Below are 1153433 nucleotides of genomic sequence, written 5' to 3'. Positions count from 1 at the left end.
TGTGTAAGTGTCACTGGTACAGGGGGCGTTACGTGTGTAAGCGTCACTGGTACAGGGGGCGTTACGTGTGTAAGCGTCACTGGTACAGGGGGCGTTACGTGTGTAAGCGTCACTGGTACAGGGGGCGTTACGTGTGTAAGCATCACTGGTACAGGGGGTGTTACGTGTGTAAGTGTCACTGCTACAGGGGGTGTTTCTTCTGTAAGCGTCATTGGTACAGGGGGCGTTACGTGTGTAAGCGTCACTGGTACAGGGGGCGTTACGTGTGTAAGTGTCACTGCTACAGGGGGTGTTTCTTCTGTAAGCGTCACTGGTACAGGGGGCGTTACGTGTGTAAGCATCACTGGTACAGGGGGCGTTACGTGTGTAAGCGTCACTGGTACAGGGGGCGTTACGTGTGTAAGCATCACTGGTACAGGGGGCGTTACGTGTGTAAGCGTCACTGGTACAGGGGGCATTACATGTGTAGGCGGCACTGGTACAGGGGGCGTTACGTGTGTAAGCATCACTGGTACATGGGGCGTTACGTGTGTAAGCATCACTGGTACAGGGGGCGTTACATGTGTAAGCGTCACTGGTACAGGTGGGCGTTACATGTGTAAGCGTCACTGGTACAGGGGGCGTTACGTGTGTAAGCGGCACTGGTACAGGGGGGCGTTACGTGTGTAAGCATCACTGGTGCAGGGGGTGTTACGTGTGTAAGCGTCACTGGTACAGGGGTCGTTACATGTGTAAGCGTCACTAGTACAGGGGGCGTTACATGTGTAAGTGTCACTGCTACAGGGGGCGTTACGTGTGTAAGCGGCACTGGTACAGGGGGGCGTTACGTGTGTAAGCATCACTGGTACAGGGGGCGTTACATGTGTAAGTGTCTCTACTACAGGGGGTGTTACGTGTGTAAGTGTCACTGCTACAGGGGGTGTTTCTTCTGTAAGCGTCATTGGTACAGGGGGCGTTACGTGTGTAAGCGTCACTGGTACAGGGGGCGTTACGTGTGTAAGTGTCACTGCTACAGGGGGTGTTTCTTCTGTAAGCGTCACTGGTACAGGGGGCGTTACGTGTGTAAGCATCACTGGTACAGGGGGCGTTACGTGTGTAAGCGTCACTGGTACAGGGGGCGTTACGTGTGTAAGCATCACTGGTACAGGGGGCGTTACGTGTGTAAGCGTCACTGGTACAGGGGGCATTACATGTGTAAGCGGCACTGGTACAGGGGGCGTTACGTGTGTAAGCATCACTGGTACATGGGGCGTTACGTGTGTAAGCATCACTGGTACAGGGGGCGTTACATGTGTAAGCGTCACTGGTACAGGTGGGCGTTACATGTGTAAGCGTCACTGGTACAGGGGGCGTTACGTGTGTAAGCGGCACTGGTACAGGGGGGCGTTACGTGTGTAAGCATCACTGGTGCAGGGGGTGTTACGTGTGTAAGCGTCACTGGTACAGGGGTCGTTACATGTGTAAGCGTCACTAGTACAGGGGGCGTTACATGTGTAAGTGTCACTGCTACAGGGGGCGTTACGTGTGTAAGCGGCACTGGTACAGGGGGGCGTTACGTGTGTAAGCATCACTGGTACAGGGGGCGTTACATGTGTAAGTGTCTCTACTACAGGGGGTATTATGTGCGCTGTGCCTTTGTAAAGTATGCGAGGGTGCAAATTTATAGTTTGCAGGGGGGCGCCGAACATCCTAGCACCGGCCCAGACTGCACACCCACTGCACTGCACAGCACTGTCACCTTTTACATTGATTCAGCGTCCAGACATTACCCTCCGCGATATCACCCACTCTATCCATTACATTAGCCATGTCGGGGCTTCCAGGCCGGCAGCCCAGGTGCTGTGTTGCGGAGTCAGGGCCTCTGGGGATCTGGGCGTGGCTGTGGCGGGGAGGCACTTCTGTGACATCATGTGCAGAGAAGGCTCCGGGGCTCAGAGAGTATGCGGCGCAGGGAGGGCTATGAAAGCCTTCTGCTGCGCCGCTTTCATACACATCTCTGCCAGTGGCTGCAGCAGCTTTTGTCCCACGTGCGCTGCGGCTAGGGAGTGGGGATTGTTGATGCTGGAGGGGCAGGTGGACTGGCAGCAGGACATAGGACGCTGCAGTAAAAGTTTTTTTTTCCCCCTATCTGCAGCGCAGAGACTTGCTGCAGGTGCAGTGGCATACCCTCCAGCGGGACCTTTTTGGCAGGTACAGTACCTTTTTTTTATGGTCTGTACCGATTTTTGACTCTCCAAGCTTCCATTGAATGTATAGGAAAAGGGGCGTGGCCACGCGGGTATACCCATGGCCATGCCCCCTTTTCGAATTTGTATCAATTTTTATGTGTACATTGTTGGAGGGTATGTTGCTGCAGATGCAGTGGGCCTATTTTGGGTTGTGGGCCTGGAGCTGCAGCTCCATCAGTCCCATTGCTAATCCTGCTCTGTGAAAACACAGCAGGCAAAGGGCAGAGCCTCCTATTGGATGTAACCTGTGTGGGAGGGCGTTTCTCACCCAATCAGCTGTGGACTGGGTGTGATAAACCTGCCACTAACCCAATGAGAGATGCGTTATACACACAGGCACAAAGTCACAGATCTGGGCTATTATATAGGAGATTTTAATTAAGTATAAAAAAAATAAAATTACATCCAATGTATTCCAATAGAACACCATCAATTAAATAGCTTTCTCTTTAGACAGAATAAAACTTGCTTTAAAATCAGAATGAGTTTGATTCATGACCAAGGGACTGATTCCGATTTGTATGGAATTGCGCAGCCGCAGGAAAGCGCAGGGAAAAGGCTGTGCAATTACGAACAAGTGCAGCAGGAGTAGTCTGTAGGAGATAGATACATCTTGCATGCATCTGAGTGCTGCGTCTGAGGATGCATCATCGAATCACCATCATGACCATCGGCCACGAATCGCGATGGTAGCAGTCCCCGCTCAGTCTGCATAAGCTGAATCTTACTCAGACTGGTCATAGGATTCGGAAAGCCGGGTCCAAGAAGTCTGCGTCCAACAACACAGACCCTGGTCCCAGCCAGAGCCAGATTAATGGGGGGGTCACTGGGGGTTAGTAACCCCGGGCCCCCCTATAAGGGGGCCCCCCTGTCCAGAGCCGCTCCTACACAACTGTAGCATTCAGTGGCAGATCCACACCCACCCTCTCCCCTGTAACACACAGCCACAGTGACAGTGTACTTATGTGTAGCTAATGCTATAGTTACATTGATTAACATAGCTGCGACCATATAACGTCAGCAGCAGCGTAGGCGGCATCCGAGCGCGGAGCACTGGCTAGCAATAGCCATCATCACCACACTTCTTCTCTTCCTTCCGGAGGCGGACCCTACAGGAGCCCCGCAGTGCCCGCACTTGCTCTGGGTGGCCGGGAGGCTCTGAGTGTCTGAGACCCACCATCAGTTAGCCCCGGTTCGTCTGTCAGTAGTGAGGGGAGAGAGAGGAAGAAAAGGGCGCAGATGCAATGGGAGCAGAGGGAGAGAGATGTACAAGAGAGGTAAGCAGCCCACATACAGTACATGACATGGACTCAGAGGCAGCAAAAGAAAGCGGCGCCGCCGGGATATATTTATTGTTTTATTTACTTACACATATTTAATGTTAGTATTTTATTTTTATGCTTGGAGCTACAGTGATGGAAGAACAGCGTTGTATGGCTGTATTTACTTTTGCCTATGGACTGTTGGATTTTTATATCTTTTGTGATCTCTCTGCACCTCGCTCTCCTATCCTCTCTCTCTTTCTCACACCCTTCTCTCTCGCTCTCTCTCACCCCTCTTCCCTCTCTGCCCATCTCTCTTTTTCCTCTCTGCCACCTCTCTACCCCCCCCCCCCTTCTCACCTCTCAGCACCCCTCTCTCAGCCTGTCTGTCCCCCTATACTCTCTCTGCCCCCCTCTCCGCATCTCTTGCACTCTCTCTCCTCTTAAGCGTCTGCGCCAGTTCTTGCTATTGGCACCCCTCTATTTCTGAAACACAAACTTCTCACAGTGGGGGGACGTCCACTGTCAGCTCCCCCTAAAAGAAAAATATAGTTCTGCCCCTGCTGGCGCTGCTACTATTCACTGACAATTCTGCTCACCTCCAGTCTCCGCCACCAGTAGCAGCACAATTACTGGGAGAGCTGGTGGTGCTGGCGGAGACTGGAGATGAGCAGAATCGGTTCCCATGCTGCCCGAGAGGAGGCTCTGGAGTCCGCCCCCACCGCAGGTGTGCAGGTAGGACCTGCCCTGTGCTGATGCCTCATGGACGGAAGTGGGGAACAAACAGCAGGCACAGCCAGGGGGTGGTGATGACGGGAGGGGGAGGGCCCCCCTGTCTTTAGTGCTCCGGGCCCTCCAAATGCTTAATCCGGCTCTGGTCCCAGCACACCTACAGAATAGGATAACGCCTTATATTGAAGAGCGGTGTCGGTTGAGTGGGCGGATTTTTAAAAGCGGCAACCATTTACATGGCAAAATCAACCTGGTTATGCCATGGAAATGAATATTGCTTTAAAAGTCATTCCAGACTCGCATAAAATCCCGCACACTTCCTGCTTCTCTTAGGCGATTACATTTAAGCCCTTATCTTAAATGCACTCCAAGAACATCCTGGTACATCTGACAAAAAAATGTGTTCCATGTGATAAGGAATATATATATATATATATATATATATATATATATGTACTAAGCCTTGGAAAGATATAAAGTGGAGAGAGATAAAGTACTAACCAATCAGCTCCTAAATCTCATTTTTCAAATACAGCCTGTAACATGGCAGTTAGGAGCTGATTGGCCGGTTCTTTAGCTCTCTCCAAAGCTTAGTACATAGACCCCATAGATCGTAAACTCTGCTGTGGATGGCTGGAATATCCCCTGTACAGCGCTGTGTTTTATGTGTGCGCTATACAAATAATTGTTAAATAAATAATAAATGTCTTTAGTGGTCCAGGTCCCAGTGAATTTAATGAACTCCTGATTACATGTATAGCAGACCTGCCATCTGCCACTTAAAGCAAAAGACGTTCCACTGTGTTTGTATTGTGTGTTGTTTATCTCTACATCCCGGTGACACTTGTCTGACAAATCTCCACTTGGCTCCTTCAAATAAAGCAAGGGAGGAGGGGTCCCGGTAGCGTTATATCGTTCTCACTGCGTCCAGCGACACTAAGGGTGCTCTATGAATCACGATTCTAGCCATGACAGAAAATTGTCTGTTAACTTTGCTCCTTCCTTTCTAGCGGCGTTTGCTAGCACAATAAATGTGGCGTCCAAAAACGTTGCAGCAATGCAAGTTTATATTTTCTAGGTTAGACCCGCGCTGAAAGTGATTCTAGCCTTTTGTTTATGCTTCTGTTTTTGTATATTAAAAGTATTGTTATGTCTTTTGGGATTTTTGCAACCGACTGTCAGAGTAGCGCCTGCAGTGTCGCTGAGTTGTAAAAGAAAAGCACAACCTGATTAATGTTAGACAATGGATCACTCTGTGGTCTGTCTCCGTTCCCAGCACTAGAGGCAGCTTCCCTGCTCTAGTGTTTTCCCTCCTAGGGGTAAATTTACTAAGATTGGAGTTCTATCTAAGATGGGATGTTGCCAATAGCAACCAATCAGATTCTTCTTCTCATTTATTTAGCACCTTCTAGAAGATAATAGTTGGAATCTGATTGGTTGCTATGGGCAACATCCCATCTTAAATAGAACTCCCATCTTAGTAAATTTACCCCCTAGTGTCAGCTCAGTGCAGGAGGAGGAGCTTAGTGCACAGTCTGAGAGAGTTCTTCCTGGTAAAGACAACTGCACTGACGTGCAACTTCTACTCTCCTCAGTGTGTGACCTTGTCTACCCCGCAGCTGCGCCCCGTGTGTATACAGCCGGATCCTGTGTGTTCTGAGACGCTGTACTGCTTCACATGTATACTGTGAGTTCCTGCTGCTGCAGAACATCTTCTATATACTACAAGCTGGTATCTCTGTTATCTGAATAAACCAATCATCCTTGTTAAGTGCCGTTGTGTGTGCTAACATCCCTATCCGACACCGCAACATTCTGCCGACAGATTATGGGCCCAGGGCCCCAAGTCGGAAACGCATTCTAAAACAGAGGTACATAAGAAATAAAAGTGCAGCTGATTAAAGAAGGAGTACTTTTATTAAATATAGAGAAGAATGTACAGTACAGGGAACAGCGTGAACTTTACAAAGCTAAAAGGCTCAGAGAATTACACAACGTGGAAATTCGCCATGGAGATGCAGCTTAAGCTGGAAAAGTGGTAAAAAGTCACAATTAAGCCAGGAGCAGACCCAAACCCAGTTGAAGTGGATAGAGCCATCGCACTAGAGGCAGCTTCCCTGCTCTAGTGTTTTCCCTCCTAGTGTCAGCTCAGTGCAGGAGGAGGAGCTTAGTGCACAGTGTGAGAAAGTTCTTCCTGGGAGAGAGTACCGCACTGACGTGCAGCTTCTGCTCCCCTCAGTGTGTGACCTTGTCTACCCCGCAGCCGCACCCTGTGTGTATACAGTTGCATCCTGTGTGTACTGAATTGCTGTGTCACCGCTGTAATGCTTCACATGTATACTGTGAGTTCCTGCTGCTGCAGAACATCTTCTGTATACTACAAGCTGTTATCTCTGTTATCTGAATAAACCAATCATCCTGGTTAAGTGCCGTTATGTGGACTATGTTATCCGACACCGCAACACTCTGCCAACAATTAACACAATACAACAGTCACATGTCATCCCTCAATCCCTATTTCCTCACCACTTTACCCCCGTGTCTTCACGTTAAACTTATAATAGTACAATGTAGGACAACTGATTACAACTCAGTAAAATATTTAAGCTTGGGCTAAATCCGACAGTTCCCAGAAACTCATATTACATTGGACATTCAAGCCACGCGGCGCAGAACATAATTTTTCACTGTTGTAGCAGTTGGTGTATTGGAAGATTGCCATTCGGGTTCTAGGCTCGATACCAGCATGGCACAGAACGGAAGGAGACCACATTTGAATGGATTTTGCTGCATGAGCCACTCTGTGTCTTTCTGAGTCCAACTTGTCTAAACACAGCAGCTTGGATGCAATTTATTGAACGTCGTTAATGGAGACAGCACTTTAGCGTGCCCATTCGGTCCATCGACGTTGCTTAGCGGTAAGGATGTCAGACAGGCGTAGTATTATTCTTATAAATCACATGGATGCCCTACGCCGCTCCAAGTTCCTGCTATGTGCAGTTATTCTGGCCAGATGAATTAGGTAACACCAGCCAAAGCTGGGTCACGTTCGCAACCGATTAATTTGGTTTGGACTCGTTACATGACATTGCAGATGAGTGTGTGTAAAGTTTGGAAAGGAGTTGATGGAAGAAAGAAAAAAAAAAAAAAAAGCATAGTAGGTTTTGTGTTGAATTTTTAATTTCATCTACAATTTCATTGCAATCTTCTTGTCGGCAGCTGATACCCCAGAGGCAATGTTCCAATCCTACACAAGGTCTTTGTATAGAAAACTTGTAAAAGATGTTGTATGTTCTTTGAACCTGCAGAAAAGTGATTCCCCCTCCCCTCCCCCCCATGCGGAATATCTATTTTGGGCACCATGACGTGATGTCTTTGCTTCCCACAGTTATCACAGCAATAAGAAAAAGTTCTGATTATAATTAAACAATACTAATGTCCCTGGGGCAGTTGGGTGATGCTCAGTTGCCGCGGCTACACTGGCCGGAGTGGTACAGTGAGTTATCTTAGCGCCTCGCTGGGCCACATTACGCAGGTGGGGGCATACCTAAGCCATCCTGCGTTACTATTTTACTGCATGAGTTTATTGTTATTCCTAAACCTGCAACCGTATTTGTAATACTTAGAAAAATCTTCCATTTGTCCTCTGTGATTTTATTTTAGAGGACGCTATTCCAGTCTGTGAGCTTTAGCGCTTTTCTGGGCTAAGTAATCATATCGTGCAGATGTACTAAGCTTTGGAGAGTGATAAAGCGAAGAGAGATAAAGTACCAGTCAATCAGTACCTAACTGTCATTTTTCAAACACTCCCTGTAACATGGCAATTAGGAGCTGATTGGCTGGTACTTTATCTTTCTCCACTTTACCACTCCCCATTGCTTGATACATCTCCCCCATAGACCCTAAGTCTGAGTTGTAGGCAGTTACAGAACTGAGGGTGCAGCACAGTCCAGAATTCAAATAGGGAGCCACACCAACTGCCACCCCAAACGCTGCCAAACATCGCCGGCCAGGACTCACTGCATTTAAGAGAAAAACCCAGAATATGTGCTGCACATGCGCCGCTGCCGGGCACCCACCCTGTCGCCTCTACCTCTACCTCACGCGCCGCTACCCCGCAACCACTGCATTCATACACACCAACGGCAGGGGTTGGTCATCGGTGCTCCTGGAGGGCTGCTGGTCATCGAGGCTCCTTGCTGCTGTGACCCCCGGTGCTGTAAAGTGAGCTGCTGCTTTGCAGCATCACTTTACTGCACCGGGGGTCACAGGAGCAGCAGGAAACCTCGATGACTGGCACTGATCACCGATCGCTGGGTAGGTGAGTATGATTTATATATTTTTACTTTTTAATTTTTTCAGTGATCAGCTTGTGTGTCCGTCGGACACACATAGCTGATAACACTCCCGGGGTCTATGTACTAAGCCTTGGACACTTGGACAGAGATAAAGTGACCAGAGATAAAGTACCAGCCAATCAGCTCCTAACTGTCATGTTACGGGTTGTGTTTCAAAAATGACAGAAGCTGACTGGCTGGTCCTTTATCTCCTTCCACTTTATCTCTCTCCAAGGCTCAGTAAATAGACCCCTATCTCTCTCCAAGGCTTGATACATCTCCCCCTAAGTCTTTGATCATTTGCTGTGTTAAAATGGATCTTTTCAGCCTTTAATTTTGCTCTTTACAAAACGGCCCGCAGCAGTTAGGTCTGAGGGGGGCCTGAGCCCTGTGCGTGGGGCCTTCCCACCATAGACCTTCCTCGCCTGTTAATAGTTTGTTGTCTTTGCGTCTCACCACTATAATAACCTGCAAATTCCACCGGTTCTGTCCGCCCTCCTTTTTACCTCATTTCTCATGAGCATATTCACTATTTATTTTTGAGGCAGCAATATCTGTATCTGCGGCTGTGACATCTGTCTGGGCTGGGCTTCCACACCTCATTATTCACACACGGTTACTGAGGGGCCGAAGCCGCCTCTGAAAACACGCTCCCATCATGTTTGTCACTTCACTCCAAGTACTTTTGTGTCATGAAATGATTATGAAAGAAGGAGGCCTCGGTTGCCATGGCGATTCCTCTCCGCCAATACTGAAAACCTTCACCTCTTTCCCTGAACCTTTGTTCCAATTGAAATCCCCCTTTAGAAATTTCTGATTGTTTCACTCACCTATTTGTTTTAGCAACTCCCAACCGGAGTCAGTGTAAGGAGCCGAGTCCTCTGTACAAGGTCTTCAATGCTACACAAACGCCATGGCCGCAGAGAAAGCAACACATTTATTCTGGCACGTGAGGTTCTCTCAGGACAGCAGTCAGCTGTGTTTATCATTAAATACTGTAAATGGCTGACGGCGCACGCAATAGAAAAAAACATCGGTGGCTGATTTACAGAGCGTATTCCGTGCCTGAAACGTGGCTGAAAACGTTTTAGGAAAATAAAATCCAAGTTGGATCAATACTCTCACGTGTGGATAACAGGCCGCTCCAGCGTGACCCGTTTTACCCAGGAGCAAATCCTCCAGATCCGATATCCTCAAAGGTCCTATTGCAGTAACCAGCTATGAATTAACGACTTAGGGGTAATTCAGACCTGATCGTATATATGTGCGAAAAATGCACATCTACAATCAAATTCTTAGACATTCGGTGGGAGGGGGACTCCAGCAACGGTCCGGATACGCCTCCATTGTCCGGACCGTGACACTTAAACGGAGCGTCAACGCTCACAAAACGTGGCGTCGGCGCCCTGTTCCCGCCCCCCTCCAGGTCTTAAACTGCTTTCTAAAGAGAATAGGCGTACCGGCATGCGCAGATTTGCAAAAATTACTTTATAGTGATTTTTGCACATCAGCGACAGGGTCTGAATTAGGCCCATCAACATTTATCTATCCGCATTTGTTAAAGAATTGGGAACGCTGATAGTGGATAATTTCTGTGCCAGGTGCAAAAGGTGAAGGAGCCGACCCGCCTTTTAAGAGATAAATGACAAAGGGGAAACAAGGATGTTAAATGTAACCGGTGCCGATATTCTTGTTCCAGGACGATTCAGGAGCTAACGGAAGGCCATCCCCCAAGTGCTGTCCCAGAGGCCTGTAGCCTAAGCGGCAGAAGTTGTGGCTGGAGAGGAGTATTCATAATGGGTGCGCACACTGCACCCATGTTTAATCACTTACCTTTCCAGAGTCCCGCGTTGGCGCTGTTCAGTTGAACCGACGACATATATCGGCCAGTGAGTACCCAGTAGGGTACTTTGCTGCTGCGAGCGGATGCCTATAGCAGCGCATTAGTGCGGTATAACATCTGAGTTTTATAGTGATTATGTCATTAGAGTTAATTGCCGGCTGCTGTGATTTACATTGTGTTCCTCCTGAAATCATCAACTGCGCTGACCTTTTGTGTTTGCTGTATATATATCACATTGTTTCCCCTCTCATCTATCACTGCGGCTTTATCCTATTCTCCACATCTCTGATTCCTTAACTCCCTACTGACAGCTGTGCAGAGGTGGCTGGTCCCCAATTACAGTTAATGGGTAAATCAGACAGGATCCCTGCAGTTCATGGGAGGAATTGACGCCAATTACCTGGCAAGAGTCAGTGAGAAGGCCAAGGTGTAGGTACGGCATCATCACCGTGCCTTGGCATCCAAGAAGCGTCGGCAATTCTAGTTTACCTGTAACAAAAAAAAAACCTATGCAGTGGCGCACGCAGGGGGGTTTCTGAGTACCCACAACCCCACTCCCCCCTCCCCCCCCCCCCCGCCCTGACTGACCAAGTTTTTTTTTTTGTGTGTGGACAGAAGCAGATGACGGAGGGGAGCTGCAGGCAGTTGGTACGCTGGGGTTGATGTATGATAAGTCGTTACATGGGGGGGAGGGTGGTATCAACGCAAGTTATGTGCGTTTATAACGCTCCCCCCTTACTGTGGCGGTGTGTGCATGCTGATATGCCAGCCCATGTATGAACGGTCAGTGGCATTGATTGTTCCGTCACCTGCACTGTCTGTGGCTGTTGGCTCCGGGCTGCACCGGGACATCTCGCGGGACTTGTGAGATCTCGTGCACGCCCAGTGGAGCCAGCGTGGGGTGAGACACAGCGCATCAGCAGTAGGTTAATGTGCTGCGGGGTTCTGACAGGGATCGCCCCACTTCGGCAGCTAGGATGTTCATACATCTCAGTGCTACTGCTTCCTGCTTCACCTCTTTACCGAGCTATAGCGGTACGATCCATGCCATTATAGTCATGCCATTATAGGCGTGCGCAGGGGGGGTGCCTGGTGCGCACCATCACCCCCTAATGTCTGGTACCCGATCTCTCATGCCTGATGCAGCGATCGCCGAGCAGGCTGATTGCTGTCCTCTCTGTGCTGCACCCTGCCAGAACTGCATTACTGACTGGACGCCTGGGTTAATCAAGGGTGCCACTGCCACCGGCTTTCAAACTCCCGGCTCCACCTACATGTACAAAAACAGCGTGATGTGACGTGATTACCTCATGCTGCTCGCATGCCCACCTCTTTCCTTCTATGCTATGCCAACGCCAGCCACTGATGAGGAGCAGCATGCAGCCAGCGTTCCTCTTAGGAAGACAAATTCAATACTGGCAGACGGCCGGCAGCAGCATTGACACGTCACTCCTTTTTCTAGCAGCAGCAGTACTAGTCTGCGACTGTCAGTGTCAGTGAGTGACTGACTTGTAAGTAAACTGCTGCAGCTTGCAGGGGAAAGAGAGGGGGAGCCAGACCAGGCTGAGGAGGAGCAGTGTAATTGCAGTGAGTGCCATCAGGGGTGTTTGTTTGGTGAACACCACAATATCTGACAATGCATCTGCATTATTAGGATTGGTACAAGGGTGGATATTATATATTGCGTTGACCGTCAATAAATGGTGCTAGACACGCCCAAAAGGCGGTGCTAGACACACCCCTCCGATGGTGCACCCCCTAATAAAATGTGCTGCGCACGCCAGTGATTATAGTACATCTACCTGCCCGTGTGGGCAGTATAATACTAACCAATCAGAATACCTGATTCCTGCAACTTTTTAGTCAAACTCGCCTGTCAGAGGTGACACTGGTGTCTTGTATTCTTTTAATACATTCAAAAATTGAGACAGCATTTTATTTTCTAGACAAGGGCCCTCATTCCGAGTTGATCGCTTGCTAGCTGCTTTTAGCAGCATTGCAAACGATAAGCCGCCGCCCTCTGGGAGTGTATCTTAGCTTAGCAGAAGTGCGACCGAAAGGTTAGCAGAACAGTGCTGAAATTTATTCAAGCAGTTTCAGAGTAGCTCCAGACCTACTCCTACTTGTGATCACTTCAGTCTGTTTAGTTCCTGCTTTGACGTCACAAACACGCCCTGCGTTCTGCCAGCCACTCCCCCGTTTCCCCAGGCACGCCTGCGTTTTTAACTGACACACCTGCGTTTCTTAGCACACTCCCGGAAAACGGCCAGTTACCACCCAGAAACACCCACTTCCTGTCAATCACTCACCGATCAACAGAGCGATGGAAAAGAGTCGCTCGACCTTGCATAGTTTTTTGTGAAAGTACGTCACGCGTGCGCACTGCGGCCCGTACGCATGCGCAGAAATGCCGATTTTTATCCTGATCGCTGCGCTCCTAACAACGTCAGCTAGCGATCAACTCGGAATGACCCCCAAGGTCTTGGCGGCGGTTTTAGTGTATCAGTGGGATGTGAAACCGTCAAAAACACAGAGGTTTAACAACCCCACTGTTTAGTACATATAGGGGGTCATTCTGACCCGTTCGCTCGCTGCTTTTTGTCGTAGCCGAGCGAACGGGTCCCTACTGCTCATGTGCCGTAGTGTGCCAGAGCATGCGTGCCAGAGCATGCCAGATGGCCGAAGGCCGTAGTAGGGCTGCAATCGCCTTTGCCTGATTGACAGGCAGAGGCGATCGCTAGGCGGGAGGGGGCGGAACGGCGGCGTTTGGCCGCCGTTTCGTAGGAGCGGTCCGGCCAACGCAGGCGTGGCCGGACTGAAGGGGGGGCGGGCCGTAGCGACTGCGTGACATCACACGCAGCCGCTGCGGGCCGGGGAGCGATGAGTAGCTCCCGGCCAGCACGCTAAAGCTGCGCTGGCCGGGAGCTACTCTTGAAGTGCAAAGGCATCACCGCTATGCGGCCTTTGTACTTCTGCGGGGGGGCCGGCACTGACATGCGGGGCGGACTAACCCTGTGCTGGGCGTCCCCCCCGCATGTCAGTGTGATTGATCATAGCTGTGCTAAATTTAGCACAGCTACGATCAACTCGGAATGACCCCCATAGGCCCAAAAGGATGCGGATATGTTACTGGCGCTGGGGATCCCGGTGGTCAGCATACCGCCATCGGCATCCCGAACGCTAAAAATGCTAGCAGTCGGAATGCTGACCCACAGGGTCTCGTGCCCTCTTTTTTGTTTTTGTTTTTCTTCTTTGTATCAATTTCCATTTTTTATATATATAGTTCCAGAAAGAGATAAAATCAGTGAAAAAAAATCATGTAAAAAATGAATGAAATTAAAAATATTGGCCATCATGACATTTCTACCAATGTCACATGTGAATATATATCATCTCTATAAACAGCGTGCTATGATGTCATTATGTATACGCTGTGAATTATCTCGTCATGACGTGTTAACTAGGAATATATATAAGTCCTAAGGAATACTGCATCCCTATCAGTCTGCTTGGGTTTCCAGTCAATGGACTCTATTCAGGTTGGATCGCAACTCGCCATCCAACTGCAAAAAAAATACAATGATGATGCGGGCGCAAGCGCAGGGCCCGTCCTGCGCATGATCCCGCATTAACTGAAGGGTGCAGCAACGCTCTGTTTCTTTGGCGGAGATGGAGCGTTGTGGGGGCGGCGTCACGAAAACGGAGGCGTGGCTGCTCAAATGGGGGGCGTGGCGTGGGCATGATCAGGGGCGGCTGCGTGACATCACATGCAGCCGCTCTAATCACAAAGATGGCGGCAACTCTCCTGCCATCGCAGCCAGGCGAATTTGCAATCCTTACTGAATAATTTGCAATCCTTACTGAATAAGGTCCAATTTCCTCACCTCCCAAAATATGAACGTGTGAAATTGAGACAAAATAATCCAAATCCACTCAAACCCCTTCATATGGTTGCTAAAATGCGCCAAACTGCGCTGCTTCAGAAATACTGCCACCCTTGGCCCGAGAGCCGATAATCATCCCTTTTTGCAACTCGGATAAATCACCCCTTTTACCCATGACAGCAACGAGTGATATGTGTGCAGACGGCCTATCGCACACGTTATGGGGGTCATTCCGAGTTGATCGCTCGCTAGCAGTTTTTAGCGGCCGTGCAAACGCATTGACGCCGCCCACTGGGGAGTATATTTTTGCTTTGCAGAAGTGCGAACGCTTGTGCAGCAGAGCGCCTACAAAATGGTTTTGTGCAAAACAAGACCAGCCCTGTAGTTACTCTTCGTGTGCGTTGATTCTAACGACAGAGGGACGGATTTTGACGTCACACACCCGCCCAGCGAACACCCAGCCACGCCTGCGTTTTTTCTGCCACGCCTGCGTTTTTCTAAGCACTCCCTGAAAACGGTCAGTTGACTCCCAGAAACGCCCACTTTCTGTCAATCTCCTTGCGCCCGGCTGAGCGATTGGAATCGTCGCTAGAACCAGTGCAAAACCACAATGGACTTTGTACCCGTACGACGCGCGTGTGCATTGTGGAGCATACGCATGCGCAGATTAGCCGTTTTTTTCACTGATCGCTACGCAGCGAACAACGGCAGCTAGCGATCAACTCGGAATGACCCCCTATATACCCACCAAGCCAGCGCACGACGCGTGACGTACTACATAGGATACGCGCTGCCGACGTCAGATGTAGGAGGTGGTCATAATAATTTGACTCGATCCATAAACCAGGGAACCAACACTGTCCCATCACATAGTTTGTAGATGAAATGACTTGCAAGGAGGGAGTTTGTCACATATTATAAGGTGCTTTATCATTCATATCATTTGTAGTACCATAAATGCCATGCTATTATTCAGATTGTCAGTATGTGCCGAGTCTTTATCTAGGAGCAAATAAACCTATCTTGCAATCATGGAGTACACCTATATTTATGGCAGCAATCGTTCAGCAGCCAGGCACTAAGTTCCGTGGGAGTAAATAGTGATTATCAGCTGCTGTAAGCGCCTAAAGGTTTAATTTATGGTCCAATCATAAAGGGGATCTAATATGATGTGAAAATGTCACTGTTGTTGGAATTAATCTCCTGGATTTCACGGGCCACGTCGCCAAATAAAATGAGGCTCGGTAGACGGGTGTAATCTCATTACAGATTTACTATCGGCACGCAATGCCTCACTATTAGTGATCACAATAAATAACTAATCACTTATATGCCCAGCTGCACAACCGTCATACAGTATGTTTATTGAATTGTGTACGATATTGCATTATAATTAAATAAATTCACGTTAGTAAATTATTGCAGGCGTTTAATTGGGCTGTAAAGGGAATTAAAAGAACTACTCTGTACAATGTTGATGAACCTTAGGCTGAGCACAAATCCATTCCTCTGTAGAGTCACGCCTAAACAGCAAAGGAACAATCTGTTAGATTATTATAGGGCGTGTTATAAACCAAGGGCAGAACATGAACATTAATTGGCCTGTGTCATTTCCCCATCAGTTGTCCCAAACGGGTTTGGTATGAAATACCTATAATCAAAATCCCAACGGTCAAAATACAGACACCAATTGACCGACAGTCAAAATCCCGACAAGGTCAAAATACCGACATTTAAAATACTGACAAGGTCAAAATAAGGACATTTAAAATGTTGACAGGTCAAAACGCTGACACAAGTTTTTTTCAAAAAATTTGGTTGTGTATGTCGACATAGGTCAACATGAGCACCGTGTAAGTGTACCGCGTCCCCTCGCATTGCTCGCGCTTCGAGCACTATTATATCACCCCTCCAGGTCCACTGGAATGGTAAAGAATGAACAAGTCAGTTTCAATGAAAAAAATAATGAAAAACTTGTGTCGACTTTTTGACCTGTCGACATTTTAAATCCTGCATCCCGTCCCAAACCACAATGATTGCATCTCAGCCATAGTACATGTTTTTCCAAATTGGTCAGCGGTCCTGTAACTTAGCAGGCAGGCAAAGTGGCAGGTCAAGCATGTGTGGGAAACTGCAAGTACAGTTGGATGACGACCGCAATATAACTTGAATCAGACGTCCATATATGGGCACTGACTGATCCTAAATCTAATAGGGGGTTGTAGCCAATTAGAGACAATGGGTTGGGGAGGGGTGTGTGTGTCCTAGTTAAGGTCTACATTTCCGTGCAAAAACAAAGGTACCCAGTATTGGTTTGCTACATGCAAAAGCAGGCGGTATTTTCCCTGCATGCAAAAAAATAAAGAAATACATCTTTGTATAACATCTTGGTTTGTTCCAGAAGCAAATTGCTCCTATTTTGCAGTGTTTTTTTTTTACCCTTTCAAATCTGAATCAAGCCCTGTATGTTTCTAACATAGGAACAGTGATAATAATAATACTTATTAAGTTACTATACAGCACTTCTCTCCCGATAGGGCTCAACAGGGCTGGATTAAGGCTGGTGGGGGCCCCGGGAAACAAACGTGTGGGGGCCCCCACCACTAGACACCCCCCCCCTGTGTGCTGGTGGATCGGTGGGCACTCGCACACTCACATACATACATACGCACTCACTCACACACACACACACACACACATACCCACATACGGAGCAGCAGTACACTCTGTACACGGAGCTCCGCAGCGGCTGCTGAGGGAGACTGCTCCGATTTATAAAGCAGTCTGTGGGGGCCTCTAATGTGTGGGAGCCCCAGGGCGGCCGCCCTTGTCGCCCCTAGGATAATACGGCTCTGAGGCTCAAAGTGCTTTACATTTGCCTTTACATCACAAAATACAAAACAAGCGTAAAAAGGGATATTAGTGAAATGAGTGAGTAGTAAATAGAAAAGTCTTGAGTTTTGAAGGATTCTATAGTCGGGGCCTCTCGCACTGTGCGGGGAAGTGAGTTCCATAGAGTCGGAGCCGCAAAGCTGAAAGCTCGACCCCCAGATGAATTATGGGAGATTCTAGGTACTGTCAAGAGTCCTTCATCTATAGATCGCAGTAATGGAGTGGGGCAGTATGGGGTCAGAAGCTGCTTCAAGTACCTTGGGCCCTGGTCATGTAGGACTTTGAAAGTCAGTAAGGCAATCTTGAAAACGATTGTCCATCTTACATGCAGCCAGTGGAGGGAGTAGAGAATGGGTGTTATGTGGATGGAATGGGGCTGGTTGGTTGATAGCATGTCAGCTGCATTTTGTACCATCTGTAAGCGGTGCTATTCTTTTGCTGGTAGACACAGGTAGAGATCACTGCAGTAGTGTAGGCGTTGATGATACAAATGCATCTATGACTTTAGGCAGGGCTGCCATCAAGGGGGTACTATGGGCCCGGCCACTCTGACAGAGAGGGGATGGCCCGGGGCCCCTCATACCACCCGCTGCTATTGCCACCGCCACTGCCCTGCTGTAACCTGATGGCGGCTCCCATTCATATGCCACCCGCGGCCCATGATGCAGCAAAGTTGAAAACTACTAAGGAGAGGTCCCCCACCATACAATAAAGTATATTGTGTGGCGCGGAATGACGGAATGACGTCACGTTGGGGGGGAACCCCTGGCAAGAGCAGAACCCCTGACAATGAGCAGGTACTGTGGCATAGGGCATTATTACTGTGGGGGCATAATATGGTGACAGGCATTACTGTGTGGGGTATAATATGGTGACAGGGGCATTACTGTGTGGGGTATAATATGGTGACAGGGGCATTATTACTGTGTGGGGTATAATATGGTGGCAGGGGCATTATTGTGTGGGGTATAATATGGTGACAGGGACATTACTGTGTGGGGTATAATATGGTGACAGGGGCATTATTGTGTGGGGTATAATATGGTGACAGGGGCATTATTGTGGGGACTTAATATGGTGTCAGGGCATTACTGTGAGGGCTTAATATGGTGCAAGGGGCATTACTGTGTGGGTATAATATGGTGTTGCTTAGAGTATGTGCAGGATAGATATATATATATATATATATATATATATATATATATATATATATGGGGGACCTCTTGTGGGAATGCTCAAATGGCTGTTTTTATACACATTTTTACCCCTACCCTGTGTTTACCACCAAGAATCCTGTTCCAGTATTAATTGTGAACAGTGTCCTAATGTAACTATATATAAAAAATAACCTATTGAAAAATCTGGCCCACTGATGATTATATTCATTTATTTTATGAATCTATTGTCAGATTAAAACATACAATTGTATGGATATTGTGCTAATATAACTTCATTCTCATCATTTGTATTTTCCCATTGTCTCTTGTTCTATGTATTCCGAAATCGAAATGGAGCTGGACTTAAAATATGCAGAACATTGATCTCAAGCAACCAGCTCCGGTAATTAGTATGGACTTGGACTCCAAAAGTGTGGCCGCCGCTAATGCTGAAAATTGAGGACAAAAAATGGCCGCCGGAGATCTGTGTTACCTTGGTTACACATACTAACGTGGTACTTGCATTGAAGACAAGTGTAAGCGGTATAAATACATTCCGTCACACGTAGCCGGAGCATGCGCTCCCGGCCGCTAAGGACACCAGATGTGGGGCGGATGTGACGTCGCGGACGCCCCGGACAGGAAGTTCGCGGCTCCGTGACTTTCTTCTCACTTTATGAACATTCTGTTGGGTTTTTTTAGCTTAAATTCACAGGATTATATACCACTATTAATACACCTGTAATAATTGTGCACTATAATTCTATATTGAACAATTACAAACACTTCACTCAATTAATTACAGAAAGTGATGCACACATCACTTCCTCTCTAGCTGAGTATATATATATGGTCTGTCTCTAGCCTTAGATCACCCCTTGATGAAGTCCAGATAGGACGAAACGCGTTGGGTGCTGCCTTGATCTTACCTCACTTATCAAAAGTTAAGATACTCTTACTCCTCTTTTTACAATTGATTTTTAAAAATATTTTTAAAAAATATTTTTTATCTTTGGTATATTTTATGTCCTATGTCTTTCTTATATACATGTTTTTCTTTGTACATGTTTTTTTAGTATTTTAGCTATATGCTATCTCTTTTTGCAAAGATTTTTAACTCAGTTTTGTTTTAGTGCTATATAATAAATTTGTATCATTTTTCACAATTACCTTGCTTTGTTACAATTGTCTAGCACCATTGGTCGCTTTCAATACCTCATTTTCTGTTCACAAATTCCCTCCGTAGGTACATATACCGGTACCTTAATACACTTGAGGTAATTAGCTGACGCCCTGTGAACTCATAGGCAGTGTTTTGGTAGGCTTTTAATATTCTTTAGAATTGTTCAGACACTAGTGTTGGTATTTTGAATACTGCATCTGTGGCGCTGCTAGCTCTCCTGGTACACACACATATATATATATATATATATATATATATATATAAAGTGTTTTATTTTATTGTATTTGTTTATATTTTTCTTTAGTTTTGAAATGTATTTATTTATTTTTTTACTTATTTTTTATTGTTTGGGGTTTGTTTTTTTTTGGGGGGGGGGTGTCTGCCTATTTTGTCAATCCCGGGCCCCACAAATTTCTGATGGCAGCCCTGACTTTAGGTAGTTTACTGATAGCAGGTACAGCTGTACTCACTGTTACACAGGGCCATAGAGTGCGGTGCCGGGCCCTGGTACTGTAGTGGGCATGGCCTAATAAATGGGTGTGGCCACATCCCCTTAAAAACAAAACACTGAAAAAGTAATTGCTGGGCCGGTCCTGAAGGGGGTGGGGGGGGAGGGCATTTACACATCTCCTTCCTCGGCTGGCAGCATCATGCCAGTGATATTCGGGACGCTGGCACATGTGCACAAGAGAGTTTTTGCATTCACTGTGCCACTTTGTTTTCGCATAGATGTCATTGTTGAGAGGGTGCCGGCCATGGAGCAAGGTAAGTATACTGGGAGGGGGCTGGCTGGGCCCTTCCAAAAATCCCAGGCCCAGGTAATTAGTGCCCATCCCCCCCCCTCCCTCCCTTCTTGGCGCCAGTGCTGTTACACACTGGTTCTCATCAGCAAAGTGTTGTGTCATACAGCTCACCGGTAGGTGAGTGTTTGTAGGCACTGGGTATTCGTACAGGAACACTGGAAATGTTCTGGATTGCAGGTAATCACATGTCTCTCTCGAGCTATGTGGCAGACATCTGTCTTCCACTGGGATGCTATAGCAGGAAGAGAATGTGTTTAAAGAAGGGGTATTAGCCGGCCACATGGTGATACTGCCCACCATGCAAGGGACCAACTGAAGCATTAGGGGGGCAGGAGGAGAACCTCATCTGCTATCAGAAAAAAAGACAAGTAGCCCAACCTTGAGTCAGTATGTGGCCCCTGTCATGAAGATCATAAATAAGTTTCTCCATTACCATAATTTGCCGAATTTGTGATTTGGGGTTCTTTTGGAGTAGAGAAGGGGAGTCATCTTTTACATTGTTCTGCTATAAAAGACTCCGTGTTGCGAGCAAATGTGAGAGGCCATCTTCCTGCAGAGATTGCTGAGATCTCACAGAAGATAAATATCCATTTGTCTTTTGACATTGAAACCTCAGAGATAAGTTATTAAGAAGATTATGAACCTCAGGCCAATAGGAGACAATCATGGGGGATGTCCGCCAGATGTGGGCAAGGGTAACCCTGAGGTCACAGTTCCTCCAGCAAAGAGGCGAGGTGGTGGGGAACATAGATTGTTCACAAGGGGTGAGAGTTCTGAGAATTTGGGTTTGATTCGGAAAATTCAGGAAGTGTTTTATTTGGATGAATGAAAATGTGCTGAGGATGCAGGATAAGAAGAACATGCTGAAGATCAAAAAGATCTAGCCATTGTTCTCCCCTATAGAAGTCAGTACTGCTCAGTGTCGTACTGGGGCATGAAGGGCCCACCGGGGGGATGCTGTTGTAGGGGCCCATGCTTAAGGGTGTGGCCAGGTTACAGTGGGAGCATGGCCAGCCACCACAGAGGTTTGGCTAACCATTACAGAGTATATGTTCTGTGCCCCTTGGTAAATGTATAAAAAAAGTATAATGTGAAGTATAATGTAACATATGTATAATGCATAATTCAAGTGCACAAGGATAGAGTCTGGAACCTGATCCCTAGAGGAGGAGGAGGGCCCACAGGCAGTGAGGCCCACCGGTGGTTTCCCCTGTTCCCCTGTGGGCCAGTCCGACCCTGGTCCTGCTCCAAAACCATATTGTGGATATCAAACATGGTAAACCCAGATTACTCCAGATGGGGTTTGGAGTGGAAATAGGAGAGATGACATTCAATTTAGAGTAGTATAGGCTCCAAGAGACTTTTAACATTGGGAGTAATTTAGATAGGCGAGACCTGTATTCTTAGGCAATCCCACAAGGCAAGGTCCAACATCCATCCAAGAAGCCGTTCCTGTAGGGGAGTAGGAGATGGAACATCAGCAACTGTTAGATTTACTTTCCGCAGAATCTGCTGGATTACAGAAGAGACCTGATCCTGACCACTGAATAATGGGCAATTATTCTTGTGTCTTCTTGCCTGAAAAATAAGCGGGAAAAGCAGAAGTTATTATTGCCCAACTGAAAGATTGGCATCGTGCAAGTATTTATGTGTAGGGAAACGTTAAAAAATAATTACCAATGCGACAAACCAGACTTCATATTGAGATTGATGTTTGTTCATAATAAAAAAATAATTACAAATGCAACCGAAAAACTCTCGCTATTGAGATTGTTTGTCTAACAACATGCCATGGAGAAAAGTTATTAGTATCACGCAGTTCCTAAAACAAACTGAGAGGAGACAGAAACCATTCAGCCAAGTCCACAGTTCCTCCTCGGTGAGATTAGCTGAGAACTGATTAACTCTTCTATTGCCGGTAAGGAGGCTCCGAGCTCCGAGTTGCTGCTAAAACCTTATTTCAAAAGTGTTAGATGTGAGTCTGTAAGACGAATGTATCTGATAATAGGATTTCACAGGTTGTTATATTTGAAATGGCCAAAGTGCATTTCCGGAGATTATCTATTGCTTTCAGCCATGGTTTTGTTCTCAAATTGTCAATGAATGGACTAATCGCACCACAGACTGACGCAGCCACATATAGAACCGCTCCAATGGCAAAGGCTAAGTGATTTTTAGCAGCGGCAGATTGTCATTTTCTCCCCTATATTACCAGATTTTCGTTCCAGTCACGGGTGTATCTGGATCATGGGGGGACCACACCACACACCCAGCACCCAAAAGATTATACTTAACTTCCCCCTGGAGTCCAGCGGTGGCCAGATATGCAGACAGAAATCACGTGGCAGCCATTTTCCCGGTGATTTGTGCATGCGCAATAGAGATGTCCCAAGGAGCAGCCATGTTTCCGGAGATCTGCACATACGTAGGTAGACTCTGAGTCTGCAACACTGCCAGAGAGGACGTGGCCCTCACAAAGCTTGCACAGGGGCCCTTTCCTCTCTTAAAACACCCCTGCAGCAAACTATTTGGATAATTGGACAGATAATCGTACAGTGTATGGCCAGTTTATGATGGGAACCTTTGTGGTCATTAGGAGCACACGTGTTTGTCATCTCTAGAGCGGAAAAGTCTACTGTGCACTGAGTCCGTCTTCTGCAGGATTAATCGTCAAGATAGGGATTCTCAGACCTGTTACACGGTGACTCAAGTGGCATTAAATCTGTCCCCGTGGGCAGTGACCTATTCCAGGTAAAAGGAAAAAATAAAAAATAAAATTTCTGTCTTGTGCAAATCAGAAATTTAACTTGGGGTGGGGTCATTGCATTCATGTGATGTAAACACTTTGGGCCTATCTAGGACAGGTGCGCAGTCCTGCGCATGTGCAGATTTCATCCTGCGAGATCGTAACCAATGCCCCTGATTGACATATTGCGGCCGTTTGGGGGACGGGCAAGGGGCGGAACCTTTTACATGTTGCACCCAGCATAGTACTATTTATTTATATAGTTGATTATCGATTATGACTTTATTATTTATTTTTAACTTAACAGATTAACATCTATTATTGACTCTACAACCTTTGCGTATGTGTGCACTCACTGTTTCTCAATTCACAGGGGGGTGTTCAATTCTTCTCACCCCCTTCCACACCCGTTCTGTTTCTGCCGACGGGCGTGGTATAATCATTTCAGCTCACTACCCCCAGGGTAGCGAGGGCACACAACCCATTTTTGAAAATCGGCCTGGGGAACCTGAGATATCCGATTACAAAGCAGTGGTCCCCACCCAAGCCTTTTAATTGCTCTCCCCAGCCAGATATCTCGGCTTCTGTCTGACTTGGAGAATACCCTCAAAATAACTCTAAAAGCTGGGACTCTCCCCGTTTGGTGGACACTGGCAGCTTGTCTCTACTATGCCCAGAACCAGAGATATCAGACTTCCAGCAGTCAGTCCCTGCTCCAGCTCCACACGCCAGGTATGCAGTTTTATATTTTCGTTGGTGGATTGCTCTGGCTGCTGAACTCTGACCCCCAAGTCCCCAGAACCTCCTGAAAGGTGAGACTCTCTAATTTTTTATCCCATTGAAAGCAAAGAAATCTATTTTCAGGAACTGGAGATACCTACAGTCAAGCAAGCTGCCCTCCCACAGGGAAAATGCTGAATATTAAGCCCACTCCATTATCGACCCCTCCCCTGCGTATTAAACACCCCCTACCACCCTGGAAGTCAAGAAGGCACCTTCATTCAGCGTAATGCCACCCTCTACAATTTAGTGTTCTCCCTCTTGCCCCATTTCCCATCATCTGGGCAGTAAAGGAGTAATTCACAGAAATTACTCCTCCAGGTCCTACATGCTGGGCGAAAGATAGAACACCCCCTTTTGCCTGCGGGACTTCAAAGCTGCCGCCAATAGCACCCCCCACCCCTACCACTGGAGGATGGGTAGGGGCCCCAGTGCATTGCAATGCACAGGGGCCTTCACTGCTGTTAAGACGGCCCTCGGAATGGGAGGAAGTAATCAGTAGGTAGGAGAGGCGGCATGTATTTGTGGAGAGAAGAGGATGAGTGGTGTATTTGTGGAGAGAAGAGGATGAGTGGTGTATTTGTGGAGAGAAGAGGATGAGTGGTGTATTTGTGGAGAGAAGAGGATGAGTGGTGTATTTGTGGAGAGAAGAGGATGAGTGGTGTATTTGTGGAGAGAAGAGGATGAGTGGTGTATTTGTGGAGAGAAGAGGATGAGTGGTGTATTTGTGGAGAGAAGAGGATGAGTGGTGTATTTGTGGAGAGAAGAGGATGAGTGGTGTATTTGTGGAGAGAAGAGGATGAGTGGTGTATTTGTGGAGAGAAGAGGATGAGTGGTGTATTTGTGGAGAGAAGAGGATGAGTGGTGTATTTGTGGAGAGAAGAGGACTAGTGGTGTATTTGTGGAGAGAAGAGGATGAGTGGTGTATTTGTGGAGAGAAGAGGATGAGTGGTGTATTTGTGGAGAGAAGAGGATGAGTGGTGTATTTGTGGAGAGAAGAGGATGAGTGGTGTATTTGTGGAGAGAAGAGGATGAGAGGTGTATTTGTGGAGAGAAGAGGATGAGTGGTGTATATGTGGAGAGAAGAGGACGAGTAGGAGTGTAAAGGGAGATAAGGTCAGAAATGTAAATGGGAGGGGAATGGGAGAGGGCTTTGTGAGTGTGAGAAGCTTCAATTGGATTCTGAAGGGGAAGGGGAGCCAGTGGAGGGTTTGTAAGAGACGGGAGAGGTGGACGCATCAGCATAGAAGACAGAATGGAGTGGAGATAGGTGTACAGTATGTCAGGATGCCAGATAGGAGGCGATTACAGTAGACCAATCTGGAGATGACCAGTGAGCGGATGAGGGTCTTAATAGCATTCAGGGTGAGAAAGGGTCTGATCCTGGAAATATCTTTGAGATGGAAGTGGTAGGACATTCGGACCCGAGAAGGGCTTTGCAGCAGCAAAGGCATAAAGTCGCAGATACAAGACCGGCAAAAGACGCACACGCAGACACTGCAGTATCCAACTTAGAATCAGTGTCTGTAAGGGGTCCTATATATGAGATCAGTGGTTGTGACCCCAAATATGGTTCCTGATAACATTTTCTATATTTTGTTTAACTTATCCAAGAAAGCAAAAGGATTCCCATCTGTGATGGGGAGGGTAACAATGTGTCACCCACTCCGCACCATTATAAATAGGAGCAAAGTCGCAATATTCTTTCCTTAAATCTATTTCACTGTTTAGAAAATGCTTTTAGTGGGTCAAAGCTTTGAAATAAGTAACAGGATGACAGTGTGTGCAATTACCTGAAACAGGATAACGCCAGGGGCCGGGGGGAAGGGGGGGTAGAGTGTAAGAGAATACTACTCCCAGATGCCGGACAAGGTTCCGCTCCCCCGTGGGCACTCATGGAATCTATAAAGCTGCAAAATCCTAAGTAGCATTTAGTGAAATACAGGATTCAATTGTAAATACACTACGCAGAGCGGGTAAGGATGTATTAGTGGTTACATAACACCGGCCCCCCAATGTCAGCATATGTTATAAATACACTTGTAGAGAGACCACACAGTGAGGCGCAAGTCACTCAAATACAACGATGTAACGAAGCTACAAAAGATGAAATATAATTGTTTGCCGAATTGTTAAGTGTAAACTACATTTTACCGTGATTCCAGGATTTATCCTGGGCCGTATTCCCATGTCATCATAGGTGTGATAAAAACATTAATCTTACATTCTTCACATGTTCATAACATATAGTATATAGGTGGTCATTCCGAGTTGTTCGCTCGCTAGCAGTTTTTAGCAGCCATGCAAATGTTAAGCCGCCGCCCTCTGGGAGTGTATTTTAGCTTAGCAGAAGTGCGAATGAAAGGATCGCAGAGCGGCTTAAAAAAAAAAAAGTGCAGTTTCAGAGCAGCTCCAGACCTACTCAGCGCTTGCGATCACTTCAGACTATTTAGTTCCTGTTTTGACGTCACGAACACGCCCTGCGTTCGCCCAGCCACGCCTGCGTTTTTCCTGGCACGCCTGCGTTTTTTCGAACACTCCCTGAAAACGGTCAGATGACACCCAGAAACGCCCTCTTCCTGTCAATCACTCTGCGGCCAGCAGTGCGACAGAAATGCTTCGCTAGACCTTGTGTGAAACTGCATCGGCCGTTGTGAAAGAACGTCGTGCGTGCGCATTGCGCCGCATGTGCAGAAGTGCCGCTTTTTTGCCCGAACGCTGCGCTGCGACCGAAAACAGCTAGAGAACAACTCGGAATGACCAGCAAAGTCATAAGCACACATGTATACATAATATCAATGTAACATATACAGCAAGTGCAAGTTATACAAAAGGGCCTGACCTAGACTAGTCCACAAACCACAGGCCATTGATTTCAGAGCCAAGTATAAGGCTTTGACAGGCAGATTGCAGACTGTACGTGCTCAGCTGTGTTGGTGGCGCTGCACGTAGGGATGGCCATCCACCATCAATGATTCATAACCATCAATGATTTATGGCCGATGTTGAATGCTTTTGCCATCGTTGGGGGAGAATCAGACAGTTTCCCTCCATTCATGGTGTTGGGACACGGAGCATAGCTCCACCCCCGACACTCACAAAGCCCCACACCCATGTTCTGATTGGCACATGGGTCAGCCAGTCAAATAACAGGGATGACCATCGGTGGTGAGACTTTTGATGGTCATCCATTGCATAGTTGGTAACCATCGATGGTCACTTGCTATATTCCCACTGATAGTAACCATTGACGGTAACCACACTGATGGCTATCCCTAGCTCCGCATACTTCCCAGCGTCCTGCGGGGGAGGAGGTCATGTGTGGCAGAAGGGGGCTGTTCCGGGCTAATAATAAGATCAAGTTCTTTTTTGTTGTATGTCACACCCTAGCTAGGCCCATCTGATAAGAGCTGGGGCTGTTGGCTAAGCTTTGCAGGTCATACTGCAGCGGATAAAAGTGGGGCTGAATGGCCCGTAAAAAAGATAAAAGGATGTCATGCAACCAAAGTGCATACGGATGATCGAGGAGACTCTCCATTTCATTCACCCTGCCAGCCAAATGCTAGTGACATGGTGTAGTGACCAGTGCTGCCCCCTAGGGGCTGTGCCGTGGGTGTTATTATCACAGGGCTCCCTCAGGTATTTTTTTTCTGCAATTTTTAGTACATTTGAGCAGATCAGATTTCCCATTACAAGTATGGGAAATACAATCTGCTTCCTAAAAACTGTGATGTTCAGGGTTTTAGAAGAGAATTTAGGAAATATTGGGGCAGATGTATTATCTGGTTCCAGTATGAATGGTCGACCATGTTATGGTCGACAGTCATTAGGTCGACCACTATTGGTCGACATTGGCATGGTCGACCTGGACACATGGTCGACACATGAAAATGGTCGACACATAAAAATGTCGACGTGCATTTTTTTACTTTTTTTGGGTGTCGTTTTCTGCATAAAGTGACGGGGAACCCCAATTAGTGTACCGCGTCCCCTCGCATGGCTCGCTTCGCTCGCCATGCTTCGGGCAAGGTGCCTCGCTACGCTCGGCACAGATTACCGTTCCCAATCGTAGTCCACGTGGATCGTAAAGTGTGGAAAAGTTCCACAAAAGAAAAAAATGTGAAAACTTGTGTCGACCTTTTCATGTGTCGATCACGTGTCCATGTCGACCGTGTCAATGTCGACCAATAGTGCATTATCACCTTCCACTTATCACTGCTTTATCCCTTTTCCAGGCTTATTGCCTTCATACATTTCTGTGATACTAAAATAATATGAAAATGGTGTAAAACATTTTCACATTATTTTCATATAAATAACATTGATAAATATGCCCCTTGGACAGAAAAATGATATGACTGGGTCATATTATAAATGAAGGATTTACTAAATAATTGAAATATAATCCACTGCATATCTCCAGCCACTCGCACTGATCACAAAATGTATTTTTATTTATTTTTTTAGGTTAAGATCCTTTATAAAACATTTTTTTTTGCAAATATTTAATCTTCCATTAAATTAAATTAATTACATTTAATTGAGATAATAATCACACTTCAGTAAAGTGGCCGTTTTCTGACTACTTATTAATTATTTTTCACTTCTTATGTATCGCTGTGTGAAATATTCAGTATCTACCTCTCAGGGACTTCAAATGTTTTTCCCCGCAGACAATACACCGAGACGGGTTGCCATAGTAACACCTGCATGATCTAGTGGAAGATGAAAACATTTCCTATTTACAAATTAGAAGTTAAGTTAATTAATAGACGACAATCAATACAACATAAGCGCCAAAGATTAGAAAATGGTAATTTCAGCGCTGCCCTGACTAGTCTGATGTTTAAAATAAGTTAAAATAAAGTGACCAGCAAATCTGCAACTGATAATGTTGTCAATGGGGGTCATTCCGAGTTGTTCGCTCGCTAGCAGATTTTAGCAGCATTGCACACGCTAGGCCGCCGCCCTCTGGGAGTTGTATCTTAGCTTAGCAGAATAGCGAACGAAAGATTCGCAGAATTGCGAATAGAAAATTCTCAGCAGTTTCTGAGTAGCTCCAGACCTACTCACAGATTGCGATCAGCTCAGACCGTTTTGTTCCTGGTTTGACGTCACAAACACGCCCTGCGTTCGGCCAGCCACTCCCCCGTTTCTCCAGACACTCCCGCGTTTTTCCCTGACACGCCTGCGTTTTTCCGCACACTCCCAGAAAACGGCCAATTTCCGCGCAGAAACACCCACTTCCTGTCAATCACACTCCGAACACTTCAACGATGAAAATTCTTAGTTCGGACGTGAGTAAATCTACTAAGTTTTGTGCTAAAATACTAACCGCATGCGCACTGCGTACCATGCGCATGCGCATTTTTGCCTTAATCGCTCCGTTGCGAAAATCGTCAACGAGCGAACAACTCGGAATGACCCCCAATGTTCTATTTTAACAGATGTTGATGCTTATTACACAGAATACTATCCCCTGTTCTGCCACCTAGTGGCTCATGCTAGCATTGCAAAGGGTCGCTCATCAAAGCATGTTCTTTGTTTACAATGAAAGAGGAAGAAAAAAACAAGATACAAGTTATACTAAAAGTATCATTGCATCTAAATAAATATGAATTCCTAATGTAAGTATCTAAAATAAACAATTATATACAAAAACATTACGCCACCTATTCAATCCCTATCCTCAGGATGCACTACATTATAATTCATTTTTATTGCAATCTTTATCCCATCCAAATAAAGACATTATTTGCCTTCCAGACTTCCTATCGTTATTGCTTTGTCTCACTTTGTTCTACATTTTATTTACACTTCAAAAACAGTTCAATATTCCATTAGGGGGAAAAAAATTAAAAGTTAATTATTTTTCATGTTGTCCAGCAACCGGCATAAAAAAAGTCTTACTAATCCAAAGTAATGAAGCATAGAAATTGTTCCACTACACCTAATAGTTTAATATAATTATATAGTACAAAGATGGAATATGGGGCCTAATTCAGATCTGTTCGCTTGCTAGCGTTTTTCACTGCCCAGCGATCAGGTAACTACTGCGCATGCATATGCACTGCAATGCGCAGGCGCGCCGTACGGTTACAAAGCAGATCGTTGCTCTGCACTGGTTCTAGCGAAGAAACCATTCGCACAGCCGTTCGCCAGGAGATTGACATGAAGAGGGCATTTGTGGGTGGCAACTGACCGTTATCTGGGAGTGGTTGGGAAAACGCAGGTGTGTCAAAGCATTTGCAGAGCGGGTGTCTGACGTCAATTCCGGGCTCGAATAGGCTGAAGCGATCGCAGCGACTGAGTAAGGTCAGAGCTACTCAGAAACTGCACAAACTGTTTTTGTACAGGGCGGCTGCACACGCGTTCGCACACTTGTAAAGCTAAAATACACTCCCCTATAGGCAGCGTCTATCTGTTTGCAGCGCTGCAAAAAATAGCTAGCGAGCGGACAGATCTGTATTAGGCCCCATGGTTGCTAGGCAATGTGAGTACACTATACTACATATGGCTGACCCAGCGTATTATATTTTTATATTTCCTGTTCCTGTGTTCTCTATTTGGGTATATTATTACATGCATCTGAATAAAGATGGATTCTTGTACAGGTCATTAATCATGATTTATGCTGGGCTACAGTGTCAGATAAAATCAGACATTTGCTAATTTTCTGGTCCAGCAGGTGGGTGGGTGGCGCAACACAGGTGGGGGTGCACAAATGCGTAATAGCAGACCGAGCCTCACTATAGAATGGCGAGATTAACAGCATTCTTAACGCAGGGGCAGGGATACAATGGCTCGATTCACCATGAAACGCGTCATCTATCGCCCAGACCGATCAGCTCCGCCCCCCAGGTAAGTGGACGTTGATGGAGGGACAGGGGCATCAGTAGCTCTAGATCAGGAGACTTGAATACTCATTCAGGCCTTTGGGAGGGCCACTTGAGATTCTGGAGCCTCCCGGCCATTGCAGGAACGGGTAGGCAAGTCTGATTTTATCTGCCAGCCTGATACCCAGCAGATATCATGGTCATACACTAAGATATCTCCCAGTATATGGCCACACAATGGTGGTCATTCCGAGTTGTTCGCTAGCTGCATTCGTTCGCTGTGCAGCGATGAGGCAAAAAATCGGCACAATGAGCATGCGCGGTGTACTATTATAACGAATGCTGTCGTTTCACACAAGGTCTAGCGAAGCTTTTCAGTCGCACTGCTGGCCGCAGAGTGATTGACATGAAGTGGGCGTTTCTGGGTGTCAACTGACCGTTGTCAGGGAGTGTTCGGAAAAACGCAGGCGTGCCAGGAAAAATGCAGGCGTGGCTTGGCGAACGCAGGGCGTGTTCATGACGTCAAAACAGGAACTGAACAGTCTGAAGTGATCGCAAGCGCTGAGTAGGTATTGAGCTACTCTAAAACTGCACAAAAAAACTTTGTAGCCGCTCTGCAATCCTTTCGTTCGCACTTCTGCTAAGCTAAAATACACTCCCAGTGGGCGGCGGCATAGCGTTTGCACGGCTGCTAAAAACTGCTAGCGAGCGATCAACTCGGAATGACCACCAATATCTGCTTTCCTTCCCACGGGAGGCGACATTTCCCTGTTCCTGCCCTGTCGACTTGCAGCTATGAATGATTGGATCTGTTGGACATGTCGGATGATTAGACAATTTGCGGTCGGTCGCAGCTACACGCTATGCGATTATCACCCCAATCTGCCGATATTCTGTGGATCGGGCTGATAAATGTGTAATGTATATCCTGGCATAATACACACGGAACTGTAATGTAAAAGCTGCAGAATGACACGTACAAATAAATACATGAAAATCACCTGGGGTTAGAGATCTCCTTTGCTGCAGTAATAGTTATGCTTTGTCGTACCCTTGTACGTTACTTTTGGGGTATGAGCGTTGTGCTTTTCTCATGCTGAATTAAAAGTCATTTATTTCATTTCAGTCGTGAAGAAAATCATATATTTTTTTCCCTACAATTGAAACCAGACTTTTCCAGGTGACTTATGATGTTATTCCCGTCAGTGTCGAATGGGGCATGAAGGGCCCACCGGGGGAATGCAGTGATGGGGCCCATACTTAGGGGTGTGGTCAACCTACAAAGGGGGTGTGGCCAACCCCCATAGAGGCTTGAAATACACAATAGACTTGTGCAGTGTAATGCAACATATCTACCATGTATAATACAAGTGCACAGTCTGGAACCTGATCCCTAGAGGAAGGAGTGGGACCCCAGGCAGTGGGGCCCACCGGTGGTTTCCCCTGTACTCCTGTGGACCATTCCAACCCTGATTCCCGTTCATCCAGGAAAGATGGTCTATGCTGTCTCATGCTATGGTCTCTCCCAGGTGAACTGTCTCTGGGAGTGAAGAGGCTGCAATCTGAAAGCCGAAGCCTGCAGGTCAGTCTAGAGTGCTGGCTCCTGGGTGGTTGTTGGCTCCTGGGTCGTTATGCTGTATCCTGCTGTGCGGACTGACGGAGCCCTGGCCAGGAGGAGGACATCCCACAGACAGCGCTTAGTAGAAAATGCCCGCATTCTGTATGGTTTGTGAGACATTTACTTTCTTTAAACAAGCTTCAATAAATGTAACCAATAAAGGTCCAAATTTATCAAGCCTTGGAGAGTGATAAATTGCGGAATCCGTTTGGTAGGTCGACCCTACTTAGGTCGACCACTATTGGTCAACATGGACAAATGGTCGATGCATGAAAATGGTCGACACATGACAGGTCGATTTGTGAAAAGGTCGACATGGCTTTTTTTAAATAAAAAATTAGATTATTTTACTTTTCCATACTTTACCATCCACGTGGACTGTGGATGGTAAAGTATGGTTTATTATGTGACTAAAGTGATGGATAAAGGTGGAGCCATGGATATAGCTTATCTAGACTTTAGTAAGGCTTTTGACACAGTTCCACATCGCAGACTGCTAAATAAACTTGAAAGTTTGGGATTGGATATTAGGATTATTGAATGGATAAGATCTTGGTTGAAGGATAGAAAACAGAGAGTTGTGGTAAATGGAGTGCATTCACAGGAGGTAAATGTTACCAGTGGAGTACCCCAGGGATCTGTACTTGGACCAGTGCTTTTTAATATCTTTATTGGTGACATTGCAAATGGCATTAAAGGGAAAGTATGCCTTTTTGCAGATGACACAAAGGTATGCAACAGGGTAGACACACCAGGTGGGGTAAAACAAATGATTGAGGATCTAGGTAGACTAGAGGAATGGTCAAGAGTCTGGCAATTACAGTTTAATGCCAAAAAATGCAAAATCATGCACTTGGGTCTCAAAAATCCTAAAGCTAAATACAGTATTAATGGCACTATACTGGAAACTACTGAGGAGGAAAGGGATCTAGGAGTCACTATTTCAGATGACTTAAAGGCAGGTAAGCAATGTAACAAGGCAATGAGGAAGGCTAGTCAGATGCTTGGCTGCATTGGGAGAGGAATCAGCAGCAGAAAGAAAGAAGTAATAATGCCACTGTATAGGTCCTTGGTACGGCCTCATCTAGAATACTGTATTCAGTTCTGGAGGCCATATCTTCAAAAGGATATTAATACATTAGAAACTGTACAAAGGAGGGCAACTAAAATGGTGCATGGCCTACATCACAAAACGTACCCAGAAAGACTGAGAAATCTCAATATGTATAGTTTGGAGCAGAGAAGGGAAAGGGGGGACATGATAGGAACTTTCAAATATATCAAGGGTTTTAACAAAGTCCAGGAGGGAAACATTCTCCAAATGAAGAGAAGCAATAGGACACGAGGACATGCACTGAGACTGGAGGGGGGGAGGTTCAGTGGAAATTTGCGGAAAAATTATTTCACAGAAAGTGGAATAGCCTCCCATCAGAGGTGGTAGAGGCTAAGACAGTAGAGCAATTTAAACATGCATGGGATAGACATAAGGATATCCTTACAAAGAAATAAGGATCAAATAAGGTTAGAGATAAAAAATAATATAAAAAAAAAAAAAAGGGGCAGACTAGATGGGCCAAGTGGTTCTTATCTGCCGACAAATTCTATGTTTCTATGTTTCTATGTTAATAATAACCTGTGCCGAGCCAAGCGTGCCATGCAAGAAGACGCAGTACGCTAATTGGGGTTCCTGGTCATGTTACGGATAAAAATGACACCAAAAACAGTTCAAAAATTCATGTCGACCTTTTCATGTGTCGACCTGTCATGTGGCGACCATTTTCATGTGTCGACTATTTGTCCATGTCAACCATGTCAATGTCGACCAATAGTGGTTTACCTAGGTACTTTCGACCTTAACATGGTCGACCATTCATACCAGAACCATAAATTGCACGGTGATAGAGTACAGCCAACCAGCTCCTAACTGCCATGTTACAGTCTATGTTTGAAAAATGACAGTTAGGAGCTGATTGGTTGGTACTAGAGTGGCCAATCCCAGGTATCGGGATTGAAAAATGGTCACTCCCGGGATTGGCTTTTCCATATGTGTCACCCCCCTCGCCCCGCCCCGCCTGCCCCGCATACATAACACCATACAACAGGGGCGGGTGCGTGGGAAACATCTGCCTGTCTCGGCGGCTTCCGGCGGGTGACAGCAGACGGTGCAGCGTGACCTGTGACTGCACGTCACACTGTGCGGGGGAGCCGGACAGCGTCTGAGCATCCTGAGTACGCTCAACGCTGCCGGCTTCAAAAAAACAAAAGACCGCCTGATCCCTCAATCCCCGGGATTGGAGCTTCCAATCCTGGGATTGAATTCCGGCTGTTTTTTGGCCTAAATTCCGGGATCTCGTCGATCCCGATCCCGGGATTAGCCACCTTAGTTGGTACTTTATCACCATGCAATTTATCACTCTCCAAGGCTTGATAAATCTGGGCCTATGCTGGAACAAGAGATCTAGGTGGCCTCTATATGTTGTTTCTGTTGCCTGGACTTGTACTAAGGAGCTGTCTGTTTCTTTACAGTCTCCAAACTGTACCCAGATAATAGATCTACAATGTCTAGTTAGACCAAGGGTGGGGAACCTTTTTTCTACCAAGGGCCATTTGGATATTTATAAAATCCTTCGGGGGCCATACAAAAAATATCAACTTAAAAATGAGCCTGCCCCCAGTCAGTAGATATGCCCTCAGTCAGTAGTTATGCCCCCAGTAGATATACCCCCAGTCAGTTGTTATGCCCCAGTAGATATGCCCCCAGTTACTTGTTATGCCCCATTAGATATGCCCCATCACTTGTTATGCCCCATTAGATATGCCCCATCACTTGTTATGCCCCATTAGATATACCACCAGTCAGTTGTTATGCCCCATTAGATATGCCCCCTAGTAGCGACGCTTACACACACACATTAAAAGAAAAAAAAACCACAATACTCACCAGTCCCACTCCTGCTTCCGGACCATTGCCCTCCGCCTGGCCGCTTGCTCCTCAGAACTATGGGAGAGAAGTCATGACATCTCTCCCATAGCACCACACAGCAGAACATGCACACTGCCAGAGTCGGAAGCCGGAGCTTAGGAGTGAGCTCCTGCCTCCGCCTGCTACTGAGGGTAAGAAGCTGGGCGCCCACTAGTAACAAAATCTCAGGGGGCGCCCGGTATCTCCCTCGGTTAGGTGAGCCTGGCTGGGCTGGATCAAGTGGCTCTGCGGGCCTTATACGGCCCTCGGGCCTGAGGTTCCCCACCCCTGAGTTAGACAGTCAGTAGGTCGACACCATATGGTCAACATGCATTAAGTCGACCAGTAGAAAAGGTTGACATGTAAAAAAGTTCGACAGTGCTTAAGGTTGACAGGTACAAAAAGTCAACAAGTCCAAAATGTCGACATGACAACGGTCAACACACAAATGGGCGCCACGTGTTTTTGGTGTTTTCGCATGTTCTCCCGACAGTTGCTTGATTTACTATCCACGTGGACTACGATTGGAAATAGTAACCTGTAGCGGAGTGAGCGCACGAGGGTCTACGCATCCACTGATGGTGGTCATAGAAGATGTGATATAAGATATACAAGATGTGGCCAAATAAACACGTCAACCATTTTTGTGTCGACCATTGTCATGTCAACCTGTTGACCTTTTGTACCCGTCGAACTTACCCATGGTCGACCTTTCATTTGTCTACTTTTTGTACCTGTCAGTCTAATGCATGTCGACCACATGGTGTTGACCTATTGACTGTCTGTGTAGACATTGTAGATCTTCTATATCACACCCGCTCTCTCCAAACACTTCTGTTATTTCCCAAACTTACTATACTCATCACACCCAAGAGCAACATCACAGCATTATCCACAACCAAACCAGTATACACTATAGGAACATACTGTAGGAAAGGCACATAGGAATGCATAGGCCACATACAGAATAAGGAGAGTCAGGACCACCCAAAAGAAGAAAAGAAAATACTTAACGCTAAGGGTAACCTGGATAATAAAATGAAGCACTGACTACAAAAATATACAGATGAGGAGGAAAAGATGGAGTAAGAGGAGGAGATAAAGGAGGGGACAAAGAGGGGGAGAGTGATTGTCTGATACTTTCTTTCTCTCCACTGATCTCTCTCCAAGGCTTAGTACATCTGCCCCAAATATAAAGTATATATACAATATATATATATATATATATATATATATATATATACTCATACAGTGTCCACCGGCACTCACAAACTGGAATCAACTTGCTCCGGTGCTTGTCAATATGAAGAAATAAACATCCAGCAGTAACAGCACTTGGAGACCATACAGAAAGTAGAAAACTGTGTAATTCACAGCATTAACGTTTCAGAGCAGCAAGCCTCGTCCTCAGAATGAACACAACATCAAAATAAGTGAACAAACTTACCCCATTAAATAGCACCCCACATCGCCGGTGTCGCCATCTGTTGTTTAGATGTATGTAGCCTTTATACTGTGATCCCGCATGCAGGGGGTATGGCAGCTATGACCACATTTCTTAAGTCCCATCTCCTCTTAGATGTGTTTGGCCATGACCTTTTTCTTTCTTTGTTGGAATTGACTCTCCGTCGTAACTACTTTTTGCTTGACAGACAGTTTTATTTGCCACTTAGGGGGTGTGTGATGGGGCCCCAGTGGCCCCATCGTACGCTAATATATACATGTTTACACAAGAGAATGAGATGGTTTTTTTCCGATCGTAGTATTAGCGACAGTATTTTACTATACTGTTGCTATATTGATGATATATTTCTACTGTGGACGGGTGGTGAAAGTGCTTTTAGAGAACTGATGGCAGCTATCAATCTGGGGGAACCTTCTATCAAATTTACTTTTTTTTGCAGCACCAGTGAAGCACACTTCCTGGATGTTGCCATTAAGGTTGACAATGGCATAGTGACCACTGATGTGTTTCATAAATCCACCGATCGAAATATCCTATTGATGGCGTCTAGCCACCATCCTGAATCCCTTAAGAAGGGCTTACCCCGCTCCCAGATGATGCGTTTAGCACGGATTATCAGTGAACCCCTTGTATTGAATAGGGAATTAGATGTACTGATTACTAAATTCTTGGTTCGAGGTTATGATGATGTCTAGACAAGCGCTACTTGAACCGGTCAGGAAGAAATGTAAATCTAAGATTCCGTTTCCTTGTGATTTTTCCACTTCTAATCCCATTATGAGACGGGCCACCCAGGCCCTATGGCCCATAGTGTCTACTGACCCGGACCTCAAAGGGTTAAAGCAGTCTGCACCTATGATGGCCTATAAACGGGGAAGGAACATTAGGGACAGAGTAGTTAGAACCGACATTACGGATATGGGAGCTTCCAACATACCTAATGTACATTATAAAGCACCAGGCTGCTACCGATGCAGTGGATGTACCACCTGTAGCTTTATGTTTAACTGTAAAGCTTTCCAACACCCCCACTGTCAGAAGAAATACGACATTAGATTTGTTTTGACCTGTTCCACCACGCATGTCATATACATCATTATATGTCCTTGCGGACTGTTTTATGTTGGGCAAACCATTCGGAAATTTTCTGAACGAATGGCTGCCCACAGGTCGGCAATTAAATTGACCCTCGAGGGCAAACAGGTTGACCAACCTGTGGCCAAACATTTTAAGCAGGCAGGCCACTCCTTAGATTCTCTCCGATACTTTATGATCGATCATGCCCCTTTGACACTACGTGGGGGTGACAGAGCTAACACACTACTGATCAAAGAAGCACGGTGGATTATTAGATTGGGTACCACCTTTCCCGGTGGACTCAATGAAAAAATAAATTGGAACACACTCGTGTAGCTATGTATACCCCTGGATAATTGACATGGATTCTCTTGTGCTCCTTCTTTTGCATAGGTTGTGATTTATCTATAATCTCTGTCATAATGTGTATATATTTGATGCTTGTGTTTTTTATTGTTTTTGTCTCAATTTTTGTTTTCGTCTTAATCTTTTTTTATTGGTTGTGTATAAGATGTTTTTGAGTATGGGGCTGTACTTTTCATATATGTTCCATGCTGTTTATTAGTATTATTTTGTTCTTATTTTTGGTGTCCTTTATCTCTTTTCCCCTCTGGCAGATCCCTCCCTATCTGAGGTTTGTTCGCCCGTCAGCTGTGGCCTGCAGTGCAGGACCTAGGTGGAACGCATGCTGTTGTTCCCTAGGTAACTGTTACCCCTGCGCCCGGATATGACGTGGTGGATACAGTTTGGTGAATCGGGACACAGCGGCGGAAGTGATGGATGGCGACACCGGCGATGTGGGGTGCTATTTAATGGGGTAAGTTTGTTCACTTATTTTGATGTTGTGTTCATGCTGAGGACGGGGCTTGCTGCTCCGAAACGTTAATGCTGTGAATCAGTGCCGTAACTAGGCATTTTAGCGCTGTGTGCAAGAAACGGCATTGGCGCCCCGCCCCCCCACTTTATGCAAAACATGGGCAGTGCGCGCCGTAGGCGCGCGCAAAAAAATTAGGGGCATGGCTTCATGGGGAAAGGGTGTGGCCACAAAACAATACCAATTCATACTATGGTGCACAGTAGTCTCCATTATTCAAATTACACCGCACAGTAGCGCCACTACACCAGGTAGAGCCCCTTTTACACATTACGGCAGACAGTACCCCTTTTTACACATTACGGCAGACAGCGTCCCCTTTTTGCACATTACGACAGACAGCGTCCCCCTTTTTACACATTACGGCAGACAGTGTCCCCCTTTTTACACATTACGGCAGACAGCGTCCCCCTTTTTACACATTACGGCAGACAGCGTCCCCTTTTTACACATTACGGCAGACAGCGTCCCCTTTTTACACATTACGGCAGACAGCGTCGATAGAGAGAGACAGACAGACACTTACCATCTCTCCCCGCTGTCCTCTGTGACACTGGCTGGTGCTGCTGTGCTGTGCTGGGGCGGGCTGCGGCTGGGCAATGGAGCTGAGCGGCGTCGGCGGCTGGAGCATGCTTGCGGGTCCTCCCTTTTTACACATTACGGCAGACAGCGTCCCCCTTTTTACACATTACGGCAGACGGTGTCCCCTTCTTACACATTACGGCAGACAGCGTGCCCTTTTTACACACACATACAAATACATATATATATATATATATATATACACACACATATATATATATATATATATATATATATATATATGTATAAACCCAGAGTCTAATATTCAACTTGAATTGGTAACAGAAGAACAAAAAATAGTACAGCCTGTCTTCCGCTTTGATGAGAAAGACAGGCTGTACTGACACATGCACAGGACAGAAAGCCTGCGCACTTTCGTCTGTCTGTCATCCCAACACAATCTCAGGACAGGTATCCCCCCCCTTCTTCCCTGCAGTCACGTAGCTGCAGGCTGCTAAACTTACTACTGGACAGCTGGTCCATTACTCGGTAGCCACGCTGGCGCTGCCACAGCACATTGCTGCCCTGCGTAGCCAAGAGCTGCCAGATTATCAGTGGGAGGCAGGGAGCACCGTACTGCAGCTCGGGAGGGGGGGGGGGGGGGGCGGTGCGCGGGCGGGCGGCGGTAATATGCGGTAGGAGAAGAGAGGCGGCGAGTGGGATCGCGGAAAGCTCGGGTGCTATTGCGGGAGGAGAGATTAGCAGAGGGGGGGTGGGAGTGACTGACGTGCTCCTCATCTCTTAAGGAAGAGGGAGAGGAAGAGCACAGCAGCAGCTACAGGAATTATGAAGGCAGCATTCATCGGCAGCATGCTGTGCCGCCTGGTGGCACCGGCCCTGGAGCTGTACGGAGCTCTGATGCTCCGTACAGTGTTAAACAGGGCCGTGACTGTGCGTTCCCCAGGGCTCTGCGCTGTGTGCGAGGCCCCTCTCGCACACACCTAGTTACGGCCCTGCTGTGAATTACACCGTTTTCTACTTTCTGTATGGTCTCCGAGTGCTGTTACTGGTGGATGTTTATATATATATATATATATATATATATATATATATTCTCCCAATAATAGAGTCACTCCTGGACTGCCAATCTGGTGAAGAAATTAAGGTGCTTTATTCAACGTTTCGGGGTACTGCCCCCCCGTCATCAGGACACACAACCTGATGACGGGGGGGCAGTACCCCGAAACGTTGAATAAAGCACCTTAATTTCTTCACCGGATTGGCAGTCCAGGAGTGACTCTATTATTGGGAGAATATGTCTGAGGTTGGCAAGCCTCTGGAGCGCACCCTGGCAAGTTAGTGCAATATCCTGTGGAGTGCCGGCTGTACAAGTTGGGTATATATATATAAATTTTTATCAATTGCAGTTGCGCTCTCATTCATCTTAAATAATATTGGCCCTCATTCCGAGTTGATCGGTCGCAAGGCGAATTTAGCAGAGTTACACACGCTAAGCCGCCGCCTACTGGGAGTGAATCTTAGCTTCTTAAAATTGCGACCGATGTATTCGCAATATTGCGATTACTAACTACTTAGCAGTTTCAGAGTAGCTCCAGACTTACTCTGCCTGTGCGATCAGTTCAGTGCTTGTCGTTCCTGGTTGACGTCACAAACACACCCAGCGTTCGCCCAGGCACTCCCACCGTTTCTCCGGCCACTCCTGCGTTTTTTCCGGAAACGGTAGCGTTTTCAGCCACACGCCCCTGAAACGCCGTGTTTCCGCCCAGTAACACCCATTTCCTGTCAATCACATTACGATCGCCGGAGCGAAGAAAAAGCCGTGAGTAAAAATACTTTCTTCATAGTAAAGTTACTTGGCGCAGTCGCAGTGCGAACATTGCGCATGCGTACTAAGCGGATTTTCACTGCGATGCGATGAAAAATACCGAGCGAACAACTCGGAATGAGGGCCTTTGTCTTTAATTAGGTGATAATCCAAATCACCTGCTGAGAGCTGCAATTGCAATTATTTTATTTTCAAGTGTTCAGTATTTATATATTAAGGAAACTTGCGCCTAATAACGAGTGCTGTTGCTTTATATATATATATATATATTGTCGAAGTCGAAAATATTATACCCACATGCATCAAATACAAACACCACACAGAGGGGCCTCCGTGCGTGTGCTTGTTCTGCCTTGCGTGCACATGCCCGCACGCTGCGTACATTGGCTCGCGAAGTCCTGCATATTAGCGCGTGGTATGAGTAAATACGGTAGCATACGCATTCGCATGTAAAAGCCACAAAGACATATCTGATATTTCCATATATATATTGGTAGATGCTCAATTAGCTTAGTGATATCATTCAGGTGCTCGAAAGGGAGGGTTATTTCTGAGCAAGAAAAAAGGCATTTGTTCCCCCCAGCACCCTGAATGATAACCGTCACCAGATATAAATCCCACATAATAATAGAATTCAGAGATCTTCGTTACACATATTTGCGCAAATGTGTGGTTAAGCTCCAAAGCCGCATCAAGGCGTCTCTGTACATTTGGGGTCCCTAGCGCTATATCTAGGTTCAGGGTGTGGCACCCCAAAACACCAGCATAAGCCAGAAAGTCCAGCGTAGCATACCAGTGAAAAAACTATAGTGTTAATAAATTAGTATTTAGGAAGCCGAAGCTATAGAGAAACTGACATTTAATCCGCGTAGTGCATAATTTACTCATAGCCCACACACACACCACACCAGCAAGTTACATTTACTTTGGAAAGGGAACAATAGAGATATTCAACTTTACAGGATATGAGGGGGCAGAATTAGGTTAGGAGGTGGTGTTTGGTATCCAGTTGTACAGTATTTCAAGGGCAATATTCCGATGGCAGTTTGCAGAAAGTAGCACGCTCCTGCACATAGATATGCGCAGGAGTACAATATAAATATTACACTGTATTTACTGTACTCTTGATATTCGGAGGGAACCCAGTGGAGGACATCTGCAAGTGCACCTGGAACACCTATTCAAACCGACCTATGACCCCTCATGTACTGTAAATGACCAGCCCTCTAACCTATGGATGAAGAAATTACAGTTTCCTTTGTTTCATGCTTTGGACCATTGTATAAAAACCAAGCCTCCTGGCCGGGCTCAGTCTATTATCTGAAGGTCATCTATCCAGATTGACTGAGGACCAGAACCGGGTGCGCAGGCGAACAAATGTATGTATCCATTGATTGTAGCCTTTTTCTCTTGTATTGTTGTATTTCTCTGTGAACCCCCTTTTAAATAAATATTTGTTGCTGGGTTGGACCACAACATAACATATACAATTGGTGTCACATTTCCTTTCCTGTTAGGGGTTATAAAGTGTATTCCGCCGCACGTGTTGCTACTTTGTGCTTACAGCGTGACAGCGTGCTTACGCAACGTGTACGCATTTCATAGGGGTTTTACACACACACTTAGCAGTCGCAGTGGCCTGAACATTTGTGCATTTAAGGTATTGCTTTTCTTTCCTGAAAGTTAATCAAACTTAACAATTGGGAGCTCTGTCCGGTTCATCACATACTCACAGACTTGCAGGCCATAAACAGACTTTGATCTACCAACAAAGGGTGGAGACGCATGTTAAGTAATCTTGCATTGTGTTTGAAACCAGGTTGTGTTGTTAGATCACAGTCTGTTCTGTATAGTCTTAGAGGTGCTGATGTAAACCAGGGGACAAACAGGAAAGGAAAAAAAGGCGTTTAAATCTGTGTTTAATTTTTGGCGCGAAAAGCGTACACAAAGCGTACCGATACTTTGCATGCATTCTCACATATTGTTGCCATAGGTTAACAGTCATTATAGATCTGTGTGAAATCGGATACATTTGTTTGCTATATATATATTTGAAAGCGTGTTAAGGGTGTAATTGTAAAACACGAAACGCAGTTCCGGCCTAAAACGTTTAGGTTTACACTCAAAAGGAGATTGCCCGTGGGGGTGACTTCCCGCGAGCGTACGGAACAACTGTGTGTTGTTTTAGTGAGCAACAGTAGTTTTGTTGCTCACATTTATGGAGATAGTGTGGTTTATTGAGTTGCGAACGCACGTTGTACACGTGGTACGGTACGAGAGGAAAAGTGTACAGGAGCGCACACGGAGTGTAGAGACACGCACGGTCGCGTGTTTACGCAAGGTTGCGTAGAGTTGCGAGCGAAAATTATAACCACATGATAGCTGTTCAATTTAAGGCGGGATAGTATACAGTTAATACTATAGCACATAACTATCCGATCTAGATTACCGTAATATTTTGTTTAAACTGTACTACCTCTGGGGTAAAGCTATCAATCAAAAGGCGTGATATTTTTCTGTACAGAAAAACACTGTGTATTTGTGTGAGCTGAACCCCGGGGAAATCGGGATCTCGTGGAGACACTGAGTTAGCAGAGGCTCAGTGGTGTAGGGATCGCAACCTTACGTATTGACTAAAGGTGAACTAGGTGTTCCAGGTGAACTGGGTGTTCCAGGTGAACTAGGTGTTCCAGGTTAACTAGGTGTAGCGTGACAGTGATCGTAGGGCGGATAGATAACAAGTATCTAATCTATACGCTGTGCGACTAAACCGCACATCCGTGTGTTACATGCAGCGCAACGTGATACTATTTGCGTTGTTTCATGCAGGTGTGTCATATGCGCTGTGGAAAGCATACGCAGACGTGATTGTGTAAACAAGGGGTTTTTCGCTGATTTCGTCAGGAAATATCCCTGGTGGAAGTCCATTGGAAAGGGTGATCAATAGTAATTGAAGTATTCTGTTTTTCACCCTACAAAAAATCCAGAGGAAAGATATCAAAAAGGAAGTTTTCGCTGTTTCTCTCTCAGGAAAATATTCCAAAAGAACCTTCAATGAAAGAAATTACGGTGCTGAAGGGTCTGATAGGAGTCCGAAGTTAGGTACACTGAGTTGAGGAATGGGTCGGAGTACTGGCCAGCGTGGGCAGGAGCGAGTGAAAGCGCTAGGTTGACTTTCATGGTCATCTCGATTGTGCAGTTGGGGATTGTGTATAAGGCAAAAAGTCCGCGATGGGATCCAATTGCACAAGCGAGAGGCGAGAGGCAGCCAGGGTTCAGGCTGGAGATCTGCGGCCCAGATGGTCCACAAGGTTGATAATGTGTGAGAAGTATGGTCCACACACGGAGGCTTTTTGTGATGAATGGAGATGTATGACTGAGGGGGACAAAGATCATTTCCTAGGATGGGTAGTTTTGAACCAGAGGTACTACAGAGCATAAGGATTAGAATGTGTCTGATCAAATCTAGAAAACAGAGGATCAGACATACTGACTGTTTAAATCTGTGGCAACAAGAGGGAGATGTGCAAAGGGAACTGGCTCACACAGCATGTTCCAAACCTGACAGGAAAGCGATTGTGAGCGCACCACCACCGCCATATGTCGATGGGGAGAAATTGGCTACAACCAATGGAGCATCGGTAAAGGATAGCAAAATGCTTAATCAGTGTGTTAACCCTAACCCTTGCCAGTTGTATCCCGTTTTGAATTTTCCCCAAGGTTGTGAGGAAGATGACGAGCCTACCACGATATCGGCACTCTCTTTAGCAGCTTCCATACAGGACACTCAGGTGGGCACGGCCCAACCACCAAGAGCATTGATGATGCCCCCCAGCACAGGGGCGATTGAGGTTGTGTCCACCGGTAAGTACGGCACCATACATTATGCAGAGACAATAGCTCTCCGTATTATAGAGACAAACAGAAATGAAGTGGTTGAGCTAAACCCAGTCAGGGTGATTGCAGTCCCCAATTGAAAGACTGATAATCAGGGAGTAACTCCCATCAGGAACATTGCAATGCATTGTCCTTGGTCCCGATCAGAAATGAGATCAATCATGTCAGAATTCCCCGATCCCAGAAAAGATCTAGTCGAATGCCAGAAATTTATTAAAGAATTGAGCAATGCCCATGAGCCCACAAACAAAGATTGGCGGACAGTGCTACGAGCGAGTTTACCCTCAAATATTGACATCCCAAAATTCATAACTGATTGTAAACTAGATGTAGAATTGCCTCTCACTGTTGAGTACAACCAGGAGAATGTAAAGCAAATTAACATACAATTAGGATTGTATTTCCCTACTGTTGTTAAGAGGAGCAAAATTTCTCCATAAGACAGAAGGACAGTGAAATGGCATCCGAGTATTTCCATAGAGCACTGCAGGAAATGGCTAGATACACTGGGATAGAGGATATTAAGGAGAATGCCAACCACAGGGAGGTAGCTGTCTCTGTACTAATGGATGGATTAAAGGAGGCACTGATGACCAGAGTGCAAACCTCTCTGCCAAATTGGAGAGGTATCTCGGTAGCTGCACTAAGAGAGTCTGCCATCGAACATGATCGCAACATCATTAAACACAGGGAGTCGCAAGGGGATAAGCTGATAATGGTAAGTATACAGGCTCTTACAGGGAAGCCCCATCAGCCTAAACCCCGAACCCCTGATGTTTGGAAAAGATCAAGACTATGTTACATTTGTAGAAAGAAAGGACATTTTGCTCAGGATTGTAGGAGTAGTAGGACACATAGTCAATATAGACCCCCTAGACCAGAATACGAGCCACGTTATTAAACACATGGGGGTAAATTTACTAAAGTGGGAGAATTTTAGAACTGGTGATGTTGCCCATGGCAACCAATCAGATTCTACTTACCATTTATCTAGCTGCTTCTAGCAGATAATAGATATAATCTGATTGGTTGCTATGGGCAACATCACCAGTTCTAAAAATCTCCCACCTTAGTAAATTTACCCCATAGACGGGACCACGGGACATATAGTAAAGATTTTAAAGCCATATAGAAAACACTAATTCGGCAAATGGGAAGAACCGAGATAAGTGCAACATTACCCTTTGACAAAACTTGCTGGGGTTAAGATGGGGCCTCTATGATGCTAAACCTTTACTTCTTTTCCTAGCAGCAGTGGCCCCTGACTATCTTAACAGAGACTTTGTTAAACATGAGATACATATAGTGTGCTCCAGCTCAGCAAGTTCAAAGTATGTTAGACACCCACAAAGACTAACGTTGCATTTCACTGTTCTAGATTCATGTCCATCACAGGTAGAGGAAATTATCTCACAGATACAGGGTTCCCTATGAAGTTAGGATGGACAGGACACTGGATTGAAGGCTGGGATAGTCCCAATAGTGACACAACAAGCACAAACTTTAAAGGGGAATAGACCAAGTAGGGAATCAATTCCCCGTAGTGCCCAATCCAGTTGTAATTTTTATAAAATCCTCTTTACCTCAAGAAACTTATCTGTTACCAACCTCTATGTGGTTGGTCTTCAAAGTTTCCTCTTCACCTCTTACGTTCACCTACAGGAGGGTACAATAAATGGACCCGATTACAGTTCATACACCACATGCATTATCGGAGATTCAGAGTGCTGCCCGAATCCAGTATATCTCACCAGCACAATGGCACCAGTATTACTGCAGTGTGCCTTATCATGCACAAAGGGTGGAGAATGGGAATACTGGTAAAGGGAGATTGTGTACGGACACTGATATGCATGATGGTGTGACAGCCTGTTGGTGAACGCAAACCTGACATTTTTCTTTTTTTTAGTCTCTCTTCTCTCTTCTAGAGATGTTTTTACTCCACACGACAAATACACAACAGTTAATTGAAATGCAAAATTTGTGTTCCCTACAGGAGAGGGCAGTCTGGAAGGCGAAGGGATATGGTCAGGAGTCCTCAGGACTTTGGACAGATGGACACGGTAAGCCAGTGGCTCCCAGGGCATATCTCCCAAGCCTAGCTGAGGCGGCACACGGTCTGACTCATCTGGGCAAGGAGGGTATGTGTAAGTTGGTAAGAGCCTACTGGAGTGCACCAGGGTTATCTTCTCATGCAGGTAAGAAAGCAATGACATGTCTTACTTGCTTGAGGAAGAATATTGGTAAGACAATACCAACGGAGCCATCCCATATCCCTCCTACAGACGGACTTTTCCAGGTAATATAAATCGACTTCATACAGTTACCACCCTGTAGGAATTTAAAGTATGTGTTTGTATGTACCGATGTCTTTTCAAACTGGGTAGAAGCATTCCCCGCTGCCACAAATACTGCCGTGTTCACTGCAAAGAAAATCGTGCAGGAATTTGTGTGCAGATATGGTATCCCTAGAATGATTGAAAGTGATAGGGGTACCCATTTTACAGGTGAAGTCTTTCAGGTCATGTACAAACTGATGGGTATTAATAGTAAGCTGCATACTCCATATCGGCCACAGGCAAGTGCGAAGGTGGAGAGAATGAACAGCACTATTAAGAGCAAGCTGAGCAAAGTGATGGCTGAAACTGGATTGTTGTGGCCAGAAACATTGCCACTAGTGTTGTACAGCATCAGAACCACTCCCAGGTCACCGCTTAACTTATCACCCTTCAAAGTTCTTTTTGGACAACAACCCCATGTAATGATAGACCCCAGGATGATTTGAAGTGCAATAACGAGATAACTGTGCAATATTTCGTTAGGATGAGCCAGCAACTGAGAAACCAGCAAAGGAATCTAAAACTGTCGATTCCTGACCTACCAAACAGTAATTGTCATGACATTGAACCTGGGGATTATGTGATGATTCAAATTTTTTTACGCTCAGGTTGCCTCATAGACAGGTGGGAAGGACTGTATCAAGTTTTGTTGACCAGCACGACAGCTCAAAAGGTCGCCGAAAGAGAGACTTGGGTCCACTCGTCCCACTGCAAGAAGGTTGCTGACCCGAAGAAAAGTCGTGACAAAGAGAAAGGTGAAGAGAACCTCGTATAACTAGAGAATTTATTCCAGGAAAGCTGAGAGGCAGGACTGTTGAACGGCACCTGAGCGCGGAGAACAACAAAATCAAGGGCGGTTGTCTTACCATTTTTCTTTTTCCACCCCCACCCCTCCCCCCACTGCATTTTTCTTTTTGTTTCTCTTCCTATTTTTGTTCCTTAACGAAATGGATCCACACTAAGAGACTGTGTTCCGGCTTTTGCTTGTGACACTGTTTTTGATCAGGACAATCTGTTTTTGTGAGGGCCCCTGAGACGTCGAGCAAGGATCTGGAATGGGTTCTGATGGAGAGTACGGATTCGTAGGACCCCAGGATCAGCGCATCACTTTGGTCAAGGCTGGTATCAGTAAGAGATCTGGTAGTCACGGAGCTCGGAGGCAATGTGAAGGGTTATTGTCTGATGAATATTGTATATGTGCGCATTGCGAAAATATAGTCGAAGATGGGTGCATCCAGAGATGTCAGTCAAACAGTAATATCGACATTGGCAGACATCCTTTGAGTGATTACCACTCATTAGTGGGTACGGTCTTAAACCAAACAGAATGCTGAGTGTGCTCACAAGTACCTCAAGGACAGAGTAAGTCGGGATTAGTGCCATACCCTTTAACGATAGATGAGGTACTCGAATTGCACGGGGTGGGAGACCGGTGGACAAGAAATTCAATATATCTAGGCCCCCTAGCTTGAAGCTCCACCAGTACCACGTAGATAGGTCACTGTTATGCTTTAATGTGTCCAATTTCCAGAAACCAGGAAATTGGTAAGTGACATGGAATAACCAGACAATGACCTTTTCACACAGAGCTGATAATATACCTATCAACTCCGAACTTGTACGTAAGATAGCCACAAGTGGGAAGTATATTCAGTATAGGTATACACGTGGGATCAAAACCATGTGGGCTGGAAAAGTATTGCAGGGGTATTGTGCCCACATCATCCAGCCCGATACTTGTACTGAGCAAATGAGAGAACTGGGGACCGGTTTCTTTATAAGGAAGATATGTGATATGGTGTTTTGTCCCCTATGTTCTCCCAGATGATGCCTACTTCATATGTGGAAGGAAAGCGTACAAGTGGCTTACTCCGAGCTCTGAAGGGTTGTGTTATATTGGCAGAGTACTACCAGAGGTTATGACCATAGCACACGACAAAATGAAAGACATTCACCGCAATGCTCAGACTCCTTATACTCATACCCATTATGAACACATCATCAAGAGACACCTCATAGATAGGACAGAGCCCGCAGCCTCTGATTTGATCCATGAATCCACCGGGATTCAGTTCCTTCTCGCATTAGATATCACCCGTACCGCCAGAGGAATTATAAATTATAGGTATATTCATGCGCTGGCAAACTTGATAGATAATATCACTGAGATGTATGATGACACCTTCAGGTATACGGGAAGGGAGTTACAAGCCTACAAGAAGGAACTGGTCCAGCACAGGATGATCCTGAATTATGTCACGGCTGTGACAGGTGGGTACTGTGTTACTCTGGCAACTCAATATGGTGTGAAGTGCTGTACCTATATTACGAATAGCAGTGACGACCCCACGGAGATCATCGATCAAAAGATGGACGAGATCTTACAGTTAAAGTGGGAGTTCAGAAGGAAACACAACCTTACCTTGACGGCTGTGGGTAATGAATTGACTGGCTGGGCCTCATGGTTGAACCCACTCAGATGGTTTCCTGGATTAGGAGAGTGGGCGCAAAATGTTATTGCGAGTGTGGGAAAGTTTCTCCTTTGTATCCTGGGTGTCGTCATAATTATTGGTTTGATATTCAGGTGTGTTCGAATTTTGACGCGGCGCAAACACAGCACATATTTGATGAGTCTAAGGAGAGAGGGCGCTGTTACAGCAGCAGATTTGATTTATGACCCATCTGTAGAAACAGTGTTATGATAAGGATTGCAAATTAATTTCATGGCCTGTTTCTTTCACCATTTCTTTTTGTTTCCCTCTCTACCCAGAAACATCCAACTGGAAAAGACGTCAACCTTACCCAAATTTATGTGAATGTATTTTTATGTGTCTTACCTTCATCTCTGCAATCTTCAATTAATGGCACACATAGGCGATAAATGTTATTCACAAATAATAGCATACACATACGTCTTCCCCCACATGTATCATCAGATAAATGTGCTCCCCATTTGCTGGTATAAGAAGCCGGAAAGGTGAGGGCTAATGGTCTTTGCCGAGAAGGAGCTCGGTAGTGTTTGTTTGCCCATGTACAAACCCTTAATACGGGATAAGAAGGATTTAAAGTATACTTCGCAATACCTCAAAGCTTATTTAAAACATATACGGCACGATGATACATGCCCCTCAGATATTAATTCATGCATACATGCTTTTTTCCTATCCCACTAGGCTATACATTTCCCACCTACAAATCTCCCCCGGACGTGAACTTTGTATATAATGTATATGTAATATTTTCAGTTTTATTAGTTATATGTGGCAGTTATTGTTGACTGCCAAAGGGTGGACTGTCGAAAATATTATACCCACATGCATCAAGTACAAACACCACACAGAGGGGCCTCTGTGCATGTGCTTGTTCTGCTGTGCGTGCACATGCCCGCACGCTGCGTACATTGGCTCACGAAGTCCTGCGTATTAGCGCGTGGTATGAGTAAATACGGTAGCATATGCCTTTGCATGGAAAAGCCACAAAGACATAACTGACATTTAATCCACGTAGTGCATAATTTACACATAGCCCACACACACCACACCAGCAAGTTACATTTACTTTGGAAAGGGAACAATAGAGATATTCAACTTTACAGGATATGAGGGGACAGAATTAGGTTAGGAGGTGGTGTTTGGTATCCAGTTGTACAGTATTTCAAGGGCAATATTCCGATGGCAGTTTGCAGAAAGTAGCACGCTCCTGCGCATAGATATGCGCAGGAGTACAATATAAATATTACACTGTATTTACTGTACTCTTGATATTCGGAGGGAACCCAGTGGAGGACATCTGCAAGTGCACCTGGACCAGGCATCGCCCACCTATTCAAACCGACCTATGACCCCTCATGTACTGTAAATGACCAGCCCTCTAACCTATGGATGAAGAGATTACAGTTTCCTTTGTTTCATGCTTTGGACCATTGTATAAAAACCAAACCTCCTGGTCGGGCTCAGTCTATTATCTGAAGGTCATCTATCCAGATTGACTGAGGACCGGAACCGGGTGTTCAGGCGAATAAATGTATGTATCCATTGATTGTAGCCTTTTTCTCTTGTATTGTTGTATTTCTCTGTGAACCCCCTTTTAAATAAATATTTGTTGCTGGGTTGGACCACAACATAACATATACAATTGGTGTCACATTTCCTTTCCTGTTAGGGGTTATAAAGTGTATTCCGCAGCACGTGTAGCTATTTTGTGCTTACAGCGTGACAGCGTGCTTACGCAACGTGTACGCATTTCATAGGGGTTTTACACACACACTTAGCAGTCGCAGTGGCCTGAACATTTGTGCATTTAAAGTTAATCAAACTTAACAATATATATATATATATATATATATATATATATGAAAAAAATGAAGTGCACAAGAGCGCCTACTAGTGTCTAACATATAAAAATTTTGTGTGACCCTGTGAATTGTGAGGACACAGTAAGGATGAAGAAAAAAAGCAACAACTTAGCTCTTTAAAACGCCTTCAGTCTGATGACTCTTAGGAGCATGTAAATTAAAAAGAGATAAACATAGTGTGTACTGTTTCCTGAATGTTTACAAATATGCTGTTAATTAGGAACACTGCTGGTCCCAAACGTCATAGTAAAAAGAGCAAGTTTAAGTAAAAAGTAAACAAATTTTAATACACAGTCCTGTAGCAAATGCAGGTAACAAACGTACAAGATAAAAACATAAAAACGGCTTATCTGTCCGCTATGGGAAGTTCTGGGTGAGCAGCAAGTCCCTGTCCCAACGCGTTTTGTCCTAGTGAAGAGGACTTCATCGAGGTGATATATATATATATCCTGAATTGGGTTTACAAAATACCAAATTGATGTCCTGTTACAAACGTAATAAAAACCTTAGAGACATCCTAGTTAAAGCAGATGTCTCTCAACATGCATCTCCCCAACTTATGTTCAACAAAAAGGTATGCATCCGATGCACGTGCATCACGTGTCAGTTCCTAATACCGGGCGACACGTTCCAACACCCTCAATCTGGCAAGACCATGTATATTCTTCATACGCTTACATGTTCTTCTAAATTTGTTGTATATCAGCTTATATGCCCCTGTGGGCTGTCATATATCGGCAAAACAGAACGAATGTTCAAAGAATGCATGGCAGCCCACAGGTCTGCAATTAAACTAGCTATTGCCAAGGGTTCAAGTGAACAACCAGTAGCCAGGCACTTTGCCCACAGTAGGCACCCTTTGACTACGCTCAAGTATCGTATGATCGATCAAGTACCGGCCTCTATTCGAGGCGGTGATCGGGGTGGTAAACTGCTGAGATTGGAAGCACGATGGATTTACCGTCTAGGCACCATCCATCCAAGGGGACTCAACGAGTCCCAGGGATTTAATTGTTTTTTATAAACAATATAGTCACTCCAGCCTCCTTGTCTATATATGCAGCTTGCCACCATAGGTAGCCATATGTGCTTGTCAACACACGCAATTGCTACCGCTGTAAATCCCATCAGTATTTTTGACCATCCGACACTGTACATTAGATCTACCCATATTATTCTGGGAGCACATATAAAAACAAAAAAAAGGGGGAATAGGGTAGAGCCATGAGCTTGTGTGCCCAAATGTACATCCCCAGTATTTTAGGTGTTACCATTGTTTACCTTCGGTCGCCATGATACGTCTTATATGTATATGGTGTTGATATCATCACAACCTCTGTATACGAAAATGATGTACTGCTAGCATCTTGTTTTATGTACAAATATCACATTGGATCTCAAGACACTGTCCACCATACATGCCTATATATTGTAGTTATGGATGTACGTCGATTATGATTCATTTATGTTGTTCAGATCCGCCTGCAGCATTTGTTGTTGTTTTTGCTTGTTCCCATGGTAACCCGGCTGTCCTGTATCCGTAGCTATGGTGATGGGGAGCACACATGGGGGAAGTGACGTAGGCTGACGTCACTACTGCTGCGCCAGACGGAGCGGGCGGTGTCCCGCCCGCCACACGCGGCAGGGGCACAGGGTGATTAGCAGCCTTTAAAGGTAAGACTGTTTTGTATGTATTTGTAACCTGAGGAAAATGCCTTAACAATAAAACGGCATTGAAACGTTGTTTTACTAAACTGCCTATCTAAGAGATTTATTCAATAAGACACCAGGAGTGCTACGTTTGCTGGCTGTGTATATATATATATATATATATATACACACACACACACACACTTACATGTGTGTGTACTTTGGAGGCATGGACATCGCTAAGTGCCCCTAAACAATGGGAAGGCCAGGGTAATCAGTACATATTTCACTCCCTCTCAGCACCCCTACTTTTAATACCTGTACTTGCAATAGAACTGTCTTCCTGCAACACGCAGCACTTCTGCATTCACCTCCCTCCTTCTGCATTCACCTCCCTCCTTCTGTATGCACAGGGACATGCGATGAGGTAAATGGCTGAGGAGGTATAGTTCCAGAGCCAGATTTACACACAATATATGAGCCATATATGGGCATTATACACAGGTGCAGCAGTATCAACTCCTGGAAATTTGGTTAGTTTTGGTCAGAGATGTGCCAAAGACTTTTTACTCCACAGGTTTGGCTATAATAATGATTAGAATAAAGATAAAAGATATTTATAACATATTCTTTGTATTTGTAATATACTTTATATGGGCCCTCATTCCGAGTTGTTCGCTCGGTATTTTTCATCGCATCGCAGTGAAAATCCGCTTAGTACGCATGCGCAATGTTCGCACTGCGACTGCGCCAAGTAACTTTACTATGAAGAAAGTATTTTTACTCACGGCTTTTTCTTCGCTCCGGCGATCGTAATGTGATTGACAGGAAATGGGTGTTACTGGGCGGAAACACGGCGTTTCAGGGGCGTGTGGCTGAAAACGCTACCGTTTCCGGAAAAAACGCAGGAGTGGCCGGAGAAACGGTGGGAGTGCCTGGGCGAACGCTGGGTGTGTTTGTGACGTCAACCAGGAACGACAAGCACTGAACTGATCGCACAGGCAGAGTAAGTCTGGAGCTACTCTGAAACTGCTAAGTAGTTAGTAATCGCAATATTGCGAATACATCGGTCGCAATTTTAAGAAGCTAAGATTCACTCCCAGTAGGCGGCGGCTTAGCGTGTGTAACTCTGCTAAATTCGCCTTGCGACCGATCAACTCGGAATGAGGGCCATAGTCAGAACTCTGGCACAAGTGTTAGTATTACAGGAAAGGCTCTGCCTCACCTGCCTCACCCCACCGCACGTCACTGGTGTGCACCTCTCTCCTTCTGCATGCACCTCCCTTCTTCTTCATGCACCTCCCTCTTTATGCATGCACCTCTCTCCATCTGCATACACCTCCCTGCAGGCACCTTCCTCCTCCTGCAGGTACCTCCCTCCTTCTGCATGCACCTCCTTCTTTCTGCATGCACCTCCCTTCTTCTGCATGCACCTCCCTCCTGCTGCATGCACCTTCCTCCTTCTGTATGCAACACACGCCATCTGCATGCACCTTCTTCCTCCTGCATGTACCTCCCTCCTTCTGTATGTACCTCCCTCTATCTGTATGCAACCTTCCTCCTTCTGCATGAACCTCCCTTCTTCTACATGCACCTCCCTCTTTCTGCATGCACCTCCCTCCATCTGCATGCACCTCCCTGCATGCACCTCCCTCCATCTGCATGCACCTTCCTCCTTCTGTATGCACCTCCCTCCATCTGCATGCACCATCCTCCTCTTGCATGCACCACCCTCCTCCTGTATGCACCTCCCTCCATCTGCATGCACCTCCCTGCAGGCACCTTCCTCCTCCTGCAGGTACCTCCCTCCTTCTGCATGCACCTCCTTCTTTCTGAATGCACCTCCCTTCTTCTGCATGCACCTCCCTCCTGCTGCATGCACCTTCCTCCTTCTGTATGCAACACCCTCCATCTGCATGCACCTTCCTCCTCCTGCATGTACCTCCCTCCTTCTGTATGTACCTCCCTCTATCTGCATGCAAACTTCCTCCTTCTGTATGCACCTCCCTTCTTCTACATGCACCTCCCTCTTTCTGCATGCATCTCCCTGCATGCACCTCCCTCCATCTGCATGCACCTTCCTCCTTCTGTATGCACCTCCCTCCATCTGCATGCACCATCCTCCTCCTGCATACACCACCTCCTTCTGTATGCACCTTCGTCCTCCTGCATGCACCTCCCTCCATCTGCATGCACAACCCTCCTTCTGTATGCACCTCCCTCCATCTTCATGCACCTTCCTCCTCCTGCATGCACCTCCCTCCTTCTGTATGCACCTCCCTCCATCTGCATGCACCTACCTCCTTCTGCATGCACCTCCATCCTTCTGTATGCACCTCTCTCCATCTGCATGCACCTCCCTTCTTCTGCATGCACCTATCTCCTCCTGCAGGCACCTCCCTCCTCCTGCATACACCTCCCTCCTAGTAATAGTCTGTGTATGCTTGGTGACTTGCTACATCAATCCAAAGGATCATTACCCCTAAATGGATTTGTGGTGTTGTGCGATTGCCCCTTGTACTCTAATGGAGAAACCCTCCCCTGAAGTTGTGGCACCCCTAATGATAATATTATCCACCAGTCGCGGTCATTTCAGCGTAGACTAAAATCTTCCTTCTAGTCTCAGACAGGAGCAGCATTATTCCCTAAACAATCCGCAACCTCACTCCCATGCTGAGACATACATAGTACAACAGAGGTGGCACAATTAGGCCCCACTGTGAACAGATTGCAGTGTTGTCGCCTGCTGCACAATGGGGGAAATAACTTACCAAAGACATCCAGATAACCAGGGATGGAGGACAACTTCCTCCAGCAAATCAATGCAAAAAAATTAACTATTTATGGGCCCAAATCAGACCTGCCCGCAGCAGCAAAATTGTTCTCTAATGGGCAAAACCATGGGGGTCATTCCCAATTGATCACTCGCTGTCAATTTTCGCAGCGCAGCGATCAGGTTTCTACTGCGCATGCGTATGCACCGCAATGCGCACACGCGTCGTACGGGTACAAAGCGTATCGTTGCTGAACGATGGATTTAACAAAGAATCCATTCGCACAGCCGATCACAAGGAGATTGTCAGGAAGAGGGCGTTTATGGGTGTCAACTGACGGTTTTCTGGGAGTGGTAAGGAAAATGCAGGCGTGTCCGGGCGTTTGCAGGGTGTCTGACGTCAATTTCGGCATAAAAAAAACTGAAGTGATCGCAAGGGCTGAGTAAGTCCAGTGCTACTCAGAAACTGCACAAAATGTTTTTGCAGAGCTCAGCTGCACAGGCGTTCGCACCTTGCAAAGCGAAAACACTCTACCCCGTGGGTGGCAACTATGCGTTTGCACGGCTGCTAAAAGTAACTAGCGAGCGATCAACTCGGAATGACCCCCCCCATGTGCACTGCAGGGGGGGCAGATGTAACATGTGCAGAGAGAGTTAGATTTGGGTGGGGTGTGTTCAAACTGAAATCTAAATTGCAGTGTAAAAATAAAGCAGCCAGTATTTACTCTGCACAGAAACAAAACAACCCACCCAAATCTAACTCTCTCTGCACATGTTACACCGGGTGTAGTATGGTATGCGGGCGGCCGGGCTCCCGACGACCAGCATACCAGCGTCGAGAGCCCGACCGCCGGCATACCAACAGTGTGGCGAGCGCAAATGAGTCCCTTGCGGGCACGGTGGCACGCTACGCGTGCCACGCTATTTTATTCTCCCTCCAGGGGGGTCGTGGACCCCCACGAGGGAGAAAAAGTGTCGGTATGCCGGCTGTCGGGATTCCGGCGCCGGTATACTGTGCGCCGGGATCCCGATAGTCGGCATACTGAAGACCACCCGTTACATCTGCCCCTCCTGCAGTGCACATGGTTTTGACCATTAGAGAGCAATTTTGTTGCTGCAATCAGATCTGAATTAGGCCCTATGACCGTGTGTGTGTGTGTGTGTGTGTGTGTGTGTGTGTGTGTGTGTGTGTGTGTGTGTGTGTGTGTGTGTGTGTGTGTGTGTGTGTGTGTGTGTGTGTTAATGATTAGATTTGCCTAAGTAGAACTATTGCTGATGTTATGCATTGCTCATCCTCTCACTGCAGCTAAACTCATTCTCATCATTAAGAAATCAAATTGGTTAATGGGAAAAACCTACACAGTAAGATCGCATCTAGCAGATCACATAGACAGTGGGGTATATTTACTAAGGTCCCGATTTTGACCGAGAAGCCGTTTTTTCTTCAAAGTGTCATGTCGGGAATTTACTAAGCAAAAATCTCGGCAGTGATGAGAGCATTCGTAATATTTTGGAAGTCCTAGGAAAAAATTACGAATCAATACACCATCGGTCAAATACGCCTGCAATTTGCTAGAAATCGGTCATTTACTAAAAAGTGCAAATCACAAACACTGCCGACAATAGCCAAACACTGCAGTGCTGAAATACAATTCGTGGAAAAGTGCTAAAAAAAACCAGACCTGCTTTTTTTTCCCGTGTTTGGATAGGCATGCACGGATCCATGAGATCCGTGCATGTTTATCAGTGGGAAGGGGATGGGAAAGTGTTATTTTTTTGAAAAAAAAATGCGTGGGGTCCCCCCTCCTAAGCAAAACCAGCCTCGGGCTCTTTGAGCCGGTCCTGGCTGCAAAAATATGGGGGGGGGAATGATAGGGGTTCCCCCATATTTAAACAACCAGCACCGGGCTCTGCGCCTGGTCCTGGTTCAATACGGGGGACAAAAAGCGTAGGGGTCCCCCGTATTTCTGAAACCAGCACCGGGCTCCACTAGCCAGATACATAATGCCACAGCCGGGGGACACTTTTATATAGGTCCCGGCGGCCCTGGCATTACATAACCAACTAGTCACCCCTGGCCGGGGTACCCTGGAGGAGTGGGGACCCCTTCAATCAAGGGGTCCCCCCCCCTCCAGCCACCCAAGGACATGGGGTGAAGCCCAAGGCTGTCCCCCCCATCCAAGGGCTGCGGATGGGAGGCTGATAGCCGTTTTGTTAAAAAATGAATATTGTTTTTTGTAGCAGTACTACAAGTCCCAGCAAGCCTCCCCCGCAAGCTGGTACTTGGAGAACCACAAGTACCAGCATGTGGAGGAAAACCGGGCCCGCTGGTACCTGTAGTACTACTACTAAAAAAATACCCCAATAAAAACATAAGACACACACCTTGAAAGTAAAACTTTAATGCATACATCCACACCTCCATATACACATACTTACCTATGTTCACACGAGGGTCGGTCCTCTTCTCCATGTAGAATCCATGGTGTACCTGTTGAAAAAATTATACTCACAAAATCCAGTGTAGAAGGCTCCTCTTTTAATCCATTTGTAATCCAGGTACTTGGCAAAATAAAAAAGCGGACACCCGACCTCGCACTGAAAGGGGCCCCATGTTTTCACATGGGACCCCTTTCCCACAATGCCAGAAACCCCCTCTGACTTATGTCTAAGAGGGTTCCATCAGCCAATCAGGGAGCGCCACATTGTGGCACGCTCCTGATTGGCTGTGTGCTCCTGTACTGTATGACAGGCAGCACCCGGCAGTGTTACAATGTAGCGCCTATGCGCTCCATTGTAACCAATGGTGGGAACTTTGTGGTCAGCGGTTGACCGAAAGTAACCTCACCGCTGACCACAAAGTTCCCACCATTGGTTATAATGGAGCGCATAGGCGCTACATTGTAACACTGCCGTGTGCTGCCTGTCATATAGTACAGGAGCACACAGCCAATCAGGAGGGTGCCACAATGTGGCGCTCCCTGATTGGCTGATGGAACCCTCTTAGACATAAGTCAGAGGGGGTTTCTGGCATTCGGGGAAAGGGGTCCCATGTGAAAACATGGGGCCCCTTTCAGTGCGAGGTCGGGTGTCCGTTTTTTTTATTTTGCCAAGTACCTGGATTACAAATGGATTAAAAGAGAAGCCTTCTACACTGGATTTTGTAAGTATAATTTTTTCAACAGGTACACCATGGATTCTACATGGAGAAGAGGACCGACCCTCGTGTGAACATAGGTAAGTATGTGTATATGGAGGTGTGTATGTATGCATTAAAGTTTTACTTTCAAGGTGTGTGTCTTATGTTTTTATTGGGGTACTTTTTTAGTAGTAGTACTACAGGTACCAGCGGGCCCGGTTTTCCTCCGCATGCTGGTACTTGTGGTTCTCCAAGTACCAGCTTGCGGGGAAGGCTTGCTGGGACTTGTAGTACTGCTACTAAAAACAATATTCATTTTTTATCAAAACGGCTATCAGCCTCCCATCCGCAGCCCTTGGATGGTGGAGACAGCCTCTGGCTTCACCCCTGGTCCTTGGGTGGCTGGAGGGGGGGGACCCCTTGATTGAAGGGGTCCCCACTACTCCAGGGTACCCCGGCCAGGGGTGACTAGTTGGTTATGTAATGCCAGGGCCGCCGGGACCTATATAAAAGTGTCCCCCGGCTGTGGCATTGTGTATCTGGCTAGTGGAGCCCGGTGCTGGTTTCAGAAATACGGGGGACCCCTACGCTTTTTTTTTCCCCGTATTTTTGGAACCAGGACCAGGCGCAGAGCCCGGTGCTGGTTGCTTAAATATGGGGGAACCTCTGACATTTTTCCCCCCATATTTTTTCAACCAGGACCGGCTCAAAGAGCCCGAGGCTGGTTTGGCTTAGGAGGGGGGACCCCACGCAATTTTTTTTTGGATTTTAACACTGATTTTATTTTTTTTAAAGGTGCACAATGAAGCCCAGCACGAATCTCTCAGATCCGGCCGAGATTCATTGTATTAAAGTCGGCAGTGTTTTACAAGTCACTCACGAAAAACACTGCCTAAAAAAACGAATGACATCGACATCGGTAAATCCGAAAGTGCAGAATACGGCAGCTTAGTAAATTAGTCGTACTAAATTCAAAAAGTTGCAATTTTACACTTTCGATGTCAATCGTGATTGAACTTTGACCTCAAACGGAAAAATACGAATTTTAGTAAATATACCCCAATGTTTTGTGATGGAATCCCAGCTGCTTATATTAAGTGCAAACCATGCACCTCACAACAGGCGTATATGTGCCTTTCTGAATGTAGGCATACCTATTCTGCCCAATCCTTGCCCCAGGCGCAGGTGAGCTGAATAGCGTAAATCTGCATAGGCGCCCTCTTTCTGAACATTCACAAAGTGATTTCAGGCAGTATACATGTGTTGGATTACATACAATATCCCAGCGGTCAGGACACCGGCAGTCAGTATACCGACCCTAACATAACCCTCCCTCCCCGAAGCCTAACCCTAACCCTCCCTCCAGCCTAACCCTCCCTCCCCACAGCCTAATCCTAACCCTCCCTCCCTGCAGCCTAACCCTCCCCTCCCGCAGCCTAACCTAACCCTCCCTCCCCGCAGCCTATCCCTCCCTACCCACAGCCTAACCCTAACCCTCCCTCCCCGCCGCCTAACCCTCCCTCCCCACAGCCTAACCCTAACCCTCCCTCCCCACAGCCTAACCTTAACCCTCCCTGTAACCTAACCCTAACCCTCTCCTCCCGCAGCCTAACCCTCCCTACCCACAGCCTAACCCTAACCCTCCCTCCCCACAGCCTAACCCTCCCTCCCCGCAGCCTAACCATAATCCTCCCTTTAACCTAAACGTAACCCTCTCTCCCCGCAGCCTAATCCTCCCACCAGCCTAACCCTAATCCTCCTTCCCCGCAGCCTAACCCTAACCCTCCCTCCAACCTAAACCTAACCCTCCCTCCCCACAGCCTAAACCTAACCCTCCCCAGGGGTGCCTAAGCCTAACCCTAACACTCCCACCTCCCCTCCCTTCCCTGTCAGGGGAGGGAGCCTAACCCTCCCTCCCCACAGCCTAACCCTCCCTCCAGCCTAAACCTAACCCTCCCTCCTCGCAGCCTAACCCTCCCTCCCCACAGCCTAACCCTAACCCTCCCGCCGCCTAACCTAACCCTCCCTCTCCGCAGCCTAACCTAACCCTCCCTCTCCACAGCCTAACCCTAACCCTCCCTCCCTGCAGCCTAACCCTCCCTACCCGTAGCCTAACCCTTACTCCCCACAGCCTAACCCTCCCTCCCCGCAGCCTAACCCTAACCCTCCCTCCAGCCAAAATGTAACCCTCCAACCCCGCAGCCTAACCCTCCCTCCAGCCTAAACCTAACCCTCCCTCCCCGCAGCCTAACCCTAACCCTAACCCTCCCCTCCCACAGCCTAATCCTAACCCTCCCACCACAGCCTAACCCTAACCCTCCTTTTTGCACAGCCTAACCCTCCCCGGTGGTGCATAACCCTAACACCCCCCCCCCCCTTCCCACAGCCTAAACCTCCCTCCCCGCAGCCTAACCCTCCCCTCCACAGCCTAAGCCTAACCCTCCCATCACAGCCTAACCCTGACCCTCTCCTCCGCAGCCTAACCCTAACCCTCCCATCACAGCCTAACCCTGACCCTCTCCTCCGCAGCCTAACCTTAACCCTCCCACCACAGCCTAACCCTTCACAGGGGTGCCTAAGCCTAACCCACTCTTCCCATAGCCTAACCCTAACACTCCCACCCCCCACCCCCCTTCCCTGTCAGGGGAGGCAGCCTAACCCTCCTACCCTGCAGCCTAACCCTCCCCTCCGCAGCCTAACTCTAACCCTCCTACCACAGCCTAACCCTAACCCTCCCTCCCCGCAGCCTAACCCTCCCTCCCCACAGGCCAAACCTAACCCTCCCTCCCTGCAGCCTAACCCTAATCATCCTTCCCCATAGCCTAACCCTAACCCTACCTCCCCGCAGCCTAACCCTCCCTCCCCACCGGCCAAACTAACCCTCCCTTCCTGCAGCCTAACCCTAACCCTCCCTCCCCACAGCCTAACCCTAACCCTCCCTCCCCGCAGGCTAACCCTCCCTCCCCACAGCCTAACCCTCCCTCCCCGCTGCCTAAACCTAACCCTCCCTCCCCGCAGCTTAAACCTAACCCTCCTTATCGCACAGCCTAACCCTCCCTGGTGGTGCCTAACCCTAACACCCCCCCACCGCAGCCTGAACCTAACACTCCCACCCCCCCACCCCCCTTCCCTGTCAGTCTCCTGTCAGTCAGAGCAGTGGTGAATAGACGCTATTCACTAGAGACGGAGGGACAGGGGGCATGCCAGCAACTCACAGAGCGCTGGCCATGCCCCCATAGTGACGAAAACGGGGCATGGCTCACGATAGCGGCACTCCCACGAAGTCACGCCCCCTTTTCTATAGGCCACGTCCCTTTTCTGGGCCATTGTGTCCCTCTTCATCTTCAGTCAATGTTGGGAGGTCTGCAATGTAACAATAAAATTTTTCTAACAAAACAATGAAAAAAATTATTTCTGCACTCGAAAAATGCATGTATGTTCAGCAGAGCCAGATCTCCTCAGTAACACCACAAAGAATCTTGAAAACGAACATAAGTTAGGAAACTTAGGCCCAGATTTATCAAGCCTTGGAGAGTGATAAATTGCACCGTGATAAAGTACCAACCTATCAGCTCCTAACTGTCATTTTTCAAACACAGCCTGTAACATGACAGTTGGGAGCTGATTGGCTGGTATTGTATCACTGTGCAATGTATCACTCTCCAAGGCTTGATAAATATAGGCCACAATGCAAATAATATCAAACAAAGGCCCAAACTTGGACCCTGTTACATTTCCCTGTGTGTGTGTATATATATATATATATATATATATATATATATATAGTACCAGATGTGGTCGCACTCGCACAGGAAATATAAATATATAACCTCGACTGGGGTGACTCCCAAGAGGTCCAGAGTATTAATCCAGACGTCAACGTATAGAGAGACAGCATAAAGGGGCACTCACCAGAGTTTTGCACGTAAAAAGCATTGATTTTTAATTTATACTTATCAAGGCGATTTCACAAAGAGAGAGTTCTTTCAACGTTTCGATCCCTCAGGATCATTGTCAGGAAAATACAGCAAATGCAGCATGTACAAGAAATTGCATCTGTTCATATACACCAGTATCGGATACTGGTGTATATATATATATATATATATATATATATATATATATATATACAGCTCAAAAAAATAAAGGGAACACTTAAACAACACAATGTAACTCCAAGTCAATCGCACTTCTGTGAAATCAAATTGTCCACTTAGGAAGCAACACTGATTGACAATCAATTTCACATGCTGTTGTGCAAATGGAATAGACAACAGGTGGAAATTATAGGCAATTAGCAAGACACCGCCAATAAAGGAGTTGTTCTGCAGGTGGTGACCATAGACCACTTCTCAGCTCCTATGCTTTCTGGCTGATGTTTTGGTCACTTTTGAAAGCTGGCGGTGCTTTCACTCTAGTGGTAGCATGAGACAGAGTCTACAACCCACACAAGTGGCTCAGGTAGTGCAGCTCATCCAGGATGGCACATCAATGCGAGCTGTGGCAAGAAGGTTTGCTGTGTCTGTCAGCGTAGTGTCCAGAGCATGGAGGCGCTACCAGGAGACAGGCCAGTACATCAGGAGACGTGGAGGAGGCCATAGGAGGGCAACAACCCAGCAGCAGGACCGCTACCTCCGCCTTTGTGCAAGGAGGAACAGGAAGAGTACTGCCAGAGCCCTGCAAAATGACCTCCAGCAAGCCACAAATGTGCATGTGTCTACTCAAACGATCAGAAACAGACTCCATGAGGGTGGTATGAGGGCCCGATGTCCACAGGTGGGGGTTGTGCTAACAGCCCAACACCGTGCAGGACGTTTGGCATTTGCCAGACAACACCAAGATTGGCAAATTCGCCATTGACGCCCTGTGCTCTTCACAGATGAAAGCAGGTTCTCTCTGAGCACATGTGACAGACGTGACAGAGTCTGGAGACGCCAAGGAGAACGTTCTGCTGCCTGTAACATCCTCCAGCATGACCGGTTTGGCAGTGGGTCAGTAATGGTGTGGGGTGGCATTTCTTTGGGGGGCCGCACAGCCCTCCATGTGCTCGCCAGAGGTAGCCTGACTGCCATTAGGTACCGAGATGAGATCCTCAGACCCCTTGTGAGACCATATGCTGGTGCGGTTGGCCCTGGGTTCCTCCTAATGCAAGACAATGCTAGACTTCATGTGGCTGGAGTGTGTCAGCAGTTCCTGCAAGACAAAGGCATTGATGCTATGGACTGGCCCGCCCGTTCCCCAGACCTGAGTCCAATTGAGCACATCTGGGACATCATGTCTCGCTCCATCCACCAACGCCACGTTGCACCACAGACTGTCCAGGAGTTGGCGGATGCTTTAGTCCAGGTCTGGGAGGAGATCCCTCAGGAGACCATCCGCCACCTCATCAGGAGCATGCCCAGGCGTTGTAGGGAGGTCATACAGGCACATGGAGGCCACACACACTACTGAGCTTCATTTTGACTTGTTTTAAGGACATTACTTCAAAGTTGGATCAGCCTTTAGTGTGTTTTTCCACTTTAATTTTGAGTGTGACTCCAAATCCAGACCTCCATGGGTTAATAAATTTGATTTCCATTGATAATTTTTGTGTGATTTTGTCGTCAGCACATTCAACTATGTAAAGAACAAAGTATTTAATAAGAATATTTCATTCATTCAGATCTAGGATGTGTTAAGTGTTCCCTTTATTTTTTTGAGCAGTGTATATATATATATATATATATATATATATATATATACATGAAAGGGGAAGGAATGGTTGTGCATTCAATGTTATCCGTCCTTAAAGTCCATAAGATCCGTTTTATTTTCAGATGCAGGTGCTGGCACTTCTAAACAGTGTAACCACACTGTTAATTAGACATGTAACTGGAAAGGAATGAAGGCGCACTCAGTGAATCAATGAATCAAATAAATTTACTACAAGCAACAAGCTCACATACATCAGAAGATTAAATTCACCAGCTCGTGGAAGCAGTAAACGCTGTCTCCGGTATCACTTGCAGCAGTCCGTCTCTCACAAAGCTGGCACACAATTGCACTTGGTTCAGCGTCTCAACTTACAGATCCAGTGTTCATGAATGGAACGAACACGTCCTTGTTTAGGCCACGCCCAACGCGTTTCGTCACTGTATGACGAACTGTACTTAAAAAAAAACACTGTCCACCGCCCCCCAATCCCCCCCCCCCTTTCAGTCCCCCACAGATTCGAATTTGAAGTAGGTGGATGCTACTGTAATTAAGTACACTGGAAGACCTCATGTTTTTTTCTGTGCAGATACCGGCTCCTCTTTCTAAGCATCTGACGTCACACGCATGCAGGACTGGGAACACAGGCATGCTCTGGAGCCGGCACCCAACAGCTGTCTAATCACTGACAGCCTGTCGGGAGTATTCAGCCATCCCAGCTCTCGGTCAATTTCGGTGAAGATTGTAAGGAAATGCTCTTTCTACAGCCTTGTTGGCGGGCCCCCTGGGACTAGCAGGGCCCTAAGCAGCCGCTTTGGTTTTCTTGTGGTAAATCCTCCATTGGGTGGGATGAATTCAGTTGTCTTGGAGACGGGCAAGGTTTAATAATTTCCTAAAATGTGTCTGTGTGGGCATATATTAGTGGGGTGGAGGCGTCTGGTCTTGCCTGGCATCCTGGTGTTGTCCTGTAACACTGGTAGCTTATACTGTATCTTATTGTACAGACCAGTTGAGCCATTTATATTGACGATTGCTTCATCTGTACATATTAGAGGCATTATAATGACCCCACTTTGTTTTGCTTACATTATGATAAATGGTCACAGGATACGTTAAGAAGGAGATTGCTCTAGAGCTGACTTCAAGCTTTCAAGACTTCAAGTCTTTTATACTAGTAATGACATTGCCAAGTCACTGCGTTATGTGATTAAAGACCCAAGCAACCAAAGATATGACAAATATACTATAGAAGGGTAATAACTATCCTCACCCAGTGACTGTCTGCAATTTCTGACTAGGAATCCACAGTGTGGCATATCCAATACAGTGATTACTTTCCAAATACATAGCATTACAGCAGGCTTGTGTAGGCTGGATGCAGTGGTCATACAATGCTACAATTCAATACAAACATGTCATTTTCTTACCCCACACGTCTATTACCCTGACTCGTCAAATGCTGAATACGTTTTACATTATATTGATTATATATGGTACTCTGGGCAGATGGTTTTACAGTAGATAAAACAATATGCATAGTTACTATAGCATATAAGAGGACTGACATATCACTGTATTCAATGGTACCATGACATATTTATAAAAATATATATATATATGTATATATATATATATATATATATATATATATATATATACAGATATACACTACTCAAAAAAATAAAGGGAACACTAAAATAACACATCCTAGAACTGAATGAATGAAATATTTTTATTAAATACTTTGTTCTTTACATAGTTAAATGTGCTGACAACAAAATCACACAAAAATTATCAATGGAAATCAAATTTATTAACCCATGGAGGTCTGGATTTGGAGTCACACTCAAAATTAAAGTGGAAAAACACACTACAGGCTGATCCAACTTTGATATAATGTCCTTAAAACAAGTCAAAATGAGGCTCAGTAGTGTGTGTGGCCTCCATGTGCCTGTATGACCTCCCTACGAACGCCTGGGCATGCTCCTGATGAGGTGGCGGATGGTCTCCTGAGGGATCTCCTCCCAGACCTGGACTAAAGCATCCGCCAACTCCTGGACAGTCTGTGGTGCAACGTGGCGTTGGTGGATAGAGCGAGACATGATGTCCCAGATGTGTTCAATTGGACTCAGGTCTGGGGAACGGGCGGGCCAGTCCATAGCATCAATGCCTTCGTCTTGCAGGAACTGCTGACACACTCCAGCCACATGAAGTCTAGCATTGTCTTGCATTAGGAGGAACCCAGGGCCAACCGCACCAGCATATGGTCTCCCAAGGGGTCTGAGGATCTCATCTCGGTACCTAATGGCAGTCAGGCTACCTCTGGCGAGCACATGGAGGGCTGTGCGGCCCCCCAAATAAATGCCACCCCACACCATTACTGACCCACTGCCAAACCGGTCATGCTGGAGGATGTTGCAGGCAGCAGAACGTTCTCCTTGGCGTCTCCAGACTCTGTCACGTCTGTCACATGTGCTCAGTGAGAACCTGCTTTCATCTGTGAAGAGCACAGGGCGCCAGTGGCGAATTTGCCAATCTTGGTGTTCTCTGGCAAATGCCAAACGTCCTGCACGGTGTTGGGCTGTAAGCACAACTCCCACCTGTGGACGTCGGGCCCTCACACCACCCTCACGGAGTCTGTTTCTGATCGTTTGAGTAGACACATGCACATTTGTGGCTTGCTGGAGGTCATTTTGCAAGGCTCTGGCAGTGCTCCTCCTGTTCCTCCTTGCACAAAGGCGGAGGTAGCGGTCCTGCTGCTGGGTTGTTGCCCTACTACGGCCTCCTCCATGTCTCCTGATGTACTGGCCTGTCTCCTGGTAGCGCCTTCATGCTCTGGACACTATGCTGACAGACACAGCAAACCTTCTTGCCACAGCTCGCATTGATGTGCCATCCTGGATGAGCTGCACTACCTGAGCCACTTGTGTGGGTTGTAGACTCCGTCTCATGCTACCACTAGAGTGAAAGCACCGCCAGCTTTCAAAAGTGACCAAAACATCAGCCAGAAAGCATAGGAGCTGAGAAGTGGTCTGTGGTCACCACCTGCAGAACAACTCCTTTATTGGGGGTGTCTTGCTAATTGCCTATAATTTCCACCTGTTGTCAATTCCATTTGCATAACAGCATGTGAAATTGATTGTCAATCAGTGTTGCTTCCTAAGTGGACAGTTTGATTTCACAGAAGTGTGATTGACTTGAAGTTACATTGTGTTGTTTAAGTGTTCCCTTTATTTTTTTGAGCAGTCTACATATAAATATATATATATATATATATATATATATATTAGTGATGAGCGGGTTCGGTTCCTCGGAATCCGAACCCCCCCCCCCGAACTTCACCCATTTTACACGGGTCCGAGGCATACTCGGATTCTCCCGTATTGCTCGGTTAACCCGAGCGCGCCCGAACGTCATCATCTTGCTGTCGGATTCTCGCGAGATTCGGATTCTATATAAGGAGCCGCGCGTCGCCGCCATTTTTCACTCGTGCATTGGAAATGATAGTGAGGGGACGTGGCTGGCGTCCTCTCAGTTCTATGTTCAGGGGGCTGCAAATATCTGTGCTCACTGCGTTATTGTGGGGACTGGGTATATAGGAGGAGTACAGTGCAGAGTTTTGCTGACCAGTGACCACCATTATTATACGTTCTCTGCCTGAAAAACGCTCCATATCTGTGCTCAGTGTGCTGCATATATCTGTGCTCATGCTGCTTTATTGTGGGGACTGGGGACCACCAGTATTATATAGGAGGAGTACAGTGCAGAGTTTTGCTGACCAGTGACCACCAGTATTATACGTTCTCTGCCTGAAAAACGTTTCATATCTGTGCTCAGTGTGCTGCATATATCTGTGCTCACACTGCTTTATTGTGGGGACTGGGGACCACCAGTATTATATAGGAGGAGTACAGTGCATAGTTTTGCTGACCAGTGACCACCAGTATTATACGTTCTCTGCCTGAAAAACGCTCCATATCTGTGCTCAGTGTGCTGCATATATCTGTGCTCACACTGCTTTATTGTGGGGACTGGGGACCACCAGTATTATATAGGAGGAGTACAGTGCAGAGTTTTGCTGACCAGTGACCAGTGACCACCAGTATTATACGTTCTCTGCCTGAAAAACGCTCCATATCTGTGCTGCATTGTAGTATATAGTAGGAGTACAGTGCATAATTTTGCTGACCACCAGTATATAATATATAGCAGTACGGTACAGAAGGCCACTGCTCTACCTACCTCTGTGTCGTCAAGTATACTATCCATCCATACCTGTGGTGCATTTCAGTTTTGCACAGTTTGCTGACCACCAGTATATAATATATAGCAGTATGGTACAGTAGGCCACTGCTCTACCTACCTCTGTGTCGTCAAGTATACTATCCATCCATACCTGTGGTGCATTTCAGTTTTGCACAGTATATAGTAGGCCATCGCTATTGATACTGGCATATAATTCCACACATTAAAAAATGGAGAACAAAAATGTGGAGGGTAAAATAGGGAAAGATCAAAACCCACTTCCACCTCGTGCTGAAGCTGCTGCCGCTAGTCATGGCCGAGACGATGAAATGCCATCAACATCGTCTGCCAAGGCCAATGCCCAATGTCATAGTAGAGAGCATGTAAAATCGAAAACACTAAAGTTCAGTAAAATGACCCAAAAATCTAAATTAAAAGCGTCTGAGGAGAAGCGTAAACTTGCCAATATGCCATTTACGACACGGAGTGGCAAGGAACGGCTGAGGCCCTGGCCTATGTTCATGGCTAGTGGTTCAGCTTCACATGAGGATGGAAGCACTCATCCTCTCGCTAGAAAACTGCAGTGCCACTCCTAGATGGGCCAGGTGTTTGTGTCGGCCACTTGGGTCGCTTAGCTTAGTCACACAGCTACCTCATTGCGCCTCTTTTTTTCTTTGCATCATGTGCTGTTTGGGGACTATTTTTTTGAAGTGCCATCCTGTCTGACACTGCAGTGCCACTCCTAGATTGGCCAGGTGTTTGTGTCGGCCACTTGGGTCACTTAGCTTAGTCACACAGCTACCTCATTGCGCCTCTTTTTTTCTTTGCATCATGTGCTGTTTGGGGACTATTTTTTTCAAGTGCCATCCTGTCTGACACTGCAGTGCCACTCCTAGATGGGCCAGGTGTTTGTGTCGGCCACTTGGGTCGCTTAGCTTAGTCATCCAGCGACCTCGGTGCAAATTTTAGGACTAAAAATAATATTGTGAGGTGTGAGGTGTTCAGAATAGACTGAAAATGAGTGGAAATTATGGTTATTGAGGTTAATAATACTATGGGATCAAAATGACACCCAAATTCTATGATTTAAGCTGTTTTTTAGTTTTTTTTGTATAAAAAAAAACGAATCCAAAACACACCCGATTCCGACAAAAAAATTTCAGGGAGGTTTTGCCAAAACGCGTCCGAATCCAAAACCAAAACACAAAACCCGAAAAATTTCCGGTGCACATCACTAATATATATATATATATATATATATATATACACTGTATATATATATATATATATATATATAGTAAGACTAGCACCAATGAATAAACCAAAGGTGCAACTGTTGCTGTGTGATGCTGCAGCATTATATCATTGTTATCAAACAATAAATACTTACGGGATGCGACCGCAATGTGACTGGTCGCGCACGTGCATAGTAGCTGCCGTGAATAGACAGTTTACGGAAAATCGCTCGTTTCACGATTTTTTGGGTAAATAACAACCAAACCTGAATGATGGCCAAAGTTTATAAATAAAAAATTATATTTTGATTAAACCATGAAAAAAAATAGTGCGAGGATTTCGCAATTTGTATCTGGAAATATGTTGTGTATATTTAAATTATGCTCTGGGATATATTTAATTAGAAAGCAATGTGTGATTTGATTAAAGGTATAAATTTGTTCCACTCTATTTTTCTTAATGGAGTGCAGAACCCTCATTCAGCCTGCAGATAGCAATTGCTTTGTAGAAAACCAGAGAAGGAAATGTACTTTCTTGGTGGCTGAGCAGCTGATGCGCAGCTGACCGCGAGTCCGCTGAGGAGCATATGCTCTGTACCAAGCGTACGCAGTTACACATCTCTGACACATCTCCACTTGGGAGGAGCATAGCTGGTATTATTATTAATATTATTATTATTATTACATTTTATTTATAAGGCGCCACAAGTGTTTTGCAGCGCCGTACAAAGGACAGTACAGGGAGACAAAACTTAGCATTACAGTAAATAGTAAATAAATAACAACAAATAGAGTACAGGTAACAAGGAGCACCACAATTCTCAAGACATAATACAGCTTAGATGTAAGTAGTGAGGGAGTAATCATTGTACTACTAGGGGCTGGTAGCCATAAATAGAGATGAGCCTTTACCAGCAGGAGAAGAAGCGGGTAAAGATGGTCACTGAATAGGAGAGAGCTGCGAGTGAAATGTGTCGAGAAGAGGGCTTAGATAACAAGAGGAAAGAGGGCCCTGCTCTGAAGAGCTAACAATCTACTGGGAAGGGTCGACGGACAGATGACATGAGGTGCAAGCAAGCAGGAGGAAGCCTGATGGCAGGATGTAAGCAAAGCAGAGATGGTCAAGGCATGATGCAGGGTGATGGAGGAGCGGCCTCAGGACTAGGTTATGGGTCTGGAGGGTACGCTTTGATAAATAGGTGGGTTCTTAGTGCCCGTTTGAAGCTTTGCAAGGATGGGGAGAGTCTAATGGAGCGGGGGAGCGCGTTCCACTGAAGGGGTGCAGCACGGGCATAGTCTTGAACTTGAGCATGGGAAGCAGTGACCAGGGTAGAGGAGAGGCGACGGTCATTGGTCAACTGTAGGGGGCGGGAGGGAGTATGAAGGGAGAGGAGGTTGGAGATGTAGGGAGCAGTGGAAATAGAGATGGCCTTGTATGTGAGGGTGAGGAGTTTGAAGAGGATTCTGTAAGGGAATGGAAGCCAGTGTATGTTTTGTCGAAGGGGAGTGGCAGATGTGGAGCGGCGGGAGAGGAAGATGAGCCTAGCTGCGGAGTTGAGGACAGATTGGAGGGGAGCAAGATGGGAGCAAGTGAGGCCAGTGAGGAGAACATTGCAGTAGTCGAGCCGTGAGATGACCAGTGAGTGGCTGATAAGTTTAGTTGCACTCTGGGAGAGAAATGGCCTGATGCGAGCAATGCTGCGTAGCTGGAATCAGGATTGTGCCAGAGCTTGGATGTGGGATGCAAAGGAGAGGAAGGAGTCAAGAGTGATGCCCAAGCAGCGGAGTTGGGGAACGGGGGAGATGGTGGTGTTGTCAACAGTGATAGAGATATTGGTAGGGGGTGTTGCTCTGGATGGGGGGAAGATGATGAGTTCAGTTTTGCCCATGTTGAGCGTCAGAGAGCACTCAGACATCCAGGAGGAGATTGCGGAGAGGCAGCTGGAAACCTGAGAGAGGACAGAGGGGGACGGATCAGGAGAGGAGATAGAGATGTATCGGGCCTTGGGGGAGGATACAACGGAGCAGTTGTGCAAAGCATCCAATAAGCTGCTAGCTGTCATTTCAAAGACTGTGCTAAATAAATGACAGAAGCTGATTGGTTACTTTGGGCAACTTCTCCACTTTATCTCTCTCCAAGGCTTGATACATCTCCCCCACAGGATTAATTCAGTGAAGGCGTGACAATGGAAATGTGAGACATTCTGGGTTGTACATAATGAAGCCACTATTCTGGATGCTACGCGACTGTAAGTCCCATGCGTACACCAGAGATCACAGCAAAAATGGCCACCGCGCATCGCCATTTTCTCAGAGACCTGAGCATGCTCACTAGACTCAGGCACTGCGCTTGGGTCTAGTGATCAGAGTCTGCTCCCTGTGAGCTACAGAGGAGGGTCCCAGGATGGAAGCTGCACACGGGTCCCCTCCTCATGTAATACGCCCCTAGCTTACCCCGTAATAGCCCGCAGCTCTGTCTAGAAAGCCATCGGACACTTCTACATGTGAATGCCACGCAGTAATGGCCATTCAGCTGTGGCTGACTCTGAATCATTCCAAATTGCTCCAAGTTGCACATGCAGATTTGCAAGCAATTCCGGCCCTTAGTTCCAGGCATGTATTGTGGTAATACGGCCAACTTGCGTTCGCCAGGGTGGTAACTAGTGGCCGCCTCTCAGAGAGCAGGGCTCTGTTGGCAGCCCTGTCTCCACACCGCAGCCCTTGCGTATGGTTAGCAGGATGCCTGGGGTTGCACTCTGCAGCCAGTATCACTGCGGGGGTGCCACCCATAGCTTCTTTTGGACGCTCCAGATTAGCAGCATGCCATGTGTCTGTGACACCCCAGGGTTGGCAAGTGTGTCTAAGTGGTTGGAAGAGGTATCACAGGTGTTCAGTGGCTATGTGATAGACCCAGGGCCGTTTCTAGACAATTTGGCTCCCAGTGCGAGATTTCAAAATGCGCCCCCCCCCCCCCCATTGCTATAAAAAAAAATGCGTGCCCCCCCCCCCCCCCCCATATAGCCAGAAAAAAGCATTCGCGCGCGCTCCCGACAAGGCTGTGTGGCCTGATTAAAATGGGCGTGGTCTCATTACAGTGGGCGTGGCCTCGTCTGATATCACACCCACCACAGGGGGAAAAAATAAAAATAAAAAAGTCCCCTTTTTACACATTACACCAGGCAAGTGTCCCCATATTACACAGCGCGGCAGGCAGGTGTCCCCATTTACAAAGTGCGGCAGGCAGGTGTCCCCATTTTACAAAGTGCGGCAGGCAGGTGTCCCCATTTTACAAAGTGCGGCAGGCAGGTGTCCCCATTTTACACAGTACGGTAGGCAGGTGTCCCCATTTAACAAAGTGCGGCAGGCAGATATCCCCATTTTACGCAGTACGCAGGCAGGTGTCCCCATTTTACACAGTACGCAGGCAGATATCCCCATTTTACACAGTACGCAGGCAGGTGTCCCCATTTTACACAGTACGCAGGCAGGTGTCCCCATTTTACACAGTGCGGCAGGTGTCCCCATTTTACACAGTGCGGCAGGTGCCCCCATTTTACACAGTGCGGCAGGTGCCCCCATTTTACACAGTGCGGCAGGTATCCCCATTTTACACAGTGCGGCAGGTGTCCCCATTTTACACAGTGCGGCAGGTGTCCCATTTTACACAGTGCGGCAGGTGCCCCCATTTTACACAGTGCGGCAGGTGCCCCCATTTTACACAGTGCGGCAGGTGCCCCCATTTTACACAGTGCGGCAGGTATCCCCATTTTACACAGTGCGGCAAGTGTCCCCATTTTACACAGTGCGGCAGGTGTCCCCATTTTACACAGTGCGGCAGGTATCCCCATTTTACACAGTGCGGCAGGTGTCAAGTGGGAGGAGAGAGAGAGAGAGAGAGAGAGAGAGAATACTTACAACTTGCCGCTCTTCGGGTCCCGCGTGCCGGCCGCCTCCTCCGTCGATGGTTATCTCCAGTCCTCTCCTCCCTCTCTCTTCCACCCGAGCGCTTCTGCTCGGGGGGCGGGGCTTTGCGGAATGACGCGTTTGCATCGTGACCTCACGACGCAAACGCGTCATTCCGCGAAGCCCCGCCCCCCGAGCAGGAGCGCTCGGGGGGAGAGAGAGGGAGGAGAGGAGTAGTCACAAAGTGCCGCGGCGGGCGCCCCGTGCGGTTGCACGGCTCGCCCGCCGCTAGAAACGGCACTGGATAGACCCTTTCCCTAAAATGTTTTCCCCTGTACCTTGTTTGTTGTACCTTGCTCAGAGAGGTACTTGATACACAACAGTGATTCATTGACAGCAATCTCCAACAGGAAGTTTATTTTTATTGAGCCCCAAAGTACTCTGGATTAAAGATGGTGATTAGTTATTTGTAAAATTTGGATAATTACAATGAATAATGATGAAGTCAAGAAGACGAGAAAATCACATTTGACTACAGCTCACAATACACTGGAACATTCAATAATTCAGGGGTTCACTCACTCTAATTTATATATATAAATACGAAGGCCCTCAGGCACTCACTCACTCAGTAATCACTCACTCATCATTAATTCTCTTACTTCCCGATATGTTAGGAAGATGAAATGTAACATAGGTATTCTTCAGGTGAGAAATAGGAAAATTACGTAACTAGAATTTTAATAAACCTCCCCTAGGGGGATGAAAATGGGGTTGGCATAATGACATCATTACCGATGCGTGGCTTGCGCTGTGTTTGAACGATAACGCCCAAACGGACAATCGGATGAAAATCTGGATTGCACCTCCAGTGGGTAGAATATCATAAACTACAAAAATGGTCCTGTCACTTTTTACAGTATCTCTCACTCAGTCACTGACTGACTGACTCATCACTAATTCTCTTCCCGATATATTAGAAAGCTGAAATTTAACATAGGTATTCTTCAGGTGGGAAATAGGAAAATGTCGTAATTAGAATGTTAATAAACCTCCACTAAGGGGATGAAAAGGGGGTTGACATAATGACGTTATTACCGATGTGTGGCTTGCGTTGCATGAACGATAACGCCATAACAGACATTCCGATCAAAAATTTGAATTGCACCTCCAGTGTGTAGAATTTCATTAACTACAAAAATGGTCCTGTCACTTTTTACCGTATCTCGACTCTCACTCAATCGCTGACTGAGTGACTCATCACTAATTCTCTTCTGCATATGTTAGGAGGATGACATGTAACATATGTATTCTTCAGGTGGGAAATAGGAAAACTACATAATTAGAATTGTAATAAACCTCTTTTAAGGAGATGAACAGGGAGTTGACATAATGACGTCATTACTGATGCGTGGCTTGCATTGCATGAACGATAACACCCAAACGGACAATCGGATCAAAATTTGGATTGCACCTCCAGTGGGTCGAATTTGAGAAACTACAAAAATGTTCCTGTCACTTTTTACTGTATCTGCTACGGGTGCTACTCTGGTAACGCGAAGAACCATGGATTAATATATACTTATATTAAGACATCTCAAATTTACATCTCTATAGATTTACCAAATTTTTAACACTCTTTTATATTTACAACCGTAAAAATCAGAAACTCTTGTGCGAAGTAGAACAGCTAGTCACAGATACATGCATATTCCAAGAAATGAAGACAATAATGAGGGCGATGAATACATTTATTAAGACTACTACTGTTTCAATGGAAATCACTATTTTTCTAACTATCCCTGATAAGAATGTCCCAATCTTCACAAGCAATTTTACGTTGGAGCTCTTAGATCCCACAGTGGCAGAGTATTGCACTGGGGGGTAACGGCACTTAAGTTGTATTAATCCTGGGTTTTATTTAGCAGAAATGTAATTGTCCTTTAGAATTGCAAAATGTATGTAATTAGCGAAGGTATCTCAGGATCTCTAACATTGCAGCTTTCTCTACAGTAATTATTCCTTGAACTCTTTACTCTTTAAAGTAACTCAATATTCCTTGAATAAATAACTAAGTCTTTACGCTTTAAAGCAACTCTCTCTCTCTCAATTCCTCTTACAAGTAATGTCTCTGTCCTGGTAACTGTGTTCAAGCAGGGGCTATTATGTGGGATGTTCTAGTACGACCTGGTAGCACCCCTTCTCTCCCTGCGGTCATGAGCAGTATATGTGGACAAGTAGGTCCGAAACACAAACAGTCTCTGTTTACTTTCTCTGAACCTCACAGGCTGTTCCACTCTCTGGCTGGACCTGTCTCAGTGGTTTTCAGCTTCTCAAGATGGCCGCTGCGTCCTCACCTCTGCATAGGCCTGGCGGTGTCCAGTCCACGGATGCTACATCTCACGCCCGGTCTCCCGGTTCTCTGCACCACGGAAGCACCCTGCTGCTTTAGCTCTGCAGCGCTGCTCTCCACCGCCCTGCATGACCACCCTGTTTACTCCGATTCAGCTCTTCCGCTCCACTCCTCATAACACGTCCAGCTCCTTCAATGACTTCTCTTCAGCTCCTCCGCTTTCCACAAGGCTCCACTTGTTCTCTCCCACTCTGTCCGATCAACTCTCACCACATGACCAGTACAGGACACGTGACCTGACTCTTGTCCGTCCTTTAACCCCTGCTGCACCAGCATGACACTCCAGGCTGCAAACACTGTACTTACACTTTTAAAGGGGTACACACAATGTACCGGGGTTCCTTCAATATGCTTTGGGCAATGCTGCACTTGCAGGTTCTGTCAGCCCCGCAACATGTGCAACTTTACATTGTGCGCAGGGGGGGGGGCCTTTCGAAAATCAATATCTTCTGAACGATGCACCACAGAGCGGCAGTTATGCTCTTGCTTAGTCAGCGGAAATAGCTTTATTTCATAGCCATTGGGGTATATTTACTAAGGTCCCGATTTTGACCGAGATGCCGTTTTTTCTTCAAAGTGTCATCTCGGTAATTTACTATGCAAAAATCACGGCAGTGATGAGGGCATTCGTAATATTTTGGAAGTCCTAGGAAAAAATCACGAATCAATACACCATCGGTCAAATACGCCTGCAATTTGGTAGAAATCGGGAATTTACTAAAAAGTGCAAAACACAAACACTGCTGACAATAGCCAAACACTGCCGTGATGAAATACAAATCGTGAAAAAGTGCTAAAAAAAAACAGACCTGCTTTTTTATCCCGTGTTTGTATAGGCATGCACGGATCCATGAGATCCGTGCATGTTTTTCAGTGGGAAGGGGTGGGAAATGTTTTAATTTAAAAAAAAAAAAATGCGTGGGGTCCCCCCTCCTAAACCAAACCAGCCTCGGGCTCTTTGAGCCGGCCCTGGTTGCAAAAATATGGGGAAAAAATTGACAGGGGTTCCCCCATATTTTAACAACCAGCACCAGGCTCTGCGCCTGTTATGTCTTTATTGGGGTATTTTTTTAGTAGTAGTACTACAGGTACCAGCGGGCCCGGTTTTCCGCCGCATGCTGGTACTTGTGGTTCTCCAAGTACCAGCTTGCGGGGGAGGCTTGCTGGGACTTGTAGTACTGCTACTAAAAACAATATTCATAACTTACAACAAAGGCTATCAGCCCCCCATCCCCATTGGATGGGGGGGACAGCCTCGGGCTTCACCCCTGGCCCTTGGGTGGCTGGAGGGGGGGGACCCCTTGATTTAAGGGGTTCCCACTCCTCCAGGGTACCCCGGCCAGGGGTGACTAGTTGGGTATTTAATGCCACGGCCGCAGGGCGCTGTATAAAAGTGACCCCCGGCTGTGGCATTATCTGTCCAGCTAGTGGAGCCCGGTGCTGGTTTCAAAAATACGGGGGACCCCTACGCTTTTTGTCCCCTGTATTTTTGGAACCAGGACCAGGCGCAGAGCCCGGTGCTGGTTGTTTAAATATGGGGGAACCCCTGTCAATTTTTTTCCCATATTTTTGCAACCAGGACCAGCTCAAAGAGCCCGAGGCTGGTTTGGCTTAGGAGGGGGGACCCCACGCAATTTTTATTTTAAGTTTAAACATTTTTATTTTTTTTTACAAGGTGCACAATGAAGCCCAGCACGGATCTCTCAGATCCGGCCGAGATTCATTGTATTAAAGTCGGCAGTGTTTTACAAGTTACTCACGTAAAACACTGCCTAAAAAAACGAATGACATCGACATCGGAAAAACCGAAAATGCAGAATACGGCAGCTTAGTAAATTAGTCGTAATAAATCTAAAAAGTTGCATATTTACACTTTCGATGTCATTCGTGATTGAACTTTGACCTCAAACGGAAAATTACGAATGTTAGTAAATTTACCCCACTGTCTCAGAAACACTGATAAACCACCTTGAGCTGTGATACCCGGAGAGCGGCCTCAGCCATCTCTCTCACTTTGATTGACGCTCATATACAGGCATCTTGTGACAGTAACATAACAGCAGGAAAACAAGGTTTCTCTGGTACGGAATAGATGAATCTTCCTGCTCATCTGCTCTGCAAGCTGTTTCTGGACATTTTCTGGTGTTTAACATTCAGAGCAGGGTGAGTTTTCGTATTTCTCTTGCTCGTATGTTAATTCGCAACCTCCATCCGACTTCTACAACACCTGGATACGCACGTATGTGAAATAAGAATACTTTTATGGAGATATGACATAAAAAGAAACAAAGAAAGAAGCAGCAGCAGGTTTGGCCATTGCTTTGTTGATCGGATACATTGGAGCAGGGATGGACTGGGTCTCCGCATCGGCCCTGACATTTGTGATCGCCTTCGGTGTGTGTGGACGTCCCAGGGGGGAGGGAGCGTATACAAAAGGCACAGGGGCGTGCTGCGAGTCGGGGGGCGTGGACTCACGGCACGCCCCCAATTTCCATGTAAACGCACGGTTTGGGTGGGGAGCAGGGGCGCGTGACACGGCACAAGGCGTGTCAGGGGGCGTGGACTCATGGCATGCCCCCATTTCCATGGAAATGCATGGTACGGGGCGCTCAGGAATGGAAAAGGGCGTCCACCGGACTCATCGCAACCGCGAACACATGAGCGGACTCTGGGGGTTATTCAGGTTTGTCAGTAAACCGAAAAAGCACACTAATGGGCAAAACCATGTTGCACTGCAGGTGGGGCAGATGGAACCTTTTTATCCATTCCCCTGAAACCCTCCAACCTACCCCACCCCCACCTGAGAGCACTACCTTCATGTAACACCCGCTATCATCCCATCCCACTAACTCTTAAGGGCCCTACACACTTAAAGATTATCTGTCCAATCTGCCTGATTGGAAAGAAAATCTGGAAATGTCTGGGAGCAAATGACAACTGACTATGTACTCTCAAACCCTGGAAAACAGACAAAAAATGGACTTACAGACAAATTGGTCAAGTTTGTTTCATTAAACAAATTTATCAGAACAACCATTTGTCCATTTTCTTGATTTTGGGAGTAAATGGTTGATTGTCATTTGCTCCCAGACATTGCCAGATTTTCTTTCCAATCAGCCAGATTGGACAGATAATCTTTAAGTGTGTAGGGCCTTTTACCCTCAGCATCACAATCTCCCTTTTAATTGCAAGCTTTTATGAGCAGTTATCTAGTATCTTCCCTCTTTCTCATGTCTCTGCTCAGCATGCGCTCTTTGGGGTAAATTTACTAAGGTGGGAGTTTTTAAGAACTGGTGATGTTGCTCATAGCAACCAATCAAATTCTACTTAACATTTATCGAGTTGCTTCTAGAAGATAATAGATAGAATCTGATTGGTTGAATGGGCAACATTACCAGTTCTAAAGAAACCCCCCACCTTAGTAAATTTACCCCTTTGTGTCTGCTCATTTTTCCCTAGAATGTAATCTCTTGTGAGCAGTACCCTCTCTCTCAAAATTTTGCACAGCTACGATCATGAACTCAGACATGCGGGGTGACGCCCAGCACAGAGCTAGCCCGCCCCGCATGTCAGTGCCCCCCACCCCCCCACGCAGAAGTGCAAAGGGGCGATGCCTTTGCACTTCAAGAGTAGCTCCCGACCAGCCCAGCTTTAGCTCCCCGGCCTGCAGTGGCTGAGTGTGACGTCAAGTAGCCGCTGCGGGCCACTCCCCGCACGGTTCGGCCATGCCTGCGTTGGTCGGACCACGCCCACGAAACGGCGGCCAAACGCCACTGTTTCGCTCCCTCCGCCCATCGACCGCCTCTTCCTGTCACTCAGGCAGAGGCGATCGTACCATAGCGACGGGCGGCCATGCGCCGGCGCATGCGCAGTTCTGACCCGATCGCTACGCTGCGAAAAACTGCAGCGTGCGATCGGGTCAGAATGACCCCCTATGTCCGTAACCATCATCGTCAACTTTGTACATTCTTGTTCGGATTTATATATTGTTTTATATATTTGTTTTATTACGAGACACATATTGGATGTTTCTACGCCTATTATGTACTGACATGAGCCAGAGTTTCATAAAAATACAGCAGAAAGCAGTGGGCAACTTCACTACACGTAACTCAGGCCTTGATGTATTTACAAGCTACATTTAAAAGGGTGACTTGCAAAAAATCAGCTCTAATCTCTTCCCTGTGTGACTGCACGTAGACCCAGCCTTCAGTGGGAGAACCCCGGGGTCAGGTTTAGCATCCCAGCAAACTCTGCTGATTACCCACTGCTGGAAAAAAGAGAAAGTGGAGGAACTGAAGTCTTACATCTTAATTATTGAGTGAAACCACCATGAGACACAAGGAGCCTCAGATCTAAATGGTTTAATTTCTCACACATCATGAAATAATTGCCATGTACACTGTCTGCTTGGTCCCTGTACGTTGGAGCTAATAACTTCTGTTCCCAGCCATATGGAAGCCGGCTTGCCAGTTATCGGGACAATTTCCAAATGGCTTTGCTACATGTTTCCTGCTTGCAATTTTGTGGATTTCTAGGCGAGGGGAATATTTGCTTTGCTATAAACAGACTTTGGACCTAGTCAGCAATTAATACACATTTATTAAGGAGATTAAGGACATCGTTCAGTCAATCACAGCCGTAGCCTCCCGTGCAGATAACAGCGCCCTCTACTGGTGCATGAGTGTACTGTTACTGTCAGTAAGTCTCACAGGCTTCCCCAAGTCTAGAGTGAACTGAATGGGCCTATTTATCATTTATATTTTGCGGGATATCCCCTGAAAACACCAATTTTCCGCAAATAATACATTTTTTCACGAATGCATTTACAGTTGCCCCAGCAGACTTTGGCAATATCTGTTGTGGTTCGGCGTTTTTGACCACAGAAAGTAATTAACTACAACACTCTCAAATGGAGATCACTTTAATTTTACAGATTACTGGGATAGGCTTCTATCGTCCGTGCATGTCAGCTGTAATACATGCTGGTGGTGGTAGATAATTTCTTATTGCCACAAATAGTGACATTAAGAAATTATATTTATCAGGTAAAAGAAATGGGACACCTGCACAAATGAAGTAGGTTTCTATTGTTCTTGTAGTCTACATTTCTTTCCCGTAAAGTCTACTTGCAAATGTGCAGTTGGAGTATCAGGTCTAAGCCAGGAAGTAAAGGTATTGCGTAAACCATCCCGGGATTTTATCACAGCCCTTGTCTCAGTGACTGTACCTTAATACATTCCATCGATTCCATGTTGCCTGTGGTATACAGTGGTAAGGAGCCTTCATTTTCAGCGGCAGACTGAATCCTATATAATAAAAGGCTAGCCCTGCTCCTTACCTCTATGGGGGAATTCAAGTGTTTTGCGTACGATCGTCTACTAGATGGTACCCGGTGGTGCAATTCAAGTGTTTCTTCTATAGTGGGCCTCTTTCTATAGGGGACCTGATACCATCCTCTATATGAATCCAGTTCCAGCCATCTATTATAAAAAGAATACAGTTCTATATGGGACTGGATTCAGGGCCTAATTCAGACCTGATGTGCAGAGAGAATGGATACCCTAGGGTGCTCGGGCGCTTTAGGTAGGAGATGCTTAACCAAGCAGCAGTCTCTGAAATAAGGGAAGTCACTCCCGTTAGCAGTGCAAAGAAAAGGTGGGGTGAGACCGCGCTAAATTTGATGGATACAACAAGTAGTATAAATAAAAACACAATTTATTCCTAAAATAAAATGCAATAGGTTTCAGTTAAGAACTAAGTACATGTAGGACAAATGCATGTCAGATACAGTTGGTATATGGTCTAATTTTCATAGGACACTTCTATAGGGTTGCCCAATACGCCAGGTAAGTATTGTTTGAAATTTGGAAGTTTTGAGGTGACCGTTCCGGATTGTTTTCCCCTACAGGTATACAGTCCAGCATAAACAACAGTCTCAGAGATAAGCAATATCCAATAGATAGGCAGTTTACCGTTAGAGGGTAGTGTGCTCCAGATTCTTTTTAGTGGAGAGCTCCTCATGCATTACGGTTGACACAGTCCTTTTGTGCGGATATTGCTATTTGTAGTCTCAGAGTTGGGATGGATCGTCTGGACGAAGTTTAGGGGATGGTTCGGTCCTCCTTCAGAACAACTCCTGGCGGGGGTCCCTGGTACACCTGACGCGTTTTGCTGCAGTCAGCTTGCAGCTTTATCAAAGGTATCCATAGTTAAGACATGTGGGGTTTATATACCCCTTCCAATATGGTGGCTAATTAGCCCTTGGTAGCACCTGATTGCATGATTACATAATCATCACTTAAAATATATGTTTAAAACTAGAACAAACTTACATGGTAGACAGACCTACTTTGGATGGGATGTGGTGTATATGAAATAAAACAAATTATTAGGCAATTCAATGATAAAAACCAATAAATTTATAGACTTTCAACTGATAAGTATAGATAGGTAGGACACAATAGCCAATGGGTGGATTTGTTGTGGCCAGTGTTGTCATGGATACAGCATTGTGTTCATTTGTTATTGGTGGGGGACATAGTATAGAACAGTACTGAGATTTCGTATTTCCTGATGAAATTACCGATCACGTGACCCACATATCACGTGATCGGAACATTGGTGGTGTACTTCCGCATTGCGGGGGGAGAACGGTTGCTAGGAAACCTAATAGGGCAGCTGTCTGTAGGGAATATCAGCTGTGGAGGCCGTGGATCGTAGCGGCTCTTCCGCCTTGGTCGATGAAATGCGGGACACGTGACCGCGTCAACACACGTGACTTGTTTTAGATCATCGTGTGCAGCGCTTTCGCCCACCAATGTGTAGATGTTGTGGCGCTTCCGCCAACCAGCCACTAAGATGGTTTAGGAGTTTTAAAAAGACGGAACAGTGTCCGTTCGGAGAGTTAGAAATTTTACATAAACAGCACAATATCAGACTTAGATGGGAGGGATTCAGAGTTTAAATAATAAACCACAAATCTAGTAACTACAGTGATGTTACATTTATTATTATATATAGGAGATAGATTCCCTAAGAACAGGAGAGGTAATATTCTGCATTTTCATTTAATGTTCAATTCGTTATTTTTATTTAAATGTCATCATAAGAGATGTGACAGTGGGGAAATTATACATAAATCCCCATACATGATTTATTGGTAATAGGGTTCAGGGGGATCAGTAGAACACTAATAAGGTGATCCACTCGTCCCACCGAAGTCCATTTACTTACATATAGAAAGGTGGTATATTTGTGAGAATGTTGTATAGCCTATATGGAGTCAGGATGTAACAGGAATAGGGGGATTAGTTGGTATTCATATTATATTATAGTATTTAGTTCTACAGCCTCATTGAGGCCCCCTGGATATATTGAGCCCATTCTAAACATCCAATAGGCTTCCTGTTGGCATAATTTTTTATATCGGTCCCCTCCCCTGTTGGTTGATGGAATATGTTCTACTCCAACTAATTTAAGGCAGTTGGGATTACCGTGATGGAACTCATGAAAGTGTTGGGAGACACTATGAGATGTCAGTCTCTTGATAATGTTCCTTCGATGTTCAAGAAACCTTATTTTTAACTTTCTGGTGGTACGTCCTACGTATTTCAGTCCACATTCACATGAAAGGATATATATAACGTAGGAAGAGTTACAGTTGATGAAGTGTTTGATTTCATATAGTACCTCACTATTTTCGGTTTTAATGGATTTAGTTTTATTATCTATATGGTTACAAGTAATGCATCTCGTTGCTCCACACTTAAAAAACCCTTTGGTTTTAGATGGAAGCCAGGAGTCTGATTGAGCCATGGGTTTCGAGTCTAATTTCAAGAAGCTTGGCGCTAATGTATTACGAAGTGATCTATTCTTCCGAAAAATAAAGACTGGGTCAACTGGTAATATAGGGGCTATTAGATAGTCCTGTTTGAGAATGTTGTGATTTTTTCTTAGAATCTGTTTGATTTTGGTACAATGATTATTGTAGGTGGAGATAAATGCTACTGGTTTTTCTTCTCCTGGTGTATTTATTCTTACCTCCTTTTGGGATAATAATGTGTTTCTATCTATTTTCCTGACCTCCTCAAGTGCCCTGTTTAAAAGTGCTTCAGGATAACCTCTCTGTTCGAATGATTTTAGCATCTCTAGTGCTTGAATTTCAAAGGATACTGTGTCAGAACAATTGCGTCTAAGACGTATGAGCTGTCCCCTGGGAATGCTCCTCTTCCAGGGGGGGTAGTGGGCACTTGAATAGTGCAAATATGCATTAGTGCCCACTTCCTTGGCATAGTTGGTGGTACATATTTTGCCATCTTTAACTTCTAAAGACACATCCAGAAAATTGATACGTTGTGAATGATATTGGTGAGTAAAAACTAAATCATAAGTGTTAGAATTAAGAGTGTCAACAAATAATTGTGCCGAATGTGAATCCCCATCCCAAATAATGAATAAGTCGTCAATGTATCTGCCATACAGGACCAGGCCCGCCCCCCAATCACCCCCCCAAATGAGATGTTCCTCCAATTCGCCCACATAGAGGTTGGCGTAACTGGGAGCGAACCTGGTCCCCATGGCAGTACCCTTGACTTGTAGGTAGTGGGATTGTAAAAATAAGAAATAATTGTGACGCAGAATAAAGGAAATAGAATCTATAATGAATTTCCTGTGAATCACACTCAGGTCCCCATCTTGATTGAGTCGTTTGGATATTGTGGATAAACCTTTTTCATGTGGTATATTTGAATATAGGCTTTGGACGTCCAAAGTAAGAAATGCATATGAGTTTTGCCACTTCACATCTTTGATAAGAGATAGGAAATGGGTAGTATCTTTGATGTGGGATCTGAGTGTAGGTACACGAGGTTGTAAATATGAGTCTACATAAAAGGAAATATTAGAAGTGAGGGAGTGGATACCTGAAATGATGGGTCGCCCAGGGGGTGAAGTCAGGGACTTGTGTATTTTTGGTAGGTGGTAATAAACAGGAGTGACAGGATGTGCTGGATAGAGGAAGTGATATTCTTCTCTGGATATGACTTCAGCGTCCAAGGCCCCCCCTAGAAGAGTCGCAAGCTCCCGGAGAAAGTCTTGTGTGGGGTCGCTAGTCAATTTGGTATAAAACTCAGTATTTTCTAGCTGTCTCATAGCCTCCAATATATAGTCGTCCTTATTCTGTATAACTAGCCCACCCCCCTTGTCTGCTTCCTTGATAATTATAGATTTATCTTTTGTTAGGATATTTATAGCCCTCTTCTCTTGTCTGGACAAGTTAGATTTACTTTTTTGGGGCTAGAGATCAATATCTGTACACATTGTCTTGAAGTCATCTAAGGTAACTTTATAAAAGGTTTCTATACTAGAACCCTTAGATTTTATAGGAAAGAATTCCAACTTCTGTTTGAAGTTCTTTCTAGATATATCGAACAGTTTCTCTGTCTTTGTGGTTGTGGAATTAACCACACCACCTAATTCTTCCAATATATCCAGAGCTAATTGGTCCTCATGATCAAGCACTATGGGGAGGGCCTCTTCATTCTTGCGTTTCATACATTGTTTGGCAAAGTATCTTTTGCGGCACAGTGTTCTAATGTATCTATTGAGTTCCACAAATAAAGTAAAGATATTGGGTGGGGCAGATGGAGAGAACTTAAGGCCTTTATTTAAGAGGGCAGTTTCTAAATCTGTAAGTACTTTTGATGATAGGTTAAAAATAGATGTAGTCTTAGTCACCTTAGTTTTGATCCTATTTAATTTCTTATGTTTTTCTTTCTTGCCCCCTCTTCTCCCTCTGAATCTGTACTTCTTCTGCCTCTTTTTGATGCTGTTTGGTGTTCGTTTGTATGAGATATTTGATCCCAATGTAATTTGTTTGGACGTTTGTCTAAAAAAACTTCTGAAGTATTTTCTGTCTGTCGGACTTTCAAATCTCTCTCTTTGGGTCTTGCCCCCCTATTCTGAGTATCATAAAATGATTTGTCTCGTGTCCTAGGTGACAATGAGTGGGAATATGTGGAATGTGATGTGTGCGCTTCTTCATTTTCTTTAGCTCTCCTAGGGTGGGGTGAACTGTTGGACCAATGGTGTCTGGTATTACCTCCCTCTTTGTACTGGGTGTGATTAGAATGCCTGTATGGGGATTGATGAACACTAAACAGCATCAAAAAGAGGCAGAAGAAGTACAGATTCAGAGGGAGAAGAGGGGGCAAGAAAGAAAAACATAAGAAATTAAATAGGATCAAAAATAAGGTGACTAAGACTACATCTATTTTTAACCTATCATCAAAAGTACTTACAGATTCAGAAACTGCCCTCTTAAATAAAGGCCTTAAGTTCTCTCCATCTGCCCCACCCAATATCTTTACTTTATTTGTGGAACTCAATAGATACATTAGAACACTGTGCCGCAAAAGATACTTTGCCAAACAATGTATGAAACGCAAGAATGAAGAGGCCCTCCCCATAGTGCTTGATCATGAGGACCAATTAGCTCTGGATATATTGGAAGAATTAGGTGGTGTGGTTAATTCCACAACCACAAAGACAGAGAAACTGTTCGATATATCTAGAAAGAACTTCAAACAGAAGTCGGAATTCTTTCCTATAAAATCTAAGGGTTCTAGTATAGAAACCTTTTATAAAGTTACCTTAGATGACTTCAAGACAATGTGTACAGATATTGATCTCTATCCCCAAAAAAGTAAATCTAACTTGTCCAGACAAGAGAAGAGGGCTATAAATATCCTAACAAAAGATAAATCTATAATTATCAAGGAAGCAGACAAGGGGGGTGGGCTAGTTATACAGAATAAGGACGACTATATATTGGAGGCTATGAGACAGCTAGAAAATACTGAGTTTTATACCAAATTGACTAGCGACCCCACACAAGACTTTCTCCGGGAGCTTGCGACTCTTCTAGGGGGGGCCTTGGACGCTGAAGTCATATCCAGAGAAGAATATCACTTCCTCTATCCAGCACATCCTGTCACTCCTGTTTATTACCACCTACCAAAAATACACAAGTCCCTTACTTCACCCCCCTGGGCGACCCATCATTTCAGGTATCCACTCCCTCACTTCTAATATTTCCTTTTATGTAGACTCATATTTACAACCTCGTGTACCTACACTCAGATCCCACATCAAAGATACTACCCATTTCCTATCTCTTATCAAAGATGTGAAGTGGCAAAACTCATATGCATTTCTTACTTTGGACGTCCAAAGCCTGTATTCAAATATACCACATGAAAAAGGTTTATCCACAATATCCAAACGACTCAATCAAGATGGGGACCTGAGTGTGATTCACAGGAAATTCATTATAGATTCTATTTCCTTTATTCTGCGTCACAATTATTTCTTATTTTTACAATCCCACTACCTACAAGTCAAGGGTACTGCCATGGGGACCAGGTTCGCTCCCAGTTACGCCAACCTCTATGTGGGCGAATTGGAGGAACATCTCATTTGGGGGGGTGATTGGGGGGCGGGCCTGGTCCTGTATGGCAGATACATTGACGACTTATTCATTATTTGGGATGGGGATTCACATTCGGCACAATTATTTGTTGACACTCTTAATTCTAACACTTATGATTTAGTTTTTACTCACCAATATCATTCACAACGTATCAATTTTCTGGATGTGTCTTTAGAAGTTAAAGATGGCAAAATATGTACCACCAACTATGCCAAGGAAGTGGGCACTAATGCATATTTGCACTATTCAAGTGCCCACTACCCCCCCTGGAAGAGGAGCATTCCCAGGGGACAGCTCATACGTCTTAGACGCAATTGTTCTGACACAGTATCCTTTGAAATTCAAGCACTAGAGATGCTAAAATCATTCGAACAGAGAGGTTATCCTGAAGCACTTTTAAACAGGGCACTTGAGGAGGTCAGGAAAATAGATAGAAACACATTATTATCCCAAAAGGAGGTAAGAATAAATACACCAGGAGAAGAAAAACCAGTAGCATTTATCTCCACCTACAATAATCATTGTACCAAAATCAAACAGATTCTAAGAAAAAATCACAACATTCTCAAACAGGACTATCTAATAGCCCCTATATTACCAGTTGACCCAGTCTTTATTTTTCGGAAGAATAGATCACTTCGTAATACATTAGCGCCAAGCTTCTTGAAATTAGACTCGAAACCCATGGCTCAATCAGACTCCTGGCTTCCATCTAAAACCAAAGGGTTTTTTAAGTGTGGAGCAACGAGATGCATTACCTGTAACCATATAGATAATAAAACTAAATCCATTAAAACCGAAAATAGTGAGGTACTATATGAAATCAAACACTTCATCAACTGTAACTCTTCCTACGTTATATATATCCTTTCATGTGAATGTGGACTGAAATACGTAGGACGTACCACCAGAAAGTTAAAAATAAGGTTTCTTGAACATCGAAGGAACATTATCAAGAGACTGACATCTCATAGTGTCTCCCAACACTTTCATGAGTTCCATCACGGTAATCCCAACTGCCTTAAATTAGTTGGAGTAGAACATATTCCATCAACCAACAGGGGAGGGGACCGATATAAAAAATTATGCCAACAGGAAGCCTATTGGATGTTTAGAATGGGCTCAATATATCCAGGGGGCCTCAATGAGGCTGTAGAACTAAATACTATAATATAATATGAATACCAACTAATCCCCCTATTCCTGTTACATCCTGACTCCATATAGGCTATACAACATTCTCACAAATATACCACCTTTCTATATGTAAGTAAATGGACTTCGGTGGGACGAGTGGATCACCTTATTAGTGTTCTACTGATCCCCCTGAACCCTATTACCAATAAATCATGTATGGGGATTTATGTATAATTTCCCCACTGTCACATCTCTTATGATGACATTTAAATAAAAATAACGAATTGAACATTAAATGAAAATGCAGAATATTACCTCTCCTGTTCTTAGGGAATCTATCCCCCATCTCCTATATATAATAATAAATGTAACATCACTGTAGTTACTAGATTTGTGGTTTATTATTTAAACTCTGAATCCCTCCCATCTAAGTCTGATATTGTGCTGTTTATGTAAAATTTCTAACTCTCCGAACGGACACTGTTCCGTCTTTTTAAAACTCCTAAACCATCTTAGTGGCTGGTTGGCGGAAGCGCCACAACATCTACACATTGGTGGGCGAAAGCGCTGCACACGATGATCTAAAACAAGTCACGTGTGTTGACGCGGTCACGTGTCCCGCATTTCATCGACCAAGGCGGAAGAGCCGCTACGATCCACGGCCTCCACAGCTGATATTCCCTACAGACAGCTGCCCTATTAGGTTTCCTAGCAACCGTTCTCCCCCCGCAATGCGGAAGTACACCACCAATGTTCCGATCACGTGATATGTGGGTCACGTGATCGGTAATTTCATCAGGAAATACGAAATCTCAGTACTGTTCTATACTATGTCCCCCACCAATAACAAATGAACACAATGCTGTATCCATGACAACAATGGCCACAACAAATCCACCCATTGGCTATTGTGTCCTACCTATCTATACTTATCAGTTGAAAGTCTATAAATTTATTGGTTTTTATCATTGAATTGCCTAATAATTTGTTTTATTTCATATACACCACATCCCATCCAAAGTAGGTCTGTCTACCATGTAAGTTTGTTCTAGTTTTAAACATATATTTTAAGTGATTATGTAATCATGCAATCAGGTGCTACCAAGGGCTAATTAGCCACCATATTGGAAGGGGTATATAAACCCCACATGTCTTAACTATGGATACCTTTGATAAAGCTGCAAGCTGACTGCAGCGAAACGCGTCAGGTGTACCAGGGACCCCCGCCAGGAGTTGTTCTGAAGGAGGACCGAACCATCCCCTAAACTTCGTCCAGACGATCCATCCCAACTCTGAGACTACAAATAGCAATATCCGCACAAAAGGACTGTGTCAACTGTAATGCATGAGGAGCTCTCCACTAAAAAGAATCTGGAGCACACTACCCTCTAACGGTAAACTGCCTATCTATTGGATATTGCTTATCTCTGAGACTGTTGTTTATGCTGGACTGTATACCTGTAGGGGAAAACAATCCGGAACGGTCACCTCAAAACTTCCAAATTTCAAACAATACTTACCTGGCGTATTGGGCAACCCTATAGAAGTGTCCTATGAAAATTAGACCATATACCAACTGTATCTGACATGCATTTGTCCTATATGTACTTAGTTCTTAACTGAAACCTATTGCATTTTATTTTAGGAATAAATTGTGTTTTTATTTATACTACTTGTTGTATCCATCAAATTTAGCGCGGTCTCACCCCACCTTTTCTTTGCACTGATGTGCAGAGAGAGTTAGATTTGGGTGGGTTATATTGTTTCTGTGCAGGGTAAATACTGGCTGCTTTATTTCTACACTGCAATTTAAATTTCAGTTTGAACACACCCCACCCAAATCTAACTCTCTCTGCACATGTTACGTCTGCCCCACCTGAATTGCACATGGTTTTGCCCATTAGAGAACAAATTTGCTGCTGCGATCAGGTCTGAATTAGGCCCTCAGTTCTATGCGCGGCTGGATTCATCCCTCTTTTGGAATCCAGTTCTATGGGAGCCGGATTCGGTCCTCTATATGAATTCAGATCTGTGAGGGTCCGCATTTGGCCCTCTATTAGAATCCACTTCTATATGGGAGTCCATAGGCAGCACCATGTATAGATGGCATTGGCTATCAGGTACAAGCTTTGGAAAGTTTTGCTTTCCAGAGCTTGATATATATGGGGAATGCGCTCAGGCCTCAGAAAACAGAAGTTTTGCTCTATACATATATAGGACCTCATTCAGGTTGGATCGCAAACCGAGATCCAACCGTAATAATTACAATGATGATGCGGGTGCATGCGCAAGGCCCATCTTGTGCATGTGCCTGCGTTTACTGCGGGCGCCCGCAGTATTTGTGAAAACCTCTGCCTGATTGACAACGCTCCGTTTCCAAGGTGGAGACGGAGCGTTGCGGGGGCGGCAGCTTCCAAACGATGGCATTATCGTGCCGGCTGCGTGACGTCACATGCATCCACTCCGATCAAAAAGATGGCGGCGGGCCTCCTGCCGTCGCAACCAGGCTGTGCCGACAGGAGGCTTCCCTAATTCCTGACTGAATAGGGTCCGTGGTTTTGTGTAATGCCAGTCTTTAATAGATATTGGTGGTCAATCCGAGTTGTTCGCTCGTTGCCGATTTTCGCTATGCTGCTATTTGTTGCTAAATGCGCATGCGCATGGTACGCAGAGCGCATGCACTAAGTTATTTAACACAAAACTTAGTAGATTTGCTGGTGTTCGAGTGACGCTTTTCAATCGCACTGCTGATCGCTGAATGATTGACAGGAAAGGGGCGTTTCTGGGTGGTAACTGAGTGTTTTCCGGGAGTGTGCTAAAAAAACGCAGGCGTGTCAGGGAAAAACGTGGGAGTGTCTGAGGAAACGGGGGAGTGGCTGGCCGAACGCAGGGCGTGTTTGGGATGTCAAACCAGGAACTAAATGGACCGAGGTGATCGCAATCTGTGAGTAGGTCTGGAGCTACTCAGAAACTGCAAAGAATTATTTAGTAGCAGTTCTGCTAATCTTTCGTTCGCTAATCTGCTAAACTAAGATACACTCCCAGAGGGCGGCGGCCTAGAGTGTGCAATGCTGCTAAAAGCAGCTAACTAGCGAACAACTCGGAATGAGGGCCCTTATGCAGCAAATAGCTTTGAAGGTATTACACTTGGAGCAGGATTGGTGTGGGTAAACTGCATGATGTAGAGTCGCACAACCTCTACCCACCTTACACTTCAATGGTCTTATCACAGGCAGGGCTGCCAAGAGAACTCCTGTGACAAAGCCTAATATTTATCCTATATTAAACACTATAAAAGGTTAAGAGACACAGTACGCAATTGGCGCACGAGGTACCGTAAGGGTACGCCCTTAGCGTAGCGGACGCTGTATCGGGAGCGAGCCGCTCGAGCGACACAAACGCTCGCGAGAATACGCTGTTGGTATCGGGCACACTATAGGCGGCTGATCACCGTAATGTTACGCTAATAGCGTAACAGACGCTTGTGAACAGGAAACGAACACAAGCGGCACTGACGCTCACAGAATTAAACCTTAATAACTATACCTTAAGGAATGTACTTATACTGTAAACCTTTGTGCAGTGATAATGTGTAGATGCAATGCAGTGTAACTTTGTTAGTTCAAAAGCTGTATGAGCGACTGAGACGCTCAGAGAACCCTTAGAAATATAATAAACACTCAAATACCGGTCTAAGGTTCTAACACCTTTAAGGGAGAGAATGAACGTTCAATTGCAAAAGAATACACAATACAGTTTATACACTACCATGCTAACATTAATACCTAACAGAATAACTACACATTAATATACAATAGTGGCACAATAACATTTAAGGGGGAGGAGAGAAAAATGGCTACAACAAATAGGAGGTAAAATGGCTGCAGAGAACTTACGCACAAGGGGAAACAATCGCAAGAGCCTTCCTGGATATCCAGCTCCCGATTGTCAGTGATGATAACCGTTGAGAAGAGTAGAGTAGAGTGGAGCTGGCCCAGGTCGGCTTGTCCTTATATACACTACACACAGTACGATACAATGGTCCCTACAATCTCATTGTTCATTGGACACAGGAATCCGTCTCCGCATTATAACAAAAGGTCATAGGTTGGTTCATACAGGTGGGCTGTGGCTATTTCAAACTGCTCAGGTGGGAGGGAAACTCAGGTTTCCCACTGCATGGGTAATGAACTGCGAATATAGTAAATGTCCATAAACTTCTTATAGTCATAACTATACGCACGAGCGATTAATCGGTTTCTAACCAACACCGGAATATTGCTAATTATATACTCTTCCGATGGATACTAAACACCACTGCGTAACCCCTGTCTGACCCTTCGTATCAAACAAAGAGAGATCTCTTTGTCTATGAACATGCTATATTAACTAAACTTTCAGATTCTATCAAAGGGACCATAATCTACAAAATACATTATATGACTAAAATATGTAACGATCGAGTCGCATGCTAGACGCACACAAACTCTACCGTAAATGCGCATACCGTGCGCCCGTGACGGCGAGTATGCACACGTACGGGAGGGTTCATGCACGTGCAGCGTGCACATGCATGGGGAGAAAACAAAGCAATGTAGGTTTAGATATTTTTCGACTTTGACAGTCCACCCTTTGGCAGTCACCAATAACTGCCACTTCCTAAAACAGTTCAAAAAGAGAAAAATATATGTCATATGTAAATACATTTCTATGATTGGGTAAGGGAGGAGAGAAGAAGGTGGGAAAAAAGTATGACCTAGTGAGATAGTAGAAGCATGTGTGTATGAGTCCATGTTTGGGGAGTCATGTATCATCATGCCGTACGTGTTTTAAATCAAGCTTCGAGGTATTGCGAAGTATACATTTGAATTCCTTCTTATCCCGTATTAAGGGTCTGTGGATGGGCTGTCAAACTTTACCGAGCTCTCTTCGGCTTTTGGGTGTAACAAAATGGGGGAGCACATTTTAGTTGATGATACATGAATGGGGGGATATGTGATTGCTGATATCTGTGCCTATATTCCCTATCGACTATGTGTGTCATTACCTGAAGGTTGTAGAAATGAAGATAAGAAGCAATTATGGTAAATGCAGTCATAAACTATGTGAGTTTAATATACATTTGCTGATTGAGGTCTTGTCTTGTGTCTTGTCTCGATGTACATGTTGACTGTAGTCTCCCGATGCTTTTGCTATAATTGCTTGAGCAAAAAGCTTTCTCAATGTCCATAGACTTACAATCTTTAAAATGTTGGGCTATCGTAAAATTTAAAGTCACTAGGGATATTGGGGGGTCTATGGCATTGTCCATCAGTGGTCTGTATAAAAAGGTTGTCAAATTCTTCTTCCAAGCGGATGTCTTTGTACCTTGGAGGAAAACAAAGGAGAAACGGGTGAAAGAAACGGACCGTGGAATCACATTTTCATCACAACATTGTCTCTATCGTTGGGTCATAAATCAAATTAGTCGTTGTTATTACAGTATCTTCACTTCTTAAACTCATCACTCGGGCACTACGTTTACACTTCGTTAAAACCCGAACGCATCTAAATATCAGACCGACCAATATGATGACACCCAGAATACACAAAAGAAATTTCCCTACATCCATGATAATACCTTGGGCCCATTCTCCTAAACCAGAGAACCAATTTTGTGGGTTCAACCATGACACCCAACTGGTCAGCTCATTACCCACAGCAGCAAGGGTGAGATTGTGTTTCCTTCGGAACTCCCATTTTAATTGCAAGATGTCATCCATCTTTTGGTCTATGACCTCTACCGGGTCCTCTGTGCTGTTTGTAATATAAGTGCAGCATTTTACGCCGTACTGCGTTGCCAGTGTGACACAATATCCACCTGTTACTGCCGTGAGATAATTGAGAACCATCCTATGCTGAACCAGTTCTGTTTTATAAGCTTGGAGCTCCCTTCCAGTATACCTAAAAGTGCCGTCATACATTTCAGTGATATTGTCTATCAAATTCGCAAGTGCGTTTATGTATTTGAAATTTATCACCCCCCTGGCGGTACGAGTGATATCCATTGCGAGGAGAAACTGAATCCCGGTGGATTCATAGATCAGGTCAGAGGCATGATGCTCTGTGCTTTCTACCAGGTGCCTTTTAACTACGTGCTCGTAATGGGTGTGAGTATAAGGAGCTGGGGCACTGCGGTGAATATCTTTAATTTTGGTATGCGATACAGTCATTACCTCAGGCAATACTTTTCCAATATAACATAATCCCTCTGAGTTTGGGGCAAGCCACTTATACGCCTTTCTCCCGCATATGAAATATGCGTCATCGGGGAGAACATATGGGACTGAATATGTTAGAACCATGTTACACATCTTCCATGTGAACCCTCCTAACCCTAATTCTCCCATCTGTCTAGTACACGTATCCGGTTGTATGATATGTGCACAGTATCCTGGTGATACTTCTCCAACTCTCATGGTCCTACTTCCTAGGGTATACCTATATCGGAAATATTTTCCACTACCGGCTATGTGGCGTATAAGCTCTGTATCTGTAGGCATTCTATCGGCTCTATATGAAAAGGTCATGGTTTTGTTATTCCATGACACTTCCCAATTTCCCGGCTTTCGGGGATTGGAAATGTTAAAACACACTAAGGACCTATCCACATGATATTGGTGGAGCTTCAAACTAGGAGGACTAGAGATATTAAACCTCTTGTCCACCGGTCTCCCACCACTTAACTCAAGTACCTCCCCTATCGTTAAAGGAAATGGTACTAGTCCTGACTTGCTGTGACCTTGAGGTACTTGAGAGCATACCCAACAGTCTGTTTGGTTTAACACCTTACCCACTAATGAGTGATAGTCACCCAATGGATGCCGGTCCATGTTAATGTTAAAACTGGACTGACATTTCTTGATGCACCCATCCTCAACTAAGTTATCACAATGCCTACAGATGCAATTTTCTTCAGCTAACAATCCTTCACAATTCCTTCTATGGTCAATGCTACCAGATCATTTTCTGATACTCGCCTTTGCTTGGTGATTATGTTGTTCTTGGAAATCTACGCCTCCATCTCTGTCATCAGAACCTTTCTGGATCCTTTCTCGACCTCACTGGTACTCTCACCGAAACAGACTGCTCTGGTCTACATCAGGGTCAACATGAAAACACGGATCACAGTCTCTTGAGGCGAGTCCATCTTACAGGAGGAGAAAGGAGAAATTTGTAATGGGGGTACAGGAAAACAGTTTGAGGGGGAGAGAAACTTGTTACGATAATTAGTTCTCTAGTCTTGTTGTTCTTCTTGTTCTGCTGTCATCTCAAAGGTGCTTTCTCTCAGTCTTCTAAACATTCTGGTGATACAATATTCCTTCTAGCTCAGCGCTCTTTCTGTAAGGAGAATAAATCTTGCATTACCATTTGTCCAACTAATGTGTGACATACCATCTGTAAAGTATGAGAACATGAGAAAAGAAGAAAAAAACAAAAAAGAGAGAGAGAACACTTCATATATATATGTTACATAAACCAACAATAAACAACAACAGGAAAAAACATTTTTCAGGAGAGAAAAAAACATTGTCAGATCTTCCGTTCACCATCAGGCTGTCACATCTACATGTCCAATGGCATCTTTGCATAGTCTCTCCCACCAGTATTTCCATACTCCACCCTTTGTATCTGGCCAGGATACATCGATGCTGGTAGGTCATACTGGGGTTTGGTAGACTTCTGAAAAGGTCAGGTAGTCAGGTGATGCTGGAGCTGTTGTGGTGAACGTCAGAGATGGGGAAAAAGAAACATTTTACAGATACATTACAAATTTTACCCGGTCATTCCTGTGTCTTCAAGGAATGACCTCCCAATTTATTAACTGTTACCTCAGGCTTTATCAAGGTTAATGATCAACTTTCCTAATCATAAATTATATGTGTGGACCAAAATTTGACATGTGTGATACTTGATTATACTTCCGAGTGTCGTAACTCTGCTCGTGTTTCTGTCTAGGGGGTCTGACTTTATGTGGGCTGTTGCAGTTACTGGCATAATGCCCTTCTTCTTTTACAAAGATAACAAATCCTTGGTTTCCTCCATGTGCCAATGGCCTGGGGTTTTGGTTGATTTGATGCCTCCTCTAATGCTTGGATGCTCATCACCATCAACCGCTTTTCCTGTGTTTCCCTGGTTCTTTGATTATTATGGTCATGTCGTTGTCTAGGGGGTGTATATACCTTGTGTGTGTTTTTAGACCTACAATCTCGTGCAACATGACCTTCCCTTAAGCAGTTGTAACACCTTCTTACTTTTGACCTATTCACAGGGGTTTGTGGCTTGCTTTTGATGTTCCGGTCATGATTAATAGCGGACTCTTTCAAATCGGCCACTGAGATATCTCTCCAGTTAGGTAGAGAGGCTTGTATACTCGTTCTTAATACTTCCTTTAAACCATTTATTAACACATAAACTGCTACTTTCCTGTAGTGTACATTTGTTTTAATATATTGTGTTCACCCTGACAGGATTTTGTTCCATTATGCTATTTTGTGTTAACTCTTTGGTGTAAGATGCATTTGTCTGTGAGTAACATACAATACCGTACTTACCTGTTGACACGACCTCACCTGACCCTCCGTTAGGGGGTTCTGCTATTGCCTTTACCAACTTGGCCGTGTCCCTCTGGGTGTCTCGTATGATGACTGCTGGGTAGAGTGTTGACATCGTGTTGGTTTCACCTTCTCGCTGGTAATCCTGAGGGGAGTTTAACATGGGGTGCGACTTGCACAGGTTAACATTTGTAATTTTGACACTTTCATTTTTATAAACATTATTACATTTGTTACTTTCATTCTTAATACAGTTACTAAGTGCATTTTTATCGTACACCATCGTGCCATTCTCGGCAGCCATAATCCTCTCCATTGCCATGTCTCTCCTCCCAAGATGAGAGTCAGATATGCAAGTTAAATTTCTTTGCATTTCACTTTCCTGTTGCCACAATTGTAAATAGTCATAATGTCTAATACGCCTTTTTGAAGATTTAATCAGGCAAACTCTTCTCCTTAAATTCTGTAATACTTCTGGGTTAAAACTACCTACCCGGGGAAACTTCTCCCCGTCATGCACAGTCATCCTTTCCCATTCATTGCACAACATCTCTGTGTGATGACCATATTTCTCACACATGATATACCTTGCCGACCCGATTGGTCGGTTTACCAAATCAACCTGAACCTCGGTTGATCGCCCCTTACCTGAACAACTGGCCCCCATCTTTGCAGGTGCTGCTTTCACTACCTCTGACTTCAAATCAGGGTCTTCGGCAACCCTTACAAAAACCAAGATGTCCGGGGTAAGGCTGCGGTGGGGGTTTTGCACCGAGGTCCGACCACTTAACTCCGCCCACGCTGGCCAATACGACGACCAAAGTTCCCAGAGGTTCCGTACCCAACCTAGGGCCCCTATGAACGTCTACTTGCTCGGGCGTGTGGGAGTATGTTACCCTCCCCAGCAAGTATCAGTCGTTGGAGTGTCCCTGAGTGATCAGGCTACCTCCCTTAAAATAAAAAAATTACACAAATCACGTTAACAATGTGCAAGTAGCGTTCTTATGAATATTCAAGACACGCTAATGCACACAATCACATGCGGTACAATCGTATCTGCACACAAACAACTAATCTTATGTGCGGAACGATCAACGGAATTGAAAATTTCGGCTGCAAATTCCTTCAGCAATGAGCTTTGTTGGCCTATATGGGTCTCGCACCAACCCTCTTCGGTTGTGCTCTCTTACTTCTAGTCTACTGTACCTGAACCTCCTGGTCCGTGACCTCCTGGTCTGTATGTACAGCAGACTCTACTGCTCTTTATATGTCGAGACTAACAAGGGACGCCTCCCAAGCCACCCCGCGCTATCACTTTCGCTGGTGTACCTCTTTCTAATTTCCTATGGTTCCCACGTCCGTAAAAAGAGAGAAATCTTATATATCCACACTCTTACATTCGAACACTATTATTTCTGTACAGAATTCCTTTTATTCGGTAATAGTCTAACCCAGAAGAATTGCAACAGAGAAGGTTTTTTTTCTTTTAACTTTAACGTTTGGATTTGAGATAGATTTGCGTTATTATCGCGTTACTTCCTTATCGCCTACTAAAACAATACTATCGTGCGGTTTGTATTATGTGGGCGTATCCGTACGCTCCGTTGCGTAATATACGCTCCGTGCGTCGACCCTTGCGTCGTGTACGCCCCGCCCCTGTAGGGACACGTGTACACAGACCAAGTACGTCCACAGTAACACAACTACACGTTTATCAATGTAAATGATCTTTAACTGTAATCATTCACTGGACACCACCCAAATCTCCCTTGTATTTCTAGGCGAGACTGGGTGCGTGCCTTTACAACTATTCCCTTAAATATTACTTTTTATCTTTTAACTATTAATAACAACAAATCTCTCAGCACGTTATCAATGGTATGTGGCAATCAGGAGAATGAGATACGGACAAATACTACTAAGCAAGAAGTACAGGTGTGTGTGCTTATGCGTACGTATGCAAAACAGAAACTAAACAGTTTTAAAAGACAATAACGTACTGTTCTTACCTTCCGGTTCCGGATTCCCTCAGCACTCCTTACTAAGCGAAGCAGACGCTTATCTGGTCAGCACTACGAGGGATACCACCTTCCCGCCCTTTGCTGACCGATAATGTCTGCTAAAGTTACCTAGTGCAGATATGTGAAGAGCGGAGGAGCCCCCAATTGACAAAGCCTAATATTTATCCTATATTAAACACTATAAAAGGTTAAGAGACACAGTACGCAATTGGCGCACGAGGTACCGTAAGGGTACGCCCTTAGCGGACGCTGTATCGGGAGCGAGCCGCTCGAGCGACACAAATGCTCGCGAGAATACGCTGTTGGTATCGGGCACACTATAGGCGGCTGATCACCGTAATGTTACGCTAATAGCGTAACAGACGCTTGTGAACAGGAAACGAACACAAGCGGCACTGACGCTCACAGAATTAAACCTTAATAACTATACCTTAAGTAATGTACTTATACTGTAAACCTTTGTGCAGTGATAATGTGTAGATGCAATGCAGTGTAACCTTGTTAGTTCAAAAGCTGTATGAGCGACTGAGACGCTCAGAGAACCCTTAGAAATATAATAAACACTCAAATACCGGTCTAAGGTTCTAACACCTTTAAGGGAGAGAATGAACGTTCAATTGCAAAAGAATACACAATACAGTTTATACACTACCATGCTAACATTAATACCTAACAGAATAACTACACATTATTATACAATAGTGGCACAATAACATTTAAGGGGGAGGAGAGAAGAATGGCTACAACAAATAGGAGGTAAAATGGCTGCAGAGAACTTACGCACAAGGGGAAACAATCGCAAGAGCCTTCCTGGATATCCAGCTCCCGATTGTCAGTGATGATAACCGTTGAGAAGAGTAGAGTAGAGTGGAGCTGGCCCAGGTCGGCTTGTCCTTATATACACTACACACAGTACGATACAATGGTCCCTACAATCTCATTGTTCATTGGACACAGGAATCCGTCTCCGCATTATAACAAAAGGTCATAGGTTGGTTCATACAGGTGGGCTGTGGCTATTTCAAACTGCTCAGGTGGGAGGGAAACTCAGGTTTCCCGCCGCATGGGTAATGAACTGCGAATATAGTAAATGTCCATAAACTTCTTATAGTCATAACTATACGCACGAGCGATTAATCGGTTTCTAACCAACACCGGAATATTGCTAATTATATACTCTTCCGATGGATACTAAACACCACTGCGTAACCCCTGTCTGACCCTTCGTATCAAACAAAGAGGGATCTCTTTGTCTATGAACATGCTATATTAACTAAACTTTCAGATTCTATCAAAGGGACCATAATCTACAAAATACATTATATGACTAAAATATGTAACGATCGAGTCGCATGCTAGACGCACACAAACTCTACCGTAAATGCGCATACCGTGCGCCCGTGACGGCGAGTATGCGCACGCACGGGAGGGTTCATGCACGTGCAGCGTGCACACGCATGGGGAGAAAACAAGGCAATGTAGGTTTAGATATTTTTCGACTTTGACACCTGGGCCCCGGTACAACAACTTCCAGGGCCCCCACGCCCCTCACCTGGAGGGGGTGTGACCACAGCATGCTGGGGCATGGCCACACTGCTTTAGAGGCATGTCTAGCACGAGAAGCACCCACTCACAGGAGAATGGCAGAACCTGGCTGGGCCCAGGTACTTTTCAGGGTGTGTGGCTTAATCGCAGGAGGCGTGGCCATGCACCCTTAGAAAAAAAAATACAGAAAAAGTTGTGTTTTAAACACTTCCCTGGCCACACTGCAGCTCAACATACAGCAACACGTGCTGGGCTGAGAAGAAGAACTGCAGCTGCCAGGTAAGAGGGTGGGGACCTCGGCCTCCACTGCGCCCCTCCATCAGACCTGGACCCGGGTAATTTGCACCTTAGAGGACCCAGTCATGCCAGTAATCCAAACAAATAATGCAGATCTTGTATACATTACAAAGTGCTTTCATTTTTCAGACTTTAGAATTTCACTCAAGTGTCACTCATGTAGCACATCAGGTGTGGTTCCAATGACTGGAATACAGAAATACATATATATAAATGTCTCATTTTCACCGATAAAGTGGTGTCTTTGAAATTCTTGGAACATCAATTTTTTTTAAGAGGTAAATTCAATTAGCGGCGGGGTTCTGTCAGGATCATCACATGTCAGTACAAAGCCGGTTATCTTTTTGCTTGCATTTTTACGGAATTGTTGTCACCTCCCTAAATGTTAATTCAATTTCCGTCCACGTCTCTAAAATAAGTGTTTATAACAGTGGCGTGCGGTAAGGTCAGTGGCTGGTGAGGCACTACAGCCATAATGTCCAGCGAATCCTGCCAATGACCCCTACCGCCGCCGAGCCAATGCCCTCTACTGCCTCTAAGCCGATGCCCACTACTTCCTCTGAGCCGATGCCCGCTGCCACCGCCAATGGCTTACAAACTCGCCCACCATCACCTGACCCAGCCCTCCGCCACTAATTTGCATCTCAGTCCGATGGACACGACATGCAGAGGCTCAGTTGTATCAGGCAGGGACGGGAGACGCTTCAGCGCTAAATCAGGTGCAGCTTCCGGGTCTGGCTGTGGAACTGTCTGTCACCCGTCGCCGCTGCCTTATTTGCTACCTTCCTGGTCATGTGAGTCTGTAGGCACAGCCCCCACATTGAGGCATGCCTCAAACTCTGCTGTACTCAATGCAGTATTATTAACTGCGTCATGGCCCCGCCCCCAGCAGCTCCAGGCAGTTTCTGACCGAGAGGGGAGGCATATCTATCGCTGCCTCACATCCCCTCTCCCTGTCATACTCTAATGGAAAAAAGCAGGTGTGTATAATTTATAACACAGACTGAGTTATATTTACACTACTGTTAATGTAATATAGATTAGTGGGAAAATCTGTTCTTTTCACTGGAGTATGATAGGTGAGGCTCTGCTTCCCCTGCCTACCCTGACTGCACGTCCCTGGTTTATAAGACTATTTTCTGTCACCAATGAAATGTATTACAGTATTTTGGACCACACCCAGTTTGTTATTTGCGTGAAAAAGAGGCGTCTACCGGACAGAAAATTTTGTATTGTGAAATAATTCATATTTTACTTATGGTGACAATTACATACGTGTAAAGAAAGCAATGAAATACAACACTCTCAAATGGAACTTCCAGAAACGTGTACATTTCCAAACTGGATACGGTTGCTGCAAAGACAGCAGTTCTAATCCTGGATAGATACGTATAGCTTCAGAATGTAAGCTCTCACGAGCAGGGCCCTCCACCCTCATGTGCGTATCCTTCTCTTACTTAAACTATGTTCCATGGCACCAAATCCCGTGGTTTTCTGCCACCCTGATAGTTTTGTCAGTGTCATCTGCTAAAAAAAAAATGAAATCGCTTTCATATAAAAATGTACATAGGTGTGGTTCTTCTAATTATTGGAATGTGCTTTATTCTGATTATCACAGGAAAGTCTTATACACCGTTCATTCAGTCTAGCACATAATGCAGTAGGCGTGGATAAAGTGATCCTAATATGCTTCTCATCGGTGCAGGGTTGCCATCAGAAATTGTAGGACCCAGGACAAAAAAGACAAGCCCCCCCCCCCCCTTGTAGGAATGGCCATCAACCATCAATGATTCATAATCATCAATGGTTTATGGCAGATGTAGAATACTTTTGCCATCGATGAGGGAGAATCAGATGGATTTCCCTCCATCGATGGCATGGCATAACCAAATGTTTTATTTTAGATTTTTAAAAGGTGTTGAGACACGGAACATAGTCCCGCCCTTGACACCCGCAAAGCCCAGACCCTCTATTCTGATTGGCCCATGGGCCAGTCAGTGAAAGAAATTCGAACCATCGGTTGAGGAAACCATTGATCGTCATACATTACATAGTTGGCAGCCATTGATGGTCACTTACGAGCATGACATCTAGTTCATGAAACCTCTGGCAACGAACGTGACACCTACTGCATGAAACCCCTGGCAATGAGCATGACACCCAGTGCATGAACACCTGGCAACGAGCATGACATCCAGTGCATGAAACCTCTGGCAACGAGTGTGACACCTAGTGCATGAAACCCCTGGCAACGAGCAGGTAATTTAAAAGCAATTAAAAGCTCTACTGTAGGGCATAATATGGTGCAGGGGGCATAATATGGTGCAAGGGGCATTACTGTGTTGGGCTTAATATGGCAGAATTTTATTTAGACCTGGGGTGGCCAAGGTCTGTTGTTGCAGGGGCAAAAACTGGGGTGTTAGGTAGTATTTACATGTGACGCCACACCCATTTAGCAAGGCCATACCCATTTTAATGAGGCCACGACCCCTCACCGGGAGCACGCAAATATTGGAACTGTACTGGGAAAATCACTCGCAAAACACATTTTGAAGGATACACCCACACCTGAAAGAGATTTCCTGTTACAGGGTCCAGCATCTTTCTACACAGTCAGCCTGATTCAGATACTATTAAGTGTTGGAAGAGGCTGAGGTATCTCTCCTACTTTGATAAAGGTATTTCGCTGCTTACACCCTTAATGCAGAATCCAGAATTCATACCTGGTCTAAACATAAAGACCCATTCAGGGTGGGCCCTTGCAAATATATTTTACATAGGCCAATTGGTTGATAAAACTGGGCTACGATCTTTTACAGATCTCCGTGAAACCTTTGGTCTTCCGCCAACTTCTTTTTGGTTCTACCTCCAGATTAGACACTACATCTCCTCATTACCTGCCCGAAAAGAGGGATGAGATCCAACCCCCTTTGAATCTTTACTTCTCTCACAAGATTCACAGAGACATTTGATATCCAATTTCTACCAAGTATGTCTGACTGGCTTTACAGACCCAATGCAGAATTACATCTCTACATGGCACAAGGAATTAAATGGGGGTTTTGCGGATGACCAATGGCTCCGGATATTTAACTATGCATTTGCCAGTTCCTCTTCAGAACAGGTTTTGGAAACTCAATCTAAGATTTTATCTCGATGGTATTGATGTCCAACAATTCTTCACCAGATGAACCCGAATCTTCCCAGTATATGCTGGAGATGTGGCCAATCTCGGGGTACCCCCTTACACACTTGGTGGCTTTGTCCAGTGCTATCCAATTTCATTCCCTCTCTGAAAAGATCACCAGCCTCCCACTTCCAACAACACCTGAATTCTAGCTTTTTAATTTGATGAACGTACCCATTTCACAATTTAAAAAGTCGTTGCTTCAACACCTAATGGGGGGAATTCACATGTTTGAAAAGTCGGTTGGGTGTCTGTTTTCTCTAACGTCCTAGAGGATGCTAGGGACTCCGTAAGGACCATGGGGATAGACGGGCTCCGCAGGAGACATGGGCACTTTAAGAAAGACTTTAGGAATGTGTGTGCACTGGCTCCTCTCTCTATGCCCCTCCTCCAGACCTCAGTTTACTACTGTGCCCAGAGGAGACTGGGTGCACTACAGGGAGCTCTCCTGAGTTTCCTGATAAGAAAGTATATTTGTTAGGTTTTTTATTTTCAGGGAGCCTGCTGGCAACAGACTCCCTGCATCGAGGGACTGAGGGGAGAGAAGCAGACCTACTTCTTAAGAGTTCAAGGGCTCTGCTTCTTAGGCTACTGGACACCATTAGCTCCAGAGGGAGTCGGAACACAGGTCTCACCCTGGAGTTCGTCCCGGAGCCGCGCCGCCGTCCTCCTCACAGAGCCGGAAGATAGAAGCCGCGTGAGTATGAGAAGAAAGTAGACATCAAAGGCGGCAGAAGACTTGAGATCTTCACTGAGGTAACGCACAGCAGTAAAGCTGTGCGCCATTGCTCCCACACAGCACACACACAGCAAGTCACTGTAAGGGTGCAGGGGGCGCAGGGGCAGCAATATATCCTAATTTTCTGGCAAAAAGAAGTATATACAGCTAGGCACTGTATAAATAAAGAGCCCCCGCCAGTTTTTTCATTATTTCAGCGGGACCGAAGCCCGCCGCTGAGGGGGCGGGGCTTCTCCCTCAGCACTCACCAGCGCCATTTTCTCCACAGCTCAGTGCTGAGAGAAAGCTCCCCGGACTCTCCCCTGCTTACCACAGTGAAAGAGGGTTTTAAAGAAGGAGGGGGGCACATAATTGGCCGCAAATAAATGATTACAGCGCTATCTGGGTAAACATACTGTGTTTTTCCTGGGTCATTAGCGCTGGGTGTGTGCTGGCATACTCTCTCTCTGTCTCTCCAAAGGGCCTTGTGGGGAAACTGTCTCCAGATAAGAGAATTCCCTGAATGTGTGGTGTGTCGGTACGCGTGTTTTAGCATGTCTGAGGTAAAAGGCTTTCCTAGTAAGGAGGTGGAGCAAATAAATATAGTGTCTCCATCGGCAACACTAACACCTGACTGGGTGGATATGTGGAATGTGTTAAGTGCTAATGTAAATTTATTGCACAAAAGGTTGGACAAAGCTGAGTCCAGTAATTATGCACAGAGTCAGGCTCTGCCTGCCCCTATGTCGCAGGGACCCTCAGGGTCTCAAAAGCGCCCACTATCCCAAATAGTAGACACTAATACCGACACGGATTCTGACTCTAGTGTCGACTACGATGATGCAAAATTATAGCCAAAATTAGCTAACAGTATTCAATATATGATTATTGAAATAAAAGATGTTTTGCATATCACAGAGGAACCCCCGGTCCCTGACACGAGGGTACACAGGTATAAGGAAAAGAAACCTGAGGTAACAATTACTCCTTCTAATGAGCTGAATGAGTTATTGGAAAATAGAAATCTCCAGACAAGAAACTGCAGATTCCCAAAAGGATTCTTATAGCGTATAAAGGACAGGATATGGTGGGAATCCTCCCCAAGGGTAGACAAAACCTTGACACGCTTATGCAAAAAGGTAGCACTGCCACCCCAAGATACGGCTACCCTAAGGGATCCTGCTGAGCGCAAGCAGGAGGCTACATTAAAGTCCATTTACACATAATCTGGTACTTTACTCAGACCGGCGTTAGCGTCGGCTTGGGTTGGTAGCGCTATAGCAGAGTGGACGGATACCTTAACGACAGAATTGGATACCCTGGATAGGGATACCACTTTGTTAACCCTGGGTCATATTAAAGATGCTGTCTTATATATGAGGGATGCTCATGGCCTACTGGGTACTAAAGTCCACGCTATGTCCATTTCTGCTAGACGAGTCCTATGGACCCGGCAATGGACAGGTGATGCCGACTCAAAAAGGGCATATGGAGGTTTTACCTTATAAGGGTATGGAATGATTTGGGGACGGTCTCTCGGACCTGGGGGTATATTTACAAAGAATCGTGTTTTTGCCGTTTTGAAGGGTGTTTGAACTCGAATGGTATCGGGTGCATTTTACTGCAACTTTTTGAATCCTGATACGATCATTCACTAAGCTGCTGACTTTTCCCAATTCATATTTTCCGATGTCGATGTGATTCGTAATGTTAGGCAGTGTTTTATGGGAGTGATGAGTAAAACACTGCCTGACAAAACACAAGTAATCCCGGCCGGATCTGTGAGATCCGTGCAGGGCTTCATTGTGTACCTTAAAAAGGTGTTTAAAGTCGTAAAAATCAGAAAAAAATTGTGTGGGGTCCCCCCTCCTAAGCACAACCAGCCTCGGGCTCTTTGAGCCAGTCCTGGTTGACAAAATATGGGAATTAAAATGACAGGGGTTCCCCCATATTTCATCAACCAGCACCGGGCTCTGCGCCTGGTCCTGGTTCCAAAAATACGGGGGACAAAAAGCGTAGGGGTCCCCCGTATTTTTGAAACCAGCACCGGGCTCCACTAGCCAGGTACATAATGCCACAGCCGGGGGACACTTTTATACTGGTCCCTGCAGCCCTGGCATTACATACCCAACTAGTCACCCCTGGCCGGGGTACCCTGGAGGAGTGGGAACCCCTTAAATCAAGGGGTCCCCCCCCTCCAGCCACCCAAGGGCCAGGGGTGAAGCCCGAGGTTGTCCCCCCCATCCAAGGGCGGCGGATGGGGGGCTGATAGCCATGTGTAAAAAATGTGAATATTGTTTTTAGTAGCAGTACTACAAGTCCCAGCAAGCCTACCCCGCAAGCTGGTACTTGGAGAACCACAAGTACCAGCATGCGGTGGAAAACCTGGCCCGCTGGTACCTGTAGTACTACTACTAAAAAAATACCCCCAAAAAAACAGGACACACACACTGTGAAAGTATAAGTTTATTACATACATGCACACCTCCATACATACATACTTACCTATGTTCCCACGAGGCTCTGTCCTCTTCTCCATGTAGAATCCTTGGGGTACCTGTGAAAAAAATTATACTCACATAATCCAGTGTAGATTGTGTCCAAAGTATAATCCACGTACTTGGCAAAACAAAAAAACGGAAACCCGACCACGCACTAAAAGGGGTCCCATGGTGAGGTTACTTTCGGTCAACCGCTGACCGCAAAGTTCCCACCATTGGCTACAATGGAGTGCATAGGCGCTACATTGTATCTCTGCCGTGTGCTGCCTCACAGACACTACAGGAGCACACAGCCAATCAGGAGAGTGCCACGACGTGGCTGAAGGGACCCTCTTTGACAGGAGTCAGGGGGGGTCCTGGCAGTCGGGGAAAGGGGTCCCATGTGTAAACATGGAACCCCTTTCAGTGCGTGGTCGGGTTTCCGTTTTTTTGTTTTGCCAAGTACGTGGATTATACTTTGGACACAATCTACACTGGATTATGTGAGTATAATTTTTTTCACAGGTCCCCCAAGGATTCTACATGGAGAAGAGGACCGAGCCTCGTAGGAACATAGGTAAGTATGTATGTATGGAGGTGTGCATGTATGTAATAAACTTATACTTTCACGGTGTGTGTGTCCTGTTTTTTGGGGGGTATTTTTTTAGTAGTAGTACTACAGGTACCAGCGGGCCAGGTTTTCCACCGCATGCTGGTACTTGTGGTTCTCCAAGTACCAGCTTGCGGGGGAGGCTTGCTGGGACTTGTAGTACTGCTACTAAAAACAATATTCACATTTTTTACACATGGCTATCAGCCCCCCATCTGCCGCCCTTGGATGGGGGGACAGCCTCGGGCTTCACCCCTGGCCCTTGGGTGGCTGGAGGGGGGGGACCCCTTGATTTAAGGGGTTCCCACTCCTCCAGGGTACCCCGGCCAGGGGTGACTAGTTGGGTATGTAATGCCAGGGCCGCAGGGACCAGTATAAAAGTGTCCCCCGGCTGTGGCATTATGTACCTGGCTAGTGGAGCCCGGTGCTGGTTTCAAAAATACGGGGGACCCCTACGCTTTTTGTCCCCAGTATTTTTGGAACCAGGACCAGGCGCAGAGCCCGGTGCTGGTTGATGAAATATGGGGGAACCCCTGTCATTTTTTTCCCCATATTTTGTCAACCAGGACCGGCTCAAAGAGCCCGAGGCTGGTTATGCTTAGGAGGGGGGACCCCACGCAATTTTGTTTTATGTTTTAACACTAAGCAGACCCTTTCCCATAGATAACCATGCACAGATCTCACTGATCCGTGCATGGTTATCCAAACTCGACTGGAAAAAGCAGGTCTATTTTTTTTCTGCTTTTTTTAACGAATCGAAAAAAACAGACCCGCACATGAGCACTCAGAGACTAACACCCAAATACGAATGAATAGTGAATGCCCGTATTGTATGAAATAACAGCCGCGTTTGACCGATGGTCTATTCATTCGTATTTCTGAACTTTGCCAATCAAACCATTACAAATAGACCAGACACTGCCGAGTTTTCTGCTTAGTGAATTCCCGGATTGGGACTTGAAAAAAACCACAAATCGGACAAACTCGAATTCTTAGTAAATTTTGGCCCTGGTCTCCACAGCTATGGCAGGTAAATCAACATTTTTTGCCTTATATTCCCTCACAGCTTAAGAAAGCGCCACATTATCAAATGCAGTCCTTTCGGTCAAATAAAAACAAGAGAGCACGAGGATCGTCCTTTCTTGCCAGAGGTAAGGGCAGAGGGAAAAATCTGCCAACCACAGCTAGTTCCCAGGAGCAGAAGTCCTCCCCGGCCTCTACAGAATCCACCGCATGACGCTGGGGCTCTGTTCAGGGAGTCCGCCCCAGTGGGGGCACGTCTTCGACTTTTCAGCCACATCTGGTTCACTCACAGGTGGATCCCGGGACAATAGAAATTGTCTTCCAGGGTTACAAGCTGAAATTCGAAGAGGTACCCCCTCGCCGGTTTTTCAAATCGGCCCTACCAGCTTCTCCCCCAGAGTGTTACGACCCGGATGCTCAGGACTGGAGAGATCTTATACAGTAGTCCAGAGCAGCAGGACGTAATGCTGGGAAAGGGAAACGGAATGGGAAATGTTACTACCTGGAGGCTCAGGACTGGAGAGATCTTATACAGTAGTCCAGAGCGGCAGGATGTAATGCAGGGAAAAGGGACATGGAATAGGAATAGCCCCTGGCACCCTACCTCCGTTGTTTTACCCGTGCTGTCAATTCACTCTTGTGAGACTATGGTTTCTTGGGCCCATGGCAGCCGCGTTTGAAGGGCGGATTAAGTCTGCCCAACTCCGATGCCCCCTCAGGTCTTAAGGAGAGACAAAGAGTGAACTGAGACAGGGTAATAACAAGGGGCCCTCTAACTGAAACAACAAGGCCAGGGGCTACTGGCTAACCTAAAACAAAAAGTATGCGCAGCTTGCCGCCAAGGAAAAGGACAACCCCTGAGTTCCGGGGAGGACAATGGAAGCGGAAACCTCCGCAATGCTCCAGTAAAAAAAAAAACAATACTAAAGCGGCCTAGGCCGCAACACGCGGCAAGGCCGCCACTCACGAAACCCGGGTGAGAACCCCAACCGACTGCCACAGGTAAATGAGGACCAGAAGGATTCCCAGGACCGGCTAACGAACTCCAAGATACAGGAACTCAGGGAGCAGGACGGACCGGATACGACAGACCAAGAACAGACGTTCACCAAACATGAGCAGCATGCAGGAAGCTATCACCGGCGTTAGTGTGAGGCACTGAGGAGGCATATAACAGGGAACCCTCCAAAAGAAACACAAAGGCTAATGAACAAATGCCGTGCAGCTGCTTTGCTGCACGAGCAGGGGAAAACAGGTGAATGCTGATTAGTGCAACGGGGAACGCGGTCCGCCTGTGGCGTCCCCGTTGCTAAGGACCCGGCGGCCCTGCACGCACAGCGTCCTAGCGTTGCCAGGGAGCCGGCGGCTTGCGCGCGCCTAGCGTCCCGGCATTGCTAGGCGCGGTGCAGAAGAAACAAGAAGAGAGGCGCGGCACCCGTGACCACTGCTCTGTCAGCGAGCGGGCTCACCACCGCGCCTAACACAGAGAGGGAGATGGTTTTAAATGCAATTCAAAAATTGTGTCTTCAACAGGTGGTGGTAAAAGTTCCCCTGCTACAACAAGGGCGGGGGTATTACTCAAGTCCCAAAACCGGACGGTTCGGTCAGACCCATTTTAAAATTTAAAATCCTTGACCCTATACTTAAAAAGGTTCAAGTTCAAGATGGAATCGCTCAGAACGGTCATCGCCAGCCTAGAAGGGGGGATTTTATGGTATCCATGGACATAAAGGATGCATACCTTCATGTTCCCATATATCCACCTCATCAGGCGTACCTGAGATTTGCGGTACAGGATTGTCATTACCAATTTCAGACGTTGCCGTTTGGGTTTTCCACGGCCCCCGGGCATTTTCACCAAGGCAATGGCGGAAATGAGGGTGCTCCTGCGCAAGCAGGTTGTCACAATTATCCCATACTTGGACGATCTCCTGATAAAAGCGAGATCACAAGAGCAGTTGTTGAACAGCGTGTCACTTTCACTGAAGGTGTTACAGCAACATGGCCGGATTCTCAATATCCCGAAGTCACAGTTAATTCCTACGACTCGTTTGCCCTTCTTAGGCATGATTCTGGATACGGACCAGAAAAGGGTTTATCTTCCGATAGAAAAGGCCCAGGAACTCATGACTCTGGTCAGGGACCTATTGAAGCCGAAACAGGTGTCGGTGCATCACTGCACTCGAGTCCTGGGAAAGATGGTGGCATCCTACAAGGCCATTCCTTTCGGCAGGTTCCATGCAAGGACTTTCCAATGGGACCTACTGGACAAGTGGTCCGGGTCACATCTACAGATTCATCGGTTGATCACGCTGTCCCCCAGGGCCAGGGTATCTCTCCTGTGGTGGCTGCAGAGTGCTCACCTTCTGGAGGGTCGCAGATTCGGCATTCAGGACTGGGTTCTGGTGACCACGGACGCGAGCCTCCGAGGTTGGGGAGCAGTCACACAAGGAAGAAGTTTCCAAGGTCTGTGGTCAAGTCAAGAAACTTGTCTTCACATCAACGTCCTGGAACTGAGGGCCATATACAACGCCCTTCGTCAAGCGGAGACCTTGCTTCGTGACCTACCGGTTCTGATTCAGTCAGACAACATCAGAAGCCACCAGGATTCTTCGCTGGGCTGGGCGGAAAATCATGTGGCTCACTGTCAGCAGTGTTCATTCCGGGAGTGGACAGCTGGGAAGCAGACTTCCTCAGCAGACACGATCTACATCCAGGAGAGTGGGGACTTCATCAGGAAGTCTTCGCACAAATTGTAAGTCAGTGGGCCTGCCCCAGATAGACATGATGGCCGCCTAAACAAAAAACTACAGAGGTATTGCGCCAGGTCAAGAGACCCTCAGGCGGTGGCAGTGGACGCCCTAACAACACCGTGGGTGTTCCAGTCGGTCTATGTGTTTCGTCCTCTTCCTCTCATCCCCAAGGTGTTGAGAATAATAAGGAAAAGAGGAGTACAGAAAATTCTCATTGTTCCAGATTGGCCGCGAAGGGCCTGGTATCCGGATCTGCAGGAAATGCTCACAGAAGATCCGTGGCCTCTTCCTCTAAGACAGGACCTGTTACAACAGGGGCCCTGTCTGTTCCAAGACTTACCGCGGCTGCGTTTGACGGCATGGCGGTTGAACGCCGGATCCTAGCGGAAAAGGGCATTCCGGATGAGGTCATTCCTATTCTGATAAAGGCTAGGAAGGATGTGACAGCTAAACATTATCACCGTATATGGCGGAAGTATGTTTCTTGGTGTGAGGCCAGGAATGCTCCTACGGAAGAATTCCATCTGGGCCGTTTCCTTCACTTCCTACAAACTGGAGTGAATTTGGGCCTAAAATTAGGCTCCATTGAGGTTCAGATTTCGTCCCTATCCATTTTCTTTCAGAGGGAATTAGCTTCTCTCCCAGAAGTACAGACTTTTGTGAAGGGAGTGCTGCATATTCAGCCTCCTTTTGTACCTCCGGTGGCGCCTTGGGACCTCAACGTGGTGTTGAATTTCCTTAAGTCGCACTGGTTTGAACCACTTAAAACTGTGGAATTAAAATATCTCACTTGGAAAGTGGTCATGTTGTTAGCCTTGGCTTCGGCTAGGCGAGTGTCGGAGTTGGCGGCTTTGTCTCATAAAACCCCATATCTGGTTTTCCATATGGATAGAGCGGAATTGTGGACCCGTCCTCAATTCTTGCCTAAAGTGGTGTCATCTTTTCATATAAACCAACCTGTCGTGGTGCCTGTGGCTACGCGAGACTTGGAGGATTCCGAGTCTCTTGATGTAGTCAGGGCTTTGAAAATTTACGTGGCCAGAACGGCTAGGATCAGAAAAACAGAAGCACTGTTTGTCCTGTATGCAGCCAACAAGGTTGGCGCTCCTGCTTCAAAACAGACGATTGCTCGCTGGATCTGTAACACGATTCAGCAGGCGCATTCTACGGCTGGATTGCCATTACCAAAATCGGTTAAGGCCAATTCCACTAGGAAGGTGGGCTCTTCTTGGGCGGCTGCCCGAGGGGTCTCGGCACTCCAACTGTGCCGAGCTGCTACTTGGTCAGGGTCAAACACCTTATCAAAGTTCTATAAATTTGATACCTTGGCTGAGGAGGACCTCCTGTTTGCTCAATCGGTGCTGCAGAGTCATCAGCACTCTCCCGCCCGTTTGGGAGCTATGGTATAATCCCCATGGTCCTTACGGAGTCCCCAGCATCCTCTAGGACGTTAGAGAAAATAAGATTTTAAACCTACCGGTAAATCTTTTTCTCGTAGTCCGTAGTGGATTCTGGGTGCCCGTCCCAAGTGCGGACTACTTCTGCAAGACTTGTATATAGTTTTGCTTACAGAAGGGTTATGTTATCATTTTCATCGGTCCCGGACTGATGCTATGTTGTTTCATACTGTTAACTGGGTAGTTTATCACAAGTTATACGGTGTGATTGGTGTGGGCTGGTATGAATCTTGCCCTTGGATTAACAAAAATCCTTTCCTCGTACTGTCCGTCTCCTCTGGGCACAGTTTCTTTAACTGAGGTCTGGAGGAAAGGGCATAGAGGGAGGAGCCAGTGCACACCCATTCCTAAAGTCTTTCTTAAAGTGCCCATGTCTCCTGCGGAGCCCGTCTATCCCCATGGTCCTTACGGAGTCCCCAGCATCCTCTACGGACTACGAGAAAAAGATTTACCGGTAGGTTTAAAATCGTATTTTCTCCTGTCTATTAGATAGGAAAAAACAGTCACCCAACTGACTTTTCAAACAATTGAATATCCCCCAATGAATGCAGCTAGAGCAGTTATACCTTGTTTTTGGAGATTTACCATCTGCCCTCCCCTCTCTCAGTGGTTTAGAAGAACTGATTTTTACATGTCTGTGGAGGATCTTACGTCCTCCTTAAACCCGACCTTCTCCTCCTTGACAGCAACGTGGTTTGACTGCCCTGAGATTTAAAGAATCGTCGGAATATTCAGCCTACCTAATACCCAATATTAGTATCCCACCCGAGTGTTCTTGAAGATAATCTCAATCCTTTCCCCCCCCCTTACGTCCTACTATCTCTTTCTTGCTCAATATCTTTCTTTCCCACACCTTACTCTAGTCTGACCAATTAACTTTGTTTTTTATTCTGCACCCTGGTTTTCTTTTCCTTTTTGATCTCTCATTGATGTCTATGTCTAAACGGATATTTGATATTTGGTCATGTTATGCCAACTTTACCACTTGAATTGAATTGTATTATGACAATTGCTTGTGTTGCTCGAGAATATTATTTGTCTGACCTGGAAAAATCTTTCACATTGCTACTGTTGTTTCCTGTGATATTTAATAAAAAACAGATTGCACCCAAAAAAAAAGAAAAGAAATTGTGGCGCCCGGGACTGACAAAATAGACAGGGCACCCACACCAAACAAAAAAAAATTCTGCCACACCGCTCCACCCCTATGTGACACATCATGACATTAAATATAGGTGGAACATTGCGGACCTGCAAGAACGATTCACAGAGCTGATGCGCAGGGAAGGCTTATTTTAAGTCCTTCCTGCACATCAGCCCGCTGTTGTTGTGCTGCCTGTGCAGTTCTCCAGGTTTTGGCAGAAGGAGCCAGGGGTGGGCCCCCCTCTCTATAAGGGCCTGGGACTCCAGTCCCCGCAGTCCCCCCCTGGTGGCTGCCCTGGCTGAATCAGTCCCGGGGTTCAAAAATAACCTTCTAGCCAGGGGTGGGGTGGATGAATAGTCATTGCTTATAAAAAATAAAAATTTAAATCCCCAGATTTTAACATGTAAAGAAAAAGAGCAGTTTTAGAGCGTATTGATTCTCTATACCCAAGATTTATATTGCTTATATAGATGTAAAAATGATGACACTCCTCTCTAAGGATCTGAGTGTCTGTTAATAGTTAAATAATGTGTCCGTTGCAAAATCCTTTAAGGACTTTGTAGACTCGCTGTGTTATCTCTGTTGTCTCGCCAGACGTTCCATCATTTCTGCATATCTCGGTTTTTCTTATCTGTTTTCTCCTTCTTTGAGAAATTTTCAGTACGTAATGTGACTGATATGAAAGACAGTGATAAAAACGAAACGTTTCTATCTGCCTGCTGGTGACATTTAAAGCGGCACATATCCCTCTTATGGTTTATGATGCCCACCTAGGTTCTCAGAGAAGAGGCAGCCCCTTATTTTATGTTGTCCAATCCATAAAATCATATTTATCTGCTCCTTATAAAGCACGAGAAGGCGATCTCTGATCAGCAATGCTTCAATCCCTGGACTACTTAACACAGAAAAGTTTTACATGGGCATAAAGATCACAGAAAGAAAATACATAAATCGGACAATTCACAAAGACCCTTCAACATAAAGGGAACTTGTGTTGCCTCCTTATTAGGAATCAACAACAAGAGGGACATCTTCATAAGAATTTATAAAACATTCCAATTAGTTCTCCATATTCCAGTTGTATTATGGTCATCAGGTGGCCTTAGCCAGACCTATATTGATTCTCAACAAATGCATACACAAGTTAGAAACTTTGGTTTGGATTTTCAGATCCATTGCTCATGTGTGAACCAGCTAGCTGGGTCACACATGCCCATATCAGCGGTGCAAGAGGGCGGGTACGGGTGGGTACGCCATACCCTTAAGAATTTAGCCGTGGGTATGCCGTACCCACCGCCACCGGGCCGCCGCTCCCTCCCTCTGCTGCTGCTCACCGCCGCTGCTGCTTGAGGGGAGGAGAGCGCAATGTGCGCCTCTCCTGCCCCTCAGTGTCTCCCTTCAATTCAGCGCTGGCCCGTGAGCCAATCAGAGCTCGCGGACTGGCAGCCAAGGCTCCTGATTGGCTGCCAGACCGCAAGAGTTGATTGGCTCATGGATCGGCGCTGAATTGAAGGTAGACACCTGCACCGCCACCGGAAACTGAGGGGCTGGAGAGGCGCACGCTGCGCTCTACTCCCTTTACACACAGGACAGCAACAGCGGTGAGCAGCAGGGAAATGTGTACCTGGCCCTGGGGGCATATCTGGCACGGGTGTGGATCATTAGATCGACAGTGTCTAGGTCGACCACTATAGGTCGACAGTCACCAGGTCGACAGGGTTTCTAGGTCGACATGTGCTAGGTCGACAGATCAAAATGTCGACATGAGTTTTTCATGTTTTTCTGGTGTCATTTTCTTCGTAGAGTGACCGGGAACCCCAATTAGTGCACCGTGTCCCCTCGCATGGCGAGCGAAGCCTCGCTCCGCTGCCGCTTCGCTCGGCACAGATTACCGTTCCAATCATAGTCCACGTGGATCGTTAAGTATGAAAAAGTTCCAAAAAAGAAAAAAAACGTGAAAAACTCACGTCGACCTTTTGACCAGTCGACCTAGCACATATCGACCTAGAAACCCTGTCGACCTTCAGACCCTGTCGACATAGCGACTGTCGACCAATAGTGGTGGACCTAAACACTGTCGATCTTCAGACCGGATCCTATCTGGCACTAGGGGCATATATGGCACTGGGGGGACATGTGTATCTGGCACTGGGGGCATATCTGGCACTGTGGGGACATGTGTATCTGGCACTGGGGGCATATCTGGCACTGCGGGGACATGTGTATCTGGCACTGGGGGCATATCTGGCACTGGGGGGACATGTGTATCTGGCACTGGGGGCATATCTGGCACTGGGAGCATATCTGGCACTGTGGGGGCATTTCTGTATCTGGCACTGGGGGCATATCTGGCGCTGGGGGGACATGTGTATCTGCACTGGGGGCATATCTGGCACTGGGGGGACATGGGTATCTGGCACTGGGGGCATATCTGGCACTGGGGGGACATGTGTATCTGGCACTGGGGGCATATCTGGCACTGCGGGGACATGTGTATCTGGCACTGGGGCATGTCTGGCACTGGGAGCATATCTGGCACTGTGGGGGCATTTCTGTATCTGGCACTGGGGGCATATCTGGCACTGGGGGCATATCTGGCACTGGGGGGACATGTGTATCTGGCACTGGGGGCATTTCTGTATCTGGCACTGGGGTTATATCTGACACAGTGGGGGCATTTGTGTATCTGGCACTGTGGTGCAATGTGTATCTGGCACTGTGAGGCAATGTATATCTGGCACTGTGGGGCAATGTGTATCTGGCACTGTGAGGCAATGTGTACCTGGCACTGTGGGGCAATGTGTATCTGGCACTGTGAGGCAATGTGTATCTGGCACTGTGGGGCAATGTGTATCTGGCACTGTGAGGCAATGTATATCTGGCACTGTGGGGCAATGTGTATCTGGCACTGTGAGGCAATGTGTATCTGGCACTGTGGGGCAATGTGTATCTGGCACTGTGAGGCAATGTATATCTGGCACTGTGGGGCAATGTATATCTGGCACTGTGGAGCAACGTGTATCTGGCACTATTGAGGTCATATGTGTATCTGCCCCTCCCCCATATGTGTGCCTTTAGCTTGGTGGGGTGTCAAAGCTCTATACAGAAGCAGTTGGGCTGCAGACTATTTCTCAATTTATCTGGCTTTAACTGAATCTGCTTATAGAGATCAGGCCATTACTGCTTTTAATTGTTAACAAAAGGAAGCTTGTGATGGGTTAATAGTTTAGGCTATTCACTATTGACTACGAGTTATAGTAATGGACTGATCATTAGAGGAAGCGTCATTAAGCCAGAGGAGGTGAGGAATTGTTTGCTTCATGGACATGGGCGCCTTATACATTTTTTTTCTATGACATCAACAAATACCTAGTTACTTTTTTTAGTCTTGGTGCCATGGCTGACAAATCTGGGGCTGTGAGAAGCTGTGGAAGAGCTGAACCAATCAAATTTGTCTCACCACTCAAACACATCCATCTCCAGCCAATTAGAACTTTAAGACATAAATGTTCAGACACTTATAACAGATCAAAGCAATACTTCCATAATCCATGTTTGAGAAGACTTCTGTGTACATTTATAACTGCTGAAACAAACAAGATAAGCATGCCAATGACATACAGTATACAGACTTCATAAGAAACATATAGGGAAATGTATAGGGATAATATGTCCCCACAAGGAATCCATATAACATAATCATGTTTCATGTACATGTGTGCAGAGAACCATATGTTTAGTTAAATTAATGCTATTCTATTTTTCCTAAAGATGGTTATAACATGTATGTGAAAACCATAAATAGAAAATATTCTGTACACGGGGCAATAAACAGCTGTAAAACAGATTAGCATATTAGCAAGCACACCTCATGTCATCACAGTGGAATGGTGGGATTTGGGCAAGAGGTAGCAAGGTCTAAAAAGTGCTGATATTATCTTAGAAATGGGGGGTCTCAATCTTCTACTTGGCCATGGGGGTCATTCCGACTCGTTCGCACGCAGCGGTTCTTCGCTGGGGTGCGAACGGGTTGGAACTGTGCATGCGTGGCGGGCGCAATGCACACGCGCGTCGTTGCTCGCCGGGCAGCGGCTACAACAAAGAAGAAAGTGATCGCTAGCGCGATCGCAAGAAGATTGACAGGGGGAGGCGTTCCGGGGTGTCTAATCCCCGTTTTCCAGGCGTGGAGATCCAAACGCAGGCGTGTCCAGGCATTTGGAGGGCGGATGTCTGACGTCAATCCATCGCTGGATCCGTCGCACAGGGTAAGTAGGTCTGACCCTGGTCTTGATTTGCAGGAAACTTTTTTAGCATAGCAGGGCTGCACAAGCGATCGCAGCCCTGCTATACTAAAATACACTCCTCCATAGGCGGCGTCAAGTTGATCGCACGAGCAGCAAAAAGTTGCTACGTGCGATCAACTTGGAATGACCACCCATATTTTCTAGCTTTCCCAAGGCAGCAAATTATGTAAAAGAATGTGTGAGTGTCTTTGTACTACTATTATAGCTCTCATTAATTTTGTTTTATTTTAAGGAACTGTTTTTCATTTATGTTTCTGTTTACCAATTTGTTGCCATTTTTATTAAATAAACATTGGCATATTAAATCACAATATAAAAATGTTCTGTGCCTGTGTTCTTCGAAAATTTGCGTAACAACAAGGCATGGTAATAATCGTGTCACATTTGTGCAGGGAAATGTTTGATTTTACAGCAATAATGAATAAGATTTTGGCATCAGACAGGGAGTAATTGAAGATTACTGAAGAGAGTCAGTTCTTCAACTAGATCCTATGGTGGCTGGACTTTATGTTTATTATGAATACTTGTTATTGAAAAAAATGTAGGAAGATTAAGGGGTGTATTCAATAAGTGTCGGAAGCTGCCGTCTTGTCGGAAAGACAGCAGCTTCCGACAGGTTTAGGTCGGAAGGGGTTCCGACCTATTCAATACTGGCTGTTTTTTTCCGACAAGTCGGGAGTTCCCGACTTGTTGGAAAACACGTGGATTGTCGGAATAGCCGCGGATCCATGTGTTCCGCGGCCAAATCCTACAGGTTTTGGCCCCGGTTCCGACAATGTCAATCCGACTTTTTTTAAAGTCGGATTGACATTGTCGGAACCGGGGAGATGAGACGTGTGAGGCGGCCGGAGGAGCAGCGTGAGGCGGCCGGAGGAGCAGCAGCGGGACAAGTGGCCTGAGGAGGAGCAGTGGCAGAGGCGGCCGAAGGAGCAGCGTGAGGCGGCCGGAAGAGCAGAGGCAGAGGCGGCCGAGGAGCCGGGGATCGGGAACGGGTGAGTATTGCCAGTGGCAGCAGCAGCAGCACGGCCCGGCGCTCAGCAGCGCACTGGCAGTTGTCGGGAGCGGCCAAATCCGCCAGTTGGATTTGGCCGCCCCATTGAATACTCAAAGGACCGACAGGAATTGAATATACCCCTAAATGTAGAGAAAATAAAGAAGGCTAGAGAGGAGAGGGGAAAACAGGGATATTGTGGGTTACACACCCATGGAATTAGTCATTTTTAGACAGACCAGGTGGTTTTGTTTCGTACAAAGCAAAGGTAACTTGACAGTTACATTGGGGAGACTTTTCTTACTAGGAACTCGAACTGCGCAGAGGAAACGCATAGACCATTGCATTACCATTGAATGAATCATTTGTTTAACTTACGCTGGGATCTTATTTAGTCTATGCTGAAACAGTCTCTACAATTGGTCTCTATTAATAGCAGAGCGGAGTGGAGGATATGGTCACTACCCTATAGGATTACACAGTGAATGAAAATATGTACAGTAGGGCCGTAACTACGTGTGTGCCAAGTGGGCCTGGCACACAGCGCAGTTGCTCTGAGGGCGCACGGCCAGCAGCATGTAATGAGTCAAATTGACTCATTACATGCCGCCTCTGAAGTCTGCGCCATGCGCTGCCGCCGCACTGGGGAGGAGAGCAGCGCTGGGCAGCGGAGAAGGAGGAGGAGGGAGGGGGACTGGAGCCGCAGCAGCGCTATTTAATTGGTTAATTCTATTTCGGAGTGGGAGAAGGGACCTTCTGATGTATCTAGGGGAGGAGACACGTCACCAGGGGGAGGAGCTATGGGCGAACAGGCTACCCGAACAGGGTACTCAGGGTACTCCGCTTCGCTCGCCACCTGATTACTAAAGGTAATAGTTGGTGGCGTGGATAGTAGAGGAACTATCCCGCTGGCCTTGCTCCTCCCCCTTGTGTTGTGACTCCTCCCCCAGACGGAAAAGGTCCCTTAGCCCACTTGATTCTAGCATCTACCTATTTAATTGGTAGTAAGCGCCGCTGCAGCAGCCCCCTCTCCTTCCGTATTGGCTGCCCGGCGCTGCTATGGATGCTGGGATGCGGTTCCTCCATCCCAGCATCCACAGCAGCGCCGGGCAGCCAATATGGAAGAAGAGGGGGCTGCTGCAGCGGCGCTTACTACCAATGAAATAGCGCTGCTGCGGCTCCAGTCCCCCTCCCTCCTCCTCCTTCTCACCTGCCTGCACCGAGGGTAGCTGCACGAGGAGCTGACTGCCAGATGGTAAGTATCTTTCTTTCTTTCTTTCTTTCTTTCTTTCTTTCTTTCTTTCTTTCTTTCTTTCTTTCTTTCTTTCTTTCTTTCTTTCTTTCTTTCTTTCTTTCTCTCTCTCTCTCTCTTTCTCTCTCTCTCGGGGACACCGTCTGCCGTACTGTGTAAAAAGGGGGCCTGGCTGCAGCAATGTGTAAAAACGGGGACTACCTGCCTCAGTGTGTAAAAAGGGGGACTGGCTGCCGCAATGTGTAAAAAGGGGGACTGGCTGCCGCAATGTGTAAAAAGGGGGACTGGCTGCCGCAATATGTAAAAAGGGGGACTGGCTGCCGTAATGTGTAAAATGGGGGACTGGCTGCCGCAATGTGTGAAAAGGGGGACTGGCTGCCGCAATGTGTAAAAAGGGGGACTGGCTGCCGCAATATGTAAAAAGGGGGACTGGCTGCCGTAATGTGTAAAAAGGGGGCCTGGCTGCCGCAATATGTAAAAAGGGGGACTGGCTGCCGTAATGTGTAAAAAGGGGGCCTGGCTGCCGCAATGTGTAAAAAGGAGGACTGTCTGCTGTAATGTGTAAAAAAAGGGGGCCTGGCTGCCGCAATGTGTAAAAAGGGGGACTGTCTGCTGTAATGTGTAAAAAGGGGGACTAGCTGCCGTAATGTGTAAAAAGGGGGCCTGGCTGCCGCAATGTGTAAAAAGGGGGACTGTCTGCTGTAATGTGTAAAAAAGGGGGACGCTGTCTGCTGTAATGTATAAAAGGGGCTCTACCTGGTGTAGTGGCGCTACTGTGCAGCGTAATTTGAATAATGGAGACTACTGTGCACCGTAGTATGAACTGCTATTATTTTGTGTCCACGCCCCTTCCACATGAAGCCACGCCCCTATATATTTTTCGCGCACTGCCCCTATCTTACATGTGGGAGGGGGGGGCGCCAATGTCATTTCTTGCACACAGCGCTAAAATGCCTAGTTACGGCACTGATGTACAGTATACAATGAGTAACTCTATTTAACTTGCATTTAGCATAGGGAGTCCCTGAATACAATAGTGTAGATTTATCCACAATATAATGGACCCTATTCAGGCCTGACCTTGGTTGGCAAACAACAACAAGTGAGATTCTTAATTCAATGCACTGTATTCGTTTTGATTTAGACGGCAGGTCACAGAGTTTATTAATATATGTGAAGGAGATCAGATATTGGAGTTTACATAACAGATTTTTTATTAAGTTTAACCTTAATGACTAACATTATGAAATATTTCAGAAATTAACATGATTACATAAAGCATATTTTATTTACTATGATTATTATTATTATTATTATTATTATTATTATTATTATTATTATTGTAGTTGTTGTTTATAGTTGCATTTTCTTTGTATTATCTCTTGTTGTAGTTGTTTTTATGTTTTTTCTTTTTTTTTCTTTTCTACAGCTGTCCTCTCCAAACAGAAAGAGCTAAAATTAAGGTCTACATTTGTTAAAAATCTTTGTTTTCTTTCAAATTATGCTGATTTTGTATGTATTACTATTGCCTTTTTAATCCAAACCAGCAGTGGGCGGCGCGAGACAGGGCGCTATCCAATTAGCCCTGATAAGCCGGAGCTTATTTCGGATGTCGGGACTTTTTCTTTGTGTGAAACATTGGGCATAATTCAGCATGGATCGCTAATTAGAGAATTTGCAAATCGAGCGTGTATAGAACGACTGCGCATGCATAGAATTCGCATTGTGCATGTGCGTGGGGAAAATGCGTACAGATCATAAACGCAATGCAGCCGTTGTTTGACTGACAGGAAGCCAACGTTTCTGGGTGGAAACCTGCCGTTTTCTGGGTGTGTCAGAAAAAATGCAGGCGTGCCCAGGCGTTTTTGGGGAGAGTCAGCGCAGACCACTTCCAGGCCGTCGCAGATTAGTGGCATCCTCAGATCTTCTCACATTTGCTCAGACAGCAAAGATTATTCGATCTGCGAAGCATTTGCAAATTTGCAGGGGGCGTTTTTTACTTCCTGTCAGGCCGGCGCCTTTCTACTCGCAGACAACTGCAGTTTCTCAGAATAACGATCCTTGCTGAATTAGGCCCATAATCCACTATAAGTGCCACTTAGACCTGCAATAAGTGCCACAAAAATACATAGGTCTGCGTCTTTTTGCTGGATCTATAAAACATGACACTATGGGGGAGATTCAAATGTTTGAAAATTCAGTTGGGAGTCTAATCCAATCTAATAGACAGGAAAAAAACAGACACCCAACCGACTTTTCAAACATTTGAATTCCACCCTTTGTATTTTCCTAATTGAATAGGGTGATAAATATTTGTGAAAAACACCTGTTTTTCGTACCCGCTGTACTATCACGGATAATTGGATACCCCTCACAGAGAGTAAGGTGGAGCCCCTTCAACAATCCAAGGTCTGAGCAGACAGTGCTCAAAAGGGTGGTCTTCAGGTTGCCGACTGTCGGGATCCCGGCGCACAGTATACTGGCGCCGGAATCCTGACAGCCGGCATACCGACAGTTTTTCTCCCTCGTGGGGGTCCACGACCCCCCTGGAGGGAGAATAAATAGCGTGGCGCGCGTAGTGCGCCACCGCACCCACAGCGTGGTGAGCGCAGCGAGCCCGCAAGGGGCTCATTTGCGCTCGCCACGCTGTCGGTATGCCGGCGGTTGGGCTTCCGGCGCCGGTATGCTGGTCGCCGGGAGCCCGGCCGCCGGCATACCATACCACACCCGCTCAAAACCATAATACACATTAGTTTTCAACAGTTTATTATACATTAAAGGTATATAGCAACTACAAAAATACAGCGTACCCATGAGCAATCATGAAATATAAAGACCCCTTTCTCGGGCAAATATCAGCTTTATTACAAGTATTACTCAAAGACAAAATCATGGGGGTATATTTACAAAGATTCGTGTTTTGGCCTTTTTGAAGGGTGTTTGAACTCGAATGGTATCGGGTGCATTTTACTGCAACTTTTTGAATCCTGATACGGTCATTCACTAAGCTGCCGACTTTTCACAATTCGTATTTTCCGATGTCGATGTGATTCGTAATATCAGGCAGTGTTTTACGGGAGTGATGAGTAAAACACTGCCTGACAAAACACAAGGAATCCCGGCCGGATCTGTGAGATCCGTGCAGGGCTTCATTGTGTACCTTAAAAAGGTTTTTAAAGTGTTTAAAAATCTGAAAAAAAAATTGCGTGGGGTCCCCCCTCCTAAGCATAACCAGCCTCTGGCTCTTTGAGCCGGTCCTGGTTGAAAAAATATGGGGGGGAAATTGACAGGGTTTCCCCCCATATTTGATCAACCAGCACCGGGCTCTGCGCCTGGTCCTGGTGCAAAAAATACGGGGGACAAAAAGCTTAGGGGTCCCCCGTATTTTTTGAACCAGCACCGGGCTCCACTAGTCAGAGAGATAATGCCACAGCCGGGGGACACTTCTATATAGGTCCCTGCGGCCCTGGCATTAAATCACTAACTAGTCACCCCTGGCCGGGGTACCCTGGAGGAGTGGGGACCCCTTAAATCAAGGGGTCCCCCCCCTCCAGCCACCCAAGGGCCAGGGGTGAAGCCCGAGGCTGTCCCCCCCATCCATGGGCTGCGGATGGGGGGCTGATAGCCAAGTGTAAAATAAAAGAATATTGTTTTTTGCACAAGAACTACAAGTCCCTGCAAGCCTCCTCCGCAAGCTGGTACTTGGAGAACCACAAGTACCAGCATGCGGGGGTTAAACGGGCCCGCTGGTACCTATAGTTCTTCTGAAAAAAAAATACCCAAATAAAAACAGGACACACACACCTTGAAAGTACAACTTTATTACATACATTCCGACACACACATACTTACCTATGTTCAGATGCCGACTCGGCCCACATCTCGACGTCGATTCCAGGGTACCTGAAAATAAAATTATACTCACCTAAATCCAGTGTGTCGTGTCCTTTTTTAATAATCCACGTACTTTGGCAAAACAAAAAAATGGAAACCCGACCACGCACTGAAAGGAGTCCCATGTTTACACATGGAACCCTTTTCCCCGACTGCCAGGACCCCCCCTGACTCCTGTCAAAGAGGGTCCCTTCAGCCAATCAGGGAGCGCCACGTCGTGGCACTCTCCTGATTGGCTGTGTGCTCCTGTAGTGTCTGTGAGGCAGCACACGGCAGAGATACAATGTAGCGCCTATGCGCTCCATTGTAGCCAATGGTGGGAACTTTGCGGTCAGCGGTTGACCGAAAGTAACCTCACCGCTGACCGCAAAGTTCCCACCATTGGCTACAATGGAGCGCATAGGCGCTACATTGTATCTCTGCCGTGTGCTGCCTCACAGACACTACAGGAGCACACAGCCAATCAGGAGAGTGCCACGACATGGCGCTCCCTGATTGGCTGAAGGGACCCTCTTTGACAGGAGTCAGGGGGGGTCCTGGCAGTCGGGGAAAGGGGTCCCATGTGTAAACATGGGACCCCTTTCAGTGCGTGGTTGGGTTTCCGATTTTTTGTTTTGCCAAGTAAGTGGATTATTAAAAAAGGACACGACACACTGGATTTAGGTGAGTATAATTTTATTTTCAGGTACCCTGGAATCGACGTCGAGACGTGGGCCGAGTCGGCATCTGAACATAGGTAAGTATGTGTGTGTCGGAATGTATGTAATAAAGTTGTACTTTTAAGGTGTGTGTGTCCTGTTTTTATTTGGGTATTTTTTTTGCAGAAGAACTATAGGTACCAGCGGGCCCGTTTAACCCCCGCATGCTGGTACTTGTGGTTCTCCAAGTACCAGCTTGCGGGGGAGGCTTGCAGGGACTTGTAGTTCTTGTGCAAAAAACAATATTCTTTTATTTTACACTTGGCTATCAGCCCTCCATCCGCAGCCCATGGATGGGGGGACAGCCTCGGGCTTCACCCCTGGCCCTTGGGTGGCTGGAGGGGGGGGACCCCTTGATTTAAGGGGTCCCCACTCCTCCAGGGTACCCCGGCCAGGGGTGACTAGTTAGTGATTTAATGCCAGGGCCGCAGGGACCTATATAAAAGTGTCCCCCGGCTGTGGCATTATCTCTCTGACTAGTGGAGCCCGGTGCTGGTTCAAAAATATGGGGGACCCCTACGCTTTTGTCCCCCGTATTTTTGGAACCAGGACCAGGCGCAGAGCCCGGTGCTGGTTGATTAAATATGGGGGAACCCCTGTCATTTTTCCCCCCATATTTTTTCAACCAGGACCGGCTCAAAGAGCCCGAGGCTGGTTATGCTTAGGAGGGGGGACCCCACACAATTTTTTTTTCTGTTTTTACACTAAACAGACCCTTTCCCATAGATAACCATGCACAGATCTCACTGATCCGTGCATGGTTATCCAAACTCGACTGGAAAAAGCAGGTCTATTTTTTTGCTGCTTTTTTTAACGAATCGAAAAAAAATAGACCCGCACTTGAGCACTCAGAGACTAACACCCAAATACGAATGAATAGTGAATGCCCGTATTGTATGAAATAACAGCCGCGTTTGACCGATGGTCTATTCATTCGTATTTCAGAACTTTGCCAATCAAACCATTACGAATAGACCAGACACTGCCGAGTTTTCTGCTTAGTGAATTCCCGGATTGGGACTTAGAAAAAAAAACACAAATCGGCCAAACTCGGATTTTTAGTAAATACTGGCCATGGTATCAAAACAAAAGTTGCAACTGAATAGACGGAAAGGCGACTTCAACATGTACGTTTCCTGTTTTAACAAAAAAATCAGACAAACCACCTGACCTTTTAAATACACCAATGAGGTCTTATTTGTGGCTGGCAGACCCCTTTAATTTAAGATGCTTGAGAATCACACATGTCCTCCTCTTCTATAATATCTTGTGAAAGACGCGCGTGAGAAGGGCTATAATTATTGTGGTTGTCTGAAGGAGGATCGTCCTTTGCCAATACAGTAAACATTCATTATCATTCATAACCGGTGACTGAATATTTTCCCGTGTCACTTATTCCGGTAAAGAAGATTCTATTATAGATGCGCTGTGATATCTGTGTCTATCATTCATTATGGTTTAACATTCTGAACATGTGACGGACGGCTCTGTGTCTGATCTCCCCTCAGCACTAATGCTGCTTCCTACAGTTAAGGCTTTACGTTAATATGAGGCACAGATAGTGCACTTATTTTGTGTTGTTTGTAAAGCTTAGGTATTATCCCTAGCATAATAATAAAAAAAAAGCACGCACTTTCCTATTGAATGGTAAGGAAGCTATATATAACTATGAAGACAGAAGGTACAATAAACACTCAAGTCTATTAAGTTCAAACTATTCTTATTCGTTCTGTCCGTGTTAATGCCAAGGCAGGAAAAACAAAACCCCAGCAATGCAGGCACTACTTTATATTTACCGTAGGAAAAAGGCTTTATGGTACCATGCATTAAGTAGACCATAGCTGATTATATGGTTACAGATGGAAATTCTATGGGCGGTATTCAAATAATACATCACACCCAATCTCCTTTCTAAAGTGATCCCCGTTAACACGCATATTGCGCTTGTAGTAGTCAGGTTTAGCGGCATAAAGGGTTAGGGCGCCTCGCTATCCTGGGGGTAGCGAGCTGAAATGATGATACCACATCCATCAGCAGAAACAGAACGGGTGTGGAAGGGGGCGAAAATAATTGAATACCGCCCTATATATTCTAAAAAAGGCATTTAGTGCACTTAGGGGTCTACTGAGCAATAATCGTGATATTGGCTTGAATGCAGTGGCATCCTGAGGTGACATCTGGTGCGGGGAACTTGTCCATTGTGAGCCTAAGACACACCCATCTGCAAAAAGGGGCGTGACCTCACAGGCAGGTCGCCGGCTCATGGGTAGGCGACGTGTCCTTGTGGCCCGGACCCCCGTTTTCGTCACTCCGGGGGCCCGTGACATGCAGGTTCTCAAACTCTGTCATCAGGAACTCACATGTTCATGTTTTCCAGGTCACCTGTGGATTTTTGGAACGTGACAGTTGGTGATACACAGTGCTCCTGCCAGGTGACCTGGACACCGCGAACTGTGTGAGGTCCTGCACATGGGCAGTTTGCATATAACATCAGTCACAAACATCGATGACCGATATATATCGGTCCACTGATGATAGGAATATTGCAACCATCAGGACTTTACATTTTCCTGACAGCTACTCCTCTCTGCAGCTGCTGGGTGTACACAGGGTAGGCGAGGGCTGCTTCTAATAAATTTTCCATGTGGCTTCTAATCTCTGCAGCCGTGGGGTGGGGGTTGCTGCCGGGCTGCCCGCTCAGGCACTGGGGGGTGGAACCAGGAAGCAGAGGGGCCGGGAGTTCCCGCAGAGATTGGCAGCTGCTGGAAGATTATCTTCCAGCAGCCGCACAGTGGGAGTTTCAGGCTGGTGTGGTCGCATCTGATGCATCCGCACCAGGTAACTGGTTAATGGCTGCTGGGAAACATGATTAAGAGACGTGCATACTAAAACAGCATTTCAAGTATAACAATAACAATAACAAATAATCTTAAATAGAATAATCCTTCAGAAAAAAATAAATACATTCAAAAGGTCGCAATTGCCATTTCTACTAGTATTAATTAGATTATGTTGTAAACTGGTGTCCATATTATACAATATAATTATAATTTATTTTTTGACAAGTGAATGAAATATCTGGAACATTGTTAATTATTCATTTAACAGTTGATGAATCCAATATATGTCTTTGAACCTATCTTTGCCTTCAGCAGTCCACTTGGTATGTTTTACGCAAAGTCTGGTAAACAACTTGGGTCGCCACTATAACACAACTAATGCTTGGACACACTGTGCGTCATTCATTTTTCAATGATGTGGCTTGTGTGCTCAGTGATACACACATTAAGTGCTCTGGGTCTCCTGCCGGCCGACATGATTTAAAATAGGATTTTAATATCTACCGGTAAATCCTTTTCTCCTAGTCCGTAGAGGATGCTGGGCACCCGACCCTGTGAGTACTTTACCTGTAGTTTGTTCTTTATAGTTACACAAGTTGTGTTTCATTTGTTTTCAGATTCCCAAATCTGGCAAGGTTGATTTGAAAAATCGGCATGGGGGGACATCTTTAAACTCTAGTTTGTACCCATGGGACACTATTTGTAAGACCCATTTGTCCAGGCCAGATTGAATCCAGATTTGGCTGAAAAGTTTCAGACGTGCTCCCACCCGAGCGGACTCCCACAAGGGAGCCCCAGCGTTATGCTGCAGATTTGGCAGAAGCAGGGGTAGACTTCTGCTCCTGCGATCCGGGAGACGCTGCGGATTTCTTTCCTTTTGCCCTTCCCCTACCTGCAAAGAAGGGGGAACCTATGGCCTTTTTGTATTTGTTGGGCCGAAAGGACTGTATGTGAGAGTGATGTGTCTTTTTCGCCGGTGTAGGAGCATAAGGCAAGAATGTCGACTTACCTGCGGTAGCCGCTGAGACTAATGCATCCAGCCCATCACCAAACAAGGCCTCACCTTTATACGGGAGAGCCTCCATATTTCTTTTGGAATCTGCATCAGCATTCCACTAGCGAATCCACAACGCCCTCCAAGCTGATATTGCCATGGTAGCAGTTCTTGATCCCAAGAGACCAATATATTTCATGGTTTCTAGTACGTACGCAGCAGCGTCTTTGATATGACCTAACGTTAGGAGTATCTCGTCTCCATCTATTGTGTCAATGTCTAATGACAAGTTTTCTGACCACTTTTCAATAGCACTACTCACCCACGCACAGACAGTGGTAGGCCTGAGTAGTGTCCCATTGGCCACATCAATAGATCACCTCACTCACTTGCGGTCTGTCGGCTCCTTAAGTGAAGCCATTCCAGGCGCAGGGAGAAACACCTTTTCTCTTTTATGACAGGGCCCTGTCTAAAATGCGGGGGTAACTCCCACCTTTTGGAAAAAGGTAAGCTGCCTGAATTCCTTTTGGGAATCTGAAATTTATTTTCAGGTTAAATCAGAGACTGTTCAACTCCTGAGGTGGAGGGAAAAATAAGATTTTACTCACCGGTAAATCTATTTCTCGTAGTCCGTAGTGGATGCTGGGAACTCCGTAAGAACCATGGGGAATAGCGGCTCCGCAGGAGACTGGGCACAACTAAAGAAAGCTTTAGGACTACCTGGTGTGCACTGGCTCCTCCCTCTATGACCCTCCTCCAGACCTCAGTTAGGATACTGTGCCCGGAAGAGCTGACACAATAAGGAAGGATTCTGAATCCCGGGTAAGACTCATACCAGCCACACCAATCACACCGTATAACTCGTGATACTATACCCAGTCAACAGTATGAAATAGAACTGAGCCTCTCAACAGATGGCTCAACAATAACCCTTTAGTTAAACAATAATTATATACAAGTATTGCAGACAATCCGCACCTGGGACGGGCGCCCAGCATCCACTACGGACTACGAGAAATAGATTTACCGGTGAGTAAAATCTTATTTTCTCTGACATCCTAGTGGATGCTGGGAACTCCGTAAGGACCATGGGGATTATACCAAAGCTCCCAAACGGGCGGGAGAGTGTGGATGACTCTGCAGCACCGAATGAGCGAACTCTAGGTCCTCCTCAGCCAGGGTATCAAACTTGTAGAATTTTACAAATGTGTTTGACCCCGACCAAGTAGCTGCTCGGCAAAGTTGTAAAGCCGAGACCCCTCGGGCAGCCGCCCAAGAAGAGCCCACCTTCCTCGTGGAATGGGCTTTCACAGATTTAGGATGCGGCAGTCCAGCCGCAGAATGTGCAAGTTGAATCGTGCTACAGATCCAGCGAGCAATAGTCTGCTGTGAAGCAGGTGCACCCAACTTGTTGGGCGCATGCAGGATAAATAGCGAGTCAGTCTTTCTGACTCCAGCTGTCCTGGAAACATAGATTTTTAGGGCCCGGACTACGTCCAGCAACTTGGAGTCCTCCAAGTCACGAGTAGCCGCAGGCACCACAATAGGCTGGTTTAAATGAAACGCTGAAACCACCTTTGGGAGAAATTGGGGACGAGTCCTCAATTCCGCCCTATCCATATGGAAAATCAGATAAGGGCTTTTACATGACAAAGCCGCCAATTCTGACACACGCCTGGCCGAAGCCAAGGCCAACAGCATGACCACTTTCCACGTGAGATATTTTAGTTCCACGGTCTAAAGTGGTTCAAACCAATGCGACTTTAGAAAATCCAACACCACGTTGAGATCCCAAGGTGCCACTGGGGGCACAAAAGGGGGCTGAATATGCAGCACTCCCTTAACAAATGTCTGAACTTCAGGTAGTGAAGCCAGTTATTTTTGGAAGAAAATCGATAGAGCCGAAATCTGGACCTTAATGGAACCCAATTTTAGGCCCATAGTCACCCCTGACTGTAGGAAGTGCAGAAATCGACCTAGCTGAAATTCCTCCGTTGGGGCCTTCCTGGCCTCACACCACGTAACATATTTCCGCCATATGCGGTGATAATGGTTTGCGGTCACTTCTTTCCTAGCTTTAATTAGCGTAGGGATAACTTCCTCCGGAATGCCCTTTTCCTTCAGGATCCGGCATTCAACCGCCATGCCGTCAAACGCAGCCGTGGTAAGTCTTGGAACAGACAGGGCCCCTGCTGCAGCAGGTCCTGTCTGAGCGGCAGAGGCCATGGGTCCTCTGAGATCATTTCTTGAAGTTCTGGGTACCAAGCTCTTCTTGGCCAATCCGGAACAATGAGTATAGTTCTTACTCCTCTCCTTCTTATTATTCTCAGTACCTTGGGTATGAGAGGCAGAGGAGGGAACACATACACCGACTGGTACACCCACGGTGTTACCAGAGCGTCCACAGCTATCGCCTGAGGGTCCCTTGACCTGGCGCAATATCTTATTAGCTTTTTGTTGAGGCGGGACGCCATCATGTCCACAAGTGGCCTTTCCCAATGTTGTACAATCATTTGGAAGACTTCTGGATGAAGTCCCCACTCTCCCGGGTGGAGGTCGTGTCTGCTGAGAAAGTCTGCTTCCCAGTTGTCCACTCCGGGAATGAACACTGCTGACAGTGCTAACACATGATTTTCCGCCCATCGGAGAATCCTTGTGGCTTCTGCCATCGCCATCCTGCTTCTTGTGCCGCCCTGTCGGTTTACATGGGCGACCGCCGTGATGTTGTCTGACTGGATCAGCACCGGCTGGTGTTGAAGCAGGGGTCTTGCCTGACTTAGGGCATTGTAAATGGCCCTTAGTTCCAGAATATTTATGTGTAGGGAAGTCTCCTGACTTGACCATTGTCCTTGGAAATTTCTTCCCTGTGTGACTGCCCCCCAACCTCGAAGGCTGGCATCCGTGGTCACCAGGACCCAGTCCTGTATGCCAAATCTGCGGCCCTCTAGAAGATGAGCACTTTGCAGCCACCACAGCAGCGACACCCTGGCCCTTGGAGACAGGGTTATCAGCCGATGCATCTGAAGATGCGATCCGGACCACTTGTCCAACAGATCCCACTGAAAGATCCTTGCATGGAACCTTCCGAATGGAATTGCTTCGTAAGAAGCCACCATCTTTCCCAGGACTCGCGTGCAGTGGTGCACCGACACCTGTTTTGGTTTAGGAGGTCTCTGACTAGAGATGACAACTCCTTGGCCTTCTCCTCCGGGAGAAACACTTTTTTCTGTTCTGTGTCGAGAACCATCCCCAGGAACAGTAGACGCATTGTAGGAACCAGCTGCGACTTCGGAATGTTCAGGATCCAGCCGTGCTGTTGTAGCACTGCCCGAGCTAGTGCTACTCCGATCAACAACTGTTCCCTGGACCTCGCCTTTAGAAGGAGATCGTCCAAGTACGGGATAATTATAACTCCCTTTTTTCGAAGGAGTATCATCATCTCTGCCATTACCTTGGTAAATACCCTCGGTGCCGTGGACAGACCAAACGGCAACGTCTGGAATTGGTAATGACAGTCCTGTACCACAAATCTGAGGTACTCCTGGTGAGGGGGGTAAATGGGGACATGCAGGTAAGCATCCTTGATGTCCAGTGATACCATGAGATCCCCTTCGTCCAGGCTTGCAATAACCGCCCTGAGCGATTCCATTTTGAACTTGAACCTTCGTATATAAGTGTTCAAGGATTTTAAATTTAAGATGGGTCTCACCGAACCGTCCGGTTTCGGTACCACAAACATTGTGGAATAGTAACCCCGTCCCTGTTGAAGGAGGGGTACCTTGATTATCACCTGCTGGGAATACAGCTTGTGAATTGCCTCCAGCACTGCCTCCCTGTCCGAGGGAGCCGTCGGCAAGGCAGATTTGAGGAAACGGCGAGGGGGAGACGTCTCGAATTCCAGCTTGTACCCCTGAGATACTACCTGTAGAATCCAGGGATCCACCCGTGAGCGAACCCACTGGTCGCTGAAGTTCTTGAGACGGGCCCACACCATACCTGGCTCCGCCTGTGGAGCCCCAGCGTCATGCGGTGGACTTAGAGGAAGCGGGGGAGGACTTTTGTTCCTGGGAACTGGCTGTATGCTGCAGCTTTTTCCCCCTACCTCTGCCTCTGGGCAGAAAGGACGCGCCTTTAACCCGCTTACCTTTCTGGGGCCGAAAGGACTGTACCTGATAATACGGTGCTTTCTTTGGCTGTGAGGGAACATGGGGTAAAAATGCTGATTTCCCAGCTGTAGCTGTGGAAACGAGGTCTGAGAGACCATCCCCAAACAACTCCTCACCCTTGTAAGGCAAAACTTCCATGTGCCTTTTAGAATCAGCATCACCTGTCCACTGCCGAGTCCACAATCCTCTCCTGGCAGAAATGGACATTGCGTTTATTTTAGATGCCAGCCGGCAAATATCCCTCTGTGCATCTCTCATGTATAAGACTGCGTCTTTAATGTGCTCTACGGTTAGCAATATAGAGTCCCTGTCTAAGGTATCAATGTTTTGTGACAGGGAATCTGACCACGCAGCTGCAGCACTGCACATCCATGCAGAAGCAATAGCTGGTCTCAGTGTAATGCCTGAGTGTGTATATACAGACTTCAGGATAGCCTCCTGCTTTCTATCTGCAGGTTCCTTTAAGACGGCCGTGTCCGGAGACGGTAGTGCCACCTTCTTTGACAGACGTGTGAGCGCTTTATCCACCCTAGGGGATGTCTCCCAACGTGACCTGTCCTCTGGCGGGAAAGGGTACGCCATTAGTAACTTTTTAGAAATTACCAGTTTCTTATCGGGGGAAGGCTTCTTCACACACTTCATTTAATTCATCAGAAGGGGGAAAAACCACTGGTAGTTTTTTCTCCCCAAACATAATACCCTTTTTTGTGGTACCTGGGGTAATATCAGAAATATGCAACACATTTTTCATTGCCGTAATCATGTAACGGGTGGCTCTATTGGAATGTACACTAGTCTCATCATCGTCGACACTGGAGTCGGTATCCGTGTCGACATCTGTGTCTGCCATCTGAGGTAGCGGGCGTTTCAGAGCCCCTGATGGCTTTTGAGACGTCTGGGCAGGCACGGGCTGAGAAGCCGGCTGTCCCACATCTGCTATGTCGTCAAACCTTTTATGTAAGGAGTTGACACTGTCGCGTAATTCCTTCCACATAACCATCCACTCAGGTGTCGACCCCGCAGGGGGTGACATCACATTTATCGGCACCTGCTCCGCCTCCACATAAGCCTCCTCATCAAACATGTCGACACAGCCGTACCGACACACCGCACACACACAGGGAATGCTCTGACTGAGGACAGGACCCCACAAAGTCCTTTGGGGAGACAGAGAGAGAGTATGCCAGCACACACCAGAGCGCTATATATATAGGGATTCACACTACCCACAGTGATTTTTCCCCTATAGCTGCTGATATTACACAGATTGCGCCTAAATTTAGTGCCCCCCCTCTCTTTTTTACCCTATGTAGTCTGGAAACTGCAGGGGAAAGCCTGGGGAGCGTCCTTCCAGCGGAGCTGTGAGGGAAAATGGCGCCAGTGTGCTGAGGGAGATAGCCCCGCCCCTTTTCCGGCTGACTTCTCCCGCTTTTTTATGGAATATATGGCAGGGGATTTTACACATATATAGTCTTAATGACTATATTATGTGTTATTTTGCCAGTAAGGTACTCTTATTGCAGCCCCAGGGCGCCCTGCACCCATCAGTGACCGGAGTGTGTGGTGTGCATGGGGAGCAATTGCGCACAGCTGCAGTGCTGTGCGCTACCTTAATGAAGACCGGAGTCTTCTGCCGCCGATTTTCAGGAACATCTTCTTGCTTCTGGCTTTGCAAGGGGGACGGCGGCGCGGCTCTGGGAGCGGACGACCGAGGCTGGGCCTGTGTTCGATCCCTCTGGAGCTAATGGTGTCCAGTAGCCTAAGAAGCCCAAGCTAGCTGCAAGCAGGTAGGTCCGCTTCTCTCCCCTAAGTCCCTCGTAGCAGTGAGTCTGTTGCCAGCAGATCTCACTGAAAATAAAAAACCTAAATATAACTTTCTTTTCTAAGAGCTCAGGAGAGCCCCTAGTGTGCATCCAGCTCGGCCGCGCACAAAATTCTAACTGAGGTCTGGAGGAGGGTCATAGAGGGAGGAGCCAGTGCACACCAGGTAGTCCTAAAGCTTTCTTTAGTTGTGCCCAGTCTCCTGCGGAGCCGCTATTCCCCATGGTCCTTACGGAGTTCCCAGCATCCACTAGGACGTCAGAGAAATGACATTACTTCTTTACTAAAGTAAACCCTGTCCTTTTGGTAAAAGAGGGGGCTTCATAACTTCTAACACCTCCTTTATAGCTAAAACATGTTTTGAATGCTTTTTGCTAACTTAGGACCTATTCCCCTGGAATCACTAGTGTCGACACAGGAATCCGTGTCGGTATAAGTTTGTACTACTTGTGCAAATTTGTATGTGACCCAGAGGGGTCCCTGTGGATGAAAGGCAGAACTATTAAAAATCACATCTTCAACAGATGATATTCAGTTTTCTGTATGAGATTCAGTCCAACCTCTTACTGATATGATTCACACTATCATGTAACCTTTCACCCAGTCAGGCTCTTGGTGTCATATTACACCTCTGTGTCTCTAACATGTCTCCCACAGAGGAAGAATTCCCTGCCACAGACATGTCACACACGTGCACAACCACACCACAGACACTCCGGGACTTATAGGGGACAGACCCACAGTAAAATCTGTCAGAGGGACACAGATAGGATTTGTCAGTTCACAACCCAGCGCCAGTAACAAATGTCTGTGAACACAAAATGCCCACTGACATGCAGCACTTTTATAATGCTAATCACACAATTATATAGCACCAAATTCACTGTGGCCCGCCCTGTTTTGCACCCTGATACTTGTTCAGTAGTGGAGGAGGACCAGCGTTGTCTCTAGAGCCTGAGGAGAGAGAGAAAATGGCGCTGAGCAGTGTGCTGGCTGACTGAGGAGGAAGCTCCATTCTTCAATGGTGTGTTTCTCCTCAGCTTTTATGAGGTAATTTTTTATACTGGCGGGGGGTAGGACTGTGCCTCAGCAATGCATGCCCCTTATTTATGCCAGTTTCCATAGGTTTCATGCTGCCTAGGGCGCCCCCCCTCGCGTATGTGTGTGTATGTGTGGGCAACATGGCATGCTGCGCTCCCGCCAGCCGCGCGGTACCTTTAGCCGTCACTTTCTTGATTGAAGATCTGTCTTCTAACACTCACCTGTCTTCTGACTTCTGGCTCTGTGAGGGGGGTGATGGCGTGCTGTGGGTGTGAGCATCTAGGCACGGCTAGCGTTCAGTTCCCTTCAGGAGCTAATGGTGTCCTGTCAGCCAGAAGCAGAGCCATGAAACTCTTTAGGAAGTTGGTTCCTACTTCTGCCCCCTCAGTCCCACGAAGCAGGGAGACTGTTGCCAGCAGTTCTCCCTGAAAATAAAAAACCTAACATAAGTCTTTTCAGAGAAACTCAGTAGAGCTCCTCTGGAGTGCATCCAGTCTGCCTGGGCACATTTCTAAAACTGAGGTCTGGAGGAGGAGCATAGAGGGAGGAGCCAGTTCACACCCTTGAAAAGTCTTAAAGTGCCCATGGCTCCTGCGGAACCGTCTATACCCCATGGTACTGAAGTGGACCCCAGCATCCTCTAGGACGTATGAGAAATGTATTTATCTTAATAGTTTTCTCAATTTTGTGAGATGATTCATTGAATATTTCAGCTGTGTTTTAAATTCTAAGGTTCCTCTTTAGTAGACAACAAAAGATAATTAATCTCCAATGATTTAACATCTTTATAACATGTATTCTGAAGATCTGATGGATATCATACTTTCTCTATAAATATGCTGGCCATATCTTTCATTTGAAGTTCAAATACATTTATGAACCACTACTTTCATTTAATACACAAGTGATGGCCTTTTAGGATGTTTTTCTATCCCAGGTTTATGGTGTGAACTATTACAATGACGCTAATTATTAGCAACAATCTTTTTTTATGGAAGGTAGAGGTGGAAATGACATTGTCTTTGACCAACAGGGCCAGACAACAGAAAAGCAACATCATTTCTGGTAAACGTGCAAGGAAATATCAAACTGTAATCATTCAGAAAATAAACACAATCCTAACCTGGTCGTCACCACCATCCCAAATAATAAATTAGATAATCTATATAATGGTCATAGGGGACCAGGTTTACGCCAAAGCCACCAACCAATACATACTGAGATTCAAAGTAATCCATGCATAACTCATGGAAAGCAGGGTTCCCATTGCCGTTCCCAACAACTGGGAGGAAAAAAGTTCCTTCTACAGTTTTTCAACTATATTCAGGGGTGTCACCTGAAATACTTGATGCTACTTCCCTCCTGCCCCAAGCCCCCAATAACAGAGGCTCACACATACACACACAGTAACATATATCACATCACCAGAAACTCTTTAGCAGTAGCCTGGGCGAGGGGGCCTGGAGAGCAGGGAGCCGGGATAGCGCGCGGAATTCCGGCATCTTTTGCAACTCCATCATGGCAGCAGCTGTGGGCAGCTCCATTACAGTGTCTCGTGGGATTTAACATCACTATGCTGCGAAACTGTGCAGTGAGGAGCTCCTCAAAGGCCGCTGTTACTGAACAGCTGAGCCGCTGAGGACATGGGAGAACAGAGACACAGCTAAATGCTGTGCTTCAAAGAGAAGAGCTGAGGTCACTTCTGGGTGGGACAGTGTGCGTAGGCCCCTAATGTGCGGGGGGGGGGGGGGCGGGATGACCGCCCCCTGCTGCCCCTACTATAATGCGGCCCTGGTTGTAAATTGTTTAACTGGTTGAATAGTCCTCTAGAATCTATTTCATCCTCATCTTTCTTTGCTCTCTCTTCCCTGAAAAGCTTCTTGGTGGTCACTAGAGTATTTGAAGTCTGGAAGGAGTTCAGATGTTCAAAATGAGTTCTATTTCGGTGGGCATGATTCCTGAACAAGATTCCCTATACATGGAATTTCCTACTTTCATTGTAGGCCTAGCACTTACATCACAATTATGTTCAGATCGACACTCAAATATATTAGAGCTCTAGGTTTTTACTATACAATTAGTTCTGTAAGCCCTAATATAGGCTCTTACTAACCTCCTGGCTAATGTCTCCCATGCCGTTAAAATTTCACTTGAGGTGTCGCCCTCCTCTGGAACGCATTCCCTCAGCTGATCAGTTTCTCTAAGATTTTCCCAAAACCTTTAAATGTGCCTTTCAAAAACTCATTTCTCCTCTACCCCTCCATGATGTATTCTTCACAGTTCATCCTCCAACTCTTCACCTCGTCCTATTAGTATGTAAGCTTTCACAGGCAGGGCCCTCCACCCTTTGCCCTTCCCTAGCACAGTCCATGTCAATGGTGAGCACCCCTCTTGATTCCTCTTACACTGTTTGCGTTGGGTACATGGGTCACTAAGTTCTGTATTGACCCAATATGCAGTATTATAGTAATGTTTGGTACTTATGCCATGTACTTGAATTACGTTCTGCTGTGATCAATCTGATAATCGGTTGTGGTGCCTTATAAACAAAAGAATGATAGAGGATTATTATTATTATTATTATTATTATCTACCAGTCTTACAAAATATCTACCTATGTGTTAATCAGTCAGAGGCGGAACTACCGCCAGTGCAGCCAGTGCGTTGCACTGGGGCCCGCCTCTGTCCAGGGGCCCAAACTGACTCATTACATGCCGCTGTGTGCTGCGGGCAACCGCTGCCCGCAGCACACAGCCGCCTGGATAGGAGAGGAGTAGCGGTACGAGGGAGGAGGAGGAGGGAGGAGGAGGAGGGAGGTGGAGGAGGGAGCCGCAGCAGCGCTTTGTTACTGGTTGAGGCGCTGCTGCTGGCCCTCTGCTTCACTATAGGCTGTCTTCCGAGAACAGCCTATGGTGAAGCAGAGGGGCAGCAGCAGCAGCGCCTCCACCAATAACACAGCGCTGCTGCAGCTCCCTCCTCCACCTCCCCCCTCCTCCTTCTCTCCTGCCCGGGAATCGGGACCAGAAGCTGCACCGAGGAGCCTGAGCCAGCGGAGAGGGTAAGTATAATTCTTCTTTCTGCCGCAATGTGTAAAAAGGGGGAATCTGCCTGCCGCAATGTGTAAAAAGGGGGATGCTGTCTGCCGTAATGTGTAACAAGGGCACGCTGTCTGACGTACTGTGTAACAAGGGCACGCTGTCTGCCGTAATGTGTAACAAGGGCACGCTGTCTGCCGTAATGTGTAAAATGGGGACGCTGCCTGCCGTTATGTGTAAAAAGGGCACGCTGTCTGCCGTTATGTGTAAAAAGTGCACGCTGTCTGCCGTTATGTGTAAAAAGTGCACGCTGTCTGCCGCTATATGTAAAAAGGGCACGCTGTCTGCCGTTATGTGTAAAAAGGGGGACGCTGTCTGCCGTTATGTGTAAAAAGGGGGACGCTGTCTGCCGTAATGTGTAAAAAGGGGACACTGTCTGCCGTAATGTGTAAAAAGAGGAATCTGTCCGCCGTAAGGTGTAAAAGAGTCTCTACCGGGTGTAGTGGTGCTACTGTGCAGCGTAATTTGAATAATGGAGACTACTGTGCACCGTTTTATGAATTGGTATTATTTTGTGGCCACACACCTTCCCCACGAAGCCACGCCACTATGTATTTTTGCACGCGCCTACGGCGCGCACTGCCCCTGTTTTGCATGCAGGGGTGGGGCTCCGATGCCATTTCTTGCACACAGTGCTAAAATGTTTAGTTACGGCACTGTTGCTAGGTATCCATTTCTCTGGCCCTGAGCAGGTCCCCCTCACCAGATCCTCTCCAGGGGTGAGGGGGTGGACTTGGATGGGATGGGGGGCCCAAAGCATTTTGTCGCACCTGGGCCCACCGCTCGCTAGTTCCGCCACTGTAATCAGTGTATCTTTTTCTTTAAATGAAGAGAATCAGCGATTCCAGATCAGATCTTCATTCTCAGTCTTCTCTTCCAGGACATTTACTTTATTCTCCTTATATCTGTTCTGAAGTCTCATGAGGGTAAAAGGGCTTGATTACACTATTTTGTGAGATTGGACTCATCCTCAGAAGACATGATTATTATACAACCTCAGTCCCCTCAGAATGTCTTATTATCCATCTCACCAGCGACTCCTCTGTAATTTCCAGTAAATCCTGTAATTTATTGCATTGTTTGAACAAATCAAAGCTATCTCTATTGGCACTGAGGGATTGAGTTGTTTATTATTCTGCAAATATGACATCTCCTATTTATTCTGGTCTCCAGACAACTAAACTTGTCTATGTTCGCTAATATGAAAAGCAAATTCTTGATGTACAGAACGCCAGAACCGGTGCAGAAGGCATTTCGTTGCAGATGTCCTGGGACATCTTCTTTGGTCAGGTCCAGTCCACTGTTCCCCCACCCGCAGTGACGTAAATGTTGTGAGGTAACTAGAGTTTCCTATCCTAGTCATCTGTACTTCCTAAGCCATCTACAAACATTTTCATTAATATTTGCAGTGCACGTGGTACCCCACTAATAACTAACCAAGTCTGGGTATGTTTTATTCATAACACATGTACATATTTTCCCCTAGGCCTAGTTGTTCTATACTTCTTTTTTTTTAAAGAACATAATCAAATGGACTCTGCAATGTACTGAGGTCCCCAGAACAGGGGCTCTGTATTGTACCATGGTCAGAGCCGGCCTTAGCTATAGGCAGGCTAGGCATTTGCCTAGGGCATTCAAGCATGTCTAGGGGCATCCAAGCATGTCCCTGCAGTATCTCATGCTGAGAGGGACAGTCCGCAAACTAACTGTTACTTTCCAAATGTATTCAATCAGTACTTGTATACACTGCTGTTTACATTTGTCAAAAAAAATGCACACTGTGCCTTAAACTTCCTCCGACATGCTTGAATGCCCCTGACTTGTGAGACCTCAGACAGACAGCAGAAGCCCAGTAAATGCAATTCCTGGACCTGTGACATTTTTACTGACTATATAAGGTTATTACTGGATTGCTCCTTATGATACCACATATGTATTTGGAAGACTGCTTCACAGAAACCTGACATCACCTATACTGCTTGTGCACATGGGGGAGGGGGACCCTGCCATCCTGTGTGTGTCCCTTATCCCTGTGCAATTCCCAGGTGTCTGCAGGGACATAACATGGGCAGTGTTCTCCCCACACTTTATTTCCTAGTCAGTCCATACCGTAAAATTCCCCTGCCATCTAGCACTGTAACGTGGTCAGTAAGTTGCGTTGTGCTATTTCTATATGAAACATCAGTGCAGCATGACTTTCGGACACATCAGACTGGAGGGCAGAGCATATCACTCCCACAGTATAAAGTAAAGGGCATGCAGTAACAGACACCAGCAAACACACTGAATAGTGCAGAGAATGGACAGTTTCTACATGTTTGATACTGATCTTTTTGTATAACCAGCAAGTGTGGCAGTATCTGTGGCAGTATATGTGTATTATGGGCATTACTAATGTGGGGCATATGTGTAAAGTGCATTACTGTGTGGCATTATGTGTATTATGGGCATTACTAATGTGGGGCATATGTGTAAGGTTCCTTTACTGTGTGGAATTATATGTATTATGGTCATTACTGTGTGGCATTGTGCAGAGTTGAACTGGCCCACAGGGTAACCCCCCGGTGGGCCCCACTACCTGAGCGTTGCAGGTACAGATGCAGAACTAGCGGCGGAGCTAGGGGGCACCAGACAAAATTTTGCCTAGGGCATCAAATTGGCTAGGGCCGGCTCTGACCATGGTCATAGAATATGCCCTCTGCATTGTACAATGGTTACCGCAATTTGGGCTTTGCGTTATACTGCGGTCACCAGAAGATGGGCGGCTCTGCATTGCAATTCGGTTCCCAGAATATTGGCTCTGCATTGCACAGAGGTCACCAGAATATGCTCCTGCCATTGGCATGCATAAGCCATGAGCAAGGTCTGTGCGACCGACCCCCAGGACACAGACTAACCACCACTCCCTGGGACATAAACTAGCCACTGCCCAGAGCCAAACCCCCAGTCCCAAGAACATAGACACATTCCTTTCCCTGAGGCACCACCCGCACACACTCCCACTGGAATATTCCTTTCCTGGGGAACCCCCACCACCACTCCTCCGGGGTCATTCCTTTTCCTGTGGACCCACCACACACACACACAAACAAACAAATGCATACATACAGACACACACTCCCCCTGGAACATTCCATTCTCTGGGGAACCCTCGTCACCACTCCTCTGGGAACATTCATTTTCCTTTGGAACCACCCCACCCACACACACACACTTCCCCTGAAACATTCCTTTCTCTGGGGTACCCTTGTCACCACTCCTCCAGGAACATTCCTTTTCCTGGGGAACCCCCACCACCACTCCTCCAGGGTCATTCCTTTTCCTGTGGAACCACCACACATACACACAAACAAACAAACAAACAAACAAATGCATACATACAGACACACACTCCCCCTGGAACATTCCATTCTCTGGGGAACCCTCGTCACCACTCCTCTGGGAACATTCATTTTCCTTTGGAACCACCCCACCCACACACACACACTTCCCCTGGAACATTCCTTTCTCTGGGGTACCCTTGTCACCACTCCTCCAGGAACATTCCTTTTCCTGGGGAACCCCCACCACCACTCCTCCGGGAACATTCCTTTTCCTGTGGAACCACCACACACACACACACACACACACACACACACACACACACACACACACACACATATTCCGTCTGGAACACTCCATTCTCTGGGGAACCCTCATCACCACTCCTTCAGGAACATTCCTTTTCCTGGGGAACCCCCACTCCTCCGGGAACATTCCTTTTCCTGTGGAACCACCACAAACACACACACACACACACATACACACACTTCCCCAGGAACATTCCTCTCTCAGGGGAACCCTCGTCGCCACTCCTCTTGGAACATTCCATTTCCTGTGAAACCACCCCACCCACACACACACACTCACTCCCCCTGGAACATTCCTTTATCTGGGGAACCCTTGTCACCACTCCTCCAGGAACATTCCTTTTCCTGTGGAACCACCACACATACACACAAACAAACAAACAAACAAACAAACACATACATACAGACACACACTCCCCCTGGAACATTCCATTTTCTGGGGAACCCTCGTCACCACTCCTCTGGGAACATTCATTTTCCTTTGGAACCACCCCACCCACACACACACACACACTTCCCCTGGAACATTCCTTTCTCTGGGGAACCCTTGTCACCACTCCTCCAGGAACATTCCTTTTCCTGGGGAACCCCCACCACCACTCCTCCGGGAACATTCCTCTTCCTGTGGAACCACACACACACACACACACACACACACACATTCCGCCTGGAACACTCCATTCTCTGGGGAACCCTCATCACCACTCCTTCAGGAACATTCCTTTTCCTGGGGAACCCCCACCACCACTCCTCCGGGAACATTCCTTTTCCTGTGGAACCACCACAAACACACACACACACACACACACACACACACACTTCCCCTGGAACATTCCTCTCTCTGGGGAACCCTCGTCGCCACTCCTCTTGGAACATTCCATTTCCTGTGAAACCACCCCACCCACACACACACACTCACTCCCCCTGGAACATTACTTTCTCTGGGGAACCCTTGTCACCACTCCTCCAGGAACATTCCTTTTCCTGTGGAACCCTCACCCCCAAAAAGGATAGCCCAAGCAGGTGGGATGCGGTTGGGCCAGGATGCATTGTGTCATCTGCCACACCTCCTGTGACATTTTGCCAGGATTGTCGACTATGCCGTCACTGGGTAGCAAATTGCCTCATCCTTACTCTCGTCCTGCCCACTCAACCTCAAGGAATGGTAAGGGGTAAGCGTAGTGTGTGGGAGATTGGCCCACCTTTCCCGGAGAGTGAGTATGTATGGCCAGTATCCATTTATAGGAGGGCCTTCTGCTGGGGACTTGGTGTAATGTTGTAGCAGTGTCAGATGAGAGAACGGAAATACAATGGGCATAACATAACAGCCAGTGGCGTAACTACTGCCCCCGCAACCCTCACGGTGGCTTGGGGGCGAGGGGCTGCGGGGGCGCCACTGACAGAACAGATTGACATGCGGACGAGCGTCCGCATGTCAATCTGCAGGTCTCCTTCCCTCTGCTGCTGAACGGAGGGACACGGAGCGCACAGTGCGCGCCCCCCTGTGTCCCTCCCTGGCTCTCCGGCTGTCTAATAAAGGAAGTGCCGGTTCGTGAGCTCTGATTGGCTCACGAACCGGCACTTCCTTTATTAGACAGCCGGAGAGCCAGGAGGGACACTGGAGAGGCGCGCGCTGTGCCCTCCGTGTCCCTCCAACACAAAGGAGGGGGGGGGGGAGAGCAGGCACTGTGGGGGAATATCTGCCACTGGGGGAATATACCTGGCACTGTGGGGAATATCTGCCACTGGGGGAATATACCTGGCACTGTGGGGGACTATCTGGCACTGGGGGCATATACCTGGCACTGTGGGGGACTATCTGGCACTGGGGGCATATACCTGGCACTGTGGGGGAATATCTGGCACTGGGGGGCATATACCTGGCACTGTGGGGGACTATCTGGCACTGGGGGCATATACCTGGCACTGTGGGGGACTATCTGGCACTGGGGGCATATACCTGGCACTGTGGGGGACTATCTGGCACTGGGGGCATATACCTGGCACTGTGGGGGACTATCTGGCACTGGGGGGCATATACCTGGCACTGTGGGGGACTATCTGGCACTGGGGGCATATACCTGGCACTGGGGGACTATCTGGCACTGGGGGCATATACCTGGCACTGTGGGGGAATATCTGGCACTGGGGGCATATACCTGGCACTGTGGGGGAATATCTGGCACTGGGGGGCATATACCTGGCACTGTGGGGGACTATCTGGCACTGGGGGCATATACCTGGCACTGTGGGGGACTATCTGGCACTGGGGGCATATACCTGGCACTGTGGGGGACTATCTGGCACTGGGGGCATATACCTGGCACTGTGGGGGACTATCTGGCACTGGGGGGCATATACCTGGCACTGTGGGGGACTATCTGGCACTGGGGGCATATACCTGGCACTGGGGGACTATCTGGCACTGGGGGCATATACCTGGCACTGTGGGGGACTATCTGGCACTGGGGGCATATACCTGGCACTGCGGGGGAATATCTGCCACTGGGGGGCATATACCTGGCACTGTGGGGGACTATCTGGCACTGGGGGCATATACCTGGCACTGTGGGGGACTATCTGGCACTGGGGGCATATACCTGGCACTGTGGGGGACTATCTGGCACTGGGGGCATATACCGGGCACTGTGGGGGACTATCTGGCACTGGGGGCATATACCTGGCACTGTGGGGGAATATCTGGCACTGGGGGCATATACCTGGCACTGTGGGGGAATATCTGGCACTGGGGGCATATACCTGGCACTGTGGGGGAATATCTGGCACTGGGGGCATATACCTGGAACTGTGGGGGAATATCTGCCACTGGGGGAATATACCTGGCACTGTGGGGGAATATCTGGCACTGGGGGGCATATAGCTGGCACTGTGGGGGACTATCTGGCACTGGGGGCATATACCTGGCACTGTGGGGGACTATCTGGCACTGGGGGCATATACCTGGCACTGTGGGGGAATATCTGGCACTGGGGGGAGCAGGCAGTGAGGGGGCATATGTGGCACTGTGGGGGAATATCTGGCACTGGGGGCATATACCTGGCACTGTGGGGGAATATCTGGCACTGGGGGCATATACCTGGCACTGTGGGGGACTATCTGGCACTGGGGGCATATACCTGGCACTGTGGGGGACTATCTGGCACTGGGGGGCATATACCTGGCACTGTGGGGGAATATCTGGCACTGGGAGCATATGTGGCACTGGGAGCACGGCCCTAGCAACAAGCACTACCCCCTAGCAACGAGCATGACACCCAGTGCATGAAACCCCTGGCAACGAGCATGACACCCAGTGCATGAAACCCCTGGCAACGAGCATGACACCCAGTGCATGAAACCCCTGGCAACGAGCATGACACCCAGTGCATGAAACCCCTGGCAACGAGCATGACACCCTGAGCATGAAAACCCCTGGCACCGTGCATGGAACCAAGAGCATGAAACCCCTGGCAACGAGCATGACACCCAGTGCATGAAACCCCTGGCAACGAGCAGGTAATTTAAAAGTAATTAGAAGCCTTACTGTAGAACTTAATGTGTAATGGGCATTACGGTGTGTGGCATAATGTATCACGGACATTGCGGTGTGTGTCATAATGTGTCAGGCATTACGGTGTGTTGTATACTATATCACGGGCATTGTGGTATGTGGTATAATGTCTCGGGGTCATTGCGGTGTGGCATAATGTATAACGGGCATTGCGGTATGTGTCATACTGTGTCACAGATACGGTGTGTAGCATAATGTATAACGGGCATTGCGATTCCTGTCATAATGTGTCACAGGCATTACGGTGTGTGGCATAATGTGTCGGGGGCATTACAGTGTGTGCATATTGTGTCATGTGCATTGTTGTGTGTGGCATAATGGCAAAGGCCATTGCAGTATGTGGCATAATGTATACTAGGCATTACTATAAGGAGGAAAAATGACAAATAATGTAAGGGGCATGAATCAGGATTCTTCTTCTTTCCTGTAGTGGCGAACGTCTGGGCGTGCAGGTTGCAAAACTGGGGTATAAGGTAGTCTTTTCCTGCAATGCCACGCCCCTTTACGCGAAGCCATGCCCATTTCAGCGAAGCCACACCCCTACTAGTGCCGGGGGGGGGGGCGCCGAAGAATTTTTTGGCTTGGGGGAGAAAAATTTCTAGTTACGCCACTGATAACAGCTGCCTCCTGGCCACCTATGTACTAGCCCGGAGTGATGGGCAAACCGTGGAAGTGGGAGGATGTACAAGTCCCCATAGATGGAAATCCCCTTTAATATAAACATGTTGAATTAATGCAAGTTGAGAGCTTCATAAATTACAAAAAGTAAAACAGAGGGCCAGATGTAGTACAGTGCGAGGTGGCCGGAGCTCCGAGATTCCGGACATACTCATACTTTTTTTTTTAAAGCGCCAATCGTTTACAAGGCAAAACCAACCTGATTTTGCCTTGTAAACGATCGCCGCTTTAAACAAACGTACAAGTTCAGCTGGAATCTCCGAGCTCCAGCCGCCTTGCACTGTATTACACCCAGCCCAGAGTCTTAAACAGTAAGTGACACAACCAAAATAATTCAATTTCAAAGTATTTTTCTCTTTATGTCTTCTTTTTTTCCCCCGCCAAGTACAATTCTGTGACAGCGCTGGCAATTCTTTGCCTCAACGTAATTGACAAAATAATAATTTCTTTGAGAGCAGAATCCACAGTGGTGGATTACTGCCTCCGTGTCACACATGGATGCCTGCCGTTTTTATACATCTCTGGTCTGATAGCTGCAACTAAGTGAGAAATGTCCTGCTAATGGGATGAACATTGAAAGCTGAATGGAATTTAGCGTTCCTCCATTGCTCTCTGCTCCGACTCAGGTTCCAGGGTCTGGATGAGTATATTGAAATTGCGCTGACCTGACCGCTCCTAGTAGCAGCTGCTGCTACATAAGTGGGATTCAGAGCCTCTTTCCTACTTATCTACACGACTGCCTGATGTTTTATGTCAGGACTTCTACCCATGGAAGCCCCGACCCTAATAATTCCAGTAGGCGAAAGTGGATTTTGGCGCCCCATAGTGGAATGTACTGCTGCCAAGCCTTCATGTAGTGCCAACACTTTCCTCAATGTCTCTGTGGCCAAGCACAATGGGGGTAATTCAGAGTTGATCGCAGCAGCAAATTTGTTAGCACTTGGGCAAAACCATGTGCACTGCAGGTGGGCAGTAGCGGATCTTGCTACGGGCACACAGGATTTTTGCCTGGGGCGCCACCTTCCGGAGGGCGCCGCCGCCATCCGGGGGGGGGGCGCTGCCGCCGTGGCAAGATCCGCTACTGGTGGTGCCCCCCGGTGCTGTGCTGTCACTGCTGTGCGGTGCGCGATGATGTCATTGCGCGCCGCACGGCATTGTGGGACCGGCACATAGACACTAGGGGTCATAATTGATCTCTAGTGTCTATACGGTGCTATGGGAGAGACGTCATGACATCTCTCCCATAGATCAGAGGAGCGGCGGCGGTGGCTGGAGACGGAGGTCAGCAGCGGTCAGGAATCAGGAGCGAGGATGGTGAGTATTAATTAATTATTATTATTATTTTTTTGTAAGCGGCACAAACTAGGGGGCACAAATGGGGGCACAACTCTACTGGGGGCACAAACGGGGGCACAACTCTACAGGGGGCACAAACGAGGACACAACCATACAGGGGGCACAAACGGGGGAACAACTCTACAGGGGGCATACCTGATCACGCCCCTTCATGAAGCCACACCCCTATTTTCACCCGGGCGCCACAAGGGCTAGAACCAGCCCTGCTTGTGGGGCAGATGTAACGTGCAGAGAGAGTGAGATTTGGGTGGGTTATTTTGTTTCTGTGCAGGGTAAATACTGGCTGCTTTATTTTTACACTGCAATTTAGATTTCAGTTTGAACACACCCCACCCAAATCTAACTCTCTCTGCACATGTTACATCTGCCCCATCTGCAGTGCACATGGTTTTGCCCAACTGCTAACAAATTTGCTGCTGCTATCAACTCTGAATTAAGCCCAATGTACGCATCCAGGACTATCCATTAACCCCTAGGACTAGCCCTTCAGCTTCATGTACCCCTAGACGTCCCAACTTCAACTACTGGGCATGGCTACCCCCCCTACCCCTGAGTGTTATGTCACCATTACACATCACACATAGCGGTTTCCGAATTGCTGGGCTACCCCCAGTACATCTCTGTACTATGTAGAAGCCGATAAGATGGTAGGACAGTGCACAAAAAGTGGGACTGTCCTGCCTAAATTGGCACAGTGGGGAGATATGTGCTGTGCATGTGTGTACTCCTTGCGGGTCATTCCGAGTTGATCGCTAGCTGCTGTTGTTCGCAGCGATCAGGCTAAAAATCTGCATTTCTGCGCATGCGTATGCACCGAAATGCGCACACGTGACGTATGGGTACAAAGTCCATTGTGGTTTTGCACAGGGTCTAGCGAAGCTTTCATTCGCACGGCACGACGCATGGAAGATTGACATGAAGTGGATGTTTCTGGGTGTTAACTGACCGTTTTCAGGGAGTGCTTAGCAAAACACAGGCGTGTCGGGGAAAACACAGGCGTGGCTGGGCGGGCGGGTGTGTGACGTCAAAAGCCGTCCCTCTGTCGTTAGAATCAACGCACACGAAGAGTAGCTACAGGGCTGGTCTTGATTTGCACAAAATGATTTAGCGGGCGCTCGGCTGCACAGGCGTTCGCACTTCTGCTAAGCGAAAATACACTCCCCGGTGGGCGGCGACTATGCGTTTGCACAGCTGCTAAAAACTGCTAGCGAGATCAACTCGGAATGACCCCCCTTGTCTCTCCGTCCTCACTGATGATGGGAGGATTAGCTGCCAGGGCATTTGGATGTCCACGCCTCCTCCACACCTCCTCTCAGTACCATTGATTGAATACAGCTTAGCCATTATGACTGTAAATGATCTAATGTTTGCACTATCTGCCTGCTTAGTTAACATACATGATTAAATGAGTAATGATTAGCATATAGCAAGTATTATAAACTGATTTTTTTTTTAAATAATATAAGTCTACCTAATCCTAGTAGTCTTTGCTATAACGTGGTATTTAAGAAGGCTAGTAGAATGGTTGCAGTCAAACAGTTATTTAGTTTTGCTGAATGTATGTGGCCGGCTGTGACTCACCCCCTGCCCCGGGGGCTAGCATTTGGCTGTGACTGTGATTTAGGGAGGGTGATCACCCTCTTTGTTGTCACTGGTGAACGCCTGCCCCACACTAAATAATGTATGACTGCAGGGGAACCCTTCCAGACTCACTCACTCTCCACCGCATCTATGTGCCCACTGGGCGTACACCCCACCCTCATTGGATATTTGCTTATTGAGTATAAACCCTTACCTCCTTCTGGGCACACTCACCCACCATTATGCACCCACTATACTTACACCCCCTATGTGTATGTGCCACAGCCTACTAACCTTCCCTCTATTGGGCATGTGCCTACTGGGCACACTTACTGTCCACTGTGATATGTAATACCCCTCTCATACTGGGCTCACTTACCATAAAACAAATGTTATGTATACCTCCAAGGCACTACCCTACAAGGGCTAGCCGTAGCTTACCAACACGGAACCACCTGATTCCACGATTCAAACAGGTATGTACGTCCCAAAAAGTCTTTCAGTTTACAATATGATAATAAAAAAGCAGAAGATAGGATATTTCATCGCTTTGGGTATAGCGCTTACTTTAAAACAGGGGTGGGGAACCTTTTTTCTACCAGTTGTTATGCCCCACTAAATATGCCCCCTGTAGTTATGCCCCACTAAATATGCCCCCTAGTAGTGCCGCTTATACACACACATTAAAAGAAAAAAAAAAAAAAACAATGCTCACCAGCCCTGCTACTGCTTCCGGACCGCTGCCCTCCCTCTCCTCGAAACTATGGGAGATGTCATGACGTCTCTCCCATAGCGCCGCACAGCCACACATGTACACTGCCTGAGCCAGAAGCTGGAGCTCAGGAGTGAGCTGCTGCCTCCCGCTGCTGCTGAGGGGCCGGGCTCCCGCTCGGCATCTACTCTCGTTTAGGTGAGCCTGGCCAGGCCGCATCAAGTGGCTTTGAGGGCCTTATACAGCCCTCGGGCCTGAGGTTCCCCACCCCGGCTTTAAAAGACCTTAAGGTGATAGCATGTAATTAGTGATCTCTCCCATACTCTCATAGGGCCTAATGGTACGTACTTGTGGCTTTCCTTGCGTCTTTTGCTGCAGATGTGTCTGAGACCAAGGGCAGTTTGGGAACTAAAAGTGGCCCTGCAAAATTTTGTAGAAATGGCCTGATATGGACAGCGTCGGCCTACCAGGAATCTTCCTGGTGAGCCCTAAGGCCAATCCGAAGGCAGACTTAAAAAATGTTTTTCTCCCCAAAAAATATTTTTATTTCCACAAACAAATGTGATGCATAAAAATGATTAAAAACACAACAAGGAGAATGCTGTCTGGAGAATTCATTGGAGCGTGAGGAGCCGTTTGATGGTGGTAGAAGAGGTCCACATACAAGCGAGGACTTAAAAATACCTTTTGGTGCATGTAGGGCTTATTATAAAGTTAAGCCTTATCCATATGGTTTTATGTCGTTTACCTGATATTATACCACCAGGGTGTACCAAGCTTTAAAAGAAACTGCTATGTGAAGGCATCCTGTATAGTACAGGTCAGTTTTCTGTGACGAGATTTTGGATCAACAAAGAACTGATACTTCGTTAATGAATTTGAATATTGGGGGTGATTCCGAGTTGTTCGCTCGTTAGTTTTTTTTCGCTACGGAGCGACTAGTTGCAAACTGCGCATGCGCAATGTTCGCAGTGCGCCTGCGCCACGTAAATTAGCACAAAAGTTTGGTATTTTACTCACGGCGTAACAAAGAATTTTCATTGTTCTGGTGATCAGAGTGTGATTGACAGGAAGTGGGTGTTTCTGGGCGAAAACTGGCCGTTTTATGGGTGTGTGCGAAGAAACGCTGGCGTTTCTGGGAAAAACGCGGGAGTGTCTGAAGAAACGGGGGAGTGTCTGGGCGAACGCTGGGTGTGTTTGTGACGTCAAACCAGGAACGAAACTGACTGAACTGATCGCAGTGTAGGAGTAAGTCTCGAGCTACTCAGAAACTGCTATGAAATTTCTATTCGCAATTCTGCTAATCTTTCGTTCGCAATTCTGCTAAGCTAAGATTCACTCCCAGAGGGCGGCGGCCTAGCGTGTGCAATGCTGCTAAAAGCAGCTAGCGAGCGAACTCGGAATGAGGGTCATTGTCAGGTTTTCTTTTTGAGGACTTGGGAGATGAACAGATCCGAATTGTGTATAGCAGCGCTTGGAAATCGTTCTCTTATATATTGTGTATCTAAAAAGAAGTGGTGCTCTTTTGGGCTAATGCCAAGCTGCAGCTAAGGCGCAAGTTACTATTTCATTTCTTTTGTCTTCCAATAGAGCATAACTATTTAGATTGAACTTCAGTGATTTATTTTACACATACTGTATAAAACATTTCTGTACCAGGGAACAATCAAAATCAGACGTACAGTAGGCACCAGAGGCAGGCTGCATACCGGATGTTAGAAGCTATCTGGTAAGTAAAGGCATGGTGGCTGGATGTTACAGATCTCCTGGCGCCCAATGACAGCTCTCCCTCACTGGCAGCATAGCAACACCTCTTCCTGGGCTGGTAGACTTCTTTGTGTCATGTGACCAGCATCATCAGTCAACGCATTTCAACAACAATGGCCCTCATTCCGAGTTGATCGGTCGCAAGGCGATTTTAGCAGAGTTACACACGCTAAGCCGCCGCCTACTGGGAGTGAATCTTAGCTTCTTAAAATTGCGACCGATGTATTCGCAATATTGCGATTACTAACTACTTAGCAGTTTCAGAGTAGCTCCAGACTTACTCTGCTTGTGCGATCATTTCAGTGCTTGTCGTTCCTGGTTGACGTCACAAACACACCCAGCGTTCGCCCAGGCACTCCCACCGTTTCCCCGGCCACTCCTGCGTTTTTTCCGGAAACGGTAGCGTTTTCAGCCACACGCCCCTGAAACGCCGTGTTTCCGCCCAGTAACACCCATTTCCTGTCAATCACATTACGTTCGCCGGAGCGAAGAAAAAGCCGTGAGTAAAAATACTTTCTTCATAGTAAAGTTACTTGGCGCAGTCGCAGTGCGAACATTGCGCATGCGTACTAAGCGGATTTTCACTGCGATGCGATGAAAAATACCGAGCGAACAACTCGGAATGAGGGCCAATGTCTTTATCAAGGTGTTCACCCGTTTTATACTTTGCTTGCTGACCGTTCATTGTGATATAAAACACCCCTCCCTTACAGGGCTCACTTACCGTCCCCCGTGATATAAAACACTCCTTCCTTACTAGGCTCAGTTATCGTCTACTGTAATATAAAGCACACCTTCCTTACTGGGCTCACTTACCGTCCCCCGTGATATAAAACACTCCTTCCTTACTAGGCTCAGTTATCGTCTACTGTAATATAAAGCACACCTTCCTTACTGGGCTCACTTACCGTCCCCCGTGATATAAAACACTCCTTCCTTACTAGGCTCAGTTATCGTCTACTGTAATATAAAACACACCTGCCTTACTGGGCTCACTTACCGTCCCCCGTGATATAAAACACTCCTTCCTTACTAGGCTCAGTTATCGTCTACTGTAATATAAAACACCCCTCCCTTACTGGGCTCACTTACCGTCCCCCGTGATATAAAACACTCCTTCCTTACTAGGCTCAGTTATCGTCTACTGTAATATAAAACACCCCTCCCTTACTGGGCTCACTTACCGTCCCCCGTGATATAAAACACTCCTTCCTTACTAGGCTCAGTTATCGTCTGCTGTAATATAAAACACACCTGCCTTACTGGGCTCACTTACCGTCCCCCGTGATATAAAACACTCCTTCCTTACTAGGCTCAGTTATCGTCTACTGCAGTGATTTTCAACCTTTTTTTACTCGCGGCACACTGAACAATATTTTAAAATTGCCAAGGCAAACCATCAGTTCACCCACAGGAAAAACAAAACAAAAACACACATTGGCCCTCACAGCAAAAAAATAAATAAAAAAATCCATACATACAGTGGCCTACACAGAAAATACAATCACATTGCTCCCCACATAAATCCTATTGCTTCCCACATTAATTATTTACATTGTTCCTCCCATAAATACTATTGCTCCCCACAGGAGAAATAACATAACAAATATTAGCCGCTACCGGTCAGCTGTCCTCCTCCCTGTCCATCAGTAGAGGGAGTTATTCATAGTGGAGTGCTGCAAATACTGAGCAGCGGGCGGTCGGGCAGGTGTGGATGTGGGTGGGCAAGGAAAGCTGTGTATGCAGGTGGGAACTGGAAGATGTGTATGCAGGCGGGTGGGCTGACTGAGTGATGAGACGCGGTGGCGTGACCTATGATATCACGCCGCCGCGTCACAAAGGCATAGGTCATGGCCGGAGCGCGACTGCTCCTCTAAGAAGAGCCCGGGCCAACAGTTCACTCTGAAGGTGCAGGAAGCTGCTCTGGCTCCGCGGCACACCTTGCAACTGGTTGCGGCACACTAGTGTGCCACGGCACACTGGTTGAAAAAGCCGGGTCTACTGTAACATAAAACACACCATCCTTACTGGGCTCACTTACAGTCCACTGTGATATAAAACACCCTGCCTTACTGAGCTCCTTTATTATCCACTATGATATAAAACACTCCTTCCTTACTGGGCTCAGTTATTGTCTGCTGTGATATAAAACACCCCTCTCTTGCTGGGCTCATTTACCGGGATGTGGTTATGTGACCGGCGGTCTTTACCGTCCACCGTGATATAAAACACTCCTTCACCCTCGAAGATCAACACCTCAACTCTGGCACACCAAATTCACCAGATATCTGTACAAATGTTCACGTACCGCCAAGCGACAGTGGAGGAAATCACGCTCTAAAGTGGACTTCTTCCATTTGTCAACCTACAGTGCTGCCCTTTCTGTCTTTAAGCAGTCATACTTCAAAAACCTCATATCCTCCCAATCTTCAAACCCCCGGTGTCTCTTTGCCACTGTCAACTCCCTCCTCTGCCGACCCCCACCTTGACCCCATTCTTCACTCTCTACCCTCAACTTTACCACCTACTTATCCAAAACTGACTCCATACACCAGGACATTACATCCCAACATACCCTCAACAACCTGCCCCTTCCTTTCCCTGACCACCCCTAGCCATCCATCTAACCAATTGTGATTTTTGTTTCCCCTGTAACCGGAGATGAAGTAATGGATCTCATCGGTCGTCATCCCCAACCACCTTCCCACTTTCTCTGCTACCTCTCTCCTTCAGCTTGTTCACATCTTGCCCACCTCCTCAATCTCTCCCTCTCATCAGGCATTGTCCTCTCTGCCTTCTAGCATGCCCTTGTCTCCCCTATTCTTAAAAAAACCTATCCAGGATTCTAACACTCTTTCCAACTACCGCACCATCTCTCTCCTCCCTTTTGCTTCCAAACTCCTTGAGTGTATTGTCTACAACCACCGTACTGCCTTTCTTTCCTCCCAGTCACTGAATGACCCATTTCAGTCTATCTTCCATTCTCGTCGCTCCACTGCCCTCACAAAAGTCTGCAATGACCTCCATGCTGCCAAATCTAAGGGCCACTACTCTCTGCTTATACTTCTTGACCTCTCTTCTGCTTTTGATACTGTGGACCATCCTTTCCACCTGCAAATCCTTCACTCCATTGGTCTGTGTGATACTGCGGTCGCCAGACTGTCCTCCTAGCTCCAATGACTCCACCTCCCCCCCACTTTCTCTAACAGTAGGTGTCTCCCACGGTTCTGTTCTTGAACCTCTCCTTTTCTCACTCTATACATCCTCTTTAGGTGAACTCATTCACACTTTTGACTTCCAATATCATCTCTATGCTGTTGGCAAACAAATCTACCTGTCCTACCCTGACATCTACCCCTCTCTCCTCAGTCATAGCACTAGCTGTCTCTCTGCTATCTCTTCTTGGATGTCCCTATGCTTTTTTAAACTTAACATGTTTAAGACTGAGCTGATCGTCTTCCATCCCGCATAACCTCGCCTCCCACAATTTCACTATCTGGCACTACTATAAGAGTCTATTCACGGGAGACAGAGGAACTGGGGGCATGCCAGCAGTTTACAGAGCACTGGGCACGCCGCACAGTGACGGACATGGGAGGCGTGGCTCACAATCACATCATTTCCACAAAGCCACACCTCTTTTGTAGACACCACGGGCACACGCGACTTCGCTGCTCACAGGAGTCCGTACTCCATAGCCCTGGTTGTCGAGAGGTATGCTCTCCACCTCTCTACAAAACTTTAACAGGGCTATCAAGACCCACTTCTTCATCAAACCCAGCCATCTCTCATCCTAATCCTCTGCTACATGCCTCACTTTGACCCCATCTGTGTAGGGATGGCCATAGACCATCAATGATTCAAAATCATTGATGGTCTACGACTGATGTTGAATACTTTTACCATCGACGGTGTGCAACCAGATGGTTATACACCATCAATGGTAGCTGTTTGCCCAATGGTTTTCTTCCTCCCCCTGCTAATTTCATAGTCAGTGAGGTTTAAAAGAGGCAAACGGCCCATCAGGTTCAACCTGTATTCTGCATTAATCTATTGATATTATAATGTGTATGCTGGAGTAATGGTTTAGTACTAAACGAAAACAATGGCCCTCATTCCGAGTTGATCGGTCGCAAGGCGAATTTAGCAGAGTTACACACGCTAAGCCGCCGCCTACTGGGAGTGAATCTTAGCTTCTTAAAATTGCGACCGATGTATTCGCAATATTGCGATTACTAACTACTTAGCAGTTTCAGAGTAGCTTCAGACTTACTCTGCCTGTGCGATCATTTCAGTGCTTGTCGTTCCTGGTTGACGTCACAAACACACCCAGCGTTCGCCCAGGCACTCCCACCGTTTCCCCGGCCACTCCTGCGTTTTTTCCGGAAACGGTAGCGTTTTCAGCCACACGCCCCTGAAACGCCGTGTTTCCGCCCAGTAACACCCATTTCCTGTCAATCACATTACGATCGCCGGAGCGAAGAAAAAGCCGTGAGTAAAAATACTTTCTTCATAGTAAAGTTACTTGGCGCAGTCGCAGTGCGAACATTGCGCATGCGTACTAAGCGGATTTTCACTGCGATGCGATGAAAAATACCGAGCGAACAACTCGGAATGAGGGCCAATGATTCTTACCACCTCCAGATAATATAATGTCCATATGTTAAATGCTATAGCCCTGGATACATTTACCAGTTAGGAATTTGTCCAATCCGCTTTTAAATACATTTACAGCAGTGGCGTGCGGTGATGTCAGTGGCTGGTGAGGCACTGCAGTCAAAATGTTCTTTGAGTACCGACGATGACTCCTACCACCACCGACTCAATCCCCGCTACTGTCGCTGCCCCTACCAACACTTCAATAGAAATAATATGTAATCTATGTGATCGTAGTAGTGGTAGGTACTGTTTGGGGGTAGTATTAAGGACAAACATCATATCAGCGGGATGTAGTTGGCATCCCAACGTACGGATGCCGGCCATCAGGAGACCAGCGCCGGAATCCTGGCACCTGTCAGAATGCCGGCGCCGTTATCCTGAACGTAAGTATGCCGGGGAGGGTTAGGCTGCTGGGGGGGAAGGGGGAGAGAGTTAGGCAGTGGGAAGGGAGGGTTAGGGTTAGGCTGTGGGGAGGGAGGGTTAGGCTGTGGGGAGGAAGAGTTAGGCTGCGGGAGGGGAGGGTCAGGCTGCAGGAGGGGAGGGTTAGGGTGCGGGAGGTTAGGGTCAGGCTGCGGGAGGTTAGAGTCAGGCTGCGGGAGGTTAGGGTCAGGCTGCGGGAGGGGAGGGTCAGGCTGCGGGAGGGGAGGGTCAGGCTGCGGGAGGTTAGGGATAGGCTGCTGTAGGGGAGGGTTAGGGCCAGGCTGCGGGAGGTTAGGGCCAGGCTGCGAGAGGGGAGGGCCAGGCTGCGGGAGGTTAGGGTTACGCTGCTGGAGGGGAGGGTTAGGGTTAGGCTGCCGAAGGTTAGGGCCAGGCTGCCGGAGGTTAGAGCCAGGGTCAGGCTGCAGATAGGGAGGGGTAGGCTGCGGGGAGGGAGGGCTAGGCTGCGAGGGGCTAGCCTGGATACCGGGAAAGGGAGGGGAGAGCAATACACAAGAGAAAACTGCGTGGAAGGCACAGGGAGGGGTGAGGGAGGGGGGGGTCACAGGGTTGGGGTGGTGTCAGTGGGTGGGGGTGGTTACTGGTCACAGGGGTTGGTGAGTTGAGATGGGTTACAGGGTATGGCGAGTTGAGGGAGGGGTGAGGGGAGCAATGGGTAGGATGAAGGGGGTCATAGGGTGGAGTTGGTCACAGAGAGGGTTGAGGTGGGCACACTGAATGATGAGTTCAGGAGAGCATGGGGAGGGGTGAGATGGGCCCAGGGTATTGCTAGGGGGCACAGGGTAGGATGAGGGAGGTCATAGGGTGGGGGTGGTCACAAGGAGGGGTGAGGTGGGCACAGAGAATGGCAAATTCAGGGGGACATGGGAAGGAGTGAGGTGGGCACAGGGTAGGATGAGTGGGGGTGATATGGTGGGGGTGGTCACAAGGAGGAGTGAGGTGGACATAGGGAATGGTGAGTTCAGGGGGACATGGGGAGGAGTGAGGTGGGCACAGGAAGGGAGGAGTGGGAGGTACAAGGAAGGGTGGGGGGTGTCACAGGGAGGGTAAGATCTATCTGTCAGGTAACCCTAGTGGTCGATGCATATCGCTGGAAACAATACTGGGACCCCCCCAGGATGAGGGGACACACCCTGATCCCCAGCAAGGTACAGCAGCAACACCCCGCGGTACTCACCACTGTGCATGGCGTAGCTCCGGCGGCGAGGGAGAGACGAGCGGCCGGGACCCATGGACGCACAGACACACGGACAGGCACAGCAGCAGTAATGCTGGCCACTCTGCTCCTCGTCACATTGCAGCCTGAACGGTCAGGTGTGTACTGCTCCCGGCTACTGCCTCCCGGAAGTGCCTGCTAGCTGGAGTGCGGAAACTACTGGACTGATCCATCCCGCAGGGAGACAGCAGCATAATTGCGGGGTGGAACTGACTACACATTATGGAATGCCAATAACCGTTCTGGGGTGGAGGAGTGGGGTCGCTACCTTTGATTGGGAGGCAGGACCTCAGACGGCCACAAGGCAGGAGAAGGGGGGGGTTCGGGTCAGGTCTAAAGCTTGCGTCAGCCAATTACATCAGCCATAGTGATGGGGGTGTGCTTTCATATGGGCTGAAAGCACGCCCTTGTCACAGAGGCACTGCTATTAGGTGCCGCTTGTAAGTCTTTTTTCAATGGGCTTTTACTGGCCAATGTTTGGCCCCGCCCCCCGCTTCCGGGCCTTTTCTTATCGACAGCCGGAGACACCGAGAGCCGTGCCTCCAAATACATTGAAAACTTTTTATTTTATTAATAAAAATTATTTAAATAATATAAAGGCAGAAGCAGATACTTATGACACAGAATAAGTATCAGTAATATCTTCTTTGTATTATTTTAATCTTACATGACAGGGGAGGCACTGTCTCCCCTGCATGCACGTCCCTGAATTACAGACAGGGACGGTTCTAGCCCTTGTGGGGCCTTGGGCAAAAAATAGGGGTGTGGCTTCCTACGGGGGCATGGTCAGTTACGCCCCCATTTGTGCCCCCTGTAGAGTAGCGCAGCTGAAAGAAAAAATAAATAAATAATAAGAATTTACTTACCGATAATTCTATTTCTCATAGTCCGTAGTAGATGCTGGGGACTCCGAAAGGACCATGGGGAATAGCGGCTCCGCAGGAGACTGGGCACAAAAGTAAAAGCTTTAGGACTACCTGGTGTGCACTGGCTCCTCCCCCTATGACCCTCCTCCAAGCCTCAGTTAGGATACTGTGCCCGGACGAGCGTACACAATAAGGAAGGATTTTGAATCCCGGGTAAGACTCATACCAGCCACACCAATCACACTGTACAACTTGTGATCTGAACCCAGTTAACAGCATGATAACAGAGGAGCCTCTGAAAAGATGGCTCACAACAATAATAACCCGATTTTTGTAACAATAACTATGTGCAAGTATTGCAGACAATCCGCACTTGGGATGGGCGCCCAGCATCCACTACGGACTATGAGAAATAGAATTATCGGTAAGTAAATTCTTATTTTCTCTGACGTCCTAGTGGATGCTGGGGACTCCGAAAGGACCATGGGGATTATACCAAAGCTCCCAAACGGGCGGGAGAGTGCGGATGACTCTGCAGCACCGAATGAGAGAACTCCAGGTCCTCCTCAGCCAGGGTATCAAATTTGTAGAATTTAGCAAACGTGTTTGCCCCTGACCAAGTAGCTGCTCGGCAAAGTTGTAAAGCCGAGACCCCTCGGGCAGCCGCCCAAGATGAGCCCACTTTCCGTGTGGAATGGGCTTTTACAGATTTTGGCTGTGGCAGGCCTGCCAGAGAATGTGCAAGCTGAATTGTACTACAAATCCAACGAGCAATAGTCTGCTTAGAAGCAGGAGCACCCAGCTTGTTGGGTGCATACAGGATAAACAGCGAGTCAGATTTTCTGACTCCAGCCGTCCTGGAAACATATATTTTCAGGGCCCTGACTACGTCCAGCAACTTGGAATCCTCCAAGTCCCTTGTAGCCGCAGGTACCACAATAGGCTGGTTTAAGTGAAACGCTGAAACCACCTTAGGGAGAAATTGAGGACGAGTCCTCAATTCTGCCCTGTCCGTATGAAAAATTAGGTAAGGGCTTTTATAGGATAAAGCCGCCAATTCTGAGACACGCCTGGCTGAAGCCAGGGCTAACAGCATTACCACTTTCCATGTGAGATATTTTAAGTCCACAGTGGTGAGTGGTTCAAACCAATGTGATTTTAGGAACCCCAAAACTACATTGAGATCCCAAGGTGCCACTGGAGGCACAAAAGGAGGCTGTATATGCAGTACCCCCTTGACAAACGTCTGAACTTCAGGAACTGAAGCTAGTTCTTTTTGGAAGAATATCGACAGGGCCGAAATTTGAACCTTAATGGACCCTAATTTTAGGCCCATAGACAGTCCTGTTTGCAGGAAATGCAGGAAACGACCCAGTTGAAATTCCTCTGTAGGGGCCTTCCTGGCCTCACACCACGCAACATATTTACGCCAAATACGGTGATAATGTTGCACAGTTACATCCTTCCTGGCTTTGATCAGGGTAGGGATGACTTCATCCGGAATGCCTTTTTCCTTCAGGATCCGGCGTTCAACCGCCATGCCGTCAAACGCAGCCGCGGTAAGTCTTGGAACAGACAGGGTCCCTGCTGGAGCAGGTCCTTTCTTAGAGGTAGAGGCCACGGGTCTTCCGTGAGCATCTCTTGAAGTTCCGGGTACCAAGTCCTTCTTGGCCAATCCGGAGCCACGAGTATAGTCCTTACTCCTCTCCTTCTTATGATTCTCAGTACCTTGGGTATGAGAGGCAGAGGAGGGAACACATACACTGACTGGTACACCCACGGTGTTACCAGAGCGTCCACAGCTATTGCCTGAGGGTCCCTTGACCTGGCGCAATATCTGTCCAGTTTTTTGTTGAGGCGGGACGCCATCATGTCCACCTTTGGTTTTTCCCAACGGTTCACAATCATGTGGAAGACTTCTGGGTGAAGTCCCCACTCCCCCGGGTGGAGGTCGTATCTGCTGAGGAAGTCTGCTTCCCAGTTGTCCACTCCCGGAATGAACACTGCTGACAGTGCTATCACATGATTTTCCGCCCAGCGAAGAATCCTTGCAACTTCCGTCATTGCCCTCCTGCTTCTTGTGCCGCCCTGTCTATTTACGTGGGCGACTGCCGTGATGTTGTCCGACTGGATCAACACCGGCTGACCCTGAAGCAGAGGCCTTGCCTGACTTAGGGCATTGTAAATGGCCCTTAGTTCCAGGATATTTATGTGAAGTGACGTTTCCATGCTTGACCACAAGCCCTGGAAATTTCTTCCCTGTGTGACTGCTCCCCAGCCTCTCAGGCTGGCATCCGTGGTCACCAGGACCCAGTCCTGAATGCCGAATCTGCGGCCCTCTAGAAGATGAGCACTCTGTAACCACCACAGGAGAGACACCCTTGTCCTTGGAGACAGGGTTATCCGCTGATGCATTTGAAGATGCGATCCGGACCATTTGTCCAGCAGATCCCACTGAAAAGTTCTTGCGTGGAATCTGCCGAATGGAATCGCTTCGTAAGAAGCCACCATTTTTCCCAGGACCCTTGTGCATTGATGCACTGACACTTGGCCTGGTTTTAGGAGGTTCCTGACTAGGTCGGATAACTCCGTGGCTTTCTCCCCCCGGGAGAAACACCTTTTTCTGGACTGTGTCCAGAATCATCCCTAGGAACAGCAGACGTGTCGTCGGAATCAGCTGCGATTTTGGAATATTTAGAATCCACCCGTGCTGTTGTAGTACTACTTGAGATAGTGCTACTCCGACCTCTAACTGTTCTCTGGACCTTGCCCTTATCAGGAGATCGTCCAAGTAAGGGATAATTAAGACGCCTTTTCTTCGAAGAAGAATCATCATTTCGGCCATTACCTTGGTAAAGACCCGGGGTGCCGTGGACAATCCAAACGGCAGCGTCTGAAACTGATAGTGACAGTTCTGTACCACAAACCTGAGGTACCCTTGGTGAGAAGGGCAAATTGGGACATGGAGGTAAGCATCCTTGATGTCCAGAGACACCATATAGTCCCCTTCTTCCAGGTTCGCTATCACTGCTCTGAGTGACTCCATCATGAATTTGAACCTTTGTATGTAAGTGTTCAAGGATTTCAGATTTAAAATAGGTCTCACCGAGCCGTCCGGCTTCGGTACCACAAATAGCGTGGAATAATACCCCTTTCCCTGTTGTAGGAGGGGTACCTTGATTATCACCTGCTGGGAATACAGCTTGTGAATGGCTTCCAATACCGCCTCCCTGTCGGAGGGAGACGTTGGTAAAGCAGACTTCAGGAACCGGCGAGGGGGAGACGTCTCGAATTCCAATTTGGACCCCTGAGATACTACCTGCAGGATCCAGCGGTCCACTTGCGAGTGAGCCCACTGCGCGCTGAAATTCTTGAGACGGGCCCCCACCGTGCCTGAGTCCGCTTGTAAGGCCCCAGCGTCATGCTGAGGACTTGGCAGAAGCGGGGGAGGGCTTCTGTTCCTGGGAAGAGGCTGCCTGCTGCAGTCTTTTTCCCCTTCCTCTGCCCCGGGGCAGATATGAGTGGCCTTTTGCCCGCTTGCCCTTATGGGGACGAAAGGACTGAGCCTGAAAAGACGGTGTCTTTTTCTGCTGAGAGGTGACCTGGGGTAAAAAGGTGGATTTCCCAGCCGTTGCCGTGGCCACCAGGTCCGATAGACCGACCCCAAATAACTCCTCCCCTTTATACGGCAATACTTCCATATGCCGTTTGGAATCCGCATCACCTGACCACTGTCGCGTCCATAACCCTCTTCTGGCAGAAATGGACAGCGCACGTACTCTTGATGCCAGAGTGCAAATATCTCTCTGTGCATCTCGCATATATAGAAATCAGGGACGGATCTAGACATTTCTTTTAGGGGGGGCGGTTTAAGAATCTATGCGGACTCCTCCCCTCTCTACTCATTACTCCTCCCACTTCTAGTCCAGCCCCTCCCAAACACAAAATATTAAACTTTCAAAGCAATGGGGAATTTAGCTGTTTTTGTGTGTGAGATAAGAGTAGTATTTTATTTTTTATTAAATTGTATTGTGATGCTAACTAATAAATGAGCAGCAGTGGGGGTCAGGGTGAAAGTCTGTGGCTGCACCTAAGAAAGGTGTACAGAACTGCCCATAGTCTGTCTGAGAGGAGACATGTCTCATGTTACAAGCAGGCTGCACAGACCTCTCTCTTCACCCAGTGCTGCTGCTATCACACAGAATGCATGTCTCTCTTCACTGATTGCTGAAGTCTGACCTGTAAGCAGACATCAGCTAAGTTGCCCAGTGCACACATACGGGACACTGACCTCCGTTACAAGCTGCAGACAAGGAGATTGGAATTTCTGGGGGGAGAAGGAAGGTGAGGAGGGGGGCTCCTCTTGCAGCTCAGTCAGGAGACATGATGCAGGGCAGACACTGGTGAGACGCGAGAGACTCCCAATCCCAGTAATGCTTTGCAACAGGCTGACCAGGCTCACACACAGGGAGACCAGGGGAGAGAGGAGGAGCAGGGGAGGAAGGCCAGCTCTGATTGGCTTGGACTCGGGAGAGCTCTCTCCTCCCTCTGCACAAGTGCTCAGCTCAATCCCGTCTATCTGTCTCACCCAGCTGTGACTCGCTCTGCTGTGGGAGGGGCTAATGCAGATCTCCGGTACACTGTGTGCACAGCAGCACATGGAATGGAGCTGTATGTTAGGGGGGGCGGTCGCCCCGTTCGCCCCCCCCTAAATCCGGCCCTGATAGAAATGCATCCTTTAAATGCTCTATAGTCAATAATATACTGTCCCTGTCCAGGGTATCAATATTTTCAGTCAGGGAATCCGACCAAGCCACCCCAGCACTGCACATCCAGGCTGAGGCGATTGCTGGTCGCAGTATAATACCAGTATGTGTGTATATACTTTTTAGGATATTTTCCAGCTTCCTATCAGCTGGTTCCTTGAGGGCGGCCGTATCAGGAGACGGTAACGCCACTTGTTTTGATAAGCGTGTGAGCGCCTTATCTACCCTAGGGGGTGTTTCCCAACGCGCCCTAACCTCTGGCGGGAAAGGGTATAATGCCAATAATTTTTTAGAAATTAGCAGTTTTTTATCGGGGGAAACCCACGCTTCATCACACACCTCATTTAATTCATCTGATTCAGGAAAAACTACGGGTAGTTTTTTCACACCCCACATAATACCCTTTTTTGTGGTACTTGTAGTATCAGAAATGTTCAAAACCTCCTTCATTGCCGTGATCATGTAACGTGTGGCCCTACTGGAAAATACGTTTGTTTCCTCACCGTCGACACTGGAGTCAGTGTCCGTGTCTGGGTCTGTGTCGACCATCTGAGGTAACGGGCGCTTTAGAGCCCCTGACGGTGTTTGAGACGCCTGTACAGGTAACAACTGATTTGCCGGCTGTCTCATGTCGTCAACAGTCTTTTGTAAAGTGCTGACACTATCACGTAATTCCTTCCATAAGACCATCCAGTCAGGTGTCGACTCCCTAGGGGGTGACATCACTATTACAGGCAATTGCTCCGCCTCCATACCATTTTCCTCCTCATACATGTCGACACAACGTACCGTCACACAGCACACACACAGGGAATGCTCTGATAGAGGACAGGACCCCACTAGCCCTTTGGGGAGACAGAGGGAGAGTTTGCCAGCACACACCAGAGCGCTATATATATATACAGGGATAACCTTATATAAGTGTTTTTCCCTTATATAGCTGCTGTATAGATTTATCTGCCAAATTAGTGCCCCCCTCTCTTGTTTTACCCTGTTTCTGTAGTGCAGGACTGCAGGGGAGAGTCAGGGAGCTTCCCTCCAACGGAGCTGTGAGGAAAAATGGCGCCAGTGTGCTGAGGAGATAGGCTCCGCCCCCTTCTCGGCGGCCTTTCTCCCGCTTTTTTAAGGAAAAATTGGCAGGGGTTAAATGCATCCATATAGCCCAGGAGCTATATGTGATGTATTTTTTGCCATATAAGGTGTTTTTATTGCGTCTCAGGGCGCCCCCCCCAGCGCCCTGCACCCTCAGTGACCGGAGTGTGAAGTGTGCTGAGAGCAATGGCGCACAGCTGCGGTGCTGTGCGCTACCTTATTGAAGACAGGACGTCTTCTGCCACCGATTTTCCGGACCTCTTCAGTCTTCTGGCTCTGTAAGGGGGCCGGCGGCGCGGCTCTGGGACCCATCCATGGCTGGGCCTGTGATCGTCCCTCTGGAGCTAATGTCCAGTAGCCTAAGAAGCCCAATCCACTCTGCACGCAGGTGAGTTCGCTTCTTCTCCCCTTAGTCCCTCGGTGCAGTGAACCTGTTGCAAGCAGGATTCACTGAAAATAAAAAACCTATACTTAAACTTTTTTACTAAGCAGCTCAGGAGAGCCACCTAGTGAGCACCCTTCTCGTTCGGGCACAAAAATCTAACTGAGGCTTGGAGGAGGGTCATAGGGGGAGGAGCCAGTGCACACCAGGTAGTCCTAAAGCTTTTACTTTTGTGCCCAGTCTCCTGCGGAGCCGCTATTCCCCATGGTCCTTTCGGAGTCCCCAGCATCCACTAGGACGTCAGAGAAAAATGAATACTTACTATCCCCGCTCCTGATTCCCGACTGCTGCAGACCTCCGCCGGCGCCGTTCCTCTCTTCGGATCTAGCACAGCATAGACACTAGAGGTCAATTATGACCCCTAGCGTCTGTGCCAGTCCCACAATGCTGTGCAGTGCGCGTTGACGTCATTGCGCAACGCACAGCAAAGGTCCTCTCCACGAAGGGAAACTAGATGGGTAGCGTCTAGTTCCCTTAACAGTGTGGGACCAGCGGGGGACACTGCGGCAGCGGGGGGCATAGTAGCGGATCTTGCCATGGTGCAGCGCCCTCCGGATGGTGCCGGCGCCTCGGGCAAAAGTCCTGCTTGCCCGTGCCAAGATCCGCTACTGTTTACAGAGTCTGCCATTATTACCCTCTCCGGCAGTGAGTTCCAAATCTTTATTGCCCTTACCGTGAAGAACCCTTTCCTATGTTGTGTACGGAATTTCCTCTCCTCTAACCTAAGTGAGTGCCCACACTATAGTTCAGGCCTACTAGGCTGTCAGACAACTGCCCTGTACTGCTCCCGCCACTTACACAGTGTGTAAGAGGCGGGGGAATAGGATGTCACAGGCTGAGCTGTCATTCACAGCATAGCCCCTCATGACAGCTCAGCCCCTCCCCCGGCTCATTCTAACTCTAAGGACTGGGGCTTGTAGTTCCACAACAGTTGATGAGCCACATGCTGCATATACACCATAATAACCCCACTGTTCACTCCTATTAACCTGCCCTGCATTGCAATCAAGTTACAGAAAATATCGCACTGCGCATGCGCATGACCCTCTCCCGGGCTCATCGCTGGACGATACGTCATGTCTAGTCCCGGCACGCATGCGCCATAGCTCATCCAGAGCCATGAATGGGCAGGCAGGACACGCCCCCTAACCCCAACCCTCCTGCAGCCGTTACTGCCGGAGCATGCGCAGTGTTAGTTTCCTGCAGGAGCATGCGCAGTGGTTGCTACCTGTCGGCGCGCTTACAAAATGGCCGCCTGAAGCCGCTTCACGCCGTTTCTCTCGTTGCCGGGTGTGGAGTAGCCGGAGATCTAGAGACGGGCGGAGGGTGACAGTTTGTGACCGAGGCCGCACTCGTGTCTGTGGTGAGAGCGAGGTAATAGCTCGGTGAGGAAGTGGCGGGAGTCTGGGCCGCGGCATGGCGGGGAGAGCGGTGTCCGGTCACCGCCTGACGGGAGGGCCTCCACACTGGAGGTACAGGAGCCTCTTACTGGCAGCCCTTATCGCCTATACCGTGTGTTATACCCTCCCTGTATGTCTATACCGTGTATTGTACCCTGGTTATATCTCTATACAGCCAGTCAGCATAGTGTCCTTTATCTGTATATTGTGTATTATACCCTCCCTGTATGTCTATACCGTGTATTATATCCTGGTTATATCTCTATATACAGCTAGTCAGCATAGTGTCCTTTGTCTGTATACTGTGTATTATACCCTCCCTGTATGTCTATACCGTGTATTATACCCTGGTTATATTTCTATATACAGCCAGTCAGCATAGTGTCCTATGTCTGTATACCGTGTATTATACCCTCCCTATATGTCTATACCGTGTATTATACCCTGGTTATATCTCTGTATCCAGTCAGTCAGCGTAGTGTCCTATGTCTGTATACCGTGTATTATACCCTCCCTATATGTCTATACCGTGTATTGTACCCTGGTTATATCTCTATATACAGCTAGTCAGCATAGTGTCCTGTGTCTGTATACTGTGTATTATACCCTAGTTATATCTCTATATACAGTCAGTCAGTGTAGTGTCCTATGTCTGTATACTATGTATTATGTCTTGGTTATATCTCTGTATACAGCCAGTCTGGCAGTGTAGTGTCCTATGTCTGTATACCGTGTATTATACCCTCCCTGTATGTCTATACCGTGTATTGTACCCTGGTTATATCTATATACAGCCAGTCAGTGTAGTGTCCTATGTCTGTATACCGTGTATTATATCATGGTAGTGTCCTATGTCTGTACACTGTATTATACCATTACTATGTGTGGGAATCCGTTCTTTTGCCGGCAACTGTTAGTACCATTAAATTACCCCATAGTCGGAGTATATACATCTTTGCTGCATTCATGCCAAACACGCCAGGTTGTGAGAATCTTCTCGCGTATGGCATCTTTTTACAGAAAATGCATCTAATACCCCTTTTACACTCGCAGAAAAATCCCGGGATATTGCACGTGAACGCGCATCATCCCTGGATTCTTCTCAGTGTAAATGGGTTACGGGCACAATTTCCCGGGACGAGCATCCCGGGATTTCATACCAGGTCTAAAAGCAGGGTTGAACCCGGGACCGTCCCGGGAAGCTGCCAGTGTAAACGGGTATACCAGGTCAAGGCGACCTGGCACCTGTTCTCTTCATAGGAGGAGGCGGTGCTTGGAGAAGATTATCTCCAAGCACCGCCTCTGGGAGACTCAGCGGTGACGTCACTGACCCGGCAATATGCCGGGTCAGACCGCTAATGTGAAAGGGTCATTCCCGGGAATGTGTCCCGGCAAATATACCGGGACACATTCCCGGGAATGAACTTTCCTGCGAGTGTAAAAGGGGTATTACTTACAATACGACTAGGACACACGAGGAAACTGTGCTGATTAGTCTCATCTGTGACACTTGTATAGCTGTGTTCAACTGAGTCTGAATCTGTACATGAAATGCTACAATGTGGCAACCACAGCTTTTTTCCAATACAAGTTCTGTTCTGCTCCGTTTACAGACTCACAATATACAAGTGTCCTATATTAAATGAATCAGCACAGTGTCCATGTGCATCCTAGTCGCATTGTTGCAAATAAGATGAATTTTTGGCAAAAAGGATTCCCGACGTTAGCAGAGTTGCACCGGACCTGGCAGCTCACTCATGCCAGGCATCTTGTGATACATGGCGTGTTAAGGTGGGTACATACTTGCCAGTAAAGTAAACGATGACACTCATTTTGCCCTTCCTGAGTGATGTCGCTTACCATATCGACTAGTGTGTATGTACGCTGTCCAACTGTGAGCGATGCGCGACCCTGAAGGTCGTTAATGATCCTCACTATCTGCCATGCATGCAGCTCAATTTGGACTGTCCAAAAACTGCATGCACGGCCTCAGCTTGATGTCGCTGAGCGATATCGTTTGTGTATCCACTAGGAGCCAAGGGTACATTAAGAATTTGATAGTGTGGGCTGGCTCCTCCCTCTATGCCCCTCCTACCAGACTCTGTTTAGAAAATGTGCCGGGAGGAGCCGGTCACGCTTATGGAAGCTCCATTTATTTTGTGTTTGTTATTTTCAGGCAGGGCTGGCTGGCACCAGCCACACCCAACCTCTTGAATGGTTAATGGTCCTGTTCCCCGCTAACAGGACACTGAGCTCCTGAGGGAACTATTCGCAAGCCCCATCACGATACGTTCCCGTAGCACGCCGCCACTGCTAACAGCCAGAAGAATGAATATTGGGGAGTACTGAGCTGGGGGCCCGGTTAGTGGGGCGCCGGCCATTATGGTGGCATGAGGGTATGGAGATGCACGGCTTCTAACCGTGACGGAATGCGTCTCCAGACACGATACACAACTGCGTCACAGTACCCACACTGGCAAAAACAGTCTCAAAACGGTTTTCTCTCCATTTTAAGCACCAGATTACCTCAGCCAGTATAAAAAAATAAAAAATAAAAAGCGGAAAGACTGCACGCCATTGAAGCTCACCAGCGCCATAAGGCAAAGAGTGTTTCTTGTACAGCGGAGTGTTCCTCTTCACCAGGGGGCTCACTTCTGGGTACTCAGGGCAGTGCACCTTCCCAGAATAGCAGGGATGAACCGGAATGGGCTTAATTCCATTAAGGGAACGATCTCAAATATCTCTACAAAGCTATCCCGCAATGAGAACGAGATGCAATACTTAAGACAGATTGTGGATAAGTTTATGAATAGAGACTGTCCCCAAACCAGCGTCTCAATCCCCTCCCATTTGTCCGCAAAAACGATCTCTGGCCCATATCCTGCAGTCTGACTCTGGCGTTTCAGATATGGAGGAGGGTGCGGTGGATTTGGAGGGGGAATGCTACTGTCACAGGGAATAGAGGTTATCAGACATGTTCTGCAAATTCCTGATAAGGTGTAAGGAATGTAAAAAAGTAGTCGGTCACTTTTCTTGCGTCAAAGGAATTGAATACCCTGTTTGAAGAACTGTGGGTTAATCCTGATAAAAAAATTTCCAATCCCGAAAAGGTTGCTCTCATCTTTTCCCTTTCCTCTGGGGGATAGGAAAAATTGGGAAAATCCACCGATAGTGGACGCATCAGTCTCTAGTCTGTCATGTAAAATTGTATTGCCTGTCCCTGGTGCAGCCTCCCTAAAAGATACGGCTGATCGTAAAATTGAGCCTACACTCAAATCACTGTACACAGCTGCTGGGGTGGCCGAAAGACCCACTATTGCATGTGCGTGGATCACGAAAGCCATTGCTAAATGGTCAGGTAACCTAATTTAGGAGCAGCAATGTCAGAGGTGTCAAGAATTCTCCTCTGGGCAGAAAAACCGTTGTGGAGTTGTCAGTAGTCTTCATTCCGGGAGTATATGACTGGTAGGTAGACTTTCTCAGCAGACCCGACCTGCACCCAGGGGAGTGGGGCCTTCACCCGGGAGTGTTCAGGTGCTTAACAAGTCGGTGGGGATATCCACATGGCCTCTTGTCTCAACAAGACGCTCAAGCAGTATTGTTCCAGTTCGAGAGACCCACAGGCAGTGGTGGTAGGCGCTCTGACAACTCCATGGATTTATCAGATAGTGTATGTGTTTCCTACAGTACCTCTGATCCCAAAAATTCTCAAAAGAATAAAAAGGGAAAAGGTTCAAGCAATACTCATTGCTCTGGAGTGGCCAAAAAGGGCCTGGTACGCAGACCTTCTGGAGATGCTTTTCGAAGATCTGTGGCTTCTACCTCTTTGCGAGGATCTTCTCCAACAGGGCCCCGTTCGTCTATCAGGACTTACCACGGCTACGTTTGACTGCATGGGAGTTGAACGGCTGATTCTAGCAAGAAGAGGGATCCCTAAGAACGTTATTGCGACTGTGATCCAAGCCAGGAAGGGGGTAACGTCTAAACATTACCACTGTATTTAGAAGAATTGAGTCTCTTGGTCGAGAGCAGAAGTTATTCTGCGGTGGAATTTCACCTGGGACGTTTCCTGCTTTTTCTGCAGGCAGGTGTGGATGTGGGCCTACTTCTGGGCTCCATAAAAGTCCATATTTCGGCCTTGTCCATTTTCTTTCAGAAACAATTGGCTTCTCTCTCTCTCTGAGGTCCAGATGTTTTGAAAGGAGTTCTGTGCATCCAACCTCCCTTTGTGCCTCCCACGGCACCATGGGATCTCAATTTGGTGCTGCAGTTCCTCCAATCGGACTGGTTTCCACCATTACAGGAGGTGGACGTAAAATGTTACCTCTGTGACCGTCACACTGTTGGCCTTGGCTTCAGCACGACGTATGTCGGAATTGGGTGCTTTGTTTCACAAGAGCCCTATTTAATCTTCCATGAGGACAAAGCTGAGCACAGAACTCGCCAGCAATTTCTTCGGAAATTGGTGTCTGCGTTTCACATCAACCAACCTATTGTGGTTCCGGTTATCACAGACACCTCTATTTCAAAGTCCTTGGATGTTGTAAGGGCGTTGAAGGTATACATAAAGAGGACAGCACGTCACAGGAAATCCGACTTGCTGTTCATTCTATATAATACCTATAAAATTGGATGTCCTGCTTCAAAGCAGACAGTTGCACGCTGGATCAGGTTCACTATCCAGCAGGCTTATTCCACGGCAAGTTTGCCGTATTCCAAAATCTGTACAGGCCCACTCTACTAGGTCGGTGGGTCCTTCCTGAACGGCTGTCTGGGGTGTCTCTGCTTTACAGCTCTGCCGACCGGCTACTTGGTCTGGTTAGAACATGTTTGCTAAGTTCTACAAGTTTGATACTTTGACCAAACTGAAGGTCCTCAGAGGCCAATCAGTTCTGCATGAACCTCAGCACTCTCCCACCCGGTTTGGGAGCTTTGGTACATCCCCATGATACTAAATGGACCTCAGTATCCTCTAGGACGCAAGAAAAAATAGGATTTTAATTAACTACCAGTAAATCCTTTTCTCGTAGAGGATACTGGGCGCCCGCCCAGTGCTTCGTTCTTCCTGCACTGTTACTTGGTTAAGTAATCTTGGTTCGGCTGTTGCTGTTCCTGTTTAAAGTTGGGTTAGCTTAGCTTTCCTCTAGTTTGTGTGTGCTGTTTCGGAATCTCACCACTATCTTTATTCATCCTTCTCTCAAAGTATTGTCGTGCAGTTTCCTAGACTGAGTCGGGTAGGAAGGGCATAGAGGGAGGAGCCAGCCCACACTATCAAATTCCTAATTTACTGGTAGGTAATTTAAAATCCTATTTTTTTTAAACTTAACGTTTCTTCAGGCAGCTGTAAACAATGAAATCTTTCAGATGTCTTGCTTTCTGGCATGCTTCATTTTGGTATATATGTATACGAGAAGAGCTGAATGTTGGTACTATAATCATCCAAGCCTTTATTAAACTTGCATGTGGCTTTTCTGATTCAGTGCAGGCAAAATGGCTAAACGTGTTGCAGACAAGGAGCTGACAGACCGAAACTGGGATCAAGAAGAAGAGGCGGAAGATGTAAGTGTGGAGTTTAAACTTTATTCATATAGCGCAAGCATATTCCATTGCCCTGTACAATTGGGAGCTAAACAGTAATAAATCAGAGCTAGGAGTGCCTTGCTCACAAGCTTACTCTCTAGTGAAATATGGATTTGTTACAAAAGTATAAGTGGTCCATACTGCACGTTGGTCAGGCCAGATTACAAAGGTAGGCATCACTGGTAAACTGCTTCTGGTTAAAGCCAAGAATGAAGTTTTCATTAGTGCCATTGTGTTGTCTGTTGAAAATCGAGCGACCAGATACTGGGATATGATGGGCTCTGTTTAATTCTAAGAGTTTGATAGTGCTGGGAATTAGCTCCCAGGGCTATTTAGTACAGCGCAGTGGTAAGTCTGAGAATGCCCGTTCTCCCGGACTAAACAAGGTGTTTTGTTGAGAGAACCAGCATTCTCTGGCCTCAAGTGCCCGTCGCGATGCTGTTTCTGCCGTGCTAACGGCAGAAATTAGCATCGCCCTGGCGCTTTTGTCTGATTTCTGCTCCCTCCCCTTTCGAGGGTGTGAAGAAATCTCATTGTCAGGTGTCACAGCGCACTGTATTGAATAGCACCAGGAGCTAATTCCCAGCGCTATTCAACTGAATCAAGCCCAATGTGATAAATACGGAGATTGACACAGATAAGGAAGTGCTTATCCTTTTTGAAATGTTCTAAGTTTAACAATGAAAACATGCGAGTACTCGTTACAATAATAGCAAGAACAAATTAGAAAACTCTGCTCTTATCGCAGGTGTCTCTAGATCTGTCCTAGATGATCGTCATTTAAATCATGTAGTCCAGTCGATCTCCAGGGACTTGTCTAATAACTTTGTCACAAGTTAAAAGCTGGAGGAGGTTTGTAGAAGGCTAGGTCCGCTGCAGCCAGAACTAGCTTGGATCAGTTCTGATATGTGTAAGTCTCTAGGCATTATAGTATTCCTGCAAAATGGCTCGGTGTCTGTGAAGCTGGGTGCAGTAGTCGTTTGCATAAGATAATTTATCGTAGACCTGACAGGTTTCCCAACAATTGAATACCACCCTAAGTCATTGTATCTATGGATTTCTAGGGTTTGTTTTTTCTCGGTTTACATTTGTTTAGCAGTTTGCCAACAAAGATGTATGTTTCTGGTACAAAGGGTTCTACCTGTTACAACTGTGTTCATTTCTCAGGCTGGAACTTTCAGCTTGGCGAGTCAGGACGTTTTGAAGAGCAGAGAGATTAAGAAAGCAAAAAGGAGGAACCTTGGAAGTGAGGTAACACTATCTGGGTTGTTGGGTTAGCAGCCTGTGGGGCCGATTCAATTGTGGCACGTACCACCAGCTTGTCTAAAGGAATGGGTGTCTATCCAATAAACGTCCGTTAGCTGCGGCAGTAATATATTTTTCTCACGGCCTCAGGAGGTGTGATAAACTATAAAGTCCATAGTTTGGGTGCCCAAAGCACCCAAATAGGACTTGGAAAGTCCTTTTAAGCACTTTAGACAGGCGTAGCCACTTTCCACAGCTAAACATGGAGCTTGTTAGGTGCCTTAACTGGCAATGGGCGTCTGATTGGAGCAACAATTGAACAGCTCTGATAGACACCCATTGCTATAGACGCTCAGCAGGGGGCACAGGATAAATTTAATAGGCCCCTGTGTGTCAGATAATTGCTCACATTGCATTTAAAAGACGACTAATTTTCACCTTGAAACTGCATGTTATAGTATGGAATATCGAGGCAGATGTATTAAACCTGGAGAAGGCATAAAGAAGTGATAAGTGCAAGGTGGTAACGCACCAGCCAGTCAGCTCCAATATGTAAATTGACAGTTATGAGCTGATTGGCTGGTGCATTATCATCTTGCACTTATCACCTCTTTATGGCTTCTCCAGGCTTAATACATCTGCCCCATTATGAGCTTTGCAACCTGGAAAATGTTGGTGTACACTTCTAATGCATAACCATTGTGTATTGCTTTAGTCTGAAACTGGTGGAGCCTTCAAAGGATTTAAAGGTTTGTTTGGATTACCAAGCGGAGCCGCTGCTGAATCTGGAGTGAAACCGGCACACGGTTTTACCAACGGAAATGGCAGCACTTCCCTGTTCAGCAGCTCAAAGCCGGCAGTGGAAATAAAACCTTCCTTTGGTGAGTCTGCTGAAGCCTTGCTTTAGAATTGTCGATTAGGAAATATCAGAAATAGCTTTGAAGTAATGGATTCAAAATAAATTTGCAAGCAGATCTAGATTGGGAGTCCTCTCAGGTGGCATATTGGAGACCTGGGGCATCCATATGGCATTTAAACCTTTGATTTTGTTCTTCAAAAGTCCAATGGACAGTGCTTATGAGGTAGTGTAATCATCAAGTATACACCCGCAGTCCCTGGATGATGAGGGAGAGATCTAGTCTTTCTACATTGGCCAGAAGAGGTTGTGGGGTTTGGGTTTTTTTACTACATGGTGGTGCAGAATGGTTTTAGGAGGCTTTGTTAGGTGATGGACTGTAAGAGTATGCAACACATGTTGGTTGATGGACCTGTGCTAACAAAGTTGGGTTTCTTTGATCTTCATCATGGCTTTCGGGAAGAAATTGTGCATTTTAGTACAGGTAGCTAGCGAAGTAGAACATATGAAGGCTAGTCATGTAAGCCCTAGTATCCGGTTACATATGGAAAAATGTTGTCCCCCTACGCCTACCTTTTATAATATTCATAGTGTTGTAAAGGTGTGTTGGGATACAGCCGGTCACCTTACAGACACTGGGATCCCGGTGTTTAGCTTGCCTACGGGGGGACGAGCGCAACGAAGGTTCTATTCCCACTCTATGGGTGTCGTGGACTCCCACAAGTGGGCAATAGTACCTGTCAGTCGACATGCCAACTGTCGGGCTTTCCACCGGGCAGTATTCCGGCGTCCGTATAGTGACCCTAAAGATTTATATATGAGGGACTAAAGGCAAAGGCTTTCTTTATCTTTCATTATGACTAAATTAGACTTTATTCAACAGGTTCTCTCTTTACAAATGGTCCATCTTCAGTCACTGACGGAACGTCTAGCGCTGCAAGCTTCAATGGAGAAAGACCGTCATCTACCTCTAGTTTTAGTTCAAAAAATGACTACAACAAACAGTTAACAGCCCTGAACTGCTCCGTGCGTGACTGGATTGTGAAACATGTGAATACCAATCCCCTGTGTGACCTTTCACCAATCTTCAGAGACTATGAAAAACATTTAGTCAGCATCGAGCAGAAGTATGGAGGGAGCACCGACAGCGGATCTGAGAGCGACAACTCCAAGACGACCCCGACCATTCCCACGTTTGGTTCTCCGAAATTGGAGGCCAAGCCGGCTTTCCATTTTACTATCAAAGAGAGTAAATCTGAACAGACAGGACAGCCTACCCCGGAGAAGACTGCTCCTCCAGCGTCCATCTTTTCATTCAGCTCAAAGTCAGACACGTTTGGCTCTGGGAAAGCAGCGGGATTCTCTTTCACAGCAGGGGCTGTCAGTCTCTTTGGTAAAGATTCCAATAAGGGCAGTACTGGGGCACCTTCACCCTCGCTCCAAGCAGACTCCAGCAGCAAGAACGAGGATTCAGGTGACCAGGATTTATTATACTTCTGTCTTTCAGTATGTAAGAGCAGTAGAGGAGAGGTCAACATTTGGACATCCTCTGACATGGGTACCCACTTGAATTAGTTAGATGCAGCTCCCTGCAGTTGCCATGAATTTAATTCTTGATAGATATATAGAAACAGGTTGAGTATCCCTTATCCAAAATTTAAAATCCCACATTTTTGGGCAATCTACGGAGATAATGACATGTATATTATATAATGTGTATATATAGATATATAATATACAAACAAAGTTCAGCACTCACCAAAGCAAGCTCACTTATTTTCACAACATGAATAAATAAATAAATGATGGGGGTTTAGTTAGTGAATTGGCCAATGCACGTAAGCCTGCAAACCGCTCGCTAAGGTACCCCATCTTCATGCAGATCCTACACTATCACAGAGTCATAAACATTAAAACCTGGCAACTGTATCACATAATATAACTGCAAATATGCCCACTTGGTTTAATGTGTATCTGCCATATACTCCATGGCTTTTAAAGGTACACTAGTCACCTGACACTGGCTGATAAATTACTAAAGAACAGCTGACCCAGGTTTAAGATAATTGGGCTTGCATAGGGGTGCATGAACAAAGCTTGTGGCCACAGTTAATGAGTTAACCAAAAGATTAACCCTAATATATATAGATATATATAGATAGAGGGAGAGATATGCTAGAGGGATAGATATGCGTCTATATATAATATGTCTATCTATGTGTCATTATCTCAGTAGGGGAACCAAAGATGTGATTTTGGATAAGGGATACTCAACCTGGATGTAGATATATTATAGCATAGCTCTGGGTATCCTCAACCTGCTCTGGTGCCCTCCCCAGGGGATGCCACCTTGTATGTATGCAGAAATAACAAGTTGGCACTCGGAGGCCTGAAATCACAATGACCAGTTTTATTAGTGTAGTCAGCGTTTTCGGGGACCATCTCCCCGTCTTCAGGACAAAGTGCAAATATATAAGCTTGCCCACACACACACCCCATTGATTTTTCCCCCCACCAGTGTTCACTGCGGCCATGCTGCCCATCTCTCCGTTCAGGCACTTCAGTATACAGCACGTGATGCGGAAGTGATGTTGGGGCAGATGTATTAACCTGCGCTAGCCATTTAGCTCCAGTATGTAAATTAAGTTAGGAGCTGATTGGCTGTTGCGTTTATCACCTTGCACTTGTCACTGGTTTATCACTTCCGTGTGCTTTCTCTAGGTTAATACATCTGCCCCATTGTTTGTAGCGTTACCATGGTCACGCAACAACATACAGCATAACCGACAAGCCGAACATATTACAACAGTGACTGTGTAATGTTACATAATGTAAAACCTTTCTATCGGTGAGCCATGAGAGTACCGCACGCTCCCTGGGAAACGGTGTAATGGGACACACTGAACAGCTATACAATATGTGTATCACTTAAACTCACAACATACAAAAAAGTTAGTGCCAACAAAATCAAAACAGTTATACAAAAAGTATGTTCAGCGTCTTACATCACTGGGGAAAATGCATAAAAAAGTCTGTATAGCAAATATTTATGTAGTATTTGTGAAAAAAATATTTAAAGACTTTATAAGAAATCCGGTAGAGTCACAAAAACGTGTATATAGTCTACTTTAACAGGTGCTACAATAGTCACAACCATTCTAACCAGGTTGGCACAATCAAGGCAGTCAGCCAATCAGATCGGTCAGTCATATAGTGGGAGGATATGCGTCCCCAGAAGCATAGAGTACTTTAGGATATGAGTGATGTATTAGTGAGGACAGGGCTGCATGTGGCAGTGACTGGATGGGGAATGGAGGCAGCAGGGTCTCCCAGCATCAGTGTTATAGGAACACTCACACCTATAGTTGTGTATGTCCTTATCCCATGCAGACACTGACCTGGTATTGCTGCTCCCTATATACATTTTCTTCTGGAACCGATGCTTTCTGTTCTGTACATGACTTGCTGTTTTATACTTTCGCAGCTGTAACAGGAGGCGGGGAGGATGAGGAGGAAGAGCTGCCCAAAGTAATCACTCAAACTGTAACAGAAGAGGATGCTTTCTATTCCAAAAAGTTAGTTTTGAAGTGTTCTTTCCATAGCATTAAATGGAAGATGGATAAGCTAGTCAGGAAAACCTGGGCAACACTTCCTAATGCCATTGGTAAATTGTATTCTGTGTGGCCATGTGTCTGTATATACCACATTACTGTGTCCCTGAAGTTTGGAATGCTTGCTGTATTGTGATAATACTGCAGATACATTACTCTATATGCTTTCTATGTATGCATTAGTTGGCCTGTACTCCCTCTGCCCATGGCTTAAAACACTGATATCCACAAAGCTGTAATCAGTCCCTGCTGGTTGCCTTTGTTACAGGAGCAGATAGTAAAGTGTTGCTAATAACACTACAACGATCTAATACTGTTTACTTAGTAACCAACCATAATCTTATGTTAGCAGATTAAAAAAAAAGTATAGAAACGAATCTTCTAAGTGAGCGAGTCCTACTAGGTGTCTCGCTGTCTGAGGCATCTCTGTACCTGATGGGCTTAAATAGAATCCTATTGGCCTACGTTTTCCATGGGTAACTGGTGACTTTGTTCTTTTTACCTAAGGTGTAAGCTCTTCTACAAGAAAGACAATGAATTTAAAGAGAGAGGTGTAGGCACGCTACATTTGAAACCTGTAGGCGATCAGAAGACTCAGCTTTTGATTCGTGCAGATACAAATCTCGGTAAGTAACGGCTTTTCCCCTCCTGGGCATTAGATAACTGCTATGAATATTCCTTATTCCAGCGGTACCTTTACTCTGTTATCAAGGCTTCCTAACAGTCCTGGTTTTAAGTATATCCATGCTTAAGCACAGGTTTACGTAGTTCCTCAGCCAGTTTGATTATACCATATAGGTTTAGGCTGCTGGAAGGGAGGGTTCCCTCGGTCGGGATGCCACGATCAGTATTCTGACTGGCAGTATATCAGTCCCAACCTGGCAAGACTCCTTTCCGCACCATGCCAGTATTGGCCCAAGTCGTGTGGGGGATAGCTGTAGCTAGGCGAGGCAACAGGCGGTGGATACCTGTATAGAGGTGTTTCAGTATCTGAGTGTCGTCTTGTATGTTCTAGCTATACCAACATATGTTGGTGTACAAGATTACTCTAGATAGTTAATACATATCTACTGTACACAAATTCCCAATGCTTGATTATGAGCAGGACCTCCCTCCCAGGCCAGTAATCTTGCTGCCACATTGGCTGAGTAGTTTACCAATTTAACCCTTTCAGAATTGAGGATCCCAAAGATTCCAGACTTGCTAAATGTCTTCACACTTTGATCATGTTCTCAAACAAATGAACCCCATTATTTATACCCAATCTACTGCTCTGTAACTGAATCAACCTCATGTCACGCTTTGGTTATTCTACGTGTCGCGTATACAGCCTTTCTCTATCGTCCTAGTGGATGCTGGGGTTCCTGAAAGGACCATGGGGAATAGCGGCTCCGCAGGAGACAGGGCACAAAAAGTAAAGCTTTAGGATCAGGTGGTGTGCACTGGCTCCTCCCCCCATGACCCTCCTCCAAGCCTCAGTTAGATTTTTGTGCCCGGCCGAGAAGGGTGCAATCTAGGTGGCTCTCCTGAGCTGCTTAGAATAAAAGTTTAGTTAGGTTTTTTTATTTTCAGTGAGTCCTGCTGGCAACAGGCTCACTGCATCGTGGGACTAAGGGGAGAAGAAACGGACTCACCTGAGTGCAGAGTGGATCGGGTTTCTTAGGCTACTGGACACTAGCTCCAGAGGGACGATCACAGGTTCAGCCTGGATGGGTCACCGGAGCCGCGCCGCCGTCCCCCTTACAGAGCCAGAAGAGACGAAGAGGTCCGGTGAAATCGGCGGCAGAAGACATCCTGTCTTCAGACTAAGGTAGCGCACAGCACCGCAGCTGTGCGCCATTGCTCTCAGCACACTTCACACTCCGGTCACTGAGGGTGCAGGGCGCTGGGGGGGGAGCGCCCTGAGACGCAATATAACGGAATACCTTAGGTGGCAAAACAGAATACATCGCATATAGCTCCTGGGCTATATGGATGTATTTTAATCCCCTGCCATTTTACACAGAAAAGCGGGAGATAAGGACGTCGTGAAGGGGCGGAGCCTATCTCCTCCGCACACAAGCGCCATTTTCCCTCACAGCTCCGCTGGAAGGACGGCTCCCTGACTCTCCCCTGCAGTCCTGCTTCAGAATCAGGGTAAAAAAGAGAAGGGGGGGCATTTTTGGCAGCAAATAACGATAATAACAGCAGCTATAAGGGAATAACACTTATATAAGGTTATCCCTGTATATATATATATAGCGCTGGGTGTGTGCTGGCAGACTCTCCCTCTGTCTCTCCAAAGGGCTAAGTGGGGTCCTGTCCTCTATCAGAGCATTCCCGGTGTGTGTGCTGTGTGTCGGTACGCGTGTGTCGACATGTATGAGGAGGAAAATTATGTGGAGGCGGAGCAGTTGCCTGTGTTGGTGATGTCACCCCCTAGGGAGTCGACACCTGACTGGATGATTGTATTTAAACAATTAAGTGATAATGTCAGCAATTTGCAGAAAACTGTTGACGACATGAGACAGCCGGCAAATCAATTAGTGCCTGTCCAGGCGTCTCAGACACCGTCAGGGGCGCTAAAACGCCCGTTACCTCAGTGGGTCGACACAGACCCTGACACAGATACTGAGTCTAGTGTCGACGGTGACAAGACAAACGTAATGTCCAGTAGGGCCACACGTTACATGATCACGGCAATGAAAGAGGCATTGAACCTTTCTGACACTACAAGTACCACAAAGAAGGGTATTATGTGGGGAGAGAAAAAACTACCAATATTTTTTCCTGAGTCAGAGGAAATAAATGAGGTGTGTGAAAAAGTGTGGGTTTCCCCCGATAAAAAACAGCTAATTTCTAAAAAATTATTAGCATTATATCCTTTCCCGCCAGAGGTTAGGGCGCGTTGGGAAACACCCCCTAGGGTAGATAAGGCGCTCACACGTTTATCAAAACAAGTAGCGTTACCGTCTCCTGATACGGCTACCCTCAAAGAACCAGCTGATAGAAGGCTGGAAAATATCCTAAAAAGTATATACACACATACTGGTGTTATACTGCGACCAGCAATCGCCTCAGCCTGGATGTGCAGTGCTGGAGTCGCATGGTCGGATTCCCTGACCGAGAATATTGATACCCTGGATAGGGACAATATTTTGTTAACTATAGAACATTTAAAGGATGCACTACTATATATGCGTGATGCACAGAGGAATATTTGCACCCTGGCATCAAGAATAAGTGCTATGTCCATCTCTGCCAGAAGAGCGTTATGGACGCGACAGTGGTCAGGGGATGCGGATTCCAAACGGCACATGGAAGTATTGCCGTATAAAGGGGAGGAGTTATTTGGGGCTGGTCTATCGGACCTGGTGGCCACGGCAACGGCTGGAAAATCCACCTTTTTACCCCAGGTCACTCCACATCAGCAGAAAAAGACACCGTCTTTTCAAACTCAGTCCTTTCGTTCCCATAAGTACAAGCGAGCAAAAGGCCACTCTTTTCTGCCCCGGGGCAGAGGAAGAGGAAAAAGACTGCACCATGCAGCCGCTTCACAGGAGCAGAAGCCCTCCCCTGCTTCTGCCAAGTCTTCAGCATGACGCTGGGGCTTTACAAGCAGACTCAGATATGGTGGGGGCCCGTCTCAAGAATTTCAACGCGCAGTGGGCTCACTCGCAAGTGGATCCCTGGATTCTACAGGTAGTATCGCAGGGGTACAAACTGGAATTCGAGGCGTTTCCCCCTCGTCGTTTCCTGAAGTCTGCTTTACCAAAGTCTCCCTCCGACAGGGAGGCAGTTTTGGCAGCCATTCACAAGCTGTATTCCCAGCAGGTGATAATCAAGGTACCCCTCCTGCAACAAGGAAAGGGGTATTATTCCACGCTGTTTGTGGTACCGAAGCCGGACGGCTCGGTGAGACCAATTTTAAATCTGAAATCCTTGAACACTTACATAAAAAGGTTCAAATTCAAGATGGAGTCACTCAGAGCAGTGATAGCAAACCTGGAAGAAGGGGACTATATGGTGTCTCTGGACATCAAGGATGCTTATCTCCACGTCCCGATATACCCTTCTCACCAAGGGTACCTCAGTTTTGTAGTACAAAACTGTCATCAGTTTCAGACGCTGCCGTTTGGATTGTCCACGGCACCTCGGGTCTTTACCAAGGTAATGGCCGAAATGATGATTCTTCTAAGAAGAAAAGACATTTTAATTATCCCTTACTTGGACGATCTCCTGATAAGGCAAGATCCAGGGAACAGTTAGAAGTCGGAGTAGCACTATCTCAGGTAGTGTTACGTCAGCACGGGTGGATTCTAAATATTCCAAAATCGCAGCTGATTCCAACGACACGTCTACTGTTCCTAGGAATGATTCTGGACACAGTCCAGAAGAAGGTGTTTCTCCCGGAGGAGAAGGCCAGGGAGTTATCCGAGCTAGTCAGGAACCTCCTAAAACCAGGACAGGTCTCAGTGCATCAGTGCACGAGGGTCCTGGGGAAAATGGTGGCTTCTTACGAAGCGATTCCATTCGGAAGATTCCATGCAAGAACATTTCAGTGGGATCTACTGGACAAATGGTCCGGATCGCATCTGCAGATGCATCAGCGGATAACCCTGTCGCCAAGGACAAGGGTGTCTCTCCTGTGGTGGCTGCAGAGTGCTCATCTACTAGAGGGCCGCAGATTTGGCATTCAGGATTGGATCCTGGTAACCACGGATGCCAGCCTGAGAGGCTGGGGAGCAGTCACACAGGGAAGGAATTTCCAGGGCCTGTGGTCAAGCCTGGAAACGTCTCTTCATATAAACATTCTGGAACTAAGGGCCATTTACAATGCCCTAAGTCAAGCAAAACCTCTGCTTCAGGGTCAGGCGGTGTTGATCCAATCGGACAACATCACGTCAGTCGCCCACGTAAACAGACAGGGCGGCACGAGAAGCAGGAGGGCAATGGCAGAAGCTGCAAGGATTCTTCGCTGGGCGGAAAATCATGTGATAGCACTGTCAGCAGTATTCATTCCGGGAGTGGACAACTGGGAAGCAGACTTCCTCAGCAGACACGACCTTCACCCAGGAGAGTGGGGACTTCACCCAGAAGTCTTCCACCTGATTGTAAACCGTTGGGAAAAACCAAAGGTGGACATGATGGCGTCCCGCCTCAACAAAAAACTGGACAGATATTGCGCCAGGTCAAGGGACCCTCAGGCAATAGCAGTGGACGCTCTGGTAACGCCGTGGGTGTACCAGTCAGTGTATGTGTTCCCTCCTCTGCCTCTCATACCAAAAGTACTGAGAATCATAAGAAGGAGAGGAGTAAGAACTATACTCGTGGTTCCGGATTGACCAAGACGGACTTGGTACCCGGAACTTCAAGAGATGCTCACGGACGAACCGTGGCCTCTACCTCTAAGAAAGGACCTGCTACTGCAGGAGCCTTGTCTGTTCCAAGACTTACCGCGGCTGCGTTTGACGGCATGGCGGTTGAACGCCGGATCCTGAGGGAAAAAGGCATTCCAGAAGAAGTCATCCCTACTCTGGTCAAAGCCAGGAAGGATGTAACCGCAAAACATTATCACCGCATTTGGCGTAAATATGTTGCTGCGTGGTGTGAGGCCAAGAAGGCCCCTACAGAGGAATTTCAACTGGGTCGTTTCCTTCATTTCCTGCAAACAGGACTGTCTATGGGCCTAAAATTAGGGTCCATTAAGGTTCAAATTTTGGCCCTGTCGATTTTCTTCCAGAAAGAACTGGCTTCAGTACCTGAAGTTCAGACATTTGTGAAAGGGGTCCTGCACATACAGCCTCCTTTTGTGCCTCCAGTGGCACCTTGGGATCTCAATGTGGTGTTGAGTTTTCTAAAGTCACATTGGTTTGAACCACTTTCCACTGTGGACTTAAAATATCTCACATGGAAGGTGTCGATGCTGTTAGCCTTGGCTTCAGTCAGGCGTGTGTCAGAATTGGCGGCTTTATCATATAAAAGCCCTTACTTAATTTTTCATTCTGACAGGGCGGAATTGAGGACTCGTCCTCAATTTCTACCTAAGGTGGTTTCTGCATTTCACATGAACCAACCTATTGTGGTACCTGCGGCTACCAGGGACTTAGAGGACTCTTAAGTTGCTTGACGTTGTCAGGGCCTTGAAAATATATGTTTCCAGGACGGCTGGAGTCAGAAAATCTGACTCGCTGTTTATCCTGTATGCACCCAACAAGCTGGGTGCTCCTGCTTCTAAGCAGACGATTGCTCGTTGGATTTGTAGTACAATTCAGCTTGCACATTCTGTGGCAGGATTGCCACAGCCAAAATCAGTAAAAGCCCATTCCACAAGGAAAGTGGGCTCATCTTGGGCGGCTGCCCGAGGGGTCTCGGCTTTACAACTTTGCCGAGCAGCTACTTGGTCAGGGGCAAACACGTTTGCTAAATTCTACAAATTTGATACCCTGGCTGAGGAGGACCTGGAGTTCTCTCATTCGGTGCTGCAGTCATCCGCACTCTCCCGCCCGTTTGGGAGCTTTGGTATAATCCCCATGGTCCTTTCAGGAACCCCAGCATCCACTAGGACGATAGAGAAAATAAGAATTTACTTACCGATAATTCTATTTCTCGGAGTCCGTAGTGGATGCTGGGCGCCCATCCCAAGTGCGGATTATCTGCAATACTTGTACATAGTTACAAAAATCGGGTTATTATTGTTGTGAGCCATCTTTTCAGAGGCTCCGCTGTTATCATACTGTTAACTGGGTTCAGATCACAGGTTGTACAGTGTGATTGGTGTGGCTGGTATGAGTCTTACCCGGGATTCAAAATCCTTCCTTATTGTGTACGCTCGTCCGGGCACAGTATCCTAACTGAGGCTTGGAGGAGGGTCATGGGGGGAGGAGCCAGTGCACACCACCTGATCCTAAAGCTTTACTTTTTGTGCCCTGTCTCCTGCGGAGCCGCTATTCCCCATGGTCCTTTCAGGAACCCCAGCATCCACTACGGACTCCGAGAAATAGAATTATCGGTAAGTAAATTCTTATTTTTCATTGGCTGAGCCAGTATTCCTTCAAACGTGCCTCCATGTTGTATGATTGGTCATTAATGTTACGTCAGCCGCCATCACTGACAGGTACCATCACTTCTGTTATCCTGGCATTGCAAGTAATCTTTGGTCTAATGTGTGTTTATTGCAGGTAATATCTGGGTGAACATTGTGATTTCATCCCTCATGCCGTGTTCAAGAACAGGGAAAAACAATGTAATGATTGTTTGCGTTCCCAACCCTTCCATTGATGAGAAGGAACCACCAGTTACCATGCTGATCCGAGTGAAAACCTCGGAGGATGCGGATGAGCTGCACAACATCATCCTGGAGAAGAAGCGAGCCTTAGAGACCAACAAATCGGAGGGAGAGGCCAACAACTCGGGATTATAATTTTTTTATTTTATTTTTTGCCAAGTTGCTGCTTATGACTGAGCTTGGAGGGTTGCCATTCATTGAGTTCTCTATAGACCTGCACACCTTCTAAGTACAGAAAGATTGTTCTCATAAGTTTTGTTTTGTCAAGAAAGGATTTGAATGTTAATAAAAGCTTTACGGGAAGTGGTGTATGGATTGTGTGGAATGAATACATGGTGCGGATAAGTACGTCCCATCACAAAGCCTTAGCTGGCCGTCGCACAAGATGAGTTTACAGAGAGATGGACGTGGTCAGCAGAAACCATCTTGGCTAAACCTTTTTATTTTCACTTTAAAATCCACCTCTTGGATAACATCTATGAAAGTGGACTTGTCTCCAAAAAAACAACTCTGATGTCTTAAATTGAAACCTATCGTTTTGACTGCAGCTCGTTTTAATTCCCATCCCCCAAAGCCAGATGTAGAGCACCCAACTAATCTTTTTACATCCTATCCAATATTGCGGCCATCATTATTGGTGTGGGGGCAGGGACAGTATACCAATAAATGGCCATATAAGGAAGAATTTTAGTTGTTAATGCTGCAAATTATAAAAGGATTATGCCAATGTATTTTTTATTTTTTTGTTAAGAGAAAGTTTGTTGCTGATGTGTGTTGGGATTAAAGCTGGGGTGGACTAAAAGTCCCAGCATGGGACTGTGTGACATGCATGAGCCTGCCTGAAGTCATGTGATGTCTACCTCAGAATGGAGCAGTGATATGCCGGTCGTTATGGGAATCCAGTTTATATGTGGGAGCTGAGTTGTGTGTAACCCCCCAGTCAGGCCATTACTATAGAAGAGAGATGTAAAAGATTGCATAGTGTGCACTGCAGCAGGTCAATAACCATTCTGAATACAAGGCTGAGGATTAGATTGCACAACACGAGGGGGAGGGAGGGGTGGACCTGTTCCTGACTCACATACTATATAATTCCGACACTCCAGCAACTTCAAGGTTGGCTGTTTCTGCAATAATTCATTAAAGCATCACCTGCGTGTTTCTGTGTAATAGGGAGAGGAGTGTCAATATTTATTTTCAAGAGCACCTCTTTATTTTTAAACATTGAGTAAGTGATGGCTCTCTCAAGCTGCTGCAGGTCTTAGGATGCCTGTTGCCTTGTAATTCCGCAGCAGCTGGAAAGCTGTGGTATTCCTGCTGCAAATGCCAATCCCTTAGCCCAGTGATCTATCCTACTGGTTTGTTTTTCCTATTTTTGTCTTTAAATCATCTTTCCTGCACTGTAGAACCTTTTACTATTAACTTGCTTAAAGCCTGTTGTAAACTGATGTAATCACACTGCATTTGGGTTTCCTGTGTGTGTTGAGCTGAAAAGGAATGTACTAAAGTTTGTTACTTTTGAAACTATTCCTAGACCTGTTTGTATAACAAGTGTCTGTTACAGATGGAGCCTTCTCTGGTGCACCTAGCTGCACCAACTTTTATTAGCATAAGCCTTTCATCTATTACAATACAGCAGGGGCTTAAGCCTGACAGCACTGACTCCGTTTATCCTATTAAAGGGATAGATGAGCAGGGCTCCATCTGTATGTCACGTTTTTCCAAAATCCACTTTCCCATATTGTAATCTGTGAGACTGACATAACACACACTATACTAAGGGTTAATGGTAGTGGTCTCCTGAGATCATTTTTCTAAAAATAAGTTATTTTTATAGAGCAGCACGATATTAGGACATGCTGTTCAGAAGAGGTTCCTATTTGTGGTCCTAAAGGACAATAGTTTAAGGCTACTGTACTTGAGCACAGGTGACGTAGTGCCTCAATTATTTGGCTTTAACCATCTGTGCTCAAGCATGGATATCCCTAAAACCTGGACTGTTAGTGTGCCTTGAGAAATGAGGTTGGGAAGCTGCTGTAGAGAGAATATTGTCACTGACACCGGGGATAGGGTAATGTAGGATGTCACACCTCTTATATAAGTTTTGCAGAATCGTGAATGGCTGTTAGTACTCTGCAAAATTATTTCTGGTTGTCTACGGCAGTGGTTATCAATTGCCCTGAGCAGCAATACTAACACCTTGGCTGGCAAACTGGCACCATATATTGCCCCAGGGGTTATATAGGTGCTTTTTAACCCCTGCCAGAACTTTTACATTAGCTGGAGAAAGCCTGCTGAAAAAGGGGCGGGGCCATCTCCCTCAGCACACTGGCGCCATTTTTCCCTCACAGCTCCGCTGGAGGGATCGCTCCCTGGCTCTCCCCTGCAGTCCTGCACTACAGAAAAGGGTAAAAAAGAGAGGGGGGGCATAACTATATTTATGCAGCTATAAAGGGAAAACACTTCTATAGGTGATATCCCTGTGATATATAGCGCTCTGGTGTGTGCTGGCATACTCTCCCTCTGTCTCCCCAAAGGGCTTTGTGGTGTCCTGTCCTCTGTAAGAGCATTCCCTGTGTGTCTGCTGTGTGTCGGTCCTGCTGTGTCGACATGTATGAGGAGGAAAATGATGTGGAGGCGGAGCAAATGCCTGTGAATGTGATGTCACCCCCTGCGGGGTCGACACCTGTGTGGCTGGACTTATGGAAGGAATTGTGTGAAAGTGTCAACTCCTTACCCAAAAGGTTTGACGACATAGGACAGCCGGCTACACAGCTTGTGCCTGTTCCAGCGTCTCAAATGTCATCAGGGGCTTTAAAATGCCCGCTAACTCAGGTGACAGATACAGACGTCGACACGGATACCGACTCTAGTGTCGACGATGATGAGACTAGTGTACCCTCCAATAGGTCCACCCGTTACATGATTGAGGCAATGAAAAATGTTTTACACATTTCTGATAATACCCCAGGTACCACAAAAAAAGGGTATTATGTTTGGTGAGAAAAAACTACCTGTAGTTTCTCTGACGTCCTAAGTGGATGCTGGGGACTCCGTCAGGACCATGGGGATTAGCGGCTCCGCAGGAGACAGGGCACAAAACTAAAGCTTTAGGATCAGGTGGTGTGTACTGGCTCCTCCCCCTATGACCCGCCTCCAAGCCTCAGTTAGGTTTTTGTGCCCGTCCGAGCAGGGTGCAATCTAGGTGGCTCTCTTAAGGAGCTGCTTAGAAAAAGTTTTTAGGTTTATTATTTTCAGTGAGTCCTGCTGGCAACAGGCTCACTGCATCGAGGGACTTAGGGGAGAGAAGTTCAACTCACCTGCGTGCAGGATGGATTGGCTTCTTAGGCTACTGGACACCATTAGCTCCAGAGGGAGTCGGAACACAGGTCTCACCCTGGGGTTCGTCCCGGAGCCGCGCCGCCGACCCCCCTTGCAGATGCTGAAGATTGAAGGTCCAGAAACCGGCGGCAGAAGGCTCTTCAGTCTTCTTGAAGGTAGCGCACAGCACTGCAGCTGTGCGCCATTGTTTGTCACACACTTCTCACCAACGGTCACGGAGGGTGCAGGGCGCCCTGGGCAGCAATGTAAATACCTTTTATGGCTAAAAAATACATCACATATAGCCCTTGAGGCTATATGGATGTATTTAACCCCTGCCAGATATTACAAACTACAGGAGAAAAGCCCGCCGGAATAGGGGGCGGGGCTTATTCTCCTCAGCACACAGCGCCATTTTCCTGCTCAGCTCCGCTGTGAGGAAGGCTCCCAGGACTCTCCCCTGCACTGCACTACAGAAACGGTAAAACAGAGAGGGGGGGCACTTTTTATGGCGATATTTTATATATTTAAGCTGCTATAAGGATACAACACTTATATAAGGTTGTTCCCATATATATTATAGCGCTTGGGTGTGTGCTGGCAAACTCTCCCTCTGTCTCCCCAAAGGGCTAGTGGGGTCCTGTCTTTAATAAGAGCATTCCCTGTGTGTCGGTACGTGTGTGTCGACATGTATGAGGACGATGTTGGTGTGGAGGCAGAGCAATTGCCGGTAATGGTGATGTCACCCCCCAGGGAGTCGACACCGGAATGGATGGCTTCGTTTATGGAATTACGTGATAATGTCAGCACATTACAAAAATCAGTTGACGACATGAGACGGCCGGAAAACCAGTTGGTACCTGCCCAGGCGTCTCAGACACCGTCAGGGGCTGTAAAACGCCCTTTACCTCAGTCGGTCGACCCAGACACGGACACTGAATCTAGTGTCGACGGTGAAGAAACAAACGTATTTTCAAGTAGAGCCACACGTTATATGATCACGGCAATGAAGGAGGCTTTGCATATCTCTGATACTGCAAGTACCACAAAAAGGGGTATTATGTGGGGGGTGAAAAAACTACCTGTAGTTTTTCCTGAATCAGAGGAATTGAATGATGTATGTGATGAAGCGTGGGTTAACCCAGATAGAAAAGTGCTAATTTCAAAAAAGTTATTGGCATTATACCCTTTCCCGCCAGAGGTTAGGGCGCGCTGGGAAACACCCCCTAGGGTGGATAAGGCGCTCACACGCTTATCAAAACAAGTGGCGTTACCGTCTCCTGATACGGCCGCCCTCAAGGATCCAGCTGATAGGAGGCTGGAAACTACCCTAAAGAGTATATACACACATACTGGTGTTATACTGCGACCAGCCATCGCCTCAGCCTGGATGTGCAGTGCTGGGGTGGTCTGGTCGGATTCCCTGACTGAAAATATTGATACCCTGGATAGGGACAGTATTTTATTGACTATAGAGCAATTAAAGGATGCTTTTCTTTATATGCGAGATGCTCAGAGGGATATTTGCACTCTGGCATCAAGAGTAAGTGCGATGTCCATATCTGCCAGAAGAAGTTTATGGACGCGACAGTGGTCAGGTGATGTGGATTCCAAACGACATATGGAAGTATTGCCGTATAAAGGGGAAGAATTATTTGGCGTAGGTCTATCGGATCTGGTGGCCACGGCAACTGCCGGAAAATCCACCTTTTTACCTCAGACCCCCTCCCAACAGAAAAAGACACCGTCTTTTCAGCCGCAGTCCTTTCGGTCCTATAAGAACAAGAGGGCAAAAGGACAGTCATATCTGCCCCGGGGCAGAGGAAGGGGTAAGAGAGGGCAGCAAGCAGCCCCTGCCCAGGAACAGAAGCCCTCCCAGGGTTCTGCAAAGCCCTCAGCATGACGCTGGGGCTGTACAAGCGGACTCAGGAGCGGTGGGGGGTCGACTCAGGAATTTCAGCGCACAGTGGGCTTGCTCACAGGTGGACCCTTGGATCCTGCAGGTAGTATCTCAGGGTTACAGGTTGGAATTCGAGAAGTCTCCCCCTCGCCGGTTCCTAAAGTCTGCTTTGCCAACGTCTCCCTCAGACAGGGCGACGGTATTGGAAGCCATTCACAAGCTGTTTTCTCAGCAGGTGATAGTCAAGGTACCCCTCCTACAACAGGGAAAGGGGTATTACTCCACGCTATTTGTGGTACCGAAGCCGGACGGCTCGGTAAGACCTATTCTAAATCTGAAATCTTTGAACCTGTACATACAAAAATTCAAGTTCAAGATGGAATCACTCAGAGCAGTGATAGCGAATCTGGAAGAAGGGGACTTTATGGTGTCCCTGGACATAAAGGATGCTTACCTGCATGTCCCAATTTGCTCTTCACATCAAGGGTACCTCAGGTTCGTGGTGCAAAACTGTCATTATCAGTTTCAGACGCTGCCGTTTGGATTGTCCACGGCACCTCGGGTCTTTACCAAGGTAATGGCCGAAATGATGATTCTTCTGCGAAGAAGAGGCGTATTAATTATCCCTTACTTGGACGATCTCCTGATAAGGGCAAGGTCCAGAGAACAGCTGGAGGACGGAGTAGCACTAACCCAAGTAGTGCTGCAACAACACGGGTGGATTCTGAATTTTCCAAAATCTCAGTTGACCCCGACAACACGTCTGCTGTTCCTGGGAATGATTCTGGACACGGTTCAGAAAAAGGTGTTTCTTCCGGAGGAGAAAGCCAAGGAGTTATCCGAACTTGTCAGGAACCTCCTAAAACCAGGAAAAGTGTCTGTGCATCAATGCACAAGAGTCCTGGGAAAGATGGTGACTTCTTACGAAGCAATTCCATTCGGCAGATTCCACGCACGAACTTTTCAGTGGGATCTGCTGGACAAATGGTCCGGATCGCATCTGCAGATGCATCAGCGGATAACCTTATCGCCACGGACAAGGGTGTCTCTTCTGTGGTGGTTGCAGAGTGCTCATCTGTTAGAGGGCCGCAGATTCGGCATACAGGACTGGGTCCTGGTGACCACGGATGCCAGTCTGAGAGGCTGGGGAGCGGTCACACAGGGAAGAAACTTCCAGGGAGTATGGTCAAGCCTGGAGATGTCTCTTCATATAAATATACTGGAGCTAAGAGCAATTTACAATGCTCTAAGCCTGGCAAAACCCCTGCTTCAGGGTCAGCCGGTGTTGATCCAGTCGGACAACATCACGGCAGTCGCCCACGTAAACTGACAGGGCGGCACAAGAAGCAGGAGAGCAATGGCAGAAGCTGCAAGGATCCTTCGCTGGGCGGAAGATCATGTGATAGCACTGTCAGCAGTGTTCATTCCGGGAGTAGACAACTGGGAAGCAGACTTCCTCAGCAGACACGATCTACACCCGGGAGAGTGGGGACTTCATCTAGAAGTCTTCCACATGATTGTGAACCGTTGGGAAAAACCAAAGGTGGATATGATGGCGTCTCGCCTCAACAAAAAACTGGACAGGTATTGCGCCAGGTCAAGAGACCCTCAGGCAATAGCTGTGGACGCTCTGGTAACACCGTGGGTGTACCAGTCAGTGTATGTGTTTCCTCCTCTGCCTCTCATACCCAAAGTACTGAGAATTATACGGCAAAGGGGAGTAAGAACGATACTCGTGGCTCCGGATTGGCCAAGAAGAACTTGGTACCCGGAACTTCAGGAGATGCTCACGGAAAATCCGTGGCCTCTACCTCTAAGACGGGACCTGATTCAGCAGGGACCGTGTCTATTCCAAGACTTACCGCGGCTGCGTTTGACGGCATGGCGGTTGAACGCCGAATTCTAAAGGAAAAAGGCATTCCAGAAGAGGTTGTCAAAGTCAGAAAAATGTCTCAATGCACGTTGCCATATTTGCACCGCACACTGGTCCGCGCTGCGCGTGCATGCGCTCTCCCGTGGATGCGCATACCCGCAATAACGTGCACTCGCAGGCGCGGTATGCGTATTTACGGTAGAGTTTATGAAGTCGTAGCGTGCGACTCATTCGTTACAAATGTTCACAATTAATGTAGTTTGTAGATCATGGTCCCTTTGATAGATTCTGAAAGTTTGGTTAAAATACAATGTCCCAGAGCTGAGGAATCCCTCTTTATATCGTACAAAGGGTCTAACAGGAATCATACAGCAGTGTTTGGTACCCATCGGAAGAGTATTTAATTAGCAATATTCCGGTGTTGGTTTGGAGCGTATTAATCGCTCGTGCGAATAGTTATGGACATAAGAAGTTTATGTCCATTTCTATTATTTACACATACTCAGGTATGCGGCGGGAAACCCAGTTTCCCACCCACCTGAGCTGTTGGAAATCGTCACAGCCCACCTGTATGAATCACCCTATGACCTTTTGTTATGATACAGGGCCGAATTCCTTCGGCCAATGGACAATGGGATTGTAGGACCAGGAGATTGCATTGTGTGTGGGGCATAAATAGGCAGGCCGACCACATCCAGCTCTCACTCTCTCATCAACGGTTATCTGCTGATAGCCGGGAGCTGGATGTCCAGGCGCATGCGATAGTTTCCCCTTGTGCGTAAGTTTCTCTCCGTTATCATTGTCTTTCTGTGAGCCAATTTCTCTCATCTCATCTCATCTCTCTCTCTCTCTCTCTGTTCTGTTCTCTCATATCTCCCCTAGACTAGGCTAGTATTGTATTGTATAAGATAGTATTGTATTGTATTGCATTTAGGTCAGTGTAGTATTGTCTTTTTGTATTCATTGTTTAGATCTGTGGTTAGGAAGTCTCTGTTATATTGTAGTGTATCATATGTACTGTTATCCCCTTTTACAAGTATATTAGATATAATACAGTTAATAGGCCTTGGAACCTAAACCAGTATCTGTGTATTTCCTATAGTGTTAAGTGTTCACTTGAGCGTCGGTGACGCTCAAGCAGCTTTGTAGTTAGTCAGGTTACACAAGGTTGCACTTACACCCTGTACTCACATTAAGGTATTCAGTGTATTTCATTGGTATAAGGTTTTATCATAAAGGTATAGCGTTGTGAGCGTCTGCGCCGCTGGTGATCTCCTCGTGGTCTCGAGCGTCCGCTACGCCATAGCGAATCATTACTCTAGTCATAACCAATAACGTGTCCTGTGATCACTGGGCCGTGAGCGAATGTGACGCTTGAGCGTCTCGCCTACGGCTGAGCGATCGCTACGCAGATAGCGTACCATTACGGTACTTCTTAAGCAAACAGCGTACAGTGTTCTTAGCTTCAAAAAGGGTTGTTATACGACAAAGGAATTTAGCATTGTCAAGGTCATTCCTACACTGGTTAAAGCCAGGAAGGAGGTGACTGCACAACATTATCACCGCATTTGGAGAAAATATGTTGCGTGGTGTGAGGCCAGGAAGGCCCCCACGGAGGAATTTCAACTGGGTCGATTCCTACATTTCCTGCAAACAGGATTGTCTATGGGCCTCAAATTGGGGTCCATTAAGGTTCAAATTTCGGCCCTGTCGATTTTCTTCCAGAAAGAATTGGCTTCAGTTCCTGAAGTCCAGACTTTTGTAAAAGGAGTACTACATATACAGCCCCCGGTTGTGCCCCCAGTGGCTCCGTGGGACCTGAATGTAGTTTTGGATTTTCTCAAATCCCATTGGTTTGAGCCACTCAAATCGGTGGATTTGAAATATCTTACATGGAAAGTAACCATGCTACTGGCCCTGGCTTCAGCCAGGAGAGTATCAGAATTGGCGGCTTTATCGTATAAGAGCCCATATCTGATTTTCCATTCGGACAGGGCAGAACTGCGGACGCGTCCTCAGTTTCTGCCTAAGGTGGTGTCAGCGTTTCACCTGAACCAGCCTATTGTGGTGCCTGCGGCTACTAGCGATTTGGAAGATTCCAAGTTGCTGGACGTTGTCAGGGCATTGAAAATATACATTTCAAGGACGGCTGGAGTCAGAAAATCTGACTCGCTGTTTATACTGTATGCACCCAACAAGCTGGGTGCTCCTGCTTCTAAGCAGACGTTTGCTCGTTGGATTTGTAGCACAATTCAACTTGCACATTTTGTGGCAGGCCTGCCACAGCCTAAATCTGTCAAGGCCCATTCCACAAGGAAGGTGGGCTCATCCTGGGCGGCTGCCCGAGGGGTCTCGGCATTACAACTCTGCCGAGCAGCTACGTGGTCGGGGGAGAACACGTTTGTAAAATTCTACAAATTTGATACCCTGGCTAAAGAGGACCTGGAGTTCTTTCATTCGGTGCTGCAGAGTCATCCGCACTCTCCCGCCCGTTTGGGAGCTTTGGTATAATCCCCATGGTCCTGACGGAGTCCCCAGCATCCACTTAGGACGTCAGAGAAAATAAGATTTTACTTACCGATAAATCTATTTCTCGTAGTCCGTAGTGGATGCTGGGCGCCCATCCCAAGTGCGGATTGTCTGCAATACTTGTACATAGTTATTGTTACAAAAAAATCGGGTTGTTATTTGTTGTGAGCCGTCTGTTCAGAGGCTCCTACGTTTGTCATACTGTTAACTGGGTTTAGATCACAAGTTATACGGTGTGATTGGTGTGGCTGGTATGAGTCTTACCCGGGATTCAATATCCTTCCTTATTGTGTACGCTCGTCCGGGCACAGTATCCTAACTGAGGCTTGGAGGAGGGTCATAGGGGGAGGAGCCAGTACACACCACCTGATCCTAAAGCTTTAGTTTTGTGCCCTGTCTCCTGTGGAGCCGCTAATCCCCATGGTCCTGACGGAGTCCCCAGCATCCACTACGGACTACGAGAAATAGATTTATCGGTAAGTAAAATCTTATTTTTTCCTGCATCTGAGGAATTAAATGAGGTGTGTGAGGAAGCGTGGACTTCCCCTGATAAGAAATTGATAATTTCAAAACGTTTATTGGCAGCGTACCCTTTCCCGTTAGAGGATAGGTCACGTTGGGAAACACCCCCTAGGGTAGATAAGGCGCTGACACGCTTATCAAAGAAGGTGGCACTACCGTCTCCGGATACGGCCACCCTGAAGGAACCTGCTGATAGAAAGCAGGAGGCTACCCTAAAAGCTATTTACACACACACACGGGCATTATATTACGACCAGCGATTGCATCAGCTTGGATGTGCAGTGCTGCTGCTGCGTGGTCAGATTCCCTGTCAGATAATATTGATACCATGGATAGGGACAATATTTTGCGGACGATTGAGCATATAAAAGATGCAGTCTTATACATGCGTGATGCACAGAGGGATATTTGCCGGCTGGCATCTAGAATGAGCGCTATGTCCATTGCCGCCAGAAGGGGGTTATGGACTCGGCAATGGGCTGGCGATGCCGACTCAAAGCGGCACATGGAGGTTTTGCCCTATAAGGGGGTGGAACTGTTTGGGGATGTTCTTTCGGACCTCGTGTCCACAGCTACTGCTGGGAAATCGACCTTTTTGCCACATGCCCCACAGCAAAAGAAAGCACCGTATTATCAGGTACAGTCCTTTCGGCCCCAGAAAAGCAAGAGGGCTAGAGGCTCATCCTTTCTGCCGAGAGGCAAAGGTAGAGGAAAAAAGCTGCAACACACAGCTAGTTCCCAAGAGCAGAAGTCCTCCCCTGCGTCCGGTAAGTCCACAGCATGACGCTGGGGCTGCTCAGGCGGACCCGGGTATGGTGGGGGCCCGTCTCAAAAATTTCAGCGCACAGTGGGCTCTCTCACAGGTGGATCCCTGGGTCCTTCAAGTAGTACTTCAGGGGTACAGGCTGGAATTCGAGACGTCTCCCCCCCGCCGTTTCCTAAAATCTGCCTTACCGGCAACTCCCTCTGCCAGGGAGGCAGTGTTGGTGGCTATTCAAAAACTATTCACAGCAAGTGATTGTCAAGGTACCCCTCCTTCAGCAAGGAAAGGGTTACTATTCCACAATGTTTGTGGTACCGAAACCGGACGGTTCGGTGAGACCCATCTTAAATTTAAAATCCTTGAACACTTATATCAAAAGGTTCAAGTTCCGGATTGGCCAAGAAGGACTTGGTACCCGGAACTTCAAGAGATGCTTGCAGAGGACCCTTGGCCTCTGCCGCTCAGACAAGACCTGCTGCAGCAGGGACCCTGTCTGTTCCAAGACTTACCGCGGCTGCGTTTGACGGCATGTCGGTTGAACGCCGGATCCTAAAGGAAAAAGGTATTCCGGGGGAAAAGTCATCCCTACCCTGATCAAAGCCAGGAAGGATGTCACCGCAAAGCATTATCACCGCATTTGGCAGAAATATGTTGCTTAGTGTGAGGCCAAGAAGGCCCCAACGGAGGAATTTCAACTGGGTCGTTTCTTACACTTCCTGCAAGCAGGAGTGACTTTGGGCCTCAAATTGGGGTCCATTAAGGTCCAGATCTCGGCCCTGTCGATTTTCTTTCAGAAAGAACTGCCTGAAGTTCAGACTTTTGTCAAGGGAGTCCTGCATATTCAGCCTCCTTTTGTGCCCCCAGTGTCACCTTGGGATCTCAATGTGGTCTTGAAATTTCTAAAATCAGATTGGTTTGAGCCACTTAAGACTGTGGATTTAAAATATCTCACGTGGAAAGTGGTTATGTTGTTGGCTCTGGCTTTAGCCAGACGGGTGTCAGAGTTGGCGGCTTTGTCCTGTAAAAGCCCCTATCTGATTTTCCATATGGATAGGGCAGAGTTGAGGACTCGTCCTCAGTTTCTCCCGAAGGTGGTATCAGCTTTTCACTTGAACCAACCTATTGTGGTGCCTGCGGCTACTAGGGACTTGGAGGATTCCAAGTTTCTGGACGTAGTAAGGGCCCTGAAAATTTATGTTTTCAGGACGGCTAGAGTCAGGAAAACTGACTCGCTGTTTGTTCTATATGCACCCAACAAGCTGGGTGCACCTGCTTCTAAGCAGTCTATCGCGCGCTGGATTTGTAGCACTATTCAGCTGGCGCATTCTGCGGTGGGACTACCGCAGCCTAAATCTGTAAAAGCCCATTCCACAAGGAAGGTGGGCTCATCTTGGGCGGCTGCCCGAGGGGTCTCGGCTTTACAACTTTGCCGAGCTGCTACTTGGTCAGGGGCAAACACGTTTGCAAAATTCTATAAATTTGATACCCTGGCTGAGGAGGACCTTGAGTTCTCTCATTCGGTGCTGCAGAGTCATCCGCACTCTCCCGCCCGTTTGGGAGCTTTGGTATAATCCCCATGGTCCTTACGGAGTTCCCAGCATCCACTAGGATGTTAGAGAAAATAAGAATTTACTCACCGGTAATTCTATTTCTCGTAGTCCGTAGTGGATGCTGGGCGCCCATCCCAAGTGCGGATTGTCTGCAATACTTGTACATAGTTATTGTTACAAAAATCGGGTTGTTATGGCGAGCCATCTGTTCAGAGGCTCCATTGTTATCATACTGTTAACCGGGGTTCCTATCACGAGTTATATGGTGTGATTGGTGTGGCTGGTATGAGTCTTACCCGGGATTCAAAATCCTTCCTTATTGTGTCAGCTCTTCCGGGCACAGTGTCCTAACTGAGGCTTGGAGGAGGGGCATAGGGGGAGGAGCCAGTGCACACCAGGTAGTCCTAAATCTTTCTTAGAGTGCCCAGTCTCCTGCGGAGCCCGTTTATTCCCCATGGTCCTTACGGAGTTCCCAGCATCCACTACGGACTACGAGAAGAATTACCGGTGAGTAAATTCTTATTATTTGTCCAGTCTTCTTGAAAGAATGGCTACAGCATATACATAAGTAGATAATAATAAATGTCTCCTCCACTGCTGAAGTAGTTATAATCTTTATGTGTTATAAAACATAAAAGTTAAGCAGAGGGTTAAAATATACAGTATAGGTACAAAATAAGTCTGTCCTTCTACTAAGGAAATAGTGTAAGCAGTGCATGCTCACTGCTTACCCTGTTCTTTCCCTCTATATCAGAGTGATGTGTTATGCTAGCAGCTGCTGCAGTGATGTCATTTACAGAGCCTCCTCTGCCATCCATTTAAGTATAGAAATTGTTTCCAATTTCAGAGGTAGGCAAGGAGTAGACCACTACATTGTAACATGCATTTTCATTTATGATTCGGCAGGGTGCAGCACCCTGCTGAAACAGCCTAGAAGGAACACTAGGTGTGGAAATGGTAGTATCAAACATTTCTTTGACGTCCTAGTGGATGCTGGGAACTCCGTAAGGACCATGGGGAATAGCGGCTCCGCAGGAGACTGGGCACAACTAAAGAAAGCTTTAGGGCTACCTGGTGTGCACTGGCTCCTCCCTCCATGACCCTCCTCCAGACCCCAGTTAGAATCTTGTGCCCGGCTGAGCTGGATGCACAGTAGGGGTTCTCCTGAGCTCCTAGAAAAAGAAAGTATATTTTAGGTTTTTTATTTTCAGTGAGATCTGCCGGCAACAGACTCACTGCTACGAGGGACTAAAGGGAGAAGAAGCGAACCTACCTGCTTGCAGCTAGTTTGTGCTTCTTAGGCTACTGGACACCATTAGCTCCAGAGGGATCGAACACAGGGCCCGACCGCGATCGTCCGGAGCCGCGCCGCCGTCCCCCTTACAGAGCCAGAAGCAAGAAGACTCCTGGAAATCGGCGGCAGAAGACTTCGGTCTTCACCAAGGTAGCGCACAGCACTGCAGCTGTGTGCCATTGCTCCTCATGCACACCTCACACTCCGGTCACTGATGGGTGCAGGGCACTGGGGGGGGGCGCCCTGAGCAGCAATATTAAACACCTTGGCTGGCAAATCTACACAATATATAGTCATACAGGCTGTATATGTGTAAAATACCCCTGCCAGAATCCATAAAAAAGCGGGAGAAGTCTGCCGGAAAAGGGGCGGGGCTATCTCCCTCAGCACACTAGCGCCATTTCCTCTTCACAGTGCAGCTGGAAGACAGCTCCCCAGGCTCTCCCCTGTAGGTTTCAGGCTCAAAGGGTTAAAAAGAGAGGGGGGGCACTAAATTTAGGCGCAATATTGTATATACAAGCAGCTATCTGGGAAAAATCACTCAATTATAGTGTGAATCCCTGCATTATATAGCGCACTGGTGTGTGCTGGCATACTCTGTCTCCCCAAACGACTTTGTGGGGTCCTGTCCTCAGTCAGAGCATTCCCTGTGTGTGTCGGTATGGCTGTGTCGACATGTTTGAGGAGGAAGGTTATGTGGAGGCGGAGCAGATGCCGATAAATGGGATGTCGCCCCCTGTGGGGCCGACACCAGAGTGGATGGAGAGGTGGAAGGTATTAACCGACGGTGTCAACTCCTTACATAAAAGGCTGGATGACGTAACAGCTGTGGGACAGCCGGCTTCTCAGCCCGCGCCTGCCCAGGCGTCTCAAAGGTCATCAGGGGCTCAAAAACGCCCGCTACCTCAGATAGCAGACACAGATGTCGACACGGAGTCTGACTCCAGTGTCGACGAGGTTGAGACATACACACAATCCACTAGGAACATCCGTACCATGATCTCGGCAATGAAAAATGTGTTACACATTTCTGACATTAACCCAAGTACCACTAAAAAAGGGTTTTATGTTGGGGAGAAAAAGCAGCCAGTGTTTGTTCCCCCATCAGATGAGTGAATGAAGTGTGTGAAGAAGAGTGGGTTCCCCCGATAAGAAACTGGTAATTTCTAAAAAGTTACTGATGGCGTACCCTTTCCCACCAGAGGATAGGTCACGTTGGGAGATATCCCCTAGGGTGGATAAGGCGCTCACACGTTTGTCAAAAAAGGTGGCACTGCCGTCTTAGGATACGGTCACTTTGAAGGAGCCTGCTGATAAAAAGCAGGAGGCTATCCTGAAGTCTGTATATACACACTCAGGTACTATACTGAGACCTGAAATTGCCTCAGCATGGATAGTGCTGCTGCAGCGTGGTCTGTTACCCTGTCAGATTGTTACCTCGACAGGGATACTATTTGGCTAACCATAGAGCATATTAAAGACGTTGTCTTATATATGAGGGATGCACAGGGGAATATTTGCCGGCTGGCATCTAGAATTAAGGCACTGTCCATTCTGCCAGGAGGGTATTAGGGACCCGGCAGTGGACAGGTGATGCTGATTTTAAAAGGCACATGGAGATTCTGCCTTATAAGGGTGAGGAATTGTTTGGGGATGGTCTTTGGGACCTCGTATCCACAGCAATAGCTGGGAAGAAAATTTTTTACCTCAGGTTTCCTCACAACCTAAGAAAGCATCGGCTTCAGAAAAGCAAGCGGGTCAAAGGCGCTTCCTTTCTGCACAGAGACAAGGGAAGAGGGAAAAAGCTGCACCAGACAGCCTGTTCCCAGGATCAAAAATCTTCCCCCGCTTCCTCTGAGTCCACCGCATGACGCTGGGGCTCTACAGGTGGAGCCAGGTGCGGTGGGGGCGCGTCTCGGGAACCTCAGCGACCAGTGGGCTCGCTCACAGGGGGATCCCTGGGTTCTACAAGTAGTCACACAGGGATCCAAGCTGGAGTTCGAGGCGACTCCCCCTCACCGTTACCTCACATCAGCCTTGCCTGCTGCCCTCGGAGAAAGGGGAGGTAGTACTGGCGGCAATTCACAAGCTGTACTTCCAGCAGGTGATAATCAAGGTACCCCTTCTTCAACAAGGCCGGGGGTTAATATTCCACAATGTTTGTGGTACCGAAACCAGACGGTTCGGTGTGACCCATTCTAAAATTGAAATCCTTGAACACTTATATACGAAGGTTCAAGTTCAAAATGGAATCGCTTAGGGCGGTTATTGCAAGCCTGGACGAAGGGGATTACAGGGTATCACTGGACATCAAGGATGCTTACCTACATGTCCCCATTTACCCTCCTCACCAGGAGTACTTCAAAATTGTGGTACGGGACTGTCATTACCAATTCCAGACGTTGCCGTTGGTCTGTCCCTGGCACCGAGGGTATTTACCAAGGTAATGGCCGAAATGATGATACTCCTTCGAAAAAAGGGAGTTATAAATATCCCGTACTTGGACGATCTCCTTATAAAGGCGAGGTCCAGGGAGCAGTTGTTGGTTGGAGTAGCACTATCTCGGGAAGTGCTACAACAGCACGGCTGGATTCTGAATATTCCAAAGTCGCAGCTGGTTCCTACGACGCGTCTACTGTTCCTGGGTATGGTTCTGGACACAGAACAGAAAAAAGTGTTTCTCCCGGAGGAGAGGGCCAAGGAGTTGTCATCTCTAGTCAGAGACCTCCTAAAACAAATACAGGTGTCGGTGCATCAATGCACGCGAGTCCTGGGAAAGATGGTAACTTCTTACGAAGAAATTCCATTCGGCAGGTTCCATGCAAGGATCTTCCAGTGGGATCTGTTGGACAAGTGGTCCGGGTCGCATCTTCGGATGCATCGGCTGATAACCCTGTCTCCAAGGGCCAGGGTGTCGCTGTTGTGGTGGCTGCAGAGTGCTCATCTTCTAAAGGGCCGCAGATTCGGCATACAGGACTGGGTCCTGGTGACCACGGATGCCAGCCTTCGAGGCTGGGGAGCAGTCACACAGGGAAGAAACTTCCAAGGACTATGGTCGAGTCAGGAGACTTCCCTACACATAAATATTCTGGAACTAAGGGCCATTTACAATGCCCTAAGTCAGGCAAGACCCCTGCTTCAACACCAGCCGGTGCTGATCCAGTCAGACAACATCATGGCGGTCGCCCATGTAAACCAACAGGGCGGCACAAGAAGCAGGAGGGCGATGGCAGAAGCCACAAGGATTTTCCGATGGGCGGAAAATCATGTGTTAGCACTGTCAGCAGTGTTCATTCCCGGAGTGGACGACTGGGAAGCAGATTTTCTCAGCAGGCACGACCTCCACCCGGGAGAGTGGGGCCTTCATCCAGAAGTCTTCCAAATGATTGTACACCTTTGGGAAAGGCCACAGGTGGACATGATGGCGTCCCGCCTCAACAAAAAGCTAAAAAGATATTGCGCCAGGTCAGGGGACCCTCAGGCGATAGCTGTGGACGCTCTGGTAACACCGTGGGTGTACCAGTCGGTGTATGTGTTCCCTCCTCTGCCTCTCATACCCAAGGTACTGAGAATAATAAGAAGGAGAGGAGTAAGAACTATACTCGTGGTTCCGGATTGGCCAAGAAGAGCTTGGTACCCAGAACTTCATGAAATGATCTCAGAGGACCCATGGCCTCTGCCGCTCAGACAGGACCTGCTGCAGCAGGGGACCTGTCTGTTCCAAGACTTACCGCGGCTGCGTTTGACGGCATGGCGGTTGAACACCGGATCCTAAAGGAAAAAGGCATTCCGGAGGAAGTCATTCCTACGCTGATTAAGGCTAGGAAAGATGTGACCGCAAAACATTATCACCACATATGGCGAAAATATGTTGCTTTGTGTGAGGCCAGGAAGGCCCCAACGGAGGAATTTCAACTGGGTCGATTTCTGCACTTCCTACAGTCAGGAGTGACTATGGGCCTAAAATTGGGTCCATTAAGGTCCAGATTTCGGCTCTGTACATTTTCTTCCAAAAAGAACTGGCTTCACCGCCTGAAGTTCAGACTTTTGTTAAGGGAGTGCTGCATATTCAGCCCCCGTTTGTGCCTCCAGTGGCACCGTGGGATCTCAATGTGGTGTTGGATTCCCTGAAGTCGCATTGGTTTGAGCCACTTAAATCCGTAGAGCTAAAATACCTCACGTGGAAAGTGGGCATGCTGTTGGCCTTGGCGTCGGCCAGGCGTGTATCAGAATTGGCGGCTTTGTCATGCAAAAGCCCTTATCTGTTTTTTCATATGGATAGGGCGGAATTGAGGACTTATTCCCAATTCCTTCCTAAGGTGTGTCAAAGTCAGAAAAATATCTCTATACACACTGCCATATTTGCACCTCATTCTGGTCCGCGCTGCGCATGCGTGCGCTCTCCCGTGCGTGCGCATACTCACAGTCGCGGGCACCCGCAGGCGCACGGTATGCGTATTTACGGTAGAGTTTATGTGATCGTAGCGTGCGACTCAATCGTTACATATTTTCAGTAATAATGTATTTTGTAGATCATGGTCCCTTTGATAGATTCTGAAAGTTTAGTTAATATAGCATGTTCCTGAACAGAGAGATCCCTCTTTGTATTGTACGAAGGGTCTAACAGGGGTCATACAGTGGTGTTTGGTACCCATCGGAAGAGTATTTAAATAGCAATATTCCGGTGTTGGTTTGGAGCGGATTAATCGCTCATGCGAATAGTTATGGACATAAGAAGTTTATGTCCATTTACTATTATTTGTTCTTATTTAGTCATGCGGCGGGAAAACTCAGTATCCCACCCACCTGAACAGTTGGAAGCAGTCACAGCCCACCTGTATGAATCAACCTATGACCTTTTGTTATAATGCGAAGCCGAATTCCTGTGTCCAATGAACAATGAGATTGTAGGGACCATTGAATTGTATTGTGTGTGGGGCATAAATAGGCAGGCCGACCATATCCAGTTCACTCCCTTCAACGGTTCTCATTGCTGATAATCGGGAGCTGGATATCGAGGCGCATGCGATCGTTTCCCCTTGTGCGTAAGTGTTTCTCCGCAATCATATTGATCTTCTTGTTATTCCGAGCCAATCTCTCTCAATTTCTCTCTCTCTCTCTCTCCTCTTTCTCTCTCATTTTCCCTTAAATTGTATTGTATTGTATTTCCTGTGTAGTTATCTGGTTAGGTAGTCTATGTTATATTGTAGTGTATGACTTGTATTGTGTTTAACTCTTTTGCAAGTATAGCATTCATAATATATATTTTAGGCGTTGGACCCTGAGTACGGTATCTGAGTGTTTCTTATAGTATTAAGTATTCTCAGAGCGTCGGTGACGCTCGAACAGCTTTAAAGGTAATAAGGTTATACTGTGTTGCATGTACACTCTAACATTACACTAAGGTTTTACTGCACAATACACTGTTTATGGTTTAGATACAAAGGTTTAATATAGTGAGCGTCAGCGCCGCTGGTGATCTCCTCGTGGTCCCGAGCGTCCGCTACGCTATAGCGAATCATTACGTTAGTTAACAGCCAATAACGTGCCTGCCTGTGATCTCTTGGCCGTGAGTGAACGTGACGCTTGAGCGTCTCGATCACGGCAAAGCGATTGTTACGCAACTAGCGTACCCTTACGGTACTTCATACGTAGATAGCGTACAGTGTTCTTAGACCTCATAAAGGGTATTATATACGATAAATATTTAGCTTTATCAATTGCGGGCTCGTCCTGTCCTTCACATATCTACACTAGGTAATTTCAGCAGACATTATCCAGCAGCAAAGGGCGGGAGATCATATTCCTCGTAGTGCTGTTTGGATAAGCGTCTGCTTCTCTTAGTAAAGGGTGCTGAAGGAATCCGGGAACCGGAGGTAAGAACAAAACAATAGTGTCTTTTTAAAACTGTTTATTTTTCTGTCTTGCGTACACACGCACGCACACATATATATCTGCATTTCCTTTTCATTTGTGTATTTTCGTATATCACTCTTCTGTTTGCCAGTTTTATAGTTGATAAACGTGCTTAGAGAGAGTTGTCACTATTTCATAGTTTAAGAGTAAAGATAATATAGTTAAAGTATAGACAAACACACAGCTGTGCCTGAGAGACAAGGCGAAGTCAGTGTGGTGCGTGGTAGATGATAAAGGATCATCTACATTGATAAACGTATAAATTGTGTTACGGTGGATCTTTGCTTTGCGTACATGTGTCTCTAACAAAAGACTGAGACTTGCGTACGCAATCCAAGGGCCGACGCACGCAGCGTATATTACGCAACGGAGCGTACGGGTACGCCCACGTAACTCAAATCACAAGTTTTTTTTTTTTTTCTCTCCTCTCAACGCGATAAGTAGCGCCACGCGGTAAATAACGCCAGGCGATAAATCGCGCAAATTTTTTTTTTAATTCCAAATTTAAATTAATAGATCCTTCTCCTAATTTGTAACACATCTGGTCTAAAGAGAAATTTCTGCGCAGAAATAGAAATAGAAACAAAAGTGTACAGGTGGTGAGTGAGTGTGTTGTATACAATTTTACAGGTTGAACCACAAGAAAAGTCGAGTTCTCGTGAGGTACATGCGTGTAAGTGACGTACATGGTGGCTAGGGAGGCATCCCTGGTTAAAACATACAATTTGAGCATTAGAGTGTAGCAGACCAGGAGGTCATACTGTAACAGACCAGGAGGTCATAGCAGACCAACAGGTTCAGGTACAGCAGACAAGGAAGTCCGCTATACAGTCCACAGGCACAACACCAAGAAAGGGTTGGTGCAACACCCATATAGGCCATATAAGCTCTGGCTGAAGGAATTCGCAGCCGCAATTTTCGATTCCACTGGTCGCTCAGTACATAAGATTAGTTGCTTGTGTACTAAACGATTGTACCGCACGTAATTGTGTGCATTAGTAAACCTGACCGGTACTATTTGTGTACGAAGGTCATAATCGCTATTTGTACATTCTAACGTGATTTGTGTAATTTTTTTTATTTTAAGGGAAGTTCGCTGCTCACTCAGGAACTATCCAGCAACCAATAGTTACTGGAAAGAGTAAGTGTTCTTCGGAGCACCCTCACAGGTTCCAGTAAATAGAGGTTCAGGTCGCAGGGGCCCTAGGTCGAGTACGCCAGCACCATATCGGTGTGATCAGGTCGTATTGGTCGGCGTGGGCGAGTGAGTGGGGTACTCGGTAAACCGCCACCGTCAGCCTATTTTGGACATTTGGTTTGCGTAAGGGTTGGTTGAATAAAGCAACACCTTCGAACTATGGGGGCCACTTGTTCAGGTAGGGGGCGATCAACCTCGGTTCGGGTTGATTCAGTGAACCGACCAATTGGGTCGGCAAGGTATGTAATGTGTGAGAAATACGGAAGTCACACAGAAGCTTTATGTGATGAATGGGAGAGAATGACAGTACATGACGGGGAGAAATTCCCAAGAGTAGGTAGCTTCAGCACAGAAGTGTTAACGAATTTAAGGAGAAGGATATGTCTCATTAAATCAACAAAGAGACGAATCAAACATTACGATTATTTGCAGTTGTGGCAACAGGAAGGTGACATACAGAGAGGATTGGCTCAGGCGGCGGGATCTGGCTCAATCAGAAAACTGATAGCCACGGCCCCACCGCCACCATACATATCAGGAGAGAAATTGGTTGCGGAGAATGACGCACTAAGGTGTAACACACAAACACTTAGCAACTGTATAAATGTTAAAGATAATGTTAACCAATTAACCAATGCAAGTATTAACCCGTGCAAGTTGTACCCTGTTTTGAACTTTCCTCAGGAGTGTGATCAAGAAGACGAATCGGCAACAATTTCAGCGCTCTCTCTAGCAGCCACCATAGCAGAGACCACAGTAGGCACAGCTCCACCCACGAGATTAGTAACAAAGGCCCCTAGCGGAGGGATAGGTGAGGTCGTATCTACAGGTAAGTACGGCACCATACACTATGCTGAAGCCATTTCACCACAGGCTGTAGAACCCACTCACCACAGGCTGTAGAACCCACACAGAGTGATGTTGTTAGAGTTACTCCTGTTAGGGTAATAGCTGTTCCAAATGGGAAAACTGACACATCAGGAGTCACCCCTGTGAGGAACATTGCCATGTACACCCCATTTTCCCGAATGGAATTAAGGACCATAGTGTCTGAATTAACCTGACCCTAGAAAAGACTTAGTTGCCAGTCAAAAATACATCAGAGACTTAGGTAACACTGTAGAGCCCAACAATAAAGACTGGCAGATATTGCTGAGAGCATGTTTACCCTCCAATGTTGACGCAACTCAATTTTTAGCTGATTGCGGATTAGATCAGGATGTACCTCTTACAGATGTGTACAACAAAGATAATGTAAAAAGAATAAACTTACAGTTAAAAGAGTATTTCCCAGCGGTAGTCAGATGGAACAAGATATTCTCCATTAAACAGAAGGAGTCAGAGACAGCTGCAGAGTATTTTCACAGAGCATTATCAGAAATGGCAAAATACACAGGCATAGAGGACATTAAAACAAACATAAACCATCGAGAAGTAGCAGTATCAGTACTGATGGATGGTTTAAAAGAATCATTAAAGACTAGGGTACAGACCACACAACCATGTTGGCGAGGTCTGTCTGTGGCTACTTTGAGAGAGGCTGCTATTGATCACGATAGGAACATCACCAGACACAGGGAACAACAAAGTGATAAGTTAATGGCCGTAAGTATACAGGCCCTGACCACAAGGCAGCCTTTGATTGTATCACCAAACCCTGTGGGTAAGTCAAGTGTGGTTACTTGTTATTCTTGTCATAAACAGGGACACATGGCACGAGATTGTAGAGTAAAGAATGTCCGAAACTCATACCAACCCCCTAGACAACGACACGACACACGACATTGGGATCAGGGTCCGCAGAAACGGAGTTATGAGCCACATGCAGGGGAAACAAAAAGATACCCCCCGAACAGAGACTGGCAAGCCTCTGGTAGCTCCCAATTAACTCCATCACAAGTAGTTGCTGCCAGCGGGATTCAGGGAGGTCACCATACCCAATAGGGGTGTGGCCATACCTGTAATCTGCAGCCAGTAAAATTGATTGCAAGTCTTGGAAGTGAACCAGAAATTGCAATCAATGTAGCTGGTAAATCATTAAACTTTCTTGTAGACACAGGGGCGGCCAAATCAGTGATAAATTCGACAGTTGGCATGAGGACCACTGGTAGGACAATTCCAGCCGTGGGAGTAACAGGAGTAGTCCAGCATTACCCTGTTAGCAAACCAGCAGAGATTACAATAGGGCCTTTACATACCAAGCATTCCTTTTTGCTGGCTGCATCGGCACCGACCAATCACCTGGGAAGAGACTTACTGTGTAAAATGGGGTGCGTCATTTATTGTACTCCTGAAGGTGTATTCTTGGACATACCTGAGAATCACGCTCAGGAAGTACGAGACATGTTAGACTCCCCGTCAAAATTAATGTCACATACCACTATGACAAATAGGACTCCCTCCCAAGTAGAAGAAATGACATCTCAGATACCAGAGTCACTTTGGACAAAAGATAGACAGGACACTGGATTAATGGCAAACGTAGCTCCGGTAGTTGTACAAGTAAAAGATGGTAGGATAGCTCCAAAAATCCCACAGTACCCTCTGAAGCCAGAGGTGGAGTTAGGAGTTTACCCAGTAATAGAGCGCTTGCTACAACAGGGCATTCTGGTAAGAACGTCCAGCACTGCTAATAGTCCCATCTTCCCTGTGAAAAAGAGTGGGGGGAGGGGTTACCGGCTAGTGCAGGATCTAAGGGGGATTAACAAAATAGTTGAGAGTCAGTTCCCCGTAGGGCCAAATCCAGCTGTCATCCTAATGCAAATCCCTCCCACTGCGAAATTTTTCACTGTTATTGACCTCTGCTCCGCTTTCTTTTCGGTACCTCTGCACCCTGACAGTCAATATTTGTTTGCATTTACATACAGAGGAGTCCAATACACATGGACTCGATTACCACAAGGATTCATAGATAGCCCAAGTATATTTTCTCAGGCTTTGCATGATTGTTTACAGTCTTTCCAACCAGTGAGTGGATCAGTATTAATACAGTACGTGGATGATCTACTACTGTGTTATGATTCTTTGGAGGAATTCCTTGAAGGATACGAAACAGTTCCTGTTTCATCTTTCAGACACAGGACACAAGGTTTCCAAAGACAAGTTGCAATTATGCCAAACTAAGGTAAAATATTTGGGACACTGTTTAACACAAGGACTGAGACACCTGACCACTGATAGAATTCAAGCAATTAGAGACATGACTCTGCCACAAACCCAGCAACAGATCAGAACATTTTTAGGAATGTGTGGGTATTGCCGTAACTGGATCCCAGGGTTTTCCATCCTAGCGTTACCCTTGCAGGAAATGGTCTCCTCAAACAAACCTGATCGGATTTCGCATACAGACGAGTCTGAGGCAGCATTTGAGAGACTTAAACAGTGCCTAACGCAGGCACCAGCATTAGGTATGCCGGACTATGGGAAACCCTTTGAACTATACGGAACAGAAAGTGCTGGTTGCGCGGCAGGCGTACTAACCCAAAAGCACGGTGATGCCAGCAGGCCAGTAGCATATTACAGCGCTCAGCTAGACACGGTAGCGCGATCCCTCCCCACATGCTTGCGAAGCGTTGCTGCGATAGCATTGCTAGTAACGAAAAGCGAAGACGTCGTGCTAGGTCACAACCTCACAATTCATACACCACATGCAGTGTCAGCCTTGTTAAATTCTGCCCAAACCAGGCACGTCTCATCAGCGCGGTTTACAAGATGGGAATTGGCACTAATGGCCCCCGTAAACATCACCATAAGGAGATGCAGTGCATTAAATCCTGCAACATATCTCCCAAGTGTGTCTGGACAGACCCAAAGGGTGGAGGATGAGAGTACTGGGGAAAGAGGATTTAATACAAAGGAAGACACTCATGATTGTATGGAATATTTGACCCAAAATTTTACCGCAAGGCCTGACATCAGTGACAACCCACTGAAAGATGCAGAACTTACGTTCTACACGGACGGTAGTTGTCATAGACAGTCAGACTCGGGAGACTTGTGTACTGGATACGCAGTCGTAGATGACCAAGGCACCATAGAAGCGGAACCGCTAGGCCCACCTCACTCAGCCCAGGTTGCTGAACTGGTCGCCCTAACCAGAGCATGTGAATTGGCTAAGGGCAAATCAGCCAATATCTACACCGATTCTAGATACGCATTCGGGGTAGTCCATGATTTCGGAGCCCTATGGCGCCTCCGAAATTTCATGACGGCAGCTGGTACACCGGTAGCGCATGCAGCTCACATAAAAAGGCTTCTAACAGCGATACAGGAACCCGACAGAGTGGCTGTTATCAAATGTAAAGCACATACATATAGCCAAGACCCAGTATCGCTTGGTAACAGCCGAGCAGACGAAGCAGCTAAGTTAGCAGCTGCTACCCCCAGACAGACAGACACCACACAACTGATGGTATTTAATACCATCAACACACAGAAGTTGTGTGAGATGCAAAATTTGTGTTCCACACAGGAAAAGGCAGTCTGGAGGGCAAAGGGATATGGCCAGGAGTCCTCAGGACTCTGGACGGATGATCAAGGTAAACCGGTGGCCCCCAGAGCATACCTTCCATGTTTGGCTGAAGCAGCTCACGGGCTGACTCATCTAGGCAAGGAAGGGATGTGCAAGTTGGTAAGAGCATATTGGTGCGCCCCAGGATTCTCCTCTCATGCGAGTAAAAGAGCCATGTCATGCCTTACCTGTTTGAGAAAGAATATTGGAAAGGCAATACCTACAGAACCATCCCATATCCCACCTGCCGGCGGCCCTTTCCAGGTAATACAGATTGACTTCATTCAATTACCCCCTTGTCGAAATTTGAAATATGTACTTGTTTGTATAGATGTTTTTTCAAATTGGGTCGAAGCATTTCCGGCGGCCACAAATACCGCTATGTTTACTGCTAAGAAAATTGTGCAGGAATTTGTATGTAGATATGGTATCCCTAGAATTATCGAAAGTGATAGGGGTACCCATTTTACAGGTGATGTCTTTCAAGGAATGTGTAAATTGATGGGAATTGATAGCAAGCTGCACACTCCATACCGTCCACAGGCGAGTGCGAAAGTGGAAAGAGTGAACAGCACTATTAAAAATAAACTGAGTAAAGTTATGGCAGAGACAGGATTGACATGGCCAGAAGCTTTACCCATTGTACTGTACAGCATCAGAACCACTCCCAGGTCCCCTCTTAATCTGTCTCCCTTTGAAATCTTGTTTGGTCGACAACCGCATGTTATGATTAACCCTCAGGATGATTTGAAGTGTAACAATGAAGTGACTGTAAAATACTTGATTAACATGAGTAAACAGTTAAGGAATCAAAATGATAATCTGAAGTTAGTGATTCCTGATTTACCAGATAGTAATTGTCATGACATTGAACCTGGGGATTATGTAATGATACGGAATTTTCTACGCTCAGGTTGCCTTATTGACAGATGGGAAGGACCATACCAGGTCTTATTGACTAGCACTACAGCATTGAAGGTTGCTGAGAGAGAGACTTGGGTTCATTCGTCCCACTGTAAGAAGGTCGTTGATCCAGAGAAGTCCTGTGATAAGAAACAGACGGTAGAGGTTGTATCACTAGAGTGTCTGTTCCAGGAGGACTAAGGCGGCACCTGAGCATCGAGAACCACAAGATCAAAAGCAGTTGTCGATCCCCTGTTCCCTTTTTTTTGTTTTTTCTCCACTTCCCATCCCCTCTCCCTCAAATTATTTTTTCCCCCTTCTCATTCTTCTTCGTCTCCTCCTAAGATGGACTTGCCCCAAGAGACCGTGATCCGGATTTTCCTGTTGACCATGATGTTGACCAGAGCAGTCTGTTCCGGCGAGAGTACCATGGAAGTCGAGAGAGGTTCTGGAATGGGTTCTGATGATAAAGATGGAGGCGTAGTTTTCCAAGAACAACTTAACCAACAAGTAAAGGCGAGTATCAGAAAACGATCCGATAGCATTGACCATAGAAGGAATTGTGAAGGATTGTTAGCTGAAGAAAACTGTATCTGTAGGCTCTGTAACAATGTCATTGAGGATGGGTGCATTAAGAAATGCCAATCCAGTTTTAATATCCATATGGACCGGCATCCATTGAGTGACTATCACTTCTTAGTGGGTAATGTGTTAAACAAAACGGATTGTTGGGTATGCTCTCAAGTACCTCAGGGTCATAGCAAATCAGGGCTAGTACCATTTCCTTTAACGATAGAGGAGGTACTTGAGTTAAATGGTGGGAGACCGGTGGACCGGAGGTTTAATATCTCCAGCCCTCCTAGTTTGAAGCTCCACCAATACCATGTGGATAGGTCCCTATTATGTTTCAACATCTCCAATCCCCGAAAGCCGGGAAATTGGGAAGTGTCATGGAGTAACCACACCATGACCTTTTCGCATAGAGCAGATAGAATGCCTACAGATACAGAGCTTGTACGCCACATAGCCAGTAGAGGAAAATCTTTCCGGTATAGGTATACCTTAGGAAATAGGGTTACTAGAGTTGGAGAGGTATCACCAGGATACTGTGCACATATCGTACAACCTGATACGTGTACTAAGCAGATGGAAGAATTAGGGTTAGGAGATTTCACATGGAAGGTGTGTAATATGGTTATGTCCTACTCCGTCCCATATGTTCTCCCCGATGATGCATATTTCATATGCGGGAGAAAGGCGTACAAGTGGCTTGCCCCAAACTCTGAAGGATTGTGTTATATTGGAAAAGTACTGCCTGAAGTAATGACTGTATCACATGACAAAATGAAAGACATACACCGTGGTGCCCAAGCTCCTTATACTCACACCCATTACGAGCACGTTGTTAAAAGGCACCTGATAGAGAAGACAGAGCATCCGGCCTCTGATCTGATAAGTGAATCCACCGGGATTCAATTCTTAATCGCGTTAGATTTCACCCGCACCGCCAGAGGAGTGCTGAATTATAAATACATATCTGCGCTCGCAAACTTGTTAGATAATATCACTGAAATGTATGATGACACGTTTAGGTATACTGGAAGAGAACTTCAGGCTTACAAAACAGAACTGGTACAGCATAGAATGGTTCTCAATTACCTCACAGCAGTGACAGGCGGATATTGTGTCACACTGGCAACACAATACGGCGTGAAATGTTGCACATATATTACGAATAGCACCGAGGATCCGGTCGAGGTCATAGACCAAAAGATGGACGATATTCTCCAATTGAAGTGGGAATTTCGCAGGAGACACAATCTCACTCTTGCTGCTGTAGGTAATGAGCTGATTGGTTGGGTGTCATGGTTGAACCCGCGAAATTGGTTTTCTGGTTTAGGAGAATGGGCTCAAGGAGTCATAATGGATGTTGGGAAGTTTCTCCTATGCATCTTAGGTGTTGTCATATCGATTGGATTGATATTTAGATGCGGTCAGGCTTTAATGAAGTGCAAACATCGTACAAGGGTAATGAGTTTGAGGAGTGGGGAAACTGTAATTCCAATGGACTTGATTTACGACCCAAATGTAGAAACAATGATGTGATGAAAATGCGATTTCTATGGTCCGTTTCTTTCACCTGTTTTTCCGTTTTCTCCAAGGTAACAAGACCCACTTGGACGAGGAATTTGATGAGCCGATATACAGACAACAGAGGGATTAAAGAAGAAGTTTGACAACCTGATACACAGATTTTTTTGATGAACTGTGCCATGGATCCCCAGTTTCCCTAGAAATTTTAAAATTACGCTAGCCCAACACTTTTGTAAATCTATGGACATTGACAGCTTTGCTCGCACCTTATGAGCAAAAGCACAAAGAAGACTGCATTCAACAGACACCAAACAAGACCTCAATCGACGACTGTACATTTACCTGACATAGAATACCACCGCATTTACCGTAATTATGTCTTTTCTTCATTTCTACAACCCTCAGGTAATGACACACATAGTCGATAGGGAATACAGGCACAGATATCAGCAATCACATATCTCCCCCATTCATGTATCATCAACTAAAATGTGCTCCCCCATTTTGTTACAACCAAAGCCGAAAAGAGCTCGGTAAAGTTTGACAGCCCATCCACAGACCCGTACCACGGGATAAGAAGGAATTCACATGTATACTTCGCAATACCTCGAAGCTTGATTTAAAACACGTACGGCACGATGATACATGACCCCCAAGCACGGATTCATACACACATGCTTCTGCTATCTCACTAGGTCATACCCTTTTCCTACCTTCTCCTCTCCTCCCCTACCCAACCATGTAAATGTATTAACCCCTGACATATATTTTTCTCTTTTGAAATGTTTTAGAAGGTGGCAGTTATTATTGACTGCCAAAGGGTGGACTGTCAAAGTCAGAAAAATATCTCTATACACACTGCCATATTTGCACCTCATTCTGGTCCGCGCTGCGCATGCGTGCGCTCTCCCGTGCGTGCGCATACTCACAGTCGCGGGCACCCGCAGGCGCACGGTATGCGTATTTACGGTAGAGTTTATGTGATCGTAGCGTGCGACTCAATCGTTACATATTTTCAGTAATAATGTATTTTGTAGATCATGGTCCCTTTGATAGATTCTGAAAGTTTAGTTAATATAGCATGTTCCTGAACAGAGAGATCCCTCTTTGTATTGTACGAAGGGTCTAACAGGGGTCATACAGTGGTGTTTGGTACCCATCGGAAGAGTATTTAAATAGCAATATTCCGGTGTTGGTTTGGAGCGGATTAATCGCTCATGCGAATAGTTATGGACATAAGAAGTTTATGTCCATTTACTATTATTTGTTCTTATTTAGTCATGCGGCGGGAAAACTCAGTATCCCACCCACCTGAACAGTTGGAAGCAGTCACAGCCCACCTGTATGAATCAACCTATGACCTTTTGTTATAATGCGAAGCCGAATTCCTGTGTCCAATGAACAATGAGATTGTAGGGACCATTGAATTGTATTGTGTGTGGGGCATAAATAGGCAGGCCGACCATATCCAGTTCACTCCCTTCAACGGTTCTCATTGCTGATAATCGGGAGCTGGATATCGAGGCGCATGCGATCGTTTCCCCTTGTGCGTAAGTGTTTCTCCGCAATCATATTGATCTTCTTGTTATTCCGAGCCAATCTCTCTCAATTTCTCTCTCTCTCTCTCCTTCTCTTTCTCTCTCATTTTCCCTTAAATTGTATTGTATTGTATTTCCTGTGTAGTTATCTGGTTAGGTAGTCTATGTTATATTGTAGTGTATGACTTGTATTGTGTTTAACTCTTTTGCAAGTATAGCATTCATAATATATATTTTAGGCGTTGGACCCTGAGTACGGTATCTGAGTGTTTCTTATAGTATTAAGTATTCTCAGAGCGTCGGTGACGCTCGAACAGCTTTAAAGGTAATAAGGTTATACTGTGTTGCATGTACACTCTAACATTACACTAAGGTTTTACTGCACAATACACTGTTTATGGTTTAGATACAAAGGTTTAATATAGTGAGCGTCAGCGCCGCTGGTGATCTCCTCGTGGTCCCGAGCGTCCGCTACGCTATAGCGAATCATTACGTTAGTTAACAGCCAATAACGTGCCTGCCTGTGATCTCTTGGCCGTGAGTGAACGTGACGCTTGAGCGTCTCGATCACGGCAAAGCGATTGTTACGCAACTAGCGTACCCTTACGGTACTTCATACGTAGATAGCGTACAGTGTTCTTAGACCTCATAAAGGGTATTATATACGATAAATATTTAGCTTTATCAGGTGGTATCAGCTTTTCATGTGAACCAACCTATTGTGGTGCCTGCGGCTACTTGGGACTTGGAGGACTCCAAGTTACTGGACGTATTCAGGGCTCTAAAAATATGTGTTTCCAGGACGGCTGAAGTCATGAAAACTGACTCGCTATTTATCCTGTATGCACCCAACAAGCTGGGTGCTCCTGCTTCTAAGCAGACTATTGCTCGCTGGATCTGTAACACGATTCAACTTGCACATTTTGCGGCTGGACTGCCGCACCCTAAATCTGTAAAAGCCCATTCCACGAGGAAAGTGGGCTCTTCTTGGGCGGCTTTACAACTTTGCTGAGCTGCTACTTGGTCGGGTTCAAACACTTTTGCAAGAGTCTACAAGTTTGATACCCTGGCTGAGGAGGACCTTGAGTTTGCTCATCCGCACTCTCCCGCCCGTTTGGGAGCTTTGGTATAATCCCCATGGTCCTTACGGAGTTCCCAGCATCCACTAGGACGTCAGAGAAAATAAGATTTTACTCACCGGTAAATCTATTTCTCGTAATCCGTAGTGGATGCTGGGCGCCCATCCCAAAGTGCGGATTGTCTGCAATACTTGTATTTAGTTATTGCCTAACTAAAGGGTTATTGTTATGAGCCATCTGTAGTGAGGCTCAGTTATATTTCATACTGTTAACTGGGTATAATATCACGAGTTGTACGGTGTGATTGGTGTGGCTGGTATGAGTCTTACCCAGGATTCTAAATCCTTTCCTTATTGTGTCAGCTCTTCCGGGCACAGTATCCTAACTGAGGTCTGGAGGAGGGTCATGAAGGGAGGAGCCAGTGCACACCAGGTAGTACTAAACCTTTCTTTAGTTGTGCCCAGTCTCCTGCGGAGCCGCTATTCCCCATGGTCCTTACGGAGTTCCCAGCATCCACTACGGACTACGAGAAATAGATTTACCGGTGAGTAAAATCTTATTTTTTGGACTTTTCAGCTTTGGGCTATTCAATTACAGCCAGTTCTTTGTGCCTGTTAAATGTCATGATTTTTGTGCAGTAACACAGAATCTCTACTTACAGATGTAGCCATACTCCGCTTTGCCGTGGAGTGTCTTATCTGTGGTAAAGCTGGCACTGCTATTGTGACTGCAACCATGACTCGTGTATGCACACACACGTCCATAGGAATTAATGATCTGCATGTGTAGTTGCAGCTTGGTGCACTAAGTCACACCTGCGGCTTGGCTCCGCACGTGTGCCCATCCTGCCGTACTGTGGGTAAGATGAGCTTGGTTAAGTCTGTATTTGCTAACACTGCAGGCTTTAGGAAAACGGACTACTTAACAGATTTATTTATTTTTGTTTTAAAGTTTGCTGAGGTCCCAAAATACACCCAATAAAAGTTGCTGGTGGGCTGCATTTGGGGGTAATTGAATAGCGCTGTGATTAATTGGCCCAGGCATTCCCAACCTCGGTCCTACAGGCACACAAGGGCAGGTGATGAGTGACAATATTGTTGAACGATATAGCACATACACACTGAACGTTATTTAATGAAAATGATCAGTGACGTCACCACCAGCATTCCCGAACATGCAGCACAGCCCGACATTGACAGGTTGAGCTGCATGTCAGTCAGTATTGGTGATTGTTGAACGAAGGGCGGGAGCGCACATCGGTCACTAATATTGCCCTCATACACAGTCGATGATATAAATCTAAAAATAAACGATAGCGACATTTATGTCGTTATCGTTTATTTTTTTAGGTTTTAGTGATATGCTTGAGTGCAGGTGACTTAATACCTATTATTTTTGATTTAAGCATCTGTCCTGAAGTCTGGATATCCCTAAAACCTGCCCTGTTAGTGTGCCTTCAGGACTGAGTTTGGGAATGCCTAAATTAGCCTGCAGTGAATTTCTGTGGAAATATCAGTACAGTTGTTATTATCTAACGTTTGCCTTCTCCTGGCTGTCTGCACTTCTCTAAAGGGCCCCATACAATACAACGATATGTCTTGAGGCTGAAGTCAGAGGCAATTTCCCTAGAACTCTCCCGGGAGCTTCCCGGCAGTGGTTCCATATGATTTGATCCATTTTGCATGCGATCCCAGCCATGCCTGTGGGAACCAACATATCACGAGTGCAGCACTAACGATCTAGGGGAGCCAATCCGACCCTAACGCGGATCGGATACACCTCCAAAATGCCCAATTTAACCCGATATATCGTCCCGAAATTGGGCATTTTCTCCGGCAGGGTCCACAGGATAACAATGGAATATGATGAAGCGTCAGCGAATTGGCACCAATCGAGCAAAGCTTTCCGGCCTCCCAGGATGCAACAGGCCCGTCCATATAGCCTCGCCCACTGGCTCAGGCAAATAATTTTTTTGTTTGGTGCGGCAGGAACCGGACCATGGTCAGAGGGCTGCTGTTTTTTTTGTTTGTTTTTTAGCGGCCCTAAGCTTTCTTATTTTATTTTTTTATAGTCTTACTATTTTTTTGAGTGATCTTTCTAAACAGCGTCTTATACGTATATTAGAAAGAGTCGCTCCAACAACCCTCCGCCGGGTCGCCACAACGCTTACCTATGAGTACAGTGCTGTTTTGGTGGGCGTCGGTTGGATATACTAGCAGGTCCATCAGACGTTGCCAGGCTGTGGCCGGAGCACGGGGAGAAGGTAAGGCATCGGTTCCGCTTAGAAGGGGAATACGGACACAGCCGCACTGTTTTGGGAGGAGACCACCAAACAGTAGCTGACTCAGCTGCCACCGCGGGTGTACCAGCACTAGGCCTTAGGGATCATAGGCTCCAGGAGTAGCATGAGGCCGCGATCCCTAGGGTTGATGTCGGCAGGGGGAGGCAGACGCTCTCCTGGTCTACTGAGTACGAGTTATACAGCACTAAAATATCTACCTTTTTTTTTTAGTCCGGATAGTTAGATAAGTGACTATTGCATATGAGTGTATACATTTACTGTTTCTCTCGCATTGTGTCTGAATACACTAGATCAGTTTAAACATGATCAGTAATTTGTTCTCCTACATACTTAAAAGATATGTTTGTAGTTGATGATGTGCTCATGTTGCTAATTATCCTAATGTATAATGTGACTGACTGCTAGTGTGATTGCTTACTTTACTATATGTCTGTTAATTGGGGGTAATTCCAAGTTGATCGCAGCAGGAATTTGGTTAGCAGTTGGGCAAAACCATGTGCAGTGCAGGGGGAGCAGATATAAATGTGCAGAGAGAGTTAGGTTTGGGTGTGGTGTGTTCAATCTGCAATCTAAGTATCAGCCAGTATTTACCCTGCACAGAAACAAAATAACCCACCCAAGTCTAACTCTCTCTGCACATGTTATATCTGCCCCCCCTGCAGTGCACATGGTTTTGTCCAACTGCTAAAAAATGTCCTGCTGCGATTAACTTGGAATTACCCCCATTGTGCTTTCTGATCCTCAATGCTGGTGCATGGGTAGGGTCAGATTGTATGTCACTTTAAATACTTTAAAGTGATTAAAGTCACAAATTGTGTAGTACACTGTGAAAGTGCTGATTATTTATCATGTCTAAGAGCGGCAAAGGTGCACTCACAGCAACACCAACACTCATTTCATGTTTCTCTTGCAAAAATGTATTATCCTGTCAGGATCTGGTTCAGGATGGTTTGTGTACAAATTGCTTTAGTCTTCAGCAAAATACAAGGCAGATCCCGGTACAAATGGATCCACCTTGGGCTATGTTTGCACAGATCTTATCCAGTATAGCTGAACGGATATATCCTACCCTATCTGTACCGGGAATAGGTTACATTATTATCCCTTACATGCAGCTCCCTACCTACGGTATATTCTTTCCACCAGCACCTTCTCAAAAGAAACAGGTGGATAAACCGAGGGTAAGTAAATCTTCACCTTCACATGCTACACATGAGCCAGGAAGATTCATTCGAAGATGAAAGCTCAGATAATGCTACTTCCGCATACGAAGAGGAGGAGGAAGGTCTCAGCTCAGTTGATATAGCTGAGTTAATTAGAGCTATGAAAGCCATTCTTTCCTTAGAGGATTCAGCAGAGCCTGTGTTAAAAACCAAGGCACCTGTGTTCAAACGTCCTAAAACAGTTAAGACTGAGTTTCCAGGGTCAGATCAACTGACGGAAATCATGGAAGCTTGGGCAACGCCCAATAAGAGGCTGCTTTGGCTGAGACGTTGGAGGGGGATTTTCCACTATCCTCAAGAGCAAAAATCCCATATAGCACATATAAAACAGGCTGCAATATTCTTGGAAGAAGCCGCAGTAGATATGGGTACTATTTCTTCCAGGGCTTCATCTTCAACAATAGCTGCTCACAGAGCAGTTTGGTTACGTACATGGAAAGCTGATTCAGAGTCCAAGAAGGTTTTGGAATCTGGCTTTTTCTTTTGGTAAAGAATTGACATATTTTGGAGTCAGCAGACTCCAAAAAGTTAAAGTTAAAGTTTCCTTCCACATTCAAATAAAAAACTAAAGTTCCGGTTTTTCGGCCCTTTCGGTCTCAAATAAAGGGTAAGGGAAAAAGTGAGCGCAAGCCCCAATACAAGAAGTCTGGTAAGACTAAAAAACATTGGACTACCAGAGGGCCGGCTTCCAAATCAGAAGATAAGCCATCATCTTGATGGTGCGAGCCTCCACCTGGGGGGACCCCAGGGTAGGGGGCCGACTTCTTTATAATCTTGGCCGTGGAGCCAGGAGATTATATGGTATCCTTGAATATACAGGATGCTTACCTACATGTTCCCATAGCACTGTCCCATCAGTGTTATCTCAGGTTCGCTATCCTCCAACAGCATTTTCAGTTCCAGGCTCTAACCTTTGGGTTAGCCACAGCCCCCAGAGTATTTACCAAGATTATGGTGGTTATGGCAGCTTATCTCCACTAGCAGGGAATAAGAATTTTCCCATATCTCGATGATCTTTTAATCCTGGCACAGTGACAGGAGTTGCCCCTATGTCATCTCCAACAGACAATAACTTGTCTGCAGAGACAGGAGTGGCCCATAAATTGGGCAAAATCATCTCTAGTTTCGTCACAGCGGATGACTCACCTGGGGGCTGTACTGGATTCAGGTCTGCAGAGAGTAATTTTACCTCGGAACAAGATATCCAAGGTACAGTCAAGGATTCAAGACTTGCTCCACAGTCAAACTGTATCCATTCACGCAGCAATGTGAGTGATGGGGTTGATGGTGTCAACATTCGACATGGTGGAGTATGCACAATTCCACTCGAAGCCTCTGCGGCATCTGATTCTTGCCAAATGGAATGGATTACAGACAATAAAGAAACAGACTGTGGTACTTTTGGCAAAAGTAACAAGGTCGTTAGCTTGGTGGCTACAGACATCCCATCTGGACAAGGGGAGACCCTTTTCGATATCAGATTGGGAGATTGTGACAACAGTTGCCAGTCTCCCGGGCTTGGGAGCAGTGTCCAGAAGTTTGTGCCTCCAGGGACTATGGACCAAAGAAGAAAGTTGCCTGCCAATAAATGTGTTGGAACTTTGGGCCGTATGCATGGCACTGATTCAGGCAAAGGGCATTCTTCAAGGAAAACCAGTCCAGATCCGCTCGGACAATGCGACTGCAGTAGGGTACCTCAACCATCAAGGAGGTAAGTCACCTACTAAAGTGGACAGTACTTCATCATCCAGCCTTGTCCGCAGTGTTCATTCCGGGAGTACTAAACTGGGAAGTGGACTTTCTCAGTCGACACACCATTCAAACAAGCGAATGGGCTCTACACCTGGAAGTCTTCCAGACTCTAGTAGACAAATGGGGGTTGCCAGAGAGAGATCTCATGGTGTCCCATCTGAACAACAAAGTGGCCGCATACGGGTCAAGAACAAAGGACCCCTGAGCAATCATTGTGGACACCTTGTTGGTGGGATGGGACTTTCATCTAGCTTATGTGGTTCCTCCGCTCACCCTGTTACTTTCAGTTTCCAGGGTTTTAGCATTCCTTCAGGCAGAAAACGTATAATTGACTGTATGGTTCCAAAAGAAAATTGCCAATTTACAGGACGTGCGCACTTTTTTCCAAGGAATGCTGCACATTCAACCTCCGTTAGTTCCGCTGGACTTATGTGTAGTCCTGAAAGCCCTTCAAGTTGCCCCATTTGAACCACTTGATAAAGTGGATCTTAAATGGTTGTCAGCTTAAGTGCTCTTTCTACTGACTATGGCATCAGCTAGAAGAGTATCAGATTTAGGGGCGGTGTCATGTCGTTCCTCATTTCTGATTTTTTAAATCCAGATAGAGCAGTTCTCAGAACTAGATCTGGGTATCTTCCTAAGGTGGTGTCTAAATTCCACCTTAAAGAAGAAATTGTAGTCCCGGCTTTTCAGGTATCGGGACTTTCAGCGGGAGATGCATCGCTGGACGTGGTCCGTGCATTAAGGATATACGTGGATTGTACCAGTGCCATCAGAAAGACAGATTCTCTTTTCATCCTCTATGGATTTCACAAGAGAGGATGGCCTGCTAGTAAGCAGACGGTGGTAAGATGGCTTTGGATGACTATTTCAGAAGCATATTCTCAGGCTGATCTCCCTGTTCCGGCTAATGTCTCTGCTCACTCGTAAGGTAGGTCCCTCATTGGCAGCACAGTGTGGTGCTTCAGCAGAACAGATTTGTAAGGCAACCACATGGTCTTCCATTAACATATTCATTAGACATTATGCCTTGGATACCTTTGCCTCTCATGACGCTGCTGGAGAAATATACGTTATGGTAAGAACTTACCATTGATAACTGTATTTCTCCTAAGTCCACAGGGATCCCACCCTGAAGCACCTAATTTGAGGATCCTTCTACTCACGAACCTCTTCTTGTATGGAAGGGTGTGCATGTGTGTTCTCGCCTGATTAGGGCTTTACATGATGCTCCTGCCTAGTGCTTTGGAATACAACTGATTTGCCTGAGCCAGTAGGCGGGTATATATGGACGGACGTATTGCATCCTGGGAGGCCGGAAAGCTTTGATCGATTGGTGCCAATCCGTTGCTGCTTCATCATATCCCATTGTTATCCTGTGGAACCTGTGGACTTAGGAGAAATACCGTTATCAACGGTAAGTTTTTACCATAACGTATATATCGTTCTAGTGTATGGGGCTCTTAAATGTGGTGTAATGATTCCGTCGTATATATGGCCTAATTGCAAAGTGAGGTTACAGACCCTTTTGTAATATTTATCTGTCAGGACATTTGTACCAATTAGGTGCACATATTCTTTTATCAGATGTCCCACAAAACACTATGAGGCAGCAAAATGTACAGAACTCAAGTCACTTTACATCAATACTAAAACGGTTTTCTGTTGTGGTTATGGATGTGTTATTGTCTAATACAAACATTCTTCCTAAGCGTTTCTGGAAAGGAAATATTTGGACTTAAGTGTTACTGTTTCAAGCGTTGAACTCTTTTCTCAGAGGCTACTTTATCTGATACTCGCCTATAATAACCAGCGCTTTGTGGGGTTTGGGGGGGGGGGGGGGGGCGGACTAATTAGAACATGGGGAACAGCTAAAAAGTCTGAGACCACATCAAATCACTTCTGCTCATTCATACTTTTTGCACATTGTACAGCTCCGTATTCCCCCAATGGGTGTAGTATGTTATGGGTGTAGTATGTTATGCCCTGGGCAGCATATATACCTCAATATACAACTGGCAACAGGGGACATAGGTGCCAGGGCACTGTCCTAACCCCCGCCAGTATAAAGATTTTTAATAAAAATAGCGGGACTGAAGCGCGCCATTATGGGGGCGGGGCTTAGCCCTCACAGCTCACACAGCCAGCGCCATTTTCTCTTGTAGAGACGCTGGTCCTTCCTCACACTGCTGAAACTGTCAGGGTGTAAAACGGGGGGGGGGGGGGTCACAGTAAAATTGGTGCAAGTTAATATAAAAGCGCTGCAGGTTTGGGGCATTCTATAGTGTTCAGAACTGTTGATTAAGCGCTGGGTTATGAGCTGGTAAACTCTATCTGTGTCTCTCTGACATGTTTGGTACACGTGTGTCAGCATGTCTGAGCTGGAGTGCTTCCCACAAACGGCTTTGGGAGCGACCCTGTCGGCATCGCCGACTCCTGATGGTACTTGGTACATGCGTGTCAACATCTAGGTGGATGAATGTTTCTCTTACGTCCTAGAGGATGCTGGGGACTCCGTAAGGACCATGGGGTATAGACGGGCTCCGCAGGAGACATGGGCACTCTCAAGACTTTAGAATAGAATGGGTGTGCACTGGCTCCTCCCTCTATGCCCCTCCACCAGACCTCAGTTAGATCCTGTGCCCAGAGGAGACTGGGTGCACTGCAGGGGAGCTCTCCTGAGTTTCTCTGAAAAAGACTTTTGTTAGGTTTTTTATTTTCAGGGAGCGCTGCTGGCAACAGGCTCCCTGCATCGTGAGACTGAGGGGAGAGAAGCAGACCTACTTAAATGATAGGCTCTGCTTCTTAGGCTACTGGACACCATTAGCTCCAGAGGGAGTCGGAACGCAGGTCTCACCCTCGCCGTTCGTCCCGGAGCCGCGCCGTCGTCCTCCTCACAGTGCCGGAAGATAGAAGCCGGGTGAGTATGAGAAGAAAGAAGACTTCATGATCTTCACTGAGGTAACGCTGCGCGCCATTGCTCCCACACAGATCACACACAACAGGCGCCCTGGGCAGCATTATTATTATCCGTCCAGCATTATTAACCTCAAGGGACACTGGCATATAAAATAGATACTGCAGAGGCAGTATATTAATAAACCCCCGCCAGTATAAATAATTTGAGCGGGACCGAAGCCCGCCGGTGAGGGGGCGGAGCTTGATCCTTCCAGCACTAACCAGCGCCATTTTCTCCACAGCACACTGCAGAAGCTGGCTCTCCGGACTCTCCCCTGCTGAACACGGTTACAGAGGGCATAAAAGAGGGGGGGGGGGGGGCACATGTAATTGGCGCAGTGAAGTGTATTTATATATATATATATATATATTACAATAAAAGCGCTGTACTACTGGGATTTTATTCCAGTCCGGTGGCGCTGGGTGTGTTCTGGCATACTCTTCTCTCTGTCTCTCCAAAGGGCCTTATTGGGAGAACTGTCTCCATATAGATATATCCCTGAGTGTGTGGGGGTGTCGGTACGTGTGTGTCGGTACGTGTGTGTCGGCATGTCTAAAGCGGAAGGCTCATCTAAGTAGGAGGTGGAGCAGATGATTGTGGTCGTCTCCATCGGCAACGCCGGCACCTGATTAGTTGGACATGTGGAATGTTTTCAATGCGAATGTGACTTTATTACATAAAAGATTGGACAAAGCAGAGTCCAGGGAAAAAGCAGGAGTCAATCCATGGCTTTAACTGTGTCACAGGGCCCTTCAGGGTCCCAAAAACGTCCCCTATCTCAAATAGCAGACACTGATTCCGACACGGCTCCAGTGTCGACTACGATGATGCAAAGTATTCATTATATGATTATTACAATAAAAGATGTTTTGCATATCACAGATAACCCTTCTGTCCCTGACACGAGGGTACACATGTTTAAGGAAAAGAAACCTGAGGTAATATTTCCCCCATCTCATGAACGCATTATTTGAAAAAGCTTGGGAAACTCCAGACAAAGGACTGCAGATTCCCCAAATAATTCTTATGGCGTATCCTTTCCCTGCACAGGACAGGGTACGGGGGGAATCCACGCCCAGGGTGGAAAGGCTTTAACGCGCATATCCAAGAAGGTGGCGCTACCGTCTCCAATACACATACGGGTGCTTTGCTCAGACCGACAATAGCATCGGCTTGGGTTTGTAGCACGGTAGCAGCTTGGACAGATACCTTGTCAGCTGATATTGATACCCTACATAGGGATACCAATTTGTTGACCTTAGGTCACATCAAGGACGCAGTCTTATATATGAGAGACGCTCAGAGGGACGTCGGGCTACTAGGTTCAAGGGCCTACGCCATGGCGATCTTGGCTAGGCGAGCACTGTGGACCCGCCAATGGACGGGTGATGCCGACTCAAAGGGGCATATGGAAGTTTTACCTTACAAGGGTGAGGTTGTACTTGGGGAAGGTCTCGCGGACCTGGTTTCCACAGCTACCGCGGGTAAAATATTTTTTTTTGCCTTCTGTTCCCCCACAGCAAACGAAAACACCACAGTATCAGATGCAGTCCTTTCGGCCGCATAAGTCCTGAAGAGGTCGGGGCTCTTCCTTCCTCGCCAGAGGTAAGGGTAGAGGGAAAAGAATGCCTGCTACGGCCAGTTCCCAGGAACAGAAGTCCTCCCCGGCTTCTACTAAATCCACTGCATAACGCTGGGGCTCCACTGAAGGATTCCGCACCGGTGGGGGGCAAGTCTTCGACTCTTCAGCCACGTCTGGGGTCAGACTTCCTCAGCAGACACGATCTCCATCCAGGAGGTGGGGACTTCATCAAGAAGTTTTTGCACAAATAAGTCTTTGGGGACTTCCTCAAATAGACATGATGGCGTCACGCCTCAACAAGAAGCTTCAGAGGTATTGTGCCAGGTCAAGGGACCCCCAGGCAGTAGCGGTGGACACCCTGGTGACACCATGGGTGTTTCAGTCGGTCTATGTGTTCCCTCCTCTTCCACTCATCTCAAAAATATTGAGAATCATAAGACGAAAAAGAGTGCAGACAATACTCATTGTTCCAGAATGTCCTCGAAGGGCCTGGTATTCAGATCTTCAGGAACTGCTCACAGAAGATCCTTGGCCTCTTCCTCTCAGGTAGGACCTGTTGCAGGAGGGGCCCTGCGTATTCCAAGACTTACCGCGGTTACGTTTGATGGCTTGGCGGTTGAACACCGAATCCTAGCTGGGAAGGGTATTCCGGAAGAAGCCATCCCTACTCTGATAAAGGCTAGGAAGGAGGTGACGGCGAAACATTATCACTGTATCTGGAGGAAGTATGTGTCTTGGTGTGAAGCCAAGAATGCTCCTACAGAAGATTTCCATTTGGGCCGGTTTCTCCACTTTCTACAGACAGGAGTGGATATGGGCCTAAAGTTAGGCACCATTAAGGTACAGATTTCGGCCCTATCTATATTCTTCCAGAAAGATTTGGCTTCTCTCCCAGAAGTCCAGACTTTTGCAAAGGGAGGGCTACACATCCAGCCCCCTTTTGTGCCCCCAGTGGCACCATGGGACCTTAACGTGGTTTTACAGTTCCTAAAATCTCACTGGTTGACTGGTTCAAACGGTTGAGTTAAAGTTTCTCACTTGGATGGTGGTCATATTGTTGGCCTTGGCATCTGCAAGGCGGGTGTCCGAATTGGCTGCCTTGTCTCATAAGAGCCTCTATCTCATTTTCCATGTGGATAGAGCAGAGTTGAGGACTCGTCCTCAATTTTTACCTAAGGTGGTGTCATTGTTTCATATGAACCAACCTATTGTGGTGCCTGTGGCTATGGGAGACTTGGAGGATTCCAAATCCCTTGAGGTAGTCAGGGCATTAAAAAATTACATAGCCAGGACGGCTCGGATTAGGAAAACAGAAGCTCTATTTGTCCTGTATGAGGCCAACAAGGTTGGCGCTCCTGCTTCTAAGCAGACTATTGCTCGCTGGATCTGTAACACGATTCAGCAGGCTCATTCTACGGCTGGATTGCCGGTACAAATTCAGTAAAGGCCCATTCCACTAGGAAGGTGGGCTCTTCCTGGGCGGCTGCCCGAGGCGTCTCGGCTATACAGCTTTGCCGAGCGGCTACTTGGTCGGGTTCAAACACTTTTGCTAAATTCTACAAGTTTGATACTCTGGCTGATGAGGACCTCTTGTTTACTCAATCGGTGCTGCAGAGTCATCCGCACTCCTCCGCCCGTTCTAGAGCTTTGGTATAAACCCCATGGTTCTTGAAGTGTCCCCAGCATCCTCTAGGACGTATGAGAAAATAGGACTTTAATACCTACCGGTAAATCCTTTTCTCTTAGTCCGTAGAGGATGCTGGGCGCCCGTCCCAGTGCGTACCGTATCTGCAGTTATTAGTTATGGTTACACACATGTTGTGTTATGTTTATGGTCAGCCTGTTGCTGATGTTGTTCATGCCGGTGACTTGCGTTGCTGAATGCCATGTTGTACGGCGTGCTTGAGGTGTGAGCTGGTATGTATCTCACCTTCGTTTAACAATAAATCCTTTTCCTCTAAATGTCCATCTCCCTGGGCACAGTTCCAGGGCCGATTCTAGACAATTTGGCTCCCAGTGCGAGATTTAAAAATGCGCCCCCCCCCCCCCTATTGCTCTAAAAAAAAAATGTGTGCCCCCCCCCCCCCCATATAGCCATAAAAAGAAAAAGCATGCGCGCTCCCGACAAGGGTGTGTGGCCTGATTAAAATGGCCGTGGTCTCATTAAAGTGGGCATGGCCTCATCTGATATCACCACACCCACCACAGGGGGAAAAAAATAAGATTTTACTCACCGGTAAATCTATTTCTCGTAGTCCGTAGTGGATGCTGGGAACTCCGTAAGGACCATGGGGAATAGCGGCTCCGCAGGAGACTGGGCACAACTAAAAGAGAGCTTTTAGACTACCTGGTGTGCACTGGCTCCTCCCACTATGACCCTCCTCCAAGCCTCAGTTAGGATGCTGTGCCCGGAAGAGCTGACACAATAAGGAAGGATTTTGAATCCCGGGTAAGACTCATACCAGCCACACCAATCACACCGTATAACTCGTGATACTATACCCAGTTAACAGTATGAACTATAAACTGAGCCTCTCAACAGATGGCTCACAACAATAACCCTTTAGTTAGGCAATAACTATATACAAGTATTGCAGACAATCCGCACGTGGGATGGGCGCCCAGCATCCACTACGGACTACGAGAAATAGATTTACCGGTGAGTAAAATCTTATTTTCTCTGACGTCCTAGTGGATGCTGGGAACTCCGTAAGGACCATGGGGATTATACCAAAGCTCCCAAACGGGCGGGAGAGTGCGGATGACTCTGCAGCACCGAATGAGAGAACTCAAGGTCCTCCTCAGCCAGGGTATCAAATTTGTAGAATTTAGCAAACGTGTTTGCCCCTGACCAAGTAGCAGCTCGGCAAAGTTGTAACGCCGAGACCCCTCGGGCAGCCGCCCAAGATGAGCCCACTTTCCTCGTGGAATGGGCTTTTACTGATTTAGGATGCGGCAGTCCAGCCACAGAATGCGCCAGCTGAATTGTGCTACAAATCCAGCGAGCAATAGTCTGCTTAGAAGCAGGAGTACCCAGTTTGTTGGGTGCATACAGGATAAAAAGCGAGTCAGTTTTCCTGACTCCAGCCGTCCTGGAAACATAAATTTCAAGGCCCTGACTACGTCCAGTAACTTGGAATCCTCCAAGTCCCTAGTAGCCGCAGGCACTACAATAGGTTGGTTCAAATAAAAAGCTGATACCACCTTAGGGAGAAACTGGGGACGAGTCCTCAATTCTGCCCTATCCATATGGAAAATCAGATAAGGGCTTTTACACGACAAAGCCGCCAATTCTGACACACGCCTGGCCGAAGCCAAGGCCAATAACATGACCACTTTCCACGTGAGATATTTCAGATCCACGGTTTTAAGTGGCTCAAACCAATGTGATTTTAGGAAACTCAACACCACGTTGAGATCCCCAGGTGCCACTGGAGGCACAAAAGGGGGTTGAATATGCAGCACTCCCTTTACAAAAGTCTGAACTTCAGGCAGTGAAGCCAGTTCTTTCTGAAAGAAAATCGACAGAGCCGAAATCTGGACCTTAATGGAACCCAATTTTAGGCCCATAGTCACTCCTGACTGTAGGAAGTGCAGAAATCGACCCAGCTGAAATTCCTCTGTTGGGGCCTTCCTGGCCTCACACCACGCAACATATTTTCGCCAAATACGGTGATAATGGTTTGCGATTACTTCTTTCCTGGCTTTAATCAGCGTAGGAATGACTTCCTCCGGAATGCCCATTTCCTTTAGGATCCGGTGTTCAACCGCCATGCCGTCAAACGCAGCCGCGGTAAGTCTTGGAACAGTAAAGTCTTGGAACAGACAGGGCCCCTGCTGTAGCAGATCCTGTCAGAGCGGTAGAGGCCATGGGTCCTCTGATATCATTTCTTGAAGTTCTGGGTACCACGCTCTTCTTGGCCAATCCGGAACCACGAGTATCGTTCTTACTCCTCGTCTTCTTATTATTCTCAGTACCTTTGGTATGAGAGGTAGAGGAGGGAACACATAAACCGACTGGTACACCCACGGTGTCACTGGAGCGTCCACAGCTATTGCCTGAGGGTCCCTTGACCTGGCGCAATATCTCTCTAGCTTTTTGTTTAAGCGGGACGCCATCATGTCCACCTGTGGCCTTTCCCAACGGTTTACCATCAGTTGGAAGACTTCTGGATGAAGTCCTTACTCTCCCGGGTGTAGGTCGTGCCTGCTGAGGAAGTCTGCTTCCCAGTTGTCCACTCCCGGAATGAACACTGCTGACAGTGCTAACACGTGATTTTCCGCCCATCGGAGAATCATTGTGGCTTCTGCCATCGCCATCCTGCTTCTTGTGCCGCCCTGGCGGTTTACATGGGCGACTGCCGTGATGTTGTCTGATTGGATCAGTACCGGCTGGTTTTGAAGCAGGGGCCTTGCCTGACTTAGGGCATTGTAAATGGCCCTCAGTTCCAGAATATTTATGTGTAGGGACGACTCCTGACTTGACCAAAGTCCTTGGAAATTTCTTCCCTGTGTAACTGCCCCCCAGCCTCGAAGGCTGGCATCCGTGGTCACCAGGACCCAGTCCTGTATGCCGAATCTCTTGAAGATGAGCACTCTGCAGCCACCACAGTAGAGATACCCTGGTCCTTGGAGACAGGGTTATCAGCCGATGCATCTGAAGATGCGATCCCGACCACTTGTCCAAGAGGTCCCACTGAAAGGTTCTTGCATGGAACCTGCCGAATGGAATTGCTTCGTAGGAAGCTACCATTTTTCCCAGGACTCGTGTGCAGTGATGCACCGATACCTGTCTTGGTTTCAGGAGGTCTCTGACTAGAGATGACAGCTCCTTGGCTTTCTCCTCCGGGAGAAACACTTTTTTCTGTTCTGTGTCCAGAACCATCCCCAGGAACAGTAGACGTGTCGTAGGAACCAGCTGTGACTTTGGAATATTTAGAATCCAACCGTGCTGTTGTAGCACTTCCCGAGATAGTGCTACCCCGACTAACAACTGCTCCTTGGACCTCGCCTTTATCAGGAGATCGTCCAAGTACGGGATAATTAAAACTCCCTTTTCTCGAAGGAGTATCATCATTTAGATCATTACCTTGGTAAATACCCTCGGTGCCATGGACAGCCCAAACGGCAGCGTCTGGAATTGGTAATGACAATCCTGTACCACAAATCTGAGGTACTCCTGGTGAGGATGGTAAATGGGGACATGCAGGTAAGCATCCTTGATGTCCAGGGATACCATGTAATCCCCCTCGTCCAGGCTTGCAATAACCGCCCTGAGCGATTCCATCTTGAACTTGAATTTTTTTATGTATGTGTTCAAGGATTTCAAATTTAAAATGGGTCTCACCGAACCGTCCGGTTTCGGTACCACAAACAGTGTGGAATAGTAACCCCGTCCTTGTTGAAGTAGGGGCACCTTGACTATCTCAGTCCTGATATAAATGCATAGACAGTTCACACCTGTTCCAATAAAGCAGTCCCTTAATTGATATGCTCAAGGTATCCCGTCAATGTTCCATCAAGTAATATAGTTACCACCAGCGGTTGTCCAAGGTGTTTAAGCGGATAGGCATCCGCAACGGCTTGTCCCTTGTTGAGCTGTGGATGATGGATGATCTTCAAACGGGTCCGCAAAATGAGCCTAGGGCGATTGGTGCTGTGTGTGCCTAACATCAACTATCCATTCCTGAAGACTCTCCACCTGGACCAGGTCCCCACTACTGGCTCATTTTGCGGACCCGTTTGAAGATCATCCATCATCCACAGCTCAACAAGGGACAAGCCGTTGCGGATGCCTATCCGCTTAAACACCTTGGACAACCGCTGGTGGTAACTATATTACTTGATGGAACATTGACGGGATACCTTGAGCATATCAATTAAGGAACTGCTTTATTGGAACAGGTGTGAACTGTCTATGCATTTATATCAGGACTGAGAGTGACACAACGATTGGACACTTCATTGTGTCCCCTATTATATTTATTTCCTACAGTGTTACAATTTTTTAACCATTTTTAAAGTTCATTTTTATCCAAATAAATGTGCATTTTCATGTGACCTTTTGCTCTCATATTTGACCATTTTAGCGCTTTAATCCTTTCTCACCCACTTATGTTTTTGGGGGTCTGACCAACCCCTTTTGTTATAGCTGCTGTGGTGCACCTCCCTCATCAGCGCCTGGAGAAAATCCACCTTAGGGTGTTTTTTCCTCACTTTTGCAGCACCTTGACTATCACCTGCTGGGAATACAGCTTGTGAATTGCCTCTAGCACAGCCTCCCTGCCTGAGGGAGTTGTCGGCAAGGCAGATTTGAGGAAACGGCGGGGGGGGGGGGGGGGGGGGAAGACGCCTCGAATTCCAGCTTGTACCCCTGAGATACTACTTGAAGGATCCAGGGATCCACCTGTGAGCGAGCCCACTGATCGCTGAAATTTTTGAGGCGGCCCCCCACCGTACCTGGCTCCGCCTGTGGAGCCCCACCGTCATGCGGTGGACTTGGAAGAAGCGGTGGAGGACTTTTGCTCCTGGGAACCTGCTGTTTGTTGCAGCCTTTTTCCCCTGCCTCTGGACAGAAATGACCCGCCTTTTCCCCGTCTGTTTTTCTGGGGTCGAAAGGACTGTACCTGATAATACGGCGCTTTCTTAGGCTGTGAGGGGACATGGGGCAAAAATGCTGACTTCCCAGCTGTTGCTGTGGAAACTAGGTCTGAGAGACCATCCCCGAATAACTCCTCACCCTTATAAGGCAAAACTTCCATGTGCCTTTTAGAATCTGTATCCCCTGTCCACTGCCGAGTCCATAAGCCTCTCCTAGCAGAAATGGACAATGCACTTATTTTAGATGCCAGCCGGCAGATCTCCCTCTGTGCATCTCTCATGTATAAGACTGAGTCTTTTATATGCTCTATGGTTAGCAGAATAGTGTCCCTGTCTAGGGTGTCAATATTATCCGACAGGGAATCTGACCACGCAGCTGCAGCACTGCACATCCATGCTGAGGCAATAGTTGGTCTCAGTATAATGCCTGAGTGTGTATATACAGACTTCAGGATAGCCTCCTGCTTTCTATCAGCAGGCTCCTTTAGGGCGGCCGTATCCGGAGACGGTAGTGCCACCTTCTTTGACAAACGTGTGAGCGCTTTATCCACCCTAGGGGGTGTTTCCCAACGTGACCTATCCTCTGGCGGGAAAGGGTACGCCATTAGTAACTTTTTAGAAATTACCAATTTTTTATCGGGGGAAGCCCACGCTTCTTCACACACTTCATTTAATTCTTCAGATGGGGGAAAAACTGTTGGTAGTTTTTTCTCTCCAAACATAATACCCTTTTTTGTGGTACCTGGGTTTATATCAGAAATGTGTAATACCTCTTTCATTGCCTCAATCATGCAACGAATGGCCCTAGTGGACATTAAATTAGACTCTTCGTCGTCGACACTGGTATCAGTATCCGTGTCGACATCTGTGTCTGCCATCTGAGGTAGCGGGCGCTTTAGAGCCCCTGATGGCCTTTGAGGCGCCTGGGCAGGCACGAGCTGAGAAGTCGGCTGTCCCGCATTTGGCATGTCGTCAAATTTTTTATGTAAGGAGTCGACACTTGCATGTAATTCCTTCCATAAATCCATCCACTCAGGTGTCTGCCCCGCAGGGGGTGACATCACATTTATAGGCATCTGCTCCGCCTCCACATAAGCCTCCTCATCAAACATGTCGACACAGCCGTACCGACACACCGCACACACACAGGGAATGCTCTGACAGAGGACAGGACCCCACAAAGCCCTTTGGGGAGACAGAGAGAGAGTATGCCAGCACACACCAGAGCGCTATATAATACAGGGACTAACTGAATTATATCCCCTTATAGCTGCTATAATTATTATACTGCGCCTAAATTTAGTGCCCCCCCTCTCTTTCTTACCCTTCTGTAGTTTCAGACTGCAGGGGAGAGCCAGGGAGCTTCCTTCCAGCGGAGCTGTGAGGGAGAAATAGCGCCAGTGTGCTGAGGGAGATAGCTCCACCCCTTTTTCGGCAGACTTTTCTCCCGCTTTTTTATGGATTCTGGCAGGGGTATTTATCACATATATAGCCTCTGGGGCTATATATTGTGATTATTTTGCCAGCCAAGGTGTTTATATTGCCCTCAGGGCGCCCCCCCCAGCGCCCTGCACCCATCAGTGACCGGAGTGTGAGGTGTACATGAGGAGCAATGGCGCACAGCTGCAGTGCTGTGCGCTACCTTGGTGAAGACTGAAGTCTTCTGCCGCCGATTTTCCGGACCTCTTCTTGCTTCTGGCTCTGTAAGGGGGACGGCGGCGCGGCTCCGGGAACGAACATCAAGGACGGGTCCTGCGGTTGATCCCTCTGGAGCTAATGGTGTCCAGTAGCCTAAGAAGCCCAAGCTAGCTGCAAGCAGGTAGGTTCGCTTCTTCTCCACTTAGTCCCTCGTTGCAGTGAGCCTGTTGCCAGTCTCACTGTAAAATAAAAAACCTAAAATATACTTTCTTTCTAGGAGCTCAGGAGAGCCCCTAGTGTGCATCCAGCTCGGCCGGGCACAAAGATCTAACAGAGGCTTGGAGGAGGGTCATAGTGGGAGGAACCAGTGCACACCAGGTAGTCTAAAAGCTTTCTTTTAGTTGTGCCCAGTCTCCTGCGGAGCCGCTATTCCCCATGGTCCTTACGGAGTTCCCAGCATCCACTAGGACGTCAGAGAAATAAAAATAAAAAGTCCCCTTTTTACACATTACAGCAGGCAGGTGTCCCCATATTACACAGCGCGGCAGGCAGGTGTCCCCATTTTACACAGCGTGGCAGGCGTCCCCATTTTACACAGTACGGAAGGCAGGTATCCCCATTTTACACAGTACGGTAGGCAGGTATCCCCATTTTACACAATACGCAGGCAGGTATCCCCATATTACACAGTGCGGCAGGCAGGTGTCCCCATATTACACAGTGCGGCAGGCAGGTGCCCCCATTTTACACAGCACCGCAGGCAGGTGCCCCCATTTTACACAGCACGGCAGGCAGGTGTCCCCATTTTACACAGTACGCAGGCAGATGCCCCCATATTACACAGTACGCAGGCAGGTGCCCCCATATTACACAGTACGCAGGCAGGTGCCCCCATATTACACAGTACGCAGGCAGATGCCCCCATATTACACAGTACGCAGGCAGGTGCCCCCATATTACACAGTACACAGGCAGGTGCCCCCATATTACACAGTACGCAGGCAGGTGCCCCCATATTACACAGTACACAGGCAGGTGCCCCCATATTACACAGTACACAGGCAGTTGACCCCATATTACACAGTACGCAGGCAGGTATCCCCATAGGCAGGTGCCCCCATTTTACACAGTGCGGCAGGCAGGTGCCCCCATTTTACACAGTGCGGCAGCGGCGGGCAGGTTTCAAGTTGAGGGGAAGGAAGGGGGAGAGGGGGGAGAGAGAGAGAGAATACTTACGTCTTCCCGCTCTTCGGTCCCGCCGCCTCACGTCCCTCGCGCCGGCTGCCTCCTCCTTCATGCTTATCTCCTTCTCGCCTCTCCCAAGCGTTCCTGCTCGGGGGGCGGGGCTTCGCGGAATGGCGCGTTTGCGTCGTGACGTCACGACGCAATGCATAATTCCACGAAACTCCGCCCCCCGAGCAGGAGCGCTCGGGAGAGGCGAGAAGGAGTAACAAAGTGCCGCGGCGGGCGCCCCGTGCGGTTGCACGGCTCGCCCGCCGCTAGAAACGGCACTGCACAGTTCCTATAACTGGAGTCTGGAGGAGGGCCATAGAGGGAGGAGCCAGTTCACACCCCTTTGAAAGACTTATAGTGCCCATGTCTCCTGCGGATCCCGTCTATACCCCATAGTTCTTGAAGTGTCCCCAGCATCCTCTAGGACGTATGAGAAAATAGGGTTTTAATACCTACCGGTAAATCCTTTTCCCTTAGTCCGTAGAGGATGCTGGGCACCCGTCCCAGTGCGTACTGTATCTGCAGTTATTAGTTATGGTTACACACATGTTGAGTTACGTTTATGGTCAGCCTGTTGCTGATGTTGTTCATGCCGGTGACTTGCGTTGTTGAATGCCATGTTGTACGGCGTGCTTGAGGTGTGAGCTGGTATGTATCTCACCTTCGTTTAACAATAAATCCTTTTCCTCTAAATGTCCGTCTCCCTGGGCACAGTTCCTATAACTGGAGTCTGGAGGAGGGGGCATAGAGGGAGGAGCCAGTTCACACCCATTTGAAATACTTATAGTGCCCATGTCTCCTGCGGATCCTGTCTATACCCCATGGTTCTTGCAGTGTCCCCAGCATCCTCTACGGACTAAGAGAAAAGGATTTACCGGTAGTTATTAACATCCTATTTTATCAAACATCCATCGGGGTGGGGATAGGGCAACGGATCCATGGACAGTTTCCAAAGCAACCCCCAAGGAAGTGTGTACCCTGATGTTCCAGACTGAAAACCTTTTGTCCAAAATTAGCACCTATAGAACACAGTAAATGTATGGTCCAAGTCACCAGCCAGTGCAACTGTTCTGAGACAGAGAATCCTCCAATATACAGCTGCCTAGTAGTTACATGAAGTAATCCAGCTGACAGCGCTGAAACAGAGGATGTTGTAATGCCGTGAAAACTAAATGTGGATACCAAAGAGCCACTGGAAGAATGTATGAGGGTAAATGTAATAGTGTCCGAGAATGGCCGTATTTTTAAAGCGCCAATGATTTACAAGGCAAAAACCCGGACCTCCTGCAACTGGGACCCAATTACATTTCCCCCATGGAGTCTGGATGTAAAATTCTCTCGGTAAGAGAAGGAACAGTGCCAGTCTTTCTTGAAAGATAACTAAGCCTTTAAGGAGTCATGTCTTAGTCCAGCTTCTACACATTCCATCAAGAACTTTAGTAAACTAGATATATTAGACTGAGCTGTGTGTGACAATCTCCGTTGCCAATCCGTAGCAATTAGGATTGTCTGAACACCTTCCTTTTTATAGAACCCTTGTTAGTATAGCTATAGGATGGAATATATAAATAAGATGAAAGTCCCAAGGAACTGATATGACACTGTTTTGAAGGGATCCGTACTATTTGCCAGCAGACTGGATCCCGACATCAGTATCCTGTCCACCAGAATTCGGGCAACGGGGCTGCGCTCGCCACAGGTTATATTCTCCCTCTATGGGTGTTGTGGTCACCCACAGAGGGAGAATAGCCTGTGTTGCCGGTATTCCGGCAGCGGCATTTCACCCCCGGTCAGGATTCCGGCATCGGTATTGTGACCGCCAGGATCCCGACTGGCGGTATTTAGAAACATAGAATTTGTTGGCAGATAAGAACCACTTGGCCCATCTAGTCTGCCCTTTTTTTTTAACATTATTTTTATCTCTAACCTTATTTGATCCTTATTTCTTTGTAAGGATATCCTTATGTCTATCCCATGCATGTTTAAATTGCTCTACTGTCTTAGCCTCTACCACCTCTGATGGGAGGCTATTCCACTTGTCCACTACCCTTTCTGTGAAATAATTTTTCCGCAAATTTCCCCTGAACCTCCCCCCCTCCAGTCTCAGTGCATGTCCTCGTGTCCTATTGCTTCTCTTCATTTGGAGAATGTTTCCCTCCTGGACTTTGTTAAGACCCTTGATATATTTGAAAGTTTCTATCATGTCCCCCCTTTCCCTTCTCTGCTCCAAACTATACATATTGAGATTTCTTAGTCTTTCTGGGTATGTTTTGTGATGTAGGCCATGCACCATTTTAGTTGCCCTTCTTTGTACAGTTTCTAATGTATTAATATTCTTTTGAAGATATGGCCTCCAGAACTGAATACAGTATTCTAGATGAGGCCGTACAAATGACCTATACAGCGGCATTATTACTTCTTCCTTTCTGCTGCTGATTCCTCTCCCAATGCAGCCAAGCATTTGACTAGCCTTCCTCATTGCCTTGTTACATTGCTTACCTGCCTTTAAGTCATCTGAAATAGTGACTCCTAAATCCCTTTCCTCCTCAGTAGTTTCCAGTATAGTCCCATTAACACTATATATAGCTTTAGGATTTTTGAGACCCAAGTGCATGATTTTGCATTTTTTGGCATTAAACTGTAATTGCCAGACTCTTGACCATTCCTCTAGTCTACCTAGATCCTCAATCATTTGTTTTACCCCACCTGGTGTGTCTACCCTGTTGCATACCTTTGTGTCATCTGCAAAAAGGCATGTTTTCCCTTTAATGCCATTTGCAATGTCACCAATAAAGATATTAAAAAGCACTGGTCCAAGTACAGATCCCTGGGGTACTCCACTGGTAACATTTCCCTCCTGTGAATGCACTCCATTTACCACAACTCTCTGTTTTCTATCCTTCAACCAAGATCTTATCCATTCAATAATCCTAATATCCAATCCCAAGCTTTCAAGTTTATTTAGCAGTCTGCGATGTGGAACTGTGTCAAAAGCCTTACTAAAGTCTAGATAAGCTATATCCATGGCTCCACCTTTATCCATCACTTTAGTCACACAATCAAAAAAGTCAATAAGATTTGTTTGACATGATTTCCCCCCAGTGAATCCATGCTGTTTGGGATCCTGTAAATTGCCGGATTTGAGATAATCTACAACTCTTTCTTTTAAGAGAGTTTCCATCAATTTCCCTACTACTGATGTAAGACTCACTGGTCTGTAGTTGTTTGCCTTCCCGTTTAAATTGCCTTTGAATCTCTTTTACCATGTAGTATATCAGAGTTTCCATAAGGTGTCAGCATAAGCTCAAAAGCAGGTGTCCATTGTTAAAACAAGCTGGTAAAGATGGGGGTGGGGGTTGGGGGGAAAGTCTACTGGACAGATCTTTCAGACTCCTTAAGAAAAAGAGTTGTGTTTGCCCGAGACTGCATTGGATGTACCACCGACGGTCAAAAAGGAAATAATTCCTTGTTAGAGACAAATGTAATAACTCACAGAAAAGATTAATATCGGGACCACGATATGCCAAATTACCAGTAAGAAATCTGCGGACCGCCTGGACACCACTGAATCCAAGTAGGCTCCTACGGAAGAGTTTCTGCTAGGACGTTCTCTCCATTTTCTACAAGCAGCTGTGGATGCAGGCCTAAATTTGGGCTCAATTAAGGTTCAGATTTCAGCCTTATAGGTTTTCTTTCCTACCTTCCAGGAGTTCAGACTTGCGTGAAAGGCGTCTCGCACATCCAACCTCCTTTGTGCCTCCAGTGGCACCATGGAATCCTAATGTGGTGTTGCAGTTCCTTCAATCACATTGGTTTGAACCTTTACAGAAGGTGGAGTTGAAGTTCCTCACTTGGAAAGTGGTCATCCTGTTGGCCCTGGCATCTACAAGGCGAGTGTCTGAGTTGGTGGCCTGGTCTCACGAGAGCCCTTATTTGATCTTTCATGAAGACAGAGCAGAATTCAGGACACGGTACCAATTTCTGACGAAGGTGGTTCATCTTTCCACATGAACCAATCTATTGTGGTGCCTGTGGCCACTGACGCCTTCGTTGAGTCGAAGTCTCTGGCTGTGGTCAGAACTTTGAAAATTTATGTCACCAGAACGGCTCAGATTAGGAAAACAGAGTCTCTATTGGTCCTGTATGCTCCCAACAAGATTGGGTGTCCTGCTTCCATGCAGACCATTGCACGCTGGTTCTGTGGTAAGATTCAGCATGCTCTTAATATGGTAGGATTGCTGTTACTGAGTTAGGGGAAGGCCCATTCTACTAGAAAGGTGGGCTCGTCCTGGGCGGCTGCCCGGGGAGTCTCGGCATTGCAACTTTGCTGAGAAGCTAGTTAGCAAACACTTTTGCTAAGTTTTGTGTCATTCGGTGCTGCAGAGTCGTACGCACTCTCCCCCTCGTTCCAGAGCTTTGGTATAACTCCATGGTTCTTGATGTGACCCCAGCATCCTCTAGGACGTATGATAAAATAGGATTTTAATACCTACCGGTAAAAAAAATTTCTTAGTCCGTAGAGGATGCTGGGCGCCCGTCCCAGTGCGTACTGTATCTGCAGTTATTGGTTGTGGTTACACACAGGTTGTGTTTTGGTTTTTGTCAGCATAGTGCTGAAAATTCTTCATGCCGTAGGCTTGTGTTCTATTGAATGCCACGTTCTGCGGCATGCTTGAGGTGTGAGCTGGTAAGATGCTCACCGTGGTTTAACAATAAATCCTTTCCTCGAAATGTCCGTCTCACAAAACACAGGCGTGGCTGGGTGAATGCAGGGCGTGTTTGTGACGTCAAAACAGGAACAGAACAGTCTGAAGTGATCGCAAGCGCTGAATAGGTCTGAAGCTACTCTGAAAATGCACAAAATTATTTTGTAGCCGCTCTGCGATCCTTTCGTTCGCACTTCTGCTAAGCTAAAATACACTCCCAGTGGGCGGCGGCTTAGCGTTTGCACGGCTGCTAAAAACTGCTAGCGAGCGATCAACTCGGAATGACCCCCATAGTGTAATCACTCCTAAAGGGCCCCCATACACTAGAATGATAATGCCCGATTTCATCTGATTTTGGGCCGATATATCGGATAAAATTGGGCATTTTGGAGTTGGTTCCGATCCGCGTTCTGATGAGCATCGGATCGGATCCTCCAGATTGACGGTGCTGCACTAGCGATCATGTCCGACCCCGCAGGCGTGGCTGGGATCGCACAAGGGAGGTCATTCTGAGTTGTTCGCTCGCAAGGCGATTTTAGCAGAGTTGCTCACGCTAAGCTGCCGCCTACTGGGAGTGAATCTTAGCATCCTAAACTTGCGAACGACGTATTCGCAATTTTGCGATTACAAACTTCTTAGCAGTTTCAGAGTAGCTTCAGACTTACTCGGCATCTGCGATCAGTTCAGTGCTTGTCGTTCCTGGTTTGACGTCACAAACACACCCAGCGTTCGCCCAGACACTCCCCCGTTTCTCCAGCCACTCCTGCGTTTTTTCCGGAAACGGTAGCGTTTTTTCCCACACGCCCATAAAATGGCCTGTTTCCGCCCAGAAACACCCACTTCCTGTCAATCACACTACGATCGCCTGAGCGAAGAAAAAGCCGTGAGTAAAATACCTAACTTCATAGCAAATTTACTTGGCGCAGTCGCAGTGCGGACATTGCGCATGCGCACTAAGCGGAAAATCGCTGCGATGCGATGAAATTTACCGAGCGAACAACTCGGAATGACCACCCAGATACATTGTACGCAAAAGAACAGCATACGATATATCTTGTGCGATTCTGCCGCCCGGGAGGCTGCCTGGGTGATTGCCTGCGACATGAGGATCCGACATGTTGCATAAGTGTATGGGGCCCTTTAGGCTGGTGTCTGAGAAACTTCTCAACTACTGATCATGATGAGTTCCGCAGGACCCCATAGAGACAGAGATCAAAAACCATCATTGCCTTTGACCCTGCTTACGTACTTCCCACTGAAGGGATGAGAAGACTCGTTAGCCTCGCTGCCCGGGCCTGTGCTGGCAGGAGGAGGAAAGGGTTTGTGGCTAGCGGTGGGATTTACCTCCAGTGACAGTCCTTTTTCTCTTACGTCCTAGAGGATACTGGGGTCCACATTAGTACCATGGGGTGTAGACGGGTCCACTAGGAGCCTTGGGCACTTTAAGAAATCAATAGTGTGCACTGGCTCCTCTATGCCCCTCCTACCAGACTCAGTTTAGAAAATGTCGCCGGAGGAGCCGGTCACGCTTAGGGAAGCTCCTGAAGAATTTTCTGCATTTATTTTCTGTTTGTTATTTTCAGACAGGGCTGGTTGGCACCAGCATGACTGCTTCGTGGGACTTAGGGGGGAGAATAGCCCAACTTCCTAAAGAGTTAATGGTCCCGTTTCTCCGCTGACAGGACACTGAGCTCCTGAGGGGAGTCATTTGCAAGCCCCACCACGGCGAGCGTACCCTCCCGCCGCCACCCCTAACAGCCGGAAGATAGAAGAGTGGTGAGTACAACGTCGGCGGGAATGGCGGCACAAGGGAAGAAGCGCATCTCTGAGTGCAGGCTGCGCTCCAGGGGGCTCAGGAGGACATACACAGGAGTGTGTCCTGCTGTGAGGGACGCGCTGAGCCACCAATAATTACCCACGTTGGCTAACATACCTAACAAGCTTTTTAACCCTCTGTTAGGCACAATAATACCTCAGGCCAGTATAAAAAAAAAAAAGTGGGGAGAAATGTCATTACGGGGGGCAGGGCTTCACTATGAGCGGATCTAGCAGCTCACCAGCGCCATTTTCCCTCTGCAGCTTACACTGACAGGAATCACAGGGAAGCGCACGTCTCCTCAGCGGTACCAGGGGGTCTTAGAAGCCCTATTAAGGGACTTAGTGTCTCAACCCAGCGAAGTTTTACTTAGGCACAAGGGCGCTGTGTAGTGGCTCCATTTTCTATGTCTCCCTGCGGGCTCTGTGTGGGTTAAACTGTGTTTTCACCTTGGGTGTATGTGCGTGTCCCTTCACGTTACCATGTCCAGGAACTGTGTTTCCTGCACAGCGGAGTGTAACATAGTAACATAGTATCTGAGGTTGAAAAAAGACAATTGTCCATCGAGTTCAACCTATTTGTGGTGTCCTATGCATGATGATTTGACTAAAATTTCTGACTGATGCTGCTGTCAGCCGTTGCATTTTACCCCTATTTATAGTAACTATAATGCATGACTATGCACCATACCCCTGGATATCCTTATCCATTAGGAATTTATCTAACCCATTCTTAAAGGTGTTGACAGATTCCGCCATTACAACTCCCTCGGGCAGGGAATTCCAAACACGTATTGTCCTTACCGTGAAAAAGCCTTTACGCCGTATTGTGCGGAATCTCCTCTCCTCTAACCTGAGCGAGTGTCCACAAGTCCTCTGTGTTGATCTAACCAAAAACAGGTCCCGCGCAAGCTCTGTGTATTGTCCCCTTATATATTTGTAGATGTTGATCATATCCCCTCTTAGTCTCCGCTTTTCCAATGTAAACATGCCTAGTCTTTCAAGCCTTTCCTCGTATTCCAGCGTCTCCATGCCCTTAATTAGTTTGGTCGCCCTCCTCTGAACCTTTTCTAGCTCCAGGATATCCTTTTTGTAGTACGGTGCCCAGAACTGTACACAATATTCAAGGTGTGGCCTCACTAGTGATTTATATAACGGGAGTATAATACTCTCGTCCCTAGCATCAATACCCCGTTTTATGCATGCTAATATCTTATTAGCCTTCTTTGCTGCAGTCCTACTTTGGGTACTACTGCTTAGCTTGCTATCTATGAGGACACCTAAGTCCTTTTCCAGTACAGAATCCCCTAATTTTACCCCATTTAGTAGGTAGGTGTTATTTTTGTTCTTGTTACCACAGTGCATTACCTTACACGTGTCTGTGTTGAAGCGCATTCTCCATTTGGCTGCCCATGCTTCTAATTTAACTAAGTCGTTCTGAAGAGACTCGGCATCCTCCTCTGTATTTATAGCCTTACACAATTTGGTATCATCTGCAAAAATTGACACCATGCTCTCTAGACCTTCTGTTAGGTCATTAATGAAAATATTGAACAATAGCGGTCCTAATACTGAGCCTTGTGGCACACCACTTAGCACTTCAGTCCAAGTTGAAAAAGATCCATTAAGCACAACGCGCTGCTCCCTATTATCTAACCAGTTTTTGACCCAAGTGCATATTGTGCTTCCTAGCCCTGATTCTTGTAGCTTGTATATAAGTCTCATGTGTGGTACAGTATCGAACGCTTTGGCAAAGTCTAAAAAGATTACATCCACGTCTTTACCCTGGTCTAGGTTTGCGCTTACTGTTTCATAAAAGCCAAGTAAGTTGGTTTGACAGGATCTGTCCTTCATAAACCCATGTTGATTCCTTTTAATGACCTTATTGGTTTCAAGGAACTTCTGAATACTATCTCTTAGAATACCTTCCAATACTTTCCCCACTATAGATGTAAGACTAACTGGTCTATAATTACCTGGTTCAGCTTTACTTCCCTTTTTGAATATAGGCACTACTTCCGCTATACGCCAGTCTTTGGGAACCATACCTGATATAACTGAATCTTCAAAGATCAAAGATAGCGGTTTTGCCAGTTCAGAGTGAAGCTCCATTAGAACCCTTGGATGAATACCATCGGGCCCTGGTGATTTATTAATCTTTAAATGTTTTAATCGGTCACAGACTACTTCCTCGCTTAAATAAGTACCTATCAGTGTGATATTGTCATTATTGAGATTGTGTCAGTCCCTGAATTGGGTCCTCTCTAGTGAATACTGTTGAAAAAAACTCAATTTAGTGTGTCCGCTATGTCATTATCATTTTTGCTTAAGACTCCCAACTTGTCTTTCAAAGGGCCTATACTCTCCTTTTTTAATCTCTTGCTATTAATGTATTTAAAGATTTTTTTGGGATTTGCTTTGCTACTAGTTTTTCAGTTTCTACATTAGCCGCTCTTATTTCCTTTTTGCAATTTTTGTTACATTCCTTATAGTGCTGAAATGACTCTGCTTCCCCGTCAGATTTGTATTTTTTAAATGCTCGCCTTTTCTTGCCCATAAGTTCCTTAATCTTTTTGTTAAGCCACATCGGTTTATGATTTTTATTCCCTTTTTTGCTACTCATAGGAATATATTTGAGCGTATTTTTAGCTAGCAGGAATTTTAGTACCTCCCATTTCTCCGTAGTATTTTTTCCTAAAAACAAACCTTCCCATTCAATATCCCTGAAAAATACCCTCATCTTTTCAAAATTTGCTTTGCTAAAGTTTAAAGTCCTAGTTGAGCCAGTATAGGGCTGTTTGTAGAAACTGATATTGAATGTGACCATATTGTGGTCGCTGTTTCCTATGGGTTCCCCTACTATAATACCCGATACCAAATCCTGATTGTTTGTTAATACCAGGTCTAAGATTGCATTGTACCTAGTTGGTTCCTCAATTAGTTGGACTAGGTAGTTATCATTTAGTGTGTTTAAAAACATATTGCCCCTAGCAGTATCACATGAATCGTTTTTCCAGTTTATCTCTGGATAGTTAAAATCTCCCATCACTACTATGTCTCCTACTCCTGCTGCTTTTTCAATTTGCTTTAGTAACAATTCATCATCAGATGCGTTGATACCAGGCGGCCTATAGCATACACCCAATACTAACTTTTTTGTTCCTTTTTCCCTGCATGCAATTTCTACTCATAATGTCTCAACAGTGACTGTGTTTCCTGCACAGCGGAGTGTCTATCCTCCCCCGGCGACTCACTACCCTGTACTCAGGATTGTGCACAGAACCCCCATGGTTAGATTCCATTAAAGGGATGATATCTAATATTTCTACTAAATTATCCCATACTGAGAAAGAGACGCAATTCTTAAGACAGTCTGTGGATGACCTGATGAATAGAGATTCAGTTCCCATACCAGCGTCTCAGGTCCCCTGCCATTTGCCCACAAAAGCGGACTCTGGCCCAGCGCATGCAGGCTGATACTGATGACGATACATCAGACTCAGAGGAGGGAGAAGTGGATGCAGGTGGGGGGAATGTGGTCCTGTCACAAGGAATACAGGCCCGGATAGAAGCCATCAGAAATGTCCTACACATTCCTGACAAGGTGGCGGAGGTAGAGGAGGAATCTTATTTTAATGTAAAAAGTAAATCCTCAGCTACTTTTCATACATCAAAGGAATTGAATGCCCTGTTTGAAGAATTTGGGCTAATCCTGACAAAAAAATTCAGATCCCTATAAGATTAATTACATCCTTTCCCTTTCCTCTGGAAGATAGAAAGAAATGGGAAAACCCACCGATTGTGGACGCATCAGTGTCTAGGTTGTCACGTAAGATAGTCTTATCTGTTCCTGGGGCATCATCCTTAAAGGACACAGTTTACCGCAAGATTGAGACCCACTGTTCCTTGCACATGGATCACTAGGGCCATTGCTAAGTGGTCAGGTAACCTAATTGATGATTTGAGATCCTTACCCAGGGGGGAGATAATTTTACTCCTAGAGCATATTCAAGACTCTGCTAACTCTATGGTGGAGGCCATAAAGGAAATTGGTTTGCTCAACGTACGCACCACTGCTATGGCAGTGTCAGCACACAGGGGCTTGTGGCTACGCCAGTGGACTGTGGATTCCAGGAAAGGCGTGGAAAGTCTACCATTCACAGGTGAGGCCCTTTTTGGAGATGAACTGGATACGTGGATATCCAAGGCTACGGTGTGTAAGTCTACATACCTTCCTTCCGCAGCAACCCCAGCTAGGAATACCTACTCTGCTCCAACTCTGCAGTCCTTTCGAACAGCAAAATTTAAAGGCAAACCCAAAGATTCTTCTACAGCTTTCAAAGGCAATAAAAGTAAAACCAGAAAACCAGCAGCTGCAGGTTCTCAGGAACAGACCTCCGGATCTGCTTCCTCAAAGCCTTCAGCATGACGGTGAACCGCACTGCCTGGAAGACAGGCAGGTGGGAGCCCGGTTACATTGTTTCAGTCACGTTTTTGTGCAACATCTTGCCAGGATCCCTGGGTAAAAGACCTTATCATCCAGGGATACAGACTGGAGTTTCAAGAACTCCCACCTCACAGATTCTTCAAATCAGGCTTACCAGCTTCTCCAGAAGTAAGTATGACTTTACAGGCAGCCATTCAAAGACTGGTACAGACTCAGGTCATTGTCCCAATTCCACCTCAATTACAAAACAAGGGTTTTTCTCCAACCTGTTTGTGGTACCAAAACCGGATGGTTCGGTAAGGCCCGTTTTAAACCTGAAATCACTGAACCCGTACTTACGGGTGTTCAAGTTCAAGATGGAGTCTCTGAGAGCATTGATCTCAGGTCTGGAAGAAGGGGAATTTCTGGTGTCTCTGGACATCAAGGATGCGTACCTTCATATACCGATTTGGCCGCCACATCAGGCTTATCTAAGGTTTGCACTACTGGACTGTCACTACCAGTTCCAGGCCCTGCCATTTGGCCTCTCCACGGCACTGAGAGTATTCACCAAGGTAATGGCAGAGATGATGTTTCTCCTCCGCAAGCAGGGAGTGAACATAATACCGTACCTGGACGACCTGCTAAAAAAGGCACCATCCAGGGAGAGGTTGCTGGACAACATTGCCCTCTCAACCAGACTACTTCAGGATCACAGGTGGATCTGAACCTACCAAAATCCCACCTGGAAACAATACGGAGGCTTCCGTTCCTACGGATGATCCTGGATACGGAAGAACAGAAGGTATTCCTTCCGTTGGAAAAGGCATTGGTAATCCAGTGGATGGTGCGGGATGCCCTAAAACCAGCACGGATATCGGTGCATCTATGCATTCGCCTTCTGGGGAAGCTGTTCACCTCTTACGAGGCGCTGCAGTACGGAAGGTTTCACGCAAGGCCCTTCCAGCTGGATCTGTTGGACAAATGGTCCGGATCGCATCTTCACATGCACCAGAGGATACGTTTGTCGCCAAAAGCCAGGATTTCTCTTCTGTGGTGGCTTCAGACTTCTCACCTGACAGAGGGTCGAAGGTTCGGGATTCAAAATTGGATTCTGCTAACCACAGATACAAGCCTCAGAGGTTGGGGAGCAGTCACCCAGGGAAACAGTTACAAGGAAAATGGTCAAGCCAGAAAACCATTCATCCATCAATTTTCTAGAGCTAAGGTCCATAGACAACGCCCTTCTACAGGCATCACATCATCTTCAAGATCACTCCATTCAAGTTCAGTCGGACAAAGTGACGGCAGTAAAGTACATAAACCGATAGGGCGGAACGAAGAGCAGAGCAGCCATGTCAGAGGTAAGAATTCTCCTCTGGGCAGAAAGACACGCAGTGGCGCTGTTGGCAATCTTCATTCCGGGAGTAGACAACTGGGAAGCGGACTTCCTCCGCAGACATGACCTCCATCCAGGAGAGTGGGGCCTTCACCCGCAGATGTTTGAGTCCTTAAAAGTCAGTGGGGAATTCCACAAACAGACATGATGGCCTCTCGTCTCAACAAGAAGCTAAAGCGGTATTGTTCCAGGTCGAGGGACCCACAAGCAGTGGTGCTGGCCGCTCTGGTGACTCCATGGGTCTACCAGATAGTTTACGTGTTTCCACCTCTTCCATTGATCCCAAGAATTCTCAAAAGAATAAAAAGGGAAAAGGTTCAAGTAATTCTCATTGCTCCGGACTGCCAAGAAGGGCCTGGTACGCAGATCTACTGGAGATGGTCTTAGAGGACCCATGGCCTCTGCTCTTCAAGAGGATCTTCTACAACAGTGGCCATTCGTCTATCAAGACTTACCACGGCTACGTTTGAGGGCATGGAGGTTGAGCATCAAATTCTAGCCCGGAAAGGCATTCCGGACAAGGTTATTCCAACCCTGATCCAAGCCAGGAAAGGGGTAATGTCTAAACATTACCACCATATTTGGAAAAAATCTCTCTCTTGGTGTGAACACAGGAAATTTCCTGCAGTGGAATTTCAACTGGGACGTTTCCTCCTTTTTCTACAGTCAGGTGTGGATGTGGGCCTACGTTTGGGCTCCTTGAAAGTCCAGATTTCGGCCTTGTCCATTTTCATCCAGAAACAATTGGCTTCCCTCCCTGAGGTTCAGACGTTCTTAAAGGGTGTTCTACACATCCAACCGCCCTTTGTGCCTCCCACGCCACTTAACGTTGTGTTGCAGTTTCTACAATCTGAATGGTTTGAGCCTTTACAGGAGGTTGACGTGGAAGACTGATACACTGTTGGCCTTTGTTCAGCAAAGCGTGTGTCGGAAATGGGGGCGTTGTCTCACAAAAAACCCTATTTGATTTTTCATGAAGATAGAGCTGAACTCAGAACTCGTCAGCAATTTCTTCCTAAGGTCTGCATTTCATATCAACTAACCTATTGTGGTTCCGGTACTTACTGACACCTCTGCTACCTCAAAGTACTTGGATGTTGTGAGGGCTTTGAAGATCTATGTGAAACGGACAGCTCGTCACAGAAAATCTGACTCGCTGTTTGTTCTCTATGATCCCAAGAAAATTGGGTGTCCTGCTTCAAAGCAGTCTATTGCTTGCTGGATCAGGCTTACTATCCAGCAGGATTATTCTAAGGCAGTATTTCTGGTTCCTAAAGTACAGGCCCACTCTTCTAGGTCGGTGGGTTATTCCTGGGTGGCTGCCCGTGGTGTCTCGGCTTTACAGCTCTGCCGAGCAGCTACTTGGTCGTGTTCGAACGCGTTTGTTAAGTTATACAAGTTCGATACTTTGGCCTCTGAGGACCTTCAGTTTGGTCAATCAGGTCTGCAGGAAACTCAGCACTCTCCCACCCGGTTTGGGAGCTTTGGTACATCCCCATGGTACTAATGTGGACCCCTGTATCCTCTAGGAGGGAAGAGAAAAATAGGATTTTACTTACCGGTAAATCTATTTCTCGTAGAGGATGCTGGGGACTCCGTAAGGACCATGGGGAATAGACGGGCTCCGCAGGAGATAGGGCACTTTAAGAAAGCTTTGGATACTAGGTGTGCTCTTTCTCCTCCCTCTATGTCCCTCCTCCAGACCTCAGTTAGAGAAACTGTGCCCAGAGGATATGAACAGTACGAGGAAAGGATTTACGTAACCTAAGGGCGAGATTCATACCAGCCACACCAATCACGCCGTATAACTTGTTATAAACTACCCAGTTAACAGTATGAACAAGTAACATAGCCTCGGTTCAAGACCGACCAACTATAACATAACCCTTATGTAAGCAATAACTATATACAAGTCTTGCAGAAGAAGTCCGCACTTAGGACGGGCGCCCAGCATCCTCTACGGACTACGAGAAATAGATTTACCGATAAGTAAAATCATATTTTCTCTAACGTCCTAGAGGATGCTGGGGACTCCGTAAGGACCATGGGGATTATACCAAAGCTCCCAAACGGGCGGATGACTGCAGCACCGAATGAGAAAACGCAAGGTCCTCCTCAGCCAGGGTATCAAACTTGTAGAACTTTGCAAAGGTGTTTGACCCCGACCAAGTAGCAGCTCGGCACAGTTGTTGAGATCCCTCGGGCAGCTGCCCAAGAAGAGCCCACCTTCCTAGTGGAATGGGCCTTAACCGATTTAGGCAATGGCAATCCTGCCGCAGAATGCGCCTGCTGAATCGTGTTACAGATCCAGCGAGCAATTATCTGCTTTGAAGCAGGAGCGCCAACCTTGTTGGCCACATACAGAACAAACAGAGCTTCAGTCTTCCTGATCCTAGCTGTTCTGGTCACGTACATCTTCAAAGCCCTGACCACATCCAGGGACTCTGGAGTCCTTCAAGTCCCGTGTAGCCACAGGCACGACAATAGGTTGGTTCATATGAAAAGATGAGACCACCTTGGGCAGAAATTGAGGACGAGTCCTCAACTTTGCCCTATCCACATGAAAAATCAGGTATGGGCTTTTATATGATAAAGCCGCTAATTCCGAAACACGCCTTGCAGAAGCTAAGGCCAACAACATGACCACTTTCCAAGTGAGGTATTTCAACTCCACTGTTTTGAGTGGTTCAAACCAAGGTGACTTGAGGAAACTTAATACCACGTTAAGATCCCAAGGCGCCACCAGAGGTACAAAGGGAGGCTGAATATGCAGCACTCCCTTCACAAAAGTCTGTACTTCAGGCCAATTCTCTTTGATAGAAAATGGATAAGGCCAAAATTAGGACCTTTATGGACCCTAATTTTAGGTCTAAATTCACTCCAGTTTGAAGGAAGTGAAGCAGACGGCCCAAATGGAACTCCTCCGTAGGAGCAGCTCTGGCCTCACACCAAGAAACATATTTTCGCCATATACGTGATAATGTTTCGATGTCACATCCTTCCTAGCCTTGATCAGGGTAGGAATGACCTCCTCCGGAATCCCTTTTTCAGCTAGGATCCGGTGTTCAACCGCCATGCCGTCAAACGCAGCCACGGTAAGTCTTGGAACAGACAGGGATTCTGCTGCAGCAGGTCCTGCCTTAGAGGAAGAGGCCACGGATCTTCTGTGAGCAACTCTTGCAGATCCGGATACCAAGTCCTCCTTGGCCAATCTGGAACAATGAGAATTGTTCTGACCCTTCTTAGTCTTATTAATCTCAACACCTTGGGTATGAGAGGCAGAGGAGGAAACACATAGACCGATCTGAACACCCAAGGTGTCACCAGAGCGTCTACCGCTACCGCCTGAGGGTCTCTTGACCTGGCGCAATACCTCTTTAGCTTTTTGTTGAGACGGGGACGCCATCATGTCTATTTGAGGCAGTCCCCACCGATCCACGATCTGTGTGAAGACTTCTTGATGAAGTCCCCACTCCCCATCAGGCTGGCGATGACCATTCTGAGCGATTCCATTTTGAACTTGAACCTCTTCAAGTACAGGTTCAGGGATTTTAGATTTAGAATGGGTCTGACCGAACCGTCCGGTTTCGGTACCACAAACAGGGATGAATAATAACCCTCTCCTTGCTGGAGATGAGGAACCTTGATTATCACCTGTTGAATGTACAATTTGTGAATTGCCGCTAACACTAGCTCCCTCTCTGACGGGGAAGCCGGCAGAGCCGATTTGAAAAACCGTCGAGGGGGCATGTCTTCGAATTCCAGTCTGTATCCCTGGGACACAATCTCTATTGCCCAGGGATCCACCTGTGATTGAACCCAGACGTGGCTGAAAATACAAAGACGTTTCCCCACTTGATCTGACCCCCCCCCCCCCTCTCCCGGAAAGCCCCAGCGACATGCTGTGGACTTTGCGGAAGTAGGGGAGGACTTCTGCTCCTGGGACCTAGCTGATTGCAGTTTTTTACCTTTGCCTTTACCTCTGGAAACGAAGGACGATCCTCGTACCTTCTTGTTTTTATTGGAACGAAAGGACTGCATTTGGTAATGTGGTACCTTCTTAGAATGCTGCGGGGGAACATAAGGTAAAAAATTTGATTCGTAGCAGTAGAGACTAGGTCCGAGAGACTTTCTCCAAACAACTCCTCCCCTTGTAAGGCAATGACTCCATATGCCGCTTTGAGTCGGCGTCTCCCGTCCACTGTCGGGTCCACAAGAGCCGCCTAGCAGAAATAGACATAGCGTTTATTCTAGAGCTTAGTAAACAAATGTCTCTCTGAGCATCCCTCATATACAAGGCAGCATCTCTGATATGCTCCATGGTCATTAAAATGGTATCCCTATCTAAGGTGTCCATCTCCGTAGATAAGGAGTCTGCCCATGCCACGACAGCACTACAAACCCAGGCCGACGCCATGGCCGGCCTAACTATAGTTCCTGAATGTGTGTAAATGTGCTTCATGGTAATTTCCTGCTTGCGATCAGTAGGATCCTTGAGGGAAGCAGTATCCGGAGGAGGCAGTGCCACCTTCTTGGATAAGCGTGTCAGCGCCTTGTCTACTTTAGGTGCAGATTCCCATCGTATCCGATCCTTCTGTGGAAAAGGATACGCCATGAGAATCCTTTTGGGAACATGGAGTCTCCTATCCAGAGATTACCAAGCCTTTTCGCATAATTCGCTTAGCTCAAATGAGGACGGAAACGTGACCTCAGGCTTTTTGCCTTTATACATGTGAACCCTCGTGTCAGGGACAGGGTGTTCCTCCGTGATATGCAAAACCTCTTTTATGGCAATAATCATGTACCTAATAACTTTTGCCACCTTCGGCTGCAATTTTGCATGCTCATAGTCGACACTAGAGTCAGTATCTGTGTCGGTATCTGTGTCAGCGACCTGGGATATGGGGAGCTTTTGAGACCCTGAAGGTCCTGGCACCACAGGGACACGCACGGACTGGCTACCTGACTGATCCCTAGCTTCAGCCTTGTCTAATCTTTTATGCAGGAGATTGACATTTGCATTCAAGACATTCAGTATATCCACCCAGTCCGGTGTCGGCGTTGCCGATGGCGACCTGACATTCAAGCACTCCCCATCCACATTAAGCGAGCCTTCCTCGTCAAACATGTCGACACACACGTACCGACACACTGCACACACCCAGGGAAACTTTTTCTGAAGACAGTATCCCCTGAAAGGCCCTTTGGAGAGACAGAGAGAGTATGCCAGCACACACCCCAGCGCAACAACCTGGAGACCAACACAGAATGCTTTTCCCCAGCAGCGCTGTATTATACTTTATCTGCCAATTATGTGCCCCCCCCCCTCTCTTTTTAAACTCCCTTCACCGTGTGTAACAGGAGAGAGTCCGGGAAGCTTCCTCTCAGCGTTCTGTGGAGAGAGAAATGGCGTTGGTGAGTGCTGAGGGAGAAGCCCTGCCCCCTCGGCGGCGGGCTTCTGTCCCGCTCAAAATCGTGTAGAATGGCGGGGGCTCAATTATATACATGTACAGCGCCCAGCTGTACATGTATATACCTATTTGCCATCTAAGGGGTGTTATTATTGCTGCCCAGGGCGCCAGCATCCTCTAGGACGTTAGAGAAATAGGATTTTAATTACCTACCGGTAAATCCTTCTCTCGTAGTCCATAGAGGATACTGGGCGCCCGCCAGGGGTTAAAGTGAGCCGGAACTGCATTCTGACAGTTCCACTTGGAGATAACTGCGGGGCATTACCACTGGTGGAATAAGTACTGGGGCTAAATGACTGGGGGCATTACTACAGCCAACATTACTACTGGGCGGCAATACTACACAGGGGCATTACCATTAAGGGCATTACTACTGGGGGCACTGAGGGCATTGTAAATGGGGCACTTCATAAGGGGCATCACTCCTGGGGACATAAGGGGCACTACTATTGCGGGCATTGCATAAGGGCACCACTACTATGGGCTCTATATAAGGGTCACTACCAGTACAGTGGACATTGCATAAGTAGCGCTACTGCTGTGGGCATTGTGTGTATTATGGGGTGCTACTACTGTGGGCATTATTACTATTGTGTGACCACACACCCTTTTTGTGGCACGCACAATACCTTTATTACATGGGCACCGTGGGGAGGGGGGTGAGTTCCATCACCTCTCTAGGACCACTTTAAGCGCTGGCGCCCGCCTAGTGCTTCACGTTTCCTGCACTGTTACTTCGTTAAGTAATGTTGTTGGTTTAGCTGTTCCTGTTCAAGTTTGGTTAGTATGGCTTTCCTATTGTTTGTGTCTGCTGGTTCGAATCACACCACTGTTCTGTTACATCCTTCCTCAGGATATGTCCGTCTCCTCGGGCACAGTTTCTGGACTGTCTGGTAGGAGGGGCATAGAGGGAGGAGCCAGTGCACACTATTGATTTCTTAAAGTGCCCAAGGCTCCTAGTGGACTCGTCTATACCCCATGGTACTAATGTAAACCCAAGTATCCTCTACGGACTACGAGAAAAGGATTTACCGGTAGATAATTAAAATCCTATTTTTTTGTCACCAAACAGAAAATTGGCATTAAAAGGAATCTTGGGTTCCAATGATTGCGGGATTGCCTTACACGGACGTGGCCAAAGAACTCTCCTGGGGACAACTGCAGAAGCCAAACTCCTTGCTGAGAGTCATGCTTCACAAAGAACCTCCAAACTTAAATGCTTTTAACGTAAATTGTCTATTTACATCTGGTACATTAGTATTCAGTCCTTACTTTGAGCACCGTAGGGGAAGGAAATCCACAACACATGACCTGATGAGGGGGGGGTGGGTACTTGAGGGTTGGAGTTGACAACCACTCATCTAGTGGAATAATGCTTCTAGCCAAGACAGGCTACAGCCACCACTTAGAGGATTCAATATCCTCTTTGGATAGTACGGACACTGCTCCATCTATTATAATTCCTTATTAAAGAAAACGTGTTACTACTACTACTACTACTACTACTACTACTACTACTACTACTACTACTACTACTACTACTTATAGACAAAAATAATTTGGCCACACCTGTTAATTATTGAATTCAGGGTGTTTCAACCCGACCCATTGCCACAGCTGTATAAGATCAAACACCTAGCCATGAAGTCCTCATTTGTAATACAAAATGGGTCATTCTGAAGACCTCAGTGACTTAAAGCGTGGTACTGTGATCGGATGCCACCTTTGCAATAAGATGGTTTGTGAAATTACATCCCTGTTGGATATTCCAGTCGACAGTAAGTAATATTAGAAAGTGCTAGCGTTTAGGAACAGCAGCAACTCCGCCACGAAGCGGAAGACCACTTAAAATCACAGAGCGGGGTCAACGACTGCTAAGGCGCATGGTACGTAAAAGTGACCAATGCTCTGCTGATTCCATAGCTGAAGAATTCCAAACTTCCACTGGCATTAATGTAAGCACAAAAACTGCAGCAGGAACTTAATGGAATGGGTTTCCATGGCCGAGCAGCTGCATGCAAGCCTCACTTCACCAAATCCATTGGCAAGCGTTGGAGCGGTGTAAAGCACATCGACACTGGACTGTGGAGCAGTGGAAATGTGTTCTGTGGAGTGACGAATCTCGCTTCTCTGGCAGTCAGATGGGTCTGGGTTTGGTGGATGCCGGGAGAACGTTACCTGCTTGACTGCATTATGCCATCTGTGAAGTTTGGTGGAGGAGGGATAATGGTATGGGGCTGTTTTTCAGGGTTTGGCCTAGGCCCCTTATCTCCAGTGAAGGACAATCTTGAAGGACAATCTTAATGCTTCAGCATACCAAGACATTTTGGACAATGCTATGCTTCCAACTTAGTGGCAACAGTTTGGGGAGTCCCTTTTCTATTCCAACACGACTGTGCCCCAGTGCACAAAGCAAGGACTATGAAGACATGGTTTGAGGAGTTTGGGGTGGAAGAACTTGACTGACCCGCACAGATCCCTGACCTCAACCCCATCGAGCACCTTTGGGATGAACTGGAACGGAGACTCCAAGCCAGACCTTCTTGTCCAACATCAGTGCCTGACCTCATAAATGCTTTACAGAAAGAATGGGTACAAAATCCCACAGAAACTTTACAAAATCTTGTGGAAATCCTTCCAAGAAGAGTGGAAGCTGCTATAGCTGCAAGAGGGGGACCAGCTCCATATTAAAGTGTGTGTTTTTGAATATATTGTCCTTACAGTCCCTGTTGGTGTAATGGTCAGGTGTCCAAATTCTTTTGTCCATAGATTGTATATATCCCCATGGTTTTTATGAATATGTTTGAGGACATTCATAACATCTGACTCACTGCTAGATGACCATACAAGATCAACAAACCAAAGGCCCCTTGGGCAGAAGGACTAAACTATAGTCATCCAGCTCTATGCTCATCTGACCTGGGTCTCTTCAGCCTCTGCCTAGCATAAAAATCTAGTGACACGTGTCATGCATTGGTTTAAACTGTTCAGGAGCCTGAGCCGCGATTTATAAGGTTAGAAGAATAGAATCCACACCAAAAGAGCTCTTATACCCCTCAGAGGCTGGTTACACCATCACGGACGCCACTGAATCTCGTGGCTTTTCTTTCAGCAGGCTTTGAAACAGGACAGAGTTGTCTCAGCACTGTGGCCAAGTTCCTCTTTTGTGATTGGCCACACCCCTTATGCTTGGGCCCCTAGCACTGCATTCCCTGCTGGGCCCTTCATATCCAAGTCAGACACTGGCGCAGAGACAGGAAAGACACCGGGGTAAGAGGAGTCACACTGTGTACCTTATGAAGGCATTTAGGAGTCAAAGTGCATGATTGAGGCATGAGGCACTGAATGTCTCAGTGAGGTTTTCTAGTGAATAGTTATGAGAATGTTCTTTATCACAAGGAACCAGTAACCACATTGGGGCGACTTGTGCATTAAAAATAAGCGCCTCATGCCTCAGTAATACCACTGGCTTCAAGTGAACGGATTTCCATAATTAACCGTGCAACCAGAAAATGGCTTCTTCCTGGGTGTAGCCAACATGTTCAATAAAAATAATAATTTACATCTAAGCTGCGATTCCACAAAGCCGTTCAGTTTAGCAGACTTCGGTTTCTCAAGGGGTCAGCCAAATACTAAGAGGTATTATTTAACAATGAGTGATATTCTTGTTCTCATTCGTTACCATTCTTAAATGGTGCTCCAACCAATCAGCTCCTGTCATTTTTCAAACAAATGACCGGTATGAGCCGATTGGTTGGAGCACCATTAAAGATTAGTAACGAGTAACGAGCAATAACAAAAATATCACTCATGAATAAATCTGCCCCTGAATGTTAAAAATCCCAGACCGTCCAATTCCAATAATTTTTGGGTCGGAATTGGTGAATTGGGATTGTCCAACATGTTGTATTTTGCCGATCCCCCAATCCAGTCATGGGCAAAATGGGAAATTGCCCCAATTAATTGTTGAGGCATATTTATGAATGTACTGGTGGATAGAAAACACAACGTAGTCCGGTTATTCAGCATGTTTAATTTTATAATACTTTTTTTTTTTAAGAGTGAATACATTGGAAAATAATAGAGCGTATTAAACAAGTAAATAAATTAGCCAGTTCTTTAATGGTCTGTGATACATGTGAAAAAGACGTGTTCTCAATTAAGTGAAATTCAGTTATTTAAATACAAAGGAAACGTGAACTATTTAAAGAGTGTATGATGGCCAAGTCACAGTGGGGGTGGCCATGATATGGGCTGAACGTTGGTTCTATTGCAGCCTTGTGCCCTAGTCATGTCACTAGTTTCCTGTGAAGTGATAAAGCGGGATATTGGTTTAGCGTGCGGACTGCCTCTTTTTGTGGAGTCACGTGTATAATCCAAACAATTATAGCAATGGTATTTCAAACCAAAATACAATTTTCTTATTTTTTTTCCCCATTTATTTCTAGTAAAAAAATTTTTTTTAGGCGATTCCTCTCTTTGCCCCACACAGGAATTTAGGTGCAGCGGTTTCAGCTGCATTTTTTTAATGTACTGTTTAAGTACAGTGCGTGTCATATGGACCTGACCAGCAAAAAAGAATAAAAAAAGATAAAAAAAAAAAAAAAATGTTATTAGCAAAATAAATGCTACAAGGAGCTTTTCAGACGGGACCAATAAACACACGGGCAGAGTGCATACGCCAATATAGCGGAGGACCCAACACGTAAACAACCAAGACCCAAAGAAATCAACAAACACGGACATTCACATTACTCCCAAGTCCCCCATTAACATACTAATGAGTCACTGGCATCTTGTCAGTACAGGGAACTCTACGTCCAGTTAGATGTGACCTGTATATATTCTACAAAGGGACGACACACGGAACTTATGCATTTAAAAAAAAAAAAAAAAAAAGACAGACATGGATAGAAACTTCATGATCAAAGTTCTCTTCTCGCTTCCCTTACACAAAAAAAAAAAAAAAATGATAAAATGAGTAAATAGACGCATACATAAAAAAAAAATTCTAAAAAAAAATATCGGTACTTTTCCACAGAGAGAACGAAGCTCTTCTAAGTTACACATTATGCTCACACACTTTTAGGCTGGATAAAGTAAAGACACAAATATACCAAGTTAGTTTGTAGTCCACTGAATCACGTCATGACATTCATTGAAATCTTTTTACCATACTGCGTACATACTGTTCACTTTTGTTCGCTTAGCGCTTGCAATAAAAAGTTGGTATTACAAATTTTTTTTTCTCTTTATAAAGCACAGTTGTTTTACGACAGCCCCTGTTTTTTTTTGTTTTTTTTGTAGTTACAAAGTCTCCCAACCAGACGGACTGTACGATGTGAGGGAGCATACACCAGCGGAGGAAGGGTTAAGAGAGGCACTTTAGACTAGCTGGTATTTCTTTGTTTTTGTTTTTTAATTAACCCCTTTCCTACTGCAGGTACGAGCAACAGGTTTTTCAGCCTCCACATATAATAAACGGGCTTGTCTTTTTGTTTTCTTGTCCTGCGCATGTCCGCTCCTGGACACTAGGTGGTAGTGTTGTCTCACAAAACCACTGCAGATCAGGTAGGCACTTGGGCAGTGAAATTTCTGTTTTCCCCAAAGGCAGTGCCAACGTTCTCTGCTATGACATGAGGATCGGCTTCTGTCGCACATCCAAAATATCTGCAGGAAAGAGAAAGGAATTAATAGGTTTAATATGAATGATATAGGGGTGCAGAGGGGGATGATTAGTCTGGCCATTCTCCTCTGACTTCTATCAATAACAAGGCATTTTCGCCCACAGAACTGCCACTCAGTGGGTGTTTTTTTTTTGTTTGTTTTACGCATCATTCTCTGTAAATTCTAGATACTGCTGTGCATGAAAATCCCAGGAGATCTGCACACAGTATTACACTGGGATATTTTACTAAACGTCAGGTTCTGAAATCTCACGCTTCCAATCGTGTTAGCCAAAAACGGCTAGTAAAAGCATTGCACATTTAGATTTCTGGCAAAAACACGATCGGAAGCGCTAGGTTTTAGAACCTGGCTCTTAGTAAATAAACTCCTAACACTCATTCTTAGATCAGGCTTCTTTCCCATTCTGGTGTTTGGTCTGAACAACAACTGAACCTCTTGGCCATGTCTGCATGCTTATATGCTGCTGGAACATGACTGGCTGATTAGATATTTGCAATAATGTGTTTATATCTTTAACGTGCACAAAAGGAGTAGGATAAAAACAAATGACCTTCTTCATAGTTCAAGATTTGCATTTTCCTAAAAAGGCCAACAATGGCAAGATACGAGAACGGGGTGGAATCATCACATAATCCACCCATAATAATATCCTGGACACTAATAAGAGTAATGTCCCCCCCATCCAGGCCAGTGTTACCTGACAGGATGCGTTGTAGTGGCAGGGTGACGTAGGTCAGATGTGCATAGAGTAAGAAGTTCTCATCAGTTCTGTTCAATTTCAGCCACGATCCTACCAAAGACCTCCCTGTTCCAGAGAGGGAGCGCGATCTCAGGTTGGTTGCACTATGAATATCTGTAGAGAGAGTCACAAGCCGTCCATATAAAAAATCCCACACCATCTGCCTACAACATTGTGAACGTGGACCTTAAAGCACAATCTGTTGTCCGGGCCTCAGCGCTCACCTTTGTGCAGCATCACAAATGAGAAATGTCGCAGTGACAGACTATTTAGGCGACAAAGTTCTAGTAGCACTTCTGCCTGGAGTATAGACCGAGCGGAGGTATGCAGCTCAGAAAACTACAAAAGCTGAGCAACGCCCCTCCACAGTTTTACTTATTTTTACCAGACGCATTCTTACTAATGTTAAGGCCATAGGATACCAAGTGCTTGTCTACGCATACACACTTACCAATCGTCAGCCTGAAGTGTCATGCATTTAAATGTGCCCGCCCAGTTGAGATGTCACCGGTGGTCCCCGCAGCGTGTACAGACGGTTGGCGGGCCATCAGTACACACAGCCAGATGCGCCAATATCTCTGTAGATATATCGGCAACCGGTTGTGCTGCACGGCCGAAGCGATATGTTGGACACACAACCGCTGATGGACTCGCGATAATCGGTCGTTCAATTGAATGGCCGATATATCGCTCAGAGCGTACCCAGCTCAAGAGTTCACACTCAAACTTCTGAGCATCAAATCTCAGTTTCACCACCCACAAAGATATAAAATAAACCGTTAAGAGGTGTAGACTATAGGGGGGTACATACGGAGAGATCCGTGCTTAAATTCCCTCTGTGTGTATGCCCATAGCGATGGCAATGTGCGCCCCGCCGCGTCGCTATCACCGACTCTAGATCTAATCTAGTCAGGTCGCTTATTTCACAGCTGGGTGAGCATCGATGTCGCCCCCCCCTCACTCAGCACGCATCGCGCTGAGCGCGGGAGAGATGTGTGCTGGGCGGTCTGTGCTAGATCGCTCAGCACACATCTCCCCCGTGTGTACGGGACTTATGATCGTGGAAGAAATTACTAATCTAATATTAAAGTTATTTCTGTGTTTTAGGGATGAGATGTAAAGATAAACGTTTCCTCGCACCTCCCCCATCGTCGCTGTCTCGGAAGAACTCTTCACTGTCATTGGCCGAGTGAGACTTCTTCATCTCCGCTATTCGGTTCCTGGGCACTTTCCTCTTGAGAGAAGGCGAGAAGAAGGACGGGCGGTTGTTGCGCTCTGGGGTGGGAGGCGTACTGAATGACGTGACCTGGAAAGGAGAATGCCCACATGTGAAGAAAGGGATACATACCATACTAATACATCATGTCACGCATTAGTCATTGGATCACACTAAAAGGGAAGAAACGACCAGAAACATTCTCTGAACTAAGTGAACATCCGGTAACGCCTGCGCTCTGAATACGGCCTGTTGCCTCTGGCTAGTGGGAAGCAGCCGCTGTAGCGACCCTGTTTCTTTCCACCAATCACACCATAGCTTTCACATTGCTATGGAGACGAGTCCGTTCCTCTGCTCTCAATGTAAGGTAGACAGGTCGGGAATCGCAGGACAAGGTGGTGGAGAGAAGCACAGAAGTTCCACCTTCCTCCAAAGCTTTCTCAAAATGTGGTTGCTAATGGCAATTCCTCCACATTTTCCTCATTAGAAGGTTTGATACAACTTTCCCTTGTTGTTCTATTCATTTTTAAAAATCAATCAATCAATCAATCAATCAGACCCACCAATACAGTCTTACTATGGGGGCTTCTAGTGATCACTTATCTAGCACATCCTATAAAATGACAGAAGCTCATTGCTATGGACAATTTCTCCATATTATCGCTCTCAAAGGTTTGATACATCTCCCCCAAAGTGTATTCACCTGCCCCTTCCTGACAACATGTGACACAGAGGTTCCTCACTTAGGGGGACAAGTACTAAGCAGTGATAAAAGTGGAGAAGTGAGCCAGTGGAGAAGTTGCCCATGGCAACCAATCAGCTGCCCTGTATACTTTTACAGTATGCAAATTATAAACGTCAATGCTGATTGGCTGCCATGGGCAACTTCTCCACTGGCTCACTTCTCCACTTTTATCACTGCTTAGTAAATCTCCCCCATAGTCCTATCCAAGTCTACCTGACCACAGCAAGACCTGTCCTGCTGCAGGAGCGGAGCCCCAGCTACGGGTGCATACGGCAGAACGTCACACTAACCCTTTCATGCAGCGGTGACCCGGGGTTGGAGCCATCCTCTGTACCGTACGGAGACGTGTCGCCGGTGGACACCCTGCTCACAGCCATCTCGGCGTGGCCTTTCCCTTGTGGTCCTTTCATCCGCACAAACTCCATGTTGTTATATTTGTAGAAGCCAAAGGACATCTTCTGAGCCATCTTGGCTGCCATGCTGACCTGCGCAAATATGGGAGAGAACAAAGTGGATTCGGTACGGCTACCTGTAGATATATTGTTAGGAAGTGCAAATAACCACTTTGCACAAGAGCTTGCGATCTGCAACCTCGGAAGCCTCCTAAGACGCTGCAGTCACTTTGATTATTCAGTTCCGTACGGGGTAGAACAGTCACGGTGTGTGAGAATAGGTATGTACTGCTTTTGTGAAGTGTTTCTCAGTGTATAAGCCTTCTATATGAAGAGGAGTCAGTAATTCCTTCTATATAAAGTCACTAATTAGTTCATCAGGAGAACACAGCTAATCAATCAAATCAATAAACGTCTGATCGAACCCCACCTGAATTCTCCCGAGTGGATTTCCACAGCAAAGCATTTACAATCCCAGATACCGAACAAAAATATTTATAATGTGTCACAGAAATACAAATGTTTTTTAAATGATAAATCTAAATTATTTTTCCAACATTGGCAGTTTCCAGAGTAAAATGACAGAATGCACCTAATGTAGCTGTACCCGTCACACGCACTACACTTACTCGGTTGTCGTACACTTTCTTCAGAGCTTCGTACCGGATGGAGCCCTGGAAAATGACGCCTTGAAATGTGTTTGTTTTGTCGCTGGCCACAAGCTCAACACAAACCATCTCGCCTTCCCCCACAGTCATATCGCTGAACACCTAGACACAGAATTTACAGCGCATTAAATTATATTCTCAATGGTAACATTTATCGCAGATAATCTGAGGACTCCAGGCTGTCACTGGTGCGAAGCGACGTGTTAGGCTGGAGTTTATGGGATATTGTTACAGCCAAGAATATCACTGACCAGCTTCAAAACAATAGTAGAGTCATTATATAAATCCTATTTGGGGACGCTGTCTTGACTTGTGTTGGTGCACCTAGATTTAGCCAAAAGTGGCAACGTTCTGTGGAGACTCTTCGCGGCAATGCATTCTCACTCACTTTCCCTCTCACCCCATAGTGTCACACACGAAAACGAGCAGAGATTCCATACCCTAAAAAGCGGTATAGTGCACAGTCCGATATCAGGGATATCCTACGGCAACTACTCCATTCCCCCTTACCTCCCAAAGAGACCACCGCTATTACCTCTTCAAAGTTGTCAATCATGAAGAAGATATTGGGGTAACTGATCTTTGACTCCTCCCCTTTGCTGTCCATCGGGTGTTTGCTTGGAGAGGCAAATACTTGCTGAAACAGTAGGAGATATATCCAGTGAGACAAGCGCATACATTCCCAACCAGCAATCCTGAAAACATGGCAGGCACACCATGAACTCTGCAGGACTTTATTAATCTTACACACATAGGGGGCTGCCACTACAATGTCCTCCACGCTTTCTGGGCGGCATCCTCACTTGCTAATATCAGCAGTTGCGAAGCTGAGAAATTATACTCTCTTTTCTGGGCGTCATTGGGAACAACCTAACACAACACTTATTACTCCTTCCTCACCTGGGATTTCTTCTTATGGATGTGAATGTCGCCAGCGTCGGAGCGGGTACACACTGCACACGTCACCATGTAATCCAGCTAGGGGCACAACAGGAAACAAAAAACAAAACAGGAGGTCATCTCTCATCTAGTAATGGAAACTTCCAGAAAAGGGGCTTCATTTCTATCTTCCTATCCGTAGCCTATGACAAGTACCCAGTTATCTGCAGGCTCATAAAAAGAACTGCAATAATTACACTTAGGGGTAGATTTACTAAAGCGTCTAAAACAGACAAGTTGAGGCGTTGCCGTCTATCCTTTTCTAGAATGCAATAGAGAAATGATAGCTACAATCTGATTGGTTGCTATGGGGAACAGCATTACTCGCCTGGTTTAGTAAATCTACCTCTGACTGCATAGGGGAGGGGGAATAATAATTATCCCATAACGGAGATGACAAAATCTTATAATCAACAGGGTAAATTTTTTACCATCATCCTAATACATGTAAGGTGCACGAGCCTGCAGGACTTACAGTAGGTTCATCTCCTAATACAGATAGATGGCCGGGGTTGCAGGACAGCACCATCTAGTGGCCAACAAAGCAGAAATTGGACAAACCAGCTACACAGAATTTCAAAATCTATTTTATTGCTTTAAAATGTAAGAAAACAAAAACAGGAAGTGGTAGGCGGCTACAAAAACAGGAAGTGGTAGGCGGCTACAAAAACAGGAAGTGGTAGGCGGCTCTTACGCCAGGAGGCTTACAAATGGCCGTCCAGCCAAATCCAATCGCCACCCTCTGCATTTTTAGTTCTAAATGACAAAGCAATAAAATAAGACGTCTGCAGTTGGTTCCTTCGAAAACTGTTGTGTCGGCTGCTCTATGAAAGAGCACCGATGGGTGATTAAATATAGGATGGTGACACCAAAGTGAAATAGAAGATTTGTTAAAAAAAAAAAGTGTGTGTGTGTGTGTGTGGGGGGGGTTATGGCAATTATTTTGTGGGACGAACCAACAGTCTGTTGATCAATTCATCCGGAACTTGTGAGGCTGCTAGGGCACAAGGAAATCCTGGGAAATAAATAAACATATGATGACTAGAAGTCTGTGCTATTATAATGTAGCTTAGGACCAACAAAGCAGAGACGCCTTGCGCGGCTGGCAGCTTACCATAGATTTGCGAGTGTATACAATGGGGATCTCTGCATTACTATTATCAGGTAGGATGTATGTCTCTTTTGCTTATAGTCCATTAGTGTGCTGGAGAAATTTGTTTGTTCTACTCTAGATTGCCTCCTCCCTTACATGCACCTGTGATGGACCTATTGGTTTGAGCAACTATCCTACCGTGCATTAGTATGAGAGTCTGCAGAGCAACTGGCTATGTACACGTGCCGGGACCCAGCTAAATACAGTAGAAAATGAGGGTTCCAGGGGACCAAAATAGGTGTGTGACATAGCGTAACCCCCACCTCTAACCTAGATCGACGCACTGATCAGGCGTCTATTACTGTGTAGTTTTATGAAACCGCCAGTATTACTGCTTTGTAGTTACACCATCAGGATTCCATTAAGAATCGCCACAAGTCTTGTTTTGTTGCTGTTGTAATACAAACACGCTCCAATGACACCAGCGGGACTCTCACTTTTCTATTCACAGACACCTCAGACACAAAGTGAGAACTGAAACCTTCTGTTTCCTAAACCACCAACGGAATTCACCTTTTATTTTTCTTTAAATGTACATTTTTTTATTTTAGTTTTATAATTGAGAGGCGAGCAGTTTTTTATGCTACTGGTATGTGTGGAAGTTAACGAGAACTTTCATGGAACTAGGAGAGAGGTGTCTAGGATCCCCAAAATGATGGGCATCGAGAATACACGTCTAGGTGCCGTAGTGAATTTGCTGCAGGAACTGTGCACCTCTGTGGTAAACTCTTATCTAATCAAGGATGTCATTACTTCAAGGATCCTCAATGGCCTTAACTATCCAACAAATATATCCCAAAGAAATAGGCCCCATTAATTTCTCCTCAACTACAGAAGTGTGGCCAGTCCGTGTGCTTAGATGCGCGGGGTCATATCTCTCATCACAAGGAACGGTTCTAGCCACTAATCCACCGCACTGTGACTTGCTGCTAGTCAGATGGTCACGCACAGAATGTACAACCCTCGACAGCGGGGCACGCCATTGCTAGTTGGGTAGGAATCATTCACTGAGGGCACCCAACTAATCTGCTGCATGGACAGAGCCATCTGCTAGCACTGAGATTTTTACATCACGTCCACTGGTACCGTGGCCGAACTTTAAACAGGGTTTAGAGGTTCAGCTAAGGGTCCCACACATTTCTTTTTCCATATTAGCCCATCCACCCCACCCCCCCATTTGTAGCCTGCAATAAAACAGTTTTGAAGTTCTTGAGAAATACAACATTAACAAATCAGGTTGGAATTGGTTCCTATGAGAGTCTTTGCTTTGTTTGGGCCTAAAATAACATATGAGGTGGCTTTTGTGGCCAGGGCAAGCATTAGCTCACACGGGAGTCTTTGTCGTCAATGATGTGAGCTCTCGGATCAGCCCATCTTTGTAGGCCGGAGCTCATACACAAGAATCCTCGTGATACTCGTAAGAGGGCTTCCTCAGTACTGGTCTCATCCCAGACAATGGCCAGTTACTGACCTTCTGTAAAATAAGATTCAGGTAGACGCTCTCCTCCCAGTCTATGTCAGGGTCTCCGAGGCCGGGTAGCTTCTTAGAATCCTTACGATAGACCTCAACCTCTACCTGCTGAAACCACCGGAAGCACAAAGCCGGATAAGTAAGGCAAATAATCATGAAACATGCTAACGTCACTGTATTATGTATGTTTACTAGACACAGTTATTTTAGAACTAAACAAACCTGAAAGATGCTTATTAAAACACGTTACACTGCTGGAGAGCAGTGCCATTATACCAGCAGCACCAACATCAGAGGCTGCACAGTCCACTACATGCAGCGCTGGGTTAACCGCTACGTTCAGGGAGATAGGAAGCAGAGAGACAGCGGGACAAGGTTCTGCCCCAGTGTCACATGACCACAAGCGCTAACTCGGGGATGAATGGACTGAAAGCATGGGATGTGCAGACTCAGATGAACAACGCAAGTTCCCTAGCAGGGAAGCTCCACAGTCCAGTCACCTGTAGAGGGTGTCTACCTGGTGGGCAGGAATATATCACACAGCTCACAGAAGGTCTAGAAGCCTATTTCTGTATTATAGCTACACTGAAGAGGGGTGGGGGTGGGGGGGCTTTAAATCACTCATCAGGCTGAGGTGGGAAGGTGACGTCTGCTGAATCCAATAGCTACTTAATATGGTTTGGCGAGCAGTAGGTTTCATGGTAATTTAAATACACTGCTCAAAAAAATTAAGGGAACACTAAAATAACACATCCTAGATCTGAATGAATGAAATATTCTTATTAAATACTTTGTTCTTTACATAGTTGAATGTGCTGACAACAAAATCACACAAAAATTATCAATGGAAATCAAATTTATTAACCCATGGTGGTCTGGATTTGGAGTCACACTCAAAATTAAAGTGGAAAAACACACTACAGGCTGATCCAACTTTGATGTAATGTCCTTAAAACAAGTCAAAATGAGGCTCAGTAGTGTGTGTGGCCTCCGCGTGCCTGTATGACCTCCCTACAACGCCTGGGCATGCTCCTGAAGAGGTGGCGGATGGTCTCCTGAGGGATCTCCTCCCAGACCTGGACTAAAGCATCCGGCAACTCCTGGACAGTCTGTGGTGCAACGTGGCGTTGGTGGATGGAGCGAGACATGATGTCCCAGATGTGCTCAATTGGATTCAAGTCTGGGGAACGGGCGGGCCAGTCCATAGCATCAATGCCTTCGTCTTGCAGGAACTGCTGACACACTCCAGCCACATGAGGTCTAGCACTGTCTTGCATTAGGAGGAACCCAGGGCCAACCGCACCAGCATATGGTCTCACAAGGGGTCTGAGGACCTCATCTCGGTACCTAATGGCAGTCAGGCTACCTCTGGCGAGCACATGGAGGGCCCCCAAAGAAATGCCACCCCACACCATTACTGACCCACTGCCAAACCGGTCATGCTGGACGATGTTGCAGGCAGCAGAACGTTCTCCTTGGCGTCTCCAGACTCTGTCACGTCTGTCACATGTGCTCAGTGAGAACCTGCTTTCATCTGTGAAGAGCACAGGGCGCCAGTGGCGAATCTGCCAATCTTGGTGTTCTCTGGCAAATGCCAAACGTCCTGCATGGTGTTGGGCTGTAAGCACAACCCCCACCTGTGGACGTCGGGCCCTCATACCGCCCTCATGGAGTCTGTTTCTGATCGTTTGAGTAGACACATGCACATTTGTGGCTTGCTGGAGGTCATTTTGCAGGGTTCTGGCAGTGCTCAAATATTGACAAAGGAAAAACGGCTGCGCTTGGGGTACTGCAGATGGGTAAAAATTGTGTGGAGAGTTGACAAGAATAATTAATAAAAAAGTTTTTATTGTTATATTCAATATATCAATAATGAATAAACATTGCATTAAAAAACATAAAATGTCTATACTAAACACACCAATCTATAAGCACACAGTATTAAAAGGAATTAATGTTCACCTCATTCAGAGTATAATGATGATACTTTGTAGCAGCAATTGTAGCTAAATAGTTAGTTTATGTCTCCAGGGATTGTTCACTCAGTTGGCTAAGAGAATAAACTTATTCATGTGTACATACAGCAGCCACTTTTCCAATATTATAAACGGATAGGAGCCCGGCAGTCAAATATATGATGGATAATATATGATATTACCACTCCTGGGGGTTGATGTCACCGAGCGTCCCCGGTGAAGTCCTGTACAGACCCACAGTAAACAAATAGAGGAATTGTGTGGAATTAATTACCCGGGCTTGTTCCTTGTATATCGATCCGGTTGAAGATGCAGGGTAATTACCCGTGTATTCTCTAGGGCTGGTGGAAATCCTTATATTGCCCTATATGCAAGGGATTGTGAATCCAGGACACCAGATTGGATGGCCACTGTGACCGCTACTTGCGGGCGGTATGATGTGCTGTGGCGCCGGCCGAAGCCGTCAGTGCAGTGGTGCTAGGGATCGAAGCGCTGCCCGCAGCCAGTATTAGCCGCCGGGTTGTGTCGGCCAGATCCAGGACACCAGATGGAATGGCCACTGTAACCGCTACTTGCGGGCGGTATGCTGTACTGTGGCGCCGGCCGAAGCCGTCAGTGCAGTGGTGCTGAGGATCGAAGCGCTGCCCGTAGCTGGTGATAACCGCCGGGTTGTGTTAACTGGCGCCGTGTGATGACCACAGTAAGGCTGCCGTATGAGTGGAGAAGTCCTCCGCTGTAATGAGGAATGGATCCCTGGAGGTAACGGTGCCGTTTAGATGGATGATCAGAAACAAAAGAGGAGGAGCCTAACGCGTTTCATCACGGTTAACGTGACTTTTTCAAAGGAATACCTACTCCACTGTGTTTGCCCAATATATACCAGTAATAGAAGTGCGGTCAGGTGCGGCTCATAAATTCTAACTAAGAAACAGAATTAGTCAACTCTCCATAATTTAATATCAATGATATAAATATAAAGATATACCTCCATTCCAATAGGCATATTATTAAGTGCATCTAAGCCGACACATTGTGTCATATGTAGGAAAGAGAAAAACGGACCTTAATAAATGTTAAAAATCAAATGAGAGCAAAATCAGGTTGCAGTGGCACAGGTGATATGGGATAGAACAGGTCAGACTTAGCATGATAATTAACAGCAAGTCAGACTTTATAGAGGGGGAATAGCATCCTTAAATAAAAGGAATATAGATGTTTAGACATTTATTTACCTTTAGATCATTTGTATTGTTACCGGTTTCTTGGTAACAATCATCTGGTGTTGTTTTGGATTTAAGTCGATTATGAATATGCAAGATTAATTAATGGTAGTCAGATTATCTCAATCGACTTAAATCTTATTACTTAGTTTTATAGATTATGTACTAAATTTCTATTAATTATGTATTAAATTTCTCTTGACTAATAACATTAGCCTAATTTTACTATTGCTTCCCATAGACTGTAGACCTATTAAATTGAATTGCTTATTATATATAATCAATTGTCAGAGCACTCCATGGAACTAAATTTCATATACTATAAAGAAATTCAGTTGAAAAAAAGATAACGGTAAAAGCAGGGAGAGAGAGACAGGAGAAAAAGTGGGGCCATAGACCAAATCCCCACGCAAACCGCAATCTAAAGAGATAGCATATATTCCCATATAGAAAAATGAATAAAAAAATATATATTAAAAAAAATAAGAATTTACTTACCGATAATTCTATTTCTCGTAGTCCGTAGTGGATGCTGGGAACTCCGTAAGGACCATGGGGAATAGCGGCTCCGCAGGAGACAGGGCACATCTAAAGAAAGCTTTAGGATCACCTGGTGTGCACTGGCTCCTCCCCCTATGACCCTCCTCCAAGCCTCAGTTAGGATACTGTGCCCGGACGAGCGTACACAATAAGGAAGGATTTTGAATCCCGGGTAAGACTCATACCAGCCACACCAATCACACTGTACAACTTGTGATCTGAACCCAGTTAACAGCATGATAATAGAGAAGCCTCTCGAAAAGATGGCTCACTACAACAATAACCCGAATTTTTTGGTAACAATAATTATGTACCAGTATTGCAGACAATCCGCACTTGGGATGGGCGCCCAGCATCCAGTACGGACTACGAGAAATAGAATTATCGGTAAGTAAATTCTTATTTTCTCTGACGTCCTAGTGGATGCTGGGAACTCCGTAAGGACCATGGGGATTATACCAAAGCTCCCAAACGGGCGGGAGAGTGCGGATGACTCTGCAGCCCCCAATGAGAGAACTCCCGGTCCTCCTCAGCCAGGGTATCAAATTTGTAGAATTTTACAAACGTATTTGCTCCTGACCAAGTAACTGCTCGGCAAAGTTGTAAAGCCGAGACCCCCCCGGGCAGCTGCCCAAGATGAGCCCACCTTCCTTGTGGAGTGGGCATTTACAGATTTTTGGCTGTGGCAGGCCTGCCACAGAATGTGCAAGCTGAATTGTACTACAAATCCAACGAGCAATAGTCTGCTTAGAAGCAGGAGCACCCAGCTAGTTGGGTGCATAGAGGATAAACAGCGAGTCAGATTTCCTGACTCCAGCCGTCCTGGAAACATATATTTTCCGGGTCCTGACAACGTCTAGCAACTTGGAGTCCTCCAAGTCCCTAGTAGCCGCAGGCACCACAATAGGTTTGGTTCAGGTGAAACGCTGAAACCACCTTAGGGAGAAACTGAGGTCGAGTCCTCAATTCCGCCCTGTCCGAATGGAAAATCAGATAAGGGCTTTTACAGGATAAAGCCACCAATTCTGACACGCGCCTGGCCCAGGCCAGAGCCAACAGCATGACCACTTTTTCTGTGAGATATTTTAACTCCACAGATTTAAGTGTGTCAAACCAATGTGACTTTTGGAACCCAAAAACCACCTGGAGATCCCAAAAGTGCCACTAAAGGCACAAAAGGAGGCTGTATATGCAGTACCCCTTTAACAAATGTCTGAACTTCAGGGACTGAAGCTAGTTCTTTTTTGGAAGAAAATTGACAGAGCCGAAATTTGAACCTTAATGGACCCCAATTTCAGGCCCATAGATACTCCTGTTTGCAGGAAATGTAGGAATCGACCCAGTTGAATTTCCTCCGTCGAGCCTTACTGGCCTCGCACCACGCAACATATTTTCGCCAAATGCGGTGATAATGTTTTGCGGTTACGTCCTTCCTGGCTTTGATCAGGATAGGGATGACTTCATCCGGAATGCCTTTTTCCTTCAGGATCCGGCGTTCAACCGCCATGCCGTCAACGCAGCCGCGGTAAGTCTTGGAACAGACAAGGTCCTTGCTGGAGCAGGTCCCTTCTTAGAGGTAGAGGCTACGGATCCTCCGTGAGCCTCTCTTGAAGTTCCGGTTACCAATTCCTTCTTGGCCAAACCGGAGCCACTAATATAGTGCTTACTCCTCTCCATCTTATCAATCTCAGTACCTTGGGTATGAGAGGCAGAGGAGGGAACCCATACACTGATTGGTACACCCACGGTGTTACCAGAGCATCTACAGCTATTGCCTGAGGGTCCCTTGACGTGGCGCAATACCTGTCGAGTTTTTCCCAACGGTTTATAATCATGTGGAAGACTTCTGGGTGAAGTCCTTACTCTCCCGGGTGGAGGTCGTGCTGAGGAAAACTGCTTCCCAGTTGTCCACTCCCGGAATGAAAACTGCTGACAGTGCTATCACATGGTTTTTCGCCCCGCGAAGAATCCTTGCAGCTTCTGCCATTGCCCTCCTGCTTCTTGCGGCACCCTGTCTGTTTACGTGGGTGACTGCCGTAATGTTGTCCGACTGGATCAACACCGGCTGACCTTGAAGCAGAGGTCTTGCTAAGCTTAGAGCATTGTAAATGGCCCTTAGCTTCAGGACATTTATGTGAAGTGATGTCTCCAGGCTTGACCATAAGCCCTGGATATTCCTTCCCTGTGTGACTGCTCCCCAGCCTCGCAGGCTGGCATCCGTGGCCACCAGGACCCAGTCCCGCATGCCGAATCTGCGGCCCTCTAGAAGATGAGCACTCTGCAACCACCACAGGAGGGATACCCTTGTCCCTGGTGACAGGGTTATCCGCTGAAGCATCTGAAGATGCGACCCGGACCATTTGTCCAGTAGGTTCCACTGGAAAGTCTTGCGTGGAATCTGCCGAATGGGATTGCTTCGTAGGAAGCCACCATTTTTACCCAGAACCCTTGTGCATTGATGCACTGAGACTTGGTTCGGTTTTAGGAGGTTCCTGACTAGCTCGGATAACTCCCTGGCTTTCTCCTCCGGGAGAAATACCTTCTTTCTGGACTGTGTCCAGGATCATCCCTAGGAACAGAAGACAAGTCGTCGGAACCAGCTGCGATTTTGGAATATTGAGAATCCAATCGTGCTGCCGCAACACTACCTGAGGTAGTGCTACACCGATCTCCAACTGTTCTCTGGATCTCACCCTTATCAGGGAATCGTCCAAGTAAAGGATAACTAAAATTCCCTTCCTTCGAAGGAATATCATCATTACGGTCATTACTTCAGTAAAGACCCGGGGTGCCGTGGACCATCCCTACGGCAGCGTCTGAACTGATAGTGACAGTTCTGTACCATAACCTGAGATACCCTTGGTGAGAAGGGTAAATTTTGACATGAAGGTAAGCATCCTTGATGTCCCGAGACATCATGTAGTCCCCTTCTTCCAGGTTTGCAATCACTGCTCTGAGTGACTCAATTTTGAATTTGAACCTCTGTATGTAAGTGTTCAAAGATTTTAGATTTTAGATTTTAAAATCGGTCTCACCGAGCCGTCTGGCTTCGGTACCACAATAGTGTGGAATAATACCCCGTTCCCTGTTGCAGGAGGGGTACCTTAATTATCACCTGCTGGGAATACAGCTTGTGAATGGCTTCCAAAACTGCCTCCCTGTCAGCGGGAGACGTCGGTAAAACAGACCTTTGGAAACGGCGAGGGGAATACGTCTCGAATTCCAATTTGTACCCCTGAAATATTACCTGAAGGATCCAGGGGTCTACTTGCGAGTGAGCCCACTGCGCACTGAAATTCATTGAGAACGGGCCCCCACCGTGCCTGAACTTGTAAAGCCCTAGCGTCATACTGAGAGCTTGGCAGAGGCGGAAAAGGGTTTCTGTTCCTGGGAACTGGCTGATCTCTGCAGCCATTTTCCTCTCCCTCTGTCACGAGCAGAAAAGAGGAACCCTTTTGTCCGCTTGCCAACCAGGACTGCGCCTGATAATACGGCGTCTTATTTTGAGAGGCTACCTTTTTTAAGGCAATACTTCCAAATGCCGTTTGGAATCCGCATCACCTGACCACTTTACTGGTATAATTGGACAACGCACTTATACTTGATGCCAGTCGGCAAATATTCCACTGTGCATCATGCATATATAGAAATGCATCTTTTAATTGCTCTATAGGCAATAATATACTGTCCTTATCTAGGATATCAAATTTCCAGTCAGGGAATCCGACCACGCCAACCCAGCACTGCACATCCAGGCTGAGGCGATTGCTGGTCGCAGTATAACACCAGTATGTGTGTAAATACATTTTAGGATACCCTCCTGCTTTCTATCAGCAGGATCCCTAAGGGCGGCCATCTCCAGAGAGGGTAGAGCCCTTGTTCTTACAAGCGTGTGAGCGCCTTATCCCCCTTAGGGGGTGTTTCCCAACGCACCCTAACCTCTGGCAGGAAAAGGTATACTGCCAATAACTTTTTAGAAATTATCAATTGTTATCGGGGGGAAACCCACGCATCATCACACACCTCATTTTATTTCTCAGATTCAGGAAAACTACAGGAAGTTTTTCCTCACCAAACATAATACCCCTTTTTTTGGTGGTATTTATATTATCAGAAGAGTGTAAACTTTTTCCATTGCCTCAATCATGCAATGTGTGGCCCTATTGGAAATCACGGTTGTCTCTTCACCGTCGACACAGGAGTCAGTATCCGTGTCGGCGTCTGTATCTGAGGTAACGGGCGCTTTAGAGCCCCTGTATGAGACGTCTGGACATGCACAAGCTGAGTAGCCGGCTGTCTCATGTCAACCACTGTCTTTTATACAAAGCTGACACTGTCACGCAATTTCAACAGTACATCCACTCAGGTGTCGACCCCCCAGGGGGTGACAACACTATTACAGACACTCTACTCCGTCTCCTCATCATTTTTCTCCTCATACATGTCGACACAAACGTACCGACACACAGCACACACACAGGGAATGCTCTGATAGAGGACAGGACCCCACTAGCCCTTTGGGGAGACAGAGGGAGAGTTTGCCAGCACACACCAGAGCGCTATATATATACAGGGATAACCTTATATAAGTGTTTTTCCCTTTATAGCTGCTGTATTGTTTATACTGCGCCTAATTTGTGCCCCCCTCTCTTTTTTAACCCCTTTCTGTAGTGTAGTGACTGCAGGGGAGAGCCAGGGAGCTTCCCTCCAACTGAGCTGTGAGGGAAAATGGCGCCAGTGTGCTGAGGAGATTGGCGCCGCCCCTTTCTCGGCGTCCTTATCATCCGTTTTCTTGTATGTTTTGGCAGGGGTTAAATGCATCCATATAGCCCAGGAGTTATATGTGATGCATTTATTTTAGCCATAAAAGGTTTTCTATCGATTTATTGCGTCTCAGGGCGCTGCCCCCCCAGCGCCCTGCACCCTCAGTGACCGGAGTGTGAAGTGTGCTGAGAGCAATGGCGCACAGCTGCGGTGCTGTGCGCCTACCTTTATCTGAAGACAGGAAAGTCTTCTGCCGCCGATTTTTCCGGACCTCTTCGCTCTTCTGGCTCTGTAAGGGGGCCGGCGGCGCGGCTCCGGTGACCCATCCAGGCTGAACCTGTGATCGTCCCTCTGGAGCTAATGTCCAGTAGCCTAAGAAGCCCAATCCACTCTGCACGCAGGTGAGTTCGCTTCTTCTCCCCTTAGTCCCTCGATGCAGTGAGCCTGTTGCCAGCAGGTCTCACTGAAAATAATAAACCTAAACTAAAACTTTCACAAAGAGCTCAGGAGAGCCCCTAGTGTGCACCCTTCTCGTCGGGCACAGAAAATCTAACTGAGGCTTGGAGGAGGGTCATAGGGGGAGGAGCCAGTGCACACCAGGTGATCCTAAAGCTTTCTTTAGATGTGCCCTGTCTCCTGCGGAGCCGCTATTCCCCATGGTCCTTACGGAGTTCCCAGCATCCACTAGGACGTCAGAGAAAAAAAAATGAATAAAAAATATATATATATAAATAAAAAATAAAAAAGTCTTAGACATACAAAAATAGGATATCGCACTAGGAAAAATGTAAATAAAATACGGAATATATAAAAATCATAATAAAATAATAAATTTGGTTGGTATGAATATAGGAATTGATGATATAATTATAAATATAGGACTATGCCTTTTATGGTATTAGGGGTCAAATTCAATTGTCTCATTTAGTCCCCCAGGAACGAGGGTTCTCAATTTATGAATCCAATTCTTGTCAACTCTCCACACAATTTTTACCCATCTGCAGTACCCCAAGCACAGCCGTTTTTCCTTTGTCCATATTTGTTCCCTAAAGGCACACGCACAGTGCCTTTCCGGCAGCGCCCAGGTGCTACTGCACATTGGTAAATTAACTACTCAGGCGCTTTGGCAGTTTTTTAGTAGTATAGTTCTGGCAGTGCTCCTCCTGTTCCTCCTTGCACAAAGGCGGAGGTAGCGGTCCTGCTGCTGGGTTGTTGCCCTCCTACGGCCTCCTCCACGTCTCCTGATGTACTGGCCTGTCTCCTGGTAGCGCCTCCATGCTCTGGACACTACGCCGACAGACACAGCTAACCTTCTTGCCACAGCTCGCATTGATGTGCCATCCTGGATGAGCTGCACTACCTGAGCCACTTGTGTGGGTTGTAGACTCCGTCTCATGCTACCACTAGAGTGAAAGCACCGCCAGCTTTCAAATGTGACCAAAACATCAACCAGAAAGCATAGGAGCTGAGAAGTGGTCTATGGTCACCACCTGCAGAACAACTCCTTTATTGGGGGTGTCTTGCTAATTGCCTATAATTTCCACCTGTTGTCTATTCCATTTGCACAACAGCATGTGAAATTGATTGTCAATCAGTGTTGCTTCCTAAGTGGACAGTTTGATTTCACAGAAGTGTGATTGACTTGGAGTTACATTGTGTTGTTTAAGTGTTCCCTTTATTTTTTTGAGCAGTGTCTTTTTCTCCCTAAATACAACGTTTGTCAGCATCTTCAGACGTCTTTACTTCTGTGCAGAGAATTCAAGTTCTTACTAAAAGCAAAGCAATTTGTATAAAACCTCTTAACGCCTAAATAGCGACAACAAACAAGATAATCCATCAGCTAAGTCTGTCACATCTGTTTAAGTACTCCATTTACCGGGATTCACAACACCGGCACAGCAAAGCAGGACAGGAAGATTACTAAACTCAAAGCATTAATGCGATACCCACCTTCTATTTATCTCGGTGATGACTGATTCCATAAATACACAGGGTGTGCCTCTTGCTGCAAAGTACAGCCGGGTGTGCGTAACAGCAGGGATATTCCACAGGCTGCCCCTCCAGGTGTTGTGGAACTAATGATCCCAGCATGCCCTTGCAACAGCTTTGCTATGAGGGCATGATAAAACAGTGGACAAGGCTTGCTGAGATTTGTAGTGGCATAACAGCTGGAGGGCCGCATGCTGAATATCCCTGGTGTCCAGTATGCATTAAATATATATCAGCCAATGTATGTATCTATAAATAGCAGGAATTCCCCAATTCTGAAGCAGGGAGCACGAGCAGCGCTGGGTTTCTATGGTAACTATTGTTGTACGAAGTCCCAGAAATTCTCCCTGCTGCACATCAGCCTCATCACAGCAAAATATCTCCCCGTTCCCGCCTAAGGGGGTAATTCTAAGTTGATCGCAGCAGGATTTTTGTTAGCAGTTGGGCAAAACCATGTGCACTGCAGGTGGGGCAGATATAACATGTGCAGAGACGGTTAGATTTGGGTGGGGTGTGTTCAATCTGCAATCTAATTTGCAGTGTAAAAATAAAGCAGCTAGTATTTACCCTGCACAGAAACAAAATAACCCACCCAAATCTTACTCTCTCTACACATGTTATATCTGCCTCCCCTGCAGTGCACATGGTTTTGCCCAATTGCTAACAAAAATCCTGCTGCGATCAACTTGGAATTACCTCCAACGTGCACTGCAGGGGAGGCAGATATAACATGTGTAGAGAGAGTAAGATTTGGGTGGGTTATTTTGTTTCTGTGCAGGGTAAATACTGGCTGCTTTATTTTTACACTGCAAATTAGATTGCAGATTGAACACACCCCACCCAAATCTAACTCTCTCTGCACATGTTACATCTGCCCCACCTGCAGTGCACATGGTTTTGCCCAACTGCTAACAAAAATCCTGCTGCGATCAACTTGGAATTACCCCCTAAATCCATACACTTGGGAGGCATGCAGTCTCGATTTGTGGGCCACCGTCCCATTTATCAGGACTCTGCCTCCATTCTGGTACAGATGGCATGTACACAGTGTTCATTTTGACAAGGATTTTACATTTAGTTTTAGTTGCTTACTTAACCACTTAACGGACGATTCCCCCCCCCCCCCCCCCCCCCCCAAAAAAAAAAAGCGCTCAGAAATTGTCAGGGTTTTTTTTTTATGAGTGAATCAGCTGGAGAACATGAATTCAACCGTATCTAAAATGATTTTAGTAAAAAAAAAAAGTTTTTATTTTTAATTTTTTAAATATTTTTTATCAAACATCGCAACATCGGTCGGGAAGATCGGTAACATCACGACCATCGCAACGTTACTTTTTATACCCTAAATAGTTGCCGGGGAAGGAGGTGGGGGGCGGCTGGGGGAGGGGGGGATCGGTTTACACTTCCCCAGCAGACGCTATTGTCTGCAGCCGCTGGGTAGGGGGTCCTGCCGCGCAAACACTGGGGGAGGGTGCAGGGAGACAGCAGCAGCAGAGGGAAGTTTCTTTTCCCTGCCGCTGCTAACACTGTTTAGCTGACTGGTCACAACCTGTGCCACCAGGTCAGATAGAGCACTTGCTGGTGCGGTGGCATCTGATGCAACCATGCCAGGCAAGTGGTTAAAATTGTATTTGGTGTATAGTCACATTTTAGTCTTCTTTTGCCTTGTTTTAGTCAAGATTTAGTCAGTGGATCTCAGTTTTCATTTTAGTCTAATTTTAGTCAATGTTTTAGTCATAACAGTTTTATGATATCGTAATGGATTTTGCTGAAGAACATTTCTCTAAAATTCTTTTGAGTAGTTTGTATACCTTTAACTAAGTGTTTAGTACTCTAGGCTCAGTAGGCTGAGAATCTGTTACATACTGAGCCTGACTTACCGTATTGCTCCTATATATCATATACAAATTGATGTCTCAAGTTTGTTAGAACAAACAAGTGCAATACACATTTCTATTTCCTTCACAGCAGGTCATATTTATTTCCTGCAGATATCTAGAACATATACTGTACATTTAATTTAAAACCCTACTTCCAATGTTAATTGCACTTTTGACAAGGATTTTAAATTTAGTTTTAGTCTTAAGGCCCATACACACTGGGCGATTTTGAGCTCCAAGTAGATCACTTTTGGCGTTGAGTTACTTTGAGCTCAAACCCGGCCAGTGTGTATGGCCGAGCGGTGAGCGCTGATGCGCGCTCCCACATCATCGCTGGCCGCCGCCGTCCTGTTTGAACAGCCGAGTGAAGCACTTTCCACAGTCTCCTATACTGTGGAAAGTGCTTCATCCCCGTGAACATCTCTGGCACAGGGATAAATCGCTCACTGTGTATGCACCTTAAGTCACTTTTTTTGCTGTGTTTTAGTTAAGATTTAACCAGTGGATCTCCATTTTCATTTTAGTCCTGAAATAAACTACAGGTTGACAAAAACGGTCAAAATTATCCTCAACAAAATTATCGCTGTGTGTACACTCCCCCCTTCCCCATTGTTTAATGCTATTTAAATCCTGTGTACTAGCCGGGTATTGGAGAGAGAGTCATTGGGGAGGGACAAGGGGCGTTCAGGTTGCCTACGGCTTTGAAAGCACCGACGACACCCCAAGGGCGTGGCCACACTCACGGAGACATGAACCTGCCACTCTACACAACACAGCCACGCCCCTGTCAGCCATGTCCCAATTTAGGAGTTCCCAATGTTGGGATTTATATTTAGGGGCAGATTCAACAACAAGTGATACTTGGCCGTTTGCCTTTCCTATTAAGCGTGTGCAGATTTAGACTTATAGCTCGATCATAGATTTGCACCCTTATCTATACTTGACCATGCAACAGAAGGTCACCTTCGGAAGTTTTCTCCCCTTTGGGGTAACTACAAGAGCTGGTTCATAATGATTTTTTGACCCTACATAACTGCAAAAAAAATTTGGGATAGGGTGTGCTGTACTTTTATCCAGGCAATCAGTCATTACCCATAAAGTTATAGACTGTTGGTGATTCTAGCTAATTTTACACTGATTGGCCTGTTTGTCCAAGGGGTAAATTGTTCCACAGGTTCAGGTTAAAACATGGACCGTTACACAAATCACAGAGCTCTGGTTAGACACACAAAAGGCTGCTTCATTAACAGACTAGAATACCAGCAAGATGGAGATAAAGTACCAGCCAATCAGCTCCTGTCATGTTATAGGCTGGGTTTGAAAAAATGACAGGAGCTGATTGGCTGGTACTTTCTCTCTCTGAAGGCTTAGTACATATACCCCATATATTTCCTAATCATATCAATAATGTGTACAACACCGTTACCGGGTGGCATTTTGGGGAAGGGACATTTCAACATTTACCCTGCAGGGTACTCCTCTGCTAGTCACCTTTTTGCCTTCATTGCCATTGGTGTTGACGTAAGACAGTTTTCGCCGGACGTAGAACAGCATGTCGTCCTGCCGCGGAGCCCATTTTTCCATAAAGTATGTGGAATACATCCAGGTCCAAAACACGATGCGGTCATCTTTAAAGTAGCCTGAAATGACCATAAAATAAACAGAATTAGAACCAAAAAAATATTTCACTCCATTAAAGTAAATGGAAACTATAAAAGGGAAATCTAATTATACAACACGTCAAATTACATGATGAATGAATTACTAACATATGTGTCCTATAAGTAGAGATGAGCGGGTTCGGATCTCAGAGAACCGAACCCTACCGAGCTTCACTACCCGAACCCGCATCAGAGTCAGGGTTCAGGTTTTCCCACCTGACTCGGAAACCAGAACGAGGCAAAACGTCATCATCCCGCTGTCGGATTCTCACGGGGTTTGGATTCCATATAAGGAGCCGCGCATCGCCACCATTTTCACTCAAGTCCTGGAGAGTGTAGTGAGAGGACGTGTCTCCGTCCTCAGTGTCTGCGTGGGCGGGAAAGTGGAGTGGCGATTATAGTGCTGTCTTGTGCTGCTCAGTCCAGTGTAGTGTCTTAGCTGCATCAGTCATTCCAGTGACCAGTCACAGTGGTGGTGTCCTCTGCTGCCATATGTCCAGTGCTGCTGTATAATAAGTCCCTTACAGTGTTGCTGTGCTGTCCTGCATCAGACCAGTGGTAGTGTCCTGTGCATCAGTCAGTCCAGTGACCAGTCACAGTGGTGGTGCCTCTGCTGCCATATGTCGAGTGCTGCTGTATAATAAGTCCCTTACAGTGTTGCTGTGTTGTCCTGCATCAGACCAGTGGTGGTGTCCTGTGCATCAGTCAGTCCAGTGACCAGTCACAGTGGTGGTGTCCTCTGCTGCCATACGTCCAGTGCTGCTGTATAATAAGTCCCTTACAGTGTTGCTGTGTTGTCCTGCATCAGACCAGTGGTGGTGTCCTGTGCATCAGTCAGTCCAGTGACCAGTCACAGTGGTGGTGTCCTCTGCTGCCATATGTCCAGTGCTGCTGTATAATAAGCCCCTTACAGTGTCGCTGTGTTGTCCTGCATCAGACCAGTGGTAGTGTCCTGTGCATCAGTCAGTCCAGTGACCAGTCACAGTGGTGGTGTTCTCTGCTGCCATATGTCCAGTGCTGCTGTATAATAAGTCCCTTACAGTGTTGCTGTGTTGTCCTGCATCAGACCAGTGGTAGTGTCCTGTGCATCAGTCAGTCCAGTGACCAGTCACAGTGGTGGTGTCCTCTGCTGCCATATGTCCAGTGCTGCTGTATAATAAGTCCCTTACAGTGTTGCTGTGTTGTCCTGCATCAGACCAGTGGTAGTGTCCTGTGCATCAGTCATTCCAGTAACCAGTCACAGTGGTGGTGTCCCCTGCTGCCATATGCCCAGTGCTGCTGTATAATAAGTCCCTTACAGTGTTGCGGTGTTGTCCTGCATCAGACCAGTGGTAGTGTCCTGTGCATCAGTCATTCCACTGACCAGTCACAGTGGTGGTGTTCTCTGCTGCCATACGTCCAGTGCTGCTGTATAATAAGTCCCTTACAGTGTTGCTGTGTTGTCCTGCATCAGACCAGTGGTAGTGTCCTGTGCATCAGTCAGTCCAGTGACCAGTCACAGTGGTGGTGCCTCTGCTGCCATATGTCGAGTGCTGCTGTATAATAAGTCCCTTACAGTGTTGCTGTGTTGTCCTGCATCAGACCAGTGGTGGTGTCCTGTGCATCAGTCAGTCCAGTGACCAGTCACAGTGGTGGTGTCCTCTGCTGCCATATGCCCAGTGCTGCTGTATAAGAAGTCCCTTACAGTGTTGCTGTGTTGTCCTGCATCAGACCAGTGGTAGTGTCCTGTGCATCAGTCAGTCCACTGACCAGTCACAGTGGTGGTGTCCTCTGCTGCCATATGTCCAGTGCTGCTGTATAATAAGCCCCTTACAGTGTCGCTGTGTTGTCCTGCATCAGACCAGTGGTAGTGTCCTGTGCATCAGTCAGTCCAGTGACCAGTCACAGTGGTGGTGTCCTCTGCTGCCATATGTCCAGTGCTGCTGTATAATAAGTCCCTTACAGTGTCGCTGTGTTGTCCTGCATCAGACCAGTGGTAGTGTCCTGTGCATCAGTCAGTCCAGTGACCAGTCACAGTGGTGGTGTCCTCTGCTGCCATATGTCCAGTGCTGCTGTATAATAAGTCCCTTACAGTGTTGCTGTGTTGTCCTGCATCAGACCAGTGGTAGTGTCCTGTGCATCAGTCAGTCCAGTGACCAGTCACAGTGGTGGTGTCCTCTGCTGCCATATGTCCAGTGCTGCTGTATAATAAGTCCCTTACAGTGTTGCTGTGTTGTCCTGCATCAGACCAGTGGTAGTGTCCTGTGCATCAGTCAGTCCAGTGACCAGTCACAGTGGTGGTGTTCTCTGCTGCCATATGTCCAGTGCTGCTGTATAATAAGTCCCTTACAGTGTTGCTGTGTTGTCCTGCATCAGACCAGTGGTAGTGTCCTGTGCATCAGTCAGTCCAGTGACCAGTCACAGTGGTGGTGTCCTCTGCTGCCATATGTCCACTGCTGCTGTATAATAAGTCCCTTACAGTGTTGCTGTGTTGTCCTGCATCAGACCAGTGGTGGTGTCCTGTGCTGTATATTATTTACTCAAAATAAAAGGCTTATATACATTACTTATATTATTATCCAAATAATATTTACAGGGTTTGCCTTGTGTGGTGTAGGGGTACGCTCGCCTGTGCTGCATATTATTATAATAGCTCCAAATAAATGGGTTATTATTAGCAAAATTAATTTTACAGGCTTTGCCGTGTGTGTGGTTTAGGGGTAAGCTCTCCTGTGCCACCAATATTGTGCGTGTATTACATCTGGGCAAATTCCAGCACGTACCATGTTGTCTGTGCCGCACACTTGTGTCGCTTGGATTAGTCATACAGCTACCTCATTGCACCTCTTTCTTCTTTGCATGATGTGCTGTTTGGGGCCTATTTTTTAAATCTGCCACTGCAGTGCCACTCCTAGATGGGCCAGGTGTTTGTGCCGCACACTTGTGTCGCTTAGCTTAGTCATACAGCCACCTTGGTGCAACTTTTAGCCTAAAAACAATATTGTGAGGTGCTCAGAATAGACTGGAAATGAGTGGAAATGAATGTTACTGAGGTTAATAATACCGTAGGATCAAAATTACCACCAAATTCTGTGATTTTAGCGGTTTTTATGTTTTTTTCAAAAATTATCCAGATCCAAAACACAAAAGGGTGGTTTTGGCAAAACCAATCCAGATCCAAAACATGAGGATGGAACCAGAACCAAAACACAAAAAGTGCCCGCCGCACATCTCTGAAGTGGAGACATATGAAATTGGGGGAGGGGAGGAATTTTGGTAGTAAAAGACACCTAAAATGGCCAAATATACAAGGTAACATATTTTAAAGACCGTTGTAGGTACCTAGATACCGTTATGTGACTTGTACTGAAATTTTCTTCTTCAGATACATGTGATATACGAACACATGGATATCGAACACGCAGCACACCAAGCTAATTTACGTGGCCTGGCAGTGGGATATTAAAAAAAAAAAAAAAAAAAAAAAGAAGAGGCTTCGGACTAATGGACATAACAAAGCTTAAAGAGGAGCATGTCGGTCAGAAACCTTTAAGAAGAACAGAAGAAAAAGAAAAAAAAGTGATAAAAATCAGATGAAAAAGGAGGGGGTAGTGGATAAAGATCGCTCAAAAATCCCAGCATGAATACAAAATTCCAGATGGGCCAAGTGGGTCACATTGTTTGAAAGAAGGGACTCAGACTCTTTCACCCGAGTCCTACTAATCCTTAGCAATGAAGGGGTTAAAAAAATGTCACATGTAGCGGATCAAATTGTGTCAATATGCTAAGTGGTTCTAGGTTACGGTATATAGTGTTATAACTCCACTTTCCCCTCAATGGGAAGATGAATGATCCGGCCCACAAAATGGCTGCTTGCAAGGCCAAGGACCTACTTCCAGGCTCGTTACAGGTTGCCTACTAATTAATGCTGTATTATGTATGAAAATAACTGGAACATAAATCAATTTTCTATAGGCAAAAAGATCAAAGAATTACAAAAAATGATGTTACAATTTATAATGAGATTATTTACTCTGGGTTTTTTGTTTTTTTTTGCCCTACATTTCTCCCCCGATATACAAAGCATTCTGATTATGGACATAACAAAAACAAAACGTATCAGTAAGTGCACTTATTAAAGTCTGACAAAAAAAAAAAAAAAAGTTTACAAAAACACCAGGGCCATTAACTTCAATTAAATCTGCATCTCCCCCTGGAGCCACGACCTCCCCAATGGACAGCTGTCATTACGTCTGACCCCTGTGTACTAATTCTTAGTGCAGGTAACGTAATTTAGGACAACTTGTGAAATACCTCAATGTCCTATATGTCCTCGGATAGCAAAAACAAAGGACATAAACAAGTTCTCATTGGTGTCTACAGAAGGCGAAGCTCAACTAGTTGTGGTATGTGGACAGTCAGCATATTTTTTTGGGCGCACTTTAAGCCTAAACCGAGAACTAATTTGGACTGTCGACACTTGACATTCATTGTCAACATTGTGCAGGTCAACAGGCTACATACATCTCAACCTATAAGAGGAACGGTATAAAATGAAAGAAACCATACAATGGTTAATCATACTGCTCATTTCTATGCCCAATTTGGCCAAACTGGAAGAGACCTGCATACAGGAGAAGCCTCCTTGTTCCATGGGGCCACCTTCACAGATCGGGATACTGGTCTCGGACTCATCGCACTATGTCGGTTCCAAGTGATACCCGACCTTTCCTAACCAGATGATGGTTAGGATTGGCAGCCATTATGTGCCCAAAGATACTGAGCTTTGAGCCTGATTTAGACGTGTGCGCAAACATGATGGTGAGAGGGTCAAGCAAGCTTGATGGAGTCCTCCATGAGCTGCAGTAAAATCGACAGGCTGCTGGCATTTTGGGGTTGGGGGACGGGTAGAGCTGGTCAGCTTTCCCAAAAACAAGTTGGAGGGGGGTCACCATTTTCTGGGAGTGCCAAGGCCAGGATTTAAGCTTCAGACGCAGCACTCGGATTGCAGATGCTAGCAGGAGGCGTCCTGCTGCGTTCAAAGATGTGTACAGTGTCCATTTTTGAATGAGGACCTTTGAAACCAATTTGGTCTGAATAAAACTAAATTGGGTGTCAAAACTGCAAAGTTTCTGGGCATCATAAAACCCCCAATAGTCCCCATTTGCATGTGCAAGAGGGGGGGCTCCTGCGGTGGAAGGGTGTGGGGAGTAAGGGTGATAACCAATCACAGTCTGGGTCGTCCAAGGTCTGAATGAGTTCTCCCCATATTTTTATTTAGAAATTGTTAGACACTATACTACATTCCCAAAGGTATTTCTCATCATCAAGAGTATGTCGCATTTTATAACACAGTGGGATGACCGTGTTCACAGATTCTAGTTGCAATCTTTCAGGACTATTTAGGTCGACTTGTCAAGAATGGTATAAAACCAATTGAAAACCCTAAATTTCCATACAGCCCAGTGCACATCACACAGAGAACATCTTGACACAAAACATTTCAGAGGGCGCATTGTGCATCTCAAACACCATCTGTTCACCATGACTTGGAGCTGACGGACTTCTCTGCCTGTGTGCTGGTAAATGCAATATTTTGACGATAAAATGTCAAAGGCTGCGCATGACGGATTTTCTAGAAAATAAACAGAAAAACTAAAATGGTTTCCGCAGCGTGATTATGTCCGCCAGGCTCTTCTCCCCACATGGTCCTGGTAGGTGGGCGGTGCTTCTGAATCTGACCCAGAAGTGGGTAACATAATCTAACTGACAGCAATCTCAGCTTTTTGACCTGCGTCAGATCCCCATAAGAAACTATATAAAGAAGTAGATGCAGCTGTAGTTATCTAATGGAGCGTGAAGGAAAATGCTAAGAGTATAATGTACCACGTATTGTCAATTACTGAGGTGTTCCATGACAATATAAAAAGGCAAGAGGCCACGAGTGTAATGGTCTTATACAGGCCACGGTTCTCATAGCGGACTACGAAGATCCACAATGATATATAGTAGGGAGTGCAGCAATCCATACAACACGCTAGGTTTCCTAATAAATACTGATATGCTGAAATCAGAGCTCAGAGATTATACAGATACTATTTCATATGTCTCAACCGTCCCAAATTTGGTAGGACAGCCCCGTTCTTCAGCCACAGTTGGCACTCATACAAAATCCAGCTTGCTCCGGTGCTCACTATAACAAAGTCATGCAAGTCCAGCAAAGAAAACGGCACTCGGAGACGATGGTAGCAAAAGAGTGTACAGAGTACCAGCTCTCACACAGACACTGCTCACAGGGCAGCAGCACATCACTGCCTCACTATGGGGTACATTTACTAAGCAGTGATAAGAGCGGAGAAGTGAGCCAGTGGAGAAGTTGCCCATGGCAACCAATCAGCACTGAAGTAGCATCTATAATTTGCCTACTATAAATTTATACAGAGCTGCTGATTGGTTGATGGGGCAACTTCTCCACTGGCTCACTTCTCCGCTCTTATCACTGCTTAGTAAATGTCCCCCTATGATTGATATTTCTGACAGAAAAAGTTCCCAAAATGTTGAATTTACCACATAACTCAAGTGATATCACATCAGACCTCATCACACATGACTTGTACAATGTTCAAAGCATGTGAAAAGGAGCAGCCACTTCAGAATCAGTGTCATCCTACATTATCTCCACAATAGAACTATTTTGTCCCAACAGGGACCATTTTATAAGATAGATACACCATTTTTGAGTGTGCGGTCACGCTCGGATATATGCAAGCCTTGGGTGGTCGAACGCTTATCACGTATATATCAGAGCGTGATCGCACACCCAAGAGTGGTATATCTCTTACATATATCTCTATGGGGTCTATTTACGAAGCCTTGAATGGAAATAAAGTGGACGGCGATAAAGTACCAGCCAATCAGCTCCTAACTGCCATGTTACAGGCAGCTAGCCGATTGGCTGCTACTTTATCTCCGTCCGCTGTATACCCATCCAAGGCTTAGTAAATAGACCCCTATATATTTTATCAACTTGGAACTTTAGGAGAGTACTGGCAACTTTTTTGCAGTAGAAAATATCCTAAAGGGTTCTCCAAAATCACTGGTTATGCAGCAGAATCCAGGACATTGAAACACATACAAATGAAGAGACCTGAATCAACATGACACAGTGATAATACTACAATGAGCGACAAATAGGATGTCAGTGCGAGTTACGGAACTGTCAGGAGACGTGTAAATGATACATGGTTTAATGTCACAGACTTAAATAAGATGTCCAACATCACGGCCTGTCCTCTAATTGTCTATTCTCATTATCTACAAATTGTAATCTGAGCGCAGCAATGTGATCAGCAGCACAGAGTGCTTCAGCTCAGTCAATGCCAGTATGCAAAGAGTAGACAGGCTTTAATGGGAGGGCCTGGCTAATATAGCAAATATAAGCCTCTGCAGCACGCTCCCAGCCTACTGCAAATGAGGAAATCCCCCATTTCACTGAGGCAAGAAGCCAAACTAACATCTGCACGTTAGACAAAACAAGTTCACTATAAAAAACGGTCCATACACATCTATTGTAAGGCTAGAACTGGACTTCCAGGCTGGGAAATGGGATGCAAATCTTTTTCCTCATGTGCAATAGGATAAAAGGGGGCCTCACTGCCCACATTGTTGTAAGTGGGGGGTGGGGTGGTATATTTAATTAGCGTCAACATCTAACAGTGGTGATGTCCTTGAACAGCAGCACAAATCACGGATGTGGGTCTCAGACTATGGGCGGGCTGTACTAAGCGCATCCCGCCACTTATTGGGTACATACCAGTTATAATAATGCCCGCATGTATTTAGAAATGTGCAAAGGACAGCTCTGCAGATAAGAGCTGTCCTCTGCGATAGGACTTCTGGGTTTAGGACCCGGGAGTACTTCTGAGCATGTGCAGTATGACTCGGCATCTACCTCACAGGGCAGAGAACTAAAAGAAGCCCATAGCATACCTCCCAACTGTCCCGTTTTTTCACGGTCTGTCCCACCAGTGTCTATTCACGGCAGAGAGGCACAGGGGGCATGACCAGCAGCTCTCTGAGCGCTGTACATGTCCCCATAATGATGAAAACAGGGGCGTGGCTTGCAAGCGCGGCACTTGCTGCGAGGCCACGCCCCCTAATTTCGGTGGCGCACGCTAATGTCCCTCCCTGCCGCTCTGCAAAGTTGGGAGGTATGCCATAGGTACATAAAGATGTCGTTACCCACCGGCTCCGAGCTTCAGAATATATCACATTCCGGGGGTTGGTACACATGGAAATGCGGGCCTAACTCATAAAACTGGATTTCCTGAGTTTTGGCCGCATTTTCAGCTTCAGTACATCCCACTCTAAAACCAATGAAACGCGTAGGGTTTGAGCTGTTCTACATGTCTGTTAGCCCTAGCGGGCTCCCAATCCCTGCCTCAGATCGTGGATGCCAGATCAAAGTTTGGCTGACTTTATCAAAGATCGCAGAGATTAGAGTCTATAAATTATTGCTGAATTATTATTTTCAACTTTATTAATGCTGTCAAAACTACAACACTAGGTCATTCTTTGTCTTTTCCCAAGTTGGAGACCGACAAGCACGGGAATACTCCAGAGAGGATGTATGTACAGAAATATGGATGACAGATAAATAACAATTCTGTCTTCTCTGTATTTATGTGGTATTTCCTTCATCGACCACAATGCACCATGGTACACTTTAAAGCCACGTGTGACCGGCCTCTTACATCGCAGACAAACACCAGTTTAGAGCAATTTTTTTAGTCATGATCCAATGGCATTTTATTTTTGTAAATCTGTAAGAAGAAACAGAAAGGCAAATCAAACTATTAGTAGAAATATAAAACTTGGAAAAGCAGCAAACCTTCGCTGTACATATACTGTGCCTCCCACAGCGGAATGAGCCACAGTGTGCCCAGCCTATAAATATTCTCCGGGAGTGCACAGGATTGATCTAAATCTCGCAGATAAAACGGTTTCATCCTATTGTCTCGTACGTAATTATCTTCAGCAGCCTCCAGCAATTTCACTCAGCAGCCAAATCCCAACTATGTGCTCTGCAGAAATGGAATACATTGATATATGCCAATTACAGACACCCTGTATCCTCTTCATAGCCCACCAGTGTATTGTGAGGGAGAAATCGAATTCTCTCTTCCGCCAGAGGAAAGGATTGCTCATTACGCTGCAATAATGCATCAGGTGGCTGGGGGAAAAAAAACAACAACTCACTATGTATGTGTAACAAAGAGAAGGACGCTCAGGTATAACAGGCCTGATTCTCAGTGGCATGCAGAGCCATATGCGGCCGCATCTAGTAAAATTTAGCAAACTGTGCAAGCCCTGTAGCAAGTCCACTTTGCAGATCACTGGGCGATTCAGTGTCAGACAGATGTCAGCCGTTCTCTTCATACACACGTGTTCTCATACAGGATTGCTGACGTCACGCCAAGCAACCCTTCTCACCGCGCCTTGTCTTGTACGGAGCGTCTTTTTCAATCATGTGTATCTCAGTTGCAACGCGATGCGACAAAACCGCTTTCCCCGGAACTGCACTGATTAATTGGATAAACCACATTTGCATGGGTTCCAAGTTATAGATTGTCCCTGTTGACCTAATGGCTGCCAAAGGTCGACAGTGCTTAAGGTCAAGAACATAAGGTCAATATGCATATAGAAGACAAGTTCTTTTGGGTTAGTCACATATTTTTCAACTTTATTTACCATCCACGTGGACTACGATTGGGAATAGTAACCTTGCCAGAAGCATGGCGAACGAAGCGAGCACGCGAGGGTCTACGTTTGCAATAACTGTGGTCACATGAGATGAAATACAGGAAATGACACCTCAAAAAATACCACATCCCACTTGTACAACTGTGTGCGACCGAGTCTGTGTAAGAAGTGCTACGATGCAGCAGCTGCAGCATTTTTTTCACACAAAGTTCCGCTGTGCTTCATTTGCGACCTTGTACACACTGAAAACTAATTCCTATGCGGTTCTAGTGAAAGCCCGGCATCTCTGGCACAGATTGAGTGGTGTTGTGCTGCGTCTGCAATGCACATAAGATGCAAACTGTAACAACAACAGGCTATGCTACACCGTTTGGTGCGGCACACACGCGCCAGGCTGCTAGGTGTATGAGGGCACCTCTGTATGCGAAGCGGATGTCTCCTGGCATCAACTGGGTGGCAGGGAGAGGAAGCATGGAACTGTCTGGCGGGCCTGTATCCGGCGATGAGCCCTATTCTGAGTCGTGTGTATGTTCGGGTGGCGGTTTCAGGTGGCTCTTGTGCATATACACCATCTAAACACATTGGTTGCTTCCAGGAAACAATGCATTATTTTTGGTTTAGAGGTAAATTTTCAGGCATGAAGGGTTAGCGAATGTGTTGAGTCAGCCAATAAATATTAGCTGAAGACACATGATGCCATCTGTGCCGGCAGTCTAAAACTTCATCTCGCAACCACATCCAAATTTCCTCAGAAGCTTGTGGGATTTTGAGGGCAGAGAAGAGAACGTGAGTAATAGGCACGGCTCACATGTTGTAGTGAAAAACACAGGCCCATGTACTCACAGGAGCATTATGGGAGAGAGAAGGGCAGGGGCATCCTGACAGAGGACTAATGGCTGTCAAATGGGTTCAATCCCAGAACTGCACACGAGATAGGCAGGGAGGTGTGCGCTATATACAGGGACTTAGAGTAATAACACAAGAACACTTATTCTCTCTCTGTGTAAGGGGATAATAAAGCTGCAATAAATCTTACGCACAAAGTGAGATACTCGGCACTACTGTAGAGGACGCAGCGCCTTGCCGCTTTTGTAAATAAAAGACAAATGTCTCTTACAAGAACACCCACATTATTTTTGCCGTGTGCAGGGGATATACATGCCAGGCATAATATTCTACCCCTCTAACAAGGCTGCTGCATGACCACAATTAGGAAGTGCGGTCTGCCATATTGTCCTCAAACAAAAAAAGGAGTTGTTAGCAAACCAAAAAAAAGCAAGCAATTGGACAAAACCATGCTACACTGCAGGTGGGGCAGACGTAACATGTGCAAAGAGTTAGATTTGGGTGGGGTGTGTACAATCTGAAATCTTATACCCCTTTAAGACATACTTTAAAAACCGGGGTTTTTGCATGCATCAACCCGGGATTTCTGTATGTCTGAAAGGCACCAACTCATGAACACGTTGCTGGGTCGGCGCCCCTGCTTTTGACCAGGATTTTTCCCAGGACCTTCATCACGGGCAGAGAAGCCGGTTTAAGGGGGATATCCAATTATCGGTAAATTTACTTTTTTCCGATGTTTCACAGATTTATTTTTTTATTATTATTTTTTACAAGCTATCCAATATGGATCGTGAAACCAGGCTATCCAATATGGATCGAAAACACACAGGTTTCACGTGAAACCAATATGGATCGTGAAACCTGTGCGTTTTCGGAAGAAACAGCTCAGTTTTCAGCTGGAAGGCGAATAAAAATCCCCAATAACCGCGGTGACCTGCAATGTCCCTTGCCCGCTGCAGCAGCGGCAGGCTGGGACTTCAGGGAGGGCGCCGCGGCCCAGGAGCCAGCACTTGGTGCTTAACCCTCGGCGGGGAAGCTGGGGCCGCTCCATGACTCGAATCCCCCATCTTCCCCCACCCCCGTCACCCGGTGCAACATCAGGTAACCCCCGGATAAGCTGTCAGCTCATGCCGGTTTATCGGGGCTAATAGGATGCTCTCCGGTGGGACAATTAGCCCCAGTAATAATTGAATATTCCCCTTAGGGTGAGTGGTGCGACCCGGGATTTTAACCAATAAATGTGCCTAGGGGCAGCCTGAACCCTAAATCCGCCCCTGTGCACGTTACATCTACCCCATCTGTATTGTAACATGGTTTTGCCAACTGCTAACTATATTGGTTTGCTAACAAACCTGAATAACCCCCCAAAGTTGATCTATCAAGCATAGCTACAAGTGTGGATATCATGGGAGTATTCTTATATTTGAGTAATGAGGAGACAGCAAAAGGACATTCTGCTGAAAGGAGAGCTCTGCATGCATATGTACACAAACACACATCTCTCTCTCATAATATATATATATATATATATATATATATATATATATATCCTCCGTAGGCGCGGCACCCTGAGCACATTTGAATAAATACAACAGGTTAATCTATATACTGTCGAAGTAAAAAATATTACATAAAAAGAACATACAAACTACACACGAGTCGCTATTCTTGCAAATACGCGCAGCGAGCACAGCAGTATATGGTAACACCCGCACTTACACGGACATGCCACAGAGATGGATTCGACACTTATTTCATACAGTACATAACTATAATAATATCAAGCGCCAGACATCATGATGATTTAAAATTATATAATGAAGTAATGTCATGTATGTGTATTATTTGAACGAAACCAGCTACACCGGTCATATTTACTATTAAAGCAACCAGATTAATGTGTAGATTAATTTGATACTTGTTATTAAGTTGTAGGACATTGCAACAAATAATTATGATTAAATGTATAAAAGCTAAAATCACTTTTATTAGAACAATAGATATTCCAAACAGGTAGTGGACAGGAAGCTCAGGCCAGCCCTTTGGATGTCTTCAAGGCTGAACCTGATTAGCATATACAAAGAGACTAGTGACTCATCATGAATGAGAGTCCCCTCCCCCAAACTAGATAACACATTGCTGATCACACAGGTCAGTTCCTGTTTTGGTCTCAGAGTTACTGATCGGTCCCAGACGATGATGGAGTTCTTGCATGATTTTACTGAGAGAGAGAGAGAGAGAGAGAGAGAGAGAGAGAGAGAGAGAGAGAGAGAGAGAGAGAGAGAGAGAGTGTGTGATATGGAGAGACAAATTTATATAACTTAAGGATAATGGTATTGTATGCTGGCCTGTAACTATGTAACTGTATGTATTAACTGCATAATGTGTGAGATGTAACTATAGGTATATTGTACATTGTAATATTTTGAATCCATATCCTTTTAATAACAAATATATACATCAATGAGTTTTGGAACTCAGATAATGTGTGGGTGTATTGTTTTCTCTTATGGGATGCAGTGTTTTGCGATGTATAGCACACATTCATGGCACATGGTAATAAGAGGTGCAGGCATTTACAATATATATTAGAGCGGGTATTTTAAATATTTGTGAGAAAGCAATTTGGCATTTACAGCTGAGGGCTCTTACAGGATATAATGGTCTTAATGATGCACTGTACATTATAAACGTGACGCTGTGGTCGATCAGATTGTGATGGACGCATCCTGACGCTGAGAAAATCATATCCACGCGTATTGTTGTGATATCAGTACGCCAAGGATATGAAATTTCAAGAGACAATGTGTTTCTCATAATATTTAAGATGCTAAAATGTATTTTTATTGTTGCAAAACAAAGTTCAAATAAGTCATATTGTGTTTGATTCAGATTGCATTGTTTATCTGTGAAGCAGGGTTAAAAGTACATTTAAAAGTTGCTGCATAGCCTTGATATAGTTTTTTTTTTTTTTTAACTCAGGCCTAAAATAACTTCTGGTGCTTGTATAATGTGTGATTTCTTTGTGACAAAGGAAGCCGCATGGTCTGTTCTCCATTTTGGGCTAGCCACATGGCCTGTCCACCATTTTGTGTAAACCTCATGGATGTGGAAGGGGGAGGAGCAGTGGCCATTTTGGGAAGGTCATTTTCTAAATAGCTGATTTTCACTCTGCTCAGAACAATCAGCTTTCCTTGGTCACATCAAACACCATTTATGAGTTATCAATGCATTTATTTAACCCATGCCATAGTCAATTACAAATAGTTTCAATTGGGCCTAGTGAGAGTAAATGGTAAGATAAATGGTAAGATAAATGCTTGGCTTGGGATAAGAAATTGCACAGATAGTAAAAGGAAAGAAAGGGTTTAGGGTTTTTTTTTTCTCTTTTTTCCTTCCAAGACTTGTAGAATCTGCTTGCTATAGGATAGCCATTGAAATGCAAATTAACCTGTGTAACTGCTTTTTTTTTTTTAAGCAGTGGAAAAGCAAATAGCTTTGATATGCAAATAAGAGGTAAGGTGTTTCATAGGAGACCAGTGAATGGTACATATATATAATATTATTATAATTATGTGTATATTTATATCAGTGTCTGTTCTGCAAGATAGCTATCCAATCTGAATCAGATCATTTAAATTATTGATTATTGCTAGAGTCATTATAGATCTGTGTAAATTGGATACATTTGTTGCTATATAGGTAAATTTGAAATAACAGTATTTTAAGGAAGTGTAAAGACACAAACGCAGGTCTGCATAAAAGTTTATACAGAACAAGTTGTGTCTAGTGGGCAATAGTAATTAGTATTGTTCACATTTATAGAGCTGGGTGATTTGTTTTATTGCGGACGCAGGGTTTTGTACACGTGTCTCGGACAAAGTACAGGACTGCGCACGCAGCGTAAAAGACAAGCACGGTTGCGTAATTACGAAAGCTTGCGTAGGGTTGTGTGCGCATAATAAAAGCACATGATATATTTGTTCAATTAAGGTGGGATAGTAGCCATGCTACAATAGCACAAAACTACCCGGTTTCTAAAGCAGATTAGTATAAAACTTTTATTTAAACTGTATTGCCTCTGGGGTAAAGCTGCCTATCTGAATGAATTAAAATTTTCTGTACAGAAAAAACAAAGTGTATTTGAGTGAGCGAACGTAGGAGTGAGTGGATCTGAACCCCAGAAATCGGGTCCCGTGGTACACCAAGTAAGTGGAGGCTTGGTGGCGTGAGGCGGCTGACTCATGTTAATATAGATTGAAATACGCAAATCGTGAGGAGATTTGCAGAGGAGCGTAATAGGGAATTGTGCATTGTGTAGTATTGAAGTAAAAAGGTTTTTTGTTACGCTCCGAGCCGAGGGTCGCAGTTTGTACATCGACCCGTGGTTGTACGGCAGATAGGTAACAAGTACCTATACGCTGTGCGATTGGACTGCGCGTTTGTGGGTGCGATATATAGCTCAATTTGATACCCCTTTTACGAGCTTTTGCGTAAAATCGCGATATCATTAGCGCTGTATAGAGCATACGCAAGCGTGATTTGTGTATAAAAAAAGTGTATAGGGAGTTTTCGCTGGTCTCTCTCAGGAAAATCTCCAGCGGCAGATATTTACTGGAAAAGGTAAGTCACTCCTAACACTTACAGTAAATAGAAACTAGATAGGGCCTCACTGGGTATGCGGTGTTCACTATTGGAGTGAGTCGTGGTACTCATCGGAGAAGGAGCGAGTGAAAGCGCTAGGTGTCTTTCACCGTCTATCTGCGGAGTGCATTGGGGATTGCGTTTATTGGCAAAAAGTCCGCGATGGGATCCAATTGCACAAGCAGTGGGCGTTTGGTAGCTAGGGTTCAGGCTGAAGAAGAGTTGGGACCGAGAAGGTCAGACTTGGGAACGAGAAGGTCATAATTGCGACAGAGAGGGTCAGCAAGGTTTATTATGTGTGAAAAGTATGGTTCACACACGGAGGCTTTTTGCAATGAATGGTTATGTATGACTGACAAAGATAGGGACCATTCCCTAGGGTGGGCAGCTTTGAACCAGAGGTATTGCAGAACTTAAGGATAAAGATATGTCTGATAGAATCCAAAGTACAAAGAGAATGCAAGTACACCGCCTTATGTAGATGTGGAAGCAGTTACGGCCAGCATACAAACTATAGAAAATAATAAAAATATGACTGTAACCTATATATGTACTAATGAATGTTGAAGTTTTATTTAGGAGGAGAAGGTGACCTGATTGTTTTCAGCCATTTCTCATGCACCCAGAAGAGTATAAAACCAGTAAAAGAAGAGCAGTAGCCTGTGGGGGAAGTGGCTGAGACCAGTGGAACAGGTAAGTATGGTATCATTCGTGTACATATATAGTAAAACCCAAAAATAAAACAAAAACAAAAAAACTCAAGAAAGTAACGTCAGAAATGGAGAAAAACCTGTCCGCACATTAGTATTTGCCAGTAGGAAAGCGGACAGAGAAAAGGTAACCCCAGGGTATTTCTTTCAGTTACCGTATAACAAGTATTCATTCCTAGATGCCCCTAGTAAAGATGAGCTCGGAAATGTTTGTTGGACCATGTACAGACCCTTAATACGGGATGAAAAGGATTGAATGAATACTTCGCATGACCTAGAAGCTTGTTAAACTTTTTTTTGTTTTTGTCTTTTGCAGTAATAGAAAACTCTCCATCTGGATAAGACCACTGGTAAACACTAATTCGGCAAATGGGAGGTGGCTGTCTCTGTGCAAATCGACGGGCTCAATAAGGCATTGAATGTCAGAGTGCAGACTTCTTTGCAAAATTGGAAAGGGGTCACAGTAGCTAATCTTAGATAGTGTGCTATTGAACATCACAAGAATAGTGCTAGGCACAGAGAACAGGTGGAGAGGTTGAGGACGGTAAGTATACTGGCACATACAGGAAAGACCCATCAGTCCAAACCCCAGATCCCTAATGGTCAACAATATGTTACACTTGTAGGAAGGAAGGGCATTTTGCCAGAGATTGTAGGAGTAGTAGGACACATAGTCAATATAGATCCCCTAAACAGAAAACACAAGCCACATTATTAAACACATAGACGGGACCAAGGGACATATAGTAAAGAATCGTAAGCCATATAGAACACACAGATTCAGCTAATGGGAAGAACAAAATAAATGCAACATTACCCTTTGACAAAACTTGAAGACTAATGTCGCATTCTGCTGTTCTAGATGCAGGTCCATCACAGGTAGAGGAAATTATCTCACAGATACCGGGTTCCCTATGAACTTAAGATGGACAGGACACTGGATTGATGGCTGGGATAGTCCCAGTAGAGATAAGACACACAGAAATTGTTTTTTAGGGGTATAGACCAAGTAGAGAATCACTTCCCCGTAGTGCCCAATCCAGTTGTCAAATTTTTATAAAATCTTCTTCACCTCTACAAACTCATCTGTCACCAACCTCTATTCTGTTTCTCTACAGTTTCCTCTTCATCTTTTGCGTTCACACAGGGTGGTACAATACATGGACCCAATTACAGTTCAAACTCCACATGCCTAGGTCCTTCAGAGTTCCGCCCGAACCCAGTATATCTCAACAGCACGATGACACCAGTATTATTGCAGTGTGCCTTGTCATGCACAAAGGGTGGAGAATGGGAATACTGGTGAAGGGAAATTTTGTATAGACACTGATATGCCTGTTGGTGAATGGCAAACCTGACATTTTCTTTTTCACTTTCTTCTTCTTTCTCTCCTCTAGATATGTTTCTTTTTTTTTTTTTCTTTTTTTTAGTTATGCTCATGGTACTCTACATTGCAAACACACAATAGTTGAATTAAGATACAAATATTTGTGTTCCCTACAGGAAAAGGCAGTCTGGAGGACAAAGGGGTATGGCCAGGAGTCCTCAGGACTGTGGGCAGGTGGACACGGTAAGCCAGTAGCCCCCAGAGCATACCTTCCAAGTCTAGCTGAGGTGGGACACGGTCTGACTCATCTAGGCAAAGAGGGTAGGTGCAGGCTGATGAGAGCCTACTGGTGTGCGCCAGGATTCTATTCTCATGCAGGTAAGAGAGCAATGACCTTTCTAGCTTGCTTGAGGAAGAATATTGGTAAAGCAATACCAACAAAGCCATCCCATATCAGTCCTGCAGACGGATCTTTTCAGGAAATACAAATCGACTTCGTACAGTTACCACCCTTTAGGAATTATTGTTATGTATAGGTGTGCACTGATGTTTTCTAAAACTGGGTAGAGGCATTTCCTGCCGCCACGGATGCTGCTGTGTTTACCGCAAAGAAAAATTGCGCAGAAATTTGTGTGTAGATAATGGTACCCCTAGAAGGAGCAAAGCTTGAAATTGTACTATTGTGATCATAGATACTGCCACTAGTATTATGTAGTTTCGGAACAACTCCCAGATCGTCACTCAACGAATCACCCTCTTCGAAATTTGTTTTTGTTTTGGTATTGGTGTCTTTTTTGGGCTGTTTTTGGAAAACGAACTCATGTCATGATTGATCCGCACAATGATCAGAGATGCACCAATGAGGTGACAGTACAGTACCTTATTGAGATGAGCCAGCATTTGAGAACTTGACAAAAGAACTTGAAACTGTAGATTGCTGGTATGCCAAATACTGTCTTGATTGTGAACCAAGAGACTGTGTGATTGTTCTTACGCTCAGGTTGCCTAATAGACAGGTAGGAAGGACCATACCAAGTTTTGTTGACAGCACTATACCAGTGAAGGTAGCCGAGAGAGAGACTTGGGTCCACGATTCCCATTGCAGGAAAGTCGGTAGTCCGGAAGGAACTCGTAAATGGAGTGAGATCGCAAAAGTATCACCAGAGACTCTGTTCCGTGAAGACTGAGAGGCGGCACTGTTGAACACTACCTGAGCGTACTAAAGGATTGCAGAAAGACCAGTCATTGTAATTGATTTGTTATGAACAAGAGTTGTTTTGTTCTATTTCTCGTTTCCGCTGACAAACATTTTCTTTCAGGATATTCTATTTTTGCGAGGTTTTTGTTATGAGGAGTCGAGTGTGGGACTGGAACTGGTTCTGGAGGAAGGAGTGATTTCCTTATAGGATCCCAGGATTAGCCGATCAGTTTGTTAAAGTCAGTGAAAAATCAAAGTTCTAGTAGCTATGGAGTTCAGAGGTAATCAGGAACAATCAGACAATGGCTATTCACACATTGCAGATAAAGAGCTCATTAATATATGTGGAAGAAAGGTTTATGAGTGGCTCTCCCCGAACTCCGAAGGTGTAGGTTATTTAGGAAGGACACTACTTATAACCCTTGTTCAATTATTAAACAGACCTAGCATACGTTCCAGAAATGGAAACAATGTTCAGAAAATGATAGGAATATGTAGATCAGGCCTGGCCAACCTGTGGCTCTCCAGATGTTGTGAAACTACACATCCCAGCATGCCCTGCCACAGTTTTAGCATTCCCTAATAGCAAAACTGTGGCAAAGCATGATGGGACTTGTAGTTTTACAACAGCTGGAGAGCCACAGGTTGGCCAGGCCTGATGTAGATCATGAAAATTTTATATGTCACTGTCACGATTTGTTTGTGTCTTCTTCATCTACCCAGCAGAACCTCAATCTAATCCAAACATCAGTGTACAAAGACGTAGGTACATGTATGTGTGAAATGTTCATCGCAAATCAGACATTATAAGCCAAAGCACCGTCCCAGCATACTCTATAGGTTGAATGTTGTCCCACACCCAACCAGTGGTCCCGTGACCGAGTGCATATAGAGGATGTCTCGTCCTCCTCCCTGTCTTCCCCAAATATAGATAAGTGTCTGATTTGCGAAATGCATACATACTTGTGTCTAGGTCACCGATTATTGTATGAAATATTTTTTTTCTTATGTTAATAATTGATGGCAGTTATTGTTTGCTGCCAAAGGGTGGACTGTCGAAGTCAAAAATATTACATAAAAAGAACATACAAACTACACACATATGAGTCGCTATACTTGCAAATACGCGCAGCGAGCACAGCAATATAAGGTAACACACGCACTTACACGGACATGCCACAAAGATGGATTCGACACTTAACAGACATCATGATGATTTAAAATTATATAATGAAGTAATGTCATGTATGTGTATTATTTGAACGAAACCAGATACACCTGTCATATTGACTATTAAAGCAACCAGATTAATGTGTAGATTCATTTGATACTTGTTATTAAGTTGTAGGACATTGCAACAAATAATTATGATTAAATGTATAAAAGCTAAAATCACTTTTATTAGAACAATAGATATTCCAAACAGGTAGTGGACAGGAAGCTCAGGCCAGCCCTTTGGATGTCTTCAAGGCTGAACCTGATTAGCATATACAAAGAGACTAGTGACTCATCATGAATGAGAGTCCCCTCCCCCAAACTAGATAACACATTGCTGATCACACAGGAGGTCAGTTCCTGTTTTGGTCTCAGAGTTACTGATCGGTCCCAGACGATGATGGAGTTCTTGCATGATTTTACTGAGAGAGAGAGAGTGATATAGAGAGACAAATTTATATAACTTAAGGATAATGGTATTGTATGCTGGCCTGTAACTATGTAACTGTATGTATTAACTGCCTAATGTGCGAGTTGTAACCATGTAACTATAGGTATAGTGTACATTGTAATATTTTGAATCCATATCCTTTTAATAACAAATATATGCATCAATGAGCTTTGGAACTCAGATAATGTGTGGGTGTATTGTTTTCTCTTATGGGATGCAGTGTTTTGCGATGTATAGCACACATTCATGGCACATGGTAATAAGAGGTGCAGGCGTTTACAATATATATTAGAGCGGGTATTTTAAATATTTGTGAGAAAGCAATTTGGCATTCACAATACACACACACACAAACACACATATACATACATACACTTCATATTTTCATTTTCCCTCTTTCCAAACTATGGTACAAATCAGTCTCTGCTTCCCTTTGCCTGCAAACTTGTAAAATGAAACAAAAGCAAAAAAAAGTTTTTATACGAATGAGGAAGTGACTGAAAAAATAAGATTTTACTTACCGGTAAATCTATTTCTCGTAGTCCGTAGTGGATGCTGGGGACTCCGTAAGGACCATGGGGAATAGACGGGCTCCGCAGGAGACATGGGCACTTTAAGAAAGAATTTAGATTCTGGTGTGCTCTGGCTCCTCCCTCTATGTCCCTCCTCCAGACCACAGTTAGAGAAACTGTGCCCGGAAAAGCTGACAGTACAAGGAAAGGATTTTGGAAATCCAGGGCAAGACTCATACCACCCACACCGTATAACTTGTGATAAACTTACCCAGTCAACAGTATGAACAACAACAGAGCATCAGTTCAACCTTGATGCAACAATAACATAGCCCTTATTGCAGCAATAACTATATACAAGTATTGCAGAAGAAGTCCGCACTTGGGACGGGCGCCCAGCATCCACTACGAACTACGAGAAATAGATTTACCGGTAAGTAAAATCTTATTTTCTCTAACGTCCTAGTGGATGCTGGGGACTCCGTAAGGACCATGGGGATTATACCAAAGCTCCCAAACGGGTGGGAGAGTGCGGATGACTCTGCAGCACCGAATGAGCAAACACAAGGTCCTCCTCAGCCAGGGTATCAAACTTGTAGAACTTTGCAAAGGTGTTTGAACCTGACCAAGTAGCCGCTCGGCACAGCTGTAATGCCGAGACCCCTCGGGCAGCCGCCCAAGAAGAGCCCACCTTCCTAGTGGAATGGGCCTTAACTGATTTTGGCAGCGGCAATCCAGCCGCAGAATGAGCCTGCTGAATCGTATTACAGATCCAGCGAGAAATAGTTTGCTTTGAAGCAGGAGCACCAAGCTTGTTGGAAGCATACAGGATAAACAAAGATTCTGTTTTCCTGACCCTAGCCGTTCAGGCCACATAAACCTTCAAAGCCCTACCCACATCAAGTAACTCGGAATCCTCCAAGTCAGTAGTAGCCACAGGCACCACAATAGGTTGGTTTATATGAAAGGATGAAACCACTTTTGGCAGAAATTGTGGACGGGTCCGCAATTCTGCTCTATCCGCATGGAAAACCAGATAGGGGCTTTTATGTGACAAAGCCGCTAATTCTGACACACGCCTAGCCGAAGCCAATGCTTGTAGCATGACCACCTTCCACGTGAGATATTTCAATTCCACCGTTTTGAGTGGTTCAAACCAGTGGGATTTCAGGAAACTCAACACCCCTTTAAGATCCCAAGGTGCCACCGGGGGCACAAACGTCTGAACTTCAGGTAGAGAAGCCAGCTCTTTTTGAAAGAAAATGGATAGGGACGAAATCTGGACCTTAATGGAATCCAATTTCAGGCCCAAAGTCACTCCTGACTGTAGGAAGTGAAGGAAACGGCCCAGCTGGAATTCCTCCGTAGGGGCATTCCTGGCCTCACACCAAGCAACATATTTTCGCCATATACGGTGATAATGTTGAGCTGTCACGTCCTTCCTAGCCTTTATCAGCGTAGGAAAGACCTCATCTGGAATGCCTTTTTCCGCTAGGATCCGGCGTTCAACCGCCATGCCGTCAAACGCAGCCGCGGTAAGACTTGGAACAGACAGGGCCCTTGTTGCAACAAGTCCTGTCTTAGAGGAAGAGGCCACGGGTCCTCTGTGAGCATTTCTTGCAGATCTGGATACCAAGTCTTTCTTGGCCAATCCGGAACAATGAGTATTGTTCTCACTCCTCTTTTTATTATGATTCTCAACACCTTGGGTATGAGAGGCAGAGGAGGAAATACATAGACCGATTGGAACACCCACGGTGTCACCAGGGCGTCTACAGCTATCGCCTGAGGGTCTCTTGACCTGGCACAATACCTCTGTAGTTTTTTGTTGAGGCGGGATGCCATCATGTCCACCTGTGGCAGTTCCCACCGACTTGCAAGCTGTGTGAAGACTTCTTGATGAAGTCCCCACTCCCCCGGGTGGAGGTTGCGTCTGCTGAGGAAGTCTGCTTCCCAGTTGTCTACCCCCGGGATGAACACTGCTGACAGTGCTCTTACATGATTCTCCGCCCAGCGAAGAATTCTGGTGGCTTTCACAGCGGCGATGTTGTCTGACTGAATCAGAACTGGTTGACCGCGAAGCAGGGCCTCTGCTTGACGTAGGGCGTTGTAAATGGCCCTTAGTTCCAGGATGTTGATGTGAAGGCAAGTCTTCTGACTTGACCACAGACCTTGGAAATTTCTTCCCTGTGTGACTGCTCCCCACCCTCGGAGGCTTGCATCCGTGGTCACCAGGACCCAGTCCTGAATGCCGAATCTGCAGCCCTCGAGAAGGTGAGCACTCTGCAGCCACCACAGGAGAGACACCCTGGCCCTGGGGGATAGGGTGATTAACCGATGCATCTGAAGATGTGATCCGGACCATTTGTCCAGTAAGTCCCATTGAAAGGTCCTCGCATGGAACCTGCCGAAGGGAATGGCCTCGTACAATGCCACCATCTTTCCCAGGACTCGAGTGCAGTGATGCACTGACACCTGTTTTGGTTTTAATAGGTCCCTGACCAGTGTCATGAGTTCCTGAACCTTCTCTATCGAGAGATAAACCCTTTTCTGGCCTGTGTCCAGAATCATGCCCAGGAAGGGCAGACGAGTCGTAGGAACCAACTGCGACTTTGGAATATTCAGAATCCAGCCGTGTTGCTGTAACACTTCCAGAGAACGTGCTACGCTGATCAGCAACTGCTCTCTTGACCTCGCTTTTACGAGGAGATCGTCCAAGTATGGGATAATTGTGACCCCTTGCTTCCGCAGGAGTACCATCATTTCCGCCATTACCTTGGTAAATATTCTCGGAGCCGTGGAGAGACCAAACGGCAACGTCTGAAATTGGTAATGACAATCCTGTACCACAAATCTGAGGTACGCCTGATGAGGTGGATAAATGGGGACATGAAGGTATGCATCCTTTATGTCCAGAGACACCATAAAATCCCCCCCTTCCAGGCTTGCAATGACCGCTCTCAGCGATTCCATCTTGAACCGGAACCTTTTTAGGTACACGTTCAGGGATTTTAAATTCAATATGGGTCTGACCGAACTGTCCGGTTTCGGTACCACAAACATGGTTGAATAATAACCCTTTCCTTGTTGAAGGAGGGGAACCTTGACCACCACCTGTTGAAGATACAATTTGTGAATTGCAGTTAACACTATTTCCCTCTCTAAGGGGGAAGCTGGCAGGGCCGACTTGAGGTATCGGTGAGGGGGCATCTCGTCGAATTCCAGCTTGTATCCCTGAGACACAACATCTATTGCCCAGGGATCCAACTGTGAGTGAACCCACTTGTGGCTGAAATTTCGGAGACGCGCCCCCACCGGGCCTAGCTCCGCCTGTGGAGCCCCAGCGTCATGCGGTGGATTTAGTGGAAGCCGGGGAGGACTTCTGTTCCTGGGAACTAGCTGTGTTGTGCAGCTTCTTTCCTCTGCCCCTGTCTCTGGCAAGAAAGGACGCACCTCGGACTTTCTTGTTTTTCTGTGATCGAAAGGACTGCATTTGGTAATACGGTGCTTTCTTAGGTTGTGAGGAAACATATGGCAAAAAATTTGACTTCCCAGCCATAGCTGTGGAGACCAGGTCCGAGAGATCCTCCCCAAACAATTCCTCACCCTTGTAAGGTAAAACCTCCATGTGCCTTTTTGAGTCGGCATCACCTGTCCATTGCCGAGTCCACAGGACCCTTCTGGCAGAAATTGACATAGCATTTATTCTAGAACCTAGTAGGCTAATGTCTCTCTGAGCATCTCTCATATAAAGGACAGCGTCTTCAATATGCCCCAGGGTCATTAATATAGTATCCTTGTCTAAGGTATCAAGTTCCTCAGATAAGGTATCCGTCCATGCTGCTACAGCACTACACACCCAAGCCGACGCGATTGCCGGCCTCAGTAAGGTACCTGAATGTGTATAAATGGACTTCAGGGTAACCTCCTGTTTGCGATCAGCAGCATCTTTGAGGGTAGCCGTATCCTGTGACGGCAGGGCTACCTTTTTGGATAAGCGTGTCAAAGCTTTGTCCACCCTAGGGGAGGATTCCCAGCGTAACCTGTCCGCTGGCGGGAAAGGATACGCCATAAGAATCTTTTTGGAAATCTGCAGTTTTTTATCTTGAGATTCCCAAGCCTTTTCACATAACTCATTGAGCTCGTGTGAGGGGGGGGAAAGTTACCTGCGGCTTCTTTTCCCCATACATATGAACCCTCCTGTCAGGGACTGGGGTTTCCTCTGTGATGTGCAACACATCCTTAATAGCTATAATCATATAACGGATGGATTTAGCCAATTTTGGCTGTAACTTTGCATCATCGTAATCGACACTGGAGTCAGAATCCATGTCGGTATCCGTGTCAATAATTTGGGATAGTGGGCGCTTCTGAGACCCTGTCGGCCTCTGCGACATAGGATCAGGCATGGGTTGGGACCCTGACTGTCCTGAGGTTCCAGCTTTGACTGTCCTGAGGTTCCAGCTTTGTCTAACCTTTTAAAGCTAGGTTCCAGCTTTGTCTAACCTTTTATCATTTAAAACCTTCCACATATCCATCCAATCAGGTGTCGGCGCCGTCGGCGGAGACACCACATTCATTTGCTCATTTGCTCCCGCTCTGCTTCCACATAGCCTTCCTCATCAGACATGTCGACACAAGCGTACCGACACACCACACACACAGGGAATGCCCTTTTTGAAGACAGTTCTCCCACAAGGCCCTTTGGTGAGACAGAGAGAGAGTATGCCAGCACACACCCCAGCGCTATATAACCCAGGAATAACACAGTAACTTAATGTTAACCCAGTAGCTGCTGTATTTGTGTTTTTAGCGCCTAATTATGTGCCCCCCCCCCCCCCCTCTTTTTACCCTTTTTCTACCGTGATCTGCAGGGGAGAGCCTGGGGAGCTTCTTCTCAGCGGAGCTGTGGAGAAAAAATGGCGCTGGTGAGTGCTGAGGGAGAAGTCCCGCCCCCTCGACGGCGGGCTTCTGTCCCGCTAAAATACATATCTTTTTGGCGGGGGCTCACACATATATACAGTGCCCAACTGTATATATGTTTACTTTTGCCAACAGAGGTCCATATGCTGCCCAGGGCGCCCCCCCCCCCCTGCGCCCTGCACCCTTACAGTGACCGGAGTATGTGAGGTGTGTGGGAGCAATGGCGCACAGCTGCAGTGCTGTGCGTTACCTCATGTGAAGAACGGAGTCTTCTGCCGCAGATTTCGAAGTCTTCTTTGCTTCTCATACTCACCCGGCTTCTGTCTTCCGGCTCTGCGAGGGGGACGGCGGCGCGGCTCTGGAATCGGACGACAAGGGTGAGATCCTGTGTACTATCCCTCTGGAGCTAATGGTGTCCAGTAGCCTAAGAAGCAGGACCTATCTGCAGAGAGTAGGGCTGCTTCTCTCCCCTCAGTCCCACGATGCAGGCAGTCTGTTGCCAGCAGAGCTCCCTGAAAATAAAAAACCTAACAAAATACTTTCTTACAGCAAGCTCAGGAGAGCTCACTGAACAGCACCCAGCTCGTCCGGGCAGATTCAAACTGAGGTCTGGAGGAGGGTCATAGAGGGAGGAGCCAGAGCACACCAGATTCTAAATTCTTTCTTAAAGTGCCCATGTCTCCTGCGGAGCCCGTCTATCCCCATGGTCCTTACGGAGTCCCCAGCATCCACTAGGACGTTAGAGAAATGTTCTTTTAAACCACTGAAATGTTCCGATGCATTCAGAAGCCGGCTTCTGTCGTGCACAGATAAATCACGTACATCTACAGATGTTAGAGCAATTTGCCTAATAAGCCCCGCAGTGGGTTCTACAAAGATGGCTCCCTCAGCTGCGCAATGTGAATTTCCTTCCATAAACAACGCTGAACGGATCATTATGCAGTGCAGTGCAGTAACCAAACACGTAATACACCATAAGCACTTTTGTATAAGCTGACCGATAAAAATATACACCAAAAGTATATGAGTTGTATACGCACCACAGAAACAATTACTGTGAAAGCTGAACAAGTAATAACAATACATATTATTAATACACTAAAAAAAAATGCTTCCATCCAGCTGCTGTGGAACTATACATACCAGCATTTCCCACCACTGCTGGATTATTAGTGTATGCCAAAAATGTGGCAGGGCTTGCTGGGCCGCATGTTGAATAACATTTGTCTTACAGTGATCAATCACCTCAGAGGATGGCTGTGTACCTTCTCCCTAAACAGGAAAATCCCTCTAAATATGGGCTCTAGGCTGTGGCATATGAATGATGGGAATAGCTCTGGAATGTGATAAGCTGATCTAGAAGAAGAGTTTTCAACACTTAAAGGTTTGGAGACTAGAGGAAAGTCTTGTTGTGCGTGGGAGAACATTCTACAGAGTTGGTGCAGCTCAAAAATAGTCTTGTAACCGGCAATGGGAGCAGATGAGAGATGCAGATCTTGTTAGGCACGCGTCAAAATTAATATCCGGTGACAGAGTTTGCGCGTAACCCCACCGACACTGCCATGAAGTTCCCTGAAGGAGACTGGCAGTGGCGTAAGTCCGGCCCCTGCAGCCACTGATTGCTGCTGTGAGTTTTGGGCAGGAGCCGGAGGGCACAGAAGTAATTAAAAGCCTTACTGTAGGGCTTAATGTGTAATGGGCATTGCGGTGTGTGGCATAATGTATCATGGACATTGTGGTGTGTGACAAAAGGCATCACGGATATTGCGGTGTGCGGCATACTATATCACGCCCACTGTGGTATAATGTCTCAGGGTCACTGCCGTGTGTGGCATAATGTATAGCGGTGTGTGGCATAAGGTATAACGGGCATTGCAGTATGTGTCACAGGCATTACGGTGTGTGGTGTACTCTATCACAGGCATTGTATGTGCAATAATGTCTCAGGGGCATTGCAGTGTGTAGCATAAAGTATAACGGGCATCGCGACGCGTGGCATAATGTGTCACAGGCATTACGACTGCGTGTGGCATAATGTGTCGGGGGCATTACGGTGTGTGGCATATTGTGTCAGGGGAATTATTGTGTGTGGCATAATGTCTAAGGGCCATTGCAGTATGTGGCATAATGTATACTGGGCATTACTAGGAGGAAAAATGACGAATAATGTAAAGGGCACGAATCAGGATTATTATTTTTCCTGTGGTAGCCAACCAGGTTACAAAACTGGGTTATAAGGTATTCTTTTCCTGCAATGCCACACCCATTTCAGCAAGGCCACGCCCCTTTTGCAGCAATTATGGGGGGGGGGGGGGGGGGGCGCCAGAGAATGTTTTGGCTTGGGGGAGAAAAATTTCTAGTTACGCCACTGGAGACAAAAGAAGGTGCTTGATGTAACAAAGGAGCATCTGCACGTCTGTGGTACTTAAATGCCCTTTTCAGGCAAGGGATCTGGCAAAACGAGATTTATGGCAAGAAGTTACCGTTGTTAAATCTCTTTCTGCGAGGTACACAGGGCTCCACAAGGATTAACATCGGGGTGTAGAGTAGGATCTTGATCCGAGGCACAACAGGCTCAAAGCTTTAGACTGTTCCCAAGATGCACAGCGACGCCTCCTCTATAACCCCGCCTCCGTGCCAGTGAGCTCAGTTTCGTTAACCAGCCCAATGCAGTAGCAGGTACCAGAGACGACAACCGCTCGTAGCCAATTACACCACACACTCACCGCAGGAGAGGGTGTCAACGGCTATGCCAATACCAACCCAAAAAAGCTGAGTGCGTCAGGGTGGGCGCCTTGTGGAGCCCAGTGTACCTCGCAGAAAGAGATTTAACAACGGTAAGTTCTTACCATAAATCTCGTTTTCTGCTGCGGGGTACACTGGGCTCCACAAGGATTAACATCGGGGATGTCCTAAAGCAGTTCCTTATGGGAGGGGATGCACTGTAGTAGGCACAAGAACCCGGCGTCCAAAGGAAGCGGCGGAATCAAAGGCATAGAACCTAATGAACGTGTTCCTCGAGAACCATGTAGCCACCTTGCACAATTGTTCAAGGGTCGCACCACGGTGGGCCGCCCAAGAAGGTCCAACCGACTGAGTAGAATGGGCTTTGATGGTAGCAGGAACCGGATGACCAGCCTGTACATAAGCATGTGCAATCACCATTCTAATCCATCTGGCCAATGTCTGCTTAGAAGCAGGCCAGCCACGTTTGTGAAAACCAAACAACACAAAAAGAGAATCGGATTTCCTAATGGAGGAAGTTCTCTTCACATAGACACGGAGAGCCCGTACCACATCCAAAGACCGCTCTTTGGAAGACAACTCAGGAAAATTAAAGGCCGGAACCACAATCTCCTGGTTAAGGTGGAAGGAGGACACCCCCTTGGGTAAGTAACTTGGGCGTGTCCGAAGAACCGCTCGGTCACGGTGAAAAATCAAATAGGGGGATTTATAGGATAAGGCACCTTGAGGGAGGCCAGACGCAGGCCTAGGTCCAGGTCTTGTTGTAGAAAGGCCAATAGTTTGGCCGTACTAAACATGAAAACATGATTGTGAGACGCACACCAAGTTAAGTAAGCATTCCAGACCCTATGGTATATTCGAGCAGAAGCCGGCTTACGGGCCTTCAACATAGTTTGAACGACCGCCTCAGAAAAACGCTTGGCCCTCAGGACGGAAGACTCAAGAGCCATGCTGTCAAAGCCAGACGGCCAAATCCTGGTAAACACAAGGGCCCTGAACGAGGAGTTCTGGTCGTTGTGGAAGTAGAAGGGAACGATCCAACGAGGGGCAATGTAGATCGGAGTACCAGTGCCGCCTGGGCCATGCTGGAGCGACCAGAAGGAGGTTTCCTCCTTCTTGTTTGAACTTTCGTATCACTCTGGGCAGGAGTGACACCGGAGGGAACACATACGGCAGCCGGAAGTTCCACGGGATTGACAGAGCATCCACGAACGCTGCTTGAGGTTCCCTTGTCCTTGCTCCGAAGACCGGAACCTTGTGATTGTGTCAAGATGCCATCAGGTCCACATCTGGGAGGCCCCACTTGTCCACGAGAAGTTGAAACACCTCCGGATATAGGCTCCATTCTCCGGCGTGCACGTCCTGACAACTGAGATAGTCCGCCTCCCAGTTCAGAACACCTGGAATGAACACTGTTGATATGGCCGGCAGATGGCGTTCTGCCCACTGAAGAATCCTTGATACTTCCCTCATTGCCATGCGGCTTCGAGTGCCGCCCTGATGATTGATGTATGCCACCGTGGTGGTGTTGTCCGATTGTACTTGAACAGGTCTGTTCTGTATCAGATGCTGGGCCGTTGTCAACACATTGAACACTGCCCGCAGTTCCAGAATGTTTATCGGGAGTAGAGACTCCTCCTTGGTCCACCGACTCTGAAGAGAGTGTAGTTCCAACACCATGCCCCAACCTCTCAGACTGGCATCCGTCGTTTGCAGGACCCAGTTGGATATCCAGAAGGGACGACCCCTGCTCAATCACTGGTCCTGCAGCCACCAGCTTAGTGACAGGCAGACCTCCGGAGATAGGGAGATCATGTGAGATCTGATCCGGTGAGGCAGGCCATCCCACTTGGACAGAATCAACTTCTGCAGAGGGCGAGAATGGAATTGAGCATACTCCACCATTTCGAAAGCCGACACCATGAGACTTAGCACTTGCATCGCCGAATGAAGCGACACTTGCGGACAGGATAGGAAGCATCGGATCTTGTCCTGAAGTTTCAGGATTTACTCCTGAGACAAGAACAACCGCTGGTTGTGGTTGTCCAATAACGCTCCCAGGTGTACCATGCTCCGAGCTGGAACCAGGGAGGATTTCTTCCAGTTGATCCTGACCCCTTGACGGCGTAGCGTAGCCATCATGACCGCCATAACTTTGGTGAAAACTCGCGGAGCCGTTGTCAAACCAAAGGGTAATGCCCGAAATTGGTAATGAAGGTTGCCCACTGCAAACCGCAGGTACTGCTGATGGGATACCGCAATAGGAATATGTAGGTAGGCATCCTGTATGTCCAGGAAAACCATATAGTCCCCAGGCTCCATGGCCAGAACAACAGAGCGCAGCATTTCCATACGGAACTTGGAAATTCACACATGCTTGTTCAAGGACTTCAGATTGAGAATGGACCGCGAGGACCCGTTCGGTTTCGGGACTAGAAACAGCGGTGAATAGAACCCTTTGCCCCTCTGAGTCAGAGGCACCTGTACCACCACTCCTAAGAACAGGAGGGAATGTACCACCGAGTGCAGAGTGTTTGCTTTTGCCGGATCCAGAGGCACATCTGTTAGGCAAAATCAATGAATGGGACGATTCTTGAAGGGTATGGTGTAACCTCGAGCAACGACTTCCCTCACCCAGGTATCCGAAGTGGTCTTCAACCATTCCTGGGTAAAACCTAGAAGTCGGCCCCCCACCCTGGGATCCCCCAGAGGGAGGCCCGCCCCGTCATGCAGCCGGCTTATCAGTTTTTGAAGCTTGATGACAGGCTTGGCAGGCCTGGAAGCACGGGCTTGCTTAGGGTACGCCTGACTTTTTGCTTTACCTGGAGTACGAAAGGGCCGAGGGAAAGTACTTTTAGCCTTCTGTGCGGAAGGAGCCGTACTAGGTAGGCAGGCTGTTTAGCAGTAGCCAGGTCAGCCACAATCTTATTGAGGTCTTCTCCAAAGAGAATGTTTCCCTTGAAAAAAAAAGCACCTCCAGGGTTTTCTTGGAATCCAAATCCACTGACCAGGATCTCAACCAAAGGATACGTCTGGCTAAAACGGACGCAATAGCAGCCTTGGCCGCGAGCACCCCGGTATTAGAGGCAGACTCCTTAAGGTACAGAGAAGCCGTGGCATAATATGAGAGACATTGTCGAGCATGCTCAGATGCATCAGAAGACAGTTCCGCCTCGAGTTCCTGAGCTCACGCCTCAACAGCTTCAGCAGCCCAAGTCGCTGCAATAGTTGGCCTTTGCACAGCCCCGGAAAGGGTGTAAACCGCTTTTAAACAGCCCTCCACACGACGATCCGTCGGTTCCTTCAGATAGGTGATGGTAGTTACTGGCAGAGCAGAGGAAACAACCATGCGCGCCACATAAGAATCTACAGGCGGAGGAGTTTCCCAATTTTTACATACCTCCGCAGAGAGAGGATAGCAAGCCAACAGTCTCTTATTCGGTGTAAACTTTGTCCCCGGATTTTCCCAGGATTCCTTACATATGTCAACCAGGTGTTTAGAGTAGGGTAAAACCTGCTTAACCACCTTCTTATGCTTAAACCTATCAGGTTTCTTGGAGACAGTCCCAGGCTCAGAATCATCAATCCTGACGAAGCCTCATCACAGACGAAACGCGTTGAGCGCAGAGGACTTCGATCCCGAGCAATGCTGCTTTAGCGCTAAGAGCAGCCTGCACGGGAATCCGCCGGCGGACTTCGGATTTCACCTCTCCACGGGAGACCACCTGATCCGGAACCTCTCACGAGGTAGAGCCCTGGGATAACCACTACTAGGTATTTCATAGCCATAAGACTGTCACATAATACCATCAGTGACCGGGCAGACGTAATCGATCACGTCATCAGAGTGGAATCAATTACCAGTGTCTATAACGACTACCTGATATAGAACAACAATAACTCTTTCTTCCATAGGTTGAGGGAGTAAGCCGCAGAAGCGCATATCCTCCCCTATTCATATACAGAGACTATATATGCTGGAGACTTTAAATTAGGACTATGAAACGAAAGTCTGGTTGCTCTGATTCATAATATATGTTATATGTTGGTTTGTCTTTGGTCAATGTTTACCAGTAATAGGCAGTCTCTCACTAGTATTTTTTAGGGGATTTATACCATATGATATGTTTTGAGGTAAATCAAACCGATATACTACATATACCATTCAAATAAAGAATATATTTATATTTTAATTTCATTGCGTTACTCTGTGTTTTTGCGCTGGGGGAATCCTGTTCTTTGTTTATGTCAGAATCATCAGCCACTTGAAGAATGAGCCGTATCGCCTCAATCAAATCAGAGACATCCACGGATGATTTCCCCTCCCCATCTGAAACATCAGCGTCAGTGTCTGAGGGGTCAGTATATGCACCGTCCTCCTCGGAAGACGTGTCAGTTAAGGCCGTGGATTGGGAGGAGGTAATGGCCCTTTTAGAAGACAACTGAGTCTTATGCGGGCGAGAGTGACTCTTAGATTTACACATGGATCGGTTCAAATGCTGTAACTGAGTGGAAAGCTGATCCGCCCATGGCGGGTTCACAGCGGGGACCATAAACTGTGGTATTGGCACAGGTGGTCCCACAGGGGGCGTCAATTTAGTCACAAGCGTGTTTAAGAATGTAGAAAATGTAGCCCAAGGTGGTTCTTGTGATGCCCCAAGTGCTACCGACCAACTGGGGGGCAAGGAACCCCCTAACCTGAACTCTCAGCTGCTAAATTATCATCCATTCCGTTAGTGGCCTCACTACCACGCAGTGTGGGAGAGGCCCCAACGTCGTTGCCACGTGTAGCAGACATAACTATGTCTCTCAGAGAAACAGCCTAAGATGGCACAGACCGAGAGTTCAATAGGAATAGAACATATGGTGACTATAATTCACCCCAGTAGTATATCTTGTGAAACAATCCTATATTATCATCAGAGAAAACCTGAAACACTTGGCCCCCACAGGTATAGTAATATAGGAATAGCACGCTGAGTGAAATACCCTGCAGTAAGGCAACCACGCAGCAGCTACATGCATACACAGTGTCAAGTGTACCATGCAGAAATTATGTACCATAAACTGCACTGGACTAGCAATACAAAGTAATACTCAGTATGGCTATATGTGATAACTATAAATATAACAAACACAGTAAGCACTGGATGTATATCACAGGGTGTTTGTACCACACAACCCTGACAGTATGCACTCTTTTTTAACTAACACAGTCGCAGTGACGGGTAGAATACTCAGGTGTCCTGTAGGAAGCACAGCACTGGCAGTCAGGCGGTTCCACAGAGGAGGATTTGCCCCAGCAATCCAAGGAACAGCAAGGCTCTATCTGTAATGGCTGCTGACCGGGAGTGAGGGAGACGGAAGCAGCTCCAGGGCGGGAACATTGCATAAATGGCACCCTGGGGCTGGGGGGAGGGGCCTCAGGTCTGCCCGGCTCCCCCTGCTGGCATCCCCACTGGGCGTGCGGGCAGTAAAGAAAACGGGGGGGGGGGGATGGTACAACGTCCCCCCTGACCTGTGACCATAAAGTATATCCCTGGTGGCTAGTGGATCATCAGCATAGTAATTAGTGTCCACGCCAGCGTGCGGCCCACCTCCTACGGCCGCGCTGGATCGAAATGCAAAGTGCGGCATGGAAGCCCTTTACCTCCCCCTTGACAGTGTCCCCGCGATCCGGGAGACGGCGGCATGTGCGAGACTCACGTGAAGAGGGAAGAAGCCGGCGCCTCCACTGCAGTGACCCGGCAACCATGTCGTGTGACTATACAGCGCCGCTGGGGGTGATGGAGCTGCAGCAGAGCTGTCTATTAGACATAGCCTGCTGCAGCCCTTGTAGATTCTTCTTCTTTTCTGTCAAATTTAAAGCTAAGAATAGGCTGCCTGAGGCAGCCCCCAGTTACGTGACCTGCTACTGCAGGCACCAACTACAAACTGAGCTCCTGTGCAGGGAGGCGGGGTTATAGAGGAGGCGGCGCTGTGCATCTTGGGAACAGTCTAAAGCTTTGAGCCGCGGATCAAGATCCTACTCTACACCCCGATGTTAATTCTTGAGGAGCCCAGTGTACCCCGCAGCAGAAAGTGCGATAGTAACACCTTGATTTGTGCTGAAGCTCCTGATAGATAGATCTGCAAGGAGTTGCCAACCAACCACACGCACCTCATACACAAGCACTTGTGTTACTAGGGTCTGGAGTTCACTGTAGGGATCCTAATATAGGGCCTAATTCAGACCTTAATCACTGGGCAGCGATTTTTGCAGCCCTGCGATCGTATTGTCGCCGCCTACAGCAGGGGGGTGGATTTTTGCTGTGAAAGTGTGAGAACGCATGCGTAGCAGAGCTGCACAAACTGATTTTGTGCAGTCTGCACAGCCCAGGACTCAGCCGCTGTGATCACATCAGCCTGTCCGGGACTGGATTTGACGTCAGGAACCCTCCCTTCCAACGCTTGGACACGTCTGCATTTTTCCAGACACTCCTTGAAAACGGTCAGTTGCCACCCACAAACGCCCTCTACCTGCCAATCTCCTTGCGAACGCCTGTGCGATCGGATCCTTCGCACAAACCCATCGCTGAGCGGCGATCCCCGCTGCTGCATGCGCAGTTTCAGGCCTGACCGCCCGCTGAGCGATCAGGTCTGAATTACCCCCATAGATATCAGGAGAGTGAAAAGGCTAGCGCACACCAGATACGCACAATAACTCAAGTTATAGGGAGAGATGTATCAAACCTTGGAGAGAGATAAAGTACCAAGCAACCAGCTCCTGTAATTTTTCAAACACAGCCTGTGACATGTCAGGCGCTGAATGGTTCGTACTTTATCTCTCTCCACTTTATCGTTCTGTAAGGCTTAGTGCATAGACCACTATGTACCCTAAAAACAGGGTCAAGACCAAATAATACGAAAACAAATAAAATACAATGCATGATAATCTAGTTTATAGGATTATTTCCTTATTAACGCTGAATTAATTTTCACTTGCCAGACCTGTTCATTCCTAATGGACTACAAGAAACAGACGCACCATCACACCACATCTAGATTTGGGACAAGATAAGTCCCGCCAAAATTGGGGCAGCTTGGAAGTACAATTAATGACTCTTGACCGTGTTCAATGATGTAACGCGTAAAAGGAAGGAAAATAGGAGTATGTAGGTCCCCGTATCGCTGTCTGTTCCCTTATCTCTGAAGAACAATAGGCCTTATCCAGGACTATTCTCATTTCTATTTTGCAGCAGATGTTTCATTACAGTTATTTGATTTCGCTTTATGACTCACGCCCATAATAAGTAACATATCAAACGATCTGGCTGTTCGCTGTATTGTACGCTCTTACTTTCATGTATGAATTAGCAGTCGGCAGGTGCACAGCGTAATATCCTACCGACGTGTCACAGGCCGCTCAGGCACAAAAATTCATTATATCAGAAACTACAGCAGCAGAAGCCCGAACACTATTTATTACTAGAGGAATCACCCAAGCCGAGGGAAATAACACAAGGCGGCAGGCTGGCTATATCACACTTAAAGGGAAAGTGCCCTAAAGATATTTATATATTAAGTAACCAAGGGAGAGATGTAAGAGAGAGAGAGAGAGAGAGAGAGAGAGAGAGAGAGAGAGAGAGAGAGAGAGAGAGAGAGAGAGAGAGAGAGAGAGAGAGAGAGAGAGAGAGAGAGAGAGAGAGAGTGTGGAGGTTGCCCATAGCAACCTGTGCTACATAAATTCTAGACTCTGGTTGCTATGGGCAACTTCTCCACTTCATCTCTCTTGAAAGTTCAATACACCTCCCCCCATAAGACTGAAGAATACATGTGTAGGCATCTGAAGAACAAGCTACACCTATCCCAGACAGAGGGCTGTCTAATCCTGCAGGAAAGGTAAACATAGAAATATAGAATGTGACAACAGATAAGAACCACTTGGTCCATCTAGTCTGCTGCTTTTTTTTACCATATTTTTTTTTATCTCAAACCTTATTTGATCCTTATTTCTTTGTAAGATTATCCTTATGTCTATCCCATGCATGTTTAAATTGCTCTACTGACTTAGCCTCTACCACCTTTGCTGGGAGGCTATTCCACTTGTCCACTACCCTTTCTGTGAAGTAATTTTTCCTCAAATTTCCCCTGAACCTCCCCCCCTCCAGTCTCAGCACATGTCCTTGTGTCCTATTGCTTCTCTTCATTTGAAGAAGGTTTCCCTCCTGGACTTTGGGGGCTATTCCAACCTGATCGCATGCTGACGTTTTTCACAGCGCAGCGATCAGGTCACTACTGCGCATGCACCGCAATGTACAAAGCGTATCGTTACTGAGCGATGGATTTAACGAAGAATCCATTCGCAGAGCAGATCGCAAGGAGATTGTCAGGAAGAAGGCGTTTGTGGGTGTCAACTCTCCGTTTTCTGGGAGTGCTTGGAAAAACGCAGGCGTGTCCTAGTGTTTGCAGGGCAGGTGTATGACGTCAATTCCGGCCCCGGACAGGCTGAATTGATCGCAGCGGCTGATTAAGTTCAGACCTACTCAGACACTGCACAAACTGTTTTTGCAGAGCTCGGCTGCACAGGCATTCACAGACTTGCAAAGCGAAAATACACTCCCCTGTGAGCGGTGACTATGCTTTTGCACGGCTGCTAAAAACAGATAGCGAGCGATCAACTCGGAGTGACCCCCTTTGTTAAAACCCTTGATATAGGTAAGTGCCACACAAGCCATAATCCAGTCAATATAGTATATAATATAGGACAGGACTGGTCTCCTGTGCAGGCTGGAGGCAGCCATTTGGAGGGGAGGGGTGGTATTCATGTGACCGGCGGTCTGCTGACCGACAGTCACATGACCTCCTCCACCATCCCGCCGGCTCAGAATCCCGATGGTCGGCATGCCGACCAACAGGGACTATTTCCACTCGTGGGTGTCCACGACACCCATAGAGTGGGAATAGAACCCGTGGCGACCGCAGGTCGCCACCGAGCCCGCAAGGGGCTTGCTGCACTCGCCCCTCCCCGCCGGGATCCCGGCGTCTGTAAGCTGACCGGCGGTCAGGAGACCGCCGGTCAGCCATACTACACCCGGAGGGGAGACCCCACAACGTGCAAGGTGCACCCAAAATAGATGCAGCTTGCATGTTGTTGGGTCTCCCCTCAAAATGGTGCCACCTTTGTGTAACCCCCCTCCCCACCTCCACCATCCCTGCTGCTGGCATCTCATTTCAGCCGATATATTTTGGAAATTTTCACACAAAAGATGGCCGCCAACAGAAGGTGCATGTGTGTAGGTGTGGGGGAAGGGGGATGCCCTGCACATAAGCCCTCAGGCTGTTAATATGCCTCAGCCTGATCCCCATTATTCTCTGTAAGCCGTTACTATTTTTTGATGTTTTTGTTTTGGAGGAAGAATAATTAATTACTGTATGAATGGAACAATCACCATTTAAAAGGTGCAGATTTCCACTGAGCTGGCCAACTGCCAGGGTGCATCCTCAGCTGTTGTTCCTGCAGCCAAACATCCTCTCCCAGCTAGGAGGACATTGTGTATTGCGGAATAATAGAAAGGACAATAATATTATTATTATTATTATTATTGTAGTATTAAGATAAGCAGAAGTGAAATCTTTCACACTTTCCCTTTTATAAAATAAGGCCGACATGTCAGGCCAATGTCGCGCTGTGAGACAGAAGTTGCGTCGCTGGAACGGATACATTATTCAACGCTCTGAAGGACCGTCCACCATGGGGTCTGTACATAGAGAGGGCAGGGGCACAGCAGCAGTGGAGAGAGGGTGGGATGGTGTGCTGCACAGATACACCTATTAATGGCACAGACTAGATACACAGATGAGGTGTGCAATTCCCCATGATGCAATGGGGCGTTTTGCCACACCCACTGTGTTCCTAATATCATGTCAGCGGGAGGTTAATCCTTTTCACCAGAGAGACCCAAACTACGGGACCCATTTGTTAACTAGTTTTAGCTTTAAAACTCGTTGCATGTGATAAATGTTGCTCCAGTCAATCAGCTCCTAACTGTCACTTGTTTGAGAAATGACAGGAGCTGATTGGCTGGAGCACCACTATTAGCCTGTATCTGCTCCAGCCACATACCTGAATCAGACTGATCTTACAAGCAGTTGATTCCACCATCTATCTACTCAGGGGGAGATGTATCAAACCACCATCTATGTCACTCAGGGGAAGATGTATCGAACCATTGAGAGAGATAAAGTGGAGACGAGGCACATATAAAAAACAGCTTCTAACTGTCATTCTATAGACTGTGCTAGGTATAGAAAGCTAGAAGTTGATTAGTTGCTATGGGCAACATCTCTTTCTCCCCCCCAAGGTTTGATACATCTCCCTTTCACACTCACTTTTCCACACTTTGCAATCAGGCTTTTGCCCCAACATTCCACGGAGACCGCACTCGCAAAAGTGATGAATCACCTGCTTACAGCGTCTCAGGGACACTTCCCCGTACCCGACCTAATCACCCTCCTCTTCTGCCCACTTCTTTAGTCCAGTGGGTTCATAACACAGTTCCTTCCTGTTTATGGTACTTCCCATCATCTGCTCCATCATGCAGCCTGTATTGCAGACACATCTTGTGATCCGCAGCTGAGTGCACAAATCTACGGGCGATTCAGACTCATGTGCATCTCGGAAACATCTCCGCTTGTGGCTGAATGGCCGTAACTGGGTGATAGTTACGGTCTGAGGGCGTGGTGTCCACAAGTAGGCAGACCTGCGAGTTGTGCGTAAGGAAAACCCATCTCGTCAGACAGGCGTAGGGCTGGTGCAAGTGTGTGCTGATGAGGACTACGGCCATTTCCACAAGCAGGTGTGTGACAGATGTGTGCAACAAATAGCTGTATGCGTGCAGTGTCGGTGCAATGGTGACCGGCTTGCGTGCAAACTCTGCATCAAAACCTCCTTATCACTACCTCTGGGACATTCTGCCCATCTTACCCTATCAAACGCTCTCTCCTATAGTTATGTCACCTTCATTTAGAAAATATTTTCAGAAACGACCTTTTCTTTCCAAAGATGATCTCCTCCTCGTCTCCTGTTTAGACTACAGCAACCTCCTCCTCCTAACTAACCTTGCCGCTACATCAACCCCTCTAACTGTAACGGCGACACTGATCTTCCTCTCTCACCACTTTGCTTCAATCGTACCACTCTGCAAATCACACCGGCTCCGCATAGTGTCCATAATAAGGGGTCTATTCATGAAGCAGTGAAGAGTGGAGAAAAGGACCAGTGGAGTGGCAACCAATCAGCTTTGAAGGAAACCTTTATCAAGTACATTCAATAAAACGTAAGGGAGTTGCTGATTGGTTGCCATGGACAACGTCTCCACTGGTCTGGTTTCTCCACTCTTTTCACAGCTTCATGAATAGATCCCTAACACTCTACCTTGCAAGCTCAATACCATCACTGCTTCCTAAATAACTCACAGGGTTTCTCTGCACATTAATTACCAGAGGTTCATTTTTATGCTGACTTTTCCTCACAGATCCCGGGCTGCGAGGAACAGTACACCTTGTAGTAATTAACGCGGTGTATTGGCCGTTAGCAGGGCCGTCTTAACAGTAGTGTAGGCCCCTGGGCACAGTAATGCACTGGGCCCCCTACCCATCCTCCAGCGGTAGGGGCTATCAGCCGCAGCATTGATGCCCCGTGGGCGGTAGCGGGTGTTCTATCTGCCACTCAGTATGTAGGACCTGGAGCAGTAATTTCTGCTAATTACTCCTTTAGTGCACAGATGGTGTAAAGGTCCATACACACGGAGAGATTTTGACTATGAGAGATTTTGAATTGAGCGATTTCCCTTGAACTGGCAGCAGGAGATTTTGACTAACTTTACCAGCGATTTTGGCTATGAGCGATTTTGGCTCATTCAAGCAAGGAGATGCTTTTTCTTTCCCTGCGACATAGCCAAAATTGACTTGCCTGCACAGTCTATTTTTTAGCAGCGATAGCGATCTGTCGGGGACGCACATCGCTATCGCTGGCTGTTTACACATGGAGAGATATGCACTAACTTTCTGAGCGATTTTGACTATATAGTCAAAATCGCTCAGTTATATCGCTCCGTGTGTATGCACCTTAAGATGGGGTGGGAGGGAGAACACTAAACTGTAGAAGAGGCATTGAGATGAATAAAGGGGCCCTTTTACATAACTTCCAGGGTGGTAAGGGGTGTGAAATACGCAGGGGAGGGGTGGATAGTGGAGTGGACTTAATATTCATCATTTTCGGTGGGAGGGCAGCTTGCTTGACTGCAGATATCTCCAGTTCCTGGAAATAGATTTCTTAGCTTTGAATGCGATAAACTAGAGAGTCCCACCTTTCAAGAAATTCTGGGAACTTGGGGATCAGAGATCAGGAGCCAGAGCAATCCACCGGCAAAAGTATACTGCATACCAGATGTGTGGAGCTGGAGCAGGGACCAGTTGCTTGAAGGCTTTTATCTCTGGTTCTGGGCATAGTAGAGACAAGCTATCAATGTCCACTGAAAGGGGGGGAAGTCCCATATTTTGGAGAATATCCTCAAAAAAACTCTAATGCCCCTTTTCACATCGCACAAATAACCCGGTATCGACACGGCATATTGCCGTGTCGAACCGGGTCAGTGTGCGATGTGAAAGGTCCTTTCACGATTTAGCGGGTCGCCTGACCCGGTAATTCAACCCGGTAAAAGAGAAGGGTTTTACCCGGGTTGATTACCGGGTCAGGTGCGGTGTGAATGGGAGCCGTGTTGATGCGACACGGTTCCCATTCACAGCATAGGGAGAGACGGTGCAGGAGATGAGCTCATCTCCCGGCGCCGCCTCCACCCCCGCCCCTGTTGCTCCCTCCGCTGCTATGGCAACCGACCCGGTATATTGCCAGGTCGGAAAGCCAGCAGCGGAGCGCAAATGCCGGATCCCACCCGGTAAGTACAAGTATGTCTTACCGGGTAGGATCCAGCATTTGCGGTCTGAATGTAGTATTAGTCAGACAGAACCAGAGATATCTGGCTGGGAAGAGCAATTAACAGTCTTGGGTGGGGACCACTGCTTCGAAGTCAGATATCTCCGGTTCCCCTGTGGCGATTTTCAAAAATCTGGTACCCCTGGAAAGAGGGGAACCTCAGCTATCAGCCTAGGGCCCTTAGACTCCTGGGGCCCTTGGGCAAGAGCCCATACGAAAAGACGGCCCTGGCCGTTAGTTGAATTGGTCAGCGACAACAAATAAGCCTGTCCTTTAATTTAATCTGTCCCTATGTGCAGTAGACAAGTCCACCTTATTTCAGAGCCATAACGGGATGCTAACCGTAATGCGACATATACATATATTTAGTGGTATCCGGACTCCAGGTCGACAACAAAAAGGTCGACACACCTTAGGGCGACATGGACAAAAGGTTGACATGAGTTTTTCACAATTTTTCTTTTTTGGAACTTTTTCATACTTAACGATCCATGTGGACGGTAATCTGTGCCGAGCGAAGCGATGGCACCATGCCCGAAGCATGGCGAGCGAAGCGAGCCATGCGAGGGGACGCGGTGCACTAATTGGGGTTCCCGGTCACTCTACGAAGAAAACGACACAAAAAAACACACACAAAAAAACTCATGTTGACCTTTTGTCCATGTCGATCTTGTTCCTGTCGACCCTTTGTCCATGTCGACCTTAGGTGTGTCGACCAATTGGTGTTGACCTAAGGTGTGTCGACCTTTTTGTTGTCGACCTGGAGTCCCAGACCCATATTTAGTACCCTTTACAGATATTATATTTGACCACAGGTACACACTATTGTATAGTTCTAGATGTGAATGAAGGGTGGAAATAGTGGTCAACCTAGAGACCGGATACCGCTGCGGAGAGAAGTAGAAGACATGAAACACTTGTGCTTCTACTTGTGCAATACAAGAGCTCCTTTTAGGTAAGGAAACACGTGCGCCACAAGTTCTCCTCCGTGTACGGGGCTGGCAGCTAGAAAACTTATTCTGTGGTGTTTAAGGAAAACAAATAACTCGTCCTTCCACAAATACACTTGAAATTCCTGTCAGGTTCTATGCAAAGGATCTCTGGCTGTATCACGAATCGGGTCCTGTCACCTTTTTCTGCATTAATCTGTCAGTAACATACAGCAATGGGGAAACTTGGTCTTCGTGGCTGTTTCTAACCACGATTTATATTTCACTATTCAGTGCAACTATTTTTTTTTATCCTTAAATAAAATGACATATTTACCCCTCAAATATTCTGTATCACCCAGACTCTCGCTCATGGCTGATAAGACGATGCGCTGTCTGTATAATAATCGCGCTGTCCAGCAGTAATGCCCAGTATTATATATGCAGCAGCCATAGAAGAAATGAGCCCCAGTACACGAGACTAGGATTATTATAGCTCTTGCTGGTGCACTCGCAGTCTAGTGACCCGGCCCTAGCCCAGATTCACTCACCACAGGCAAAAGCAGACAAGAGCGTGGACAGTAAGTACTGGGGTGTTTTTAACCCTTTCGCCACTGAGAATTTTCTCACCCATTGTGCAGAGCCAATACTGTCACTTTCTGCGCTGGTCACATCCCAACATCAATATCAGTGTTTTTTTATTATACAGTACACACACAGATTGTATATAGTTTTGTTTTCTTGGTTTTTTTTTCTCACGGAAAATACGCTTAATCCGCATACACAAGTGCGAAAGAACTACCGTGTGCATACATCTTGTGATTCCGATGCGCGTTCCCGCTGTGCTGGTATCGCAATAAAAAACAGATTGTGCAGGCAGGTCAATTTTGACTAGAAAACGTACAATCTAGTACATAGTATAGTTAAAAATCGCACCGTGTATAGTCAATATCGGTGGTTATGGGCTTCAGGGAATTCAAGGGAAAATCGCATAGTGCAAATCGGCCACATAGGCAGAATCGCACCGTGTGTAGGCCCCTTATTTTACTACCTCACACAGCGACTAGGATCTACCTAACACATTAACACAAAAAAAAGGGAACAAAAAGCAAAACTTAATAATAATTATAATAATAATAATATTATCATTATATACAAGTGGTGGGATGTAGTTATGTGACCCCCGGTCCCATCACGTCCCCTCTTAATGCTGACTAGCAGGGACTATTCTCACTCGTGGGTTTCCACGACACCCATTCTGTGGGAATAGAACATGTGGCGAGCACACACCCAACCCATATAAACACCACAAATAAATAATTGGTGGTACTTTTTTTGATAGTAATCCAAATGTCCTTAACAGCAAAAATCTGGATTCTACACACAGGTTTTCATAGTAAAAATCTGCCCTTTGAAATTATAATGCTTTTGTGTAGTGTTTGTGGTCATCATCAAACAATAATAACTAAGAGGGCACATCGTTTGAAAGTGGGGACTCCTCGCTTACAAATGAGGGTGTACCCACGTCTGTGCTTGGGCCAGTGTAGGGGAGATCGGGCACACTTAGGGGGACATTTACTAAGCAGTGATAAGAGCGGAGAAGTGAGCCAGTGGAGAAGTTGACCCATCAACCAATCAGCAGCTCTGTATCATTTTATAGTATGCAAATAAGAGATGTTTCTTCAGTGCTGATTGGTTGGCATGGGCAACTTCTCCACTGGCTCACTTCTCCGCTCTTATCACTGCTTAGTAAATGTCCCCATGGAAAGAAGAGACCCCCTATTATACTGTAAATGTGTGTGCTCTGAATTAATGGAAACCAGGACAGGGGAGACCTCCATCCATCCCTGCAGCATAGGAGGACGCTGTCTGGTGATCACTGTAACGGGATAAGGTCATTAGGTCGACCACTATTGGTCGACATGCATTAGGTTGACACGGTCACTAGGTCGACATCAGTTTTTCCTTCCCCCCCCCCCCCCCCCCCCCCCCATTTTTTGAACATTTTCATACTTTACGATCCACTACGGTTGGGAATAGTAACCTGTGCCGAGCGCACCGGTAACGGAGCGAGGCACCTTCCCCCGAAGCATGGCGAGTGAAGCGGTGCACTACTGGGGTTCCCCGTCACTTTACGAAGAAAACTGCACCAAAAAAAAAAAAAAAAGTAAATAAACTAAAACAAACTCATGTTGACCTAATGACCCATACCCACTGTAACGTCCATGGTGAATCCAAACCATCAAACGTGGGTGCCCTAAGCTTTGTAGGTGGGAAGAGGGGAAGCTTAAGGTCCCCACCCCAACATTGCAATAATATATTTCCATAAGAAGTTAAGCACTGTTGCTGTTCAACACCCTCTTCCCTTTTCCCCCACCGATTCTGATTACTGGTTGGTAGGAGGTAAGTATGTTTTTGATTATAGAACTTTGCTGATAACGGAAAATTGGACTCATCTTTCGTAGCTTTGATGTAGCTTGTCCACAGCAAGACCGCGACCCTATCCAACTACGCCACCCTTTACAGCTCTGAGAGTCGGGACAACCGAGACGTATGCATTCGGATTAAAGGCGTTAGAGCAAAATGGGAGAGCCGCCCCATTTACACAGACTGAGGTATCACCTAATAGTCACAACACACTTATAATAATGCCTTAAGTCATTGCTGTATCTGAACAACATGATCACAGGTTCTGTTACCCCGTGTGAGTATGTCATGTTCCCTGTGTGCCCGGGACACCAAGGAGCAAACATTCGCTGTACAGCGCTGCCCTGCTATATAAAGGATAATAGTAATAACTATGAAGCATTTCGGCCACACTACCCCATCCCCAGGCCACATATTTGCCCTATTACTCAGCGTAGATTGTTGCAATGACCTGTGATGTGTGATACCGCTCTGGGACACAATTCTGCACAGTACCAGCCAGCTGTGCACACAGCTAATACTGCAAGTACTCCGTGGAGATAATGGAAAGCAAACATAGCGGATAAGTGCGATATGGCCCAGTACAGACTGGTTACACACCGCACTGTGCCTCCACATTAACCCTAAAGGGGAAAACACAGACAACAGCCCTACAGTATATGAGCTATGTATGAATGAGAACTCTAACATATTTAAGATAAAGCTTTTTATATCTATATGTATATATGAAAAACGTAGGGGGCTCACACATTAGTTCCAGCAATAGGAAAATGTAGTACTTTATTTAGTTAAGGAAATGGACAGTCAAAAAACGCAACAATGCAGCAGTGCCAACAGCGGTGAGTACAGTGCCCGAATTAGCTACTTGGCGTCAGCGCAATAGCGTCATGATGTCATCACTCATTAAAAACCCCAAAATATACGGCCAGCAGTTTGTTTTAAAAGCAGCTTTAGCCACCAGAACAGACCAATAACATTGTATTTCTAGCATAAAAATATTGCTTCCTCAATAGCGCACAAGGCTGACCACAATACATTAATAAAGCGGCAGCAGAATGAATTGTTTCAGCAAGGTTTAGAAACATAGGGGGTCATTCAGACCTGATCACTCGCTAGTGTTTTTTGCAGCGCTGCGATCAGGTCAGAACTGCGCATGAGTATGCACCGCAATGCGCAGGTGCGTCGCACGGGTACAAGGCAGATCATTGCTGTGCGATGGGTTTTACGAAGAATCCATTCGCACAGCGAATCGCAAGGAGATTGACAGTAAGAGGGAGTTTGTGGGTGGCATCTCACTGTTTTCAGGGAGTGGTTGGAAAAACACAGGCGTGTCCATGTGTTTGCAGGGCGGGTGTCTCACGTCAATTCCGGGCCCGGACAGGTTGAAGTTATCGCAGCGGCTGAGTAGGTTCTGGGCAACTCAGAAACTGCACAAAATTTATTTTTTTTCGCTCGGCTCCACATGCGATCGCACACTTGCACAGCTAAAATACACTCCCCCGTGGGCGGAGACTAGGGAGGCCAATCCCGGCCAGTTTTTTCAATCCTGGGATTCCTGGGATCCTGGGATTGAACTGTACTTTAATCTACAGCCCCATTTCAAATTCAGAAAAGAAATTAAAAAAGAACATACTCACTACAGTAAGTAAAAAGGCAGCAGCAGCACAGTGACCGCACTGCAGCAGAGCCGTTCACCACACACCATTCACAGTTCACCAGCTTTGTATTGATGGTGGGTGGACTCACTGGCAGGCAGGCTGAAGCGCAGACGCGGCGGGCACGGCTGGAGCTGCGCAGCGTGACCTTGCTGATGTCACGCTGCGCAAAGCAAGGCAGCCGGGGTTGGGCCAAATAACAGTAATGCGCATGCGCACCTTAATCCCGTGAATCCCGGGATTCAAATCCCGTTATTTTTGGCCTCAAATCCCAGGATCCCGCCGATCCCAGGATTGGCCTCCCTAGCGGCGACTATACAAACGCAGGACTGCAAAAACCAGCTAGCAAGCGATCAGGTCTGTATGACCCCTATAGGCAACTAAATGCATTAATATCACGTATGACATAAGATAAAAATAAAACCCAGATTGAATCTGTTGAATTCACTATCTACCACCTGGCAAATTCCAATCACAGAATAAGTCATCCTTATTTTTAGTCTAAGCAGGGCCGGTTCTGGGGCTTCTGGCGCCCCGGGCGGCATTAGGGGGCGTGGCTTCATTCAGGGGGCGTGGTCAGTTACGCCCCCTGTACTGTTGTAGGATGTGCGGTGCGCGATGATGTCATCGCGCACCGCACAGGTCCTCTCCACGAAGGTAAACTAGACGCTAAGCGTCTAGTTCCCTTCGTGGAGAGGACCTCTGCGGTGCGCGATGACGTCAACGCGCACCGCACATCATTACAGTGAAGGTCCTCTCTAGGAAGGGAAATTAGATGCATAGCGTCTAGTTTCCCTTCGCAGCGGGGGGCACCACAGCAGCAGCGGATCTTGCCATGGTGCGGCGCCCTCCGGATGGCGGCGCCCCGGGCAAAAGTACTGCTTGCCCGTGGCAAGATCCGCTACTGAGTCTAAGATTAAAATTTAGCAGGTGGAAGATAGTGAATTTAGTAAATTCTATGTGGGTTTTATTTTTATCTTATATAGGGGTCTATTTACTAAGCCTTGGACGGCCAATCAGCTCCTAACTGTCACTTTTCAAACACAGCCTGTTACATGACAGTTAGGAGCTGATTGGCTGATACTTTATCTCTCTCCAAGGCTCGGTAAATATGTGATATTAATATATTTGGCCACAGAAATGTGAGCCTGACTGGGGAGAGCACACAAGGTGAGGGTGGCGCGGAACTAGGATCTGAAGGGCACTACAAAGTGGCATCACGTGCACTAAGGGCACTGCAAAGACGCACAGTGTGTAAAATCTCTCCTTAACAGAACATATGGTGTGCCCTGACAATTTAAGTATCCTGATCTGTGCGCTACAAGCTGAAAATCTCTGCATTACACAATGGAGAAACCAGATTGGATATGGAATTTACATGCAGCACTCGGCACCATGCAGTGAGAAACTTCAACAATAGTTTCCAGATCAACCAAAGTCACCCACACACTCAAAAGAGGAAGAATACACTCACACAATAAATCCCAGCACGCCACAGATAAGGAAGAAAGGAAAAATCACTGTTTTGTTCTGGTTCCTCTAAGCTGCTACTGATGTCACATGCATGAACCAGATAAACAAAAAATTGGGAAAGTGGTCTATAAAAAGGGGAACTTGTACATTATCTACAGGAGTACCAAGATACGCAAACCATAGCAGAAACACAAGTGTACTTTTCCCCCTCCGTGCTGCCAAATTATTTCAGAAAATAACATTAACTGGTACTAAGCAAGTCCTTGTTTGCACCACGTAAAAAATAAAAATAAATAATAGATTTCTAAGAGCGGGGTCAGTGCTGGAAACTGAAGGAGTAGGGCAGATGTATTAAGCCTAGAGACGGCATAAGGAAGTGATAAACCAGTGATATGTGCAAGGTGATAAACGCACCAGCCAATCAGCTCAAATATGCAAATTAACAGTTAGGAGCCGATTGGCTGGTGCGTCTATCACCTTGCACTTATCACTTCCTTATGCCGTCTCCTAGCTTAATATATCTGCCCCACAGGCGGCTGGCCCAGCCTTACAGCATAGTTAGGGTTAGTGGTAATGGGATACGGTCATTAGGTCGACAGCACTTAGGTCGACATGCGTTTTTCAAATTTTTAAACATTGTTTGAACTTTTTCATACTTTAGATCCACGTGGACTGCAATTGGGAACGGTAACCAGTGCAGAGCGCAGCAGTGCGAGGGGACACGGTGCATTAATGGGGTACCCCGTCACTTTACAAAGAAAACGACACAAAAAAAAAAGGTAAGAAAAACCTCATGTCGACCTAGTACATGTCGACTTAATGACTGTGGACCTAATGACCCATACCCGTGGTAATGCTCACTGCACATCCGGCCACATGGACACTTTATAAGTGGTTAATACCACAAACCTTCATTCTGGTTAGAATTCTAGAAGTCCGTTGTTGTCATCCCTGGCACTAGCACCACAATGCGGAGATCAGGGATGTCTATAGGAGCATGGTCAGGATGGGATCCGGTCTCTAGGTCGACAGTAACTAGGTCAACAATGTTTAGGTCGACCACTATTGGTCGACAATAACTGGGTCAACATGGTGTCAAGGTCGACAGGGTCTCTAGGTCGACATGTTCTAGGTCGACAGGTCAACATGAGTTTTCCACTTTTTTTTTCCTTTCATTTTTTTTTTACTATTTCATACTTTACGATCCGCGTGGACTACAATTGGGAACGGTGCCGAGCGCAGCGAGCCACGCGAGCGGACACGGTGCACTAAGTGGGGTTCCCTGTCACTGTACTGAGAAAACAACACCCAAAAAACATTAAAAACGCATGTCGACCTTTTCACCTGTCGACCTAGGATTACTGTCGACCAATATGAACTACACAGGTCAGGCACTCTCCTACTAGAAACACTATTACTTTTGTAAATATATTTATATTGTCATGGTGACTTTTTGGCTTGTAATGTTGAATGGCTCAAAGAGAAAAAAGTTGACATTAGTTATATACGACCATAGAATCATTTTTTCCTGGGGTCTGACGTTCCATCTAATTCAGCAGGTCTCCCCGTGCCTGTGCCGTCCCAGTGATGCCCTCTCCTCACCCGCCATGACGGGCTGTTACATAGAAGGAGTATGAGAGCATCACAGGCCGCGGAGACTGTGAGGAACCTTTCGGACCATGTGAAATGCCCAGTTAATATTATAACCTATGGAACGCCATTTAGACAGAAAACTTTATCCTTTAATGAAATCTAGGGAGGGCATTGAGGCCCAGATTTATCAAGCCGTGGAGAGTGATAAATTGCACGGTGATAAAATACCAGACAACCAGCTCCTAGCTGCCATGTTACAGGCTGTGTTTGAAAAATGACAGCTAGGAGCTGATTGGCTGGTACTTTATAACCGTGCAATTTATCACTCTCCAAGGCTTGATAAATCTGGGCCTCATCAGTTACCAATGACCTATGCTCTTGATCTTGCATACCTCTATGAGGTGCGAGGAAAAATAAGTGACAGTGCTGGACGTGAAGCGGCTTCGCCCGACCGAATACATGCGATTATGATACACTGTTGCACCCATCAATGGGGGGGGGGGGGGGGGGAATAACCCTCATGGACAAGTACTTTTTATTATTACTGATGCTCCATAAATATTCAGCAAAACATGTCACTGTATGCACAGACTGTCATTTCTCTGTAGATCTGCAGACAGGAGCGGGAGCGCAGATCAATGGCTTACAATGAAAACGTGCCCAGGGACTAAATATCACCTGTCATATCCTTGACTATACCTAGCAAATATTTTCTAAAAAATATTTCTCAAAGACAATTGGAAAACTTTTATTTATGAAAAAAATATCTGCAAAACAAATAATAAAATGCAACAGATGGAGTAGACTTTAATGTACTTGCTGAACGGCACACAGCAACAGCTAATACCGTACACACGTCAACGGAAAATCGTTAACGATCGCCTATCCAAACAGCACTAGATCAGCGAGGAGCTGCTTAATTGCTGTAATAAAGAATACTCCATCTGTACACGTTGTTGGAGCAGAAAGGTTTCATTGGGTGGAATTTAGCAGCACAAATTACCTAAAATAAATAATACATGGTTTTCCTTGTACAATCAGATGCTTCCACAATGGGGGCAAAAATCATACTGAAAATGTAAAACTAAAGCAGTACATAATCTCGGAACTTAACCCCGGCGACTCCGCAATCAATCATTTTTCTTCCCAACAGGAGAATGAGAATCAATAGCAGTTTTATGAGTTCTCCAGAACAATCATTTCACTATCGCCTCAGATGAAACAATACCCGAATCAATAGGCGTCACGCAGAACCCAGGCAGACGGTAAACCCTATGCAGCGGGACCCTGAAAAGAATCTGAATTTATCTCAATATCGCATATAATGATGCATTTAGTCTAACGGGCTGGAGAAGGTCAAGTGGAACTAATGGTTGAAATTAAAAGTGAATGCAGTATCAATGGCAGCTATCCCAGTATTTCATGCAGATGCTATGCTGATTTATGTCCAAAAGCTGTCGTGCCGTTCAATGTTGTTACATTTATTACACAGATTTAGAACCATGTAAAAAAGAAAAGAAAAAAAAAAAAAGAAGTAAAAAAGAAGAAGAAAAAAAAAAAAAAAAAAAGAAGAAGAAGAAAAAGCTGGAAGTGATTCCCGTACTTTAGATGTCGCAATGCACTCTGAAAGTTCACTGCCCGTCACACCGATCAGTTGTTATTGTAAATGTAAATAATCTATAGACTTCGTTCTCTTGGCAGACCAAGGTTAATCGGGAACTTGCATTACTTGGTGATATAGTCATCAGCCTGTGCTGAGCAATGGAAATGTAGAACGGAGAGCAGGTTGGATGAGGAAGGTATTGCCCAGTGACCGTGTAACTGATCTGTGCATTAAATGATGTCAGATTTATATCCCTCTGTGCAACAGACAAAGACCCTCCTGCATGTCTGATGTTTGATCAGCTTGAGCCACAGCACCCTTCTGTCACTGCGTAATAATATATGCAGGCCAGCGTTATTAGGAGATGGCCACAGCCAGGAACCTTAGTGTTGTGGTGACCACTGTGTGACATGGATAATGCAGATTACTGTACCTTTCCTGGACACAAGGGTCTGGGTGGGGCTGGACTCCAGGTTTATAAACCTGCAGTTTGAGAACACTCCCCAAACACACAAGACTGGGGGATGGAGCAGACTATTGATCACAATAATCAGGAATATGAAACCATTATACAATAATAATAATAATACATTATTATTATTATTATTATTATGATGTGTATATTACAGATGACCGCAAACAACGATCTGATCCCAATAGTAATCAGGGGGGATAGGGTGGGTCCCTGGCAATCCACATAAAAAGTGACCGATTGATCCCTCGCACTCTCTGGGATTCTTGTCCCTTTGTACAAAAAATCTGAAGTCTATTTAATTTAAAAGAAAATAATTCTGCTAATTGCTCACTTAACGCAATTCAAATATACAATTACAGCACCCCAGCTAGGTGCACCCCCACAACCAAACCCTGTCTGCTCCCCCTGCCAAATATATGCATAAACTGTCAGAATAGACCACCCCCTACCCAATTCAAGAAATAAATAACTAAGTCTGTAAAACCTAACTACAGTATAGTGAGTCTTCCCTGCTAGACATGGTGCTGCCAACAGAGCAGATCTGCCAGCACCACAGGTCACCCCACTCACACTAGTCTGTCTGCTTCCTGTTACATTCCCCTCACACCTGTCAGCCACCACTCAGGAGAGTTCTCCAGCGCCAACCACCACCCAGGAGGAGACCCCCTGTGCCAGGCACTCACCCAACTAGAACTCCACCAGTGCCAGGCACTCACCCAGCCAGCACCAGGCACTCACCCAGCCAGAGCCCCAACGGTGCCAAGCACTCACTCAGCCATAACTCCCCCAGTGCCAGACACTCACCCAGCCAGCGCCTCTCAGCGCCAGGAACTCACCCAGCCGGCGCCAGGCACTCACCCAGCCGGCGCCAGGCACTCACCCAGCACAGTGCCAGGCACTCACCCAGCACAGTGCCAGGACCTCACCCAGCACAGTGCCAGGCACTCACCCAGCACAGTGCCAGGCACTCACCCAGCTGTAACTCCCCCAGTGCCAGACACTCACCCAGCGGCTCTCAGTGCCAGGCACTCACCCAGCCAGTACCCCAACGGTGCCAGGCACTCACCCAGCCAGAGCCCCAACGGTGCCAGCCACTCACCCAGCCAGAGCCCTAACAGTGCCAGCCACTCACCCAGAGCCCCAACGATGCCAGCCACTCACCCAGCCATAACTCCCCCAGTGCCAGACACTCACCCAGCCAGCGCCTCTCAGCGCCAGGCACTCACCCAGCACAGTGCCAGGCACTCACCCAGCACAGTGCCAGGCACTCACCCAGCACAGTGCCAGGCACTCACCCAGCACAGTGCCAGGCACTCACCCAGCTATAACTCCCCCAGTGCCAGGCACTCACCCAGCGGCTCTCAGTGCCAGGCACTCACCCAGCCAGTACCCCAACAGTGCCAGGCACTCATCCAGAGCCCCAACGGTGCCAGCCACTCACCCAGCCAGAGCCCCAACGGTGCCAGCCACTCACCCAGCCAGAGCCCCAACGGTGCCAGCCACTCACCCAGCCAGAGCCCCAACGGTGCCAGCCACTCACCCAGAGCCCCAACGATGCCAGCCAGAGCCCCAACAGTGCCAGTCACTTACCCAGACAGAGCCCCAACAGTGCCAGTCACTCACCCAGCCAGAGCCCCAACAGTGCCAGTCACTCACCCAGTCAGAGCCTTAACAGTGCCAGCCACTCACCCAGAGCCCCAACGATGCCAGCCACTCACCCAGCCAGAGCCCCAACGATGCCAGCCACTCACCCAGCCAGAGCCCCAACGATGCCAGCCACTCACCCAGCCAGAGCCCCAACGATGCCAGCCACTCACCCAGCCAGAGCCCCAACAGTGCCAACCACTCACCCAGCCAGAGCCCCAACGATGCCAGCCACTCACCCAGCCAGCGCCCCAACAGTGCCAGCCACTCACCCAGCGCCCCAACAGTGCCAGCCACTCACCCAGCCAGAGCACCAACGATGCCAGCCACTCACCCAGCCAGAGCACCAACGATGCCAGCCACTCACCCAGCCAGCGCCCCAACAGTGCCAGCCACTCACCCAGCGCCCCAACAGTGCCAGCCACTCACCCAGCCAGAGCCCCAACGATGCCAGCCACTCACCCAGCCAGAGCCCCAACAGTGCCAGTCACTCACCTAGCCAGCGCCCCAACAGTGCCAGTCACTCACCCAGCCAGAGCCCCAACGGTGCCAGCCACTCACCCAGCCAGAGCCCCAACGGTGCCAGCCACTCACCCAGCCAGAGCCCCAACGGTGCCAGCCACTCACCCAGCCAGAGCCCCAACGGTGCCAGCCACTCACCCAGCCAGAGCCCCAACTGTGCCAGCCACTCACCCAGCCAGAGCCCCAACGGTGCCAGCCACTCACCCAGCCAGAGCCCCAACGGTGCCAGCCACTCACCCAGCCAGAGCCCCAACGATGCAAGCCACTCGCCCAGCCAGAGCCCCAACAGTGCCAACCACTCACCCAGCCAGAGCCCCAACGATGCCAGCCACTCAGCCAGAGCCCCAACAGTGCCAGTCACTCACCCAGCCAGAGCCCCAACGGTGCCAGCCACTCACCCAGCCAGAGCCCTAACAGTGCCAGATCCCCACCAAGCTAGAGACACCCAGTTCCAGGCACTCACACAGGCAGGGCTACCCCGGTGCCAGGGACTTACCCAGGCCGCTGATCTCCTGGCGGATATTGAGGCGGTTCCTCTCGTCCACTATGGCTGAGATCATCTGCTGGAGGGAGCGGTCCAGACCCCCGTTCTCCTCCTCTCTCTTTCCAGCCCGGCTGTGACTCGTCTTCACCGCGGCCATCCCTCCGGGGCTGCTCTCATCGCACTGATGCCGCCTCCTCCTCCCCGGGAGAGGTCCGGTCCCTGTCTGTGTGACACCCCACCACACAGCCCCAGTCAGGCGACACTTCCGCCTCCCATAGCGGATCGGCAGGGAGCTTCCTGCAACACGCCGCCACCCAACCAATCAGCGGCCAGCTCGGCTCAGCCGAAGGCGGGGCAGACTGCAGAGTGCCAATCAGCACCCGGGCATATGCTGACGGGGCGTGGACAGCCAAGCGCAGCAGCCAATTAGGCGGCGCTTGTGGTTTAAAGGGCTACTGAGGCGGAGCTTATGGAGGTCAGGTGCCTGTGCTGAGTGGAGGATGAGCCATGTGTGCTGCAGACAACAAGTCGGCTTCAAGGTGGCCCGAGCTGTGTGTGTGTGATCTGAATTCATCATCACTGTGTCTGGGTGTGGTCCCCTTATCTGTCTCATATCTGCTGTTATATCTCCCAGAGCCACCATCACAGGGACCAGCAGCAAATCACCACAGGCTAACTCAGTATATAAATCAGATCTATCACTTCCACCATCAGACACTGTGAGCATCAGACAATTATGATGAGTGGTATGTACAATATGTGCTCCAATGTACAGTAATAATGTAAATAATGAAGTGCTGTGAGATATGTGTGTGGTATATAAATATCTATTAATAAACAACAAAATGTCAGTTATATATTGATATATAAAGACATGGATATTATCAGATAAGAGGCATACACTGACAGCTTCATATATTCATGAGCTTTGCAAAAATAACTATTAATAATTTAGGATAAACAGACCACAGCCAGGCAGTGACATGCGGTGAGGTAAATGGCTGAGGAGGCACCTGCAAGTAACAGAGCCAGATTTACACACAATTTGCGGGATGTAATGATGTCCAAGATCGCCGAAGATGCGGGAGAAAAGAGACCAGCAAGCACAGTTCCAACCCGGGTCAGTCCCCTATTCGCTGCTGCGCTGTCCCGGATTATTCCATCTACACTGCATACGGGCTGTAACACATTACCCGGTTTTCCCCGGATGGCAAAAAGCTGGACAAACTTTGTCCGGCTTTTTGCCATCCGGCAGAGTCTTTCACACACACAACGGCTTTGAGCCACATGTAACGCTGTGCGCAGCAGCAGACACAGCTTGGAAAAAAAAAACGTTTTGTGTGAAAGCTCCCCTTCACACAACTGGTCCACTGCCTACAAAGACGGCACGGCCCCGGCACGGCAGCTGGACCTTCCAGTGGATATTTCCGGCTGCAACCCAGCAGCTGGACCGGGCCATGTGAAAGGACACATTGCGCTGCATGTGTCTCTGCAGCACGGCAGCGGTAAAAAGCCGGGCGGGATTTTGCCGGGCGGCGGGAGCCGGCGTGTGTGTTTCAGCCCTACGGGTGCAATAGCGCCGGCAGTCTCAGCAGCAGCAAAAGACCCTGTAGAGACTCTGACTCCGCCCCCTCACTTCACTGGCCACGCCCCCAGATCAGTGTCTGCGCTGTAGGAACCAGGAAGCAGCGTCCCTGTGGATCTCCCCATGCTGTAAACAGGATCTGGGTCGGATGTTTACACTGCCCTTTAACCTGTGTCCTTCTCGGGATCAACCCTGCAAGCTAGCCAGGTTGGATTCCTGGGTCACTGGACTTGGATTAACCCTTTTCCATTGAGCCACGCCCCGAGTTATCACGGCAGTACCCCGGGTTTTAGTAGCAGTGGCAAAGGTCTATAAGTGAGAGTTATGCGTACAGGTGATTGCTTGACAAGCGCCATGTTATCTAATGATCTCTTTTGCAGTGCAACTTTTTGCATGTTTTACAAATAGCGGATGGATCTTGGACTTTGTTTGAGGGGCATGAATTAAAATATAAGTATGGTGGAGTTATGTTTTGTGCAGTAGTGCCATATCCAGGATAGGGTGGAATGATGGGGCTTTTTTGGAGGTACTATGGGGGTCATTCCGAGTTGGTCGGTCGTTATTTTTTTGTCGCAACAGTGCGAATAGTCGCTAATGCGCATGCGCAATGTCCGCAGTGCGACTGCGCCAAGTAAATTTGCTATGCAGTTAGGAATTTTACTCACGGCATTACAAGGTTTTTTCTTCGTTCTGGTGATCGTAATGTGATTGACAGGAAGTGGGTGTTTCTGGGCGGAAACTGGCCGTTTTATGGGAGTGTGCGAAAAAACGCTACCGTTTCTGGGAAAAACGCGGGAGTGGCTGGAGAAACGGAGGAGTGTCTGGGCGAACGCTGGGTGTGTTTGTGACGTCAAACCAGGAACGACAAGCACTGAACTGATCGCAGTGGCAGAGTAAGTCTCGAGCTACTCAAAAACTGCTAAGAAGTGTCTATTCGCAATTCTGCTAATCTTTCGTTCGCAATTTTAATATGCTAAGATTCACTCCCAGTAGGCGGCGGCTTAGCGTGTGCAAAGCTGCTAAAAGCAGCTTGCGAGCGAACAACTCGGAATGACCCCCTATGTTTTATATCATGTACACGTGCAGTATTATCCTTATTATCAGCTCCTAAGACGTTAGAAAAAAGTTCCCTGGCTTTTGTTATCCGTGATTCCTTTCACAATAGTTTTCTCCAATTTAGAGATAATTAGACAATCTGACCTATTTACAGATTAATTAGGCCATGTAACAGGAACACGTAATCTCTGCTGCCAGAGTAAAGTACTTCCCATCCACACGTGAAGCCTGGATCACACAGCTAACATCCTAATGCTGAATATCCCCGTGTGCTTCATCAGATGTAAAGTCCCAATATTCAGACTTGTTTTGCTGTTACCCGGAGATGCTGCGTTAGTATCTTTATGCCATCTAGGTATTTTCAGATGTGTAAGCCAGGTACTCACTGGCGCTTTAACAGTGCTGGCTCATGAGATCGATACCAACCAATCAGCTTTTCTAGAATGTATTTAATAAATGCTACCTCGATGCTGATTGGTTGCTACAGTATGGGCAACTTCTCCACTCTTTTCATTACGTGAATCATCAACCCCCCCCCCCCATATTTCAAACGCAAATAAGTCACAATGCAGTTGTCAGCTCGCACCTTTATTCCCAACAGAGGTCACGCGATTGACAATGACTTTGCATTGAGTAGAGCAGGCAGGTTTGTAAAACTGCAACTCTCTAATTCAAGTAACATTGTAAGTGGGTATGGGGTCACTGGAAACAATGGGTTCCATTTTCAGATCTGCTTTCCTGCTCTCTATTGGCGTTAAAAAAAAACGTTAGTACAATACACTGTGTCACTGTGGTTATAAGCATGGCCCTGTTCTAAGGTGGATGCACAGGGGGGTATAGCGAATGCACCATGAAGCCAAGAGAAGGGTTTTTACTGCATGCAACAAAACGAGTGAAGGTCTTGGAAGGTGAAATGGACGTGGAAGGAGTCCCTCTGCTCACCTGCGTGCTCTGGAAGAAAAGACCGTATATGTTGCGCACCTCCCATCATGCGTACTGAGCTCACAGTGAATGAGAAAGAGGTCTAAAGGACAAGTAGCCACAATGTATGAAAGGCTGTAGATAACAGGAAGACCGAATGAAATGCATTGTTTAATCTCACAATTTAATTCTACAGCAGCTTAAAAATAAAGGCGAGAGAGAGCGGGCACGGGTTGGGTACAGGATACCAGCAGTGAGAATGCCGGTGTGGCATCCCAACTGCCAAAATCCTGACCGGTGTGGAGAACTGAGCCAAACCTAACTCTGCCCCCACAGCTTAACCCCCTCCCCCACAGCTAGGGTTGCCACCTCATGCATCATCGATTCCTGGAGATCGACCCTCCCAATCCCCCCCCCCCCCCCCCCCCCCCCCCCGGCGGCACCAAGCAGTGTTCATGTAAATAAAATGATGTGCCATATTTATCAAATATTTTACGTACAATCTAAATGAAACAGCTTATCTATATAAATAGGAATATAATAGTCACCACTTGGATAAATTACAGGCATTTGGCGCCTTAAAACTAGATTGTGTGAAAGAGGGAAGAACCATGGAAGTGGAAGTATTGCACACAACCTAATCACTATCACGCTTCAACAGGTGAAACAAATGTCTAACCTCTATTTGTTTCATGCATGCTCATTATAATAAGAATTTACTTACCGATAATTCTATTTCTCGGAGTCCGTAGTGGATGCTGGGGTTCCTGAAAGGACCATGGGGAATAGCGGCTCCGCAGGAGACAGGGCACAAAAAGTAAAGCTATAGGATCAGGTGGTGTGCACTGGCTCCTCCCCCTATGACCCTCCTCCAAGCCTCAGTTAGGTACTGTGCCCGGACGAGCGTACACAATAAGGAAGGATTTATGAATCCCGGGTAAGACTCATACCAGCCACACCAATCACACTGTACAACCTGTGATCTGAACCCAGTTAACAGTATGATAACAGCGGAGCCTCTGAAAGGATGGCTCACAACAATAATAACCCGATTTTTGTAACTATGTACAAGTAATGCAGATAATCCGCACTTGGGATGGGCGCCCAGCATCCACTACCTACGGACTCCGAGAAATAGAATTATCGGTAAGTAAATTCTTATTTTCTCTATCGTCCTAGTGGATGCTGGGGTTCCTGAAAGGACCATGGGGATTATACCAAAGCTCCCAAACGGGCGGGAGAGTGCGGATGACTCTGCAGCACCGAATGAGAGAACTCCAGGTCCTCCTTAGCCAGGGTATCAAATTTGTAGGATTTTACAAACGTGTTTGCACCTGACTAAATAGCCGCTCGGCAAAGTTGTAAAGCCGAGACCCCTCGGGCAGCCGCCCAAGATGAGCCCACCTTCCTTGTGGAATGGGCATTTACATATTTTGGCTGTGGCAGGCCTGCCACAGAATGTGCAAGCTGAATTGTATTACACATCCAACTAGCAAAAGTCTGCTTAAAAGCAAGAGCACCCAGTTTGTTGGGTGCATACAGGATAACAGCAAGTCAGTTTTCCTGACTCCAGCCGTCCTGGAACCTATATTTTCAGGGCCCTGACCACATCTAGCAACTTGGAGTCCTCCAAGTCCCTAGTAGGCGCAAGACACCCCAATAAGCTGGTTCAGGTGAAACACTGACATCACCTTAGGGAGAGAACTGGGGACGAGTCCGCAGCTCTGCCCTGTCCGAATGGACAAACAGATATGGGCTTTTTTGAGAAAAAAAAACCACCAATTTGACACTCGCCTGGTCCAGGCCAGGTCCAAGAGCATGTTCACTTTTCATGTGAGATGCTTCAAATCCACAGATTTGACTGGTTTTAAACCAATGTGTTTTGAGGAATCCCAGAACTACGTTGAGATCCCACAGTGCCACTGGAGGCACAAAAGGGGGTTGTATATGCAATACTCCCTTGACAAACTTCTGGACTTCAGGAACTGAAGCCAATTCTTTCTGGAAGAAAAATCGACAGGGCCGAAATTTGAACCTTAATGGACCCCAATTTGAGGCCCATAGACACTCCTGTTTGCAAGAAATGCAGGAATCGACCGAGTTGAAATTTCTTCGTGGGGCCTTCCTGGCCTCACACCACGCAACATATTTTCGCCACATGTGGTGATAATGTTGTGCGGTCACCTCCTTTCTGGCTTTGACCAGGGTAGGAATGACCTCTTCCTGAATGCCTTTTCCCTTAGGATCCGGCGTTCCACCGCCATGCCGTCAAACGCAGCTGCGGTAAGTCTTGGAACAGACATGGTACTTGCTGAAACAAGTCCCTTCTTAGCGGCAGAGGCCATAAGTCCTCTGTGAGCATCTCTTGAAGTTCCGGGTACCAAGTCCTTCTTGGCCAATCCGGAGCCATGAGTATAGTTCTTACTCCTCTACGTCTTATAATTCTCAGTACCTTAGGTATGAAAAGCAGAGGATGGAACACATACACCGACTGGTACACCCACGGTGTTACCAGAACGTCCACAGCTATTGCCTGAGGGTCTCTTAACCTGGCGCAATACCTGTCCCGTTTTTTGTTCAGACGGGACGCCATCATGTCCACCTTTGGTAATTCCCAACGGTTTACAATTATGTGGAAAACTTCCCCATGAAGTTCCCACTCTGCCGGGTGGAGGTCGTGCCTACTGAGGAAGTCTGCTTCCCAGTTTCCATTCCCGGAATGAAACACTGCTGACAGTGCTATCACATGATTTTCCGCCCAGCGAAAAGTCCTTGCAGTTTTTGCCACTGCCCTCCTGCTTCTTGTGCCGCCCTGTCTATTTACGTGGGCGACTGCCGTGATGTTTTATCCCACTGGATCAATACCGGCTGACCTTGAAGCAGAGGTCTTGCTAAGCTTAGAGCATTATAATTTTACCCTTAGCTATATTTATGTGGAGAAAAATCTCCAGACTTGATCACACTCCCTGGAAATTTTTTCCTTGTGTGACTGCTCCCCAGCCTCTCGGGCTGGCCTCCGTGGTCACCAACATCCAAAACTGAATGCCGAATCTGCGGCCCTCTAGAAGATGAGCACTCTGTAACCACCACAGGAGAGACACCCTTGTCCTTGGATATAGGGTTATCCGCTGATGCATCTGAAGATGCGATCCGGACCATTTGTCCAGCAGATCCCACTGAAAAGTTCTTGCATGAAATCTGCCGACTGGAATTGCTTCGAAGGAAGTCACCATTTTTTTTTTTTTTTTTACCATGGCCCTTGTGCAATGATGCACTGATTTTAGGAGGTTCCTGACTAGCTCGGATAACTCCCTGGCTTTCTCTTCCGGGAGAAACACCTTTTTCTGGACTGTGTCCAGAATCATCCCTAAGCACAGGAGACTTGTTGTCGGGATCAGCTGCGATTTTGGAATATTTAGAATCCACCCCTGCTGTTGTAACAGTATCCGAGATAGTGCTACTCCGACCTCCAACTGTTCCCTGGACTTTGCCCTTATCAGGAGATCGTCCAAGTAAGGGATAATTAAGACGCCTTTTCTTCGAAGAAGAACCATCATTTCGGCCATTACCTTGGTAAAGACCCGGGGTGCCGTAGACAATCCAAACGGCAGCGTCTGAAACTGATAGTGACAGTTCTGTACCACGAACCTGAGGTACCCTTAGTGATAAGAGCAAATTTGGGACATGGAGGTAAGCATCCCTGATGTCTCGGGACACCAGATAGTCCCCTTCTTCCCGGTTCGTTATCACTGCTCTGAGTGACTCCATCTTGATTTGAACCTTTGTAAGTGTTCAAATTTTTTTAGATTTAGAATAGGTCTCACCTAGCCTTCTGGCTTCAGTACCACAATATAGTGTGGAATAATACCCCTTTTCTTGTTGTAGTAGGGGTAATTTAATTATCACCTGCTGGGAATACAGCTCGTGAATTTTTTTCCCATACTGCCTCCTTGTCGGAGGGAGACCTTGGTAAAGCAGACTTCAGGAGCCTGCGCAGGGGAAACGTCTCGACATTCCAAACTGTACCCCTGGGATACTACTTGTAGGATCCAGGGGTCCTGTACGGTCTCAGCGTCATGCTGAGAGCTTGTCAGAAGCGGTGGAACGCTTCTGTTCCTGGGAATGGGCTGCCTGCTGCAGTCTTCTTCCCTTTTCTCTATCCCTGGGCAGATATGACTCTTATAGGGACGAAAGGACTGAAGCTGAAAAGACGGTGTCTTTTTCTGCAGAGATGTGACTTAGGGTAAAAACGGTGGATTTTCCAGCAGTTGCCGTGGCCACCAGGTCCGATGGACCGACCCCAAATAACTCCTCTTCCTTTATACGGCAATACACCTTTGTGCCGTTTGGAATCTGCATCACCTGACCACTGTCGTGTCCATAAACATCTTCTGGCAGATATGGACATCGCACTTACTCTTGATGCCAGAGTGCAAATATCCCTCTGTGCATCTCGCATATATAGAAATACATCCTTTAAATGCTCTATAGTCAATAAAATACTGTCCCTGTCAAGGGTATCAATATTTTTAGTCAGGGAATCCGACCAAGCCACCCCAGCTCTGCACATCCAGGCTGAGGCGATCGCTGGTCGCAGTATAACACCAGTATGTGTGTATATACTTTTTATGATATTTTTCCAGCCTCCTGTCAGCTGGCTCCTTGAGGACGGCCCTATCTATAGACGGTACCGCCACTTGTTCTGATAAGCGTGTGAGCGCCTTATCCACCCTAAGGGGTGTTTCCCAACGCGCCCTAACTTCTGGCGGGAAAGGGTATACCGCCCATATTTTCTATCGGGGGGAACCCACGCATCATCACACACTTCATTTAATTTATCTGATTCAGGAAAAACTACGGTAGTTTTTTCACATCCCACATAATACCCTCTTTTGTGGTACTTGTAGTATCAGAAATATGTAACACCTCCTTCATTGCCCTTAACGTGTGGCCCTAATAAGGAATACGTTTGTTTATTCACCGTCGACACTGGATTCAGTGTCGCTGTCTGTGTCTGTGTCGACCGACTAAAGTAAACGGGCGTTTTAAAACCCCTGACGGTGTTTTTGAGACGTCTGGACCGGTACTAATTGTTTGTCGGCCGTCTCATGTCGTCAACCGACCTTGGCGCGTGTTGACATTATCACGTAATTCCCTAAATAAGCCATCCATTCCGGTGTCGACTCCCTAGAGAGTGACATCACCATTACAGGCAATTGCTCCGCCTCCTCACCAACATCGTCCTCATACATGTCGACACACACGTACCGACACACAGCACACACACAGGGAATGCTCTGATAGAGGACAGGACCTACTAGCCCTTTGGAGAGACAGAGGGAGAGTTTGCCAGCACACACCAAAAACGCTATAATTATATAGGGACAACCTTATATAAGTGTTTTCCCTTATAGCATCTTTTTTATATATTTCTAACGCCAAATTAGTGCCCCCCCTCTCTGTTTTAACCCTGTTTCTGTAGTGCAGTGCAGGGGAGAGCCTGGGAGCCTTCCCTCCAGCCTTTCTGTGAGGGAAAATGGCGCTGTGTGCTGATGAGATAGGCCCCGCCCCTTTTTCGGCGGCCTCGTCTCCCGCTCTTAACGGATTCTGGCAGGGGTTAAATATCTCCATATAGCCCCCGGAGGCTATATGTGAGGTATTTTTAGCCAAAAAAGGTTTTCATTTGCCTCCCAGGGCGCCCCCCTCCCAGCGCCCTGCACCCTCAGTGACTGCCGTGTGAAGTGTGCTGAGAGGAAAATGGCGCACAGCTGCAGTGCTGTGCGCTACCTTAAGAAGACTGAGGAGTCTTCTGCCGCCGATTCTGGACCTCTTCTCGTTTCAGCATCTGCAAGGGGGCCGGCGGCGAGGCTCCGGTGACCATCCAGGCTGTACCTGTGATCGTCCCTCTGGAGCTAATGTCCAGTAGCCAAAGAAGCCAATCCATCCTGCACGCAGGTGAGTTCACTTCTTCTCCCCTAAGTCCCTCGTTGCAGTGATCCTGTTGCCAGCAGGACTCACTGTAAAATAAAAAAACCTAAGCTAAACTTTTCTAAGCAGCTCTTTAGGAGAGCCACCTAGATTGCACCCTTCTCGGCCGGGCACAAAAATCTAACTGAGGCTTGGAGGAGGGTCATAGGGGGAGGAGCCAGTGCACACCACCTGATCCTAAAGCTTTACTTTTTGTGCCCTGTCTCCTGCGGAGCCGCTATTCCCCATGGTCCTTTCAGGAACCCCAGCATCCACTAGGACGATAGAGAAATTATACATATATGTGTGACATGCCTGTCAGCTCTCGTTGCTCTTCTCACATGAGCCGGGCCGGCGTTACTTCACCACCGCAGCCTGGGAAAACGCTGAGGAAGAGCTGCCCATGGCAGCGTCACGGCTGCTTCGGCTCAGTCTGGGCTGAACACAGTCCTGCGAGATTTGATGTCATCATATCATGTGACAGTCACTGTAGTTCACCGAGTTCCTCAGCTGCCAAGGAGCACTGCTGGTGTTCCCAGGGTCCACTTATTCCTTGAGAATCCAGGAATCCGGGTGAAGGGAAAAGCCTCCTGGACGGTTGTCACCAAATCCCGGAGAATCCAGGAAACCAGGGAGAGGTGGCAACCCCACCCACAGCCTAACCCTCCCTTCCGCAGCCTAACCCTCCCTGCCACAGCCTAACCCTCCCTGCCACAGCCTAACCCTCCCTGCCACAGCCTAACCCTCCCTGCCACAGCCTAACTCTAACTCTCCCCTCCCGTAGCCTAACCTTCCCTCCCGCTGCCTATCCCTAACCCTCCCTTCCCGCAGCCTAACCCTAACACTCCCCTCACCCCGCAGCCTAACCCTAACCTTCCACCGCAGCCTAAACATAACCCTCCCGTCCCGAAGCCTAACCCTAACTTTCTCCCGCAGCCTAACCCTAACCCTCCCACAGCCTAACCCTAACCCTCCCCTCCCACAGCCTAACCCTCCCTGCCATACTTGCGTTCGGGATTCCGGCGTCGGCATTCTGACAGGTGTCGGTATTCTGGAGCCAGTCTTCTGACCGCCGGGATCCCGTCTGTCAGGATGCTCACTACATCCTGCGTATACCATGTCATAAATTAACACAGGAAAAAGCTGATACTGGTTGTTAAAGGCAATCCCTAAAATGCGCTATATAAGAAACTGTTAATAAATAAATAAGAATAATAAATCTCTAAAATGCAGCTCAGGTGGGAGTGTCATGATACCAGTGCAGCCACCAGCTATTTCCAGCACTAGTCGACTGTCACGATCCGCTCCTCTGTATCAGCTCACCTCATTCATATGGTATCCTGGCGTGTCCTGTGCATGCCATGTCTCATGGATCACCCTGTGCACACCATTCCCTGCATTGCCTCTATTTCCAGTTTGACTGTGTGACTAGGCCCAGCACAGCATGTGAGAGTAGCCATCTTGACTCTCATTATGTGATCACTTTTGCCCCTATCCGGTTCCTGCATTATTCCACATAATCACAGCAGCCCATCCACTTCCAGGGCAGCCTATTGAAACCCTTCCAGTTCACCTATGCATTGCCAGATCAACAAGTCATATTACTGACTTCCTGGTTCTTGGTCTGCAGCTGGCCTGCAGTCTCCCTGTGATTACTGAGGGGTTTTTTTTCTCCCTGGATTCCATTCTCCTCACAATTACAGTTTTGCCTATGTTTCATGGGTATCCGGACTCCAGGTCGACACCAATTAGGTTGACACCTATTAGGTCGACACCCCTTGGTTGACAGTGGATAGGTCGACACTATAAATAGGGAGGGGTATTTCTGAACAAGAAAAAAAGGCATTTGGTTTCCCCCAGCACCCTGAATGATAACAGTAACCAGATATAAATCCCACATAATAACAGAATTCAGAGATCTTCGTTACACATATTTGCGCAAATGTGTGGCTAAGCCCCAAAGCCGCATCAAGGCGTCCCTGTATATTTGGGGTCCCTAGCGCTATATCTAGGTGCAGGGTGTGGCACCTCAAAACACCAGCATAAGCCAGAAAGCCCAGCGTAGCATACCAGTGAAAAAACTATAGTGTTAATAAATTAGTATTTAGGAAGCCGAAGCTATAGAGAGGGTGATACAAACATGAAATGTAATTAAAATAGAGAAATAGTGTTAAAAAATTAATAAGTGAAAAGTGTTAATAGAATGTAAAGGTATGTCACACTAAAGCCATCCAGCTCAGCCAGTCCAGAGGCACCACACCTCACACCTCCATTACCCCAATCTGGGTCTAATATTAACCAGCAAGGAGCCACATGATAATGGCTCCTTACTACAATATGTCTAAGCTAAGAGCTACCTACCTTGGAGCAACCCCATAATGCTCCATGTGGCATGTCAGGGCCTGCACCTCCTCCTAATGCAGGAACCTCTCTGCCTCTCGCAACAGACATATATATTGGTAGATGCTCAATTAGCTTAGTGATATCATTCAGGTGCTCGAAAGGGAGGGGTATTTCTGAGCAAGAAAAAAAGGCATTTGGTTTCCTCCAGCACCCTGAATGATAACCGTAACCAGATATAAATTCCACATGATAATAGAATTCAGAGATCTTCGTTACACATATTTGTGACACTGGCAAAGAGTGAACCAGTTGCTAGAGCTTCCTGCTAGCTTCAGATATCAGGTACATGAGCTGCCGTCTCCTGCAACAAGTGGAGCATTTTCAGGGCAATCTGCTCCGTGACCACTTTCACTCTGGTTCTGGTCCATGGCATCTGCGATGCAGAGTGGAAATTCACCAAGTAGGCTGCTCATCTTCTACCTCTGGTCTGCCCCATTTTATTTACTGATTTCCTTAGAGGTAGACTCCCACCGTCATGGTGTCTCAATGAGTAAAGGCGGACAAGGCTGCTTTGAATGCTTTAGAGATATTGGGGTTCCTTCATCAAGATCTCAATGTCCTTACACCACCTGGCTGCCTTCTTAGACATCCAATATGGGAAGATTTGTATCCATTTTACTCAGTGGACCTGAGACCCACCATTACTTCTCCATGGGTCTGGGATCCACTAATCTCTCTGCTATTGGTGGTAGAGTTCAGATTCATGGAGCCACCTCATTATGGATTCCCTTTCTTGGGACACTGCCCAATATTCCGTACCCTTGGGGATATGAATGCTTCCTCACCAATGTAGTATTTAGGCAGATCCCTCTATATCTATACTCTTAATGTTGGGGTCACTGCTCCTAAATCACAACCCAATACACAGCTTATGCTGTATATCAACTCTATCTATTCCGGAACCCAGGAAGTCCTTAGTCCTAACCTATTGTTGGTGTCATGTCTCCAGGACCTTATTCATGGTACTGCTTTCACCCTAACCCAATGCAGGCTTCAGTTCTTTAAAATCCTTCTTGTGGGTCATTGGCCAATGATCCACACTGCTTGTACAGTAAGTACTCCCTCATTGAGCCAGTACCTATTTTGGATCCATACACAAGACCTGCATGGAGCGAAGAAGAAAGTACTGTAGATCTCCATTCTTGGCAGTCCAGCTTCAAAGTCACCTCACTTTCGGCAGGCACACACATCCACAAGAACTTCAGATAAGCAATAAAAGCTATAGTTTTGGCAGCAATTCTTCATATTCACCCAACTTTTGGCAGGCACACACCTACACAAGGCCTGCAGGGAATGAAGAAGGATGTAGCACTCCAGTCTTTGCAGTACGTCTCTGTGGCTTCAAATCCATGCAATAAGGGTTATTCGGGTTTGTTAGCATACCAAAGAATCACACTAATTGGCAAAACCATGTTGCATTACAGGTGGGCAGATGTAATGTGCAGAGAGAGTTAGATTTGGGTGGGTTATATTGTTTCTGTGCATGATAAATACTGGCTGTTTTAATTTTACACTGCAATTTAGATTTCAGTTTAAACACACCCCACCGAAATCTAACTCTCTCTGCACATGTTACATCTGCCCCACCTGCAGCGCAACATGGTTTTGCTCATTAGTGTGCTTTTTTGGTTTGCTAACAACTCTGAATAAGGAGCAATATAATAAAATCTAATATGATCCTAGAAGATTCAGTAAACTGCGTGACATCCAGATTGAAACAACGGGCCTAATTCAGAGTTGATTGCAGAAGCAAATTTGTTAGCAGTTGGGCAAAACCATGTGCACTGCAGATGTAACATGTGCAGAGAGGGTTAGATTTCGGTGGGGTGTGTTCAAACTAAAATCTAAATTGCAGTGTAAAAATAAAGCAGCCAGTATTTACCCTGCACAGAAACAAAAAAAAACCACCCAAATCTAACTCTCTCTGCACATGTTATATCTGCCCCACCTGCAGTGCACATGGGGGGTCATTCCGACCCGTTCCCACGCTGCGGTTCATCGCAGCGGTGCGAATGGGTCGGAACTGCGCATGCACGGCGGCCGCATTGCACAGGTGCGTTGTTGCCCGGCAACGCCGCGTATGAAGAAAGCGGTCGCAGCGGCGATCACAAGAAGATTGACAGGAGGAAGGCGTTCTGGGGCGTCAACTCACCATTTTCCGGGCACGGAGATCCGAACGCAGGCGTGTCCAGGCATTTGGAGGGAGGATGTCTGACGTTAATTCCGGGACCTTCATCGCTGGATCCTTCATCGCAAAGGGTAAGTAATTGCAGGGCTAGTCTTGTTTTACACAAAACTTTTTTTTAGCATAGCAGGGCTGCACAAGCGATCGCAGCCTTGCTATGCTAAAATACACTCCCCCATAGGCGGCGTCTAGTTGATCGCTCCAGCAGCAAAAAGTTGCTACGTGCGATCAACTCGGAATGAGGGCCCTGGTTTTGCCCAACTGCTAGCAAATTTGCTGCTGCGATCAACTCTGAATTACCCCCTATGTAAAGTGACAATCAGCCAACGGTGTAGCTAGATCATTGTTACATGTTACAGGACACGTGATTTGTCAGTAACAATTTGTTCTCGCCGACAAATCTAGTTATCAGACCAGTCGTGTTCAGCAGACTAAATGACATGTTATCCCTTCAGCTGTCTCAGGTATAGTATTAATTCCAGTATGGGTTCACTGACGCTGCAATACGTTTCCTGGCTTCACTTTATGTCCATGTGCTTGAAGACTCTGTCTTCTGCTGTCATATTACAGGGAAAATAATCTTATTTCCCCTTTGTATTTGTGGGCTAAATATATTAAAGAGATAAACGTATAATAATCATGTTACAAGAATTTCACAAGCTTCTAGAAATATAGACACTGCCTGCCCTGTGCAAAAAGTTTTAAAGGGTGATTTCTCTCTGCAGCATTTTTATTGTCATTGTGTTATGATAGAGACACAAAGTTTTCTGGGATACAACTGTATCTAATGCAGACGTAACCAGTACCAAACACAACAACCTTGTTTGCTTGATCGTATAAAGACATGGCTGAGGGAAACAGAGAGGTGCAGGATGCAGGCCAGCAATGCGCTTGGTTCTCAGTATACTGCGCATATGCCAAAGTAGGCAGTCCGTGACTACACATGCGTTGGTTCAGGCAGATGCACACAGGAGGAAATCGCCAGTGCATATGGATTGATCAATCCGTAGATAGAACGCACTTTTGGGCATATTTATCAATATTATTTTTACTAAAATAATGTGAAAAGGGGTGTTTTAACACCCATTTCACATTATTTTAGTATCACCTAAATCAGAGGTTCTCAAACTCGGTCCTCGGGGGCACACACAGTGCATGTTTTGCAGGTCTCCTCACAGAATCGCAAGTGAAATAATTAGCTCCACTTGTGGACCTTTTAAAATGTGTCAGTAAATAATTAATACACCTGTGCACCTGCTGGGTTACCTGCAAAACATGCACTGTGTGGGCTCCCGAGGACCGAGTTTGAGAACCTCTGACCTAAATCATAGGTCTGCAAAATCGGTCCTCATTACCCCACATATTTTGCAGGTAACCCAGCAGGTACACAGGTGTAATAATTACTCACAGACACATTTTAAAAGGTCCGCAGGTGGAGTTAATTATTTCACTTGTGATTCTGTGAGGAGACCTGCAAAACATTCACTGTGTGGGGTAATGAGGACCGAGTTTGCAGACCTATGACCTAAATAAATCAAAGAGCAATTGGATGAGAATTCACAAAATTCTCCTCCAAGACCTTAAAATAGGATTTTAAATACCTACCGGTAAATCATTTTATTGTAGTCCATAACTGATAAGGGATATTGGGGAAAGATTTTGTATGATGGGGTATAGATGCGTCCAAAGGAGCCGGTGCACTTTAAATTTCTTCAACTGGGTGTGCTGGCTCCTCCCCTCTATGCCCCCTCCCACAGGCAGTTATAGGTAAAACAGTGCCCGAAGGAGAAGGACATACTTGAGAGAAGGAACATAACAACAATTAGTGTGGTGAGATTTACACACCAGCACACCATAACAAAACTGGGCCAGCAACTGCTGGCAACATAAACAGCAACCGCTGAACAGGTAACACCAAACAGAGAACCTTCAGAAAGTCACCGCACTGAGGTGGGCGCCCAATATCCCTTATGGACCACGAGAAAATGATTTACCGGTAGGTATTTAAAATCCTATTTCTCTATCGTCCTAAGTGGATGCTGGGGTTCCTGAAAGGACCATGGGGATATAGCGGCTCCGCAGGAGACAGGGCACAAAAGTAAAGCTTTTACAGGTCAGGTGGTGTGTACTGGCTCCTCCCCCTATGACCCTCCTCCAGACTCCAGTTAGATTTTTGTGCCCGGCCGAGAAGGGTGCAATTCTAGGTGGCTCTCATAAAGAGCTGCTTAGAGAGTTTAGCTTAGGTTTTTTATTTTACAGTGATTCCTGCTGGCAACAGGATCACTGCAACGAGGGACAGAGGGGAGAAGAAGTGAACTCACCTGCGTGCAGGATGGATTGGCTTCTTGGCTACTGGACATGAAGCTCCAGAGGGACGATCACAGGTACAGCCTGGATGGTCACCGGAGCCACGCCGCCGGCCCCCTCACAGATGCTGAAGCAAGAAGAGGTCCAGAATCGGCGGCTGAAGACTCCTGCAGTCTTCTTAAGGTAGCGCACAGCACTGCAGCTGTGCGCCATTTTCCTCTCAGCACACTTCACACGGCAGTCACTGAGGGTGCAGGGCGCTGGGAGGGGGGCGCCCTGGGAGGCAAATGAAAACCTTTAAAAAGGCTAAAAATACCTCACATATAGCCCCAGAGGCTATATGGAGATATTTACCCCTGCCTAAATGTACTAAATAGCGGGAGACGAGCCCACCGAAAAAGGGGCGGGGCCTATCTCCTCAGCACACGGCGCCATTTTCTGTCACAGCTCCGCTGGTCAGGAAGGCTCCCAGGTCTCTCCCCTGCACTGCACTACAGAAACAGGGTATAACAGAGAGGGGGGGCAAAATAAATGGCAATATATTAATATAAAAGCAGCTATAAGGGAGCACTTAATCATAAGGCTATCCCTGTCATATATAGCGCTTTTTGGTGTGTGCTGGCAGACTCTCCCTCTGTCTCCCCAAAGGGCTAGTGGGTCCTGTCTTCGTATAGAGCATTCCCTGTGTGTCTGCTGTGTGTCGGTACGTGTGTGTCGACATGTATGAGGACGTTATTGGTGTGGAGGCGGAGCAATTGCCAAATATGAGGATGTCACCTCCTAGGGGGTCGACACCAGAATGGATGCCTTTATTTGTGGAATTACGGGATAGCGTCAACTCGCTTAAGCAGTCGTTTGCCGACATGAGGCGGCCGGACACTCAATTAGTGCCTGTCCAGGCGCCTCAAACACCGTCAGGGGCTGTAAAACGCCCCTTGCCTCAGTCGGTCGACACAGACCCAGACACAGGCACTGATTCCGGTGGTGAAGGTGACGAATCAACTGTATTTTCCAGTAGGGCCACACGTTATATGATTTTGGCAATAAAGGAGATGTTACATTTAGCTGATACTACAGGTACCACTAAACAGGGTATTATGTGGGGTGTGAAAAAACTACCAGTAGTTTTTACCGAATCAGAAGAATTAAATGACGTGTGTGATGAAGCGTGGGGTGCCCCGATAAAAAACTGCTAATTTCAAAGAAGTTATTGACTTTATACCCTTTCCCGCCAGAGGTTAGGGAGCGCTGGGAAACACCTCCTAGGGTGGACAAAGCGCTAACACGCTTATCAAAACAAGTGGCGTTACCCTCTCCTGAGACGGCCGCACTTAAAGATCCATCAGATAGGAGGATGGAAAATATCCAAAAAGGTATATACACACATGCAGGTGTTATACTACGACCAGCTATTGCGACTGCCTGGATGTGCAGTGCTGGGGTAGTTTGGTCAGAGTCCCTGATCGAAAATATTGATACCCTGGACAGGGACAATATTTTACTGTCGTTAGAACAAATAAAGGATGCATTTCTTTATATGCGTGATGCACAGAGAGATATCTGCACACTGGCATCACGGGTAAGTGCTATGTCCATTTCGGCCAGAAGAGCTTTATGGACACGACAGTGGACAGGCGATGCGTAGAGGAGTTATTTGGGGTCGGTCTATCGGATTTGGTGGCCACGGCTATGGCCGGGAAATCCACCTTTCTACCTCAAGTCACTCCCCAACAGAAAAAGGCACCGACCTTTCAACCGCAGCCCTTTCGTTCATTTAAAAATAAGAGAGCAAAGGGCTATTCATATCTGCCACGAGGCAGAGGACGAGGGAAGAGACAGCAACAGGCAGCTCCTTCCCAGGAACAGAAGCCCTCCCCGGCTTCTACAAAAGCCTCAGCATGACGCTGGGGCTTCGCAAGCGGACTCGGGGGCGGTAGGCGGTCGTCTCAAGAATTACAGCGCGCAGTGGGCTCACTCGCAGGTAAATCCCTGGATCCTGCAGATAATATCTCAGGGGTACAGGTTGAAATTAGAGACAGAGCCACCTCGCCGTTTCCTGAAGTCTGCTTTACCAACGTCCCCCTCAGAAAGGGAGACGGTTTTGGAAGCCATTCACAAGCTGTATTCTCAGCAGGTGATAGTCAAGGTACCTCTTCTACAACAAGGGAAGGGGTATTATTCCACTCTTTTTGTGGTATCGAAGCCGGATGGCTCGGTAAGGCCTATTCTAAATCTGAAGTCCTTGAACCTGTACATAAAGAAGTTCAAGTTCAAGATGGAGTCACTCAGAGCAGTGATAGCGAACCTGGAAGAAGGGGACTTTATGGTATCCTTGGACATCAAGGATGCGTATCTCCACGTTCCAATTACCCCTCACACCAGGGGTACCTCAGGTTCGTTGTACAAAACTGTCACTATCAGTTTCAGACGCTGCCGTTTGGTTTGTCCACGGCACCTCGGGTCTTTACAAAGGTAATGGCCGAGATAATATTTCTTCTTCGAAGAAAAGGCGTATTAATTATCCCATACTTGGACGATCTCCTAATAAGGGCAAGGTCCAGAGAACAGCTAGAGATGGGTTTAGTACTATCTCAAGAGGTGCTAAAGCAGCACGGATGGATTCTGAATATTCCAATATCCCAATTAATGCCGACAACTCGTCTGCTGTTCCTGGGGATGATTCTGGACACAGTTCAGAAAAAGGTTTTTCTTCCCGAAGAAAAAGCCAAGGAGTTATCTGACCTGGTCAGGAACCTCCTAAAACCAGGAAAGGTGTCTGTACATCAATGCACAAGAGTCCTGGGAAAAAATGGTAGCTTCTTACGAAGCAATCCCTTTCGGCAGATTCCATGCAAAGGGATCTGTTGGACAAATGGTCAGGGTCGCATCTTCAGATGCACCTGCGGATAACCCTGTCGCCGAGGACAAGGGTATCCCTTCTGTGGTGGTTGCAGGAGGCTCATCTATTGGAGGGCCGCAGATTCGGCATGCAGGATTGGATCCTGGTGACCACGGATGCCAGCCTGAGAGGCTGGGGAGCAGTCACACAGGGAAGAAATTTCCAGGGAGTGTGGTCGAGCCTGAAAAAGTCTCTTCACATAAGCATTCTGGAACTAAGAGCAATCTACAATGCTCTAAGCCAGGCGGAACCTCTGCTTCAAGGAAGACCGGTGTTGATCCAGTCGGACAACATCACGGCAGTCGCCCATGTAAACAGACAGGGCGGCACAAGAAGCAGGAGGGCAATGGCAGAAGCTGCCAGGATCCTTCGCTGGGCGGAGAATCACGTGATAGCACTGTCAGCAGTATTCATCCCGGGCGTGGACAACTGGGAAGCAGACTTCCTCAGCAGACACGACCTTCACCCGGGAGAGTGGGTACTTCATCCAGAAGTTTTCCACATACTATTAAACCGTTGGGTAAAACCAATGGTGGACATGATGGCGTCTCGCCTCAACAAAACACTGGACAGGTATTGCGCCAGGTCAAGAGATCCGCAGGCAATAGCTGTGGACGCGCTGGTAACACCTTGGGTGTACCAGTCGGTATATGTGTTTCCTCCTCTGCCTCTCATACCAAAGGTATTGAGGATTATACGGCAAAGAGGAGTAAGACTAGTGGCTCCGGATTGGCCAAGAAGGACTTGGTACCCGGAACTTCAAGAGATGGTCACGGACGATCCGTGGCCTCTACTTCTGAGAAGGGACCTGCTTCAGCAGGGTCCTTGTCTTTTTCAAGACTTACCGCGGCTGCGTTTGACGGCATGGCGTTTGAATGCCAGATCCTAAAAGGAAAAGGCATTCCAGAAGAAGTCATTCCTACCTTGATAAAGGCAAGGAAGGAAGTCACCGCGAAGCATTATCGCCGTATTTGGCGAAAATATGTTGCGTGGTGCGAGCAGCGGAGTGCTCCGATGGAGGAATTTCAACTGGGTCGTTTTCCTACATTTCCTGCAATCAGGATTGTCTATGGGTCTCAAATTGGGATCTATTAAGGTTCAAATTTCGGCCCTATCAATATTCTTCCAAAAAGAATTGGCCTCAGTCCCTGAGGTCCAGATTTTTATCAAAGGAGTACTGCATATACAGCCTCCTGTGGTGCCTAAGGTGGCACCGTGGGATCTAAATGTAGTTTTAGATTTCCTCAAATCCAATTGGTTTGAACCACTAAAGAATGTGGATTTGAAATATCTCACATGGAAAGTGACTATGTTACTGGCCCTGGCTTCGGCCGGGAGAGTATCTGAACTGGCGGCTTTGTTTTATAAAAGCCCTTATTTAATTTTCTATTCGACATAGGGCAGAGCTGCGGACGCGTCCGCATTTTCTCCCTAAGGTGGTATCAGCGTTTCACCTGAACCAGCCTATTGTAGTGCCTGCGGCTACAGACGACTTGAAGGACTCCAAGTTGTTGGACGTTGTCAGAGCCTTAAAAATATACATTTAAAGGACGGCTGGAGTCAGAAAATCTGACTCGCTGTTTATACTGTATGCACCCAACAAGTTGGGTGCACCTGCTTCTAAGCAGTCGATTGCTCGTTGGATTTGTAACAAAATTCAACTTGTACATTCTGTGGCAGGCCTGCCACAGCCTAAATCTGTTAAGGCCCATTCCGCAAGGAAGGTGGGCTCATCTTGGGCGGCTGCCCGAGGGGTCTCGGCATTACAACTCTGCCGAGCAGCTACGTGGTCAGGGGAGAACACGTTTGTAAATTTTTACAAATTTGATACCCTGGCAAAGGAGGACCTGGAGTTCTCTCATTCGGTGCTGCAGAGTCATCCGCACTCTCCCGCCCGTTTGGGAGCTTTGGTATAATCCCCATGGTCCTTTCAGGAACCCCAGCATCCACTTAGGACGATAGAGAAAATAAGAATTTACTTACCGATAATTCTATTTCTCGGAGTCCGTAGTGGATGCTGGGCGCCCATCCCAAGTGCGGATTATCTGCAATACTTGTACATAGTTATTGTTAACTAATTCGGGTTATTGTTTAGGAAGCCATCTTTCAGAGGCTCCTCTGTTATCATACTGTTAACTGGGTTTAGATCACAAGTTGTACGGTGTGATTGGTGTGGCTGGTATGAGTCTTACCCGGGATTCAAAATCCTCCCTTATTGTGTACGCTCGTCCGGGCACAGTACCTAACTGGAGTCTGGAGGAGGGTCATAGGGGGAGGAGCCAGTACACACCACCTGACCTGTAAAAGCTTTACTTTTGTGCCCTGTCTCCTGCGGAGCCGCTATATCCCCATGGTCCTTTCAGGAACCCCAGCATCCACTACGGACTCCGAGAAATAGAATTATCGGTAAGTAAATTCTTATTTTTCTCTAGCATCCATAAGGGATATTGGGAACAGATTTAGTACGATGGGGATGTCCCAAAGCTTCCAGAACGGGCAGGAATGTGCGGAGACTGCTGTAGTACCGCCTGCCCAAACTGGGTTTATCCTTTGGCCAGGGTATCAAATTTGTAGAATTTCACAAAAGTGTTCTTCCCCGACCAGGTAGCTGCGTGGCATTAGCAGGCCGAGACTCCACGGGCAGCCGCCCAGGAAGAGCCCACTGACCTTGTAAAGTGGGCCTTCAGAGACTGAAGAACAGGTAAGGCTGCCGACAAATAGGCCTGTTGGATAGTAAGCCTAATCCAACGAGCAATGGTCTGCTTTGAAGCAGGACAACCCTCTTTCTGCGCATCATAAAGCATGAATAAGGAATCTATCTTTCTGACCCGAGCTGTGCGCCTGACATAGATCTTCAAAGCACACACAACATCCAAAGACTCCGGAGGAGCCAAAGCATCAGAACAGGACAGAACCACAATAGGTTGATTCAGGTGGAATGCGGAGACAACCTTCGGCAGGAACTGCTGTCTAGTCCGGAGCTGCGCTCTGTCCTCGTAAAAGACCAAGTAGGGACTTTTACACGATAAGGCCAAGGCGACGTCAGCGCATCCACTGCACTCGCCTGAGGGTCTCTGGTTCGCAAGCAGTAGCAGCGAAGCTTCTTGCTGAGGTGAGACGCCATCATGTCGATCTGCGGGTATCCCCACCTGTCGACAATCTGTTGAAACACCTGAGGATGTAATCCCCACTCCCCCGGGTGGAGGTCGTGGTGACTCAGGAAGTCCGCTTCCCAGTTGTCCACTCCTGGAATGCAAATTGCGGACAGCACTCTTGCATTTCTTTCTGCCCAGAGAAGTATTTTTGATACTTCTCACATGCAGGCCCTGCTTTTTGTCCCTCCCTGTCAATTGACATATGCCACTGCCATGGCGTTGTCCGACTGAACCTGGATCACCTGATCCCTGAGTAGAGGGGAGGCCTGAATCAGAGCATTGTAGATAGCCCAAAGTTCCATAATGTTGATCGGAAGTAGGGCCTCTTGGGCAGACCACCTGCCCTGGAACTGCCCCCCCCCCCCCGGGTGACAGCTCCCCATCCACTCAGTCTCGCATCCGTCGTGAGGAGGATCCAATCCTGAATCCCAAAACGTCGACCTTCCAGCAGGTTGGAAGACTGTAACCACCACAGGAGTGAAATCCCGGCCTCGAGTGACAGCTGAATCATCCGGTGCATCTGAAGATGTGAACCGGACTTGTTCAGGATGTCCAATTGGAAGGGTCTGGCATAGTACCTTCCGAACTGTATCGCCTCGTACGAGGCCACCATTTTTCCCAACAATTTTATGCAAAGATGAATGGAAACTCGAGCAGGTCGGAGAACCATGCGAATCCACTCTTGAAGTGTTCTCACCTTGTCCTCTGGGAGGAACACTCTCTGAGCTACCGTATCCAGTATCATACCCAGAAACAGGAGCCTTTGAGACGGTTCCAGTTGAGACTTGTGTAGATTGAGGATCCACCCGTGGTGAGACAGAAGTTGGATAGTGCAATCTATATGGAGCAGTAGAAGCTCCCTGGAACTCACTTTTATCAGGAGATCGTCCAGGTAAGGGACAATGTTGACCCCTTGGACTCTGAGCTGGAACATCATTTCCGCCATCACCTTCGTGAACACTCTCGGAGCTGTAGACAGGCCAAAGAGCAATGCCTGAAACTGTTAGTGCTTGTTCAGTGTCACGCTCAGTGGAGTTTGAGGTTCCGACAACCGAGCTTGAGCTGGGAGGGCAGCTGACTGTGTAGGAAGTAGATGAGGTGGTTGAATGTAGTTCTTCCCCATAAGGTGGAGGCCTAGTAGGTGTTAGAGTTGGCTGGAGAGCACAAGAAAGAGTGAGGACTGTGTAGGAGGATGACTGTATCTTTAATGAAGAAACAATTGTACACTGATACTTGAGGAATTAGAAGACACGGGAAAAAGAACTGGAGTCTATGGTTAAACGACTTGAGAAATGGAGCTGAAGATCACCGGTATTTGAGGATCTGAAAGACTGTGGCTTGTGGTGGGTAGACGAGGCTGAAGGAGTCTGGGTTTTGAAGAACTTTGACTGTGTCTAGAGCTTGGAAAGCGAGGCTGAAGAACTCAGATTCGGAAGAAACGAAGACTGTGGCTTGGGCTTGCGAGACGCCCGCAGGAACCCCTGTTTAGCACCTGAAGCCCTTTAATGACCGGGAGCCCCGGGAGCACCTCTACAAGTGGCGACGGGTTAAGCGACAGGACTACAGCAGCAATAGATCACGGACTGAAGATAGCAACCGGAGCCGGGGAACCAGGAGTAGCCTGGGAGCACAGAGCTGGAGCACCTTTCACAGGAAAGTAATTTGAAGCACTGGCACTCTCTCCCTGAGCCAGCCCCATTTTATAAGGGAAAACTGCACCGGATTGGCTGGAAGCAGTGTGGATTCAATTGGCAGATCACAGGTCTCCAACATGGCCGCCCCCAGCACTTGGGACATTTTAAGCTGCAGCACTTTAGCACAGCTCCGGCCCCGACTTCCTGAAACAGAATCACTGCCAGAGGGCTCTGCTGCAGCGACTACCCGCCGCAGCGCCTGGCTCGCCAGACCCCGGCCCCCAACCTTCGTAAGCTGCACACGCGCCCAAGGACTTGCTGCAAGCAGCACCCCGCCGCCACAACCGCGCTAACCACCAGGTTGGCAACCCCTGGGAGACTGCGCCGGGGGTAAGGCTCTGGACACTGACAGTTCAGTAGGGCGAACCGCAGATAGGCCTGATGAGGAGGCCAAATTGGGATATGTAGGAAGGCGTCCTTGATATCCAGGGATACAAGGAATTCCTGTTGTTCCAGGCCCGTGATCACCGCTCTCAAAGATTCCATCTTGAATTTGAAAACCTTCAGGTAAGGATTCAAGGACTTCAGATTCAAAATGGGTCTCACAGACCCGTCTGGTTTTGGCACTACAAACAGACTGGAGTAGTAACCTTGTCCTTGCTGTAGCAGGGGTACTGGAACAATGACCCGGGACTGGACCAACTTGTCGATGGCCAGTAGTAGCGTAACACGCATATTTTCCAAAACTGGCAAGCCTGATTTGAAAAATCGTTGTGGAGGAGCACCGTCGAACTCTAGCTTGTAACCCTGAGAGATAAGGTCCCTTACCCAGGCATCTTGGCAGGAACCGTCTCAGATGTGGCTGTATTCACGTAACCGAGCTCCCACCATGAGATCCCCTCGGGGTGGGTGGGCACCGTCATGCCGAAGTATTTGTGGAAGCTGAACTGGTGCTTTGTTCCTGAGAGCCAGCCAAGGCTGGTTTCTTAGGTTTACCTCTGCAGCCTCTAGCTGCATTGGAGGCACCCCGGGCCCTAGATCGAAATCTGGAGGAACAAAAGGCCTTTGTAGATGATCCTGGGTAAATACGCCTAGCAGGCAGAGCCTCTGAAGGGAGAAACGTGGATTTCCCAGCAGTAGCTTTGGAGATCCATGCATCCAATTCACCTCTGAAGAGCCATTCACCTGTGACCGGAAGAGATTCCACATTACGTTTGGAGTCAGCGTCTGCAATCCACTGACGCAACCATATTGCTCTGCGTGCAGACACAGCCATAGCAGTGGTTCTAACATTTATATTGCCAATCTCTTTAAGGGAGTTACAGAGGACTCTTGCCGTGTCCTGAATCTGTTTTAGGAAAGTTACAGTAGTAACCAAGGTCATATCACCTGAAAGACCCTCTTGAATCTGATTAGCCCATGTATGAATGGCATGTGTTATCCAGCAACCAGCAATGACCGGTCTTTGAGCTACACCTGCAACAGTGTAGATAAAATAGAGACCACTCTAAAATCTCCTATAACCTGGGTCCTTTACCGTAACAGAGCCCGGAGCAGGGAGCACCGCCTTTTTAGAAAGGCGAGAAACTGAGACGTCTACTGCTGGAGATTCGTCCCAGAATTTTCTGCCTTCGGGGGGCAAATGGGAAGGTATTTAAAAACCTTTTGGACACCTGATATTTTTAATCTGGATTTTTCCAGGCTAATTTAAATAAATCGTCCAATTCTTTGGAAGCAGGAAAGGTGACTGTCAGTTTGTCTTGTGGGAGTAAAAATGACTGCTGATTAGTAGTGTCCTCCAGGGGGTGCTTCAGCACATCCCGTATAGCCAATATGAGGGGTTTTATACCCTGTGTAGGGGTGGAATCGCCACTAATGGGATCCCCATCATCCCCATCCACCTGTACATCATCATCAGAATCTGATAGGATTGCAGGCAAAGCACGTTTTTGTGCACCTGTAGAGAGCGGGGGATGGGAAGCATCAGTCTTGGCAGTTAGGCTAGCCACTGCTTGTTGCAATTCTTGTGTTTTATTGGCATTGGCAGTGAGATGAGATGACATATCCGACATCATGGTTTTTATAGCCCCCAGCCAGGAAGGTTCTGGACTCTCCCCCATATTGTTATCAGCATTTTGTGATGACTGACTACACTGCTCACAGGATATGGAGCCAGATGAACTAGGGGAGAATCTGGCATTACATACATTGCATGACTTCTGTTTCACCATAATGAAAGACAGAATCAATACACATACAACACAGACTGAATACAATACAAGCCTGCCCTACTGCATGTGAGAGGAGACACAGAAGAGTAGACACCAGCACACCCAATGCTGTACAGCCCCAGTGAGACTGTCAGCGTTTTATGTAGTAACATATAACAGTGATACTGCTGTACAGAGAATTCCCCAAAGGAATGTAAACTGTGCACTAATAGTGGCTCTCCCCCTCTACACCCGGTACCAGTAATCCTGTGACCGTTTTGAGGAGCTGCATGAGGCTGCTGCTGCTTATGTAGAGGAAGGCGCCAAAAAGCAGCTGAGCCCACTCTGATGTAGCTCCGTCCCCCACTATGGCGCTGGAGCTACTAATAAGTTTCATACTGGCAATGTCTCCACAGGCTGTGTAGCCTCACATAAATGCTTGGTACAACACCCCTCCAGCCAGTCTCACGCAGGAGCACACGCGGGTCACCCTCAGGAGGGACCCGCATGCCTCACCCACATTTCTGCCACACAATGAACCGGGGCCCTCAGTTTATACTCACCACAATGATCACCTTCAGGCTCTGTTAGGGGTGTGTGGCAAGCTGCGGCTGCGATAGCTAAGGCGCAGTGCCCCGCTGAACAAACAGCCCCTCAGGACGGTGGTCCTGAAGCGGAGAAGCGGCTCTGCACCTCATGAGGCCGGTAACCCCCCCCCCCCCCTAACTCCCACGGCGCAGGTATGCTGTTGCCCAAACAGTATACCGAAATAAGTAAAAGTTTAAATGAAGTTGAAGAAAAACTCTGGAGCTTGCAGAGTGTACATCCTCTCCTGAGGGCACTTTTTTCGAAACTGCCTGTGGTAGGGGGCATAGAGGGGAGGAGCCAGCACACCCAGTTGAAGAAATTTAACGTGCACTGGCTCCTTTGGACCCGTTTACACTCCATCGTACTAAATCTGTCCCCAATATCTCTTATGGATGCTAGAGAAATTCACATTATTTTTAAATACGCGGATCACATTTCCCATGCTTGTAATAGGAAATGTCATCTGCCCAAATTTACTAAAAGTAAATTGTAATACAATACCGGAGGGAGCCCTGTGATAATAATGTCATATTCAGATAGCGTTATCAGGGCTTCCTCCATTTCTCATACTCTAGCTCAGTGACAGCTGTGCTCATCAACACTGCCTGTGATCAGCCATGTGTGTGTGATAGCCCGCAGGCTGATTACTGAAGGAAAAATAAAGAAAAAAAAATTATAAAATAAAATTTACCTGCATGCTGCTGCAGCCGTGGATCGGTGCCAGCTCTTTCTTTATGGTGGTCATTACGAGTTAATCGTAGCTGTGCTAAGTTTAGCACAGCTACGATCCTTAATTCAGACATGCGGGGGACGCACAGCACAGGGCTAGTCTGCCCCACATGTCAGTGCCAGCCCCCCCCCCCCCCCCCCCCGCACAAATAATACTTTTGTATTTGAGGAGTAACTCCCGGGCAGCGCAGCTCCTGCGGCTGGCCAGGAGTTACTCGTTGCTCCCACTGGCCGCAGCGGCTGCGTGACACGTCACGCAGCCGCCCCCGAACGGTCCGGCCACGCCTGCGTTGGCCGGACTGCTTTCCCTAAACGGCAGTTAAACGCTGCTGTTCAGCCCCCTCCCGCTTAGCGACCGCCTCTGTCTCAGAGACGATCGCTAGGCAACGATGACTGCCATGCGCCGGCGCACTGCGGCGCCGGCGCATGTGCAGTTCCGACCCGATTGCACGGCTGCGAAGAAGTGCAGCCTGGTCAGCTGCTGCTGTGAGACTCTCACTTTACAGCACTGTTGCCAGGCCCCATTCCCTGCAGCGATATTTGATACATCCTTTCAATGTATTCAAATATCGCAATGCGAATTTGAGCTACTTTATCACATCCCATCCACATGCAGGCTCACAGACCTTGTGCATACATGGGTGGAATTGCCACATTAGCGTAAGTAAGTAATTAGCCTGCTCTGGCCGGTGGGAAAAGCAGCTGCGGATGCATCAGGGACAGAGAGCTGGAAATCAGAATGAATAAGCAGAGCATTCTGTTAGTGATGAGCGGGTTCGGATCCTCGGGATCCGAACCTGCCCGAACTTCACCTTTTTTTTCACGGGTCCGAGCGACTCGGATCCTCCTGCCTTGCTCGGTTAACCCGAGCGCGCCCGAACGTCATCATCCCGCTGTCGGATTCTCGCGAGATTCGGATTCTATATAAGGAGCCGCGCGTCGCAGCCATTTTCACACGTGCATTGAGATTGATAGGGAGAGGACGTGGCTGGCGTCCTCTCCGTTATAGTAGAAAAGAGTAAAGACTGAGTGACTTAGTTATAATTGTGGGGAGGATTGGGGACGGGGAGCAGCTGTTAGGGAGTACAGTGCAGGGTTTTGATTATACCACCAGTGAGTTTAATCCGTTGTTTCTCTGCCTGAAAAAAAAACGCTCCACCATATCTGTGCTCACTCAGTGTGCTGCACTGCTGCATATATCTGTGCTGAGTGCACTGCTCACACTGCCTAATTGTGGGGACTGGGGAGCAGTTATAGCAAGAGTACAGTGCACAGTTTTGCTGACAGTGACCACCAGTCCAGTATACGTTTGTCTGCCTGAAAAACACTCCTGTGGTGGCTTTTTTTTTCTTCATACTAGTTTAGCAGTCTGCTGACAGTGTCCACCAGGTCCGTTATTATTATACAGTATATTATATATATATATAGCAGTACGGTAGGCCACGACTGTACCTACCTCTGTGTCGTCAGTGCACTCGTCGTCCATAAGTAATATAATACTATACTATCCATCCATCTACATTGTATACCTGTGGTGGCTTTTTTTTTCTTCATACTAGTTTAGCAGTCTGCTGACAGTGTCCACCAGGTCCGTTATTATTATTATACAGTATATTATATATATAAGCAGTACGGTAGGCCACGGCTGTACCTACCTCTGTGTCGTCAGTGCACTCGTCGTCCATAAGTAATATAATACTATACTATCCATCCATCTACATTGTATACCTGTGGTGGCTTTTTTTTTCTTCATACTAGTTTAGCAGTCTGCTGACAGTGTCCACCAGGTCCGTTGTTATTATACAGTATATTATATATATATATAGCAGTACGGTAGGCCACGGCTGTACCTACCTCTGTGTCGTCAGTGCACTCGTTGTCCATAAGTAATATAATACTATACTATCCATCCATCTACATTGTATACCTGTGGTGGCTTTTTTTTTCTTCATACTAGTTTAGCAGTCTGCTGACAGTGTCCACCAGGTCCGTTATTATTATTATACAGTATATTATATATATAAGCAGTACGGTAGGCCACGGCTGTACCTACCTCTGTGTCGTCAGTGCACTCGTCGTCCATAAGTAATATAATACTATACTATAGTATCCATCCATCTACATTGTATACCTGTGGTGGCTTTTTTTTTCTTCATACTAGTTTAGCAGTCTGCTGACAGTGTCCACCAGGTCCGTTATTATTATACAGTATCTCCTATATAATAGCCCAGATCTGTGACTTGTGCTTCATTTGCTAACGCTGGGCGGAGTCAAAACAGTGGGCGGAGTTAGTCAAATGAGTCACAGATCTGGCCTAATCTATAGGAGACTAGGAGCAGAAGCAGATAGTATGGGCATGGCACAGGCAGGGGTGCATACCTCCCAGCTTTCTGCAGGAGCTTTCTTCAGGCAGAAGGAGGGACACACACTCTGCAAAAAGGGGGCGTGGCTTCACGGGAGGGCCCCCGTTTTCGTCAGTGAGGGGGCATGCCCAGCACTCTGTGAGCTGCTGGCATGCCCCCAGGGGCTGATTATGAGTCCAGGGGGCCCAGGGCACTTGAGACAGGGGAGCCCTATCTCATTGCTGTGCCTGCTGTGGGGTTGGGGGCGTGGCCTAATCGCGGACGCGCGGCCACGCCCCCTTATGCAAATTCCGAATTTTTATTTTTTTATGGAATTTTGTCCCCTCAGCTAGGGCTAAATCCAGAGGAGGAAGTCGCTCCCCCCTACACACCCGCACAGGTAGAAGAAAGCAGGGAGACTGCTGCCTCCCTGTAACACCACAGACCTGCCAACACGCAGCAGCGCGTGCTGACTGTAGCACAATGCTGCCGTTGTTGCTGGCAGGACGGGGGGGGGGAGCTTCTGAGCTGGGACAGAGCTACTCCAGCCGGGGGCCCCCCTAAAACTGTGGGGCCAACGGTACGTACCCCCTGCCCCCCCCCCTTAATCCGGCTCTGCTGCTGGAACCCCCCCTTAATCCGTACCCCCTGATGCCCCCTCTCCCTCTGTCTCCACTATTCACCGCTGCTCTGCTAAGCAGAACAGCGAGTACAGGAGCTGTCCAACTGCCCCCCCCCCACCGCGGGACACTGCGACCCGCGGGTGGGACAGCGGGACGGACCCCAAAAAATGGTACTGTCCCGCGAAAATCGGGACATTTGGGAGGTATGGGTGTGTGTGAGGGGTATGTCATACAGACAGACGGGCACCGGCTCACTGTGTGCTTGACCCCCCACATCGGCATACTCAGCAGGGTCTCTCTGGCGCGGAGGAGCGTCACTTTCTGGCACACTCCACGCTTCTTAGCTGCAGTTTTGTGGGGCACTTGCCGCTGTGCTGGTTCCGTACTGCCTCTGTTATCTTCAGCCCCGGCAACCCCACCGCTAGCTGCAGCGCTGCCACACACAGTGAGGTGCGCCCAGCTCATTCACACACTTTAGCTGGCGGGTAGCGCTGCAGAAATCCGAGCTGCTTGCAGGCTCTGACCCACTCCTCCCTCCAGCCGCAGCGTCTTCTGGGAGCTAACCAGTCACTTCCAGTCTCCCTTTACCACAGTGCCCGGCAGCCACGAGGTCCGCGCCACGTGCATGCTATGACCCCCTCCTCCCTCCAGCCGCAGCATCTCCTGGGGGCTAACCAGTCATTTCCAGTCTCCCCTTACCACAGTGCCCGGCAGCTGCGCGAGGTCTGCGGTGTGTGACTGAGGAGGGGGGGAGGGATGCGGACGGGCAGAGGAAGCAGGACTCCAGCCTGAGAGAGTCAGCCATGCCAGGTCTCCACCAGCAGCAGATCCCAACAGGTTGGAGTGGAACAGCAGCAGCCAGCAGCAGTGACTCCGGTAAGACACATCTGTCTGTCACCACTGTTTTGTCCCTAATACCAATCTCTCCCGTGCCCTGTGTTCTGTCATGGCCCTGTCACCCCTGGCCTTGCCCTGCCATCCTTATCCTGGCCCTTTCACCCTTATCCTGGCCCTTTCACCCTTATCCTGGCCCTGTCACCCTTATGCTGGCCCTGTTACCCCTATCCTGGCCCTGTCACCCCTGTGCTTGCCCTGTCAACCCTATACTGGCCCCGTCACCCCTGTCCCTGTCCTGCCGCCCCTACCCTGGCCCTGTCACCCCTATCCTGTCCCTGTCATTTCTGTCCTGGCCCCTGTCCTGGCGCCGTCACCCCTGTCCTGGCACCGTCACCCCTGTTCTGACCCTGTCACCCCTGTCCTGGCCCCGTCACCCCTGTCCTGGCCCTGTTACTGCATACCCTCCAACTACCTTTTTGGCAGGTACAGTACCCGCAGCGCCTCCAGACCTCTCCCCAATGCACCACACCTCCGCACCTTCCCCTCCACCACATGCGGCACTCCACCCCTCCCCCACATGCTGTGCCTCCAGACCCCCTACACCACCCGCGGCTCCCACTCCTCCGCCCCATTACCACCCAGAGCACCTCCAGGCCCCCTCCACCATTCACCCCCCTTATATGTCTCCCCCCACACCTGCCCCCCTCCACCCGCAGCATCTGCAGACACCCTCCTCCATCCGCGGTCCCCCCCTCACCCACCCCTCCCCCACCAATGGCACCCCCGCACCTGCCCCTCCACCACCTGCAGCACCTCCGGACCTCCTTCCCCATCCGCCGCACCACCCGTACCTGCCCCTACCCTACCCATGGTGCCTGCGGTCCCCTACCCCACCCCCGGCACTCCCGTCCCTTCCCATCCCACAGCACCTCCGGAACCCTTCACCCATCCACAACATCCCCACACCTGCCCCTCTCCCACCCGTGGCACCCCTGCCCCTCCCCCACCTGCAGTGCCTCCGGACCCCTCCCCCATCTGCATCCCCCACTCCTCTGCCCCTCCCCTACCCGCAGCACCTCCCGAACCTCCCCTATCCGGGCCCCACCCCCACTTCTGCCCCCCCTCCACCCACAGCATCTACAGACACCATCCGCAGTCCCCCCCGCACCCGCTACATTCTGTACATCGTGCCCTGCAGGTGCTGTTCACGCCGTTGCAAGGGGCTGCGCCTCCTTCACCATCGCACGCCCTTTCATTGTGCAATATTTAACCACTAACAAAGGAATGCAGGTAATACTCCATATAATACAAATATTAAACCCCAGAAAGGCATGCAAGGGTTAAGGGGGCGTAGCCCCTTGCGACGGTGTGAAGAGCGCCCGTAGGGCGCGATGAAGCACCTAGTATTATATATATATAGCAGTACGGTAGGCCACGGCTGTACCTACCTCTGTGTCGTCAGTGCACTCGTCGTCCATAAGTAATATAATACTATACTATCCATCCATCTACATTGTATACCTGTGGTGGCTTTTTTTTTCTTCATACTAGTTTAGCAGTCTGCTGACAGTGTCCACCAGGTCCGTTATTATTATTATACAGTATATTTTATATATATATATATATATATATATATATATATATAGCAGTACAGTAGGCCACGGCTGTACCTACCTCTGTGGCGTCAGTGCACTCGTCGTCCATAAGTAATATAATACTATAGTATCCATCCATCTACATTGTATACCTGTGGTGGCTTTTAGTTGTGCGCATTAAAATATGGAGAACAAAAATGTGGAGGTTAAAAAAATAGGGAAAGATCAAGATCCACTTCCACCTCGTGCTGAAGCTGCTGCCACTAGTCATGGCCGAGACGATGAAATGCCATCAACGTCGTCTGCCAAGGCCGATGCCCAATGTCATAGTACAGAGAATGTATAATCCAAAACACAAAAGATCAGTAAAATGACCCAAAAATCTAAATTAAAAGCGTCTGAGGAGAAGCGTAAACTTGCCAATATGCCATTTACGACACGGAGTGGCAAGGAACGGCTGAGGCCCTGGCCTATGTTCATGGCTAGTGGTTCAGCTTCACATGAGGATGGAAGCACTCATCCTCTCGCTAGAAAAAAGAAAAGACTTAAGCTGGCAAAAGCACAGCAAAGAACTGTGCGTTCTTCGAAATCACAAATCCCCAAGGAGAGTCCAATTGTGTCGGTTGCGATGCCTGACCTTCCCAACACTGGACGGGAAGAGCTTGCGCCTTCCACCATTTGCACGCCCCCTGCAAGTGCTGGAAGGAGCACCCGCAGTCCAGTTCCTGATAGTCAAATTGAAGATGTCAGTGTTGAAGTACACCAGGATGAGGATATGGGTGTTGCTGGCGCTGGGGAGGAAATTGACAAGGAGGATTCTGATGGTCAGGTGGTTTGTTTAAGTCAGGCACCCGGGGAGACACCTGTTGTCCGTGGGAGGAATATGGCCATTGACATGCCTGGTCAAAATACAAAAAAAATCAGCTCTTCAGTGTGGAATTATTTCAACAGAAATGCGGACAACTGGTGTCAAGCCGTGTGTTGCCTTTGTCAAGCTGTAATAAGTAGGGGTAAGGACGTTAACCACCTCGGAACATCCTCCCTTATACGTCACCTGCAGCGCATTCATAATAAGTCAGTGACAAGTTCAAAAACTTTGGGCGACAGCGGAAGCAGTCCACTGACCAGTAAATCCCTTCCTCTTGTAACCAAGCTCCCGCAAACCACACCACCAACTCCCTCAGTGTCAATTTCCTCCTTACCCAGGAAAGCCAATAGTCCTGCAGGCCATGTCACTGGCAAGTCTGACGAGTCCTCTCCTGCCTGGGATTCCTCCGATGCATCCTTGAGTGTAACGCCTACTGCTGCTGGCGCTGCTGTTGTTGCTGCTGGGAGTCGATCGTCATCCCAGAGGGGAAGTCGGAAGACCACTTGTACTACTTCCAGTAAGCAATTGACTGTCCAACAGTCCTTTGCGAGGAAGATGAAATATCACAGCAGTCATCCTGTTGCAAAGCGGATAACTCAGGCCTTGACAACTATGTTGGTGTTAGACGTGCGTCCAGTATCCACCGTTAGTTCACGGGGAACTAGAGAATTGCTTGAGGTAGTGTGCCCCCGTTACCAAATACCATCTAGGTTCCACTTCTCTAGGCAGGCGATACCGAGAATGTACACGGACGTCAGAAAAAGACTCACCAGTGTCCTAAAAAATGCAGTTGTACCCAATGTCCACTTAACCACGGACATGTGGACAAGTGGAGCAGGGCAGACTCAGGACTATATGACTGTGACAGCCCACTGGGTAGATGTATTGCCTCCCGCTGCAAGAACAGCAGCGGCAGCACCAGTAGCAGCATCTCGCAAACGCCAACTCGTTCCTAGGCAGGCTACGCTTTGTATCACCGCTTTCCAGAATACGCACACAGCTGAAAACCTCTTACGGCAACTGAGGAAGATCATCGCAGAATGGCTTACCCCAATTGGACTCTTCTGGGGATTTGTGGCATCGGACAACGCCAGCAATATTGTGCGTGCATTACATCTGGGCAAATTCCAGCACGTCCCATGTTTTGCACATACCTTGAATTTGGTGGTGCAGAATTATTTAAAAAACGACAGGGGCGTGCAAGAGATGCTCCAAACAGAGAAATATATCAACTGCGCTGAAATGCAAGGGGTGCAGCTACTCAACAGGTTACCACGAACCTAAATACATATATGGAATAAAAAAATATGAATAGCGCTCCCCAATTGGGATATATATCACCACAGCGTAATGTCCATCAGATTCTTGCACGGAATAGTGATGACAATAATTCACGTTCTGATATCTTCTCACATTGACGTCCAAGATACCTCAAATAAGATTAGAAAAGACGCTTCTCATAGCGTAAAACAATTTTTTCCATTTATTCTAAAACATCTTTTTAAAATCATGAGATAATGATAAACAAATTATCCACCACCATACAGAGTAACTGCGTACCAGAGTGGGCCTATACAAGGCATGTGTTGCACATGAAAGGGTTAGTCCCGGGTATGACTCCTCCACGGTCCAGATGTTCTGCCCTTCAAGGTTCCACACTGTATCAGTCTCTGCCTTGATCCACCAACGCGTTTCAACATATAGTCTTTTTCAAGGTGTACTGGTGGTTGTCAGGCCTTCTATATTTATACTACTACTAGTATTGCACACATTGCACCCATCTGCAGAGCACATATGGTTACTATTCATTTTATCCATAAATGGTGGCCTTCTAAGTCACCGGACCTAAACCCAATAGAGTGGTGGTCTAGCTGTTGGAACGCTACTTCTGATTGGTACGGCACTTCTCACACTGAGGGAAATTGTGAATTGGAAATGTATTAATGAATGTAAGACCGCCCACTTACTTGTGATTGGCTAGTAGTAGTATAAATATAGAAGGCCTGACAACCACCAGTACACCTTGAAAAAGACTATATGTTGAAACGCGTTGGTGGATCAAGGCAGAGACTGATACAGTGTGGAACCTTGAAGGGCAGAACATCTGGACCGTGGAGGAGTCATACCCGGGACTAACCCTTTCATGTGCAACACATGCCTTGTATAGGCCCACTCTGGTACGCAGTTACTCTGTATGGTGGTGGATAATTTGTTTATCATTATCTCATGATTTTAAAAAGATGTTTTAGAATAAATGGAAAAAATTGTTTTACGCTATGAGAAGCGTCTTTTCTAATCTTATTTGAGGTATCTTGGACGTCAATGTGAGAAGATATCAGAACGTGAATTATTGTCATCACTATTCCGTGCAAGAATCTGATGGACATTACGCTGTGGTGATATATATCCCAATTGGGGAGCGCTATTCATATTTTTTTATTCCGTGCAAGAGATGCTGTCGGTGGCCAGAAGAATTGCGGGCCACTTTCGGCGTACAGGCACCGCGTACAGAAGACTGGAGCACCACCAAAAACACCTGAACCTGCCCTGCCATCATCTGAAGCAAGAGGTGGTAACGAGGTGGAATTCAACCCTCTATATGCTTCAGAGGATGGAGGAGCAGCAAAAGGCCATTCAAGCCTATACATCTGCCCACGATATAGGCAAAGGAGGTGGAATGCACCTGTCTCAAGCGCAGTGGAGAATGATTTCAACGTTGTGCAAGGTTCTGCAACCTTTTGAACTTGCCACACGTGAAGTCAGTTTAGACACTGCCAGCCTGAGTCAGGTCATTCCCCTCATCAGGCTTTTGCAGAAGAAGCTGGAGGCATTGAAGGAGGAGATAAAACAGAGCGATTCCGCTAGGCATGTGGGACTTGTGGATGGAGCCCTTCATTTGCTTAATCAGGATTCACGGGTGGTCAATCTGTTGAAATCAGAGCACTACATTTTGGCCACCGTGCTTGATCCTAGATTAAAAAACCTACGTTGGATCTCTCTTTCCGGCAGACACAAGTCTGCAGGGGTTCAAAGACCTGCTGGTGAGAAAATTGTCAAGTCAAGCGGAACGCGACCCGTCAACATCTCCGCCTTCACATTCTCCCGCAACTGGGGGTGCGAGGAAAAGGCTACGAATTCCGAGCCCACCCGCTGGCGGTGATGCAGGGCAGTCTGGAGCGACTGCTGATGCTGACATCTGGTCCGGACTGAAGGACCTGCCAACGATTACTGACATGTCGTCTACTGTCACTGCATATGATTCTCTCACCATTGAAAAATGGTGGAGGATTATATGAGTGACCGCATCCAAGTAGGCACGTCAGACAGTCCGTACGTATACTGGCAGGAAAAAGAGGCAATTTGGAGGCCCTTGCAGAAACTGGCTTTATTCTACCTAAGTTGCCCTCCCTCCAGTGTGTACTCCGAAAGAGTGTTTAGTGCCGCCGCTCACCTTGTCAGCAATCGGCGTACGAGGTTACTTCCAGAAAATGTGGAGAAGATGATGTTCATTCAAATTAATTATAATCAATTCCTCCATGGAGACATTCACCAGCAGCAATTGCCTCCAGAAAGTACACGGGGACCTGAGATGGTGGATTCCAGTGGGGACGAATTAATAATCTGTGAGGAGGGGGATGTACACAGTGAAAGGGGTGATGAATCGGACGATTATGATGAGGTGGACATCTTGCCTCTGTAGAGCCAGTTTGTGCAAGGAGAGATTGATTGCTTCTTTTTTGGTGGGGGCCCAAACCAACCAGTCATTTCAGTCACAGTCGTGTGGCAGACCCTGTCGCTGAAATGATGGGTTCGTTAAAGTGTGCATGTCCTGTTTATACAACATAAGGGTGGGTGGGATGGTCCAAGGACAATTCCATCTTGCACCTCTTTTTTCTTTCATTTTTCTTTGCGTCATGTGCTGTTTGGGGAGTATTTTTTTGAAGGGCCATCCTGCGTGACACTGCAGTGCCACTCCTAGATGGGCCAGGTGTTTGTGTCGGCCACTAGGGTCGCTTAGCTTAGTCACACAGCTACCTCATTGCGCCTCTTTTTTTCTTTGCGTCATGTGCTGTTTGGGGAGTATTTTTTTGAAGGGCCATCCTGTCTGACACTGCCGTGCCACTCCTAGATGGGCCAGGTGTTTGTGTCGTCCACTTGGGTCGCTGAGCTTAGTCACACGGCTACCTCATTGCACCTCTTTTTTTCTTTGCGTCATGTGCTGTTTGGGGAGTATTTTTTTGAAGGGCCATCCTGCGTGACACTGCAGTGGCACTCCTAGATGGGCCAGGTGTTTGTGTCGGCCACTAGGGTCGCTTAGCTTAGTCACACAGCTACCTCATTGCGCCTCTTTTTTTCTTTGCGTCATGTGCTGTTTGGGGAGTATTTTTTTGAAGGGCCATCCTGCGTGACACTGCAGTGCCACTCCTAGATGGGCCAGGTGTTTGTGTCGGCCACTAGGGTCGCTTAGCTTAGTCACACAGCTACCTCATGGCGCCTCTTTTTTTCTTTGCGTCATGTGCTGTTTGGGGAGTATTTTTTTGAAGGGCCATCCTGCGTGACACTGCAGTGCCACTCCTAGATGGGCCAGGTGTTTGTGTCGGCCACTAGGGTCGCTTAGCTTAGTCACACAGCTACCTCATTGCGCCTCTTTTTTTCTTTGCGTCATGTGCTGTTTGGGGAGTATTTTTTTGAAGGGCCATCCTGTCTGACACTGCAGTGCCACTCCTAGATGGGCCAGGTGTTTGTGTCGGCCACTTGGGTCACTGAGCTTAGTCACACAGCTACCTCATTGCACCTCTTTTTTTCTTTGCGTCATGTGCTGTTTGGGGAGTATTTTTTTGAAGGGCCATCCTGCGTGACACTGCAGTGCCACTCCTAGATGGGCCAGGTGTTTGTGTCGGCCACTAGGGTCGCTTAGCTTAGTCACACAGCTACCTCATTGCGCCTCTTTTTTTCTTTGCGTCATGTGCTGTTTGGGGAGTATTTTTTTGAAGGGCCATCTTGCGTGACACTGCAGTGCCACTCCTAGATGGGCCAGGTGTTTGTGTCGGCCACTAGGGTCGCTTAGCTTAGTCACACAGCTACCTCATTGTGCCTCTTTTTTTCTTTGCGTCATGTGCTGTTTGGGGAGTATTTTTTTGAAGGGCCATCCTGCCTGACACTGCAGTGCCACTCCTAGATGGGCCAGGTGTTTGTGTCGGCCACTTGTGTCGCTTAGCTTAGCCATCCAGCGACCTCGGTCCAAATTTTAGGACTAAAAATAATATTGTGAGGTGTTCAGAATAGACTGGAAATGAGTGGAAATTATGGTTATTGAGGTTAATAATACTATGGGATCAAAATGACCCCCAAATTCTATGATTTAAGCTGTTTTTTTTAAAAAAACACCCGAATCCAAAACACACCCGAATCCGACAAAAAAAATTCGGTGAGGTTTTGCCAAAACGCGTTCGAACCCAAAACACGGCCGCGGAACCGAACCCAAAACCAAAACACTAAACCCGAAAAATTTCCGGTGCACATCACTACATTCTGTACAGGTTGCATAGGGGCAGATGGAAGTTCCAAAACTTTTTTTTATCTGTCTGAAGATGGACAACTATTATCCTTGACCTAATTCTCCATCATTCCAGGTATCACTGCCCACCCATGTGAAGTCACCATTGTGTGTGCACGAAACGTGAAGACGCATTATCAGATTGTCAAAACTGAGGACAAAAGTACTAAAGGAAACATTTAGTTTCTATAAGATAACAGTTCATCATTAATTACATGAGATTGCTCATTATCACTGCAATTAAGTGCACAGTTTGTGGGCTTTTAATTCTGTTAGAAAACATTTCACTCCCACGTAAACTAATTTGAGGATTTAAGCAGTGCCGGTTGTATCCCTGCGGAGAGGAAGCCACTGACAACGTAATGATTTGGGAGCCGTTACTTACACAGAACATAGTAGACAAGAAACTGTCCCATCTGATGCTTGACAAATGGCACCGATATGAGCCATGAATGGAACTAAAGTCACTCATGTCTAGGCCGGTGCAGAGGACACACATGTGACAATAACACAGGAGTATTTTATGGTCATTTACCATTTCACAAACCCTGTAATGAGAAAATCTCTCACTGTTGTGGGGGAGATGTATCAAGCCTTGGAGAGAGATAAAGTACCAACCAGTCAACTTCTGTCATTTTTCAAACACAGCCTGTAACATGACACTTAGGAGCTGTTTGGCTGGTACTGTATCTCTTTCCACATTATCTCTCTCCAAGGTTTGATACATATCTCCCAGTTGAGGGTGCGGTTGTTCATTAGACAGGTATATACTGTAGAGAGCAATGGACATTGTATAATAATGGAAATGCTCTGAGAAAGATGTTTCAAACCTTCTAAGTGAGTCAAAGCGGACGTGTTGCCCCTACTAACCAATCAGCTTCCAGCTATCGTTTTTGAGAATGTACTTATATGACACCCAAAAAAACAAAAAAAAATTGTGCTGACCTTTTTTGTGTGTGGACCAGTTCCACGTCGACCTTTTGACCCTGTTGACCTTTTGTACTGTCTACCTTTTACGTGTCGATCTTTTGACCCTGTCGACCTAATGCATGCCGACCTATTGACTGTGTAATAAGTGTAGATATTCTTGTCGGTCTTCGGCTGGAAAGAAGCCATAAAATGTTCATGACAATTAGGAAGCCTGACAATGGGCTCAATTCAAATCAACGTGGAATTAGCTCCTGGTGCTATTCAATTCTGCGAGCTGTCATGTCGGGGAAGGACGTTTCTCGCGGACTAAACGGTGTTTAGGTGCGAGAACAGGCATTCTCCGTCTAAAGTGGCGGCCGCGATGCTGATTTGTCCGTGCTGCGAAACAAAACAGCATTGCAGACCAAAGTTTTCTCGGAGTTCTGTTTGCATCCCCGGAGGGGTGTGAGAAGAAATCCCCTAGTCGGGGATGACAGCATGCTGAATTGAATAGCTCCGGAAGCTCCCTTCCGGTGCTATTCAATCAGCGCTGAATTGAATCGAGCCCAAAGTATTTCTGCAGATTTTATGAAGAAATGGGAAAATCGTTGATCCAAATACTGTGAGGGCATTAAAAACCATGGCCCTCATTCCGAGTTGTTCGCTCTGTAAAAATCTTCGCATCGCAGCGATTTTCCGCTTAATGCGCATGCGCAATGTTCGCACTGCGACTGCGCCAAGTAAATGTGCTATGCACTTAGGAATTTTACTCACGGCTTTTTCATCGGTCTGGCGATCGTAATGTGATTGACAGGAAATGGGTGTTACTGGGCGGAAACAGGCCGTTTTATGGGCGTGTGGGAAAAACCGCTACCGTTTCCGGAAAAAACGCAGGAGTGGCCGGAGGAACGGAGGAGTGTCTGGGCGAACGCTGGGTGTGTTTGTGACGTCAAACCAGGAACGACAAGCACTGAACTGATCGCAGATGCCGAGTAAGTCTGAAGCTACTCAGAAACTGCTACGAGGTGTGTAATCGCAATATTGCGATTACTTCGTTCGCAATTTTAAGATGCTAAGATTCACTCCCAGTAGGCGGCGGCTTAGCGTGAGCAACTCTGCTAAAATCGCCTTGCGAGCGAACAACTCGGAATGACCCCCATGGGGCGTAATTCCAAGTTGATCGCAGCAGGAAATTTTTTAGCAGTTGGGCAAAACCATGTGCACTGCAGGGGAGGCAGATATAACATTTGCAGAGAGAGTTAGATTTGGGTGGGTTATTTTGTTTCTGTGCAGGGTAAATACTGGCTGCTTTACTTTTACACTGAAATTTAGATTGCAGATTGAACTCACCACAACCAAATCTATCTCTCTCTGCACATGTTATATCTGCCTCCCCTGCAGTGCACATGGTTTTGCCCAACTGCTAACATATTTGCTTCTGCGATCAACTCAGAATTACCCCCATGCAGGTGGGCCGGAACGGGGTGGAACTGCGTTCCGTCACTTCAAATTGAAGGCGGAACCAGTTCCGCCTCCGTCCGACCACTAGCGTCTGATCAGTGCACTTGGAAGCTTGCAGCACCCGCCAGCCAATCCTGGCTCATGGGCGGACCGGCTGCCAATAAAAAGAAAGCAAGGCTTTTTTTTTTCAACTGGGTGAGCCTGTGAGCCAATCATGGCTCGCGCACCGCCAGCCAATGAGAAGCCGCCTAGTGGCATCTTCTCATTTGCTGGCGGTCCGCCAGCCGTGATTGGTGCACAATCGGCGCCATAATCAGATTCAAAGAGCTGCCTCAGCTTTTGATCAGCAGCCGGTCCGCAGGAATGGCTGACGGCTGCTGACAACGTCAAACCTCACTACAGCTGGGACCCACTGACGCACCCTGCTACTCCTCCGTCCCACTGACAGAGGTGTGCTCCCTCCTCTCTCCCGCATCTAGCAGTGTGCAGTCCCCGGATAGCCGCCTCCCTCCAGTGCAGTGCCTCCGGCTGTCCCAATCCCTATGATGCCGGTGGACAGCACATTTCCCAGTTCAAGCTTGAGGCTTCTCTCACAAACAAGCAAATAAATAAACAATAATCATTGCACTGCGATGCAGGAGGACTGCCAGGCAGACCCATTGCAGTGCACCGATTATTGTTTATTTATTTGTGAGAGAAGCCTCAAGCTTGAACTGTGATCTGTGCTGCCGCGGTACAGCTCCGTGCAGCCCTTTCATTTTCCAAGCAGTGCAGGGGACCAGGAAGCTCCCAAGAGCTTTTGCAGACACTCACTGCACTACTCATCGGCAGGAACTCCGTCTTCCTCGGCTCCAGTCCACAGCTGCCAGTGCCTCCCATTATTACACAGGTCAGATGTGTGTGAGCTGCTGCTGTCCCTGGGGAAGGAGCAGGGCCGGACTGGCCATCTGGCACTTCTGGCAAATGCCAGAAGGGCCGATGGCCACGTGGGCCGGTCCAGCGGTCACTGAGACGCGCTGCCGCTCAGTCCGGCGGCAGCGTGTCTCAGCTGTCAGGATTGGAGAGCGCCCGCCAGCACGGCTGTGTCTGGCGCGGCGCGTATAGCGGACTTCAAAGCAGCCGCCGGTTCATGAGCCAATCAGAGCTCGCGGACCGGCAGCCAATTAGAAGCCGCCGGTCCGCGAGCTCTGATTGGCTCACGAACCGGCGGCTGGTTTGAACGCTATATGCCGCCGCGCCAGACACAGCCGCGCTGGCGGGCGCCCGGCGCTCTCACCCCCGGCTCACTCACCCCCGTCCCTCACAGCCCTCTCACCCCCGGCGCACTCACCCCGTCCCTCACAGCCCGGAGGAGGAGGACCAGCAGCAGCAGCAGCAGCGGTAAGCAGCTGCAGCACTGGCTGCTGTGGGGGCAATTGTATACCTGGCACTGTGGGGGCAATTGGTTGGCACTGTGGGGCATTTGTATACCTGGCACTGTGGGGGCAATTGTTTACCTGGCACTGGGGGGCATCTGTATACATGGCACTGTGGGGGCATCTGTATACCTGGCACTGTGGGGGCATTTGTATACCTTGCACTGTGGGGGCATTTGTATACCTGGCACTGTGGGGGCATTTGTATACCTGGCACTGTGGGGGCATTTGTGGATCTGGCACTGTGGGGGCATTTGTATACCTGGCACTGTGGGGGCATTTGTATACCTGGCACTGTGGGGGCATCTGTATACCTGGCACTGTGGGGGCATTTGTATACCTTGCACTGTGGGGGCATTTGTTTACCTGGCACTGTGGCGGCATTTGTATACCTGGCACTGTGGGGGCATTTGTATACCTGGCACTGTGGGGGCATTTGTATACCTGGCACTGTGGGGGCATTTGTATACCTGGCACTGTGGGGGCATTTGTATACCTGGCACTGCACTATCGGGGGCATATAATGTAAATTTCGGCTCATACCGGGTGCTGTAATGTGAATTTTGGCTCATACTGTGTGGTATAATGTGAAAGGGGCAGCAGTACTAGATAGTATAAGGGGTCCTACTATTGTGGTGCATAATGCGTATAAGGGGTGTATGGTGTGGTAAACTACACTGAAGGCCACGCCCCATTTTCAGTGGCCACTCCCCCTTTTCCGGACAAACCTCACATTTCCATACCTCCACTTAAAAATTTCCACTTCAACCACTGGTTGTGTATATTTTAATAGAGAATGATATACGCTTGTATGTTGTTAGAATATTAATTATATTTGTAAGAACATAGACTAATAAGTGGGAGGAGTCAGGGATAGTAAGAGGAGGAGTCACAGAGGTGGGCCTGTGTGCTTCAAAAATGCCAGGGCCTATTTTTAGTCCCAGTCCGGCCCTGGGAAGGAGGGAGAGTGTGTGTGTACTATCTGCAGTCCCAGCATATGTGTGTGTGTGTGTGTGTAATTTGCAGTCCCATTGTGTATATGTGTGTGTGTGTGTGTGGGGGGGGGGGGGGTGAGCATGTGTGTAATGTATTCTGCAGTTTAAGTGTCTGTGAGTGTGTGGGGGGGACAGTCTGCGGTCCCAGTGTGTGTTTGTAATTTGCAGTCATGGTGTGGTGGGGCAGACTGCAGTCCCAGTGTGCGTGTGTATGTACAGTCTGCAGTCCCAGTGTGTGTGCGGGGGCATTTTATTTATATATCACACATACACACGCCCCCCATCCTACCAAAACTTGTGTTTGCCCCTGCAGTGGACGATGAGGGTGCTGCTACAGGAGCTCGGAGTTGTTGCACTGCTGTTCGGGATCTTTCTGTGAGTACCGGGGCTGAGACCCCCTCGCTGTGTATATATAGTGATACTGCTCTGTATGTATCCAGCTGGGGTCCCCTACCCCCATCTTGGCTGGTGCATTGGGTTACATGCTTCCCAGGTTGCAGGTGTAGTTTTAGGCTGGCTCAGTTTTTTCATTAACGTTAAAGTAACAGTGATGTAATTAGGTGTAATGGAGCTGATTTTTAATTGGGGGTACTATTGTGTGGCCACGCCCCTTCTTAGTGAGGCCACACCCCCTTCTGCGGCGCGCAGGTGATAGTGGGGATGAGTTCCCCCACCTCTCCAGGACCACTTTAAGCCCTGCCCCCATGGTGCCTCCCAATTGTGCTATGATACCAATCTAATTAAACATTATAATTTTTATTACACTGTATGTATATACAGCAATGACATAACACATTAAATTAAGGAAACACTAGGCACAAAAGCCAGCAAATACTCTAGATGGCTTTCAAAAGCATTTTCCAGTCTCAGCACCAAGGGGCAAAAAAAATAAATAAATCTTGAATGGAGGTAATTTTTTATCCCGGTTATTACATGCCCAAACACAGTGGTGGATCCAGGGGGGGGGGGGGGGGGGGGCACTCGGGCCCGTGCCGCCCCTGTCATTTGTGGCCGTTCTCCCTCCGTCCGTCCGTCCGTCCCCGCCGCACAGGGAGATGACGGGCGCCCGCTGAGATTGTTTTACCAGCGGGCGCCCGTCTCCCTGCACAGCGGCAGCCGGAGGCAGGAGCTCAGTACTGAGCTCCGGCTTCCGGCGCTGTCACTGTGCGGCGTGCGCTATGGGAGAGACGTCAGTCATGACGTCTCTCTCATAGTGCTGAGGAGAGGACGCCAGGAGGAGGTCTGGAAGCGGGAACGGGGCTCGGTAAGTATGTAGTTTTTTATCTTTCTTAGTGCAGCGGGGGCATCTACTGGGGGCAAATTACGGGGGGACATTACTACTGGGGGGGCATCAACAAGGGGCATTACTACTGGGGGCATTATTACTGGGGGGCATCTACTGGGGGCATTACTACTGGGGGGGTCATCTATTGGAGCATTACTACTGGGGGCAGCTACTGGGGGACATTTTTACTGGGGGGCATCTACTGGGGGCAAACTATTGGGGGCCATTATTACTGGGGGGCATCTACTGGGGGCAAACTACTGGGGGACATTATTACTGGGGGGCATTATTACTGGGGCCAACTACAAGGGGGCAAACTACTGGGGGGTAAGCTACAAGGGGGCAAACTACAAAGGGCTAACTACTGGGGGCATACTGCAGGAGGGCATTACTACTGGCGGCGTAACTACAGGGGCATTACTACTGGGGGCAGCTACCGGGGGACATTTTTACTGGGGGGCATCTACTGGGGGCCATTATTACTGGGGGGGCATCTACTGGGGGCAAACTACTGGGAGACATTATTACTGGGGGGCATTATTACTGGGGCCAACTACAAGGGGGGAAACTACTGGGGGTAAGCTACAAGGGGGCAAACTACAAAGGGCTAACTACTGGGGGCATACTGCAGGAGGGCATTACTACTGGTGGCGTAACTACAGGGGCATTACTACTGGCGGCGTAACTACAGGGGCATTACTACTTGGGGGCTAAACTACAGGGAGGCCAAACTACTGGGGGCATAACTACAGGGGCCAAACTACTGGGGGATAACTACAGGGGATAAACTACAAGGGGGGCATAACTACAGGGGCTAAACTACAATCGGTCAAACTACAGGGGGGCATTACTACTGGTGGCTAAACTACAAGCAGGCAAACTACTGGGAGGCTAAACTAAAGGGGGGGAGGTAAACTACTGGGGTCATAACTGCAGGGGCATTACCACTGGGGGCATAACTACTAGGGTGCTAAATGACTGGGGGTATTACTACAGGCAACATTACTACTGGGGGCAATACGGGCATTGCATAAGGGGCACCACTACTATGGGGTCTATATAAGGGGCACTACCAGTACAATGGACATTGCATAATGAGCGCTACAACTGTGGGCATTGTATAAGAAGCGCTACTGTGGTGGGCATTATGTGTATTACGGGGTGCTACTACTGTGGGCATTATTACGCTGCCCCCTGCCCCTCACACTGCCCCCTGTACCCAGCACCTCACACACTGCCCCCTGCACCTTGACCCTCACACGCTGCCCCCTGCACCGAAGCCGCACGCAAATGTACTTGCCCCTTCCATGGTGCCCCCCCTATCATTTTCTTCTGGATCCGCCCCTGCCCAAACATAATTGCAATTCATAAGATGAATGATGATCTGCAGATGTGTAGAACATACAATCATGGATTGTGTCATATGTAGCGTTAGATTAGACAGGTGACATTTTAAAAAGTGCAGAGATGAACTGTAGTAACTGAGTCATTTTGATGTTTGAACAACTGTAAAGAGGATGAAAGTAAAGGTGGGTACACACTAGTAGATATATCTGCAGATCAATTGATCTGCAGATATATCTATGGACGGATCGGGCAGTGTGTTCAGCATACACACTGCCCGATCCGTCGGGGACGGACGTCATGAACTGGGCGGGCGTGTACACATGCCCGCCCAGTTCACCTGTCAATCACCGCCGGCCGCCGCAGCATGTGTACGGGCGGTCGGCCGACCGCCCCGTACACACACAGCGACGCGCCAGTATATAGGTAGATATATTGGCCGTCGGCTGTGCTGCGCGGCCAACGCGATACGTCTGTGAACGACGGAGTTCACAGACGTATCGGCCGTACACACTGGCCGACGGTCCCGCAATATATCGGCCGTTCAAGAGAATGGCCGATATATCGACCAGTGTGTACGGGCCTTAATATTTTACTTATTGTCCAAAGGGCTACACAACTAACTCCCGAGAGCTCCTGACTCAGACGTGTACCACCACTGATTTTACTTATTGTCCAAAGGGCTACACAACTACCTCCCAAGGGCCCCTGACTCAGACGTGTACCACCACTGATTTTACTTATTGTCCAGAGGGCTACACAACTACCTCCCAAGGGCCCTTGACTCATACGTGTACCACCACTGATTTTATTTATTGTCCAAAGGGCTACACAACTACCTCCCAAGGGCCCATGACTCAGACGTGTACCACCACTGATTTTACTTATTGTCCAAAGGGCTACACAACTACCTCCCAAGGGCCCCTGACTCAGACGTGTACCACCACTGATTTTACTTATTGTCCAAAGGGCTACACAACTACCTCCCAAGGGTCCCTGACTCAGACGTGTACCACCACTGATTTATATGAATAGATGCATAAAAGCTATACGTAAACACTTTTAACACTAACTGTATAATATAAAATAGAAAAAAGTAAGGATCTATAACCTCTGATGTGGAGGCCCACTATTAGAGATTAACAATGAGTGCTGTGACCATATAAAGGAATTAGTGCTTTTATAAAGTGCACCAATGTCTGAGATGCCTTCTAATAGTCATGTTAATGTGTATAGCAGTCAGCTTGCCAAATGATGACAGCAGAACTCATTATTTCGACTGATATTATTTATGTGCGTTTATACATATGGAACATTAGTATGATTTGCATAATTTAAGAGAAACAGATTTATAGTATGACTAAGATTAATCTGTACTGCCAGGGATATTGCATTTTCTAAACAGCAGTCTGGATATTATTAGCCAGTTATAATTTATTTATTGATCATAGTGAGCAATCTCTCCCAGCGCCTTTGTCTTGTGATCCATGAGTGTTAGAGGCACAGGCTGGTTTGGCTTACTCCCCAAGATGATAGCAGGGCACTGCTGGCGAACTCATAATCTATATCGGGACTATGTTGTCACCCTGAATCAGCATTAGAACATACAGCCCAGATGCACGCAACATAGAGAGACAGCTATCTTAGTCTATGTGCTAATTCAGCAATTCACTCTTTCATCTTTAATGACTGTACCAGAGAAATGCATCGATTTCTGCTTCATAAATGACAGAGGAACATAAAACATATGTGCATTATAATCCATCCGATCTCTGTTAGATGCACATTCCAAGCAGGGCTTTATTTGCTAAAAAGGCAAAACCTGCCGTTTGCCTAGGGCAGGGGTTTCCCACCTATGGTCCTCAAGAGAAACTAAGGGGTAAATTTACTAAGATAGTTTTATTTATGATGGGCTGTTGCCTATAGTAACCAATCAGATTCCAGGTATTATCTTCTAGAAGGTGCTAAATAAATGAAAAGTAGAACGTGATTGGTTGCTGTGGCCAACATCCCATCTTAAATAGACCTCCCATCTTAGTAAATTTACCCCTAACAGTCCAGTTTTTAAGACTAGTAGCCATACTTGAGCGCAGGTGCTTAATTATTCTCTAATATCACTAAAATTTGGACTGTCAGGGGGTATCCAATTAGCCATGAAAAAAAATGTGTTTCACAAATTTTTAAACATTATCAATGATTTTTTCCCCCAACCTATCCAATTTATCCTCCAGCCCAATTTTTTTTTATGTTTACCCGAAAAAGCATAGGCTCAAGGCATAAGTTCCTGGGGCTGATAGGGCTTGTTATCATGGATTTTAGCTCTAATAAATCCCCGATAACTTCTGGCTTTCATGCGGTAATTGGATAACCCCCGACGGGATCGATTAGCCGCAAAAAAATTAGTGTGTCTTGGGGACCGAGGTTGAGAAACACTGGTCTAGGGCAACAAAATAGATATTATTTTATGGTGATTTTATTCTTTTTTTTTTTTTTTCTTCTACTTTGTGTTTTTTGACCCACATATTTTTACAGTCAAATATTGAAGAGGGTATTAGGTACGGTCACAAATACAGCCATCTTCCTGTGACGGCATTAGGGTTGCCGTCCAGCAGTCATTTCTAGTACACCAGAAGTAAACCATGTTCTTTGGTAAATGATGAAATAAGCTCTGTTATATTTTATTAATTGTGAGAACATGGCCAAAATCATTAGTATGCTTTTTTAAATAGGAATGAAAGAAAGAAAGAAAGAAAGAAAAAAGGCCTCCGTGTTGCAGGCCCTACAATGCTCAACAATTATTAATATCACAGATGACTAGAACACATGACCATGGCTGGAACTAGTATTGTACATAAGGAGTAATGAGCCCTGTACAAATCCACGATCACCGGCGCAACACTCCTGTGCATACTTTTCTTATGATGGGTAAAACGTTAGCTTATTTATGACTCTCAGGAAATTTACGGTTGGGCGGAAGCCCTGATATAACACAGTAAAAATACTGAATCAATATCACAAAAATGTCTTTACAATTGTGTTTTTTTTTTGTCTTTAAAATGGTGTTTTTTTTTGTTTGTTTTTTTCTCATGAGAACTACTTTTCCCAACAACTTCAGATTTACACATATATGTATTTTTTTGTGAATGTGAGCAGAGAATCTGGTAAGACCACAAGAGGGAGCTATTCCCAAATCCAAACATCTAAGGACAGAGGAGTGAGACACTGCCCAGGCCAGAAATGGGGCTAAGGGGGTCATTCTGAGTTGATCGCTAGCTGCCGTTGTTCGCAGCGATTAGTGGAAAAAATGGCTAATCTGCGCATGCATATGCACCGCAATGCGCACGCGCAACGTACGGGTGCAAAGTGCTTTTGCACAGGTTCTAGCAAAGCTTTCAGTCGCACGGCACAATGCAGGAAGATTGACATTAAGTGGGCGTTTCTGGGTGGCAACCGACCGTTTTTAGGGAGTGCTTAGAAAAGCGCAGGCGTGTCGGGGAAAACGCAGGCGTGGCTGGGCGATCGCTGAGCGGGTGTGTGACGTCAAAAACCATCCCTCTATTGTTAGAATCAATGTACAGGAAGAGTAACTACAGGGCTGGTCTTGTTTTGCACAAAAAGATTTTGCAGGCGCTCTGCTGCACAGGCGTTCGCACTTCTGCAAAGCGAAAATACACTCCCCAGTAGGCGGCGGCAATGCGTTTGCACGGCTGCTAAAAACTGCTAGCGAGCGATCAACTCAGAATGACCCCCTAAGCCTGTACATTCTGGTACTGTACATAACATACATGTATAAGATAATGCTCAGATTTCGGGTCGGGTAGCAATAGGTTACTTGTGTTATAAATGGTAACCGTTCAGATGGTCGACCATGTTATGGTCGACAGTCATTAGGTCGACCACTATTGGTTGACATTGACATGGTCGACACATGAAAATGGTCGACACATGAAAAGGTAGACATGAATTTTTTTACTTTTTTTCTTTTGGGGAACTTTTCCATACTTTACGATCCACGTGGACTACGATTGGAACGGTAATCTGTGCCGAGCGAAGGCACCATGCCCGAAGCATGGCGAGCGAAGTTCCCAGTCACTTTACGCAAAAAACGACACAAAAAGGTAAAAAACTCATGTCGACCTTTCATGTGTCGACCATTTTCATGTGTCGACCAATAGTGGTCGACCTAATGACTGTCGACCATAACATGGTCGACCATTCATACTGGAACCGTTATAAATGCAGAGTGTATCATTATGAATCTGAGACATCCAAAACATTTTTTTAAAGAGTTTCAGTGATTTGTCTATCTACTAATAACTGAAAGATGAATGCTCCTAGATTTCCTCTCTACGACCCACCATCATTTCCCTGCTGCCGGGAAATTCAGCACCACTAAACGCCACGCACAGTCCTTAATGACTTAAACATGAAGACGCCATTTTGTTTGCTTACCAAGGCTAAGGTAAGTGTGCGCGGGGGGCAGGGAAGCTTAGTGTGAAGGATCTGGTTCATGTCGACATAATGGCCGTCTCGAGCTATTTCTGGTATCGACCTAGTCACTATCGACCTAAGTGAACAAAATAGAGTAAGTGCAATAGGGTGCGCTAAATGCGAAGACTGGTGAACAGATCTGCTCGACCTGTTATATGTGATATTAAAAGTTGATACTTCCCTTGATATCACCTATATGCATATACTTCTTAGGTCCGTTCCACATATAAAAGAAAATAAATAGATGCATATAGTGTAGTATGTTTAAAATGAAACAGGATTTAATCCAATTATTTCTCAAATTTATACATAAAAGATGCACAAAACAAATACAGAAATTTAATTCCTAAAAACACTTGTTTTTCTCCCAAAATGATGGGTGATAAAGGTGGAGGATTACCAGATGAGAGTGATCAGTGAGCGTATAAGATGTAACCTTAGGGTAACTGGCTCCGGAACCGGGTTCCCTCGTCCACGTCCCAATCGTCTGGTCAGCCTTACACCTGCTGGTAATTCAATGGATACTCCACTCTCCTGCTGCTACGCGTTTCGGGAATGTCCCTTCATCAGGCAGTGAGAGTGAAGTGAATGGTTTGCCTTTTTATACCCTCAATCTAGATTACTTCCAGGTTAAAGGTCAAAAAACTTTAAACAATGTTTAACATATACCAAACAATAATAAAAGGTTTACCTATATCAAAAACTCCATAATTAATAATGCATAATAAATGACAAGGCTGACAATATTTAAAAGCCAGAATACAGAAAATCGTATTATATTGACCGGAAGTGACGTCAGCGTGACCTCCGGTTTTTTCTATGATCAACAACATATATATTGAACCTCACAGTTAAATACAGTAAGAGAGAGTCCGAGCTTGTACACACTGTTTGCTAGTACTTAATTATCAGAAGTTCAGCAAGCGTGTGGGAAAAGTTCTGTTTTGCGGAGTGGCTGGAACGCATCTGGAACGCAATGTGACTTCCGGCTGCATACTTCCGGTCCGGTGGAACGCATTTGGAACGCATCCGGTCTTTAGTGACGCACTTCCGGTTGCGGCAATCAGCGCTTGGAAGCGGAATGACTATTTATAGTGAAGTTCTATTGTTCATATGTGGCAACTGGAGTCCATTAAATTCTATATATATTATACATAGGACAATCTTCAAAAATTCAAAGGTTTTGTTTTCCCTGCTGGTGTTTCGTGTATTTCAGTTCCATTTTGCTTGTGGGCTACCATGCCCATACTGCAAACTTAAATGAAATGGCAATTAGACTCTTTTTACATATTAATAATTAATAATTAACACTAGCCAGTTTATGGAGACAATATATGGGAGGGAAGAGGGTGAGAAAAGTTCAAAAATTATACCAGAATACAGAAGAGTAGGAAGTGAGAATTATAGGAAAAAAGAGTCTAATGGACTCCAGTTGCCACATATGAACAATAGAACTTCACTATAAATAGTCATTCCGCTTCCAAGCGCTGATTGCCGCAACCGGAAGTGCGTCACTAAAGACCGGATGCGTTCCAAATGCGTTCCACCGGACCGGAAGTATGCAGCCGGAAGTCACATTGCGTTCCAGATGCGTTCCAGCCACTCCGCAAAACAGAACTTTTCCCACACGCTTGCTGAACTTCTGATAATTAAGTACTAGCAAACAGTGTGTACAAGCTCGGACTCTCTCTTACTGTATTTAACTGTGAGGTTCAATATATATGTTGTTGATCATAGAAAAAACCGGAGGTCACGCTGACGTCACTTCCGGTCAATATAATACGATTTTCTGTATTCTGGCTTTTAAATATTGTCAGCCTTGTCATTTATTATGCATTATTAATTATGGAGTTTTTGATATAGGTAAACCTTTTATTATTGTTTGGTATATGTTAAACATTGTTTAAAGTTTTTTGACCTTTAACCTGGAAGTAATCTAGATTGAGGGTATAAAAAGGCAAACCATTCACTTCACTCTCACTGCCTGATGAAGGGACATTCCCGAAACGCGTAGCAGCAGGAGAGTGGAGTATCCATTGAATTACCAGCAGGTGTAAGGCTGACCAGACGATTGGGACGTGGACGAGGGAACCCGGTTCCGGAGCCAGTTACCCTAAGGTTACATCTTATACGCTCACTGATCACTCTCATCTGGTAATCCTCCACCTTTATCACCCATCATTTTGGGAGAAAAACAAGTGTTTTTAGGAATTAAATTTCTGTATTTGTTTTGTGCATCTTTTATGTATAAATTTGAGAAATAATTGGATTAAATCCTGTTTCATTTTAAACATACTACACTATATGCATCTATTTATTTTCTTTTATATGTGGAACGGACCTAAGAAGTATATGCATATAGGTGATATCAAGGGAAGTATCAACTTTTAATATCACATATAACAGGTCGAGCAGATCTGTTCACCAGTCTTCGCATTTAGCGCACCCTATTGCACTTACTCTATTTTGTTCACTGTTTCATATTGGTATAAGGGATTACCACTGGTGCAAAGGGGTTGCTGCTTGTTGCCTTTTGGCGCCATTCGTGTTCTCTATTAAGTCTTTTACACTATAGTTCTCTTATTCCCTATTTGAGAAACCGATAGGCGACAACATGTTCTCCCATTTGAAAAGCAGAGAAGAGAAATGCAAAGAAATCTTTCTTATCACATCCCCCACTATCGTGGATGAAAACCTTATGACAACTATGAATCGTCTAGAGAAATTACTGATAAAAGAGAATCGCATCTGGTGGGAGTGCGCAACTCTGGAAAAGTACATAGCTGATCAAATTATCCCAAAGGGATTAAGGATAAAGAAACTACCTTCCTTTGATGATAGCAGCGATAAATTTAAAGATGAGTGGATGAGGACGTTGGAGATCTGCTCATATACACTAATAGAGTTAATTATGAAAGAACGGAAAGACAAATTAAAAACCATAAAAGAACAGATCACAGTGATCCAAACCAGCATTGAAGCCTCTCAGGAACTACCAGAATATAAGAAAAAGGAAAAGGAGATACAACAAAAAATTGTGGTGAACACAAAGGAAATAATGATTAAGAAACAGAAGAAATTAAAACGGGACCATGAATATTATAAAAAAGAAGGGAAAGATCCCTTTATGCACATGAAAGATGACAACTCCATGGTTTCTTTATGCTCTATTATTGAGGACCAGGAAGACGCCTCACTTCTATCTGACCAAGAAATTAACGTTACACACCGAGAAGACTGTCCCCGTTATGTGAAAGAAAAGAGATCGTCCAATCACACAGAAAAGTCAAGAATTCCAAACAAAATTCAGAGAAGATCATCACCTAACAACTACCCAATAAGGAGTAACAATTATAGAGATAAAGACTATCTAGAAGACATCTCACCTGAAAGGGATGGAGATTTCACAAATAGAAGCCCGAGAAGAAATTTAAGGAGAAGCAATTATGTGTCACCAATAAGAAAAGAAAGAAGAACAAATAGATTCTATAACAACAGGAATCAACAGCATCAAAGAAGCCCACAACATCATAAAGATTGGAAAATGAGAAATCAGAACTATGAGGATGAATGGAACCACCGGGGAAATAACTATGGGAATAGCGAAAGGACAGGGATGAGAATTAATTATAGAAGACAAGATGACCATGTCCGTTTTTTAGAGAGACGCCAACATCAGAAGTACTAAAGAAAAGAAAACGGGGGAAACGTGGTGGTATCAAAAGGAAGAAAAAAACCACAAAGAAACTTAAAATTATGGATCCATCACCAATGACTATGGAAACTGCAACTACTCAACTAGTACAAGGAAAAATCTTTAACTTAAGTGACAGGAACCTCACTGATATAGAGGAAAGACTGTTACTTAAAGGGCTCAAATACGCGCCAACCAATAAACCTTCCCCTTTCGAGGTATTCATAGATGTGGAAAAATTTATTAGAAAACTGACAGTTAAAAAATTCTTCTTGACAAAGAATCAGGCGGATCCTAAAGAAACGGACAGCACGAAAGAACAATTCAAGAAAAAATCTACTTTTTACCCGAAATATTTGAAGGGAAGCTTAGTTGATAGCTTCCATAAATCAGTCCTTGATGATATGGAAAAACTTGATAAAAACAAAATAAAGAAGTGGAATCTGTCAAAAAAGGAACGTATGGCGATGAAGGCACTTCAGAAAGATGAAAGCATTGTGATTAAACCTTGCGATAAAGGAGGGGGAGTGGCAATACTCAACAAGAGGGACTACATAAAAGAAATCTACCGCCAATTGGAAGATGGCGGCACATATTCAAAACTAAGAAGTGATCCCACTAACAGAATAAAAACTGCCTTCAACCAACTATTAAAGACACATCTAGAGAAGAAAACAATAACTGAAAAAGAATTCGAGTACCTGAATGTCTTGGATCCAGCTACACCAACCATCTATGTACTTCCTAAGGTACATAAGGATCCAACAAATCCCCCAGGAAGACCTATTGTGGCAGGCGTGGGTAGCCTCACGGCTAACTTGTCGGAATTCATCGACTCATATCTACAACCACTAACAATAAAGACAGATTTCCATCTCAAGGATACGACCGATATACTTCAGAAAATCAATACATTTGAGTGGACAGAGGGAATGTGGATGGCAACGGCTGATGTGGCAGCACTGTACACAAACATACCACATGAAAAAGGTATTGAAGCAGTCAGATATTATCTCAACAAAACAGACTACTCTGAGGATAAGAAAGAATTTCTGCTGGAAGGAATAAGATTCATACTCAAAAATAATTATTTTTATTTCGATGGGTCGTATTACATCCAACTTATTGGAACCGCAATGGGGACTAAATTCGCCCCAAGTTTTGCGAATTTGTTTATGTCCTATTGGGAAGAAACGAACATAAAAACCAACCGAACATTTGGAAATGATCTCATTTTATGGTATCGATATATTGACGATGTCATTTTCTTCTGGAAAGGGAATAAAGAAGCTCTATGTGCCTTTTCAGAGGAACTCAATTCCAATGATCTTAACATCAAATTAAGCGTCAATAGCAGCCAAACGGAATTGAGCTTCTTAGACCTATCATTATACATCGAAGATGGAAAATTGGAGACAAAATGTTTTAGAAAACCGACGGACGCAAATAATTATATCGCAAAAACCAGCGAACATCATCTTAATTGGATCACTAGCGTCCCTAAGAGCCAATTCTTAAGACTCAGACGGAATTGTAGCAAAAAAACAGTATGTGAAGAACAAATAGACACCATGAAAATGGGCTTCATAAATAAAGGCTATGATAGAAATAAACTAGAAGAATTCAAAAATGAAACCCTCCAAAAAAACCGTGCTGAACTCCTGGCAAATAAGAAGAAAAGAGGTAAAGAAAAGGAGACAAAAACTCAGTTCGCCTTTATAACACAATATAACAGCCAACATAAGAAAATGGAATCCATAGTACGTAGACATTGGCACCTTCTCTTGAAAGATCCAGTTTTAAAAAGTGTATTGCCACAATTACCACGTTTCATATATAGAAAAGCCCCGAATCTCAAAGACAAACTTACTAGAAGCGCCTTGCCACATCAGGACTATCATCCGATAAGAAATAAAGGCTTCTTTAGATGCGGGATGTGTCAGGCTTGTCGAGAAATCAAATCAGAAAGCTCTAAATATGAAGAGTTTACAGTGAAGGATACTAAATATAAAATACAACACTTCATGACATGCCATACCACCAACGTGGTTTATCTAATTGAATGTAGCTGCAATCTGGTATACATAGGCCGAACAAGTCGGGCACTCAAAACTAGATTAAGTGAACACCTCCGCAACATCAAGAAGGGTCTAACCACACATTCTCTATCTAACCACTTCAAAGAAGTGCATAACTGTTCTACTAATAACATCGTCCACTTTTTAGCTATAGAGAATATTAAAAACAACTGGAGGTATAGAGATGAGGCAACACGTTTAGCCAAAAGCGAGATGAAATGGATCCACAAAGTTAAAAGTCTCATCCCGTATGGACTCAACTCAGATTTTGAGCTAAAGTGGTTCCTATAATTCTCACTTCCTACTCTTCTGTATTCTGGTATAATTTTTGAACTTTTCTCACCCTCTTCCCTCCCATATATTGTCTCCATAAACTGGCTAGTGTTAATTATTAATTATTAATATGTAAAAAGAGTCTAATTGCCATTTCATTTAAGTTTGCAGTATGGGCATGGTAGCCCACAAGCAAAATGGAACTGAAATACACGAAACACCAGCAGGGAAAACAAAACCTTTGAATTTTTGAAGATTGTCCTATGTATAATATATATAGAATTTAATGGACTCCAGTTGCCACATATGAACAATAGAACTTCACTATAAATAGTCATTCCGCTTCCAAGCGCTGATTGCCGCAACCGGAAGTGCGTCACTAAAGACCGGATGCGTTCCAAATGCGTTCCACCGGACCGGAAGTATGCAGCCGGAAGTCACATTGCGTTCCAGATGCGTTCCAGCCACTCCGCAAAACAGAACTTTTCCCACACGCTTGCTGAACTTCTGATAATTAAGTACTAGCAAACAGTGTGTACAAGCTCGGACTCTCTCTTACTGTATTTAACTGTGAGGTTCAATATATATGTTGTTGATCATAGAAAAAACCGGAGGTCACGCTGACGTCACTTCCGGTCAATATAATACGATTTTCTGTATTCTGGCTTTTAAATATTGTCAGCCTTGTCATTTATTATGCATTATTAATTATGGAGTTTTTGATATAGGTAAACCTTTTATTATTGTTTGGTATATGTTAAACATTGTTTAAAGTTTTTTGACCTTTAACCTGGAAGTAATCTAGATTGAGGGTATAAAAAGGCAAACCATTCACTTCACTCTCACTGCCTGATGAAGGGACATTCCCGAAACGCGTAGCAGCAGGAGAGTGGAGTATCCATTGAATTACCAGCAGGTGTAAGGCTGACCAGACGATTGGGACGTGGACGAGGGAACCCGGTTCCGGAGCCAGTTACCCTAAGGTTACATCTTATACGCTCACTGATCACTCTCATCTGGTAATCCTCCACCTTTATCACCCATCATTTTGGGAGAAAAACAAGTGTTTTTAGGAATTAAATTTCTGTATTTGTTTTGTGCATCTTTTATGTATAAATTTGAGAAATAATTGGATTAAATCCTGTTTCATTTTAAACATACTACACTATATGCATCTATTTATTTTCTTTTATATGTGGAACGGACCTAAGAAGTATATGCATATAGGTGATATCAAGGGAAGTATCAACTTTTAATATCACATATAACAGGTCGAGCAGATCTGTTCACCAGTCTTCGCATTTAGCGCACCCTATTGCACTTACTCTATTTTGTTCACTGTTTCATATTGGTATAAGGGATTACCACTGGTGCAAAGGGGTTGCTGCTTGTTGCCTTTTGGCGCCATTCGTGTTCTCTATTAAGTCTTTTACACTATCGACCTAAGTGTTGTCGTCCCAGAGTCCGGATACCCTTAGTGAAGGGGAGGACTCAGTTCAGTACTTGGCAAGCAATTGGGAAACGGTGGGTGGTGTACAAGATATGGCTGGCAGTTGAAGTGTATCTCTGTGGATTTTAGCTGGACAGTCAAACGGAGTAACCCACTCTTTGCCACCATCTGAGGATCGCTGACCAAGCTACAGAGTGGGCACCACTCCAGACCCCTTCCTCTCCATCTGTGCTTGCTCTGCAGAAGTCTACCTCATATATTTCATTCAAAATAAATCATGTAAATATAATTTTGATATCTCTTCCCACAAAACATTAAGTCAATAGCATCCACGTTTAGTAATTTAGGCTTATTTCCCCCCAGCCACAACCTTAAATTCACAGAATAAGTAGTCTTCTGTACCCTTTATCCTACCCTGACAATAAATAGTATTCAGATTTAACAAATATTGTAAAAAGATGTAAAATATTGTGCACGCTATACCTAAAGGGGCCCATACAGTACATCAGTAATTCATTGGTGCAATTTCCCGCTCTGCCAAATAATGGGTTGGGGGATTGTCAAAATCCGTCATGTTGGACAAACTCGATTCGCCCATTCCGATGCAAAAATTTTTCATAATCTTCGAGTTGGGGATTTTTAGCATGTAGTATTTTGCCGATCCCCGAAAAATCTCTGATCATCGGAGCCTGCAGAATGGCGAATCGATTTGTCTGTCGGCATCAGGGAATCGCCACTTAGATGTTCAGTCCGTCTGAATAACATCCGACCTCAGGGACCTGTAAAAACTACCTGAGCACTAAGAATACAGATATCAGCAGGCATTCACTGCTGTCTACGTGACCACAACGCACCAGTCTCACCGGTGTGCGGACAAAATAAACATTTGTTTTGTTCGATGAGATGCCCAGAGCTCCCCATTACATTGTGGAAATTCAGTCAGAAGAACCTGTTTTGCTGGGTTCCGCCAGTATTAGGAATGCTGTAAATAGAGGGATGGAATGCTCTGAAATAGCTCCGTATCATTATAATGGGCAGCCACCAGGAAGGAACAAATGCCAGGGCTGGAATCCCATAGATCAGCTCGCCATTCCAGGGACTAGCCCCCCCATCTATGCCAGCACAATTGCTGGGTGGGCCGGTAAGTCAGTGTGGGGCACCCCTTACTCATGGGTCCATGTACATTGGGGTTGACAGTCATTAGGTTGACCACTGAAGGTCGACATGGGCATTAGGTCGACATGCGAATTAGGTCGACAGGTGAAAAGGTCAACATGAGGTTTTTGACTGTTTTTAGTGTAATTTTCTTCGTAAAGTGACGGGGAACCCCAATTAGTGCACCGTGTCCCCTCGCATGGCTCGCTTCACTCGCCATGCTTTGGGCAAGGTGCCTCGCTCCACTACCGCATGGCACAGGTTACCCTTCCAATCGTAGTCCACGTGAATTGTCAAGTATGGATAAATCCCCCCCCCCCCCCCCCCCCCCCCAAAAAAGTGAAAAAATAAGATTTTACTCACCGGTAAATCTATTTCTCGTAGTCCGTAGTGGATGCTGGGGACTCCGTAAGGACCATGGGGAATAGACGGGCTCCGCAGGAGACTGGGCACTCTAAGAAAGATTTAGTACTACTGGTGTGCACTGGCTCCTCCCTCTATGCCCCTCCTCCAGACCTCAGTTAAGGAAACTGTGCCCGGAAGAGCTGACATTACAAGGAAAGGATTTTGGAATCCCGGGTAAGACTCATACCAGCCACACCAATCACACCGTATAACTTGTGATAACATACCCAGTCAACAGTATGAACAACAACAGAGCATCAGACAAACCCGATGCAACCATAACATAACCCTTATTTAAGCAATAACTATATACAAGTATTGCAGAAGAAGTCCGCACTTGGGACGGGCGCCCAGCATCCACTACGGAGTACGAGAAATAGATTTACCGGTGAGTAAAATCTTATTTTCTCTAACATCCTAGTGGATGCTGGGGACTCCGTAAGGACCATGGGGATTATACCAAAGCTCCCAAACGGGTGGGAGAGTGCGGATGACTCTGCAGCACCGAATGAGCAAACACAAGGTCCTCCTCAGCCAGGGTATCAAACTTGTAGAACTTTGCAAAAGTGTTTGAACCCGACCAAGTAGCTGCTCGGCAAAGCTGTAACGCCGAGACCCCTCGGGCAGCCGCCCAAGAAGAGCCCACCTTCCTTGTGGAATGGGCTTTTACTGATTTTGGAGGCGGCAAGCCAGCCGCAGAATGAGCCTGCTGAATCGTGTTACAGATCCAGCGAGCAATAGTTTGCTTTGAAGCAGGAGCACCCAGCTTGTTGGATGCATACAGGATAAACAGCGAGTCAGGTTTCCTGACTCCAGCCGATCTGGCTACATAAATCTTCAAAGCACTGACTACATCTAGTAACTTGGAATCCTCCAAGTCACGAGTAGCCGCAGGCACCACAATAGGTTGGTTCACATGAAAAGATGACACCACCTTTGGCAGAAATTGCGGACGAGTCCGTAATTCTGCCCTGTCCATATGGAAAACCAGATAGGGGCTTTTACATGACAAAGCCGCCAATTCTGACACACGCCTAGCCGAAGCTAAGGCCAAGAGCATGACCACTTTCCACGTGAGATATTTTAACTCCACGGTCTTAAGCGGCTCAAACCAGTGAGATTTCAGGAAACTCAACACCACGTTAAGATCCCAAGGTGCCACTGGTGGCACAAAAAAGGGTCTGAATATGCAGCACTCCCTTTACAAACGTCTGAACTTCAGGTAGAGAAGCTATTTTTTTTTTATGAAAGAAAATGGATAGGGCCGAAATCTGGACCTTAATGGACCCCCAATTCTAGGCCCAAAGTCACTCCCGACTGTAGGAAATGAAGGAAACGGCCCAGCTGGAATTCCTCTGTAGAGGCATTCCTGGCCTCACACCCAGCAACATATTTTCGCCGTATACGGTGATAATGTTTAGCCGTCACGTCCTTCCTATCCCTTATCAGCGTAGAATAACCTCATCCGGAATCCCTCTTTTCTACTAGGATCCGGCGTCCAACCGCCATGCCGTCAAACGCAGCTGCGGTAAGTCTTGGAACATACAAGGTTCCTGCTGCAACAGATCCTGCCCTAGAGGCAGAGGCCATGGGTCCTCTGTGAGCATTTCTTGCAGCTCTGGATACCAAGTCCTTCTTGGCCAATCCGGAACAATGAGTATTGTTCTCACTCCTCTTTTCCTTATAAGAGAGGAAGAGGAGGAAACACATAAACCGACTGGAACATCCACGGTGTCACCAGCGCGTCTACAGCTATCGCCTGAGAGTCTCTTGACCTGGCGCAATACCTCTGTAGCTTTATGTTGAGGCGGGATGCCATCATGTCCACCTGTGGCAGTTCCCACCGACCTACAATCTGCGCGAAGACTTCTTGATGAAGTCCCCACTCTCCCGGGTGGAGGTCGTGCCTGCTGAGGAAGTCTGCTTCCCAGTTGTCCACTCCCGGAATGAACACTGCTGACAGTGCGCTTACGTGATTCTCCGCCCAGCGAAGAATTCTGGTGGCTTCTACCATCGCCACCCTGCTCCTTGTGCCGCCTTGGCAGTTTACATGAGCCACTGCGGTGATATTGTCTGATTGAATCAGAACCGGTTGGTCACGAAGCAGGGTCTCCGCTTGACTTAGGGCGTTGTATATGGCCCTTAGTTCCAGGATATTGATGTGAAGGCAAGTCTCCTGCCTTGACCACAGCCCTTGGAAATTTCTTCCCTGTGTGACTGCCCCCCACCCTCGGAGGCTTGCATCCGTGATCACCAGGACCCAGTCCTGAATGCCGAATCTGCGACCTTCGAGAAGGTGAGCACTCTGCAGCCACCACAGGAGAGACACCCTGGCTCTGGGGGATATGGTGATTAACCGATGCATCTGAAGATGTGATCCGGACCACTTGTCCAGTAAGTCCCATTGGAAGGTCCTCGTATGGAACCTGCCGAAGAGAATGGCCTCGTATGATGCCACCCTCCTTCCCAGGACGCGAGTGCAGTGATGCACTGACACCTGTTTTGGTTTTAATAGATTCCTGACCAGTGTCACGAGCTCCTGAGCTCTCTCTATCGGGAGATAAACCCTTTTCTGGTCTGTGTCTAGGATCATGCCTAGGAGAGGCAGATGAGCTGTAAGAACCAACTGCGGCTTTGGAATATATAGAATCCAGCCATATTGTCGTTACACTTCCAGAGAAAGTGATACGCTATTCAGCAACTGCTCTCTTGATCTCGCTTTTATGAGATCGTCCAAGTACGTGATAATAGTGACACCTTGCTTCCGCAGGAGCACCATCATTTCCGCCATTACCTTGGTGAATTCTGAAATTGGTAATGACAATCCCGTACCGCAATTCTGAGGTACGCCTGATGAGGTGGATAAATGGGGACATGAAGGTATGCATCCTTTATGTCCCGAGTCACCATAAAATCTCCCCCTTTCAGGCTTGCAATAACCGCTCTTAGCGATTCCATCTTGAACTTGAACCTTTTCAGGTATATGTTCAGGGATTTTAAATTCAATATGGGTCCGACCGAACCGTCTGGTTTCGGGACTACAACATGGTCGAATAATAACCCCCTCCTTGTTGAAGGAGGGGAACCTTGACCACCACCTGTTGAAGATACAATTTGTGAATTGCAGTTAACACTGTTTCCCTCTCGTGGGGGGAAGCCGGCAGGGCCGTCGGTGAGGGGGCATCTTCTCAAAGTCCAGCTTGTATCCCTGAGACACAATATCTATTGCCCAGGGATCTAACAGGGAGTGAACCCACTTGTGGCTGAACTTACGAAGGCGTGCCCCCACCGGGCCTAGCTCCGCCTGTGGAGCCCCAGCGACATGCGGTGGATTTTTGTAGAGGCCGGGGAGGACTTCTGTTCCTGGGAACTAGCTGTGTTGTGCAGCTTCGTTTGCAGGAATATAAAGCAAAATATCAGAATTACCAGCTATAGCTGTGGAGACCAGATCCGAGAACCCTTCTCCACACAATCCTCAGCCTTCCATATGCCTCTTAAGTCGGCATCATCTGTCCATTGCATATTCTACAGGACACGTCAAGCAGAAATCGACATAGCTTAGACTCTAGGACCCAGTATACTCATGTCTCTTTGGGCATGTTTTATATATATATATATATACCTATCTCTTAAGACAGCATCTTTAATATATAATAAGAATTTACTCACCGGTAATTCTATTTCTCGTAGTCCGTAGTGGATGCTGGGGACTCCGTAAGGACCATGGGGAATAGCGGCTCCGCAGGAGACTGGGCACAACTAAGAAAGATTTAGGACTACCTGGTGTGCACTGGCTCCTCCCTCTATGCCCCTCCTCCAGACCTCAGTTAGGAAACTGTGCCCGGAAGAGCTGACACAATATGGAAAGGATTTGGAATCCCGGGTAAGACTCATACCAGCCACACCAATCACACCGTACAACTCGTGATACTATACCCAGTGAACAGTATGAATAACAACTGAGCCTCTCAAACAGATGGCTCCAAACAATAACCCTTTAGTTAGGCAATAACTATATACAAGTATTGCAGACAATCCGCACTTGGGATGGGCGCCCAGCATCCACTACGGACTACGAGAAATAGAATTACCGGTGAGTAAATTCTTATTTTCTCTGACGTCCTAGTGGATGCTGGGGACTCCGTAAGGACCATGGGGATTATACCAAAGCTCCCAAACGGGCGGGAGAGTGCGGATGACTCTGCAGCACCGAATAAGCAAACTCAAGGTCCTCCTCAGCCAGGGTATCAAACTTGTAGAATTTAGCAAATGTGTTTGAACCCGACCAAGTAGCAGCTCGGCAAAGTTGTAAAGCCGAGACCCCTCGGGCAGCCGCCCAAGAAGAGCCCACTTTCCTCGTGGAATGGGCTTTTACAGATTTAGGATGCGGCAGTCCAGCCGCAGAATGTGCAAGTTGAATCGTACTACAGATCCAGCGAGCAATAGACTGCTTTGAAGCAGGAGCACCCAGCTTGTTGGGCGCATACAGGATAAATAGCGAGTCAGTTTTCCTGACTCCAGCCGTCCTGGAAACATAGATTTTCAGGGCCCTGACTACGTCCAGCAACTTGGAATCCTCCAAGTCCTTAGTAGCCGCAGGCCCCACAATAGGTTGGTTCAAATGAAAATAAGAATTTACTTACCGATAATTCTATTTCTCGGAGTCCGTAGTGGATGCTGGGGTTCCTGAAAGGACCATGGGGAATAGCGGCTCCGCAGGAGACAGGGCACAAAAAGTAAAGCTTTCCGATCAGGTGGTGTGCACTGGCTCCTCCCCCTATGACCCTCCTCCAGACTCCAGTTAGGTACTGTGCCCGGACGAGCGTACACAATAAGGGAGGAATTTTGAATCCCGGGTAAGACTCATACCAGCCACACCAATCACACTGTACAACCTGTGATCTGAACCCAGTTAACAGTATGATAACAGCGGAGCCTCTGAAAAGATGGCTCACAACAACAATAACCCGATTTAGTTAGCAATAACTATGTACAAGTATTGCAGATAATCCGCACTTGGGATGGGCGCCCAGCATCCACTACGGACTCCGAGAAATAGAATTATCGGTAAGTAAATTCTTATTTTCTCTATCGTCCTTGTGGATGCTGGGGTTCCTGAAAGGACCATGGGGATTATACCAAAGCTCCCAAACGGGCGGGAGAGTGCGGATGACTCTGCAGCACCGAATGAGAGAACTCCAGGTCCTCTTTTGCCAGGGTATCAAATTTGTAGAATTTTACAAACGTGTTCTCCCCCGACCACGTAGCTGCTCGGCAAAGTTGTAATGCCGAGACCCCTCGGGCAGCCGCCCAAGATGAGCCCACCTTCCTTGTGGAATGGGCCTTAACAGATTTAGACTGTGGCAGGCCTGCCACAGAATGTGCAAGTTGAATTGTGCTACCAATCCCACGAGCAATCGACTGCTTAGAAGCAGAAACACCCAGCATTGTTGGGTGCATACAGGATAAACAGCAAGTCAGATTTCCTGACTCCAGCCAACCTGGAAACTATATTTTCAGGGCCCTGATAACATCCAGCAACTTGGAGTCCTCCAAGTCCCTAGTAGCCGCAGGTACCACAATAAGCTGGTTCAGGTGAAACGCTGACACCACCTTAAGGAGAAACTGGGGACGAGTCCGCAGCTTTGCTCTGTCCGAATGGACAATCAGATATGGCTTTGTGAGATAAAGCCGCCAATTCTGACACTCGCCTGGCCGAGGCCAGGACCAACAGCATGGTCATTTTCCATGTGAGATATATCAAATCCACAGATTTGAGTTGTTTAAACCAATGTGATTTTTTAGGAATCCCAAAACTACGTTGAGATCGCCCAGTGCCACTGGAGACATCAAAGGGCTGTATATGCAGTACTCCCTTAACAACTTCTGGACTTCAGGAACTGAAGCCAATTTCTTTCTGGAAGAAAATCAACAGGCCGAAATTTGAACCTTAATGGACCCAATTTGAGACCCATAGACACTCCTGTTTGCAGGAAATGTAGAAATTAACCTAGTTGAAATTCTTCCGTGGAGCCTTCCTGGACTCACACCCTGGCACATATTTTCACCTAACTGGTGATAATGTTGTGCGGTCACCTCCTTCCTGTTTCTGACCAGGGTAGGGATGACCTCTTCCGGAATGCCTCTTTCCCTTAGGATCCGGCGTTCACCCGCCTTGGCGTCAACGCAGCTGCGGTAAGTCCCGGAACAGACACGGTTCTTGCCGAATCAAGACCCTTCTTAGTATCTCTTGAAGTTCCGGGAACCAAGTCCTTCTTGGCCAAACCGGAGCCACGAGTATAGTTCTTACTCCTCTCCTTCCTATCATTTTCAATACATTGGGTATGAAAAGCAGAGGATGGAACACATACACCGACTGGTACACCGACGGTGTTACCAGAGCGTCCCAGCTATTGCCTGAGTGTCTCTTGACCTGGCGCTTCAGGTGGGACGCCATCATAACCACCTTTGGTCTTTCCCAACGGTTTACAATCATGTGGAAACTTCCAGATTAAGTTTCCACTTTTCCGGGTGGAATTCATTTATGCTGAGGAAATCTTCCCAGTTGCCCACTCCCGGAATGAACACTGCTGACAGTGTTATCACATGATTTTCCGCCCAGCGAAGAATCCTTGCTGTCATTGCCCTCCTGCTTCTTGTGTCGCCCCGTCTGATAACGTGGGCGACCGCCATGATGATGTCCTACTGGATCAGCACCGGTTGACTTTGAAGCAGGAGTCTTCCTAGGCTCAGAGCATTGTAAATTGCCCTTAGCTCCAGTATATTCATGTGGAGAGAAGTCTCCAGACTTGACCACACTTCCTTGGAAATTTTTTCCCTGTGTGACTACTCCCCAGCCTCTCAGGCTGGTATCCGTGGTCCCCAGAACACAGTCCTGAATGCTGAGTGTGCTGCCCTCTAAAAGATGAGCACTCTGCAGCCCCCACAGAAGAGACACCCTTGTCCTTGGAGACAGGATTATCCGCTGATGCATCTGAAAATGCGATCCGGACCATTCGTCCAGCAAATCCCCTGAGATCTGCCGAATGGAATCGCTTCGTAAGAAGCCACCATTTTTCCCAGGACTCCTGTGCATTGATGCACTGATACTTGGCCTGGTTTTAGGAGGTTTCTGACTAGGTCGAATAACTCCTTGGCTTTTTCCTCCCGGAGGAACACCTTTTTCTGGACTATGCCCAGAATCATTCCTAGGAACAGCAGACGTATCGTCGGAAAACAGCTGCGATTCTTGGAATATTTAGAATCCAGTCGTGCTGTCGTAGAACTACTTTAGATAGTGCTCGTCCGACCTCCAACTGTTCTCTGGAACTTGCCCTTTTCAGGATATCGTCCAAGTAAGGGATAATTTAGATGCCTTTTTTCTTTGAAGAAACATCTTTTCGGCCATTACCTTGGTAAAAGGCCCGGGGTGCCGTGGATAATTCAAACGGCATCGTCTGAAACTGATATTGACAGTTCTGTACCACGAACCAGAGGTACCCTTGTTGAGAAGGGCAAATTTGGACATGGAGGTAATCCTTGATGTCCAGGGACACCATATAGTCCCCTTTTTTTTTTTTTTTTCCGGTTCGCTATCACTGCTCTGAGTGACTCCATCTCGATTTGAACCTTTTATGTAAGTGTTCAAAGAATTCAGTTTAGACTATGTCTCACCAAGCCGTCTGGCGTCAGTACCACAATATAGTGTGGAAAAATAATACCCTTTTCCTTGTTGTAGGAGGGGTACTTTGATTTATCACCTGCTGGATATACAGCTTGTGAATTGTTTCCAATGCTGCCTCCCTGTCGGAGGGAGCCGTTGGTAAAGCAGACTTCAGAAACCTGCGAGGAGAAGATGTCTCGACTCTCCAATCTGTACCCCTGGGATAATACTTGTACTATCTAGGGGTCAACCTGCGAGTGATCCCACTGCGCGCTGAGACTCTTGAGACTACCCCCCCACCTTGAGTCCGCTTGCATGGCCCCAGCGTCATGCTGAGGACTTGGCAGACGCGGTGGAGGGCTTCTTTTCCTGGAAAGGGGCTGCCTGCTGCAGTCTACTTCCCTTACCTCTATGTCTGGGCAGATATGACTGGCCTTTTGCCTGCATGCCCTCATGGGAAAGGAAGGATTGAGGCTGAAAAGACGGTGTCTTTTTCAGCTGAGATGTAACTTGGGGTAAAAAGGTTGGATTTCCCAGCTGTTGCCGTGGTCCCCAGGTCCGATGGACCGACCCCAACTAACTCCTTCCCTTTATACGGCAATACTTCCATGTGCCGTATGGGATCTGTATCACCTGACCACTGTCGTGTCCATGACATCTTCTGGGTGATATGGACAACGTACTTATCTTGATGCCAGAGAGCAAATATCCCTCTGTGCATCTCACGTACATATATATAGAATGCATCCTATTAAATGCTCTATATGAATAAAATATTTTCAGTCAGGGAATCCGACCAAGCCAACCCAGCACTGCATCTCCAGGCTGATGGCGATCGCTGGTCGCAGTATAACCACCGTATGTGTGTATATACTTTTTAGGATATCTTTCCAGCTTCCTATCAGCTGGCTCCTTGAGGGCGGCCGTATCTGGAGACGGTAACGCCACTTGATAAGCGTGTGAGCGCCTTATCACCCTAAGGGGTGTTTCCCAACGCGCCCTAATTTCTGGCGGGAAAGGGTATAACGCCAATATTTGCTATCGGGGTAACCCCACGCATCATCACACACTTCATTTTATTTTATCTGATTCAGGAAAAACTACAGGTAGTTTTTTCACTCCCACATAATACCCTTTTTTGTGGTACTTGTAGTATCAGAAATATGCAACACCTCCTTCATTGCCCTTAACGTGTGGCCCTAATGAGAAATACGTTTGTTTATTCACCGTTGACACTGGATTCAGTGTCCGTGTCTGTGTCTGTGTCGACCGACTGAGGTAAATGGGCGTTTTTAACGCCCCTGACGGTGTTTCTGAGACGCCTGGACCGGTACTAATAGTTTTTCGGCCGTCTCACGTCGTCAACCGACCTTGCAGCGTGTTGACATTCTCACGTAATTCTCTAAATAAGCCATCCATTCCGGTGTCGACTCCCTAGAGAGTGACATCACCATTACAGGCAATTTCTCCGCCTCCTCACCAACATCGTCCTCATACATGTCGACACACACGTACCGACACACAGCACACACACCGGGAATGCTCTGACAGAGGACAGGACCCACACTAGCCCTTTGGGGAGACAGAGGGAGAGTTTGCCAGCACACACCAAAACGCTATAATTATATAGGGACAACCTTATATAAGTGTTTTCCCTTATAGCATCTTTATATATATCTCAATATCGCCAAAATCAGTGCCCCCCCTCTCTGTTTTAACCCTGTTTCTGTAGTGCAGTGCAGGGGAGAGCCTGGGAGCCTTCTCTCCAGGCTTTCTGTGAGAGAAAATGGCGCTGTGTGCTGAGGAGATAGGCCCCGCCCCTTTTTCGGCGGGCTCGTCTCCCGCTATTTAGTGAATCTTGGCAGGGGTTAAATATCTCCATATAGCCTCTGGGGGCTATATGTGAGGTATTTTTCGCCAAAAAAGGTTTTCATTTGCCTCCCAGGGCGCCCCCCTCCCAGCGCCCTGCACCCTCAGTGACTGCCGTGTGAAGTGTGCTGAGAGGAAAATGGCGCACAGCTGCAGTGCTGTGCGCTACCTTTAGAAGACTGCAGGAGTCTTCAGCCGCCGATTCTGGACCTCTTCTTACTTCAGCATCTGCAAGGGGGCCGGCGGCGCGGCTCCGGTGACCATCCAGGCTGTACCTGTGATCGTCCCTCTGGAGCTGATGTCCAGTAGCCAAGAAGCCAATCCATCCTGCACGCAGGTGAGTTCACTCCTTCTCCCCTAAGTCCCTCGTTGCAGTGATCCTGTTGCCAGCAGGACTCACTGTAAAATAAAAAACCTAAGCTAAACTTTCTCTAAGCAGCTCTTTAGGAGAGCCACCTAGATTGCACCCTTCTCGGCCGGGCACAAAAATCTAACTGGAGTCTGGAGGAGGGTCATAGGGGGAGGAGCCAGTGCACACCACCTGATCGGAAAGCTTTACTTTTTGTGCCCTGTCTCCTGCGGAGCCGCTATTCCCCATGGTCCTTTCAGGAACCCCAGCATCCACAAGGACGATAGAGAAAAGCTGATACCACCTTAGGAAGAAATTGGGGACGAGTCCTCAATTCCGCCCTATCCATATGGAAAATCAGATAAGGGTCTTTACATGACAAAGCCGCCAATTCTGACACACGCCTGGCCGAAGCCAAGGCCAACAGCATGACCACTTTCCACGTGAGATATTTTAGTTCCACGGTTTTAAGTGGCTCAAACCAATGTGACTTAAGGAAATTCAACACCACGTTGAGATCCCAAGGTGCCACTGGAGGCACAAAAGGGGGCTGAATATGCAGCACTCCTTTAACAAATGTCTGAACTTCAGGCAGTGAAGCCAGTTCTTTTTGGAAGAAAATCGACAGAGCCAAAATCTGGACCTTAATGGAACCTAATTTGAGGCCCATAGTCACCCCTGACTGTAGGAAGTGCAGAAATCGACCCAGCTGAAATTCCTCCGTTGGGGCCCTTCTGGCCTCACACCACGCAACATATCTTCGCCATATGCGGTGATAATGGTTTGCGGTCACCTCCTTCCTAGCTTTAATCAGCGTAGGGATGACTTCCTCCGGAATGCCCTTTTCCTTCAGGATCCGGCGTTCAACCGCCATGCCGTCAAACGCAGCCGCGGTAAGTCTTGGAACAGACAGGGTCCCTGCTGCAGCAGGTCCTGTCTGAGCGGCAGAGGCCATGGGTCCTCTGAGATAATTTCTTGAAGTTCTGGGTACCAAGCTCTTCTTGGCCAATCCGGAACCACAAGTACAGTTCTTACTCCTCTCCTTCTTATTATTCTCAGTACCTTGGGTATGAGAGGCAGAGGAGGGAACACATAAACCGACTGGTACACCCACGGTGTCACTAGAGCGTCCACAGCTATCGCCTGAGGGTCCCTTGACCTGGCGCAATATCTTTTTAGCTTTTTGTTGAGGCGGGACGCCATCATGTCCACCTGTGGCCGTTCCCAGCGATTTACAATCAGGTTGAAGACTTCTGGATGAAGTCCCCACTCTCCCGGGTGGAGGTCGTGCCTGCTGAGGAAGTCTGCTTCCCAGTTGTCCACTCCCGGAATGAACACTGCTGACAGTGCTATCACGTGATTTTCCGCCCATCGGAGAATCCTTGTGGCTTCTGCCATCGCCATCCTGCTTCTTGTGCCGCCCTGACGGTTTACATGGGCGACCGCCGTGATGTTGTCTGACTGGATCAGCACCGGCTGGTGTTGAAGCAGGGGTCTTGCCTGACTTAGGGCATTGTAAATGTCCCTTAGTTCCAGAATATTTATGTGTAGGGAAGTCTCCTGACTCGTCCATAGTCCTTGGAAGTTTCTTCCCTGTGTGACTGCCCCCCAACCTCGAAGGCTGGCATCCGTGGTCACCAGGACCCAGTCCTGTATGCCGAATCTGCGGCCCTCTAGAAGATGAGCACTCTGCAGCCACCACAACAGCGACACCCTGGTCCTTGGAGACAGGGTTATCAGCCGATGCATCTGAAGATGCGATCCGGACCACTTGTCCAACAGATCCCACTGAAAGATCCTTGCATGGAACCTTCCGAAAGGAATTGCTTCGTAAGAAGCCACCATCTTTCCCAGGACTCGCGTGCAGTGGTGCACCGACACCTGTTTTGGTTTTAGGAGGTCTCTGACTAGAGATGACAACTCCTTGGCCTTCTCCTCCGGGAGAAACACTTTTTTCTGTTCCGTGTCCAGAACCATCCCCAGGAACAGTAGACGCGTTGTAGGAACCAGCTGCGACTTTGGAAAATTCAGGATCCAGCCGTGCTGTTGTAGCACTTCCCGAGCTAGTGCTACTCCGATCAACAACTGTTCCCTGGACCTCGCCTTTATAAGGAGATCGTCCAAGTACGGGATAATTAAAACTCCCTTTTTTCGAAGGAGTATCATCATTTCGGCCATTACCTTGGTAAATACCCTCGGTGCCGTGGACAGACCAAACGGCAACGTCTGGAATTGGTAATGACAGTGCTGTACCACAAATCTGAGGTACTCCTGGTGAGGAGGGTAAATAGGGACATGCAGGTAAGCATCCTTGATGTCCAGTGATACCATGTAATCCCCTTCGTCCAGGCTTGCAAACACCGCCCTGAGCGATTCCATCTTGAACTTGAACCTTCTTATATAAGTGTTCAAGGATTTTAAATTTAAAATGGGTCTCACCGAACCGTCCGGTTTCGGTACCACAAACATTGTGGAACAGTAACCCTTTCCTTGTTGAAGGAGGGGTACCTTAAATATCACCTGCTGAGAAAACAGCTTGTGAATCGCCTCCAGCACTGCCTCCCTGTCCGGGGGAGCTGTCGGCAAGGCAGATTTGAGGAAACGGCGAGGGGGAGACGTCTCGAATTCCAGCTTGTACCCCTGAGATATTACTTGTAGAATCCAGGGATCCACCCGTGAGCGAGCCCACTGGTCGCTGAAGTTCTTGAGACGGGCCCCCACCATACCTGGCTCCGCCTGTGGAGCCCCAGCGTCATGCGGTGGACTTAGAGGAAGCTGGGGAGGACTTTTGTTCCTGGGAACTGATTGTATGTTGCAGCTTTTTCCCTCTACCTCTGCGCAGAAAGGACGCGCCTCTAACCTGCTTGCCTTTCTGGGGCCGAAAGGACTGTGCCTGATAATACGGTGCTTTCTTTGGCTGTGAGGGAACATGGGGTAAAAATGCTGACTTCCCAGCTGTCGCTGTGGAAACGAGGTCCGAGAGACCATCCCCAAACAATTCCTCACCCTTGTAAGGCAAAACTTCCATGTGCCTTTTAGAATCTGCATCTCCTGTCCACTGCCGAGTCCACAATCCTCTCCTGGCAGAAATGGACATTGCGTTTATTTTAGATGCCAGCCGGCAAATATCCCTCTGTGCATCTCTCATGTATAAGACAGCGTCTTTAATATGCTCTACGGTTAGCAATATAGTGTCCCTATCTAGGGTATCAATGTTTTCCGACAGGGAATCTGACCACGCAGCTGCAGCACTGCACATCCATGCTGAAGCAATAGCCGGTCTCAGTATAATTCCTAAGTGTGTATATACAGACTTCAGGATAGCCTCCTGCTTTCTATCAGCAGGCTCCTTTAGGGCGGCCGTGTCCGGAGATGGTAGTGCCACCTTTTTTGACAGACGTGTGAGCGCTTTATCCACCCTAGGGGATGTCTCCCAACGTGACCTGTCCTCTGGCGGGAAAGGGTACGCCATTAGTAACTTTTTAGAAATTACCAGATTCTTATCGGGGGAAGCCCACGCTTCTTCACACACTTCATTTAATTCATCAGATGGGGGAAAAACCACTGGTAGCTTTTTCTCCCCAAACATAATACCCTTTTTTGTGGTACCTGGGGTAATAATAAGAATTTACTCACCGGTAATTCTGTTTCTCGTAGTCCGTAGTGGATGCTGGGAACTCCGTAAGGACCATGGGAATAGCGGGCTCCGAAGGAGGCTGGGCACTCTAGAAAGATCTTAGACTACCTGGTGTGCACTGGCTCCTCCCACTATGACCCTCCTCCAAGCCTCAGTTAGGTACTGTGCCCGGACGAGCGTACACAATAAGGAAGGATTTTGAATCCCGGGTAAGACTCATACCAGCCACACCAATCACACCGTACAACTCGTGATATGAAACACAGTTAACAGTATGAAACAATAGAGCCTCTCAACAGATGGCTCAACAATAACCCGATTTAGTTAACAATAACCATGTACAAGTAATGCAGATAAACCGCACTTGGGATGGGCGCCCAGCATCCACTACGGACTACGAGAAACAGAATTACCGGTGAGTAAATTCTTATTTTCTCTAACGTCCTAGTGGATGCTGGGAACTCCGTAAGGACCATGGGGATTATACCAAAGCTCCCAAACGGGCGGGAGAGTGCGGATGACTCTGCAGCACCGAATGAGAGAACTCCAGGTCCTCCTCAGCCAGGGTATCAAATTTGTAGAATTTTGCAAACGTGTTTGCCCCTGACCAAGTAGCTGCTCGGCAAAGTTGTAAAGCCGAGACCCCTCGGGCAGCCGCCCAAGATGAGCCCACCTTCCTTGTGGAATGGGCATTGACAGATTTTGGCTGTGGCAGGCCTGCCACAGTATGTGCAAGCTGAATTGTACTACAAATCCAACGAGCAATAGTCTGCTTAGAAGCAGGAGCACCCAGCTTGTTGGGTGCATATAGGATAAACAGCGAGTCAGATTTTCTGACTCCAGCCGTCCTGGAAACATATATTTTCAGGGCCCTGACAACGTCTAGCAACTTGGAGTCCTCCAAATCCTTAGTAGCCGCAGGCACCACAATAGGCTGGTTCAGGTGAAACGCTGACACCACCTTAGGGAGAAACTGGGGACGAGTCCTCAATTCTGCCCTATCCATATGGAAAATCAAATAAGGGCTTTTACAAGACAAAGCCGCCAATTCTGATACTCGCCTGGCAGAAGCCAAGGCCAATAACATAACCACCTTCCATGTGAGATATTTCAGATCCACGGTTTTTAGTGGTTCAAACCAAAGTGATTTTAAGAAAACTCAACACCACGTTGAGATCCCAAGGTGCCACAGGAGGCACAAACGGGGGCTGACTATGCAGCACTCCTTTTATAAATGTCTGAACTTCAGGTACTGAAGCTAGTTCTTTTTTTAAAGAAAATCGACAGAGCCGAGATCTGTATCTTAATGGAACCCAATTTAAGGCCCATAGTCACTCCTGCTTGCAGGAAATGCAGAAATCGACCTAGTTGAAATTCCTCTGTTGGGGCCCTTTCGGCCTCACACCATGCAACATATTTTCGCCATATGCGGTGATAATGAGTTGCTGTAACCTCTTTCCTGGCTTTAGTAAGCGTAGGAATTACTTCCTCCGGAATACCCTTTTCCTTCAGGATCCGGCGTTCAACCGCCATGCCGTCAAACGCAGCCGCGGTAAGTCTTGGAACAGACAGGGCCCCTGCTGCCGCAGGTCCTGACTGAGTGGCAGAGGCCATTGGTCCTCTGATATAAATTCTTGAAGTTCTGGGTACCAAGCTCTTCTTGGCCATCCACGAGTATCGTTCTTACTCCTCGCCTTCTTATTATTCTCAGTACCTTTGGTATGAGAGGCAGAGGGGAGAACACCTAAACCGACTGGTACACCCACGGTGTTACCAGAGCGTCCATAGCTATCGCCTGAGGGTCCCTTGACCTGGAGCAATATCTTTTATAGCTTTTTGTTAAGGCGGGACGCCATCATGTCCACCTGTGGCCTTTTCCAATGGTGTACAATCCTATTGGAAGACTTCTGGAGGAAGTCCCCATTCTCCCGGGTGGAGGTCGTGTCTGTTGAGAAGATCTGCTTCCCAGTTGTCCACTCCGGGAATGAACACTGCTGACAGTGCTAACACATGATTTTCCGCCTATCGGAGAATCCTTGTGGCTTCTGCCATCGCCATCCTGCTTTTTGTGCCGCCCTGTTGATTACATGGGCGACTGCCGTGATGTTGTCTGATTGGATCAGTACCGGCTAGTTTTGAAGCAGAGGCCTTGCTGGCCTCAGGGCATTGTAAATGGCCCTCAGATCCAGAATATTTATGTGTAGGGAAATAACCTGACTTGACCAAAGTCCCTGGAAGTTTCTTCCCTATGCGACTGCCCCCCAGCCTCAAAGGCTGGAATCCATGGTCACTAGGACCTAGTCCTGTATGCCGAACCTGCGGCCCTCTTGAAGATGGGCACTCTGCAGCCACCACAGTAGAGATACCCTGGTCCTTGGAGACAGGGTTATCAGCCTATGCATCGGAAGATGCGATCCGGACCACTTGTCCAACAGGTCCCTCTGAAAAGTTCTTGTATGGAACCTGCCTAATGGGATTGCTTCGTAAGAAGCTACCATTTTTCCCAGGACTCGCGTGCAATGATGCACCGCTACCTATTTTGGTTTCAGGAGGTCTCTGACTAGAGATGACAACTCCTTGGCTTTCTCCTCCGGGAGAAACACTATTTCTGGTTTATGTCCAGAACCATCCCCAGGAACAGTAGACGTGTCATAGGAACCAGCTGTGACTTTGGACTGTTTAGAATCCACCTATGCTGTTGTAGCACTTTCCAAAATAGTGCTACCCCGACTACCAACTGCTCCTTGGACCTCGCCCTTATAACGAGATTGTCCAATTACGGGATAATTACAACTCCCTTTTTTTTTGAAGGAGTATCATCATTTCGGCCATTACCTTGATAAAACACCCTCGGTGCCATGTACAGTCCAAACGGCAGTGTCTGGACTTGGTAATGGTAATCCTGTACCACAAATCTGAGGTACTCCTGGCGAGGATGGTAAATGGGGACATGCAGGTAAGCATCCTTGATGTCCCGGGATACCATGTAATCCCCCTCGTCCAGGCTTGCAATAACCGCCCTGAGCGATTCCATCTTGAACTTGAATTTTTTTATGTTCAAGGATTTTAAATATAAAATGGGTCACACCGAACCATGCGGTTTCGGTACCCCAACCCGTGTGGAATAGTAACCCCGTCCTTGTTGAAGTAGGGGCGCCTTGAGTATTACCTGCTGGGAATACCGCTTATTAATTGCCTCTAGCACAGCCTCCCTGCCTGAGGGAGTTGTCAGCAAGGCATATTTTAGGAAATGGCTGGGGGGAGACATCTCTAATTCCAGCTTGTACCCCTGAAATACTACTTGGAAGAAACAGGGATCCACCTGTGAGCGAGCCCACTAATTGCTGAAATTTTTGAGGCGGCCCCCCACCGTACCTGGCTACACCTGTGGAGCACCCGCGTCATGGTGTGGCCTCACAGGAGGCGGGGGAAGAATCTTGATTCTGGGAACAGGCTGACTGGTGCAGCTTTTTCCCTCTACCCTTGTCTCTGTACAGAAAGGAAGCGCCATTTGACCCGTTTGCTTTTCTGAAGCCGAAAGGACTGTACCTTTTTCTGTGAGGAAACCTGAGGTAAAATTATTTCTTCCCAGCAGTTGCTGTGGATACGAGGTCCCAGAGACCATCCCCAAATAATTCCTCACCCTTATAAGGCTCTCTATGCGCTTTTTAAGTCAGCATCACCTGTCCAGTGACAGGTCTCTAATACCCTCCTGACAGAATGGACATTACATTTATTTTGGATGCCAGCCGGCAAAATATCCCTCTGTGCATCCCCCATATATAAGACAACGTCTTTAATATGTTTTTATGTTTGCCAACTATTATCCCTGTTTGACAGGGTCACCAACCACGCTGCAGCAGCACTATCTGCAGGTCTCAGTCTAGTACCTGAGTGTGTAAATACAGACTTCAGGATAGCCTCCTGTTTTTTATCAACAGGTACCTATTAAAGTGGCCGTATCCTAAGACGGCAGTGCCACCTTTTTTGACAAACGTGTGAGCGCCTTATCCACCCTAGGGGATATCTCCCAGCGTAACTTATCCTCCTGGCGGGAAAGGGTACGCCATCAGTAACTTTTTTATAAATTACCAGTTTCTTAACGGGGGAACCCACGCTTTTCACACACTTAATTTATTCATCTGATGGGGGAACAAAACACTGCCTGTTTTTTCTCCCCAAACCTAAAACCCATTTATAGAGGTTAAAGTCAGAAATGTATAACACATTTTTTATTGCCGGGATCAAGTCCCGGATTGGATTGTGTATATGTCTCCACCTTGTCGACACTGGAGTCAGACTCCGTGTCGACATCTGTGTCTGCCATCTGAGAGAGCGGGCGTTTTTGAGCCCCTGATGGCCTTTGAGACGCCTGGGCAGGCGCGGGCTGCGAAGCCGGCTGTCCCACAACTGTTACGTCATCCACCCTTTTATGTAAGGAGTTGACACTGTCGGTTAATACCTTTTACCTCTCTATCCACTCTGGTGTCGGCCCCACAGGGGGCGACATCACATATATCGGCCTCTGTTCCGTCACCATATAAGCCTCCTCATTCAACATGTCGACACAGCCGTACCGACACACCGCAGACACACAGGGAATGCTCTAAACGAGGACAGGACCCACAAAAGCCCTTTGGGGGGACAGAGTGAGAGTATGCCAGCACACACCAGAGCGCTATATACTGCAGGGACTAACTGAGTTATGTCCCCTATAGCTTTATATCTATATATATAATGTATACTGCGCCTAAATTTAGTGCCCCCTCTCTCTTTTTTTAACCCTTGTAGACTGCAGGGGAGAGCCAGGGAGCTTCCCTCCAACGGAGCTGTGAGGGAAAATGGCGCCAGTGTGCTGAGGAGATAGGCTCCGCCCCTTTTTCGCGGCCTATTCTCCCGTTTTTTATGGACTTCTGGCAGGGGTATTTACCTCATATATAGCCCCTGGGGCTATATATTGAGGTATTTTTGCCAGCCAAGGTGTTTTTATTGCTGCCTCAGGGCGCCCCCCCCCAGCGCCCTGCACCCTCAGTGACCGGAGTATGAAGTGTGTGAGAGGAGCAATGGCGCACAGCTGCAGTGCTGTGCGCTACCTTGGTGAAGACTGAGTCTTCATGCCGCCGATTTTCCGGACCATCTTCTTGCTTCTGGCTCTGTAAGGGGGACGGCGGCGCGGCTCCGGGACCGAACATCAAGGCTGGGCCTGCGGTCGATCCCTCTGGAGCTAATGGTGTCCAGTAGCCTAAGAAGCCCAATCCGGCTGCAAGCAGGCGAGTTCGCTTCTTCTCCCCTTAGTCCCTCGCTGCAGTGAGCCTGTTGCCAGCAGGTCTCACTGAAAAGAACAAATTCTAAGACTATAACTTTCTAAGAGCTCAGGAGAGCCCCTAGTGTGCATCCAACCTCGGCCGGGCACGAAATCTAACTGAGGCTTGGAGGAGGGTCATAGTGGGAGGAGCCAGTGCACACCAGGTAGTCTAAGATCTTTCTAGAGTGCCCAGCCTCCTTCGGAGCCCGCTATTCCCATGGTCCTTACGGAGTTCCCAGCATCCACTAGGACGTTAGAGAAATCAGAAATGTGCAACACATTTTTCATTGCCGTAATCATATAATGAATGGCTCTATTGGAATGGACACTAGTCTCATCGTCGTCAACACTGGAGTCAGTCTCCGTGTCGACATCTGTGTCTGCCATCTGAGGTAGTGGGCGTTTTAGAGCCCCTGATGGCTTTTGAGACGCCTGGGCAGGCACGGGCTGAGCAGCCGGCTGTCCCACATCTGCTATGTCGTCAAACCTTTTATGTAAGGAGTTGACACTGTCGCGTAATTCCTTCCACATGTCCATCCATTCAGGTGTCGACCCCGCAGGGGGTGACATCACATTTATTGGCACCTGCTCCGCCTCCACATAAGCCTCCTCATCAAACATGTCGACACAGCTGTACCGACACACCGCACACACACAGGGAATGCTCTGACTGAGGACAGGACCCCGCAAAGTCCTTTGGGGAGACAGAGAGAGAGTATGCCAGCACACACCAGAGCGCTATATAATACAGGGATACACACTACACACAGTGATTTTTCCCCTATAGCTGCTATAATACACAATTTTGCGCCTAAATTTAGTGCCCCCCTCTCTTTTTTTACCCTATTGAGCCTGGAAACTGCAGGGGAGAGCCTGGGGAGCGTCCTTCCAGCGGAGCTGTGAGAGGAAATGGCGCCAGTGTGCTGAGGGAGATAGCCCCGCCGCCTTCACGGCGGACTTCTCCCGCTGTTTTCAGGATATTTTTGGCAGGGGATTTTACACATATATAGTCTTACTGACTATATTATGTGTTTTTTTTTTGCCAAGCTAAGGTATTTATATTGCAGCCCAGGGCGTCCCCCCCCCAGCGCCCTGCACCCATCAGTGACCGGAGTGTGTGGTGTGCATGGGGAGCAATGGCGCACAGCTGCAGTGCTGTGCGCTACCTTAATGAAGACCGGAGTCTTCAGCCGCCGATTTTCTGGACGTTCTTCTTGCTTCTGGCTCTGCAAGGGGGACGGCGGCGCGGCTCCGGGACCGGACGACCGAGGCTGGGCTGTGTTCGATCCCTCTGGAGCTAATGGTGTCCAGTAGCCTAAGAAGCCCAAGCTAGCTGCAAGCAGGTAGGTTCGCTTCTTCTCCCCTCAGTCCCTCGAAGCAGTGAGTCTGTTGCCAGCAGATCTCACTGAAAATAAAAAACCTAAATATACTTTCTTTTCTAAGAGCTCAGGAGAGCCCCTAGTGTGCAACCAGCTCGGCCGGGCACAAAATTCTAACTGAGGTCTGGAGGAGGGGCATAGAGGGAGGAGCCAGTGCACACCAGGTAGTCCTAAATCTTTCTTAGTTGTGCCCAGTCTCCTGCGGAGCCGCTATTCCCCATGGTCCTTATGGAGTCCCCAGCATCCAATAGGAAGTCAGAGAAATATATCTCTATATATACATATATATATATCTATATGCATACTAGGGTCTCAATCTCTGCTGATAAGGTACCTGTCCACGCTGCCACAGCGCTATAAACCCATGCCGACACAATCGCCGGTCTGAGTAGTGTACTAGAATGTGCACGCTATCTGCAGGATCCCTGAGAATAGCTAGTGCTACCTTCTGGGCAAACGTGACACCCTAGGGGAAGATTCCCATCACATCCTGGCCCTAGTGGGGAAAGGATACTGCCTGAGAATTTTTTTGTGGGAAGCTGCAGTCTCTTGTCTGGAGATTCCCGCTCTTTTTCCTCATGAGAGGAGGGAAATTTACCTCAGCTTTCTTCCCCTTAACATGTGTACCCTTGTGTCAGGGACAAATGAGTCATCAGTGATATGCAAATCATCTTTTATTACAATAATCATATATTGAATACCTTTCAGCCATTTTGGCTGTAACTTTGCATTATCGTAGTCGACACTGGAGTCAAACTCCGTGTCGATATCAGTGTTTATTATTTTGGATAGTGAGCATTGTGAGACTCTGAAGGTCTCTGTGACATAGGGACAGACATGGGTAGATTTCCTGTCTGTTCTCTAATCTTTTGTGCAATAAATTCACCTTAGCACTTACACATATCCAAACAGGTGTCGGCGTTGTCGACGGAGACACCCTCTCACACACATATTTGCTCTATCTCCTCCTTAGGGGAGCTTTTTACCTCAGACATGTCGACACACACGTACCGACACACCACACACAAAGGGGATGCTCTATTTGAAGACAGTTCCCCCACAAGGCCCTTTGGAGAGACAGAGAGAGAGTATGCCAGCACACACCCCAGCGCTATATGACCCAGGAATCACACAGTAACTTAGTGTTAACCCAGTAGCTGCTGTATATATTGTTTTTACGCCAAATTTATGCATACCCTCCAACATGACCCGCCCCACTAGGTACAAAATGCTCTGTTTCTGGACTTCCCTCTTAATTTATTATTGCCATCACCTGTGAAGAAACAGCTTTCTTATCATTTAACTAGTTCAACACAGGTGATGGAAGTCATAAATTAAGAGGGAAGTCCAGGAACAGAGCATTTTGTACCTAGTGGGGTGGGTCATGTTGGAGGGTCTGTTTATGTGCCCCCCCCTCTCTTTTTCACCCTCTCTATCGTGCTTCTGCAGGGGAGAGCCTGGGGAGCTTCCTCTCAGCGGAGCTGTGGAGAGAAAATGGCGCTGGTGAGTGCTGAGGAAGATGGCCCCGCCCCCTCAGCGGCGGGCTTCTCCCGCGATTTTGTGTAAAATTAATGGCGGGGGCTCATGCATATAACAGTGTCCAACTGTATATATGCTGCTTTTGCCAGGAGGTACTTAATTGCTGCCCAGGGCGCCCCCCCCCCTGCACCCTACAGTGACCGTAGTGTGTGGGTTAGTGTGGGCGCAATGGCGCACAGCTGCAGTGCTGTGCGCTACCTCATATGAAGACAGGAGTCTTCTGCTGCCGATTTCGACGTCTTCTTTCTTCAACCCGCCGGCTTCTGACTTCTGGCTCTGCGAGGGGGACGGCGGCGCGGCTCCGGACGACAAGGTCAGGTACTGTGTCCGATCCCTCTGGAGCTAATGGTGTCCAGTAGCCTAAGAAGCGCAACCTAGCCGCAGTTAGTAGGTTTGCTTCTCTCCCCTCAGTCCCTCGTAGCAGAGAGTCTGTTGCCAGCAGAAGCTCTCTGAAAATAAAAAACCTAACTAAAATACTTTCTTATTAGCAAGCTCAGGAGAGCTCACTAAAATGCACCCAGCTCTGTCCGGGCACAGATTCTAACTGAGGTCTGGAGGAGGGGCATAGAGGGAGGAGCCAGTGCACACCAGTAGTACTAAATCTTTCTTAAGGCCCGTACACACTGGTCGATGTATCGGCCGTTCTCTTGAACGGCCGATACATCGAGGGACCGTCGGCCAGTGTGTACGGGCGATACGTCTGTGAACACCGTCGTTCACAGACGTATCGCGTCGGCCGCGCAGCACAGCCGACAGCCAATATATCTAACGATATATTGGCCCGTCGCTGTGTGTGTACGGGGCGGTCGTCCGACCGCCCGTACACATGCTGCGGCGGCCGGCGGTGATTGACAGGTGAACTGGGCGGGCGCGAGCGCCCGCCCAGTTCATGACGTCAGTCCCCCGACGGATCGGGCTGTGTGTATGCACAGCACACTGCCCGATCCGTACATAGATATATCTGCAGATCAATTGATCTGCAGATATATCTAATAGTGTGTACCCACCTTTAGAGTGCCCAGTATCATGCGGAGCCCGTCTATTCCCCATGGTCCTTACGGAGTCCCCAGCATCCACTAGGACGTTAGAGAAACTCATGTTGACCTTTTGACCTGTCGACCTAGTACATGTCGACCTAATGACCATGTCGAAATTCAGTGGTCGACCTAATGACTGACGACATAAGCTGTGTCGACCTAACGACCGTATCCCATACATTGCACCCCCTGTACCCATGCTGGTTACACCACTGCCAGTATACAGAATTTATATGTTATCACTCTTGTAGCGCAATTTAATCTCTGCAATAACAGGTTCACAGGAACAGGAACATAGGGCCTGATCTAGTGGTGGACGCATCTGCCCCTTGTTACGTAGCGGAACTGCAAAATTATGCTAATGCTGCAGCTGATGGCATTCGTACAGAGACCCCAACCGGCTACATCTCAAATCCGACGTTCTGCGAAGAGTCGCACCATCGGACGCTCCATCAGACATTAAAGCAGCCCTACGATTGCAGTGTAACGGGAACAAGAGATGAAGGCGCTGGCAGCAACATGCCCGTAACATGCTTGTGTCTAGAAGACTTCAGGAATGCCCTCTGTAATTGTCTCCCTCTATGATTACCCACCGATGGTAGGTGGCTTTGCCACCGATGGCGGAGATCCAATGGATGGCCACTTCTAGACTTCCCTGTACACTGTATTGGTTGAACCGTAACTATGCTGTTTGGCAGAGTCACAGGAGGTGACATCATGACATCACAAAAAAATGTGTCAGGCATCCCACAAACTAGAGAAGGGTGCAACTCGGCTCTGTGCCCTCGGTGGTGGCATGCTCTGTACACACAAAACAAGAAATCTGCGCAATTGCTCCTACGTAACAGAAACCACAATGGAGAACTACACAGAAAGACATGTTCTACTGTAGTGCTGCTGTTGTTATTATAAAGAAAAGTCGTTATTCATGAAGCAGTGAAAAGAGCAGAGAAGTGAGCCCGCGGAGAAGTTGTCCATGGCAACCAATCAGCTTTGAGGTAACATTTATCAAGTGCATTCTATAAAATTATACAGAGCAGTTGATTGGTTGCCATGGGCGACTTATCCACTCTTTTCACTGTTTCATGAATAGACCCCATAGACGTTGCAGGGAGACATATTTAAAAACAAGGACTGTTCTCCTAAATTGTGATCATTTTGTAATACCTGTAATAAAAGGACAATGGGCCTAATTCAGACCCGATCGGGCGATTATCAAATGACTGCGCATGCGAACGGATCGTAATGCGTAAATGCGCAGGCGCAAGGCCAAACTGCAAAAAAATCCTGCACCTTTTTTTGATCGCTAGGCGAACGCAGTTTGATAGACAGGAAGCGGACGTTTGGGGGTGGTAACTGGACGTTTTTTGGGAGTCTCAGGAAAAACGCAGGCGTTCCCAAGCGTTTTCAGGGAGGGTGTGTGACGTCAGCTCCGGCCCCCGATCAGCCTGATTCTATCGCACTGTAGGAGTAGGTCCTGGGAAAAATCATTCTATGGTGAGTGAGTTGCAAATGGATTTGCAGCTGACCGGCGACTTGCACGGGGCGGGGTTTCCCTCTGTCTGGGCGGCAACTATCTGATCGCAGACCTCTGCAAATTTGCAGAGGAGCGATCAGGTCTGAATTAGACCCAATATTCCTAATTTATCAAAGAGAACAGTTCTCATAAGCATCTCATAGCTGTGTAATATAAAAATAATTATTTTTGAGACAAAAAAAAAACAAATCAAAAAACTAATCCAGCGACAAAAATATCTTGGAGGTAAAACAAGAAGTGTAAAGCACAGGTAACTGCAATCATCTAACGGTAACCTGTCTGGATAAACCACATTCCTCTGTCCTAGCTGATACTGGCAGGGATGCTGCGGGGAGGGGGAGATAAGGGCTGGCAAAGACGCAATTCCAGTTTCTCACTGAATGAGCGTTATTCATGTTAAATAGCCCATCTGATCAGGTAAGGGCTCATTGTTACTTACATCACCAGGGAACCTGCAACAGTTTATAGGAAAAAAAATAAGAATTTACTTACCGATAATTCTATTTCTCATAGTCCGTAGTGGATGCTGGGGACTCCGTCAGGACCATGGGGAATAGCGGCTCCGCAGGAGACTGGGCACAAAGTAAAAGCTTTAGGACTAGCTGGTGTGCACTGGCTCCTCCCCCTATGACCCTCCCCCAAGCCTCAGCTAGGATACTGTGCCCGGACGAGCGTACACAATAAGGAAGGATTTTGAATCCCGGGTAAGACTCATTACCAGCCACACCAATCACACCGTACAACTTGTGATCTGAACCCAGTTAACAGCATGATAACAGAAGGAGCCTCTGAAAAGATGGCTCACAACAACAATAACCCGATTTTTGTAACAATAACTATGTACAAGTAATGCAGACAATCCTCACTTGGGATGGGCGCCCAGCATCCACTACGGACTATGAGAAATAGAATTATCGGTAAGTAAATTCTTATTTTCTCTAACGTCCTAGTGGATGCTGGGGACTCCGTCAGGACCATGGGGATTATACCAAAGCTCCCAAACGGGCGGGAGAGTGCGGATGACTCTGCAGCACCGAATGAGAGAACTCCAGGTCCTCCTCAGCCAGGGTATCAAATTTGTAGAATTTAGCAAACGTGTTTGCCCCTGACCAAGTAGCTGCTCGGCAAAGTTGTAAAGCCGAGACCCCTCGGGCAGCCGCCCAAGATGAGCCCACTTTCCGTGTGGAATGGGCTTTTACAGATTTTGGCTGTGGCAGGCCTGCCACAGAATGTGCAAGCTGAATTGTACTACAAATCCAACGAGCAATCGTCTGCTTAGAAGCAGGAGCACCCAGCTTGTTGGGTGCATACAGGATAAACAGCGAGTCAGATTTTCTGACTCCAGCCGTCCTGGAAACATATATTTTCAGGGCCCTGACTACGTCCAGCAACTTGGAATCCTCCAAGTCCCTAGTAGCCGCAGGCACCACAATAGGTTGGTTTAAGTGAAATGCTGAAAACACCTTAGGGAGAAATTGAGGACGAGTCCTCAATTCCGCCCTGTCCGAATGGAAAATCAGATAAGGGCTTTTACAGGATAAAGCCGCCAATTCTGACACGCGCCTGGCCCAGGCCAGGGCCAACAGCATGACCACTTTCCATGTGAGATATTTTAACTCCACAGATTTAAGTGGTTCAAACCAATGTGACTTTTGGAATCCAAAAAAAAACTACATTGAGATCCCAAGTGCCACTGGAGGCACAAAAGGAGGCTGTATATGCAGTACCCCTTTTACAAACGTCTGAACTTCAGGGACTGAAGCTAGTTCTTTTTGGAAGAAAATTGACAGGGCCGAAATTTGAACCTTAATGGACCCCAATTTCAGGCCCATAGACACTCCTGTTTGCAGGAAATGTAGGAATCGACCCAGTCGAATTTCCACCGTCGGGCCTTACTGGCCTCGCACCACGCAACATATTTTCGCCAATTGCGGTGATAATGTTTTTGCGGTTACATCCTTCCTGGCTTTGATCAGGATAGGGATGACTTCATCCGGAATGCCCTTTTTCCTTCAGGATCCGGCGTTCAACCGCCATGCCGTCAAACGCAGCCGCGGTAAGTCTTGGAACAGACAGGGTCCTTGCTGGAGCAGGTCCCTTCTTAGAGGTAGAGGCCACGGATCCTCCGTGAGCATCTCTTGAAGTTCCGGTTACCAAGTCCTTCTTGGCCAATCCGGAGCCACGAATATAGTGCTTACTCCTCACCATCTTATCAATCTCAGTACCTTGGGTATGAGAGGCAGAGGAGGGAACACATACCCTGACTGGTACACCCACGGTGTTACCAGAGCGTCTACAGCTATTGCCTGAGGGTCCCTGGACCTGGCGCAATACCTGTCGAGTTTTTCCCAACGGTTTATAATCATGTGGAAGACTTCTGGGTGAAGTCCCCACTCTCCCCGGGTGGAATACTGCTGACAGTGCTATCCCATGATTTTCCGCCCAGCGAAGAATCCTTGCAGCTTCTGTCATTGCCCTTCTGCTTCTTGTGCCACCCTGTCTGTTTACGTGGGTGACTGCCGTGATGTTGTCCGACTGGATCAACACCGGCTGTCCTTGAAGCAGAGGTCTTGCTAAGCTTAGAGCATTGTAAATGTCCCTTAGCTTCAGGATATTTATGTGAAGTGATGTCTCCAGGCTTGACCATAAGTCCTGGATATTCCTTCCCTGTGTGACTGCTCCCCAGCCTCGCAGGCTGGCATCCGTGGTTACCAGGACCCAGTCCTGAATGCCGAATCTGCGGCCCTCTAGAAGATGAGCACTCTGCAACCACCACAGGAGGGACACCCTTGTCCTTGGTGACAGGGTTATCCGCTGATGCATCTGAAGATGCGACCCGGACCATTTGTCCAGCAGGTCCCACTGGAAAGTTCTTGCGTGGAATCTGCCGAATGGGATTGCTTCGTAGGAAGCCCCCATTTTACCCAGAACCCTTGTGCATTGATGCACTGAGACTTGGCTCGGTTTGAGGAGGTTCCTGACTAGCTCGGATAACTCCCTGGCTTTCTCCTCCGGGAGAAACACCTTTTTCTGGACTGTGTCCAGGATCATCCCTAGGAACAGAAGACACGTCGACGGAACCAGCTGCGATTTTGGAATATTGAGAATCCAATCGTGCTGCCGCAACACTATCTGAGATAGTGCTACACCGACCTCCAACTGTTCCCTGGATCTTACCCTTATCAGGGAATCGTCCAAGTAAGGGATAACTAAAATTCCCTCCTTCGAAGGAATATCATCATTTCGGCCATTACCTTGGTAAAGACCCGGGGTGCCGTGGACCATCCCTACGGCAGCGTCTGAACTGATAGTGACAGTTCTGTACCATAAACCTGAGGTACCCTTGGTGAGAAGGGTAAATTTTGACATGAAGGTAAGCATCCTTGATGTCCCGAGACATCATGTAGTCCCCTTCTTCCAGGTTCGCAATCACTGCTCTGAGTGACTCATTCTTGAATTTGAACCTCTGTATGTAAGTGTTCAAAGATTTTAGATTTTAGAATCGGTCTCACCGAGCCATCCGGCTTCGGTACCACAATAGTGTGGAATAATACCCCGTTCCCTGTTGCAGGAGGGGTACCTTGATTATCACCTGCTGGGAATACAGCTTGTGAATGGCTTCCAAAACTGCCTCCCTGTCAGAGGGAGACGTCGGTAAAGTCGACTTTTGGAAACGGCGAGGGGGAGACGTCTCGAATTCCAATATGTACCCCTGAGATATTACCCCCTGAGATATTACCTGAAGGATCCAGGGGTCTACTTGCGAGTGAGCCCACTGCGCACTGAAATTCATTGAGAACGGGCCCCCACCGTGCCTGAGCTTGTAAAGCCCTAGCGTCATACTGAGGGCTTGGCAGAGGCTGGAAAGGGTTTCTGTTCCTGGGAACTGGCTTATCTCTGCAGCCTTTTTCCTCTCCCTCTGTCACGAGCAGAAAAGAGGAACCTTTTGTCCGCTTGCCAACAAAGGACTGCGCCTGATAATACGGCGTCTTATTTTGAGAGGCGACCTGGGGTACAAACGTGGATTTCCCAGCTGTTGCCGTGGCCACCAGGTCTAAAAGACCGACCCCAAATGTCCCCTTTCAAAGGCAATACTTCCAAATGACGTTTGGAATCCGCATCACCTGACCATTTTACTGGTAGAATTGGACAACGCACTTATACTTGATGCCAGTCGGCAATTATTCCGCTGTGCATCATGCATATATAGAAATGCATCTTTTAAATGCTCTATAGGCAATAATATACTATCCTTATCTAGGATATCAATATTTCCAGTCAGGGAATCCGACCATGCCAACCCAGCACTGCACCTCCAGGCTGAGGCGATAGCTGGTCGCAGTATAACACCAGTATGTGTGTAAATACCTTTTTTTGGATACCCTCCTGCTTTCTATCAGCAGGATCCTTAAGGGCGGCCATCTCATGAGAGGGTAGAGCCCTTGTTCTTACAAGCGTGTGAGCGCCTTATCCCCCCTAGGGGGTGTTTCCCAATGCATCCTAACCTCTGGCGGGAAAGGGTATGCAGCCAATACTTTTAAAGAAATTATTAATTGTTATCGGGGGGAAACCCACGCATTTTATTTCTCAGATTCAGGAAAACTACAGGTAGTTTTTCCCTCACCGAACATAATACCCCTTTTTTGGTGGTACTCGTTTATCAGAAATGTATAAAACATTTTCCATTGTCTCAATCATGTAACGTGTGGACCTACTGGAAATCAAGGTTGTCTCTTCACCGTCGACACAGGAGTCAGTATCCGTGTCGGCGTCTGTATCTGCCATCTGCCTGACGGCCTATGAGACGTCTGGACAGGCACAAGCTGAGTAGCCGGCTGTCTCATGTCAACCACTGTTTTTTTATATAGAGCTGACACTGTCACGTAATTTTCAACAGTACATCCACTCAGGTGTCGACCCCCTAGGGGGTGACATCACTGTTACAGACACTCTGCTCCGCCTCCACATCATTTTCCTCCTCATACATGTCGACACACACGTACCGACACCCAGCACACACACAGGGAATGCTCTGATAGAGGACAGGACCCACTTAGCCCCTTGGGGAGACAGAGGGAGAGTTTGCCAGCACACACCAGAGCGCTATATATGTATAGGGACAACCTTACAATAAGTGTCTATCCCTTATAGCTGCTTATATCTGTTATTTTGCCAAATAAGTGCCCCCCTCTCTTTTTTACCCTGTTTCTGTAGTTGCAGGATGCAGGGGAGATTCTGGGAGCCTTCCTACCAGCGGAGCTGTGTGGGAAAAATGGCGCTGTGTGCTGAGGAGATAGGCCCCGCCCCCTTCACGGCGGGCTCTTCTCCCGCTTTTTTCTGGAAAACTGGCAGGGGTTAAATACATCCATATAGCCCAGGAGCTATATGTGATGTATTTTTTGCCAACTAAGGTAAATTCATTGCTTCCCAGGACGCCCCCCCCCCCAGCGTCCTGCACCCTCAGTGACCGGAGTGTGAAGTGTGCTGAGAGCAATGGCGCACAGCTGCAGTGCTGTGCGCTACCTTATGAAGACAGGAAAGTCTTCTGCCGCCGATTTATGGACCTCTTCTTGCTTCAGCATCTGTAAGGGGGCCGGCGGCGCGGCTCCGGGACCCATCCATGGCTGGGCCTGTGATCGTCCCTCTGGAGCTAATGTCCAGTAGCCTAAGAAACCCAATCCACTCTGCACGCAGGTGAGTTCGTTTCTCTCCCCTTAGTCCCTCGATGCAGTGAGCCTGTTGCCAGCAGGTCTCACTGAAAATAAAAAACCTATTTAAACTTTTACTCTAAGCAGCTCAGGAGAGCCACCTAGATTGCACCCTTCTCGTTCGGGCACAAAATCTTAACTGAGGCTTGGGGGAGGGTCATAGGGGGAGGAGCCAGTGCACACCAGCTAGTCCTAAAGCTTTTACTTTGTGCCCAGTCTCCTGCGGAGCCGCTATTCCCCATGGTCCTGACGGAGTCCCCAGCATCCACTAGGACGTTAGAGAAATAAGAATTTACTTACCGATAATTCTATTTCTCGTAGTCCGTAGTGGATGCTGGGGACTCCGTAAGGACCATGGGGATAGCGGCTCCGCAGGAGACTGGGCACATCTAAAGAAAGCTTTAGGACTATCTGGTGTGCACTGGCTCCTCCCCCTATGACCCTCCTCCAAGCCTCAGTTAGGATACTGTGCCCGGACGAGCGTACACAATAAGGAAGGATTTTGAATCCCGGGTAAGACTCATACCAGCCACACCAATCACACTGTACAACTTGTGATCTGAACCCAGTTAACAGCATGATAACAGAGGGCCTCTAGAAAAGATGGCTCACTACAGCAATAACCCGATTTTTTGGTAACAATAACTATGTACCAGTATTGCAGACAATCCGCACTTGGGATGGGCGCCCAGCATCCACTACGGACTACGAGAAATAGAATTATCGGTAAGTAAATTCTTATTTTCTCTAACGTCCTAAGTGGATGCTGGGGACTCCGTAAGGACCATGGGGATTATACCAAAGCTCCCAAACGGGCGGGAGAGTGCGGATGACTCTGCAGCACCAAATGAGAGAACTCCAGGTCCTCCTCAGCCAGGGTATCAATTTTGTAGAATTTTACAAACGTATTTGCTCCTGACCAAGTAGCTGCTCGGCAAAGTTGTAAAGCCGAGACCCCTCGGGCAGCCGCCCAAGATGAGCCCACCTTCCTTGTGGAGTGGGCATTTACAGATTTTTGGCTGTGGCAGGCCTGCCACAGAATGTGCAAGCTGAATTGTACTACAAATCCAACGAGCAATAGTCTGCTTAGAAGCAGGAGCACCCAGCTTGTTGGGTGCATACAGGATAAACAGCGAGTCAGTTTTCCTGACTCCAGCCGTCCTGGAAACATATATTTTCAGGGCCCTGACAACGTCTAGCAACTTGGAGTCCTCCAAGTCCCTAGTAGCCACAGGCACCACAATAGGTTGGTTCAGGTGAAACGCTGAAACCACCTTAGGGAGAAACTGAGGACGAGTCCTCAATTCCGCCCTGTCCGAATGGAAAATCAGATAAGGGCTTTTACAGGATAAAGCCGCCAATTCTGACACGCGCCTGGCCCAGGCCAGGGCCAACAGCATGACCACTTTCCATGTGAGATATTTTAACTCCACAGATTTAAGTGGTTCAAACCAATGTGACTTTTGGAACCCAAAAACTACATTGAGATCCCAAAGTGCCACTGAAGGCACAAAAGGAGGCTGTATATGCAGTAACCCTTTTACAAACGTCTGAACTTCAGGGACTGAAGCTAGTTCTTTTTGGAAGAAAATTGACAGGGCCGAAATTTTAACCTTAATGGACCCCAATTTCAGGCCCATAGACACTCCTGTTTGCAGGAAATGTAGGAATCGACCCAGTTGAATTTCCTCCGTCGGGCCTTACTGGCCTCGCACCACGCAACATATTTTCGCCAAATGCGGTGATAATGTTTTGCGGTTACATCCTTCCTGGCTTTGATCAGGATAGGGATGACTTCATCCGGAATGCCTTGTTTCCTTCAGGATCCGGCGTTCAACCGCCATGCCGTCAAACGCAGCCGCAGTAAGTCTTGGAACAGACAGGGTCCTTGCTGGAGCAGGTCCCTTCTTAGAGGTAGAGGCCACGGATCCTCCGTGAGCATCTCTTGAAGTTCCGGTTACCAAGTCCTTCTTGGCCAATCCGGAGCCACGAATATAGTGCTTACTCCTCTCCATCTTATCAATCTCAGTACCTTGGGTATGAGAGGCAGAGGAGGGAACACATACACTGACTGGTACACCCACGGTGTTACCAGAGCGTCTACAGCTATTGCCTGAGGGTCCCTTGACCTGGCGCAATACCTGTCGAGTTTTTCCCAACGGTTTATAATCATGTGGAAGACTTCTGGGTGAAGTCTCCACTCTCCCGGGTGGAGGTCGTGCTGAGGAAGTCTGCTTCCCAGTTGTCCACTCCCGGAATGAATACTGCTGACAGTGCTATCACATGATTTTCCGCCCAGCGAAGAATCCTTGCAGCTTCTGCCATTGCCCTCCTGCTTCTTGTGCCACCCTGTCTGTTTACGTGGGTGACTGCCGTGATGTTGTCCAACTGGATCAACACCGGCTGACCTTGAAGCAGAGGTCTTGCTAAGCTTAGAGCATTGTAAATGGCCCTTAGCTTCAGGATATTTATGTGAAGTGATGTCTCCAGGCTTGACCATAAGCCCTGGATATTCCTTTCCTGTGTGACTGCTCCCCAGCCTCGCAGGCTGGCATCCGTGGTCATCAGGACCCAGTCCTGAATGCCGAATCTGCGGCCCTCTAGAAGATGAGCACTCTGCAACCACCACAGGAGGGACACCCTTGTCCTTGGTGACAGGGTTATCCGCTGATGCATCTGAAGATGCGACCCGGACCATTTGTCCAGCAGGTCCCACTGGAAAGTTCTTGCGTGGAATCTGCCGAATGGGATTGCTTCGTAGGAAGCCACCATTTTACCCAGAACCCTTGTGTACTGAGACTTGGCTCGGTTTTAGGAGGTTCCTGACTAGCTCGGATAACTCCCTGGCTTTCTCCTCCGGGAGAAACACCTTTTTCTGGACTGTGTCCAGGATCATCCCTAGGAACAGAAGACAAGTCGTCGGAACCAGCTGCGATTTTGGAATATTGAGAATCCAATCGTGCTGCCGCAACACTACCTGAGATAGTGCTACACCGACCTCCAACTGTTCCCTGGATCTTACCCTTATCAGGGAATCGTCCAAGTAAGGGATAACTAAAATTCCCTTCCTTCGAAGGAATATCATCATTTCGGCCATTACCTTGGTAAAGACCCGGGGTGCCGTGGACCATCCATACGGCAGCGTCTGAACTGATAGTGACACTCAATCTTGAATTTGAACCTCTGTATGTAAGTGTTCAAAGATTTTAGATTTAGAATCGGTCTCACCGAGCCGTCCGGCTTCGGTACCACAACAGTGTGGAATAATACCCCGTACCCTGTTGCAGGAGGGGTACCTTGATTATCACCTGCTGGGAATACAGCTTGTGAATGGCTTCCAAAACTGTCTCCCTGTCAGAAGGAGACATCGGTAAAGCCGACTTTAGGAAACGGCGAGGGGGAGACGTCTCGAATTCTAATTTGTACCCCTGAGATATCACCTGAAGGATCCAGGGGTCTACTTGCGAGTGAGCCCACTGCGCGCTGAAATTCATTGAGACGGGCCCCCCACCGTGCCTGATTCTGCTTGTAAAGCCCCAGCGTCATACTGAGGGCTTGGCAGAGGCGGGAGAGGGTTTCTGTTCCTGGGAACTGGCTGATTTCTGCAGCCTTTTTCCTCTCCCTCTGTCACGGGGCAGAAATGAGGAACCTTTTGCCCGCTTGTCCACGAAAAGACTGCGCCTGATAATACGGCGTCTTCTCATGTTGAGAGGCGACCTGGGGTACAAACGTGGATTTCCCAGCTGTTGCCGTGGCCACCAGGTCTGAAAGACCGACCCCAAATAACTCCTCCCCTTAATAAGGCAATACTTCCAAATGCCGTTTGGAATACGCATCACCTGACCACTGACGTGTCCCTAACCCTCTACTGGTAGAAATGGACAACGCACTTAAACTTGATGCCAGTCGGCAAATATTCCGCTGTGCATCACGCATATATAGAAATGCATCTTTTAAATGCTCTATAGGCAAAAATATACTGTCCCTATCTAGGGTATCAATATTTTCAGTCAGGGAATCCGACCACGCCAAGCCAGCACTGCACATCCAGGCTGAGGCGATTGCTGGTCGCAGTATAACACCAGTATGTGTGTAAATACATTTTAGGATACCCTCCTGCTTTCTATCAGCAGGATCCTTAAGGGCGGCCATCTCAGGAGAGGGTAGAGCCCTTACAAGCGTGTGAGCGCTTTATCCACCCTAGGGGGTGTTTCCCAACGCACCCTAACCTCTGGCGGGAAAGGATATAATGCCAATAACATTTTAGAAATTATCAGTTGTTATCGGGGGAAAACCACGCATCATCACACACCTCATTTAATTTCTCAGATTCAGGAAAACTACAGGTAGTTTTTCCTCACCGAACATAATACCCCTTTTTGGTGGTACTCGTATTATCAGAAATGTGTAAAACATTTTTCATTGCCTCAATCATGTAATGTGTGGCCCTACTGGAAGTCACATTTGTCTCTTCACCGTCGACACTGGAGTCAGTATCCGTGTCGGCGTCTATATCTGCCATCTGAGGTAACGGGCGCTTTAGAGCCCCTGACGGCCTATGAGACGTCTGGACAGGCACAAGCTGAGTAGCCGGCTGTCTCATGTCAACCACTGTCTTTTATACAGAGCTGACACTGTCACGTATTCCTTCCAACAGTTCATTCACTCAGGTGTCGACCCCCTAGGGGGTGACATCACTATTACAGGCAATCTGCTCCGTCTCCACATCATTTTTCTCCTCATACATGTCGACACAAACGTACCGACATACAGCACACACACAGGGAATGCTCTGATAGAGGACAGGACCCCACTAGCCCTTTGGGGAGACAGAGGGAGAGTTTGCCAGCACACACCAGAGCGCTATATATATACAGGGATAACCTTATATAAGTGTTTTTCCCTTTATAGCTGCTGTATGTTTAATACTGCGCGTAATTAGTGCCCCCCCTCTCTTTTTTAACCCTTTCTGTAGTGTAGTAACTGCAGGGGAGAGACAGGGAGCTTCCCTCCAACGGAGCTGTGAGGGAAAATGGCGCCAGTGTGCTGAGGAGATAGGCTCCGCCCCCTTATCGGCGGCCTTATCTCCCGTTTTTCTATGTATTCTGGCAGGGGTTAAATGCATCCATATAGCCCAGGAGCTATATGTGATGCATTTTTTTGCCATCCAAGGTGTTTTTTATTGCGTCTCAGGGCGCCCCCCCCCAGCGCCCTGCACCCTCAGTGACCGGAGTGTGAAGTGTGCTGAGAGCAATGGCGCACAGCTGCAGTGCTGTGCGCTACCTTGTTGAAGACAGGACGTCTTCTGCCGCCGATTTTCCGGACCTCTTCTGCCTTCTGGCTCTGTAAGGGGGCCGGCGGCCCGGCTCCGGGACCCATCCAGGCTGGGCCTGTGATCGTCCCTCTGGAGCTAATGTCCAGTAGCCTAAGAAGCCCAATCCACTCTGCACGCAGGTGAGTTCGCTTCTTCTCCTCTTAGTCCCTCGATGCAGTGAGCCTGTTGCCAGCAGGTCTCACTGAAAATAAAAAACCTAAACTAAAACTTTCACTAAGAAGCTCAGGAGAGCCCCTAGTGTGCACCCTTCTCGTTCGGGCACAGAGATCTAACTGAGGCTTGGAGGAGGGTCATAGGGGGAGGAGCCAGTGCACACCAGATAGTCCTAAAGCTTTCTTTAGATGTGCCCAGTCTCCTGCGGAGCCGCTATCCCCATGGTCCTTACGGAGTCCCCAGCATCCACTTAGGACGTTAGAGAAAAGTGAATAATGGAATATATTTACACCGCATTCATTGTATGTACTTACTAGATTCTTGTTGCTGTGGGTGGGCCGGTAAGTCAATGTGGGGCACCCCTTACTCATGGGTCCATGTACATTGGGGTTGACAGTCATTAGGTTGACCACTGAAGGTCGACATGTGAATTAGGTCGACAGGTGAAAAGGTCAACATGAGGTTTTTGACTGTTTTTAGTGTAATTTTCTTCGTAAAGTGACGGGGAACCCCAATTAGTGCACCGTGTCCCCTCGCATGGCTCGCTTCACTCGCCATGCTTTGGGCAAGGTGCCTCGCTCCACTACCGCTTGGCACAGGTTACCCTTCCAATCGTAGTCCACGTGAATTGTCAAGTATGGAAAAATCCCCCCCAAAAAAGTTTAAAAAAAAAAAGTGAAAAACTCATGTTGACCTTTTGACCTAGTACATGTCGACCTAATGACCATGTAGAAATTCAGTGGTCGACCTAATGACTAACGACATAAGCTGTGTTGACCTAACGACCGTATCCCATACATTGCACCCCCTGTACCCATGCTGGTTACACCACTGCCAGTATACAGAATTTACATGTTATCACTCTTGTAGCGCAATTTAATCTCTGCAATAACAGGTTCACAGGAACAGGAACATAGGGCCTGATCTAGTGGTGGACGCATCTGCCCCTTGTTACGTAGCGGAACTGCAAAATTATGCTAATGCTGCAGCTGATGGCATTCGTACAGAGACCCCAACCGGCTACATCTCAAATCCGACGTTCTGCGAAGAGTCGCATCATCGGACCCTCCATCAGACATTAAAGCAGCCCTACGATTGCAGTGTAACGGGAACAAAAGATGAAGGCGCTGGCTGCAACATGCCTGTAACATGCTTGTGTCTAGAAGACTTCAGGAATGCCCTCTGTAATTGTCTCCCTCTATGATTACCCACCGATGGTAGGTGGCTTTGCCACCGATGGCGGAGATCCAATGGATGGCCACTTATAGACTTCCCTGAACACTGTATTGGTTGAACCGTAACTATGCTGTTTGGCAGAGTCACAGGAGGTGACATCATGACATCACAAAAAAATGTTCCAGGCATCCCACAAACTAGAGAAGGGTGCAACTCGGCTTTGTGCCCTCGGTGGTGGCATGCTCTGTACACACAAAACAAGAAATCTGCGCAATTGCTCCTACGTAACAGAAACCACAATGGAGAACTACACAGAAAGACATGTTCTACTGTAGTGCTGCTGTTGTTATCATAAAGAAAAGTCGTTATTCATGAAGCAGTGAAAAGAGCAGAGAAGTGAGCTCGCTGAGAAGTTGCCCATGGCAACCAATCAGCTTTGAGGTAACATTTAGCAAGTGCATTCTATAAAATTATACAGAGCAGTTGATTGGTTGCCATGGGCGACTTATCCACTCTTTTCACTGTTTCATGAATAGACCCCTAAATTGTGATCATTTTGTAATACCTGTAATAAAAGGACAATGGGCCTAATTCAGACCCGATCGCTGTTGTACGAAATCACAAAGCGGGCGATTATCAAATGACTGCGCATGCGAACGGATCGTAATGCGTAAATGCGCAGGCGCAAGGCCAAACTGCAAAAAAATCCTGCACCTTTTTTTTGATCGCTAGGCGAACGCAGTTTGATAGACAGGAAGCGGACGTTTGGGGGTGGTAACTGGACGTTTTTTGGGAGTCTCAGGAAAAACGCAGGCGTTCCCAAGCGTTTTCAGGGAGGGTGTGTGACGTCAGCTCCGGCCCCCGATCAGCCTGTTTGTATCGCACTGTAGGAACAGGTCCTGGGAAAAATCATTCTATGGTGAGTGAGTTGCAAATGGATTTGCAGCTGACCGGCGACTTGCACGGGGCGGGGTTTCCCTCTGTCTGGGCGGCAACTATCTGATCGCAGACCTCTGCAAATTTGCAGAGGAGCGATCAGGTCTGAATTAGACCCAATATATCTAATTTATCAAAGAGAACAGTTCTCATAAGCATCTCATAGCTGTGTAATATAAAAATAATTATTTTTGAGACAACAAAAAACTAATCCAGCGACAAAAATATCTTGGAGGTAAAACAAGAAGTGTAATGGACAGGTAACTGCAATCATCTAACGGTAACCTGTCTGGATAAACCACATTCCTCTGTCCTAGCTGATACTGGCAGGGATGCTGCTGGGAGGGGAGGGGGAGATAAGGGCTGGCAAAGACGCAATTCCAGTTTCTCACTGAATGAGCGTTATTCATGTTAAATAGCCCATCTGATCAGGTAAGGGCTCATTGTTACTTACATCACCAGGGAACCTGCAACAGTTTATAGGAAAAAAAGTGAATAATGGAATATATTTACACCGCATTCATTGTATGTACTTACTAGATTCTTGTTGCTGTGAGGACTCGGGCGAGGGACTTATCTGCCCAGCCCTGAGTTATGACATTCATGGTAGTTGTAGTTTGGTTCTATTCATGAAGCAGTGATAAGTGTGGAGAAGTGAGCCAGTGGAGAAGTTGCCCATGGCAACTGATCAGCCGCTAAGTATAATTATATAGTATGCACTTACTAAATGTTACTTTCAAGCTGATTGATTGATATGAGCAACCTCCGCTCTTATCACTGCTTCATGGATAGACCCCAATATCAGTTTTGTAACGCAAACGACATGGCGGTGAGTTGCATGGAAGTCGGTCATGTGTGCTGCCGCTTTGTGTGTATGGAATAAATGCGTACGGGTGGTGTAATGGTTAGCATTACTGCCTCACAGCACTGAGGTCATGGGTTTGCTTCCCAGCATGGCCCTAACTGTGTGGAGTTTGTACATTCTCCCCGTACTTGCGTGGGTTTCCTCCGGGTACTCCGGTTTCCTCCCACAATCCAAAAATATACTGGTAGGTTAATTGTATCCCAACACAAATTAACCCTAGTGTGAATGTGTGTGTGTACATGTGGTAGGGAATATAGAGTGTAAGCTCCACTGGGGCAGGGACTGATGTGAATGGCCAAATGTTCTCTGAAAAAGCGCTGCGGAATATGTGTGCGCTATATGAATAACTGGTAATAAATAATAATAACTGTGACCTATGCAGCATTGTGCGCATCTTGCGGTGCAGATGTCCCCTATATGTGCGCTTGGCTTGATCATAATAACATCACTGCACACTTGGAGCACCCTATACGAAGAGCCTCAGATACGTCTGACAACCGGCGCAGTTACACTGAGCAAGAAAATGCCCCATTACAGCTCAGCGCTGCCTCTAGTGGTAAGTAGGGATGCGACTGAAATGCAGATGACTCTGCACCACCCAAACCGGCGTGCACACAGTTCTGCAGCATGCGCAGTGCAAAAACACGCAAGATGTGCTCTGTAACAGGTGTACGGTCAATGTCGCATCAGCCCCAAAATGCATAAGGGGTACAGCCAGTACATCTGACAGGTCTGGTTCACCATCCGGGGCATGGGCTGAGTGCGGCAAAGCACCAGAGAAGCTCGTTGCTGCCCCCTAGAACATGCTGTTTTAGGCGACTGCCTAGCTGGCCCGGGTAGTAACATACAAACACGGATGTGGAAGGAGAGGTGGGGGTGGGAACAGCATTTTGTACAAAAAAATAATAATGAATGAAACAAATTTGTATTAGCAATTATATTGTCAACTTTTACAAAAAAACTTAGACAATATAGGGTTAAATTCAACCCCTCCCACACACCACACTCATTCACTTAACCCAATATATCCTCGGATGTTTTATTATTATTATTATCTCCAAGAATACACCTTGAAGCTGTGGCACGTTTATCCCATTGTTGACTGCATAGAAGACCTCACTATCTGCAAGACTGGTTCTTTAAGTGCCATCTGATTGGCTGAGGAAGTGGGAGGAGCCAGAGCTGCAGGTGTATCTGTGCACACCTGTAGAGGGTTTCTCAGGTATTTGTTGTGTAGTTGTATATTGGATCTCAGGGACACCAGTCACTGTCTCCATCTATGCAGAGTTATGGGGGCTTTAAACTGCTTCTTTGTGTTTGTGTGGCTGCTGCAGAATTGTTTGGGTAAGTGACTATATATATGTTACTATCGCACTGTATGTTGCCACATAGCTGGGTCATTGTAGCTCTATTCCTTGTTACTTGTGGCTGGTTCAGTCTTTAGGGTCTGCTAACAGTGCATGTTTTCCATCTCTCCTCGGCACACTACCTAGGGAAATTAGTATGGCCTGTGGGTCATATAAACTCTGGCAGACCTTAATGTGATCCCGCTAGGGAAGATGGGGAAAATGTGACTGTAACATGTGTTTGATAATTTGGTGATGTCCCTTTTTTGATCTCTTCGGCCGTTGTTGAACCACAAGCAGCAGCGTGCACCAGTTAAAGGCTGGCAGTGCATGTTGGTCACTGGATCGTGTAGTGGCGTTGTACTTGGAGAGCCTTGCATTGCCTAAACATTCTGTACTCTGTATATCGGTTACGTGCAAGTTGGAATTAATATTTTTTTGAAATAGTCGGTCATTTATGATAACAAAAAAAAACCCCAAACTTTTGTTTGTTTGTCTTGTGTATCCACTTACAACACAAGTATTGAATGGAATATTTTTCTTTCCCCTCATATTGTCACAACTAAATTACTGTAATTGCCTATAAGTGACATATGTAAGTTTACCATACTATCCCTTTAACCTGGGACACTCATGAATTACACAGGTTCTGTGGCTGGCTGACTACAAGCCTGTGTGTCACCTGGTTTTAATCAGCCACAGAACCTGTGTAATTCATGAGTGTCCCAGTATAAAGGCATAGTATGGCAAGCCTAACTATAGGTCCGTTTTGCTCTGGAGAATATACTGGACCAGAGGATCTCCAGCGTGGTCTTCAAGGCACCCCAGCGGTCCAGGTTTTAGGTATATCCAAGGCTCAGCACAGATGGTTAAATCAAATTGACTGAGGTGCTAATTAAGACACCTGTGGGCAAGCATGGATATATTTAGAACCTGGGCAGTTAGGATGCTGTGAGGACAGAGTTTGAGAACCTCTGTATTGGACGTTAACTTTAAATATAAGAACTGTTTGGTGTGGAGTTTGTATGTTACCCATGTGATTTGGTTTCTTTGGGGAGGTTGTCGGGATAAACCCCTGACCCCCGCCTGAAATCGTGCTTAATCTCTTTAGGTTATTTTTGTTCCTTCTTTCAAAGGAAGGTGCTTTGTTAGAAGGATCAGTAATGCGGCTGCAGGTTGTGCGGACAGGCGTGATGTGAAAAGCCGACGTTTGGTATGTCAGCAGTCAAATGACCGACTGCAGCACCCTGATTTTTAAAATGCAGACAGGGTAATTAATTTACCCCTAACCTAACCTGCCTGAGGTGGCGGCTAGGACGAAGACTTGGGCGGAGGATGGGGGGTGGCAGCTATGGCTAAACCCCGCCCCCCTCCTCCTGTGGTGTCTAACCCCCCAGGCCCTAACCCCATTACTTACCCTCGGGATGCCGGTGGTTGGGTTCCGGTGGCGGGATTCATAGTGTACGGATTCCTGCGTCAGTCACATGACCGCATCACGTGTAGACAATGTATTTAGACTTTGCTACATGAATTGTGCATGTTGGTACTAATCTGTGAATGAACATAATGAGAAGCAGATTCTATTAATTGACAGGCTGTAATATTATTATCTCCCGTCAGTAAATCACGCCCTCCCTAATCTCTGATACAGAAATCTGCACACGTTTTCCCCTGACGTAACTGTAGGTAATGCAGAGTTACGCTTTGTAACTGCAAAAACACCTGGAAAGGTGCGATCCGCTCACAAAGATGTATAGAGGGAGAGAGATTAAAATAGAAAGAAATAAGGTACCAACCAATCAGTTTCTGTCACTTTTCAAACACCGCCTGTAAAGTGTCAGAAGCTGATTGGTTAGTACGCTCTCTCTCCACGCTTTGATAAATCTGCATCCGCACGAACGTACGCATCCCTGCCCCCCCCCCCCATATGCATGCAATGCAGGAGCTGTTACAATGGGCATGCATTCAGCTCTACGTTGGCACCTTTGTGTACACGAATGTGCACAACTCCCATACCGGTCAACGAGGGTAATTCAGAGTTGATCGCAGCACCAAATTTGTTAGCAGTTGGACAAAACCATGTGCACTGCAGGGGGGGGCAGATATAACATGTGCAGAGATAGATTTGGGTGGGTTATTTTGTTTCTGTGCAGGGTAAATACTGGCTGCTTTATTTTTACACTGCAATTTAGATTGCAGATTGAACACACTCCATCCAAATCTAACTCTCTCTGCACATGTTACATCTGCCCCACCTGCAGTGCACATGGTTTTGCCCAACTGCTAACAAATTTGCTGCTGCGATCAACTCTGAATTAGGCCCAATATGTATTGTCTCCATTGGGCTGCTTGCTGTTGAAACACCTAAGGATGAATGAATGGTTGTCCTTACTTATGTCTGTAGTCTATTGCTAATATCCTACATGCTGCAGTCTGATGAAAGCAACCCTGGATACTGTAAGGTTTCCGCAATAGTCTTACCTGGTCAGGAAAAAAAACTAAAATGTCCCTTTCATTGGGAAAAGTCTTCAGACAGATTGGGCAGAGCTAAAAGTGAATTGTGCTTATGTCCTCCTTAGGTTCTGCTATGTGGTGGTGGGCGGAGCTTTGCATGTTTCCTTCAAATATTTTCTGATGGACAGTGACCAGCCCTGGTTTTGCCTATCAAATGGACCATAAATAATTTGATGTGGTTCTGTTTGGGAACCACTGATGTAGTCTTCTAGTTCATAAGAAAGTTTCCTCCAGTGATGGCTTTTGGTTTCATACAGTATTTTAGATCCTCATTAATGCCCCTTTCAGACTAACAGCTAAATTCTGGGTTTTTACACATGAACGCACAACATCTGGGGATTGCACCCGTGTGCGAAAAAGGGGTATTAATTATTCTGACCTAGATTTTAAAATCTAACTAATAATTAACCTGCCCCAATGGAACAGTACTCAACCTTTTCCCAGGCCAGTCTTTCTGGAAGGGAAAGCACGGGTTTGCATCTGCAAGTGTTGTTGCAATACTTGTTCAATGTGTCTTTGCGAGCCTTGTTATAATCACTGGCAAAATTTGGCTGGTGTGACCAAATATTTCATTTCTAGTGATAACGCTTTCTGGTATTGGTGGAGTGGGAGGGGAAGAGAACAAAAACATATTTTATAGAATGCGGTGAGGCAGATCCTTTCCTGTCCTACTGATGTTTGCGCCAGAGTTTTGTCTGTATAAAGTATATGAAAAATACAAAGAATGTTAGAAATATCTTCTATATATTCTAGTAATTTTTATAGCTCAAACTCTGGAGTTAAAAATCTGGCAGGTGAGGCAGAGCCCCCCCCCCCCCCCCCCTTGCTTGTCTTTTCTGCACATCTCTGATCAAAACTCCCCAAATTTCCAGGAGTTTATACTGCGGCACCAGTGTATAATGGCAACCCTTAGGCTCATATATTGTGTGTAAATCTGGCTCTGGTACTAGACGATGCCTCCTGAGCCATTTACCTCGCCGCACGTCACTGCTACAATGGGATTTTTTTTGCCTTTCAACAAAATCTGTCCCGTTCTCCATTTTATATGCCGTCATTACAGGCAGACGTATATAGGCTATAAGACCAGACTAAGCAGAATGTTAGAGAATCCTAACAAAAAAACAACTTTTTGACGTATTTAGGAGTTGCCAGTGTTTAATCTCCTGTAGAACATGCAGAGAACAACTCGAGTACTAGGACCTGATCGTGGATTACGTAGCAAGTCCCAGTATAGTATGCTAGCCTTTTGGCAGCTTGTTCATCCTGGTCTCGGGAAGAATCCTATATCACCATGCCGTAGGGATGGCCGGTGGTTGATGGTTTTGCCATGTATGGTGGTGGTCCACTGCTTCCTTGCTAACAATGCAGTAATGGGTTTCTTTTTTTGTGTGTATGTTCTACAACGTGAGTGGCCCACAGCATTCCCACCCTCCCAGTAGTAAGGACCATTGGGTCAGTAGGTCACCATGTAAATAATAGATCCTTGAAAAGGTCATCAGATTCAAAAGGTTGACATCTTTATTATTTTTGTTTATTGGGTATCCCTTTTTCTATGTTAAACCACTGTGACCCAAATTAGTGTACCGCATCCCCCTGCGTCAAGCAAGGTGCCTCACTGAGCTTGGCACATTTCACTATTCCCAATCATGGTCCATGTGGATGGTAAACATAAAAAAAACAAATTGACCTTTTGACCTATCATCTGGTATCCGATTTCTTTCCTGCAATCAGTGTAAAATTCGGATGTTCTGAATGAGGGAAGGGGGAGGCGTTCTGATAATTTCAGGCCCTGTTGTTGCTGATCTCCCTGCAGTGGAGGTGGTCCTGCCTCTGTCTGAATACTGTATATTAATCTCATTGATCTGGTGCTGTAATAAGGAATTTGTAGTTTGGTTTCTGTTTGCCATGGCTCATTGCCCAGGAACTTCCAGGTTACCTTATACAGAATAACTGATTCCGTTTGGAGCTAATGAGTATTTTTTCCATGCAGAAAGCCGTTCCCAGTAAAAGGAACGACCAGAATTCTTATTGGCAATAATTGTAGGAGTGGAGCTGTTATGTACTTGTGACAGATGTAGCAGCGGTGCGTACGTGCAAGTAGTTATTCCGTATGATGGGCCTAATTCAGTTGCGGTGGTAGTAGTGTGCAGAATGGATCCTGCGTCCTCTAACGCAGTAAGGCTGCAGACGTCGGTTAGTTGATAGTCTGCAGCAGTGGGGAGGCGAACAGAGATTTTCCTGGCCTCAGCGACGGAGCTGAGGCGGCCGGTATGCATGACATCAGTTACTCAGCCGCCCGGTGTCGTAGAGTTAGCGGATACGGTGGTAATTCAGAGTTGATCGCAGCAGGAACTTTGTTAGCAGTTGGGCAAAACCATGTGCACTGCAGGGGAGGCAGATATAACATGTGGAGATAGTTAGACTTGGGTGGGGGGTGCAGAGCCGGCCCTAACCAATATGATGCCCTAGGCAAGATTTTGGCTGGTGCCCCCTAGCACCACCGCTGGTTCCGCCTCTGACCTTGCACCTCTTTCCCAGGTGTTTGTACCCCCTATTGTACCCCCTATATTTTAAATAGGAACAGTTCGCACATTTGGCGCACAGCCCAAAAAGGGGTGTGTTTTTGCTGGCAAGGGGCATGGCCACACAATAGTAACCCCAATTCCAATTACGCCACACAGTACTGCAACTTTATCCACATTTGATCATGTGATAGTGTCTATAATTTATATTACATCCCACAGTAGTATCACTTTACCTTATAAACGTTACTCCTCACAGCAGAGCCCATTATTCACATTACATCACACTGAATTGCTCCTTACACCCTACTGCTCTTTATTCCCATTAGACGACACAGTAGTGCCCTTTCTCTACACAATGCCACATAGTAGAGCACCTTATACACATAATGCCACACAGTAATGCCCCTTACATATGAGACACATTATTAATGTCCTTATAAACATAATTGGCCTTACACATTATGACAACCAAGGGACCCCCAGTGACGGAGAAGCCTTGTCGATCGGCCTGGGGGCTTAACCCTATATCTGCAGATATACGCAACTAAGATCTCCGTATTATCTGACTATTATTATATAGTAATATTATTCACTCGGTGTGCATTAGGGAACACAGTTTTTTTTTCCTACACAGAATTACCCCTCCCCTTTTAGCACCTGAGTGACATTACAATCTGATTGAGCAGCTCTCCACCTTGTGTACATTATGACCTGTATTAATGCCCTTTTACACATAATGTCCCTTAATAATATGCTGCACATTATTAATGCCCTTATACACATAATGACACGCATAGTGCCCCCAACACATTTACTGCACATTATTAGTGCCCCTATACACATAATGACACACATACAGTAGTACCCGGTTACACACATGCCGCACATTAATGCCCTTATACACATAATGAGTAATGACACACATAGGGGTCAATTCTATTCGGCAACTTAAGAATAGCGCCGGGAATTAGCTCCCGACGCTATTCAATTCAGCTGCTAGTGACCCGCAATTGTCTGGAATTATTCTCTCATCCCCGGGGGATGAGAGAAGAAACCCGACAAAAGTGCTGCCTCGCGCCGGGGAGTTAACTAGGAGAATGCCCGTTCTCCCGACAATTCAACCTGTTTAGTCGGCGAGAACGGGACATCGCCGACTTAACTGGAGCTGAATTGAATAGCGTCGGGAGCTAATTCCCGGCGCTATTCTTAAGTTGCCGAATAGAATTGACCCCAAAGTGCCCCTTACACATATGTTGCACATTATTAATGTATTTTTACATGACACACACAATGCTCCTTACACATATTCCGAACACTACTGCACAACCAACCCACTCGCATGCACACAGCACTCACACTGCCACTAACACTGTGACCTCTGCTTGGATTCAGATGTGTCCTCATAAATCTTGCCCCAATGCTAACGTCGGGCACATTTTTTTATTTTTTATTGAAAATGCATCTTATTTGCATTGCTATGTGGCTAGGATGCACAAGCAGCTTCTGCTGATTAAAATGATATGCAGCATGCCTATATACTGTGTGAGACCGTGGCTGTATCTGCATATGAAATGCTACACACAGAATAAAGGCATGCCGCATATCATTTTAATCAGCAGAAGCTGCTGATGCCCCTAGGCATATCAAATGCCCTAGGCCAGGGCTGGCCAAACCGGTCCTCGAGATCTACCAACAGTTCATGTTTTCCAGGCCTCCTGGAGATCTGTAGAATTGTCAGTTAGGAATGAATGCAGCACATCTTAATTAGTAATGACTACACCTGTGCACCAGCTAGGTGGTCTGGAAAATGTGAACCGTTGGTAGATCTCGAGGACCGGTTTGGCCAGCCCTGCCCTAGGCAATTGCCTAGTTTGCCTATGGCCGGCTCTGGGGGGGGTGTTCAATCTGCAATCTAAATTGCAGTGTAAAAGTAAAGCAGCCAGTATTTACCCTGCACAGAAACAAAATAACCCACCCAAATCTAACTCTCTCTGCAAATGTTATATCTGCCTCCCCTGCAGTGCACATGGTTTTGCCCAACTGCTAACAAAGTTCCTGCTGCGATCAACTCAGAATTACCCCCACGGTGTCCTCGGATGCAGCAGTGGATCACACATGGATGCAGGAGGCGTAAATCTGATAAGATCAATAATGCTTTCTGTAATATAGCTGGTCCTGCCTCTGCGTGTGAAGCCATCAATATAATGTCTGACACGATGCACCAAAGTGATGCACAATGTTTAGGCTAGCTTGTCTTTTCCCTGTGTATTAATTTTTTTTTGGGAAAGTATGGAATATAAGTCTTACTGTCTGCGTTCAAAGATGTAAAAAAAATAAATCTTTTTCATTAAGGTAAAATGACTTTGCTCACTAATGGATCTTGGACCAAGACAGGTCTGATTTGTGTTGGCTCTTCGGTATTTTAAAGTACATAAATGTTATCTCTTTTTTGTGTTTTTTATTTATTTCCCCAGCACAATTCCAGGTCCCATTACTGGCTAGCTCAAATGTTTGCAGATTCAATCCCACCCAGACTACAATTGCTTTGGAAAAACCGTACTGCTTCTATATAAGTGTAGCTCCAGCCGTGGTCTCGCTGTATGTAGCGACGAATGGTAAGTATTGGGTTTTATTTTATTTTTTCTTCAGTTAAATTGCTCTGGTTGGGGCAGTTATTGTGAAGATCGTTAACTAATTTAATATTAAAATAGCATTATACATATAAATAAAAGCAGAAGCCTTTGTATCTTTAGAAAATAATTATTATATAAACTCTAAGAAGGGTTTATGAACAAGTGCCTAGGTCTCTCCCTCCCTATGTGAAAACATTGTGGCCCATGTATATTGACACTAACGTCTGTTTTTCATTGTGTTTTTGTTTTCAGGTGCCCCAAGCACAGCCATTTCTAGCACCAATACCTACACCACAACGGGTGCCGGGTCTACAGCTCCGTACTTGGCGGCAACTTTTGAAAACCCCAACTGCACCAATACCCCTGTGATCTCTCAGCTAGGCGACCCCTCCGTTGTGCAAAGCATTCTGGACCGATACATTGTCCGAGTGGGGAACGATGAAAACTGCTTTAATAAAATTCCTTGCAATGGACCACTCAAGAATGGCACCGGTTACAGGTGAGTAAATGAAGCAAAGAGCTGGGCAGGAGGTTTGATGTCGCGCCATCAATGCACAGTAAAAATAAGGCTTTGTGGGGCAGCTGGCTTGTTATCTTTACAGCTGGCAGTGATGGTTTTTCCGAAACGTAACTGTATGTAGTGGACAATTACCGTGGAACCTGTTTGAGAATGACTTTGGGTGATGGAGGAGGGGGGATATGTATTTATGTACAGTATGTTTGATATAGAGTCACCAACTCTGGGGGTTGGGTAATTATTTTTAGACATCAAGCTTATTTTGCAAACCAAAATTCTGATGTAACGGAATCCTTTAGTAATCCATCTATGTAGCATTTTATGAGTTCCTGACTCCCTCCTGTCTGCTCACAACTATCGCCTGGATCACCAAGTGGCTACATGGAGAGGAGAGAAGTGATAAAGCAGTGATATGTGCAAGGTGATGATAACGCACCAGCCAATCTGCTCCAATATGTAAATTAGCAGCTGATTGGCTGGTGAGTTATCACCTTGCACTTATCACTGCTTAATCACTTGTCCAGGCTTAATATATCTGCCCCGATCAAGTGTTCTCCACACGTTATGGGGCATTCAGTTAGCAGTAGGATTTTTATCTGCCTCTATTACAGCAGGTATCTGTCTGAACATGTTTGTACACCCCCACCCCAATGGGAGGGGGGGGACACACTCCCTCTCCCTGCTATGACCTGGGTTGGAGCGGCGGTGTGGAAAAGGTATTTGTTGCACTAATAAGAGGAAGCTACCACTCTCCGCCCGTAATGGAGACACCTGTAGCACCTGAATAAATTCCCAGTGCTGCCGTTAGGAGTATCATAAACAAGGTTCTGGGAGAATCCTCTGTGCTGTAGGATACAGACTGCAATCTCCAGCTATGCTTCTATACCCATGTGCAACATGCACCGGATTAGCCAACTAGACAGACCCCCCCCCCCCCCCCTCCACGTCACAGGAGGCCTGTAGGGTCTGGCACGTAACCCCATCATACAGTCGGCTATGCCTGCCTCTAACAGCCGATATGATGAGGGATTATATAAACTGGTCAATGCCAACATCAACGGACATCATTGCAGTGTAAAAACTCTCTGGGGGAGATCTTCCAAATCTTCTAAAGAGGACGAGCTGTTCCTTGATAGCAACCAATCAAATTCTAGCTACAATTTGTCGAGGTCTTTCTAAAAAATGAGTTGGGATCTGATCTGCTTATAATATTTGAAAAATCTCTGGTAGACCTCTGCAGCAATGACAGGCGGCCTGGTCGCGATTCTGACTGGCTAGAATGCACATGTCTGGAGCAGACAGCCAAGGTCCACTTTGCATGGCTGGGGAATGATTTGTGCTCCCCCCCCCCCCCCATCCCCTTTCTGTCTTCTTTACTAAGCAATGATTGTGTTCACGTTTTTTTACTTTTTTTTTTTTTTTTTCAGATTTAAGTATTTGTTTTACAATTCAAATGGAAACATGGTGTATGAATCAGACTGGTCATCCCAAATCACCACTAGTACAGGTATAGAACATAAAAAGCCTTTCAATCTGAAATGTCCTTTGCGTTCTAGACACACATTTACAAAAGTTGTATTAATATGAGAGCACTGCCTACATTTCACAGATCTGTTTCCTGAAATTTACACACCATAAGTTCTCACCATAGGAATCTTTGTGATCTGGCATAGCTAAGGGGCCCTTGGAACAAATTCTGCTGTAGTGGGTAAAATGTTGGAAGGAATTTTGAGGGATAGCATAGAGAATTATCTGCATGCTATTAAAATTATTAGCGAAAGTCAGCATGGGTTTGTAAGGGGCAGATCATGTCAACTAACTTAATTGGCTTCTACGAGGAAGTGAGCGAGAATCTTGACCAGGGAAAAGCAGTGGATGTGGTCTTTTTAGATTTTGCAAAAGTCTTCGATACAGTGCCTCACAAGAGACATCAAATTAAGGGAACTTGGCCTAGGATATATTATTTGTACATGGATAATGAATTGGCTGGATAACATAGTACAATGAGTTGTGGTCAATGGGATGTTCTCCAGCTGGGCACAAATAGTCAGCGGAATACCGCAAGGGTCCGTACCTGGCCCGCTACTGCACTATATTTATCAATTATCTATGAATAGGCCTGGAAATCACAGTATCAATCTTTGCAGCGATACTAAACTGTGTAAGGTAATTAATTCAGAAAGCGATGTGGAGTCTCTACAGAATTAATTATTTAATCTTGAAACCTGGGCGTCTAAATGGAGAATGAGGTTCAATATAGAAAAATGCAAAGTTATGCATTTTGGGACAAAAAACACACTTGCATCTTACACTCTAAATGGGGAAACTATAGGGGGAACTGTGGTGGTAAAATATTTGAGGGAGCTCATAGATAATGGGCTTAACAACCGTACACAGTCAAAATGCAGCAAAGAAGGCAAGTAAAGTGCTTGCGTGCATAAACCGGGGTATTGGGACAAGGATGTAATCCTGCTGCTGTACAAATCATTGGTACGTCCCCACCTGCAATATTGTGTTCAATTTTGGGCACGATATTATATGTAAAAAAAAAAATATCGAGGTGTTAGAAAGGGTTCAAAGGCGGCCTACTAAATTGATTGAAGGTTTAGAGACACTGGAGTATGAGGAAAGGCTTACTAGGTTAAATATGTATACACTAGAAAAGAGATGTCTAAGAGGAGACATTATTAATATCTTCAAATATGTAAAGGGTCACTACAAAGAGTTAGCAGGGGATTTGTTTATTTAAAAAAGTCTGAATAGGACACGTGGGCACTCGCTGAGGCTAGAGGAGAGAGAATTTCGTACACAACATAGGAAAGGGTTCTTTACGGTAAGGGCAATAAAGATTTGGAACTCCCTGCCAGAACAGGTAAATGGCAGACTCTGTAAATGCATTTAAAAGTGGATTGGACAAATTTCTAACTGGAAAAAGTATCCAGGGCTATAGCATTTAACATAATGACATTAAATATCTGGGAGTGGTAAGAACCATAGTTGTCAATTGATACTAAACCATTACTTCAGCAGCCGCATTATAAGAGGAACAGCTTAACACAGAATGCATGTTGAATCCGATGAGCATTTTGCCTCTCTTCAACCTCCCTAACTATGTAACTATGCCTCCCCCTCCCAACAAGTCCCCCCTAAAGTGGAAGCCCCAGCCTCTCTGTATGTTGAATGTAGTAGTTACTTTTCCATTAATGGATTGCTAGTACATTATCCACATTTTCTTTCAGGTAAATCCCCTGGGAACATGGACACCTGGCCCGGTGGCAGAAGCGGTGGAATGATTGTAATCACATCTATTCTCAGCGTACTGATGTTCCTCATCTTGGCAGGTCTCGTTGCAGCAGTTATTTCCAACCTTGTGTAAGTGTTTTTGATTTCTATTTGAAGATATTTTTTTATTCTTGTTTTCAAACGGAGCATCCGTAATATTTCAACTGTTTGAACATGGGTAGTAGTGGAGGGTACAGTATGGAGAGGAGGTGAATGAATCCTAGAATGTAATTTGTAGCTTTTTCTAAAGCTGTGATCAGGGGAATCCCTGTACCAGTTGTCATGTATGTTACACGCTCGTAGCAATAAGTTGATGTAGAATGCTTGCAGGGTCTTTAACATAGTAACTAATGCCATCCTCAATTAAGTGTTTTGTTCTGTGTAGTATTAAGTAAACTAAGAAAAATACAATACCTTCATTCTTGCACTCTGGTAATAACACAAATTGGTGTGTTCATCGTTGCCTACAATGGCCCAGCGCAGGACGCACAAACAGACACTGCAGATCAGCCAAGTGCCTACATAAGTAAAATCATTACAGCGGGAGAGACTAGGAGCCAGAATTGTTATAGATGAATTTATCCTTTAAAGAGGCTGTGCGGACAATGCCGGGTGACCAATTTGAAGGCACTGTTCTCCACTCTGGGGAAGGGATATACTAATTGAATGAATGTGCCATAATAACACTCTAATATCTTTAAAGTTAGTTGTTCTGAAAGTTGTGTGGTTTTATTTTTTAACAGCCTCTGATGACCAACAATTAAATCTCCACATATCAGCTACCACTCTTTGTAATCAACAGTGTGGTCTGGCAACTTTTTTTTTTTTTTTTTTTTTGATGGCTGGGGCAGTAGACCTACTTTACCATGGATATGTAGGTTCAGCCAGGAGCTCCTTCTCCCTATCAGACAAGGCTTTTTTTATTTAATTTTTTTCTCCCAAGACATGCTAAAGTATTCTTAAACACATCAATAGTTATCTAACATTGAATGATTTGTGGTCAGTACTAAATTTTGTATTTTTTTTTAATTCGAACAGGGATCAGTCTTCTGTTCTAGGAACTACTACTACTACTACACATGAAACGCGTACAACGCATAATGCGCCACGTAAATCTGAAGGTGTTACGTATGCTACAACCACAGAACCCGGACCCGGAGAACGTTATTCGGCTCAACCACAAACCTAGGGATCGCTCCACATTTAGTTATGTAAGAAACCGCCTGTCCTTGGCTTCGGTCACTTTCCTGATGCGATGGAGTTCCTCATGTGTGGACTATATATTGATTAGTAGGACATGGGGGAAATACCTCTTTAATCCCTGTTGATGTGACCTGGGACATAACTGTGTCATATATGCAGAAATATATATATATATATATATATATATATATATATATATATATATATATATATATATATATTTATATATATATATTAATATTAAGTCTCTTGTAGCGGTTTTCAAAATGACATTTGCAGTGTAAAATAACAATTGCCATTCTCCTAAACGATTTGGTTTGGATTTCAGTAATTGGTTGTGCTATAATGCTTTGCATAAGCCCTTTACCGATTTAGAGGTTTTAAGAACACAGTGCATTGTTTTGTATACTTTCATTATATTCCTTTTTTGTCCAAATAAATGTTTTTTGTTGGTTGTTCCCATTTTTTTTTTTTTTTTTTAAGTGACTGCTCCTTCATTGGTGTGCATAGACCAACAAATTTTTATATTAAAAATATTCAGATGACAGGAAGCACAATTTGTACCCTTCTCCAGAGGTTACAGACGGTACAGCATGTTCTCGCACAAAGCACTTTGAAACCTCCTCTCCCTATCACTCATTCAAATGATCTGGTCCTTGACATGTTGGTGTTCTTCGTTCACCATGTATGGCCAATGAACAGTCATTCAGGGATGGGGGAGGATATCTCCCATCTCTTCATCAGTCTCGGTCAGAGGAGGTACTAAGGGACACCATCACAACATGGTATAGGCTAGCAACACCCATTTTAATACATAAAGTTCAATTGTAAACGGCACATCCATGCACCTCTGTCTCTCATAGAGGAGGCATATCTGTTGTGTGACTAACCAATACCAGATATTGGTTCACTAGGATCCATTTTGCAAAGTACCTGAAGAATCTGGTTTTTGTTCTGGTCCAGCACACATAATAGCTGCCTCCACTGTGTTTAGGTGACAGTCAGTAGGTGTACTTTAGGATTGCTCCGAGTCCTGTACTTCTGAACAAACAGAACTTTAGGGCAGATGTATTAATCCTGGAAGTGATAAGTGGCTGGTGCATTGTCACCTTTCAATCAGCTCCTGTCAATTTACATATGGGAGCTGATTGGCTGGTGCATTATCACCTTGCACTCATCACTGCTTTTATCACTTAATACATCTGCCCCTTAATTTCTAAAGCCATCTTTGAGAGTTGGTAACGACTTTTAAGGGAGTGCCAAAGCAGGAACTGCGGTGACCGGCGTACACGACCCCATGGGTCATGAGGCCGACCAATGGTGTCACAAGTGATCCAATGTTGTGTCCTAGGAAGCAGCATGGATCACGCATGCAGGAGGGATCTACTTATATCAGACGCATCCTGCTGCATTACCATATTAGTGCATCATTGCTTCCAAGGAAGCAACAGCGATGTCTCCTCCAAACACATCTGAATCAGGCCCCTAGTTTATTATTTCCAGGGAGTAGAAACATTCACTGCCTCCCTTACAAACCGCTCTATTAAATCAAATGTGGTATATAATCTCATTGGAGTACATTCGTGCCTCTCTAAACAACACTCTCTCTCTCTAAATGCCTCCTGGCCAGGTACCCTTAGTTTCAGTCTAGCAATTCTCCAGCACTAGGACGGTCATGGTGCTATAAATGGACACCCCCTCTCTTTACTCTATTCCGTAACACCTTTAATTATCCCCCCCCCCTCCCAGTAAAAATAGGATTTTAATTACCTACCGGTAAATCCTTTTCTCATAGTCTGTAGAGGATGCTGGGGTCCACATTAGTACCATGGCATATACATGGGTCCACTAGGAGCCACTGTCACTTTGAGAGTGTGGGCTGGCTCCTCCCTCTATGCCCCTCCTACCAGACTCGGTCTAGAAACTGTGCCTGAGCAGACGGACAACTTCGATATAAGGATTTAACACAGATAGTGGAGAGATTCACACCAGCTCACGCACAAGGCAAACCAAGCTAACTAGCTTGAAACATCAGCAATGGCTGAACAGGATCACTTACCAAGTAACAAGACAGTACTTACCCAGAACTAAGCAGTACTGAACTAAGTAACCACTGCAGGATCACGAAGCGCTGGGCGGGCGCCCAGCATCCTCTACGGACGACGAGAAAAGGATTTACCGGTAGGTAATTAAAATCCTATTTTCTCTTACAGCCTAGAGGATGCTGGGGTCTACATTAGTACCCAGAATGGAAGGGAGAGCACGGAGGCTCCTACAGAACTGACTGACCAAACGTCAGGTCCTCAGAGGCCAAAGTATCGAACTTGTAAAACTTAGCAAACGTGTTCGACCCAGACCAAGTAACCACTCGGTAAAGCCGAGACACCCCGGGCAGCCACCCAGGAAGGATCCACCTTACGAGTAGAGTGGGCCTTAACAGATGTAGGATACGGCAATCCTGCCGTACAATATGCATGCTGGATAGTGAACCTGATCCAGCGAGATATAGTCTGCTTAGAAGCAGGATACACCATTTTCTTGGGATCATACAGGACAGAGAGTCTGTTTTTTTGTGACGAGCAGTCCTCTTCACATAGATTTTTAGAGCCCTTACAACATCCAAAGACTTTGATGAAATTGAGGAGTTAGTAGCAACTGGCACCACAATAGGTTGGTTGATATGAAATGCCGACACAACCTTCGGAAGGAACTGCGGACGTGGCCGGAGCTCAGCTCTATCTTCATGGAAGATTAAGAATGGGCTCTTACAGGATAAAGCCCCCAACTCTGACACACGTCTAGCAGAAGCTAAAGCCAACAGAGTGACAGCCTTCCACGTGAGAAACTTGACCTCAACCTCTGGTAGAGGTTTGAACCAATCCGAATAGAGAAACTGTAACACCACATTAAGATCCCAGGGTGCCGTACGTGGCACAAAGGGAGGCTGGATGTGCAGAACCCCTTTCAAAAAAACGTCTGAACCTCAGGGATGGAAGCCAACTGTTTCTGGAAGAAAATGGATAGGGACGAAATTTGGACCTTTACAGATCCCAACCGCAGGCCCATATCCACACCTGCATGCAGGAAGAGGAGAAAACGTCCCAGTTGAAACCCCACTGTAGGAAACTTCTTGGACTCACACCAAGACACATAATTTTTCCAAATGCGATGGTAATGTTTAGACATTACTCCTTTCCTAGCCTGTATCAGGCTATTAATAACCTAGTTCGGAATACCCCTTCCAAGCTAAGATCTGGCGTTCAACTTCCATCCCGTCAAATGTAGCCGCGGTAAGTCTTGATAAGCGAACGGCCCCTGCTGCAGCAGGTCCTCCTGAAGAGGAAGAGGCCTCTGCTCTTCCAGCAATAGATCCAGAAGATCCACATACCAAGCCCTTCTTGGGCAGTCCGGAGCAATGAGGATTGCCTGAACTCCTGTTCTCTTTATGAGCTTTAGAATTCTTGGAATTGGTGTAAGTGGATGAAACACGTACACCGACTGGAACACCCACGGAGTTACCAGGGCGTCCACCGCCACTGCCTGCGGGTCTCTTGACCTGGAACAATACCTCCAAAGTTTTTTGTTGAGGCAGAAGGCCATCATGTCTATTTGAGGAACCCCCAAAGATTTCTCACCTCCGTGAACACCTCTGGATGGAGGCCCCACTCTCCTGGGGGGGGGGCGCGCAGCTCATTTCACCCAGCGGGTGAAATGAGCGATCTGTTAGATTGGCCTGCATGACCGGCCAATCTAGCACCAGCGATATCGATGCGCGGGGTTGCGCATAGCTATCGCTGTAGGTGGTACACACGGAGCGATCATGCTTAAAATCTACGTAATCTAGTCAGATTGCTTAGATTATCGCTCCATGAGTACCCCCCCTTTAGACATTCAGGAGCATATTCTACTAAGTGCAGATTTTGCCTGCAAAAAAAAATAAAAATGCAAGGTTAGAGGTATTGTAGTTAAGTGTGTATGGGGAGTGGGTACAGGATGAGCAGTAGTGCAGGGTGATCGATAGTGTGTGTGGGGAGGGGTTACAGGGTTAGGAGTAGTGTAGAGCAGGGAGAGAGGTAGCGTAGTGTGTGCAGGGTGTGCGATACTGCATGTGGGGAGCAGGATTAGGGGTAGCGCAGTGTGGGGAGCTGGTGCAGGGTTAGGGTCAGTGTGTGTGGGGGGGTGCAGGATGAGCAGTAGTGCAGGGTGATCGATTGTGTGTGGGAAGGGGTTGCAGGGTTAGGTGTAGTTAAAGCAGGGAGAGAGGTAGTGTAGTGTGTGCGATACTGCATGTGGGGAGCAGGATTAGGGGTAGGGTAGTGCAGCGAGTTGGTGCAGGGTTAGAGTCAGTGTGTGTAGGGATGGGGGGTGCAGGATGAGGTGTATTGCGGGAGGGGGTGAGAGGTTCGTAACTGATGCAGAAGGTAATTATGAACAAATTAAGCTACTGTAACTGGAAAGTTCCAATTGCTTAATTAGTCATTAGGTGCAGGTGTCCAAATTGTTCCAAGTCCAGACAATTGTTCCTTCAAATATGGATCCGAAGAAAAATTGTACTAGCTCTGGAGGTGCGCAAAAAATTTGTGTACTGCGGGGAAAAAAAAGAAAAAAACAGCACCCAATTGAATACCAAACCTCTCGAACCTGCAGGAAAACCCTGTGGTGCAAGATTTAAAAAATAAAAATAAGCTCCCAATTTAACATGCCCCTAGAATACACAATATGCACACATGTACTTTTTTCGACCATTACTGGTCAATCATGTCACAAACAGTGGGTAGCGAAATGCCTTTTTGTACATGCAGCCTTAATGCGCTTGTCTACTTGTAGGTGGTGTAATGAGCACATGGATTTCTGAAATCTGTACTGTTATAGAGACAATGGTTTGACCCTTATTAAGTTATATGTGTATACCTTGGTAATGATTATGGAAAGTTATATGGATAAGAAGCATTTAGCAATCCCACCTTCAGTTTTGCTGTCCCTTGTTGTGAAACAATGTTCATTTGTGGATTAAGACAAATATTTAATTGTATCAAGCCTTCTAAAGAATGTAGACCTTGCCCATAGTAACCAATGAGCTTCTAGCTAGCACTTACCAAGTACATTGTATAAAATGATAGGAAAAATGATTGCTATGGGCAACTTCTCCACTCTTTAGAAGTCTTGATACATTTCCCCCATAGTACAAAATATGCAACATTATCAGAGTACAAGAAACCATTTTATTGTAAGCAAACATTTTATCACAGACCAGACCTGAGCAAACGAAAGCTGATTGTACTGTACAATCTGATTATTTGACACAATCATTTAACATAAAGGAAACATTTTTATATTTAGCAAGTCCGGCCAAACGACTATATAAAAAGGGTGCCCACAGGAGTCCTTGTCCACCAATAGTACCTCACGTCTTAATGCAATCACCAGGTTACCACATTTGCCACACATTAGGGGTGGGCAACACACGCAATGTTATTAGGTCAATATTGAGCAATCAAATTGCACAATTTGTGAGCAACCTAGAGTTCTATGATCAGTGACGTTGATTAGAGGTAAGTGGATTCCATACATAGCACTGTGTCAACATAGATACCCAAACAAGCGGTTTTCACCTGGTTCTACAGTTTATGTTTGAAGCTCTAATACAGCCGTTGGGTGACAACAAGTAATATATCTAAGAAAATAATTCTGATCTGGTACAAGTGATATAAACAAATACAACTCCTGAATACAATATCATAACTCCAAACCAAATGCAAAACACATAACTGTACAAAGCACAGGAAAGCATTCTAAGCAACACTTTATAGCCACAGACAAGTCGCTATATTGTGCAAATCAAAATAAGTAAAATTTTTATGAAAATTCTACAAAAAAAATAAAATAATAGAAGTCAAAATCGTTTCTCATGCAGAAACCTCTCATCATGTGCGAGCAGTAGGCACACACTATCAGGACACAAACATAACTAACGTTTGTGTGCTAAGTTTCGCCCTGGGCAACTGAATTCTATGATGAGTGCAGCTACACAGTAAACCTGGCAGCGTTTATAAGCGTGGCACAAGCTGCAGTTAATTACGGAACCATTGTGAGATTCCTGGGGAAAGGGCACAGTACCCACTCCGTAGGAACTCTCTTCCTACACTGTTCTCAGGAGATCTCAAAGCTGCAAAAACACTTGCCGGTGATCCTGGGAGAAGCTATCGGGATGTCCCCATGCAGTCTGGTACCCGTACCAACCAACAGATCAGCACTGATGTGGATGACAGTGGATGACCAGGACATTTATGCACGCTGACTGATCTTCTACTCCCCTCTATGCACGCTGATGGCTACTTCTGCCGTGGGACTGAACTTATACTCCCCTCTATGCGCGTTGTTTGCAACGTTTTCTGTTGGAATGAGCTCATACTACCAGAACCTGAGTTTCCCAGCAGAACGTCTAAAATAGCTATTGTGGAAACATTATTTATTTATAATTGCTTCTCATTTCCACAGAGGATTTTGCATAAGAAATAATTTTGTTTAGTAATGTATTTTGTGGCAATAGGTAGAGAAGGGAAGCTGTTAAGATACCGCTACACGGGATCCTGGCAATCACAATGCCGACGCCGGAATACTGGCGAAGTCCGTGATTCTCCCTCTATGGGTGTCCACGACACCCACAGGGAGACAGTAACCTGTAGCGAGCCACTGTGCCTGCAAGGGGCTTACTAGCGCTCGTCCCGCTGCCGGCATACTGGTGGTTGGGACACCGCCATCGGTACTTCATACCGAACCCGTAGAGAAACCTTGCTCTTGCATAGTTATGTATTTAATATAAGGCTGGCACCATATATACAAATATATATATATATATATATATATATATATATATATATATAAAATACAAACAGTTTCCCAAGTGCGCTAAATAGGAATGTATCTTATTTGCCATTTGCCAATAACATTAATGGCAAATAAGCCCGTTTTATATACTTGTTACCCCTGATGAAGTCGATAAGACGAAACGTGTTGGGTTTGTCAGTCAGGAGTTTCCAGTTTAGTCTGTGAAGATACTCCCATTTGAGCTCGCACCTTGGAAAAGGTGAGGGAGTATCAAGAGTTAAAGACCACACAACGAACTTACTGGTTATCCTTTACTGTTATCATTTTAAATACATTTCTGTAAACACTACATGATGAATTTTATGTGAAAACTGTATCCTGTGCAAATATGTGTTATTAAAACAACTTTTTACTAATTGGCCTTGGGCCTTTTGTTTGGGTGACCATTCTGGTGAGGGGTGTCCGTTACAGGTTCCCAGACACAAAACTTCTCCAGTATTCAATTCTGACTCATGGAAACAACACTGGAAGAATTATTGTAGATACATTCCTATTTAGCGCACTTGGGGAACTGTTTGTATTTTGTATGCTATTGAGTTCTTTCAACAGGGACCCCTCCCGGTGTGCTGCTTTGAACTCGGCGCAAAATAAAGATACTGTTGTGTTTTTTATATATATATATATATATATATAAATGTGTAAAAAATAATAATATATATATATATATATATATATATATATATATATATAAATTAATAGATTTGCCATCTACTAGGCCTAATAAGGCAGAAGTATAGTCACATCTTTACTAAAATCACAATTCATATTAAACTAACAAAATAAACCTACAAAACTGAGGATACAGTTCAAATTTTCAATACAAAGAGGAACGTCCAACACTGATAACATCTCATCTTATTTCTTTCTGTGACTTTCAGAGTCTTCCTCCTCATCGTCGTCATACATCGTAAGGTCCAGTGTCATCACTTGGCTGGATAACTCACCTTGCTGAAAACAACAAAAGCCCAACTGAGATTAAGTAATATTCTAGCGATAAAATGTACGCTTCAAGTACGTAGTCCCATAATAAATGCGGGTATTTTGAGGTGATTATTTAGCATGAGCCAGACCAGAATTATGTGAAGAAGAAATAAAGTGCATTTACTGTTCAAAACTGATTTTGTGGCCCTGTGATTTGGTGCCCCTTACTAATCCATGTAATGCAAATATGATAGAGAAACGAGCAGTCACTTACCCAAACGCTAGACTAAAATGATTAAAAAAAGAATTAAAATGCAGAGTACAGTTATAAAATCTTTGAGGTCCCATAGTTCCCGACAATCCATTTAAATGCTGAACCTATCAGATGGGAAGATTACATTCCTTTTACTCTTGAAAGCACCTTATATGTCCCATGCTAAATAGTTGGAATACTGAAGAGCACTGTTCATATAGTTAATAAAATTGTTATATGATCATTCTACATTATATAGAAGAATTTAAAGTCCTGATTCTAAGTTGGATGTAATTCCGAATTAAGCTATTTTTTTTGCAAACTGCACATTTGTTGCAGGCTACATACACACCTTAGAGTAGTTAAGGTATGAGCACCATATGCATCTCGGGTCACGTCTGGGTGGCAATAGGGCATTCACACATAGAACAAAGCTGCAGTGAGTGCGTAGAAAGAGTTGCATCCTATTTTGAGCTGAGTGTATTCAGAGATCCATCAGACTTCAATAGGATCTCCAGCACAAAGGGGGTCATTCCGAGTTGATCGCACGTAGCTACTTTTTGCTGCTCGTGCGATCAACCTGACGCCGCCTATGGGGGAGTGTATTTTAGCATAGCAGGGCTGCGAACGCTTGTGCAGCCCTGCTATGCTAAAAAAGTTTCACGTAAAATAAGACCAGGACTGCAGTTACTCACCCAGTGTGATGGATCCAGCGATGAAGGTCCCGGTCCTGACGTCAGATATCTGCCCTACAAACGCCTCGACATGCCCCTGCGTTGGACTCACCGCGCCTGGAAAACGGTGAGTATCCACTCCGGAACGCCTCCCACCTGTACGTCTTCTTGGGTCGCCGCTGCAATCACATTTGTCTCTGGCGGTGTCGTTGTCCGGCAATAACGCGCGTGTAAAAATGCGTCCGCCGCGCATGCGTATTTCCGACCCGTTCACCACGCAGCGAAGAACCGCTGCGTGCAAACGGGTCGGAATGACCCTCCAAGACTAGAGCTGATGCAAACAGAGATAATATTGATGACAGCTGCTCTCACAGGCAGAGGGCTGGTGCACATATACCTAATAGTGATGACAGCTGCTCTCACAGGCGGAGGGCTGGTGCACATATACCTAATAGTGATGACAGCTGCTCTCACAGGCGGAGGGCTGGTGCACATATACCTAATAGTGATGACAGCTGCTCTTACAGGCAGAGGACTGGTGGGCAGTACGGCTGGTGTAATGGTTAGCATTACTGCCTCACAGCACTGAGGTCACGGGATCGATTCCCACCATGGTCCTAACTGTGTGGAGTTTGTATATTCTCCCTGTACTTGCGTGGGTTTCCACCGGGTACTCCGGTTTCCGCCCACAATCCAAAAATATACTGGTAGGTTAACTGGCTCCCAACAAAATTAACCCTAGTATGTATGTGTGTGCGTGTACATGTGGTAGGGAATATAGATTGTAAGCTCCACTGGGGCAGGGACTGATGTGAATGGCCAAATATTCTCTGTACAGCGCTGTGAAATATGTGTGCGCTAAATAAACAACTGGTAATAATAATAATATGCCTAATAGTGATAACAGCTGCTCTCACAGGCGGAGGGCTGGTGCACATACACCTAATAGTGATAACAGCCGCTCTCACAGGCGGAGGACTGGTGGAAATACAGCTAATAATGATAACAGCCGCTCTCACAGGCGGAGGGCTGGTGGACATACAGCTAATAATGATAACAGCTGCTCTCACAGGCGGAGGGCTGGTGCACATATACCTAATAGTGAGAACAGCTGCTCTCACAGGCGGAGGGTTTGGTGCACATATACCTAATAGTGATAACAGCTGCTCTTACAGGCGGTGGGCTGGTGCAAATACAGCTAATATTGATGGCAGCCGCTCTCACAGGCGGAGGGCTGGTGCAAATAACGCTAATATTGATGGCAGCCGCTCTCACAGGCAGAGGGCTTGTGCACATACAGGTAATAGTGATGACAGCTGCTCTCACATCACTAAAGCTGGTGCACATACAGCTTTAGTGATGACAGCTGCTCTCAAAGGCAGAGAGCTGGTGCACATACAGGTAATAGTGATGACAGCTGCTCTAACTGGCTGAGGGATGGTGCACATACAGCTAATAGTGATGACAGCTGCTCTCACAGGTGGAGGGCTGGTGAAAAAATACATAATAGTTATAGCAGCTGCTCTCACAGGCGGAGGGCTGGTGCAAATACAGACAATAGTAATGGCAGCTGCTTGCACAGAAGGAGGGCGGTGCTGTTGTATAGATACATCCAACTCAGAATACTGGTAGATAGTCACACATAATCAGAACTAACACACAAATTCAGCTCATTAACACAAACCAACAGCTTCGGGCAGATTTCCAGATAATTTTGTCAGCACAAAATAGGATTTTAATATCTACCGGTAAATCCATTTCTCCTAGTCCGTAGAGGATGCTGGGGACTCCAAAAGGACCATGGGGTATAGACGGGATCCGCAGGAGACATGGGCACTATAAAGTACTTTAGAATGGGTGTGCACTGGCTCCTCCCTCTATGCCCCTCCTCCAGACCTCAGTTATAGGAACTGTGCCCAGGGAGACGGACATTTCGAGGAAAATTATTTTTGTTACACTAAGGGTGAGATATATACAAGCTCACACCACAAACACACCATACAACTGGATCAGCAGGAATACCAGATAACAGTATGAACGAAAAACAGCAACAAGCTGAACATAACCGATACACAACCTTCGTGTAACCGAAAACAATAACTAACAATACAACTGCAAGTAACAGTCCGCACTGGGATGGGCGCCCCGCATCCTCTACGGACTAGGAGAAAAGGATTTACTGGTAGGTATTAAAATCCTATTTTCTCTTACGTCCTAGATGATGCTGGGGACTCCAAAAGGACCATGGGGTCTATACCAAAGCTCCAGACCGGGCGGGAGAGTGCGGACGACTCTGCAGCACCGATTGAGCAAACATGAGGTCCTCATCAGCCAGGGTATCAAACTTGTAGAACTTAGCAAAAGTGTTTGAACCCGACCACGTAGCTGCTCGGCAAAGTTGAAATGCCGAGACACCTCGGGCAGCCGCCCAAGATGAGCCCACCTTCCTGGTAGAATGGGCCTTCACTGACTTCGGCAACGGTAATCCAGCCGTAGAATGAGCGTGCTGAATCGTATTACAAATCCAGCGTGCAATAGTCTGCTTGGAAGCAGGATTTCCAATCTTGTTGGAAGCGTACAGGACAAACAGAGCCTCCGTTTTCCTAACAAGAGCCGTTCTGGCGACATAAATTTTCAAAGCTCTTACGACATCGAGAGATTTTGGCACCGTCATGGCATCCGTAGCCACAGGCACCACAAAAGGTTGATTTATGTGAAACGAAGACACCACCTTCGGCAGAAATTGTTGACGAGTCCTCAATTCCGCTCTATCCTCATGGAAAATCAAATATGGGCTCTTGTGAGACAAAGCCGCCAATTCCGACACCCGTCTGGCGGACGCCAAGGCCAAAAGCATGACCACTTTCCAAGTGATAAATTTCAACTCAACCTTTCGCAAAGGTTCAAACCAGTGAGACATAAGAAATTGTAACACCACGTCAAGATCCCACGGTGCCACGGGTGGCACAAACAGAGGATGGATATGCAGCACTCCCTTCACGAAAGTCTGAACTTCAGGAAGGGCAGCCAATTATTTTTGAAAGAAAATAGATAAAGCCGAAATCTGCACTTTGAAGGAACCCAATTTCAGGCCTGCATCCACGCCTGCCTGCAAAAAATGGAGGAAACGACCCAGCTGAAACTCCTCCGTAGGAGCTTTCTTGGCTTCACACCACGACACATATTTTCTCCAAATACGGTGATAATGCTTCGCCATGACCTCCTTTCTAGCCTTAAGGAGAGTGGGGATGACTTCCCCGGGAATAGCCTTTCGAGCTAGGATTTGGCGTTCAACCTCCACGCTGTCAAACGCAGCCGCGGTAAGTCTTGAAATACGCACGGCCCCTGCAGTAACAGGTCCTCTCTGAGAGGAAGTGGCCAAGGATCTTCTATGAGCAATTCCTGAAGATCCGGATACCAGGCCCTCCGTGGCCAATCTGAAACGACGAGTATTGCCGGAACCCTTGTTCATCTTATGATCCTCAACACCTTTGGAATGAGAGGAAGTGGAGGGAACAAATATACCGACTGAAACACCCACGGAGTTACCATGGCGTCCACTGCACTGGCTTGGGGGTCCCTTGACCTGGAACAATACCTTGGAAGCTTCTTGTTGAGGCGAGACGCCATCATGTCTATTTGAGGGATTCCCCAACGCCTCGTCACTTCTGCAAATACCTCTTGATGAAGAGCCCACTCTCCTGGATGGAGATCGTGTCTGCTGAGGAAGTCTGCTTCCCAGTTGTCCACACCCGGAAGGAAGACTGCTGACAGAGCGCTCGCGTGTTTTTCCGCCCAGCGGAGAACTCTTGTGGCCTCCGCCATCGCCGCTCTGCTATTTGTTCCGCCCTGGCGGTTTACGTACGCCACCGCTGTTACGTTGTCCGACTGAATCAGGACAGGTAGACCACGAAGAAGGTGTTCCGCTTGCAGAAGGCCGTTGTAAATGGCTCTTAACTCCAGAACGTTTATGTGGAGACAAGTATCCTGGCTTGACCATCTTCCCTGGAAACTTCTTCCTTGAGTGACTGCTCCCCAGCCTCGGAGACTTGCATCCGTGGTCAGCAGGACCCAATCCTGGATCCCGAACCTGCGTCCCTCTAGAAGGTGAGAACTTTGCAGCCACCACAGGAGAGAAATTCTGGTCCTGGAAGATAGACTTATTTTCCGGTGCATGTGCAGGTGAGACCCGGACCATTTGTCCAGCAGGTCCTACTGAAACACCCGGGCATGAAACCTGTCAAACGGAATGGCTTCGTAAGCCGCTACCATCTTCCCTAGCACTCGAGTGCATTGATGAATCGACACTCTTGCCGGTTTCAGAATCTCCTTGACCATGCATTGGATTTCCAGAGCTTTTTCCGCCGGAAGAAACACTCTCTACAGTTCCGTGTCCAGGATCATGCCCAAGAAGGGCAGCCGAGTTGTCGGAATCAACTGAGACTTTGGCAAATTTAGAATCCAACCATGATGTTGCAGAAACGTCAGGGAGAGTTCCACATTTCTTAGTAACTGCTCCTTCGATCTCGCCTTTATCAGGAGATCGTCCAAGTACGGAATAATTGTGACACCCTGCTTGTGTAGGAGTACCATCATTTCCGCCATCACTTTGGTGAAGACCCTCGGGGCCGTGGAAAGCCCAAACGGCAACGTCTGAAGTTGGTAATGATAATCCTGCACCGCAAATCTCTGGAAAGCCTGATGTGGAGGATATATCGGGACGTGTAAGTAGGTATCTTTTGTGTCGACTGACGCCATAAAATCCCCCCCTTCTAGACTGGAGATCACTGCCCGTAGAGATTCTATCTTGAACTTGAAAGTTATTAAATACAGATTGAGGGATTTTAAGTTCAGGATCGGTCTGACCGAGCCGTCCGGCTTTGGGACGACAAAGAGGCTCGAATAAAACCCTTCTCCCCGTTGGGACGGGGGTACCGGGACAACGACACTCTGGAGACATAGGCTTTTGTATCGCAGCACTCACTACTTCCCTTTCTGGGATAGAAACTGGCAAGGCTGATTTGAAAAAACGGGGGGGGGGGGGGGGGGGGGGGCACCTCCTGAAACTCCAGTTTGTACCCTTGGGACACTATGTCTAACACCCAAGGATCTAGTACCGAGTGAAACCAGACCTGACTGAAGAGTCGGAGACGCGCGCCCACCGGCACGGACTCCCGTAGGGGAGCCCCAGCGTCATGCGGTGGACTTGGCAGAGGCTGGGGAGGACTTTTGGTCCTGGGAGCCTGACACAGCAGGCGACCTTTTTCCCCTTCCTCTGCCTTTTGAAGCAAGGAAGGACAAGCCTCTTCCTTTTTTGTATTTATTAGGCCAAAAGGACTGCATCTGATAATGAAGTGCCTTTTTCTGTTGTGCTGGAACATAAGAAAGAAAAGATGACTTAGCGGTAGACACCAGGTCAGCGAGGCCGTCACCAAACAAGACACTACCTTTATAAGGGAGAGCTTATAGCTTTCTTGGAGTCGGCATCAGCATTCCATTGATGAATCCACAGCGCTCTCCTGGCCGAGACTGCCATGGCATTGGCCCTTGATCCCAAGAGGCCAATATCCCTCCGCGCATCCTTTAGGTAAGCTGCAGCGTCCCTGATATAACCGAGAGTCAAAAGAATGTTATCCCTATCCAGGGTATCCATGTCAGATGCCAAATTATCAGCCCACTTAGCAATAGCACTACTCACCCAAGCCGAGGCCACGGCAGCTCTGAGAAGTGCACCTGTAGTGACATAAATGGCCTTTAATGTCGTTTCCTGCTTACGATCCGCAGGATCCTTGAGGGCAGCAGTGTCGGGAGACGGAAGCGCCACCTTCTTGGACAGCCGGGACAGAACCTTGTCCACATTGGGAGATGACTCCCACTTTTCCCTGTCGTCAGAGGGGAAAGGATATGCCATAAGAATTCTCTTGGGAATCTGCCACCTTTTATCAGGCGATTCCCAAGCCTTTTCACAAAGAGCGTTCAGTTCATGAGAGGGGGGAAACGTCACCTCAGGTTTCTTTCCCTTATACAAACATACCCTTGTATCAGGAACAGCAGGTACTTCAGAAATATGTAAAACATCTTTAATAGCCACAATCATGTACTAAATACTCTTAACCAATTTTGGATGTAAACTGGCCTCACTATAGTCGACACTGGAGTCAGAGTCCATGTCGGTATCCGTCTCAGCTATTTGGGTAAATTAACGCTTTTGTGACCCTGAGGGGGCCTGCACCTGGGATAAGGCGTCCTCCATGGATTTTCTCCACGTTTGTGACTGAGAATCAGATTTATCCAGCCTCTTAGACAATAACGCCACATTTGCATTCAATGTACTCAACATATTCACCCAATCAGCAGTGCTGACAGAGTCACTCCCAAATCCTTCTCTGCGCCCCCAGTAACTTCCTCCGGGGAGGAGCACTCAGCCTCAGACATGTCGACACACCGTACCGACACACACACACTGGCAATAGGGGACAGACCCACAGGGAAGCCTGTTAGAGAGAACACAGAGGGAGTATACCAGCTCACACCCCAGTGCCCATATACTACTGAAAAAATAATATATGATCACTGCGCTGTTTAAATAGCACCAAATGTCTGTGTCCCCCCACCGTTTTGCTCCCTGTACTTGATAAGGAGAGTGGAGGTCCGGGCCAGCGTCTCTGCAGTGTCTGTGAAGAGAGAAAATGGTGCTGGTAAACTATGAGGGCTACTAAGCCACGCCCCCTCCCTGCGCGCTGTAGTCCCGCTCAATTTCACATATTTATACTGGCGGTGGGCTTATATTTAGTGCCTAGGCACTGAAAATATGCACTTTTGCCAGTTTTAAAAAACCTCAGTAACCTGCTGCCCAGGGCGCCCCACCTGCGCCCTGCGAGTGCCGTTGATGTATGTGTGGGAGCATGGGGCGCAGCGCGACCGCTGCGCTGTACCTCCGTTACTGAAGTCTTCTGCCGTCACTGAAGTCTTCTTTCTTCTGTATACTCACCCGGCTTCTTTCTTCCGGCTTCTGTGAGGGGGTGACGGCGCGGCTCCGGGAACAAGCAGCTAGGCGCACCAAGTGATCAAACCCTCTGGAGCTAATGGTGTCCAGTAGCCTAAGAAGCAGAGCCTTTAACTCAGAAGAAGTAGGTCTGACTTCTCTCCCCTCAGTCCCACGATGCAGGGAGCCTGTAGCCAGCAGTTCTCCCTGAAAATAAAAAACCTAACAGAAAGTCTTTTCAGATAAACTCAGGAGAGCTCCCCTAGTGTGTGTCCAGTCTCTCTGGGCACAGAATCTAACTGAGGTCTGGAGGAGGGGCATAGAGGGAGGAGCCAGTTCACACCCATTCAAAGTCTTATAGTGTGCCCATGTCTCCTGCGGATCCCGTCTATACCCCATGGTCCTTTTGGAGTCCCCAGCATCCTCTAGGACATAAGAGAAAATAATATATATATATATATATACACACACACACACACACACACACACACACACAAACAAATTATATATATATACATTAGTGACCCGCCCCGGCTTTGCACAGGAACAATTCTGAATTTACGGTGATAGGTTAGGGCTTACATATATTTTTCTGGAGAAACCGGATAATATGTTTCAATCTCTACATAGTATAAAATATAGTCCATCACTGTGATATATCTTTAACGGTTTAGGCAGTGTAAGCCAAGAAAGCACTCAGACTGACGTTTTTCCAGTGACTTGCTTCACTAAAATCTGCATCGCTCGGCTCTTTTGTCATAGATTAATGTTTCATACACCTAAACCTTCCTTGACAAATGCTCTAAAGACTTGTGAAAACCGCATCAAAATCCATCCAGTGGTTCTCAAGGTTAGCCCGAACAAACAGACAGACGCTTACTGGGAATTTTATTTTATACTATGTAGATTATATATTTTATGGGTTTTTTTTGTGGTTTTGTTCCATTTTAATATCGAGTTATGGTCTATTTTACCTCTGAGCATACTCCAAACAATGCGTCTGCTTTGGAATAAAACTCCTCCTTTAGAGAAATGACCACCATTTGGAACTGCTCTCTTGTGTGCTCTCTGATATAACTGGTCACCTAAATGCAAACATAATGTTACTGACCCACAGAATCAGACACAACACTAATACGACCCAAAGAATCAAATGTTGTCTTTTGATGCACATTTTTTGGTCCATTTGGGTGTTTTCACCCGTATAGCAAATTGATGAAAAAGCATGTGACAATGCACTAGAATGCGGGAAACAAATCTATATATATGGGGCCTGATTCAGATATAGACGCAGTACACACACGTATTTGGACACAGGTGCTGAGTGTATATTTTTTGTTAATGGCGCAGGAGACCTCTTGTGCTAATAGACGCCCTCCCGCAAGCTTCTGTGATACGCTGCTGTGTCCGAGGATACAGCATTGGCCTGCCGGCAAAAGCATTGGCCATCTGGAGGTACTCTCAGGTTACGTGGCCACTGTTTTCACTATGTCTGGGCCAGGACATCTGCATTGGAAGGCGCAGACTCTGGACAAGGCACGTCTACAAAACAGGGTGGCGTCACGTCATCGGATTTGTGTACTACTCTGAATCATGGTGTATATGCATTTCTGCGTGGGTCTGCTTCTGTTCTGTACTTGCCCTAAATTGGATCTAGTTTGCTCTAGGCGGTGACTTACTTTGCCAATGTTACTGTTATCCAGGGCCGCATCTACTTCATCTAAAATAAAGAATGGTGCAGGACGAAAGCTGAAACAGAAAGAAATAAATGTGGCAATGATTACGTTTACACACCTTCAACAAAAATAACCCATACATTATTATGCTATATCACCTTACTGTCATGACCTATCTTATACCGCCTTCACACCGCACAAATAACACGGTATCGACCCGGTATATTGCCGGGTCAACACAGGTCGCTGTGTGGTGTGAAAGGGCCCATGTCGAATTCCCGGGTCGCCTGACCTGGTAATTCAACCCGGGAATAAAGCAGTGTTGAATACCGGGTAGGGGTAGTGTGAACGGGTTGCCGGGTCGATGCGACCCGGGACCCGTTCACTACATAGGGAGAGGCGGCGCGGAGATGACCTCATCTCCCAGCGCCACCCCCGATGCCGGCTCCGCCCTACGCCGCTATGGCACCCTGAGCCAGTTAATAGGGTCCAATGCCGGGTCCCACCCGGTAAGGACCCGTTTCCAATTCCCGGGTGGGACCCAGCTTTTGCGATGTAAAGGAGTATAAGAGATAAAGATACTCCAGTCAGCATCAGGAAACAAATGGGAAAGTTGTACTTAACAAATATAGCCCAGAAAACAGGTATTAGACAGAACTGAAGTCATTTTACCCAGGACGGCAATCCCAGCAATGAAAGAGTAGAATGAGGACGTGCACCTGTACACAGTGACAGAACAGGCACATTTTGGCTAAATACTGTGCTGCATGGCTGCAAGCAACCGTGATGGTATGAAATATACAGGTTGAGTATCCCATATCCAAATATTCCGAAATACGGAATATTCCGAAATACGGACTTTTTTGAGTGAGAGTGAGATAGTGAAACCTTTGTTTTCTGATGGCTCAATGTACATAAACTTTGTTTAATACACAAAGTTATTAATAATACTGTATTAAATGACCTTCAGGCTGTGTATATAAGGTGTATATGAAACATAAATGAATTGTGTGAATGTAGACACACTTTGTTTAATGCAAAAAGTTATACAAAATATTGGCTAAAATGACCTTCAGGCTGTGTGTATAAGGTGTATATGTAACATAAATGCATTCTGTGCTTAGACTTAGGTCCCATCGCCATGATATCTCATTATGGTATGCAATTATTTCAAAATACGGAAAAATACCATATCCAAAATACCTCTGGTCCCAAGCATTTTGGATAAGGGATACTCAACCTGTATTTTAGTTCAGCTAAGGAACTTCTAGAGTTATAGTCTCACCTGTGAATAGCAAACACCAGGGCCAGCGCAGCCACAGACTTCTCTCCACCAGACAAGTTGTCCATGGGCATAAAACGTTTTCCTGGAGCTACACAGTTATATCCAATTCCATCGAGATAAGGCTCCTCTATATTCTCAGGACTAAGAAAGGCCTACAAAAAAGGTCAAGTTTCAATAAGTGACTATGTCCGACTTGCAGAAGTCCTTATGCTGTAAGCTACAATACTGTGCAAAAGTTTTAGGCAGGTGTGGAAAATATGCTGCAAAGTACGAATGCTTTCAAAGATAGAAGTCTTAATAGTTTATTTTAATCAATTAACAAAATGCAAAGTGAATGAAGAGAAGAGAAAGGAGGATTTTGGTACTTACAGATAAATCCATTTCTCTAAATCCACTCTGGGACACTGGAGTTAGACAGCTGGGTGTGAAGAATGCAGACCGGAGGCAGCACAATGTAATAAAACAACTATGCACAGCCGGCTCCTCCCCCTTCACGCCCCCCCCCCATCCCTCCAGTTTGAAAAATTGACGGAGAGAGAGGGAACATGAAAGAATAAAACCATTTGGGAAGGAACCAACCATACCACAACGTCAAACAGCAACCAAGAACTATCAAATCATTAACCAACATGTTTGAGCCAATATAACGAGAACACGCAGGCCGACAGCACCGAGGTGGGCGTTCAGTGTCCCTGAGTGGATTCAGAGAAATGGATTTATCGGTAAGTACCAAAATCCTCTTTTCTCTTTCATCCACTAGGGGACACTGGAGTTAGACAGCTGGGGACGTCCCAAAGATACTCCTATGGGCGGGAGTGCTGTTCGAAGCCTGTCCAAAATTTGAATCTCTAGATGCAAAAGTATCAAATTTGTAGAACCTAGTGAACGTGTGCGCTGATCCCACATTGCAGCTCTACAAAGTTGGGTAGTGGACGCTCCTCTAGCCGCCGCCCAAGAAGCTCCAACTGATCTAGTGGTATGAGCACCCACTCGAACGGGACTCTTTTACCATTTGAAACATATGTTTGCTTGATGGTTAACCTTATCCACCTAGCCAATGTTTGTTTTGAAGCTGGCCAGCACCTCTTGGGGCCATCATACAGTACAAACAAAGTGTCTGACCTGCTAAGAGAACTCGTAGCCTGTACGTATACCCGTAAAGCTCTGACCACATCCAGGGAAAGGTCCCCCTCTGACAACTCCTGGAAAGATGGGACCACAATCGGTTGGTTTATGTGAAAACCAGAAACCACCTTAGGTTAAAAACTTCTCCTTCGTACGGAGCTCCACCCTGTCTTCGTTAAAAACTAGGAAGGAACTATTACAGGACAGGGCTCCCAATTCAGAGACCCTCCTTGCCGATGCTAAAGCAAGAAGCAAGACTGTTTTCCAGCACACATATTTAAGTTCTGCCCCTTCCAAAGGCTCGAAAAAGGTCAGATCTCAAAAAGTACAACACCAAATTTAGATCCCAGGGAGCCATGGGGGGGACGAAAAGGTGGTTGCATTCTCAACACTCCCTGTAAAAATGTCTGAACCTCCTGCAAGGACGCCAGACGTTGCTGGAAAAAAACTGAAAGGGCCGAGACATGCATTTTCAAAGACCCCAACCGTAATCCTCCTTCCAAACCAGTTTGGAGAAACCTCAACAATCTAGTAAGGCGGAATTCTCTGGGGTTCCAACCCTTAGGTTGGCACCAGTCCATGTATTTCTTCCGGATCCTATAATAGTGTGCCGCAGTAACCGGCTTTCTTGCTGCTAACATGGTAGGAATAGCTGATTTCGGGACACCCTTTTCCCTTAGAATCCTGGAATCAAGAACCACGCCGTCAAACGTAGGCGGTTCAGATCTGGGTGTAGAAATGGACCCTGTGACAGCAGATCCTCCCTCTGCGGCAGTCTCCAAGGAACGTCCGCCAGAAGTGTCTTCAGATCCGAATACCAACTTCTGCGAGGCCAGTCCGGCGATATCAAAATTACCCACGCTCTTTCCTGTTTCATGTTTTTTAACACTCTTGGCAATAAGGGAAACAGTGGGGGGGGTGGAATGGTATGCCGGCGGTCTGGCTCCCGGCGACCAGCATACCGGGAGCCCGACCGCCGGCTTACCGACAGTGTGGCGGTGCGCCGGGATCCCGACAGCCGGCATACTGAAGACCACCCACAGTGGGAATATGTATACCATTTCTTATGTCAAGTGAATTGCCAGCGCGTCCACTGCCTCTGCTGCTGGATCCCGCATCCTGGCCACAAATATCGGAAGCTGATGGTTGTTTCGAGAGGCCACTAGATCTACCTGCGGTAAACCCCACCGTCTTACCTCTGCGTCGAGGACCTGGGGATGTAGGCTCCACTCTCCTGGGTGCATAGCCTGACGGCTGACGTAATCTGCCTCCCAATTGTCCACTCCTGGAATGAAACCTGCCGACAGGACTATGTCGTGTTTTTCTGTCCAAGACAGAATTCTTGTAGCCTCCTTTAAGGCCATGCATATTTTTGTTCCTCCCTGACGGTTTATGTATGCCGCTGCTGTCACATTGACTGATTGCACTCTCACGTGCTAAGCTCACACCAGGCTCTCCGCTTGAAGAAGTGGATTGTAGATGGCTCGTAGTTCCAGTACATTTATTTGTAAGCTGCTTTGATAGGTTCTTGTGAACCGATCACCAAATCAACAAAGTCCTGGCCTGAGGTGACAAGCGAATTCTTCTGTGAAGGAGTAGATGCTTGCATACCCCTTGAGCAATCAGATTTAACTGAAAAGGTCTGGAATGTAGCGTGCCGTATTGGATCGCTTAGAACGATGCTACAATTTTTCCCAGAAGCCGTATATACAAAGATGTAGAGACACCATCTGGTTTTGTAAAACCTATCGAACCATTTCCCTAATGTCTCGAATCTTGTCTTTCGGCAGGAACACTCTCAATTGTATTGTATCTAAGATGAGACCCAGGAAATGAATTATCTGTGTTGGTTATAAATTGTATTTTTTGAAGTTCACAAGCCAACCGTGTTGAATTAGTAACTGGTGAGTGATCCGAGCATCCCAGATCAATAGTTCCTGGGACGGAGCCTTGATAAGAAGGTCGTCCAAATACTGCCATGATCTTTGTGAAGATCCTCGGGGCCTATGATAGGCCGAACGGCAGTGCTCTGAATTGGTAGTGGTATTTGTCCACTGCAAACCTTAAATAAGCTTGGTTTGGTGACCAAATTGGGACATGCAGGTACGCGTCCTTTATGTCCATGGACACCATGTTTTCCTGTTACTTCAAGCCCGCAATGACCAACTGTATCGATTCCATTTTGAATCTGTAAACCATGAGGAATTGATGTAACACTTTTAAATTTAGGATGGGTCTGACTAAACCATATGGTTTCGGTACTACAAAAAGATTTGAATAAAAGACCGTTCCTCTTTGTGGAACCGGAACTGGTATGATTACTTCTATCAGAAGTAATTTTTGAATAGCTCTGTTTAATGCCCTTACCTTTTGAGAGCACTGAGGTAGGCCTGTAGTAAAGAACTGACTGTGAGGTCGGGTTAGAAATCTATTTTGTATCCCTGGAAGATAACATTGTTGATCCAGACTTCTGGGGAGGTCTCGGCCCAGGCTTCCTGAAACCTTATCAACCATGCACACACCTTGGGAGACCCAAGATGAGCTGGGAAACCGTCATGCCACGGTCTTGTCAGTGGACTTAAGAGTCCTGTTTTCGGACTATAGACTGGGACCGGCCTCTGCCTCTGTTTCCACGAGCTTGTCCACCAAAACCTCTACCTCTGGCACGAAAGGACTGTGTCCTAAATTAATTGAAAGCCGGACCAGAGTCGTTTCTTCTTACCGGTGGGCATGGTTCTAGGATACGTAGTAGGTAGAAACGTAGATTTTCCCGCTGTGGCCTGCGTAATCTACTTGTCCAATTCTGGACCAAATAAAGTTTCCCCCACAAAGGGAATCGCTTCCACTGCCTTTTTTGAATCCGAATCCACCTGCCAATCTCTGAGCCACAGAATCCTTCTGGCAGATATAGCCGAAGCTGATATGCGTGATGCTATCCTGCTAGCATCCTTTGTAGCTTGGCAAATATAAGTAGCCGACTCACGGATATGTTCTGCTAGTCGATATATCTCTTCCTGATTGTCTTCTGCCACTGCTCAAACTATCTGTCCAGCCCAAGCAAGGATAGCCTTATTAACCCATGCACTGACAATTGTAGGTCTCTGTGATGGTCCTGCAGCCACAAAGATGGATTTAAGGGCCATATCCATCATATGATCTGACACATCTTTAAGTGTAGTCACGTTCGGCATTGGTAAGATTGTCTTTTTTTGACAATCTATCCAGGGACACATCCACAATAGGTGGTACCTCCCATTTGGACATGACTCCCTTAGGCAGGGGATAACTGAACTTTTTAGGCAATTGGAAGCGCCTATCCAGCTGTTTTCATGCTTTTCCCATCTGATCCTGGAGTTTCTGAAGAATCAGAAATACTGCCGTTTTGTGGTTTCTGAGACTCAAACAGATCAAAAACTTCAAGTTCCTTTATCTCCTCTTCCTTGAAGTTAAGGACCTGTTTTACTGCCTCAATAAGAGATTCTAACCCCTTAATCTCTGAGTCCTCCTCCTGAGGACTGACTTCAAATATCTCCTCAACTGACTCCCTCTCATCCTCATCCGCCAAGAGACCCTCCTCCGACTCTTCCTGCAGGATAGGAAGAGGCCTCTTTACAGATTTGTGCAGTCTTTTCTACCTGTGCAGGTTGAGTAATTCTAATTAGGAATTCCTCCATAGTCTTTGAAAAACCCGCAGCCCATTCTAAATGTTGCTTGCGAGATTCAGCCATTTCCTTAGAAATATCTGCCAGGTCATTTTCCCATGTCCCGGATGGACCACTGCTCCCAGGTTGACCGTCCATACCCAAACATGTGTCGCACACCCCATAGATGCCAACACTTGTGCTCTTTTTCTCACATTTTGAACACGCATAACAAATTTAGATGGAGAAAGACCATAGGGAAATGGGGAGCAATGAAAGAACGGAGATTCACACAGCTGGAAATGTTTTATCTATAAAAAAAAAAATAAGATTTTACTTACCGGTAAATCTATTTCTCGTAGTCCGTAGTGGATGCTGGGGACTCCGTAAGGACCATGGGGAATAGACGGGCTCCGCAGGAGACATGGGCACTTTAAGAAAGAGTTTATATTCTGGTGTGCTCTGGCTCCTCCCTCTATGTCCCTCCTCCAGACCTCAGTTAGAGAAACTGTGCCCGGAAGAGCTGACAGTACAAGGAAAGGATTTTGATTATCCAGGGCAAGATACATACCAGCCACACCAATCACACCGTATAACTTGTGATAACCTTACCCAGTTAACAGTATGAACAACAACAGAGCATCAGTTCAACCCTGATGCAACTATAACATAACCCTTATTTAAACAATAACTATATACAAGCATTGCAGAAGAAGTCCGCACTTGGGACGGGCGCCCAGCATCTACTACGGACTACGAGAAATAGATTTACCGGTAAGTAAAATCTTATTTTCTCTAACGTCCTAGTGGATGCTGGGGACTCCGTAAGGACCATGGGGATTATACCAAAGCTCCCAAACGGGCGGGAGAGTGCGGATGACTCTGCAGCACCGATTGAGCAAACACAAGGTCCTCCTCAGCCAGGGTATCAAACTTGTAGAACTTTGCAAAAGTGTTTGAACCTGACCAAGTAGCCGCTCGGCAAAGCTGTAATGCCGAGACCCCTCGGGCAGCCGCCCAAGAAGAGCCCACCTTCCTTGTGGAATGGGCCTTAACCGATTTAGGCAGCGGCAATCCAGCTGCAGAATGAGCCTGCTGAATCAGGTTACAGATCCAGCGAGCAATAGTCTGCTTTGAAGCAGGCGCCCCAAGCTTGTTGGAAGCATACAGGATAAACAAAGATTCTGTTTTCCTGACCCTAGCCATTCTGGCTACATAAACCTTCAAAGCCCTGACCACATCAAGTAACTCGGAATCCTCCAAGTCATTAGTAGCCACAGGCACCACAATAGGTTGGTTTATATGAAAGGATGAAACCACTTTCGGCAGAAATTGTGGGCGGGTCCGCAATTCTGCTCTATCCGCATGGAAAACCAGATAGGGGCTTTTATGTGACAAAGCCGCCAATTCTGACACATGCCTAGCCGAAGCCAAGGCTAGTAGCATGACCACCTTCCACGTGAGATATTTCAATTCCACCGTTTTGAGTGGTTCAAACCAGTGTGATTTCAGGAAACCCAACACCACGTTAAGATCCCAAGGTGCCACTGGAGGCACAAAAGGGGGCTGAATATGCAGCACTCCCTTTACAAACGTCTGATCTTCAGGTAGAGAAGCCAGTTCTTTTTGAAAGAAAATGGATAGGGCCGAAATATGGACCTTAATGGAACCCAATTTTAGGCCCAAAGTCACTCCCGACTGTAGGAAGTGAAGAAAACGGCCCAGCTGGAATCATGCCCAGGAAAGGCAGACGAGTTGTAGGAATCAACTGCGACTTTGGAATATTTAGAATCCAGCCGTGTTGTCGTAACACTTCCAGAGAGCGTGCTACGCTGATCAGCAACTGCTCTCTTGACCTCGCTTTTATGAGGAGATCGTCCAAGTATGGGATAATTGTGACCCCTTGCTTCCGCAGGAGAACCATCATTTCCGCCATTACCTTGATAAATATTCTCGGTGCCGTGGAGAGACCAAACGGCAACGTCTGAAATTGGTAATAACAATCCTGTACCACAAATCTGAGGTACGCCTGATGAGGTGGATAAATGGGGACATGAAGGTATGCATCCTTTATGTCCAGAGACACCATAAAATCCCCCCCTTCCAGGCTTGCGATGACCGCTCTGAGCGATTCCATCTTGAACTTGAACAGTTTCAGATATATTTTCAGGGATTTTAAATTCAATATGGGTCTGACCGAACCGTCTGGTTTCGGTACTACAAACATGGTCGAATAATAACCCCTTCCTTGTTGAAGGAGGGGAACCTTGACCACCACCTGTTGAAGATACAATTTGTGAATTGCAGTTAACACTATTTCCCTCTCGAGGGGGGAAGCTGGCAGGGCCGATTTGAGGTATCGGTGAGGGGGCATCTCTTCGAATTCCAGCTTGTATCCCTGAGACACAATATCTATTGCCCAGGGATCCAACTGGGAGTGAACCCACCTGTGGCTGAAATTTCGGAGACGCGCCCCCACCGGGCCTAGCTCCGCCTGTGGAGCCCCAGCGTCATGCGGTGGATTTAGTGGAAGCTGGGGAGAACTTCTGTTCCTGGGAACTAGCTGTGTTGTGCATCTTCTTTCCTCTGCCCCTGCCTCTGGCAAGAAAGGACGCACCTCGGACTTTCTTGCCTTTTTGTGATCGAAAGGACTGCATTTGGTAATACGGTGCTTTCTTAGGTTGTGAGGAAACATATTGCAAAAAATTTGACTTTCCAGCAGTAGCTGTGGAGACCAGGTCCGAGAGACCTTCCCCAAACAACTCCTCACCCTTGTAAGGTAAAACCTCCATGTGCCTTTTTCAGTCGGCATCGCCTGTCCATTGCCGAGTCCACAGGACCCTTCTGGCAGAAATCGACATTGCATTTATTCTAGAGCCCAGAAGGCTAATGTCTCTTTGAGCATCTCTCATATATAGGACAGCGTCTTTTATATGCCCCAGGGTCATTAATATAGTATCCTTGTCCAAGGTATCAAGTTCCTCAGATAAGGTATCCGTCCATGCTGCTACAGCACTACACACCCAGGCCGACGCAATTGCCGGCCTCAGTAAGGTACCCGAATGTATATAAATGGACTTCAGGGTACCCTCCTGCTTTCTATCCGCAGCATCTTTTAGGGTGGCCGTATCCTGTGACGGCAGGGCTACCCTTTTGGATAAGCGTGTGAGAGCTTTGTCCACCCTAGGGGAGGATTCCCAGCGTAACCTGTCCGTTGGCGGGAAAGGATACGCCATAAGCATCCATTTGGAAATCTGCAGTTTTTTATCTGGAGATTCCCCATCCTTTTCACATAACTCATTTAGCTCATGTGAAGGGGGAAAGGTCACCACCTGCCTTTTTTCCCCATACATATGAACCCTCTTGTCAGGGACTGGGGTTTCCTCTGTGATGTGCAACACATCCTTTATTGCTATAATCATATAACGGATGGCTTTAGCCAATTTAGGCTGTAACTTTGCATCATCGTAATCGACACTGGAGTCAGAATCCATGTCGGTATCCGTGTCAACAATTTGGGATAGTGGGCGCTTCTGAGACCCTGACGGCCTCTGCGACATAGGATCAGGCACAGGCTGAGACCCTGACTGTCCTAAGGCTTCAGCTTTATACAACCTTTTATGCAAGGAATTGACATTATCATTTAAAACCTTCCACATATCCATCCAATCAGGTGTCGGCGCCGTCGGCGGAGACACCACATTAATTTGCTCCCGCTCTGTTTCCACATAGCCTTCCTCGTCAAACATGTCGACACAAGCGTACCGACACACCACACACACACACACACACACACACAGGGGATGCTCTTTTTGAAGACAGTTCCCCCACAAGGCCTTTTGGAGAGAGAGAGTATGCCAGCACACACCCCAGCGCTATATGTCCCAGGAATCACACAGTAACTTAGTGTTAACCCAGTAGCTGCGGTATATAATGTTTTTGCGCCTAACTTATGTGCCCCCCCCTCTCTTTTTACCCTCTTCTACCGTGTTTCTGCAGGGGAGAGCCTGGGGAGCTTCCTCTCAGCGGAGCTGTGGAGAGAAAATGGCGCTGGTGAGTGCTGAGGAAGAAGCCCCGCCCCCTCAGCGGCGGGCCTCTGTCCCGCGTTTCTGTGTAAAATTATGGCGGGGGCTCATGCATATATACAGTGCCCAACTGTATATATGCCCAACTTTTGCCAAGAGGTCTCTAATTGCTGCCCAGGCCCCCCCCCCCCCCCCCTACAGTGACCGTAGTATGTGGGTTTAATGTGGGAGCAATGGCGCACAGCTGCAGTGCTGTGCGCTACCTCAGTGAAGACTGGAGTCTTCTGCCGCCGATTTCGAAGTCTTCTTGCTTCTGTCACCGGCTTCTGTCTTCCGGCTCTGCGAGGGGGACGGCGGCGCGGCTCCGAGATCGGACGACAAAGCGTGAGATCCTGTGTACGATCCCTCTGGAGCTAATGATGTCCAGTAGCCTAAGAAGCAGGACCTATCTTCAGTGAGTAGGGCTGCTTCTCTCCCCTCAGTCCCACGCTGCAGAGAGTCTGTTGCCAGCAGATCTCTCTGAAAATAAAAAAAAAACCTAACAAAATACTTTCTTATAGCAAGCTCAGGAGAGCTCACTAAGTAGCACCCAGCTCGTCCGAGCACAGATTCAAACTGAGGTCTAGAGGAGGGACATAGAGGGAGGAGCCAGAGCACACCAGTATCCAAATTCTTTCTTAAAGTGCCCTGTCTCCTGCGGAGCCCGTCTATTCCCCATGGTCCTTACGGAGTCCCCAGCATCCACTAGGACGTTAGAGAAATTTGATTTACCTGCTGTAGCTGTGGAAACCAGGTCCGTCAGCCCATCCCCAAACAATACATCACCCTTATAGGGTAGTACTTCCATATGTTTTTTGGAATCCGCATCACCCGTCCATTGGCGAGTCCATAAGGATCTTCTCGCTGAGATAGACATGGCATTGGCCCTAGAAGCCAGCAATCCAATGTCCCTTTGAGCATCCCTCATAAATAAGACTGCGTCTTTTATATGGGCTAGAGTTAAGAATATAGTATCCTTATCCATATTATCAAATTGATCTGTCAGCTCATCTGTCCAAGCTGCAATTGCGCTACACACCCATGCCGACGCAATTGTCGGTCTTAGCACAGCCCCCGTATGAGAATAAATACACTTTAAGGTAGTTTCTTGCCTGCGATCTGCAGGGTCCTTAAGGGCCGCTGTGTCAGGAGACGGTAGCGCCACTTTCTTGGACAAGCGCGTCAGGACCTTGTCCACATTGGGGGATGATTCCCAAATCTCCCTGTCCTGCTTAGGGAAGGGGTATGCCATATAAATTCTTTTGGGGATCTGCGGTCTCTTTTCCGGAGTCTCCCAAGCTTTCCCAAATAAATCATTTAATTCATGAGATGTGGGAAAATTAATAATCTGTTTCTTTTCCTTAAACATGTGTACCCTTGTGTCGGGGACCAAGGGTTCATCCTCAATATGTAACACATCCCTTATTGCTACAATCATACACTGAATGGTTTTATTCACCCTCGGGTGCAATTTTACTTCGTCGTAGTCGACACTGGAGTCAGAATCCGTGTCGGTAGTAGTGTCTTGTGTTAAGGGACGCTTTTGAGACCCCGACGGGCCCTGTGAGTCGGTCCAATCCGAGGATTGACCCCCTGATGTCCCCCCTAATTCAGCCTTATCAAGCCTTTTATGTAAAGATGCCACACTTGCATTCAACATATGCCACATGTCCATCCAATCCGGAGTCGGCACAACCGACGTGGACACACCACTCATTTGCTCCACCGCCTCCTTGGAGAAGCCTTCCGCCTCAGACATGTCGACACACACGTACCGACACCCCCCCCAGACAGGGATTAACCTATAAGGGGAAAAAACCCCAACCAGGCCCTTAGGAGAGACAGAGAGAGAGTATGCCAGCACACACCAGCGCTTAAAAACACTGGAATATATATACCAGATAGCGCTTTTTATATATATAGCCTTAATTCCCACTCACTGCGTCTCCAAAGTGCCCCCCTCCTCTTTTTTCCAGCCTGTGAAGGTTCAGCAGGGGAGAGATCAGGGAGCCAGCTTTTCCTCATGCAGTTTCTGTGGAGAAAATGGCGCTGGTTAGTGCTGAGGATCAAGCCCCGCCCACCCGACGGCGGGCTTTGGTCCCAGTAAACTTATATAAAAAATGGCGAGGGATTTGTGGATTTACTGTGCCACAGCCTAATCTGCCTTATATTGCCACAAAATGAGGAATATTGCTGCCCAGGGCGCCCCCCCCCCTCCCCTGCGCCCTTCAGTGCCTGCTTGTGTGTGTGTACTGGGAGCAATGGCGCGCAGCTTACCGCTGCGCGCTTACCTCATGAAGATCTGATGTCTTCTGCCGCCTGATGTCTTCTTTGCCTTCTCATACTCACCTGGCTACTATCTTCGGCATCTGTGAGGAGGACGGCGGCGCGGCTCCGGGACGAACCCCAGGTGAGACCTGTGTTCCGACTCCCTCTGAAGCTAATGGTGTCCAGTAGCCTTAGAAGCAGTGCCCAACTTGACAAGCCAGCTCTGCTTCTCTCTCCTCGGTCCCACGATGCAGGGAGCCTGTTGCCAACAGGACTCCCTGAAAATAAAAAAACTAACAAAACTCTTTAAAACAGAAAACTCTGGAGAGCTCTCTGCATTGTACCCTTTCTCCTCTGGGCACAAGATCTAACTGAGGTCTGGAGGAGGGGCATAGAGGGAGGAGCCAGTGCACACCAATAGTCAAAGTTCTTTTTAGGTGCCCTATCTCCTGCGGAGCCCGTCTATACCCCATGGTCCTTACGGAGTCCCCAGCATCCTCTAGGACGTAAGAGAAATACGGGTTAGTGCTGATGTGCTGCGTCTCACCTCCCAGCCGGGTCCACTGGGCATGAGCGAGATCTCATAAACGTCGCAAGACCAGCTATGCATAGCCCAGGGCCCGGCGGCCAGTTACAGTGCTGTCACGGGCAATGACAGCTGCAGCTGTCGATAATGATAGCTGTAGCTGTCGATAACGTTTATACATTTGCATGTAGACAGCAGTGCCAATATAGACAGTGGCACATAACGCCCGAGGCATTGAGCACACACCGCGATCGTTATACATATCTGCGGCACATAACATCTGCAGATACCGCTATACCCTGTAACGGCTGTTAATACATCTATCCCAGAGTGTCTTCATGTATAGATCTTGCTTCTTCGAACAGTTCAAGAGACCTCAACTCTAGAATCCTTCCAAAACAAACTCAACACTTACCTGTTTACTCAAGCTTTTTACTGATGTGCCTTTAGTTCCAAAATAAAAGATACAACCCACAAGCTTATTACTTTTTCCTGTTAAGCTTATTTTACGTTTTCGTTATTTTTTGTTTTTTAAGTCAAATGTATAGCAATTTGAGTCTTTTTGGGAGAAAAGTGGTATATAAATAACATTATTCTTATTATTATTCGTGCATTTATGGGTGGGGAGGGAGAGGACTACGATACTCTAAACTAATGCTTTGTGGAAGCACCTTTTGATATGGTGAGGGAGGGGTACTTTGCATGTAAAGAACTTCTGGGAAAGTGTGCTTTGGGTACAATAGGGATCAGTTACATCTTTAAAAATTGTGTCACGTACTGTATTTTGATATCACTTTTCAATGGGTCAAGGCAGAAAAAAGCTTGAGATCCACTGATCTCAACAGATGCATTTTTGCCTGCAGAATTAAAAACAGGAATACTACAGTATACTGTTGTGTTTTGTACTTAATAATTCTGTGGGCAAAAATGCAGATAAGCCATTTAGTAAAAAAAAACCCTAGTGCTGAAATAAAAGTTGCGGTTTAATGGATTTATTTGTATGGGGAGAAAAGCTGGTGTATAGGGCAATAGTGTGACTTGGATCATGTGGAGAGGGTTGGCAGGACACATTAGGCACAGGGCCGGATTAAGCCTTGGAGGGGCCCTGGGGAGGGGAGGTGTATATTAGTTAACTCCCAACATGACCCATTCCAGGAGGGACAAAATGCTCTCAACCTGGACTTCCATCGTAATATATGATTGCCGTCACCTGTGTTGAACGAAATTATTTAATTGATAAGAAAGGTGATTCAACACAGGCGATTGCAATAATAAATTAAGAGGGAAGTCCGGGTAGAGAGCATTTTGTCCCTCCTGGAATGGGTCATGTTGGGAGGTATAGATTGTGAATAGTAAATGTAAACCAATGGTGTATATTATATTTAAACTAATAGTTTAATAATGCCTGGATACTGTTTATAGCTGCACCGAATTGCTAACTATTTTATAACTAGATGCTTCATCGCGCCCTACAGGCGCTCTTCACACCATTGCAAGGGGCGGATGGGGGAGGGGGTCCGGAGGCGGTGCGGGTGGTGGATGGGAGGTGTGGTGCTGTTGCGGATGAGGGAGGGGTTCTGAATGTGGGGGTGCCAGGGGCGGGGGAGGGCGGGTGTGCAGTGGATGGGGCAGGGGGTCCGGAGGTACTGCGGGTGGTGGAGGTGCCGCAGGTGCGGTAGGGGGTCAGGAGGCGTTGCGGGTGGGGGAGGGGCGGGTGCGGAGGTGCCACGGGTGACGGGTGCAGGGGTGCCGCAGGTGGGGTAGGGGAGGGGCAGTTGCAGGGGTGGAGCGGATGGGCGTGTGCTGCGGTTGTGGGAGGGCAGGTGTAGGGTGCCACGGGTGAGGGAGGTGGCTGCCGTGGTTGGGGGAGGAGCAGGTATGGGGGTGCGGTGGATGGGGAAGGGGTCCGGCCGGGTTGCCGCGGGTGGGGGAGGGGCATGGGCGCAGCAGGTGGGTGAGGGGTGACTGCGGGTGGGGGAGGGGCAGGTGCGAGGGTGCCTACTGGTGGTGGACCGGTGGGTGCGGGGGTGATGCGGGTGGGGGTCCAGGAGGCGCAGCAGGTGGCGGATGCAGCGGTGCCTGCGGGTGGAGGAGGGGCAGGTGGTGGGGTGACACAGGTGGGGGAGGGTCGGGTGCCGCGGGGGGGCAGTGTGTGGGTTTAGTAGCGGGTGCGAAGTGCTGCGGGCGAGGGAAAGGTGGGTGCGGGTGTGCGAGGGACGGGTTGCGGGGTGCCTGCAGGTGTGAGGGGCAGGTGCGGCGCTGCTGAGGGTGGAGTAGCGGCAGGTGCCTGCGGGTGGGGGAGGGGTAGGTGCGGGGGTGCCACGAGTGGGGGAGGGGCAGGTGCAGGTGTGCCGCGGAGTGTGGGAGAGGCAGATGAGGGGGTACCTGCATGTGCAGGCGGGGTGAGTGACGTGGGTGTGAGAGGGGCAGGTGCGGGGGTGCCGCAGGTGGGGGAGGGGCGGGTGCGGGGGTGCCGCAGGTGGGGTGCGGGTGCAGGGGCGTTTACGGGGTGCCGCGGAAGCATGGGGGGAGGGGTGCCGCGGGTGGGTGAGGGGCGGGGGTGACACGGAGCGTGTGAAGGGGTGCCACGGGTGGGGGAGGGGCGGGTGCGCCGTGGGTGGGGGAGGGGCGGGGTTGTCCATACCTCTGGTCCACAGCTTGAACCATGTAATGTCCTCAGCTGCTGTGCCCCAGACCGGAAGACATGATGGTGCTGTCCCCGCACATGGTGCAGTACGGTGGCCGGCTGCTGCAGGTGAGGCGGGGTGAGGGGGCTGGCGCTGGTTCCTGTTCCTCGGGTCACGCAGCTGAGCAGTCCCCCATGCAACATGGTGCACACAGAGGGGCTGCGCCTGGAGAGCTATGCATCGGGCAGACCACTGGCCAGGGAAAGCACTGTGCCTCAGCCTCTCGTGCCTGCAGCCATGCTGGGACACCAGAGAAAGTAAATTCTCGGCTGGTTGTTCATTTTCCCATCTCCTATATAATTGGTCAAATCTGTGACTGTGACTCCGCCCAGCGCTGTGACTCCGCCCAGCATTAGTCACACAGGCACAGAGTCACACATCTGAGCTATTATATAAGAGTAGTTTTCTTGCAGTGGAACAAAGACAAAATAAACAACCTTAAAATACACAAATAAATAAAATCTATAATTTAGCTTGTCAAATGCAAAAATAGCAGCAGCTTCTGTACTACTTACATACTGGAAGAGGACACAGGAGGACGCTCTGTGTGTGTCTGTCTCTTTTTCTCTCTTTAGACCAGAATGCTCTTATTAGATAACCCGTTACATGGGACCAAGACACACAGGCAGGGAGAAGAAGCTGGCATCCCTGGGTCACTTACAACTCTCTTCACCCTCCTATCTCTCCTGTGGTCTGGAAGCTCCGTTAGTGGCTAATGAAACTTGATACTCTTGTGTCCCTGTCTGCACTGCATACTGTCCTGCTCGCATTCTGGCTTCCTGGTACTACTGCTGCACAAGAGGGAGAGCTATTTATGTTATTGTGCTCCAGCTGGGGGGGCCCTGACAAAAGGGGGCCTGGGGTAAAGTATCCCCTGCTCCCAACCCTTAATCTGGCTATGATTAGGCAAGTTATTAAACTCAGCACAGATTTTCAATATTGCTCTTTCAAACAAGTGAATGAAGTAACTGAAATCATGCAAACCTGAGCGCTGACGTTTCTGCAGAGCTTCTTATAAATCTCATCAATAGCTACAGAAACATGCTCAAAGCACTGGATAAACAGATCATATCTCTTCTGTTTCACCTGCTCAAATTCTTTCCTACACAGAGTGGCTCTCCTTCTGCTGGCCTCAAACGCTGTGAGAAAAATAAACACATGGACTGTAGCATTACTGAGCGGATGTGTGGGAATTCCATACAGTACAGCAATATATTTATTGGCATATCTCTCAAAGTAAGTGTATGATCTAAAAAGTAAAATTAAATTATGTAAAATATTAAGCTAATGATAAAATCGACCCAGGCACAGTAATCTAGAGATACTTGTAGTTACATTATGCTATTTCCAAGATAATTTCCATCGCAAAAGAGACTAGCAGCAGAGAGGGGCTTAGCCAGAACTTTGTTGGCACCAAAGCAACATTTTCAAGATACCCGCATTCCAATACTTTTACAGCAGTGGTTCTCAAACTCGGTCCTCAGGACAACACACACCTGATTTTCCACATCACCTAGCAGGTGCACAGGTGTATTCATTACCCACTGATACATTTTAAAAGATCCACAGGTGAGCTAATTATTTCACTTGCGATTCTGTGAGGAGACCAGGAAAACATGAACTGTTTGGGGCCCTAAGGATCAAGTTTGAGAACCTGTGTTCTAGAGAAACATCTCTTTACACAGGAGTTGTCCATTTTATGCCCCACACTTCACAATATGCAACATTATAGGCTGGTGTGAGAGTGGTAGAAGGAGGGAGCGGCATTACATAACAGCCCATCAGTGAGACCATGAGACCGAAGGAACGGTTAGTATGAGAGAGGATGACGGTTGGAGCGGAATTACATCACAGCTCATCAGTGAGACCACCAGACCGCAGGAACGGCTGGTGAGAAAGTGGAGGAAGGAGTGAGTGGCTACATTACAGCCAATCAGTGGGACATCAGACCGCAGGCACGGCTAGTATGAGAGAGAAGGAAGGAGTGAGCGGTGTCAAAGTCGAAAAATATTGCAGTATACACATCACGTATAAACTACACACAGATGGCCTCCGAGCGTGTACTTGTTCTGCCGTGCGTGCACATATCCGCAATTTGCGTATGGTCGCTCCCGCGGTCCTGCGCATTAGCGCGTGGTATGAGTATTTACGGTAGAGTTTGTGAACGCATGGAAAGCTAACAAAACATATTACATATTTAATCCAAATAGTGCACAATGTACACATAGTCTCTCTGCACCACATCAGTAAGTTACAACAGTTTAAATGGTAACAGAACAAAGGGATTCACCTTTACAGGATAGGAGGGGACAGAACAAGGTTATAAGGTGGTGTTTGGTATCCAGCTGTAGGGTATTGTAAGGGTAATATTCCGGTGTTGGTTTGAAGATCGCATGTTCCTGTGAATAGTTATGTGCAGGAGCAAAATATAGATATAAACTGTATTTACTGTACATTAAGTATGCGGCGGGAACCAGCGGAGACCACCCACAAGTGCATCTTGAACAGACATCGCCCACCTATTCAAACTGACCTATGACCTCTCCTGTACTGTAAATAACCATCCCTGTGTCCAATGGACAAAGAGATTACAGTGTCCATTGTGTTAAGTTTTGGAAGATTGTATAAAAGATGCCTGCTGCAGGCCTGGACACAAGACTCTCAAAGTTATCTATCTAGATGAACGATGACCGGACTGGGTAGCGCGGCGAAATCCAAACAAGTATGTATCATTGACTGTAGCCATTATTCTTTTGTATTGTATTGCTTTGTTATTGTAACCCCCTTTCAGTAATAATACGCTGTGGTGTCGGAACCCAGTAGTTTAATTACAATCTGGTGTCGCGTCTTCCTTTCCCTGCTAAGGTTTAAAGTGTATTATTATCGCATTGCATAGCTGTTAAAGGTTCACGGAGTATCATTGGGTGTGTACGCGCTGTGTACTTTGTACAGCCAGCGCGGCGTTTGTACGCAAAGTCTGTACTCGGTACGGGACTCTGTACGCTAACGGTGTAAAAAGTCCGTAGATTGCGGATTAAGTATAGCGGCCGCAGCGGCTTCATTTAAAGTGTATGAAATGTCTTTTTAAAGTGTTGCTTTTAGTCCTGTATGAAAATCAGCATTCTCAGCGGCATTACATCACAGCCCATCAGTGAGACCACCATACTGCAGGAATAGCTAGCATGAGAGTGGAGGAAGTGGCATTTACTTCATAGCCTATCAGTGAGACCACCAGATCGCAGGAATGGCTAGTATAAGAGTGAAGGAAGGAGGGAGCGGCATTGACATCCCAGCTCATCAATGAGATCTCCAGACTGCAGGAATGGCTGGAGTGTGAGAGTGGAGGAAGGAGGGAGCAGCATTTACATCACAGCCCATCAGTGAGACCACTGTGAAAATGACCAGGCCTAGCACTACTGTACATCTACAAGAGCAGGGCTTGGATCTCCTCCGTGATATACCGTAATGAAGAAAAGAATATTGTGTTTCATGGTGGCAAGACATATACCTTAGAGCAGCACTAAAACTCAAAAACTACTGTCATCATTAATGTGTCTTACTTGCCTACTTTTGAAAATGCATGTCAGGGAGAATGTGAAAGTAATACCTTTAAGCGTGGATGTGCATTGTTACATCTGAGAGGCGTGTCATAAACATGACTTACACCCAAATGTAAATGAGCCCCAAAGCAGTTAGTAAGATCTACTTGTTGACGAAAAGACACTGATACTTCTCAGTTTTGCTCGTATATGGGCCCTCATTCCGAGTTGTTCACTCGCAAGCTGCTTTTAGCAGCATTGCACACGCTAAGCAGCCGCCTACTGGGAGTGAATCTTAGCTTAGCAAAATTGCGAACGAAAGATTCTCAAAATTGCGAATAGAAATTTCTTAGCAGTTTCTGAGTAGCTCGGGACTTACTCTGCCAGTGCGATCAGTTCAGTCAGTTTCGTTCCTGGTTTGACGTCACAAACACTCCCAGCGTTCGCCCAGACACTCCCCCGTTTCTTCAGACACTCCCGCGTTTTTCCCAGAAACGGCAGCGTTTTTTCACACACACACCCATAAAACGGCCTGTTTCCGCCCAGAAACACCCACTTCCTGTCAATCACATTACGATCACCAGAACGAAGAAAAAACCTCGTAATGCCGTGAGTAAAGTACCTAACTGCATAGCAAATTTACTTGGCGCAGTCGCACTGCGGACATTGCGCATGCGCAATTAGCGGAAAATCGCTGCGATGCAAAGTAAATTACTGAGCGAACAACTTGGAATGACCACCATGGTGTTTTACAAGTGGTCGCATATAAGTGGACACAAGAAACCTTACTTGAAAATGCATGTAGCCATAGGGATCATTGTGCCTTATAACCAATGCGAGGAAATGGCAATGATGATCCCAACAGAATGTATGTATCTCTGATTTTGTTTTCTTCCAAGTACATATCAGCTACATAAGGAGATTTATGGTAGACTTACCATGGTTAAATCTCTTTCTGCAAGGTACACTGGATTCCACAGGGAATACATTGGGGTGTAGAGTTGGATCTTGATCCGAGGCACCAACAGGCTAAAGCTTTGACTGTTCCAGGATGCACTGCACTGCCTCCTCTATAACCCCGCCTCCAGGCACTGGAGCTCAGTTTCGTTAACCAGTCCCATGCAGTAGCAGGTAAAAGAGACGGCAGATGTTAGTCACATAGAACCACATTCTCACGACAGGAGAAGGGACCAGCGGTTAATGCCATACAACCCAAAGAAGCTAAGTGCGTCAGGGTGGGCGCCCTGTGGAATCCAGTGTTCCTCGCAGAAAGAGATTTAACCATGGTAAGTCTACCATAAATCTCGTTTTCTGCTGCGGGGTACACTAGGATTCCACAGGGAACACATCAGGGATGTCCCAAAGCAGTTCCTCAAGGGACGGGACGCACTGTAGCGGGCACAAGAATCCGGCGTCCAAAGGAAGCATCCTGGTAGGCGGAAGTATCAAAGGCATAGAACCAAATGAACGTGTTCACTTGAGGACCACGTAGCCACCTTGCACAATTGTTCAGTGGACGTGCCCGGACAGCCGCCCAAGAAGGTCCAAGAGACCGAGTAGAATGGGCCTTAATAGCAGCAGGAGCTGGAAGACCAGCCTGTGCATATGCTTGTGCAATCACCATTCTAATCAATCTGGCCAAGGTTTGATTATTTGCAGGCCAGCAACGTTTGTGAAAACCAAAAAGTACAAAAAGAGTATCTGACCTCCTGAGGGAGGCAGTCCTCTCCACGTAAATACGGAGAGCCCGTACCACATCCAAAGACCGCTCTTTGGAGGACAAACCAGAAGAGATAAAGGCCGCAACCACAATCTCCTGGTTAAGATGGAAAGATGACACCACCTTAGGTAGATAACCAGGACAAGTTCTAAGAACTGCCCGGTCACGGTGAAAAAACAGAAAGGGTGGACGACAGGACAAAGCGCCTAAGTTCAACACCCTCCTAGCAGAGGCAATAGCAAGTAAAAACACGACCTTAAGTGTAAGACATTTAAGGTCCACAGACCCAAGAGGTTCAAATGGAGACTCTTGCAGGGCATTCAAGACAACAGACAGATCCCATGGAGCCACAGGAGGGACATAGGGAGGCTGAATCCGTAACACACCCTAAGTGAAAGTATGAACGTCAGGAAGAGACGCAATTTTTCTCTGAAACCACACTGACAAGGCAGAGATATGAACCTTGACGGAGGCCAGACGAAGGCCTAGGTCTAGGCCTTGTTGCAGAAAAGCCAAAAGTCTGGAAGTTCTGAATTTGTATGCATCGTAATTCTTAGCAGCACACCAAGTGAAGTAAAAATTACAGACCCTATGATAAATCCGCAGCGAAGCCGGTTTGCGGGCCTTCAACATAGTTTGGATAACCGCCTCAGAGAATCCTTTGGCCCTCAGGAGTGTAGCTTCAAGAGCCACGCCGTCAAAGCCAGCCTGGCCAGGTACGGGTAGACACAAGGGTCCTGAACGAGGAGGTCTGGGCATTGAGGAAGTAAAAGAGGACGCTCTATCGATAGACCCTGCAGGTCTGAGAACCAATGCCTTCTGGGTCACGCTGGAGCTACTAGAAGTAGTATTCCTCTTTCTTGTTTGAACTTCCGTATTATACTGGGCAGGAGTGACACTGGAGGGAACACGTAGGGCAGCCAAAAATTCCATGGAATTGCCAGTGTGTACAAGAACGCTGTTTGAGGATCCCTTGTTTTTGAACCGAAGACCGGAACTTTGTGATTGTGTCGAGATGCCATCAGGTCTACATCTGGGAGACCCCACTTGTCCACTAGGAGTTAAAAGACTTCCTGATGAAGACTCCACTCTCCGGCGTGTACATCCTGACGACTGAGGAAGTCCGCTTCCCAGTTGAGGACTCCGGGAATGAACACTGCCGATATTGCTTGCAGCTGGCGTTCCACCAAACAAAGAATTTTCGACACTTCCATCATTGCCATGCAGCTTCGAGTGCCGCCTTAATGATTTAGGTATTCCACTGTGGTGGTGGTGTTGTCTGATTCTACTTGAACAGGCCTGTTCTGTACAAGAGGCAGGGCAAGAGTCAAGGCATTGAACACTGCCTGCAATTCCAGAATGTTTATCAGGAGGAGAGATTCCTCCTTGGTCCACCGACCCTGGAGAGTGTTGCTCCAACACAGCGCCCCAACCCCGCAGACTGGCGTCCGTCGTCAGAAGGACCCAGTTGGGAATCCAGAAAGGACGGCCCCTGCTCAACTGTTGGTCCTGTAGACACCAGCTCAGTGACAGATGAACCTCCAGAGTCAAGGAGATCATTTGAGTCCTGATCCGATGAGGCAGGCCGTCCCACTTGGAAAGGATTAACCTCTGCAGAGGGCCGGAATGAAATTGAGCGTACTCCACCATGTCGAAAGCAGACACCATGAGGCCTAGTACTTGCATTGCAGAGTGTATCGACACTATTGGGCGAGAAAGGAAGTGTGTGATCCTGTTATGAAGCTTCAGGACCTTCTCTGGAGAAAGAAATAGTCTTTGACTGTGTGTGTCCAGCAGTGTCCCCAGGTGCACCATGCTCCGCGCAGGGTCCAGTGAGGACTTCTTCCAGTTGAGAGCCACCCGTGGGCTTGTAGGAATTGGCCCGTCAGTTCCAGATGATGGAGGAGAACCTCTTGGGAATTCGCCAGGATCAGCAAGTCGTCCAGATACGGCAGGATCCTGATTCCCCGACGGCGGAAAAGGGCCGTCATCACGGCCATGACCTTGGTGAAAATCCGAGGAGCCGTGGCCAATCCAAATGGCAGAGCCGGGAAATGATAATGTAGGTTGCCAATAGCAAACCGCAGATATTGCTGATGCGAAATAGCAATAGGTATATGCAGGTAAGCATCCTGTATGTCCAGGGATACCATATAGTCCTTGGGTTCCATGGCCAGTACAATAGAGCGCAGGGTTTCCATACGGAATTTGGACACTGTCACAAACTTGTTCAAAGATTTGAGACTATAGGCCGGAAGGACCCATTGGGTTTCGGGACTAGAAACAAAGTCGAATAGTAACATCTGCCTCTCTGGAACAGAGGTACCAGTACTACAACTCCTGTGTCCAGGAGGGATCGTACAACCACTAGGTGTAGCACCTGCGCTTTCAACGGGCTAGTACAATAGAGCGCAGGGTTTCCATACAGAATTTGGACACTCTCACAAACTTGTTCAAAGATTTGAGATTGAGTATAGGCCGGAAGGACCCATTGGGTTTCGGGACTAGAAACAGGGTCGAATAGTAACATCTGCCTCTCTGGAACAGAGGTACCGGTACTACAACTCCTGTGTCCAGGAGGGATCGTACAACCAGGTGTAGCGCCTGCGCTTTCAACGGATCCGAAGGAACAACCGTCGTGCAAAACTGGTGAGGGGGACGTCTCTTGAAAGAGACTGCGTACCCGTGACAACTTCTCGCACCCAGGCGTCTGAAGTGGTCTTTAACCAGACCTGGGCGAATTGCAGAAGTCAGCCTCCCACCCTGGGATCCCCCATGGGGAGGCCCGCCCCCTCATGCAGCAGGCCTGTCCTGTTTGGAAGCAGGCTGACGGGCAGCCCAGGATTGCTTAGATTTGGGCTTAGTGGCTTTGGACGTACGAGCCTGTCTCGGGTACGTCTGACTCTTCGCTTTTCCAGTGAGACGAAAGTAATGAAAAGTGGTACTCTTAGCCTTCGGAGCAGAAGGATTAGTACTTGGGAGGAACACAGTCTTGGCAGTCACCAAGTCAATCACAATCTTCTTCAGATCCTCCCCAAAAAGGAGCACCTCCAGGGTCTTCTTGGAGTCCAGGTCGACCTTCCAGGACCTCAACCACAGAATAAGGCAAGCCAGTATAGACGTAGTAGACGCCTTGGACGCCTAACACCTGCCTCAGAGGACGCCTCCTGAATATAGTGGGAGGTGGTGGTAATATGAGACAGATATTGTCTGGCACTATCAGATATATCCTGAGGGAGCTCCTCATAGAATGCCTGAACCCAAGCTTCAATTCCTTTTGTGGCCCAGGAGGCTGCTATAGTGGGTCTATGTACAGCACCAGTAAGTGAATAAATAGACTTCAGGCATCCCTCCACGCGCTTATCTGTCGGTTCCTTCAGTGAGGTGACAGTGGTGACAGGCAGAGTGGATGACACCACAAGACGGGCGACATGAGAGTCCACCGGCGGAGGATTTTACCACTTGTTACTCAATTCCGTGGGAATAGTATAACGAGCAAGCATCTTCTTAGACAGGGAGAATTTCTTTCCTGGAGAGGACCAGGATTCCTGATGTATGTCAATCAAATGGTCAGAATGAGGTAAAACTACTTTAGCAACCTTCTGACGTTTGAACTTATCAGGCTTCTTAGACGCAGTAGAGGGATCTGGGATCTACCTCATCATCAACTAGTAGAATCAGCTTAATAGTCTCTATCAGTTCAGGGACATCAACCTGAGATGTAGATTCCTCGCCAGAAACACCTGATGCATTGTCTGACGCATCAGTATATTCCCCATCCTCATCAGAAATGTTAGTATATTGGCCCTCATTCCGAGTTGATCGGTCGCAAGGCGAATTTAGCAGAGTTACACACGCTAAGCCGCCGCCTACTGGGAGTGTATCTTAGCATCTTAAAATTGCGACCGATGTATTCGCAATATTGCGATCACAAACTACTTAGCAGTTTTAGAGTAGCTCCACACTTACTCTGCCTGTGCGATCAGTTCAGTGCTTGTCGTTCCTGGTTTAACGTCACAAACACACCCAGCGTTCGCCCAACCACTCCCCCGTTTCTCCGGCCACTCCTGCGTTTTTTCCGGAAACGGTAGCGTTTTCAGCCACACGCCCATAAAACGCCGTGTTTCCGCCCAGTAACACCCATTTCCTGTCAATCACATTACGATCGCCGGAGCGAGGAAAAAGCCGTGAGTAAAAATACTATCTTCATAGCAAAGATACTTGGCGCAGTCGCAGTGCGAATATTGCGCATACGCACTATGCGGAATTTCACTGCGATGCGATGAAAAATACTGAGCGAACGACTCGGAATGAGGGCCATTGTGAGGAGGAAACGGCCTGCTTAGATGACCTCTTGACCCCTGTGGGGAGTGAGGCAGATTTTTGAACCACCAATGATTGATTTAATTGTTGTATCTGGGTAGACAGAGTGTCTGCCCAGGGAGGATTAACAACAGGGACAATATGTGGTTGCAATGGCACAGGAGGTCCTACAGGGGGCGTAAGACGTGACACCAGCGTATTCAACATACTGGAGAACATTTGCCAAGGTGGCTCATGAGTTGCTACTGGAGCTGCGGGCTGACTGGGAGATATATGGCACCCAGTACACAAATCATCAGTTATAACTTCCCCCTCAGGTAAATCCTTGGTGCACGCCCTGCATGATGCAGAAGTGTCCGTGGATTTACCGCCCTGTGTGGCAGACATTATAGTGGATGTAGCCGTAGAGCGTAACAGTACAATACAGCCAGACAAATATAATACCTGCAAATAATTCCCTGAATTAGGTGACAGCTGAATACAGGACACAAACAGAGAATTAAAGCGGTATGATGTGACTGAAATACACAGGAAAACACACTAAACAGGGTATACTGTGTAGCACTATATATATATATATATATATGAGACCCTGACGCACCTAGCCTCCCCCCCAGGGTACAGAATACAGTGATAGCAAGTGGTGGGATACACTAGGGAAATCCACACAGCAGCTACAGGCACACTCAGTCACAGGTACAATGCAGAAATTAATTCAGACAAATATTAAAACTGCACTGGACTACTAAAAACACATCTATATAAACATATATAGAAATCTGAGCAGATATAACAATGCACAGTCAGATATTGGATGTATATCACAGAATACTTGTATTAAATATTCAGGTATGGACTTCCGGCGTTGCATGAAGTGACACGGCGCTCGTGTAGCTCCGGTGCCTGCTGCCGCTAACATCCGCATACCGCCCAACCCGGGCGTCCACTGAGCGGCCTGCCATACCCGCTCGCCCTCTGCAGCTCCGGCAACCCTTTATGGACCGATTCCTGGCCCCCACGATGCAGGGAAAGAACTCACGCGGCTGGTCTGAGGTCCACGGCCCGGCTTCTAAAATGACCGCAGCGGCCTCCCTGGACGCCGGAGCTCATGCGGCGGCTGCACCCGCTGCTCTCACAGCCCCTGTCCCCTCCAGCTCTCCTGCCCTTGCGGGCTCCGCGGCTGCTGGGATCCCACTGTCCTCTGTTATCCCTGGGCATCCATTATCTTATGCTGACATTGTCAGGGCGGTGAAAGAAACTATTCAGCCCTTATTCCAGGAACAAGCACAGCTGCATGCTGCTGCACTACAACAGGCTGTTTTGGATATCAAAAGTCAGTACAAACAGTTATCTAAACGTGTTTTACAAGTGGAACATACTGCTGGTGAGAATTTCCAACAAATTGCCGAATTTTCTGACATCTCTGCTAAACTGCAGAAATCTGAAAACCTGGTATGGTCAAAGATTGACGACCTGGAAAATAGGTCGTACGCAATAATCTCAGACTTATTGGGCTTCCAGAGTCGGTTAAGGGATCTTCTTGGAATACAAGATGCCTGCTTGGACCTAGTGGTGGAACGTGCACACAGGATGGACCCCACTCGCCCCTCCTCCACTTCATCTCGGCCGCGTGCCGTGCTGTTTCGGTGTCTCAACTTTCTCCATAAAGAAGCATTATGGTCGGCTTCCCGTTGTGTACGGGATCTTGTTTGGGGGGATGCAAAATTGTTGCTCTTTCATTGTTGCTCTTTCAGGATTTTTCTCCGGAGCTCACCAGGCTTCGTAAGGCGTTCTCACCTATCTGCTCTAAATTGGCCCAGGAGGGCCGAAAATTTGCACTACTCAACCCTGCACGCTTGAGGATCTTTAACGGCACGTCCTTTAAGGATTTTCATACCCCGGAGGATGCCGCTGCTTATCTTTCGGAGGCCGCAGCCTCTGACCCGTTGCTGAAATAGCCATGCTCTGCTGACTCCGATCTGGAACTCTCTTAATTCCCTGTTGCTCTGTTGCTGTTTCATATATTACATATCTCTCCCTCCCCCACCTTGTAGACTATGTTTCCCTCTGTTGGACTATTTGGACTTTTTCGCCATATCCACACTGGTCCTCTGGGTGATGTATATATACCTTTAGAGCAATATAAGTGCGTTCTCTGCTATGTGTTCCCATGTATTCATACTTGATTTCGTGAAGTTATATATCCATGATACCTGTTTTGTGTTCTGCCTCCGTACGTTTAGAAGCCGGTTGCTATTATCTTGGCCCTCACCTACACTCCCCACCTTCCCTTAGCTTCCCCTCCCTATCCTTTTCTTCCCCGCCCCCTATGCTGCTCGTTATAGTGGTACTGGCTAGGAGCACTGTCCTCCTCGCTGTATACGGTTACTACCTTACCTGATTTACTGTGAAGTCGTTCTCTAATTGTTATTGCCGGACCCCCCAATGGGTCTTATATCCTTTTCTTGTTTCTATGTTTCTACTGCTCTTTTGTCTTCCCCTCCCCTCCCTCCCTCCTGTGTCTCTCTCTCCCCTCCACTACTTATGGGTTTGTAAGATGTCTTCATTTGTGATTCCTCATTATCATATGCCTTATGTCTGCCATTAAAGTGGGTACGTGGAACATGGGGGTATCCACTCTCCCGTCAAACGGAAGAAAATACTGCTTTACTTAAATAAAATGCATATGGATATAGGGGTATATGCAATTGCGGTCGAATTCCCGAAATTGTCGAAAAACGGGACTTTTTCGCCAAAAAAAAAAAAAAAAAAAAATCGACAATGCAATTCAGTACTTTCCGTCAAAAAAAACGGACTTTCAAAATTCGACTTTTTGAAATTCGACATTTGTCAAATTCGACTTTTCTGCAATGGTACAAATGCGGCAATTCGACAAAAGTATATTCAATTGAAGTTTGGAAATTCGACAACAGTGCTTTTAGACAGTAAATTCGTCATTTTCAATCCGCCACACTTTGGTGGGTGAATCTAATAAAAAAAATTTAAAACATGTTTTTTTTGGTGTTTTTTTATTGGTAATAGCATATCTATTTATATTAGAAGGGATTAGGTACTTGGTTTGTCTTTTTGGGAGGCACAAGTATTATTTATATATTTTTTAAAATATATATATATTTTTTTAGATGGAATGGTTAAATCCCGGAAAAAAATGGCGTAGGGTCCCCCCTCCAAAGCATAACCAGCCTCGGGCTCTTCGAGCCGGTCCTGGTTCTAAAAATCCGGGGGAAAAATGGACAGGGGATCCCCCGTATTTTTAAAACCAGCACCGGGCTCTGCGCCTGGTGCAAAAAATACGGGGGACAAAAAGAGTAGGGGTCCCCCGTATTTTTTACACCAGCATCGGGCTCCACTAGCTGGACAGATAATGCCACAGCCGGGGGTCACTTTTATACAGCGCCCTGCGGCCGTGGCATTAAATATCCAACTAGTCACCTCTGGCCGGGGTACCCTGGGGGAGTTGGGACCCCTTCAATCAAGGGGACCCCCCCCCAGCCACCCAAGGGCCAGGGGTGAAGCCCGAGGCTGTCCCCCCATCCAAGGGCTGCGGATGGGGGGCTGATAGCCTTGAGAAAATTGCAAGAATATTGTTTTTTCCTGTAGTACTACAAGTCCCAGCAAGCCTCCCCCGCAAGCTGGTACTTGGAGAACCACAAGTACCAGCATGCGGGAGAAAAACGGGCCCGCTGGTACCTGTAGTACTACTGGGAAAAAAATACCCAAATAAAAACAGGACACACACACCTTGAGAGTAAAACTTTATTGCACACCTGCTGACACACACATACTTACCTATGTTGACCCGCCGACTGCCACGTCTCCTGATCCGACGACCCGGGGTACCTGTGTATAAAATTATACTCACCTCAATCCAGTGTCCAGGTATAAATCCTCGTACTTGGCAAAACAAATAAACGAACACCCGACCAAGCGGACTGAAAGGGGTCCCATGTTTTCACATGGGACCCCTTTCCCCGAATGCCGGGACCCCACGTGACTCCTGTCACAGAAGGTCCCTTCAGCCAATCAGGAAGCGCTACTTCGTTGCACTCACCTGATTGGCTGTATGCGCGTGTGACCTCAGACAGCGCATCGCAAAGCCTCTCCATTACTTTCAATGGTGGGAACTTTGCCGTCAGCGGTGGGGTTACCCGCGGTCAGCCGCTGACCTCACCGCTGACGCAAAGTTCCCACCATTGAGTATAATGGAGAGGCTTTGCGATGCACTGTCTGACAGCTCACACGTGCAGCCAATCAGCAGAGTGCCAGGACGTTGCGCTCGCTGATTGGCTTAAGAGACCATTCTGTGACAGCAGGGGGGGGGGGGGGGTGTCTCTGCATTCGGGGAAAGCGGTCCCATGTGAAAACACGGGACCCCTTTCAGTCCGCTTGGTCGGGTGTTCGTTTATTTGTTTTGCCAAGTACGAGGATTTATATCTGGACACTGGATTGAGGTATTTTTTTATTCACAGGTACCCCGGATCGTCGGATCAGGAGACGTGGCAGTCGGCAGGTCAACATAGGTAAGTATGTGTGTGTCGGCAGGTGTGCAATAAAGTTTTACTCTCAAGGTGTGTGTCTCCTGTTTTTATCTGGGTATTTTTTTTCCAGTAGTACTACAGGTACCAGCGGGCCCGTTTTTCTCCCGCATGCTGGTACTTGTGGTTCTCCAAGTACCAGCTTGCGGGGGAGGCTTGCTGGGACTTGTAGTACTACAGGAAAAAACAATATTCTTGCAATTTTCTCAAGGCTATCAGCCCCCCATCCGCAGCCCTTGGATGGGGGGGACAGCCTCGGGCTTCACCCCTGGCCCTTGGGTGGCTGGGGGGGGACCCCTTGATTGAAGGGGTCCCCACTCCCCCAGGGTACCCCGGCCAGGGGTGACTAGTTGGATATTTAATGCCACGGCCGCAGGGCGCTGTATAAAAGTGACCCCCGGCTGTGGCATTATCTGTCCAGCTAGTGGAGCCCGATGCTGGTGTAAAAAATACGGGGGACCCCTACTCTTTTTGTCCCCCGTATTTTTTGCACCAGCACCAGGCGCAGAGCCCGGTGCTTGTTTTAAAAATACGGGGGATCCCCTGTCCATTTTTCCCCCGGATTTTTAGAACCAGGACCAGCTCGAAGAGCCCGAGGCTGGTTATGCTTTGGAGGGGGGACCCCACGCCATTTTTTTCCGTGTTTTTTCCCGTTTTTAAAAAAACGTAACAAAATCCGTCAAATCGGCCGTTTTTCGGCAGCGGGACTGTCGAATCCGTTTTTTTATTGAATATGGTCAATTTCGGCACCCACTTGCCGAAATTAGACTGTCGAATTGTGTCAAATTGAAAAATGTCCGAAAAATTGCCGCGATTCGCCGCTAATTGCATATACCCCATAGTGTTTTTGCAGGAAACGCACCTTCTTTCCCCGGAGGCCCAAAAACTGGATGTCCTAGGTTGGCAGGTGCTTTCTGACGCTCCTTATTCTTCTAAGGCTAGGGGTGTACTTATCCTTGCTAAACACAACCTGCATATAGAGGTCCTCACCTCTTTGTGTGATCCTTCTGGTAGATTCCTTATTCTCGAAATTTTACTCCACAACACCAAATATGTTTTATGCTCTGTCTATGCCCCAAACTCATATTCGAAGGTATTTTTTAAAAGTCTTATTACTAAACTGTGCCAATTTTTGTCTTATCCAATGATTGTGGGCGGAGACTTCAATGTTGTGGTCTCCGCTTATATGGACTCGGATTCCTCCGCTTGTGCACGCCTCCCCCCTGCCCTAGGTGTCCCCTTCTTTGCCCAACAATTACATCTGACTGATGCCTGGAGATTTCTCCACCCCACTGACAGGGAGTACTCGTGTCTCTCGGCTGCCCATGGCACCTTGTCCAGAATTGATTTTTTACTGTTGTCGGATTCCCTAATCCCTCAAAGCAATGAAGCACAAATGGAAACGATCTCCCTTTCTGACCATGCTTTGGTTTGGGCTTCCCTCACTACCTCGCTAGATTGCGGTTCCTTTAAATGTTGGTGTTTCCCGACTTCCTTCACCTCCTCATTGCAGTTTCGGAGTAAGTTGGAGGCGTTTTGGGAGGAGTTCAGACTGGACAATGCAAGTACTTTTGAGTCCAATCCTTTATTGTTTTGGCAGACCTCCAAAGCGGTTATCCGTGGTAGGCTTGTGGAATATGTTTCCTCGAGAAAGAAACAGTTTCTTTCTGACTTTAAAACCTCCCAACGCTGCTTAACTGAAGCTTACCAACAATTTAAACAGTCTCCCTCACCTGCCTCGAAGAAAGCATACTTAGATTGTAAATCCCAATTTAACGCTGTATTAGCACTGATGGGAGATCGCCATACCTTTCACAAAAATTACAGTTTTTATAGGTTTGGCAATAAGACGGGCCGCCTCCTTTCTAATCGTCTGCGGGGTTCTGTGCCTTCCTCGGTGATCCAGTCGCTTAAACACGGTGATGGCTCGTTGGCTATTAAGTTTGTGGACATGGCGCAGCTCCTCTCAGAATTTTATACTGACATTTATTCCCATTCCCCTGTTGATATACCCACTAAAACTTCTTTCTGGAACTCTGTTTCCCTACCTCAAATACCACCATCGGTGGCTGAGGGCCTCTGCTCCCCGATTACTGCTCGGGAGGTGGAGGCTGCTATCAAACATTTAAAACCCTTAAAGGCCCCTGGACCCAATGGGTTCTCTATGGAATTTTATAGAATGCTCCTGCCTAAACTGCTGGATACTCTGATTCTGGTATTCAAAGCAATTCTAACCTCTCATTCCCTCCCCTTATACTTTAATGATGCTCTGGTCCGTATTCTTCCCAAACCTGGGAGGGACCCCCATCTCCCCGGCTCCTTCCGCCCCATTTCTCTACTCAACGTTGACTATAAACTATTTACAAAAATTATTGCTGATAGATTGAAGGGATTGCTCCCTTCAATTATTCACCCGGATCAAACTGGTTTCATTTCGGGCAGGCACTCCACTAATAATATCCGTAAAGTTCATGCAGCAGCTAGATGGTTGCACTTCAGCGGAAGCCCGGACCCCCAATATGTCCTTTCATTGGACGCTGAGAAGGCGTTTGACCTTGTTAATTGGGACACCTATATACAACGCTGGAAAGGTTTGGGTTTCCGCTGGACCTGAACAACATGTTACGTAATTTGTATTCCACCTCCTCTTCCCGTATTATGTGTAATGGCTACTTATCTGTTCCCATTCCCCTTCACAGGGGCACCAGACAGGGCTGTCCCCTCTCCCCACTTTTATTTGCTATCGCCATAGAGCCCTTGGCTATTAAGTTGCGTCACCTCCCCGGGTATTCTGGAGTTCTGATCCGCGACCATGAGCTTCGCGTGAGTTTGCGGATGATATGCTCCTTTTCATTTCAAACCCTGAGACCTCTATGCCGCCAATTATGCAAGTTATTTCTGAGTTTGGTACTTTTGCAGGGTACCGTGTTAATGCCTCCAAGTCTGAACTCTTCCCACTCACTCTGGCTGCTTGTACGTGCACCTCCTCACCCGCCCTTACTCAATTCCAGTTGAATACCACAAAACTTAAATATTTGGGTATATATCTCCCAGTGAATATTTCAGATTTATATTCGGCCAACTATATAGTTGTTTTTAACAAGGTGTCACAATTGCTATCCACCTGGTCCTCTCTTCCTGTCTCTTTGTGGCCATTCTGAAGAGTATTTTGTTCCCTAAGATCTCTTATCTCCTCCAGATGATCCCTATCCAGCCCCCTGGCAAAGATTTACTGTTATATGATAAATTGTTTTCTAAATTCCTTTGGAACCACAAGAGATCTCGGCTCTCCCTTCCCAAGCTTAAGCTTCCTCGCACTAAAGGTGGTTTGGCTGTACCCGACCTCTTGGCATTCTTTAGGGGCTGTGAACTTTAGGTACATCTCGGATTGGCTACTAGGCACCACTTTGTATGTTATTTATGGTGTAGAGCAGGATCTTGTGCATCATTATGATCTCAGAGCTCTGCTACACACCCCGAAAACCCTACTCCCACCTCTGGCGCGCTCTAATATTCTTTTTTGGGATGCTTACCGCTCTTGGGGAGCCATAAACAAAGCCCTACACCGAAACCCAGAATATTCCTCTTTTATTCCCTTTTGCGGGAACCCCTGTTTCTCTTACGTCCTAGAGGATGCTGGGGACTCCAAAAGGACCATGGGGATATAGACGGGATCCGCAGGAGCTTGGGCACACTAAAAAGACTTTGACTGGGTGTGAACTGGCTCCTCCCTCTATGCGGGGGGAAAAGGGCCCTAATTTGCACACCTTAATTAGGTAGTGAGGTGCTACTCTGCTTGAGACTTAGTAAAGTGTACAGAGGGAAAAGGTAGCAGGTGCACTATCTCACACTAGCTCAACCTGTAGTAACCAGAGGCACTTAGCATATTCCTGGCCAGGGCTATGAGCTTACCCACCGCATCAAGGTAGCCTCTCATTGGGTAAGTCCCTAACACTAACTATAGGGGTTCAGGTCCGGGGGGCAGGTGGTGGCTCTGGGGTGTCCAGCACCCCGGACCTGAACCCCTATAGTTAGTGTTAGGGACTTACCCAATGAGAGGCTACCTTGATGCGGTGGGTAAGCTCATAGCCCTGGCCAGGAATATGCTAAGTGCCTCTGGTTACTACAGGTTGAGCTAGTGTGAGATAGTGCACCTGCTAACTTTTCCCTCTGTATACTCCTCCCTCTATGCCCCTGCCCCAGACCTCAGTTAGACTTTGTGCCCAGGAGTGACTGGACACACACTAGGGGAGCTCTACTGAGTTTCTCTAGAAAGACTTTTGTTAGGTTTTTAATTTTCAGGGAGACCTGCTGGCTACAGGCTCCCTGCATTGAGGGACTGAGGGGAGAGAAGTCAGACCTACTTCTTCTTAGTTAAAGGCTCTGCTTCTTAGGCTACTGGACACCATTAGCTCCAGAGGATTCGATCACTTGGTTCGCCTAGCTGCTTGTTCCCGGAGCCGCGCCGTCACCCCCCTCACAGAAGCCGGGTGAGTATTAGAAGAACCAAAGACTTCAGTAACGGAGGTACAGCGCAGTGGTAGCGCTGCGCTCCATGCTCCCACACACATCACCAACGGCACTTACAGGGTGCAGGGCGCGAGCGCCCTGGGCAGCAGTTACTGAGGTCATTAGGACTGGCTAAAGGCATATTCGGTGCCTGGGCACCGTATATAATACCCCCGCCAGTATAAATATGTAAAATTTGAGCGGGACTGAAGCGCGCCGGGAAGGGGCGGGGCTTAGCCGCACAGCTCACCAGCGCCATTTTCTTCTCTCCACAGCCGCTGCAGAGACGCTGGCCCGGACCTCCAAGCTCCTCTCAAGTAAAAGGGAGCAAAACGGGGGGGGGGGGGGCACAGATAATTTGGTGCTTTCTTATTATTTACAGCGCTACTGACATATATTATAGTTGAGTGGTATATGGGCGCTGGGGTGCGAGCTGGCATACTCCCTCTGTGTTTCTCTCTCCAGGCTTCCCTGTAGGCAGTCCCCTTTATTTGGCCAGTGTGAGTGTGGGGGTGTCGGTACTACGTGTCGGCATGTCTGAGGCTGAGTGTTCCTCCCCGGAGGAAGTTACTGGGGGCGCGGACAAGGAGATGGAAATGGCTCTGTCGGCACAGCCGACTGCTGATTGGGTTACTATGTTAAGTACACTTAATGCTAATGTGGCTTTATTGTCTAAGAGGCTTGATAAATCTGATTCTGACACAAACATGGAGAAAATCCATGGAGGATGCTTTGGCTCAGGTACAGACCCCCTCAGGGTCACAAAAACGTTCATTTACCCAGATGGTAGATACAGATGCCGACACGGACTCTGATTCCGATTTTAATGAGGCTACTTTACACCCAAGGGTAGTTAAGAGTATTCAGTACATGATTGTGGCTATTAAAGATTTTTTATATATTTCTGACGAACCTGCTGTTCAGGACACAAGGATTTCCCCATTTAAAGGGAAAAAACCTGAGGTGAAGTTTCCCCCCTCTCATGAAATTAATGCTCTTTGTGAAAAAGCTTGGGAGTCGCCGGACAAGAGGTGGCAGATTCCCAAGATAATTTTTATGGCGTATCCTTTCCCCTCTGATGACAGGGAAAAATGGGAGTCGTCTCCAAATGTCGACAAGGCTCTATCCCGTGTCAAAGTCAGAAAAATATCTCTATGCACACTACCATATTTGCACTTCACACAGGTCCGTGCTGCGCATGCGTACGCTCTCCCGTACGTGCGCATACTCACAGTCGCGGGCACCCGCAGGCGCATGGTATGCGTATTTACGGTAGAGTTTATGTGGTTGTAGCGTGCGACTCAATCGTAACATATTTTCAGTAATAATGTATTTTGTAGATCATGGTCCCTTTGATAGATTCTGAAAGTTTGGTTAATATAGAATGTTTATGAACAGAGGAATCCCTCTTTGTTTGATACGAAGGGTCAGACAGGAGTAATACAGTGGTGTTTAGTATCCATCGGAAGAATATTTAATTAGAAATATTCCAGTGTTGGTTTGAAGCAGATCAATCGCTCGTGCGAATAGTTATGGACATAAGAAGTTTATGAACATTTACTTTATTTGCACTTTATTACCCATGCGGCGGGAAACCCAGTTTCCCTCCCACCTGAGCAGTTGGAAATAGTCACAGCCCACCTGTATGAATCAACCTATGACCTTTTGTTATAATGCGAAGCCGAATTCCTATGTCCAATGAACAATGAGATTGTAGGGACCATTGAATTGTATTGTGAGTGGGGCATAAATAGGCAGGCCGACCGTATCCAGTTCTCTCTCTCTTCAACGGTTCTCATTGCTGATAATCGGGAGCTGGATATCGAGGCGCATGCGATCGTTCCCCTTGTGCGTAAGTTTTCTCCGTAATCATATTGTCTTACTGTGAGCCATCTCTCTCTCTCTCTACTCTTTCTCTCGTATTTTCCTTTAATTGTATTGTATTGTATTTCCTGTGTGGTTTATCTGGTTAGTTGGTTTATGTTATATTGGAGTGTATCATTTGTACTGTGATTCCTTTTGCAAGTATAATAGTTATAATACATATAATAGGTTTCGGACCCTAAGCCCAGGTATCTGTGTATTCTTTATAAGGGTTAAGTATTCTCTGAGCGTCGGTGACGCTCAAGCAGCTTTGTAGTTAATCAGGTTACACCAGGTTGCACTTACACTCTGTCTCTACACTAAGGTATACTGTGTATCTCACTGTTAAAGGTATAGATATAAAGGTTTAAACGCTGTAAGCGTCTGCATCGCTGGTGATCTCCTCGTGGTCCCGAGCGTACGCTACGCTATAGCGAATCATTACGTTAGTCGGCAGCCAATAGCGTGCCTGCCTGTGATCACTGGGCTGTAAGCGAACGTGATGCTTGAGCGTCTCGACTACGGTTGAGCGATCGCTACACAACTTGCGTACCCTTACGGTACTTCTTACGTAGATAGCGTATAGTGTTCTTAGACCTCTTAAAGTGTTTTATATACGATAAATATTTAGCTTTATCAATTGGCGGCTCGTCCTGTCCTTCACATATCTGCACTAGGTAGATCAGCAGACATTATCCGTCAGCAAAGGGCGGGAGGTTGTATCCCTCGTAGTGCTGACAGGATAAGCGTCTGCTTCGCTTAAGTAAAGAGTGCTGAAGGAATCCGGGAACCGGAGGTAAGAACAAAACGCTAGTGTCTTTTAAAACTGTTTATTTTTCTGTCTTGCGTACACACGCACGCACACATATATATATCTGCATTTCTTTTTCTTTTTCGTATATCACTCTCCTGTCTGCCAGTTTTTATAGTTGATAGAAGTGCTAAAAGAGAGTTGCCGTTATTTCATAGTTTAAGAGTAAAGGTAATATAGTTAAAAGATAGACAAACACACAGTTTCGCCTGGGAGATAAGGCGAAGTCAGTGTGTTTGTGTGGTAGATGATCAAGGATCATCTACATTGATAAAAGTATAAATTGTGTTACGGTGGATCTTTGCTTTGCGTATACGTGTCTCTAACAAAGACTTGCGTACGCAATCCAAAGGCCGACGCACGCAGCGTACGTTACGCAACGGAGCGTCCGGTTACGCCCACGTAGCTCAAGTCACGATAAGTTGATTTTTAACGCAAAGCGATAAATAACGCAAAGCGATAAATAACGCGAGGCGAGAAATAACGCAAGTCTATTTTTGGGTGTCCGAAATTTAGTTAACAGATCCTGCTCCTAATTGGTAACACACCTGATCTGAAGAAAAATTTCTGCGCAGAAATAGAAATAGAAACAAAAGTGTACATGTGATGAGTGAGTGTTTTTACAATTTTTAAAGGTTGAACCACAAGAAAAGTCGAGTACTCGTGAGGTACATGCGTGTAAGTGACGTGCACTGTGGCTAGGGAGGCATCTCTGGTTAAATACAATTTTGAGCATTAGAGTATAGCAGACCAGGAGGTCATACTGTAACAAGACCAGGAGGTCATACTGTAACAAGACCAGGAGGTCATAACAGACCAGGAGGTCCAGGTACAGCCGACAAGGAAGTCCGCTATACAGTTCACAGGCACAACACCGAAAAGGGTTGGTGCAACACCCATATAGGCCATATAAGCTCTGGCTGAAGGAATTCGCAGTCGTAAGTTTCGATTCCATTGGTCTTTCCGTACATAAGCTTAGTTGTTTGTGTACTGAACGACTGGACCGCACGTAAGTGTGTGCAGTAGTTAGTAATCTGACCTAATACCATTAGAGTAAAGGGGTCACAAACGCTATCTGTACACTCTAACGTGATTTGTGTAATTTTTTTATTTTAAGGGAAGTTCGCTGCTCACTCAGGAACTATCCAGCAACCAATAGTTACTGGAAAGAGTAAGTGTTCTTCGGATAACCCTCGCAGGTTCCAGTAAATAGAGGTTCAGGTCGCAGGGGCCCTAGGTCGAGTACGCCAGCACCATATCGGTGTGATCAGGTCGTATTGGTCGGCGTGGGCGAGTGAGTGGGGTACTCGGTAAACCGCCACCGTCAGCCTATTGTTGGCATTTGGTTTTTCGTAAGGGTTGGCTAAATAAAGCAACACTTTCGAACTATGGGGGCCACTTGTTCAGGTAGGGGGCGATCAACCTCGGTTCGGGTTGATTCAGTGGTCCGACCAATTGGGTCGGCCAGGTATATAATGTGTGAGAAATATGGAAGTCACACAGAAACTTTATGTGATGAATGGGAGAGAATGACTGTACATGACGGGGAGAAATTCCCAAGAATAGGGAGCTTCAGCTCAGAAGTGTTACAAAATTTAAGGAGGAGGATATGTCTCATAAAATCAACAAAGAGACGAATCCAGCATTATGATTATTTACAGTTGTGGCAACAGGAAGGTGAGATACAGAGAGGTTTGGCTCAGGCGGCGGGATCTGGCTCTAACAGAAAACTGATTGCCACGGCCCCACCGCCACCATATATATCAGGAGAGAAGTTGATTGCGGAGAAAGACGCACTAAGGTGTAACACAAAATCACTTAGTAACGGTGTAAATGTTAATGATAATGTTAACCCATTAACCCATGCAAGTATTAACCCGTGCAAGTTGTACCCTGTTTTGAACTTTCCTCAGGAGTGTGATCAAGAGGACGAATCGGCAACGATTTCAGCGCTCTCTCTAGCAGCCACCATAGCAGAGACCACAGTAGGCACAGCTCCACCCACGAGATTAGTAAAGGCCCCTAGCGGAGGGATAGGTGAGGTCGTATCAACTGGTAAGTACGGCACCATGCATTATGCTGAAACTATTTCACCACAGCCTGTAGAATCTACACAGAATGAGGTTGTTAGAATTACACCTGTTAGAGTAATAGCAGTGCCAAATGGGAAAACAGACGCATCAGGAGCCACTCCCATTAGGAACATTGCCATGTACACTCCATTTTCCCGAATGGAATTAAGGACCATAGTGTCTGAATTTCCTGACCCTAGAAAAGACTTAGTTGCCAGTCAAAAATACATCAGAGACTTAGGTAACACTGTAGAGCCCAACAATAAAGACTGGCAGATATTGCTGAGAGCATGTTTACCCTCAAATGTCGACGCAACTCAATTTTTAGCTGATTGCGGACTAGATCATGATGTACCTCTTACAGATGTGTACAACCAAGATAATGTGAAAAGAATAAACTTGCAGCTAAAAGAGTATTTCCCAGCAGTAGCTAAATGGAATAAGATATTCTCCATTAAACAGAAGGAGTCAGAGACAGCTGCAGAGTATTTTCACAGAGCATTATTAGAAATGGCAAAATACACAGGCATAGAGGACATTAAAACAGACACAAACCATCGGGAAGTAGCAGAATCGGTACTGATGGATGGTTTAAAAGAGTCATTGAAGACTAGGGTACAGACCACGCAACCATGTTGGCGAGGTCTGTCTGTGGCTACTTTGAGAGAGGCTGCTATTGATCACGACAGAAACATCACCAGACACAGGGAACAACAAGGTGACAAATTAATGTCAGTAAGTATACAGGCTCTGACCACAAGGCAGCCTTTGTTTGTATCACCAAATCCTGTGGGTAAGTCAAGTATGGTTACTTGTTATTCTTGTCACAAACAGGGACACATGGCACGAGATTGTAGAGTAAAGAATCCACGAAACTCATACCAAACCCCTAGACAACGACACGACATTGGGAGCAAGGTCCGCAGAAACGGAGTTATGAGCCACATACAGGGGAAACAAAAAGATATCCCCCAAACAGAGACTGGCATGCCTCTGGTAGTTCCCAACTATCTCCCTCACAAGTAGTTGCTGCCAGCGGGATTCAGGGAGGTCACCATACCCAATAGGGGTGTGGCCATACCTGTAATCTGCAGCCAGTAAAATTAATTGCCAATCTTGGAAGTGAACCCGAGATCGCAATTAATGTAGCTGGTAAAACTTTAAACTTTCTTGTAGACACAGGGGCGGCCAAGTCAGTGATAAATTCGACAGTGGGCATGAGAACCACTGGTAGGACAATTCCAGCCATGGGAGTAACAGGAGTAGTCCAGCACTACCCTGTTAGCAAACCAGCCGAGATTACAATAGGGCCTTTGCATACCAAGCATTCCTTTTTGCTGGCTGCATCGGCACCAACCAATCTCCTGGGAAGAGACTTACTGTGTAAAATGGGGTGCGTCATTTATTGTACTCCTGAAGGTGTATTCTTGGACATACCTGAGAAACACGCTCAGGAAGTGCGAGACATGTTAGACTCCCCATCAAAATTAATGTCACATACCATTATGACAAATAGGAATCCATCCCAAATAGAAGAGATGACATCTCAGATACCAGAGTCACTTTGGACAAAAGACGGACAAGACACTGGATTAATGGCAAACGTAGCTCCAGTAGTTGTACAAGTAAAAGATGGTAGGATAGCTCCAAAAATCCCACAGTACCCTCTGAAGCCAGAGGTGGAGTTAGGAGTTTACCCAGTAATAGAGCGCTTGCTACAACAGGGCATTCTGGTAAGAACGTCCAGCACTGCTAATAGTCCCATCTTCCCTGTGAAAAAGAGTGGGGGGAGGGGTTACAGACTAGTGCAGGATCTAAGGGGGATTAACAAAATAGTTGAGAGTCAGTTCCCCGTAGTGCCAAATCCAGCTGTCATCCTAATGCAAATCCCTCCCACTGCCAAATTTTTCACTGTTATTGACCTCTGCTCCGCTTTCTTTTCGGTACCTCTGCACCCTGACAGCCAATATTTGTTTGCATTTACATACAGAGGAGTCCAATACACGTGGACTCGATTACCCCAAGGTTTCATAGATAGTCCAAGTATATCTTCTCAGGCTTTGCATGATTGTTTACAGTCTTTCCAACCAGACAGTGGATCAGTATTGATACAGTATGTGGACGATTTATTACTGTGTTCAGATTCACTGGAAGCATCTCTGAAGGATACGAAACAGCTCCTGTTTCATCTTTCAGACACCGGACACAAGGTGTCCAAAGACAAGTTACAATTATGCCAAACTAAGGTAAAATATTTGGGACACTGTCTAACACAAGGACTAAGACACCTGACCGCTGATAGAATCCAAGCAATTAGAGACATGACTCTGCCACAAACCCAGCAACAGATCAGAACGTTTTTAGGAATGTGTGGGTATTGCCGTAATTGGATCCCAGGGTTTTCCATTTTGGCGTTACCTTTGCAGGAAATGGTCTCCTCAAACAAACCTGATAGGATTTCGCATACAGACGAGTCCGAAACAGCATTTGAGAGACTCAAACAGTGCCTAACGCAGGCACCAGCACTAGGTATGCCAGACTATGGGAAACCCTTTGAACTATACGGAACAGAAAGTGCTGGTTGCGCGGCAGGTGTACTAACCCAAAAGCACGGTGATGCCAGCAGGCCAGTTGCATACTACAGCGCTCAGCTAGACACGGTAGCGCGATCCCTCCCCACATGCTTGCGAAGCGTTGCTGCGATAGCATTGCTAGTGACAAAAAGCGAAGATGTCGTGCTAGGCCACAACCTCACAATCCATACGCCACATGCAGTATCAGCCTTATTGAATTCTGCCCAAACCAGACACGTCTCATCAGCGAGATTTACAAGATGGGAATTGGCACTAATGGCCCCCGTAAACATCACCATAAGGAGATGCAGTGCATTAAATCCTGCAACGTATCTCCCAGGTGTGCCTGGTCAGGCACAAAGGGTGGAAGGTGAGAGTGATGGGGAAGGAGGATTTAATACAAAGGAAGATACACATGATTGTATGGAATATTTGACCCAAAATTTTACCGCAAGGCCTGACATCAGTGACAACCCACTGGAAGATGCAGAACTCACGTTCTACACGGACGGTAGTTGTCATAGACAGTCAGACTCGGGAGACTTGTGTACTGGATACGCAGTCGTAGATGACCAAGACACCATAGAAGCGGAACCGCTAGGCCCACCTCACTCAGCCCAGGTTGCTGAACTGGTCGCCCTAACCAGAGCATGTGAATTGGCTAAGGGTAAGTCAGCCAATATCTACACCGATTCTAGATACGCATTCAAGGTAGTCCATGATTTCGGAGCCCTATGGCGCCTCAGAAATTTCATGACGGCAGCTGGTACACCGGTAGCGCATGCAGCTCACATAAAAAGGCTTCTAACAGCGATACAGGAACCCGACAGAGTGGCTGTTATCAAATGTAAAGCACACACATATAGCCAAGACCCGGTATCACTTGGTAACAGCCGAGCAGACGAAGCTGCTAAGTTAGCAGCTGCTACCCCCATACAGACAGACACCACACAATTGATGGTATTTAATACCATTAACACACAGAAGTTGTGTGAAATGCAAAATTTGTGTTCCACACAGGAAAAGGCAGTCTGGAAGGCAAAGGGATGTGGCCAGGAGTCCTCAGGACTCTGGACGGATGGACATGGTAAACCAGTGGCCCCCAGAGCATATCTTCCATGTCTGGCTGAAGCAGCTCACGGGCTGACTCATCTAGGCAAGGAGGGAATGTGCAAATTGGTGAGAGCATATTGGTGCGCCCCAGGATTCTCCTCTCATGCGAGTAAAAGAGCAATGTCATGCCTTACCTGTTTGAGAAAGAATATTGGAAAGGCAATACCTACAGAACCATCCCATATCCCACCTGCCGGCGGCCCTTTCCAGGTAATACAAATTGATTTTATACAATTACCCCCTTGTCGGAATTTGAAATATGTACTTGTTTGTATAGATGTTTTCTCAAATTGGGTCGAAGCATTTCCTGCAGCTACAAATACCGCTATGTTTACTGCTAAGAAAATTGTGCAGGAATTTGTATGTAGATATGGTATCCCTAGAATAATCGAAAGTGATAGGGGTACCCATTTTACAGGTGATGTCTTTCAAGGAATGTGTAAGTTGATGGGAATTGATAGCAAGCTGCACACTCCGTACCGTCCACAGGCGAGTGCGAAGGTCGAAAGAGTGAACAGCACTATTAAAAATAAATTGAGTAAAGTGATGGCAGAGACAGGATTGGCATGGCCAGAAGCTTTACCCATTGTATTGTACAGTATCAGAACCACTCCCAGGTCCCCTCTTAATCTGTCTCCCTTTGAAATCTTGTTTGGTTGACAACCGCATGTCATGATTAACCCTCAGGATGATTTGAAATGTAACAATGAAGTAACTGTAAAGTACTTGATTAACATGAGTAAACAGTTAAGGAATCAAAATGATAGTCTGAAGTTGGTGATTCCTGATCTACCTGATAGTAATTGTCATGACATTGAACCTGGGGATTATGTAATGATACGGAATTTTCTACGCTCAGGTTGCCTTATTGACAGATGGGAAGGACCATACCAGGTCTTATTGACTAGCACTACAGCATTGAAGGTTGCTGAGAGAGAGACTTGGGTCCATTCATCCCACTGCAAGAAGGTTGCTGATCCAGAGAAGTCCCGTGATAAGGAACAGACGGTAGAGGTTGTATCACTGGAGTGTCTGTTCCAGGAGGACTGAGGCGGCACCTGAGCCTTGAGGACCGAGAGCTGTTGTCGACTCCCCACTCCCTTTTATTGTTTTTCTCCACTTCCCATCCCCTCTCCCTCAAATGTATTTTTCCTCCTTCTCATTCTTCTCCGTTTCCTCCTATAAGATGGACTTGCCCCAAGAGACTGTAATCCGGATTTTCCTGTTGACCATGATGTTGACCAGAGCAGTCTGTTCCGGCGAGAGTACCATGGAGGTCGATAGAGGTTCTGGAATGGGTTCTGATGATAAAGATGGAGGCGTAGTTTTCCAAGATCAACCTAACCAACAAGCAAAGGCGAGTATCAGAAAACGATCCGATAGCATTGACCATAGAAGAAATTGTGACGGATTGTTAGCTGAAGAAAACTGTATCTGTAGGCTCTGTAACAATGTCATTGAAGATGGGTGCATTAAGAAATGCCAATCCAGTTTTAATATCCATATGGACCGGCATCCATTAAATGACTATCACTCCTTAGTGGGTAATGTGTTAAACAAAACAGATTGTTGGGTATGCTCTCAAGTACCTCAAGGTCACAGCAAATCAGGGCTAGTGCCATTTCCTTTAACGATAGGGGAGGTACTTGAGTTAAATGGTGGGAGACCGGTGGACAGGAGGTTTAATATCTCCAGCCCTCCTAGTTTGAAGCTCCACCAATACCATGTGGATAGGTCCCTATTATGTTTCAACATCTCCAATCCCAGAAAGCCGGGAAATTGGGAAGTGTCATGGAGTAACCACACCATGACCTTTTCGCATAGAGCAGATAGAATGCCTACAGATACAGAGCTTGTACGCCACATAGCCAGTAGAGGAAAATCTTTCCGGTATAGGTACACCTTAGGAAATAGGATTACGAGAGTTGGAGAAGTATCACCAGGATACTGTGCACATATCGTACAACCTGATACGTGTATTAAGCAGATGGAAGAATTAGGGTTAGGAGATTTCACCTGGAAGGTGTGTAATATGGTTATGTCCTTCTCCGTCCCATATGTTCTCCCCGATGATGCATATTTCATATGCGGGAGAAAGGCGTACAAGTGGCTTGCCCCAAACTCTGAAGGATTGTGTTATATTGGAAAAGTATTGCCTGAAGTAATGACTGTAACACATGACAAAATGAAAGACATACACCGTGGTGCCCAAGCTCCTTATACTCACACCCATTACGAGCACGTTGTTAAAAGGCACCTGATAGAGAAGACAGAGCATCCGGCCTCTGATCTGATAAGTGAATCCACCGGGATTCAATTCTTAATCGCGTTAGATTTCACCCGCACCGCTAGAGGAGTGCTAAATTATAAATACATATCGGCGCTCGCAAATTTGTTAGACAATATCACTGAAAATAAGAATTTACTTACCGATAATTCTATTTCTCGGAGTCCGTAGTGGATGCTGGGGTTCCTGAAACGACCATGGGGAATAGCGGCTCCGCAGGAGACAGGGCACAAAAAGTAAAGCTTTAGTATCAGGTGGTGTGCACTGGCTCCTCCCCCTATGACCCTCCTCCAAGCCAGTTAGATACTGTGCCCGGACGAGCGTACATAATAAGGAAGGATTTTGAATCCCGGGTAAGACTCATACCAGCCACACCAATCACACTGTACAACCTGTGATCTGAACCCAGTTAACAGTATGATAACAGCGGAGCCTCTGAAAAGATGGCTCACAACAATAATAACCCGATTTTTGTAACTATGTACAAGTATTGCAGATAATCCGCACTTTGGATGGGCGCCCAGCATCCACTACGGACTCCGAGAAATAGAATTATCGGTAAGTAAATTCTTATTTTCTCTATCGTCCTAGTGGATGCTGGGGTTCCTGAAAGGACCATGGGGATAATACCAAAGCTCCCAAACGGGCGGGAGAGTGCGGATGACTCTGCAGCACCGAATGAGAGAACTCCAGGTCCTCCTTAGCCAGGGTATCAAATTTGTAGGATTTTACAAACGTGTTTGCCCCTGACTAAATAACCGCTCGGCAAAGTTGTAAAAGCCGAGACCCCTCGGGCAGCCGCCCAAGATGAGCCCACCTTCCTTGTGGAATGGGCATTTACATATTTTGGCTGTGGCAGGCCTGCCACAGAATGTGCAAGCTGAATTGTATTACACATCCAACTAGCAATAGTCTGCTTAGAAGCAAAAGCACCCAGTTTGTTGGGTGCATACAGGATAACAGCAAGTCAGTTTTCCTGACTCCAGCCGTCCTGGAACATATTTTCAGGGCCCTGACAACATCTAGCAACTTGGAGTCCTCCAAGTCCCTAGTAGGTGCAAGGCACCACAATAAGCTGGTTCAGGTGAAACACTGACACCACCTTAGGGAGAGAACTGGGGACGAGTCCGCAGCTCTGCCCTGTCCGAATGGACAAACAGATATGGGCTTTTTTGAGAAAAAACCACCAATTTGACACTCGCCTGGTCCAGGCCAGGGCCAAGATCATGGTCACTTTTCATGTGAGATGCTTCAAATCCACAGATTTGACTGGTTTTAAACCAATGTGATTTGAGGAATCCCAGAACTACGTTGAGATCCCACAGTGCCACTGGAGGCACAAAAGGGGGTTGTATATGCAATACTCCCTTGACAAAATTCTGGACTTCAGGAACTGAAGCCAATTCTTTCTGGAAGAAAATCGACAGGGCCGAAATTTGAACCTTAATGGACCCCAATTTGAGGCCCATAGACACTCCTGTTTTCAGGAAATGCAGGAAACGACCGAGTTGAAATTTCTTTGTGGGGCCTTCCTGGCCTCACACCACGCAACATATTTTCGCCACATGTGGTGATAATGTTGTGCGGTCACCTCCTTTCTGGCTTTGACCAGGGTAGGAATGACCTCTTCCGGAATGCCTTTTTCCCTTAGGATCCGGCGTTCCACCGCCATGCCGACAAACGCAGCCGCGGTAAGTCTTGGAACAGACATGGTACTTGCTGAAGCAAGTCCCTTCTTAGCGGCAGAGGCCATAAAACCTCTGTAAGCATCTCTTGAAGTTCCGGGTACCAAGTCCTTCTTGGCCAATCCGGAGCCATGAGTATAGTTCTTACTCCTCTACGTCTTATAATTCTCAGCACCTTAGGTATGAGAAGCAGAGGAGGGAACACATACACCGACTGGTACACCCACGGTGTTACCAGAACGTCCACAGCTATTGCCTGAGGGTCTCTTGACCTGGCGCAATACCTGTCCCGTTTTTTGTTCAGACGGGACGCCATCATGTCCACCTTTGGTATTTCCCAACGGTTTACAATCATGTGGAAAAAACTTCCCGATGAAGTTTCCACTCTCCCGGGTGGAGGTCGTGCCTGCTGAGGAAGTCTGCTTCCCAGTTTCCATTCCCGGGATGAAACACTGCTGACAGTGCTATCACATGATTTTCCGCCCAGCGAAAAGTCCTTGCAGTTTTTGCCATTGCCCTCCTGCTTCTTGTGTCGCCCTGTCAGTTTACGTGGGCGACTGCCGTGATGTTTTTCCCACTGGATCAATACCGGCTGACCTTGAAGCAGAGGTCTTGCTAAGCTTAGAGTATTATAATTTTACCCTTAGCTCCAGTATATTTATGTGGAGAAAAGTCTCCAGACTTGATCACACTCCCTGGAAATTTTTTCCTTGTGTGACTGCTCCCCAGCCTCTCGGGCTGGGCTCCGTGGTCACCAGCATCCAATCCTGAATGCCAAATCTGCGGCCCTCTAGAAGATGGGCACTCTATAACCACCACAGGAGAGACACCCTTGTCCTTGGATATAGGGTTATCCGCTGATGCATCTGAAGATGCGATCCGGACCATTTTTCCAGCAGATCCCACTGAAAAGTTCTTGCGTGAAATCTGCCGAATGGAATTGCTTCGTAGGAAGCCACCATTTTTACCAGGACCCTTGTGCAATGATGCACTGTTTTTAGGAGGTTCCTGACTAGCTCGGATAACTCCCTGGCTTTCTCTTCCGGGAGAAACACCTTTTTCTGGACTGTGTCCAGAATCATCCCTAGGCACAGCAGACGTGTCGTCGGGATCAGCTGCGATTTTGGAATATTTAGAATCCACCCGTGCTGTTGTAGCAGTATCCGAGATAGTGCTACTCCGACCTCCAACTGTTCCCTGGACTATGCCCTTATCAGGAGATCGTCCAAGTAAGGGATAATTAAGACGCCTTTTCTTCGAAGAAGAATCATCATTTCGGCCATTACCTTGGTAAAGACCCGGGGTGCCGTGGACAATCCAAACGGCAGCGTCTAAAACTGATAGTGACAGTTCTGCACCACGAACCTGAGGTACCCTTAGTGAGAAGGGCAAATTTGGGACATAGAGATAAGCATCCCTGATGTCCCCGGACACTATATAGTCCCCTTCTTCCTGGTTCGTTATCACTGCTCTGAGTGACTCCATCTTGATTTGAACCTTTGTAAGTGTTCAAAAATTTTTTTAGAATAAGTCTCACCTAGCCTTCTGGCTTCAGTACCACAATATAGTGTGGAATAATACCCCTTTTCCTTGTAGTAGGAGGGGTAATTTAATTATCACCTGCTGGGAATACAGCTTGTGAATTTTTTCCCATACTGCCTCCTTGTCGGAGGGAGACCTTGGTAAAGCAGACTTCAGGAGCCTGCGAAGAGGAAACGTCTCTACATTCCAATCTGTACCCCTGGGATACTACTTGTAGGATCCAGGGGTCCTGTACGGTCTCAGCGCCATGCTGAGAACTTGTCAGAAGCGGTGGAGCGCTTCTGTTCCTGGGAATGGGCTGCCTGCTGCAGTCTTCTTCCCTTTCCTCTATCCCTGGGCAGATATGATCTTATAGGGACGAAAAGACTGAGGTTGAAAAGACGGTGTCTTTTTCTGCAGAGATGTGACTTAGGGTAAAAACGGTGGATTTTCCAGCAGTTGCCGTGGCCACCAGGTCCGATGGACCGACCCCAAAAAACTCCTCTTCCTTTATACGGCAATACACCTTTTTGCCGTTTGGAATCTGCATCACCTGACCACTGTCGTGTCCATAACATCTTCTGGCAGATATGGACATCGCATTTACTCTTGATGCCAGAGTGCAAATATCCCTCTGTGCATCTCGCATATATAGAAATGCATCCTTTAAATGCTCTATAGTCAATAAAATACTGTCCCTGTCAAGGGTATCAATATTTTTAGTCAGGGAATCCGACCAAGCCACCCCAGCTCTGCACATCCAGGCTGAGGCGATCGCTGGTCGCAGTATAACACCAGTATGTGTGTATATACTTTTTATGATATTTTCCAGCCTCCTGTCAGCTGGTCCTTGAGGACGGCCCTATCTATAGACGGTACCGCCACTTGTTTTGATAAGCGTGTGAGCGCCTTATCCACCCTAAGGGGTGTTTCCCAACGCGCCCTAACTTCTGGCGGGAAAGGGTATACCGCCCATAATTTTCTATCGGGGGGAACCCACGCATCATCACACACTTTATTTAATTTATCTGATTCAGGAAAAACTACTGTAGTTTTTTCACATCCCACATAATACCCTCTTTTGTGGTACTTGTAGTATCAGAAATATGTAACACCTCCTTCATTGCCTTTAACGTGTGGCCCTAATAAGGAATACGTTTGTTTATTCACCGTCGACACTGGATACAGTGTCCCTGTCTGTGTCTGTGTCGACCGACTAAAGTAAACGGGCGTTTTAAAACCCCTGACGGTGTTTTTGAGACGTCTGGACCGGTACTAATTGTTTGTCGGCCGTCTCATGTCGTCAACCGACCTTGCAGCGTGTTGACATTATCACGTAATTCCCTAAATAAGCCATCCATTCCGGTGTCGACTCCCTAGAGAGTGACATCACCATTACAGGCAATTGCTCCGCCTCCTCACCAACATCGTCCTCATACATGTCGACACACACGTACCGACACACAGCACACACACAGGGAATGCTCTGATAGAGGACAGGACCCACTAGCCCTTTGGAGAGACAGAGGGAGAGTTTGCCAGCACACACCAAAAACGCTATAATTATATAGGGACAACCTTATATAAGTGTTTTCCCTTATAGCATCTGTTTTATATATTTCTAACGCCAAATTAGTGCCCCCCCTCTCTGTTTTAACCCTGTTTCTGTAGTGCAGTGCAGGGGAGAGCCTTCCCTCCAGCCTTTCTGTGAGGGAAAATGGCGCTGTGTGCTGAGGAGATAGGCCCCGCCCCTTTTTCGGCGGCCTCGTCTCCCGCTTTTAACGGATTCTGGCAGGGGTTAAATATCTCCATATAGCCTCCGGAGGCTATATGTGAGGTATTTTTAGCCAAAATAGGTTTTCATTTGCCTCCCAGGGCGCCCCCCTCCCAGCGCCCTGCACCCTCAGTGACTGCCGTGTGAAGTGTGCTGAGAGGAAAATGGCGCACAGCTGCAGTGCTGTGCGCTACCTTTAGAAGACTGAGGAGTCTTCTGCCGCCGATTCTGGACCTCTTCTTACTTCAGCATCTGCAAGGGGGCCGGCGGCAAGGCTCCGGTGACCATCCAGGCTGTACCTGTGATCGTCCCTCTGGAGCTGATGTCCAGTAGCCAAGAAGCCAATCCATCCTGCACGCAGGTGAGTTCACTTCTTCTCCCCTAAGTCCCTCGTTGCAGTGATCCTGTTGCCAGCAGGACTCACTGTAAAATAAAAAACCTAAGCTAAACTTTTCTAAGCAGCTCTTTAGGAGAGCCACCTAGATTGCACCCTTCTCGGCCGGGCACAAAAATCTAACTGGCTTGGAGGAGGGTCATAGGGGGAGGAGCCAGTGCACACCACCTGATACTAAAGCTTTACTTTTTGTGCCCTGTCTCCTGCGGAGCCGCTATTCCCCATGGTCCTTTCAGGAACCCCAGCATCCACTAGGACGATAGAGAAATGTATGATGACACGTTTAGATATACGGGAAGGGAACTTCAAGCTTATAAAACAGAACTGGTGCAGCATAGAATGGTTCTTAATTACCTCACAGCAGTGACAGGTGGATATTGTGTTACATTGGCAACACAGTACGGCGTGAAATGTTGCACGTATATCACGAATAGCACAGAGGATCCGGTCGAGGTCATAGACCAAAAGATGGACGATATTCTCCAATTGAAGTGGGAATTTCGCCGAAAACACAATCTCACTCTTGCTGCTGTAGGTAATGAGCTGACTGGTTGGGTGTCATGGTTGAACCCGCGAAATTGGTTCTCCGGTTTGGGAGACTGGGCTCAAGGAGTCATAATGGATGTTGGGAAGTTTCTCCTATGTATCTTAGGTGTTGTCATATCAATTGGCTTGATATTTAGATGCGGTCAGGCTTTAATGAGGTGCAATCGTCGTACTAAGGTAATGAGTTTGAGGAGTGAGGAAACTGTAATTAACCTGGATTTGATTTATGATCCAATGATAGAAACAATGATGTGATGAAAATGCGATTTCTACGGTCCGTTTCTTTCACCTGTTTTTCTGGTTTTTCTCCAAGATAAAAAGACCCACTTGGACGAGGAAGTTGACGAGACGCTATACAGACAACGGATAGACCAAAGAAGAAGTTTTGACCACTTGAGATATGGACACTTGATGAACTTTGCCATGGATCCCCAGTTTCCCTAGAATTCTTAAACTTACGCTAGCCCAACATTTTTTGTAAATCTAATGGCATTGACAAAGCTTTTTGCTCACACCTAATGGGCAACACAGCGCAAAGAAGACGACTTTCAACTGATACCGAACAAAACTTCAACCGACAGATGTACATTAACCTGACATAGAATACCACCGCATTTACCGTAATTATGTCTTTTCTTCATTTCTACAACCCTCAGGTAATGACACACATAGTATAGGGAATACAGGCACAGATATCAGCAATCACATATTCCCCCATTCATGTATCATCAACTAAAATGTGCTCCCCATTTTGTTCAAAATCCGAAAAGAGCTCGGTAAAGTTTGACAGCCCATCCACAGACCCGTACCACGGGATAAGAAGGAATTCAAATGTATACTTCGCAATACCTCGAAGCTTGATTTACAACACGTACGGCACGATGATACATGACCCCCCAAACACGGATTCATACACACATGCTTCTGCTATCTCACTAGGTCATACCCTCTTCACACCTACTCCTCTCTCCTCCCTTACCCAACCATGGAAATGAATTAACCCCTAACATATATTTTTCTCCTTTTGAAATGTTTTCAGGAAGTGGCAGTTATTATTGACTGCCAAAGGGTGGACTGTCAAAGTCAGAAAAATATCTCTATGCACACTACCATATTTGCACCTCACACAGGTCCGTGCTGCGCATGCGTACGCTCTCCCGTACGTGCGCATACTCACAGACGCGGGCACCCGCAGGCGCATGGTATGCGTATTTACGGTAGAGTTTATGTGGTTGTAGCGTGCGACTCAATCGTAACATATTTTCAGTAATAATGTATTTTGTAGATCATGGTCCCTTTGATAGATTCTGAAAGTTTGGTTAATATAGAATGTTTATGAACAGAGGAATCCCTCTTTGTTTGATACGAAGGGTCAGACAGGAGTAATACAGTGGTGTTTAGTATCCATCGGAAGAATATTTAATTAGAAATATTCCAGTGTTGGTTTGAAGCAGATCAATCGCTCGTGCGAATAGTTATGGACATAAGAAGTTTATGAACATTTACTTTATTTGCACTTTATTACCCATGCGGCGGGAAACCCAGTTTCCCTCCCACCTGAGCAGTTGGAAATAGTCACAGCCCACCTGTATGAATCAACCTATGACCTTTTGTTATAATGCGAAGCCGAATTCCTATGTCCAATGAACAATGAGATTGTAGGGACCATTGAATTGTATTGTGTGTGGGGCATAAATAGGCAGGCCGACCGTATCCAGTTCTCTCTCTCTTCAACGGTTCTCATTGCTGATAATCGGGAGCTGGATATCGAGGCGCATGCGATCGTTCCCCTTGTGCGTAAGTTTTCTCCGTAATCATATTGTCTTACTGTGAGCCATCTCTCTCTCTCTCTCTCTCTACTCTTTCTCTCGTATTTTCCTTTAATTGTATTGTATTGTATTTCCTGTGTGGTTTATCTGGTTAGTTGGTTTATGTTATATTGTAGTGTATCATTTGTACTGTGATTCCTTTTGCAAGTATAATAGTTATAATACATATAATAGGTTTCGGACCCTAAGCCCAGGTATCTGTGTATTCTTTATAAGGGTTAAGTATTCTCTGAGCGTCGGTGACGCTCAAGCAGCTTTGTAGTTAATCAGGTTACACCAGGTTGCACTTACACTCTGTCTCTACACTAAGGTATACTGTGTATCTCACTGTTAAAGGTATAGATATAAAGGTTTAAACGCTGTAAGCGTCTGCATCGCTGGTGATCTCCTCGTGGTCCCGAGCGTCCGCTACGCTATAGCGAATCATTACGTTAGTCGGCAGCCAATAGCGTGCCTGCCTGTGATCACTGGGCCGTAAGCGAACGTGACGCTTGAGCGTCTCGACTACGGTTGAGCGATCGCTACACAACTTGCGTACCCTTACGGTACTTCTTACGTAGATAGCGTATAGTGTTCTTAGACCTCTTAAAGTGTTTTATATACGATAAATATTTAGCTTTATCACCCGTTTGTCCATAAAGGTGGCGCTTCCGTCCCCTGACACAGCTGCTCTCAAAGATCCGGCGGATCGCAAGCTGGAGACGTCTTTGAAGGCCATTTTTGTTAATACTGGTGCATTGCTCAGCTGTGGCATCGGTATGGGTGAGTAGTGCTATTACTAAATGGGCTGACAATTTAGTTTCTGATATGGATACCCTTGATAAGGATAATAATAAGAATTTACTTACCGATAATTCTATTTCTCGGAGTCCGTAGTGGATGCTGGGGTTCCTGAAAGGACCATGGGGAATAGCGGCTCCGCAGGAGACAGGGCACAAAAAGTAAAGCTTTAGGATCAGGTGGTGTGCACTGGCTCCTCCCCCTATGACCCTCCTCCAAGCCTCAGTTAGGTACTGTGCCCGGACGAGCGTACACAATAAGGAAGGATTTATGAATCCCGGGTAAGACTCATACCAGCCACACCAATCACACTGTACAACCTGTGATCTGAACCCAGTTAACAGTATGATAACAGCGGAGCCTCTGAAAAGATGGCTCACAACAATAATAACCCGATTTTTGTAACTATGTACAAGTAATGCAGATAATCCGCACTTGGGATGGGCGCCCAGCATCCACTACGGACTCCGAGAAATAGAATTATCGGTAAGTAAATTCTTATTTTCTCTATCGTCCTAGTGGATGCTGGGGTTCCTGAAAGGACCATGGGGATTATACCAAAGCTCCCAAACGGGCGGGAGAGTGCGGATGACTCTGCAGCACCGAATGAGAGAACTCCAGGTCCTCCTTAGCCAGGGTATCAAATTTGTAGGATTTTACAAACGTGTTTGCCCCTGACTAAATAGCCGCTCGGCAAAGTTGTAAAGCCGAGACCCCTCGGGCAGCCGCCCAAGATGAGCCCACCTTCCCTGTGGAATGGGCATTTACATATTTTGGCTGTGGCAGGCCTGCCACAGAATGTGCAAGCTGAATTGTATTACACATCCAACTAGCAAAAGTCTGCTTAAAAGCAAGAGCACCCAGTTTGTTGGGTGCATACAGGATAACAGCAAGTCAGTTTTCCTGACTCCAGCCGTCCTGGAACCTATATTTTCCAGGGCCCTGACCACATCTAGCAACTTGGAGTCCTCCAAGTCCCTAGTAGGCGCAAGACACCACAATAAGCTGGCTCAGGTGAAACACTGACACCACCTTAGGGAGAGAACTGGGGACGAGTCCGCAGCTCTGCCCTGTCCGAATGGACAAACAGATATGGGCTTTTTTGAGAAAAAAAACACCAATTTGACACTCGCCTGGTCCAGGCCAGGTCCAAGAGCATGTTCACTTTTCATGTGAGATGCTTCAAATCCACAGATTTGACTGGTTTTAAACCAATGTGTTTTGAGGAATCCCAGAACTACGTTGAGATCCCACAGTGCCACTGGAGGCACAAAAAGGGGGTTGTATATGCAATACTCCCTTGACAAACTTCTGGACTTCAGGAACTGAAGCCAATTCTTTCTGGAAGAAAAATCGACAGGGCCGAAATTTGAACCTTAATGGACCCCAATTTGAGGCCCATAGACACTCCTGTTTGCAAGAAATGCAGGATTCGACCGAGTTGAAATTTCTTCGTGGGGCCTTCCTGGCCTCACACCACGCAACATATTTTCGCCACATGTGGTGATAATGTTGTGCGGTCACCTCCTTTCTGGCTTTGACCAGGGTAGGAATGACCTCTTCCTGAATGCCTTTTCCCTTAGGATCCGGCGTTCCACCGCCATGCCGTCAAACGCAGCTGCGGTAAGTCTTGACAATGCTAAATTCTTTTGTCGTATAAACAACCCTTAATGAAGTCTAAGAACACAGTACGCTGTTTACTTAAGAAGTACCGTAAGGGTACGCTAGTTGCGTAACGATCGCTCAGCCGTAGGCGAGACGCTCAAGCGTCACGTTCGCTCACGGCCCAGAGATCACAGGACAGCACGTTATTGGCTATGATTAGTGTAATGATTCGCTACGGCGTAGCGGACGCTCGAGACCACGAGGAGATCACCAGCGGCGCAGACGCTCACAACGCTATACCTTTATGACTAAACCTTTTATCAATGAAATACACAGAATACCTTAATGTGAATACAGGGTGTAAGTGCAACCTTGTGTAACCTGACTAACTACAAAGCTGCTTGAGCGTCACCGACGCTCAAGTGAACACAACACTATGAGAAAATACACAGATACCTGTTTAGGGTCCAAAGCCTATTATCTGTATTATAACTATTATACTTGCAAAAAGAATCACAGTACAAATGATACACTACAATATAACAGAGACTTCCTAACCAAATAACTATACAAGAAATACACTACAATACTATGCTGATCTAATACTATACAATACTAGTCAATGGGAGATACGAGAGAAAGAGAAGAGAGAGAGAGAGACGGAGAGAGAGAGATTGGCTCACAGTAAGACAATATGATTACGGAGAGAAACTTACGCACAAGGGTAAACGATCGCATGCGCCTGGACATCCAGCACCCGATTTTCAGCAATGAGAACCGTTGAAGAGTGAGAGCTGGATGTGGTCGGCCTGCCTATTTATGCCCCACACACAATGCAATCTTACAGTCCCTACAATCCCATTGTCCATTGGACGTCGGAATTCGGCCCTGCATCATAACAAAAGGTCATAGGTTGATTCATACAGGTGGGCTGTGACGATTTCAAACAGCTCAGGTGGGTGGGGAACTAGGTTTCCCGCCGCATACCTGAGTATGAGTAAATAGTAGAAATGGACATAAACTTCTTATGTCCATAACTATTCGCACGAGCGATTAATACGCTCCAAACCAACACCGGAATATTGCTATTTAAATACTCTTCCGATGGGTACCAAACACTACTGCATGACTCCTGTTAGACCCTTCCTACGATACAAAGAGGGATTCCTCAGCTCAGGGACATTCTATATTAACCAAACTTTCAGAATCTATCAAAGGGACCATGATCTACAAACTACATTAATTGTGAAAATATGTAACGAATGAGTCGCACGCTACGACTACATAAACTCTACCGTAAATACGCATACCGTGCGCCCGCGGGTGCACGCTATTGCGGGTATGCGCCTTCACGGGAGAGCGTACGCATGCGCAGCGCGGACCAGTGTGCGGTGCAAATATGGCAGTGTGTATGGGGATATTTTTCTGACTTTGACAGTCCACCCTTTGGCAGTCAATAATAACTGCCACCTCCTGAAAACATTTCAAAAGGAGAAAAATATATGTCAGGGGTTAATTCATTTCCATGGTTGGGTGAGGGAGGAGAGAGGAGTAGGTGTGAAGAGGGTATGACCTAGTGTGATAGCAGAAGCATGTGTGTATGAGTCCATGTTTGGGGGGGTCATGTATCATCGTGCCGTACGTGTTGTAAATCAAGCTTCGAGGTATTGCGAAGTATACATTTGAATTCCTTCTTATCCTGTGGTACAGGTCTGTGGATGGGCTGTCAAACTTTACCGAGCTCTTTTCGGATTTTGAACAAAATGGGGAGCACATTTTAGTTGATGATACATGAATGGGGGGATATGTGATTGCTGATATCTGTGCCTGCATTCCCTTTACTATGTGTGTTATTACCTGAGGGTTGTAGAGATGAAGATAAAGAACACTTATGGGGAATGCAATGATATTCTATGTCAGGTAAATGTACATCTGTCGTTGAAGTTTTGTTCGGTATCTGTTGAGAGTCGTCTTCTTTGCGCTGTATTGCTCCTTGGGCATGAGCAAATAGCTTTGTCAGTGCCATCAGATTTACAATAAAAATGTTGGGCTAGCGTGCGTTTAAAAATACTAGGGAAACTGGGGATCCATGGCAAAATTCATCAAATGTCCATTTCTCAAGTGGTCAAAACTTCATCTTTGGTGCTTGTCTGTTGTCTGTATAGCGTCTCGTCAACTTCCTCGTCCAAGGGGGTCTTTGTATCTTGGAGAAAAGCAGAAAAACAGGTGAAAGAAACGGACCGTATAATCGCATTTTTCATCACATCCTGGTTTCTATCATTGGATCATAAATCAAATCCAGGTTAATTACAGTTTCCTCACTCCTCAAGCTCATCACTTTTGTACTTTGTTTGCACCTCATTAAAGCCTGCCCGCATCTAAATATCAATCCAATAGATATAACAACACCTAAGATACATAGGAGGAACTTTCCAACATCCATTATGACTCCTTGAGCCCAGTCTCCTAAACCGGAGAACCAATTTCGCGGGTTCAACCATGACACCCAACCAGTCAGCTCATTACCTACAGCAGCAAGGGTGAGATTGTGTTTTCGACGAAATTCCCACTTCAATTGGAGAATATCGTCCATCTTTTGGTCTATGACCTCTACCGGATCCTCGGTGCTATTCGTGATATACGTGCAACACTTTATGCCGTACTGTGTTGCCAATGTAACACAATATCCGCCTGTTACTGCTGTAAGATAATTAAGAACCATCCTATGCTGAACTAGTTCTGTTTTATAAGCTTGAAGTTCTCTTCCAGTGTATCTAAACGTGTCATCATACATTTCAGTGATATTATCTAACAAATTGGCGAGTGCGGAAATGTATCTATAATTCATCACTCCTCGAGCGGTGCGAGTGAAATCTAACGCTACCAGAACCTGAATCCCGGTGGATTCATGGATAAGATCAGAGGCCGGATGCTCTAACCTTTCTGACAGTTGTCTTTTAACTCGGTGCTCGTAATGAGTGTGAGTATAAGGAGCTTGGGCACCACGGTGTATGTCCTTCATTTTGTTATGTGTAACAGTCATCACTTCAGGCAATACTTTTCCAATATAACACAATCCTTCAGAGTTTGGGGCAAGCCACTTGTACGCCTTTCTCCCGCATATGAAATATGCATCATCGGGGAGAACATATGGGACGGAGAAGGACATTACCATGTTACAAAAGTTCCAGGTGAAATCTCCTGACCCTAATTCTTCCATCTGTTTAAGGCACGTATCAGTTTGTACGATATGTGCACAGTATCCTGGTGATACCTCTCCAACTCTAGTAATCCTATTTCCTAAGGTATATCGATACCGGAAAGATTTTCCTCTACTGGCTATGTGGCGTACAAGCTCTGTATCTGTAGGCATTCTATCTGCTCTGTGTGAAAAGGTCATGGTAAGGTTGCTCCATGACACTTCCCAATTTCCCGGCTTACGGGGATTGGAGATATTAAAACATAAGAGGGACCTATCCACATGGTATTGGTGGAGCTTCAAACTAGGAGGGCTGGAGATATTAAACCTCCGGTCCACCGGTCTCCCACCACTTAGCTCAAGTACCTCCCCTAACGTTAAAGGAAATGGTACTAGCCCTGATTTGCTATGACCCTGAGGTACTTGAGAGCATACCCAACAATCTGTTTGGTTTAACACGTTACCCACTAAGGAGTGATAGTCACTCAATGGATGCCGGTCCATATGGATATTAAAACTGGATTGGCATTTCTTTATGCATCCATCTTCAACCAAATTGTCACAAAGCCTACAGATACAGTTTTCTTCAGCTAACAATCCATCACAATTTCTTCTATCGGATCGTTTTCTGATACTCGCCTTTGCTTGTTGGTTTGGTTGATCTTGGAAAACTACGCCTCCATCATCATAATCGGAACCCATTCCAGAACCTCTCTCGACCTCCATGGTACTCTCGCCGGAACAGACTGCTCTGGTCAACATCATAGTTAACATCAAAATCCGGATCACAGTCTCTTGGGGCAAGTCCATCTTTGAGGAGGAAATGGAGAAGAATGAGAAGGGGGAAAAAGAAATTTTAAGGGAGAGGGGATGGGAAGTGGAGGAAAACAATAAAAGGGAGTGGGGAGTCGACAGCTGCTTTCGGTCTTCAAGGCTCAGGTGCCGCCTCAGTCCTCCTGGAACAGACACTCCAGTGATACAACCTCTACCGTCTGTTCCTTATCACGGGACTTCTCTGGGTCAGCAACCTTTTTGCAGTGGGATGAATGGACCCAAGTCTCTCTCTCAGCAACCTTCAATGCTGTGGTGCTAGTCAATAAGACCTGGTATGGTCCTTCCCATCTATCAATAAGACAACCTGAGCGTAGAAAATTTCGTATCATTACATAATCCCCAGGTTCAATGTCATGACAATTACTATCTGGTAAATCAGGAATCACCAATTTCAGATTATCATTTTGATTCCTCAACTGTTTACTCATGTTAATCAAGTATTTTACAGTTACTTCATTGTTACATTTCAAATCATCCTGAGGGTTAATCATGACATGCGGTTGTCGACCAAACAAGATTTCAAAAGGAGACAGATTAAGAGGGGACCTGGGAGTGGTTCTGATGCTATACAAAACAATGGGTAAAGCTTCTGGCCACGTCAATCCTGTCTCTGCCATTACTTTACTCAATTTATTTTTAATAGTGCTGTTCACTCTTTCGACCTTCGCACTCGCCTGTGGACGGTACGGAGTGTGCAGCTTGCTATCAATACCCATTAATTTACACATTCCTTGAAAGACATCACCTGTAAAATGGGTACCCCTATCACTTTCAATGATTCTAGGGATACCATATCTACATACAAATTCCTGCACAATTTTCTTAGCTGTAAACATAGCGGTATTTGTAGCTGCTGGAAATGCTTCGACCCAATTCGAGAAAACATCTATACAAACAAGTACATATTTCAAATTTCGACATGGGGGTAATTGAATGAAGTCAATTTGTATTACCTGGAAAGGGCCGCCGGCAGGTGGGATATGGGATGGTTCTGTAGGTATTGCCTTTCCAATATTCTTTCTCAAACAGGTAAGGCATGACATTGCTCTTTTACCCGCATGAGAGGAGAATCCTGGGGCGCACCAGTATGCTCTTACCAATTTGCACATCCCCTCCTTGCCTAGATGAGTCAGCCCGTGAGCTGCTTCAGCCAGACATGGAAGGTATGTCCTGGGGGCCACTGGTTTACCATGTCCATCTGTCCAGAGCCCTGAGGACTCCTGGCCATATCCCTTTGCCTTCCAGACTGCCTTTTCCTGTGTGGAACACAAATTCTGCATCTCACACAACTTCTGTGTGTTGATGGTATTAAATACCATCAGTTGTGTGGTGTCTGTCTGTATGGGGGTAGCAGCTGCTAACTTAGCAGCTTCGTCTGCTCGGCTGTTACCAAGTGATACCGGGTCTTGGCTATATGTATGTGCTTTACATTTGATAACAGCCACTCTGTCGGGTTCCTGTATCGCTGTTAGAAGCCTTTTTATGTGGGTTGCATGCGCTACCGGTGTACCAGCGGCCGTCATGAAGTTTCTGAGACGCCATAGGGCTCCGAAATCATGGACTACCCCGAATGCGTATCTAGAATCGGTGTAGATATTGGCTGACTTACCCTTAGCCAATTCACATGCTCTGGTTAGGGCGACCAGTTCAGCAACCTGGGCTGAGTGAGGTGGGCCTAGCGGTTCCGCTTCTATGGTGTCTTGGTCATCTACGACTGCGTATCCAGTACACAAGTCTCCCGAGTCTGACTGTCTGTGACAACTACCGTCCGTGTAGAACGTGAGTTCTGCATCTTCCAGTGGGTTGTCACTGATGTCAGGCCTTGCGGTAAAATTTTGGGTCAAATATTCCATACAATCATGTGCATCTTCCTTTGCATTAAATCCTCCTTCCCCATCACTCTCACCTTCCACCCTTTGTGTCTGACCAGGCACACCTGGGAGAAATGTTGCAGGATTTAATGCGCTGCATCTCCTTATGGTGATGTTTACTGGGGCCATTAATGCCAATTCCCATCTTGTGAACCTTGCTGATGAGACGTGTCTGGTTTGGGCAGAATTCAATAAGGCAGATACTGCATGTGGCGTATGGATTGTGAGGTTGTGGCCTAGCACGACGTCTTCGCTTTTTGTCACTAGCAATGCTATCGCAGCAACGCTTCGCAAGCATGTGGGGAGGGATCGCGCTACCGTGTCTAGCTGAGCGCTGTAGTATGCAACTGGCCTGCTGGCATCACCGTGTTTTTGGGTTAGTACACCTGCTGCGCAACCAGCACTTTCTGTTCCGTATAGTTCAAAGGGTTTCCCATAGTCTGGCATACCTAGTGCTGGCGCCTGCGTTAGGCACTGTTTGAGTCTCTCAAATGCTGTTTCGGATTCGTCTGTATGCGAGATCCTATCAGGTTTGTTTGAGGAGACCATTTCCTGCAAAGGTAACGCCAATATGGAAAACCCTGGGATCCAATTACGGCAATACCCACACATTCCTAAAAACGTCCTGATCTGTTGCTGGGTTTGTGGCAGTGTCATGTCTCTAATTGCTTGGATTCTATCAGCGGTCAGGTGTCTCAGTCCTTGTGTTAGACAGTGTCCCAAATATTTTACCTTAGTTTGGCATAATTGCAACTTGTCTTTGGACACCTTGTGTCCGGTGTCTGAAAGATGAAACAGGAGCTGTTTCGTATCCTTCAGAGATGCTTCCAGTGAATCTGAACACAGTAATAAATCGTCCACATACTGTATCAATACTGATCCACTGTCTGGTTGGAAAGACTGTAAACAATCATGCAAAGCCTGAGAAAATATACTTGGACTATCTATGAAACCTTGGGGAAACCGAGTCCATGTGTATTGGACTCCTCTGTATGTGAATGCAAACAAATATTGGCTGTCAGGGTGCAGAGGTACCGAAAAGAAAGCGGAGCAGAGGTCAATAACAGTGAAAAATTTGGCAGTGGGAGGAATTTGCATTAGGATGACAGCTGGATTAGGCACTACGGGGAACTGACTCTCAACTATTTTGTTAATCCCCCTTAGATCCTGCACTAGTCTGTAACCCCTCCCCCCACTCTTTTTAACAGGGAAGATGGGACTATTGGCTGTGCTGGACGTTCTTACCAGAATGCCCTGTTGCAGCAAGCGTTCTATTACTGGGAAAACTCCTAACTCCACCTCTGGCTTCAGAGGATACTGTGGGATTTTTGGAGCTATCCTACCATCTTTTACTTGTACAACTACTGGAGCTACATTTGCCATTAATCCAGTGTCCTGTCCATCTTTTGTCCAAAGTGACTCTGGTATCTGAGATGTCATCTCTTCTACTTGGGATGGATTCCTATTTGTCATAATGGAATGTGACATTAATTTTGATGGGGAGTCTAACATGTCTCGTACTTCCTGAGCGTGATTCTCAGGAATGTCCAAGAATACACCTTCAGGCGTACAATAAATGACGCAACCCATTTTACATAGTAAGTCTCTACCCAGGAGATTAGTTGGTGCAGATGCAGCCAGCAAAAAGGAATGCTTGGTATGCAAAGGCCCTATTGTAATCTCGGCTGGTTTGCTAACAGGGTAGTGCTGGACTACTCCTGTTACTCCCATGGCTGGAATTGTCCTACCAGTGGTTCTCATGCCCACTGTCGAATTTATCACTGACTTGGCCGCCCCTGTGTCTACAAGAAAGTTTAAAGTTTTACCAGCTACATTGATTGCAATCTCTGGTTCGCTTCCAAGACTGGCAATCAACTTAACTGGCTGCAGATTACAGGTATGGCCACACCCCTATTGGGTATGGTGACCTGCCTGTACCCCGCTGGCAGCGACTACTTGTGAGGGAGTTAGCTGGGAACTACCAGAGGCATGCCAGTCTCTGTTCGGGGGATATCTTTTTGTTTCCCCTGTATGTGGCTCAAAACTCCGCCTCTGTGGACCCTGCTCCCAATGTCGTGTGTCGTGTCGTTGTCTAGGGGGTTGAAAAGATTTTGGTACATTTCTTACTCTACATTCTCGTGCATAGTGTCCCGGTCTGTTACAGGAATAACAAGTTATTACAGTTGACTTACTTACAGGATTCGATGGTACATACGCAGGCTGCTTTGTGGTCAGCGCCTGTATACTTACTGACATCAACTTATCACTTTGCGACTCTCTGTGCCTGGTGATGTTTCTGTCGTGATCAATAGCAGCCTCTCTCAAAGTGGACACCGACAGACCTCGCCAACATGGTTGCGTGGTCTGTACCCTAGCTTTTAATGTTTCCTTTAAACCATCCATCAGTACAGATACTGCTACTTCTTGATGGTTTGGGTTGGTCCTAATGTCTTCTATACCAGTGTATTTTGCCATTTCTAATAGTGCCCGGTGAAAATATTCTGTTGCCGTTTCGGACTCCTTTTGCTTAATGGAAAATATTTTATTCCATTTAGCAAAAGCTGGGAAATACTCTTTTAGCTGCAAATTTATCCTTTTTACATTATCCTTATCGTACACATCTGTAAGCGGTACATCTTTATCTAGTCCACAATCAGTCAAGAATTGAACTGAGTCGACATTGGAAGGTAAGCAAGCTCTTAGCACTATCTGCCAATCCTTATTATTGGGCTCTAAAGTGTTTCCTAGATCCCTGATGTATTTTTGGCTTGCCACTAAATCTTTTCTGGGGTCTGGGAATTCAGACACTATAGTCCTCAATTCCATTCTGGTAAACGGGCAATACATGGCAATGTTCCTAACGGGTGTGGCTCCTGATGCATCTGTTTTCCCATTGGGAACTACTATCACCTTAACTGGATTAACTCTAACAACTTCGTTCTGTGTAGATTCTACAGCTTGTGGTGAAATTGTTTCAGTGTAATGCATGGTGCCATACTTACCCGTTGACACGACCTCACCTATCCCTCCGCTAGGGGCCTTCACTAATCTCGTGAGAGGTGCAGTTCCTACTGTGGTTTCTGATATGGTGGCCGCTAGAGAGAGCGCTGAAATTGTTGTCGAATCGTCTTCTTGATCACACTCCTGAGGAAAGTTCAAAACAGGGTACAACTTGCACGGGTTAATAATTGCCTGGGTTACTTGGTTAACATCATTGACATTTACAGGGTTACTAAGAGTTTGTGTTTTACAACCCAGTGCGTTTCTCTCCGCAATCAACTTCTCTCCTGCAATGTATGGTGGAGGAGGGGCTGTGGCTATCAGCTTCCTGACTGCCCCAGATCCCGCCGCCAGAGCCAAACCTCTCTGTATCTCACCTTCCTGCTGCCACAACTGTAAATAATCATGATGCTGAATTCGTCTCTTTGTTGATTTTATGAGACATATCCTCCTCCTTAAATTTTGTAACACTTCTGGACTGAAGCTACCTATTCTTGGGAATTTCTCCCTGTCTTGTACAGTCATTCTCTCCCATTCATCACAAAGATTCTGTGTGACTTCCGTATTTTTCACACATGATGTACCTTGCCGACCCAACTGGTCGGTTCTCTGAATCAACCCGAACCGAGGTTGATCGCCCCCTACCTGAACAATTGGCCCCCATAATCTGCAGGTGTTGCTTACTACTCCTGTGATCTTTATATCACGGTCTTCAGCGAACCCTTACAGCAAACCAAATTATTCACAATAGGCCGGCGGTGGCGGTTTACCGAGTACCCCACTCACTCGCCCACCTCGACCAATACGACCTGATCACACCGATATGGTGCTGGCGTACTCGATACAGGGCCCCTATGGAACCTTCTGTTTACTGGAACATATGAGGGTTACCCGCAGGACACTTACTCTTTCCAGTAAAGGTGGGGTTGTTAGATAGTTCCTGAGTGACCAGCGAACTTCCCTTCCAAAAATAAAAAATTACACAAATCACGTCAGAATGTACAAATAGCGTTTGTGACCACTTTACTCTAATGGTATTAGGTCAGATTACTAACTACTGCACACAATTACGTGCGGTACAATCGTTCAGTACATAAGCACTACTTGTTATTGTACTGAAAGATCAATGGAATCGAAAATTTCGGCTGCGAATTCCTTCAGCATGAGCTTGTATGGCCTATATGGGTTCTGCACCAACACCCCTGGCGTTGTGCCTCTTGTACCTTTATAGCGGACCTCTTTGTCTATTTTACCTGTTACCTTATGACCTCCTGGTCTGTTACCTTATGACCTCCTGGTCTGTTACCTTATGACCTCCTGGTCTGTTACCTTATGGTCCGCTATACTCTAATGCTCAAATATTATTTAACCAGGGATGCCTCCCTAGCCACCGTATATGTCACTTACACGTATGTTCCTTGACGAGTACCCGACTTTCCTTTTGGTTCAACCTCTAAGTTATATAAACTTATGTGATAAAAACACACTCACTCAACACATGTACACTTTGTTTCTATATCTATTTCTGCGCAGAAATTGTCTTCAGCCCAGCTGTGTTACCAATTAGGAGCAGGATCTGTTAAACTAAATTTCAGATTTTTCCAAAAATAGATTTGCGTTATTTACCGCGTCGCGTTATCTACCGCTGTGCGTTATTTATCGCTTTGCGCTAAAATCCAACTTTTCGTGACTTGAGCTACGTGGACGTAACCGGACGCTACGTTGCGTAATGTACGCTGCGTGCGTCTGCCTCTGGATTGCGTACGCTAGTCTTTGTTAGAGACACGTGTACGCAAAACAAAGATCCACCGTAACACAATTTCTACCTTTATCAATGTAGATGATCCCTGATCATCTACCGCACACCACACTGACTGCCTTATCTCCCAGACAAGCCGTGTGTTGGTCTATATTTTAACTATTACCTCTACTATGAAATAACAGCAAATCTCTTTTAGCACTTTCTATCAACTATAAAAATTGGCAAACAGGAATAGTGATATACGAAATTTGAAAAAGAAATGCAGATATATATGTATGCGTGCGTGTATACGCAAGACAGAAGAGAAATACAGTTTTAAAAGACACAAGCGTTTTGTTCTTACTTCCGGTTCCCGGATTCCTTCAGCACTCTTTATCTAAGCGAAGCAGACGCTTATCCCGTCAGCACTGCGAGACAACCTCCCACCCTTTGCTGGGGGATAATGTCTGCTGATCTACCTAGTGCAGATATGAGAAGGACAGGACGAGTCCCCAATTGACAATGCTAAATTCTTTTGTCGTATAAACAACCCTTAATGAAGTCTAAGAACACAGTACGCTGTTTACTTAAGAAGTACCGTAAGGGTACGCTAGTTGCGTAACGATCGCTCAGCCGTAGGCGAGACGCTCAAGCGTCACGTTCGCTCACGGCCCAGAGATCACAGGACAGCACGTTATTGGCTATGATTAGTGTAATGATTCGCTACGGCGTAGCGGACGCTCGAGACCACGAGGAGATCACCAGCGGCGCAGACGCTCACAACGCTATACCTTTATGACTAAACCTTTTATCAATGAAATACACAGAATACCTTAATGTGAATACAGGGTGTAAGTGCAACCTTGTGTAACCTGACTAACTACAAAGCTGCTTGAGCGTCACCGACGCTCAAGTGAACACAACACTATGAGAAAATACACAGATACCTGTTTAGGGTCCAAAGCCTACTATCTGTATTATAACTATTATACTTGCAAAAAGAATCACAGTACAAATGATACACTACAATATAACAGAGACTTCCTAACCAAATAACTATACAAGAAATACACTACAATACTATGCTGATCTAATACTATACAATACTAGTCAATGGGAGATACGAGAGAAAGAGAAGAGAGAGAGAGAGAGAGAGACGGAGAGAGAGAGATTGGCTCACAGTAAGACAATATGATTACGGAGAGAAACTTACGCACAAGGGTAAACGATCGCATGCGCCTGGACATCCAGCACCCGATTTTCAGCAATGAGAACCGTTGAAGAGTGAGAGCTGGATGTGGTCGGCCTGCCTATTTATGCCCCACACACAATGCAATCTTACAGTCCCTACAATCCCATTGTCCATTGGACGTCGGAATTCGGCCCTGCATCATAACAAAAGGTCATAGGTTGATTCATACAGGTGGGCTGTGACGATTTCAAACAGCTCAGGTGGGTGGGGAACTAGGTTTCCCGCCGCATACCTGAGTATGAGTAAATAGTAGAAATGGACATAAACTTCTTATGTCCATAACTATTCGCACGAGCGATTAATACGCTCCAAACCAACACCGGAATATTGCTATTTAAATACTCTTCCGATGGGTACCAAACACTACTGCATGACTCCTGTTAGACCCTTCCTACGATACAAAGAGGGATTCCTCAGCTCAGGGACATTCTATATTAACCAAACTTTCAGAATCTATCAAAGGGACCATGATCTACAAACTACATTAATTGTGAAAATATGTAACGAATGAGTCGCACGCTACGACTACATAAACTCTACCGTAAATACGCATACCGTGCGCCCGCGGGTGCACGCTATTGCGGGTATGCGCCTTCACGGGAGAGCGTACGCATGCGCAGCGCGGACCAGTGTGCGGTGCAAATATGGCAGTGTGTATGGGGATATTTTTCTGACTTTGACAGTCTTGGAACAGACATGGTACTTGCTGAAACAAGTCCCTTCTTAGCGGCAGAGGCCATAAGTCCTCTGTGAGCATCTCTTGAAGTTCCGGGTACCAAGTCCTTCTTGGCCAATCCGGAGCCATGAGTATAGTTCTTACTCCTCTACGTCTTATAATTCTCAGTACCTTAGGTATGAAAAGCAGAGGATGGAACACATACCCGACTGGTACACCCACGGTGTTACCAGAACGTCCACAGCTATTGCCTGAGGGTCTCTTAACCTGGCGCAATACCTGTCCCGTTTTTTGTTCAGACGGGACGCCATCATGTCCACCTTCGGTAATTCCCAACGGTTTACAATTATGTGGAAAACTTCCCCATGAAGTTCCCACTCTGCCGGGTGGAGGTCGTGCCTACTGAGGAAGTCTGCTTCCCAGTTTCCATTCCCGGAATGAAACACTGCTGACAGTGCTATCACAGGATTTTCCGCCCAGCGAAAAGTCCTTGCAGTTTTTGCCACTGCCCTCCTGCTTCTTGTGCCGCCCTGTCTATTTACGTGGGCGACTGCCGTGATGTTTTATCCCACTGGATCAATACCGGCTGACCTTGAAGCAGAGGTCTTGCTAAGCTTAGAGCATTATAAATTTACCCTTAGCTATATTTATGTGGAGAAAAATCTCCAGACTTGATCACACTCCCTGGAAATTTTTTCCTTGTGTGACTGCTCCCCAGCCTCTCGGGCTGGCCTCCGTGGTCACCAACATCCAAAACTGAATGCCGAATCTGCGGCCCTCTAGAAGATGAGCACTCTGTAACCACCACAGGAGAGACACCCTTGTCCTTGGATATAGGGTTATCCGCTGATGCATCTGAAGATGCGATCCGGACCATTTGTCCAGCAGATCCCACTGAAAAGTTCTTGCATGAAATCTGCCAACTGGAATTGCTTCGAAGGAAGTCACCATTTTTTTTTACCATGGCCCTTGTGCAATGATGCACTGATTTTAGGAGGTTCCTGACTAGCTCGGATAACTCCCTGGCTTTCTCTTCCGGGAGAAACACCTTTTTCTGGACTGTGTCCAGAATCATCCCTAAGCACAGGAGACTTGTTGTCGGGATCAGCTGCGATTTTGGAATATTTAGAATCCACCCCTGCTGTTGTAACAGTATCCGAGATAGTGCTACTCCGACCTCCAACTGTTCCCTGGACTTTGCCCTTATCAGGAGATCGTCCAAGTAAGGGATAATTAAGACGCCTTTTCTTCGAAGAAGAACCATCATTTCGGCCATTACCTTGGTAAAGACCCGGGGTGCCGTAGACAATCCAAACGGCAGCGTCTGAAACTGATAGTGACAGTTCTGTACCACGAACCTGAGGTACCCTTAGTGATAAGGGCAAATTTGGGACATGGAGGTAAGCATCCCTGATGTCTCGGGACACCAGATAGTCCCCTTCTTCCCGGTTCGTTATCACTGCTCTGAGTGACTCCATCTTGATTTGAACCTTTGTAAGTGTTCAAATTTTTTTAGATTTAGAATAGGTCTCACCTAGCCTTCTGGCTTCAGTACCACAATATAGTGTGGAATAATACCCCCTTTTCTTGTTGTAGGAGGGGTAATTTAATTATCACCTGCTGGGAATACAGCTCGTGAATTTTTTTCCCCTACTGCCTCCTTGTCGGAGGGAGACCTTGGTAAAGCAGACTTCAGGAGCCTGCGCAGGGGAAACGTCTCGACATTCCAAACTGTACCCCTGGGATACTACTTGTAGGATCCAGGGGTCCTGTACGGTCTCAGCGTCATGCTGAGAGCTTGTCAGAAGCGGTGGAACGCTTCTGTTCCTGGGAATGGGCTGCCTGCTGCAGTCTTCTTCCCTTTCCTCTATCCCTGGGCAGATATGACTCTTATAGGGACGAAAGGACTGAAGCTGAAAAGACGGTGTCTTTTTCTGCAGAGATGTGACTTAGGGTAAAAACGGTGGATTTTCCAGCAGTTGCCGTGGCCACCAGGTCCGATGGACCGACCCCAAATAACTCCTCTTCCTTTATACGGCAATACACCTTTGTGCCGTTTGGAATCTGCATCACCTGACCACTGTCGTGTCCATAAACATCTTCTGGCAGATATGGACATCGCACTTACTCTTGATGCCAGAGTGCAAATATCCCTCTGTGCATCTCGCATATATAGAAATACATCCTTTAAATGCTCTATAGTCAATAAAATACTGTCCCTGTCAAGGGTATCAATATTTTTAGTCAGGGAATCCGACCAAGCCACCCCAGCTCTGCACATCCAGGCTGAGGCGATCGCTGGTCGCAGTATAACACCAGTATGTGTGTATATACTTTTTATGATATTTTTCCAGCCTCCTGTCAGCTGGCTCCTTGAGGACGGCCCTATCTATAGACGGTACCGCCACTTGTTCTGATAAGCGTGTGAGCGCCTTATCCACCCTAAGGGGTGTTTCCCAACGCGCCCTAACTTCTGGCGGGAAAGGGTATACCGCCCATATTTTCTATCGGGGGGAACCCACGCATCATCACACACTTCATTTAATTTATCTGATTCAGGAAAAACTACGGTAGTTTTTTCACATCCCACATAATACCCTCTTTTGTGGTACTTGTAGTATCAGAAATATGTAACACCTCCTTCATTGCCCTTAACGTGTGGCCCTAATAAGGAATACGTTTGTTTATTCACCGTCGACACTGGATTCAGTGTCCCTGTCTGTGTCTGTGTCGACCGACTAAAGTAAACGGGCGTTTTAAAACCCCTGACGGTGTTTTTGAGACGTCTGGACCGGTACTAATTGTTTGTCGGCCGTCTCATGTCGTCAACCGACCTTGGCGCGTGTTGACATTATCACGTAATTCCCTAAATAAGCCATCCATTCCGGTGTCGACTCCCTAGAGAGTGACATCACCATTACAGGCAATTGCTCCGCCTCCTCACCAACATCGTCCTCATACATGTCGACACACACGTACCGACACACAGCACACACACAGGGAATGCTCTGATAGAGGACAGGACCTACTAGCCCTTTGGAGAGACAGAGGGAGAGTTTGCCAGCACACACCAAAAACGCTATAATTATATAGGGACAACCTTATATAAGTGTTTTCCCTTATAGCATCTTTTTTATATATTTCTAACGCCAAATTAGTGCCCCCCCTCTCTGTTTTAACCCTGTTTCTGTAGTGCAGTGCAGGGGAGAGCCTGGGAGCCTTCCCTCCAGCCTTTCTGTGAGGGAAAATGGCGCTGTGTGCTGAGGAGATAGGCCCCGCCCCTTTTTCGGCGGCCTCGTCTCCCGCTCTTAACGGATTCTGGCAGGGGTTAAATATCTCCATATAGCCCCCGGAGGCTATATGTGAGGTATTTTTAGCCAAAAAAGGTTTTCATTTGCCTCCCAGGGCGCCCCCCTCCCAGCGCCCTGCACCCTCAGTGACTGCCGTGTGAAGTGTGCTGAGAGGAAAATGGCGCACAGCTGCAGTGCTGTGCGCTACCTTAAGAAGACTGAGGAGTCTTCTGCCGCCGATTCTGGACCTCTTCTCGTTTCAGCATCTGCAAGGGGGCCGGCGGCGAGGCTCCGGTGACCATCCAGGCTGTACCTGTGATCGTCCCTCTGGAGCTAATGTCCAGTAGCCAAGAAGCCAATCCATCCTGCACGCAGGTGAGTTCACTTCTTCTCCCCTAAGTCCCTCGTTGCAGTGATCCTGTTGCCAGCAGGACTCACTGTAAAATAAAAAACCTAAGCTAAACTTTTCTAAGCAGCTCTTTAGGAGAGCCACCTAGATTGCACCCTTCTCGGCCGGGCACAAAAATCTAACTGGGGCTTGGAGGAGGGTCATAGGGGGAGGAGCCAGTGCACACCACCTGATCCTAAAGCTTTACTTTTTGTGCCCTGTCTCCTGCGGAGCCGCTATTCCCCATGGTCCTTTCAGGAACCCCAGCATCCACTAGGACGATAGAGAAATTCTTTTTGAGAGATGTTGGCCTCTTGGCATCAAGAGCCAATGCCATGGCGGTCTCGGCCAGGAGGGCGCTGTGGATCAATCAATGGAATGCTGATGCCGACTCCAAGAAAAATATGGAAGCTCTCCCCTTCAAAGGTAATGTCTTGTTTGGTGAGGGCCTTGCTGACCTGGTGTCTACCGCTACTGCGGTAAGTAATCTTTTCTTACTTATGTTCCCATTTAACAAAAAAAGTGGCCCCATTAGCAGATGCAGTCCTTTCGGCCTAATAAATACAAACGAGGTAAGGGCTCGTCCTTCCTCGCTTCAAAGGGTAGAGGAAGGGGAAAGAAGTCGCCTGCAGGGTCAGGCACCCAGGACCAAAAGTCCTCCCCCGCCTCTACCAAGTCCACCGCATGACGCTGGGGCTCCCCTGCGGGAGTCCGTGCCGGTGGGGGGCCGTCTCCGAATCTTCAGTCAGGTCTGGTTTCAATCAGCCCTGGATCCTTGGGTCTTAGACATAGTGTCCCAAGGTTACAAGCTGGAGTTTCAGGAGATGCCCCCCGCCGCTTTTTCAAATCGTCCTTGCCAGTTTCTCTTCCAGAAAGAGAAGTGGTAAATGCTGCGATACAAAAGTTGTGTCAACAGAGGGTCATTGTCCCCGTTCCCCCGTCCCAAAGGGGGGGAAGGGTTCTATTCGAGCCTTTTTGTCGTACCGAAGCCGGATGGTTCGGTCAGACCGATCCTGAACCTAAAATCCCTCAATCCATACTTGAAAACTTTCAAGTTCAAGATGGAATCTCTTCGAGCTGTGATCTCCAGCCTAGAAGTGGGGGATTTTATGGCGTCAGTCGACATAAAGGATGCCTACTTACACGACCCGATATAGCCTCCGCATCAGGCCTTCCTGAGATTTGCTGCGCAGGATTGTCATTACCAATTTCAGACATTGCCGTTTGGGCTTTCCACGGCCCCGAGGGTTTTCACCAAGGTTATGGCAGAAATTATGGTACTCCTTCGCAAGCGAGGGGTCACAATTATCCCGTACTTGGACGATCTCCTGATGAAGGCCAGGTCAAAGGTACAATTGTTAAAGAATGTGGAACTCTCCCTGACGGTTCTGCAACATCACGGTTGGATTTTAAATTTGCCAAAGTCTCAGTTGATTCCGACGACTTGGCTGCCCTTCCTGGGCATGATCCTAGACACGGAGCTTTAGAGAGTGTTTCTCCCGGAGGACAAAGCTCTAGAAATACAGACCATGGTCAAGGAGCTTTTGAGACAGACAAGAGTGTCGATTCATCAATGCACTCGAGTGCTAGGGAAGATGGTGGCGGCTTACAAAGCCATTCCGTTTGGCAGGTTTTATGCCAGGGTGTTTCAGTGGGACCTGCTGGACAAATGGTCTGGGTCTCACCTTCACATGCACCGGAAAATAAGTCTATCTTCCAGGGCCAGGATCTCACTCCTGTGGTGGCTGCAAGGCTCTCACCTTCTAGAGGAACGCCGTTTCGGAATCCAGGATTGGGTCCTGCTGACCACAGATGCAAGTCTCCGAGGTTGGGGCGCAGTCGCGCAGGGAAGAAGTTTCCAGGGAAAATGGTCAAGCCAGGAATCTTCTCTCCACATAAATGTTCTCGAGTTAAGAGCCATTTACAACGGCCTCCTGCAAGCGAAGAGCTTTCTTCAGGGTCTTCCTGTCCTGATCCAGTCGGACAACTTAACAGCGGTGGCGTACGTAAACCGCCAAGGCGGAACAAGGAGCAGGGCTGCAATGGCGGAAGCCACAAGAATTCTCCGCTGGGCGGAACAGCACGTGAGCGCTCTGTCAGCAGTCTTCCTCCCGGGCGTGGACAACTGGGAAGCAAACTTTCTCAGCAGACACGATCTCCATCCAGGAGAGTGGGCGCTTCATCAAGAGGTATTTGCAGAAGTGACAAGGCGTTGGGGAACTCCTCTGATAGACATGATGGCGTCTCGCCTCAACAAGAAACTTCCGAAGTATTGTTCCAGGTCAAGGGACCCCCAAGCCTGTGCGGTGGACGCCCTGGTAACTCCGTGGGTGTTTCAGTCGGTGTATGTTTTCTCTCCGCTTCCTCTCATTCCAAAGGTGTTGAGGATCATAAGGCGAACAGGGGTTCTGGCAATACTCGTCGCTCCAGATTGGCCACGGAGGGCCTGGTATCCGGATCTTCAGGAACTACTAGTGGAAGATCCCTGGCCGCTTCCTCTAAGAGAGGACCTGTTACTGCAGGGGCCCTGCCTGTTTCTGGACTTACCGCGGCTGCGTTTGACGGCGTGGAAGTTGAACGCCAGATTTTAGCTCGGAAGGATATTCCCGGGGAGGTCATCCCCACTCTCCTTACTGCTAGGAAGGATGTCACGGCGAAACATTATCACCGTATTTGGAGAAAGTATGTGTCGTGGTGTGAAACCAAAGCAGCTCCTGCGGAGGAGTTTCACTTGGGTCGTTTCCTCCATTTTTTGCAGGCAGGCGTGGATGCAGGCCTGAAATTGGGTTCCATCAAAGTGCAGATTTCGGCTTTATCTATTTTCTTTCAAAAGGAATTGGCCGTCCTTCCTGAGGTTCAGACTTTCGTGAAGGGAGTGCTGCATATCCATCCTCCATTTGTGCCACCCGTGGCGCCGTGGGATCTTGAAGTGGTGTTGCAGTTTCTTATGTCTCACTGGTTTGAGCCTTTGCGTAAGGTTGAGTTAAAGTTTCTCACTTGGAATGTGGTCATGCTTTTGGCTCTGGCGTCTGCCAGACGAGGGTCCGAGTTGGCGGCCTTTTCTCACAAGAGCCCATATTTGATCTTTCATTCGGATAGAGCGGAATTGAGGACTCGTCAACAATTTCTGCCGAAGGTGGTTTCTTCGTTTCACATAAACCAACCTATTGTGGTACTTGTGGCTACGGATGCTGTGGCGGTCCCAAAATCTCTTGATGTTGTAAGAGCTTTGAAAATTTATGTCGCCAGAACGGCTCTTACTAGGAAGACAGAGCCTCTCTTACTAGGAAGACAGAGGCTCTGTTTGTCCTGTATGCTTCCAACAAGATTGGAAATCCTGCTTCTAAGCAAACTATTGCACGCTGGATTTGTAATACGATTCAGCAAGCTCATTCTTCGGCTGGGCTACCGTTGCCGAAGTCAGTAAAGGCCCATTCTACCAGGAAGGTGGGCTCATCTTGGGCGGCTGCCCGAGGGGTCTCGGCACTTCAACTTTGCCGAGCAGCTACGTGGTCGGGTTCAAACACTTTTGCTAAGTTCTACAAGTTTGATACCCTGGCTGATGAGGACCTCATGTTAGCTCAATCGGTGATGCAGAGTTGTCTGCACTCTCCCGTCCGCTCTGGAGCTTTGGTATAGACCCCATGGTCCTTTTGGAGTCCCCAGCATCCTCTAGGAAAATAGTATTTTAATACCTACCAGTAAATCCTTTTCTCCTAGTCCGTAGAGGATGCTGGGCCCCCATCCCAGTGCGGACTGTTCCTTGCAGTTGAGTTGATACTGGTTATTTTCGGGTACACGTGGTTTGTGTATCAGTTATATTCAGCTTGCTGCTGTTGTTAGTTCATACTGTTATCTGGTTTCATGCTACTCCAGTTGTACGGTATGTTTGTGGTGTGGGCTGGTATGTTTCTCGCCCTTAGTTTAACAAAAATCCTTTCCTCGAAATGTCCGTCTCTCCTGGGCACAGTTCCTATAACGGAGGTCTGGGGGAGGGGCATAGAGGGAGGAGCCAGTTCACACCCAGTCAAAGTCTTTTTAGTGTGCCCAAGCTCCTGCGGATCCCGTCTATACCCCCATGGTCCTTTTGGAGCCCCCAGCATCCTCTACGGACTAGGAGAAAGGGATTTACCGGTAGGTATTAAAATCCTATTTTCACTCCACCTTTTGACAATATCAAATTTCTTGCGTGGAAGTCTAGGGGCATCGCCCTTATTCGTGACGTATTTGTCCCGGGTGGACTTGTACTGTCATTTGCAGATCTAGCCGAGAGACACGGCGTGCCCTCGTCTGATTTCTTTATGTTCCTCCAAGTTCGCCATTTTGTGCAATCTCTCCCCATCCCTCCTGTGCATGAGCGTAGGAATGATCCTCTGTCCCCTTTATTGGTCCCATTACCGAAATTCTCATACAAAATTAGCTGGTTATACCAGGATTTGTTACCTAACAAGCTGATGTTCTCTGGCCCCCCATGTTATCTAGATGGTCGAGTGAGTGGTCCTGGGATCCAGCGGTGAACTGCTTCCTTTATCCCCTCCCCTCTATCCTGAAAGCCCTGCATTCTGCTCAGCTTCAGGAAATCCACTTAAAATTTTTACATCGGGCCTATATTGCCCCGGGACAGCATAAATATATGGTCTCTACAGACTCTGGACACTGTCCCAAGTGTAAAGCGCCGAATGCCCTTTTCATGCACAATTTCTGGCACTGTCCAAAGATTAAACGGTTTTGGAATAAGGTATTGTGGTATATAAAATCTACTTTCCGGATTACTCTCCCTCTGGACCCAGCAGCACTCCTTGGCCTTAACACTACAGCCTGGTGTTTACCCCCCTCTCAAGCTCACTGTGTTCCATTTCTGTATATATTATTGACCTTGGGGAAGAAATTAATTTTAAATCATTGGATATATCGAACCTCTCTCTCCCTTGCTAACCTCATATCCCTCCTCACTACTACCTTATATTTCTGAGCGTCAATCCACTCTCCCAGACCTTGACCGTAACGCTCTGCATTTTTACAGGAAATGGGGACCATATATTGACTCTCTCTCATCCTCACAACAACACTATGTACTGAAAATATTTGACTCCCTTAGTTGGGATTCTTATCGCAGACTCTGTATTTCTCATACGTCCTAGAGGATGCTGGGGACTCCAAATGGACCATGGGGTATAGACGGGATCCGCAGGAGACATGGGCACTTTAAGACTTTAAAAGGGGTGTGAACTGGCTCCTCCCTCTATGCCCCTCCTCCAGACTCAAGTTATATTCTGTGCCCAGAGAGACTGGACACATAACAGGGGAGCTCTCCTGAGTTTCTCTGAAAAGACTTTATGTTAGGTTTTTTATGTTCAGGGAGCACTGCTGGCAACAGGCTCCCTGCTTCGCGGGACTGAGGGGAGAGAAGCAGACCTACTTCTGTGAGTTCAAAGGCTCTGCTTCTTAGGCTACTGGACACCATTAGCTCCAGAGGGTCTGATCACTTGGTATATCCTAGCTGCTCGTTCCCGGAGCCGCACCGTCGTCCCCCTCACAGAGCCAGAAGAAAGAAGCCAGGTGAGTAAAGGAAGACTTCATAAAGACGGCAGAAGACTTCAGTCTTCAGAGGTACCGCGCAGCGCGCCATTGCTCCCACACACAAGCAGCACTACAAGGGTGCAGGGCGCAGGAGGGGCGCCCTGGGCAGCAATAAAACCTCCATATCAGGCTGGCACAAGAGGTATACAATGCATAGGCACTGTATACAAACCCCCGCCAGGGTAAAAAAGCTAAAAAATAGCGGGGCTGAAGCGCGCCATTAAGGGGGCGTGGCTTAGCCCTCACAGCTCTACACAGCGCCATTTTCTCCTCACAGAGACGCTGGCCCTGCCAAAAGCACTGCTGATGATATCACAGTGAAAAACAAGGGGGGGGGGGGGGCACAGTGGTTTAGTGTGTTATATGTATAAGAAAAGAACAATATATAAGGAATTTGGTGTAATAGAGCTGAAAAACGTCTTCTGTGTTTCCCTGACATAAAATAATCAGTGTAATGTCGGTGGGTGGTTAGTACGTGTGTCGGCATGTCTATGGCTGAATACTCTGTCAAAAATGTCTCAGTCGGCACAGCCGACGCCTGATGGTACTTGGTTCATGAAAATAAGTATCAACATGTCAGTAGGTGTATATTTTTCACAAGAGAAAACTATATGGGACATACAGACGTGTGTGGGTGACCTTGTCGGCACCAACAAATCTGACTGGGTAAACATTGCATGATAATGTGATGCTTTTCAAAAAGCTATACCTGTATGTATATATATATATGTATGGTACGGTTGCACAGACGTGGTAATATCTGTGGAGGGTGTATTATTCTTAATAGATATTTCCCTCAAATTTTATTTTGCCCAGTTACTACTCCCCGATATCGACACAAATAATAATTCTTATGTCGACCATAAAGTTTCCTGATTAGATCCACAAATCAGCGTTCGGTACATGTTTCACACACATTAAGAACGTATTAACGTCACTAGGTATATATATATATATATATATATGAGTTATATATATACAGTGATATATGTGTGTATATATGTGTATATAAATGGGCAAATTTATATATTTATAAACTTTATAATGAATGCTGAAATAAAGTTATTCCTTTTCATGTGCTGGTCGCTCTGTTGAAATACTCTAGGTCAGCCATGACAAGATGGCTTTGAATCCTCACGAGGAAGCCGAGTGTTATTGTTTTCCCGCCGTGGATAGAATAAAGTGAGAATCAACCCCTGCCCGGCATGGGGCCCTGTCACAGAGGATCTTATACAGGAAGCTAAGTGATATTTTAATTATATACGTTGATTATACTTGCATTACATGTGCATGGGGGAGTGCTTGTATTCGGAAATGGTTGGTTACCTTGTCATCCGATATAATTACCCTGGGGAGAGATGGGATACTCTTTAAGTTGGGTCATATCTAGAACATGGTAGCATACTGCCGGGGACTATTGGGTTCGTGAGCCAAGTCCAGGGCGGTCTCGGTTGAGAGAGCGTTATGGATTCACTAAACGGTTGCTACTGCTGACTCAGAGATGAGGTGGAGTCTCTTTCCTGGGGAAGTGAAGCCTGGTTTGGTGATGGCTTTGTGAATATGCTCGCGGTGGATGCCACTGGTAAGTCTACCTTCTTGCCCTAGGTTACCTCACTAAGGTGAATGACGCATTCTTGTAGGATGCAGTCATTTCGACCGAATGGATAAGTATCCCCCCTTTTCTTTGCAGGAAAAGGAGGGTGAAAGGAGGAAAGAGGTCAGCTACCTTGTTTTTAGGTTCACGGGAGCAGAATTCATCCTATGTTTCTGCCAGGTCCACTGCAGGACGTTGGGGCTATCTTGCAGGAGCCCACACCGGTGGGCACGCGTCTGAAACTCTTCAGTCAGCCCTGGAATGGACCAGTGAGTTAAGGATAGCATCCCTAGGGGAACATACGGGAGTGGTCCAGACGTTTCACCTCAACGATTTTTTCCAGCAGACCTTACAGAGTCTCCTCCAGACAGGGAGGTAGTATGTGACACAATACGAGAGTTGTGTCAGGATCAGGTCAAAAAAAAACAAAAAAAAAAAACCCAGCTGTTCTTCAAGCTTTTTTGCCTTTCCAAGGCCGGACGGTTCGAGCCCTTACGAATCCTACAGTATATCTGAAATCTCAAAATTCCTACTCGAGATCCATGAGGGAATCTCTCATGGCAGGTATCTCCACTCTGAAAAAGGAGAAAGGAGGTCTAATGATGGTTTCTTCCGCGTTAGGCTTACATGAGGTTCCGATTAAGGATTGGCATTTCGCCAGAGTGATGGCGGTATGAGGGGTTTTTCCTTCGAGGGTAAGGAGTCAGAAGTATTCTGTACTGGTTCGCTCTCCGGATTACGGAGAGATCATGAAGCAAAATGGTGAAAAACCTTGCATTCTCCCTGACAGTTCTTCAACAACAGAACTTAGCGGAATACCGGTTGGTCCCTACGACGTGGGGGTCGGTTTGGCCACTATTAATTTCTTCCAGTGGAAAGATCTCTGAGGATTCAAAGGCTGGTCAGACCTGCAACAGTGTCAATCCATCAATACATTCAGTTACTGGAATGGGGTTGTGGCCTACGAGGCCATTCAGTGGCCAGCTTGCATGCCAGAGTTTTAGCAGAATTTGTTGGACGAGTGGTCCGGTTTCCACCTGGGATAATCATGATTTCATGACCAGAATATCACTCCCGTGGCGGCGGCATGATTCTCCCCAAGGACGGGTGTCAAGTTAGGATACTGGTCATCCCATTAACAGTCTAGAGTTAAGGGCCATTTATATTGGTTTTCTACAAACAAAAACCGAAGAAGAAATGGCAGAAGCCAGAAAGATTTTCCGCTGAGTGACGAAAACATTTACAAGCTCTGTCAGAGACGTTCGTTCCAAGAGTGGACAACTGGGAAGCAGACTTCCTCGGCGGACACGTTCTCCATTCAGGAGAGTGGAGTCTTCATCAAGCGGTTTTCACAGAAGTGACATGTTTTGGGGAATTCCGCAAATAGACAAGATGGCGTCTCGCCTCAACAAGAAACTTCGGAGATTTTGTTCAGGGTCGAGGGTCCCTCAAGTTAGCGGTGGACGCCCTAGTGACACCGTGGGTGTTTTCGGTTGGTCTATGTGTTCCCTCCACTTCCAGTCTTTCCAAAGATGCTAAAAGATCATAAGAAGACAAAGGTTCAGGTGATCCTCGTTCTTCCAGACTGTTCAAGGAGGGCTGGTATCCGGACCTTCAGGAATTACTCATAGGAGATCCCTGATCTATTCTGCGAGAGGATCGGTTACAGCAGGGGCCGTGTGGTTTCCAAGGCTTACCGCGGGTTCCATTGACGGCTTGGAGGTTGAACGCCGGATGCCAACCTGAAAGGGTATTCCCAGTGAAGTCATCCCTACTCTTCTTCAGGCAGAAAGAAGTAACGTTGAAACTTTACCACCAATTCTGGGGAAAGTATGTTTCTTGGTGTGAATCCAAGAAAGTTCCTACGGAAGAATTCCAATTGGGTCGTTTTCTCCATTCCTTCCTTACAAGATCGTGTGGATGCAGGTCTTAAGTTGGGCTCGATTAAGGTTCAGTTTCAGCCTTATCGGGTTTCTTCCAAAATCAATTGGCCTCCTTTCCAGAGGTTCACACTTTCGGAAAAAGCGTGTTACGCATCCATCCTCCCTTGTGCCCTGTGGCATCATGGGATCTTAACGTGCGTTGCAGTTCCTGCAATCTCATTGGTTGAACTTTTCAATACGGTTGATTGGACATTCCTCACTTGGAAAGTGGTCATGCGGTTGGCCTTATCATCCACAAGGCGGGTGTCTGAATTAGCGGCTTTGTCTCACAAGAGCCCCTATTTAATCTTCCATGAAGATAGAGCAGAGTTGAGTACTCGTCAGCGCTTTCTGGCAAATCTGTGATTTCATCGTTTCACATGAACCAACCTATTGTGGTGCTGGTGGCCACTGCCGCCAGGGCGACATCTATGTATCTCGATATGGTCTAAGTTTGAAAATTTATGTTGCCAGAATGGCTCAGATTAGGAAAACAGACGCTCTGTTTATCCTGTATGCTCCCAACAAGATTGGGGCTCCTGCTTTCAAAGCAGACTATTGCGTGCTCGGTCTGTGATACGACTCAGCAGGCTCATTCGACGGCTGGATTGCCGTTACCGAGATCGGTGAAGGCCCATTCTACCAGGATGGTGGGCGCGTTCTGGGTGGCTACCCGTGGGGTCTTGACATTGTTGATTTGTCGAGTGGCTCCTTGGTAGGGTTCAAACACCTTTACGAAGTTTTAAAGTTTGATACCCTAGCGGGTATGGACCTCAATTTTGGTCAATCGGTGCTGCAGAGTCATCCACACTCTCCCGCCCGTTCTGGAGCTTTGGTATAATCCCCATGGTCCATTTGGAGTCCCCAGCATCCTCTAGGACGTATGAGAAAATAGGATTTTAATACCGACCGGTAAATCCTTTTCTTTTAGTCTGTAGAGGATGCTGGGCGCCCGTCCCAGTGCGTACTGTATCTGCAGTTATTAGTTTGGTTACACACATGCTGTGTTTCTTTTCAGTCAGCCTATTGCTGACGTTTTTCAGTGGCATAGGTTATGCAATTATTGGTGATGTGTACACATAGGTTGTGTTCCGTTCTGGCAGCGTATTGCTGTTTTTAGTCATGCCGTCAGCTGGTATTCTCTTGAATGCCACGTTCTGCGGCATGCTGGAGGTGTGAGCTGGTATGACGCTCACCGTGTTTAACCGATAAATTCTTTCCTCGAAATGTCCGTCTCCCTTGACACAGTTCTATAACTGGAGTCTGGAGGGGGGGCATAGAGGGAGGAGCCAGTTCACACCCCTTTTAAAGTCTTAAAGTGCCCATGTCTCCTGCGGATCCCGTCTATACCCCATGGTCCATTTGGAGTCCCCAGCATCCTCTACGGACTAAGAGAAAAGGATTTACCGGTAGGTATTAAAATCCTATTTTCTTTTGATGATGATTCACTTTTAACCCCCTAGGTGACGCTCGTTCCCTTCCCTTGGCAAGGAACAGGTTGGTCCCTTCGCTATCTATGTGTGTGCCGTATTTTACATGTTTTGACTGTACCGCGATTTACCGGCAGGTCCCACCTGGGGGACCCTCTTACCTCCTCCCTGCCGTGCAGCCACGCAATCCTGGAGAGCGTCAGCGTGCCTAAGTACCGGTGCGCCTCCGCTGCAAGAACCCAGGAACCGTCCGCGAGAGTATGCAGCACTGCTGGGGAGTTGATGGAGCCGCAGCACAGCATGTCATAAAGACATAGAAAGTGCTGCGGCACTTGAAGTCTTCTTTAAAAGCTCTTTTCAGGGCTGCCTAATGCAGCCCCCCTGTTAGTGACCTGCTATGCAGGCACCAACTTACAAACTGAGCTCCAGTGCCTGGAGGTGGGGTTATAGAGGAGGCGGTGCAGTGCATCCTGGGAACAGTCAAAGCTTTAGCCTGTTGGTGCCTCGGATCAAGATCCAACTCTACACCCCAATGTATTCCCTGTGGAATCCCAGTGTACCCCGCAGCAGAAAATGGGGGTAAGGTGCAATCAGGGAGATTACTAGTCTTTTCAGGGACTCAGGGAGATTGCTGCTTTGTCAGAGTGTCTGCCTGACAATCAGGGAGAGTTGCCCCTATCATCTGGACCCATAGAAATGTCTCTCCCTGCACATACCTGGCAACAAGAAAATTGTTCTGAAAAGAAGACCAGAGTAGACAACTATAAATAAGCTAACCTTAAATGTAAGATTTATTCAACTGAAGGGAACCCGATTGTGGTTCATTAAATATGGGGGACCCATACACATTCTGTTCCTTGTATTTTTTGAACCAGGACCAGCTCAAAGAGCCGGAGATGGTTATGCTTTGGTGACGGGGGACCCCAGTTTTTTTCTGATTTTTAACTATTTCTTTATTTTTACACACAGAAGCACTGCATAGATCACACTGATCACAGCTTCTGCAAACATGCTGCTCACGGGGACGTCTATTTGCAAAGTGTATTTTGCTCCGTGTTTATAAACACGTTTCTTTGTAATTTCCGTGTTGTATTCTTTTCTATTGAAAGTACTTGCAAGTTGGTTTGATGGTGTATTGACTTCTATTTGTAGATTCGGAAGTGTTTTGCAGTTTAAATCCTGATTTTACTCATGTGTTTACCTTTAGTAAATGTCTGAGTTTTAAAAAAAGCTAAAACTAGCCCGAGAAAGCAGTCTCGGGCAAACACAACTCTTTTTCCTAAGGAGTCTGAAAGTTCTGTCCAGTAGACTTCCCCCCATCTTTACCAGCTTGTTTTAACAATGGACACCTGCTTTTGAGCTTATACTGACACCTTATGGAAACTCTGATATACTACATGGTAAAAGAGATTCAAAGGCAATTTAAACGGGAAGCTGTTCAAATACCGCCAGTCGGGATCCTGGCAGTCACAATACCGATGCCGGAATCCTGACCGGGGGTGAAATGCCGCTGCCGGAATACCGGCAACACAGGCTATTCTCCCTCTGTGGGTGACCACAACACCCATAGAGGGAGAATATAACCTGTGGCGAGCGCAGCCCCGTTGCCCGAATTCTGGTGGACGGGATACTGCTGTCGGGATCCAGTCTGCTGGCAATAGTACGGATCCCCTCAAAACAGTGTCATATCAGTTCCTTGGGACTTTCATCTTATTTATATATTCCATCCTATAGCTATACTAACAAGGGTTCTATAAAATAAGAATTTACTTACCGATAATTCTATTTCTCGGAGTCCGTAGTGGATGCTGGGGTTCCTGAAAGGACCATGGGGAATAGCGGCTCCGCAGGAGACAGGGCACAAAAAGTAAAGCTTTAGGATCAGGTGGTGTGCACTGGCTCCTCCCCCTATGACCCTCCTCCAAGCCTCAGTTAGGATACTGTGCCCGGACGAGCGTACACAATAAGGAAGGATTTATGAATCCCGGGTAAGACTCATACCAGCCACACCAATCACACTGTACAACCTGTGATCTGAACCCAGTTAACAGTATGATAACAGCGGAGCCTCTGAAAGATGGCTCACAACAATAATAACCCGATTTTTGTAACTATGTACAAGTATTGCAGATAATCCGCACTTGGGATGGGCGCCCAGCATCCACTACGGACTCCGAGAAATAGAATTATCGGTAAGTAAATTCTTATTTTCTCTATCGTCCTAGTGGATGCTGGGGTTCCTGAAAGGACCATGGGGATTATACCAAAGCTCCCAAACGGGCGGGAGAGTGCGGATGACTCTGCAGCACCGAATGAGAGAACTCCAGGTCCTCCTTAGCCAGGTTATCAAATTTGTAGGATTTTACAAACGTGTTTGCCCCTGACTAAATAGCCGCTCGGCAAAGTTGTAAAGCCGAGACCCCTCGGGCAGCCGCCCAAGATGAGCCCACCTTCCTTGTGGAATGGGCATTTACATATTTTGGCTGTGGCAGGCCTGCCACAGAATGTGCAAGCTGAATTGTATTACACATCCAACTAGCAAAAGTCTGCTTAGAAGCAAGAGCACCCAGTTTGTTGGGTGCATACAGGATAACAGCAAGTCAGTTTTCCTGACTCCAGCCGTCCTGGAACCTATATTTTCAGGGCCCTGACCACATCTAGCAACTTGGAGTCCTCCAAGTCCCTAGTAGGCGCAAGACACCACAATAAGCTGGTTCAGGTGAAACACTGACACCACCTTAGGGAGAGAACTGGGGACGAGTCCGCAGCTCTGCCCTGTCCGAATGGACAAACAGATATGGGCTTTTTTGAGAAAAAAAACACCAATTTGACACTCGCCTGGTCCAGGTCAGGTCCAAGAGCATGTTCACTTTTCATGTGAGATGCTTCAAATCCACAGATTTGACTGGTTTTAAACCAATGTGTTTTGAGGAATCCCAGAACTACGTTGAGATCCCACAGTGCCACTGGAGGCACAAAAGGGGGTTGTATATGCAATACTCCCTTGACAAACTTCTGGACTTCAGGAACTGAAGCCAATTCTTTCTGGAAGAAAAATCGACAGGGCCGAAATTTGAACCTTAATGGACCCCAATTTGAGGCCCATAGACACTCCTGTTTGCAGGAAATGCAGGAATCGACCAAGTTGAAATTTCTTCGTGGGGCCTTCCTGGCCTCACACCACGCAACATATTTTCGCCACATGTGGTGATAATGTTGTGCGGTCACTTCCTTTCTGGCTTTGACCAGGGTAGGAATGACCTCTTCCTGAATGCCTTTTCCCTTAGGATCCGGCGTTCCACCGCCATGCCGTCAAACGCAGCTGCGGTAAGTCTTGGAACAGACATGGTACTTGCTGAAACAAGTCCCTTCTTAGCGGCAGAGGCCATAAGTCCTCTGTGAGCATCTCTTGAAGTTCCGGGTACCAAGTCCTTCTTGGCCAATCCGGAGCCATGAGTATAGTTCTTACTCCTCTACGTCTTATAATTCTCAGTACCTTAGGTATGAAAAGCAGAGGATGGAACACATACACCGACTGGTACACCCACGGTGTTACCAGAACGTCCACAGCTATTGCCTGAGGGTCTCTTAACCTGGCGCAATACCTGTCCCGTTTTTTGTTCAGACGGGACGCCATCATGTCCACCTTTGGTAATTCCCAACGGTTTACAATCATGTGGAAAACTTCCCCATGAAGTTCCCACTCTGCCGGGTGGAGGTCGTGCCTACTGAGGAAGTCTGCTTCCCAGTTTCCATTCCCGGAATGAAACACTGCTGACAGTGCTATCACATGATTTTCCGCCCAGCGAAAAGTCCTTGCAGTTTTTGCCACTGCCCTCCTGCTTCTTGTCCCGCCCTGTCTATTTACGTGGGCGACTGCCGTGATGTTTTATCCCACTGGATCAATAACGGCTGACCTTGAAGCAGAGGTCTTGCTAAGCTTAGAGCATTATAAATTTACCCTTAGCTATATTTATGTGGAGAAAAGTCTCCAGACTTGATCACACTCCCTGGAAATTTTTTCCTTGTGTGACTGCTCCCCAGCCTCTCGGGCTGGCCTCCGTGGTCACCAACATCCAAAACTGAATGCCGAATCTGCGGCCCTCTAGAAGATGAGCACTCTGTAACCACCACAGGAGAGACACCCTTGTCCTTGGATATAGGGTTATCCGCTGATGCATCTGAAGATGCGATCCGGACCATTTGTCCAGCAGATCCCACTGAAAAGTTCTTGCATGAAATCTGCCAACTGGAATTGCTTCGAAGGAAGTCACCATTTTTTTACCATGGCCCTTGTGCAATGATGCACTGATTTTAGGAGGTTCCTGACTAGCTCGGATAACTCCCTGGCTTTCTCTTCCGGGAGAAACACCTTTTTCTGGACTGTGTCCAGAATCATCCCTAAGCACAGGAGACTTGTTGTCGGGATCAGCTGCGATTTTGGAATATTTAGAATCCACCCCTGCTGTTGTAACAGTATCCGAGATAGTGCTACTCCGACCTCCAACTGTTCCCTGGACTTTGCCCTTATCAGGAGATCGTCCAAGTAAGGGATAATTAAGACGCCTTTTCTTCGAAGAAGAACCATCATTTCGGCCATTACCTTGGTAAAGACCCGGGGTGCCGTGGACAATCCAAACGGCAGCGTCTGAAACTGATAGTGACAGTTCTGTACCACGAACCTGAGGTACCCTTAGTGATAAGGGCAAATTTGGGACATGGAGGTAAGCATCCCTGATGTCTCGGGACACCATATAGTCCCCTTCTTCCCGGTTCGTTATCACTGCTCTGAGTGACTCCATCTTGACTTGAACCTTTGTAAGTGTTCAAATTTTTTTAGATTTAGAATAGGTCTCACCTAGCCTTCTGGCTTCAGTACCACAATATAGTGTGGAATAATACCCCTTTTCTTGTTGTAGGAGGGGTAATTTAATTATCACCTGCTGGGAATACAGCTCGTGAATTGTTTCCCATACTGCCTCCTTGTCGGAGGGAGACCTTGGTAAAGCAGACTTCAGGAGCCTGCGCAGGGGAAACGTCTCGACATTCCAATCTGTACCCCTGGGATACTACTTGTAGGATCCAGGGGTCCTGTACGGTCTCAGCGTCATGCTGAGAGCTTGTCAGAAGCGGTGGAACGCTTCTGTTCCTGGGAATGGGCTGCCTGCTGCAGTCTTCTTCCCTTTCCTCTATCCCTGGGCAGATATGACTCTTATAGGGACGAAAGGACTGAAGCTGAAAAGACGGTGTCTTTTTCTGCAGAGATGTGACTTAGGGTAAAAAACGGTGGATTTTCCAGCAGTTGCCGTGGCCACCAGGTCCGATGGACCGACCCCAAATAACTCCTCTTCCTTTATACGGCAATACACCTTTGTGCCGTTTGGAATCTGCATCACCTGACCACTGTCGTGTCCATAAACATCTTCTGGCAGATATGGACATCGCACTTACTCTTGATGCCAGAGTGCAAATATCCCTCTGTGCATCTCGCATATATAGAAATGCATCCTTTAAATGCTCTATAGTCAATAAAATACTGTCCCTGTCAAGGGTATCAATATTTTTAGTCAGGGAATCCGACCAAGCCACCCCAGCTCTGCACATCCAGGCTGAGGCGATCGCTGGTCGCAGTATAACACCAGTATGTGTGTATATACTTTTTATGATATTTTCCAGCCTCCTGTCAGCTGGCTCCTTGAGGACGGCCCTATCTATAGACGGTACCGCCACTTGTTCTGATAAGCGTGTGAGCGCCTTATCCACCCTAAGGGGTGTTTCCCAACGCGCCCTAACTTCTGGCGGGAAAGGGTATACCGCCCATATTTTCTATCGGGGGGAACCCACGCATCATCACACACTTCATTTAATTTATCTGATTCAGGAAAAACTACGGTAGTTTTTTCACATCCCACATAATACCCTCTTTTGTGGTACTTGTAGTATCAGAAATATGTAACACCTCCTTCATTGCCCTTAACGTGTGGCCCTAATAAGGAATACGTTTGTTTATTCACCGTCGACACTGGATTCAGTGTCCCTGTCTGTGTCTGTGTCGACCGACTAAAGTAAACGGGCGTTTTAAAACCCCTGACGGTGTTTTTGAGACGTCTGGACCGGTACTAATTGTTTGTCGGCCGTCTCATGTCGTCAACCGACCTTGCCGCGTGTTGACATTATCACGTAATTCCCTAAATAAGCCATCCATTCCGGTGTCGACTCCCTAGAGAGTGACATCACCATTACAGGCAATTGCTCCGCCTCCTCACCAACATCGTCCTCATACATGTCGACACACACGTACCGACACACAGCACACACACAGGGAATGCTCTGATAGAGGACAGGACCTACTAGCCCTTTGGAGAGACAGAGGGAGAGTTTGCCAGCACACACCAAAAACGCTATAATTATATAGGGACAACCTTATATAAGTGTTTTCCCTTATAGCATCTTTTTTATATATTTCTAACGCCAAATTAGTGCCCCCCCTCTCTGTTTTAACCCTGTTTCTGTAGTGCAGTGCAGGGGAGAGCCTGGGAGCCTTCCCTCCAGCCTTTCTGTGAGGGAAAATGGCGCTGTGTGCTGAGGAGATAGGCCCCGCCCCTTTTTCGGCGGCCTCGTCTCCCGCTCTTAACGGATTCTGGCAGGGGTTAAATATCTCCATATAGCCCCCGGAGGCTATATGTGAGGTATTTTTAGCCAAAAATAGGTTTTCATTGCCTCCCAGGGCGCCCCCCTTCCAGCGCCCTGCACCCTCAGTGACTGCCGTGTGAAGTGTGCTGAGAGGAAATGGCGCACAGCTGCAGTGCTGTGCGCTACCTTAAGAAGACTGAGGAGTCTTCATGCCGCCGATTCTGGACCTTCTTCTTGTTTCAGCATCTGCAAGGGGGCCGGCGGCGAGGCTCCGGTGACCATCCAGGCTGTACCTGTGATCGTCCCTCTGGAGCTAATGTCCAGTAGCCAAAGAAGCCAATCCATCCTGCACGCAGGTGAGTTCACTTCTTCTCCCCTAAGTCCCTCGTTGCAGTGATCCTGTTGCCAGCAGGACTCACTGTAAAATAAAAAACCTAAGCTAAACTTTTCTAAGCAGCTCTTTAGGAGAGCCACCTAGATTGCACCCTTCTCGGCCGGGCACAAAAATCTAACTGAGGCTTGGAGGAGGGTCATAGGGGGAGGAGCCAGTGCACACCACCTGATCCTAAAGCTTTACTTTTTGTGCCCTGTCTCCTGCGGAGCCGCTATTCCCCATGGTCCTTTCAGGAACCCCAGCATCCACTAGGACGATAGAGAAAAATAAGAATTTACTTACCGATAATTCTATTTCTCGTAGTCCGTAGTGGATGCTGGGGACTCCGTCAGGACCATGGGGAATAGCGGCTCCGCAGGAGACAGGGCACAAAAGTAAAAGCTTTAGGATCAGGCGGTGTGCACTGGCTCCTCCCCCTATGACCCTCCTCCAAGCCTCAGTTAGGATACTGTGCCCGGACGAGCGTACACAATAAGGAAGGATTTTGAATCCCGGGTAAGACTCATACCAGCCACACCAATCACACTGTACAACCTGTGATCTGAACCCAGTTAACAGCATGATAACAGCGGAGCCTCTGAAAAGATGGCTCACAACAATAATAACCCGATTTTTGTAACAATAACTATGTACAAGTATTGCAGACAATCCGCACTTGGGATGGGCGCCCAGCATCCACTAAGGACTACGAGAAATAGAATTATCGGTAAGTAAATTCTTATTTTCTCTGACGTCCTAAGTGGATGCTGGGGACTCCGTCAGGACCATGGGGATTATACCAAAGCTCCCAAACGGGCGGGAGAGTGCGGATGACTCTGCAGCACCGAGTGAGAGAACTCCAGGTCCTCCTCAGCCAGGGTGTGCCCCTGACCAAGTAGCAGCTCGGCAAAGTTGTAAAGCCGAGACCCCTCGGGCGGCCGCCCAAGATGAGCCCACCTTCCTTGTGGAATGGGCATTTACATATTTTGGCTGTGGCAGGCCTGCCACAGAATGTGCAAGCTGAATTGTACTACACATCCAACTAGCAATCGTCTGCTTAGAAGCAAGAGCACCCAGTTTGTTGGGTGCATACAGGATAACAGCAAGTCAGTTTTCCTGACTCCAGCCGTCCTGGAAACCTATATTTTCAGGGCCCTGACAACATCTAGCAACTTGGAGTCCTCCAAGTCCCTAGTAGCCGCAGGTACCACAATAAGCTGGTTCAGGTGAAACGCTGACACCACCTTAGGGAGAAACTGGGGACGAGTCCGCAGCTCTGCCCTGTCAGAATGGACAATCAGATATGGGCTTTTGTGAGACAAAGCCGCCAATTCTGACACTCGCCTGGCCGAGGCCAGGGCCAACATCATGGTCACTTTCCATGTGAGATATTTCAAATCCACAGATTTGAGCGGTTTAAACCAATGTGATTTGAGGAATCCCAGAACTACGTTGAGATCCCACAGTGCCACTGGAGGCACAAAAGGGGGTTGTATATGCAGTACTCCCTTGACAAACTTCTGGACTTCAGGAAACTGAAGCCAATTCTTTCTGGAAGAAAAACGACAGGGCCGAAATTTGAACCTTAATGGACCCCAATTTGAGGCCCATAGACACTCCTGTTTGCAGGAAATGCAGGAATCGACCGAGTTGAAATTTCTTCGTGGGGCCTTCCTGGCCTCACACCACGCAACATATTTTCGCCACATGTGGTGATAATGTTGTGCGGTCACCTCCTTCCTGGCTTTGACCAGGGTAGGAATGACCTCTTCCGGAATGCCTTTTTCCCTTAGGATCCGGCGTTCAACCGCCATGCCGTCAAACGCAGCCGCGGTAAGTCTTGGAACAGACATGGTACTTGCTGAAGCAAGTCCCTTCTTAGCGGCAGAGGCCATGAGTCCTCTGTGAGCATCTCTTGAAGTTCCGGGTACCAAGTCCTTCTTGGCCAATCCGGAGCCACGAGTATAGTTCTTACTCCTCTACGTCTTATAATTCTCAGTACCTTAGGTATGATAAGCAGAGTAGGGAACACATACACCGACTGGTACACCCACGGTGTTACCAGAACGTCCACAGCTATTGCCTGAGGGTCTCTTGACCTGGCGCAATACCTGTCCAGTTTTTTGTTCAGGCGGGACGCCATCATGTCCACCTTTGGTCTTTCCCAACGGTTCACAATCATGTGGAAGACTTCCCGATGAAGTCCCCACTCTCCCGGGTGGAGGTCGTGCTGAGGAAGTCTGCTTCCCAGTTGTCCACTCCCGGAATGAACACTGCTGACAGTGCTATCACATGATTTTCCGCCCAGCGAAGAATCCTTGCAGTTTCTGCCATTGCCCTCCTGCTTCTTGTGCCGCCCTGTCTGTTTACGTGGGCGACTGCCGTGATGTTGTCCCACTGGATCAATACCGGCTGACCTTGAAGCAGAGGTCTTGCTAAGCTTAGAGCATTGTAAATTGCTCTTAGCTCCAGTACATTTATGTGGAGAGAAGTCTCCAGACTTGATCACACTCCCTGGAAATTTTTTCCTTGTGTGACTGCTCCCCAGCCTTTCAGGCTGGCATCCGTGGTCACCAGGACCCAGTCCTGAATGCCGAATCTGTGGCCCTTTAGTAGATGAGCACTCTGCAGCCACCACAGAAGAGACACCCTTGTCCTTGGAGATAGGGTTATCCGCTGATGCATCTGAAGATGCGATCCGGACCATTTTTCCAGCAGATCCCACTGAAAAGTTCTTGCGTGAAATCTGCCGAATGGAATCGCTTCGTAAGAAGCCACCATTTTTCCCAGGACCCTTGTGCAATGATGCACTGACACTTTTCCTGGTTTTAGGAGGTTCCTGACTAGCTCGGATAACTCCCTGGCTTTCTCCTCCGGGAGAAACACCTTTTTCTGGACTGTGTCCAGAATCATCCCTAGGAACAGCAGACGTGTCGTCGGAGACAGCTGCGATTTTGGAATATTTAGAATCCACCCGTGCTGTCGTAGAACTACTTGAGATAGTGCTACTCCGACCTCCAACTGTTCTCTGGACCTTGCCCTTATCAGGAGATCGTCCAAGTAAGGGATAATTAAGACGCCTTTTCTTTGAAGAAGAATCATCATTTCGGCCATTACCTTGGTAAAGACCCGGGGTGCCGTGGACAATCCAAACGGCAGCGTCTGAAACTGATAGTGACAGTTTTGTACCACGAACCTGAGGTACCCTTGGTGAGAAGGGCAAATTGGGACATGGAGGTAAGCATCCTTGATGTCCAGGGACACCATATAGTCCCCTTCTTCCTGGTTCGCTATCACTGCTCTGAGTGACTCCATCTTGATTTGAACCTTTGTATGTAAGTGTTCAAATATTTCAGATTTAGAATAGGTCTCACCGAGCCGTCTGGCTTCAGTACCACAATATAGTGTGGAATAATACCCCTTTCCTTGTTGTAGGAGGGGTACTTTGATTATCACCTGCTGGGAATACAGCTTGTGAATTGTTTCCAATACTGCCTCCCTGTCGGAGGGAGACGTTGGTAAAGCAGACTTCAGGAACCTGCGAGGGGGAGACGTCTCGAATTTCCAATCTGCACCCCTGGGATACTACTTGTAGGATCCAGGGGTCCACTTGCGAGTGAGCCCACTGCGCGCTGAAACTCTTGAGACGACCCCCCACCGCACCTGAGTCCTGTACGGCCCCAGCGTTATGCTGAGGACTTGGCAAAAGCGGTGGAGGGCTTCTGTTCCTGGGAATGGGCTGCCTGCTGCAGTCTTCTTCCCTTTCCTCTATCCCTGGGCAGATATGACTGGCCTTTTGCCTGCTTGCCCTTATGGGGACGAAAGGACTGAGGCTGAAAAGACGGTGTCTTTTTCTGCTGAGATGTGACTTGGGGTAAAAAAGGTGGATTTTTCAGCTGTTGCCGTGGCCACCAGGTCCGATGGACCGACCCCAAATAACTCCTCCCCTTTATACGGCAATACTTCCATGTGCCGTTTGGAATCTGCATCACCTGACCACTGTCGTGTCCATAAACATCTTCTGGCAGATATGGACATAGCACTTACTCTTGATGCCAGAGTGCAAATATCCCTCTGTGCATCTCGCATATATAGAAATGCATCCTTTAAATGCTCTATAGTCAATAAAATACTGTCCCTGTCAAGGGTATCAATATTTTCAGTCAGGGAATCCGACCAAGCCACCCCAGCGCTGCACATCCAGGCTGAGGCGATCGCTGGTCGCAGTATAACACCAGTATGTGTGTATATACTTTTTAGGATATTTTCCAGCCTCCTATCAGCTGGCTCCTTGAGGGCGGCCGTATCTGGAGACGGTAACACCACTTGTTTTGATAAGCGTGTGAGCGCCTTATCCACCCTAAGGGGTGTTTCCCAACGCGCCCTAACTTCTGTCGGGAAAGGGTATAACGCCAATAATTTTCTATCGGGGGAAACCCACGCATCATCACACACTTCATTTAATTTATCTGATTCAGGAAAAACTACAGGTAGTTTTTTCACACCCCACATAATACCCTCTTTTGTGGTACTTGTAGTATCAGAAATATGTAACACCTCCTTCATTGCCCTTAACATGTAACGTGTGGCCCAAATGGAAAATACGTTTGTTTCTTCACCGTCGACACTGGAGTCAGTGTCCGTGTCTGTGTCGACCGACTGAGGTAAATGGGCGTTTTAAAGCCCCTGACGGTGTTTGAGACGCCTGGACAGGTACTAATTGGTTTGCCGGCCGTCTCATGTCGTCAACCGACCTTGCAGCGTGTTGACATTATCACGTAATTCCCTAAATAAGCCATCCATTCCGGTGTCGACTCCCTAGAGAGTGACATCACCATTACAGGCAATTGCTCCGCCTCCTCACCAACATCGTCCTCATACATGTCGACACACACGTACCGACACACAGCACACACACAGGGAATGCTCTGATAGAGGACAGGACCCACTAGCCCTTTGGGGAGACAGAGGGAGAGTTTGCCAGCACACACCAAAACGCTATATTATACAGGGACAACCTTATATAAGTGTTTTCCCTTATAGCATCTTAATATATAATAATATCGCCAAATAAGTGCCCCCCCTCTCTGTTTTAACCCTGTTTCTGTAGTGCAGTGCAGGGGAGAGCCTGGGAGCCTTCCTAGCAGCGGAGCTGTGTAGGAAAATGGCGCTGTGTGCTGAGGAGAATAGGCCCCGCCCCCTTTTCGGCGGGCTTCTTCTCCCGTTTTTCTGACAATCTGGCAGGGGTTAAATACATCCATATAGCCCCAGGGGCTATATGTGATGTATTTTTAGCCAGCATAGGTACTTTCATTGCTGCCCAGGGCGCCCCCCCAAGCGCCCTGCACCCTCAGTGACCGTTGGTGTGAAGTGTGCTGAGAGCAATGGCGCACAGCTGCAGTGCTGTGCGCTACCTCATGAAGACTGAGAAGTCTTCAGCCGCCGATTTCTGGATCTCTTCTCTCTTCAGCATCTGCAAGGGGGTCGGCGGCGCGGCTCCGGTGACCCATCCAGGCTGTACCTGTGATCGTCCCTCTGGAGCTAGTGTCCAGTAGCCTAAGAAGCCAATCCATCCTGCACGCAGGTGAGTTCACTTCTTCTCCCCTAAGTCCCTCGTTGCAGTGAGCCTGTTGCCAGCAGGACTCACTGAAAATAAAAAACCTAACAAAACTTTTACTCTAAGCAGCTCTTTAGGAGAGCCACCTAGATTGCACCCTTCTCGGCCGGGCACAAAAACCTAACTGAGGCTTGGAGGAGGGTCATAGGGGGAGGAGCCAGTGCACACCACCTGATCCTAAAGCTTTTACTTTTGTGCCCTGTCTCCTGCGGAGCCGCTATTCCCCATGGTCCTGACGGAGTCCCCAGCATCCACTTAGGACGTCAGAGAAAAGGAAGGTGTTCAGACAATCCTAATTGCTACGGATTGGCAACGGAGATTGTCACACACAGCTCAGTCTAATATATCTAGTTTACTAAAGTTCTTGATGGAATGTGTAGAAGCTGGACTAAGACATGACTCCTTAAAGGCTTAGCTATCTTTCAAGGAAGATTGGCACTGTTCCTTCTCTTACCGAGAGTATTTTACATCCAGACTCCATGGGGTAAATGTAATTGGGTCCCAGTTGCAGGAGGTCCGGATTTTTGCCTTGTAAATCATTGGCGCTTTAAAAATACGGCCATTCTCGGACCCTATTACATTTACCCTCATACATTCTTCCAGTGGCTCTTTGGTATCCACATTTAGTTACAACATCCTCTGTTTCAGCGCTGTCAGCTGGATTACTTCATGTAACTAGGCAGCTGTATATTGGAGGATTCTCTGTCTCAGAACAGTTGCACTGGCTGGTGACTTGGACCATACATTTACTGTGTTCTATAGGTGCTAATTTTGGACAAAAGGTTTTCAGTCTGAAACATCAGGGTACACACTTCCTTGGGGGTTGCTTTGGAAACTGTCCATGGATCCGTTGCCCTATCCCCACCCCGATGGATGTTTGATAAAATAGGATTTTAATATCTACCGGTAAATCCTTTTCTCTTAGTCCGTAGAGGATGCTGGGGACACTTCAAGAACCATGGGGTATAGACGGGATCCGCAGGAGACATGGGCACTTTAAGTATTTCAAAGGGGTGTGAACTGGCTCCTCCCTCTATGCCCCTCCTCCAGACTCCAGTTATAGGAACTGTGCCCAGGGAGACGGACATTTCTAGGAAAAGGATTTATTGTTAAACGAAGGTGAGATACATACCAGCTCACACCTCAAGCAGGCCGTACAACATGGCATTCAACAACGCAAGTCAACGGCATGAACAACATCAGCAACAGGCTGACCATAAACGTAACACAACATGTGTGTAACCATAACTAATAACTGCAGATACAGTACGCACTGGGACGGGCGCCCAGCATCCTCTACGGACTAAGAGAAAAGGATTTACCGGTAGGTATTAAAATCCTATTTTCTCATACGTCCTAGAGGATGCTGGGGACACTGCAAGAACCATGGGGTTTATACCAAAGCTCTAGAACGGGCGGGAGAGTGCGGATGACTCTGCAGCACCGATTGAGCAAACAAGAGGTCCTCATCAGCCAGGATATCAAACTTGTAGAACTTCGCAAAGGGGTTCGAACCCGACCAAGTAGCCACTCGGCAAAGTTGTAAAACCGAGACCCCTCGGGCAGCCGCCCAGAATGAGCCCACCTTTCTGGTAGAATGGGCCTTCACCGATTTCGGTAATGGCAATCCAGCCGTAGAATGAGCTTGCTGAATCGTATTACAGATCCAGCGTGCAATAGTCTGCTTGGAAGCAGGAGCCCCAATTTTGTTGGGATCATACAGGACAAACAGAGCCTCCGTTTTCCTAATCTGAGCCGTTCTGGCTACATAAATTTTCAAAGCTCTGACCACATCTAGGGACTTCGATTCCGCTAAGGCGTCAGCAGCCACTGGCACCACAATAGGTTGGTTCATGTGAAACGATGACACTACTTTTGGCAGAAATTGCAGATGAGTTCTCAACTCCGCTCTATCTTCATGGAAGATCAAATAGGGGCTTTTGTGAGACAAAGCCGCCAATTCAGACACCCGCCTCGCAGAGTCCAAGGCCAAAAGCATGATCAAGTGACGAATTTCAACTCTACCTTATGTAAAGGTTCAAACCAATGAGACTGCAGGAACTGCAACACCACGTTAAGATCCCATGGTGCCACCGGGGGTACAAAGGGAGGTTGGATGTGCAGCACGCCTTTCACGAAAGTCTGAACTTCCGGAAGGAAGGCCAATTCTTTTTGAAAGAAAATTGACAAGGCCGAAATTTGTACTTTAACTGAGCCTAATTTTAGGCCCGCATCCACACCTGCTTGCAGAAAATGGAGAAAACGGCCCAGCTGAAATTCTTCCGTAGGAACCTTCTTGGATTCACACCAAGACACATATTTTCTCCAAATACGGTGAGAATGTTTCGCCGTTACTTCTTTTCTAGCCTGAAGAAGCGTGGGAATGACTTCACTGGGAATACCCTTTCGGGCTAGGATTCGGCGTTCAACCTCCAAGCCGTCAAACGAAGCCACGGTAAGTCTTGGTACACGCACGGCCCCTGCTGTAACAGATCGTCTCGTAGAGGAAGAGGCCAGGGATCTCCTATGAGCAATTCCTGAAGATCTGGATACCAGGCCCTCCTTGGCCAGTCTGGAACAATGAGGATTGCATGAACCCTTGTTCTTCTTATGATCTTTATCACTTTTGGAATGAGTGGAATCGGAGGGAACACATATACCGACTGAAACACCCACGGTGTCACTAGGGCGTCCACCGCTATTGCTTGTGGGTCCCTCGACCTGGAACAATATCTCGGAAGTTTCTTGTTGAGGCGAGACGCCATCATGTCTATTTGAGGAATTCCTCAACGACTTATCACTTCTGCAAAGACCTCTTGATGAAGACCCCACTCTCCTGGATGGAGATCGTGTCTGCTGAGGAAGTCTGTTTCCCAGTTGTCCACACCTGGAATGAAGACCGCTGACAGAGCGCTTACATGCCTTTCCGCCCAGCGGAAAACTTTTGTGGCCTCTGCCATTGCCGCTCTGCTCTTCGTTCCGCCCTGGCGGTTTATGTACGCCACCGCTGTTATGTTGTCCGACTGAATCAAGACGGGCAGATCGCGAAGATGTTCCGCTTGTAGAAGGCCGTTGTAAATGGCCCTTAATTCCAGAATGTTTATGTGTAGACAAGCTTCCTGGCTTGACCATTTTCCCTGGAAATTTTCCCCCTGTGTGACTGCACTCCAGCCTCGGAGGCTCGCATCCGTGGTCACCTGCGTCCCTCTAGGAGGTGAGAGCTGTGCAGCCACTACAGGAGTGAGATTCTGGTCTTGGACGACAGGATTATCTGTCGGTGCATGTGCAGATGGGACCCGGACCACCTGTCCAACAGATCCCACTGAAACACTCTGGCATGGAATCTGCCAAATGGAATGGCCTCGTAGGCCGCCACCATTTTCCCCAGCAATCGAATGCATTGATGGATTGCTGGCTTCAGAATTTGTTTGACCAGACTCTGAATTTCTAGAGCCTTCTCTTCTGGAAGAAAAACTCTCTGTAATTCTGTGTCCAGAATAATTTGAAAAAACGATAAGTCATTTCGTCAGACTCAACTGTGACTTTGGCAAGTTCAGGAGCCAACCATGTTGTTGCAGAACTGTCAGGGAAATCGTAATGCTCTGCAGTAATCGGTCCCTGAATCTCGCCTTTATCAGGAGATCGTCCAAGTACGGGATAATTGTGACTCCTTGCTTACGCAGGAGAACCATCATTTCCGCCATAACTTTGGTGAAAACCCTCGGAGCCGTGGATAGACCAAACGGCAACGTCTGAAATTGGTAATGACAATCCTGAATCGCAAACCTCAGGTAAGCCTGATGCAGAGGATATATGGGGACGTGTAAGTAGGCACCATAAAATCCCCTTCCTCCAGACTGGAGATCCCTGCTCGGAGAGATTCCATCTTGAATTTGAATTTTCTCAGATAGAAATTGAGGGATTTTAGGTTCAGAATTGGTCTGACTGAGCCGTCCGGCTTCGGGACCACGAAGAGGCTCGAATAAAAACCTTCTCCCTGTTGTGACGGGGGCACCTTGACAATGACTTGATGTTGACACAGCTTTTGTATCGCATCACATACTACCTCCCTGTCCGGAAGAGAAGCTGGTAAGGCTGATTTGAAAAATCGCCGAGGGGGAACGTCTTGAAACTCCAGTTTGTACCATTGGGACACTATTTCTAACACCCATGGGTATAGGGCCGAACGAACCCAGAACCGACTGAAGAGTTGGAGACGTGCCCCCACCGATGCGGACTCCCGCAGAGGAGTCCCAGCGTCATGCGGTGGATTTGGCAGAAGCCGGAGAGGACTTCTGCTCCTGGGAACCTGCCACAGCCGGTGACCTTTTTCCCTTTCCTCTTCCTCTAGAAGCAAGGAAGACCCTCGTCTTTTTTTGTATTTATTGGGCCGAAAGGACTGCATCTGATAGTGGTGCGTTTTCTTTTGTTGTGGAGGAACATAAGGTAAAAATGATGACTTACCCGCGGTAGCCGTAGATACCAGGTCAGCGAGGCCGTCACCAAACAAGACACCACCTTTATACGACAGAGACTCCACAGCCTTCTTAGAGTCAGCATCAGCATTCCATTAATGAATCCACAATGCTCTTCTAGCTGAGACTGCCATGGCATTGGCCCTTGATCCCAAAAGGCCAATGTCTCTCGCAGCTTCCTTTAGGTAGGCTGCAGCGTCCCTGATATAACCCAGTGTCAAAAGAATGCTATCCCTATCCAGGGTATCTATCTCAGATGACAAGTTATCTGCCCACTTTTCAATAGCGCTACTCACCCACGCCGAAGCAACGGCAGGTCTGAGCAGCGTACCTGTAGTGACATAAATAGATTTCAATGTATTTTCCTGCTTACGATCCGCAGGTTCCTTTAGGGTTGCCGTGTCAGGGGACGGAAGCGCCACCTTTTTGGATAGTCGTGACAGAGCCTTGTCTACAGTTGGGGGTGACTCCCACTTTTCCCTATCCCCAGAGGGGAACGGATACGCCACCGGAATTCTCTTGGGAATCTGAAACTTCTTGTCAGGATTTTCCCAAACCTTTTCAAAAAGCGTGTTCAGTTCATGAGAGGGAGGAAACGTTACCTCAGGTTTCTTTCCTTTATACATACAGACCCTTGTATCAGGAACAGAAGGATCCTCTGTGATATGTAACACGTCTTTTATCGCCACAATCATGTACTGAATGCTCTCAGCTGGAGTCAGAGTCCGTGTCGGTATCTGTATATGCTATCTGGGTAAACGAACGCTTTTGTGACCCCGAGGGGGTCTGGACCTGTGACAACACATCCTCCACGGATTTTTTCCATGCCTGGTTCTGAGACTCAGATTTATCCAATCTTTTATTTAATAAAGCCACATTTGCATTTAAAGCACTCAAAACATTCACCCAATCAGGAGTCGGCGGTGCCGACATGGTCACTCCCACAGCCGTTTCTGTCCCTAATCCAGCCTCCTCCTGAGAAGAGCACTCGGCCTCAGACATGCAGACACACGTGTATCGACGCCCACAGACATACTGGGCATATAGGGACAGACCCACAGTAAAGCCTGTCAGAGAAACACAGAGGGAGTTTGCCAGCTCACAGCCCAGCGCTTATCCCGGTTCTGAAAACCCTTATACAAAGCCTCAGACCTGTTAGCGCTTTTATAAATACATATATAGCACCAAAAAAACTGTAGAGGAAGGACCAGCGTCTCTGCAGCTCTGTGAAGAGAAAATGGCGCTGATGAGAGCTGTGAGGGCTAAGCCCCGTCCCCTTAATGGCGCGCTTCAGCCCCGCTATTTTTTTCAATATTTATACTGGCAGGGGTTCGGATTTAGTGCCTTGGCACTTAAAAACCACCTTGCCAGTCTTATATGAGGTTTTTAATGCTGCCCAGGGCGCCAAACCTACCCCCCCCCTCTCGCGCCCTGCACCCTGTAGTGCCGCTGTGTGTGGGAGCATGGCGCGCAGTGCGGCCGCTCTGCGGTACCTCAAAGCCGTCACTGAAGTCTTCTGATCTTCTTCTACTCACCTGTCTTCTGACTTCTGGCTCTGCAAGGGGGGTGACGGCGGGCTCTGGGAACGAGCATCTAGGTGTACCTAGCGTTCAGACCCTCAGGAGCTAATGGTGTCCCGTAGCCAAAGAAGCAGAGCCTTGAAACTCACAGAAGTAGGTCTGCTTCTCTCCCCTCAGTCCCACGAAGCAGGGAGCCTGTTGCCAGCAGGTCTCCCTGAAAATAATAAGAATTTACTTACCGATAATTCTATTTCTCGTAGTCCGTAGTGGATGCTGGGAACTCCGTAAGGACCATGGGGAATAGCGGCTCCGCAGGAGACTGGGCACATCTAAAGAAAGCTTTAGGACTATCTGGTGTGCACTGGCTCCTCCCCCTATGACCCTCCTCCAAGCCTCAGTTAGGATACTGTGCCCGGACGAGCGTACACAATAAGGAAGGATTTTGAATCCCGGGTAAGACTCATACCAGCCACACCAATCACACCGTACAACTTGTGATATGAAACCCAGTTAACAGCATGATAACAGAGGAGCCTCTGAATAGATGGCTCACAACAAGAACCCGATTAGTTAACAATAACTATGTACAAGTATTGCAGACAATCCGCACTTGGGATGGGCGCCCAGCATCCACTACGGACTACGAGAAATAGAATTATTGGTAAGTAAATTCTTATTTTCTCTGACGTCCTAGTAAGGACCATGGGGATTATACCAAAGCTCCCAAACGGGCGGGAGAGTGCGGATGACTCTGCAGCACCGAATGAGGGAACTCCAGGTCCTCCTCAGCCAGGGTATCAATTCGTAGAATTTTGCAAACGTGTTTGCCCCTGACCAAGTAGCTGCTCGGCAAAGTTGTAAAGCCGAGACCCCTCGGGCAGCAGCCCAAGATGAGCCCACCGTCCTTGTGGAATGGGCTTTTATTGATTTAGGCTGCGGTAATCCTACCGCAGAATGCGCCAGCTGAATAGTGCTACAAAACCAGCGCGCAATAGACTGCCTAGAAGCAGGAGCAACTAGCTTGTTGGGTGCCATCAGGATAAACAGCGAGTCAGTCTTCCTGACTCCAGCCGTTCTGGAAACATATATTTTCAAAGCCCTGACTACGTCCAGCAACTTGGAGTCCTCCAAGTCCCCAGTAGCCGCAGGCACCACAATAGGTTGGTTCAAGTGAAAACCTGAGACCACCTTCGGGAGAAACTGAGGACGAGTCCTCAACTCTGCCCTATCCATACAGAAAATCAGATAAGGCCTTTTACATGACAAAGCCGCCAATTCTGACACACGCCTGGCCAAGGCCAAGGCCAACAGCATGACCACTTTCCACGCGAGATACTTTAGCTCCATGGTTTTAAGTGGCTCAACCAATGCGACATTAGGAAATCCAAAACCACGTTGAGATCCAAAAAAGTGCCACAGGAGGCACAAAAGGAGGCTGAATATGTAGTACTCCTTTAACCAAAGTCTGAACTTCAGGCAGTGAAGCCAGTTTTTTTCTGGAAGAAAATCGACAGAGCCGAAATCTGGACCTTGATGGACCCCAATTTGAGGCCCAAACGTCACCCCTGCTTGCCGGAAGTGCAGGAATCGACATAGTTGAAATTCCTCCGTCGGGGCCTTCATGGCCTCCCACCAAGCAACAAATTTTTGCCAAACGCGGCGATAATGTCTTGCGGTGACATCCTTCCTGGCTATGATCAGGGTAGGGATGACTTCCTTCGGAATACCCTTTTCCTTTAGGATCCGGTGTTCTACCGCCATGCCGTCAAACGCAGCCGCGGTAAGTCTTGGAACAGACAGGGTCCCTGCTGCAGCAGGTCTTGTCTGAGCGGCAGAGGCCAAGGGTCCTCTGCCAGCATCTCTTGAAGTTCCGGGTACCAAGCTCTTCATGGCCAATCCGGAACCCCGAGTATGGTTTTCACTCCTCGCCTTCTTATTATTCTCAGTACCTTGGGTATGAGAGGTAGAGGAGGAGACACATAAACCGACTGGTACACCCACGGTGTCACTAGAGCGTCCCCAGCGATCGCCTGAGGGTCCCTTGACCTGGCGCAATATCTTTTCAACTTCTTGTTGAGGCGGGACGCCATCATGTCCACCCGTGGTCATTCCCAACGGTTTACCCGCATTTGGAAAACTTCTGGATGAAGTCCCCATTCTCCTGGGTGTAGGTCGCCCATCGGAGAATCCTTGTGGCTTCTGCCATCGCCATCCTGCTTCTTGTGCCGCCCTGTCTGTGTACATGGGCGACCGCCGTGATGTCGTCTGATTGGATCAGTACCGGCTGGTTCTGAAGCAGGGGCCTTGCTTGTCTTAGGGCATTGTAAATGGCCCTTAGCTGCAGAATATTTATGTGAAGCGAAATCTCCTTGGAAATTTCTTCCCTGTGTGACTGCACCCAAGCCCCGAAGGCTGGCATGCGTGGTCACCAGGACCCAGTCCTGTATTCCGAATCTGCGGCCCACTAGTAGATGAGCCCTCTGCAGCCACCATAGCAGCGACACCCTGTTTCTTGCTGACAGGGTTATCCGCTGTTGTATCTGTACATGGGACCCGGACCATTAGTCCCACAGGTCCCACTGGAACGTCCTTGCGTGGAGTCTTCCGAATGGAATTATGCTTCGTACGAAGCTACCATTTTTCCCAGGACTCGTGTGCATTGATGTACCGACACCTGTCCTGGTTTTAGGATGTCTCTGACTAGAGATGACAACTCCTCGGCTTTTTCCACTGGAAGAAACACTCTTTTCTGGTCTGCGTTCAGAAACATTCCCAGGAACAGAAGACGTGTCGTCGGGACCAGCTGTGACTTTGGAATATTGAGAATCCAGTCGTGCTGTTGTAGCACTTCCCGAGAGAGTGCTACCCCCACTACCAACTGTTCTTTGGACCTCGCCTTTATCAGGAGATCGTCCAAGTACGGGATAATAAAAACTTCCTTCTTGTGAAGGAGTATCATCACTTCGGCCATTACCTAGGTAAAGACCTTCGGTGCCGTGGACAACTCCAACGGCCGCGTCTGGAACTGATAGTGACAGTCCTGTACCACATATCTGAGGCACTCCTGGTGAGGGGGGGGGGGGGGGATGGGGACATGCAGGTACGCATCCTTGATGTCCAGGGAGACCCTGTAATCCCCCTCGTCCAGGCTCGTAATAAGCGCCCTGAGCGATTCCATCTTGAACTTGAATCTTCTGATATAAAAGTTCAAGTATTTTAATTTCAAGATGGGTCTCACCGAACCGTTGCGGTACCACAACCACTGTGGAATAGTAACCCCTTCCTTGCTGAAGGAGGGGCACCTTGACAATCACTTGTTGTGATTATAGTGTTGAATAGCCACCAACACCGCCTCCCTGGCAGAGGGAGGTGCCGGTAAGGCAGATTTTAGGAAACGGCGGGGGGAAGAACGTCTCGAACTCCAGCCTGTACCCCTGAGATACTACTTGAAGGACCCAGGGATCCATGTGAGAGAGCCCACTGGGCACTGAAATTTCTGAGACGGGCCCCCACCGTACCCGGGTCCGCCTGAGCAGCCCCCGCACCATGCTGTGGCCCTACCGGACGCAGTGAGGACTTCTGCTCTTGGGAACTAGCTGTGTGTTGCAGCTTTTTTCCTCTACCTTTGCCTCTCGGCAGAAAGGATGAGCCTCTAGCCCACTTGTTTTTCTGGGGCCGAAAGGACTGTACTTGATGATACGGTGCTTTCTTTTGTTGTGGGGTAGCCTGTGGCAAAAAAATTAATTTCCCAGCAGTAGCTGTGGAAACGAGGTCTGAAAAACTATCCCCAAACAGTTTTACCCCCTTATAGGGCAACTTCCATGTGCCGATTCGAGTCGGCATCGCCTGACCATTGCCAAGTCCATAACCCCCGTCTGGCGGCAATGGACCTAGCGCTTATTTTTGATGCCAGCCGGCAAATATCCCTCTGTGCATCACGCATGTATAAGACCACGTCTTTTATATGCTCTATTTTCAGCAAAATATTGTCCCTATCCATAGTTATTTTCCGACAGGGAATCTGACCACGCAGCGGGAGCACTGCCCATCCATGCCGAAGCAATATAATGCCCTAGTGTGTGACCATATCTTATAGGGTAACCTCCTGCTTTCTATCAGCAGGTTCCTTCAGGGCGGCCGTACCCGAAGACGGTAGTGCCACCTTTTCTGATAAGCGTGTAAGCGCTGTATCTACCCTATGGGGTGTTTCCCCGCGTGACCTATCCTCTGGCGGGAAAGGGTACGCTGCCAATAACCGTTGTAGAAATTATCAATTTCTTACCGGGGGAAGACCACTCTTCCTCACACACCTCATTTAATTTCTCAGATGCAGGAAAAACTACTAATAGTTTTCTCTCACCAAACACAATACCCTTTTATGTGGTACCTGGGGTATAATCATAAATGTGTAATACATTTTTCATTGTCTCAATCCTGTAACGGGTGGACCTATTTGGAGGGTACACCAGTCTCATCGATGTCGACACTGGAGTCAGTGTCCGTGTCGACATCTGTGTCTGTTATCTGAGGTAGCGGGCGATTTTAGAGCCCCCCATGACATTTGAGACGCTGGAACAGGCACAAGCTGAGTAGCCGGCTGTTCCGTGTCGTCGGCCTTTTATGTAAGGAGTTGACACTTTCACGTAATCCTTCCATAAGTTCAACCACACCGGTGTCGACCCCGCAGGGGGTGACAACATATTTACAGGCATTCGTTCCGCCTCCACCTCATTATCCTCCACATACCTGTCGACACAGCCGTACCGACACACAGCACACACACAGGGAATGCTCTGATAGAGGACAGGACCCCACAAAGCCCTTTGGGGAGACAGAGGGAGAGTATGCCAGCACACCCCAGGGCGCTATATATCACAGGGATATCACCTATAAAAAAGTGTTTTCCCTTATAGCTGCCTATATGTTGTATACTGCGCCTAAATTGTGCCCCCCCCCCCCCTCTCTTTTTAACCCTTTCTGTAGTGTATTAACTGCAGGGGAGAGCCAGGGAGCTTCCCTCCAACGGAGCTGTGAGGGAAAAATGGCGCCAGTGTGCTGAGGAGATAGGCTCCGCCCCTTTTTCGCTGACTTTTCTCCCGCATTTTTATGGAATCTGGCAGGGGTTACTATACATCCATATAGCCCTGGGGGTTATATGTGATGTATTTTTGCCAGCCAAGGTGTTTATATTGCTGCTCAGGGCGCCCCCCCCCCCCCCCAGCGCCCTGCACCCTCAGTGACCGGAGTGTGTGGTGTGCATGAGGAGCAATGGCGCACAGCTGCAGTGCTGTGCGCTACCTTGGTGAAGACTGATGTCTTCTGCCGCCGATTTTCCGGACCTCTTCTTGCTTCTGGCTCTGTAAGGGGGCCGGCGGCGCGGCTCTGGGACCGGACTCCGAGGCTGGGCCTGTGTTCGGTCCCTCTGGAGCTAATGGTGTCCAGTAGCCTAAGAAGCCCAAGCTGGCTGCAAGCAGGCAGGTTCGCTTCTTCTCCCCTTAGTCCCTCGATGCAGTGAGCCTGTTGCCAGCAGGTCTCACTGAAAATAAAAAACCTAAAACTAACTTTTTCTAAGAAGCTCAGGAGAGCTCCTAGATTGCACCCTGCTCGGTCGGGCACAAAAATCTAACTGAGGCTTGGAGGAGGGTCATAGGGGGAGGAGCCAGTGCACACCAGATAGTCCTAAAGCTTTCTTTAGATGTGCCCAGTCTCCTGCAGAGCCGCTATTCCCCATGGTCCTTACGGAGTTCCCAGCATCCACTAGGACGTCAGAGAAAATAAACCTAACAAAAGTATTTTTCAGAGAAACTCAGGAGAGCTCCTCAGTGTGCATCCAGTCTCACTGGGCACAGATTCTATCCTGGAGTCTGGAGGAGGGGCATAGAGGGAGGAGCCAGTTCACACCCCTTTGAAAGTCTTAAAGTGCCCATGTCTCCTGCGGATCCCGTCTATACCCCATGGTTCTTGAAGTGTCCCCAGCATCCTCTAGGACGTATGAGAAAATTTACTTACAATAAAGCCTTTTCTTGAAGTCATTGGGGACACTGGAAGCCCACTCAATGCAGTTTTGTTCCTTTGTTTGACTTAAGGTGGGTACACACTAATAGATATATCTGCAGATCAATTGATCTGCAGATATATCTATGGACGGATCGAGCAGTGTGTTCAGCATACACACTGCCCGATCCGTCGGGGACTGACGTCATGAACTGGGCGGGCGTGTACACACGCCCGCCCAGTTCAGCTGTCAATCACCGGCGGCCGCCGCAGCTTGTGTACGGGCGGTCGGCCGTCCGCCCCGTACACACACAGCGACGCGCCAATATATCGGTAGATATATTGTCCGTCGGCTGTGCTGCGCGGCCGACGCGATACGTCTGTGAACGACGGAGTTCACAGACGTATCGGCCATACACACTGGCCGACGGTCCCGCGATTTATCGGCCGTTCAAGAGAACGGCCAATATATCGACCAGTGTGTACGGGCCTTTACTGTCTGTTGTTGGACAATTCGATCCTGTCGTTCCCAATCATTTCCTGTACTTTTCAATTTGCAAAATGGACAATACAAGCTTGTTGCAACATGAAAAGTGTACAAGGTGCAGGGAGAGTAGTCATGCAATACAACCACTGATGACAATGAATATTAAGCTGGGTACATACTCAGGCGATGTGTGCCCAGGTGATATAGGCCGATCTGGGTACACACTGAGCGAGGTAATGAAAATCGGAGCTACATATCGCTCCTTCCTTCATTACATATGTTGTTGTCGCTAGTGTTATTGTTAGGTTTGATGTGCAGCGACGACGCTAGTGACCACTGGCACCCGCAAATTGCCGGTACACTCTGAGCGTTCAGGACGATATGTTGGTCCAAATCAGCTGGAACTGACATACTAGCCCGACTGAGGGAGGGGGCTGGTGCACATGACCCGGGCCTGATACAGAGTACCTGCCCCACTTCCTCCCCTCTGCGCTACTGCAAACACTAAGGTAACAGCTATTATAGGAGAGATCATTTTATCTAAGTATCTCCAGCCAAACAAGACCAACTATACCCTATGGTTCTGTGGGGGAGATGTATCAAGCATTTTGGAGAGATAAAGTACACCCAATCAGATTCTAACTGCCATGTTACAGGCTGTATTTGACAAATGACACAAGCTGGTTGGTAGTTTCTCTTTCTCCAAGGTCTGAAACATCTCCCCCTGTGTCACTTCATGCCATGCGTGTTCTATCGTTGTGTAGAAGAATATTATGCTTACCATTTGTGGTTTCGTGAAACTTGTTACTGACATTTTGCAGTTTTTCTATGGCTTTTAAGTTTGGAGCAGCTGTTTTTAGTAAACTATTTTCATGGTCGATACATTCTTGACGCATTTTCACAAGTTCAGCAGAGATTTCACTATCCGTCACTAAGCCCTGTTAATAAAAATGTATAACCAGTAAGCATATAGAAGGTGGAACCATTTCAAAACGCAGTAATAAAACTATAAAATAATAAGATTTTACTCACCGGTAAATCTATTTCTCGTAGTCTGTAGTGGATGCTGGGGACTCCGTAAGGACCATGGGGAATAGACGGCTCCGCAGGAGACTGGGCACATCTAAAGAAAGATTTAGGACTATCTGGTGTGCACTGGCTCCTCCCCCTATGACCCTCCTCCAAGCCTCAGTTAGGAACTGTGCCCGGAAGAGCTGACACAATAAGGAAGGATTTTGAATCCCGGGTAAGACTCATACCAGCCACACCAATCACACCGTATAACTCGTGATAGGAACCCCGGTTAACAGTATGACAACAATTGGAGCCTCTGAAGAGATGGCTCACAACAAAACCCGATTTTTGTAACAATAACTATGGACAAGTATTGCAGACAATCCGCACTTGGGATGGGCGCCCAGCATCCACTACGGACTACGAGAAATAGATTTACCGGTGAGTAAAATCTTATTTTCTCTGACGTCCTAGTGGATGCTGGGGACTCCGTAAGGACCATGGGGATTATACCAAAGCTCCCAAACGGGCGGGAGAGTGCGGATGACTCTGCAGCACCGAATGAGAGAACTCCAGGACCTCCTCAGCCAGGGAATCAAATTTGTAGAATTTAGCAAACGTGTTTGCCCCTGACCAAGTAGCTGCTCGGCAAAGTTGTAAAGCCGAGACCCCTCGGGCAGCCGTCCAAGATGAGCCCACCTTCCTTGTGGAATGGGCTTTTAATGATTTAGGCTGCGGTAAACCTACCGCAGAATGCGCCAGCTGAATAGTGCTACAAATCCAGCGCGCAATAGACTGCTTAGAAGCAGGAGCACCCAGCTTGTTGGGTGCATACAGGATAAACAGCGAGTCAGTTTTTCTGACTCCAGCCGTCCTGGAACATAAATTTTCAGGGCCCTGACTACGTCCAGCAACTTGGAATCCTCCAAGTCCCTAGTAGCCGCAGGCACCACAATAGGTTGGTTCAAGTGAAAAGCCGAGACCACCTTCGGGAGAAACTGAGGACGAGTCCTCAATTCTGCCCTATCCATCTGGAAAATCAGATAAGGGCTTTTTCAAGACAAAGCCGCCAAATCTGAAACCCGCCTGGCCGAAGCCAGGGCCAACAGTATGACCACTTTCCACGTGAGATATTTTAATTCCACAGTCTTAAGTGGTTCGAACCAATGTGATTTCAGGAATGCCAAAACCACATTGAGATCCCAAGGTGCCACTGGGGGCACAAAAGGAGGCTGAATATGCAGAACTCCTTTGACAAAAGTCTGAATTTCAGGCAGTGAAGCCAGTTCTTTCTGGAAGAAAATCGACAGAGCCGAAATCTGGACCTTGATGGACCCCAATTTGAGGCCCAACGTCACCCCTGCTTGCAGGAAGTGTAGGAATCGACCCAGTTGAAATTCCTCCTTCGGGGCCTTCATGGCCTCACACCAAGCAACATATTTCCGCCAAATGTGGTAATAATGTCTTGCGGTGACATCCTTCCTGGCTTTGATCAGGGTAGGGATGACTTCCTCTGGAATACCCTTTTCCTTTAGGATCCGGTGTTCAACCGCCATGCCGTCAAACGCAGCCGCGGTAAGTCTTGGAACAGACAGGGTCCCTGCTGCAGCAGGTCTTGTCTGAGCGGCAGAGGCCAAGGGTCCTCTGCCAGCATCTCTTGAAGTTCCGGGTACCAAGCTCTTCTTGGCCAATCCGGAACCATGAGTATGGTTTTCACTCCTCGCAGTCTTATTGTTCTCAGCACCCTGGGTATGAGAGGTAGAGGAGGAAAACACATAAACCGACTGGTACACCCACGGTGTCACTAGAGCGTCCACAGCGATCGCCTGAGGGTCCCTTGACCTGGCGCAATATCTTTTCAACTTTTTGTTGAGGCGGGACGCCATCATGTCCACCCGTGGTCATTCCCAACGGTTTACCCGCATTTGGAAAACTTCTGGAAGAAGTCCCCATTCTCCCGGGTGTAGGTCGCCCATCGGAGAATCCTTGTGGCTTCTGCCATCGCCATCCTGCTTCTTGTGCCGCCCTGTCTGTTTACATGGGCGACCGCCGTGATGTTGTCTGAATGGATCAGTACCGGCTGGTTCTGAAGCAGGGGCCTTGCTTGGCTTAGGGCATTGTAAATGGCCCTTAGCTCCAGAATAATTATGTGAAGCGAAATCTCCTTGGAAATTTCTTCCCTGTGAGACTGCACCCCAGCCCCGAAGGCTGGCCTCCGTGGTCACCAGGACCCAGTCCTGTATTCCGAATCTGCGGCCCTCCAGTAGATGAGCCCTCTGCAGCCACCACAGCAGCGACACCCTGTTTCTTGCCGACAGGGTTATCCGCTGTTGTATCTGTAGATGGGACCCGGACCATTTGTCCCACAGGTCCCACTGGAACGTCCTTGCGTGGAACCTTCCGAATGGAATTATGCTTCGCACGAAGCTACCATTTTTTTTTTCATGACTCGTGTGCTTCCACTGGAAGAAACACTCTTTTCTGGTCTGTGTCCAGAATCATTCCCAGGAACAGAAGACGTGTCGTCGGGACCAGCTGTGACTTTGGAATATTGAGAATCCAGTCGTGCTGTTGTAGCACTTCCCGAGAGAGTGCTACCCCTACTACCAACTGTTCTTTGGACCTCGCCTTTATCAGGAGATCGTCCAAGTACGGGATAATAAAAACTTCCTTCTTGCGAAGGAGTATCATCATTTCGGCCGTTACCTTGGTAAAGACCTTCGGTGCCGTGGACAACTCCAACGGCAGCGTCTGGAACTGATAGTGACAGTCCTGTACCACACATCTGAGGTACTCCTGGTGAGGAGGGTAAATGGGGACATGCAGGTACGCATCCTTGATGTCCATGGAGACCCTGTAATCCCCCTCGTCCAGGCTCGTAATAACCGCCCTGAGCGATTCCATCTCGAACTTGAATCTTCTGATATAAAAGTTCAAGTATTTTAATTTTAAGATGGGTCTCACCGAACCGTTCTGTTTCGGTACCACAACCATTGAGGAATAGTAACCCCTTCCTTGCTGAAGGAGGGGCACCTTGACAATCACTTGTTGTGATTATAGTGTTGAATAGCCACCAACACCGCCTCCCTGGCAGAGGGAGGTGCCGGTAAGGCAGATTTTAGGAAACGGCGGGGGGAAGAACGTCTCGAACTCCAGCCTGTACCCCTGAGATACTACTTGAAGGACCCAGGGATCCATGTGAGAGAGCCCACTGGGCACTGAAATTTCTGAGACGGGCCCCCACCGTACCCGGGTCCGCCTGAGCAGCCCCAGCGTCATGCTGTGGACTTACCGGACGCAGGGAGGACTTCTGCTCTTGGGAACTAGCTGTGCGCTGCAGCTTTTTCCTCTACCTTTGCCTCTCGGCAGAAAGGATGAGCCTCTAGCCCTCTTGCTTTTCTGGGGCCGAAAGGACTGTACTTGATGATACGGTGCTTTCTTTTGTTGTGGGGTAGCCTGTGGCAAAAAAGTCGATTTCCCAGCAGTAGCTGTGGAAACGAGGTCTGAAAGACCATCCCCAAACAGTTTTACCCCCTTATAGGGCAAAACTTCCATGTGCCGATTCGAGTCGGCATCGCCTGACCATTGCCGAGTCCATAACCCCCGTCTGGCGGCAATGGACCTAGCGCTTATTTTTGATGCCAGCCGGCAAATATCCCTCTGTGCATCACGCATGTATAAGACCACGTCTTTTATATGCTCTATTGTCAGCAAAATATTGTCCCTATCCATAGTTATTTTCCGACAGGGAATCTGACCACGCAGCGGGAGCACTGCACATCCATGCCGAAGCAATGGCTGGTCGCAATATAATGCCCGAGTGTGTGACTATATCTCTCAGGGTAACCCCCTGCTTTTTATCAGCAGATTCCTTCAGGGCGGCCGTATCCGGAGACGGTAGTGCCACCTTTTCTGATAAGCGTGTAAGCGCTGTATCTACCCTATGGGGTGTTTCCCAACGTGACCTATCCTCTGGCGGGAAAGGGTACGCTGCCAATAACCGTTTAGAAATTATCAATTTCTTACCGGGGGAAGACCACGCTTCCTCACACACCTCATTTAATTTCTCAGATGCAGGAAAAACTACTGGTAGTTTTCTGTCACCAAACATAACACCCTTTTATGTGGTACCTGGGGTATTATCATAAATGTGTAATACATTTTTCATTGCCTCAATCATGTAACGGGTGGACCTATTTGGAGGGTACACTAGTCTCATCGTCGTCGACACTGGAGTCGGTATCCGTGTCGACATCTGTTTCTGCCATCTGAGGTAGCGGGCGTTTTTAGAGCCCCCCATGACATTTGAGACGCTGGAACAGGCACAAGCTGAGTAGCCGGCTGTTCTGTGTCGTCGACTTTTTGTGTAAGGAGTTGACACTTTCACGTGATCCTTCCATAAGTCCAACCACACCGGTGTCGATCCCGCAGGGGGTGACATCACATTTACAGGCATTCGCTCCGCCTCCACATCATTATCCTCCTCATACATGTCGACACAGCCGTACCGACACACAGCATACACACAGGGAATGCTCTGACAGAGGACAGGACCCCACAAAGCCCTTCGGGGAGACAGAGGGAGAGTATGCCAGCACACACCAGGGCGCTATATATCACAGGGATATCACATATAAAGAGTGTTTTCCCTTATAGCTGCCTATATATATTGTATACTGCACCTAAATTGTGCCCCCCCTCTCTTTTTAACCCTTTCTGTAGTGTATTGACTGCAGGGGAGAGCCAGGGAGCTTCCCTCCAACGGAGCTGTGAGGGAAAAATGGCGCCAGTGTGCTGAAGGAGATAGCTCCGCCCCTTTTTCGCGGACTTTCTCCCGCATTTTTATGGATTCTGGCAGGGGTTAAAAAGCACCTATATAGCCTCTGGGGCTATATATGGTGCCAGTTCGCCAGCCAAGGTGTCAGTATTGCTGCTCAGGGCGCCCCCCCCCAGCGCCCTGCACCCATCAGTGACCGGAGTGTGAGGTGTGCATGAGGAGCAATGGCGCACAGCTGCAGTGCTGTGCGCTACCTTGGAGAAGACCGAAGTCTTCAGCCGCCGATTTTCCGGACCACCTTCTTGCTTCTGGCTCTGTAAGGGGGACGGCGGCGCGGCTCCGGGAACGGACGACGAGGTCGGGTCCTGTGTTCGATCCCTCTGGAGCTAATGGTGTCCAGTAGCCTAAGAAGCCCAAGCTACCACCACTTAGGTAGGTTCGCTTCTTCTCCCCTTAGTCCCTCGATGCAGTGAGCCTGTTGCCAGCAGGTCTCACTGAAAATAAAAAAACCTAACAAACACTTTCTTCCTAGGAGCTCAGGAGAGCCCCTAGTGTGCATCCAGCTCAGCTGGGCACAGAAATCTAACTGAGGCTTGGAGGAGGGTCATAGGGGGAGGAGCCAGTGCACACCAGATAGTCCTAAATCTTTCTTTAGATGTGCCCAGTCTCCTGCGGAGCCGTCTATTCCCCATGGTCCTTACGGAGTCCCCAGCATCCACTAGGACGTCAGAGAAAAACATTTTATGCATGTACAACAGATAATATATAACAGAATACACTAGTAATGTACTAAAAAATGGAAATCCCATGACAACATCTAACAGGAACCACTGATCTTTTAGGGGGTAATTCAGACCTGATCGTTGCTGTGCGTTTTCACACAGGGGCGATCAGATCTGAACTGTGCATGTGTATGCACCGCAATGCGGCGGATGACTGCACCAGGCATTGGCGCCTAGCGGCGGGATGGTGCGAAAAAAGCGATCGCACGGGGAATCGCAAGGTGATTGACAGGAAGAGGCTGTTTGTGGGTGGCAACTGACTGTTTTACAGGAGTGTCCGGAAAAAACGCAGGCGGGCTCAGGTGTTTGGAGGAAGGGTGTCTGATGTCAGCTCCGGCCCCAATCACCAGGAATCGATCACAGCGGCTGAGTCAGTCCTGGGCTGAGCAGAAACTGCACAAACTGATGTTTGTGCAGCTCTCCTACAAATGCGATCGCACCCCTGCACAGCACTTTTTCCCTCCCTCTGTAGGCGGCAACTATCTGATCCAAGGGCTGCGAAAATGCACCCTAGCCATCAGGTCTGAATTACCCCCATAGACCAGTTTTGCAAAAGAAAAAATCCTTTGTCCACCTATTTAACATATTAAAGTCTAAGATAATCTTACATTTTTCACCATGCCAAACATACTAGTATGTATATTATACTGTCTATGGAAACATTAGGTGCATAGTCGATGTACTGTGATTAATCAATTTGCACTATGTAACTTTATGGGGGCAATTCAATTATCCACAGTTTGCAGCGGCTGCGTACATCACACATAGGGGCAGATGTATTAACTTGCAGAAGGCATAAGGAAGTGATAAACAAGTGATATGTGCAAAGTGATAAGCGCACCAGCCAATTAGCTTCAATATGCAAATTGACAGTTAGGAGCTGATTGGCTGGTGTGTTATCACCTTGCACTTATCACTGGTTTATCACTTCCTTATGCCTTCTCCAGGTTAATACATTTGCCCCTTAATTACAGGAGAGCAACACCACTCACTTTATGATGCAACCCTATTGGGGTATGAGCTGGAGGTAAAATGAGTAACAATGTGCTTGTAATGTGCCACTCTTATGGTGCCCATACACTTGTGAGATTATCGGTACTAGCCTTCGATTTTGACCACATCTGTCAGAGAAATCGGGGGATTGTATGCACATTTAAGGTACCTTTCGACGCGATGCGTGGGCACGCCGGTCGAATCTCGCGTCTCAAGATATTATGGGCTGCACTTAATATTTATCGAATCGGGGCGTGATCACATGCTGTTTTTTACCACTTTCAATATATCTCATCGCGATGTGCGATATTTGAAGACAAGAGACGACTTCCTGGCCACTCCTCTTCCCCTCACTGCGCACATGACTGGAGAGGAGGCTGGAAGCACGCTGCAGAGCTCCGCACTAAACACCGCACAAGGTAGGCTATACCACTGGCCACCAATGATTATTCCCTTTTGCCAACACTGCCCACAGTTTCTGCTGCTCTACCCACATTTATATAGGCCCCTGCCCAAAATGCTGCGCCACTGCAAGCCCCATGTGGCCGCGCCCTAAACGCCATTATATTGTGCCACTGACCACCAATGCTTATTATTGTTATTTAACACCACTGCCCACCATTTCTGTAGCTCTACCCAGGATTGTACAGGCCCCCCTGCCCAAATTGCTGCACTTCTGCAAGCCCCATGTGGCCGCGCCCTAAACGCCATTATACTGCACCACTGCAACCCACATCCCACCGTTATGCTGCTGCACTCTGCACACCAATGTATTCTCACTACATATTTCAGATAACTAACACCAGTAACTGGAAAACAAACTTTATTTAACCAGAATAGTTTCCTTTTTTCATGTTTATTAATTTTCTTTTTTTGCATTCTGTAGATGTCTTATGAGAACCGTGAGTTCCTCTCTGGGTTCTTCAGCCTGTACCGTGAGGAGGAGTGTCTGTGGCTGACGTCCTCACCGGACTACAGCAATAAGCAGAAGAGGGAGGCTGCTTACACACGGATGGTGGACTACTTCTCTGCTACCTCGGTTACCTGAGTCCGTAAGAAGATCGCAAATCTACGGACAGTCTTTGTGAAGGAGAATCGCAAAGTGGAGGAGTCCAAGAGATCAGGGGCCGGCGCAGACAACGTGTATGTGCCGCAGTTGTGGTACTTTAAGGATCTCAACTTCCTCCTTGAGAAAAGGTCTGCTAAGGAGTCCATGGTGGTGATGGCCGAGTTCGAGGAGGGAAGTCTGGACGAGGCCGAAGGGGTAAGTTGCATTTTTTTCCCTTGCAGTAGCGCGTATAGTTGCAGCAGGTGATCCCAAGGAGGAAATTGGCGCTGAAAAAAAAATTACTTAGACTATCCACTAAATATGTTTCTCTTTACCCTACAGACACCTGAAGACCTCAGCCGGACCCCTGCCCTCATCATCTCCCCTGAGGAACCTACCTCTCCGCCGCAACCTACTGGGAAGAGGAAGCCGCGCAAAACAAAATTTGTAGAGGACCCTCTCCTAGCGGAGGCACGTTCCCAACTGCTGCGGAAACCTGACGAGTTTGACGACTTTGCTGCGTATGTTAGAAAAACAATGCGGAAGGTTTCTGCACAGCAGCAGGTCGAGTGCCAGCGCCTGGTGTCGCAGGTGTTGTACGAAACACTATCAGGGCATCTGACACTGGAGTGGAGAGTCCACTGCCCTGAATCTAAAGCACCTGCTCCTCAATTCCCATTGTCCTTTTGTTCCCCACCACCCACCTACCCTACATCTACTACTGCCCATCCAAGCTATCATTCCGGGTATCCGCAACCACAGTCCCAATCCAACTACCCTTCCTCCACTTTCCATCCTCCTCAAACCCCTCCTCAGCAAATCATCCACCCTTCACGTTTTCGCCAACCCCCAACCCATTCCACGCACCCTTCCCCCAGTTTCCAATCTCCTCAAACCTGCTACCCTTCCCAAGCCAGCCACACATCCACCGTCTCCTCCACAATTATGACCTCCTTGATGTCACAGGGGGGACAAATGGACGAGGAGGAGAAGACAAGTCTCTTTCAAATGTAGGGTGATTCTCAATTACTGGTGCCCTTGTTATACATACCAACAGATGTGGTGCAATCTGATACTACGGTGAGTGCCAACGCTTTCAGGCGGACAATGCACACATGATGCTAGGGACAGGTTGATGGTACCGGGGACCCATCTTCCTGCCCCTAGCCGCATGTGTGCATTGAGCCCCTGGCTGCGGTGCCACTCAACACCGCAGTATCAAAATGCACCGCATCTGTTGCTATATATATAGCATTTTTTTTCTCATTTTATACATGTAATGATGCACATGTGGTGCATCATGAAAACTTAATATTTGCTGCCATCTAGCCATGTCGGCCACATATGTCTTGATATAAAAAGAACATATTTGTTCAAAGCAATTTCATGTGCTTCATCATGAAAAGTTTATACTGTTTGCAAAAGTTCAGCCATGTTGGCTACATATTTAAAATAAAGTTATAGGCATTTTTATACTTTTCTCAAATGGGAATGCTGACCTTGATATATATAGCAACATATGTGGTGCATTGTGATACTGCACCGATGAGTGGCACCGCAGGTAGGGGCACAATGCACACATGTAACTTGGTGCAGGTTGATGGAACCGGGGACCCATCAACTTGCACCAAGTTGCATGTGTGCATTGTGCCCCTGCCTGTGGTGCCACTCAACGGTGTAGTATCACAATGCACCACATCTGTTGCTATATATAGCATTTTGTTATCATGTCCGAATGCATAATGCATGATGCATAATGAAACATTTATTTTGTTATTAAAAAGTTCAGCCATGTTGGCTGCATATACAATTATGTCTGGAAATTAAAAACGAGTTTTATGGTAAGAACATACCTTTGTTAAAACTCTTTCTGCGAGGTACACTGGGCTCCACATGGAAAGACATAGGGGTGTAGAGTAGGATCTTGATCTGAGGCACCAACAGGCTGAAAAGCTTTGACTGTTCCCAGAATGCATAGCGCCGCCTCCTCTATAACCCCGCCTCCCTGCACAGGAGCTCAGTTTTTAGTTAACCAGCCCAATGCAGTAGCTGGAAAACAGACGACAACGGTTAGTAGCCACATACACCCCTCTCTCACGACAGGAGACGTGTCAGCGGCTAATGCTATACCAACCCAAAGAAGCTAAGTGCATCAGGGTGGGCGCCTTGTGAAGCCCAGTGTACCTCGCAGAAAGAGTTTTAACAAAGGTAAGTTCTTACCATAAAACTCGTTTTCTGCTGCGGGGTACACTGGGCTCCACAAGGAAAGACATAGGGGATGTCCTAAAGCAGTTCCTTATGGGAGGGGACGCACTGTAGCGGGCACAAGAACCCGGCGTCCAAAGGAAGCATCCTGGGAAGCGGCAGTATCGAAGGCATAGAGCCTTATAAACGTGTTAACGGAGGACCACGTAGCCGCCTTGCACAATTGTTCAAGGGTCGCACCACGGCGGGCCGCCCAAGAAGGTCCAACAGACCGAGTAGAATGGGCCGTAATGTGAGCAGGAGCTGAGAGACCAGCCCTCACATAAGCATGTGCAATCACCATTCTAATCCATCTGGCCAAAGTTTGCTTGTGAGCAGGCCAGCCCCGTTTGTGAAATCCAAACAGCACAAAGAGAGAATCAGATTTCCTAATAGAAGCAGTTCTCTTCACATAGATACGGAGAGCCTGTACCACATCCAAAGACCGCTCTTTGGGAGACAGATCAGGAGAAACAAGTTCCGGAATCACCATCTCCTGGTTAAGGTGGAACGAAGAAACCACCTTAGGTAAATATCCGGGACAAGTCCTAAGAACCGCCCGGTCACGGTGAAATATCAGATATGGGGAACTACAGGACAAGGCACCCAAATCCGACACTCTTCTAGCTGAAGCAATAGCCAGCAGAAACACCACCTTAAGGAAAAGCCACTTAAGATCAGCTGAACCAAGAGGTTCAAACGGAGACTCTTGTAGCGCCTCCAAAACCACGGACAAGTCCCAAGGAGCCACAGGCGGGACATAGGGAGGTTGGATACGCAACACACCCTGAGTAAAGGTATGCACATCAGGAAAGGTCGCAATTTTTCTCTGAAACCACACCGACAAGGCAGATAATTGAACCTTGAGGGAGGCCAGACGCAGGCCTAAGTCCAGGCCCTGCTGAAGAAAAGCCAACAACTTGGCTATACTAAACTTGGAAGCATCATAATCGTTAGATGTGCACCAAACAAAGTAAGAATGCCAGACCCTATAGTAAATCCGAGCAGAAGCCGGTTTCCGGGCCCGCAACATAGTTTGAATGACCGCCTCAGAAAACCCTTTAGCCCTTAAGACGGAAGCTTCAAGAGCCACGCTGTCAAAGACAGCCGGGCTAGGTCCTGGTAGACACAGGGGCCCTGAACGAGGAGGTCTGGGCGTTGTGGAAGTAGAATTGGACGCTCTGACAATAGGCCTTGCAGGTCTGAGAACCAGTGCCGTCTGGGCCACGCTGGAGCTATGAGAAGCAGAATTCCTCTTTCTTGCTTGAACTTCCGAATTACCCTGGGCAGGAGTGACACCGGAGGGAACACGTACGGCAGCCGAAACCTCCACGGCACCGCCAGCGCATCCACGAACGCGGTTTGAGGATCCCTTGTTCTTGCTCCGAAGACCGGAACCTTGTGATTGTGTCGAGACGCCATCAGATCTACATCTGGAAGGCCCCACTTTTCCACTAGGAGTTGAAACACTTCTGGATGGAGGCCCCACTCGCCGGCATGTACGTCCTGACAACTGAGAAAGTCCGCTTCCCAATTCAGGACTCCCGGAATGAATATTGCCGATATGGCCGGTAGATGGCGTTCCGCCCATTGAAGAATCCGTGAGACTTTCTTCATTGCCAAGTGGCTTCGAGTACCGCCTTGATGATTTATGTAAGCCACTGTGGTGGAGTTGTCCGACTGTACTTGAACAGGACGGTTCTGAATTAAATGCTGGGCCAGGTTCAACGCATTGAAGACCGCCCGAGAGATTCCTCCTTGGTCCACCGACCCTGAAGGGAGTGTTGCTCCAGCACCGCGCCCCAACCTCTTAGACTGGCATCTGTCGTCAACAGGACCCAGTTGAATATCCAGAATGGACGGCCCCTGCACAATTGTCGGTCCTGGAGCCACCAGAGCAGCGACAGACGGACCTCCGGAGTCAATGAGTTCAAGTGAGACCTGATCCGGTGAGGCAGGCCGTCCCACTTGGCTAGAATCAGCTTCTGGAGGGGGCGAGAATGGAATTGAGCATACTCCACCATGTCGAATGCTGATACCATGAGGCCCAGCACCTGCATCGCCGAATGTATCGACACTTGCAGACGAGAAAGGAAGCAACTAAACCTGTCCTGAAGCTTCAGGACTTTCTCCTGAGACAAGAACAACCTCTGGTTGTGAGTGTCCAATAGCGCTCCCGGGTGCACCATGCTCTGAGCAGGGACCAGGGAGGACTTCTTCCAGTTGATGAGCCACCCGTGGGCATGTAGAAACTGGACAGTCATATCCAGATGACATAGGAGAAGTTCTGGGGAATTTGCCAGGATTAACAAGTCGTCCAGATACGGCAGTATCCTGACCCCTTGACGGCGCAGTACCACCGTCATCACCGCCATAACTTTGGTGAAGACTCGCGGAGCCGTAGTTAAACCATAAGGTAACGCACGAAACTGGTAATGGAGGTTGCCAATCGCAAACCTCAGGTATTGCTGATGTGACGCTGCTATAGGAATATGCAGGTAAGCATCCTGTATGTCCAGGGAAACCATGTAGTCCCCAGGTTCCAAGGCCAGAACTATAGAGCGAAGGGTTTCCATACGGAACTTGGAAACCTTCACAAACCTGTTCAATGCCTTGAGGTTGAGAATGGGCCGGGAGGACCCATTCGGTTTCGGGACTAGAAACAGCGGAGAATAGTACCCCCGGCCCCTCTGCGCAAGAGGCACCTGTACTACGACTCCTGTATCCAGGAGGGTCTATACCACCGAATGTAGAGTGTTTGCCTTTTTCTGGTCCAACGGGACGTCTGTCCGGCAAAATCGATGAGGGGGTTGGTTTTTGAAGGCTATGGCGTAACCTCGAGTGACGACTTCCCGTACCCAGGCATCTGAAGCCGGCCCCCCACCCTGGGATACCCCACAATATCCGGCGAGCCAGGACTGATGTAGTAGAGGCCTTGGCTGCCAGGATACCGGCATCAGAAGCAGCCTCTTTAATATAGCGAGAAGCTGTGACAATATATGACAAGCATTGTCTAGCATGGTCAGAAGAGATTTCAGCTTCTAACTCCAAGGCCCATTCAATTGAGTAGATAAATCGGCCGCCCACGGCGGATTAGCTGCAGGGACCACATACGGTTGCACCGGCATAGGAGGTCCCATAGGGGGTGTTAGTTTATTAACTAGCGTATATAGATGCGTGGAAAAAGCAGCCCACAGTGGGTCATTATGGCCCTCCGTTGCCACCGTCCCACTGGGGGGCAAGGAGCCCCCAGAACCAGAGCCCACAGCTGCTATATTCTCCTCATTTGGATCTGTGGCTTCAGCAACACCGGCAGTGTGTTCAGCCCCAGAACCGTTACCTTCAGAAGCAGACATGATATAACAGGTAACACAGTACAATTGGCAGCAGCACAAACAGAGCCGGATTAACAATGGGGCGGATGGAGCTGCAGCTCCAAGCCCCCCATCAAAATAGGCCCACTGCATCTACTGTGCTGCTGCTGTAGACAGGAAAAAAATTTCCTGCTACAGCAGCTTGCCAAGGTCCGTCCAAGGTCCCGCCCTCTGGCCGCAACCCCCTCTCACCCCCTCCGTCAGCAGCGGCGGCATAAACCGTGCCCTTACAGCGGCGCAATGGAAGGCTTGCTTCACCTGCATTGGCTCCCCCGGCTCCTTGCGCCGCATACACAGTGACGTCAGGATGTGTGACGTCGTAGAGCGCCGCCCCGGCACCACCGCACATGATCTGAAGGAAGCAGCAGCTGCTGCACAGTGACGGCCTCTGAGTAGGCTGCTCTATAAAGATACTCCTGTCCTGAGGTGAGGTGTAGTCCTGCTGACTCCTGCACTGCTGCTAAAATAATGATTATTTAGGCGCTGACTTTAATACATATATATATATATAAATATATATATATTTATATATTATATATGTATGTATGTGTATATATATATTATATGTATATATGTACATATGTATATATTATATGTATGTATATATATATATATATATTATATGTATATATATATATATATATATATATATATATAAAATATATATTATATATGTGTGTGTATATGTACAATATATATATTATGTGTATGTATATATATATATATATTATATGTATGTATATATATATATATAATATGTATATAAATATATATTGTGTGTATATGTAGAGTATATATATTATATGTATATATATCTATATCTATATATATCATATATTTTTTATATATATGTGTGTGTATACACTGTGCCCTGTGGTGGTGATATGGTGGTCCTATAATTATGGGAGGGCTGTGCATTTCACTTGGGTAGAACACAAGCCGGAAACGTGGGAACACAGCGCTCTGGAGGCATAGTGCCGTGCATTTCAGCCGGATTGAGCGCAGGGCCGAAAGTTCCAGTAGCAGCAGACTTCTGGTTATGCGTTCTGCTGTAATGGAACACATGCAGATTTGTTATCTATGTTGTTGGGTAATCTTGAGAGCCAGCATGGGTGAGATTTAACTAGGTGGATATCTTGAGTCCAATAAATATTACTATTATTATTATGATTAGGTTCTGAGGCTAGATGAAGTTTGCTAATGTAGGAGATGCACTGATGACCTCGTTTCCAGTGATGTCTGTACGTGGAGGCAGTCAGGGTGCCCCAGTAGTATTTATAGACCTACTTGCACAGGTAATAGGGTTTGTTTGTTTGTTCTGGCTAACAAGCTCTGAGGTCTTGACAAACGTCCTTAGGGGACCGAAACGTGGCTGGTATTCAATTATCTGTGGTAATTTATTGCAGCTAATTGCTTCGCCTGGGGCTATTCAGTTAGCCCCAATACCTGCCACTTATTGGGGCACCAAAAACATAATCCCCGATCAGCAGCCCTTGGAGTTGCGGTAACAAATGAGTCCGGATACTTAATCCCAGATTCCATGTGTTAATACACGATAACAGGACATTATTAGTCTTTCTCAAGGTCGTGCTATGAGGGTGTCCCGGGCATGTCGCTAAAGTGTTTCCCTACACAGACACTTCATAATTCATTTGGAGGTAATACTCAGATGGGAAGTTTGCAACTTCCATAGGGCAGGTGTGATTATGGACGGTGTAATGATTAGCGTTACTGCCTCACAGCACTGAGGTCATGGGTTTGATCCCCACCATGGCCCAGTGTGGCGTTTGTATATTCTCCCCGTACTTGCCTTGGTTTCCTCCGGGTACTGCGGTTTCCTCCCAAAATCCAAAATATACTGGTAGATTAATTGGCTTCCGACAAAAATAAATAAAAATTAACCGTAGTGTGTAAGTCTGTGTATGTACATGGGTAGACTAAATGGGCCTAGTGGTTCCACTGTGTGCAGTCTCTGCGCAGCCCAGGACTTACTCCGACAGTGCGATGAGAAAAGGCTGATCGGGGCCGGTGCTGACATCAGACACCCTCCCTGACAACACTTGGGAAAGCCTGCGTTTTTCCAGACACTCCCAGAAAACGTCCAGTTACCACACACAAACAGCCTCTTCCTGTCAATCACCTTGCGAACGCCCGTGCGAATGAAATTTTTGCACCATCCCGTCGCTGACCGCCGATGCCCATTGTTGATGTCAGACTCGCGTGCGCATTGCAGTGCATACGCATGCGCAGTTATGTCCTGATAGCCCGCTGTGCGAAAACACACAGCAGCGATCAGGTCTGAATCAGGCCCTGTATCTATAGAGGCTAAAAGTTGGCATCTCAGTCCTTGCACATTTGGATTGATGCACACTTATACACAACGGCAGGGCTTTAGGGCGGCATTTAACCCTAAAGATGCGCAACTGCCAAAAGATGCAACCGCAACTATTGCTGAAACAGCTTCTTTGTGTGGTCTCTTGTTCTGTTTGTTGTACTATGGAGGTGTGTGTGTATAATATATATTATATATATATATATATATATATATATATATACACACATACCATTAACTAAGGATGATGATGACCACATTTGTTTTATCTGATTTCCATTTTTTGAATTTTTCTATTTTCTGTGTATGGATATCTGGTTTTCACCTGACTGCGCTCATCCCCTACAATTTGAGTACTCGTGAAATGATGCACCCTTTTGACTAGCAGCACATCCCATACAGTAAAACCACCCCAGTGCGCAGATTACCTCCCTTCTTGTTATATTTTCTGTGTATGTTTGTTTAAAAAATTTTTTTTTTTTTTTAGATAATTGGACATTTAAGTGTTGAAAGTTTTCTATTTTTCAAACTCATACATACATACATACTGTACGTACGTACGGTATCCGGATTCCAGGTCGACACCACTTAGGTCGACACAAATTGGCCGACACCTCAAATAGGCCGACACAGACAATAGGTCGGCATGGAAAAAGTTCGACATGAGTTTTTAACTTTTTTTTAATTTTTAGAACTTTTTCATACTTTACGATCCACGTGGACTACAATTGGAAATGGTAACCTGTGCCGAGTGCAGCGAGGCACCTAGCCCGAAGCATGGCGAGTGAAGCGATCCATGATAGGGGACACGGTGCACTAATTGGGGTTCCCGGTCACATTACGGAGAAAACGACACCAAAAAAACATGAAAAACTCATGTCGACCCTTTTCCATGTCGACTTTGTTCACCTCGACCTATTTTCCACGTCGACATTTTTCAGGTGTCGACCTAAGGTGTGTTGACCAATTGGTGTCGACCTTAGTGGTGTCGGTCTAATTGTTGTCGACCCTGAGTCCCAGACCCGTACGTACACGCACATGCACGCACACACGCATATAAAATATATACACTGATCATACCCCCATTATCAGTAGCCACACACCCGTCATGCTGGTCACACCCCCTGCAGTAGCATACAATAGGCCCTTTAGAAATTTCAGCTCCAGGCCCTTGAGAACCTTAATCTGGCACTGAGCACAAAGGGGGTAATTCTGAGTTGATCGCAGCAGAAATTCTGTTAGCAACTGGGCAAAACCATGTGCACTGCAGGGGAGGCAGATAAAACATGTGCAGAGAGAGTTAGATTTGGGTGTGGTGAGTTCAATCTGCAATCTAATTTGCAGTGTAAAAATAAAGCAGCCAGTATTACCCTGCACAGAAATAAAATAACCCACCCAAATCTAACTCTCTCTGCAAATGTTATATCTGCCACACCTGCAGTGCACATGGTTTTGCCCAGTTGCTAACAGAATTCCTACTGCGATCAACTTGGAATTACCCCCAGTACCTCTTAACCAAACCCCTGCGCAATGTAGTCAGCACAAGCAGAGATATAGGAGAGGGGTGTAGTACTGCTGACCGGCGGTCAGGAGACCGCCGCTCAGCTTACCGACGCCGGGACCCCGGCAGCATACCGACGCCGGGATCCCGGCGGGGAGGGGCGAGTGCAGCAAGCCCCTTGCGGGCTCGCTGGGCTCGCCACGCTGCGGGCTCGGTGGCGACCTGCGGTCGCCACGGGTTCTATTCCCACTCTATGGGTGTCGTGGACACCCACAAGTGGAAATAGTCCCTGTTGGTCGGCATGCCGACCATCGGGATGGTGAGCCGTCGGGCTCGTGGTGGAGGTCATGTGACTGTCGGTCAGCTGACCGGCGGTCACATGAATACCACCCATAGGAGAGATATGGTGACTAAAATCACAGAGAAAAATACGTATCAGAGTATATCTTGTGAATATCCTATATTATTATAAAACCTGACGCACCAAGCCCCCTCAGGTTATAGAATATAGGGATAGCAAGTTGAGTGAGAGACACGAATGGAAACTACTCAGCAAGCTAATGCACACACATATAGTCACAGTTGTACAATGCAGAGGTAATACTAACAATAATACTGCACTGGACCAGCATATATAGCTATGTAGTCAATAGATATAACACTGCACAGTAAAAATAAGAATTTACTCACCGGTAATTCTATTTCTCGTAGTCCGTAGTGGATGCTGGGAACTCCGTAAGGACCATGGGGAATAGCGGGCTCCGAAGGAGGCTGGGCACTCTAGAAAGATCTTAGACTACCTGGTGTGCACTGGCTCCTCCCACTATGACCCTCCTCCAAGCCTCAGTTAGGTACTGTGCCCGGACGAGCGTACACAATAAGGAAGGATTTTGAATCCCGGGTAAGACTCATACCAGCCACACCAATCACACCGTACAACTCGTGATATGAAACACAGTTAACAGTATGAAACAATACAGCCTCTCAACAGATGGCTCAACAATAACCCGATTTAGTTAACAATAACTATGTACAAGTATTGCAGATAAACCGCACTTGGGATGGGCGCCCAGCATCCACTACGGACTACGAGAAATAGAATTACCGGTGAGTAAATTCTTATTTTCTCTAACGTCCTAGTGGATGCTGGGAACTCCGTAAGGACCATGGGGATTATACCAAAGCTCCCAAACGGGCGGGAGAGTGCGGATGACTCTGCAGCACCGAATGAGAGAACTCCAGGTCCTCCTCAGCCAGGGTATCAAATTTGTAGAATTTTGCAAATGTGTTTGCCCCTGACCAAGTAGCTGCTCGGCAAAGTTGTAAAGCCGAGACCCCTCGGGCAGCCGCCCAAGATGAGCCCACCTTCCTTGTGGAATGGGCATTGACTTTTTTTGGCTGTGGCAGGCCTGCCACAGTATGTGCAAGCTGAATTGTACTACAAATCCAACGAGCAATAGTCTGCTTAGAAGCAGGAGCACCCAGCTTGTTGGGTGCATACAGGATAAACAGCGAGTCAGATTTTCTGACTCCAGCCGTCCTGGAAACATATATTTTCAGGGCCCTGACAACGTCTAGCAACTTGGAGTCCTCCAAATCCTTAGTAGCCGCAGGCACCACAATAGGCTGGTTCAGGTGAAACGCTGACACCACCTTAGGGAGAAACTGGGGACGAGTCCTCAATTCTGCCCTATCCATATGGAAAATCAGATAAGGGCTTTTACATGATAAAGCCGCCAACTCTGACACTCGCCTGGCTGAAGCCAAGGCCAATAACATGACCACTTTCCACGTGAGATATTTCAGATCCACGGTTTTTAGTGGCTCAAACCAATGTGATTTTAAGAAACTCAACATCACGTTGAGATCCCAAGGTGCCACAGGAGGCACAAATGGGGGCTGAATATGCAGCACTCCTTTCACAAATGTCTGAACTTCAGGTACTGAAGCTAGTTCTTTTTGAAAGAAAATCGACAGAGCCGAGATCTGTACCTTAATGGAGCCCAGTTTTAGGCCCATATTCACTCCTGCTTGCAGGAAATGCAGAAATCGACCTAGTTGAAATTCCTCTGTTGGGGCCTTTTTGGCCTCGCACCATGCAACATATTTCCGCCATATGCGGTGATAATGCTTTGCCGTAACATCTTTCCTGGCTTTAATAAGCGTAGGAATGACTTCCTCCGGAATGCCCTTTTCCTTCAGGATCCGGCGTTCAACCGCCATGCCGTCAAACGCAGCCGCGGTAAGTCTTGGAACAGACAGGGGCCCTGCTGCAGCAGGTCCTGTCTGAGCGGCAGAGACCACGGGTCCTCTGAGATCATCTCTTGAAGTTCCGGGTACCACGCTCTTCTCGGCCAATCCGGAACCACGAGAATTGTGTTTACTCCTCGCTTTCTTATTATTCTCAATACCTTTGGTATGAGAGGTAGAGGAGGGAACACATAAACTGACCGGTACACCCACGGTGTCACTAGAGCGTCCACAGCTATCGCCTGAGGGTCTCTTGACCTGACGCAATACTTCTCTAGTTTTTTGTTTAGGCGGGACGCCATCATGTCCACCTGTGGACGACCCCATTGATTTACAATCATTTGGAAGACTTCTGGATGAAGTCCCCACTCTCCCGGGTGGAGGTCGTGCCTGCTGAGAAAGTCTGCTTCCCAGTTGTCCACTCCCGGGATGAACACTGCTGACAGTGCTAGTACATGATTCTCCGCCCATCGGAGAATTTTTGTGGCTTCTGCCATCGCCGTCCTGCTTCTTGTGCCGCCCTGTCGATTCACATGGGCGACTGCCGTGATGTTGTCTGACTGGATCAGCACCGGCTGGTGTAGGAGCAGGGATTTTGCTTGACTTAGGGCATTGTAAATGGCCCTTAGTTCCAGACTATTTATGTGAAGGGCAGTCTCCTGACTTGACCATAGTCCTTGGAAATTTCTTCCCTTTGTGACTGCCCCCCAGCCTCGTAGGCTGGCATCCGTGGTCACCAGGACCCAGTCCTGTATGCATAATCTGCGGCCCTCCAGAAGATGAGCACTGTGCAGCCACCACAGAAGAGACACCCTGGTTCGTGGAGACAGGGTTATTAAACGATGCATCTGAAGATGCGATCCGGACCACTTGTCCAACAGGTCCCACTGAAAAATCCTGGCATGGAACCTGCCGAATGGAATTGCTTCGTAAGAAGCTACCATCTTTCCCAGGACCCGCGTGCAGTGATGCACCGATACCTGTTTTGGTTTTAGGAGGTCTCTGACTAGAGAAGACAACTCCCTGGCTTTCTCCTCCGGGAGAAACACTTTTTTCTGGGCCGTGTCCAGAATCATTCCCAGGAACATTAGACGTGTCGTGGGGACCAGCTGTGACTTTGGGATATTCAGAATCCAGCCGTGCTGGCTCAGCACTTCCTGAGATAGTGCTACTCCCACTAACAACTGTTCCTTGGATCGTGCCTTTATTAGGAGATCGTCCAAGTATGGGATAATTAAAACTCCCTTTTTTCGAAGGAGTATCATCATTTCCGCCATAACCTTGGTAAATACCCTCGGTGCCTTGGAGAGTCCAAACGGCAGCGTCTGGAATTGGTAATGGCAGTCCTGTACCACAAATCTGAGGTACTCCTGGTGAGAATTGTAAATGGGGACATGCAGGTAAGCATTCTTGATGTCCAGGGATACCATGTAATCCCCCTCGTCCAGGCTTGCAATAACCGCCCTGAGCGATTCCATCTTGAACTTGAATTTTTTTATGTATGTGTTCAAGGATTTCAAATTTAAAATGGGTCTCACCGAACCGTCCGGTTTCGGCACCACAAATAGTGTGGAATAGTAACCCCGGCCTTGTTGAAGTAGGGGTACCTTGATTATCACCTGCTGGGAATACAGCTTGTGAATCGCTGCTAGCACCGCCTCCCTGTCTGAGGGAGCAATCGGCAAGGCGGATTTTAGGAAACGGCGGGGTGGAGTCGCCTCGAATTCCAGCCTGTATCCCTGAGATACTATTTGAAGGATCCAGGGATCCACCTGTGAGCGGGCCCACTGATCGCTGAAATTCCTGAGGCGGGCCCCCACCGTACCTGGCTCCGCCTGTGAAGCCCCACCGTCATGCGGCGGACTTGGAAGAGGAAGCGGGGGAGGACTTTTGTTCCTGGGAACCTGCTGTTTGCTGCAGCCTTTTTCCCCTGCCTCTGCCTCTTGACAGAAAAGACCCTCCTTTTCCCCGCTTGTTTTTCTGGGACCGAAAGGACTGAACCTGATAAAATGGCGCCTTCTTAGGCTGTGAGGGGACATGGGGTAAAAATGCTGACTTCCCAGACGTTGATGTGGAAACTAGGTCGGAGAGACCATCCCCAAATAATTCCTCCCCCTTATAAGGCAAGACTTCCATGTGCCTTTTGGAATCTGCATCTCCAGTCCACTGGCGAGTCCATAAGCATCTCCTAGCAGAGATAGATAATGCACTTATTTTAGATGCCAGCCGGCAGATTTCCCTCTGTGCATCTCTCATGTATAAGACTGAGTCTTTTATATGGTCAATTGTTAGCAGGATCGTGTCTCTGTCTAACGTGTCAATATTTTCTGACAGTTTATCCGACTACGCAGCGGCAGCACTGCACATCCATGCTGACGCAATAGCTGGTCTGAGTATAATGCCTGAGTGTGTATATACAGACTTCAGGATCGCCTCCTGCTTTCTATCAGCAGGTTCCTTAAGGGCGGCCGTATCCTGGGACGGTAGTGCCACCTTTTTAGACAAACGTGTGAGCGCTTTATCCACCCTCGGGGGTGTTTCCCAACGTAACCTATCCTCTGGCGGGAAAGGGAACGCCATTAGTAGCTTCTTAGGAATTACCAATTTCTTATCAGGGGAAGCCCACGCTTCTTCACACACTTCATTTAATTCATCTGACGGGGGAAAAACTACAGGTAGTTTTTTCTCCCCAAACATAATACCCTTTTTTGTGGTACCTGGATGTAAATCAGAAATATTTAACACCTCTTTCATTGCCTCAATCATGCAGTGAATGGCCTTAACGGGCATTAAATTTGACTCATCGTCGTCGACACTGGTGTCAGTATCCGTGTCGACATCTACTTGTGCCACCTGAGATAACGGGCGTTTCAGAGCCCCTGATGACTTTTGAGACACCTGGACAGGCACGAGCTGAAGACTCGGCTGTCCCACAGTCGGCATGTCGTCAAATTTTTTATGTAAGGAGTCTATACGTGCACTCATTTCCTGCCATAATACCATCCACTCAGGTGTCTGACCCCCAGGGGGTGACATCCCTGCTAAAGGCATCTGCTCCCCCTCCACATCATTATCCTCCTCAAACATGTCGACACAGCCGTACCGACACACTCCACACACACAGGGAATGCTCAAATAGAGGACAGGACCCACAAAAGCCCTTTGGGGGGACAGAGTAAGAGTATGCCAGCACACACCAGAGCGCTATATATATACAGGGACTAACTGAGTTATGTCCCTAATAGCTGCTTTTTATATAATATACTGTATACAGTGCCAATTTTAATGCCCCCCCTCTCTTTTCCCTCTTATTGTACTGTAGAATTGCAGGGAAGAGCCAGGGAGCTTCCTTCCAGCCGAGCTGTGAGGGAAAAATGGCGCCAGTGTGCTGAGGAGATAGGCTCCGCCCCTTTTTCGCGGCCTATTCTCCCGCTTTTTATGGGATTCTGGCAGGGGTATTTACCTCATATATAGCCCCAGGGGCTATATATTGAGGTATTTTAGCCAGCCAAGGTGTTTTTATTGCTGCCTCAGGGCGCCCCCCCCAGCGCCCTGCACCCTCAGTGACCGGAGTGTGAAGTGTGTATGAGGAGCAATGGCGCACAGCTGCAGTGCTGTGCGCTACCTTGGTGAAGACAGGATGTCTTCATGCCGCCGATTTTCCGGACCATCTTCTTGCTTCTGGCTCTGTAAGGGGGACGGCGGCGCGGCTCCGGGACCGAACATCAAGGCTGGGCCTGCGGTCGATCCCTCTGGAGCTAATGGTGTCCAGTAGCCTAAGAAGCCCAATCCGGCTGCAAGCAGGCGAGTTCGCTTCTTCTCCCCTTAGTCCCTCGCTGCAGTGAGCCTGTTGCCAGCAGGTCTCACTGAAAATAACAAATTCTAAGACTATAACTTTCTAAGAGCTCAGGAGAGCCCCTAGTGTGCATCCAACCTCGGCCGGGCACGAAATCTAACTGAGGCTTGGAGGAGGGTCATAGTGGGAGGAGCCAGTGCACACCAGGTAGTCTAAGATCTTTCTAGAGTGCCCAGCCTCCTTCGGAGCCCGCTATTCCCCATGGTCCTTACGGAGTTCCCAGCATCCACTAGGACGTTAGAGAAAACTGGATGTATATCACAGGGTAATTGTACTAGAAAACCCTGACTAAATGCACTCTTTCTTAACTAACACTGTCTAAGTGACAGGTAGAATACTTAAGTGTCACGTAAAGTCACAGCGCTGACAACCAGGCAGCTTTACACAGGAGGATTTGCCCAAGCAGTCCCAGGAACAGTGTAGCTGAGAGAAATGGCGCCCAGACACTGACAGGGAGTGAGGAAGAGACAGATATGCAGCTCCAGGGCGGGAACATTTGCGGGAAATGGCGCCCTGGGGCTGGGGGAGGGGCTCCAGGTCGAAGCCTTATCCCCCTGCTGGCAAAACCACCGGGTACTGTGGGCTACTATTAAAATGGTTTTAAGAGAAAACCTGACCTGCACCCACGCCCTGGTGATCTAGAGGGATCGCCTGTACTGCCACAGCGTCCACCGCCAGCGTGTGTGGCCCGCCTTCCACTGACCACGTCGGATCGCGATAAAGCACAGGTCCCGCAAGCGGGACCCACTCACCACCTCCCGAAGCGCGGCCACGCGATCCCGGAGAGCCCCCGTCGTGTGTGCCTGACCATGGAAGAAAACCGGAGCCTCCTGCTGTAGTTACCCGGCAACCAGGGCTCGGGAGTGTACAGCGCCGCTGGGGAGAGATGGAGCCGCAGCAGTGAATGTCAAAAGACATATACACACTGCTGCAGCCCTTGAAGTCTTCACTTTTCTTCTAAAAAGCTCTTCTCAGGGCTGCCCAGCGCAGCCCCTCTGTTATGTGCCTGCTATCTGCGGCACCAACTACAAAACTGAGCTCCTGTGCAGGGAGGCGGGGTTATAGAGAAGGCGGCGCTATGCATTCTGGGAACAGTCAAAGCTTTTCAGCCTGTTGGTGCCTCGGATCAAGATCCTACTCTACACCCCCATGTCTTTCCTTGTGGAGCCCAGTGTACCCCGCAGCAGAAAATATTTTTTTTTTTACGCAAACTCAGTTTGCCAAATAAAATATTTTGTTATACGACAAGCAATGTGTGGTGTAATTTTCTTGCAGTACTTTGATAATAGCCTTGCAGGTTTCAGGCATGATGTGTCCCAAACGTGGTATAGATATATCTACAGAGCTAATAAGGCGCCAAGTGAGCCCCTATTAAGCAGCACCCCTTTGAACCAATGGTATTCCCTTATACCTAGATAACAAACTGTGACATGCAAATAATAGGTGCAACAGAGTGCGCTAGTGGGCTAGATGGTTCCCAAATGTGAAGATATTGTAATCCTTTGTACAAAATAAAAAGGTGATATAATTCCCATAAAAGAGGAATCAAAATACTTCCCTTACTACTTCATGAAAATGCTCAAAGTTTTCCAACGGATTCCATATGCAAAGGAAACAACAAAATGGCATATAGTGTAGTAGGTATATACAAGGGTATTTAATAACAAAACTTTTCATAAAAATTTCAGCGTGTGATAAAAAACACAAAATTATACACACAAACAATGTATAAAATGGATAGGTAAAAAATACACCCAAATGAAGGGTGATGTTTAGGGTGGAGGATTACCAGATGGTAGCGAAAATCAGGCCTTAAGATGTAGTGATAGGGTGTTTGGCTCCGGAACCTCGTTCCCTTGACCGTATTCCCCTTCCGTCTGGTTCACCTTTTCCCCAATTAGATAAAGGTAGACACTCCACTCTCCAGCTGCAACGCGTTTCGGGGTATTCCCTTCCTCAGGCAGTGAGGGTGGAGTGTGATGGACTTCCTTTTAAGCTCCCTTCCGTAATTACTTCCAGGTTAAAGGTCAAATTCATTTTTTTAAAACATTATTAAAACTTTCCACAATACATATTATCATATTACTTAAGAACTATTTCCATTATCATCCAATTTATAATCAAACTGTTTAGAATATAGTCGTAAATTATTGAAATTATTAGATTTCATGCGTACATTGACCGGAAGTGATTATTACACAACTTCCGGTTTCGGCCTCCCAAAAATGATCCGCAAACATCTTTTAACATAATGACAAAACAAACTTCAATAGTGTCCGGGCTCCTTGATCATTCATCTATATGATGCCTGGAGTCTGTAGTGTTGTGTCCACACCCGGCGTTGTGTCCGCACCCGGCGTCGTTTCCTCGTGGAACGCATTTTGGAACGCATCACTAACTTCCTGTTAACTTGCGATGACGTATTTCCGCTTCCGTTCGGGGCCGTTAGTAGCGTGTAATCTCCCCATATTAAGTCTGGATTTTGCAGTCATATTCTTAACACAATTTATATAGAAACTTATACTATTAGTCCTGCATGTATACATATATGGAACGCATTCTGGAACGCATAATAAATATCCAGTCACTTCCGGTGATGCGTTTCCTGTATAGTCCTGCTGCTTCCATATTATTTGTTGGCAACAAATTCTTAACACGATAATGCCTACAATTAAAACAACCAATATTGAGTCAATTAAATTGTGATGGGGTTCCTGAATGAAATTTATATATATAAAGCACTAAGTAGGTATAATATGGAAACAGGTATATAAAATCGTGAACTATAGTGGGGAGACAGCTTAAAGGAACCACTTTAATTCAAAGTCTGCGTTCAGACCTTGCGGAATGAGGCTCTTTACTTTATGTATCCACCTCATTTCACTCTTGGCCAAGCGTGTAGCTTCATTCCTTTGTTTCCAATTGTTCTTGATGTTTTCAATCGCCAAGAAGCGAATAATATTTTTGGTCGAACAGTTGTGCTTCTCTTTAAAATGATTAGACAGTGAATGTGTCGTCAGTCCCTTTTTTATATTTCGTATATGTTCACTGAGCCGGGTTTTTAAGGCTCTGCTTGTTCTCCCAATATACACAAGATGACAACTGCATTCTATAAGGTGTACCACATTCGTGGTGTGACAGGTCATAAATTGATTTAATTTGTAATTATTCTCATTTACTGTAAAATCTTCATATTTTGATTTCTCCATCTTGATCTCCCTACATGCTTGACATGTTCCACATCTGTAGAATCCTTTATTCCTTATAGGATGCTGATCTTGATAGGGCAGAGCACTTCTGATCAGTTTGTTTTTAAGGTTGGGAGCCTTCCTATAGATGAATTTAGGCATTTTTGGAATTACTTCTTTCAATATTGGGTCCTTTAATAATAAATGCCAATGTTTCCGCATGATGGATTCCATTTTCTTGTATTTGTGGCTATATTGTGTAATGAACGCAAACTGTGCTTTTCCATTATTGACTTTCTTGTTCTTGGAGTTTTCCAGTAGTTCAACTCGATCTCGATTAAGTGCGTCTTCCTTAAACTTTTCTAGTTTCTCTTTATTGTAACCTTTCTGTTCAAAGCCCTTCTTCATGACGTCAATTTGATCTTCGCAGGTTTTTATATTGTTACAATTGCGTCTAAGTCTGAGAAACTGACTCTTGGGAACACTTGAGAGCCAGTTGGCATGATGTTCGCTTGTCACGGCTATATAATTATTTGCGTCAGTTGGCTTCTTGAAACATTTAGTTTCGATCTTTCCATTTTCTACATAGAGAGTAAGATCAAGAAAATCAATTTCTGTTTGGCTCGTCTTAACACTTAATTTCATATTGAGATCGTTGGAATTAAGATTTTCTGAAAAGCAGTCTAAATCAGTTTTGTTCCCTTTCCAAAAGAAGATTATATCATCTATATATCGATGCCAAAAGGGGAGATCTTTACCGAAAGCTTCATTTGTTTTGATGTTCTTTTCTTCCCAAGACGAGCCAAACAGAAATTGATTTTCTTGATCTTACTCTCTATGTAGAAAATGGAAAGATCGAAACTAAATGTTTCAAGAAGCCAACTGACGCAAATAATTATATAGCCGTGACAAGCGAACATCATGCCAACTGGCTCTCAAGTGTTCCCAAGAGTCAGTTTCTCAGACTTAGACGCAATTGTAACAATATAAAAACCTGCGAAGATCAAATTGACGTCATGAAGAAGGGCTTTGAACAGAAAGGTTACAATAAAGAGAAACTAGAAAAGTTTAAGGAAGACGCACTTAATCGAGATCGAGTTGAACTACTGGAAAACTCCAAGAACAAGAAAGTCAATAATGGAAAAGCACAGTTTGCGTTCATTACACAATATAGCCACAAATACAAGAAAATGGAATCCATCATGCGGAAACATTGGCATTTATTATTAAAGGACCCAATATTGAAAGAAGTAATTCCAAAAATGCCTAAATTCATCTATAGGAAGGCTCCCAACCTTAAAAACAAACTGATCAGAAGTGCTCTGCCCTATCAAGATCAGCATCCTATAAGGAATAAAGGATTCTACAGATGTGGAACATGTCAAGCATGTAGGGAGATCAAGATGGAGAAATCAAAATATGAAGATTTTACAGTAAATGAGAATAATTACAAATTAAATCAATTTATGACCTGTCACACCACGAATGTGGTATACCTTATAGAATGCAGTTGTCATCTTGTGTATATTGGGAGAACAAGCAGAGCCTTAATAAAAACCCGGCTCAGTGAACATATACGAAATATAAAAATTGGGATTTTTGTTTACTTACCGTAAAATCTCTTTCTCTGAGTCCATCTGGGGGACGCTGCGCCGTTACTTGTGGGTTAGAGGTGTGTGGTAGTGGAGTTTGGCACAGAACTATCAAAAGCTGACTCCTCCCCCCTCTAACCCCTCCCATCTCCTTCCTGCTCAGCCCTGTTCAGTTAACGTTTAGCCAAGCCAAAGGAGATAGACCAGAATAAAAAATTAACCAATTAAACCAGACAAACTATGGGAGGGATCGCAGCGTCCCCCAGATGGACTCAGAGAAAGAGATTTTACGGTAAGTAAACTAAAATCCCAATTTCTCTGTCCTCCATCTGGGGGACGCTGCGCCGTTACTTGTGGGACTTCCCAAAGCAAGCTAATGAGAGGAGGGAGACGTTGACGGCATAGCCGTCTGTAAAATACGACGCCCAACAGAGGCAGTCTCCAAACCAACCGTATGAAACCGGTAAAACTTTGTGAACGTATGGACTGACGACCAGGTCGCCGCCCTGCATAGTTGCTCAACAGATGCACCACCGCGAACAGCCCAAGACGCTCCAACTGCTCTAGTCGAATGAGCCCTAATTGAGTCAGGAACCGAAACGTTTGAGGACACGTAAGCCTGCCTGATGGCCGAAGTTACCCAACGGGCCACAGTGTTCTTAGAGGCAGGCCAACCTCGTTTGGGAGCATCAACCAATACCAACAAGGAATCCGTACGACGGAAAGACTCCGTGCGAGACAAATAAATACGTAAGTCCCGAACAACATCCAAGAGAGCCAAATGGGAATCTTCCCCCTGAGAAGATGACGGATTAAAAGCTGGAAGAACGATGTCCTGATTTAAATGGAATGCTGAAACAACCTTTGGAAGAAATGAAGGCTTCGTCCGCAGAACCACCCGATTGTCATGAAACACTAACAAGGGCGGCCTGCAGGAAAGAGCCGCCAACTCAGACACTCGTCTAGCTGAGGCAATAGCCAAAAGAAAAACAACTTTTTGTGTTAGATAACGTAGTTCCACAGATTCTAGAGGTTCAAATGGAGAATTTTGAAGGGCTTTAAGTACCAAGTTTAAATCCCAGGGAGGAATCGGAGGAACAAAAGGTGGTTGAATTCGAAGTACACCCTGTAGGAATGTTTGAACCTCTGGGATGATTGCTAACTTCTTTTGAAAAAGAACCGACAAGGCCGAAACCTGACCCTTCAGGGAAGAAAGTTTTAAACCCTTGTCAAGACCCTCCTGGAGAAAGGAGAGCAGGCGAGGAAGTCTAAACAAATGCGGAGTCAAGTTCCTTTTCTCGCACCAAGCAATGTAAATACGCCATACTCTATGGTAAATGCCAGAAGTCACCGGTTTTCTAGCCCGAATCATTGTCTGAACAACCGCACGAGAAAGACCCTTTGCCTTCAAAATGTTGGATTCAAGAACCAAGCCGTCAAAGCCAGCCGATTTAAATCTGGGTGGCGACAAGGTCCTTGAAGAAGAAGATCTGGTCGCAGAGGGAGGCGAAAGGGATCTCCGACGACCATGCTGTTTAGAAGAGTGTACCACTGTCGGCGCGGCCAATCCGGAGCCACCAGAATTACTGCAAGGCCTTCTCGCCGAATGCGTTGGAGTAGACGTGGAAGCAAGGGAATTGGCGGGAACACGTAAGCCAGCTGAAATTGCCACGGAGCTGTTAGTGCATCAATCAGAAATGCTTGAGGATCCTGAGTTCTTGATCCGTAAAGAGGAAGTTTTTTGTTGAGGCGTGACGCCATCAGGTCTATGTCTGGCATTCCCCAGCGATCCACTAGAGAAAGAAATACTTCCTGGTGAAGTTCCCATTCTCCCGGATGAATCGTGTGACGACTCAAAAAATCTGCCTCCCAGTTTTCGACTCCCGGAATGTGAATTGCTGAAATCACGGGAATCCAACGTTCCGCCCACGTGAGAATCTGAGCAACCTCTCTCATTGCGGACCAGCTGCGAGTTCCTCCCTGTTTGTTGATGTAAGCCACTGCCGTGGCATTGTCGGATTGCACCCGAACTGGATGGCCTTGCACCATGGTCTGAATCCGAATGAGAGCATATCGGATCGCTCTCAATTCCAGAATGTTGATCTGTAGTTTTGACTCTTGAGTGCTCCAGCGCCCCTGTAAATGATGAGTCTGGAACACTGCTCCCCAACCGCTGAGGCTTGCGTCCGTGGTTACCATCATCCAAGACCAGACCGTGAACGGCGCACCCTTCCTCAGATTGTGACTGTGAAGCCACCAGTAGAGCGACTGACGAGTCCTTATCGACAAGCGTATCAACTGCAGTTCGAGACGTGAATCCGTCCGAGTCCAACAGTGGAGAATCTGAGCTTGAAGAGGTCGGGCATGAAATCTGGCGTATGGAACTGCCTCGAATGAGGACACCATCTTGCCCAGTACCTGCATGCATCTGAGGACTGACACTGCCGGCAACTTTAACAGGGTTCTGATTCTGGCTTGTAAGTCCTGAATCTTGTCTGTAGGCAGAAACACCCTCTGGCTGTTGGTGTCGAATAGAAGACCCAGAAAAACCATTTTCTGCGACGGGAGTAAAGACGACTTTGGAAAATTGATTATCCACCCGAACGACTGTAGAGTCTCTGTCGTTAGACGCAGGTTCTGAGTGAGAATCTCCGGTGACGGTGCCTTGATCAACAGGTCGTCCAAGTATGGGGTGATGTTGACCCCTTTGCAACGGAGAACTGCGACGACATGACCCAGGACCTTCGTAAAAACCCGGGGAGCCGTAGAGAGACCAAAGGGAAGGGCCCGAAACTGAAAATGCCACGGCCCTACTGCAAATCTCAGAAGGGATTGATGTCCTATCTAAATTGGAACATGTAGGTATGCGTCCTTTATGTCTATTGAAGCCAAATATTCCCCTGGCTCCATGGCTGCGATAATGGAGCGAATGGATTCCATCCTGAATTTTTGGGATGAGAGGTACGGATTGAGAGCTTTTAGATTTAGAATGGGTCGAAACGAACCGTCCGGCTTGTCCACGAGAAAAAGACCCGAGTAAAAACCCCGACCTCTCTGAGGAGCTGGTTCCGGAAAGATTACTCCATTTTGTAATAATGTTGCTGTTGCCTGAAGGAGAGCTTGACGTCTGGAGGGGTCGTCTGGGAGAGGTGTGACAAATAGTCGGGTTGGGACTGTCTCTTCGAAATCCAACATATATCCTCTGGAAATGACCACCATTACCCACCGATCTGGTTTCGATAGGAGCCACACTTCCCTGAAGTGAAGTAAACGAGCCCCAACCTGTATTGATCCCTCCAGAGGGCCCGAAGCGTCATGCCTCAGGCTTGTCGGCAGGCTTCCTGGCCGGTCTGCGAGTAGCCTGAGCTCCTCTACCTCTGAATGATCCCCTCCGTGGAAATCTGGAGAAGGGCCGAAAGGACTGGAAGTTACCTCTGCCCTGCGTACGAAAGGACCGAAATCTTGTAGGTTTTGGTTTGTTAGGAGCAGACGGAAGGAAAGGGCTCTTTCCTCCCGTAGTATCTGAAATGATCTTCTTTAACTCGGATCCAAAGAGAAACTCGCCTTCAAAAGGAACTGCCGTCAAGGTCTGCTTTGAGTCCGAATCAGCATTCCAAACCCTAAGCCAAAGAGATCGTCTTGCGGATACTGTTAAGGCAGAAACACGGGACTGTAGCGCCACCGAATCCAATAAGGCCTCACCCACGTAAGTAAGGGCCTCAGAAATCTGTTCTGCTAATTGAAAGGCCTCCGACGGATCGTCTGACTGCATCCCAGATACAACCTGTGCAAGCCACTCATCTACGGCTTTAAGCACCCAGGCACTCGCCAGAACTGGACGAAGAGAGACACCTGATAAGGAAAAATAAGAATTTACTCACCGGTAATTCTATTTCTCGTAGTCCGTAGTGGATGCTGGGAACTCTGTAAGGACCATGGGGGATAGCGGGCTCCGAAGGAGGCTGGGCACTCTAGAAAGATCTTAGACTACCTGGTGTGCACTGGCTCCTCCCACTATGACCCTCCTCCAAGCCTCAGTTAGGTACTGTGCCCGGACGAGCGTACACAATAAGGAAGGATTTTGAATCCCGGGTAAGACTCATACCAGCCACACCAATCACACCGTACAACTCGTGATATGAAACACAGTTAACAGTATGAAACAATAGAGCCTCTCAACAGATGGCTCAACAATAACCCGATTTAGTTAACAATAACTATGTACAAGTATTGCAGATAAACCGCACTTGGGATGGGCGCCCAGCATCCACTACGGACTACGAGAAATAGAATTACCGGTGAGTAAATTCTTATTTTCTCTAACGTCCTAGTGGATGCTGGGAACTCCGTAAGGACCATGGGGATTATACCAAAGCTCCCAAACGGGCGGGAGAGTGCGGATGACTCTGCAGCACTGAATGAGAGAACTCCAGGTCCTCCTCAGCCAGGGTATCAAATTTGTAGAATTTTGCAAACGTGTTTGCCCCTGACCAAGTAGCTGCTCGGCAAAGTTGTAAAGCCGAGACCTCTCGGGCAGCCGCCCAAGATGAGCCCACCTTCCTTGTGGAATGGGCATTGACAGATTTTGGCTGTGGCAGGCCTGCCACAGTATGTGCAAGCTGAATTGTACTACAAATCCAACGAGCAATAGTCTGCTTAGAAGCAGGAGCACCCAGCTTGTTAGGTGCATATAGGATAAACAGCGAGTCAGATTTTCTGACTCTAGCCGTTCTGGAAACATATATTTTCAGTGCCCTGACAACGTCTAGCAACTTGGAGTCCTCCAAGTCCCTAGTAGCCTAGGCACCACAATAGGCTGGTTCAGGTGAAACGCTGACACCACCTTTGGGAGAAACTGGGGACGAGTCCTCAATTCTGCCCTATCCATATGGAAAATCAAATAAGGGCTTTTACAAGACAAAGCCGCCAACTTTGATACTCGCCTGGCAGAAGCCAAGGCCAATAACATAACCACCTTCCACGTGAGATATTTCAGATCCACGGTTTTTAGTGGTTCAAACCAATGTGATTTTAAGAAACTCAACACCACGTTGAGATCCCAAGGTGCCACAGGAGGCACAAACGGGGGCTGACTCTGCAGCACTCCTTTTATAAATGTCTGAACTTCAGGTACTGAAGCTAGTTCTTTTTGAAAGAAAATCGACAGAGCCGAGATCTGTACCTTAATGGAACCCAATTTAAGGCCCATAGTCACTCCTGCTTGCAGGAAATGCAGAAATCGACCTAGTTGAAATTCCTCTGTTGGGGCCCTTTCGGCCTCACACCATGCAACATATTTTCGCCATATGCGGTGATAATGAGTTGCTGTAACCTCTTTCCTGGCTTTAGTAAGCGTAGGAATGACTTCCTCCGGAATGCCCTTTTCCTTCAGGATCCGGCGTTCAACCGCCATGCCGACAAACGCAGCCGCGGTAAGTCTTGGAACAGACAGGGCCCCTGCTGCCGCAGGTCCTGTCTGAGTGGCAGAGGCCATGGGTCCTCTGATATAAATTCTTGAAGTTCTGGGTACCAAGCTCTTCTTGGCCATCCACGAGTATCGTTCTTACTCCTCGCCTTCTTATTATTCTCAGTACCTTTGGTATGAGAGGCAGAGGGGAGAACACATAAACCGACTGGTACACCCACGGTGTTACCAGAGCGTCCATAGCTATCGCCTGAGGGTCCCTTGACCCGGTGCAATATCTTTTATAGCTTTTTGTTGAGGCGGGACGCCATCATGTCCACCTGTGGCCTTTCCCAATGGTGTACAATCCTATTGGAAGACTTCTGGAGGAAGTCCCCATTCTCCCGGGTGGAGGTCGTGTCTGTTGAGAAGATCTGCTTCCCAGTTGTCCACTCCGGGAATGAACACTGCTGACAGTGCTAACACATGATTTTCCGCCTATCGGAGAATCCTTGTGGCTTCTGCCATCGCCATCCTGCTTCTTGTGCCGCCCTGTTGGTTTACATGGGCGACTGCCGTGATGTTGTCTGATTGGATCAGTACCGGCTGGTTTTGAAGCAGAGGCCTTGCCGGCCTCAGGGCATTGTAAATGGCCCTCAGGTCCAGAATATTTATGTGTAGGGAAATAACCTGACTTGACCAAATTCCCTGGAAATTTCTTCCCTGTGTGACTGCCTCCCAGCCTCAAAGGCTGGAATCCATGGTCACTAGGACCTAGTCCTGTATGCCGAACCTGCGGCCCTCTTGAAGATGGGCACTCTGCAGCCACCACAGTAGAGATACCCTGGTCCTTGGAGACAGGGTTATCAGCCTATGCATCGGAAGATGCGATCCGGACCACTTGTCCAACAGGTCCCTCTGAAAAGTTCTTGTATGGAACCTGCCTAATGGGATTGCTTCGTAGGAAGCTACCATTTTTCCCAGGACTCGCGTGCAATGATGCACCGCTACCTATTTTGGCTTCAGGAGGTCTCTGACTAGAGATGACAACTCCTTGGCTTTCTCCTCCGGGAGAAACACTATTTCTGGTTTATGTCCAGAACCATCCCCAGGAACAGTAGACGTGTCATAGGAACCAGCTGTGACTTTGGACTGTTTAGAATCCAACCATGCTGTTGTAGCACTTTCCAAAATAGTGCTACCCCGACTACCAACTGCTCCTTGGACCTCGCCCTTATAACGAGATTGTCCAAGTACGGGATAATTACAACTCCCTTTTTTTTTTGAAGGAGTATCAACATTTCGGCCATTACCTTGATAAAACACCCTCGGTGCCATGTACAGTCCAAACGGCAGTGTCTGGACTTGGTAATGGTAATCCTGTACCACAAATCTGAGGTACTCCTGGCGAGGATGGTAAATGGGGACATGCAGGTAAGCATCCTTGATGTCCCAGGATACCATGTAATCCCCCTCGTCCAGGCTTGGAATAACCGCCCTGAGCGATTCCATCTTGAACTTGAATTTTTGTGTTCAAGGATTTTAAATATAAAATGGGTCACACCGAACCATGCGGTTTCGGTACCCCAACCCGTGTGGAATAGTAACCCCGTCCTTGTTGAAGTAGGGGCACCTTGAGTATTACCTGCTGGGAATACCGCTTATTAATTGCCTCTAGCACAGCCTCCCTGCCTGAGGGAGTTGTCAGCAAGGCATATTTTAGGAAACGGCTGGGGGGAGACATCTCGAATTCCAGCTTGTACCCCTGAAATACTACTTGAAAGAAACAGGGATCCACCTGTGAGCGAGCCCACTAATTGCTGAAATTTTTGAGACGGCCCCCCACCGTACCTGGCTACACCTGTGGAGCACCCGCGTCATGGTGTGGCCTCACAGGAGGCGGGGGAAGAATCTTGATTCTGGGAACAGGCTGACTGGTGCAGCTTTTTTCCCTCTACCCTTGTCTCTGTACAGAAAGGAAGCGCCATTTGACCCGCTTGCTTTTCTGAAGCCGAAAGGACTGTACCTTTGTCTGTGAGGAAACCTGAGGTAAAATTATTTCTTCCCAGCAGTTGCTGTGGATACGAGGTCCCAGAGACCATCCCCAAATAATTCCTCACCCTTATAAGGCTCTCTATGCGCTTTTTAAGTCAGCATCACCTGTCCAGTGACAGGTCTCTAATACCCTCCTGACAGAATGGACATTACATTTATTTTGGATGCCAGTCGGCAAAATATCCCTCTGTGCATCCCCCATATATAAGACGACGTCTTTAATATGTTTTTATGTTTGCCGACTAGTATCCCTGTTTGACAGGGTCACCGACCACGCTGCAGCAGCACTATCTGCAGGTCTCAGTCTAGTACCTGAGTGTGTAAATACAGACTTCAGGATAGCCTCCTGTTTTTTATCAACAGGTACCTATTAAAGTGGCCGTATCCTAAGACGGCAGTGCCACCTTTTTTGACAAACGTGTGAGCGCCTTATCCACCCTAGGGGATATCTCCCAGCGTAACTTATCCACCTGGCGGGAAAGGGTACGCCATCAGTAACTTTTTATAAATTACCAGTTTCTTAACGGGGGAACCCACGCTTTCACACACTTCATTTATTCATCTGATGGGGGAACAAAACACTGCCTGTTTTTTCTCCCCAAACCTAAAACCCATTTTTAGAGGTGCTTGGGTTAAAGTCAGAAATGTATAACACATTTTTTATTGCCGGGATCACGTCACGGATGTTCCTAGTGGATTGTGTATATGTCTCCACCTTGTCGACACTGGAGTCAGACTCCGTGTCGACATCTGTGTCTGCCATCTGAGAGAGCGGGCGTTTTTGAGCCCCTGATGGCCTTTGAGACGCCTGGGCAGGCGCGGGCTGCGAAGCCTGCTGTCCCACAGCTGTTACGTCATCCACCCTTTTATGTAAGGAGTTGACACTGTCGGTTAATACCTTTCACCTATCCATCCACTCTGGTGTCGGCCCCACAGGGGGCGACATCACATATATCGGCCTCTGTTCTGTCACCATATAAGCCTCCTCATTCAACATGTCGACACAGCCGTACCGACACACCGCAGACACACAGGGAATGCTCTAAACGAGGACAGGACCCACAAAAGCCCTTTGGGGGGACAGAGTAAGAGTATGCCAGCACACACCAGAGCGCTATATATATACAGGGACTAACTGAGTTATGTCCCTAATAGCTTTTATATAATATACTGTATACAGTGCCAATTTTAATGCCCCCCCTCTCTTTTCCCTCTTACTGTACTGTAGAATTGCAGGGAAGAGCCAGGGAGCTTCCCTCCAGCCGAGCTGTGAGGGAAAAATGGCGCCAGTGTGCTGAGGAGATAGGCTCCGCCCCTTTTTCGCGGCCTATTCTCCCGTTTTTTATGGAATTCTGGCAGGGGTATTTACCTCATATATAGCCCCTGGGGCTATATATTGAGGTATTTTAGCCAGCCAAGGTGTTTTTATTGCTGCCTCAGGGCGCCCCCCCCCCCCAGCGCCCTGCACCCTCAGTGACCGGAGTGTGAAGTGTGTGAGAGGAGCAATGGCGCACAGCTGCAGTGCTGTGCGCTACCTTGGTGAAGACAGAGTCTTCATGCCGCCGATTTTCCGGACCATCTTCTTGCTTCTGGCTCTGTAAGGGGGACGGCGGCGCGGCTCCGGGACCGAACATCAAGGCTGGGCCTGCGGTCGATCCCTCTGGAGCTAATGGTGTCCAGTAGCCTAAGAAGCCCAATCCGGCTGCAAGCAGGCGAGTTCGCTTCTTCTCCCCTTAGTCCCTCGCTGCAGTGAGCCTGTTGCCAGCAGGTCTCACTGAAAATAACAAATTCTAAGACTATAACTTTCTAAGAGCTCAGGAGAGCCCCTAGTGTGCATCCAACCTCGGCCGGGCACGAAATCTAACTGAGGCTTGGAGGAGGGTCATAGTGGGAGGAGCCAGTGCACACCAGGTAGTCTAAGATCTTTCTAGAGTGCCCAGCCTCCTTCGGAGCCCGCTATCCCCCATGGTCCTTACGGAGTTCCCAGCATCCACTAGGACGTTAGAGAAACATAGATTTTAGTAATGCTTCTATCTTCCTATCGGTAGAGTCTTTTAAAGTCACAGACTGTACTGACGGAATAACCGTAGCTTTTGCTAAATGCGAAATAGGAGCGTCTACCTTTGGGGCAGTCTCCCAAAATTTTGTATCCTCCTCTGTAAAAGGATATAGAAATTTTAACTTTTTAGGAGCCTGGAAACGGGAATCCAGTTTTAGCCAGGGTTCTTTTAAAATATCCGCAAAGTGCGAGTAAGAAGGGAAGGCAGTAACCTGTCTCTTCTGTCGTTTGAAGAAAGGGGTAGAAGTCTCGGCTACTGCCTCATCCTGAATATTAAGGGTCTGACGAATGGCTTCGATTAGTAGCCTAACACCTGAACTAGTAGATAATTCCTCATCTTCCCAAGCCGAATTTTCGTCCCATTCAGGATCTACCTCCCCTTCTTCCAATGGAGATGTCAGAGTATCCAACTCCTCTCCCGGAAACGTAATAGCGGGCAACGGCTGCGTTCGCTTAGAAGCCGCCGAACTACTAGCAGAATTTACAAATTTATTTACAGACTGAGTCAAATCAGTGAGACACTTTCCCATATTCTGGGCCCACAGCGGTTCCACCTGAGTCTGGGCCAAAGCTGCTTCCGACCTTGACTGACGCAAATCTGAAATTGCATCCACCATAGCCTTGACCCTAGGGGGCATGGACTGATCTGTGGATCTGGCCTGCTGATCTGCCGCTGGTGCCCCAGAGCATGATGTACAGAGGGTCCCTGCGTCAGCACTCCCCTTAGCCAGCTTTGTGCCACATTGTGAACATGAGAAATAAACCACTGAGGTTGTTTTTCCCTTTGCAGGTTTCTCTGGCTTACTGGTCATTTTGTACTCTGATGTACTATGTCTTGTCCCCCAAGTGTGATCCCCCGCCTCTTATACTTGCGGTTTTTGTGTAAGTGTGATCCCCCTCCTTAGCACAGCGCCCCCCCGTCTGCAGGCAGAGAAGATGGCGCCGTGAACAGCAGCGCGCGCGCGGGCAGAGCTGGGCGGGAAGACGGCTCTGCCTCTGCCCGCCTGACGTAACTTCTCTCTCACTCCGGCAAAACCGGAAGTTCGGCTCCCGTGCGCCGCTACACAGAGCGGTTGTCATGGCAGCACAGCAACGGTCCCAGGGAGTGAATAACACCCTCCCGGACCTAAACACAGTCCGCCCCCACCAAATTACATCCCAGTTCAGTCATCCGGCTGTCTGTGGATGTCGCGCGCTCCGGGGGGTGGGGGGGGGGGGGGGGGGGGGGGGCGGAGGAGAGGGGAGAGAAGCGACGGCTTGTATATATATATATATATATATAGGATAAAAATCCCCAGTCAGGCAATAGGAAATAGGGACAGCCCAATACTGTCAGTGACAGATTGTGGCTGTCCAGTTACCTGATTCTGCTTTCTTCTCTGAAGGCCCCAGTGACCAAGGTATAGTGGCCTCCATGCAGCAGTCTGGAATGGGATACTAACCCTCTTCCACTGTTATACCTGTCACCTGTAAACAGGGACTAGGTACTTGTCAAAAGAAATAAAAATAAACAGAAAATCTAAAGAGAAATAAAAACTGTGTCTGTACTCCACAGGCACAAAACTAAAACTGAACAGGGCTGAGCAGGAAGGAGATGGGAGGGGTTAGAGGGGGGGGAGGAGTCAGCTTTTGATAGTTCTGTGCCAAACTCCACTACCACACACCTCTAACCCACAAGTAACGGCGCAGCGTCCCCCAGATGGAGGACAGAGAAAAGGGACTGACGACACATTCACTGTCTAATCATTTTAAAGAGAAGCACAACTGTTCGACCAAAAATATTATTCACTTCTTGGCGATTGAAAACATCAAGAACAATTGGAAACAAAGGGATGAAGCTACACGCTTGGCCAAGAGTGAAATGAGGTGGATACATAAAGTAAAGAGCCTCATTCCGCAAGGTCTGAACGCAGACTTTGAATTAAAGTGGTTCCTTTAAGCTGTCTCCCCACTATAGTTCACGATTTTATATACATGTTTCCATATTATACCTACTTACTGCTTTATATATATAAATTTCATTCAGTAACCCCATCACAATTTAATTGACTCAATATTGGTTGTTTTAATTGTAGGCATTATCGTGTTAAGAATTTGTTGCCAACAAATAATATGGAAGCAGCAGGACTAAACAGGAAACGCATCACCGGAAGTGACTGGATATTTATTATGCGTTCCAGAATGCGTTCCATATATGTATACATGCAGGACTAATAGTATAAGTTTCTATATAAATTGTGTTAAGAATATGACTGCAAAATCCAGACTTAATATGGGGAGATTACACGCTACTAACGGCCCCGAACGGAAGCGGAAATACGTCATCGCAAGTTAACAGGAAGTTAGTGATGCGTTCCAAAATGCGTTCCACGAGGAAACGACGCCGGGTGCGGACACAACGCCGGGTGTGGACACAACACTACAGACTCCAGGCATCATATAGATGAATGATCAAGGAGCCCGGACACTATTGAAGTTTGTTTTGTCATTATGTTAAAAGATGTTTGCGGATCATTTTTGGGAGGCCGAAACCGGAAGTTGTGTAATGATCACTTCCGGTCAATGTACGTATGAAATCTAATAATTTCAATAATTTACGACTATATTCTAAACAGTTTGATTATAAATTGGATGATAATGGAAATAGTTCTTAAGTAATATGATAATATGTATTGTGGAAAGTTTTAATAATGTTTAAAAAAAATGAATTTGACCTTTAACCTGGAAGTAATTACGGAAGGGAGCTTAAAAGGAAGTCCATCACACTCCACCCTCACTGCCTGAGGAAGGGAATACCCCGAAACGCGTTGCAGCTGGAGAGTGGAGTGTCTACCTTTATCTAATTGGGGAAAAGGTGAACCAGACGGAAGGGGAATACGGTCAAGGGAACGAGGTTCCGGAGCCAAACACCCTATCACTACATCTTAAGGCCTGATTTTCGCTACCATCTGGTAATCCTCCACCCTAAACATCACCCTTCATTTGGGTGTATTTTTTACCTATCCATTTTATACATTGTTTGTGTGTATAATGTTGTGTTTTTTATCACACGCTGAAATTTTTATGAAAAGTTTTGTTATTAAATACCCTTGTATATACCTACTACACTATATGCCATTTTGTTGTTTCCTTTGCATATGGAATCAGTTGGAAAACTTTGAGCATTTTCATGAAGTAGTAAGGGAAGTATTTTGATTCCTCTTTTATGGGAATTATATCACCTTTTTATTTTGTACAAAGGATTACGATATCTTCACATTTGGGAACCATCTAGCCCACTAGCGCACTCTGTTGCACCTATTATTTGCATGTCACATGATGTGTCCCAAAGCCTGCACAGAGATACGGGTCCCATACTTCAGGTCCTCAAAGGTTTATATATCCCCCATATAGGCCAGCCCATTATTTAAATTTTTCTTAATCTGGCAGATAAATCTGGTGTGCTTTTGGGCAGCATGAGATGCGCTGGAATTCGATCATACGATACCAGTCGATTTCCGGTCGTAAGGGGCATGAGATAAATTGCAGGATTGTATGCACATCGAATGCAGTAAAAATGCACTTTCGATGAGATTTGTCTCAAGTTGAGCTTCAAGGGAAATCGGGCCCGATCTCGCGTCGAAAGCAATCGCACAAGTGTATTTCCAGCATAACAAAACATTCCCACACCATTTCAATGGAACATTGCTAACATCACTGGTAATTGAATTGGCTAATAAAAGTCTATGATAAGGCCATGGGTCCCTGATACATACTCAGCCTTGGACCTTCAGAATCTACTGATAACCTATCAGATTTTACTGCTGTTTACAGTATATTAGTGGCCTCATGTATGCTCACCGTGACTTTTGAGCCTGACTTTATAGAACCCTGGCCTGGAGCAAATTCAATGCATAACCCCCGCTCGCTCAGTGCACTGTGCAGTATATGATCCCAGCCATAACCACTACAGAATTAGGCTACTGGCAAACTATAAAGAAAATGTTCTAATTATTTGCTTAAGAATTATTTTTAAGCATCAATGAATCGTTCGTTTCAGCATATTTGTATAGAACTTGCTGCGATAAGGATTAAACACAAAGTTTACCTTTAAATCATCGGAAAGATCACTATAATCTATGCAAATGTTCTTTTCTCTTTCATAGATATCTGCAGAAGCTAGAGTACTTTCAGATTCTGTGTCCAGCTAAAAAAGACAAACACGTTTTACAATATATCTTAGTTTTCTGTTTAAAGTCACAATTACTGTTCAAAGGAAAATTATAACTTTTTTTAGTTGTCCCTTTAGAGTGTTATTGGCATCTGGTTATGGTGCCTGCTCTTATAATGGAAGTAATTATTAGTGCACTGGTTTATTATCATTTCTAAAAATGAGTTATCACCTTGGAATACGTGCGTAATGTGCAGGAATTTGAAAGTGTTAAAATCAAAATAGTGACTAAATTCTAAATCACCTACATAAAAATGTGCCACAAAACATTAGTCCCACATCAAATAAAAAATCATCAATGTAATGGTCACAAAGCACCAGGTTAGCCACAAATGGACCATGCCGTATAAATTCTTCTCAAATCGTTCTATTATTATTTATTTATTACCAGTTATTTATATAGCACACACATATTCCGCAGCGCTTTACAGAGAATATTTGGCCATTTACATCAGTCCCTGCCCCAGTGGAGCTTACAGTCTATATTCCCTATCACATGTACACACACACACACACACACACACACACACACACACACACACACACACACATTCACGCGAGGGTTAATTTTGTAGGGAGCCAATTAACCTACCAGTATATTTTTGGATTGTGGGAGGAAATTGGAGTACCCGGAGGAAACCCAAGCAAGTACGGAGAGAATATACAAACTCCACACAGTTAAAGCCATGGGCCCTGCCATGGGCCCTCATTCCGAGTTGTTCGCTCGCTAGCTGCTTTTAGCAGCATTGTACACGCTAGGCCGCCGCCCTCTGGGAGTGTATCTTAGCTTAGCAGAATAGCTAACGAAAGATTAGCAGAACTGCTACTAAATAATTCCCTGCAGTTTCTGAGTAGCTCCAGACCTACTCCTAGATTGCGATCAGCTCAGTCCGTTTAGTTCCTGGTTTGACGTCACAAACACGCCCTGCGTTCGGCCAGCCACTCCCCCGTTTCTCCAGACACTCCCGCGTTATTCCCTGACACGCCTGCGTTTTTTAGCACACTCCCGGAAAACGCTCAGTTACCATCCAGAAACGCCCCTTTCCTGTCAATCATTTACCGATCAGCAGAGCGACTGAAAAGCGCCGCACGAACAACAGCAAAACTGCTAAGTTTTTAGTTAAATAACTTAGCGCATGCGCTCTGCGTACCATGCGCATTAAGCAACAAATCGCAACATAGCGGAAAATCGGCAACGAGCGAACAACTCGGAATGACCCCCATGGTGGGAATGGAACCCATGACCTCAGTGCTGTGAGGCAGTAATGCTAACCATTACACTTTCTGTCTCATGTAAAGGTTATAAAACTTGGGGCAGACCTACTGCCAATGGCAATCCCAGTGACTCTTTGGAGCAAATTGAATAGGTTATTTTAAGCGATTTATCTGCAGGATTTACAGCTGCAATTTTCTTAAAAGCAAAATCAGGTTAGATTTCCTTTTCACAAAATCACCGCTTTAAATCCTGCAGAAAATAATACAGTGTATCTGAAATGCAAACCGACTTATAGGGGTCTATTCAATTCTAGTCGGAACTGCCATCTATTTGGAAAAACTGCAGTTTCCGAATTATTTAAGTTGAATCATATGCGACTTAATCAATAGGGCTGCCCTTTATCCGACTTGTCACCAATCCCACTTGTCGGAAAACACGTGGATCGACGAATTAGCCGCTGATCCATGTGTTTTGTCAGATTTGCGGCCAAATCCGACAGGTTTTTGGTCCGTTTTCGACAATGTCAATCCGACTTTAAAAAAAGTCGAAATGACATTGTCGGAAACAGCCAAAACCTGTCGGATTTGGCATTAAATTGAATACTGAACTGTCGGATCCTTTCTGTTGGAAAGGATCCAAGATCAATTGAATAGAATATATTTAAAAACTATCTGTTGCCTGCAGCTTCGACCATGATGAAATCACTGCTGCCAACATTTTTTATTTATTTCTGTTGTTATAGTTGTATTGCTTTGCATAGGGTATGTCACGGGAGTGGCCCAAGTGACCAGCAGCGCTCTACGGTCTAATGGTAGCAGCACCTTCACCTACCTCTCACACCAATGTTAATGTGGTGGAGATGTACTATAGCGTTTCCTGCTTCGCCTCTTTACTGAGGCGACGCAGGAAGGTACACCGACGAGATGTATTAACATTTCATTTGCCAGAGTGGGGGAAGGAAAACTCCCCCCTCCGGGGATCCCCGTCAACTTAGCGCCGAAGCGCTGTGTCTCTCCCGTCGGCTCCACTGGGTATGCACAAGATCTCGCTAGCATAGGGGAGAAGTACATGGGGGAGAAGCGGTTTCAGCATGATACCACTTCTCCCCCATAACGACAAATCATCAGAGGCGTAACTAGGGTTTTCGGAGTCCAGGGCAAGATGAAGAGTGCCCCCCCACCAAAAAATAGCCATAAAATCAACTGTGTGTGTGCGCCGAAGGTGCGCACTGTGAAAAGGGGTGTGGTCATGCAACAGAAGGGGCGTGGTCACATAAAAGAAGGGGCGTGGCCACTGAAAAATAAGAATTTACTCACCGGTAATTCTATTTCTCGTAGTCCGTAGTGGATGCTGGGAACTGCGTAAGGACCACGGGGAATAGACGGGCTCCGCAGGAGACTGGGCACTCTAAAGAAAAGATTAGGTACTATCTGGTGTGCACTGGCTCCTCCCTCTATGCCCCTCCTCCAGACCTCAGTTAGGGAAACTGTGCCCGGAAGAGCTGACATTACAAGGAAAGGATTTTTGGAATCCAGGGTAAGACTCATACCAGCCACACCAATCACACCGTACAACTTGTGATAACCTTACCCAGTTAACAGTATGAACAACAACTGAGCCTCACTCAACGGATGGCTCATAACAATAACCCTTATTTAAGCAATAACTATATACACGTATTGCAGAAAGTCCGCACTTGGGACGGGCGCCCAGCATCCACTACGGACTACGAGAAATAGAATTACCGGTGAGTAAATTCTTATTTTCTCTGACGTCCTAGTGGATGCTGGGAACTCCGTAAGGACCATGGGGATTATACCAAAGCTCCCAAACGGGCGGGAGAGTGCGGATGACTCTGCAGCACCGAATGAGCAAACACAAGGTCCTCCTCAGCCAGGGTATCAAACTTGTAGAACTTTGCAAAGGTGTTTGAACCCGACCAAGTAGCCGCTCGGCAAAGCTGTAAAGCCGAGACCCCTCCGGCAGCCGCCCAAGAAGAGCCAACTTTCCTTGTGGAATGGGCTTTTACTGATTTTGGATGCGGCAATCCAGCCGCAGAATGAGCCAGCTGAATCGTGCTACAGATCCAGCGAGCAATAGTTTGCTTTGAAGCAGGAGCACCCAGCTTGTTGGGTGCATGCAGGATAAACAGCGAGTCAGTCTTCCTGACTCCAGCCGTTCTGGAAACATATATTTTCAAAGCCCTGACTACGTCCAGCAACTTGGAGTCCTCCAAGTCCCGAGTAGCCGCAGGCACCACAATAGGTTGGTTCAAATGAAACGATGATACCACCTTTGGGAGAAATTGGGGACGAGTCCTCAATTCTGCCCTGTCCATATGGAAGATCAGATAAGGGCTTTTACATGACAAAGCCGCCAATTCCGACACACGCCTAGCCGATGCTAAGGCCAACAGCATGACCACTTTCCATGTGAGATACTTTAGTTCCACGGTCTTAAGTGGCTCAAACCAGTGGGATTTCAGGAAATCCAACACAACGTTAAGATCCCAAGGTGCCACTGGTGGCACAAAAGGGGGCTGAATATGCAGCACTTCCTTAACAAACGTCTGAACCTCAGGCAGTGAAGCCAGTTCTTTTTGAAAGAAAATGGATAGGGCCAAAATCTGGACCTTTATGGACCCCAATTTTAGGCCCATAGTCACCCCTGACTGTAGGAAGTGCAGGAATCGACCCAGCTGGAATTCCTCTGTAGGGGCCATCCTGGCCTCACAACAAGCAACATATTTTCGCCATATACGGTGATAATGCTTTGCTGTCACGTCCTTCCTAGCCTTTATCAGCGTAGGAATAACTTCATCCGGAATGCCTTTTTCCGCTAGGATCCGGCGTTCAACCGCCATGCCGTCAAACGCAGCCGCGGTAAGTCTTGGAACAGACAGGGCCCTTGTTGCAGCAGGTCCTGTCTGAGAGGCAGAGGCCATGGGTCCTCTGTGCGCATTTCTTGCAGTTCCGGGTACCAAGTCCTTCTTGGCCAATCCGGAACAATGAGTATTGTTCTTATTCCTCTCTTTCTTACTATTCTCAGTACCTTGGGTATGAGAGGAAGAGGAGGAAACACATATACCGACTGGTACACCCACGGTGTCACTTGGGCGTCCACAGCTATCGCCTGAGGGTCCCTTGACCTGGCGCAATATCTTTTTAGCTTTTTGTTGAGGCGGGACGCCATCATGTCCACCTGTGGCAGTTCCCATCGCTTTGCAATCTGTGTGAAGACTTCTTGATGAAGTCCCCACTCTCCCGGGTGGAGGTCGTGTCTGCTGAGGAAGTCTGCTTCCCAGTTGTCCACTCCCGGAATGAACACTGCTGACAGTGCTTGCACGTGATTCTCCGCCCACCGAAGAATCTTTGTGGCTTCCGCCATTGCCATCCTGCTTCTTGTGCCGCCCTGGCGGTTTACATGGGCGACCGCCGTGATGTTGTCTGACTGAATCAGCACTGGCCGGTTTCGAAGCAGGGGCTCTGCTTGACTCAGGGCGTTGTAAATGGCCCTTAGTTCCAGTATATTTATGTGTAGAGAAGTCTCCAGACTTGACCACAGCCCTTAGAAGTTTCTTCCCTGAGTGACTGCCCCCCATCCTCGGAGGCTTGCATCCGTGGTCACCAGGACCCAGTCCTGTATGCCGAACCTGCGGCCCTCGAGAAGGTGAGCACTCTGCAGCCACCACAGAAGAGACACCCTGGCCCTTGGGGACAGGGTGATCAGCCGATGCATCTGAAGATTCGATCCGGACCACTTGTCCAACAGATTCCACTGAAAGATCCTTGCATGGAACCTGCCGAAGGGAATGGCTTCGTATGAAGCCACCATCTTTCCCAGGACTCGCGTGCAGTGATGCACCGATACCTGTTTTGGTTTTAGGAGGTCCCTGACCAGAGATGCTAATTCCTGGGCCTTCTCCACCGGGAGAAACACCTTCTTCTGTTCTGTGTCCAGAATCATGCCCAGGAAAAGCAGACGCGTCGTAGGAATCAGCTGCGACTTTGGAACGTTCAGAATCCAGCCGTGCTGTTGCAACACTTCCTGAGAGAGTGCTACGCTGATCAACAACTGCTCTCTGGACCTCGCCTTTATGAGGAGATCGTCCAAGTACGGGATAACTATAACTCCCTTCTTCCGAAGGAGATTCATCATTTCGGCCATTACCTTGGTAAATATCCTCGGTGCCGTGGACAGGCCAAACAGCAACGTCTGGAACTGGTAATGACAGTCCTGTACCACAAACCTGAGGTACTCCTGGTGGTGGGTAAATGGGGACATGCAAGTAAGCATCCTTGATGTCCAGCGACACAATAAAATCCCCCTCTTCCAGGCTTGCAATAACCGCTCTGAGCGATTCCATTTTGAACTTGAATTTCTTTATATAAGTGTTCAAGGATTTTAAATTCAGAATGGGTCTCACCGAACCGTCCGGTTTCGGTACCACAAACATTGTGGAATAGTAACCCCTTCCCTGTTGAAGGAGGGGGACCCTGATTATCACCTGCTGGAGGTACAGCTTGTGAATTGCCGCCAGTACTACCTCCCTTTCCATGGGGGAAGCTGGCAAGGCTGATTTGAGGTAACGGCGGGGGGGGGGGGGGGGGGGAGTCGCTTCGAATTCCAGCTTGTATCCCTGAGATACAATTTGTACAGCCCAGAGATCCACCAGTGAGCGAACCCACTGGTTGCTGAAGTTTCTGAGACGCGCCCCCACCGCACCTGGCTCCGCCTGTGGAGCCCCAACGTCATGCGGTGGACTTAGTGGAAGCAGGGGAGGACTTTTGTTCCTGGGAACTGGCTGCATGGTGCAGCTTCTTACCTCTACCCCTGCCTCTGGCAAGAAAGGATGCGCCCCTGACCCTCTTGCCTTTCTGAGAACGAAAGGACTGCATTTGATAATACGGTGCTTTCTTAGGCTGTGAGGAAACCTGAGGCAAGAAAGTCGACTTTCCAGCTGTCGCTGTGGACACGAGGTCCGATAGACCGTCCCCAAACAATTCCTCACCCTTATAAGGCAAAACCTCCATGTGTTTTTTAGAATCAGCATCTCCTGTCCATTGCCGAGTCCATAAGACCCTCCTGGCAGAAATGGACATAGCATTAATTCTAGAGCCCAGCAGGCAAATGTCCCTCTGAGCATCCCGCATATATAAGACGACGTATTTTATATGGCCCAGGGTTAGCAAAACAGTACCCCTGTCGAGGGAATCTATGTCGTCTGACAGATTATCTGTCCATGCTGCTACAGCACTACACATCCAGGCTGAAGCAATAGCAGGTCTCAGTAGAGTACCAGAGTGTGTATACACTGACTTCAGGATAGCTTCCTGCTTTCTATCCGCAGGATCCTTTAGGGCGGCCGTATCCTGAGACGGCAGGGCCACCTTTTTAGATAAGCATGTCAGCGCCTTGTCCACCCTAGGGGATGTTTCCCAACGTAACCTGTCCGTTGACGGGAAAGGGTACGCCATCAGTAACCTCTTAGAAATCACTAGTTTCTTATCAGGGGAACTCCACGCTTCTTCACATAATTCATTTAATTCATCAGATGGGGGAAAAGCTGCTTTTTCTCCCCAAACATATAAACCCTCTTGGTATTAACAGGGTTAATCTCAGAAATGTGTAATACATCTTTCATTGCAATAATCATGTATCGGATGGCCTTGGTCATTTTAGACTGTAAATGTGCCTCATCATCGTCGACACTTGAGTCGGACTCCGTGTCGACATCTGTGTCAACCATCTGAGATAGAGGACGTTTATGAGCCCCTGACGGTTTCTGAGTCGCCTGGGCAGGCGCGGGCTGAGACCCCGGATGTCCCAAGGCTGCAGCGTCATCAAACCTTTTATGTAGGGAGCTTACATTGTCGTTTAAGACCTTCCACATATCCATCCAATCGGGTGTCGGCCCCGACGGGGGCGACACCACACTTATCTGCCCTTGCTCCGCCTCCACGTAACCCTCCTCATCAAACATGTCGACACAGCCGTACCGACACACCGCACACACACAGGGAATGCTCAGACTGAGGACAGGACCCCACAAAGTCCTTTGGGGAGACAGAGAGAGAGTATGCCAGCACACACCACAGCGCTATATAACACAGGGATTTTCACTTATAATAAGTGATTACCCAATAGCTGCCTTATATGTTTTATTTGCGCCTAAATTTATGTGCCTCCCCCTCTCTTTTTTACCCTTCTTGTACCTGGATACTACATGGGAGAGCCTGGGGAGCTGCTTCCAGCGGAGCTGTGAAGAGAAAATGGCGCTGGTGTGCTGAGGAAGAAGGCCCCACCCCCTCAGTGGCGGGCTTCTGTCCCGCTTTCTGTGTAAAAAATGGCGGGGGTTTTTACATATATACAGTGCCAGACTGTATATATGTATTTTTATTGCCAAAAGGTACTTCAATTGCTGCCCAGGGCGCCCCCCCCAGCGCCCTGCACCCTACAGTGACCGGAGTGTATAAGTGTGCTGGGAGCAATGGCGCACAGCTGCGGTGCTGTGCGCTACCTTAAATGAAGACAGGAGTCTTCTGCCGCCGATTTCGTCGTCTTCAAGCTTCTGTTCTTCTGGCTCTGCAAGGGGGACGGCGGCGCGGCTCCGGGAACGGACGATCGAGGACAGGTGCCTGTGTTCGAACCCTCTGGAGCTAATGGTGTCCAGTAGCCTAAGAAGCACAAGCTAGCTGCAAGCAGGTAGGTTTGCTTCTCTCCCCTTAGTCCCACGTAGCAGTGAGTCTGTTGCCAGCAGAAGCTCACTGAAAATAAAAAACCTAATAAATACTTTCTTTACTAGTAAGCTCAGGAGAGCCCACTAGGAGCACCCAGCTCTGGCCGGGCACAGATTCTAACTGAGGTCTGGAGGAGGGGCATAGAGGGAGGAGCCAGTGCACACCAGATAGTACCTAATCTTTTCTTAAGAGTGCCCAGTCTCCTGCGGAGCCCGTCTATTCCCCATGGTCCTTACGGAGTTCCCAGCATCCACTAGGACGTCAGAGAAATGGGGCATGCCAACATGACAGTGCCAGGTACACATTGCCCCACAGTGCCAGGTACACATTGCCCCGGAGTGCCAGATACGCAAATGCCCCACAGTGCCAGATACACATTACCCCACAGTGCCAGGTACACATTGCCCCACAGTGCCAGACACATATTGCCCCAGAGTGCCAGATACATACTGCCCCACAGTGCCAGATACACAAATGCCCCACAGTGCCAGATACATATTACCCCAGAGTGCCAGATACACAAATGCCCCACAGTGCCAGATACACATTGCCCCACAGTGCCAGGTACACATTGCCCCACAGTGCCAGATACATATTGCCCCAGAGTGCCAGATACATACTGCCCCACAGTGCCAGATACACAAATACCCCACAGTGCCAGATACATATAACCCCAGAGTGCCAGATACACATTGCCCCACAGTGCCAGGTACACTTTGCCCCACAGTGCCAGATACATATAACCCCAGAGTGCCAGATACACATTGCCCCACAGTGCCAGATACACATTGCCCCACAGTGCCAGGTACACTTTGCCCCACAGTGCCATATACACATTACCCCACAGTGCCAGGTACACAGTGCCCACAGTGCCAGATACACAAATGCCCCACAGTGCCAGATACATATTACCCCAGAGTGCCAGATACACATTGCCCCACAGTGCCAGATACACATTGCCCCACAGTGCCATGTACACTTTGCCCCACAGTGCCATATACACATTACCCCACAGTGCCAGATACACAAATGCCCCACAGTGCCAGATACACATTACCCCACAGTGCCAGGTACATATTGCACCACAGTGCCAGATACACAAATGCCCCACAGTGCAAGATACATATTATCCCACAGTGCCAGATACACATTGTCCCACAATGCCAGGTACACATGCCCCACAGTGCCAGATACATATTGCCCCACAGTTACAGATACTTATAGCCCCACAGTGCCAGGTACACATTGCCCCACAGTGCTAGATATACAAATGCCCCACAGTGCCAGCTACACATTGCCCCACAGTGCCAGGTACACATTGCCCCACAGTGCCAGATACACAAATGCCCCACAGTGCCAGATACACATTACCCCACAGTGCCAGATACACATTACCCCACAGTGCCAGGTACACATTGCCCCACAGTGCCAGCTACACATTGCCCCACAGTGCCAGCTACACATTGCCCCACAGTGCCAGCTACACATTGCCCCACAGTGCCAGATACACAAATGCCCCATGGTGCCAGATACACACTGCCCCACAGTGCCAGATACATGACCCCCCCCCCCCCCCCCCGCCCCTCAATGCTCCATGAAGCCCGGTCTCCGGCGGCGGCTACCTTAAATGAGGCGTCAGTTCATTAGCCAATCAGAGCTCGCGGACCGGCACCCAATCAGGAGCCAGTCCACGAGCTCTGATTGGCTAACAAACCAACGAGACTCGCCCTGCTGCCAGAGACCAGACAGACACTGAGCACATTGAGCAGCAGGAGAGGCACTGCGCTCTCCTCCCCTCACATTGCAGGGGGACGGGGGCAGAAAAATAGCGGGGGCGGGTGGGCATGATGCCCTGGCCGACCGCAGCGCCCCCCTCTGCTGGGCCTGCCAAGGTGCTTTGGGCACGTGCCCTGCTCAACCCCCCTTAGTTACGCCTCTAAAAAAATCTCCCCTGTGTATAGACTGCTATTTTATTCAAGTGAACGTGGGGCAAACGCACCTCTACCCCCACCCCTTAACTTGACGGATCAAGATGAAACAAAGTGCAGGTTATTTCTAGGAGTTTCCACTACAAAATGATTTCATGAAAATCGGTTCAGTAGTTTTTGCATCAGCTTGGAATTAACCCAGAGACACAGAGTTCTTATAATATTAGGATAAAGAAGACTAATAACAGAAGAGCAGGGAAAGGCAACCTTTACAATAGAGCCCAGATTTGTTGGGCACTTGAAATTATTTACGTCCATGGCAATTAACGGGTGTATAAAGAGGGAGGAACTTGATCTTTTGGAGTTACATTTTAAGTTTCTAAGCATCCCTATCATCGCAATCTATATCCCAGTGCTCTAGTTTCCTATGTAGATGGGGGAATTTTTTTTATATTACAGTTATCCTGGCAAAAATAGGATTTTGGTTACCTACTGGTAAATCCTTTTCTCGTAGTCCGTAGAGGATGCTGGGGTCCACATTAGTACCATGGGGTATAGATGGGTCCACTAGGAGCCATTGGTACTTTAAGAGTTTGAGAGTGTGGGCTGGCTCCTCCCTCTATGCCCCTCCTACCAGACTCAGTCTAGCTCACACATACAAAGCACCTCAAGCTAACTAGCTTGAAAAACTCTGCAACCGATGAAAACATTACTTTTCAAGTAACAATGCAGTACTTAACCAAAAACAAAGTTGCACTGACCAGATAACAATTGCAGGAAAACGAAGCGCTGGGCGGGCGCCCAGCATCCTCTACGGACTACGAGAAAAGGATTTACCGGTAGGTAACCAAAATCCTATTTTCTCTTACGTCCTAGAGGATGCTGGGGTCCACATTAGTACAATGGGGATGTACCAAAGCTCCCAGAACGGGAGGGAGAGCGCGGAGGCTCCTGCAGAACTGATTGAATGAACTTCAGATCATCAGTGGCCAAAGTATCGAACTTGTAGAACTTTGCAAAGGTGTTCGACCCAGACCAAGTTGCAGCTCGGCAAAGTTGTAACGCCGAGACACCCCAGGCAGCCGCCCAGGAAGACCCCACCTTACAAGTAAAGTGGGCCTTGACAGACATAGTACCCGGCAATCCTGCCGTAGAATATGCATGCTGGATAGTGAACCTGATCCAGCGAGAGATCGTCTGCTTAGCAGCAGGACACCCAATTTTCTTGGAATCATAAAGGACAAACAGAGAGACCGAATTCCTGTGACGAGCAGTCCTCTTCACATATATTTTCAGAGCCCTTACAACATCCAAGAACTTCGATGAAATTGAGGAGTCAGTAGCCACTGGCACCACAATAGGTTGGTTGAAATGAAATGCCGACACAACCTTCGTAAGAAACTGCTGACGTGTCCGGAGCTCAGCACTATCTTCGTGGAAGATCAAGAATGGGCTTTTACAGGACAAAGCTCCCAACTCCGACACATGTCTAGCAGAAGCTAAAGCCAACAACGTAAGAAATTTGACCTTAACCTTCTGTAGAGGCTCGAACCAGTCCGACTGGAGGAACTGCAACACCACGTTAAGGTCCCAAGGCGCCGAGGGCGGTACAAAGGGAGGTTGGATGTGCAGAACTCCCTTCAAAAAGGTCTGAACCTCAGGGAGGGCAGCCAATTGTTTTTGGAAGAAAATGGATAGGGCAGAAATCTGGACCTTTACAGATCCCAACCTCAGGCCCATATCCACACCAGCTTGTAGGAAGAGGAGAAACCGTCCCAGTTGAAAATCCACCGCAAAAAATTTCTTGGGCTCACACCAAGATACATATTTGTTCCAAATTCGATGGTAATGTTTAGACGTTACTCCTTTCCTAGCCTATTTCAGGGTAGGAATAATCTTGTTCGGAAGGCCCTTCCGAGCTAGTATCAGGCGTTCAACCTCCATGCCGTCAAACATAGCCGCGGTAAGTCTTGATAGGCGAACGGCCCCTGCTGCAGCAGGTCCTCCCGAAGAGGAAGAGGCCTCGGCCCTTCTTGCAGTAGATCTAGAAGATCAGTGTACCAAGCCCTTCTTGGCCAGTCTAGAGCAATGAGGCTCGCTTTAACCCTTGTTCTCCTTATGAGCTTTAGAACTCTTGGGATGAGTGGAAGTGGAGGAAACATGTACACCGACTGGAACACCCACGGAGTCACTAGGGCGTCCACCGCCACTGCTTGCGGGTCCCTCAACCTGGAACAGTACCGCCAAAGCTTCTTGTTGAGACGAGAGGCCATCATGTCGATCTGGGGTACGCCCCAAAGATCTGTTACCTCCTTGAACACCTCCGGATGGAGACCCCACTCCCCTGGATGGAGATCGTATCTGCTGAGGAAGTCAGCTTCCCAGTTGTCTACTCCCGGAATGAAGATTGCTGACAGCGCCAACGCGTGCTTTTCTGCCCAGAGGATGATTCTTGTTACCTCTGCCATTGCAGCTCTGCTCTTCGTTCCGCGCTGTCGGTTTATGTAAGCCACCGTTGTTACATTGTCCGACTGCACTTGAATGGCTCGATTTCTCAGAAGATGGGCCGCTTGGAGAAGACCGTTGTAGACGGCTCTTAGTTCCAGAATGCTGATCGATAGGCCAGCTTCCAGACTTGACCACCTTCCTTGGAAGGTTTCTCCTTGAGTGACTGCGCTCCATCCCCGGAGACTTGCATCCGTGGTTAGAGGGTTCCAGTCCTGAATCCGGAACCTGCGGTCCTCCAGAAGGTAAAGTAATTGCAGCCACCAGAGGAGTGAAATCCTGGCCTTTGGTGACAGACGTATTCTCTGGTGCATGTGTAGATGGGATCCCGACCAATTGTCCAGGAGATCCAGTTGGAAGCACCGAGCATGAAGCCTCCCATACTGCAGAGCCTCGTAAGAGGCCACCATCTTCCCCAGAAGGCGAATACACTGATGAACTGACACCCGGGCTGGCTTCAGGACATCCCGGACCATCGTTTGAATCACCAACGTTTTTTCCTCTGGGAGAAACACCCTCTGCGCCTCCGTGTCGAGGATCATTCCCAGAAAGGACAACCTCCTAGTTGGTTCCAATTGTGATTTTGGAAGATTCAGGATCCAGCCATGTTCCAAGAGAAGCTGGGTCGTGAGTGTTATGGACTGTAACAGCTTCTTCTTGGATGATGCCTTCATCAGCAGATCATCCAGCTACGGAATTATGTTCACCCCCTGTCTGCGGAAGAGAAACATAATTTCCGCCATCACCTTGGTGAATATCCTCGGTGCTGTGGAGAGCCCGAATGGGAGGGCCTGGAACTGAAAGTGACAGTCCAACAATGCGAATCGAAGATAAGCTTGATGCGGCAGCCAAAACGGAATGTGGAGGTACGCATCCTTGATATCCAGGGATACTAGGAATTCCCCCTCCTCCAGACCTGATATCACTGCCCTTAGAGACTCCATTTTGAACTTGAACTCCCTCAGAAAGGGGTTTAGTGATTTTAAGTTCAGAATGGGCCTGACCGAACCATCCAGTTTCGGTACCACGAAAAGGTTCTAATAGTAACCTTTGTTTTGCATATGAGGAGCTACTGGTACAATAACTTGTGCCTCCACCAACTTCTGGACGGCTTCTTGCAGGACAGTCCTGTCTGCCAGCAGAGCTGGCAAGCCTGATCTGAAAAATCGGTGAGGAGGGAGATTTTAAAATTCCAGCCTGTACCCCTGGGACACAATATCTTGCACCCAGGGGTCCAAGCCGGATGACACCCAGACATGACCGAAATGTCCGAGTCTCGCTCTTACCGGCCCCACCTCTGGGGCATGCAGTCCACCGTCACGCGGAGGACTTTGGTGTACCTGAAGCAGGTTTCTTGAACTTGGGCCGACCTCCCCGAAAGAAGGTGTTGGACGGCTTGGCCTTTGTGGGTTTGTTAGACCGAAAGGGCTGTGATGTAACTGAAGAAATGGGTTTCTTCGAAGCAGGTGTAGCTGAGGGAAGAAAAGGTGACTTACCAGCCGTAGCCGTGGAGATCCACGCATCTAACACTTCCCCAAAGAGAGCCTGACCTATGTAGGGTAGGGTCTCCACACTTCTCCTTGGTTCCGCGTCGGCAGACCACTGGCGCAACCACAGTCCTCGACGAGCTGATACTGACATGGAGGAAATCCCCGCAGCTATGGAACCCAGGTCTTTCAAGGATTCCACCAGGCCCAATCCTGAATGTTACGTAAAAACAATTCAACATCACATTTCTCCATAGTATCCAAGTCCTCAAGTAACGTGCCTGACCACTTTACTATAGCTTTGGCAATCCAAGCACTGGCAATAATAGGATTTTAGTACCTACCGGTAAATCCTTTTCTCCTAGTCCGTAGAGGATGCTGGGGACTCCAAAAGGACCATGGGGTATAGACGGATCCGCAGGAGCTTGGGCACACTATAAAGACTTAAAGTGGGTGTGAACTGGCTCCTACCTCTATGCCGCTCCTCCAGACCTCAGTTAGAAACTGTGCCCAGGAGAGATGGACATTTCGAGAAAATAATTTATAATTTAAACACAGTGAGTGTTATACCAGCTCACACCACAAACATACCGCAAGACATGGCCTTCAACAGAATACCAGCCCACGGTATGAAAAACATACAGCCATATGCTGAGAGAATATGCAACACAACCTGTGTGTCAACACAACCAATAATAAGAAATCGCATGCAACGGCATGAACAACGTCAGCGACAACCTAAGGAAACACCACAAAGTGCAACCATAACCAATAACTGCAGACACAGTACGCACTGGGACGGGCGCCCAGCATCCTCTACGGACTAGGAGAAAAGGATTTACCGGTAGGTACTAAAATCCTATTTTCTCTTACGTCCTAGGGGATGCTGGGGACTCCAAAAGGACCATGGGGTCTATACCAAAGCTCCAGACCGGGCGGGAGAGTGCGGACAACTCTGCAGCACCGATTGAGCAAACATGAGGTCCCCATCAGCCAGGGTATCAAACACATAGAGTTAAGCAAACGAATTTGAACCCGACCAAACAGCCGATCGGCAACGGTACAACACAGACTCCACGGGCGGCCGCCTAAGAAAACCCATCTTCCTAATAGAATGGGTCTCAATCAACAACGGTAATGGTAAACCAGCCGTAGAACCAGCACACCTAATCGTATCCTAGATCCGGTGTGTAACAAACTGCTTAGACACAGGTGCCCCAAACATGTTGGGAGCATACCAGACAAACAGAGTCTTTGTCCTCCCAATATGAGCCAAACCAGCGACATAAATATTCAAAGCCCCGACTACATCGAGAGACTTTGAAGAAACCACAGGTTTCTGCGAAATACTTAAACCACTTCTTGGCAGAACTATTATACGAGTTCTCAATACCGCTTCATCCACAGGAACGAGCCAACAGGGGCTCATGTGAGACAAAACCGCCACTTCCAACACCCGCCTTGCGGACACCAAAACCAATAACAAGACCACTCTACAAGAGAGAGACAGTAACACAACCTTTAATAAAGGTTCCAATCAGTGTGACACAAGAAACGCCACACCACGACAAGTGTCCACGGTGCCAAGGGTGCACAAAGAAGGTTGGATGAGCAGTACTCCATTCACGAAAGCCTGAACTTCCGGAGAGGTGGCCAATGCCCTTTTTTTTTTTTAAAGAAAATCTATAAGGCCAAAACTGCACCGAAAGGGAGCCTAACTCTAGACCTGCAGCCACTCCTGCTTGCAAAGAGCGGAGTAGAACAACCCAGCTGAAAGAATTCCGTAAGAGTCGTCTAGGATATATATATATATATATATATATATATATATATATATAAAACCAGAAAGTACCGGCTCTCCCATCAGCTGTACATCTGCGCCGGGTGCCCGCAATGTGAAGTTCAATAGATACAAATGGGTTAAGCCTGAAGACGATGTGTTAAGCATTGAAACGTTGCTTTCATTTACTGCCTGAGTCTCGTTATTTCAAGTCGTCTGGAGTGCCGCACATCCATTTGTATATATATATATACGCCAACTACAGTGGTAAAGCTCTGCCGTTACTTCTTTTCTAGCCTGTAGAAACGCGGAAATGCCTGATACACTCCCGGAACTTGCTGTAACAGCTCCTCAGGTAGAGGAGGAGTCCAGGGATCTTCTATGAGTAGACCCTGAAAAACCGGATACCAAGCCCTCCTTGGCTAGACCGAAGTAAAGAGGATCGCCTGAACCTTTGCTCTTTTTACGTTTATCATCCTCAGAAAAAATGAAAATAGAGAGGACCCAAAGACCGACTGAAAACACCCAAGGTGTCACGGGCATCCACTGCTATAGCTTGCGTGTCCCATGACCTGGAATAAAATCCCCTAGGCCTCTCGTTGGGGCGAGGCGCCAACACATCCAAATGAGGCACTCCCCAAAAACTTGACACTTCATTGAAAACATCTCGATGACGACTGGTCTTCCCCCGGACGGAGATCGCGTCTGCAGAGGAAATCTATTTCTCCGTCGCTTACCTCCGAAGCGAAGACCGCTAATAAAGCGCTCACCAGTCTTTTCACCCAGCGGTAAACTTTTGCATCTTCTGCCATTGTCGCTTTGCTCCTTGTCCCGCCCTAGCGGGTCACTTACGCCACCTCCTTCAAGTCGACTGACAGAACTAACACTAGCAGAACACGAAGAATATGTTCGTCGAACATAGGCCCTCATTCCGAGTTGTTCGCTCGCTAGCTGCTTTTAGTAGCATTGCACACGCTAAGCCGCCGCCCTCTGGGAGTGTATCTTAGCATAGCAGAATTGCGAACGAAAGATTAGCAGAATTGCGAATAGAAAATTCTTAGCAGTTTCTGAGTAGCTCGAGACTTACTCCTGCATTGCGATCAGTTCAGTCAGTTTCGTTCCTGGTTTGACGTCACAAACACACCCAGCGTTCGGCCAGACACTCTCCCGTTTCTCCAGCCACTACCGCGTTTTTCCCTGAAACGCCTGCGTTTTTCCGCACACTCCCAGAAAACGGTCAGTTTCCGCCCAGAAACACCCACTTCCTGTCAATCACTCACCGATCAGCAGAACGATGAAAAAGCTTTGTTATGCCGTGAGTAAAATACCTAACTTTTGTGTAAAATAACTAAGCGCATGCGCTCTGCGAACATTGCGCATGCGCAGTAAGCGACTATTCGCAGTATAGCGAAAATCGGCAACGAGAGAACAACTCGGAATGACCCCCATAGCTCTTAAAACGAAGAAAACTTATTGCAGACAAGCTTCCCAGGTTGACCGTCATCTCTGGAAATACGACCCTTGCCAGGACAGCTCCCCAAATTCGGAGATCTGCCAGCATGGACACCAGGACCTAATCCTGGATCCTGAACTTTTGTCCCTCTAGAAGGTGAGAACCGAACAGATACCACAGGAGCGAAGTCCCGGCCATTAGGATTAATTTCTGGTGCATGTGCCGGTGAGGCCCGGACCACATTTCCAACTGGTCCCTTGACAACCACTCTGGCATTTGACTTGCCCACCAAATAAGGCCCCTTAGGCCGTACCCACCTGCTTCCTTAACGGAACCTATTGATGGATTGTCACAATAAATCTGATTCGACTCTGGATCCTCAGACCTCTTTCCACAGGAAAAAACACGGTACCTCAACTGGTCAGTATCCACTCTGACACCCACCTCCAAACTCTGCGTCGTTGGGAACAACAGTCATTCCCACTGTTGAAAGAACAGTCAGAGAGAAAATAAGATTTTACTTACCGATAAATCTATTTCTCGTAGTCCGTAGTGGATGCTGGGACTCCGTAAGGACCATGGGGAATAGCGGCTCCGCAGGAGACAGGGCACAAAATAAAAGCTTAAGGATCAGGTGGTGTGCACTGGCTCCTCCCCCTATGACCCTCCTCCAAGCCTCAGTTAGGATACTGTGCCCGGACGAGCGTACATAATAAGGAAGGATATTGAATCCCGGGTAAGACTCATACCAGCCACACCAATCACACCGTACAACTTGTGATCTGAACCCAGTTAACAGTATGATAAACGCAAAGGAGCCTCTGAAAAGATGGCTCACAACAATAATAACCCGAATCTTTGTAACAATAACTATATACAAGTATTGCAGACAATCCGCACTAGGGATGGGCGCCCAGCATCCACTACGGACTACGAGAAATAGATTTATCGGTAAGTAAAATCTTATTTTCTCTGACGTCCTAGTGGATGCTGGGACTCCGTAAGGACCATGGGGATTATACCAAAGCTCCCAAACGGGCGGGAGAGTGCGGATGACTCTGCAGCACCGAATGAGAGAACTCCAGGTCCTCCTCAGCCAGGGTATCAAATTTGTAGAATTTAGCAAACGTGTTTGCCCCTGACCAAGTAGCTGCTCGGCAAAGTTGTAAAGCCGAGACCCCTCGGGCAGCCGCCCAAGATGAGTCCACTTTCCTTGTGGAATGGGCTTTTACTGATTTTGGCTGTGGCAATCCTGCCACAGAATGTGCAAGCTGAATTGTACTACAAATCCAACGAGCAATCGTCTGCTTAGAAGCAGGAGCACCCAGCTTGTTGGGTGCATACAGGATAAACAGCGAGTCAGATTTTCTGACTCCAGCCGTCCTGGAAACATATATTTTCAAGGCCCTGACAACGTCAAGCAACTTAGAGTCCTCTAAGTCCCTGGTAGCCGCAGGTACCACAATAGGTTTGTTCATGTGAAATGCAGAAACCACCTTAGGTAGAAATTGAGGACGAGTCCTCAATTCCGCCCTGTCAGAATGAAAAATTAAGTAAGGGCTTTTATATGATAAAGCCGCCAATTCTGACACACGCCTGGCTGAAGCCAAGGCTAACAGCATCGACACCTTCCATGTGAGATATTTTAAGTCCACAGAGGAAAGTGGTTCAAACCAATGTGACTTTAGAAAACTCAACACCACATTGAGATCCCAAGGTGCCACTGGAGGCACAAAAGGAGGCTGTATGTGCAGCACCCCTTTTACAAATGTCTGAACTTCAGGTACTGAAGCCAGTTCTTTCTGGAAGAAAATCGACAGGGCCGAAATTTGAACCTTAATGGACCCTAATTTTAGGCCCATAGACAGTCCTGTTTGCAGGAAATGAAGGAAACGACCCAGTTGAAATTCCTCTGTAGGGGCCTTCTTGGCCTCACACCACGCAACATATTTACGCCAAATGCGGTGATAATGTTTTGCGGTTACGTCCTTCCTGGCTTTGACCAGAGTAGGGATGACTTCTTCTGGAATGCCTTTTTCCCTCAGGATCCGGCGTTCAACCGCCATGCCGTCAAACGCAGCCGCGGTAAGTCCTGGAACAGACAAGGCCCCTGCAGTAGCAGGTCCTTTCTTAGAGGTAGAGGCCACGGTTCGTCCGTGAGCATCTCTTGAAGTTCCGGGTACCAAGTCCGTCTTGGCCAATCCGGAACCACGAGTATAGTTCTTACTCCTCTCCTTCTTATGATTCTCAGTACTTTTGGTATGAGAGGCAGAGGAGGGAACACATACACTGACTGGTACACCCAAGGCGTTACCAGAGCGTCCACTGCTATTGCCTGAGGGTCCCTTGACCTGGCGCAATATCTGTCCAGTTTTTTGTTTAGACGTGACGCCATCATGTCCACCTTTGGTTTTTCCCAACGGTTTACAATCAGGTGGAAGACTTCTGGGTGAAGTCCCCACTCTCCCGGTGAAGGTCGTGTCTGCTGAGGAAGTCTGCTTCCCAGTTGTCCACTCCCGGAATGAATACTGCTGACAGTGCTATCACATGATTTTCCGCCCAGCGAAGAATCCTTGCAGCTTCTGCCATTGCCCTCCTGCTTCTCGTGCCGCCCTGTCTGTTTACGTGGGCGACTGACGTGATGTTGTCCGATTGGATCAACACCGCCTGACCCTGAAGCAGAGGTTTTGCTTGACTTAGGGCATTGTAAATGGCCCTTAGTTCCAGAATGTTTATATGAAGAGACGTTTCCAAGCTTGACCACAGGCCCTGGAAATTCCTTCCCTGTGTGACTGCTCCCCAGCCTCTCAGGCTGGCATCCGTGGTTACCAGGATCCAATCCTGAATGCCAAATCTGCGGCCCTCTAGTAGATGAGCACTCTGCAGCCACCACAGGAGAGACACCCTTGTCCTTGGCGACAGGGTTATCCGCTGATGCATCTGCAGATGCGATCCGGACCATTTGTCCAGTAGATCCCACTGAAATGTTCTTGCATGGAATCTTCCGAATGGAATCGCTTCGTAAGAAGCCACCATTTTCCCCAGGACCCTCGTGCACTGATGCACTGAGACCTGTCCTGGTTTTAGGAGGTTCCTGACTAGCTCGGATAACTCCCTGGCCTTCTCCTCCGGGAGAAACACCTTCTTCTGGACTGTGTCCAGAATCATTCCTAGGAACAGTAGACGTGTCGTTGGAATCAGCTGCGATTTTGGAATATTTAGAATCCACCCGTGCTGACGTAACACTACCTGAGATAGTGCTACTCCGACTTCTAACTGTTCCCTGGATCTTGCCCTTATCAGGAGATCGTCCAAGTAAGGGATAATTAAAATGCCTTTTCTTCGTAGAAGAATCATCATTTCGGCCATTACCTTGGTAAAGACCCGAGGTGCCGTGGACAATCCAAACGGCAGCGTCTGAAACTGATAATGACAGTTTTGTACTACAAACCTGAGGTACCCTTGGTGAGAAGGGTATATCGGGACGTGGAGATAAGCATCTTTGATGTCCAGAGACACCATATAGTCCCCTTCTTCCAGGTTTGCTATCACTGCTCTGAGTGACTCCATCTTGAATTTGAACCTTTTTATGTAAGTGTTCAAGGATTTCAGATTTAAAATTGGTCTCACCGAGCCGTCCGGCTTCGGTACCACAAACAGCGTGGAATAATACCCCTTTCCTTGTTGCAGGAGGGGTACCTTGATTATCACCTGCTGGGAATACAGCTTGTGAATGGCTTCCAAAACTGCCTCCCTGTCGGAGGGAGACTTTGGTAAAGCAGACTTCAGGAAACGACGAGGGGGAAACGCCTCGAATTCCAGTTTGTACCCCTGCGATACTACCTGTAGAATCCAGGGATCCACTTGCGAGTGAGCCCACTGCGCGTTGAAATTCTTGAGACGGGCCCCCACCATATCTGAGTCTGCTTGTAAAGCCCCAGCGTCATGCTGAAGACTTGGCAGAAGCAGGGGAGGGCTTCTGCTCCTGTGAAGCGGCTGCATGGTGCAGTCTTTTTCCTCTTCCTCTGCCCCGGGGCAGAAAAGAATGGCCTTTTGCTCGCTTGTACTTATGGGAACGAAAGGACTGAGTTTGAAAAGACGGTGTCTTTTTCTGCTGATGTGGAGTGACCTGGGGTAAAAAGGTGGATTTTCCAGCCGTTGCCGTGGCCACCAGGTCCGATAGACCAGCCCCAAATAACCCCTCCCCTTTATACGGCAATACTTCCATGTGCCGTTTGGAATCCGCATCCCCTGACCACTGTCGCGTCCATAACGCTCTTCTGGCAGAGATGGACATAGCACTTACTCTTGATGCCAGGGTGCAAATATCCCTCTGTGCATCACGCATATATAGTAATGCATCCTTTAAATGTTCTATAGTTAACAAAATATTGTCCCTATCCAGGGTATCAATATTCTCGGTCAGGGAATCCGACCATGCGACTCCAGCACTGCACATCCAGGCTGAGGCGATTGTTGGTCGCAGTATAACACCAGTATGTGTGTATATACTTTTTAGGATATTTTCCAGCCTTCTATCAGCTGGTTCTTTGAGGGTAGCCGTATCAGGAGACGGTAACGCTACTTGTTTTGATAAACGTGTGAGCGCCTTATCTACCCTAGGGGGTGTTTCCCAACGCGCCCTAACCTCTGGCGGGAAAGGATATAATGCTAATAATTTTTTAGAAATTAGCTGTTTTTTAATCGGGGGAAACCCACGCTTTTTCACACACCTCATTTATTTCCTCTGACTCAGGAAAAAATATTGGTAGTTTTTTCTCACCGCACATAATACCCTTCTTTGTGGTACTTGTAGTGTCAGAAAGGTTCAATGCCTCTTTCATTGCCGTGATCATGTAACGTGTGGCCCTACTGGACATTACGTTTGTCTCGTCACCGTCGACACTAGACTCAGTATCTGTGTCAGGGTCTGTGTCGACCCACTGAGGTAACGGGCGTTTTAGCGCCCCTGACGGTGTCTGAGACGCCTGGACAGGCACTAATTGATTTGCCGGCTGTCTCATGTCGTCAACAGTTTTTTGCAAATTGCTGACATTATCACTTAATTGTTTAAATACAATCATCCAGTCAGGTGTCGACTCCCTAGGGGGTGACATCACCAACACAGGAAACTGCTCCGCCTCCACATAATTTTCCTCCTCATACATGTCGACACACGCGTACCGACACACAGCACACACACCGGGAATGCTCTGATAGAGGACAGGACCCCACTTAGCCCTTTGGAGAGACAGAGGGAGAGTCTGCCAGCACACACCCAGCGCTATATATATATACAGGGATAACCTTATATAAGTGTTACTCCCTTATAGCTGCTGTTAATATATTTATTTGCTGCCAAACGTGCCCCCCCTTCTCTTTTTTACCCTGATTCTGAAGCAGGACTGCAGGGGAGAGTCAGGGAGCCGTCCTTCCAGCGGAGCTGTGAGGGAAAATGGCGCTTGTGTGCTGAGGAGATAGGCTCCGCCCCTTCACGACGTCCTTATCTCCCGCTTTTTTGTGTAAAATGGCAGGGGATTAAAATACATCCATATAGCCCAGGAGCTATATGTGATGTATTCTGTTTTGCCACCTAAGGTATTCTGTTATATTGCGTCTCAGGGCGCTCCCCCCCCAGCGCCCTGCACCCTCAGTGACCGGAGTGTGAAGTGTGCTGAGAGCAATGGCGCACAGCTGCGGTGCTGTGCGCTACCTTAGTCTGAAGACAGGATGTCTTCTGCCGCCGATTTCACCGGACCTCTTCGTCTCTTCTGGCTCTGTAAGGGGGACGGCGGCGCGGCTCCGGTGACCCATCCAGGCTGAACCTGTGATCGTCCCTCTGGAGCTAGTGTCCAGTAGCCTAAGAAACCCGATCCACTCTGCACTCAGGTGAGTCCGTTTCTTCTCCCCTTAGTCCCACGATGCAGTGAGCCTGTTGCCAGCAGGACTCACTGAAAATAAAAAAACCTAACTAAACTTTTATTCTAAGCAGCTCAGGAGAGCCACCTAGATTGCACCCTTCTCGGCCGGGCACAAAAATCTAACTGAGGCTTGGAGGAGGGTCATAGGGGGAGGAGCCAGTGCACACCACCTGATCCTTAAGCTTTTATTTTGTGCCCTGTCTCCTGCGGAGCCGCTATTCCCCATGGTCCTTACGGAGTCCCAGCATCCACTAGGACGTCAGAGAAACAACGATTTGCACCACTCGTTTCTTGATCTCGCCTTAATCTGGAGAATGTCCCAGAACAGAATAAGAATGGCTCTTACTGTTGAAAGAGAACCATCATACCGCCATTACTCCTGTGAAATTGCAAAGACAATCCTGGATATCCACCCAGGTAATCCGAATGCGGAGAACCATGCATTGAAACCTCTTAGTCTTTTTTTTTCTTTCCTGGAACAGCAAAACAATTCCCTGAACCTGATGCACCTCTGTACGGTTCACATACTACCTCCCCTCCCAGAAGGGAAACGGCAAGATCTAATAGAAAAACAGTGAGGGGTAATATTTGTAACTCAGAATGTCCCCCCTCGGATTATACCATTAAGTCACAGGTCCTAGTTAATTCTCGGAATAACGGAAAATTAGTAGACGAGTCCCCACCGGAGTGGGATCCAGCCAGGTAGACTCAGCGACCTGATTACATGCAATGGATCATCCGGAGAGGACATATCCTAGGCAGCATATGACACAGAGTCACTGGACATTGCTTAATGGAGACCACAGACACTCCACACACACACAGGGAGGGCAGACAGAGTTTCACCCCCCAAGAATGGCAAGAGAGACACAGAGATTGGAGCCAACCCACACCCCATTATCAGCGCTGACTGTGCACCTTAATATGATACACAGTCGTTTTGCAGCCGCCCCCCCCCCCCTTCTACAACCCGCTGGTACCATGATAGATAGCTGGAGTTGCTGTGGAGGGACTTGCTCTTCACTGACAGCGTTGTGCAGGCAGGAAAATGGCGCTGAACGCTGCTGGGTCCGCTCTGAGGAGAAGCTCCGCCCCCAAAATGGTGCTGTCTTCCCGCTCTTCATAGGATTATACTGGCCTGAGGATTTATGCTGGCTGAGATCCAGGGACCCCGACAGGCTGTGTGACGAGTGTAGGCGGTGGCTCAGGGCGCCCCTCACAGCGTCGCACTAAGTACGGCTGAGCCTCCGGAGCGCAGTAAGTACTGCGCTCCTACCCTGTTGCCGCCATCTTCACACCGGCCCTCCGCTTGCTAGGGGGGTCGGTGACTCACTCGTCACAAATCTTCAGCTCTGTAAGCGGGTGGCGGCATGCTGTCGGGTAGAGCGATCCCCTGTGGCGGGGAACGATCTATCCCTTCAGGAGCTCAGTGTCCTGTCAACGGCGATAGTGGCTCAGACCCCGCAGGCCGGACACTATCCCCCCCCCCCCCCCCCCCCTCTTAGTCCCACAAAGCAGGGAGGCTGTTGCTAGCAGCCTCCCTGTAAAATAATAAACTCTAAGCTAAACTTTACGAAAGAAACTCTGTAGTTCTCCCCTAGCTGTGACCGGCTCCTCCAGGCACATTTCCTAAACTGAGTCTGGTAGGAGGGGCATAGAGGGAGGAGCCAGCCCACACTCTCAAACTCTTAAAGTGCCAATGGCTCCTGGTGGACCCGTCTATACCCCATGGTACTAATCTGGACCCCAGCATCCTCTAGGACGTAAGATAAACATTTTTATTTAAAAAAAAATTGTCTTCAGCAACCATATTTTTGATTATTCAGCCACCATATTTTAAACTTTACCTCTATTTCTGTAATGTCATCCAGGGAGCCAGCTAGCAGAGTTACTTGCAAATCTTGTACTTTGCAATCCAGAAGCAAATTGTGCCTCTCTAATTTTCTCTGCTCTAACAGACTTTCAACAGTCATTGTTTCCTTCTGCTTCTTGCCTACCTCCCTGCAGACCACACAAAAGTATATACAATTTATTATAGAAATAGGGTGGTGTTATTTTTCAGATGGCAAGTCCGTTTAGTGGCTGCTCTTTAAAGTAAATAACGAGTTTTATGGTAAGAACTTACCTTTGTTAAAACTCTTTCTGCGAGGTACACAGGGCTCCACAAGGATAGACATAGGGGTGTAGAGTAGGATCTTGATCCGAAGCACCAACAGGCTCAAAAGCTTTGACCTTCTTCCCAAGATGCATAGCGCCGCCTCCTATATCACCCCGCCTCCGTGCACAGGAGCTCAGTTTTGCTAACCAGCCCAATGCAGTAGCAAGTAAAAGAGACGACAACTGCCAGTTGCCACAAACACCACACTCTCCCGACAGGAGAAGTGTCAGCGGCTAATGCCATACCAACCCAATGAAGCTAAGTGCGTCAGGGTGGGCGACTTGTGGAGCCCAGTGTACCTCGCAGAAAGAGTTTTAACAAAGGTAAGTTCTTACTATAAAACTCGTTTTCTGCTGCGGGGTACACTGGGCTCCACAAGGATAGACATAGGGGATGTCCTAAAGCAGTTCCTTATGGGAGGGGACGCACTGTAGCGGGCACAAGAACCCTGCGTCCAAAGGAAGCATCCTGGGAAGCGGCAGTATCGAAGGCATAGAACCTCATGAACGTGTTCACAGAGGATCACGTAGCCGCCTTGCACAATTGTTCAAGGGTCGCACCACGTTGGGCCACCCAAGAAGGTCCAAAAGACCGAGTAGAATGGGCCCTAATGTGATCAGGAGCTGAGAGACCAGCCTTCACACAAGCATGTGCAATCACCATTCTAATCCATCTGGCCAGAGTTTGCTTGTGAGCAGGCCAGCCCCGTTTGAGAAATCCAAACACAACAAAAAGAGAATCAGATTGCCTAATAGGAGCAGTTCTCTTCACATAGATACGGAGAGCCCGTACCACATCCAAAGACCGCTCTTTGGGAGACAAATCAGGAGAAACAAGTGCCGGAACTACAATCTCCTGATTAAGGTGGAACGAAGAAACCACCTTAGGTAGATAGCTGGGACGAGTCCTAAGAACCGCCCGGTCACGGTGAAATATCAGATGGGCACCCAAATCCGACACTCTTCTAGCTGAAGCAATAGCCAGCAGAAACACCACCTTAAGGGAAAGCCACTTAAGGTCAGCTGAACCAGGAGGTTCAAATGGAGACTCTTGTAACGCCCCCAAAATCACCGACAAGTCCCAAGGAACCACAGGCGGGATATAGGGAGGTTGGATACGCAACACGCCATGAGTAAAGGTATGCACATCAGGTAAGGTCGCAATTTTTCTCTGAAACCACACCGACAAGGTAGATATTTGAACCTTGAGGGAGGCCAGACGCAGGCCTAAGTCCAGGCCCTGCTGAAGAAAAGCCAACAACTTGGCTATACTAAACTTGAAAGCGTCATAATCGTTAGATGCGCACCAAACAAAGTAAGAATGCCAGACCCTATAGTAAATCCGAGCCGAAGCCGGTTTCCGAGCCCGCAACATAGTTTGAATGACCGCCTCAGAAAACCCTTTAAGCCCTTAAGACGGAAGCTTTAAGAGTCACGCCGTTAAAGACAGCCGGGCTAGGTCCTGGTAGACACAGGGGCCCTGAACGAGGAGGTCTGGGCGTTGTGGAAGTAAATTGGACGCTCTGACGATAGGCCTTGCAGGTCTGAGAACCAGTGCCGTCTGGGCCACGCCGGAGCTATGAGAAGCAGAATTCCTTTTTCTTGCTTGAACTTCCGAATTACCCTGGGCAGGAGTGACACCGGAGGGAACACGTACGGCAGCCGAAACCTCCACGGTACCGCCAGCGCATCCACGAATGCTGCTTGAGGATCCCTTGTCCTTGCTCCGAAGACCGGAACCTTGTGATTGTGTCGAGACGCCATCAGATCTACGTCTGGAAGGCCCCACCTTACCACTAGGAGTTGAAACACTTCTGGATGGAGGCCCCACTCGCCGGCATGCACGTCCTGACGACTGAGAAAGTCCGCTTCCCAATTCAGGACTCCCGGAATGAATATTGCCAATAGGGGCGGTAGATGGCTTTCTCCCCACTGTAGAATCCGTGAAACTTCCTTCATTGCTAGGCGGCTTCGAGTGCCGCCTTGATGATTTATGTAAGCCACTGTGGTGGCGTTGTCCGACTGTACTTGAACAGGGCGGTTCTGAATTAAATGCTGGGCTATGTTCAAAGCATTGAAGACCGCCCGCAACTCCAGAATATGACTCCTCCTTGGTCCACCGACCCTGAAGGGAGTGTTGCTCCAGCACCGCTCCCCAACCTCTTAGACTGGCATCTGTCGTCAACAGGACCAAGTCGGATATCCAGAACGGACGGCCCCTGCACAGTTGCTTGTCCCGGAGCCACCAGAGCAGCGACAGACGGACCTCCGGAGTCAATGAGATCATTTGAGACCTGATCCGGTGAGGCAGGCCGTCCCATTTGGCTAGAATCAGCCTCTGGAGAGGGCGAGAGCGAAATTGAGCGTACTCCACCATGTCGAATGCTGACACCATGAGGCCCAGCACCTGCATCGCCGAATGTATCGACACTTGCGGACGAGATAGGAAGCAACGAATCCTGTCCTGAAGATTCAGGATTTTCTCCTGAGACAGGAAATACCGCTGGTTGTGAGTGTCCAATAGTGCTCCCAGATGCACCATGCTCTGAGCAGGGATCAGGGATGACTTCTTCCAGTTGATGAGCCACCCATGGGCTTGCAGAAACCGGACCGTCACATCTAGATGACGCAGGAGTAGTTTGGGGAATTTGCCAGGATTAACAAGTCGTCCAAATACGGCAGTATCCTGACCCCTTGATGGCGGAGTACCACCGTCATCACCGCCATGACTCTTGTAAAGACTCGCTGAGCCAATGTTAAACCAAAAGGTAATGCCCGAAACTGGTAATCGCAGTTGCCAATCGCAAATCTCAGGTATTGCTGATGAGACACTGCTATAGGAATATGCAGGTAAGCATCCTGTATATCCAGGGAGACCATGTAGTCCCCAGGTTCCAAGGCCAGAACTATAGAGCGAAGGGTTTCCATACGGAACTTGGAAACCTTCACAAACCTGTTCAATGCCTTGAGGTTGAGAATGGGCCGGGAGGACCCATTCAGTTTCGGGACTAGAAACAGCGGAGAATAGTACCCCCGGCCCCTCTGCGCAAGAGGCACCTGTACTACGACTCCTGTATCCAGGAGGGTCTGTGCCACCGAATGTAGAGTGTTTGCCTTTGTCTTGTCCAACGGGACATCTGTCTGGCAAAATCGATGAGGGGGTCGGTTTTTGAAGGCTATGGCGTAACCTCGAGTGATGACTTCCCGTATCCAGGCATCTGAAGTGGTCTTCAACCATTCCAAGGTATACCCTAGAAGCCGGCCCCCCACCCTGGGATCCCCCAGAGGGAGGCCCGCCCCGTCGTGCGGCAGGCTTATCTGTCTTGGAAGCTGGCTGACAGGCCGCCAAAGCTCTTTTGGGCTTAGGCTCACCAGGTTTGGAAGTGCGGGCCTGCTTGTTGTACGCCTGACCTTTTGCTTTACCTGAAGGACGAAAGGGGCATTGTCAAGCATTGTCTAGCATGGTCAGAGGAGATTTCAGAATCTAACTCCAAGGCCCATGCTTCAATGGCCTCTGCAGCCCAAGTAGCTGCAATAGTGGGCCTTTGTGCAGCACCCGTGAGGGTGTAAATCGCTTTCAGACAACCCTCCACACGTTTATCCATAGGCTCTTTTAGAGACGTGACGGTGGTGACCGGTAGAGCTGAGGAAACCACCATCCTAGCCACATGCGAGTCCACTGGAGGAGGCGTTTCCCAATTCTTAGACAGCTCCGGCGCGAGGGGATAGCGAGCCAGCATCTTCTTTTGAGGCACAAACTTCGTCCCCGGGTTTTCCCAGGGTTCCTGACGTATATCAATTAGGTGGTCAGAGTGAGGTAAAACTTGTTTAACCACCTTCTGACGCTTGAACCTATCTGGTTTCTTAGGAGGAACGGATGGCTCGGGATCATCCGTAATCTGTAAAATTAACTTAATAGCCTCCAAAAGATCAGGAACATCCACGTGTGAACCACCCTCCCCATCAGCCGTATCTGAGTCAGAACCTGTGGAGTCAGTGTAAGTGCCGTCTTCATCCGACGAGGTGTCAGTGACAGCAGTGGATTGTGAGGAGACAAGCGCTCGCTTAGGGGACCCCTTGGACGTAGGCGAGCGACGGTCAGACTTTTTAGTAGTCAGGGACTGGTTCAACTTCTTTATTTGAGCAGATAAATCGTCCGCCCACGGCGGTTTGCTGCAGGGACCACAAACGGTTGCACCGGCATTGGGGATCCCATAGGGGGTGTTAGTTTATGAACTAGCGTATGCAGAAGCGTGGAAAAAGTGGCCCACGGCGGGTCATTATTTGCCCGTTGCCACGGTCCCACTGGGGGGCAAGGAGCCCCCAGAACCAGAGCCCAAAGCTGCTATAATCTCCTCATAGGTATCTGCGGCTTCAGCAACACCGGCAGTGTGTTCAGCCCCAGAACCGTTACCCTCAGAAGCAGACATGATATAACTTGCAGTATCAGGTAACACAGTACAATTTGTCAGCAGCACAATACCTCTAGCCCAAACCCCTGCGCAGTGTAGTCAGCACCAGCAGAGATAAAGGAGAGATATGGTGACTAAACCACAGAGAAAAATACGTAATACAGTATATCTTTGTGAAATTCCTATATTAGATAAAACCTGACGCACCAAGCCCACTCAGGTTATAGAATATAGGGATAGCAGGTTGAGTGAAAGACACAAAATGGACACCACTCAGCTATCAAATGCACACACAAATAGTCACAGTCTGTACAATGCAGAGGTTATTACTAACAATAATACTGCACTGGACTAGCTTACACAACTATGGCCCTCATTCCGAGTTGTTCGCTCGCAAGGCGATTTTAGCAGAGTTGCTCACGCTAAGCCGCCGCCTACTGGGAGTGAATCTTAGCATCTTAAAAATGCGAACGATGTATTCGCAATATTGCGATTACACACCTCGTAGCAGTTTCTGAGTAGCTTCAGACTTACTCGGCATCTGCGATCAGTTCAGTGCTTGTCGTTCCTGGTTTGACGTCACAAACACTCCCAGCGTTCGCCCAGACACTCCTCCGTTTCTCCGGCCACTCATGCGTTTTTTCCGGAAACGGTAGCGTTTTTTCCCACACGCCCATAAAACGGCCTGTTTCCGCCCAGTTACACCCATTTCCTGTCAATCACATTACGATCGCCAGAACGATGAAAAAGCCGTGAGTAAAAATCCTAAGTGCATAGCAAATTTACTTGGCGCAGTCGCAGTGCGGACATTGCGCATGCGCATTAAGCGGAAAATCGCTGCGATGCGAAGATTTTTACCGAGCGAACAACTCGGAATGACCACCTATATAACAATAGATATAACAGTACACAGTAAGAACTGGCTGTATATCACAGGGTAATTGTACTAGGAAACCCTGACTAAATGCACTCTTTCTTAACTAACACTGACTAAAAAAGGCAGGTAGAATACTTAAGTGTCTTGTAAAGTCACAGCACTGACAACCAGGCGGCTTTACATAGGAGGATTTGCCCAAGCATTCCCAGGAACAGTGAGCCGAGGGATAATGGCGCCGCAGACACTGCCAGGGAGTGAGGGAGAGACAGATATGCAGCTCCAGGGCGGGAACATTTGCGGGAAATGGCGCCCTGGGGCTGGGGGAGGGGCTCCAGGTCTAAGCCTTATCCCCTCTACTGGCAAAACCACCGGGCACTGCGGGCTACTTAAAACCTGCCTCCTCCCCCCTCTAACCCCTCCCATCTCCTTCCTGCTCAGCCATCAAGTCAGTTAACGTTTAGCCAAGCCAAAGGAGATAGACCAGAACAAAAAACAAAACAAAAAAACAACCAAATAAACCAGACAAAACTACGGGAGGGATCGCAGCGTCCCCCAGATGGACTCAGAGAAAGAGATTTTACGGTAAGTAAACAAAAATCCCTATTTCTCTGTCATCCATCTGGGGGACGCTGCGCCATTACTTGTGGGATTTCCCAAAGCAAGCTAATGAGAGGAGGGAGACGTTGACGGCATAGCCGGCTGTAAAATACGACGCCCAACAGAGGCAGTCTCCAAACCAAAAGTATGAAAACGGTAAAACTTTGTGAAAGTATGGACTGACGACCAGGTCGCCGCCCTGCACAGCTGCTCAATAGATGCACCACCGCGAACAGCCCAAGAGGCTCCAACAGCTCTAGTCGAATGAGCCCTAATTGAGTAAGGAACCGAAACATTTGAAGACATGTACGCCTGTCTGATGGCCGAAGTTACCCAACGGGCCACAGTGTTCTTGGAAGCCGGCCAACCTCGCTTGGGAGCATCAATCAATACCAACAAGGTATCCGTATGACGGAAAGACTCCGTGCGAGACAAATAAACACGTAAGGCCCGAACAACATCCAGGAGGGCCAAATGGGAGTTCTCCCCGGGAGAAGACGACGGAGTAAATGCCGGAAGGACAATGTCCTGATTTAAATGAAATGCTGAAACAACCTTTGGAAGGAAAGAAGGCTTAGTCCGCAGAACCCCCCGGTTCTCATGAAACACTAACAAGGGTGGCCTGCAAGAAAGGGCCGCCAACTCAGACACTCGTCTAGCTGAGGCAATAGCCAAAAGAAAAACAACTGTTCGTGTTAGATAACGTAGTTCTACAGATTCTAAAGGCTCAAATGGAGAGTTTTGAAGGGCCGTTTAAATCCCAGGGAGGAACCGGAGGAACAAAAGGTGGTTGAATCCGAAGTACTCCCTGAAGGAATGTCTGAACCTCTGGAATGATTGCTAGTTTCTTTTGAAAAAGAACCGACAAGGCTGAAACCTGACCCTTCAGTGAAGAAAGCCTCAGACCCTTATCAAGACCCTCCGGAAGGTAAGATAGCAGGCGAGGAAATCTAAACAAATGCGGAGTCAAGCCCCGCTTTTCGCACCAAGCAATGTAAATACGCCATACCCTATGGTAAATGCCAGAAGTCACCGGTTTCCTAGCCCGAATCATCGTCTGTACAACAGAACGAGAAAGACCTTTTGCTTTTAAAATGTTGGATTCAAGAACCAAGCCGTCAAAGCCAACCGACTTAAATCTGGTTGGCAACAAGGCCCTTGAAGAAGAAGATCTGGTCGCACGGGGAGAGGAAAGGGGTCTCCGACGAACATGCTACGCAGAAGAGTGTACCACTGTCGGCGCGGCCAATCTGGAGCCACCAGAATTATTGCGAGACCTTCTCGCCGAATGCGTTGAAGCAGACGTGGAAGCAGTGGAATTGGCGGAAACACGTATCCCAGTTGAAACTGCCACGGAGCTGTTAGAGCATCGATTAGAATGCTTGAGGATCCTGAGTTCGCGAGCCGTAGTGAGGAAGCTTCTTGTTGAGGCGAGACGCCATTAGGTCTACGTCGGGCATTCCCCAGCGGGCCACTAGAGAAAGAAACACCTCCTGGTGAAGTTCCCATTCTCCCGGATGAATCGTGTGACGACTCAAAAAATCCGCTTCCCAGTTCTCGACTCCTGGAATGTGAATTGCGGATATTACTGGAACCCAACTTTACGTCCACGTGAGAATCTGAGCGACTTCTCTCATGGCGGACCAGCTGCGAGTTCCTCCTTGTTTGTTGATGTAAGCCACTGCTGTGGCATTGTCGGACTGCACACGAACTGGATGACCCTGTACCATGGTTTGAATCTGAAGGAGTGCATACCGGATCGCCCTCAATTCCAGAATGTTGATCTGTAATTTTGACTCCTGACTGTTCCAGCGCCCCTGGAAGTGATGAGTTTGGAACACTGCTCCCCAACCGCTGAGACTTGCGTCCGTGGTGACCATCATCCAAGACCAAACCGTGAACGGCGCTCCTTTTCTCAAACTGTGACTGTGAAGCCACCAGTGAAGCGACTGACGAGTCTTTACCGACAAGCGGATCAACTGCAATTCGAGACGTGGATCCGTCCGAGTCCAACAGCTGAGAATCTGAGCCTGAAGAGGTCGGGCATGAAATCTGGCGTATGGGACTGCCTCGAAGGAGGACACCATCTTGCCTAACACCTGCATGCATCTGAGGACCGACACTACCGGTAAGTGTAACAGGGTCCGGATTCTGGACTGCAGATCCTGAATCTTGTCCGTAGGAAGAAACACCTTCTGGCTGTTGGTGTCGAATAAAAGTCCCAGAAAAATCATTTTCTGGGAAGGGAGTAAAGACGACTTTGGAAAGTTGATTATCCACCCGAATGACTGCAGAGTCTCTATCGTTAGACGCAGGTTCTGAGTGAGAATCTCCGCTGACAGGGCCTTGACCAACAGGTCGTCCAAGTATGGAGTGATGTTGACCCCCTGACAACGGAGAACCGCGACGACATGACCCATGACTTTTGTAAAAACCCGAGGAGCCGTGGATAGACCAAAGGGAAGAGCCTGAAAATGAAAATGCCACGGACTGACTGCAAATCTCAGAAGAGATTGATGTCCTATCCAAATCGGGACATGTAAGTAGGCGTCTTTTATGTCTATTGAAGCCAAATATTCCCCTGGCTCCATGGCGGCGATAATTGAGCGAATGGATTCCATCTTGAATTTTTGGGTTGAGATATACGGGTTGAGGGCTTTTAGATTCAGAATGGGTCGGAACGAACCATCCGGTTTGTTCACGAGAAAAAGACCCGAGTAAAAACCCCGACCCCTCTGAGGAGAGGGAACCGGAAGGATTACTCCATTTTGTAAGAGGGTTGCTGTTGCCTGAAGAAGAGCTTGACGTCTGGAGGGATCGTCTGGGAGAGGTGTGACAAATAGCCGGAATGGGACTGTCTCTTCGAAATCCAACATATATCCTCTGGATATGACCCCCATTACCCACCGATCTGGTTTCGACAGGAGCCACACTTCCCTGAACTGAAGTAACCGAGCCCCAACCTTCATCGATCCCTCCGGAAGACCTGAAGCGTCATGCATCAGGCTTGTCGGCAGGCTTACTGGCCGGTCTGCGAGTAGCCTGAGATTCTCTACCTCTGAATGACCCTCTTCGTGGAAATCTGGAGAAAGCACGAAAAGATTGGAAACTACCTCTGCCCTGCGTACGAAAGGACCGAAACCTCGTAGGTTTCGGTTTGTGAGGAGCAGATGGAAGAAAGGGGCTCTTTCCTCCAGTAGTATCTGAAATAATCTTCTTTAACTCTGATCCAAAAAGAAACTCCCATTCAAAGGTAACTGCCGTCAAGGTATGCTTTGAGTCCGAATCAGCATTCCAAACCCTAAGCCAAAGAGACCGTCTTGCTGACACTGTCAAGGCAGAAACACGGGACTGTAGTGCAACAGAAACCTAACAAGGCCTCACCCACATAAGTAAGAGCCTCCGAAATCTGTTCTGCCAATTGAATGGCTTCCGACGGATTGTCCGACTGCATTCCAGATACGACCTGTGCTAGCCATTCATCCACGGCCTTAAGGACCCAGGCTCCCGCCAGAACTGGACGGAGAGAGACACCTGATAAAGAAAACATAGATTTTAGTAATGCTTCTATCTTCCTATCTGTGGGGTCTTTTAAAGTCACGGACTGTACAGAAGGAATAACCGTAGCTTTTGCCAAATGTGAAATAGGAGCGTCTACCTTTGGGGCTGTCTCCCAAAATTTTGTATCTTCCTCCGTAAAAGGATATAGAAATTTTAATTTCTTAGGAGCCTGGAAACGAGAATCGGGCTTAAGCCAGGGTTCTTTTAAAATATCCGCAAAGTGAGAGTAAGAAGTGAAGGCAGTAACCTGTCTCTTCTGTCGTTTGAAAAAGGCAGAGGAGTCTCTGCCAATGCCGCATCCTGAAAATTAAGAGTCTGACGAATGGCTTCTATTAGCAATCTAACACCTGAGCTAGTAGATAGCTCCTCGTCTTCCCAAGCCGAAACTTCATCCCATTCAGGATCTACCTCCCCTTCCTCCAATGGAGATGTTAGTGAATCCAACTCCTCTCCTGGAAACGTTATAGCGGGTAACGGTTGTGGTCGTTTAGTAGCAGCGGAACTGCTGGCAGAGTTTACAAACTTATTTAAAGAATGAGTTAAATCAGTAAGACACTTGCCCATATTTTGGGACCACAGGGGCTCCACCTGAGTCTGAGCAGATTCAGCTTCTGACCTAGACTGACGCAAATCTGAAATGGCATCCACCATGTTCTTGACCCATGGAGGCATAGACTGATCTGTGGTACCTCCCTGCTGATCCGCCACTGATGCACCAGAGCACGAAGTACAGAGGGTACCCGCGTCAGCACTACCCTTAGCCAGCTTTAAGCCACACTGTGAACAGGAAAAATACACTACTGAGGCCGTTTTGCCCTTTGTAGCCTTGTCCGGTTTACTGGCCATCCTTTATTCTAATTAAGATTAATATTTAAGAGCAGTAAACCTGTACTATAAAACCCTAGACAAGTGACCTAGCAGTTAACTCTCAATTTTAGTGCCCCCAAGAAGGCTGACTGCTATCCCCCACTAGGGCTAGTCCACAATATACTTGCAGTTAGATGTGTGACTGTAATGAAAAAACTTCCCCTGGAAGATAGTGTATTCCTGTGTGCTTAAGTAGCACAGCGTCCCCCAGTATGCAGCCGGAGAAGATGGCGTCCCGGAGCATTTCAGGAAGCTGCAGCACAGTGCGCGCGGGTAGAGCAGGGCGGGAAGCCGTCCCTGCAAGTCTGACGCGCGGCTGTTCACTGTATTGCCGAAACCTGAAGTTCGGGCTCCCGCGCACCGCTACACACAGCGGCTATCGCGGCAGCTTTGTGTTGGTCCCAGGGAGTGTATAACACTCTCCCGGACCTAGTTACAACAAGTCCCCACAACCCAATCACTCACCCTCACTGCGGGGGGAGGGAGGATGTGTTCGATGCGGGCGGGCGGCTGGCCGGCGGGGGGAGGGACATATATAACAAAAAGAGCAATAATAGAGGGGACAGCCCAATACTGTCAGTGACAGATTGTGGCTGTCCTGTACCTTATTCCTGCGGCATCCTGAAGTGAAGAAAAGGCCCCAGTGACCCAAGTGTGGTGGCCTCCAGCGGCAGCTCAGAGTGGGATACTAAACCCACTCCAGTAGTACCTGTCACCTGTAAACAGGGACTAGGTACTCTTGAGAATAAACTCAGAAAAAGAAAAAAAAAAAAATCTGAGAAAGAAAAAAACTGTGTCTGTACTCCACAGGCACAAAACTAAAGCTGACTTGATGGCTGAGCAAGGAAGGAGATGGGAGGGGTTAGAGGGGGTAGGAGGCAGGTTTTTTTTTAAAGATTCTGTGCCAAACTCCACTACCACACACCTCTAACCCACAAGTAACGGCGCAGCGTCCCCCAGATGGATGACAGAGAAAGGTTTAGAGAGAAAACCAGACCTGCACCCATGCCCTGGTGATCTAGTGGGATCGCCTGTACTGCCATAGTGTCCACTGCCAGCGTGCGCGGCCCGCCTCCCACGCCGGATTGCGATAAAGTGCGGGTCCCGCGAGCAGGACCCACTTACCTCCTCCCGAAGTGTGGCCATGCAATCCCGGAGAGCCCCAGCCGTGTGTGACTAACTTGGAAGAAAACCGGAGCCTCCTGCTGTAGGTACCCAGCAACCAGGGCACGGGAGTGTACAGCGCCGCTGGGGGAGAGATGGAGCTGCAGCAGGCAATGTCTACTGACATCCAGCACAATCTGTGCCTCTGCTGCAGCCCTTGTAGTCTTCTTTTTTCCTCAGAAAAAGCTTTTTCTAGAGCTGCTGTGAGCTGCTCTTCCTGTCACATGCTTGCACTGCAAGCACCAACTACAAACTGATCTCCTGTGCACGGAGGCGGGGTGATATAGGAGGCGGCGCTATGCATCTTGGGAAGAAGGTCAAAGCTTTTGAGCCTGTTGGTGCTTCGGATCAAGATCCTACTCTACACCCCTATGTCTATCCTTGTGGAGCCCAGTGTACCCCGCAGCAGAAATACAATTTGTCTGCTTTTGATAAACAATGTATATTTGTCTTTAATTTAAAAGGCTAGGCAAAAATGGACACAAAGGGACCTAGAGGAAAATAAAAAACACTAACATGCAGCTACTGAAACCACAAGAAAACACTGTAAAAAATCTGAACACAATGAATGACGACAGACTGTTATATGAGTTAAGCATTTATATTATATACATATAACTGAATCCTAACATGTTATTTACCTGTTGATATTCAAAAGTTTCCTTCGTATTTCTTCAACAAACCTCTGAGCATCCGCAACCTCCGATTTTTTAAGAGTCAGTTGGTTTTTGAACTCTTGTAGCTGAGATAAAGTTCTCTCCACTACGTTGCGAAACCGACTTTCATCCTAAATCAGGTAAGTGAATAACTTTCAAATATAAACCATTATTATTATTTTTTATGTATCATAGTCTGGTTGTAAAATAAATCCATATTTCTATGTTATTCACATTTTAAAATAACCTTTCTTAGTTTAAAAAAATGCTCCATGTAAAACTCAAATTGGAAACTTGTCACACATATGTGTATGTGTCCTATTTTTAATGGTCTTTATATTGACAGTGAGGTTGCAGCTTGCATGCTGTGAAGTATCACTGTATATTTGCATTCCAAGTTTTAGTGCAGTTGTGTCGCCTTTCATTTCTGTAATAAGTGATAAAAGCCAAAGGTATCTTACAATATTTAAGAGGTACATATTACAATAATTCTACAAAATGTAATAACACGATAAGCATTTGGCTGGCATCCTTTAAATATCTCATACAATGTAAATTATTTTCTGGGTTGCCTTTAAAGAACAGTTAATGCACCTTTTTAAGCTTGGTGACTGCTTCTTCTTCACTTCCCAAAGCATCTTTTAGCTTATTCATCTTTTCTGCCTCTTTCTTAAGTTGTCCGCGACTATATCCAAGTTGAACTTCCAAACGGGTCTCATGGTTTTCAAATTCGAGCCTAGGAAATGGGGTAATTATAAATTAATTATAATTTATATTAATTTACTGTATAATAGCAAATCTGACATGAAAACAAGATTTCCAAAACAATCCTCTTATGTGAAAAACTCCACCTTCCAAACAGAGTCCACTGGGGGAGGGGGGCGGGTGCCATGCTGAATCGGGCACATCATACCAATATCGTCCTAGTGTGTAAGCACCTTTAAACGCTTATCTGATGAGATACAATGATTACATCACACATCCTTCCAATGGATGGAGAGCACTAATATTTCAACAGCAAAGTGACAAAAAAAACAAAATAAAAACAAGAATACTTCATGGTTTTCGTCTATGGCTGAACTTGCCAAAATAACTTCCTCAGGGGTTGTATTTTATTTTATTTTATGTACTTATCTATAGACAGTTATAAATTCTGAGAATAAATGTAATAAACTGTATTGTATCAAAAATACCCACAGTTACTAATAATTAAAATGTCTAATTATAATGTATCATATTCGAAAAAAGACCTTTTCTTGTCAGTTTCTTGGTGTTGCTTCACATATTGTTCCTCATAATCTCGAATGTTAGCTACTCCAATTTCCTCACAAAATCTCTTGAACACTTTATCCTCTACCTGTAAAAACATGTTGATAAATAAGTCTGCTGTATATACACAACATAAAAAGATAGGAAATGGAGGGGCAGATGTGTTAAGCCTGGAGAAGGGATAAAGCAGTGATAAGTGCAAGGTGATAACACAGCAGCCAATCACCTCCTAACTGTCAATTTACATATTGGAGCTGATTGGCTGGTGCGTTATCACTGCTTTATCACTGGGCCAGGCTTAATACATCTGCCCCGGAGAGTGGTAAATCTAAAAGACAGATACAGGTTGAGTATCCCATATCCAAATATTCCGAAATACGGAATATTCCGAAATACGGACTTTTTTGAGTGAGAGTGAGATAGTGAAACCTTTGTTTTTTGATGGCTCAATGTACACAAACTTTGTTTAATACACAAAGTTATTAAAAATATTATATTAAATGACCTTCAGGCTGTGTGTAAAAGGTGTATAGGAAACATAAATGAATTGTGTGAATGTAGACACACTTTGTTTCATGCACAAAGTTATAAAAAATATTGGCTAAAATGACCTTCAGGCTGTGTGTATAAGGTGTATATGAAACATAAATGTATTCTGTGCTTAGATTTAGGTCCCATCACCATGATATCTCATTATGGTATGCAATTATTCCAAAATACGGAAAAATCCCATATCCAAAATACCTCTGGTCCCAAGCATTTTGGATAAGGGATACTCAACCTGTACTAACATATATTTTAATTTACTAACACATTGTGGAGAACACAAACCTTAAGTTTTGGGGGGTTTTTTTAAAACAAAAATGCTCAGTGGTGATGTAGTAAAAACATAAAAAGAATTGTCAGGTGACAAATATGCGATATATAAACTATGGATCGTACCAACTCTACACTGCAACATTCTAGATGACCAAGGAGAGACCATGAACTCATTCAATTCCATGCTGTTGGCATACCTAAGAGACTCCATTCTGAACCTGTAAACCTGAAGCTGGGTGTCATTTTAGCTTCAAAAAGAGCCTGAAGGATCGTTCTGGTTTTTCGACCAAGAAAAAATAGGAATTTAATACCTACCTGTAATTCCTGTCCCCGTAGTCCGTAATGTATACTGGGGAACTGTACTTTAGTACTGTGGGGTATAGATCGGGTCCACTGGAGCCTGGCACATTAAAAACCTTTAGTGTGTGTATGTGTGTGCTGGCTCCTCCCAACTATGCCCCTCCTACCAGACTCAGTCTAGGAAAACTGTGCCCAAGGAAACGGACATACCAGGAGAGAAGAAATATATACAACAGCGATGAGGCAACAAGCCAACAAACAACCATAATCAACAAAGGAGCACTAACCGGAGGATAGCAACGTCCAGAACAACAAGTATAGCAAAGCTAACCCAACAAAACCAAGGGGCCGCAACAGCGGACCAACCAAAACACTTACATGTAGTAAGCAGGATTCGAAGCACTGAGGCAGGCATCCAGTTGTTACGTTCTCTGTGCTCCGAACGTAAGATATTGAGTGGGTAAGTGCCGAGCACAGGAACGTGACACTGATATTCAGGACAAAGTAAAGCAGTACCCCTAGGACCCTAACTCCGTTGTTCCACCCACTTGGTCACTCTACGCCTGCGAGACTATGTGTTCTTGGGCCCACGGCAGCCGCGTTTGAAGGGCGGATTAGGTCTGCCCAACTCCGATGCCCCCCGGTCTTAGTATGAGACAAGGCATAAACTGAGACTGAATAGAAACAAGGGGACCTCTAACTAAACAAAAGACAGAGCTAGGGGTTACTGCAGAACTAAACAACTAAACGTATGTGCGGCACGGCCGCCAATGGAAAAGGCAGCAAAGGTAACACTGTCCACCCCTACACGGCACCGTCGTGTACCGGGGAGGACAGCTGTGGCGGAGCACCTCCGCAAAAACACCAGCAAAAGAATATAACTGAATTTCTACGGCCGAGGCCGCAAGACGCGGCAAAGGCCGCTACTCACAACACCGGGGAACAACCGCAGGTGAGCAGGAACCTCGAGATCTGAAGACACAGGTTTCTACCAACAGGAAGACTGGAAGGACCCCAGGAGTCAGCACCACAGGAAAGAGGCAGACCAGACCACCGGACAGGGAATTTCTCCAGAGCAGGAACAGCTCACAGGGGGGGGAATCTGTGCTGGGACCCCTGTAAAATCGCCTGACCAAACTGAAGGTCATCCTTGGCCAAGGTGTCGAACCTACAGGACTTTACAAAAGTGTTCGAACCAGACCAAGTAGCAGCTCGGCACAACACCCCAGGCCGAGACACCCCAGGCAACCACTCAGGAAGAACCCCACGACCTCGTCGAGTGGATCTGAATAGACGTCGGCAAAGGCAGAGCCACCGTAGCATAGGCCTGTTGAATAGTCAACCTGATCCAGAGAGCAATAGGTTGCTTAGAAGCCAGCCGACCAATCTTGGTGGCATCATAAAGGACAAACAGCGAGTCAGATTTCCGATGACGAGCCGTCCTCTTGACATAAATCCTCAGAGCCCTCACCACGTCCAAGAACTCTGGGACCACAGAAGCGTCAGCCAACTCCGGAACCACAATAGGCTGATTCAGGTGAACAGCTGACACCACTTTAGGCAAAATCTGAGGTCGGGTTCTGAGTTCAGCCCTGTCCTCATGAAAAATCAAGTATGGGCTCTTACAGGAAAAGGCCCCCAATTCAGAGACACGCCTTGCAGACGCCAATGCCAGCAACATGACAGTCTTCCAAGTAAGAAACTTCAATTTCACCCTTTGTAAAAGGTTCAAACCAATCCGACTGAACAAAGGACAAAACCACATTGAGATCCCATGAAGCCATGGGAGGGACGAAAGGTGGTTGCATATGAAGAACCCCTTTCAGGAAAGTCTGCACCTCCGGTAACAACGCAAGTTGTTTCTGAAAGAAAATCAAAAGCGCCGAAATCTGCACTTTGATGGAGCCCAATCGTAGGCCCATATCCACACCTGCTTGCAGGAAAAGCAGAAAAAGACAAATTCAAAATTCCACGGGAGAAACCTTTCTACCCTCACACCAAGAAACATATTTCTTCCAGATACGGTAGTAGTGTTTTGACGTAACCGTCTTCCGAGCCTGTACCAAAGTGGAAATAACCTTGGCGGGAAGGCCCTTTGTGGCTAAAATTTCCCTCTCAACTTCCAAGTCGTCAAACGTAGCCGCTGTAAGTCTGGATAGATGAACGGCCCTTGCTGAAGAAGATCTTGTTGAAGCGGCAGAGGCCAGGGTTCCTCCAGATACATGGTCTGGAGGTCTGTGTACCAGTCCGTCGAGGCCAATCTGGGTCAATTAGAATTGCTTGAACGCTTTCCCTTTTGAGTCGTTTTAGAATCCTTGGAATGAGCAGGATTGGAGGAAACAGGTAAACCAACTGGTAATTCCAAGGAGACGTCAGCGCATCCACTGCTACCACCTACGGATCCCTCGTTCTGGAACAGTAACAGCATAGCTTTTGTTCAGGCGAGAAGCCATCAGATCTATCTGCGGACACCCCCACCGGCGAATCAACTGATGAAACACCTGAGGATGAAGGTCCCATTACCCCAGATGGAGGCCGTGCCTGCTGAGGAAGTCCGCCTCCCAGTTGTCCATGCCAGGAATGAATATGGCTGAGATGGCCCTTGTGCTGGCTTCCGCCCAGAGGAGTATTTTTGACACCTCTCGCATTGCTGCCTTGCTTCTTGTTCCCCCTTGTCGGTTTATGTATGCCACCACCGTGGCGTTGTCCGACTGAACTTGGACAGCTTGATCCCGGAGGAGACAGGACGCTTGCGTCACAGCCCCCGAACCCGAAGGCTTGCATCCGTCGTCAGTAGCTTCCATGAGTTAGTACTGAAACTATGGCATTCCACCAGGTGAGGAACATGTATCCACCATAACAGAGAAATCCGCGCCTTCGGGGTTAAGGTCACCATCCGATGCATGTGCAGATGAGACCCTGACCATTTGTCCAGCAAATCCAGTTGAAAAGGCCGGGCATGAAACCTGCCGTACTGGACTGCTTCGTAAGCGGCCACCATCTTGCCCAGCAAACGTATGCAAAGATGTATTGAGACCTGCGGGGTCGGAGTACTGAGTGCACCATAGCTTGGAGAGTTAACGCCTTGTCCAAAGGAAGGAACACCTTCTGAGACACCGTATCCAGTATCATTCCCAGGAACTGCAGATGTTGGGATGGTTCCAAGTGGGATTTCCGAATATTCAGAATCCATCCATCCATGATTCGTCAGCAGGCGGGTTGTCAGGTTGATGCTTTGCAGCAGACGTTCCCTGGACATTGCTTTTATCAGCAGATCATCCAAGTAAGGGACAATATTGACACCCATTTTGCGTGGTTGCAGCATCATCTCCGCCATGACCTTTGTGAAGACCCGTGGTGCTGTGGAGAGACCAAAGGGTAAGGCCTGAAACTGGAAGTGGCTGTCCAAGATGGCGAACCTGAGGTAAGACTGATGAGGAATAGGGATTTTTGTTTACTTACCGTAAAATCTCTTTCTCTGATTCCATCTGGGGGACGCTGCGCACTTACTAATGGGTTAGAGTGTGTGGGAAGGGAGTTTGGCACAGAACCTATAGAAATCAACTCCTCCCCCCTCTAACCCCTCCCATCTACATCCTGTTCAGGAATTACCTCAGTTAACGTTTAGCAAAGCCGAAAGAGGCAGAACAGACCATAACCAATAAACTAGATAAAAAGACGGGAGGGATCGCAGCGTCCCCCAGATGGAATCAGAGAAAGAGATTTTACGGTAAGTAAACAAAAATCCCTATTTCTCTTTCATCCATCTGGGGGACGCTGCGCACTTACTAATGGGATTTCCCAAAGCAAGCTAATTAGAGGAGGGAGAACCAGACGGCATAGCTGTCTGTAAAATTTTACGCCCATAGAGGCAGTCTCCAAACCAAAAGTATGAAAATGGTAAAACTTTGTGAAAGTATGCACGGACGACCAGGTCGTCACTCTGCACAACTGCTCAACAGATACACCTCTGCGAACAGTCCAGGAGGCTCCAACAGCCCTATTTCAATGAGCTCTCAGAGGTTCAGGAACAGGAACAGTATAAGGTACATAGGCCTGCCGAATAGCAGAGGTCATCGAACAAGCCACTGTGTTCTTAGAGGCCGGTCAGTCACGTCTGGGTGCATCAATCAAAAACAAAATATCTGTACGGCGAATAGTCTCCATACGAGACAATAAATGTGTAAGGTCTTAACAACCTCCAATAATGCCAAATGACTATCCTCTCCGGAAGAATTTGGAACAAACGCCGGAAGTACAATGTCCCGATTCAGGTGGAAAACCGACACAATCTTTGGCAAAAAGGAAGGTTTCGTACGCAAGACCACTCGCTCATCATGAAAAAACAAAAACAAAGGTAGCCTATAAGAAAGCGCCGCTAACTCTGAAACATTTCTGTCCAAATTAATGGCTAAAAGAAAAACCACCTTAACAGTAAGGAACCGCAATTCTACAGATTCCAGTGGTTCAAACGGAAACTTCTGAAAAGCCTTAAGAACTAATTTTAAATCCTGGGAGGAACCGGAAGAACAAACGGAGGTTGAAACCTAAGCACCTCGTGAAGGAACGTCTAGATGAGAGAGCCAAAGATGTTGCCCTTTAAAGGGAAGAAAGATGAAGAACCTTAGTCAGACCATCCTGAAGGAAAGACAACAGGCGAGGTAAGCGAAAGAAGTTCGGCGACAACCCACGTTCTTCACCCCAAGCAATATAAATATGCCACACCCCGTGAGAATTTCGAGAGGTGACTGGTTTCCTAGCTTGGAGCATAGTGCTCACCACCAGTAGAGATGAGCCTTTATTTCTTAGAATGCTGGATTCAAGAACCATACCGTCAAAGTCAGACGATTTAAATTGTGGTGGCGACAAGGTGCTTGTAGAATAAAATCTGGTCGGAGATGTAGACGGACCGGTTTCTTGGTCACCCTGCTGTGCAGAAGAGTGTACCACTGGCAACGATTCCTGGCCGGAGTCACGAGAATGACCGGTAGACCTTCTCTCCAGATGCGCTGAAGTAGGCGTGGGAGTAGAGGAATTGGCGGGGACACATCCCAGTTGAAAACACTGTGGAGATGTCAAAGTATCGATCAGTGCTGACTTAGGATCCTGATCTTGTGAGCCGTATAGAGGTAGTTTTCTATTGAGATGAGACGTCTGCAGGTCAATTTCGGAAGTACCCCACAGGGACATCAGGGTAAGAAAGGCCTCTTGAGGAGGCTCCTCTTCCGCCATATGGACCACCTGACGGCGTAAGAAATCTGCTTCCCAGTTTTTCACTCCCGGGATGCGAACTGCGGAGATGTTCGTTACCCGATGTTCCGCCCACTGGAGAATATGGGAGACTTCCGTCACGGCTTTTCAGCTTCGACTTCAGCCTTGTCTGTTTATGTAAGCTATCGCCTTGGAGTTGTCTGATTGAAATCGTACTGGATGACCCCAAACGCTGATTCGTAACTGAAGCAGTCCATACCAGAGTGTTCTCAATTCCAAAATGTTGATTGGCCCCGTCAATACCTGGCTGTGCCAGAGGCCCTGGAAGTGCTGAAATTGAAACACCGCCCCCCAACCCGTGAGGCTGGCATCTGTGGTGACCGTCATCCCAGACCAAATCGAGAATGGCACCCCCTTGGTCAGATTGTGGCTGTAAAATCACCAATGTAGAGACTGACGAGTCTGAACTGACAAATGGAACAATTGCAAGTCCAGATGTAGTCCCATTTGAGTCCAACAGATGAAAATCTGAGCCTGAAGGGTTGGAGCATGTAATCTGGCATATGGCACTGCCTCGGTTGTCACCATCTTTCCCAACAGCAGCATACATCTGAGAACTTGAACCCATCGGCAATTTTAACAGGGATCTGATTGTGGATTGTAGATCCTGAACATTGTCCTGAGGAACTTTCTGGCTTGTGTCAAACAAGACACCTAGAAAAACCATCTTCTGAGAGGGAAGCGGCGAAGATTTTTGGGAAATTCACTATCCACTTGAATGAATGTAGGGTGTTTGTTGTGAGCTTCAATTGCTGGTGAAGAAGTGTCTGTGATGGAGAAAATTTCTAGTCTTGCCCGGATTTGAACACGGGATGCACACATTGCAGACGGACACTGTAACCACTATGCCACCGCTGACCACTCTTCAGCAACAGGTCGTCTAAGTAAGGAGTAATGTTGACTCCCTGAGACCTGAGTACCAGAGCTATGCGGGCCATGAGTTTCATAAACACCCAAGGGCCCATGGATAGGCCGAACGGGAGATCTCAGAAGGTCTGGTGACCTGTCCAAATGGGAACATTCAGCCGGTTCCATGGAGGCGATGATTAAACGAATGGATTCCATTTTGAATTTCTGTACAGAGAGATACAGATTTAGGCATTTTAGATATTTAAAATGGGCCGAAACGAACTGTCCGGTTTGTTAAAAAGAAAAAGACTTGAGTAAAAGCCCTGACTCTGTTGTTGTTTGGGAACCGGAAGAATTACTCTGTAGTATAAAAGCGCGGAAGTTGCGTTAGGAGGGATCGCATGGGAGAGAAATGGGACTGGTTCCTCGAGGTCTCAACATATATCTTCGGAATCCGACCCGTCACCCACCGATCTGGTTTTAACAACGGTCATACGTTCCTGAACTGAAGTAACCGAGCCCCAACCACCAAAGATCCCTACGGAGGACCCGGACAATCCTGCAGCAGGTTTGTTGGTTGGTGTAAGGCTGGTCTACGAGATGACTGGGTTCCTCTCCTCAGAATGGTCCTCCGCGTGGAAATTGTGAAGAGGCGCGAACGAACTGGAGAATTCACCTACCTTTAGTACGAAAGGTCCGAAACTTTGTTTGATTCGGTTTCTGAGGAGCAGAACAACCTGAAGAAAGGGCTATTGTCCCCCAGTGTATTGATTTTTGTAAATTCCGAGTCAAAGAGGAACCCTTCTTCAAAAGAGAACAGCTGTAAAAAGTCTGCTTTGAATCGGAGACAGCTTTTTTTTTTTTAACTAATTGTATAGTGTCACGATCCGGGTATCTGGACGCCATTTCTTACCCATCAGATGCCTCCTAAGGCTGGCTCAGCGCTCCAGGACCGGATCCCATCTGTTATCCTAATGTTCACATTCCTGCATCCTCTCCTGTCTCTCTGAGACGCTGTCACAGTAACGCCTTATTACATCTGGCATGGCGTCTCCGGCGGCCTCCGCCGCCGTCCCTGAGCTTCTGCATGCAGAGTGTCAGAGTGGCGATTACGTCAGCCGCGGCCTCCGCTGTGTCCGCGTGGTTGGATGTGCACTTGTCAGCCTGGCGTCTCCTGTCTCCAGTGGCCGGCGCCGCCATTACTGTTTTCATTACCACATGGATTACAAACCAAACTTCCCTCCAAGTGTCTGCATGGGCGCAGCCATCTTGGATTCTGTCAGCTGATCATTTCCTCCAATCTGTTGTCAGTATTTTTAATCTGCATAATTGCCAAGCCAATCCCTTCCTTGCTGCAGGTATAAATACACTGTGCCTGAGCAAGGAAGGCGTCAGTGCTTTGGTTGTCAAACCTAGTTCCTGTTTGTCTCTCTCCTGTGATTGTCTTCCAGGTTCCAGCTCCTGTCTCAAGACTTCCACCATAGAGACCCGCACCAGCATTCCACCTGCGGTGTAGCCTGACTCTCCAATCCATTGTGGATTCATCTGTTTCCAGCTACAACATTACCTGCTTCCAGCTCAGCTTCCAGCAGAGTACAGCTTCCCTTAAAGGGCCGGTGTCCTTTCTACACTTTACCACTCTCCACCGGTATTATTATTTCTCCGCTCTCAAGTTCTACATTTCAGTTCATATTTCATCGCTCCCAAGTTCATTTATTATTTAACTGGTTCCAGCCAGTATCCACTCCGTGCTAACAACAGTCTGGTTCCAGCCAGTATCCACAGCAGCTGTTTTATCTTCAGCAACCCAGCTTTTCCTGGAACACCAGCTGGCACAATCCTGGGTTATCTCCATTGCTACAGTCGGGCCTGGTAAGGACTTTCCATCTAGAAGATCATAAGAACTATCTCACACTACCAGTGCCCTGTGGCTCCTGCCATCCTGTAGTACCCAGGAACTGTATTTATTCTTTGCTGACTTTTACGTTTTCTTTTACTGCTGCTGTGTTGCGGAGTTGTCATAATAAACATCATTGACTTTTAACCAAGTTGTCATGGTCACGCCTTCGGGCAGTTATTATTCATGTTACTTACATGTCCAGGGGTCTGATACAACCTCCCAGGTTCCGGTACATCTCAGCCCCTACAACTGAGGCTGCCTCCCGTCAGCTCAGGCCCTCAGTTGTGACATATAGCTTCGGATGGGTCGTCCGGTTGCATTTCAGACACCCCTGTGCAAGCCAATCATCTACGGCTGTAAGGACCCAAGCTCCGGCGAGCATTGGACATAGAGAAATATCAAATAAGGTGAATATGGATTTAAGAATTGCCCATGTCTCCCTATCTGTAGGATCCCTCAAGGTCTCCTGACTGCACCCAAGGATTAACCATTGCCATCGCCAGATGTTGTAATAGGGGCATCTACCGTCGGAGCCGTTTTCCAGGATCTTGTATCCTCTTCTGCACAGGGATACCGAAATCTCAATTTATTAATTTATTTTGTAGGAATTTGAATAAGGAGAGTCTGGCTTCAGCCAGGCCTCTATTAAATCTCTGCAAAATGCGTATAGGGAAGGAGTTCGACGTATAACATATCAATAACTTGACTCCTGAGCTTGTAGAGGATTCTTGAGCTGAGTCAGAGAGACACCTGCCCATCTTTCTTGCCCATGGAGGTTCCTGAGAAGACTGTCAAGTCAGCTGTAACATCGGCCACATTCCTGGCCCACAGAGGTATTAAATGATCTACAGAACTACCCCGCTGCTCCGTCACAGGTGTTTCAGAGCATGCAGTACAGAGGGGACCTGGATCCGTGTTAGCCCTTACAAGTGTGGAGCCGCACTGTGAAACAGGACAAATAAACAACTGAGCCTACTTCTTTTGGTAAATGTGTCCGGCTTATTGCCATAAATAATTCTTACAAGTAGCTAATAGTAACCCAAATAGTAGTGAAAAATGCAATAGAGAGAAGTAAGTAGAAATCCCCTCTAATAAATGCCTTGTAAACATATGAACTCCCCTGTAGAAATAACAGGGTGAGTAAATGAATAACAGTGACTCCCCAAAAATAAATTAAGTGACTGTCACTGCACTACAGGCTATATAATTAAGAAAGTAACTAAAAAACAAGCACAGGTTAACTATAATACTTGCTGTGAGCCAATCCTGGCTGGGATCTCCAGTGTGCTGCTGTATGCTGCGCAGCATCTCCTGCTGTGTAACTCTACCACAAGCGTGGAGAAGATGGCGCTGGTAAATCAAGCTAGCCTAACAAGGAAAATGGAGGCAGACCGTTACTAACTAGCCGAGCGGGAAGAACGAGGCGGGAAGCGCTGACTTCCCCTTCTGTAACACTGCTACGGCTAGCCGTCCAATCCACTTCAACAAGGGAACCTTCTTCCTCCCTCTGTATTGGTAGCGTGGCTCCTATGGAGGTACAGGCGGGAGCGGAGAGTTTACATCTCCGTCAGAACCGCTCTGTCTGTATAAGATCCCGCTGCCTCACCTCTGTGTACAGCAGCGGTAAATCACCGTGGCAGCGTGTCTCATGTAAGCGGGCTCTGTCAGACCGCATCTCCCATGCTTAACATACAGTCGCCAGCGGAGGGGAGGGGGGGGGGGGGGGGGGGGGGGACTACACAGACAGCATTTGTATAAATATTAATGTAAGTAATTAACAGTCCAACTCTGCTCAGGCAGGTTGTGGCTGTCCTACCTGAATAGTGCCTCCTCGGATCTCTGCCCGGAAAAAAACAGAAAAAGCCCCAGTGACCTCAGTATGGGGGCTTCCCAGAGGCTATTTAGAGTGGGAAATCTGGCTTAAACAGCCTCCTTAGCTAACCCCACTCTACCTATACTTGTCACCTGTAAACAGGGACTAAGTATCCAACAAAACTCACATAAAAGGAAAAGAAAACCTAACTAAAAAACTATAGGCATAGAAACTGTGCCTGTACTCCTCAGGCACAAAACTAAAACTGAGGTAATTCCTGAACAGGATGTAGATGGGAGGGGTTAGAGGGGGGAGGAGTTGATTTCTATAGGTTCTGTGCCAAACTCCCTTCCCACACACTCTAACCCATTAGTAAGTGCGCAGCGTCCCCCAGATGGATGAAAGAGAAAGCCACATAGGGATGTATAGGTAAGCATCCACAAGGAATTCCCCCTCCTCTAGACCGGACACCCCTGCCCACAGGGATTCCATCTTGAATTTAAAAACCCCGCAGATAAGGGTTCAAAACCTTCAGATTTAGGATGGGCCGCGGGTAAAGCTGGCAAGCTTGACCTGAAAAATATAGTGTTTGAAATTCCAGCCGGTATCCGTGAGAAATGAGGTCCCTCACCCAAGAATCCCGGCAGGATTTTGCACACACGTGGGCGAAGTGTTGAAGGCGAGCACCTACCGGAAAATCGCCCTGTTGTTGGGGCCAACCGTCATGCGGAATGCTTTGTGGTAGAGGTTCCGGGGGTCTGGTCCAAGGAAGCTGCAGCTGCAAGTTTTCGGGACTTACCATGAGATCCTCTAGTAGCATTGGAGGCTCCATGGCCACTGCCTCTGAATCTTGCCACACGAAAGGACTGCCAGGAGGGTCCTGAGTAAGAGCGTCTAGCAGGAGGTGGAGATGACGGCAGATAGGTGGATTTACCCGCCGTTGCCTGAGAAATCCATTTATTCAACTCGTCCCCAAACAAAGCATCACCTGTAAAGGGAAGATTTTCCACACCTTGTTTGGAATCAGCATCCGCTGACCATTGACGCAACCACTAGGAGCCCTGCGGGCCGAAACCGCCATAGCAGTAGTACGCCCGTTTATCTGACACAATTCTTTAACGGCTTCGCTCATAAAGTTTGCAGCATCCTGTATATGTTGCAGCAGCGTAATGATCTCATCCTGAGGCAGAGAGTCAAAACCATTAATAATGTTATCAGACCATTTGACCATTGCCCTAGAGATCCAACCACAAACTATCGTGAGACGTTGTGCTACTTCCGCTGCCGTATATATTGCTTTAAGAGTGGTCTCAATTTAACTGTCAGCTGGGTCTTTCAGGGATATTGCCCCCGACACCGGCAGCACCAATTTTCGTGACAGTCTGGACACAGAAGTATCAACTGACGGGGGATTTTCCCATACCTTCCTGTCCTCAGCGGGGAGGGGAAAGGAAGATAACAAACGCTGAAGAGTTTTGAATATCTTGTCAGGGTTCACCCATGCCTCCCTGGCCAGGGAGTTTAATACCTTTGACACAGGAAATGTGGCTGGGGATTTTGGCTTTACATTAAAGTACAATTCTTCATCAGGTTCTGCCTCCTTTTCGGGAATGTTAAGAACTTCCCTTACAGCATAAATGAGGGCCTGTACCCCCGAGGACAGAGAGCTGTCCTCATCCATATCATCTGTTTCCTCTAAATCTAGCAAATCAGAATCAGACTGGAGCAACTGTAAAAGTGAGCGTCTATGAGAGCCCAACAGATGGGATCAGTACGTAATCCCGCTGGACGGGATCCCGGCGGTCGAAATACCGACGCCGGAATCCCGACCACACAATCCCGACAGGGGTGGCGAGCGGAACGCAGCCCATTGCGGGCTCGCTTCGCTCGCCACGCTGCGGGCACGGTGCCTCGCTACGCTCGGCACACTATTATATTCTCCCTCTATGGGTGTCGTGGACACCCACGGAGGGAGAATATGTCGGGATTGTGGCGGCCGGGATTCCGGCGTCGGTATTTCGACCGCCGGGATCCCGTCCAGCGGGATGTTGACCGCATCCCCAACAGATGAGGCTGAGAATCCTTTCTGTTATCAGCAGCCTTAGCAATACAATCCACGTTACAATGGCCCCAGAGATCTACGCAATAGTGGGTCTCCGAGTCACACCTGCAGCAGTGTACAATAAAAGAGATTAGTGTCAATCTGCGATCAGCCATTATGGAGGTTGTACCAGGGACAGGTAACACAACCTTTTTTTGACAATTTAGACACTCGTTAGGGATGTGGATAACATCTCTGGGTGTACTCAGGTGTTCCCATATAAGGAGTTTAATGCTCTAAACAGTGGGAAAGCATTTATTAGATATATATAAATAACATTCCTCATCCCTAATAGCCTCAAACATATGTTGCCCCCCTCATATGTCATGCAGTATATGGGCAAGTGTACGCTTATTAGGGTACGTAATTGGGGTGAGAGGCACAGCTGTGGGATGTTAATCCCCAGACTACTCAAAACTGCGGCTTCTTCCCAGTATGGGAAATATTTGAAGAAATATACTTTAAAGTACACCATATGGAGGCCAACCCAGGGGGATCTGCCACCGAAGCCTGAAGTTTGTACAGTTTTGGGTATGGTATAGACTCCCCAGGAGAAGATATACATTCTGCAGTACAATACAAAGTCCCTTAAATATGGTACAGTGGGTTACACACATACACAGGAAAATGTCAACACAGTTTCCCCCCAGAATATCTTCAGAGAATCACAGAGTACAAGAAGCCAGCCACAGCGCGCCCTTATAGGCTTTTATTATGATAAAAAACCCTGCTGACTAGCTTAACCTTAACAGGGTAGTTAGTACATAATTCACTCTCCCTCCTTGTTTATAACACCTTGTTCCCGCAATGTAGATATGTGGAGGACAGTGCTCCCTGTCAACGTGTGTCTGGCGTTGGTGAGTGCTGGATCCTGCTTTGAGGAGAAGCCCCGCCCCCTGTAATGGTGCGTCTTCCCGCACTTATTGTATTATACTGGCCTGAGGTAATTTGCAGCTAACAGTTGGATAAGTCCCTGGTAGCCTTCTGTGACCAGTGTAGGGTGCTCGCGCTGGCTCAGGACGCCCCTCACAGTGCCTTACACAGTGTGCCTCTGAGCCCTCCGGAGCGCAGCCTGTCAGAGCTGCACTCCCACCCTTGTGCCGCCATTCCCGCCGGTGACTTGCTTTCCGGGCCACCGGCGTTATACTCACCACTCTTCTTTCTTCTGGCTATGTTAGGGGGTGACGGTTGTGCTGCGGGAGTGAGCGGTCGCCTCGTGGGCTTGCGATCAGCACCCTCAGGAGCTCAGTGTCCTGTCAGTGGAGATAGAGAACCATTAACTTCTGGAGTTGGTTCCTACTGCCCCGCTAAGTCCCACGAAGCAGGAAGCAGGGAGGCTGTTGCCAGCAGCCTTCCTGTACCTAACACTCTTAGAAAAACAATAAAACTAGAAAAACTCCTAGGAGCTCCCCTAGCTGTGACCGGCTCCTCCGGGCACATTTTCTAAACAGAGTCTGTTAGGAGGGGCTTAGAGGGAGGAGCCAGCCCACACTATTAAACTCTTAAAGTGCCCATGGCTCCCAAGGGACCAGTCTATATCCCATGGTACTAAAAGGAACCCTTATTGTTCAATAAATTAAAGCCACAAACAGTGAAATAATAAGAATTTACTTACCGATAATTCTATTTCTCGGAGTCCGTAGTGGATGCTGGGGTTCCTGAAAGGACCATGGGGAATAGCGGCTCCGCAGGAGACAGGGCACAAAAAGTAAAGCTTTAGGATCAGGTGGTGTGCACTGGCTCCTCCCCCTATGACCCTCCTCCAAGCCTCAGTTAGGATACTGTGCCCGGACGAGCGTACACAATAAGGAAGGATTTTGAATCCCGGGTAAGACTCATACCAGCCACACCAATCACACTGTACAACCTGTGATCTGAACCCAGTTAACAGTATGATAACAGCGGAGCCTCTGAAAAGATGGCTCACAACAATAATAACCCGATTTTTGTAACTATGTACAAGTAATGCAGATAATCCGCACTTGGGATGGGCGCCCAGCATCCACTACGGACTCCGAGAAATAGAATTATCGGTAAGTAAATTCTTATTTTCTCTATCGTCCTAGTGGATGCTGGGGTTCCTGAAAGGACCATGGGGATTATACCAAAGCTCCCAAACGGGCGGGAGAGTGCGGATGACTCTGCAGCACCGAATGAGAGAACTCCAGGTCCTCCTTAGCCAGGGTATCAAATTTGTAGGATTTTACAAACGTGTTTGCCCCTGACTAAATAGCCGCTCGGCAAAGTTGTAAAGCCGAGACCCCTCGGGCAGCCGCCCAAGATGAGCCCACCTTCCTTGTGGAATGGGCATTTACATATTTTGGCTGTGGCAGGCCTGCCACAGAATGTGCAAGCTGAATTGTATTACACATCCAACTAGCAATAGTCTGCTTAGAAGCAAGAGCACCCAGTTTGTTGGGTGCATACAGGATAACAGCAAGTCAGTTTTCCTGACTCCAGCCGTCCTGGAACCTATACTTTCAGGGCCCTGACAACATCCAGCAACTTGGAGTCCTCCAAGTCCCTAGTAGGCGCAAGGCACCACAATAAGCTGGTTCAGGTGAAACACTGACACCACCTTAGGGAGAGAGAACTGGGGACGAGTCCGCAGCTCTGCCCTGTCCAAATGGACAAACAGATATGGGCTTTTTTGAGAAAAACCCCACCAATTTGACACTCGCCTGGCCCAGGCCAGGGCCAAGAGCATGGTCACTTTTCATGTGAGATGCTTCAAATCCACAGATTTGACTGGTTTTAAACCAATGTGATTTGAGGAATCCCAGAACTACGTTGAGATCCCACAGTGCCACTGGAGGCACAAAAGGGGGTTGTATATGCAATACTCCCTTGACAAACTTCTGGACTTCAGGAACTGAAGCCAATTCTTTCTGGAAGAAAATCGACAGGGCCGAAATTTGAACCTTAATGGGCCCCAATTTGAGGCCCATAGACACTCCTGTTTGCAGGAAATGCAGGAATCGACCGAGTTGAAATTTCTTCGTGGGGCCTTCCTGGCCTCACACCACGCAACATATTTTCGCCTTCGGCTTTGACCAGGGTAGGAATGACCTCTTCCGGAATGCCTTTTTCCCTTAGGATCCGGCGTTCCACCGCCATGCCGTCAAACGCAGCTGCGGTAAGTCTTGGAACAGACATGGTACTTGCTGAAGCAAGTCCCTTCTTAGCGGCAGAGGCCATAAGTCCTCTGTGAGCATCTCTTGAAGTTCCGGGTACCAAGTCCTTCTTGGCCAATCCGGAGCCATGAGTATAGTTCTTACTCCTCTACGTCTTATAATTCTCAGTACCTTAGGTATGAGAAGCAGAGGAGGGAACACATACACCGACTGGTACACCCACGGTGTTACCAGAACGTCCACAGCTATTGCCTGAGGGTCTCTTGACCTGGCGCAATACCTGTCCCGTTTTTTGTTCAGACGGGACGCCATCATGTCCACCTTTGGTATTTCCCAACGGTTCACCATCATGTGGAAAAACTTCCCGATGAAGTTTCCACTCTCCCGGGTGGAGGTCGTGCCTGCTGAGGAAGTCTGCTTCCCAGTTTCCACTCCCGGAATGAAACACTGCTGACAGTGCTATCACATGATTTTCCGCCCAGCGAAAAGTCCTTGCAGTTTTTGCCATTGCCCTCCTGCTTCTTGTGCCGCCCTGTCTGTTTACGTGGGCGACTGCCGTGATGTTTTTCCCACTGGATCAATACCGGCTGACCTTGAAGCAGAGGTCTTGCAAAGCTTAGAGCATTATAAATTTACCCTTAGCTCCAGTATATTTATGTGGAGAAAAGTCTCCAGACTTGATCACACTCCCTGGAAATTTTTTCCTCGTGTGACTGCTCCCCAGCCTCTCGGGCTGGCCTCCGTGGTCACCAGCATCCAATCCTGAATGCCGAATCTGCGGCCCTCTAGAAGATGAGCACTCTGTAACCACCACAGGAGAGACACCCTTGTCCTTGGATATAGGGTTATCCGCTGATGCATCTGAAGATGCGATCTGTAACGATTTCTAGAGTTCTCTGTGTGTGCGTGCTTGGAAAGATGTCAGCTGAAGCCAGGTGAAAATTAAGTAAAGTTTATTGTGGAAAAAGTGGTGGTAAAAATAAATATAAACTGGATGCTTGATTACATGGAACAAAACACGATAAATGGAATATTTCAGGTTAAACATAGATGCAAAATAAACATGAAGAAATCCGGGTTTAAATCAAGCAGGGGAAAAATAACATACCCAAAAATGAAGTGATCAGGCAGGAATGGAAACAAACTGCAAATAATAGTCCAGAAATGTAGATGTTGAACTGGCAGGGTAAGAAGTCCAGAAGCAAGGCACATGCGTTTTAGCAAACTGCAGGGAAGTCTCCAAGAAGCAAATAAGGCAGAATCTGGACAGGGTTACTGGAGAGAGCCCAGTCTCACTCCATACGGAACCGCAATGATCTGCAACTAGGTGCCTGTGAGCTGGAGTTAAATAGCAGCAGGGTGTTGGGCTCCAGGTGCACACAATCAGGTAATTACCCTGCAGAGGCAGTGTGCAACTGCCATTCAGACCTGAGGCAACAAGTGAGACCCCTAGAGGCAGGAATGAGGTAATGCAAGGCAAAACAAACACAAATATTCCTAACATTATCCCCCCCTTTAAACAGGCGGATTCCAGACGCCTCAAAGTTCATCTTCTCTTCTTTTTTCCTCCTTTCTTTTTGGGTTGCCTAGACTTACTAGAAGGTGTCACAAAGACACTACTTGGCAATACAGGTCCATCAATAACAAGTCTAGGATCATACAGAAGCTCACTCTCAGAGTCGGAGCCACAACCCAGCGGTAGAACTGACTTCTTATTTTCCTGGATGGAATCAAGAACGGAAGGTAAATTTGAAGATGCTAAACTTGCCGAGCAATCTGCGTGAACACCTAGAGATACCTGCCCACATCTGAAAAACTGAGGGTGCTCCCCAGACTGCAAAGGCAGGTTCTCAGACGGGCACACCTTTATAGACTCATCTAGGAGAGTGAGGACAGTTGATGGACAGAATCTTTCGGTCACAGCCTTGAGGAAACCGGGCAAATCTTGTAACACTGGATCTCCCTTATCTATAAGACCATTTACCCACTTCAAGGCCCTCCCTCTGAATCTCATACATACGTTAGCAATGATATCAATAGGGGACAAGTCATCAAAACTCAGATAATATCTGAAGAGAGCTAAACAGTGAGAGATATTTCCATAAAAGTAAGGCAGATCCTCGGGCAAATCTTGGATCTCGGGCATGGCAGGCACCTCTATCTGGTGTTGGACAGGCGGAACCCCCTCCTGGGGCTGGACAGGCGGAACCCCCTCCTGGGGCTGGGCAGGCGGAACCCCCTCCTGGGGCTGGGCAGGCAGAACCCCCTCCTGGGGCTGGGCAGGCAGAACCCCCTCCTGGGGCTGGGCAGGCAGAACCCCCTCCTGGGGCTGGGCAGGCAGAACCCCCTCCTGGGGCTGGGCAGGCAGAACCCCCTCCTGGGGCTGGACAGGCAGAACCCCCTCCTGGGGCTGGACAGGCAGAACCCCCTCCTGGGGCAGGACAGGCCTTGGCCGGACCTCTGGCAAGGTGGACACCTCTCGGACCTCTGGCAAGGCGTGGACCTCTGGCAAGGCGGGCACCTCTCGGACCTCTGGCAAGGCGGGCACCTCTCGGACCTCTGGCAAAGCGGGCACCTCTCGGACCTCTGGCAAAGCGGGCACCTCTCGGACCTCTGGCGAAGCGGGCACCTCTCGGACCTCTGGCGAAGCGGGCACCTCTCGGACCTCATGCCGTGAGGCAAGGGCAACGGGGACCTCATGCCGTGAGGCAAGGGCAACGGGGACCTCATGCCGTGAGGCAAGGGCAACGGGGACCTCATGCCGTGAGGCAAGGGCAACGGGGACCTCATGCCGTGAGGCAAGGGCAACGGGGACCTCATGCCGTGAGGCAAGGGCAACGGGGACCTCATGCCGTGAGGCAAGGGCAACGGGGACCTCATGCCGTGAGGCAAGGGCAACGGGGACCTCATGCCGTGAGGCAAGGGCAACGGGGACCTCATGCCGTGAGGCAAGGGCAACGGGGACCTCATGCCGTGAGGCAAGGGCAGCGGGGACCTCATGCCCGAAGGCAAGGGCAGCGGGGACCTCATGCCCGAAGGCAAGGGCAGCAGGGACCTCATGCCCGAAGGCAAGGGCAGCAGGGACCTCATGTCCGAAGGCAAGGGCAGCAGGGACCTCATGCCCGAAGGCAAGGGCAGCAGGGACCTCATGCCCGAAGGCAAGGGCAGCAGGGACCTCATGCCCGAAGGCAAGGGCAGCAGGGACCTCATGCCCGAAGGCAAGGGCAGCAGGGACCTCATGCCCGAAGGCAAGGGCAGCAGGGACCTCATGCCCGAAGGCAAGGGCAGCAGGGACCTCATGCCCGAAGGCAAGGGCAGCAGGGACCTCATGCCCGAAGGCAAGGGCAGCAGGGGCCGGACACCCCTCCTGGGGTCGCAGGGCCGGACACCCCTCCTGGGGTCGCAGGGCCGGACACCCCTCCTGGGGTCGCAGGGCCGGACACCCCTCCTGGGGTCGCAGGGCCGGACACCCCTCCTGGGGTCGCAGGGCCGGACACCCCTCCTGGGGTCGCAGGGCCGGACACCCCTCCTGGGGTCGCAGGGCCGGACACCCCTCCTGGGGTCGCAGGGCCGGACACCCCTCCTGGGGTCGCAGGGCCGGACACCCCTCCTGGAGTCGCTGGGCCGGACACCCCTCCTGGAGTCGCTGGGCCGGACACCCCTCCTACACCCCTCCTGGGGTCGCTTGGCCGGACACCCCTCCTGGGGTCGCTTGGCCGTACACCCCTCCTTTCGAAATTTGAGCACCACAGTGGCATAACTGAGCAGAATTTGGCACTATGGCAGAATGAGGAAAGCTCTTTTTATGTTTGCGAGCAGGACATAACTGAATAAAATGTCCCGACCTGCCGCAATAAAAACAGAGCTTCTTATCCCTTCTATGTCTCCTTTCTTCCTCAGAGAGACTGGGTCGTGGAAAACTCCAAAACTTGCCTTTGCTTACGCTAGAAAAACAGCAGCCAGAATTGAGAGCACCAGACTGATCTTTTCCCCTTTTTTCCTGCGTCTCCTTAAAGGGAGCAGGTAATCTTACTGAATCTTCAGGCAGAGCAGACAGTATCTCTGAAGATAGGATTTGAATACCCTCCAGTTTCTCTCTGAAATCCACCAGCAATGCAGAACTCAAAAACGGCAAAAACTTGAGAGGCAGGGAACCTTTCTGAAGTGAAGCCATTGTATGAGATTCAGCTGAATCAAAACAAAACTCCTGCACACGTTTATTTTGGCAGATCATTCTGTAACGATTTCTAGAGTTCTCTGTGTGTGCGTGCTTGGAAAGATGTCAGCTGAAGCCAGGTGAAAATTAAGTAAAGTTTATTGTGGAAAAAGTGGTGGTAAAAATAAATATAAACTGGATGCTTGATTACATGGAACAAAACACGATAAATGGAATATTTCAGGTTAAACATAGATGCAAAATAAACATGAAGAAATCCGGGTTTAAATCAAGCAGGGGAAAAATAACATACCCAAAAATGAAGTGATCAGGCAGGAATGGAAACAAACTGCAAATAATAGTCCAGAAATGTAGATGTTGAACCGGCAGGGTAAGAAGTCCAGAAGCAAGGCACATGCGTTTTAGCAAACTGCAGGGAAGTCTCCAAGAAGCAAATAAGGCAGAATCTGGACAGGGTTACTGGAGAGAGCCCAGTCTCACTCCATACGGAACCGCAATGATCTGCAACTAGGTGCCTGTGAGCTGGAGTTAAATAGCAGCAGGGTGTTGGGCTCCAGGTGCACACAATCAGGTAATTACCCTGCAGAGGCAGTGTGCAACTGCCATTCAGACCTGAGGCAACAAGTGAGACCCCTAGAGGCAGGAATGAGGTAATGCAAGGCAAAACAAACACAAATATTCCTAACACGATCCGGACCATTTGTCCAGCAGATCCCACTGAAAAGTTCTTGCGTGAAATCTGCCGAATGGAATTGCTTCGTAGGAAGCCACCATTTTTCCCAGGACCCTTGTGCAATGATGCACTGACACTTTTCCTGGTTTTAGGAGGTTCTTGACTAGCTCGGATAACTCCCTGGCTTTCTCATCCGGGAGAAACACCTTTTTCTGGACTGTGTCCAGAATCATCCCTAGGCACAGCAGACGTGTCGTCAGGATCAGCTGCGATTTTGGAATATTTAGAATCCATCCGTGCTGTTTTAGCAGTATCCGAGATAGTGCTACTCCGACCTCCAACTGTTCCCTGGACTTTGCCCTTATCAGGAGATCGTCCAAGTAAGGGGTAATTAAGACGCCTTTTCTTCGAAGAAGAATCATCATTTCGGCCATTACCTTGGTAAAGACCCGGGGTGCCGTGGACAATCCAAACGGCAGCGTCTGAAACTGACAGTGACAGTTCTATACCACGAACCTGAGGTACCCTTAGTGAGAAGGGCAAATTTGGGACATGGAGGTAAGCATCCCTGATGTCCCGGGACACTATATAGTCCCCTTCTTCCTGTTCGTTATCACTGCTCTGAGTGACTCCATCTTGATTTGAACCTTTGTAAGTGTTCAAATTTTTTTAGATTTAGAATAGGTCTCACCTAGCCTTCTGGCTTCAGTACCACAATATAGTGTGGAATAATACCCCTTTCCTTGTTGTAGGAGGGGTAATTTGATTATCACCTGCTGGGAATACAGCTTGTGAATTTTTTCCCATACTGCCTCCTTGTCGGAGGGATACCTTGGTAAAGCAGACTTCAGGAGCCTGCGAGGGGGAAACGTTTCGACATTCCAATCTGTACCCCTGGGATACTACTTGTAGGATCCAGGGGTCCTGTACGGTCCCAGCGTCATGCTGAGAGCTCGGCAGAAGCGGTGGAAGGCTTCTGTTCCTGGGAATGGGCTGCCTGCTGCAGTCTTCTTCCCTTTCCTCTATCCCTGGGCAAATATGACTCTTATAGGGACGAAAGGACTGAGGCTGAAAAGACGGTGTCTTTTTCTGCAGAGATGTGACTTAGGGTAAAAACGGTGGATTTTCCAGCAGTTGCCGTGGCCACCAGGTCCGATGGACCGACCCCAAATAACTCCTCTTCCTTTATACGGCAATACACCTTTGTGCCGTTTGGAATCTGCATCACCTGACCACTGTCGTGTCCATAAACATCTTCTGGCAGATATGGACATCGCACTTACTCTTGATGCCAGAGTGCAAATATCCCTCTGTGCATCTCGCATATATAGAAATGCATCCTTTAAATGCTCTATAGTCAATAAAATACTGTCCCTGTCAAGGGTATCAATATTTTTAGTCAGGGAATCCGACCAAGCCACCCCAGCTCTGCACATCCAGGCTGAGGCGATCGCTGGTCGCAGTATAACACCAGTATGTGTGTATATACTTTTATATGATATTTTCCAGCCTCCTGTCAGCTGGCTCCTTGAGGACGGCCCTATCTATAGACGGTACCGCCACTTGTTTTGATAAGCGTGTGAGCGCCTTATCCACCCTAAGGGGTGTTTCCCAACGCGCCCTAACTTCTGGCGGGAAAGGGTATACCGCCAATAATTTTCTATCGGGGGGAACCCACGCATCATCACACACTTCATTTAATTTATCTGATTCAGGAAAAACTACAGGTAGTTTTTTCACATCCCACATAATACCCTCTTTTGTGGTACTTGTAGTATCAGAAATATGTAACACCTCCTTCATTGCCCTTAACGTGTGGCCCTAATAAGGAATACGTTTGTTTATTCACCGTCGACACTGGATTCAGTGTCCGTGTCTGTGTCTGTGTCGACCGACTAAGGTAAACGGGCGTTTTAAAACCCCTGACGGTGTTTTTGAGACGTCTGGACCGGTACTAATTGTTTGTCGGCCGTCTCATGTTGTCAACCGACCTTGCAGCGTGTTGACATTATCACGTAATTCCCTAAATAAGCCATCCATTCCGGTGTCGACTCCCTAGAGAGTGACATCACCATTACAGGCAATTGCTCCGCCTCCTCACCAACATCGTCCTCATACATGTCGACACACACGTACCGACACACAGCACACACACAGGGAATGCTCTGATAGAGGACAGGACCCACTAGCCCTTTGGAGAGACAGAGGGAGAGTTTGCCAGCACACACCAAAAAACGCTATAATTATATAGGGACAACCTTATATAAGTGTTTTCCCTTATAGCATCTTTTTATATATTTCTAACGCCAAATTAGTGCCCCCCCTCTCTGTTTTAACCCTGTTTCTGTAGTGCAGTGCAGGGGAGAGCCTGGGAGCCTTCCCTCCAGCCTTTCTGTGAGGGAAAATGGCGCTGTGTGCTGAGGAGATAGGCCCCGCCCCTTTTTCGGCGGGCTCGTCTCCCGCTCTTCAACGGATTCTGGCAGGGGTTAAATATCTCCATATAGCCCCCGGAGGCTATATGTGAGGTATTTTTTGCCAAAAAATAGGTTTACATTGCCTCCCAGGGCGCCCCCCTCCCAGCGCCCTGCACCCTCAGTGACTGCCGTGTGAAGTGTGCTGAGAGCAATGGCGCACAGCTGCAGTGCTGTGCGCTACCTTAAGAAGACTGAGGAGTCTTCTGCCGCCGATTCTGGACCTTCTTCTCTTTTCAGCATCTGCAAGGGGGCCGGCGGCGAGGCTCCGGTGACCATCCAGGCTGTACCTGTGATCGTCCCTCTGGAGCTAATGTCCAGTAGCCAAAGAAGCCAATCCATCCTGCACGCAGGTGAGTTCACTTCTTCTCCCCTAAGTCCCTCGTTGCAGTGATCCTGTTGCCAGCAGGACTCACTGTAAAATAAAAAACCTAAGCTAAACTTTTCTAAGCAGCTCTTTAGGAGAGCCACCTAGATTGCACCCTTCTCGGCCGGGCACAAAAATCTAACTGAGGCTTGGAGGAGGGTCATAGGGGGAGGAGCCAGTGCACACCACCTGATCCTAAAGCTTTACTTTTTGTGCCCTGTCTCCTGCGGAGCCGCTATTCCCCATGGTCCTTTCAGGAACCCCAGCATCCACTAGGACGATAGAGAAAATAGGATTTTATTTACCTACCGGTAAATCCTTTTCTCGTAGTCTGTAGAGGATGCTGGGGTCCATTTTAGTACCATGGGGTATAGACGGTTCTGCAGGAGCCTTCGGCACTTTAAGACTTTTCAGCAGTGTGAACTGGCTCCTCCCTCTATGCCCCTCCTCCAGACCCCAGTATAGGAACTGTGCTCGAGGAGACGGACAACTTCAAGAAAAGAATTTACATTAAACTAGTGGAGAGATTCACACCAGCTCACACCTGCATGCATAACGCAACAGCTGTGAACATCTTAACACATGAGAACCTGTGTAAAAAAATAAAATGTAATTCTGCAGGAAAAATGAGCACTGGGCGAGCGCCCAGCATCCTCTACGGACTACGAGAAAAGTATTTACCGGTAGGTAATTAAAATCCTATTTTCTCTTACGTCCTAGAGGATGCTGGGGTCCATTTTAGTACCATGGGGATGTACCAAAGCTCCCAGTACGGGCGGGAAAGTGCTAATGTTTCTGCAGAACTGACTGACCAAACTGAAGGTCGTCAGCAGCCAAGGTGTCAAACCTATAAAACTTAGTAAACGTGTTTGCCCCTGACCAAGTAGCTGCTCGGCAAATTTGCAACACCAAGACACCCCGGGCAGCCGCCCAGGAAAAACCCACATTCCTTGTAGAGTGGGCCTTTACCAAACTCGGTAACGGCAATCCTGCCGTGGAATAAGCGTGCTGAATGGTACCTCCGATCCAGCGCGCAATAGTCTGCCTAGAAGCAGGACCCCCCAATCTTGTTGGGGTCATAGAGGACAAACAAAGATTCTATTTTCCTTATCCGAGCCGTTCTTGCAACATAAGTCCTCAACGCTCTGACGACATCCAAGGATTTTTGAAACGGCTGAGGTGTCAGAAGCCACTGGCACCACCACAGGTTGGTTGGTATGGAAATAAGACACAACCTTTGGAAGAAAATGCTGACGCGTCCGCAGTTCAGCTCTATCTTCATGAAAAATCAAATAAGGACTCTTGTTTGACAGAGCCCCTAATTCAGACACTCGTCTTCCTGAGGCCAAGGCCAACAGAATGACCACTTTCCAAGTGAGAATTTTCAACTCTACCTCTTCTAGAGGCTCAAACCAGTCCGATTTAAGGAACTGCAACACCACATTAAGATCCCATGGCGCCGCAGGAGGCACAAAGGGAGGTTGGATGCTCAGAACCCCCTTCACGAACGTCTGGACCTCAGGAAGGGAAGCCAACTGTTTCTTAAAGAAAATGGACAAGGCCGAAATTTGGACCTTTATAGACCCTAATCTCAAGCCAGCATCCACACCCGCCTGTAGAAAAAGGAGAAGACGTCCTAATTTAAACTCCACCGCAGGAGACTTCTTGGATTCACACCAAGATACATATTTTCTCCAAATACGATGGTAATGTTTGGACGTTACCCCTTTCCTGGCCAGAATAAGTGTGGGAATGACTTCTTTGGGAATACCCTTACGGGCTAGGATCTGGCGCTCAACAGCCATGCCGTCAAATGCAGCCGCGGTAAGTCTTGATAAACAAACGGCCCCTGCTGAAGCAGGTCCTCGCGAAGAGGAAGAGGCTGAGGATCTTCCAGTAATAACTCCTGAAGATCTGGATACCAAGCCCTCCTTGGCCAGTCTGGAGCAATGAGAATTGCTCGAACCCTTGTTCTTCTGATGATCTTGAGAACTTTTGCTATTAGTGGAAGTGGAGGGAACAGATACACCGACTGAAACACCCACTGGGTCACCAGTGCATCCACTGCTATTGTTTGTGGGTCTCTTGACCTGGAACAATATTTCTGAAGCTTCTTGTTGATACGCAATGCCATCATATCTATTTGAGGAACGCCCCAACGATCTGCTACCTCTGCAAAGACTTCTGGGTGGAGGCCCCATTCTCCTGGATGGAGATCGTGTCTGCTGAGGAAGTCTGCTTCTCAGCTGTCCACTCCCGGAATTAAAATTGCCGACAGAGCTTTTGCATGTCTTTCTGCCCAGAGGAGTATCTTTGTCACCTCTGCCATTGCCACTCTGCTTTTTGTTCCGCCCTGGCGGTTTATGTAGGCAACTGCCGTTACATTGTCTGACTGGATCTGTATGGGACGACCTTGAAGAAGGTGTGCCGCTTGATGAAGGCTGTTGTACACAGCTCTCAATTCCAGAATGCTTATGTGAAAGAGTACTTCTTGACTTGACCATCGTCCTTGGAAGCTTTCCCCTTGCGTGACTGCTCCCCAACCTCGGAGGCTTGCATCTGTGGTCACCAGGTTCCAAGTCTGAATCCCGAACCTGCGTCCCTCCAGGAGGTGAAAACTTTGAAGCCACCACAAGAGTGAAATTCTGGCTGTTGTTGACAGGATTATCCTCCGATGCATGTATAGGTGCGATCCGGACTACGTGTCCAGTAGGTCCCATTGGAACACCCTGGCGTGGAATCAGCCAAATTGTAGAGCCTCGTATGCCGCTACCATCTTCCCCAGCTGGCGGATGCACTGATGAATCGATACGCGTGCTGGTTTTAAAATTTGTTTGACCATCCTCTGGATTTCCAGAGCCTTTTCCACCGGTAGGAATACTTTCTGTGCTTCCGTGTCCAATATCATTCCCAGAAATGATAACCTCCTTGTGGGTTCCATTTGTGAATTTGGAAGGTTTATGATCCAACCGTGCTGTTGAAGCACCGCGAGGGAAAGTGCAATGTTCTGCACTAGTTTCTCCCTGGATCTCGCTTTTATGAGGAGACTGTCCAAGTATGGGATGACTTTGACTACTTTCTTGCGAAGAAGAACCATCATCTCCGCCATCACTTTGGTGAATATTCTCGGAGCCGTGGAGAGCCCGAAAGGCAATGTTTGGAACTGGTAGTGGCAGTTCTGCACCACAAATCTCAGGTATGCCTGATGCGGCGGGTAGATGGGAACATGTAAATAAGCATCTTTGATGTCCATCGATACCAGAAATTCCTTTTCCTCCTAGCTGGAGATCACCGCTCTCAGCGATTTCATCTTGAATTTGAACCTTTTCAAATAAAGGTTCAGAGTCATTAGTTTTAAAATTGGTCTGACCGAGGCATCCGGTTTCGGCACTACAAACAGGCTTGAATAAAACCCTTTTTCCTGTTGTGACACAGGAACTAAGGAAATTACGTTGTCTTGACATCATTTCTGTATTGCGTTCAGCACTTTTGCTCTGTCCTGAACAGAAGCTGGTAAGCTGATTTGAAAAATCGGCATGGGGGAAGGTCCTGAAATTCCAATTTGTACCCTTGGGATACTATCTGCAATACCCAAGGATCCAGATCTGAGTGAACCCAGACCTGGCTGAAAGACAGTAGACATGACCCCACCCGATCGCTGAGGTTTTAGCAGAAGTAGCTGTTGACTTCTGCTCTTGCGAGCCTGATGGTGTTGTAGATTTTTTACCTCTTCCTCGACCTCTTTCTGCGAAGAAGGGGGTACCCTTTGCATTTTTGAACTTGTTGGGCCGAAAGGATTGCATCGTATGAGAATGAAATCCTTTCCTAGGTGGAGCTGCTGCGGAAGGCAGAAATGCTGACTTGCCTGATGTAGTTGTTAAAATCATGGCATCCAGCTTGTCTCCAAAGAGGGCTTCTCCATTGTAAGGAAGCGCCTCAATATTCTTTTTTGATTCCGCATCAGCATTCCATTGGCGGATCCACAGCGCCCCGCGGGCTGAAATCGCCATAGCGGAGGATCTTGAACTCAGCAACCCAATATCCTTCAGAGCTTCAACTAAGTAACCTGCAGCATCTTTGATATGGCCGAGAGTTAGGACTATTTCATCCCTGTCAACTGTGTCTATGTTAACAAGCAAGTTGTCAGACCATTTTTCCACAGCGGTACCTACCGACGCAGAAGCAAAGGTGGGCCTGAGCACCGTTCCTTTAGCCGTATATATGGATTTTAGGGTTGTTTCTAATTTACGGTAAGCTGGATCTTTTCAAGAGGCTGAACCAGGGGCAGGCAAAACTATTTTCTTAGACAGCCGAGAAACTGAGGTGTCTATCATTGTGGGTGTCTCCCATTTGTGCCTGTCTTCCTCAGGGAAAGGGTACGCTACACGTATCCTTCTTAAATTTCTTTTCTGGGTTAGCCCAGGATTCTTCAAAGAACGCATTCAAATCCTTTGAAGATGGAAAAGTCACAACCTTTATTTAATTTAAAATAATCCTTTTCCTCAGGGACCAGTGTTGTTTAAGGAAACTCCAACACTTCCTTTATAGCAACTATCATACATTGTATGCTTTTGGCTAATTTGGGGTCTACCCCTCTCAAATCCCCAGTGTCGACGTCAGAGTCGGAATCTGTGTCTGTGTCCCCTTGCATTATCTGGGCCAGAGACCTTTTCTGGGAACTTGAGGGGTCACGTGTGGATGACGTGGAGGGATCAGCAAATAGTACATCCTCCACTGACTTTCTCCAGTATTTTGTCTGTTGTTCAGACTCAGAGAATTTTCTAGAAAGCTTTGACATATTACTTTGTAATTTGTCACCCATTCTTGCTCCTTCTGTGAGGGAAGGGCCACCACATTACACTCCTGCGTATCTAAAATGGCTTCAGCACGGGAAGAGCTCTCTCCATTGCTTGACATGTCACAAACGTGCACTTTCACACCACTATCATACAGGGGAGCTATCGGTGACAGACCCACACTAAAATCTGTCAGAGAAACGCGGAGAGATTTGCCAGTTCACACACTGCGCCCTATATGAAGAGAATTGTATGTGTATATTTATTATACAAAACCTTCAGCGCTTTATTTCAATATTAGGCACGCTCACCTAATGTAATAAACACTCCCCCCCCCCCCCCCTCTATAACACCCTGGTTCTTGTTTCCGCATTTGTTATGAGGAGGAACAGTGTCTGTCAGCTTTTATCTGTGACCCTGCATGAGAAAATGGCAGTGAGTGTCTGACAAGTCTGAGGAGAAGCCACGCCTTCCTACCTCAGCTACAATGATTTTTATACTGGCTGGGGTTTGCAAATCAGAGGCTATACATGTATTTACCATTTTGCCAGTGAGAGTAAGGAATTTCCATGCAGCTCAGGGCGCCCCCCTCCGTGCCCTGCACCCTGTGTGTGTTTTGCAATGCATGCTCGCGCAGCTTCAGCCGCTGCGCTGTACCTTTTTTGCCGCCAACGATAACCGGAGGATCTCCTCTCTGCAGGACTGCGGTAATATACTCACCAGCCTTCTGACTTCTGGCTCTGTTAGGGGGTGGCGGCAGTGCTGTGGGAGTGAACGCTGGCCAGGCTTGGGCAGTGTTTAGTACCCTTCAGGAGCTAATGGTGTCCTGTCAGCGGAAGCAGAACCATTAACTAATTGAGAAGTTGGTTCCTACTCCCCCCCCCCCTAAGTCCCACGAAGTAGGGAAGCTGTTGCCAGCAGCTTCCATGTAAAATAAAAAACCTAACAAAGTATTTTTCTAGCAGAACTCTGTAGAGCTCCACTAGTGTGCATCCAGTCTCCTGGGCACATTTTCTAAACTGAGGTATGGAGGAGGGGCATAGAGGGAGGAGCCAGTTCACACTGTTGAAAAGTGTTAAAGTTCCGAAGGCTCCTGCGGAACAATCTATACCCCATGGTACTAAAATGGACCCCAGCATCCTCTAGGACATAAGAGAAAAAGTAATTTAAGATCAATGTATCCACCTTATTCATTTGTTCTTCAATATCTTCAATGTTCACTCTTCGTCCTTCAAGTTCCTCCATTAACATCGCAAGCTGAGAATCAAAATTCAAGAACTCACTTTCTAGCTTAGATCTTTCCTGCAAAAGATAACAGAAATGTGTTAAAGAGTGTGTATTTTCCTATTCCCCTTTCACTAATTTAGAGCCATTGTAAAACCTTAAAGTTTTCGGAGCTGGAATGGCCACATGGGCAGGAGACAGGCCAAACATAAGGTGGATTCAGCCATCTCGTTTTTATTCCAAACACATAGTAAAACAGACACAAGCCCTTCATTTACATATCAAATACATGTAATTATTTTTAGAACTGAGGCTAAAGAAAAATCAGACCTTCATATAATAGAATAATGATATCTCCTGTAACGTGCTCTTCCAAAAGGACTAAACAGTAAAAATAACACCAACAAATAACTCTCTTACACCTTGATCTAGGAATAATCATCTCTACTCTCTCCACTATCACCTTTCTTCTGTAATACAACGGGTGGTTTTTCAATACAAAGAAGGCTAAGGTGGGTATCCTATTAGCCGTGATATCATGGTTTCACAATAAATTATTGCAAATGCATAAATCTGTATCCTATTAGCGGCGATAAGTCTCCATAGAGTTTATCACAGATTTCTCTTCACCATCTCTGAGCTGGTGATAAGTAGTGCAAAATCCCTATTTTAAGCTAACAATGTCAGGATTTGGTTCTGAACCCCTGGTACTCCCCCCTGAATGACTAATAAGGCACTTTGAAGTTTTTCATTATTTTTAATTAGCCAATGACATGTCATTTTTGGGGTGAAAATGTGCAAAGTGATGGAAAATGGGGGACATGTATATTGGGGTTCTTTATGAGTGGGACAAGTGTTTTTAGATTTGCAGGTGGGAGTAATCGGTCTGTTTCCACTTTTTTTTTTTTTTTCAAAAGGTACCCTAAAATGGCCTAAATATATACTTTTACCCATTTTTATATACTCCAAGTTTAATAAGAGCACTTATTTTGCAGAAAAAAATAAGATTTTACTCACCGGTAAATCTATTTCTCGTAGTCCGTAGTGGATGCTGGGGACTCCGTAAGGACCATGGGGAATAGCGTCTCCGCAGGAGACTGGGCACAACTAAAGAAAGCTTTAGGACTACCTGGTGTGCACTGGCTCCTCCCACTATGACCCTCCTCCAGACCTCAGTTAGGATACTGTGCCCGGAAGAGCTGACACAATAAGGAAGGATTTTGAATCCCGGGTAAGACTCATACCAGCCACACCAATCACACCGTATAACTCGTGATACAATACCCAGTTAACAGTATGATAACAACTGAGCCTCTCAACAGATGGCTCAACAATAACCCTTTAGTTAGGCAATAACTATATACAAGTATTGCAGACAATCCGCACTTGGGATGGGCTCCCAGCATCCACTACGGACTACGAGAAATAGATTTACCGGTGAGTAAAATCTTATTTTCTCTAACGTCCTAAGTGGATGCTGGGGACTCCGTAAGGACCATGGGGATTATACCAAAGCTCCCAAACGGGCGGGAGAGTGCGGATGACTCTGCAGCACCGAATGAGCAAACTCTAGGTCCTCCTCAGCCAGGGTATCAAACTTGTAGACTCTTGCAAGAGTGTTTGACCCCGACCAAGTAACAGCTCGGCAAATTTGTGAAGCCGAGACCCCTCGGGCTGCCGCCCAAGAAGAGACCACTTTCCTCGTGGAATGGCCTTTTACAGATTTAGGGTGCGGCAGTCCAGCCGCAGAATGTGCAAGTTGAATCGTGCTACAGATCCAGCGAGCAATAGTCTGCTTAGAAGCAGGAGCACCCAGCTTGTTGGGTGCATACAGGATAAATAGCGAGTCAGTCTTTCTGACTCCAGCCGTCCTGGAAACATATATTTTTCAGGGCCCTGACTACGTCCAGAAACTTGGAATCCTCCAAGTCCCAAGAAGCCGCAGGCACCACAATAGGTTGGTTCACATGAAAAACTGATACCACCTTAGGAAGGAATTGGGAACGAGTCCTCAATTCCGCCTTATCCATATAAAATACAGATAAGGGCTTTTGCATGACAAAGCCGCCAATTCTGATATACGCCTGGCCGACGCCCAGGCCCACAGCATGACCACTTTCCACGTGAGGTATTGTAGCTCCACGGATTTAAGTGGCTCAACTCAATGCGACTTCAGGAAATCCAACACTACGTTGAGATCCCACGGTGCCACTGGAGGCACAAACGGGGGCTGACTATGCAGCACTCCCTTAACAAAAGTCTGAACTTCAGGCAGTGAAGCCAGTTCTATTTTGGAAGAAAATCGATAGAGCCGAAATCTGTACCTTAATGGAACCCAATTTTAGGCCCATAGTCACCTCTGACTTGTAGGAAGTGCAGAAATCGACCTCCTTTTGGGGCCTTACTGGCCTCACAGCACGCAACATATTTCCGCCATATGCGGTGATAATGGTTTGCGTTCACTTCTTTCCTAGCTTTAAATAGCGTAGGGATAACTTCCTCCGGAATGCCCTCTTCCTTCAGGATCCGGCGTTCAACCGCCATGCCGTCAAACGCAGCCGCGGTACGTCTTGGAACAGACAGGCCCCCTGCTGCAGCAGGTCCTGTCTGAGCGGCAGAGGCCATAGGTCCTCTGAGATAATTTCTTGGAGTTCTGGGTACCAAGCTCTTCTTGGCCAACCCAGAACAATGAGTATAGTTCTTACTCCTCTCCTTCTTATTATTCTCATTACCCTGGGTAAGAGAGGCAGAGAAGGGAACACATACACCGACTGGTACACCCACGGTGTTACCAGAGCGACCACAGCTATCGCCTGAGGGTCCCTTTACCTGGCGCAATATCTTTGTAGCTTTTTGTTGAGGCGGGACGCCATCATGTCCACCTGTGGCCTTTCCCAACGGTGTACAATCATTTGGAAGACTTCTGGATGAAGTCCCCACTCTCCCGGGTGGAGGTCGTGTCTGCTGAGAAAGTCTGCTTCTCAGTTGTCCACTCTGGGAATGAACACTGCTGACAGTGCTAACACATGATTTTCCGCCCATCGGAGAATCCTTGTGGCTTCTGCCATCGCCATCCTGCTTCTTGTGCCGCCCTGTCGGTTTCCCTGAGCGACCACCGTGATGTTGTCTGACTGGATCAGCACCGGCCGGTGTTGAAGCAGGGGTCTAGCCTGACTTGACCATAGGCCTTGGAAGTTTCTTCCCTGTGTGACTGCCCCCCAGCCTTGAAGGCTGGCATCCGTGGTCACCAGGACCCAGTCCTGTATGCCGAATCTGCGGCCCCCTAGAAGATGAGCACTCTGCAGTCACCACCACAGCGACACCCTGGCCCTTGGAGACAGGGTTATCCGCCGATGCATCTGAAGATGCGACCCGGGCCACTTGTCCAACAGATCCCACTGGAAGATCCTTGCATGGGACCTGGCGAATGGAATTTCTTCGTAAGAAGCTACCATCTTTCCCAAGGCTCGCGTGCATTGATGCACCGACACCTGTATTTGTATTAGGAGGTCTCCGTCTAGAGACGCCAACTCCTTGGACTTTTCCTCCGGGAGAAACCCTTTTTATCCTGTTCTGTGTCCAGAACCATACCCAGAAACAGTAGACGCGTCGTAGGAACCAGCTGCGACTTTGGAATATTCAGAATCCAGCCATGCTGTTGTAGCACTTCCCGAGATAGTGCTACTCCGACGAACAACTGCTCCCTGGACCTCGCCTTTATAAGGAGATCGTCCAAGTACGGGATAAGTACTTCGGCCATTACCTTGGTAAATACCCTCGGTGCCGGGGACAGACCAACGGCAACGTCTGGAATTGGTAATGACAATCCTGTACCACAATTTTGAGGTACACCTGGTGAAGAGGGTAAATAGGGACATGCAGGTAAGCATCCTTGATGTCCAGCGATACCCTGAAATTCTCCAGGCTTGCAATAATCGCCCTGAGCGATTCCATTTTGAACTTGAACCTTCGTATATAAGTGTTCAAGGATTTCAATTTTAGAATGGGTCTCACCGAACCGTCTGGTTTCGGTACCACAACATTTTGGAATAGTAACCCCGGCCTTGTTGAAGGAGGGGTACCTTGATTTCACCTGCTGGAAGTACAGCTTGTGAATTACCGCCAGTACTACCTTTCTCCGAGGGCAGCAGGCAAGGCTGATGTGAGGTAACGGCGAGGGGGAGTCGCCTCGAACTCCAGCCTGTATCCCTGTGATACTACTTGCAGAACCTAGGGATCCACCTGTGGGCAAGCCCACTGGTCCCTGAAGTTCCCGAGACGCGCCCCCACCGCACCTGTCTCCACCTGTGGAGCCCCAGCGTCATGCGGTGGACTCAGAGGAAGCGAGGGAAGATTTTTGATCCTGGGAACTGGCTGCCTGGAGCAGCTTTTTCCTTCTTCCCTTGTCTCTGTGCAGAAAGGAAGCGCCTTTGACCCGCTTGCTTTTCTGAAGCCGAAAGGACTGTACCTGAAAATACGGTGCTTTCTTAGGCTTTTGTGAGGAAACATGAGGTAAAAAATTTTCTTCCCAGCTGTTGCTGTGGATACGAGGTCCCAGAGACCATCCCCAAACAATTCCTCACCCTTATAAGGCAGAATCTCCATGTGCCTTTTAAAGGCAGCATCACCTGTCCACTGCCGGGTTTCTAATACCCTCCTGGCAGAATGGACATTGCATTAATTCTGGATGCCAGCCGGTAAATATCCCTCTGTGCATCCTTCCTATATAAGACGACGTCTTTAAAAATGCTCTATGTTAGCAAAATATTATCCCTGTCTAGGGTATTAATATCATCTGATAGGGTATCAGACCACGCTGCAGCAGCACTATTTTGCTGAGGCAATTGCAGGTCTCAGTATAGAACCTGAGTGTGTGTATATACAGACTTCAGGATAGCCTCCTGCTTTTTATCAGCAGGCTCCTTCAAGGTGGCCGTATCCTAAGACGGCAGTGCCACCTTTTTTGACAAACGTGTGAGCGCCTTCTCCACCCTAGGGGATATCTCCCAGCGTGACCTATCCTCTGGCGGGAAAGGGTACGCCATCAGTAACTGTTTAGAAATTACCAGTTTCTTATCGGGGGAACCCACACTTCTTTACACACTTCATTCATTCAACTGATGGGGGAACATAACACTGGCTGCTTTTTCTCCCCAAAAATAAAACCCCTTTTATGTGGTACTTGGGTTCATGTCAGAAATGCGTCACACATTTTTCATTGCCGAGATCATGTAACGGATGTTCCTAGTGGATTGTGTATATGTCTCAACCTCGTCAGACTCCGTGTCGACATCTGTGTCTGCCATCTGAGGTAACGGGCGTTTTTTGAGCCCCTGATGGCCTTTGAGATGCCTGGGCAGGCGCGGGCTGAGAAGCCGGCTGTCCCACATCTGTTTTACGTCATCCAGCCTTCTATGTAAGGAGTTGACATTGTCGGTTAATACATTTCACCTATCCATCCACTCTGGTGTCTGCCCCACAGGGGGCGACATCCCATTTATCGGCCTCTGCTCCACCTCCACGTAAACTTCCTCATCCCACATGTCGACACAGCCGTACCGACACACAGCACACACACAGGGAATGCTCTGACTGAGGACAGGACCCCAAAAAGTCCTTTGGGGAGACAGAGAGAGAGTATGCCAGCACACACCAGAGCGCTATATAATGCAGGGATTAACACTATAACTGAGTGATTTTTCCCCCAATAGCTGCTTGTATAAACAATATTGCGCCTAAATTTAGTGCCCCCCCTCTCTTTTTAACCCTTTGAGCCTGAAAGCTACAGGGGAGAGCCTGGGGAGCTGTCTTCCAGCTGCACTGTAAAGATAAAATGGCGCCAGTGTGCTGAGGGAGATAGCTCCGCCCCTTTTTTGCGGACTTTTCTCCCGCTTTTTTATGGATTCTGGCAGGGGTATTTATCACATTTATCACATATATAGCCTCTGGGGCTATATATTGTGATTGTTTTGCCAGCCAAGGTGTTTTTATTGCTGCTCAGGGCGCCCCCCCCCAGCGCCCTGCACCCTCAGTGACTAGAGTGTGATTTTCCGGACCTTCTTGCTTCTGGCTCTGTAAGGGGGGACGGCGGCGCGGCTCCGGGAACGGACGACGAGGTCGGGTCCTGTGTTCGATCCCTCTGGAGCTAATGGTGTCCAGTAGCCTAAGAAGCCCAAGCTACCACCAGTTAGGTAGGTTCGCTTCTTCTCCCCATAGTCCCTCGCTGCAGTGAGTCTGTTGCCAGCAGATCTCACTGTAAAATAAAAAACCTAAAATATACTTTCTCTCTAGGAGCTCAGGAGAGCCCCTAGTGTGCATCCAGCTCGGCCGGGCACAGAAATCTAACTGAGGTCTGGAGGAGGGTCATAGTGGGAGGAGCCAGTGCACACCAGGTAGTCCTAAAGCTTTCTTTAGTTGTGCCCAGTCTCCTGCGGAGACGCTATTCCCCATGGTCCTTACGGAGTCCCCAGCATCCACTTAGGACGTTAGAGAAAGAATGCATATTGTGACACGTTAATTACACCAAATAGTTTTATTATAACCAATAATAGACTTCAATAATGCTTTCCTATTGTCAAAGTCAGAAAAATATCTCTATGCACACTACCATATTTGCACCTCACACAGGTCCGTGCTGCGCATGCGTGCGCTCTCCCGTACGTGCGCATACTCACAGTCGCGGGCACCCGCAGGCGCACGGTATGCGTATTTACGGTAGAGTTTATGTGATCGTAGCGTGCGACTCAATCGTTACATATTTTCACTATATAATGTATTTTGTAGATCATGGTCCCTTTGATAGATTCTGAAAGTTTAGTTAACATAGCATGTTCCTGAACAGAGAGATCCCTCTTTGTATTGTACGAAGGGTCTAACAGGGGTCATACAGTGGTGTTTGGTACCCATCGGAAGAGTATTTAAATAGCAATATTCCGGTGTTGGTTTGGAGCGGATTAATCGCTCGTGCGAATAGTTATGGACATAAGAAGTTTATGTCCATTTACTATTATTTGTTCTTATTTAGTCATGCGGCGGGAAACTCAGTGTCCCACCCACCTGAACAGTTGGAAGCAGTCACAGCCCACCTGTATGAATCAACCTATGACCTTTTGTTATAATGCGAAGCCGAATTCCTGTGTCCAATGAACAAAGAGATTGTAGGGACCCTTGAATTGTATTGTGTGTGGGGCATAAATAGGTAAGCCGACCATATCCAGTTCACTCTCTTCAACGGTTCTCATTGCTGATAATCGGGAGCTGGATATCGAGGCGCATGCGATCGTTTCCCCTTGTGCGTAAGTGTTTCTCCGCAACTATATTGATCTTCTTGTTATTGTGGGCCAATCTCTCTCTCCCTCTCCCTTCTCCTCTTTCTCTCTTATTTTCCTTTAAATAGTAAGTGTATTATATTTCCTGTGTAGTTAGCTGGTTAGGTAGTCTATGTTATATTGTAGTGTATGATTTGTATTTGTATTAATTCTTTTGCAAGTTTATCATTCAAAATATATACATATTAGGCGTTGGACCCTAAGCCCAGGTATCTGTGTATTTCTTATAGTGTCTAGTATTCTCAGAGCGTCGGTGACGCTCAAACAGCTTTTAAGTTAATAAGGTTACACTAGGTTGCATCTACACCCTATCTCTACACTAAGGTTTTACAGCATATTTCATTGTTTATGGTTTAGATATAAAGGTTTAACATTTTGAGCATCAGCACCGCTGGTGATCTCCTCGTGGTCCCGAGCGTCCGCTACGCTATAGCGAATCATTACGTTAGTCAACAGCCAATAGCGTGCCTGCCAGTGATCTCTTGGCCGTGAGCGAACGTGACGCTTGAGCGTCTCGACTACGGCTAAGCGATTGTTACGCAACGTGCGTACCATTACGGTACTTCATACGTAGATAGCGTACAGTGTTCTTAGACCTCATAAAGGGTATTATATAAGATAAATATTTAGCTTTATCAATATACAGGTTGAGTATCCCTTATCCAAAATGCTTGGGACCAGAAGTATTTTGGATATCGGATTTTTCCGTATTTTGGAATAATTGCATACCATAATGAGATATCATGGCGATGGGACCTAAATCTAAGCACTGAATACATTTATGTTTCATATACACCTTATACACACAGCCTGAAGGTAATTTTAGCCAATATTTGTAATAACTTCGTGCATTAAACAAAGTGTGTGTACATTCACACAATTCATTTATGTTTCATATACACCTTATACACACAGCCTGAAGGCCATTTAATACAATATTTTTAATAACTTTGTGTATTAAACAAAGTTTGTGTACACTGAGCCATCAGAAAACAAAGGTTTCACTAGCTCACTCAAAAAATTCCATATTTCGGAATATTCAGTATTTCGGAATATTTGGATATGGAATACTCAATCTGTATTAGTTTTGCTTTTTTGGGGGGTACAAAAAGATTTTTCCATTTTCTCCTATACATATCACCACTTTTGCCGACTAGAATTATCGCGCAAATCCCGCTTGCACAGTATCACTAAGCACTTTACAAGTTTTCACAAAGGTCTTTCAGAGGTCCTATGAGTGTTTTGCTGCTATGAGTTAAGAAACTTATTTTTCACCTTTAATGATACCCTCTGGGAGTGTATCTTAGCATAGCAGAATTGCTAACGAAAGATTAGCAATTCTGCTATTAAGTATTTCCTTGCAGTTTCTGAGTAGCTCCAGACCTACTCCTAGATTGCGATCACCTCAGTCCGTTTGGTTCCTAGTTTGACGTCACAAACACGCCCAGCGTCCGGCCAGCCACTCCTGCGTTTTTACCTGGCACGCCTGCGTTTTTTTGCACACTCCCTGATAACGGCCAGTTTCCGCCCAGAAACACCCACTTCTTGTCAATCACACTACGATCAGCAGAGCGATTGAAAAGCTTTGTTCGCCCGTGAGTAAAATAGCACAGTTTTGTGTAAAATTGCTTAGCACGTGCGCCCTGCTGTGCATGCGCAGAACTGCTGGATATTAGACTATTAGCAATTCTGCTAAAAATAGCAGCGAGCGAGCAACTCGGAATGAGGGCCATTGTTTTATGTATATATATATTTCTCTTAGTCCGTAGAGGATGCTGGGGACTCCAAAAGGACCATGGGGTATAGACGGGATCCGCAGGAGACATGGGCACACTATAAGACTTTGAATGGGTGTGAATTGGCTCCTCCCTCTATGCCCCTCCTCCAGACTCCAGTTAGAGAACTGTGCCCAGGGAGACGGATATTTCGAGGAAAGAATTTATTGTTTAAACACGGTGAGTGTCATACCAGCTTACACCTCGAACATGCCGCAGAACGTGGCATTCAATAGAACACCAGCCGACGGCATGAAAAAATAAGAATTTACTCACCGGTAATTCTATTTCTCGTAGTCCGTAGTGGATGCTGGGTACTCCGTAAGGACCATGGGGAATAGACGGGCTCCGCAGGAGACTGGGCACTCTAAAAGAAAGATTAGGTACTATCTGGTGTGCACTGGCTCCTCCCTCTATGCCCCTCCTCCAGACCTCAGTTAGGGAAACTGTGCCCGGAAGAGCTGACACTACAAGGAAAGGATTTGGAATCCAGGGTAAGACTCATACCAGCCACACCAATCACACCGTACAACTTGTGATAACTATACCCAGTTAACAGTATGAACAACAAATGAGCCTCATTAACATATGGCTCATAACAAAACCCTTTAGTTAAGCAATAACTATATACACGTATTGCAGAGAGTCCGCACTTGGGACGGGCTCCCAGCATCCACTACGGACTACGAGAAATAGAATTACCGGTGAGTAAATTCTTATTTTCTCTGACGTCCTAGTGGATGCTGGGTACTCCGTAAGGACCATGGGGATTATACCAAAGCTCCCAAACGGGCGGGAGAGTGCGGATGACTCTGCAGCACCGCATGAGCAAACTCAAGGTCCTCCTCAGCCAGGGTATCAAACTTGTAGAATTTTGCAAACGTGTTTGACCCCGACCAGGTAGCAGCTCGGCAAAGTTGTAATGCCGAGACCCCTTGGGCAGCCGCCCAAGAAGAGCCCCCTTCCTCGTGGAATGGGCTTTTACTGATTTAGGATGCGGCAGTCCAGCCACAGAATGTGCAAGTTGAATCGTGCTACAGATCCAGCGAGCAATAGTCTGCTTAGAAGCAGGAGCACCCAGCTTGTTGGGTGCATGCAGGATAACAGCGAGTCAGTATTTCTGACTCTAGCCGTCCAAGAAACATAGATTTACAGGGCCCGGACTACATCCAGCAACTTGGAGTCCTCCAAGTCCCGAGTAGCCGCAGGCACCACAATAGGTTGGTTCAAATGAAACGCTGATACCACCTTAGGGAGAAATTGGAGACGAATCCTCAATTCTGCCCTGTCCCTATGGAAGATCAGATAAGGGCTTTCACATGACAAAGCCGCCAATTCTGACACACGCCTAGCCGAAGCCAAGGCCAAATATATATATGACCACTTTCCACGTGAGATACTTCAACTCCACGTTCTGAAGTGGCTCAAAACAATGTGATTTTAGGAAAACCAACACTACGTTGAGATCCCAAGGTGCCACTGGAGGCACAAAAGGGGCTGAATATGCAGCACTCCCTTAACAACGTCTGAACTTCAGGCAGCGTCTTTTCAAGCCTTTAACAGCGTAGGAATCACTTCATCTGGAACGCCCTTTTCCGTTAGGATCCGGCGTTCAACCGCCAAGCCTTCAAACGCAGCCGCGGTAAATCTTGGAACAGACAGGGCCCCTGCAGTAACAGGTCCTGTCTGAGAGACAAGAGGCCATGGGTCCTCCGAGATCATTTCTTGTAGTTCTGGGTACCAAGTTCTTCTTGGCTAATCCGGAACTACGAGTATAGTTCTTACTCCTCTTTTACTTACTATCCTCAGTACCTTGGGTATGAGAGGAAGAGGAGGGAACACATAAACCTACTGGTACACCCACGGTGTCACTAGTGCGTCCACAGCTATCGCCTGAGGGTCTCTTGACCTGGCGCAATACTTTTTTAGCTTTTTGTTGAGGCGGGACGCCATCATGTCCACCTGTGGCCGTTCCCAACGGTTCACAATCTGCGTGAAGACTTCTGGATGAAGTCCCCACTCTCCCGGGTGGAGGTCGTGCCTGCTGAGGAAGTTTGCTTCCTAGTTTTCCACACCCGGAATGAACACTGCTGACAGTGTTAGCACGTGATACTCCGCCCATCGGAGAATCCTTGTGGCTTCTGCCAACGCCATCCTGCTTCTTGTGCCGCCTTGACAGCCGTGATGTTGTCTGACTGAATCAGCACCGGCTGGTTTTGAAGCAGGGGTTCTGCTTGCCTTAGGGCATTGTAAATGGCCATTAGGTCCAGAATATTTATGTGTAGGGAAGTCTCCTGACTCGACCATTGTCCTCGGAAATTTCTTCTCTGAGTGACTGCTCCCCAACCTCGGAGGCTTGCATCCGTGGTCACCAGGACCCAGTCCTGAATGCCGAATCTGCGGCCCTCGAGAAGATGAGCACTCTGCAGCCACCACAGCAGAGACACCCTGGCCCTCGGGGACAGGGTGATCAGCCGATGCATCTGAAGATGTGATCCTCACTTGTCTAACAGGTCCCACTGAAAGTTCCTTGCATGGAACCTGCCGAAGGGAATTGCTTCGTAAGAAGCTACCATCTTTTCCAGGACTCGCGTGCAATGATGCACCGACACCTGTTTTGGTTTCAGGAGGCCTCTGACCAGAGATGACAACTCCTTGGCCTTCTCCTCCGGGAGAAACACCTTCTTCTGTTCTGTTTCCAGAAACATGCCCAATATCAGCAGACGCGTCGTAGGAACCAGCTGCGACTTTTGGATATTCAGAATCCAGCCGTGCTGTTGTAGCACTTCCTGAGATAGTGCTACTCCGATCAACGACTGCTTCTTGGACCTCGCCTTTATAAGGAGATCATCCAAGTACGGGATAATTATAACTCCCTTCTTTCGAAGGAGTATCATCAATTTGGCCATTACCTTGGAATACACCCTCGGTGCCGTGGACAGACCAAACGGCAACGTCTGGAATTGGTAATGTCAGTTCTGTACCACAACCTTGAGGTACTCCTGGTGAGGTGGGTAAATGGGGACATGTAGGTAAGCATCCATGATGTCCAGTGATACCATGTAATCCCTCTCTTCCAGGCTTGCAATAACCGCCCTGAGCGATTCCATTTTGAACTTGAACTTCCTTATATAAGTGTTCAAGGATTTCAAATTTAGAATGGGTCTCACCGAACCGTCTGGTTTCGGTACCACAAACATTGTGGAATAGTAACCCCGTCCCTGTTGAAGGAGGGGAACTTTTATTTTCACCTGCTGGAGGTACAGCTTGTGAATTGCCGCCAGTACTACCTCCCAGTCCTGGGGAGTAGCTGGCAAGGCTGATTTGAGGTAACGGCGAGGGGGAGACGCCTCGAATTCCAGCTTGTATCCCTGAGATACCACTTGTAGAACCCAGAGATCCACCTGTGAGCGAACCCACTGGTCGCTGAAGTTCCGGAGACGCGCCCCCACCGCACCTGGCTCCGTCTGTGGAGCCCCAGCGTCATGCGGTGGACTTAGTAGAAGCAGGGGAGGATTTTTGTTCCTGGGAACTGGCTGTCTGGTGCAGCTTTTTTCCTCTCCCCCTGCCTCTGGGCAGAAAGGAAGCACCTTTGATCCGCTTGCTTTTCTGAGGCCGAAAGGACTGTACCTGATAGTACGGTGCTTTCTTAGGTTGTGAGGGAGCCTGACGTAAAAATGTCGATTTCCCAGCTGTTGCTGTGGATACGAGGTCCGAGAGACCATCCCCAAACAATTCCTCACCCTTATAAGGCAAAACCTCCATGTGCCTTTTAGAATCAGCATCACCTGTCCACTGCCGGGTCCATAATACCCTCCTGGCAGAAAATAATAATTTACTCACCGGTAATTCTATTTCTCGTAGTCCGTAGTGGATGCTGGGACTCCGTAAGGACCATGGGGAATAGCGGCTCCGCAGGAGACTGGGCACAACTAAAAGAAAGCTTTAGACTACTGGTGTGCACTGGCTCCTCCCACTATGACCCTCCTCCAGACTTCAGTTAGGATACTGTGCCCGGAAGAGCTGACACAATAAGGAAGGATTTTGAATCCCGGGTAAGACTCATACCAGCCACACCAATCACACCGTATAACTCGTGATACAATACCCAGTTAACAGTATGATAACAACTGAGCCTCTCAACAGATGGCTCAACAATAACCCTTTAGTTAGGCAATAACTATATACAAGTATTGCAGACAATCCGCACTTGGGATGGGCGCCCAGCATCCACTACGGACTACGAGAAATAGAATTGCCGGTGAGTAAATTCTTATTTTCTCTGACGTCCTAAGTGGATGCTGGGACTCCGTAAGGACCATGGGGATTATACCAAAGCTCCCAAACGGGCGGGAGAGTGCGGATGACTCTGCAGCACCGAATGGGCAAACTCTAGGTCCTCCTCAGCCAGGGTGTCAAACTTGTAAAATTTAGCAAATGTGTTTGACCCCGACCAAGTAGCTGCTCGGCAAAGTTGTAGAGCCGAGACCCCTCGGGCAGCCGCCCAAGAAGAGCCCACCTTCCTCGTGGAATGGGCTTTCACTGATTTAGGATGCGGCAGTCCAGCCGCAGATTGTGCAAGCTGAATCGTACTACAGATCCAGCGAGCAATAGTCTGCTTTGAAGCAGGTGCACCCAACTTGTTGGGCGCATACAGGATAAATAGCGAGTCAGTCTTTCTGACTCCCGCTGTCCTGGAAACATAAATTTTCAGGGCCCTGACTACGTCCAACAACTTGGAAGCCTCCAAGTCTTTAGTAGCCGCAGGCACCACGATAGGTTGGTTCAGATGAAAGGCTGATACCACCTTAGGGAGAAATTGGGGACGAGTCCTCAATTCTGCCCTATCCATATGGAAAATCAGATAAGGGCTTTTACATGACAAAGCCGCTAATTCTGATACACGCCTGGCCGAAGCCAAGGCCAGCAACATGACCACTTTCCACGTGAGATACTTAAATTCCACGGTTTTAAGTGGCTCAAACCAATGTGACTTTAGGAAATCCAACACCACGTTGAGATCCCAAGGTGCCACTGGAGGCACAAAAAGTGGCTGAATATGCAGCACTCCCTTAACAAAAGTTTGAACTTCAGGCAATGAAGCCAGTTCTTTCTGGAAGAAAATCGATAGAGCCGAAATCTGGACCTTAATGGAACCCAATTTTAGGCCCATAGTCACCCCTGACTGTAGGAAGTGCAGGAAACGGCCCAGCTGAAATACCTCCGTTGGGGCCTTCCTGGCCTCACACCACGCAACATATTTACGCCATATGCGGTGATAATGGTTTGCGGTTACTTCTTTCCTAGCTTTAATCAGCATAGGAATGACTTCCTCCGGAATGCCCTTTTCCTTCAGGATCCGGTGTTCAACCGCCATGCCGTCAAACGCAGCCGCGGTAAGTCTTGGAACAGACAGGGCCCCTGCTGCAGCAGGTCCTGTCTGAGCGGCAGAGTCCATGGGTCCTCTGACATCATTTCTTGAAGTTCCGGGTACCAAGCTCTTCTTGGCCAATCCGGAACAATGAGTATAGTTCTTACTCCTCTTCTCCTTATTATCCTCAGTACCTTTGGTATGAGAGGAAGAGGAGGGAACACATAAACCGACCGGTACACCCACAGTGTCACTAGAGCGTCCACAGCTATCGCCTGCGGGTCTCTTGACCTGGCGCAATATCTCTCTAGTTTTTTGTTTAGGCGGGACGCCATCATGTCCACCTGTGGCCGTTCCCAACGATTTACAATCAGTTGGAAGACTTCTGGATGAAGTCCCCACTCTCCCGGGTGGAGGTCGTGCCTGCTGAGGAAGTCTGCTTCCCAGTTGTCCACTCCCGGAATGAACACTGCTGACAGTGCTAGCACGTGATTTTCCGCCCATCGGAGAATCCTTGTGGCTTCTGCCATTGCCGTCCTGCTTCTTGTGCCGCCCTGTCGGTTTACATGGGCGACCGCCGTGATGTTGTCTGACTGGATCAGTACCGGCTGGTGTAGAAGCAGGGGTTTTGCCTGACTTAGGGCATTGTAAATGGCCCTTAGTTCTAGAATATTTATGTGTAGGGAAGTCTCCTGACTCGACCATAGTCCTTGGAAGTTTCTTCCCTGTGTGACTGCCCCCCAGCCTCGAAGGCTGGCATCCGTGGTCACCAGGACCCAGTCCTGTATGCCGAATCTGCGGCCCTCTAGAAGATGAGCACTCTGCAGCCACCACAGCAGAGACACCCTGGTTCTTGGAGACAGGGTTATTAGCCGATGCATCTGAAGATGCGATCCGGACCATTGGTCCAACAGGTCCCACTGAAAGATTCTCGCATGGAACCTGCCGAAAGGAATTTCTTCGTAAGAAGCCACCATCTTTCCCAGGACTCGCGTGTAGTGATGCACCGACACCTGTTTTGGTTTCAGGAGGTCTCTGACTAGAGATGACAGCTCCTTGGCTTTCTCCTCCGGGAGAAACACTTTTTTCTGGACTGTGTCCAGAATCATTCCCAGGAATAGTAGACGTGTCGTCGGAACCAGCTGTGACTTTGGAATATTCAGAATCCAACCGTGCTGGTGTAGCACCTCCTGAGATAGTGCTACTCCTACCAACAACTGCTCCCTGGATCTCGCCTTTATTAGGAGATCGTCCAAGTACGGGATAATTAAAACTCACTTTTTTCGAAGGAGTATCATCATTTCCGCCATTACCTTGGTAAACACCCTCGGTGCCGTGGACAGTCCAAACGGCAGCGTCTGGAATTGGTAATGGCAATTCTGTACCGCAAATCTGAGGTACTCCTGGTGAGGATGATAAATGGGGACATGCAGGTAAGCATCCTTGATGTCCAGGGATACCATGTAATCCCCCTCGTCCAGGCTTGCAATAACCGCCCTGAGCGATTCCATCTTGAACTTGAATTTTTTTATGTATGTGTTCAAGGATTTCAAATTTAAAACGGGTCTCACCGAACCGTCCGGTTTCGGTACCACAAACAGTGTGGAATAGTAACACCGTCCTTGTTGAAGTAGGGGCACCTTGACTATCACCTGCTGGGAATACAGCTTGTGAATTGCCTCTAGCACAGCCTCCCTGCCCGAGGAAGTTGTTGGCAAGGCAGATTTGAGGAAACGGCGGGGGGGGAGACGCCTCGAATTCCAGCTTGTACCCCTGAGATACTACTTGAAAGTTCCAGGGATCCACCTGTGAGCGAGCCCACTGATCGCTGAAATTTTTGAGGCGGCCCCCTACCGTACCTGGCTCCGCCTGTGGAGCCCCACCGTCATGCGGCGGACTTGGAAGAAGCGGGGGAGGACTTTTGCTCCTGGGAACCAGCTGTTTGTTGCAGCCTTTTTCCCCTACCTCTGCCTCTGGACAGAAAAGACCCGCCTTTTCCTCGCCTGTTTTTCTGGGTCCTAAAGGACTGTACCTGATAAAACGGCGCTTTTTTAGGCTGTGAGGGAACATGGGGTAAAAATGCTGAATTCCCAGCTGTTGCTGTGGAAACTAGGTCCGAGAGACCATCCCCGAATAACTCCTCACCCTTATAAGGCAAAACTTCCATGTGCCTTTTGGAATCTGCATCCCCTGTCCACTGCCGAGTCCATAAGCCTCTCCTAGCAGAAATGGACAATGCACTTATTTTAGATGCCAGCCGGCAGATCTCCATCTGTGCATCTCTCATGTATAAGACTGAGTCTTTTATATGCTCTATGGTTAGCAGAATAGTGTCCCTGTCTAGGGTGTCAATATTTTCTGACAGGGAATCTGACCATGCAGCGGCAGCACTGCACATCCATGCTGACGCAATAGCTGGTCTAAGTATAATGCCTGAGTGTGTATATACAGACTTCAGGATCGCCTCCTGCTTTCTATCCGCAGGCTCCTTCAGGGCGGCCGTATCCGGAGACAGAAGTGCCACCTTTTTAGACAAACGTGTGAGCGCTTTATCCACCCTAGGAGGTGTTTCCCAACGTGCCCTATCCTCTGGCGGGAAAGGGAACGCCATTAGTAATTTTTTAGAGATTACCAATCTTTTATCGGGGAAAGCCCACGCTTCTTCACACACTTCATTTAATTCTTCAGATGGGGGAAAAACTACGGGTAGTTTTTTCTCCCCAAACATAATACCCTTTTTAGTGGTACCTGGGTTTATATCCGAAATGTGTAACACCTCTTTCATTGCCTCAATCATGCAACGAATGGCCCTAGTGGACATTAGATTAGACTCATCGTCGTCGACACTGGTATCAGTATCCGTGTCGACATCTGCGTCTGCCATCTGAGGTAGCGGGCGTTTTAGAGCCCCTGATGGCCTTTGAGACACCTGGGCAGGCACGAGCTGAGAAGCCGGCTGTCCCGCATTTGGCATGTCGTCAAATTTTTTGTGTAAGGAGTCGACACTTGCACGTAATTCCTTCCATAAAACCATCCACTCAGGTGTCTGCCCCGCAGGGGGTGACATCACTTCTATAGGCATCTGCTCCGCCTCCACATAATTTTGCTCATCAAACATGTCGACACAGCCGTATCGACACACCGCACACACACCGGGAATGCTCTAACAGAGGACAGGACCCCACAGAAGCCCTTTGGGGAGACAGAGAGAGAGTATGCCAGCACACACCAGAGCGCTATATAATGCAGGGACAAACTGAATTATGTCCCCTATAGCTGCTATAATATTTACTGCGTCTAAATTTAGTGCCCCCCCTCTCTTTTTTACCCTTTTCTGTAGTGTAAACTGCAGGGGAGAGCCAGGGAGCTTCCTTTCAGCGGAGCTGTGAGGGAGAAATGGCGCCAGTGTGCTGAGGGAGATAGCTCCGCCCCTTTTTCGCAGACTTTTCTCCCGCTTTTTTAAGGATTCTGGCAGGGGAAATTATCACATATATAGCCTCTGGGGCTATATATTGTGATTGTTTTGCCAGCCAAGGTGTTTTTATTGCTGCGCCCTGCACCCTCAGTGACCGGAGTGTGAAGTGTGTATGAGGAGCAATGGCGCACAGCTGTGCGCTACCTTGGTGAAGACAGAAGTCTTCATGCCGCCGATTTTCCGGACTTCTTGCTTCTGGCTCTGTAAGGGGGACGGCGGCGCGGCTCCGGGAACGAACACCAAGGCTAGTTCCATGCGGTCGATCCCTCTGGAGCTAATGGTGTCCAGTAGCCTAGAAGCCCAAGCTAGCTGCAAGCAGGTAGGTTCGCTTCTCTCCCCTAAGTCCCTCGTTGCAGTGAGTCTGTTGCCAGCAGATCTCACTGAAAATAAAAAACCTAATAAATACTTTCTTTTCTAGGAGCTCAGGAGAGCCCCTAGTGTGCAACCAGCTCGAGCCGTGCACAGATTCTAACTGAGGTCTGGAGGAGGGGCATAGAGGGAGGAGCCAGTGCACACCAGATAGTACCTAATCTTTCTTTTAGAGTGCCCAGTCTCCTGCGGAGCCCGTCTATTCCCCATGGTCCTTACAGAGTACCCAGCATCCACTAGGACGTCAGAGAAATATATAGCAATATGTTGACCAAAAATGTAACACAACCTGTGTGTAAACACGACCAATAATAGCATACCGCATGCCTTGGCATGAATAACTTCAGCAACAGACTTGACTGAAAAGAAACACCACATGAGTGTAACCACCAATAGCTGTAGATACAGTACGCACTGGGACGGGTGCCCAGCATCCTCTACGGACTAAGAGAAAAGGATTTACCGGTAGGTATTAAAATTCTATTTTCTCATACGTCCTAGAGGATGCTGGGGACTCCAAAAGGACCATGGGGTTTATACCAAAGCTCCAGACCGGGCGGGAGAGTGCGGACGACTCTGCAGCACCGATTGAGCAAACATGAGGTCCTCATCAGCCAGGGTATCAAACTTGTAGAACTTAGCAAAAGTGTTTGAACCCGACCAAGTAACTGCTCGGCAAAGTTGAACCGCCGAGACTCCTCGGGCATCCGCCCAAGAAGAGCCCACCGTCCTGGTAGAATGGGACTTCACCGACTTCGGTAACGGCAATCCAGCCTTAGAATGAGCATGCCGAATCGCATCCAGCGTGTAACAGTCTGCTTAGAAGCAGGAACCCCAAATTTGTTGGGAGCATACAGGATAAACAAAGCCTCTGTTTCCCCAATCTGAGCCGTTCTGGCGACATAAATATTCAAAACTCTGACTACATCGAGAGACTTCGAATCAGCCAAAGCTTCAGTAGTCACAGGCACCACAATAGGTTGGTTCATGTGAAACGCAGAAACCACTTTCGGCAGAAATTGTTGCCGAGTTCTCAATTCCGCTCTATCCACATGGAAGATCAAATAGAGCTCTTATGAGACAAAGCCGCTAATTCCGACACCCGCCTTGCGGACGCCAAGGCCAACAGCATGACCACTTTCCAAGTGAGAAATTTTAACTCAACCTTTCGTAAAGGTTCCAACCAGTGTGACATAAGAAACTGCAACACCACGTTAAGGTCCCATGGTGCAACTGGGGCACAAATGGAGGTTGGATGTGCAGCACCCCTTTTACGAAAATCTGAACTTCTGGAAGGGTGGCCAATTCTTTTTGAAAGAAAAATTGATAAGGCCGAAATCTGCACTTTAAAGGAGCCTGACTTTAGGCCTGCAGCCATACCTACTTGCAAAAAATGGAGAAAACGACCCAGCTGAAATTCTTCCGTAGGAGCCTTCTTGGATTCACACCAAGACACATACTCCCTCCAAATACTGTGGTAGAGCTTCGCCGTTACTCCTTTCCTAGCCTGAAGCAATGTGGGAATGACTTCACCGGAAATACCCTTTCGGGCTAGGATATGGCGTTCAACCGCCATACCGTCAAACGCAGCCGCGGTAAGTCTTAATACACGCCCAGTCCTAGCTGTAACAGGTCCTCTCGTAGAGGAAGAGGCCAGGAATCTTCTATGAATAAGTCTTGAAGATCTGGATACCAAGCCCTCCTTGGCTAGACCGGAACAATGAAGATCGCCTGAACCTTTGTTCTTATGTTTATCACCTTCGGAAAGAGTGAAAGTGGAGGGAACACATATACCGACTGAAACACCCACGGTGTCACGAGGGCGTCCACTGCCAGTGCTTCAGTGTCCCTTGACCTGGAACAATATCCCTGAAGTTTCTTGTTGAGGCGAGACGCCATCATGTCTAATTGAGGAATTCCCCAAAGACTTGTCACTTCTGTGAAAACTTCTTGATGAAGACCCCACTCTCCCGGATGTAGATTGTGTCTGCTGAGGAAGTGTATTTTTCCGTTGTTTTCGTCCAGCGGAAAACTTTTGCGGCTTCTGTCATTGCCGCTTTGCTCCTTGTTCCGCGCTTGCGGCTTACTCCGACAGAATTAAGACGGGCAGATCGCGAAGAAGATGTTCCGTTGTAAATAGCTCTTAATTCAAGAATATTTATTGCAGACAAGCAACCCGGCTTGACCTTTTCCCCTGGAAAGACTGCTCCCCAGCCTCATAGACTTGTATCCATGGACACCAGGATCTAATCCTGGATCCCGAACCTTCGTCCCTCTAGGAGGTGAGAACTGTGAAGCCCCCACAGGAGAGAAATCCTGGTCCTGGAAAATAGGATTATTTTCCGGTGCATGTGCAGGTGAGACCCGGACCACATGTCCAACTGGCCCCGCAAACCACTCTGGCATTTGACCAGCTCACCGAATGGCCTCGTAGGCCGCAACCATCTTCTTCATCAACGGAACGTATTGATGGGTTTACACTGTTGCAAATCTGATCCGACTCTGGATCCTCAGATCTCTTTCCACAGGAAAAAACAAACTCACAACAGTTCAGTATCTAATCTTATTCCCAACTCCGACATCTGTGTCGTCGGGATCAACAGTGATTCTTGTGTTGAAGCCTGTCAGAGAAAAAAAACACGATTTGTACCACTTGTTTCTAGACCTCGCCGTAGTCAGGAAAGCGTCCCAGTACAGAATAATAATGGCTCTTACTATTGAAGGAAAACCATCATACTGTCATCACTCCGGTGAAATGGCAATGACAATCCTGAATAGCAAACCCAGGTAAGCTTAATGCGGATGCAACCGCATTTAAACCCTCTTTCTTCTTTACAGGTTGGAGATCCCTACCCTGAGAGATTCCATCTTGTAGTTCAACTTCTTAAGTAGAAATCTTTTCAGGATTGTTCTGACCGAGCTGTCCGGTCTCAGAAGCACAAAAAAGCTTGAATAAGTTTTTTTTGTGTGTGACAGGGACAGCAGGACAATGTCCAGATCCTGACCCAACTCTTGTACTACCTCCCCGTCCAGAGGAGAATCGGTAAGATCTATTGGAAAAATCAGTGAGGGGAATCATCTGGAAACTCCAGTATGTCCCCCTTTGGACTCTATTCTTAACTCACTGGTCCAAGTCCATTCCAGGACTGACTGAAGAGTATTAGACGAGTTCCCACCAGTGTGGGTTCCAGCAAGATAGACTCAGCGACATGCGGTGGATGTGGTAGAAACAGAGGACGGTATCTGCTTCTGCGAACTTGAAAAGGCTGCAGACCTCTTACCTTTTCACCTTCCTCTACCTGCAAAGAAGGAGAAAAAATGGTATCTAACCGGTCAAAATGACTGCATCCTACAAAAAAAAATGCGTCACCAACCGTTGTGAGGGACATAGCTCAAGAGGGTAGACATACCCGTGGTATCTGCCGAGACCAACTTAACAAAGCCATCCCCAAACCAGGTTACACCTTCCTAGGGAAGATACTCCAGTATTCCTCGGAGCCAGCCTCAGCATGCCCTTGGTGAATCCACAACGCCCTCCTAGTCGAGAGGGCCATGGAAGTGGCCCGCAAACCCAAAAGGCCCATACCACTTGTAGTCGCACGGCAGCATGCTGCAATGTTCTAGATAAGACTCAACTTAAGGAATATCCCCTCTCTCCCCAGGGTAATTATATCGGATGCCAAGGTAACCGACCATTTCTGAATACAAGCACTCCCCCATGCGTATGTAATGCAAATATCATCAAAGCATATAATTAAAATATCACTTAGCTTCCTGTATACGATCCTTTGTGACAGGGCCCCGTGCAGACCAGGGGTTGACTTTCACTTTATTCTATCCACGGAGGGAAAAGAATAAACACTCGGACTCCTCGTGAGGATTTGAGACCATCTTGTCACGGCTGACCTAGAACTTTATCAACAGAGCGACCAGCACATGAGAAGGAATAACTTTACTTCAGCATTCATTAGAAATTGTAATATGAATATACATATTTAAAATAAGATTTTACTCACCGGTAAATCTATTTCTCGTAGTCCGTAGTGGATGCTGGGACTCCGTAAGGACCATGGGGAATAGCGGCTCCGCAGGAGACTGGGCACAACTAAAGAAAGCTTTAGGACTACCTGGTGTGCACTGGCTCCTCCCTCTATGACCCTCCTCCAGACCTCAGTTAGGATACTGTGCCTGGAAGAGCTGACACAATAAGGAAGGATTTTGAATCCCGGGTAAGACTCATACCAGCCACACCAATCACACCGTATAACTCGTGATACTATACCCAGTTAACAGTATGAACAATAACTGAGCCTCTCAACAGATGGCTCAACAATAACCCTTTAGTTAAACAATAACTATATACAAGTATTGCAGACAATCCGCACTTGGGACGGGCGCCCAGCATCCACTACGGACTACGAGAAATAGATTTACCGGTGAGTAAAATCTTATTTTCTCTGACGTCCTAAGTGGATGCTGGGACTCCGTAAGGACCATGGGGATTATACCAAAGCTCCCAAACGGGCGGGAGAGTGCGGATGACTCTGCAGCACCGAATGGGCAAACTCTAGGTCCTCCTCAGCCAGGGTGTCAAACTTGTAGAATTTAGCAAATGTGTTTGACCCCGACCAAGTAGCTGCTCGGCAAAGTTGTAGAGCCGAGACCCCTCGGGCAGCCGCCCAAGAAGAGCCCACCTTCCTTGTGGAATGGGCTTCCACTGCTTTAGGATGCGGCAGTCCAGCCGCAGAATGTGCAAGCTGAATCGTACTACAGATCCAGCGAGCAATAGTCTGCTTTGAAGCAGGAGCACCCAGCTTGTTGGGTGCATACAGGATAAACAACGAGTCAGTTTTCCTGACACTAGCTGTCCTGGAAACATAAATTCTCAGGGCCCTGACTACATCCAACAACTTGGAAGCCTCCAAGTCTTTAGTAGCCGCAGGCACCACGATAGGTTGGTTCAAATGAAAGGCTGATACCACCTTAGGGAGAAACTGGGGACGAGTCCTCAATTCTGCCCTATCCATATGGAAAATCAGATAAGGGCTTTTACATGACAAAGCCGCCAATTCTGACACACGCCTGGCCGAAGCCAAGGCCAACAGCATGACCACTTTCCACGTGAGATATTTTAATTCCACGGTTTTAAGTGGCTCAAACCAATGTGACTTTAGGAAATCCAACACCACGTTGAGATCCCAAGGTGCCACTGGAGGCACAAAAGGGGGCTGAATATGCAGCACTCCCTTAACAAAAGTCTGAACTTCAGGTAGTGAAGCCAGTTCTCTCTGGAAGAAAATCGATAGAGCCGAAATCTGGACCTTAATGGAACCCAATTTTAGGCCCATAGTCACCCCTGACTGTAGGAAGTGCAGAAAACGGCCCAGCTGAAATTCCTCCGTTGGGGCCTTCCTGGCCTCACACCACGCAACATATTTTCGCCAAATGCGGTGATAATGGTTTGCGGTCACTTCTTTCCTAGCTTTAATCAGCGTAGGAATGACTTCCTCCGGAATGCCCTTTTCCTTCAGGATCCGGTGTTCAACAGCCATGCCGTCAAACGCAGCCGCATTAAGTCTTGGAACAGACAGGGCCCCTGCTGCAGCAGGTCCTGTCTGAGCGGCAGAGGCCATGGGTCCTCTGAGATCATTTCCTGAAGTTCCGGGTACCAAGCTCTTCTTGGCCAATCCGGAACAATGAGTATAGTTCTTACTCCTCTTCTCCTTATTATCCTCAGTACCTTGGGTATGAGAGGAAGAGGAGGGAACACATAAACCGACCGGTACACCCACGGTGTCACTAGAGCGTCCACAGCTATCGCCTGAGGGTCTCTTGACCTGGCGCAATATCTTTCTAGCTTTTTGTTTAGGCGGGACGCCATCATGTCCACCTGTGGCCTTTCCCAACGGTTTACAATCAGTTGGAAGACTTCTGGATGAAGTCCCCACTCTCCCGGGTGGAGGTCGTGCCTGCTGAGGAAGTCTGCTTCCCAGTTGTCCACTCCCGGAATGAACACTGCTGACAGTGCTAACACGTGATTTTCCGCCCATCGGAGAATCCTTGTGGCTTCTGCCATCGCCGTCCTGCTTCTTGTGCCGCCCTGTCGGTTTACATGGGCGACTGCCGTGATGTTGTCTGACTGGATCAGTACCGGCTGGTTTTGAAGCAGGGGTTTTGCCTGACTTAGGGCATTGTAAATGGCCCTCAGTTCCAGAATATTTATGTGTAGGGAAGTCTCCTGACTCGACCATAGTCCTTGGAAGTTTCTTCCCTGTGTGACTGCCCCCCAGCCTCGAAGGCTGGCGTCCGTGGTCACCAGGACCCAGTCCTGTATGCCGAATTTGCGGCCCTCTTGAAGATGAGCACTTTGCAGCCACCACAGCAGAGACACCCTGGTCCTTGGAGACAGGGTTATCAGCCGATGCATCTGAAGACGCGATCCGGACCACTTGTCCAACAGGTCCCACTGAAAAGTCCTTGCATGGAACCTGCCGAATGGAATTGCTTCGTAGGAAGCTACCATTTTTCCCAGGACTCGCGTGCAGTGATGCACAGACACCTGTTTTGGTTTCAGGAGGCCTCTGACTAGAGATGACAGCTCCTTGGCTTTCTCCTCCGGGAGAAACACGTTTTTCTGTTCTGTGTCCAGAACCATCCCCAGGAACAGTAGACGTGTTGTAGGGACCAGCTGTGACTTTGGAATATTTAGAATCCAACCGTGCTGTTGTAGCACCTCCCGAGATAGTGCTACCCCGACCAACAACTGCTCCCTGGAACTCGCCTTTATCAGGAGATCGTCCAAGTACGGGATAATTAAAACTCCCTTTTTTTCGAAGGAGTATCATCATTTCCGCCATTACCTTGGTAAATACCCTCGGTGCCGTGGACAGACCAAATGGCAACGTCTGGTATTGGTAATGACAATCCTGTACCACAAATCTGAGGTACTCCTGGTGATGATGGTAAATGGGGACATGCAGGTAAGCATCCTTGATGTCCAGTGATACCATGTAATCCCCCTCGTCCAGGCTTGAAATAACCGCCCTGAGCGATTCCACCTTGAACTTGAATTTTTTTATATATGTGTTCAAGGATTTCAAATTTAAAATGGGTCTCACCGAACCGTCCGGTTTCGGTACCACAAACATTGTGGAATAGTAACCCCGTCCTTGTTGAAGGAGAGGCACCTTGACTATCACCTGCTGGGAATACAGCTTGTGAATTGCCTCTAGCACTGCCTCCCTGCCCGAGGGAGTTGTTGGCAAGGCAGATTTGAGGAAACGGCGGGGGGGAGACATCTCAAATTCCAGCTTGTACCCCTGAGATACTACTTGAAGGATCCAGGGATCCACCCGTGAGCGAGCCCACTGATTGCTGAAGTTTTTGAGACGGGCCCCCACTGTACCTGGCTCCGCCTGTGGAGCCCCAGCGTCATGCGGTGGACTTGGAGGAAGCGGGGGAGGACTTTTGCTCCTGGGAACTGGCTGTATGCTGCAGCTTTTTCCCTCTACCTCTGCCTCTGGGCAGAAAGGATGCGCCTTTAACCCGCTTGCCTTTATGGGGCCGAAAGGACTGTACCTGATAATACGGTGCTTTCTTTGGCTGTGAGGGAACATGGGGTAAAAATGCTGACTTCCCAGCTGTTGCTGTGGAAAGGAGGTCCGAGAGACCATCCCCGAACAACTCCTCACCCTTATAAGGCAAAACTTCCATGTGCCTTTTAGAATCTGCATCACCCGTCCACTGCCGAGTCCATAATCCTCTCCTGGCAGAAATGGACATTGCACTTATTTTAGATGCCAGCCGGCAAATATCCCTCTGTGCATCTCTCATGTATAAGACTGCGTCTTTTATATGCTCTATGGATAGCAATATAGTGTCCCTGTCTAGGGTATCAATATTTTCCGACAGGGAATCTGACCACGCAGCTGCAGCACTGCACATCCATGCTGAAGCAATAGCTGGTCTCAGTATAATACCTGCGTGTGTATATACAGACTTCAGGATAGCCTCCTGCTTCCTATCAGCAGGCTCCTTTAGGGCGGCCGTGTCCGGAGACGGTAGTGCCACCTTTTTTGACAGACGTGTGAGCGCTTTATCCACCCTAGGGGATGTTTCCCAACGTGACCTATCCTCTGGCGGGAAAGGGTACGCCATTAGTAACCTTTTAGAAATTACCAGTTTCTTATCGGGGGAAGCCCACGCTTCTTCACACACCTCATTTAATTCCTCAGATGGGGGAAAAACCACTGGTAGTTTTTTCTCCCCAAACATAATACCCTTTTTTGTGGTTCCTGGGGTAATATCAGAAATGTGCAACACATTTTTCATTGCCTCAATCATGTAACGTGTGGCCCTATTGGAATGTACAGTTGTCTCATCGTCGTCGACACTGGATTCAGTATCCGTGTCGACATCTGTGTCTGCCATCTGAGGTAGCGGGCGTTTAAGAGCCCCTGATGGCTTTTGAGACAGCTGGGCAGGCACAAGCTGAGAAGCCGGCTGTCCCACATCTGATATGTCGTCAAACCTTTTATGTAAGGAGCTGACACTTTCACGTAATTCCTTCCACAAGTCCATCCACCCAGGTGTCGGCCCCGCAGGGGGTGACATCACATTTATCGGCACTTGCTCCGCCTACACATAAGCCTCCTCATCAAACATGTCGACACAGCCGTACTGACACACCGCACACACACAGGGAATGCTCTGACTGAGGACAGGACCCCACAAAGCCCTTTGGGGAGACAGAGAGAGAGTATGCCAGCACACACCAACAGCGCTATATAACACAGGGATTAACACTATAACTGAGTGATTTTTCCCAATAGCTGCTTGTATACACAATATTGCGCCTAAATTTAGTGCCCCCCCTCTCTTTTTCACCCTATGTAGTCTGGAAACTGCAGGGGAGAGCCTGGGAGCGATCCTTCCAGCGGAGCTGTCAGGGAAAATGGCGACAGTGTGCTGAGGGAGATAGCCCCGCCCCTTTTTCGGCTGACTTCTCCCGCTTTTTTCTATGTATATCTGGCAGGGGTATTTTACACATATATAGTCTCCATGACTATATTATGTGTTTTTTTGCCAGCCAAGGTACTTAATATTGCAGCCCAGGCCCCCCACCCCCCCCCCCCCCCCCCCACCCCAGCGCCCTGCACCCATCAGTGACCGGAGTGTGAGGTGTGCATGGGAAGCAATGGCGCACAGCTGCAGTGCTGTGCGCTACCTTGTTTGAAGACCGAAGTCTTCTGCCGCCGATATCCAGGACTCTTCTTGCTTCTGGCTCTGTAAGGGGGACGGCGGCGCGGCTCCGGGAACGGACGATCGAGGTCGGGCCCTGTGTTCGATCCCTCTGGAGCTAATGGTGTCCAGTAGCCTTAGAAGCCCAAGCTAGCTGCAAGCAGGTAGGTTCGCTTCTCTCCCCTTAGTCCCTCGTAGCAGTGAGTCTGTTGCCAGCAGATCTCACTGAAAATAAAAATAAGATTTTACTCACCGGTAAATCTATTTCTCGTAGTCCGTAGTGGATGCTGGGACTCCGTAAGGACCATGGGGAATAGCGGCTCCGCAGGAGACTGGGCACAACTAAAGAAAGCTTTAGGACTACCTGGTGTGCACTGGCTCCTCCCCCTATGACCCTCCTCCAGACCTCAGTTAGGATACTGTGCCCGGAAGAGCTGACACAATAAGGAAGGATTTTGAATCCCGGTTAAGACTCATACCAGCCACACCAATCACACCGTATAACACGTGATACTATACCCAGTTAACAGTATGAATAATAACTGAGCCTCTCAACAGATGGCTCAACAATAACCCTTTAGTTAAACAATAACTATATACAAGTATTGCAGACAATCCGCCCTTGGGATGGGCGCCCAGCATCCACTACGGACTACGAGAAATAGATTTACCGGTGAGTAAAATCTTATTTTCTCTGACGTCCTAAGTGGATGCTGGGACTCCGTAAGGACCATGGGGATTATACCAAAGCTCCCAAACGGGCGGGAGAGTGCGGATGACTCTGCAGCACCGAATGGGCAAACTCTAGGTCCTACTCAGCCAGGGTGTCAAACTTGTAGAATTTAGCAAATGTGTTTGACCCCGACCAAGTAGCTGCTCGGCAAAGTTGTAGAGCCGAGACCCCTCGGGCAGCCGCCCAAGAAGAGCCCACCTTCCTCGTGGAATGGGCTTTCACTGATTTAGGATGCGACAGTCCAGCCGCAGAATGTGCAAGCTGAATCGTACTACAGATCCAGCGAGCAATAGTCTGCTGTGAAGCAGGAGCACCCAGCTTGTTGGGTGCATACAGGATAAACAACGAGTCAGTTTTCCTGACACTAGCTGTCCTGGAAACATAAATTCTCAGGGCCCTGACTACGTCCAACAACTTGGAAGCCTCCAAGTCTTTAGTAGCCGCAGGCACCACGATAGGTTGGTTCAAATGAAAAGCTGATACCACCTTAGGGAGAAACTGGGGAAGAGTCCTCAATTCTGCCCTATCCATATGGAGAATCAGATAAGGGCTTTTACATGACAAAGCCGCCAATTCTGACACACGCCTGGCCGAAGCCAAGGCCAACAGCATGACCACTTTCCACGTGAGAAATTTTAATTCCACGGTTTTAAGTGGCTCAAATCAATGTGACTTTAGGAAATCCAACACCACGTTGAGATCCCAAGGTGCCACTGGAGGCACAAAAGGAGGCTGAATATGCAGCACTCCCTTAACAAAAGTCTGAACTTCAGGTAGTGAAGCCAGTTCTCTCTGGAAGAAAATCGATAGAGCCGAAATCTGGACCTTAATGGAACCCAATTTTAGGCCCATAGTCACCCCTGACTGTAGGAAGTGCAGAAAACGGCCCAGCTGAAATTCCTCCGTTGGGGCCTTCCTGGCCTCACACCACGCAACATATTTTCGCCATGCGGTGATAATGGTTTGCGGTCACTTCTTTCCTAGCTTTAATCAGCGTAGGAATGACTTCCTCCGGAATGCCCTTTTCCTTCAGGATCCGGTGTTCAACCGCCATGCCGACAACGCAGCCGCGGTAAGTCTTGGAACAGACAGGGCCCCTGCTGCAGCAGGTCCTGTCTGAGCAGCAGAGGCCATGGGTCCTCTGAGATCATTTCTTGAAGTTCCGGGTACCAAGCTCTTCTTGGCCAATCCGGAACAATGAGTATAGTTCTTACTCCTCTTTTTCTTATTATCCTCAGTACCTTGGGTATGAGAGGAAGAGGAGGGAAAACATAAACCGACTGGTACACCCACGGTGTCACCAGAGCGTCCACAGCTATCGCCTGAGGGTCCCTTGAACTGGCGCAATATCTTTTTAGCTTTTTGTTGAGGCGGGAAGCCATCATGTCCACCTGTGGCCTTTCCCAATGGTGTACAATCAATTTGAAGACTTCTGGATGAAGTCCCCACTCTCCCGGGTGGAGGTCGTGCCTGCTGAGAAAGTCTGCTTCCCAGTTGTCCACTCCGGGAATGAACACTGCTGACAGTGCTAACACATGATTTTCCGCCCATTGGAAAATCCTTGCGGCTTCTGCCATCGCCATCCTGCTTCTTGTGCCGCCCTGCTGGTTTACATGGGCGACCGCCGTGATGTTGTCTGACTGGATCAGCACCGGCTGGTGTTGAAGCAGGGGTCTAGCCTGACTTAGGGAATTGTGAATGGCCCTTAGTTCCAGAATATTTATGTGTAGGGAAGTCTCCTGACTTGACCATAGTCCTTGGAAGTTTCTTCCCTGTGTGACTGCCCCCCAGCCTCGAAGGCTGGCATCCGTGGTCACCAGGACCCAGTCCTGTATGCCGAATCTGCGGCCCTCTAGAAGATGAGCACTCTGCAGCCACCACAACAGCGACACCCTGGCCCTTGGAGACAGGGTTATCAGCCGATGCATCTGAAGATGCGACCCGGACCACTTGTCCAACAGATCCCACTGGAAGATCCTTGCATGGAACCTGCCGAATGGAATTTCTTCGTAAGAAGCTACCATCTTACCCAGGACTCGCGTGCATTGATGCACCGACACCTGTATTTGTTTTAGGAGGTCTCTGATTAGAGATGACAACTCCTTGGCCTTCTCCTCCGGGAGAAACACTTTTTCCTGTTCTGTGTCCAGAACCATACCCAGGAACAGTAGACGCGTCGTAGGAACCAGCTGCGACTTTGGAATATTCAGAATCCAGCCGTGCTGTTGTAGCACTTCCCGAGATAATGCTACTCCGACCAAGAACTGCTCCCTGGACCTCGCCTTTATAAGGAGATCGTCCAAGTAGGGATAATTATTTCTCCCTTTTTTTTTATTTTTGAAGGAGTATCATTATTACGGCCATTACCTTGGTAAATACCCTCGGTGCCGGGGACAGACCAACGGCAACGTCTGGAATTGGTAATGACAGTCCTGTACCACAATCCTGAGGTACTCCTGGTGAGGAGGGTAAATGGGGACATGCAGGTAAGCATCCTTGATGTCCAGTGATACCATGTAATCCCCTTCTTCCAGGCTTGCAATAACCGCCCTGAGCGATTCCATTTTGAACTTGAACCTTCGTATATAAGTGTTCAAGGATTTCAATTTTAGAATGGGTCTCACCGAACCGACTGGTTTCGGTACCACAAACATTGTGGAATAGTAACCCTGGCCTTATTGAAGGAGGGGTACCTTGATTATCCCCAGCTGGAAGTACAGCTTGTGAATTGCCGCCAGTACTACCTCCCCTTTCTCCGAGGGCAGCAGGCAAGGCTGATTTGAGGTAACGGCGAGGGGGAGTCGCCTCGAACTCCAGCTTGTATCCCTGTGATACTACTTGCAGAACCCAGGGATCCACCTGTGAGCGAGCCCACTGGTCGCTGAAGTTCCCGAAACGCGCCCCCACCGCACCTGGTTCCACCTGTGGAGCCCCAGCGTCATGCGGCGGACTCAGAGGAAGCGGGGGAAGATTTTTGATCCTGGGAACTGGCTGTCTGGTGCAGCTTTTTTCGCTCTTCCCTTGACTCTGTGCAGAAAGGAAGCGCCTTTGACCCGCTTGCTTTTCTGAAGCCGAAAGGGCTGTACCTGATAATACAGTGCTTTCTTAGGCTGTGAGGCAACCTGAGGTAAAAAAAATTTCTTTCCAGCTGTTGCTGTGGATACGAGGTCCCAGAGACCATCCCCAACAATTCCTCACCCTTATAAGGCAGATGTGCCTTTTAAAGTCAGCATCACCTGTCCACTGCCGGGTCCCTAATACCCTCCTGGCAGAATGGACATTGCATTAATTCTGGATGCCAGCCGGCAAATATCCCTCTGTGCATCCCTCATATATAAGACTACGTCTTTAATATGCTCTATGGTTAGCCAAATAGTATCCCTGTCCTGACAGGGTAACAGACCCCGCTGCAGCAGCACTATCCATGCTGAGGCAATTGCAGGTCTCAGTATAGTACCTGAGTGTGTATATACAGACTTCAGGATAGCCTCCTGTTTTTTATCAGCAGGCTCCTTCAAAGTGGCCGTATCCTAAGACGACAGTGCCACCTTTTTTGACAACCGTGTGAGCGCCTTATCCATCCTAGGGGATATCTTCCAACGTGACCTATCCTCTGGCGGGAAAGGGTACGCCATCAGTAACTTTTAGAAATTACCAGTTTCTTATCGGTGGAACCCACGCCTCTTCACACACTTCATTCACTCATCTGATGGGGGAACAAAACACTGGTTGCTTTTTCTCCCCAAACATAAAACCCCTGTTTTGTGGTACTCGGGTTAATGTCAGAAATGTGTAATACATTTTTCATTGCCGAGCTCATGCAACGGATGTTCCTAGTGGATTGTGTATATGTCTCAACCTCGTCGACACTGGAGTCAAAACTCCGTGTCGACATCTGTGTCTGCCATCTGAGGTAGCGGGCATTTTTTTGAGCCCCTGATGGCCTTTGAGACGCCTGGGCAGGCGCGGGCTGAGAAGCCGGCTGTCCCACAGCTGTTACGTCATCCAGCCTTTTATGTAAGGAGTTGACACTGTCGGTTAATACCTTCCACCTATCCATCCACTATGGTGTCGGCCCCACAGGGGGCGACATCACATTTATCGGCATCTGCTCCGCCTTCCACGTAACCTTCCTCATCAAACATGTCGACACAGCCGTACCGACACACCGCACACACACAGCTCTGACTGAGGACAGGACCCCACAAAGTCCTTTGGGGAGACAGAGAGAGAGTATGCCAGCACACACCAAAGCGCTATATAATACAGGGATTCACACTTCCTACAGTGATTTTTCCCTTATAGCTGCTATAATACACAATTTTGCGCCTAAATTTAGTGCCCCCCCTCTCTTTTTAACCCTTTGAGCCTGAAAACTACAGGGGAGAGCCTGGGGAGCTGTCTTCCAGCTGCACTGTGAAGAGAAAATGGCGCCAGTGTGCTGAGGGAGATAGCCCCGCCCCTTTTTCGGCGGACTTTCTCCCGCTTTTTATGGATCTCTGGCAGGGGTATTTTTCACATATATAGCCTCTAGGACTATATATTGTGATTAATTTGCCAGCCAAGGTGTTAATATTGCTGCTCAGGGCGCCCCCCCCCCCCCAGCGCCCTGCGCCCATCAGTGACCGGAGTGTGAGGTGTGCATGAGGAGCAATGGCGCACAGCTGCAGTGCTGTGCGCTACCTTGTTGAAGACCGAAGTCTTCTGCCGCCGATTTTCAGGACCATCTTCATGCTTCTGGCTCTGTAAGGGGGACGGCGGCGCGGCTCCGGGACGGAACGATCGAGGTCGGGTCCTGTGTTCGATCCCTCTGGACCTCGTAGCAGTGAGTCTGTTGCCAGCAGATCTCACTGAAAATAAAAAACCTAAAATATACTTTCTTTTCTAGGAGCTCAGGAGAGCCCCTAGTGTGCATCCAGCTCAGCCGGGCACAAGATTCTAACTGAGGTCTGGAGGAGGGTCATAGGGGGAGGAGCCAGTGCACACCAGGTAGTCCTAAAGCTTTCTTTAGTTGTGCCCAGTCTCCTGCGGAGCCGCTATTCCCCATGGTCCTTACGGAGTCCCAGCATCCACTTAGGACGTCAGAGAAAAACCTAAAATAAACTTTCTTTTTCTAGGAGCTCAGGAGAGCCCCTAGTGTGCATCCAGCTCAGCCGGGCACAAAATTCTAACTGAGGTCTGGAGGAGGGTCATAGAGGGAGGAGCTAGTGCACACCAGGTAGTCCTAAAGCTTTCTTTAGTTGTGCCTAGTCTCCTGCGGAGCCGCTATTCCCCATGGTCCTTACGGAGTCCCAGCATCCACTTAGGACGTCAGAGAAATAAACATATACACACATATATCTATATATACATCTCATATATATATATATATATATATATATATTTTGTCAGGAACAGCAGGGTCCCTAGTGACATTAATGTGTTCTGAATGTTTATGAACATGTACTGAATGCCAATGTTGTGGATCTAATCAGGAAACATTATGGTCGACGTAAGACATAGTATTCGTCGACAACAGGGAGTAGTAACCGGGAAAAATAACATTCTTGCGACCCCGAGGGGTCTGAGGGAAATATATACATAATTTTAATATCACACCCCCACAAATACTACCACATCTGTGCTCGAGCTACAGCCCAACGCAACCATACCATACATATATACATATACAGGTATAGATCTTTTACATTATCATGTTAATAATTTACACCCAGTCATAACAGTTGGTGCCGACAGGGTCACCCACATACGTCTGTGTCTCCCATACAGTGTTTACTTTGGAAAAGCTTACAACTACTGACATGCTGACACTTCATCTCCTGAATCAAGTGCCAACAGGAGTCGGCAATGCCGACAGAGGAATTCCCATAGCTGTTTGTGGCAGAGCACTCACACCTGTCGACACACGTGTACTAAACACCCACCGACATCGCTATAATGGGTAGATTCCAGTATCTGACAAGGAAAACACAGAAACTTTTATCAACTCATTAACCACATGCTCTCTCTCTCTCTCTATATATATATATAGTGCTTCATTTATGAACCTATAGTGCACTAAACCACTGTGCCCCCCCCCTCGTTTTACACTGTTAGTTGTTCAACAGTGTTTTAGTGGGGCCAGCGTCTCTGTAAAGGAGAAAATGGCGCTGTATAGAGTTGTGAGGGCTAAGCCACGCCCCCTTCTCGGCGCGCTTCAGTCCCGCTATTTTTACACATTTTTATACTGGCGGGGGTCAGTATACAGTGCCTATGCACTGTATACCTCTTTGCCAGGCATGTATATGAGGTATATTGCTGCCCAGGGCGCCCCCCCTGCTCCCTGCACCCTTGTAGTGCCGCTTACATGTGGGAGCAATGGCGCGCAGCGCGGTACCTCAGAGACTCTGAAGTCTTCTGCCGTCACTGAAGTCTTCTTTACTTCCTTTACTCACCCGGCTTCTTTCTTCTGGCTCTGTGAGGGTGGTGACGGCGCGGCTCTGGGAACGAGCCCAGGGGTGTCAAACTCAAATTCATCGGGGGCCGCATCAGCAGTTTGGTCCCCATCAAAGGGCCGGTTGTATCTGTAGGTCTATGTGTCCACTCTTTATTATCATAAATTAATGTCACTGCATTCAATTATTAGTTTTTTGTAATAATGTAAGTAATAACTAGCTCTGAAAGCAGAAACATAGTCAGAATAATGACAAGTAGATGTGCCCCCTTTTATAGTGCCCAGCCATGTGCCCCCTTTTATAGTGCCCAGCCATCTGCCCCCTTTTATAGTGCCCAGCCATCTGCCCCCTTTTATAGTGCCCAGCCATGTGCCCCCTTTTATAGTGCCCAGCCATGTGCCCCCTTTTATAGTGCCCAGCCATCTGCCCCCTTTTATAGTGCCCAGCCATGTGCCCCCTTTTATAGTGCCCAGCCATCTGCCCCCTCCATTTACTTTACTTACCTTTTACTTCTTTCTTTCTTTTACTTCTTTCTTCTTGCTCCTCTCCGCGGCGTCCGCGCGCTCCTCTGATTCCTGGAGATGTCGGGCGGACGTCACGTGATGACGTCACGTCCGACACCCAGGGAGCAGTGCGGGGCAGGAAGAAGTCGGGCCAGGTCCCGGAAGGTAAGTAAATTTTTTTTTTTTTTTTTTTAACTTGAGCCATTTTTAAAATGAATTTACTCCGTGCAGGCACGGAGTAAATTCATTGAAAAAAAAAAAGGGGAGGCTGCAAGGCTGGCGGCGGCACCGCGGGCCATCAGACGAGGTCTGGCGGGCCGGATTTGGCCCGCGGGCCTTGTGTTTGACACCCCTGATCTAGGCGAACCAAGTGATCAGACCCTCTGGAGCTAATGGTGTCCAGTAGCCTAAGAAGCAGAGCCCTTGAACTCAGAAGAAGTAGGTCTGCTTCTCTCCCCTCACTCCCACGATGCAGGGAGCCTGTAGCCAACAGGTCTCCCTGAAAATAATAAACCTAACATAAAGTCTTTTCCGAGAAATTCAGGAGAGCTCCTCAGTGTGTGACCAGTCTCGCTGGGCACAGAATCTAACTAACTGGAGTCTGGAGGAGGGGCATAGAGCACAGGTTCTCAAACTCGGTCCTCAGGACCCCACACAGTGCATGTTTTGCAGGTCTCCTCACAGAATCACAAGTGACATAATTAACTCCACCTGTGGACCTTTTAAAATGTGTCAGTGATTAATTAATACACCTGTGCACCTTCTGGGTTACCTGCAAAACATGCACTGTGTGGGGTCCTGAGGACCGAGTTTGAGAACCACTGGCATAGAGGGAGGAGCCAGTTCACACCCATTCAAAGTCTTATAGTGTGCCCATGTCTCCTGCGGATCCCGTCTATACTCCATGGTCCTTTTGTAGTCCCCAGCATCCCCTAGGACGTATGAGAAATATAAGTAGAAATTCATTTATTCACAATTTTCTATTCAGATGTGCTAATTATGTTTCTTTCAGAAATTGTTACATTCTTGTTAGATAATCAACACTAATCAAAATTCATTATGACTATCCTGATGTACAAAATAGAACGCAGTCCACAAAAATACTGTAAGGTCACTGATGTTATGAAGAGGCAGATATGAATTTGAATGCAAAATAAATAAAAATTTATTTTATTACCGCTAAGAGGTTTCCAAGATGTTTCTTCTTAACGACTTCGAGCTCACTCTGAGAGTATTTGAGACGAGTTTGTGTCCCCTGAGCTTGAGCTTGTAGCTGTTTTAAATCACTTTCCTTTCTATTTAACTTCATTAGTTCCTAAGTGAATTAAAGTTGTTTTAAAACAATATGCTTAGATGAATATTAGCATAATAAATAGTATTCTGATATTCTGATACATACTTTCAGCTCGTTCATCAACGTATCTCTCTTTTCTTTTAATTCATTTATTTCCTTCTCATCCCAGCGCTTAGCTTTGAACCGTAAATCACTTGAACCACCTGATATCACACCCGATTTCAAGAACAAAGTTCCATCTAAAGCAACAACCTGAAAAACATTCCACTTATAATGCTCAGCCAGGCTTTAAAGTTGTTTTGCAGAGGTACAGTATAAAGAATTTCAATCCACCAGATAACCTAAGAATAGGACCCTAAATGCAACTCTGAATCAATCCGTTAATGAGTAATTTTTCATTCTGCTCTGTATTAATAGTGCTCCATGGATAGTAGTGCAATGTCCACGGTTTATACGTGTTTTGGAACATACAGCATAAAAAAATAAAAAAAAAGCCATAAACAATATAAAATAACGAACTGGCAATGTGGAAGAGACATATGCAAAACTTACTTTAAGCCTTTCGGGGCCATCAAATGCAATGTGTCTTGCCTCCAGTACGGTTTCACACACCAGTCCATTCCCACACACAAAATGAACGACTTTCTTCAGGTGAGCACTTGAACACTGAATGACATCAATCATCATTTTGCATCCTTTAATTTGCCTTAGTTTTTCATTGATTGGTTTTATCTGCAAATAAATAAAATCCTTATTTATAGCGATCAGTATCTCAGGAGAACCTAACACCTCATGTATTATGAATTTTGAAGATTTGCTAAACTGAGAAAAGAGCACGTGCACATAAGGTACAAAATACAGCATATAACAGTATACTGTATCAACATAAGTAGAAAATAAAACGTTACACAGTTAAGTAAAAATTTGATTTTTGTAATTGCGTTTAATCCTTTTAAGGTAGATTCATGAAACAGTAAAAATTGTGGAGAAGTGTGCAAGTTAAGAAGTTGCTCATGGCAACCAATCAGCTTTGAAACAAGGACGAATCCTTTTTTGAGTCCATAGGGGGCACAGGGCACCAAATAGTTAATCATTTTTTTCCAGCAGCTCCAGACTCTCTCTCCACTATACACCGCCCCCAGCCACTGACGACCAGTTAAGTTAGCAGGCCCACGGCAGGAACAAGGAGAAGGACAAGGAAGAACGGCACAGTCAGAGACGCACTCACAGGAGAAGCATTCAGAGAACCAGTACCCTAGGAACTAAACCCCACATGCCAGGTGAGTCAGGGTGGGCGCCCTGTGCCCACTATGGACTCTAAGAAAAGGATTTAACCAGGTAAGAACATAAAGCCTCTTTTATTCTTTTTTCCACTAGGAGGGACTGTAAACACTGGAACATACCCTAATGGGTTGCGGAGACCCTGAGCTGCGCTGAAAACTGAACGTCCAAAGGCTGCGTCTGAAGATGCAAAGGTGTCAAACGCATAAAAACGAATAAACGTGTGGGCAAAGGACAATGTTGCCGTTTACAAAGCTGCTCTACTGAAGCACCACGCTGAGCTGCCCAAGAAGTCCCCACCGATCGTGCGGAATGAGTAGTCACCACGGCAAGAAGAGCTGTCACAGCATAGGCGTGGCAAACAGTCAAGCAGAGGAGGCCTCTCTCAATGCGGTGTCCTGGTAGGTCCGCAAGTTGGATTCACTCTTTGTCCTGTACGAGGTTCACAAGCTAGGCTGACCAGCTTCAATTTAGAATCTGCCAGGTGACTCCCAGAAAGCAATGATCTGGCGGCAGAGGGATACGCAGCAGAGTGCCAAAAGAGAGTCGTAGAAGAGCTGCGCACCACGCCCGCCACTGCCAATCTGATGGATCACAAAGCTTCCTCCAACTGCGACCCGTGGGAGAATAGAGAGTGGAGTAATGACTTCTATTAGCGGGAAAGTTCACTACATCGCTAGAGCGTCCACCTGGAGAGCTCTGGCATTTCGGGAGCTGCAACAATATCTCGGCAACCGGAGAGTGTGCGAGATGCCATAAAATTGATGCCCGTCAAGTTACAAAGATGATGTACTAGGACAAGAAGGGTGTCTGGTTGTAGAGCCCACTCACCCGAGTAAACGCCCTGGCAGCCTATGAAGTCTGCTTTCCAATAGTGGACTGCTGGGAGGAAAATCGCCCCAAAGCCAGAAGATTACACTCTGCCCAACTGAGGCAGCGGCTGACCTGTCATGGCACCACAACTGAGAGTGCCTCCCTGATGGATAATGTAGGAGAGCAGTATTATGTTGTCAGACCGTACCTGGACTGGACGATTCTGGAGGAGTAATAGTGCAAGATAGAGAGCTCTGAAAACCGCTCGGAGCTGTAGAATTATGATTACCAACAGACTCCCCTAAGCCATCCACTGACCCTAAAGGTCTGATGACGTTACTGCTCTCCAGCCATGAAGACCTGCATCTGTGGTGAGGATGACCCTGTCCTGAACCCCAAAGAGGGCTGCCCATACTAAAATTAAACCCTGGAGCCACCACAAAGACGAGACAATCGTTTGCGTCTGTAGTAGCAGATGAGATTTGTGCCATTGGACCCAAACGTCCATATAAAGAGGTTGGGAACAAAACTTGAGCATACATCACCCCGTCGAAAAGGTAGATTAGAGAGCTCCGGATCTGCATGCAAGAGTGTAGTAATATTGGCGGTGATTCAAGAATAGAGGAAACGGTAATTGGAAGACTCAAAGTCGGACTGCAGAGAGGAACTCTCGCCGAACTCTGGAATCCAGCAAGGACCCTCAAAATGTTAAATCTCCTGCGAAAAACTTCCAATTGATGATCCATCTGTGGGACTAGAGAAGACCTATCATGAGATGGATGCATTCCTGAGACTATCCTCTGACTGAGCAAGGATAAGCAAGTCGAGAGGGGCTGCTATTATGACTCTTGTGAAAAACAAGAGCTGTGTACCATCCACATTGGCAACACTGGAAGCAATTCTCCTGCACAGCGTACTTAAGGAATCGCTGGTGACTGACTCAGATGGGACAATGTAAATAGGCATCCTAGGGTCTAAGGATGCCATAAAATCCCTTGGTTCAAGGGATTTCCCAGGGGGAGGCCCGCCCCGTCATGCGGCAGGCTTATCGGTCTTGGCTGCTGGCTGACGGGCAGCCCAGGCTCTTTTGGGCTTCGGCTTACCAGGTTTGGAAGTGCGGGCCTGCTTATGGTACGCCTGACCTTTTGCTTTCCCTGAAGGACGAAAGGGGCGAAAGGATGTGCCTTTGGCCATCGACACAGAAGGAGCTGTATTAGGCAGGCAGGCAGTTTTGGCAGTAGCCAAGCCAGCCACTATCTTATTTAAGTCCTCCCCAAACAGAATATCCCCCTTGAAAGGGAGTACCTCCAGGGTTTTTCTAGAGTCCAGATCCACAGACCAGGATCTCAGCCACAATATCCTGCGAGCCAGGACTGACGTAGTAGAGGCCTTGGCTGCTAGGATACCGGCATCAGAAGCCGCCTCTTTAATATAGCGAGAAGCTGTGACAATATATGACAAGCATTGTCTAGCATGGTCAGAATAGATTTCAGCTTCTAACTCCAAGGCCCATGCTTCAATAGCCTCTGCCGCCCATGTAGCTGCAATAGTGGGCCTTTGTGCAGCACCCGTGAGTCATAAAAAACTTTTCTCAGGGCTGCTTGGAGCAGCCCCTCTGTTAAGTGCCTGTTTACTGCAGCACCAACTGACAAACTGAGCTCCTGTGCTGGGAGGCGGGGTGATATAGGAGGCGGCGCTATGCATCTTGGGAAGAAGGTCAAAGCTTTGAGCCTGTTGGTGCTTCGGATCAAGATCCTACTCTGCACCCCATTGTCCAGACTTGTGGAGCACAGTGTACCCCGCAACAGAAAACCCTGTGTAACACAAAACTGCCCACAGACCTGTAGCGCAATTATAATGATAAATTCATAATACAGCACCAATTTATACTGTGCCGCCCTGTTTTGTACCCTGATACTTGTTCAGAAGTGGAGGAGGACCAGCGATCTTCTCTGCAGCTTGCCTCTCTGCAGCTTGCTTCTCTGCAGCTTGCTTGAAGGACCAGCGATCTTCTCACACTGCTCGCTGAGCAGTGTGCTGGCTGACTGAGGAAGCCCCGCCCCCGCAATGGCGCGTTTCCCCTCAGCAATTTCAATAGTAATTTTTATACTGGCAGGGGTAGGACTGTGCCTCAGCAACTTATGTCCCCTTATTAGCCAGTTTTGATTAAGTTTCATGCTGCCCAGGGCGTGTTCCCGCCCGCTGCGCAGTACCTTTTAGCTGTCATAATGACTGAAGATCCTCTTCTGTACACTCACCTGTCTTCTGACTTCTGGCTCTGTAAGGGGGGGTGACGGCAGGCGGTGGGAGTGAGCGCATAGCCGCAGCTAGTGTTCAGTACCCTTCAGGTGCTAATGGTGTCCTGTCAGCCAGAAGCAGAGCCATGAAACTATTCAGGAAGTTGGTTCCTACCTCTGCCCCCTAAGTCCCACGAAGCAGGGAGACTGTTGCCAGCAGTCCTCCCAGTAAATAAAAAACCTAACATAAAGTCTTTCAGAGAAACTCAGTAGAGCTCCCCTGGAGTGCATCCAGTCTGCCTGGGCTCATTTTCTAAACTGAGGTCTGGAGGAGGGGCATTGAGGGAGGAGCCAGTTCACACCCTTGAAAAGTCTTAAAGTGCCTATGGCTCCTGCGGAACCGTCTATACCCCATAGTACTGAAGTGGACCCCAGTATCCTCTAGGACGTATGAGAAATGGGTGGTCTTCAGGTTGCCGGCGGCCGGGCTCCTGGCGACCACCATACTGGCGCCGGAATCCCGACCGCTGGCATACCGACATCTTTTTACATGACAAAGCCGCCAATTCTGACACACGCCTAGCCTATGCTAAGGCCAACAGCATGACCACTTTCCACGTGAAATACTTTAGTTCCACGGTCTTAAGTGGCTCAAACCAGTGGGATTTCAGGAAATCCAACACAACGTTAAGATCCCAAGGTGCCACTGGTGGCACAAAAGGGGGCTGAATATGCAGCACTCCCTTAACAAACGTCTGAACCTCAGGCAGTGAAGTCAGTTCTTTTTGAAAGAAAATGGATAGGGCCGAAATCTGGACCCTTATGGACCCTAATTATAGGCCCATAGACACTCCTGACTGTAGGAAGTGCAGGAATCGACCCAGCTGGAATTCCTCTGTAGGAGCCATCCTGGCCTCACACCAAGCAACATATTTTCGCCATATACGGTGATAATGCTTTGCTGTCACGTCCTTCCTAGCCTTTATCAGCGTAGGAATAACTTCATCCGGAATGCCTTTTACCGCTAGGATCAGGCGTTCAACCGCCATGCCGTCAAACGCAGCCGCGGTAAGTCTTGGAACAGACAGAGCCCTTGTTGCAGCAGGTCCTGTCTGAGAGGCAGAGGCCATGGGTCCTCTGTGCGCATTTCTTGCAGTTCCGGGTACCAAGTCCTTCTTGGCCAACCCGGAACAATGAGTATTGTTCTCACTCCTCTTTTTCTTACAATTCTCAGCACCTTTGGTATGAGAGGAAGAGGAGGAAACACATATACCGACTGGAACACACACGGTGTCACTAGCGCGTCCACAGCTATCGCCTGAGGGTCCCTTGACCTGGCGCAATATCTTTTTAGCTTTTTGTTGAGGCGGGACGCCATCATGTCCACCTGTGGCAGTTCCCATCGATTTGCAATCTGTGTGAAGACTTCTGGATGAAGTCCCCACTCTCCCGGGTGGAGGTCGTGTCTGCTTAGGAAATCTGCTTCCCAGTTGTCCACTCCCGGAATGAACACTGCTGACAGTGCTTGCACGTGATTCTCCGCCCAACGAAGAATCTTTGTGGCTTCCGCCATTGCCACCCTGCTCCTTGTGCCGCCCTGGCGGTTTACATGGGCGACCGCCGTGATGTTGTCTGACTGAATCAGCACTGGTTGGTCTCGAAGCAGGGGCTCCGCTTGACTCAGGGCGTTGTATATGGCCCTTAGTTCCAGTATATTTATGTGCAGACAAGTCTCCTGACTTGACCACAGCCCTTGGAAGTTTCTTCCCTGAGTGACTGCCCCCCATCCGCGGAGGCTTGCATCCGTGGTCACCAGGACCCAGTCCTGTATGCCGAACCTGCGGCCCTCGAGAAGATGAGCACTCTGCAGCCACCACAGAAGAGACACCCTGGCCCTGGGGGATAGGGTGATTAACCGATGCATCTGAAGATGTGATCCGGACCATTTGTCCAGTAAGTCCCATTGGAAGGACCTCGTATGGAACCTGCCGAAGGGAATGGCCTCATATGAGGCCACCCTCCTTCCCAGGACTCGAGTGCAGTGATGCACTGACCCCTGTTTTGGTTTTAATAGATTCCTGACCAGTGTCACGAGCTCCTGAGCTCTCTCTATCGGGAGATAAACCCTTTTCTGGTCTGTGTCTAGGATCATGCCTAGGAGAAGCAGATGAGCTGTAAGAACCCACTGCGACTTTGGAATATATAGAATCCAGCCGTGTTGCCGTTACACTTCCAGAGAAAGTGATACGCTGTTCAGCAACTGCTCTCTTGATCTCGCTTTTATGAGGAGATCGTCCAAGTACGTGATAATAGTGACACCTTGCTTCCGCAGGAGCACCATCATTTCCGCCATTACCTTGGTGAACATTCTCAAGGCCGTGGAGCGACCAAACGGCAACCTCTGAAATTGGTAATGACAATCCCGTACCGTAATTCTGAGGTACGCCTGATGAGGTGGATAAATGGGGACCTGAAGGTATGCATCCTTTATGTCCCGAGTCACCTTTCAGGCTTGCAATAACCGCTCTTAGCGATTTCAACGTGAAATTGAAACTTTTCAGGTATATGTTCAGGGATTTTAAATTCAATATGGGTCCCACCGAACCGTCAGGTTACGGGACTACAACATGGTCGAATAATAACCCCCTCCTTGTTGAAGGAGGGGAACCTTGACCACCGCCTGTTGAAGATACAATTTGTGAATTGCAGTTAACACTGTTTCCCTCTCGTGGGGGGAAGCCGGCAAGGCCGTCGGTGAGGGGGCATCTTCTCAAAGTCCAGCTTATATCCCTGAGACACAATATCGATCGCCCAGGGATCTAACAGGGAGTGAACCCACTTGTGGCTGAACTTACGAAGGCGTGCCCCCACCGGGCCTAGCTCCGCCTGTGGAGCCCCAGTGACATGCGGTGGATTTTTGTAGAGGCCGGGGAGGACTTCTGTTCCTGGGAACCAGCTGTGTTGTGCAGCTTCTTTCCTCTGCCGCCGCCTCTGGCAAGAAAGGACGCACCTCGGACTTTCTTGTTTCTTTATTCGAAAGGCTGCATTTGATAATGTCGTGCTTTCCTAGGCTGTGCAGGAATATAAGGCAAAATATTAGAATTTACCAGCTAAAGCTGCGGAGACCAGGTCCGAGAACCCTTCTCCACACAATCCTCAGCCTTCCATATGCCTCTTAAGTCGGCATCATCTGTCCAGTGCATATTCTACAGGACACGTCAAGCAGAAATCGACATAGCTTTGACTCCAGGACCCAGTATACTCATGTCTCTTTGGGCATGTTTTATATATATATATATATATATATCTATCTCTTAAGACAGCATCTTCAATATGTATATATCTATATATATATATATATATATATATATCTATATGCATACTAGGGTCTCAATCTCTGCTGATAAGGTAGCTGTCCACGCTGCCACAGCGCTATAAACCCATGCCGACACAATCGCCGGTCTGAGTAGTGTACTAGAATGTGCACGCTATCTGCAGGATCCCTGAGAACAGCTAGTGCTACCGTCTGGGCAAACGTGATACCCTAGGGGAAGATTCCCATCACATCCTGGCCCTAGTGGGGAAAGGATACTGCCTGAGAATTCCTTGTGGGAAGCTGCAGTTTCTTGTCTGGAGATTCCCGCCCTTTTTCCTCATGAGAGGAGGGAAATTTACCTCAGCTTTCTTCCCCGTAACATGTGTACCCTTGTGTCAGGGACAAATGAGTCATCAGTGATATGCAAATCATCTTTTATTACAATAATCATATATTGAATACCTTTCAGCCATTTTGGCTGTAACTTTGCATTATCGTAGTCGACACTGGAGTCAAACTCCGTGTCGATATCATTATTTTGGATAGTGATCATTGTGAGACTCTGAAGGTCTCTGCGACATAGGGACAGACATGGGTAGATTTCCTGTCTGTTCTCTAATCTTTTGTGCAATAAATTCACCTCAGCACTTACACATATCCAAACAGGTGTCGGCGATGTCGACGGAGACACCCTCTCACACACATATTTTCTCTATCTCCTCCTTCGGGGAGCCTTTTACCTCAGACATGTCGACACACGCGTACCGACACACCACACACACAGGGGATGCTCTATTTGAAGACAGTTCCCCCACAAGGCCCTTTGGAGAGACAGAGAGAGAGTATGCCAGCACACACCCCAGCGCTATATAACCCAGGGATTACACTACAACTCAGTGTTTACCCAATTTAGACAAAAATCAGTGGGACCAAAAATAACAGGCGCTTAGAATATAGAAATACTCAGCAAGAAGACATCCCTGGAATATGGGAAGATGGTGGAATTTCCAAACAGCAAAATGGATGGCCCTCTTCTTTTTTTTCTTCTGAAGGATTTTTCAGCCACTCCGGTTTCGCATAAAAGAGAAATGGTATATATATGTGTAGAAAAGTTTCAAACAGTACACAAGTCTCTTTAGATGTAAGAAACGTTCACACGGCAAAGGTGATGCACATCCACTAAAAGGGCGTACCCAAACTCACATCCCAAGTGAAGTGACCAAGCATATAAAGGTATCTTTTTAATCCACCTCGTGTCTGGAAATTATTGGTTCAAGTAAAGACCCCCTATACCAAGAAAATAGGCGTACCTCACTCACACAGACAGAGGTATGCTTAAAGCATATAAAGGTATCTTTTACACTGTATCAGATGCAGGAAAGGCGTACCCTACTCACAGCAGAAATGACCAGCTGAGAGTGTGGACTTTTCGTTTTTACCATTTAGGTATGAATTGGAATCATTTTTAGAAAAAAGCGTTTTTATTTTTGTATGTAGGATTTTGTGTTTTTTCTTTCGTGAATGATTTTTTTTTCTTATGGATGCCTATGTCAAGCTGCTACAATATCTCTTGCACCTTTGCACAACTTTTTTGACTGTATAGTTCAATATCCCAAGTGTATGGGGCATTTTTATAATAAATACTTTTTTATGGATTGATCGTGATCTAAAATCCTCTTTTTTGTCTGATGTCCATGGGGGAATATTTACACACGAAATCGATTTAAATGATCAACACGGTCATCCATTGAAAGAAACCCAGATGCGTTTGAACACAATCATTTCTGCTGTGAGTAGGGTACGCCTTTCCTGCATCTGATACAGTGTAAAAGATACCTTTATATGCTTTAAGCATACCTCTGTCTGTGTGAGTGAGGTACGCCTATTTTCTTGGTATAGGGGGTCTTTACTTGAACCAATAATTTCCAGACACCGAGGTGGATTAAAAAGGTACCTTTATATGCTTGGTCACTTCACTTGGGATGTGAGTTTGGGTACGCCCTTTTAGTGGATGTGCATCACCTTTGCCGTGTGAACGTTTCTTACATCTAAAGAGACTTGTGTACTGTTTGAAACTTTTCTACACATATATATACCATTTCTCTTTTATGCGAAACCGGAGTGGCTGAAAAATCCTTCAGAAGAAAAAAAAGAAGAGGGCCATCCATTTTGCTGTTTGGAAATTCCACCATCTTCCCATATTCCAGGGATGTCTTCTTGCTGAGTATTTCTATATTCTAAGCGCCTGTTATTTTTGGTCCCACTGATTTTTGTCTAAATTGTGTTGCTTTGAACTTTTGGTGAGGTTCTTTCTTGTGGTGAACGAATTTACGGGCAGCTCATACGTTAGCGCCAGTTACCAGGGATTCACAAAACAATATTTTATTTCAGTGTTTACCCAGTAGCTGCTGTATGTACAAATTTGCGCCTAAATTTATGTGCCCCCCCTCCCCTCTTTTCACCCTTTGTGTATCTGGATACTGCAGGGGAGAGCCTGGGGAGCCTCTTTCCAGCGGAGCTGTGAATAGAAAATGGCGCTGATGTGCTGAGGAAGAAGGCCCAGCCCCCTCAGCGGCGGGCTTCTGTCCCGCTTTCTGTGTGAAAAAATGGCAGGGTTTTTTACATATATACAGTGCCAGACTGTATATATGTATTTTTATTGCCAAAAGGTACTTCAATTGCTGCCCAGGGCGCCCCCCCCAGCGCCCTGCACCCTACAGTGACCGGAGTGTGTAAGTGTGCTGGGAGCAATGGCGCACAGCTGCGGTGCTGTGCGCTACCTTAAATGAAGACAGGAGTCTTCTGCCGCCGATTTCGTCGTCATCAAGCTTCTGTTCTTCTGGCTCTGCGAGGGGGACGGCAGCGTGGCTCCGGGAACGGACGATCGAGGACAGGTGCCTGTGTTCGAACCCTCTGGAGCTAATGGTGTCCAGTAGCCTAAGAAGCACAAGCTAGCTGCAAGCAGGTAGGTTTGCTTCTCTCCCCTTAGTCCCACGTAGCAGTGAGTCTGTTGCCAGCAGAAGCTCACTGAAAATAAAAAATAAGAATTTACTCACCGGTAATTCTATTTCTCGTAGTCCGTAGTGGATGCTGGGAACTCCGTAAGGACCATGGGGAATAGACGGGCTCCGCAGGAGACTGGGCACTCTAAAAGAAAGATTAGGTACTATCTGGTGTGCACCCCCTCTATGCCCCTCCTCCAGACCTCAGTTAAGGAAACTGTGCCCGGAAGAGCTGACACAACAAGGAAAGGATTTGGAATCCAGGGTAAGACTCATACCAGCCACACCAATCACACCGTACAACTTGTGATAACTATACCCAGTTAACAGTATGAACAACAACTGAGCCTCAGTAATAGATGGCTCATAACAATAACCCTTTAGTTAAGCAATAACTATATACATGTATTGCAGAGAGTCCGCACTTGGGACGGGCGCCCAGCATCCACTACGGACTACGAGAAATAGAATTACCGGTGAGTAAATTCTTATTTTCTCTGACGTCCTAGTGGATGCTGGGAACTCCGTAAGGACCATGGGGATTATACCAAAGCTCCCAAACGGGCGTAGAGTGCGGATGACTCTGCAGCACCGCATGAGCAAACTCAAGGTCCTCCTCAGCCAGGGTATCAAACTTGTAGAACTTAGCAAACTTGTTTGACCCCGACCAAGTAGCAGCTTGGCAAAGCTGTAAAGCCGAGACCCCTCGGGCAGCCGCCCAAGAAGAGCCCACCTTCCTTGTGGAATGGGCTTTTACCATTTTGGATGCGGCAATCCAGCCGCAGAGTGAACCAGCTGAATCGTGCTATAGATCCAGCGAACAATAGTCTGCTTCGAAGCAGGAGCGCCAACCTTGTTGGCTGCATACAGAATAAACAGCGAGTCAGACTTTCTGACTCCCGCCTTTCTGGAAACATAAATTTTCAAAGCCCGGACTACGTCCAGCAACTTGGAATCCTCCAAGTCCCTAGTAGCCGCAGGCACCACAATAGGCTGGTTCAAATGAAACGATGATACCACCCTAGGAAGAAATTGGGGACGAGTCCTCAATTCTGCCCTGTCCATATGGAAGATCAGATAAGGGTTTTACATGACAAAACCGCTAATACTGACACACGCCTAGCCGAAGCTAAGGCCAATAGCATGACCACTTTCCACGTGAGATATTTTAGCTCCATGGTCTTAAGTGGCTCAAACCAGTGGGATTTCAGGAAATCCAACACAACGTTAAGATCGCAAGGTGCCACCGATGGCACAAAAGGAGGCTGAATATGCAGCACCCCCGGAACAACGTCTGAACTTCAGGCAGTGAAGCCAGTTCATTTATTAGAGAAAATGTATAGGGCCGAAATCTTGACTTTTATGGATCCTAATTTTAGGCCCATAGCCACTCCTGACGGTAGGAAGTGCAGGAATCGACCCCGCAGGAATTCCTCTGTAGGGCCTTCCCGGCCTCACACCAAGCAACCTATTTTCGCCATATACAGTGAAAAAGTTTTGCTGTCACATCTTTCCTAGCCTTTAGCAGCGTAGGAATAGCTGCATCCGGAATGCCCTTTTCCGCTAGGATCCAGCGTTCAACCGCCATGCCGTCAAATGCAGCTGCGGTAAATTTTGGAACAGACAGGGCCCCTGTTGCAACATGTCCTGTCTGAGAGGCAGAAGCCCTGAGTCCTCTGAGAGCATTTCCTGCAGCTCCGGGTACCGAGTCCTTCTTGGCCAATTCGGAGCAAAGAATATTGTTTTCACTCCTCCTTTTATTACAATTCTCAGCCCTTGGGTATGAGACAAAGAGGAGGGAATACAGAGACCGACTGGAACACCCACGGTGTTACTAGTGCGACCACAGCTATCACCTGAGGGTCCCTTGACCCGGCGTAAAACCTTTTTTAGCTTTTTATTGAGGTGGGACGCCATCTAGTCCACCTTAGGCAGTTCCCATCAATTTGCAAACTGCGTGAAGACTTCCTGATGAAGTCCCCACTTTTCCGGGTGGAGGTCGTGCCTGCTGAGGAAGTCTGCTTCCCAGATGTCCACTCCCGGAACGAACACTGCTGACAGTGCGCTTACTTGATTCTCCGCCCAGCGAAGAATTCTGGTGGCTTCTACGCTCGCCACCCTGCTCCTTGTTCCGCCTTGGCGGTTTACATGAACCCCTGCGGTCTGACTGGATCAGAACCGGTTGGTCGCGAAGCAGGATCTCCGCTTGACTTAGGGCGTTGTATATGGCTCTTAGTTCCAGGATATTGATGTGAAGGCAAGTCAGTTGACTTGACCATAGACCTTGGAAATGTCTTCCCTGTGTAACTGCCCCCCACCCTCGGAGGCTTGAATCCGTGGTCACCAGGATCCAGTCCTGAATGCCGAATCTGCGGCCCTCGAGAAGGTGAGCACTCTGCAGCCACCACAGGAGAGACACCCTGGCCCTGGGGGATAGAGTGATTAACCGATGCCTCTGAAGAGGTAATCCAAACCACTTGTCCAGTAAGTCCCATTGGAAGGTCCTCGCATGGAACCTGCCTAAGGGGATGGTCTCGTATGATGTCACCATCCTTCCCAGGACTCGAGTGCAGTGATGCACTGACACCTGTTTTGGTTTTAATAGATTCCTGACCAGTGTCATGAGCTCCTGAGCTCTCTCTATCGGGATATAAACCCTTTTCTGGTCTGTGTCTAGGATCGTGCCTAGGAGAGGCAGATGAGCTGTAGGAACCAACTGCGACATTGGAATATATAGAATCCAGCCGTGTTGCCGTTACACTTCCAGAGAAAGTGATACGCTGTTCAGCAACTGCTCTCTTGATCTCGCTTTTATGAGGAGATCGTCCAAGTACGTGATAATAGTGACACCTTGCTTCCGCAGGGGCACAATCATATCCGCCATTACCATGGTGAATATTCTCGGGGCCGTGGAGAGACCAAACGGCAACATCTGAAATTGGTAATGACAATCCCGTACCGCAATTCTGAGGTACGCCTAATGAGGTGGATAAATGGGGACCTGAAGGTATGCATCCCTTATGTCCCGATTCACAATAAAGTTTCCCCCTTTTTAGGCTTGCACTGACCGCTCTTAGCGATTCCATCTTGAACTTGAACCTTCTCAGGTATATGTTCAGGGATTTTTAATTCAATATGGGTCCCACCGAACCGTCTGGTTTCGGGATTACAACATGGTCTAATAATAACACCCTCTTGTTGAAGGAGGGGACCCTTGACCACCACCTGTTAAAGATACAATTTGTGAATTGCAGTTAACACTGGCTCCCTCTCTTGGGGGGAAGCCCGCAGGGCCGTCGGTGAGGGGGCATCTTCTCACAGTCCAGCTTGTATCCCTGAGATACAATATCTATTGCCCAGGGTTCGAACAGGGAGTGAACCCACTTGTGGCTGAACTTACGAAGGCGTGTCCCCACCGGGCCTAGCTCCGCCTGTGGAGCCCCAGCGACATTGGTGGATTTTTGTAGGGGCCGGGGAGGACTTCTGTTCCTGGGAACTAGCTGCCCGGCTCTGACAAGAAAGGACGCACCTCAGACTTTCTTGTTTCCTAATGTCGTGCTTTCTTAGGCTGTGCAGGAATATAAGGCAAACCAGCAGAATTACCAGCTATAGCTGTGGAGACCAGGCCCGAGAACCTTTCTCCACACAATCCTCAGCCTTCCATATGCCTCTTAAGTCGGCATCATCTGTCCAATGCATATTCTACAGGACACATCAAGCAGAGATCGACATAGCTTTGAGTCTAGGACCCAGTATACTCATGTCTCTTTGGGCATGCTTTATAACTATGGCCCTCATTCCGAGTTGTTCGCTCGCAAGGCGATTATAGCAGAGTTACACACGCTAAGCCGCCGCCTACTGGGAGTGAATCTAAACATCTTAAATGTGCGACCGATGTATTCGCAATATTGCGATCAAAACCGAGTTAGCAGTTTCTGAGTAACTCCAGACTTACTCTGCCTGTGCGATCAATTCAGTGCTTTTCGGTCCCGGCTGACGTCATAAACACACCCAGCGTTCGCCCAAGCACTCCCACCGTTTCTCCAGACACGCCTGCGTTTTTTCCGGAAACGGTAGCGTTTCCTGCCACACGCCCCTAAAACGCCGTACATCCGCCCAGTAACACCCATTTCCTGTCAATCACAATGCGTTCTCCGGAGCGACGAAAAAGCCGTGAGTAAAATTACTTTCTTCTTAGTAAAGTTACTTGACGCATGCGCAGTGCGAACATTACGCATGCGCACTAAGAGAATTCTCACTGCGATGCGATGAAAAATACCGAGCGAACAACTCGGAATGAGGGCCTATATATCTATCACTTAAGACAGCATCTTTAATATATTTATATTGCATACTAGGGTCTCATCTCTGCTGATAAGGTACCTGTCCACGCTGCCACAGCGCTATAAACCCATGCCGACACAATCGCCGGTCTGGGTAGTATACTATAATGTGCACGCTATCTGCAGGATCCCTGAGAATAGCAAGTGCTACCGTCTGTGCAAACAGGACACCCCAGGGGAAGATTCTCAACATATCCTGGCCCTAGTGGGGAAAGGATACAGCCTGAGAATTCTCTTGTGGGAAGCTGCCGTCTCTTGTCTGGAGATTCCCGCTTTTTCCTCATGAGAGGAGGGAAATTTACCTCAGCATTCTTCCCCTTAAACATGTGTACTCTCGTGTCAGGGACAGATGAGTCATCAGTGATATGCAAATCATCTTTTATTTCAATAATCATATATTGAATACCTTCTAGCCATCTTGGCTGTAACTTTGCATTATCGTAGTCGACAGTGGAGTTAAACTCCATGTCGATACCAGTGTTTGTTATTATGGATAGTGAGCATTGAGAGACTCTGAAAGTCTATGTGACATAGGGACAGACCTGGGTAGATTTCCTGTCTGTTCCCTAACCTTTTGTGCAATAAATTCACCTTAGCACTTACACATATCCAAACAGGTGTCGGCGTTGTCGACAGAGACACTCTCTCACACACATATCCGCTCTATCACCTCCTTAGAGGAGCCTTTTACCTCAGACATGTCGACACACGCGTACCGACACACCACACACACAGGGGATGCTCTATTTGAGGACAGTTCCCCCACAAGGCCCTTTGGAGAGACAGAGAGAGAGTATGCCAGCACACACCCCAGCGCTATATAACCCAGGGATTACACTACAACTCAGTGTTTACCCAGTAGCTGCTGTATATACAAATTTTGCGCCTAAATTTATGTGCGCCCCCCCCCCCCCCCCCTCTCTTTTCACCCTTTGTGTACCAGGATACTGCCGGGGAGAGCCTGGGGAGCTTCCTTCCAGCGGAGCTGTGAAGAGAAAATGGCGCTGGTGTGCTGAGGAAGAAGGCCCGGCCCCCTCAGCGGCGGGCTTCTGTCCTGTTTCTGACTAAAATTGGCGGGGGTTTTACACATATACAGTCACAGACTGTATTATGTGTATATATTGCCAAAAGGTATTCTTATTGCTGCCCAGGGCGCCCCCCCCTAGCGCCCTGCACCCTACAGTGACCGGAGTGTGTGGTGTGCAGTTGGAGCAATGGCGCACAGCTGCAGTGCTGTGCGCTACCTTAATGAAGACCGGAGTCTTCTGCCGCCGATTTCATCTCCTTCAATTCTGTCTTCTGGCTCTGCAAGGGGGACGGCGGCGCGGCTCCGGGAACGGACGATCGAGGTCAGGCCCTGTGTTCGAACCCTCTGGAGCTAATGGTGTCCAGTAGCCTAAGAAGCACAAGCTAGCTGCACGCAGGTAGGTTTGCCTCTCTCCCCTCAGTCCCACGTAGCAGTGAGTCTGTTGCCAGCAGATCTCACTGAAAATAAAAAACCTAACAAATACTTTCTTTCTAGCAAGCTCAGGAGAGCCCACTAGGTGCATCCAGCTCTGGCCGGGCACAGATTCTAACTGAAGTCTGGAGGAGGGGCATAGAGGGAGGAGCCAGTGCACACCAGATAGTACCTAATCTTTCTTTTAGAGTGCCCAGTCTCCTGCGGAGCCCGTCTATTCCCCATGGTCCTTACGAAGTTCTCAGCATCCACTAGGACGTCAGAGAAAACCTAATAAATACTTTCTTTACTAGTAAGCTCAGGAGAGCCCACTAGGAGCACACAGGTCTGGCCGGGCACAGATTCTAACTGAGGTCTGGAGGAGGGGCATAGAGGGAGGAGCCAGTGCACACCAGATAGTACCTAATCTTTTCTTTAGAGTGCCCAGTCTCCTGCGGAGCCCGTCTATTCCCCATGGTCCTTGCGGAGTTCCCAGCATCCACTAGGACGTCAGAGAAATATAGTTTACAGAGAAGAATTATTTAAGCAATAGATACACTTAGGGTCGGACTACCAAAAAGTCCGATGACCTGTTGGGCCGGTCTGAACACACAGAGAGCAGAGCTGGCCGTGCAGTGCCGCTTCCCGGCTCTCCATTCGCCCACCCTCCCGAATGTCCGTGGTTGGCATGCTGATAGGGGCGTGTTGCGAAACCAGGCTCCGCTGACATGTGCCACACCCCCATGAGTCAAGACCAAACCTCAGTGTGCGTGTGCACACTGATGTGCCGGGGCAGTGAAGTAGCCCAAGTTCGCACTGGACACACTTAATATGAGAAACCAAAGCAGGGTCATTTCATTGACTAGAATCAGCATTTTGTTTCACTCAGGTGGATATAGAATTTTTTAACTTTAAAAAGTGTTTGTAGTTTGTAAACTTGATATGCTACATTTAACAGTGAATAAAACAGACCTCCAGGTAGTCTAAGGCCAGAAAAGTCTCCCGCTCTGCCCTTTCCTCCTTGAGAAACCGGATGCAGTCCCTTGCCACCTTCTCAGTTGATACAACAATGGCATTCATGTTATTGCCAAAGACTTTGGTAACAGCAAGTTGATATTTTTTATGGTTTGGGCTACAAAGCTCAAATAATCTGCCAAACTTGAAACAAAAACAAAAAAAAAACAAATTGTACAATTAAAATTGCTGGTATTCTGTCAGAAAGCAAAAGGTAATCTAATACTGGTTGTACTTCTAGACATGAGGTTATTACATATCGTACTGTTTATAATATTGTGTAAAAATAGGATTTTAATTACCTACCGGTAAATCCTTTTCTCGTAGTCCGTAGAGGATGCTGGGGTCCATTTTAGTACCATGGGGTACAGACGGTTCCACAGGAGCCTTCGGCACTTTAAGACTTTTCAACAGTGTGAACTGGCTCCTCCCTCTATGCCCCTCCTCCAGACCTCAGTATAGGAACTGTGCCCGAGGAGATGGACAACTTCGAGAGAAGAATTTACATTAAACTAGTGGCGAGATTCACACCAGCTCACACCTTTCCCAACATGCCGCCTAAAATGGCCTTCAACATAACCCATGCCAACGTGCATGCATAACGCAACAGCAACAGCTGTGAACATCTTAACACATGAGAACCTGTGTAAAAGACAAACGTAATTCTGCAGGAAAAAAAGAGCACTGGGCGGGCGCCCAGCATCCTCTATGGACTACGAGAAAAGGATTTACCGGTAGGTAATTAAAATCCTGTTTTCTCTTACGTCCTAGAGGATGCTGGGGTCCATTTTAGTACCATGGGGATGTACCAAAGCTCCCAGTACGGGCAGGAAAGTGCTAATGTTCCTGTAGAACTGACTGACCAAACCGAAGGTCATCAGCAGCCAAGGTGTCAAACTTGTAAAACCTAGCAAACGTGTTTGCCCCTGACCAAGTAGCTGCTCAGCAAATTAGCAACGCCGACACACCCCGGGCAGCCACCCAGGAAGAACCCACTTTCCTTGTAGAGTGGGCCTTTACCGAACTCGGTAACGGCAATCCTGACGTAAAATAGGCGTGCTGAATGGTACCTCTGATCCAGCGCGCAATAGTCTGCTTAGAAGCAGGACCCCCAATCTTGTTGGGGTCATAGAGGACAAACAAAGATTCTGTTTTCCTTATCCGAGCCGTTCTTGCAACATAAGTCCTCAACGCTCTGACGACATCCAAGGACTTTGAAACGGCTGAAGTGTCAGAAGCCACTGGCACCACCACAGGTTGGTTGATATGGAACGAAGATACAACCTTTGGAAGAAAATGCTGACGCGTCCGCAGTTCAGCTCTATCTTCATGAAAGATCAAATAAGGACTCTTGTGTGACAGAGCCCCTAATTCAGACACTCGTGTGCCTGAAGCCAAGGTCAACAGCATGACCACTTTCCAAGTGAGAAACTCCAACTCTACCTCTTGCAGAGGTTCAAACCAGTCCGATTTAAGGAACTGCAACACCACATTTAGATCCCATGGCGCCGCAGGAGGCACAAAGGGAGGTTGGATGCGCAGAACCCCCTTCACGAACGTCTGGACCTCAGGAAGGGAAGCCAACTGTTTCTGAAAGAAAATGGACAAGGCCGAAATTAGGACCTTGATAGACCCTAATCTCAAGCCAGCATCCACACCCGCCTGTAGAAAAAGGAGAAGACGTCCTAATTGAAACTCCACCGCCGGAGACTTCTTGGATTCACACCAAGATACATATTTTCTCCAAATACAATGGTAAAGCTTGGACGTTACCCCTTTCCTGGCCAGAATAAGTGTGGCAATGACTTCATTGGGAATACGCTTACGGGCTAGGATCTGGCGCTCAACAGCCATGCCAACAAACGTAGCCGCGGAAAGTCTTGATAAACTAACGGCCCCTGCTGAAGCAGGTCTTCGCAAAGAGGAAGAGGCCGAGGATCTTCCAGTAGTAACATCTGAAGATCTGGATACCAAGCCTTCCTTGGCCAGTCTGGAGCAATGAGAATTGCTCGAACTTTTGTTCTTCTGATGATCTTGAGAACTTTTGGTATTAGTGGAAGTGGAGGGAACAGATACACCGACTGAAACAACCACTGGGTCACCAGTGCATCTACTGCTATTGCTTGTGGGTCTCTCAACCTGGAACAATATTTCTGAAGCTTCTTGTTGAGACGTGATGCCATCATGTCTACTTGAGGAACGCCCCAACGATCTGCTACCTCTGCAAAGACTTCTGGGTGAAGGCCCTATTCTCCTGGATGGAGATCGTGTCTGCTGAGGAAGTCCGCTTCCCAGTTGTCCACTCCCGGAATGAAAATTGCCTACAGCGCTTTTGCATGTCTTTCTGCCCAGAGGAGAATTTTTGTCACCTCTGCCATTGCCGCTCTGCTTTTTGTTCCTGATGGTTTATGTAAGCTACTGCCGTTACATTGTCTGACTGAATCTGTATGGGACGACATTGAAGAAGGTGTGCCACTTGATGAAGGCTGTTGTACACAGCTCTCAATTCCAGAATGTGTATGTGAAGGAGTACTTCTTGACTTGACCATCTTCCTTGGAAGCTTTCCCCTTCCGTGACTGCTACCCAACCTCGGAGGCTTGCATCTGTGGTTACCAGAATCCAAGTCTGAATCCCGAACCTGCGTCCCTCCAGGAGGTGAAAAATAAGAGTTTACTCACCGATAATTCTATTTCTCATAGTCCGTAGTGGATGCTGGGGACTCCGTAAGGACCATGGGGATTAGCGGCTCCGCAGGAGACTGGGCACAACTATAAAGAAAGCTTTTAGACTACTGGTGTGCACTGGCTCCTCCCACTAAGACCCTCCTCCAGACTTCAGTTAGGATACTGTGCCCGGAAGAGCTGACACAATAAGGAAGGATTTTGAATCCCGGGTAAGACCAGCCACACCAATCACACCGTATAACTCGTGATACAATACCCAGTTAACAGTATGATAACAACTGAGCCTCTCAACAGATGGCTCAACAATAACCCTTAAGTTAAGCAATAACTATATACAAGTATTGCAGACAATCCGCACTTGGGATGGGAGCCCAGCATCCACTACAGACTATGAGAAATAGAATTACCGGTGAGTAAATTCTTATTTTCTCTAACGTCCTAAGTGGATGCTGGGGACTCCGTAAGGACCATGGGGATTATACCAAAGCTCCCAAACGGGCGGGAGAGTGCGGATGACTCTGCAGCACCGAATGAGCAAACTCAAGGTCCTCCTCAGCCAGGGTGTCAAATTTGTAGAATTTAGCAAACGTGTTTGACCCCGACCAAGTAGCTGCTCGGCAAAGTTGAAGAGCCGAGACCCCTCGGGCAGCCGCCCAAGAAGAGCCCACCTTCCTCGTGGAATGGGCTTTTACTGATTTAGGATGCGGCAGTCCAGCCGCAGAATGTGCAAGCTGAATCGTACTACAGATCCAGCGAGCAATAGTCTGCTTTGAAGCAGGTGCACCCAACTTGTTGGGCGCATACAGGATAAAGAGCGAGTCAGTCTTTCTGACTCCAGCTGTCCTGGAAACATAAATTTTAAGGGCCCTGACTACATCCAACAACTTGGAAGCCTCCAAGTCATTTGTAGCCGCAGGCACCACGATAGGTTGGTTCAGATGAAAAGCTGATAACACTTTGGGGAGAAACTGGGGACGAGTCCTCAATTCTGCCCTATCCATATGGAAAATCAGATAAGGGCTTTTACATGACAAAGCCGCCAACTCTGAAACACGCCTGGCCGAAGCCAAGGCCAACAACATGACCACTTTCCACGTGAGATATTTCAAATCCACGGTTTTCAGTGGCTCAAACCAATGTGACTTTAGGAAATCCAACACCACGTTGAGATCCCAAGGTGCCACTGGAGGCACAAAAGGGGGCTGAATATGCAGCACTCCCTTAACAAAAGTCTGAACTTCAGGGAGTGAAGCCAATTCTCTCTGGAAGAAAATCGATAGAGCCGAAATCTGGACCTTAATGGAACCCAATTTAAGGCCCATAGTCACCCCTGACTGTAGGAAGTGCAGGAAACGGCCCAGCTGAAATTCTTCCGTTGGGGCCTTCCTGGCCTCACACCACGCAACATATTTACGCCATATGCGGTGATAATGGTTTGCGGTTACTCCTTTCCTAGCTTTAATCAGCGTAGGAATGACTTCCTCCGGAATGCCCTTTTCCTTCAGGATCCGGTGTTCAACCGTCATCCCGTCAAACACACCCGCGGTAAGTCTTGGAACATACAGGGCCCCTGCTGCAGCAGGTCTTGTCTGAGCGGTAGAGGCCATGGGTCCTCTGACATCATTTCTTGAAGCTCCGGATACCACGCTCTTCTTGGCCAATCCGGAACAATGAGTATAGTTCTTACTCCTCTTCTCCTTATTATCCTCAGTACCTTTGGTATGAGAGGAAGAGGAGGGAACACATAAACCGATCGGTACACCCACGGTGTTACCAGAGCGTCCACAGCTATCGCCTGCGGGTCTCTCGACCTGAAGCAATATTTTTCTAGCTTTTTGTTTAGGCGGGACGCCATCATGTCCACCTGTGGCTTTTCCCACTGGTTTACAATCATTTGAAAGACTTCTGGATGAAGTCCCCACTCTCCCGGGTGGAGGTCGTGCCTGCTGAGGAAGTCTGCTTCCCAGTTGTCCACTCCCGGAATGAACACTGCTGACAGTGCTAACACGTGATTTTCCGCCCATCGGAGAATCCTTGTGGCTTCTGCCATCGCCGTCCTGCTTCTCGTGCCACCCTGTCGATTTACATGGGGCGACCGCCGTGATGTTGTCTGACTGGATCAGTACCGGCTGGTTTTGAAGCAGGGGTTTTGCCTGACTTAGGGCATTGTAAATGGCCCTTAGTTCCAGAATATTTATGTGCAGGGAAGTCTCCTGACTTGACCATAGTCCTTGGAAGTTTCTTCCCTGTGTGACTGCTCCCCAGCCTCGAAGGCTGGCATCCGTGGTCACCAGGACCCAGTCCTGTATGCCGAATCTGCGGCCCTCTTGAAGATGAGCACTCTGCAGCCACCACAGCAGAGACACCCTTGTCCTTGGAGACAGGGTTATCAGACGATACATCTGAAGATGCGATCCGGACCACTTGTCCAACAGGTCCCACTGAAAGGTTCGTGCATGAAATCTGCCGAATGGAATCGCTTCGTATGAAGCTACCATTTTTCCCAGGATCCGCGTGCAGTGATGCACCGACACCTGATTTGGTTTTAGGAGGCCTCTGACTTGAGATGACAGCTCCTTGGCCTTTTCCTCCGGGAGAAACACTTTTCTCTGTTCTGTGTCCAGAACCATCCCTAGGAACAGCAGGCGTGTCGTAGGGACCAGCTGTGACTTTGGAATGTTTAGAATCCAGCCGTGCTGTTGTAGCACTTCCCGAGATAGTGCTACCCCTACCAACAACTGCTCCCTGGACCTCGCCTTTATCAGGAGATCGTCCAAGTACGGGATAATTAAAACTCCCTTCTTTCGAAGGAGTATCATCATTTCGGCCATTACCTTGGTAAAGACCCTCGGAGCCGTGGATAGACCGAACGGCAACGTCTGGAATTGGTAATGACAATCTTGTACCACAAATCTGAGGTACTCCTGGTGAGGATGGTAAATGGGGACATGTAGGTAAGCATCCTTGATGTCCAGCGATACCATGTAATCCCCCTTGTCCAGGCTTGCAATAACCGCCCTGAGCGATTCCATCTTGAACTTGAATTTTTTTATATATGTGTTCAAGGATTTCAAATTTAAAATGGGTCTCACCGAACCGTCCGGTTTCGGTACCACAAACATTGTGGAATAGTAACCCCTTCCTTGTTGAAGTTTACTATCACTTGTTGTGAATACAGCTTGTGAATTGCCTGTAACACTGCCTCCCTGCCTGAGGGAGTGGTTGGCAAGGCAGATTTGAGGAAACGGCGAGGAGGAGACGTCTCGAATTCCAGCTTGTACCCCTGAGATACTACTTGAAGGATCCAGGGATCCACCCGTGAGCGAGCCCACTGATTGCTGAAGTTTTTGAGACGGGCCCCCACCGTACCTGGCTCCGCCTGTGAAGCCCCAGCGTCATGCTGTGGACTTAGAGGAAGCGGGGGAGGACTTTTGCTCCTGGGAACTGGCTGTATGCTGCAGCTTCTTTCCCCTACCTCTGCCTCTGGGCAGAAAGGACGCGGCTTTAACCCGCTTGCCCCTATTGGGCCGAAAGGACTGTACCTGATAATACGGTGCTTTCTTTGGTTGTGAGGGAACATGGGGTAAAAATGTAGACTTCCCAGCTGTTGCTGTGGAAACGAGGTCCGAGAGACCATCCCCGAACAATTCCTCACCCTTATAAGGCAGAACTTCCATATGTCGTTTGGAATCTGCATCACCTGTCCACTGCCGAGTCCATAACCCTCTCCTGGCAGAAATGGACATTGCACTAATTTTGGATGCCAGCCGGCAAATATCCCTCTGTGCATCCCTCATGTATAAAAGTGCGTCTTTTATATGCTCTACGTTTAGCAAAATAGTGTCCCTGTCTAGGGTATCTATATTTTCTGACAGGGAATCTGACCACGCAGCAGCAGCACTGCACATCCAGGCTGAAGCTATAGCCGGTCTTAGTATAACACCTGTGTGTGTATATATAGATTTCAGGATAGCCTCCTGCTTTCTATCAGCAGATTCCTTCAGGGCGGCCGTATCCGGAGACGGTAGTGCCACCTTCTTTGACAAGCGTGTGAGCGCTTTATCCACCCTAGGGGATGTTTCCCAGCGTGACCTATCCTCTGGCGGGAAAGGGTACGCCATTAGTAACCTCTTAGAAATTACCAGCTTTTTATCAGGGGAAGCCCACGCTTCTTCACACACTTCATTTAACTCTTCAGATGGAGGAAAAGCTACTGGTAGTTTTTTCTCTCCAAACATAATACCCTTTTTTGTGGTACCTGGGGTAACATCAGAAATGTGCAACACATTTTTCATTGCCTCAATCATGTAACGTGTGTCCCTACTGGAAGTTACATTAGTCTCCTCGTCGTCGACACTGGAGTCAGTATCCGTGTCGACATCTGTGTCAGCCATCTGAGGTAGCGGGCGTTTTAGAGCCCCTGATGGCTTTTGAGACGCCTGGGCAGACACAGGCTGAGAAGCCGGCTGTCCCACATTTGGTATGTCGTCAAACCTTTTATGTAAGGAGTCGACACTATCACGTAATTCCTTCCACAGCACCATCCACTCAGGTGTCGACCCCGCAGGGGGTGACATCACATTTACAGGCATCTGCTCCGCCTCCACATAAGCCTCCTCATCAAACATGTCGACACAGCCGTACCGACACACCGCAAACACACAGGGAATGCTCTGACAGAGGACAGGACCCCACAAAGCCCTTTGGGGAGACAGAGAGAGAGTATGCCAGCACACACCAGAGCGCTATATAACACTGGGATCACACTATCAATGAGTGTTTTCCCTTATAGCTGCTTTTTTATATATATCTTATATATATATTATCTATACTGCGCCTAAATTTAGTGCCCCCCCTCTCTTTTTTACCCTTCTGTAGCGTTCAGACTGCAGGGGAGAGCCAGGGAGCTTCCTTCCAGCGGAGCTGTGAGGGAAAAATGGCGCCAGTGTGCTGAGGGAGAAGCCCCGCCCCCTTTTCGGCTGACTTTCTCCCGCTTTTTCTGGAATACTGGCAGGGGTACTTTTACATCTATATAGCCTCTAGGACTATATATGATGTATATTTGCCAGCCATGGTGTCATATATTGCCCTCAGGGCGCCCCCCCCCACCCCCTCCCCAGCACCCTGCACCCATCAGTGACCGGAGTATGAGGTGTACATGAGGAGCAATGGCGCACAGCTGCAGTGCTGTGCGCTACCTTGGTGAAGACCGAAGTCTTCTGCCGCCGATTTTCCGGACCTCTTCGTTGCTTCTGGCTCTGTAAGGGGGACGGTGGCGCGGCTCCGGGAATGAACACCAAGGTCGGGTCCTGCGGTCGATCCCTCTGGACTTAATGGTGTCCAGTAGCCTAAGAAGCCCAAACTACCACCTGTTAGGTAGGTTCGCTTCTTCTCCCCTTAGTCTCTCGCTGCAGTGAGTCTGTTGCCAGCAGATCTCACTGTAAAATAAAAAACCTAAATATACTTTCTTACTAGGTGCTCAGGAGAGCCCCTAGTGTGCGTCCAGCTCAGCCGGGCACAAGAATCTAACTGAAGTCTGGAGGAGGGTCTTAGTGGGAGGAGCCAGTGCACACCAGTAGTCTAAAAGCTTTCTTTATGGTTGTGCCCAGTCTCCTGCGGAGCCGCTAATCCCCATGGTCCTTACGGAGTCCCCAGCATCCACTTAGGACGTTAGAGAAACTTTGTAGCCACCACAGGAGTGAAATTCTGGCTTTAGTCGACAGGATTATCCTCTGATGCATGTGTAGATGCGATCCGGTAACCTCATTGTCTGTTCCAACTGTGATTTCAGAATATTTATGATCCAGCCATGCTGTTGAAGCACCATCAGAGATAGTGCAATGTGTTGTACCAACTACTCCCTGGATCTCGCTTTTATAAGGAGATCGTCCAAGTACGGAATTATGTTGACTCCTTTCTTGCGAAGGAGAACCATCATCTCCGCCATCACCTTGGTGAATATTCTCGGAGCCGTGTAGAGCCTATAAGGCAACGCTTGGAACTGGTAGTGGCAGTTCTGAACCGCAAACCTCATGTATGCTTGATGCTGAGGAAAAATGGGAATATGCAAGTAAGCATCCTTGATCTCTACCGACACTAGAAATTTTCCTCCAAGCTGGAGATCAGCGCTCTCAGGGACTCCATCTTGAATTTGAATCTTTTTAAATAAAGATTCAGAGTTTTTAGGTTTAAAATCGGTCTGACCGAGCTATCCTGCTTCGGCACTACAAACAGGCTTGAATAAAATCCTTGTTCCTGTTGTACGGCAGGAACTAAGGAAATTTACGTAATTTCTGTATTGGGTTCAGCACTTTTGTTCTGTCCTGGACAGAAACTGGTAAGGCTGATTTGAAAAATCCGCATGGGGGAAGGTCTTGAAATTCCAATTTGTAACCTTGGGATACTATCTGTAATATCCAAGGATCCAGATCTGAGTGAACCCAGACCTGGCTGAAGAACAGTAGACGCGCCCCCACCCGATCGTACTCCCGTAGGGGAGCCCCAGTGTCATGCTGTGGTTTTAGCAGAAGCAGCTGTTGACTAGAGATGAGCGGGTTCGGTTTCTCTGAATCCGAACCCGCCCGAACTTCATGTTTTTTTACACGGGTCCGAGCGACTCGGATCTTCCCGCCTTGCTCGGTTAACCCGAGCGCGCCCGAACGTCATCATCACGCTGTCGGATTCTCGCGAGGCTCGGATTCTATCGCGAGACTCGGATTCTATATAAGGAGCCGCGCGTCGCGGCCATTTTCACACGTGCATTGAGATTGATAGGGAGAGGACGTGGCTGGCGTCCTCTCCGTTTAGAAATTAAAATAGATAGGAGAGTGAGAGTGAGACACTTCATTTACTTACTGGAGCTTAGGAGGAGTTATACTAGTGACTGATGACCAGTGACCTGACCACCAGTGCAGTTTTATAATTTATTATTATTTAATAATCCGTTCTGTTCTTGTTCTCTGCCTGAAAAAAACGATACACAGTGACTCAGTCACACTCACATACCATATCTGTGCTCAGCCCAGTGTGCTGCATCATCTATGTATAATATCTGACTGTGCTCACACAGCTTAATTGTGGGGGAGACTGGGGAGCAGTTATAGGTTATAGCAGGAGCCAGGAGTACATATTAAACAGTGCACACTTTTGCTGCCAGAGTGCCACTGCCAGTGTGACTGACCACTGACCACTGTGACCAGTGACCTGACCACACTGACCACCAGTATAGTATATTGTGATTGAATGTCTGCCTGAAAAAGTACACTCGTCGTGTGACTTGTGTGGTGTTTTTTTATTCTATAAAAATTAAAAAACTCATTCTGCTGACAGACAGTGTCCAGCAGGTCCGTCATTATATAATATATACCTGTCCGGCTGCAGTAGTGATATATATATATTTTTTATATCATTATTTATCATCCAGTCTATACTAGCAGCAGACACAGTACGGTAGTTCACGGCTGTAGCTACCTCTGTGTCGGCACTCGGCAGTCCATCCATAATTGTATACCACCTACCCGTGGTTTTTTTTTTCTTTCTTCTTTATACATACTACATCTCATTATCATCCAGTCTATATTAGCAGCAGACACAGTACAGTACGGTAGTCCACGGCTGTAGCTACCTCTGTGTCGGCACTCGGCAGTCCATCCATAATTGTATACCACCTACCCGTGGTTTTTTTTTCTTTCTTCTTTATACATACTACATCTCATTATCATCCAGTCTATATTAGCAGCAGACACAGTACAGTACGGTAGTCCACGGCTGTAGCTACCTCTGTGTCGGCACTCGGCAGTCCATCCATAATTGTATACCACCTACCCGTAGTTTTTTTTTTCTTTCTTCTTTATACATACTACATCTCATTATCATCCAGTCTATATTAGCAGCAGACACAGTACAGTACGGTAGTCCACGGCTGTAGCTATCTCTGTGTCGGCACTCGGCAGTCCATCCATAATTGTATACCACCTACCCGTGGTTTTTTTTTTCTTTCTTCTTTATACATACTACATCTCATTATCAACCAGTCTATATTAGCAGCAGACACAGTACAGTACGGTAGTCCACGGCTGTAGCTACCTCTGTGTCGGCACTCGGCAGTCCATCCATAATTGTATACCACCTACCCGTGGTTTTTTTTTTCTTTCTTCTTTATACATACTACATCTCATTATCAACCAGTCTATATTAGCAGCAGACACAGTACGGTAGTTTACGGCTGTAGCTACCTCTGTGTCGGCACTCGGCAGTCCATCCATAATTGTATACCACCTACCCGTGGTTTTTTTTTTCTTTCTTCTTTATACATACTACATCTCATTATCATCCAGTCTATATTAGCAGCAGACACAGTACAGTACGGTAGTCCACGGCTGTAGCTACCTCTGTGTTGGCACTCGGCAGTCCATCCATAATTGTATACCACCTACCCGTGGTTTTTTTTTTCTTTCTTCTTTATACATACTACATCTCATTATCATCCAGTCTATATTAGCAGCAGACACAGTACAGTACGGTAGTCCACGGCTGTAGCTACCTCTGTGTCGGCACTCGGCAGTCCATCCATAATTGTATACCACCTACCCGTTGTTGTTTTTTTCTTTCTTCTTTATACATACTACATCTCATTATCAACCAGTCTATATTAGCAGCAGACACAGTACAGTACGGTAGTCCACGGCTGTAGCTACCTCTGTGTCGGCACTCGGCAGTCCATCCATAATTGTATACCACCTACCCGTGGTTTTTTTTTTCTTTCTTCTTTATACATACTACATCTCATTATCATCCAGTCTATATTAGCAGCAGACACAGTACAGTACGGTAGTCCACGGCTGTAGCTACCTCTGTGTCGGCACTCGGCAGTCCATCCATAATTGTATACCACCTACCCGTGGTTTTTTTTCTTTCTTCTTTATACATACTACATCTCATTATCATCCAGTCTATATTAGCAGCAGACACAGTACAGTACGGTAGTCCACGGCTGTAGCTACCTCTGTGTCGGCACTCGGCAGTCCATCCATAATTGTATACCACCTACCCGTGTTTTTTTTTTTCTTTCTTCTTTATACATACTACATCTCATTATCAACCAGTCTATATTAGCAGCACACACAGTACAGTACGGTAGTCCACGGCTGTAGCTACCTCTGTGTCGGCACTTGGCAGTCCATCCATAATTGTATACTAGTATCCATCCATCTCCATTGTTTACCTGAGGTGCCTTTTAGTTGTGCCTATTAAAATATGGAGAACAAAAATGTTGAGGTTCCAAAATTAGGGAAAGATCAAGATCCACTTCCACCTCGTGCTGAAGCTGCTGCCACTAGTCATGGCCGAGACGATGAAATGCCAGCAACGTCGTCTGCCAAGGCCGATGCCCAATGTCATAGTACAGAGCATGTCAAATCCAAAACACCAAATATCAGTAAAAAAAGGACTCCAAAACCTAAAATAAAATTGTCGGAGGAGAAGCGTAAACTTGCCAATATGCCATTTACCACACGGAGTGGCAAGGAACGGCTGAGGCCCTGGCCTATGTTCATGGCTAGTGGCTCAGCTTCACATGAGGATGGAAGCACTCAGCCTCTCGCTAGAAAACTGAAAAGACTCAAGCTGGCAAAAGCACCGCAAAGAACTGTGCGTTCTTCGAAATCCCAAATCCACAAGGAGAGTCCAATTGTGTCGGTTGCGATGCCTGACCTTCCCAACACTGGACGTGAAGAGCATGCGCCTTCCACCATTTGCACGCCCCCTGCAAGTGCTGGAAGGAGCACCCGCAGTCCAGTTCCCGATAGTCAGATTGAAGATGTCAGTGTTGAAGTACACCAGGATGAGGAGGATATGGGTGTTGCTGGCGCTGGGGAGGAAATTGACCAGGAGGATTCTGATGGTGAGGTGGTTTGTTTAAGTCAGGCACCCGGGGAGACACCTGTTGTCCGTGGGAGGAATATGGCCACTGACATGCCTGGTGAAAATACCAAAAAAATCAGCTCTTCGGTGTGGAAGTATTTCAACAGAAATGCGGACAACAGGTGTCAAGCCGTGTGTTGCCTTTGTCAAGCTGTAATAAGTAGGGGTAAGGACGTTAACCACCTCGGAACATCCTCCCTTATACGTCACCTGCAGCGCATTCATAATAAGTCAGTGACAAGTTCAAAAACTTTGGGCGACAGCGGAAGCAGTCCACTGACCAGTAAATCCCTTCCTCTTGTAACCAAGCTCACGCAAACCACCCCACCAACTCCCTCAGTGTCAATTTCCTCCTTCCCCAGGAATGCCAATAGTCCTGCAGGCCATGTCACTGGCAATTCTGACGAGTCCTCTCCTGCCTGGGATTCCTCCGATGCATCCTTGCGTGTAACGCCTACTGCTGCTGGCGCTGCTGTTGTTGCTGCTGGGAGTCGATGGTCATCCCAGAGGGGAAGTCGTAAGCCCACTTGTACTACTTCCAGTAAGCAATTGACTGTTCAACAGTCCTTTGCGAGGAAGATGAAATATCACAGCAGTCATCCTGCTGCAAAGCGGATAACTGAGGCCTTGACAACTATGTTGGTGTTAGACGTGCGTCCGGTATCCGCCGTTAGTTCACAGGGAACTAGACAATTTATTGAGGCAGTGTGCCCCCGTTACCAAATACCATCTAGGTTCCACTTCTCTAGGCAGGCGATACCGAGAATGTACACGGACGTCAGAAAAAGACTCACCAGTCTCCTAAAAAATGCAGTTGTACCCAATGTCCACTTAACCACGGACATGTGGACAAGTGGAGCAGGGCAGGGTCAGGACTATATGACTGTGACAGCCCACTGGGTAGATGTATGGACTCCCGCCGCAAGAACAGCAGCGGCGGCACCAGTAGCAGCATCTCGCAAACGCCAACTCTTTCCTAGGCAGGCTACGCTTTGTATCACCGGTTTCCAGAATACGCACACAGCTGAAAACCTCTTACGGCAACTGAGGAAGATCATCGCGGAATGGCTTACCCCAATTGGACTCTCCTGTGGATTTGTGGCATCGGACAACGCCAGCAATATTGTGTGTGCATTAAATATGGGCAAATTCCAGCACGTCCCATGTTTTGCACATACCTTGAATTTGGTGGTGCAGAATTTTTTAAAAAACGACAGGGGCGTGCAAGAGATGCTGTCGGTGGCCAGAAGAATTGCGGGACACTTTCGGCGTACAGGCACCACGTACAGAAGACTGGAGCACCACCAAAAACTACTGAACCTGCCCTGCCATCATCTGAAGCAAGAAGTGGTAACGAGGTGGAATTCAACCTTCTATATGCTTCAGAGGTTGGAGGAGCAGCAAAAGGCCATTCAAGCCTATACAATTGAGCACGATATAGGAGGTGGAATGCACCTGTCTCAAGCGCAGTGGAGAATGATTTCAACGTTGTGCAAGGTTCTGATGCCCTTTGAACTTGCCACACGTGAAGTCAGTTCAGACACTGCCAGCCTGAGTCAGGTCATTCCCCTCATCAGGCTTTTGCAGAAGAAGCTGGAGACATTGAAGGAGGAGCTAACACGGAGCGATTCCGCTAGGCATGTGGGACTTGTGGATGGAGCCCTTAATTCGCTTAACAAGGATTCACGGGTGGTCAATCTGTTGAAATCAGAGCACTACATTTTGGCCACCGTGCTCGATCCTAGATTTAAAGCCTACCTTGGATCTCTCTTTCCGGCAGACACAAGTCTGCTGGGGTTGAAAGACCTGCTGGTGACAAAATTGTCAAGTCAAGCGGAACGCGACCTGTCAACATCTCCTCCTTCACATTCTCCCGCAACTGGGGGTGCGAGGAAAAGGCTCAGAATTCCGAGCCCACCCGCTGGCGGTGATGCAGGGCAGTCTGGAGCGACTGCTGATGCTGACATCTGGTCCGGACTGAAGGACCTGACAACGATTACGGACATGTCGTCTACTGTCACTGCATATGATTCTCTCAACATTGAAAGAATGGTGGAGGATTATATGAGTGACCGCATCCAAGTAGGCACGTCACACAGTCCGTACTTATACTGGCAGGAAAAAGAGGCAATTTGGAGGCCCTTGCACAAACTGGCTTTATTCTACCTAAGTTGCCCTCCCACAAGTGTGTACTCCGAAAGAGTGTTTAGTGCCGCCGCTCACCTTGTCAGCAATCGGCGTACGAGGTTACATCCAGAAAATGTGGAGAAGATGATGTTCATTAAAATGAATTATAATCAATTCCTCCGCGGAGACATTGACCAGCAGCAATTGCCTCCACAAAGTACACAGGGAGCTGAGATGGTGGATTCCAGTGGGGACGAATTGATAATCTGTGAGGAGGGGGATGTACACGGTGATATATCGGAGGATGATGATGAGGTGGACATCTTGCCTCTGTAGAGCCAGTTTGTGCAAGGAGAGATTAATTGCTTCTTTTTTGGTGGGGGTCCAAACCAACCCGTCATATCAGTCACAGTCGTGTGGCAGACCCTGTCACTGAAATGATGGGTTGGTTAAAGTGTGCATGTCCTGTTTATACAACATAAGGGTGGGTGGGAGGGCCCAAGGACAATTCCATCTTGCACCTCTTTTTTCTTTAATTTTTCTTTGCGTCATGTGCTGTTTGGGGAGGGTTTTTTGGAAGGGACATCCTGCGTGACACTGCAGTGACACTCCTAGATGGGCCCGGTGTTTGTGTCGGCCACTAGGGTCGCTTATCTTACTCACACAGCTACCTCATTGCGCCTCTTTTTTTCTTTGCGTCATGTGCTGTTTGGGGAGGGTTTTTTGGAAGGGACATCCTGCGTGACACTGCAGTGCCACTCCTAGATGGGCCCGGTGTTTGTGTCGGCCACTAGGGTCGCTTATCTTACTCACACAGCTACCTCATTGCGCCTCTTTTTTTCTTTGCGTCATGTGCTGTTTGGGGAGGGTTTTTTGGAAGGGACATCCTGCGTGACACTGCAGTGACACTCCTAGATGGGCCCGGTGTTTGTGTCGGCCACTAGGGTCGCTTATCTTACTCACACAGCTACCTCATTGCGCCTCTTTTTTTCTTTGCGTCATGTGCTGTTTGGGGAGGGTTTTTTGGAAGGGACATCCTGCGTGACACTGCAGTGCCACTCCTAGATGGGCCCGGTGTTTGTGTCGGCCACTGGGGTCGCTTATCTTACTCACACAGCTACCTCATTGCGCCTCTTTTTTTCTTTGCGTCATGTGCTGTTTGGGGAGGGTTTTTTGGAAGGGACATCCTGCGTGACACTGCAGTGACACTCCTAGATGGGCCCGGTGTTTGTGTCGGCCACTAGGGTCGCTTATCTTACTCACACAGCTACCTCATTGCGCCTCTTTTTTTCTTTGCGTCATGTGCTGTTTGGGGAGGGTTTTTTGGAAGGGACATCCTGCGTGACACTGCAGTGACACTCCTAGATGGGCCCGGTGTTTGTGTCGGCCACTAGGGTCGCTTATCTTACTCACACAGCTACCTCATTGCGCCTCTTTTTTTCTTTGCGTCATGTGCTGTTTGGGGAGGGTTTTTTGGAAGGGACATCCTGCGTGACACTGCAGTGACACTCCTAGATGGGCCCGGTGTTTGTGTCGGCCACTAGGGTCGCTTATCTTACTCACACAGCTACCTCATTGCGCCTCTTTTTTTCTTTGCGTCATGTGCTGTTTGGGGAGGGTTTTTTGGAAGGGACATCCTGCGTGACACTGCAGTGCCACTCCTAGATGGGCCCGGTGTTTGTGTCGGCCACTAGGGTCGCTTATCTTACTCACACAGCTACCTCATTGCGCCTCTTTTTTTCTTTGCGTCATGTGCTGTTTGGGGAGGGTTTTTTGGAAGGGACATCCTGCGTGACACTGCAGTGCCACTCCTAGATGGGCCCGGTGTTTGTGTCGGCCACTAGGGTCGCTTATCTTACTCACACAGCTACCTCATTGCGCCTCTTTTTTTCTTTGCGTCATGTGCTGTTTGGGGAGGGTTTTTTGGAAGGGACATCCTGCGTGACACTGCAGTGACACTCCTAGATGGGCCCGGTGTTTGTGTCAGCCACTAGGGTCGCTTATCTTACTCACACAGCTACCTCATTGCGCCTCTTTTTTTCTTTGCGTCATGTGCTGTTTGGGGAGGGTTTTTTGGAAGGGACATCCTGCGTGACACTGCAGTGACACTCCTAGATGGGCCCGGTGTTTGTGTCGGCCACTAGGGTCGCTTATCTTACTCACACAGCTACCTCATTGCGCCTCTTTTTTTCTTTGCGTCATGTGCTGTTTGGGGAGGGTTTTTTGGAAGGGACATCCTGCGTGACACTGCAGTGACACTCCTAGATGGGCCCGGTGTTTGTGTCGGCCACTAGGGTCGCTTATCTTACTCACACAGCTACCTCATTGCGCCTCTTTTTTTCTTTGCGTCATGTGCTGTTTGGGGAGGGTTTTTTGGAAGGGACATCCTGCGTGACACTGCAGTGCCACTCCTAGATGGGCCAGGTGTTTGTGTCGGCCACTAGGGTCGCTTAGCTTAGTCATCCAGCGACCTCGGTGCAAATTTTAGGACTAAAAATAATATTGTGAGGTGTGAGGTATTCAGAATAGACTGAAAATGAGTGGAAATGATGGTTTTTGAGGTTAATAATACTTTGGGATCAAAATGACCCCCAAATTCTATGATTTAAGCTGTTTTTTAGGTTTTTTGGAAAAAAACACCCGAATCCAAAACACACCCGAATCCGACAAAAAAATTTCGGTTAGGTTTTGCCAAAACGCGGTCGAACCCAAAACACGGCCGCGGAACCGAACCCAAAACCAAAACACAAAACCCGAAAAATTTCCGGCGCTCATCTCTACTGTTGACTTCTGCTCTTGCGAGCCTGATGGTGTAGTAGGTTTTCTACCTCTTCCTCGCCCTCTACCTGCGAAGAAGGGGGTACCTTTTGCCTTTTTGGACTTGTTGGGCCGAAAGGACTGCATCGTATGAGAATGAAATAATTTCCTAGGTGGAGCAGCTGCGGAAGGCAGAAATGCTGACTTGCCTGACGTAGTTGTTGAAATCATGGCATCCAGCTTGTCTCCAAAGAGGGCCTCTCCATTATAAGGGAGCGCCTCAATATTCTTTTTTGATTCCACATCAGCATTCCATTGGCGGAGCTGAAATCGCCATAGCGGAGGATCTTGAACTCAGCAACCCAACATCCTTCATAGCTTCGACTAAGTAACCTGCTGCATCTTTGATATGGCCGAGAGTTAGGTCTATTTCATCCCTGTCAACTGTGTCTATGTTAACAAGCAAGTTGTCAGACCATTTTTCCACAGCGTTACCCATTCACGCACAAGCAATGGTGGGTCTGAGCACCGTTCCGTTAGCCGTATATATGGATTTCAGGGTTGTTTCTAATTTATGGTCAGCTGGATCTTTTAAAGAGGCCGAACCAGGGGCAGGCAAAACTATTTGCTTAGACAGCCGAGAAACTGAGGTGTCTATCATTGGGGGTGTCTACCATTTGTGCCTGTCTTCCTCAGGGAAAGGGTACGCTACACGTATCCTTCTGGGAAGGGTAAATTTCTTCTCAGGGTTAGCCCAGGATTCTTCAAAGAACGCATTCAAATCCTTTGAAGGAGGAAAAGTTACAACCAGCTTTTTATTCAATTTAAAATAATCCTTTTCCTCTGGGATCAGTGTTGTTTCAGGAAACTCCAACACTTCCTTTATAGCAACTATCACACATTGTATGATTTTGGCTAATTTGGGGTCTACCCCTCTCAAATCCCCAGTGTCGACATCAGAGTCGGAATCTGTGTCTGTGTCCTTTTGCATTATCTGGGCCAGAGACCTTTTCTGGGAACTGGATGGGACCCGAGTGGATGATATGGAGGGGTCAGTAAACAGTGCATCCTCCACAGACTGCCTCCAATATTTAGTCTGTTGTTCAGACTCAGAGAATTTCTTTGCAAGCATTGACATATTCTTTTGCAACATTCTCACCCACTCCGGCTCCTTCTGAGAGGGAAGGGCCACCAAATTACCTTCTTGTGCATCTGAAATGGGTTCTTTCTGGGAAGAAACCTCCCCAATGTCTGACATGTTACACACTTGTACACACACACACACACACACAACCTATCACACAGGAGAGCTATTGGGGACAGACCCACACCAAAGTCTGTCAGAGAGACACAGAGGGATTTGCTAGTCCACACACTGCGCCTTATATGAAATAATGGAAATATTACCCACTTACAGCGCATATACCAATAATAGGCCCACAGACCTAATTATAATGAACACTCTCTGCCCCTTCTATAACACCCTGTACTTGTATCAGCGTTGTCATGAGGAGAAACCGCGTTCAGGAGCTTCACACTGGCGTTTCTGCAGGCGAAAATGGCGCCAAGTGAGTGTTCTGGCAAGTCTGAGGAGAAGCCCCGCCCACCCTGTAATGGCGCGATTCAGCCTCAGCAAAGGAATATTTATACTGGCTGGGGATGGCACATCAGCGGCTGTACATGTATGTACCCTTTTTGCCAGTGAGAGTAAGGTTTTAAAACATGCCCTCAGAGCGCGCCATCCAACCCCCCCCCCCTCGTGCTCTGCACCCCTATGCTGAGAGACATGGCGCGCAGCGTCCCGCCGCTGCGCGTGTACCTGTATGCCGCCACGATGACCGGAGGATCCCCTCTCTGCAGGACTCCGGTAACATACTCACCAGCCATCTGACTTCTGGCTCTGTTAGGGGGTGGCGGCAGTACTGCGGGAGTGAACGCTGGCCAGGCTTGGGCTGTGTTCGGTACCCTTCAGGAGCTAATGGTGTCCTGTCAGCGGAAGTAGAACCATTAACTAATTGAGAAGTTGGCTCCTACTACCCACCCCCCCACACACACACCCCCCCGAAGCAGGAAAGCTCTGTAGAGCTCCACTAGTGTGCATCCAGTCTCCTAGGCACATTTTCTAAACTGAGGTCTGGAGGAGGGGCATAGAGGGAGCAGCCAGTTCAAACTGTTGAAAAGTCTTAAAGTGCCGAAGGCTCCTGTGGAACCGTCTGTACCCCATGGTACTAAAATGGACCCCAGCATCCTCTAGGACGTAAGAGAAATAACCAATGATGAGCATTCCAACTAAATAACTTTTATATCCTGCAAAAATAAGAATTTACTTACCGATAATTCTATTTCTCGTAGTCCGTAGTGGATGCTGGGGACTCCGTAAGGACCATGGGGAATACCGGCTCCGCAGGAGACTGGGCACAAAAGTAAAGCTTTAGAACTACCTGGTGTGCACTGGCTCCTCCCCCTATGACCCTCCTCCAAGCCTCAGTTAGGATACTGTGCCCGGACGAGCGTACACAATAAGGAAGGATTTTGAATCCCGGGTAAGACTCATACCAGCCACACCAATCACACCATATAACTTGTGATCTAAACCCAGTTAACAGCATGATAACAGAGGAGCCTCTAGAAAAGATGGCTCACTACAGCAATAACCCGATTTTTTTGTAACAATAACTATGTACCAGTATTGCAGACAATCCGCACTTGGGATGGGCGCCCAGCATCCACTACGGACTACGAGAAATAGAATTATCGGTAAGTAAATTCTTATTTTCTCTGACGTCCTAGTGGATGCTGGGGACTCCGTAAGGACCATGGGGATTATACCAAAGCTCCCAAACGGGCAGGAGAGTGCGGATGACTCTGCAGCACCAAATGAGAGAACTCCAGGTCCTCCTCAGCCAGGGTATCAAATTTGTAGAATTTTACAAACGTATTTGCTCCTGACCAAGTAGCTGCTCGGCAAAGTTGTAAAGCCGAGACCCCTCGGGCAGCCGCCCAAGATGAGCCCACCTTCCTTGTGGAATGGGCTTTTACAGATTTTGGCTGTGGCAGGCCTGCCACAGAATGTGCAAGCTGAATTGTACTACAAATCCAACGAGCAATAGTCTGCTTAGAAGCAGGAGCACCCAGCTTGTTGGGTGCATACAGAATAAACAACGAGTCAGATTTTCTGACTCCAGCCGTCCTGGAAACCTATATTTCCAGGGCCCTGACAACGTCTAGCAACTTGGAGTCCTCCAAGTCCCTAGTAGCCGCAGGCACCACAATAGGTTGATTCAGGTGAAAACGCTGAAAACCACCTTAGGGAGAAACTGAGGACAAGTCCTCAATTCCGCCCTGTCCGAATGGAAAATCAGATGAGGGCTTTTACAGGATAAAGCCGCCAATTCTGACACGCACCTGGCCCAGGCCAGGGCCAACAGCATGACCACTTTCCATGTGAGATATTTTAACTCCACATATTTAAGTGGTTCAAACCAATGTGACTTTTGGAACCCAAAAACTACATTTAGATCCCAAGGTGCCACTGGAGGCACAAAAGGAGGCTGTATATACAGTACCCCTTTCACAACGTCCGAACTTCAGGGACTGAAGCTAGTTCTTTTTGGAAGAAAATTGACAGGGCCGAAATTTGAACCTTAATGGACCCCCATTTCAGGCCCATAGACACTCCTGTTTGCAGGAAATGTAGGAATCGACCTAGTTGAAAATTCCTCCGTCGGGGCCTTACTGGCCTCGCACCACGCAACATATTTTCGCCAAATGCGGTGATAATGTTTTGCGGTTATATCTTTCCTGGCTTTGATCAGGATAGGAATGACTTCATACGGAATGCCTTTCTCCTTCAGGATCCGGCGTTCAACCGCCATGCCGTCAAACGCAGCCGCGGTAAGTCTTGGAACAGACAGGGTCCCTGCTGGAGCAGGTCCCTTCTTAGAGGTAGAGGCCACGGATCCTCCGTGAGCATCTCTTGAAGTTCCGGTTACCAAGTCCTTCTTGGCCAATCCGGAGCCACGAATATAGTGCTTACTCCTCTCCATCTTATAATTCTCAGTACCTTGGGTATGAGAGGCAGAGGAGGGAACACATACACTGACTGGTACACCCACTGTGTTACCAGAGCGTCTACAGCTATTGCCTGAGGGTCCCTTGACCTGGCGCAATACTTGTCGAGTTTTATAAACATGTGGAAGACTTCTGGGTGAAGTCCCCACTCTCCCGGGTGGGGGTCGTGTCTGCTGAGGAAGTCTGCTTCCCAGTTGTCCACTCCCGGAATGAATACTGCTGACAGTGCTATCACATGATTTTCCGCCCAGCGAAGAATCCTTGCAGCTTCTGCCTTGCCCTCCTGCTTCTTGTGTCACCCTGTCTGTTTACGTGGGTGACTGCCGTGATGTTGTCCGAATGGATCAACTCCGGGTGACCTTGAAGCAGAGGTCTTGCTGAGCTTAGAGCCATTGTAAATGGCCCTTTGCTTCAGGATATTTATGTGAAGTGATGTCTCCAGGCTTGACCATAAGCTCTGGAAATTTCTTCCCTGTGTGACTGCTCCCCAGCCTCGCAGGCTGGCATCCGTGGTCACCAGGACCCAGTCCTGAATGTCGAATCTGCGGCCCTCTAGAAGATGAGCACTCTGCAACCACCACAGGAGAGACACCCTTGTGCTTGGTGACAGGGTTATCCGCTGATGCATCTGAAGATGCGACCCGGACCATTTGTCAAGCAGGTCCCACTGGAAAGTTCTTGCGTGGAATCTGCCGAATGGGATTGCTTCGTAGGAAGCCACCATTTTTCCCAGAACCCTTTCATTGATGTACTGAGACTTGGCTCGGTTATAGGAGGTTCCCGACTAGCTCGGATAACTCCCTGACTTTCTCCTCCGGGAGAAACACCTTTTTCTGGACTGTGTCCAGGATCATCCCTAGGAACAGAAGACGAGTCGTCGGAATCAGCTGCGATTTTGGAATATTGAGAATCCAATCGTGCTGCCGCAACACTACCTGAGATAGTGCTACACCGACCTCCAACTGTTCCCTGGATCTTACCCTTATCAGGGAATCGTCCAATTAAGGGATAACTAAAATTCCCTTCCTTCGAAAGAGTATCATCATTTCGGCCATTACCTTGGTAAAGACCTGGGGTGCCGTGGACCATCCATACGGCAGAGTCTGAAACTGATAGTGACAGTTCTGTACCACAAACCTGAGGTACCCTTGGTGAGAAGGGTAAATTGGGACATGAAGGTAAGCATCCTTGATGTCCCGAGACATCATGTAGTCCCCTTCTTCCAGGTTCGCAATCACTGCTCTGAGTGACTCAATCTTGAATTTGAACCTCCGTATGTAATTGTTCAAGATTTTAGATTTAGAATCGGTCTCACCGAGCCGTCCGGCTTCGGTACCACAACAGTGTGGAATAATACCCCGTTCCCTGTTGCAGGAGGGGTACCTTGATTATCACCTGCTGGGAATACAGCTTGTGAATGGCTTCCAAAACTGCCTCCCTGTCAGAGGGAGACATCGGTAAAGCCGACTTTAGGAAACGGCGAGGGGGAGACGTCTCGAATTCCAATTTGTACCCCTGAGATATCACCTGAAGGATCCAGGGGTCTAATTGCGAGTGAGCAAACTGCGCGCTGAAATTCATTGAGACGGGCCCCCACCGTGCCTGATTCTGCTTGTAAAGCCCCAGCGTCATACTGAGGGCTTGGCAGAGGTGGGAGAGGGCTTCTGTTCCAGGGAACTGGCTGATTTCTGCAGCCTTTTTCCTCTCCCTCTGTCACGGGGCAGAAATGAGGAACCTTTTGCCCGCTTGCCCACGAAAGGACTGCGCCTGATAATACGGCGTCTTCTCATGTTGAGAGGCGACCTGGGGTACAAACGTGGATTTCCCAGCTGTTGCCGTGGCCACCAGGTCTGAAAGACCGACCCCAAATAACTCCTCCCCTTCTTCCAAATGCCGTTTGGAATCCGCATCACCTGACCACTGTCGTGTCCATAACCCTATACTGGCAGAAATGGACAACGCACTTAGACTTGATGCCAGTCGGCAAATATTCCGCTGTGCATCACGCATATATAGAAATGCATCTTTTAAATGCTCTATAGGCAATAATATACTGTCCCTATCTAGGGTATCAATATTTTCAGTCAGGGAATCCGACCACGCCAAACCAGCACTGCACATCCAGGCTGAGGCGATTGCTGGTCGCAGTATAACACCAGTATGTGTGTAAATACATTTTAGGATACCCTCCTGCTTTCTATCAGCAGGATCCTTAAGGGCGGCCATCTCAGGAGAGGGTAGAGCCCTTGTTCTTACAAGCGTGTGAGCGCTTTATCCACCCTAGGGGATGTTTCCCAACGTACCCTAACCTCTGGCGGGAAAGGATATAATGCCAATAACATTTTAGAAATTATCAGTTGTTATCGGGGGAAACCCACGCATCATCACACACCTCATTTAATTTCTCAGATTCAGGAAAACTACAGGTAGTTTTTCCTCACCGAACATAATACCCCTTTTTGGTGGTACTCGTATTATCAGAAATGTGTAAAACATTTTTCATTGCCTCAATCATGTAACGTGTGGCCCTACTGGAAGTCACATTTGTCTCTTCACCGTCGACACTGGAGTCAGTATCCGTGTCGGCGTCTATATCTGCCATCTGAGGTAACGGGCGCTTTAGAGCCCCTGACGGTCTATGAGACGTCTGGACAGGCACAAGCTGAGTAGCCGGCTGTCTCATGTCAACCACTGTCTTTTATACAGAGCTGACACTGTCACGTAATTCCTTCCAACAGTTCATCCACTCAGGTGTCGACCCCCTAGGGGGTGACATCACTATTACAGGCAATCTGCTCCGTCTCCACATCATTTTTCTCCTCATACATGTCGACACAAACGTACCGACACACAGCACACACACAGGGAATGCTCTGATAGAGGACAGGACCCCACTAGCCCTTTGGGGAGACAGAGGGAGAGTTTGCCAGCACACACCAGAGCGCTATATATATACAGGGATAACCTTATATAAGTGTTTTTCCCCTTATAGCTGCTGTATTTTTTATACTGCGCGTAATTAGTGCCCTCCTCTCTTTTTTAACCCTTTCTGTAGTGTAGTGACTGCAGGGGAGAGCCAGGGAGCTTCCCTCCAACGGAGCTGTGAGGGAAAATGGCGCCAGTGTGCTGAGGAGATAGGCTCCGCCCCCTTCTCGGCGGCCTTATCTCCCGTTTTTCTGTGTATTCTGGCAGGGGTTAAATTCATCCATATAGCCCAGGAGCTATATGTGATGCATTTTTTGCCATCCAAGGTGTTTTTATTGCGTCTCAGGGCGCCCCCCCCCAGCGCCCTGCACCCTCAGTGACCGGAGTGTGAAGTGTGCTGAGAGCAATGGCGCACAGCTGCAGTGCTGTGCGCTACCTTGTTGAAGACAGGACGTCTTCTGCCGCCGATTTTCCGGACCTCTTCTGTCTTCTGGCTCTGTAAGGGGGCCGGCGGCGCGGCTCTGGGACCTATCCATGGCTGGGCCTGTGATCGGTCCCTCTGGAGCTAATGTCCAGTAGCCTAAGAAGCCCAATCCACTCTGCACGCAGGTGAGTTCGCTTCTTCTCCCCTTAGTCCCTCGATGCAGTGAGCCTGTTGCCAGCAGGTCTCACTGAAGATAAAAAACCTAAAACTAAACTTTTCACTAAGCAGCTCAGGAGAGCCACCTAGTGTGCACCCTTCTCGTTCGGGCACAAAAATCTAACTGAGGCTTGGAGGAGGGTCATAGAGGGAGGAGCCAGTGCACACCAGGTAGTTCTAAAGCTTTACTTTTGTGCCCAGTCTCCTGCGGAGCCGCTATTCCCCATGGTCCTTACGGAGTCCACAGCATCCACTAGGACGTCAGAGAAACATTATTTAACATGTGAAACATTGGGGGATAATGGAAGTGATGTAATCCTTGTCTGCTGAAAGTTTTACACACCTGCCTTTGAGCATGACACTAGCCATCTTTTCAGGTCTACTGTATTTAAGAAATTAATCAAGACCCAATCCTCTGGGACTGTTTAACCTGCCATATTTATTCTTACAGACTCCTCTGGTTGACCTGTTAATTTTAGCATCAATATAGTTTCAATATAGAATAGTGCGCTATTGCAGGAGATTTGCCTATCAGTGCTCACCATTTCTTATTTCAAAAAAGGCTACCATTGGACAGAACCGGTGTGGTATAATAGATAGTGTCTAGTTAGACAGTCAATAGATAGACACCACGTTAGACAGTCAAAAGGTCGATAGGGTAAACAGGTCGACAGGGTCAAAAGGTAGACATGAAAAAAGTAGACAGTACAAAAGGTCGATAGGGTCTAAATGTCGACATGAACATTGTCGACATTTTTGGGGTTTGTGTGGATAGTTTTGTCACCTGGGACCCCTAATTGTAGAAAGGCATACCCTCACGGGGCTCGCTTCGCAAGGTTTATAACCAACTCTATGCCGACATGGATAAATAAGGTATGAAAAAGTCCAAACACATGTAAAATTTAAAAAAAACCCTGGGGTAAATTTACTAACATTCGTATTTTCCCGTTTCAGGTCAAAGTTCAATCACGAATGACATCGAAAGTGTAAAACTGCAACTTTTTGAATTTGTTACGACTAATTTACTAAGCTGCCGTATTCGGGTTTTTCTTTTGTTCCGATGTCGATGTCATTCGTGTTTTTTTTTTTTTTTTTTACGGCAGTGATTAGCAAAACACTGCCGACTTTTTTACAATGAATCTCTGCCGGATCTGTGTGATCCGTGCTGGGGTTCATTTTTTTTTTTTTTTTAAATTAAACACTGTAAAATAAAAAATAAAAATTGCGTGGGGTCCCCTCTCCTAAGCATAACCAGCCTCGGGCTCTTTGAGCCGATCCTGGTTGCAGAAATATGGGGGAAAAATTGACAGGGGTTCCCCCATATTTAAGCAACCAGCATCGGGCTCTGCGCCTGGTCCTGGTTCCAAAAATACGGGGGACAAAAAGAGTAGGGGTCCCCCGTATTTTTAAAACCAGCACCGGGCTCCACTAGCTGGACAGATAATGCCACAGCCGGGGGTCACTTTGATATAGTGCCCTGCGGCCGTGGCATCAAAAATCCAACTAGTCACCCCTGGCCGGGGTACCCTGGGGGAGTGGGGACCCCTTCAATCAAGGGGTCCCCCCCCCAGCCACCCAAGGGCCAGGGGTGAAGCCCGAGGCTGTCCCCCCCCATCCAATGGGCTGCGGATGGGGAGGCTGATAGCCTTTTGTGATAATGAAAAGATATTGGCCCTCATTCCGAGTTGATCGGTCGCAAGGCGAATTTAGCAGAGTTACACACGCTAAGCCGCCGCCTACTGGGAGTGAATCTTAGCTTCTTAAAATTGCGACCGATGTATTCGCAATATTGCGATTACTAACTACTTAGCAGTTTCAGAGTAGCTCCAGACTTACTCTGCCTGTGCGATCATTTCAGTGCTTGTCGTTCCTGGTTGACGTCACAAACACACCCAGCGTTCGCCCAGGCACTCCCACCGTTTCTCCGGCCACTCCTGCGTTTTTTCCGGAAACGGTAGCGTTTTCAGCCACACGCCCATGAAACGCCGTGTTTCCGCCCAGTAACACCCATTTCCTGTCAATCACATTACGTTCGCCGGAGCGAAGAAAAAGCCGTGAGTAAAATTACTTTCTTCATAGTAAAGTTACTTGGCGCAGTCGCAGTGCGAACATTGCGCATGCGTACTAAGCGGATTTTCACTGCGATGCGATGAAAAATACCGAGCGAACAACTCGGAATGAGGGCCATTGTTTTTAGTAGCAGTACTACAAGGCCCAGCAAGCCTCCCCCGCATGCTGGTACTTGGAGAACCACAAGTACCAGCATGCGACGGAAAAACGGGCCCGCTGGTACCTGTAGTACTACTACTAAAAAAATACCCAAAAAAAGACAAGACACACACATCGTGAAAGTAAAGATTTATTACATACATGCACACAAACATACATACATACTTACCTTATGTTCACACGCAGGTCGGTCCTCTTCTCCAGTAGAATCCAAGGGGTACCTGTTGAATAAATTCTACTCACCAGATCGCGGGTCCCAGGCTCCTCGGGGCATCCATTTGTAATCCACGTACTTGCATAAAATAAGAAAACGGAAAGCCGAGCCACGAACTGAAAGGGGCCCCATGTTTTCACATGGGACTCCTTTCCCCGAATGCCAGAAACCCACTCTGACTGATGTCTAAGTGGGTTTCTTCAGCCAATCAGGGAGCGCCACGTTGTAGCACTCTCCTGATCGGCTGTGTGCTCCTGTACTGTATGACAGGCGGCACACGGCAGTGTTACAATGTAGCGCCTATGCGCTCCATTGTAACCAATGGTGGGAACTTTCTGCTCAGCGGTGACGTCACTTTAGGTCAACCGCAGGGCAGAAAGTTCCCACCATTGGTTACAATGGAGCGCATAGGCGCTACATTGTAACACTGCCGTGTGCCGCCTGTCATACAGTACAGGAGCACACAGCCGATCAGGAGAGTGCTACAACGTGGCGGTCCATGATTGGCTGAAGAAACCCACTTAGACATCAGTCAGAGTGGGTTTCTGGCATTCGGGGAAAGGAGTCCCATGTGAAAACATGGGGCCCCTTTCAGTTCGTGGCTCGGCTTTCCGTTTTCTTATTTTATGCAAGTACGTGGATTACAAATGGATGCCCCGAGGAGCCTGGGACCCGCGATCTGGTGAGTAGAATTTATTCAACAGGTACCCCTTGGATTCTACTGGAGAAGAGGACCGACCTGCGTGTGAACATAAGGTAAGTATGTATGTATGTTTGTGTGCATGTATGTAATAAATCTTTACTTTCACGATGTGTGTGTCTTGTCTTTTTTTGGGTATTTTTTTAGTAGTAGTACTACAGGTACCAGCGGGCCCGTTTTTCCGTCGCATGCTGGTACTTGTGGTTCTCCAAGTACCAGCATGCGGGGGAGGCTTGCTGGGCCTTGTAGTACTGCTACTAAAAACAATATCTTTTCATTATCACAAAAGGCTATCAGCCTCCCCATCCGCAGCCCATTGGATGGGGGGGGGCAGCCTCGGGCTTCACCCCTGGCCCTTGGGTGGCTGGGGGGGGGACCCCTTGATTGAAGGGGTCCCCACTCCCCCAGGGTACCCCGGCCAGGGGTGACTAGTTGGATTTTTGATGCCACGGCCGCAGGGCACTATATCAAAGTGACCCCCGGCTGTGGCATTATCTGTCCAGCTAGTGGAGCCCGGTGCTGGTTTTAAAAATACGGGGGACCCCTACTCTTTTTGTCCCCCGTATTTTTGGAACCAGGACCAGGCGCAGAGCCCGATGCTGGTTGCTTAAATATGGGGGAACCCCTGTCAATTTTTTCCCCATATTTCTGCAACCAGGATCGGCTCAAAGAGCCCGAGGCTGGTTATGCTTAGGAGGGGGGACCCCACGCAATTTTTTTAAATAAAATAACAACTTTGCCACCCCTTCCCACTGATATACATGCACGGATCTCATGGATCCCTGCATGCCTATCCAATCACGGAAAAAAAAAGCAGGTCTGGTTTTTTTAGCACTTTTTTACGAGTTGTAATTTTTCACGGCAGTGTTTGTTTTTTTTTTGCTTTGCACTTCTTAGTAAATTACCGAGATTCATACTTAAACAGCCGCGTTTTGACCGATGGTGTATTCATTCGTAATTTTTTTCTTGGACTTGCAAAAAATTACGAATGCCCTCATCACTGCCGTGATTATTGCTTAGTAAATTACCGAGATGACACTTTGATGAAAAAACGGCATCTCGGTCAAAATCGGGAGCTTAGTAAATTTACCCCCCTGTGTCTACCTTTTATATGTCGATTATTTTCATATCGACCTTTTGACCCGGTCGACCTTTTGTATTGTCTACCTTTTCCATGTTGACCTTTTGACCCTGTTGACCTAATGTCTGTCTAAGATATGATCTCTATCTATTGACTGCCTAACTAGACACTGTCTATCTATCATCCGGATACCGGACAGGACTGGAGTGATCCTTGTAATGACCAGTGTGTATTTAACATACTAACTCAGGTGCTGACATCATTATGAAGCATCTAATAGCCTTAACCACAGTGACTGCTTAGTACTATATTATTAGGCCCCTGGATGGTTTTTCCAAATTAGCCAACTATCACGGTTTCACACCTTTTGCAAGGATTAGCGTCGAATAGGGGGGAAAAGTTGAGGCCTCGGGTCTGAGGGGTTTTATTTCTGAAAAAAGAGGATTTTGGTACTTACCGATAAATCCATTTCTCTGAATCCTCTAGGGGACACTGGAGTTCCTTAGACATTAGGGGTGTGAAGCTTGCAACCGGAGGTGTGGCACAATCTAAATCAGTATTGTCTGCACAGCCGGTTCCTCCTCTTCACATCCCTCCTCCCTCAGTTTTGAAAATGTGACTGAGAGAATAGGACATAAGACTACCGCACCTGGCGAGGAACCGAACCGTACAACATAACAAACAGCATCCAAGAACTTCTTTAACCGAAACTAACACCGTCTGTACGAACTGTTTGAACAATAACACAAACACAGCAGGCTGACAGCACCGAGGCGGGCGTCCAGTGTCCCCTAGAGGATTCAGAGAAATGGATTTATCGGTAAGTACCAAAATCCTCTTTTCTCTTTCATCCACTAGGGGACACTGGAGATCCTTAGACATTAGGGGACGTCCCAAAGTTATCCCCTAGGAAGGGAATGCTGTCTGTTGCCTGTAAAACCAAACGTCCGAACTTAGAATCCTCGGACGCAAAGGTATCAAACTTGTAAAATTTAGAGAACGTGTGGGCTGAGGACCACGTCGCCGCTCTACAAAGTTGAGTCGTGGAAGCACCTCTAGCAGCCGCCCAGGAGGCACCCACCGACCGGGTAGTATGAGCACCCGTCTGTACAGGAACCTGTTTACCACAGGAAACATAAGCTTGCCGAATGGCCAGTCTAATCCATCTGGACAGAGATTGCTTAGAAGCCGGCCAACCCTTCTTTGGCCCATCATACAGGACAAATAAATGGTCGGACTTTCTAAAGGACGACGTAATGTGTACGTACACCCGCAACGCTCGGACAACATCCAAGGATACATCCCCATCTGCCAGACCCTGGAAAGATGGGACCACAATCGTCTGGTTTACATAAACCCCAAAACAACTTTCGGAAGGAAATCTGCATTAGTACGGAGTTCCGCCCGGTCCTCATGAAAAATCAAAAAAGGACTCTTGCACGATAAGGCTCCTAACTCAGAAACCCGCCTAGCCAAATCCCAAGGCTAGCAACAACGTTACCTTCCAAGAGAGATGTTTCAGGTCTGTTCTTGGTAACGGTTCAAAGAGTGGGGATTTCAAAAAATCTAATACCAATTTGAGATCCCAGGGTGCAGTTGGAGGACGAAACGGGGGCTGTATTCTCAGAACCCCCTGTAAACAGGTCTGAATCTCTGGTAAGGCTGCCAACCGCTGTTGAAAAAGGATGGAAAGAGCCGACACTTGAACCTTCAGAGATCCCAGGCGCAGACCTAAGTCTAGTCCGGCTTGAAGGAAAAGTAAAAGTTTGGATAAGTGGAAGGACGTCGAATTCCATCCACGTTCCTTACACCAGTCGATGTACTTCTTCCAAATTCCGTAGTAATGCCCGGCCGTGACCGGTTTTCGAGCTGCAATCATTGTAGGAATAGCCGTTCTAGGTATCCCTCTGTTCCTTAAGATCCTGGTCTCAATAGCCACGCCGTTAAACGCAGCTTGTTCAGGTCCGGATGTAGAAACGGGCCTTGAGATAAGCAGGTCCTCTCTCTGAGGTAACCGCCACGGCTTGTCCGCTAACAAGCCTTGTAGATCCGGGTACCAACTCCTGCGTGGCCAATCTGGTGCGATTAGAATCGCCCATACTCGCTCTCGTTTCAGCCTCTTCAGAACCCTGGGAATGAGTGGGAACGGTGGAAAGATGTAAACCTTTTCGTACCCCCAAGGAAGCGTCAATGCGTCCACTCCTTCTGCTGCCGGATCCCTTGTTCTGGACACATAACGGGGCAGCTGACGGTTCTGCCGAGACGCCATGAGGTCCACTTGAGGAAGACCCCATCTCCTCACGACCATGTTGAAAATCCGTGGATGCAGGCACCACTCTCCCGGGTGCATGTCCTGTCGACTGAGATAATCTGCTTCCCAGTTCTCCACACCTGGAATGAACACCGCCGATAGTATGACGTTTCGCCTTTCCGCCCATACCAATATCTTTGTGGCTTCCCGTAACGCCATTCTGCTCCTTGTTCCTCCCTGACGATTTATGTAAGCCGTCGTTGTGACATTGTCCGACTGTACCCTCACGTAGTGATTCCTGACTAAGTCTTCGGCGAGGAGAAGTGCATTGTAAACTGCTCTTAGTTCGAGAATGTTGATGGGCAATCTGCTCTCTTGTAACGTCCATCGTCCCTGAAACTGATGGTCCTTGAAGACGGCACCCCAACCTCTGAGGCTGGCGTCCGTTGTCAGGATTCTCCAATTCCATATCCTGAATCTCTTCCCTGCTGCGATATTCTTGCGCAACGACCACCAAATCAAGGAGACTTGTACGTGTGGTTGAAGTCGGATCAGACGATGAAGAAGCCAGTGTGAACCGGCTCCCTGAGCAAGGAGGTTCATCTGGAACGGTCGTGAATGAAGCCTGCCGTAATGGAGAGCTTCGAACGACGCCACCATTTTTCCGAGAAGTTGTACACAGAGGCGCAGACACTGACGGTGTCCCTAGTACTTGATCTACTAACCTCTGTATATACCTGATCTTGGATTCTGGCAGAAAAATCTTTAACTGTACCGTGTCCAAGATGAGACCAAGGAATTGAATTCGTTGAGTCAGAGTGAGGTTGGATTTCTGGAAGTTCACAATCCAGCCGTGTTGAACGAGAAATCGGTGAGACGTCTGAACAGCTTTGATCAGCTTCTCTTGAGAAGGGTCTTGATCAGAAGATCGTCTAGATAGGGTATGATCGTGACTCCCAACATTCTCAACCCCGCAACCATGATTGCCATTATCTTTGTGAACATCCTCGGCGCTGACGATAGACCAAATGGCAGTGCTCTGAATTGGTAATGATCCCTCACCAGTGCAAACCTTAGGTAAGCCTGGTGGGGAACTCAAATTGGAATATACAGGTATGCATCCTTTATATCTATGGACACCATGAATTCGCCCTGTTCCAGACCTGCAATGACCGACTGGATTGATTCCATTTTGAATCTGTATATCTTTAGAAACTGGTTTAAAACTTTTAAATTGAGGATCGGCCTGACCGTTCCGTCTGGCTTTGGTACAACAAAAAGACTGGAATAAAAACCCGTTCCTCTCTGAAAGGCGGGAACTGTAGTAATGACCGCTGACCGTAATAATTTTTGGATGGCTGTCAGTAGCGCTTCTGCCTTCTGAGGGCATTGAGGCAGACCCGTTGTAAAAAACTGACTGTGAGGTCTCTGTTGAAAATCCAGTCTGTACCCCTGGGAGATTATGTCGTTGATCCAAGGATCTGGAGAGGTGATTGTCCATATATCCCGAAAACCTACCAGACGAAGGCCCACCAAGGGGGATCCCAGGTGGTCCGGAAGACCGTCATGCCACGGTCTTGTCAACAGGTTTATCCTGTTGTCTGGCTGCTGCCTGTGCGCAGCCTCTACCTCTGCCTCCACGGACTTGTGTACCAAAACCTCGTCCTCGGCCTCGAAAAGACCGCGATCTAAATGAATTAAATGCCGGTCCCGAATATCCTCTTCTAGTCTGTGGAACGGCTCTCGTATATGGAGTAGGCAGAAAAGTAGATTTTCCTGCTGTAGCCTGCGAAATCCACTTATCCAACTCAGCACCGAAAAGCATCTCTCCCCCAAAGGGGATAGATTCCACCGCCTTCTTGGTGTCAGATTCGCCTTGCCATTCTCTGAGCCATAAAATCCGTCTAGCCGATATAGCCGAAGCGGAGATGCGCGAAGCTATTCTGCTAAGATCCTGTGAGGCTTGACACAAGTATGAAGCAGACTCACGAATGTGGTCCGCCAGTTGGGTAATCTCTTCCAAGCTATTTTCCTCCTCAATAGCCAGTACAATACGCCCAGACCACGCGCCCATGGCCTTGTTTACCCAAGCACATACGATCGCAGGTCTCTGTGCTGCACCTGCTGCCATGAATATTGACTTTAAAGTAGGGTCCACCTTCCTATCTGACGCATCCTTTAAAGTCGTCACATTAGGTATCGGCAATATTGTCTTCTTCGATAACCTTCCTAGGGAAGCATCCACTACAGGTGGAGTCTCCCACTTATCCATGATACCCTTGGGTAGGGGATAAGTTGTTTGAAACCTATTTGGAAATTGAAAGCGTTTGTCCGGCTGTTTCCAAGCCTCCTCCATCTGAGATTGGAGGGATTTATGAATGGGAAACACCGCAGAACGCGGCTTCTGATATTCGAATAAATCGAATTCTTCTGGTTCCTTGACGTCTTCCGCCTTGAAGTCAAGGATCTCTTTCACCGCTTCAATCAAAGACTCAATACCCGAGAGTGCCGTGTCTACTTCTGGAAAATCGGCGTCCAGGGTAGATTCCATTAACTCACCTTCCTCCGTATCAATGAGAGGATCTCCTTCCTCGTCTGGTTCTGTTATGATGGGAAGAGGTCTTTTAACTGCCTTGCGCACATTCGTTTCTGCATGTGCTCGCGGCGCTAACTTGATGAGAAATTCCTCCATCGTCTTAGAGAAGCCCGTAGCCCATTCCGATTGCTGTCTGCGGGATTCCGCCATCTCCTGTGAGATTCTATTTGCCAGGTTGTCTTCCCATGACCTAGGCGGAGCACTGCTCCTAGGTGGAGCGTCCTTGTCCAAGCAGGAGTCGCACACCCCGGAGCTGCCAACCCCCGTGCTCTTTTTGTTACACTTCGTACAAACATAGCAGGTCTTGGAAGTCCTGGTTGGTGCTTTAGACATGCTATTTAAACACTGTACTAGGGTATTACGCAGCGCTTTCACCTTTTAAACTAGGAAGGAAAAGACTGAGGGAAGACGGAAGCAAAGGTATTAGAAACGGCTGGCAAACTTATCCCTTCAATATGTACAAGGAGGGAAAATGACAAAACCAAAATTAAATTTAAAAAAAAAATTATATTAATAATAATAATAATTCATCAGCCGGTTTGAAACCCTCACAGCCCGAACTGTAAATCAGCTACGATGGTGAGGTTGTTCACGTGCTTCCTAGTATTTTCTTCAGGATCTTTGCATAGAATTCCTTTGAAAATATAAATAGTAATATAATTAAATTGTTCAGGAAATCCTAATTTAAAATATGTATATATATAACTTTCTACCAGCAGAGGGAGTTACAGCTACACTAAAAAATGCTTGATGTCAATACTAGGGAGAGGGTTTATATCCTCCCATTAGGATGAAGTTAGTGTGTATGCGAGGGGGAGGGCTTATATCATCCCCTTAGAATGGAGCTAGGAGTAAAAAGTAAAATGGGCGACATTAAAAAATTTTTGTCACTTCATTTACTAAACTGCGCCTTCCAGCCTTCTGTGCTATGCTATGGGGAGGCGCGCTGATCGTCTACCAGGTGAGTGTCTGCAAACCTGTAGTCCCAGCAAGCCTCAACCTCTTTCCGCACTCCGCTCCGTCCCGCGCTCCGGGACCGCCCGCCGCAGCGCTCAGCCGAGCTCTTGCGGCGTCTGACCTCTCCTGCCTGTACGCGCTACGGGACGTCTCTCACTAAGTCCCGTCGCGGCGATAAGATAGTCAGGAGAACTTGAGCTCTCAGCATAGAGTCTCACTCTAGAAAAGGGAGACTGAGATCGCTGCCGCTGTGTAGCATAAGCCCACCAGTTTACTGTATCTAAAGTGGGATTAGAAACCAGGGGAACTCTTGTAATGTTAAATTAATAGGGCAAGGAAGGAAACTAAGAAACCTAACAGGGCCCTTCGTAAAAATAAGATTTTACTCACCGGTAGATCTATTTCTCGTAGTCCGTAGTGGATGCTGGAACTCCGTAAGGACCATGGGGAATAGCGGCTCCGCAGGAGACTGGCAACAACTAAGGAAAGCTTTAGGACTACCTGGTGTGCACTGGCTCCTCCCCCTATGACCCTCCTCCAGACCTCAGTTAGGATACTGTGCCCGGAAGAGCTGACACAATAAGGAAGGATTTTGAATACCGGGTAAGACTCATACCAGCCACACCAATCACACCGTATAACTCGTGATACTATACCCAGTTAACAGTATGAACAATAACTGAGCCTCTCAACAGATGGCTCAACAATAACCCTTTAGTTAAACAATAACTATATACAAGTATTGCAGACAATCCGCACTTGGGATGGGCGCCCAGCATCCACTACGGACTACGAGAAATAGATTTACCGGTGAGTAAAATCTTATTTTCTCTGACGTCCTAAGTGGATGCTGGGACTCCGTAAGGACCATGGGGATTATACCAAAGCTCCCAAACGGGCGGGAGAGTGCGGATGACTCTGCAGCACCGAATGGGCAAACTCTAGGTCCTCCTCAGCCAGGGTGTCAAACTTGTAGAATTTAGCAAATGTGTTTGACCCCGACCAAGTAGCTGCTCGGCAAAGTTGTAAAGCCGAGACCCCTCGGGCAGCCGCCCAAGAAGAGCCCACCTTCCTCGTGGAATGGGCTTTCACTGATTTAGGATGCGGCAGTTCAACCGCAGAATGTGCAAGCTGAATCGTACTACAGATCCAGCGAGCAATAGTCTGCTTTGTAGCAGGAGCACCCAGCTTGTTGGGTGCATACAGGATAAATAGCGAGTCAGTTTTCCTGACACTAGCCGTCCTGGAAACATAAATTTTCAGGGCCCTGACTACGTCCAACAACTTGGAAGCCTCCAAGTCTTTAGTAGCCGCAGGCACCACGATAGGTTGGTTCAAATGAAAGGCTGATACCACCTTAGGGAGAAACTGGGGACGAGTCCTCAATTCTGCCCTATCCATATGGAAAATCAGATAAGGGCTTTTACATGACAAAGCCGCCAATTCTGACACACGCCTGGCCGAAGCCAACAGCATGACCACTTTCCACGTGAGATATTTTAATTCCACGGTTTTAAGAGGCTCAAACCAATGTGACTTTAGGAAATCCAACACCACGTTGAGATCCCAAGGTGCCACTGGAGGCACAAAAGGGGGCTGAATATGCAGCACTCCCTTAACAAAAGTCTGAACTTCAGGTAGTGTAGCCAGTTCTCTCTGGAAGAAAATCGATAGAGCCGAAATCTGTACCTTAATGGAACCCAATTTTAGGCCCATAGTCACCCCTGACTGTAGGAAGAGCAGAAAACGGCCCAGCTGAAATTCCTCCGTTGGGGCCTTCCTGGCCTCACACCACGCAACATATTTTCGCCAAATGCGGTGATAATGGTTTGCGGTCACTTCTTTCCTAGCTTTAATCAGCGTAGGAATGACTTCCTCCGGAATGCCCTTTTCCTTCAGGATCCGGTGTTCAACCGTCATGCCGTCAAACGCAGCCGCGGTAAGTCTTGGAACAGACAGGGCCCCTGCTGCAGCAGGTCCTGTCTGAGCGGCAGAGGCCATGGGTCCTCTGAGATCATTTCTTGAAGTTCCGGGTACCAAGCTCTTCTTGGCCAATCCGGAACAATGAGTATAGTTCTTACTCCTCTTCTCCTTATTATCCTCAGTACCTTGGGTATGAGAGGAAGAGGAGGGAACACATAAACCGACCGGTACACCCACGGTGTCACTAGAGCGTCCACAGCTATCGCCTGAGGGTCTCTTGACCTGGCGCAATATCTTTCTAGCTTTTTGTTGAGGCGGGACGCCATCATGTCCACCTGTGGCCTTTCCCAACGGTTTACAATCAGTTGGAAGACTTCTGGATGAAGTCCCCACTCTCCCGGGTGGAGGTCGTGCCTGCTGAGGAAGTCTGCTTCCCAGTTGTCCACTCCCGGAATGAACACTGCTGACAGTGCTAACACGTGATTTTCCGCCCATCTGAGAATCCTTGTGGCTTCTGCCATCGCCGTCCTGCTTCTTGTGCCGCCCTGTCGGTTTACATGGGCGACTGCCGTGATGTTGTCTGACTGGTTCAGTACCGGCTGGTTTTGAAGCAGGGGTTTTGCCTGACTTAGGGCATTGTAAATGGCCCTCAGTTCCAGAATATTTATGTGTAGGGAAGTCTCCTGACTCGACCATAGTCCTTGGAAGTTTCTTCCGTGTGACTGCCCCCCAGCCTCGAAGGCTGGCATCCGTGGTCACCAGGACCCAGTCCTGTATGCCGAATCTGCGGCCCACTTGAAGATGAGCACTTTGCAGCCACCACAGCAGAGACACCCTGGTCCTTCGAGACAGGGTTATCAGCCGATGCATCTGAAGATGCGATCCGGACCACTTGTCCAACAGGTCCCACTGAAAAGTCCTTGCATGGAACCTGCCGAATGGAATTGCTTCGTAGGAAGCTACCATTTTTCCCAGGACTCGCGTGCAGTGATGCACCGACACCTGTTTTGGTTTCAGGAGGCCTCTGACTAGAGATGACAGCTCCTTGGCTTTCTCCTCCGGGAGAAATACTTTTTTCTGTGCTGTGTCCAGAACCATCCCCAGGAACAGTAGACGTGTCGTAGGGACCAGCTGTGACTTTGGAATATTTAGAATCCAACCGTGCTGTTGTAGCACCTCCCGAGATAGTGCTACCCCGACCAACAACTGCTCCCTGGACCTCGCCTTTATCAGGAGATCGTCCAAGTACGGGATAATTAAAACTCCCTTTTTTCGAAGGAGTATCATCATTTCGGCCATTACCTTGGTAAATACCCTCGGTGCCGTGGACAGACCAAACGGCAACATCTGGAATTGGTAATGACAATCATGTACCACAAATCTGAGGTACTCCTGGTGAGGATGGTAAATGGGGACATGCAGGTAAGCATCCTTGATGTCCAGTGATACCATGTAATCCCCCTCGTCTAGGCTTGAAATAACCGCCCTGAGCGATTCCATCTTGAACTTGAATTTTTTTATATAAGTGTTAAAGGATTTCAAATTTAAAATGGGTCTCACCGAACCGTCCGGTTTCGGTACCACAAACATTGTGGAATAGTAACCCTGTCCTTGTTGAAGGAGGGGCACCTTGACTATCACCTGCTGGGAATACAGCTTGTGAATTGCCTCTAGCACTGCCTCCCTGCCTGAGGGAGTTGTTGGCAAGGCAGATTTGAGGAAACGGCGGGGGGGAGACGTCTCGAATTCCAGCTTGTACCCCTGAGATACCACTTGAAGGATCCAGGGATCCACCCGTGAGCAAGCCCACTGATTGCTGAAGTTTTTGAGACGGGCTCCCACCGTACCTGGCTCCGCCTGTGGAGCCCCAGCGTCATGCGGTGGACTTGGAGGAAGCGGGGGAGGACTTTTGCTCCTGGGAACTGGCTGTATGCTGCAGCTTTTTCCCTCTACCTCTGCCTCTGGGCAGAAAGGACGCGCCTTTAACCCGCTTGCCTTTCTGGGGCCGAAAGGACTGTACCTGATAATACGGTGCTTTCTTTGGCTGTGAGGGAACATGGGGTAAAAATGCTGACTTCCCAGCTGTGGCTGTGGAAACGAGGTCCGAGAGACCATCCCCAAACAACTCCTCACCTTTATAAGGCAAAACTTCCATGTGCCTTTTAGAATCTGCATCACCTGTCCACTGCCGAGTCCATAATCCTCTCCTGGCAGAAATGGACATTGCACTTATTTTAGATGCCAGCCGGCAAATATCCCTCTGTGCATCCCTCATGTATAAAAGTGCGTCTTTTATATGCTCTACGTTTAGCAAAATAGTGTCCCTGTCTAGGGTATCTATATTTTCTGACAGGGAATCTGACCACGCAGCAGCAGCACTGCACATCCAGGCTGAAGCTATAGCCGGTCTTAGTATAACACCTGTGTGTGTATATATAGATTTCAGGATAGCCTCCTGCTTTCTATCAGCAGATTCCTTCAGGGCGGCCGTATCCGGAGACGGTAGTGCCACCTTCTTTGACAGGCGTGTGAGCGCTTTATCCACCCTAGGGGATGTTTCCCAACGTGACCTATCCTCTGGCGGGAAAGGGTACACCATTAGTAACCTTTTAGAAATTACCAGTTTCTTATCGGGGGAAGCCCACGCTTCTTCACACACTTCATTTAATTCCTCAGATGGGGGAAAAACTACTGGTAGTTATTTCTCCCCAAACATAATACCCTTTTTTGTGGTACCTGGGGTAACATCAGAAATGTGCAACACATTTTTCATTGCCTCAATCATGTAACGTGTGGCCCTATTGGAAGTTACATTAGACTCATCGTCGTCGACACTGGATTCAGTATCCGTGTCGACATCTGTGTCTGCCATCTGAGGTAGCGGACGTCTAAGAGCCCCTGATGGCTTTTGAGACAGTTGGGCAGGCACGAGCTGAGAAGCCGGCTGTCCCACATCAGCTATGTCGTCAAACCTTTTATGTAAGGAGTTGACACTTTCACGTAAGTCCTTCCACAAGTCCATCCACTCAGGTGTCGGCCCCGCAGGGGGTGACATCACATTTATCGGCAACTGCTCCGCCTCCACATAAGCCTCCTCATCAAACATGTCGACACAGCCATACCGACACACCGCACACACACAGGGAATGCTCTGACTGAGGACAGGACCCCACAAAGCCCTTTGGGGAGACAGAGAGAGAGTATGCCAGCACACACCAGAGCGCTATATAACACAGGGATTAACACTGTAAATGAGTGATTTTCCCAATAGCTGCTTGTATACACAATATTGCGCCTAAATTTAGTGCCCCCCCTCTCTTTTTTACCCTATGTAGTCTGGAAACTGCAGGGGAGAGCCTGGGAGCGATCCTTCCAGCGGAGCTGTGAGGGAAAATGGCGCCAGTGTGCTGAGGGAGATAGCCCCGCCCCTTTTCCGGCGGACTTCTCCCGCTTTTTCGTAGGTATATCTGGCAGGGGATTTTACACATATATAGTCTCTATGACTATATTATATGTAGTTTTGCCAGCCAAGGTACTTAATATTGCAGCCCAGGGCGCCCTGCACCCATCAGTGACCGGAGTGTGAGGTGTGCATGGGAAGCAATGGCGCACAGCTGCAGTGCTGTGCGCTACCTTGATGAAGACCAAAGTCTTCTGCCGCCGATTTCCAGGACTGTCTTCTTGCTTCTGGCTCTGTAAGGGGGACGGCGGCGCGGCTCCGGGACCGGACGATCGAGGTCGGGCCCTGTGTTCGATCCCTCTGGAGCTAATGGTGTCCAGTAGCCTAGAAGCCCAAGCTAGCTGCAAGCAGGTAGGTTCGCTTGTCTCCCCTTAGTCCCTCGTAGCAGTGAGTCTGTTGCCAGCAGATCTCACTGAAAATAAAAAACCTAAAATAAACTTTGTTTTTCTAGGAGCTGAGGAGAGCCCCTAGTGTGCATCCAGCTCAGCCGGGCACAAGATTCTTACTGAGGTCTGGAGGAGGGTCATAGGGGGAGGAGCCAGTGCACACCAGGTAGTCCTAAAGCTTTCTTTAGTTGTGCCCAGTCTCCTGCGGAGCCGCTATTCCCCATGGTCCTTACGGAGTTCCAGCATCCACTTAGGACGTCAGAGAAAAAACAGTACTCACTCTGTTTTAGATGAGGATTTTCCAGATGAGAGATGCAGGTCCATTCAAAAGGGATCTTTGTCTCTCTATATAAATCAGCCTCGTCTCCCTTTTATTAGGTGGACGCAGCTACCAAATGTTTTAGTCAGGAGCTCAAAGCTCCATGTGCTACCTCCTAGCACAATTTTCAAAACTGAGGGAGGAGGGATGTGAAGGAGAAGGAACCGGCTGTGCAGACAATACTGATTTAGATTGTGCCACACCTCGGGTTGCAAGCTTCACACCCCTAATGTCTAAGGAACTCCAGTGTCCCCTAGTGGATGAAAGAGAAAAAATAAGATTTTACTTACCGGTAAATCTATTTCTCGTAGTCCGTAGTGGATGCTGGGGACTCCGTAAGGACCATGGGGAATAGCGGGCTCCGCAGGAGACTGGGCACTCTAAAGAAAGATTTAGTACTATCTGGTGTGCACTGGCTCCTCCCTCTATGCCCCTCCTCCAGACCTCAGTTAAGGAAACTGTGCCCGGAAGAGCAGACATTATAAGGAAAGGATTTTGGAATCTCGGGCCAGACTCATACCAGCCACACCAATCACACCGTATAACTTGTGATACACTTATCCAGTCAACAGTATGAACAACAACAGGGCATCAACAATGGATGCCAACATAACATAACCCATATTAAGCAATAACTATGTACACGTATTGCAGAAAGTCCGCACTTGGGACGGGCGCCCAGCATCCACTACGGACTACGAGAAATAGATTTACCGGTGAGTAAAATCTTATTTTCTCTGACGTCCTAGTGGATGCTGGGGACTCCGTAAGGACCATGGGGATTATACCAAAGCTCCCAAACGGGCGGGAGAGTGCGGATGACTCTGCAGCACCGAATGGGCAAACTCAAGGTCCTCCTCAGCCAGGGTATCAAACTTGTAGAATTTTGCAAATGTGTTTGAACCCGACCAAGTAGCAGCTCGGCAAAGCTGTAATGCCGAGACCCCTCGGGCAGCCGCCCAAGAAGAGCCCACCTTCCTTGTGGAATGGGCTTTCACTGATTTTGGATGCGGCAATCCATCCGCAGAATGAGCCTGCTGAATCGTGTTACAGATCCAGCGGGCAACGGTTTGCTTTGAAGCAGGAGCACCCAACTTATTGGGGGCATATAGGATAAATAGCGAGTCAGTTTTCCTGACTCCAGCCGTTCGGGCTACATAAATCTTCAAAGCCCTGACTACATCTAGTAACCTGGAATCCTCCAAGTCACGAGTAGCCGCAGGCACTACAATAGGTTGGTTCAAATGAAAAGATGACACCACCTTTGGCAGAAATTGGGGACGAGTCCGCAATTCTGCCCTGTCCATATGAAAAACCAGATAGGGGCTTTTACATGACAAGGCCGCCAATTCTGACACACGCCTAGCCGAAGCTAATGCCAATAGCAGGACCACCTTCCACGTGAGATACTTTAGCTCCACGGTCTTAAGTGGTTCAAACCAGTGAGATTTTAGGAAACCCAACACCACGTTGAGATCCCAAGGTGCCACTGGTGGCACAAAAGGGGGCTGAATATGTAGCACTCCCTTAACAAACGTCTGAACTTCAGGAAGAGACGCCAGTTCCCTTTGAAACAAAATGGACAGGGCCGAAATCTGGACCTTTATGGGTCCCAACTTCAAGCCCATAGTCACTCCAGACTGTAGAAAGTGCAGAAATCTGCCCAGTTGGAATTCCTCTGTAGGGGCCTTCCTGGCCTCACACCAAGCAACATATTTTCGCCATATGCGGTGATAATGCTTTGCTGTCACGTCCTTCCTAGCCTTTATCAGCGTAGGAATAACTTCATCCGGAATGCCTTTTTCCGCTAGGATCCGGCGTTCAACCGCAATGCCGTCAAACGCAGCCGCGGTAAGTCTTGGAACAGGCAGGGACCCTGTTGCAACAGGTCCTGTCTGAGAGGCAGAGGCCATGGGTCCTCTGTGAGCATTTCTTGCAATTCCGGGTACCAAGGTCTTCTTGGCCAATCCGGAACAATGAGTATTGTTCTCACTCCTCTTCTTCTTACGATTCTCAGTACCTTGGGTATGAGAGGAAGAGGAGGGAACACATAGACCGACTGGAACACCCACGGTGTTACCAGGGCGTCCTCAGCTATCGCCTGAGGGTCTCTTGACCTGACGCAATACCGTTGCAGCTTTTTGTTGAGACAGGACGCCATCATGTCTACCTGTGGCAGTTCCCATCGATTTGTAATCTGAATGAAGACTTCGTGATGAAGTCCCCACTCTCCCGGGTGAAGGTCGTGCCTGCTGAGGAAGTCTGCTTCCCAGTTGTCCACCCCCGGAATGAACACTGCTGACAGTGCTCTTACGTGATTCTCCGCCCACCGAAGAATTCTGGTGGCTTCTGCCATCGCCACACTGCCGCCCTGGCGGTTTACATGAGCCACCGCGGTGATGTTGTCTGACTGAATCAGCACCGTTTTTTTGCGAAGCAGGGGCTCCGCTTGACTCAGGGCGTTGAATATGGCCCTTAGTTCCAGGATATTTATGTGCAAACAAGTTTCCTGACTTGACCACAACCCTTGGAAGTTTCTTCCCTGAGTGACTGCTCCCCACCCTCGGAGGCTCGCATCCGTGGTCACCAGGACCCAGTCCTGTATGCCGAATCTGCGGCCCTCGAGAAGGTGAGCACTCTGTAGCCACCACAGAAGAGACACCCTGGCCCTGGGGGACAGGGAGATCAGCCGATGCATCTGAAGATGCGATCCTGGACCATTTGTCCAACAGATCCCATTGAAAGATCCTCGCATGGAACCTGCCGAAGGGAATGGCTTCGTACGATTCCACCATCTTTCCCAGGACTCGCGTGCAGTGATGCACCGTCACCTGTTTCGGTTTTAAGAGGTCTCTGACTAGAGTCACAAGCTCTTGAGCCTTCTCCGTCGGGAGAAACACCTTCTTCTGGTCTGTGTCCAGAATCATGCCCAGAAAGGGCAGACGCGTCGTAGGAATCAGCTGCGACTTTGGGATATTCAGAATCCAGCCATGCTGTTGCAACACTTCCTGTGAGTGCGCTACGCTGATCTGCAACTGCTCCCTCGACCTCGCCTTTATGAGGAGATCGTCCAAGTATGGGATAACTGTGACTCCTTGCTTTCTCAGGATCACCATCATTTCTGCCATTACCTTGGTAAATATTCTCAGTGCCGTGGACAGACCAAACGGCAACGTCTGGAATTGGTAATGACAGTCCTGTACCACAAATCTGAGGTACTCCTGATGAGGCAGATAAATGGGGACATGCAAGTAAGCATCCTTGATGTCCAGAGACACCATAAAATCCCCCTCTTCCAGGCTTGCAATGACCGCTCTGAGCGATTCCATTTTGAACTTGAATCTTTTCAGATAAATGTTCAGGGACTTTAAATTTAATATAGGTCTGACCGAACCGTCCGGTTTCGGTACCACAAACATTGTGGAATAGTATCCCTTCCCCTGTTGAGGAAGGAGAACCTTTACCACCACCTGCTGGAGAAATAGCTTGTGAATTGCCGCTACCACTACTTCCCTTTCTATGGGGGAAGCTGGCAGGGCCGATTTTAGGTAACGTTGAGGGGGCATCACCTCGAATTCCAGCTTATATCCCTGAGACACAATCTGTATAGCCCAGGGAACCACCTGTGAGCGAACCCACTGGTGGCTGAAATGTCGGAGACGCGCCCCCACCGCTCCTGGCTCCACCCGTGGAGCCCCAGCGTCATGCGGTGGATTTAGTGGAAGCCGGGGAGGACTTCTGTTCCTGGGAACTAGCTGTAAGGTGCAGCTTTTTTCCTCTGCCCCTGCCTCTAGCAAGAAAGGAAGCACCTCTGACCTTCTTGCTTCTTTGTGCGCGAAAGGACTGCATTTGGTAATACGGTGCTTTCTTCGGTTGTGAAGGAATATATGGCAAAAAGTTTGACTTCCCAGCAGTAGCTGTGGAAACCAGGTCCGAGAGACCGTCCCCAAACAATTCCTCACCCTTGTAAGGTAACACCTCCATGTGTTTTTTGGAGTCAGCATCACCTGTCCACTGCCGAGTCCACAGGACCCTCCTGGCAGAAATTGACATTGCATTAATTCTAGAGCCCAGTAGGCAAATGTCCCTCTGGGCATCCCTCATATATAGGACAGTGTCTTTTATATGCCCCAGGGTCAGCATAATGGTATCCCTGTCTAAGGTATCCATTTCCTCAGATAGATTATCTGTCCACGCTGCTACAGCACTACACATCCACGCCGACGCAATTGCCGGCCTCAGTAGAGTCCCTGAATGTGTATAAACAGATTTCAGGATACTTTCCTGCTTTCTATCTGCAGGATCCTTTAGGGTGGCCACATTCTTAGATAAGCGTGTCAGAGCTTTATCTACCCTAGGGGAGGATTCCCAGCGCACCCTGTTCTCTGGCGGGAAAGGGTATGCCATAAGTAACCTTTTGGAAATCAGGACTTTCTTATCTGGGGAATCCCACGCTCTTTCACATAACTCATTTAACTCATGTGAAGGGGGAAAAGTCACCTCTTGCTTTTTCTCCCCATACATATAAACCCTCTTGTCAGGGACAGGGTTTACCTCTGATATGTGTAAAATATCCTTCATCGCTGTAATCATGTAACGTATAGCTTTTGTCATTTTTGGTTGCAATTTTGCTTCATCGTCGTCGACACTGGAGTCAGAATCCGTGTCGACATCTGTGTCAACCATTTTGGATAGTGGGCGCTTTTGAGACCCTGAGGGCCTCTGCGCTGTAGGATCAGGCATGGGTTGAGACCCTGACTGGCCCGAGGTATCAGCTTTATCCAACCTTTTATGTAAGGAGTTTACATTATCATTTAACACCTTCCACATATCCATCCAATCAGGTGTCGGCACCGTCGGCGGCGACACGTCAGTCAACTGCACTTGCTCTGCCTCCACATAGCCCTCTTCGTCAAACATGTCGACACACGCGTACCGACACACCACACACACAGGGGAAGCTCTAAATGAGGACAGGACCCCCACAAGGCCTTTTGGAGAGACAAGAGAGAGAGTTTGCCAGCACACACCCCAGCGCTATATAACCCAGGGATTACACAGTAACTTAGTGTTTACCCAGTAGCTGCTGTATTATGATTTATGCGCCTAAATTTATGTCCCCCCCCCCTCTCTTTTTTACCCTTCTACCGTGATTCTGCAGGGGAGAGACTGGGGAGCTTCCTCTCAGCGGAGCTGTGGAAGGAAAATGGCGCTGGTGAGTGCTGAGGAAGAAGGCCCCGCCCCCTCAGCGGCGGGCTTCTGTCCCGCGATTTCTTGTAAAATAAATGGCGGGCGCTCATACATATAACAGTGTGCCACTGTCTATATGCAGCATTCGCCAGGAGGTAACAATTGCTGCCCAGGGCGCCCCCCCCTGCGCCCTGCACCCTACAGTGACCGGAGTGTGTGGGTTAGTGTGGGCGCAATGGCGCACAGCTGCAGTGCTGTGCGCTACCTCATGTGAAGACAGGAGTCTTCTGCCGCCGATTTCGATGTCTTCTCCGCTTCTGCCGGCTTCTGTCTTCTGGCTCTGCGAGGGGGACGGCGGCGCGGCTCCGGGAACGGACGACAAGGTCAGGTCCTGTGTTCGATCCCTCTGGAGCTAATGGTGTCCAGTAGCCTAAGAAGCGCAACCTAGCCGCAGTTAGTAGGTTTGCTTCTCTCCCCTCAGTCCCACGTAGCTGAGAGTCTGTTGCCAGCAGAAGCTCTTTGAAAATAAAAAACCTAACTAAAATACTTTCTTATTAGCAAGCTCAGGAGAGCTCACTAAAAGCACCCAGCTCTGTCCGGGCACATATTCTAACTGAGGTCTGGAGGAGGGGCATAGAGGGAGGAGCCAGTGCACACCAGATAGTACTAAATCTTTCTTTAGAGTGCCCAGTCTCCTGCGGAGCCCGCTATTCCCCATGGTCCTTACGTAGTCTCCAGCATCCACTAGGACGTTAGAGAAAAAAACGATATAACCCCGATCAAGCTTGTTGCAGTGGCCTTTAGAGAAGCATAAAGGCATACTTGCCTACCCTCCCGGAATGGCCGGGAGGCTCCCGAAAATCGGGTGACCCTCCCGGCCCCCCGGAAAGGTGGGCAAGCCTCCCGCTTTCCCCCTCGGCCGCCCGCAGCAGAGAACAAGTGGGCGGCCCAAGGAGGTCCGATGACGCGATTCGCGCTGAATCGCGTCATCGTAGCTCCGGCCCCCGCTATGCAGCGCCTCGTTTCTCGCCACAGCATAGCGGGGGGTGGAGTCACGATGACGTGACCCTGATGAAACGCCACCGGAACGCCAATCCTGCTGCTGGCCACGCCTCCGTGCCGCCCGTCCTGCTGCTGGACACGCCCCCATACACCTACACCGCTGCCTCCTCCCGGAGGAGGAGGCAGCAAAGTAGGTAAGTATGATAAAGGTTTCCTGTAAGGACATCCTCTCAGCCTCTAAGTAAAACTCCCTAATGGAGCAATACCAACTGAGTTGGCCGACTTAGCATCTGAAATTCCAGAGGCTAAGCTCTACATACAGTATGCAAATCAGCGCAGAAGCCAGCAAGGCTGTCTGAAAGTGCCTTGTTTATTATACTAGCTAATACACTGACGTGCCAAAGGTCATAGGATAGGTGCCTAGTATCATGTAGGACCCTCTCTAGTCCAGCGAGGTGCAGCAACTAAACGTGGCATTGATTCCACAAGTGAACAAAAGACCTCTGGAGAGATGCTGACCCATGTATTCTGGATATCTTCCCACAACTCCCTAATATTTGTAGGTGCAGGATCTTGGGTACAAATGGACCTCTCCACCCCGTCCCATAAATACTCAATTGGGTTCATGTCGGGCAAATATGGCGGCCACACCATTCATCAGAAAGCTCTAGAATGCTTCTCAAACCAATTCTGGACAACTTTGGGACCAATTATATTATCCTACTGGAATATTCCATCATTGTGGCGATGTATGAAGTTCATGAAGGGCTACAAATGGTCATCAAGCAATGCTACTTAGCGGTTACCAGTCAATGACATATTCAGGCAGACCAGTGGACCCGACCCATGCCACACCATTATGGAACCACCTCCAGCCTGCACAATGCCTTTGCTCACAAGTGGGATCCATGGCCTCATGGGGTCTGAGCCACACCTGAACCCTACCATGAGAACAAAACAACTGAAACCATGACATATCGGACCATGCCACATGTTGCCAGTCCTCCAGTGTCCAATTAGCGATGTCACAAGCCAAGGTGTGGCATCGCACCAGTGTTGTAGTATCAATAGGGGCAGTCTGGTGGATCTTCTGCTCCCATATCCCATGGAAGCTAAAAAACGCTACGCTGACCTGCTGGATATGCGTCTGGCACCTCCTGCTTTGAATTGTGGATGTGATTTGAGTCAGTGTTGCTTGTCTGTTACCACAGACAATTCTGGTGATGATCATAGAAGCACCTGTGGTTGGCCACTGCCTTCCATGAGGTATTTCCGGTACACACGTGGCACTGTAGATTGCGGAGTGCTAAATGTCTGCACAACTTCAGAAATGGAATATCCCATGAGGCATTTCCAGTACACACGTGACGCTGTAGATTGCGGAGTGCTAAATGTCTCCACAACTTCGGAAATGGAATGTCCCATCTGTCAGGCACCCACTATCATACCCTGTTCGAACTCCGTTAGTTCACGATGTCTTGCCACGAACAGCCTAGCTGGTGTTCAAGCTGACACAGGAGATGTCAAATTACACCTGATGTAGGTCTGTGCATTTCCATGTAGGTCTGTGCATTTCCAAGACATCACAATACTGTGGCGCCAACTACCACAGTACTGTGGCGATTATCTTTGCATACTGCTATCCCATGACTTTTGGCAGTTCAGTGTATAGTTAATATACCATACAAGTCAGACTCTCTAGTGCAAGATCTGGTCAACAGATCCATCCTCCAAACAGTCCCTGGTTAGAAATCCCTTTCATGGAAATATATTCTCGCTGGATCAAAGTTAAAAGAATTTATCTAACAGGCCATGGGTTGAGGGGGAAAGTACCCTGCAGAGTAGATCCCAGATTAAGTCACTCAGCTGCATTTTGTAAGCAGTACAACACTCATAGGGTGAAATAGACTGCACTGCCATGACAAGCACAGCATATTTTACAACAGTTTAGACAAAGTGGCAGGGACAGAACCTGGGGGAGGGGGGGAACACGCAGTGACTGGGACAGAACATGGGGGGTGACACAGTGGCTGGTACAGGAAACAGATTGGGGGGGATGTGACACTGACTGGGACAGAAGACGGGGTGACACGGTGACTGGGACAGAACAAAGAGTGAGGGGAGGTGACGCAGTGATTGGGACCTGTCACAGAGAAGAAGTGTGACACAGTGACAGAATACAAAGGGGGGGTGACACAGTGGCTGTGAAAGAACACTAGGGGGGGATAGGGACACCATGGCTGGGAGAGAACACTTCATGAGGCATATAGAAACCCCCCTTTAAAAATCCTGCGTTTGCCCATGGAGGCAGAGACTACATAAAATGTTCCTCTGTTCTGAAGAACTACAAGAGGAAAACAATTTAATGATCAGTACAAAAATCAAATGATTCTTTAGTAATAGCTTTCTTTTCCTCTTTTTAAGTAGCTGTATGAATACTGTCATCTTTCAACTTCAATAATGGTGACTGCAGATTTATGCCTAAGTCTACAGCTCATATCTTTACCACAGAATCAGGATACATTCTTTTCATGCTCTCTAGAATCTCTGCTTTCATCTTCTTACGGCTGCCTTCATTGTAATCAATCCGGGCATTTTGCAGGTTGCTGACAGTGCTGTTAAGTTCCTCATTAACCTCAGACATCCTCTGTTTCCCGGATTCAATTTCATGTATGAATTGTTCTTCTTGGTTCCGGTACTCTTCAAGTGATTTTCTTTAAAAACAAAAACAAAAAACAACATACATTAAGCGACCATCTTATCCCATAAATAAAGATCTCAAACAAAGCATTCCAGTATTAATAGTATACACATTCTACTAGTAACTACAGCATATTTAACCCCCTGCAAAAATGAATGCAAAACTAGAAGGGGGTCCCCACTGCCCAAAAGCACAACAAGCACCTGTGACACAATCAAAGAATTTGATATGGCCAGCTCAAAAATCTATAAATGATTTTTCGATACCAAATTTCTGTAGGCAATGCAGCCCTTCCCTGATTGGAATATGAAAATATGCATCTTGATGTCTAATGAAATTAAGACTTATTCCCTCCATGCCACATATCACCTCCATCATCATCTCAAAGACTCCAAATTCAATCTGACAATTTAAAGGCTGGTGTTCAAGGTTTTCAGGTTCAATATGGATCAAAACAACCTATCTAGCTTCTGAACTAGACAGATATATAGAAGCCTTGAAAGGAGTACAGATATGGCTTGTTTGAAAGCCTGACACCTCTCTTTCTCCTCTGGAAGGCAAGTGGGGTACAATTAGGTAGGGGCACCAGATGAACAAGGATATAATCCCTCTACATGGTACCTATCACTCTCTGAAGAGGAAGCTCTCCGGGTGTGGATTAAAAGATAGAATATGAATAGACTGACAGACCATAGGTTGATACCATATGGTCGACATGCATTAGCGCAAAAGGTTGACAGATGAAAGGTTGACTATGCTTATGATCGACAGGTACAAAAAGGCGACATGGGAATTGTCGACACAAAAATGGTCAGCACCTTTTTTTTGTTAATATAGTCCAAATCTGACCCTAATTCTCCATTAAGTACCTAACTTTAACCATTCCCCTAGTGTCTAATCCTAACCCCCCCCCCCCCCCCCCCCAACTGTGCCAAACTGTCCTCTCCTGTAGCATAACCCTAACCATCCCCCTTGGTGCCTAATCCTAACCATCTAAATCAGTATCCTAACCCTAATTTTCCACCTAGTGCCTAACCTTAAACATAACCCTAAAAATGTCGAAAACAAATAGAAAAAATAAGATTTTAAACCTACCGGTAAATCTTCTTCTCCTAGTCCGTAGAGGATGCTGGGGACTCCGTAAGGACCATGGGGTATAGATGGGCTCCACAGGAGAAATGGGCACTATAAAGAACTTTAGAATGGGTGTGCACTGGCTCCTCCATCTATGCCCCTCCTCCAGACCTCAGTTAGAGAAACTGTGCCCAGAGGAGACGGACAGTACGAGGAAAGGATTTTTGTTAATCTAAGGGCAAGATTCATACCAGCCCACACCATCCACACCGTATAACCTGGACTATACGCAACCAGTTAACAGTATGAACAAAACAGTATCAGCCAACGACTGATCTTAACTGTAACATAACCCTTATGTAAGCAATAACTATATACAAGTCATGCAGAAATATGTCCGCACTGGGACGGGCGCCCAGCATCCTCTACGGACTAGGAGAAAAAGATTTACCGGTAGGTTTAAAATCTTATTTTCTCTTACGTCCTAGAGGATGCCGGGGACTCCGTAAGGACCATGGGGATTATACCAAAGCTCCAAACCGGGCGGGAGAGTGCGGATGACTCTGCAGCACCGATTGAGCAAACATGAGGTCCTCCTCAGCCAGGGTATCAAACTTGTAGAATTTTGCAAAAGTGTTTGAACCCGACCAAGTAGCTGCTCGGCAAAGCTGTAAGGCCGAGACGCCTCGGGCAGCCGCCCAAGAAGAGCCCACCTTCCTAGTGGAATGGGCCTTTACTGAATTTGGTAACGGCAATCCAGCCGTAGAATGAGCCTGCTGAATCGTGTTACAGATCCAGCGAATAATAGTCTGCTTAGAAGCAGGAGTGCCAACCTTGTTGGCTGCATACAGGACAAACAGTGCCTCTGTTTTCCTAACCCGAGCCGTCCTGGCTACGTAAATTTTAAGGCCCTGACTACATCAAGGGATATGGAATCCTCCAAGTCTCCCGTAGCCACAGGCACCACAATAGGTTGGTTCATATGAAAAGATGACACCACCTTAGGCAAAAATTTAAGACGAGTCCTCAACTCTGCTCTATCCTTATGGAAAATGAGATAGGGGCTCTTATGAGATAAGGCCGCCAATTCGGACACCCGCCTTCCAGATGCCAAGGCCAACAACATGACCACTTTCCAAGCGAGAAACTTTAATTCAACTGTTTGAAGAGGTTCAAACCAGTGAGATTTTAGGAACTGTAACACCACGTTAAGGTCCCATGGTGCCACTGGGGGCACAAAAGGAGGCTGGATGTGTAGAACTCCCTTTACAAAAGTTTGGACTTCTGGGAGAGAAGCCAATTCCTTCTGGAAGAATATAGATAGGGCCGAAATCTGTACCTTAATGGAGCCTAGCTTTAGGCCCATATCCACTCCTGTCTGTAGAAAGTGGAGAAAACGGCCCAAGTGGAAATCTTCCGTAGGAGCATTCTTGGCTTCACACCAAGACACATACTTCCTCCAGATACGGTGATAATGTTTCGCCGTCACTTCCTTCCTAGCCTTTATCAGAGTAGGGATGACTTCTTCCGGAATACCCTTCCCCGCTAGGATTCGGTGTTCAACCGCCATGCCATCAAACGTAACCGCGGTAAGTCTTGGAACACGCAGGGTCCCTGCTGCAACAGGTCCTCCCTGAGAGGAAGAGGCCACGGATCTTCTGTGAGCATCTCCTGAAGATCTGAATACCAGGCCCTTTGAGGCCAATCTGGAACAATGAGTATTGTCCGTACTCTTTTCCGTCTTATGATTCTCAATATTTTTGAGATGAGAGGAAGAGGAGGGAACACATAAACCGACTGAAACACCCATGGTGTCACCAGGGCGTCCACCGCTACTGCCTGAGCGTCCCTTGACCTGGCACAATACCTATTTGAGGAAGTCCCCAAAGACTTGTTATTTCTGCAAAGACTTCTTGATGAAGACCCCACTCTCCTGGATGGAGATCATGTCTGCTGAGGAAGTCTGCTTCCCAGTTGTCCACTCCCGGAATGAATACCGCTGACAGAGCATTTACGTGATTTTCTGCCCAGCGCAGAATCCTGGTGGCTTCCGCCATTGCCACTCTGCTCCTTGTCCCGCCTTGGCGGTTTACATGAGCCACGGCTGTGACGTTGTCTGATTGAATCAGAACCGGTAGGTCGCGAAGAAGATTCTCCGCTTGTCGTAGGCCGTTGTATATGGCCCTTAAATCCAGTATGTTGATGTGTAGACAAGCATCCTGGCTTGACCACAGTCCCTGAAAATTCCTTCCTTGTGTGACTGCTCCCCATCCTCGGAGGCTCGCGTCCGTGGTCACCAGAACCCAGTCTTGAATGCCTAACCTGCGACCTTCTAGAAGGTGAGCACTCTGCAGCCACCACAGGAGAGACACCCTGGCCCTGGGGGACAGGGTTATTTTCTGATGTATTTGAAGGTGGGACCCCGACCACTTGTCCAGAAGGTCACACTTAAAATGTCCTTGCAATGAAACCTGCCGAAGGGGATGGCCTCGTAGGCTGCAACCATTTTTCCCAGAACTCGAGTGCATTGATGAACCAACACTTTTTTTGGTTTTAGCAGGTCTCTGACCATGTTCTGGAGGTCCTGGGCTTTTTCCATTGGGAGAAAAATCCTCTTCTGTTCCGTGTCCAGAATCATGCCTAGGAATGATAGTCGAGTCGTTGGAATCAATTGCGACTTTGGCAGATTTAGAATCCAACCATGCTGTTGTAGCACTCTCAGGGAGAGCGACACGCTTTTCAGCAATTGATCTCTCGATCTCGCTTTTATCAGGAGATCGTCCAAGTATGGGATAATTGTGACTCCCTGCCTGCGCTGGAGCACCATCATCTCCGCCATCACCTTCGTGAAGATCCTCGGGACCATGGAAAGCCCAAACGGCAACGTCTGAAACTGGTAATGACAGTCCTGTACAGCGAATCTCAGGTACTCCTGATGAGGAGGATATATGGGGACATGAAGGTATGCATCCTTTATGTCCAGTGACACCATAAAATCCCCCCTTCCAGACTGGAGATCACTGCCCGGAGCGATTCCATCTTGAATTTGAACCTTTTCAAGTACAGGTTTAGGGATTTCAGATTTAAAATGGGTTTGACCGAGCCATCCGGCTTCGGGACCACAAACAGGGTTGAATAGTACCCTTTTCCCTGTTGGATTAGGGGAACCATGACAATCACTTGCTGTTGACACAGCTTTTGAATTGCAGCTAACACTACTGCCCTCTCTGGGGGAGAAGCTGGCAAGGCAGATTTGAAAAATCGGCGAGGGGGCACCTCTTCGAATTCTAGTTTGTAGCCCTGGGATACAATTTCCATCGCCCAAGGATCCACGTCTGACAGAACCCTGACCTGGCTGAAGAGTCGAAGACGTGCCCCCACCGGTGCGGACTCCCTCAGTGGAGCCCCAGCGTTATGCAGTGGATTTAGTAGAAGCCGGGGAGGACTTCTGTTCCTGGGAGCTAGCCGAAGCAGGCGTTCCTTTCCCTCTACCTTTACTTCTGGCGAGGAAGGATGAGCCCTGACCTCTTCTGGACTTATGCGACCGAAAGGACTGCATCTGATATTGTGGAGATTTCTTTTGCTGTGGGGGAACAAAAGGCAAAAAAGTAGATTTACCTGCGGTAGCTGTGGAAACCAGGTCCGCGAGACCTTCCCCAAATAAAACTTCACCTTTGTAAGGTAAAACCTCCATATGCTTTTTTGAGTCGGCATCCCCCGTCCATTGACGGGTCCACAGGGCTCGCCTAGCAGAAATCGCCATGGCGTTGGCTCTTGAACCTAGCAGCCCAACGTCTCTCTGAGCGTCTCTCATATATAAGACTGCGTCTTTAATGTGACCTAACGTCAATAAAATGGTATCCCTATCTACTGTCTCAATGTCAGCGGACAAGGAATCTGTCCAAGCTGCAACCGCGCTACATACCCATGCCGATGCTATTGCCGATCTGAGTAAAGCCCCCGTATGTGTATAAATAGATTTTAAGGTAGTATCCTGTCTGCGATCAGCAGGATCCTTGAGGGCTGCTGTGTCGGGAGACGGTAGCGCCACCTTCTTGGACAAGCGCGTTAAAGCCTTGTCCACCCTGGGCGAGGATTCCCACCGTACCCTGTCCTGTGCAGGGAAAGGATACGCCATAAGAATCCTCTTGGGAATCTGCAGTTTTTGTCTGGAGTTTCCCAAGCTTTTTCAAATAACTCGTTCAGCTCATGAGATGGGGGAAAGGTTACCTCAGGTTTCTTTTCCTTATACATGCGCACCCTCGTGTCAGGGACAGAGGGGTCATCTGTGATATGCAAAACATCTTTTATTGCCATAATCATATAATGAATATTTTTGGCCACCCTTGGGTGTAACCTCGCATCATCGTAGTCGACACTGGAGTCAGAATCCGTGTCGGTATCTGTGTCTGCTATTTGGGATAGAGAACGTTTTTGAGACCCAAAAGGGCCCTGTGACACATTTAAAGCCATGTATTGACTCCCTGTTTTTTCCCTGGACTCTGCTTTGTCCACAACCTCTTAAGCAATAAGGTCACATTTGCATTTAAAACATTCCACATGTCCAACCAATCAGGTGTCGGCGTTGCCGACGGAGACACCACAATCATCTGCTCCACCTCTCCTCCTTAGATGAGCCTTCCGCTTCAGACATGCCGACACACTCGTACCGACACCCCAACACACACAGGAATATTTATCTGGAGATAGTCCCCCAATAAGGCCCTTAGGAGAGAGAGAGAGAGTATGCCAGCACACATCCAGCGCCAACTGACACTGCAAAACAAATTCCCAGAATATATAGCGCTTCTTTATATAATTATGTATAATACACTCACTGCGCCTCACAAGTGCCCCCCCCCCCCCTCTTTTTAGCCCTGTGTCACCGTGTTCAGCAGGGGAGAGTCCGGGGAGACAGCGTCTCTGCAGTACTCTGTGGACAAAATGGCGCTGGTTGGTGCTGTGGGACCAAGCTCCGGCCCTTCCAGCGGCGGGCTTCGGTTGCGCTCAATTTTATAATACTGGCGGGGGATTTATATAACTACTGCCTCCGCAGCCTATAATACTCCTATGTCAGCCGTAGAGGTTTATATTGCTGCCCAGGGCGCCCACCCCTGCGCCCTGCACCCATCCGTGCCTGCTAGTGTGTGTTGTGTGGGAGCAATGGCACGCAGCGTTACCGCTGCGCGCTTACCTCCAGGAAGATCTGAAGTCTTCTGCCGCCTTGAAGTCTTCTTTTCTTCTTATACTCACCCGGCTTCTATCTTCCGGCTCTGCGAGGAGGACGGCGGCGCGGCTCTGGGACGAACACCGAGGGGAGACCTGCGTTCCGACTCCCTCTGGAGCTAATGGTGTCCAGTAGCCTAAGAAGCAGAGCCTATCACTTAAGTAGGTCTGCTTCTCTCTCCTCAGTCCCACGATGCAGGGAGCCTGTTGCCAGCAGTGCTCCCTGAAAATAAAAAACCTAACAAAATTCTTTTTTCAGAGAAACTCAGGAGAGCTCCTCTCCCTGTAATGCACCCAGTCTCCTCTGGGCACAGGATCTAACTGAGGTCTGGAGGAGGGGCATAGAGGGAGGAGCCAGTGCACACCCATTCTAAAGTTTTTTATAGTGCCCATGTCTCCTGCGGAGCCCGTCTATACCCCATGGTCCTTACGGAGTCCCCAGCATCCTCTAGGACGTAAGAGAAAATGTGACAATTTTTGTGTCGACCATTTCTATGTACCTGTCGACTTAATGCATGTTGACCTTTATATTGTCAATCTTTCACCCAGCTACTAAGCTCTCCATCTGTCTGGGAATAAAGGAGTTTGGCTCCCATCACAGTAAGGAATGAATAAAGGGATTCAGTATGAAATCCCGGTTGTCGGGATCTCGGCGGTCAGGAGGGACCGACGCCGGGATCCCGACAGCCAGAATACTGGCGGCAAGCGCAGCATATCTCTTTGTGGGCTCACTGCGCTCGCCACGCTCTGGGCCCGGTGGCGACACAGGGCGTGGACCACCACCCAAGTTGGCATTGTACCTGGTGTCGGGATCCCGGCGTCAGTATCCTGACCGTCGGGATCCCGACAGCGGGAAAACTGATTGCCTCCCAAATAAAGACCACATCACGCATCTTGCTTGTCAGTAGACTATGTGGCCTTGCTCTTAGGAGTCCAGGCTTGTTTGCCTCTCCTTGATCCCCCTTGGATAGAAGCTGGATTGTTTTTGGAAGACTGATACCCGCCATCGAGACCTGCTGATAAGAAACATGAAAGGATGGAACCATAGTTCCTTAGCTTTAAAATCACTAGCAGGGTGAAAAGTTCTCTTCCCATCACAAGCTTCACATATTATCCTTTCAAACTCTGCCCAAATAAAACTGTTTCTTCTGACAACAATTCCTCCAGTTGACTTTAGTCTCCACATCACCTGCCCAAGATCTGAGCTAAAGAACTTGTCTGGCAACATACATAACAGCAGACATACCATTTATCCAAAACCTTTAAATCCCATGCTAACACTTGCATTCATAGTCTTGTGTCTTCTTAAGTGAAAAAGACCCAGAATATCGGAGCAGTGGTCATTGAGATATCCACCAAATGTTATCCACTGGCCGATGGACTGCATAGAGGCTTGCCAGACCCATTTGCAGCCATGAATGTCTGTCCAAGAACCACCCCAGTTCAATAGATATGGTTTTTCAGAGAGCAATGTCCAAGGTTTATTGAGAGCCCTCTTGGTGCAAAGAGCTATCCCTTTGAATAACTGGAACAACAAGTTCCTAATTCATGTGAAACCTGGAAACCACTTTGTGCTGCAAATATGGTTTTGTCCTAAGAACAGCCTTTTCTTCATCCAATACAAGCTTGGGGTATATATATTAAATTTCGATTTTAGAAAAAGAAAGAGAGAAAGAAGACTATTTTGTTTTGGGAGCACTCTTCAATTTATATAAAATTTAACTTTTATTAGATCCTTTCATAAAAACCTTAAGTCATAATAAATAAACATAAAAATAAATATTTCATAAATGTTGAGACCTATGGGATAATTCCCAATGACAAACAATGAGTCCAAATAATATCTATATTTATAAAATTACTGAGTACAAGTGTTAAGCTCCTTAATGTGCCACAGCACTCACTTGGCACCACAATAGATCCAAAAGGCAGCGATTGAGCCCAAAATAACAATGATTGAGAGGAAAAAATAATAATCATTTTTGTTGTCAAATACACAGAGCTGTCCGTGACTACATGCCCCTCTATACCCACAGTATCCAAACCATAAGATCATGGACAATGAGAACAAATTGACACTGGTATGTGGAGAGTGTCAATATCCAAAGATATGAGGTTAAAAAATAGTTGAATTGTGGGGGCGTGGCCATGGCGGCAAGCGGGTAGGAAGCAGGATACAGGAGCTCCCCGGATTATTAATCCTGATTAACTCCTTGGGCTCCCCTAAACCTGCTTTCCGGGTCCTAACTATCACAGTCTCTCTGGGGAGGCGGCGGGCATTGCTGTGAGACTTCTGCCCGCGTCTCCGGCCGGTGCCGGCTGCCGCCCTGTTCTCGGGCCTAGGCCGCCCAGCACATCCCCAGCCTCGATTTGCGGGACACTGCCGCGGGCGTGCGCGGACCCGCGGTGAAGATTGCCGCTGCCGGCGGCGTGGGGTGAAAGGCGCCTTCCCCTTACGCCACCTGGATCCCATACCTGGCTGCTCCTGTCCCCTGGAGCCCGAGATCCGTGGGCCTGAGTGAGGGAGGTGAGGCAGTGGGCCCGGCGGCCATTTTGGAAGTTCCTCCCTGCATTAACCCTTTCTGCACTGCACTGTTCTGGGACTTTACAGGAGCTGCAGGGCTGGATAAAGTGACCCAGGACACGCTGCCATGTTTCTCTTTTGTTGCCCAGCTTATATATATATATATATATTATATTATAACACCTCCTCTTGGGTCCCCCTGGCCCTCATCCCCCTTCTGTTTCACTGCAAGACGCCTGGGGCCCTGGTGCATTGCTGACACTGCAATTACTGTCCTTTGCTGCACCTCCAGACACTGAATACCTGGGCTTTGAGTGCTGCTTGAACATTGCTATTATGGTGAGGGGTGGTCAAAGCGCGACGGCGGCTAAATTGGAGAAGTTCGCCCGTCAGCCTCCCACCCAGCCGACGCAATCCTCTCCTAAAACCTCCCCATCTACCCGACCCGTTCCCCCGGCTGGGGCCGATACGGGTGCGGACATGCAGCCGTCTGCTTCTTCCATTCAACAAGACTTGGAGACCATAGCGGCCAGCGAACAACGCCTGTCGGACAAAATGGAGAAGGTGCAGTGCGATTTATCACTGTTACGCCAGGGTGTCCAGCGCGTCCGAGAGAGAGTGGGCGAAACCGAGACGCGGGTCTCTAACCTAGAGGACCTCACTGGCCCCTTGCAGTGGTCTGTGTCGGCTGTCTCCCAGCAAGTTTCGCCTATGCAAACTAAACTCCTGGATATGGAGGGACGCTTTCGCAGAAACAACGTGAGATTCGTGGGCCTGCCTGAAAAGGAGGAGGGGGCACATCCCGAGGATTTCCTGGAGTCCTGGCTAAAAGAGGCGTATGGAGCTGAATCCTTTACGCCTCAATTTGCGGTGGAGCGGGCGCACCGAGTGCCATTCCGGCCTCTGCCTCCGGGTGCACCTCCGCGAACATTTATAGCCAAGTTTCTGCACTACAAAGACCGGGACTCCGTCCTGCGCCTGGGCCGCGTGAAGGGCCACCTGCTTCGAAATGGTGTTCGGGTGTCGGCATTTCCAGATTTTGCAGCGGATGTCCAGAAAGATCGGGCCCAGTTTCTGCCCATCAAGCGGCGTCTTCGGGACCTGAATTTTCCCTATTCGATGCTGTTTCCCTCCAGGCTGCGTGTGGTGGCGGACGGGGAAACTAAGTTCTTCAGTTCTCCGAGGGAGGCGGCGGCCTGGCTGGACAGATATGCTCTGGGTGCCCGCCAGATGGCTCCGGACTGACATCCAGTGTCCGTTCTATATGGGCCTACAATATGCAAGTATAAGTCCGGGGAGCTTCCTTCTGTACTAGTTGTTCTGGACTTTGCTGGGTAGTGACTTTTACGCATTGGGTTTTGCATTGGGGGTTTTTTGTTTGAATTTGTATGATACCTATAGCACTGCCGTAGGCTTTCGGATCACCAAGGTTAGAGCTCTGTTAGAGATATGTGTATGCCACAGTTCGGGGAGGTATACGGGGAGGGGAGATGTTGTTGGGATGATGTTTGTTTTTCTGTTGTTTTCCTATTTCTTTCTTTTTCCAGTTTTTTGTTTTTCATGCGACCATTTATCAAATTGCAAGGTGATGTTGTGCTATTTAGAGGGGTTTGGCTCGGGGCCCGGGGCCTGCGGGCGATATGGTTCCAGGGATGGTACCGTGTACGGGCAGACAGAGACTTGTATAATGGTGATGGGGGGGCTCCCTTCTCACCTTGTAGGGTCTCTGCACGCTGTGTCCCAGATGGTACAAAGGATGACATGTCTGCCTTAAAGATTCTGGCATGGAATGTCCGGGGTATTAATAATAAAGTAAAGCGATCCTTAGTATTTCAAATGATTAAGAAATATCGCACGGATATTATCTGTCTGAGTGAAACTCATTTGGAGGGCAGTAGGCTATTGTCGCTCTGCAGGCCTTGGGTAGGCTGGACGTATCATTCCTCTCACTCCTCCTCTTCCAGGGGGGTGTCAGTCATGATAAAGAGAACTGTACAGTTTGAATTAATTACGGTAAACACGGATCCATATGGTAGGTTTGTGTTTCTGGAATGCAAGCTGAACTCCCGTAATTTCTTTATTTTGTCTGTTTATGTTCCTCCCCCATTCTCGTATGATGTCCTGCAGAAGGAGGCCTCATTTATTGCTGCCTCTCCACATACTCCTGTTATTTGTGTAGGGGATTTTAACAACGTGCTGGATGCCTCTCTGGATAGATGGAGGTCTTCTCGGGATTCGGGGGGTGGCCAATCTATATCTCAATCTAAGTTTGTGGATTTTATAGATAGCATGCAGTGGGTGGATGTCTGGAGGGCTCGCTACCCTACGCTTAGGCAGTACTCATGTTTCTCCGGTACGCATGGCTTCTTCTCCAGAATCGACCTGGCCCTGGTCTCGCCCATGCTCCTACCTAGTATAACGGATATTCATTATGAGGCACGGGGGGTGTCCGGCCATTCGCCCCTGCTACTGTCCCTCGATGTGGAGTGCCGGAGGGGACAGTCATTGGAAGTTACACCCGTACTGGCTGATTCAGCTGGGAGAGTGCCCGGATTTACCGCCTAGGTGGGAGGGTTTCTTTGCGGATAATGTGGGCTCGGCCCCAACACCGGTTATATGGGATGCATTCAAAGCTTATTTACATGGTACGCTGATTGGCAAAATAGCTGCCCGCAAGATAGAGTACAGAGCGACGGAGAGATGGCTTGAGTCTGAATATAGGGATCTAGAGACCCGCTACTTGGCTCAGGGAACCTCTGCGCTAAAGGCAAGTTGGATACTAGCTCAGGAGGCCTGGCTAGCTCACCTCTCAGATACAAATGCGCGCTCCCTTTTGTTCAGGGCCACCAATATATATATGCAGGCGGACAGGCCAGGTAGCTTATTGGCCCATTTGGTGCACTACGACCGTCCTGGGTCCACGATAGTGCAGATGTCTGACCCTGATGGCTCCATAGTAGATAATACCCCCGACATAGCGCAGATGTTTTTTTCATACTTTAAAGAGGTCTATGACTCTCAGTCGACATGCTCCATGGAGGACCTGGACCTGTACCTGTCTAATATACCCCTTTCCAAGCTTTCCCCCGAGGCCAGGGATATTCTAGATGTGCCCTTAAATTTGGAGGAGGGGACCGCAGCGGTGGGTATGTCTCCCAGTGGCAAGTCTCCGGGATGCGATGGCATCCCCACCGAGCTGTATAAACAATACATACAGTTCTTTGGTCCCAAGCTGCATGAGATGTATACAGACATATTTGCCACTAATCAACTTCCTCTCTCAATGTCCGAGGCCGTAATTGTAGTCCTGCCAAAGCCCGGTAAGGACCCCAAACTAGTAGAGTCCTATAGGCCGATGTCCTTTATCCCTACCGATGCCAAGATCCTGGCAAAAATCCTTGCGGTCCGGCTCAACTCGGTCATTACATCTATAATACACCAGGATCAATCTGGCTTCATGCCGGGGAAATCCACGTCCATTAATTTGCGCAGGCTATACACTATTTTGCAGGCTCCCCATGACTTCCCCTCGAACGCGGTTGTGGTTTCCTTAGATGCGGCTAAGGCATTCGACAGTGTTGAATGGCCATATCTGTGGGGGGTCATGACATGTATGGGCTTCGGCCCTAATTTTATACGATGGATCAAATTGCTATATCAAAGCCCACGCGCCAGGATCTTGGTTAATGGCTATGTCTCTTTCTCCTTCACTCTGACTCGGGGCACCAGACAGGGATGCCCCCTCTCTCCAGCCTTATTTGCCATAGCCATCGAACCCTTGGCCTGTTTGGTCAGATCGCACCCGGACATTGGGGGAGTCAACACGGGCCCATGTACTGACAAAATAGCCCTTTATGCAGACGACCTATTACTCTTTTTACACGACTACAGTGTGGATATGCCTGTAGTGTTGCAGGTCATAGAGACCTTTACGGCTTCTCTGGTCTCCGCATCAAATGGTCCAAATCATTTATAATTCCCATTCTGGGCTCTCCTCCCTGGGTCCCAAAGATTTCCCTAACGCTGAGATGGACAGGCCAGTTTAAATATCTTGGGATCCAGGTTACTAATGACCCCTCGGATTTTATACCCTTGAACCTTGACCCACTTGTACAGCTGATTATACGCAAGTCGAGGGCTTGGTGTAAACTCCCGCTGACAATGACAGGTAGGGTTAGCCTTATTAAGATGATAGTTTTGCCCAAACTACTGTATGTTCTTTCGCAATCCCCTGTATACATATTCCCGGCCTTCTTTAAGAAATTAAACAGTATACTATCATCTCTGATATGGGCCAATAAAAGGCCTAAAATAAAGTTAAATACCCTCACTGGACAAAAAGTTGATGGCGGCTTGGCCTTGCCTCACTTCCAATTATACTACTATGCGGCCCAGCTGGCACACATCGGTATCTGGTTGCGGGGGGGAGAGGGGGCTGGTCTGTGCTGGGCGTTTCTCCAATGTTACTACCCGGACCTTTCTCCGACAAAGATTCTAGTGGGGGGGAGCGCCTCTCGGCTGTCCCCTCCTATTGTTTTTCAAGCCATGAAGATCTGGATGGCTTTGATACGTATGCTTGGGTATGATAGTATGGACCCGGATACTCCCCTTTGGTACTCCGCATCACTCCATGAACTGGGGTCTCTGGAGGGGGGGGTGGTGTGGGCCCCGTACTCAGTAACTTCCATATTCCAGTTGTACAACAATGGTTCAATGAAGTCCTTTCAGCAACTAAAGGAAGAGTTTGGTCTCCCAAACTCTTACTTTTATAGATTTTTACAGCTCAGGCACGCTTTACAATCACAATTCGGGGATTCCCCTCCGGTGCTTCTCCCCTTCCCTATAAAGACCTTTCTATGCTCATTGGGTCGGGTCAAGGCGATCTCCTTCACCTACTCGTACCTTCTAAAAACTATTCACGCTGACCCGCTCTCGAACCTTCGGGAGCGCTGGGAGCGTGACGTGGACCCCATGGATGTGGAGGACTGAGAGGTGGCGCTAGGGAACTCGAGCCAAGTTCACCAAATCATTACGGTTCCAACAAATCCAACTCTTTATATTGCATAGATCATATATGACTCCGGACAAGCTAGCCAGAATTGGGGCCGGTGGCGGCGCCGCCGCCTGTCCTAAGTGTGGGACCGCTGGCGGATCATTCTGGCACCTGGTGTGGGAGTGTCCATCCTTGCAGGCGTTCTGGGCTGGGGTCGGGTCGATTCTGGAACACACGGGGATACCGAGAGGCATGCTGACTCCAGGATTTTGTATTCTGTGAGCAGGAGGAACTGACTCTGGGACTAAGTGGGAGGACTTGTATGCTCGCAGTATATGCGCCCTCGCCAAGGTGTGCTTTGGGCGGACATGGATGTCCTCACACTCCCCTAAGACGTCTGCATTTAAAGCCCTTGTGAATTACACAGTATTGAAGGATCGGTACATTTATATGAAAAATAATGCCCTTTCTAAACAAGAGAAGGTATGGTCCTTCTGGATCAACTCTACATACTCCTCCTCTGCCCTTAGAATTTAAAGATTTATAACTTAACTCGAATAGTCGTATGCCTTTTACGGCGGCCCGGCTACTCTGGACCCGCGGGGACGAGCCTGGCTCCTCTCCCGTATTCTACACTGTAGGGACAACGCACCTCATCTCGCACAACGGTGGGAATCTAGGCTTGCTGGTGTTGTTTTGGTCTGTTTTATTTATGTTTTTTTTTTCTGCTTTCCATCTCCCCTGTTTTATTTTTTTTTCTCGGACAGGCTTTATTAGGCCCCATAGTTGGGGGGGTTTACCGACGTGTTTCGGGGGAGAAAACAAGAAATATTAGTATGTGTTTTGACCTTGCTTGCAGACTTCAGAGAAACTGGTATCTGTGGGTGGACATTATGTGGATCTGCGACCACTTGTTGCACCACGCATATGCACATATTATTTGAAAAGGATCTGTGCATGATTATATTGTATAATAACTTTTGAAGCTCTCAGTGTAAACTGAAATGTCTGTAATAAGTTCATTCTTGTTGAATAAAAATACTCTATTCAAAAAAAAAAAAATAGTTGAATTGTAACACAAGAACAGCAATTGTTTTTTAGATATTATGTAATAGCTTCTATAAAGAGGAAGAGATCGCTGCCACAGGGATAGTGATAGTGCAGAAAAGCGCGTGCATTTGAGTCGGAGTACGGATCTGCTTTTGACCATGTGCTTGTCAGCAGAGAATAACCAATGAGAGTCCGTTAAAACCGATTCACGTGGTTAAAAAGTATCCCCTGTATCTGCTGTCAGCCCCCCAAAGATAGGACTGATGAGAGTACAGAAATTTTAGTACTCTGTAGGACTCTAATGTGAGATAAAATAATAAGATTTTACTCACCGGTAAATCTATTTCTCGTAGTCCGTAGTGGATGCTGGGAACTCCGAAAGGACCATGGGGAATAGCGGGCTCCGAAGGAGGCTGGGCACTCTAGAAAGATTTATGACTACCTGGTGTGCACTGGCTCCTCCCACTATGACCCTCCTCCAAGCCTCAGTTAGGACATTGTGCCCGGACGAGCTGACATAATAAGGAAGGATTTTGAATCCCGGGTAAGACTCATACCAGCCACACCAATCACACCGTACAACTCGTGATACTATATCCAGTTTGACAGTATGAAAACAACTGAGCCTCTCAACAGATGGCTCAACAATAACCCTTTAGTTAGCAATAACTATTTACAAGTATTGCAGACAATCCGCACTTGGGATGGGCGCCCAGCATCCACTACGGACTACGAGAAATAGATTTACCGGTGAGTAAAATCTTATTTTCTCTGACGTCCTAGTGGATGCTGGGAACTCCGAAAGGACCATGGGGATTATACCAAAGCTCCCAAACGGGCGGGAGAGTGCGGATGACTCTGCAGCACCGAATGAGAGAACTCAAGGTCCTCCTCAGCCAGGGTATCAATTTTGTAGAATTTTGCAAACGTGTTTGCCCCTGACCAAGGAACAGCTCGGCAAAGTTGTAAAGCCGAGACCCCTCGGGCAGCCGCCCAAGATGAGCCCACCTTCCCTGTGGAATGGGCTTTCACTGATTTAGGATGCGGCAGTCCAGCCGCAGAATGCGCCTGCTGAATCGTGTCACAGATCCAGCGAGCGATAGTCTGCTTAGAAGCAGGAGCACCCAGCCTATTGGGTGCATACAGGATAAATAGCGAGTCAATTTTCTTGACTCTAGCCGTCCTGGAAACATTATTTTTCAAGGCCCTGACTACATCCAGTAACTTGGAATCCTTCAAGTCCCTAGTAGCCGCAGGCACCACAATAGGTTGGTTCAAGTGAAAAACTGATACCACCTTAGGGAGAAACTGGGGACGAGTCCTCAATTCTGCCCTATCCATATGGAAAATCAGATAAGGACTTTTATATGACAAAGCCGCCAATTCTGATACACGCCTGGCCGAAGCCAAGGCCAATAACATGACCACTTTCCGCGTGAGATATTTTAGATCCACGGTTTTTAGTGGTTCAAACCAATGTGATTTTAAGAAACTCAACACCACGTTGAGATCCCAAGGTGCCACTGGAGGCACAACCGGGGGCTGAATATGCAGCACTCCTTTTACAATGTCTGAACTTCAGGTACTGAAGCTAATTCTTTCTGGAAGAAAATCGACAGAGCCGAGATCTGTATCTTAATGGAGCCTAATTTTAGGCCCATAGACACTCCTGCTTGTAGGAAATGCAGAAATCGACCTAGTTGAAATTCCTCTGTTGGGGCCTTTTGTGGCCTCACACCAAGCAACATATTTCCGCCATATGCGGTGATAATGTTTTGCAGTTACATCTTTCCTGGCTTGAATCAGCGTAGGAATGACTTCCTCCGGAATGCCCTTTTCCTTTAGGATCCGGCGTTCAACCGCCATGCCATAAAAAAACCGTAGCCGCGGTAAGTCTTGGAACAGACAGGGCCCCTGCTGCAGCAGGTCCTGTCTGAGCGGCAGAGGCCATGGGTCCTCTGATATAATTTCTTGAAGTTCTGGGTACCAGGCTCTTCTTGGCCAATCCGGAACCACGAGTATCGTTCTTACTCCTCGCCTTCTTATTATTCTCAGTACCTTTGGTATGAGAGGCAGAGGGGGGAACACATAAACCGACTGGTACACCCACGGTGTTACCAGAGCGTCCACAGCTATCGCCTGAAGGTCCCTTGACCTGGCGCAATATCTTTTATAGCTTTTTGTTGAGGCGGGACGCCTTCATGTCCACCTGTGGCCTTTCCCAATGGTGTACAATCCTTTGGAAGACTTCTGGATGAAGTCCCCACTCTCTCGGGTGGAAGTCGTGTCTGCTGAGAAGATCTGCTTCCCAGTTGTCCACTCCGGGAATGAACACTGCTGACAGTGCTAACACATGATTTTCCGCCCATCGGAGAATCCTTGTGGCTTCTACCATCGCCATCCTGCTTCTTGTGCCGCCCTGTTGGTTTACATGGGCGACTGCCGTGATGTTGTCAGATTGGATCAGGACCGGCCGGTTTTGAAGCAGAGGCCTTGCCTGACTCAGGGCATTGTAAATGGCCCTCAGTTCCAGAATATTTATGTAGGGAAGTCACCTGACTTGACCAAAGTCCCTGGAAGCTTCTTCCCTGTGTGACTGCCCCCCAGCCTCAAAGGCTGGCATCCATGGTCACTAGGACCTAGTCCTGTATGTCGAACCTGCGGCCCTCTTGAAGATGGGCACTCTGCAGCCACTACAGTAGAGATACCCTGGTCCTTGGAGACAGGGTTATCAGCCGATGCATCTGAAGATGTGATCCGGACCACTTGTCTAACAGGTCCCCCTGAAAAGTTCTTGCATGGAACCTGCCGAATGGGATTGCTTCGTAGGAAGCTATCATTTTTCCCAGGACTCGCGTGCAATGATGCACCGATAACTGTTTTGGCTTCAGGAGGTCTCTGACTAGAGATGATAGCTCCTTGGCTTTCTCCTCCGGGAGAAACACTTATTTCTGGTCTGTGTCCAGAACCATCCCCAGGAACAGTAGACGTGTCGTAGGAAACAGCTGTGTCTTTGGACTGTTTAGAATCCAACCGTGCTGTTGTAGCACTTTCCAAAATAGTGCTACCCCGACTAGCAACTGCTCCTTGGACCTCGCCCTTATAAGGAGATTGTCCAAGTAAGGGATCATTAAAAACTCCCCTTTTTCGAAGGAGTATCATCATTCCGGCCATTACCTTGGTAACACCCTCGGTGCCATGTACAGTCCAAACGGCAGAGTCTGGACTTGGTAATGGTAATCCTGTACCACAAATCTGAGGTACTCCTGGCGAGGATAGTAAATGGGGACATGCAGGTAAGCATCCTTGATGTCCCGGGATACCATGTAATCCCCCTCGTCCAGGCTTGCAATAACCGCCCTGAGCGATTCCATCTTGAACTTGAATTTTTTTATGTATGTGTTCAAGGATTTTAAATATAAAAAAGGGTCACACCGAACCATGCGGTTTCGGTACCCCAAACCGTGTGGAATAGTAACCCCGTCCTTGTTGAAGTAGGGGCACCTTAAGTATTACCTGATGGGAATACAGCTTATTAATTGCCTCTAGCACAGCCTCCCTGCCTGAGGGAGTTGTCGGCAAGGCATATTTGAGGAAACGGCGGGAGGAAGACATCTCGAATTCCAGCTTGTACCCCTGAAATACTACTTGAATGAAACAGGGATCCACCTGTGAGCGAGCCCACTGATCGCTGAAATTTTTGAGACGGCCCCCCACCGTACCTGGCTACACCTGTGGAGCCCCCGCGTCATGCTGTGGACTCAGAGGAAGCGAGAGAAGAATTATGATTCTGGGAACAGGCTGACTGGTGCAGCTTTTTCCCTCTTCCCTTGTCTCTGTACAGAAAGGAAGCGCCTTTGACCCGCTTGCTTTTCTGAAGCCGAAAGGACTGTACCTGATAATACAGTGCTTTCTTAGTCTGTGAGGAAAACTGAGGTAAAAATATTTCTTCCCAGCTGTTGCTGCGGATACGAGGTCCCAGAGACCATCCCCAAATAATTCCTCACCCTTATAAAGCAGAATCTCTATGCGCCTTTTAAAGTCAGCATCACCTGTCCAGTGACAGGTCTCTAATACCCTCCTGACAGAATGGACATTACATTCATTTTGGATGCCAGCCGGCAAAATATCCCTCTGTGCATCCCTCATATATAAGACGACGTCTTTAATATGTTCTCATGTTAGCCAACTAGTATGTTTGACAGGGTCACCGACCACGCTGCAGCAGCACGCTCTGCAGGTTTCAGTCTAGTACCTGAGTGTGTAAATACAGACTTCAGGATAGCCTCCTGCTTTTTATCAACAGGTACCTTCAAAGTGGCCGTTCCTAAAACGGCAGTGCCACCTATTTTGACAACCGTGTGAGCGCCTTATCCACCCTAGGGGATATCTCCCAGCGTAACTTATCCTCTGGCGGGAAAAGGTACGCCATCAGTAACTTTTTAGAAATTACCAGTTTCTTATCAGGGGGAACCCACGCTTTTCACACACTTCATTCATTCATCTGATGGGGGAACAAAACACTGCCTGCTTTTTCTCCCCAAACATAAAAACCCATTTTTAGAGGTTAATGTCAGAAATGTGTAACACATTTTTTATTGCCGGGATCAAGTCACGGATGTTCCTAGTGGATTGTGTATATGTCTCAACCTTGTTGACACTGGAGTCAGACTCCGTGTCGACATCTGTGTCTGCCATCTGAATGAGCGGGCGTTTTTGAGCCCCTAGTGGCCTTTGAGACGCCTGGCCAGGCGCGGGCTGAGAAGCCGGCTGTCCCACAGCTGTTAGGTCCTCCACCCTTTTATGTAAGGAGTTGACACTGTCGGTTAATACCTTTCACCTAACCATCCACTCTGGTGTCGGCCCCACAGGGGGCGACATCACATTTATCGGCATCTGCTCCGTCACTATATAAGCCTCCTCCTCAAACATGTCGACACAGCTGTACCGACACACCGCACACACACAGGGAACGCTCTGACTGAGGACAGGACCCCACAAAGCCCTTTGGGGAGACAGAGAGAGAGTATGCCAGCACACACCAGAGCGCTATATAATGTGGGGATTAACACTATAACTGAGTGAATTTTCCCCCATAGCTGCTTGTATATACAATATTGCGCCTAAATTTAGTGCCCCCCCTCTCTTTTTAACCCTTTGAGCCTGAAAACTACAGGGGAGAGCCTGGGGAGCTTTCTTCCAGCTGCACTGTGAAGAGAAAATGGCGCCAGTGTGTCTGAGGGAGATAGCTCCGCCCCTTTTCCGCGGCCTATTCTCCCGCTTTTTTCTGGATTCCGGCAGGGGTATTTACCACATATATAGACTCTGGGGCTATATATTGTGGTATTTTTGCCAGCCAAGGTGTTATTATTGCTTCTCAGGGCGCGCCCCCCCCCCAGCGCCCTGCACCCTCAGTGACCGGAGTGTGAAGTGTGTATGAGGAGCAATGGCGCACAGCTGCAGTGCTGTGCGCTACCTTGGTGAAGACTGATGTCTTCTGCCGCCGATTTTCCGGACCTCTTCCTGCTTCTGGCTCTGTAAGGGGGACGGCGGCGCGGCTCCGGGACCGAACACCAAGGACTGGGCCTGCGGTCGATCCCTCTGGAGCTATTGGTGTCCAGTAGCCTAAGAAGCCCAAGCTGGCTGCAAGCAGGTAGGTTCGCTTCTTCTCCCCTTAGTCCCTCGCTGCAGTGAGCCTGTTGCCAGCAGGTCTCACTGAAAATAAAAAACCTAATTCTATACTTTCTTTCTAGAGGCTCAGGAGAGCCCCTAGTGTGCATCCAACCTCGGCCGGGCACAAGATCTAACTGAGGCTTGGAGGAGGGTCATAGTGGGAGGAGCCAGTGCACACCAGGTAGTCATAAATCTTTCTAGAGTGCCCAGCCTCCTTCGGAGCCCGCTATTCCCCATGGTCCTTTCGGAGTTCCCAGCATCCACTAGGACGTCAGAGAAATTTTGTATGTCCCTAATTTAGGGTGATATTTTTAATAATAATACTTTAGCGTGTACACAAATGTATATACACGCTCACAAAACAAAAGAGCTATGTAAAAGACACCATACATGTGTTACAAATAATATATGAAATAGAATGCCAAGACAATTATGTACATCTTATTATGTACATCAATTATGTACATCTTATGTACCTGTGGTGTCCGTTCACTATATATACCTATATAGCCCATGAAATCGTATGCGAAGCGAGCAGATTCTTTCTTTCCAATGGAACCCGACTACCTAATGCACAGATCAACTTCCTCATCAGTTGTATTCAATATATCCTGAACAAAAATAATTTTTGGGACCAGGACATATTTTATAACCAAATCAAAGGTACCGCTATGGGCTCCTCCTTCGCACCTAGCTACGCTAAGTTATTCGTGGCTAGGTGGGAGGAGGAAAAAATTTGGAATGACAACCCATATGGACAACACTTAGTCGTATGGAAAAGATACATCGACGATTTGTTGATCATCTGGAACGGTCGGGAGCAAACCCTCCAAGATATCCTGATGTACAAGAATAGCAATACATATGGTCTGGAATTCACAATATATCGGACAAACTAAAAAAAAGTTGAAAATTAGGATTTCGGAACACTTATACAACATACAAAGAGGCATGGAAACCCATAGTGTCTCCAAACATTATAAAGAGCACCATCAACAAAACCCTTCTATCCCAAAGTTTATGGGGATACAGAAAATTCGAAAGAATTGGCGAGGAGGAGATATATGTTTGGACATGAGAAATAAGGAAACAAAATGGATCTTTCACATGCAAATGTTACAAATGCTTGGATTAAATGTAGAAAGATATTAATTCCTTTTTAATAAGACAGAAATAGATTTTACACCAATTTTACATCATAAATAATCGATACTAGTCCAATTCTTATATTTAAAATATCCCCCTTTGTAAAATTAACAGAAACCACTTTAAAAGAATTGTAAAACTGATGACTATACTACTTATATGTTACATAATTAAAATAACATCTATTGTATATAGATATTGATTTTAAGACTGCCATACCGTATTTAAGATTAAAAATAAAAAAAAAATAACAATATCCTGTATTACAGGGCAAATGGAGCATTTGGTTGCCGCCGGATTAGGAATTTCCAGTATGACCACTTCCTGTTTTTAAAATTAAAACAATAAAGTTTTTTAGGTATAAAAACGAACTTCCTGAGACATTCTCAATCCTTGACAAAGGGCTGTAAGCCCGAAACGCGTTGGAGAGAGACGGAGGAAAGATGAGCGGAACCAGAAGTGGACGTCACCGCCGAGTGCCGAGCACGGAGCAACAGACACCAAACGGATACCGCTACCCATTTCAGGAGGGAACCAAAGCCGGGACGCCAGCAGTGAGCCGCGGTCAGCAGCTCGCGAAAGGCAGGGTGAGCTAGGGACAGGTAATATTGTGGACCAGCATACCATCAATACCCGGATCATTAAACGAAACCCCCAGCACTTACAACAACTATTGCACACCTCCAAAAAATACACAAAAGAGATGTATTCATTAAAACGAACCAACAATTTTTCCATTTAGGTATGAGCATTCTATGAATACACAAGCGCTTCTGTTTTAGATTTTTGATAGCTAAGCTAACCCTACTTTAACAGGAACAGCTACAGCAGAACCAACAATACTTAACCAAGTAACCGTGCAGGAAGAACGAAGCACCGGGCGGGCACCCAGTATCCTCTACGAACTACGAGAAAAGGATTTACTGGTAGGTAATTAAAATCCTATTTTCTCTTATGTCCTAGAGGATACTGGGGTTCCATTTAGTACCATGGAGATGTACCAAAGCTCCCAAACCGGGTGGGAGAGTGCTGAGGTTCCTGCAGAAGTTATTGACCAAACTGAAGGTCCTCAGAGGCCAAAGTATCAAACTTGCAAAACTTAGCAAACGTGTTCGAACCAGACCACATAGCCGCTCGGCAGAGCTGTAAAGCCGATACACCCCGGGCAGCCGCCCTGGAAGAACCCACCGACCTAGTAGAGTGGGGCTGTACAGATTTTGGACACGGCAAACCTGCCGTGGAATAAGCATGCTGGATAGTGAACCTGATCCAGAGTGCAATTGTCTGCTTTGAAACAGGACACCCAATTTTATTGGGATCAAATAGGACGAACAGAGGGTCAGATTTCCTGTGACGAGCTGTCCTCTGTACGTATACCTTCAAAGCCCTCATAACATCCAAAGACTTAGAAGTAGTGGAAGTGTCGATGATAAACGGAACCAAAATAGGTTGGTTGATGTGAAATGCAGACACCACTTTCGGAAGAAATTGCTGACGAGTTCTGAGTTCTGCTCTGTCCTCATGGAAAATTAAATAGGGGCTCTTGTGAGACAAAGCCCCCAGCTCCGACACACGTATTGCTGAAGCCAAGGCCAACAGTGTGACGGTCTTCCACGTAAGAAATTTTACGTCCACCTCCTGTAACCGGACAAACCAGTCCAATTGGAGGAACTGCAGCACCAAATTTAGATCCCAAAGTGCCATGGGAGGCACAAAGGGAGGTTGGATGCGCAGAACACCTTTCAAAAACATCTGGACCTGAGGGAAAGAAGCCAATTGTTTCTGAAAGAAAATGGACAAGGCCGAAATCTGGCCTTTTATGGAGCCCAAACGCAGGCCCACATCCACACCTGCGTGCAGAAAAAGAAGGAAACGTCCCAGGTGAAAATCCACCGCAGAATAAGTTCTGCTCTCGCACCAAGAGACGTATTTCTTACAAATACGGTGCACATTTATCGACACTACCCCCTTCCTGGCTTGGATCATAGCCAGGATAACTTTGTTAGGGATCCCTTTTCTAGCTAGAATCAGCCATTCAACTTCCATGCCGTCAAATATAGCAGCGGTAAGTCCTGATAGACGAACAGGCCCTGTTGCAGAAGATCCTCGCGAAGAGGTAGAGGCCACGGATCTTCGAGGAGCATCTCCAGGAGGTCCGTGTACTAGGCCCTTCTTGGCCAGTCCGGAGCAATGAGTATTGCTTGACCATTTTCCCCTTTTTATTCTTTTGAGAATTCTTGGGATCAGAGGGAGTGGAGGAAATACGTACACCATCTGATAGACCCATGGAGTCGTCAGAGCGTCTACCACAACTGCCTGTGGGTCTCTCGACCTGGAACAATACCGCCTGAGATTCTTGTTAGACGAAAGGCCATCACGTCGATTTGTGGATATCCCCACCGACATGTCAAGCACCTAAACACTTCCAGGTGAAGGCCCCACTCCCCCGGGTGCAGGTCGTGTCTGCTGAGGAAGTCTGCTTCCTAGTTGTCTACTCCCGGAATGAAGACCGCTGACAACGGCACAGCATTTTTTTTATCTGCCCAGAGGAGAATTCTTGACAACTCTGACATTGCTGCTCTGCTTTCCTTTCGATCCACCATGTCGGTTTATGTACATCACTGCCGTCACGTTGTCCGACTGGAATTGAATGGCCCGAAGATAAGAGGCCTGCAGAATGGCGTTGTAGATGGCCCTGAGTTCCACAATGTTGATTGGAAGGATGACTTCCTGACTTTACCATCTTCCTTTAAACTGCACCCCCTGGGTGACTGCTCTCCAACCTCGGAGGCTTGCGTCCGTGGTTAACAGGATCCAGTCCTGAATTCGGAACCTCCGACCCTCGACGAGGTGAGAGGTATGTAGCCACCACAGAAGGGAGATCCTGGCCTTTGGCGACAGACAAATCCCCTGGTGCATGTGAAGATGCGAACCGGACCATTTGTCTAACAGATCTAGCTGGGTCTTGCGTGAAACCTTCCGTATTGAAGTGCCTCGTAAGAGGCCACCATTTTCCCCAGAAGGCGAATGCATAGTTGCACCGATATTCGGGTTGGCTTCAGGACATCCCGAACCAGACTGGATTACCAATGCCTTTCCCAACGGAAGGAACACTTTCTTCGACTCAGTGTCCAGTATCATTCCGAGGAATGGGAGCCTCCGTGTGGGTTCTAGGTGAGAATTCAGAAGATTCAGAATCCACCCGGGATCCTGGAGAAGTGTGATTGAGAGGCCAATGCTGTCCAGCAACCTCTCCCTGGACGGCGCCTTTATCAGAAGATCGTCTAGGTAAGGAATTATGTTCACTCCCTGCTTGCGGAGTATAAACATCATCTCTGCCATCACCTTGGTGAACACCCTCGGTGCCGTGGAGAGACCAAATGGCAGGGCCTGGAACTGGTAGTGACAGTCCTGCAGTGCAAACTGTAGATAAGCCTGATGAGGCTGCCAGATCGGAATGTGCAGGTGCGCATCCTTGATATCCAGATACACTAGGAATTCCCATTCCTCCAGACCTGAGATCACCGCTCTCAGAGAAACCATCTTGAACTTGAACATTCTTAAGAACGGGTCAAGGACTTGAGGTTCAGAATTGGCTGTACCGAACCGTCTGGTTTCGGTACTACAAACAAGTTGGAATAGTACCCCATGTTGTGTAGATGAGGTGGAACTGGAGCAATGACTTGAGTCTGCACCAGTTTTTGGATGGCCTGCTGTAAAGTTATACTTGCCTCTTGTGAAGATGGTATGCCTGATTTGAAGAATCTGTGAGGTGAGAGCTCTTGGAATTCCAGTCTGTAGCCCTGGGAAATAAGATCTATTACCCAAGGATCCCGACACGAACTTGACCAGATGTGACTGAAGAATTTTAGTCGGGCTCCCACCTGACAGTCCTCCAGGCCTCGCGGTCCACCGTCATGCTGAAGGCTTTGAGGAAGCAGAGCCTGAGCTCTGTTCCTGAGCACCTGCAGTTGCTGGTTTGCGTGGTGTACCTCTTGCTCCTCTGGAGGCTGTAGAAGCACCTCTGGATTTTTCCTTAAACTTGGCTGTCCGAAAGGACTGCAAATTTGAAGCTGAATAAGCTTTCCTGGCTGGGGGAGCTGCAGAAGGAAGATACGTAAACCGATCCGCAGTAGCTTTGGAGATCTATTTGTCTAATTTGTCTCCAAACAAGGCCTCTCCTGTGAATGGTAGGCTTTCCACGCCTTTCCTGGAGTCCGCATCAGCAGTCCACTAGCACAGCCATAGCGATGGTGCGTGCATTAAGCAAACCAATCTCTTTTATGGCTTCCACCATAAAGTTCGCAGAGTCCTGTATATGCTGTACGAGTAAAACAACATCCCCCCTAGACAAGGAATCTAACCCCTCAATTAAGTTATCTGACCATTTAGCAATGGCTTTTGTGATCCACACACATGCAATAGTGGGTCTCTGGGCCACCCCAGCAGCTGTGTACAGTGATTTGAGTGTAGTCTCAATTTTAAGATCAGCCGTATCTTTTAGGGAGGCTGCACCAGGGACAGGCGATACAATTTTTCTTGACAGCCTAGAGACTGATGCATCCACTATTGGTGGATTTTCCCATTTTTTCCTATCCTCCAGAGGAAAAGATGAGAGCAACCTTTTAGGGATTTGAAATTTCTAACCAGGATTAACCCACGGTTCTTCAAACAGGGTATTCAATTCCTTTGACGCAAGAAAAGTGACTGAGGACTTCTTTTTTACATTAAAATAAGATTCGTCACACTCCTCTGACACCTTATCAGGAATTTGCAGAACATCTGATAGCCTCTGTAAGAGCCTCTATTCCCTGTGACAGAGTAGCATCCCCCCCTCCAAATCCACCTCAACCTCCTCCAAGTCTGATCCGTCAGCGTCAGTGTCAGACTGCAGCATATGGGCCAGAGATCGTTTTTGTGGACAAATGGGAGGGAATTGAGACGCTGGTTTGTGGACTGAGTCTCTATTCATAAACTCATCCACAGTCTATCTTTAGTATTGCATTTCTTTCTCATTGCGGGATAGCTTTGTAGAAATATTTGAGATCATTCCCTTAATGGAATTAACCCATTCCGGTTCAGCCCCACTATTCTGGGAAGGCGCCCTGCCCTGAGTAGCAAGTAGTGAGCTCCCTGGTGAAGAGGAACACTCCACTGTAAAGAAACACACTCTTTGCCTAACATAATGTAAATGTGACAGCACACACACATATACACACACACAGGAAAAAGTTAAGCATAATTAATCCACAAAGAGCCCTTCAGGGAGACACAGAGTAATTTGGAGCAAGCCCCCACCGCACCCTTATCGCTAATGCCAAGCTTAACCAGGTTGCTGACTAAGTACCCTGATAGGGGACTAAGTATACGAATAATCGCTCCCTGCCTGCTATGACCCCCTGGTACCGCTGAGGTAATCTGGAGTCACACTGGAGGAGCTGCGCGTCCCTGTCAGTCAGCGTCTGTGTCCACTGCAGAGGGAAAATGGCGCTGGTGAGCTGCTGGATCCTCTCATAGTGAAGCCCCGCCCCTTCAATGGCACGTGGTCTTCCCGCTTTCTTTATACGGGCTGAGGTAATCTTTTGCTTAAAATGGAGAGAAAACCGTTTTAAGGCTGTTTTTGCCAGTGTGGGTACTGTGAACAGTGTACTGAGACGCATTCCGCCCCGGTTAGAAGCCGTGAGTCTCTGTACCCACATGCCGCCATAATGGCCGGCGACCCACTAGTCAGGACGCCGGCTCAGTACTCACCACTCTTTTGTCTTCTGGCTCTGTTAGGGGTGGCGGCGTACTGCGGGAATGTACGCTCGCAGTGGTGGGGCTTGCGAATAGTTCCCTCAGGAGCTCAGTGTCCTGTCAGCGGAGAACGGGACCATTAATTCTTCAAGAGGATGGGCCGTTCGCCCCCTCTAAATACCAGGAACATAACAAACATATAAAATAAATGCAGAAAACTTTTCTGGAGCTTCCATAAGCGTGACCGCCTCCTCCGGGCACATTGTCTAAACAGAGTCTGGTAGGAGAGGCATAGAGGGAGGATCCAGCCCACACTATCAAATTCTTAAAGAGCCCATGGCTATTATTGGACCCGTCTATACCCCATGGTACTAAATGGAACCCCAGTATCCTCTAGGACGTAAGAGAAATATAATAAAACATCCCTTTTGCAGAAATGCAATGTGCATAAAATGCTAAGTGAATAATAAATACAATAAGAAAGCACAAAGATAAATTCAATGCAAGAATACTGTTATGCACACCAGTGCCAGCAGGAATGTACTGGTGTCTGAACGGAGAGGGATGCAAAACAAATGAACTCACAGACAGACTGGGGAATATGACATTACATACATAGAAGGTGATAGGGTAACAAAATAAACACAAAGTGAACAGAGAAGCTCAAAGGCTAAGAAACTGGGTGTCTCCCTAGTATTATGAATGCTCAGATGGAAAGAAGCGAGATGTTGTGATTTAATACGTAGAGAACCCGAAATGCTGTTGCTAAGGGCAACAGCAAAACCCTAAAGGGTTACCAACGGGTGTGGCAGTAAACTCCTTGATCAGAGATGGAATAATAGACACAAGGAGAGTCTCTACAATCCTAGTCCTCACTTGCAGTGCACTGGTTCAGCTTACTGCCACTAAACTGACACCTGAACACCTTGCACAGTGAGAAAGGATTTTGGCAGGCAAGTCTGAGAATACAGCCGCAAACTTGCTAGGTTCACAGAGTAGCAAAAGAACCCCAGCAGGTTAAACGACTGACTCCAGTCTTACTGCTAGGTCTGGATTGGCAGAGTGTAATACCAAATCCCAAGGCCTATTTGCAGTAAGCAACAAACAAATACAAAGTTTACACAGTACTAGCTAGCTTTCAGGAACTGACTAACCAACAGAGATTCAGCAGCATCTGCCTAACCTGAGAAGAGGGTTTATATAGCAGGTGCTGTCCACGCCCCACTCAGACCTCACAGACTGAGCACAAAAACCAGCACCGGATCCCCTGCCGTGCACAGAGCCTGTAACCACTGCACAGCAAAAGACCCGAACCGGAGTATCAGCTACGCTCAGGTTACTCCGCTAGCACTTGTCTCCCGGTTGCCATGACGACGTGGCAGCACAGAGCAGGAGACCCTAACAAATACATAGGCTATAAATGCTCAACAATCCAACCCCAGTCAGCAGAAAGGAGCTACAGTAACTGTATAACCTGACCACTGGGAGAAGGTATACAAGGAGACCAGGGGACTACCCAGAGACTTGCTGCTGCAGGTAGGGAAGTAAAATTTCTCATCTGGGGAGAAAAGATGAGGAAAAGAAAACCCAGTGGCAGGATTCCTCTGAGAGGGAAAGCGCCAAGGGTTGGGGGAGAAGCTAATGAGGAGAGCCTAACTTTCTCTCTGACATGGAGCCCCAGGGCAAATGGCCACTGTAAAAAGAGCCACGTTACATGCTACCCTGGGGGTCTAGCAGGAGTGCGGTTGACCCGGAGACCCACTTGTCGGCACCACCGAGATCTCCTTCCCGGCATTGAACGCCGCTGCAATGGGACTCCCTGCAGAGCCTGTAACCACTGCACAGCAAAAGACCCGAACCGGAGTATCAGCTACGCTCAGGTTACTCCGCTAGCACTTGCCTCCCGGTTGCCATGACGACGTGGCAGCACAGAGCAGGAGACCCTAACAGTACCCCCCCTCTGACGAGGGGTCAAAGAACCCCTACCACCGGGTTTATCGGGGAACTGCGAGAAGAAAGAGCGTAACAGTCTGGGGGCATGAAGATCACAACTGCGCACCCACGACCGCTCCTCCGGGCCATACCCCTTCCAGTGCACCAAAAATGACAGCCGACCCCGAACCATCTTGGAGTCAAGAATCCTTTCAACAACAAACTCCCTCTGGCCACGTATCAGAAGAGGGGAAGGTCTTCCACTGGAAGAAGGATTACTAATCGCCCGTTTTAAAAGGGAACAATGAAATGTTTTATTGATACCCAATGAACGGGGTAGATCTAACTGAAATGCCACCGGATTGATAACCCTAGTGATCTTATAAGGACCGATGAACCGGGGGCCTAACTTATGAGATGGCTGTCTCAACTTCAAATTCTTGGTAGACAACCAGACGAAGTCTCCTAATTTGAAGCTGCAGGGTCTTTTCCGCTTATCAAAAACCCTTTTGGTCACTAATGACACAGACACAAGGGCTTTCTTCACTTTCCTCCAAATACCTCTAAGGACCGAAACCACAGAGGAACCACCAGGCGTGGAGTCCTGGGGGTCAAAAGAATTGGCCTTAGGATGATGCCCATACACACAAAGGAAGGGAGAGATCCCTGTAGCAGAGTGAGCCGCGTTGTTATAGGCAAACTCCGCCATGGACAGATGAGCAACCCAGTCAGTCTGACACTTGGAGACATAACACCTGAGGAACTGCTCCAAGGACTGGTTCACCCTTTCAGTCTGCCCATTAGACTGCGGATGGTAGCCTGACGACAAGCTGACAGAAATCTGGAGATCGGAACAAAATGCCCTCCAGAATTTGGCCACAAACTGGGATCCGCGGTCAGAGACCACATCAAGTGGCAACCCGTGGAGGCGCACAACATGCAGCATAAATAATTCAGACAGACGTCTGGCCGATGGCAGCCCAACCAATGAAACGAAGTGCGCCATCTTCGAAAACCTGTCAACGACAACCCAGATGGCTGTCATCCCCGAGGATTTGGGCAAGTCCACCACAAAATCCATTGAAATGTGGGTCCATGGCTTAGATGGAATAGAGAGTGGATGTAATGGGCCAACAGGAACCCCTCTACGAGTCTTATTTCGGGCACAGATGTCACATGCCCGAACCCACTGATCCACATCCCTAGCCACCGAGGGCCACCACACCACCCTAGATAGCAACTCCCGAGTTCTGGCAATACCCGGGTGACCTGCCGACTTCTTGGCATGGAATTCCAGGAACACTCACTGTCTTAACCTAGGAGGCACAAACAAAAGACCTACCGGAAGATCTGGAGGAGCCTGCTCCTGTGCTCTAAGGACTAATGACAAGAGGTCCTGGGTAATGCCCACTTTAATAGATGATGGGGACACAATGGGCAATGGCTCCTCGGTGGTCTCCTGGATTGGAGCAAAACTCCGCGAGAGCGCATCAGCCTTGATGTTTTTTGACCCAGGGCGATATGTTATCAAAAAATTAAAGCGAGCAAAAAACAAAGCCCATCATGCCTGCCTGGCATTGAGGCGCTTCGCTGACTCTAAATATGCCAAATTCTTATGGTCGGTGAGAATTGAGACCACAAACTTAGCCCCCTCAAGCCAGTGTCTCCACTCCTCGAGTGCATCCTTAATAGCCAACAATTCCCGGTTACCCACGTCATAATTCATCTCGGCAGGCGAAAATTTACGGGAAAAGTAAGCACAGGGATGAAGGCGATTATCAGACACCCCCACCTGCGAGAGCACTGCCCCAATACCCATCTCAGAGGCATCCACCTCCACCACAAAAGGACGCTCTGGATCTGGGTGTCGCAGCACCTTGGCCGAGACAAATGCCCTTTTGAGACGGGCAAAAGCCGCTTTGGCCTCACAAGACCAGTGAGCAACATCCGCCCCTTTCTTAGTGAGTGCCACCAAGGGCGCCACTATAGACGAAAATCCAGCGATAAATCGTCTATAAAAATTCACAAAGCCCAGAAAACGCTGAAGCGCCTTCAAACTAGTGGGCTGCACCCAATCCAGGACTGCCTGTACCTTGGAACCCTCCATTTGGAAACCTTCTGGGGAGATAATATATCCTAGAAAAGCGATTTGCTGAACTTCAAATTCGCACTTCTCCAGCTTCGCCCCAAGCCGGTGGTCTCTGAGTTTCTGGAGGACTAAGCGTACATGCTTCCGATGTTCCTCCAGGGAATGGGAGAAAATTAGGATGTCATCTAAGTATACAACTAAGAATCTATCCAAATATTCCCTGAGCACATCGTTCATGAAGTCCTGGAAGACTGCCGGGGCATTACAGAGGCCAAAAGGCATCACCAAATATTCATAATGCCCTGAGTGGGTATTAAAGGCAGTCTTCCATTCATTCCCCTCTCTTATTCGGATTAGATTGTACGCACCGCGTAGGTCAATCTTAGAAAAAATGGTGGCAGTACGAAGCTGGTCAAACAAGACCGAAATAAGAGGCAGTGGGTATGAGTTTTTAATCGTGATACGGTTCAATTCCCTGAAGTCGATGCAGGGTCGCAACGAACCGTCCTTTTTACCCACGAAGAAGAACCCCGACCCAACTGGAGACTGTGATGGTCTGATAAATCCCTTAGCCAAGTTCTCCTGAATGTACTCTGCCATAGCCTGAGTCTCAGGACGTGACAGGGAGTACAACCTGCTCTTGGGAAGCTTAGCATTCGGCAACAAATCAATGGCACAGTCATAGGGGCGATGGGGAGGTAGTACCTCTGCAACTCTTTTGGAGAACACGTCCGCAAAATCTGCATAACATCCTGGCAATCCTGGCAAACTTAGCTGCGAAAGCCTGACTGGAAGGCTCAAGCAACTCCTGAAACAATCAGTACCCCAACTAAGAATCTCCCCAGAGACCCAGTCAAATTGAGGATTGTGGGCCCTTAACCAGGGTAACCCCAACACCAATGGGGCAAAAGTACAGACAGTCACATAAAAGGACAATTTTTCAGAGTGTGTGGCTCCAATAAACAAAGAAATCTGGCTAGTGCAAGAGGTAATTTTACCCTGGGATAATGGTTCCCCGTTTAACTCACAAATCTCAATTTCCGATGCCAAGGGTACTAAGGGAACAGAGTGTTTCAGGGCGAATTGGCGGTCCATAAAAACCCCGTCGGCCCCACTGTCCACAAAGGCCTCAGTCTTGACAGTTTGACCGAGGATCTTCAAGGTCACCAGAATGATAAAAGTCTTCTTGGGAAAATCTGACTTCTGGCCTGACAGGATATTTCCCATCACCCTCAGGCCCTGAAGTTTTCCGGCTTTTCTGGGCATGATACTACCACATGACCTTTATTCCCACAGTACAAACATAACCCCTGCTGTCTCCTCCGCGTCTTCTCACGCGAGGAGAGGCGGGTAGCCCCAATCTGCATAGGCTCCTCGGAAAATTCCTCAGAGTCTGAGGTTCCCTTGGGAAAGAAGGAAACCTCGGTCTCCCTTTCAAGCCTGCGCTCTCTCAGCCGTCTATCCACCCGAATGGATAACTGCATGAGCTGATCCAAGCTATCAGGCAAGGGATATTGTACCAGTTGGTCTTTTAACTGGTTAGAAAGACCTCTTCGGTACTGGTGTCTCAGGGCTGGGTCATTCCACTGGGTATCATGGGCCAACCTCCGAAACTCCGTACAATAAACCTCAACTGGCCTTCGCCCTTGCTTAAGGATCGAAATCTGAGCCTCGGCTGAGGCCATCTTGTCAGGGTCATCATACAACATGCCCAGTGCCGTAAAAAAAACATCAACACTTTTAAGCGACGGACAGTCAGGCTGAAACCCATATGCCCAGACCTGTGGATCTCCTTGTAGCAAGGAAATCACTATGCCCACCCGCTGAATCTCCGACCCAGAAGACTGAGGCCTAAGCTGGAAATATAGCTTGCAGCTCTCCTTGAAACCAAAGAACTGCGAGCGATCTCCAGAAAAACGATCCGGGAGATTTACTTTCGGCCTTAACCTTAACCCCTGAAGGCACTGCTGCTGCGGGAGCTCCGCCAGCGGCCTGCGAGGTGTGCATTTTAATGGACAAATCATTAAATTGTCGAGTCAGGACCTGCACCTGATCGACCGCCTGTTGCAAAGTATTTTGAGGGGTATGCTCCATATTCCCACAAAATTTCAACAGGAGTATTAGGCTGCTGAATATGTTATGCACACCAGTGCCAGCAGGAATGTACTGGTGTCTGAACGGAGAGGGATGCAAAACAAATGAACTCACAGACAGACTGGGGAATATGACATTACATACATAGAAGGTGATAGGGTAACAAAATAAACACAAAGTGAACAGAGAAGCTCAAAGGCTAAGAAACTGGGTGTCTCCCTAGTATTATGAATGCTCAGATGGAAAGAAGCGAGATGTTGTGATTTAATACGTAGAGAACCCGAAATGCTGTTGCTAAGGGCAACAGCAAAACCCTAAAGGGTTACCAACGGGTGTGGCAGTAAACTCATTGGTCAGAGATGGAATAATAGACACAAGGAGAGTCTCCACAATCCTAGTCCTCACTTGCAGTGCACTGGTTCAGCTTACTGCCACTAAACTGACACCTGAACACCTTGCACAGTGAGAAAGGATTTTGGCAGGCAAGTCTGAGAATACAGCCGCAAACTTGCTAGGTTCACAGAGTAGCAAAAGAACCCCAGCAGGTTAAACGACTGACTCCAGTCTTACTGCTAGGTCTGGATTGGCAGAGTGTAATACCAAATCCCAAGGCCTATTTGCAGTAAGCAACAAACAAATACAAAGTTTACACAGTACTAGCTAGCTTTCAGGAACTAACTAACCAACAGAGATTCAGCAGCATCTGCCTAACCTGAGAAGAGGGTTTATATAGCAGGTGCTGTCCACGCCCCACTCAGACCTCACAGACTGTGAGCACAAAAACCAGCACCGGATCCCCTGCCGTGCACAGAGCCTGTAACCACTGCACAGCAAAAGACCCGAACCGGAGTATCAGCTACGCTCAGGTTACTCCGCTAGCACTCGTCTCCCGGTTGCCATGACGACGTGGCAGCACAGAGCAGGAGACCCTAACAAATACATAGGCTATAAATGCTCAACAATCCAACCCCAGTCAGCAGAAAGGAGCTACAGTAACTGTATAACCTGACCACTGGGAGAAGGTATACAAGGAGACCAGGGGACTACCCAGAGACTTGCTGCTGCAGGTAGGGAAGTAAAATTTCTCATCTGGGGAGAAAAGATGAGGAAAAGAAAACCCAGTGGCAGGATTCCTCTGAGAGGGAAAGCGCCAAGGGTTGGGGGAGAAGCTAATGAGGAGAGCCTAACTTTCTCTCTGACATGGAGCCCCAGGGCAAATGGCCACTGTAAAAAGAGCCACGTTACATGCTACCCTGGGGGTCTAGCAGGAGTGCGGTTGACCCGGAGACCCACTTGTCAGCACCACCGAGATCTCCTTCCCGGCATTGAACGCCGCTGCAATGGGTCTCCCTGCAGGCAGGGAGCAGCGCTTACCTGTCTCTCGTGTGTGGCTGCAGCTCCATATGCAGCGGATCCAGTCAAGGACACTGACCCGCTCATCAGCTCTGCGGACACCGGTGCCGGGGATTGGTGGAGCGGCAGCACGGCATACTGTAGGGCGCCTAGCGCTGCCCACTCAAAAAACAGAATGAAAGTTTAGGTTGCTTAAAAGCAACCCGTTCTAAAAATGCACGCTCCTGCGAGGCACCAAAACAAAACTGGCTTGCCTAGAGATAAATGTGTGGTATAGGGGGAGAGGGAGCCTGGGTTGCTGCTGGAAGAGCCTATACCCACTGTTTAAAGCCTGTGTTACCTTTGGCATGAAGAAGATAAACAGCTTTGCATCAGCTAGGAGATCAGTAAAACATGCACCTGAAGGCTGGTGTGGGTAAACACAGTTCTAACGGAATACCTAAGATCACTCACTGAAGTTTAGCGAAGGAGGTGGAAGGACGGTACACTTCCAGCCAATAACTTAGCTTAGACTGGTTCTGCAGGATCAGTGGTGCAACTCATAAGTGTGTGAGATAGTTGGCTGCCAAACGCAAAGGCTGAACAAAAGGTGTCAACTGGGCAATGTAGACTGACATTTTAAACGTTTAAAAATAGGATTTTGGTTACCTACCGGTAAATCCTTTTCTCGTAGTCCATAGAGGATGCTGGGGTCCATATTAGTACCATGGGGTATAGACGGGTCTACCAGGAGCCATTGGCACTTTAAGAGTTTAATAGTGTGGGCTGGCTCCTCCCTCTATGCCCCTCCTACCAGACTCAGTCTAGAAACTGAGCCCGAGGAGACGACATACTTCGAGAGAAGGAATTACACAGAGAGTGGCGAGATTCATACCAGCTCACACAAACATGAAAATCCGGCCAACATGCCGGAACAACTCAGCAACCGCTGAAACAGTAAATAACTAAGAACTTACCTAGGAACCAGGTAACCCTGAACCATAAACCAATGCAGGAAACGAAGCGCTGGGCGGGTGGCCAGCATCCTCTACGGACTACGAGAAAAGGATTTACTGGTAGGTAACCAAAATCTCTAACGTCCTAGAGGATGCTGGGGTCTATATTAGTACCATGGGGATGTACCAAAGCTCCCAGTAGGGGAGGGAGAGCGCAGAGGCTCCTGCAACACTGCCTGACCAAACTTGAGGTCATCAGAGGCCAAAGTATCGAACTTGTAAAACTTGGCAAACGTGCTCGACCCAGACCAAGTAGCTGCTCGGCAGAGTTGTATCGCCGAGACACCCCGGGCAGCCGCCCAGGAAGAACCCACTTTACGAGTAGAGTGGGCCTTTACGGATTTCGGACACGGCAATCCTGCCGTAGAATAAGCATGCTGGATAGTGAACCTGATCCAGCGTGAAATCGACTGCATAGAAGCAGGACATCCAATTTTCTTTGGATCAGGGAGGACAAACAGAGAGTCACTTTTCCTATGACGAGCCGTCCTCTTCATGTAAATCTTCAAAGTCCTCACCACATCCAAGGCCTTTGAAGTAATTGAGGAGTCAGTAGCCACTGGCACCACAATAGGTTGGTTGATGTGGAAAGCCGACACAACCTTAGGCAGGAACTGTGGACGAGTCCTAAGTTCTGCCCTGTCTTCATGGAAGATCAGATAGGGGCTTTTACAAGATAAGCCCCCAATTCCGACACGCGTCGTGCAGAAGCCAAGGCCAACAAGGTGACCGCCTTCCACATGAGAAACTTGTGATCAGCCTCCTGTACAGGCTCAAACCAAGCAGATTGTAGGAACTGCAACACCACATCAAGATCTCATGGAGCCGTAGGCGCCACAAAGGGAGGCTGAATGTGCAGAACCCCTTTCAAAAAGGTCTGAACTTCAGGAAGAACAGCCAACTGTTTTTGGAAGAAGATGGACAAAGCAGAGATCTGCCCAGTCTCAGCCCCATATCCACCCCTGCCTGCAGAAAGAGGAGAAAACGACCAAGTTGAAACTCCACCGCCGGAAACTTCTTGGCCTCACACCAAGAAACATATTTCTTCCAAATGCGATGGTAATGCTTAGACGTTACCCCCTTCCTGGCCTGTATCAGGGTAGGAATGACCTCACCCGGGATACCCTTCCGAGCTAAAATCTGGCGTTCAACAACCATGCCGTCAAACGAAGCCGCGGTAAGTCTTGATAAGTGAACGGCCCCTGCAGAAGCAGATCCTCCCGAAGAGGTAAAGGCCGTGGATTTTCCAGCAGAAGATCCGTGTACCAAGCCCTCCTTGGCCAGTCCGGAGCAATGAGGATTGCCAGAGCCTTCGTTCTTCTCACGAGTTGAAGAACCCTTGGTATCAGAGGAAGTGGAGGGAACACATACACTGACTTAAACACCCAAGGTGTTACCAGTGCGACCACCGCCCCTGCCTGTGGGTCTCTTTACCTGGAAGAGTACTTCCATAGATTCTTGTTGAGGCGGCAGGCCATCATGTCTATGTGAGGAACCCCCCACCAACCGGTTACCTCCTCGAACACCTCCGGATGGAGGCCCCACTCTCCTGGATGGAGATTGTGTCTGCTGAGGAAGTCTGCTTCCCAGTTGTCTACGCCCGGAATGAAGTTTGCCGACATCGCCACCGCGTGCCTTTCTGCCCAGATGAGGATCTTTTACACCTCTGCCATGGCAGCTCTGCTATTCGTTCCGCCTTGTCGGTTTATGTAGGCCACTGTGGTCACGTTGTCCAACTGCACCTGAACAGCCAGATCCTGTAGAAGGTGTGCTGCTTGCAGAAGGGCGTTGTAAACAGCCCTGAGTTCCAGGATGTTTATTGGGAGAAGTGACTCTTGATCCGACCATCGTCCTTGAAAGGTTTCCCCTAGAGCGACTGCTCCCCAACCTCTTAGACTTGCATCTGTGGTCAAAAGGATCCAGTCTTGAATTCCGAACCTTCGCCCTTCCAGAAGGTGTGGAAGTTGTAGCCACCAGAGAAGTGAAATCCTGGCTTTCGGAGACAGGCGTATCCTCTTGTGCATGTGTAGGTGAGAGCCCGACCACTGGTCCAAGAGGTCTAGTTGAAAAAGTCGAGCATGAAACCTGCCGTACTGCAGAGCCTTGTAGGCGGCAACCATCTTCCCCAGAAGGCGTATGCATTGATGAACCGATACCCAGGTAGGCCGTAGGACATCCCGGACCATTGTTTGAATCACCAACGCTTTCTTTGCCAGGAGAAATACCCTCTGCACTTCCGTGTCGAGGATCATTCCCAGGAAAGACAGCCGCCTTGTGAAGCTCCAGATGAGACTTCGGAAGATTCAGGATCCAACCGTGCTTCCTAAGCAGCTGTGTCTTGAGTGCGATGTACCGCAACAACCTCTCCCTGGATGACGCCTTGATCAGGAGATCGTCCAGATATGGAATTATATTCACCCCCTGTTTGCGGAGGAGAACCATCATCTCCGCCATCACCTTGGTGCTGTTGAGAGGCCAAACGGCAGCACCTGGAACTGATAGTGATCGTCCATCAGCGCAAACCTGAGATAAGCTTGAAGCGGCGCCATAATTGGAATGTGGAGGTAAGCATCCTTGATGTCCAGGGACACCAGGAACTCCCCCTCCGACAGCCCTGAAATGACAGCTCTCAGAGATTCCATCTTGAATTTGAACTCCTTGAGATAAGGGTTCAAAGATTTTAAATTTAGAATAGGCCGTACCGAACCATCCGGTTTCGGAACCACAAAAAGGTTCGAATAATAACCCTTGTTCCGTTGCTGAAGAGGGACCTGAACAATGACCTCTGACACCACCTAATGGCCTCCAGAAGAATTGTCCTGGTAAGCCTGACTTGAAGAAACGGTGAGGCGGGGGCTCTTGAAACTCCAGTCTGTACCCCCTGGACACTATAACCAGAACCCAGGGGTCCAAACCCGGTGACACCCAGACGTGGCTGAACTGCCTGAGTCTTGCCCCCACCTGACCTTCCTCCAGGCCTAGCTGTCCACCGTCATGACTTAGGGGTATCAGAAGAGTGCTTCTGGGTCTGGGAACCTGCGGGAGCGCGTTTCTTTCCTTTAGCACGACCACCTCTGAAGAATGTGTTCGAAGCCTTATTCTTTCTAGGCCTCGAGACCCGAAAAGGACTGTGACGTGTCAGATGAAAAGGACTTCTTCGTAGCCGGTGCAGCTGAGGGGAGAAAAGGAGACTTACCCGCGGTAGCCGTGGTAATCCACGCATCCAGCGCCTCTCCAAATAGAGCCTGACCTTTGAACGGAAGGCCTTCCACACACTTCCTGTCATGATCCGGGTATCTGGACGCCATTACCTGCCGTTTAGGTGTCTTCTGAGACTGGCCCAGCGTTCCAAATCCGGATCTCATCTGTGTCAACACTCTGCACATCCCTCCTGTCATTCTGAGACACTACCACAGCGGCGCCATGTTTGAATCCAACATGGCGTCTCGCCGCCGCCGCCATTATCATTATGTTTGCACATTTCATTTCAAACCAGTTTTCCCTCCAGGTTCCAGCATGGGCGCAGCCATGTTGGATTTGATCACATGCTCCAATTCCTCCAATCCACCGTCTCTGGAATCTGCATAATTGCCCAGCCAATGCCTGCATAGCAGCAGGTATAAGTGTCCTGTGTCTGGGCCAGATAGATGTCAGTGCTTTGAATGTCATACCTTGTTCCAGTCTCTCTCTCCTGTGGCTTGTTTCTCCAGGTTCCAGTTCCTGTCTCCAGCATCCACAAAGAGACCCGCACCTGCTTTCCATCTTGCAGTGCAGCCTGACTCTACAGCCTTCCGTGGCTGTCCAGTTTCCAGCTATCTACTATCTGCTTCCAAGCAGCCAGCTTTCAACTGATTCCAGCTTCTACCAAACACCGGTGCTGATCCAGCGGATCCTATCTTACCAGCAGTATCCACTACCACCGGTAATCATCTTTCAGCTATTCTGTTTCTACGCTCCCTAGCATCTCACATCATTCACTCTGTGTTTTATCACCTGGCTGGTTCCATCCAGCATCCACTCCGTGACTTTAGTACCTGGCTGATTCCATTCAGCATCCACTCTGCATTTCATCACCTGGCTGATTCCACTCAGCATCCACTCCGTGTCTTACCACCTGGCTGGTTCCATCCAGCTGATACAGCAGCATACTCAAGTTACAGATTCACCTGCTACAACTACTGGCATGTTCCTCGGCTATTTCTACAACTACAACCAGGCCTGGAAAGGTGATTCCATCAAAGGACTTTTACATCTGTTCTAAACCTACCAGTGCTCTGAGAAACCTTCTATGGTTATGTATTCCAGGAACTGTGTTATTTGCCACTGTCTTTGCTAAACTTGAATACTGCTTGTTATCACACGGAGTCTGTTAATAAACTTTTATTTTGAATTTTAAACTGGTTGTCATGGTCACACCTTCGGGTAATCATTCTGCACTTACATGTCCAGGGGTCTGATTAAACCTCCCAGGTTTAATTTCATCTCAGCCCCTACAACTGAGGCTTCCTCTCGTCAGCCTAAACCCTCAGTTGTGACAGTAAGCACTGACCATATGAATCCAGCCGGAGACCAGGATCAAGCGGCTAGACCTATGCAAGAACTGGCAGCCAGACTCGAACATCAGGAGGCTGCACAAGGTCACATCATCCGCTGTCTCCAGGATCTCTCTACTCGGCTGGATGGGATTCAGACGACCCTCCGTGGACCTGGCACGTCTGGTGCGTCCACCACAGTGACTCCAGCTGTAACCCCACCCACCTTGCCCATTTCCATACCACGTCTTCATCTTCCAACGCCAGCAAAATTTGACGGATCTCCAAGGTTCTGCAGGGGATTTCTCAACCAATGCGAAATCCATTTTGAGCTTCAATCTGGCAACTTCCCCAGTGACCGTACCAAAGTTGCTTATATTATTTCTCTCCTCAGTGGCTCAGCCCTTGATTGGGCATCACCGTTATGGGAGAAGTCTGATCCCCTGCTGTCCTCCTATACTGACTTTGTAGCATCATTCAGGCGCATCTTCGACGAGCCGGGCCGGGTTTCCTCTGCTTTATCTGAGATTCTCCGTCTACGCCAGGGAACACGTACTGTGGGACAGTATCTTATACAGTTCAAAATCCTGGCAACTGAACTGGCCAGGAACGACGAGGCCCTGTATGCTGCATTCTGGCATGGCTTGTCAGAACGCATTAAAGATGAGTTAGCTACCAGAGACTTGCCTTCTAAGTTGAATGAGCTAATTTCACTATGCACGAAGGTTGATCTACGGTTCAAAGAGAGAGCAACCGAACGAGGAAGATCATCCGTTCCTAAATCTTCTGCTCCTCCTCCTCGTCAACCATCTCCATCCAAGGATGAGCCTATGCAAATTGGTCGTTCCCGTCTATCTCCCGCTGAGCGCCGAAGACGCCTCTCCGAGTCTCTATGTCTCTACTGTGCAGCTCCGTCGCACACTATCAATGCCTGTCCCAAACGTTCGGGACTCCAGATCCTAGCTCGCCAAGGAGAGGGCCGGCTAGGAGTAATGATCTCCTCTCCATCTCCTCATGATTGTAACCTCCCAGTGTCGCCCCAAATTGCTCAACGTTACAGGAACGTCATTGCCCTCCTTGATTCCGGAGCAGCTGGGAATTTCATTACCGAAGCTTATGTTAAACGGTGGTCCCTACCTACCGAGAGACTGTCCTCGTCCATCTCTTTGACTGCCGTGGATGGCAGCAAGATTTTTGACGCAGTCATTTCCTTAAGGACTTTTCCAGTTCGTCTGAGAGTGGGAGTTCTTCATTCTGAGTATATTTCTTTTCTTGTGATTCCAAGAGCCACACATCCAGTGGTTTTAGGCCTTCCATGGCTCCGTCTCCACAACCCATCGATTGACTGGACGACTACGCAAATACTGGCATGGGGTCCCTCCTGTGCTGAGACTTGTTTAGCCAAAGTTCTTCCTGTTTGTTCTTCCTTCCCCAGGTCATCTGATGTTCCACCTCCTCCATATCAAGACTTCACGGACGTGTTCAGTAAAGCCTCTGCTGATATCCTTCCTCCTCATAAAGAATGGGACTGCCCAATCGACCTCATTCCAGGGAAGGTTCCACCGCGAGGCCGAACTTATCCGTTGTCTCTGCCTGAGACACACTCCATGGAAGAGTACATCAAAGAGAACCTGGCAAAGGGTTTCATCCGACCATCTTCTTCTCCAGCCGGCGCAGGCTTCTTCTTCGTTAAGAAGAAAGACGGTGGTCTGCGTCCGTGTATCGACTACAGAGGTCTGAACGACATTACCGTTAAGAACCGATACCCTTTACCCCTGATTACAGAACTCTTCGATAGAGTTAGTGGTGCAACCATTTTTACAAAGCTGGACTTGAGGGGTGCCTACAATCTCATCCGGATCCGTGAGGGTGACGAGTGGAAGACCGCCTTTAACACCTGTGACGGACATTATGAGTACCTCGTCATGCCCTTCGGATTGAGCAACGCTCCAGCAGTCTTCCAGCACTTCGTGAATGAGATCTTCAGGGACATCTTATACCGCCATGTCGTGGTTTATCTAGATGACATCCTCATCTTTGCTAATAATCTAGAAGATCATCGTTTCTGGGTAAAGGAGGTTCTTTCCCGTCTCCGTGTAAACCACCTCTATTGTAAATTGGAGAAGTGTATGTTTGAAGTTAAAACCATTCCGTTTCTAGGTTACATTGTGTCCGGTTCCGGACTAGAGATGGATCCTGAGAAACTCCAAGCAATCCAGAATTGGCCTATACCCTTAACCCTCAAAGGGGTCCAGAGGTTCTTAGGGTTCGCCAATTATTATAGAAAGTTTATACGAGACTTTTCCACCATTGTGGCGCCTATCACTGCATTAACCAAGAAAGGTGCTAATCCGTCCAAGTGGTCCGAAGAAGCTACGCAGGCCTTTCACCTTCTGAAGGAACGGTTCATCTCTGCACCAGTTCTGAAACAGCCCGACACCGACTCTCCTTTTATCTTAGAGGTAGATGCCTCCTCCGTTGGAGTAGGAGCGGTGTTATCTCAGAGGGCCAAAGATAGACATCTACATCCTTGCAGTTTCTTCTCCCGGAAGTTCTCCCCAGCTGAGCGCAACTATGCCATTGGCGATCAGGAGTTGCTAGCCATCAAGCTCGCTCTGGAGGAGTGGAGATACCTGTTGGAGGGAGCTTCTCATTCAATCACCATACTTACCGACCACAAAAATCTTTTATATCTCAAAGGCGCACAATGTCTGAACCCTCGTCAGGCCAGATGGGCACTTTTCTTCTCTAGGTTTGACTTTAAACTCCAGTTCTGTCCGGGTTCTCAGAATCGTAAGGCCGATGCCCTTTCCCGCTCATGGGAGCAAGAAAATGAGTCCGAGTCTGCAGACAAGCATCCTATTATTAATCCGTTGGCATTCTCCACGGTAGGGATGGACTCTACGCCCCCGCCAGGGAAAAGTTTTGTTAAGCCAGTTCTAAGCAAGAAGCTCATGCATTGGGCCCACGCTTCCCGCTTTGCTGGACATACAGGCATTCAGAAAACCCTGGAGTTTATCTCTAGGTCCTACTGGTGGCCAACTCTGAAGAAGGACGTTATGGAATTTATTGCCTCCTGCCCAAAGTGTGCCCAACACAAAGTCTCCCGCCAGTCGCCTGCGGGGCAACTGGTTCCATTATCTGTTCCCCGTCGACCATGGACCCATTTGTCGATGGACTTTGTTACCGATCTACCTATCTGCAACAAGTTTAATACCATCTGGGTGGTAGTTGACCGGTTCACCAAGATGGCACATTTCATCCCTCTCACCGGTCTTCCGTCAGCTTCCAAGTTGGCTCAAGTGTTTATACAAGAGATCTTCCGACTTCACGGTCTTCCTGAAGAGATTATCTCGGATCGTGGAGTACAATTTGTAGCCAAATTTTGGCGAAGTTTGTGTCAAGCCCTCCAAGTCAAGTTAAAGTTTTCCACAGCTTACCATCCTCAGACCAATGGTCAAACCGAGAGGGTGAATCAGGACTTGGAGGCCTTCCTCCGTATATATGTGTCTTCCTCTCAAGATGACTGGGTTCAACTCCTTCCTTGGGCCGAGTTCAGCCACAACAATCAATACCATTCCTCATCTTCTTCGACACCATTCTCCATTAATTATGGATTCCACCCTAAGGTCCCAGAATTTCAACCGCTTCCCGCAACTTCTGTTCCAGCAGTGGATGTCACCTTGCGTCAGTTTTCAAATAACTGGAAGAACGTCCGCGCAGCCCTGCTTAAAGCCTCATCCAGGTATAAGAAGTTTGCCGATAGGAAGCCTAGAGCAGTTACTGCTCTCAAGGTGGGTGATCGTGTGTGGTTGTCCACGAAGAATTTGAGGATGAGAGTTCCCAGCATGAAATTTGCACCTCGCTACATCGGTCCCTTCAAGATTGAACAAGTCATCAATCTGTTGCCTACAGATTACAGTTACCACCCTTCTTGAAAATACCCAGGACATTTCATGTTTCCTTGTTGAAACCGCTGATCCTGAATCGGTTTCATTCCGCACTTCCTCCAGCTCACAAAGTTCAGACTCAACGGGGAGTCGAGTACGAGGTGGCCAAGATTTTGGACTCACGTTTCCGTTACGGTCAGTTACAGTATCTCATTGACTGGAAGGGCTATGGTCCTGAAGAACGCTCTTGGACCAATGCATCAGACGTCCATGCTCCTGCCTTGGTCCGAAATTTCCACTCAAAGTTTCCTTTAAAGCCTAAGAAGTGTCCTGGGGCCACTCCTAAAGGGGGGGGTGCTGTCACGATCCGGGTATCTGGACGCCATTACCTGCCGTTTAGGTGTCTTCTGAGACTGGCCCAGCGTTCCAAATCCGGATCTCATCTGTGTCAACACTCTGCACATCCCTCCTGTCATTCTGAGACACTACCACAGCGGCGCCATGTTTGAATCGAACATGGCGTCTCTCCGCCGCCGCCATTATCATTATGTTTGCACATTTCATTTCAAACCAGTTTTCCCTCCAGGTTCCAGCATGGGCGCAGCCATGTTGGATTTGATCACATGCTCCAATTCCTCCAATCCACCGTCTCTGGAATCTGCATAACTGCCCAGCCAATGCCTGCATAGCAGCAGGTATAAGTGTCCTGTGTCTGGGCCAGATAGATGTCAGTGCTTTGAATGTCATACCTTGTTCCAGTCTCTCTCTCCTGTGGCTTGTTTCTCCAGGTTCCAGTTCCTGTCTCCAGCATCCACAAAGAGACCCGCACCTGCTTTCCATCTTGCAGTGCAGCCTGACTCTACAGCCTTCCGTGGCTGTCCAGTTTCCAGCTATCTACTATCTGCTTCCAAGCAGCCAGCTTTCAACTGATTCCAGCTTCTACCAAACACCGGTGCTGATTCAGCGGATCCTATCTTACCAGCAGTATCCACTACCACCGGTAATCATCTTTCAGCTATTCTGTTTCTACGCTCCCTAGCATCTCACATCATTCACTCTGTGTTTTATCACCTGGCTGGTTCCATCCAGCATCCACTCCGTGACTTTAGTACCTGGCTGATTCCATTCAGCATCCACTCTGCATTTCATCACCTGGCTGATTCCACTCAGCATCCACTCCGTGTCTTACCACCTGGCTGGTTCCATCCAGCTGATACAGCAGCATACTCAAGTTACAGATTCACCTGCTACAACTACTGGCATGTTCCTCGGCTATTTCTACAACTACAACCAGGCCTGGTAAGGTGATTCCATCAAAGGACTTTTACATCTGTTCTAAACCTACCAGTGCTCTGAGAAACCTTCTATGGTTATGTATTCCAGGAACTGTGTTATTTGCCACTGTCTTTGCTAAACTTGAATACTGCTTGTTATCACACGGAGTCTGTTAATAAACTTTTATTTTGAATTTTAAACTGGTTGTCATGGTCACACCTTCGGGTAATCATTCTGCACTTACATGTCCAGGGGTCTGATTAAACCTCCCAGGTTTAATTTCATCTCAGCCCCTACAACTGAGGCTTCCTCTCGTCAGCCTAAACCCTCAGTTGTGACACTTCCTGGATTCCGCGTCCGCAGACCAGTTGCGCAGCCAGAAACCTCTGCGAGCAGAGACTGACATGGAGGAGATCCACGCAGCCATGGAACCCAGGTCCTTCATGGAATCCACCAGGAACCCTGCAGAATCCTGAATATTAGGCAAAAACAAATCGTCGCCTTTGTCTAGCATAGACGATTCCTCCTGCAGAGTGATCGACCATGTGGCAATAGCTTTAGCAATCCAAGCACAGGCTATAGTAAGCCGCAATACAGCCCCCGAAGCCGTGTAAATGGATTTCAGCATAGCATCCACCTTGCGATCTGCCGGGTCCTTTAACGCGGTAGATCCCGGGACCAGTAAAACTACCTGTTTGGACAGCCTGGATACAGAGGCGTCGACTATCGGCGGGGACTCCCACCTCTTCCTATCTTCCTCTGGGAAGGGAAAAGCCACCAACACCCTCTTGGGAATCTGGAATTTCTTTTCCGGAGTTTCCCATGCCTTTTCAAAGATAGCATTCAATTCTTTGGATGCCGGGAAAGTGAGGGGGGGCTTCTTATTATCTGTGAAGAAGGCCTCCTCCACCTGTTCCGCAGCTGTGTCTGAAATGTGTAAAACATCCCTAACAGCCTCAATCATCAACTGCACCCCCTTGGCAAGTGAAGCCATACCCCGCAACACATCCCCATCACCGTCTGCAGCGTCAGAGTCGGTGTCCGTGTCATCCTGCATAATTGCAAACGCACGTTTATGAGACTGTACCGCCGGGGACCCCGAGGAGGCAGAATCAGACCATACCACCATAGAGGACTGGAGGACCTGAGTGGCGTGCTCAGTCCTAGCAACTCTATTAGAAATCTGGGAAATAGTCCCCCTCAGAGAGACTAACCATTCTGGCTCTCTAGCATGGATCTGCGCTAAAATTGTGCAATCCTGATTACATGGTATGGAGTCCTCCTGGGAGGACAAATCCTCTGCAGCATATGACACATTGTCCCTAGACATGTTACCACACACACACACAACACCCCACAAACACACGGGGTATTATGTAGGCAGAGTCCCCCCCAAGAAAGGCAGAGAGACACAGAGATTGGAGCCAACCCACACACAGCGCTTTTTAGGCAAAGGGAGTCCCTTCCCAGCGCTGACTGTGTCCCTTAATAGGTGACACAGCCTATTATGCAGACTCTCCACCCTTCTACAGCCCCCTGGTACCGTACAGACTGCTGGAGAAAGCTCTGGAGGGACCTTGATCCAGTGGATAGCGACTGCAGGTAGGAAAAATGGCATTGAACGCTGCTGGGTTCGCTCTGAGAAGCTCCGCCCCCTTCAATGGCGTTGGCTTCCCGCTCTCAAGAAGATTATACTGGCCTGGAGGATTTGGCTGACCTGGATCCGCAGACCTCGACATGCAGGAAACGACCAGTGCAGGGTCTGGAGCTGGCCCAGGGCGCTCCCCCCCCAGCGCCGTACCAAGGTACCGCTGAGCCTTCCAGGACCGCGGTTAAGACCACGCTCCTAACCCTCTAGCCGCCTTCTTCACACTGTTCCCCCGCTTGCAAGGGGGGATAGTGACTCACTCGCCATCTTCAGCTCCTGAGGGGGAGGCGGCCGGCTGCCGGGTCGAGCGTTCCCATGCGGTGGGGCGCGATCGGACCCCTCTGGAGCTAGTGCCCAGTCAGCGGGAGCAGTGGCTCAAGACCCCGCGGGGCGGACACTACTCCCTCCCCTCAGTCCCACGCTGCAGGGAGGCTGTCGCCAACAGCCTCCCTGAAAAATAAAAAAAACTGAAAAGGAAAAAATAAATAAGATTTTACTCACCGGTAAATCTATTTCTCGTAGTCCGTAGTGGATGCTGGGGACTCCGTAAGGACCATGGGGAATAGACGGGCTCCGCAGGAGACTGGGCACTCTAAGAAAGATTTAGTACTACTGGTGTGCACTGGCTCCTCCCTCTATGCCCCTCCTCCAGACCTCAGTTAAGGAAACTGTGCCCGGAAGAGCTGACATTACAAGGAAAGGATTTTGGAATCCAGGGTAAGACTCATACCAGCCACACCAATCATACCGTATAACTCGTGATAAACTTACCCAGTTAACAGTATGAACAATAACAGAGCATCAGACAACCTGATGCAAACATAACATAACCGTTAGTTAAGCAATAACTATATACAAGTATTGCAGAAGAAGTCCGCACTTGGGATGGGCGCCCAGCATCCACTACGGACTACGAGAAATAGATTTACCGGTGAGTAAAATCTTATTTTCTCTAACGTCCTAGTGGATGCTGGGGACTCCGTAAGGACCATGGGGATTATACCAAAGCTCCCAAACGGGCGGGAGAGTGCGGATGACTCTGCAGCACCGAATGGGCAAACACAAGGTCCTCCTCAGCCAGGGTATCAAACTTGTAGAATTTTGCAAAAGTGTTTGCACCCGACCAAGTAGCTGCTCGGCAAAGCTGTAACGCCGAGACGCCACGGGCAGCCGCCCAAGAAGAGCCCACTTTCCTTGTGGAATGGGCTTTCACTGATTTTGGATGCGGCAATCCCGCAGCAGAATGAGCCTGCTGAATCGTGTTACAGATCCAGCGAGCAATAGTTTGCTTTGAAGCAGGAGCACCCAGCTTGTTGGATGCATACAGGATAAACAGCGAGTCAGTTTTCCAGACTCCAGCCATTCTGGCCACATAAATCTTCAAAGCCCTGACTACATCAAGCAATTTGGAATCCTCCAAGTCACGAGTAGCCGTAGGCACCACAATAGGTTGGTTCAAATGAAAAGATGACACCACCTTCGGCAGAAAATGTGGACGAGTCCGTAATTCTGCCCTGTCCACATGGAAAACCAGATAGGGGCTTTTACATGACAAAGCCGCCAATTCTGACACACGCCTAGCTGAAGCTAAGGCCAATAGCATGACCACCTTCCACGTGAGATACTTTAGCTCCACGGTCTTAAGTGGCTCAAACCAGTGGGATTTCAGGAAACCCAACACCACGTTGAGATCCCAAGGTGCCACTGGTGGCACAAAAGGAGGCTGAATATGCAGCACTCCGTTAACAAACGTCTGAACCTCAGGAAGAGAAGCCAGTTCTTTTTGAAAGAAAATGGATAGGGCTGAAATCTGGACCTTTATGGACTCCAACTTCAAACCCATAGTCACTCCAGACTGTAGGAAGTACAGGAACCGGCCCAGCTGGAATTCCTCTGTAGGGGCCTTCCTGGCCTCACACCAAGCAACATATTTTCGCCATATCCGGTGATAGTGTTTTGCTGTCACGTCCTTCCTAGCCTTTATTAGCGTAGGAATAACTTCATCCGGAATGCCTTTTTCTGCTAGGATCCGGCGTTCAACCGCCATGCCGTCAAACGCAGCCGCGTTAAGTCTTGGAACAGACAGGGCCCCTGTTGCAACAGGTCCTGTCTGAGAGGCAGAGGCCATGGGTCCTCTGTGAGCATTTCTTGCAGTTCCGGGTACCAAGTCCTTCTTGGCCAATCCGGAACAATGAATATTGTTCTCACTCCTCTTTTTCTTATGATTCTCAGCACCTTGGGTATGAGAGGAAGAGGAGGAAATACATAGACCGACTGGAACACCCATGGTGTCACTAGTGCGTCCACAGCTATCGCCTGAGGGTCCCTTGACCTGGCGCAATACCTTTTTAGCTTTTTGTTGAGGCGGGATGCCATCATGTCCACCTGTGGCAGTTCCCATCGATTTGTAATCTGCGTGAAGACTTCTTGATGAAGTCCCCACTCTCCCGGGTGGAGGTCGTGCCTGCTGAGGAAGTCTGCTTCCCAGTTGTCCACTCCCGGAATGAACACTGCTGACAGAGCTTGCACGTGATTCTCCGCCCAACGAAGAATCTTGGTGGCTTCCGCCATCGCCACCCTGCTTCCTGTGCCGCCCTGGCGGTTTACATGAGCCACTGCGGTGATGTTGTCTGACTGAATCAGCACCGGTTGGTTGCGAAGCAGAGGCTCCGCTTGACTCAGGGCGTTGTATATGGCCCTTAGTTCCAGGATATTTATGTGCAGACAAGCCTCCTGGCTTGACCACAACCCTTGGAAGTTTCTTCCCTGAGTGACTGCCCCCCATCCTCGGAGGCTCGCATCCGTGGTCACCAGGACCCAGTCCTGTATGCCGAACCTGCGGCCCTCGAGAAGGTGAGCACTCTGCAGCCACCACAGAAGAGACACCCTGGCCCTGGGGGATAGGGTGATCAGCCGATGCATCTGAAGATGCGATCCGGACCACTTGTCCAACAGATCCCACTGAAAGATCCTCGCATGGAACCTGCCGAAGGGAATGGCTTCGTATGATGCCACCATCTTTCCCAGGACTCGCGTGCAGTGATGCACCGACACCTGTTTCGGTTTTAAGAGCTCTCTGACTAGAGTCACGAGCTCCTGAGCCATCTCCGCCGGGAGAAACACCTTCTTCTGGTCTGTGTCCAGAATCATGCCCAGAAAGGGCAGACGCGTCGTAGGAATCAGCTGCGACTTTGGGATATTCAGAATCCAGCCGTACTGTTGCAACACTTCCTGAGAGTGTGCTACGCTGATCTGCAACTGCTCTCTGGACCTCGCCTTTATGAGAAGATCGTCCAAGTATGGGATAATTGTGACTCCTTGCTTTCGAAGGAGCACCATCATTTCCGCCATTACCTTGGTAAATATTCTCGGTGCCGTGGAGAGCCCAAACGGCAACGTCTGGAATTGGTAATGACAGTCCTGTACCACAAATCTGAGGTACTCCTGATGAGGTGGATAAATTGGGACATGCAAGTAAGCATCCTTGATGTCCAGAGACACCATAAAATCCCCCTCTTCCAGGCTTGCAATGACCGCCCTGAGCGATTCCATTTTGAACTTGAATCTTTTCAGATAAATGTTTAGGGACTTTAAATTCAATATGGGTCTGACCGAACCGTCCGGTTTCGGTACCACAAACATTGTGGAATAGTATCCCCTTCCCTGTTGAAGGAGGGGAACCTTTACCACCACCTGCTGGAGATATAACTTGTGAATTGCCGCTAACACTACCTCCCTTTCCATGGGGGAAGCTGGCAGGGCCGATTTGAGGTAACGGTGAGGGGGCATCACTTCGAATTCCAGCTTGTATCCCTGAGACACAATCTGTATAGCCCAGGGATCCACCTGTTAGCGAACCCACTGGTGGCTAAAATTTCGGAGACGCGCCCCCACCGCTCCTGGCTCCACCTGTGGAGCCCCAGCGTCATGCGGTGGATTAAGTGGAAGCCGGGGAGGACTTCTGTTCCTGGGAACTAGCTGTATGGTGCAGCTTCTTTCCTCTACCCCTGCCTCTGGCAAGAAAGGACGCACCTCGGACTTTCTTGCCTTTTTGTGATCGAAAGGACTGCATTTGGTAATACGGTGCTTTCTTAGGCTGTGAGGGAATATATGGCAAAAAATTTGACTTCCCAGCCGTAGCTGTGGAAACCAGGTCCGAGAGACCGTCCCCAAACAATTCCTCACCCTTGTAAGGTAAAACCTCCATGTGCTTTTTGGAGTCGGCATCACCTGTCCATTGCCGAGTCCACAGGACCCTTCTGGCAGAAATTGACATTGCATTTACTCTAGAGCCCAGTAGGCAAATGTCCCTCTGGGCATCCCTCATATATAGGACAGCGTCTTTTATATGCCCCAGGGTCAGTAAAATAGTATCCTTGTCCAAGGTATCCAGTTCCTCGGACAGATTATCTGTCCATGCTGCTACAGCACTACACATCCAGGCCGACGCAATTGCCGGCCTCAGTAGAGTACCTGAATGTGTATAAACAGACTTCAGGATACTTTCCTGCTTCCTATCCGCAGGATCCTTTAGGGAGGCCGTATCCTGTGACGGCAGGGCCACCTTCTTAGATAAGCGTGTCAGAGCTTTGTCTACCCTAGGGGAGGATTCCCAGCGCATCCTGTCCGTTGGCGGGAAAGGGTACGCCATAAGTAACCTTTTGGAAATCAGCACTTTCCTATCAGGGGAACCTCACGCTTTTTCACATAACTCATTTAACTCATGTGAAGGGGGAAAAGTTACCTCTTGCTTTTTCTCCCCAAACATATAAACCCTCTTGTCAGGGACAGGGTTTACCTCTGATATGTGCAATACATCCTTCATTGCTATAATCATGTAGCGGATGGCTTTAGCCATTTTAGGCTGCAATTTTGCATCATCGCCATCGACACTGGAGTCAGAATCTGTGTCGATATCTGTGTCAACAATTTGGGATAGTGGGCGCTTCTGAGACCCTGACGGCCTCTGCGCTGTAGAATCAGGCATGGGCTGAGACCCCGACTGTCCCAAGGCATCAGCTTTATCCAACCTTTTATACAAGTTTACATTATCATTTAACACCTTCCACATATCCATCCAATCAGGTGTCTGCGCCGTCGGCGGAGACACGTCATTCATCTGCACCTGCTCTGCCTCCACATAGCCCTCCTCGTCAAACATGTGGACACAAGCGTACCAACACACCACACACACACAGGGGATGCTCTATATGAGTACAGGACCCCCACAAGGCCTTTTGGAGAGACAGAGAGAGAGTATGCTAGCACACACCCCAGCGCTATATAACCCAGGAATTACACAGTAGTTTAGTGTTTACCCAGTAGCTGCTGTATATATGATTAATGCGCTAAATTTATGTGCCCCCCCTCTCTTTTTACCCTCTTTCTACCGTGAGTCTGCAGGGGAGAGCCTGGGGAGCTTCCTCTCAGCGGAGCTGTGGAGAGAAAATGGCGCTGGTGAGTGCTGAGAAAGAAGCCCCGCCCCCTCAGCGGCGGGCTTCTGTCCCGCGATATTGTGTAAAAATAATGGCGGGGGCTCATGCATATTACAGTGCCCAGCTGTATATATGCTGCTTTTTGCCAGGAGGTACTCAATTGCTGCCCAGGGCGCCCCCCCCTGCGCCCTGCACCCTACAGTGACCGGAGTGTGTGGGTGTAATGTGGGAGCAATGGCGCACAGCTGCAGTGCTGTGCGCTACCTCATATGAAGACAGGAGTCTTCTGCCGCCGATTTTGACGTCTTCTTGCTTCAACCCGCCGGCTTCAGTCTTCTGGCTCTGCGAGGGGGACGGCGGCGCGTCTCCGGGAACGGACGACCAAGGTTAAGTGATAGAGCTGATTATTTATCTTGAACTTAAGCTATATACTTATTAAAGACAACATACGCAATAGGCGCACGAGGTGCCGTAATGGTACGCACTTAGCGTAACAGACGCTAGGTCGTGGTCGAGACGCACGAGCGGCACGTTCGCTCATGGCTTACGCTTGGTATCGAGCACGCTATAGGCGGTCCGAGTACCGTAATACTACGCTACTAGCGTAGCGGACGCTGTGCCCACAAGAGGAACACGAGCGGCGCAGACGCTCACAGAATGACACACAGTAAACCTTTTATGCAACACAATGAAAGGCTGAGCCTATACTGTAAACCTTGGTTTTGTAATGTAAACACAATGCAATGCTAATTAACTTCTATTATATAAAAGCCGCTTGAGCGATTGAGACGCTCCGAATACCCTCAGTAATGTAATAAACACACAATACCTTGCTAAGGTTCCAAAACCTTTACTAACGAGATTTAGTTATGTAAAAAGGGAAAATACAGTTAACATCTTATACACTACAGACTAACATCAATATCTAAACATGATAACTACACATATACAATATACAACAGTTTAACAATAACAGAGAGAGAGAGTATGGCAAATAAAAACAGAGAACAAGTTGGTTACAGAGAAAAACTTACACACTGGGGAATGATCGCTGCGCAGTCCTGGTCACCAGCTCCATAGTTAGTCAGTGATGAAAACCTTTTGTGGAGAGTAGACTGAGCTGGCCCAAACTGGCTGCCTTATATATACTGCATACAGTACACTACCAAGGGGCCTGCAATCTCATTGTTCATTGGACACAGGAATCTGTCTTCACATTATAACAAAAGGTCATAGGTTTGTTTGAACAGGTGGGCTGTGACTATTCCAGACTGCTCAGGTGGGAGGGAATCTCAGGACTCACACCACATGTGTAATAAAACAGCAAATACTTTTAAAGTCCATACACTTCTTTTAAACATAACTATAAGCAGGAGCGATTAATCTCTTTCAAACCAACGCCGGAATGTTACTAATAAAATACTCTTCAGTTAGGTACTAAACACCACTGTTCAGACCCTGTCTGACCCTTCGTATCATGCAAAGAGGAATTCCTTTGTTCATGAACCAGTTACACTAAACATACTTACAGATATTATTAAGGAGACCATAACCTACAAAATACACTATTTGGATTAATTATGTGACAATCGAGTCGCCCGCCAGACGCACACAAACTCTACCATGAATGCACATACCACGCGCTCGAGCGCATGACCGTGGAGGCGCCGTCATGCAACTGCGAATATGCGCACGCACGGGAGAGAATGTGCACGTGCAGCGGGCAAGCGCATGGGGTTAGTACAAGGCATGAGAATAACGATATTTTTCGACTTTGACATAAGTTCCTGTGTTCGATCCCTCTGGAGCTAATCGTGTCCAGTAGCCTAAGAAGCGCAACCTAGCCGCAGTTAGTAGGTTTGCTTCTCTCCCCTCAGTCCCACGTAGCAGAGAGTCTGTTGCCAGCAGAAGCTCTCTGAAAATAAAAAACCTAACTAAAATACTTTCTTAATAGCAAGCTCAGGAGAGCTCACTAAAATGCACCCAGCTCCTTCCGGGCACAGATTCTAACTGAGGTCTGGAGGAGGGGCATAGAGGGAGGAGCCAGTGCACACCGGTAGTACTAAATCTTTCTAAGAGTGCCCAGTCTCCTGCGGAGCCCGTCTATTCCCCATGGTCCTTACGGAGTCCCCAGTATCCACTAGGACGTTAGAGAAAACTCTTTTACTAAGAGAACTCTGTAGAGGTCCCCTAGCTGTGACCAGCTCCTCCGGGCACATTTTCTAAACGGAGTCTGGTAGGAGGGGCATAGAGGGAGGAGCCAGCCCATACTATTAAACTCTTAAAGTGCCAATGGCTCCTGGTGGACCCGTCTATACCCCATGGTACTAATATGGACCCCAGCATCCGCTAGGACGTTAGAGAAAAGTTATTAATTAAGCACCTCTGGTCTTATACCTGAAATTACTCCCTTAAATAGATTGGAAGCGGAGAAAAAGCAGATACAGAGCACATAATCTGGACAGTAAACACTGCAACAGCAGATACAAAGAAATTTAAAAATAAAAAACCCTGGTCCCTTGCAGGATTGGGCTATAGAGATGACGTGTTTGATAAGCATACAGCACTACATACTTTTATGTGCCAAATTTCCAAAGGAGGCAATATATAGTCTTAAGGTCCCAGTGTCCCCCAACTGGATTAAAGAGAACTTCATTTTATTACTGCTTGTTTTACATAATCTTGACTTCTAATTGCAGAATGAATAATCAATATCTTATTACTGTTGTAATTATGTAAAATTTCACATGCTGAAGTACGTTTGCTCTGACAATAAATTAATGTCTACTTCCAGGATTCTGTAATTTGTTGTTGGCTCCCAGATTAATTTGTAGCATTTATTAATACACTAACATTTTTACATATGGACTAAAAGGATTAAAATGCAAGGAAGCTCCAAATAAAGAATACATACATGCATGTGTTGATGTAATCCTGTAATTTCCCTGTCTTCTTGTTGTACTCTTCTATCTGTTCCTCAACAAACTTTTTATTTGCCTGGAAAAAAATAAGGTATACCTCTTTAATAATCCTAGGCGTTTCATACACGATATAAAATAGATATCATTCATTTTTTGTCCAATGTTTTTATTGAAGCCAATGCATAAGAACATACATTAGAGCAAGTAAATATATTGTATGCAACATGTAATAAGGTTCACAGCAATCAAGGAGGTACAAAAGTATCTACAGTATAACAGCTTTGGAAGCAGTAGATATGTATATTACAAAATACAGTCAGAAACTCCCTGCCAACATCCCCTCATGCCAAACCATGAATTTCACTGGGAGAGAGACTTGGGGAGTCCACCTGATGAAAACACTTGGTCAGTGGTACCTAGAGTTAAGGATAATTCAAATAAGGTCTAATATAGATGGTATTTACTGCCCATTTGATTATGGTAAATGTAAGGTTCCGCCTCAGACCACTGTTGGAGAGGCAGTGGTAGAGTGGGTTCTTATTTACATATTTGGTGGTTATGGCAAAAGATAACCCAATTCTGTGATGAGATTGCTTGTCTCCTTTCCGAAGTTATTAAAGTACCAATATCCAAGTCTCCTTGGTCTTTTCTTCTTGGCTGCTCACTAGAGGGATTAGATAAATGTGACAAGCTCTCTATGCATATCCTGAATGTGGACAGATGCACAATTGCTGTATATTGGAAATGCCCAGATCCCCCTTCACGCCAAATACTTTTGAATAAAATTTGGAGACATCTACTTAGTTGCATAATACAACCCATAAACGTCTTCATGCTTGCTGTCATTGCTTTGTTTATAGTAGTTCTACGCTCCAGGGAGCCCTAACTTCTGGCTTTTTGGTCATTTGCTCTGACAGTTAAAGGTCCTATCTCTGCAGCTATGTTCCTTGATAAGCTCTTCAGTCTTCTCCACTACTGCACACTGGGAATTTGGATTCAGCCTCCTCCTTCTTCTTTGTAACACCCCACCCCCCAATACCCAACCCTCCCTCCCTCCTTATCCTTCTGTCTCCCTCTACCGTGACTGTCTCTTGTTACATTATAACCCCTAGGCAGTTTTGTGTACTGTGTTTATCGGAAATTCTAAAAAAAAAAGAAAATACAGTAAGAAATATCAGCTGCATACTTTTTGAAAAATACATGTAAAGAGAGAGGTACAGCACTCACCCAGGGGAAAAGGGTGACCGGGGGAATCGTTCACTAAGAGACGCATCTCATAACAAAAAAATGGTCAATAAAATAGATGTTATTTTAAGGATAATTACTATGCTGCATTTATTCACTGTTGTACTAAGTAGCTATGTACCTCTACTTCTTCTCGCCTCCTCTTGTCAGCTTCTAGTTTTTCTTGGTTAGTCTTTTGTTCCCACCGATGTTTCTCCAGTTGCTGCCCCAAAACTGCACTTTTCTTTCTGGATTCATCCTTCAGTGACCTGTACTGGTCTAACTGTGAAGGCAAGCATCAATTAACCTCACATAACTTATTTCTGAGGTTATGTTACAAAAAAGGCAAGTGCAGATAAAAAGAATTATGTAATGTAATAAACTGTAAAATAAGAAATATTTTATCGTAGCAGATTATGGTATTGTAGCAGATTATGGTATTAAGCATATGTACAAGTATTTCTAGATTTCTTCTAAAACAATTAGCAAGTAAAGAAAAATAGGATTTTCTTTGTATTTATGTTAAATCCTTTTCTTGTAATCAATTGTGAGTCCCTGGAACAATGGGGTAGAGAGGTGTGTTTAGGAGCTTGGGCAAAGCCGTTGGAGGATGCAAGGGGGTGCCATGGTGTGGCACCTCCCACCTCCTGTGCACATGACATCATGACATCACAAAACAACAGCAGGGGATCAAGAAGACTGGTGCCGGCAGCCTCCTATGTCCTCTGTCTTTCTAGGCCTTGCCAGGCACCCTACAAGCTGCAAAAAGGGTACCACTGGGGCAGCCACCGCATTGAACCCTTGGCCTATGGACAGCGGCACAGTCATACACCCCTTGTTCCAGCATTGCGCTTGTGCACTTTTGGGGGGGGGGGGGGGAATCATCTGTCTGAGCTCCCCACCTCTATATCATCAAGCCAGTAGCCCCCAGGTACTTGACTAACACTGACATTGTTCAGATGAACCATAGGGGCAGAAGAGCAAGCAAAAAAACACCAAAATGAATAAAAAAAACCACTAGCCAACAAGAACAAACCATGGGTAGATGTCCAGTGTCTCATAATGCACCTAGAGAAAATCATTTACTTTAAGTAGAAAAAGATCTTTTTTTTTCTATACCAGCCATTGGGGAACATTAGGACGATACCAGGCTACCAAAGTACACAGAGATGAGCAGATTGAAACAGAGGGGTATATTTACTAACATTCGTAATTCTCCCGATTTGGTGGGAGAATAATCACGAATGATATCGAAAGTGTAAAACTGCAACTTTTTGAATTTATTACGACTAATTTACTAAGCTGCCGTATTCTGCATTTTCGGGTTTTCCGATGTCGATGTCATTCGTTTTTTTAGGCAGTGTTTTACGTGAGTGACTTGTAAAACACTGCCGACTTTAATACAATGAATCTCGGCCGGATCTGAGAGATCCGTGCTGGGCTTCATTGTGCACTTTGTTAAACAAAAAAATAAAGTTTAAATGTAAAAAAAAAATTGCGTGGGGTCCCCCCTCCTAAGGCAAACCAGCCTCGGGCTCTTTGAGCCGATCCTGGTTGCAGAAATATGGGGAAAAAATGGACAGGGGTTCCCCCATATTTAAGCAACCAGCATCGGGCTCTGCGCCTGGTCCTGGTTCCAAAAATACGGGGGACAAAAAGAGTAGGGGTCCCCCGTATTTTTGAAACCAGCACCGGGCTCCACTAGCTGGACAGATAATGCCACAGCCGGGGGTCACTTTTATACAGTGCCTTGCGGCCGTGGCATCAAATATCCAACTAGTCACCCCTGGCCGGGGTACCCTGGGGGAGTGGGGACCCCTTCAATCAAGGGGTCCCCCCCCCAAGCCACCCAAGGGCCAGGGGTGAAGCCCGAGGCTGTCCCCCCCATCCAATAGGCTGCGGATGGGGGGCTGATAGCCTTTGTGAAAAGTGATTGATATTGTTTTTAGTAGCAGTACTACAAGGCCCAGCAAGCCTCCCCCGCAAGCTGGTACTTGGAGAACCACAAGTACCAGCATGCGGCGGAAAAACGGGCCCGCTGGTACCTGTAGTACTACTACTAAAAAAATACCCCAATAAAGATAACACACACACACCTTGAAAGTATCTCCTATATAATAGACCTATTCTGTGACCTTGTGATTCATTTGCTAACGCTGGGCGGAGTCACAACACTGGGCGGAGTTAGTCAAATGAGTCACAGAGATCTGGCCAAATCTACAGGAGACTAGGAGCAGAAGCAGATAGCATGGGCATTGGGCATGGTACAGGCAGGGGTGCATACCTCCCAGCTTTCTGCAGGAGCTTTATCCAGGCAGAAGGAGGGAAACACACTCGGCGAAAAGGGGGCGTGGCTTCACGGGAGGGCCCCGTTTTCGTCAGTGAGGGAGCATGCCCAGCACTCTGTGAGCTGCTGGCATGCTCCCAGGGGCTGATTATGAGTCCGGGGGGCCCAGGGTACTCGAGACAGGGGAGCCCTATCTCATTGCTGTGCCTGCTGTGGGTTGGGGGGCGTGGCCTAATCGCGGTCCGCGCGGCCACGCCCCCTTATGCAAATTCCGATTTTTATTTTTAATGGGATTTTGGCCCCTCAGCTAGGGCTAAATCCAGAGGGGGTGGTCGCTCCCCCCTACACACCCGCACAGGCAGAAGAGATCAGGGAGACTGCTGCCTCCCTGCAACACCACAGACCTGCCAATATGCAGCAGCGTGTGCTGACTGTAGCACAATGCTGCCGCTGTTGCTGGCAGGACGGGGGGGGGAGCTTCTGAGCTGGGACAGAGCTACTCCAGCCGGGGTGCCCCCTAAAACTGTGGGGCCAACGGTACGTATCCCCTGCCCCCCCCACTTAATCCGGCTCTGCTGCTGGAACCCCCCCATTAATCCGTACCCCCTGATGCCCCCTCTCCTTCTGTCTCCACTATTCACCGCTGCTCTGCTAAGCAGAACAGCGAGTACAGGAGCTTTCCAACTGCCCCCCCCCCCACCGCCCGACACTGCGACCTGCGGGTGGGACAGCGGGACAGACCCCAAAAAATGGGACTGTCCTGCGAAAATCGGGACATTTGGGAGGTATGAGGGTGTGTGAGGGGGTATGTCATACAGACAGACGGGCACCGGCTCACAGTGTGCTTGACCCCCCACATCGGCATACTCAGCAGGGTCTCTCTGGTGCAGAGGAGCGTCACTTTCTGGCACACTCCACGCTTCTTAGCTGCAGTTTAGTGGGGCACCTGCCGCTGTGCAGGTTCCGTACTGCCTCTGTTATCTCCAGCCCCGGCAACCCCACCGCTAGCTGCAGCGCTGCCACCCGCAGTGGAGTGCGCCCAGCTCATTCACACACTTTAGCTGGCGGGTAGCACTGCAGAAATCCGAGCTGCTTGCAGGCTTTGACCCACTCCTCCCTCCAGCTGCAGCGTCTCCTGGGAGCTAACCAGTCACTCCCAGTCTCCCCTTACCACAGTGCCCGGCAGCTGCGTGAGGTCTGCGATGTGTGACTGAGGAGGGGGGGGAGGGATGCGGACGGGCAGAGGAAGCAGGACTCCAGCCTGAGAGAGTCAGCCATGCCAAGTCTCCAGCAGCAGCAGATCCCAACAGGTTGGAGTGGAACAGCAGCAGACAGCAGCAGTGACTCCGGTAAGACACATCTGTCTGTCACCACTGTTTTGTCCCTAATACCAATCTCTCCCGTGCCCTGTGTTCTGTCATGTCCCTGTCACCCCTGGCCTTGCCCTGCCACCCTTATCCTGGCCCTTTCACCCTTATCCTGGCCCTGTCACCCTTATGCTGGCCCTGTTACCCCTATCCTGGCCCTGTCACCCCTGTGCTTGCCCTGTCAACCCTATACTGGCCCCGTCACCCCTGTCCTGGTCCTGCCGCCCCTACCCTGGCCCTGTCACCCCTATCCTGTACCTATCATTTCTGTCCTGGCCCTGTCACCCCTGTCCTGGCCCCGTCACCCCTGTCCTGGCCCGTCACCCCTGTCCTGGCCCCGTCACCCCTGTTCTGACCCTGTCACCCCTGTCCTGGCCCTATCAACCCTGTACTGACCCTGTCACCCCTGTCCTGGCCCTGTTACTGCATACCCTCCAACTACCTTTTATGGCATGTACAGTACCCGCAGCGCCTCCAGACCTCTCCCCAATGCACCACACCTCCGCACCTTCCCCTCCACCACATGCGGCACTCCACCCCTCCCCTACATGCTGTGCCTCCAGACCCCCTACACCACCCGTGGCTCCCACTCCTCCACCCCTTCACCACCCACAGCACCTCCAGGCCCCTTTCACCATTCACCCCCCTTATATGTCTCCCCCCACACCTGCCCCCCTCCACCCGCAGCATCTGTAGACACCCTCCTCCATCAGCGGTCCCCCCCCCCCACCCCTCCCCCACCAATGGCACCCCCGCACCTGCCCCTCCACCACCTGCAGCACCTCCGGACCTCCTTTCCCATCCGCCGCAACACCCGTACCTGCCCCTACCCTACCCATGGTGCCTGCGGACCCCTACCCAACCCCCCAGCACTCCCGTCCCTTCCCATCCCACAGCACCTCCGGAACCCTTCACCCATCCACAACATCCCCACACCTGCCCCTCTCCCACCCGTGGCACCCCTGTCCCTCCCCCACCTGCAGTGCCTCCGGACCCCTCCCCCATCTGCATCCCCCACTCCTCTGCCCCTCCCCCACGCGCAGCACCTCCCGAACCTTCCCCATCCAGGCCCCACCCCCACTTCTGCCTCCCCTCCACCCGCAGCATCTACAGACACCATCCGCAGTCCCCCCCGCACCCGCTACATTCTGTACATCGTGCCCTGCAGGTGCTGTTCACGCCGTCGCAAGGGGCTGCGCCTCCTTCACCATCGCACGCCCTTTCATTGTGCAATATTTAACCTCTAACAAAGGAATGCAGGTAATACTCCATATAACACAAATATTAAACCCCAGAAAGGCATGCAAGGGTTAAGGGGGCGTAGCCCCTTGCGACGGTGTGAAGAGCGCCCGTAGGGCGCGATGAAGCACCAAGTAACTTTAATACTTACATACACACCACCATATACACATACTTACCTTATGTTCACACGAGGGTCGGTCCTCTTCTCCAGTAGAATCCATGGTGTACCTGTAGAAAAAATTATACTCACATAAACCAGTGTTTTCGGCTCCACGGTAACTCCTTTTGTAATCCACGTACTTGAAAAAATAAAAAAACGGATACCCGACCACGAACTGAAAGGGGACCCATGTTTTCACATGGGCCCCCTTTCCCCGAATGCCAGAAACCCACTTTGACTGATGTCTAAGTGGGTTTCCTCAGCCAATCAGGGAGCGCCACGTTGTAGCACCCTCCTGATCGGCTGTGTGCTCCTGCACTGTCTGACAGGCGGCACACGGCAGTGTTACAATGTAGCGCCTATGCGCTCTATTGTAACCAATGGTGGGAACTTTCTGCTCAGCGGTTGACCGAAAGTGACCTCACCGCTGAGCAGAAAGTTCCCACCATTGGTTACAATGGAGCGCATAGGCGCTACATTGTAACACTGCCGTGTGCTGCCTGTCATACACTACAGGAGCACACAGCCGATCAGGAGGGTGCTACAACGTGGCGCTCCCTGATTGGCTGAAGAAACCCACTTAGACATCAGTCAGAGTGGGTTTCTGGCATTCGGGGAAAGGGGACCCATGTGAAAACATGGGTCCCCTTTCAGTGCGTGGCTCGGGTCTCCGTTTTATTTTTTTAATCAAGTACGTGGATTACAAAAGGATTATCCGAGGAGCCTGGTACCCTGGATCTGGTGAGTATAATTTATTCAACAGGTACCCCATGGATTCTACTGGACAAGAGGACCGACCTGCGTGTGAACATAAGGTAAGTATGTATGTATGTTTGTGTGGATGGATGTAATAAAACTTTACTTTCAAGGTGTGTGTATTGTCTTTTTTTGGGTATTTTTTTTAGTAGTAGTACTACAGGTACCAGCGGGCCCGTTTTTCCGCCGCATGCTGGTACTTGTGGTTCTCCAAGTACCAGCATGCGGGGGAGGCTTGCTGGGCCTTGTAGTACTGCTACTAAAAACAATATCTTACACTTTTACAAAAAGGCTATCAGCCCCCCATCCGCAGCCAATTGGATGGGGGGACAGCCTCGGGCTTCACCCCTGGCCCTTGGGTGGCTGGGGATGGGGGGGGGGGACGACCCCTTGATTGAAGGGGTCCCCACTCCCCCAGGGTACCCCGGCCAGGGGTGACTAGTTGGATATTTGATGCCACGGCCGCAGGGCACTATATAAAAGTGACCCCCGGCTGTGGCATTATCTGTCCAGCTAGTGGAGCCCGGTGCTGGTTTTAAAAATACGGGGGACCCCTACGCTTTTTGTCCCCCGTATTTTTGGAACCAGGACCAGGCGCAGAGCCCGATGCTGGTTGCTTAAATATGGGGGAACCCCTGTCTTTTTCTTTCCCATATTTCTGCAACCAGGATCGGCTCAAAGAGCCCGAGGCTGGTTATGCTTAGGAGGGGGGACCCCACGCAATTTTTTTTCAAAAAATTAACACTTTCCCACCCCTTCCCACTGATATACATGCACGGATCTCATGGATCCGTGCATGCCTATCCAATCACGGCTCAAAAAAGCAGGTCTGGTTTTTTTTAGCACTTCTTTACGAGTTGTATTTTTTCACGGCAGTGTTTTTTTTTTTTTTTGCTTTGCACTTCTTAGTAAATGACCGAGATTCATACTTAAACAGCCGCGTTTTGACCGATGGTGTATTCATTCGTATTTTTTTTGTTGGACTTCAAAAAAAATACGAATGCCCTCATCACTGCCGAGATTTGAGTTTAGTAAATGACCGAGATGACACTTTGAAGAAAAAACGGCATCTCGGTCAAAATCGGGACCTTAGTAAATATACCCCAGAGACTGTAAAAGCCTTCTGCTCCCCGGATGGTTTCTGTCCCCGTCCCCCCTGCAGGTCGCCTTAGTACACCTGCGTTACGGTTTGAGAGAGTAAAAAATCCAATTTCCTCTTTCATTCATCTTGGAGAGACTGCCTCATTACTTAATCAAGGTAACGGGGTGTTCACGAAAAATCTTACATCCAATACTGGCGACTGCCACCCCAAACATATGAAAACGGTAGAATTTAGTGTAGGTGTGCGCAGACACCCAGGTCGCTGCTCTGCACAGCTGCTCCACAGTAACCACCCAAGAAGCGCCCACAGCACAAGTGGAATGAGCTCGCATCAGGGTCGGAACAAGTGACCCAACGAGCAATGATATAATGAGAATCAAAGGTGAAGAAGTATCCACAGAGGAAGAAGCTTGCGGGAAGAACAATGTCTTGAGTGAGATATAAAGCGGACACAATCTTAGGCAGAAAATAAGGCTTAGTTCTTAAAATTACCCTATAGGAATGCAAAAAAGAGCAAAGGCGGCTTACAAGACAAAGCAGTCAATTCAGAGACTCTGCGAGCCGAGGCAAAGGCCAATAGGAACACTACTTTCAACACGAGGAACCGCGAATCAACAGAAGCCTTTTGAAGAGCCGCCAACACAAGATTTGAATCCCAAGGAGGGACAGGAGGCATGTACGGAGGCTAGATCCGAAGGACCCCTGAAGAAGGTCTGAATGAATGTCTCTGGAAGAGAATAGATAACGCCGAAACCTGACCTTTCAGGAAGGAAAGGCGAAGCCCTTTGTTTAAGCTATCTTGGAGAAAAGATAAAAGATGTGGCAAACAAAAAACCTCAGCCGGAAGACACTAACGTTCATACCAGAAGATATACAACTTTCAGACACACTGATAAATTCTCAAAGTAGCAGGCTTTCTAGCCTGAACCAAAGTCCAAACCACCGACTGAAACAAACCCTTTGCTCTTAAGATGCTGGATTCAAGATCAATGCCGTCAAATGTAAATTAGGGGGGAGGTGCCGACACAGACCATAAAGGAGAAGGTCTAGTCGAAGAGACAGGGTAGGGAGCTGCGACCAACACACATTGTAGAAGAGCATATCAGTGGCAAAGCAGCCAGTGTGGAGCAATTAGAATGACTGGGAGAGCCTCTTACAGAATGCGTTGAAGCACACGTGGAAACAGTGCAAAAGGCGGAAACAAGTAACCAAGGAGAAACTGACGAAAGGCCATCATGTCGTCTACAATAGCTGCGTGAGGATCTCAGGGAATGAGCCATGAGATCTATGTCAGGAGTGCCCACATAGAGACGAGAGTCTGAAACACCTCTTGATTGAGTTCTCACTCACCTGGATGAACAGTGTGGCAGCTGAAAAATATCTGCTTCCCAGTTGTCCACCCCCCAGGATGTATACTGACGAAATGGCTGGAATCCAGCGCTCCGCCCAGATGCAGATGTTGACGAAAGTGGACGTCGGAAGACGCTTTGAGCAACAGGTCATCCAGTGTGAGTTCACCATGTGAGCCAAAATTTTGTGTTAAAACCTGCGGGGTTGTGGAAAGCCCAAAGGGCAAAGTTGAAACGGAAAATGCCACGGTCCCACAGCAGAATCGTAGAAGATGGTGATGACCCTTCCTTATGAGTACATGAAGGTAGGTATCTTTTATGTCTATGGAAGTCAAAAACTCCCCATCCTCCATGGCGATTATGACAGAAAGTATGGCCTACATTTGAAGCCAAACATCCTGGAACTGGAGGAAGCGGGCCCCAACCACCTGAGGGCCGAGCGGAGATTACAGAATATCATGCAGAAGACTTGAGCCTAAGTCGACTAGTTGCCTGTGCACCACGGCCAGCGCCTCTACAGGGAAAGCGGGAAACTCATCGAAATGATTGAAAACTGTCATTACCGTGGGGCCGAAAGGACCGGAACCTAGGAGTTTTCTGTTTTGGGTGCCGAGACTGTGAGGTAATGACTTTTGCCACCAGTGGCTTGAGAAAAAATAAGAATTTACTCACCGGTAATTCTATTTCTCGTAGTCCGTAGTGGATGCTGGGAACTCCGTAAGGACCATGGGGAATAGACGGCTCCGCAGGAGACTGGGCACATCTAAAGAAAGATTTAGGACTATCTGGTGTGCACTGGCTCCTCCCCCTATGACCCTCCTCCAAGCCTCAGTTGGGACACTGTGCCCGGAAGAGCTGACACAATAAGGAAGGATTTTGAATCCCGGGTAAGACTCATACCAGCCACACCAATCACACCGTATAACTCGTGATAGGAACCCCGGTTAACAGTATGATAACAAAAGGAGCCTCTGAACAGATGGCTCGCAATAACAACCCGATTTGTGTAACAATAACTATTTACAAGTATTGCAGACAATCCGCACTTGGGATGGGCGCCCAGCATCCACTACGGACTACGAAAAATAGAATTACCGGTGAGTAAATTCTTATTTTCTCTGACGTCCTAGTGGATGCTGGGAACTCCGTAAGGACCATGGGGATTATACCAAAGCTCCCAAACGGGCGGGAGAGTGCGGATGACTCTGCAGCACCGAATGAGAGAACTCCAGGTCCTCCTCAGCCAGGGTATCAAATTTATAGAATATTGCAAACGTGTTTGCCCCTGACCAAGTAGCAGCTCGGCAAAGTTGTAAAGCCGAGACCCCTCGGGCAGCCGCCCAAGATGAGCCCACCTTCCTTGTGGAATGGGCTTTTACAGATTTAGGCTGCGGTAGTCCCACCGCAGAATGCGCCAGCTGAATAGTGCTACAAATCCAGCGCGCGATAGTCTGCTTAGAAGCAGGAGCACCCAGTTTGCTGGGTGCATACAGGATAAACAGCGAGTCAGTTTTCCTGACTCCAGCCGTCCTGGAAACATAAATTTTCAGGGCCCTGACTACGTCCAGTAACTTGGAATCCTCCAAGTCCCTAGTAGCCGCAGGCACCACAATAGGCTGGTTCAAGTGAAACGCTGATACCACCTTCGGGAGAAACCGAGGACAAGTCCTCAACTCTGCCCTATCCATATGGAAAATCAGATAAGGGCTTTTATAGGACAAAGCCGCCAATTCTGACACACGCCTGGCCGAAGCCAGGGCCAACAGCATGACCACTTTCCACGTGAGATATTTCAAATCCACAGTCTTAAGTGGTTCAAACCAATGTGATTCCAGGAACTCCAAAACCACATTGAGATCCCAAGGTGCCACTGGGGGCACAAAAGGAGGCTGAATATGCAGAACTCCTTTGACAAAAGTCTGAACTTCAGGCAGTGAAGCCAGTTCTTTCTGGAGGAAAATCGACAGGGCCGAAATCTGGACCTTAATGGACCCCAATTTGAGGCCCAACGTCACCTCTGCTTGCAGGAAATGCAGGAATCGACCCAGTTGAAATCCTTCGTTGGGGCCTTCCTGGCCTCACACCAAGCAACATATTTCCGCCAAATGCGGTGATAATGTTTTGAGGTGACATCCTTCCTGGCTTTGATCAGGGTAGGGATGACTTCCTCCGGAATGCCCTTTTCCTTCAGGATCCGGTGTTCAACCGCCATGCTGTCAAACGTAGCCGCGGTAAGTCTTGGAACAGACAGGGCCCCTGCTGCAGCAGGTTTTGTCTGAGCGGCAGAGGCCAAGGGTCCTCTGAAAGCATCTCTTGAAGTTCCGGGTACCAAGCTCTTCTTGGCCAATCCAGAACCACGAGTATAGTTTTCACTCCTCGCTTTCGTAATATTCTCAGTACCTTGGGAATGAGAGGCAGAGGAGGAAACACATAAACCGACTGGTACACCCACGGTGTTACTAGAGCGTCCACAGCGATCGCCTGAGGGTCGCTTGACCTGGCGCAATATCTTTTTAGCTTTTTGTTGAGGCGGGACGCCATCATGTCCACCTGTGGTCTTTCCCAACGGTTTACCAGCATTTGGAAGACTTCTGGATGAAGTCCCCATTCTCCCGGGTGGAGGTCGTGCCTGCTGAGGAAGTCTGCTTCCCAGTTGTCCACTCCCGGAATGAACACTGCTGTCAGTGCTAACACATGATTTTCCGCCCATCGGAGAATCCTTGTGGCTTCTGCCATTGCCCACCTGCTTCTTGTGCCGCCCTGTCTGTTAACATGGGCGACCGCCGTGATGTTGTCTGATTGGATCAGTACCGGCTGATTCTGAAGCAGGGGCCTTGCTTGGCTTAGGGCATTGTAAATGGCCCTTAGCTCCAGAATATTTATGTGAAGCGAAATCTCCTGATTTGACCACAGTCCTTGGAAATTTCTTCCCTGTGTGACTGCACCCCAGCCCCGAAGGCTGGCATCCGTGGTCACCAGGACCCAGTCCTGTATTCCGAATCTGCGGCCCTCTAGTAGATGAGCCCTCTGCAGCCACCACAGCAGCGACACCCTGGTCCCTGCCGACAGGGTTATCCGCTGTTGCATCTGGAGATGGGACCCGGACCATTTATCCAACAGGTCCCACTGGAAAGTCCTTGCGTGGAACCTTCCGAATGGAATTGCTTCGTACGAAGCTATCATTTTTCCCAGGACTCGTGTGCATTGATGTACCGACACCTGTCCCGGTTTTAGGAGGTCTCTGACTAGAGATGACAACTCCTCTGCTTTTTCCACTGGAAGAAACACTTTTTTTTCTGGTCTGTGTCCAGAATCATTCCCAGGAACAGAAGACGTGTCGTCGGGACCAGCTGTGACTTTGGAATATTGAGAATCCAGCCGTGCTGTTGCAGCACTTCCCGAGAAAGTGCTACCCCCACTACCAACTGTTCCTTGGACCTCGCCTTTATCAGGAGATCGTCCAAGTACGGGATAATTAAAAACTCCCTTCTTGCGAAGGAGTATCATCATGTCGGTCATTACCTTGGTAAAGACCCTCGGTGCCGTGGATAACCCAAACGGCAGCGTCTGGAACTGATAGTGACAGTCCTGTACCACAAACCTGAGGTACTCCTGGTGAGGAGGGTAAATGGGGACATGCAGGTAAGCATCCTTGATGTCCAGAGAGACCCTGTAATCCCCCTCGTCCAGGTTCGCAATAACCGCCCTGAGCGATTCCATCTTGAACTTGAATCTTTTGATATATGTGTTCAAGGATTTTAAATTTAATATGGGTCTCACCGAACCTTCCGGTTTCGGTACCACAAACATTGTGGAATAGTAACCCTTTCTTTGTTGAAGGAGGGGTACCTTGACAATCACTTGCAGTGAATACAGTTTTTAGATAACCACCACACTGCCTCCCTGGCAGAGGGAGTTGCTGGTAAGGCAGATTTTAGGAAACGGCGGGGGGGAGACGTCTCGAATTCCAGCCTGTACCCCTGAGATACTGTTTGAAGAACCCCGGGATCCGCCTGTGAGAGAGCCCACTGTGCGCTGAAATTTTTGAGACGGGCCCCCACCGTACCCGGGTCCGCCTGAGCAGTCCCAGCGTCATGCTGTGGACTTACCGGACGCAGGGGAGGACTTCTGCTCTTGGGAACTAGCTGTGTGCTGCAGCTTTTTCCCTCTACCTTTTCCTCTTGGCAGAAAAGATGAGCCTCCAGCCCTCTTGCTTTTCTGGGGCCGAAAGGACTGTACCTGATAATACAGTGCTTTCTTTTGCTGTGGGGTAGCTTGTGGCAACCAGTTTGATTTCCCAGCAGTAGCTGTGGAAACGAGGTCTGAAAGACCATCCCCAAACAGTTCCACCCCCTTATAGGGCAAAACTTCCATGTGCCGTTTTGAATCGGCATCGCTTTTACATAGCGCTTATTTGTGATGCCAGCCGGCAAATATCCCTCTGTGCATCACGCATGTATAAGACAGCGTCTTTTATATGCTCTATTGTCAGCAAAATATTGTCCCTATCCATAGTTCCGACAGGGAATCTGACCACGCAGCAGCCGCACTGCACCTCCATGCCGAGGCAATAGCTGGTCTCAATATAATGCCCGTGTGTGTGTATATAGCTTTAAGGGTATTTTCCTGCTTTCTATCAGCAGGTTCCTTTAGGGCGGCCGTATCCGAAGACGGTTGTGCCACCTTTTTTTTAATAAGCGTGTCAGCGCTTAATCTACCCTAGGGGGTATTTCCCAACGTGACCTATCCTCTGGCGGAAAAGGGTACGCTGCTTAGAAATTATCAATTTCTTATCGGGGGAAGACCACGCTTCCTCACACACCTCATATTAATTTCTCAGATGCAGGAAAAACTACAGGTAGTTTTTTCTCACCAAACATAATACCCTTTTTTGTGGTACCCGGGGTATTATCAGAAATGTGTAATACATTTTTCATTGCCTCAATCATGTAACGGGTGGACCTATTGGAGGGTACACTAGTCTCATCGTCGTCGACACTGGAGTCGGTATCTGTGTCGACATCTGTAGCGGGCGTTTTAAAGCCCCTGATGACATTTGAGACGCTGGAACAGGCACAAGCTGAGTAGCCGGCTGTCCTATGTCGTCAAACCTTTTGTGTAAGGAGTTGACACCTTCCATAAGTCCATCCAAACCGGTGTCGACCCCGCAGGGGGTGACATCACATTCACAGGCATTTGCTCCGCCTCCACATCATTTTCCTCATCATACATGTCGACACAGCAGTACCGACACACAGCACACACACAGGGAATGCTCTGACAGAGGACAGGACCCCACAAAGCCCTTTGGGGAGACAGAGGGAGAGTATGCCAGCACACACCAGAGCGCTACATATCACAGGGATATCACCTATAGAGAGTGTTTTCCCTTATAGCTGCATTACTATAATATACTGCGCCTAATTTTTGTGCCCCCCTCTCTTTAACCCTTTCTGTAGTGCAGGACTGCAGGGGAGAGCCAGGGAGCGATCCTTCCAGCTGAGCTGTGAGGGAAAATGGCGCCAGTGTGCTGAGGGAGATGGCTCCGCCCCTTTTTCGGCGGGCTTTCTCCCGCTATTTTAATAATTCTGGCAGGGGTTAATATACACCTATATAGCCCCTGGGGCTATATATGGTGTAAGTTTGCCAGCCAAGGTGCTATTTATTGCTGCTCAGGGCGCCCCCCACCCAGCGCCCTGCACCCATCAGTGACCGCAGGGTGTGGTGTGCATGAGGAGCAATGGCGCACAGCTGCAGTGCTGTGCGCTACCTTGGAGAAGACAGAAGTCTTCAGCCGCCGATTTTCCGGACCTTCTTGCTTCTGGCTCTGTAAGGGGGGACGGCGGCGCGGCTCCGGGAACGGACGACGAGGTCGGGTCCTGTGTTCGATCCCTCTGGAGCTAATGGTGTCCAGTAGCCTAAGAAGCCCAAGCTACCACCACGTAGGTAGGTTCGCTTCTTCTCCCCTTAGTCCCTCGGTGCAGTGAGCCTGTTGCCAGCAGGTCTCACTGTAAAATAAAAAACCTAAACTATACTTTCTTTCTAGGAGCTCAGGAGAGCCCCTAGTGTGCATCCAGCTCGGCCGGGCATAGAAATCTAACTGAGGCTTGGAGGAGGGTCATAGGGGGAGGAGCCAGTGCACACCAGATAGTCCTAAATCTTTCTTTAGATGTGCCCAGTCTCCTGCGGAGCCGTCTATTCCCCATGGTCCTTACGGAGTTCCCAGCATCCACTAGGACGTCAGAGAAATAAGATTTTACTTACCGGTAAATCTATTTATCGTAGTCCGTAGTGGATGCTGGGGACTCCGTAAGGACCATGGGGAATAGACGGGCTCCGCAGGAGACATGGGCACTTTAAGAAAGAATTTAGATTCTGGTGTGCTCTGGCTCCTCCCTCTATGTCCCTCCTCCAGACCTCAGTTAGAGAAACTGTGCCCGGAAGAGCTGACAGTACAAGGTGATAATGTCAAATATTATCTTAAAACACAAAGCTACATTCCTTGACTCGCTATTACCGTGGAGCCGCTATGGCCGCTAGACTTATTACACACACTACGTACTGAGTACGCTATTTGCGTACGTAGTACCGTATTGATACGCTATTAGCGTATCAGACGCCATGCCGTGGGTACAACGTACACGCGGCGCGGACGCACACAGAGTGATATACAGTAAACCTTAAGTAATGAAACAATGTAAGGATATGCTTATACTTTAAACCTTAGCAGCCTAGTACTGCAACAATGTAATACCTTAAACCCTTAACAATGCTTATACACCTTATACCGATTAATACGCTATGGAAGCCCTTTGCAGGAAAGTGAAAACACAACACCGGTTTGTGGTAAACCACTGGGCTCTAACACCGCAGTGGATTATTCAGAGAAAAGGGGTAAACAGATACAAGTTATACACTACAGGCTAACAAGGAAATCTAAACAGAATAATAGAGAATAATGGCTACAGAGAATATACATACGTGGGGAATCGTTCGCAAGCGAGTCCTGGACCAGTCCTCAGCTATCAGGTAGAAAGCCTTCAGAGTCTTTGTGTCCGGCCAGGCAACAGTGGTCTTTTTATACACAACATGCATACACAATACAATGGTCACTGTAATCTCATTGTTCATTGGACACAGGGATAAGTCTCTACATTACAGCAAAGGTCATAGGTGGATTTGAATAGGTAGGCGATGTCCTTCCCCAACTGCTCTGGTGGGAGGTATCCTCTGGATTCCTGCCGCATGTGTAATTTACAGCAAATACAGTTAATGTTCATATTCTACTTTTGTACATAACTATACGCAGGAGCAAGCGATCCTTTCCTAACTAACACCGGAATGTTACCCTTAAAATACCCTACAGCTGGATACTAGACATCACCTACCAACCTTTATCTGACCCTTCCTATCATGCAAAGACGAATCTCTCCGTCCAGGAACTGTTTAAACTAACATTACTCGCTGTCATGGTCTAGGGGAACTACATCTACAAAATGCACTATTTGGGTTAAATATGCTATGTTTTAATAGCACGCTGCACGCTCACAAACTCCGCCGTAAATACACATATCATGCGCACGAGTCGCCGGAGCGTCTCTTACGCATCTTGCGGATATGTGCACGCACGGGGGACCGGGTGCACGAGCAGCGTGCATGTGCATGAGGGGTTAGTACAAGGGATATGTATAATAAGATTTTACTTACCGATAAATCTATTTCTCGTAGTCCGTAGTGGATGCTGGGACTCCGTAAGGACCATGGGGAATAGCGGCTCCGCAGGAGACAGGGCACAAAATAAAAGCTTGAGATATCAGGTGGTGTGCACTGGCTCCTCCCCCTATGACCCTCCTCCAAGCCAGTTAGGATACTGTGCCCGGACGAGCGTACATAATAAGGAAGGATATTGAATCCCGGGTAAGACTCATACCAGCCACACCAATCACACCGTACAACTCGTGATCTGAACCCAGTTAACAGTATGATAAATTTAAAGGAGCCTCTGAAAGGATGGCTCAACAATAATAACCCGAATTTTTTGTAACAATAACTATATACAAGTATTGCAGACAATCCGCACTAGGGATGGGCGCCCAGCATCCACTACGGACTACGAGAAATAGATTTATCGGTAAGTAAAATCTTATTTTCTCTAACGTCCTAAGTGGATGCTGGGACTCCGTAAGGACCATGGGGATTATACCAAAGCTCCCAAACGGGCGGGAGAGTGCGGATGACTCTGCAGCACCGAATGAGAGAACTCCAGGTCCTCCTCAGCCAGGGTATCAAATTTGTAGAATTTAGCAAACGTGTTTGCCCCTGACCAAGTAGCTGCTCGGCAAAGTTGTAAAGCCGAGACCCCTCGGGCAGCCGCCCAAGATGAGCCCACTTTCCTTGTGGAATGGGCTTTTACTGATTTTGGCTGTGGCAATCCTGCCACGGAATGTGCAAGCTGAATTGTACTACAAATCCAACGAGCAATCGTCTGCTTTGAAGCAGGAGCACCCAGCTTGTTGGGTGCATACAGGATAAACAGCGAGTCAGTTTTCCTGACTCCAGCCGTCCTGGAAACATATATTTTCAAGGCCCTGACAACGTCCAGCAACTTAGAGTCCTCTAAGTCCCTAGTAGCCGCAGGTACCACAATAGGTTGGTTCATGTGAAATGCAGAAACCACCTTAGGTAGAAATTGAGGACGAGTCCTCAATTCCGCCCTGTCAGAATGAAAATTTAGGTAAGGGCTTTTACATGATAAAGCCGCCAATTCTGACACACGCCTAGCTGAAGCCAAGGCCAACAGCATCGACACCTTCCACGTGAGATATTTTAAATCTACCGTAGACAATGGTTCAAACCAGTGTGATTTTAGAAATCTCAACACAACATTGAGATCCCAAGGTGCCACTGGAGGCACAAAAGGAGGCTGTATGTGCAGCACCCCTTTCACAAATGTCTGAACTTCAGGTACTGAAGCCAGTTCTTTCTGGAAGAATATCGACAGGGCCGAAATTTGAACCTTAATGGACCCTAATTTTAGGCCCATAGACAGTCCTGTTTGCAGGAAATGCAAGAAACGACCCAGTTGAAATTCCTGTGTAGGGGCCTTCTTGGCCTCACACCACGCAACATATTTACGCCAAATGCGGTGATAATGTTTTGCGGTTACTTCCTTTCTGGCTTTTACCAGAGTAGGGATGACTTCTTCTGGAATGCCCTTGTCCTTCAGGATCCGGCGTTCAACCGCCATGCCGTCAAACGCAGCCGCGGTAAGTCTTGGAACAGACAAGGCCCCTGCAGTAGCAGGTCCTGTCTTAGAGGTAGAGGCCACGGTTCGTCCGTGAGCATCTCTTGAAGTTCCGGGTACCAAGACCTTCTTGGCCAATCCGGAACCACGAGTATAGTTCTTACTCCTCTCCTTCTTATGATTCTCAATACTTTCGGTATGAGGGGCAGAGGAGGGAATACATACACTGACTGGTACACCCACGGCGTTACCAGAGCGTCCACTGCTATTGCCTGAGGGTCCCTTGACCTGGCGCAATATCTGTCCAGTTTTTTGTTTAGACGTGACGCCATCATGTCCACCTTTGGTCTTTCCCAACGGTTTACAATTTGGTGGAAGACTTCTGGGTGAAGTCCCCACTCTCCCGGGTGAAGGTCGTGTCTGCTGAGGAAGTCTGCTTCCCAGTTGTCCACTCCCGGAATGAACACTGCTGACAGTGCTATCACATGATTTTCCGCCCAGCGAAGAATCCTTGCAGTTTCTGCCATTGCCCTCCTGCTTCTCGTGCCGCCCTGTCTGTTTATGTGGGCGACTGACGTGATGTTGTCCGACTGGATCAACACCGCCTGACCCTGAAGCAGAGGTTTTGCTTGAATTAAGGCATTGTAAATGGCCCTTAGTTCTAGAATGTTTATATGAAGAGATGTTTCCATGCTTGACCACAAGCCCTGGAAATTCCTTCCCTGTGTGACTGCTCCCCAGCCTCTCAGACTGGCATCCGTGGTTACCAGGATCCAATCCTGAATGCCAAATCTGCGGCCCTCTAGTAGATGAGCCCTCTGAAGCCACCACAGGAGAGACACCCTTGTCCTTGGCGACAGGGTTATCCGTTGATGCATCTGAAGATGCGATCCGGACCATTTTCCCAGTAGATCCCACTGAAAAGTTCTTGCATGGAATCTTCCGAATGGAATCGCTTCGTAAGAAGCCACCATTTTTCCCAGGACCCTTGTGCACTGATGCACTGAGACCTGTCCTGGTTTTAGGAGGTTCCTGACTAGCTCGGATAACTCCCTGGCCTTCTCCTCCGGGAGAAACACCTTCTTCTGGACTGTGTCCAGAATCATTCCTAAGAACATTAGACGTGTCGTTGGAATCAGCTGCGATTTTGGAATATTTAGAATCCATCCGTGCTGACTTAGCACTACCTGAGATAGTGCCACTCCGACTTCTAACTGTTCCTTGGTTCTTGCCCTTATCAGGAGATCGTCCAAGTAAGGGATAATTAAGATGCCTTTTCTTCGTAGAAGAATCATCATTTCGGCCATTACCTTGGTAAAGACCCGAGGCGCCGTGGACAATCCAAACGGCAGCGTCTGAAACTGATAATGACAGTTTTGTACTACAAACCTGAGGTACCCTTGGTGAGAAGGATATATTGGGACGTGGAGATAAGCATCCTTGATGTCCAGCGACACCATATAGTCCCCCTCTTCCAGGTTCGCTATCACCGCTCTGAGTGACTCCATCTTGAATTTGAACCTTTTTATGTAAGTGTTCAAAGATTTTAGATTTAATATTGGTCTCACCGAGCCGTCCGGCTTCGGTACCACAAATAGTGTGGAATAATACCCCTTCCCCTGTTGTAAGAGGGGTACCTTGATTATCACCTGCTGGGAGTACAGCTTGTGAATGGCTTCCAGAACTGCCTCCCTGTCGGAGGGAGACTTTGGTAAAGCAGACTTCAGGAACCGATGAGGAGGAAACGCCTCGAATTCCAGTTTGTACCCCTGTGATACTACCTGTAGAATCCAGGGATCCACTTGCGAGTGAGCCCACTGCGCGTTGAAATTCTTGAGACGGGCCCCCACCGTGTCTGAGTCTGCTTGTAAAGCCCCAGCGTCATGCTGAAGACTTGGCAGAAGTAGGGGAGGGCTTCTGCTCCTGGGAAGCGGCTGCATGGTGCTGCCTTTTTCCTCTTCCTCTGCCCTTGGGCAGAAAAGAGTGACCTTTTGCTCGCTTGTACTTATGGGAACGAAAGGACTGAGTTTGAAAAGACTGTGTCTTTTTCTGTTGATGTGAAGTAACCTGGGGTAAAAAGGTGGATTTTCCCGCCGTTGCCGTGGCCACCAGGTCTGTTAGACCAGCCCCAAATAACTCCTCCCCCTTATACGGCAATACTTCCATGTGCCGTTTGGAATCTGCGTCCCCTGACCACTGTCTGGTCCATAATGCTCTTCTGGCAGAGATGGACATTGCGCTTACTCTTGATGCCAGGGTACAAATATCCCTCTGCGCATCACGCATATATAGCAATGCATCCTTTAAATGTTCTATAGTTAACAGAATATTGTCCCTATCCAGGGTATCAATATTCTCAGTCAGGGAATCCGCCCATGCGACTCCAGCACTGCACATCCAGGCTGATGCGATTGCTGGTCGCAGTATAACACCAGTATGTGTGTATATACTTTTCAGGATATTTTCCAGCCTCCTATCAGCTGGTTCTTTGAGGGTGGCCGTATCAGGGGACGGTAACGCTACTTGTTTAGATAAACGTGTGAGCGCCTTATCTACCCTAGGGGGTGTTTCCCACCGTGCCCTAACCTCTGGCGGGAAAGGGTATAGTGCTAATAACTTATTAGAAATTAGCTGTTTTTTATCGGGGGAAACCCACGCTTTATCACACACCTCATTTATTTCCTCAGACTCAGGAAAAACTATTGGCAGTTTTTTCACACCCCACATAATACCCGCCTTTGAGGTATTTGTAGTGTCAGAAAGGTTCAATGCCTCTTTCATTGCCGTGATCATGTAACGTGTGGCCCTACTGGACATTACGTTTGTCTCGTCACCGTCGACACTAGATTCAGTATCTGTATCTGGATCCGTGTCGACCCACTGAGGTAGCGGCCGTTTTAGGGCCCCTGAGGGTGTCTGAGACGCCTGAACAGGCACTAATTGATTTGCCGGCTTTCTCATGTCGTCAACAGTTTTTTGTAAATTGCTGACATTATCACTTAATTGCTTAAACACAATCATCCAGTCAGGTGTCGACTCCCTAGGGGGTGACATCACTAACACAGGCAACTGCTCCGCCTCCACCTCATTTTCCTCCTCATACATGTCGACACACGCGTACCGACACACAGCACACACACCGGGAATGCTCTGATAGAGGACAGGACCCTACTTAGCCCTTTGGAGAGACAGAGGGAGAGTCTGCCAGCACACACCCAGCGCTATATATATACAGGGATAACCTTATATAAGTGTTAATCCCTTATAGCTGCTGTTAATCTAGTTATTTGCTGCCAAAATGCCCCCCCTTCTCTTTTTTACCCTGAATCAGATGCAGTACTGCAGGGGAGAATCAGGGAGCCGTCCTTCCAGCGGAGCTGTGAGGGAATAATGGCGCCAGTGTGCTGAGGAGATAGGCCCCGCCCCTTCACGACGTCCTTAACTCCCGCTTTTTTGTGTAAAATGGCAGGGGAAAAAATACATCCATATAGCCCTGGAGCTATATGTGATGTATTCCTTTTGCCAGCTAAGGTATATGTGTGTTATATTGCGTCTCAGGGCGCTCCCCCCCAGCGCCCTGCACCCTCAGTGACCGGAGTGTTAAGTGTGCTGAGAGCAATGGCGCACAGCTGCGGTGCTGTGCGCTACCTTAGTCTTGAAGACAGGATGTCTTCTGCCGCCGCTTTCACCGGACCTTCGTCTCTTCTGGCTCTGTAAGGGGGACGGCGGCGCGGCTCCGGTGACCCATCCAGGCTGAACCTGTGATCGTCCCTCTGGAGCTAACGTCCAGTAGCCTAAGAAGCCCAATCCACTCTGCACTCAGGTGAGTTCGCTTCTTCTCCCCTTAGTCCCACGATGCAGTGAGCCTGTTGCCAGCAGGACTCACTGAAAATAAAAAAACCTAACTAAACTTTTATTCTAAGCAGCTCTGGAGAGCTACCTAGTTTGCACCCTTCTCGGCCGGGCACAAAAATCTAACTGGCTTGGAGGAGGGTCATAGGGGGAGGAGCCAGTGCACACCACCTGATATCTCAAGCTTTTATTTTGTGCCCTGTCTCCTGCGGAGCCGCTATTCCCCATGGTCCTTACGGAGTCCCAGCATCCACTTAGGACGATAGAGAAAACAATATTTTTCGACTTTGACAAAGGAAAGGATTTTGGTAATCCAGGGCAAGATTCATACCAGCCACACCAATCACAAGGTATAACTTGAGATAAACATACCCAGTCAACAGTATGAACAATAACAGAGCAACAGGTCAGCCCTGATGCAACCATAACATAACCCTTATTTAAGTAAAACTATATACAAGTATTGCAGAAGAAGTCCGCACTTGGGACGGGCGCCCAGCTTCCACTACGGACTACGAGAAATAGATTTACCGGTAAGTAAAATCTTATTTTCTCTAACGACCTAGTGGATGCTGGGGACTCCGTAAGGACCATGGGGATTATACCAAAGCTCCCAAACGGGCGGGAGAGTGCAGATGACTCTGCAGCAAAGAATGAGCAAACACAAGGTCCTCCTCGGCCAGGGTATCAAACTTGTAGTACTTTGCAAAAGTGTTTGAACCTGACCAAGTAGCCGCTCGGCAAAGCTGTAATGCCGAGACCCCTCGGGCAGCCGCTCAAGAAGAGCCCACCTTCCTAGTGGAATGGGCCTTAACTGATTTTGGCAGCGGCAATCCAGCCGCAGAATGAGCCTGCTGAATCATGTTACAGATCCAGCGAGCAATAGTCTGCTTTGAAGCAGGAGCACCAAGCTTGTTGGAAGCATACAGGATAAACAAAGACTCTGTTTTCCTGACCCTAGCCGTTCTGGCTACATAAACCTTCAAAGCCCTGACTACATCAAGCAACTCGGAATCCTCCAAGTCAGTAGTAGCCACAGGCACCACAATAGGTTGGTTTATATGAAAGGATGAAACCACTTTCGGCAGAAATTGTGGACGGGTCCGCAATTCTGCTCTATCCGCATGGAAAACCAGAAAGGGGCTTTTATGTGACAAAGCCGCCAACTCTGCCACCCGCCTAGCCGAAGCCAAGGCTAATAGCATGACCACCTTCCACGTGAGATATTTCAACTCCACCGTTTTGAGTGGTTCAAACCAGTGGGATTTCAGGAAACTCAACACCACGTAAAGATCCCAAGGTGCCAAGGGGGCACTCCCTTTACAAACGTCTGAACTTCAGGTAGAGAAGTCAACTCCTTTTGAAAGAAAATGGATAGGGCCGAAATCTGGACTTAATGGAACCCAATTTTAGGCCCAAATTCACTCCTGACTGTAGGAAGTGAAGGAAACGGCCCAGCTGGAATTCCTTTGTAGGGGCATTCCTGGCCTCACACCAAGCAACATATTTTCGTCATATACGGTGATAATGTTGAGCTGTCACGTCCTTCCTAGCCTTTATCAGCGTAGGAATGACCTCATCCGGAATGCCTTTCTCCTCTAGGATGCCGTCAAACGCAGCCGCGGTAAGTCTTGGAACAGACAGGGCCCCTGTTGCAACAAGTCCTGTCTTAGAGGAAGAGGCCACGGGTCCTCTGTAAGCATTTCTTGCAATCTGGAACAATGAGTATCGTTCTCACTCATCTTTTTCTTATTATTCTCAGCACCTTGGGTATGAGAGGAAGAGGAGGAAATACATAGACCGACTGGAACACCCACGGTGTCACCAGGGCGTCTACAGCTATCGCCTGAGGGTTTCTTGACCTGGCGCAATACCTCTGTAGTTTTTTGTTGAGGCGGGATGCCATCATGTCCACCTGTGGCAGTTCCCACCGACTTGCAATCTGTGCGAAGACTTCCTGATGAAGTCCCCACTCTCCTGGGTGGAGGTCGTGTCTGCTGAGGAAGTCTGCTTCCCCGTTGTCCACTCCCGGGATGAACACTGCTGACAGTGCGCTTACGTGATTTTCCGCCCAGCAAAGAATTCTGGTGGCTTCCGCCATCGCCACCCTGCTCCTTGTGCCGTCTTGGCGGTTTACATGAGCCACTGCGGTGATGTTGTCTGACTGAATCAGAACCGGTTGGTCTCGAAGCAGGGTCTCCGCTTGACGTAGGGCGTTGTATATGGCCCTTAGTTCCAGGATGTTGATGTGAAGGCAAGTCTCCTGACTTGACCACAGACCTTGGAAATGTCTTCCCTGTGTGACTGCTCCCCACCCTCGGAGGCTTGCATCCGTGGTCACCAGGACCCAGTCCTGAATGCCGAATCTGCGGCCCTCGAGAAGGTGAGCACTCTGCAACCACCACAGGAGCGACACCCTGGCCCTGGGGGATAGGGTGATTAACCGATGCATCTGAAGATGTGATCCGAACCACTTGTCCAGTAAGTCCAATTGAAAGGTCCTCGCATGGAACCTGCCGAAGGGAATGTCCTCGTATGATGCCACCATCTTTCCCAGGACTCGAGTGCAGTGATGCACAGACACCTGTTTTGGTTTTAATAGGTTCCTGACCAGAGTCATGAGTTCCTGAGCTTTCTCTATCGGGAGATAAACTGCGACTTTGGAATATTCAGGATCCAGCCGTGTTGCCGTAACACTTCCAGAGAAAGTGCTACGCTGATTAGCAACTGCTCTCTTGATCTCGCTTTTATGAGGAGTATGGGATAATTGTGACCCCTTGCTTTCGCAGGAGTACCATCATTTCCGCCATTACCTTGGTAAATATTCTCGGTGCCGTGGAGAGACCAAACGGCAACGTCTGAAATTGGTAATGACAATCCTGTACCACAAATCTGAGGTACGCCTGATGAGGCGGATAAATGGGGACATGAAGGTATGCATCCTTTATGTCCAGAGACACCATAAAATCCCCCCCCTCCAGGCTTGCGAAAAACCGCTCATCAACGAATCCATCTTGAACCGGAATCTTTTCAGGTACATGTTCAGGGATTTTAAATTCAATATGGGTCTGACCGAACCGTCCGGTTTCGGGACTACGAACATGGTCGAATAATAACCCCTTCCTTGTTGAAGGAGGGGAACCTTGACCACCACCTGTTGAAGACACAATTTTTGAATTGCAGTTAACACTAATTCCCTCTCGTGGGGGGAAGCTGGCAGGGCCGATTTGAGGTATCGGTGAGGGGGCATCTCTTCGATTTCCAGCTTGTATCCCTGAGACACCATCTCTATTGCCCAGGGATCCAACTGGGAGTGAACCCACTTGTGGCTGAATTTTCGAAGACGCGCACCCACCGGGCCTAGCTCCACCTGTGGAGCCCCAGCGTCATGCGGTGGATTTTGTAGAGGCCGGGGAGGACTTTTGTTCTTGGGAACTAGCTGTGTTGTGCAGCTTCTTTCCTCTGCCCCTGCCTCTGGCAAGAAAGGACGCACCTCGAACTTTCTTGTTTTTCGGAGATTGAAAGGACTGCATTTGATAATACGGTGCTTTCTTAGGCTGTGAGGAAATATATGGCAAAAAATTTGACTTTCCAGCAGTAGCTGTGGAGACCAGGTTGAGAGACCCTCCCCAAACAATTCCTAACCCTTGTAAGGTAAAACCTCCATATGCCTTTTTGAGTCGGCATCACCTGTCCATTGCCGAGTCCACAGGACCCTTCTGGCAGAAATCGACATAGCATTGATTCTAGAACCCAGCAGACTAATGTCTCTTTGAGCATCTCTCATATATAGGACAGCGTTCTTAATATGCCCCAGGGTCATTAATATAGTATCCTTGTCTAAGGTACCAAGTTCCTCAGATAAGGTATCCGTCCATGCTGCTACAGCACTACACACCCAGGCCGATGCGATTGCCGGCCTCAGTAAGGTACCTGAATGTGTATAAATGGACTTCAGGGTACCCTCCTGTTTTCTATCCGCAGCATCTTTGAGGGTAGCCGTACCCTGTGACGGCAGGGCTACCTTCTTGGACAAGCGTGTTAAAGCCTTGTCCACTCTAGGGGAGGATTCCCAGCGTAACCTGTCCGTTGGCGGGAAAGGATACGCCATAAGAATCCTTTTGGAAATCTGCAGTTTTTTATCTGGAGATTCCCAAGCCTTTTCACATAACTCATTTAGCTCATGTGAGGGGGGAAAGGTTACCTGTGGCTTCTTCTCCCCATACATATGAACCCTCCTGTCAGGGACTGGGGTTTCCCTGTGATGTACAACACATCCTTAATTGCTATAATCATATAACGGATGGATTTAGCCAATTTTGGCTGTAACTTTGCATCATCGTAATCGACACTGGAGTCAGAATCCATGTCGGTATCCGTGTCAACAATTTGGGATAGTGGGTGCTTCTGAGACCCTGACGGCCTCTGCGACATAGGATCAGGCATGGGCAGGGACCCTGACTGTCCTAAGGCTTCAGCTTTTTCTAACCTTTTATGTAAGGAATTCACACTATCATTTAAAACCTTCCACATATCCATCCAATCAGGTGTCGGTGCCGTTGGCAGAGACACCACATTCATTTGCTCCCGCTCTGCTTCCACATAGCCTTCCTCATCAGACATGTCGACACAAGCGTACCGACACACCACACACATAGGGAATGCCCTTTTCGAAGACAGTTCCCCCACAAGGCCCTTTGGAGAGACAGAGAGAGAGTATGCCAGCACACACCCCAGGAATAACACAGTAACTTAATGTTAACCCAGTAGCTGCTGTATATTGTGTTTTTGCGCCTAATTTATGTGCCCCCCCTCTCTTTTTACCCTCTTCTACCGTGAATCTGCAGGGGATAGCCTGGGGAGCTTCTTCTCAGCGGAGCTGTGGAGAAAAAATGGCGCTGGTGAGTGCTGAGGGAGAAGCCCCGCCCCCTCGACGGCGGGCTTCTGTCCCGCTCAAATATGCATTTTCTTGGCGGGGGCTCATACATATATATAGTGCCCAACTGTATATATGTGTACTTTTGCCAAAAGTGGTCCATATGTTGCCCAGGGCGCCCCCCCCCCCCCTGCGCCCTTACAGTGACCGGAGTATGTGAGGTGTGTGGGAGCAATGGCGCACAGCTGCAGTGCTGTGCGTTACCTCAGTGAAGAACGGAGTATTCTGCCGCCGATTTCGAAGTCTTCTTGCTTCTCATACTCACCCGGCTTCTGTCTTCCGGGAACGGACGGCGAGGGTGAGATCCTGCGTACGATCCCTCTGGAGCTAATGGTGTCCAGTAGCCTAAGAAGCAGGACCTAGCTTCAGAGAGTAGGGCTGCTTCTCTCCCCTCAGTCCCACGATGCTCCCTGCATCGTGGGACTGAGGGGAGAGAAGCAGCCCTACTCTCTGAAGCTAGGTCCTGCTTCTTAGGCTACTGGACACCATTAGTTGCCAGCAGAGCTCCCTGAAAATAAAAAACCTAATAAAATACTTTCACACAGCAAGCTCAGGAGAGCTCACTGAACAGCACCCAGCTCGTCCGGGCACAGTCTCAAACTGAGGTCTGGAGGAGGGACATAGAGGGAGGAGCCAGAGAACACCAGAATCTAAATTCTTTCTTAAAGTGCCCATGTCTCCTGCGGAGCCCGTCTATTCCCCATGGTCCTTACGGAGTCCCCAGCATCCACTAGGACGTTAGAGAAATAGGAATTTAATACCTACCAGTAATTCCTTTTCTCGGAGTCCGTAGTGGATACTGGGGAACTGTACTTGAGTACAAAAAGGTATAGATCGGGTCCACTGGAACCTGGCACTTTAAAAACCTTTAGTGTGTGTATGTGTGTGCTGGCTCCTCCCCTCAATGCCCCTCCTACCAGACTCAGTCTAGGAAAGTGTGCCCGAGGAGACGGACATACCACGAGAGAAGAAAACAGGTACAACAGCAGTGAGGCACAAAGCCAACACACACAACATAACCGAAAGGAGGGAGCTAACCAGAACAGAGTATAGCAACACCAACCTAACCAGGATAGCACAGCTATCCCAACAACAGAAAGGGACTGCAACGGCGGGCCAACCAAATACTTACTCAAGTAAGCAGGAATTGAAGCACAGAGGCGGGCGACCAGTGTCCACAAAGGACTACGAGAAAAGGAAATAACGGTAGGTATTAAATTCCTATTTTCTCTTACGTCCTAGTGGATATTGGGGAACTGTACTTCAGTACCATGGGGAAGTCCCAAAGCTCCCAAATGGGTGGGAGAGTGCTGAGACCTCTGTAAAACTGCCTGACCAAACTGAAGGTCATCCTTGGTCAAAGTGTCAAATCGATAGAATTTCACAAAAGTGTTCGAACCAGACCAAGTAGCAGCTTGGCACAACTGTAAGGCCGAGACACCCCTGACAGCCGCCCAGGAAGAGCACACAGACCTCGTCGAGTGGCCCTGAATAGACGTCGGCAAAGACAGAGCCGCCGAAGTATAGGCCTGTTGAATGGTCAACCTGAGCCAACGAGCAATTGATTGCTTAGAAGCCGGACGATCAATCTTGGTGGCATCATAAAGGACAAACAGTGAATCAGATTTCCTATGACGAGCCGTCCTCTTGACATAAATCTTCAGAGCCTTCACCACACCCAAGGACTCTGGCACTATGGAAGTGTCAGACAACACCGGAACCACAATGGGTTGATTCATATGAAAAGCTGAAACCACTTTTGGCAAAAACTAGGGTCGGGTCCTGAGTTCCACCCTGTCTTCATGAAAATCCAATAAGGGCTCTTACAGGATAAGGCCCCCAATTCAGAGACACGTCTGGCAGACGCCAATGCTAATAACATCACTGTCTTCCAAGTGAGAAATTTTAACTCCACCCTATGTAGGGGTTCAAACCAGTCCGACTGAAGAAAGGACAGAACCACATTGAGATCCCATGGAGCCGTGGGAGGTACGAAGGGCGGTTGCATATGAAGAGCTCCTTTTAGGAGAGTTTGTATTTCTGGCAACATGGCAAGTTGTCTCTGGAAGAAAGTAGAAAGTACCGAAACCTGGACTTTGATGGAGCCTAAACGTAGGCCCATATCCAGTCCCGCTTGCAGGAAAAGTGGAAAACGACCAATTCTATATTCCATGGGAGAAACCTTTCTACATCCACACCAGGAAACATACTTTTTGCAGATACGATGATAATATTTTGACGTAACCATCTTCCTGGCCTGGACCATGGTGGAAATAACCTTGGAGGGAAGACCTTTACTTTCTAGAATTTCCCTCTCAACTTCCATGCCGTCAAACGTAGCCGCTGTAAGTCTGGATAGACGAACGGACCTTGTTGGAGAAGATCCTTTTGGAGTGGCAGAGGCCAAGGATCCTCCAGAGTCAAGGTTAGGAGGTCCAAGTACCACGCCCGTCGAGGCCAATCCGGGGCAATTAGAATTGCTTGAACGCTTTCTCTTCTTAGTCTTTTTAGAACCCTTGGGATAAGCGGTAGAGGAGGGAACAGGTACACAAACTGGTACATCCAAGGCGTCGTCAGCGCCACAGCCTGCGGATCCCTCGTTCTGGAACAGTAACGGCATAGCTTCTTGTTGAGATGAGTAGCCATCAGATCTATCTACGGACAGCCCCACCGGTGAATTAACTGTTGAAACACCAGGGGATTTAGGCCCCATTCCCCGGGATGGAGGTCGTGCCTGCTGAGGACGTCTGCTTCCAAGTTGTCCACTCCTGGAATTAATATGGCTGAGATGGCCCTTGTGTTGGCCTCTGCCCAGAGGAGGATTTTTGACCCTTCTCGCATCGCCGCTCTGCTTCTTGTTCCCCCTTGTCGGTTTATGTACGCCACTGCCGTAGCGTTGTCAGATTGAACCTGGATCGCCTGATCCTGCAGGAGATGTGAAGCGTGTAGAAGAGCATTGTAAATTGACCTGAGTTCAAAGATGCTTATCGGCAGGGCCAATTCCTGAACTGACCATATCTCCTGGAACTGGGTCCCTTGGGTCACAGCCCCATCCGTTGTGAGTAGAATCCACGAGTGATTATTGAAACTCCTGCCTTCTACCAGGTAAGGAACTGGTAGCCACCATAATAGAGAAATCCGGGCTCTTGGAGATAATGTAACTTCCTGATGCATGTGAAGGTGAGACCCCGACCATTTGTCCATCAGATCCAGCTGAAATGGCCAGGCATGAAACCTGCCATATCGGATTGCCTCGTGAGCAGCAACCATCCTGGCCAGCAAGCGTATGCAAAGATGTATGGACACCTTGCGAGGACGGAGCACTGAGCAGACCATAGCCTGGATAGCCAAGGCCTTGACCATCGGAAGAAACACCTTTTGAGACACTGTATCCAGTATCTTTCCCAGGAACTGAAGATGTTGGGTCGGATCCAGGTGAGATTTCTGGAAATTTAGTATCCACCCATGATCCATAAGCAGGCGAGTTGTCAGATCGATGCTGTGCAATAGACGCTACCTGGATATAGCCATTATCAGGAGAATGTCCAAGTAGGGGACTATGTTGACTCCCATCATGCGCAGTTGTAGCATCATCTCCACCATGACTTTGGTGAAGACCCTCGGAGCTGTGGACAGGCCAAAAGGCAAGGCCTGAAACTGGAAATGGTCGTCCAAGATGGCGAACCTGAGGTAAGCCTGATGATGGGGCGACATGGGAATGTGTAGGTAAGCATCCTTAACATCTAAGGATACCAGGAATTCCCCCTCCTCCAGACCGGGCACCACTGCCCGCAGGAATTCCCTCTTGAATTTGAACACCTGCATATACAAGTTTAGAGACTTCGGGTTTAAGATGGGTCGCATTGAAACGTCTGGTTTTGGAACGACAAAAAGACTGGAGTAAAAACCCCTGTTGTGTAACTGAGGAGGTACCGGAATCACCACCCCTGTTCACAAAAGTTTTTGAATGGCCTCTTGCAAGGTAACTTCGCAGTAACTTTTGCTGCGGCCAAAACTGGTAAACCCAATTCGAAAAATCTGTGAGGAGGAAGCGCTTGAAATTCCAGCTGGTAACCCTGGGAAATGAGGTCCCTCACCCAAGGATCCCGACAGGACTTCGCCCATACGTGGGCGAAGTGTTGAAGGCGAGCACCCACCTGAAAGTCGCCTTGCAGGTGGGGCCAACCGTCACGCGGAAGGCTTAGCGGCAGGGGATCCGGTGGTCTAGTCCAGGGATGCAGCAGTTGCAGGCAGTGTCGGACTGGGACATGAAGGGCCCACCAGGAAATTCAATCACAGGGGCCCACTAAGGGGCGTTGCCATATGCTGGAAGTGTGGTGTGGCCAATTGACCAGAGAGGAGTGACCAGCCATTATAGGCGACACCTAGCATAGTATGTAAAGAAAAAGCTCTTCCTCGCTGCCCACGTCAAGCTGTTGTGTATGTGCCTGGGTTACACCGGGAGTGGGTTACACCAAGAGAGAGCAGTAGTATATGCTCCTGGCTTACACCGGGAGAGAGCAGTAGTATATGTGCCTGGGTTACACCTGGAGAGAACAGTAGTATATGTGCCTGGGTTACACCGGGAGAGAACAGTAGTGTATGTGCCTGGGTTACAACAGGAGAGAGCAGTAGTATATGTGCCTGGATTACACCAGGAGAGAGCAGTAGTATATGTGCCTGAGTTACACCGGGAGAGAGCAGTAGTATATGCACCTGGGTTACACCAGGAGAGAGCAGTAGTATATGCGCCTGGGTTACACCAAGAGAGAGCAGTAGTATATGCGCCTGGGTTACATCGGGAGAGAACAGCAGTATATGCGCCTGGGTTACACCGGGAGAGAGCAGCAGTATATGTGCCTGGGATACACTGGGAGAGAGCAGTAGATACACATAAAGACCCCAGTATAGTGCCAGATACAACTAATGACCCCAGTAGTGCAGTGCCAGATACACATAAACCCCCAAAAGTGCCAGATACACATACGCCTCCAGTAGTGCAGTGCCAGATACACAGATGCCCCCAGTAGTGCAATGCCAGATACACATATACCCCAATAGTGCCAGATACACATACGCCTCCAGTAGTGCAGTGACAGATACACATACAACTCCAATAGTGCCAGATACACATACGTCTCCAGTAGTGCAGTGCCAGATACACATACAACTCCAATAGTGCCAGATACACATACGTCTCCAGTAGTGCAGTGCCAGATACAGATGCCCCCAGTAGTGCAGTGCCAGATACCCCAGTAGTGCAGTGTCAGGTACACATACGCCCCCAGCAGTGCCAGATACACACCTCCGCCGCGGCCTGGGCTCTGCTGCTGCTCCCGCTGCTGGTCCTGGGGGCCGGGGAGGAGAGTGCAGCGCGCGCCTCTCCTCCCCTCAGTCCGACATTGCTTCTGCAATCACCGCCGCTGCCCGGGATCACCTGCTGCTCCCGCTGCTGGTCCTGGAGGCCGGGTAGGAGAGCACAGCGTGCGCTTTCCCTCCACTCACGCCAGCTTCTGCTCCTGTGGCTGGGACAGGAGCCGAGAAGGAGAGAGCAGCCCCGCCCTCACACAAAAGAGGGCGTGGCTAATGCTTGGCAGGGCCTACCGGTGGGTTCACCGGCTCCCCGGTGGCCCAGTTCGAGCCTGGTTGCAGGTTTTCGGGACTTATCACAAGATCCTCTCGGAGTGGTGGAGTTTCCCCGGCCCCTGCCTCTGAACCGTGCCACACGAAAGGACTGCAAGGGGGGTCCTATGTAAGAACGTCTAGCAGGTGGCGCAGCAGGTAGACTTACCTGCCTATGCCTGGGAGATCCATTTATTTAATTCGTCACCAAACAAGGCATCACCTGTAAAGGGAAGATTTTCTACATTCTCATTGGAATCAGCGAATCAGCGTCCGCTGACCACTGACGTAACCACAGAGCTCTGCGTGCCGAAACAGCCATCGCAGAAGTGCAGCCATTAATCTTACACAATTCTTTTATAGCCTCGCTCATAAAATTTGCAGCATCTTCTACATTTTGCAGTAGAGTAATGACCTCCTCCCGGGGCAGAGAGTCTAAACCATAAATAATATTAAGAGACCACTTGACTATCGCCCGGGAAATCCACCCACAAACTATTGTGGGGCGCAGAGCTACGCCTGCTGCCATATATATTGCCTTGAGAGTGGTCTCAATTTTACGGTCAGCCCGCTCTAGGGATATAGACCCTGGCACCGGCAGTACCAACTTCTTAGACAGTCTGGACACAGACGTATCGACTGACGGGGGGTTTTCCCATACCTTCCTGTCCTCAGCTGGGAGGGGAGATGTAGCTAAAAACCCTCTGAGGAATTTTACAATTCTTATCAGGGTTTAACCAAGCCTTCCTGGCCAGGGAGTTTCATTCTTTAGACACAGGAAAAGTGACTGAGGTCTTTGGTCTAACATTAAAGTACAACTCCTTATCTGGTTCTGCCTCCTGATCTGGTATGTGAAAAACCTCTCTTACAGCAAAAATTAGGGCCTCCACCCCAGGGGACAGAGTGCTGTCCTCATCCAACTCATCATCATCCACATCAGGCTGATCAGAATCAGACTGGAGCACCTGTGGCAGTGAGCGTTTATGAGAAACCAACAGAGGGGGCTGAGAAGCCTTTCTGGTATCTGTTGCTTTTGCCATACAATCAATAGACTGCTTTAACACCTGTCTCTCCTTTTTAGCTGAGGCTAATTCTGAATTTACATTCTGAATCGTGCTTTTAAAACTATCCAGTCAGGTGTCTGTTCACACATGAGGGACCCCGCTAAAGAAGGGGTAGAGTTACAAGCAGCACACATAACCATGTCAACAGACATCTTTACCAAACTGTAATACAGCTCAGCTCACTGAAAAACACCTCCACACAGGCCCTAGAGACCCCCGGGAGTGACACTGAGGAACGGAGACCAGCACACAGAAACACAGCAGCGCAGTGTGTTAAGGTATGTGTAGAACCTAATAGAAGTGCAGCGGCGCTACCGCTAGTGTGCTCCCCCCTTGCTATGTCCCCATAGAACCAGTACAAAGTCTGTAACAGCGTGGATCCGTGGAGGAGCAGCGTGCATGTAGCCTGGATGATCCACAGCAGCAGGAAATGGCGCCTTCCCACCTCTGGTCCTGCTCTCCGGGAAGCCCCGCCCCTTGTAATGGCGCTCGGTCACTTAAGATTTATACTAGCCATGTTATTATATAAACAAATTTAAGAACACACAAGCCCTAATGAACAGTGCAGTCCGCGGCAGGCACCGCAGCTCGTGGCCCGTGACCACTGCTTGACATGCCGCCAAAACCACACCGGGGACCCGCTAACCGGGACCCCGGTGTTAACACTCACACATATCTTCGGCATCTGTTAGAGGGTGGCAGCTAGCTGCTGGCGTGGGCACACTCACTAACGCTGTGTGAACAGCACCTCAGGAGCTCAGTGTCCTGTCAGCTGGCATTACGAAACATTAACCCTCAGGAGGTTGGTTCGGTCCTCCCTCTAAGTCCCACGAAGCAGGTAGCCTGGTTGCCAACCAGGACTACCTGAAAACAATAAACTAAACAAAAAAAATAAGAATTTACTTACCGATAATTCTATTTCTCGTAGTCCGTAGTGGATGCTGGGAACTCCGTAAGGACCATGGGGAATAGCGGCTCCGCAGGAGACTGGGCACAAAAGTAAAAGCTTTAGGACTACCTGGTGTGCACTGGCTCCTCCCCCTATGACCCTCCTCCAAGCCTCAGTTAGGATACTGTGCCCGGACGAGCGTACACAATAAGGAAGGATATTGAATCCCGGGTAAGACTCATACCAGCCACACCAATCACACCGTACAACCTGTGATCTGAACCCAGTTAACAGCATGATAACAGAGGAGCCTCTGAAAAGATGGCTCACAACAATAATAACCCGATTTAGTTAACAATAACTATGTACAAGTATTGCAGACAATCCGCACTTGGGATGGGCGCCCCGCATCCACTACGGACTACGAGAAATAGAATTATCGGTAAGTAAATTCTTATTTTCTCTGACGTCCTAGTGGATGCTGGGAACTCCGTAAGGACCATGGGGATTATACCAAAGCTCCCAAACGGGCGGGAGAGTGCGGATGACTCTGCAGCACCGAATGAGAGAACTCCAGGTCCTCCTCAGCCAGTGTATCAAATTTGTAGAATTTAGCAAACGTGTTTGCCCCTGACCAAGTAGCTGCTCGGCAAAGTTGTAAAGCCGAGACCCCTCGGGCAGCCGCCCAAGATGAGCCCACTTTCCTTGTGGAATGGGCTTTTACAGATTTTGGCTGTGGCAGGCCTGCCACAGAATGTGCAAGCTGAATTGTACTACAAATCCAACGAGCAATAGTCTGCTTAGAAGCAGGAGCACCCAGCTTGTTGGGTGCATACAGGATAAACAGCGTGTCAGATTTTCTGACTCCAGCCGTCCTGGAAACATATATTTTCAGGGCCCTGACTACGTCCAGCAACTTGGAGTCCTCCAAGTCCCTAGTAGCCGCAGGCACCACAATAGGCTGGTTCAAGTGAAATGCTGAAACCACCTTAGGGAGAAATTGAGGACGAGTCCTCAATTCTGCCCTGTCCGTATGAAAAATTAGGTAAGGGCTTTTATAGGATAAAGCCGCCAATTCTGAGACACGCCTGGCTGAAGCCAGGGCTAACAGCATTACCACCTTCCATGTGAGATATTTTAAGTCCACAGTGGAAAGTGGTTCAAACCAATGTGATTTTAGGAATCCCAAAACTACATTGAGATCCCAAGGTGCCACTGGAGGCACAAAAGGAGGTTGTATATGCAGTACCCCCTTGACAAACGTCTGTACTTCAGGAACTGAAGCCAGTTCTTTTTGGAAGAAAATCGACAGGGCCGAAATTTGAACCTTAATGGACCCTAATTTTAGGCCCATAGACAGTCCTGTTTGCAGGAAATGCAGGAAACGACCCAGTTGAAAATCCTCTGTAGGGGCCTTCCTGGCCTCGCACCACGCAACATATTTTCGCCAAATACGGTGATAATGTTGTACAGTTACATCCTTCCTGGCTTTGATCAGGGTAGGGATGACTTCATCCGGAATGCCTTTTTCCTTCAGGATCCGGTGTTCAACCGCCATGCCGTCAAACGCAGCCGCGGTAAGTCTTGGAAGAGACAGGGTCCCTGCTGGAGCAGGTCCTTTCTTAGAGGTAGAGGCCACGGGTCCTCTGTGAGCATCTCTTGAAGTTCCGGGTACCAAGTCCTTCTTGGCCAATCCGGAGCCACGAGTATAGTCCTTACTCCTCTCCTTCTTATGATCCTCAGTACCTTGGGTATGAGAGGCAGAGGAGGGAACACATACACTGACTGGTACACCCATGGTGTTACCAGAGCGTCCACAGCTATTGCCTGAGGGTCCCTTGACCTGGCGCAATACCTGTCTAGTTTTTTGTTGAGGCGGGACGCCATCATGTCCACCTTTGGTTTTTCCCAACGGTTCACAATCATGTGGAAGACTTCTGGGTGAAGTCCCCACTCCCCCGGGTGGAGGTCGTGTCTGCTGAGGAAGTCTGCTTCCCAGTTGTCCACTCCCGGAATGAACACTGCTGACAGTGCTATCACATGATTTTCTGCCCAGCGAAGAATCCTTGCAACTTCTGCCATTGCCCTCCTGCTTCTTGTGCCGCCCTGTCTGTTTACGTGGGCGACTGCCGTGATGTTGTCCGACTGGATCAGCACCGGCTGACCTTGAAGCAGAGGTCTTGCTAGGCTCAGAGCATTGTAGATGGCTCTTAGCTCCAGGATATTTATGTGAAGTGATGTCTCCAGGCTTGACCACAAGCCCTGGAAATTTCTTCCCTGTGTGACTGCTCCCCAGCCTCTCAGGCGGGCATCCGTGGTTACCAGGACCCAGTCCTGAATGCCGAATCTGCGGCCCTCTAGAAGATGAGCACTCTGCAACCACCACAGGAGAGACACTCTTGTCCTTGGAGACAAGGTTATCCGCTGATGCATCTGAAGATGCGACCCGGACCATTTGTCTAGCAGATCCCACTGGAAGGTTCTTGCGTGGAATCTGCCGAATGGGATTGCTTCGTAAGAAGCCACCATTTTTCCCAGAACCCTTGTGCATTGATGCACTGAGACTTGGCCTGGTTTTAGGAGCTTTCTGACTAGTTCGGATAACTCCCTGGCTTTCTCCTCCGGGAGAAACACCTTTTTCTGGACTGTGTCCAGGATAATCCCTAGGAATAGAAGTCGTGTCGTCGGGATCAGCTGCGATTTTGGAAAATTGAGAATCCAACCGTGCTGGCGCAGCAGTATCTGAGATAGTGCTACCCCGACTTCCAACTGTTCCCTGGATCTTGCCCTTATCAGGAGATCGTCCAAGTAAGGGATAACTAAAACTCCCTTCCTTCGAAGGAGTATCATCATTTCGGCCATTACCTTGGTAAAGACCCGGGGTGCCGTGGACAATCCAAACGGCAGCGTCTGAAACTGATAGTGACAGTTCTGTACCACAAACCTGAGGTACCCTTGGTGAGAAGGGTAAATTGGGACGTGTAGGTAAGCATCTTTGATGTCCAGAGACACCATATAGTCCCCTTCTTCCAGGTTTGCAATCACTGCTCTGAGTGACTCCATCTTGAATTTGAACCTTTGTATGTAAGTGTTCAAGGATTTTAGGTTTAAAATTGGTCTTACCGAGCCGTCCGGCTTCGGTACCACAAATAGTGTGGAATAGTACCCCTTTCCCTGTTGTAGGAGGGGTACCTTGATTATCACCTGCTGGGAATACAGCTTGTGAATGGCTTCCAATACTGCCTCCCTGTCTGAGGGAGATGTCGGTAAAGCAGACTTTAGAAAACGGCGAGGGGGAGACGTCTCGAATTCCAATTTGTACCCCTGAGATACCACCTGAAGGATCCAGGGGTCCACTTGCGAGTGGGCCCACTGCGCACTGAACTTCTTGAGACGGGCCCCCACCGTGCCTGAGTCCGCTTGTAAAGCCCCAGCGTCATGCTGAGGACTTTGCGGAGGCGGGAGAGGGCTTTTGTTCCTGGGAACTGGCTGTTTGTTGCAGCCTTTTTCCTCTCCCTCTGCCACGGGGCAGAAATGAGGCGCCTTTTGCCCGCTTGCCCTTATGGGGCCGAAAGGACTGTGCCTGATAGTATGGCGTCTTCTTAGGTTGAGAAGCTACCTGGGGTAAAAATGTGGATTTTCCAGCAGTTGCTGTGGCTACCAGGTCTGATAGACCTACCCCAAATAACTCCTCCCCCTTATAAGGCAATACTTCCATGTGCCTTTTAGAATCCGTATCACCTGACCACTGCCGCGTCCATAAACCTCTTCTTGCAGAAATGGACAGCGCGCTAACTCTTGATGCCAGTCGGCAAATATCCCTCTGTGCATCACGCATATATAGAAATGCATCCTTCAAATGCTCTACAGTCAATAATATACTGTCCCTATCAAGGGTATCGATATTTTCAGTCATGGAATCCGACCACGCCAGGCCCGCACTGCACATCCAGGCTGAGGCTATTGCTGGTCACAGTATAACACCCGTGTGAGAGTATATACATTTTAGGATATTCTCCAGCTTTCTATCGGCAGGTTCCTTAAGGGCGGCCGTATCAGGAGAGGGTAGTGCTACCTGTTTAGACAAGCGTGTGAGCGCTTTATCCACCCTTGGGGGTGTTTCCCAACATGCCCTATCCTCTGGCGGGAAAGGGTACGATGCCAATAACCTTCTAGGAATTATCAGTTTTTTATCGGGGGAAACCCACGCCTCATCACACACTTCATTTAATTCCTCGGATACAGGAAAAACTACAGGCAGTTTTTTCTCACCAAACATAATACCCTTCTTAGTGGTACTTGTATTATCAGATATATGCAATACATTTTTCATTGCTTCAATCATGTAACGTGTGGCCCTAGTGGAAGTCACGTTTGTCTCCTCATCATCGACACTGGAGTCAGTATCCGTGTCTGTGTCTGCCATTTGAGGTAACGGGCGTTTTAAAGCCCCTGATGGCGTTTGAGACCCCTGGACAGGCACAAGCTGATTTGCCGGCTGTCTCATGTCGTCAACTGTCTGTCGTAAGGAGCTGACACTGTCACGCAGTTCCTTCCACAAGCTCATCCACTCAGGTGTCGACTCCCCAGGGGGTGACAACTGTATAATAGGCAATTGCTCCGCTTCCATCTCATTTTCCTCCTCAAACATGTCGACACAATCGTACCGACACACCGCACACACACAGGGAATGCTCTGATAGAGGACAGGACCCCACTAGCCCTTTGGGGAGACAGAGGGAGAGTATGCCAGCACACACCAGAGCGCTATATATATACAGGAATACCACTATCCAGTGTGCTTTTCCTTATATAGCTGCTGTTTATATAAAACTGCGCCAAATCAGTGCCCCCCCTCTCTTTTTTACCCTTTTCTGTAGTGCAGGACTGCAGGGGAGAGTCAGGGAGACGTCCTTCCAGCGGAGCTGAGATGGAAAATGGCGCCCGTGTGCTGAGGAGATAGGCTCCGCCCCCTTCTCGGCGGCCTTTTCTCCCGCTTTTTTGGTAATTCTGGCAGGGGTTAAAATACACCCATATAGCCCTGGGGGTTATATGTGGTGTATTTATGCCAGCCAAGGTGTTTTACATTGCTGCTCAGGGCGCCCCCCCCTAGCGCCCTGCACCCTCAGTGACCGGAGTGTGAAGTGTGCCTGAGTAACAATGGCGCACAGCTGCAGTGCTGTGCGCTACCTTGTTGAAGACTGATGTCTTCTGCCGCCGATTTTTCCGGACCTTTTCTTGCTTCTGGCTCTGTAAGGGGGCCGGCGGCGCGGCTCCGGGACCGAGCTCCGAGGCTGGGCCTGTGTTCGGTCCCTCTGGAGCTAATGGTGTCCAGTAGCCTAAGAAGCCCAATCCACTCTGCACGCAGGTGAGTTCGCTTCTTCTCCCCTTAGTCCCTCGAAGCAGTGAGCCTGTTGCCAGCAGGTCTCACTGAAAATAAAAAACCTAAACTTAAACTTTTCACTAAGAAGCTCAGGAGAGCCCCTAGTGTGCACCCTTCTCTGCCGGGCACAAAAATCTAACTGAGGCTTGGAGGAGGGTCATAGGGGGAGGAGCCAGTGCACACCAGGTAGTCCTAAAGCTTTTACTTTTGTGCCCAGTCTCCTGTGGAGCCGCTATTCCCCATGGTCCTTACGGAGTTCCCAGCATCCACTAGGACGTCAGAGAAATAAAGGAAACTCTCTGGAGCTCCAGAGAAATGAACCCGACTCCTTGGGCACATTTTTCTAAACGGAGTCTGCATAGAGGGGCATAGAGGAGAGGAGCCAGCACACACACTAAAGGTTTATAAAGCGCCAGGCTCCAGTGGACCCGATCTATAACCCATGGTACTCAAGTACAGTTCCCCAGTATCCACTAGGACGTAAGAGAAATAATCTTACTAAGTTCCGAGCCAAAAAGTAAATCCACCTCGAAGTGAACCACAGCCAAAGTGTGCTTAGATTCAGAATCAGCATTCTAAGAACCTAGTCATAAGGAATGCCTGGCTGCCACTGCCAAAGCACAATTCGAGACTGGATCATAATGGCATCCAACAAAGCATCATTGACATATGTTAGAGCTTCAGTAATCTGCTCCACCAAAGTCAGGGCATCAGAAGGATCATCAGACTGTACGCTGGAAACAATCTCCGTCATCCAGGCATTAACCACCTTAAGCATCCAAGCACTAGATAAAATAGGGCACAGTGAAACGCCAGAAAGAGTGAAGACAGGTTTAAGGATAGCCTCGCTCTTCCTATCCGTAAGATTCTATATCCCACCCAAAGCCACTAGAGGGCCAATTGTGGCACCATATAAACAAAGTGTTGTGATAATAATAACAATAATAATAATAATAATAATGAGAGGTGAACATCGGCTTTGAAGGTGTGCATGGTCCGACCAACATGTTACATTGGAGCAGCTCACTGTCAAAATGTACCTGTGACAACCTACCAGCACCTTATTGAGTCACTCCTAGCCCATCTAGCTGCTGTCCATGCTGAACACAGCGGTTACTATGCCTATTAGCTGGTGGTCATAATAATGTGACTCGACCGTTTAAATCTCCTTTTCTGTTTTATCCATAGAGGAAGAAGGGGTCTATTCAGACATGGATGCAGCCGCACGTTCGTACGCAGCGGCTGCATCCAGGGGGTCTACGTGATACATAGTGTAGTGGCGTGCAGGGTCTACAAGAGTTGGGACTGGAAATGGGAGGGGTTGAGACTAGAAAGTGGAGGAGTCAAGATTATTAAACCGCCCTGAAAAGAAAAGTCTAGATCTCCACCTGCTAGGAACTTCTAATAGGTATTTTATAAGCAGTGGCTATCGAATTCTAGGCATTAACATCTTGACGTGACCCTCAGATTGATTGAAAGAAGGCCTTTTAAATCACAGGTGGTGTAATGGTTAGCAATGCCGCTTCATAGCATTGAGGTTTTGGGAACTACCAGTTCCAGGCACTGCCCTTTGGCCTATCCACAGCCCCAAGGGTTTTCACAAAGGTGATGGCGGAGATGATGTTCTTACTCAGGATTCAGGGAGTAAACATTGTCCCCTACCTGGACGATCTGTAAATAAAGGTAAGAACGAAGGAACTGTTGGACAGCATCTGTCGCACGACAACACTACTGTCGCACCAAGATTGGATTCTGAACTTGCAGAAATCCCACATGGAGCCGACGCAGCATCTCCAGTTCCTAGGGATGATATTGGACACGGTGGCTCAGAAAATCTTCCTTCCTGTGGACAAGGCCAGAAAAATTCAGGAGTCGGTACGAGCGGTTCAGCAGCCGAACCGGGTCTCGGTACATCTTTGCACCCGCCTGTTGGGAAAGATGGTGGCCTCAACGAGGCCATTTCATTCGGCAGATTCCATGTGAGGACTTTCCAACTGGATCTCCTGAATAAATGGTCGGGTACGCATCTCCAGATGCACCAGGTCGTACGCCTCTCGCGGCAGTCCAGGTTTCCTCTCCTGTGGTGGTTGCAGTCCTCCAACCTCCTGGAGGTCGGTGCTTCGGAATCCGGGATTGGGATCTCTTGACCACGAACGCGAGCCTTCGAGGTTGGGGAGCTGTCACAGTTCCAGGGCAGGTGGTCTACCCACGAAGCTGTGCTGCCAATAAACATAGTGGAACATAGTTGCCGCCCACTGTGGAGTTTATGTTAGCTGTGCAAGTGTGCGATCGCATGTGCAGCCGAGCAGTACAAAAAGACCTTGTGCAGTTTCTGAGTAGCCCAGGACTTACTAAGCTGCTGCGATCACTTCAGCCTGTCCGGGACCGGAACTGTCGTCAGACACCCTCCCTGCAAACGCTTGGACACGTCTGCGTTTTTCCAAACACTCCCAGAAAACGTTTAGTTGACACCCACAAACGCTTTCTTCCTGTGAATCACTTTCCGATCGCCCATGCGAATGGATTCTTCGCATAAACCCATCGCAGAGCAATGAACTGCTTTGTACCCATGCGACGCACCTGCGCACTGCGGTGCATGCGCAGTTCTGACCTGATCGCAGTGCTGCAAAAAATGCTAGCGAGAGATCAGGTCTGAATTACCCCCTCAGAGCGGTCTACAATGCTCTGTTGCAGGTGTCTCCACTCCTTCAAGGTCAGGCCATTCAGGTTCAATCAGACAATGCCACGGCAGTGGCATACATCATTTGGCAAAGAGGAACGAAGAACATGCGGGAGGTATCCAAGATACTCCTCTGGGTCGAAAGGAATGCAAAGGCAGTGTCAGCCATCTTCATTCCAGAAGTGGACAACTGGGAGGAGGACTTCCTAAGTTGTCACAACACACACCCAGGAGAGTGGGGACTTCATCCGCAGGTTTTTCGGCTGGTAATGGATTGGACGCACTGACGACGCCCTGGGCCTACCAGCTAGTGTACCTGTTTTCTCCGATCCCATTGCTTCCCATTGCTTGCTGCACTCGCCCCTCCCCGCTGGGATCCCGGCGTCGGTATGCTGCCGGGATCCCGGCGTCGGTAAGCTGACCGGCGGTCTCCTGACCGTCGGTCAGCAGTACTACACCCCTCTCCTATATCTCTGCTTGTGCTGACTACATTGCGCAGGGGTTTGGTTAAGAGGTATTGTGCTGCTGCCAATTGTACTGCGTTACCTGCTTCTGAAGGTAATGGTTCTGGGGCTGAACACACTGCCGGTGTTGCTGAAGCCACAGATCCATATGAGGAGAATATAGCAGCTGTGGGCTCTGGTTCTGGGGGCTCCTTGCCCCCCAGTGGGACTGTGGCAACGGAGGACCATAATGACCCACCGTGGGCTGCTTTTTCCACGCTTCTATATACGTTAGTTAATAAACTAACACCCCCTATGGGACCTCCTATGCCGGTGCAACCGTATGTGGTCCCTGCAGCTAATCCGCCGTGGGCAGCCGATTTATCTGCTCAATTGAAGAAGTTGAACCAGTCCCTGTCTACTAAAAAGTCTGACCCTCGCTCGCCTAAGTCCAAGGGGTTCTCTAAGCGAGCTCTTATCTCCTCACAATCCACTGCTGTCACTGACACCTCGTCTGATGAAGATGGCACTTACACTGACCCCACAGATTCTGACTCAGATACGGCTGATGGGGAGGGTAGTTCACATGTGGATGTTCCCGATCTTTTGGAGGCTATTAAATTGATTCTGCAGATTACGGATGATCCCGAGCCATCCGTTCCTCCTAAGAAACCGGATAGGTTCAAGCGTCAGAAGGTGGTTAAACAAGTTTTACCTCACTCTGGCCACCTAGTGCAGAGGTTCCCAAACTGTGTGCCGTGGCTCCCTGGGGTGCCTCAGGACACTTGCAGGGGTGCCATGGGTTGGTGGTCCAGGACCAATTCAAATTATTCATGGTCAATATAATAGGCAAAACTAGTGCTGGTGGCTGCCAGTCATAAAATATATGGCCAAAAAGAAGCAAATCTTGTCCCTTACCACATAACTGACCCTAAGGATGACATATAAACGCGATCTACTTAATGTAATATTTCGAAATTTCTCAATAAGAAATTTTTGGCCTAGGGGTGCCGTGAAAAAAATTCTGATATTCTAGGGCGCCGTGGTTCAAAAAAGTTTGTGGATATACGTCAGGAACCCTGGGAAAACCCGGGTGCGAAGTTTGTGCCTCAAAAGAAGATGCTGGCTCGCTATCCCCTCGCGCCAGAGCTGTCTAAGAATTGGGAAACGCCTCCTCCAGTAGACTCACATGTGGCTAGGATGGTGGTTTCCTCAGCTCTACCTGTCACTACAGTCACGTCTCTAAAAGAGCCTACGGATAAACGTGTGGAGGGTTGTCTGAAAGCGATTTACACCCTCACGGGTGCTGCACAAAGGCCCACTATTGCAGCAACATGGGCTGCAGAGGCTATTGAAGCATGGGCCTTGGAGTTAGAAGCTGAAATCTCTTCTGACCAGGCTAGACAATACTTGTCATATATTGTCACAGCTTCTCGCTATATTAAAGAGGCGGCTTCTGATGCCGGTGTCCTAGCAGCCAAGGCCTCTACTACGTCAGTCCTGGCTCGCCGGATATTGTGGCTGAGATCCTGGTCTGTGGATCTGTACTCTAGAAAAACCCTGGAGGTACTCCCTTTCAAGGGGGATATTCTGTTTTGGGAGGACTTAAATAAGATAGTGGTTGAATTGGCTACTGCCAAAACTGCCTGTCTCCCAAGTACCGCTCCTTCTGTGTCGAAGGCTAAAGGTACTTCCTTTCGCCCCTTTCATCCTTCAGGATGAAAGGGGCGAAAGCCCGCACTTCCAAGCCCGCACTTCCAAACCTGGTAAGCCGAAGCCCAAAAGAGCCTGGGCGGCCCATCAGCCAGCTTCCAAGGCCGATAAGCCTGCCGCATGACGGGGAGGGCCTCCCCCTGGGGGATCCCAGGGTGGGGGGCCGGCTTCTAGGGTATACCCAGAAATGGTTGAAGACCACTTCAGATGCCTGGGTACGGGAAGTCTTCACTCGAGGTTACGCCATAGCCTTCAAAAACTGACCCCCTCATCGATTTTGCTGAACAGACCAGACAAAGGCAAACACTCTGCATTCGGTGGTACAGACCCTCCTGGATACAGGAGTCGTAGTACAGGTGCCTCTTGTGCAGAGGGGCCGGGGGTACTATTCTCCGCTGTTTCTAGTCCGAAACCGAATGGGTCCTCCCGGCCCATTCTCAACCTCGAGGCATTGAACAGGTTTGTGAAGGTTTCCAAGTTCCGTTTGGAAACCCTTCGCTCTATAGTTCTGGCCTTGGAACCTGGGAACTACATGGTCTCCCTGGACATATAGGATGCTTACCTGCATATTCCTATAGCAGAGTCGCATCAGCAATACCTCAGGTTTGCGATTGGCAACCTCCCTTACCAGTTTCGGGCGTTACCTTTTGGTTAACTACGGCTCTGCGAGTCTTCACCAAAGTCATGGCGGTGGTGACGGTGGTACTCCGCCGTCAAGGGGTCAGGATACTGACGTATCTGGACGACTTGCTAATCCTGGCAAATTCCCCAGATATTCTCCTGCGTCATCTGGATAGGACTGTCCAGTTTCTACAATCCCAAGGGTGGCTCATCAACTGGAAGAAATCCTCCCTGGTCCCTGCTCAGAGCATGGTGCACCTGGGAGCGCTATTGGACACTCACAACCAGCGGTTGTTCTTGTCTCAGAAGAAAAGTCCTGAAGCTTCAGGACAGGATTCGTTGCTTTCTTTCTCGTCCGCAAGTGTCGATGCATTTGGCGATGCAGGTGCTGGGCCTCATGGTATCAGCATTCGACATGGTGGAGTATGCTCAATTCCATTCTCGCCCCCTCAAGAAGCTAATTCTAGCCAAGTGGGACGGCCTGCCTCACCGGATCAGGTCTCATGATCTCATTGACTCCGGAGGTCCGTCTGTCGCTGCTCTGGTGGCTCCAGGACCGACAAATGTGCAGGGGCTGTCCATTCTGGATATCCAACTGGGTCCTGTTGACGATAGATGCCAGTCTAAGAGGTTGGGGCGCGGTGCTGGAGCAACACTCCCTTCAGGGTTGGTGGACCAAGGAGGAGTCCCACCTCTCAAATCAACATTCTGGAATTGCGGGCGGTCTTCAATGCATTGAACCTAGCCCAGCATTTAATTCAGAACCGTCCAGGTCAGGTGCAGTCGGACAACGCCACCACAGTGGCTTAAATAAATCATCAAGGCGGCACACGAAGCCGTCTTGCAATGAAGGAAGTCTCACTACATTGGGCGGAACGCCATCTACCGGCCATATCGGCAATATTCATTCCGGGAGTCCTGAATTGGGAAGCGGACTTTCTCAGTCGTCAGGATGTACATGCCGGCAACTAGGGCCTCCATCCAGAAGTGTTTCAACTCCTAGTGGAAAAGTGGGGCCTTCCAGATGTAGATCTGATGGCGTCTCGACACAATCACAAGGTTCCGGTCTTCGGAGCAAGGACAAGGGATCCTCAAGCAGCATTCGTGGATGCGCTGGCGGTGCCGTGGAGATTTCGGCTGCCGTACGTGTTCCCTCCGGTGTCATTCCTGCCCAGGGTAATTCGGAAGTTCAAACAAGAAAAAGGAAATCTGCTTCTCATAGCTCCAGCGTGGCCCAGACGGCACTGGATCTCAGACCTGCAAGGCCTATCGTCAGAGCGTCCGATTCTACTTTCACAACGCCCAGACCTCCTCGTTCAGGGCCCCTGTGTCTACCAGGACCTAGCACGACTGTCTTTTACGGCGTGGCTCTTGAAGCTTCCATCTTAAGGGCTAAAGGGTTTTCTGAGGCAGTCATTCAAACTATGTTGCGGGCCCGGAAACCGGCTTCCGCTCGGATTTACTATAGGGTCTGGCATTCTTACTTTGTTTGGTGCGCATCTAACGATAATGACGCTTCCAAGTTTAGTATAGCTAAGTTGTTGGCTTTCCTTCAGCAGGGCCTGGACTTAGGCAGTGTCTGGCCTCCCTCAAGGTTCAAATATCTGCCTTGTCGGTGTGGTTTCAGAGAAAATTTGCGACCTTACCTGAGGTGCATACCTTTAGGGTGTGTTGCGTATCCAACCTCCATATGTCCCGCCTGTGGTTCCTTGGGACATGTCGGTGGTTTTGGAGGCGTTACAAGAGTCTCCATTTGAACATCTTGGTTCAGCTGATCTTAAGTGGCTTTCCCTTAAGGTGGTGTTTCTGCTGGCTATTGCCTCAGCTAGAAGAGTGTCGGATTTGGGTGCCTTGTCCTGTAGTTCCCCATATCTGATATATCACCGTGATCGGGCGGTTCTTAGGACTCGTCCCGGATACTTACCTAAGGTGGTTTCTTCGAGCCACCTTAACCAGGAGATTGTGGTTCTGGCACTTGGTTCTCCTGATCTGTCTTCCAAAGAGAGGTCTTTGGATGTGGTACGGGCTCTCTGTATCTATGTGAAGAGAACTGCTTCTGTTAGTAAATCTGATTCTCTCTTTGTGCTGTTTGGATTTCACAAACGGGACTGGCCTGCTCACAAGCAAACTTTGGCCAGATGGATTAGAATGGTGATTGCACATGCTTATGTGAGGGCTGGCCTCCCGGCTCCTGCTCACATTACGGCCCATTCTACTCGGTCTGTGGGACCTCCTTGGCCCGCCTTGGTGAGACCCTTGAACAATTGTGCAAGGCGGCTACGTGGTCATCTGTAAACACGTTCATAAGGTTCTATGCCTTCGATACTGCCGCTTCCCAGAATGCTTCCTTAGGACGCAGGGTTCTTGTGCCCGCTACAGTGCGTCCCCTCCCATAAGGAACTGCTTTAGGACATCCCCAATGTCTATCCTTGTGGAGCCCAGTGTACCCCGCAGCAGAAAACAAGATTTATGGTAAGAACTTACCTTTGTTAAATCTCTTTCTGCGAGGTACACTGGGCTCCACAAGGCGCCCACCCTGACGCACTTAGCTTCTTTGGGTTGGTATGGCATTAGTCGCTGACACTTCTCTTGTCGTGAGAGTGTGGTGCATGAGGCTACTAACCATTGTCGTCTCTTTTCCTGCTACTGCATTGGGCTGGTTAACTAAAAACTGAGCTCCTGTGCAGGGAGGCGGGGTTATAGAGGAGGCGGCGCTGTGCATTCTGGGAACAGTCAAAGCTTTCAGACTGTTGGTGCCTCGGATCAAGATCCTACTCTACACCCCCAATGTCTATCCTTGTGGAGCCCAGAGTACCTCGCAGAAAGAGATTTAACAAAGGTAAGTTCTTACCATAAATCTCGTTTTTGTGTAGAACAAGACCAGGGTAAGAGTTACTTACCCTGTGCGATGAATTCAGCGTTGCAGGTCCCAGAATTGACGTCAGACATCAACCCTTCAAATGCCTCTACACATGCCTGCGTTTGCCGCACCACTCCCAAAAACCGGTCAGTTGACACCCACAAACGCCTTCTTCCTGTTAATCTCCTAGCGATCGGCTGTGCGAATGGATTCTTCGTTAAATCCATTGCTCAGCAAAGATCCGCTTTGTAGCCGTACGACGCGCCTGCGCTTTGTGGTGCATACGCATGCGCAGTAGTAACTTGTTCGCTGCGCTGCGAAAAATGGCAGTGAGCAATCAACTCGGAATGACAACCAATGCCCAGTAGTCTGGTCAAAATAGCTATACTGTGAATTGGACAGCTTATGACAGCGTCTATTCCATGGAGTCCTACCTGATCAAATTAGGTGGGCTTCACTACTCAACCCCCATAACAACAGCACACTAGGATTTCAGTTACAGCACACAAAACACTTCAATCACTACATTCAAGGGGCAAGGCAGCAGCTTTCCAAATAGTTACGTTTACTCATAGTAAAGTAAAACATTCTCTGCACTGGTAAATTTATCTTCTAGTACCTGACTTTGTTCCAGCTCAACATTAATCTGCCTTTTTGCACGATCCTCTTCAACTTTTCTATCGAATTCTCTGCTGGCCTTCTGTACTTCATTTATATCCTTTTCTAGTTCAGCAATCTCCTGGCCCAGTTTGTAGCAGCGTTTTTCACTGTTTTTCAAGGTAGATTTAGTCATTTCCACTTTCTTTATTTGGTGTGCAGTATTTTCTTTTGCTTTAATGTACTGGGGCCTTGAGTGATTCAGTGATAAGTCTTGAGCCCTAAGACACAATTAGAAAAGTCAGTTACATTCATATAGAAGGTGCCTCTTCCGAAAAGTTTAAGTTCCTTCTTAAGTTTCTATTACAAACAAAAGACCTAAGGCCCATACACACTATGAGATTCGGGCTATGCCCGATTCTCACTATGCGACAGGGGCTATGTCGGCATCGCAAGCACATAATGAGTGTGCTTACGATACTGACGATGTGCGATTTTGGCTAAGTGTCAATTTTGACTATCTCTTATATACAGAAAGTCAAAATTGACTTGCCTGCACAGTCTATCTAGTCTTGCGATGCCGACCGCGTGGGACCACGCATCGGCATCGAATCGGGATTGCAAGGTGACTTTCACCTTGCGATCTGCACTAACTTTTCTTACGATTTTGACTATATAGTCAAAATCATAAGAAAATATTTCACTGTGTGTACACACCATTACATATATTACTCCTGACAGCTAAGAAGAATGGTTTTGCCTCTGTAATTCTGAGATAGTTCCCGCATCACCCTCATGTGACTTCCTCAGTGTAGCTGCACGATCGCATGCACACATGCCCAACCCACCCCAGCTTTGCCCCTACGTATAATCAAAAATTATTCTTTATGCAGTTCCAATCTTGAAGACTGTTTCAGAAAAGGTACAAAATGAGCCATTATGATGAAACTCTGTTATTACTCAAATTGTAGTCATCAAATATGTGGTAAATTATTACTGCAAATCCACACAATGGGGGATCCATAGCCTCAGCAGACTAGGCAAAACCAAGAGAGCCTCATTTGTATTATAGAAAGTTATAACAATCTTATGGAATTTGCAGTTTCAAGATTCATCGCTTTGTGCTTTTCACGTATGTATATTGCTAGATATGATGAATCGTTTAAAGTCTGCAAATTGCAAAGATGACCATGCTATGCAATTACAAGTAACTTAGTGCACCCCAAGTTCATGTAATTGTCTGAAGCACCAACATCAAAAAAGGTGCAAGTAATGGTAGCCTTATTAAAAATGATAACAGAGTATAGAAAAGGCCCCAAAACCAGTTGCCTCAAATCATCGTTACGAAAAAGAACTGTAACTAACAACTAGAAATTAAACATATTCAGAAACAATGAACTGTCATAGTACTCACAAAGTACCTATTATTGAGCAAAGAGGGAGAGGAGAGTTAAGATTTAGGATGGTATCCTATTAGATGCGGTTATTTACCGCCCAGTAATAATGGGTTTTTAAACCCGATTTTGCTATCAGGCTATTCAATAACAGCCGTTATTACTCTGCGGTGAATCGCCCATTATCGTCCGATAACACTGAAGATCCTCAATAAGATCGCAGACCCATGTATTACTGTTCGATAATGTGTCTCCTGGGGCTGGTTACCAGGGATTCATATTCCCTGATAAGTGCTGGTTTACGGGCTAATTGGATAGCCCAGGGGGAATCCTTTCGCTGCGGTAACTCGCAGTTAATAACATACCGCCTTGAAATAGGACGTGTAGTTTGGCAGGATTGGGACACTGGAGGGTAAAGTATACAGAACTTCAATAAAGGTGATTTTCTTTCCTTATGAAAGCACTAAATATGTTTAGCAATATAGTATCATTTAAACTAATGACTGCTTACTTTATTTCTTTTTCAATTTGTTGCATTTCCCTGTTCAGCCTCCCATGATTCTTTTTAGCATCTTTTAATTCCAATTCAACATTTGAAAGCTGCTTCTTCTGGATGTGATTGTCTTGTTGTTTCTCCTTCAAACCCCTCAATAAAGATTCCATCTTTTTCTCATTGTAATAAAGTTGAAAAAGTTGGAGCTGCACCTTGCTTTCCTTTGCTTGCTCCTGTAGTCTCTTATAGTAATCTGCCTGCAGATAGTCAACCACAGAAACAAATCTCAGTATTTAGAATAAGTCTCAACCTTTTCATCTGTCAATAATACTAGTAATTTAAAAAAATAAAAATTATATAAATATATAAACGCCGGTAAGGTATTCTTCAGAAACCAGGTATCTTGAAAAAATAAGATTTTAAACCTACCGGTAAATCTTTTTCTCCTAGTCCGTAGAGGATGCTGGGGACTCCGTAAGGACCATGAGGTATAGACGGGCTCCGCAGGAGACATGGGCACTCCAAAGACTTTAGAATGGGTGTGCAGTGGCTCCTCCATCCATGCCCCTCCTCCAGACCTCAGTTAGAGAAACTGTGCCCAGAGGAGACGGACAGTACGAGGAAAGGATTTTTGTTAATTTAAGGGCAAGATTCATACCAGCCCACACCATGCACACCGTATAACCTGGAATATACGCAACCAGTTAACAGTATGAACGAAACAGCATCAGCCAAAGACTGATCTTAACTGTAACATAACCACTATGTAAGCAACAACTATATACAAGCCTTGCAGAAATATGTCCGCACTGGGACGGGCGCCCAGCATCCTCTACGGACTAGGAGAAGAAGATTTACAGGTAGGTTTAAAATCTTATTTTCTCTTACGTCCTAGAGGATACTGGGGACTCCGTAAGGACCATGGGGATTATACCAAAGCTCAAAACCGGGCAGGAGAGTGCGGATGACTCTGCAGCACCGATTGAGCAAACATGAAGTCCTCATCAGCGAGGGTATCAAACTTGTAGAATTTTGCAAAGGTGTTTAAACCCGACCAAGTAGCTGCTCGGCAAAGCTGTAACGCCGAGACGCCTCGGGCAGCCGCCCAAGAAGAGCCCACCTTCCTAGTGGAATGGGCCTTTACAGAATTTGGTAACGGCAATCCAGCCGTAGAATGAGCCTGCTGAATCGTGTTACAGATCCAGCGAGCAATAGTCTGCTTAGAAGCAGGAGCGCCAACCTTGTTGGCCGCATACAGGACAAAAAGTGCCTCTGTTTTCCTAATCCGAGCCGTCCTGGCTACGTAAATTTTTAAGGCCCTGGCTACATCCAGGGACTTGGAATCCTCCAAGTCTCACGTAGCCACCGGCACCACAATAGGTTGGTTCATATGAAACGATGAAACCACCTTAGGCAAAAATTGAGGACGCGTCCTCAACTCTGCTCTATCCACATGGAAAATCAGATAGGGGCTTTTGTGAGACAAAGCCGCCAATTCGGACACCCGCCTTGCAGATGCCTAGGCCCACAACATGACCACCTTCCAAGTGAGAAATTTTAATTAAACTGTTTGTAGAGGTTCAAACCAGTGAGATTTTAGGAACTGTAACACCACGTTAAAGTCCCAAGGTGCCACTGGGGGCACAAAAGGAGGCTGGATGTGCAGCACTCCCTTTACAAAAGTCTGGACTTCCTGAAGAGAAGCCAATTCCTTCTGAAAGAATATAGATAGGGCCGAAATCTGTACCTTAATGGAGCCTAACTTCAGGCCCATATCCACTCCTGTCTGTAGAAAGTGGAGAAAATGGCCCAAGTGGAAATCTTCTTCCTCTTTTCCTCTTATGATTCTCAATATTTTTGAGATGAGAGGAAGAGGAGGGAACACATAGACCGATTGAAACACCCACGGTGTCACCAGGGCGTCTACCGCTACTGTCTGAGGGTCCCTTGACCTGGCACAATACCTCCGAAGCTTCTTGTTGAGGCGTGACGCCATCATGTCTATTTGAGGAAGTCCCCAATGACTTGTTATCTCTGCAAAAACTTCTTGATGAAGTCCCCACTCTCCTGGATGGAGATCGTGTCTGCTGAGGAAGTCTGCTTCCCAGTTGTCCACTCCCGGAATGAAGACTGCTGACAGAGCGCTTACGTGATTTTCCGCCCAGCGAAGAATCCTGGTGGCCTCCGCCATTGCCACTCTGCTCCTTGTCCCGCCTTGGCGGTTTAAATGAGCCACGGCTGTGACGTTGTCTGATTGAATCAGAACCGGTAGGTCGCGAAGAAGATTCTCCGCTTGTCGTAGGCTGTTGTATATGGCCCTTAATTCTAGAATGTTGATGTGTAGACAAGCCTCCTGGCTCGACCATAGTCCCTGAAAATTTCTTCCTTGTGTGACTGTTCCCATCCTCGGAGGCTCGAATCCGTGGTCACCAGAACAAAGTCCTGAATGCCGAACCTGCACTCTGCAGCCACCACAGGAGAGACACCCTGGCCCTGGGGGACAGGCTTATTTTCTGATGAATTTGAAGATGGGACCCGGACCACTTGTCCAGAAGGTCCCACTGAAATGTCCTAGCATGAAACCTGCCGAAGGGGATCGCCTCGTAGGTCGTCACCATTTTTCCCATTACTCGAGTGCACTGATGAACTGACACTCTGTTCGGTTTTAACAGGTCTCTGACCATGATCTGGAGTTCCTGGGCTTTTTCTATCGGGAGAAAAAACGAGTTTTATGGTAAGACCTTATCCTTGTTAAAACTCTTTCTGCGAGGTACACTGGGCTCCACAAGTCTGGACAATGGGTATAGAGTAGGATCTTGATCCGAGGCACTGACAGGCTCAAAGCTTTGACTGTTCCCAGAATGCACAGCGCCGCCTCCTCTATAACCCCGCCTCCCAGCACAGGAGCTCAGTTTAGTTAACCAGACCAATGCAGTAGCAGGAAAAGAGGCGACAACGGTTAGTAGCCACATACACCACACTCTCACGACAAGAGAAGTGTCAGCGGCTAATGCCATATCAACCCAAAGAAGCTAAGTGCGTCAGGGTGGGCGCCTTGTGGAGCCCAGTGCACCTCGCAGAAAGAGTTTTAACAAGGGTAAGTTCTTACCATAAAACTCGTTTTCTGCTGCGGGGTACACTAGGCTCCACAAGGATAGACATTGGGGATGTCCTAAAGCAGTTCCTTATTGGAGGGGACGCACTGTAGCGGGCACAAGAACCCTGCGTCCTAAGGAAGCATCCTGGGAAGCGGCAATATCGAAGGCATAGAACCTTATGAACGTGTTTCCGGAGGACCACGTAGCCGCCTTGCACAGTTGGTCAAGGGTCGCACCACGTTGGGCCACCCAAGAAGGTCCAACAGACCGAGTAGAATGGGCCGTAATGTGACAGGAGCTGACAGACCAGCCTTCACATAAGCATGCGTAATCACCATTCTAATCCACCTAGCCAGGGTCTGCTTGTGAGCAGGCCAGCCACGTTTGTGAAATCCAAACAAAACAAAGAGAGAATCAGACTTTCGAATAGAAGCAGTTCTCTTCACATAGATACAGAGAGCCCGTACCACATCCAAAGACCACTCTTTGGGAGACAAATCAGGAGAAACAAAAGCTGGAACCACAATCTCCTGATTAAGGTGGAACGAAGAAACCACCTTAGGTAAATATCCGGAACGAGTCCTAAGAACCGCCTGGTCACGGTGAAAAATCAGATATGGGGAACTACAAGACAAGGCACCCAAATCCGACACTCTTCTAGCAGAGGCAATAGCCAGCAAGAACACCACTTTAAGGGAAAGCCACTTAAGGTCAGCTTGAACCAAGAGGTTCAAATGGAGGCTCCTGTAACGCCTCCAAAACCACCGACAAGTCCCAAGGAGCCACAGGCGGGACATAGGGAGGTTGGATACGCAACACACCCTGAGTGAAAGTATGAACATCAGGTAAAGTCGCAATTTTTCTCTGAAACCACACCGACAAGGCAGAAATATGAACCTTGAGGGAGGCCAGACGCAGGCCTAAATCTAGGTCCTGCTGTAGAAAATAAGAATTTACTTACCGATAATTCTATTTCTCGGAGTCCGTAGTGGATGCTGGGGTTCCTGAAAGGACCATGGGGAATAGCGGCTCCGCAGGAGACAGGGCACAAAAAGTAAAGCTTTAGGATCAGGTGGTGTGCACTGGCTCCTCCCCCTATGACCCTCCTCCAAGCCTCAGTTAGGATACTGTGCCCGGACGAGCGTACACAATAAGGAAGGATTTTGAATCCCGGGTAAGACTCATACCAGCCACACCAATCACACTGTACAACCTGTGATCTGAACCCAGTTAATAGTATGATAACAGCGGAGCCTCTGAAAAGATGGCTCACAACAATAATAACCCGATTTTTGTAACTATGTACAAGTATTGCAGATAATCCGCACTTGGGATGGGCGCCCAGCATCCACTACGGACTCCGAGAAATAGAATTATCGGTAAGTAAATTCTTATTTTCTCTATCGTCCTAGTGGATGCTGGGGTTCCTGAAAGGACCATGGGGATTATACCAAAGCTCCCAAACGGGCGGGAGAGTGCGGATGACTCTGCAGCACCGAATGAGAGAACTCCAGGTCCTCCTTAGCCAGGGTATCAAATTTGTAGGATTTTACAAACGTGTTTGCCCCTGACTAAATAGCCGCTCGGCAAAGTTGTAAAGCCGAGACCCCTCGGGCAGCCGCCCAAGATGAGCCCACCTTCCTTGTGGAATGGGCATTTACATATTTTGGCTGTGGCAGGCCTGCCACAAAATGTGCAAGCTGAATTGTATTACACATCCAACTAGCAATAGTCTGCTTAGAAGCAAGAGCACCCAGTTTGTTGGGTGCATACAGGGTAACAGCAAGTCAGTTTTCCTGACTCCAGCCGTCCTGGAACCTATATTTTCAGGGCCCTGACAACATCTAGCAACTTGGAGTCCTCCAAGTCCCTAGTAAGTGCAAGGCACCACAATAAGCTGGTTCAGGTGAAACACTGACACCACCTTAGGGAGAGAACTGGGGACGAGTCCGCAGCTCTGCCCTGTCCAAATGGACAAACAGATATGGGCTTTTTTGAGAAAAAAACCACCAATTTGACACTCGCCTGGTCCAGGCCAGGTCCAAGAGCATGATCACTTTTCATGTGAGATGCTTCAAATCCACAGATTTGACTGGTTTTAAACCAATGTGATTTGAGGAATCCCAGAACTACGTTGAGATCCCACAGTGCCACTGGAGGCACAAAAGGGGGTTGTATATGCAATACTCCCTTGACAAACTTCTGGACTTCAGGAACTGAAGCCAATTCTTTCTGGAAGAAAAATCGACAGGGCCGAAATTTGAACCTTAATGGACCCCAATTTGAGGCCCATAGACACTCCTGTTTGCAGGAAATGCAGGAATCGACCGAGTTGAAATTTCTTCGTGGGGCCTTTCTGGCCTCGCACCACGCAACATATTTTTTTCACATGTGGTGATAATGTTGTGCGGTCACTTCCTTTCTGGCTTTGACCAGGGTAGGAATGACCTCTTCCGGAATGCCTTTTTCCCTTAGGATCCGGCGTTCCACCGCCATGCCGTCAAACGCAGCTGCGGTAAGTCTTGGAACAGACATGGTACTTGCTGAAACAAGTCCCTTCTTAGCGGCAGAGGCCATAAGTCCTCTGTGAGCATCTCTTGAAGTTCCGGGTACCAAGTCCTTCTTGGCCAATCCGGAGCCATGAGTATAGTTCTTACTCCTCTACGTCTTATAATTCTCAGTACCTTAGGTATGATAAGCAGAGGATGGAACACATACACCTACTGGTACACCCACGGTGTTACCAGAACGTCCACAGCTATTGCCTGAGGGTCTCTTAACCTGGCGCAATACCTGTCCCATTTTTTGTTCAGACGGGACGCCATCATGTCCACCTTTGGTATTTCCCAACGGTTTACAATCATGTGGAAAACTTCCCGATGAAGTTTCCACTCTGCCGGGTGGAGGTCGTGCCTGCTGAGGAAGTGTGCTTCCCAGTTTCCATTCCCGGAATGAAACACTGCTGACAGTGCTATCACATGATTTTCCGCCCAGCGAAAAGTCCTTGCAGTTTTTGCCATTGCCCTCCTGCTTCTTGTGCCGCCCTGTCTATTTACGTGGGCGACTGCCGTGATGTTTTTCCCACTGGATCAATACCGGCTGACCTTGAAGCAGAGGTCTTGCTAAGCTTAGAGCATTATAAATTTAGCCTTAGCTCCAGTATATTTATGTGAAGAAAAGTCTCCAGACTTGATCACACTCCCTGGAAATTTTTTTTTTTTTTTTTTTTCTTGTGTGACTGCTCCCCAGCCTCTCGGGCTGGCCTCCGTGGTCACCAGCATCCAATCCTGAATGCCGAATCTGCGGCCCTCTAGAAGATGAGCACTCTGTAACCACCACAGGAGAGACACCCTTGTCCTTGGATATAGGGTTATCCGCTGATGCATCTGAAGATGCGATCCGGACCATTTGTCCAGCAGATCCCACTGAAAAGTTCTTGCGTGAAATCTGCCGAATGGAATTGCTTCGTAGGAAGTCACCATTTTTACCAGGACCCTTGTGCAATGATGCACTGATTTTAGGAGATTCCTGACTAGCTCGGATAACTCCCTGGCTTTCTCCTCCGGGAGAAAAACCTTTTTCTGGACTGTGTCCAGAATCATCCCTAAGCACAGGAGACTTGTCGTCGGGATCAGCTGCGATTTTGGAATATTTAGAATCCACCCGTGCTGTTGTAGCAGTATCCGAGATAGTGCTACTCCGACCTCCAACTGTTCCCTGGACTTTGCCCTTATCAGGAGATCGTCCAAGTAAGGGATAATTAAGACGCCTTTTCTTCGAAGAAGAATCATCATTTCGGCCATTACCTTGGTAAAGACCCGGGGTGCCGTGGACAATCCAAACGGCAGCGTCTGAAACTGATAGTGACAGTTCTGTACCACGAACCTGAGGTACCCTTAGTGAGAAGGGCAAATTTGGGACATGGAGGTAAGCATCCCTGATGTCTCGGGACACCATATAGTCCCCTTCTTCCTGGTTCGTTATCACTGCTCTGAGTGACTCCATCTTGATTTGAACCTTTGTAAGTGTTCAAATTTTTTTAGATTTAGAATAGGTCTCACCTAGCCTTCTGGCTTCAGTACCACAATATAGTGTGGAATAATACCCCTTTTCTTGTTGTAGGAGGGGTAATTTAATTATCACCTGCTGGGAATACAGCTTGTGAATTGTTTCCCATACTGCCTCCTTGTCGGAGGGAGACCTTGGTAAAGCAGACTTCAGGAGCCTGCGAAGGGGAAACGTCTCGACATTCCAATCTGTACCCCTGGGATACTACTTGTAGGATCCAGGGGTCCTGTACGGTCTCAGCGTCATGCTGAGAGCTTGTCAGAAGCGGTGCTTCTGTTCCTGGGAATGGGCTGCCTGCTGCAGTCTTCTTCCCTTTCCTCTATCCCTGGGCAGATATGACTCTTATAGGGACGAAAGGACTGAGGCTGAAAAGACGGTGTCTTTTTCTGCAGAGATGTGACTTAGGGTAAAAACGGTGGATTTTCCAGCAGTTGCCGTGGCCACCAGGTCCGATGGACCGACCCCAAATAACTCCTCTTCCTTTATACGGCAATACACCTTTGTGCCGTTTGGAATCTTAAATGCTCTATAGTCAATAAAACACTGTCCCTGTCAAGGGTATCAATATTTTTAGTCAGGGAATCCGACCAAGCCACCCCAGCTCTGCACATCCAGGCTGAGGCGATCGCTGGTCGCAGTATAACACCAGTATGTGTGTATATACTTTTTATGATATTTTCCAGCCTCCTGTCAGCTGGCTCCTTGAGGACGGCCCTATCTATAGACGGTACCGCCACTTGTTTTGATAAGCGTGTGAGCGCCATATCCACCCTAAGGGGTGTTTCCCAACGCGCCCTAACTTCTGGCGGGAAAGGGTATACCGCCAATAATTTTCTATCGGGGGGAACCCACGCATCATCACACACTTCATTTAATTTATCTGATTCAGGAAAAACTACGGTAGTTTTTTCACATCCCACATAATACCCTCCTTTGTGGTACTTGTAGTATCAGAAATATGTAACACCTCCTTCATTGCCCTTAACGTGTGGCCCTAATAAGGAATACGTTTGTTTATTCACCGTCGACACTGGATTCAGTGTCCGTGTCTGTGTCTGTGTCGACCGACTAAAGTAAACGGGCGTTTTTAAAACCCCTGACGGTGTTTTTGAGACGTCTGGACCGGTACTAATTGTTTGTCGGCCGTCTCATGTCGTCAACCGACCTTGCAGCGTGTTGACATTATCACGTAATTCCCTAAATAAGCCATCCATTCCGGTGTCGACTCCCTAGAGAGTGACATCACCATTACAGGCAATTGCTCCGCCTCCTCACCAACATCGTCCTCATACATGTCGACACACACGTACCGACACACAGCACACACACAGGGAATGCTCTGATAGAGGACAGGACCCACTAGCCCTTTGGAGAGACAGAGGGAGAGTTTGCCAGCACACACCAAAAACGCTATAATTATATAGGGACAACCTTATATAAGTGTTTTCCCTTATAGCATCTTTTTTATATATTTCTAACGCCAAATTAGTGCCCCCCCTCTCTGTTTTAACCCTGTTTCTGTAGTGCAGTGCAGGGGAGAGCCTGGGAGCCTTCCCTCCAGCCTTTCTGTGAGGGAAAATGGCGCTGTGTGCTGAGGAGATAGGCCCCGCCCCTTTTTCGGCGGCCTCGTCTCCCGCTCTTTAACGGATTCTGGCAGGGGTTAAATATCTCCATATAGCCCCCGGAGGCTATATGTGAGGTATTTTTTGCCAAAAATAGGTTTACATTTGCCTCCCAGGGCGCCCCCCTCCCAGCGCCCTGCACCCTCAGTGACTGCCGTGTGAAGTGTGCTGAGAGGAAATGGCGCACAGCTGCAGTGCTGTGCGCTACCTTAAGAAGACTGAGGAGTCTTCTGCCGCCGATTCTGGACCTCTTCTCGTTTCAGCATCTGCAAGGGGGCCGGCGGCGAGGCTCCGGTGACCATCCAGGCTGTACCTGTGATCGTCCCTCTGGAGCTAATGTCCAGTAGCCAAAGAAGCCAATCCATCCTGCACGCAGGTGAGTTCACTTCTTCTCCCCTAAGTCCCTCGTTGCAGTGATCCTGTTGCCAGCAGGACTCACTGTAAAATAAAAAACCTAAGCTAAACTTTTCTAAGCAGCTCTTTAGGAGAGCCACCTAGATTGCACCCTTCTCGGCCGGGCACAAAAATCTAACTGAGGCTTGGAGGAGGGTCATAGGGGGAGGAGCCAGTGCACACCACCTGATCCTAAAGCTTTACTTTTTGTGCCCTGTCTCCTGCGGAGCCGCTATTCCCCATGGTCCTTTCAGGAACCCCAGCATCCACTAGGACGATAGAGAAAAGCCAAAAGTTTGGCTGTACTAAACTTGGAAGCGTCATAATGGTTAGATGCGCACCAAACAAAGTAGGAATGCCAGACCTGATGGTAAATCCAAGCAGAGGCCGGTTTCCGGGCCCGCAATACAGTTTTAATGACCTCTTCAGAAAAACCCTTAGCTCTTAAGACGGAAGCTTCAAGAGCCACGCCGTCAAAGACAGCCGGGCTAGGTCCTGGTAGACACAGGGGCCCTGAACGAGGAGGTCTGGGCGTTGTGGAAGTAGAAGTGGACGCTCTGACGATAGGTCTTGCAGGTCTGAGAACCAGTGCCGTCTGGGCCACGCCGAAGCTATGAGAAGCAGATTTCCTTTTTCTTGCTGGAACTTCCGAATTACCCTGGGCAGGAGTGACACCGGAGGGAACACGTACGGCAGCCGAAACCTCCACGGCACTGCCAGCGCATCCACGAATGCTGCTTTAGGATCCCTTGTCCTTGCTCCGAAGACCGGAACCTTGTGATTGTGTCGAGACGCCATCAGATCCACATCTGGAAGACCCCACCTTTCAACGAGGAGTTGAAACACTTCTGGATGGAGGCCCCACTCGCCGGTATGCACGTCCTGACGACTGAGAAAGTCCGCTTCCCAATTCAGGACTCCCGGAATGAATATTGCCGATATTGCCGGTAGATGGCGTTCTGCCCAACGTAGAATCCGTGAGGCTTCCTTCATTGCCAAACGGCTTCGAGTGCCGCCTTGATGATTTATGTAAGCCACTGTGGTGGCGTTGTCCGACTGTACTTGAACAGGATGGTTCTGAATCAAATGATGGGCTAGGTTCAACGCATTGAAGACCGCCCGCAATTCCAGAATGTTGATCCAGAGGAGAGATTCCTCCTTGGTCCACCGACCCTGCAAGGAGTGCTGCTCCAGCACCGCGCCCCAACCTCTTAGACTGGCATCTGTCGTCAACAGGACCCAGTTGGATATCCAGAAGGGACGGCCTCTGCACAATTGTCGGTCCAGGAGCCACCAGAGCAGTGACAGACGGACCTCCGGAGTCAAAGAGATCATGTGAGACCTGATCCGGTGAGGCAGGCCGTCCCACTTGGCTAGAATCAGCTTCTGGAGGGGGCGAGAATGGAATTGAGCATACTCCACCATGTTGAATGTTGACACCATGAGGCCCAGCACCTGCATTGCCGAATGTATCGACACTTGCGGACGAGAAAGGAAGCAACGAATCCTGTCCTGAAGTTTCAGGACTTTCTCCTGAGACAAGAACAACCTCTGGTTGTGAGTGTCCAACAGCGCTCCCAGATGCACCATGCTCTGAGCAGGGACCAGGGAGGATTTCTTCCAGTTGATGAGCCACCCGTGGGCTTGTAGAAACCGGACAGTCATATCCAGATGACACAGGAGAAGATCTGGGGAATTTGACAGAATTAACAAGTCGTCCAGATACGGCAGAATCCTGACCCCTTGACGGCGGAGTACCACCGTCATCACCGCCATAACTTTGGTGAAGACTCGCAGAGCCGTTGTTAAACCAAAAGGTTGCCAATAGCGAACCTCAGGTATTGTTGATGTGACTCTGCTATAGGAATATGCAGGTAAGCATCCTGTATGTCCAGTGAACCATGTAGTCCCCAGGTTCCAAGGCCAGAACTATAGAGCGAAGGGTCGGGAGGACCCATTCGGTTTCGGGACTAGAAACAGCGGAGAATAGTACCCCCGGCCCTTCTGAGCAAGAGGCACCTGTATCCAGGAGGGTCTGTACCACCGAATGCAGAGTGTTTGCCTTTGTCTGGTCCGACGGGACGTCTGTCTGGCAAAATCGATGACGGGGTCGGTTTTTGAAGGCTATGGCGTAACCTCGAGTGACGACTTCCCGTACCCAGGTATACCGACTTCCCGTACCCAGGTATACCCTAGAAGCCGGACCCCACCCTGGGATCCCCCAGGGGGAGGCCCGCCCCGTCATGCGGCAGGCTTATCGGTCTTGGCTGCTGGCTGACGGGCCGCCCAGGCTCTTTTGGGCTTCGGCTTACCAGGTTTGGAAGTGCGGGCCTGCTTATGGTACGCTGACCTTTTGCTTTACCTGAAGGACGAAAGGGGCGAAAGGACGTGCCTTTGGCCTTCGACACAGTAGGAGCTGTATTAGGCAGACATGCAGTTTTGGCTGTAGCCAAGTCAGCCACTATCTTATTTAAGTCCTCCCCAAACAGAATATCCCCCTTGACCTCCAGGTCAGGTCCTTCATGGATTCCACCATGAACCCCGCAGGACCCTGTATGTTTCGTAAAAACAATTCAATGTCACTTTTATCCATTGTATCCAAATCCTCTAGTAATGTGCCTGACCACTTTACTATGGCTTTAGAAATCCATGCACAGGCAATAGTGGGCCATAACGCCACTCCTGAAGCAGTGTAAATAGATTTGAGCATAGTGTCAATCTTACGATCATCCGATTCTTTTTACGTGGTAGATCCAGGGACAGGTGAAACCACCTTTTTAGACAGTCTGGAAACAGATGCGTCAAGAATGGGTGGGTTTTCCCATTTTTCCTAACCTCTTCAGGAAAGGGAAAAGAAACCAGAACCCTTTTTGGGATCTCGATTTTTTTCTCCGGGTTTTCCCAGGATTTTTCAAATACAGCATGATAAAGCTAAATATTTATCTTATATATTACCCTTTATGAGGTCTAAGAACACTGTACGCTATCTACGTATGAAGTACCGTAAGGGTACGCACGTTGCGTAACAATCGCTTAGCCGTAGTCGAGACGCTCAAGCGTCACGTTCGCTCACGGCCAAGAGATCACAGGCAGGCACGCTATTGGCTGCTGACTAACGTAATAATTCGCTATAGCGTAGCGGACGCTCGGGACCACGAGGAGATCACCAGCGGCGCTGACGCTCACAATATTAAACCTTTGTATCTAAACCATAAACAGTGTGTTGTGCAGTAAAACCTTAGTGTAATGTTAGAGTGTAAATGCAACACAGAATAACCTTATTACCTTTAAAGCTGTTCGAGCGTCACCGACGCTCTGAGAATACTTAACACTATAAGAAATACACAGATACCGTGCTCAGGGTCCAACGCCTAATATATATATATTATGAATGATATACTTGCAAAAGAATTAATACAAATACAAATCATACACTACAATATAACATAGACTACCTAACCAGATAACTGCACAGGAAATACAATACAATACAATTACGTTTAAGGGAAAATAAGAGAGAAAGAGGAGAAGAGAGAGAGAGAGAGAAATGGCTCACCATAACAATACAGACAATATGATTGCAGAGAAGCTTACACATGTGAGGAACAATCGCTGCGCAGTTATTCAATGCTGAGAATCTTTGTGGAGAAAATACTTGACCTTACCCATACTGGCTGTCCCTATATACACAACCCTACAATACCGCATGGGACAGAAGCTAGACTCCATTTTGAGAAAACTCCCATGAAGACTGCAACACATGGTTGAAAGGGGGAGGGGAAAACACCCGGCAGCAGCCATTTTAGATTTGCAGGTCCAAACACATGGCACTCTCTACTACACCACAATCACATAGCAGAAGACACAAGACTCCATTTTATTCCAAAATGTCCAAGCCTCAGAACAATGCATATGTTCTGATTTTACAATTCCAAACCATCTAAATCACCTTTCACAATTTCAATCCAACTTCCTAGAACCATCTTATTCACTTTCACATTCCAAACAACTTCCTAGAACCATCTTATTCACTTTCACATTCCAAACAACTTCCTAGAACCATCTTATTCACTTTCACATTCCAAACAACTTCAGTATCTCAATAACCAGAGCATATTCATCACAAGACCAGATCACAATGTAACCACACATCTCAGCCCGCCACTGCCACAAGCACATGCCCAAACGCAACTGCATGGTGGTATTTATGATTAACAAGATATATTATAACTAACCAGCACAATCTATTTTAAATCTCCATAGGCAAACAAATACCACAAATGCTATGCTACAGGTTGTCTAATGTCCCAGCTACCATCACAGATTCCCAGATCTATCACACAAACACCCAACAATCACACAACCAAGTTACAATATCCTATTTAAACCAGAAAGCAATCTGTCTATATTTCCTTATCTAGCCATGTGAATTCAATACTTAGTCCTTTGGTGCCTGGTGATGATCCAGCCATGCTTCTGAGTGCTTTGTTCTGAGTGTAGCTTCATTACATCTGTTCTCTGAGGCCACCAGCAAAAACTGACCCCCAACCCCCCCAGACAGGAACTATCCTCCTGTGTGTCTGTTCCTAGGGGAGGGGTCTCTCTCTCTCCTTTGTATATGTTAATCAGGTTCAGCCCTGAAAATCTTAGTAAAAGGTTGGCTTGATCATCCATTGTTCTCAACAAAGTGATCTTAGCTTTTATACATATAATCATATCTATCCGCTGCAATGTCCCACAACTTCACAACCAGCATCAAACTAACCCACACATCATTCTGCTTGCTTCAATACCAAACATGATGGGCGCATCTGGTTCTGTTCAGATAATACATATTCATGACATCAATTCATCAGCCAATTCTAAATCTCCATGACGTCTGGTGCTTGACATTATTATAACCATGTACTGTATGAAACAAGCGCCGAATCCATCTCCGTGCCATGTCCGAGCAAATGCGTGTGTTTCCATATATTGCTGTGCTCGCTGCGCATATTTGCAAGTATAGCGACTTAAATGTGTGTGTGGTTTGTATGTTCTCTCTATGTAATATTTTTGACTTTGACAGTCCACCCTTTGGCAGTCACCAATAACTGCCACTTCCTAAAACATTTCAAAAAGAGAAAAATATATGTCAGGGGTTAATACATTTCCATGGTTGGGTAAGGGAGGAGAGAGGAGAAGGTGTGAAGAGGGTATGACCTAGTGAGATAGCAGAAGCATGTGTGTATGAATCCGTGCTTGGGGGTCATGTATCATCGTGCCGTACGTGTTTTAAATCAAGCTTCGAGGTATTGCGAAGTATACATTTGAATTCCTTCTTATCCCGTGGTACGGGTCTGTGGATGGGCTGTCAAACTTTACCGAGCTCTTTTCGGCTTTGGTTGTAACAAAATGGGGGAGCACATTTTAGTTGATGATACATGAATGGGGGAGATATGTGATTGCTGATATCTGTGCCTGTATTCCCTATCGACTATGTGTGTCATTACCTGAGGGTTGTAGAAATGAAGATAAAGAACACTTATGGTAAATGCTGTGGTATTCTATGTCAGGTTAATGTACATTTGTCGGTTGAAGTCTTGTTCGGTGTCTGTTGGTTGCAGTCTTCTTTGTGCTTTTGCCCATAAGGTGCGAGCAAAAGCTGTCAATGTCCATAGATTTACAAAAGTGTTGGGCTAGCGTAATTTTAAAATTTCTAGGGAAACTGGGGATCTATGGCATAGTTCATCAAAAATCTGTGTATAAGGTTGTCAAAACTTCTTCTTTAATCCATCTGTTGTCTGTATATCGGCTCATCAAAATTCCTCGTCCAAGTGGGTCTTTTTACCTTGGAGGAAAACGGAAAAAACAGGTGAAAGAACCGGACCGTATAATCGCATTTTCATCACATCATTGTTTCTACAGTTGGGTCATAAATCAAATCCATTGAAATTACAGTTTCCTCACTCCTTAGACTCATTACCTCAGGTAGTACTTTTCCAATATAACACAATCCTTCAGAGTTTGGGGCAAGCCGCTCATACGCCTTTCTCCCGCATATGAAATATGCATCATCGGGGAGAACATATGGGACGGAATATGTCATAACCATATTACAAACCTTCCATGTGAAATCTCCTAACCCTAATTCTCCCATCTGTTTAGTACACGTATCAGGTTGTACGATATGTGCACAGTATCCTGGTGATACCTCTCCAACTCTCGTAATCCTGTTTCCTAAGGTATACCTATATCGGAAATATTTTCCACTATCGGCTATGTGGCGTATGAGCTCTGTATCTGTAGGCATTCTATCTGCTCTATGCGAAAAGGTCATGGTTTGGTTACTCCATGACACTTCCCAATTTCCCGGCTTTCGGGGATTGGAGATGTTGAAACATAATAGGGACCTATCCACATGGTATTGGTGGAGCTTCAAACTAGGAGGGCTGGAGATATTAAACCTCCTGTCCACCGGTCTCCCACCACTTAACTCAAGTACCTCCCCTAACGTTAAAGGAAATGGTACTAGCCCTGATTTGCTATGACCTTGAGGTACTTGAGAGCATACCCAACAATCTGTTTTATTTAACACGCTACCCACTAAGGAGTGATAGTCACTCAATGGATGCCGGTCCATATGGATATTAAAACTGGATTGGCATTTCTTAATGCACCCATCCTCAATGACATTGTTACAGAGCCTACAGATACAGTTTTCTTCAGCTAACAATCCTTAAAAGAAAAATGTTTACAGATAACATGGCTGCTAGATCGTTTCCGGTACTCGCCTTTGCTTGGTGATTGGGTTGCTATTGGAAATTTACACCTCCATCTTTATCATCAGGACCTTTCTGGATCCTTTCTCGACCTCACTGATACTCTCACCGAAACAGACTGCTCTGGTCAACATCATGGTCAACAGGAAAATCCATATCACAGTCTCTTGGGGCAAGTCCATCTTACAGGAGGAGAAAAGAAGAAATTTGTAATGGGGTACAAAAAACAGTTTGAGGGGGAGAGAAACTTGTTACGATAATAAGTTCTCTAGTCTTGTTGTTCTTCTTGTTCCGCTGTCATCTCAAAGGTGCTGTCTTTCAGTCTTCCAAACGAACATTCCGATAATGCAATATTCCTTCCAAATCAGCGACCTCTCTGTAAGGAGCAAAAATCTTGCATTACCATTTGTCTAACTGATGTGTGACATACCATCTTTTAAACATGAAAACATTAGTGAGAAGAGAGGAAACAAAAAAAACAAAAAAAGAGAGAGAGAACAATTTATATGCATATATAACATAACACATCAATAAACAACAGAAAAAAAAGAAACATTTTTCAAACATAAACATTTTCTAAAACATTGTCAGATCATCAGGCTGTCATATCTACATGTCCCATGGTTTCCTTGCGCAGTCCCTCCCCCCAGCACTTCCATATTCCATTGTCTGTATCTGGCCAGAATACATTGGTGCGGATAGGTCATGCTGGGGTTTGGTAGACTTCTGCAAAGACCAAGTATAAATGCAATGTTTGAATCCTACCAATAATCGTCAGAGGTGGGGAGAGAGAAAAAGAAAACATTTCACAGATACATTTACAACGTTTCACCCGGTCATTCCTGTGTCTTCAGGGAATGACCTCCCAATTTATTAACCGTTACCTCAGGCTTACCATCAGTCCTAATGATCACCTTTCCTGACTATATATTATGGGTGTGGCCCAAAATTCTTCCTATATGATCCCTGATTATAATTTGGTGTGTCCTAACTTTTGCTCATTTTCATGTCTAGGGGGTCTGATTTTATGTGGGCTGTTGCAGTTACTGGCATAATGCCCTTCTCTTTTGCAAAGATCACAAATCCTTGAGTTCCTCCATGTGCCAATGGCCTGGGGTTTTGGTTGATTTGATGCCTCCTCAAACGCTTGGATGCTCATCACCATCAACCGCTTTCCCTGTACCTACCTGATTCCTTGGATACCATGATTATGTCGTTGTCTAGGGAGTTGATATACCTTCTGTGAATCTTTGATCATACAGTTAGATCTTTCCTAGGATCTGGGTAATCAGACATGATTGATCTCAATTCTGTCCGGGACCAGGGATGGCGCATTGCACTGTCCTTGACGGGAATGATTCCCTGATCGTCAGTCTTCCCATTGGGGACTGTGATCACCCTTACAGGACTAAACTCAATTACATCACCTTGTTTTGGTCTTACAATATGGGGTACATTTGTTTGTGCGTGATATAAAACATTGTACGTACCTGTGGACACGACCTCACCTGACCCTCCGTTAGGGGGTTTGATTATTGCCTTTACCGATTTGGTCGCGTCCACCTGGATGTCTTGTAGGATGGCTTCTGGAAGAGGTGCCGACATCGTGTTGAGTTCACTTTCTTGCTCGTATTCCTGAGGGAAGTTTGACATGGGGTGCAACTTGCACGGGTTAATAGTTGTACATTTAACAGCATTACAATTATCATTGTTATGTTTATTACACTTATTCTTATCATCTATACTACAGTTGCTAAGTGCGTTTTTATTGTTCAACATTGTGCCTTTCTCCGCAACCATAATCCTCTCCATTGCCACATCTCTCCTCCCAAGATGAGAGTCAGGTATGTCAGTTAGCTCTTTTTGCATTTCACTTTCCTGTTGCCATAACTTTAAACAATCATAATGTTTGATCCGTCTCTTTGCTGGTTCAATAAGACCTATCCTTCTCCTTAGATTTAGTAACACTTCTGGGCTGAAGCTACCTACTCTTGGGAATTTCTCCCCGTCATGTACCGTCATTCTCTCCCATTCATCACATAAAACCTCTGTGTGTGAACCATATTTTTCACACATTACATACCTTGCCGACCCGATTGGTCGGTTTACTAAATCAACCCGAACCGAGGTTGATCGCCCCCTACCTGAACAACTGGCCCCCATAACTTGCAGGTGTTGCTTTTCTTCAGCGAACCCTTACAAAAACCAAGATGTCCGGGGCAGGCTGGCGGTGAAGTTTACCGAGTACTCCACTCACTTCTCGCCCACGTTGGCCAGTAACACAATCACTGTATCCAGAGCTGTTGTACCCAACCTAGGGCCCCTGTGAACCTTTATTTACTGGGGCGCGTTCCCCAGCAAGTATCGGTTGTTGGATAGTTCCTGAGTGACCAGCGAACTTCCCTTAAAATAAAAAAATTTCACAAATCACGTTAAAATGTACAAATAGCGTTTATGACCTTCGTACACAAATAGTACCGGTCAGGTTTACTAATGCACACAATTACGTGCGGTACAATCGTTCAGCACATAAGCAACTAATCTTATGTGCAGAGCGACCAGTGGAATCGAAAATTTCGGCTGCGAATTCCTTCAGCCAGAGCTTAATGGCCTATATGGGTTCCGCACCAACCCTTCTTGGTGTTGTGCTACTTGTCTCTATAGCGGACTTCCTTGTCTGCTGTACCTGGACCTCCTGGTCTGTTATGCGACCTCCTGGTCTGTTACAGTATGACCTCCTGGTCTGCTACACTCTAATGCTCAAATTTTATGTTTAACCAGGGATGCCTCCCTAGCCACCATGCACGTCACTTACATGTATGTACCTTCACGAGAACTCGATACTTTTCTTGTGGTTCAACCTCAAAATTGTATATAACACACTCACTCACCACATGTACACTTTTGTTTCTATTTCTATTTCTGCGCAGAAATTTTCTTTAGACCAGATGTGTTACCAATTAGGAGAAGGATCTGTTAATTTAAATTTCGAATGTTAAAATAGATTTGCGCGATTTATCGCCTTGCGTTATTTACCGCGTTGCGCTATTTATCGCGTTGAAAAAAATTAACACTTGTGATTTGAGTTACGTGGGCGTACCCGTACGCTCCGTTGCGTAATATACGCTGCGTGCGTCAGCCCTTGGGTTGCGTACGCAAGTCTCAGTCCTTTGTTAGAGACACGTGTACGCAAAGCAAAGATCCACCGTAACACAATTTATACGTTTATCAATGTAGATGATCCTTTATCATCTACCGCGCACCACACTGACTTCGCCTTGTCTCTCAGGCACAGCTGTGTTTGTCTATACTTTAACTATATTACCTTTACTCTTAAACTATGAAATAGCGGCAAATCTCTCTTAGCACGTTTATCAACTATAAAAGTGGCAAACAGGAGAGTGATATATGAAAATACACGAATGAAAAGAAATGCAGATATGCGTGCGTGTGTACGCAAGACAGAAATAAACAGTTTTAAAAGGACACTATCGTTTTGTTCTTACCTCCGGTTCCCGGATTCCTTCAGCACCCTTTACTAAGAGAAGCAGACGCTTATCCAAACAGCACTACGAGGAATATGATCTCCCGCCCTTTGCTGCTGGATAATGTCTGCTGAAATTACCTAGTGCAGATGTGTGAAGGACAGGACGAGCCCGCAATTGATAAAGCTAAATATTTATCTTATATATTACCCTTTATGAGGTCTAAGAACACTGTACGCTATCTACGTATGAAGTACCGTAAGGGTACGCACGTTGCGTAACAATCGCTTAGCCGTAGTCGAGACGCTCAAGCGTCACGTTCGCTCACGGCCAAGAGATCACAGGCAGGCACGCTATTGGCTGCTGACTAACGTAATGATTCGCTATAGCGTAGCGGACGCTCGGGACCACGGGGAGATCACCAGCGGCGCTGACGCTCACAATATTAAACCTTTGTATCTAAACCATAAACAGTGTGTTGTGCAGTAAAACCTTAGTGTAATGTTAGAGTGTAAATGCAACACAGAATAACCTTATTACCTTTAAAGCTGTTCGAGCGTCACCGACGCTCTGAGAATACTTAACACTATAAGAAATACACAGATACCGTGCTCAGGGTCCAACGCCTAATATATATATATATTATGAATGATATACTTGCAAAAGAATTAATACAAATACAAATCATACACTACAATATAACATAGACTACCTAACCAGATAACTGCACAGGAAATACAATACAATACAATTACGTTTAAGGGAAAATAAGAGAGAAAGAGGAGAAGAGAGAGAGAGAGAGAGAAATGGCTCACCATAACAATACAGACAATATGATTGCAGAGAAGCTTACACATGTGAGGAACAATCGCTGCGCAGTTATTCAATGCTGAGAATCTTTGTGGAGAAAATACTTGACCTTACCCATACTGGCTGTCCCTATATACACAACCCTACAATACCGCATGGGACAGAAGCTAGACTCCATTTTGAGAAAACTCCCATGAAGACTGCAACACATGGTTGAAAGGGGGAGGGGAAAACACCCGGCAGCAGCCATTTTAGATTTGCAGGTCCAAACACATGGCACTCTCTACTACACCACAATCACATAGCAGAAGACACAAGACTCCATTTTATTCCAAAATGTCCAAGCCTCAGAACAATGCATATGTTCTGATTTTACAATTCCAAACCATCTAAATCACCTTTCACAATTTCAATCCAACTTCCTAGAACCATCTTATTCACTTTCACATTCCAAACAACTTCCTAGAACCATCTTATTCACTTTCACATTCCAAACAACTTCCTAGAACCATCTTATTCACTTTCACATTCCAAACAACTTCAGTATCTCAATAACCAGAGCATATTCATCACAAGACCAGATCACAATGTAACCACACATCTCAGCCCGCCACTGCCACAAGCACATGCCCAAACGCAACTGCATGGTGGTATTTATGATTAACAAGATATATTATAACTAACCAGCACAATCTATTTTAAATCTCCATAGGCAAACAAATACCACAAATGCTATGCTACAGGTTGTCTAATGTCCCAGCTACCATCACAGATTCCCAGATCTATCACACAAACACCCAACAATCACACAACCAAGTTACAATATCCTATTTAAACCAGAAAGCAATCTGTCTATATTTCCTTATCTAGCCATGTGAATTCAATACTTAGTCCTTTGGTGCCTGGTGATGATCCAGCCATGCTTCTGAGTGCTTTGTTCTGAGTGTAGCTTCATTACATCTGTTCTCTGAGGCCACCAGCAAAAACTGACCCCCAACCCCCCCAGACAGGAACTATCCTCCTGTGTGTCTGTTCCTAGGGGAGGGGTCTCTCTCTCTCCTTTGTATATGTTAATCAGGTTCAGCCCTGAAAATCTTAGTAAAAGGTTGGCTTGATCATCCATTGTTCTCAACAAAGTGATCTTAGCTTTTATACATATAATCATATCTATCCGCTGCAATGTCCCACAACTTCACAACCAGCATCAAACTAACCCACACATCATTCTGCTTGCTTCAATACCAAACATGATGGGCGCATCTGGTTCTGTTCAGATAATACATATTCATGACATCAATTCATCAGCCAATTCTAAATCTCCATGATGTCTGGTGCTTGACATTATTATAACCATGTACTGTATGAAACAAGCGCCGAATCCATCTCCGTGCCATGTCCGAGCAAATGCGTGTTTCCATATATTGCTGTGCTCGCTGCGCATATTTGCAAGTATAGCGACTTAAATGTGTGTGTGGTTTGTATGTTCTCTCTATGTAATATTTTTGACTTTGACAAGCATTTAATTCTTTAGACGCAGGGAAGGTTAGCGAGGCATTCTTATTATTTGTGAAGTAAGCCTCCTCAATCTGCTCAGGTGTTGTGTCAGTAATATTTAACACATCTCTAATGGCCTCAATCATGAGCTGCACCACCTTAGCAAGGGATGCCGCCCCCCCCCCCCCCTCAGCACATCCCCATCACCGTCTGCCGTGTCAGAGTCGGTATCCGTTTCATCTTGCATAATTTGAGCAAGTGCACGTTTCTGTGGGAACATGCTAGGGGATTTTGCAGGAATAGGGACAGAAACTGACCAAAACTGCATAGATTTCTTTAACACCTGAGTTTCATTCTCAGTATTACCTAGTAGAGATCTGAGAGATCATTCCTTTGACAGAAGTTAACCACTCAGGCTCAACAATAGGGATCTGAAACAAAGCATTACAATCCTGTGTACATGGAATGGATCCCTCCTGAGAGGAAACATCTTCTGCAGCATATGACACAGAGTCTCTAGACATGGCTATGTCAGATAACAACACACATACACACACAGGTAAATGTCAGACACAGTTTCCCCCCAAGGTATGCCACAAAGAGACACAGAGATTGGAGCCAACCCACACACAGCGCTTTTTGAGGTAGAACTAATAAAACTATCAGCGCTCTCTGTGTACCTTAATAGACTACACAGACTTTACACAGCCTCTCCCCCACCCCCCTTCTACAACCCCCTGGTACCGCACAGGATAGCTGGAGTTGCTTTGAGAGACAGCTCTCCCTGTCAGCGTCTGTGTACAGGGACTGCAGGCAGGAAAATGGCGCTGAACGCTGCTGGGTCCGCTCTTAGGAGAAGCTCCGACCCCTGAACATGGCGCTGCTTCCCGCTCTTCATTATATTATACTGTTCTGAGGATGTCTGCTGGCAGCGATCCGGGGTCCCCGACAGGCTTGCTGACCAATGTAGGGTATAGGCACTGGCTCAGGGCACCCCTCACAGCGCCGCACTATGTACCGCTGAGCCCCGGAGCGCAGTTAGTACTGCGCTCCTACCCTGTTGCCGCCATCTTCACTCCGGCTCCCCGCTTGCCAGGGGGGACGGTGACTCACTCGACACCGAAGTCTTCTGTCTCTGTAAGGGGGTGGCGGCATGCTGCGGGAGTGAGTGGTCGCCAGGGGCGCTTAACGATCATCACCCTCAGGAGCTCAGTGTCCTGTCAGCAGAGATAGTGGCTCAGACCCCGCAGGGCAGACACTACTCCCCCCCCCCCCACCTTAGCCCCACGAAGCAGGGAGGCTGTTACCAACAGCCTCTCTGAGCCTAAATTAACTCTAGAAAAAAAATAAAACTAAAGAAGCTCTAGGAGCTCCCCTAGCTGTGACCGGCTCCTCCGGGCACATTTCCTAAACTGAGTCTGGTAGGAGAGGCATAGAGGGAGGAGCCAGCCCACACTCTCAAACTCTTAAAGTGCCAGTGGCTCCTAGTGGACCCATTTATACCCCATGGTACTAATGTGGACCCCAGCATCCTCTAGGACGTAAGAGAAAGATACTTTAACGTCTACCACCTCTAACGGTTCAAATCAGTCCTATTGGAGAAATTGTAGATCCAAATTGAGATCCCAAGTGGGAGGCACAAAGGGAGGTTGGATATGTAGAACACCCTTCAAGACCGTATGGATCTCAGGGAGAGAAGCCAATTGTTTCTGAAAGAAAATAGACAAGGCAAAATCTGAACTTTTATGGAGCCTAGGCGTAGGCCCACATCAACTCCCGACTGCAGAAAAAGCAGGAAACGTCCCAGACGAAATTCCACCATAGAATATTGTCTGCTCTCACACCAAGAGACATATTTCTTTCAGATATTATGGTAATATTTTGACGTTACCCCTTTCCTGGCTTGGAACATAGTCGGGACGATCTTGTCAGGAATCCCTCTCCTGGCTAGAATCATGCTGTCAAACGTAGCCGTGGTAAGTCTTGATAAATGAACGGGCCCCGTTGCAGAAGATCCTCTCGTAGAGGCAGAGGCCACAGATCTTCGATTAGCATCTCGAGAAGATCAGCATACCAGGCCCTTCGCGGCCAGTCCGGAGCAATCAGGATTGCTTGAACTCTTTCCCTTTTTTTGTTCTTTTTAGAACTCTTGGGATCAGAGGAATTGGAGGAAACATGTACACCAGCTGGTAGACCCTGTGGGTCCCTCGACTTGGAACAATACCACTTAAGCTTCTTGTTTAGTCGAGAGGCCATCATGTCGATTTGTGGATAACCCCACCGACGTGTCAGCCACTGGAACACCTCCAGGTGGAGACCCTATTCCCCCTGGTGCAGGTCGTGTCTGCTGAGGAAATCTGCATCCCAGTTGTCTACTCCTGGAATGAAGATAGCCGACAACGCCACGGCGTGTTTTTCCACCCAGAGGAGAATTCTTGACACCTCGGACATTGCAGCTCTGCTTTTCGTTCGCCCTGTCGGTTTATGTACGTCACTGCCGTCACATTATCCGACTAAACTTGAATGGCCTGATTCTGAAGAAGAGATGAGGCCTGCAGAAGGGCGTTGTATATAGCCCTGAGCTCCAGGATGTTTATTGGAAGAACGACTTCCTGACTTGACCATCTTCCTTGAAACTGCACCCCCTGGGTGACTGCACCCCAACCTCTGAGGCTTGCGTCTGTGGTTAGAAGAATCCAATTCTGAATCCCGAACCTTCGACCCTTCACTAGATGAGAAGTGTGTAGCCACCACAGGAGGGAGATCCTGGCTTTTGGCGACAGATGAAACCTCTGATGCATGTGAAGATGCGATCCGGACCATTTGTCCAACAGATCCAGCTGGAAGGACCTCGCATGACACCTTCCGTACTGAATTGCTTCGTAAGGAGCCACCATTTTCCCTAAAAGGCGAATGCATAGATGTACTGAGATTCGGGTCGGCTTCAAGGCAGCCCGAACCATAAACTGGATTACCATTGCCTTTTCCAAGGGAAGGAACACTCTGAGACTCTGTGTCCAGTATCATTCCCAGGATATGAAGCTTCTGCGTTGGTTCTAGGTGAGATTATGGCAGGTTCAGAATCCACCCATGAACCACGAGTAATCTGGTTGTGAGACCAATGTTCAACAACTGCTAACTGGACGCAGCCTTTATTAGAAGATCATCCAGGTAAGGAATCACGTTCACTCCATGTTTGCGGAGTAGCATCATCATCTCTGCCGTCACCTTGGTAAATACCCTCGGTGCCGTGGAGAGACCAAATGGCAGGGCCTGAAACTGGTAGTGACAGTCCTGCAGTGCAAACCATAGATAAGCCTGATGAGGCGGCCAGATCAGAATGTGAAGGTACGCATCCTTGATATCTAGAGGCACTAGAAATTCCCCCTCTTCCAGACCAGAGATCATCGCTCTCAGATACTCCATCTTGAACTTGAACACTCGTAAGTATGGGTTCAATGACTTGAGATTCAGAATTGGTCTTACCAAACCATCCGGTTTAGAAACTACAAACAAGCTGGAATAGTATCCCTTGTTTTGTAGATGAGGTGGAACTGGAACAATGACCTGGGTCTGTAACAGTTTTTGAATGGCTTCTTGTAAGGTTATTCTTACTTCTTGTGAAACTGGTAAGCGTGCTTTGAAGAATCAGTGAGGTGGGAGATCCTGGAACTCCAGCCTGTAGCCCTGATTTAAGGTCTATGACCCAGGGATCCTGGCAAGATCTTGTCCAGGTGTGACTGAGGAATTTTAGCCAGGCTCCCACCTGCCTGTCTCCCAGGCATCGCGGTCCACCGTCATGCGGAAAGGCTTTGAGGAAGCAGAGTCTGAGCTCTGTTCCTGTGTACCAGCAGTTGCTGGTTTGTGTGGTTTATCACTAGCACCTCTGGCGGTGGTAGAAGATCCTCTGGCCTTGCCCCTAAACTTTGCAGTCCGAAAGGACTGTAAATTGGCTCCTGAGTAAGCCTTCCTAGCTGGCGGAGCTGCAGAAGGTAGATAGGTGGATTTACCCGTAGTAGCTCGTGAAATACACTTGTCGAGTTCGTCACCAAATAAGGCCTCACCTGTGAAAGACAGGCCTTCCACACCTTTTTTAGATTCCGCGTCAGCAGTCCATTGACGTAGCCATAATCCCGTGTGCCGACACTACCATAGCTGTGGTGTGTGCATTAAGCAAACCTATCTCCTTAATGGCTTCAACCATAAAGTTCTTGTATGTGTTGCAGGAGTAAAACAATTTCCTCTTAAGGTAAGGTGTCTAACCCCTCAATTAAATTACCAGACCATTTTTCAATGGCTCGAGTAATCCACCCATATGCTATAGTGGGTCTCTGGGCCACCCCAGCAGCTGTATACAAAGATTTGAGTGTAGTCTCAATCTTACGATCAGCTGTATCCTTTAGGGAGGCTGCACCAGGAACAGGTTATACTAGTTTATGTGAGAGCCTGAAGACTGATGTATCCATTATCGGTGGATTTTCCCATTTTTTCCTATCCTCAGGAGGAAAAGATATTAACTGCCTAGGAATTTGACATTTCTTCTCTGGATTAACCCACGGTTCTTCAAACAGGGTATTTAGTTCCTTTGACACAGGAAAAGTGGCTGAGGATTTTTTCTTTATATTAAAGTAAGATTCCTCATACTCCTCTGTCATCTTATCAGGAATATTCAGGACTTCTCTGATAGAATCTATGAGAGACTCTACACCTTACGACAGAGTAGCCTCCCCTACCTCTATGTCCACCTTCCCTTCCTCCATTTCTGTCCCGTCATCATCAGAATCAGAATGCAGGACATGGGCCAAAGTACGTTTTTGCGGACCAATGGTAGAGGACTGAGACGCTGGTCTGAGTACTGAGACCTTTTGCATAAACTCAGCCATAGACTTTCTGAAGTATTGCGTCTCTTTCTCATTACAAGATAATTTAGTAGAGATGGTGGAGATCATCATTGGAGCAGCTTACAAAGATACCGCTACGTGAGGATCCATGCTTATCTTTGAGTGAGTATGATACGCATTAATTTCCAGCATTTACCATATATCTAGAGATAAAGATACCTTTATGTGTGGAGAACGTATTTTTACACTGTGAGTGGGGTACGCCATCTATTCTGAGTGGTTTTTCATGTTGCTTGAGAAAATCATTTTGGACATACTACACTATGATGTGTTTTTATATTATGTTTTATTCTTTATCATCATGAGATTATCTGTGGAGTAGAAGAACCATCTGTATCACTACAGGAGGAGACGCATTGAAGCTGGATCCCCTCTTTTTTGACATATATGGACATTAAGTATCATTTTTTATGAAACTGCACTGAGCGCCTTGTTTTTTAGGTATTATTTCTGTGTATCGTATCTCATTAAGGGTGAAGTGGCCCTTTCATCCTCAAGTGGCTGCACAAGTGTGTTTGCGCCTTGGGTACCTGATTAGATTTTTTTAGTTTTAGTGTGTTCATTGAGATATGTGTGATTCTGCTACTTGCACATGGATAGGCAGGAGGGGAGTGATCTACAGTTGACCCCGTACAGTAAGGGAATGGTTATGCAATTGGAGATATATCCAGAGCATGATAAAGATAAACTGGAGAAGGCATAAGAAAGTGATAAACCAGTAATAAGAGCAAGGTGATAAACGCACCAGCCAATCAGTTCCTAACTGTTAATTTACATATTGGAGCTGATTGGCTGGTGCGTTTATCACCTTGCACTTATCACTGGTTTATCACTTCCTTATGCCTTCTCCAGGTTAATACATCTGCCCCATTGTTTGCAGGGTGGTCAAGGGCAGATACAGATAAGGATGGTGATGGTCGTTAGCGCAAATCGCTTATGATTGGCTGTAAACTGAAACACCTTGATGATACGACAGTAACACTATCTTTTATTGCAGTCGATTTGTAAATCTGCACTCTTCTCAGTTTAATTAACCTGGTAAGACATGATAAATCTGTCCATTCTGCTACTTAAAGATCATATCGGATGGCATAATTATAGAGGCAGAGGTCACTTACTTAGAATGTCCTGGGGTTTAGCATATAAGGTCATACCACAATTTGGTATATGGTATAACTTTATATCAAACCCTAACCCTCCCCAGTGGTACCTAACCCTAACTCCCCATCCCCACAGTCTAAACCTAACCCTCCCTTCCTCGCAGCCTACTCCTAACCCTCCCCGGTGGTGCTACTCCTTAGGGGGTCATAGCAGGGGGGAGCTATATACTAGTGTATACTTAGTCTGCGACCTAGCTAAGCTAGGCTTTAGCAATAAGGGCGCTGTGTGCTGGTTCTATCCTTTCTCTGTGTCTCTCGGGAAGGGCTCTTTGTGGGTTAATTGTGCATTTAACCTTTTTCTGTGTATGTGTGAGCTGTAACTGCTGTAGTATGTCAGGCAAAGAGTGGGTATCATGTAAGACACAGTGTTCCTCTTCTCCAGGCGGTTCACTACTGTGTACTCAGTGTAGTATCCCTTCTCAGGCTAGTGGGGCGGAGCCAGCATAGCTGGACTTCATTATGGGGATGAGCAGCTTACAAAGTTACCACTACGGTAGGATCCATGCTTATCTTTGAGTGAGTATGGTACGCATTAATTTCTAGCATTTACCATATATCTAGAGATAAAGATACCTTTATGTGCGGAGAACGTATTTTTACACTGTGAGTGGGGTACGCCATCTATTCTGAGTGGTTTTTCATGTTGCTTGAGAAAATCATTTTTGGTACATACAGGAAAATGGGGGTAAGGGATGTCTTCTGCACCAGACAAAATTTATGAGTTTATTCATTAACGAAATCCCCAAATTGTATTAATATATACACAATTCTGCTTACAACCATAGGGGGTGCTGCCATAGACAATAATATTGGAGAGAGGCAAAGGACAGAGAAAGGATTGTCTCTTCGTTGGCGCACTTAGAGAGAAGAATTATATATTTAAAATATAACTTTTATTGATATTTACTTAATAAAAAGTTGCCTAGCAATTGAGAAACATATTGGTGCAAAAATATAAATAAATTGTGTGCTGTGAGTGATTAAATGATGTGCTTGAAAAAATTAATAAAAGCTGATTCACTGTGCTCTGAAGATTACTTCACTCAATTTCTTGTTCTGAATGAATGTCACTTGTTTCATACGTCTTTATTTATTAACATCATTTAACTTGATTATTTATTGTTCTTGGTACTTGTTATGCGTCATTATAAATTAGGACAGCATATCTTGCATGTATTATGTGAAAATGAGTAATCCCAGTATGTAACAAACCTCAAGGTAAGTATTGAAATCAAAGGTGCTGGGACAAAATTAGTCCCTTATTAAACATCCAAATATCATGGTATGAATTAATGTTTCTATGGAATGGGATTATTGGCAGGAAAAAACGTGTCATCAGTAGTTCCTATTAAAGGAACTCCATTAGCTCAAGACCCTGGTGTAAACACTGTTAATTAGTCTTCCACGCACAGTAAGATCATGTCTATTGCATGGGTCTAGATGTAGCATGCATCATGACTCCATTGACAATGGTCTTTTGAGTATTATGTGATTACAGGCTGTTGTACACCTATTGGATCAGGTCTTTAGTGTTCTAAGCCCTATAGAATAATTAAATGTCAGATGAAAATATTGATATATTAGGGCTAGTATTGTGGGTATTCACAGGCTGCTCGCCGCACTCACGCTGCCCCCAATGGTTAATGATGTTTAATACACGTTGTGTGTGGTTAAAAGCTTATCAGGCTTTATTAATTTATTACCACACATAGTAATAAGCCTGCCATGTCCCACCAAATGTTCCGTTATGCTTTAAGCTAGCAATTCTTTGTGAATATTATTGGGGAGGCATTAAAAATTTCTCCACTGATAATGATAATATATATAATGTGGGTGCCTCACGTTAAACCAAGTACGTCTGTTCCTTACTGGGAGATTATCTGCCACCTAAAACTGTGTTGCGATTGTACACATTTATCAGGGTAGGTGGATGTATATACAACGCATCACACAGTACCTGATATTGATGTACCTTGATGCAAATTTTTTTATATGCACCACATAGTATTAATTCTATATATTGTTTAATGCATACACGTGCAGTGTGACAGAAATGCTCGTTTATTACTGCTTGCGGCTGTTAGTAACTTTATGCCGCCCGGGATTGGATGGTGCCTCACTTGTTGATTAAGTGAGCAGATATATTTCCAATGCGTCTCACAGTTTCAATGTTACTGCGAGACGATACTTAATGCTTACTCTAAAAATGTGACAGAGATGCTCAGTTGTTTCTGCTTACGGCTGTTGTAATAACATGCCGCCCGATGTTAAATGTTCCCTCGCTTATTAATTAGGTGAGCGGATATGTTACCAATATGTATCGCAGTTTAAATATTCCTGCAAGACGGTTGGTAGTGACTTAATAGAAACACTCCATGTATATTATAATGTTAAAGAGACATCATGTTTCTTTTCTTATCAATTCCATATTCCATTCCATAGAATCATTAATTTATACCATGATATTTGGATGTTTAATAATAAGAATTTACTTACCGATAATTCTATTTCTCATAGTCCGTAGTGGATGCTGGGGACTCCGTAAGGACCATGGGGAATAGCGGCTCCGCAGGAGACTGGGCACATCTAAAGAAAGCTTTAGGACTATCTGGTGTGCACTGGCTCCTCCCCCTATGACCCTCCTCCAAGCCTCAGTTAGGATACTGTGCCCGGACGAGCGTACACAATAAGGAAGGATTTTGAATCCCGGGTAAGACTCATACCAGCCACACCAATCACACCGTACAACTTGTGATCTGAACCCAGTTAACAGCATGATAACAGAGGAGCCTCTGAAAGATGGCTCACAACAATAATAACCCGATTTTTGTAACAATAACTATGTACAAGTATTGCAGACAATCCGCACTTGGGATGGGCGCCCAGCATCCACTACGGACTATGAGAAATAGAATTATCGGTAAGTAAATTCTTATTTTCTCTAACGTCCTAAGTGGATGCTGGGGACTCCGTAAGGACCATGGGGATTATACCAAAGCTCCCAAACGGGCGGGAGAGTGCGGATGACTCTGCAGCACCAAATGAGAGAACTCCAGGTCCTCCTCAGCCAGGATATCAATTTTGTAGAATTTTACAAACGTATTTGCTCCTGACCAAGTAGCTGCTCGGCAAAGTTGTAAAGCCGAGACCCCTCGGGCAGCCGCCCAAGATGAGCCCACCTTCCTTGTGGAGTGGGCATTTACAGATTTTTGGCTGTGGCAGGCCTGCCACTGAACGTGCAAGCTGAATTGTACTACAAATCCAACGAGCAATAGTCTGCTTAGAAGCAGGAGCACCCAGCTTGTTGGGTGCACACAGGATAAACAGCGAGTCAGATTTCCTGACTCCAGCCGTCCTGGAAACATATATTTTCAGGACACTGACAACGTCTAGCAACTTGGAGGCCTCCAAGTCCCTAGTAGCCGCAGGCACCACCAATAGGTTGGTTCAGGTGAGACGCTGAAACCACCTTGGGGAGAAACTGAGGACGAGTCCTCAATTCCGCCCTGTCCGAATGGAAAATCAGATAAGGGCTTTTTCAGGATAAAGCCGCCAATTCTGACACGCGCCTGGCCCAGGCCAGGGCCAACAGCATGACCACTTTCCATGTGAGATATTTTAACTCCACAGATTTAAGTGGTTCAAACCAATGTGACTTTTGGAACCCAAAACTACATTGAGATCCCAAGTGCCACTGGAGGCACAAAAGGAGGCTGTATATGCAGTACCCCTTTTACAAACGTCTGAACTTCAGGGACTGAAGCTAGTTCTTTTTGGAAGAAAATTGACAGGGCCCAAATTTGAACCTTAATGGACCCCAATTTCAGGCCCATAGACACTCCTGTTTGCAGGAAATGTAGGAATCGACCCAGTTGAATTTCCTCCGTCGGGCCTTACTGGCCTCGCACCACGCAACATATTTTCGCCAATTGCGGTGATAATGTTTTTGCGGTTACATCCTTCCTGGCTTTGATCAGGATAGGGATGACTTCATCCGGAATGCCTTTTTTCCTTCAGGATCCGGCGTTCAACCGCCATGCCGTCAAACGCAGCCGCGGTAAGTCTTGGAACAGACAGGGTCCTTGCTGGAGCAGGTCCCTTCTTAGAGGTAGAGGCCACGGATCCTCCGTGAGCATCTCTTGAAGTTCCGGTTACCAAGTCCTTCTTGGCCAATCCGGAACCACGAATATAGTGCTTACTCCTCTCCATCTTATCAATCTCAGTACCTTGGGTATGAGAGGCAGAGGAGGGAACACATACCCTGACTGGTACACCCACGGTGTTACCAGAGCGTCTACAGCTTATTGCCTGAGGGTCCCTGGACCTGGCGCAATACCTGTCGAGTTTTTAATCATGTGGAAGACTTCTGGGTGAAGTCCCCACTCTCCCGGGTGGAGGTCGTGCTGAGGAAGTCTGCTTCCCAGTTGTCCACTCCCGGAATGAATACTGCTGACAGTGCTATCACATGATTTTCCGCCCAGCGAAGAATCCTTGCAGCTTCTGCCATTGCCCTCCTGCTTCTTGTGCCACCCTGTCTGTTTACGTGGGTGACTGCCGTGATGTTGTCCGACTGGATCAACACCGGCTGACCTTGAAGCAGAGGTCTTGCTAAGCTTAGAGCATTGTAAATGTCCCTTAGCTTCAGGATATTTATGTGAAGTGATGTCTCCAGGCTTGACCATAAGCCCTGGATATTCCTTCCCTGTGTGACTGCTCCCCAGCCTCGCAGGCTGGCATCCGTGGTCACCAGGACCCAGTCCTGAATGCCTAATCTGCGGCCCTCTAGAAGATGAGCACTCTGCAACCACCACAGGAGGGACACCCTTGTCCTTGGTGACAGGGTTATCCGCTGATGCATCTGAAGATGCGATCCGGACCATTTGTCCAGCAGGTCCCACTGGAAAGTTCTTGCGTGGAATCTGCCGAATGGGATTGCTTCGTAGGAAGCCACCATTTTACCCAGAACCCTTGTGCATTGATGCACTGAGACTTGGCTCGGTTTTAGGAGGTTCCTGACTAGCTCGGATAACTCCCTGGCTTTCTCCTCCGGGAGAAACACCTTTTTCTGGACTGTGTCCAGGATCATCCCTAGGAACAGAAGACACGTCGTCTGAACCAGGTGCGATTTTGGAATATTGAGAATCCAATCGTGCTGCCGCAACACTACCTGAGATAGTGCTACACCGACCTCCAACTGTTCCCTGGATCTTACCCTTATCAGGGAATTGTCCAAGGAAGGGATAACTAAAATTCACTTCCTTCGAAGGAATATCATCATTTCGGCCATTACCTTGGTAAAGACCCGGGGTGCCGTGTACCATCCATACGGCAGCGTCTGAACTGATAGTGACAGTTCTGTACCATAAACCTGAGGTACCCTTGGTGAGAAGGGTAAATTTTGACATGAAGGTAAGCATCCTTGATGTCCCGAGACATCATGTAGTCCCCTTCTTCCAGGTTCGCAATCACTGCTCTGAGTGACTCAATCTTGAATTTGAACCTCTGTACGTAAGTGTTCAAAGATTTTAGATTTAGAATCGGTCTCACCGAGCCGTCCGGCTTCGGTACCACAACAGTGTGGAATAATACCCCGTTCCCTGTTGCAGGAGGGGTATCTTGATTATCACCTGCTGGGAATACAGCTTGTGAATGGCTTCCAAAACTGTCTCCCTGTCAGAAGGAGACATCGGTAAAGCCGACTTTAGGAAACGGCGAGGGGGAGACGTCTCGAATTCTAATTTGTACCCCTGAGATACCACCTGAAGGATCCAGGGGTCTACTTGCGAGTGAGCCCACTGCGCGCTGAAATTCATTGAGACGGGCCCCCCACCGTGCCTGATTCTGCTTGTAAAGCCCCAGCGTATACTGAGGGCTTGGCAGAGGCGGGAGAGGGTTTCTGTTCCTGGGAACTGGCTGATTTCTGCAGCCTTTTTCCTCTCCCTCTGTCACGGGGCAGAAATGAGGAACCTTTTGCCCGCTTGTCCACGAAAAGACTGCGCCTGATAATACGGCGTCTTCTCATGTTGAGAGGCGACCTGGGGTACAAACGTGGAATTCCCAGCTGTTGCCGTGGCCACCAGGTCTGAAAGACCGACCCCAAATAACTCCTCCCTTAATAAAGCAATACTTCCAAATGCCGTTTGGAATACGCATCACCTGACCACTGACGTGTCCATAACCCTCTACTGGTAGAAATGGACAACGCGCTTAGACTTGATGCCAGTCGGCAAATATTCCGCTGTGCATCACGCATATATAAAAATGCATCTTTTAAATGCTCTATAGGCAAAAATATACTGTCCCTATCTAGGGTATCAATATTTTCAGTCAGGGAATCCGACCACGCCAACCCAGCACTGCACATCCAGGCTGAGGCGATTGCTGGTCGCAGTATAACACCAGTATGTGTGTAAATACCTTTTAGGATACCCTCCTGCTTTCTATCAGCAGGATCCTTAAGGGCGGCCATCTCAGGCGAAGGTAGAGCCCTTGCAAGCGTGTGAGCGCTTTATCCCCCCTAGGGGGTGTTTCCCAACGCACCCTAACCTCTGGCGGGAAATGATATAATGCCAATAACATTTTAGAAATTATCCGTTGTTATCGGGGGAAACCCACGCATCATCACACACCTCATTTAATTTCTCAGATTCAGGAAAACTACAGGTAGTTTTTCCTCACCGAACATAATACCCCTTTTTTGGTGGTACTCGTATTATCAGAAATGTGTAAAACATTTTTCATTGCCTCAATCATGTAACGTGTGGCCCTACTGGAAGTCACATTCGTCTCTTCACCGTCGACACTGGAGTCAGTATCCGTGTCGGCGTCTATATCTGCCATCTGAGGTAACGGGCGCTTTAGAGCCCCTGACGGTCTATGAGACGTCTGGACAGGCACAAGCTGAGTAGCCGGCTGTCTCATGTCAACCACTGTCTTTTATACAGAGCTGACACTGTCACGTAATTCCTTCCAACAGTTCATCCACTCAGGTGTCGACCCCCTAGGGGGTGACATCACTATTACAGGCAATCTGCTCCGTCTCCACATAATTTTTCTCCTCATACATGTCGACACAAAAGTACCGACATACAGCACACACACAGGGAATGCTCTGATAGAGGACAGGCCCCCACTAGCCCTTTGGGGAGACAGAGGGAGAGTTTGCCAGCACACACCAGAGCGCTATATATATACAGGGATAACCTTATATAAGTGTTTTTCCCCTTATAGCTGCTGTATAGTTAATACTGCGCCTAATTAGTGCCCCCCTCTCTTTTTTTTAACCCTTTCTGTAGTGTAGTGACTGCAGGGGAGAGACAGGGAGCTTCCCTCCAACGGAGCTGTGAGGGAAAATGGCGCCAGTGTGCTAAGGAGATAGGCTCCGCCCCTTTTTCGCGTACTTTTCTCCTGCTTTTTTATGGATTCTGGCAGGGGTTAAATGCATCCATATAGCCCAGGAGCTATATGTGATGCATTTTTTTGCCATCCAAGGTGTTTTTATTGCGTCTCAGGGCGCCCCCCCCCAGCGCCCTGCACCCTCAGTGACCGAAGTGTGCTGAGAGCAATGGCGCACAGCTGCAGTGCTGTGCGCGACCTTGTTGAAGACAGGACGTCTTCTGCCGCCGATTTTCCAGACCTCTTCTGCCTTCTGGCTCTGTAAGGGGGCCGGCGGCGCGGCTCTGGGACCCATCCAAGCTGGGCCTGTGATCGTCCCTCTGGAGCTAATGTCCAGTAGCCTAAGAAGCCCAATCCACTCTGCACGCAGGTGAGTTCGCTTCTTCTCCCCTTAGTCCCTTGATGCAGTGAGCCTGTTGCCAGCAGGTCTCACTGAAAATAAAAAACCTAATCTAAAACTTTCACTAAGAAGCTCAGGAGAGCCCCTAGTGTGCACCCTTCTCGTTCGGGCACAGAGATCTAACTGAGGCTTGGAGGAGGGTCATAGGGGGAGGAGCCAGTGCACACCAGATAGTCCTAAAGCTTTCTTTAGATGTGCCCAGTCTCCTGCGGAGCCGCTATTCCCCATGGTCCTTACGGAGTCCCCAGCATCCACTTAGGACGTTAGAGAAAAGGGACTAATTTTGTCCCAGCACTTTTGATTTCAATACTTACCTTGAGGTTTGTTACATACTGGGATTACTCATTTTCACATAATACATGCAAGATATGCTGTCCTAATTTATAATGACGCATAACAAGTACCAAGAACAATAAATAATCAAGTTAAATGATGTTAATAAATAAAGACGTATGAAACAAGTGACATTCATTCAGAACAAGAAATTGAGTGAAGTAATCTTCAGAGCACAGTGAATCAGCTTTTATTCATTTTTTCAAGCACATAATTTAATCACTCACAGCACACAATTTATTTATATTTTTGCACCAATATGTTTCTCAATTGCTAGGCAACTTTTTATTAAGAAAATCATTTTTGGACATACTACACTATGATGTGTTTTCATATTATGTTTTATTCTATATCATCATGAGATTATCTGTGGAGTAGAAGAACCATCTGTATCACTACAGGAGGAGACGCATTGAAGCTGGATCCCCTTTTTTGAAATATATGAACATTAAGTATCAATGAACACACTGTATTTTGGCATGTGCAATGTGAATTCACACAAGAGACACGCAAACTGGCATAGAACCCATCTGCATAAGCCAGTCAAAGAAATGCATACAAAATACATTCATAGCACTGTGAATAAGTGCTGTCTTCAGTGTATTTCTTTTCAGGTACAGTGTGGTAAGCATTCACCAATGGTTTCCTTAACTGAACAGGAGCTGTCAAATCATTGACCGATATTGAGACCTTACCCTGAGAAACTATCTCTTCTGTTAACCTCATCATCTGGAGTACATTTTTACATCCATCCAACATACGTTTTCACTTAATCATTAATAAGCGTCATGTAAGTTGTGCTACGTTATAACTGCAAGACTCAGGGGGACATTTACTAATCAGTGACTTAGTGCATGTCAATCCTTTATTTTAAAAAGAAAACCAACCTGAATCTTGTAGAACAGGTACCGGAAAATGTAGACATCACGCACTGGGTGGTCTTCAAGTTGCCAACTGTCGGAATCCCGGCGCACAGTATACTGGCGCTGGAATCCCGAAAGCCGCCATACCGAAATTTTTTCTCCACGTCCCCCCTGGAGGGAGAATAAATAGCGTGGCGCGTGTAGCGCGCCACCGTGCCTGCAGCGTGGCGAGCGCAGTAAGCCCGCAAGGGGCTCATTTGCGCTCGCCACCCTGTCGGTATGCCGGCGGTCGGGCTTCCGGCGCCCGTATGCTGGTCGCCGGGAGCCGGCCGCCAGCATACCATACTACACCCCACACACTTACTTCTTCCTTTTCTAGCCTGGCATTTTTACGCTCAGCTGCTGCAGTTTTCTTCTTGGCGTAACTGTGCTGTGCGTCTTCTTCCGCCTCTAACATCAGCTTTCTTTTTACTGCATATTCTTCTGCTAATTCTGCGGAGTTGCTGATTTGCTCAAAAAGATGAGTCCTTTCCTTAGGTTTCTTCATTGCAATAGACTCCACTTCTCCCTGCCATTGTTCAAGGTAAGCATAAATTGTGCACAAACCAACATTTTATATGTAAAATTCATTGTTAGGTAATTCATTTGCGGAGAGCTAGCTGACAATAATACAAATAATAAGGCACCAAATGATACAGAAGTATGTACTATGGGCCTTATTTATGTTTGTAAGCAAAGCAAATTATCAAGCAGCCGAGCAAAACTATGTTTCACTGTAGGTGGGGTAGATGTTACATGTGCAGAGAGAGTTAGATTTGGGTGGGGGAGAGCCTCCATATTTCTTTTTTTTTTGTAAAACTGTTTTTATTTCCTTATTTTCAGAAAGTAAAGATTTACATACAGTGGAGAACCAAAAGAAAGAAAAAATTACAGGAAGGGCAGAAAATAAGATTTTACTTACCGGTAAATCTATTTCTCGTAGTCCGTAGTGGATGCTGGGGACTCCGTAAGGACCATGGGGAATAGACGGGCTCCGCAGGAGACAGGGCACTTTAAGAAAGAATTAGGACTACTGGTGTGCACTGGCTCCTCCCTCTATGCCCCTCCTCCAGACCTCAGTTAAGGAAACTGTGCCCGGAAGAGCTGACATTACAAGGAAAGGATTTTGGAATACAGGGTAAGACTCATACCAGCCACACCAATCACACCGTATAACTTGTGATAACATACCCAGTTAACAGTATGAACAACAACAGAGCATCAAACAAACTGATGCCAACATAACATAACCCTTTATTAAGCAATAACTATAGACAAGTATTGCAGAAGAAGTCCGCACTTGGGACGGGCGCCCAGCATCCACTACGGACTACGAGAAATAGATTTACCGGTGAGTAAAATCTTATTTTCTCTAACGTCCTAGTGGATGCTGGGGACTCCGTAAGGACCATGGGGATTATACCAAAGCTCCCAAACGGGCGGGGGAGTGCGGATGACTCTGCAGCACTGAATGGGCAAACACAAGGTCCTCCTCAGCCAGGGTATCAAACTTGTAAAATTTTGCAAATGTGTTTGAACCCGACCAAGTAGCTGCTCGGCAAAGCTGTAATGCCGAGACCCCTCGGGCAGCCGCCCAAGAAGAGCCCACTTTCCTTGTGGAATGGGCTTTTACTGATTTTGGATGCGGCAATCCCGCCGCAGAATGAGCCTGCTGAATCGTGTTACAGATCCAGCGAGCAATAGTTTGCTTTGAAGCAGGAGCACCCAGCTTAAACAGCGAGTCAGTTTTTCCTGACTCCAGCCGTTCTGGCCACATAAATCTTCAAAGCCCTGACTACATCAAGCAACTTGGAATCCTCCAAGTCACAAGTAGCCGCAGGCACTACCATAGGTTGGTTCAAATGAAAAGATGACACCACCTTCGGCAGAAATTGTGGACGAGTCCGTAATTCTGCCCTGTCCATATGGAAAACCAGATAGGGGCTTTTACATGACAAAGCCGCCAATTCTGACACACGCCTAGCCGAAGCTAAGGCCAATAGCATGACCACTTTCCACGTGAGATACTTTAGCTCCACGGTCTTAAGTGGCTGAAACCAGTGGGATTTCAGGAAACCCAACACCACGTTGAGATCCCAAGGTGCCACTGGTGGCACAAAAGGGGGCTGAATATGCAGCACTCCCTTCACAAACGTCTGAACCTCAGGAAGAGAAGCCAGTTCCTTTTTAAAGAAAATGGATAGGGCTGAAATCTGGACCTTTATGGACCCCAATTTCAAGCCCAAAGTCACTCCTGACTGTAGGAAGTGAAGGAACCGGCCCAGCTGGAATTCCTCTGTAGGGGCCTTCCTGGCCTCACACCAAGCAACATATTTTCGCCATATACGGTGATAGTGTTTTGCTGTCACGTCCTTCCTAGCCTTTATTAGCGTAGGAATAACTTCATCCGGAATGCCTTTTTCCGCTAGGATCCGGCGTTCAACCGCCATGCCGTCAAACGCAGCCGCGGTAAGTCTTGGAACAGACTGTTGCAACAGGTCCTGTCTGAGAGGCAGAGGCCATGGGTCCTCTGTGAGCATTTCTTGCAGATCCGGGTACCAAGTCCTTCTTGGCCAATCCGGAACAATGAGTATTGTTCTCACTCCTCTTTTTCTTACGATTCTCAGCACCTTGGGTATGAGAGGAAGAGGAGGAAATACATAGACCGACTGGAACACCCACGGTGTGACTAGTGCGTCCACCGCTATCGCCTGAGGGTCCCTTGACCTGGCGCAATACCTTTTTAGCTTTTTGTTGAGGCGGGATGCCATCATGTCCACCTGTGGCAGTTCCCATCGATTTGTAATCTGCGTGAAGACTTCTTGATGAAGTCCCCACTCTCCCGGGTGGAGGTCGTGCCTGCTGAGGAAGTCTGCTTCCCAGTTGTCCACTCCCGGAATGAACACTGCTGACAGTGCTTGCACGTGATTCTCCGCCCAACGAAGAATCCTGGTGGCTTCCGCCATCGCCACCCTGCTTCTTGTGCCGCCCTGGCGGTTTACATGAGCCACCGCGGTGATGTTGTCTGACTGAATCAGCACCGGTTGGTTGCGAAGCAGAGGCTCCGCTTGACTCAGGGCGTTGTATATGGCCCTTAGTTCCAGGATATTGATGTGCAGACAAGCCTCCTGACTTGACCACAACCCTTGGAAGTTTCTTCCCTGAGTGACTGCCCCCCACCCTCGGAGGCTTGCATCCGTGGTCACCAGGACCCAGTCCTGTATGCCGAACCTGCGGCCCTCGAGAAGGTGAGCACTCTGCAGCCACCACAGAAGAGACACCCTGGCCCTGGGGGATAGGGTGATCAGCCGATGTATCTGAAGATGCGATCCGGACCACTTGTCCAACAGATCCCACTGAAAGATCCTCGCATGGAACCTGCCGAAGGGAATGGCTTCGTATGACGCCACCATCTTTCCCAGGACTCGCGTGCAGTGATGCACCGACACCTGTTTTGGTTTTAAGAGGTCTCTGACTAGAGTCACGAGCTCCTGAGCCTTCTCCGCCGGGAGAAACACCTTCTTCTGGTCAGTGTCCAGAATCATGCCCAGAAAGGGTAGATGCTTCGTAGGAATCAGCTGCGACTTTGGGATATTCAGAATCCAGCCGTGCTGTTGCAACACCTCCTGAGAGTGTGCTACGTTGATCAGCAACTGCTGTCTGGACCTCGCCTTTATGAGGAGATCGTCCAAGAATGGGATAATTGTGACTCCGTGCTTTCGAAGGAGCACCATTATTTCCGCCATTACCTTGGTAAATATTCTCGGTGCCGTGGAGAGCCCAAACGGCAACGTCTGGAATTGGTAATAACAGTCCTGTACCACAAATCTGACGTACTCCTGATGAGGTGGGTAAATGGGGACATGCAAGTAAGCATCCTTGATGTCCAGAGACACCATAAAATCCCCCTCTTCCAGGCTTGCAATGACCGCCCTGATCGATTCCATTTTGAACTTGAATCTTTTCAGATAAATGTTCAGGGACTTTAAATTCAATATGGGTCTGACCGAACCGTCCGGTTTCGGTACCACAAACATTGTGGAATAGTAACCCCTTCCCTGTTGAAGGAGGGGAACCGTTACCACCACCTGCTGGAGATATAACTTGTGAATTGCCGCTAACACTACCTCCCTTTCCATGGGGGAAGCTGGCAGGGCCGATTTGAGGTAACGGTGAGGGGGCATCACTTCGAATTCCAGCTTGTATCCCTGAGACACAATCTGTATAGCCCAGGGATCCACCTGTGAGCGAACCCAATGGTGGCTGAAATTTCGGAGACGCGCCCCCACCGCTCCCGGCTCCACCTGTGGAGCCCCAGCGTCATGCGGTGGATTTAGTGGAAGCCGGGGAGGACTTCTGTTCCTGGGAACTAGCTGTATGGTGCAGCTTCTTTCCTCTACCCCTGCCTCTGGCAAGAAAGGATGCACCTCTGACTTTCTTGCTTTTTTGTGATCGAAAGGACTGCATTTGGTAATACGGTGCTTTCTTAGGTTGTGAGGGAACATATGGCAAAAAATTTGACTTCCCAGCCGTAGCTGTGGTAAACTAGGTCCGAGAGACCGTCCTCAAACAATTCCTCACCCTTATTAGGTAAAACCTCCATGTGCTTTTTAGAGTCGGCATCACCTGTCCATTGCCGAGTCCACAGGACCCTTCTGGCAGAAACCGACATTGCATTTATTCTAGAGCCCAGTAGGCAAATGTCCCTCTGGGCATCCCTCATATATAGGACAGCGTCTTTTATATGCCCCAGGGTTAGCAAAATAGTATCCTTGTCCAAGGTATCCAGTTCCTCAGACAGAGTATCTGTCCATGCTGCTACAGCACTACACATCCAGGCCGACGCAATTGCCGGCCTCAGTAGAGTACCTGAATGTGTATAAACAGACTTCATGATACCTTCCTGCTTTCTGATCCATTAGGGAGGCCGTATCCTGTGACGGCAGGGCCACCTTCTTAGATAAGCGTGTCAAAGCTTTGTCTACCCTAGGGGAGGATTCCCAGCGCATCCTGTCCGTTGGCGGGAAAGGATACGCCATAAGTAACCTTTTGGAAATCAGCAGTTTCCTATCAGGAGAATCCCACGCTTTTTCACATAACTCATTTAACTCATGTGAAGGGGGAAAAGTCACCTTTTGCTTTTTCTCCCCAAACATATAAACCCTCTTGTTTACCTCTGATATGTGCAATACATCCTTCATTGCTATAATCATGTAGCGGATGGCTTTAGCCATTTTAGGCTGCAATTTTGCATCATCGCCATCGACACTGGAGTCAGAATCCGTGTCGATATCTGTGTCAACAATTTGGGATAGTGGGCGCTTCTGAGACCCTGACGGCCTCTGCGCTGTAGGATCAGGCATGGGCTGAGACCCCGACTGTCCCAAGGCTTCAGCTTTATCCAACCTTTTATGCAAGGAGTTTACATTATCATTTAACACCTTCCACATATCCATCCAATCAGGTGTCGGCGCAGACACCTCATTCATCTGCACCTGCTCTGCCTCCACATAGCCCTCCTCGTCAAACATGTCGACACAAGCGTACCGACACACCACACACACAGGGGATGCTCTATATGAGGACAGGACCCCCACAAGGCCTTTTGGAGAGACAGAGAGAGAGTATGCCAGCACACACCCCAGCGCTATATAACCAAGGAATTACACAGTAACTTAGTGTTTACCCAGTAGCTGCTGTATATATGATTAATGCGCTAAATTTATGTGCCCCCCCCTCTCATTTTACCCTCTTTCTACCGTGAGTCTGCAGGGGAGAGCCTGGGGAGCTTCCTCTCAGCGGAGCTGTGGAGAGAAAATGGCGCTGGTGAGTGCTGAGGAAGAAGCCCCGCCCCCTCAGCGGCGGGCTTCTATCCCACGATTTGGTGTAAAAAATGGCGGGGGCTCATGCATATATACAGTGCCCAGCTGTATATATGCTGCTTTTGCCAGGAGGTACTCAATTGCTGACCAGGGCGCCCCCCCCTGCGCCCTGCACCCTACAGTGACCGGAGTGTGTGGGTTAGTGTGGGAGCAATGGCGCACAGCTGCAGTGCTGTGAGCTACCTCATATGAAGACAGGAGTCTTCTGCCACCGATTTTGACGTCTTTTTGCTTCACCCGCCGTCTTCTGTCTTCTGGCTCTGCGAGGGGGACGGCGGCGCGGCTCCGGGAACGGACGACCAAGGTTAAGTTCCTGTGTTCGATCCCTCTGGAGCTAATGGTGTCCAGTAGCCTAAGAAGCACAACCTAGCCGCAGTTAGTAGGTTTGCTTCTCTCCCCTCAGTCCCACGTAGCAGAGAGTCTGTTGCCAGCAGAAGCTCTCTGAAAATAAAAAAACCTAACTAAAATACTTTCTTAATAGCAAGCTCAGGAGAGCTCACTAAAATGCACCCAGCTCCTTCCGGGCACAGATTCTAACTGAGGTCTGGAGGAGGGGCATAGAGGGAGGAGCCAGTGCACACCAGTAGTACCAGTCTCCTGCGGAGCCCGTCTATTCCCCATGGTCCTTACGGAGTCCCCAGCATCCACTAGGACGTTAGAGAAAATAAAGCAGCCAGTATTTACCCTGCACAGAAACAAAATAACCCACCCAAATCTATCTCTCTCTGCACATGTTACATCTGCCCTACCTGCAGTGCAACATGGTTTTGCCCAGTAGCTTAAAAATTTGCTTTACTGGCAAACATGAAACAGGCCCTATATTTAAGGTGAGAGCAAGGGGAAAACAAGGACGAGATGCGTAAGTCAGGGGACATGACACAGGTGGATGAACGGTAACTTTGTGATACAGTTTATGTTAAACTATTCTCAAACTAAAATTCTGTAAAATATTAGAGAATAAATCATTGTTGTATCCAGTGTTCTCCTATTAAATTATAACATGTTAAAAAAATTAAGCAGCCATACAAAATACAGAACACAAGTGAGGCATACAGGGCCTGATTCATACCTGATCGCTGCTGTGCGTTTTCGCACAGGGGACGATCAGGCACTAACTGCACAAGCGCATACACCGCAATGCACACGCGTGTCAGATAGCAACAAAGGGAATCGCCGATCAACGACGGGATGGTGCGAAAAATCCGATCACACGGCCATTCATAAGGTGATTGACAGGAGGAAGTCGTTTGTGGGTGGTATCTGACCGTTTATTGTGAGTGTCCGGAAAATACGCAGGCGTGCCCAAGCACCTTTAGGGAGGGTGTCTGACGTCAGCTCCGGCCCCGATCAGCCTGTTGTGATCGCACTGTAGGAGTAAGTCCTGGGCTGCGCACACACTGCACAAAGTGGAATTTAGCAGCTCGGCGTACACATAGGATCGCACACTTGTCAGCGAATATACACTCCCCCCTGAAGGCGGCGACTATCTGAATGCAGGACAGCAATCAGCGATCAGGTTTAAATCAGCCCCACAATAAAGAACCGAGGGACAGAATTTGCAACCACATGAATGAACGTGTAACCAAAATATTGATGTGCAGGCATGCAGTAAATGACGAGCAATCTTGCAACTAAAGCAGGGATGGGGAGCCTTTGACCCTCCAGCTTTTGTTGAACTACACATCCCAGCATACCTTGCAACAGTTTTAGCATGTCCAAGCAGCAAAACTGTAGCATAGAATGCTGGTATGCGTAGTTCAACAACAGCTGGAGGGCCAAAGGTTCCCGATCCCTGAACTAAAGGATAAAATAATAAGATTTTACTTACCGATAAATCTATTTCTCATAGTCCGTAGTGGATGCTGGGACTCCGTAAGGACCATGGGGAATAGCGGCTCCGCAGGAGACAGGGCACAAAATAAAAGCTTAAGGATCAGGTGGTGTGCACTGGCTCCTCCCCCTATGACCCTCCTCCAAGCCTCAGTTAGGATACTGTGCCCGGACGAGCGTACATAATAAGGAAGGATATTGAATCCCGGGTAAGACTCATACCAGCCACACCAATCACACCGTACAACTTGTGATCTGAACCCAGTTAACAGTATGATAAACGCAAGGGAGCCTATGAAAAGATGGCTCACAACAATAATAACCCGAATTTTTGTAACAATAACTATATACAAGTATTGCAGACAATCCGCACTAGGGATGGGCGCCCAGCATCCACTACGGACTATGAGAAATAGATTTATCGGTAAGTAAAATCTTATTTTCTCTGACGTCCTAGTGGATGCTGGGACTCCGTAAGGACCATGGGGATTATACCAAAGCTCCCAAACGGGCGGGAGAGTGCGGATGACTCTGCAGCACCGAATGAGAGAACTCCAGGTCCTCCTCAGCCAGGGTATCAAATTTGTAGAATTTAGCAAACGTGTTTGCCCCTGACCAAGTAGCTGCTCGGCAAAGTTGTAAAGCCGAGACCCATCGGGCAGCCGCCCAAGATGAGCCCACTTTCCTTGTGGAATGGGCTTTTACTGATTTTGGCTGTGGCAATCCTGCCACAGAATGTGCAAGCTGAATTGTACTACAAATCCAACGAGCAATCGTCTGCTTAGAAGCAGGAGCACCCAGTTTGTTAGGTGCATACAGGATAAACAGCGAGTCAGATTTTCTGACTCCAGCCGTCCTGGAAACATATATTTTCAAGGCCCTGACAACGTCAAGCAACTTAGAGTCCTCTAAGTCCCTGGTAGCCGCAGGTACCACAATAGGTTGGTTCATGTGAAATGCAGAAACCACCTTAGGTAGAAATTGAGGACGAGTCCTCAATTCCGCCCTGTCAGAATGAAAAATTAAGTAAGGGCTTTTATATGATAAAGCCGCCAATTCTGACACACGCCTGGCTGAAGCCAAGGCTAACAGCATCGACACCTTCCATGTGAGATATTTTAAGTCCACAGTGGAAAGTGGTTCAAACCAATGTGACTTTAGAAAACTCAACACCACATTGAGATCCCAAGGTGCCACTGGAGGCACAAAAGGAGGCTGTATGTGCAGCACCCCTTTTACAAATGTGTGAACTTCAGGTACTGAAGCCAGTTCTTTTTGGAAGAAAATCGACAGGGCCGAAATTTGAACCTTAATGGACCCTAATTTTAGGCCCATAGACAGTCCTGTTTGCAGGAAATGAAGGAAACGACCCAGTTGAAATTCCTCTGTAGGGGCCCTCTTGGCCTCACACCACGCAACATATTTACGCCAAATGCGGTGATAATGTTTTGCGGTTACGTCCTTCCTGGCTTTGACCAGAGTAGGAATGACTTCTTCTGGAATGCCTTTTTCCCTCAGGATCCGGCGTTCAACCGCCATGCCGTCAAACGCAGCCGCGGTAAGTCTTGAAACAGACAAGGCCCCTGCAGTAGCAGGACCTGTCTTAGAGGTAGAGGCCACGGTTCGTCCGTGAGCATCTCTTGAAGTTCCGGGTACCAAGTCCTTCTTGGCCAATCCGGGACCACGAGTATAGTTCTTACTCCTCTCCTTCTTATGATTCTCAGTACTTTTGTTATGAGAGGCAGAGGAGGGAACACATACACTGACTGGTACACCCACGGCGTTACCAGAGCGTCCACTGCTATTGCCTGAGGGTCCCTTGACCTGGCGCAATATCTGTCCAGTTTTTTGTTTAGACGTGACGCCATCATGTCCACCTTTGGTTTTTCCCAACGGTTTACAATCAGGTGGAAGACTTCTGGGTGAAGTCCCCACTCTCCCGGGTGAAGGTCGTGTCTGCTGAGGAAGTCTGCTTCCCAGTTGTCCACTCCCGGAATGAACACTGCTGACAGTGCTATCACATGATTTTCCGCCCAGCGAAGAATCCTTGCAGCTTCTGCCATTGCCCTCCTGCTTCTCGTGCCGCCCTGTCTGTTTACGTGGGCGACTGACGTGATGTTGTCCGATTGGATCAACACCGCCTGACCCTGAAGCAGAGGTTTTGCTTGACTTAGGGCATTGTAAATGGCCCTTAGTTCCAGAATGTTTATATGAAGAGATGTTTCCATGCTTGACCACAAGCCTTGGAAATTCCTTCCCTGTGTGACTGCTCCCCAGCCTCTCAGGCTGGCATCCGTGGTTACCAGGATCCAATCCTGAATGCCAAATCTGCGGCCCTCTAGTAGATGAGCACTCTGCAGCCACCACAGGAGAGACACCCTTGTCCTTGGCGACAGGGTTATCCGCTGATGCATCTGCAGATGCGATCCGGACCATTTGTCCAGTAGATCCCACTGAAATGTTCTTGCATGGAATCTTCCGAATGGAATCGCTTCGTAAGAAGCCACCATTTTTCCCAGGACCCTCGTGCACTGATGCACTGAGACCTGGCCTGGTTTTAGGAGGTTCCTGACTAGCTCGGATAACTCCCTGGCCTTCTCCTTCGGGAGAAACACCTTCTTCTGGACTGTGTCCAGAATCATTCCTAGGAACAGTAGACGTGTCGTTGGAATCAGCTGCGATTTTGGAATATTTAGAATCCACCCGTGCTGACGTAACACTACCTGAGATAGTGCTACTCCGACTTCTAACTGTTCCCTGGATCTTGCCCTTATCAGGAGATCGTCCAAGTAAGGGATAATTAAAATGCCTTTTCTTCGTAGAAGAATCATCATTTCGGCCATTACCTTGGTAAAGACCCGAGGTGCCGTGGACAATCCAAACGGCAGCGTCTGAAACTGATAATGACAGTTTTGTACTACAAACCTGAGGTACCCTTGGTGAGAAGGGTATATTGGGACGTGGAGATAAGCATCTTTGATGTCCAGAGACACCATATAGTCCCCTTCTTCCAGGTTCGCTATCACTGCTCTGAGTGACTCCATCTTGAATTTGAACCTTTTTATGTAAGTGTTCAAGGATTTCAGATTTAAAATTGGTCTCACCGAGCCGTCCGGCTTCGGTACCACAAACAGCGTGGAATAATACCCCTTTCCTTGTTGCAGGAGGGGTACCTTGATTATCACCTGCTGGGAATACAGCTTGTGAATGGCTTCCAAAACTGCCTCCCTGTCGGAGGGAGACTTTGGTAAAGCAGACTTCAGGAACCGACGAGGGGGAAACGCCTCGAATTCCAGTTTGTACCCTTGCGATACTACCTGTAGAATCCAGGGATCCACTTGCGAGTGAGCCCACTGCGCGTTGAAATTCTAGAGACGGGCCCCCACCATATCTGAGTCTGCTTGTAAAGCCCCAGCGTCATGCTGAAGACTTGGCAGAAGCAGGGGAGGGCTTGGCTTCTGCTCCTGTGAAGCGGCTGCATGGTGCAGTCTTTTTCCTCTTCCTCTGCCCCGGGGCAGAAAAGAGTGGCCTTTTGCTCGCTTGTACTTATGGGAACGAAAGGACTGAGTTTGAAAAGACGGTGTCTTTTTCTGCTGATGTGGAGTGACCTGGGGTAAAAAGGTGGATTTTCCAGCCGTTGCCGTGGCCACCAGGTCCGATAGACCAGCCCCAAATAACTCCTCCCCTTTATACGGCAATACTTCCATGTGCCGTTTGGAATCCGCATCCCCTGACCACTGTCGCGTCCATAACGCTCTTCTGGCAGAGATGGACATAGCACTTACTCTTGATGCCAGGGTGCAAATATCCCTCTGTGCATCACGCATATATAGTAATGCATCCTTTAAATGTTCTATAGTTAACAAAATATTGTCCCTATCCAGGGTATCAATATTCTCAGTCAGGGAATCCGACCATGCGACTCCAGCACTGCACATCCAGGCTGAGGCGATTGCTGGTCGCAGTATAACACCAGTATGTGTGTATATACTTTTTAGGATATTTTCCAGCCTTCTATCAGCTGGTTCTTTGAGGGTGGCCGTATCAGGAGACGGTAACGCTACTTGTTTAGATAAACGTGTGAGCGCCTTATCTACCCTAGGGGGTGTTTCCCAACGCACCCTAACCTCTGGCGGGAAGGGATATAATGCTAATAATTTTTTAGAAATTAGCTGTTTTTTATCGGGGGAAACCCACGCTTTTTCACACACCTCATTTATTTCCTCTGACTCAGGAAAAACTATTGGTAGTTTTTTCTCACCCCACATAATACCCTTCTTTGTGGTACTTGTAGTGTCAGAAAGGTTCAATGCCTCTTTCATTGCCGTGATCATGTAACGTGTGGCCCTACTGGACATTACGTTTGTCTCGTCACCGTCGACACTAGACTCAGTATCTGTGTCAGGGTCTGTGTCGACCCACTGAGGTAACGGGCGTTTTAGCGCCCCTGACGGTGTCTGAGACGCCTGGACAGGCACTAATTGATTTTCCGGCTGTCTCATGTCGTCAACAGTTTTTTGCAAATTGCTGACATTATCACTTAATTGTTTAAATACAATCATCCAGTCAGGTGTCGACTCCCTAGGGGGTGACATCACCAACACAGGCAACTGCTCCGCCTCCACATCATTTTCCTCCTCATACATGTCGACACACGCGTACCGACACACAGCACACACACCGGGAATGCTCTGATAGAGGACAGGACCCCACTTAGCCCTTTGGAGAGACAGAGGGAGAGTCTGCCAGCACACACCCAGCGCTATATATATATACAGGGATAACCTTATATAAGTGTTATTCCCTTATAGCTGCTGTTATTATCATTATTTGCTGCCAAAAATGCCCCCCCTTCTCTTTTTTACCCTGATTCTGAAGCAGGACTGCAGGGGAGAGTCAGGGAGCCGTCCTTCCAGCGGAGCTGTGAGGGAAAATGGCGCTTGTGTGCTGAGGAGATAGGCTCCGCCCCTTCACGACGTCCTTATCTCCCGCTTTTTTGTGTAAAAATGGCAGGGGATTAAAATACATCCATATAGCCCAGGAGCTATATGTGATGTATTCTTTTTGCCACCTAAGGTATATTGTTATATTGCGTCTCAGGGCGCTCCCCCCCAGCGCCCTGCACCCTCAGTGACCGGAGTGTGAAGTGTGCTGAGAGCAATGGCGCACAGCTGCGGTGCTGTGCGCTACCTTAGACTGAAGACAGGATGTCTTCTGCCGCCGATTTCACCGGACCTCTTCGTCTCTTCTGGCTCTGTAAGGGGGACGGCGGCGCGGCTCCGGTGACCCATCCAGGCTGAACCTGTGATCGTCCCTCTGGAGCTAATGTCCAGTAGCCTAAGAAACCCGATCCACTCTGCACTCAGGTGAGTCCGTTTCTTCTCCCCTTAGTCCCACGATGCAGTGAGCCTGTTGCCAGCAGGACTCACTGAAAATAAAAATAAAAAAACCTAAACTAAACTTTTATTCTAAGCAGCTCAGGAGAGCCACCTAGATTGCACCCTTCTCGGCCGGGCACAAAAATCTAACTGAGGCTTGGAGGAGGGTCATAGGGGGAGGAGCCAGTGCACACCACCTGATCCTTAAGCTTTTATTTTGTGCCCTGTCTCCTGCGGAGCCGCTATTCCCCATGGTCCTTACGGAGTCCCAGCATCCACTAGGACGTCAGAGAAAATAGGATTTTGATAACCTACCGGTAAATCCTCTTCTCCTAGTCCGTAGAGGATGCTGGGGACTACATCAAGACCATGAGGTATAGACGGGAATCCGCAGGAGACATGGGCACTCTAAAGACTTTTCATTGGGTGTGAATGCCCCTCCTCCAGACCTCAGTTGTAGGAACTGTGCCCAGGGAGACTGACATTTCGAGGAAAGGAATTACTTAACTAGTGGTGAGATATCTACCAACTCACATCCTCAACCATGCCGCACACATGGCATTCAACATAACACACGCCAACAGGCAAGAACCAATGGCAGCAACATGCTGAAACCAAGATAACACAACTTGTGTAACTGTAATAATAACTAAACTACAGGTAAAGTACGCACTGGGACGGGCGCCCAGCATCCTCTACGGACTAGGAGAAAAGGATTTACCAGTAGGTTATCAAAATCCTATTTTCTCATACGTCCTAGAGGATGCTGGGGACTACATCCAAGACAATGGGGTCTATACCAAAGCTCCAGTACGGGCGGGAGAGTGCGGATGACCCTGCAGCACCGATTGACCAAACTTGAGGTCTTCATCGGCCAAGGTGTCAAACTTATAAAATTTAGCAAATGTGTTTGACCCTGACCAAGTAGCTGCTCGGCAAAGTTGAACAGCCGAGACGCCCTGGGCAGCCGCCCAGGATGAGCCCACTTTCCTAGTAGAATGGGCCTTCACCGACTTCGGTACCTGCAAGCCTGCCGTAGAATGAGCGTGCTGAATTGTCCCTCTGATCCAGCGCGCAATAGTCTGCTTAGAAGCAGGACACCCAATCTTGTTGGGAGCATACAGGACAAACAGAGCCTCTGTTTTCCGTAACCGAGCTGCTCTTGCGACATAAATCTTCAAAGCTCTAACCACATCTAGAGACTGTGACTCAGTGAAAGTGTCAGTAGCTACTGGCACCACAATAGGTTGGTTTATGTGGAAGGACGAAACCACCTTTGGAAGAAATTGTTGACGAGTTCTTAACTCTGCCCTATCTTCATGGAAGATCAGGTAAGGGATCTTGTGAGACAAGGCCCCCAACTGATACACCCGCCTTGCGGATGCCAAGCCCAAAAGCATCACCACTTTCCAAGTGAGAAACTTCAATTCTATCTCCTGCAGAGGTTCAAACCAATCTGATTGAAGGAACTGCAACACCACATTAAGGTCCCATGGTACCACTGGAGGCACAAATGGAGGCTGGATGTGCAGAACCCCTTTCACGAACGTCTGAACTTCTGGAAAGGAGGCCAATTGTTTTTGAAAGAAAACTGATAAGGCCGAAATCTGGACCTTGATTGACCCCAATCTAAGGCCCGCATCCACACCAGCATGCAGAAAATGGAGAAAACGTCCCAACTCAAACTCTTCCGTAGGAGCCTTCTTGGATTCACACCAAGACACATATTTTCTCCAAATACGGTGGTAATGTTTAGACGTTACTCCTTTCCTGGCTTGAATAAGAGTGGGGGTAACTTCCTTAGGAATACCCTTTCGGGCTAGGATCCGACGCTCAACAGCCATGCCGTCAAACGTAGCCGCGGTAAGTCTTGATACACACACGGCCCCTGCTGTAGTAGGTCCTCTCGAGGAGGAAGAGGCCGAGGATCTTCTATGAGCAACTCCTAAAGATCTGGATACCAAGCCCTCCTTGGCCAGTCTGGGGCAATGAAGATTGCTCAAACTCTTGTTCTTCTTATTATTTTGAGAACTTTTGGAATCAGTGGAAGTGGAGGGAAAACATATACCGACCGAAACACCCACTGGGTCACCAGTGCATCCACTGCTATTGCTTGAGGGTCTTTCGACCTGGAACAATATCTCTGAAGCTTCTTGTCTAGACGAGATGCCATCATGTCTACTTGAGGAACTCCCCAAAGACTTGTCACCTCTGCAAAGACTTCTTGGTGGAGGCCCCACTCTCCTGGATGGAGATCGTGTCTGCTGAGGACGTCTGCTTCCCAGTTGTCCACTCCCGGAATGAAAATTGCTGATAGAGCTCCAACATGTCTTTCTGCCCAGAGGAGAATCCTTGTCACCTCTGCCATTGCCGCTCTGCTTTTCGTTCCGCCTTGCCTGTTTATGTACGCGTCTGCTGTTACATTGTCCGCCTGGATCTGCACATGATCTTGAAGATGTACCGCTTGTAGAAGGCCGTTGTAAATGGATCTCAATTCCAGAACGTTTATGTGAAGGCAGGCTTCCTGACTTGACCATTTTCCTTGGAAGCTTTCCCCCTGTGTGACAGCTCCCCAGCCTCGGAGACTTGCATCCGTGGTTATTAGGACCCAGTCGTAAATCCCAAACCTGCGTCCCTCTAGTAGGTGAGAACTGTGTAGCCACCACAAGAGCGAAATCCTGGCTTTGGGGGACAGGATTATTTTCCAGTGCATGTGTAGGTGGGATCCGGACCACTTGTCCAACAGGTCCCACTGGAATACTCTGGCATGAAATCGGCCACACTGTATAGCCTCGTAGGCCGCTACCATTTTCCCCAACAACCGAATGTATTGATGGATCGACACCCTTGTTGGTTTCAATATTTGTTTGACCATTTTCTGGATTTCCAGAGCCTTTTCCACTGGAACAAATACTCTCCGTACTTCTGTGTCCAGAATCATCCCTAAAAAGGACAATCTTGTCGTCAGTTCCAACTGAAACTTTTGAAAATTCATGATCCAACCGTGTTGTTGGAGTATTGACAGGGAGAGTGCGATGTTCTGCACCAACTGTTCCCTGGATCTCGCTTTTATCAGGAGATCGTCCAGATAAGGAATTATATTGACTCCTTTTTAACAAAGGAGGACCATCATCTCCGCCATCACCTTGGTGAATACCCTCGGTGCCGTGGAGAGTCCGTACGGCAACGTCTAGAACTGGTAATGGCAATCCTGTACTGCGAATCTCAGATAAGCTTGGTGAGGAGGATAAATGGGAACATGCAAGTAAGCATCCTTTATGTCTACTGAAACCATGAAGTCCCCCTCCTCCAGACTGGAAATCACTACCGTCAGGGATTCCATCTTGAACTCGAACCTTTTCAGGTAGAGATTCAGATTTTTCAGGTTTAAAATCGGACTGACCGAGCCGTCCGGCTTCGGAAGTACGAAGAGGCTTGAATAAAAACCTTCTCCTTGCTGTGCCAAGGGTACCAGGACAATGACCTGATCCTGACATAATTTTTGAATTGCCGTTGTTACTGCCTCTCTTCTCAAAAGAGAAGCTGGCAAGGTCGATTTGAAAAATCGGCATGGGGGGACGTCTTGAAACTCTAGTTTGTACCCATGGGACACTATTTGTAAGATCCATTGGTCCAGGCCAGATTGAATCCAGATTTGGCTGAAAAGTTTCAGATGTGCTCCCCAGCGTTATGTTGCAGATTTGGCAGAAGCAGGGGTGGTCGGGAGACGCTGCGGATTTCTTTCTTTTTCCCCTTCCCCTACCTGCAAAAAAAGGGGGAACCTTTGGCCTTTTTGTATTTGTTGGGCCGAAAGGACTGCATGCGAGAGTGATGTGTCTTTTTCGCCGGTGTAGGAGCATAAAGCAAGAATGACGACTTACCTGCGGTAGCCGCCGAGACTAACGCATCCAGCCCATCACCAAAAAAGGCCTCACCTTTATACGGGAGAGCCTCCATATTTCTTTTGGAATCTGCATCAGCATTCCACTGGCGAATCCACAACGCCCTTCGAGCCGATACTGCCATGGTAGCGGTTCTTGATCCCAAGAGACCAATATATTTAATGGTTTCTAGTACGTACGCAGCAGCATCTTTGATATCACCTAACGTTAGGAGTATCTCGTCTCCATCTATTGTGTCAATGGGGGTAATTCCAAGTTGATCGCAGCAGGAATTTTGTTAGCAGTTGGGAAAAACCATGTGCACTGCAGGGGAGGCAGATATAACGTGCAGAAAGAGTTAGATTTGGGTGGGTTATTTTATTTCTGTGCAGGGTAAATACTGGCTACTTTATTTTTACACTGCAATTTAGATTGCAGATTGAACACACCCCACCCAAATCTAACTCTCTCTGCACATGTAAAATCTGCCTCCCCTGCAGTGCACATGGTTTTGCCCAACTGCTAACAAAATTCCTGCTGCGATCAACTTGGAATTACCCCCAATGTCTAATGACAAGTTTTCTGACCACTTTTCAATAGCACTACTCACCCACGCACAGACAATGGTAGGCCTGAGTAGTGTCCCATTGGCCACATCAATAAATCACCTCACTCACTTGCGGTCTGTCGGCTCCTTAAGTGAAGCCATTCCAAGCGCAGGGAGAAACACCTTTTCTCTTTTATGACAGGGCCCTGTCTAAAATGCGGGGTGACTCCCACCTTTTTTGGAAAAGGTAAGCTGCCTGATTTCCTTTTGGGAATCAGAAATTTCTTTTCAGGTTAAATCAGACCTGAGGTGGAGGGAAAATTACATTACTTCTTTACTAAAGTAAACCCTCTCCTTGTGGTAAAAGAAGGGGCTTCGTAACTTCTAACACCTCCTTTATAGCTAAAACATGTTTTGAATGCTTTTTTGCTAGCTTAGGACCTATTCCCCAGGAATCACTAGTGTCGACACAGGAATCAAAGTCTGTGTCGGTATCAGTTTGTACTACTCGTGCAAATTTGTATGTGACCCAGAAAGGTCCCTGTGGATGAAAGGCAGAACTATTACAAATCACATCTTCAACAGATTATTTTCATTTTCTGTATGAGATTCAGTACAACCTCTTACTGATATGATTCACACTATCATGTAACCTTTCACCCAGTCAGGCTCTTGGTGTCATATTACACCTCTGTGTCCCTAACATGTCTCCACAGAGTTCCCTGCCACAGACATGTCACACACGTGCAGAACCACACCACAGACACTCCGGGATTTATAGGGGACAGACCCACAGTAAAATCTGTCAGAGGGACACAGATAGGATTTTGCCAGTTCACAACCCAGCGCCAGTAACTCAATGTCTGTGAACACAAAATGCCCACTGACATTCAGCGCTCTTATAATGTTATTCACACAATTATATAGAACCAAATTCACTGTGGCCCCCCCTGTTTTGCACCCTGATACTTGTTCAGGAGTGGGGGAGTACCAGTGTTGTCTCTGCAGCCTAAGGAGAGATAGAAAATGGCGCTGAGCAGTGTGCTGGCTGAGGAGGAAGCTCCACTCTTCAATGGTGTGTTTCTCCTCAGCTTTATGAGGTAATTTTTTATACTGGCGGGGGTAGGACTGTGCCTCAGCAACTTATGCCCCTTATTTATGCCAGTTTCCATAGGTTTCATGCTGCCCAGGGCGCCCACCCGCGCCCTGCACCCTGCAGTGCCTGTGTATGTGTGGGCAACATGGCACGCTGCGCTCCCGCCAGCCGCACTGTACCTTTAGCCGTCACTTTCTTGATTGAAGATCTGTCTTCTAACACTCACCTGTCTTCTGACTTCTGACTCTGTGACGGGGGGTGATGGCATGCTGTGGGAGTGAGCATCTAGGCACGGCTAGCGTTCAGTTCCCTTCAGGAGCTAATGGTGTCCTGTCAGCCAGAAGCAGAGCCATGTACTTTTTAGGAAGTTGGTTCCTACTTCTGCCCCCTCAGTCCCACGAAGCAGGGAGTCTGATGTCAGCAGATCTCCCTGAAAATAAAAAACCTAACATAAGTCTTTTAAGAGAAACTCAGTAGAGCTCCTCAGAGTGCATCCAGTCGACCTCGGCACATTTCTAAAACTGAGATCTGGAGGAGGGGCATAGAGGGAGGAGCCAGTTCTCACCCAATGAAAAGTCTTTAGAGTGCCCATGTCTCCTTCGGATCCCGTCTACACCCCATGGTCTTGATGTAGTCCCCAGCATCCTCTAGGACGTATGAGAAAACAATTTTAGACGTAAATAAAATTATTCTGTTTGAGTCCATTGGGGGTTATAGGTGTTCACTATGGTATAGTGGTGGGTTCACAAGAATGGGCACTTTAAATTTGAAAGCTTGTCCATAACCCCAGCTATATTCCACGCCTGCAAGGACCCAATTACGCTTAACCAAGACCCACAACACAGTTACAGGACAGGATAGAGAAGAACGGAGGAGCAAAATATCAACTTCATCTAAATACCAATAACTAACTGAAAGAAGAGCAATAGCGTAAGGGGTGAGTACATAGAGTCATTAAAAGAAAATGAGTTACAGTAACTGAAGTATAAAAATCTTTTTTTCCTTTTATACCAATTAAGGGACACTGTTGAAATTGCGAATGTCAATAAAAACGAGTTTTATGGTAAGAACTTACCTTAGTTAAAACTCTTTCTGCGAGGTACACTGGGCTCCATAAGGAAATACATAGGGTGTAGAGTAGGATCTTGATCCGAGGCACCAACAGGCTCAAAAGCTTTGACTGTTCCCAAGATGCATAGCGCCGCCTCCTCTATAACCCCGCCTCCCTGCACAGGAGCCAGTCTTTAGTAAACCAGCCCAATGCAGTAGCAGGAAAAGAGACGACAACGGTTAGTAGCCACATACACCACACTCTCACGACAGGAGAAGTGTCAGCGGCTAATGCCATACAAAACCAAAGAAGCTAAGTGCGTCAGGTTGGGCGCCTTGTGGAGCCCAGTGTACCTCGCAGAAAGAGTTTTAACAAAGGTAAGTTCTTACCATAAAACTCATTTTCTGCTGCGGGGTACTCTGGGCTCCACAAGGAAAGACATAGGGGATGTCCTAAAGCAGTTCCTTATAAAAAGGGACGCACTGTAGCGGGCACAGGAACCCAGCGTCCAAAGGAAGAATCCTGGGAAGCGGCAGTATCAAAGGCATAGAACCTTATGAACGTGTTCACAGAGGACCACGTAGCCGCCTTGCACAATTGTTCAAGGGTCGCACCACGGCGGGCCGCCCAAGAAGGTCCAACAGACCGAGTAGAATGGGCCGTAATGTGAGCAGGAGCTGACAGACCATCCCTCACATAAGCATGTGCAATCACCATTCTATTCCATCTTGCCAAAGTCTGCTTGTGAGCAGGCCAGCGCCGTTTGTGAAACCCAAACAGAATAAAGAGAGAATCAGATTTCCTAACAGAAGCAGTTCTCTTCACATAGATACGGAGAGCCCGTACCACATCCAAAGATCGCTCTTTGGGAGACAGATTAGGAGAGACAAAGGCCGGTACCACAATCTCCTAATTAAGGTGGAACGAAAAAACCACCTTAGGCAAATAACTGGGACGAGTCCTAAAAACCGCCCGGTCACGGTGAAATATCAGATATGGGGAACTACAAGACAAGGCACCCAAATCCGACACTCTTCTAGCTGAAGCAATAGCCAGCAGAAACACCACCTTAAGGGAAAGCCACTTAAGATCAGCTGAACCAAGAGGTTCAAACGGAGACTCTTGTAATGCCTCCAAAACCACCGACAAGTCCCAAGGAGCCACAGGCGGGACATAGGGAGGTTGGATACGCAATGATCTACGTCTGGAAGTCCCCACTTTTCCACTAGGAGTTGAAACACTTCTGGATGGAGGCCCCACTCGCCGGCATGTACGTCCTGACGACTGAGAAAGTCCGGTTCCCAATTCAGGACTCCCGGAATGAATATTGCCGATATGGCCGGTAGATGGCGTTCCGCCCATTGCAGAATCCGTGAGACTTCCTTCATTGCCAAACGGTTTCGAGTGCCACCTTGATGATTTATGCAAGCCACTGTGGTGGCGTTGTCAGACTGTACTTGAACAGGACGATTCTGAATTAAATGCTGGGCCAGGTTCAACGAATTGAAAACCGCCCGCAATTCCAGAATGTTGATCGAGAGGAGAGATTCCTCCTTGGTCCACCGACCCTGAAGGGAGTGTTGCTCCAGCACCGCGCCCCAACCTCTTAGACTGGCATCTGTCATCAACAGGACCCAGTCGGATATCCAGAAGGGATGGCCCTTGCACAATCGTTGGTCCTGGAGCCACCAGTGCAGCGACAGACGGACCTCTGGAGTCAATGAGATCATGTGAGACCTGATCCGGTGAGGCAGGCCGTCCCACTTGGCTAGAATCAGCCGCTGGAGAGGGCAAGAATGGAATTGAGCATACTCCACCATGTCGAATGATGACACCATGAGGTCCAGCACCTGCATCGCCGAATGTATCGACACTTGCGGACGAGAAAGGAAGCAACGAATTCTGTCCTGAAGCTTCAGGACTTTCATCTGGGACAAGAACAACCAATGGTTGTGAGTGTCCAATAGCGCTCCCAGGTGCACCATGCTCTGAGCAGCGACCAGGGAGGATTTCTTCCAGTTGATGAGCCACCCGTGGGCTTGTAGAAACCGGACAGTCATATCCAGATGACGTAGGAGAAGTTCTGGGGAATTTGCCAGGATCAACAAGTCGTCCAGATACGGCAGTATCCTGACCCCTTGACGGCGGAGTACCACCGTCATCACCGCCATAACTTTGGTGAAGACTCGCGGAGCCGTAGTTAAACCAAAAGGTAACGCCCGAAACTGGTAATGGAGGTTGCCAATCGCAAGCCTCAGGTTGCTGATGTGACACTGCTATAGGAATATGCAGGTAACCATCCTGTATGTCCAGTGAGACCATAAAATCCCCAGGTTCCAAGGCCAGAACTATAGAGCGAAGGGTTTCCATACGGAACTTGAAAACTTTCACTAACTTGTTCAATGCCTTGAGATTGAGAATGGGCCGAGAGGACCCATTCGGATTCGGGACTAGAAACAGCGGAGAATAGTACCCCCGGACCCTCTGAGCAAGAGGCACCTGTACTACGACTCCTGTATCCAGGAGGGTCTGTACCACCGAATGTAGAGTGTTTGCCTTTGTCTGGTCCAACGGGACGTCTGCCAGGCAAAATCGATGAGGGGGACGGTTTTTGAAGGCTATGGCGTAACCTCGAGTGACGACTTCCCGTACCCAGGCATCTGAAGTGGTCTATAACCATTTCTGGGTATACCCTAGAAGCCGGCCCCCCACCCTGGGATCCCCCAGGGGGAGGCCCGCCCCGTCATGCGGCAGGCTTATCCGTCTTGGAAGCTGGCTGACGGGCAGCCCAGGCTCTTTTGGGCTTCGGCTTACCAGGTTTGGAAGTGCGGGCCTGCTTGTTGTACGCCTAACCATGTGCTTTACCTGAAGGACGAAAGGAAGTACCTTTAGCCTTTGACACAGAAGGAGTGGTACTTGGCAGACAGGCAGTTTTGGCAGTAGCCAAGTCAGCCACTATCTTATTTAAGTCCTCCCCAAGCAGAATATCTCCCTTGAAAGAGAGTACCTCCAGTGTTTTTCTAGAGTCCAGATCCACAGACTAGGATCTCAGCCACAATATCCGGCGAGCCAGGACTGACGTAGTAGAGGCCTTGGCTGCTAGGATACCGGCATCAGAAGCCGCCTCTTTAATATAGCGAGAAACTGTGACAATATATGACAAGCATTGTCTACATGGTCAGAAGAGATTTCAGCTTCTAACTCCAAGGCCCATGCTTCAATAGCCTCTGCAGCCCATGTTGCTGCAATAGTGGGCCTTTGTGCAGCATCCGTGAGGGTGTAAATCGCTTTCAGACAATCCTCCACACGTTTATCCGTAGGCTCTTTTAGAGACGTGAAGGTAGTGACAGGTAGAGCTGAGGAAACCACCATCCTAGCCACATGTGAGTCTACTGGAGGAGGCGTTTCCCAATTTATAGACAGCTCTGGCGCGAGGGGATAGCGAGCCAGCATCTTCTTTTGAGGCACAAACTTCTTACCCGGGTTTTCCCAGGGTTCCTGACGTATATCCACTAGGTGGTCAGCGTGAGGTAAAACTTGTTTAACCACCTTCTGACGCTTGAACCTATCTGGTTTCTTAGGAGGGACGGATGGCTCGGGATCATCCGTAATCTGCAAAATCAACTTAATAGCCTCCAAAAGATCAGGAACATCCACATGTGAACTACCCTCCCCATCAGCAGTATCTGTGTCAGAATCTGTGGGGTCAGTGTAAGTGCCGTCTTCATCAGATGAGGTGTCAGTGACAGCAGTGGATTGTGAGGAGATAAGAGCTCGCTTAGAGGACCCCTTGGGCTTGGGCGAGCGAGGGTCAGACTTTTTAGTAGTCAGGGACTGGTTCAACTTCAATTGAGCAGATAAATCGTCTGCCCATGGCGGGTTAGCTGCAGGGGCCACATACGGTTGTACCGGCATAGGGGGTCCCATAGGGGGTGTTAGTTTATTAACTAGCGTATGTAGAAGCGTGGAAAAAGCGGCCCACAGTGGGTCATTATGTATCTCCGTTGCCACAGTCCCACTGGGGGGCAAGTAGCCTCCAGAACCAGAGCCCACAGCTGCTATATTCTCCTCATAGGGATCTGTGGCTTCAGCAACACTGGTAGTGTGTTCAGCCCCAATACCGTTACCCTCAGAAGCAGACATGATATAACTTGCAGTATCAGGTAACACAGTACAATTGGCAGCAGCACAATACCTCTTACCCAAACCCCTGCGCAGTGTAGTCAGCACTAGCAGAGATAAAGGAGAGATATGGTGACCAAATCACAGAGAAAAAAATAAGATTTTACTTACCGATAAATCTATTTCTCGGAGTCCGTAGTGGATGCTGGGGTTCCTGAAAGGACCATGGGGAATAGCGGCTCCGCAGGAGACAGGGCACAAAAAGTAAAGCTTTTCCAGATCAGGTGGTGTGCACTGGCTCCTCCCCCTATGACCCTCCTCCAGACTCCAGTTAGGTACTGTGCCCGGACGAGCGTACACAATAAGGGAGGATTTTGAATCCCGGGTAAGACTCATACCAGCCACACCAATCACACCGTACAACTTGTGATCTAAACCCAGTTAACAGTATGATAACAGCGGAGCCTCTGAAAGATGGCTTCCTTCAACAATAACCCGAATTAGTTAACAATAACTATGTACAATTATTGCAGATAATCCGCACTTGGGATGGGCGCCCAGCATCCACTACGGACTCCGAGAAATAGATTTATCGGTAAGTAAAATCTTATTTTCTCTATCGTCCTAGTGGATGCTGGGGTTCCTGAAAGGACCATGGGGATTATACCAAAGCTCCCAAACGGGCGGGAGAGTGCGGATGACTCTGCAGCACCGAATGAGAGAACTCCAGGTCCTCCTTAGCCAGAGTATCAAATTTGTAAAATTTTACAAACGTGTTCTCCCCTGACCACGTAGCTGCTCGGCAAAGTTGTAATGCCGAGACCCCTCGGGCAGCCGCCCAAGATGAGCCCACCTTCCTTGTGGAGTGGGCCTTTACAGATTTAGGCTGTGGCAGGCCTGCCACAGAATGTGCAAGTTGGATTGTGCTACAGATCCAACGAGCAATCGTCTGCTTAGACGCAGGAGCACCCATCTTGTTGGGTGCATACAATATAAACAACGAGTCAGATTTTCTGACTCCAGCTGTCCTTGCAATATATATTTTTAATGCTCTGACAACGTCCAGTAACTTGGAGTCCTCCAAGTCACTTGTAGCCGCAGGCACTACAATAGGCTGGTTCAGATGAAATGCTGACACCACCTTAGGGAGAAAATGCGGACGAGTCCGCAGTTCTGCCCTGTCCGAATGGAAAATCAGATATGGGCTTTTGTAAGATAAAGCTGCCAGTTCTGACACTCTCCTGGCCGAAGCCAGTGCTAGAAGCATGGTCACTTTCCATGTGAGATATTTCAAATCCACCTTCTTTAGTGGTTCAAACCAATGAGATTTTAGAAAGTCCAAAACCACATTGAGATCCCACGGTGCCACTGGAGGCACCACAGGAGGCTGTATATGTAGCACTCCCTTATCCGTCGGAGCACTCCGATCTTCGCACCACGCAACATATTTTCGCCAAATTCGGTGATAATGTTGCACGGTTACTTCCTTCCTTGCTTTAATCAAAGTAGGAATGACTTCTTCCGGCATGCCTTTTTCCTTTAGGATCCGGCGTTCAACCGCCATGCCGTCAAACGCAGCCGCGGTAAGTCTTGAAACAGACAGGGACCCTGCTGAAGCAAGTCCCTCCTTAGAGGTAGAGGCCACGGATCTTCCGTGATCATCTCTTGAAGTTCCGGGTACCAAGTCCTTCTTGGCCAATCCGGAACCACTAGTATCGTCCTTACGCCTCTTTGCCGTATAATTCTCAATACTTTTGGTATGAGAGGCAGAGGAGGAAACACATACACCGACTGGTACACCCAAGGCGTTACCAGCGCGTCCACAGCTATTGCCTGCGGATCTCTTGACCTGGCGCAATACCTGTCCAGTTTTTTGTTGAGGCGAGACGCCATCATGTCCACCATTGGTCTTTCCCAACGGGTTACCAGCAAGTGGAAGACTTCTGGATGAAGTCCCCACTCTCCCGGGTGAAGATCGTGTCTGCTTCCCAGTTGTCCACTCCCGGGATGAACACTGCTGACAGTGCTATCACATGATTCTCTGCCCAGCGAAGAATCCTTGCAGCTTCTGCCATTGCACTCCTGCTTCTTGTGCCGCCCTGTCTGTTCACATGGGCGACTGCCGTGATGTTGTCCGACTGGATCAACACCGGTTTTCCCTGAAGCAGAGGTTCTGCCTGGCTTAGAGCATTGTATATTGCTCTTAGTTCCAGAATGTTTATGTGAAGAGACGTTTCCAGGCTCGTCCATACTCCCTGGAAGTTTCTTCCTTGTGTGACTGCTCCCCAGCCTCTCAGGCTGGCGTCCGTGGTCACCAGGATCCAATCCTGTATGCCGAATCTGCGGCCCTCCAATAGATGAGCACTCTGCAACCACCACAGAAGAGACACCCTTGTCCTTGGAGACAGGGTTATCCGCAGGTGCATCTGAAGATGCGACCCTGACCATTTGTCCAACAGATCCCTTTGGAAAATTCTTGCGTGGAATCTGCCGAATGGAATTGCTTCGTAAGAAGCCACCATTTTTCCCAGGACTCTTGTGCATTGATGTACAGACACCTTTCCTGGTTTTAGGAGGTTCCTGACAAGCTCGGATAACTCCTTGGCTTTTTCCTCCGGGAGAAAACCCTTTTTCTGAACCGTGTCCAGAATCATCCCTAGGAACAGCAGACGAGTTGTCGGCATTAACTGGGATTTTGGAATATTCAGAATCCACCCGTGCTGTTTTAGCACTTCTTGCGACAGTGCTAATCCCATCTCTAGCTGTTCTCTGGACCTTGCCCTTATTAGGAGATCGTCCAAGTATGGGATAATTAATATGCCTTTTCTTCGAAGAAGAATCATCATCTCGGCCATTACCTTTGTAAAGACCCGAGGTGCCGTGGACAATCCGAACGGCAGCGTCTGAAACTGATAGTGACAGTTTTGTACAACGAACCTGAGGTACCCCTGGTGTGAGGGGTAAATTGGAACGTGGAGATACGCATCCTTGATGTCCAAGGATACCATAAAGTCCCCCTCTTCCAGGTTCGCTATCACTGCTCTGAGTGACTCCATCTTGAACTTGAACTTCTTTATGTACAGGTTCAAGGACTTCAGATTTAGAATAGGCCTTACCGAGCCATCCGGCTTCAGTACCACAAAAAGAGTGGAATAATACCCCTTCCCTTGTTGTAGAAGAGGTACCTTGACTATCACCTGCTGAGAGTACAGCTTGTGAATGGCTTCCAAAACAGTCTCCCTTTCGGAGGGGGACGTTGGTAAAGCAGACTTCAGGAAACGGCGAGGTGGATCTGTCTCTAATTCCAACCTGTACCCCTGAGATATTATCTGCAGGATCCAGGGATCTACCTGCGAGTGAGCCCACTGCGCGCTGTAATTTTTGAGACGACCACCCACCGTCCCCGATTCCGCTTGAGAAGCCCCAGCGTCATGCTGAGGCTTTTGTAGAAGCCGGGGAAGGCTTCTGTTCCTGGGAAGGAGCTGCCTGTTGCTGTCTCTTCCCTCGACCTCTGCCTCGTGGCAGATATGAATAGCCCTTTGCTCTCTTATTTTTAAAGGAACGAAAGGGCTGCGGTTGAAAAGTCGGTGCCTTTTTCTGTTGGGGAGTGACTTGAGGTAGAAAGGTGGATTTCCCGGCTGTAGCCGTGGCCACCAAATCTGATAGACCGACTCCAAATAACTCCTCCCCTTTATACGGCAAAACTTCCATATGTCGTTTTGAATCCGCATCGCCTGTCCACTGTCGCGTCCATAAAGCTCTTCTGGCCGAAATGGACATAGCACTTACCCGTGATGCCAGTGTGCAGATATCCCTCTGTGCATCACGCATATAAAGAAATGCATCCTTTATTTGTTCTAACGACAGTAAAATATTGTCCCTGTCCAGGGTATCAATATTTTCAATCAGGGACTCTGACCAAACTACCCCAGCACTGCACATCCAGGCAGTCGCTATAGCTGGTCGTAGTATAACACCTGCATGTGTGTATATACTTTTTTGGATATTTTCCATCCTCCTATCTGATGGATCTTTAAGTGCGGCCGTCTCAGGAGAGGGTAACGCCACTTGTTTAGATAAGCGTGTTAGCGCCTTGTCCACCCTAGGAGGTGTTTCCCAGCGCTCCCTAACCTCTGGCGGGAAAGGTTATAATGCCAATAATTTCTTTGAAATTATCAGCTTTTTATCAGGGGCAACCCACGCTTCATTACACACGTCATTTAATTCTTCTGATTCAGGAAAAACTATAGGTAGTTTTTTCACACCCCACATAATACCCTGTTTAGTGGTACCTGTAGTATCAGCTAAATGTAACGCCTCCTTCATTGCCAAAATCATATAACGTGTGGCCCTACTGGAAAATACGGTTGATTCGTCACCGTCACCACTGGAGTCAGTGCCTGTGTCTGGGTCTGTGTCGACCGACTGAGGCAAAGGGCGTTTCACAGCCCCTGACGGTGTTTGAGTCGCCTGGACAGGCACTAATTGATTGTCCGGCCGTCTCATGTCGTCAAACGACTGCTTTAGCGTGTTGACACTATCCCGTAGTTCCATAAATAAAGGCATCCATTCTGGTGTCGACTCCCTAGGGGGTGACATCCTCATATTTGGCAATTGCTCCGCCTCCACACCAATATCGTCCTCATACATGTCGACACACACGTACCGACACACAGCAGACACACAGGGAATGCTCCTAACGAAGACAGGACCCACTAGCCCTTTGGGGAGACAGAGGGAGAGTTTGCCAGCACACACCAAAAGCGCTATATATAACAGGGATAGCCTTATAATAAGTGCTCCCTTATAGCTGCTTTATATATATCAAAATATCGCCATAAATTTGCCCCCCCTCTCTGTTTTACCCTGTTTCTGTAGTGCAGTGCAGGGGAGAGACCTGGGAGCCGTCCTGACCAGCGGAGCTGTGAGAGGAAATGGCGCCGTGTGCTGAGGAGATAGGCCCCGCCCCTTTTCCGGCGGGCTCGTCTCCCGCTATTTAGTGAATCCAGGCAGGGGTTAAATATCTCCATATAGCCTCTGGGGGCTATATGTGAGGTATTTTTAGCCTTTATATAGGTTACATTTGCCTCCCAGGGCGCCCCCCCCCAGCGCCCTGCACCCTCAGTGACTGCGTGTGAAGTGTGCTGAGAGGAAAATGGCGCACAGCTGCAGTGCTGTGCGCTACCTTTAGAAGACTGCAGGAGTCTTCAGCCGCCGATTCTGGACCTCTTCTGACTTCAGCATCTGCAAGGGGGCCGGCGGCGCGGCTCCGGTGACCATTCAGGCTGTACCTGTGATCGTCCCTCTGGAGCTGATGTCCAGTAGCCAAGAAGCCAATCCATCCTGCAGCTAAACTTTTTCTAAGCAGCTCTTTAGGAGAGCCACCTAGATTGCACCCTTCTCGGCCGGGCACAAAAATCTAACTGGAGTCTGGAGGAGGGTCATAGGGGGGAGGAGCCAGTGCACACCACCTGATCTGGAAAAGCTTTACTTTTTGTGCCCTGTCTCCTGCGGAGCCGCTACTCCCCATGGTCCTTTCAGGAACCCCAGCATCCACTAGGACGATAGAGAAATAAGATTTTACTTACCGGTAAATCTATTTCTCGTAGTCCGTAGTGGATGCTGGGGACTCCGTAAGGACCATGGGGAATAGACGGGCTCCGCAGGAGACAGGGCACTTTAAGAAAGAATTAGGAATACTGGTGTGCACTGGCTTCTCCCTCTATGTCCCTCCTGCACACCTCAGTTAAGGAAACTGTGCCCTGAAGAGCTGACAGTACAAGGAAAGGATTTTGGAATCCAGGGTAAGACTCATACCAGCCACACCAATCACACCGTATAACTCGTGATAACCTTACCCAGTTAACAGTATGAACGACACAGAGCATCAGATAAACCTGATGCAACCATAAAATAACCCTTATTTAAGCAATAACTATATACAAGTACTGCAGAAGAAGTCCGCACTTGGGACGGGCGCCAAGCATCCACTACGGACTACGAGAAATAGATTTACCGGTAAATAAAATCTTATTTTCTCTAACGTCCTAGTGGATGCTGGGGACTCCGTAAGGACCATGGGGATTATACCAAAGCACCCAAACGGGCGGGAGAGTGCGGATGACTCTGCAGCACCGAATGCGCAAACTCAAGGTCCTCCTCAGCCAGGGTATCAAACTTGTAGAACTTTACAAAGGTGTTTGAACCCGACCAAGTAGCCGCTCGGCAAAGCTGTAATGCCGAGACCCCTCGGGCAGCCGCCCAAGAAGAGCCCACCTTCCTTGTGAAATGGGCTTTTACTGATTTTGGAGGCGGCAAGCCAGCCGCAGAATGAGCTTGCTGAATCGTGTTACAGATCCAGCGAGCAATAGTTTGCTTTGAAGCAGGAGCACCCAGCTTGTTGGATGCATACAGGATAAACAGCGACTCAGTTTTCCTGACTCTAGCCGTTCTGGCTACATATACCTTCAAAGCCCTGACTACATCTAGTAACTCGGAATCCTCCAAGTCACGAGTAGCCACAGGCACCACAATAGGTTGGTTCATATGAAAAGATGACACCACTTTTGGCAGAAATTGCGGACGAGTCCGCAATTCTGCCCTATCCATATGGAAAACCAGATAGGGGCTTTTATGTGACAAAGCCGCCAATTCTGACACACGCCTCGCCGAAGCCAAGGCTAATAGCATGACCATCTTCCACGTGAGAGATTTAAACTCCACGGTTTTAAGTGGCTCAAACCAGTGTGATTTCTAGAAACTCAAAACCACGTTAAGATCCCAAGGTGCCACTGGAGGCACAAACGGGGGCTGAATATGCAGCACTCCCTTTACAAAGGTCTGAATCTCAGGCAGAGAAGCCAGTTATTTTTGAAAGAAAATTGATAGGGCCGAAATCTGGACCTTAATGGACCCCAATTTTAGGCCCAAAGTCACTCCCGACTGTAGGAAGTGAAGGAAACGGCCCAGCTGGAATTCCTCTGTAGGGGCATTCCTGGCCTCACTCCAAGCAACATATTTTCGCCATATACGGTGATAATGTTTAGCCGTCACGTCTTTCCTAGCCTTTATTAGCGTAGGAATAACCTCATCCGAAATCCCTTTTTCTGCCAGGATCCGGCGTTCAACCACCATGCCGTCAAACGCAGCCCGGGTAAGTCTTGGAACAGACAGGGCCCCTGCTGCAACAGATCCTGTCTTAGAGGCAGAGGCCATGCGTCCTCTGTGAGCATTTCTTGCAGCTCTGGATACCAAGTCCTTCTTGGCCAATCCGGAACAATTAGTATTGTTCTCACTCCTCTTTTTCTTATGATTCTCAGTACCTTGGGTATGAGAGGAAGAGGAGGAAACACATAAACCGACTGGAACACCCACGGTGTCACTAGTGCGTCTACAGCTATCGCCTGAGGGTCTCTTGACCTGGCGCAATACCTCTGTAGTTTTTTGTTGAGGCGGGATGCCATCATGTCCACCTGTGGCAGCTCCCACCGACTGGCAATCTGCGCGAAGACTTCTTGATGAAGTCCCCACTCTCCCGGGTGGAGGTCGTGCCTGCTGAGGAAGTCTGCTTCCCAGTTGTCCACTCCCGGAATGAACACTGCTGACAGTGCTCTCACGTGATTCTCTGCCCAGCGAAGAATTCTGGTGGCTTCCGCCATCGCCACCCTGCTCCTTGTGCCGCCTTGGCGGTTTACATGAGCCACTGCGGTGATGTTGTCTGATTGAATCAGCACCGATTGGTCGCGAAGCAGGGTCTCCACTTGACTTAGGGCGTTGTATATGGCCCTTAGTTCCAGGATATTGATGTGAAGGCAAGTCTCCTGACGACCACAGACCCTGGAAATTTCTTCCCAGTGTGACTGCCCCCCACCCTCGGAGGCTTGCATCCGTGGTCACCAGGACCCAGTCCTGAATGCCGAATCTGCGACCCTCGAGAAGGTGAGCACTCTGCAGCCACCACAGAAGAGACACCCTGGCCCTGGGGTACAGGGTGATCAGCCGATGCATCTGTAGATGTGATCCGGACCACTTGTCCAACAGATCCCATTGAAAGGTCCTCGCATGGAACCTGCCGAAGGGAATGGCCTCGTATGATGCCACCATCTTCCCCAGGACTCGCGTGCAGTGATGCACAGACACCCGTTTTGGCTTTAAGAGGTCTCTGACCAGTGTCATGAGTTCCTGAGCCTTCTCCGTCGGGAGAAAAACCTTCTTCTGGTCTGTGTCCAGAATCATGCCCAGGAAGGGCAGACGGGTCGTAGGAATCAGCTGCGACTTTGGAATATTCCGAATCCAGCCGTGCTGTTGTAACACTTCCCGAGAGCGTGCTACGCTGATCAGTAACTGCTCTCTGGACCTCGCCTTTATGAGGAGATCGTCCAAGTATGGGATAATTGTGACTCCTTGCTTTCGCAGGAACACCATCATTTCCGCCATTACCTTGGTAAATATTCTCGGTGCCGTGGAGAGACCAAACGGCAACGTCTGGAATTGGTAATGACAATCCTGTACAACGAATCTGAGGTACTCCTGATGAGGTGGATAAATGGGGACATGCAGGTAAGCATCCTTTATGTCCAGAGACACCATAAAATCCCCCTCTTCCAGGCTTGCAATGACCGCTCTGAGTGATTCCATCTTGAACTTGAACCTTTTCAGGTAAATGTTCAGGGATTTTAAATTCAAAATGGGTCTGACCGAACGGTCCGGTTTCGGTACCACAAACATTGTGGAATAGTAACCCCTTTCCTGTTGAAGGAGGGGAACCTTCACCACCAACTGCTGGAGATATAATTTGTGAATTGCCGCTAACACTATTTCCCTCTCCAAGGGGGAAGCTGGCAGGGCCGATTTGAGGTAACAGTGAGGGGGCATCACTTCGAATTCCAGCTTGTATCCCTGAGATACAATCTGTATAGCCCAGGGATCCACCCGTGAGCGAACCCACTGGTGGCTGAAATGTCGGAGACACGCCCCCACCGATCCTGGCTCCACCTGTGGAGCCCCAGCGTCATGCGGTGGATTTAGTGGAAGCCGGGGAGGACTTCTGTTCCTGGGAACTAGCTGTATGGTGCAGCTTCTTTCCTCTACCCCTGCCTCTGGCAAGAAAGGACGCACCTCGGACTTTCTTGCCTCTTTGTGATCGAAAGGACTGCATTTGGTAATACGATGCTTTCTTAGGTTGTGAGGGAATATATGGCAAAAAATTTGACTTCCCAGCCGTAGCTGTGGAAACTAGGTCCGAGAGACCGTCCCAAACAATTCCTCACCCATATAAGGTAAAACTTCCATGTGCCGTTTTGAGTCGGCATCACCTGTCCACTGCCGAGTCCACAGGACCCTTCTGGCCGAAATCGACATTGCATTTATTCTAGAGCCCAGAAGGTTAATATCTCTCTGGGCATCTCTCATATACAGGACAGCGTCTTTTATATGCCCCAGGGTCAGTAATATAGTATCCTTGTCCAAGGTATCAAGTTCTTCAGATAAAGTATCTGTCCATGCTGCGACAGCACTACACATCCAGGCCGACGCAATTGCCGGCCTTAGCAGAGTACCTGAATGTGTATAAATGGACTTCAGAATACCTTCCTGCTTTCTATCCGCAGGATCCTTTAGGGTGGCCGTATCCTGTGACGGCAGGGTTACCTTCTTAGATAAGCGTGTCAAAGCTTTGTCTACCCTAGGGGAGGATTCCCAGCGTAACCTGTCCGTTGGCGGGAAAGGATACGCCATAAGCAACCGTTTGGAAATCTGCACTTTCCTATCTGGAGATTCCCAAGCTTTTTCACATAACTCATTTAACTCATGTGAAGGGGGAAAAGTCACCTCATGCCTTTTTTCCCCAAACATATAAACCCTCTTGTCAGGGACTGGGTTTTCCTCTGAGATGTGTAATACATCCTTCATTGCTATAATCATGTAGCGGATGGCTTTAGCCATTTTAGGCTGCAACTTTGCATCATCGCCATCGACACTGGAGTCAGAATGCGTGTCGATATCTGTGTCAACTATTTGGGATAGTGGACGCTTCTGAGACCCTGACGGCCTCTGCGTTGTAGGGTCAGGCATGGGTTGAGACCCTGACTGTCCCAAGGCTTCTGCTTTATCAAACCTTTTATGCAAGGAATTAACATTATCATTTAAAACCTTTCACATATCCATCCAATCGGGTGTCGGCGCCGTCGGCGGCGATACCACATTCATCTGTACCTGCTCTGCTTCCACATAGCCTTCCTCGTCAAACATGTCGACACAAGCGTACCGACACCACACACACAGGGGATGCTCTATTTGAGGACAGAACCCCAACAAGGCCCTTTGGAGAGACAGAGAGAGAGTATGCCAGCACACACCCCAGCGCTATATGACCCAGGAATTACACAGTAACTTAGTGTTTACCCAGTAGCTGCTGTATACACTGATTTTACGCTAAATTTATGTGCCCCCCCCCCCTGTCTTTTTACCCTCTTTCTACCGTGATTCTGCAGGGGAGAGCCTGGGGAGCTTCCTCTCAGCGGAGCTGTGGAGAGAAAATGGCGCTGGTGAGTGCTGAGGAAGAAGCCCCGCCCCCTCAGCGGCGGGCTTCTGTCCCGCGATTTTGTGTAAAATAATGTCGGGGGCTCATGCATATATACAGTGCCCAACTGTATATATGCTCTTTTATGCCAAGAGGTACTTAATTGCTGCCCAGGGTGCCCCCCCCTCCCTGCGCCCTGCACCCTACAGTGACCGGAGTGTGCGGGTTTAATGTGGGAGCAATGGCGCACAGCTGCAGTGCTGTGCGCTACCTCATATGAAGACTGGAGTCTTCTGCCGCCGCTTTCGAAGTCTTCTTGCTTCTCACGCCGGCTTCTGGCTCTGCGAGGGGTACGGCGGCGCGGCTCTTGGATCGGACGACCAAGGGTGCGTTCCAGTGTTCGATCCCTCTGGAGCTAATGGTGTCCAGTAGCCTAAGAAGCATGACCTATCCACAGTGAGTAGGTCTGCTTCTCTCCCCTCAGTCCCACGTAGCAGAGAGTCTGTTGCCAGCAGATCTCTCTGAAAATAAAAAAAAACCCTAACAAAATACTTTCTATTCAGCAAGCTCAGGAGAGCTCACTAAAGTGCACCCAGCTCGTCCGGGCACAGATTCAAACTGAGGTCTGGAGGAGGGACATAGAGGGAGGAGCCAGTGCACACCAGTATTCCTAATTCTTTCTTAAAGTGCCCTGTCTCCTGCGGAGCCCGTCTATTCCCCATGGTCCTTACGGAGTCCCCAGCATTCACTAGGACGTTAGAGAAATACGTATTAAAGTATATCTTTGTGAAAATCCTATATCAATATAAAACCTGACGCACTAAGCCCCCTCAGGTTATAGAATATAGGGATAGGAAGTTGAGTGAAAGACACAAAATGGACACCACTCAGCTAGCTAATGCACACACAGATAGTCACAGTTTGTACAATGCAGAGGTTATTACTAACAATAATACTGCACTGGACTAGCTTATATATATAGCTATGTAGTCAATAGATATAACACTGCACAGTAAGAACTGGATGTATATCACAGGGTAATTGTACTAGAAAACCCTGACTAAATGCACTTTCTTAACTAGCACTGTCTAAAAAGACAGGTAGAATACTTAAGTGTCATGTAAAGTCACAGCACTGACAACCAGGCGGCTTTACACAGGAGGATTTGCCCAAGCAGTCCCAGGAACAGTGAAGCTGAGAGATAATGGCGCCCAGACACTGACAGGGAGTGAGGGAGAGACAGATATGCAGCTCCAGGGCGGGAACATTTGCGGGAAATGGCGCCCTGGGGCTGGGGGAGGGGCTTCAGGTCTAAGCCTTATCCCCCTGCTGGCAGAACCACCGGGTACTGTGGGCTACTGAAAATGGTTGAGAGAGAAAAGCTGACCTGCACCCATGCCCTGGTGATTTAGTGGAATCGCCTGTACTGCCACAGTGTCCACCGCCAGCGCGCGGCCCGCCTCCCACTGACCGCACCGGATCGCGATAAAGTCTGGGTCGCGCAAGCGGGACCCACTCACCACCTCCCGAAGCGCGGCCACGCGATCCTGGAGAGCTCCCTTCGTGTGCCTGACCGTGAAGAAAACCGGAGCCTCCTGCTGTAGTTACCTGGCAGCCAGGGCTCGGGAGTTTACAGTGCCGCTGGGGAGAGCTGGAGCTGCAGCAGTGAATGTCTTCTGACATTTACCACCGCTGCTGCCCTTGTAGTCTTCATTTTTTTCTTCAAAAAAAGCTCTTCTTAGGGCTGCCTGGAGCAGCCCCTCTGTTATGTGCCTGCTTACTGCAGCACCAACTACAAAACTGAGCTCCTGTGCAGGGAGGCGGGGTTATAGATGAGGCGGCACAATGCATTCTGGGAACAGTCAAAGATTTTCAGCCTGTTGGTGCCTCGGATCAAGATCCTACTCTACACCCCTATGTCTATCCTTGTGGAGCCCAGTGTATCCCGCAGCAGAAAAACCCGACCAAGATCTGAGACATTTTAACTAGACTGGATCCTTGCAGGAATAGGACAAAGCATGAAAGGATCTGCTGACAAGCTTCCAATTTATAGTGCCTATACTGGCTCCCAGATCCACCTGTCAATAATTGCACGGGGGGGGGGGATCATATAACTATAAACATATGGAGTAAGCATGCATAAAAAAAATAAGAATTTACTTACCGATAATTCTATTTCTCATAGTCCGTAGTGGATGCTGGGAACTCCGAAAGGACCATGGGGAATAGCGGCTCCGCAGGAGACTGGGCACAAAAGTAAAAGCTTTAGGACTAGCTGGTGTGCACTGGCTCCTCCCCCTATGACCCTCCTCCAAGCCTCAGTTAGGACACTGTGCCCGGACGAGCGTACACAATAAGGAAGGATTTTGAATCCCGGGTAAGACTCATACCAGCCACACCGTACAACCTGTGATCTGAACCCAGTTAACAGCATGATAACAGAGGAGCCTCTGAAAAGATGGCTCACAACAATAATAACCCGATTTTTGTAACTATGTACAAGTATTGCAGACAATCCGCACTTGGGATGGGCGCCCAGCATCCACTACGAACTATGAGAAATAGAATTATCGGTAAGTAAATTCTTATTTTCTCTGACGTCCTAGTGGATGCTGGGAACTCCGAAAGGACCATGGGGATTATACCAAAGCTCCCAAACCGGCTGGAGAGTGCGGATGACTCTGCAGCACCGAATGAGAGAACTCCAGGTCCTCCTCAGCCAGGGTATCAAATTTGTAGAATTTAGCAAACGTGTTTGCCCCTGACCAAGTAGCTGCTCGGCAAAGTTGTAAAGCCGAGACTCCTCGGGCAGCCGCCCAAGATGAGCCCATCTTCCTTGTGGAGTGGGCATTTACAGATTTTTGGCTGTGGCAGGCCTGCCACAGAATGTGCAAGCTGAATTGTACTACAAATCCAACGAGCAATAGTCTGCTTAGAAGCAGGAGCACCCAGTTTGTTGGGTGCATACAGGATAAACAGCGAGTCAGATTTTCTGACTCCAGCCGTCCTGGAAACATATATTTTCAGGGCCCTGACAACGTCTAGCAACTTGGAGTCCTCCAAGTCCCTAGTAGCCGCAGGCACCACAATAGGTTGGTTCAGGTGAAACGCTGAAACCACCTTAGGGAGAAACTGAGGACGAGTCCTCAATTCTGCCCTGTCCGAAAGGAAAATCAGATAAGGGCTTTTACAGGATAAAGCCGCCAATTCTGACACGCGCCTGGCCCAGGCCAGGGCCAACAGCATGACCACTTTCCATGTGAGATATTTTAACTCCACAGATTTAAGTGGTTCAAACCAATGTGACTTTTGGAAACCAAAAACTACATTGAGATCCAAAGGTGCCACTGGAGGCACAAAAGGAGGCTGTATATGCAGTACCCCTTTTACAACGTCTGAACTTCAGGGACTGAAGCTAGTTCTTTTTGGAAGAAAATTGACAGGGCCGAAATTTGAACCTTAATGGACCCCAATTTTAGGCCCATAGACACTCCTGTTTGCAGGAAATGTAGGAATCGACCCAGTTGAATTTCCTCCGTCGGGCCTTACTGGCCTCGCATCACGCAACATATTTTCGCCAAATGCGGTGATAATGTTTTGCGGTTACATCCTTCCTGGGTTTGATCAGGATAGGGATGACTTCATCCGGAATGCCTTTTTTTTCCTTCAGGATCAGGCGTTCAACCGCCATGCCGTCAAACGCAGCCGCGGTTCTTGGAACAGACAGGGTCCTTGCTGGAGCAGGTCCCTTCTTAGAGGTAGAGGCCACGGATCCTCCGTGAGCATCTCTTGAAGTTCCGGTTACCAAGTCCTTCTTGGCCAATCCGGAGCCACGAATATAGTGCTTACTCCTCTCCATCTTATCAATCTCAGTACCTTGGGTATGAGAGGCAGATGAGGGAACACATACACTGACTAGTACACCCACGGTGTTACCAGAGCGTCTACAGCTATTGCCTGAAGGTCCCTTGACCTGGCGCAATACCTGTCGAGTTTTTCCCAACGGTTTATAATCATGTGGAAGACTTCTGGGTGAAGTCCCCACTCTCCCGGGTGGAGGTCGTGTCTGCTGAGGAAGTCTGCTTCCCAGTTGTCCACTCCCGGAATTGCTGACAGTGCTATCACATGATTTTCCGCCCAGCGAAGAATCCTTGCAGCTTCTGCCATTGCCCTCCTGCTTCTTGTGCCACCCTGTCTGTTTACGTGGGTGACTGCCGTGATGTTGTCCGACTGGATCAACACCGGCTGACCTTGAAGCAGAGGTCTTGCTAAGCTTAGAGCATTGTAAATGGCCCTTAGCTTCAGGATATTTATGTGAAGTGATGTCTCCAGGCTTGACCATAAGCCCTGGAAATTCCTTCCCTGTGTGACTGCTCCCCAGCCTCGCAGGCTGGCATCCGTGGTCACCAGGACCCAGTCCTGAATGCCGAATCTGCGGCCCTCTAGAAGATGAGCACTCTGCAACCAACACAGGAGGGACACCCTTGTTCTTGGTGACAGGGTTATACGCTGATGCATCTGAAGATGCGACCCGGACCATTTGTCCAGCAGGTCCCACTGGAAAGTTCTTGCGTGGAATCTGCCGAATGGGATTGCTTCGTAGGAAGCCACCATTTTACCCAGAACCCTTGTGCATTGATGCACTGAGACTTGGCTCGGTTTTAGGAGGTTCCTGACTAGCTCGGATAACTCCCTGGCTTTCTCCTCCCGGAGAAACACCTTTTTCTGGACTGTGTCCAGGATCATCCCTAGGAACAGAAGACGAGTCGTCGTAACCAGCTGCGATTTTGGAATATTGAGAATCCAATCGTGTTGCCGCAACACTACCTGAGATAGTGCTACACCGACCTCCAACTGTTCCCTGGATCTTACCCTTATCAGGGAATCGTCCAAGTAAGGGATAACTAAAATTCCCTTCCTTCGAAGGAATATCATCATTTCGGCCATTACCTTGGTAAAGACCCGGGGTGCCGTGGACCATCCATACGGCAGCGTCTGAACTGATAGTGACAGTTCTGTACCATAAACCTGAGGTACCCTTGGTGAGAAGGGTAAATTGGGACATGAAGGTAAGCATCCTTGATGTCCCGAGACATCATGTAGTCCCCTTCTTCCAGGTTCGCAATCACTGCTCTGAGTGACTCAATCTTGAATTTGAACCTCTGTATGTAAGTGTTTAAAGATTTTAGATTTAGAATCGGTCTCACCGAGCCGTCCGGCTTCGGTACCACAACAGTGTGGAATAATACCCCCTTCCCTGTTGCAGGAGGGGTACCTTGATTATCACCTGCTGGGAATACAGCTTGTGAATGGCTTCCAAAACTGTCTCCCTGTCAGAAGGAGACATCGGTAAAGCCGACTTTAGGAAACGGCGAGGGGGAGACGTCTCGAATTCTAATTTGTACCCCTGAGATATCACCTGACGGATCCAGGGGTCTACTTGCGAGTGAGCCCACTGCGCGCTGAAATTCATTGAGACGGGCCCCCCACCGTGCCTGATTCTGCTTGTAAAGCCCCAGCGTCATACTGAGGGCTTGGCAGAGGCGGGAGAGGGTTTCTGTTCCTGGGAACTGGCTGATTTCTGCAGCCTTTTTCCTCTCCCTCTGTCACGGGGCAGAAATGAGGAACCTTTTGCCCGCTTGTCCACGAAAAGACTGCGCCTGATAATACGGCGTCTTCTCATGTTGAGAGGCGACCTGGGGTACAAACGTGGATTTCCCAGCTGTTGCCGTGGCCACCAGGTCTGAAAGACCGACCCCAAATAACTCCTCCCCTTAATAAGGCAATACTTCCAAATGCCGTTTGAAATCCGCATCACCTGACCACTGTCGTGTCCATAACCCTCTACTGGTAGAAATGGACAACGCACTTAGACTTGATGCCAGTCGGCAAATATTCCGCTGTGCATCACGCATATATAGAAATGCATCTTTTAACTGCTCTATAGGCAAAAATATACTGTCCCTATCTAGGGTATCAATATTTTCAGTCAGGGAATCCGACCACGCCAACCCAGCACTGCACATCCAGGCTGAGGCGATTGCTGGTCGCAGTATAACACCAGTATGTGTGTAAATACATTTTAGGATACCCTCCTGCTTTCTATCAGCAGGATCCTTAAGGGCGGCCATCTCAGGAGAGGGTAGAGCCCTTACAAGCGTGTGAGCGCTTTATCCACCCTAGGGGGTGTTTCCCAACGCACCCTAACCTCTGGCGGGAAAGGATATAATGCCAATAACATTTTAGAAATTATCAGTTGTTATCGGGGGAAACCCACGCATCATCACACACCTCATTTAATTTCTCAGATTCAGGAAAACTACAGGTAGTTTTTCCTCACCGAACATAATACCCCTTTTTGGTGGTACTCGAATTATCAGAAATGTGTAAAACATTTTTCATTGCCTCCATCATGTAACGTGTGGCCCTACTGGAAGTCACATTTGTCTCTTCACCGTCGACACTGGAGTCCGTATCCGTGTCGGCGTCTATATCTGCCATCTGAGGTAACGGGCGCTTTAGAGCCCCTGACGGCCTATGAGACGTCTGGACAGGCACAAGCTGAGTAGCCGGCTGTCTCATGTCAACCACTGTCTTTTATACAGAGCTGACACTGTCACGTAATTCCTTCCAACAGTTCATCCACTCAGGTGTCGACCCCCTAGGGGGTGACATCACTATTACAGGCAATCTGCTCCGTCTCCACATCATTTTTCTCCTCATACATGTCGACACAAACGTACCAACACACAGCACACACACAGGGAATGCTCTGATATAGGACAGGACCCCACTAGCCCTTTGGGGAGACAGAGGGAGAGTTTGCCAGCACACACCAGAGCGCTATATATATATACAGGGATAACCTTATATAAGTGTTTTTCCCCTTATAGCTGCTGTATTGTTTATACTGCGCCTAATTAGTGCACCCCTCTCTTTTTTAACCCTTTCTGTAGTGTAGTGACTGCAGGGGAGAGCCAGGGAGCTTCCCTCCAACGGAGCTGTGAGGGAAAATGGCGCCAGTGTGCTGAGGAGATAGGCTCCGCCCCCTTATCGGCGGCCTTATCTCCCGTTTTTCTATGTATTCTGACAGGGGTTAAATGCATCCATATAGCCCAGGAGCTATATGTGATGCATTTTTTGCCATCCAAGGTGTTTTTATTGCGTCTCAGGGCGCCCCCCCCCAGCGCCCTGCACCCTCAGTGACCGGAGTGTGAAGTGTGCTGAGAGCAATGGCGCACAGCTGCAGTGCTGTGCGCTACCTTGTTGAAGACTGACATCTTCTGCCGCCGATTTTCCGGACCTCTTCTGCTCTTCTGGCTCTGTAAGGGGGACGGCGGCGCGGCTCTGGGACCCATCCATGGCTGGGCCTGTGATCGTCCCTCTGGAGCTAATGTCCAGTAGCCTAAGAAGCCCAATCCACTCTGCACGCAGGTGAGTTCGCTTCTTCTCCCCTTAGTCCCTCGATGCAGTGAGCCTGTTGCCAGCAGGACTCACTGAAAATAAAAAAAACCTAATTTAAACTTTTACTCTAAGCAGCTCAGGAGAGCCAACTAGATTGCACCCTTCTCGTTCGGGCACAAAAATCTAACTGAGGCTTGGAGGAGGGTCATAGGGGGAGGAGCCAGTGCACACCAGCTAGTCCTAAAGCTTTTACTTTTGTGCCCAGTCTCCTGCGGAGCCGCTATTCCCCATGGTCCTTTCGGAGTTTCCAGCATCCACTAGGACGTCAGAGAAAGAAAGGAAATATGTAGTAAATTGTGAACATGCAACAAAGGTAAACTGACCATGTAAAGAGTCTTTCACTGTTACAGCAGAAATCAGATGAATTACCCTTTCACATCGCCAAAGTCGAATCCCACCCGGGAAGTGGAAATGAGTCCTTCCCGGATGGGATCCGGCATTGGACGCTACTGCTGGCTTCCCTGACCCGGCAATATGCTTGGCGGGTTGACATGGCGGCGGGGGGGCAGAGCCGGCAGCAGGTGGCGAAGGCGGCGCTGGGGGATGAGGTCATCCCCGCTCCGCCTCGCCCTGTTGTAGTGAACAGGTCCTGGGTCATATCGACCAGGGAGCCCGTTTACGCTGCCACTGACTTGGTATTCAACCCGGGAATAACACTGCTTTATTCCCGGGTTGAATTACCGGGTCAGTCGACCCTGGATTTCGACTATGGCGCTTTCACCCCACACGCCAACCCGTGTCGACCCGACAATATGCCGGGTCGATACTGGGTTATTTGTGCGGTGTGAAAGGGGTAGAGAAAGTAATAACTACGGACCTATGTATGACAGTTATGTCTATTACCTAAGCCATTGTTCATCTTTAATATAATAATGCACTATTATCTATACATTACATAACATTGATAAAGATGACTTGTCACCATTCAGCAAAGGTTATTAAATTAAATAAGCAGTATTAGGAGCCTAGTGTTGGATGTCACTCCTACAAATGCTCAAAAATGGGAGCAATCCTCGCTGTGAGATTCACAAGTGAGGTACCAAATTTTGTTTTTGGGGTCCTATGATTGCAAGATACGACATACATTTAATTGTGAATGTCCCTGTTGGGGTCTCTGAACAATGACACGCTCATAGCAAAGGTTGAACACCACTGCAGTAAAGTATTAGTAAAGTCTTACCGGATTCATCCTAGGGGAAAACTTTTTTTTATATATTTTTTTTCAGAAAGGAAATCTTCAACATCATCCCTTATATCAGTTTCCCAAACTTACCCATTACAATCCAGGTTTTAAGGATATCCTTGCTTGACTCCAGATGGTAAAGACAAATTGACTGAGGTACTAATGAAGTCACCTGTGCTCAAGCATGGATCTCCTTAAAACCTGGACTGCAACGTGTGGACACTCTGCCTTATATTGGTTCGCAACGTCTGCACACAAACAACAGACCTCACTCTATGCAGATGTATGACTAGTTGGAAATAAATATGTTAAATATTCCCCGCAAAAAAATAACCAAAATCCAAGGCTATTTTGGATCAAATCAGTAAACTGCTATATGCCTTACCTGAAATACCAGGCAATTTCTGGCTTTTACAATGATTCCAATCTTTTCAAGCTCAGCAACATATGCTGAACGTCCTACAAGACTGTTATTGAGTCGATATTCTGAAGAACCTCCTGACAAGGAACATTGGATTGTTAGACTTCTGGTACATCGTTTTTTTTTAAATCCATTTGGGAACACTGGACCATGGGTATATAGAGCCGCCTTCTCCTTTAAGAATTTGTCACAATGAATGAATTCAAAGCTCTTCAATATCCCCATTCTGCAGTTATTTCCCTAGCCAAAGCGCCAGAGAGAAACAAAAGCAAGATAGGGAGACATCACACCCGAAAAACATTTAACTTTGCCAACTGAGTGCATCTAGTCCGTACTAGAATTCAGACGTACTTTACTCTCGTTGTATTACTTGGTAATTTCTATTAGGAACAGTGGAATTGAATCAAGTGGGTTTTACAACAACCCTCAAATAAAGGCTATTTCAATACACAAATGTTACGCTTTAGTATATTACAAACTGGAATTGGAAGTCTATCAAACCACAACATCTCTTTTAACAAAATGTCTAATAATAAAATACATACTACACACTACACATGCATTACAGCGTGGTCTCTAACCTACCGAAAACGACCTCAGATTTTCACACAAGTCCTAAAAGTAGATAAAGAGAATCAAATCAAACAAATAAAACTAAAAAAATTAGATGTGCTAATTTTTTTATTGAGGAAAATGACCCAATATCACATATCTGTGAGTGTCAAAAGTATGTGAACCTTTAGGTTTAGCAAATATTTTGAAGGTGAAATTTTCTCAATAAAAAAATGAGCACGTCTAATATTTTTGTCTCATTTGTTGGATTTGGTACTCTTCATGTACTTTTAGGCCAAATTTAAGCAGAAAATAGGATTTTAATACCTACCGGTAAATCCTTTCTCATAGTTTATAAGGGATATTGGGGGAATCTAGTACGATGGGGTATAGACGGGGTCCAAAGGAGCCAGTGCACTTTAAATTTCTTCAACTGGGTGTGCTGGCTCCTCCCCTCTATTCTCCCTCCCACAGGCAGTTATAGGTAAAAACGTGCCCGAAGGAGAGAGGACAAATATGAGAGAAGGAAATATGATAACAAAGAGTGGTGAGATTTACAAACCAGCACACCACTAACATACAACGACCAGCAACGGATGGAAACAATAACAGCAACAGCTGAACAGGTAACCACATAACAAGAACATGCAGAAAAGTCAACGCACTGAGGCGGGCGCCCAATATTCCTTATGGACTACGAGAAAAGGATTTACCAGTAGGTATTAAAATCCTATTTTCTCTAGCATCCATAAGGGATAATGGGGGACTCTAGTACGATGGGGACGTCCCAAAGCCTAATCCAATGAGAAATGGACTGCTTTGAAGCAGGACAACACTTTTTCTGAGCATCATAGAGCACGAACAAAGAATCCGTCTTTCTGATCCAAGCCGTTCTCTTGACATAGATCTTCAAGGCTCGCACAGCATCCAATGCCTCCGGAGGAGCAGACTCGCCAGAACTGGACGGAATCACAATAGGCTAATTCAAGGGAAATGCAGAGACAACCTTCGTCAGGAACTGCTGTCTAGTCCGGTGCTCTGCTATGTCTTCATAAATGACCAAGTATGGACTTTTACACGACAAGGCCCCCAATTCCAAGACACAGCGAGCAGAGGCCAGGGCCAGTAACATCACCGCCTTCCACGTAAGGTAATTGTCTTCTACAGTCATCAGAGGTTCACAAAAGGAGGACTGTAGAAAATCCAATACCACATTCAGATCCCAGGGCGCTGTAGGCGGCACAAAAGGAGGTTGGATGTGGAGCACCCCCTGCAAGAAGATCTGAAATTCAGGCAACACTGACAATTTTTACTGGAAGAAAATGGAGAGGGCTGAAATCTGTACCTTAATGGAACCCAGACATAAGCCCTTATCCACACCAGCCTGCAGGAAACGTAAGAAACGTCCCAAGTGAAACTCAGGTACGCTTGATGAGGCGGACAAATCAGAATATGGAGATAGGCGTCCTTAATGTCCAAGGAGACCACAAACTCCGGTTCTTCCAGGCCTGCAATCACTGCTCACAGGGTTTCAAGCTTAAGGGAGGCAAAGAGTTTACCTCTCTTTTGAGGGCTATTCAGGCCCTTCACATTAAAAGAATGTACCCGGAGACCCATGGGCAAGCAGCAAAGAGGTAGGCAGAATAGAGAGAGTGTAGAGTTCCGAAAGTAGGGTAAGAAAGAAGAGAAATAGATGATAGGGATACAAAGCGTAAGATAGCAAAGAGAGTACCCGGAGACCCATGGGCAAGCAGCAAAGAGGTAGGCAGAATAGAGAGAGCGTAGAGTTCCGAAAGTAGGGTAAGAAAGAAGAGAAATAGATGATAGGGATACTGTTAGGTTCCTGGTGCTCAGAACAAGGGAGATGTTTATGAAGTGAGTCCAGAGCACCAGGACGTAACGCTGAGAAAGGGGAATGGAAAGCGAATAGCCCCTGGCGCCCTATCTCCGTTGTCTCGCCCGTGCTGTCAGTACACTCTTGCGAGACTATGGTTGCTTGAGCCCATGGCAGCCGCGTTTGAAGGGCAGATTACGTCTGCCCAACTTCGATGCCCCCTCAGGTCTTAATGAGAGACAAAGAGTGTACCGAGACAGGGTGATAACAAGGGGCCCTCTTACTGAAACAACCAAAGCCAGGGGCTACTAACTAGCCAAAAACTAAATGTATGTGCGGCTTGCCGCCAAAGGAAAAGAACAACAAAGGAAATGCTGACCACATGCCGACACAATACTTTTGTGTACCGGCGGTGACAGCATAAGCAGAACCCTCTGCAAAACATCAGTGACAGAAATAATAACGGAATACAGCGGCCTAGGCCGACGGACGCGGCAGAGCCGCTACTCACGGAACCGGTACGAATACTGGCAAATGGACAGGAACTCCCAATGTTGCTGACACAGACTCTCAGAACTGGAGGACAGGCAGAATCCCAAACGACAGACCGGTGAACACCAAGAAGCCAGAATCTTGACCAGGCACAGGCAAAGCCACTGGACCTCAGGACAGGAACGCCTCACGGCAGGACACGGGATCAGACACAGAAATCGACACAGGGACCGACACAGGAATCGACACAGGAAGCAGCTCGACTGACACTGCTACACAGGAGCTAGCAGGAACCAAGCTCAGAACTCAAGCAGACTGGAAACCTAGAAATATCACCAGCGTCTGTGAATAGCACTGAGCCAGCATATAACAGAGGCCTAATTAATAATCTCATGCAGCTGCCCTGTTGCATGACTCCAAACTGACAAGATGCAATTAGCAGCCAGGTGAGGCTGAACACATGGGAACAAGCTGCAATTACACAGACTCACCAGCGGCAGCAACCAAGAATACTCTCAAACAGAGCAACGGGAAATCCTGGCCTGCGAAACAACTTATAAACATAAAATAGGAATGAACCACTACCTGTGGTTTATAACAGTATCCCCTCCTTAAGGGTGAGCTCCGAGCACCCCATGACACCCACGGAGAACATGAACAGAAGAATAACATAAAATACCTAACTGACATGCAAAACAGGAATGAGCCACAGCCGTGGCTCATAACAGTACCCCCCCCCCCCCTTGAGGAGGGGTCAAAGGACCCCAAAATACAGACTATCCAAAACAAGGGATAAAAAAAAAAAAAAACCTGACACACTGGTCTAACAGACACGAAAACAGAAACAAGCTGCAACCACAGCTTGTAACAGTGCCCTCCCCCTGACGGTGGCCACTGGACACAAGATAAGGAAAGAAGAAAAAAATTTTTTTTTTTTTTTATATCAAGGCAAGAGTCAAAAATTATTTCTTTTTCTTCTTCTTCTTTTTACAGAGCTCTTTAGGTCTGACCAAGGTAATTCCCCAAACATTGTCTGAACTGATGCTACCACCCAGCAAGGCTGCGTTCAAATCAGAGACAGGTTTCTTACCCTTGGGAGCTGAACTTTCTGGCAAAGTACTATTATTAGAAGAAGAAGAAGTCAGAAAAGCACATCCTGCAGTCAAAGCAACGGGCTGGAACTCTTGTGCCGAGTTTACAGTATTTGGTGGACTCTCAGCAGACAAGACGGGTGACTTAGAGGAAACTGAACCAATTTCTTTGGAACCATGGGGGTCATTCCGAGTTGTTCGCTCGCAAGCCGTTTTTAGCAGCTTTGCACACGCTAAGCCTACGCCTACTGGGAGTGAATCTTAGCATAGTAAAATTGCAAACGAAAGATTCGCAATATTGCGAAAAGACATCTCCGTGCAGTTTCTGAGTAGCTCCAGACTTACTCGGCATCTGCGATCAGTTCTGAGCTTGTCGTTCCTGGTTTGACGTCACAAACACACCCAGCGTTTGCCCAGCCACTCCTCCGTTTCTCCAGCCACTCCCGCGTTTTTCCCAGAAACTGTAGCGTTTTTTCCCACACGCCCATAAAACGGCCTGTTTCCGCCCAGAAACACCCACTTCCTGTCAATCACATTACGATCGCCTGAACGAAGAAAAAGCCGTGAGTAAAATACCTAACTTCATAGCAAATTTACTAGGCGCAGTCGCAGTGCGAACATTGCGCATGCGCACTAAGCGGAAAATCGCTGCGATGCGATGAAATTTACTGAGCGAACAACTCGGAATGACCCCCCATATCTTTTAATAATTGCATCACTGAATGCTGGGGGATCCTGAAGAATGGGATCTTCAGCTTTCATTAGGCTGGTCGCCCACTCAAAAGGCTCTCCTCTAAAAGAATAAATCAGATAGAGCACAATGTTCTCTGAAGTGATGCCCAGAAATGGTCTAGACAACATAATAATGTAATAGTGTTTGTAAAGCGCCAGAAATTGGGCTAAGTCCCCATCAAAGATTATGGATGTCGAGATATCAACAGAGTCAGGATCTGTTTCCTTCCCATCTGACTGACTGGAGTGCTTTGCTAGGACCTGGTCACTATTGACCTTACTCGAGGCTGAGACTCTCTGAACCCCACCCGGGGCAGTGACTTTCTGAACCCCACACGGGGCAGTGACTTTTTGAACCCCACCCGGGGCAGTGACTTTTTGAACCCCACCCGGGGCAGTGACTTTCTGAACCCCAACCGGGGCAGTGACTTTCTGAACCCCAACGGGGGCAGTGACTTTCTGGAACCCCGCCGGGGCAGTGGCCTCCGGGAACCCCGCTGGGGCAGTGGCCTCCGGGAACCCCGCTGGGGTCAGCACCTCGGATTCTTTTACTGGGACCGAGCCGTCGGCCTCCCCCACTGGGACCGAGTCATCGGCCTCCCTCTCTGAGTCGATAATTATCGAAACTTCTCCCGGGACTATGACTTCCGGGACTTTTGCTGAAGCTATAACCTTCAGCACCTCCACTAATGCTACGCCTCTTAAGTTCTTTCCTGGGGAAGCGACCTCTAGACCCTTCTTAGAGGCTGCGTCTCTCGAGACCCCACTTGGGAATATTACTTCAAATATCCCTTCTGGGGTTTTGCTTCTCGAGTTCCCTTCTAGAACTATGGTTTTAGATACCCTTTCTGGGGTTGCGCTTTTCAAGTCCCTACCTGGGGTAACAGCTTCTGAGACCCCTTCTGGTATGGACACCTGAGCTACAATATTTGATGTCCCTCTATAAGCTTGGGCATCGGGTACCGCTCCAGCACTCTGGGCATCGGGTACCGCTCCAGCACTCTGGACATCGGGTACCGCTCCAGCACTCTGGGCATCGGGTACCGCTCCAGCACTCTGGGCATCGGGTACCGCACCAAGATCCTGAGCATTGGGCACCTCTCCAGGACCCTGGGCAACGGGCACCACTCCAGGACCATGGGCTACGGGCACCACTCCAGGACCCTGGGCTACGGGCACCACTCCAGGACCCTGGGCTATGGGCACCACTCCAGGAGCTTGCAACTCTGCTTCAACAGGAACCTCAAGAGAGGAGAGAAACATTCTCTTTTGATTCCTGAATCTATAATGGGGCTCCCTTGCCCAAGGACCCCAATTATAGGACAGAGAGCTTTTTAGTGTCGGTTGTGTGACAAGTACCTCTGCCACAGTAGAGACAGGAGTAGGTCTTGTATCCTGACTCAACTTGGCCAGAGGGCAAGACTCGTCACCACACTTTGGCTTGCGCAACTCACAGGTCTGCAGATAGTGGCCTAAACCCCCACAATATAGGCATAAGTTTAAGTTTCTGCGACGCAGACGCTCCTCTTCTAAGAGCCTGGGCCGCAGAAAACTTTTAAACCTTTTCTCTTCAATTAAACCAGAGGATTCTCTTGTCACCATACTGTGAACAAGAGTCTGTTTAGAGATAGATGTACTCTCAACGACTTCTGGCAAGATGAGCAAGATTTTAGTCAGAAGGTTTTGCAGTTGCTTTAGGGATTGCTGCAAAACTTCTAGTCGCTCTGGTCTCAAAGCACTGAAAGCAGAGTTCAGGGCTGCGAGAGATGCCTGCAGGGCTTGCATAGTAGACATAGGAGGATTTAAAACTAGAAAAGACAAGACAAGGCAAGACTAGACAAGGCAAGACTAGACAAGGCAAGACAAGACTGGAATATTAAACTAGACAAGACAAGACTGAATTTTTAAACTAGACTAGACAGGACTGGATTCTAAACACCAGATTGGATTCTGCACACTGAATTCTAGACAGGACTGGATTCTACACTAGACACTGGACTGGGCCAAAAAAGGAAAAAAAAAGTTTTATTTCTTTTTTGTGGTATGGCTGGTGATAATGTTAGGTTCCTGGTGCTCAGAACAAGGGAGATGTTTATGAAGTGAGTCCAGAGCACCAGGACGTAACGTTGAGAAAGGGGAATGGAAAGGGAATAGCCCCTGGCGCCCTATCTCCGTTGTCTCGCCCGTGCTGTCAGTACACTCTTGCGAGACTATGGTTGCTTGAGCCCATGGCAGCCGCGTTTGAAGGGCGGATTACGTCTGCCCAACTTCGATGCCCCCTCAGGTCTTAATGAGACAAAGAGTGTACCGAGACAGGGTGATAACAAGGGGCCCTCTTACTGAAACAACCAAAGCCAGGGGCTACTAACTAGCCAAAAACTAAATGTATGTGCGGTTTGCCGCCAAAGGAAAAGAACAACAAAGGAAATGCTGACCACACGCCGACACAATACTTTTGTGTACCGGCGGTGACAGCATAAGCAGAACCCTCTGCAAAACACCAGTGACAGAAATAATAACGGAATACAGCGGCCTAGGCCGACGGACGCGGCAGAGCCGCTACTCACGGAACCAGTACGAATACTGGCAAATGGACAGGAACTCCCAATGTTGCTGACACAGACTCTCAGAACTGGAGGACAGGCAGAATCCCAAACGACAGACCGGTGAACACCAAGAAGCCAGAATCTTGACCAGGCACAGGCAAAGCCACTGGACCTCAGGACAGGAACGCCTCACGGCAGGACACGGGATCAGACACAGGAATCGACACAGGGACCGACACAGGAATCGACACAGGAAGCAGCTCGACTGACACTGCTACACAGGAGCTAGCAGGAACCAAGCTCAGAACTCAAGCAGACTGGAAACCTAGAAATATCACCAGCGTCTGTGAATAGCACTGAGCCAGCATATAACAGAGAGGCCTAATAAATAATCTCATGCAGCTGCCCTGTTGCATGACTCCAAACTGACAAGATGCAATTAGCAGCCAGGTGAGGCTGAACACATGGGAACAAGCTGCAATTACACAGACTCACCAGCGGTAGCAACCAAGAGTACTCTCAAACAGAGCAACGGGAAATCCTGGCCTGCGAAACAACTTATAAACATAAAATAGGAATGAACCACTACCTGTGGTTCATAACAGTATCCCCTCCTTAAGGGTGAGCTCCGAGCACCCCATGACACCCACGGGTTACATGAACAGAAGAATAACATAAAATACCTAACTGACATGCAAAACAGGAATGAGCCACAGCCGTGGCTCATAACAGATACAAAGCGTAAGATAGCGTGGTCAGAAAGGAGGGAGGAAGGAAAGGAAACCGGAAGGGAGGGGAGTGTAGCCGGTCGTCCGGCGGTAGAGGATGAAAAAAATAGAGCATGAAAAAAAAAAAGTATCACACTGTAACAAGGGGTAACATCATAACGGTTGAGAACCGACTAAGGGATCGGGAAGTTAGAACATGGGAGATCTAAAGGTAAACAGCTCCCCGGCTAGGGAGTACGACCAGGAAAGGTCGACACAAATATAGGTATGGTACGTCAACTCAGAAAGCTGGAAGTCCATCAGGGAACTGGAGGTGGAGCCGGAGAGACCGAAAATACTGGAACCGTGAACCACTCCGAACGGGGGGGCGGAGGTGGGTTCCGCTGTGTCCGTGGAGGCAGATGTGAAACAGAAAGGTCCTGTTCGTCGGTGTGGATACCCAGCTTGGAGAGCAGCAATTGAGCCTCGGGTGGGTTTCTGGCTGTGAGTAGCTTCCCTTGATGCCAAATTCCTACGTTTGGCTAGGGTGAGCGGGGATAAGTCCTGGAAGATCTGCAGGGAGACATTTTGGAAGGTCACAGACCCCAGTCGCCGGGCTTCTCTCATAACGGACTCTTTCGCGTTGAAGTAGTGCATTCGGAGAATGACGTCCCTGGGCTGGGAAGAGCCTTGGGAGCGGGGTCGGAGGGCTCGGTGTGCTCGGTCCAGGAGGAGATGGTCTTCGGGGGTGTCAGGTGACAGGAGGGTAAAGAAGCGTTTAAGGTAAAGATCAAGATTGGCCGCTTCAACTTCTTCAGGAATACCCCGTCTCCTGAGATTATTTCTCCTCACCCGATTGTCCTGGTCCTTATGCTCCTCCCGCAATTGGGCAACACCTTGGCGGAGTTGATGGAAGTCGGTCTCGACCGATTGTTGGAACGTCACCACCTCTTCCACTCGCAGCTCGAGTTGATCCGTTCTAGAGCCAATTTCGGCGATATCAGACTTTAGGGAGTGGAGAGCCTGGACAGAGGTCTTGACATCTCACACCTTTTTAAGGAGGTAGAGAAAGTCCCTGCGGGTAAGGGGTGTGAGATCGTCGTCATCAGGATCGGAGTCGGACGGACCATGGAGGTGTCCAGGAGCATCGGGCCTGTTCTTGGCTGGAGTGCTCTTTTTAGTAAGGAATGGGGTGAGGTCAGATCCCTGCGATTTTTTGCCACCTCTGGGCATCTTGTACACATGATAAGGGGGGTAGACGGCAGAATGGGGGGTAGAGAAGGCGCTCCAGCAGTCTGGCTCAGGGCCAGGGGGGGTAAGGCGGGGTACTAGAGAGATGTCATGACGTGGCCAGCAGGGCAGCGTGCGTGGGACAGGGCCGGGGAGCTTCAGCCGATAGAAAGGCCCATGTGGTCCCGGAGAGGAGTCAGACAATCAGAGGGTGCAGGAGATGAGCTGGTGTATTGTGTATATCCGCCCCTATCCAGGGTCTGCGGGGGTGAGGCCCGGCCACGGACCAGCCAGTGACCGGGACAGTACCAAGCTCAGGTGGCGGGATAGAGGTGTCAGGCCCCAGCAGTAGTAAGGGCCGTCATGAGAAGCAGGGGCCCGCAGGGGGGGCAGGAGTGTGCAGGGCAAGAGATAGTGCAGGGGCCCTGAGGCTAGTTGAAATGTGGGATCTGGAGGGCCACAGCAGGGGGGCCCTTAGCGTGGGGTCCCAGGCCGCCGGGGTGCTGAGGAGACAGGCTGCCGGGCGGATGGGGATGGCAAAGCTGGGCTGCGGTAGCTGAGGGCCCACGTGGAGAGGTTAGGGAAGGAGGGTAGGGATGTGCAGGCTGCTAGCAAGCAGGTAGGAGAGGGCTGGTGGTACCTGCACAGAGTCTCAGCAGTCTTCCGCAGCTATATATGCCGCCCGTCTGTGTCCCCCGTCACAGCCGCACGGCGCCCCCGGCTCTCACCTAAGAGCGTGCGGCGTCGGGCCCCGGCTTCCGGAAGCAGAGGAGGTCGGAGATCTGGAGTGCAGTGGATGGCATTCTCCGGGCCGGTGAGAAGGCCAAGGAGGACCAGGGGAGCCCGGAGGACCCAGACGGCAGACGGGGATCCAGCGGCCGAGGTGAGCACCGCCGCGCCGGGACCGGAAGCAGGAGCCGCGTCCCGGTGTCTGCAAGCAGGAGAGGCCCCGGCTTCACCCCGAACCGCAGGCCGCAACCCGCACATACACAGGAGGTGTCTGCCGGCTCCGTGGACCACACAGGCCGGAGCAGGGGGACCCCAACAGGGAGGGTGGTGGGTCGTGGGACACCCTAGGGGCGCAGAAATGGCAAATATATGAGGCCCGGGCAGGAGCTCCAGCTCCACACGTCCTGTCGTCTCAGCAGCCAGGCCACGCCCCCACAGGGTTTCAAGCTTGAACTTGAACACCCTCAAATAAGGATTCAATAATTTCAGATTCAAAATGGGTCTGACCAATCCGTCTGGTTTCAGCACCACAAACAGGTTTGAGTAAAACCCCTTGCCGCGTTGCGGTAGTGGTACTGGAACAATGATGTGGGACTGGACCAACTTTCGGATTGCCTGTTGCAGCATTACTTGCATATCCTCCAAAGCTGGTAAGCTTGATTTGAAAAATCGTTGGGGGGGAGTAATGTTGAACTCCAGCTTGTAGCCCTGAGATCGCTGACCCAGGTATCCTGGCAGAAAGTCTCCCAGACGCGGCTGAAGTGACGCAGTCGAGGTCCCACCTCGAGATCACCTCAGGGTTGGTGGGCACCGTCATGCTGAGGCCTTAGTGGAAGCAGAAGCGGTGGACTGTTCCTGAGAACTGGTGCGTGCAGGTTTTCTGGACTTACCTCTGGTGCCTCTAGCCACATTGGAGGCACCTCTGGCCTTAGATCGAAAACTGTGAGACTGAAAGGACTGGACAGACGGCCCCGGGTAGGAGCATCTCGCCGGCGGGTCCCAAGAGGGAAGAAAATAAGAATTTACTCACCGGTAATTCTATTTCTCGTAGTCCGTAGTGGATGCTGGGACTCCGTAAGGACCATGGGGAATAGCGGCTCCGCAGGAGACTGGGCACAACTATAAAGAAAGCTTTAGGTGTAACTGGTGTGCACTGGCTCCTCCCACTATGACCCTCCTCCAGACTTCAGTTAGGATACTGTGCCCGGAAGAGCTGACACAAGAAGGAAGGATTTTGAATCCCGGGTAAGACTCATACCAGCCACACCAATCACACCGTATAACTCGTGATACAATACCCAGTTAACAGTATGATAACAACTGAGCCTCTCAACAGATGGCTCAACAATAACCCTTTAGTTAAGCAATAACTATATACAAGTATTGCAGACAATCCGCACTTGGGATGGGCGCCCAGCATCCACTACGGACTACGAGAAATAGAATTACCGGTGAGTAAATTCTTATTTTCTCTGACGTCCTAAGTGGATGCTGGGACTCCGTAAAGACCATGGGGATTATACCAAAGCTCCCAAACGGGCGGGAGAGTGCGGATGACTCTGCAGCACCGAATGGGCAAACTCTAGGTCCTCCTCAGCCAGGGTGTCAAACTTGTAGAATTTAGCAAACGTGTTTGACCCCGACCAAGTAGCTGCTCGGCAAAGTTGAAGAGCCGAGACCCCTCGGGCAGCCGCCCAAGAAGAGCCCACCTTCCTCGTGGAATGGGCTTTTACTGATTTAGGATGCGGCAGTCCAGCCGCAGAATGTGCAAGCTGAATCGTACTACAGATCCAGCGAGCAATAGTCTGCTTTGAAGCAGGTGCACCCAACTTGTTGGGCGCATACAGGATAAATAGCGAGTCAGTCTTTCTGACTCCAGCTGTCCTGGAAACATATATTTTCAGGGCCCTGACTACATCCAACAACTTGGAAGCCTCCAAGTCTTTTGTAGCCGCAGGCACCACAATAGGTTGGTTCAGATGAAACGCTGATACCACTTTAGGGAGAAACTGGGGACGAGTCCTCAATTCTGCCCTATCCATATGGAAAATCAGATAAGGGCTTTTACATGACAAAGCTGCCAATTCTGATACACGCCTGGCCGAAGCCAAGGCCAACAACATCTCCACTTTCCACGTGAGATATTTCAAATCCACGGTTTTCAGTGGCTCAAACCAATGTGACTTTAGGAAATCCAACACCACGTTGAGATCCCAAGGTGCCACTGGAGGCACAAAAGGGGGCTGAACATGCAGCACTCCCTTAACAAAAGTCTGAACTTCAGGTAGTGAAGCCAGTTCTCTCTGGAAGAAAATCGATAGAGCCAAAATCTGGACCTTAATGGAACCCAATTTAAGGCCCATAGTCACCCCTGACTGTAGGAAGTGCAGGAAACGGCCCAGCTGAAATTCCTCCGTTGGGGCCTTCCTGGCCTCACACCACGCAACATATTTTCGCCGTATGCGGTGATAATGGTTTGCGGTTACTTCTTTCCTAGCCTTAATCAGCATAGGAATGACTTCCTCCGGAATGCCCTTTTCCTTCAGGATCCGGTGTTCAACCGCCATGCCGTCAAACGCAGCCGCGGTAAGTCTTGGAACAGACAGGGCCCCTGCAGCAGCAAGTCTTGTCTGAGCGGTAGAGGCCATGGGTCCTTTGATATCATTTCTTGAAGTTCCGGGTACCAAGCTCTTCTTGGCCAATCCGGAACAATGAGTATAGTTCTTACTCCTCTTCTCCGTATTATCCTCAGTACCTTTGGTATGAGAGGAAGAGGAGAGAACACATAAACCGACCGGTACAGCCACGGTGTCACTAGAGCGTCCACAGCTATCGCCTGCGGGTCTCTTGACCTGGCGCAATATTTTTCTAGCTTTTTGTTTAGGCGGGACGCCATCATGTCCACCTGTGGCCTTTCCCAACGGTTTACAATCATTTGGAAGACTTCTGGATGAAGTCCCCACTCTCCCGGGTGGAGGTCGTGCCTGCTGAGGAAGTCTGCTTCCCAGTTGTCCACTCCCGGAATGAACACTGCTGACAGTGCTAACACGTGATTTTCCGCCCATCGGAGAATCCTTGTGGCTTCTGCCATCGCCGTCCTGCTTCTCGTGCCGCTCTGTCGGTTTACATGGGCGACCGCCGTGATGTTGTCTGACTGGATCAGTACCGGCTGGTTTTGAAGCAGGGGTTTTGCCTGACTTAGGGCATGTAAATGGCCCTTAGTTCCAGAATATTTATGTGCAGGGAAGTCTCCTGACTTGACCATAGTCCTTGGAAGTTTCTTCCCTGTGTGACTGCCCCCCAGCCTCGAAGGCTGGCATCCGTGGTCACCAGGACCCAGTCCTGTATGCCGAATCTGCGGCCCTCTTGAAGATGAGCACTCTGCAGCCACCACAGCAGAGACACCCTTGTCCTTGGAGACAGGGTTATCAGACGATGCATCTGAAGATGCGATCCGGACCACTTGTCCAACAGGTCCCACTGAAAGGTTCTTGCATGAAACCTGCCGAATGGAATCGCTTTGTAGGAAGCTACCATTTTTCCCAGGATCCGCGTGCAGTGATGCACCGACACCTGTTTTGGTTTTAGGAGGCCTCTGACTAGAGATGACAGCTCCTTGGCCTTCTCCTCCGGGAGAAACACTTTTTTCTGTTCTGTGTCCAGAACCATCTCCAGGAACAGTAGACGTGTTGTAGGGACCAGCTGTGACTTTGGAATGTTTAGAATCCAGCCGTGCTGTTGTAGCACTTCCCGAGATAGTGCTACCCCGACCAACAACTGCTCTCTGGACCTCGCCTTTATCAGGAGATCGTCCAAGTACGGGATAATTAAAACTCCCTTCTTTCGAAGGAGTATCATCATTTCGGCCATTACCCTGGTAAAGACCCTCGGAGCCGTGGATAGACCGAACGGCAACGTCTGGAATTGGTAATGACAATCCTGTACCACAAATCTGAGGTACTCCTGGTGAGGATGGTAAATGGGGACATGCAGGTAAGCATCCTTGATGTCCAGTGATACCATGTAATCCCCCTCGTCCAGGCTTGCAATAACCGCCCTGAGCGATTCCATCTTGAACTTGAATTTTTTTATATATGTGTTCAAGGATTTCAAATTTAAAATGGGTCTCACCGAACCGTCCGGTTTCGGTACCACAAACATTGTGGAATAGTAACCCCTTCCTTGTTGAAGTAGGGGTACCTTTACTATCACCTGTTGTTAATACAGCTTGTGAATTGCCTGTAACACTGCCTCCCTGCCTGAGGGAGCGGTTGGCAAGGCAGATTTGAGGAAACGGCGGGGAGGAGACGTCTCGAATTCCAGCTTGTACCCCTGAGATACTATCTGAAAAATCCAGGGATCCACCCGTGAGCGAGCCCACTGATTGCTGAAATATTTGAGACAGGCCCCCACCGTACCTGGCTCCGCCTGTGGAGCCCCAGTGTCATGCTGTGGACTTAGAGGAAGCGGGGGAGGACTTTTGCTCCTGGGAACTGGCTGTATACTGCAGCTTCTTTCCCCTACCTCTGCCTCTGGGCAGAAAGGACGCGCCTTTAACCCGCTTGCCCCTATTGGGCCGAAAGGACTGTACCTGATAATACGGTGCTTTCTTTGGTTGTGAGGGAACATGGGGTAAAAATGTAGACTTCCCAACTGTTGCTGTGGAAACGAGGTCCGAGAGACCATCCCCGAACAACTCCTCACCCTTATAAGGCAGAACTTCCATGTGTCTTTTGGAATCTGCATCTCCTGTCCACTGCCCGAGTCCATAACCCTCTCCTGGCAGAAATGGACATTGCACTAATTTTGGATGCCAGCCGGCAAATATCCCTCTGTGCATCCCTCATGTATAAAATTGCGTCTTTTATATGCTCTACGGTTAGCAATATAGTGTCCCTGTCTAGGGTATCTATATTTTCTGACAGGGAATCTGACCACGCAGCAGCAGCACTGCACATCCAGGCTGAAGCAATAGCCGGTCTCCGTATAACACCTGTGTGTGTATATATAGATTTCAGGATAGCCTCCTGCTTTCTATCAGCAGATTCCTTCAGGGCGGCCGTATCCAGAGACGGTAGTGCCACCTTCTTTGACAAGCGTGTGAGCGCTTTATCCACCCTAGGGGATGTTTCCCAGCGTGACCTATCCTCTGGCGGGAAAGGGTACGCCATTAGTAACTTCTTAGAAATTACCATCTTTTTATCAGGGGAAGCCCACGCTTCTTCACACACTTCATTTAACTCCTCAGATGGAGGAAAAGCTACTGGTAGTTTTTTCTCTCCAAACATAATACCCTTTTTTGTGGTACCGTGGGTAATATCAGAAATGTGCAACACATTTTTCATTGCCTCAATCATGTAACGTGTGGCCCTACTGGAAGTTACATTAGTCTCATCGTCGTCGAAACTGGAGTCAGTATCCGTGTCGACATCTGTGTCTGCCAACTGAGGTAGCGGGCGTTTTAGAGCCCCTGATGGCTTTTGAGACGCCTGGGCAGGCACAGGCTGAGAAGCCGGCTGTCCCACATTAGGTATGTCGTCAAACCTTTTATGCAAGGAGTCGACACTGTCGCGTAATTCCTTCCACAGCACCATCCACTCAGGTCGACCCCGCAGGGGGTGACATCACATTTACAGGCATCTGCTCCGCCTCCACATAAGCCTCCTCATCAAACATGTCGACACAGCCGTACCGACACACCACAAACACACAGGGAATGCTCTGACAGAGGACAGGACCCCACAAAGCCCTTTGGGGAGACAGAGAGAGAGTATGCCAGCACACACCAGAGCGCTATATAACACAGGGATCCCACTATAAATGAGTGTTTTCCCTTATAGCTGCTTTTTATATATCAATATATATATATATATATATATATATATATATCCTGCGCCTAAATTTAGTGCCCCCCCTCTCTTTTTTACCCTTCTGTAGTGTTCAGACTGCAGGGGAGAGCCAGGGAGCTTCCTTCCAGCGGAGCTGTGAGGGAAAAATGGCGCCAGTGTGCTGAGGGAGATGGCCCCGCCCCTTTTCCGGCGGACTTCTCCCGCTTTTTCTGGAATACTGGCAGGGGTATTTTTACATCTATATAGCCTCTAGGACTATATATGATGTAGATTTGCCAGCCAAAATGTCATATATTGCCCTCAGGGCGCCCCCCCCCCCCCCAGCGCCCTGCACCCATCAGTGACCGGAGTGTGAGGTGTACATGAGGAGCAATGGCGCACAGCTGCAGTGCTGTGCGCTACCTTGGTGAAGACCGAAGTCTTCTGCCGCCGATTTTCCGGACCTCTTCATGCTTCTGGCTCTGTAAGGGGGGCGGCGGCGCGGCTCCGGGAACGAACACCAAGGTCGGGTCCTGCGGTCGATCCCTCTGGAGCTAATGGTGTCCAGTAGCCTAAGAAGCCCAAACTACCACCTGTTAGGTAGGTTCGCTTCTTCTCCCCTTAGTCCCTCGCTGCAGTGAGTCTGTTGCCAGCAGATCTCACTGTAAAATAAAAAAACCTAAATATACTTTCTTTCTAGGAGCTCAGGAGAGCCCCTAGTGTGCATCCAGCTCAGCCGGGCACAAGATTCTAACAGAAGTCTGGAGGAGGGTCATAGTGGGAGGAGCCAGTGCACACCAGTTAGACCTAAAGCTTTCTTTATAGTTGTGCCCAGTCTCCTGCGGAGCCGCTATTCCCCATGGTCCTTACGGAGTCCCAGCATCCACTTAGGACGTCAGAGAAATGTGGATTTCCCAGCAGTAGCTTTGGAAATCCAGATATCCAACTCAACCCCAAAAAGCCATTCCCCATAAAAGGGGAGGGATTCCACACTACGTTTGGATTCAGCGTCCGCAATCCACTGACGCAACCACAAGGCCCTGCGTGTCGACACTGCCATGGCAGAAGTTTGAGCATTAATGTTCCCCATCTCCTTGAGTGAATTATAGAGGACATGTGTAAGGCCGGTGACCGCTATCCCCCACCACCCCCACAACATCCGCGGTGCAGGTATGCTGTTGCCCAGACAGCATACCGAAAATAACGAGCAGAAAAAAAAGAAATTGAAGAAACTCTCTGGAGCTTAGAGATGTGCATCCTCTCCTGAGGGCACTTTTTATTTTAACTGCCTGTGGGAGGGGACATAGGTGGGAGGAGCCGGCACACCCAGTTGAGGAAAATAGGATTTTGATAACCTACCGGTAAATCCTTTTCTCCTAGTCCGTAGAGGATGCTGGGGACGACATCAAGACCATGGGGTATAGACGGGATCCGCAGGAGACATGGGTACTCTAAAGACTTTTCATTGGATGTGAACTGGCTCCTCCCTCCATGCCCCTCCTCCAGACCTCAGTTGTAAAAACTGTGCCCAGGGAGACTGACATTTCGAGGAAAGGAAATACTTAACTAGTGGTGAGATATCTACCAACTCACACCATCAACCATGCCGCACACATGGCATTCAACATAACACACGCCAACAAGCATGAACTAATTGCAGCAACATGCTGAAACCAAGATAACACAACTTGTGTAACTGTAATAACTAAACTGCAGGTAAAGTACGCACTGGGACGGGTGCCCAGCATCCTCTACGGACTAGGAGAAAAGGATTTACCGGTAGGTTATCAAAATCCTATTTTCTCATACGTCCTAGAGGAAGCTGGGGACAACATCAAGACCATAAGGTCTATACCAAAGCTCCAGTACGGGCGGGAGAGTGCGGTTGACCCTGCAGCACCGATTGACCAAACTTTAGGTCCTTATCGGCCAAGGTGTCAAACTTGTAGAACTTAGCAAATGTGTTTGACCCTGACCAAGCAGCTGCTCCGCAAAGTTGTAATGCCGAGACCCCCCGGGCAGCCGCCCAGGATGAGCCCACCTTCCTAGTGGAGTGGGCCTTTACCGACGTCGGTAACGGCAATCCAGCCGTAGTATGAGCTTGCTGAATCGTATTCCTAATCCAACGTGCAATAGTCTGCTTGGAAGCAGGATAGCCAATCTTGTTGTGATCATACAGGATAAACAGAGCCTCTGTTTTCCGTATACGAGCTGTTCTAGCAACATAGATTTTCAAACCTCTAACCACATCTAGAGACTTTGAATCAGTGAATGTGTCAGTAACTACTGGCCCCACAATAGGTTGGTTTATGTGAAAAGCAGAAACCACCTTTGAAAGAAAATGTTGGCGAGTTCGCAACTCTGCCCTATCTTCATGGAAAATCAGGTAAGGGCTCTTGTGAGACAAGGCCCCCAATTCAGACACCCGCCTTGCAGATGCCAAAGCCAGAAGCATCACCGCTTTCCAAGTGAGAAACTTCAACTCTATCTTTTGTAGAGGCTCAAACCAATCCGATTGAAGGAACTGCAATATCACGTTAAGGTCCCATGGTGCCACTGGAGGCACGAATGGAGGCTGGATGTACAGAACCCCTTTCACGAAGGTCTGAACCTCTGGAAGAGAGGCCAATTGTTTTGGAAGAACAATGACAAGGCCGAAATCCGGACCTTGATTGATCCCAATCGTAGGCCCGTCTCCACACCATCATGCAAAAAATGGAGAAAACGTCCTAAGTGAAACTCTTCCGTAGGAGCTTTCTTGGATTCACACTAAAACACATATTTTCTCCAAATACAGTGGTAATGTTTTGACGTTACTCCCTTTCTGGCCTGAATAAGGGTGGTGATGACCTCCTTAGGAATACCCTTTCTGGCTAGGATACAGCGTTCAACAGCCATGCCGTCAAACGTAGCCGCGGTAAGTATTGGTACACACAGGGCCCCTGCTGCTGAAGATCTGGGTACCAAGTCCTTCTCGGCCAGTCTGTTCGAACCCTTGTCTTTCTTATGATCCTGAGTACTTTTGGGATCAGCAGAAGTGGAGGGAAAACATACACTGACGGAAACACCCACTGCTACTGCTTGAGGGTCTCTCGACCTGGAACAGTATCTCTGAAGCTTCTTGTTGAGACGAGACCCCATCATGTCTATTTGAGGAACTCTCCAAAGACTTGTCACCTCTGCGAAGACTTCTTGGTGGAGGCCCCACTCTCCTGGATGGAGATCGTGTCTGCTGAGGAAGTCTGCTTCCCGGTTGTCTACTCCCGGAATGAATATTGCCGACAGAGCTTGTAGATGTTTTTCTGCCCAGCGGAGGATTTTTGTCGCCTCTGCCATTGCCGCTCTGCTTTTTGTTCCGCCCTGCCTGTTTATGTATGCGACTGCTGTTACATTGTCAGCCTGGATCTGCACAGGACGGTCTTGAAGAAGATGTACCGCTTGTTGAAGGCCGTTGTAAATGGCTTAGCTCCAGAACGTTTATGTGAAGGCAGGCTTCCTGTTGTGACCAACGTCCCTGGAAGTTTTCTCCCTGAGAGAATGCTCCCCAGCCTCGGAGACTTGCATCCATGGTTACTAGGACCCAGTCCTGAATCCCGAACCTGCGTCCCTCTAGCAGGTGAGAGCTGTGCAACCACCACAGGAGCGAAATCCTGGTTTTTGACGACAGGATTATCTTTCTGTGCATGTGTAGGTGTGACATCGACCACTTGTCCAACAGGTCCCACTGGAATACTCTGGCATGGAACCTGCCAAACTGTATGGCCTCGTAGGCCGCCACCATCTCCCCCAACAACCGAATGCACTGATGGATCGACACACTCGATGGTTTCAATATCTGTTTTACCATTTTCTGGATTTCCAGAGCCTTTTCCAGCGGAAGAAATACTCTCTGAACTTCTGTGTCCAGAATCATCAAGACAACCTTGTCGTCGGTTCCAACTGTGACTTTGGGTAATTTATGATCCACCCGTGTTGTTGGAGTATTGACAGGGAGAGGGATATGTTTTGTAATAACTGCTCCCTGGATCTCGCCTTTATCAGGAGGTCGTCCAGATTAGGGATTATATTGACTCCTTTCTGACAAAGGAGGACCATCATCTCCGCCATCACCTTGGTGAATACCCTCGGCGCTGTGAAGAGACAGAAAGGTAACGTCTGGAATTGGTAATGGCAATCCTGCATCGCAAATCTCAGATAAGCCTGGTTAGGAGGAAAAATGGGAACATGCAGGTAAGCATCCTTTTTGTTCACCGACACCAAGTAGTCCCCCTCGTCCAGACTGGCAATCACCGCCCGGAGTGATTCCATCTTGAACTTGAACCCTTTCAGGAAGAAATTCAGATCTTTTAGATTTAGGATCGGTCTGACCGAGCCGTCTGGCTTCGGAACAAAAAAAAATAAGAATTTACTTACCGATAATTCTATTTCTCGTAGTCCGTAGTGGATGCTGGGAACTCCGTAAGGACCATGGAGAATAGCGGCTCCGCAGGAGACTGGGCACAAAAGAAAAGCTTTAGGACTACCTGGTGTGCACTGGCTCCTCCCCCTATGACCCTCCTCCAAGCCTCAGTTAGGATACTGTGCCCGGACGAGCGTACACAATAAGGAAGGATTTTGAATCCCGGGTAAGACTCATACCAGCCACACCAATCACACCGTACAACTTGTGATATGAACCCAGTTAACAGCATGATAACAGAGGAGCCTCTGGATAGATGGCTCACAACAACAATAACCCGATTTGTTAACAATAACCATGTACAAGTATTGCAGATAATCCGCACTTGGGATGGGCGCCCAGCATCCACTACGGACTACGAGAAATAGAATTATCGGTAAGTAAATTCTTATTTTCTCTGACGTCCTAGTGGATGCTGGGAACTCCGTAAGGACCATGGGGATTATACCAAAGCTCCCAAACGGGCGGGAGAGTGCGGATGACTCTGCAGCACCGAGTGAGAAAACTCCAGGTCCTCCTCAGCCAGAGTGTCAAATTTGTAAAATTTCACAAAAGTATTTGACCCTGACCAAGTAGCAGCTCGGCAAAGTTGTAAAGCCGAGACCCCTCGGGCAGCCGCCCAAGATGAGCCCACCTTCCTTGTGGAGTGGGCTTTTACAGATTTTGGCTGTGGCAGGCCTGCCACAGAATGCGCAAGCTGAATTGTACTACAAATCCAGCGAGCAATAGTCTGCTTAGAAGCAGGAGCACCCAGCTTGTTGGGTGCGTACAGGATAAATAGCGAGTCAGATTTTCTGACTCCAGCCGTCCTGGAAACATATATTTTCAGGGCCCTGACAACGTCCAGCAACTTGGAGTCCTCCAAGTCCTTAGTAGCCGCAGGTACCACAATAGGCTGGTTCAGATGAAACGCTGAAACCACCTTTGGGAGAAATTGAGGACGAGTCCTCAATTCTGCCCTGTCCGTATGAAAAATCAGGTAAGGGCTTTTACAAGATAAAGCCGCCAATTCAGACACACGCCTGGCTGAAGCCAGGGCCAACAGCATGACCACTTTCCATGTGAGATATTTTAAGTCCACAGTGTTGAGTGGTTCAAACCAATGTGATTTTAGGAAACCCAAAACAACATTCAGATCCCAGGGTGCCACTGGAGGCACAAAAGGAGGCTGTATATGTAGCACTCACTTAACAAACGTCTGGACTTCAGGCACTGAAGCCAGTTCTCTCTGAAAGAAAATCGACAGGGCCGAAATCTGGACCTTAATGGATCCTAATTTTAGGCCCATAGACACTCCTGCTTGCAGGAAATGCAGGAATCGACCCAGTTGAAATTCCTCCGTCGGGGCCTTTTTGGCCTCGCACCACGCAACATATTTCCGCCAGATGCGGTGATAATGCTTTGCGGTTACATCCTTTCTGGCTTTTATCAAAGTAGGGATGACTTCGTCTGGAATGCCTTTTTCCTTTAGGATCCGGCGTTCAACCGCCATGCCGTCAAACGCAGCCGCGGTAAGTCTTGGAACAGACAGGGTCCCTGCTGGAGCAGGTCCCTTCTCAGAGGTAGAGGCCACGGGTCCTCTGTGAGCATTTTTTGAAGTTCCGGGTACCAAGTCCTTCTTGGCCAATCCGGAGCCACGAGAATAGTTCTTACTCCTCCCCGCCGTATAATCCTCAGCACTTTGGGTATGAGAGGCAGAGGAGGGAACACATACACTGACTGGTACACCCACGGTGTTACCAGAGCGTCCACAGCTATTGCTTGAGGGTCCCTTGACCTGGCGCAATACCTGTCCAGTTTTTTGTTGAGGCGGGACGCCATCATGTCCACCTTTGGTTTTTCCCAACGGTTTACAATCATGTGGAAGACTTCTGGGTGAAGTCCCCACTCTCCCGGGTGGAGGTCGTGCCTGCTGAGGAAGTCTGCTTTCCAGTTGTCCACTCCCGGAATGAACACTGCTGACAGTGCTATCACATGATTTTCCGCCCAGCGAAGAATCCTTGCAGCTTCTGCCATTGCCCTCCTGCTTCTTGTGCCGCCCTGTCTGTTTACGTGGGCGACTGCCGTGATGTTGTCCGACTGGATCAGCACCGGCTGACCTTGAAGCAGAGGTCTTGCTTGGCACAGAGCATTGTAAATGGCTCTTAACTCCAGGATATTTATGTGAAGTGATGTCTCCAGGCTTGACCACAAGCCCTGGAAGTTTCTTCCCTGTGTGACTGCTCCCCAGCCTCGCAGGCTGGCATCTGTGGTCACCAGGACCCAGTCCTGAATGTTGAATCTGCGGCCCTCTAGAAGATGAGCACTCTGCAACCACCACAGGAGAGACACCCTTGTCCTTGGGGACAGGGTTATCCGCCGATGCATCTGAAGATGCGATCCGGACCATTTGTCCAGCAGGTCCCACTGGAATGTTCTTGCGTGGAATCTGCCGAATGGGATTGCTTCGTAGGAAGCCACCATTTTTCCCAGGACCCTTGTGCATTGATGCACTGATACTTGGCCTGGTTTTAGGAGGTTTCTGACTAGCTCGGATAACTCTCTGGCTTTCTCTTCCGGGAGAAACATCTTTTTCTGGACTGTGTCCAGGATCATCCCTAGGAATAGAAGACGTGTCGTCGGGATCAGCTGCGATTTTGGGATATTGAGAATCCAACCGTGCTGCCGCAGCACTACTTGAGATAGTGCTACTCCGACTACCAACTGTTCCTCGGATCTTGCCCTTATCAGGAGATCGTCCAAGTAAGGGATAATTAAAACTCCTTTCCTTCGAAGGAGTATCATCATTTCGGCCATTACTTTGGTAAAGACCCGGGGCGCCGTGGACAATCCAAACGGCAGCGTCTGAAACTGATAGTGGCAGTTCTGTACCACAAAACTGAGGTACCCTTGGTGAGAAGGGTAAATTGGGACATGGAGGTAAGCATCCTTGATGTCCAGAGACACCATATAATCCCCTTCTTACAGGTTCGCGATCACCGCTCTGAGTGACTCCATCTTGAATTTGAACCTCTGTATGTAAGTGTTCAAAGATTTTAGATTTAAAATAGGTCTCACAGAGCCATCCGGCTTCGGTACCACAAACAGCGTGGAATAATACCCCTTTCCCTGTTGCAGGAGGGGTACCTTGATTATCACCTGCTGAGAATACAGCTTGTGAATGGCTTCCAATACCGCCTCCCTGTCGGAGGGAGACGTCGGTAAGGCAGACTTTAGGAAACGGCGGGGGGGAGACGTCTCGAATTCCAATTTGTACCCCTGAGATACCACCTGAAGGATCCAGGGGTCCACTTGTGAGTGAGCCCACTGCGCGCTGAAATTCTTGAGACGGGCCCCCACCGTGCCTGAGTCCGCTTGTAGAGCCCCAGCGTCATGCTGAGGACTTGGCAGAAGCGGGAGAGGGCTTCTGTTCCTGGGAACTGGCTGTTTGCTGCAGCCTTTTTCCTCTCCCTCTGCCACGGGGCAGAAATGAGGAGCCTTTTGCCCGCTTGCCCTTATGGGGCCGAAAGGACTGCGCCTGATAATACGGCGTCTTTTTATGTTGAGAGGCTACCTGGGGTAAAAATGTGGATTTCCCAGCAGTTGCCGTGGACACTAGGTCCGATAGACCTACCCCAAATAACTCCTCCCCTTTATAAGGCAATACTTCCATATGCCTTTTGGAATCAGCATCACCTGACCACTGCCGCGTCCATAACCCTCTTCTGGCAGATATGGACAGCGGACTTACTCTTGATGCCAGTCGGCAAAAATCCCTCTGTGCATCACGCATATATAAAAATGCATCTTTTAAATGCTCTATAGTCAGTAATATACTGTCCCTATCCAGGGTATCAATATTTTCAGTCAGGGAATCCGACCACGCCACCCCAGCACTGCACATCCAGGCTGAGGCAATTGCTGGTCGCAGTATAACACCCGTGTGAGTGTATATACATTTTAGGATATTCTCCTGCTTTCTGTCAGCAGGTTCCTTAAGGGCGGCCGTATCAGCAGACGGTAGTGCCACCTGTTTAGACAAGCGTGTGAGCGCTTTATCCACCCTAGGGGGTGTTCCCCAACGTGCCCTATCCTCTGGCGGGAAGGGGTATGATGCCAATAACCTTTTAGGGATTATCAGTTTTTTATTGGGAGAAACCCACGCTTCATCACACACTTCATTTAATTCCTCGGATGCAGGAAAAAATAAGAATTTACTCACCGGTAATTCTATTTCTCGTAGTCCGTAGTGGATGCTGGGAACTCCGTAAGGACCATGGGGAATAGCGGGCTCCGAAGGAGGCTGGGCACTCTAGAAAGATCTTAGACTACCTGGTGTGCACTGGCTCCTCCCACTATGACCCTCCTCCAAGCCTCAGTTAGGTACTGTGCCCGGACGAGCGTACACAATAAGGAAGGATTTTGAATCCCGGGTAAGACTCATACCAGCCACACCGTACAACTCGTGATATGAAACACAGTTAACAGTATGAAACAATAGAGCCTCTCAACAGATGGCTCAACAATAACCCGATTTAGTTAACAATAACTATGTACAAGTATTGCAGATAAACCGCACTTGGGATGGGCACCCAGCATCCACTACGGACTACGAGAAATAGAATTACCGGTGAGTAAATTCTTATTTTCTCTAACGTCCTAGTGGATGCTGGGAACTCCGTAAGGACCATGGGGATTATACCAAAGCTCCCAAACGGGCGGGAGAGTGCGGATGACTCTGCAGCACTGAATGAGAGAACTCCAGGTCCTCCTCAGCCAGGGTATCAAATTTGTAGAATTTTGCAAACGTGTTTGCCCCTGACCAAGTAGCTGCTCGGCAAAGTTGTAAAGCCGAGACCTCTCGGGCAGCCGCCCAAGATGAGCCCACCTTCCTTGTGGAATGGGCATTGACAGATTTTGGCTGTGGCAGGCCTGCCACAGTATGTGCAAGCTGAATTGTACTACAAATCCAACGAGCAATAGTCTGCTTAGAAGCAGGAGCACCCAGCTTGTTAGGTGCATATAGGATAAACAGCGAGTCAGATTTTCTGACTCTAGCCGTTCTGGAAACATATATTTTCAGTGCCCTGACAACGTCTAGCAACTTGGAGTCCTCCAAGTCCCTAGTAGCCTAGGCACCACAATAGGCTGGTTCAGGTGAAACGCTGACACCACCTTTGGGAGAAACTGGGGACGAGTCCTCAATTCTGCCCTATCCATATGAAAAATCAAATAAGGGCTTTTACAAGACAAAGCCGCCAACTTTGATACTCGCCTGGCAGAAGCCAAGGCCAATAACATAACCACCCTCCACGTGAGATATTTCAGATCCACGGTTTTTAGTGGTTCAAACCAATGTGATTTTAAGAAACTCAACACCACGTTGAGATCCCAAGGTGCCACAGGAGGCACAAACGGGGGCTGACTCTGCAGCACTCCTTTTATAAATGTCTGAACTTCAGGTACTGAAGCTAGTTCTTTTTGAAAGAAAATCGACAGAGCCGAGATCTGTACCTTAATGGAACCCAATTTAAGGCCCATAGTCACTCCTGCTTGCAGGAAATGCAGAAATCGACCTAGTTGAAATTCCTCTGTTGGGGCCCTTTCGGCCTCACACCATGCAACATATTTTCGCCATATGCGGTGATAATGAGTTGCTGTAACCTCTTTCCTGGCTTTAGTAAGCGTAGGAATGACTTCCTCCGGAATGCCCTTTTCCTTCAGGATCCGGCGTTCAACCGCCATGCCGACAAACGCAGCCGCGGTAAGTCTTGGAACAGACAGGGCCCCTGCTGCCGCAGGTCCTGTCTGAGTGGCAGAGGCCATGGGTCCTCTGATATAAATTCTTTAAGTTCTGGGTACCAAGCTCTTCTTGGCCATCCACGAGTATCGTTCTTACTCCTCGCCTTCTTATTATTCTCAGTACCTTTGGTATGAGAGGCAGAGGGGAGAACACATAAACCGACTGGTACACCCACGGTGTTACCAGAGCGTCCATAGCTATCGCCTGAGGGTCCCTTGACCCGGTGCAATATCTTTTATAGCTTTTTGTTGAGGCGGGACGCCATCATGTCCACCTGTGGCCTTTCCCAATGGTGTACAATCCTATTGGAAGACTTCTGGAGGAAGTCCCCATTATCCCGGGTGGAGGTCGTGTCTGTTGAGAAGATCTGCTTCCCAGTTGTCCACTCCGGGAATGAACACTGCTGACAGTGCTAACACATGATTTTCCGCCTATCGGAGAATCCTTGTGGCTTCTGCCATCGCCATCCTGCTTCTTGTGCCGCCCTGTTGGTTTACATGGGCGACTGCCGTGATGTTGTCTGATTGGATCAGTACCGGCTGGTTTTGAAGCAGAGGCCTTGCCGGCCTCAGGGCATTGTAAATGGCCCTCAGGTCCAGAATATTTATGTGTAGGGAAATAACCTGACTTGACCAAAGTCCCTGGAAATTTCTTCCCTGTGTGACTGCCTCCCAGCCTCAAAGGCTGGAATCCATGGTCACTAGGACCTAGTCCTGTATGCCGAACCAGCGGCCCTCTTGAAGATGGGCACTCTGCAGCCACCACAGTAGAGATACCCTGGTCCTTGGAGACAGGGTTATCAGCCTATGCATCGGAAGATGCGATCCGGACCACTTGTCCAACAGGTCCCTCTGAAAAGTTCTTGTATGGAACCTGCCTAATGGGATTGCTTCGTAGGAAGCTACCATTTTTCCCAGGACTCGCGTGCAATGATGCACCGCTACCTATTTTGGCTTCAGGAGGTCTCTGACTAGAGATGACAACTCCTTGGCTTTCTCCTCCGGGAGAAACACTATTTCTGGTTTATGTCCAGAACCATCCCCAGGAACAGTAGACGTGTCATAGGAACCAGCTGTGACTTTGGACTGTTTAGAATCCAACCATGCTGTTGTAGCACTTTCCAAAATAGTGCTACCCCGACTACCAACTGCTCCTTGGACCTCGCCCTTATAACGAGATTGTCCAAGTACGGGATAATTACAACTCCCTTTTTTTGAAGGAGTATCAACATTTCGGCCATTACCTTGATAAAACACCCTCGGTGCCATGTACAGTCCAAACGGCAGTGTCTGGACTTGGTAATGGTAATACTGTACCACAAATCTTAGGTACTCCTGGCGAGGATGGTAAATGGGGACATGCAGGTAAGCATCCTTGATGTCCCAGGATACCATGTAATCCCCCTCGTCCAGGCTTGGAATAACCGCCCTGAGCGATTCCATCTTGAACTTGAATTTTTGTGTTCAAGGATTTTAAATATAAAATGGGTCACACCGAACCATGCGGTTTCGGTACCCCAACCCGTGTGGAATAGTAACCCCGTCCTTGTTGAAGTAGGGGCACCTTGAGTATTACCTGCTGGGAATACCGCTTATTAATTGCCTCTAGCACAGCCTCCCTGCCTGAGGGAGTTGTCAGCAAGGCATATTTTAGGAAACGGCTGGGGGGGAGACATCTCGAATTCCAGCTTGTACCCCTGAAATACTACTTGAAAGAAACAGGGATCCACCTGTGAGCGAGCCCACTAATTGCTGGAATTTTTGAGACGGCCCCCCACCGTACCTGGCTACACCTGTGGAGCACCCGCGTCATGGTGTGGCCTCACAGGAGGCGGGGGAAGAATCTTGATTCTGGGAACAGGCTGACTGGTGCAGCTTTTTTCCCTCTACCCTTGTCTCTGTACAGAAAGGAAGCGCCATTTGACCCGCTTGCTTTTCTGAAGCCGAAAGGACTGTACCTTTGTCTGTGAGGAAACCTGAGGTAAAATTATTTCTTCCCAGCAGTTGCTGTGGATACGAGGTCCCAGAGACCATCCCCAAATAATTCCTCACCCTTATAAGGCTCTCTATGCGCTTTTTTAAGTCAGCATCACCTGTCCAGTGACAGGTCTCTAATACCCTCCTGACAGAATGGACATTACATTTATTTTGGATGCCAGCCGGCAAAATATCCCTCTGTGCATCCCCCATATATAAGACGACGTCTTTAATATGTTTTTATGTTTGCCAACTAGTATCCCTGTTTGACAGGGTCACCGACCACGCTGCAGCAGCACTATCTGCAGGTCTCAGTCTAGTACCTGAGTGTGTAAATACAGACTTCAGGATAGCCTCCTGTTTTTTATCAACAGGTACCTATTAAAGTGGCCGTATCCTAAGACGGCAGTGCCACCTTTTTTGACAAACGTGTGAGCGCCTTATCCACCCTAGGGGATATCTCCCAGCGTAACTTATCCACCTGGCGGGAAAGGGTACGCCATCAGTAACTTTTTATAAATTACCAGTTTCTTAACGGGGGAACCCACGCTTTCACACACTTCATTTATTCATCTGATGGGGGAACAAAACACTGCCTGTTTTTTCTCCCCAAACCTAAAACCCATTTTTAGAGGTGCTTGGGTTAAAGTCAGAAATGTATAACACATTTTTTATTGCCGGGATCACGTCACGGATGTTCCTAGTGGATTGTGTATATGTCTCCACCTTGTCGACACTGGAGTCAGACTCCGTGTCTACATCTGTGTCTGCCATCTGAGAGAGCGGGCGTTTTTGAGCCCCTGATGGCCTTTGAGACGCCTGGGCAGGCGCGGGCTGCGAAGCCGGCTGTCCCACAGCTGTTACGTCATCCACCCTTTTATGTAAGGAGTTGACACTGTCGGTTAATACCTTTCACCTATCCATCCACTCTGGTGTCGGCCCCACAGGGGGCGACATCACATATATCGGCCTCTGTTCTGTCACCATATAAGCCTCCTCATTCAACATGTCGACACAGCCGTACCGACACACCGCAGACACACAGGGAATGCTCTAAACGAGGACAGGACCCACAAAAGCCCTTTGGGGGGACAGAGTAAGAGTATGCCAGCACACACCAGAGCGCTATATATATACATGCCTTCAGGGAAATTGTCCCTAATAGCTTTTATATAATATACTGTATACAGTGCCAATTTTAATGCCCCCCCTCTCTTTTCCCTCTTACTGTACTGTAGAATTGCAGGGAAGAGCCAGGGAGCTTCCCTCCAGCCGAGCTGTGAGGGAAAAATGGCGCCAGTGTGCTGAGGAGATAGGCTCCGCCCCTTTTTCGCGGCCTATTCTCCCGTTTTTTATGGAATTCTGGCAGGGGTATTTACCTCATATATAGCCCCTGGGGCCATATATTGAGGTATTTTAGCCAGCCAAGGTGTTTTTATTGCTGCCTCAGGGCGCCCCCCCCAGCGCCCTGCACCCTCAGTGACCGGAGTGTGAAGTGTGTGAGAGGAGCAATGGCGCACAGCTGCAGTGCTGTGCGCTACCTTGGTGAAGACAGAGTCTTCATGCCGCCGATTTTCCGGACCATCTTCTTGCTTCTGGCTCTGTAAGGGGGACGGCGGCGCGGCTCCGGGACCGAACATCAAGGCTGGGCCTGCGGTCGATCCCTCTGGAGCTAATGGTGTCCAGTAGCCTAAGAAGCCCAATCCGGCTGCAAGCAGGCGAGTTCGCTTCTTCTCCCCTTAGTCCCTCGCTGCAGTGAGCCTGTTGCCAGGTCTCACTGAAAATAACAAATTCTAAGACTATAACTTTCTAAGAGCTCAGGAGAGCCCCTAGTGTGCATCCAACCTCGGCCGGGCACGAAATCTAACTGAGGCTTGGAGGAGGGTCATAATGGGAGGAGCCAGTGCACACCAGGTAGTCTAAGATCTTTCTAGAGTGCCCAGCCTCCTTCGGAGCCCGCTATTCCCCATGGTCCTTACGGAGTTCCCAGCATCCACTAGGACGTTAGAGAAACTACAGGTAGTTTTTTCTCACCAAACATAATACCCTTTTTAGTGGTACTTGTACTATCAGAAATGTGTAAAACATTTTTCATTGTCTCAATCATGTAACGTGTGGCCCTACTGGAAGTCACATTCGTCTCTTCATCGTCGACACTGGAGTCAGTATCCGTGTCGGCGTCTGTATCTGCCACCTGAGGTAGCGGGCGTTTTAGAGCCCCTGATGGTCTTTGAGACGCCTGGACAGGCACAAGCTGAGTAGCCGGCTGTCTCATGTCATCAACCGTCTTTTGTAAAGAGCTGACACTTTCACGTAATTCCTTCCATAAGCCCATCCACTCAGGTGTCGACTCCCTAGGGGGTGACATCTCCATTATAGGCAATTGCTCCGCCTCCACATCATTTTCCTCCTCATACATGTCGACACAGTCGTACCGACACACAGCACACACACAGGGAATGCTCTGATAAGAGGACAGGACCCCACTAGCCCTTTGGGGAGACAGAGGGAGAGTATGCCAGCACACACCAGAGCGCTATATATATGTTGGGATAACACTATACAGAGTGTTTTTCCCCTTATAGCTGCTGTTTATATTATACTGCACCTAATTAGTGCCCCCCCCCCTCTTGTTTTACCCTTTTCTGTAGTGCAGGACTGCAGGGGAGAGTCAGGGAGACGTCCTTCCAGCGGAGCTGTGAGGGAAAATGGCGCCAGTGTGCTGAGGAGATAGGCTCCGCACCCTTCTCGGCGGACTTTTCTCCCGCTTTTTTTAGGAATCTGGCAGGGGTTAATATACATCCATATAGCCCTGGGGGTTATATGTGATGTATTTTAGCCAGCCAAGGTGTTCATATTGCTGCTCAGGGCGCCCCCCCCCCAGCGCCCTGCACCCATCAGTGACCGGAGCGTGTGGTGTGCATGAGGAGCAATGGCGCACAGCTGCAGTGCTGTGCGCTACCTTGGTGAAGACTGATGTCTTCTGCCGCCGATTTTCCGGACTTCTTCTTGCTTCTGACTCTGTAAGGGGGCCGGCGGCGCGGCTCTGGGACCGGACTCCGAGGCTGGGCCTGTGTTCGGTCCCTCTGGAGCTAATGGTGTCCAGTAGCCTAAGAAGCCCAAGCTGGCTGCAAGCAGGCAGGTTCGCTTCTTCTCCCTTTAGTCCCTCGATGCAGTGAGCCTGTTGCCAGCAGGTCTCACTGAAAATAAAAAACCTAAAACTAACTTTTCCTAAGAAGTTCAGGAGAGCCCCCTAGATTGCACCCAGCTCGGTCGGGCACAAAAATCTAACTGAGGCTTGGAGGAGGGTCATAGGGGGAGGAGCCAGTGCACACCAGGTAGTCCTAAAGCTTTTCTTTTGTGCCCAGTCTCCTGCGGATCCGCTATTCCCCATGGTCCTTACGGAGTTCCTAGCATCCACTAGGACGTCAGAGAAAGAGGCTTGAATAAAAACCCCGCCCTTGGGACCAGGACTATGACCTGGTCTTGACATAATTTTTGGATTGCCGCTGTTACTGCTTCTCTCTCTGGCGGAGAAGCTGGCAAGGTCGATGTCACGATCCGGGTATCTGGACGCCATTACCTGCCTTTCAGATGTCTCCTGAGGCTCGCTCAGCGTTCCAAGGCCGGATCTCATCTGTGTCCACACACTGCACATTCCTCCTGTCACGCTGAGATGCTGTCACAGCGGCGCCATGTTTGAATCCTGCATGGCGTCTCCCGTTCTCCGCGGCCTCCGCCGCCGCTCCTGTGTTATAGGTGCAGGTTGTCAGTGTGGTGTTCCATGCCTGCCGCGGCCTCCGTTGTCATCCACGAGTATCAGCATACATTTTTCAGTCTGGCGTCTCCTGTCCTCTGCGGCCGGCGCCGCCATTGCAGTTATGTTTCCACATGGTTTCCTAAACCAGTTTTCCTTCCAAGTTCTAACATGGGCGCAGCCATGTTGGATTCAATCACATGCTTCAGTTCCTCCAATCCACTGCCTGGAAATCTGCATAATTGCCCAGCCAATACCTGCATTGCTGCAGGTATAAGTATCCTGTGCCTGGGCCAGCAAATGGTCAGTACTTTGTCATACCTTGTTCCAGTCTCTCTCCTGTGGTTGTGTTTCCAGGTTCCAGCTCCTGCCTCCAGCATCCACCAAAGAGACCCGCACCTGCCTACCATCCTGCGGTGCAGCCTGACTCTGCAGTCCTCCGTGGCTGATCCAGTTTCCAGCTTCCAGCTATTTCATCTGCTTCCAGCAGTATCCACTACCACCGGTAATCATCCTTCAACTCCTCTGTTTCCACGCTACCTAGCATCTTACTATATTTACTCCGTGTTTCATCACCTGGCTGGTTCCACCCAGCATTCATTCAGTGACTTTATCATCTGGCTGATTCCATTCCGCATCCACTCCGTGTCTTACCACCTGGCTGGTTACATCCAGCAATTACAACAGCTGATTCAAGTTACCAACTTCATCTGTTCCATCTACTGGCATGTTCCTTGGATATCTTCACTACTACAGCCAGGCCTGGTAAGGTTATTCCATCTAAGGACTGTAACAGCTGTTCTTACCTACCAGTGTCCTGTGTAACCATTTCATGGTCAGAGTGCTCCAGGAATCATATTATTTATCATTGCCATTATTTACCTTGAATGCTGTTTGTTTACACGGAGTCTGTTAATAAACTTTTATTTTGACTTTTACCTGGTTGTCATGGTCACACCTTCGGGTTTCCTTTTAACACTTACATGTCCAGGGGTCTGATTAAACCTCCCCGGTTTAAGTTCCTCTCAGCCCCTACAACTGAGGCTTTCTCCTGTCAGCCAAAACCCTCAGTTGTGACAGTCGATTTGAAAAATCGGCATGGGGGAACGTCTTGAAACTCTAGTTTGTATCCCTGGGATACTATTTGCAACACCCAGGAGTCTAGGCCAGACAGAATCCATTCCTTGCTGAAGAGTTTGAGACGTGCCCCCACCCGAGCGGCCTCCCGCAAGGGAGTTCCAGCGTCATGCTGGGGATTTGGCAGAATTAGGGGTAGACGTTTGCTCTTGGGAACCTGGAGCCGCTGTGGGCTTCTTTCCCTACCTGCAAAGAAGGGGGAACCTCTCGTCTTTTTGTATTTATTGGGCCGAAAGGACTGCATTTGCGGGTGATAGGTCTTTTTTGCCGGTGCAGGCGCAGAGGGCAAAAATGTTGACTTACCTGCGGTAGCCGCTGAAACTAACGCATCCAGGCCATCGCCAAATAAGGCCTCACCTTTATATGGGAGAGCCTCCATGTTTCTTTTGGAATCTGCATCCGCGTTCCACTGGCGAATCCATAACGCCCGCCTAGCCGATACTGCCATGGTAGCAGCTTGTGAACTCGAAAGTCCAATATCCTTCATTGCTTCCAGCATGTAGGCGGCAGCGTCCTTGATATTCCCTAACTTAAGGAGTATCTCATCTTTATCAATCATATCAATTTCTGATTACATGCTTTCTGACCATTTTTCAATAGCGCGACTCACCCATGCGCAGGCAATAGTGGGCCTGAGCAGTGTACCATTGGTAACATAAATGGATTTCAATGTCGTTTCCATTTTGCGGTCTGCCGGCTCTTTAAGAGAAGCCGTGCCAGGAGCAGGGAGAATTACCTTCTTTGTCAACCTGGAAAGTGCACTGTCTAACACAGGGGGTGACACCCATTTTTCCTGTCTTCAACCGGGAAAGGATAAGCTATGTGAATCCTTTTGGGAATACGAAATCTTTTATCAGGATTCACCCACATCCCTTCAAACAGAGCATTTAGTTCTTTGGATTTCTTTTCCTTACATATATAAGCTTGCTCCTGAGGTACAGGAGTGCTTTCCGTAACCTTCAACACGTCCCTTATAACCACAATCATATATTGTATACTTTTTGCCAATTTATGATCTCTCTCTCTGGATTCACTATTGTCGACACAAGAATCAGAATCCGTGTCGGTATCAGTGTTTACAACATTTGCAAATGGTCTCTTATGTGACCCAGAGGGGCAGCCCGCATAAGGAATAACAGCATCCTGAAAAATCACTTCCACAGATTTTCTCCAGCATGCAGCCTTAGATTCAGACTTATCCAATCTACGGTTAATCAGATGCATACTGTCACGTAGCTCTTTCACCCATGCAGGCTCTTGGTGTGCCGGTAGCACCACCACATTACAACTCTGTGTCCCTAAAATGGCTTCCTCCGGGGATGATCTCCCTGCCTCAGACATGCCTCACACGTGTACACCACACTCACAGACACACTGGGACTTATTTTGGGGACAGACCCACAGTAAAATCTGTCAGAGGGACACAGGATAGGAGCAGCCAGTTCACAAACCCAGCGCCAGTATTGCCTGTGAACACAGTATGTCCACAGCCCAAAAGCGCTTTTAAATAGTAATCTACACTATCAAATGCACCACAATCGCTGTGTCCCCCCTTTATAGCACCCTGTACTTGTCAGAAGTGGAGGAGAGGACCAGCGTGTTCTCTGCAGACTGAGGAGAGAAAATGGCGCTGAGTAGTGTGCTGGCTGCCTGAGGAAGAAGCTTGCCCCCACAATGGCGCGTCCTTACACTCAGTATATTGACTTATTTATACTGGGGGTGGTAGGGCTGTGCCAGCAGCATCTTATGCCCCCTTTTAGCCAGTTTGAGGTATTTTTCTTGCTGCCCAGGGCCCCCCCCCCCCCCCCCCCGCAGTGCCTGTGTGTGTGGGCAGCAACGGCGCGCTGCGCTCCCGCCAGCCGCTCTGCACCTCAGCGTCACTTGCTTGACTGAAGATCAATTTTCTCATACTCACATGTCTTCTGACTTTTGGCTATGTGAGGGGGGTAACGGCGTGCTGTGGGAGTGAGCATCTAGACACGGCTAGCGTTCAGTTCCCTTCAGGAGCTAATGGTGTCCTGTCAGCCAGAAGCAGAGCCATGAAACTCTGAGGTAGTTGGTTCTGCTTCTGCCCCCTCAGTCCCAAGAAGCAGGGAGTCTGATGCCAGCAGATCTCCTTGAAAATAAAAAACCTAACATAAGTCTTTTCAGAGAAACTCAGTAGAGCTCCTCAGAGTGCATCCAGTCGAACTGGGCACATTTCTAAAACTGAGGTCTGGAGGAGGGGCATAGAGGGAGAAGCCAGTTCACACCCAATGAAAAGTCTTTAGAGTGCCCATGTCTCCTGCGGATCCCATCTATACCCCATGGTCTTGATGTCGTCCCCAGCATCCTCTAGGACGTATGAGAAATTTAAAGTGCACTGGCTCCTATGGACCCCGTCTATACCCCATCATACTAGATCCACCCCAATATCCCTTATGGATACTAGAGAAAAATTGAAAAGTCTGAAGGGTTCACAAACGTTCAAGCACCACTGTACACTAGTTAACAGCTTGTCAAAATGATGGAACAACATAACAGTAATGTCAGTAGCTGTGAGCCCCTGAATGGGGCAACACTTGAATTGCTCCGCCAGGCGCCATCTAGTGTCCACTGGAACACAAAACACTTGAATCCCCCCATACAGGTTAGGAGCAGCATTAGCCTTTTATTATATAGGATATAGAGACAGAGCGAGAGAGAGGTCTTAAATCATGTCTATTGTTGTTAGTGTACAGTGGCTGTGTATTTTGGTCTGTGGAATTGTAATTATTAGCAAAGTTTAAATATTTTTTTATTGCTGTTTGAGATGGTTCACTGCTAGTTATAATTTTGATTACAACTTATTAGCACTCCTTGTATATATATGAGTCTTACTAATTCTTCAGATCACAGATCTAATCATTTTATTATTTTGAATTCCTGAAGTCCTTTCTCCCGATCTGCACCTAACTTTTGCTCTATGTTGTTTATTTACCCTGCCTTTGGGTAAAGGCGGGGGCACTATGCTGCCCTCCATAAAGGGCAGAAGACTGCTGGTAAAGGTGGGGGCACTATTCTACCCACCACGAAGGGCAGAAGACTTCTGGTAAAGGTAAACCTCACCTTTACCAGCAGTGTGAAAGGACTGAAACAGGACCTCTGTGACTTTGGCAAATGACCTAACAGTAAGGAACTCTTCACAAAGGTTACATGGATAATGATCAGCTCCTCTCCAGCTCCAATAAGACATCATCTGAACAAGGCCATGACTCCAGAGTCTTCTTACACTCCAAACCTACCACCTGTGCAAAAGGCATCTATCTGCGCAAAGACTGTAACTTTGAACAAGTATAAAAAGTTACAATAAAACATTTTACAGGCTTAGACATGGAATGAATCCCTTTATCAATCGTAACAGATATCACGAGACAACAAGACAGCTACAAAATACACAGAACGGGAAAATTAACCCTGCAACTGCAGATAAAAAACCTTTACTTCCTGCTGTTGGCTATACAGGAGAGGAAGATCAGGAGTTATCAGCACTGTGTGTGTTTTGGCAAACTTTAGTCCTTGAAGCAAACTCTGGTAAGGTGGAACCTCGATGGTTGCCACTCCCCCTATGGCCAAGCACATCAGCTACTGTTTTAGGATTACCCCTTTCTGGCCTACCTGCTCATAACGTGGACAACCATCATCCAGGCTGCCCCCAACTGAACCTCCTTACTAGCAAACTGAAGACTCTGCACTCAATACATGGCCAGACCAGTGGTGGCTTATCTGAAAATTCCCCTGGTGCTCCTGGGCCTGCATCAATTAACCTCAATGCTTCAATTAGCCTCCAAGAAGAGGCTATTCAATTGCAGCCCACAAGCTGCACTTAACACAGATTTCTGCTCACACCCTCATGAGGCTTGAACAGAAATCCGCAGTAAGGCTTTCTGCCCTCTTTGCAGTCGCAGCAAACATGGTAACCCATAGTTCTATGAGTTAGTAACCCAGAATCTATGAGTAAGTGCGCGTTAGACATGTATTTACTTTGCAAGCAAAGGGGCTTGTAATTGAATATCTCCGGTGTAATAGTCCAAGGCTCAAAGCCCTTCTCCTCACAAGCCTACTTGAATGCAGTCCAGCGACGATGGCTGAGAGGCTTCTCTGAGCAGCGGGAGGAGCAGCAACAGTATGAATTCATTTAAAATGCGTTAGTCCTAATGGAAAATCTATTTCCCCATGGTCCAGCGTCCCCCAATAGCTTGATAAGAGAAACTGTAAATTACAATAAAAGGTAACAAAAAGGTGGTTGATGTGATTTACCAATTGCACCATGACAGGATAAACTTTATCACATCTTTCATAGATTATTTACAGCAAATAAAAGTTGTCTGCAGTTGCAAGCCTTCCACGGAACACTACAATACTGTTAAAAATAAATGTATCAATAGTTAATGCAGGGCTGGATAAATCCCAGGAGCCAGGCAGCCAAGACACCAGGAAAAACGACTGCGGCTAGCTACATTTATGCAGGGGCCAATAGATGCCCATTTTCTATGGCTCCTTAAATTGTGGCAAGTTGATTTGATTGGCTCATACATTATTTGTTCTCATAATTCTTAATACAGAAAATTTCGCTATTTTATAGTTTACTCACACAATGAAGTATGATGCATGCTCGCTGCTATAAAATTCAGTGGCAATACATCCCGCCCCCTCAGTTATAATCCTGAGACCCCCTTTTCCCTGTGTAGTAGAACCAGGTTATTTTCCTCACCTGCTTTCTGCGCACTGAAATTGCTCTCAAAACGCTGCATACAGCAAAGTAACCCTCTTCCTCTATTTGTGGAGATGCCAGAAGTCCTTTTATAAAGAAAATCACCCAGTTGGGGATTAAATCACCTGATCGGGACCTGCGGAGATGCATAGCCAGCACTCTCTTTCAGCATGTTTTGTACAACAGCCTCTATCCCATCAAATTAACCTTAACGATTTTTTTCTAATTAGTGACTGAAATCCTGTTAGAACTTGAGTTAGATTAGCATTGCCTCCCACTGCTTACATCTTACTAAAATATGTGAGATTTTAGTGGCATTTCACTGTTTTGCGGTTTAGAAATAGGTGACTTTATTTAATCTAACAATCCACAAACTCACTAGTAGGTTTTGCCATAACAGGTTGGAAAGAATAGCATACTAGATGCATTTGCCTTACATAGTAAGTACTGTGCTGTGAAGTTTCCCATACAGGTATTTTAGCACTATTTATTTTATTTTTTTATTTTACATGAGAAATAACCTGAATAAAACAGCAAAAGAACCAGACAATAAGAACATCATTGTTACATTTTCTTCATACCTACAATAATCCTGGAAAAAGTTGTTTCCTCCCCATCCTCCTCACAATAGACCAAGTGCACACTGGCAGTGGAAGAGACCGGTCTCCCTATATTTGCTCCATGAATAAGTTCTCGAAGACTTTTAACTCTTAAGTTAGTTGTTTTCTCACCCATTACAAAACTAAACGCATCCATCAAGTTTGATTTTCCTTTACAGAATAAAGATAATTGTATCAGCATTGGAGTTTCAAATGATCTTTTAAAAGGCAATTAATACAGGGAAAGCAATTAAAAGCATTTATATATATATTTATTTTTTATAAAACACGTGTGTCTTCCTGTTAGGGTTCCCGACATTCTAAATGAATAAGCCATGGCTACTTCTTGGTGTAACTGTTGTGTTCATGGTAAATCCAGCATGCAAAACAATTACACCACAGACATCAGTAGTCACTAGTTCAGACATAGGGATAGATTTACTAACGAAGGGGTTGTCAAATACGCAGATCATCGGCTTGTTAAGCATTTATTCCTACTGACGATTTAAAACTATCAGATAAAGCTTTGACTGCCCTCTCACTAGTAAATCTACCCCAAAGTATACACAGAAGTTCAAATGCAGATGAGTACAAATAAAGGTTGCGTTTCAAGGGCAAATAAAAACCACTGGGGGTAAACAGCCTTAAAGTATAACCAATGAAAAATGTTGATTTAATTATTTAGCACTTGAGTCTCTGATGAAATTGCCAAGTCCAATGAAACACATTAGACTGCTGCTTTTGACGACTCCATTTTATAGGCTGCAAGTGACTACCTCACTAAATGTGGGTACACAAGACGGCTGATCGGGGTGACCTCTCCTGATAACCCGTCCTGTGTGTCACCAGCATGACCCCGTCAGCTTGTGCAAGCAGCCTACACACAGTCAAAAGGTCGACATGTAAAAGGTAAGCAGTTCAAAAGGTTGACACAAGTTCTTTATTTGATTTTCATCTTTCAAAACTTTTTTATACTTTACCATCCACATGGACTACAATTGGGAACAGTACCCTGCCCAAAGCATAGCGAGCGAAGCGAGGCATGCGAGGGGATGTGGTACACTAACGGGGCTTGTTTATGGCAGAAAAGTGAAACTAATGCATGCCTACCATTAGTGGTAGATGGTAGACCTATTGACTGTAGACCTTTTTAGTGTAGATCTAATAATCCACACCCATTCAACATGCAGCACTCCCACTTCTGTGGAACATGTACCAGCATGCCTTGTCACAGTTTTGCTATTAGGGCATACTAATACTGTGGCAGGACAGGCTGGGATGTGTAGTTCCACAGCAGGTGAGAGGCCACGATTTACATGAACCGGACTGTCCCTCCATGGATACCATTGATGCATAAACTTTACCAGACCGTTCTTTGGGAATAAGCTTTGGAGCCTTTAGCAGGGTATTTTCCCAGGGATACTCTGATTCCAACACCTTTTCCGTAGACTGTATCATATGTCACTCAGCAGACACTTTTTAAATCAGGGCTCAACAAATCCCAGGGGCCAAGTCGCTATGGCCCCTAGATTTTGCTGCCTGGCTACCAGATTATGGAGGAAGCAATTCCTCTTCAGCCCCAGCAGTGTTTCATGGGCGTTCCTGTATTGCGACAGACATTTCATGCACGGGAATGCGTGTGTTGAGTGTCCGTCCTGGCGTGTGCTGACTGCTGACTCCAAACTCCGGCCGCATAGAGCTTTCCGATAAGAGGGTCTGTGAGTGGCCGGGGATTGCGGCTTTGGAGGGGGTATTGATGTAGCCACAAGGCGGGGAGGATTGTTTGCACAGGGGATGGGGGGTGGTGGCTGCGGAGGGCCAGTTTGCATGGGGGTACCCCCTTAGTTGTGTGGCCGTGGGGGGTTTGGGGGAAGCTTCTCAGTAATGTGGCTGCAGGGGGTATGGGGGGGTTTCCTGGGGGAAGGTGGATTTTAGTTAGTTATTTTTTTTTTTTTTTGGGGGGGGGGGGGTTTGGGGGACGGTGGTCTGGCTCCTACACTTTCATCCTGGCTCCTTGTTTCATTTTGTGTACCAATTAAACTAGTGTATTTTGATAATAATAAGAATTTACTTACCGATAATTCTATTTCTCGTAGTCCGTAGTGGATGCTGGGAACTCCGTAAGGACCATGGGGAATAGCGGCTCCGCAGGAGACTGGGCACAAAAGTAAAGCTTTAGGACTACCTGGTGTGCACTGGCTCCTCCCCCCATGACCCTCCTCCAAGCCTCAGTTAGGATACTGTGCCCGGACGAGCGTACACAATAAGGAAGGATTTTGAATCCCGGGTAAGACTCATACCAGCAACACCAGTCACACCGTACAACTTGTGATCTGAACCCAGTTAACAGCATGATAACAGAGAAGCCTCTGGAAAGATGGCTCACAACAACAATAACCCGATTTAGTTAACAATAACTATGTACAAGTATTGCAGACAATCCGCACTTGGGATGGGCGCCCAGCATCCACTACGGACTACGAGAAATAGAATTATCGGTAAGTAAATTCTTATTTTCTCTGAAGTCCTAGTGGATGCTGGGAACTCCGTAAGGACCATGGGGATTATACCAAAGCTCCCAAACGGGCGGGAGAGTGCGGATGACTCTGCAGCACCGAATGAGAGAACTCCAGGTCCTCCTCAGCCAGAGTATCAAATTTGTAGAATTTAGCAAACGTGTTTGCCCCTGACCAAGTAGCTGCTCGGCAAAGTTGTAAAGCCGAGACCCCTCGGGCAGCCGCCCAAGATGAGCCCCCTTCCTTGTGGAATGGGCTTTTACAGATTTTGGCTGTGGCAGGCCTGCCACAGAATGTGCAAGCTGAATTGTACTACAAATCCAACGAGCAATAGTCTGCTTAGAAGCAGGAGCACCCAGCTTGTTGGGTGCATACAGGATAAACAGCGAGTCAGATTTTTTGACTCCAGCCGTCCTGGAAACATATATTTTCAGGGCCCTGACAACGTCCAGCAACTTGGAGTCCTCCAAGTCCCTAGTAGCCGCAGGTACCACAATAGGCTGGTTCAGGTGAAACGCTGAAACCACCTTAGGGAGAAATTGTGGACGAGTCCTCAATTCTGCCCTGTCCGTATGAAAAATCAGGTAAGGGCTTTTATAAGATAAAGCCGCCAATTCTTACACGCGCCTGGCCGAAGCCAGGGCCAACAGCATGACCACTTTCCATGTGAGATATTTCAAATCAACAGATTTAAGCGGTTCAAACCAATGTGATTTTAGGAACCCCAAAACTACATTGAGATCCCAAGGTGCCACTGGAGGCACAAAAGGAGGCTGTATATGCAGCACCCCCTTGACAACGTCTGAACTTCAGGAACTGAAGCCAGTTCTTTCTGGAAGAAAATCGACAGGGCCGAAATCTGAACCTTAATGGATCCTAATTTTAGGCCCATAGACACTCCTGTTTGCAGGAAATGCAGGAATCGACCCAGTTGAAATTCCTCCGTTGGGGCCTTCCTGGCCTCGCACCACGCAACATATTTCCGCCAAATGCGGTGATAATGTTTTGCGGTCACATCCTTCCTGGCTTTGATCAGGGTAGGAATGACTTCTTCCGGAATGCCTTTTTCCTTCAGGATCCGGCGTTCAACCGCCATGCCGTCAAACGCAGCCGCGGTAAGTCTTGGAATAGACAGGGTCCTTGCTGGAGCAGGTCCCTTCTTAGAGGCAGAGGCCACGGGTCCTCTGTGAGCATCTCTTGAAGTTCCGGGTACCAAGTCCTTCTTGGCCAATCCGGAGCCACGAGTATAGTTCTTACTCCTCTCCGTCTTATAATTCTCAGTACCTTGGGTATGAGAGGCAGAGGAGGGAAACACATACACTGACTGGTACACCCATGGTGTTACCAGAGCGTCCACAGCTATTGCCTGAGGGTCCCTTGACCTGGCGCAATACCTGTCCAATTTTTTGTTGAGGCGGGACGCCATCATGTCCACCTTTGGTTTTTTCCAACGGTTTACAATCATGTAGAAGACTTCTGGGTGAAGTCCCCACTCTCCCGGGTGGAGGTCGTGCCTGCTGAGGAAGTCTGCTTCCCAGTTGTCCACTCCCGGAATGAACACTGCTGACAGTGCTATCACATGATTTTCCGCCCAGCGAAGAATCCTTGCAGCTTCTGCCATTGCCCTCCTGCTTCTTGTGCCGCCCTGTCTGTTCACGAGGGCGACTGCCGTGATGTTGTCCGACTGGATCAGCACCGGCTGACCTTGAAGCAGAGGTCTTGCTTGGCTTAGGGCATTGTAAATGGCCCTCAGCTCCAGGATATTTATGTGAAGTGATGTCTCCAGGCTTGACCACAAGCCCTGGAAATTTCTTCCCTGTGTGACTGCTCCCCAGCCTCGCAGGCTGGCATCCGTGGTCACCAGGACCCAGTCCTGAATGCCGAATCTGCGGCCCTCTAGAAGATGAGCACTCTGCAACCACCACAGGAGAGACACCCTTGTCTTTGGTGACAGGGTTATCCGCTGATGCATCTGAAGATGCGATCCGGACCATTTGTCCAGCAGGTCCCACTGGAAAGTTCTTGCGTGGAATCTGCCGAAAGGGATTGCTTCGTAGGAAGCCACCATTTTTCCCAGGACCCTTGTGCATTGATGCACTGACACTTGGCCTGGTTTTAGGAGGTTTCTGACTAGTTCGGATAACTCCCTGGCTTTCTCCTCCGGGAGAAACACCTTTTTCTGGACTGTGTCCAGGATCATCCCTAGGAATAGAAGACGTGTCGTCGGGATCAGCTGCGATTTTGGAATATTGAGAATCCAACTGTGCTGCCGCAACACTACTTGAGATAGTGCTACCCCGACTACCAATTGTTCCCTGGATCTTGCCCTTATCAGGAGATCATCCAAGTACGGGATAACTAAAACTCCCTTCCTTCGAAGGAGTATCATCATTTCGGCCATTACCTTGGTAAAGACCCGGGGTGCCGTGGACAAACCAAACGGCAGCGTCTGAAACTGATAGTGACAGTTCTGTACCACAAACCTGAGGTATCCTTGGTGAGAAGGGTAAATTGGGACATGGAGGTAAGCCTCCTTGATGTCCAAAGACACCATATAATCCCCTTCTTCCAAGTTCGCAATCACCGCTCTGAGTGACTCCATCTTGAATTTGAACCTGTGTATGTAAGTGTTCAAGGATTTCAGATTTAAAATAGGTCTCACCGAGCCGTCCGGCTTCGGTACCACAAACAGCGTGGAATAATACCCCTGTCCCTGTTGCAGGAGGGGTATCTTGATTATCACCTGCTGGGAATACAGCTTGTGAATGGCTTCCAATACCGCCTCCCTGTCGGAGGGAGACGTCGGTAAAGCAGACTTTAGGGGAGTGCCTGAGTCCGCTTGTAAAGCCCCAGCGTCATGCTGAGGACTTGGCAGAAACGGGAGAGGGCTTCTGTTCCTGGGAACTGGCTGTTTGCTGCAGCCTTTTTCCTCTCCCTCTGCCACGGGGCAGAAATGAGGAGCCTTTTGCCCGCTTGCCCTTATGGGGCCGAAAGGACTGCGCCTGATAATACGGCGTCTTCTTATGTTGAGAGGCTACCTGGGGTAAAAATGTGGATTTCCCAGCAGTTGCCGTGGCCACCAGGTCTGAAAGACCTACCCCAAATAACGCCTCCCCTTTGTAAGGCAATACTTCCATATGCCTTTTGGAATCAGCATCACCTGACCACTGCCTCGTCCATAACCCTCTTCTGGCAGAAATGGACAGCGCACTTACTCTTGATGCCAGTCGGCAAATATCCCTCTGTGCATCCCGCATATATAGAAATGCATCTTTCAAATGCTCTATAGTCAGTAATATACTGTCCCTATCCAGGGTATCAATATTGTCAGTCAGGGAATCCGACCAAGCCACCCCAGCACTGCACATCCAGGCTGAGGCGATTGCTGGTCGCAGTATAACACCCGTGTGAGTGTATATACATTTTAGGATATTCTCCTGCTTTCTGTCAGCAGGTTCCTTAAGGGCGGCCCTATCAGGAGACGGTAGTGCCACCTGTTTTGACAAACGTGTGAGCGCTTTATCCACCTTAGGGGGTGTTTCCCAACGTGCCCTATCCTCTGGCGGGAAGGGGTATGATGCTAATAACCTTTTAGGAATTATCAGTTTTTTATCGGGGGAAACCCACGCTTCATCACACACTTCATTTAATTCCTCAGATGCAGGAAAAACTACAGGCAGTTTTTTCTCACCAAACATAATACCCTTTTTAGTGGTACTTGTATTATCAGAAATATGTAAAACATTTTTCATAGCATCAATCATGTAACGTGTGGCCCTACTGGAAGTCACATTCGTCTCTTCATCGTCGACACTGGAGTCAGTATCCGTGTCGGCGTCTGTATCTGCCATCTGAGGTAACGGGCGTTTTAGAGCCCCTGATGGCTTTTGAGACGCCTAGACAGGCACGAGCTGAGTAGCCGGCTGTCTCATGTCATCATCACGTAATTCCTTCCATAAGCTCAGCCACTCAGGTGTCGACTCCCTAGGGGGTGACATCTCCATTACAGGCAATTGCTCCGCCTCCACACCATTTTCCTCCTCATACATGTCGACACAATCGTACCGACACACAGCATACACACAGGGAATGCTCTGATAGAGGACAGGACCCCACTAGCCCTTTGGGGAGACAGAGGGAGAGTATGCCAGCACACACCAGAGCGCTATATATATACAGGGATAACCTTATAGAAGTGTTTTTCCCCTTATAGCTGCTGTTTTATTTATACTGCGCCTAATTAGTGCCCCCCTCTCTTGTTTTACCCTTTTCTGTAGTGCAGGACTGCAGGGGAGAGTCAGGGAGACGTCCTTCCAGCGAAGCTGTGAGGGAAAATGGCGCCCGTGTGCTGAGGAGATAGGCTCCGCCCCCTTCTCGGCTGACTTTTCTCCCGCTTTTTGCTGTATTCTGGTAGGGGTTAAAATACATCCATATAGCCCTGGGGGTTATATGTGATGTATTTTCGCCAGCCAAGGTGTTTCTATTGCTGCTCAGGGCGCCCCCCCCCCAGCGCCCTGCACCCTCAGTGACCGGAGTGTGAGGTGTGCCTGAGGAGCAATGGCGCACAGCTGCAGTGCTGTGCGCTACCTTGGTGAAGACTGATGTCTTCTGCCGCCGATTTTCCGGACCTCTTCTTGCTTCTGGCTCTGTAAGGGGGCCGGCGGCGCGGCTCTGGGACCGGACTCCGAGGCTGGGCCTGTGTTCGGTCCCTCTGGAGCTAATGGTGTCCAGTAGCCAAGAAGCCCAAGCTGGCTGCAAGCAGGCAGGTTCGCTTCTTCTCCCCTTAGTCCCTCGATGCAGTGAGCCTGTTGCCAGCAGGTCTCACTGAAAATAAAAAACCTAAAACTAAACTTTTACTAAGAAACTCAGGAGAGCCTCCAAGAATGCACCCTTCTCGGCCGGGCACAAAAATCTAACTGAGGCTTGGAGGAGGGTCATGGGGGGAGGAGCCAGTGCACACCAGGTAGTCCTAAAGCTTTACTTTTGTGCCCAGTCTCCTGCGTTGCCGCTATTCCCCATGGTCCTTACGGAGTTCCCAGCATCCACTAGGACGTCAGAGAAATGATGTATATTTGATGCTTAATGGTTTCATTATACATAAAAATGTCTTGTTCGCAAGATTAGATACTACTCTTTTGCAGACTTTGTACTTGTTCAATTAATACGCCACAAACTCTGTATTTGCAATGTTTGCAACTTTCTTGTATTCAAAGTATATTTTGTGTCTTACAAAACCAATAAAAACAGTTTAAACGAAAAAATAAACAGAAAAATAAACCGGTGTCCTACGTCACACCAACGCTGCGCTCGCCACGCTGCAGGCACGGTGGTGCGCAACGCCATTTATTCTCCCTCCAGGGGTGTCGTGGACAACCCAAGAGGGAGAATAGTTGTCGGTATCCCGGTGGTCGGGATCCCAGCGCCGGTATGCTGAGCGCCGGGATATCAAATGCCTCCCAATATAAACTAGTATATTAATACCTTTATGTGGAAATGTATTATTTCTAGCTTTCACAAGTGCTGTTTATTAACATGTTCTATTAATCAAAAGAACTACCCATTAGAAAGCAGTCAGGAGACTTGGTGCACTTAAGCATCTTCCAAAAGGCAGAGGCCCCATAACCCTGAACTGTGCCATTCTAGAACTTGGTAGAAGGCTTTATATCGTATAATGTAAATCGTTGTCATATTTTACTGTGATGTTATGTGAAACAATAGCTCAGTCCTTATTCATGATAATTTGAGCACTTTATATAAAAGTTAATGGGCTCATTTTCAGTTGGACATATTTACTGTTAACATACTGTATGTAGAAAAAGACCTACACAAAAGAGTGCAGGCTATCTGTTAAGTAGCGAGGATGATCAAATAGTATTTACTCAACACACATTTGGCTAAGCTGATGACAGATTTGTGTTCACATAAAGGGGGTCATTCCGAGTTGATCGCTCGCTGGATAGTTTTAGCAGCCGTGCAAACGCTATGCCGCCGCCCACTGGGGAGTGTATTTTAGCTTAGCAGAAGTGTGAACGCATGTGCAGCCGAGCTCTGCAAAAACAGTTTGTGCAGTTTCAGAGTAGCTCTGAACCTACTCAGCGCTTGCAATCACTTCAGCCTATTCCTGTCCGGATTTGACGTCATACACCCGTCCAGCGAACGTCCAGCCACGCCTGCGTTTTTTCAGACACGCCAGCGTTTTTGCAAACACTCCCTGAAAACGGTCAGTTGACACCCAGAAACGCCCCCTTCCTGTCAATCTTCTTGCGGCCGTCAGTGCGACTGAAAACTTTGCTACAACCTGTGCACAACCACAACGGGCTTTGTACCCGTACGATGCACTTTCGCATTGCGGAGCATACGCATGCACAGAAATGCCCATTTTTAGCCTGATCACTGCGCTGTGAACAACGGCAGCTAGCGATCCACTCGGAATGACCCCCAAAGACTGATGGGTTATAGGATGGATCTGTCAAGGGATGTGTGATACCCAGGTGGTGCATGCATGGTTTTACAAAGAAAATCATGGGAGTAACTATTGCGCTCTTCTCACTGACACGCATTAGGGCAACATGGTTGTCATGGTAAAAGACGAACGTCAAGGAAAGCAGATCAGAAGGATGCCTTGGTACATCTGTATTGTGGCCATGAGTGTTGTATTATTCGACTTGACTTAAAATAGCATAAAATGTATCTGTAGTATACCCTCATAGTTATAAAGTATATTAGCTGTAAATGTATATAAAGATAACATTGTGACAGCGGGATCCAGTCATGTGACCGGCGCTCGGGATCCCAGCGGTCACCATGCCGACGTCGGGATCCCGAGCGTTCACAAGTCCTACAGTCGGCATGCAGACTAACAGGGACTATTCCCACTCGTGGGTGTCCACAACACCAATAGAGTGGGAATAGAACCTGTGGCGAGTCATCGAGCCCACATCGTGGCGAGCCCGCAAGGGGACTCTTTGCTCTCTCCCCGCTGCCTGCATTCTGGCGAGCAGGATGCCGCTGTCGGGATATGGACAGCTGGAATCCCGCCCGCCGGTAAATCACACTGAATCGCCTTATAACAGACAGGAAACGCGTTCTTTATGACAGATCGATCTCTGATAAAAAAAAAACCTGGGGCAGATGTATTAACCTGGAGAAGCCATAAGGAAGTGATAAACCAGTGATATGTGCAAGGTGATAAACACACCAGCCAATCAGCTCCTAACTGTTAAGTTACATATTGGAGCTGATTGGCTGGTGCCTTTATCACCTTGTACATATCACTGGTTTATCACTTCCGTATGCCTTCTCCAGGTTACTACATCTGCCCCCCTGTCTGTGGGAGGGTTTAATACTAAGAGATGGAAGCGATGTGCGGTTCTGGAACATTACGCATGTTGGCTTCGCAAGTTTTCCCTAGCAAACCGGCAATTATACACTACCACAAATGGCAGATATGTGCGCCCAATCTCACGGTATATCGACTGGCTCCAGAGTCCACTCTCAGATCCACTATTTCCACTTACATGGCCTTTTATCGCATTTACAGGGAAATTTGACCATGATAGATACAGAATCTCCACTTTTTACTAAGAAGGGTGTGGTCTAGAACAGCGGTGGCCAACCTGTGGCTCTTGAGCAGCATGCGGCTCTTTCTTTATTCAAATGTGGCTCCCGACACTCAAAGTCATGTGACCACAACAGATCCGGAAACTGCTGCACTCCAGCCAGACAGGCAGCAGCACTATGGGGACTGAGAACTGAGGGAGCCAGATACTAGAGGTGAGACACCCACTGGCAAACGGGTATGGGTCATTAGGTCAACAAGACTTAGGTCGACAGTCATTAGATCGACATGAATTAGGTCGACGTGGGAAAAGGTCGACATAAGTTTTTTTTTCTTTTTTAGGGGTGTCGTTTTGTTCGTAAAGTGACGGGGAACCCCAATTAGTGCACTGTGTCCCCTCACATGGCTCGCTTTGCTCGCCATACTTTGGGCAAGGTGCCTCGCTGCGCTTGGCACAGGCTGCTATTCCCAATCGTAGTCCACGTGGATCGTAAAGGATGAAAAAGTTCAAAAAATGAAAGAAAATGTGAAAAACTTATGTCGACCATTTCCATGTAGACCAAGTGACCATGTCGACCTAATGCATGTCGACCTAACGACAGTATCCCCTGGCAAACAGAGGACACATAAGTGGCTGCTGCAATGGCACAAGGTGTGTGTGGGGGGGGGGCTGTAGTGACACATGAGGGTGCTGACTGGAATGACACAGCAGGGAGTATACTGGCTGGAGTTACCCATGGGTGAGCTGCAGTGTATTATGTGAATCTGGCTTTTTCAGCATATTTTATGTGGATCTTTCTTTCTCAATTATTTTATGTGGAAGTGGCTTTTCAAATATATGTTATGTTGGATCTGGCTTTAAAAAGGTCTTATGTGGATCTGGCTTTTTAAAATAAGAATTTACTTACCGATAATTCTATTTCTCGTAGTCCGTAGTGGATGCTGGGGACTCCGTCAGGACCATGGGGAATAGCGGGCTCCGCAGGAGACGGGGCACATCTAAAAAAGCTTTTTAGGTCACACGGTGTGTACTGGCTCCTCCCCCTATGACCCTCCTCCAAGCCTCAGTTAGGTACTGTGCCCGGACGAGCGTACACAATAAGGAAGGATCTTGAATCCCGGGTAAGACTCATACCAGCCACACCAATCACACCGTACAACTTGTGATCTGAACCCAGTTAACAGTATGATAACAAAACGAAGTAGCCTCCGAAAAGATGGCTCACAACAATAGTAATAACCCGATTTTTGTAACAATAACTATGTACAAGCATTGCAGACAATCCGCACTTGGGATGGGCGCCCAGCATCCACTACGGACTACGAGAAATAGAATTATCGGTAAGTAAATTCTTATTTTCTCTAACGTCCTAGTGGATGCTGGGGACTCCGTCAGGACCATGGGGATTATACCAAAGCTCCCAAACGGGCGGGAGAGTGCGGATGACTCTGCAGCACCGAATGAGAGAACTCCAGGTCCTCCTTAGCCAGAGTATCAAAATTTGTAAAATTTTACAAACGTGTTCTCCCCTGACCACGTAGCTGCTCGGCAAAGTTGTAATGCCGAGACTCCTCGGGCAGCCGCCCAGGATGAGCCCACCTTCCTTGTGGAATGGGCATCTACATATTTCGTCTGTGGCAGGCCTGCACAGAATGTGCAAGCTGAATTGTACTACAAATCCAGCGTGCAATAGACTGCTTAGAAGCATGAGCACCCAGCTTGTTGGGTGTATACAGTATAAACAGCAAGTCAGACTTTCTGACTCCAGCCGTTCTAAGTATATATATATATATATATATATATTTTTAGGGCCCTGACCACGTCTAGTAACTTGGAGTCCTCCAAGTCCCTAGTAGCCGCAGGCACCACAAGAGGTTGTTTCAGGTGAAAACGCTGACACCCCTTTATGAAGAAACTGGAGACGATTCCCAGTTCTGTCCTGTTCAAATGGAAAAATAAGAATTTACTTACCGATAATTCTATTTCTCGGAGTCCGTAGTGGATGCTGGGGTTCCTGAAAGGACCATGGGGAATAGCGGCTCCGCAGGAGACAGGGCACAAAAGTAAAGCTTTTACAGGTCAGGTGGTGTGTACTGGCTCCTCCCCCTATGACCCTCCTCCAGACTCCAGTTAGGTACTGTGCCCGGACGAGCGTACACAATAAGGGAGGATTTTGAATCCCGGGTAAGACTCATACCAGCCACACCAATCACACCGTACAACTTGTGATCTAAACCCAGTTAACAGTATGATAACAGAGGAGCCTCTGAAAGATGGCTTCCTAAACAATAACCCGAATTAGTTAACAATAACTATGTACAAGTATTGCAGATAATCCGCACTTGGGATGGGCGCCCAGCATCCACTACGGACTCCGAGAAATAGAATTATCGGTAAGTAAATTCTTATTTTCTCTATCGTCCTAAGTGGATGCTGGGGTTCCTGAAAGGACCATGGGGATTATACCAAAGCTCCCAAACGGGCGGGAGAGTGCGGATGACTCTGCAGCACCGAATGAGAGAACTCCAGGTCCTCCTTTGCCAGGGTATCAAATTTGTAAAAATTTACAAACGTGTTCTCCCCTGACCACGTAGCTGCTCGGCAGAGTTGTAATGCCGAGACCCCTCGGGCAGCCGCCCAAGATGAGCCCACCTTCCTTGCGGAATGGGCCTTAACAGATTTAGGCTGTGGCAGGCCTGCCACAGAATGTACAAGTTGAATTTTGTTACAAATCCAACGAGCAATCGACTGCTTAGAAGCAGGTGCACCCAACTTGTTGGGTGCATACAGTATAAACAGCGAGTCAGATTTTCTGACTCCAGCCGTCCTTTAAATGTATATTTTTAAGGCTCTGACAACGTCCAACAACTTGGAGTCCTTCAAGTCGTCTGTAGCCGCAGGCACTACAATAGGCTGGTTCAGGTGAAACGCTGATACCACCTTAGGGAGAAAATGCGGACGCGTCCGCAGCTCTGCCCTATGTCGAATGGAAAATTAAATAAGGGCTTTTATAAAACAAAGCCGCCAGTTCAGATACTCTCCCGGCCGAAGCCAGGGCCAGTAACATAGTCACTTTCCATGTGAGATATTTCAAATCCACATTCTTTAGTGGTTCAAACCAATTGGATTCGAGGAATCTAAAACTACATTTAGATCCCACGGTGCCACCTTAGGCACCACAGGAGGCTGTATATGCAGTACTCCTTTGATAAAAATCTGGACCTCAGGGACTGAGGCCAATTCTTTTTGGAAGAATATTGATAGGGCCGAATTTTGAACCTTAATAGATCCCAATTTGAGACCCATAGACAATCCTGATTGCAGGAAATGTAGGAAAACGACCCAGTTGAAATTCCTCCATCGGAGCACTCCGCTGCTCGCACCACGCAACATATTTTCGCCAAATACGGCGATAATGCTTCGCGGTGACTTCCTTCCTTGCCTTTATCAAGGTAGGAATGACTTCTTCTGGAATGCCTTTTCCTTTTAGGATCTGGCATTCAAACGCCATGCCGTCAAACGCAGCCGCGGTAATTCTTGAAAAAGACAAGTACCCTGCTGAAGCAGGTCCCTTCTCAGAAGTAGAGGCCACGGATCGTCCGTGACCATCTCTTGAAGTTCCGGGTACCAAGTCCTTCTTGGCCAATCCGGAGCCACTAGTCTTACTCCTCTTTGCCGTATAATCCTCAATACCTTTGGTATGAGAGGCAGAGGAGGAAACACATATACCGACTGGTACACCCAAGGTGTTACCAGCGCGTCCACAGCTATTGCCTGCGGATCTCTTGACCTGGCGCAATACCTGTCCAGTGTTTTGTTGAGGCGAGACGCCATCATGTCCACCATTGGTTTTACCCAACGGTTTAATAGCATGTGGAAAACTTCTGGATGAAGTCCCCACTCTCCCGGGTGAAGGTCGTGTCTGCTGAGGAAGTCTGCTTCCCAGTTGTCCACGCCCGGGATGAATACTGCTGACAGTGCTATCACGTGATTCTCCGCCCAGCGAAGGATCCTGGCAGCTTCTGCCATTGCCCTCCTGCTTCTTGTGCCGCCCTGTCTGTTTACATGGGCGACTGCCGTGATGTTGTCCGACTGGATCAACACCGGTCTTCCTTGAAGCAGAGGTTCCGCCTGGCTTAGAGCATTGTAGATTGCTCTTAGTTCCAGAATGCTTATGTGAAGAGACTTTTTCAGGCTCGACCACACTCCCTGGAAATTTCTTTCCTGTGTGACTGCTCCCCAGCCTCTCAGGCTGGCCTCCGTGGTCACCAGGATCCAATCCTGCATGCCGAATCTGCGGCCCTCCAATAGATGAGCCTCCTGCAACCACCACAGAAGGGATACCCTTGTCCTCGGCGACAGGGTTATCCGCAGGTGCATCTGAAGATGCGACCCTGACCATTTGTCCAACAGATCCCTTTGCATGGAATCTGCCGAAAGGGATTGCTTCGTAAGAAGCTACCATTTTTTCCCAGGACTCTTGTGCATTGATGTACAGACACCTTTCCTGGTTTTAGGAGGTTCCTGACCAGGTCAGATAACTCCTTGGCTTTTTCTTCGGGAAGAAAAACCTTTTTCTGAACTGTGTCCAGAATCATCCCCAGGAACAGCAGACGAGTTGTCGGCATTAATTGGGATTTTGGAATATTCAGAATCCATCCGTGCTTTAGCACCTCTTGAGATAGTGCTAAACCCATCTCTAGCTGTTCTCTGGACCTTGCCCTTATTAGGAGATCGTCCAAGTATGGGATAATTAATACGCCTTTTCTTCGAAGAAGAAATATTATCTCGGCCATTACCTTTGTAAAGACCCGAGGTGCCGTGGACAAACCAAACGGCAGCGTCTGAAACTGATAGTGACAGTTTTGTACAACGAACCTGAGGTACCCCTGGTGTGAGGGGTAATTGGAACGTGGAGATACGCATCCTTGATGTCCAAGGATACCATAAAGTCCCCTTCTTCCAGGTTCGCTATCACTGCTCTGAGTGACTCCATCTTGAACTTGGACTTCTTTATGTACAGGTTCAAGGACTTCAGATTTAGAATAGGCCTTACCGAGCCATCCGGCTTCGGTACCACAAAAAGAGTGGAATAATACCCCTTCCCTTGTTGTAGAAGAGGTACCTTGACTATCACCTGCTGAGAATACAGCTTGTGAATGGCTTCCAAAACCGTCTCCCTTTCTGAGGGGGACGTTGGTAAAGCAGACTTCAGGAAACGGCGAGGTGGCTCTGTCTCTAATTTCAACCTGTACCCCTGAGATATTATCTGCAGGATCCAGGGATTTACCTGCGAGTGAGCCCACTGCGCGCTGTAATTCTTGAGACGACCGCCTACCGCCCCCGAGTCCGCTTGCGAAGCCCCAGCGTCATGCTGAGGCTTTTGTAGAAGCCGGGGAGGGCTTCTGTTCCTGGGAAGGAGCTGCCTGTTGCTGTCTCTTCCCTCGTCCTCTGCCTCGTGGCAGATATGAATAGCCCTTTGCTCTCTTATTTTTAAAGGAACGAAAGGGCTGCGTTGAAAGGTCGGTGCCTTTTTCAGTTGGGGGGTGACTTGAGGTAGAAAGGTGGATTTCCCGGCCGTAGCCGTGGCCACCAAATCCGATAGACCGACCCCAAATAACTCCTCTACGCATCGCCTGTCCACTGTCGTGTCCATAAAGCTCTTCTGGCCGAAACGGACATAGCACTTACCCGTGATGCCAGTGTGCAGATATCTCTCTGTGCATCACGCATATAAAGAAATGCATCCTTTATTTGTTCTAACGACAGTAAAATATTGTCCCTGTCCAGGGTATCAATATTTTCGATCAGGGACTCTGACCAAACTACCCCAGCACTGCACATCCAGGCAGTCGCAATAGCTGGTCGTAGTATAACACCTGCATGTGTGTATATACCTTTTTGGATATTTTCCATCCTCCTATCTGATGGATCTTTAAGTGCGGCCGTCTCAGGAGAGGGTAACGCCACTTGTTTTGATGAGCGTGTTAGCGCTTTGTCCACCCTAGGAGGTGTTTCCCAGCGCTCCCTAACCTCTGGCGGGAAAGGGTATAAAGCCAATAACTTCTTTGAAATTAGCAGTTTTTTATCGGGGCACCCCACGCTTCATCACACACGTCATTTAATTCTTCTGATTCGGTAAAAACTACTGGTAGTTTTTTCACACCCCACATAATACCCTGTTTAGTGGTACCTGTAGTATCAGCTAAATGTAACATCTCCTTTATTGCCAAAATCATATAACGTGTGGCCCTACTGGAAAATACGGTTGATTCGTCACCTTCACCACCGGAATCAGTGCCTGTGTCTGGGTCTGTGTCGACCGACTGAGGCAAGGGGCGTTTTACAGCCCCTGACGGTGTTTGAGGCGCCTGGACAGGCACTAATTGAGTGTCCGGCCGCCTCATGTCGGCAAACGACTGCTTAAGCGAGTTGACGCTATCCCGTAATTCCACAAATAAAGGCATCCATTCTGGTGTCGACCCCCTAGAAGGTGACATCCTCATATTTGGCAATTGCTCCGCCTCCACACCAATAACGTCCTCATACATGTCGACACACACGTACCGACACACAGCAGACACACAGGGAATGCTCTATACGAAGACAGGACCCACTAGCCCTTTGGGGAGACAGAGGGAGAGTCTGCCAGCACACACCAAAAAACGCTATATATGACAGGGATAGCCTTATGATTAAGTGCTCCCTTATAGCTGCTTTTATATTAATATATTGCCATTTATTTTGCCCCCCCTCTCTGTTATACCCTGTTTCTGTAGTGCAGTGCAGGGGAGAGACCTGGGAGCCTTCCTGACCAGCGGAGCTGTGACAGAAAATGGCGCCGTGTGCTGAGGAGATAGGCCCCGCCCCTTTTCCGGCGGGCTCGTCTCCCGCTATTTAGTACATTTAGGCAGGGGTAAATATCTCCATATAGCCTCTGGGGCTATATGTGAGGTATTTTTAGCCTTTTTAAAGGTTTTCATTTGCCTCCCAGGGCGCCCCCCCCCCCAGCGCCCTGCACCCTCAGTGACTGCCGTGTGAAGTGTGCTGAGAGGAAAATGGCGCACAGCTGCAGTGCTGTGCGCTACCTTAAGAAGACTGCAGGAGTCTTCAGCCGCCGATTCTGGACCTCTTCTTGCTTCAGCATCTGTGAGGGGGCCGGCGGCGTGGCTCCGGTGACCATCCAGGCTGTACCTGTGATCGTCCCTCTGGAGCTTCATGTCCAGTAGCCAAGAAGCCAATCCATCCTGCACGCAGGTGAGTTCACTTCTTCTCCCCTCTGTCCCTCGTTGCAGTGATCCTGTTGCCAGCAGGAATCACTGTAAAACAAAAAACCTAAGCTAAACTCTCTAAGCAGCTCTTTATGAGAGCCACCTAGAATTGCACCCTTCTCGGCCGGGCACAAAAATCTAACTGGAGTCTGGAGGAGGGTCATAGGGGGAGGAGCCAGTACACACCACCTGACCTGTAAAAGCTTTACTTTTGTGCCCTGTCTCCTGCAGAGCCGCTATTCCCCATGGTCCTTTCAGGAACCCCAGCATCCACTTAGGACGATAGAGAAATTTTAATATGGGCTTTTGTAAGACAAAGCCGCCCATTCTGACAATCGCCTGGCCGAGGCCAGGGCTAACAACATGGTCACTTCCCATGTGAGATATTTGTCAACAGCATGGTCACTTTCCATGTGAGATATTTCAAATCCACAGATTTGAGCGGTTCAAACCAATATGATTTTAAGAAATCCCAACACTATGTTGAGATCTCACGGTGCCCCTAGGGGCACAAAAAAGCTGTATATGCAATACATCCTTTACAATCTGGACTTCAGGAACTGAAGTCAATTCTTTCTGGAAGAAAATCTACAGGGCCGAAATTTAAATGTTAATGAACCCCAATTTGAGGTCCAAAACACTCCTGTTTTCAGGAAGTGTAGAAATCGACCTAGTTGAATTTCCGTCGTGGAGCCTTCCTGGCCTCACCCACGCAACATATTTTCACCACATGTGGTGATGACGTTGTGCGGTCACCTCCTTCCTGGCTTTGACCAGGGTAGGTATGACCTCTTATGGAATGCCTTTTCCCCTCAGGATCCGGCATTCAACCGCCATGCCGTCAAACGCAGCCGCGGTAAGTCTTGGAATAGACATGGTACTTGCTGAATCAAGTCCCTTCTTAGCTCCCCAGGCCCTTAGTCCTCTGTGAGCATTTCTTGAAGTTCCGGGTACCAAGTCCCTCTTGGCCAATCCGGAGCCACTAGTATAGTTCATACTCCTCTATGTCTTATAATTCTCAATACCCTGGTTATGAGAAACAGAGGAGGGAACACATACACAGACTGGTACACCCACGGTGTTACCAGAACATCCACAGCTATCGCCTGAAGGTCTCATGACCTGGCGGAATACCTGTCCCGTTTTTTGTTCGGGCGGGACGCCATCATGTCCACCTTTGGTCTTTGCCAACGGTCCACAATCATGTTGAAAAACTTCCCTATGAAGTTTCCACTCTCCCGGGTGGAGGTCATGCCTGCTGAGGAAGTCTGCTTCCCAGTCGTCCACTCCCGGAAAGAACACTGCTGACAGTGCTATCACATGATTTTCCGCCTAGCGAAAAATCCTTGCAGTTTTCACTGCCCTCCTGCTTCTTGTGCCGCCCTTCTGTTTACGTGGGCGACTGCCGTGATGTTATCCCACTGGATCAATACCGGCTGACCTTGAAGCAGAGGTCTAGCTAAGTTTAGAGCATTATAAAATTGCTCTAAGCTTATTTATGCGGAGAGAATTCTCCAGACTTAATCACACTTCCCTGGAAATTTTTTCCCTGTGTGACTGTTCCCCAGCCTCTCAGGCTGGCCTCCGTGGTCACCGGCATCCAATCCTGAATGCCGAATCTGCGGCCCTCTAGAAGATGAGCACTCTGTAATCACCACAGGAGAGACACCCTTTTCCTTGGATATAGGGTTATCCGCTGATGCATCTGAGGATGCGATCCGGACCATTTGTCCAGCAGATCCCACTGAAGAGTTCTTGCGGGAAATCTGCCGAATGGAATTGCTTCGTAATAAGCCACCATTTTTACCAGGACTCTTGTGCAATGATGCACTGACACTTTTCCTGGTTTTAGGAGGATCCCGATTAGCTCGGATAACTCCCTGGTTTTCTCCACTGGGAGAAACACGTTTTTCTGGACTGTGTCCAGAATCTTCCCTAGGAACAGTAGACGTGTCGTCGGAAAAAGCTGCGATTTTGGAATATTTAGAATCCACTCGTGCTGTCGTAGAACTACTTAAGATAGTGCTACTCCGACCTCCAACTGTTCTCTGGACCTTGCCCTTATCAGGAAAGCGTCCATGTTTCTTTTAAGAAAAATCATCATTCCGGCCATTACCTTGGTAAAGACCCGGGGCGCCGTGGACAATCCAAACGGCAGCGTCTGAACTGATAGTGACAGTTCTGTACCAGGAACCTGAAGTACCCTTGGTGAGAAGGGCAAATTTGGACCTGTAGGTAAACGTCCCTGATATCCAGTGACATCATATCGTCCCCTTCTTCCTGGTTCGCTATCACTGCTCCGAGTGACTCCATCTTGATTTGAACGCTTGTATGTAAGTGTTCAAATATTTCAGATCTCACCGAGCCGGTTGGCTTCAGTACCACAATATAGTGTGGAATACTACCCCCTTCCTTGTTGTAAGAAGGGTACTTTGATTATCACCTGCTGGGAATACAGCCTGTGAATTGTGTGAGGGGGAGACGTCTCGAATTTCCAATGTACACCTGGGATATTACATGTAGGATCCCGGAGTTCCCTTGCGAGTGTTGCTGAAACTCTTGAGATGACCCCCTACCGCACCTGAGTCCGCTTGTACGGCCCCAGCGTTATGCTGCGGACTTGGCAGAAGCCGTGAGGAGCTTCTGTTCCTGGGAATGAGCTGCTTGCTGCAGTCTTCTTCCCTTTCCTCTCCCCCTGGGCAGATATGACTGGCCTTCGCCCGCCTGCCCGTATGGGGACGAAAGGACTGAGACTGAAAAGACTGTGTCCTTTTCTGCCAATATGTGACTCGGGGTAACAAAAGGTGGATTTTTCAGCTGTTGCCATGGCCACCAGGTCCAATGGACCGCCCCTTTATACGGCAATACTTCCATATGCCGTCTGGAATCTGCCTCACCTGACCACTGTCGTGTCTTCGTCTGGCAGATATGTACATCACATTTACTCTTGATGCCAGAATGCAAATATGCCTCTGCGCATCACACATATATAGAAATGCATCCTTAAAATGCTCTATAGACAATAAAATCCTGTCCCTGTCAAGGGTATCAAAATTTTCAGTCAGGAAATCCGACCAAGCCCCCTCAGCGCTGCACATCCAGGCTGAGGCGATTGCTGGTCGTAGTATAACACCAGTATGTGTGTATATACTGTTATGATATTTTCCAGCTTCCTATCAGCTGGCTCCTTGAGGGCGGCCGTATCTGGAAACGGTAACGCCATGTTTTTTATAAGCGTGTGAGCGCCTTGTCCACCCTAAGGTGTGTTTTCCAACTCGCCCTTACTACTGGCGGGAAAAAGGGTATACCGCCCATAACTTTCTGTCGGAGGAATCCCACGTATCATCACACACTTCATTTAAATTATCTGATTCAGGCAAAACTACAAGTAGTTTATTCCCACCCTACAAATTACCCTTATTTGTGGTACTTGTGGTATCAGAAATACGTAACACCTCCTTCATTGCCCTTAACATGTAACTTGTGGCCCTAAAGGAAAACTACGTTTGTTTCTTCACCGTCGACACTGGGGTCAGTGTCCGTGTCAGTGTCTGTCGACCGACTGAGGTAAATGGGCGTTTTTACAAGCCCCTGACGGTGTCTGAGACGCCTGGACCGATACTAATTTGTCCGCCGGCTGTCTCATGTCGTCAACCGGCTTGCAGCGTGTTGACATTATCACGTAATTCCATAAGTAAGCCATCCATTCTGGTGTCGACTCCCTAGAGAGTGACATCACCATTACAGGCAATTTTCTCCGTCTCCTCACCAACATTTTCCTCATACATGTCGACACACACGTACCGACCTACAGCACACACATACAGGGAATGCTCTGATAGAGGACAGGACCCACTAGCCCTTTGGGGAGACAGAGGGAGAGTTTGCCAGCACACACCAAAAGCGCCATAATGTATATAACAACCCTAGAAGGTGTTGTTTCTATATATGGGCTCTTAATATATAATTATATCGCCAATTTATGCCCCCCTTCTCTTTAACCCTGTTTCTGTAGTGCAGGGGAGAGTGGGAGCCTTCCTCACCAGCGGAGCTGGTCAGGAAAATGGCGCTGAGTGCTGAGGAGAATAAGCTCCGCCCCTTTCACGGCGGGCTTTTCTCCCGGTTATTAGGAAAACTGGCCTGGGTTAAATACATACATATAGCCTTAATGGCTATATGTGATGTATTTATTTGCCTCTAAGGTAATCTATATTGTTGCCCAGGGCGCCCCCAGCAGCGCCCTGCACCCTCCGTGACCGAGATCAGTGAGCCGTGTAGCAACAATGGCGCACAGCTGCAGTGCTGTGCGCTACCTTCATGAAGACTGAGGAGTCTTCTGCCGCCTGTTTCCGGACCTCCGTTCTGCCGTTCTTCAGCGTCTGTAAGGGGGATCGGCGGCGCGGCTCCGGGACGAACCCCAGGCTGACCTGTGTTCCGACTCCCTCTGGAGCTCAGTGTCCAGTAGCCTAAAACTTCAATCCTCCTGCACGCAGGTGAGTTGCAAGTCTCTCCCCTAAGTCCCTCGTTGCAGTGATCCTGTCGCCAGCAGGAATCACTGATTAGAAACCTAAAAAAAAACTTTTCTAAACAGCTCTTTAAGAGAGCCACCTAGATTGCACCCTCTCGGACGGGCACAAAAACCTAACTGAGGCTTGGAGGAGGGTCATAGGGGGAGGAGCCAGTACACACCGTGTGACCTAAAAAGCTTTTTTAGATGTGCCCTGTCTCCTGCGGAGCCCGCTATTCCCCATGGTCCTGACGGAGTCCCCAGCATCCACTAGGACGTTAGAGAAATGTATTTATTACCAGGGGTGTGGCCTAGCAGGCACAAGGCCACACCCCATCTTTGCATGTGCGTTTTCGGCTCGATGTCAGCTCTTTGACGTGCCTAACAAGATTTTTTGGCTCTTTGACTCTGACTGGTTGGCCACCCCTGGTCTAGAAGATCTATAATGTTTAAGTAGACAGTCATTATGTCATCCCCATACGGTCGACACGCATTAGGTCAACACTGACAAAATGTCGACATGGACAAAAGATTGACCTATGAAAGGTCAACATGTGCAAAAGGTTGACACAAAAAAGGTCTACACCAATTAGTGTAAGCTTAAGAGACCCATACATCAGCAATCGAGACTATCTGATGTTTTGCAGATGTTTGTATCAATAATTCTGCAATGTATGGAGTTCACAGATCGCAGATTTTGGCCACAAATTGATTGGAATTGTTAAATCTTTTTTTCAACATGTTTAATTTCACAGATCAAGTGGGAGATCTGCAGAGTGTTTCTAGTAAAAGCCTGGGCGATACACCAGACAATGGGGTAAATTCAATTCTCTGACAGTTGAATAGCGCCGGGAATTAGCTCCCATCGCTATTCAATTCAGCTCAAGTTAAGTCGGCGAATGCCCGTTCTCCCGGACTGAACAGGTTGATTTGTCAGGAGAAAGGGCATTCTCCGACTTAATTCTCCGCCGTGTTGCCGATTCCCGACAGAATCAGCCTTGCACCGGCAGCGTGGCAGCACTTTTGTTGGATTTCCTCTCGCATCCCGACAAATGAGTGTCACTTGGCACTGTATTGAATAGCACCGGGAGCTAATTCCCGGCGCTATTCAACTGTCAGAGAATTGAATCGACCCCAATATGAACGATAACCATCTTTTTTTTTTTAAAGATCTATAGTTCATATCATCTAGTGTCTATGCCTGAACGATGCGCGCACCCACCGTTAGTTCTCGTTCAGGCATTATCTACCCAACATGCAGCTCAATTTCAACAATGTCGTTCAGCTACTTGTTCGGGGAATGCGGCAGATGACGTCACTGAATGATATCGTTCATCAATATCGTTCAGTGTGTATGCACTAGTGATCTTTCCTAATTAGCAATCAGCGATATAGCGCTGATTGTTAATTAGGGCAGGTCGACCAGTGTGTACGGGGCTAAACTGATGAGCATCTCAAGATTGGCTGATCTGTTTAACTGAAAATGATCTGCAAATCATTGGAAAATATCTGTAACGCATGGGCAAAGTTAGACGGATTGCGGAAACAATATATCTGGGGGGGAAATCACAGGATCTGTGAAACAATAAATTGTGATTGCTGATGTATGGGCCTCTTAGATTATCTACAATACTTTATTCTTTTTAACCCCAATAATGACATGTAATTATTGGCCCGATTAAGTTAATTGAAAACTTTCAAATGCCTAATTAGTCATTAGGGTGATGTCCAAGGGGGTTCTGAAGCAAGTCCAGACATTTTTACCTTAAAATAAAGATTTTCCCTAGCGGGGGGAAGGGGGGAGGGGTGCACACAAACACATGAATTCCCTCTGAAAGAATCAATGCGAGTTTGGAACTGGATTGCAACTTTTACACTGCAGTGTGAATTTGCAATGAAAATGTCCCAAACAAGCCAAATGCACCTAATTAGATTGACCCACTATGGGGTCTATTCAATGCATGTCGTATCCGACAATGCAGTATTCAATTTGCGGGCAAATCCGACTGGTTTTGCCTGTTTTCGACAATGTCAATCCGATTTTTTTTAAAGTCAGATTGACATTGTCGAAAACGGGACTAAAACCTGTCGGATTTGGCTGCAAATCTGAAAAACACGTGGATCCGCAGCTAATCAGCCGATCCATGTATTTTCCAACAAGTTAGAAAAAAACGGCAGCCCCATTGAATAGGTTGAATCATGTCTCAACCTAAAAAAGTCGGAAACTGCCGTCTTTACGACTAAACGGCAGTTCCGACTTCAACTGAACACTGCCCTATGTGTTTAACCAACTTATTAATAAATCTCTGATCCTTACTGGAAAGTGAATAGATAACCTTGACGCTCCCAAGAGTAGGATACAAAGTACACACAGAACAAGTACGCAGAGGCACAAAAAGTATACTTTTCCGGATCACACATATATGAGTAATGATATGAATACATTTTAACTTTTATTAAAACCTTTTAAAAGAGCTAACTAATACCCCTTTTCCACTAGTGTAGCAGCCCCCTGCAGACAGCGCTCACCAACCCGACAATTGCCGGGTTGGTGACGCGCTAGTGACGCGGCAGGGGTGGCGCTGGGAGATCACATGATCTCCCAGCGCCGCCCTCCGTATGCACTGTGAACGGGAGCCGTGTCGCCTCGACACGGCTCCCATTCACACTAGACAACTAGCCGGGTTGAACACGTGTTCAACCTGGCTAGCTACCCGGGTAGGATTCCCGGATCACTTGATCTGGGAATTTGAGGGAACCCTTTCCCACTAGGGAAAAAATAGGATTTTAGTACCTACCGGTAAATCCTTTTCTCCTAGTGTGTAGAGGATGCTGGGGACTTCAAAAGGACCATGGGGAAAACGGGATCCGCAGGAGCTTGGGCACACTGAATAGACTTAAACTGGGTGTGAACTGGCTCCTCCCTCTATGCCCCTCCTCCAAACCTCAGTTATAGGAACTGTGCCTAGGAGAGACGGACATTTCGAGGAAAGGATTTTTGTGTAAACTAAAGGCTACAAACATACCAGTCCACACCACAACCATACCGTACAACCGGAGTAACAGTAAACCAGATAACAGTATGAATTAACAACAGCAGCAAGCTGAACATCAGAAATACACAACCCGTGTATAAACTAAGTTAACCAAGAAGAATACACTGCAAGTAACAGTCCGCACTGGGATGGGCGCCCAGCATCCTCTACGGACTAGGAGAAAAGGATTTACCGATAGGTACTAAAATCCTATTTTCTCTTACGTCCTAGAGGATGCTGGGGACACCAAAAGGACCATGGGGTTTATACTAAAGCTCCAGAACGGGCGGGAGAGTGCGGACGACTCTGCAGCACCGACTGAGCAAACGCAAGGTGCTCATCAGCCAGGGTATCAAACTTACAGAACTTAGCAAAAGTGTTTGAACCCGACCAGGTGGCCGCTCGGCAAAGCTGTAAAGCCCGAGACGCCTCGGGCAGCCGCCCAAGACAAGCCCACTTTTCTGGTAGAATGGGCTTTTACTGACTTCGGCACCGGTAGCCCGGCCGAAGAATGAGCTTGCTGAATCGTACTACAAATCCAGCGTGCAATAGTCTGTTTTGAAGCAGGATGACCAAGCTTGTTAGAAGCATACAGGACAAACAGCGCCTCAATTTTCCTGGCAACAGCCGTTCGGGCGACGTAAATCTTCAAAGCTCTCACCACATCCAGAGACTTTGGAACTGCCACAGCATCTGTAGCCACCGGAACCACAATAGGTTGGTTAATGTAAAACGAAGAAACCACCTTTGGCAGAAATTGTTGACGAGTCCTCAATTCCGCCCTATCCGAATGAAAAATCAAGTACGGGCTCTTATGAGATAAGGCCGCCAATTCTGACACTCGCCTGGCAGACGCCAGCGCCAACAGCATGACTACCTTCCAAGTGAGAAACTTCAACTCAACCTTACGCAAAAGTTCAAACCAAAAAGACATGAGAAACTGTAAGCACGTCAAGATCCCATGGAGCCACAGGAGGCACAAACGGAGGATTGATATGCAATACTCCTTTCACAAACGTCTGAACCTCTGGGAGGACAGCTAATTCGTTTTGAAAGAAAATAGACAAAGCCGAAATCTGCACTTTGATGGAGCCTAATTTCAGGGCTGCAGCAACACCTGCCTGCAAAAAGTGGAGAAAACGACCCAAATGAAAATCTTCCGCAGGAGCCATTTTAGTCTCACACCAGGAAACATACTTCCTCCAAATATGGTGATAATGTTTCGCCGTAAACTCCTTCCTAGCCGAAATGAGAGTGGGAATGACCTCCCCGGGAATACCCTTACGAGCTAAGATTTGGCGCTCAACTTCCATGCCGACAAACGCAGCCGCGGTAAGTCTGGAAACACGCATGGACCTTGCAACAACAGGTCCTCTCTTAGAGGAAGCGGCCAAGGATCTTCCACCAGTAATTCCTGAAGATCCGGGTACCAGGCCCTTCTTGGCCAATCTGGAACGACGAGAATCGCCTGAACCCTTGTTCGACGAATGATCCCCAGTACCTTTGGAATGAGAGGAAGTGGAGGGAACACATACACCGACTTGAACACCCACGGAGACACCAGGGTGTCCACCACCCTGGCTTGGAAGTCCCATGACCTGGAACAATACCTCGGGAGCTTCTTGTTGAGATGAGACGCCATCATGTCGATCAACGGAATTCCCCAACGCTCCGTCACCTCAGCAAACACTTCTTGGTGAAGAGCCCACTCTCCCGGATGGAGATCGTGTCTGCTGAGGAAATCTGCTTCCCAGGTGTCCACTCCCGGTAGGAAAACTGCTCACAGGGCGCTCACGTGTTGTTCCGCCCAGCGAAGGATTCTTGTGGCCTCCGCCATCGCCGCTCTGCTCCTTGTTCCGCCTTGACGGTTTATATGTGCACCTTTGTGATGTTGTCTGACTGTACCAGGACAGGCCGACCCTGAAGAAGGCTTCTTGCTTGTAGCAGGCCGTTGTAAATGGCTCTTAACTCGAGAACATTTATGTGGAGACAAGCTTCCTGGAGCGACCATCTCCCCTGGAAGTTTCTGCCTTGGGTGACAGCACCCCAGCCCCAGAGACTTGCATCTGTTGTCAGAAGTACCCAGTCCAGGATACCGAACCGGCGTCTTTCTAGGAGGTGAGAACTTTGTAGCCACCACAGGAGAGAAATTCTGGCTCTGGGAGATAGACTTATCTTCCGATGCATGTGCAGGTGAGACCCGGACCATTTGCTCAGTAAGTCCCACTGAAACGCCCGGGCATGAAACCTGCCAAACGGAATGGCTTCGTACGCCGCAACCATTTTTCCCAGAACCCGAGTACAGTGATGGATTGACACACTCGTCGGCCTCAGAAGCTCCCTGACCATCGCCTGCAGTTCCAGAGCTTTTTCTTCTGGAAGAAATACTCTCCGTAACTCCGTGTCCAGAATCATGCCCAGAAAGAACAGCCGAGTGGTCGGGATCAACTGAGATTTTGGCAAATTTAGCACCCAATCGTGCTGTCGCAGCACCGACAGCACCAAATTTACACTCCTCAGCAACCATTCCTTGGACCTCGCCTTTATCAGGAGATCGTCCAAGTACGGGATAATTGTAACCCCTTGCTTGCGAAGGAGAACCATCATTTCTGCCATGACCTTGGTGAAAATCCTCGGGGCCGTGGAAAGCCCAAACGGCAATGTCTGAAATTGGTAATGAGAATCCTGTATCGCAAACCTGAGGAAGGCCTGATGCGAAGGATATATCAGGACGTGTAAGTAGGCATCCTTTATCTCGACTGACGCCATAAAATCCCCCCCTTCTAGGCTGGAAATGACCGCTCGAAGAGATTCCATCTTGAACTTGAAAACTTTCAAGTATGGATTGAGGGATTTTAGATTCAGAATCGGTCTGACCGAACCGTTCGATTTCGGCACAACAAACAGGCTTGAGTAGAACCCCTCCCCCTGTTGTGACGGGGTAACGGGAACAATGACCCTCTGTTGAGACCATTTTTGTATCGCTGCCAGCACCAGCTCCCTGTCCGGAAGAGACACTGGTAAAGTTGAAATAAAAAACCGGTGAGGGTGCACCTCCCGAAAAACAGCTTGTATCCCTGAGACACAATCTCTAGGACCCAAGGATCCAGGTCCGATTGAATCCAGACCTGACTGAAGACTCGCAGACGGCCCCCCACCGGTCAGGACTCCCCCAGGGAACCCCCAGCGTCATGCCGTGGACTTGGAAGAGGCAGGGGAGGACTTTTGGTCCTGGGCGCCGGACACGGCAGGCGACTTCCTCCCCCTTCCTCTACCCTTTGAAGCGAGGAAGGACGAACCTTTTCCACGCCTGTATTTATTGGGACGAAAGGACTGCATCTGCTGATGTGGTGCCTTTTTGTGTTGTGTGGGAACATAGGGAAGAGTACTTACCCGCCGTCGCAGTAGAGACTAGGTCCACCAAGCCGTCCCCAAACAAGACATTACCTTTGAAGGGTAAAGCTTCCATAGCTCTCTTGGAGTCGGCATCAGCATTCCGTTGATGGATCCACAACGCCATCCTGGCCGATATCGACATGGCATTGGCTCTTGATCCCAAGAGACAAACATCCCTCGCCGCATCCTTCAGGTAATCTGCAGCGTCCTTGATATAACCAAGAGTCAAAAGAACATTATCTTTATCAAGGGTATCCATATCATTAGCTAAATTCTCAGCCCATTTAGCAATAGCACTACTCACCCATACCTACGCCACCGCAGGTCTGAGCAATGCACCCGAATTAGCGAAAATGGACTTCAGAGACGTCTCCAGCTTGCGATCCGCCGGATCCTTGAGAGCTGCCGTGTCAGGAGACGGAAGCGCCACTTTCTTAGACAAACGAGATAGAGCTTTGTCAACATTTGGAGACGATTCCCATTTTTCCCTGTCATCAGAGGGGAAAGGATACGCCATATAAATCCTCTTGGGAATCTGCCACCTCTTGTCCGGCGACTACCAAGCCTTTTCACAAAGAGTATTCATTTCATAAGAGGGAGGAAACTTCACCTCAGGTTTTTTTCCCTTAAACAAGCAAATCCTTGTTTCCTGTACCGAAGTTTCTTCAGAAATGCGTAAAACATCTTTTATAGCCACAATCATGTATTGAATACTCTTCACTAAACGTGGATGCAAAGCAGCCTCAGTGAAATCGACCTCGGAATCAGAGTCTGTGTCGGTATCCGTATCCACCACTTGTGTAAATGGCCGCTTTTGCGATCCCGATGGGGTCTGCACCTGAGACAAAGCCTCCTCTATGGACTTTTTCCACACCTGCCATTGTGACTCAGACTTATCCAATCTCTTTGATAAAGAAGCTACATTCGTATTGATTGTACTTGGGGGGTAATTCCAAGTTGATCGCAGCAGGACATTTTTTAGCAGTTGGGCAAAACCATGTGCAGTGCAGGTGAGGCAGATATAACATGTGCAGAGAGAGTTATATTTGGGTGGGGTGTGTTCAGACTGAAATCTAAATTGCAGTGTAAAAATAAAGCAGGAAGTATTTACCCTGCACAGAAACAAAATAACCCACCCAAATCTAACTCTCTATGCACATGTTATATCTGCCTCCCCTGCAGTGCACATGGTTTTGCCCAATTGCTAACAAACTTGGTGCTGCGATCAACTCAGAATTACCCCCTTAGCAATGTGAGTAAATCAGGAGTCGGCTGCGCCGACAGGCCCAAATCTAGACCAGCATCCGCTCCCCCAACAACCTCCTCCGGTGAATAACATTCAGCCTCAGACATGCCGACACGTATTATCGACACATGGACACACACAGAATGTCTCAGCTAGGGGACAGGCCCACAATGAAGCCCAGATAGAGGACACAGAGGGAGTATGCCAGCTCACACCCCAGCGCCCCAATATCCCGGCAAGGGATATAAGTGACCAGCGCTGCTTAAAATAAGATTTTACACTTACCGGTAAATCTATTTCTCGTAGTCCGTAGAGGATGCTGGGCCTCCGTAAGGACCATGGGGAACAGACGGGCTCCGCAGGAGGCATGGGCACTTTAAGAAATACTTTGGACTCTGGGTGTGCACTGGCTCCTCCCTCTATGCCCCTCCTCCAGACCCCAGTTAGAGAAACTGTGCCCAGAGGATATGGACAGTACGAGGAAAGGATTTTTGGGAATCCCAGGGCAAGATTCATACCAGCCACACTAATCACACCGTATAACTTGTGATAACTACCCAGTTAATAGTATGAACAAACAACATAGTCTCGGTCTAAACCGATGAAACTATAACATAAGTCTTATGTAAGCAATAACTACATACAAGTTTTGCAGAAGAAGTCCGCACTCGGGACGGGCGCCCAGCATCCTATACGGACTACGAGAAATAGATTTACCGGTAAGTTTAAAATCTTATTTTCTCTAACGTCCTAGAGGATGCTGGGACTCAGTTAGGACCATGGGGATTATACCAAAGCTCCCAAACGGGCGGGAGAGTGCGGATGACTCTGCAGCACCGATTGAGCAAACAGGAGGTCCTCCTCAGCCAGGGTATCAAATTTATAGAACATTGCAAAGGTGTTTGACCCCGACCAAGTAGCTGCACGGCACAACTGTAATGCCGAGACCCCTCGGGCAGCCGCCCAAGATGAGCCCACCTTACTAGTGGAATGGGCCTTAATCAATTTAGGCAATAGAAATTCTGCCGTAGAATGCGCCTGCTGAATCGCGTTACAGATCCAGCGAGCAATAGTCTGCTTTGAAGCAGGCGCGCCAACTTTGTTGGCTGCATACAGAACAAACAGCGCTTCAGTTTTCCTAACCCTCGCTGTTCTGGCCACATAAATCTTCAAAGCCCTGACCACATCAAGGGACTTGGAATCCTCCAAGTCCCGTGTAGCCACAGGCACGACAATAGGTTGATTCATATGAAAAGAAGAGACCACTTTAGGCAAAAATTGAGGACGAGTCCTCAATTCTGCCCTATCCACGTGGAAAACCAGATAGCGGCTTTTATGTGACAAAGCCGCTAATTCCGAAACACGCCTCGCAGAAGCCAAGGCCGACAAGATGACCACTTTCCAAGTGAGATATTTCAACTCCACTGTTGTGAGTGGTTCAAACCAAGGTGACTTGAGGAACTTTAATACCACATTAAGATCCCACGGCGCTACCGGAGGTACAAAAGGAGGCTGAATATGCAGCACCCCCTTCACGAACGTCTGTACTTCAGGAAGAGAAGCCAATTTCTTTTGAAAGAAAATGGTTAAGGCCGAAATTTGGACCTTTACGGACTCTAATTTTAGGCCCAAAGTCACTCCTGTTTGCAGGAAGTGAAGCAGACGACCCAAATGGAACTCCTCCGTAGGAGCAGTCCTGGCCTCACACCAAGAAACATATTTTCTCCATATGCGGTGATAATGTTTTGATGTCACGTCCTTCCTAGCCTTGATCAGGGTAGGAATGACCTCATCCGGAATACCTTTTTTCCGCTAGGATCCGGCGTTCAACCGCCATGCCGTCAAACGCAGCCGCAGTAAGTCTTGGAACAGACAGGGCCCCTGCTGCAGCAGGTCCTGTCTTAGAGGAAGAGGCCACGGATCTTCTGTGAGCAACTCTTGCAGATCCGGATACCAAGTCCTTCGTGGCCAATCTGGAACAATGAGGATTGTTCTTACTCTTCTTAGTCTTATTATTCTCAACACCTTGGGTATGAGAGGTAGAGGAGGGAACACATAGACCGATCTGAACACCCAAGGTGTCACTAGAGCGTCCACCGCTACCGCCTGAGGGTCTCTTGACCTGGCGCAATACCGCTTTAGCTTTTTGTTGAGACGGGACGCCATCATGTCTATCTGAGGCAGTCCCCATCGACCCACGATCTGTGCGAAGACTTCTTGATGAAGCCCCCACTCTCCCGGATGCAGGTCGTGCCTGCTGAGGAAGTCCGCTTCCCAGTTGTCCACCCCCGGGATGAATACAGCTGATAGGGCGCTTACATGGCCTTCCGCCCAGAGAAGAATCCTGGACGCTTCTGCCATGGCCGCTCTGCTCCTTGTGCCGCCTTGGCGGTTTATATGAGCCACTGCTGTGACATTGTCTGACTGAATCAGAACCGGTTTGTCCCGAAGTAACGCCTCCGCCTGGCGTAGGGCGTTGTATATGGCCCTCAACTCCAGGACGTTGATGTGGAGACAAGTCTCTAGATTCAACCAGAGACCTTGGAAATTTCTTCCCAGTGTGACTGCTCCCCAACCTCGGAGGCTTGCGTCCGTGGTCACCAGGATCCAGTCCTGAATTCCGAACCTGCGGCCTTCTAGGAGGTGAGCACTGTGCAGCCACCACAGGAGAGAAACCCTGGCTCTGGGAGACAGGGTGATCCTCTGATGCATTTGTAAATGGGACCCGGACCATTTGTCCAGTAGATCCCATTGAAAGGTCCTCGCATGGAACCTTCCGAAGGGGATGGCCTCGTACGATGCCACCATCTTCCCCAGGACACGCGTGCAGTGATGCACTGAAACCTTCTTTAGCTTTAAAAGGTTCCTGACCAGGGCTATGAGCTCCTGAGCCTTTTCCATCGGAAGAAAAACCTTTTTCTGGTCTGTGTCTAGAATCAGACCCAGAAAGGTCAGGCGCGTTGTAGGGACTAGCTGGGACTTCAATATATTGAGAATCCAGCCGTGCCCCTGCAACATCCTCACCGACAGCGACACGCTGTCCAGCAACTTCTTCCGAGATCTCGCCTTTATGAGGAGATCGTCCAAGTATGGGATAATTGTGACACCCTGCTTGCGCAGTAGCACCATCATTTCCGCCATTACCTTGGTGAAAATTCTCGGGGCTGTGGAAAGTCCAAACGGCAACGTCTGAAATTGGTAATGACAGTCCTGTACTGCAAATCTCAGGAACGCCTGGTGAGGAGGGAAAATCGGAACATGAAGGTATGCATCCTTTATGTCCAGGGGCACCATCCAATCCCCCCCCCCCCTCCAGGCTGGCGATGACCGCTCTGAGCGATTCCATCTTCAAGTTCAGGGATCTTAGATTCAAAATGGGCCTGACGAACCGTCCGGTTTCGGGACCACAAACAGGGTTGAGTAAGACCCCTTTCTTTGCTGGAGAAGAGGAACTTTGACTATCACCTGTTGAAGATACAATTTTTGAATTGCAGTCAACACTAACTCCCTCTCTGACGGGGAAGCTGGCAGAGCCGATTTGAAAAACCGGCGATGAGGCACGTCTTCGAATTCCAGCCTGTATCCCTGAGAAACAATCTCTATAGACCAGGGATCCACCTGTGAGTGAACCCAGACCTGGCTGAAAAACCGATGACGTGCCCCCACGTGAACTGACCCCACCCCCGGGAAGCCCCAGCGTCATGCGGTGGACTTTGCAGATGTAGGAGAGGACTTCTGCTCCTGGGAACTAGCTGAATGTAGCTTTTTTTCCCTTGCCTTTTCCTCTGGCAAGGAAGGACGATCCCCTTCTTGCTTTTATTGGAACGAAAGGACTGCATTTGATAATGAGGTGCCTTTTTAGAATGCTGCGGGGGGACATAAGGTAAGAATTTCGATTTACCGGCCGTAGCAGTAGAGACAAGGTCCGAGAGGCCTTCTCCAAACAACTCCTCCCCCTTGTAAGGCGACGACTCCATATGCCGCTTTGAGTCGGCATCCCCCGTCCACTGTCGGGTCCACAGGAGTCGCCTAGCAGAAATAGACATAGCATTTATTCTGGAGCTTAGTAAACAAATGTCTCTTTGAGCATCCCTCATATATAAAGCAGCATCTTTGATATGCTCTAGGGTCATTAGAATGGTATCCTTATCTAGGGTGTCAAGTTCCGTAGATAAGGAATCTGTCCATGCTACGACAGCACTACACACCCAGGCCGATGCCATAGCCGGTCTAACGATAGTACCGGAATGTGTGTAAATGTGCTTCATGGTAACCTCCTGCTTACGATCAGCAGGATCCTTGAGGGAAGCTGTATCCTGAGAAGGCAGTGTCAGCGCCTTGTCTACCTTCGGCGAAGATTCCCATCGTATCCTGTCCTTTTGTGGAAAGGGATACGCCATAAGAATCCTTTTGGGAACTTGTAGTCTCCTATCTGGAGATTCCCAAGCCTTTTCGCAGAAGTCGCTTAGTTCAAAAGAGGACGGAAAAGTGACCTCAGGCTTTTTCCCTTTATACATGTGTACCCTCGTGTCACGGACAGGGGGTTCCTCAGTGATATGCAAAACCTTTTTCATGGCAATAATCATGTAACGAATACCTTTCGCCACCTTTGGCTGTAATTTTGTATCCTCATAGTCGACACTAGAGTCAGTATCTGTGTCGGTATCTGTGTCAGCGATCTGGGATATGGTGCGTTTTTGAGACCCCAAAGGTCCTGGTGCCACAGGGACAGGCATGGTCTGACTACCTGACTGATCCCTAGCTTCAGCCTTGTCTAATCGTTTATGCAGTAAAATAAGATTTTACTCACCGGTAAATCTATTTCTCGTAGTCCTAAGTGGATGCTGGGACTCCGTAAGGACCATGGGGAATAGCGGCTCCGCAGGAGACTGGGCACAACTAAAGAAAGCTTTAGGACTACCTGATGTGCACTGGCTCCTCCCACTATGACCCTCCTCCAGACCTCAGTTAGGATACTGTGCCCGGAAGAGCTGACACAATAAGGAAGGATTTTGAATTCCGGGTAAAACTCATACCAGCCACACCAATCACACCGTATAACTCATGATACTATACCCAGTTAACAGTATGAAATATAACTGAGCCTCTCAACAGATGGTTCAACAATAACCCTTTAGTTAGGAAATAACTATATACAAGTATTGCAGACAATCCGCACTTGGGATGGGCGCCCAGCATCCACTACGGACTACGAGAAAATAAGAATTTACTTACCGATAATTCTATTTCTCATAGTCCGTAGTGGATGCTGGGGACTCCGTCAGGACCATGGGGGATAGCGGCTCCGCAGGAGACAGGGCACAAAAAGTAAGCTTTTAGGATCACATGGTGTGTACTGGCTCCTCCCCCTATGACCCTCCTCCAAGCCTCAGTTAGGTACTGTGCCCGGACGAGCGTACACAATAAGGAAGGATCTTGAATCCCGGGTAAGACTCATACCAGCCACACCAATCACACCGTACAACTTGTGATTTGAACCCAGTTAACAGTATGATAACAACGAAGAAGCCTCTGAAAAGATGGCTCACAACAATAATAACCCGATTTTTGTAACAATAACTATGTACAAGTATTGCAGACAATCCGCACTTGGGATGGGCGCCCAGCATCCACTACGGACTATGAGAAATAGAATTATCGGTAAGTAAATTCTTATTTTCTCTAACGTCCTAGTGGATGCTGGGGACTCCGTCAGGACCATGGGGATTATACCAAAGCTCCCAAACGGGCGGGAGAGTGCGGATGACTCTGCAGCACCGAATGAGAGAACTCCAGGTCCTCCTTAGCCAGAGTATCAAATTTGTAAAATTTTACAAACGTGTTCTCCCCTGACCACGTAGCTGCTCGGCAAAGTTGTAATGCCGAGATCCCTCGGGCAGCCGCCCAAGATGAGCCCACCTTCCTTGTGGAGTGGGCATTTACAGATTTAGGCTGTGGCAGGCCTGCCACAGAATGTGCAAGTTGGATTGTGCTACAGATCCAACGAGCAATCGTCTGCTTAGACGCAGGAGCACCCATCTTGTTGGGTGCATACAGGATAAACAGCGAGTCAGATTTTCTGACTCCAGCCGTCCTTGAAATATATATTTTCAATGCTCTGACAACGTCCAGCAACTTGGAGTCCTCCAAGTCGCTAGTAGCCGCAGGCACCACAATAGGCTGGTTCAAGTGAAAAGCCGAAACCACCTTAGGCAGAAACTGAGGACGCGTCCGCAGTTCTGCCCTGTCCGAATGGAAAAACAGATATGGGCTTTTGTACGATAAAGCCGCCAACTCTGATACTCTCCTGGCTGAAGCCAGGGCCAGTAGCATGGTTACTTTCCATGTAAGATACTTCAAATCTACCGATTTGAGCGGCTCAAACCAATGGGATTTGAGAAAATCCAAAACTACGTTGAGATCCCACGGTGCCACTGGAGGCACAATCGGGGGCTGTATATGTAGTACACCTTTGACAAAGGTTTGTACTTCAGGCACTGAAGCCAATTCTTTCTGGAAGAAAATCGATAAGGCTGAAATTTGAACCTTAATAGACCCCAATTTGAGGCCCATAGACAATCCTGCCTGCAGGAAATGTAGGAATCGACCCAAATGAAATTCCTCCGTTGGGGCCTTCTTGGCCTCACACCACGCAACATATTTTCTCCAAATGCGGTGATAATGTTGTGCGGTCACTTCCTTCCTGGCTTTAATCAAGGTAGGAATAACTTCCTCTGGAATGCCCTTTTCTTTTAGAATCCGGCGTTCAACCGCCATGCCGTCAAACGCAGTCGCGGTAAGTCTTGGAACATACAAGGTCCCTGCTGAAGCAGATCCCTTCTTAACGGTAGAGGCCACGGCTCTTCCGTGAGCATCTCTTGAAGTTCCGGGTACCAAGTCCTTCTCGGCCAATCCGGAGCCACGAGTATTGTTCTTACTCCCCGTAGCCGTATAATTCTCAGTACCTTTGGTATGAGAGGCAGAGGAGGAAAAACATACACGGACTGGTACACCCACGGTGTTACCAGAGCGTCCACAGCTATTGCCTGAGGGTCTCTTGACCTGGCGCAATATCTGTCCAGTTTCTTGTTGAGGCGGGACGCCATCATGTCCACCTTTGGTTTTTCCCAACTGTTCACAATCATGTGGAAGACTTCTGGATGAAGTCCCCACTCTCCCGGGTGGAGGTCGTGTCTGCTGAGGAAGTCTGCTTCCCAGTTGTCCACTCCCGGAATGAACACTGCTGACAGTGCTATGACATGATTTTCCGCCCAGCGAAGAATCCTTGCAGCTTCTGTCATTGCTCTTCTGCTTCTCGTGCCGCCCTGTCTGTTTACGTGGGCGACTGCCGTGATGTTGTCCGACTGGATCAACACCGGCTGACCCTGAAGCAGCGGTTTTGCCAGGCTTAGAGCATTGTAAATCGCTCTTAGCTCCAGTATATTTATGTGAAGAGACGTCTCCAGGTTTGACCACACGCCCTGGAAGTTTCTTCCCTGTGTGACTGCTCCCCAGCCTCGTAGGCTGGCATCAGTAGTCACCAGGACCCAGTCCTGTATGCTGAATCTGCGGCCCTCTAACAGATGGGCACTCTGCAACCACCACAGAAGAGACACCCTTGTTCTTGGTGACAGTGTTATCCGCTGATGCATGTGCAGATGCGATCCGGACCATTTGTCCAGCAGATCCCACTGAAATATTCGTGCGTGGAATCTGCCGAATGGAATTGCTTCGTAAGAAGCCACCATCTTTCCCAGGACTCTTGTGCATTGATGTACTGACACATTTCCTGGTTTTAGGAGGTTCCTGACAAGTTCGGATAACTCCCTTGCTTTCTCCTCCGGGAGAACACCTTTTTCTGAACAGTGTCCAGAATCATTCCCAGGAACAGCAGACGTGTCGTCGGGGTCAATTGAGATTTTGGAAGATTCAGAATCCACCCGTGTTGTTGAAGCACTACTTGGGTTAGTGCTACTCCGACTTCCAGCTGTTCTCTGGACCTTGCCCTTATCAGGAGATCGTCCAAGTAAGGGATAATTAATACGCCTTTTTTTCGTAGAAGAACCATCATTTCGGCCATTACCTTGGTAAAGACCCGAGGTGCCGTGGACAAACCAAACGGCAGCGTTTGAAACTGATAATGACAGTTTTGTATCACGAACCTGAGATACCCTTGGTGTGAAGGGTAAATTGGGACATGCAGATAAGCATCTTTTATGTCCAGGGACACCATGAAGTCCCCTTCTTCCAGATTCGCTATCACTGCTCTGAGTGACTCCATCTTGAACGTGAATTTCTGTATGTACAGGTTCAAGGATTTCAGATTTAGAATAGGTCTTACCGAACCGTCCGGCTTCGGTACCACAAATAGTGTGGAATAATACCCCTTTCCCTGTTGTAGGAGGGGTACCTTGACTATCACCTGCTGAGAATACAGCTTGTGAATGGCTTCCAATACCGTCGCCCTTTCTGAGGGAGACGTTGGTAAAGCAGACTTTAGGAACCGGCGAGGGGGAGACTTTTCGAATTCCAACTTGTAACCCTGAGATACTACCTGCAGGATCCAAGGGTCCACCTGTGAGCGTGCCCACTGTGTGCTGAAAATCTTTAGTCGACCCCCCACCGCCCCTGAGTCCGCTTGCACAGCCCCAGCGTCATGCTGAGGGCTTTGTAGAAGCCGGGGAGGGCTTCTGTTCGTGGGAAGTAGTTGCTTGCTGCACCCTCTTACCCCTTCCTTTGCCTCTGGGCAAATATGACTGTCCTTTTGCCCGCTTGTTCTTATAGGAACGAAAGGACTGCGGCTGAAAAGACGGTGTCTTTTTCTGTTGGGAGGTGACCTGAGGTAAAAAAGTGGATTTTCCGGCTGTTGCCGTGGCCACCAGATCCGATAGACCGACCCAAAATAATTCTTCTCCTTTATACGGCAATACTTCCATATGCCGTTTGGAATCCGCATCACCTGACCACTGTCGCGTCCATAAACTTCTTCTGGCAGATATGGACATCGCACTTACTCTCGATGCCAGAGTGCAAATATCCCTCTGAGCATCTCGCATATAAAGAAAAGCATCCTTTAATTGCTCTATAGTCAATAAAATACTGTCCCTATCCAGGGTATCAATATTTTCAGTCAGGGAATCCGACCACACCACCCCAGCACTGCACATCCAGGCTGAGGCTATTGCTGGTCGCAGTATAACACCAGTATGTGTGTATATACTCTTCAGGGTAGTTTCCAGCCTCCTATCAGCTGGATCCTTGAGAGCGGCCGTATCAGGAGACGGTAACGCCACTTGTTTTGATAAGCGTGTGAGCGCCTTATCCACCCTAGGGGGTGTTTCCCAGCGCGCCCTAACCTCTGGTGGGAAAGGGTATAATGCCAATAACTTCTTTGAAATTAGCAGTTTTCTATCGGGGTTAACCCACGCTTCATCACACACGTCATTCAATTCCTCTGATTCTGGAAAAGCTACAGGTAGTTTTTTCACACCCCACATAATACCCCCCTTTGAGGTACCTGCAGTATCAGAGATATGCAAAGCCTCCTTCATTGCCGTGATCATATAACGTGTGGCCCTATTGGAAAATACGTTTCTTTCTTCACCGTCGACACTAGATTCATCTGTGTCGGTACCTGTGTCGACTGACTGAGGTAAGGGACGTTTTACAGCCCCTGACGGTGCCTGAGACGCCTGGACAGGTACTAACTGGTTTTCCGGCCGTCTCATGTCGTCAACTGACTTTTGCAGCGTGCTAACATTATCACGTAATTCCATAATTAAAGCCATCCATTCCGGTGTCGACTCCCTAGGGGGTGACATCACCATTACCGGCAATTGCTCCGCCTCCACACCAACATCGTCCTCATACATGTCGACACACACGTACCGACACACAGCAGACACACAGGGAATGCTCTTATCGAAGACAGGACCCCACTAGCCCTTTGGGGAGACAGAGGGAGAGTTTGCCAGCACACACCAAAGCGCTATAAAAATGTATATAAACAACCCTAAAAGGTGTTGTTTCTGTTATATGCGCTTAATATATAAAAATATCGCCAAAATATGCCCCCCTTCTCTGTTTTACCCTGTTTCTGTAGTGCAGTGCAGGGGAGAGTCCTGGGAGCCTTCCTCACAGCGGAGCTGAGCAGGAAAATGGCGCTGTGTGCTGAGGAGAATAGGCCCCGCCCCCTAAAACGGCGGGCTCTTCTCCCGGAGTTTGCGATATATGGCAGGGGTTAAATACATCCATATAGCCTCAAGGGCTATATGTGATGTATTTTAGCCATAGAAAAAGGTATTATACATTGCTGCCCAGGGCGCCCCCCCCAGCGCCCTGCACCCTCAGTGACCGCTGGTGTGAAGTGTGCCGACAACAATGGCGCACAGCTGCAGTGCTGTGCGCTACCTTATGAAGACTGAAAGTCTTCTGCCGCCTGTTTCCGGACCTCTGGACCTCTTCAACTTCGGCATCTGCAAGGGGGGTCGGCGGCACGGCTCCGGGACCGGACTCCATGGCTGGGCCTGTGTTCGATCCCTCTGGAGCTAATGGTGTCCAGTAGCCTAAGAAGCAAATCCATCCTGCACGCAGGTGAGTTCACTTCTCTCCCCTAAGTCCCTCGTAGCAGTGAGCCTGTTGCCAGCAGGACTCACTGAAAATAAGAAACCTAAAAAAACTTTTTCTAAGCAGCTCTTTATGAGAGCCACCTAGATTGCACCCTGCTCGGACGGGCACAAAAACCTAACTGAGGCTTGGAGGAGGGTCATAGGGGGAGGAGCCAGTACACACCATGTGATCCTAAAAGCTTACTTTTTGTGCCCTGTCTCCTGCGGAGCCGCTATCCCCCATGGTCCTGACGGAGTCCCCAGCATCCACTAGGACGTTAGAGAAATAGATTTACCGGTGAGTAAAATCTTATTTTCTCTGACGTCCTAAGTGGATGCTGGGACTCCGTAAGGAACATGGGGATTATACCAAAGCTCCCAAACGGGCGGGAGAGTGCGGATGACTCTGCAGCACCGAATGAGCAAACTCTAGGTCCTCCTCAGCCAGGGTATCAAACTTGTAGACTCTTGCAAAAGTGTTTGAACCTGACCAAGTAACAGCTCGGCAAATTTGTAAAGCCGAGACCCCTCGGGCAGCCGCCCAAGAAGAGCCCACTTTCCTCGTGGAATGGGCTTTTACAGATTTAGGGTGCGGCAGTCCAGCCGCAGAATGTGCAAGTTGAATCGTGCTACAGATCCAGCGAGCAATAGTCTGCTTAGAAGCAGGAGCACCCAGCTTGTTGGGTGCATACAGGATAAATAGCGAGTCAGTTTTCCTGACTCCAGCCGTCCTGGAAACATATATTTTTCAGGGCCCTGACTAGGTCCAGTAACTTGGAATCCTCCAAGTCCCAAGTAGCCGCAGGCACCACAATAGGTTGGTTCACATGAAAAACTGATACCACCTTAGGAAGGAATTGGGAACGAGTCCTCAATTCCGCCCTATCCATATAAAAAAAATAGATAAGGGCTTTTGCATGATAAAGCCGCTAATTCTGATACACGCCTGGCCGACGCCAAGGCCAACAGCATGACCACTTTCCACGTGAGGTATTTTAGCTCCACGGATTTAAGTGGCTCAACCCAATGCGACTTCAGGAAATCCAACACCACGTTGAGATCCCACGGTGCCACTGGAGGCACAAACGGGGGCTGACTATGCAGCACTCCCTTAACAAAAGTCTGAACTTCAGGCAGTGAAGTCAGTTCTATTTTGGAAGAAAATCGATAGAGCCGAAATCTGGACCTTAATGGAACCCAATTTTAGGCCCATAGTCACCCCTGACTGTAGGAAGTGCAGAAATCGACCTAGCTGAAATTCCTCCGTTGGGGCCTTCCTGGCCTCACAGCACGCAACATATTTCCGCCATATGCGGTGATAATGGTTTGCGTTCACTTCTTTCCTAGCTTTAATTAGCGTAGGGATAACTTCCTCCGGAATGCCCTTTTCCTTCAGGATCCGGCGTTCAACCGCCATGCCGTCAAACGCAGCTGCGGTACGTCTTGGAACAGACAGGCACCCTGCTGCAGCAGGTCCTGTCTGAGCGGCAGAGGCCATGGGTCCTCTGAGATCAATTCTTGGAGTTCTGGGTACCAAGCTCTTCTTGGCCAATGCGGAACAATGAGTATAGTTCTTACTCCTCTCCTTCTTATTATTCTCATTACCCTGGGTATGAGAGGCAGAGAAGGGAACACATAAACCGACTGGTACACCCACGGTGTTACCAGAGCGTCCACAGCTATCGCCTGAAGGTCCCTTGACCTGGCGCAATATCTTTTATAGCTTTTTGTTGAGGCGGGACGCCTTCATGTCCACCTGTGGCCTTTCCCAATGGTGTACAATCCTTTGGAAGACTTCTGGATGAAGTCCCCACACTCTCGGGTGGAAGTCGTGTCTGCTGAGAAGATCTGCTTCCCAGTTGTCCACTCCGGGAATGAACACTGCTGACAGTGTTAACACATGATTTTCCGCCCATCTGAGAATCCTTGTGGCTTCTGCCATCGCCATCCTGCTTCTTGTGCCGCCCTGTTGGTTTACATGGGCGACTGCCGTGATGTTGCCTGATTGGATCAGGACCGGCTGGTTTTGAAGCAGAGGCCTTGCCTGACTCAGGGCATTGTAAATGGCCCTCTGTTCCAGAATATTTATGTAGGGAAGTCACCTGACTTGACCAAAGTCCCTGGAAGGTTCTTCCCTGTGTGACTGCCCCCCAGCCTCAAAGGCTGGCATCCATGGTCACTAGGACCTAGTCCTGTATGTCGAACCTGCGGCCCTCTTAAAGATGGGCACTCTGCAGCCACTACAGTAGAGATACCCTGGTCCTTGGAGACAGGGTTATCAGCCTAATGCATCTGAAGATGCGACCCGGACCACTTGTCTAACAGGTCCCTCTGAAAAGTTCTTGCATGGAACCTGCCGAATGGGATTGCTTCGTAGGAAGCTATCATTTTTCCCAGGACTCGCGTGCAATGATGCACCGATAAATGTTTTGGCTTCAGGAGGTCTCTGACTAGAGATGACAGCTCCTTGGCTTTCTCCTCCTGGAGAAACACTTATTTCTGGTCTGTGTCCAGAACCATCCCCAGGAACAGTAGACGTGTCGTAGGAACCAGCTATGACTCTGGACTGTTTAGAATCCAACCGTGCTGTTGTAGCACTTTCCAAAATAGTGCTACCCCGACTAGCAACTGCTCCTTGGACCTCGCCCTTATAAGGAGATTGTCCAAATACGGGATAATTAAAAACTCCCCTTATCGAAGGAGTATCCTCATTCCGGCCATTACCATGGTAACACCCTCGGTGCCCTGTACAGTCCAAACGGCAGAGTCTGGACTTGGTAATGGTAATCCTGTACCACAATCTGAGGTACTCCTGGCGAGGATAGTAAATAGGGACATGCAGGTAAGCATCCTTGATGTCCCGGGATACCATGTAATCCCCCTCGTCCAGGCTTGCAATAACCGCCCTGAGCGATTCCATCTTGAACTTGAATTTTTTATGTATGTGTTCAAGGATTTTAAATATAAAAAAGGGTCACACCGAACCATGCGGTTTCGGTACCCCAAAACCGTGTGGAATAGTAACCCCGTCCTTGTTGGAGTAGGGGCACCTTAAGTATTACCTGCGGGGAATACAGCTTATTAATTGCCTCTAGCACAGCCTCCCTGCCTGAGGGAGTTGTCGGCAAGGCATATTTGAGGAAACGGCGGGGGGAAGACATATCGAATTCCAGCATGTACCCCTGAAATACTACTTGAATGAAACAGGGATCCACCTGTGAGCGAGCCCACTGATCGCTGAAATTTTTGAGACGGCCCCCCACCGTACCTGGCTACACCTGTGGAGCCCCCGCGTCATGCTGTGGACTCAGAGGAAGCGAGAGAAGAATTATGATTCTGGGAACAGGCTGACTGGTGCAGCTTTTTCCCTCTTCCCTTGTCTCTGTACAGAAAGGAAGCGCCATTGACCCGCTTGCTTTTCTGAAGCCGAAAGGACTGTACCAGATAATACAGTGCTTTCTTAGTCTGTGAGGAAACTTGAGGTAAAAATATTTCTTCCCAGCTGTTGCTGCGGATACGAGGTCCCAGAGACCATCCCCAAATAATTCCTCACCCTTATAAGGCAGAATTTCTATGCGCCTTTTAAGGGCAGCATCACCTGTCCAGTGACAGGTCTCTAATACCCTCCTGACAGAATGGACATTACATTCATTTTGGATGCCAGCCGGCAAAATATCCCTCTGTGCATCCCTCATATATAAGACGACGTCTTTAATATGTTCGCATGTTAGCAAACTAGTATGTTTGACAGGGTCACCGACCACGCTGCAGCAGCACGCTCTGCAGGTTTCAGTCTAGTACCTGAGTGTGTAAATACAGACTTCAGGATAGCCTCCTGCTTTTTATCAACAGGTACCTTCAAAGTGGCCGTTCCTAAAACGGCAGTGCCAAACCTATTTTGACAAACCGTGTGAGCGCCTTATCCACCCTAGGGGATATCTCCCAGCGTAACTTATCCCCTGGCGGGAAAAGGTACGCCATCAGTAACTTTTTAGAAATTACCAGTTTCTTATCAGGGGGAACCCACGCTTTTCACACACTTCATTCATTCATCTAATGGGGGAACAAAACACTGCCTGCTTTTTCTCCCCAAACATAAAAACCCATTTTTTAGAGGTTAATGTCATGAATGTGTAACACATTTTTTATTGCCGGGATCAAGTCACGGATGTTCCTAGTGGATTGTGTATATGTCTCAACCTAGTCGACACTGAAGTCAGACTCCGTGTCGACATCTGTGTCTGCCATCTGAATGAGCGGGCGTTTTTGAGCCCCTGATGGCCTTTGAGACGCCTGGGCAGGCACGGGCTGAGAAGCCGGCTGTCCCACAGCTGTTACGTCATCCACCCTTTTATGTAAGGAGTTGACACTGTCGGTTAATACCTTTTACCTAACCATCCACTCTGGTGTCGGCCCCACAGGGGGCGACATCACATTTATCGGCATCTGCTCCGTCACTATATAAGCCTCCTCCTCAAACCTGTCGACACAGCTGTACCGACACACCGCACACACACAGGGAATGCTCTGACTGAGGACAGGACCCACAAAGCCCTTTGGGGAGACAGAGAGAGAGTATGCCAGCACACACCAGAGCGCTATATAATGTGGGGATTAACACTATAACTGAGTGAATTTTCCCCCATAGCTGCTTGTATATACAATATTGCGCCTAAATTTAGTGCCCCCCCTCTCTTTTTAACCCTTTGAGCCTGAAAACTACAGGGGAGAGCCTGGGGAGCTTCTTCTAGTTGCACTGTGAAGAGAAAATGGCGCCAGTGTGTCTGAGGGAGATAGCTCCGCCCCTTTTCCGCGGCCTATTCTCCCGCTTTTTCCTGGATTCTGCAGGGGTATTTACCACATATATAGCCTCTGGGGCTATATATTGTGGTATTTTTGCCAGCCAAGGTGTTTTTATTGCTGCTCAGGGCGCCCCCCCCCCCAGCGCCCTGCACCCTCAGTGACCGGAGTGTGAAGTGTGCATGAGGAGCAATGGCGCACAGCTGCAGTGCTGTGCGCTACCTTGGTGAAGACTGATGTCTTCTGCCGCCGATTTTCCGGACCTCTTCTTGCTTCTGGCTCTGTAAGGGGGACGGCGGCGCGGCTCCGGGACCGAACACCAAGGACTGGGCCTGCGGTCGATCCCTCTGGAGCTAATGGTGTCCAGTAGCCTAAGAAGCCCAATCCGGCTGCAAGCAGGCGAGTTCGCTTCTTCTCCCCTTAGTCCCTCGCTGCAGTGAGCCTGTTGCCAGCAGGTCTCACTGAAAATAAAAATAAGAATTTACTTACCGATAATTCTATTTCTCGGAGTCCGTAGTGGATGCTGGGGTTCCTGAAAGGACCATGGGGAATAGCGGCTCCGCAGGAGACAGGGCACAAAAAGTAAAGCTTTAGGATCAGGTGGTGTGCACTGGCTCCTCCCCCTATGTCCCTCCTCCAAGCCTCAGTTAGGATACTGTGCCCGGACGAGCGTACACAATAAGGAAGGATTTTGAATCCCGGGTAAGACTCATACCAGCCACACCAATCACACTGTACAACCTGTGATCTGAACCCAGTTAACAGTATGATAACAGCGGAGCCTCTGAAAAGATGGCTTACAACAATAATAACCCGATTTTTGTAACTATGTACAAGTATTGCAGATAATCCGCACTTGGGATGGGCGCCCAGCATCCACTACGGACTCCGAGAAATAGAATTATCGGTAAGTAAATTCTTATTTTCTCTATCGTCCTAGTGGATGCTGGGGTTCCTGAAAGGACCATGGGGATTATACCAAAGCTCCCAAACGGGCGGGAGAGTGCGGATGACTCTGCAGCACCGAATGAGAGAACTCCAGGTCCTCCTTAGCCAGGGTATCAAATTTGTAGGATTTTACAAACGTGTTTGCCCCTGACTAAGTAGCCGCTCGGCAAAGTTGTAAAGCCGAGACCCCTCGGGCAGCCGCCCAAGATGAGCCCACCTTCCTTGTGGAATGGGCATTTACATATTTTGGCTGTGGCAGGCCTGCCACAGAATGTGCAAGCTGAATTGTATTACACATCCAACTAGCAATAGTCTGCTTAGAAGCAAGAGCACCCAGTTTGTTGGGTGCATACAGGATAACAGCAAGTCAGTTTTCCTGACTCCAGCCGTCCTGGAACCTATATTTTCAGGGCCCTGACAACATCTAGCAACTTGGAGTCCTCCAAGTCCCTAGTAGGCGCAAGGCACCACAATAAGCTGGTTCAGGTGAAACACTGACACCACCTTAGGGAGAGAACTGGGGACGAGTCCGCAGCTCTGCCCTGTCCGAATGGACAAACAGATATGGGCTTTTTTGAGAAAAAAACCACCAATTTGACACTCGCCTGGCCCAGGCCAGGGCCAAGAGCATGGTCACTTTTCATGTGAGATGCTTCAAATCCACAGATTTGACTGGTTTTAAACCAATGTGATTTGAGGAATCCCAGAACTACGTTGAGATCCCACAGTGCCACTGGAGACACAAAAGGGGGTTGTATATGCAATACTCCCTTGACAAACTTCTGGACTTCAGGAACTGAAGCCAATTCTTTCTGGAAGAAAATCGACAGGGCCGAAATTTGAACCTTAATGGACCCCAATTTGAGGCCCATAGACACTCCTGTTTGCAGGAAATGCAGGAATCGACCGAGTTGAAATTTCTTCGTGGGGCCTTCCTGGCCTCACACCACGCAACATATTTTCGCCCCATGTGGTGATAATGTTGTGCGGTCACCTCCTTCCTGGCTTTGACCAGGGTAGGAATGACCTCTTCCGGAATGCCTTTTTCCCTTAGGATCCGGCGTTCCACCGCCATGCCGTCAAACGCAGCTGCGGTAAGTCTTGGAACAGACATGGTACTTGCTGAAGCAAGTCCCTTCTTAGCGGCAGAGGCCATAAGTCCTCTGTGAGCATCTCTTGAAGTTCCGGGTACCAAGTCCTTCTTGGCCAATCCGGAGCCATGAGTATAGTTCTTACTCCTCTACGTCTTATAATTCTCAGTACCTTAGGTATGAGAAGCAGAGGAGGGAACACATACACCGACTGGTACACCCACGGTGTTACCAGAACGTCCACAGCTATTGCCTGAGGGTCTCTTGACCTGGCGCAATACCTGTCCCGTTTTTTTGTTCAGACGGGACGCCATCATGTCCACCTTTGGTATTTCCCAACGGTTCACAATCATGTGGAAAAACTTCCCGATGAAGTTTCCACTCTCCCGGGTGGAGGTCGTGCCTGCTGAGGAAGTCTGCTTCCCAGTTTCCATTCCCGGAATGAAACACTGCTGACAGTGCTATCACATGATTTTCCGCCCAGCGAAAAGTCCTTGCAGTTTTTGCCATTGCCCTCCTGCTTCTTGTGCCGCCCTGTCTGTTTACGTGGGCGAATGCCGTGATGTTTTTCCCACTGGATCAATACCGGCTGACCTTGAAGCAGAGGTCTTGCTAAGCTAAGAGCATTATAAAATTACCCTTAGCTCCAGTATATTTATGTGGAGAAAAGTCTCCAGACTTGATCACACTCCCTGGAAATTTTTTCCTTGTGTGACTGCTCCCCAGCCTCTCGGGCTGGCCTCCGTGGTCACCAGCATCCAATCCTGAATGCCGAATCTGCGGCCCTCTAGAAGATGAGCACTCTGTAACCACCACAGGAGAGACACCCTTGTCCTTGGATATAGGGTTATCCGCTGATGCATCTGAAGATGCGATCCGGACCATTTGTCCAGCAGATCCCACTGAAAAGTTGTTGCGTGAAATCTGCCGAATGGAATTGCTTCGTAGGAAGCCTCTTTTCCTGGTTTTAGGAGGTTCCTGACTAGCTCGGATAACTCCCTGGCTTTCTCTTCCGGGAGAAACACCTTTTTCTGGACTGTGTCCAGAATCATCCCTAGGCACAGCAGACGTGTCGTCGGGAACAGCTGCGATTTTGGAATATTTAGAATCCACCCGTGCTGTTGTAGCAGTATCCGAGATAGTGCTACTCCGACCTCCAACTGTTCCCTGGACTTTGCCCTTATCAGGAGATCGTCCAAGTAAGGGATAATTAAGACGCCTTTTCTTTGAAGAAGAATCATCATTTCGGCCATTACCTTGGTAAAGACCCGGGGTGCCGTGGACAATCCAAACGGCAGCGTCTGAAACTGATAGTGACAGTTCTGTACCACGAACCTGAAGTACCCTTAGTGAGAAGGGCAAATTTGGGACATGGAGGTAAGCATCCCTGATGTCCCGGGACACTATATAGTCCCCTTCTTCCTGGTTCGTTATCACTGCTCTGAGTGACTCCATCTTGATTTGAACCTTTGTAAGTGTTCAAATTTTTTTTTTTTTTTTTTTTTTTTAGATTTAGAATAGGTCTCACCTAGCCTTCTGGCTTCAGTACCACAATATAGTGTGGAATAATACCCCTTTCCTTGTTGTAGGAGGGGTAATTTGATTATCACCTGCTGGGAATACAGCTTGTGAATTGTTTCCCATACTGCCTCCTTGTCGGAGGGAGACCTTGGTAAAGCAGACTTCAGGAGCCTGCGAGGGGGAAACGTCTCGACATTCCAATCTGTACCCCTGGGATACTACTTGTAGGATCCAGGGGTCCTGTACGGTCCCAGCGTCATGCTGAGAGCTTGGCAGAAGCGGTGGAAGGCTTCTGTTCCTGGGAATGGGCTGCCTGCTGCAGTCTTCTTCCCTTTCCTCTATCCCTGGGCAGATATGACTCTTATAGGGACGAAAGGACTGAGGCTGAAAAGACGGTGTCTTTTTCTGCAGAGATGTGACTTAGGGTAAAAACGGTGGATTTTCCAGCAGTTGCCGTGGCCACCAGGTCCGATGGACCGACCCCAAATAACTCCTCTTCCTTTATACGGCAATACACCTTTGTGCCGTTTGGAATCTGCATCACCTGACCACTGTCGTGTCCATAAACATCTTGTGGCAGATATGGACATCGCACTTACTCTTGATGCCAGAGTGCAAATATCCCTCTGTGCATCTCGTATATATAGAAATGCATCCTTTAAATGCTCTATAGTCAATAAAATACTGTCCCTGTCAAGGGTATCAATATTTTTAGTCAGGGAATCCGACCAAGCCACCCCAGCTCTGCATATCCAGGCTGAGGCGATCGCTGGTCGCAGTATAACACCAGTATGTGTGTATATACTTTTTATGATATTTTCCAGCCTCCTGTCAGCTGGCTCCTTGAGGACGGCCCTATCTATAGACGGTACCGCCACTTGTTTTGATAAGCGTGTGAGCGCCTTATCCACCCTAAGGGGTGTTTCCCAACGCGCCCTAACTTCTGGCGGGAAAGGGTATACCGCCAATAATTTTCTATCGGGGGGAACCCACGCATCATCACACACTTCCTTTAATTTATCTGATTCAGGAAAAACTACAGGTAGTTTTTTCACATCCCACATAATACCCTCTTTTGTGGTACTTGTAGTATCAGAAATATGTAACACCTCCTTCATTGCCCTTAACATGTAACGTGTGGCCCTAAAGGGAAATACGTTTGTTTCTTCACCGTCGACACTGAAATCAGTGTCCGTGTCTGTGTCTGTCGACCGACTGAGGTAAAAGGACGTTTTAACGCCCCTGACGGTGTTTGAGACGCCTGGACAGGTACTAATTTGTTTGCCAGCCGTCTCATGTCGCCAACCGACCTTGCAGCGTGTTGACATTATCACGTAATTCCATAAATAAGCCATCCATTCCGGTGTCGACTCCCTAGAGAGTGACATCACCATTACAGGCAATTTGCTCCGCCTCCTCACCAACATCGTCCTCATACATGTCGACACACACGTACCGACATATAGCACACACACACAGGGAATGCTCTGATAGAGGACAGGACCCCACTAGCCCCTTGGGGAGACAGAGGGAGAGTTTGCCAGCACACACCAAAGCGCTATATTTTACAGGGATAGCCTTATAATAAGTGCTCCCTTATAGCTGCTTTTATAAAATCACAATTTCGCCAAATTTTGCCCCCCCTCTCTTGATTTAACCCTGTTTCTGTAGTGCAGTGCAGGGGAGAGCCGGGGAGCCTTCCTGACCAGCGGAACTGTGTGAGGAAATGGCGCTGTGTGCTGAGGAGATAGGCCCCGCCCCCTTTTCGGCGGGCTCGTCTCCCGCTTAAAAATGGATTCTGGCAGGGGTTAAATATCTCCATATAGCCCCGGAAGCTATATGTGAGGTATTTTTTGCCAAAAAAAAGGATTTTCATTGCTGCCCAGGGCGCCCCCCCCCAGCGCCCTGCACCCTCAGTGACTGCCGTGTGAAGTGTGCTGAGAGCAATGGCGCACAGCTGCAGTGCTGTGCGCTACCTTAAGAAGACTGAGGAGTCTTCTGCCGCCGATTCTGGACCTTCTTCTCTTTTCAGCATCTGCAAAGGGGCCGGCGGCGAGGCTCCGGTGACCATCCAGGCTGTACCTGTGATCGTCCCTCTGGAGCTAATGTCCAGTAGCCAAAGAAGCCAATCCATCCTGCACGCAGGTGAGTTCACTTCTTCTCCCCTAAGTCCCTCGATGCAGTGATCCTGTTGCCAGCAGGACTCACTGTAAAATAAAAAACCTAAGCTAAACTTTTCTAAGCAGCTCTTTAGGAGAGCCACCTAGATTGCACCCTTCTCGGCCGGGCACAAAAACCTAACTGAGGCTTGGAGGAGGGTCATAGGGGGAGGAGCCAGTGCACACCACCTGATCCTAAAGCTTTACTTTTTGTGCACTGTCTCCTGCGGAGCCGCTATTCCCCATGGTCCTTTCAGGAACCCCAGCATCCACTAGGACGATAGAGAAAAACCTAATTCTATACTTTCTTTCTAGAGGCTCAGGAGAGCCCCTAGTGTGCATCCAACCTCGGCCGGGCACAAGATCTAACTGAGGCTTGGAGGAGGGTCATAGTGGGAGGAGCCAGTGCACAACAGGTAGTCATAAATCTTTCTAGAGTGCCCAGCCTCCTTCGGAGCCCGCTACCCCCCCATGGTCCTTACGGAGTTCCCAGCATCCACTAGGACGTCAGAGAAAAATAAGAATTTACTTACCGATAATTCTATTTCTCGTAGTCCGTAGTGGATGCTGGGGACTCCGTAAGGACCATGGGGAATAGCGGCTCCGCAGGAGACTGGGCACAAAAGTAAAGCTTTAGAACTACCTGGTGTGCACTGGCTCCTCCCCCTATGACCCTCCTCCAAGCCTCAGTTAGGATACTGTGCCCGGACGAGCGTACACAATAAGGAAGGATTTTGAATCCCGGGTAAGACTCATACCAGCCACACCAATCACACCATATAACTTGTGATCTAAACCCAGTTAACAGCATGATAACAGAGGAGCCTCTAGAAAAGATGGCTCACTACAGCAATAACCCGATTTTTTGGTAACAATAACTATGTACCAGTATTGCAGACAATCTGCACTTGGGATGGGCGCCCAGCATCCACTACGGACTACGAGAAATAGAATTATCGGGAAGTAAATTCTTATTTTCTCTGACGTCCTAGTGGATGCTGGGGACTCCGTAAGGACCATGGGGATTATACCAAAGCTCCCAAACGGGCGGGAGAGTGCGGATGACTCTGCAGCACCAAATGAGAGAACTCCAGGTCCTCCTCAGCCAGGGTATCAAATTTGTAGAATTTTACAAACGTATTTGCTCCAGACCAAGTAGCTGCTCGGCAAAGTTGTAAAGCCGAGACCCCTCGGGCAGCCGCCCAAGATGAGCCCACCTTCCTTGTGGAATGGGCTTTTACAGATTTTGGCTGTGGCAGGCCTGCCACAGAATGTGCAAGCTGAATTGTACTACAAATCCAACGAGCAATAGTCTGCTTAGAAGCAGGAGCACCCAGCTTGTTGGGTGCATACAGAATAAACAACGAGTCAGATTTTCTGACTCCAGCCGTCCTGGAAACCTATATTTCCAGAGCCCTGACAACGTCTAGCAACTTGGAGTCCTCCAAGTCCCTAGTAGCCGCAGGCACCACAATAGGTTGATTCAGGTGAAACGCTGAAAACCACCTTAGGGAGAAACTGAGGACAAGTCCTCAATTCCGCCCTGTCCGAATGGAAAATCAGATGCGGGCTTTTACAGGATAAAGTCGCCAATTCTGACACGCACCTGGCCCAGGCCAGGGCCAACAGCATGACCACTTTCCATGTGAGATATTTTAACTCCACATATTTAAGTGGTTCAAACCAATGTGACTTTTGGAACCCAAAAACTACATTTAGATCCCAAGGTGCCACTGGAGGCACAAAAGGAGGCTGTATATACAGTACCCCTTTCACAAACGTCTGAACTTCAGGGACTGAAGCTAGTTCTTTTTGGAAGAAAATTGACAGGGCCGAAATTTGAACCTTAATGGACCCCCATTTCAGGCCCATAGACACTCCTGTTTGCAGGAAATGTAGGAATCGACCTAGTTGAAAATTCCTCCGTCGGGGCCTTACTGGCCTCGCACCACGCAACATATTTTCGCCAAATGCGGTGATAATGTTTTGCGGTTATATCTTTCCTGGCTTTGATCAGGATAGGAATGACTTCATCCGGAATGCCTTTCTCCTTCAGGATCCGGCGTTCAACCGCCATGCCGTCAAACGCAGCCGCGGTAAGTCTTGGAACAGACAGGGTCCTTGCTGGAGCAGGTCCCTTCTTAGAGGTAGAGGCCACGGATCCTCCGTGAGCATCTCTTGAAGTTCCGGTTACCAAGTCCTTCTTGGTCAATCCGGAGCCACGAATATAGTGCTTACTCCTCTCCATCTTATAATTCTCAGTACCTTGGGTATGAGAGGCAGAGGAGGGAACACATACACTGACTGGTACACCCACTGTGTTACCAGAGCGTCTACAGCTATTGCCTGAGGGTCCCTTGACCTGGCGCAATACTTGTCGAGTTTTATAAACATGTGGAAGACTTCTGGGTGAAGTCCCCACTCTCCCGGGTGGGGGTCGTGTCTGCTGAGGAAGTCTGCTTCCCAGTTGTCCACTCCCGGAATGAATACTGCTGACAGTGCTATCACATGATTTTCTGCCCAGCGAAGAATCCTTGCAGCTTCTGCCTTGCCCTCCTGCTTCTTGTGTCACCCTGTCTGTTTACGTGGGTGACTGCCGTGATGTTGTCCGAATGGATCAACTCCGGGTGACCTTGAAGCAGAGGTCATGCTGAGCTTAGAGCATTGTAAATGGCCCTTAGCTTCAGGATATTTATGTGAAGTGATGTCTCCAGGCTTGACCATAAGCTCTGGAAATTCCTTCCCTGTGTGACTGCTCCCCAGCCTCGCAGGCTGGCATCCGTGGTCACCAGGACCCAGTCCTGAATGTCGAATCTGCGGCCCTCTAGAAGATGAGCACTCTGCAACCACCACAGGAGAGACACCCTTGTGCTTGGTGACAGGGTTATCCGCTGATGCATCTGAAGATGCGACCCGGACCATTTGTCCAGCAGGTCCCACTGGAAAGTTCTTGCGTGGAATCTGCCGAATGGGATTGCTTCGTAGGAAGCCACCATTTTTCCCAGAACCCTTTCATTGATGTACTGAGACTTGGCTCGGTTATAGGAGGTTCCCGACTAGCTCGGATAACTCCCTGACTTTCTCCTCCGGGAGAAACCCCTTTTTCTGGACTGTGTCCAGGATCATCCCTAGGAACAGAAGACGAGTCGTCGGAATCAGCTGCGATTTTGGAATATTGAGAATCCAATCGTGCTGCCGCAACACTACCTGATAGTGCTACACCGACCTCCAACTGTTCCCTGGATCTTACCCTTATCAGGGAATCGTCCAAGTAAGCGATAACTAAAATTCCCTTCCTTCGAAAGAGTATCATCATTTCGGCCATTACCTTGGTAAAGACCCGGGGTGCCGTGGACCATCCATACGGCAGCGTCTGAAACTGATAGTGACAGTTCTGTACCACAAACCTGAGGTACCCTTGGTGAGAAGGGTAAATTGGGACATGAAGGTAAGCATCCTTGATGTCCCGAGACATCATGTAGTCCCCTTCTTCCAGGTTCGCAATCACTGCTCTGAGTGACTCAATCTTGAATTTGAACCTCCGTATGTAAATGTTCAAGATTTTAGATTTAGAATCGGTCTCACCGAGCCGTCCGGCTTCGGTACCACAACAGTGTGGAATAATACCCCGTTCCCTGTTGCAGGAGGGGTACCTTGATTATCACCTGCTGGGAATACAGCTTGTGAATGGCTTCCAAAACTGCCTCCCTGTCAGAGAGAGACATCGGTAAAGCCGACTTTAGGAAACGGCGAGGGGGAGACGTCTCGAATTCCAATTTGTACCCCTGAGATATCACCTGAAGGATCCAGGGGTCTAATTGCGAGTGAGCCCACTGCGCGCTGAAATTCATTGAGACGGGCCCCCACCGTGCCTGATTCTGCTTGTAAAGCCCCAGCGTCATACTGAGGGCTTGGCAGAGGCGGGAGAGGGCTTCTGTTCCTGGGAACTGGCTGATTTCTGCAGCCTTTTTCCTCTCCCTCTGTCACGGGGCAGAAATGAGGAACCTTTTGCCCGCTTGCCCACGAAAGGACTGCGCCTGATAATACGGCGTCTTCTTATGTTGAGAGGCGACCTGGGGTACAAACGTGGATTACCCAGCTGTTGCCGTGGCCACCAGGTCTGAAAGACCGACCCCAAATAACTCCTCCCCTTAATAAGGCAATACTTCCAAATGCCGTTTGGAATCCGCATCACCTGACCACTGTCGTGTCCATAACCCTCTACTGGCAGAAATGGACAACGCACTTAGACTTGATGCCAGTCGGCAAATATTCCGCTGTGCATCACGCATATATAGAAATGCATCCTTTAAAATGCTCTATAGGCAATAATATACTGTCCCTATCTAGGGTATCAATATTTTTAGTCAGGGAATCCGACCACGCCAACCCAGCACTGCACATCCAGGCTGAGGCAATTGCTGGTCGCAGTATAACACCAGTATGTGTGTAAATACATTTTAGGATACCCTCCTGCTTTCTATCAGCAGGATCCTTAAGGGCGGCCATCTCAGGAGAGGGTAGAGCCCTTGTTCTTACAAGCGTGTGAGCGCTTTATCCACCCTAGGGGGTGTTTCTCAACGCACCCTAACCTCTGGCAGGAAAGGATATAATGCCAATAACATTTTAGAAATTATCAGTTGTTATCGGGGGAAACCCACGCATCATCACACACCTCATTTAATTTCTCAGATTCAGGAAAACTACAGGTAGTTTTTCCTCACCGAACATAATACCCCTTTTTGGTGGTACTCGTATTATCAGAAATGTGTAAAACATTTTTCATTGCCTCAATCATGTAACGTGTGGCCCTACTGGAAGTCACATTTGTCTCTTCACCGTCGACACTGGAGTCAGTATCCGTGTCGGCGTCTATATCTGCCATCTTAGGTAATGGGCGCTTTAGAGCCCCTGACGGCCTATGAGACGTCTGGACAGGCACAAGCTGAGTAGCCGGCTGTCTCATGTCAACCACTGTCTTTTATACAGAGCTGACACTGTCACGTAATTCCTTCCAACAGTTCATCCACTCAGGTGTCGACCCCCTAGGGGGTGACATCACTATTACAGGCAATCTGCTCCGTCTCCACATCATTTTTCTCCTCATACATGTCGACACAAACGTACCGACACACAGCACACACACAGGGAATGCTCTGATAGAGGACAGGACCCCACTAGCCCTTTGGGGAGACAGAGGGAGAGTTTGCCAGCACACACCAGAGCGCTATATATATATACAGGGATAACCTTATATAAGTGTTTTTCCCCTTATAGCTGCTGTATTATTAATACTGCGCATAATTAGTGCCCCCCTCTCTTTTTTAACCCTTTCTGTAGTGTAGTGACTGCAGGGGAGAGCCAGGGAGCTTCCCTCCAACGGAGCTGTGAGGGAAAATGGCGCCAGTGTGCTGAGGAGATAGGCTCCGCCCCCTTCTCGGCGGCCTTATCTCCCGTTTTTCTGTGTATTCTGGCAGGGGTTAAATTCATCCATATAGCCCAGGAGCTATATGTGATGCATTTTTTGCCATCCAAGGTGTTTTTATTGCGTCTCAGGGCGCCCCACCCCACCCCAGCGCCCTGCACCCTCAGTGACCGGAGTGTGAAGTGTGCTGAGAGCAATGGCGCACAGCTGCAGTGCTGTGCGCTACCTTGTTGAAGACAGGACGTCTTCTGCCGCCGATTTTCCGGACCTTCTTCTGGCTCTGTAAGGGGGCCGGCGGCGCGGCTCTGGGACCTATCCATGGCTGGGCCTGTGATCGGTCCCTCTGGAGCTAATGTCCAGTAGCCTAAGAAGCCCAATCCACTCTGCACGCAGGTGAGTTCGCTTCTTCTCCCCTTAGTCCCTCGATGCAGTGAGCCTGTTGCCAGCAGGTCTCACTGAACATAAAAAACCTAAAACTAAACTTTTCACTAAGCAGCTCAGGAGAGCCACCTAGTGTGCACCCTTCTCGTTCGGGCACAAAAATCTAACTGAGGCTTGGAGGAGGGTCATAGGGGGAGGAGCCAGTGCACACCAGGTAGTTCTAAAGCTTTACTTTTGTGCCCAGTCTCCTGCGGAGCCGCTATTCCCCATGGTCCTTACGGAGTCCCCAGCATCCACTAGGACGTCAGAGAAATATACTTTCTTTCTAGGAGCTCAGGAGAGCCCCTAGTGTGCATCCAGCTCAGCCGGGCACAAGATTCTAACCGGAGGTCTGGAGGAGGGTCATAGTGGGAGGAGCCAGTGCACACCAGGTAGTCCTAAAGCTTTCTTTAGTTGTGCCCAGTCTCCTGCGGAGCCGCTATTCCCCATGGTCCTTACGGAGTCCCAGCATCCACTTAGGACGTCAGAGAAATTTACATTTGCATTCAAGACATTCCACATATCCACCCAGTCCGGTGTCGGCGTTGCCGACGGCGACCGGACTATCATGCACTCCCCCTCCTCCTTAGGTGAGCCTTCCTCGTCAAACATGTCGACACACACATACCGACACACTTCACACACACACACAGGGAATCTCTTTTCTGAAGACAGGTTCCCCCTGAGGCCCCTTGGAGAGACAGAGAGAGAGAGTATGCCAGCACACACCCCAGCGCTATATAACCCTGGAGAAAAACACAGATTGTTTACCCAGTAGCGCTGCTTAATGTATAAACACCAATAATGTGCCCCCCCTCTACTTTAAAACCCCCTTTCACCGTGTGTCAAGCAGGGGAGAGTCCGGGGAGCTTCCTCTCAGCGGTGCTGTGGAGAGAAAATGGCGCTGGTGAGTGCTGAGGGAGAAGCCCCGCCCCCTCAGCGGCGGGCTTCTGTCCCGCTCAAACTTACTAAAAAATGGCGGGGGCTCTTTTATATACATGTACAGTGCCCACCTGTACATGTATATAGACTTTTGCCATAGGAGAGGTGTTTTATTGCTGCCCAGGGCGCCCCCCCTGCGCCCTGCACCCTTACAGTGACCGGAGTGTGTGAGGTGTATGGGAGCAATGACGCACAGCTGCGGTGCTGTGCGTTACCTCAGTGAAGCACCGAAGGCTTCTGCCGCCTGAGACGTCTTCTGTTTTCGTTTCTTCTGGCTCTGTGAGGAGAACGGCGGCGCGGCTCTGGGGTGAACGCCCAGGACGAACCTGTGTTCACTCCCTCTGGAGCTCATGGTGTCCAGTAGCCGAGGAAGCAGAGCCTATCATTTAAGTAGGTCTGCTCCTCTCTCCTCAGTCCCTCGATGCAGGGAGCCTGTTGCCAGCAGTGCTCCCTGAAAATGAGAAAAAATCCTAACAAAAAAGCTTTCTAAGCAGGAAACTCAGGAGAGCTCCCTGCAGTGCACCCATTCTCCTCTGGGCACAGTCTAAAACTGGTGTCTGGAGGAGGGGCATAGAGGGAGGAGCCAGTGCACACCCAGAGTCCAAAGTCTTTCTTAAAGTGCCCATGCCTCCTGCGGAGCCCGTCTATTCCCCATGGTCCTTACGGAGTCCCAGCATCCTCTAGGACGTTAGAGAAATTATCATAAAAATGCACCACAACTGCGCCCCCCCCCCCCTCCCCCTCCCTTCGATTAGCTCCCCGTTACTTGAGGAGCTGTGGAGGTCCTGGGCCAGCGTGTGGAGGAGAAATGGCGCCTGTGAGCCATGCGGCTAAGCTCCGCCCCTTCCCAGCCCGCCAGATTTGAAAATGCCGGCGGGGGTCTGCGAAACGGTGTCGAGGCACCGAAATCTGCTGGCTCCCGGACCCCAGTAACCTGCTGCCCAAGGTCTTTTCAGTGTGCCCAAGCGCCTACGGATCCCGTCTATACCCCATGGTCCTTTTGGAGTCCCCAGCATCCTCTAGGACGTAAGAGAAACACGGGTAAATGGGCGCCCCCACGCATTTACCGTGTTTAAAAAAGCTAGTGGAAAAGGGGTATAAGTTTGTCATTTGGGACAAGAGGGCTAATTCCGATCTGATCGCAACAGCACATTTGTTAGTGAATGGGCAAAACCATGTGCACTGCAGGTGGGGAAGATGTAACATGTGCAGAGAGTTAGATTTGGGTGGGGTGTGTTCAAACTGAAATCTAAATTGCAGTGTAAAAATAAAGCAGCCAGTATTTGCCCTGCACAGAAACATTATAACCCACCCAAATCTAACTCTCTCTGCACACGTTACATCTGCTCCCCCTGCAGTGCACATGGATTTGCCCATTAGCTAACAAATGTGCTGCTGCGATCAAATCTGAATTCGGCCCAATGGTTCCTATGCTGGGCAATTAGTTCTCGATGCGAGTGTTACAGTACACCTGTATGTATTTCAAGATTCTATGACTGAGCTAGTCAATTGTTGCTCGTCGTGCCAGCGCCAGCATTTCAGCTAGCTAAATCTGCCCCACAGCCCGTTACATGGCAGTTAGGCGGTGATTGGCTGGTTCTTTATCACCATATTTATCACTCTCCAAGGCTTGATAAATCTGTGCCTTTAAGTGCTTCGCTTTATCACTTTTTAAGGCTTAATACATTTGGGCCAAAGTCACTTAAGTGCGGGTTTATAGAAGTGAGGCTGTCGCCCATAGCAACCAGATTCTTCCAAAATGCACTAGATTATTAAATAGAATCTGGTTGCTCTGGGCAACATCATAACTTCTGAAAACCCGCTTTAATAAATATACCTCTAACAAGAGTCATACTAACACTGAAGAAACACAGGCGTGTATTACATCTGTTCTTGGTCCCTGAAGTCATGAAATGTACTTTTGGGAGTCCCTATGGTTAGCTGGAATCACAGTCCCGACTTTAATGAAGAAAATCGGGACTCTGCACAGCATCACCCTAAATTGTCATCTAGAGGAGCACTACATAGCAATTACTATACATGAGACTGTATGATAGGTGACATCAGAGCTATATAGCGGGTCAGAGGCGCCGGGGTGTCCCCGTGTACTGGGTGGGTGCTTGGGTGGGAGACATTTTACCTGAACCATTGGGGCCGATCACACAATTGAAGCGTCTGAAGGCCCCTATGATTTGCCGCCCCCGCCACGACTTAAAGTCCTCCAGTATGAGGTGGCTGAGGACGCCCATGGCGTGAGAGCGGCGGAGCGAGCAGCACAGGATGAGAGATATAAAATGGCGGCACCGACTGTTCCCCTCAGAGTGAGTTTCCCGCCGAGCGCGATCGGTGACGTCACGCAGCCAGAGGCAGGGATGGGAGGCTGAGGGCGGGGCGTGTCCGGGAGGGGCGGGGACCTCTGCAACCTAGCAACCGCGTCCTGGTCTCCCAGGCGACGTGCAGCAGCAGCGGTGGCGGCCGGCGAGGGGGAAACATCACCATGGAGAAGCTGTCGCTGTCCCGGGACCTGGCCGAGGCCGCCGCCCTGCAGAGGAGGAAGGAAGCCGAACGCCAGAGGCAGAGCCGGGTCTTCGATGCCTGTGTCCGGACAATCGGGGTGAGGCCACCCGGGTGCAGACTCTATGCGGACTCAGCTCGGCGTTACCCCTATCTAGCGGTGTTAGTCGCACCTTTGAAGTAATGCTGGGACTTGTAGTACCCCAGCATCTTGAGACACTGGGGTCGATGTATGGGGGGGGGGGGGTGTATATATATTATATATATATATATATATATATATATACTAGGTGCTTCATCGCGCCCTACGGGCGCTCTTTACACCGTCGCAAGGGGCTACGCCCCCTTTACCCTTACATGCCTATCTGGGGTTCAATATTTGTATTATATGGAGTATTACATGCATTCCTTTGTTAGTGGTTAAATATTGCACAATGAAAGGGTGTGCGATGGTGAAGGAGGCGCAGCCCCTTGCAACGGCGTGAACAGCACCTGCAGGGCACGATGTACAGAATGTAGCGGGTGCGGGGGGGACTGCGGATGGTGTCTGTAGATGCTGCGGGTGGAGGGGGGGTGGAAGTGGGGGTGGGGCCGGGATGGGGAAGGGTCGGGAGGTGCTGCGGGTGGGAGAGGGGCAGAGGAGTGGGGGATGCAGATGGGGGAGGGGTCCGGAAGCACTGCAGGTGAGGGAGGAGCAGGGGTGCCACGGGTGGGAGAGGGGCAGGTGTGGGGATGTTGTGGATGGGTGAAGGGTTCTGGAGGTGCTGTGGGATGGGAAGGGGTGGGAGTGCCGGGGTTGGGGTCCGCAGGCGCCATAGGTAGGGGAGGGGCAGGTACGGGTGGTGCGGCGGATGGGGAAGGAGGTCCGGAGGTGCTGCAGGTGGTGGAGAGGCAGGTGCAGGGGTGCCATTGGTGGGGGAGGGGTGGGTGAGGCCCCACAAAACTGCAGCTAAGAAGCGTGGAGTGTGCCAGAAAGTGACGCTCCTCCACGCCAGAGAGACCCTGCTGAGTATGCTGATGTGGGGGGTCAAGCACACAGTGAGCCGGTGCCCGTCTGTCTGTACGGCATACCCCCTCACACACCCCCATACCTCCCAAATGTCCCGATTTTCGCGGGACAGTCGCATTTTTGGGGGTCTGTCCCGCTGTCCCACCCGCGAGTCGCAGTGTCCCGCGGTGGGGGGGGGGCAGTTGGAAAGCTCCTGTACTCGCTGTTCTGCTTAGCAGAGCAGCGGTGAATAGTGGAGACAGAGGGAGAGGGGGCATCAGGGGGTACGGATTACGGGGGGGTTCCAGCAGCAGAGCCGGATTAAGGGGGGGGCAGGGGGTACGTACCGTTGGCCCCACAGTTTTAGGGGGCCCCCCGGCTGGAGTAGCTCTGTCCCATCTCAGAAGCTCCCCCGTCCTGCCAGTAACAGCAGCAACATTGTGCTACAGTCAGCACACGCTGCTGCGTGTTGTCAGGTCTGTGGTGTTGCAGGGAGGCAGCAGTCTCCCTGCTTTCTTCTGCCTGTGCGGGTGTGTAGGGGGGAGCGACCACCTCCTCTGGATTTAGCCCTAGCTGAGGGGCCAAAATTCCATTTAAAAAAAAATCCCGGAATTTGCATAAGGGGGCATGGCCTCGTGTCCCGCGATTAGGCCACGCCCCCAACTCACAGCAGGTACAGCAATGAGATAGTGCTCCCCTGTCTCAAGTGCCCTGGGCCCCCCGGACTCATAATCAGCCCCTGGGGGCATGCCAGCAGCTCACAGAGCGCTGGGCATGCCCCCTCACTGACGAAAACGGGGGCCCTCCCGTGAAGCCACACCCCCTTTTCGCTGAGTGTGTGTGCCTCCTTCTGCCTGAAGAAAGCTCCTGAAGAAAGCTGGGAGGTATGCACCCCTGCCTGTGCCATGCCCATACTATCTGCTTCTGCTCCTAGTCTCCTATAGATTTGGCCAGATCTGTGACTCATTTGACTAACTCCGCCCAGTGTTGTGACTCCGCCCAGCGTTAGCAAATGAGTCACAAAGTCACAGATCTGGGCTATTATATAGGAGATATATATCGGTTCCAACGTTTCAGTGTTTATTATGCCTTTCCTCAGGGGCTCCCATGTATGCATAAAGGCTGAAACGTTGGAACATGTATAAAGCAAGTCCTTTGGCTGCTGCCTGAATGCACTTTTTCCATTGGGATCGGAGATCCAGGAGAGCAGCGCGCGTCCCTGAGCTAGGCATATACATAATGATTGAAAATTTCACAGACATTCTTAATTAAAAGTCTGGAATAATCTGGGTAGTCTGCCCAGCAATGCAGAAAGAAGAATCGCTTTTGTGCAGCGTGACAATTGAAATGAGAAAAAGTAGAGGAGAGGGCACATTAATATTACATTACATTGTATGCATTTACAGTATACATGTTTATTCCGGGCCGTTCAGTCATTTCCACTCCACAAATGACCTTGAATTTGCATCAGCTCACAAAAATTGCGGTGTTCGGATCTAGTCCTCTACTTTCAGTGGGACCTCTTTTGCACCTCTTCGTAACACCTCAATGGAGACGGGTATTTTAGGTGCCCCACAAGCAATGAACTTCACTCACAATATTGTCACGTGTTGTCCCTTCACTCTCCTCTTCGGTTTAAGCCATAAAGGAGGGACGTAGAAAAGGTTTTTGAACAGGATGGTGCTAAATTTGTAGGAGGTGATACTTTGATGTGATGTTTGCACAGTGTGTTTCTGTATAACTGGACAGCAGGATCTAATGGGAGCTGTGGGGGGCCTCTTGCTGCGCAATGCCCCACAGAGCTCGCCATCAAGCCCCCAGGAGCAGGCGTCTGGCATAGTCTCCCGGGAGTCTAGGGGAGCGCCCAGTTATCCCAGAAGAGAAGACAAGTATCCGTATGACACTTGTAGTTTGCAAAGATGTCTCAGCAAATTGGAAAGCAGGCGTGCAATGGGGGGACCTTGCAGACAGTGAACAACCAAGTCATCTTGGCTGCATAGAGTGCACTACATACGTGAGAGCTACTGAAAGCAGATATTTTATGAATGCGGATATTCGGGAAATAAGACTTAATTTTCAGGCTATTAGTGGTAAATGAGAAAATCTTATCTCTGAAATCTAAGGATATTCAGCAAACAGAAGGCCTGATTCAGGTTCCGACGGAGTAGCGGTGCATGCCGCAGAGTGCCGATGTTCAGTACTTTGCACATGTGCAGTACGTAGCTCGCGGATTGGCAGCAGCCTGTCAGTGATTGACAGTCTGTTGCCATTTAGGGCGGGGGTAAGCAGCAACGCCCTCTGTTTAGGCCATTGTGGGGGAGGGACGAGGCCAGGTTCAGGATGTCCATTGGAAGATGGCGATTTCGTGGACTCTTTGTTGTAGCTGCGGCTGCCGGCTTGCGCGACTGCATTGGTCACACAGTGGTCAATGCAGTCATAGGACGCAGCTCAGATCACTAATGCAGGAGGACGCATGACTGAAAAACTGAGTCGGAGCTATGACTGTACCGTGAATAGTGACTAAGTCCCCACAGATCTGGTGACTTGACTCTTGGAACGATGCCACCGGGAACAGATAAGTGTGGTCATAAGACGACTACGTGTGCAGTCAGATTTTAGACATTGTATGAATGCCTTATAACCGACCCATGGCTGGTATAAGTCTGATTCATTGGGATAACTGGACCCATACACACAATGATTCAAGGCAACTTCAAGAATGCCCTGATGGCATTAGAACTTCGCTGTAATTAGGTGCCTTTAGCATGTGTGTTAAAGCATCAGTGTACAGAATTGTACTTTATATAAAGATGAATAGAAACTGTTTGATTTTGCAATATTCTAACAAAGAGAATCAAACTGTGAACAGTAGATGGCGCCAGAGGGTGTTTTTGTTTGATTTTAATCACTATAATATACTGAGTATTCTCTGAAATCTAGTGGATAAAGGGGGTAATTCCGAGTTGATCGCAGCAGGAATTTTGTTAGCAGTTGGGCAAAACCAGGGCCCTCATTCCGAGTTGTTCGCTCGGTAAAAATCTTCGCATCGCAGCGATTTTCCGCTTAATGCGCATGCGCAATGTCCGCACTGCGACTGCGCCAAGTAAATTTGCTATGCACTTAGGAATTTTACTCACGGCATTTTCATCGTTCTGGCGATCGTAATGTGATTGACAGGAAATGGGTGTTACTGGGCGGAAACAGGCCGTTTTATGGGCGTGTGGGAAAAAACGCTACCGTTTCCGGAAAAAACGCAGGAGTGGCCGGAGGAACGGAGGAGTGTCTGAGCGAATGCTGGGTGTGTTTGTGACGTCAAACCAGGAACGACAAGCACTGAACTGATCGCAGATGCCGAGTAAGTCTGGAGCTACTCAGAAACTGCTACGAGGTGTGTAATCGCAATATTGCGAATACATCGGTCGCAATTTTAAGATGCTAAGATTCACTCCCAGTAGGCGGCGGCTTAGCATGAGCAAATCTGCTAAAATCCGCTTGCGAGCGAACAACTCGGAATGACCTCCCATGTGCAGTGCAGGGGAGGCAGATTTAACATGTGCAGAGAGAGTTAGATTTGGGTGTGGTGTGTTCAATCTGCAATCTAAATTGCAGTGTAAAAATAAAGCAGCCAGTATTTACCCTGCAGAGAAACAAAATAACTAGTGATGAGCGGGTTCGGTTCCTCGGAATCCGAACCCCCCCGAACTTCACCCATTTTACACGGGTCCGAGGCATACTCGGATACTCCACTATTGCTCGGTTAACCCGAGCGCGCCCGAACGTCATCATCCCGCTGTCGGATTCTCGCGAGATTCGGATTCTATATAAGGAGCCGCGCGTCGCCGCCATTTTTCACTCGTGCATTTGAAATGATAGTGAGAGGACGTGGCTGGCGTCCTCTCACTTTGTTTCAGAACTTTCAGGGGGCTGCAAATATCTTTATTCTGGGGACCAGCAGTATTATAGAAGGAGTACAGTGCAGTTTTGCTGACCAGTGACCACCAGTATTATACGTTTTCTGCCTGAAAAACGCTTCATATCTGTGCTCAGTGTGCTGCATATATCTGTGCTCACACTGCTTTATTGTGGGGACTGGGGACCACCAGTATTATATAGGAGGAGTACAGTGCAGAGTTTTGCTGACCAGTGACCACCAGTATTATACGTTCTCTGCCTGAAAAACGCTCCATATCTGTGCTGCATTGTAGTATATAGTAGGAGTACAGTGCATAATTTTGCTGACCACCAGTATATAATATATGAGTACGGTACAGAAGGCCACTGCTCTACCTACCTCTGTGTCGTCAAGTATACTATCCATCCATACCTGTGGTGCATTTCAGTTTTGCATAGTTTGCTGACCACCAGTATATAATATATAGCAGTACGGTACAGTAGGCCACTGCTCTACCTACCTCTGTGTCGTCAAGTAGAGTATCCATCCATACCTGTGGTGCATTTCAGTTTTGCACAGTTTGCTGACCACCAGTATATAATATATAGCAGTACGGTACAGTAGGCCACTGCTCTACCTACCTCTGTGTCATCAAGTATACTATCCATCCATACCTGTGGTGCATTTCAGTTTTGCACAGTTTGCTGACCACCAGTATATAATATATAGCAGTACGGTACAGTAGGCCACTGCTCTACCTACCTCTGTGTCGTCAAGTATACTATCCATCCATACCTGTGGTGCATTTCAGTTGTGCGCAGTATATATAGTAGTAGGCCATTGCTATTGATACTGGCATATAATTCCACACATTAAAAAATGGAGAACAAAAATGTGGAGGGTAAAATAGGGAAAGATCAAGATCCACTTCCACCTCGTGCTGAAGCTGCTGCCACTAGTCATGGCTGAGACGATGAAATGCCATCAACGTCGTCTGCCAAGGCCGAAGCCCAATGTCATAGTAGAGAGCATGTAAAATCCAAAACACAAAAGTTCAGTAAAATGACCCAAAAATCAAAATTAAAAGCGTCTGAGGAGAAGCGTAAACTTGCCAATATGCCATTTACGACACGGAGTGGCAAGAAACGGCTGAGGCCCTGGCCTATGTTCATGGCTAGTGGTTCAGTTTCACATGAGGATGGAAGCACTCATCCTCTCGCTAGAAAAATGAAAAGACTTAAGCTGGCAAAAGCACAGCAAAGAACTGTGCGTTCTTCTAAATCACAAATCCCCAAGGAGAGTCCAATTGTGTCGGCTGCGATGCCTGACCTTCCCAACACTGGACGGGAAGAGGTGGCGCCTTACACCATTTGCACGCCCCCTGCAAGTGCTGGATGGAGCACCTGCAGTCCAGTTCCTGATAGTCAAATTGAAGATGTCACTGTTGAAGTACACCAGGATGAGGATATGGGTGTTGCTGGCGCTGAGGAGGAAACTGACAAGGAGGATTCTGATGGTGAGGTGGTTTGTTTAAGTCAGGCACCCGGGGAGACACCTGTTGTCCGTAGGACGAATATGGCCATTGACATGCCTGGTCAAATTACAAAAAAAATCACCTCTTCGGTGTGGAATTATTTTAACACAAATGCGGACAACAGGTGTCAAGCCGTGTGTTGCCTTTGTCAAGCTGTAATAAGTAGGGGTAAGGACGTTAACCACCTCGGAACATCCTCCCTTATACGTCACCTGCAGCGCATTCATCATAAGTCAGTGACAAGTTCAAAAACTTTGGGTGACAGCGGAAGCAGTCCACTGACGACTAAATCCCTTCCTCTTGTAACCAAGCTCCTGCAAACCACACCACCAACTCCCTCAGTGTCAATTTCCTCCTTACCCAGGAAAGCCAATAGTCCTGCAGGCCATGTCACTGGCAAGTCTGACGAGTCCTCTCCTGCCTGGGATTCCTCCGATGCATCCTTGAGTGTAACGCCTACTGCTGCTGGCGCTGCTGTTGTTGCTGCTGGGAGTCGATCGTCATCCCAGAGGGGAAGTCGGAAGACCACTTGTGCTACTTCCAGTAAGCAATTGACTGTCCAACAGTCCTTTGCGAGGAAGATGAAATATCACAGCAGTCATCCTGCTGCAAAGCGGATAACTCAGGCCTTGGCAGCCTGGGCGGTGAGAAACGTGTTTCCGTTATCCACCGTTAATTCACAGGCAACTACAGACTTGATTGAGGTACTGTGTCCCCGGTACCAAATACCATCTAGGTTCCATTTCTCAAGAGTCACCAGTGTCCTAAAAAATGCAGTTGTACCCAATGTCCACTTAACCACGGACATGTGGACAAGTGGAGCAGGGCAGACTCAGGACTATATGACTGTGACAGCCCACTGGGTAGATTGCCTCCCGCAGCAAGAACAGCAGCGGCGGCACCAGTAGCAGCATCTCGCAAACGCCAACTCGTTCCTAGGCAGGCTACGCTTTGTATCACTGATTTCCAGAAGAGGCACACAGCTGACAACCTCTTACGGAAACTGAGGAACATCATCGCAGAATGGCTTACCCCAAATGGACTCTCCTGGGGATTTGTGACATTGGACAACGCCAGCAATATTGTGCGTGCATTACATCTGGGCAAATTCCAGCACGTCCCATGTTTTGCACATACATTGAATTTGGTGGTGCAGAATTATTTAAAAAACGACAGGGGCGTGCAAGAGATGCTGTCGGTGGCCCGAAGAATTGCGGGCCACTTTCGGCATTCAGCCACCGCGTGCTGAAGACTGGAGCACCAGCAAACACTCCTGAACCTGCCCTTCCATCATCTGAAGCAAGAGGTGGTAACGAGGTGGAATTCAACCCTCTATATGCTTCAGAGGATGGAGGAGCAGCAAAAGGCCATTCAAGCCTATACATCTGCCTACGATATAGGCAAAGGAGGGGGAATGCACCTGACTTAAGCGCAGTGGAGAATGATTTCAACGTTGTGTAAGGTTCTGCAACCCTTTGAACTTGCCACACGTGAAGTCAGTTCAGACACTGCCAGCCTGAGTCAGGTGATTCCCCTCATCAAGCTTTTGCAGAAGAAGCTGGAGACATTGAAGGAGGAGCTAAAACAGAGCGATTTCGCTAGGCATGTGGGACTTGTGGATGGAGCCCTTAATTCGCTTAACCAGGATTCACGGGTGGTCAATCTGTTGAAATCAGAGCACTACATTTTGGCCACCGTGCTCGATCCTAGATTTAAAACCTACGTTGGATCTCTCTTTCCGGCAGACACAAGTCTGCAGAGGTTCAAAGACCTGCTGGTGAGAAAATTGTCAAGTCAAGCGGAACGTGACCCGTCAACAGCTCCTCCTTCACATTCTCCCGCAACTAGGGGTGCGAGGAAAAGGCTAAGAATTCCGAGCCCACCCGCTGGCGGTGATGCAGGGCAGTCTGGAGCGAGTGCTGACATCTGGTCCGGACTGAAGGACCTGCCAACGATTACTGACATGTCGTCTACTGTCACTGCATATGATTCTCTCACCATTGAAAGAATGGTGGAGGATTATATGAGTGACCGCATCCAAGTAGGCACGTCAGACAGTCCGTACGTATACTGGCAGGAAAAAGAGGCAATTTGGAGGCCCTTGCAGAAACTGGCTTTATTTTACCTAAGTTGCCCACCCTCCAGTGTGTACTCCGAAAGAGTGTTTAGTGCAGCCGCTCACCTTGTCAGCAATCGGCGTATGAGGTTACTTCCAGAAAATGTGGAGAAGATGATGTTCATCAAAATGAATTATAATCAATTCCTCCGTGGAGACATTCACCAGCAATTGCCTCCAGAAAGTACACAGGGACCTGAGATGGTGGATTCCAGTGGGGACGAATTAATAATCTGTGAGGAGGGGGATGTACACAGTGAAAGGGGTGAGGAATCGGACGATGAGGAGGAGGTGGACATCTTGCCTCTGTAGAGCCAGTTTGTGCAAGGAGAGATTGATTGCTTCTTTTTTGGTGGGGGCCCAAACCAACCAGTCATTTCAGTCACAGTTGTGTGGCAGACCCTGTCGCTGAAATGATGGGTTTGTTAAAGTGTGCATGTCCTGTTTATACAACATAAGGGTGGGTGGGAGGGCCCAAGGACAATTCCATCTTACACCTCTTTTTTTCTTTCATTTTTCTTTGCATCATGTGCTGTTTGGGGGCTATTTTTTTGAAGTGCCATCCTGCCTGACACTGCAGTGCCACTCCTAGATGGGCCAGGTGTTTGTGTCGGCCACTTGTGTCGCTTAGCTTAGCCATCCAGCGACCTTGGTGCACCTCTTTTTTTTTCTTTGCATTATGTGCTGTTTGGGGACTATTTTTTTGAAGTGCCATCCTGTCTGACACTGCAGTGCCACTCCTAGATGCGCCAGGTGTTTGTGTTGGACACTTGGGTCGCTTAGCTTAGTCATCCAGCGACCTCGGTGCAAATTTTAGGACTAAAAATAATATTGTGAGGTGTTCAGAATAGACTGAAAATGAGTGGAAATTATGGTTATTGAGGTTAATAATACTATGGGATCAAAATGACCCCCAAATTCTATGATTTAAGCTGTTTTTGAGGGGGTTTTGTAAAAAAACACCCAAATCCAAAACACACCTGAATCCGACAAAAAAAATTCGGTGAGGTTTTGCCAAAACGCGTCCGAATCCAAAACACGGCCGCGAAACTGAATCCAAAACCAAAACACAAAACCCAAAAAATGTCCGGTGCACATCACTAAAAATAACCCACCCAAATCTAACTCTCTCTGCACATGTTATATCTGCCCCCCCTGCAGTGCACATGGTTTTGCCCAACTGCTAACAAAATTCCTGCTGCGATCAACTCGGAATGAGGGCCAAAGTTGCTGCTTGTCGTAGAACGTATGATAAATGCTCCCCTGCTGTCTCTCCCAGTGAGGTTTCCAGGTTTTATTCACGTCCCAGAAAATGTTGGTACCGCCCAGAGATTGTGGATTTTAAGCCTGTTAAGGTTATATATATTTAAATCTCAGTATTTAATTTGTAGAAAAGTATATTGTTATAATCCAGTGGTTTGTAGTATTATGTCTGCAGTGGTACGGACATGCTGGGGGTGTAGTGTTATCATACCCCCCAACTGTCCCTATTTTCGTGGGGCAGTCTAGTTTTTTAGGCACTATCCCGCTGTCCCACCCATGGGCCACAGTGTCCTGGGGTGGGGGGGAGTAGTTGGGACCTGTCACTCACTGCTCTGCTTAGCAGGGCGGCGGTATGCACAGCATTTATTCATTGGAGACAGAGGGACTGGGGGCATGCCAGCAGCTTACAGAGCACTGGGCATGCCCCCACAGTGGCGAAACGAGAGGCATGGCTTGGGATAGTGGCATTCCTGCTAAGTCACGCCCCCTTTTGTCCAGGCCACGTCCCCTTTAGGTTTTTGCCGCGAGCAGGCGTCCCAAATCAATAATCTTGACTGTTGGGAGGTATGGTGTTATGTCTGTATAGGAGGTAATAGAATTGTATTATGGTCACGGCCAGTGGTCAGGTCATGTTGGTGGTGTAGTGTTCTATGTCTGTATAGGATGTAATAGATGTATTATGGTCAGTGGTCAGGTCATGTTGGGGGTGTAGTGTCCTGTGTCTGTATAGGGTGTAATAGATGTATTATGTCCAGTGGTCAGGTGATGTTGGGGTGTAGTGTCCTGTGTCTGTATAGGGTGTAATAGATGTATTATGGTCATGTCCAGGGGTCAGGTCATGTTGGGGGTGTAGTGTCCTATGTCTGTATAGGGTGTAATAGATATATTTGGGTCATGTCCAGGGGTCAGGTTATGTTGGGGTGTAGTGTCCTGTGTCTGTATAGGGTGTAATAGATATATTATGGTCATGTCCAGGGGTCAGGTCATGTTGGGGTGTAGTGTCCTGTGTCTGTATAGGGTGTAATAGATGTATTATGGTCAGTGGTCAGGTCATGTTGGGGTGTAGTGTCCTATGTCTGTATAGGGTGTAATAGATATATTATGGTCATGTCCAGGGGTCAGGTCATGTTGGGGTGTAGTGTCCTGTGTCTGTCTAGGGCAGAGGTTCTCAAACTCGGTCCTCGGGAGCCCACACAGTGCATGTTTTGCAGGTAACCCAGCAGGTGCACAGGTGTATTAATTACTCACTGACACATTTTAAAAGGTCCACAGGTGGAGCTAATGATTTCACTTGCGATTCTGTGAGGAGACCTGCAAAACATGCACTGTGTGGGCCCCCGAGGACCGAGTTTGAGAACCTCTGGTACAGGGTGTAATAGATGTATTATGGTCAGTGGTCAGGTCATGTGTAGTGTCCTATGTCTGTATAGGGTGTAATAGATATATTATGGTCATGTCCAGGGGTCAGGTCATGTTGGGGTGTAGTGTCCTGTGTCTGTATAGGGTGTAATAGATGTATTATGGTCAGTGGTCAGGTCATGTATTATGGTCACGGCCAGGGGTCAGGTCATGTTGGGTGTAGTATCTTATGTCTGTATATGGTGTAATAGATGTATTATGGTCACGGCCAGGGGTCAGGTCATGTTGGGTGTAGTATCTTATGTCTGTATAGGGTGTAATAGATGTATTATGGGCATGGGCGTAGCTACCATTGGTGCAGGGGATGCGACTGCTATGGGGCCCGAGTTGTCTCTGGGGCCCGAGCCTTCCCCTGCACATAGTTGCTGAGTGAGCCCCGGCACTGGCATCTTTTACCTTTAGGTGTGCTGCTGCACTGAGGCCACACCTGCTCACCCGGCGGCCAGCTCCGCCTCTCCTGAGTACTAACTAACGCTGGGAGGAGGCATGGCTGTGTCTGCAGGGACATCCCTGGACCACGGGCACGCCTCCTCCCAGCGTCTGTGAGGAGACATGAGGTGGAGCCGGGCTGGCCGGGAGAGCGGATGAGGCGGCAGTGTAGCCCCAATGGTGAGTGCTGCGGGGAAGTGGTGCTATGGGGCCCCATCTGGCATAGCTACGCCCCTGATTATGGGCATGTCCAGTCAGAGCCGGCCTTAACCAATATGATGCCCTAGGCAAGATTTTGGCTGGTGCCCCCTAGCACCACCGCTGGTTCCGCCTCTGACCTTGCACCTCTTTCCCAGCACCATCACCCCTCACCCATAGCAGTCCTTATTTTGGTGTTTGTACCCACTATATTTTAAATAGGAACAGTTCCCACATTTGGCGCACAGCCCAAAAAGGCTGGCAAGAGGCATGGCCACACAATAGTAATTCCAATTACACCACACAATACTGCAACTTTATTCACATTTAATCATGTGATAGTGTCCATAATTCATATTACATCCCACAGTAGTATCACTTTACCTTAAACGTTACTCCTCACAGTAGAGCCCCTTATTCACATTACATCACACTGAATTGCTCCTTATTCACATTATATCACACCATATTGCTCTTTATTCACAGTAGTGCCCTTTCTATATGCAATGCCACATAGTAGAGCACCTTATACACATAATGCCAAACATTAGTAATGCATTTATACACATAATTCCACACAGTAATGCACCTTACACATATGAGACACATTATTAATGTCCTTATAAACATAATGCGCCTTACACATTATGACAACCTTTATTAATGCCCTTTTACAAATAATGTCCCTTACACATATGCCGTACATTATTAATGCCCTTATACACATAATGACACGCATAGTGCCCCCTACACATTTGCTGCACATTATTAGTGCCCCTATACACATAATGACACACATACAGTAGTACCCTGTTACACACATGCCCCACATTTTTAATGCCCTTATACGCATAATGACACATATAGTGCCCCTTACACATATGTTGCACATTATTAATGCATTTTTACATGACAAACCTAATGCTCCTTACACATATTCTGAACACTTCTGCACAACCAACCCACTCACATGCACACAGCACTCACACTGCCACTAACACAGTGACCTCTGCCCCTGCTTGGATACAGATGTGTCCTCAAAAATCTTGCCTCAATGCTAACGTCTGGCACCTTTTTTTATGAAAATGCGTCTTATTTGCATTGCTATGTGGCTAGGATGCGCAAGCAGCTTCTGCTGATTAAAATGATATGCAGCATGCCTATATACTGTGTGAGACTGTGGCTGTATCTGCATATGAAATGCTACACACAGAATATAGGCATGCCGCATATCATTTTAATCAGCAGAAGCTTCTGATGCCCCTAGGCATATCAAATGCCCTAGGAAATTGCCTAGTTTGCCTATGCCTATGGCCGGCTCTGTGTCCAGTGGTCAGGTCATGTTAGGGGTGTGGTGTCCTATGTCTTTACAGGGTGTACTACATACCTCCCAACTGTCCCGATCTTCGTGGGACAGTCACATTTTTTGGGGACTGTCCCGCTGTCCCACCAATGGGCCGCGGTGGGGTGGGGGCAGTTTGGAGGCTCCTGTCAGTCGCTGCCCTGCTTATTCACAGAGACAAGAGAAACTGGGGGGAAACAATATGCAATAGGAAACGGGATGCGGTCAAGATGCCGCCAGCCAGAATCCCGGCGGTCGAAATACCGACGCCAGAATCCCGACCGCCACAATCCTGACATATTCTCCCTCCGTGGGTGTCCACGACACCCATAGAGGGAGAATATAATAGTGTGCCGAGCGTAGCGAGGCACCGTGCCCGCAGCGTGGCGAGCGAAGCGAGCACGCAAGGGGCTGCGTTCCGCTCGCCACCCCTGTCGGGATTGTGTGGTCGGGATTCCGGCGTTGGTATTTCGACTGCCGGGATTCCGGCCGGCAGCATTTAGTACTGATCCCTGGGAAACAATATGATTTTTGAGTATTTATTTTCAGATTTTCCAGTGTATTTCTGAAAGGGCAAAGAAACCAGTAAATCAAGTGGGTCACTCTTATTGCTTCAAGCCAGTATCACAGAGACAGCGGAGTATTGATAAACTGCGCCAATAACAGATTTTGCTATTGCTGATCTAAGCAGCGATAAATGATTATATTATAATCATTTGATATTAAATAGGCCAATACAGTTCATAAATGTATTTATTCACAGACCGCTGCTGGCCGCAGTCTATGGGGGATATTCAATCACAGTCGATTCCGCTCATCCATGTGTTTTTCGACTTGCCGGAAGTTCTGACAGGGCGGAAAAACGGCATTTCAATTGAATATTTAAGTGTCAGAAAGTTCCGATTATCTGCGGAAAGTGCCGTCTTTCCGCCCTGACGGAACTTCCGACAGTGATTGAATACCCCCCTATGTGTTATTACATTATTTATTTTCATTGTAATTACTTTTTTTATTTTATAGCTTGATAAACAGGGCTTGGATGTCCAAGTACATGATAAAGAAGTCCAGAAAGAAAATGAAAATAAATGGAATGAAGCATTGGGTATGTAATTATCTTTTCTTTTACAGTCGCCCCTTAGTGTTGTACCCCCGACAGAGATTTTAGGTATGTTTAACATCCAGTTGGTCCATCCACACATGTGATCCGGTCACTTACCGCGCTACGTTTGTTGCCAGCGTTAGTAACAACAGTACATACTATGGTGATACAATTCTTAGTAACTAATGCACAATTTATGGGGCGGATCCAGCCTCATATAATGTGCAGATGCACAGACTTATTGCCATACGGCACAGAAATCTTGCCTGGTTGATTGCCTGCACTTGCCCGGATATCGGGGGTCATTCCGAGTTGATCGCTAGCTGCCGTTGTTCGCTGCGTAGCGATCAGTGTAAAAATGGCTAATCTGCGCATGCGTATGCACCGCAATGCGCACGCACGACGTACTGGTACAAAGAGCTTTGTGGTTTTGCTCAGGTTCTAGCGGCGTTTTCAGTCGCACTGACGGCCGCAAGAAGATTGACATGAAGTGGGCGTTTCCGGATGGCAACTGGTCGTTTTCAGGGAGTGTTTGGAAAAATGCAGGCGTGCCGGGGAAAACGCAGACGTGGCTGGGCGAATGCTAGGCGGTGTGTGACGTCAAAAGCCGTCCCTCCAACGTTAGAATCAACGCACACAAAGAGTAAGTCCAGGGCTGGTCTTGTTTTGCACAAAATGTTTTTGCAGGCACTCTGCTGCACAGTCGTTCGCACTTCTGCAAAGCGAAAATACACTCCCCGGTGGGCGACGACAATGCGTTTGCACGGCTGCTAAAAACTGCTAGCGAGCAAACAACTCGGAACCCATCATACGTTATAACAGTGTGGTTAATTGAATTGCCTCCGTAGAGTGACATCAGGGCCGTATTAAGGGCCACATGGGCCTGGGGCTGAAAATGTTGAAGGGCCTATTCTGAGAAGGGGAGGAGCTGTGAACAAAGCTGTGTGGGTGTGACCAGAGCCATGTGGGTGTGTACACCCCCTACGCTATCACCCCCACCCCCAACATTTTCTCAGTGTAAAGAGGGATATTTGTATGCGCCAATAATTAGTGGGCGTGGCCGCACAGGAAATGTTGTGCCAGTGAGTCACTCTAGGAGCTGCTGTACATATGCCCTGTCCCTCTCTCCCATGAATAGGTCAGTAGATAGCCTCCCAACCACCACCACCACCACCTCACACCGCGGGACACTGCTATCAGCCCCACTGTCTCACTAAATACATAAAAGTTGAAAAAAATATATATTTTGTGAGGAATAATTTCAATACTTATGTCTTTTTCACATCTTTGTATCCGAAAATGTATTTTATTTGCAATGCGATGCCTATAGACGCAACAGGAGAGTAATACGCTATATGACAGTTATATATCTGTGTGCGGCTGAGTCTCTGAGTCTGTACACGAAGTGCTACAATGCAGCAGCCGCAGCTCTTTCCCAATACAAGGTCTATTCTGCTCCGTATACAGACTCGGCCACACACAATATCCAAGTGTCATATATCACATTAATAAGCGCAGTCTCCTTGTGTGTCCTAGTCGTGTCACATGGCGCATTTTATGCTAGGTGTATGGGAACACATCTCTATAATCATGATATAATGGTGATTAGATATATGTGCTCTTATTCACTTTCAGATGCACAAATGGTACAAAATGACAAGATCGTTTGCTTACTGGACGAGCGACAGAAGGAGGACATCAGGAACCTGAACAAGTCTATCAATGAGTTCAGACTGAGTTTCCAGAAGGAAGAGGACCGGCGTGAGTTTGATCTGTATGATCCGCAGGCCTTAAAGAAAGACCTCCCGGCGCGTCTGTCTGACGATGACCCCCGCTGCAGCGTTTCTGGGCTCCAGAGGCTGATGGGAGAGGACCTAACCGAAAGCGAGAGAAAGAGAGACCAACAGGAGCAGCTCAGGGAATGGTGTCTGCAGCAGCGGAGGGAATTGGCCAAAGCATTAGAAGACCAGAAGTTTGCAGGTAATTTGTGAGCGGTTTTTAGAAAAAAAAATTCACCACTGAAGTGGTTAAGACGCCTTCAAGTGGCTTTTAAATATTTTAGCACATTGGCTGTGCTATAGCGTCATCTTTAAAGCAGATACGTTTGAATGTGAAATTATAAATCCATTCTAAATAAATTTTTTAAATGTCCCTTTAGCTAAGAAAATAGCACAATTAGCTAATACTGGTAAATAACCAGCAGACCACTGAGTGATGTGGTCTAATCTCTCTTCTATGGATCCTTCTGTTCCGTAGCCTTTAGTGGTTTTGAACCCATGTCCTGTTTAGCCTGTATTCTCCAATTAACCATACCTCCCAACGTTGGGCCAGATGTAATGAAGTCTGAGTTTGACGGAGGTTCCGGTTCCCGGCCAAACTTGGATGGTTTTTTAAAGCGGTAATCATGTACAACAAGGCAAAACCATGCATTGTAAATGATTGCTGCTTAAAAAAAAAAAACATTCAAGTTCGGCCGGGAACCGGCACCTCCGACCAACTCGGACTTCTTTACATTTGGCCCATTATCTGTGTTTCAGTAGAGATCCCTTGCGCACCTTTGAAGTGCGTGCAGCGAAAAAGGGGCAGAGCATCATTGGGAGGGGCAGGGTCTCGTGGAAGGGGGCATGACCTAGCGGCACCTCCGTTTGCATCACTGTGGGGTCATTGATCTCTATTAGGAACATTCCAACATTTCACATAAGTGGATTCTAGAGAGATCATGACTTCAGCATGTCCCATTGTATGTGTACTTAGAACATTTGTTGATGCAGCCTACCAATCAGCTCTGTTTTGGCAGATCTTGAGTTCTTCCTGTGTATCTAACAAGTTCAAGTCAGACAAAACAATGATGGATGGGGTGGGTAGTCCTTGTAGCAGAAATACTGGTCGAGCAAGAGAGCGGCTTCTTGCATTGTGTGAAGGTGATGGGCAATGTCTCATGGCTGTTGGTTCCAAGCTTATATTGCCCCCGCGTCCTATGCACACTTCCCTAATCTCTAAATCACTGACTCTCATTGTACAGGCAGTCTGTATGACAAAATGAGAATTGAACTGGACAAGAAAGCCATGGAATTGCAGAGAATGGAGGAAAAGGCCAGACGAGAAATTTGTACTTTCACAAAAGAATTCAACAGAGTTCAGGTAATTTTGCCAAAAGACACAAAAGTGCAACAAGGCAAAAAGAAAATAAAAATTGCAAAAACCATTTCCAAACCAGCTCCGTTACACACTACAGAATACCTCTGGTGTAAAAAGACTGGAATGGGGTGGTGAGGGTCACTAAGGAGGACAGTACCCAAGCCTCTAGGATCCCGAGAGTGCAGGGGAGGCACAACCACACCCCCTTCATAATTCTGCAACCAGTCCGTAATTTATAGAAAGAACCCTTGCAATAAAGAAAAGTCCTTATTTATTACCAGTTATTTATATAGCGCACACATATTCCGCAGCGCTGTACAGAGAATACTTGCCCATTCACAGCAGTCCTTGCCCCAGTCTATATTCCCTATCACATGTACACACACACACATTCACACTAGAGTTAATTTTTGTTGGGAGCCAATTAACCTACCAGTGTATTTTTGGATTGTGGGAGGAAACCGGAGTACCCGGAGGAAACCCACTCAAGTACGGGGAGAATATACAAACTCCACACAGTTAGGGCCATGCTGGGAATGGAACCCATGACCTCCGTGCTGTGAGGCAGCAATGCTAACCATTACACCATCCGTACTGCCCTTATACTGGCTGTTTAACCCAATAGAGTGATTGGTCTGTTCTCAAGGGCACTGCTGCTACCTCTGCTGTATTTTATGGGTGGAGAACGTGGACTGGTGCAGGATTCAGAGTTACCATTCTTAGGGCTTTATGGCTTGCACACTTCTCATCTGTTGCAACACAGGAAAAATCTCATTTTACAGTGTGGAATGTTCTGAAAGAGTACGGGCAAGGGGGTCAGAATGCCCTGAGTTTTGTTGTTGAGAGCCAATCATTTTTTTTTTGTGTGATTTAAGGGTATTACAGTCATCACACGAGTCCATTCCAAGCAGAAGTTCCGGAATGTAGGTCTGGTTGCAGGATACTATAATCTGCCTCCTCGAGCGCTTTGATCTGCAGGTCGTTAGAACGCTAACTGTTTCAGTATGCTCGTTACTAGCCTCAGTTGCAAAACCTGACTTTGCTTTTCCATGGAAATATTCCCAGTTAATTTTAAGCTCTTCAATGCCCCTGTCTAATGATCCATTACGGGATATGATTATTATTTCAGCAATAGTGGATTGAGGATGTTTTGTTCAATCAGAAATAAATCATCTTCTAGTCAGAAATGAAACTTGTGTTTTTTACGCTCTGAAGTTGTATTTATGTAGGAATCCCTGGCTCCTGTCTCCCCCCTCCTCTCCACCGTCACCAAGTTCCAGTCCTTTGTTTTACACACTGGTAACGCGGAGACAAGCTGTGAAGTAAGCAGGGTTGGGACAACCTGTATGCTGTCAGAACGTTAGAATGTTAACAGCAGCACAGAATATTTCAGCGCAGCCAAGTCCTGTGTGTGCATGTATGGGCAAGTGTTAAGTGGGAGGGGCTATAACAACTTGCAGCCAATCAGAGTAGCTAAGCATTATCAACTGCAAATCATAGCGTTGGCTCCAGCCAAACTGATGCAGAAAGATTGTGGAGCCAAATGCAACATTTTAGTTACAAAGCACCAACGTATTTTTCAGAACGATACATACGTGTATTCGCCATTACGTACGCGAGAGGTGGTGAGGTCCTTGTAATACTGTTACCCCTTATTTATGGACAGGCTGAAGAAGCCTTAGAAAGAAGAAAGTTAGAGAAGCAGCAGCAAGAGGAGGACAATTCAGTGGAGATCTCCAACCTTACTGAAGGTGACATGCTCTCAGAGAACCCTGCACAAGCCACCAGCGCCTTTGGTCTGCACCGCGTGGTTACCGATCGCTGGAAAGGGATGTCCCCAGAGCAGCTGAAGGACATCAATAACACCCAGCAGCAGCAGTCACTGGAGAAAATGGTAATATTGGTATTATAGCTACGTACAGTGTATTCCGTTACATCCCGTTCTCCTGATCAGTCCAGCGTAACCTGAACCTTATTTGTTGTGTGTCTTGTGATCTGATGTCGGCTGCTCAGCTTCCATCAACTCAGTGTGAATGATTGTGTCATATATAGGCGAGCTGCACTAGTCTTTTTATAGTTCTAGTATATATACACCTTTACAGTAATCCTGCCTCCTATAGTTACGCTGTACCCACAGTGGTGCCTCTGTCTTCCCACATACGTAGTCCTTCCAGTAACCTGTGCTGAATAAAACATATAACAGGAAGCACTAGTCCTGGCAGTCACATGAACCCATTATGAAAAATGTATATTATTTTGTTTTCTCTTACGTCCTAGAGGATGCTGGGGACTCCGTAAGGACCATGGGGTATAGACGGGCTCCGCAGGAGACATGGGCGCTCTAAAGACTTTAGATGGGTGTGCACTGGCTCCTCCCTCCATGCCCCTCCTCCAGACCTCAGTTAGATCCTGTGCCCAGAGGAGACTGGATGCACTGCAGGGGAGCTCTACTGAGTTTCTCTGGAAAAGACTTTTGTTAGGTTTTTTATTTTCAGGGAGCGCTGCTGGCAACAGGCTCCCTGCATCGTGGGACTGAGGGGAGAGAAGCAGACATACTTAAATGATAGGCTCTGCTTCTTAGGCTACTGGACACCATTAGCTCCAGAGGGTCGGAACACAGGTCTCACCCTCGATGTCCGTCACGGAACCGCGCCGCCGTCCTCCTCACAGAGCCGGAAGATAGAAGCCGGGTGAGTATAAGAAGAAAGAAGACTTTACAGGCGGCAGTAGACTTCAGATCTTCACTGAGGTACCGCGCAGCGGTAACGCTGCGCGCCATTGCTCCCACACATTCACACACTGACGGCACTATAAGGGTGCAGGGCGCAGGGGGGGGGGGGCGCCCTGGGCAGCAAAATTAACCTCTAGGGACACTGACATTGATTGATATATATATATATATATATATATATATATATATATACTGCGGAGGCAGTATATTACACAAACCCCCGCCAGTATAAAGATTTGAGCGGGACCAAAGCCCGCCGTTGAGGGGGCTGAGCTTGATCCTCCAGCACTAACTAGCGCCATTTTCTCCACAGCACGCTGCAGAGAAGCTGGCTCCCCGGACTCTCCCCTGCTGAACACAAGTACAGAGGGCACAAAAGGGGGGGGGGGGGGGGGGCACGTTTATTTGGCGCAGTGAGTTTATATATATATATATATATAATAAGAATTTACTTACCGATAATTCTATTTCTCATAGTCCGTAGTGGATGCTGGGGACTCCGTCAGGACCATGGGGAATAGCGGCTCCGCAGGAGACAGGGCACATCTAAAGAAAGCTTTTAGGATCACATGGTGTGTACTGGCTCCTCCCCCCATGACCCTCCTCCAAGCCTCAGTTAGGTACTGTGCCCGGACGAGCGTACACAATAAGGAAGGATCTTGAATCCCGGGTAAGACTCATACCAGCCACACCAATCACACTGTACAACTTGTGATCTGAACCCAGTTAACAGTATGATAACAAACGAAGTAGCCTCTGAAAAGATGGCTCACAACAATAATAATAACCCGATTTTTGTAACAATAACTATGTACAAGTATTGCAGACAATCCGCACTTGGGATGGGCGCCCAGCATCCACTACGGACTATGAGAAATAGAATTATCGGTAAGTAAATTCTTATTTTCTCTAACGTCCTAGTGGATGCTGGGGACTCCGTCAGGACCATGGGGATTATACCAAAGCTCCCAAACGGGCGGGAGAGTGCTGATGACTCTGCAGCACCGAATGAGAGAACTCCAGGTCCTCCTTAGCCAGAGTATCAAATTTGTAAATTTTACAAACGTGTTCTCCCCTGACCACGTAGCTGCTCGGCAAAGTTGTAATGCCGAGACCCCTCGGGCAGCCGCCGAAGATGAGCCCACCTTCCTTGTGGAGTGGGCCTTTACAGATTTAGGCTGTGGCAGGCCTGCCACAGAATGTGCAAGTTGGATTGTGCTACAGATCCAACGCGCAGTCGTCTGCTTAGACGCAGGAGCACCCATCTTGTTGGGTGCATACAATATAAACAACGAGTCAGATTTTCTGACTCCAGCTGTCCTTGAAATATATATTTTTAATGCTCTGACAACGTCCAGTAACTTGGAGTCCTCCAAGTCGCTAGTAGCCGCAGGCACCACAATAGGCTGGTTCAAGTGAAAAGCCGAAACCACCTTAGGGAGAAAATGAGGACGTGTCCGCAGTTCTGCCCTGTCCGAATGGAAAATCAGATATGGGCTTTTGTACGATAAAGCCGCCAACTCTGAAACTCTCCTGGCTGAAGCCAGGGCCAGTAGCATGGTTACTTTCCATGTAAGATACTTCAAATCTACAGATTTGAGAGGCTCAAACCAATGAGATTTGAGAAAATCCAAAACTACGTTTAGATCCCACGGTGCCACTGGGGGCACAATCGGGGGCTGTATATGTAGTACACCCTTGACAAAAGTTTGTACTTCAGGCACTGAAGCCAATTCCTTCTGGAAGAAGATTGATAAGGCCGAAATTTGAACTTTAATAGACCCCAATTTGAGGCCCATAGACAATCCTGCCTGCAGGAAATGTAAGAATCGACCCAATTGAAATTCTTCCGTTGGGGCCTTCTTGGCTTCACACCACGCAACATATTTTCTCCAAATGCGGTGATAATGTTGTGCGGTCACTTCCTTCCTAGCCTTAATCAAGGTAGGAATAACTTCCTCTGGAATGCCCTTTTCTTTTAGAATCCGACGTTCAACCGCCATGCCGTCAAACGCAGTCGCGGTAAGTCTTGGAACATACAAGGTCCCTGCTGAAGCAGATCCCTTCTTAGAGGTAGAGGCCACGGATCCTCCGTGAGCATCTCTTGAAGTTCCGGATACCAAGTTCTTCTTGGCCAATCCGGAGCCACTAGTATTGTTCTTACTCCCCTTTTCCGAATAATTCTCAGTACCTTTGGTATGAGAGGCAGAGGAGGAAACACATACACTGACTGGTACACCCATGGTGTTACCAGAGCGTCCACAGCTATTGCCTGAGGGTCTCTTGACCTGGCGCAATATCTGTCCAGTTTTTTGTTGAGGCGAGACGCCATCATATCCACCTTTGGTTTTTCCCAACGGTTCACAATCATGTGGAAAACTTCCGGATGAAGTCCCCACTCTCCCGGGTGAAGGTCGTGTCTGCTGAGGAAGTCTGCTTCCCAGTTGTCCACTCCCGGGATGAACACTGCTGACAGTGCTATGACATGATTTTCCGCCCAGCGAAGAATCCTTGCAGCTTCTGTCATTGCTCTTCTGCTTCTCGTGCCGCCTTGTCTGTTTACGTGGGCGACTGCCGTGATGTTGTCCGACTGGATCAACACCGGCTGACCCTGAAGCAGCGGTTTTGCCAAGCTTAGAGCATTGTATATCGCTCTTAGCTCCAGTATATTTATGTGAAGAGACGTCTCCAGGTCTGACCATACACCCTGGAAGTTTCTTCCCTGTGTGACTGCTCCCCAGCCCCGTAGGCTGGCATCCGTAGTCACCAGGACCCAGTCCTGTATGCCGAACCTGCGGCCCTCTAACAGATGGGCACTCTGCAACCACCACAGGAGAGACAACCTTGTTCTTGGTGACAGTGTTATCCGCTGATGCATGTGCAGATGCGATCCGGACCATTTGTCCAGCAGATCCCACTGAAATGTTCGTGCATGGAATCTGCCGAATGGAATTGCTTCGTAAGAAGCCACCATCTTTCCCAGGACTCTTGTGCATTGATGTACTGACACAGTTCCTGGTTTTAGGAGGTTCCTGACCAGTTCGGATAACTCCCTTGCTTTCTCCTCCGGGAGAAACACCTTTTTCTGAACCGTGTCCAGAATCATTCCCAGGAACAGCAGACGTGTTGTCGGGGTCAATTGAGATTTTGGAAGATTCAGAATCCACCCGTGTTGCTGAAGCACTACTTGGGTTAGTGCTACACCGACTTCCAGCTGTTCTCTGGACTTTGCCCTTATCAGGAGATCGTCCAAGTAAGGGATAATTAATACGCCTTTTCTTCGTAGAAGAACCATCATTTCGGTCATTACCTTGGTAAAGACCCGAGGGGCCGTGGACAAACCAAACGGCAGCGTTTGAAACTGATAATGACAGTCTTGTATCACGAACCTGAGATACCCTTGGTGTGAGGGGTAAATTGGGACATGCAGATAAGCATCTTTTATGTCCAGGGACACCATGAAGTCCCCTTCTTCCAGATTCGCTATCACTGCTCTGAGTGACTCCATCTTGAACTTGAATTTCTGTATGTACAGGTTCAAGGATTTCAGATTTAGAATAGGTCTTACCGAACCGTCTGGCTTCGGTACCACAAATAGTGTGGAATAATACCCCTTTCCCTGTTGTAGGAGGGGTACCTTGACTATCACCTGCTGAGAATACAGCTTGTGAATGGCTTCCAATACCGTCGTCCTTTCTGAGGGAGACGTTGGTAAAGCAGACTTTAGGAACCGGCGAGGGGGAGACCTTTCGAACTCCAACATGTAACCCTGAGATACTATCTGCAGGATCCACGGGTCCACCTGTGAGCGAGCCCACTGATTGCTGAAAATCTTTAGTCGACCCCCCACCGCTCCTGAGTCCGCTTGTAAAGCCCCAGCGTCATGCTGATGGCTTTGTAGAACCCGGGGCGGGCTTCTGGTCCTGGGCAGGGGCTGCTTGCTGCCCTCTCTTACCCTTTCCTCTGCCTCGCGGCAGATAAGACTGTCCTTTTGCTCGCTTGTTTTTATAGGAGCGAAAGGACTGCGGCTGAAAAGACGGTGTCTTTTTCTGTTGGGAGGGGGTCTGAGGTAAAAAAGTGGATTTGCCGGCAGTTGCCGTGGCCACCAGATCCGATAGACCGACCCCAAATAATTCCTCTCCTTTATATGGCAACACTTCCATATGCCTTTTGGAATCCGCATCACCTGACCACTGTCGCGTCCATAAACTTCTTCTGGCAGATATGGACATCGCACTTACTCTTGATGCTAGAGTACAAATATCCCTCTGAGCATCTCGCATATAAAGAAACGCATCCTTTAATTGCTCTAGAGTCAATAAAATACTGTCCCTATCCAGGGTATCAATATTTTCAGTCAGGGAATCCAACCACACTACCCCAGCACTGCACATCCAGGCTGAGGCTATTGCCGGTCGCAGTATAACACCAGTATGAGTGTATATACTTTTCAGGTTAGTTTCCAGCCTCCTATCCGCTGGATCCTTGAGGGCGGCCGTATCAGGAGACGGCAACGCCACTTGCTTTGATAAACGTGTGAGCGCCTTATCCACCCTAGGGGGTGTTTCCCAGCGCGTCCTAACCTCTGGTGGGAAAGGGTATAATGCCAATAACTTCTTAGAAATTAGCAGTTTTCTATCTGGGTTAACCCACGCTTCATCACACACGTCATTCAATTCCTCTGATTCTGGAAAAGCTACAGGTAGTTTTTTCACCCCCCACATAATACCCCTTTTTGAGGTACCAGCAGTATCAGAGATCTGCAAAGCCTCCTTCATTGCCGTGATCATATAACGTGTGGCCCTGTTGGAAAATACGTTTGTTTCTTCACCGTCGACACTAGATTCATCTGTGTCGGTACCCGTGTCGACTGACTGAGGTAAGGGACGTTTTACAGCCCCTGACGGTGTCTGAGACGCCTGAGCCGGTACTGACTGGTTTTCCGGCCGTCTCATTTCGTCTACTGACTTTTGTAATGTACTAACATTATCACGTAATTCCATAACTAAAGCCATCCATTCCGGTGTCGACTCCCTAGGGGGTGACATCACCATTACCGGCAATTGCTCTGCCTCCACACCAACATCGTCCTCATACATGTCGACACACACGTACCGACACACAGCAGCCACACAGGGAATGCTCTAATCGAAGACAGGACCCCCTTAGCCCTTTGGGGAGACAGAGGGAGAGTTTGCCAGCACACACCAAAAGCGCTATAAATGTATATAAACAACCCTAAAAGGTGTTGTTTTTGTTATAAGCGCTTTTAATATATAAATATCGCCAATTTATGCCCCCCTTCTCTTTGTTACCCTGTTTCTGTAGTTCAGTGCAGGGGAGAGTCCTGGGAGCCTTCCTCACAGCTGAGCTGAGCAGGAAAATGGCGCTGAGTGCTGAGGAGAATAAGCTCCGCCCCTTTTTCGGTGGGCTTTTCTCCCGGGTTTTGAGAAATCTGGCCTGGGTTAAATACATACATATAGCCTTAATGGCTATATGTGATGTATTCTTTGCCACTAAAGGTATTTAATATTGCTGCCCAGGGCGCCCCCAGCAGCGCCCTGCACCCTCCGTGACTGGTCAGTGAGAAGTGTGTAGCAACAATGGCGCACAGCTGCCGTGCTGTGCGCTACCTTCATGAAGACTGAAGAGTCTTCTGCCGCCTGTTTCCGGACCTCCGATCTTCAGCATCTGTAAGGGGGGTCGGCGGCGCGGCTCCGGGACGAACCCCAGGATGACCTGTGTTCCGACTCCCTCTGAAGCTATGTCCAGTAGCCTAAGACTCCAATCCATCCTGCACGCAGGTGAGTTGAAAATCTCTCCCCTAAGTCCCTCGATGCAGTGAGCCTGTTGCCAGCAGGACTCACTGAGATTTAAAACCTAAAAAAACTTTTTCTAAGCAGCTCTTTAGGAGAGCCACCTAGATTGCACCCTGCTCGGACGGGCACAAAAACCTAACTGAGGCTTGGAGGAGGGTCATGGGGGGAGGAGCCAGTACACACCATGTGATCCTAAAAGCTTTCTTTAGATGTGCCCTGTCTCCTGCGGAGCCGCTATTCCCCATGGTCCTGACGGAGTCCCCAGCATCCACTAGGACGTTAGAGAAATATAGAAAAGCGCTGTACTGACTGGGTTTATATTCCAGTGTCCGGTTGCGCTGGGTGTGTGCTGGCATACTCTCTCTCTGTCTCTCCAAAGGACCTTACTGGGGGACTGTCTCCATATAGATTTATATCCCTGGGTGTGTGAGGGTGTCGGTACGTGTGTGTCGGCATGTCTGAAGCGGAAGGCTCATCTAAGGAGGGGGTGGAGCAGATGATTGTGGTGTCTCCATCGGCGACGCAAACACCTGATTGGTTGGATATGTGGAATGTTTTAAATGCAAATGTGTCTTTATTACATAAGAGATTGGACAAAGCAGAGTCCAGGGAAGTAGCAGGGAGTCAATCCATGGCTTTGGCTGTGTCACACGGCCCTTCAGGGTCTCAGAAACGTCCCCTGTCCCACGCAGCAGACACGGATACCGACACGGATTCTGACTCCAGTGTCGACTACGATGATGCGAGGTTACACCCTAGGGTGGCCAAAAGTATTCATTATATGATTATTGCTATAAAAGATGTTTTGCATATCACAGATGACCCCTCTGTCCTTGACACGAGGGTATGCATGTTTAAGGAAAATAAACCTGAGGTAACCTTTCCCCCGTCTCATGAGCTGAACGCCTTATTTGAAAAGGCTTGGGAGACTCCAGACAAGAAACTACAGATTCCCAAGAGAATTCTTATGGCGTATCCTTTCCCCGCGCAGGACAGGGTACGGTGGGAATCCTCACCCAGGGTGGACAAAGCTTTAACACGCTTGTCCAAAAAGGTGGCGCTACCATCTCCAGACACGGCAGCCCTCAAGGATCCTGCTGATCGCAGACAAGAGACTACCTTAAAATCAATTAATACACATACAGGTGCCTTGCTCAGACCGGCGGTAGCGTCGCCATGGGTATGTAGCGCAGTAGCAGCGTGGGCAGATATCTTGTCATCTGACATTGACACCCTAGATAGGGATACCATTTTATTGACCTTGGGTCACATTAAAGACGCAGCCTTATATATGAGAGACGCTGCGAGAGACGTTGGGCTGTTAGGTTCAAGAGCCAACTCCATGGCTGTTTCTGTAGGCGAGCCCTGTGGACCCGCCAATGGATGGGGGATGCTGATTCAAAGAGACATATGGAAGTTTTACCTTACAAGGGTGAGGTCTTATTTGGGGAGGGTCTAGAGGACCTGGTTTCCACGGCTACCGCGGTAAATCTTCTTTTTTGCCTTATGTTCCCCCACAGCAAAAGAAAACACCACAATATCAGATGCAGTCCTTTCGGTCGCATAAGTCCAGAAGAGGTCGGGGCTCTTCCTTCCTCGCCAGAGGTAAGGGTAGAGGGAAAAGAATGCCTGCGATGGCTAGTTCCCAGGAGCAGAAGTCCTCCCCGGCTTCTACTAAATCCACCGCATGACGCTGGGGCTCCGCTGAGGGAGTCCGCGCCGGTGGGGCACATCTTCGACTCTTCAGCCAGGTCTGGGTTCTGTCAGACGTAGATCCTTGGGCGATGGAAATTATATCCCAAGGCTACACTATTCAACCCTGTTTGTGGTCCCGAAACCGGATGGCTCGGTCAGACCCATACTGAATCTAAAATCCCTAAACCTGTACTTAAAAAAGTTCAAATTCAAGATGGAATCGCTCCGGGCAGTGATCTCCAGCCTGGAAGGGGGGGATTTTATGGTGTCACTAGACATAAAGGATGCATACCTTCATGTCCCCATATATCCCCCTCATCAGGCGTACCTGAGATTCGCTGTACAGGACTGTCATTACCAGTTTCAGACGTTGCTGTTTGGGCTTTCCATGGCCCCGAGGATTTTCACAAAGGTAATGGCGGAAATGATGGTGCTCCTGCGCATGCAGGGGGTCACAATTATCCCGTACTTGGATGATCTCCTGATAAAAGCGAGATCGAGAGATCAATTGATGAAAAGCGTGTCGCTCTCCTTGAGGGTGCTGCAGCAACACGGCTGGATTCTAAATCTACCAAAGTCACAGTTGATTCCAACGACTCGGCTATCTTTCTTAGGCATGATTCTGGACACGGAACAGAAGAGGGTTTTTCTCCCAGTGGAAAAAGCCCAGGAACTCCAGAACATGGTCAGAGACCTGCTAAAACCAAAAAGAGTGTCAGTCCATCAATGCACTCGAGTACTGGGAAAAATGGTGGCGGCCTACGAGGCCATCCCCTTCGGCAGGTTCCATGCGAGGACCTGCCAGTGGGACCTTCTGGACAAGTGGTCGTGGTCCCATCTACAAATACATCAGAAGATAAGCCTGTCCCCCAGGGCCAGGGTGTCTCTCTTGTGGTGGCTGCAGAGTGCTCACCTTCTCGAGGGTCGCAGATTCGGTGTTCAAGACTGGGTTCAGGTGACCACGGATGTGAGCCTCCGAGGATGGGGAGCAGTCGCACAAGGAAGAAATTTTCAGGGACTATGGTCAAGCCAGGAGACGTGTCTACACATCAACGTACTGGAATTGAGGCCATATACAACGGCCTATGACAAGCGGAGTATCTTCTTCGCGACCTACCGGTTCTGATTCAATCAGACAACGTGACAGCCGTGGCTCATGTAAACCGCCAAGGCGGGACAAGGAGCAGAGTGGCAATGGCGGAAGCCACCAGGATTCTTCGCTGGGCGGAAAATCACGTAAGCGCGCTGTCAGCTGTCTTCATTCCGGGAGTGGACAACTGGGAAGCAGACTTCCTCAGCAGACACGATCTCCATCCAGGAGAGTGGGGACTTCATCAAGAAGTTTTTGCAGAGATAACAAGTCATTGGGGACTTCCTCAAATAGACATGATGGCGTCACGCCTCAACAAGAAACTTCGGAGGTATTGTGCCAGGTCAAGGGACCCTCAGGCAGTAGCGGTGGACGCCCTGTTGACACCATGGGTGTTTCAGTCGGTCTATGTGTTCCCTCCTCTTCCGCTCATCTCAAAAATATTGAGAATCATAAGACGAAAAAGTGTGCAGACAATACTCCTTGTTCCAGATTGGCCTCGAAGGGCCTGGTATTCAGATCTTCAGGAAATGCTCACAGAAGATCCATGGCCTCTTCCTCTCAGGGAGGACCTGTTGCAGCAGGGGCCCAGCGTGTTCCAAGACTTACCGCGGATACGTTTGACGGCATGGCGGTTGAACACCAAATCCTAGCTGGGAAAGGTATTCCGGAGGAAGTCATCCCTACTCTGATAAAGGCTAGGAAGGAGGTGACGGCGAAACATTATCACCGTATCTGGAGGAAGTATGTATCTTGGTGTGAAGCCAAGAATGCTCCTACGGAAGATTTCCATCTGGGCCGTTTTCTCCACTTTCTAGAGACGGGAGTGGATATGGGCCTAAAGTTAGGCTCCATTAAGGTACAGATTTCGGCCCTATCAATTTTCTTTCAGAAGAAATTGGCTTCTCTTCCAGAAGTCCAGACTTTTGTAAAGGGAGTGCTGCACATCCAGCCTCCTTTTGTGCCCCCAGTGGCATCATGGGACCTTAATGTGGTGTTACAGTTCCTAAAATCTCACTGGTTTGAACCTCTTCAAACGGTTGACTTAAAATTTCTCACTTGGAAAGTGGTCATGTTGTTGGCCTTGGCGTCTGCAAGGCGGGTGTCCGAATTGGCGGCTTTATCTCACAAAAGCCCCTATCTGATTTTCCATGTGGATAGAGCAGAGTTGAGGACTCGTCCTCAATTTTTGCCTAAGGTGGTTTCATCGTTTCATATGAACCAACCTATTGTGGTACCTGTGGCTACGGGTGACTTGGAGGATTCCAAGTCCCTTGATGTAGTCAGGGCCTTAAAAATTTATGTAGCCAGGACGGCTCGGATTAGGAAAACAGAAGCACTGTTTGTCCTGTATGCTGCCAACAGGGTTGGCGCTCCTGCTTCTAAGCAGACTATTGCTCGCTGGATCTGTAACACTATTCAGCAGGCTCATTCTACGCTGGATTGCCGTTACCAAATTCGGTAAAGGCCCATTCCACTAGGAAGGTGGGCTCTTCTTTGGCGGCTGCCCGAGGCGTCTCGGCATTACAGCTTTGCCGAGCGGCGACTTGGTCGGGTTCAAACACTTTTGAAAAATTCTACAAGTTTGATACCCTGGCTGATGAGGACCTCATGTTTGCTCAATCGGTGCTGCAGAGTCATCCGCACTCTCCCGCCCGGTCTGGAGCTTTGGTATAATCCCCATGGTCCTTATGGAGTCCCCAGCATCCTCTAGGACGTAAGAGAAAATAAGATTTTAAACCTACCAGTAAATCTTTTTCTCCTAGTCCGTAGAGGATGCTGGGCGCTCGTCCCAGTGCGGACATTTTTCTGCAAGGCTTGTATATAGTTATTGCTTACATAAGGGTTATTTTACCGTTAATATCAGTCTTGGGCTGATGCTGTTTTGTTCATACTGGTAACTGGTTGCGTATGTTCCATGTTATACGGTGTGGATGGTGTGGGCTGGTATGAATCTTGCCCTTAGATTAACAAAAATCCTTTCCTCGTACTGTTCGTCTCCTCTGGGCACAGTTCTTTAACTGAGGTCTGGAGGAGGGGCATGGAGGGAGGAGCCAGTGCACACCCATCTAAAGTCTTTAGAGTGCCCATGTCTCCTGCGGAGCCCGTCTATACCCCATGGTCCTTACGGAGTCCCCAGCATCCTCTACGGACTAGGAGAAAAAGATTTACCGGTAGGTTTAAAATCTTATTTTTACAGATAGCAACCACCAGAGAAGCAGAGGGGCGGGTATGCAGTAGAACTGTCAGTGGGGGTATATGCAGTAGGGCTGTTGGGGGTGAGTGGGTTTATATACGGTAGAGATGGCAGGGTTAATGCAGTAGACTTAGGAGTATATTCGATTAGGGTCTGATCCATTCCGACATGCATTTGTGGGAATGGATCCGACAACCCCTATTCAATCTCATCTCAATTCGACTTTTAAAAAGTCGAATTGAGATGAGGGACCCAGGGGAGGGGGGGGGGGGGGGGGGGGAGCTGCGGGCAGACCAGCGGGGAGAGCCGCGGGCAGACGGAGGAGGGCAGCGTTACAGTAGCGCTGCAGAAGGAAGCCTCACAGCCGCCCGACCTCACAGCAGTGTCCACCCGGCTCCAGCAAGCGTGACCTCACTTGCTGGAGCCTGGTGGACGCTGTCGTGAGCGGCGCGGCAGTGAAACATCCTGCTGCAGCGCTGTGCTGTAGCGCTGCTCTCCCATGTATGCCCGCGGCTCTCCACCCCCCTCCTCCTCTGGGTTCCACATCTCAGTCCGACATTTTTTTATGACAGACTGAAATGGTCGAAAAGGGGGCCAAAACCTTTCGGTTTTGGCCCCGTTTTCGTCACAGGCACGTGGATCAGCAGCTATTCCGCCGATCCACGTGCTTTTTGACAAGTCGAATTCCACGACTTGTTGAATAGGACTGAATAGGTCGAATCACGATTCGACCTTAAAAAGTCGAAAACTGACGTCTTTTCGACAGGCGGCAGTTTTCGACACCAATTGAATATACCCCTCTGTGTGGGTAGAGATAGCAGGGGATATACAGGAGAGGTGATGGGAGAGGGCATTAGAGGTGTAGGGAGGGATATGTGGGGGGGGGGGGGCGGTCGGTAGAACATATGCAGTGGGGGGGGGAGGGGTTACGAGGGCATATGCAGTGGGGGGAGGGGTAGGAAGGGCATATGTAGTAGAGATGATGAGGACAGACAAGGTATGCAGTAGAGATGATGAGGACAGACAAGGTATGCAGTAGAGATGATGAGGACAGACAAGGTATGCAGTAGAGATTATGAGGACAGACAAGGTATGCTGTAGAGGTGATGGGGACAGACAGGGTATGCAGTAGAGATGATGAGGACAGACAAGGTATGCAGTAGAGGTGATGGGGACAGACAGGGTATGTAGTAGAGATGATGAGGACAGACAAGGTATGCAGTAGAGATGATGAGGACAGACAAGGTATGCAGTAGAGATGATGAGGACAGACAAGGTATGCAGTAGAGGTGATGGGGCAGACAGGGTATGCAGTAGAGGTGATGGGGACAGACAGGGTATGCAGTAGAGATGGTGGGGTTAGGAGGACATGCAGAAAGATGTGGGGATGAAGTAAAGACTGCGTCCTTCTCACCAGCATGCACCTTGGAATGAATACATTGTTAGGCAGTAATTCATGCTACTGCCTACACAGCGTCATTGCTTCTGCGGTTTCATCTTTCCTTTGTTCTGACACCATCAGTGACATGTGATAACTGTAAGGTGATCCATCTCTGACCACGAATAAATGTAACATGATCCATCGTCAGCATGACATAAATGTAACATGTTCCCTTACCGCTATGAAATAAATGTAACATATACCACCTCCGACACACAATCAATGTAACATGTTCCATCTCTCATATGTAATGATGAGATGAGCGCATTCTGTCCTTTACAGTGAAATTCTCATACTTATAGCGTTGCCTCTGCTACAGCTTACCACTCATCTATTCTGGAAATATTACTTCTCTGTTTTGATATTTAGGGCATTTTATGTTTTTGTTTTTAACACTGTACAGTCTTTTTTTTTTTTTTTTTTTTGCGGTAAAGACACAGATGTGTGTTTCCAGCTGTGGGTGGTGAGTGATCGTCAGGTGTAAAAGAGACCTAGTTCTCACCTCTACCATACCTCCCCCGCCTCCTCTGTGCCGCCACTCCTAGCTAGCCTCTCATGCAGTAAGTGCGTGAGGAGGTGGGGGCAGTAATGGGGCAGTGGAGCCGTATGGCAGCATGTGTGCGGGAACTCCCCTCTTACAACTGTTTTAGGAAGCTGTGTCACCTTAATACAGCTTCATACTATGCCTACACTTTCCTTTCCAGAGACTGAAGGAGGCAGAAAGACAGAGACAGGCAGAGTGGGACCGGCAGAAGGCGCAGGAAGCCCGCACCATGTTACTTCTCGAGAGACAACAGAAACGCCAGGAACGTGAGCTACGCAAAGCTCAGGATCACATCAACCAGCAGCTTGCACAGGCGAGCAAGGCCCAGTAAGTATCACTACCAAGGGGCAGGGGCTGCAGAATGTCGTCCTGTCTCCATAAATAACATATTCCTATTCCTTACTGCTTGGTATACACCTATCTTGTGAGTTATTTGTTCAACACGTGCTTAATTTGTTATCCAACAATAACAGACTCCTCCGTCTCAGCTGATTAGTAAAACATTGGATTAAAGGATGGTCATTTAAATAAGATTACCCGGAAGCCTAAACTCCCTTTGTAGGTAAAGCTGAGTGTAAGAAATACTTCTGCATGGAAGTGATAGAACCCACGGTCATCACTGAACTGCAGTCTGCTCTGAGAGTATTTTCCGTTATGTTATTAGGAAATTTTCATCTTACTGTAAGATCACCTGTTCCCCCTGCTAGTTTTTACACACATGCCCCATTCTGATCTCCTATTTCACAGTATAAGCCCTGAAACCATAGTTGCCCGATGCAGGAGGGTCATTTTGAGCCATAAATCTCCTGCTGCCCTGCTTCGTATGTCAATTCTCCCGAACTCTTCAGATTCTGCCAGGGGTGACACTAGGGAGTTTCTTTGCAAGAACAGTGATTTGCTGTAGATGCTCAGGAGTTATTGCTGACGAATCTCGTTATCCCCCCTTGTGGGAACCCTTGATACTGACAGGACAGATAGAGACAGCAGCACATGATCAGACACATGGTCTTCAGTTCTTATCTTTGCTGATGTGCACTGACCCATAGCCTCTGCTTCTGCTGTTAGGGTAACAATCTTTCTTTAGTTAAACACATTTTTCTCCAGCTGGGTCCACAGGTTATCCACAGGATAACAATGGGATATGATGGAGCGACAGCGGATTGGCACCAAACGATCACAAGCTTTCAATCCTCCCAGGGTGCAATGGGCCCATCCATATATCCCCGCCCACTGGCTCAAGCAAATCAGTTTTTTGTGTGGTGCGGCAGGAGCCGGACCATGGTCAGAGGGCTGCTGTTTTTGCCAGCCCTAAGCTTTCTTATTTTATTTTTTATAGTCGTACTATGTTTTTGAGTGATCTTTTTTAACAGCGTCTAATACGCATATTGGAAAGAGTCGCTCCAACAAACTCTCCGCCGGGTCGCAACAACGCTTACCCACGGTACAGTGCTGTCTCGGCGGGTGTCTGTGTCGGATATACTAGCGGGTCCAGCAGACGTTTCTAGGCTGTGGCCGGAGCACGGGGAGACGGTAAGGCATCGGTTCCGCTTAGAAGGGGAATACAGACACAGCCGCACTGGTTTGGGAGGAGACTACCAAATAGTAGCTGGCGCGCCGCCACCACGGGTGCTCCAGCGCTAGGCCTTAGGGATCATAAGGCACCAGGAATAGTATGAGGTTGCAATCCCTAGGGTTGATGTCAGCGGTGGCGGTGGGGAGTCAGACGCTCTCCTCGTCGCCCCTCCCCCGAGTTCATGACCAGTTTCCTTTGGTCTCCCGCCATGAACTGTTGCCTCACTTCCATCTCAGACGCTACCACAAGGGGTCTCGGTCGCAGCATAGGCCGCTGCGTCTGTTTTCACTAAAAAGCTACCGCAAGGAGACCCAGTCGCAGTACAGGCGTCTGTGACCGGAGCATCTGTGTACACAGTGCGTCCGTGTTCACCTAAAGTTCCCGGAGCGACATTTTACACTAGTAGCGTCTGGATCCACTCAGCGTTCGCTAACGTATTGATCGATCTTGGAAGTGAAGTGAGTCTCCCTGTATCCCACTCTACTGAGTATATACAGTTATACAGCACTAAATTTCTATCTACTTTGGTTAGTATGAATAGTTAAGTTTAGTGCCTATTGCATATGAGTCTGTGTACATTACTGTGGTTTTCTTCTCATTGCGTCTTAATACGTTAAAATTTGTATAGAACAAAATGCAGTAATATGTACTCCTACATACTTTGAAATGTGTTTGTAGTTGATAATATGCTCATATGACTAATATATAACATGTGACTGACTGCTAGTGTGATTGCCGACTTTATATATGTTTGTCAGTGGTTTCTTTTGAGCCTCAATGCTGGTGCATGGGTAGGGTCAGATTGATATCACTTTAAATGGTAAAGTGATAACAGTCACAAATTGTGTAGTACACTGTGGAAGTGCTGATTATTTATCATGTCTAAGAGCGGCAAAAGTGACTAGGTTACACAGAAAGTAACACCAACACTCATATCATCATGTTTGTCCTGCAAAACGGTATTATCCTCTCAGGATCTGGTACAGGATGGTTTATGTGCAAATTTTTTGCTTTTCAGCAGATTACAAGGCAGATCCCTGTTCAGCGTCAGGTAGATCCACCTTGGGCAATGTTTGCACAGACCTTGTCCAGTATAGCTGAACGGGTAATTCCTACAGCTTCAATACCAGGAGTAGGGTACACTATTAACCCATACATGCAGCTCCCTTCCTACGGTATATCCCCAACAGCTTCTCCAATGAAACAAGTTGATAAACCGAGTGTAAATAAATCATCAAATTCACAGGCTACACAGGATGATACATCAGATGATGATAGCTCTATCTACTCTGCTTCAGCATACGAAGAACAGGTAGAAGGTATCAGCTCAGTGGATGTAGCTGAATTAATTAGAGCAATAAAGGCTATTCTGTCCTTAGGGGATTCAGCAGAGCCGGTGTTAAAAACTAAGACACCTGTGTTTAAACGTCCCAAAACAGTTAGGATAGAGTTTCCAGGATCAGATTAGCTGACGGAAATCATGGAAGAAGCTTGGGCTACACCCAATAAAAAATACAGAATTCCCAGAAAATGGGATTCCAATTATCCTTTTCCAACTGGGGACTGTTTAATTGGATTAGATGATGTCACAGACAGAAGAGTGGATGGATTTTTGAAAAACATATTTTCTCTGTCGGGGGCAGTCATAAGGCCAACTTATGGCTTCAGCTTGGATGGCAAAAGCAGTAGCTGAATGGGCTGAGGTACTGGAAGACGGGCTTTCAGCACCGTCTAGGGAGCAAGAATCTCCTATAGCTCACATGAAACAGGCTGCAGTATTCTTGGAAAAGCGGCAATAGATATGGGTACTATTGCTTCTAAAGCATCAGCCTTAACAGTAGCTGCTGGTAGAGCAGTTTGGTTACGTACATGGAAAGCTGATTCAGAATCAAAAAAGGTTCTGGAATCTTTGCCTTTTGCTGGGAATATTCAGTTTGGTAAGGAATTGGCAGATATTCTGGAATCAGAAGCAGAATCCAAGAAAGTCAGGTTTCCTGCCATATATAACCCCAGGCCTAAGGGTCCGGTTTTTCTGCCATTTCAGTCGCAAGGAAAAGCAAAAGGAAAAAGAGAACGTAAGCAGCCCCAATACAATAAGTTAAGAAGCATTGGGCCACCAGAGGGCAAGCTTCCAAACCAGAAGATAAGCCATCAGCCTGATGGTGCGGTCCTCCGCCTGGGGGACCCCAGGGTAGGGGGCCGACTTCTTCATTTTGCACATATATGGCAGCATTCTACAACAGATGCCTGGGTGCAAGAAGCGGTATCTCTGGGTTATGTTTTCCCTTTCAAGAAGCAGCCTCCTCGAAGGTTCTTCTGCACCAGCCCATCTCGGGTAGAGGCGAAGGCCAGAGCCCTGCAAGAAGCAGTTCAGAAATCGCTTCAGTCAGGAGTAATTATTCCAGTACTCCCTGCACAACGGGGACAGGGTTTTTTACTCCAACCTGTTTTTGGTTCAGAAGCCAAATGGGTTGTTTCGGCTCAATCTCAAAATGCTAAACAAATACATTTGGGTACCGCAGTTCCACATGGAGACGTTACGCTCCATAGTTTTGGCCATGGAACCAGGGGATTATATGGTATCCCTGGATATACAGGATGCTTACATACATGTTCCTATAGCACTGTCTCATCAGTGTTATCTCAGGTTCGCCATCCTCCAGCAGCATTTTCAGTTGCAGGCTTTACCCTTTGGGTTAGCCACAGCCCCCAGAGTATTTACCAAAATTATGGTGGTTATAGCAGCTTATCTCCGCAAGCAGGGGATAAGAATTTTTACATACCTCGACGACCTTTTAATCCTGGCACAATCCCAGGAATTGCTCCTGGGCCATCTCCAACAGACAATAACCTGTCTATAGGAGCACGGATGGCTCATAAATTGGGCAAAGTCGTCTCTGATTCCGTCACAACGGATGATTCACTTGGGGGCTGTACTGGATTCAAGTCTGCAGAAAATATTTTTACCTCAGGACAAGATAGCCAAGGTACAGTCAAGGACTCAGGAGTTGTTACACAGTCAAACAATATCAATCCACGCAGCGATGCGACTAATGGGTTTGATGGTGTCAACATTCGACATGGTGGAATATGCACAATTCCACTCAAGACCTCTGCAGCATCTGATTCTGGCCAGATGGAATGGAGTACATCAGACAATAAAGAAACAGACCATAGTACTTTCAGAAAAGGTAAAAAGGTCATTAGCCTGGTGGCTACAGACATCCCATCTAGACAAGGGGAGACCCTTTTTGGATATCAGATTGGGAGGTCCTGACAGCAGATGCCAGTCTTCAGGGCTGGGGAGCAGTGTCCGGAAAATTATGGTTCCAGGGACAATGGACCAAAGGAGAAAGTTGCCTGCCAATAAACCTGTTGGAACTTCGGGCCATATTCATGGCACTGATTCAGACAAAGGACACTCTGCAAGGAAAACCAGTCCAGATCCGCTCGGACAATGCAATGGCAGTAGCGTACCTCAATCATCAGGGAGGAACTCACAGCCAAAAAGCAATGAAGGAGGTAAGTCACATACTAAAGTGGGCAGAACTCCATCTTCCAGCATTGTCCGCAGTGTTCGTTCCAGGAGTCCTAAACTGGGAAGCGGACTTTCTCAGTCGACACACCATTCAAGCAAGCGAATGGGCTCTACACCCGTAAGTATTTCAGACTCTGGTAGACAAGTGGGGTTTGCCAGAGATAGATCTCATGGCGTCCCATCTGAACAACAAAGTGCCAGCATACGGGTCATGAACAAAGGATCCCGGAGCGATCTTTATGGACACCTTGTCAGTGAAATGGGACTTTCATCTGGCATATCTGTTTCCTCCGATCATCCTGGTACCCAGGGTGGTGAGGAAAATAAAACAAGCAAAGGGTGCCGTGATTCTAATAGCTCCAGCTTGGCCCAGAAGGCATTGGTACAAAGATCTGCAGAGGATGTCGATGGATGCGCCAATTCTGCTCCCTCAGTGTCCAGCTCTATTGATGCAGGGTCCTTGTTATCACAGACATCTGGATCGACTGTCATTGACGGCGTGGCTCTTGAAACCTCTATCCTGAAGTCAAGAGGATTCTCACAACAGGTAATTCAAACTATGCTCAGAGCAAGGAAACCCTCCTCAGCTCACATTTATCACAGAATATGGCAAGCCTATATTCATTGGTGCAGTGAAAGAAATATAGACGCAAAATCTTTCCAGGTTTCCAGGGGCTTAGATTTCCTTCAAGCAGGAATGGATAAGCGTTTGAAGGTGGCTTCCTTGAGAGTGCAAGTATCAGCATTAACTGTATGGTTCCAAAAGAAAATTGGCAATATACAGGATGTGCGTACTTTTTTCCAGGGAATGCTGCGTATTCAACCGCCTTTTGTTCCTCCTACAGTGCCTTGGGACTTAAGTTTAGTTCTCAAAGCTCTTCATGTTGCTCCGTTTGAACCACTTAATAAAGTGGATCTTAAATGGTTGACAGCTAAAGTTCTCTTTCTACTGACTATGGCATCAGCTAGAAGAGTGTCAGATTTAGGAGCGCTGTCATGTAAATCTCCTTTTCTGATTTTTTATCCAGATAAAGCAGTTCTCAGAACTAGGTGTGGGTATCTTCTAAGGTGGTATCTAAATTCCACCTTAATGAAGAAATTGTAGTCCCAGCTTTTCAGGTATCAGGACTTTCTGCGGGATAAGCGTCGCTGGACGTAGTCCGGGCATTAAGTATCTACGTGGATCGTACCAGTACCATTAGAAAGACAGATTCTCTTTTTTATTCTCTACGGATTTCACAAGAGAGGATGGCCTGCTACTAAACAGACACTAGCAAGATGGCTTTGAATGACGATTTCAGAAGTATATTCTCGAGCTGCTCTCCCTGTTCCGGCTAATGTCTCTGCTCACTCTACTCATAAGGTAGGTCCTTCATGGGCAGCACAACATGGTGCTTCAGCAGAACAGATATGTAAGGCAGCCACATGGTCTTCCATTAACACATTCATTAGACATTATGCCTTGGGTACTTATGCCTCTCATGACGCTGAATTCGGCGTAAGGTTCTCCTGTCCAATCAGTAGTGTCCCCACCACTAAAAATTGCTTTAGGAAATCCCATTGTTATGGTAAGAACTTACCGTTGATAACGGTATTTCTCCTATGTCCACAGGTTCCACAGGGATCCCACCCTGACGCACCTGATTTGAGGATCTTTCTACTCACTAAACTTTCTTCTTGGAAGGGTGTGCATGTGTGTTCTTCTCGCCTGAATAGGGCACTACATAATGCTCCTGCCTAATTGCTTGGAGTCCAACTGATTTGCCTGAGCTAGTGGGCGGGGATATATGGACGGGCCCGTTACATCCTGGGAGGATTGAAAGCTTGTGATCGTTTGGTGCCAATCCGCTATCGCTCCATCATATCCCATTGTTATCCTGTGGACATAGGAGAAATAACGTTATCAACGGTAAGTTCTTACCATAACGTATATGTTTAATTAGAGTATTTGGTGTGTGTAATGATTTGGCTAATGCTGTAATGGTATGGAAAACCGCACATACAATAAATATAGGTAGTGCCTACAAGATACAATCCAATGTTCACAATAAAATAAAATCTAATACACCAAAATCATCATTTTCTTATATGCTTAGGGATGAATTCATACATGGTCAACTTACATTTGGAATTTATTGCATAGGCATCACATTACTGTATATTGTGCTGAGTGAGAAGAAAAGAAAAATCACAGCGAATACATATTGCAAACAAGAAACCCTGAATAGCAGACAGCAATGGTAGTATCAATACTTGCAAAACATCCAAAAATATATGGTTACTAATGTTATATAGAAATATCTCGCAACAGCAAGCATTTAAGCATAGACACGCCCATTTGTGGAACTAGACACGCTCTTTGGGCAGAGTATGACACGCCCCCTCCTCAGCGCGACGTGCTTCGCACAGCACATCCTACTGTAATCTCCCTGATTCTGGTTTTCAAAAGTAGGCAAGTATGCCTGAAACACACACTGGACTTTCTCTTAACAGCATATGTCAATAAATAAGAATTTACTCACCGGTAATTCTATTTCTCGTAGTCCGTAGTGGATGCTGGGAACTCCGTAACGACCATGGGGAATAGACGGCTCCGCAGGAGACTGGGCACATCTAAAGAAAGATTCAGGACTATCTGGTGTGCACTGGCTCCTCCCCCTATGACCCTCCTCCAAGCCTCAGTTAGGACACTGTGCCCGGAAGAGCTGACACAATAAGGAAGGATTTTGAATCCCGGGTAAGACTCATACCAGCCACACCAATCACACCGTATAACTTGTGATAGGAACCCCGGTTAACAGTATGATAACAAAAGGAGCCTCTGAACAGATGGCTCGCAATAATAACCCGATTTGTGTAACAATAACTATTTACAAGTATTGCAGACAATCCGCACTTGGGATGGGCGCCCAGCATCCACTACGGACTACGAGAAATAGAATTACCGGTGAGTAAATTCTTATTTTCTCTGACGTCCTAGTGGATGCTGGGAACTCCGTAAGGACCATGGGGATTATACCAAAGCTCCCAAACGGGCGGGAGAGTGCGGACGACTCTGCAACACCGAATGAGAGAACTCCAGGTCCTCCTCAGCCAGGGTATCAAATTTGTAGAATTTTGCAAACGTGTTTGCCCCTGACCAAGTAGCAGCTCGGCAAAGTTGTAAAGCCGAGACCCCTCGGGCAGCCGCCCAAGATGAGCCCACCTTCCTTGTGGAATGGGCTTTTACAGATTTAGGCTGCGGTAGTCCCACCGCAGAATGCGCCAGCTGAATAGTGATACAAATCCAGCGCGCGATAGTCTGCTTAGAAGCAGGAGCACCCAGTTTGTTGGGTGCATACAGGATAAACAGCGAGTCAGTTTTCCTGACTCCAGCCGTCCTGGAAACATAAATTTTCAGGGCCCTGACAACGTCCAGTAACTTGGAATCCTCCAAGTTCCCAGTAGCCGCAGGCACCACAATAGGCTGGTTCAAGTGAAACGCTGATACCACCTTCGGGAGAAACTGAGGACGGGTCCTCAATTCTGCCCTATCCATATGGAAAATCAGATAAGGGCTTTTATAGGACAAAGCCGCCAATTCTGACACACGCCTGGCCGAAGCCAGGGCCAACAGCATGACCACTTTCCACGTGAGATATTTCAAATCCACAGTCTTAAGTGGTTCAAACCAATGTGATTTCAGGAACTCCAAAACCACATTGAGATCCCAAGGCGCCACTGGGGGCACAAAAGGAGGCTGAATATGCAGAACTCCTTTGACAAAAGTCTGAACTTCAGGCAGTGAAGCCAGTTCTTTTTGGAAGAAAATCGACAGGGCCGAAATCTGGACCTTAATGGACCCCAATTTGAGGCCCAACGTCACCCCTGCTTGCAGGAAATGCAGGAATCGACCCAGTTGAAATTCCTTTGTTGGGGCCTTCCTGGCCTCACACCAAGCAACATATTTTCGCCAAATGCGGTGATAATGTTTTGCAGTGACATCCTTCCTGGCTTTGATCAGGGTAGGGATGACTTCCTCCGGAATGCCCTTTTCCTTCAGGATCCGGTGTTCAACCGCCATGCCGTCAAACGCAGACGCGGTAAGTCTTGGAACAGACAGGGCCCCTGCTGCAGCAGGTCCTGTCTGAGCGGCAGAGGCCAAGGGTCCTCTGAAAGCATCTCTTGAAGTTCCGGGTACCACTCTCTTCTTGGCCAATCCGGAACCACGAGTATAGTTTTCACTCCTCGCCTTCGTATTATTCTCAGTACCTTGGGAATGAGAGGCAGAGGAGGAAACACATAAACCGACTGGTACACCCACGGTGTTACTAGAGCGTCCACAGCGATCGCCTGAGGGTCCCTTGACCTGGCGCAATATCTTTTTAGCTTTTTGTTGAGGCGGGACGCCATCATGTCCACCTGTGGTCTTTCCCACCGGTTTACCAGCATTTGGAAGACTTCTGGATGAAGTCCCCATTCTCCCGGGTGGAGGTCGTGCCTGCTGAGGAAGTCTGCTTCCCAGTTGTCCACTCCCGGAATGAACACTGCTGTCAGTGCTAACACATGATCTTCCGCCCATCGGAGAATCCTTGCGGCTTCTGCCATTGCCCTCCTGCTTCTTGTGCCGCCCTGTCTGTTTACATGGGCGACCGCCGTGATGTTGTCTGATTGGATCAGTACCGGCTGGTTCTGAAGCAGGGGCCTTGCTTGGCTTAGGGCATTGTAAATGGCCCTTAGCTCCAGAATATTTATGTGAAGCGAAATCTCCTGATTTGACCACAGTCCTTGGAAATTTCTTCCCTGTGTGACTGCACCCCAGCCCCGAAGGCTGGCATCCGTGGTCACCAGGACTCAGTCCTGTATTCCGAATCTGCGGCCCTCTAGTAGATGAGCCCTCTGCAGCCACCACAGCAGCGACACCCTGGTCCTTGCCGACAGGGTTATCCGCTGTTGCATCTGGAGATGGGACCCGGACCATTTGTCCAACAGGTCCCACTGGAAAGTCCTTGCGTGGAACCTTCCGAATGGAATTGCTTCGTACGAAGCTACCATTTTTCCCAGGACTCGTGTGCATTGATGTACCGACACCTGTCCCGGTTTTAGGAGGTCTCTGACTAGAGATGACAACTCCTCTGCTTTTTCTACTGGAAGAAACACTTTTTTCTGGTCTGTGTCCAGAATCATTCCCAGGAACAGAAGACGTGTCGTCGGGACCAGCTGTGACTTTGGAACATTGAGAATCCAGCCGTGCTGTTGTAGCACTTCCCGAGAAAGTGCTACCCCCACTACCAACTGTTCCTTGGACCTCGCCTTTATCAGGAGATCGTCCAAGTACGGGATAATAAAAACTCCCTTCTTGCGAAGGAGTATCATCATTTCGGCCATTACCTTGGTAAAGACCCTCGGTGCCGTGGATAACCCAAACGGCAGCGTCTGGAACTGATAATGACAGTCCCGTACCACAAATCTGAGGTACTCCTGGTGAGGAGGGTAAATGGGGACATGCAGGTACGCATCCTTGATGTCCAGGGAGACCATGTAATCCCCCTCGTCCAGGCTCGCAATAACCGCCCTGAGCGATTCCATCTTGAACTTGAACCTTTTGATATGTGTTCAAGGATTTTAAATTTAAGATGGGTCTCACCGAACCGTCCGGTTTCGGTACCACAAACATTGTGGAATAGTAACCCTTTCCTTGCTGAAGGAGGGGTACCTTGACAATCACTTGCTGTGAATACAGTTTTTGGATAGCCACCAACACTGCCTCCCTGGCAGAGGGAGTTGCTGGTAAGGCAGATTTTAGAAAACGGCGGGGGGGGGGGGGGACGTCTCGAATTCCAGCCTGTACCCCTGAGATACTACTTGAAGGGTCCAGGGATCCACCTGTGAGAGAGCCCACTGTGTGCTGAAATTTCTGAGACGGGCTCCCACCGTACCCGGGTCCGCCTGTGAAGCCCCAGCGTCATGCTGTGGACTTACCGGACGCGGGGGAGGACTTTTGCTCTTGGGAACTGGCTGTATGCTGCAGCTTTTTCCCTCTACCTTTGCCTCTCGGCAGAAAGGATGCGCCTCGAGCCCTCTTGTGTTTTTGGGGCCGAAAGGACTGTACTTTATAATACGGTGCTTTCTTTTGCTGTGGGGTAGCCTTGAATCGGCATCACCTGACCACTGCCGAGTCCATAACCCCCTTCTGGCGGCAATGGACATTGCGCTTATTTTTGATGCCAGCCGGCAAATATCCCTCTGTGCATCACGCATGTATAAGACAGCGTCTTTTATATGTTCTACTGTCAGCAAAATATTGTCCCTATCTAGGGTATCAATATTATCCGACAGGGAATCTGACCACGCAGCAGCAGCACTGCACATCCATGCTGATGCAATCGCTGGTCGCAATATAATGCCCGTGTGTGTATATATAGCTTTTAGGGTAGCTTCCTGCTTTCTATCAGCAGGATCCTTTAGGGCGGCCGTATCCGGAGACGGTAGTGCCACCTGTTTTGATAAACGTGTAAGCGCTTTATCTACCCTAGGGCATGTTTCCCAACGTGACCTATCCTCTGGCGGGAAAGGGTACGCTGCCAACAACCGTTTAGAAATTATCAATTTCTTATCGGGGGAAGTCCACGCTTCCTCACACACCTCATTTAATTCCTCAGATGCAGGAAAAACTACTGGTAGTTTTTTCTCACCGAACATAATACCCTTTTTTGTGGTACCTGGGGTACTATCAGAAATGTGTAATACATTTTTCATTGCCTCAATCATGTAACGGGTGGACCTATTGGAGGGTACACTAGTCTCATCGTCGTCGACACTGGAGTCGGTATCCGTGTCGACATCTTTGTCTGTCATCTGAGGTAGTGGGCGTTTTAAAAGCCCCGGATGACATTTGAGACGCTGGAACAGTCACAAGCTGAGTAGCCGGCTGTCCTATGTCGTCAAACCTTTTATGTAAGGAGCTGACACTGTCACGTAATTCCTTCCATAAATCCATCCACACAGGTGTCGACCCCTCAGGGGGTGACAACACACTTACAGGCATTTGCTCTGCCTCCACATCATTTTCCTCATCATACATGTCGACACAGCGGTACCGACACACAGCACACACACAGGGAATGCTCTGACAGAGGACAGGACCCCACAAAGCCCTTTGGGGAGACAGAGGGAGAGTATGCCAGCACACACCAGAGCGCTATATACCACAGGGATATCACCTATAAAGAGTGTTTTCCCCTTATAGCTGCATATATATACTGCACCTAAATTTGTGCCCCCCCTCTCTTTTTTACCCTTTCTGTAGTGCAGGACTGCAGGGGAGAGCCAGGGAGCGATCCTTTCAGCGGAGCTGTGAGGGAAAATGGCGCCAGTGTGCTGAGGGAGATGGCTCCGCCCCTTTTTCGGCGGGCTTTCTCCCGCTATTTTAAAATTTCTGGCAGGGGTTAATATACACCTATATAGCCTCTGGGGCTATATATGGTGTCAGTTTGCCAGCCAAGGTGTTATTATTGCTGCTCAGGGCGCCCCCCCCCCAGCGCCCTGCACCCATCAGTGACCGCAGTGTGTGGTGTGCATGAGGAGCAATGGCGCACAGCTGCAGTGCTGTGCGCTACCTTGGAGAAGACAGAAGTCTTCAGCCGCCGATTTTCCGGACCTTCTTGCTTCTGGCTCTGTAAGGGGGACGGCGGCGCGGCTCCGGGAACGGACGACGAGGTCGGGTCCTGTGTGCGATCCCTCTGGAGCTAATGGTGTCCAGTAGCCTAAGAAGCCCAAGCTACCACCACTTAGGTAGGTTCGCTTCTTCTCCCCTTAGTCCCTCGGTGCAGTGAGCCTGTTGCCAGCAGGTCTCACTGTAAAATAAAAAACCTAAATTATACTTTCTTTCTAGGAGCTCAGGAGAGCCCCTAGTGTACATCCAGCTCAGCCGGGCACAGAAATCTAACTGAGGCTTGGAGGAGGGTCATAGGGGGAGGAGCCAGTGCACACCAGATAGTCCTGAATCTTTCTTTAGATGTGCCCAGTCTCCTGCGGAGCCGTCTATTCCCCATGGTCCTTACGGAGTTCCCAGCATCCACTAGGACGTCAGAGAAAATATATTTTTATACAGTAAAAAATAGGAAGAAAACACATTTTCCAGATATTGGCAAAAATGGACAAAGCCAAAATACTTTAAAACTCCATGTGTAGAGGGATGCCACATTACCTTTATGACCTTAGTATAGTATTACACAGTGACATCCCTACCCTGAAGTAAGAACCACAGGGGGTAATTCAGAGTTGATCACAGCAGCAAATTTGTTAGCAGTTGGGCAAAACTATGTGCACTGCAGGGGGGAGGCAGATATAACATGTGCAGAGAGAGTTGGGTGGGGTATTTTGTTTCTGTGCAGGGTATATGGCCCTCATTCCGAGTTGATCGCTCGCTAGCTGCTTTTAGCAGCAGTGCAAACGCTAGGTCGCCGCCCTCTGGGAGTGTATCTTAGCTTAGCAGAAGTGAGAACGAAAGGATCGCAGAACGGCAACAAAATTTTTTCAAGCAGTTTCTGAGTAGCTCGAGACCTACTCCTTCCTTGCGATCACTTCAGACTATTTAGTTCCTGTTTTGACGTCACAAACACGCCCTGCGTTCGGGCAGCCACTCCCCCGTTTCCCCAGCCACTCCTGCGTTTTTATCTGGCACGCCTGCGTTTTTACACACACTCCCTGAAAACGGTCAGTTACCTTCCAGAAACACCCACTTCCTGTCAATCACTCAACGATCAGCAGTGCGACTGAAAAGCGTCGCTAGACCTCGTGTGAAACTGCATCGGCATTTGTGAAAGTACGTCGCGCGTGCGCACTGCACACCATGTGCAGAAATGCCAATTTTTTTGCCTGATCGCTGCGCTGCGAACAACGGCAGCTAGCAATCAACTCGGAATGAGGGCCTATACTGGCTGCTTTATTTTTACACTGCAATTTAGATTTCAGTATGAACACACCCCACCCAAATCTAACTCTCTCTCTGCACATGTTACATCTGCCCCCCCCCCCCCCCCCCCCCTGCAGTGCACATGGTTTTGCCCAACTGCTAACAAATTTGCTGCTACGATCAACTCGGAATGAGGCCCCACGTGTCAGACAGCAGGGGGAGCTAACCCTGCACCATTACACTGACCTTAATTAGACTGAGCCGGCAGTGATTGGTCAGTGAGTCACCCAATCACCGCTCCCTTCCTCCTGATGGTGTCCTCCTACTCATGCACTGATAACGGGAAGTAGATGGTCAGGCCCTGGTTAGCATTGGAGAAATGGTTTCAGCAGGGTAACGTGTTGTAGAAGGCGGCGAGGTACGCTGGTGTTTTAGATTTGTGCCAACAGTGTACCGGCTTCCTGAGTACCCCATGCAGTAATGGGCCAGGCACAGGGGATCATATTATTTATGTGGCCGTTTACAAGAGGAAAGACTGGCTTAATATGAAGTCTTATATGGTGTGTTCCCTAGGATATGCAGTCACGTTGTGGTGATAAATGGTTCTTACTGTCGATATTCATAATGTATTACAATATGCAGCATGTCGACACTGACAAAACATACAAGGGAGAAGAAATGGATAAAAATAGAAGCGCTCAACACTAACTGACCCTGCGATCCAGAATTAATTCACAACCAAAGTGTCAAAAGGGATTTTTTGATATATTAAAAAATATTTATTACAATACAATAAAAATTGCACAATAAACCAGATATATATCTGACATAAAAACCTTTTTCCTCACTGAAATTCTGTATCAAAAGATATTCTACATTCACATCAGTTACAAGTGTCAACTAGATAACTAGCAGCAATTAGGTTGTAACAATTGTTGCAGTAAAGTTACCAGGCTGTTTGTTTGACACTGTTGGATATACCCTCAAACACAATTGTTAAATGTAGAATTAAAAATGAATATGGAATACAATCATAGGCTCTATATACAAGAGCTGTATTCTAAAACGTCTCAAAGTTCCAGGAGCCGATGACAGGTGATAATGAATAGTTAGATTACCTCTCCAATAAGGCTGAGTGGTCCCGAGCGTCCTCGGGTGAGCCCAGGAAGCCCAAATAGAACTGCAGAGTTGAAAGCACTGGCTGTGCTAGCCGGGGTCCCGCTGTTAAGCCTGCTATCCCTGGGCGTGCACCGCCCGTTGCAGTCTGTAGGGAAAGACAGGTGTGTGGCTGCTGTGATGGAGAGCCCGCTGCAGGAATATAGTGCTTAGTGGAGCGCCTCGATCTCCCAGGACTGGCACCGTCCGTTGGAGATGTAGGGGAGAGAGGCTGCTGGTTAACCACTGGCGCTGTACGGAGCTGGGAGTTCGGCTGTGTCCTGTCCTGGCAGCCGCACTGTTTGCTCCCGTAGGAGGTGAACCGGAGCCGTGCGGAGAGTATCAAAGATTACAACCAGTCAGTGAGGCATAAGGGGGAGGAGTCCTGACGCGTTTCGTCACGTGACCCGTGACTTTTTCAAAGAACAGCGGGACCCCGGCTAGCACAGCCAGTGCTTTCAAGTCTGCAGTTCTATTTGGGCTTCCTGGGCTCACCCGAGGACGCTCGGGACCACTCAGCCTTATTGGAGAGGTAATCTAACTATTCATTATCACCTGTCATCGGCTCCTGGAACTTTGAGACGTTTTAGAATACAGCTCTTGTATATAGAGCCTATGGGGTATATTTACTAAGCTCCCGATTTTGACCGAGATGCCGTTTTTTCTTCAAAGTGTCATCTCGGTTAATCTCGGTCATTTACTAAACACTAATCACGGCAGTGATGAGGGCATTCGTAATTTTTTGCAAGTTCAGGTAAAAAATTACGAATGAATACACCATCGGTCAAAACGCGGCTGTTTAAGTATGAATCTCGGTCATTTACTAAGAAGTGCAAAGCCAAAAAAGAACAAACACTGCCGTGAAAAATTACAACTCGTAAAAAAGTGCTAAAAAAAACCAGAACTTTTTTTTTAATTCGTGATTGGATAGGCATGCACGGATCCATGAGATCCGTGCATGTATATCAGTGGGAAGGGGTGGGAAAGTGCTTATTTTTTTTTTAAAAATTGCGTGGGGTCCCCCCTCCTAAGCATAACCAGCCTCGGGCTCTTTGAGCCGATCCTGGTTGCAGAAATATGGTGAAAAAAATGACAGGGGTTCCCCCATATTTAAGCAACCAGCATCGGGCTCTGCGCCTGGTCCTGGTCCCAAAAATACGGGGGACAAAAAGAGTAGGGGTCCCCCATATTTTTAAAACCAGCACCGGGCTCCACTAGCTGGACAGATAATGCCACAGCCGGGGGTCACTTTTATACAGCGCCCTGCGGCCGTGGCATCAAAAATCCAACTAGTCACCCCTGGCCGGGGTACCCTGGGGGAGTGGGAACCCCTTCAATCAAGGGGTCCCCCCCCCCCAGCCACCCAAGGGCCAGGGGTGAAGCCCGAGGCTGTCCCCCCCCATCCAATGGGCTGCGGATGGGAGGGCTGATAGCCTTTGTTGTAAAATAAAAGATATTGTTTTTAGTAGCAGTACTACAAGTCCCAGCAAGCCTCCCCCGCATGCTGGTACTTGGAGAACCACAAGTACCAGCATGCGGCGGAAAAACGGGCCCGCTGGTACCTGTAGTACTACCACTAAAAAAATACCCAAAAAAACACAAGACACACACACCGTGAAAGTATAATTTTATTACATACATACACACATACATACATACTTACCTTATGTTCCCACGCAGGTCGGTCCTCTTCTCCAGTAGAATCCAAGGGGTACCTGTTGAAGAAATTCTACTCACCAGATCCAGTGGTCCAGGCTCCTCGGATAATCCAGGGTTAATCCACGTACTTGAATAAAACAAAAAAACGGTTGCCCGACCACGAACTGAAAGGTGACCCATGTTTGCACATGGGTCACCTTCCCACGAATGCCAGAAACCCACTTTGCCTTCTGGCTAAGTGGGTTTCTTCAGCCAATCAGGGAGTGCCACGTTGTAGCACTCTACTGATCAGCTGTGTGCTCCTGTCCTCACTGACAGGCGGCACACGGCAGTGTTACAATGTAGCGCCTATGCGCTACATTGTAACCAATGATGGGAACTTTGTGCCCTGCGGTTGACCTAAAGTGACGTCACCGCTGAGCAGAAAGTTCCCATCATTGGTTACAATGTAGCGCATAGGCGCTACATTGTAACACTGCCGCGTGCTGCCTGTCAGTGAAGACAGGAGCACACAGCTGATCAGGAGAGTGCTACAACGTGGCACTCCCTGATTGGCTGAAGAAACCCACTTAGCCAGAAGGCAAAGTGGGTTTCTGGCATTCGTGGGAAGGTGACCCATGTGCAAACATGGGTCACCTTTCAGTTCGTGGTCGGGCAACCGTTTTTTTGTTTTATTCAAGTACGTGGATTAACCCTGGATTATCCGAGGAGCCTGGACCACTGGATCTGGTGAGTAGAATTTCTTCAACAGGTACCCCTTGGATTCTACTGGAGAAGAGGACCGACCTGCGTGGGAACATAAGGTAAGTATGTATGTATGTGTGTATGTATGTAATAAAATTATACTTTCACGGTGTGTGTGTCTTGTGTTTTTTTGGGTATTTTTTTAGTGGTAGTACTACAGGTACCAGCGGGCCCGTTTTTCCGTCGCATGCTGGTACTTGTGGTTCTCCAAGTACCAGCATGCGGGGGAGGCTTGCTGGGACTTGTAGTACTGCTACTAAAAACAATATCTTTTATTTTACAACAAAGGCTATCAGCCCTCCCATCCGCAGCCCATTGGATGGGGGGGGACAGCCTCGGGCTTCACCCCTGGCCCTTGGGTGGCTGGGGGGGGGGGACCCCTTGATTGAAGGGGTTCCCACTCCCCCAGGGTACCCCGGCCAGGGGTGACTAGTTGGATTTTTGATGCCACGGCCGCAGGGCGCTGTATAAAAGTGACCCCCGGCTGTGGCATTATCTGTCCAGCTAGTGGAGCCCGGTGCTGGTTTTAAAAATATGGGGGACCCCTACTCTTTTTGTCCCCCGTATTTTTGGGACCAGGACCAGGCGCAGAGCCCGATGCTGGTTGCTTAAATATGGGGGAACCCCTGTCATTTTTTTCACCATATTTCTGCAACCAGGATCGGCTCAAAGAGCCCGAGGCTGGTTATGCTTAGGAGGGGGGACCCCACGCATTTTTTTGGGGGATTTTACATTGTTTAATTAAAAATAAAAAATAAAAAGAACCCCAGCACGGATCACACAGATCCGGCCGAGATTGATTGTAAAAAAAAAAAACGGCAGTGTTTTGCTAATCACTGCCGTAAAATTAGGTAAAAAAAAAACGAATGACATCGACATCGGAAGAAAAGAAAAACCCGAATACGACAGCTTAGTAAATCCATCGTAATAAATTCAAAAAGTTGCAGTTTTACACTGTCGATGTCATTCGTGATTGAACTTTGACCTATTTTCGGGAATTACGAATGTTAGTAAATGTACCCCTATGATTGTATTCCATATTCATTTTTAATTCTACATTTAACAATTGTGTTTGAGGGTATATCCAACAGTGTCAAACAAACAGCCTGGTAACTTTACTGCAACAATTGTTACAACCTAATTGCTGCTAGTTATCTAGTTGACACTTGTAACTGATGTGAATGTAGAATATCTTTTGATACAGAATTTCAGTGAGGAAAAAGGTTTTTATGTCAGATATATATCTGGTTTATTGTGCAATTTTTATTGTATTGTAATAAATATTTTTTAATATATCAAAAAATCCCTTTTGACACTTTGGTTGTGAATTAATTCTGGATCGCAGGGTCAGTTAGTGTTGAGCGCTTCTATTTTTATCCATTTCTTCTCCAGCTTATTAGTTAGGAGTAACACACTACTCCTTATAGAGGCGCACACACTTCTGACATTTGTGATTTTATTTCTAAGTTGTTAGCTTTGTTTAAATTTTATTAAGATAATTGAGACACATTGGCGCAGCAAAAAATCTCCTTTTCTTTTTAAAACATACAAGGGTTAGGCTGTGGTTAGGATTAGATAGTATCACCGACATTCACACCGTCTACCTCGCATACCACGCCTGTTCCATAGCTCTCACCCTGGTGTACCCTTAGGGGGTTATTCAGAGTTGGCTGCAGATTTTGATCGCACAGCAAAATCTGCGACCATACTATTCACACGCTGGGGGCCGCCCAGCACAAAACAAGGTCGCCCAGCGTGTGTGGCACCGCCATTTGCGATCGCATCGGATAGAGGTTGACCCCTGCCTACGCAGGCTGGCTTAGGGGCACTGCCGCCATGTTTCCACTCGAAGAAAACGCAGGCGACGCCATCGGCCGCCCCCCTAAAACTGCTATGACACCCCTGCATTTCCTGCTCTCATCCCCCCCCCAACGCTACCACGTCCTATTCTGCTGGAGGCATTGGGGAGAAGCTGCTTATTTGTTCCCAGTAATCTTGTGATTAATAACTTGTCCTTTACTGTGTAATCTGCTGGCTGCGCAGTCATGTGTAAGAGCCATCTACAGCCATGTATAACGGAAACAGAGATCCGACCGGTATAGCTTGGCTGTATGTATTCTGATCCTGTGTGAGCCAGGTCATCGTACAACTACACTGTCATATTGACATCCATCCGGATACGTGTACTGGTGCAGGCCGGATGCTGCGCCATTGCATATGTTGCGTGATTTCACTCTGTGCATACATCATAGTAACATAGTAAAATAGTAACTAAGGTTGAAAAAAGACAATTGTCCATCGAGTTCAACCTATTTGTGGTCTCCTATGCAGTCTTATTATAGGGCTAGTTATTTTTATGTTAGGACTAGTTATATTAACTATAATGCCTGCCTACGCACCATAACCCTGAATATCTTTATCCAATAGGAATTTATCTAACCCATTCTTAAAGGTGTTGACTGAGTCCGCAGTTACTACTCTCTCAGGCAGGGAATTCCAAACACGTATTGTCCTTACTGTGAAAAAACCTTTTCGCCTCAATGTGCGGAAACTCCTCTCCTCTAACCTAAGCGAGTGACCACGTGTGCTGATCTTATAGAAAACAGATCCCTCCCAAGCTCTGTGTATTGACCACTTGTATATTTGTAGATGTTGATCATGCCCCCTCTTAGTCTCCTCTTTTCCAATGTAAACATGCCTAATCTTGCAAGCCTTTCCTCGTATTCCAGTGTCTCCATGCCCTTGATTAGTTTGGTCGCCCGCCTCTGAACCTTTACTAGCTCCAGAATATCCTTTTTGTTATATGGTGCCAAAATTGCATCCCATGGACGTTATATACTAATGGGGCAGGAACTGATGTGAATAACAAATATTCTCTCTGTACAGCACTGTGTAACATGATGGTGCTATACAAAAGATGATAATAATCATAGATTAATGTACATTTTAAGCCTTATAATACCCTGAAACCATATGACTGACATGCCCGCTCATGCTAGTAAGATAGAAATTATTACAAAGGTTAGTAACAGTATCAAGTTTTTCTAAGAATTTTTATATTTTAATTCACAAGAACATTGTCAAGCCTCTAATGCATTTCATACCTACTTCGGGCTACGGCCGTATGTCTGTGTTAATAGGTTTGACTGAAATCTTTTTTTGGCCGTGATATTGCTTGACTACAGTCTAGTTATGCTCAGATGCTTCATGTTCGTGAGTTCAGATCTTGTTGTTGCTGTTTCAGAGATGTAGATTATCTCATCAAGTATAGGTTCCATTGTTTCAACCCCTTCCCCTTCTATAGTAAGCTGGTATAGAAAAACAAGTCCCGGCAATTCTTGCCAGACTCTGACTTCATAATTCATTCTGTGGTCATCTTTGAAAATTCCCCTTTGTGGACATCGGGGGTCATTCTGAGTTGATCGCTAGCTGCATTCGTTCACTGTGCAGCGATGAGGCAAATAACGGCACTTCTGCGCATGCGTATACGGCGCAATGCGTACTATTACAACGGCCGATGTGGTTTCACCCAGGGTCTAGCGAAGCTTTTCAGTCGCACTGGTGGCCGCAGAGTGATTGACATGAAGTGGGCGTTTCTGGGTGTCAACTGACCGTTTTGAGGGAGTGTTCATAAAAACGCAGGCGTGCCAGGAAAAACGCAGGCGTGGATGGGCGAACGCAGGGCGTGTTTGTGACGTCAAATCAGTCTAAAGTGATCGCAAGCGCTGAGTAGGTTTTGAACTACTCCGTAACTGCACAAAAAAACGTTGCCGCCGCTCTGCGATCCTTTCGTTCGCACTTCTGCTAAGCTAAAATACACTCCCAGTGGGCGACAACATAGCGTTTGCACGGCTGCTAAAAACTGCTAGCGAGCGATCAACTCGGAATGACCCCCATCATGCATTATTTAACCAGCTTAATCTCTTTATAATTTATAGGAAAGTCTACCTGGACAAAGAGGTCTTTTCCAATACCCCCACAGCCCAATATTTTGAACAATTCAACACCACCAGCCGCTGAGGATGGAACTAGTCCCTGCATTGCAGCACATCAGTGACATCCGGATTCCGCAACGAGCACTGCAGTAAATAATTGCAGCTGTAAGTTTTCTACTTGTCCTTGGTGAGGGACCTTGTACAAGTCTACTGATCCTGCAAACATCTGGTTTCCTCATTTTCCCTTTACACATGTAAACCAGCCGCTGAAAATGCATCCACCATGTGTGTGGCTTGATTACATCACCCCAATCAGGGTGTTGCTTCAGACGTTTGCTTTCAACACTCATAATTAAAGCAACTTTGTATTTTTTTGCCTGTTATGGGCTATTAAATATGGAGTCATTATTGTATTCTTTTATTGTACCTACTGCTTACATATAGTGCAGGGAAACATATTGCTGCCTAAAGTACCTGGGACCACTTTAGGAAATTATCCTCTGTCACTGTACAGCATCATAATCACCCTAAATCATCATTTTGTCCAGCATCATAATCTGAGCACTTACAGTCCATCACCAGAACTTCACCAGCTGCTGTAGAGCAAATGGGATGTATAGACATACAGAAACAGGCACACAAAGCAAGCAAAGCTGATCAGCAGCGTGAAGAGGAGGATGTAAATGCCAGTAAGGATTGCCCAGCCTTTGTAACATCTTATACCAAGGATAGCCATATTTATTGTAGTCCAGCTATGAAAAATAAAACAAACATTTATTTAAATTATTTTTTTTAATTAAAATTTAGTTTTTTTTAAATAGGCGAGTGTGTACAATTTTATATAGAACATTTCCCAATAGCTTGCAGTACTGTATTTTAGCCTACAGATGGCAGCAGCTGTTTATAGAAGCTGGGCATTGCTCTCTCAGGTGTAATATGATTATACCTCAGCGAGGTACAAAGTGTCCATACAATACATGAACAACAAGGTACCAACGGAATCAGTATTTCCATGGATTGTTTATCCTCCCAATGCAGAGGATAGGGCTCTATCACATAGGAATATCCTGAATGCTTAGCCATAGGTATGTCTAGTGGAACAACAATACCCAGCAAGCTGTACCGAGTCTGCTAATTATCACATAGGAATATCCTGAATGCTTAGCCATAGGTATGTCTAGTCACTAGTGTATTAAATATTAGCAGATTTATCCAAGTTTTATTTGTAGTTATTTGGGGAATGTGTAATGGTTTCATTCCTACACATTATTTGTTTGTTTAAGTTTTATTGCCCCAAATGGGTGATGGGCTAGGGGAGGGTCCAATCAATCAATGTGCTTACATACACATGTTTGGGCTTTATATTGGTGTGTAGTTTAGCTGATTTTAGCGTAGCTGAATCATTGTGTGGAGAAAATCTCTAAGGGATTCGTCTGGCACTTATACTGGACTTTAACTGGACGGAAACTGCATGGAAACTCCAAACAAAAGCAAATCAACACAATCCACCAAACCTTGGACTGCAGCTACAAATGTATGTACACACCTATTATTCTCCAAACCTCACTTACCCGGACACTAAACATTCACTTTCTGCAAAAAACCTGCAATACAACTTTTACTCTGACCCTGCAAATACCTGGAAAACAAATGTTTAATTGAGAAGCATATTTGATGAAATAACACTGACTTGTGGTTTGCCAACACTGTATAATTTTCCATCTAACATCAACAAATATTTGATTTACTGGTAATCTGTAGATATTAATATCATTTTAATTACTTGCAAATCGTATTTCTTTCTGCAAACTTCACTGCTCTCTCATACAGCCACCACTCCTCCCCCTATTCTCATTACACTACCAGTTTACACACCATCCACACTATGGCCAGGCTGGCAACCCCCCTTACTCATTGTCCTTCTATTCCTTTATTCTGTCCCCTGTTACCACCTCTATCCCTCTCTCACAGTCTCCTACATCTCATCCTCCCTCCTCTCCTCTGTCTGCCTCCCTACCCCTCTTCTGTTTCCCCATTGCAATTCACTTCTGCCCCTTCACACCACTTATACCCCACCGCTCAACCCTACTCTTTCCCTCCTCTGCCTGTCTCCTCACCTCTCCTCCACCAGTATCAAACTGCACTCCCTCCCTGTTTCACGCATGCAGTCTCCCTTCCTAGCCAAGGCCCCAGCACCATCATCACACCCTCTTTATCTTCTCCTTCCAAATTACTCCTACCTCAACGCTACAGCAATCCTGATAATCTCATTCACATCTCTCCCACAAACTCATACCCCCTATCTTGTGCACTCTGGAATGCCCGATCTATTTGCAACAAACTGACCCCCACTCATGACCTTTTCATTTCCAACTCCCTGCACCTCCTGGCCATTACAGAAACCTGGATTACTCCTCATGACACCACTTCTCCTGCTGCTCTCTCTGCTGGGGGCCTCACATTCTCACACACACCCCGACCCGGGGGTCGCCATGGGGGTGGTGTTGGGATCCTTTTACCCTCAAGCTACACATACCAACTTATACCTCCAGAACCTTCTCTTACATTCTCTACATTTGAGGTCCATGCATTACGCCTCTACCAACCAACTAATCTTCGAGTTGCTGTAATTTACCGTCCACCTGGCATTTCCTCCAAATTCCTTGACAACTTTGCTTCCTGGCTACCTCACTTCCTCTCTTCTGACATTCCCTCCATTATTCTAGGTGATTTCAACATCCCTATCGATAACCCCACAAAATCACCTGCCTCTAAACTCCTTAACCTCACCTCTTCACTTGGTCTCTCCCAGTGGACCACCTCACCCTCCCATGTGAACGGGAGCTCACTGGATCTGGTTTTCACTCACCGCTGTGATATTTCTGATTTCTCCAATTCCCCTTTTCCCCTCTCTGACCACCATTTGCTCTCTTTCAACTTATCTATCTCTGCTTCCCCATCTCTCCCTCCTAAGGCTACCATCACGAAGCGTAACATTGAGGCTATTGACACCTCATCCCTGTCCTCCCTGTTTGACTCCCTTCTCTCTCCTCTTCTCTCTCTCACATGCCTTGAACAAGCCACATCCCTATACAATGCATCTCTTACTTCTGCCCTTGACTCTGTTGCTCCGCCAACCACTATTCACCCTCGCAGATCAACACCTCAACCCTGGCACACCAAATGCACCAGATACCTACAAAAATGCTCACGTACTGCCGAGCGACAGTGGAGGAAATCACGCTCTAAAGCAGACTTCCTCCATTTCAAATTCATGCTCTCATCCTTCAGTACTGCCCTTTCCCTTGCTAAACAATCATACTTCAAAATCCTCATTTCTACACAGTCTTCCAACCCCCGGCGCCTCTTTGCCACTGTTAACTCCCTCCTCTGCCCACCACCACCTCCTCTCCCTTCCTCATTGTCTGCTCTTGACTTTGCCACTTATTTCACATCCAAGATTGACTCCATACGTCAGGATATCACTTCCCACCAGACCAGCAACCAGCCACCACCCATCCCTTGCCACCCCTCCCCTTCCCTCTTACCAACTCTGACATCTTTCTCCCATGTATCTGGCGAGGAAGTCATGGCCCTCATCCGTTCCTCCCCCCCCACAACCTCCCCGCTCGACCCTATCCCCTCCCACCTCCTCCATTACCTCTCCCCTTCTGCCTGTTCCCATCTTGCCCACCTTCTCAATCTCTCCCTTTCATCAGGCACTGTCCCCTCTGCCTTCAAGCATGCTCTTGTCTCCCCTATTCTTAAAAAACCTACCCTTGATCCTAACACTCTCTCCAACTATCGACCCATCTCTCTCCTCCCCTTTGCCTCCAAACTTCTTGAGCGTATTGTCTATAATCGCCTCACTGCCTTTCTTTCCTCTCACTCACTGCTTGACCCATTCCAGTCTGGTTTCCGTTCTCTCCACTCCACTGAAACTGCCCTCACAAAAGTCTGCAATGACCTCCATGCAGCCAAATCTAAGGGCCACTACTCTCTGCTTATTCTTCTTGACCTCTCTGCTGCTTTTGACACTGTGGACCATCCTCTCCTTCTGCAAATCCTTCACTCTCTTGGTCTGCGTGATACTGCCCTCTCCTGGCTGTCCTCCTACCTCTCTGATCGTTCCTTCTCTGTCTCCTCTCATGATGCTACCTCCCCCCCACTTCCACTAACTGTTGGTGTCCCCCAAGGCTCTGTTCTTGGTCCTCTCCTTTTCTCTCTCTATACGTCCTCTTTAGGTGAACTCATTAGTTCTTTTAACTTCCAATATCACCTCTATGCTGATGACACTCTAATCTACCTCTCCTCCCCTGATCTCTCCACGGCTCTCCTCACTCGTACCTCAAACTGTCTTTCTGCTATCTCTTCCTGGATGTCTCAGCGCTTTCTTAAACTCAACATGTCTAAGACTGAGCTGATCATCTTCCCACCCTCCCGCACAGCCTCACCTCCCACAATCTCATTATCCATTGATGGCACAACTATCTCCCCTAGCCCCCAAGTACGCTGTCTTGGCGTAATCCTTGACTCCTCCCTCTCCTTCAAACCACACATTCAGCACCTCTCACAAACCTGTCATTTTCATCTCAAAAACATTTCTAGAATCAGACCTTTTCTCACACAGGATGCCACTAAGATCATTATTCACTCACTGATTATTTCCAGACTGGACTACTGTAATCTCCTCTTAACTGGCCTCCCTGACAATCACCTCTCTCCACTCCAATCTATCCTCAATGCTGCTGCCCGGCTCATCTTCCTCACCAAACGCACTACGTCTACCTCCCCCCTCCTACAGGCCCTCCACTGGCTTCCCTTCCCTTTCAGAATCCAATTCAAACTTCTCACACTCACTTACAAAGCACTCACCCACTCCTCTCCCATCTACATCTCTGACCTTATCTCCCTTTACTCTCCCACCCGTCCTCTTCGCTCTGCTAATGCACGCCGTCTCTCCTGTCTTCTGATTACTTCCTCCCACTCCTATCTCCAAGATTTTTCACGTGCTGCTCCATTTCTCTGGAATTCTTTACCTCTCCCCCTCAGACTCTCCACCTCTCTACAAAACTTCAAACGGGCTCTTAAGACCCATTTCTTTACCAAATGTAGCCAAATCTCAACATAACCCTCTGTTCCACGCTCTCTATGTACCCCATCTGTGTCATCCCTGTCTGTCTACCCCTCCCCTTAGAATGTAAGCTCTCACGAGTAGGGCCCTCTTCCCTCATGTGCTTATACTTTTCTTACTTTAATAATCCTCAACCACCCAGATCCCACAGTTTTTTGACCACCTGGAACTTATCTCTATGTTTACTGGTGTAGTTATGCTTAGCTGCCCTGTACTTGTCCTATATTGTATTCAACTGTAAGTCACTGTTTTCCTATTTTTTATGTGCATTTGTACTCTGTAATCGGGCGCTGCGGAACCCTTGTGGCGCCATATAAATAAAGGATAATAATAATAATAATAATAATAATAGGGCTGCAGCATGCTCAGTAAAATTCACCAGCAGCAGTGACAGTGACTTCCTATTGGAAGCGATCCCTGATAATCACAGCCAGATAGGCAGTCCCAAGAGCAGGTGTTTTCTCCCCCTGGGGCTGCCAGTCCGGACTGCAATAGCAGAGAGGGTTTCCCTTAGGAAACCAGTGCCCTACTATTACGGCAGCCCTTACCAGCTTCTAGGGGCTGTAGCCAGTGCAGTCCCTAGAAGCCAGTCCGCTTGCTATGTTTGTGCTTATACATGGAATCATGATCCTGCGTATACGCCCGGTTGCAACTGCGTTGTGTGGTGAGATGATACACAGAGGAAACGATGAAGAAAATACAGAATATAGCATAGGTTATTCAGCACACCCATAACGTCATACCATCCACAGATTGCGTATCCTACCACAAAAGTACCACATTAGGCAGCCATCCTGATCCCACTACATAGGAGACATTGGGAGGGATAAGTGATACAGAAAAAAATATCCACTGAGACAACGATGAGGAAAATGCAAAATCTAGCACACATAATACAGGTCACCTATGGCATAATTCCATTTTTAGATTGTTCATTCTACGGACAAAAGGCAGACAGCCATCCTGGGTCCCCTACATACGTAACGCAATTCAAAGCAAATCACGTCATTAAGCTGCCTGGGCAGCCCATTTAACTTGGGCAGTAAGTGGAAGAAGGGGGGGGAGCTCCAGGAGACTTCCCCACTTTTCCTACAATCCTTGTAATCCACCTGTAACATTGTGTAGATAATGTGGCCGATAGGCCCAATAAGCCCCAGCATACTTACAGGCAGATGTTTGTGTGTTTGCAGATTGTGATTTCTTGTCAAGGTTCCACCTCATTCCTATAAATCATCTCCCTGTATCTGCCGGGCAATCAGCGGGATCTAATTGGAATGATGGCAGATGACAACCAGCAGAGCAGACGTCTTTGATCTTTTGTGGGGGGGGGGGGGAAATGACATGCTGCCCGGGATTACAGGCATATTTCTCTGACAGAAACTGGGTCACGCAGCGTGTCGGTAAATATCTTTATCCTGTTAGGAAGAAAACAGATTTGTATTTAACCCTTTTACCAAAATGAATTCTTTAAAAACTCTGCGTTAAGCACGTTTACAGTAAGCAACCTGAAGCCCTGCCACCTGTTGTGGAACTAAAAGTGTCAGCATGCTGTGCAGCAACTGAATGATAGCATGCTTGGACCTGTAGTTACAAAACCTCAGGTCGGTTACCCCTGCTGCTAAGATAAATGTAAGCTTTCAAGGGACTTTATTCTTTCTCTGGCTGACTGAAACTTGTAGTCCCACAAGTGCTGTAGACCAAAAGGTGAAAAGAAAAAAAAAAGCTTGTAAGAGATCTTTCTAGAACACATTTCTCTTGGGGGAGTACTTGGTGATGTGATTTGCATTTCAATACTCCACCCACTGCAGTATGCAAATTACATTATCAATTTATCATTCCAGGGTTCCGCCCTCCACTACCCTGTCTGGCTTGTCTTCAGGGAGATTGCTAGACTCTCTCGGGAGTCCAGGAGATCACACACTATTTCGGGAGTCTCCCGGACATTCTGTGAGAGTTGTAAGTATCATGGCCCTCATTCCGAGTTGTTCGCTCGCAAGCTGCTTTTAGCAGCATTGCACACGCTAAGCCGCCGCCTACTGGGAGTGAATCTTAGCATCTTAAAATTGTGAACGAAAGATTCGCAATATTGCGATAAGACAACTCTGTGCAGTTTCTGAGTAGCTCGAGACTTACTCTGCCAGTGCGATCAGTTCAGTGCTTGTCGTTCCTGGTTTGACGTCACAAACACACCCAGCGTTCGCCCAGACACTCCTCCGTTTCTCCAGCCACTCCCGCGTTTTTCCCAGAAACGGTAGCGTTTTTTCCCACACGCCCCTAAAACGGCCTGTTTCCGCCCAGAAACACCCACTTCCTGTCAATCACATTACGATCACCAGAACGATGAAAAAACCGTGAGTAATATTCCTAACTGCATAGCAAATTTACTTGGCGCACTCGCAGTGCGAACATTGCGCATGCGCATTAAGCGGAAAATCGCTGCGATGCAAAGAAAATTACAGAGCGAACAACTCGGAATGACCACCCATATTTGATGACTTAGTGTGACTCTGCCCACGAGTTCCTGGAGTGGAGATCCCAAGGGCAACTGCGGGAAGTGGGGAGCGTGGTTCCTTGAATTGTATTGTCCTGGCCCTTAGACGGTCTTAGAATTTGTTACCCAGCGCTAGTTGCAACCACTAGTTAATTTTTCCAATCTGAGTACACAAGGATGAGCAGGAAATGAAGTAGGTGGGCTTAAAGCAACCTAGGGCCAATCAGAGCGCTTGAATATAAACAAGAGTGCATATTGCTACAATAGGAGAGGCCAGGACAACTTGTATCCAATCTGAGTATTTTAACATAAAAAAGAGCATTAAGACCATAAAAAAAATACTAAAAATAATAAGATAAATACTTTAAACATTTAGGTAATTGTCAGGCCTTGGACAAGATGACACAAGTGATAAGCATAATGAATCCTCTATAACCTCCGTTACTATAGGACCTGAAGGCAGAGATGTCATTTCATAGTGTGAGCTGGAGTCTAAGGAGGTCGTCTGTCAATGGCTGCCTGACCGCTACAAGTGGAACAATGAGTGATACATGACACGGATGTCCACTATTGCTGCCGTAGGACCTCTAGCTGGGAGAATCAGAGCTAATCTGGACATTACAAACGTTCTCGTCATCTGTAACAAATCCAAATGTGCCCTATTTGCGGATGATGTTACCCTCACCTGTCCAACAACCTCTCTTCGAAACCTACTTCAGGATATCCTTCAACAAATCCTTGCTAATGTCTTCCCCCAGCTTCTCAGGTCTCCTGTCCACACTACCTCTCACTAATAAACACTTGTCACTACTTACAGGGTGGAGTTGCAACACCTCTGCTACTCTCACACTGGCAAGTACTGTGTCAAACCTTCTATAGAGTAGAGAGAGGTGGAGAAAGTGCCCAATTGGCTTCTAGCTATCATTTATCAAGAACATATGATAAAATAATAACTAGAAGCTGGTTGCTATAGGCTACTACTCCACACTTAGGAAGGTTGGATACATTTTGCCTAAGTGCCCACAAAGACAGGGATGTGCCCAAATGACACTAGGGTCGTTCTGTCTATTTCACCCGTAACCAATAAGGGTTTAGTCTCCGCTCTGTGCAATATGACGATTGCTTCACCTCCTTTGTAAAAGTGCTCCACTAAAACTAAATTGGAAAAAGAGATGGGAATTATGGGGTTCATCCTCTAAGCCCAAAAGATCTAGTTGATATTCATTGAAATAAATATCTAACGCTTCATTATGTTCTATGGGTCTAGAAGCATACCTGTAAGCTATCCTACAGTGGGTACTTTGTCCCCTCCCAGATCTGTGTCTTCTCCTCGTCATCCCCAGATCTATGTTGTAGCCACTTCTCAGATTGGTACTTCTGCGCACACCCCGGGAGATATATCCCTCCTGCCCCCTACCCCCCATCCCATTTCCATCCCTTCCTTCCTCTTCCAGCTTTCCATCTCAAATTTGAAATTTATGACAGCTCTCAGAAGCTCTGACGTCTAATTGTTGGAAATCCTGATATTACGCCTCTCGATTGCTGTCACAATGCTTTTTATTACTTAATCTGAGCTGACACTTAATAAAAGTATTACATTTATAACAAAACAAAAAAACATTCCGGGAAAGTACAAGACATGATTATTTCATTGAGACACAGCCGGTACCAGTAAACTCTTCCATCAGATAGAAAATTGGCTTAAAAATTATCTACTGTCAAATGTGCTCTTTTTGTTGTTGCTACTTTTGCAGACTGATTTTTACTACTATAAATGGAAATACCATTGCTGCGTTATGACGTCAATCCGTCTTCAGCCCAGAAAAGTTATCTCACTCTTGGCAGTGTGTATAGGATAGCTTTCTGAAAGTCACCACAGATGCACATGCTCGCTAAATGCTCTCTGGGGCATAAAGAGCACATGGCAGGGACCATAGTAAAAATATATATATTGGGGCGCGGATGTGCTGAGCATGTGCATCTGCTCCTCCCTCCAAGCGTCCCTATATAGGTCTTCTAAGCATCTATTGGAGGTAGTGTATAAGCAGTGGATCACCAGGGACTGATGCTACAGCAGGGGAGCCCAAACACCGGTTCCCATATATGCCCAGAAGAACAGAGCAGAGGTCTCCAGAGCGCATTGCGTACACATGACTGGGCACCTGTTCACCAATCACCACAGGAACCAACATCAGCAGCATGGGCTTCCACAGCGCTAGTGACACCGCTGCTCACTATGGTTCATAAATAAGATGATGCTCAAAGGAGCACAAGAGTGTGACAAAGCAACCTGTGCCCTCTTATAGGGCACATACTGATACTCAATAATTACACCATGTTTTTCTCGTTGCTTTTTTGCTGATAGTAACATCCAATATACTTCAACATCATGCTGAACCATTTCTCAGTGGTCCTATACATAGCCAGATAAGAGGGGGGGGGGGGGGGGCCTCAGGGAATACTGTACTCTGGGCCCCCTCTGTCAGGGGCCCCCCTGGCTGCAGCACACTGACATTACTAGCTCTCCCTCTTGTGCAGCAGCAGGACCAGACTGCCAGAATGCAAACAGGACAATATGCAGTGCAGACAGAGAAACAGGAGTATCAGGTTTCATAAGCTACTAATGGAGCTTCCCGACCAGAGGATAGATAGGAGGGGGTTGAGAGAGCTGTATGTGACCCAGGTATTCCAGCTTCTCCTCCTTCCCGCCAGGGTGTCTGGGTCCATTGTATTCTGTTATCTAATGAGATCATTCTGGTCTAGAGAGAGACACACAGACAGTCCTCCTGTGTCCTGTCCCAGTGTGTAAGTAGTACAGAGGCTGCTGCTATTCTTGCATGTGACAAGATGAATTGTATATTTTATTTTTTCTATGTGTATTTTCTAAGTTGTTTTAAGTTGTCTTTGTTCCACTACAAGAAAACTTCATAAAATAGTTGTCTCTCAATTCAGTGCAGCTATAAACAGTACCCAGGCATTATTAAACTATTAGTTTAAATCTAATATACTCCATAGGGGGATACAGTCATTAGGTCGACTACTGAAGGTCGACATTGCAATTAGGTCGACATGCATTAGGTCGACATGAGTTTCTCAAATTTCTCTTACGTCCTAGAGGATGCTGGGGACTCCAAAAGGACCATGGGGTATAGACGGGATCCGCAGGAGCTTGGGCACACTGAAAAGACTTAAACTGGGTGTGAACTGGCTCCTCCCTCTATGCCCCTCCTCCAGACCTCAGTTAGACTTTTGTGCCCAGGACTGACTGGACACTCACTAGGGGAGCTCTCCTGAGTTTCTCTAGAAAATACTTTTGTTAGTTTTTTTATTTTCAGGGAGAACTGCTGGCTACAGGCTCCCTGCAGCGTGGGACTGAGGGGAGAGAAGTCAGACCTACTTCTTCTTAGTTAAAGGCTCTGCTTTTCGGCTACTGGACACCATTAGCTCCAGAGGGTTCGATCACTTGGTGCGCCTAGCTGCTTGTTCCCGGAGCCGCGCCGTCACCCCCCTCACAGAAGCCAGGTGAGTATGCAGAAGGCAGAAGACTTCGGGACGGCAGAAGACTTCAGTAACGGAGGTACAGCGCAGCGGTAGCGCTGCGCTCCATGCTCCCACACACTATCACCAATGGAAACTGGAAACCCCACCTGATAAGCCGAATTTTCTATTTCTGAGACGGAGACACAGCTAAAAGCCGCGATAGCGACCGTGAAGCTGCTGCCCTGCTGCAGCAACGGAGAGCTACTCTTCTTACAAAATGCCCGGAGGGAGCTGCTGGCTGCGCATGCTCAGCCACAGCAGCTCCCTCCGTCCTCACACTGCTGCCCATCTGCTCCAGTCCCAGCCCCTGGTGGGGAAAACAGTGTTCAAACAATGTGTGTACAGTATGTATATATTTGTAGTTATATATGTATGCATGTCTGTATGTATGTGTGTTTATGTATGTATGTATGTGTGTGTTAGTTTATATATGGCTAAAGGTATTTACATATATATATATATATTTCTCTAACGTCCTAGTGGATGCTGGGGACTCCGTCAGGACCATGGGGAATAGCGGCTCCGCAGGAGACAGGGCACAAAAGCAAGCTTTTAGGATCACATGGTGTGTACTGGCTCCTCCCCCTATGACCCTCCTCCAAGCCTCAGTTAGGTTTTTGTGCCCGGCCGAGAAGGGTGCAATCTAGGTGGCTCTCTTAAAGAGTTACTTAGAAAAAGTTTTTAGGTTCTTTATTTTCAGTGAGTCCTGCTGGCAACAGGCTCACTGCATCGAGGGACTTAGGGGAGAGATTTTCAACTCACCTGCGTGCAGGATGGATTGGATTCTTAGGCTACTGGACATAGCTCCAGAGGGAGTCGGAACACAGGGCTCGCCCTGGGGTTCGTCCCGGAGCCGCGCCGCCGACCCCCCTTGCAGACGCTGAAGATGAAGAGGTCCGGAACCAGGCGGCAGAAGACTCTCAGTCTTCATCAGGTAGCGCACAGCACTGCAGCTGTGCGCCATTGTTGTCAGCACACTTCACACAGCGGTCACGGAGGGTGCAGGGCGCTGGGGGGGGGGCGCCCTGGGCAGCAATGTATAATACCTGTATGGCGAAAAATACATCACATATAGCCCTTGAGGCTATATGGATGTATTTAACCCCTGCCAGATATCTAAAACTCCGGAGAAGAAGCCCGCCGAAAAGGGGGCGGGGCCTATTCTCCTCAGCACACAGCGCCATTTTCCCTCACAGAAAGGCTGGTGGGAAGGCTCCCATGCTCTCCCCTGCACTGCACTACAGAAACAGGGTTAAAACAGAGAGGGGGGGCACTGATTTGGCGATATGTATATATATTAAAATGCTATAAGGGAGGAACACTTATATAAAGGTTGTCCCTGGATAATTATAGCGTTTTGGTGTGTGCTGGCAAACTCTCCCTCTGTCTCCCCAAAGGGCTAGTGGGTCCTGTCCTCTATCAGAGCATTCCCTATGTGTGTGCTGTATGTCGGTACGTGTGTGTCGACATGTATGAGGAAAATATTGGTGAGGAGGCGGAGCAAATTGCCTGTAATGGTGATGTCACTCTCTAGGGAGTCGACACCGGAATGGATGGCTTATTTATGGAAATTACGTGACAATGTCAACACGCTGCAAGCCGGTTGACGACATGAGAGGGCCGGCGAACAAATTAGTATCTGTCCAGGCGTCTCAAACACCGTCAGGGGCTGTAAAATGCCCATTTACCTCAGTCGGTCGACACAGACCCAGACACGGACACTGATTTCAGTGTCGACGGTGAAGAAACAAACGTATTTTCTTTTAGGGCCACACGTTAAGGGCAATGAAGGAGGTGTTACATATTTCTGATACTCCAAGTACCACAAAAAAGGGTATTATATGTGAGGTGAAAAAACTACCTGTAGTTTTTCCTGAATCAGATAAATTAAATGAAGTGTGTGATGATGCGTGGGTTTCCCCCGATAGAAAATTATTGGCGGTATACCCTTTCCCGCCAGAAGTTAAGGCGCGGTGGGAAACACCCCTCAGGGTGGATAAGGCGCTCACACGCTTATCAGAACAAGTGGCGGTACCATCTACGGATAGGGCCGTACTTAAGGAGCCAGCTGATAGGAGGCTGAAAAATATCCTAAAAAGTATACACACACATGCTGGTGTTATACTGCGACCAGCGATCGCCTCAGCCTGGATGTGCAGAGCTGAGGTGGCTTGGTCGGATTCCCTGACTAAAAATATTGATACCTTTGACAGGGACAGTATTTTATTGACTATAGAGCATTTATAGGATGCATTTCTATATATGCGAGATGCGCAGAGGGATATTTGCACTCTGGCATCAAGAGTAAATGCGATGTCCATATCTGCAAGAAGATGTTTATGGACACGACAGTGGTCAGGTGATGCAGATTCCAAACGGCACAAAGATGTATTGCCGTATAAAGGGGAGGAGTTATTTGGGGTCGGTCCATGGGACCTGGTGGCCAGGGCAACTGCTGGAAAATCCACAGTTTTTTACCCTAAGTCACATCTCTGCAGAAAAAGACACCGTCTTTTCAGCCTCAGTCCTTTCGTCCCTATAAGAGTCATATCTGCCCAGGGATAGAGGAAAGGGAAGAAGACTGCAGCAGGCAGCCCATTCCCAGGAACAGAAGCCCTCCACCGCTTCTACCAAGTTCTCAGCATGACGCTGGGACCGTACAGGACCCGTGGATCCTACAAGTAGTATCCAAGGGGTACAGATTGGAATGTCGAGAGGTTTCCCCCCTCGCAGGTTCCTGTAGTCTGCTGTACCAATGTCTCCCTCCGACAGGGAGGCAGTATTGAAAACAATTCACAAGCTGTATTCCCAGCAGGTGATAATAAAATTACCCCTCCGACAACAAGGAAAGGGGTATTACTCCACACTATATGGTGGTACTGAAGGCTAGGTGAGACCTATTCTAAATCTGAAAAATTTGAACACTTACAAGGGTTCAAATCCAGATGGAGTCACTCAGAGCAGTGATAGCAAAGAACAAGGAGACTATATGGTGTCCCGGGACATCAGGGATGCTTACCTCCATGTCCCAAAATTTGCCTTTTCTCACCAAGGGTACCTCAGGTTCGTGGTACAGAACTGTCACTATCAGTTTCAAGACGATGCCGTTGGATTGTCCAAGGCACCCCGGGTCCTTACCAAGGTAATGACCGAAAGGAGGATTCGTCTTCAAAGAAAATGGACGACCTCCTGATAAGAACAAGGTCCAGAGAACAGTTGGAGGTCGGAGTAGCACTATCTCAAGTAGTTCTACGACAGCACGGGTGGATTCTAAATATTCCAAAACCGCAGTTGTTCCGACGACACGTCTGCTGGTCCTAGGGATGATTCTGGACACAGTCCAGGAAAAGGTGTTTCTCCCAGAGGAGAAAGCCAGGGAGTTATCCGAGCTAATCGGGATCCTCCTAAAACCAGGAAAAGTGTCAGTGCATCATTGCACAAGAGTCCTGGTAAAAAAGGGTGGCTTATTACGAAGCGCTTCCATTCGGCAGATTTCACGCTCTTCAGTGGGATCTGCTGGACAAATGGTCCGGATCGCATCTTCAGATGCATCAGCGGATAACCCTATATCCAAGGACAAGGGTGTCTCTCCTGTGGTGATTACAGAGTGCTCATCTTCTAGAGGGCCGCAGATTCGGCATTCAGGATTGGATGCTGGTGACCACGGAGGCCAGCCTGAGAGGCTGGGGAGCAGTCACACAAGGAGTGTGATCAAGTCTGGAGAATTCTCTCCACATAAATATACTGGAGCTAAGAGCAAATTTATAATGCTCTAAGCTTAGCAAGACCTCTGCTTCAAGGTCAGCCGGTATTGATCCAGTGGGATAACATCACGGCAGTCGCCCACGTAAACAGAAAGGGCGGCACAAGAAGCAGGAGGGCAGTGGCAAAACTGCAAGGATTTTTCGCTAGGCGGAAAATCATGTGATAGCACTGTCAGCAGTGTTCATTCCGGGAGTGGACGACTGGGAAGCAGACTTCCTCAGCAGGCACGACCTCCACCCGGGAGAGTGGGAATTTCATCGGGAAGTTTTCCGCATGATTGTGAACCGTTGGGAAAGACCAAAGGTGGACATGATGGCGTCCCGCCCGAACAAAAAATGGGACAGGTATTGCGCCAGGTCACGAGACCTTCAGGCGATAGCTGTGGACGTCCTGGTAACACCGTGGGTGTAACAGTCGGTGTATGTGTTCCCTCCTCTGCTTCTCATAACCAAGGTATTGAGAATTATAAGACATAGAGGAGTAAGAACTATACTCGTGGCTCCGGATTGGCCAAGAGGGACTTGGTAACCGGAACTTCAAGAGATGCTCACAGAGGACTAATGGCCTCGGGAGCTAAGAAGGGATTTGCTTTCAGCAAGTACCATGTCTGTTCCAAGAGGAACCGTGGCATCGGCCTTTAAGAAAGGACCTGCTCCAGCAGGGACCTTGTCTGTTCCAAGACTTACCGCGACTGCGTTTGACGGCATGGCGGTTTGAACGCCGGATCCTAAGGGAAAAGGCATTCCGGAAGAGGTCATACCTACCCTGGTCAAAGCCAGGAAGGAGGTGACCGCACAACGTTATCACCACATGTGGTAAAAATATGTTGCGTGGGTGAGGCCAGGAAGGCCCCACGAAAAAAATTTCAACTAGGTCGATTTCTGCACTTCCTGCAAACAGGAGTGTCTATGAGCCTCAAATTGGGGCCCATTAAGGTTCAAGTTTCGGCCCTATAGATTTTCTTCCAGAAAGAATTGGCTTCAGTTCCTGAAGTCCAGACGTTTGTCAAGGGAGTATTGCATATACAGCCCTTGTGTGCCTCCAGTGGCACCGTGGGATCTCAACGTAGTGTTGGGATTCCTCAAATCATATTGGTTTGAACCACTCAAATCTGTGGATTTGAAATATCTCACATGGAAAGTGACCATGCTGTTGGCCCTGGCCTCGGCCAGGCGATTGTCAAAATTGGCGGCTTTGTCTTACAAAAGCCCATATTTGATTTTCCATTCGGGACAGGGCAGAACTGCGGACTCGTCCCCAGTTTCTTCCTAAGGTGGTGTCAGCGTTTCACCTGAAACAACCTATTGTGGTGCCTGCGGCTACTAGGGACTTGGAGGACTCCAAGTTGCTAGACGTTGTCAGGGCCCTGAAAATATAAATATATATATATATATATATATATATATATATATATATATATATATATATATATATATATATATATATATATATATATATATATATATATATATATATATATATATATATAATTCCAGGACGGCTGGAGTCAGAAAGTCTGACTTGCTGTTTATATTGTAGGCACCCAAAAAGCTGGGTGCTCCTGCTTCTAAGCAGACTATTGCTCGTTGGATTTGTAGTACAATTCAGCTTGCACATTCTGTGGCAGGCCTGCCACAGCCAAAATCTGTAAATGCCCATTCCACAAGGAAGGTGGGCTCATCTTGGGCGGCTGCCCGAGGGGTCTCGGCTTTACAACTTTGCCGAGCAGCTACTTGGTCAGGGGCAAACACGTTTGCTAAATTCTACAAATTTGATACCCTGGCTGAGGAGGACCTGGAGTTCTCTCATTCGGTGCTGCAGAGTCATCCGCACTCTCCCGCCCGTTTGGGAGCTTTGGTATAATCCCCATGGTCCTGATGGAGTCCCCAGCATCCACTAGGACGTTAGAGAAAATAAGATTTTACTTACCGATAAATCTATTTCTCATAGTCCGTAGTGGATGCTGGGCGCCCATCCCAAGTGCGGATTGTCTGCATTACTTGTACATAGTTATTGTTACAAAAAAATCGGGTTATTATTGTTGTGAGCCATCTTTTTTAGAGGCTACTTCATTGTTATCATACTGTTAACTGGGTTCAAATCACAAGTTGTACGGTGTGATTGGTGTGGCTGGTATGAGTCTTACCCGGGATTCAAGATCCTTCCTTATTGTGTACGCTCGTCCGGGCACAGTACCTAACTGAGGCTTGGAGGAGGGTCATAGGGGGAGGAGCCAGTACACACCATGTGATCCTAAAAGCTTGCTTTTGTGCCCTGTCTCCTGCGGAGCCGCTATTCCCCATGGTCCTGACGGAGTCCCCAGCATCCACTACGGACTATGAGAAATAGATTTATCGGTAAGTAAAATCTTATTATATATATATATATATATATATATATATATATATATATATATATATATATATATATACACACACACACACACACATACATATACATAGACACCACTCCCCCCCCCCCCCCTCCACCCAGAAACTCCCCTCACTAAATCCTGCGTTTGCCCCTGTACGGCACTCACAGGGTGCAGGGCGCTGGGGGGGGGGGGGGGGGGCGCCCTGGGCAGCATGTTACTGAGGTCTGGGAGCCGGCAGAAGCCTTTTCGGTGCCTCTGCACCGTTTCTCAGACCCCCACTGACATTTTCAAGTTTTCAAATTTGGCGGGCTGAAGTGCGCCGGAAAGGGGCGGAGCTTAGCCGTGCTGCTCACAGCGCCATTTTCTCCTCCACATGCGGCTGAAGGAGACGCTGACCCGGGACCTCCACAGCTCCTCTGAAAGTAACGGGGAGCTAATCGGGGGGGGGGGGGGGGGCAGTTTGTGGTGCATTTTGTTATATTTTGTGCAGCGCTGATCACATATATCCCTTGACGGGATATTTGGGCGCTGGGGTGTGAGCTGGCATACTCCCTCTGTGTCCTCTATCTGGGCTTCATTGTGGGCCTGTCCCCTAGCTGAGACATTCTGTGTGTGTCCGTGTGTCGATAATACGTGTCGGCATGTCTGAGGCTGAATGTTATTCACCGGAGGAGGTTATTTGGGGAGCAGATGCGGGTCTAGATTTCACCTGATTTACTCACATTGCTAAATACAATTAATACGAATGTAGCTTCTTTGTCAAAGAGGTTGGATAAATCTGAGTCACAGACACAGGTGTGGAAAAAGTCCATGGTGGAGGCTTTGTCTCAGGTACAGACCCCATCGGGGTCGCAAAAGCGGGCATTTACTCAAGTGGTAGATACTGATACCGACACGGACTCTGATTCCGAGGTCGATTTCACTGAGGCTGCGTTACATCCACGATTAGTTAAGAGTATTCAATACATGATTGTGGCTATAAAAGATGTTTTACGCATTTCTGATGAACCAGCGGTACAGGAAACAAGGATTTGCTTGTTCAAAGGGAAAAACTGAGGTGAAGTTTCCCCCCTCTCATGAAATGAATACTCTTTGTGAAAAGGCTTGGGAGTCACCGGACAAGAGGTGGCAGATTCCCAAGAGGATTTACATGGCGTATCCTTTCCCCACTGATGACAGGGAAAAATGGGAGTCGTCTCCAAATGTTGACAAAGCTCTATCTCGTTTGTCTAAGAAAGTGGCGCTTCCGTCTCCTGACACGGCAGCTTTCAAGGATCCGGCGGATCGCAAGCTGGAGACATCTCTGAAGTCCATTTTCGCTAATTCGGGTGCATTGCTCAGACCTGCTGTGGCGTCGGTATGGGTGAGTAGTGCTATTGCTAAATCGGCTGAGAATTTAGCTTCTGATATGGATACCCTTGATAAAGATAATGTTATTTTGACTCTTGGTTATATCAAGGACGCTGCAGATTACCTGAAGGATGCTGCGAGGAATGTTTGTCTCTTGGGATCAAGAGCCAATGCCATGTCGATATCGGCCAGGAGGGCATTGTGGATCCATCAATGGAATGCTGATGCCGACTCCAAGAGAGCTATGGAAGCTTTACCCTTCAAAGGTAATGTCTTGTTTGGGGACGGCTTGGCTGACCTGGTTTCTACCGCGATTGCGGGTAAGTCCTCTTTTCTTCCCTATGTTCCCACACAACAGAAAAAGGCACTACATCAGCAGATACAGTCCTTTCATCCAAGTAAATACAGGCGTGGAAAAGGTTCGTCCTTCCTCGCTTCAAAGGATAGAGGAAGGGGAAGGAAGTCGCCTGCCGTGTCAGGCGCCCAGGACCAAAAGTCCTCCCCTACCTCTACCAAGTCCACCGCATGACTCTGGGGCTTCCCTGGGGGAGTCCGGACCGGTGGGGGGCCGTCTGCGGATCTTTACTCAGGTCTGGATTCAATCAGACCTGGATCCTTGGGTCCTAGAGATTGTGTCTCAGGGATACAAGCTGGAGTTTCAGGAGGTGCCCCCTCACCGTTTTTTCATTTCGGCCTTACCAGTGTCTCTTCCGGACAGAGAGGTGGTGCTGGCAGCGATACAAAAGTTGTGTCAACAGAGGGTCATTGTTCCCGTTCCCCCATCCCAGCGGGGGGAGGGGTTCTACTCGAGCCTCTTTGTCGTACCAAAACCGGACGGTTCGGTCAGACCGATTCTGAATCTAAAATCCCTCAATCCATACTTGAAAGTTTTCAAGTTCAAGATGGAATCTCTTCGAGCTGTGATTTCCAGCCTAGAAGGGGGGGATTTTATGGCGTCAGTCGACATAAAGGATGCCTACTTACACGTCCCGATATATCCTTCGCATCAGGCCTTCCTCAGGTTTGCGATACAGGACTCTCATTACCAATTTCAGACGTTGCCGTTTGGGCTTTCCACGGCCCCGAGGATATTCACCAAGATCATGGCAGAAATGATGGTTCTCCTTCGCAAGCAAGGGGTTGCAATTATCCCGTACTTGGACGATCTCCTGATAAAGGCGAGCTCCAAGGAACGGCTGCTGAGAAGTGTGAATTTGTCGCTGTCGGTTCTGCGACAGCACGGTTGGGTGCTAAGTTTGCCAAAATCTCAGTTGATTCTGACCACTCGGCTGCCTTTTCTGGGCATGATTCTGGACACGGAGTTACGGAGAGTATTTCTTCCAGAAGAAAAGGCTCTGGAACTGCAGACGATGGTCAGGGAACTTTTGAGGCCGACAAGTGTGTTGGTCCATCACTGTACTCGGGTTCTGGGGAAAATGGTTGCGGCCTATGAAGCCATTCCATTTGGCAGGTTTCATACCCGGGTGTTTCAGTGGGATTTGCTGAGCAAATGGTCCGGGTCTCACCTGCACATGCACCGGAAGATAAGTCTATCTCCCAGGGCCAGAATTTCTCTCCTGTGGTGGCTACAAAGTTCTCACCTCCTAGAAGGACGCTGGTTCGGTATCCAGGACTGGATACTCCTGACAACAGATGCAAGTCTCCGGGGCTGGGGCGCAGTCACCCAAGGAAGAAACTTCCAGGGGAAATGGCCGCTCCAGGAAGCTTGTTTCCACATAAATGTACTCGAGTTAAGAGCCATTTACAACGGCCTGCTACAAGCAAGAAGCCTTCTTCAGGGTCGACCTGTCCTGGTACAGTCGGACAACATCACAGCGGTGGCACATATAAACCGTCAAGGCGGAACAAGGAGCAGGGCGGCTATGGCGGAGGCCACAAGAATCCTACGCTGGGCGGAACAACACGTGAGCGCCCTGTCAGCAGTCTTCCTTGCGGGAGTGGACAACTGGGAAGCAGATTTCCTCAGCAGATACGATCTCCATCCGGGAGAGTGGGCTCTTCACCAAGAGGTGTTTGCAGAGGTGACGAAGCGTTGGGGATTCCGCTGATCGACATGATGGCGTCTCGTCTCAACAAGAAGCTTCCGAGGTATTGTTCCAGGTCAAGGGACCCCCAAGCCAGTGCAGTGGACGCCCTGGTGTCTCCGTGGGTGTTCCAGTCGGTCTATGTGTTCCCTCCACTTCCTCTCATTCCAAAGGTACTGGGGATGATTCGACGAGCAAGGGTTCAGGCGATTCTCGTCGTTCCAGATTGGCCAAGAAGGGCCTGGTATCCGGATCTTCTAGAATTACTGGTGGAAGATCCTTGGCCGCTTCCTCTAAGAGAGGACCTGTTGTTGCAGGGTCCATGCGTGTTTCCAGACTTACCGCGGCTGCGTTTGACGGCATGGAAGTTGAGCACCAAATCTTAGCTCGTAAGGGTATTCCCGGGGAGGTCATTCCCACTCTCATTAAGGCTCGGAAGGAGAGTACGGAGAGACATTATCACCGTATTTGGAAAAAGTATACTTCCTGGTGTGAGACTAAAACGGCTCCTGCGGAAGAATTTCACTTGGGTCAATTTCTCCACTTTTTGCAGGCAGGCGTAGATGCAGGCCTGAAATTAGGCTCCATCAAAGTGCAGATTTCGGCTTTGTCTATTTTCTTTCAAAAGGAATTAGCTGTCCTCCCAGAGGTTCAGACTTTTGTGAAAGGAGTGATGCATATCAATCCTCCGTTTGTGCCTCCTGTGGCACCATGGGACCTTGAGGTGGTCTTGCAGTTTCTCATGTCTTCCTGGTTTGAACCTTTGCGTAAGGTTGAGTTGAGGTTTCTCACTTGGAAGGTAGTCATGCTGTTGGCTCTGGCATCTGCCAGGCGAGTGTCAGAGTTGGCGGCCTTATCTCATAAGAGCCCGTACTTGATTTTTCATTCGGATAGGGCGGAATTGAGGACTCGTCAACAATTTCTGCCGAAGGTGGTTTCTTCGTTTCACATTAACCAACCTATTGTGGTGCCGGTGGCTATGGATGCTGTGGCAGTTCCGAAGTCTCTTGATGTTGTGAGAGCTTTGAAAATCTACGTCGCCAGAACGGCTGTTGCCAGGAAGACTGAGGCGCTGTTTGTCCTGTATGCTTCCAACAAGATTGGTTATCCTGCTTCAAAACAGACTATTGCACGCTGGATTTGTAGTACAATTCACCAAGCTCATTCTTCGGCTGGGCTACCAGTGCCGAAGTCAGTAAAAGCCCATTCTACCAGGAAGGTGGGCTCATCTTGGGCAGCTGCCCGAGGCGTCTCGGCTTTACAGCTTTGCCGAGCAGCAACCTGGTCGGGTTCAAACACTTTTGCAAAGTTCTATAAGTTTGATACCCTGGCTGAGGAGGACCTGGCTTTTGCTCAGTCGGAGCTGCAGAGTCGTCCGCACTCTCCCGCCCGGTCTGGAGCTTTGGTATAAACCCCATGGTCCTTTTGGAGTCCCCAGCATCCTTTAAAACGTAAGAGAAAATAGGATTTTGGTACCTACCGGTAAATCCTTTTCTCCTAGTCCGTAGAGGATGCTGGGCGCCCATTCCAGTGCGAACTGTTACTTGCAGTGTATTCTTGCGGGTTAAGTTAGTTTATACACGGGTTGTATATTTATGGTTTTCAGCTTGTTGCTGTTGTTATTTCATACTGTTATCTGGTTTACTGTTACTCCGGTTGTACGGTATGTTTGTGGTGTGGGCTGGTATATATATATGTATATGTATTGTAGCCCTTAGTTAAACAAAAATCCTTTCCTCAAAATGTCCGTCTCTCCTGGGCACAGTTCCTATAACTGAGGTCTGGAGGTGGGGCATAGAGGGAGGAGCCAGTTCACACCCAGTTTAAGTCTTTTCAGTGTGCCCAAGCTCCTGCGGATCCCGTCTATACCCCATGGTCCTTTTGGAGTCCCCAGCATCCTCTACGGACTAGGAGAAAAGGATTTACCGGTAGTTATCAAAATCCTATTTTTTGTACTTTTTGGATTTTTTACATACTTAATGATCCACGTGGACTACGATTGGAACGGTAACCTGTGCCGAGCGCAGCGATAGCGGAGCGAGGCACCTTGCCCGAAGCATGGCGAGCGAAGCAAGCCATGCGCGGGGACACGGTGCACTAATTTGGGTTCCCCGTCACTTTACGTAGAAATGACACCAAAAACAGTAAAAAAGCTCACGTCGACCTTTTGACCTGTCAACCTAACGCATGTTGACCTAATGACAATGTCGACCTTCAGTGGTCGACCTAATGAGTGTCGACCTAAGTTGGGTTGACCCATACCCCTCTATTGGTTTAAATTTAATATACATAATCCATGTATCCCAACATGACTCTTTCCAGGAGGGACAAAATGCTCTCTACCTGGTCTTTACACTTAATTTATTATTGCAATCACCTCTGTTGAAATACCTTTATTATAAATTAAATAGTTCAACACAGTTGACGCCAATCACATACCAATAGGGAAGTCCAGGTAGAGGTCTTTTCCCTCCTGGAATGGGTCCTGTTGGAAGGTATGCACAATCTAATATACCCCCCCTCCCCCTTTCCCACAGGCCTCCCCAAGGCTTAATCCGGCCCTGGTCCTGTATATGTTAGCTGGTGCCATTCCCTTCTCACTAGCCTTCTCCTTTACCTTCAAGGGAACCTCCATAAAACACACATATAAGCACCTTTCTTACAGTATCTCATGGTCTGCTTTAGTAGATGAAGTACCTCTACATCTAAAACACAAACCAGTGCTAGTTCCCCCTATGCAAAGCCACATAATTTATGTGACAATGTGGTCGCGCACTGCTCCGTAGCCACGTCCAGCCCTGGGCCAGCTAACATCTCCCTCTTCCTGTTAGCCCTCAATATACACAGCTGCCCTTTGAAATCCCTATAAGCTGACTTGGGCTATTACCTGAACAAACGTTCACTGCTAACATCTCTCATATTAACATCTTTTCCATAAACATGTCACCAGTCCCATTTGTTGCAGCAATAATCTCTGCACTAGTTGCGGCATCACGTGTTCCTCCATATCACCTACTATGCTGGATATGGTGACAGCTGTGCTATGTGCACATTACACAGAAGTATTCCCCAATCTTTTTCATAAGACATACCTGGCCACCCACCTGAGCTACCTGGCAGGTCTGTTTGATCCTATAACTGCCCCCAATGTAACACCGTAGACTCTGATTGGGGGATGCCTTGTAATCGGGAGTCTTTGGCTCACGAGTTAAGTAATGGAGACCTTAGTAAACTTTACATCCCACAATTTTGGGAATCCTTTCAATAGGTTACAGGACTACTGAGGGGAGAAGGTAATTACTGTTGGATCCAATCTGAGATGCCTTCATTAACTTCATTCAAAAAAAAATGTCACATGCCCCCACTTGTGACGCCCACCAATGGCCCAAACTATCGACGGTTTTCCTCATCAATGCTTAACCATTCAATGGCCATTCCCGCCCACTCCATACCATTTACATACAACGTCATCAGGGGATTCAACTTGTGGAAAGTGATACCACTCGTGCAGCTTAAAGTCAACTGATGGACCTATTAAAATGTATTACAACTATATCTGCAGCGAGGAAGTATTTTACTACCATAGAAGTATTCAGGGCTGCCATCAGAAATGATGGGGCCCGGGACTGACAAAATAGTCAGGGCCCCTACCCCCCCAAAAAAATATTCTGCCGCACTGCTCCACTCCTATGTGATGTCATACATTGTGACCAGGGCCGGTGCTAGGGTGTTCGGCGCCCCCCTGCAAACTATAAATTTGCGCCCTACCGTACTTCACAAAGGGACAGCGCACATAATGCTTATACACACAATGCTCCCTGTAGTAGTGGGACTTACACACGTAACGCCCCCTGCAGTAGTGATGCTTACCCACGTAACGCCCCCTGTACCACTGGCGCTTATACAAGACGCAGTGACGCTTACACACGTAACATCCCCTGAAGCAGTGACGCTTACACACGTTATGCCCCCTGTAGCATTGACGCTTACACACGTAATGCCCCCTGTACCAGTGACGCTTATACAAGACGCAGTGACGCTTAAACGTCTAACGCCCCCTGTAGCATTGACGCTTACACACGTAACGCCCCCAGTACCAGTGACACCTGCACATGTAACGCCCCCTGTACCAGTGACGCTTACCCACGTAACGCCCCCTGTACCACTGGCGCTTATACAAGACGCAGTGACGCTTACACACGTAACATCCCCTGAAGCAGTGACGCTTACACACGTAATGCCCCCTGTACCAGTGACGCTTATACAAGACGCAGTGACGCTTAAACGTCTAACGCCCCCTGCAGCAGTGACGCTTACACACGTAACGCCCCTTGTACCAG

General features: G+C 47.8%; 5 protein-coding genes across 9 annotated transcripts; 3 read left to right on the top strand and 2 right to left on the bottom strand.

The window, feature by feature from the left end:
* The first annotated feature begins 168217 nt into the window (after positions 1–168217).
* On the top strand, positions 168218–187702 carry NUP50 (nucleoporin 50). 2 transcript variants are annotated; one of them, XM_063928900.1, is made up of 8 exons: positions 168218–168386; positions 173893–173971; positions 175160–175243; positions 175953–176118; positions 176977–177567; positions 179578–179668; positions 180212–180330; positions 186865–187702. In XM_063928900.1, exons 2-8 carry the CDS (start codon positions 173903–173905, stop codon positions 187104–187106), a joined length of 1362 nt encoding a protein of 453 aa, XP_063784970.1. In that variant the 5' UTR covers positions 168218–168386; positions 173893–173902; the 3' UTR covers positions 187107–187702. The 2 variants fall into 2 exon arrangements, with proteins under 2 accessions (XP_063784970.1, XP_063784969.1); XM_063928899.1 differs by having other exon boundaries at positions 168219–168484.
* A 71378-nt stretch (positions 187703–259080) lies between these two features.
* Positions 259081–336565, bottom strand: KIAA0930 (KIAA0930 ortholog). Of its 2 annotated transcripts, none has more exons than XM_063928893.1 (10): positions 336214–336565; positions 281912–282087; positions 268079–268186; positions 265416–265493; positions 265051–265152; positions 264477–264617; positions 263746–263940; positions 262635–262800; positions 261453–261608; positions 259081–260737 (listed from the first exon to the last, which is right to left on the bottom strand). In XM_063928893.1, the coding sequence occupies exons 1-10, from the start codon at positions 336356–336358 to the stop codon at positions 260697–260699; spliced, it is 1308 nt and encodes a 435-aa protein (XP_063784963.1). In that variant the 5' UTR covers positions 336359–336565; the 3' UTR covers positions 259081–260696. The 2 variants fall into 2 exon arrangements, with proteins under 2 accessions (XP_063784963.1, XP_063784964.1); XM_063928894.1 differs by having other exon boundaries at positions 281939–282087; positions 336214–336562.
* Positions 336566–336713: 148 nt separating this feature from the next.
* On the top strand, positions 336714–449583 carry UPK3A (uroplakin 3A). 2 transcript variants are annotated; one of them, XM_063928896.1, is made up of 6 exons: positions 336714–336947; positions 443965–444105; positions 444376–444622; positions 446068–446147; positions 447880–448012; positions 448961–449583. In XM_063928896.1, the coding sequence occupies exons 1-6, from the start codon at positions 336938–336940 to the stop codon at positions 449109–449111; spliced, it is 762 nt and encodes a 253-aa protein (XP_063784966.1). In that variant the 5' UTR covers positions 336714–336937; the 3' UTR covers positions 449112–449583. The 2 variants fall into 2 exon arrangements, with proteins under 2 accessions (XP_063784966.1, XP_063784965.1); XM_063928895.1 differs by lacking the exon at positions 336714–336947 and adding an exon at positions 436319–436449.
* A 4741-nt stretch (positions 449584–454324) lies between these two features.
* SMC1B (structural maintenance of chromosomes 1B) lies at positions 454325–1073790 on the bottom strand. Of its 2 annotated transcripts, XM_063928897.1 has the most exons (25): positions 1073586–1073789; positions 1013985–1014173; positions 975784–975896; positions 932771–932974; positions 895642–895880; positions 893759–894017; positions 845712–845852; positions 844339–844421; positions 788565–788772; positions 738583–738768; positions 721733–721912; positions 721286–721432; positions 721064–721201; positions 684620–684736; positions 654745–654851; positions 654089–654230; positions 653480–653625; positions 641051–641204; positions 616051–616149; positions 574276–574432; positions 483103–483257; positions 467808–467959; positions 466526–466595; positions 465821–465931; positions 454325–456961 (listed from the first exon to the last, which is right to left on the bottom strand). In XM_063928897.1, the coding sequence occupies exons 1-25, from the start codon at positions 1073692–1073694 to the stop codon at positions 456869–456871; spliced, it is 3699 nt and encodes a 1232-aa protein (XP_063784967.1). In that variant the 5' UTR covers positions 1073695–1073789; the 3' UTR covers positions 454325–456868. The 2 variants fall into 2 exon arrangements, with proteins under 2 accessions (XP_063784967.1, XP_063784968.1); XM_063928898.1 differs by lacking the exon at positions 738583–738768 and having other exon boundaries at positions 1073586–1073790.
* Positions 1073791–1073868: 78 nt separating this feature from the next.
* On the top strand, positions 1073869–1128802 carry RIBC2 (RIB43A domain with coiled-coils 2). The gene is made up of 7 exons (XM_063928901.1): positions 1073869–1074059; positions 1088161–1088242; positions 1089875–1090219; positions 1091262–1091380; positions 1093044–1093271; positions 1107055–1107221; positions 1128398–1128802. Exons 1-7 carry the CDS (start codon positions 1073943–1073945, stop codon positions 1128477–1128479), a joined length of 1140 nt encoding a protein of 379 aa, XP_063784971.1. The 5' UTR covers positions 1073869–1073942; the 3' UTR covers positions 1128480–1128802.
* Positions 1128803–1153433: the final 24631 nt, after the last annotated feature.

Source organism: Pseudophryne corroboree, chromosome 6, assembly GCF_028390025.1.
Source record: "Pseudophryne corroboree isolate aPseCor3 chromosome 6, aPseCor3.hap2, whole genome shotgun sequence".
Taxonomy (NCBI): Eukaryota; Metazoa; Chordata; class Amphibia; order Anura; family Myobatrachidae; genus Pseudophryne; species Pseudophryne corroboree.
The sequence above is the reverse complement of the archived record's forward strand: the minus strand, read 5'-3'. Positions and strand labels throughout refer to the sequence as shown.

Bases quoted from the DNA above. Each gene is read 5' to 3' on its own strand.
- RIBC2 (XM_063928901.1), top strand. From the start codon at position 1,073,943: ATGGAGAAGCTGTCGCTGTCCCGGGACCTGGCCGAGGCCGCCGCCCTG. The intron at 1,090,220-1,091,261 runs GTAATTTGTGAG...CTCATTGTACAG, and splicing joins AGAAGACCAGAAGTTTGCAG to GCAGTCTGTATGACAAAATG. The intron at 1,107,222-1,128,397 runs GTAAGTATCACT...TATAATTTATAG, and splicing joins GCACAGGCGAGCAAGGCCCA to GAAAGTCTACCTGGACAAAG.
- UPK3A (XM_063928895.1), top strand. From the start codon at position 436,395: ATGGGGGCTTTAAACTGCTTCTTTGTGTTTGTGTGGCTGCTGCAGAAT. The intron at 444,106-444,375 runs GTAAGTATTGGG...TTTTGTTTTCAG, and splicing joins GCTGTATGTAGCGACGAATG to GTGCCCCAAGCACAGCCATT. The intron at 444,623-446,067 runs GTGAGTAAATGA...TTTTTTTTTCAG, and splicing joins AAGAATGGCACCGGTTACAG to ATTTAAGTATTTGTTTTACA.
- SMC1B (XM_063928897.1), bottom strand. From the start codon at position 1,073,694: ATGGGCGTCCTCAGCCACCTCATACTGGAGGACTTTAAGTCGTGGCGG. The intron at 844,422-845,711 runs GTACATAGCTAC...ATTTTTTTCCAG, and splicing joins GGAGGCGAGAAGAAGTAGAG to GCAAATAAAAAGTTTGTTGA. The intron at 467,960-483,102 runs GTTTGCATGATT...CCTTTTTTGTAG, and splicing joins GCAGAAACGTCAGCGCTCAG to GCCTTTCTTAGTCCTGAGAA.
- KIAA0930 (XM_063928893.1), bottom strand. From the start codon at position 336,358: ATGGCCGCGGTGAAGACGAGTCACAGCCGGGCTGGAAAGAGAGAGGAG. The intron at 265,494-268,078 runs GTCAGTAACTGG...TTGTGCCCCTAG, and splicing joins TGAATCTTATTTTACAGAAG to CTGGATTACATGGTGACGTG. The intron at 261,609-262,634 runs GTGCGAGGAAAC...CTCTCTCTACAG, and splicing joins AGACAGCGACGATGGGGGAG to ATATTCATAGTGCAACCAAC.
- NUP50 (XM_063928899.1), top strand. From the start codon at position 168,429: ATGGCGGGGAGAGCGGTGTCCGGTCACCGCCTGACGGGAGGGCCTCCA. The intron at 176,119-176,976 runs GTGAGTCTGCTG...TTTATTCAACAG, and splicing joins GGAAATAAAACCTTCCTTTG to GTTCTCTCTTTACAAATGGT. The intron at 180,331-186,864 runs GTAAGTAACGGC...TGTTTATTGCAG, and splicing joins TCGTGCAGATACAAATCTCG to GTAATATCTGGGTGAACATT.